At 43.1% G+C, this 1,153,433-nt stretch overlaps 9 protein-coding genes, 1 long non-coding RNA gene and 1 pseudogene across 22 annotated transcripts; 4 read left to right on the forward strand and 7 right to left on the reverse strand.

Annotated features, from left to right (window-relative positions):
- Nucleotides 1–3,349: 3,349 nt before the first annotated feature.
- arel1 (apoptosis resistant E3 ubiquitin protein ligase 1) lies at nucleotides 3,350–77,161 on the reverse strand. Of its 3 annotated transcripts, none has more exons than XM_078562127.1 (22): nucleotides 76,989–77,161; nucleotides 75,317–75,467; nucleotides 56,890–57,061; nucleotides 50,001–50,215; nucleotides 49,821–49,892; nucleotides 49,161–49,387; nucleotides 45,358–45,595; nucleotides 41,307–41,476; nucleotides 39,380–39,560; nucleotides 36,163–36,416; nucleotides 28,775–28,852; nucleotides 28,091–28,232; nucleotides 24,832–24,953; nucleotides 24,479–24,554; nucleotides 23,203–23,312; nucleotides 20,891–21,070; nucleotides 17,010–17,135; nucleotides 14,653–14,782; nucleotides 13,229–13,287; nucleotides 11,121–11,210; nucleotides 10,452–10,627; nucleotides 3,350–9,121 (listed from the first exon to the last, which is right to left on the reverse strand). In XM_078562127.1, the coding sequence occupies exons 2-22, from the start codon at nucleotides 75,363–75,365 to the stop codon at nucleotides 9,019–9,021; spliced, it is 2,970 nt and encodes a 989-aa protein (XP_078418253.1). In that variant the 5' UTR covers nucleotides 75,366–75,467; nucleotides 76,989–77,161; the 3' UTR covers nucleotides 3,350–9,018. The 3 variants fall into 3 exon arrangements, with proteins under 3 accessions (XP_078418253.1, XP_078418251.1, XP_078418254.1); XM_078562125.1 differs by having other exon boundaries at nucleotides 75,095–75,467; nucleotides 76,989–77,117; XM_078562128.1 differs by lacking the exons at nucleotides 75,317–75,467; nucleotides 76,989–77,161 and adding an exon at nucleotides 54,473–54,571 and having other exon boundaries at nucleotides 56,890–57,025.
- A 90-nt stretch (nucleotides 77,162–77,251) lies between these two features.
- fcf1 (FCF1 rRNA-processing protein) lies at nucleotides 77,252–96,234 on the forward strand. The gene is made up of 8 exons (XM_078562129.1): nucleotides 77,252–77,272; nucleotides 80,891–80,958; nucleotides 82,157–82,228; nucleotides 83,468–83,616; nucleotides 85,675–85,747; nucleotides 86,477–86,564; nucleotides 89,111–89,205; nucleotides 95,588–96,234. The coding sequence occupies exons 1-8, from the start codon at nucleotides 77,270–77,272 to the stop codon at nucleotides 95,634–95,636; spliced, it is 597 nt and encodes a 198-aa protein (XP_078418255.1). The 5' UTR covers nucleotides 77,252–77,269; the 3' UTR covers nucleotides 95,637–96,234.
- Nucleotides 96,235–96,989: 755 nt separating this feature from the next.
- Nucleotides 96,990–101,648, forward strand: LOC144692954 (uncharacterized). The gene is made up of 2 exons (XR_013579431.1): nucleotides 96,990–101,046; nucleotides 101,183–101,648. It is a non-coding gene; the product is annotated as an uncharacterized LOC144692954 (long non-coding RNA).
- A 4,600-nt stretch (nucleotides 101,649–106,248) lies between these two features.
- On the forward strand, nucleotides 106,249–264,482 carry LOC144692955 (uncharacterized). Of its 7 annotated transcripts, XM_078562133.1 has the most exons (24): nucleotides 106,251–106,890; nucleotides 123,391–123,471; nucleotides 129,951–130,217; nucleotides 146,051–146,236; nucleotides 150,153–151,216; nucleotides 152,274–152,886; nucleotides 152,968–153,406; nucleotides 153,461–157,502; nucleotides 161,983–162,097; nucleotides 162,791–163,016; nucleotides 174,511–174,600; nucleotides 178,724–178,895; nucleotides 179,359–179,507; nucleotides 183,902–184,047; nucleotides 186,422–186,484; nucleotides 190,510–190,629; nucleotides 192,841–193,017; nucleotides 193,610–193,693; nucleotides 197,041–197,124; nucleotides 198,080–198,190; nucleotides 201,362–201,413; nucleotides 213,043–213,176; nucleotides 214,034–214,211; nucleotides 216,483–216,853. In XM_078562133.1, the coding sequence occupies exons 1-23, from the start codon at nucleotides 106,450–106,452 to the stop codon at nucleotides 214,178–214,180; spliced, it is 9,003 nt and encodes a 3,000-aa protein (XP_078418259.1). In that variant the 5' UTR covers nucleotides 106,251–106,449; the 3' UTR covers nucleotides 214,181–214,211; nucleotides 216,483–216,853. The 7 variants fall into 7 exon arrangements, 6 of the variants coding, with proteins under 6 accessions (XP_078418261.1, XP_078418259.1, XP_078418256.1 ...); XR_013579432.1 differs by lacking the exons at nucleotides 213,043–213,176; nucleotides 214,034–214,211; nucleotides 216,483–216,853 and adding exons at nucleotides 252,299–252,350; nucleotides 260,954–261,201; nucleotides 264,317–264,437 and having other exon boundaries at nucleotides 106,249–106,890; nucleotides 152,274–153,406; XM_078562130.1 differs by having other exon boundaries at nucleotides 152,274–153,406.
- A 42,829-nt stretch (nucleotides 264,483–307,311) lies between these two features.
- LOC144693451 (prospero homeobox protein 1-like) lies at nucleotides 307,312–344,447 on the reverse strand. Its single transcript, XM_078563322.1, has 4 exons — nucleotides 342,668–344,447; nucleotides 335,909–336,016; nucleotides 322,649–322,843; nucleotides 307,312–308,499 (listed from the first exon to the last, which is right to left on the reverse strand). Exons 1-4 carry the CDS (start codon nucleotides 344,288–344,290, stop codon nucleotides 308,314–308,316), a joined length of 2,112 nt encoding a protein of 703 aa, XP_078419448.1. The 5' UTR covers nucleotides 344,291–344,447; the 3' UTR covers nucleotides 307,312–308,313.
- Nucleotides 344,448–356,629: 12,182 nt separating this feature from the next.
- Nucleotides 356,630–888,617, forward strand: dlst (dihydrolipoamide S-succinyltransferase). 2 transcript variants are annotated; one of them, XM_078562156.1, is made up of 15 exons: nucleotides 356,630–356,769; nucleotides 389,884–389,917; nucleotides 391,820–391,868; nucleotides 393,021–393,082; nucleotides 393,963–394,034; nucleotides 395,982–396,037; nucleotides 398,207–398,318; nucleotides 398,841–398,996; nucleotides 399,818–399,897; nucleotides 401,060–401,157; nucleotides 409,855–409,985; nucleotides 410,845–410,918; nucleotides 411,305–411,388; nucleotides 413,322–413,535; nucleotides 888,545–888,617. In XM_078562156.1, exons 1-15 carry the CDS (start codon nucleotides 356,695–356,697, stop codon nucleotides 888,586–888,588), a joined length of 1,341 nt encoding a protein of 446 aa, XP_078418282.1. In that variant the 5' UTR covers nucleotides 356,630–356,694; the 3' UTR covers nucleotides 888,589–888,617. The 2 variants fall into 2 exon arrangements, with proteins under 2 accessions (XP_078418282.1, XP_078418281.1); XM_078562155.1 differs by lacking the exon at nucleotides 888,545–888,617 and adding an exon at nucleotides 415,901–418,625 and having other exon boundaries at nucleotides 356,631–356,769; nucleotides 413,322–413,489.
- rps6kl1 (ribosomal protein S6 kinase-like 1) lies at nucleotides 440,706–476,154 on the reverse strand. The gene is made up of 12 exons (XM_078562136.1): nucleotides 475,832–476,154; nucleotides 465,680–465,842; nucleotides 462,007–462,344; nucleotides 458,600–458,724; nucleotides 457,393–457,485; nucleotides 455,585–455,632; nucleotides 453,492–453,624; nucleotides 450,124–451,680; nucleotides 449,907–449,996; nucleotides 446,461–446,543; nucleotides 445,195–445,290; nucleotides 440,706–443,299 (listed from the first exon to the last, which is right to left on the reverse strand). Exons 3-12 carry the CDS (start codon nucleotides 462,284–462,286, stop codon nucleotides 443,183–443,185), a joined length of 2,622 nt encoding a protein of 873 aa, XP_078418262.1. The 5' UTR covers nucleotides 462,287–462,344; nucleotides 465,680–465,842; nucleotides 475,832–476,154; the 3' UTR covers nucleotides 440,706–443,182.
- On the reverse strand, nucleotides 807,120–853,199 carry tc2n (tandem C2 domains, nuclear). The gene is made up of 12 exons (XM_078563373.1): nucleotides 853,190–853,199; nucleotides 850,140–850,277; nucleotides 847,729–847,920; nucleotides 846,915–847,085; nucleotides 843,472–843,557; nucleotides 838,458–838,533; nucleotides 836,235–836,320; nucleotides 834,200–834,316; nucleotides 829,099–829,290; nucleotides 823,879–823,993; nucleotides 819,704–819,906; nucleotides 807,120–809,801 (listed from the first exon to the last, which is right to left on the reverse strand). Exons 1-12 carry the CDS (start codon nucleotides 853,197–853,199, stop codon nucleotides 809,694–809,696), a joined length of 1,494 nt encoding a protein of 497 aa, XP_078419499.1. The 3' UTR covers nucleotides 807,120–809,693.
- Nucleotides 888,618–905,121: 16,504 nt separating the features above from the next.
- On the reverse strand, nucleotides 905,122–998,758 carry fbln5 (fibulin 5). 2 transcript variants are annotated; one of them, XM_078562159.1, is made up of 11 exons: nucleotides 998,385–998,758; nucleotides 972,185–972,266; nucleotides 969,622–969,667; nucleotides 968,302–968,568; nucleotides 931,767–931,889; nucleotides 927,991–928,107; nucleotides 924,835–924,954; nucleotides 913,959–914,081; nucleotides 908,625–908,751; nucleotides 908,270–908,465; nucleotides 905,122–906,677 (listed from the first exon to the last, which is right to left on the reverse strand). In XM_078562159.1, exons 2-11 carry the CDS (start codon nucleotides 972,263–972,265, stop codon nucleotides 906,516–906,518), a joined length of 1,362 nt encoding a protein of 453 aa, XP_078418285.1. In that variant the 5' UTR covers nucleotide 972,266; nucleotides 998,385–998,758; the 3' UTR covers nucleotides 905,122–906,515. The 2 variants fall into 2 exon arrangements, with proteins under 2 accessions (XP_078418285.1, XP_078418284.1); XM_078562158.1 differs by having other exon boundaries at nucleotides 969,622–969,670.
- Nucleotides 998,759–1,024,371: 25,613 nt separating this feature from the next.
- On the reverse strand, nucleotides 1,024,372–1,132,842 carry trip11 (thyroid hormone receptor interactor 11). 3 transcript variants are annotated; one of them, XM_078562151.1, is made up of 21 exons: nucleotides 1,132,295–1,132,842; nucleotides 1,109,757–1,109,833; nucleotides 1,106,996–1,107,106; nucleotides 1,104,047–1,104,274; nucleotides 1,099,767–1,099,835; nucleotides 1,098,986–1,099,148; nucleotides 1,096,359–1,096,685; nucleotides 1,093,117–1,093,157; nucleotides 1,091,912–1,092,001; nucleotides 1,090,539–1,090,748; nucleotides 1,086,266–1,089,319; nucleotides 1,084,306–1,084,446; nucleotides 1,070,725–1,070,918; nucleotides 1,067,649–1,067,812; nucleotides 1,060,580–1,060,683; nucleotides 1,056,224–1,056,323; nucleotides 1,041,011–1,041,092; nucleotides 1,039,009–1,039,123; nucleotides 1,037,371–1,037,499; nucleotides 1,033,254–1,033,401; nucleotides 1,024,372–1,032,194 (listed from the first exon to the last, which is right to left on the reverse strand). In XM_078562151.1, exons 1-21 carry the CDS (start codon nucleotides 1,132,419–1,132,421, stop codon nucleotides 1,031,974–1,031,976), a joined length of 5,895 nt encoding a protein of 1,964 aa, XP_078418277.1. In that variant the 5' UTR covers nucleotides 1,132,422–1,132,842; the 3' UTR covers nucleotides 1,024,372–1,031,973. The 3 variants fall into 3 exon arrangements, with proteins under 3 accessions (XP_078418277.1, XP_078418276.1, XP_078418275.1); XM_078562150.1 differs by having other exon boundaries at nucleotides 1,093,117–1,093,151; nucleotides 1,104,047–1,104,316; nucleotides 1,132,295–1,132,841; XM_078562149.1 differs by having other exon boundaries at nucleotides 1,104,047–1,104,316; nucleotides 1,132,295–1,132,841.
- Nucleotides 1,082,541–1,083,057, reverse strand: LOC144692964 (small ribosomal subunit protein uS11 pseudogene; annotated as a pseudogene).
- Nucleotides 1,132,843–1,153,433: the final 20,591 nt, after the last annotated feature.

Consider the following 1,153,433-nt stretch of genomic DNA (forward strand, 5'->3'; position numbering starts at 1 on the left):
TTAAAACATCTAGATAAACGTCTGTCCACCCACAAGTGCAGAACAACAGACTTAAATCAACCCACTGCCTAATCAAAAAATGTGGACAGACAAAAATTGTGTATTATTATAGATTCTTTCAGTTGATTTCTGTATTACAGAACTGGGAAAATATTTGTTTAGGAAAGTATGTATTACATCTGCTGAAGACTGCAAGGGTATGTTATAGAGCAACAGATGCAATGTTCAATTAAAATAAATCACCTCAGCAACACAGTTCATGGAGTGCAAATGGGGTGAATAGATTGGAACCTTGGACTAATACCTTGGAACTTTTGCTTGATAATCTTCAGTAGTTCAGAAAACACTTTGGAAGCTTAACTTGTTGAAACTTTTACCTACCTCAGGAGGCTAAATACAGTCAGGAGTCTGACAATGCAAGTTGTACACACCCTTCTCTAAGAATTGACTGCTGTTTCTGGAGTGAGGGAAGTTTTTGAAGAAATTTTCAAAGATTTTGCAATCACCTGGCCACTCATTTATCCTTACAAGTTGGGGTACAGCAAAATTGGTGGACAACTTGGCAGTAAGTAACTTGAAGGCTTGAAGTTGACAGGACAGATTGAGAAAGATAGTGTTCCAATTCCAGGGGTACCAGCTTAAGGCAATTTGCAAAAGAACCAACAATGACATGAGGAAAAACTATTTTTATGCAGCAAGTGTTAGGATCTGGAATATTTTGTCTGAGTGTGTGGTGGAGGCACTTTCAATCATGCCTCTCAAAGGGGAATTGGATAATTACCTGAAGAAATTAAATTGCTTGGGGAAAGGATGGTGGCGTGGGCCTAGTGGAGTTGCTGGCAAAAATACCAAGCTTCTAAGTGGTCTTCTTCATTAGCCTAGAACAATGGAGAAATTATAGACAGCACCAATTGAGTTGTATGATCTTCCACAAGAGGAAGGGGAAGATCAAAGTGCTGATGAAATGCAAGAACATAATAGCATAAGGTCATATGAAATAAGAGCTGAGGTAGGTCATTTGGCGCATCAAGCTTGCTCTGCCAAACAAGATCATAGCTGATCTTCTATCTAAACTCCAATTTCCCACTCTCTCTCTCCATATCCTTTAATTCCCTTGGTACCCAAAAATCTATTGATCTGTGTCTTGAATATACTCAACAATCGAGCATCCACAGCTCCCTGGAGTGGAGAATTCCAAAGATTCACAACCCCTTTAGTGAAGGAATTCCTCAACTCAGTCATAAATGACCAACGTCTTATTCTGAGAACGTGTCCCATGTTCTAGATTTCCCAGCAGGGGAAACATTATCTCAGCACCTATCCTGTCAAGCCTCTTAGGAATTTTATGTTTAAATTAGATCACACTTCATTCTTCTAAACTCTAGTCTACTCAATCTCTTCTTGCAGGACAATCCCCTTATCTCATGAGCCAGTCTAGTAAATCTTTGTTGCACTCCCAATAGGGCAAGAATGTCCTTCTTTAGGTAAGGAGACCAAAGCCACACATATATTCCAGGTTTGGCCTCATCAATGCCCTTTCTTTACTCTTCTACTCCAATCCCTTTGTAACAAAAGTTAACATAATTTGCCTTTCAAATTGCTTGCTGTACCATTATATTAACTTTCTGGTGATTCGTGTATGAGGGCACCAAAGTCCGTTTGAATACGCTCCCAATTTTCAAAGTCAGACAACAAAGTTATGAATTAACAATTATAGATAGAATCAGAGAATCTTATATTCAATTCATTGTACATATTCCAGCCCTTTGTAGAGCTATCCAATTAGTCCTCCTGCTCTTTCCCCATAGCCCTGCAAATGTTTCCTTTTAAAGCATTTATCCATTCCATTATGAAATTTACTATTAAATCTGCTTTCACCATTCCTTCAAGTAGTGCAATTTAAATCATAACAATCTTGATCTCTATAAACAATTTATATACACATCTCCTCTCCTAGTATCCTAAAAGCTAGGAGATCTCAATTAGTTTGATTCAACTACGCTGGAGTTTTTTTCTTACTAGCTCCTTTTATAGCTCTCAACACTTTGACGATGTTCGTTAGAAATTCTTAACCGCCAACCTCGATCAAAAACCAGGATGCTGTCATATCCATATCTAAATTAGTCATGAAGTTTGTTTATAGTTGAAAATCATGTTAAGACTGCCTCTGAAGCTTGTTACCCAAGAGACTAAACAAACTTTACAATATATGTAATAAAGTAGGATGAGGCTAAAGGTGTCTTTTTAAACTTTTGTATTGTGCCCGATTTAAAAGGGCAGCTAGCTGACCAATACAGAACCAAATTGTTTCATATTTGTCGCAAGCTACACAATGAACATCTGCCTCCTGCGTGGCAGAACTTACAGAAGACAGCCCAAGTCAGCTACCCTAATGTTGTATATGCCCCAAGTCCAGTGGTGCATAACAGGCTTGTTGATCACCCATTACTTAATACAAATGCTTCCGACAGGAAGACATTCCGGCCATGAAGCCGACTTCCCCTCTATGGTACACAGAAAGGTTTATGTGAGCCATCGCTCTTTTCCTTTCTGGCACCTCACAATTCAGGTCTGGACCTCATACATGAACTAGAGGAAGCACTTACCTTATTAAAAGCACAGGTATTCTGAAGCACCACCTTGGCACCATAAGCCCATTGAACACGCAGTGCCCTTTTTCCTTGCATTGGGATGGTGAGAAGATTAATAATTACACTTTATCCATGGGGCAGAGGGTAACAAACATGAGAGATGATGATTGTGCTTTGGACTAGGTTGGCAGAGAGGATATTAGTGACATGAGTTTCATGGTCCTAGAATTAAGTCGCTGAAAGTCAATTCTGTTGACCCCAACTGTTTATGGAATAAAATATGTAACTTGGTTTTGAAGCAAATATACATCATTCTGCATTTTTTTTTCCTTTTAACCAAACCAGACAATCTCCTATACTGTTGTTCATTTTAGTCTAAGATCCAGGGCAAATTATTGGTGTTTGACAGACAAAGTAGGCTGCCCTTATAAAGACACTGCTTATATATCCCTATGGGGAAAAGTGACATCAATAGGTTGTGGGGTTAATTACTGTTGTCAAAAATGTCTTTATCTCGACAGTTGTTTGGCTCCATTCCTGGGGGTTATTTCAAAAGAAGAAAAAAAAGATGCCTGGCTCTCACTTTTTAAGATTCTATAAAATACCAATAAATCACAACTGAACAAAATGTAACATCTGGAGTATAATGGAGGCTGTCAAATCTTTTATATAAATAGATAAAATGTTTAATATTTTCTTCTGTTACATAGCTGAATTTCTAAAAATATTACAAAAATGAAAAAAACGGCCACACCACATTTATTCAGCGACTTTTAATCATAAACAGTATAAATATTCGAAAAAGACAAATTCAAGAGCATCCATACCAACAAGCATTGCAAACAGCGTTCGAAATATAAAATCTGTACCAGTCTTTTACAAATAAATAATATTCAGTTCACAGACAAAACTGTTGAGCTGGACTATTTACATGGTACATTATTAAAACCATCCTAGTCTGGCAATACTAGTGATATGGTGAGAACTTTTACCTTGAAGTGGACAACACATGATCCAGTGCATTCTGTAAGCAAAGTGCCAGCTGGAGCTTATTTTGTTTTCTCCTTTACACGTTTTTTGAGATCACCTCCTTACTAAGAGTTATTGGAATAACAAATGGAACTATACTATTGGTCTTGTGGCCAAAATAGTCTTTGCATCAACCGTATATCACCATACCCTCACCACAAGTGAAATCCCACGATACCATGTTGTGATGGTAGATTGTATTAATGTTCTGGAATGGCCAAAGATGACACACAAAGCTCTGGCGTTAGGAAAGGGAACAAGGATTGGATCGAATATGTTTTCGTGAAATCAATGCCTTCATTTGTTAAATCACTTCCGCGGTTTAGGACAAGAAACCCCCACAGGCTATGTCCATTTACCAGTTTTCAGTGCTGCAACCATCAAGATGCATTAAAGCAGATTCTATGTACTGTAGAACTCAGCATTGATGGAAATTAAAACAAATTCATTTCAATCTGCTTCCAAAAAGACAAATGATACAAAGGTGCTAGCCAGTAAACGCACAACAGTTGCCCGTCGTCTGGCCATGATTGCAATGAACCTGATAGATTAAGACAGAAGACTCCTACACTCTATGGAAGAGTCAGTTAACTGAAGAAACCTATGAAATGTTAAGTAAAAGCAGAAATTATTGGAAGTACACAGCCAGTCTGTTAGCATCTGTAAAAAGAAAAGATAAATTGACATTTCAGACTTAGGTCCTACATCAGGACTTGAAAGTGAAACTGATTTATTTTTCGGTTTGCAGTTCTGGCAAAGAATCCACGTCAAGATCTTTTTTTTGCTTCTGCTGACAGACCTGCAGTATATCTCTTATACTTTCTGTTTTTATTTCAACACTTGCAGTTTCTTCTGTCAAATAACAGTGGAATCCACACAGGGTAAGTACTTTCACTTAAGTGGTGATGCTGATACTAATGATTACGAATTTAAAAAAACCCATGCAGCACTTTCTCATCACCATGTCACATCCCAAGCTACTGTTTTTATGCATTTAAAAGTTTTTTCTCCCTTTTTCAGAATGAATGATAAACTAAAGTTAAAAACATCTTCAAGTTAAATATTGGAGGGTAAAAAAATAAAAAAAAATCACTATTTTAATTGTGTCTGCCAATTTAAATGTCCTCAATGGACATTTCTAACTTGTCTGCATTTCAGCTGGCTGTAATGTGTCTACATTGGTAAGAAACGTCTGCTAAATATCTTTTCACAGCAGTAAATGTCTCCGCTCAGTAAGTGGGAAACATCTGCTATGAAACTTTTTTAAAGCAGTATAGATGAAAATGTTAAGAGTTAAGTAGTCTCATCATTGTGATTATTCCTCCCCATTCTTTTCCACTTACTGCTGAAAATAATAATCAGATCACCATGATCCGAAGTTGTGACAGTCCAGTAAAACAACTGATTAATTCCTGCAGCCCTCCCCCACCTATGCATACCATCTGTCTCAGTGTACTCTTTCAGCATTGGAAAGGCTTCCCCCGCCAGCATTCTTCCTCAACGTGTTTTATAAGCCCTTTCTCCTAAAGATACTCAGCGCATTCCAAACCCCCTTGCCCCCATTTAATTCCTCATACCAGTAGACCATTTCCTCACCACCATGCTCCTTTCAAACACACTTTCTTCCCTGAGCTCACACTCCACTCTCCCCCTTCCTATGCTATCCTGCTCACCTATGCTCTCACCCCCCACTCCCCTGCCCAAATCTGCTCCCAGATATTCAAGATGACAGACTCAATAACAGCCCTGAAAAGTTAGCATCTAGGAAAACATGATTGGTTTGTGCACCCACACAATTCCCCTGAAGTATGAAAAATGACCGTGCAAATGTCACAACTAATGTACCTACTTGCAAATGTTATGTAAAGAAAATGTAAGGCAACTGCATTAAATATGTAAATCATTGTACAATCTCTCTCTTTAAAGAATATATTAATTGCTAAATGTTTGGCTGCTTTCTTGGTTGGATTGTAATGATAGGCTTTATTAAATAAAATTTACTAAAAAATAATTATTTAATTTCACATTGAGAACTTACATTTAGGTTAGGCTCTACTTTTTATATAAAAACTTTGAAGTTTAATCCTGTTTATCTATTAAAACGGTTTGGTATTAAAATAGAACAGTACTTTCAGATGAGGAGGAAGGAGAAAAAGACAGTGGACAAAATCTATTGGCAGCAATGAACCGAGAAGGACCACACACAATGGCTGTATTAAATGAACTGGTTCTTGTAATAAAACAATATCAACAGCGGTAAGAGAAATCCCTGATCTATGTATGCCTTCCTATTCAGTCTAACCTAACAATGTGCTACTTCTAAACTATTTCTGCCCCTTACTTCCAGGAAGACATATTTCATGCTTTGCAAGGTCACTTCTGAGTTTTGTGTCTTTACCATATGCATGCTATAATTATACCTGCAGTCTAAGTTGAGAATCAGGAACCAATCTTAACCAAGAGGAAGAAGTGGTTCTCCCACTTCTCTTTGAAGTCAGTTTAGGCCTCGACACCCAGTTATACTTGAAGGTTTACCATTTTGAAGCCAAAACTGTTTTGTTCCAATTCTAAACCTCTAAGTGTGAATGCACTGTTAGACAGAGCACTCTCTCCTCTCATTGCACTGAACACCCAGGTGCAGATCATAATACCTCCCAAATTCAGTTGCAATCCTACCCCCCAAAGTGCAATGTGGTCACAATACAGTTTTTTAGGCAGCTAAATGCAAACCACTGAGGGCTCTGGATAACACATCCAGAAATGAACGTACAATTCAAACCAGTATTTATAATAACTCCACAATTAATCACACAGAATGGACTTCTTCATTAGAATCAGCCATGTGAACTTCTAAATTACTCATATCTTCAGGTCATCACCCAGGCTGCAGATGCCCTCATTGATGGAACAGTGCAGTCAGCTCAGTTCAGCAGCTCCTTCCCCAGTTTTCAGAGCCAATGTTTAGGAGCTGTTAAAAACAACCTGAAGATCTACTAAAAGGCAAGAAGTGTTATAGAAGAAAGTAGTTTGAAAGCAAAATTCCTTTTAACTTCATAAATCACATGATTTTAAAAAGAAAATGATTCCCATTAATAGAATATTTATTTGGGCTCACCAACACATCCAGGTAAATACCTGACACTTTAGCAGAGGTGCTAATGCCTAATCAAGAAGTGGATACTGCCCACTTTACCTTTAATGACTTTCTTACTCCTTTAAACAATGTAATCTCTTTAAATTGTGAACTGATGACATTAAATAGCACTGACCAAACCCAGGATAGTGACTGCTCAGGATGAGAAAGCATCACATCCCAGCAACAAAAACAAAGCAGTCAGTGAACTTTTCTTAAAGAAGGGACAAGCTCCAGAAACCAAATTCCCACATAATGCACTCAGTTATTGTCACGTGATTTTGGAATTTCTTAGAGAGAGAAATAGAGATGAGAGGGAGGGAGAGAAAGAAAGAGAGAGAAACTGGCCTTTACCTGTACTAAAAGAATTTTAATAAAACTCGATCTATTCATTTCTTCTTAGAGGCATGTATTATGAAGTAAAGTTACTTTAGATGATGTGAGCTGCAAATAAACTTTGATTAAGGTCACACCCTTTCTTGATCTCTAACCTTTTTGTTGTAACATCTGTACTGAGAGCTGGCCATATGTGGAGGAGTGTGGAGGAATGCAGGTTATGACTTCTTTTGACAGAGAATGGATGAGGAAAAATTCACAGTGCACATAACCAACGTACCTCTGTGTTACTGGTATTTGAGTGGGGGATTATAAAAGATTGAAATAGGCAGGATAAAAGAAATCCTGATTTTGAAGTCTTTTGTTCTGTCTGTAGCTGATACTATATCTAGCAAACATTGTCTTAGCTGAGACATTGAAACTAGAGACAGTCTCCACCCCCGGTGCTTCAGCTTACGACATCCCTGTAATAAAAAGACTGGATCCATGCAGCCCAGCTGGTCTCCAGTTGTATTGGAAAACCTGTCTTTAAACACCACTTTAGGCAACCCACAAAATAATTATCAACTTCCAACCAGAATTATCTGCAGTATATCACTGCTTGATACAATATGAATGTCTCATCTCAACTATGTAAAATAATCATTTCTTTTTAATGAGGTCCTAATAACAAGGCTCCTAACTGCAACCTTTCAGAGAGAATTTAGCATATAACTGAGAATTGGGAGAATTGCTTATTTTCCACCTCTAGCAGTCTCAAATTTTTTAGTGTGAGTGTTATATGGTACTTGATTTACAATAATGCACTGGAGACGGTTATTGCTCCCATATTACAATCGCCTTCATTGTTGATCAACTCATTCTTCTTCCACTTCACTACTTTAATTATTTAACTTCTGAATACTTCTGAAAGTTGCATCAGTTCGGATGATAGTTCAACCACCTGATATGTTAATTCTGTTTCTCTCTCCATAGCTGCTGCCTGACCTGCTCAGTTATTTCCAGCATTTTTTGTTTCTATTTCAGATTTCCAGCATCTGCAATATTTTGCTTTTTTAATAGTCCATCTGGAAATTTGAATGAAATCTTAACACCAAAACAACACCTCCCTTTTGTGAACCTGCAATTGGTTGGAATCTATCTCAGCAGATCAACAACAAAACAGTTCACAGAAAAAGTGCGGTTATCTGAAGGTTTGAGAGTTTGGCTGTTACAGTCATTGATCAAGGTGGAGGCCAACAGCCTGACTATAGTTCAGTTGAGAGAGGAGCCTGGGAGACAGGGCACAGAGCCTGGCATTGCTTTCAGTTTCTTTCACAGTTGAGTGCCTGGTACCATAGGATGACCTTGCATAGTCAGAGGTCAGAACAAAGTCACTAGAACTCTCAACCACTTGAGATTGAAAGTCCAAGTACAAGCCCTTTAGCAGTCATGTGCGCAAAATGCTGTTTGACACATAATGCTGTGTGCTGCAGGAACAGATTGACATAGGGAGTTCAGTGATTGCTTGTGAACATTCAGAATAGTCTTTTTTCTATTTCCTGACAAATCTCTGAAATCTCTAAAGCATCTCCCAGATTAAGTTATTGGTAAATCAGGCAATTGCAGAAGGATGTCATTGATCACAGAACCTGGAAAACCTCAGCTTTGGAACTGATTGCTTGTGTGAACTGTTGGCATTACAGGCTGAGCTTGGAAAATGTTGACTGTAGCATGCTGATCGCTCATTATCTTTCAAACCTGCTCACCCAGCAGCTGAAGGTTCAGGTTGGAATAGAGCTGTGATTACCATCCATTTCTGTCTTGAAAGTGGTGTGGCAGATATGGGAAAACCATGGCAATCATTAACTTAGCAGTCCCTGGACCCTGTGCTTCTTTTCTCAGCATGCCACTGGATAGATCCACTTTTTATATCCCAAAGCCTCATAGTTACAGCATCCCAAATCCTTCGCTGCCTTCATTAATGGCCAGTTTCAGCATTTTGTGCAGTTCCTCGTAGGAATCGTAAGTAGGAAGGCACAACTGGTTAAAGCTAGATATATGCATAAAAAGAGTTGGTCAGTACAAAAATCACTCACAGTTGATCAATAACTTCCACCACTATTGTCAATGAAACCTATACTTTTGTGATCAAGCATAAGCACCATTTACTCAGCGTTAGCAGTATTGCTTGGTATCTGTACAAGGAGTGAGGGGTTTGGGGAAAAGAAATAGATCTGGGGGGAGGGGGTAATCTACCCCTGAAACGTTTTTATTTCTGTCACTTCATTGTAGAAGATTTTGCAGTAGAATTTATCACATTCTTTTAATGGCATGTATCTTTCCTCTCCGTCCCAAAACACCTCTCCCTGTTTCTGCTCACATCCCTCTCTCTTTCACTATCATTCATATTACGTCATCTTTTTTTCCCCCCACATAAGGGCTCATGGGTTTGAGGGTAATAAATTAAATCCCTAACAAAGAAACACAGCCTAGGGCTTCTATTTTTGAAAATAGAATTCCACCTTTGTGTACTATATGAGGAAACTCGTTGATCTGAGAAATACTGCCTACATAGGACAGGAACCTTGAGTCTGTTCCACCATTCAGAGAGATCATGGCTGATCTGAATCCAAATTCTATCCATCCACTTTGGTTTCGTATATCCTTTAAAACCTGTGTGTCTCGCAATGATTTATTGATAACAAAACAAAAACAGAAATACCTGGAAAAACTCAGCAGGTCTGGCAGCATCGGCGGAGAAGAGCAAAGTTGACGTTTCGAGTCCTCATGACCCTTCAACAGAACTAAGTAGAAATAGCAAAGGGGTGAAATATAAGCTGGTTTGGGGGGGGGGGGTGTTGTTGTTGGGACAAGCAGCCAGTGATAGGAGGAGATAATTGCTTGTCCTAACAACCCCCCCCCCCCCTTAAACCAGCTTATATTTCACCCCTTTCCTATTTCTACTTAGTTCTGTTGAAGGGTCATGAGGACTCGAAACGTCAACTTTGCTCTTCTCCGCCGATGCTGCCAGACCTGCTGAGTTTTTCCAGGTATTTCTGTTTTTGTTTTGGATTTCCAGCATCTGCAGTTTTTTGTTTTTATCAATGATTTATTGATCTGAGACTTAAAGTTTTTTATTGAGCTAGCATTTTGTGGGAGGGCTCTCCACACCTCTACCAACCTGTGTGCCAGGAAGTGTTTCCTAACTTCTTCAGATGTGGTAGCAGTACTTGAGGGGTAGCACTGAAGGGAAAAAAGTGCATGGTGCCATTTTCAGTGGCTGGAAAATTAGCATAAACCTTTCTCCTGAAACACCAGAGGGTATGTGCCCTATGCCCACAACTGCACTCCACCTGTATCCCTTTTGCCTAACTACTTACCAAGTGTGGGCTGTGGGTAAGGTACTCTGTGTAGGTGCTGCGATGATCTGAAAAGATGGGCACATCGCCACAAATCCTCCTGGAGGGAGCTGGGAGGAACCGGTTGTGAACTGCAACAACCGAGCAAGCTCTTCCTGGGTGAAACTGGATACCACTGTCCAGAACCACTTCATTACCTGTGCGTGGGGGCAAAAGAGAGAGGGGCAGCATAGATTTAAGAATTCTGACCACCTTAAATCACTACTACTATTCAATGTCACTAATCTGGCTGCAGTTCCTGGTTGGTGAAGCTACCAAACTACAACATGTGAAGTTTTTATTCCTCAATAGTGATGACAAAACACCAAATCACCCATTCCACAAAAGCCACTGGCAATTATCATCCCATACACAAATGCAAGCAAGACTTGCCCCGTTTCAGTCTAAACTGATTTATATAACAAACATTAGTAAAGGGCGAGTTATACCACAATGGTAGTGCATATCAAAGCGAAGCAATTAAAGTTTATCCTGACAAAGGGCATATACCCAAAGCATTTTCCAGGGCTGTGCATTTCAAACATTGTGTGTTTTATATTAAAATCCTTTGTTTGCCAATAATACACAAAGCCCCAAGCCGCACCAACAACCATGTTACAGTTTCGCAGCTTGTTGCTATCTAGGGTTTACCTTCTCTCGGAAGTGCCAGGACCCTCCAACAATGACAGCATGTGCCTTGAAATCAGATACATTGATGTTGCCAGTCCCACACATCAACAGCTGGGGGTCAGAATTTAACAATGAGAATCAAAAAAGTTTTATCAACCTGCTAAAAAATGAAACATTAACGAGCAGCAAAGTCAACACGTATCAATTTTATTTGGAAAAGATCTGCGGATCTGCTGTAACGTTGCCCACAGTCCCAGTATTAAAGCGTGTGGCACAGGAGAAAATGGGGGAAGGAGGGTGCAATTAAAGAACAACAAGTTCACATAGGCTGCTTCCATTACAATTGTGGGCATAGGAATTTATAATTGAAAAATTGGCAGGAGGGGTGAAAGAAGAGGATAGCTTCAAAAGCCACTAGTTGTAAGAAATACCTGGTGAAAGAACTGCCATAATTCAATCACAAAAGGGGAAATTGTGAATGCTGCAAATCGAAGAAAAGCTGGAAGCACACAAAAGAGAAAAAAAAGGCTACTGTTTCAGACATCACACTGTCTGTCTCTTTCAGAGACCATAGACACCCATTACACATTTTCAGCTTTCAACTGGAGAATCTCAGTATCACTTTGGATAAGTACAGGATTTTAACGCTTACGAGTGAAAACAGAGAAGTTGCAAAAGTAGAGCAACATGGATAAAAAGATAATCTGAGAAACAGTGATGACAGAGCTAATAATACTCCTGGGATTTTTGAAGAGTGGACAGAAATAGGTTTGGAAAATGAACGAAACTAAAACAACAGCAAGCCAAAAGACCGAATTTCGCTTTTAACCAAAACAAAAATTATATATATTTTATTTAGTCAAATACCTTAACAATGCCACAGTATTGTACACACGTTCAGAGCAGCATCTCACTAAATTGCTTGGTATGGGCCTTCATTCAAAATGATCAAGCCAATCATCATCCTGACTTGGAACTATATTAATGTTCCTTCACTGTTGCTGGGGTAAAATCCTGGAAGACCCTCCCTAACAGAACTGTGGGTGTACCTACACCACATGGACTGCAGCAGTTCAAGGTAGCAGTTCGCCACCACCTTCTCTGGGGCAATTAAGGATGGGCAATAAATGCTGGCCTAGGAACACATCCCGTGAGCAAATTTTAAAAAATGACACACACGACAGGAAAAATTCATGTCAGATGCTTCCAGGAGAAAGCAAGCAGTCCAGGAAAGTAGCAGCGCATAAATTTCTTAAATCCATAAGTAGAAACTTGACAACAGGCCGCATCTCTTGATCATGGAATGGTGATCTTACTTATCCACCAAGCGCTTCATCTTAAAATTGCCTATGTTGCATATCATAGCATTGTAGTGTTCAATTGTAGTTTGCAGGACTACCCTCAACCTGTAAACAGACATTAAAAACAAAAAGTGCTGGAAAAGCTCAGCATGTTCTAGAAGAGTCACAATGGACTTGAAACATTAACTGTTTTTCTCTCTTCACAGATGCTGTCAGACTTGTTGAGCTTTTCTAATACTTTCAGTTTTTATTTCAGATTTCCAGGATCCGCAGTATTTTGCTTTTATGTTACTGCAAACAGACGTTGTTGGCACCAGTTTGCATTCTAGGCTCATTAGTGCCATCTAGTGGTGTGAAGAGCTTAGTGCAAAGTTCCCGCAAAACCAAAAATCAAAAACAAGAGAATTAACAACATAACATTTCATTGGTTATCCAAATGACCACATCTAAATGGTGAGGCATTCAGAGCAGTGAGGTTCTGAATGGTTTTTTGCTGATTCTAGTTGTTGGCATGGGGAGATACAAAAGAAAGTCAGCCAGGCTTCCTGCAAAATGCATATCTTAATATTGAGACAAATGTGCCAAAATATTAGCCTCAAGGCAAAGTCACAACCAATGTTCCCTATAAACTCAGCCACTCAGCAACTAATAAGGAGCAGAAGCTGCTCACATGTTGTCCCCTTTAAAGATACCGCAAATACCCAGAGATGCAAAAAAATTTAAAAGTATTGTTCATTTAAATAAACAGGCCGCGCACATGAACAAAATTTTAGAAGGGACATTGGTCGCAGTGATATTGAATGAGCCACTTTATGTGTCATTACATACCTCTAACTCATTTTCATCAAATATAGCCAAGAGATTTTCTGGAATTAATTCATTCAAACCTATATAAAACAGAAAAAAATGTGAAGCTATCATTTAGAGAAAAGCTTCCTTAATTCACATTCTCCTTTTTAAACAGTGACTTCACTTTGAAAATAATTAATTAACTGGGAAACAATCAGAGATGTTCTGAAGGCAAGATAGGTATAACAATCCCAGGTTTGTTCTTCCTTTTTGTATTTTTATTCCACTATTATTTTGTCTGCTTGGCCTAGTGCTTACAACTGATAGGAACAAGGTGCATGCTCAGTCTAAGTCATTGTCAATGCCCTTGCAGTTAGGAAGTACCAGATTACCCAGATATGACAAAGATACTTCAGCCTTTGCTTATTATCTCCCTTCTCAATTGGCTATTTCAGGAATTGAGGGCAGCGATTTAAACTTGCAACTTTCCGGAATCCAAGGCAGCAGTTACTTTTCTCACCCATTTTCGGAGTTCTCTTCACCTCTTTGGCACACTTTATTCAGTGCTAGATGGAGTATTTAGCATTCATGAGACTTTCACAATGGACTCTCACACTTTGAAGGACAAGGTTGGTAGAGGCAGAAACCCTCATAACATTTAAGAAGTATTTGGGTGTGCACTTGCGATGCAATACAAGGCTATGGGCCTAGTGCTGGAAAATGGGATTAGAATAGTTAAGTACTTGTTTGAGTGGCGCAGACTCAATGGGCCGAAGGGCCTTTTCCTGTGCTGTAGACCTCTATGACACATGGCCAAGATGGAGGAGACAGGGCTTCCTATTTTAAAAGAAACATCATCTTCCCCTCTGCCCCAACTTATGGATCACAAACATTTATAAAACTCTGCTGTAATAAGTGTCTTCTCACTAGGTTGATTTTCGCATTGAAAGAAATCTCTCAGTTGATATTGTTTTGACTAAAAACAAAGATATCAAAGTGTATTGTGGTACCAAATGCATGGATATGAACTCAAAAGGAGGAAAGCGAATACCGTTTATATTTTAACTACATTACACAGAAGTTGATAAATACGTGGAACAGACTGTGCTAGAACATGAGGACTGTCTACACAGTGGTCACCATCAAGCAGGATGCTGTTCTTAGAATAAAGGACTGGAGGGTGGGTTATCCAAGATGACTCTTTAACATCTCTCAGCAGACAAACTCTAGATCTGTTGGAAGAAGGAATTAGGCAGGGGACACAAAAGTAATTGTCCTTGCAAAAAAAAAATAATGCAAACATTTGGTCATGAACAAAGGGCAATCTCTAGTCCTTATGTTAAACATTATGATTTATTTTTTGGCCACTTAGACCAATTATACAGGACTCCACAACAAGGGCAAATGCTTCCACTTCATTTCTATTCATTTTCCATCATTGCTGACCAGGTGTGATATCATACCTTTAAGGAAACACTCCACTTCCTGCCGCACCTGATTGGCCAGTCTGTACTGTGCCAGCATGTTCAGGTAGAATATCTTGTTGTCATTGGTTACTGGTATCTGTGCACCTCCTGCTATCAGTTCTATAACCTGAGAGGGTATAAAATGAACAATCTCAAAGTGATAATCCAAGAAAGGATATGGGGAAGCTTTCAAATCGATACTGCCAGTAAACTCAGTGATTCCAGAATTGGCTCCAAGGTACTAGGATAAGGTGCAAACGTAAAGCACTGGGTCAGAGAGGGGAAGTTAGCCAGAAGTTGAGATTCAAATCAGAACCCTCAATGTAGGGGGCATAACAGGTTTCACAAGCTACAAAGAGTGTTTCATAAGTTAAGGGATTGATTTAAATTGCAGCATCTCAAATGCAGTAATCTTAGTATCTTTATGGGCCATCAAATACAGGAATGGACAGAGAGGTAACATGCTGCTCCTCTAATAACAAAGAAAAATAGTTCTGGGTAATGAAGCAGAACAAGTAGATCCAAAGCAAGGAGAAAATAAATAGATTTAGGTTCAATGTAATAATGGAAAAGGAAAAAGAAAATGACAAGGATAAATAGCTTGAAAAAAAATAACAAAACTATAGCAAGACCAAAAAGGGCCTTTGCACAGAAAAAGTGGAAGGAAACATCAGCAAATATAAACATACGAACAAGGAGCAAGAGAAGGCCATTCAGCCCCTTGAGCCTGCTCTGCCATTTAATAAGGTCATGGCTGATCTGATAGTAACCTCAAATCTGTATCCCGCCTACCCATGATAACCTTTCACTCCCTTGCTTACCAAGGATCTATCCATCTCTACCTTAAAAATATTCAAAGACTCTGCTTCCACCGCCTTTTCAGGAAGAGAGTTCCAAAGACTCACCACCCTCAGAAAAATGTTCGTCCCATCTCCGTTTTAAATGGGCGACCCCTTATTTTTAAACAATACTTATAGATTCTCCCACAAGAGGAAACATCCGCTCCACATCCACCCTGTCAAGTTCCCTCAGGATCTTATATGTTTCAATCAAGTTGCCTCTTACTCTTCTAAACTCCAGCAGTTACAAGCCTAGCCTGGCCAACCTTTCCTCATAAGACAACCCTCCCATTCTGAACTGCTTCCAATGGAATGGAAGCTTTGCCGTGGCTGATATTGAAACTGAATATGGAAAGTGTTCAAATCAAGCACATTCCAGTTAATGAAATAAAGGAGTGTCTTGAAGATTGGGATTGTTTAGATTATATAGGAATATAAAAGTCAGGTTAAATAGAATAAATAAATATAGAAAAGCTACAAAAGGGGAATTAAGGGTAAGAATAAGTGCAAGAGAAACTTGAAAGGTTTTTGTAGTCAGATTAGTAACAAAGTTAAAGGAAAGTTTCTCAGTCTGGAAACATAGATGAGTGCTGCTCCACATATCTATGTTTGGCACTACTCTTATTTAAGATATAGATAGATGATTTGGAAATAAGAATTGAAGGAGCAACATTAACATTTGCTTATGACATCAGCTTTTTGGGAGAGGGATTAGTATAGAAAATGTGAAAAAGACAGCAAGAAGGCAGGTACATTTCCCTGCACTGAAATGCAAAGTTATACATTTTAGAACAGAGAGAAAATATTTATACCTTAAATGGTTGGCATGCAAAAATATATGTCATTAGAAGTTGGCAGCACAAGTGAATAACAAGAAATCCTTGGTTTTGTATCTAGAGTATAAAGCAATGTGATAATATTGAACTTGTAAATAACCTTAGGCTGCAGTTGGAGTATTATATACAGTTTTTGACTGCTCATTTTGAGAATCACAATGATACAGCAGAGAAAGAACCCATTAAATCCATAATGCCTGTGCTAGCACTATAGTAGAGCTATCCACTAGTCCCACTCTCCCATTCTGAAATTATTTACCAGCTCCCTTTTGGAAGTGATTATTGAATCTGCTTCCAACATATTTTTCAGCAGTGTTTTCCAGATCACAATAGCTCACTATGTAAACAGAGGTTTCCTCATGTCACCACTGGGTCTTTTGCCAATCACCTTAATCTGTGTCCTCTGGTTATTAAAGGATATAAAACCTAGAAAAGGTGCAGCAAGGTTCAGTAGGCTTTTACCAGGAGTGATGGGTTTGTTATGAAAAGGGAATTGAGAAGTTGTGGCTTGCCTATTTTTACTGAAGTAGAGATGGATGAGGTGTGACCTGATAGAGATCTTCACGATCACAAAAGGTTACGATAGAGTAAATGCTAGATGGCTTCCATTAGGCAGGAAGAGGGCACAACATTAGAGTGCATATCAGACCTATCAAGTGAATTTATTGAACAACTCTACCTTCTCCAAGTGTCCTGACTTGTTATATTTTTCCTCAGCAAAAACAAGGTCCATTTCACTCACATCATTCTTCAAGATGTAACATACTTTACTCTTGTAGAATTCTGGATCATCAGTTGCAAAATACTGCAAGCAGAGGTGATAAGACAGAGGTGGTGTGTTAACTGTAATCACAAAGGCCAACATTCTGGTACTTGGCAAAGCAATAAAGATATGAACAGTGAAAAGTTTTTTTTCTCATTTGGGTCATTGACACTATTACAAGAAAAAGGCATAGTTATGATTTATTTTCCTTTCGTGTCAGTGTTGATAATGTGTCCCTATCTAGTCAGAAGCTAATGGCCAATTTAGATTGAATGCAGGAACTTACAACCAACCTCACCAAACTAGTTTCCAACAGACCAACCATTATATTTTCAACTTTCATGGATTCTAGTAATTTACATAGAAATCTAAGGTTACAGTTGAGTATAATTGATGAAAAGCATTTAATCAACAAGTTATGCTCTTATTCTAACTGCTTTCATCTGAAGTTTCACTTTCTGAATAACCTGCAGCTCCATCCTGGAGGCAACCATTTGCTTCAGTGGTACCTAAAAACAATTTAAACCTGGAGAAGGAGGCAGAGGAAGAGAATCCATTCAGAGCACAGTGCCACAATTAAAAAGCTAGCCTTGTAAACACCAATCAGGTCTGAGTTTTGTTGGACTATGAGGGATGTTTTGGTGGGGAGATGGGGGACACATTGATGGCCAATTCAAAATCTTTGCCAAGTCAACCGGAAATATTTGTGTAAAGTCCCGCACAAGTATTTCAAAACGAAAGCAAGATACTGTGGATGCTATAAATCTGAAATAAAAGCAGAAAATGCTAGGAAATGCTCAGCAGGTCAGGCAGCATCTGTGGAGAGAGAAACATAGTTAATATTTTAGATCAAAGACCTTTCATCATTAAAAATTAATATTGAACATCTTCCAGTTCTGATGAAAGATCCTGTCAGGAAGATGTGATAATTGTTATAATGTTATTGGAATTTGTTAAGTAGAGTAATAGTGGGGTCTGTGTCTATGTCTGTGTGTGTGGGATTTAATTGAATTAAAGGCAGCTGGTCTTTGATATATTAGAAGATAAATTAATAAATTGGTAGACATAGGTGTAAAGGGAACATTTGTATTTTTAAATAAACCAGACTAGATTGTTTTCAAAGGAGGGGTGAAATATGTCACCTAGCCAGGTTCAGAAACCTTGCTCATTTTTCCCAAAGATTACTGGTAAAATTAGTACTATGGGAGATTTTTATTATCAGAGAGAGGTAAAGTCAAAAGATATAGTGAAACAATGGGAATTTGCATTCAAAGGGGAAAATATGTATAAAGGAGGAAAGGCTGTGTGTAAAGGGAGGCATTCTAAGATCTAACAAGTTAGAGATAGTATTAGATGCAAGGAAGAGGCATACAAATTGGCTAGAAAAAAACAACAGACCTGAGGAATGGGAGCAGTTTAGAATTCAGCAAAGGAGAACCAAGGGATTGATTAAGAAGGGAAAATAGAGTACGAGAGTAAGCTTGCGGGGAACATAAATACTGACTGTAAAAGTTTCTATAGGTATGTGAAGAGAAAAAGATTGGTGCAGACAAATGTAGGTCCCTTACAGTCAGAAACAGGGGAATTTATAATGGGGAACAAAGAAAAGGCTGACCAACTAAATACATACTTTGGTTCTGTCTTCACAAAGGAGGACATTAATAATATACCAGAAACATTGGGGAACACAGGGTTTAGTGAGAGGGAGGAATTGAAAGAAATCAGTTTTAGTAGGGAAATGGTGTTGGGGAAATTGATAGGATTGAAGGCCGATAAATCCCCGGGAACTGATAATCTACATCCCAGGGTACTTAAGGAAGTGGCCCTAGAAATAGTGGATGCATTGGTGGTCATCTTCTGAGATTCTATAGACTCTGGAACAGTGCCTACAGACTGGAAGGTAGCTAATGTAACCCCACTATTTAAAAAGGGAGGTAGAGAGAAAACAGGGAATTATAGACCAGTCAGCCTGATGTCGATAGTGGGGAAAATTCTAGAGTCCATTATAAAAAATTTAATAGCTGAGAAAGTGGAAAACAGTGGCAGAATCGGACAGAGTCAGCGTGGATTTACGAATTGGAAATCATGCTTGACAAATCTACTGGAATTTTGAGGATGTAACTAGTAGAGTTGATGAGGGGGAGCCAGTGGATGTGGTTTACTTGGACTTTTAGAAGGCTTTTGACAAAGTCCCAGATAAGAGATTGGCAAGTAAAATTAAAGTGCATAGGATTGGGGTAGTGTATTTAGATGGATAGAAAACTGGTTAGCAGACAGGAAACAAAGGGTAGGAATAAACAGGTCTTTTTCCGAATGACAGGCAGTGACTAGTGGGGTACCGCAGGGATCGGTGCTGGGACCCCAGTTATTCATAATATATATTAATGATTTAGATGAGGGAAGTAAATGTAATATCTCCAAATTTGCAGATGACACAAAGCTGGGTGGGAGGGTGAGCTGTGAGGAGGATGCAGAAATGCTTCAGTGTGATTTGGACAAGCTGAGTGAGTGGGCAAATGCATGGCAGATGCAGTATAATGTGGATAAATGTGAGGTTATCCACTTTGTTAGCAAAAACAGGAAGGCTGAATGGCTATAAATTGAGAGAGGGGAATGTGCAACAAAACCTGGGTGTCCTTGAAGGTAAGCATGCAGGTGCAACAGGCGGTAAAGAAGGCAAATGGTATGTTGACCTTCATAGCCAGAGGGTTCAAGTACAGGAACAGGATTGTCTTGCTGCAATTGTACAGGGCCTTGGTGAGACCACACCTGGAATATTGTGTGCAGTTTTGGTCTCTTTATCTGAGGAAGGATGTACTTATTATAGAGGGAGTGCAGCGAAGGTTTACCTGACTGGTTCCTGGGATGGCGGGACAGACATGAGGAGAGATTGAGTTGATTAGGATTATATTCACTGGAGTTCAGAAGAATGAGGGGGGGTCTCATAGAAACCTATAAAATTCTAACAGGACTAGACAGGGTAGATGCAGGAAGGATGTTCCCGATGGTGGGGGAGTCTAGAACCAGGAGTCACAGTCTGAGGACATGAGGTAGACCATTTAGGACTGAGATGAGGAGAAATTTCTTCACCCAGAGAGTGGTGAGCCTGTGGAATTCGTTACCACAGAAAGTAGTTGAGACCAAAACATTGTATGCTTTCAAGAAGGAGTTAGATATAGCTCTTGGGGCGAAAGGGATCAAAGGGTATGGGGAGAAAGCGGGAGCAGGCTATTGAGTTGGATGATCAGCCATGATCATAATGAATGGCGGAGCAGGCTCGAAGGGCTGAATGGCCTATTCCTGCTCCTAGTTTCTATGCTTCTAAGTGTGAAACACCTTCAGCATCTAAGCCTTAAGCTGCTGTTTACAATGAACTGAAGTTAAGAAAACTCACTTCGAATTGGATTATTCAGGGCATCATGCTTCTTTGCCTGGGCCTTTTAAAATCTATGCGTCTTACTGTTGCCTTAACAAAAGTGTAACTGGGAGCTAGATTAATTAGGGGATTTAGAAGTTATCACAGTAGTAATATGTAGATCTATGTATGTATTTAAAATAATTTCTTCTAAAGGTTTAATTTAGTTTTGTAAGAAACTTACAAGACTTGGTGGTCTTATTACTACTGAATTCAAGGCACGCATCTCGAAATTTATACAAATTGAAAAACAAGTTGTGGCGGTTGTTTCAAGTTTCCCTCTGGGATTTGAGCAGCTCAGCATTTACCGTCGGCTGTACCATTAACAGTCACATGTATTCCAAAGCCACTATGAACACATTAACCAATAAACCTGCATTACCTTATAGTGCATCCGGAGTCCAATGATTTGTGCCAAGAATGAACGAGTAAAGCGTGCACAAACCAGCTGTTTGTAAGCTCCACCTAGAGCAGATTCATATAAGCACTTGCCAACTACTTTGCCTGCAAACTCATACAACTTTAGTCGGAGATGAGGTGATCGTTCTGGGTTTGGGTGCACCTGAACAGCCAAAGAAAATAATTCCCTCCGTCATTAAGAAAATATATTTTTGTACAAAACTAAAGATAGTCACCAGTAACATACAACATATGTAGGCTCACAAGTTGGTACTTGCTACCCGCAGCAAACAGAAAATAACAAGCTTGTATTTATATAGTACCTTTCACAACCTCAGGCTTTCTGAAAGTGCTTCACAGGAAATGAAGTATTTTTTCAGGTTAATCACTGCTGTGGTGTGTGTCATGAAAACGTGCTTAATGTCACAATGATTTTTAATCCATCAGCAAGAAATCTGAATTGAACTTTTAAAAACAGGGGTTTTTTAAACATAGAGATTAACGGTAACTTGAGCCCACAGCTAAAAATGGCTACCCCAATTTGCATCACTGTGCATTCCACATTCCAATCCATAGGGATGGAGACAGAATGTCTGCAAAGATCCATCAAGGACAATTACTTGGGGAATGAGTGAACCACGACTGTCCCCATTAGCAAGACACCAAGGCAATCACCTGAGGTATTTAACTGTAAGGAAATGAACCGATAAGCCTGATCGCTTGGACAATAGGACCCTAGCTGAGAGGGGTTCCCCAGACAAGAACTCATCGAGCTATAAGGGAATACCCTGAACCCATCACTTTAACAATAGGGCCATCGCTGTGAGAGGGAAGTTCCCAGACACACACTGATTAAAGTAACAAGCGGGAATGCACTAGTGACGACCACGTTTGAATCACTGGGTGGTCATGTGACATGCCCACCCTGCGTGTGTTTTAAGCTTCTGCTTTCTCTGTAGTAAGAGAACAAGCAACTGAGATGTTGATGAAAAGATCCGAGTGGTTCTCTCCTTCCTCTCTTTCCAGCCCACCTTGCAAGCTTCAAACCCTGCTTTCTGACTGTGACCACCCAGGGATGCCCCTGCTGCAGACAGAAACTTCGTAAAAGAGTTCAAACCAGCACTACCATCTCCAGGAGAACAGCCAAATCAGCTGTCTACATCTTTAAATTGGAAGCATTGGAACCACCAAAAGAAAGTTACAGGTCACAATTCAGCCTGAAGTCAGCCGAGTCGCCAAACTACAGACTGTATGTTCCTTTTATTTTTACAGACTCTAATTTGACCAATTTATGTTTCTCCAGTCTGTAATCATAATGTGTGTGTTATGTGAAAGTGGTGCAAGTGTAATAGAACTTAATTTATTATTTTACTTAGATCAGCTTAAGTATAATAAAGCTAACCTTTCTTTGTTAAACTCAATAAAATATGTCCAACTGGTTCTTCTATGATCCATGCACCAAATTGGCAATCCTTTTAAAAACACAAACCTGTTGCAGTCAAAAAAGGAGGGTAAAGAGAGGGGGCATTCGACTCTCCCCTCATAACAGGAAAATATGGCAACTCGCTTGCATACAGACAGCACAGATAAGATGACCAGATAAGTTGTTCGATGATGTTAGTTGAAGGGTAAATATTAACTAGGTCAACTGAGGAGCTCCCCAGCTCTTCAAATAGTGCCATGAGATCTTTTATATCCACCTGAGAGGGAAGATGGTGCTTGTATTTACCACCTCTTCTGGAAGACAAGGCCTGAAAAAATGCAGGGCTGCCTCAGTACTTCACTGAAGTTCTGACTAGATTACTCACATAAATGCTGAAATGGCACTTGAATTCATAACCTTCTGACTCAGGGGCAGAGTGCTACTACTGAGCCCTGGCTTACATTTGCATTTCTCCACACAAGGACATCTCAGTCATATCAATTTATCATAACAATGAGACAAATGACCAAATAAGTAACCTCTCTCAGTTCTAAAGCACACACAAAAAAAAATCAGATAAATATTACTAAATTGGCAGCCTTTGAATAAGGGAATCGCTTTAAGCTCATTTCATGTTGGGCTTCTACAGCCAGGAAAGAGAGGCTTTCCCAACAGTACAGGAGCCAGTGTTCAAAGGACAGAATTCTAACTCAATGCATTACCCAATCAGTTCCCCCCCCCTTCCCTACTTGTCACATTTAAAATATCATTTTTTCCAGAGAGAAATAATATTTTCTAGGGGCCTACAATAATTTATTACAAGCTGAAATTAAATCTAACTTTGTTGAACTTTAAGTGAAATGTATACTCACCAGCCCCTGGTTATTGTCACTGAAGTGCATGAACAGACCAATGCTTTTGTCAAAGAGCGCTTTACTGGTCAATTCAAACCATTCCCTGCGTGGGCCACCCCAATCCAATGCTGAAACAACACATGAATGCATCCTTAGATTCTTCCAGCATCACGTCAGGAATGTGAGGTTACGTTCTTTTGATTAGAATATTGACAATTCTCCAAGGTAAATATGGTACTGATATTGGGAAATTGTGATTAATGCACAAATAGAGTAGGAACTATTAAATCATTTTAAGAATTAATTACTGCAATGGGGCTACTTTAGGGCGGTTTGGGATGGGTGAATTAAGATGACCTGATTGTAGTTGCAATTAACTTGTGATCCTGCAGCAAAATGCTTTGGATAACTAATAACAGCAACATGGCTTTAAGCATGCATTTCAGGAGGCAACAAGAGCAGTGGACAGAGAAACGTGAAGAGGATCTGAAACAGAACTGGGTGGAATTTAGATTGGAATAAGTCAGAAGTGAAGACAGTTGCTGAGGAAAAAGATGTGACTGTGAAAGCAAGTTTTGGCAGATACACAATTGAACAATCCACTCTATCAGACCTTTCCCTTTGTTCTTTTCCCATCCTCCCCCATTTGACCTACTTAAAACCTATTACATTTCTAACTTTTCCCAATTCTATTGAAAGGTCATTGATCTGAAACGTTAACGCTATTTCTCTCTCCACAGATGCTGCCGGACCTGTCGAGTAGTTCCAGCATTTTCTGTTTTTATTTCAGATTTCCTGCATTTGCACTATTTTGCTTATGTGCAGGAATAATAATGAGTCAACTGGGCTACTCTTTTGCAATTTATAGCATTTATTTATATAGCAGCAAATGTGCTGATCCAGAAGCAGGTTGCCTCAAGGTTCTCAACCAAGTCACGGAAAAGGGAAGAGAACACACATTTCCACCAACAGAGCACAGCTGACATTTCATTGCCATACTATTCTTCTTACTGTTTCTTACTACAACACTGTTAATTTGTGCTGTTTGGTGATAAATAAGAATATAGGTGCATGCTGTGGGTTAAATCCTGAGGGAGGCGACTAACAAAAGCAAAACTCTCAAGGCTCTGTGAAATCCCACACTATCCAAAGGAAACTTAGTGTCTCAGTCACATCAATTTATCATCACAGCCTACATTTGTCAACCTTGACCAATTAGATTTTATAACAAGTAGGGTTTGTTCCATTAAAGCACACACCACTTTTGCAAAATTTTGGTGACTCTAGTACTGACCTTCTTCATCCTGAAAGATCACCTCAAAATTCTTGGTCCAATCAGAGACTGAGAAGTTTCGTGTGGCTTTCAGAGACTAGTGGAGTGCAGGAATTTAAAACAGAAATTGAAAACAAACTAAGTTACAATTAGAATTCCTATCAAATTAAATCATTTCTAAGTTACACATTAGACTGGATTCCTCAAATTATAATGCTCTGTCAGATGAATGCCTAAACTTATGCACGAATGGAACACTCCTATGTTAGGTGAAAAACAAAAAATTAATGGACTATGTTAAAGAGAAATTGTTATGGGCAGTACAGTTCTAGTAATAGCCTACTCCAATAACCCAGACAGCACATTAAACTCACCGACTCAAGGAAACTGTGGCGGCTGACTTTTAGCACAATCTTTGTATGTGATCGTTTCATGTGCATCTGACGAAGTTCCCGCTGAAAGAAATTCACTTTGTCTTGGAAAGTTTCAGAACCTCCTGGGAGAGAGAAGAATGAAAATGCTTTAGTATAATAAGAACATAAGAAATGAGGCAAATAGCCCCTTGAGTACACTCTGCCATTTAGTACAATCATCTAATCTTCTGCCTCAGCTCCACTTTCCCACATCTCCCATACCACTTGATTCCCTGAGACATCAAACATCTGCCTTGCTCAGCCTTAAACATAATCAATGACGGAGTGTCCATAACGATGCGGGTAGAGAATTCCCAAGATTCATAATCCTCTATGTGAAGAAGTTCCTCCAAGTCCTAAATGATCGTTCTCCTTATCCTGAGACTGTGCCTGTGTGTTCTAGATTCCCCAGTCAGGGGAAACAACCTCTCAATGCCCACCCATCAAACCCCTTCAGAATCTTGCATATTTCAATGAGATCAGCTGTCATTCTTCTAAACTCCAGACAGCATTATCCTAATTTACTCAGTCTTGCATCATAGGACAACCATCTGATCCCAGGAACCAATCCAGTGAACCTTTGCTGTACCACCTCCAGTGTAAGTAATCCTTCCTTAAACATAAATTGTGCACAGGAGTGGTCTCAACAAAATCCTGTACATTTCTAACAAGACATCCTTATTGTTGTACTCCAATTCCCTTGCAATAAAGGCCAACATGCCATTTGCTTTCCTAATTGCTTGCAGTACCTGCATGCTTATTTTCTGTCTTCATTGTACTAGTACACCCAAGTCTCTCTGAACATCAACATTTCAAAGTTTAAGGCCTTATAAAAATACTCTGCTTTTCTATTTTTACTGCCAAAGTGTATAACCTCACACTTGCCCACATTATACTCCATCTGCCATCTTGTTGCTCACTCAACCTGTCTATATCTCTTTGTAGCCTCTTTGTGTGTTCCTCACCTAGTTTTGCAACATCAGAAAGCTTACATACATTAATCACAATGTCTTTATCTTAAGTCATTAATATAGATTGTAAATAGCTGAGGCCCCAGAACTGATCCTTGTGGCTAGTTGCAGTCCACTAGTTACAGCCTGCCAACTGGAAAATGTCTGTTCATCCCTAATCTATACTTCTTGTGCATTAATCTCAATCCATGTTAATATTTTACCCCCAGTACCATGAACCCTCATCTTCTGTATTAACCTTTTGCGTGTAGCTCATCAAATGCTGTTTGGAAAACCAAATAGACTACATCTACTTTATCTATCTTACTTGTTACATCCACAAAAACCTCAAATAAATTTGTCAAAAGGATTTCTTTCACAAACCCATGTTGACTTATCAGACAATGATTTTGTAAGCGATTTGTTAAGGCTTTCTTAATGGATTTCAGCATTTCCCATTGATTGATTTTAGGCTAACTGGCCTGAAGTCTTCTTTCTCCCTCCTTTCTTGAATAGTGGCGTTACATTTGCTAACTTCCAATCTGCTAAAGGCTGTTCTAGACTAGGGAATTTTAGAAAATAACTATTATAAATCATAATATCATCTGTACAGGGGAAGGAAGAAATACAGTAACAATCCATGCAATCAGATTTGTTCTTAGAGTGGGCTAAGCTGAACAATCACAGAACAAAGCCATGAATAAATTGTTGTCATTATCCCAAGTGGAATATATAACATTTATCAAAGTTCTTTAAACAGGCAGTTGAGTCTCAGTTTAATACTCCATCCAAAGCACATCACTTTGACAATGCAAAGTGTCCCTTTATGTTGCCTAAAGTACCAGTTTTGATTATATGTTCAACTCCTACAGTTGGAACAATTTAAAATGACAGAATACACGGTGGACAATAATTTCCAATGGCCAATTCACAATGTGTGACACAAACATGTAAATGATCATGGTTGCTGACTGTGTAAAAATCTTAAGGGCAGGGTTTTATGTTCTGTAGGCGGGCGTGTTCCCGACCCGATTGGGTGTAAAATCATGCGCGATGATGTCAGGCAAGTGCCCTGACGTCATCGCGCATTCTCACGAAACTTCGGTCAGCAGGTGCACGCGAGAGTCAGCAGTGGGCCCGCTGACAATTAAAAGGCCTATTAAGACCCTTAATCAATTAAGTTTAACCTATTTTTCTTTGCCTACTCAATGGTTCGGTTGGCGGGCGGGCAAATTGGCCAGGAGGCCTTTGCATTTTTTAGGAAATCTCATCTTGCGCGCGCCTACCGACCAAGTATTGTGAGAGTGCGTGATGACATTGGGATGCTCATGGACTGAGGTTTCCAACAGTAATTTTTTTTTTAAAATAAAAATTTTTAAACATCATTTTTAATATGTGACTGAGTCACGTGTGGGGACATGTTTTTCTCATTTTTAAAATCTTTATTTTTGAATCCACAATTCTTCAGCTCCCTGAGTCAGCTCTGTGCCTTCAGGGAGCTTTCAGTGCGCGTTCCTCCCGCGCAGGCGCAGATTTTAGCACTCACGCTCCTCCCGCCCCCAACCCACAGCGCTGAGCTCCTCAGCGCGTCTTTCAAGCTGGGTGGCCGGCCAACGTGAAATCGCGGCAGGGCCAATCACAGGCGGTGAACCATTTCCCAGCTGCTCCTGGGCCCACCCGCCTGATGAATGTAAAATCCTACCCTAAATGTCTGAAGCAACTCTGCACAGATATTTGATACTAAGTATATTCATACAGGAGGGCGAGAATGAACTGCAGTGGCAGAAGACAGCTGAACACAAGGGATCACAAGAAGTAAATGTAGACTGGTCTCTATAAAACCAACCTTTTTTTTTTAAAACCCAAATTACAAATTTTCCTTTCCTTAACTAGGTTTCTCATGCCCTTTAATATGCAGTTGTCCTGAGGCAACGGGACAGCAGTAACTTGATCCAGCCACATGAAAATACGATCAAATGATTCAAAATAACTTAGCTGCCAAACTTTCTTGCCTTTTGCACCCATAAGTGCCTAGCCACCACTTGGCAGCTTCTCAAAACTCCTTTTCTGCCTGACCTGAAGACATGGGCAATTTGCCGGATGGGAAATCAGGGGAGAGAATTCTTATCCAAGCAGTACTTAGCACAGTTCTGGTGCTCTTTAGCTGTCCAGTTCAATTTTTCCTTAAGTTAGCAGCAATGTGTTCTTTCTCTCTCTCACGCACACCTACACAACAGAGAAGTACATGAGTTGAAGATTTCAATTATTACCAATGTTCTTATGTAAGAAACGGATAAACGTTGCTGCCATGATGTTTCTTTCTTTGCAGCTGAGTTCCACAGGAGGTTGTATCCCATCATCCACCACTAGAGTCAAGAACTTATGCACTGGATCTGGACCATGATAGTAAAACTGAGAAGATAAAAGTCACCATTTTAGTTTTGTCCATCAATTTTCCCTCTTAAATTCTTCTGCATTCTGTTGAAACTATTGACTCCTGAGATTCTACTCCAGGTCCTGTTAATCTGCTAGTATTCTATCCAAGTAACCAATGTTCATTAGTATGCCTGGGCAGTAGCAGACTATTCATGTTGTAGTGGAGGGTGGGGAGAAACTGAATTTGACCCTGTCTTCACTGGGCACCTACATACTGTAGCCAGCCAACAAAAGTGCAATGGACTGCAAGGAAGGCTGGTAACACCAGTTAATTCTTCCGATAGATCTGTGGTAGAGTAGAACTTTATTGTAGAACTTTCCTGCTACCTGAACTGAGATTAGTTAACTAATCAGCAATTAAACATTGGATAAATATGATCAAAACAAATACATAGCATGCCACTTCACCCTCGCCGTAGTGTGACATAATTAAACACCGACTGAGAATTGCCACCCACGCCCCCTCCCACCCCATCCCCAAAAAAACTCATCATTTTCAGTGTGGACTCCAGACCCACCTTTGTTCCCGGACATACTCTGAAAGTGAAAAGTCTCCAAGGGATGATTTTCAGGTAAAACTCCTTCACTGAGAATTGCTGGAAAACAAATATTCTGTTTATTGTTCCATTTACACCAACTGCCAAGTACATTGCTGTGAATTGTTTAGGGTTTGTATTTTATGCATGTTCCAGCGGTGGGTAAGAGATGAGAGAGATACAAAAAGCTCCCAAATAATGACTTTCTGTATGGCATTGCTAGGCTCAGTGAAGTGTACAGGAGAGACAGAGAAGAGGCTATGAAATAATGGGCTGCAGCAACACTTGGTTAAAGGAACTGAGAGAAAAGGAAAATCAAGTGGCCAGGATATCAGCTCCTAACTGTTAGGCATCACCCTCATGGAGGCATGCACCTATGGGCATGAGGTGAAGACAAGTTCAGATTCAGTCACAATAGCCTCAACAGCCAGACAGAGAGCAGATAGCAGCTAAATAACCATAGCCTAACAAGGGATTGAATATTTTCAAGACAAGGGGGGAAAAGACAAAATTGGCAATAATTTATAAAAAAGATGCTCCTTAGTTTTTCAGATGGGGAAAATTGTGCCTTACCTGAAGATGAGGGAGACTAGAACTAAAGGAGATTAGAGATTAGAGGACACAGTTTAAGATGGAGATGAGGATAATTTTTTCTCCCAAGGTCATTAGTCTGTGAATTCTCTTCCCCAGAGTGAGGTTGGGTCATTGAATTTACTCAAGGCTGAGTTAAACAGATGTTTGATAGACAAAGGAGTCAAGAGTTCTGGGGGACTGACAGGAAAGTGAAGTGAGACCACAACCAGATCAGCCATGATCACATAGATGGTGGAGAAAGCATGAAGGGCCGAATAGCCTACTCTTGCTCTTAAGTCCTATGTTCCCATGAGATGGCTCTAAAATGTACATAGTTTCGTTTGAACAAATTACAAAGATGATAGCCTGGTCTTCCTTACACCAAAAAGAACATAACCTATCTGATGAATTCTAGGAAAGCTACGTGCACATGAAAATGTTTTCATAACATTGAATATAGGCAGGTCCGATTGTGTTCTCCTCGTCTCTAGGGGAAACAATCATCCATTCTAGTTGACTGCACCTTGAAATGGGAGTGTTGGGAACCCTAACTCAGGAGGACATTGATCACAGTACACTATCATTTTCAGTGGCACTACATTAAAGATAGCCTTCAAGGGTGATCACCAGCCAGTGTGACCTAATTGGCCATGCCTAGCAATACATAACCAAGACTTGATACACCTAATTGACAATGGCTTTGTAGAATTGTCTTCACATAGTTCTGGTCAGCAGATGGGATGATGTTATGAATGGTACAGGCAGTAGCAATTAAACCAAGGGTCAAGTGCTGGACTGCTCCATTACTTGTCTGCAGACACATAATGGCAACTTGAGCTTCCTTTTCTTTCGCCTCCATTCATATTTCTTAATTTCACAACCCTTCAGTCTTGTTAAAGACTAATAATGATGTTCAAGGCTCTCTAAAGGCTTGTAGAGTTTTGTCTCTCCAATTTAAATGTCGCCACATCTTTAAATTGCACGAACACTATTTTCCACACTCAAAACTTACACCTGTTATGGTCAGCACCTGAATGAGCTCACCTCAGAATTGAGTGCACAGTTTCACTTGAGTCTACATAAAGCCCAGCAGTAGCCAATTATACACCACGCTATTATATCACGATTCTTGCTTATTTGGTCCAGATGAGATTTTCAGACCCGCTTGTACTTTGACATTGCAATGCGATTGAAGTCAGTTCATAGACTATGAATCCTGAGGAATGCCCAAGTTATTTAATTTTGATACATTACAATAGTGACACTTCAAAAGTACTTCATTGGCTGTAAAGCATTTTGGAACGCGCTGAAGTTGTGACAGGCACAATATAAATGCAAGTCCTTCTTTCCTTCTCTTACTTTCTTACAACTTAAACATCCAACTGTTTAAATGGAAACTAGGCAGTATGCAAGACTGTGCTCTGCCTGACTAGACTGCTAGAGTACAGAGGTCAGTGCGTTCTCCCCAGTGTAAGGATCCATGTGCTTTTGGGCAAAAGCCTATATTTTATGTTGGGGTGATGGTTGTTGCAAGAACTAGGGGCGGAATTTTCCATTCCAGAGACTAAGTGCGACAGGTTTCGTGGCATTTCCCACTGGGCAATGGGGTGGGAAATCGCACCCGATTTCACGCTAGGACCCTCTAATTATGCGTCGGCAAGTATCACATGGTGGGGTGGCCACTGATTTGTACGCCCTGCCGTTACCTATTGGGGTCAAAGGTCCAGGCACCATATTTAAACACCACCTGAACACACATTACACTCAGCAGGCCAGCTGTGTGCAGGAAACTTCTTGATATGACTCCACCGAAACAAAAATGCTGCTCTCAGGTTCAGCAATGACTCCCTTGAGGCTCTCATTCATGGGGTCCGCCAGCACTGGGATATCCTCTACCTGAGGGATGACTCCAGCAGGCCCACCAGCCTCATCTCCCCGACCTGGGAGGCAGTTGCAAGGGAGGTCAGCTCGCTGGGCACCTGCCCGAGAAATGCCATCCAGTGCAGGAAGAGGATGAATGATCTCATCCACTCCGCCAGGGTAAGTTCAGCTCACTCCAATCTAATTCTCATTGTGGCATCACACATTCAAAGGGTTACACTGCTCAGGGATCTCACACAATATTAACAGTGGAGACATCAGCACCAATTGTCTCACGAATACTTTAAAATCACTAGCATCTCATCTATCATGCTGCACAAATCCCATCTTCAGCCCTTACTGTGGAGGGCTCAGCACACAGAGCAGGCATGTATGCTTCCCAACTTCTCCATCTCATTCCATTTCATTTATCTGCACACAGGCCAAGCTCACCCACAATCAGAGGATGATATTCCAGACAGGAGGAGGGATGGCAGACGTCCAGGAGCTGTCCCAGCTTGAGGAGAATGCCACTTAGCTGACAGGCAAAGACAAAGGTCGCTCCCGTGGGGAAGGCAAGATCGGCCTCTCCTAGCAAGCCAGTATGAGCCCTCCGTGAGTTGATCACATCCTGACAATTACAGTGAGTGACATGCAATGTTGTATTCTGCCTGCTTATGACCTAAATCGATCTTCTCTCTCTTACAGGCAACAGCAGGCCCAGGGTTCCAGACCAACCATAAGCCCCAGACTACCTCAGAAGGGGATGCATCAGATGAAGAACTGTCAACCGCCACCAGCGCAGAGACACATACCCCGGTGAGTCATAAATCTAGATTAGGCTTGGGGGCACCTCACTGACATATCTCCGCACAGTCAGAGGCAGTGACTGCCAAGGTCTCTGACACCCGAAGGATTGCTGGAGATCAAGCAGTCTGAGTCAGATGATGAACCTCTGCAAGTGGCCGTCTCCAACATGCCGAGATGAAACAACAGGCAGCGGAAGATCAGGTAGCATTGTGAGAGGCAGTCAACAGGTTGCAGTAAAGGATGGAGGAGTCTGTCCATGTTCTGTCTGATGTCATGGCTTCGACATACAATCGGCTCAGGGCCTCCATGGGAAAGGTGGCAGCCATCTTGGAGATCCTGGTGAAGCATATCCTGTTGGATTTGCACTCGGACCTGCACTCCATTGCTAAAGGCACTGGTGGGATCAATCAGTGGCTAGGCAAGAAGGGGTGCGGCACCTTGACCTCCCTCCAGGAGCAACTTCTCAGGGAGTCAGGCAGGGGCCCTCGGACACCTACAGGGAGGAGTACCAGCAGCTGGAGACACCAGGGCCATCCACCCAGGTGACTCAGAGTGCCCAGCTGATCCCAATCCCCTCTGCCTTTGACCCCCACCACCTCCAGCTCCACAGGCTGAAGAGGGTGAACCCAAAGCAGGTCCGGGCCCTCCAGCTCTCGGTGCTCTAGTGCTTGCCCTCCAAAATCACCAAAGACAACAGGGCGTAGCAGTCAGCAGGCTGCCTCCACCTTTGCTGTGGACATCACGAATGCACCAAGACGTAGCAGTAGGGTTACAAAAATTACGAAACTGACATCACTTCTGGGTCACAGGTGCTCAATACTGTATATATCATGCACCTTTGTAAATACATTTGCTGTTTATGAGAATGGTCCCATCTTTTGAACACGTTGTGTATATGCATCTGTGTGCCCTCTTATTGCAAGGGTGAGCCATGCTCCCACTGAATGATCGCCTCCCTTTGTTAGCCTCACATTCACATGATGTGTAATTGATTCATGATAGTTCCTCAACCCTTGTGTTATATCAGAGAGATGCGTCAAACTCTTTACTGGAAGTGTTTGCAAAATGCGTTAGTAACCTCTACTCCTTACAAGAGGGCATGGAGTTAGGTGTGCTTAATAGCCTTGGAGGGTTAGCTGCAATTGTTTCTCAAAATGAGATGGCTGTCTTTATTGGCAGTGCCAATGCACAAGACCCGCAGTCATGGTGGTCTCCCTAGCCATGCACATATCTCAATGTCTGCCAGAAGTTTCTCATTAAGATGGTGAGGACTGCATCAAGTTCTTTGACACAGTGTTTACGCTGTTGTGTCAACTCTCACTTCCCAGAGTGCACAGATACAGGGTTTGCTGCTGACCATTCCAAAGATTAGGGCCTGGTGAATCTTGAGAGTTGAAAGTGCAAGTCCGAATTCAGAAGTTGCTCTCAATGCTAGTGGTTGTAATTGCCTTTCAGTGCACTGACACTAAAGGACAGAAGGAATGTGGTCGTGTCTAGTTTCCTGCACCTTACTCCTCCTGGAATCTTGCGGCTATCGGTGTGGCGCGGGCACATCTTCCATGTCGTGCTTCTTCAATAGCATACTCACACAGAGCTGACCCTCATCTCCTAATCCAGCTTCCTGCCCTTCCAGCTCTTCATTGTCCAAGGAACTCACTAGAGCGACGGAGATTGAGGGGCGACTTGATAGAAGTTTACAAAATTATGAGTGGCATGGACAGAGTAGATAGTCAGAAGCTTTTTCCCAGGGTGGAAGAGTCAATTACTAGGGGACATAGATTTAAGGTGAGAGGAGAAAACTAAAGAGGAGATGTGCAGGGCAAGTTTTTTACGCAGAGGGTAGTGAGTGTCTGGAATTCGCTGCCAGAGGAGGTGGTGGAAGCAGGTACGATAGTGGTGTTTAAGAGGCAACTTGACAAATACATGAATAGGATGGGAATAGATGGATATGGACCCCGGAAGTGCAAAATGTTTCAGTTGACGGCAATATGATCGGCGCAGGCTTGGAGGGCCGGAGGGCCTGTTCCTGTGCTGTACTTTTCTTTGTTCTTTGAACTCTCAGCCTCCTTCACATCTCCCTCTGGCAAGGGAACCCCTTTTGAAGCACCAGGTTGCGAAGGGCGCAACACACCACGATCATGTGGGACACCCTCTGTGGAGAGTACTGCAGAGCCCTACCTGGGCAGGTCAAACATCAGATGCACATCGTCAGGATGCCATTGCTCTGCTATGCGCCACGTTGTCTCTCTTCTCCAAGGCACTCTGAGGACGCACAGGTGTCATGAGTCATCGTTTGAACAGGTACCCCTTATGCTCAAGCACCAAGCCTTGTAATTGCTGAGGCCCTTCACATATGAGAGGCACCTGGAAGTGACTCAGGATTTATGAGTCATGGGAACTCCCAAGGTACCTGGTACAAAGGTGCAAGATGATTGCGCACCAGTTGAACTTTTAGGGACCGGAACCCTGACCCGTTAATGAACATCAGGGGTTGCTGCCATGGAATTTTCAAAGTGACGTGCATGCAATCGATTGCACCTTGTACTCTAGGGAAGCCCGAGATAACTGCAAACCTTAGAAACTAGCAGCCTGGCTAGAACTTCACATAATAAGCCTTACTGTAGAGGGCATCTGTCACCTCCTTGAAATATTTGTGTGTTGAGGTCTGAGAGATGTCCCTGTGGATCCCTGGAACAATCCCCAGGCAAAAAAAAATTGTGAGCGGCGGTGAGCTTCAAGGGGCACTTGCAAGGGATGTCCTCCGAGGCCACGGGGTGTTAGAAAGTCCTGCAGAATGTGGCATATATGATTCACTACATCTCTTGACTAGTACAGACCGTGGGCTTCATTATCTTTAGCTCATCGCCAGATAGGAACGTCTTCTTCAGTAGACCCTCGGTCATGCGAGTCGCCTCCCTGGGATGGACCTAACCTCCTCACCCTCTGGTTCTTGCTAAGGCTTCCCTGAACCATGGACATCAGGCCGGGCCTCCTCTCAAAGCTGCACTAGGTGCCGCTGGGCCCTCCTCCTCAATTGGATCACTGCCATCAAGAAGGTAGCATTGAGCACAGCGGGAGGTGGGGGAGGGGGAAAAGAAACAGAGCAGGGGAGCAGAGGGGGTCCAAGAAATATCAACCCTTATATGAATCTTTGAAACTGTCTTCAGGCCAAGTGGTTAAACTTCCAATTCCTGATAAGTTATCTGATTTGAGTATTGGGGGTGGGGCTTAAGTCAGATGGGTGTGGAAGGAAATTGATTTGAGCAGTTTAGATTATAACTAACTTGCGTTGGTTGTATTTTTAATATCTTTAATGTAACCGACTATTTAAAATAGAGTATTGTTCTTTGATTTTGGTGTAGTAAAATTCTTTTGTCTAAACCGTGAACCACGTGGATTAATTCTTTGAGTAAATACCTGGGTTTTTGGATTATAAAAAAAACTAAACATATTACTGGCCTCTACCAAGATCATAATACAAGAAACATGCTCCAAACCAACTGCCAATATTATTATTGAGCTGCTTGATAAGTGCACAATTCAATCTGTAATATTCTCCTCCTTAACTATAAAAAGAGGGAAGCAACTAGCCTCCACTTACTACCTGTCTCTTACTGACTCTCTCCCCCATCTGAGCGATTATAAGCATTATCTTTAACCGATGACTTCATAGTATCCTAGGTGGGAAGTATCTATCACCGTGTAGTAGTATCATTTGTACACATACCATCTTTGGCAGCCAGTCAACAATTTATGCTTTTTTTTAAAAAATGAGTTTTGCCTTCTTGATTAGGAACCATAAAATTGAAGGTGATTGAGAGACCTGTGGCAGAATTCTACAGAGGTGATAAGGGTCCTGCCAGAAAGGCCAAAATTGGGGGTTGACGGTGGTCGGCAGGACATCGGGTCACATTTTGCCTGCAACATGCTGCCAGGGCTGCTGCCAATCAGAAGGCTGGGAGCAGGAAGGCACCTGCCCCCCCACTCTTTCCGATGCCTTCCCTTGCCATTTTGCTGGCCTATTCTGTGTTCCAGCCCAAAGGGCTGGTAAATTTCAGTTCCTGATGTTTTAGTTATTTTGTTAACTTTCAGGACAATTTCTCACAACTTAGTGGGCCCTTTCTTACCTTTGGTGATATGTAACAATAAACCTTTTTGGGTTTCTTCACTTTCTCAACTGTCTGATTTTCCTGATCCAAATCTTTTTCATCTTCTTCTTCATCTGTGTTAGTTGATGGGTGTCGACCCATGGTGGCAGTTGTGACTGGTGATAATTGCCATTGAGAGTGAGCATAATTTGCTGCGCTATACAAGTATGCTTCGAAGTAAACACTGGTTCCTGGAGTTGACACGTTCTTTTCTACTGTGTTCTTTTCATTTTCTATCGTCAAGAAAAAGCAAATAGTTAATGCGCATAATTTTTTTCCACACAAAGCCCTTCAGTCAGGAGTGCAGGTTGCAATAGGTCAGTATTAATCACTCACTTTTGTCAAGTGCTATAATCCCAAGCATAGTCTTTCTCAGGGGTCTTTTCAGGAAAACTGCAACAAGGAATGATGGAATGCAAGTGTATTCATGTGATTCCCTGGACAGTAACCCCCACCACTGAGTTCACTTCTGCAGTTGTAGTTGGTTGCCACGTTTCCAACAAGGCAGTTTCCACAGGAAGGCTTAAAAAAGTTAGAGCATGAAGTCCTAATACTGTTCCCCTGCTTTCAGTAATTGAAAATCAACAAGCAGACTATAAGTATCAGTACCTGATCCTGAACTGCTACTCTGGCATGTTGGTCTGACGTGGAATTATAATACCTGTAAAGTAGTACAATGCTTTAAGGTACTTCACTCATAAAAGGAGGTAATAGGACAGATCGCTAAAAACTTAAGAGGTAAAGAACATCTTACAAGTGGAGACAGACGTTGAGACAGAGGTTTACAAGGGAATTCCATAGCTTAAGACCTTGGCAGCATAAGGAACATTGGAACAGGAATACACCATTTAGCCCCTCAAGCCTATTCCATCATTCGATGAGATCATGGCTGATCTTCAACCTAACTCCATATAGCTGTCTTTGGCTCATATCCCTCAATAACCCTGGTTGACAAAAAAACGATAAATCTTAGATTTAAAATCTGACAGAGTTCTAAACTTGTACCACTCTATGTGCAAAGTGTCCCCCAATTTCCCCTGCAAGGTCAGCTCAAATTTTTAGACCATTCCCCCTAGTCCAAGACTGCCCAACCAGAAGTAGTTTCTATCTACCCTATTATCTTTATTATCATGAAAATTTTGGTCAAAGTCACGCAACCTTCCAAATTCTAGAAATACAATCCTAGTTTGTGCAATCTCTCCTTGTAATTTAACCCTCGGAGTCCAGATATTATTTGGGTAAAGCTATGCTGCATTCCTTCCAAAGCCAATAATTCTTAAACTGTGATACCCAGAACTGCTCACAGTATTCCTGGCATGGTCTAACTTAGCTATACCTTCTTGTATTCTAGGTCAGCTAGCTATCAAGGCCAGCATTCCATTAACCTTTTTGATTTGTTTTGCACCTGCTTTAATGATCTATGTACATGGGTCCCCATCTCTCTTTGGACTTCCACAGTTTTTAGCATTCAATCATTCAGAAAATACCCTGTTCTATCCTTTTTAGGTCCAAAGTGGATGGCCTCACATTTACTGACATGGAAATCCATTTGCTACAGTTTTGCCCGATTCACTCAATCCATCAATATTGGTTTGTAATTTTATACTTCCATCTACACTGCCTACAATGCTGGCTATTTTTGTGTCAGCAGCACACTAGGACATGTGGCTTTCTATCCCATCATCTAAGTCATTAATATGGTGAACAGTTGTGGCCCTGACACAGATCTTTGCTGGACACAAGTTGCACCCTGCCAATCGGAGTCCCTGCTAATTATCACTACACTGTCTCCAGCCACTGAGCCAATTTCCAAACCAAGCCAATAACTTGCTTTCAACTATATGAGTTCCAGCTATAACAGTCTCTCATGGGGGACTTTATCAAATGCCTTCTAGAAGTCCATATAAATAACATTGATAGATCTGTACAATACTTTAGTCATTGAAGGCATAGTTGCCAATGGTGGCGTGATTAAATTGGGGATGCAAAATGCTAGAATTGGCGTAAGCGCAGAAATCTCACAAGGGTGTAGGCCTGGAGGAGGTTTCAGAGATAGGGAAGGACAAGGCCATGGAGGGATTTGAAAACAAGGACGAGAATTTTTTTTAAAGTATTGCCAAATCAGAAACCAATGTAGACTAGCGAGTATAGGTGTTATGGAAGGACAGGGCTTGGTGTGAGTTACGATACAGACATCAGAGTTTTGAATAAGCTCAAGTTTATGGAGGGTGGAAGATGGGAGGCTATACAGGGGAATATTAGAATAATCAAGACTAGCAGCATCCAAAGGCATGGATTAGGGTTTCAGATACATGATGTGAAATGGGTAGAATTGGACGACATTACAGGCTTGTAAACAGAGTCCTGGTGAAGGAGCGATACATGGTCCAAGTTCATTTCAGCGTCACAGACGACATCAAGATTGAAAACACTCTGGCTTAGTCTCAAGACAGTTGCCAGGGAGAGGGATGGAGTTGTTAGCTATGAACCAGATTTTGTAGGGGATTGAAGACAATGGCTTTGGTCTTCCCAATACTTAATTGGAAGAAATTTCTGCTCATCCAATATTGGATGTTGGCTAAGCAGTGTGACAAATCACAGACAGTGGAGAGACTGGGTCGAGAGAGATGGTGGTGAGTTAAGCTTGATGTCATCAGTTTATATGTGGAGCCTGACAACATGCTATCTAATGATGGCGCTGAGGGGCAGCATCTATATGAGAAATAGGAGACGGCCAAGGATATCCAAAGGTAATGGTGTGGGAGTGGGAAGAGAAGCCATTACAGGTGATTCCCTGGCTATGGCTAGATAGATAAGAATGGAACCAGATGAGTGAAATCCCATCGTCCAGCTAGACAATGGAGGCGAAGCATTGGAGGAGGATGATGAGGTTGATCCTATCAAAGGTTGCAGACAAGTCAAGATGGATGAGGAGGGACGGTTTTCCATGGTCACAGTCACAATGGATGCCAGTTATGATTTTGATGAGGGCCATTTCCATACTGCTGTAGGGGACTAAAACTTGATTGGAGGAAGTCAAACATGGCATTGCAAGAAAAATGTGCAGATTTGGTAAATGACAAGACCTTCAAGGACTTGGAGAGGAAAGGGGAGGCTGGGGATGGGACAGTAGTTTGCAAGGTCAACTGAAAGGCGCAAGCTAGATCACAAAATTTAGGCTTCAAGTTTTACTCACCACTAAGAACAATGATGTCGAACACCCCATTACCAATCAATTGATCCCAATAGGTAACAGATGCTCGAAAACAACCATTTCTCCACAACGTCAAGTTCAGAAGTACTAGGCACATTGTCTTATTCGAAGAAATGGTTCTGTTAAACAAAACCTCTGACATTTCATTTTCAGAGGCACCAAGCTGAAATACAAGTGAGGGATAAAATAATCAGCTATAGACTAGCAGCTAGTTGCGCTGTTTACACAATCTCAATAAAAGTATTGGAAAATTCAAAAACCGACAGGCAGCACAGTGCACATAGCATAATGTATTGGATACGGTTACACCCATGATCTTCCATTTGCTGAGATAATTGATTTCAGCTGCTTTGCTATGGGGCCATGCAGAGTGGAGGCCAAGCTCTTCCCAAAGGGAGACAGAGGATACAGGGAAGGAGAGCCACTCTGTGCTATTGATGCACATCTCCTGGTGTTTATCGTACTGCAGAATCAGTGAAAGCCTGGATGTGCAGTACCTACCTATTCCCTCTCCTTTATCAAAAACAATGAGCAGGATGGAAACAACTTAATTGGGTGAAAAGGGGAGAAAATAGCTTACAAATAAATTCAGTGTTTTGAAACTCACCCGCTAAAAATAAATAGCCCACTAATAAACATAAATCCTTACATTTAAGCATTTTCCTGTTTCAGGGTAAAAGAGAAGTTTTCATTTTCCCCCCCCCCCCCCACTTCACTACTCTGCTTGAGCCTTGAACAACCTTGGGCCAAGTCAATTTGCTCCCTGGGGGAAGCATCACAGTTTCAAATTCTGTACTTTCAATTCAGGAATTACCTCACAACAGAAGCTTTACTTCTTAGTGTAACGCAAGTGTGGATGGCACTAATTAGAACACCCCATCCAATATTTTGCCTCAATCAATTTCTGAAACTTGGCAACTCTATTATCTGAAGCAATAGTGTTATGCTGTTTCTGAAGAGGGATTTTGAAAATCTGTAACATTGCAGCAGGGTGTGTTATTTAAACTGCAGAAACCAAACATATGTCTTTGGGTTAGATTCAATGAAACATTCCAACACTTGCTGCTTCAATTTATTTTGCTAACCCGTTTTTTCTACATTTCCACTTTTCCCAAGGACATCTAGATAAAAGTAAAGCTGTCTTTGAGGCTACTTGGTGGAATAATAAATGGAATGGAGGACGGTTGAAGTTGGCAGTGCCAAAAACCTCCTGGCAAATAACCCTTTCATACATATCAGATTGAGATATCTTCTGGCGCAGTGGGTAGTGCTCCCGACTGAACCAGAAGCTGCGGGTTCAAGTGCTACTCCAGGACTTGATGGCCAAGGAAGGTGCGTTCATAAGGTAGCCAAACAGGTTGAGTATCACCCTGCAAATCCTTCCAACACACACCAATGGCAGGGGGTAAGAGCAGGAGATATTCCTGGTCAGCCATGTTGTAAGAAAGTTACAGCCTCTCCCATCACTATCCATAGCTCCAGACTACAACATGCTTGTAAAAGTGTATGTTGCCCCAGCAACTCAGGCCCCGAATGAAATGTAACACACGGCCACAACGCATCAGATTCTCTCGAGAAGCTTAGGATGGCAACAGGGAGAGCAGTGACAATAGAAGAATAACCTGCTCTCGAGAGCAAAATGTCTGGAATGCCTACATCAAGGGCACTCAGAAACAGCAGGGCAATAGGAAAATTAGGAACTTCTTTCACTCTTAAGGTTGAAGAATATATTCTCAGATTATTTTCATAGCAGGAATATAACATTGAGAAGATAACATTCTCCGAAGCTTGGAGCACAATGCAGGATTTTAATAATAGCAGGCATTTAAGAAAACAGTAAACAGTCTAAGCTTTAATGTAGGATCTCTGAAAATATTAAAGATTTGCTTGCAGCCAACTCATCACTCACCTCTTTGATCTGCACTTTGTAATTATCCTGGTCAATGACGGCCAATGCATTACTTGTCGGGTTATCGTATTCATCACGTGGGGCAATCTGCAAAGTATGCTGCTGTCCATTGGTCAGTACCAGGGTGGAGAAGTGGTAGAGAATTTTTGTTTTTGCTGGAAATACAATTCCTATAAATGAGGGTGGGGGGATAAATTTCAGCTGTTTTAGTATCAGAGACAGAGATGCGAGATGTGTGATTTATTTTGACTATTGATATGAGAGAATTAACATTTTTTCTACCTTTTGGTCCCAGCATCAAACCTACTCACAGGTAAAATTAGTGAGGCCAGATGCAGAATAAAATACTCTCATGCGATAATAATTTTGTGTAATTGGCGCAAAATACTGGAGACCAAATGGATAAGATTTTAGAATATTTATAAAATAAATTCAGATTTGTAATTGCTCATCACATAAGCACTGAAGTCCAGTATCCTTTTTCTGTTGGACTGTGTTGTGCTTTTGTTCACAAGATCAGAACAATAGCAACTTTCATTTATATCGTACCTTTAACTTAAGCATCCTAAGGCACATTGTAAACATTATTAAATACCGAGCCACATTCTGGTCCGACAAGCTTCAGGCAATGACCATCTCTAGAAAGAAAGAATCTAACCATCTCCTCTCAAAGTTCAATGGCATTTCAATGCCTAAACCCCATCAACACCATGGGGGTTACCAATGATCAGACAATTAATGGGACCAGTTACATAAGCAGGTCACAAGAGCAGGTCGACAAATAACTCACCTACTTCCACAGCCTGTCCACCATTGACAAGGAACAACTCAGGAGTGCGATGCAATACTCTGCTTGCCTGGATGAGTGCGGCTCCAACAACATTCAAGAAGCTCAACGCCATTCAAGAGAAAGCAGCCCACTTAATCAGCACGTCATCCACTATCTTAAACATTCAATCCCTCCACCACCAGCACAGTAGCAGCAGTGTGTACCATCTACAAGATGCACTGCAGCAACTCCAAGGCTCCTTCCATACCTGCAACCTCTACCACCTAGAAGGGCAAGGACAGCAGGTGCATCGGAATACCACAGCCTCCAAGTTCGCCTCCAAGTCACTCTCCATTTTGGCTTGGAACAAAATTTCACTCCTTCACTGTTGCTGGGTTAAAATCCTTGAACTCCCTCCCTAACAGCATTGTGGATGTACCTACAGCACATGGACTGCAGCAGTTCAAGGCGGCACCTCACTACCAACTCTTCAAGGGCAATTAAGGTTTGGTAATAAATGCTGGTCTTGCCTACAATGCTCATATCCCTTGAATGAATTAAAAAAATAACAATCTGTACTTTCTTACAAATTAGTTTACGGAATATTCTGGCTTAACTTTTTCCATTCCCTTAACGTTCCTATAAATTCCTATTAAGACCAATTCTCAGAAACCTCCTTTATAGGCAAAAATGCCCAAGTTTCTTCAATCTCCCTCAACTCAAATTCTCCACACAAGGGCCTAGATTTTCAGAGAGACACGAAGACTCCACAGCATATCTAAAATAGCATTAGGAACCCGGATCTGGAAGTCCCGTGCCCATTTCCAACAGCTATTTTAGTTGGTAGGAGAATGGGGGCAGGACGTGACTCACGCATGGGGGAAACCTGAACTCAGCAGAACCATTCAAACAATTCATATTTTTGCTGGAGTGAGGGCCTTATCCTGCAGTGAGTGACTTAGAATTTTTTTAAAAAAAGAGTGGATCTAAATGCTCAGAGGACAGATAAAGTCTGTGGAACTGTGAGGCTGTCAAGTTAATTAAATCCCCTGCCCTTTAGCTTTTGAAAAAAAGCCTGCCTGTGTCTGTCAATTGAAAAAAATCTGTGCTTGCAGTTTCAATAGATGTTTGTTGACATAACACTAAGTGCTACAAATTGTTGTGTTATTACAGCTGGACTACTTTCAAAACCTGTCATTGTCACAGGGGGATGGGGGGGGGGCTGTCAGTTCAGAGTTTGATAGGGAGCTTCAAGATCTTATCAAAGAATTAGCTATCTTTCAGGTAGGGTTATAAAAACAAATGTTTGTTTTAAGGGATTAGGTACTTCAAGGGATTTAAATGTATTGAATGGGCTTTTATGAATGAAAATGGTCGTTCTATATAGTGAAGTCTATAATAGATACTTCGAACTTTATTATATTTCAGCTCAGCATGGCTCCTGAGGTTTGCCCATGGTGAATACTGGATGTTGGCATGGAGGGTATGGGGCATAGGTTGGCATGGAGGGTATGAGGGACCATTAGGGGTAGGTGGAAGGGCATGGGGTATTGGTGGGGTGAGGGGGCAAGAGGGCCAAGAGGTAGGGGGCCTGATACAGGGCTTCCCAATCTGTGGGTCACAATCCCCAGAGGGGTCGTGAAATGAGATTTTGGGGTCAGGAGTTCAGAGGCAACAATTGCTGCCATGGAGCTTAGACTGAGTGCGAACAGCCGCGAGGCCCCTTTAAATCCTCACTTTTTTTTTAAAATGATGGGTGTGGTCTACCAGACCAATCTTTGAGGCCTGATTCCTGCTGCAAGATAAGCCAGTCAAAAGGTAGGTTTTCTTTTAAAATAAAATGCAGTTTAAACACTTCCCACCACAGTCTACCTCATTCTCTCCTCTTCACTCTCAAATCTCTACACTGCTCTCACTAATCTCTCCCCACCCCACCACTTCACTCTATGTTCCCCGCTTCTCTCCCCTCCCCCACTCGGTCTCACAGCTCTACCCACCTCTGTAATTGGTAGCCCCTGTGGTTGCTCCAATCCGTAGCACGCACCCCCCTACACTCCCCGGAACAAAGATCCCACCATTCTGGGCACTCCCACCCCGGTGGGTGTGGCAAGCTGGGAAATTTCCTGATTCTGCGCACCCACCATGTGAGCGAAAACCCAAGCCTAGGAATCTGCCTAATGGCTTCTACTTTGCAGTGCTCGAATGTCTCTGTTTTAAAGATGATCAAAATTGGACACAGTACTCAAAACACAGTCTGACAAGAGCTCCATGCAATTTAATCACTACCTCCTCTGGCTCAGTCTCGTCTCCATTTTGTTGATTGCTGTTCTGCATTGTGGGATATGTTGAGCTATGGGCCTACCAAGACCTCTGGGTCTTATTTAGCATCATTCTTAACAATTGCAACTTAATTCACTCAATGTGCGTGTCACTTATTTTTCCTTCCTATATGCAGTGTTAGTGTGCATTCAATTATTGTCAAATCATGGACAGTGTTTACAGATTAAGGATTGGATTACAATTGTACAAATTAATTTCAGTTTGAATCCAGACAAGTAGCAAAGAAAGGAGACTTCTACCTTAGGGGTCCAAGCTTTATTAGAACTTAAATTCCAGAGGAGGTAGGCCGTGTGTTCGAACCATAATGTTCATTCATGGATCTACTACTGTAAGTTTACAATACAACCTAGTCTTAGTCCCCTGTCCTTCCCATCAACAGAATTTAATTGCCTTTCTACTTTGAGTAACAACTTGAGAGTTTTGGAGAATTCAGGATGCAAGTCTTCACATATGTTTAACAACAACCAACAAAACCTCATCCACATAGATGAGACAATAGAGCAGTTATCAGGGTCAATTACACGTAGTAAACAAAAGATGTGAGCATTGCTGCAGTAAAGTGCCAACCAAACTACACTTGGAACATCAACACCCAAATAAGCAATTGGCAATGACAGGAAGACAGAGCGAGAGGAAGAAGGGTCAATATTAGTGAGCTTGTCAGCACACTTCCACGTGCATTGAACTTTCGATTTCAGTCACCACTGTAGGGGAGGACCAAGTAGAAGTGAAGCACTCATCATTCCATCCCACAAAAGAAAAAAAAACCTGGAGTGAAAATTAGAGGACAAGTGTAAGGGGCAGGTTTTAGTGGCCAATTACCTACTTATTTATAGAGGCATGGATGCAAGGTACTCAGTTATCAAAGAGGGCAAACCAATAGAGAGAAAATAAAACAGACAATCTCATCCCCAGTTAAAACATACACACATTCACACCTACCAGGTTGAAACGTTTTGTAGTATGGGCTGTGGGCAACATTCAATCCTCCAAGTTTGACAGAGATTTCGTACCTTCCTGCCTTCCGCACTGTGAAGCCCACCTTCACCACATTGTTGTTCTGCGCCTGAAGCACCTCCTGTGTGATGGGAACATCCAACCCAAGCTCCATGTGTGAGATGTGAATCCGTAATCCTACCGGCCGGTGTGCAGGGAATGACTGCCCATTCTTGTAGAGCAACTACACAGCAACAGTGGAAGAATATTTTTTCTGAAATAAGTCCTGTATTAACACTTCTCCTTGTTATACACCCTCAGAACCATAGAAAGGTTACAACACAGAAGGATAACATTCAGCCCAACATGCCCATGTCAGCTCACTACGAGACCAATTCAATGAGTCTCATTCCTCTGCTTTACCCCCATAGCCCTGCAAATTCTCTTTTGTCAGGTAATTATCCAATTCCCATTGGAAATGACAATTGAATCTGGCTCCACCACAATCTCAGTCAGTGCATTCCAGTTCCTAACCACTTGCTGCGTAAAAAAAAATTTCCTCATGTCGCCTCTGGCGCTTTTACTATCAGTTTAAATCGGTGTCCTCTAGTTCTCAACCTCTTCCACCAATAGAACAGTTTCTCCTTACATGCTCTATCCAGACCCCTCATGATTTGAACACCTCTATCAAATCTCCACTCAACTTTCTATTCTTGAAGGAGAAAAGCCCCAGCTTCTCCAATCTATCTTTTTAACTGAAGTCCCTCATCCCTGGAACCATTCTCAATTTTTTTCTCCAGCCTCTTAAAGGTCTTCATTTCTTCCTAAAGTTGTGAATGATGTTATATAAATGCGAGTCTATCTTACGTTTACTCCCAATTTCCCAAACCCTCAACTCTCAATCAGCCATTCCAGTCTGACCCTCTGAATAGCCCTGCCTATTTCCCTCCATCTCCCTCTCCACTTTCAAAAACCTACCAAATCTTTAGTTCTGACCCTATCCAACTCAAAATTCTCAAGTTTTGCCTCTTGATCACAATCCAGGTTTTACCCTCCTTGATATAAAACACTTGGAGATATCATCCTGAATGTGAGCAACTATAAAACTGTCAGTTGTGATCTCAAGGTCCAAAATTATATTTTTGGGGATGACCTAGTAGTTCAAAACTTGATTGTAAGCAATATGGTTAGCTTCTGCAGTATTTGACTAACATAATAGTACCTCTGAATCAAAAATTGAGCGTTTAAATCTCAGTAGTCCCACCTGAAAGTACCCCTTCAAGTTACACAGCATCCTAATGTGGAAATATATAACTGTCCCTTCAACATCACTGGGTCAAAACCCTGGAACTCCCTACCTAACAGCACTAAGGGAGTACTTTCAACACATGGATTGCAGTGGTTCAAGATGGCAGCTCACCACCACACACTCCAGGGCAATTAGGGATGGGCAAAAACAGCACCTACATCCTGTGAATAGATAAATTTGAAAAAATCTACAGAACCTAACCACACGATCAAAGCTGACACATCAGTGGTGTGTAGGTGTTAACCATTATATGCACTGTCCTTTGGATGAAATGCTAAACCAAGACTAAAATCCAGCATTCCAGTGGTTCATGTGCACTTAAAAAGGAGCTCATGACACTTTTGTATGAACAGTGGATTTCTCTTCTGGTGGCCTGGCAATATCACTCCCACAACCAACAGCACTGATTAACAAGATCAGTCATCCCACTGTTGAGGACCTTTCTATGCAAAACTGTCATCAGGTTGATTATGTGTAAAGCTCTTTGAGGTGTTTCTGAGAGATGTGATGAAGTTCTATATAACTACAAGCCTTTTCTTTCAAGTGGATGCAGCTGTTGGGCCTTTACACTACTCATAGATACTAATGATCCTGATTAAAATTAAGATTTCAGCAAGTCCAGATTCCACACACCTCGACTAATCTATATGAAAAATTTTGCACCTGTATGCATGCATTTGCCTACAAAGTGTTACTTCCTTTTGACATAGTTTTGTCACTTTCGTGTTTGACTTCCTATAAATTTCAACATCCACATTTGTAATGGAAACTGTCTATTTAAACTGTTCATGTTGTAATTATACCCTTCTGCCAGTGAATGTCACTGTAGTGCATCTGTTAGCTCCTCACCCTTAGTGCAAAGTCTACTACTCCAACAAACTCTACTTCTCTGCTTCCTAAATAACAATCAACTTTGCTACTTATATTGAATCATAGAGCAGTGAGTCAGTACCCCTGACATCAAGGCAACATTTGCCAGAGTGTCACTTCAAGGCGTCCTCACAAAACTGGGGTCAATGGGAATCAGGGGAAAACTCTCCACTGGTTGGAGTCATACCTCGCACAAAGGGACATGGTTGTGGTTGTTGGAGGTCAATCATCTCAGTTCCAGGGCATCCCTGCAGGAGTTCCTCAGGGTAGTGTCCTAAGCCCAACCACCTTCAGCTGCTGCATCAACGACCTTCCTTCCATCATCAGGTTAGAAGTGGGGATTTTCACGGGTGATTGCACAATGTTCAGCATCATTCGCAACTCCTCAGATACTGAAGCAGTCCATGTCCAAATGCAGCAAGACCTGGACAATATCCAGGCTTGGGTTGACACATGGCAAGTAACATTTGTGCCACATAAGTGCCAAGCAGTGACCATCTCCATCTAACCATCTCCCCTTGACATTCAATGGCATTACCATTGCTGAATCTCCCACTATCAACATCCTGGGGATCACCATTGACCAGAAACTGAACTGGACTAGCCACATCAATACTGTGGCTACTCGAGCAGGTCAGAGGCTAGGAATCTTGTGGTGAGTAACTCATCTCCAGATTTCCCAAAGCCTGTCCACCATCTACAAGACACAAGTCAGGAATGTGATGGAATACTCTCCACTTACCTGGATGAGTGCAGCCCCAACAACACTGAAGAAGCTTGACACCATCCAAGACAAAGCAACTTGCTCGATTGGCACCCCTTCCACAAAAATTCACTCTCTCCACCATCGATGAACAGTGGCAGCAGTGTATACCACCTACAAGATGCACGGCAGGAACTCACCAAGCCTCCTTAGACAGCACCTTCCAAACCCACGACCACTACCATCTAGAAGGACAAGGGCAGCAGATACATGGGAACAACACCATCTGGAAGATCCCCTCCAAGCCACTCACCATCCTGACTTGGAAGTATATCCCCGTTCCTTCACTGTCGCTGGGTCAAAATCCTGGAACTCCCTTCCCAACAGCACTGTAGGTGTACCTACGCCATATGGACTGCAGTAGTTCAAAAAGGAAGCTCACCGCCACCTTCACAAGGGCAATTAGGCATAGGCAATAAATGCTGGGCTAGCCAGCAACACCCACATCCCATGCATGAATTTTAAAAATTAAGTAAAGACAGAATATATGACTTTAAATGGAAATTTTACTGGGTCTGAGAGATCTGGTCCTGTTATCTCCTGCCCTTTAACTCAACTTCAGTTTAAGGTTACACTTGGTGTGGATATCTGTGCAATGAGAAGGCGATTGAGTGTTAAACATTTTTTTTAGAAAGTGACAAACTTGAAACCAGTGAAATTTCTACACCCCTTCCACAAAAATTCACTCTCTCCACCATCGATGAACAGTGGCAGCAGTGTATACCACCTACAAGATGCACGGCAGGAACTCACCAAGCCTCCTTAGACAGCACCTTCCAAACCCACGACCACTACCATCTAGAAGGACAAGGGCAGCAGATACCTGGGAACAACTAAACTAGAGAGATTTAAAATATTGTTACTCACATGCACTCGAAAAGTCATGATGCGCCCAACTTCCTGAGGGTCCTTCCAATCCCAGGTGACTAAGCATGACCTCGGATCCAGGTAGTTCCCACGGACATAGTCATAAATGGTGCGGTTCCCTCGCCTACCTCTGTTGTCATTTTGAAGAAAGCTGATGATCCGTGCCAGAAGCTCATAAAGGAACTTGGCAGTAAAGAAGAATGCAATGATGGAAACTGCGATTCCACCTGTATGTGGATAGACAAATCACACCTTAGCTAATTTTATTTTTCCCCAATTAACAAAATGGGGACATGTAAATATTACAAAAAGACAAATTCTTATTGGTTTAGCCAACAGAAACTAAATGCAAAAATATGCAACAATGAATCCCTTGATCCCAGAGACAGTGCTGCAAGACACGGTGAATTGCGCTTGTTATTAGGGACTGGTGCTACCAGTGAACCATGTCAAATTTGTCAGAAGCAGAGCATTAAAACCCTACCATCACAAGCCATTCCCACAGGTCTGAGCAGGCTTACTGAATTTCTATTAGAGTGAGAGTGTGTGAAAGCGCATGTGTGCATGGGGTCTATGATTTTTTTTTTTAAACACAGATCTCCCCTCAGAGTTCAATTACTGAGATTTACAGCCCTAAGGAAGCAATTCAAATGTACTCACCAACAACGATAAACATCAGGTCTCTCTTTAGAGTGCAAAGTGTGATGCTAGAGGCAAAAAACACTGCTCCCACTAAAGAAAAGAGTTCAAATTAATGATAAACAAACTTCACCTAAATTGAGCAAAAAAGGAAAAAGCAGAAATGCATTCTTTTTTTAAAATGATTGAATTTTCACATACCCACTGACCACTTTTCAACTCTGCGCCTTCGGACTAAGTTGTGAACAAGCTTTAGCTTGTGCTCCCACTCCAGATGTGCCCTTGAAATCTCGAGAATCTTCCTGCCGAACCTGTGGTAGTCACCGTAGAAGTAGCCCCAGGTTGTGAGAGCTATTTGCGACTTGCTGTTAAACTGAACCAGATCAGTAAGGGTGCTGCAGCCCAATGATTTTAGCCTGTATGGAGGCAGGGAATCAGAATGCTGATATTGCTACTCAAGTCAGCTACCTACCACATTACATTTGGGGTGCATTAGGAAGGAAACAATTCAAGAACGTCTAGTGAGAGCAAAGAATAAATACAACCCAATCATCTTAGAAAATGAATAAATTTATTAGAATGCTGAAGAATCAATAAGTTTGGTAGACGGTAGGAAAGTGATGCATGCTATATATCAGCACCTTCAGAAGATATTTGCCATGGACCAATTTTAAACAAGGAAGAGAATCAATAACAGATGTACTAAGGGCTAACATGTAAAAATCACCAAAGGAGAGTCAGAAGGTAAACTAAGAAAATCCACAAGTTGAGCCAACTTTAAGAATTACTTTCTTTGGCTTTAAGTTATTGATAAACTACCCACTACAATAGATGATGCTCTGCTCAAGCACTCAAAATGCAAATGGGTCAAATTCTGTTTCATTAGAATGTAAATATGAAATTAGAGCAAGAGAGAAGTTGAAAAACAGATAAAGACAAAAATAAATGTAAAAACTGCTAGAAGTAGTCCAAACAGCACCTGTGAAGAAAATAGACAAGTCAACTGCTGTGAAAAAATGGAGAATATAATGAAGGTCTGAAGCTATTAAAATTAATGTCAAGGGTGCTACTGATACAGAATGCGTTTGTCAGTGTTTACGACAGAAGTAGAGCAGGTGCGGGGGAGGGGAAAAGGACAGGTTGCCATTTGGGGTAAAAACCTTAATTGGAACAGTCCTGGGGTGAGGGGTGCAGCAAACTGATTTTGGCCTCTCATGAATGGATGCATCACATGCAATGCCAGCATTGTCTGTTTAAATTTCACACCTGAAATACAGGTCATGTGTTTCAACTTCTCAACATTTCTATGGCTGTGACTCTCAGAGTTATTACTTATTCACAGTCTTTGCTTCTGTAATTCTCCTTTCCATGGTCTAAGATGACTGTTAACACCCAATATCTATATCCTCTCTCAATTTGTTCATCTATTTAATGTTCCCCCTTTTCCCTCATTGTTTTCTATTAAAGTATTAAGCTATTAAACTATTAAGCTATTAAAATGCTTGTTCATTTTTCCGCTCTGAAGGTGAGCATAGTTCATAATTGACATGTCTGTACTCTCCAATGCTGACTGAGCTGTGAGATTCCAGCAGTTTCTGTTTTTGTTTCTAAAATTGGCAGTTTTTTTTGCTTTTTATTGTGAAAAAATACTTCTGTTCCGAAACAGGACCTAGCTGATGGGCCTTCTCTTTCCTACCTCCTTCCCTAGCACCATCAGACCAGGCTCCAGGACCCTCTTTTGAACCAAATGCTTTTCCTATCTCTTTGACCTCTATCAAATCCACATGGAACTAAGAAGCCCTTTCTAATAACTCTTACACTCTTGAGGAGGATACAAGAAAAATCTTGTTCAATTTTTTTCTCACCCTGTACCTCTAACCTCCCTCTAACAATTTTTGCCCACTTAATCAATACCACCATCATGAAAGGCTCCTGAGCTTTCCTCTTTCATTCTTCTCAAACTTCACCATACTCTCCTTCATGCATCCTTAGAGCTGAAATTAAGACTCATTACATAGAGTCATAGTCCATAATATTTCCCAGGACCCCAAGACCACAGAACTCATCTTTGCTTGTTCCTATAATCCTTAGGCTTTTAAAACACGCAATCACTATTTCTTGATTTTTTAACCAATTTTCTCTCCTATTGTTGTGAACTTCGACTTTGGACCATGGGACCTACACATACTGTTTAATTGTAAAAAAATAGTAAAGTGAAGACAGAGATTAGGACCACTGTTTCAGATATTTGCCTTCAATGGCCATTAAGACAAATTGCTTCTGATATTCCTACATTTTTACAGATTGAAAGTGCAATTTTGAAATATTAATTGGATAGATAGTAGGAAATAGAAGCCTCACATTAATGACAACAGTTTCAATTGGACATTAATGACCAAGTGGAGTTCTCAGTGATCAGAGTTCAGCGCTATTCGCGACTCCTCACAAATTGAAGCAATCCATGTCAAAACGCTGCAAGACCTGGACAATATCCAGGCTTGGGCCGACAAGTGGCAAGTAACATTTGCGACACACAAGTGCCAGACATAGACCATCTCCAACAAGAGAGAATCTAACCATCACCCCTTCACATTCAATGGCATTACCATCGCTGAATCCCCCACTATCAGTCTGGGGGCTACCACTGACTAGAAACTAAACCGGACTAGCCTGTGGCTAAAAAAGCAGGTCAGAGGCTAGGAATCCTGTGGCGAGTAACTCACCTCCTGACTCCCCAAAGCCTGTTCACCATTTCCAAGGCACAAGTCAGGGGTGTGATGGAATACTCTCCACTTGCCTGGATGACTGCAGTTCCACCATCCAGAACAAAGCAGCCTGCTTGATTGGCACCCCTTCCACAAACATTCACTCCCTCCACCACTGATGAACAGTGGCAGCATTGTGTACCATCTACAATATGCACTGCAGAAACGCAGCAAAACTTTTTAGGTAGCACCTTCCAAACCCAAGACCATTACCATCTAGAAGGACAAGGGCAGCAGATACATGGGAACACCACCGCCTGGAAGTCCCCTTCCAATCTACTCACCATCCTGACTTGGAAATATATCATTGTTCCTTCACTGTCGCTGGGTCAAAATCCTGGAACTCCCTCCCTAACAGCACAACCAACACCACAGGGATTGCAGTGGTTCAAGAAAGCTCACCACCACCTTCTCAAGGGCAATTATGGATGGGGCAATAAATGCTGGCCTAGCCAACAATACCTACATACTGTAAATATTTTGAAAAAAAATTCCCCCTGTCCTTAAAGCTAAAAAGGCTTCAAGTAAATAGTTAAAATTTGAACTCACCATTGTTCATGATTAAACAGCTTATTGCAAAAAAAATGGATCAAACACTCAGAAGGACAGATGAGTGTCAACTTTCCAGAGCGATCTCACAGTGGTTGCGAGTTTATAGGTTAAATACCTCGGCTGCACAGACCAGTTAGGCCTCATGTTCAATGCCTCGTAGCCAATCTCAAGTGATAGTGATAGTAGGGGGAGTAGGCTGGGGAAGGGAGTGTGTTGTGGGGGTGTGATTAGGCTCAAATTGGAAGATTAAGCAGGGAAAAATCAACCAAAGTTCTCATTCCTGATTGCCATTCAGCAACTCATGCTCAAAGTATGCATGCCTGATGTCAGATGAGCACACGGTCAGGTTGGCCCTCAGGAGAAGACAAGATGGGGAAAAAGGCAATGCACAAAGTGCATTATATTAGTAATATAATAAGGCTTTAGGCAGGAAAAAGAATTTAAATCTATCTCACCTATCTTCAGTATTCCCTTGCTCTGAAGAGTCATACGGACTCAAAATGTTAACTCTGTCTTTCTCTCCACAGGTGCTATTAGACTTTGAGTTTTTCCAGCATTTTCTGTTTTTGTTCGAGATTTCCAACTTCCGCAGTATTTTGCTTTTATTTCAGTATTCCCTTAATGTGTTTCTAATATCCTCAAGTCTCATTTGTTGACAAGAACCTCTCTAATTCCTCTCTGAAACCCGTTAAAGTTTCTTGTTTCACCACCCGGGCTGGTAACCTTACTTCTAAACCCACGACCCATATCACTGAGAAGGCCATGGGCAGCAGGTGAATGAGAATGCTGTCACCTGCATCTTTCCCTCCAAGTCACACACTGTCCTGCCCTGGAACTATATTGCTGTTCCTTCATGGTGACTGGAACTCCTTGACTAACAGCACTATGGGTGTGCCTGCTTTACACCACCACCTTCTCAAGGGACATTAGGGATCAGCAATAAATGCTAGTTTTACCAGTGACACGAACATCTCATGAACCAATATTTTAAAAAATCTATTTAGGTACTCACCAGCCTGGAAGTTCATCCTGCATTTCCTATTTTCTTCTGTTGCGTTTAATTTGTAAATATGGCCTCTTGCGCCTGCTGCAAGCTTTTAAATTGATAGCATTCCCACCTCTGAATGGGTTGAAACCCCGCTCCAAACAGTGCAAACAAGTGGAGACCTCAGCTCTGGCTTAGAACTCTGGAATGACACCTAGCAGGATACACCCATCTGATGAGTATTAGTGACCCTTGCTCCTCATCATATGGATTATGGAAGACCATAAAACCTTCTTGCATATAGGATTAACCATCCTTCATGTTTCATCCTATCTGACTGCAAATCTGTAGTAATCTGGTGTGTAAAATACCTTGAAGACAAATGTTGTAATGTAAGATCACATGATCTTGATACCCAATAGCAGAGAAGCGCAGGCTACCTCTGTAGTCAGTAGTCTTGAGTTAAGAGTCTGAAGAGTATAGACTGAGTTTTGAATTGCAAGCAGAAAAGTGTAAGCTGCTGAATTCCTTTTGTAAATAAACAATGTGTTTCTTCTAAGAACGGTCTACTGATCTTCTCTGTCTTGGCACCAACTCGGTCACCCCGAAATAAGTGTGCAACCCGGATCCTTTAGCCCCAACAAACCAGGGCACTGGATCCAACAAAATCCTTCTATTACTTTACATTATTCATCAAGGGAAGAGGATAAAAATATGAAACAAACAGCCCATTATGCTGTACAGAGCAGAAAAACTTAATTTAATTCAATTTGCCCAAATTTTTCACAATTTTAAACACAATCTTCTCAAGAGAGAAAAGACCCAGGGTAGTCGGTCTTTCCTCATTCATCATTCCTTTAAGTTCTGGGATCGACCTTATTGCCCTTTTCTACAATCCCTCCAATAACTGAAAATCCTTTTGAAATAGGGAGACCAAAATGCCCACAGTACTCTAGGTGTAGCTTCACGGTGGCCAACTAGTTTTAAGTTACCTCTTCGGTTTGCTAAGTTTTACTCCTTGCTATGCAGCCCAACATTCTCTTGGTTTTTCTTTTAAATCAGTCTGGGAACATTACACTGAATCTTTTAGCGATCAGTCCAGTAAAATCCCAAGATCTCTCTCTTGCTCAGATTGTACAAATGCATTCCCATTTAGCACATCGGCAACATCTGCCGTTGTCAAATTTCATAAGCTTCATATATTTTCCCTATTAAATTGCATCTGTCATTAAAAGGAACAAGGGATAAGGCAATGGAGTAGAGCCAAGGTAGAAGATCAGCCACAATCTAACTGAAGAGCAGAGCAGGCTCAAGGGCAGCATGGCCTTTTTTGTCCTATTCCTTACTTTCCGATAATTTTATTTCTCTGGCCACTTATCTAACTTGTCAAGATCCCTTTCAATTTGTATTCAATATTGATATTCATAATTTTTCACTTCAGCATTATCTACAAATTTGGGCACAATTTTCTCCTTTTCTATTTATTGTTATTTACCAGCTAGCCATTTTCACATATTACCATCTAACCCCAACGAGCTTGGAATGTAAAATTGCTCTCAGCTTCTCTCAATGTCAGCTCATTCATTAGGATGATGGGTGAGCAAGTGAAGTCTCACTCTTCTACTGTCTATCTCCAAATCTGGAAATTATTTTCCTCTAAAAACCCAAACAAGCCCCAGGATGAAAATTTGATTCTTATTCTATTGTGAGCCAAAGCATAAACATAAATTCTAGCATGCTGGGACATTACAATCAAACCTCAATTGTACAACATTAAATTGAGGATCTGGCCAGTGGACAATGGAAACTGATAGATAACTAAAGTTACATTGTTTTGATTAATGCCGCCCACAGACTATTTTATTCAAACTTGGACCTATAAGGGCACAGCCACTGTAGAAAAAGGCTGAATGACCACCATCCTATCAAAACCTTTGAATTAGTTGCACAGCTGTATTGCATGCAATGTGCTCTGGCTGAATTTGATTTTCATAAATTAAAAACAATTCACTGAAATTCAACTTCTCAGTCTGGTGCAGCACAGTTCAGAATCAGATAAAGCTTTCTGGTTAGACCCAACAATTTATCTTATCTTAGAGAGAAGGGATATTTAGTATAGGTTAGCTGCAGGTTACTGAAAGATTCTCATGTCAGGTATAACACAGGTTGCATACATCCAATGTACCCGAATCCCAACATCAAAAGAATACTCTCTGGTGCAATAATATGACATCCATTTTCCATATCAACCTTCTTTTGGGTTCAGAGACTGAAGTTTCCAAGTTGGTGCTAATCTGTACTAAAAAGGCAGCTTTTTACTGTGGCCTATACTAGCTCAGACTTTTTAAATATAAGATAAAAGCAAAAACAGGCCAGTTGGAAACCATGGATTTTGTACAACTGCAGTTATATTGACTTTGAATCTATATAAAGTAAAAAAAATCAATGGCTGGACTGCTGGATACAGGATGGGTTTGAATCCAAAGCATGCCTGACACTCAACATCTGCCTACCATGATCATGAGGATTTTATAGGATTCTCTGCAAGACTGTCAAATGAAGTACCTCACAACCAAGGCACTTTTTGACTCTGGGAGATGGAGAGAAATAACATGACCATTATTGCCAAGCTTTGCATATCTCCGGTTGGTTGTCATAGGGCTATGTATTTGATACCATTTATGGACAAGCACTTATTTGTGGACAGTCTGACCCTTCCCAGCTGAAATCGGCAGCATACATCCAAGAGAGGATGGAAATTCAAGGATTATTTTCATTTAAAACATACGTGTGTAAGTAGTGCTCCAGGCCCTGGCTGAAGAGCCACTCCTGCAGGGCTAACTCCTTCACCAGTTGGTGTTGGGCTGCTTTTATCTTCTGAACCGCACCGTCTTCCAAGGAACCTCCCTTCAGAAGCGACAAAGTACTCAGCACTGCTAGCTCCTCTAAATTCTGCACATCTGCAAATAAAAGATATGGAATAAGCTGACTTTGCTCTTTAACTCTTGGACTGATGTGATTACCAACATTATAGTGACTCTGCTGGGGAAACAAGATTTGTATTATACAGAAAAAGACAGAGTTGCATTTATGTAGCACTTTTCATGACCACCAGGCATCTCAAAGCATATTAAAACAAATGAAGTACTTTTGAAGCGTAGTCACTGTTGTAATGTAGGAAATGTAGCAGCCAATATGCATTCAGGAAATTCCCACAAAAAGCAATGTCATAATGACCAGATAATCTGTCTTTTTTGTGATGTTGATTGAGGGATAAATATTGGCCAGGACACAAGGGAGAGCTCCCTTGCTCTGCTTCAAAATTGTGCCATGGGACCTTTTACATCTACCCAAGCAGGCAGATAGGGCCTTGGTTTAATGTCCCATCTGAAACGACTCACTCAGCGCTCAGTGGAGTGCCAGCCTTGATTTTTGTTCTCAAGTTTCTGCAGTGGGACTTGAATCCAGAGAAAGCTGACTGAGCCACAGCTGACACAAGTGAAAAGTGGAGTGAATGACATAAAAGGCATAAAAATCCTAATTATTGCAATTTCCAGCCTGATATTATGGCATGTGCTTTTAAATAATAAAGAAAAAAAACCCTAGAGTAGCTCTTGGTTCAGGGATCCTATTTTTTATTTTTTAAGGGGAAAATAATATCAAACAGTGGTGCGCTTTTCAATTGTAACAACCAACACTGATAGTGATGAAAGTGTTGAGGTATATTAGCAGAACCAAAAGCCAAGATTAATCAGGAGCTGTAGTCCTGAGATAATGAATTCAAGTCCAGGAACCCAGAGCAAGGACCTGTTAGAGGTGAGGGATACAAAACCACAGTCTCCAAAAAGAAAAAAAAGCCAATTAAGTGATAGTTATTTGACATTACCACACAATTATTGCTACACATCGTAACATAACCTAACTATTGCGCAATAAGCTGAGATTCCAACAACTGTTAGCTTCCTTACTGACTCAATAAAGGAATGAAGTTATCATCTGTAACGTATGTATAATAACAAATAATACTCGCATTTATATAGAACTTTATATCACATCTCATACTATGAATCAAATCCAAGTGCAGAGACATTTATATAAACAAGCATGTATATTGATGTTTCATCAGGGTATTTTGAAGCAGTCAAAATCCAAATATAGGAGGAACAATTATTAGTACCTGAAAAAGGCAACAAAACTGTCAAATACATAGTTTATTTGAATAAATTTTTTTCCTTTCAAATTTCTCTTTTCTGTTTCCTCTAAGGTTGCCAAATGTCTTGTACAGGCATCTAGTCTTCATATCTGACCTCCTTAATAAGCGCTTTCATACACTGAGGAAAAGGGAGCCTCACTGTTATATATGGCACATTCATTTAACAAGGACAAGCTCAACTTTCCTTTCTAGCCCATGGCCATTGAGGCTTATTTCAGGGGTCCCTGCCACATTTCTCTTTGCCTAAGAGCAGCCTACTCAGTACCAAACAGGCAATCTTGGGTTACATATTCCAAAATATATTTCCTCACTGAGGTAGTGCCAGGAGCTGTAGCATTTTACCAGGGGTTGAGAATTTATTCACTGTTTTAGCCTCGGACTCTTCAATTCAAAATCCTAATTTCCTCTGTTCAGGCTGCACATTACCAATACGACAGTACTGCAGAAAACAAACAGTCGCATGTTCTAAAGTAATTAGCTCGATTTGATTTGCCTTAACTTGTCTTATCTGTTGACGTCTGCATAACTGCTAGCTAAGGGATCAATGGCAACCCAGCCTAGAGAGCTTTCGTTTGGAGAGAGTCTGCATGACTCTCTCTTATGCAAACTTGCATAAACAGCACACTCTTCTGAAATCTGTAATTAGGACTTAACCCTTTTCTGTTCTCAATGATAAAGAATATTGGGCTGATTTTAGATAACCTCCATTTTCACAGGGTAAACACACAGCACACTCTGCAGTGAACATCCTGCCAGTCAGTTTTGAAGAGTGAAACTACCTGTTACAGAAGCAGCTGAATCGGAATCCGGTGCATAAAAAGAACCACGAATCTAAGGTGAACATGAGGAGTAATGGGTGAATCTAATTTTTTATTTGGTAGGGTGGGAGTAGATATTTTTGGGCAATGGGCAGCCAATAATGCTTTCAAAAGCATATTGCCAATAGTGAAGAATAATAACGTATCATTCAATGAGCAGGAGAAAGCTGGAGGAGAAGAAAAAAAAAAATCAGAGATCACAAACACTTAATCAAACAGCATTCCTATGTATACATCAAACATGGAAACATTCTGAAGGCATTACATGTTTAACAGGAAAGCTGATTAGAATCAATACACTAAAACATGCGTTTTAACAAAGCCAGAAAGATATTTTAAAAGTACTTTAGTATCACCAGCGCCCTCTCCTGTTAAAGAACAGATGGTGCCAGAAATTGTGGGGAACGAAGGGTCACGAAGTCCTCGTTTAAAGTTGCAGCTGTGCTCCTGAAAAGTGCGACTTTAAGTGAAACAACTTTAAGCGAATCAGGATTTTCCCATTAAAACCTATGTAAATGAGTGCCAGCCAAAAAGGAGTTATCCAGCCTAATCTCAACTTTCAGCTCTTGGTCCATATGTTAAGACACTTCAAATGTATATCCAAATGTGATATGAGTTTCTGTCTTTACCACCCTTTCAGGTTGAGTTCCAGACCCTCGCCACACACTGGTGGAAAATTTTCACCTCAACTCGCCTCTAATCCTTCAATTAATTACTTTAAATCTGTGTCCTCTGGTTATTGATCCCTCTTACGGGCAATATGGTCTTCCTATCCACTATCTAGGCCTGTCATAAATTTAAAGACCTAAAATCTCCCCTCAGCCTCCTCTATTCCAATGAAAACAATCCCAGCCTATACAATCTTTCCTTGTAGCTAAAATTTTCCAGTCCAAGCAACGTTTTTGTAAATCTCATCTGTATCCTCTCTAGTGCGATCACATTCTTCCTGTCATTCAGTGACCAGAGCTGTACACAGTCCTCTAGCTGTGGCCTGACTAGTATGTCATGACATCAAGGGATATGGAGATACTGCAGGAAAAAGTGTCACTGGGGTAGATGATCAGCCATGATCTAATTGAATGGTGCAGCAAGCTCAACAGGCCAAATGGACTACTCCTGTTTCTATGTTAAAATGTTATATAGTTCCAGCGTGGCTTCCTTGCTCTCATATTCTATGCCTCGGCTAATAAAGGGAAGTGTCTTGTATGCCTTCTTAACCATCTTACTGACTATTCTGCTACCTTCAGGGACCGGTGTACGTGTATTCAAATGGTTCCTCTGCTCCTCTAAGCTTCTCAGTATCCTACCATTTATTGTATATTCCATTGTCTTGTCTGCCTTCCCTCACACTTGTGAAAGTGGTGGCTAGAGATAGTGGGTGCATTGGTTTTGATCTTCCAGAATTACTGAGACTCTAGAATGGTCCCATGGATTGGAAGGCAGAAAACATAACCCCGCTACTCAAGAGGAAGAGAGGACACAAGCAGCTGTTAAAAACACAGACCAGGTGACCACTTTGCAGAGTCTGCAAACACAACCCCAAGCTTCTGGTTGCTTGTCATTTTAATTCTCCACCTTGCTCTCATGCTGACCTTTCTGTCCATGGCCTGCTACAGTGTTCCAGCTTTATTCCTCCATGTTGCACTCAGATGGTTTTATGTAACAATTCACACCTCATTTGGACTCAACCTTTATTATATCCATCACCACTCTCTGCCTGTTGCATCATGAAATCTTTTGTTATTAATCTTTTCTGGCCTCCACCCTATGTTATGATATGGCAGGTGGCATTTGCCAGGCTGACCAAATCCCAAAGGGAAACTTGGCCATGCTATCGCAACGATTTTACAATTTGTATTTATTATGAGAAGGTTTGTGCACTGAAGTCAGAAGTAATGAATCCACTACCACCTTTGGAAATTTTAAAGATTAAATTAAAACATTTATCGACAAAAGAAAAGAAAACGTTAAACACACAAGATTAGTTACACAGTTATTTAGCCTTATAACAGTTCCCAAAATTTCTACTTAACTAGACTCCCAACTACACACCCCTTTCAGGCAACAGTCCAAAACAGTTTATGAATCTTTAAAACATCCAACAAGATTACAACAAGCACCCACTGTTGCTCTAAGGGAGGTATTTCACAAATTCTTTCTCCCTCCCGCTCAACAATGAAACGCCAAAGGCTTTTAACACCAGCTTGGTTACTGGAACAGCAAGTTTCTCCAGGGCGGCTAGAAACTTTTTCCTCACAAGTCTGTTTCACACAGTGCACTTTTCAAGATCTCTCTCAGCCACTGCCAGACAGCTTTCCATCCTTCTTCGAATATATTTCTTCCTTTTTGATCTATAAATCCCATTGTTTCCACCTGTCTCTGGAAGTTACTCTTTCCAGAATATAAAAATCTTTTATGTTGTCATTATAAGAACATAAGAACTAGGAGCAGGAGAAGGCAATTCAGCCCCTCGAGCCTGCCCTGCCACTCAATACGATCATGGCTGATCTCATTTCGGCCTCAGTTCCAATTTCCCGCCTTCTCCCCATAACCTTTCAACCCGTTACTAATTAAAAATCTGTCTATCTCCTCCTCAAATTTATTCAGCGTCCTGGCATCCACGGCACTCTGAGGTAGTGAATTCCACAGGTTCACGACCCTTTGAGAAAAGTAATTCCTCCTCATCTCTATTTAAATCTACCACCCCTTAGCCTAAAACTATGGTGTCTCATTCTAGAATGCCCCAGAAGGGGAAACATCCGCTCCATGTCTACTTTGTCTATCTCCTTTAGCATCTTATACACCTCAATTAGATCTCCTTTCATCCTTCTAAACTCTAGCAAGTATAGGCCTAAACTGCTCAATCTCTCCTCATAAGGCAAGCCCCAGCACTTCTGGAAAAAATAAATGTAATAATCATTATCTTGCCAGTTGTAAACATCTTACCATGTCCATTTGAAAATCCAACCACCTCTCCGCTTATCTAAAAATGCAAATTCCATTTTACTTAGCTCATTTATTAGCATTTCAAATACCTGTTTTTTTACACTTAACCCCTTTGATGATGCAAACCTTGCAGTCTAACAGTCTACAATTTACTTAAATTATTCACACACACACAAACATATACATACACACAAACATAAGTCTGCTTTAAAGTATCCCACAATAATATCAGGAAAAATATGATAGACCTTCGACTTTGTTCTTCCTGCCCCTTCCACTGGCTTAATAACTCATATTTCAAGGCTGCGTTTGCTGCCACCACAACTGCAGAAGCGCATTCACCGGACATTCAATTGCAGTGCCTATGATGTCACTGACGTCACGGGTAACTGTCTGCATCAAAGAATCGGACCATCCATAATGCTGCGCAATGAAAAGATATTCAAACAAGTGCAGCATCAATAAAATCTGTTTTTTTTTCCACCACGGTTAAGGACTTCAGTTTTCATTAAAAATTGAACCCCAAAACACCGGTTAAAAATTCTGGGATCGCAATTGCAATTTGCTCACCACCCTGCCTGCTGCCTCACTGACCATCCCGCTCTTGACCCCTCACTGCCTCCCTCCTGCTCGCTGCCCTGCTCCCCTCACTGTCTACAGGCAGCAAGGGGGATGGCGAATGAAGAGGCCAAGGGTTGGGAGCAGGACGGTAAGAAGTGACAAGTGGAGTGATAAGCCAAGCGGCAAAGGAAGTGGCAAGTGGGCAGCGTGCAAGGTGAGCATTCAACGGGTGACATCCACGGCACCATGTGCCTATGTGCAGAGTGGGTGCTGACTTTCTGTTCCAGGCACAAAATGATGTCGTCAGCGGCGCTGACTTCCTGTTCCTGTGTGGTGGCAGGAGATCCAATGATATTTCTATTTTTCTTCAGTTCTGATGAAAATTTATCAATCTGAAACATTAACCCTGTTTCTCTCCACAGATGCTGCCTGGCCTGTTGCGTCTTTCCAGCTTTTCTTTTTTTTTTATTTATGAATTAACAGGTCTTTTTCAGGATGGCATGGTGTCACTCACTAGTGGAGTGACACAAGGATCAAAGTTTGACATCAGCTATTTATAACCTGTATCAATGTCTTAGATGAGGGGATCAAATATAATATATCCAAGTTTGCTGATGATACAAAGCTAGGTGAAAAAATAAACGAGGAGGTCACAAAGACCAGTTAAGTGATTGAGCAAGAAGGTGGCAGATGTGGGGGAAGTGTAAAATTAACTAGTATGGTAGGAAGAATGGAAAAGTACTGGTTAGCCTTTATAGAATGGGCATTGGAGTACAAGTAAGGAAGGCTTGTGGCAATTATATAAGGCTTTGGTGAGACCAGACTGGAGCAATGTCTACAGTTTTGGTCTTCTTATCTATGGAAGGTTTTACTTACCTTGGAGAGGATGTAACAAATGTTCACTAGGTTTATTCCTGGGAAATGAGGGATGTCCTATGGAGAACAGACTGAGTAAAATAGGCTTATATTCCCTGGGGGTTAGAAGAATGTTCTCTTGAAGAAGTGGCCTTACCATTCTTAGAGGGCTTGAGAAGGTAGGTGCTGAGGGGCTGTTTTGCTTGACTGGAGAGTCTAAGACTAGGGGGTCATAGTTTCAAAATAAGGGATCTGCCACTTAGGGCTGAGGTGAGGCCATTTGTATCATTCAGAGGGTTGTGAATCTTTGGAATTCTCTACCTGGAGAGCTCTGGATCTCAGTCAATGAGCATATTCAAGACTGAGATCCATAGATTTTTGGGCACTAAAATAATCAAGGGATGTGGAGATAAGGTGGGAAAGTGGAGTTGATGCAAGTTCAGCCATGATCTAACTGAATGGCAGAGGAAGCTTGAGACCTTATTAGCCTACTCCTGCTTCTATTTATTACGTTCTTATAAAGATTACTAAACTTCAGTCTAATGTCTTTCATTCTCTCATTGTACAACCTCTGTACCTTTAGCTATTGCCAGTTATCCACCTGACGGGAAAAAAAAATCAACAGAGAAGCAGTTTTCACCATTTCTTTAAAGTCAAACAAGTCAAAAGGCAAAACTAGTGGCTTTTTACTTAAATGCCCGTAGTATTCAGAATAAAATAAATGAATTAATGGCACAAAGAGAGATTAATGAGATTAAGAGAGATCATATAGCAATTACGGAGGCATGATTACAAGGAGATCAAAGCTGGGAACTAAATATTCAGGAAATGAGACTTTTCGAAAGGACAGGCAGGAAGGAAGAGGAGGTTGGGTAGCTTTGTTAGTATGAGATAGAATAAGTATGAGAGCAAGAAATGATCTTGGATCGGAGGAAGATGCTAGTGGGAGTAATCTATAGGCCCCCTAACAGTAGCTATGCTGTCAGACAGAGAATAAACCAGGAAATAATGAGGGCATGTAAAAATGGCAGTATATTAATCATGGGTGATTTTAATCTCAATGTAGATTGGGAAAATCAAATTAGCAGAGGTAGCCACGTGCAAGAATTCATAGAGTGTATTCAGGACAGTTTCCTAGAACAATATGTTGTGGATCCAATCATGGATCAGACTATTTTGGATCTGGTAATGTTTAATGAGCCAGGTTTAATAAATGATCTCAGAGTAAAAGATCCCCTAGGAAACAGTGACCATAACATGATGGAATTTAGCATTCAGTTTGAGAGTGAGAAACTTGGGTCAGAAACAACTGTGTTAAACTTAAATAAGGGTAATTACAATGGAATGAGGGCAGAGTTGGCTGGAGTGGACTGGGAAAGCAGTTTAGCAGAAAAGACTGTTGATGAACAATGGCAGACGTTTAAGAAAATAGTTCATGACTCACAACAAAGATATATCACAGTGAGGAAGGAGGATTGTAAGAAGGGGATAAACCAACCATGGTTAACCAAGGAAGTTAAGGATACTATCAAAGTGAAAGACAAAACATACAATGTGGCAAATATTAGTGGTAATCCAGAGGATTGGGAAAGCTTTAAAAACTAACAGATGAGGACCAAAAAAATAATAAAGAGGGAGAAAATAAATGTTGAGGGTAAACTAGCAAGTAATATAAAAACAGATAGTAAGAGCTTCTTTAAATATATAAAAAGGAAGAAAGGCCAAAGTCAATGTAGGCCCCTTAGAGAATGAGGCTGGGGCAATAATAATGGGGAACCAGGAAATGGCAGAGGAGTTGAATAAATACTTTGCATCAGTCCTCACGGTAGAAGACACTAACAGCATACCAAAAATACTAAATAATCACAGGGCAAATGGGGGAAGGAAATAAATACAATAACTATCACTAGAGAAAAAGTACTAGGGAAACTAATGGGGCTAAAGGCCGATAAGTCAGCTGGACCTAATGGGTTGCATCCTAAGATATCAAAGGAATTAGCTGCAGAGATAGTGGATGCACTGGTAGTAATCTTCCAAGAATCCTTAGATTTTGGAAAAGTCCCAGAGAATTGGAAAACTTCCAATGTAACACCTTTATTCAAAAAGGGAGGGAGACAAAAACGGTAACCTTAACATCTGTCATTGGGAAAATGTTAGAGTCTATTATAAAGGATGTAATAGCAGAGCATTTAGAAATGCATCATAGAATCAAGCAGAGTCAGCATGCCTTCATGAAGGGGAAATCATGCCTGACAAATTTATTAGAATTCTTTGAGGAGGTAACAAGCAGAATAGATAAAGGGGAACCAGTAGATATAATATATTTGGACTTCCAAAAGGTGTTCGATAAAGTACCACACATAAGGCTACTTAGTAAGATAAGAGCCCATGATGTTGGGGGTAGCATGGATAGAGGACTGGCTAACTAATAGAAGACAGGGAGTTGGGATACGGGGGTGGGGGAGGGGGGCGCATTTTCAGAATGGCAACCTGTATCCAGTGGAGTGCCACAGGGATCAGTGTTGGGGCCACAATTATTTAGAATATATACTAATGACTTGGATGAGGGAAATGAATCTACTATCGCCAAGTTTGCGGATGACACAAAAATAGGTGGGAAGGCAAGTGGTGAGGATGACACAAAGCGGCTACAGAGGGATATAGACAGGTTAAGTGAGTGGGCAAAAACATGGCAGGTGGAATATAATGTGGGAAAGTGTGAGGTTATGCACTTTGGCAGGAAGAATAGGAGGGGCTGAATATTATTTAAATGGAGAAAGATTGAAGAAAGCTGCAGCACAAAGGGATTTGGGGGTCCTCGTGCATGAATCCCAAAAAGCTTCAAGTTCAGCAGGTAGTAGGGGAAGCAAATGGAATGTTCGCCTTTATTTCAAAGGGAATGGAGGATCAAAGTAGGGAAGTCTTGCTAAAACTTATACAAAGCACTAGTTAGACCACACCTAGAATACTGTTAACAGTTTTGGTCCCCTTACCTAAGGAACGATGTACTGGCATTGGAGACAGTCCAGAGAAGGTTCACTGGGTTGATCCCGGGGATGAGGGATTTTCTTATGAGGAGAGGTTGAGTAGGTTGGGCTTGTACTCATTGGAGTTTAGAAGAATGAGAGGTGACCTTATTGAAACATAAGATTTTTAGGGGGCTTGACAGGGTAGCTGTTGAGAGGTTATTTCCCCTTCTGGGAGAGTCTAGGACCAGAATCTCAGAGTAAGGGATCCCCCATTTAAGACAGAGATGAGGAGGAATTTCTTCTCTGAGGGTAGTCAATCTGTGGAATTCTTTACCACAGCGGACTGTAGAGGCTAGGTCGTTAGGTATATTCAAGACTGATATAGACAGATTGTTAATCAGTAAGGGAATCAAGGGTTATGGGGAAAAGGCAGGAAAGTGGAGTTGAGGATTATCAGATCAGCCACGATCTCACTGAATGGCAGAGCAGACTTCTGCTCCTACGTCTTACGGCCAGGAAAAATCATCTGATCTTTTCCAGATCCCACCTACATAACACACTCATCCACAGACTACCATTTTCCTACACAGGCAGGGTCTATCCAGTTGTAGGATGATATTTTCATTGTGAAGTAAGCAGTTAAAATTAAATAATGTCTGAACATGCCAGAAGTTTGAAATAGTGAGGACATCCCCAATAGTCACAGCTGCCCCAATAGTCTCCAGATCAATTAGCCAGGTCTCCCATTCTTGACCGTTACACAGTGCATTCAACTGAAAATTGCTTGTTGCAAACAGGATTAAGGCTTATTGCAATGTCAACACAAATAGGATTCTGGCAGCCATCATCACAGATGAATAATAGCCACTTTGATGAAGGTGACTGCTGGAATTGTACTGCAAAGAAGAAAATCATCTACAGAGGAGACAGGGGAGGGGAGAGGACAGTGAAGAATTACAAGTGTGACTGCACTTCAAAAGTGGTTTACTGGCCCAGGTCCTTTTGGATAGCATGAGGATGTGAAAAGTACTATACAATACATGTTATCTCTTTATTCCACCATCTTTAAAAGACTCCTTCAAGCCTATTGTTTTGTTATGCCTTTCGTCAGTATCACTAATGGACCTATTAGCATTCAACCTGTTCTATCCTACACAAAAGTGCCTTTGGGTATTATGCAAATACAAGTAGTTAGTGACCCACAACCCAAAAATTACAGCCCCTGACCAATCTGAAAAATTCTCTCAAGAGCAGAAATTAACCTCAAACTGACAAGGAATGTGCTCATTTACAGAAATTAGACTTTATGGCCTTAAAGCGCAGTTTAGCTTAAAACAGTCAGACCTCTATAACTGAATAACACCGTGTAATGTTAGTTCCACTATAAATTGCCATATCATTTGAGTTATAAGTAGCTGCATGTGAGATCTAATATATTAGTATATAATATATTAATATATTAAAGATAAACAAAGACATGGGTAGATTACAAATTAATCACTTTACTGTTCAAATACTACAATAAACATCCTTAATGAGATTTTCTTTTAAATCAATTGTAGTTTACTGCTATTCAAAGTAAACATGCTGCATTTTGAATATTTTCACTGGGAGAACAGCCTTCGCTTACTGCCAGTAGAACAGTCCCAGATGTTAATGCATTTGGAAGAGACTCCAGACAATTATTTTATCATCTCCTCCGCAATAACAATAAAGAGGCTATTTGTTAACGTCTTTGAGAAACTATCACTGAGGTCCTCTACATGATTCAATAGATTGCACAATCTGAAGGGCACTGAATAAAATAATGGCACTTGTGAAGCACTAATCAAATTGTGAATTATATATGTAGGGCACATCATAGGGATTTCTCTATCATTTGAAGCAGGCGCATGAAGCATAAAATACTACACCCACATTATATAACAATGAACGGAAAGAAATTGCATTGGCTGCAGCTGCTTTGAAACCAACCTTAGAAGAAATATTATATGAATTGGTTTACCCCATTTTAACAATATTCTCTGAAGAACACATCAAGACCTTGGGACTTGAAATATAATCAGTACCTCACCAAGTATTTATCTGATGTATATCCCATTAGTGAAGAAATCATACTTTTGCTGTTAATTCACAGGATGTGGGCGTCATTGACAAGACCAGCATTTACTGTCCAACACAGATTGCCCTTGAGGAGTGGATGGTGAGTCGACTTCTTGAACCCCTGCAATCCGTGTGAGTTGACACACCCACAGGGCTGTTAGGGAGTTCCAGGATTTTGACCCAGCGACACTTAAGGAGTGACAATACAATTCCAAGTCAGGATGGTGTGTAACGTGGAAGGAAATTGGCAGGCTTTGGTATTCCCATTTGCCTGCTGCACCTTACTTCTAGGCAGTAGAGATCGTGGATTTGGGAGATGTTGTCAAAAGGAGCCTTGCTGAGTTGCTGCGACGTATTTTGTAGATGCATGGAGCTGCACTCATCCAGGCAAGTGTGGAGTATTCTATCACATTCCTGACTTGCACTTTGTAGATGGGAGGGATTTGTGGAATCAAATGATGAATGAGATGAACTCCGCAGAATAGCAGCCTTTGACCTGCTCTCACAGCCACAATACTATGTGGCTGGTCCAGTTAAGTTTCTGGTCAGTGGTGAGCCCAGGGCATTGATAGCAAGAAATTCAGCTATAGTGAATCCACTGATCAAGAGATGGTGGTTAGGTTCTCTTATGCAGGTACTCATTGCCTATCATGAATGTTACTTGCCACTTATCAGTCCAAGTCTGAATGTTGTCCAGGTCTTTCTGCGTGCAAAGACGGACTGCTGCATTATCTGAGGAGTTGTGAATGGAACTAAGTCTTTGCAATCATAAGCAAACCTCCCCACTTCTGACTGTAAGCTGGGGACAAGGTCACTGATGAAGCAGCTGAAGATGGTTGGGCTTAGGACACTTCCCTGAGGAATTCCTGGAGTGATGTTCAGGGACTGAGATGATTAGCCTCCAACCATAAGCATATCCCTTTGTGCTAGATAGGATTTCCACCAGAAGAAAGTTTTCCCCGATTCCCATTGATTCCAGTTTTGCTTGGGCTCTTTGATGCCATAGTCCGTCAAATACTGCTTTGATGTCGAGGGCAATTAGGCTCACCTCGAGTCAGCTCTTCTGTCTGAATTTGAGCCAAGGCTGCAATGAGGTCAAGAGTTGAGTAGCCCTGGCGGAGCCCAATCTGAGCATCGGTGAGCAGGTTATTGATGAATAAGTGCAACTTCATAGCACTAATTGATGACACCACCCATCATTTTGCTGATGACTGGAGCAGACTAATGGGGTGGTAATTGGCTGGAATAGATTTCTCCTGCTTTTTTTGGACAGCACATACCTGGGCAATTTTCCATTTTGTCAGACTGATGCCAGTTTTGTTGCTGTACTACATATGAGCATATGAATGAGGAGGAGGTAATTCAACCCCTCAAGTCTGCTCTGCCATTCGATAAGATCACGGCTGACCTGATTGCCGGGTCAACTTCACTTTCCTGTCTGCTCCCTATACCCTTTTGACTCCCTTGTCAATTAATAATCTATCAAACTCAGCCTTAAAAATATTCAATGAGCCTGCCTCCACTGCTCTCTGGGGCATGTTAGTGAGGAGCACTTTGCAGGATTGTGTGGGCCAGGTATGCTTTTATTGCATCAGGTGTTGAGGTCGATGTCAGGTGGTGTGTCTGGTTTTACTCTTAATAAACTTTTCTGCAGCAGTTTGATACAACCGAGTCGCATGCTAGGCCATTTCAGAGGGCGGTTAAGAGCCAGTGACATTGCTGTGGGTCTGGAGTCACAAACAACTTTGGACGGCAGATTTTCTTCTCTGAAGGACATTAATGAACCAGATGTGTTTTTAACGACAATCCAGTAGTTTCATGGTCATAAAGCTGAAATTAGTTTTTTTTTTATTCCATGTTTATTTAATTAATTGAATTTAAATTCCCAAGCTGCTGCAGTAGTGGGATTTGAACTCATACTTTCGGATCATAAATCTAGGGTCTCCGGATTACCGGTACTATGCTATCAGTCAGCTAAATGGCTTACAAATTCTGTTTTAAATTAAGATTTTAATTCACCTCTGATTTTGTTTGAGCTGCTTGGGCCACGCAGCCCAACTAAACATTCATAATCTCAGTCATGAGGGACGTCACCAGCTTCAATAAAGCATCTGCAAGTACCTGCATTGATCTGGTCTTTTGAGGTGCTTAAGCATCCTGGGGAACTTTACTGGGAAGGCTAACAAAGAGAAAAGAGAAAAGACCTGGTCTTGCTTGGCCATCTCCATGACTAGAAGTTCCTCATTCAAAAAGAATGAGCACAGGACATCTCAAAATGTTTTACAGTTTACAGAGTACATATGAAGTATAGTCAATATACAATGATGGAAACATGGCAGCCAATTTGTGTGCATCAAGCTCTCACAAACAGCAAAGCGATAATTATCAGATAATCTGTTTTTATGATGTTGATCGAGGGATAGTATCGGCCAGGACACATGGGATATCGCCCCTGCTCTTCTTCAAAATACTGCCAAGGGGCATTTTAAGTCCACCCGGGAGGGCAGACTGCCTTTGATTAATATCTGAAACACAGTACCTCTGACAATGCAGTAATGTAGTACTCTCTCAATACTGCACTAGAGTGCCCACCTTGTTAAACTGAAGTATTAAAGGTGCTGCATATTTTTAAATTCAATGGGGTAGAGTTTCCACTCAGCATGCAAACAGGAAACTTTACCCTAATATTCTAGTTAGAATCACCAATATCATATTTTAAACAAAAACATATTTTAAATCTTACTTTTACATAGTGGTTTGAAATTATTAAAACAATCTGCAAAGCTCTTCCCAGTACTCATCAGACTGGCCATTTTCAGTACATAGGAGGAATCAGGTCTATTTTGTTTGTTGGGGGAAACACTAGCTTCAAGCTACTTGGCTGCCTCAGTTTGCTGTTATAAACAGACTTCCATTTTAAAGTCTATTAAATATATGGTTGGTAAATACTATGAATAAGAATGTCAAGCACCATCACTGTAATTAACAAAGCCTTGATTTTTGTGCTCAAGTCCTGGAATGGAGCTTCAACCCACAACCTCTGACTCAACTGAGCCACGGCTGGTACTAAATAGAATCCAAAGACAACAAATACAGAAAATGTGCAGTAATAAACAACTACTTCAGGACAGAGAATCAATGAGAGGTGGGGAATAAAAAGAATATACTAACTGTTAGCATGTTAAACAGCTTTTATTCCCCATTTGAGTACCACATAGATAAGATCTAGCCTGAATAGGCAGAAAGCTCTTAGTGAGAGTTTGCTTCTGATAAAATAGGTCAACAGTAGCCTAATTTTAAAAAAAATCAGCTTCAATTTTTAAATTGAAATAGATGCTGTAATTAAAATCATTAAACTTTAGATACTGGCTGTTAAGGTTGTCCCTGGGCAATTGATGTAAACCAAAAATTTAAATTATTGAAATATTAAGCTGCCAACTGCCTAGTCTCTGGCCCTTCATTCACCACTATATTTCTGAAGCTGTTCAATTGCCAAGCCTCACCTGCTCATTTGATGCCTTAGTTCCCATTAAAAGCTATACCTTCTTTGATGTTGGTTGTTTCCTTTGGTCTGCTCTTCACTCCCTCAAGTCCAAGGGGTTCAAACATGATGTTTTGTTCATCCCTCCCTATTTCTCTTTCCCTGGCTTGCCATCCAGTTTTTATTATGTCTCTTATGAAATACCTTGGTATGCCTTTCTATTTTAAATACAAAATACTAATACAAGCTGTCATGGCATGCTTGTTTTATATCAAGAGCAATGATCAATTATTATTAAGTGTGTGTGGGGTATCAGGGAACAGCTCACAGTGGGCATTCATAGCAATAAAATGGAGTCATCAAGTCAGACCATTACTAGGCTATCTAGGCTGGGTTTCATGGGATTTTCAGTATAACTTTGGGAAAGGTCATTAATACTGATGCAATATCACAGCTGGTTTACAGCTCCTTCCAGACTAATTTTTAATTTGTTCTGTAAATTATTACTGAGACAACTAAGTGCAGTTCTTATAAAAGTGCAGTCCAGAGCCCCAGACATTATATTAACGTTGAGTGCAGAACTAAGTAACAGCATTAGAAAAACTGTCACTAGCCTCTTGCGGACAAATGCTTTGAGAACAAAAGAAACGGCCGAATGAGGATGTGAAAGACACACAACAGCAGTCCACACCTCAGACCAAGAAATCGCCCTTGTGAGAAAAATGGTGCTCAATTAAACACTGGTTAAAGAATCACTAATAATATAATTCTGTAACAATGTGCCAAATAAAAACATGGAAACATTTGCAACAAAAATGTAACTTCGCATATAGAGCACTTCAGTTATCTCTTTGTGGGTAGCTATGAGCAGGCTGCAGCTGCACATTTCCGCCCACTTGCAGTCTGACCCTGTTTCTCAGATTACCTATAGGACAGCGAGAGACAGAACAGAAAGATCGCTATCATTTTCGGTTCTCCATTTATTCTACAGGGAGATGTAAATATAACATTACAACTATTTGTTAATTTTGTTTTAAAAAGTAATCGTTAAGAACACTAATAATGAACCTCATCATGGAAGAGTTAAATGTAAATTCTCTCCCTCATTGTACTAATTTTCAAAATATAGGCAAGCAGAAGTCACATGCATCCCTGCAAAAGGCAAAAAAAAAAATGATTTTGAGGCATTTCCACCAATTGCTATTGGGCATTCCTCTGCTAGTCAGCTAAAACTGACACTGCTGGTTGCATGAGAAAACCTGGCCACCTGCCCTGCCCTTAGTTGCAGCATTAGGAACCTTGGAAAGCTGCCATTGTAGTAATGTACACATCCTAAAAGAAAACGTACACTGCTCCTTCGTCATCATGTTAAAAGAACTTAGAAAATAAAACGTCACTTGGCTTTCAAGTGAAATGTTTTAAAGCACCTCATGGAGTCACTTGGGGTCCCAGTCCTGGCTTCTATCCAGTGACCCCTGAAGAAAGGAAGAAAGACTTGCATTTATATACACTTTTCACAACCACCAAATTTCTCAAAGTGCTTTACAGCTAATGAAGTACTTTTGAAGTGGTCGTAATGTCGGAAAATCAGCAGCCAATTTGCACACAGCAAACTCCCACAAACAACAATGTGATAGTGACCAAATAATCTTTTATGATGTTGATTGGCTACGACACCAGGGATAACTCCTCTACCCTTCTTGACTTGAAATTTTGGAACATTGATCCTTATTCTTTTTCTTGGTCTTTTGTTTATTTTTCTTTTAGATATTTTATCCTCTTTCTATAACAGTGTTATTTTCTACCACTACCTCAAAGCCTCTTTCCCATTTTCCCTCTAGTAATATTTTCCAATTATTACAACAGCCTTATTAACCCTGACCTCTGTCCCTAACCTCAAGCCTAGACTTTCCACCTTCCCCTCTATACTAATTGTATTCTCTATTCAAATGTTGCCACATGGGCATCAGTGCCATTTCAGATCAGATGAATGCCTTCCCTTGTACTAGAACTCTGACAAGAATACCATGGGTTGGAAATTATGCTACAGTTGCAGAAAACTCTGGTTAAGGTGCATCTGGAGTACTGCATTTAATTCTGGGCACCACACATCAGGAAGGATGTAGTGATCCTGGAAGAAGTGCAGCACTGTCCCTCTGGAACCATAAAGGGTTAAATTATGAGGACAGGCTACATTATTTCGGTTTTTATTCCCTTGGCTATAGCAGATTAATTTAGATGTTGAAAGGATTTGATACGATAGATAAAGAGAACCTTAAAATAAAGTTTGTGACATTGCCTTCAGGGGCGATATCATGAAGCACTGCTTCATGCAATATGGCAAAAGAAATCTGGAACTCTTACCCAAAAGACTGCTGAGACTCGGTTAATTGAAAATTTCAAAACTTGATTGGTAGATTTTTGTTAGATAATGGTATTAAAGGGATACGGAAAAAATTCACTGGAGTTTAGATACAAAAATGGCAGAATAGGCATGAGACCCGAATGATCTATTCCTGTTCCTATGGTTCTAACTCCATCCATTTCCTCAAGGTGAATCCTTCCCTCATGCACTTTCCCTACAGTTAGGTCTGGAACTCTGTTGTTAAACTGAAAGTGCTAAAAGTTTTGCACATTTTGCTTCAATGTATAGTACATTTGTAAACAGTCACAACTGTTTTTCAAAGAGCAAAAACAAAAATTCTCTATAATTAGACCATTCAAATTTAAAAGTCCACATCTTTTTAAAAGAGTAACCAAAAGACATCAACACAAATAACCAAGTAGACCTGAAGGATCCCTGTTGTAAAGGGAGAAATGACACAGTTCACTTAATTCTTATATTGTGAACCATTATTGGTAGATATACAGTATTAGTCTGATAATTGTTTCCTGGACATTTAGATAAAAGCACTAAAAGCTAGTTTTGATTATACTGTGCCTGCTCAATTTGTGCATTGACTCACTCTCAAAATTGTTCTACTCAGGCTCATACATGTGCCCTGTGAAAATGAAAGAATCTGACTTAAGGTGGCTTTGAGACTTACCAGCAAACAAAATCTTATATTTGAGAAGATCATTAGTATTGAGCCATTCTTTAATCTGTTTCTCTCCAAGGTTCTTCCACCTCAGTTCCCAGGCCAGCACCCAAAGACAAAAGGACAGCAGAAAAGTCAAAATGCAGCGGTCCATCAGGCCATTGTAAACGAGCACAACATGTATAATGCAATTCTGGGTCTTGGATTAGAGTTAAATATTGAGGTTCTCACATTTCTTTGTTGAGTTTTCTGTTAATCTGCAGTGGCAGCTTAAGAACATCTGTGCTCCAGGCTGAACAATACCAAAAAAAACACAAGGGCACCAGTCACTCCCAAACCAATGTCAGCAGTTCATCGCTTTAATTTCAGTGTTCAAGCTCTTCTGCAAAGAAGAAAATACAGAATTTGAGAAAAGCAGAACTGAAGAACACATTTTAATATACTCCATGATTTCTGCTGCATTAAAAATGGAGCTTGGTGGTGTACACCACAGTAGGGAAAGTTGACAAGATAGAGTCTACCTAATACATGTAACAGCTGATGGGCAATAAATCATGTGCAACTTGTGCCAAAATTTTCATTAAGCACTTCCACCCCCCAAGCTGTTGTGCTAAAGAGGAAAACCTGCCCTGATTATGTCTCCCAAACACCACGGAGTACTGTGCTCAGATTTTAATAAAACCATAATTCCTAGCACCTGCAGTTCTGTTTGCATACAGCAGAAACGCTGAAAAATAGTAGCATGAGTTGGGAAGTGCATTATCCAGTAAAATTCAACTTTCAGCCATGGATCTAAATCACAGACTGGACTGATAAGATAAAAGTCTCTCCTGTCTGCTGGCTATAACAGTTCTACATAAAATTGATTCTCACACACTCAATCCAGTTCCCTATGAGCCTGGGACTGTGTCGCTCATTTGGGCTAATGAAGGCTGGCAGAAAAATGGCAGCATGGTTCATAGATGCAGCAGGTCACCTTGCTCTGAGTTTAAGACTGAGGCATATTGTTAGGACAGAACAGACAGAGTTTTGCCCTTTAACTATCTTGGAATTCTTCTGTGTTGATGATACTGGACAATATTCCTTTGTGCTACACTAACATCCCTCAAGTCAATAAATAAAAGGAAACTGATAAATGCATGATATAGTGCGTGGCACTGGCCCAGCCACAAACATACTAGCTTTGATTCTGGTTCATGGGGATTTAACTGATCCCAGCTGCCCTTGCTAATATGAAAAAAATGCAGAAGCAAATAAAGTTTACCAACAAGAAGCTTTCACAGCTTTAATAATTGGTAGTTCAGCATATCCCACTATTAAGTACAATTATTACTGGGGAAGTGAGTTGTAAGGCTCAGCACATAATATTCATTATTTGAGTTTTCCATAATCCTTTAGGCTGTCAATTGCCAACTACCAAAAGTAGGTTATTATAAATACATCAACTACCTACCTTCTCAACCAGGAAACTGAATACAGTACCATTAATAAATAATTCTTGTCTAGAAATGTCTTACTCTTTCTCCCAGTTCAACTATTCTTCTGTATGACTTTTATTTCTTGACATAGTTGCAGCACTTCACTGGTGAGTGAGGCCACCTAGCCCCTCCTTGTTCCTCCAGCCAAATTGTTAATATTCAATCAGATTACCAACAATCTGCTCCCTAAATTAACGTATTAAGTTCTAAAAGACTACAAAAGCAGAATAGAATCATAAATTATTCATATCAATAGAGAAGGGGGGCATTCGGCTCATCGTGCCTGTGCCGACTCTCTGAAACAGCTGTCCAGTTAGTCCCTCACACTTGCTCTGTTATTTCGACACTCGTTTTAGGAAACGCTATTTTAAAAAAAAGAGGATTTTTTTTCACGTTTTTTTAAAAAAGAAACAAAATCTCATTACCGCAGCCAGGACTGTCTCTAGTCTTGTAATAGTTTCAACCTTCTTGCATTTGTCATTATTCGAGTCTTATTATGATTCCGCACCCACCGTCACCACGCCCTTGACAAACACCAACCTGTACCCAGTAACCCAGCTTAATCCTTCCCCCTCCCATGTTGTTTCTATGGCCCTATAGCAACCGGAAGCTGGAGGGAGGGGAGCCGGTCGCTTCGTTGATGACGTCGCCCCGTGGCGTTTGCTGATGACGTCGCCGGCCGGCCTGGAACCACGAGCAGGGAGACATGGTGAGGGGGAGAACGCTAACGCACCGGGGGGAGCTGTGTGAAAAATGTTGTTCGCCTTTTTAGAATTTGTCTGCAATTGTGTGTTTTCAGGGAGAGTTCGACTTGTGCTCTGGTCAGGGTGTAATAAACTAAAGGACGCTTCGACGGGGCGGGGCTGGTCCAAGATTGGCCTAGAGCCTTGGGGAATTGGACATCAAATTCCAGGATCACTCTCTGTGCAACCTTGGAGAAAAATCATAGGGACGTTTAAAAAAAAAGATTTATTTTTGTTGTCATTTTCTTTGAACATCTCTCTCTTCCCCCCCCCGTTTTCAATATTTTTATATCTGGTAAAAAGGCTATTTGGCTGCCAGTCAAACATCATCCACTTGGGTCATGATTCTTTTTGTTTTCCAATTGGAATAGGAAGGCAATATGTAACAAGGATGGATGTGTTGGTTAAATAATGGCTAGCGCATGGGGGCAAGTCATTGATGAAACCTCCAAAGATACATTGAAGAACAGTTGGCAACCCAGATTTTGGTGGGGTTGGTGGTGCTGGTGACCATTAGAGACGGGTGTCGGCGTTTAAAATCAACTAAAACTTAGAACTTATTTTGTCGAGCCATAACATTATCGTCTGTCTGCTGGCTGACTCACTTGCAATTCCTCTAGAACCACTCAACCTGATCTGGAAACACTCTGGATCAGTCTCTAACAGGCTGTCCTAGAAATAAGGGTCAAAAGGTGTTACTTAAGGGACATGAGGCAAACAATCAAAAATAAGGGGTAATCCTTTAAAGTACAGGATAGTTAGTTAGTCACCCTGGCTCTTATGGCCTCTTCCCTCCCTTCCCCTCACCCCCCGCAACTCTATAAGACTAAAACCTCATCAAACTGCAGGCTGCCCCATCTCACCAGTTTGTAATACCCTGTACCATGTTTAATTTAAGCAGGTTTGACTGTTCTGCAAATGCAATGGAAAATGTTTCATCTGGGAATATTTTTATAAAGGGTTTATGTTTAGAATGAAGCATCCTTTATATAGAAGAGAAAGCAAAATATAAAAGATAGGCATGTATTTATATAGTGCCTTTCACATCCACTGTCCCAAAGCACTTTATAGCCAATAAAGTACTTTTGAATTGTGAAACAAATGCTGGAAAAACTCAGCAGGTCTGGCAGCATCTGTGGAGAGAAAAACAGAGTTAACGTTTTGAGTCCGTATCACTCTTCTTCAGAGCTCTGAAGAAGACCATTAGAGGCAGGAGCTGGTGTTTAAAATCAACTAGACTTAGAACTTATTTTGTTGAGTCACAACATGTGGTGACACACTGTTTCTCTCTCCACAGATGCTGCAAGACTTGCTGAGTTTTTCCGACGTTTTTTGTTTTTATTTCAGATTTCAGCATCCACAGTGTTTTGCTTTCATACTTTTGAAGTGTAGTCACTGTTCTAACGTAAGAATGTGGTTTTGGATATCTGAAATAAAAATAGAAAGGTGGAAAGGTTAAGAACCAAAGGGCAATATTTTGAGGTGATCAACGAGAGAAGCAATGATCGCATGAGGAAACTTTTTTTCTTACACAGTGATCGATTAGGATCTGATAAACACTATCTGAGAGTGTGGCGAAGGTTGATTCAATCGAGCTTTTAAAAAGAGAATTGGATAATTATCTGAGGAGAAAAGAAATTGCAGGATCATAGGGAAAAGGTGTGGGATTGGGATTAGATGAATTGCTCCTGCAGAGAGCCAGCACAGACATGATGTGCCGAATGGCCTTTTTCCATGCATAACCACTCTTAGTCTATAAGTACTGGAATCTTCGAGACAGCGCCTATGATGAGAAACTGAATTAACCTTTCATGTTGATGAACTTTCTTGAACTGGAAGACTTAGCGTTTAAGCAGTTGTGGAGGGAGGGTATGACGGGGGCAGCTGGAAAGAATAGTCAGCAAAAGCCCCATGTCTGTCATACGTTGGATGGAAAGATTAAGCAGCTAAAAATGTTTGGGCATGGTCACTTGCCTGAGGAACTTGTACAGTGATGTTCTGGAATGCTCTTCAGATGTTGCCCCTCTATTTAAATTTGCCATCATCATCATCCCTTTCTTAAAAGAAAAAAATCCTTGACCGCACCATCCTTGCATACTATCATCCCATCTACAACCTCCTTTTCCTCTTCAAAGTCCTTGCACGTGTTGTCACCTCCCAAATCTGATCCCATTTTTCCTAGAACTCCTTGTTTGAATCCCTACAGTCAGGCCTCCAACCCTGTCACAGTACCAAAATGGCTCTTATTAAAGTCACAAATTACATCCTATGTGACTGTGACAAATGTAACCTTTCCTTCCTCGTCCTTCTCAACCTGTGTTGAGCCTTTGACAAGGTTGACCACACCATGCTCCCACAATGTCTCTCCACTGTCATCCAGCTGGGTGAGACTCCTCTCATCTGGTTCCATTCTTATCTATCTAATTGTAGCCAGAGAATCTCATGAAATGGCGGCTTTTCCTGCTCCCACACCATTACCTCTGGTGTCCCCCAATGTTCTATACATGGTGCCCACCCCCCGCTCCCCCTAATTTTCATCTAGATGAAAATTTGCTCCTCAGCGACATCATCCGAACGCACAGTATTAGTTTTAATGTGTATGCAAATGTCACCCAGCTCTGTCTCACTACCATCCTCCTTGACACTTCCACTAAACTGTCAGACTATTTAACCAACATCCAGTTCTGCATGAACAGAAATTTCCTCCACTTAAATATTGGAAATACTGAAGCCATAGTTTGGAGTGGGAGCTGGAAACACTGTTCCCCAGCTACTGACTCCATCCCTGCCTCTGACAACAGTTTGAGAGTAAGCCAGTTTGTTCAACACCCTGGTGTCACATTTGACCCTGAGATGAGCTTCCGACCACATCTTGGTGCCTTCACTAAGATGGCCTATTTCCACCTCCATAATATCACCTGACTTTGCCCCGTTTCAGCTCATATGCTGCTGAAACTCTAATTCATGCTCTCATTACCTCTGGATTTGACTGTTCCAGTACACATTCTCCTACATTCTGCCCTCCTTTATCTTGAGGCTGTCCAAAACTCTACTCCTTGTGTCTTAAAGTGCACCAAATCCCGTTCCCTGTGCTCGTTGGCCTACATTTATTTCCCAGCTAAACAATGTTTTGATTTTGAGATCCCCATCTTTGTTTTCAAATCCCTCCCTGGTTTTTACCTCCCAACTCTGTAATCTCCTCCAGCCCCACAACACTACAAGATATCTGCACTCCTCGAATCCTGGCCTCTTGTGCATCCCCAATTTTAATTGCTCCACTGGCTGCTGCCTTCAGTTGAGTTTGCTAATGACTGCCTTTTCTTTTTGTGCTGACATCCTGGGCTCTGCCATAGTTAAGGATGGGGATACTCATGGAACCTTCCTTATACTCATATTAAAGCTATGTCGCTATAATTCAGATTTAAGTTTACAATGTCCACATTTCTGTTTATTCTTCTCTAGTTAGGCATGCAAGTGATTTGATACTTGCATTCCTATGCAATTAATACCTTGGTTGTTAACATTAGAGCTGTTTGCATGTGTCATCTGGGCCTGCCCTCAGATTGTTTCGTTTTATTTTTCAGGGAAAAGCAAAGAAAACGAGAAAATATGCAACTATGAAGCGAATGATTAGTTTACGAGATACAAGAATGTAAGCTTTTTGAATTGTCATAGGAGGGAACTTAAAAGGATAGACTAGCCTAGCATTCTCCATTTTTCTGCCACTATTGCATTGTTCCTGTGAAACTTTCTACTTGGAAAGCAGTGGCATCTTCAGTCCAGACCAAAGGCTTATTATTCTATTAACATTTGTTGCTATTTGCATGGGAGGAGTTTTCTATACTCTTTAAGCACTTTTCTATGAAAAATGTCATAATGGGTTTTAAATTTGTTCAAAGCAAAATACTGCAAATGCTGGAAATCTGAAATAAAACAGAAAATCCTGGAAAAACTCTGCAGGTCTGACAGCATCTTTGGAGAGAGAAACAGAGTTAACATTTCGAGTCCGAATGACTCTTCTTCAGGGCTCTGCTTCTCTCTCCACGGATGCTGTCAGACCTGCTGAGTTTTAACAGCATTTTCTGTTTTTATTTTAAATTTGTTCAAATTGCTCTCAGAATGACGATTTGCCACTCTTGGTTAAACCCTTGATTGAAGGCACAAAATGCAAGCCACAGCTTTCCTCCATTCAGAGTAGAAGTGTCAGGCTTAATCCCAGGTAGGTGCCAAGTTGGTAAATCTCAGTAGAGACAGTGATAAGGTCTCTGCAATTAGCCTCCATGCTGCTGCATTGAGGAAGAGAAAATTAACCTATCGTTGCTGTTCCTGATCTTTGTTCAGTGACTCTTGATAGAAACATGGTGTTGGATAGTGGAGGGCGGTCCTGGATTAAACTCTAGTTTCCCTGTAAGCAAATAACCAGCTGGCATTTCCTGTCAAGGTTGTTACATGACTATCAACCACTTGTGTAAGGTGCTGGTGGATGACTGGTGCTCGTGAAACCCCAATAAGAAGTCAGTGTATTTTGTGGAAGTGGAAAAGTTGGCAGAGGATATTTCTAATTTAGGATTTTGTGCTATCTCTCTGAAATGTATGCATCTGTTACTTTCACCCAATAGAGGCTGTGTTATTAACTATGAACTCAGCTCCCTAACATTAGTGGTCACAATCTCCCTAAGGAACTGTGGAGTTCCAATGTGGAGTTGGGGCCACGATCGGATCAGCTATGATCTTATTGAATGGCAGAGCAGGCACGAGGGGCCAAATAGCCTACTGCTGCTCTTAATTCGTATGTTTACATGAACTGATTGATTTAATATATAAGGTAATAAATTTATTTTTTTTTCCAGAAAAGAAAAAGACAGAGCAAAATCTCAGAAGACGGTAAAAGAGGACCCCAGTGCCCTGAAAGTTAAAGAAGTGTATGTTTGAAGCTAGGTTTTACATATTATATGTTTTAATTTGCAGTTTTATATTGTTTTAAAAAATTATGGTGGTGTGAAATGCAAGGAATGGAATATTTCTCTGCTGTCCATCTGCAGCAGTGAGCTCTCTATCTTTGTCAAAGCAAAACTTGCTTTATTGGAATTTTCATTTCATAATTATTACTCACTCATCTCAGAAAATGGCAATTCATTACTTAAAAGCTGCACTGGTATGTTGAACAATCAACATTCTACATTAGGGTTCATGCCCAGAATCCTCAGCACAATGAATTTTCAATCTGAGCTCATTCTTGATCAACCAGAAGAGGGACACACATGGAAACCCATTGCCATGTTTGGACCTCCACACAAGATGCTGAGAAATCTAGGCATTTCCCCATATAAATAAATGCTCTCATTTATGTGCTGAGTGGCAGTTATCATTTAGGTTAGGAACAAAAAGGTACTGAAGTATAATTGGCTAAATCTGTAGTCTATCAGCATACGGATTTGGCAAGCATTTCACTGCTTTTTCAGTCAGGAACTGGTACCTCTGCTTGGCTTGCAGTGCTATCTAGAATCCCAGTACCCAGTGACAGGACATTGCTTCAAGTTCAATTGGTGTCTAGTCTTTACCCATCCACCCCAATTCCCCCCAGCACCTGACCGGAATTATGGTAGGGTCCCATCCCTGCAGTGCCTGTTCACAAACCTAGCCTCTCTTCAACTATGTGATGGACACTTCCCTTCAACATGGCAGAAAGATTTACAGAGGGCAGTTTGCTATTTCATTATTCCTAATGTCCACATACAGTGCTACATATCAGGCTTACTCCTTACCAGCTACTTTATCCAAATTATCATCTGAAGGACTTTGGCAAAGAGGTGTTGATATGAGAAGGAGGTGATGCCCTCTCAACAACAAAAATAGAAAGAAGAAAGAACAAAACTTAGGGTGGAATTCTCTCTCGGCCAAATTGTTATGCTATGCATGGTATGCTAACAATATCTGGTAACAGAATGAAGTGCTGCAGAACATGGTGTTAAGTAGATAGGAATCCTGAGAACCTGAAAATTTTCACACTGTTGATTCATAGACAAACACATCTACAAAATGTTTTTTGAAATCCCCTGTTTACAGTTGAAAATTAAGAAAGAACATGATATGCTTGCTTAATTAAAATACACTGAAGATAAATGTAATCATTACAGACCTTTTTCTTTTTACTCTCCCAGGATAAAGTATCCTTCTTGCCTGTTTTTCCAATATAACACACAACTGGGTCCCCCCTACTACATCCTAGTCGACACCAATTTTATCAACTTCTCCATCAAGACCAAACTGGACATTGTGCAATCGATGATGGACTGCTTGTATGCAAAGTGTAAGTGCTTGTCAGCTATCTTGTTCGTGAAATTAATTGTTTATGTGCTCCATTATCCCTCCTTTTTGATGAATGTTCTTTTGGTGTGGGGATATCAATTCCTTTATTTATAAGAGGTCTACCATTTAAGATGGAGATGAAGAGGAATTTCTTCTGTTAAATGGTCGTTAGTATTTGGAATTCTCTTCCTCCAGTGAGCAGTGCACGCTGGGTCATTGACCATATTCAAGGTTGAGTTAGATAAATTTTTGATTGACAAGGTTTATGGGGAACAGGCAGGAATGTAGAGTTACAGTCATATTGGGCCAGCCATGATCTTATAAACTAGTGGAACAGGCTTGACGAGCCAAATTGCATGCGCCTACTCCTATTATGTTCTTGTGTCTTTCCCTCCCCCACCAGTTCTTTTTGCTTCCCTAAGTCATGTGTGAACTGCAGATGTCTCTACAAGCTTGAAGCTTGGATGGTCCTGCAAAACTTTCCCTATGGGTATTTCCCCCACCTCCCCTCTGGGATAAAACCCTGGTACTTTCCAAGAATAATACACAAGAGATGAGAAATCAGCCGTATTCAGGCTTGGGATATGAATTGAGTTGATATTGCAATCAGTGGGAATAGACAGTTAAAGGAAGCTAGGAACAGGAAAATGCTACCTGGCTTGTTGAGTCTACGCCACATTTATTCTTTACCATGCCAGCTCTTTTCAAAATCCTATTTCCTTGCCTTTTCCCTGATGTAAGCACATGCTCCCATCAACCAGGCACATTCACAAGGGGCCAGAGTTATAAAAGCTGGGGACACAACGTAGCTTCTCAAACCACAGTTTCTGCTTGGAATGCACAGTTTCACATCCCTTAATACCTTTAATTCCCAATTAATTATCTCCCTTTTAAATACTCTAATTGACTTTGAATCGAAAGACTGACACGTTCTCATAACTGTGTGAAGAAATTCAACATACTTTTAGCTACCTATCCTTGTGCATAATTTTTGCATGAAGGAAGTGCATTAACAGGATTTCAAAATGTTATGTTAACATTACAATTGGTTTCTTTCTGGATTTTGAAGATGGGGATAAGTTTCAAAGGAGCAAGAGTTGGTGTCTTTTGTCACAGAATAACATTTTCAAAATGCAGAGAGTAACACTGGTGATCAAATATGCAGCAACCAATGGCTTGTGAATACCTCGTGGTTCGGAAATGTCTTTAAACTGTAGGGATTATTGATAATGTGCAAAAGAGAAAGGAAAGTTGTTTTTATGTTTTTGCGATTTGAGCTGTGAATTCTGCGTCAGATATTGTTGGTTCAACAGTACTATGCAACACTGAATCCAGGGGAGCAAAGCAGATACTGAATATTGAAGGAGGGGAGGTCAGGTTATATTGTGGGAAAATATTTCTGCAAAATTAAGATTCTCTTAATTGCCTGATTTTTGAATGCACAATCTGTACAGTTTATGTAATAAGCTGATCTAATCAGGGAAAAATGCTAGACCACTTCTGCGTTTAAATTAAAAACTTCATTTATTTCTACATTCTCTCACACTCCTTTCTTGCATGCAAGTGCACATACACTCATTTGGAAGGGCACTCTGATATTCCCAGTCTCTCAATTACTAATCATAGCACCCAGAGAGAGAGAAGCACGTATACACACAGACAAAAAAAAAACATTGGGACTGAAAAATGGTTGCATAAGGACAGAGAGAGAACCACAGGAAGGAGGGAAAGAGAGAAACAGTCACACTGGGACAGACAAACCTGCAGAGTGTGATAGCTATAGAGATGGATAGAAATAGGGATATACACACTAGAAACACAATAATAAAGAATGGATTTGAGAATTTACTGCAAAGGATGGAGTTGTTGTATATGTGAGTTGCAAGTGATTGTTTAAATAAAATTGAGCAAAATTAGACACACAATCAATTGTTAAGCATTACTTCCTGTAAGATGGGCATTGCTGGCAAAGCTTTCTCTGTAAGTTGAAAGAGAGAGAGAAAAGTTCCACAATAAAACAAAACATCGATATAAGGTGTGATCTCTGAATTTTCTCTAGGTGTTCCCTGTATCACAGACTGTGTGATGGCAGAAATCGAGAAACTGGGACAGAAGTACAGGGTCGCACTCAGGTAAAAGAATTTGTAGAACAGGTTCATCAGTGTTTCACCTAAACTCAAAAACTCATCCAGGAATAAGTATGTGTGTGTGTGTTTTATTCATTCATTGGATGCGGGTGGTGATGGCAAGGATAGCATTTGTTGACCATCCCCAATAGCCCTTGAGAAGGTGGTGGTGAACTGCCTTCTTGGACAACTTCAGTCTGTGTTGTGAAAGTAATTCCCCAAGGCTGTTAGGGAGGGTTTCCAGGATCTTGACCTAGTGATGATGAAGAACAATTATATATTTCCAAGTCAGGGTGGTGTGAGACTTGGTGCGATGGTGTTTCGGTGCACGAGCTGCCATTATCCATTACTGATAATAGCTTTTCATTCCGGGCTTATTTAATTAGCTGAATTTAAATTCAGCAGCTACAATGGTGGGTTTTGAACTCATGCCTCTGTGTCATTAGTCCAGGCCTCAAACTTACTATTCCAGTAACATAATCACTGTGCAACCGTGACGTACTTCAGATAGCCCAATGTTCTCTGCAAGTGTCACACTTTTAAGTATAGAATTCCAGATGCAGTGAAAGTACCAGTTTCCAAGCAGTAGCTATTCAAGATTCATTGACAGGAGTAGTCCAACACATGGAAGCCAAAAACATCTAGAATTAAAAAATTGCAAATATGTTCAGTGAAGGTCATTGGGAGCCAGAATGCGATTGCTGAATTTGTAACATTTTTGTTGTGCTTTTCCAGAATAGCAAAGGATCCACGGTTTGAGCGATTACCCTGCACACACAAAGGAACATATGCTGATGATTGCCTAGTGCAGCGAGTCACACAGGTAAGAAAAAACCCACTGCTGCTCATCTATCAAAATATTTTGAAAACATTTATACTTTAGCAAATTTTTTCCCCTCTAATATCTGCCTGCCTTAAAGGCATTAGGCCACTGTTTTACAAGCACCAGCAGCTCTCTTGCACTTCATGCAAATGGCCATTCTTCATATCTAGCCATAAGGTATATCATAGCCTTGCCCACTATCTGTATGCATGCACATTCAAGCTAGATTAAATAATGGATATAACACTAAGGAGGGCAATTGTAGCACCCGACTACTACTTCAGTTCTGATTATTTAATACAGCCAAGATCAGGGCTTTAATGTGAGACTTGACTATGTGTCTCTGTTCTGGCCTAAATTAATATGCCAAATTGCAGAAGTAGACCAGACTCTTTGCGTTTTATCGTGAATGATATCCCTGTGCACAAACGCAAGAGATCAGATGTCCAGGAAAATCATAGAACAGTACAGCACTAAAGGAAGACTTTTGGTCCATTGAGTCTGCACCGACTCTTTCAAAGATACTTCCCTGCTCTTTCCCCATATCTGCAATTCTTTTTTCCTTCACATATTTATCCAGTTCCTTTCTTCAATTTGCCCATCATCTTATCAGGCCAAATCCTAACCACCCGTTGCATAAAAATGTTTTTTCCATGTCGCCTCTGGTTCTTTCAACAATCACCTTAAATCTGTTCCTTCAGGTTATCAATCGTTTGGCTATTGAAAACCGTTTCTCTTTATCTACTCTATCTAAACTTGTCACAATTTTAAACAATTCCATCTAATTTTCTCTTGACCTTCTCTAAGGTGAACTAAACAGTTACTTTGTGTCTGCACTCACAGAAGAAGATACAGAAAGTCTCCCAAAAATACTTTGCAACCAAGGAACTTGTGAAACTGAGGAACTAAAAGAGATTAGTATTAGTACAGAGGTATTACTTGAAAAGTTAACTGGATAGAAGGCTGATAAATCTCCTGGACCAGATGAGCTTCATCCCAAAGTGTTGAAGGAGGTGGCTAGCGAGATAGTGGATGCATTGGTGGTTATCCTAAATTCTAAAGATTTTAGAAAGGTTCCCCCGGACTGGAAAGTAGCAAATGTAACCCCACGATTTAAGAAGGGAGGAAGAGAAAGAATGGAGAACTACAGACCTGTTAGTCTGAGGTCAGTAGTATGGAAAATGTTCACATTTATTATAAAGGATGTGATAACTGGACATTTAGAAAAGAATGGTAAAATTGGGGAGAGGCATCATGAATTAATGAAAGGAAATCATGTTTGACAACTTGTTGGCGTTTTTTGAGGATGTTATTGCAGCATAGATAAAGGAGAACAATGGATGTGTATTTGGATTTTCAGAAGGCTTTTGATAAGGTCCCTTTAATAAGGAGGTTAGTAAATAAAATTAGAACGCATGGGCTTAGGGAATATATACTAGCATGGATTGAGAATTGGTTAACAGGCAGAAAGCAGAGAGGAGGAATAAATGGATCATTCTCAGAACGGCAGGCTGTTATTCGTGGAGTAGCGCAAGGATCCATAGCTATTCAATCTATGTAAATGATCTGGATGTGGGGACCAATTGTAATGTTTCCAAATTTGCTGATGACGCCAAACTGGGTAGAAAAAACAGAATACTTCTTAGACGATGAGAGGTGGGAAGTACGGGTGTCCAAAGGGACCTGGGTGTCCTTGTTCATGAGTCACTAAAAGCTAGCGTGCAGGTACAGCAAGCAATTAGGAAGGCAAATAGTATGTTGCTGTTCATTGCAAGGGGATTTGAGTACAGGAATAAGGATGCCTTGCTTCGGTTATATAGAGCCTTGGTGAGACCTCATCTGGAGTATTGTGTACAATTTTGTTCCCCTTATCTAAGGAAGAATATACTTGCTATAGAGCAACGGAGATTCACTAAATTAATCCCTGGGATGGTGGGATTGTCTTATGAGGAGAGATTGAGGAGACTGGGCCTGTATTCCCTAGAGTTTTGAAGAATCGGGGTGACCTCATTGAAGCTTACAAAATTCTTACAGGGCGTGACAGGGTGGATGTAGATAAGATGTTTCTCCTGACTGGTAAATCAAAAACCAGGGGGCACAATCTCAGGGTAAGGCTGAGATGAGGAGGAATTTCTTTACTCAGAGGGTGGTGAATCTTTGGAATTCTCTACCCCAGGGGCTGTGGAAGGTTGATCATTGAGCATGTTCAAGACATAAATCGATAGATTTCTAGAGACTAATGATATCAAGAGATATGAAGATAGTGCGGGAAAGTGGCATTGAGGCAGATGATCAGCCATGATCTAATTGAATGGCAGAGCAGACTGGATGGGCCGAATGGCCTACTCCTGTTCCTGTATGAACAACTCAGCTCCTCCAGTCTGTCCATGTAATTGCAATCCGTTATCCCTGGGACTATTCCAGCAAATCTCCTCTGTGCCCCCTCCAAAGCCTTGACATCTCCATCCTGAAGTGTGGTGCCCAGAATTGGACAATTTTTTTTAACAGGGCAATTTTTAACTTTCCTTATTTTTTTCCCCTTGCAGCACAAATGTTACATTGTAGCAACAGTGGACAGAGATCTCAAGAGGAGGATCCGGAAAATTCCAGGGGTTCCTATTATGTACATCTCTAATCATAGGTAAGAGCATAAAAACTAGAAAAGACCATTTATCCTGTCCACCCCCATCAAATAGGACACAATGTTTTTCTTAGATAAAATTCACACCCTTCTAGTCTTTGCTGAACCCAAAATCTATCCAATTCTTTTGTAAATTCTTCCAGTGAGTCGCTGTTTATTAATTTTGATAAGTTTCCAGCTGTTGGCTCATCATTTTCGCACATCGGTCCTTATTGTTCTATATTGGGCTCTGAATAGTACTCAGCTTTGTTGTGGGTGTGGGTTACTTCTCATGTATGACATTCCCTTCTCCCTAATCAGGGGGGTAACACTTCTCTGACTTCAGAGGAAGTATATTTTCCAAAGTGTCAGCCTGCAAGCCTGTTGAGAAACAAATTGCAAATGATGAATTTGGATAGACCTATGCTGTTGTGCAAATTGCAATATAATGAGGCTACACCTACATTTTTCACTGAGGCCTTTTACTTGTACAGTATGTGTCCTACATCCCATAGATAGGATGCAATCCATCTAGACAGCTGTTATGTTCCAGATAGTTATTTCAGGCTCCTGTATCTCCTTCAGTCATAAATGCACACATATACAATCTCAACCTCATGCATGCATATTCACTTCTAGCCCATCTACACCAAATATATATTTTTAAATGTATTTTAAAAATGCATTCATTTTTAAACAAAGCCAATTATTGGAATAAAACAAAATTATTTTTTTCTTTATTTTTTTCATGGGAGGTGTGCATCACTGGCAAGTCCAGCATTTGTTGCCCACCCCTAATTGCTCTCATCTTGCTAGACCATTTTAGAGGGCATTTAAGAGTCAGCCACATTGCTATGGGTCTAGAATCACATGTAGGCCAGACCAGGTGAGGATGGCAGATTTCCTTCCCCAAGGGACATTAGTGAACTAAATGGGCTTTTATGACAATCGACGATAGTTTCACGGTCACCATTACTGAGGCTATTAATTGAATTTAAATTTCACCAGTTGCTGCAGTGGGATTTGAACCTAGGCATTAGCCTGGGCCTCTACAGTACTAGTCCAGTGACATTACCACTGCACCACCATCTCCCCAAATGTGGCTGCTGGAAGTGTAAAATTAAAACAGGAAATGCTGGAAATACTGGATTGGCCTTTGTCATTTACCACCCACATATTCAATTATTTTCAGCAATGTGTGTATGTGTGCACACATCACTTTGATAATTCACTGTAAAACAATAGCTTTGGTGACACTGGGAATATGTCAGCTCAATTAAATTTTACTTGTAAGGATTAATGTAATTTTAATAAATTTTCTGAAAAATGTCTAGACGCATGACTCAAGCTGTGGTGTTATTAATTATGTTACCCTTGGGCTACTCTTGATGAGGTAACTCATTCTAGAAATATTTTCTCCTGTGTGCTGGCAAAACCAGTCATTTGATACTGGACACTTGTAAAACCCGAAGCTTTAGCTATTCTCTCCATTGTTGTGGCCAAGTCAAACTTTAGCTCATTATTCCTGGTTAGATGAAAAATGAATTTTTGAAATGTTTTCACATAATCCAGGGATATGGTTCTCCGTTTAAGTTTTTTTGGAAGGAGAATTGGTATCAAAGCCATAAGTCTGCACCATAGTGTCATAGAAATTTAGTGCAGATGGTGTCATTGGGTCCATTGTAGCTATGCTGATGTTAGCTCTGCATTGGAACTATGTATTTTAATCCAATTTTCCTCTAATTCCCTGGATGCCATGGTAATTGTTGTTTTCTTGTCCTAACTGGTGCTTCTTAGAACGCTCCACATCCTTATAATATATCCACAGCCTGAGCTTAGCCTAACATTTTATACTATCCTTGTGAAAATGGATTTTCCAGCATTTCCTGTGAACTCCTGTCAACTTTGGCTCAGTGGTAGCACCCATAACTCTGAGTCTGAAAGTTGTGGGCTCCAACACTGCCCTAGCAACTTGAGTACAGAACCTAAGAACATAAGAAAACAGGAGCATTAGTGGGTCATACAGCCCCTGGAGCCTGCAGCACCATTCAGTAAGATCATGGCTCATCTAATCTTGGCCTCAACTCTATTTTCATGCCTGATCCCCATAACCCTTGACTCGCCTATAGTTCAAAAATGTGTCTATCTCAGCCATGAATATGTTCAATGACTCAGCCTTTACAGCTCTAGCTTAGAGAATCTAAAGATTCATGACCCTCTGAGTGAAGAAATCCCCCCCCCCCCCCCCATCTCCATCTTAAATCAACGATTCCTTATTCTGAAAGTAAGCCCACCCCACCTCTCAAGTTCTAGAGAGAAACAACCCCTCAGCATCAAGCCCCCTCAAAATCTTAGATGTTTCAATAAGATCTCTCATTCTTCTAAACTCCAATAAATATAGGCCCAACCTGCCAACCTTTCCTGATAAGACAACAGTTTCATCCCAGGAATCAACCTGGTGAACCTTCTTTAAACTGCCTGTAATGCAAGTATATCCCTCCATAGATAAGAAAACCAAAACTGGCAGTACGCCAGATGTGGTATCACAAATGAACTGTACAGCTGTAGCAAGGCTTCCCTAATTTTATACTCCATTCCCCTTGCAATAAAGGCCAACATTCCATTTGCCTTCCTATTTGCCCGCTGTACCTACATGTTTGTGTTTCATGTACACCCAGATCCCTCTGCACCACAGCATTCTGTAGTCTCTCTATTTAATTGACATTTTGCTTTTCCATTCTTACTGCTAAAGTGGATAACACAGCCTATTTATATCCCTCTGCAGACTCTTTGTGTCCTCCTCACAACTTGCTTTCCCATCTATCTTTGCATTGTCGGCAAATGTGGCTACAATACAATCTGTCCCTTCGTCCAAATCATTAATACAGTAGTTGAGACCCAAGCATTGGTTCCTGTGGCACTAGTTAGAGTTTGCCAACCCAAAAATAACCATTTTATCCTGACTTTGTTTTTTGTTAGTTTGCCAATCTATACATGCTAATATATTACCCCAACACCATGAGCTCCTGTTCAGTAACATTTTTTGTGGCACCTTTTTGAATGCCTTTAAATATCCAAAAACACATCTTCTGGGTTCCCCTTTATCCATCCTGCTCGTTATATCCTAAAATAAATCTAATAAATTTGTCAAACATGATTTCCGTTTCATAAATCTATGTTCACTCTGCTTTTTTGTATTATGATTTTCTAAATGTCTGCTACTACATCCTTAATAATGGATTCTAGTATTTTCCCAATGGCAGATGTTAGACTAATTGGTCTATAGATTTCTGCTTTCCATCAGTCTCATTTCTTGAATAGGGGTAATACATTTGCGGTTTTCCAATCTGCTGGGATGCTTTGAGATAATAGGTAATTTTGGAAGATTACAGCCAATGCATCTACTACTTCTTTTAAGACCCTAAGATGCAGGTCATCAGGTCCAGGGGAGTTGTCAGCCTTTAGTCCCATTAGTTTGCCTAGTACTTTTTCTCTAGTGACAGCGATTGTTTTTAGTTCTTTCCTTCTTTCCTCCCTTTTGCCCCCTGATTTTCTACTATTATTGGGATTCTATTTCACTATTTTCTACATGAATGCAGATACAAAATACATGTTCAGAGTCTCTGCAATTTCCTTGGTTTCCATTAATTTGACATTCTCATCTTGAAAAGGACCAACATTTAGTTTAGTGATTCTCTTCCTTTTTATATACTTGTAGAAGCTCTTACTGTCAACTTTTATATTTTTTCTAGTTTACTCTCAACCATTTTCTCCCTTCTTTTGAGTCATCCTTTGCTGGTTTCTAAAATTTTCCCAATCTTCTGGCTTACCACTTATCTTCACAACATTGTATACCCTTTTTTTCAATTTGATATCATATTGAATATTCTTAGTTAGCCACGGATGGTTCACCCTTCCCATAGGAATATACCTTTGTTGAGAATTTTGAAATATCTCCTTAAATGTCTGTCACTGTTTATGTACAGTCTGACCATTTAATCTATTATTTAAGTTTAGCTTTATTTAAGTTCAAAATACCCAGGTTTTTCACTCCTACAATGAATATTGAAATTCCATCATATTATGATCACCTTTCCCTAGTCAATCCTTTACAATAAGATTGTTAATTAACCATGTCTCATTACACATCAGCAGGTCAAAAATTGCCTGTTTCCTGGTTGGTTCCACACCATACTGTACTAAGAAACCATCCCGAATACACTCCAGGAACTCACCCTTTGACAATTTGGTTACCTAGATTAAAAACTGTAAATGCACAATTGAGAAATATTTCAAAACTGAACACCACTTCATTAGTTCTATGTTTTTAAATTATTCATTCACGGGATGTGGGCATCGCTGGCTAGGCCAGCATTTATTACCCACCCCTAACTGCCCTTGAGAAGGTGGTGGTGAGCTGCAATAGAGATGGCAGATGATGTGTTGCAGCTGCAGCATTTGAGAACTGGTAGAGATCAGTGTGATAGACAGCAAACATACTGCATTAAGTGTCTGTAGTTCAAGGAACTTCAGCTCAGAGTTGATGAGTGGGGGAGAAAGTTACCAGGAGGCAGTTACACCCTTAAGGTAATTTTTCACATTTGGTCCATGGTGGAGGACAGGAAGGTCCATGGTGGGGGACAGGAGGGTGTGACTGGGAGTGAGGCAAGCATGGGGATCCAGAAGGTAGCATTGGGGGAGCCGCAGCCCTTGCATTTCTCCAACAGGTACGAGGTTTTTGCAGCCTATGTGGATGAGAGCAGAGACGACTGGGAGGATGAGCGAACTGACTACAGCACTGTGGTACAAGAAGCCATTTAAGTTGTGGGAGTAAAAGGAATGTAGTTATTGTAGGGGACAGTTTAGTTGGGAGAATAGATACTCTCTCTGCAGGTAAGAGTGAAAATCCCGAAGGCTGTTTTGCCTGCCCGGTACCAGAGTTAGGGCGCCTCCTTGGGGCTGGAGAGGAACTTGGAATGGGTGGGGAAGGATCCAGTTGCCATGGGTATCAACATCTTAGGTATGACCAAGAGAGCATCTGCAGCTAGAGACTAAATTAAAAAGCAGAACCGCAGAGGTAATAATCTCTGGGTTACTACTTGAGCCAAGAGCAAATTGGCATATGGTAAATATGGTTGAATATGTGACTCAAAGATTTGTGTGGGAGAAATGGGTTTCAATTCATGGGACACTGCCAGCAGTACTGGGAAACTGGGAGTTGTTCCATTGGATTGGGTTTCACTTGAACCAGTGTCCTGGTGAATCAAATAACCAGAGCTGTAGATAGGGCTTTAAACTAAACATTGGTGGGGTGGGCAGGCGGCATGGGCAGGAAAAGTTAGGGAGAAAGGACAAGGCAATCATACAGGGCGATGATTAAACAGAATGCAACAGGAAGGAATAGAGTATAAACATAAGTCTGCACCAGCAAATATGTTCAGAGTAGGAAAAATGGTAAAAAGACAAAACTAAAGGTTCTTTATCTGAATGCACAGATCATTTGTAACAAGGTAGGTGAATTGATGGCACAAATAAAAACAAATGGAATGGCTATCAGATCTTACCTGAGAGGTGGTTGCTAGGTGACCAAGATTGGGAACTGAATATTCTGGGATACAAGACATTTTGGAAGAATAGGAAGGACAAAAAAGGAGGTGGGTTAGCTCCATTAATAAAGAATGAGTTCAATACTGTAGTGAGAAACAATCTTAGCTCAAGATCAAGATGTAGAATCCTTTTAGATAGAGATATGAAACAGCAAGGGAAAGAAGTCACTGGTGGGAGTTGTCTGTCAGCCCCCTAAAAGCATCTGCACTGTTGGACAGGCTTTTTATCAAGAAATAATAGGGGCTTTTAAGAAAGGTACTGCAATAATTGTGAGCAACTTTAACCTTCATATATATTGGACAGTCTAGCTTGCCACTTCAGCATGGCATCTCTGGCAATACAGCAATCATTCATTAATATCTGCAGACTGAGGGGAGTGGGGTGGGTGTGGCTGCCTTTGGACGTCTTATTAAAGCGGGTCTTATCTGTCCTCTTAAGTAAACCAGAAGGATCTCATCGCATTACTTGAAGATGAGCAAGGAAATTCTACCAGCATCGTGGCTAACATTAATCCCTCAACCAACAGCACTAAACATATTAACTGATCATTTATCTCCATGCTGCTCTTGGAACCTTGCTGTGTGCAAAAATTGGCTGCCATATTGCCCTGAATTGCAAAAGTGTCTGCACTTCAAAATTAATTGGCTGTGAAGCACTTAGAAACATTCTAAGGTCATGAAAGGTACTATATTAAATGCAAATTCATTCTTCCTTTCTTGCATGTATGCTGGACAGATTGTATTAATAAGCAGTTTGATAATGAGCACTCTGCTGTACAATATTATTTTTCTTTCAGGTACAACATTGAACGGATGCCTGATGACTACGGTGCCCCCAGATTTTGAAAAGGCAGTAATACTCTACTTGCACCAAACAATTGGCGTTTGCGCTTTATCAGAAGAAATGCATTTGCCTCAGTACATTTTGAATAAACACTTGGCTCGTGCATGCTGTACATTTCTCAGAAAAGATTGTTGTTTGTTAGTAAATTAAGTTGTTATTTTATGAAAACTAATTCCAATCTGTAAATGGGATTGCCTTGTGCTTTTTTTTTCCCTTCCAATGTTCTCTCCTCCTTGATTATTGTTCTATAGATGTGGTTAAATTCCAGTGCCAAAACAGGGCATCATCTTTGAACCTCGACAATGAAGGAAATGACAGTTGAGCCTCACTTTATCCTTATTAAGTCTTCATGTGGTTACTTCTAACTGGAGGTACTGTTTGCCAATTGGAAACGGGAGCTGTAAATAAATTTTCCTAAATCTAGGGAAGCTATGTCAGGTAGCATACCTCCCAAAGTGCTGGCTGAAATAAGCTGACTAATAAGGTGAAGAATTGAATCAATACCATTGCCTGTATGCCTAAGTGATGGTGATTTTACCTTTTTTTGCCAAGTATAACTTTGTACAGTTTTACTTTTCAATATTACCTCTACTAACTTACTGCCACTATCTGTTCTTTGGTTTACTTTGGGCCAATAGCTGACACATTTGAACATACAACTCAAGGCAAGGAAGCATCCTTACCATGGTACAAATGTACAAACATTGATGGACAGAAGACTGTATGGCCCATCCCTCCTGTCCAACACAGGGAAGGCAGTGGAATAGTGGTATTGTCGCTGGACTAGTAATCCAGAAACCCAGAGCATTACCCTGGGGACTTGTTATTGAATTCAAATTTCAAACCCAATCTGGAATTAAAAGTCTAATAATGACTATGAAACCATCTGGTTCACTTATGTCCTTTAGGGAAGGAAATCTGCCTGGTCTGACCTACATGTGACTCCAAACCCACAGCAATGTGGTTGACACTGCCCACTGAATTATGGGAAAATATGAATATATCGCATATATATATTATCTATATATGAATACAGTATACCCTCTGCCTGACATAGTCATACTCATGGAATCATACCTTACAGACAATGTCCCAGACCACCATCACCATCATGTCCTACGGGCAGAACAGACCCAGCAGAGGTAGTGACACAGTGTTATACATTCGGGATGGAGTTGCCCTTAGAGTCCTCAACATTGACTCTGGACCCCTTGAAATCTCACGGCATCAGGTCAAATATGGACAAGGACATCTCCTGCTAATTACCACGTACAGTGTTCAAATTCCCCCCCCGCCACAAGCTAATAATGAATCAGTACACCTCCATGTTGAACACTACCTGGAGGTAACAAGGGTACAGAATGTACCCTGGGTGAGGGACTCTAATGTCCTTCACCAAGAGTGGCTCAGTAGTACCACTATAGACTGAGCTGGTCAAGGACATAGCTGCTAGATGGGGTCTGCAGCAGATGGAGAAGGAACCAATAAGAGGGAAAAACATACTTGACCTCATCCTCACCAACCTACCTGTCACAGATGCATCTGTCCAAGACAGTATCGGTAGGAGTGACCACCGCACAGTCCTTGTGGAGACGAAGTCCCGTCATCAAATTGAGGATACCCTCCATCATGTTGTGTGGCACTACCGCCATGCTAAGTCGAATAGATTTTGAACAGATCTAACAATTCAAGACTGGGCAACCGTGATGTGCTGTGGGCCATTTGCGGCAGCAGCAGAATTGTACTCGGCCACAATCTGTAACCTCATGGCCCGGCATATCCCCCACTCTAGCATTACCACCAAGCCAGGGGACCAACCCTAGCTCAATGAAGAGTGCAGGAGGGCATGCCAGGAGCAGCACCGGCATACCTAAAAATGAGGTGTCAACCTGGCGAAGCTACAGCTCAGGACTACTAGCATGCCAAATAGCATAAGCCGCAAGTGGTAGACCTAAGCAATTCCACAACCAATGGATCAGATTTTTTTTATATTCGTTCTTGGGATGTGGGTATAACTAATAGCTATCCAGGCCAGCATTTATTGCCCAACCCTAATTGCCATTGTTTAGAGGGTATTTAAGAGTCAACCATGTTGCTCTGGGTCTGGGTCTGGAGTCACATGGATGGCAGATATCCTTCCCTAAAGGGCATTAGTGAGTCAGATGGGTTTTTACAAAAAATGGCAACAATTTCATGGTCATCATTTTATTGAATTCAAATTTCACCATCTGCTATGGTGGGATTCAAACCCAGGTCCCCAGAGCATTGCCCCTGGGTCTCTGGATTATCAATTCAGTGACAATGCCACTACACTACCATCTCCCCTATGTAAGATCTGCCGTATCTAAGCTCTGCAGTCCTGCCGCAAACGGTCCTGAATGGTGGTGGACAAATAACTGGAGGAGGAGGCTCCACAAATATCCAAATCCTCGATGATGGGGGAGCCAACCCATCGGTGCAAAAGATAAGGCTGAAGCATTTGCAGCAATCTTCAAAGAGAAGTGCCAAGTGGATGATCCATCTCAATCTCCTCCGGAGGTCACCAGCATCACAGATACTAATCTTCAGCCAATTCAATTCACTCCATGTGATATCAAGAAACAGCTGAAGGCAGTGGATACTGCAAAGGTTATAGGCCCTGAAAATATTCCAGCAATAGTACTGAAATATTGTGCTCCAGAATTTGCCATGCCCCTAGCCAAGCTGTTCTACTACAGCTATAACACTGACATCTGCACGACAATGTGGAAAATTGCCCTGGTATATCCTGTACACAAACAGCAGGACAAATCCAACCTGGCCCATTACCGCCCCATCAATCGACTCCTGATCATCAGTAAAGTGATGGAAAGGGTCATCAACAATGCTATCAAGCGGCACTTGCTTAGCAACAACCTGGTCACTGACAATCAATTTGGGTTCCGCCAGGGCCACTCAGCTCCTGACCTCATAACAGAATTGGTTCAAACATGGACAAAAAAGCTGAACTCCAGAGGTGAGGTGTGAGTGACTGCCCTTGGCATTAAGGCAGCATTTGACTGAGCCCTAACAAAATTGGAGTCAATGGGAATTGATAGGGGGGAGCTCTCTGCCAGTTGGAGTCATACCTATCACAGAGGAAGATGGCTGTGGTTGTTGGAGGTCAATCATCTTAGTCCCAGGACATCACTGCAGGCGTTCTTCAGGGTAGTGTCCTAGGCCCAATCATCTTCAGCTGCTTCATCAATGACCTTTCTTCCATCATAAGGCCAGAAGTGGGGATGTTGGGTGATGATTGCACAATTTTCAGCATAATTCGTGACACAAAACATAATTCAGATACTGAAGCAATCCATGTCCAAATGCATCAACACCTGGACAATAGCCAGGCTTGGACTGATGAGTGGCAAGTAACATTCGCACCACAAAAGTGTCAGGCAATGACCATCTCCAACAAGAGAGAATCCAACCATCGCCCCTTGATGTACAATGGCATTAACATCACTGAATCCCCCACTATCAACATCCTGGGGGTTACCATTAGCCAGAAATGGAACTGGACTAACCATATAAATACTGTGGCTACAGAAGCAGGTCAGGGGCTAGGAATCGTGTGATGAGTAGCTTACCTCCTGATTCCCCAAGGCCTGTCCACCATCTACAAGGCACAAGTCAAGAATGTAATGGAATTTTCCCCAATTGCCTGGATGAAAGCAGCTCCCATAACTCTCAAGAAGCTTGACATCGTTCAGGACAAAGCAGCCCGCTTGATTGGCACCCCATCCACAAACTTTCACTCCCTCCACCACTGATGCACAGTGGCAGCATCTACAAAATGCACTGCAGAAACTCGCCAAGCCTCCTTAGACAACACCTTCCAAACCCATGACTACTATCCTCTCGAAGGACAAGGGCAGCAGACACATGGGCACACCACCACATCGAAGATCCCCTCCAAGCCACTCACCATGCTGACTTGAAAATATATCATCGTTCCTTCACTGTCGCTGGGTCAATCCTGAAACTCCTTCCCTAACAGCACTGCAGTTGTACCTACACAACATGGACTGCAGCAGTTCAAGAAGGTATCTCACCACCACCTTCTCAAGGGCAATTAGGGATGGGCAATAGGAGCCCACATCCTGTGAATGATCTCATGGATCACATAAATGTGGCTTCCATGGTGTTTTCCACCATTAGTATTACAGAAACACGAGGTGTAGGGCTGCCCTATATGTTCTGGCAACCAGCATTCAGAAGGCAGTAGAGGGTCTCCAGGCTGACCTTGAAGGTCCATGTAAGAGCGTTGACAGTGTGGCCCAGCACAAGCTCCATCATGTGAGAAGGAAACGTTAATTTTTGAAATATTATTGGCAGACATCACAATGTGAGCAAAGGAGACTAACAGCAGGGTTGAGCTGATAGAAAGGAATACTGAAATTATCTTGGATGCAAAGAATCAAGAACGATGTAATAAAAATATGGCTTAGCCAAGAAACTGCTTACACAAAAAATCCAAGAAAGATGATTATGATGGTTTGGGCACACTCCAGGAATGCAAGTAGCTAGAGTACCGTTCATGACCCTTATAAAGTGGTAAATGGAACAGGAAGCTGAGAAAGACCAAGGAAGCGTCTTAGAATCACAGAATGGTTACAGCACAGAGGGAGGCCATTCCACTTGGTGTGGCTGTGCTGGCTCTCCAAAGGAACGATTCATCTAGTGCTACTCCCCCGCCTTCTCCATTCTGAAAGATACAAGTTGAAACTGTTTACTGTTTTGTGAAGTGTCATCTGATTCATCCAAAGAAAGTTTCCATTCTAAGAAATAAACACCCTCAATGTGTTAGAAATGTTGTATTGATAAATCTCCACAATCAACCTATCTTTTTGGAAGGCTGCCAGCTGAATCTTATTCCTTTTCACCAATGTTGCAAATGTACATCTCAGAGTAAAATCACTGTTTTATGTTTAGGTTTTCATGCACAGCATGGAATCTAAATTGGCTCAGTCTGGACTGTCCTACATAATCTAGTCTGAAAGATGTCAATTATTGACTGAACTGAATTCGTCAACAGCAGGATCAGTGTGCAACACTGAGTTAAATGCAAGAGACATCAAAGACAAGGTAGCACAGTGCTATATTAATCACACCTCTTAACTACAATTTAAGGATATGATCAATGCCACTGTTAGGTAAGTATTGGAATTACAGTAAAGGTAATTGGATATTTAATAATGACCTAAAAATTTAAATCATAAGTGTAAAAGTGACTTAATGCCTCAGCTGGATTGAACTCAGTAATAATATGATTGAATTATGTTCACTATCCAAGATGATGCTCCAAGGTTACTTTTTGGGCATCCCTGGAGTGAATAATCTTTTTGTCCAGTTTAACAAACTTGACATGTACTATAATTTACTTGGGGGCTTGTTCTTGTACTTGGTGCTTCGAAATTTAGACTATTAACACTTCACGGACTCTACTTCATGATCCTTCCCCATATTAAGAACAGTTAATGAACAGAGTCTAATTTTAAATCATTTACCATAAAGAAACCCCACTGAGGGCCCATTTTGTTTACCTAGACCCCTTTGTATGGTGTCACTAATGTATACAGACATATCTTGGAAAGTTTTAACTCAGCCCATGGGAACTTGAGGAAGATAGCAGTTATGTCCATAATAGAGTTGCATAAACTCATACAATATCCCAATTAATATGACTGTCTGGCTCCCATTCTTATCTAAAGACCAAGGCCACTGAAATCAGAGTCCTTCTTTATTGGTCTGACACAACCTGTTTTTGATTTACTAATTTGCCATGTTGTCTGAATACTGAAATCACATAAGGAAATTAACTCCTTGGGTTGGATTGCAAGCCTCTCACAAAATGAAGAAAGACTAATAACCTAATGTGGACAAGTCCTCATTCTCTCGTACATGCATTGCAATGTTAATATTTTGTATGTTTTTTTTCTATGAATCATTTTATTTATAAATAAATATGGGCAGTAAGTTACCCAGCACCTAGACTACTGCCTACAGTTTTGGTCTCCTTATTTAAGAAGGGATATACTTGCATTGGATGCAGTTCAGAGAAGGTTCACTAGTTTGATTATAAGACCATAAGACATAGGAGCAGAAATTAGGCCATTTGGCCCATCGAGTCTGCTCCGCCATTCAATCATGGCTGATAAGTTTCTCAACCCCATTCTCCCGCCTTCGCCCCGTAACCTTTGATCCCCTTACCAATCAAGAACCTATCTATCTCCGTCTTAAATGACTCAATGACCTGGCCTCCACAGCCTTCTGTGGCAATGAATTCCATAGATTCACAACTCTCTGGCTAAAGAAGTTTCTCCTCATCTCTGTTCTAAAAGGTCTTCCCTTTACTCTGAGGCTATGCCTTCGGGTCCTAGTCTCTCCTACTAATGGAAACATCTTCCCGACGTCCACTCTATCCAGGCCTTTCAGTATTCTGTAAGTTTCAATCAAATCCCCCTTGATCCTTCTAAACTCCATCGAGTATAGACCCAGAGTCCTCAAACGTTCCTCATATGTTAAGCCTTTCATTCCTGGGATCGTTCTCATGAACCTCCTCTGGACCCTCTCCAGAGCCAGAACATCCTTCCTGAAGATCCTTCCTGTTGGGAAGATGGGGTTTTCTCATGATGAAAGGTTGAGTAGCTTGGGCTTATACCCAGTGGACTTTAGTAGAATGAGAGGTGACCTTATTGATACATAAAAGATTCTGAGAGGACTTAACATGGTAGATGCTGAGAAGATGTTTCCTCTCTTGTCAAAATCGAAAACAAAGGGTCATAGTTTCAGAATAAGGATCTCCCATTTAAGACTGAGATGATGAGGAATTTCCTCTTTCAGGGACATGTGAATCTTTGGAACTCTTTACCTCAGAGATCTGTGGAGGCTGAGCAATTGAATATATCCAAGGCTGAGGTAGACAGATTATTGAACTATAGGGGAGTTAAGGTTTATGGGGAACAGGCAGGAAAGTGCTGCTGAGACCAAGTTTGGATCAGCCATGATCTTACTTTATGTGGGGCAGGTTCAAGGAACCATGTGGCCTACTCCTCCTGTTTCTTCTGTTCTTATGCACAATGTCTTGTGTTGTCAATAACCCCCCCCTTCTTGAGTTGGCATGAGATATAGTGGGCATCCTTTGTATTCTCCAGTGAGTAAGTTACCACAATTGGGCTTAATTGGGAAGATGGTGGTGTAGTGGTAATGGGTAATTACTAAACCAGTAATCCAGACTCCCAGGCTAATGCTCTGGGGTTATGGGTTCAAATCCCACCACGGCAGCTGGTGGAATTTAATTTCAGTGTATAAAATCTGGAATATAAAGCTAGTCTCAGTAACAGTGACCATGAATCAATCATCGATTGTCATAAAAATCCATCTGGTTCACTAATGCCTTTTAGGGAAGGAGATCTGCCTACCTGGACTGGCCTACATGTGACTCCAGATCCACAGCAATGTGGTTGACTGTTAATTGTCTTCTGAAATTGCCCAATTTAAGGGCAATTAGAAATGGATAACAAATCCTGGCCTGGCCTTGACAGCAAGTAACCTGTGCTAACTCAGAATAAAAGTAATGGGTTTTAGTTTGAAGAAGCTGTGTCAAACCACTCTTCCTCTCATTTCCATAAAGTGGTGGTTAATACATTTGAAGATATTTTGAAGATATAAAAGAAGTCTAGGTAACTAAATTTGGCTCAGAATAGATAAATCACCTGAAGTGTCATTTCAAATAGAAGTACATCGGACATACAGGACAGAAACAGACCATTCAACCAAACCAGTCTATACCAGCATTTATCTCCACTCAAGCCACCTCCTATCTTTCCTCATCTAAATCTTAGCTCTCTATTCCCTTCTTCCTCATATACATTTATTGTTTCTCCTTAAATGCATCTATACTATTCAACCACTCCCTGTGGCAGCAAGTTCCACATTCTCCTCATTCCTTTGGTTTCTTCTGAATTTGCTGTTGGACTTCTTGATGATTACCTTAATATTAATGGCCTCTAGTTACGCCGTTCCTCACAAGTGGAAACATTCTCGTTATCCATGCTGTCTAAACCTTTCAGAATTTTAAAGACAACATTTTGGCCACCCTCAGCTGCCTTTCCTCAAGAGAAAAGAGACCCAGACTGTTCTTTCCTCATGAATGATCACTGATTCTGGTATAATTTTTTAATAATAAATTATAAAAACTAGTGGCATAAAGTACCAGAATGAACTAGACATGACACATTGCCTCCTGTGTCTTCCCATTGCAAGCCCCCTGGATCCCAATGTGGAAAACCTGTGAGTTTTCTCCTGACTGCAGCTGTTTGCACATACCACTCGGGGAGCAATAGTAGGAATCCTCCACTCAGACAATGTAGATCCAGGAATTGAAGAAGAGTTATACGGACTCGAAACATTAACTTTGTTCCTTGCTCCACAGATGCTGCCAGACTTGCTGAGTTTTTCCAGCATGTTCATGTTTTCAGCATTTCAGATTTCCAGTATCCGGTGTATTTTGCTTTTATATTAACATAGATCTAGTTCTTGTGCATTCATGGGAAATTATGGTCTTACTGAGCCTTAAACAGGAGAAATTTATCAAAATCTGGTTCTCCTTTCTGTCCTGCTGCAAGTGATTCATCACAATGTCAACTGCAGCCTCCAAACAAATTGCTCTTGAAGCATGCTTCATCTCCATGGATAAGGAAATTGCCAAAACATTGATGCAACCATAGCCTGCAAAACTTTAAAACAATGAACACACAGAGATGCACACTTTTCCCTATATTTAGCTCTCAAAGTTGCCACTGATCCCATGTAATCATTCAAATTACAAACATTATGAAGTATTTACTGTCCAGAAATGGGCCATTCAACCTCACAGGTCCACGTCTGTCTTTAGATTCTCACATCTCTCCATCTAAACCATTAACATATCAGGGTCGGCAGTGCCTGTGGGGAGCGAAACAGAGTTGACGTTTCTGGTCAACGACCTTTCGCGCAACTGTTCTGATGAAATATTCTTGACCTGAAAGGCTAACTCTGTTTCTCTCCACAGATGATGCTGACCAACTGAGTATTTCCAGCACTTTCTGGTTATACTTCCAGTATTTTGTTTTTGCCTCATCAACACTCCTTTCTCCCTCATGTTTTTTATCTAGTTTCCCCTCTATGTATCTATGATATTTGTCTCAACTACTCCCTACATTTGCAAGGTCCACATTCTAACTAATCTCTTGGTAAGAAGTTTCTCCAGAATTCTCTATTTTTAAAAATTCATTTACGGAATGTGGGTGTCGCCATCTCGGCCAGCATTTATTGCCCATCCCTAATTGCCCTTGAGAAGGTGGTGATGAGCTGCCTCCTTGAACTGCTGCAGTCCATGTGTTGTAGTTACACCTACAGTGTTGTTCAGGAGGGAGTTCCAGGATTTTGACCCAGTGACAGTGAAGGAATGGTGATATATTTCCAAGTCAGAATGGTGAGTGACTTGGAGGGGAACTTCCAGGTGGTGATGGTCCCATGTATCTGCTGCCCTTGTCCTTCTAGATGGTGGTGGTCTTGGGTTTGGAAGATGCTGCCTAAGGAGCCTTGATGAGTTTCTGCAGTGCATCTTGTAAATGGTACACACTGCTGCTACTGGACACTACCCTGAGGAACTCCTGCAGTTGTGTCCTGGAACTGAGATGATTGACCTCTAACAATCACAACCATCTTCCTTTGTGCTAGGTATGGTTCCAACCAGCGGAGAGTTTCCCCCCTGATTCCCATTGACTCCAGTTTTGCGAGGGCTCCTTGATGCCACATTCGGTGAAATACTACCTTGATGTCAAGGGTAGTCACTCTCACCTACCTCTAGAATTCAGCTCTTCTGTCCATGTTTGAACCAAGGCTGTAATCATCTCATTTTTATGACCTATACTCAGCAGTTCAAGCAGCAGCTGTGGAGAGAAAGTGTTAATGTTTCAGGTTGATGATAACCCTTGATCAGAACCGTCATCAATGGACTTGAAACATTAACTATTTCTCTCCACAACGATGCTGCCTGATCGACTGAGTTTTTTTTTTACGTTATATATTCGTTCATGGGATGTGAACGTCGCTGGCTATAGATCGGCATTTATTGACCATCCCTAATTGCCATTGAGAAAGTGGTGGTGAGCCGCCTTCTTGAAGTTCGTGTGTTGTAGGAACACCCACAGTTCGTGTGTTGTAGGAACACCCACAGTGCTGTAAGGAAGGAGTTCAGGACTTTTCAGCAACTTGTTATTTCAGATTTCCAGCATCTGCAGTATTTTGCTTTTGTTTATATGTTTATGTTGTGGTGTCATCCGCAAGTGGAAAGATCATCTTTATGCTCTCTCTGTCAAACCGTTCGATAATCTTGTAGAACGCTTTCTGGAGCCTGAAACACGGCTCCACACTGTTGTGCCTGTAATAAAGATGGCGCTCCCAACCTTTCAAATAGTCTTCACGGAAATCTCTCCGACCACTGTGTCGTAAAACGAAAAAAGGGGGACGAAGATCCCGCGTGCCTCACATTTTGCGACATCAATTGAAGCACGCTGCATGGGGAGAGCGTGACGCGATGACGCAGAACGTCTGTTTTTCTGGTTCTTCGTGTAATGGCGCCGGTCAGCGAAGAATGAAGGAGAGTCTGAAATATTGATTGCTTATTGTGAATATTTCGGCTCCGATTCGACGGGGCAGCCTGTCAGAATTTTAATAATATCCGTTATATTTCATCCCCGTCGAGTTATTTACATCGGTTGAAAGTGTTTGGATAAAGATTAAGACCCGATGTATCCGTCATGGGGTCGGTATGGTGGGGGAGGGGCACATCTTCCATACTATGGCGGAGCCGCTCAGCCGCCAATGCCTCCCGGGCCCCGTGTACCGGCCCCAGGTATGGTGGTTGGCGCCACGCTTAGCCCGACCACCGTACCTCCGCCAGTCCCCAGTGCCGGTTTAGCGTCCAACTTCCAGACGCTAAGACAGCAGCACCTCCAGCAGATGCAGCAGCTGCAACAAATGCACCAGCAGCAGTTGCAGTCGGTGCTGCAGCATCCTGCCCATCAAAACCTTCCACCACCGTCCATACCACCCCCACCATTGCCGCCTCATCTACAGCAACCTCCACCGCCTCAGAACCTCTGGGACACCAGCAATACCCAGAGCCAACTAACCCAGACTAACCAACCCACTCAACAACACCCAGATTTCTCCTCCGTGGCTTTACAGGTGAGGTGAAGGGAAAGAAAAAAACAAAATTATTTGAGATATGTTGGTACTGTAAAAACGTTAAAAGTACATACACTAAAAGATGAAAAAAATCCAGATAGATTACTTAGGGACTGACATTTAGAATCTAGTTTATAAAAAGTCAAACTATATATTTAATTTGTTCGCTTTAAAAAGTTGATAGGTAGTTGTGGAACGAAGAGAACCTGGTTTGAATCGCAACCATGGCCTGTGATCTGCTGTTTGAAGCCTTCAAAAAATCTTGGGAAGTTGCTACAGTCTAATAGAGCTCTTAGCGGAGGAAAAATGATCTGATCAATGAGAAGGACAATATGTACTTTACGACATTCTTACCAGTTGGACACTTGAAGTATTGCTGGAAATAATATAGTTATCCGCTGATTAGTTGGAGTGCAAGGTTCTCTGCCCTGTGAAGTCATGATGACAGAAAATGTATAAATGGAACAAGTGTTCAGATTGATTTTCCTTTTCGCTCCTCGTTTCCCTTCCAACAGTTTTTCCCTTTGGAGAATATGTTGGAGACCTGTTGTCAGATTTATGCCTAGTTCTGCTTTAAGACAATTGATTTGGAGGTATCCAAGATAGTTTCAGATAATCAGCCTTTCTTAGTATTGAGAGAGAGGCTGATTTCTGGTGCTATTGATGATGGCATTGTTGCGATTGGGAATTCTTATCTGGAACCATAACCTGGCCTAACCTTGCATTGAATTATTCCACAGACATTGAGTTTGTTGACTTTGATTTTAGGAAGATGAGTGATATGCTGTGATAAAGAAAAAATGTAGTAATGGAAAGCAAAATATTGCCCCTTGATAATTTGTTTTCTTATAAAAAACAAGACTTGTACCTAACTATTGGCAGAAATTCCAGTGCGCATCGGGTGATGTCAGTTAAGTGTTGAGTATGTGCATTGACACAGCAAGGCGTCTGCATCCTTTTCGCTTCTGGTCATTGATTAGGGATGTTTTTGCAATCCCTAACTTGTTGCAGGATTAAGAAACAAGTGTTTTGATTGGTGTACAGGAGCAGAAAGAATGGCAGCTACCCATTGTCAGTGTAGATGATTGCTGAATAAGCCTACAGTTGATGTTTGGAACATAAGTGATCTCATTTTATGGCACCGGGTCTCATGTTGCAAATTCGTATTTGTCATTTAAAAGAATTAGAATAGGCTATCTATTTTTCCAATTAAAACCAAAGTATTTCTTTTCATCTATAGGAAAAAAAAATCACAAAGCCTCATCCATATCTCCATGTAAAAGCTTTTGGCCAGTTTATATTGTGTCAAGACAGTAATTCCTACATTGATAATCTGCCAAAATACATTGAATGTACTGGCAGAGCTGTATATTTTTGGGTGAAATTATGCAATGAGCCTAACTTTTGTGCTTCCCTGCTGAGGTTCTTTTAGTTGGTATCACCCAGTAATTAAAGTTGGCAAGTCTGTATGCGTAATTGTGGGCAGAAAACATATTGAACTACAATGCTGCTTGAAGGAACTTTATTATTTGTTTTGCTACTTCTGATAGGCCATGAACAGCCTGGTAGAAATAAAGCACCTTGTTTGCTGGGATGAGTTTACAGTGATGTGCATTTCTGACCTATATAACTGTTGAAGTGTACAGTATCGTAACTGGCATAATAAGAACTCTTGTCTGTTACAGCAGCTGACTTGGAGGGAGGTAGGGCTGGCTGTGTTAGAAGGTTGTCTAATTAAAATATATTTTAAAAGTAGGTAAAATTCTACTTTTCAGGTTTTTTGGGCAAGGTGAGATTGTTGTAAGTAGCAGTTGCAACTGATTACTTGTATATTTAAAATTGCTGTTTAATAAATGAGACAGATACATTGTCTGGATGGGTAAAATCTAGTGATGGCATGGAAAGGGTAAATACATGATTGCAATGTGCTAATTTAATGTTTGCTCAGGCCATTTATCATACTCAGATCCCTGTCTGTAATGTATATGCAGACTTACAGGTTTGGGGAAATCATTTGTCATTAGCATTCAATGGAGAACAGATAGGGCCAGTAAACACCTCTTAATATAAAGCTTGCTAAGTTCGAAACCTTGTTATCCAAACAAGGACACTGGTATGATGAAGGTTCAGACTGGTATACTGCTCCTTAAACATGCTTAGTCTGCTATCCTGCTCTGTCATGAAATTTACTTGTCTTCCAGCATTGGTTCAGCAATGTTTCCTGCGTTGTAAAGTAATGTCATTATCTTTAATACATATTTTGCATCTGTAATGATCTTATTCCAGCATGTTTAAAGTACTTCTGTATTATATAGTAGTACAGATGTACTGACAGAAATATTGAACTGATGGCAGAGAAAATTTATCAAATGAACAAAAGGTAAAATATTGCAGATGCTGGAAATCTGAAATAAAAGAAGCAAAATCCTCAAAGCACTGAGTCGTTCAAATAGCAATTGTGGCAAAATGAAAATAGGGCTGATGTTTGAAGTGTTCTGGCAAAGGGTCGTGGATCTGAAGCATTTAACCCAACCGTACCTATTGAACAGTTGAGCTCTGGTAACAGTGATTAGCAATGGTCCATGCGGAACCATAGGCATCTCTCTCCATTTGAGAGAGACAAGTGGTTATATAGCTTGTGGGGCACTACTCCACCAAGCATGGGGCAAGACAAGGAGGTAGTCCTCCATGAACTACCCTAACTGGTACAGGGATTGAACCCATGCATTGGTGTCATTCTGCACTCTAGCCAACTGAGCTAACCGATCCCTACACAGGGTGAGCTACAAAGACAACGAATGTCTCAGACTCAGTTTTAGACCATGCTAAGATACCTGTTTTCAGTCAGAACACAGATGGCAAGGCAGAAAAATTAACTTCAGCACCTGGGTTAAGGAAATCTTCCATGCATGCCATTCCTGATGGTGACTCCAGCTAGGATTATGCATCAGTGGACAGCAAATGAGGACATGATGAAGCTTCATGTTTGAATAACTGGTGCAGCTTTGTTGTAAATGTTCATTCCTTGGATGAGATATGAGAACATTAACACTAGTTGTGGAATTATAACGTGAATTGTAATGCAACAGGAAGCCAGTGTCTTCAGGAAATGAGAATTCATTGGCGCAAGAGAAAAAAACTTGCAAAAGCTTTGTTAAACATTTTCTTTCAAAAATGTGAATTGCCTTGTCTGACAAGAAGCCTGCCAGGTCAGGTGGATCAGCCTGTGGGGTTGCTCCATAATGCCACTGAGAGCACTCAACCATGGCAAAATAGATTTATTGAAAACAGCATTGCCCACAATTTTGGATTAGCTGAGGGGCTGGACTCATATAAATCCAAGAAAGTGAGCTATTGACACAATGCGCTCTGTGTCCAACAAGTAATATGTTTTCTCAATTTTTTTACACTAGTAAATGGCCTAGGAGAAATGGAAGCAATAAAAATGTGCTTTTCTATGTATCTCCTAACACCTGAAAAAGGCTGAATGATGGATAATGAGCATTGAAGAGGGATAAGTGTAGGCCTCATGGAGAAGAGATGTTAAGGAGGCTTTGAAAAGCAACAAGGAAGGTAGCAATAGTTATGGAAGAAATAGTTTTGGAAGAATATTCCAAAAGGCAGGGACATAGTGACTCAAAGGCTTGCTTACTAGATGGAACAGAGATCAGAGAATGAGCAGTAATCTGGTATTAGAGGAGTGGAGCATGTAGATAGGATCATATGGTTGTGGAAGGTTTCTTAGAAGGTGCATTAAAATCATGTAGAGATCCAGGACCTTGAAGTCAATTTGCTGGGCACAGGGAACTAATGGTGCTTGGAGATAATGGATTGATGGGTGTCTTGAAGAATTCTGTATTAATTGAAGCCTGTGAAGGCTGGAAACTAAGATGTCCAACAAGGAGTGTGATGGACCAGCCAATCTTTGATGTGATGAAGACATGGATAAGGGATTAAGCAGTGAAGGGAACGTTGACGTCCACATGGGCAATGTTTGGACATCTTGGTGATAAACTGAATGTGTGGTTAAAATGTGGGGCTAAATAGGCTGCTGAGGTTGCACTCGGCAAGATTTGCCCCAAGAGGGTAACTAAGCTGGTTGATGGAATCAGAGCCAGTATTCTTTTGGAGGTAGAAAATGTGGCTTTGGTTTTATTGCTGAAGAGATTCAATTCATTGAGAGCTTAATGTCGATCCTTAGGCAACATGGCAAGATGGTGGTGTAGTGGTGATATCACTGAACGAGCAATGCAGAGGCCCAGACTAATGCCCCAGGGATATAGGTTCAAATTCCACCATGACAGCTGCTGAAATTTGAATTCAGTTAATAAAATCTGGAATTTAAAGCTAGCCTTAGTCACAGTGACCATGAAACTATCATCAATTCTCATAAAAACCCATCTGGTTCACTAATGCCCTTTAGTGGAGGAAATCTACCATCCTTACCTGGCCTGGCCAACATGTGACTCCAGATCCACAGCAATGTGGTTGATTCTTAGCTGCCCTTTGAAATGGCCTAGCAAGCCACTCAGTTCAAGGGTAATTAGGGATGGGCAACAAATGCTGGTCTTGTAAGCGACTCCCACATCCCAAGAAAGAATAAAAAAAACAACTTTGGGGTTGATGGCACTGTTGGATTACATTGCATAGATTCATAATATTTAAGCACAGGAGGCCACCACTGGCCTATCTGTGAAGCTGACCCTGTGAATGCCAGTGATATTCAATTATCGTGTGTAAATAGTGAATATGAGATCAAGAAGGGTAAAGATGTGAGGCACACCTGTGGTGAACTGGTTAACCTTCATAGGGAAAGTAATTGTATTTTTTTAATAAAAAGGCAGTATTTTATTCAAACACTTAAGGTGGGGAAGCACTTTCCTTAATCCCTATTAAATGTATTCTGCTTTACGGATGCTGCACATAGCGCCTTTTAGGAAGAAGCATGCTTTGTGTATTTAGGCTTTTACATCAAGATATTTTTCATATTACTGATAAAGATCACTCATTCTAGTGAGCTCCCTCTGAAATGGAATGCATTGTGGTAATTATGGTGAGCTGTTTTCACTTTGGATAGATCATATTTCCACCCATGATTTTATTAACATTAACAGTCGAATAAACATTTTAGCAGCTCTGTTATAGGCCATAAATTTATAATTAGTTAAGGAAATAGTAGATTTGCTGTGATATACAGAACCAAGCCATTCCTCACCGTGGAACAGTAAAATAACAAATGGCTGCATCTCTTGTGGAAAAACCCAATGTACAACTATTATTGAAACTGGATTCCTGAGCGTAACTTCACAATGGCATTTCCTGCCATCCCAACACAGAAGTTGCCTGCTTCTCTGATGACTTCTGAAGGACTGCTGAATTGAGGAAAGCTTGGTCAAGATATATTCTGACTCCTGGAATTCAACTAGTGAATAAAAAAGAGAGATATTTCAGATTGTCAGCGATCAGCAGGATGTCATGGTTAAAACTGTCTCCAAGGCGATATCTAAAGAGTTGGCACAATTTAACTCTTCATGTAAAAAGTTTACCAGAAATGTGCAACTGCAGCCAACTTAAACGCCAGAATGACCAAACATTCGTTTGATAATTGCTGCAACAATCAAGCTGACACATAATGGTCAATATTGGTGCTGTGTATAGAAATTCATGCTTTGACAATATGATTCTTAATTAGTGGAACATTGAAAGAAGAGCAAGTATTTTAACAGAATCAGAATTGGGCAGGAAGAGACACAAGGAAATAACTCATGGATGACCTTCAATCTGCTGGAAATAAAAACATGACTTTTAAGAGCAGAGGTGTTCTTTTACATCAAGCGCTGGAAAGAAAGAAATCAAATGCTTTAGAGAAATGAAGAGGATATTGGGCAGCAACCTGGGAAAGGGTTGAAAGGCTGTAAATCAGACAAGCTGAATAGTGTATCCATTGGCCCCAAAAGGAGAAAGAAAGCACACCAATGGCACAAATTTTGCCACCAGCACTTTGTTCTGATCTTTGTGCCATCTCAACTTCTTTCCTTGGACCTGAATAGATTTATCCTGCATTGACAGCAATTCCTGCTGTAGTGTGAGAGGGGATTATAGTTAAGGTTTAAAGTTATTAAAATCATTATTCAGCCAGAAGCTTGCAGAGCACCCAGGAGAAAGAAGATGTGGTTCCTGGAATTAATGTTAAGCTTCACTGGAGATGTGCAAAAAACTAAGAAATCAGCTTGAGGTGCCGGCTGTCGCGCTCATTGGATAGCACACTTGCCTCAGAGCCTGAAAGCTACGGGTTCCTGCCCCACTCCGACTTAAATACAAAATCTAGGCTGACACTTCAGTGCCTGTACTGAGGAATTGCTGCATTATCAGAGGCGCCATGTTTCCTACATTACAACAGTGACTGTGCTTCAAAAGTTCTTAATTAGCTGTGACATGCTTTGGAACATGCTGAAATCATGAAAGACACCATCTTTCTGCAAGTCGTATTTATTTGGCGTAGGGGAATTGAAGTGCCAAGTCACCGAACTCGAGATTGTACATATACAGAAAAAAGGTGTTCAAGAAAGTAATCATCAGATTTGCATTTGTTTTCCCAATGTAGAGGAGACTGTAGTGTGAACAGTGAATGCAGTGTATACTTGGTTATGGAAATTAAATGTAAACTGCTGTTAAAATATGGGCTAAACTTCTGGGGCTTTGGATCATGGAGTGCGAGGAGACAAATGACTGATGTTCCATTCCTGCACTTGGATGGGAAAGTGCTGGTGCTTTTCTGTAGATGGTAGTGGGAGAATTAACTGGTGTGTCACAGAGTGAATAAATGTTTTTGTTGGGTTGTCGGGGAGCATGGAGGGATCATATAGATCAAGCTTGTCAACTCATAGCCCACGGGCTGGGTTGCGGCTGCCGAGGGCTCTGAACTTGGTCAGCAAAACTCGTTGGACATTCAGCTGACTTACCTTTGGGTGCACAGCCTTACAGCATTTTTCATTGATAGGCTAGTTTCCCTATGCATTTGCTGCTGATAGCCTCACTAGTGAGAGTGAGTGAGTGTGGGGAGTGAGGAAGAGTGAGTGTGGGGAGTGAGGAAGAGTGAGTGTGGGGAGGGAGGGAGAGTGAGTGAGTGTGGGGAGGGAGGGAGAGTGAGTGAGTGTGGGGAGGGAGGGAGAGTGAGTGAGTGTGGGGAGGGAGGGAGAGTGAGTGAGTGTGGGGAGGGAGGGAGAGTGAGTGAGTGTGGGGAGGGAGGGAGAGTGAGTGAGTGTGGGGAGGGAGGGAGAGTGAGTGAGTGTGGGGAGGGAGGGAGAGTGAGTGAGTGTGGGGAGGGAGGGAGAGTGAGTGAGTGTGGGGAGGGAGGGAGAGTGAGTGATTATGGGGAGGGAGGAGGAGTGAGTGAGTGTGGGGAGGGAGGAAGAGTGAGTGAGTGTGGGGAGGGAGGAAGAGTGAGTGAGTGTGGGGAGGGAGGAAGAGTGAGTGAGTGTGGGGATGGAGGGAGAGTGAGTGAGTGTGGGGAGGGAGAGTGAGCGAGTGTGGGGAGGGAGAGTGAGCGAGTGTGGGGAGGGAGAGTGAGCGAGTGTGGGGAGGGAGAGTGAGCGAGTGTGGGGAGGGAGAGTGAGCGAGTGCGGGTGGGGAGGGAGAGTGAGCGAGTGCGGGTGGGGAGGGAGAGTGAGCGAGTGCGGGTGGGGAGGGAGAGTGAGCGAGTGCGGGTGGGGAGGGAGAGTGAGCGAGTGCGGGTGGGGAGGGAGAGTGAGCGAGTGCGGGTGGGGAGGGAGAGTGAGCGAGTGCGGGTGGGGAGGGAGAGTGAGCGAGTGCGGGTGGGGAGGGAGAGTGAGCGAGTGCGGGTGGGGAGGGAGAGTGAGCGAGTGCGGGTGGGGAGGGAGAGTGAGCGAGTGCGGGTGGGGAGGGAGAGTGAGCGAGTGCGGGTGGGGAGGGAGAGTGAGCGAGTGCGGGTGGGGAGGGAGAGTGAGCGAGTGCGGGTGGGGAGGGAGAGTGAGCGAGTGCGGGTGGGGAGGGAGAGTGAGCGAGTGCGGGTGGGGAGGGAGAGTGAGCGAGTGCGGGTGGGGAGGGAGAGTGAGCGAGTGCGGGTGGGGAGGGAGAGTGAGCGAGTGCGGGTGGGGAGGGAGAGTGAGCGAGTGCGGGTGGGGAGGGAGAGTGAGCGAGTGCGGGTGGGGAGGGAGAGTGAGCGAGTGCGGGTGGGGAGGGAGAGTGAGCGAGTGCGGGTGGGGAGGGAGAGTGAGCGAGTGCGGGTGGGGAGGGAGAGTGAGCGAGTGCGGGTGGGGAGGGAGAGTGAGCGAGTGCGGGTGGGGAGGGAGAGTGAGCGAGTGCGGGTGGGGAGGGAGAGTGAGCGAGTGCGGGTGGGGAGGGAGAGTGAGCGAGTGCGGGTGGGGAGGGAGAGTGAGCGAGTGCGGGTGGGGAGGGAGAGTGAGCGAGTGCGGGTGGGGAGGGAGAGTGAGCGAGTGCGGGTGGGGAGGGAGAGTGAGCGAGTGCGGGTGGGGAGGGAGAGTGAGCGAGTGCGGGTGGGGAGGGAGAGTGAGCGAGTGCGGGTGGGGAGGGAGAGTGAGCGAGTGCGGGTGGGGAGGGAGAGTGAGCGAGTGCGGGTGGGGAGGGAGAGTGAGCGAGTGCGGGTGGGGAGGGAGAGTGAGCGAGTGCGGGTGGGGAGGGAGAGTGAGCGAGTGCGGGTGGGGAGGGAGAGTGAGCGAGTGCGGGTGGGGAGGGAGAGTGAGCGAGTGATCGTGGGGAGGGAGAGTGAGCGAGTGATCGTGGGGAGGGAGAGTGAGCGAGTGAGTGTGGGGAGGGAGAGTGCGCGAGTGAGTGTGGGGAGGGAGAGTGCGCGAGTGAGTGTGGGGAGGGAGAGTGCGCGAGTGAGTGTGGGGAGGGAGAGTGCGCGAGTGAGTGTGGGGAGGGAGAGTGCGCGAGTGAGTGTGGGGAGGGAGAGTGCGCGAGTGAGTGTGGGGAGGGAGAGTGCGCGAGTGAGTGTGGGGAGGGAGAGTGCGCGAGTGAGTGTGGGGAGGGAGAGTGCGCGAGTGAGTGTGGGGAGGGAGAGTGCGCGAGTGAGTGTGGGGAGGGAGAGTGCGCGAGTGAGTGTGGGGAGGGAGTGTGTGTGGGTGGGGGGAGAGGGGTGAGGTGTAGGGGAGAGGGTTGGGGTGTAGGGGAGAGGGTGGGGATGTGGGGAGAGGATGATGGGGAGAGAGAATGTGAGGGGAGTGTTTGTGTGGGGGCAGAGTGTGTGCATAAGTCTTGGTCACTCCCAGCATCAGAGCTCCCATACCCCCTCACCCATACACCTTCACTCCTACACCCTCATCCCCTCTCATCCACTCTCACGGTGGGTGAGTGTGAGAGAGTCTCATTTTTTTTTACAATTCATATTTAATGTTGTGTCAAACTTCATCTTTCTGAAATTTGCCCACGGACCCCTTGAGTTAGAAAAATTTTGAGAGCTGTCACGGACATGATAATGACCTCCCCCTGTGCTGTGACCATTCTATGATTCTGAGTGCCTTGTAGATCCATTGATTGTGTGCAACACAGGAGGAGGCTATTTGGTCCATTGAGCCAGTGCTGGCTGTTTGAAAGAACTATTCAATTAGTCCCAGTTCCCTGCTCTATGAGAGGTGTCAGCTGTGGCTCAGTTCATAGCACCCTCGCCTTTGAATCAGAGGGTTGTGGGTTCATGTCCCACTCCCGGAAACCAACAACTGTGATTGTACTCGAAAGAGTTGCAATCTGTGACTGTTGATAACTCGAAAGAGTTTCCCTGCTCTATGAGGTGTCAGCTGTGGCTCAGTCCATAGCACCCTCGCCTTTGAATCAGAAGGTTGTGGGTTCATGTCCCACTCCTGGAAACCAAGAACTGTGATTGTACTCAAAAGAGTTGCAATCTGTGACTGTTGATAACTCGAAAGATTTTTTGGAGGTGTCAGCTGTGGCTCAGTTCATAGCACCCTCGCCTTTGAATCAGAGGGTTGTGGGTTCATGTCTCACTCCCGGAAAACCAAGAACTGTGATTGTACTTGAGAGTTGCAATCTGTGACTGTTGATAACTCGAAAGAGTTTCCCTGCTCTATGAGGTGTCAGCTGTGGCTCAGTCCATAGCACCCTCGCCTTTGAATCAGAAGGTTGTGGGTTCATGTCCCACTCCTGGAAACCAAGAACTGTGATTGTACTCAAAAGAGTTGCAATCTGTGACTGTTGGTAACTCGAAAAGAGTTTCCCTGCTCTATGAGGTGTCAGCTGTGGCTCAGTTCATAGCACCCTCGCCTTTGAATCAGAGAGTTGTGGGTTCATGTCCCACTCCCGGAAAACCAAGAACTGTGATTGTACTCAAAAGGAGTTGCAATCTGTGACTGTTGGTAACTCGAAAAGAGTTTCCCTGCTCTATGAAGTGTCAGCTGTGGCTCAGTTCATAGCACCCTCGCCTTTGAATCAGAGGGTTGTGGGTTCATGTCCCACTCCCGGAAAACCAAGAACTGTGATTGTACTCGAAAGGAGTTGCAATCTGTGACTGTTGATAACTCGAAAGAGTTTCCCTGCTCTATTCCCCATAGCCCTGCATTTTTTTTGTCCTTCAAATATTTTATTGAATTATCTTTTAAGAATTATCTTGAGTGAAATGCATACAACACCCTTTCAGAAAGCTCATTCCAGATATTGGCAACTTGCTGTATTTTTTTCTGTGTATTCTGGTCATTGATCTTCCTGCCAGTGGAGATAGTTTCTCCCATTTATTATTCTACTCTACTAAAACCTTTCAAAGATTTTGAACACCTATCAGGTATCCTTCTTGACCTTTTCTGCTCTATGGAGAACAATCCCAACTTCTCTAGTCTCTCCACATATCTGAAGTCTTTCAGTCCTGTGATGTAACTCTAGAAAATCTCCTCTGCACCCTCTCTGTGGCCTGGACATGCTTCCTAAAAAGGGGTGCCCAGAATTGACACAGTAGTCCAGTTGGGGCCTAACCAGTATTTCACAAAGGCTGAACATAACTTCCTACCTGTTTTAATCCATACCACTATTTATAAAGCCAAGGACACCCAATGCTTTTTTTAAAATAGCGTTCTTGGCTTGTCCTACCAATGTCAAAGATGTGTGTCCCCTGAAGACTCTCTTCAAAATTGTACCATTTAGTTTATACCTCCAAAAATGAATAACTTCACACTTCACAGTTTCATCTGCCACATGTCTATATCCATTTTGCCAGGCTGTTTATGTCTTCCCGAAGCCTACTGTTTACTACATTTTCTAGTTTTGTGGCATCTGCAAACAAAGTGAGAACAATGCTATGATATCAGAATTGTTCCCCAATGGATTGGAGTAGAATTGGAGATTATGGGTTGGGTATTTGAAGGTGACATGAAGGTCACTATGCTTTTATTCGTTCATGGGCTGTGAGCATCACTGGCAAGACCAGCATTTATTGCTCATACCTAATTGCCCTTGAGAAGGTGTGACAGTTGGAGCTAAAAAATAACATTGAGCTGAAAGCTTGGTCCATCCTGCACCATTCCTTTGAATAGCAAAAAATGTCACCAGTAACTGCTTAGGAATTGCTGATGATAGTTCATCATGACACCATTAAGTTTAATATATCAGTTGGAAAATGATAAAGTAAAATGATTGCTAATCTTTACGATAGACTTCTACACTTGCATCTCCCACAGAACAGAGGGATACAAGTGTGGCAATGTGGAGGAAGTTTCAGCCTGGATAACTTGGAGTCTGTTCTTTTTTATTTCTGATAATCAATTGTAGATTAGTTGTTACCTACAGTGATTGCAGTTAATATTTTAGTGCAGGCATAAAATGCATCAACTATATAGTCTGGCTTGGTTAATGTCAACTTATCTTTTTTAAATGAATGCATCTGCTTTCTCAAATTCCACAGTATAAAGAAACTTGAAATTCATAGAATCAGCACAGAAGGAGGCCAATCGACTCATCGAGCTTGTGCCAGTTATTTGAAAGGGTTATCCAATTAGTCCCAAACCCCTGTAGAACTCTTTTGTCTCAGACCTGTGCTTATCTTTGAAGAATTTATCCAGCTCCCCTTTGAAAGTTATCAAATTTGCTTCCAGCATCTTTTCATGCAATTCATTCCAGTTCACCAAAACTTCCATGTGTAATTTTTTTTCAAGCCTCTTCTAGCTCTTTTGCCATTTACCTTAAATCTGTATCCTCTGGTTATCAATCCTTCTGCCACAGGACAGTTTCCCCTTACTGACTCTATCAAAGCCTTCATGGTTTTGAACATCTCTATCAATCTCCTCTCAACCTTCTCTATTCTAAGGAAACATTTTCTCATCTTTCCATGTAACTGAAGTCTTTCACCCCTGATACCATTCTAGTAAATCTCCTGTACACCCTCTCTAAGGTCTTGAATCCTTCCTAGAGTGTGGTGGCCATACTCCAGCTTGAGCCATACCGGTATCTTATAAATGTTTAAGCATAACTTCATTGCTTTTATACTCTATGCCTCTATAAAACTCAGCTGATTATAAGACGATCACATCTTGGGATTATGATGGTTCCAAACTGCTTGTTTTTCCATGCAGTTTATGGCATCATATGGACACCCTTGATTTATATTTATTATCCCGTAATCACAACAACAGCTTGAACTTACATCTTTAACATAGCAAAATATCCTAAGGTGTTTCCCAGGAGTGTTATCAACAGAATCCAACACCAAGTCACATAATATATTAGGGAAGATGATCAGTTTCAAGGAATGCCTTAAAGGAGGGAAGAGAAATGAAGAGGTTTAGGAAAGGAATTCGAGAGCTAAGGCACTGCCACCAGTGGTGGAGTGATTAAAATGGGAATATGCAAGAGGCCGTTATTGGCCTGTAGTTATCTCAGAGGATTGCAAGGCTGGATGAAGTTAGAGATATGGAGGGGCAAGACCATGGAGGGATTTGAATACATGGATGAGTTTTTAAAATCGGAGGCATTGCTCAATCCAGAGCCAGTGTGGGTTAGGGAGATGGGTGAATGGATCTTGGTGTGAGTTAGGATGTGGGTAGCAGAGTTTTGCATGAACTTAAGTTTATGAATGGTAGGAGATGGGAGGCCGGCTAAGGAGTTCATTGAAATGGTCAGTTCTAGAGGTAACAAAGGCTTGGATGTGAGTTTTGGCAGCAAATACTGAGGTAGGGCAGAGGCAAAACAATACATTTTGCTATCTGATTCAGATGCTATTTACGTATTACTGGAACTATGCTTGTGTCTCAGTATCATGCAAGAGCCTCACTGGGTTATAGTTTTATGTGTGCAATTATAATCACAGTCTATTGTTAGATGCTTCTCTGCCCTGATTAAAGTTTCTGTGCGTAAAAACGACACTATAATAAAAACTGATGTTTTTCACTTGCTAGGTAGCAGCCAGAAACTATTTTGGAGAAACCATTTGTAGCCTTTACCACCAGGTGGCACTGCAGTGCTTACCTTTACCTGGGATGCAATGATCAACATCGGCTCTTTTTGTTATATAGCACATTTATCATAACATTTCCCAAAGTGATTCACAGGAATGTTATTGAACAATATTTGACAGTGAACCCCATAGGAGATATTAGGATAGTTGACCCAAAGCTTGAACAGTTAGGTTTTAAGGATCATACTGAGAGAGGTAAAGAGGTTTAGGGAGGGAATTCCAGAGATTAGGCTGAAGGCATGATTTCTATTGGTGGAATTATGTAAATCAAGGATACACAAGAGGGCAGAATTTGAGGAGCACAGAGGTCTCAAGAGAGTTGGGGAGGCTGTGACCATGAAGGGATTTGAAAACAAGGATGAGAATTTTAAAATTGAAGCTTAGCTGTTCATGGAGCCCATGTGGATCAGTGGGCAATGCAGTTTTAGCCCAGTAACTTGTCCTTACTGATGTTTGTGAAAAGGTGGGATCCTGGTGTCCTGGCCAATATTCTCCCAGCTAACATCACTAAAGACAAACGGTCTAATCATGTTTTCTCACTGATATTTATGGGAGCTTTCTGTTCACAAATTGATTACTTAATTTTTACATTATAATATTGTAAAAGATGCTATATAAATGCAGCTCTTTCTTTGAATGCTGGCTCCTGAATCTGACATCAAGCTGTATTTTTGAGAGTGTTAAATATATTACCTATTTTTGAAAGGCTGTGTTAATTCGCATGTGTGGTAAACTATTTCTCCTGTACTTCAAAATAAAACTTTCTATGAAAGATTATTCTTGATGTCAGTAAAAATATTTTAAGAGGAGGACATTCCAAGGTGATTCAAACCTTGAGGGGAATGAATCCCAAAACGGATTGTATTGACTTGCTATTTTTCTACCTTACTGCGATTAAGAGACAGGATAATACCACAAGTAACAATAATAGAGATGGCGGAAATATTAAATTATTATTTTGCTTCAGTATTACCAGGGAGATGGAACAGGTGAACATGACATTGAATGATGAGATGAACAATAAGTGCATTTTAATAAAAGGGGATGCATTGAATAAACTAACCAACTTGATAGAGGCTAAAGCCCCTTGATTGGATTGGATTGCATCCACTTATTTTAAAGGAATCTAAAGAAGAGGTAACAGAGGCATTACACATATTTAATAATTTGTTAGAAAAAGTTGTAGCGCTAGAAGACTGGATGGTAGCTAATGTAATTCCTGTATTTAAGGGAGACAGAACATGTCTGGGAATTATATAGCAGTCAGATTAGCATCAATGGTAGGAAAAATAATAGAATCCTTAGTGAAGGAGAAGATAGAAGAACATCTAGAAACTAAAATGTGATGAGGAATAGTCACCATGGATTTCAAAAGGGAAAATCTTTTGACCAACCATATTGAATATTTTGAGGAGGTAGCAGAGAGTAGAGAATGGTAATGCAGTTGATGTAATTTATCTGGATTTTCAAAAGGTCCTCTACAAGCTGTCCATTAATGAATAAGGTCAGAGAATATGGACTCAGGACATGTGGCCAAATGGATTGCCAGCTGGCTTCAGGACAAAGCAGAGTGTGGGAGTAAAGAGTAGTTATTCAGAGTGGCAGAAGATGAGAGCTGGTGTTCCAGAAGGATCATGGCTGGAACCACTGCAGTCCACAATTTACACCAACAATTTGGACTTTGGAATTTCTAAATTTGAGGGTGACACCAAATTTTGGAGTTGAGCGGGGGGTGGGGATGGTTGTCAATACTGAGGAGGACTACAAAAAATTACAGGAGGACATTGATAAACTTGTAGAATGGGCAAATCAATGGCAAATGAAGTTCAGCACAGATAAATGTGAGGTAGTATATTTTGATGGGAAGAATAGGGAGGTCACATTACTTGGAAGTTGCAAGTCTGTGTGGGATAGAGGAACGAAGGGATCTTGGACTACAAATACACCAATCACTGAAAGTTGCACCACACGTTAGTAAGGCCATAAAAAAATCAAACCAAGCTCTAGGCTTTTTCTCGGATAGAATTGAAAAGTAGGGAAGTTCAGCTAAACCTGTATCAAACCTTGTTTAGACCATGCTTAAGAGTACTGCTTTGCACTTTTGGTTGTCATATTGTAAAAACAATATAAAGACACTGGAGAAGGTGCAGAGAAGATTAACAAGAATGATATCAGAAATGTGTGGGTATGCATATCAGGTAGGGATTGACAGGCTGGGTCTCGTTTCTATTGAGAAAAGAAGGCTGAGGGGCAACTTAATCGAGGCCTTCAAAATCATGGAAGATTTTGATTGAGTGAATACAGAAAATATTTCCTCTTGTGGGAAAAAGCATAACTAGATGCCATCAATATGAGATAGTTAACAGGAAATTCAAAGGAAACTACTTTACCCAAAGAACGGTAGGAATGAGGAACTTGCTACCACAGGGTGTGGTTGAATCAAATGGTACAGATGCATTTAAGGAGAAACTAGACGAGCATATGAATGAGAAGGGAATAGAGGGTTGCGATAGATTTCGAAGAAGAATGATGAAGGGACGCTTGAGTGGATCATAAACACCAGCGTGGACTGGTTGGACTGAATGGCTGGTTTCTGTGTCGTATATCTTACGCAATCCTATGCAGTTGTATCAGCAGAGTCAGTTGGTGACCAGGTGATGAAATTTTCAGAGGAGCTGGAGTTAATAACTTCGCACAAGCATTGAAGCAAATTATTTAGTTAACAGAAGAATTCCGTGTAAAAGATTTTACAAGGATAATGTTGGGATTTAAAAATGCTGGAAATACTCAGCAGGTCAGGCAGCATCGTGGAGAGAAACAGAGTTAATGTTTCAAGTCAGATGACCTTTCATCAGAATTGGTTTGAGATCTTTGATTTTCTCAAAAGATAGAGCAATAATTTATTGTACATGGAAAATTTAGTAATTAATTGTTTTAAACCTTCCTGTTTGTTCATTGTGAGAAAATCTTTGCTCTTAACATTTAATTATTTTCAGAATACACATTTAAACTGCACTAATGAAAAGCCCATTGTATTCACATTCCTCGTTTTCTGTGTATTTCAGTCAGCGACAGCAAGCACTGTGACGGCATCTGGTGACAAGAAGTCTAACGATTTCTCCAAAGCAATAAATGGCTCCTATCAGGTTAGCGTAAGACATGCTGTTATAAATCTGTGTATGCTGTATAGATCAGTGTTGTCCAATAGAAAATGTGAACTAGCTACATGTGTGGACACAGTGATGCTATTTTAGCCACAGACCTTTATACGGTACTTCATGTCTGCATATTTCCGTGACACATAGCTACCGCCATGCAGGAAGCAAGAAAGTAAGACGCACATTCAGGGAACCCTTGCACATTCTGCTTTTCACCTTAAACATTTTACCCATAATGCACAAAAAGGTTAAAGTTCAGATGCTCTGCTCAACAACAATGTCCATCATTTTTGTTTACTAATCAGAAATTTAAATTTGCCACATCTGGATTCCCAATTCACCATGTGTGGTTATCGGCTAAAGTATTGAACAACACTGGTGTAGATAAAGTATTAGTACATTAGTACTCTGAACGAGATATTGTATTGGAGAAGCTCCTTCATTTCATGATCCGACAGTATATTTAAGTCTCGTGTATGTCCTGTACCAGCAGGTCAAATGATACACTGTTTGATAAAAGTGCGGTTGTTTCAAGTGTAACATTGCAGAACCAGGAAGGTTGAGGAATGGGACTGGCTGACTTGAAACAAAGGCAGTGGAGTTGAAACTAGGACATGAGGTGGAAGAGGAGTTGCATATTCAAAGTTTTTGGAGAATAGGTTCCCAGAGATTGAAGCTTTTAATGTTTTGATGCAGTTGAGATTGGTGCTGTTTGCCTAAACTTTAACAAATTAAGGATAAACAAGCGGTCAGCAGACTACATTTTAAAAATATAACTTTCTAACTAAAATGAAGAAGAGCACATAGCAAATCTTGATGAAATTGGATTTTTAATTTATTTTTCCAAAGGCACAGCAGGCAGCCCAGCCCTGATGGAGCCATTGGATTTTTTGTAGGGCAGGGAATTGGGCTAATGAGGTATAGGTCCCACTCTTGAAGTTTGAGCACATAACCTAAGCTGACACTTCAGTGCTGTACTGTTGGAAGTGCTGTCTTCCTAGTGAGATATTAAACCAGTACCCTGTCTACCCTCTCGGGTGGACTAAAAGATTCCATGGCACTTTCCAAAGAGAAGGAAAGCTCTCTCTTTGTCCTGGCCAACATATATCCTTTAACCAACATTACGGAAGCAGATTATCTGGCCATTTATCACTGTTTGACAGACCTTGTTTCAAATTAGTTGCTGCATTTTTTCACATTACAACAGTGACTGCATCTCAAAGTTTATTGGCTGTAAAGCATTTTAGGATGTTTTAAAAGGTGTAATATGAAAACCAGTCCTTTCTTTAGGGAATGCTGGCTCCTGAATCTGACAAGGATCCTATTTTACAAGGTACCATCTGATTTAGAAACCAAATCCTTTCACATGGTTGGCTTTTAATTCTCAAAGCCTTTCAACTGAAGCCAATGTAGAGCTTAAAGTTGAGCAAGAAAATATTATTTACATTGTCACAACCCTAAAAACAACAAGAAGGTGATGAAAATTTAGAGTCCTGAATTGTTGTTGCATGAATAAGAGTAGCTATTGGGAACTACCTTATTTTTTAAATATTCATTCAAGGGACATTGGCTTTGCTGGCTAGGCCAGCATTTATTGCCCATCCCTAATTGTCCTTGAGAAGATGGCGGTGAGCTGCCGTCTTGAACTGCTGCAATCCATGTGGTGTAGGCACACCCACAGTGTTGTTAGAGAAGGAGTTCCAGGATTTTGACCCAGTGACAGTGAAAGAACGGTATAATTCTATGCAGGGTCCATATTGTCTACATCAACCTATTATTTATAGACCGAGTATACTAAAGTTCTTTTGTGAGTGTAAGCAGTTTACTCTGTTATGAAATTGGTTTGAGTAATATATTAACTTGGGTGGAGTTAGATCATTGTTGTTAGCACTAAGAAACAGTACTTTAATATGTATCACACACAAAAACAAAAAATGCTGAAAAAACTCAGGTCTGACAGCATCTGTGTAGAGAAAGACAGTTAACATTTTGAGTCAGTATGACTCTTCTTCAGAGCTGTATTTATGTACCTATATATTTTAAATATGTTTAGTCATTACAACGTTCTTCCTTGTCGTCCTATGTATAAAATCTCTTTTTATGCCATGAAAGTGATATTGTGAATATTCAGTGACATTTGAAAATAACAATATCAAGTTACTAAGGGAGCTGGGCCACTAATACATTACAGCCATGTATTCATGGCTAAAACTCCTGATTCTGCTGGGTACAGGAGCACAGTTGTTGCATCATTGGACTAATCCAGAGACGTTGGTTAAAATCCAACTATGGCTGTTTGTGTACTTGACTTCAGTTTAAGAAGAACGCAAGAATAAAAAGCTGGTATCAACAAAAAGTGACTATATAAAGCTGTCAGATTTTCATAAAAATCCATCTGGTTCACTTATGCCCTGCTGTCCTTACCCGATCAAGTTTATAAGTGACTCCAGCCCCACACAAATGTGACTCTTAACTGCCCTGAAATGGCATAACAGGGTACTTAATTGTATCAAACTGCCGCAAGAAAGAAAAAGCAGACAGACCACCTTGCTTCAAACTAAGTTTCAGATTTGGGTTTACCCAGTTCAGTTGATCCTGCAAAGACTTACTCACTAACATGTGGTAACAATGCCAAAATTTGGAGAGCTGTTTCACAGACTAAGCAACCAACAGCCTGGTATGAACGTGCTCAGAGTCATATCTATCAGCCAAAGTTCCAGACACCTCCATCACCATCCACGGGGATGTCTCATCACACAAGCGGGACAGACCCACAAGAGGTGGCAGCACAATGATATATAATTGGGTGGAAGTGGCCCTGGCTGCAGGACGCATCAAGCCTCGTGGAGTAAGATCAAACATGGGCAAGGAAATCTGCTGATTACCACCTCCGGCTTCCCTCACTGATGAATAAACACTCCTCTGTGTTGAACACCATTTGGAGGAAGCTTGGAGTAGAAAAGGCCCATATGTATTCTGTATGGGCGACTTCAGTGTCCATCAGCGAGAGTAGTTCAGGAGTACTACCATTGACTCAACTCTGAAGAATGTAGATGTACTGGATATGCTGCAGGTGGTGAGAGAACAATATAAGGGAGTAATCAACTTGACATGATACTCACTAATTTACCTATCAAGCTTTTGTTATTAGTAACAGCATATTCCTTGAGATGAAACCAAGCCTACACACCGAGAACATCCCCTCTCACGATGTTTGGCGCTACCAGTGTGCTAAGTGGGATAGGTGATAGCTGAAAATTGGGCATCCATGCAATGCTGCGGGCTATTAGCAGAAATTTAGTGTGCCAATACCTGTAACCCCATGGCCTAATATATATATATATTCACCAACACCATTGAGCCAGGTGACCAACTTTGGTCCGATGAGGAATTTAGAAAAACATGCCAGGAGTAGCACCAAGTATACCTGTTAGTGAGATGCCAATGTGCTGAAACTATAGCATAGGACTACATTTGTGCTAAATAGCAGAAGCAGCATGAGATAAAGCCAAGTGGCCCTGCAACCATTGGATCAGATCAATGCTCTGCAGTCCTGCCACATCCAGCTGTAGATGGTGGAGGACTATCAAGCAACTAACTGGAAGAGGAGGTTCAATGAACATCCTCATCCTCAGTGAGAGCGGAACTAAGCACATGACTGACTGCAAAAGACAAGGCTGAACCAATTGCAACCACATTTAGCCAGAAGTGCAGAGTGGATGATCCTTGGCCACCTCTGGAGGTCCTCAGGATGGCATTATAGATGCCAGTCTTTTGCCAGTTCGATTCAGCCCAGGTGATGTTGAAAAGTGCCTGACTGTACTGGACACAGCAAAGTCTACGGTTCCTGATGGCAGTAGTGAAGACTTGTGCTCCAGCACTAGCCACCTCACTAATCAAGGTATTCCAGTACAGCTACACACTGATATATGTGCAACAATGTGGTAAATGGCCCAGGTAAGCCTTGACCATGAAAAGGTGGACAAAGCCAACCTAGCTAATTGCCATCCTATCAACCTACTGTCAATCATCGGCAAAGCGAAGGAAGGAGTCATCAACAATTTCTTTAAATCTTCAGCTACTCACCAACAGCCTGTTCACTGTTGCTCAGTTTTGATTCTGTCAGGATCACTACTTTGCATTTCATGAGAACTGAATTCCAAAGCAAGGCAAAAGTGATTACACTAGACATTAAAGTAGTATTCAACTGAGTGTGGCACTAAGGAAACTGAGTAAAACTGAAGTAAATAAGGAAAACTGTAAACTCCACTGGGTAGATTCATATCTAGCAGATGTTGGAGGCCAATCATCTTAGCCTAGGACATTGTTGCGGGTGCTTCTCAAACCAGTGTCCTTGACCCAAGTACCTTCAGTTGCCTTGTCAATGACCTTCCCTTCAACACAAAGTCAGATGTGGACCTGCTTGCTGATGATGGCACAGTGTCTAATTCCATTCACAATTCCTCTAGGCCTTATGCAGCAAGACCTGTGCAACCTCCAAGCTTGAGTTGATAAGTGGGAAGTATTCTTGTGAGACACAAGTGCCAGAAAATGACCATGTCCAGCAAGAGAGAGTTTAACCTGCTGCCCTTGACACGCAATGACATGGAACCAGCCACGTAAATACTGTGACGACCAGAGCAGGTTAGAGGTTGGATATTCTATGACAAAAGGCTCCTCTCCCAAAGCTTCACCACCATCTACAAGGAACAAGTCAGGAGTGTGATGGATTACTGTTCAGTTGCCTGCATGGATGTAGTCACAACTCAAGAAGCTCTACACTATCCAGAGTAAAGCAACCTGCTCTATTGGCCCATCCACCACTAAGTATCCACTCCTCCACTACCAGCACCCACCCCATGGTTACTGTGTGTAATATCTAGAACGCGCACTATAGCAAATCACCAAGGCTTCTTTGACAGCACCTGTCAACCATGGGGCCTCTACCACCTGGAGGATCAAGGGCAGCAAGTATATGGGAACACCTTCACCTCCAAGTTCCCCTCCAAGTCACACACCATCTTAACTTGGACATGTATCGCTGTCCATTCAGTGTCAGTGGGTTAAAATCCAGGAAATTCCTACTTAATAGTTTGTGTGAGTGCCTTGACCATATGGACTGCTATCCTTCTGCAAAACCTAGCCTTTCTGAAACATGAAACATTAATCTTATCTCCTCTTCACAATTGGTATTCCTGACGTAGGGTCATTAACCTGAAATGTTAACAGTCCACAGATGATTCTTGAATATTTCTAGAATGTTTTGTTTTTATTTGAGTGCATGAATTTGATAAATAAAGGCTCTTCACAGTTTGTAGATCAGAAGGATGGCAAAATGAAACATTTATTTGATTATTAGATTCTTCCTTGTAGCTCACAACACAATTTTTTGCACACTGCGAGCTATTTCTCAGAATTGTGAGGAAAATGTATTATGATCTGGCATGCTGCGGGGCCTGTTTTCAAGGGTTGTTTACTATTTTCTCCTCCTCCTTGGAACAGATCAGTAAGGTTCCCAAGAAGTTGCTTTGCCTCTGAATGGCTGATGACATAGTGGAGTTAAGAGATACATCGGTTAATTATCGGGCAGTATTAATGAAGACTGTAGTTGCTTGAAGCCAGTAGAAATAGGGTTAAAACCTTTAAGGCATACAGCAATATAAGAAAAGAGTTGTGTTCAAAGGGCAGTTTAAATGTTGAAAGTTAACAAAGAACCACCTTTTTTGTTGTGTTTAACATTTCAAGTAGATTTGTAATCACTCTAATCTTTGTACTGAGTATAGTTAATTTACCTTTTTAATGCTCTGTAAATTTGTCGTATAGGTTGTAACTTGAGCAAAGTTTGGTATTGTATATTCTTCTGTGCAAAAGACATGAAAATCACATTGTGATTCCCAGATCTTTTAGTCGTCTAGGTAGTGACCAGGCAAATTGGATTATAGAGGTTGTTAGGACTGAATAGCCAGTAATGCTGGATCAAAGCAAATATCTTATGCTGGAGCAGAAAAAGGAATTGAATCACTGAAGGATTTGAGCTACAAAATAGTACATTGAGCTGGGGTGGAAGGGGAGTAAACAAAATAGGAACATTTTGAATTTATTATACTTGACCTGGGACTTGCTGGAACTCGGCATGGACAAAACTGAGTGAAAAAAATTTATAGAGTGGGAGAGAAGCACAGGACAACGGCAGTATTAAAGTTTAAATTTTCACTGGCAATAACCTTGAAGGTCAATTAATATTTTTAAAGTTTAAAATAGGTGCTTCTAGGCAGTAGAATTTCCCAGGTCTAAGAATGCATATCAACTTGATGCAAAAAAATTGCTCTTTATGTAATACGCACAACAATTTTGGAATACTTTGTAGTATGGTACAACGTGGATTGCATAGGTCATCAGCCCAGTACAGTTGTGACCCTTGAGTTGTAAACATAAATTAATATCAATGCTCTGTATTCTCTTGGCAGCAGCAACAGTATTGGTACCAGCAGCACCTGCAGAACCTACAGAAGCATGGAAGCAAACAGTATGGAGGCCAGCAGGAACAGAGCCAGAGTGTAGAAATGAATCAGACCAGTGACTCTGTGCAGCAGAAACCAGATGAGACCAAGCCCTCTTACACTACTCAGCCACCTTTGCCACCAGCTCCACCTTATGAGGCCCCCAAAACACAACCACCACCTCCACCACCCAAAGAGGAGATACCCCCACCACCACCGCCTGAAGAAGCAAAGGTAGACAAGACCTTTTTATGTCTTTAGTGTAAATTTATGGCACTTGCTTTTCTTTCCATATGGAAGGGAAATTTTGTCACAAATATTGCTGAACTTGACATACAAGTTTATTTGTAGGATATCTTGAATAAAAGTTGGAACCTGTGAATGACGTTCAATTGATTTCTCCAATCCCAGCTGATCATCTTGAGGAAATTATCAACACTTTTTCGGGTAGTTTGAGACAAAGTGCATGCTTAAGAGGGCTATGGAAAGCATGTTCAGTGCTCAAATGGATGAGGATTGTTTTCAAACCTTGGTGCATTTACAAGAGGATAATTCACTCAGCGGGTTTGGAGGTTTGCAACATGTTCGTTTCTAAATATTTGACTCCGCCTTTGATCAAGTAACAGAGGGGTTGATGAGGATAATGTGTATAATAATTTATAAAGATATGAGATAAAGTACCACACCATAGACTTGTTAGCATAATTGAAACCCATGGAATTAAAAGGGCAATGGCTGTGTGAATCTGAAATTGGCTAAGGGGCAGAAAACAAAACAGTGGTGATTGGTTGTTTTTCAGACTGGAGGGAAGTGTGCAGTTGTGTTCCCCAGGGTCAATATTCGGATCACTGCTCATTTTGATATAGATTTTAATGACCTGGACTTGGTCGTACAGGGTATAATTTCAAAGTTTGCAAGTATCTCAAAACCCTGAATTGTAGTAGTGAGGAGGATAGTACTCAGGTTCAGGAAGTTATAAAAAAAACAGAAAATGCTGAAAATACTCAGGTCTGGCAGCATCTGTGGAGAGAGAAACAGAGTGAATGTTTCAGGTTGATGATCTTTTATCAGAACTGGGAAAAGTTAGAGATGTAATAGGTTGTAAGGAAGTAAAATGGGAGAGTGGGAAAAAGAACAAAGAGAAGATTTGTGATAAGATTAAATGGCAAAAAGATTCTAGGTGCAAGACCAAGGGAGTGTTAATGGGACAAAGAAACAAAAGATTTGTCTAGGTGGGGTCGAATGACAATCACAAGCAGCTATTGCCTGAAAGCAAAAAAGAGATAAGTAGGGGAGAAAACAAAACAAGCTAAAGAAAAGGAAACAAAATTTTAGATTGTAACCTCTGCCCTGCCCTGATTTTGTTTCTTTTCCCTTGGCTGGTTTTGGTTTCTCTCTGTTGTTTTTGGAATGCAGCTAAGAGCCCATGGTGTTAGACGCAAGGTACTAGCATGGATAGAAGATTGGCTGTCTGGCAGGAGGCAGAGAGTGGGGATAAGGGATAAGGATAAGGGTCTCAGGATGGCGGCCAGTGACTAGTGGAGTTCCGCAGGGGTCAGTGTTGGGACCACAACTTTTCACTTTATACATTAATGATCTAGATGAAGGAACTGAGGGCATTCTGGCTAAGTTTGCAGAGGATACAAAGATAGGTGGAGGGACAGATAGTATTGAGATGGCGCGGAGGCTGCAGAAGGATTTGGACAGGTTAGGAGAATGGGCAAAGAAGTGGCAGATGGAATACAACGTGGGGAAGTGTGAGGTCATGCACTTTGGTAGGAAGAATAGAGGCATAGACTATTTTCTAAATGGGGAGAGAATTCAGAAACCTGGAGTGCAAAGGGACTTGGGAGTCCTAGTCCAGGATTCTCTTAAGGTTAACTTGCAGGTTGAGTCAGTAGTTAGGAAGGCAAATGCAATGTTGGCATTTATTTCGAGAGGACTAGAATATAAAAGCAGGGATGTGCTGCTGAGGCTTTATAAGGCTCTGGTCAGACCACATTTAGAATATTGTGAGCAATTTTGGGCCCCGTATCTCAGGAAGGATGTGCTGGCACTAGAGAGGGTCCAGAGGAGGTTCACGAGAACGATCCCAGGAATGAAAGGCTTAACATATGAGGAACGTTTGAGGACTCTAGGTCTATACTCGATGGAGTTTAAAAGGATGAGGTGGGATCTGATTGAAACTTACAGAATACTGAAAAGCCTGGATAGAGTGGACATGGGGAAGATGTTTCCATTAGTAGGAGAGACTAGGACCCGAGGGCACAGCCTCAGAGTAAAGGGAAGACCTTTTAGAACAGAGATGAGGAGAAACTTCTTTAGCCAGAGAGTGGTGAATCTATGAAATTCATTGCCACAGAAGGCTGTGGAGGCCAGGTCATTGAGTGTATTTAAGATGGAGATAGATAGGTTCTTGATTGGAAAGGGGATCAAACGTTATGGGGTGAAGGCGGGAGAATGGGGTTGAGAAACTTATCAGCCATGATTGAATGGTGGAGCAGACTCGATGGGCTGAATGGCCTAATTTCTGTTCCTATGTCTTATGGTCTTATGGTTCATGATTCTGCCATTCACACTTTTTGTTTCTTGTCCCGTTACCACTATATTTGACCTGGGACAATTGGACCTTTTGTCACAGTCCCTCCTGCCCTCCACAATATTATGGACCTCTTGTTCCCTGCTTAAAGCCTATTAGAACTTAGAGCTAGAACTTTCCCCAGTTCTACTGAAAGGACTTGAATCAACCTGAAACACTAACCCTGTTTCCATCATTACTGATGATGCCAGATCAGCTGAGTATTTCTAGCATTTTCTGTTTTTATTTCTAGCATTGGCAGTATTTTGCTTCAGGAGGGCATAAATAGACTGGTAAAATGGATGGGCATGTGGCAGATGAAATTTAACCAAGATAAGTGTGAAATAATGCAGTTTTGTAGGAGTGAGAAAAGGCTACATAAACTAAATGATGCAATTTTTAAAGGGGGTGCAAAAATTTTTGAAGGTGGCTAGACAAGTTAAGAAATCTGCCAAAAAGGCATGGGGACCCTTGGCTTTCTTAATAAAGACATAGAGTACAAAAACTAGGAAACTGTGCTCAACCTTTATAAAATATTATTTAGGCTGCAGCTGGATTTTACTATTCAGTCCTGGGCACCGCACGTCAGGAAGGAAACCTTATGGAGAATGCAGAATTGTTTTAATTAGAGCAGCAGGGATTTTTGTGTTCAAAGGTTTTTGAAGTTTAAAAAGAGTAGAATAGTAAATTGTTAAAAACTGTTTCCATTGACTGGAAGGTCAATAACCAGAATAGAATGATTTAAGTTAATTGGCAAAAGAACCAGAGACAACATAAGGGGAGGAAAAGTGTACAGCGAGCTGTTAATATCTGGAATGTAGTGCCTGAAAGGGTGGTGGCAGATTCAATAATAGCCTGCAAAAGATATTTGGATAAAATATTTGAAGAAGGTAAAATTGCTATGGGGAAAAGTGGGGCTAATCAAATAGTTCTATCAAAGCTAGTACAGGCACAATGGGCCAACTGGAGGTCTGTGCTGTATCATTCTATGATTCTGCTCCAAGTCTGAACTTGGAATAGCTTTTTTATTCATAATTGTACATTTCTTCATTTTGAGGCCTTCTGTTTTGTCTAACCCAAATTAATCTTTGATTACAACTGCTTTAAAAAGGGAATAGAGCACATTAATAAGAGATAAATCTTTTAAACCTATGGAATTTTTAAAATACATTCACGGGATATGGGCTTCACTGGCCGGACCAGCATTTATTGCCCATCCCTAGATGCCCTTGAGAAGGTGGTGGTGAGCTGCCTTCTTGAACCACTGCTGTCCATTTGGTGTAGGTACACCCACAGTGCTGTTAGGAAGGGAGTTCCAGGATTTTGAGCCAGTGACAGTTGTGGGTTTGGAAGGTGCTGCCGAAGGAGCCTTGGTGAATTCCTGCAGTACATCTTGTAGATAGTACATACTGCTGCTACTGTGCGTTGGCGGTGGAGGGAGTGAATGTTTGTGGGTGTGGTGCCAATCAAGCAGGCTGCTTTGTTCTGGATGGTGTCAAGCTTCTTGAGTGTTGTGGGAGCTGCACTCATCCAGGCAAATGGGGAGTGTTCCATCACACTCCTGACTTGTGCCTGTAGATGGTGGACAGGCTTTGGGGAGTTAGGAGATGAGTATATTCAATGATGGAGCATCTACAACCCTCTAGGTTGAGAATTCCAAAGACACTCAATCCTTTGAGTGAAGAAATTTCTCCATCTCACTCCTAAGTGATCATCTCCATATCCTGAGACTGTGTTCTTGATTCCCAATCCCGGGGAAACAACCTTTGTGTCTACCTTGTCAAGCCCTTGAGAAATCTTGTATACTTCAATGAGATCACTTCTCATTCTTGTATATGGACCTCATTTACTCAACCTCTCATCATAGGTCTACCCTCTTATCACAGGGACCAATCTAGTGAACCTTCACTGTACTGCCTCCATTGCAAGTATATCCTTCCTTAAATTTGGAAACCAAAACTGCACACAGTATTCCAGATGTGTGCAGTTGTAGCAAGCTGACTTCATTCTTATACTTAAATCCCCTTGCTATAAAGGCCAGCATGCCACTTGCCTTACTAATTGCTTACTGTACCTGCATGCTAACTTTGAGTTGCTCATACAAGTGCATCCCTCTGGATATCAACGTTTACAAATTTCACACCTTTGTTTAAAAAATGTGCTTTTGTATTCTTATGACCAAAGTGTTTAAGAACAAAACAAAGAAAAGTACAGCACAGGAACAGGCCCTTCGGCCCTCCAAGCCTGCGCCGATCATATTGCCCGTCAACTAAAACATTTTGCACTTCTGGGGTCCGTATCCTCTATTCCCATCCTATTCATATATTTGTCAAGCTGCCTCTTAAACACCACTATCGTACCTGCTTCCACTACCTCCTCTGGCAGCGAATTCCAGACACTCACTACCCTCTGCATAAAAAACTTGCCCCGCACATCTCCTCTATAGTTTTCTCCTCTCACCTTAAATCTATGTCCCCATGTAATTGACTCTTCCACCCTGGTGAAAAGCTTCTGACTATCTACTCTGTCCATGCCACTCATAATTTTGTAAACTTCTATCAAGTCGCCCCTCAATCTCCGTCGCTGTAGTGAGAACAATCTGAGTTTCTACAACCTCTCCTCATAGCTAATAACCTCCAGACCAGGCAGCATCCTGGTAAACCTCCTCTGCACCCTCTCCAACGCCTCCAAATCCTTCTGGTAATGTGGCGACCAGAATTACACGTAATATTCCAAGTGTGGCCTGACCAAGATTCTATACAGCTGCAGCATGACTTCCCAGCTTTTATACTCAATACCCCTGCCAATGAAGGCAAGCATGCCATATGCCTTCCTGACTACCTTATCCACCTGCGTTGCCACTTTCAGTGACCTGTGGACCTGTACACCCAGATCCCTCTGCCCGTTGATGCACTTAAGGGTTCTGCCATTTACTGTATAATTCCTGCCTGTATTAGACCTTCCAAAATGCATTACCTTGCATTTGTCCAGATGAAACTCCGTCTGCCATTTCTCCGCCCAAGTCTCCAATCGATCTATATCCCGTTGTATCCTTTGACAATCCTCTTCACTATCTGCAACTCCTCCAACCTTAGTGTCGTCTGCAAACTTACTAATTAGCCCAGTTACATTTTCCTCCAATCATTTATGTATACTACAAACAGCAAAGGTCCCAGCACTGATCTCTGTGGAACTCCACTAGTCACAGCTCTCCATTCAGAAAAGCACCCTTCCACTGCTACCCTCTGTCTTCTATGACCAAGCCAATTCTGTATCCATCTTGCCAGCTCTCCTCTGATCCTGTGTGACTTTACCTTCTGTACCAGTCTGCCATGAGGGACCTTGTCAAAGGCCTTACTGAAATCCATATATATAACATCCACTGCCCTTCCATCGTCGATCATCTTTGTCACTTCCTCGAAAAACTCGATCAAGTTAGTGAGACACGACCTCCCCTTCACAAAACCATGCTGCCTCTCACTAATATGCCCATTTGCTTCCAAATGTTAGTAAGTCCTGTCACGAAGAATCTTCTCCAGTAATTTCCCTACCACTGACGTAAGGCTCACTGGCCTGTAATTTCCTGGATTATTCTTGCTACCCTTCTTAAACCACACACTTCCCCACATTATAGTCCATCTGCCACCTTATTTCCCGCTCACTTAACCTGCCTATATGTCTTTGCGTCCTCTGTCTCTGTGTCCTCACTTAGCTTTGTATTATCAGCAAACTTAGATACATTATTCTCGGTCTCTTCATTCAAGTTTTTAATATAGATTGTAAATAGCTGAGGCCCCAGCACTGTTTCCTGTGGCTCTCTACTAGTCACAGTCTGCGAACTTGAAAATGCCCCATTTATCCTACTAGTCATTTGGTAGTACAGAACTTGAGTGTTGCTGAAAAAAAGAGATTTTTTCTCGAAGCTTTTCATCTTTCACTCATCAGGACAATTCACAAGAAAATACCAACGTTCAGGAGAAACCACATATCTATACTTTGAGAAGAGAGTGCTGATTGGTTGGCAACTAGACTCTGGTAGAGGCATTGTCATGGACAATGCACCAGTTGATGGTGACTGACAGTTAACTGCCAAGCATTTTGAAATTTTAACTAGGCAGGTTGACTCTGATTGGTCAAGACATTTCCCTGGGGAATCAAGCAGGGAATAGCTGTCACTTATTTTGTTTAGCTGAAATAGGCACATTGTGTATACTTATTCTTTCTGTCTGCAAAGAACAGGGCCCTGTGTATTAATATACATAACTTCCAGTGCACACAAATGCGCCACACAGCGAGCCCGACTGACCACCTTAAATTGGTTGTAAGCGTAATTCTTAGCAGACTGAGGATTATTTAGCAAATGTTGTCCAATCGCGGAATCACATCTAACTTGGACACTGTGTTTGAGTTTTTCAACCTGTTGCTCAAATATCTGAGCTATCTACCCCTTCCAGGGTAATCTGAGGTAGACTGGGCACTTTTCAGGGCCAAAGGTGATGGCCTTGGGCCCGTTCTTGAGTTTGCGCGATATACAGTGTGAAATGGTCTGACCAGGGTAGCCATTATCCAGCAGGATGTCTTTGATGCGCCCTATTTCAGCATCAGTGACAGAAGGGCTATGTTAGGAGTTGGAGACAAGTTGTTACGAAGGTTGAAGTAGTTACTCTTTGATAACAAGCATATGGCATGGGAAATCACCTTGAGGTTGATAAGGGCACTTGGGTTGCACGTGGTTTTGTTCAACCAACAACAATGGCTGGGTTGGGGGTTGCAGTCAGTGGTAAGTGCTGGAGGAAATTGCAGCTCATACAGGGCGGGATGCCAAAGAACCAGTTTGCATAGCTAATATACACACTACAAGATTGCATCAATCATAAATGAAAAGGTAACCAATTCATTTATTTTCCCTGGTATTTGTTGAGTAATGATTGTTGACCCTGTCACTGGGGTAATTCACTGCACTACTTCAAATATTGTAATGGGATTTTTATTATTGCTGGAAAAGGAGACGTGTCTAAGCTTTTTATCTTGCACTCATCAGGACACTCGCAAGAATACGAATATAAGAGGGAATGACACCGAATTACCTACCCCTCGCATTTTTCTGATATGTAGACGATATGTTTGCTATATTTAAATCTGCAGCTGCATGTAACAATTTCCTAACATGTCTTAATCGTCTCCAACTGGTGCTCAAATTCACCTATGAAATGGAGCAGTCAAATGAACTCCCCTTCCTTGACGTACTAGTTGAGAAATCTGCCAGGAGGTTCTCTACCACCGTCTACCTCAAGCCTAACTTCACTGGTCAATATATGCATTGTGATTCTTACAGTTCCACATGCTGTAAGATTACTCTTCTCAGCAACCTTGTAAATAGGGCCGAAGCCATTTGCTCTCTATGCAAGCTTGATGCTGTATTAGGATGCATCAAATTCATCCTGCAGGATAATGGCTACCATGATCAGATCATTTTACGCTGTATAATTGCACAAACTCATGAATGGGCCTAAGGTCGTCACTTTCGGCCCTGAAAAGTGCCCAGTCTACCTACGATTACCCTGGAAGGACACGGCACCTCAAAAATTTGAGCAACAGGTGAAGCTAGCTGTTTAACATTGCCATTTACCAACCAATCAGCACTCTCTTCACATACAGTATAAATTATTGTTTTCCCCATTATATTGGTATTCTTGTGAGTGTCCTGATGAGTGCAAGATGTAAAGCTTAGTCATGTCTCTCTTTTTCAGCAATACCCAAGTTCTGTACTACCAAACGACAATTTTTTTTTTATGTTGACTTGGGCAAACATAAAGCTGAACATCTCAACAGAAGTATAGGTGATCATCTACCTTCCATGGTGCTCGACAATGCAAGGGCAGCTGTAGTGAGCTATCACTGTTATTGATCCATTCTTATTCACCTAATCATAGCCAAAGAATCACCTACAATGGCTTCTTTTCCTCCTCCTACACTGTTAGCTCTGGTGTTTGCGCAAGGATCTACCCTTGGCTCCCTCCTATGATGCCTCATGGCAACATCACCCAAAATATACCAGTTTCCACATCTATGCTGACGACAGCCAGTTCTACCTCATCACCTGCCCTCTTGATCCCTCTACTGTCTCTAAATTGCCAGATTGCTTACCTGACATTCTGACATCCAGTATTGGGTGAGCAGAGATTTCCTTCAACTAAATTTTGGGAAGGCTGAAGCTATTGCCATCGATCCCCGCCAGAAATTCATCTCCCTGATCACTGACTCTATCCCTCTCCTTGGCAACTGTCTGGGGCTGAACCAGCCTGTTTGCAACTGTGGTGTCATTTTATTTCTTGAGCTGAACTCCAACCTGAGGGCCAACCCTATCACTAGGATTGCCAGTTTCCACCTCTGTCATCATCTGATTTCACCCCCTGACTTGGCTCAATTGCTGCTGAAAGCCTCATCCATGCCTTTGTTACCTCAAGACATGAGTATTCCAAGGCACCTTTGGCTGGCCTCCCACGTTTTACCCTCTGTAAACTTGAAATCATCCAAAACTCTGCTGCCCATGTCCATGTTCACATCAAGTCCTGCTGTGTTTGCTTTCCTAAATTGATTCCTGGTTATGCAACGCCTCAACTTTAAAATTCTTATTGTTTTCAAATGTCCTACCACTCCCTGCCTATATTCTCCAGTTCTACAGCCCTCTAAGATATCTACACTCCTCGAATACCTTTTGAGCATCCCTGACTTTAATCACTCCACCACTGGTGGCTATGCATTCAGCTTCCTAGGCCCTGAGCTGTAGGATTCCCTCCCTAAACCTCTCTGCCTCTACTTCACTTTCTTCCTTTAAGACATTTCTTTTTGACCAAGCTTTTGGTCACCTGCCCTAATTTTTCCTTATGTGGCTTGGGATATTTTATCATGTCAAATGTTTTTGTTATTGATCCTTTTGACCTCTGCGCAGTTTTCAGTCAACCTGTTGTAGAAACATAGAAAATAGAAGCAGGAGCAGGCCCTTTGGACCTGCTCCGCCATTCAAAACGATCATGGCTGAACCTCTAACTCAACACCATACTCTTGCGCTGACCCCATACCCCTTGATACCTTTAGAGTTTAGAAATCTATCTATTTCCTTCTTAAATATATTCAGTAACTTGGCCTCCACGGGTTCACCACCCTTTGAGTGAAGAAGTTTCTCCTCATCTCAGTCCTAAATGGCCTACCCCGTATCCTGAGATTGTGACCCTGTTCTAGACCCCCTCCCCCCTAGCCAGAGGAAACATCATCCCTGCATCCAGTCTGTCCAGCCCTGTCAGAATTTTATACGTTTCAATGAGATTCCCTCACATTCTTCTAGACTCCAGGGAATACAGGCCTAACCAGCCCAATCTTTCCTCATACGATAATCCTGCCACCCCAGAAATCAGTCTGGTAACCCTTCGCTGCACTCCCTCAATGGCAAGTATATTGTTTTCTTAGGTAAGGAGACCAAAACTGTACACAATACTGCAGGTGTGGTCTCACCAAGGTCCTATATAGCTGCAGTAAGACATCCTTGCACCTGTACTCAAGTCCTGTTGCAATGAAGGCCAACATACCATTTGCCTTCTTAACTGCTTGCTGCACCTGCATGCTTGCTCTCAGTGATTGGTGTACAAGGACACCCAGGTACCTTTGTACATCAACATTCCCCAACCTATCACCATTTAAATAATATTCTGCCATTCTGTTTTTCCTACCAAAATGGATAACTTCACACTTATCCACATCATACTGCACCTGCCCTGTAGTTGCCCACTCACTCAATTTGTCTAAATCGCCTCGAAGCCTCTTTACATCCTCCTCACCACTCTCATTCCTGCCTAGTTTTGTATCGTCAGCAAACTTGGAAATATTACAGTTGGTTCCCCTATCCAAATCATTGATATATATTGTGAATAGCTGTGGCCCAAGCACTGATCCCTGCGGTACCCCAATAGTCACTGCCTGTCATTCTGAAAAAGACCCATTTATTCCTACTCTCTGTTTCCTGTCTGCTAACCAATTCTCAATCCATACCAATATATTACCCCCAATCCCATGTGCTTTAATTTTGCACACTAACCTCTTATGTGAGACTTTATCAAAAGCTTTCTGAAAACCCAAATACACCATATCCACTGGTTCTCCCTTATCTATTCTGCTAATTATGTCCTCAAAACACTCCAGTAGGTTTGTCAAACATATTTTCCCTTTCACAAATCCGTGTTAACTTTGTTAACCCATTGATATTTTCTAAGTGCCCTGTTATCGCATCCTTTATAATAGACTCCTACCATTTATGTTAGGCTAACCGGTCTGTAATTCGCTGGTTTTTCCATCCCTCCTTTTTTAAATTCTGGGGTTAGACTTGCCGCCCTCCAATCTGCTGGGAATGTTCCAGAATCTACAGAATTTTGGAAGATGACAACCAATGCATCCGCTATTTCCATGGCCACCAACTTTAGTAACCTGGGATGTAGGTTATCGGGCCCTGGTGATTTATCAGCTTTCAGTCCCATTAATTTCTCCAGCACTGTATTTTTTTTAGTAATACTAACTTCCTTCAATCACCCCTCCTCACTAGATCCTCGATTCCCTAGTATTTCTCGGAAGTTATTTGTGTCTCCCTCCATGAGTTGTTTAATTGTCCTGCCATTTCCTTGTTCTCTATTACAAATTCTCCTGTTTCGGACTGTAAGGGACCAACATTTGTCTTCAACAGTCTTTTTCTTCCTACATACTTTTGGAGCTTTTACAGTCCTCCTTTATGTTCCTTGCAAGTTTACTCTCATACTCTATTTTTCCCCTCTTAATCAACCTATTGGTTCTCCTTTGCTGAATTGTAAACTGCTCCCGATCCTCAGGCTTGCTACTTTTTCTAGCAACTTTATATGATTCCTCTTTGGGTCTGTTATTATCCTTAATTTCTTTTGTTAGCCATAGTTGGGCCACTTTAGCTGTTTTTGCACCAGAAAGGAATATATAACTGATGCAATGCATACGTTCGTTCCTTAAACATTAGCCATTGCCTAACCACCATCATGTCTTTTAATGAAGTTCCCCAATCTATCTCCGCCAACTCACGCCTCATAACTTTGTAGTTCCCTTTGTTTAGATTTAGGACCCCAGTTTTGGATTGAACTACTTCATTTTCCAACCTAAGGAAGAATTCTGTCATGTTGTGGTAACTGTTCCCTAAAGGACCCAGCACAACAAGATTATTAATTAACCCCTTCTCATTGTATAAAACCAAATCTAGGATAGCCTGTTCCCTAGTTGGTTCCTTGACGTAATGGTCTAAAAAACCATCTCTCACACACTCCAGGAACTCCTCAACCACAGTATTATTGCTAATTTAGTTTGCCCAGCCTATATGTAAATTAAAGTCACCCAAGATTACTGTAGCAACTTTGTTACATGCATCTCTAATTCCCTATTTAATACCGTTCCCTACTTTATCACTAATGTTTTCCGCCCCTTGTTGTTTCTTAGCTCCACACAAACTGATTCCATGTCTAGATTTTCTAATCCAATATCCTCTCTCACTATTGCACTGATTTCATCCTTAATTAACAATGTCACGCCACCTCCTTTCCTTTTTGCCTGTCCTTCCTAAATATCGAATATCCTTGGATATTCAGTTCCCAGCCTTGGTCACCCTACAGACATGTCTCTGTAATCGCAATGGCATCATACCCATTTACAGCTATTTGCGCTGTTAATTTGTCTGTCTTATTGCGAATGCTCTGTGCATTCAGATACAGTGCCTTTAGACCTGTCTTTTTACACATCTTTGTTTGTACTATGGCCCTGTTTTCTGCTAGCCCCTGTTTCCTCTGCCTTCTACTTTTGCATTTTACTTTTCTGTCTTTCATTCCTATCTTTGTTTCCCTCTCTTGTGCCTCCCCACTCATGTTCCCACCCATTGCCACTCTAGTCTCCCTTCCCAACTCCCCTGCCAGTCCTTCAGGCTAGATCCACTTTTTTTCTCTCACTGTTGTCCACTCTTTGTTTAGTTGTTTTAAGAGAGCAATTCAAAATTAATCCCATTGCTGTTATCCCACAGCCCCACACTATGCATTTCAGTAACAATAACAACTTATATTTATATAGCACCTTTAACATAATGAAATTTCCCAAGGTGCTTCACAGGAGCATTATAAAACCAAATATGACATAAAGCCACATGAGATATAAGGTCAGATGATCAAAAACTTGGTCAAAGAGGTAGGTTTTAAGAAGTGCCTTATCGTAGGAAAGTGAATTAGAGAGGCAGAGAGGTGTATGGAGAGAATTCCAGAGTTTGGGGCCTCGGACACTGAAGGCATGGCACCCAATAGTGGAGCAATTATCATTGGGAACGTACAAGAGGCCAGAATTAGAGGAACACAGACATCTCTTGTGAGGTTGGAGGAGATTACAGAGATAGAGAGGGCAAGGCTGTGGAGCAATTTGAAAACAAGGATCAGAATTTAAAATCAAGACGTTGCTTGACCAGCAGCAATGAAGGTTAGGAAGCAGCAGGGTGATAGGGGAATGGGACTTGTTGTGAGTTAAGACACGGGCAGCAGACTTTTGGATGCCGTCAAGTTTACAGAGGATAGAACGTGGGAGACCAGCCAGGTGTGTGTTGGAATAGTCAGGTCGAGAGGTAACAAAGGCATGGATGAGAGTTTCAGCAGCAGGTGAGATGAGATGGGTGAAGTTGAGTGATATTACGGAGGTGGAAAAAGGTTAGAGATGACACGACTATGAAGTTGGAAGCTCATCTCAGGGTCAAATGTGCCATCAAGATTGTGAGTAGACTGGCCTAATCTCAGTATTGACAGGGAAATTAATGGAGTCGGTAGGTAGGGAACGAAGTTTGGAGTGGGGACCAAAATAATGGCTTCAGTCTTCCTGATATTTAATTGGAGAAAGCTTTTACTCATCCAGTACTGAATATCAATTAAACAGCGTGCTAATTTAGCAACAGTGGAGGAATCAAGAATGGTGGTGGTGAGGTTGACCTGGGTGTCATCAGCATACATGTGAAAACACCCCGTGTCTTTGGATGATGTCACCAAGGGGCAGCATGTGTGGCAGGGGGCCAAGGATTGATTCTTGAGGGGTTTTGAGGTAAACGCGCAAGAGCAGGAAGAAAAGCCGTTCAGTGATTCTCTGCCTACGATTTGATAGATAAGAATGGTGAGAGCAACCCCACTCAGCTCTACTACAATGGAGAGGCTTTGGAAGAGGAGGAAACTGTGTCAAAGGCTGCAGATAGGACGAGGAGGGAAAGTTTACCTTTGCCACAGCCAAGTAGGATGTAATTTGTGACTTTGGTAAGAGCTGATTTGGTACTGTGGCAGGGGTGCAAACCTGATTGGAGGGATTTAAACATGGAGTTCTGGGAAAGATGGGAACAGATTTGGGAGGCGGCAACACATTCGAGGACTTTGGAGAAGAAAGGGAGTTTAGAGATGTGGCGGTTGTCTGCAAGGAAGGAGGGGTCAGAGGTTGAGGAGAAGGGTGATGACTGCAGATTTCAAAGAGAGGCGATTTGTTTTGAGGTTGAGTTAGCATTGACCAGAAACCCACCTGGACAAGCGATATAAATACTGTGGCTACAAGAGTAGGTCAGAGACTGGGAATTATTTGGTAAGTAATTCACCTATTGAGCCCCCAAAGCGTATCTTCATCTGCAAAACATTAGAAAGGAGTATGATGGATCACTCTCCAGCTGCCTAGATGAGTAGAGATCCAACAACACCAAAGCTCATCACCAGCCAGGACAAAGCAGCCCTTTTGATCTGCATCCCTATCCACCACCGTAAACATTCACTCCTTCCACCACTGGCTGACAAAGGCAGCAGTTTGTGTCATCAACAAGATGGCCAAGGCTCCTTCAACAGTACTTCCCAAACATGCAACCTCTACCACCTAGAAAGATGAGGTGGACAGCAGACGCATGGGAACACCAACACCTGGAAGTTCCCCTCCAAGCCAGACACCGTCCTGACTTGGAACGATATTGCCATTCACCCTTCACTGTTGCTGGGTCAAAAACATGGGACTCCCTTCCAAACTTATATCACATAGTCTGCAACGATTCAAGAAGTTGGCTCACTATCACTTTCTCAAAGGTGGTTAGGTATGGCAACAAATGCTGGCCTTGCTGGCGACGCTCACCCCCATATTTCATCTCCCTGGTTATTGTTTGTGTGCCAGTTGGTTAGTTATTATAGGCATACACAATCTCGTAGTCAGTGATCACAAGATAATTTCTCATTTGGTCGCCCATTTGACCCATCTTGGGTTCATCCATCCAGGAACGCTATAATATCTTACCTTCACCACCACCACCCCGCTACATTAGCATATAATTGGTTCTTTAAGCCCAGGTTTTCGGCTCAACTGGATCCATTCCATTTGTTGATCATTCCTTGTGCAAAGAAGAAATTGTTGATAACAGCTCTAAATTTGTATTTTACTAGCATGAACCTGTGTAGCCACTCTTGCAGTTTAGTTTAGTCATTTTTCAGTTTTAACTTTTCCATATTGTTATCTGCCACACACTTAAAATATTGCTTTAGAGGCTCACCTTTCATGGTTGAATTGCCTGAAAATTTTCTCCGGCCTGTCATAACTAAGATCGTTAACATTACAGCAAAATTCACTGGGTAGTAATTGGGAGCATGGGAACGCTGGCTTTTATTTTGCCCTTCCTTTTATAAGTGTCCTGAAACCAGTTATAGTGCCAGTGCAGTGCCTCCATTGCCTCATTGGTTGAGATCAAACCTGTAAAATTCTTGATATATAGCTCAGTTACGCACTGTCTATACTCGTAATTATCGCAGAATAAATTGTTTTAATAATTCCGTAGCTATTCCTGGAACTAACCTTAAATATCGTTATTCAAAGTAGCTGCAAGGTTGCGACATAAAGGAGACTGTGCGCCTATGCTTTGGCAGATACATTGTAATGCAGGTATTCAAAATTGTTAAAATTTAAAAAAAAATCTTCCATTCATTAATATTGATATTTTATATCCAAACACACAAAAGAATTGCCAAAAGCTCTGAACTTTTTAGAATGAAAAAAAAATTTGTAAAACCTGTATGTTCTCCAAAGCTATTTTAGATTTATTTCATCCTGAGATTTTGCAGTGAATTTGAAATCAAGGGGAAGACAGCTTTTATGTTTTTAAAGTGGGAGTATTAGCAACATATTGGAGCTCTATTTCTGCAGTATAGTGATAGCATGAGTGAGTTCTCACAATAAGGTGCTGGAAACCAATTAAGTTGGCATTTGAGTCATGCTGTTTGGGGAGGCATCAAGATCTTTATTCTACATTTTCTGTGATTCTCAAGTATGTAAGAACATAAAAGCCATATTAATAATATTGTATGCATACTGCTATGGCATCAGAGTTTGTAATTTCAGTCAAATGTGCCTTGCAAAACATTTACCACCCTTTCATATGTGAATGTTCTTTTAGCCTACTATCCAACCTCCAGAGGATCCAGAGGAAGCAGAGAGGTTGAAGATGTTACAGGCAGCAGCCGCTCAATGGCAGCAACAGCGCATAGAGTACCAGCAGCAGAACATGATGCAACAGCATAATCAACTTCAGCAGCTACTGCAACAGTATCAGCAGTTGATGCAACAAATACAACACATGCAGGTTAGTGCTATCATAGCTATATAGTTGTGTCTGGGAATGTTGATTTGAAGTTTTCTTTTTCTTGACGTATTTATTGTTCAAGCAAGCATTGCAAAGTTTTGGCAACACAATATAACATGAAGGAGATCTGTTGGTTCTGAGACTGTAGGAATATTTTAAACTGGCATAGATAGCACGTTTAACTTTACCCATCAAAGATTCATATTTGTTACTCTAGATTCAAAATGATGGGTACACCATTTTTAATGGAGTATCCTCCATGAATAAAGTATCCCAACATGTATTTTGAGCTCCATAAATATTCAACATTGTGACAATATTGCATCAGAATGTTAGTTTATTTTTCTATTTTGTCATTTTCCCCTTCTCCCCATTTTTTTTAGCCTCCCGTGCTACACATCTTTTGTTGGCTGCAAGGATCATGTGGAGATCTCCCAAACTTTTGCCAATTAAGCTGTCAGGCAGTCTCGGGGAGAAATGACCTGAGTTGTTTGGCCCTCTGATTTTCCCTGATTCTTACAGTAAAGCATTTGCTTAAATGCCTGAGAGCTTGGATGCATTTTCTAGGCACATCTTAAATAAATAAAATAGTGCATTAAAGATTGTAAACTGAGGGAGGTTGAATTAGACTTAACATGTTTGAGGTGATGTGTCCCACTGTCAAATATGTGATGTATTTCTAAACAATTCTTCTGAAATTACATTTGAATGATTAGTTAGATTAGGCCTTCTGTTCATTGGCAGCAGTGCAGTTACTAAGGGAATATTTGTTTTGAACAGAATTTTTGAGGTATGCTGATTAAAGAGAAACGGCTGAAGTTTGGTCATTCGGTTTGGCAAACTGTAAGGCAACATGGGACTTGAATACAACATTTTACCCATTGGTGGAAACCTAGTGTCAGTCCGCATTGTGAGGTGAAGCATGGCATAGGCTGCCAGTATTGGGTCGAGAGGATTCCAAGTGTGACTGCAGTGATTTATAATTTTCTCAGGGATCTTTGTAAACTTTGAATTTGGCATTTTAAGATTAGTTCCTGGAAATGATTGTAAACATTCTAATTGTCAATAAGACACAAGTGATAATTAAAGCCATCAAAATTGAACTGATTTGTTTTTGTTTAATTTTGAAGAAAGAACTCAATCACAGTTTCATTCTCTCATTATTATTCATCAATACAAGGTTTTCTAGGTCATTAAAGTCTAGAAAATAAGCAGGTGATAAGCATTCTTAATTCAGTGAAATATGAAGCAATGTATTTGTAGAAAGAATTATATAAATTAAATGTTACAACTTTAAAGCGGTGCAGGAACAGAGACCTGGAGGTGTGCATACACAAATCTTTGAAGGTGGTAGGGCTAGTTTGAAAAAATAACATACAGGATCCTTGGCTTCCTAAACACAGACATCGATTGCAAAAGTGAAGAAATTATGCTAAACCTTTATAAATCACTGGTTAAGCCCCAGCTGGAGTGTTATGTCCAATTCTGGGCAACACGCTTTAGGAAGGCCTTAGCGAGAGTGCAGGGTAGAATTTCTAGAATGGACCCAGGGATATGAGATTTCAATTGCATGACACAACTAGAGAAAGTGGGATTGTTTTCCTTAGAGCCCACAAGGCTAAGGAGAGAATATTTTATTTAAAAAGCCATGTTCAAAATCATGAAGGGTTCACAGTGAGTACTGAAGAGGATCAACACTACAACACTGGCATCTACCCGGCAATGTGGAAAATTGCCCAGGTATGTCCTGTGCACAAAAAGCAGGACAAATCCAGCCCAGCTAATTACTGCCCCACCTGTCTGCGCTCGATCTTCAGCAATGTGTTGGAAGGTGTTGCCGACAGTGCTATAAACAGCACTTATACTCAGCAATAACCTGCTCACTGACACTCAGTTTGGAAACCACCAGGACCACTCAGCCTCTGACCTCATTACAGCCTTGGTCCAAACATGGACAAAAGAGCTGAGCTCCAGAAATGAGATGAGAGTGACAGCCCTTGACATCAAGGCAGCATTTGACAGTAATGCACCAACGAGCCTTAGCAAAACTGAGGTCAATGGGAATCGGTGGGGGTGAGGTGGGGGAGGCCTCCTCCAGTTGGAACCATACTTAGCACAAAGGAAGATGATTGTGGAGGTCAAACACCTTAGTCCTAGGCTGCAGGAATTTCTTGGTAGTGTCCTTGGCCTAACCATCTTCAGCTGCTTCATCAATGACCTTCCTTCTATCATTAGGCCAGAAGTGGGATGTCCACTGATGATTGCACAATGTTCAGCACCATTCACAACCCCTCAGATACTGAAGCAGTCCATATCCACATGCACGACATCCAGGCTTGGGCTAAGTGGCAAGCCAACATTTGCACCACACAAGTGTAAGATTGTTGGATTCGGGCCCATAGATACCTAAGTAGGCAATCGATTGGTCATAAGTAATTTTAAGATGGTTTATTAAGCAATACTTTAGATGTGATACATTAACTAATTAGGAAAAAAAAGTATACGACCTGTAACAGCTTGTGATAACAGCATTCAGCTCTCTAGTCGAAGTGTTAGGAAACTCTTCCCTCGATTTCTCGATCTTTCTCCTCTGGCCCATCTTCCATCTAAAAAAGGCAGCTGCCCAATGAGCACTGCCACATCAGCAGCACCTCAGCCGCATCAATCCCTCAGCAGGACTTACCCATATCTACCCTTTTTGGGGGCTGCTGGTAGCTTACCCAGCGTCAATCACCTATTCAAATTATTCTGACCAATGAACACAGGACAGGTACTCATAACGTCAGGGTGGTTGTGTGTCACCCTGTTTGGGGTCAGTTTTTTAGTTTACACCTTGCGGAGGGTCATATCCTGGCCTTTTCTAAACACTTGAATAGATAAGGGGGTGCACAGGATGCCATTCTATCAGCTTAGGAATGTCAACACGGCAGCCTGAACTAAGACTGTTCAGAGGCCCCAGTGTTTAGAAATCCTTTTAACAGAACTAATCACATAACATGCAGTGAATACCCGCTTATTAAAGACCCCAATTGCTTACATGTGTGCCAGACAATGACTGTCTCCAGCAAGAGAGAATCTAACCATTTCCCCTTGAGGTTCAATGGCATTACCATCGCTGAATGCCCTACTGTCAACATCAGGCGGTTACCATTGACCAGAAACTGAACTGGACCAGCCATTTAAAAACTGGCTACTAGAGCAGCTCAGAGGCTGGGAATTCTGTGGCGAGTAACTTAAAGCTTGACTACCACCTACAAGACACAAGCCAGGAGTCACAATCTTGCAAAGTGTCCTGATGAGTGCAAGACAGTAGCTTCGACATTCTCTTTTTTCAGCAATACTAAAGTTCTGAACTACCAAATGACTAAATAGATATTACTGAAACAGCGGCAATAGCAGCTCAACATTCCTGTTTGCAGGACTTTCAGACACTTAATTTAAAAAAGTGTGTTTACAATATTTGTTAAAGAAACAATCCCAGCTGTGAGGAAAGATGATATGCTGGAAGAATGATCAAATGAGGCCATATGGGTTGAATTGAAGAACAAAAAAAGGGGTATTCACTATAGAACCCCAAACAGTCAGAAGGGAGATAAAGGACAAATATGTAGGCAAATTACTGAAGAGTGCAGAAACAGTAGTAGTGGTTTACAACCACCCTAATACTCACCATTATGTTAAACAGAATAAAACTAAGTACCTGTAGAAAATATTTGTGTTCTATAAACTTCTAATGTGATTAATAAAATCCTAGCCTTTTCAGGACAGTTCAGCTTTGCAGATATCTTAGTCAGTGAAGTATTGTTTATGGTGATTAATGTTCAGTATCTAGACTAACTTTCAAATAGCAAAAAATGTTTTTAAGTGGAAGAAAAAATCTCAAGAGTCTAACTATGATGCATTTCTTTTTCTTTAGTCACTGCCTCTTGATATGCAGCTGAGACACTTAGAGATGCAGCAACAACAGTTTATTCCTCTGTATCAAGAATGGCAGCGACAGTTCCAGATTTGGAAGGCACAGCTCCAAGCCTATCCCAATAAGGATCAGCTCCAACAGTATGAAACTCAGTGGAATCAATGGCAAGAGCAAATGGTATCAACAAATCATCACTTCCAGGAAAGGATGGATGCGCTCAGAAATGTTCAACAGCAGTACATGAACAGTCAATCCCAGAGTTATTTAGGAACTACGTCAAGCGGACTGATGTCTCAAGCTCCGCCGATGCCTCCAGTGCCGCCCATGGGATTGCCCCCTACACCACCAATAACTTCTTCTGTATCTTCAACACAAGGAGCAGCAAGCTCACCTGCAGACCCAGCTTCTTCAGAACCAAAAAGTCCACCTGTCTCCCGGGCGCCTGCTCTGGTGTCTCAGGCTCCACCATCATTATCTCAAGCACCTCCACCAGTGACTCCAACACCTCCGCCAATGACAATGATGCCTCTGCCAATAACAGTGCCACCTCCACCAATGACTCTGCCTCCTCCACTGATGAATGTGCCCCCTCCGCCGTTAACCCTGCCCCCTCCGCCCGTCTCTCTGGTCCCTCCGCCCGTCTCTCTGGCCCCTCCGCCGGTCTCTCTGGCCCCTCCGCCGGTCTCTCTGGCCCCTCCGCCGGTCTCTCTGGCCCCTCCGCCGGTCTCTCTTGCCCCTCCGCCGGTCTCTCTGGCCCCTCCGCCGGTGACTCAGGCCCCTCCGCCGGTGACTCAGGCCCCTCCACCAATCACTCAGGCCCCTCCGCCAGCGACTCAAGCCCCTATGTCTATTTCCCAGGGTCCTCTGTCAGCATACCAGACTGCTATTCCAGTTTCTCGGAACACTACACTTATCACAGAACAGAAGAGACCCTTGATTCCAGCACCACTTGCTGAAGTAAAAGTGTCTCCTTCAGGTTTAACACCACACAATGATCGATTTGGGATAAAGTCATCTGAACCATCACAAAGTGGACTGCGGTCTGAAGACTTCGGAACTTCAAGGTAATTAAAATTAGTCTATATGTATGCATATAAAAAGGAGCTGGTTGTTTTTGTCCAAAAGAAGATCACTTGAAATTTTGAATCGAGTGTGGTGTGTGTGTGTGTGTGTGTGTGTGTGTGTGTGTGTGTGTGTGTGTGTGTGGTGTCCCTGCTGTAGAGATTAGTGACATGCTGGAGATGTGTGCCAGCACTGGTAGCTACGTTGCTGTGTTCCATTAGGTTTAAGAGCTGTGAATACATGGCAGGTCCCACCAGCTCATTACGTTGGTGCATTCAGTTTCTAGTATTAATTTTGTTTTAGAATGGGTCAGAATGAAAAATAGACTTCCTGCATAATTGGCACTGTATCTTTCATTGTTCTCTCTTTTTCACATTAAGATTGAGTACTAGGCAAAGATATACATTTAGGCCCCAGAGTAGGCAAATGTAGTTTTGGGAGAGACTGATTGGCTACCCCAAGCTAAGCTTAAGAAGAAATAGATTGTATTCCATTTGTAATAAATTGCCTGCACTTCCATTAAATGGTAAAGTTGCAGTTTATTTTCCTTTGATAGTTTTTAATTAGGCACACATGTTCTTTTAGTTCAGTAAATTGCCGCATCAAAGTGATTATTTTGGAAATACAACTTTATATTTTGCATTTTGTTTTAGGGAAGATAAGACATCAATGATCCTTTGTAAAAAGAAAACGTTCTTAGGTTGCCATGTTTGGAATTGTGTTGTGCATGCTAATGTGTAGCGTGTGTTTCAAGCAATGCAGTAAGATTTCTATACTGAATCAATGAATGTGAAACAAAATGAAGCTAATTGTTCCTCAAAAGAATCAACTGAAAGATGTGCCATGAACTGATTAGCAAGCTGACTGCATGTTGCAAAAATATCAAAATTTAAGCAAGTTTTTTGATCACCCAGTATTAATTCAGTGTGTAATCTTTTAGTAGAGAAATTTGTGTACTTATTCACCAAAAGCGAAACAGGTTTCATTAGAATTTTTCAGGAGATTATTAAAAGCAAAAGTGAGTTTTAGTGACAAAGTATTTTTTCTTTTTCTCCAAAGGTTTGGTGGAACACATGGGAGAGGAATGCAAAGATTTGATGGACCAGGAGCAAGGGAAGGTTCTCGTTCACGTTTTGATTTAAGGGGCCCTAGACTTCAAAGCCACCGATTTGAAGGACCCCAAATGAGATTCGAAGGACAGGCTTCGGGCCAGCGTGATGAGGGTGAGGCTGCAAGCCAGCATGCTGAGAATGAGGCTGCAGTTCAAAGTGGTGGAGGTGAAGTTGTAGGTCAACGTGTTGAGGATTCAGCTATGGGCCAGCAATTTGAGGATAAAGTCCCTGGTCATCACCATGAGGCTGAGGCTTTGAGTCAGGCCCACGGTAATCGCTTTGAGAAACAGGGTCCCAGTGAACGCTTTGAAAAGCAGGGTCCCAGTGAACGCTTTGAAAAGCAGGGTCCCAGTGAACGCTTCGAAAAGCAGGCTCCCGGTAATCGCTTCGAAAAGCAGGCTCCCGGTAATCGCTTCGAAAAACAGGCTCCCGGTAATCGCTTTGAAAAGCAGGCTCCCGTTAATCGCTTTGAAAAGCAGGCTCCCGTTAATCGCTTTGAAAAGCAGGTTCCCGGTAATCGCTTTGAAAAGCAAGCTCCCAGTAATCGCTTTGAAAAGCAGGTTCCTGGTAATTTTGCTGAGAAACAGGGTCCCGGTAATCTTGCTGAGAAACAGGGTCCCGGTAATCTTGCTGAGAAACAGGGTCCCGGTAATCTTGTTGAGAAACAGGGTCCCAGTAATCTCGTTGAGAAGCAGGGCCCTGGTAATCTCGTTGAGAAGCAGGGTCCCGGTAATCTCATTGAGAAGCAGGGTCCCGGTAATCGTGTTGAGAAACAGGGGCTTGTTAATCGGATTGAGATGCAGGCCCCCAGTAATCGCCTTGAGAAGGAGTGTCCGAGCAATCGAGTTGAGGAGACAGCTCCCAGCAGTCACCTTGGGAAGGAGGGTCCCAGCAGTCACCTTGGGAAGGAGGGTCCCAGCAGTCACCTTGGGAAGGAGGGTCCCGGCAGTCACCTTGGGAAGGAAGGTCCCGGCAGCCGCCTTGGGAAGGAGGGACCCGGCAGCGGCCTTGAGAAGGAGGGTCCTGGCAGTGGCCTTGCGAAGGAGGGCCCTGGCAATCACCTTGAGAAAGAGGGTCTGGGTAATCGCTTTGAGGCACAGGGCCCAGGTAATCGCTTTGAGGCACAGGGCCCAGGTAATCGCGTTGAGACACAGGGTCCAGGTAATCGCATTGAGACACAAGGTCCGGGTAATCGCATTGAGACGCAGGGTCCGGGTAATCGTGTTGAGAAGCAGAGTCCGGGTAATCGCATTGAGAAGCAGGGTCCCAGCAATCACCTTGGGAAGCAGGATAATCGCTTTGAGGAGCAGGGTCTCAGTAATCGCCTTGATAAACAGGGTTCAGGCAATCTCCTTAAAAACCAGGGTCACACTAGTTGCTTTGAGATGCAGGGTCCGGGCAACAATATTAAGGGCCAGGGCCCCAGTAATGCCGTTGAAGGCCAGGGTCCAGGCACTCGCTTCGAGAAGCAGGGCCCCAGTAATCGTGTTGAAGGCCAGGGTCCAGCTAATCGCATTGAAGGCCAGCGTCCAGGCACTCGCTTCGAGAAGCAGGGTACAGGTAATTGCATTGAGGGCCAGGGCCCAGTCACTCAATTCGAGAAGCAGGGTACCGGTAATCGTATTGGGCCACAGGGTTCAGTTAATCACTTTGAGAAGCAGGGTCCGAGTAATCGTGCTGAGGCCCAAGGTGATCTCATTGAACTGCAGGGTACAGGCAATCACATTGTATTACAAAGTCCGGGCAATCGCTTTGCGAGTCAGGGTCCTGGTAGTTGCTTTGAAACTCGTGGTCCAGGGAGTCGCAATGAGGACCAGATTCCTGGCAATCGCTCTGAGCAGCAAGGTCCCAGTAATCACTTTGAAAAGCAGGGTCCTGAAAATCGATTTGAGAAGAAGGATCCAGGGGTCAACTACTTTGAAGGCCAGGGACTTGGGGATAATCGCTTTGAGGGCCCAGGAGGCAGTCGCTTTGAGGGCTCCGGGGGCCGTCGCTTTGAGGGCCCAGGAGGCAATCGCATTGAGGGTCCAGGAGGCAATCGCTTTGAGGGCCCGGGGGGCAATCGCTTTGAGGGCCCGGGGGGCGGTCGCTTTGAGGGCCCAGGGGGCGGTCGCTTTGAGGGCCCCGGGGGCGGTCGCTTTGAGGGCCCCGGGGGCAATCGCTTTGAGGGCCCTGGAGACGGTCGCTTTGAGGGCCCCGGGGGCAGTCGCTTTGAGGGCCCAGGGGGCAGTCGCTTTGAGGGCCCAGGGGGCAGTCGCTTTGAGGGCCCCGGGGGCAGTCGCTTTGAGGGCCCCGGGGGCAGTCGCTTTGAGGGCCCCGGGGGCAGTCGCTTTGAAGGCCCCGGGGGCAGTCGCTTTGAGGGCCCCGGGGGCAGTCGCTTTGAGGGCCCCGGGGGCAGTCGCTTTGAGGGCCCCGGGGGCAGTCGCTTTGAGGGCCCCGGGGGCAGTCGCTTTGAGGGCCCCGGGGGCAGTCGCTTTGAGGGCCCCGGGGGCAGTCGCTTTGAGGGCCCCGGGGGCAGTCGCTTTGAGGGCCCAGGGGGCAATCGCTTTGAGGGCCCAGGGGGCAATCGCTTTGAGGGCCCAGGGGGCAATCGCTTTGAGGGCCCAGGGGACAATCGCTTTGAGGGCCCAGGGGGCAATCGCTTTGAGGGCCCAGGGGGCAATCGCTTTGAGGGCCCAGGGGGCAATCGCTTTGAGGGCCCAGGGGGCAATCGCTTTGAGGGCCCAGGAGGCAATCGCTTTGAGGGCCCAGGGGGCAATCGCTTTGAGGGCCCAGGGGGCAACCGCTTCGAAGGCCCAGGGGGTAACCGCTTCGAGGGCCCAGGGGGTAACCGCTTCGAGGGCCCAGGGGGTAACCGCTTCGAGGGCCCAGGGGGTAACCACTTCGAGGGCCCAGGGGGTAACCGCTTCGAGGGCCCAGGGGGTAACCGCTTCGAGGGCCCAGGGGGTAACCGCTTCGAGGGCCCAGGAGGTAACCGCTTCGAGGGCCCAGGCCCAGGCAGTCGCTTCGAGGACCAGGGTCGGGGGGCTCGCTTCGAGGGCCAGGGTCGGGGTGTCCGTTTTGAAGGCCAGGGTCGGGGTGGTCGCTTTGAGGGCCTGGGTCCGGGTGGTCGCTTTGAAGGCCTGGGTCCAGGTGGTCGCTTTGAGGGCCGGGGTCCAGGGAATCGCTTTGAGGGCCGGGGTCCAGGGGCTCGCTTTGAGGGCCAAGGTCGGGGGGGACGCTTTGAGGGCCAGGGTCCAGCCCAGCATGCTGCTGGTCCTGGGCAACGCTTTGATGGTTGTGGTCCAGGGTATCGTTTTGAGGGCCAGAGTTCAGGCCAGTCCTTTGACGATCCTGGTGCAGGTCAGTGGTTTGAGCACCCGGGTCAGGGTCAGCATTTTGATGGGCAAGCTTATGGGCAGCGCTTTGAAGGCCAGGGACTGAGGCAGCGCCCTGAAGGCCATGGTCCTGGGCAGCGCCCTGAAGGCCAGGGTCCCGGGCAGCGCCCTGAAGGCCAGGGACCAGGGTCGTGCCTTGAAGGCCAGGGTCCCGGGCAGCGCTTTGAAGGCCAGGGTCCCGGGCAGCGCTTTGAAGGCCAGGGTCCCGGGCAGCGCTTTGAAGGCCAGGGTCCCGGGCAGCGCTTTGAAGGCCAGGGTCCCGGGCAGCGCTTTGAAGGTCCTGGTGGAAGATTTCAAGGTTCAAGGTTTGATGGCCCAAAGGGACCAAGGTTAACTGGGCCACGTGGGCTTTGCCCCACTGGACCTTCTGTACCCAGTCCAAGACCCAAAGGCCTTCAAGTTACAGCAGGACAAACTGGGCAAGGTTTGAAAGGACCCCAGTCTTCTCACCCACCTTTGGAACAAGTTGAGGCGCAGATAAAACTAGCTGGAGACAAGAAAGCTGAGACGACAGCTGTAGGCAAAGATGTAAAACAAATCACAGATCCGGTATCACTGGCTTCAGTGGAACAAATAAATGAAAAAAACCCAGCCAATGCAGCCTTGACTGCTGCGGGTTATAAAAGTTCAGATTCAACTGCAAATAAAGATTTATTGAAAAAAAATGTTGATTTATCTAAATCACATGAAATTCAGAAGAAAATGGACAGTTCTGAGGCAGCAATTCCTTCGGTAACTGTTGCTCAGGATCAAAAAGATCCAGTTGTGCAAAGTCTATCCAATTCATCAGCTACCACAAAGGCTATATCTGAGAAATCTGAGCTAAGAACTGTTGAAGCAGACAAAAGGTTTGCATCTACACCATTGCATCCAAACAATGACCAAGGGAAAGGACCAGAGCCTAGGTCACACATTGGCAAAGACTACCCCTCTATGCGCAAGAATGATATTGACAGTAATATAGATGGCCCAGAGATAAGACCACTGCTACATCACAGGATGGAAATGCAGGGACATTGGCATCAGGAGGAAGAAAGACCTTTGGATCATTTCTCTGGACCAAGAGGAGGTCCAGCTTACGAAAGAGAGAGAGCTATGTCTTGGGAAAGGGGAAATTGGACGGGCAATAGCCCAGACTTTTGGGATGAAAGAGATCAATTTAGAAGAGAGGAACGCTCACTTCTTCGGCGACCACCTCTGCCTCATGAAATTTTAGACAGAAGGGAGATCCGAGCTCCACCTCAAATTGAAGTTTTTGACCGAGGCTTTGACAGGAGTGGAAGGTCACGTGAACATGGATTTAACAGAGACAATGAACACGATAGAGAATACTTCCACAGACAACGAGAAGAATGGGACCTACATGGTTGTGGAAGGGACTTTTCTCCTTTACGTCCACGACCAGATAGATGGAGAGAAGAGCCATGGAGGGATGAACCGGAACGGGGCTACCATCATGAGCAAGAACGGGAGTTGTGGAGTCAGGACTATCCAGAAAGGCCAGACTGGAAGAGAGATGAGCGTGATTATCCTCCAGAAAGGCTTGGATGGCAGAGAGAACAGATAGATGAAAGAAGATATCCAGATACAGACAACAGACGATTACCCTTTGACAGTTTGCGTGAGATGCCACCACAAACTGGTCCTGTTCGAGCGCCCGTTCTAGCTGAAGAGCCACCAGTGCCTTTCTCTGAAAAACCTCTGGCAGACCAACCACCTGGTGGACAAAATATAGTCGCATTGTCTGAACGAGAACATGAAATCATCTTGAAGGCAGCGCAGGAACTGAAATTATTACGGTAAGTGGCTCTTTTTTGTATATTGGATATACTTTGAGAGAATAGTTATGCAATGTGGGAAAACATGGCCAGATAATAAAAACCATTGAGAAAAGATGATTCAACCTCTTCAGCTTGCTTCCCATCACAAACGATTTCTAATCTATTAAAGCATGGTTCTGCTCCATATCCTGGTGTAAAGTTTAATGTAACATTACCAAAAGTTAAAAATGTTTTGATTTCCAATCATCCTCATCACTACCAAATTTCTCCCAATCCTTTAACCACCAATAATCTGTACAAGATTAGAATAACATTTTGGCGTGCAATGCTAAGTAATACAAATGAGTGCTCCAGGTTTAATCCCCATTCTGTTAATTCTAATGTGCCTTAGTGCTCCTTAGTTAGAGGGGGTAGGATCTGCCAATAATCCTCCTACTGATTGGTGTCCAGTGGCTCCTGTTAGCAAATGTGCCAATATGAAGATCTCTTGAGGATAGAATTCATGTTGGCTGTGATGGCTATTGTAATTATTTAACCTGCTGACATTCTCTTTCTAGACTTAGATACCAAGAGAGTACTTGATCAAGCTGTGAGAGCTGGAGCCTGTGCTGCCACATTTCAGCAAAAATTAGCACCTTCAGGAGAGGACAGAAAATTATGGGTGTGAGGGGAAGTTGGAGGAGAGATTTCAGGAGAACTCAGGAAACATTTTAGTATTTGTTTTTTTCTTGCTCATAAGAACTTCACGATGGCTTGACACATATTGATCACAGTCTGACCATTTTGTGACAAACCAATTTTGAGCTGTTATTCCATTATTTTATGAAACTCCCTAAGCCCTACATTTGGAACAATATCAAATGATATTTGGAAGTTGACAATTATTCAGTTGTATATCTCATCTATTAATTTTTTAGTTATTCCCTCAAATAATTTGTCTTTGAAGGTTTGGATTGTTTCCCACACCAGTTGGTGCAAGGAAAATCACCAATACTTTCATCAATATAGATGCTCAAAGTTGTCCCCTGTGTCGTGGTTGTGTTCTGCTTATTTGCTGGTGGACATAGGAGTCTGATGCAATGCTCTGCATTTTCCTGGATCAGTTCAGCTTCAGCAACACACTCTAGAAACTTGACTCCATCCAGGACAAGGCAGCTTGATTGGTTCCCCGTCCACCATCTGAAATATTCGATTCCCACCACTGCCAATTCAGTGTGCACTATCTGCAAGATGCAGTGTAGCTACTCATTGAGGCTTCTCTGACAGTATCTCACAAACTTACGCCCTCTATTGCCTAGAAGGGCAAGATGGGCATGGGTATATTACCCTCCAATTGCACACAACCTGACTTGAAAATATATTGCCATTCCTTCACTGTCACTGAGTCAAAATCCTGGAACTCCCTACCAACAGCAATATGGATGTGCCTACACCATAGGACTGCATTGGTTCAAGAAGGTGTCTTGTAACCACCTTTCAAGGTAGTTAGCTAATAACTGCTGGCCTTGCCAGCGACACTCACATCCCAGGAATGAATTTAAACAAACACATCAGGTTTCTAGGAACTTCACAGTGAAATAGTAAAAGAAACAGAATGCTTAGAATTTAGGAAGGGTGGAGAGAAGGTTTAATTGAATAGGTGATTGAGATGGTTTTTAAAGTGAGAAAGAGATTTGGATGCAATTAAGAAAGGGAGAGGAAATGAGTGGTGCCTGACTGAAGGCTCCGCCTATTCCCACATTGTCACCATTTAGCATTGCTGAGATAGCCAATGCAAAGAAAGCCAGAGTCCAGATGCTAAAGTCTGGAGGAGACTGCAATGTAGAACAAGAGGCCTTTGAGAGATTTGAAAACTGGGATGGAGACTTTATATTTAATATGTTGCGGAACAGCTAGCCAGTGTAGAGTGAAGGGTAGGTAGGGACTTGATGTCTCAGGCACATTACAAACATCTTATGTTTTTGGGCATTTTGGAGTGTCATCATAAGCTACGTGGCAATAATTGGGTATCTTAAGGGAGGGCATGCTAAAGTTAACCTATATTCTTGAATCCATGGCATAGTGGACTGGTATGTTTGTGATTTTTTAAAAATTCATTCATGGGATGTGGGTGTTGCTGGTTAGGCTAGCATTTATTACCCAGCCCTAATTGCCCTTGAGAAGTTGGTGGTGAGTTGCCTTCTTGAACTGCTGCAGCCCATGTGGTGTAAGTACACCTACAGTGCTGTTAGGTAGGGAGTTCCAGGATTTTGACCCAGTGACAGTGAAGGAACAGCGATATATTTCCAAGTCAGGATTTTGAGTGGCTTGGAGGGCAACTTCCAGGTGGTGGTGTTCCATGTGTCTGCTGCCGTTGTCCTTCTAGATGGTGGTGGTTGTGGGTTTGGAAGGTGCTGCCTAAGGAGCCTTGGTGAATTCCTGCAGTGCATCTTGTATATATGGTATTCACTGCTGCTACTGTGCATTGGTGGTGGAGGGAGTGAATGTTTGTTGATGGGGTACCAATCAAGTGGGCTGTTTTGTTCTGGATGTTGTCAAGCTTCTTGAGCAGTGTTGGAGATGCACTCATCCAGGCAAGTGGAGAAAATTCCATCACATTCCTGACTTGTGCCTTGTGGATGGTGGACAGGCTTTGGGGAGTCAGGAGGTGAGTTACTCGCTGCAGAATACCTAGCATTTGACCTGCTCTTGTAGCCATAGTATTTATATGGCTAGTCCAGGTCATTTTCTGGTCAGTGGTAAACCCCCAGGATGTTGATAGTGGGGGAAATCAGCGATGGTAATGCCATTGAATGTCATGGGACGATGGATAGATCCTCCCTTGTTAGAGATGGTCATTGCCTGGCACTTGTGTGGCGCGAATGTTACTTGTCACTTTGTCAGCCCAAGCCTGGATTTTGTCCAGGCCTTGCTGCTTTTGGACGTGGACTGCTTCTATACCTGAGGAGTCGTTAATGGTGCTGAACATTGTGCAATCATCAGCAGACATCTCCACTTCAGACCTAATGATGGAAGGAAGGTCATTGATGAAGCAGCTGAAGATGGTTGGGCTGAGGAAACTACCCTGAGGAACGCCTGCCGTGATGTCCTGGAACGGAGGTGATTGACCTCCAACAACCACAACCATGTTCCTTTGCGCTAGGTATGATTCCAACCAGCGGAGCATTTTCCCCTGATTCCCATTGACTCTAGTTTTGCTAGGGCTCCTTGACGTCACACTTGGTCAAATGCTGCCTTGATGTCAAGGACAGTCACTCTCCCCTCACCTCTGGAGTCCAACTCTTATGTCCATGTTTGAACCAAGGCTGTAATGAGGTCAGGAGCTGAGTGACCCTGGCAGAACCCAAACTGGGCATCGGTGAGCAGGTTATTGCTAAGCAAGTGCTGCTTGATAGCACTGTTGATAACCCCCTCCATCACTTTACTGATGATGGAGAACAGACTGATGGTGTGCTAATTGGCAGGATTGGATTTGTCTTGCTTTTTGTGTACAGAACATATCTGGGCAATTTTCTAAGTTGCAAGGCAGGTGCCAGTGTTGTAGCTGTACTGGAACAGTTTGGCTGAGAGCACAGAAAGTTCTGGAGCACAAGCCTTCAGTACTATTGCCAGAATGTTGTCAGGGCTTGTAGCCTTTGCAGTATCCAATGCCTTGAACCGTTTCTCGATGTCACGTGGAGTGAATTGAACTGGCTGAAGATTGGCAGCTGTGATGCTGGTGACCTCCGGAAGAGATCGAGATGGATCATCCACTCAGCACTTCTGGCTGAAGATTGTTGTGAATGCTTCTTTTGCACTGATGTGCATAACACCAGATTCGAACACTGAGATCCGAATATTTGCTTAAAGAAATATTTCTGCACCATACCGGGAAACTGGGTTGCATGTCATTTTGTCATCTTCAATAGCAGCACACGATACCGTTTACAGACAGTCATATCAGGCTATCATTGAAATGTAAGTTATATCCCATAGCTTCTTGTGGTACGTTTACTTTCTTCAGTTTGAAGAAGAAAGACTTGGTGACCTCATTCATCTGAAGGATGAAGGGTCAGTCAGTTTGATGTAAGTGCTTACTGAAAAATAACTGGAGTAAGTATTTGCTCTCTTTTGCAACCACTTTAATTGCCTCTGATCTTTTTGAACAATTATTTGGAAACTTTGAGTTTTCCTTCACAGCGATTTGACATGCATCATGAACATTGAAAGTAAGATAATTTCAGATTAGTTGTGCCAGTTAAGGGAAGAGTTATAAGAAAATGTATTCAGAAGTCAAAAGATATGCTAAATCTGTGCTGTTGTTCTTAATATGTATGCAGAAATATACGCATTTTTACCCAGGAAAAGTTGCATGAGCATCCCACATCACGAAGATCAAGCATCGAGTCTGCCATACTGGATTGTGAACATATGGTTCTCTGATTCTGTTGCTAACAACATTATCTTCTTCACCAAAGTTATGCTCAGTGTTTTAACTTTGCTTCTTGTTGTATTTCAGTGAGCTGCAGGAGATTGAGAGAGTACCTCTTTTACCTAGCAAAACAGATTCAGCAGGAATTCCTCCTGTAATTCAAGATTATCAGAATGCTAAAACTGGTCAAGACTTTTACAAGGTAAGAAAATAGCCAGCATTCCAGTTCAAGAGCTGGATAACAACACCAGATTCGAACACTAAGATCCGAATATTCGTTCAAAGAAGTATTTCTGCACCATATTAGAAATTGGGTTGCATGTCATTTTGTCATCTTCGATAACAACACAAGATACTGTTCACTGGCAGTCATATCAGACTATCTTTGAAATGTAAATTATATCCCATAAATTGTTATGGTGCATTAACTTTCTTTGGTTTCAAGAAGAAAGACTTGGTGACCTCATCATTCATTCATCTGAAGGATAAGGGTCAATCAGTTTGACTTAGTCAAGTGCGACCAAACCTGGTAAGATTGGCGGGTTTCCTTCCCTGAAGAATGTCAATGAGCCATCTGGCTTTATATGATTATCTGATAGCTTTTGTGGCAACTTCTTTTCTGGTGCTGTACTGCAAAAGACCAAAATTTACAGTTATTTTTGCAGTGGAATTTGAGTACATGACTTTGGGGTTGCTAATTCATTATCAGCCTTGAATGATGAGCCCTCCATTTTTTCCTGTTTTGTATTATAGCAAGACAGTTTATCTTAGTCACGGTACTGTAAACAAAGAGCTTTCTATTACATGTGGCTTTTTATATTTTGAATAATGAGGTGAGTGTGCTGTACCCAAACATTTAACGAACCTTATCACTTTATCTTAATTGCTGTTATAGGATATGGCAAGCACCGAGAATTCCATACTTGGTCCAGTCCCATCTGAAACTCCCATTCAGTCAGAGCGTTGGGACACAGATACATTCCACGGTTTATGGGATTCTGGAACTGAACCCAAAAATCCTGATTCCAATTATGGTTACAGTGAGCCTTCACCAGTCTCTACCACTTCACTTAACAAACCACCACCGATTCAGAAAACTGTTGATTATGGGCACGGACGTGGTGAGTATGAAATCAACATGAAAAGCATGTATGGTGTGCCTATAATGTTGTAAATAAAGTGCTTTGCAAGAATATTCCAAACAAAATTTGACATCAAACTGCATGTGCTGTTAGGACAGATGACCAAAAGCTTAGTCAAAGAGGTAGATTTTGAGGAACGCTTTAAAGGAAGAGAAAGAGGCACAGAGTTTTAGGGTGGTAATTCTGAAATTTAAGACATCGGCAGCTGAAAGCATGGCCATCAATGGTGTAGCTATAATAATAGGGGTGTGCAGACATATGACGGTTGTAGAACTGGAACAGGTTACAAAGTTTGGGCTGGATGAGGCCATGGAGGGATTTGAAAGCAAGGATGAAAATTTTTAAATTTAGGCATTGCCAGATTAGGACCCAATGTAGATCAGCAAACACAAGTTTGATCAGAGATCAGCACTTGGTGCGAATTTGGTTATGGGCAGCAGAGTTTTGAATGAGCTCATGTTTATGTTAGAATGAGAGAGGCCAGCCAGGAGACCATTGGAATAGTCAAGTCTAGAAATAACAAATACTTCTGGCTGAGAGCTTGGATGCACAAAGTAGCAGATTGATCTATCTGTTGTCTCAGACCTTTACACATGGTTTTCTCAGGAAAGAGATTCTTGGTTTTTTTCCCCTTCTCAAGAATTTGTCATGCACCATTCATTTGCAAAATGGCAGATAGGTGCTTATACAGTGGTTGCTTGAAAAGTGACTGTTGCTTGGGTTGTGTTTCTGATTATTGCACCATTTGGTTTCTATTTTACATTCTCCGACAGCACATCTGAGATTGGAAGCTGCCATGTTGTAGTTGCATAAGCTAGTTTATATGCTACCATTTTGGGTACACTGCATTGGAGCTGTACTTGTCAAATTAATGGATCTTGAGATTATCTTTGTTTTTTTGGGTAAGTTCCAAGCAAATTTTCTGGTCTTCATAATGGGAGCTTTGTTTATTCCATGGAATTTTGTAAATCTGGCCTGATTATTCAGTTGCTTGCGCATCCTTTATGCACACTAGCAACAAATAATTGCAAAGCATTTTGAATGGATCTGAAAAATGAAAGAGGATGTCATGGGGCCTTGTTTTGGAGAATAGTTAAAAAGAGACTTAAGAAATCTTGATCTTACAATTTTGTAACTGAAACTCAATATAGATGCAACTAAGAATCCACAATATAAATTTAAAAAGAATGATTGTGGACAAAATACAGATTACAAAAAATACCATTCTGTGAAACATTAACAGCTGGGAGTAGATTTGTTCTTGTCCATTGTGACAGCTTTTTACTGTTGCTTCGAGTTGATCAAGGTGATTTATTTGGCCTGTCCTATGATTTGATTTACTTTTCATGTTCTGTTTTCTTTCTGCCCCTGTTAAATCTGTAATTTGTAGCTACCATCTGAAAATTAATATGTTGAGATATTGGAAATCTGCAACGTAACTAGTTTGGAAACCAAAATGCAAAATTAATGTAAAGAGAAGTACGGCAGAAAATGCAGCAAATTGCTTGTATGCAAAAATTGCATATACTGCATAAATTTCCTAAACAAAAGTGACCACTCTGACCTGTTGGCCCTTATTCCCTGTTGTTGACGTAGTGTTTGAGGGGCAACGTTTATGCTTGTTGTGCTCATTTATAGAAAGAGCATTCCATTAAATGAATTTTTTGCTCTCACCCATAACAACACATTTATTCAGGTGGTAGTAAGTTAAGCTTTAATAATTTAATAACGTTTAACATGTGAAGTTGAGGTTAATAATGTTAAGAAATCTGTGCTTTAGAATTCAAATGTAGCGAACCATATTGTTACGTTTGGAATGTTGTACAAATCAGGTCGCTGTTCTTGTGAAATATTGTTGCCATTTTTGTGAGCTAGAAATAATTTAAAGGCTTAGCACTGCTTCAGTGTAGGAAGTAAGAATTGCCCGAAAAGTTTGAATTTCCAATGGACAATTCCCCTGCTCCCCAGGACCCTCCGAAAATGCCTCCAACTCTGAGTTATGTCATGAACACTTCAATCACAGAAAATCGTTCATCTTAAAGGATTTAGGACATTCTGGAAGAATTTGTGTTTTAAAAGGCACCTTAAAGGGTTAATGCAGGACTTTGCTATTCCTGGAAAAAGCACCCTTTTACAAGAACGGGTAATTAAGCAATTGAAAAAAAACTGGCAGCCTCTTGATTCAAGGGAAAGGGGGTCACATGGGTTTTATGGCTCTGAAAAAAACATGCCTGGAAGACTGGGTTTTGGTTTTGCTTTGGGAAAAGAAGGACCAACTGCTTGAGAAGGAAGACAGCAGCCTTTTGCAGCCCAGAGCTAGTCCACGGCCAGAAGTAAATATAAGCTGCTCCTGAGATGCTCTACACGCTGGAATAGAATACCCTTGAGTACTCCATGAGGCCGCCTGAAGAGCAGTGCCAGAGTCATTGATTGTTTCGCAGATCAGTGCTGAGAGACCAACTGTATTACCCGGAAACCATTTCAAGAATTCCACCATCTATCCTTTGCCTTTGAACCATTGACTTTTAATCTTTTAATCTTTGGCCAAATTCTTCCATTTCTGTTTTCATTTTAATTGGGGGTGTGTGTGTGTGTGTCAGTCACACTTAAAGTATCTTGAAAGAGTAATTAGTATAATTTCATATTCCATACCGTATGTTGATAAGGTTTGCCTTTCTATTTGATAAAACTGGTTTCATAATAAACTAATAAGTTTGTTGTTTTTTGAAAGAGGCCTGGTTAAAGTCTCTTATTCTGGATGATAGTGAAAGTAAATAATTGACCATTTTGGTCAGTATATTATTCTTTTTTTAACTGATGATATAACCAGTGGGGCTAGATTAACTGTGCACTCCTCCCATCTTGGTCGTAACATAGATTGGGGGCTCTTGTGGGAGTTGAAACACAAACAGGTGATTGGACGGGAAATAATAATAATTGATTTTAAAAAAAGGATAAAAAGACAGATACCAGGTTTCATACATTAGTGAACCAAAATGGAAGTTACTAAGACTTTTCTAGAGATGGAAGACTTAATCCTGACTGGTTTACATAAAGTATCCAAGACTAAGCTAATGGAATTGTCAGATAAGTTGGAGTTAGAATTAACCATACGGCCGAGGAAAACCGCCGTAGTTGAGATAATCGTGCAGCATTTGAAATTGGATGAGACCACGTTCTCCAGGGGGTGAGTCAACTGAATTGGCTAGGTTTCAGTTGCAAATGAAAAAACTTGTATTGGAGGCAAAAGAAAAAGAGAGATGAAAATCATTGAATTCGAAAAAGCAAGAGAAACAGATTGGAAATTAGAAAACTTGACCTCCAGAGAGAGAAGTTAACAATGGAGGAAAGAGAGAAGAAGTGAGTAAGGGAATACCACTGGAATTAAAAAGAGTGGCCTCAGATGCTAAGGAAGGTTCTGATGTTGAAAAAAACCACCTCCAGCCCAAAGCGCAGTGGGTTGGGGGGTTGGGGAATGTTTAATTTTGTACAAGCCCTCCGAAAGTTTGAGGAAAAGGATGTGGAGGTATTCTTTATTTCATTTGAAAAGGCAGCTTAACAAATGAAGTGACGAAAAAAAACCTGGACATTGCTCTTACAGAATAGGTTGGTGGGTAGAGGGTTATGCATCACTTTCAGAAAAGCTTTCTGTGGATCATGATACTGTAAAAAAGACTATTCTCAGTGTGTAAGAGTTGGTCCCTGAGGCATGTAGGCAGAAATTGTGAAACGTTAAGGAAATAACCTGGGCATATCTATACTGAATTTGAGAGGGGTAAAGCAAAGTAATTTTGACCGTTGGATACGGGCATTAAAAGTAGGGACAAACGTGTGAGACTCTTAGGGAAATAATTCTGGAAGAATTTAAAAGTTCACTTCCTCCAGTACTTAGAACCCATTTTAAAGACCAGAGGGTTGCAACAGCTAAGCAAGCAGCATAAATGGTTGACAATTATAAGCTGGTCCATAAATCCAAACCCTTTTTCCGTCACCCCTGCAAACCCGAGAAGGATAGAAGGTGGGAAGGTGAAAGGAAGAGAAGTAGCCAGGGAAGAGAAGCGACAGCTGAGAATTCCCAGGAAACGCCTCCTCAGACCAGAAAGGAAGGTGTTGAGGGTGGACATGATATTCGGAGACCTAAGTGTTTCCATTATTACAAGGTAGAGCACGTTTGTGCAGATTGCTGGAAGTTGCACTGGAAATCCATGGGACTTATTGGGAGACTTGAGGGCAATTCAGGGAAAGGAGCCCTGAATGAAAATACAACAGATCAAGCTGTAGCACTAACTACAGCTGTGAAACCAAGGGTGAACACTGCTGTGAATTCAGGAGAGGTGAATGAGATGTGAGAGTTATAAAAAAATCTTATCAAGAGGAAAAGTAACCCTTATCCCTCAAACTAGACAGCTAAATCTATAATCATATTAAGAGATACGGGAGCCATTCAAACACTTTTGCTGGGGAAAGGCATAAATTTTCCCCCAGAAAGCGCATTTAAAAGCCAAAGTTTTAATGAATGGTATTGGCAGGACGTATAATGTACTGGGTTCACTCGGAGTGTGACCTAATGTCAAGGTCAGTGACTGTAGGGGTTGTTCAGAAGTTACCCATAGAAGGCTATAGGCCAAGTGCTGGTAAATGGAATTAGGTAGGTCGGTCAGGTGTTTTTCATGTGTCGGTGCAGACTCGATGGGCCGAAGGGCTTCTTCTGCACTGTGTACTTCTGTGATTTACTCTTGGGAAATGATTTAGCCAGAGCAAAGTTATTAGCTTCTCCCATTGTTGTGTCACAGCCAGTGGTAAATGCTGAGTTGTTCAAATCCCAAAGGGATTTTGAAACAACTGCCACAACTTGTTTTGCAATTTATATAAATTTCTAGATGTGTGCCTTGAATTCAGTAGTAATAAGACCACCGAGCCTTATTGGTTTTTACAAAACTAGATTAAACATTTACTAATAAGAGAAATATTTTAAATACATACATAGACCTACAAATTACTAATATGATAACTTCTAAATCCCCTAATCAATCTAACTCCCAGATACACTTTCGTTAAGGCAACTGTAAAACACACAGATTTTAATAGACCCAGGCAAAGTGAGACACAATACCCTGAACCAGTGGAATTCAGAGTGAGCTTTCTTAATTTCAGCTCTTTGAAAACAGCAGCTTGAGAAATAGATGCTGAAGGCTTTTCACACTTGTTAGATCTTAAAAATGTCAACCCTTACACACAGACTTTGCTCCATTATACATATTTTCTCCTTTGAATGCGAATTTCCATTGTTTCACTGTGTCTTTGGACTTTACCTGTCTGATAATAAATTATCATAGTACTAATTTAACCAGTAACCTTTGGGGAAAATAAACACACTGTTTCTTAACTTCACCTGGCTTGGTGTAATATTTCACTCCCTCTTTTGGAAACAATCTAGCCTGTGGTTTTTTAAATTTGCAAATGTCCTTTTACACCTTACATTCTAAATTTCCCCCATGTTTACTATCAAAGCCTTCAGACCAGCTGCCTTTAATCAAATTAAGTCTCTCACACACAGACACTCACAGACAAATATACCACTATTTTACAATAAATTTCAATAACATTATTATATCTTCCTGACACCCATAATTATGGAAAGCCCAAGTGAGACTAAAGAGGCAGAGCAGTTACAGAAAGGGTTCTGGGAATCTTTCCTTCGTGTGTGATGATCCGAATCCTTCATCGGATGTCAAAGTGATACCACAGACAGACATTTGGCTAACTGAAACTTTCTTTAAGGACTTAGATAATCCAAAAGAGATGTTTAATAAATCCTCTCTAGTTGAGGCTCAACAAGCCGATCTGGAGTTAAGATAACACAATCTGCCCAAACTGAAGCTGAGGCTGAGGAAGTTCCAGAATGTTATGTTAAAAATGGAATTCTAATGAGGAAGTGGAGACCTTCTCACAGAACTGCAGAGGAAGAGTAGACCATTGTTCATCAGACAGTGGTACCGCCCAAATATCGTAAAGAGATATTAAGAATAGCCAATGAAATTCCTATGGCAGGACATGTAGGGATACGGAAAACTTGAGCGGATAAGCCAACATTTTCACTGGCCAGGTCTTCACAAGGACGTGGTGCAGTTTTGTAAAACATGCCAGATAGGAAAACCACAACATACAGTCAAACTGACACCCTTAATTCCCATACCAGTTTTTGAGGAGCCGTTTAGTAGGGTGTTAGTAGACTGTGGGACCGTTAGTTAAAATGAAAGCAGGACACCAGTATATCCTTATCATTATGGATATGACAACCCAATTTCCAGAGGCCATCCCTTTAAGATCAGTAGAGAAGCTAACGCAATTTTTTACTCTATGGATTACCAGTGAAGAGCCAGTCGGATCAAGGTCCAAATTTTATATCTAAAATTTTTCAAAACATTATGAGTAGTTTGGGTATAAAACAGTTGAAGTCTACAGCATATCAACCACAGCCATGGAGCTTTGGAGAGAGGTACCATCAAACTCTCAAAACAATGATTAAAGCATATTGCCATGAATATCCCGATGATTGAGACAAAGGGCTGGAATTTCTTTTATTTGCTACCCGAGATTCACCAAATGAATCTGCTGATTTTTGCCCTTTTTCATTAATTTATGGACATGAGGTAAGAGGTCCTCTGAAGTTAATCAAAGAAAAGTTTTTAGGGCAGAAGGGCAAATCCTCTATGTTAGACTGTCCGTGTTCCAGAAATGGCTCACAGGAGCCTGCAAAGTGGCTCAAGAACACCTCAAAGTTTCTCAAGCAAACATGAAGGAATGGGCAGATAAGCAAGCTGTGACCCAAACATTACAACCAGGGGATGAAGTGCTGGTGTTTTGCCATTACAGGGGGAGCATCTGAAAGCATGGTTCAGTGGTCCATACAAGGTAATAAGAGGGTTGGTGAAGTAAATTATTGGATAAACACCCCAGATTGTAGGAAAAAGAATGGGCGATGTCATGTCATATGTTAAAACAATACTATCGTAGAGGGGAGGATAAGAAGGAGCAGTTATGTCAAAGTAAGCACAGTGGAGCACTGAAGAGACAGAGAGTGTAAGGCAGAAGGAGACTTAGACAGTTCCCAAATCGAACCTCCTACTATCCGTTTAGCTAACACTGAAATAGTAGGACAGTTAGACACCATATTTTCATACTTATAGAGTCAGGACAATGAGAGGACCTAGTGAGGTTACTCAGAATTTAAAGGGATCTGTAGGGACAAACCAGATGTACAACCTTAGCCATACATTATGTGGATGTAGGAGATTCCCCTCCTATAAAATGGCATTCTTATCGTTTAGGGCCAGAGAAACAGGCTCAGGTGAAAGCAGAGATCCAGCACAAGTTAGAAAATCACCTCCAAAGCTGCTCAAGTTCCCCTGTTGTGTTCATGCCTAAACCAGATGGTTTGACCAAATTCTGCATAGACTACAGATAGGTGAATGCAGTAACAAAAGCAGATTCCTACCCAATCCCTCACTTGGAAGACTGTATTGACAGAGTTGGCAGTGCTATGTTTCTTACCAAAATAAGTCTGTTAAAAGGATATTAGCAGGTTCCTTCCGAGCTATAGAAATCTGTCTTTTTCATGCCAGACAGTCTTTTACAATGCCAAGTGATGCCATTCAGCAACTTTTCAGGGGCTAATGAACCAAGTGGCGGCTGGTGTTCCTAACTGTGTGGTTTATCTTGATGATGTACTGATATGTACTGACACTTGGAAACACCACCTGAAACAGCGAGAAGCTTTGTTTAAAAAAACTAAAGTCACCTGATCTGGTATTAAACCTTGCCAAAATGGAATTCATAAAAGTGCGAGTAACTTATCTAGGGCATATAGTAGGGCAGGAACAAATGTTGCCAAGAACAGCGAAAGTACAAGCGTTGGTGGAGTTCCCTGCCCTGAAAACTAAGTGGGAGATCATGAGGTTTTTGGGGATGTGTGGGTTTTACTGAAAATTAGCACTGGATGTCATCACTATAGCTGCTCCACTGATGGACTTGTTACAAAATAAAGCCGATGTAGTGTGGACGAGAGAGTGCCAAACATTTTTTGAAAGGCTGAAATCAATTTCGATCAATGAACTAGTGTTGGCTGCTCCAAGTTTCATTAAACCCTTCAATGTAGCAGTTGATGCTAGTGACCTAGGGGTAAATGCAGCCCTGTTACAAGATGATGAATTAGGCATAGAAAGGCCAGTGGGATACCTTTCCAAAAAGCTGAATCGACACCAAATAAGATACTCCACAGTGGAGAAGGAAACCCTGTGTTTGCTATTAGCTCGGAAACATTTTGACGTGCATGTCCGCCATGAAGACAGACAGATAGTATATACTGATCATAACCCCTTAACTTTTGTGGACAAATTTTAAAACCAGAATACCAGGCTATTTTGGTGGAGTTTATTATTACGGCCTTATCACTTAGATTGTCCACTGTCAAGAAGTTATAATAATGTCTATAATGTTATTGGAAATTATTTTAAAATAGAATTTAGTCGTGTCTGTGGCTGTGTGAGTTTGTGTTTTAATTGTAGGTTTGAAATGTTAATTAGGTAAAAATGGGGGAAGTTTGCATCTTTCCTTTAAACAATCAGTGTAGCTTGGATTCAAAGGGAGGGAGTGAAATATTACACCTAACCAGGTGAAGCTCAGAAACATGTGTTTGTTTATTTTTCCCAAGGATTACTAATAAAGTGGGTATTATGAAACGGTCTTTTTATTAGAAGAGGTAAAATTCAAAACACATAGTGATACAATGAAAATTTACATTCAAAGAGGAAAATATGTATAAAGGAAGAGAAGGCTGTTGGTAAAATGGACAGGGATTTTAAGATCTAAAGCCTCCAGCCTGTTAGCCTCAAGCCCCTGTCTGCAAGGACCCAGAGCTGAAAGAAACTAATTTTGAATGCGACTGTCCAGAGTGTGCTTTGCCGGCGGTCTGTATAAATCTGTGTGTTTTACTGTTACCTTAATGGAAGTGTAACTGAGAGTCAGGTTAATTAGGGGATTTTTTAAGAAGTTATTGTCGTAGTAATTTGTAGACATATGTATGTGCTTACAATCTTTTAATTAATAAATGTTTAGTTTTATAAAAACCTCTTGAAACTCGGTCTTATAACTGAATTCAAAGACTGCACCTCGAAACGTACAAATTGCAAAAATTGGTTATGACAGTTGTCTCAAGCTTCCCTCTGGGATTTGAACAACTCAGCATTTATCATCGGCTGTGTCATAGTATCCACAGTGTGGGGGAAAACAATATAATTGCTGATGCTTTGCCGAGAATTTAACTTCACCTTAAGTTTGCTAAAGACCAAAATGAAACAAAGAGTAACTGTATTAGCTTTGTATAAAAAGTGAATGAATGAGTGTGGGTGTGTGTTAGTATTTTTTCTTTGTTTTATTAAACTTTGTAAGGAGACACATATAAGTATGGTGTTTTATTTCCCCAAGGCGGGAATTGTCATGAACACTTAATCACAAAAAATGGTTAATCTCCAAGGACTTAAGACATTCTGGAAGAATTTGTGTTTTAAAGGACACTGCCACTTCAAAGGTTAAGATTACTATTCTTGGAAAAAGTATCCTTTACAAGAAAGGGTAATTAAACAGGTGAAAAAAACTGTCAAACTCTTGACCCAGGTGAACTGTGTACAAAGGGAGTCACATGGGTTTTATGGCTCTGAAAGAAAAGCATGCCTGGAAGACTTTGTTTTAAAATTGGGTTTTGGTTTGGGAAGAGAAGGACCAACTGCTTGAGAAGGAAGACAGCAGCCTTTTGCACTCCAGAGCCAGTCCACAGCCAGAAGTGAATATAAGCTGCTCTTGAGTTGCTCTATGTGCTGTAATAGAGTACCCTTGAATATTCCATGAGGCCGCCTGAAAAGTAGTGCCAGAGTCATTGATTGTTTTGCAGATCAGTGCTGAGAGACCAACCGTTTAACCTGGACGCCATTTCGAGAACTCTACTGTCTATCCTTTGCCTTTGAACAGTTGACTTTTAACCTTTGGCCAAATTTCCCCATTTCTATTCCATGCTGTATGTTGATAAGCTTTACTTTTCTATTTGACAAAACAGGTTTCATAATAGACTAATAAGTTTATTGTTTATTGAGAGAAGCCTGGTTAAAATCTCTTTCCTTCTGGGTAACAGTAGTGGAGGTAAATAATTGGCCATTTTGGTGAGTATACTAAACTTTTATACTAATGGGACAACCTATGGAGTAGTGGGGCTAGATCAACAGTACATTCCTCCCAGCCCGGTCGTAACAGTTAGAGTCAGAGACTTCAGACTGTTCAGACTTATTTACATAAATAGTTACCCAGGAAATATTAGACTGAGAAATCCTAGTTTAACTCCTGGGTAGCTATACAACTGACCATGTTCTCCGACCCCCCCTCACCCCTCCTGACTTCGCATGGCCCAACCTGACTATCCCCCATCACCCTACTCCCCTGGACACACCATCTCTCCCCAACCTAACCTCACCATCCTACCTAGCTACCCCTACCAACTTAAGTCACCCACTCTACCCTACCCCCTTAGACCTTTACCAAACACACCTTACCCACTTACTTACTTATCTCCCTAACCCACTGAAAAACTGTTTAAATCACCCAAGCTTTTCGGTGTGTTAGTGAATACTTAACCAGAATATGGCAGCTAGTGCTGTATAAAGGAAACTTGGCTTCTGCACGGATTCTCTTTGCTGATGTCTCCAAGGTTTCTTGTGTTGACTGAGTTCTGCACAGTCCTTCAATTGGAAGATTGACCCTGACTGGAAGAATTGGACCCATGTGCAACTCTGAGAAGTTCGCTCTGAATAATCTCTTCAAAGCAGAAAGGCCTTTGCTTATCATGTTTCTTGTAGCTTTTCCCCTATCAGCAGCCCTTTTGTTGTCCTTTGCGTTATCTGTATGACTTGGATGTGTAGGTAATGTGTCCAGACTACAGCACTGTGCAGTTTCAATGCGATACCTGGGATTTTAATTCACATGGCTCAGTAATGTAACCTCAGCAGAAAGGAAGAAATTCTTCGAGTGTAAATATATTGACAAGCTCACTGTAACTTTTTGGGGATGCTTAGGTGACAGAGCTCCATGCATCTATTGTTGGCAGCACTGCTTTAATCTAATCATGCCTATATCTGGTCTGTATCAAGTGAGTGAATAGCTCAGACTGAATATTTTACTTTGTAGGTTAATTCTTTTCCCCCCATTTGATGTCAAGTTCCCGAACCAAAGCCTGTTTTTTCAGGCGAGAAAAGCTCAGATTTACTAGTTACTGTAATGAGATTGTGTAAATGTGTGGAGATCTGATGAAATGAAAAGCTGCAAAATTCTCTGTTGAAGATTTGGTGGTCTAGATTTCATTTTCAAGGAATGTACTTTTAAGTTAATTTTGTTTTTTAAAAAAAATATATGATTTTTTTATTTCCAGACGTGGGAGGTGGAAGGATTGAACAGATCCCTTATGGTGAGCGAGTTTCTCTCGGTCCTGAGCCAGTACGAGAACGGATGTATGATAAAGGTAATGCAAATTGCATTAATTTGGTGCTTTTCATGACGTTTAGCATTTTACAGCAAGTGAAGTTCAAGGTTAATTGTTCATTCGATTTTAGTAACTATATTTTTCAAAGTTCATTTTTTAAAAATTGATCAAGATGAATTGGTTGTTTATTGTACATGTGGACTTTGTATGTGGAAACTTCATTTGGATACATTTAGAAGTACATTACATTTTTCCACTTCATTTAATTCTCAAGTACCTATTACAAAAGCACAATTAACTTTTGGATAAGAGTAAATTTGTTTTTGTTGGAAAGAAAACAAATGGAATTGATTTTTCTCTAAAGGGAATACTTTTCTCGGTTTACGGATTTTCAATATATTCCTGTAGGGTATCCTTCAATATCAGAACACCTTTGGCTCTTTAGAATTTAGTTGTCCTAGCATAATTCAAACAGCAAGTTAAGATTATGGGGTAGGTTTTTGTTCCCGATACTCAGCTGTTTAGTGCTTAGTAGAAGACAAGAGCAAACAAGCTGGAAATGGTGTTAACTTGAGACAACCCTTGTAATGTGGCAGATTGTTTCTTCACTAATGATAACAGTCCAGAACGCATGTGTTTTCCAATGTTTGAGCACTTAGGCACACTTGATGTTACTCCAGTTCATTGGCCATTAAAAGAAAAAACCCTCACAGGACCCCTGTAAACAATATTCTTTGAAAAAAAGCTAATTACTAACTATATGGAAGTGATCCATGGGTAAAACACTTGCTGTTGGCAATAGTTATGCAAACAAATGTCTTCTGCTTTAAATGGTCAGAACCATGATAAGGGTGGGCGATGGCTAAGTGGCATTGTCGCTGGACTAGTAATCCAGAGACAATGCTCTGGGTACTGGGTTTGAATCCTGCCACAGCAGATGGTGGAATTTGAATTCAATAAAAATCTGGAATTAAAAGTCTAACGATGACCATGGAACCATTGTCGATTGTTGGTTCACTGATGCCCTTTAGGGAAGGACTCTTACATGCCCTCTGAAATGGCCTAGCAAGCCACTCAGTTGTAACAAACTGCTATAAAGTCACAAAAAAGGAATGAAACCGGACAGACCATCGGGCGTCGACCCAAGCACCAGAAACGACATCGGCAATTTCAGCCCCGCCGACCCTGCAAAGTCCTCCTTACTAACATCTCACAGAAGCATACCTTACTGATAATGTCCCAGACAGCACCATCACCATCCTTGGATATGTCCTGTCCCACCGGCAGGACAGACCCAGCAGAGGTGGCGGCACAGTGGTATACAGTTGGGAGGGAGTTGTCCTGGGAGTCCTCAATATCGACTCCAGACCCCATGAAGTCTCATGGTATCAGGTCAAACATGGGCAAAGAAACCTCCTGCTGATTACCATGTACCACCCTCCCTCAGCTGATGAATCAGTGCTCCTCCATGTTGAACACCACTTGGAAGAAACACTGAGGGTGGCAAGGGCACAGAATGTACTCTGGGTGGGGGGATTTCAATGTCCATCACCAAAAGTGGCTCGGTAGCACCACTACTGAGCTGGCTGAGCCCTAAATGACATAGCTGCTAGACTGGGTCTGTGGCAGGTGGTGAAGGAACCAACAAGAGGGAAAAACATACTTGACCTCATCCTCACCATCCTGCCTGCTGCAGATGCATCTGTGATAGTATTGGTAGGAGTGACCACCGCACAGTCATTGTGGAGACAAAGTCCCGCCTTCACATTGAGGATACACTCCATTGTGATGTGTGGCACTACCACTGTGCTAAATGGGATAGATTTCGAACAGATCTAGCAACTCAAGACTGGGCATCCATGAGGCTGTGGGCCATCAGCAGCAGCAGAATTGTACTCAAACAAAATCTGTAACCTCATGGCCCGGCATATTCCCACTCTACCATTACCATCAAGCCAGGGGATTAACCCTGATTCATTGAAGAGTGCAGGAGGGCGTGCCAGGAGCAGCAACAGACATACCTAAAAATGAGGTGTCCACCTGGTGAAGCTGTAACACAGGACTACTTGCATGCCAAACAGCATAAGCAGCATGTGATAGACAGGGGTAAGCCATCCCACAGCCAATGGATCAGATCTAAGCTCTGCAGTCCTGCCACATCCGGTTTTGAATGGTGGTAGACAATTAAACAACTCATTGGAGGAAGAGGCTCCACAAAGATCCCCGTCCTCAATGGTGGAAGAGCCTAGCACGTCAGTGCAAAAGGTAAGGCATTTGCTACAATTTTCAGTCAGAAGTGATCCATCTCGGCCTCCTCCTCCGGAGGCACCCGGCATCAGAGATGCCAGTCTTTAGCTAATTCGATTCACCCCACGTGATATCGCGAAACGGCTGAAGGCACTGGATACTACAAAGGCTATGGGCCCTGACAATATTCCGGCAAAAGCACTGAAGACTTACGCTTCGTAACTTGCTGCGCCCCTAACCAAGCTGTTCCAGTACAGCTACAACACTGGCATCTACCCGGCTATGTGGAAAATTGCCCAGGTATGTCATGTACACAAAAACAGGACAAATCCAACCTGGCCAATTACTGCCCCATCAGTCTACCCTTCATCATCAGTAAAGTAATGGAAGGGGTCATCAACAGTGCTATCAAGCGGCACTTGCTTAGCAATAACCTGCTCACTGATGCCCAGTTTGGGCTCTGCCAGGGCCACTCAGCTCCTGACCTCGTTACAGCCTTGGTTCAAATATAGACAAAAGAGCTGAGCTCCCGAGGTGAGGTGAGAGTGATTGCCCTTGACATCATAGTTGCATTTGAAAGAGTGTGGCATCAAGGAACCTGAGCAAAACTGGAGTCAGTGGGAATCGGGGAAAACTCTCCACTGGTTGGAATCACACCTAGCACAAAGAAAGATAGTTGTGGTTGTTGGAGGTCAGTCATCTCACCTCCAGGACATCACTGCAGAAGTTTCTCAGGGTAGTGTCCTCGGCCCAGCCATCTTCAGCTTCTTCATCAATGACCTTCCTTCCATCATAAGGTCAGAAGTGGGGATGTTCGCTGATGTTTACACGATGTTCACACCATTTGTGACTCCTCAGATACTGAACCAGTCCAAGTTCAAATGTAGCAAGACCTGGACAATATCCAGGCTTTGGCTGACAAGTGGCAAGTAACATTCACGCCACACAAGTGTCAGGTGATGACCATCTCCAACAACAGAGAATCCAAGCATCACCCCTTGATGTTCAAATGCATTACCATCACTGAATCTCCCACTACCAACACTTGGTGGGGGGGCGGTTACCATTGACCATAAACTGAACTGGACTAGCCATATAAATACTGTGGCTACAAGAGCAGGCCAGAAGCTAGGAATCATGCAACGAGTAACCCACCTCCTGACTCCCCAAAGCCTGTCCACCATCTACAAGGCACAATTCAGGAGTGTAATGGAATACTCCCCACTTGTCTGAATGAGTGTAGCTGCCACAACACTCAAGAAGCTTAACAAGGTCCAGGACAAAGCAGCCCGCTTGATTGGCATCACATCCACAAACATTCATTCCCTCCACCACCAACACACAGCAGCAGCAGTGTGTACCATCTACAAGATGCACTGAAGGAATTCACCAAGGCTCCTTCGACAGCATCTTCCAAACCCATGACCACTTGCATCTAAAAGGGCAAAGGCAGCGGATAGATGGGAACACCACCACCTGGAAGTTCCCCTCCAAGTCACTCACCATCTTGACTTGGAAATATATCACCGTTCCTTCACTGTCGCTGGGTCAAAATCCCTGAAACTCCCTTCCTAACAGCTCTGTGCGTGTACCTACACCACATGGAGTGCAGCGGTTCAAGAAGGAAGCTCGGCACCCCCTTCTCAAGGGCAATAAATGCTGGCCCAGCCAGCGAAGCCCACATCACATGAATGAATAAAAAAAATCATTTGCTGACACTTGTTAACAGAATCTAACTACAAACCGCAATCAACTAATGGTCAACTCTTTCATGCAATCAAGCTTATTAATTCTTGCCATTTGACCCAATGATGTCATCAGTGCTCATAACTTTAAATGAAAAGAAATAGAGAAATTCACTCAGACTAAATTAGTCAGTCTTCAGGCCTCCCGTAAAAGTGTTCTCCCCATTTAGATTCTCTAGGTCCTCGAGATCGTTATGGAGACAGAGATCCATTTCTGGAACGAAGAGATCCATTTTTGGACCGCAGAGACTATGATAGAGACCGTGATCTATATAGGGACAGATCGATGGGTGATTTCGAGAGGGAAGGATTTGAACGTGAACGATTTGGGCGTGAGGACAGGTAAGCATTGGACTTGTATTAAAATGCCATCATACAGAATGAAGAATTAACATGCTGAAACAATGTTTCTGCTTTGTTTACAATGGCAGCCAAGATGCAACATCAAAGTTCCCTTATATTATTCATACAGCTGTAAACCATAAGCTAATGGCACAACATCTCACCACATAATTTCTGTAGTGAAACATTGCATCATTAATATATGTTCATCTTTACGGAATACAAATAACAAAACCTGCATTATAGATTTGTTTTAAGTGGTGCACCCATTGGCATCTACCAAAACAGCCTGTGGACTTGAAGCCTGACAATGAAGCAGCTGCAAATTTTTGTACCAAGGGGAGATGCTTTCCGGTTGCCATGTTATGGAGGAACCTGGTTCTCTTCTGTTGTTTGTAAGTAAACAAAATTCTTTCCCCAGCAAATACAAAAGGTAAACCCTTTTTGTGTACTTCACTTGCAGAATGTCTCACGGTCCGTCTGGCCGTTCAAGTGGTTATCACAATTATCAGGACAATAAAGATCATTTCAACCGAGGGGGCTTTGACAGACCACAGTTTGATCGCTTATCTGATCGACCACCATTTGATCACCCACCTAGTGGTTTTGCAGGTATTTGATTTTATGTAATGCACACAATTATTTATGTGCCAGCTACATTACATATTGATAACTTTGCAAATTTGATCATTGCAGCAATGAAATGACTGCTGACATATTCTAAATAGCATCAGGTGATTGAGATGATAACTATATCCAAACTACATCAAATTGTTGCACAATATGCCCATTGCTAGCAGTTCCTGAGAGTATCAGTGGCTTAGATTTCCAGTTGATCTTAGATTGATCTGAGCAGCTTGATTTAAGTATTGTAGGTAAATTTAGTTACGCTGGGAATACCTGTGTGTTGGAATAGAAGAGATTATTTGTATCTGTCCAAATTCCAATGATAAGTCTTCACCCAGCTGCTTATATATGAAAATTACATCTACCAGCTTTAATATAAATCTGTTGAGGTATTGTTTCTGATTTTTAGTCTTAGTTGAGGATTAACAGTTTTCCAACTTTTCTCATAGTACTCAGTTGACATTGGAAAAACAATATATATATCTCCACATTATCCATAACCCGCTGTATTTTAGAGACCTAGATAAATCTAAACTCACAAGAGCATAAGACATAGAAGCAGGAAAAGTCCATATGGCCTGTCAAGCCTACTTCACCATTCAGTGCAATCATGGCTGATTTTGGGCTTAACCTCTACTTTTCCACCTGCTCCCCAAATCCCTTGATTCCCTGAGACACCACAAATCTGCCTATCCCAACTTTAAATGTATCCACAACCCTCTGGGATCGAAAAGTGCAAAGATTCAGAACCCTTTAAGTGAATAGTTTCTTCTCATCTCAGTCCTAAATGATTGACCCCTGATCCTGAGAATGTGCCCCCATGTTTTAGATTCCCCGATCAGTGGAAATAATCTCTCAGCATCTACCCTATCAAGCCTCTTCAGAATCCTATATATTTCAATGAGATCACCTTTCATTCTTCTGAACTCTGGGGAATGTAGGCCCAATTTATTCAGCCTCTCATCATAGGACAACCTCCCCTTATCCCAGGGACCAATTTAGTGAACCTTTCCTGTGCAAGTATATCTTCCCTTAAATATGGAGACTATAATTGCACACAGTACTTTAGCTGTAGCCTCAGCAAAGCTGTTAAATTGTAGCAAGTCCTCTTTATTTCTGTACATCAGCCCCCTTGCAGTCAAGGCCTACATGCTGCTGCCTTTCTAACATATGTGCCACATAAGTGCCAGTGATGACCATATCTCCTTGACATTCAATGGCAATCCATCACTGAATCCCCCACTATCAACATCCTGGGTGTTACCATTGACCAGAAACTTAGACCAGCGTATATATACTGTGGCTACAAGATCAGATCAGAAACTGAATTCTGTGACAAGTAACTTACCTCTGGATTTCTCAAAGCCTGTCCACAATCTACAAGGCACAAGTCAGGAGTGTGGTGGAATGCTGTACACTTCACTGAATGAGTGGAACTCCAACAACACTCAAGAAGTTCGACACCACCCAGGACAAAACTATCTGCTTAATCGGCACCCCATCCACCACCTTAAACATTCACTGTCTCTACCACCGATGCACAGACGCAGCAGTGTGCACCCGATACAGGATGCATTGCAGCAACTTGCCAAGGCTCCTTCAACAACACCTTCTGAACCTGTGACCTCAACCAGCTAGAAGGACAAAGACAGCAGACATTCAGTGGCCTGGGACACCACCACGTGCACCTTCCCCTCCAAGCCACAGGCCATCCTGACTTGGAACTAAAACAAAAACAGAAACAGAAATACCTGGAAAAACTCAGGTCTGGCAGCATCGGCGGAGAAGAGTACAGTTGATGTTTCGAGTCCTCATGACCCTTCAACAGAACTAAGTAAAATTAGGAAAGGGGTGAATATATTTCACCCCTTTCCTAATTTTACTTAGTTCTGTTGAAGGGTCATGAGGACTCGAAACGTCAACTGTACTCTTCTCCGCCGATGCTGCCAGACCTGCTGAGTTTTTCCAGATATTTCTGTTTCTGCTTTTGTTTTGGATTTCCAGCAACTGCAGTTTTTTGTTTTTATCTCTGACTTGGAACTATATTGCTGTTCCTTCACTGCTTTATCAAAATCCTGGAACTCCCTCCCGAACTTTATTATGGATGTACCTACACCCCATGTATTGCATCAGTTCAAGAAGGCTTTCCACTACCTTCTCAAAGGCAATTGCGGATGGGCAGCAAGTGCTGACCTAGCCAATGATGCCCACATCCTGTGAAAGGTTTTTAAAAATCGCCTGCTGCACCTGCATGTTAACTTTGAATTCCTTGTACAAGCATACCCAAGTCTCTCTGAACATAAATATTTACAGGTTTCACACCTTTTAAAAAAATATATTCTGAGAAAAGAGATTTTTTTGTTGAAGCTTTTTGTCTTGCATGCATCAGGACATTTTGCAAGAATACAAATCCAAGGGAAACAACAACTTTATACTGTATGAGATGAGAGTGCTGATTGATTGGCAAGTCGACAGGATGGTGTTGTCTTAGGATCCCCTCTGGACCCCAATCTCTCAAACATTTAAATTGGGTTCCATGAGAAACATGTCTTCGATGGAATGACACCTAACCTCCTACCCCTTGCCTATTTTCAATATGTGGATGATACGTTTGCTATGTTTAAATCCGCAGCTGCATGTAATAATTTCCTTGTGTGTCTTAATGGGCTCCAGCCTGCGCTCAAATTTACCTTTATAATGGAGCAGTCAAATACACTTCCTTTCCTTGATGTACTGGTTGAGAAATTTGCGGGGGTTCTCTTCCATGGTCTACCAAAAGCCATGATCAATATACGCATTGGGCTTCTTACAGTTCCATGTGCTATAAGATCGGCCTTATTGGCAAACTCATAAATAGGGCCTGAACCATTTGCTCACCATGCAAGCTTGATGCTGAAATAGGACGCATCAAAGGCATCCTGTGGGGTAATGGCTGCCCTGATTAAATCATATCATGCTGTATATCACAAAAACTCATGAAAAGCCTAAGGCTGTCACTTTCGGCCTTGAAAAGTGCACAGTCTACCTCCGATTACTCTGGCAGATGAAGCTAGCTGTTTCATGCTGCTACTATGCAGTAACAACATGAGTGGTATTCGCCACTAACAGGATGCTGCCATCAAGCCAAAAAAACGTTCTGCCTATCACACAAATGAGCATTGTGGTATATGAATTTCAGTGCCAGCATGATACTAGATATGTAGGTTGAACATCCCAAAAACTGGCAGATCGAATCAAATAACATGCCTCTCCTGCTGTTCACAATGGACAAGGTACAGACCGTATCCAACCAGCCCATGCTTGCAAAACTCAAAACACACTATCCAACATTAGATTTGATTCCTCAATTGGGCAATATTTACGAAATAATCCTCAGTATAGTCAGAATTATGCTGGCAACCAATTTAAGATTGTCAGTCGGGCTTGCAGTGTGGCGCATTTACGTGCACTGGAAGCTACATATGTTAATACACAGGCCCTGTTTTTTGCAGGCACATTGCGCCTGATTCAACTAAACAAAATACGTGACAGCCATTCGCTGATTCTTTCCTCAGGGCAATGTCTTGACTATTCAGAGTTAAGCTGCCTGGCTTAAATTTCAAACAATGCTCGGCAGTTAACTGTCTCTGGCAACACCTCTACCAATCAGAGTCCACTTGCCAGCCAATCTTCACACTCTTCACATACATCATAAATTTGTTGTTTTCCTTGCGAAATGTTGTGATGAGTGCAAGATAAGTTTTGACAAAAAATGTTTTTTTCCGGCAGTACTCAAGTTCTGTACTACTGAGAAAACATGCTGCTTTTCTATTCTTACAACCAAAGTGAATAACTTCACACTTCCCCATATTATAGTTCATCTGCCATCTTGTTGCCCAGTCACTTAAACAGTAAATATCTCTTTGCAGCCTCTCCATTCCTCCCCACAGCTTAACTTTCCACTTAGCTTGGTATCATCAGCAAACTTAGATATATTATTCTCTGTTTCGTTGTCTAAGTCATTAATATAGATTGTATAGCGTTGAGGCCCAAACATTGATCCTTGCGCACTCCACTAGTCACATTTTTGTTCCATGCGATAAAATCTGGTTCCATTTAGCAGCCTTTACTTTCAAATTCCAGGGGCCTCACTGTTGGTTTTCTCTGTTCTCTTATTGTAACATTATGCTTTTGAAAAATCGGTAACCAAAATTATAAAAAACCTAGATGTGTTATTACCATTCCGTAAACCTGTACATGTACGTTTTGTTCATTTTGCAGTAAGAATCATTTTGCTTTCTTTATCTTAACTGCACCCAAATCTTTGAAGTTTTTAAAAATCTTTATTGGTAAGCTGATATCAGTACTAGTCAAATCTCTTCACTTACCTAAAATTTCAGGCGAAAGACGTGGATATTCTGATGAGAGGATACCTGCATCAGCCCCTCACCCATCACATCCTCCTCCACGTGTTGAAAAGAAGCCAGAGAGTAAAAACGTTGACGATATTCTGAAAATGCCTGGCAGGCAAAGCCGACCTGATAGGGTGAGTTATGCTTGTTTGTCTCTTGTTTACTGCTCTTTGTTGAGCTTTTCCCATTTGTTAGATTATAATTTGAAACTCAAGTGATTCAAGCTTGTGTGGAGTTCACTAGACCTGAGTTGTACTGTTTGAGATATTCTGGAGCTAGGTGTCAAACGTGGCTTATTGATAGCACCCTTGCTTCTGAGACAAAACGTCAGGATTCAAGCCTCACCTTAGCTGCATAATCTTGGTGAAACTTAATACTGAAGCAGTACTACACTGTCAGGGCTGTTGTCTTTTGGATGAGATTTTAAACCAAAGTTCCATTGCCCCCATGTTAGAAGAGCAGAGAGTTTTTCTACTGTCCTGGCTTTGTATTTATTTCTCAACAAACATCTCAAAAACAGATTATATGGTCAATTTCAGTTTTATGTTTGTAGGAACTTGCTATGTGAAAGTTGACTTGTGTTTACCTACATTCAGTTAGATCATAGCTGTAATGTACTTCATCTCCAGTTATCAGTCTTTGTTCCATATCGCTTGATACTGTTCCTAACAAAAACCTGTCCACCTGTATTGCAGGTTGTAATTGTAAGATCCTGCCCTCCTGTTCTGAAATCCCCACCACAGTAAATAGTTTATCTGCATCTACCCTATCAAATCCCTCAATTATTTAAAATACTTGACTAGATCACCTCTCAACATTCTAAACTTAGGGATATGAGTCACTTTTAGGCAGCCTGCCTTTCTAACTTAACCATTTATGCCCTAGAATTATTCAGGTGAATCTGCACAGTACCCTCTGGTCACCATGGCCAGTTCATATTTTCTGAGATTCGGTGCTTAAACCTAAACACTATGCCAAATGAGGCCTGACCAAGGACCTGTACAATTGAAGCATAACTTCCTGATTGTTGAACTCCCCTTGATAAAGGCCAAATATACCATTGGATTTTTAGTGATTTGTATACATTGACACCTGTGCTTTTCCATAGCCCCTAGCCTCTCACAATCAAGAAAATATTCCTTTGCCTTTCTCAAATTCAAAGGATGGCCTCATGCTTCCCTATATTAACTCCATTTGCCTGGTTTTGCCCACTCTCATCTTCTGTCTGTCTGTCTTTTTGTAACTTCTGGTTCCCATCCACACAACTTACTGTGCCTCCTTACTGACATCTGAAATTTGTATAAGGAACACTCTATTCCTTCATCCAAGTCATTGGTATATAATGAAAAGGTATGGCTACAGTATTGATCTAAGAGAAACACTATTTGTCACTTCCTATCAATCAGAATAAAACCTTATTCTCTGTCTCCTATCTCCGGAACAATTACTGATACATTTTAGATCCTTGTCAAACTATCTACAGCCTTTCCAGCTGATCAGACTGTCGTGCTTCTACCTCTTTCCTCTGTTATCCAGCTTTGTGGCACATGGTTTGTTTGATTTCATTTTTACATTTCCAATCATAGCCACAGCATATTTAGCAATGGCTTCTCTTTCCACAATGCACATCACCTCAGAGGTTCCCTAAGGATCTACCCTTAACTTATAAAAAAAAATCTCCAACAACAATTAAAATCTAAAGGAATGTGACTGTATCCTTGTTTAAGTACATTTTCAGTGCCAGAGAGGTTATTTGGCAATAATTGGGACTTAACCACGTCGTTCAAAGGATACTTAGACTGGATTGATTGAATTCATTGTGGAGAATTTAGCCTGTGCCTATAATGGCAATACAAGAACTTCACACTGTTCAATATGATTAAATCAGGAGCCAGACAGGGCCATTTTCACGCAGCTTATGGAGGAGTAGTTCATTTTGAACTGCTGCTTAAGATTTTCACCTTTAGCTGTGCATGTACAACCACCAGACGTTGCTGTTCAATTTGTGTATTCAGTGGCGAGCACTGTTACCTCCTCCATTCGTTTCACATCAAAAGTCTGGCCCAAAAGTTAGTTGCAGTTCAACAAATTTCAATTTGACTTCTTTTAAGGATGAATTTGGTTCACATTTTTGATTGCCTTAAATGCAGTTTCCCTACAGTAAGCAAAAACTGCTCGTACAGATCTTCAGCTGTTACCTACTGCTTCATATGCAATAGATGTCTACTTCTGTATTTAGCAATAGCATTTGATTCTTTGTAGGTTTTAAAAGGGGTATTGATTATTGTGTATTTCATGGCTGAATTCCATTGTATGCAATAGATTAGGATGAGTAGAAAATTTGTCTGACTTGGGTACAACAGTAATATATTTGTGCTAAGAACCAGTTTGCCCTCTGTCCAAATTTGCTTATTTTTGATTAACATATGTGTAATATGTGGATCTGATGATTTAATTTTTGCAGTAACTTACAACATTGCTTTCTTTGTTGTCCATAATATCTTACAGATTGTAGTTATTATGCGAGGACTCCCTGGCAGTGGAAAGACGCATGTTGCTAAACTCATTCGTGTAAGTATCATCTTTTGACCGGTTATTTTAGAGATTACAAATTATTAGGAAAAACTGCATGAAGAGTAGAATAAAAATAAAGTGCTGGAAACACGCAGGTCTGTGGAGAGAAAAAGTCACTGACCTTTCATCAGAACAATGGTTGGAATTTATGCCCAGCATAAAAACATTGGCCCGGAGATCCCTTCGTGAGTCAGTTACTTGGGAGAATGAATACCTCTGTGTCATAAAGACCAGGGAGGAGCCTAGTTGGTTGATGTCAACTGGGAGTGTACGATGGAGTATAACTTGGGAAAATGTGAAATTGTCCATTTTGGCAGGATGAATAAAAAAGAGTCATATCATCTAAACGATGAGATATTGCAGTGCTCTGAGATGCAGAGGGATCTGGGTGTCCTAGTGCATGAATGGTAAAAGGTTAGTATGCAGGTGCAGCAAGTTATTAGCAAATCTAATAGAATGTTATCATTTTTTGCAAGGGGACTTGAATACAAGAGTAGGGAGATTATGCTTCAGTTGTTAGTGAGACCACGTTTGGAGTACTTGGTACCGTATTGGTCTCTTTATTTAAGGAAATATGTAAATGTATTAGAAGCAGTTCAGAAAAGGTTTACTAGATTAATACCTGGAATGGGCGTGTTGTCTTATGAGGAAAGGCTGGACAGGTTAGGCATGTATCTGTTGGAGTTTAGAAGAGTAAGCGGCGACTTGATTGAAACATATAAATCCTGAGGGGCCTTGGCAGGATGGATGTGGAAAGGATGCTTCCTCTTGTGGGAGAATCTAAAACTCGGGGTCACTGTTTCAAAATAAGAGGATGCCCATTTAGGACAGAGTTGAGGAATTTTTTTTTTCTTTTAATGATTGAGGGTTGTGAGACTTCGGAATTCTTCCTCAAAAGGTGGTTGAGGCAGAGTCCTTGAGCACCTTTGAGGCAGAGTCCTTGAGCACCTTTGAGGCAGGGTCCTTGAGCACCTTTGAGGCAGAGTCCTTGGGCACCTTTGAGGCAGAGTCCTTGAGCACCTTTGAGGCAGGGTCCTTGAGCACCTTTGAGGCAGGGTCCTTGAGCACCTTTGAGGCAGAGTCCTTGGGCACCTTTGAGGCAGAGTCCTTGGGCACCTTTGAGGCAGGGTCCTTGGGCACCTTTGAGGCAGAGTCCTTGGGCACCTTTGACGCAGGGTCCTTGAGCACCTTTGAGGCAGAGTCCTTGGGCACCTTTGAGGCAGGGTCCTTGAGCACCTTTGAGGCAGAGTCCTTGAGCAACTTTGAGGCAGAGTCCTTGGGCACCTTTGAGGCAGAGTCCTTGGGCGCCTTTGAGGCAGAGCCTGATAGATCCTTGATAAGGGGCGAAAGGTGCTCGGGAAGTAGGCAGGAACATTATGTTGAGGTCAAGGTTAAAATCAATTGGCCATGATCTTACTGAAAGGCGGAACAGGCTCGAGGGGCCGAATTGCCTACTCCTCCTAATTCATATTTTCATATAGTTTAGCTTAGCATTTCTGGTTAAGAGGAAATGTTAGGCAGCATATCTGCTACTGTTTGTTGTCCAGCAGCTCCTGCTTGGAGGGTGTGTACATGCACATATTCTCTTTGACCGAGCTTAAAGGCACTATATAAATGTAAGTAATTGTCTCGGCATTCATAAAATATGGGTTCATGATTGAGGCTTGTTAGAGAGCTACCTGTACTCCAACAGAGTCAGTACCTGAATTAATGGGGATGAGGGAAAACTGGCAGGAAGTTTTCCTTGATGCTTTGCTTTTTCAAGGCATGATTATGCTGAATTATGAGGTGTGCAGTGGAAGTTTGCATGTGCATATTGTTTAATTACACAGTTGGTGAATGACTTTGCATTAATATTCTTATTGCAGACTTAATTAGGTTTTTTTTAAAAATGTCATGGAATATTTAGAATTTAGCCAGTGATGGTTTAATGTACTAATCGATGGAACAATTTGAACAAAATCTTGACTCTGGTTATCACCAAGTGATGCATTACCAGAGATGTTTTTTATTTCATGGGATGGGACTGTTGCTGGCAAGGCCAGCATTTGTTGCTCATCCCTAATTGCCCTTCTGAAGGTAGTGGTGAGCAGCTGCCATGAATCCCTGCAGCCTATCTGATGTAGGTACATGCACAGTGCTAGTAGGAAGGGAGCTCCAGATTTTTGAACCATTGACAATGAAGGAATGGCAATATATTCCAAGTCATGATGGTGTATGGCTTGGAGTGCTACTTGCAGGTGGGGGTGTTCCCATGTGTTATAGTTATAGGGGCTGTTGGTTTGATAGTTGCTGTTGAAGGAGGTACAGTGAGTTGCTGCAGTGCACCTTGTAAATGGTACAACCATCTACCACTGTGCACTGGTGGTGGAGGAAGTGAATGTTTAAGCTGGCAGATGGGGTGCTGATCAAGCAGGCTGCTTTTTCCTGGATAGTTTTGAGTATCTTCAGTGTAGCTGGAGCTGCACTCATCCAGTCAAGTGGAGAGTATTCCATCACACTCTTGATGTTTGCATTGTAGATGGTGGATAGGCTTTGAGGAGTCAAGAAGTGAGCTACTTGCTGCAGAATTTCAAGCTTCTGACCTGCTTTGTAGCCACAGTATTTACCTGGCTGGTTTAGTTCAGTTTCTAGTCAATGGTAACTTCCAAGATATTGATGGCGGGGGATTCAGTGATGGTTCTACCATTGAATGTCAAGGAGAGATGCTTAGATTCTCTCCTGTTGGAGATGGTCATTGCCTGGCATTTGTGTGGCGTGAATGTTACTTGCCACTAATCAGCCTGGATGTTGTCCAGCTCTTGCTGCACATGGGGAGGGACTGTCCCATTATCTGAGGAGTTGTGAATGATACTGAACGTTGTACAATCATCAGCAAACACTTCTACTTCTGACCTTTATGATGGAGGGAAGGTCTTTGATGAAGCAGTTGAAGATGGTTGGGCCTAGGGCACCACCCTGAGGAACTCCTGCAGCTGTGCCCTGCAGCTGAGATAGTTGACCTCCAGCAACCACAAACGTTTTCCTTTGTGCTAAGATTGATTCCAACCAGTAGAGAGTTTTCTCTCTGATTCTCATTGACTTCAGTTTTCCTAGTGCCCCTTGATGCCACGCTTGGTCAAATGCTGCCTTGATATCAAAGGCGTTCATTCTCATCTCACATTGTGAATTCAGCTCTTTTGTCCATGTTTGAACCAAGGTTTTAATGAGGTCAGGAGCCGAGTTGCCCTGGTAGAACCCAAACTCAGCATCAGTGAGCGGGTTGTTACTGTGTAAGTAGTATTTGATAGCATGGTTGACAACTGCTTCCATCACTTTGTTGATGATCGAGAGCAGACAGATGGTGTGGTAATTGGTCAGATTGCCTTTGTCCTGCTTTTTGTGGACAGGACCTACCTGGGCAGTTTTCCACAATGTCGGATATATGCCAGATTTGTAGCTGTACTGGAACAGCTTGGCTAAGGGCGTGGCCAGTTCTAGAGCACAAGTCTTCAGTACTACTGCCAGGATGTTGTCAGGGCCCATAGCCTTTGTTGCATCCAGTGCCTTCAGCCATTTCTTGATATCACTTGGAGGGAATCTAATTGGCTGAAGACTAGCATCTGTGATGCTAGGAAACCTCAAGAGGAGGCAAAAATGGATTATCCACTTGCCACTTCTGGCTGAATATGGTTGCACATGCCTCAGTCTTGCCATTTGCATTGGTGTATTGGCCTTCCCCAACATTGAGGATGTGAATATTTGTCCATAGCTATTCATGATTGGATGTGGCAGAAATGCACAGAATTGATCCATTGGTTGTGGGGTTGCTTAGATTCTAGCATTCAGAGACAGATCTATCTAAAATAACTTCAAATTTTGAAATAGGAGTGTCTGCTTTTATAACTTCTGTTAATAATTTGTCATCCAAAGACGAGGGCTTAAATCATGTTTGTATTAATGATCGGTAATAAATTGGAACCTTTCTACAGAGTCTCTTTCTTGTGAACTTAAGTATTTACATTTCTGTGCATATATTTTAGGATAAGGAGGTGGAGTATGGAGGAGCTGCACCACGGGTTCTCAGCCTGGATGATTACTTCATGACTGAGGTAGAAAAAGTAGTGAAGGACCCAGACAGTGGCAAGCGAGTCAAAAAGAAGGTAAGTGCTGAGAAAAATGGTTATAGCTACAGTTAGTTTCAGTCAGAAAGAAATGGCCAAACTGGGCTTGATTATTGCACCAAGATGTGTCTTTGCTATCTGGAGCTTGAGATCCAACTCTCTTTAAACAAAAGGATAAAAAAGAAAATCAGATGGTCACTATGGTGTCCAATGTGAAACAAGTCTTTTTAGTGAATGTGGATCCATCACACAAAACAGACTATTTACATATGGATTAGATTGAGGAATTGAACTGGGTTTTTACTCAAAGACTTTACAGTTAAACAGTGGCTTGTAAATTTTCATTTGTGTTCTGGAACTACAGCATTCAAACCAGCATAGGAATTTTCTTGTACCTGCTCAGTCACATGTATATTCCCTGATCTGTGAATCACACGAGAACCTCTGCTTCACAAATAATTACTCAAAGCATATAATCTCTCAATATTACTCATGAAAATTCAGAATTAAAGGCTTTAGTTAATTAATTTGCATAATTTTACCTACTATGAATCTTGTCAACTCCAGTAAGTATTATTGAAGCCTTTTCTGGGCCTTGCCTCATTATAAACTTGTGCATTATCTTTCTATGTCATCAGGACCCTTGAATAATGCAGCAGAAAAATGAAATGATGGAATAAGTGACTTACGTAATTGCTTATGAAGCTGTCACCTTTTTTCTTGGCCTTTTGTGCAGCTCTGCAGACCCCCTTGCCAATAACATTTGGAATCTGATTTTTAAAGCTCCACCTGCCACTGTAAACAATGGCATTTGCGATTTTGCTGGATTCTCACCAACTTTCATGTAGCTGCCACTTAAACCTAAATGTAATGGTGCAGTGGTCTGGCAGTAGTATAACTTATAGCTGATAGATTCTTTATTTTAGTTGCCTGCATGATAAAGTGTGAGCTGGCCTGAAGCTAGAAGACAGACTTGGCACACTCATGGTAACCGAAGCAGATCGAAAGATTACATCGAAAAAGGCCTATTGGGCATTACGCTTTTGATGAGCTTTACGTAAAAGCCAGATTTCAGGACTTTACATTTTCTTTATGCATCAAATTTCTAGGGGTTGTGGGGGTGGAATGGCTGTTCTGTTTCCAATTCGCCACCATTCCTAGTGTGACGCACTGTAATTAGAAATGCAAAAAAAATGAAGAATATGGTGAGATTAGTCCACTGAATTTTCAGTGCACTTCATTGATCTCAATGCTGCAGGAAAGACTGGACTGTTTTGTAATTGAAGTAAAGGTTATATATTAATATGTTATTTCCACAACCAGAATACTGGAACCTGTTGTAACACTGCTGTAATCATGGCCAACAAATATTGCCATGCTCAGATTAAGGCCTGCTTGAATTTTTGGATCGAGAAAATATTAAATTTCTCTGCCTAGGTTCTGATAAACGTTGACAGCAGTTTTCACAACAGCCCCTGATGTTTTGCTTTTCATCATAAGAAAGATCTAAATTGTGCAATAGTTTCCTATAAAGCCATTTTGGCAGTTAGAAGAAATCTTTCAACCACAGACTTTCAGGTCTTTTACCCTGGCAGTGAATTTCAGGCCCTATGGAGGAAGAGTAGGCAGATAATCTCCCGGCAACACCAACCTCCCTCGACATGTCTGAAGAAATTCTTGACCTACAGTGGGAAACCTGTTAAGTAGGCCCCTTAAGGCTGCAATTGAACTCTCATTAGCTGGTATCTAGTGTCAGTTCTGCCGAAGACCCCCAATCTTTAATAGGCCCTGAAGGGAATCAGTTGATCACCATTGCTGTGCCTGTAAACGTGCCTCTTTGGAGCTCAACATTGTTAATGATAACCGTTTCTTAGCCCTGAAAAGGGGCTCTGGAATACTTTATGGCAGTATGGTCCTGAACTGCTTAACTTACAAATGCACCCAGGGCTGCACATTGCTGAACTGTCTTTACAAATGTCGCTGTCCTATCCCATCCATGAGAATCCCATCCAGCCTCCATGATTTGATATAATATTCAGTGCCTTATGCATGAATGCACAAAGATTCTGTTCCACTTTTCATGTGCCAGTGGAATCCTGGAATTTTAGATTTATAGTTTATACTCATTAGGTGCAATGAATTGCCAATTATCATTATCGTTCCAATTATTTGGAAAGAAAAAGACTGATCAGGTCTCCTGCTTAATCAAATGCCTGTTTTCTTTCCATCTCTCCCTCTTTGCCCCTTCAGGTCTTAGAGTATGAATATGAGCCAGAAATGGAGGACACATACAGAAGCAGCATGTTCAAAACATTCCGGAAAACACTAGACGATGGGTTTTTCCCCTTCATCATTGTCGATGCCATCAACAACAGAGTCAAACATTTTGAGCAGTTATGGAGTGCAGCCAAAACTAAAGGCTTTGAGGTGAGTTAACAGTTTACATTTATCCAGCACTTTTAACATCCCAAGGTGCTTTACAGAACTGCCGTCAGGAAAATAATAGGTGCCAAACTAAAGGAGAAGATCAAAAGTCTTGTTCAAAGTGGACAGTTTTAAAGGAGGCTGCAGGGTTGGAGGGTTTAGGATCATTATTCCAAACATGGAGCCTAGGTGGTTGCATGCACAGCTGCCAAGCCATAAAATTGTTCACGCAAAATGCATAAACTGCTTTTCTTGGTTCACAGTTTATAAAATATTCTGCTAACTTTAAGTCACCGTATGTTAAGATATTCATTTAGATTCCAAATAGTCGCAGCTCCGTTGGTGGAAGGAGAATGATGGGAGAAAAGTCATAAAGATCTGCTAAATTAATGTTATAGATGAAGGTGTTCAAATGTTTTCTAGGTAGGAAAAAAATTAGATTGACAATTAATTGACTGAGTTAAGCATTTTTCCAGGAAATATGTTGTTGGAATTTGAATAGTATTTTGCTATTCTGACAACTCCCTACTTTCGGTTGTTCTGTTGGGAAGCTGGATGCACTAACAGGATTTCTACCTTCTTTCCCTCTTTTCAGGTTTATATCGCAGAAATGAGTGCAGATAATCAGACCTGTGCCAAGAGGAACATTCATGGACGTAAACTGAAGGAAATCAACAAGGTAAATAATCAGGGTTTCTACTACTTTAAACCTTTGAAAGTGATCTTTCTTCACATTTTAACTCCAAGCTGGAGAGAGGGACTGCTTTCAGGCTTCCCAAGTTGTATTCTGAAAATTTCTCCTTTTGTGTGAGTGCATGCTTCCAGCTTACTCCCATGCCTCTGCAACCAACTGCTAAGAGAACAGCCTGAGGGAAGGCATTTGAGATTTTTTTCCCCTCCCTATGGGGAAACTCTTATCTACTGTTTGATTTATCCTAATTATGATACAGCTAGAAACAGAAACTTGGGTGGAGACAAAGTTGCATCCAGTCATAACCAACTTCTGTATGCAGATCAGTGTGGCATATCAGTTGCCAATATATTATTCTAGTGAATGAGCTGTGATAGTAAAAGCAATCATTTTGACTTTATATTTGCTGTAGGCTGTAGCAGAAACCGGGGATTCATTTTTGTTAAAATAATCTGCAATGGTTGGAATGAGTACAATTTTCTGATCAGGCTTGCATGATTTAACAAGATCATAAAAAAAACTTGCATTTATTTAGAGCCTTTCAAGGTCATCGGATGTCTTAATGCTCTTTACAGCCAGTGGAGTAATTTTGAAATGTAGTGGCTGTTGGATTGTAGGAAACTCACCTTACTTTGCACACATCAACAATGTAAGAATCATATAATCTGTTTCTGTGATTTGATTGAGGGATAAATATGGTCCAAGACACTGAGGATAACTTCCCTGCTCTTCTTTGAATCAGTGCCTTGGGATCTTTTTACAGGGGGTATACAGGGCCTCAGAACATCTCATCGGAAAGACAGCACACCTGGTAACGAAGCACTTCCTCAGTATTGCACTGAAGTGTTAGCCTTGATTTCTGTGTTAAAGTCCTGGAATAGGATTTGAACCCAGAACCTTCTGACTCAGGCGAGAGAGCTACTAACTGAGTCACGGCTGATGCACTTTGTCATTGCCTTTGACGTCGGTGGAGAGTAATATTGGGCGGGGAGGGGGCCTCCATTGCTCTTCATCAAAATCTATTCTTAGAGTTGACTACACACTGCCTGGAGAAGAATTCTCTGATATCAATCCTTGGATTCAAACTAACAAAAACCAATTTAGTCCCCTTTTTCTACTCCTGCAACTTACTTTATAGTGCCTATTTCATCACATTTGCTATCTTTATTTACCTCTCAGATGCCTTCTTTCCAAGCTGAGAAACCCAAATGTCTAAATTTTCCTCATATCCAAGATTCCTCACATCAGAATTAGCCTTATGGCTCTTCGCTATAGCTTCCAGGACTTCAGTGTCTCCCTTGTGCCTTGGCAACCATCTGGACACGTTACTCAAGCTGCAGTCTGGCCAGAGCACAGCACAGTTTAAACATGGCTTTCTCAGACTTACAGTTCCACTGTTTTGACTATGTGGTTCAACATTCTTTCGTTTGTCAACATGTTTAATTTAGAATCAAGTAAAATTCTTAGGTCTGGTCTCACTGCATCCTGAACTCTTGTAAGCATTATTCAAGGGGTTGCTTATTTTTCCATTCTGTGTGCAGTGATTTGCTTTAGTTTTTTGAATTAAATTTCATCTGAAATTTACCTGCCCACATACTATATTTTATCCAGCCAACTCTAATTTTTGATTTTCCTCCAATTCAGCTGCCCCTTCCAGTTTGCTTGTAACAAATTTGGCCACCTTGCATTGAGTTTTTGAGTCTGGATCGTTTGTGTAAATGGAACAAGATGTGTTTTGACATCCTTATTTTTATTTATTTTTTGAACTTTGCTTAAGGAGTATCATGTTTAACCAGCCTAATTAAATTCTTTGAAGAAGTAAGGAGAAGTAAGGAAGAGTAAGGGGCAACGCATTGGAAGCAGTAAACTTTGACTTTCTGAAACTTACCTGCTCACATAATATATTTCAATAAAGTACCGCATAAGAAACTCATAACCAAGGTCATAGCATGTGGAATTAGGGCCAAGGTAGCAAAATGGATTAAAAGATGGGTATGAAACAGAGAACAAAAGTTAACAGTTTTGGGAAGTTTCTCCGTTTGGCAGAAAGTTGGAATTGGCGTTCTGCAGAGACCTGTGCTGTCCCTGCAGGAAACCACTTTAATGACACAGAGTTAGTAATTGACAGTGTGGTGTTGAAATTCGCAGATGATATTTCTGTGCGTGTATGTGTGCTGGGGAGGTGGAGTGGTATACTGATAATGTCGTGGACTACATTGAAATACAGGCAGGCAGAATCAGATTTTGCTGATTGGCGAATAAATGGTAAATTCAATGTGGTAAAATGCGATAGGACTCCTTTTGTTTGGAGGAATAATGAGGGTACTTCATCTCTGGAAGGTAAGAAACTACATGGGGTCAAGAGCTAAAAAGAGATTAACTTTAGATAGCATCTCGGTTAGAACGCACTTGTGTTCTGTTGTTCTGGGCTCTATATACAGAAAGCATATTGGAGTGCTAGAAAAAGTGCAAAAAGATTTATATGGATGTTGCCAGAATTGATAGGGCGCAACTATCAGAAAAGAATTGAACAGTCTCTGGCTCTATTCTCTGGAAAAGGGAAGGCAAAGAGGAGACCTGATGAGGATTTTCAAAATTATGAACTGGTTTAATAGATTGAATGTTCAAAAACTGCTTCCCACTTGTGGGTAAACCTTGAATAAAGAGGTACTGTATAAGTAATGATAGCATCTTCCAAATAGAATAGGTAATTTGGAAAGATTTTCTTTACACACACACTGGTGAGAACATGGAGCTCATTGCCCCCCATGACGCGCCTGAAGCAGATAGCTTTGATGTATTTAAGGAGAGGCTTGGTGCATACCAATGGTGTTGGGAATAGGGAGGGGGTTATGTGGGTAGGGTGGGAAGTGGTAATTAGTGTGGGAGAAGGCTTGTGTGAAATATAAACTCCAGCTTGGACCAATTGGCCCAAATGACCTGTTTCAGTTCTATAGATTCTGCATAATTCTGCACGTTATTCATTGCTGTATTGGCACTGAGTTGGCCTGAAATATTGGGTCTTATTAGCAGCTCACCTCCAAGAGACTACATAAGTTATAGCTACTGTGAAAATTTCACTTCCTTTTTTTTTAATTCAGTGAGTTGATGCAGAAAGTTGGGAATCTCTTATTTCATCATTCACATTAAAGACCCATCAGGATTGGAAGCAAGTTGGAAAGGAAAACTTGAGCCCAAAAGTTGTTTTAATGCTCAACAGGCAACCAGCAGTTCTAAGCAGCTGTCCTTATCAACTTAGATATTTATTAAAATTGCTGGCCATTAAGTAACCAAACACTGGCTGAGACTTGATTAACATGTATGATGTTTTATAGATGGCTGAACATTGGGATACAACTCCCCGCCACATGTTACGTTTAGACATCAGATCGCTGCTCCAGGATGCTGCTATTGAAGAAGTAAGTGGCCCGGAATAGATTCAGGCTTTCCATTATCAATAATTTCAGGCCTGTAGTAACATTATGTAGGCTTGCAGTCACATTGCCAGCTGGTTTGCTGTGTTTTGTATCTGAAGTGTTGATCATAATTGGAGGAGGAGGGAGAGAGAGAAATTTTATCTAAATTTATGCTGGCTACTGAAGCTCAGTAGCCTACTCAGCTTGCCTCCAGAGTTCTGCAGCACTTTTGTCATAGTAGCTGCACCTTTTCTTTGTACCTATATGAAAGCAAGTTATTTCATTTGTTAAAGTAATCTCTGTCAGTAGACTGTTAATTGTTTCCTTTTCTTTAACAGAAGCCTGACATAGATTCAACAAATGTAAAGCTAATGGCGTTTTAGACCCAGCCCACAATTCAATCATGCTGTAACACCTTTGAATTTGGATTTTCCTTCTCTTTTGTAGAAAACTAAATACTGTACAATAAAAACAGATAATCCTAGAAACGTTCAGGCCAGGCAGCATCTGTGGAGAGACAAAGTTGATATTTCAGACCAATAATCTTTTCATGTAAACTTTGTTTCTCTCTTCTCTTGCAAATATTTGCTGAGTATTTACAACATTTTCTATTTTAATTTCACATTTCCAGCATTTGCAGTATTTGGCTTTTGAATAGTTACCTTCTCCTTTGAAAGAAACTGTGTATTAAGTGATATGGTGCAAGTGTTTACCTGTTTTCAATATAAGTTCATGATCGTGTACTGGGAACTACAGTGTAGAAAACAAGTGCTTTGTGGAAATAGACGAAAATTAGTTCACAAGCCACCGTAATACATTTTTACACCTCTTATGAGTCACTTAAGATTGTCAGCATCTTGGGAGCTATTGCTTGCATCCCTCACTCCTGTGCAATGAACCATTAAAGGAAAGGGAGTAAAAAGAATTCCTTTTTAAAACTTAATTTGTGTAAACGTAGGTTGAAATGGAGGATTTTGATCCAAATATTGAGCAGCAGCCGCAACAACAAGAAGAAGAACAACAAGACGAATCTAAGAAAGACGCCACTGATGAAGAGGAATGTGAGACGGTAGGAGATGACATCACAGAACTAAATTCTTTAATCTCTTCAAGTGAAACTTCTTCCTAGTATTTTATACTGGTGTACCTGTCAGTAAGAAATGCAACATAAGTTTTCCTGTCCACTACCGGGAACATTCGTGCAGTGCAAATTATTGGGGTCTTTCCTAGTTATCAGCTATGGGATCTTAGTTGCGAGACCCTTGGCCTGTTGACCAGATACTGCAGTTCATGTCATAGATTTGGTTAGAGAACACTATTATTAGACATGAATGCAATACTGATTTTTAAATGATCTGATCAGTCTTGAGTAAAACTGCCTGTTGCTACTTTGTAAAATTATAGATCTCTTGTCATAATTAACAATATCATAGTTAAACATGCATTATCAATATATGCAGAGGCATTAAGACCAAGCAAAATGGTTCTCATTAAATTAATGACTCAGGATCATTATTGCATTGTGGGTTATCATAGTTGTTTATAGGCTGAACGCAATGCCCTGAATTTGATAATGAAGTAAGAGCGCTTGCTTGAAGAAAGCTGCCCACAAAGATCTAGTGATTTAGCAGGGTTTTCCCTTTTCTCGTCTGCAGTTTAAATCTGGCGCCGAGGAAAGGGATTGGATGTCTTGTATGTAGCAGTGGTGATGTCACTAAGTCGGTAACCTCATATTTCAGTATTCATACAAGCAAACAAGGAAGTTAAAGCCACTGAACCCCTTCATTTTTAATTTAAATTTCAAATAGAAAAATAAATGACTTATTGGATTGAGATATATGCTAAAACAAAGATAAAACTGTTTTTCAGAAAAAATATTTTAAAAATATGTAGACGTTTTTATCATTAAGGAGAAATTTGACATTCCACAAATAGAAAATTAGCTTGTCAGGACCACTGAATGTGTTTAACAGTGATTATGAAATTAGTATTAGTATGTCATTAAAAGCCCATTGAGGTGTAACTTTTTCAAGGGCTATTGCAACAAAACTAACCATGTTAGAATGGAAAGTTTTCGTCAAATCATGTTTGCAACAGTGATTGCAGTCTTTTGGAGCCACTACAGCACATGCTGTGGAGGAGTGTAGATTCACTGGCAGCAACTTCTGGATTTCCACATTATTCTGTGCGTGTGCAGGCTACAAGTTGCTGTCAATTTTAGTAATGATGGTAAAGGCCAGCAGTTTGTCGTCATTACCACCACAAAACCAGGCCAGTGTTGTCAGAAATCTGCTATATTGATGTATTTGTGAAGCTACCCAAGTTCAAAATGCCCAACTATATAACAAGTTTTCTACATGGCTGTAAAATAATCAGTGGAGAGCGGCCCCAAGTTGTGACCTATCTGACTAGTATCAGTGGTTTACAGTACATAAGTAAAATGTTGTTGGCGAACTCTTTCAAGATATAAAACAACAAGTGCTTGACACTGAAATACTTTAAAGAAGTATTCATGACCTCAGGAAACCTCAAAGTGCTTACAATCATCGGAGTACTGTTGGAAGAGTGGCCACTGTTGCAGGAAATGTGACAGTCAATTTGCAGAGAGCAAGGTCCTGCAAATTAGAAGGTAGTATGTGATCAAATTGTCTGTTTTAGGTTTTGGTTGACTGATAAATGTTGGCCAGGCCACCAGACGAACTCGCCCGCTCACTTTTCAATGAGCCCTTTAACATCCACATGAGAGGGGAGGTGGGGCCTCAGTTTAATGTCTTATCTGAAAAACATCACCTCCAACATTGTACACTCCCACAGTACCAACCTAAATAATGTACTTAAGTCTCTGAAGTAGGTCTTGAATTTACAACCTCCTGACTTGGGCATGAACGCTACGAGTGAGCCAATGTTTTATTTTTCAGAATAAGCAACTCCTAATCTTCATTTTTATTAAGAATAGTAGGTTGTAGAATGCACTTGAGAGTTAGTGGTTGAAGCTGAAACTATGCTAACATTTAAGATTCGCTTGATTAGATAGTTGGAAGAAAAAGGAGTTGAGGGCATATGCTAACACAAAGGTAAATATTATTAAATCTATTTGATTGCATGGAGAGTAAATAACAAGTGTAATTGAGCTAAATGACCTGTTTCCTTGGTGTAACCTCTATTTCTTTGTAGATGCACAATATATTCATGTTGGGTTGATTATGCTTTTACAGGTAGTTGATGCTTAATGGCCAACATGTCCCTATATTTCTTACTGACACGAATACCTTATACCTGACTAGAAGCTTACTTTGAAAGATATCAAATAATATGAATGTTACTTCCTGGTTCAGTAAAATTAAGTTTAATCCCCATTGTTACATACCACCTTGGAAGATTTGCAGTAGACATATGGTATCCATAATTCTTTAAGTTACTGAAATATTTGCATTTTTTATAAAAATGAGCGTGCAATTATAGTTATTCAATGCTGTATGTTTACATTAGGGTGCTAGTTACTTTTAAATCTGAAGCCTTGGAATTCTGCTAGCCATAGGACAGTCTTTCCATTCAGCATGACAAGCATTACAATGCAGTTTCAAAAATATGTTTGTTTTCACGCATGTTGATTATAATAATGACAACACAGCAAATTCCATTGTCTAGCCACGTTTTGTTTTCCAAATAACACCTATTTATTGATATGAGGAAATGTTCTTTCCTCCCATACTATTTCAAAATCAATTAGCCACATAAAAATACATTTTTTTACTGATACTTTACCACTCGCTTTACCACTAACTTCTAAGCATCTCTGAAGTTTGGGATTATGCAGTACATAGTAAATTAATTTCCAAGACATTTGTTTTACAGTGTTTTTCTTTTCTGATGTGGCATATATGGCGCATACATTTATTTTCTAACTACTGAACTATATGAATAGACTAGAAAGTTTTAAATTGGAAAAGTAGTTTGTAAGAAAAGTTGGCATAACTTCTTTATTGCTCAGCATCTGCATATGTTCATGTACAGACCGCGGTGTAGATATGTGCGGGGGGATTTTTGAGAGAAAAAGACAGACTTTTCAAGTGAACCACAATTACCATCCCTGAGCTGTGGTGTCTTGATTGTGTTTTTCTCTGAGCTTATGTTCCGTTCATTTTGCTGATGGAGAGAATCGTTGTCTTCGATACTATATACCGTTAAACGTTTCACTCTAACCAGATGAGCTTCTCTTGTGTGTGTGTGTATGATTTAGGGTTTCGTGACAAAAAGCAAATGGGAAATGGATACATCGGAAGAGAGCTTAGGTAGGTACAGATTTTTTTTTCTTTTTTGACTGAAAGGTCATGGTTTTATAAGCAAATCACAAAAATGTTGTAGGCATTGGATTTTCTAATGACAGAGCAAATTAATAATCAATTTGATGAGAACACTTAACTAAAGACATAGCAGTTGCTTCCTTTCATGGACTAGGGGATGCTTAACAGTACTTTTCTGAAATTCTTGTATCAATAGATACTGACTTATGTAGTGCAATAAACTATTGATGCTTGGATAAAAGCAATTGGGCTTGACTATGGTATTTCATTGTTTTGCTGTGATTCTGTGCTGTGAGAACACTACCACAATTTTACTGCAGCATTATAAACCACTGAACAATATGTACATATGTGATGCATAATAAAACTTGCAAACTGATAATGCATCAGTCTGCAAAAAGGTATATAAAGATGCCATTTGTGTTCATGATAAGATTTGCTGTAAGCAAGAATAATCCATTTGTAGAATTGTACTACTTCCTGGTTTTAGTATAAAAAAATGCATAATCTCAAATTTCTACTGGTAGAATTTTCACAAAACATATTGTGCATTTAGAGAAAGATCTTTTTGTGCAAATACATCAGTAATAACCATGTACGTGTGCACGTATCTCTTAATGTGTATAGTGTTAAACATCATGTAGTAATAATGAGATGTTATAGTGTCTATTGCTTTTAATAGTGTTTAAAATACTGTCGACTCTTTGTCAGCATGAACCTTGCCTATAATGAACCAGTGTTCACATTGATAATGAATGAATGTGCGGTACAGGCATTTTTCTTTACTGCTTGATGCACTAGAAACTGGCAGAAAGTTATAATGCGTTTGTGTTGACAGTTTAAAATGTCCAATGATATTCATATTTATACAACTTGATTAAAATTGGAAGGGTGCAGTTTGGCCGGCAATCAGATTTGTATACTTGTATTGCTTCACTATCTTGGATATATACATTTATAACAGACTTGTCATTTTGTATATTGATACAGTGATGCAGGTTCCAGCTAGCAGCTTACTATGGAACAGTATTTTGCTAGCCAGTCACACACACATGTTTGCATTTGTTGGGATTATAGCATGTTACTAAATTCGGTCAATGCTAAATAGATTAATCTTCCACCTTTCCTGCAAATATTTGAGAACATTTACATTTGGTACAACAATTAGAGGCCGCACTTTGTATAATAATTAGAGGCTGTTTATTGGCAGTGTGCTGTGGTAGGAGGTGGCTAAGGTTTTGCCCAATAATTTAAAAGTTGAGTATATTAAGAAAGATGTGGCAAGTATTAACATGGTCCTTTTTCAGTTTGTATGATTGCATGTCAAAATAAAATGATTATCACAGAAGATAGTTAAGCTAAATTTTGCTCTGCAAGTGAAGGCAACCCCTTTGTCAGTATGTCCTCCAATTATCATTCCAGCATTCGTCGCCTAGAAGATAACCTGCTGATCACATTCCATGCTGCTGTTGCATGCATACGTTAGGTGTGAGTAAACCATTATGGCAAGCAATGTCAACTTTCCACATAATACATTGTCCCCTTGCTTTATTGACCCTCCGCACCAGTGCGCTCCAGCAATTGTTCATCAGTCATTGAATGATGCCCACTTTGTAACCTAACTATCAGGCCCTGTGGCTTTAGAACCACATTGTCCCCAAACCATAGCAACTTAGCCCATGAAGCCAGACACCTCAGCCTTGTTAGCATTTATATTTGTTACTAACTAGAACTTTGCAGCTTTAAGTGCAGTTGTCTCATTGATGGATAAATCTTGCATCAACCATCAGGATGTATTGTTTCAGCCACTTGTGATATTTGAAAATGAATTAGAATATTGATTAAAATTTTATTAATGCCCCTCAAGGCTCCATGGTCCACAGCTATGTGTGAAGACATAAGTTTGGGCATCTCCTGACCTTACTGTAATGGGTGGGGAAACAAAGCCTGCAACCTAAAGCCATAAGTATCTGCAATGTATATGCAAATCAACCATTCATCCCCAAGCGATTATATTTTTACGATGTTAATCCAGTGTCACAAGGTAGAATATTCATTAATAACTATTACCTGACTGTTTGGGTGAAACCATTTTTTCTTTTTTTTTAGAAAGGTTTTCCTGTACCCTTTTCTGTTGTTCAGTTTGTTTATGTTGTGCTTCTCTAGGTAGTCAATTAAAACAAGTTACTATGATCTGTACGATTATATGCAATGGAGATATTCACAATGATGGGGCTCTTCACATTTTCCAAATTCAGTGGTTTGATACTTGTGTTTAAAACTGCATATTATAAATGCATTGAATATATATTTCACTTAGTTTAATAAATGTGATTCATCCTGTGGGTCTTTTGCCCCACTTAGTATCATTTTTCTTTCAATGTAACATAGATCTAATGTTGTTCAAAAAAACTTGTGAAATCAGCACCAATGGCAGAAATGTGTACAAACCTGTAGAAATTCATATAATGAAGTGTTATATTAAATAATGTTATAACAATAGTGTGAATGACCTGATGTATGTAAATATTTTTATTCATTCCTGAAATGGAATATTAATTTACAAAGTCATTTGAATAGCATGGTTATGCCCTTGATCTCCAGTCAATACTTTGAATCAAAAAAGGCTAAAGTTATCTGTCAAAATTGTATCTGACTGGATTGTTGTTGTTATAGGGTATGGTAAGTATGTAGTTGTGGTAAGTGGCTACTGCCATCTGTTAAAATTCTGATTTGTAAACTAAAAATCAAATCCAAAAATCCTGCATGGCTGACAACATAGAATAATATTCTGCGGAAGTTTCCTTTTAATTTTAGCATAAAAACCAGGATAAGAACTACTTTGGCATTGTTCTAGGATTGCTGTGGAAGGTGCTACATACACATTATTTGCTCCTACCTATTCCTCACCAGTTCATTTTTGAAAGATAAAAATCTGAAGTTGATCCTGTCGGTTCTTTGTTCATTGTATTGGAGGGGTTGGCTTTGTATTTCCTGTTACCATTTTTCTTTATCAGGCTTGAACCATTTTTCACTCATGAACAAGCATGTATTGTTATTTGGTTATCTTTTGTGCTGTTTCCTTACATTTCTACTGTGTTAATTCACTCATACACCCATTTGGTTGTTATTTTTATAAAAAAGCCACTTCATTTGTGAACGTACCTGAGCAACTTGAATGCTTAGTAAGAATTTTCTGCTGAAGCCTTTAGTAGTTTACAAGAATGGCTAAGAGAGGGCTCTGCAATATCAAAATTATTTTTATAAATTAAGTTAATTTTCAGTTTATGAACATTTTACTGGATTTCTGACTTTTAATACTCAACTTATTTTGCTTGGTTTTTAAATTTAGCAATTTTTTATGTGCATTAATTGCGGTGTTTTGTCAGTGTTTGCAGTGTTTTTTAAAAGGTTTTATAAGAAGAGTAGAATTGGAAAAATGATGAATCAGAATAGATTGTTTATCAAAATCAGTTTTATATTTTTATCAACTTAGTATAGAATGTTCCAAAATCTGTCATCTGACTACAAAATGTAGTTGTTGGAGGCCAATCATCTCAGCTTCGGGACTTCACTACAGGAACCATATCTAGGTCGACAGTGAGGGTATTCACTGATGATGGCACAGAGTTCCGTTCCGTGTGCATCACTTTGAATAATGAAGCAATCCATGCTTGCACGCAACAAGACCTGGACAAGTTCCTGGGACTGGGCTGATGAGTGGCAAGTAACATTTGAGCCACACAAGTAGCAGGCAATGGCTTTCAACAAGAGAGAGTCTAATCGCTCCCCTTGATGTTCAGTGACACCCTAGGAGTTACCATTGACCAGAAGTTTAATTATACCAACCACATAAATACTGTCTGTGGCTATAAGAGCAGGTCAGAGGGTGGGAATTCTATGGCGAGTGACTCACCTCCTGATTCTCCAAATCCTTTCCACCACCTGCAAGGCACAAGCCAGGAGTGTGGTGGAATACTCTCCACTTACTTGGATGAATGCAGCAACAGCAGCACTTGAAGCTGTACACCATCCAGGACAAAGCAGCCTGTGTGATCAGCACTCATTTACAACCTTGCACATTCACTCCTGCTGCAGCAACTTGCAAAAGATTCTTCAGCAGCACTTCCAAAACCTGTGACCTCAACCATCTAAAAGAACAGGGCAGCAAATACATGGGAACACCGCCACCTCCAAGTTCCCCTTCAAGTGACTCGGAATTTTATCACCATTTTGACACATTGGATGTTTAAGTATTAATATTTGACTTTGGTACAGTTAAAATGCAGTTAGGTGAGTTGATAAAACTTAAAAGATCCTTGTTTGCAGGGATAAGCTTAGCTAAATATTCAGAAAATTTTATACACTTCTGGACTCTTGGTCATCCCCAATTTTATTTGCTTCACCATTGGTGACTGGGCTGTCAGCTGCCGAGGCCCAATGCTGTGGGATTCCCTGGTCAAACCTTTCCATCTTTACCTCACTTTCCTCCTCTAAGATGCTGTGTAAAACCTACCTCTTGGACCAACCTTTTGACCATCTGCCCTAATATCTCCTTATATGTCTAGGTGTTCAAATTTTGCTTTATAACATTCCTGTGAAGCACCTTGGAATGCTCTATTACACTAAAGGTGCTATATTAAAGAAAATTGTTACACATCATGCTAGAGATGGAAAAACCATGAAAACTTTATTTCAGGAATTTCTGTCTATATGGATCATTTGTATGACATACGTTGTATACTAGAATGAAACTCTATCCACTTGGCTAATTCCTTAAAGTTGGCAAATTTTGTGAATTGATGGAGCCAAGATGGTGCTTGGGCTCAACAGTGCACAGGTAGTGGGTCCCTAACTGGATTAACTTTTTCTCCAGCTTGTTCTCATATACAATTCTGGCAACAGTCAAAATGGTACTCAATATCATATGCATATAGCTCTTTCCATTTGCCAAGTTTTTCATTATTTCCAACTTGAATGAGCACCACCAAAGGAGAACGAGATTAGTTGGCCTTTTTCCTTGTTGCTAGTTGTGTAACCTTGCTTCGCACAAAAAGGCATTTGAATTGCCTATATAATTGCACTTCATAGTAATTCATGACATGCAAAGTATTTTCAGTTGTTTCTGACTAATGTGATGAAGCACTGTATAAATAGAAGTTTTTTTTTTCTCCATTCTTTTCCAATTTGGTTCAACTCAGGAAAATTTCTTTGCAATTAATAAGTCAACCTGTAGCTGTGCCGTATCACTGTTCAGATTGCTCTTTCGTTCATTTAATAGCAAAATAGTATTTTTCCTTAAGTTCATTTGCATTCTTATACAAGACAATTCACTAATGAAATGTGAAATTTTGATTATAATGAGGAACTTTAGAATGATTTATAAACATTAATAAGTGACCTGTGTCATAGTTCTGGAAAGTTATCTCTAGGTATTTTTTGTTATCTCACACAGTTTCATAATATAACTTAGAGTCTCTGAAGAAGCACAACATCTTTTCACTGCTCTTCAAAATTACCCCGACCTTCTGAATTACACAAATAGAATGTTATAGAAAACATCTTGCATGTTTTCATGATAGTATATTTGCTTCCTTCATATCAAGTCTCATATCAATTTGACATTCATCCAAAATGCTGCAGGCAGAGTTTATCATGCAGCAAAGTCTTTATAGGAGAGCATTGTTGATGAATAACACCATCATTCTGATTCAGAAAAAAGTGGAGACCAACATGGCATGTGCAGCATCTTTTTCACCCTTGTATTTCCATCTGAATGTGTACATTCCCCGCTACAGGCTTCTGGCTTGGACCATTTTTAGTTCAGATGATGATTCTTAAGAAAATCAGATGTAACTGAAGACAATGGACAGATTGAAGATATTGTGGAAAACCGATGTCCAGGGTTCATCCTTTAGAATACTCAAGGTTCCCAATTAATGACATTGGGCATGTTCTAGTTTGCATCTTTATGAAATTCTTGGAAATCGTTCAAGTCCAATCCAGGCCCTGAGCACAAAAAAAGCAAGGCTGACACTCCAGTGTAGTATGGAGGGAGTGCTGTACTGTTGGAGGTGCCATCTTTCAGAAGAGATGTTAAACCAAAGCCCTAGCTGCCTGTTTGGGTGGATGTAAAAGATCTCGTAGCACTATTTTGAAGAAGGACAGGTGAGTTATCACAGTGTCCTGGCGAATGTTTATATCTCAAACAGATTATCTGGTCATTATTAGATTACTGTTTGTATAAATTTGCTGCATGCATATTAGCTGCCTCGTTTCCTGCATTACAACAGTGACTATACTTCAGAAGCATTCATTGGCCCTAAAGTGCTTTGACATCTGGTGATTATGAAAAGCGCTATATAAAAATACAAATCTTCCTTCTATGGTGACTGGAGTAATGGCAAGCAAAAATGTGACACCAAATATAAAAAGGGGCAAAGGAATGACCAAGAATAATACTATACAGCGAACCTGGCATCTATTTCAAGGAAAATATTGTGTGGTTTCCTGAAGGAACAAACAATGAACCAACTGGCAAAATACATAACCTTAAGAAGAAACGGGTTTTCCTTAATAGGTGGAAGATCATGCATGACTGGTCACGTTGAGTTCTTCCTAAAGATAGCACGCCTTGTGGATAAAGGAGTTGTGGATGTTTAGTTTATGAAAAATTGCTACATAGAAGATCTGTTCACCAGGTTGGAAGGCGTGGAATTGATAGGTGGGATTTGTCAGCAGGTTGCAGAGCTGAGAATGTTTACACTAGAGAAAAGAAGACACAGAGGTAACCAAGGAAGTATTCAAGATTCTAAAATGTACAGATGCGATAAACATCAATATGTTTAACATACACAGATTCTACGAATCAGGCTGAGCCTCAAACTTAGCTGAAGAATGATGAAAAGATGATTTAGAATTAAAAATGTAGAAGATGATGAATGCATGGAATGGCTGTGCCTGTGAGGAAATGAGGACTGATGATGAATTCAAGAGTTGGATAAATATGTCGTGAAGAGTATGATAGAGGTGTATGACAAGTATGGAATGTGACATTTTCTCGGCCTTAGGACCTTAAGACATGCGCTGTAATGATTCTTGCAGTTCTTGGACATTCCTATTTTCTTAAGTCTGATGTGTAACCAGTTACAAATATTCAGATATACAGATTGCATTCTTTCCACTGAGAGTGGTTTTCTTGCACAGAGCTACCTGTCCTTTCTATTCAACAATGAAATCTGGATGTCCCTGCCTGTGGCTTTCCAGAATTTTCAATTTTTATGGCTTCCCTGTGGAGGAACTGAAACTTCACAAAAGAATAACATCTCATTTTGGCATCCAATGCCAATCTGAATGATTTCAAATGGAAAATATATGTACACCACTTGGTCTAGAGTTTGACTTGTTATGTGGGTGGTGTTGGTTTAAAACTTAGATCAGACTGATGAACCTCTGGGGAATTCTTGCTGCCAATGCATTGTAAATCTTCAGCTAAAGGTGAGCATATTTTGTTAGCTTTTTTTCCCCTTTAGGAATTTTATTGACATTGTTAAAACAAATAGCAATTTCAACATTTTATGTGGTTTTATTGGAATTTGTTGATTTAAATCCAAAAATGGAAACCCTCATGTTGTAATTTCATCCTGATATCAAAATAACATTGGGAATATTATTCAATAAAGCAAAGTCATTGTATTACTGCATTTGATATAAATGTTCAAAGCATGATTATTTTGAATCCATATGTTTTGTTACTTAATTATCTTTAAAAGCAGGCAGGTTATTTAACTTGAACAAGAAATACTCAATATGCATTTGAACCCCTGGTAAAGAATTGAATTCAAAGTGAAGAGTATAGTTCAGATAGGGTCAGTGAATACTGTGTAATATGAAATATTAGGTCCATGAAAATATCAAATGTGGAATGAATAGAAAATGTTAGATATTCTGAAGGTTTAGGAGGCATGTATTTAGGAGGCATGGAGAAACAGTTTCAAAATTTTTCTCAAGATTCAGTGGGTTTAGTAAGATGTGTTTAGAAGGATTGGATTTGATGGACTAACTGTCTTTTTCTCATTGTTTTATTTAGATTTAAGATTTCTGACAGATGGCTTGGGGAATGAGAGTAGTTAGTGGGAGGACTGAAGTACCGCATGATTGTTCCTGTCTGGAAGGCATGAACATTTTTGCTAGTAATGCTTTGCCAAACACTATTGGATGTTTTGTGCAGTTAAGTAATGTGTAAATTTCACTGATTCTATCTTTTTGAGGAAGATGTGGAATCCTTCTGTTTTAGGCAGCTTATAACTCTCAGGAGTACAGCTCTCCCATTGAAACTAATAGAATGAGTGCCCTTGCATCCAGTTAAATGTCCTGTAAAATATATGTATGTGTGTGATGTATTAGAAATGTAATAGCTACCCATTTACTATTCTAGTATTTGTGAATTTTGTGCTACACTTAACTCCTAATGAAACCCAAGGGTTGGTTAAGGGGAATGTACATTTGAGCCATTATCATAATCTTTACTTTGGAAGTAGCAAATGCAAAAAAAAAGTGGAAGTTTTATTTCTCATCCATCCCCCCCCTCTCCCTTACCATTATCTTGCATCATAACTAGATTTGTATCAAATCAAACATAATTTCGAGCCATGTTTAGAGAAAATATACATGGGTGTACATAGAAAAAATTGTCTTTCGCGTATTTGTTCGGATAGACTAAGTAATTCTACATTGATTCAAAAATGTCCAGATTTTCTCTCCACTTGTTTTGCTACTTTGTTTTTTAAAAAGTGACTAAGTGCAATGAGCAGTATGTTTTGCCCCACATGTCACTTTGACTCTTTCCCTTCCTGGACACAGTGGATAGTCACTGAGGAGAGAAGGGGCAAAACAAGATTGATTCATAAACATTGAAATCTGCTGAAGCTGCAAGTGGACACTGGGTTAATCAGTAACAGTGAAACAAGGCAACAGTGTTGTATTGAGTTTCTTTATTCTTGTAAATGTTGGTGTTGAATTAATTTAATGGATGAAGTACGATTTTAAAAAGACATTGCATTCACTACAGTAAACTGAACAATTGCAGTTCAGCTAGCTGCAAATGTTTATTTTGTGCGAAATCATTCTTTTTAGAAGACTTATTTTGGCTACAAAACCTAATCTTTCTCTCAATGCTCACATTGGCAGTTTACAAAAAAATATTGTTTTTAAATCTTTCTCTGATAAGTTTTTTGTCAAAGAAACCTCAAAAGGATAGGGTTTCACTTTACATTCTCCATTTTTGAAAAAAAACATTTACTTCGGATGAAGTATGCTAAACAAAACCATGAGCCCTGGCCACTGAACCACACTGCTTTGCACAGAGGTCAAACACCTCTTAATTACAAACCTGAGCAGTCTGTGTATAAACAGAGGAGTGGAATACTTGGCTGACTTTAGCATGTGAGCAATTTGAAACTTAAAGGGGAAAAATAAAATACAAGAAGACGACAAACTAATTTGCTTATATCCGCTAAAACACTTTTACACTAACCTTATGGATTTACCACTTTTTTAGGACAGTCTATTGAGTTACACTAGAAATTAATAGAAAAAAGTAAAACTAATAGTTTGAAGATATAAGTGGTACTAATCAAGTTCATTTCTGAATCAAGGTTTGTATATAAAATAAATTAGTTGCAGGATAATAGCTCTAAAAAGGATTGTTCAGATAAAAATGGTTAACTTAGATGACAAAACTTGCTCCATTATTTATACTTCACACCTATGCCTAATTAAAATGGAATTGATTCAGTAAATCTTAAAATTGCAAAACTTACAGAACTATTGATTGAGTAAGCGATCAGTAAATTCTTGAATTCTGATGGAATCGAGAGATATGGGGATTGTTTGGGAAAGTGGAGTTGAGGTTGAAGATCAGCCATAATCTTATTGAATTGTGGAGCAGGCTCAAGAGGCCTGTTGGGCTGCTCCTATATCCTGTATTCTGATGCTCTAAGATTTATTAATTGTCTTGTAGTAACTTTGTAATTGAGAATTCTTATAAACACAGTCTTCATTTACATCTAATATACCCAGATTCAATAGGTCAAGCACATCAAACTCTACTGATAATGATTTCAGCAGTTTTAAGATTGTGTAAACTGAATATGATCCAAGCATAATCATTCATCTTTATTCTAATTTGCTTTTTAGGTTCAGTACATTTAATTTTTTAAAAAACAAAGTGACTACGATTAATATTGCATGTATGTAGGATGGCATTGGTAATTGCACTAAAAAGTAATGGCACCGCAAATTTTGAGATTAAAATTCGAGCAGTTCATACATTCATTAGCCTTTGCAGCCTTCGATCATAATTTCAGCCTATTCTTGTTTCTGGTATTCTACTATTTTATAAAGGGTTGTACCGAGTTTCCAAATGCATATACTTAAATTTGACACCTAATAATCCTTAGTAATGTAAAGGTAATTTGTTTTTACAATATTAGAAGTAATCAAGCTGAGCTGTACATATAAAAATATTCCTCCAGTGCAGCAATGTCATCGCATTTCAAAAAGCAGTCGCTTCTAATTTAATTGAGCCTGAGAAACTATACCATTGGAGTGCAAGTGTCCCTATGTGAAATAACATAGGAATGTCACATTATTTGGTGTTAATACAAATAACAGGATTAGATTTGGCGTTTGTAATGACTCTGGTACAGTTTTTCACAAGCTTGATTGTTATGTGGACTATAATTCATTATTTGCTCACTTAATGTTATTTAGTAAAGAACCTATAGCATTGCCTGTGCAGTCTTGATGATTGTCATGTGCTTAAAAACTACGTGCTAATGATTGTCACATTGAAGAAGGGCAGCATCTCAAAACAAACAGTTTTCCACAGAAACAGAACTGTGGCAGCATTTCAGATCACACTCTTTCCTGGCAATTTATCGTGCCATTGTATTTACTTATTTAAAAAGGCGCACTCTGAAACTCCAGTAACTTTTCTTGGTGTCCATCTGATTCCTGACAAATATGGCTTTAACAATTAGTAACATACACAAACCATATTTCATGTACATTTCTGAGATGCACATGACGTTGCTGTTTCACGTACCTGTCAGCTCAAAATAAGACTCATTCTTCTCACTTGAACCTTGGTGGAATAATAAAAGTTGAAGCACGGCGGACTAGTTTCCAGTCCTGTCAGTGCATCTTTTGTAAAATGGTGGGGAGGGGGCAGTTTTGAATCTGTTGCCATTTAGACCTTTTTAAATTATTCTTTCAGTACAAACTGTACTGTAAAAAGCTGTTTTAACTTGTTGAGAAAATTTTGTACGTAGAATTTGTAACCAGAGTTATGATGGTGCACAAAATAAAAACACTGAAAGGTTCAGGAAGAGTCTGCCTTATAAGTTAATGAACAACGTCAGTGACCTGTTCCTCACTACTTTCACGGTCAACCAGCCTGTGCTGTACATTAGATGCAGCAAGGATATTCACCTGTGAGCTCAACTATAACACCGTATACATGTATGTATATATGTATGCATATATATATATATATATTTCCCTCTCATGCATTCACTCTGAACCTGACTGCAGAGCCTATGTTTTTGTTGTTCAGACAAGCTGGACGGATTGAGAAGCAGCAACAAACGGAAGCGAGGCTGGCATGACAGCATTGCGCATCGGTTGGAGGATTACCTTCAGCTTCCTGATGACTATAATTCTCGTTCTTCGGAACCTGGAAAGAAACGGGTAAGAAAATAGTTTTCATTTTTTAATTGCTCATTTTGTGTCCATTTGCTGTGCTTGGTTGGTTTAACGTGAAATAATGTTTGCTTTGATCATTATGGTTTGGTAAAAGAGACAGATTGAGTGATTTATCATATGGAACAAATATTGCAAAACTTTGCAAATAATTTACCTTGAGCATAAAGCGTGCTTCAGTACAGACCATGTTTCAAAACAGATGAATATTCTCGAGGGTATGAAATACCTGTGGTTTTTCATTCCCCTTCCCTTTTACACTCTGTCCAGTTCTCACTTGATCACCCTGTCAAATTGTATACATTTTGCCTCTTGGCAGCAACCTGAAATGATGGAAGAAGAAGGCAGCAACAACCATCTCTTGCTCTTCCATTCCCTCCAACAGAGCAAGGTGCCTGGTCCTATTTGCAGCAAAGCTGAGATGGGAACTCAGCAGAGTGAAAGTTCAAATTAGTATTCTTTACTGATTGCATTATCATTGCATCAGTGTCCTAATGCATGGTGCTGCGCAATTGAGTACAAAAATGTATATTTGCACTGGTTAATATGTAGAACAATGAATGGAATCAAAACAAGGGTTCTTTACTGGCCTTTATAACAAAAACAGACTTTTTTGTGAACAGGAGAAATTTGCACCTTCTAAGAAGGAAGTGATTATTTGCTGTCAAATGGACATCCAAATCTACCAGTGAAAAGTACAATATACGAAAAATTAACTGGTAGAATAAAATTCTGATACATGAATGCTTCCGAACAGAACTTCCAACTGCTTTGAAAAACAGTATGCTTTAGGTGGGCAAGGAGGGAAAAGACATGTATCTGAACTTCCCCCCACTCTGCTTTAGGTGAGATGGGCAGACTTGGAAGAGGAGAAGGATGCCGAGCGCAAACGAGCCATAGGATTTGTGGTTGGACAAACAGACTGGGAGAAAATAACAGATGAAAAGGGCGAATTAGCCCAGAGAGCATTGAACCGCACTAAATATTTCTAAGGAAAATAATTGAACTGTTTTTTACAATGAGGTAAGCAATAAAACAAAGTTGCAGTTTTTAAAATTGTGCCTGAAGGTTTAGTGAAATGTATTTCTTTTCTCCATATGATTTCAGTTAGGTTGACTGTGTGCTTCATATGTACAGGAAAACAGTTGTAAGCTTCCAGGGCAAGTTTATAATTTTACTCCTAATTAGAATAGTTTTGAAATGACCAGCCACCTTTTTGTAAAAAAAGGATGCTTTTATCACTGCATAAGATTGTACTTGTTCTTGGAATAGGGAATAAAATATCAGGTTCAATAATCTGTATTGATGTGGAAGATGTGGAGGAGTCTCTTTAACAGATTTGACTATTGCCTACTTTTTCAAAAGGTCACGTTTTTTCAATGCTGCGCACCAATAGAATGTTGTGGAGTTTAGGTCATACAGCATTTTGGCAGGAAGTGTAGTCAGTGGACAGGAAAAAAAACATGCTTAAGTTATTGAATGAGTAAACCAGCCTGGATAGGAGAGGGATGAATATGGCAGAAAGGACTAGAATAGTTTACTGCTGAAGAAACAGAAACAAAAGCATCAGCAGTCAGGCTTAGGTATAGAAGTTTAGAAATTTTAGCACCACAGGATTTAACCATGATAGCGTTAGCTCCACAAAGAAGCTTTCTATTCGAGTCCTTATTTCCCTGTTCTTCCCCAGTAGCTCTTAATTTTTTTTCACAAGTGTTTAATTCTTTCTTTGATTACGTACTCAATGTCGATAGCTTTGGCAAGCATTGCTTTGTTTTAGGGGTAGGCTTTTACCTCTTTATGCTTCCAGTGCTAATTCTGAGGTTAACACCTCATTGTTACTTACCAATTCAACAACCACTGAAAATTTACTATTTAAAATTTCTTTGAGGTCCCTTGCAAAACCCTTATCCTGTGAATAGAACCCCATTTTTCATCAAAGCTGTATTGTCTCATTTTTGGTATTATTACTGAATCGATATCTCATTTTTCTCATGACTCAAATTCATTTTATAATGGGATGCCTGAACTGCATTAAATATTTCTCCAATAATGAGTTAACCAATATCACCCACAAAATCGTCATCACTCCCTTATGATATTCATAACCACCTTCATCCTTTGTATATTTTTTTCACTTGAAATCCTTCTTATAAATATGTGCATCTATACTCTGTTCCCCATCTCGATTGAGAATTTTACCATTTAGGGTACTTTTCCAATCCTGCTTGGCTCCATGGTGCAGTTTTTTTGCATTTAATGACATTGAACTGAACTTGGCACTCATCTCTAACCAGTGGCTGCATGCATTATTTCTGCTACTCCCTCTCTCTCTTCTACCACCACCCACCTCCCCGCAAGAAAAATTGGTAGCACCAGAAAGTTTTCATGTTCCTTTTATGCGTATATTCAACTTGTATATATTTACTCGCTTCCACGGGCACAAAAAATATCAAAGGCTCCGACTACCACAATTAAAACAGTTTCTTAAAATCAATTCTAAATATTAAAATCATTTTACAACCCAGTCCGGATCTGATGCTCATATTGTAAGGCAGTTCCTGGAAGGCAAACAATTTTCTAGTTACCTTGCACTTGTGCAAGTGAAAGCCAAAAATTATTCATCTGAAGTTGGCAAAGCATCTTGAAAATCATGTACTGTATAATAACCTTTACCTGCCAAGTAATTTTATGTACCTTTTGAAACTTAATTTACTCCCCTGAAGACTTTGCTTGGAGGCATTTGCAACTTAGAGCTCATGTTTTCAGTGGGTCAAGTGTGAATGGGGATTAAGGACATAAAGTATAAAATTTCTGATCTTGCTGATCTAAGCTGCTGGTATTGCTCGCTCAGTTTTCACAGCCAAGGCCAGGATCTCTCGAGCAGCCCACCATGCCCTAGCCTGTACACCCTATTTAAAGTAAGTGACATTTGGGAATACATTTGTATGACGTGATCCTGCTGTCCCACCACAATCCCAGAAATGTCATATTTGAGAAGTTTTGATTCATTTGTACAACTTTCTCAGTTAAATTCAATTGCAATTTATTGAAATAGGTGTATGATTTCTCTAATGATGTGTCCTAGATTTTCCAAAGTGCCAAGTCTTGTCACTTTCTGCATTGGGAAAGCAGACAAAAAACCTTCAGTTGCAAATGAGATGTTAATTATAGGAACTATGGCAGTGGTGAAGTTTAACATTTAATAATCTAACCATTAAAATGATTTTTTTCTTCAGCATGCTTAACAGTTTTAAGTGTTAATTGAAATAATTTTAATTTTTCCATTTCTTCTAGGCTCCACAATAGCGGTGGAGAAAGCTGGGAAAAGATCTTTCGTAGAGGTTGGGCAGACAAGGAATTTCACAAGTCGTTTTGAGTTTTTTGTTTTATTTTATTGTTACACTGTACGAGCACTAGACTATAGGTGGTTGACTTCTCTTATTAGCAGCCTGTGAGAATATTTTTTAAAAAGTTAATCGATAGTGTTATCAGAAGCTAAGTTGAAACCACATTAATTGTAATCCAGTGTGTCCTGAGCCTGCTGTCATGGCTTTGCTTCATCAGCTCGTTTTTTTTTATTATATACTGTATTGATGTATTGTTCCTTTTTCTGTCATGCCAGCTGTAATTTTAAGGAGCAATAAAGTTAACTTGAAACCATGGAACAGTTCATGTGTCTGCACGCAATGGGCGTTCCAACAAATGTGTGTTTATTAAGTGGTCAGTATTTCTGTTTTTTCTTTGAAATGTCATGTCCGCCTTTTGATTTTGGCCATTGAATTCTTCTCTCACCAATGGACCATCCCAATTTATTTTTAAACACAGTCGCAGTTGATACACTATCATTTCTGTGGGGGAATGGGAAAGTATACTTCACATTCTGCTAAATGTGCCAAAAGAGGAATGTACTGTTCCATATGACATTTCTGGAGTGTGTACGCTTCCAACAACTACTGTTTCGTAATTTTCACGATTGCACCATTTAAATGAACTGCTTTCTTAATGCAAAATCATTTGAGACAAATGTAGCTTCAGTAATTGACAAGATTGTCTCATAAGAAATGTTACTGCTCCTGTTTTTTTTTGGGTTTTTTTTTTTTGCCATTTGTAACTATTGTAGATATTCCTTATTTACTGCCTGAATGAAGCTGTGAAATGGGCAGGAGTGAAAATGAAATGTTGCAATTCAAATACTTATTAGGAAATTTGCAATATTTTTATTCAAAGTTAAATCATGAAGTTCCCTGAATTGAAGTGGGTAAATGTTTCTAAACAAAATTGGTTTTGATATCTTGTGGGAGTGTATATGGCAAGATTGCACTTTTTAGGGGGATTGGGGGTAAAGTGTAATCCTCTAAATTATCACATTCTGTGTGCCTGGTAACTTTTTATGTTCTTTAGTTTTTCTCTTGCTGATGAAGTCTTTGTGAGATTTCAAAATTACAAAAGCACATTCCTTAATGCTAATTGGACATGACGCTAATTGGACGCAAAGCACATGAAAGTGACCAATTAATAATTTAAATTTCATTGCAAAAAGATTTAAAATTGGAAATCTGTTGTAGTGAATAATATAGTTGTCCTTAATTTCATACGATACAAATTAAACTCTGCATACCAGTGAGAAGTCAAAGTAACTGTTTACGTTTTTAAAATCCTCTTGCACTGTTGGAAAAGGGGCAAGCATGTATGTTAGGCTGTTGTCCCACAATATTTGGAAAATACTTCAGCTTTTGATTCAACTTAATTAGTGACCTTAAACAAACGAGTTTCTTTTGAAATGAGTATATGTGAAATTTTGTCACAGTCACATATTGGTAAGAAGCAACAAAAAATAAGAACTTTTACAATGTAATTTTCATTGTTCTCATTTGGAGTGCTGAAAGGTTTCTTTTGAAAATTAACACACTTTGTGTGTCTCATTTGTACCACTTTATTGAATGATTCATTGCCTCAGTGGTTTTTTTTAATCTTTATTTTCAATGTTTTCTTTTACCCCTCACCATACCTGACTGAGAGGGAGGGCAGATCTGTGCCAATTCTTCTGTTAATGTATTAACAGAATTAACAGAATAGTACGTTAAAATGCATCCAAATTCCCTAAAACAACCCTCCTTCTACTTAGTTACTTTGCTGCTGTGAAATAGAATACATTCATTGTTCAGTAATTGATTCTCATATATCCTCTGAGCTCTCTTCGTAAATAAGCGTCTGAGAAACCATCTGTGCATCGGACCACACATTGGTAAGCATACTGCACTGGCAACTTAGTTTTGTTACACATAGCCAATGTCTGCATGCTCTGTACACCAGCCAGTTGGATTTCAGTAGCTTCTTCCTGTTCTGTGATTTCTGAGGTACACAGATCGAGAATATTGAAAATCGAAAGAGGATCGTTATAAGTTAGTGATGCTTCTGATACCTTTTTTGGTATTTTATCAATAAGGCTTAGAGCTCCAGGAAGACTATTTGGATTGCACAGAACCTGGCTTCTAGGAAGGTGAAATGAAGTAGAATTTGCTGATGGCCCAGCTTGTTTCATTACTACATGTAGAGACATCAGTATCCAGTCTTTATTAATCAGCTATAACAGCACTTTCTCATGAGTTGCAATTCATTGATATCTTTAATCTCTAAACTAAATTGCACAATGTTATTCTGTATTTCATGGCATTACCCTGCCTTCATGGGAAGTCATGTCAACCTCCTGTATGTAAAAACAAAAAGTACGGAATCTATTGTCACAATTAATTTTTGTAAGGCACAACTCGAAAACAGTAGCAAAAGAGCTATAATTGGAGCCATGTTAAATAAATTGCAAACCAGAACAATTGTTTTCGACTGAAAATAAAAGTAAAATGCAAAAGATTGGTGCAGCACATTATCTCAGTATTTTAAATGGGTTCTACTTTGTAATATGTTATAAACTTTTTTAAAAAGTGTTTTGTAAGGAAAGGTAAAGCATGAATTGTTTTTGATGAAACAGCCAAAGTAATAACTAACTGACCCTCCTGTCTAAAGAACAAAACAGTGTTATGCTGGTTTCTCTGTGGTGATCACAGCTTGTCACAACAGAATTGGCATTGTAAACTATTTTTACTTCTACGCAAGCTGTCTTTGGACTTGCATTAAGTAGCTTGCAAGCTTCTCGTTTGTTTTGTGGATTGCATTTAAATTTATACCACAGCTAAACAATTAGAGGCTAGGAAGATTTCAAAAACTATTAAAAAAAATTTTTTTTAAATGCCAAATTTTCATCATTTCACGAAGAGAAAGGGACAGATTAGAGGTCATGAGTTTATCAGAGGTAAAGAACTGGATGAAAGTGGCAAATCTGCAGCCATCCTGGTTTTTCCTAACTTCTGTCTTATCCTTTCCATTTTCACTTTAACTCTTATGAAGTTTGCTCAATGCAGTTTAGAGTATTTACTTGACAAGGGTATGAAAGTTTGATTTAAAAGAAACCCTAGCCGCCATAATTATTGGTCTTTATTAAATACTAATATAAGATTTGCACCCAGTCGATTAGAATTTGAATGCAAGCAATTCCACTTTAATAAATAACCAGGTAAACTGTACAAAGTTCAGTTGATTTGAGTCAACATCTTTGCAACAAATGTGCTCCGTACAAGGTAAAAATAGTAAAATGTGTATTCAGGAGAAGGCAGCCACTTTGTGTTGTATTAGTTCCTTAAAAACAAATTGATGTAAACAAACAGATGGGCTATTTTTGGTGCTGACATCTTCAAAGCATGCCCAATTCTAAATGTGTGTCGCAATGTTTAATGATTTTAGGATTGTGTTTCTCAATGATGTAAAAGTATATTATTGTATTCTCTTGGTATTCCACCACTTAACAATTGTGTGTGCGACTGCTGCTTGCAACCTGATGACTTTGTAGTTAATTGTATTTCCTTCTGTGATACTGATCCATAAGGACCAGAAAGGTCTTATATCTAGTTTGTGGTGTGAGATCTTACAGGATAGCCAGTGGGGTTACCACAATATCTCTGAGATTGGAGGTTAATATTCTGCCACTCCTTTTCATTGCCCCTGCAGGGAGGCATGTATGTGAACTTTGAGTGAGGGCAGAAGAGAGCTCTGATGTGATGCCCTTTACAATTAAATACCTGCCAAATCTCTGTCAGGATGAACACCTGAAGAATGGTTAAATGATATCTAAGGGATGCTTACATTTGTGGAGCTCTTGGGATTCCTTCAAGACATGAGAGAAGAAATGCACATATGGCTCATTAAATTTGAGAAAAATACCTCCGTACTGCTTTTTAATCAGCTGAGAACTCTAACATTGCCCGATGGTACTACTGTTGATATTATATAACTAATCTCCAAGCTATACTCACCAGCCGTACTTCTCTGTTGTAAGTGTGTAAAAAAAAAGCAGTGGTGAAGGCTCTAGTTGCATTTGTTCATGTTGCTGCTGTGCACTGTTTTCTAGCTCAGTGCCACTGCACAACTGTCAGTTTTTGAGCATTTAATTTTTCAAGTTATATTCAGTAAAGGAGATTGATTTGAAAAAGTACTAGACTTTCTCCCACTTAAACACACAGCTCAAGGAAAAACTTTGTAGAAATAGTAAAAATGAAAATTGGAGAATATATAAAGAGAAAACTTTGCCTTGATACTTTAAGGGAGCTGAATCTGTAATAACAATATCATTTTAGCTTTTGGGAGAGGAGCAGGGGGAGCAAAACATGAATCTAGTTTATACTTTTGGGTGAAGATTCCTCCTGTTTTTGTAGAATGCCATATTAAAATAAATTTCAAACATTTTCCACAATTTTGTAATAGGCATGGGTCTAAAGAAGGAATCAGAAGCTATCTGATTTGGACACAACAGCACACCCAGCCCAGTTGACCTTACAAATTCCTTCTCGCTAACATTTGGGGACCTGTGCCAAAATTGGCAGAGCTGTCTCATAGACTAGTTAGGAATCATCCTGACATAGTCGTGCTCACAGAATCATGTCTTTCAGCCAATCTCCCAGACTCCACCACCATCCCTGGGAGTGCCCTGTACCATGGGCAGGATAGATCCACCACAGGTGGTGGCACAGTGATATACAGGCAGGAGGAAGTGATCCTGGGAGTTCTCAACATTGACTTTCAGACCTTATAACCTCTAACATGTTTTCAGGTCAAGCATGCACTAGCATACCTCCTGCTGATTATCACCTACTGTCCTCCCTCAGGTGATGAATCAGTACTCCTCAATGTTGAACACTGCTTGGAAGAAGCACTGAAGGTAACAAGGGCACAGAATGTACTCTGAATGGAGAACTTCAATGTCCATCACCAAGTGTGCATCAAACACAATTACTCACCCAGCTTTCCAAGTCCTGAAGGACATAGGTGCCAGACTGGGCTTGCAACAGGTGGTGAGAGAACCACCATGAGGAAAATAATGCTTGACCATTTCTTCATCAATCTGCCAATTGCTTTGCATCTATCCATGAACTTATTGGCTAGTGACCACCACACGGCCCTTGTGGAGACAAAGCTCCAATTTCATACTGAGGACAGCCCTCATTGTGTTGTGTGGCACTACCGCCATGCTAAATAGGATAGTTTCAAGTTAGATCTAACAGTCCAAGCTGGGCATCCATGAGGTGATTTGGGCACCAGGCACACCGGGTGGCAATGCTGAAGACTTGTGCTGCAGCAGTAGCTATGCTAGCTAGCCTAACTATTCTAGTACATCTAAAACACAACCATCCACCTGACGAAGTGGAAATTACCCAGGTATGTCCTATCCACTAAAAGCAGGACAAATCCAATCAATCGAATTACTGCCAATTGGCCTAATCTGTATTAGTAAAGTGTTGAAAGGCCTCATTGACAGCCTTGTCAAGCAGTACCTTGCTCTCCAATGCTCAGTTTGGATCCTACCAGGGCAATCAGCCACAGATCTCATTTCAGCCTTGGCCCAAACATGAATAGAAGAACTGAATTCCAGAGGTGAGGATAGGAGTGATTGACCCTGACGTCAAGACAGAATTTGATTGTGACTTCAAGGAGCCCTCGTAAAATTGAAGTCAATTAAATTAAAGGTGAAAGCTCTCCACTGTTTGAATCATGCTTAGCACAAAAGAAGATGGTTGAGGTTGTTGGAAGCCAAATATCCCAAACCCAGGACATCACTGCAGGAGTTCCTCAGAATACTGCCCAAGCTTAACTATCTTCAGGTGCTTCATCAATTACCTTTATTCCATCATGAGGTTAGAAGTGAGGATGCTTATAGATGATTGCACAGTGTTCAGTTCCATTCACAATTCCTCAGCTGGCAAAAAGGTCTTGATCTGCTCACAGCAAGGTCTGAGCAATATTCAGGCTTGAGCTGTTAGGTAGTAAGTAACAAAAGTGCCAGGTGATGACCATCTCCACAGAGAGAATCTAAGCACCTCTCTTCACCTTCAATGGCATTACCATCGTTGAAACTCCCATATCAACATCAATTGGGCAGAAACATAACTGGACCAGCAGCATACAATGGTTCCAAAAGCAGGTCAGAAGTTGGGTTTTCTGCAGCAGTGATTCACCACCTCTTTCTCCAAAGCCTGTCCACATCCACAAAGCACAAGTCAAGACTGTGATTGAATACTCTCCACTTGCGAACACCCAAGAAGCTTGAGACCATCCAGAATAAAGCAGCCCAATTGATTGGCACCCCATCAACCACCTTAATCACTCCTTCCACTGTCGGCTCACTATGTCTACAAGATGCACTACAGGAACTCAACAAGTCATCTTCAACAGCACCCTGCAAAGACCCAAACTCTACCACCTAAAAGGACAAGGGAAGCAGGGACATGGAAACACCACCACCTCCAGGTTTTCCTCTAAGCCACACACCATTGTAACTTGGAAATATATTGCTGTTCCTTCATTGTTGCTGCATCAAAATCACCAACACTTTCTTAGAGTCAATTAGGGATGAGTAATAAATGTTGGCCTTGCCAGCAACATCCACATTCCGTGAATTTTTTTTAAAGCAACAGTGACGATCTGCTTCAGATTACAGATATTGCCATGCTATTGGGTGAATTGAGGATGTAGTATTGATGTAATAGACAGTCACTTATGAGGCCTGCATCTAACTTGTGTTGTATTTGATGTTGTAGTGCTTGGTGAACATTTCCATTTCCAAGCACTGATGTTCTCTACCATAATGGGTCAAAGTAGTTGTTAAAAAAAATAACGCAAGTAATTTCTGCAGATGACCAGCTAATTTTAGTGATGCAATGCTTTTATAATGTAACTAGGAAAAAAGGAGCTGAATGTTTGCAAGTGTGAGAGTGGTATTTATAAATGCTACCTTATTTAGTTAGGCTGAACTGTTTAAATAAGGTGGCACTGAAACGTAGTTGCATGCAAGGAGACAGTGTTAATGTGAAAAGGCCTTTCATTTCAGCAAGCTCTTTACCTATAAAAGTCTACAAGTTGTGGCCTTCGCTCACTCCATTTAATCAGAGGAAAGTTTCCGTTGTTGCCCATCAATACCTGAGGCTGTTCCGAGTGCATCATCACATCACAAATCTTCTGAATACTTTACATTTGCATACTTAACTGGATGATAGGTTAGTTGGGAGTTGGTGTTTTTTGAGTTTAACACCAGAAAAATGGTTGGACTAAAATGCTCAGACTAAAATGCTTGACCCATTTATTCATATACCTCCTTTACTAACCTGATCTGGCCTACATGCAACTTGAGCCCTACATAATGTGGTTGATTCTTAATGCCCTCTAGCAAGTAACACAGTTGCTTCAAGAAGGTCCACCACCATACCCTTTCAGGGTTACTAGCGATATCCAATAAGTGTGGCATTTTGCCTGTGTCACCCATATTCCAAGAGCAAGTGGGAAGTCTTGCAGCTTTGAAAGAGGAGTTATTTTTCTTGGGAATGAATATTTTAAATCATCTCACAAAGAGCTAAAGGTAAGTACAGATGTGAGTACAAGTTCGGCCCATCTAGTTCAGTCTTTATTAGAAAATTATGATCTCCTTCCTCGTGGCATCTAACTACTATTTGAATGACACCAGAGTTTTCCTGTTTGAATTTTCCAATCATGAGCAATCAGTAGCTGAAACCACATCACCATTGCCACCCCCCAACCCCAAGTCCTGGAGTACCAATGGCAATTGTAGCTCCTGGCTAAAATCAACTAACCCTGCAGACTCAGGATCAAATCCAGAATTATCCTTGATTTGTATGGCTGAGTTAATCACTGGATAAACTTACCAAACGATCGGAAGAGCATGTTGTTTGCCTTTGAAACCAATTCTAAGGTAGACAATATGAAAGGGCTTAAAGATCTGAGCAACATTTATGTAAAAAATACATAGGTTCTCTGGCCCAAAAAGCAGGTGTTGCTAACTTCACAGATCTCGTACAACCATAAAATTCTCCATAAACTTTGTGATAATGACTGCTCAACACATGCCTCAAAGGTTCCATAGGACCAGATCCAGTTCCAACAACTGGCACACTGTGTTCTATCAGAAATTTATATGGTGAATTACATATTTTGAAGTTGGGGGAAAGCTTGTAATTAAACTTGAAGCAAGAACCAGCCTGACCAGTTCTGATGCAAGGTCATCGACCAGAAATGTTAACTGTTTCTCACCACAGATGCTGCCTGATGTGAGTTTTTCCAGCAATTTCAGTTCATATTTTAGGTTTCCAGCATCTGCAGTATTTTGCTTTTGTGCCAGCCAAAGAGGTTGTGATCCCTGAAGCTGTAACTAAGATAGTCAGCTCTTGTGTTTTTGCCTTCTCTGAAAAGGTGTTACGGATTTTAAAGTTTTACTTAACATTATTGCAAGATTTCTCTTAGTGCACTCTGGCCTTTCACTTAGTTTCCTCATCATTTATTTTAAAAAGAAAAGCCGCTGCCATCAATTTCTGTGACTGTAGTTTGATAGCATCTGAAAAAGAGCACAGGAATTGAGGTGCGCGATGCAGGGAGCACAACTACATACTGGCTGATCATTTCAATGATTTCAACTAACCATGCTGTTGTTTGGCTAGGTTCATAAACAGGGAGTCAATAATGCGAATGGCTAAATGCTTAAAGCTAGACTGCCCTTTAAGGGAGGTGCATTGTGGGTGGAACAGATGTTGGAAGTGACTGACCTGGGTAACATTTAACAATGGCACAATATGGGAGAGTGCAGGCCCAAGGATGCAGCAACAGGGGCCTTGGTAGAAGAAGTGGAAAGGAGGAGAGATGTCATGTAGCTACAGGGCCAGGAGCAATGTTCCCATGTGGTCGTGCAGCAAACTGGAAGTCCCTGCACAGGCCACACACCAATCAGCCTCTTTACTGTGTGTAGGTGAAAACGTTTTAAAGGAACTAAGCACTTAAATCACCTGTATGCTGCAAAACAAAAAAAATAGAGGAAATGTTAGCCAGAAGGTCCCATCAGGCACACACTGTGAAGGCAACAGGAGCAGATAACCATGGAGAACAATGCCAGGAGTCAAGCTCCAAGGTCCTGAATGTTGGGGAAGGCCTGTGACGTTACACAACTAGTCAAGGTCAGTGAATGCATCTTCAAATGACATACCCTACTACTGCATAGCTACCCTCAGACACTGCTTAAATTGCCATACTTCAATCACTCACCTACCAACAATCTCTATGAATCAGGACTCATACCTGACATTCACGTACTGCACGCATCCTCACACACTAATTCTGCTGCAAACCTCACCCACATTTTTACAAGTTGCACGTACTGTCAGCTATTGACAGCCACATCACCCAGACAGATTACATGACACTGGCACACTTCGCTGTCTTCCAGGAAAAGGCGCAGAAGTAGTAGAGACTGGAGAGGGGTGTATCTGCACGTCCTAACCTTATTGGAGGAGACTATGCTCACCATTATTGGAACAGTCATTGCTGAGGCTGTGGCCAGCAGCAGGGATGAAACTTTAGATGCTCAAACCTAATCATCCTGATGACTTCCTGCCACCCTGTCGTCCCACAACTCTCCTTATTTACAAGTTGCAGGTGAAATGCTTGATTCCTAGGGAAGCTTTCATCCAGTGGCAAGCAGCATGGAGGAGTTTGGCACAGGGCTTTGTGCAGAACTTGAAACCTATCCTTTCCAGCATGGAAGTAGTGGCCAACTCTGTTCGTATGCTTGGGACTCAACCATGGTGCAGCACCTGATTGCCAATGTTGCAACTTTAATTGCAGCACAAGTAGCAGCCATCAAAAATCTTGAGTGCTGCTGTGCAAGCTCAGACTGCTGCCGTCAATTACCATATTCAAAGGGGTTTGGAGGGTTTTGTAGTAACCCAGCAATCTGCTCCAACAAATTACTAAGATTGTTGAGGCAGCACACTAGGCAAGGAGCAGTGGCTCCGTGGAGCACAACCAATGTCCTCGCTCAGAATGATAGCATTCACCTTCCTATTCTGCTGATGACTGTCATCCAGTCAGCCCAGACTGCTACCACCTATACCAAGATGATGCCATCCGTGGCCCAGCCCTTAAGGCCCGGAGGTGCTTGAGGTCATCCTCCAATGGCACCTGCAGTGTCCTCTGCTGGAAGTCAACAGCCTTCTACCAGTCATGGTGCATAGGAGCATCAGGATAAGCCAAAACAGTCACAAAGGGAATGCAAAAGGATGATTAGTTGACTTTTGTGTGTAATATGGCATGATTTGGTTTGAAATGTTCACTTTGTGGTGGCTTTTGCTTTTGCATTGAGACCAAGCGGACACTGATAGTCAGCGACAGAGGAAAGCCAAGGTGTGAAACGGTTAGTGAATGGGAAATTGGGATTGTGGTTACTGCTGTCGTGCTCAGGTGAGGTTCTTCATGGGCAGCCCAGGCAAGCTTGCAAGGTAGCTGGTGCCAAGGGCTGGCCTCATGGTGGCAGGTTATGCAGCAGACCATCATGATTCTTAATATCCACCCAGCTGCTTATTGCAGGGCTCCTTCAGAACAGCACAGACAGCGAAAGCATTGTTTCTGCACGCCAGTGGGCTGCTCTATCACATTTTGTTGCTTTCATTGTATGCATGCTGTGCATGTGGTTTTCACACCAGAATCATCAGCCATGTCATCAGTGGAAAGCCCTTGACACCCAATAGCCACCCTTTGGTGGTTCAAATGCAGCATACCACCTCTGAATTAAGGCATCATGGGTGCTGCCAGGATACCAGACATTGACCTACGTGATTTACTGCTTATGGTCACACACCAGCTTCCTGCTGCTAAAGGGCAGAGTTGACATGTGGTGGCTGCAAAGTGATGTGTGTGCATTCAATGGTACTCTGCATCATAGGAAAGCCTGTAATCTTAAGGAAGCCACCTGTTTGTCTCTGGCAATAGAGAATGAAATGTAGTTGGATCTCATGCAACAGTGGACTGCAAACTGTGGTCGCAGACATGATTCCAGGATGGTATGTTGCCTCCCTGGTGCAAGTGGATATCACTGAGTGGCTACATTCTGGAGGGTGAGAGTGCACAGCCAGAGATCATGGTCTACATTGGTACCAACAATATAGATAGAGAAAGGGATGAGGTCCTGCAGGCTGAGTTTAGAGAGTTAGGAAAGAGATTAGCAAGCTAGATCTCAAAGGTAGTAATCTCCGGATTACTCCCAAGGCCATGTACTACTGAGTATAGAAATAGGAGAATACGCCGAATGAATGTGTGGCTGGAGAGATGGTGCAGGAGGGAAGGCTTCATATTTCTGGGGCAGTGGGACCCATTCTGGGGAAGGTGGGATCTGTACAAACCAAACAATCTACACCTGAACAGGACTGGGACGAATGCCCTTGCAGGGATTTGCTAGTGCTGTCGGGGAAGGTTTAAACTAGATTGGGAGGGGGATGGGAACCTGAGGGCAGATTCAGATAGGACAAATGCAAAGCAGGGAGCGGGAGACAGAAAATTAATGAGTCACTCTGAAAGACCGAAGAAGCAACGGTTAAAAAGTGTACAGCACAATCTTAAAAGGTATATATTTAAATGCAAGGAGTATGGCAAACTAAGCTGATGAGCTGAGGGCACAGATGGACACATGGCAGTTTGATATCATTGCTATGATGGAAACTAGGCTTAAAGAGGGGCAAAAATGGCAGCTGAACATCTCTGGATATAGGGTTTTTAGACAGAATAGGGAGGGGGCTAAAAACTGGGGTGTAGCATTAATTATTGGTTAAAGAATCAATTACAACTGTGAGGAGGGATGATATACTAAATGAATTATCAAATGAGACCATATGGATTGAGCTCAGAAATAAAAAAGGGGCAGCCACACTACTAGAAGTGTACTAGAGAATGCCAAATAGTGGGAGGGAGATAGAAGAGCAAATATGTAGGCAAATTTCTGAGTGCAAAAAATGGGGCAATAATAGTTGGGGACTTCAACTACCCTAATATCAACTATACGAACAGTATAATGGGCACAAAATTCTTGAACTGCATTCAAGAGAACTTTTTTAGCCAGCACATAACAAGCGCAACGAGGGGGAACGCAATTCTAGATTTAGTCTTAGGAAATTAAGCTGGGCAAGTAGTTGAAGTAGCAATGGGGTACCATTTTGGAGATAGTGACCATAACACGGTTAGATTTAGCATAATTATGGAAAAGGGTAAGGATAGAACAGGAGTAAAAGTTCTAAATTAGGGAAAGACAAATTTTACAAAGCTGAGGGGTGATCTGGCAAAAGTGGCTGCATGAAGGAAAATCAGTGACAGACCAGTGGGAGGCATTCAGAAGTGAGATTCCACGGGCACAGTGTAGACATGCCTCCACAAAGGAAAAGGGTGCGGTTGCCAAATCTAGAGCCCCCTGGTTATCTCGAAGCATACAGGATAAGATAAAGCAGAAAAAGAAAGATTATAATAGTCACAAAAAATCAAAGCCCAGAGGAATAGAGAAAATACAGGGGTGAAGTAAAAAAGGAAATCAGGAAAGCAAAGAATATGAAAAAATATTGGCAGGTAAAATCAAAGAAAACACAAAGATGTTTTTATCAGTACATTAAGAGCAAGAGGATAATTAATGAAAGGCTAGGGCCCATCAGGGATGTACAAGATAACTAATGAATTGATGCAGAAGATGTGGGCAGAGTTCTCAATGAGTACTTTGTGTTTTTCTTCACAAAGGAGAGGGATGATGCAGACATCCTAGTTAATGAGGAGGAGTGTGAAATATTAGATACAATAAGCATAATGGGAGAGGACATACTGGAGGGACTGACATCCTTGAATGTGAATAAGTGACCAGGGCTGGATGGATTGTATGCCAGGCTGTTAAAGGAAGCCAGGGAAGAAATAGCAATGCTCTGAGGATCATTTTTCAATCCTCACTAGATACAGATAAGGTACCAGAGGATTGGAGGCCTGTGAGCATTGTACCCTTGCTTAAAAAGGGTGTAAGGGCTAGTTCAAATAATTATAGGCCAGTCTGACTTCGGTGGTGGGCGAATTATTAGAATCAATTTTGAAAGCCAGGATAAACTATCACTTCAAAAGGCAAGGATTAATCAGGGATAGTAAGCATGGCTTTGTTAAGGGAAAGCTGTCTTACTAACTTAATTGAATTTTTTGAGCAAGTAACAAGGAGGATTGATGAGGGTAGTGTAGTGAATGTGGTCTACATGGATTTTAGTAAAGCATTTGACAAGGTCCCACATGGTAGACTGGTCAGAAAAGTAGAAGTATGGGATGCAACAGAATGTGGAGATTGGATCCAAAATTGGCTTAGTGATAGGAAACCAAGGGTAATGATCGACAGATGTTGTTGCAATGGAAAGCTGTTCCCAGTGGCATTCCACTGGTCTCAGTGTTGGGGCCCTTGCTGTTTGTGGTCTATATTGATTTGTAATTAAATGTGGGAGGCATGATTGGAAAATTTGCAGATGGCACAAAAATCAGCCATGTAATTGATAGTGAAGAGGATAGCTGTGGACTCCTGAATGATATCAATGGTTTGGTTGAATGGGCAAAAAAGTGGCAAATAAAATTCAATCTGGAGAAGCGTGAGGGAATGCATTTGGGGAGGGAAAACAAAGCAAGGGAATACACAATAAACAGGAGGATATTGAGATGAGTAGAGGAAGAAAGAAACCTTGTAGCGCATATCCACAGGTCCCTTAAGGTGGCAGGACAGGTAGATGAGGTGGTAAAGAAGGCATGTGGAATGCTTTCCTTTATTGGATGGGCTATCGAATACATAAGTAGGAATGTAATGCTGAAACTGTATAAAACACTGGTTAGGCCACAGCTGGAGTTTTGCATACAGTTCTGGTCACCACATTACAGGAAGGACATAATTGCTCTGGCGAGAGATTTACAAGAATGTTGCCAGGGCTTAAATTGCAGTTATGAGGAAGGCTGGGTAGGTTAGGGTTGTTTTCCTTAGAACAGAGAAGTCTGAGGGATGACTTGATTGAGGTGTACAAAATTATGAGGGGCCTAGATAGAGTAGGCAGGAAAGATTTGTATCCCCTAGTGGAGGGGTCAGTTACCAAGGGACACAGATATAGGGTGATTGGTGGAAGGGTTAGAAGGGATATTAGGAAAAACTTTTTTACCCAGAGGGTGGTATGGTACGTGTCTGGAATCCGCTGACCGGATTGGTGGTTGAGACCAAAATCCTCAATTTATTTAAAAGATACCTGGATCTGCACCTGAAGTGCTGTAACCTGTAAGGCTACAGACCAGGTACTTGAAAGTGGGATTAGATGGGTGGCTAGCTTTTTTTTCAGCCGGCACAGACACGATGGGCTGAATGGCTTCTTTCTGTGCCCTAACTTTTCTATGGATGTAACGCACCAAACACGTGAAATCAGAGCAACAGCAGGAGAAATCAACCAGCAATTGACCTATAAGTGGTTAGTACCTTTACGTAGCATTGGTGGGGGTGTGTCCTGCTGCTGAACTCGTAAGCGGACATTAGTTTGGAGAATTGATCTCCAAATTTATACGGCTGACATCAAATCAGCGTACGTCATGTTCTGCCTGCTCTGCATACTTGTAGTTATCATTCATTGCACGCGCACAGTGCCCTCACCTATATTGCTTCCGGTGCAATTCACTCCAAAATTGAGCATCTGTGCTGTAAAAGCCCAACTGGTTCACCAGTAAACTTCAGGAAAGGAAACCTGCCATCCTTACTTGGCCAGGCCCATATATGTATCCTGCCTCACACTAGTGGTTAACTGCCTTTTGAAGTGGCCTAGCAAGGTTGGATCAAAACAATTACATTCATAGGGGCTGAAGTGCTTCAAGAAGTCAGCAACTGCCACTTTCTATTGGAAACTAAGGATGGACAAGTAATGCCAGCCTCGCTATAGACACCCATAATCCCAAAGATTAGTTTTTAAAGAGAAAGCACAGTCAAAGTTGTTTCTGTTAAGGGAAGATATTGTTCAGATTTGGCCTGGGCTTGAGGTCTGTTCAATTTTCATGGCAACTACCTGCTACAGAAGAGGTTGGAGAAGTCTAAACTAATTACCCCTTTGTATGCCATGAATTCTCATGGCATTGGCCTGGTGCAAGTAATTGGAAAACCTTGCTGCATGTTCTTTTTAGTGTCTAGCTTCTTATATAATGACCAACCTGAACCTGAAGGGTTGGATGTCAAACAGTTGCATTACTTTTTTTGGATTATTGATTCAGCCTTTGATATTTTACAGTTTGTTAGCAATTAAGATGTGTTTTATTTTCACGAAATATCCCTTGTGCTGTGTTGTTGACTATTAGAATTAATATTAACTTTGAGAATTTTACTTTTTGAAAGGGCACACCAGGTGCAATGCCCAGGGAGTTTCCTGCTCCATATTCAGCTGCTAACGTCCAGAAGAATGGACTAACATGATTCTTCAATAAAGTCCTTTGTTTAATGGGGACATGCCTCTCCTCCACTTACAATTCTATAGTACTAAAGTGGTCATTCAACCTTTGGACAGTTAGGCAGATTTTTGATTCACAAGGGAGTCGAGCGTTATGAGGGCAAGCAGGAAAATGGAGTTAAGGCCACAGTCAGATCTGCCATGATCTTATTGAATGTCAGAGTAGGCTGGAGGGACCAAGCTCTGTTTCTTCTGTTCTTATGGATCTATATTATACTAGCGTAATGCACTGCATCAGGGTTTTACCATTCTAGTGTTACTGTACAATCTTCCATGTGTGTATATGCTTTCTAAAAGGAATGGTTTTAATATGTCAAATATGCTATTTTTGTTTTCATTGGTTCTTAAGTACATAGCCTGTAACTTGTCTTTTACCTATATGTTTTTTTCCCTGAAAAAATTTAGCAAGATGCAGTAAAGTAGCTGCAAAAACTACAGACAAAATCTGTTATATAATTATTTAAGATATTTGCCCTGGGAACATTTTGGGTATTTTCCTAACTTTTTTTCATTATTGGAACTGAAGTGGAAAACAAAAATAAAATCTGCTATGATTGCTACAACCAGAAAATTATTTCTGCTCAATGGAATGAAAATATATATGAAGCAAATTACTGTTGAATAGTGATTTATTATTTTTCCAATCATATAATTATGAAATAGCTCAGGTTTTGAAAATAATATTATGTCCTTTATGAAACTGTACTACAAATACAAGAACAAATTAATCTACCTTCCGAAATCCCATAAATTGCATCTTTGCATGAATGAGCGAGGACAGGAGAAAGCAGATGCACTACACTGGAGTTCATCAACTCCTGTATTATCAACAAGATTGGCAATTATAACAGCCCATTATTGACACCTCTGACCTATCTCCCTTTCTTCTCCATGGCCCTTGAAAATGTTATAATTTCCTAGATCCATACCACTTTCCTCCAACTGCCTGTTAGAATCCTTTTGGCTCCCCTTTCCCAGCATTGTAACAACCTTAACCATAGTCAGAAATTGTAATCTTTGTGACTGCATTCGTGCGTCATTCTGCTTCAATTACACGCCTCTGGTGTCCAGCTACTTAGAACTGCCCTCTTTTGATTCAGTTCTTAATTATCCATTCATAACCAGAACATCTGGCAATTTCTTCTCTTGCCATCCTACATTGCCACCACCAATTGTCCTTGGTCCCTCCTCTTCCTCATCAATATATGGCCCCATCGCAACATATTCACAGACTTAGCGTCAGCATTTTGCGTATGCTAATTACACCCAGCTCCACTCCTACAGAGTGCTTGTCCAAAGTCCGGTCATGAATTGTTGTGACTTACTCTTGCTAGAAACTGGGAAGACCAAAATTACCATCTTTAGCTCCTGGCACAAACTCCCCATGTTCGGCTAAACCAGACTGTGCAGCGAAGGTGTTTTGTTCAATCACAAGCTGAACTTTCAACCCCAAAGCATCTCCATTGGAAAGACTGCCAACTTCTACCTCTATAACACTGCTTGCCCCCACTTTATCCCATCTGCTACTGAAACAAGGAAGGACATTTATATGGTACTTTTCATGTCTTTGAGACATCCCAAAGCATCTATTTTCTCCTCACGCCCCTGTGGGATGCTATTCTGTATTAAAGATGACAAATGAATGTATGATGTTACTGCTAGCATATATAGAATAAACTTTGGATGGTCGAAAGGACAATACATTAATTCATTTGTCAACAGTTCTAACCAACCCCATAGCTAAATATTGTAGCAAAGGAAGAACTCGCAGCTGGTGTTCCGTGGAGTGGAAAGAGCTGAGAGGCAAACAGCGCAAAGAATTTAACCCAGCAATGAGCACAGATTAGATGCTGATGCCTAGGCTTCATTCAGATGGAAACCTTTCTAGAATTTTGATTATTACTGTATTTCTGCAATGAATTTGAAGACTTGTTCAGGTGTTTTATATGTTTTGTATGAAGTGTGCTAGGTTACAATATAATAAAAGAATGTTGATTTTACTTTCGGAAAAAACAAGGACATTTGATACAGCACCCGGGCTTTGATGCATTCTAAGTTAATGTGCTTTTATTTTTAAATAATTTTATTGTTTTGTGTGTTCAATTTTATGGATCATGCAACCCGCATAAAAACGTGATTAAATGTCAGCACCTTTCTCTTTGGAACAAAATCTAAACTGTTCTTGAAATGACTATTCATGTTATGCAGTTGAACCAACAAAATGTTTGCCTTCTGAGTATGATGGCAATATCCAGAGTGCCAGCTAGGTACGGTTTGGCTGCCTGGTAACAACAATGATTCTTTATCGGGAGAATCATGGTTTTCTTATTGCATTCAAATGTAAATATTCATCACCTTCATGAAGTTTTCAAGTTATTTTAATATTATGAATCCCTGGTTAAGCCCCAGCTGGATATTATGTCCAATGCTGGGCATCATACTTTCAAAAGGATGTCAAGGCCTTGGGGAGGGTGCGGAGAAGATTTTCTAGAATGGTACCAGGGATGAGGGACTTCAGTAATGTGGAGAAACTAGAGAACCTAGGATTATTGCCAGAGTAAAGAAGGTTAAGGAAAGATTTAAAAGTAGAGTAAGATAATTGAAGAAATAAGAGCACTAAGGGGTGATGAGATTGTTTTTTTACTCAGCTCTGGAATGCACTACCTGAAAGGATGGCAGAAGCATATTCAGTTGTGTCTTTCAAAAGGGAATTCGCTAAAAACTTGAAAAGAAAACAAATGCATAGTTGTGGGGAAAGAGCTGGGGTCGGTGATTATTTGGATAGCTCTTTGACAGAGTCGGTACAAGCATGACTGAATGGGTTCCCTCTGTGCTGCAGGATTCTATGATTGAAGAAGAATGATGAGACAAAAAGGTTTTACCATTTTTTCCAGTGCAATGTGATAACTTGGACATCTCACATGGCATGTCTATGAATTCCATTCTTTTAATCCATTATTAACAAAGGTGATTGTCACTGAATGTGTTTATCACCTGTTTCAGCCATTAGACAGTGACTCGTGCTGAATTGTGGTTCTACGGGTGATGGCAGTCCTGATGTAACTCACCAAAGTAGCTACTTTTCATGCGTGAAGTGAGACAGAATCAGCAAAATATTTTTACTGTGGTAGTCTGATCTTTTCCTCATCTGACATTTATGTGCGTATTTTCTGGCATGAATCATTGAATACTGGTCAGAAGTAGCAACTCTACTTGATCTGCCAAACCTGCCCTAATTTGTTTTCCTTTTAAAGTAAGCGTATTTAAAACTTCTCCCTCTTGTTCGGATCATTTTTTGTGCAGATGATTTGTGGCCAGATCTTTAGCAGTTTAATTATTGAGCACATTGCCAGTTCTATGGAAATTATCTGGAATCTTATGATTTCCACCTGCATACAGACTGTACAAACTGCCCTAGTCTACCTCCTGACAAATACAAGAGGATGCAATAGCATTTCATGATGTGTTTACAGCACCATTACACTACCTCTCACTTGTTCAGTACTCTGTGTGGTTATGACAAATAGAGTTTCCAATAATTTCTCCCCTTCCCTGTAATGTACATTTTTAGTTACACGTTTGAATAAAATGAATCTGGTTAATTAAAATTGTTTGATCATGCTATGATGTGAAGATTTAACACATGACCTCACCCTGTCAATGCTAATATTAACAATTGATAGCATTTTGCCTGGAATAACAGCATGGGATCCTCGGAGTCCATTTGGACTCCGGCATCCATTATTGTACTCAAGGCATCAAAATAGAGAAATTCTGCATGGTTTGTAGCAACTTCAACTGCCTCTGACAAACATGATTTCAATTACTGGCTCTAAGCTTTTGGGCTAGCAGGTTGTGGAGCTAAGTCCCATGCTAGAAATTGAAGGCAAAGTTAAGCCTGGCATGGCACTGCAGTGCTGAGGTAATGCTGCATTGTTGGAGGTGCCTTAAGGTAAGAAGTTAAACTGAGGTCATATCTACCTAGTACAGCAATTCACTTGGACGCTAACAATCCTATGGCAGCATTCAAAGAAAAGCTTCCCATTTTGTGATATTGTCTCCTTGCCAAAATTTCTCCCTATATCCACTACAAAAACAAAATTACTCACAATAGTTGGTCGTTCATTCAGTTGACAATTTAGGTGTGTTTATTCCATTGTGTCGTATCTGATTCTTCCTTATATTGTGCCCTGTGCTCTTTAAAATGTACTTCAAAAACAATTCACAAAACTCATGCTATCTACATTAATCTAAAATCTAGCGCACTAAAGATATGCACCATGTTACAAATTTGGAGATTAGCAAAATTCTATCTAATTTTTAAAAAAGATTTTTTTATATTTGCTCATGGGATGAGAGTGTCACTGGCAAGGCCAGCATTTGTTGCTCGTTACTAATTGCCCTTGAGAATTTGGTGGTGAACCGCCTTCTTGAAGCACTGACATCCATGTGGTATTGTGCATCCACAGTGAAGTTAGGGAAGGAGTTCCAGATTTTTGATTCAGTGTCATGAAGGAAAGGTGATATAGTTTCAAGTCAGGCTGGTGTGTGTCTTGGACGGGAATACGCAGATATTCCCATGTCTGGGCAATTTTCCACATTATTGGACCGATGCCAGATGCAAAATATATGGCGCTTATTGTGAATAATTTCTGTTAAGGTTATGAAGAGCACTCCATTTTCTGCTCCTGTGTCAGTTCACAGCCGCAATGGGTCAAATGGCCTCCTCCTTTTGTACTGTTAACTATTCTATGATTCTTAAATTAATCTAAACCCAAGACATTCCCACAACAGTTGCAGTATTAAAGATTACACTAGATAATCTGCTTAACCCTTTTGCTTTTCTTGTACAACGTTTTAATTGTGCACACCAACCATGAATGTGACCTCTTCAATGAATTTGTTTCATTTGTTGGTAGATACATTTTTGCTAGGATGAACACATTGATAGCTACATTGAGACTACCCTTATTCTGATTCTTTGGAGTGTGCATTGCTAGCCAGAGGGGGTTCTCAAAGTTGAATTTAAGGTAATTGTAAATGAAGCAATGACGACATGAAAAAGTTTTTCATGCAGTGAGTGGTCAAGATCTGGAATGCGCTGCCTGAGAGTGTGGTGAAGGGTCAATTGAAGCCCTCAAAAGGGAATTGGTCATTACCTGAAAAGGAAATATTTGCAGGGTCAAGAGGAACAAGCAAGAGAGTGCCACTAGGTGAATTGCTCTTTCAGAGGGCCAGCACAGCTACAATGGACCAACTGGCCACCTCCTATGCTGTTAACTGTACTATGATTCTTCTATGAATTTAAGTCTAGGTGGTGGATGGACAGTCAGCAAACCAAACATGCCATCTACCTCCTTATGCACATGGTGGATTTTGCTCTCATGAGTATAAAGAGCTCATTTTGGCTTAATGCAAGATTATGGGACAACATGAGAGTTAGTTAAACCCATTATGGTGCTTTTATCCTTACTTTTGTAAGGTTTGAGTCAGGTGTTTCAGCTCGACTTCATGAAGAAGCTGACTTATGTGACTAAATCTTGGATTTTGTCAAGGGTCGATACTGTCACTTCAAAATCCATGTAAAATAGGCAGAATATTTGTTGAATCTATTTCCCTCACTGACAGAGGCAATGGTGTCCACTCCCATCATCATCATGTCATCATTGATAATGTATTGGGTGGCATTATAAGGGAGTGTTTGTTCCAAGCATTTGAAAAAGAATTACAATACTTGATGGCACAGATGATCCTTTTTTGGTAGCAGTCACCTGCTTAAGTAATGTTCTGTACTCGTAGTTTTGATGAATGGTCTAACCAGTCAGAAATGGTAACAAGTGCTCTAAATTATTATATTATGGCTATTATATGATACCTTGTGAGAAGGTATCAACTGGAAGACACAAGGATAATTTGTCATAGCATTGACTTCTATTGGTGCCTTGGGAATCTACTGGATGCCAACTTTTGCTTGGACACAGTTCTTTGGGGCCATTCAAGAAGGAACAAAGGATGCTTTGGTCCTTCTCTATGTTCTTCAGTGAAGATATATTCAATTTGCAGGTTTGTTTATAGCATATAACAAATGCACAGCTGTCCCTCATGACTCATAATCCTTCGGCATGCAACAAAAGTAGTTCCAGTGCATCTTCAAGATCCAGGACAAAGTTGATGCTGACCTGATGTGCTTTCACCAGCCTGCTAATTTCACTTGTCCAGAACGCTAATATCAGACCTTTCACGTGACAACTGTATTAAGAAGGTGATAAACTTAGTGCATGGTATTGAACTTGTAGACCTAGAATATCAACATGGCTGGCACAAAATATCTTCAGTCAGGCCTTTTACCAATATAAATGAGGAGCCACCATTGCTTGAATCATAGTGGATGGTGTTACCTAAATATGTGTGTACACAGATTCACATATCTTGGGATAGGTACCTGGATAGAGGTGCAGAGGGTCATACAATTGCTGCTGGGGCTTCACACTTCAAAATGGTGGGATAACAATTTTTTGGATAGGATTACAACTTCCATTGCCTAGCCACTGACTCCCTCCCTTGCAATCTTCTGAGGCTGAACTAGATTGTTTGCAACTTTGGTGTTGTATTTGACCCGGAGATGAGCTTCCGACCACACCTCTGAACCATAACTAAGACTGCCTATTGTCATGATGACAGGAAACTGAGTGAGAACTACCTACAACTTCAGCAGCCTACCACAAACATATTGAAATGTTTAAAGAAGGCCTTTTTAAAAAAAAAATACAAGAAAAGACACTAACCAAAGATGGAAACCAGCATTCATCTGATGTCTGGTATTGTAAGTGACCACTTTTCTGGAAAGCTCCTATATGGATTACACTGCACACCTGAGATGTTGCATGTAATTTCACACCTGGGAGGTGGTCAAGGTTCACAGCAAACAGGGAATCTTGAAAGGAAGGCATTAAAAATGCAAAGTGCTGGACTTCTAATCTACTGTAATTCTGTCAAGACAATGGGAATTGCTACCCAGCCAGTTACACCCCACCAGGCACTCAAAACCCACTGTGAAGGACACAGTAACTCCATACCCTGTTGGTTTCTACAATCTCAAATTTGTCAAAAAGTTCCTGAGATGAAAGATCAAAAAACTGTGATTACTTGGCCTACAAAAATGACTGTGAGACAGGTTAATCGAATACCTCCCTGGAAATATACAAAAAGGAAGTTAAAGAGCTGGTTTTGCAAAACCAGAAATAGAGAGAGAAATCATCAAAGTCACCTGGAAAAGAACTGATGAAAAAAGCAGTGAGGAATATCCAAAACAGAAACAGAAATACCCGGAAAAACTCAGCAGGTCTGGCAGCATCGGCGGAGAAGAGCACAGTTGACGTGAGGATTATCTCTCTCTCAAGCTAAGTGTGTCTTCAGCAAAGCACAGTACCTGAACTTCAATTCAACTCCAGGATTTTAAAGGAAACCATCTTGCCTCAAATGGCCGCAACATTCAACAAACCACCTCACGGACAAGCAAAAGGACTTAATCATGTAGTCTTAACTTTTATTTGGACTTTAACTTTCTCACTCCTGCTATCTGTGTGCGTATGTTGTCACTTTTATTTTTTTCTCTCACATTTAGTAACTAATAAACTTACTCTTACTTTGACTCAAGAAAACCTGGTTTGATTGGCTCCTTATTAATAAATTAGCGCATATTGAATTGGAAAAGGCATTCGCGGGGATAAGAAATTTGAAAGACTTTTGTTGTGACCAATCAAGGGGGCTGAAATAAAGAGTAGCCAATTCACTCTTCCTCAACTGCTCGTAACAAAATTGGGGGCTCGTTGCCGGGATCTGTTCCCACAGACTAACGCAAGAATTAATGTGGAGAAAGTAAATTGTTCCTTCGAAAACAATTTTAAAAGCTCCAAAAGGTTGTCTTGAGTCTGCAATGCCAAAATGGAAAAAGTGCCCAAATTTGAGACCAGTGTTTTTCTAGAAGAGAGGGAAGCTACTTATGAGGATTTAAAAGTCCCTCGAAGAGTTAAAAAGGCTAACTAGGCACTTAGAATGAGAGTTTCACCTGAAAGCTATAAAATGTACAATGTTAAAATGCATGGCTAGAGAGTTAGATTGCGAACTTAAGACAAGTAAGAATAGAAATAGAATAGGCCAAAATACAGCTGGAACAGAGACAGTGTGTTAGAACTCCAAGCACTGGAAAGAGAGGAAGCTTTCCAAAGAAGACTACGGGAACTGGAAAGGGAGATAGAGGCAGGTGGAGAATAGTACTCTCAAAACGTCAGAGACAGCCCAAGGAGGCTAAAAAGGCTGGAGACTGTCAGCAGCAATCTGTAGGAGTACAGGGAACCAAGAAGGGTTCAGAGGCCCAAAAAGGGGCAAAAGAACCTGTAAGGGTTGAAGTAGTTAGGGAAGGACTACTTACAATCAAATAGGCTGGAGAAAAGCAGCAGAATTGTGCAGAGAGCTGGAGAATGTTCAGAGGCCCAAAAGTGGGTAATAAAACCTGTGAGGGTTGGAGTAGCAATGAAACAGCTGTTTGAATTTAAAAAGGTCAAGGTTAGGCCTGCAGAGTTAAAGGATGTCCAGGAAGGTCCAGTGGAATTTAAAGCAGACAAAGTGAATGACCCAGAAATTGGGTTGGTAAATATGTTTTTCTCAGATTTAAATGGGCCAGGTAAGTCCCAAAAGCAGGTATCGAGATAGCTGGAGAGCGACTTGCAGTTAGGTGGGCCAGAGATAGGCCAGAAGAAGCACACGAGGCAAGATATAAATTGAGGAAGTTAAAAGAACTAAAGCTAGACCAGCAGAAATAAGAGGTCCATGAGGGTCCTGTAAAGGTTAAAAAGGAGAGGAGAAATAGGCCAGTAATCTGTTTGGCGGACAGCTTCATGACAGAATTAAACAGGGACCAGGGAAGTTCCCAAACAGACCAAGAAGGAGCGAGGGTGATGATCCACTTAAAGAGCAACAAGGGAGTCTAGCAGGAGCTGAACATCCACCTGAGGGCAGTAGTGTTCCAGAGAATATGGGACAAGTTACAGGAACGCCCTTCCTAAACCAGAGGAAAAAGTAAGGAGAACCTACCCCAAAGCAGGCAATACTTGTGTAGATCACAAAGGGAATATCAGTGAAGCTCATGCAGGGATAACCACTGATGAGCAAAGAAAAAACAGATCAAGTTTTAAACCTCAACCAGCACTGTATTGATGGAAAAGTCACGGAAAGTAAAATGCCAGAGACAAAATCGGAATCCCTACAGGTGGTGAAAATCAAAATACAGCCCACTAACCGCCTAGTAATGAGATTTGTAAAAGTGGTGAGTTTGAGCAAATAAATTCATCGGTTACTGAGGTAAAGAGGGAAGTGTTGAGCCTGATGAGAACAGTCCGGCCCACCAGTCAAACAAATTTGCACATTGAAAGCCTTTGTGAAACAAAGCACGAAGACGGGGCCAGGGAGAAGCACAGAGTGCCCCTACAGGTAACCCAGAACAACTTGGCTGTTAGTAACAATCTGGGAATAACAGTCAGGTAAATGTCAAGAAACTATCATATTTTTCCAAATATTATTGTGGATATTTTAAAGCAGGCTTATGTGTGTGTCTATGGTTGTGTGTGTGTGTGGCTAATTTAATTAAACTAGAGACGATTAGACTGCAAGGTTTAAATTATCAAAAACATGAGGTGTAAAACAGGCATTTGAAATGGAGATGAGTAAAGCTAGGGTGAAGTCTCAGCAGAATGCAGTTTGTATTTTTAGATAAGTGGAGAAGTATTTGATTTTCAAAGGAACATGGAAGATGTTTACAACTGGCAAGATAAGTAAGGCAAAGTGATTATGTTTATTTTTCCCAAAAGTACTAGTTTTAATGATAATATGAAAGATTTTCATATTCTGGAAAAGTAAATTTTAAAGACAAGTTGAAACAATGGGATTTACAAATTAAAACTGGAGAAATGTATTTAAAGAAGGATGGAAGGCTGTGTGAGTTGTGGCCATGTGAGATCTTAAAAAGTGACTGTATGAAACAGACTTGGTGGGGGGAAAGCCTGTAGCCACCCTGCAAAAGTTTGCTGTTCCAGTAGCCAAAGTTGTGTTAAAAGCCTTTGGAAATCCACTGCCCAGTGGGTGCGTGTGGTAAAATTGCTGGATGACTTTATAAATGTGGAATCTATTTGGACTATTGCCTTAAAGGGTGTGTGTAGTTGGGAAACAAAAACAGAATTACCTGGAAAAACTCAGCAGGTCTGGCAGCATCGGCGGAGAAGAAATCAGTTAATGTTTCGAGCCTTCATGGCCCTTCGGCAGATCTGAAGCATAGTTAGAAGAAGGGAAAAATATAAATTGGTTTAAGGTGGGTGGGTGGGGGGGGGGGAGAGAGTCTGGTTAAGTAGAAATTTTGAGAACTATTATAACTGTGTAACTGTAATCCTGTGTGTGTTTAAGTTTGTTCTTTTGTTAATAAATGTTTTACTTTAATCTTTAAAACCTCTAAAGGTGGTAGTGGACTCATTACTTCTGACTTCAGTGCACAAGCCTTCTCGTAATAAATACAAATTGCAAAATCGTTGTGATAGCGTGGCCAAGTTTCCCTTGTGGATTTGGTCAGCCTGGCAAAAACCACCTGCCATATCATAACATAAACCAACCAAACACCTTAGTTGATACTTAATCCAGCACTGACAGCAAGGGACAGGTGCAGTATTGCTGACCAAACATGACCAATACCAGAGATAAAGCAACTTTAGAACCCTGATTCTAGCCTAATCTTTAAATGAATGCAGCCAACCACCTGAAAGGAAAAAAAAGAAGCAACGTACAAGCAGGTTATCCAGGGCCTAATGCAGTTTAGAGCCATCTGGGTATCAAGCCTGCAGTAGGGCAAAACGACTGCAATTCGACTAAGCGAGTGAATGGATGTGCATATGATTAGCTTTAATTCTCTCAAAATTTGACCATCTGTAAAGAAGTGCTCATTGAAATTCGCGTTTCATTCTCCATGAGCGGGAGGTGTCATGACGACAGGGAACTGACTGAGTGACAGCTACCTACAACTTCAGCAGCTAACCACAGACATATTGAACTGTTTAAAGAAGGCCTGTTTATATAAAAAAAATACAAGAAAAGGCACTGACCAAAAATGGATACCAGCAGTCACATGATGTCTGGTATTGTATGTGACTACTTTTCTGGAGAGTTACTATGTGGATTGCACTGCTCTAAGATGTTGCATGGAATTTCATACCTGGGGGGGTGTCAAGGTCCACGTCTAACAGGGACTGTTGAAAGCAAGGCATTAAAAATGCAAGGTGCTGGACATCTAATCCACCATAATTCTGTCAAGACAATAGGAACTGCTGCCTAGCCAGTTACACCCCACCAGACACTCAAAACCCCCTGTGGAGGACAAAATTACCCCACACCCTGTTGGTTCCTGCTAACTCCAAAATGTGTCAAAAGGTTTGAGATGAAAGATCAAAAAAATCATGATAACTTGGTCCACAACAATGACTGCAAGACAGGTAAATCGAATATCTCCCTGGGAAAATACAAGCAGGAAGTTTAAGAACTGGTTTTGCAAAGCCAGAAACAGAGAGAGAAATCATTCAAGTCATCTGAAAAAGAACCTCTGAAAACAGCAGTAAGGAATATCTCTCTCTCTCTCTCTCTCTCTCTCTCAAGCTAAGAGTGTCTCCAGCAAAGTGCAGTACCTGAACTTCAATTCGACTCCAGGATTTTAAAGGAAACCACCTCACCTCAAACAACTGCAATGCTCAACAAACTACGCCTCATGGACAAGCAAAAGAACTTAATCATATATTCTTTTGACTTTTATTTGGACTTTAACTTTCTCACTCCTGACATCTGTGCGTGTGTTGTCGCTTCTTTTATTATTTTTTCTCAGGTTTAGTAACTAATAAACATACTCTTTCTTTGGCTCATAATAAGGAGCCAACGAAACCAGGTTTTTTTTTAACAAATGAAAAATTTGGATTGGAAAAGACATTCACGGGGAAAATAAATTTTAAAAACCCCTTGTGATCAGGGGGAGCTGAAATAAAGGGAAGCCAATTCGCTCCTCAGTCAGTCGCAACACTATTTCCACCTCTGTAACGTCACCACCCCTCCCCCCATCACCCACACTCCCCCCATCCCAGCTCATCTGCTGCTGAAACCTTCATTCATATCAATGTTACCTCTGGACTAGACTTTTCCATCATTCCTGGCTGGCCTCCCACACCCTACCTTCTGTAAACTTGATGTCTTCCAAGTCTCTGCGCCTGTGCCTTTACATATACCAAGTTCAGTTTATCCATCACCCTTGTGCTCATTGACCTTTGTTAGCTCCCAGTCAAGCATCATCTTGATTTTAAAATTCTCACCCTCATTTTCAAATCCGTCAATAGCCTTGTCCTTCTCTATCCCTATAATCAACTCCAGCGTCACAACTCAGAGATATCTGCGCTCATCTGATTCTGGCCTCTTGAGCATCCCTGATTTTAATTGCTCCATGATTGGTGGCCATGCCTTCAGCTACCAAAGCCCTAAGCTCTGGAATTTTCTTCCTGAACCTCTCCTCCTCTCTACCTCGCTTTTCTCTTTTAAGACATTCCTTAAAACTTACCTCTTTGACCAAACTTTTGGTCATCTGCCCTAATATCTCCTTATGTGGCTTGATATCAAATTTTGCTTTGTAATATTCCAGTGGGAGCACCTTGGGATGTTTTATTTATGCTAAAGGTGCTATATAAATACAAGTTGTTGACAATTGCTCAGCAGAATGGTGGCTTATTCATTCAGTGTACTGATTCATCAGCTCAGGGCGATAAGTAGTACTCAGCAGGATGTTTTTGCCTTTGTTTGGCCTGATGCTATGAGAATTCATGGGGTCCCTAGTCAATGTTCAGGACTCCAGGACCAATCCTTCCTGACCGTATACCAGTATACCACCACATCTGCTCTGCCCATGGGACAGGACACATCCAGGAATGGTGATAGAGGAACCTGGGATGTCGGCTGAAAGGTATGATTCTATGAGTATGACTATGTCATGCTCTTGCTTGATTAGTCTGTTGGACAGCTGTCCTAATTTTAGCAGAAGTCCTCAGATATAAGTGAGGCGGACTTTGCAGGGTTCACTGAGCTTGGAGTGGCTTTGTTGTGTCTGATGTCTAGGTTGATACAGGAAGTCAACCTGGTTTATACTCTTAGTTTTTTGATAGAACAGAATTGCTTTCTCAGCCATTTGAGTCAACCACATTACTGTGGGTCTGGGCTTGTATATAGACCAGACTTGAAAAGAACATCAGGTTTCATTCCTTAAAGGAAACTAGTGAACCAGATGGATTTTACTGGTAGTTTCATGACCACTTTTAATGATACTAGCTTTTCATTCCAGACTTATTTAATTAAATGAATTTCCATTCCTCAGCTGCCATGGGAGGGCTGGGGGAAGGGAACAGGGGGGTTGGATTTGAACTCCTGTTTCTCAATCATTAATCTAGTGTTCTGGATTACAATTACATTACCACTATGCCACCGTGCCCTGAGCTGAAATAGAAGACCAGCCATGATCATAATGAAAGGCAGCTGGAGCAGGTTTTATGGGCTGAGTGGCCTATTTCTGCTCCTGTTTCTTATACTGATTAAGTATATATGTGTTTTCTAACTTGTGATGCAAGAGTATGGGTGAAAAATTGAGCTCATGGGTGCACATTTTTTGGGCACCACAATTGCCGTTAGAGCTCCAACATGACGTGTGCACATTTGTGGGGTGAATCGCAATAGACATCTTATTGGTTAGGGTGTTGATGTGTGCACAAGGAATGTCCATCGGATGTATGAAGAGCAGGCGAGTCATGATATTAATTCGTGTACAATGCTGATTTGACACCAGCGGTGCCATTTTGGCACCCAAAGATCTGGCTAATGTGCTGTCTTAGCCTCTCGTAGCTGAATACATATTCAGCAGTAAGGATGCCCCACCAATGTTAGTTAAAGGAATCATCAGCTACCTGCACGTTATTTGCTTGTTGATGTCTTCTGGCCATTGCTATGGTCTTACAAGTATTTGGTACATTCAATAGTTTCAGGTTGAAGGCGTCTACAGGAAATGATGTTGCAGGTGCTGAAGGACTTTATCCTGACTTCAAGGCTTCTGCACATGGATGCTCGAGTCAGCATTTTCCTTGGAATACAGCATAACTTGAAGCATGAACAGAAGCCACACATAGCAGGACAAGCTGCTGGGAGAGGGAGGAGTCATTGACTAAAGATTATAAATAGATGATGCCCAAGTACTGATCCTTGTGGTACCCCATGAGTTACATCCTGCCAAGCCAAAAGTGACTTGTTTATTCCTATTCTCTGCTTCTTGTCCGTTAATCAGTCCTCAATCCATGTTAATATGTTATCTCCAATCCAGTGAGCCTTGATTTTGTGTAATAATGTACGCCTCTGTAATATGAGGGACAAAGTGCCCTCATCTGTGTTCCAAATTTCTAAGTTTCTATATGGGTTACAAATAATCTCAGCAGGCCTAGCTAATTGGCATTATTATCTGTCCTCTGATCAGGCACAGCAAGTACCTGCTATGTATCTTTTTTCTCATCCAATGTTGTTACTGCGTGTTACTGTGAGTGCTTTGGTGTGCATCTTGAAGATTTTCTTTGCACTCTGAAACAAAGTCTTGCAGGCACTCAATGCAAAATTATGGAAACTAGCCATTTTCATATTACAAACTATTGAAGATGTTCACTTTCTCCTTATTTGTGTAAAACTACGAACCCCTTCTTCCCTCTCCCTAATTCTCTTCTCTCCTTTTACCACACCACAGTGTGCCCTGTAGAGCAAGCAAGTAATCTGGTTCATCGACACTTTTTCAATAGGCTTGTAGGAGGTATGCATGAGAACACCTTGAGATAACCCTTCTAGTTTTGATCCCCATTCTCGTTCCTCTTCACCATACTTCCTACGGGAATATAGTTAAGATCCTGTTCTTTCTACCACTTCATGGTGTCATCTGTTTGCATTCCAGTAACTAAGTTACTGCCCTCGTTTCATATGACTATTTGATGCCCTAGGTGAAAATGGAGGGGGCTTTTTAATGACTTGAAATAATTTCAGAAAGAAAATGAAAGGACAGCTTCAACTAAACTTCTGGTAAGTATATGCACAAGTATGTGTACTTTGGGAATCCCAAAGGTGTGTTTCGTTTTCGTTTATTTCAGTGCTTGAACTGTCAAAATTCATTTCAGAATCTCAGTTACAGCAAAATGCAATTTTTGTTTTGATTACAGGCTCCTGTCCAAAAGAAGTGGTTGCTTTCAACCCTCCACTGTGTTGTGGCACAACTCTTTCTATACCCTTTGTAATTATGTACATGATCCTCAGTTTTGCGTTCTTTAATCAGGATGAAATGGTAGAGCTCGATGCAGATGATCTGTGAAAGTGACTTGATAATCTTCTACTAATGTTCTTTGCATCATAAATTAGTTAAAGGAGCTCTATTGGAGTTCCATGTGTTAATGTGTCAGAGGATATGGGTTTCCTTTGACCCCAATACGTTCCTTTCCAACATCCATCCTGGCATTCAAATCCATATTTCCCCACCTGAGGGATGATCTAATGTTGGAAGGTAGGGAAATCAGCAAACAACAGAGTGTCATCAGGTTGTCGAACGTCCCCGTTTGTCCTCTTTCCCCGCAGTCCAAGATGCACGGACTTAGAGACTCCAGCAGAAAGAAATAGCAAGATTTTTTACACCTGTAAACAGTACACCAACTGTTTAGAAAGGATGGGCCAATGATCTTTCTACCCCAGTTCTACCAAAGCTGCTGTGAAGTCAGTTGCTATGAGTTTTCACAGCATATTCTGTTAATGAGCTTTCCTTCCACTTGGGTGGCATTTGATGCCTTTCTACCTTAGCCTGACTGAAATTGGAACTCAATGGATTGAAGAACAAAGTTGCATCTCAGTATGTCAATTACTGCCAAATCTGACCAGTTGCATCTCTGGTTCTTCACATGGTTATATCAACTACAGCCTCTGCTGCTTATTGTATTTTCTTACTATTATTCACATTGTGAATCTACGTTTGATGCACACCCATCTATAGCGTCATGTACATTTGATAGCATTTACCTTTTATATTTGACGTCCAAAGTTCAGTAACTTCTGGTCATTGGACTGAAATTTAAATGTTGAGAGAGCTTTTGTTTGCTCTTGTCAAAGAACTAAGACATATTTTCAAAAGCATTGTCATAGGCTGGATTTATTAATGTTATAGAAATGCAGAGGCAGTAAGTTTTAACAATATTAAGTTTGTTTCAAAAGTAAAAATGTTATTAAAACAAATTACAGAACAAAAGTTGGGGAGTTCTCGCTATAAACATCTTTTATTTAAAAAGAAATGCAACAAAGAATTAACGACAGTGTTTATTTCCTTTTTTGTGTCTGTGTGTAATTTATGGTCCTCAAGTTGAGGGAAGGTGGTATTAGGGAATTGGGGCATTAATCATATTGAGCAACCTCTGTCAGTGTTAGGCACTCCAGATTTGATGTGACAGGATAAGAAGCAAAACCTCTGCAGAACCATCTATGCGACCAGTGTGCCATTTTTACCATTGCTCACTCCAGTTAGATTCAGGACAGTTGATGCTGTGGGCCTATGTCCACTAAAAACTGTTGACATTGTATAAATCCATTTCTCTTTAGGATTGATACCACTGTCAGAGGAAGCAGGCTATCATCTAATCGATCTGAATTGCAGTTCCGTCGTCTTGTCTTGGCAGTGCCATGGAAACACAGAGGGAGCAACATTACAAATTGCTGCAACAGCGGGAAGGCACCACTTTGACTTTCAATGTAACGTTAAAGTTTGTCATGCTCATTCAATGTGATGATTCACATGGAGCCAACTTAACTGAAACCATTTTGTTCCAATATAATTCAGTATGCTCGCCAGTGCTATCGCTATAAATTTAGTCCTAACCTTCTCCAGGCGCACGTGTAACTTTTTTTTACATGAGTCAGTTGGCAGAAGGCAATAATATTAATCCAATGTAAATGGATAATAAAAGCAAAAGTACTTTGGTGTTTGGAATGAGGACATTGTGTTGAAACAACTTGCTAATGGACACTCTACACCCGTGGTGCCAGCTTACTTTTTTTCTTTTTGAAGAGTGCTGGGCTGTGTTCCAACTTGCCATCTTTTTCCATTTCCAGTTTAGACCTACCTTATCCTCTGCCACCTTAGGTATTCACAATTTCTCTAAATCACTTAAATGACTCATTCATTTATTTTATCATTCTTTTACCTATCATCTCTTGTTAGTATCAGTTCAGCCGTTTAACTGCATCCTGTCTTCCATTTAAGAGCTTTACATATCATTCTACATCATCCTTGCCTTTTTCTGTTCCTATGACGTACTATTCGTTTAATGTTTTCCAATCTGATGGAAGAGTCTACACCTGAAAGTAACTTGTCTGTTCTCTCCACAGATGTTGACTGAGCTGCCAAGTGTCCAGGACTTTCTGTTTTTCTTGTCGTTTTCCCAATATTTGCTGGTCTCGTTTTTGCTTTTTGTTCAAAGTACTTTTGTCTACTGTGTTAAGTTCCAAATACCCTTTGCAAACTATACTGGTGTGCCTCACCCCCAACAACCTTGAATGTGGATGGAAAAGTTGAACAATTTTGAAGTTTCAAATTCTAAACCAGAAATTGTGTAAAAACTCACTTTTGCCAACGCTGAGGAATCAGCCAATTTGTAGAAGCTCCTCAATGCTTGCAATTCACATGAAAAATGTAAATATAACTTTCTAAATTTGAATTTCCCCTGTGAAGCACATGCATTGCAAAAGTGTTTGCAAATCATGGTACTGGTGAGTAGTGACAATGCTGTGAAAGTTATTTGTAAAACCTGTGAATTGCAATATAATTTCATTTCAATTTTCAAAATTTTCAAATTTCAATTTTCAAAAAATTGTTCAGTGTTCACTTCATAAATTGAACATTTCAGCTGGAAACAGTAGGAGTTTTTGTTTTGCATTTTATGAAGATGAAAAGTGATAGAGTTGAACTAAATATTTCTTTGCAGATTTTTAAACTGTAAACCAAATTGTTTTTTAAAAAATTTAAAAGCCAGAAGTTAGTGGAAGTGACTGACGGTGGAAGGGGCATTGGGCCTTGATGGCATGCACCCTAGAATGTTGAAGCACATCAGCAAGGAAATAGCAGAGTCTCTATTCTCAATCCTTCAAACATCCTTAGCTATAAGTTATACCACAGTACTATCAATGTAACAAATGTATTTAACATGGGAAAAGGAAGTAAGCTGGACACCTATAAATCAGTTGGCCCAAGCTGAATATAAGACATGACACACTTGGAAAGACGGGGGTTAATTAAGGAAAAAGATAAATCGTGTCTGACAATTTTTAGTTTGAGAAAGTATCGTGAATAAATAATGAGAAATGCTTTGGTTGTTGTGTGTGAATTTTCATAAGGTGTTTAATAAGGCACCACAAGAGACTTTTTGATTAGTAATTAAGGCACTGTATTAGAAGTATGTGACAGCATTGACTGGAAGCAGGCTAAAGGACACAATACAGAGTCTTGGTTAATCGATATTTTTCAGACTAGAGAGACGTAAAAAGTGGTATTATCAAATGTCAGCGTTGGACCTCTTCTCAATTGACCTATACTCAGATAATGCTGTGCGCAGCTATGCAGCAGCCAGGAAGGTACTGTGCAGGCTCTGTTATAGGTTAGATACCACGCTAAAAATTTAAAGGGCATCACACATTCAGAAAACTGGTTGTACACAACAATAAAATTTTACAGGAAACATTTGAAGGCACAATAACAAATTTTGCCGACGACAAAAATGGAGAACATGATTAACTGCGAAGAGCATGTGGGCTAGTTGATTGGGCAGTCAAATGTTGGATAAAATACAATGCTTAGAAATATGAGGGGATACATTTTGGAAGGCAGGATAGGTAATAAAATATACACTAAATGATAAACCTTTAAAGGGAGTAGAACAGAGAGACTTAACGGCTCACATACACAATCTTTAAGTGTGGGTGGACTAGTTGATGAAGTCATAAACAATAATCAAATGAGGGCAAAGAGTACATAAGCAAAGAGGTAACTCAAAACCTATACAAATCACTTTTTAATCGCAGTTAGAATATTGTTCCCAGTTTTGGGCACCCTGCTTGAAATATGAGATTTACTAAGGTAACAGGCATGAGAGGGTTAGAAGAAGCTAAAGAAAGTGGTACTCTTTTCTTTAAAGGATAAAGAGCTGTTCAGAATTATGAAGGAATGTGGCTTGATAAATTAGGAAAAACTAATTCTTCTGGTCATTAGCTAGGCAGCTAAATTTGTCATCATCAAGGGGATGAAGGAATAACAGGAAATTTTATTACGCAGAGGACTGTTAGGATTAAATGTCATACCAGAAATAATAACAAAGCCAGAGTCCATGAGAACTTTTAAAAAGAAGTGGATAAATATTTAAAAAGTGAAAAAAATAAAAAGAGAAAGGAATGTCTTTCTGTGATATAAAGTTGAGTTTTCTCGTAAGTTTCTGGTTTTTTTTAGCTTTAGAGTTATGGGGAGGTGCCCAGTGGAGGCCATTTAGTACGCTGCAGGGGCAGAAGGGTGTTTACCCTCAACATTATACAAACATATGAAAAAAGGCAGACAGGAAGAGACCTACTGCTCCATCCCCTCTCATATAATTGTGATAGCTTGTGCATCATAATACAGACATTTTCCACTCCACCGGGAAGTCATGTGACCTCCCAGCATAGGTGAAAAACCGGAAAAAAGCCCAGGTTAATTAGGGGGAAACCCCTGGTGAAATGCTTCTTGATCCCCTTAGGCAATCAGAGCTATTTCAGGGGACTGATTAATATTATAATGTGCCTATATCAAATACTAAGAGACCCCCATTCCAGCCAAAGACAGGTCCAACCCTATCAACTTATCCTATTCAATAGTCTAAGAGGCATCAAGAGAGCTCTTTAGGGCATTGGTTGGCTAAGTTTTACAGAGGGTGCCAAAGAAAGGGCAGAGGGAGAAGAAAAGCTTAAGATTATTTTTAAATTTGACTTCTATAGACAGTGAATTATGACAACAAAATTATGTAAAATCTTATCGCATTTACAAATCTGTCTTCTTAGGTGATGTGGAGTCAGAGAGCAGACATCATGGAACATGGAAGATGAAATGGAGGTAGGTGGTATAGCCAGATCTATCTTCAGGAAGTGTGACCCAGGATATTGGAAGTGAATGAAAATTATTACACTGCTTTATTCTCTCCTCCCCTCATACTGGGAGTGAAATTGACAGTGATAGACCTCCTTGTCACCATATAAATTTGTTCCATTTGAACAAAAATGCATGGTCAGGTGCATATCCTGTTTACTGGAAATATTCCAACACAAACTGTAAACTAAATGAGCACACCCATTCTATCGAACAGCAGCACGTACATGTGTACGCACACACATGTACGCACAAACGCACACACACAACTTATGTTAATAAGTTAATGCCAAAGTAAATGACTCCATTTTACACTTGTGTCTCATTTTTAAAAAGGAATTGGTTTATGGGAGCCTTTAGCACATACCAATGTTAGGTTACAAACAGCGGAGACACATTGGATCAGACCTCAACCCACTCCTGAACTTCTAACCTCAGTGCACAAAAGGGTACAGGAAAAGCAGTTAAGATGACCCCACCAAGCTGCTGCTGCATATGTTTCAACATTCAACTAAAAGAACCAGTGGTTTGAGAGAAGTCTGTCTGCTCTGTCCTCTTTGTTACACAGATACGGCAGGAGGGGGAGGCTGCCTGCTGTGAGTAAAGAGAATGTGTGCTCTTTGTTGCAGTATAAGATTGCCTCAATGTAATTAAGACACCAATATCCCATGGCAGACATTGATGGAATAGTAGAAAATACCCATGGCTTCCCCCCTTTGCCCCCGCCCCCTCTTGCCCATCCGCCAAACTGAGTTCTTGATCTTAGGTGTAATGGTACAATAAAGAGGTGTTTAAAGTCATGAATGGTTTCGACAGGAAAAATAACGGAAACCAGTCTACAGTGGCAGAAGGGTCATTATCCAAAGAAAACAGATTTAAGGAGATCACCAAAAAGAACCAGATGTGACATATGCAAATATTTTTAAAATCAAAATTATGATCTGGAATGCACTGCCTGAAAGGGTGGTGGAAGCAGATTTAAAATAGAATTGGATAAATACTTGAAGGAAAAAAAATGCAGGGCTATGTGGAAAGAGCAAGGAAATAGAATGGTCTCCTTCTGTGCTGTTTCACTCCATGATTGTATGAAGCCTACCAGGTGGAACCCAGGAACTTCTCCATAGCAAGAGTCAGAAAATTACAAGAGATGCTGTCTTGCACCTCACAAAAGAACAGACCAGGATTGGCAGGGGATGAAAGCAAATTGCTTCCCAATCCTTTGGTCACCACAGTGTATAACTTGGGATGGTAAAGGATTTTTTGACTAAAGTATTAAAATTCTATGCAAGGTAGTGTGAATAACCCTTTTACTGATGTTTATGAAATACAGTAATAGAGAAATCCCAGTGATATCAAAGGGAATTGGTTGGTTAATACACAGTTGTGGTCTTCAACAAGAACCAACTTCTTAATCGAGATGGGACATGCAACATTCATCCTATTTAACAGGATCCATTTTATAGCCTATGTAATGGATATTGCACCCCAGAGGATGGAAACATACACATATGCAGATTATAAATTTTTTTATAAGAGTAATTAAATGCAAATAGTTTCTTTATAAGGTCACAGTAATATGTGCAGTTGTAAATCCAATCCCCTGCCCTCCCCACCTCCCCTGTCATGAACCAGCGATACAAGGCACATGGTCCCCGATGACAGAAAGCAACAGCAGACTCAAAACACTAGCGGCGGGTTTTTCTGCACCTGCCCGCTGCTGCGATCTTCCAGTCCCGCCACAAGTCAATGGACTTCTGGCTGGGGTGCCGTCTCGCCCGCAGCAGGTCCCGCCTGTGATGGGGCCGGAAAATCCTGCCCTAAGGCAAGTGCTCAAAATTGCAATTGATAGATTTTTGTTAGGCAAGGATATTAAGGGTTACATATCCAAGGTGGGTAGCTGGGGTTAAGATACATGATAAGGTAAAACATGATCTAATTGAAGAATGGAACAGGCTCGAGAGGCTAAACGATCTACCCCCGTTCTTATGTAGCACTCCTGGATGTCCACGGCATTATTCTCTGTAATTTGCACTGAATGTTGGGCATTATTTTGTCATTCATCTGTTGATTTTGAGATCAGATCTTGTGTGTAAACATCCCAATTTTAATTACAACCTGCATATTGTGCTTAAAAGAAACCCAGTATAAAAACAAACACTTTGAAAGCTCAGTGTAACTAAAAGCTAATTCTGTACTCTGCAATGTGAAATAAAAAAATTCTAGAAAAAGTGTAACCTGTTGTTTCTTAATCTGCAAACATTGAGTTCTGTGGTGCCTCAATGACCTCAAAGAACTAATGTCATTCAGAGTGACCAGTACCAGTTTTTAGAGTCCAGCTGCTGGTACACATTGGGCCTGTGTAAGATAATGGTCCTGCAGAAATGAAGTATTTCGAGTGCAGCAGACCTCCATAAATGTAGTTATTTGTTATAATTCTCTTGAAATTGTTATGGCTGTACATTGCCATCTGGAGGATGTGGTGAGGAGTGGCCAATCATTTCTGCTCCACAGCAGAAGTTTAAAAAAGGAACTGAAAAATGGGGCCGCTTCCACTGCTCTTTCACAACTTCTAACATAGTGCCTATGGAATGTGGTCACTTGGTTCTGATATGGTGTAATGTGGTAGGAAACTGCAACGGTATATTTTTTTAAATTACATGATGCGCCTGTACTTGCTTGCCATGGATTTTACGGTAATTGTTTTTTAAAGAAGAAACTCTTGGTGGAATTTGCCCTTTATGGGAGTTGCTGCGTGAAGCCTGTTGGCCAGTTCAAGAGTGACACTCACATGGGAAAGATCGCCCTTTCCGCCTACACACACAAATTGTCAACAGCTGTAAAGAAGAGGAGGAACTAAAAAATTGCACCACGGCCGAAAAAGAACTATATATTTGGAGGGCATTATAGAGAACCACCAGACATGGCCCAGTGGTGTGGTAATTATCGTACTGAACCAATAACCTAAAGGCCTGGACTTGAGTTAAAAGCCTACCACGGCAGTTTGACAAATCTTTTCCAAAACATGACCTGAGAATAAAGAGCTGGTGTCAGTCAAAGTGACCATGAAACTGTGAGGTTGTAGTAAAAATCCAATTTAAGAAAAGTTGCCATCCTTACCAGTCTGACCAATGTGTGACTCCAGTCCAACGTCAATGTGGTTGATTCTTGAGTGCCACTCAGAGGTGGCTCAGCAAACCTTTCAGTTGAATCAGCACCTTGTCAAGGCAACCAGGGATGGACAATAAATGCTGGCCTTGCCATTAATGTCCAATTCCCCAGAATTAATGGAAGTAGTTTTGGGTGTCACCATGGGGACATCCTGAGGTATATCGCAGTTCTTGGTTAAGAATCTGACTTTCCTCATCATCAAAGAAGAATTGTTTCGGTTAAAAAAAATGCTAGTTGAATTAAAAAAAAAAATCAGGCTTCTACACCTCTAAGCTGCAGTGAAGCTGGAAATTGTGCCATTGTCGATTGAATTATTCTTATGGAATGTGGATTTAAAACCTTTGTTCCATCAATATCTTTAAAATAAAACGGAAGGCAGTAGCACAGTGGCAATGTCACTGAACTACTAATCAAGAGGCCCAGGCTAATGCTCCCAAATCTGGCAGAATTTAAAATTCAATGATTAAACCTGGAATTAAAAGCTAGTCTCAGTAATGGTGACCATGAAACCACTTGATTGTTGTAAAAACCCATCTCGTTCACTAATGCCCTTCAGAAAGGAAATCTGTCGTCCTCATTTGTGACTCCAGACCCACAGCAATGTAGTTGACTCTTAAGTGCCTTTTGAAATAGCCTAGCAAGCCATTCAGTTGTACCAAAACCGCTACAGAAAAGTCAAAAAGGAATGAAACTGGACAGACCACCCGGCATCAACCTAGGCACTGAAAACGACAAGGGTACACCCAGCCCCGTTGATCCTGCAAAGCCCTCTTTACTAACATATGGGGGCTTGTGCCAGAATTGGGATAGCTGTCCCACAAACTAATCAAGCAACAACCTGACGTCATACTCACTGATTCATAACTTACCATGTCCCAGACACCACCATCACCATCCCGGTGAGACAGGACATACCAGAGGTGGCAGCACAGTGGCATACAGTCAGGAAGGAGTTGTTGCCCTGGGAGTCTTCAATATTGAATCCGGACCACATGAAGCCTCATGGCATCAGGTCAAACATGGGGAAAGAAACCTCCTGCTGATTACCTCCTACTGCCCCCCCTCAAATGATGAAAAAGTACTCCTCCATGTTGAACACCAATTGGAAGAAGCACTGAGGGTGGCAAGGGCATAAAATGTGCTCTGGGTGGGGGACTTCAATGTCCATCACCGAGAGTGGCAAAGTAGCACCACTTCTGACAGAGCTGTCTGAGTCCTAAAGGACATAGCTGCTAGGCTGGGTCTGTGGCAGGAGATGAGGGAGGGAAGAGGGAAAAAAACTTATTGACCTTGCCCTCACCAACCTACCTGTTACAAATGCCTATGATAGTATTGGTAGGAGTGACCACTGCACATCCCTTGTGGAGATGAATAACTCTATTCACATTGAGGATACCCTCCACCATGTTGTCTGGCACTACCACTTTTGCTAAATTGGATAGATTTCAAACAGATCTAGCTACTCAAAACTGGGCATCCATGAGGCGCTGAGAGCCATCAGCAGCAGCAGAATTGTATAATGTTGCAGGACAGAAAATTGAACTGAAGCGTGCAGGATGGCATGCCAGGAGCAGCACCAGGCATACCTAAAAATGAGGTGTCAACCTGGTGAAGATAACACACAGGACTACTTGCATGCCAAACAGCGTAAGCAGCATGCGACGGACAGAGCTAAGCGATCCCACAACCAACAGATCAAATCTAAGCTCTGCAGTCCTGCCACATTCAGTCTTGAATGGCGGTGAGCAATTAAGTAACTAACCGGAGGAAGAGACTCCACAAAAATACCCACCCTCAATGATGGGGGAGACCAGCACATCAGTAGAAAAGACAAGGCTGAAGCATTTGCAACCATCTTCAGCCAGAAGTGCCAAGTGGATGATCCATCTCGGCCTCCTCCTTTGGTCCCCATCTAATGATGACCAGGAAATCATTGTCCATTGTTGTAAAAATCCATCTGATTCACTAATGCCCTTTGGCGAAGGAAATCTGCTGTCCTTACCTGGTCTGGCCTACATCTGACTCCAGGCCCACAGCAATATGGTTGACTCTTAAATGCCCTCTGAGCAAGGGCAATTTGGGTTGGGCGGTAAATCCTTGCCTAGCTAGCGATGCCCACATCCCATGAATGAATGTAAAAATAAAAGCACCACAGATGCCAGCCTTCAGCCAATTTGATTCATCCTACGTGATATCAAGAAACGGTTGAAGGCACTGGATATTGCAAAGGCTATTTACTGAAGACCTATCCTCTAGAACTAGCCATGCTTCTAGTCGAGCTATTGTAGTACAGCTAACATACTGGTATCTATCTGGCAAAGTAGAAAATTGCCCAGGTTTTGTCTTGTCCACAAAGAGCAGGACAAATCCAGCCCAGCCAATCATCAACACAAAGACAGAAAATGCTGGAAAAACTCAGCAGCTCTGACAGCATCCGTGGAGAGAGAACCAGCCAATTACCACCCCATCAGTCCGCTTTCAATCATCAGCAAAGTGATGGAAGGCGTCATTGACAGTGCTATCGAAAGACACTTACTCAGCAATAACCTGCTCACTGATCTTCAGTTTGGGTTCCATAAATACAAACATACGAATTAGGAGCAGGAATAGACCACTCGCCCCTTCAAAGCTGCTTCACCATTCAATTAGACCAAGGCTGATCTGACTGTAACCTCCCACCTTCTCTCCACCCCCCACCCCAGTAACCCTTCACCCCCTTGTTAATCAAGAATCTATCTACCTTTGTCTTGAAAATATTCAAAGTCTCAGCTTCCACTGCCTTTTGAGGAAGAGATTTCCAAAGACTCACTACCCTCTGAGAGAAAAAAAATTCTTCTCATCTCTGTCTTAAATGGGTGACCACTTATTTTTAAACAGTGACACCTAATTCTAGATCCTCCTACAAGAGGAAACACTCTCTCCTCATCGACCCTGCCAAGACACCTCAGGATCTTATATGTTCAAATCAAGTTACCTCTGACTCTTCTAAATGCCAGTGGATGCAAGCCTAGCCTGTCCAATCTTTCCTCATAAGATAACGTTCCCATGCCTGGTATTTGTTTAGTAAACTTTCTCTGAACTTCTAATGCATTTACATCCTTCCTTAAATAAGGAGACCAATACTGTGCACAATACCCCAGATGTGGTCTCACCAGTGTCCTGTATAACTGAAGCATAACCTTCCTACGTTTGAATTCAATTCCCCTCATAATAACCAATAACATTCTATTAACTTTCCTAATTACTTACTTTACCCACATCAAGTAGGACTACTCAGCTCCTGACCTCATTACAGCATTGGTTCAAACATGGACAAAAGAGCTGAACTCGAGATGAGGTGAGTGACTGTCCTTGACTGAGTGTGACATTAGAAAGCCCTAGTAAAACTGGAGTCAATGGGAATCAGGGAAAATTCTCCACTGGTTGGAGTCATACCTATCAAAAAAAAAGATAGTTGCAGTTGTTGGAGGTCAATCACCCCAGCCCCAGATCATTGCTTTAGGAGTTTCCCAGGGTAGTATCCTAGGCCCAACCATCTTCAGCTGCTTCATCAATGACCCTCTCTCCGTCATAAGCTCAGAAGTGGGGATGCCTGCTGATGATTGCACAATGTTCAGCACCATTTGGGACTCCTCACGCACTGAAGCAGTCCGTGTCCATATTCGGCAAGACCGGGACAACATTCAAGCTTGGGCTGATGGATGGCAAGTAACATTCACGCCACACAAGCGCCAAGAATGATCATCTTTAACAATAGAGAATCAAACCATCTCTCCTTGATATTCAAAGATATTCCCATCGCTAAATCCTCCACTATCAACATCCTGGAGATTACCATAGACCAGAAACTGAACTCGTCCAGCCATATAGATAAAGTGGCTACAAGAGTAGGTCAGAGGCTGGGAATTCTGTGGCGAGTAACTCGCCTCTTGTCTCCCCAAAGTCTGACCACCATCTCCAAGGCACAGGTCAGGAGTGTGATGGAATACACTTCACTTGCCTGGATGAGTACAGCTCCAACAACACTCAAAAAGCTTGACACCATCCAGTCCAAAGCAGCCCACTAGATTGGCACCCCATCCACTACCTTAAACATTCACTCCTTCCACCACCGATGCACAGTGGCAGCAGTGTGTACCGCTGCAGCAACTCACTAAGGCTTCTGCCACAGCACCTTCCAAACCATTGACCTCTACCACCTAGAAGGACAACAGCAGCAGATGCATGAGAACACTACCTCCTGCAAGTTCCCCTCCAAGCCATTCACCATCCTGCCTTGGAACTCTATCACTATTCCTTCACTGTCGCTGGCTCAAAATCCTGGAACTCCCTCCCTAACATCACTGTGGGTGTACCTACACCGCATGGACTGGTGCAGTTCAACAAGTTAGTTCACCACCACCTTCTCAAGGGCAGTTAAGGATGAGCAATAAATGGTGACCTAGTCAGCGATGCCCACATCCTGTGAATGAATTTTTTTAAATGCTCAAAGGAATTCACATGTAACCTTCATGAATATGGGAAATATTTCACAAGAATTACATCATCTATTTATAATCCTGACTTTATTTTCTATATAGGATAGTGGGATGATGTACTTGCTCCTGTACAGTTCAAGTTAGCCTCTTTCTCTAGTTAAAGAATATGGAAGTGTGATTAATCCACGCCCATTGATTGCAATGCATCCAAGGCACCAACTTTTTGCTACCTGCTTATTTCCATGATTTCTCTATGCAGCAGCACTCTCCACACTGTTCATTGCATTAGCAGGAGGCTCAATATAGTGAGTGCCTAGCACTACTTAAAGCTAACCTGCACTGTTGGAGGTGCTGAGATTATTGAGAATAGCGTGCTGTGCAAAAATTAACAATGACTGACCATTGAGAGAGTAGGCACCAAGGTTTTGGATTGGAGATCTTTTTCGAAGAGATGGAGTGATGCCCCTGTATTCTCACGGAGGCCAGAAACCCTCAAGACACATGTTCAGAAGGCAATGGCAGGAGACAATAGAGGTCAATACCAGGGGTATAGCTCCAAGAATGTGGATGTAGGAAGGAGTTTCATGACCTCATATGAGTGGTCAAGATTAGTGAATGCATCTTGAGGGACAAAACAGCCTACTCCTGCTCTTAATTCTTGTGAGTTGTGATATCTTACGGACCACACCACTAGCCTCAGCCATTGCTGAATTTAGCAACCCCCATTTCGTATTAACAATCTCTATGATTAAGAACTTGTATCTAACAGTGGTATGCTTCACATCACTCTCCCACACTTAACATTCTTGCAAGCCTCAAAACCATGTCACAGCTTGTACACACTGGCAGCTATTTAGCCATGACAGTCACATCGTCCAAACAGATTACACAACACTCACAGACTTGCTTCTCTGTCTCTCGCAGGACAAGGTGACCAACAAGAGGCAGCAGCAACTAACTGGAGGGGGAGAGGCATGTCTGCATGTTCTAACCCCCATGGAGAAAACGATGCTGGCCATTGTGGGAAGGGCTATTGCTGAGGCTGAGAGTCTGGCCCCAGTGGGGCTGAAGCCATTGAAAGTTACCTAATCCGCCTTCTCTCATCCCACTTCTCCCTCATCCCACTTCTCCCTCATCCCACAATCTCTCCTGACTGAGAAGCTGGTGATGGTGTAAGTGTGCACTTCTTACTTTCTCCCCTCACCACAACTCTACCCTTGCCCTTTTTCATTTCAAATAACCAAGAAATGAAACCTGTCCAGGCTGTGGAGCAAAAGTAAGAAGACAGTGAAATCAAAGCACAGTGACACTACATTTCACAATCACAGCCACCAGCTCAAATACTGACTCTTTAGTTTAGAGGATAGCCCAGAAGCGGAATCTGCACATGATGAGACACTGGGAACAAGGGTGCTGCAGCCAGGGGGCATCAAGCATAGATAGCACAGGTGCCAGCTTTCCAGAGGGTGAGATCTCACACTGACGGCGACTTTGATGGGGCAGGCTTCAAAAGAAGCCTGATTGAGCTACAAGTGCACTGGAAAGTTTGCATTCAGTTCTAAGGAACATGGAGGAGTTAAGCACCAACCCAGCCCAGCGTTTTGCACAAAGATTGGAGCACATTCTTTCCAACATAGAACGGGTGGTTACCTCCAGATGCACACCTCCGAAACCAACCACAATGAAGCATCTGATGTCGAATGCCTTAGATTCCATTGCAGCACAAACTGTTTCCATCAAAAGTCTGAGTGCTGCAAAGAAATCTCAGTCTGTTGCCGTACAAGCTCAGGCTTCTGCCATCATGGCTCTGGAAACCACTGCTCCAAAGGGTGTCAAGGCATTCCAGCAGACTGCTCTCTAACAGTGCACTAAGATTGCTGAGGAGCCACCCTGGGAGAATGGCAGTGGTTCCAAGGAGTACAAACACCCTTTCCTCTCTCAGGATGACAGCATTCGTGCTCCCCGCCCTGCCACTCCAACAGTGCTCTTGCTGCTGCCTGTCAGCCAGCCAACCCAACTGCTATTCAGAGACGGCAGACTGCAGCCAGGCCTTCTGGGGCCCAGAGTTGCTTGAAGTTATCCTCAAAGGCATCTTCAGCCTCCTCCTCCAAGGAAAGTCAGCAGCCTAGCTTCTACTAGCCATGCTGCAGCCATTGGTGTTGTTACCTCAAAGTTGATAGCACTAGGACAGGCACAAGGAAGAGGCACTAAGGGAATAAACAAAGGTGATTTTTGTATGAATTATTGCATCATTTAACTTACTAACTTGGAATTGGAATCTGTTTTTTGTGTTGGTTTTTATCTTTGCATTGTGGGAGGGACTGTGGGACTGCTGGTGAGCAGGAAATTGGGGCTGAGGTTATTGGTATCGCTCGTTACTTATTTTCTCCTAGAGTCTGGGCAGAACGGGTCTATATGTTGCAGCCCCTCTTCCTGTTCCTGTTCCTTGTCGTTGTCCTCCTCCTATCTGCTCCACATGCTGCTGCTCCTTAGCTACTCACCTGCAAGGACCTTTCCCTCATAAATATGCAGCAAGCAGCATACCAGGACAAACCTTGAGATCCACTAGGGTTTCTGCAGAGCGGGCCTGGCAGCAGAAGCGTTGCTTTGGGAAGCTAGTAAACTAATCTATAAGGTTCCTCGTGGCGGCATGGGTCTCGTAATGCTTCCTGTGCACTTCTGTGAGAGTAATGGGCTGGAATTGAAAGCCATGTTGTTATCAGCTGACCTTGTAGTCCAGTAGCCACCCTTCGGTTTGCTGTAATGGTTGAAATACAGCTGCCATAAAGCACTGATAGAGAAGGAAGGCGTCATAACTGCCTCCAGGATACCAGGTACTGACTTGCATGATTCCCTGCCTGCTGCACATTGAGGGAGTGGAATCCCCTTAGGTTCAGATCTGTGCCAGTGTTGACATGAGACACAGGCAAAACAGTAATGCATGCAATCAGTGGCATACTGCACCACGGGGAAGCCTGCAATCCTTGCAACCTTTTGTGCTTACTCAACCTTTTTGTCTCTGGCAAGATGGAATGAGGTGACCTTGTCTATCATTGCATGGAGACCCTTAATGCAGCAGTGTATTGAAACTGTGAGAGATCTTGCTTATATACCTAGCAGCAGTCTGGAAGGAGCAAGATGCAGAAAAGCTCAGATCCACGGATCCCTTCACGGCCACGGACAGTGCAGTCCTTGCACTGGTCAGAGGTTGAAGTTGTGGCCACAGCATTTGGCAGATTTCAGTCACTAACTCTTTGGTGAAGCACAGACATCTCAAACATTGGTAGTAACTGAAGTTCAGGTATGATAAATGCTCCTGAAACACCCTCTGTGGACATAGCCTCCTATTGAGAGCTTTTCTCACTTACTCCTCCCCACTCATTTTCCTTGTCATGTGCAGTGCTAGGCCACCCATGACTGGGAGCAGCTCTGCACAGAAACTTTTAGGTCAGCAGAAAAGTGCTTCAGCATCAGCTGCATCACTCCTTGAAGACAATTGAAACTTTAACCAGTTGTAGAAAGCAAAAAAAAAGGGTAGAATTATACCAACAAAAAAAAAGAATCCAGCATACAATATGTAAGTAGCTCATGAACCTATTAAATAGCATTGGTGGAGGGGTCCTTCATGCTTTTTAACATCCTGTTCAGATGCACCTGGCTAAGAGAGAGCATAGGCTGGTTAATGGAGCTCCAAATTGGCAGCGTTGCCGTCAAATCGGTGTTACATACTGATTGACGCCATGACATGCATGTTGCTGGTGGCTGTCAGGTAAGCATTTGCTAACACCTTTAAAAAGCTAGCGTTTGATGGACGTCCAATTGGAAGTGTCAGCACACATTGAATGACATTTTCGATACTTAAGGGGCCTCGTTGCACCCAAAGGATGGGCCCTTCGGGGCCCAATTTCAGCCCTGTTATTTAACTTGAAAACAAACACAACAATGTGTGGTAAAAATGCATATTTGGATTTAAATTAAATCACACAGAAGAATTGGAAAATGAGATAGCTAGTTATTGTTTTTAAAATATATCAGCGGCCAGTAATCAAAGTACATCAAGATCGGATGAATACTGTGCAATTAAAAAAAATACGTTTGCTAACTTCAGTACAGAACCTGTGCAAAGGCATAACAACCACTAGGTGGCAGATTGAACCACCTAATTGTTCATTGTTTCCTGTTATTCTTTGTTAGATACCTGTATCACATTGAAGGAACTAGATGTGTCAAAGTACTTGGGGTATTTACTTTCAATGCTAACTAGTGTTTTATTCTATACCTACACAGAAAGGGGAAGGAGGACTTTACTCTGCACTTTGCCCAAGACCCAGTAATGCCAGAGGCTGCAATAGATCGCAAAATTTATAACACCGTTGCATTCTCCAGAACATTCATCCTTCAATTTGATTGAAGAAAATATTAACATAAAATTTTAATGTAAACTAACATCTCTCTTACTGAGTTTTGTATATCCATTAAACCAAAACTGGCACTTTCATTGCATTTCACTTCAAGTTCTAAACTGTGCCAGTGAACAGAGCAATTGTCCATTGTAAGAATAAGTGTTGGTGACTTGCTGGAAACTTCAAAGTTAGACAGGTAGAGAGGCAGAACACTTTGAGAGATGCACATGCACCAACAGGAAATGCAAAGTCAGGTCTATCAACAGCTGTGAACAAGATAGGTTAAGGTTTTAAAATGTACACCTTTCATACATTTTTTCAGAAATTCAGAATACACGGGTGACTAAAGTTTAAGTTCTGGTGAGGAGAGAAGCTGGTGGAGTCTGGCCATTACTGAAAGTAAAATACCCTTTGCAACCAGCATAATTGATGCTTAAAATTCCCCATTCTTGTAGAGCGCAGTTTAAGTGTAAAATAGTTTTAGGTTCTCCAAAAATTGCTTTAACTCAAAGCTCAGACCTCCTATTGAACCTCCTATTAGTTCCTTTTCCTGAAAATATGTTCTTATTGTTTCTGACAGAATGGTAAGACAGACACTGTGAGGATTCACATAAGATACTTAATGTAGAGACTATATTAAAGGTAAAGTGGCAGCATAGATAGAGGGGAAAATCATGAAGAGTAGAATGTAAATGGATATTTTCAGTTAGGCAAGATATAGCTAGTGGCATGCCCAGGGAGCTGTGTTGGGACCTCTGGCTGTCTCTTGATTTTGGCTTGTTTGTATTGTGCATAATCTGAATCTGCTGACGGCACCACACTAAGCAGACATGGGAAATTGAGATCAAATGCAGGAGACAAGCAGGATGCTTATGCCAAAATTGGGAGTGCTGTCCCACAGACTAGTCAAGCAAAAGCCTAGCAAGTTTTACTCTCAGAATCATATCTTATAGACAATGTCCCAGACACCACCATCACCATCCCTGGATAAGTCCTGTCCCACCAGCAGGACAGACTCACCAAATGTGGCGGCACAGTGTGAGAGTGACTGCACTTGACATCAAGACATCATTTGACTGAGTGTCGCATCAAGGAGCCCTTGCAAAATTGGCGTCAATGTGAATCGGGGGGACAGCTTTCCACTGGTTGGAATAATACCTAGCACAAAGGAAAATGGTTGTGGTTGTTGGAGGTCAATCATCTCAGTCCCAGGACATCAATGCAGGAGTTCCTCAGGGCGGTGTCCTAGGCCCAACGATCTTTAGCTGCTTCATCAATGACCTTCCCTCCAACATAAGGTCAGAAATGGGGATGTCTGCTGATGATTGCACAATGTTCAGCACCATTTGAGATTCCTCAGGTACTGAAGCAGTCTGTGTACATATGCAGTAAGACCAGGACAACATTCAGGCTTGGGCTGATAAGTGGCAAGTAACATTCGCACCACACTAGTGCCAGGTAATGACCATTTCCAACCAGAGAGAATCCAACTATCTCCCCATGACATTGAATGGCATTACTATCACTGAATCTCCCACTATCAACATCCTGGGGGTTACCGTTGACCAGAAACTTAACTGGACCAGCCATATAAATACTGTGGCTACAAGAGCAGCTCAGAGGCCAGGAATTCTGTGGCAAGTAGCTCAAAGCTTGACTATCACCTATAAGGCACAAGTCAGGAGTTTGATGGAATACTCTCCACTTGCCTGGATGAGTGCAGCTTCAACAACACCCAAGAAGCTTGACACCAGCCAGGACAAAGCAGCCCACTTGATTGGCATCCCATTACCACCTTAAACATTCACTCCTACAATCACTGATGCACAGGGGCAGCAGTGCACATCATCTATAAGATCCACTGCAGCAACTCACCAAGGCTCCTTCAACAGCACCTTCCACACCTGCGACCACCTAGAAAGACAAGGACAGCAGATAGATGGGAACATCACCACCTACAAGTTCTCCTCCAAGCCACACACCGTCCTGACTTGGAACTATATCACCATTCCTTCACTGTCACTGGGTCGAAATCCTGGAACTCCCTTCCTAACAGCACTGTGGGTGTACCTACACCATATGGACTGCAACGGTTCAAGAAGGTGGCTCAGCACCACCTTTTCAACGGCAATTAGGGATGGGCAATAAATGCTGGCCCAGCCCGCGATGCCCAAATCCCATGAAAAGATGAAAAAACAACATAGGGAGTTTAGGAGAGTGGATTTCTATTTATCAGTTGTTTCTAAGTCTGAAGATTGTGGGTTCAAGTTCCACTTCAGGGACTTGAACACAAAATCTAAACTCGGACTTCAGTGCTGTACTGAGGGACTGCTACACTGTCAGGAATGTGCTCCTTGGATGAGATATTAAACCAGGGCCTCCTCGGCCCTGTCAGGTATATGAACCCCTGGCACAACACCAAGAAGAGCAGGTGAGTTTTCTCTGGTGTCCTGATCAATATTTATCTCTCAAACAGATTACCGAATTGTTTATTTAATTCATCCAGTTTTTGGAACTGCTTGCTGTGGTCATACTGGCTGCCACATTTCCTACATTTACAGCAATGCCTAGGCTTCAGAAAGTAATTAATTGGTTGTAAAACACTTTGGAATGGTCAGATTTGTGCAAGATGCTACATAAATGAAAGTCTTTCATTAGGTGTGGGTGACATCCAAGTAGGTGTTAGCAGCCAGATAAACCTTTGACACCCAATGTGCACCCAGTGGATGAAAGTGTGCGGAGACTCTGGACTGCCCTTAAGAAGAGCTGATCGTAAACCTACTACTTGCAATGTGTCATACTGTTGGCCACAAGCCAGTTGCATGTTCAGAGAACAGAACAATTGTATCTTTGGATCATTTAATGATTGGGTATATTGTGCCTGGATTGCTAAATACACAGACTGGCACCTTAAGGAAGTCAGCAACACTAAAACACAAAGTCATTCTGCAGTTGGGGGCCATTTTGCAGTGGAGGTGAAATGCAGGTAACAGAGGTCATCCATACACTTCCATGCTGAAGTGCAACCCTCTCATGCACAGATCTTGCCTGAATAGTTGTTAGGCATGTTGGGTCTTTATGCTCTGTGTTATGGCAGGAAGATCGGCAATGTTGGCCAAGCCTCATCGTGCTTCATTCTACCTATTCTTTTCTCTATGTAAGTGAAGAACAGAGGGCTTCCCTTAGGGAATTCTGCCTTTTCAGTGGATTTGCCTGATTATCTATTTGGTCCTCCTGAGATTTCTGTAAAGAGAAATAAAAACAGAAGATGCTGGAAAAACTCAGCAGGCCTGGCAACATCTGTGGAGAGAGAAATGGAGTTCATGTTTTGAGTCTTTATGACTCTTCTTCAGAGTCAGTTATTCCTGGAAGGAGGTGAGGGTGAAAGCCTGATCAGCAGCTTTGCAGCCACGCAATAGAAAACTTCCCGAATGCGGACTGCAATGAAGCAGTAAGGAGCAAAAGTTTGAATCCAATGCTTGTTCCTTTAAAAGACACTTGTGTCTTTATCAGCTGAATTCGCCAACCACACCCAGGGTTATATTGTGAAGGCAGGGAAATGGAAGCAGAAATGATAGCATTGCACAATAGTAATTTCACACATCATCTCTTGCACATGGTAGGGGGGGGCAAGTACTTATTGCCCAGATCCTGATATTTTCATGCCACTGTGACCCAGGGGCTTCAGGGCTGAATTCTTCCACAGCAAATGAGATATTTTTCAGTAATTTGGGATATAGAGTCTGCAATCTGCAAATAGCCTGACCAAAGATTAAGTGAGAAACTGCCTTTTGAGTTTGCAACATACAGACAGCCTCGCATCAGGGAAAGGGTTAAGGAGCTTATGAGAAGGTTTGAAGTAAAGAAAACAATGTTGACTCTATATGAAGGCTGTTGTCCTGGGAGCCACTGAGTCTATTTGCTTAACTTATGCAGTTTAATGGAACTTATGCAAACTCAGTAAAATTGACTCGACCTCACAGCTCCTGGTTTCTTCCTTGCAATTCTGAAGTTCTCTGTTGCGGAGGGGGAAGATTGGTGCGGAGTTGTATACTGGAAATGTACATTTTCCTTCACATTGTCCTCCTAAGCAAGCCACATTAAGCTTTGGAGGCTAAATCGAGCCATTTAGTACCCATGTTTTAGGAGTTATGCAGCCAACTAAGATGTGAAAATGAGGTCCAATATGCACACCGCATAAGCAGGAAATCATCATGATAAAGGGCTTAATGTGTGAGCCTAATGACCACCAATTTAAAGGCCCCCTTCCCTCACGCTGTCTCCTCAATTGTTATGTCAGTTTATAAAAATTTAACAAATAAAGTCTACTAACAGCCATATATAACAGCAAAATACTGCAGATGCTGGAAATCTGAAATAAAAACAGAAAATGTTGGAAAAACTCAGCAGGTCTGGCAGCATCTGCAGAGAGAGAAACAGAGTTAACATTTCGAGTCCGCATGACGTATGAAGAAGAGCCATATGGACTCGAAACGTTAACTCCGTTTCTCTCTCCGCAGATACTGCTGTGTTTTTCCAGCATTTTCTGTTTATTTTCTACTAACAGCGAAACACTCCCACCTTCAGCAACACACTGCTGCAAATGCAGCCATGATCCCGTCTGCAGACATTTTTATCCACCCTTGTGCCGCCTGTTCATACCTGGCGCAACTCACATCCAGCATTTTTCCTTTTGACCCGCAAAAAATGGGGTGGGCAACAAAAAATTGTAGTTGATTGGCCTTTTGGTTTTTGCAAAAGGACGGGCAGGCTTCCGATTTCGGCAACCGCTCACCTTCCATATTATTAGAGACTATCGGGGAGACATTGGATTGCCGACCCGATCTCATCATGCCATGTTTTAGGTAAGCATGGTGGAGGGTGGGGCGGGGTGGGGGCGGGGGGGGGGGGGTGGCCTGCCCGGTTTGTGGCCATAAAATCCAGTCCATAGAAACAGGAGTTGACCATTCAGCTTCTCCAGCCTATTCTGCCATTCAAATCGGTCATAGCGGACCTGAATGTTAACTGTATTTACCCATCTATCTCCATATCAATTTATATATTCCTAACAAAAAAAACCATCAATCTCAGTCCACAACCTTTTGGAAAAGATGACTTCCAGATTTCCACTATGTGTGAAAAGGTGTTTGCTGACCTCACTCCTTATTTTAAGATTATGCCCCCTTGTTTTAGATTCCCCCACAAGATTAAATAGTTCTCTAGATCTACTTCTCAAATCTGTTAATCATTTTAAAGACCTTGTTTAGCTCACTGTTCAACCGTCTAAACTCAAGAGAGTTCAGGAAGCATGTCCTCATAGTTTAACCTTTTAAGCCCCATTGTCACTCTTGTGAATCTGCACTATACCCTTTCCAAGGCCAATTAACTTCCTGAGGTTTTGTGTCCAAAACTGATCCCAGTCCTTGAGATTGAGTCTGACCACACTTTTGAATTCCAAACCCTTTGAGATGAAGGCCAACATTCTATTTGCCCCTTTTGATTACTTCTTGTGCCTATGCATTGACTTTTAGTAATTTGTGTACATAGACACCTATATTTCTCTACTTCGCCACAGATGCTAGTCTTTCCCCCATTATGAGTTTGTCTCCCTCAGATCCAAAGTGGATGACCTCACACTTCCACACATTCAACTTACAGTTTTGCCCACTCAATTAACCTATGTCCCTTGGTAGTTTTCTGTTCCCATCTGTACAATTTGCTGTGGCTCCTAATATAGGGTCATCTGCAAATTTGGATATCTAATTCTCCATTCTTCAATTCAAATCATTGATTGTATTTGGTGAAAAGTTGAAATCCCCGTACAAGTCCTGGAGGAACATTACTTTTTATATTCTGCCAATTGTAGAATGTACTTTTAATTCCTATTCTCTGAATCCTACCTCCCATACAAACACCAACCAACTTACAGGAGTAAGTTGCAACTAAAGGAATGTCCTAGGCAGACTCTAAGCTCAGCCATGGAACATCTGATACCTCTAGCGTAAAAAGTATAGAGGGCGCAGGATTCTTGAAATGTATTTAGGAGAATTTTTTTTTAGCCAGCACCTACGAAGCCCAACAAGCAAAGGGGAATTTCTGGACTTGTTTCAGGGAATGAATCTGGGCACATGGATGAGGCATCTATGAGAACATTGTAGCGGTAGTGATGATAATTCAGTCAGACTTAGAGTAGTTATGGAACAGGATAAAGATCATCCAAAAGTATAAGTTTTATATTGAGGAAAAGCCAATTTTACTAAGCTGAGATGTGATTTGGTAAAAGCGAACTGGAAACTGCTACTGGAAGGTAAATCAGTGTCAGAGCAATGGGAGGCATTCGAGGAGGAAGTAGAAAGGGTTCAGAACAAATATGTTTCCACAAAGGGGGTGGGACTCCCAAATCTAGATGCCCTTGAATAAGAGCATAGTGAGTTGGATAAGGCAAAAGAAGAAAGCTTAAATCAGATGCCACGAGCTCAATACTGCAGAAAACCTGGAGGACTGTAGAAAGTGCATAGATGAAATTTTTTAAAAATTAGAAAATCAAAGAGAGGGCATGAAAAATATTGACAAGTAAGATCAAGGAAAACCCAAAAATGTTTTATGCATAAAGAGCAAGTGGATAATTAAAGTCGAAGATTATCGGGAGTAGGAAGGAAAGTGGAGTTGAGGCCACAATCAGATCAGCCATGATCTTATTGAATGGTGTAACAGGCTCAAGGGGCCGAATGGCCTAGTCCTGCTCCTAATTCGTATATTCGGAAAGATAGAATAGAGCCAAATAGAGAACAAAAAGGCAAAGTGGAAGATATGAGTATGGTTCTTAATGAATACTTTGTATCTGTTTTCACAAAAGAGGGACACAAAGCAGATATTGTTAAGGAGGTGGAGTATAAAATGTTAGGTGGGATAAACATAGTGAGGGAGAAAATATTCAGGTGTTTAGCATCCTTGAAAGTGGATGAATTGCAATGCCTGGATGAATTGTGTCCCAGGCTGCTAAGGGAAGCAAGAGAAAAAAATATCTGCAGCTCTGACCATCATTTTCCAATCTTCTCTGGTTACAAGCGTGGTGCCAAAGGACTGTGGGATGGTACTGTTGTTTCAATAAGTGGGGCAGGGATGGACTAAGTAATTATTGTTGCAATATGCCTTCAAGGTACAGGAGCAGGACATCACTAGAAAGGAAGTGTGTCATGCAATCCAATTTTAGTTTTATTTTGGTTTTTAAGCAGACCACAGGACAGACAGCTCTCTCTCAGGTCTGACCCTCCGTAATGAAATGCTGATTGAAATTTGTGTTCCATTCTCCATGGCAACGGGAAACTGACTGAGTGAGAGCTACCTACAACTTTAGCTGCTAACACAGACATATTGAACTGTGTAAAGAAGACCTGTTTGTTTAAAAAAAATACATGAAAAGACACTGACTAAAGATGGATACCAGCAATCACCTGATGTCTGGTGTTGTCAGTGACCACTTTTCTGGAAAGTTCCAGTATGTATTGCATTACAGACCTGCTCTGAGATGTTGCATGGAATTTTGCAACTGGGGGATGTCAAGGTCCATACAACTAACGGAATCTTGAAAGGACGATATTATAAATGCGAAGTGCTGGACTTTTAATCCACTGTAATTCTGTCAAGCCAATGGGAACTGCTAACCAGCCAGTTACGCCCCAACAGACACACAAAACGCCCTGTGGAGGACAAAATTACCCCATACCCTGTTGGTTCCTACTATCTCAAATTTGTCAAAACGTTCCGGAGATGAAAGATCAAAAAAAAACTGTGATTACTTGGTCTACAATAATGATTGCAAGACAGGTTAATCCATTACCTCCCTGGGAATATACAACAGGGAGCTTAAGAACTGGTTTTACAAAGCCAGAAACAGAGAGAGAAATCATCAAAGTCACCTGGGATAAGGTACATCTTGGTGTGCAGGGTGTGGTCATGGTTTTACAGTCAGTGGCCATGGGCATGTCTGGCTTGGGACTGAAGGTGGGACGGTCATGATTGGGAGATGTTTGCAGCCTGTAAGGTGGGAATACGTAATACGTGGGGGTATTCAAAACTCTCCTGGGGGTGAGGGGTGTCTCTTCTGTATGTGACTGTGCACGGCCTCAAGATGGGGAGGAGTGAGATCCACATTGGGCATGGGGACATCAATAGTGATGGGTTCATGTGGGAGGGTTGGAATATCAACCACAATTACAATGGGATCCAGGATTACTGGGGGAGGCTGGAGAATAACAGGAGGGAGCTCTATCTGCACACCGTGGGGTTCCAGGAAAGTTGTTGGGACCCGAACACTGACAGGGGCAGGGTTGAAGCTGGTCTCAAAAATGCATCAACACCATCTTGGAAGCCTGAAGTTGTTGTGCAGTTTGAAATTGAAACTGGAAAAGAATCTGCTCAGGAGGAGTCTGAGGCAATGTGGGAGGAGACCACGGCTAGACTAAGGAGTCCTTTTAGGGGACACCATCAAACTGCTTAGAGCCACAACATTGCAATATAGTCAGAGCTGAGAGAAAAGAGGAAGATTTTGTTGAGAAGGTGCAATTGGAGCCACTGCCTTTTGGTGCACTTTAACAAGAGACTGCAGGAGTCATTGGCTTCACAATACAGTCGCTCCATTTGAACATTAACAGAGAGGAATGTGAGAATGGAAAATGCAGGCAACCTTTAAGGAAGCACAGCTGCTGCATATCTACCAGATCATCAATGAAAGCCTCTAATATGCTTTCTCCAGTTGGCATGGATCACGGGCCAAAGGACATCCAGTCATTGCTGAATGCAAGTTGATCGTAATCAATATACCAGATCAGAGATTGCACCTAGGGTATGACATTGGCTTTCTGTTTGTGGTCTGCTATATTTGCACAATGCTCATTAATCTCTTACATCTACCAATCCCCAGGGATGAGGATTGAACAATGAAGCCTGTGCTCAATGCTCCCTTCTTGATGGCAGTGATCCAATTGAGAAGGAAGGGAAGGGCCTGGCACTATCTAGCCCATCTTTGAGAGGAGGCCCAGCCTCAGATACAGGGACCCTACCCTGCCAGCAACACCCAGAGGATGGGAAGGTTAGACCCATCCCATGGAGGGGACTCACGTGACCAAGGCTCTACCAAAGAAGACTTTCCTATCTGGAGATGAGCGACAGACAATGCTGCACACATCTGCAATTTCCAGAGATGTGGTGGATCATACCTGCCACTTCCTGCAGGAGGATCTAATGCCCATGGACTTGGAGGACATCCCCTGTCAGTGGCCCTGAAGGTCACCACCACACTCAATATTTTTGCCTGCCGATTGTCCCAGGGATCCACAGGGGACCTATGCGGCATCTCACAGCTCTCAGCACAAATAAATGTATTAAGAAGGTGACAGACGCCCTCTACAGTAAGGCTCATCATTATGTGAAGTTCACACTCGATGAACCTAGGCTGCTGGATTTGTGGGGTTTGCAGTTACCTCAGGCTTCCCTTGAGTACAGGGTGCAATGTGGCATTGAGAGCGCCATGGCACCAGCCCCTGATGTTAACAGGATAGGGTTCCACTCCCTGAACATTCAACTGCTACATGCGATCATCAGCAGCACATCATGCATGTTTGTGTCAGGTATTCTGGGAGTTCCTATGACTCATACATCCCGAGTCACTCCCAGGTGCCTCGCATATTCGAAAGGTCTCAGCGATTACAGGGTTGGCTGCTTGGGGATAAAGGGTACCTGTTCAAACAATGGCTCATGACACCCGTGAGTGCCTGAGGACCCCTGCCTGACTCCCTGAGAAGAAGGGGCTCCTGGAGGGAAGTCCAGGTGCCCCTCCCCCACCCCATCCTCGCCTAGCCACTGATGAATCCCACCAATGTCTATAGTGATGGAGTGCAGGTCCGAGCGCAAATCCGGCAAGATCTCCTTGTCCAACATCTCCAAGGTGGTCACCACCCTTCCCATGGAGACTTGAGGCACCTGCATGTCAGTGCCACAACATCAGAGAGAATGCGGACAGATCCCTCCGTCCTTTGCTATAGTCAGCTGACTGCTTCTCACAATTCTACCTGATTTTCCACCGCCTGTTGCATCTCCAGCATGTGTGACATGGCTGTTCCCAGAGGCTCATCATCGGACTTGGACTAAGCAGGTGCCTGACCTCCAGCAGTCCTCCGAGTGCCAGTGACCTGGGCTGTCACTGCCTCCGACTGCTGTGGAGACATGTCAGTGAGGTGTTCACCAGAATGTGACCCCGAGCCTAATCTATAACTATGATCCACTGGGGTGTGTATCTCTGAGCTGGTGAAGGGTGCAGGTAAACACAGTCTTCTTCCAATGGCTCCTCAGCTTCCTTGTCTGAGGTGGCCTGGGGGGTGGTGGGGGGAGGGGGGGGATGTTGAGCTTATGTTAGCTCTGAGGCCTGTCTGGATCTACTGGCATCTTTAAGAGAGAGCAGATAGATCTGGTTCATGATTAGGCTGAATACAACATTGCACGTCATTCACTGAGAATGTCAGAATGCGATCGACTCATGGAGGGTTCATCCACACTGGCTTGATGAGAGAGGCCGATCTCGTCTTCCCTACAGGAACAATCTCTGTCCTCGCCTGCCAATTAGATGGCATTCTCCTCAAATTTGGAGAGCTCCAGGATGTTGGCCCTCTCACCTCCAGACTGGGAGATCTCCCTTTTGTTCTGGGCAAGTTTGGCCTGCATGAAGACACATGGATGGAATGTGAGGAGAAGAGATGAAGGAGAGGTTGGGAAGCATGCATGCCTGCTGTGTGTGCTGAGCCCTGCCCAGCAAGGGCTGGGGATGGAGTTTGTGCAGCATGATAGATGAGATGCTGATGATGTTAAAGTGCCCGTGAGACAATCAGTGCTGATGTCTCCCAGGCTAATATTGTGTGAGATCCCTGAGCTGTGCAACCCTTTAAGTGCATGATGCCACAATGAGAGTGTGAGATTGGAGTGAGCTGAAGTTTGACTTAGCCTGGCGCAGTGGATGAGATCATTCATCCTCTTCCTGCACTGGACGGTGTTTCTTGGGAGGGTGCCCAGCGAACTGACCTCTCTTGCAATCGCCTCCCAGGCCGGTGAGGTGAGGCTGGCGGGCTTCCTGGAGCCATCCCTTGAGTAGAGGATATCCCGGTGCTGGCGGACTCCATGCATGAGGGCCTCAAGGGAGTCATTACTGAACCTCAGTGCAGCTTTCTTCTTGGATGCAGCCATATTGAGACATCTCCTCCACACAGTTGGGCTGGAGAGAGTGAATATGTGTGTTAGGGTGGGGTTTAAATATGGTGCCCGGACCTTTGACTCCATTAGATAACATTGGATGAATCAGTTCCCGCCCCACCATGTGATTCAGAGAGCTACTCGCCTATGAATATTTAATGAGCTCCCAAGCGTGAAATCGGGTGCGAGTTCCTACCATGCCACCCAGCGGGAAAAGCGCCAACTACAGGACCTTGTCTCCAAAATGGAAAATCCCGCTCAGAATCTTAACAGTGGTTCATGCGAAGCTACTTGATCAGCTTACTATTAGTCATGCAAGTGTTACCTGAACATCATACCCTCATACCGCAATAAGTGTGGCTCTAACCACAACACCTAAATAATTGATGAATTAAGGATGCCCAACTGGCACTTGTTCACCTTTCTTGAGTTGATGTTGCAGTGTCAGGACTGCAAAGTGAATGCGTATTGTCTAATTATTGGTCTTAAGTTTGGGGTTGCATGGTTTTTGTATGCACCATTCCATATGAATGATATGTGTGCTCTATAACAAGTATATTTGAGGAAGGGTATTCAGCCCATCATTTTTCATCTTTCTAAAAAGACCCTACAGTCCCCTCATTGCTGCTTTAGTTGTATCTTAAACAGTTCTAGAGTTATTTTTCAGGCATTGACAAAGCCTTGTCTAAAATTGAGCATCCCAATATCAACAATAAAATTATTATTTACTATTTTGAACCTATATCTTCCTATACTACTCTCATTACTAATGTAGTATTCCAGATTTACCTTTTTCACTCTCTTTATGGATCTCACAAAGCACTGTAAGATCACCTTGCACACACCTGCTTTCCAGACTGAATATTATAAATGGTTCCCTTTCCTCAGGTAGTCTCTCCAATTTCCTTTCAAAGCTATTTTCACCACCCCTAGCTCAAAAAACTACCTTGGCCATGCAAACTACCTCCCCGTCTCCAACCTCCCCTTCCTCTCTGAAGCACTTGAATATGTTGCCGTCTCCCATAACAGTGCCCATCTTTCCCATAAGTGGTTAGAATTTGGAATGCACTACCTGGTAGGATGGTGGATACTGATTCCATAGTAGCCTTCAAAAGTGAATTGGATAAATACTTGAAGGAGAAAAACCTTCAAGTATATGAAGAAGGACTGGGGAAGTGGGACAATTGGATTCCTCTTCAAAAGAGCCAGCACAGACTTGATGGGCCAAATGTCTTCTCCTGTGCTGAAGTGTTCAATTATTCTATGATTCCAACTCCATGTTTGAATTTCTCCAATCAGGTTTCACTTTTGCTGCAGAACCAAAATTACCCTAATTAAAGAAGATACGGGTCAACCATGCCACTCTCCTCCAATGCCCATCTAGCTCATTGAGACTGCACTTGCTGGTATTGTTATGTATTCAGTCATAGCCAGAGCAAATCCAACAATGACTTCTCTTCCCACCCGGTCACTGTTACCTTTAGTACCTGTCCTAAGGATCTATCCTTGGTGTCCTCCTATTTATCATCCACATGCTACCCCTCAGTAACAAAATCTGTGGACATGGGGTCACCTTCCATTTGAAGATTGTCAGCAAGCAGCCTGTGTGGTTAGTCTGCAGATCCAACATCCAGTCTTGAATGACCCTCATTTCCACTACATTTGGAAGACCGAAGCCAATTGCTTTCAGAGCCCACCACAATTTGCATGTCCTCGCCATTGATTCCATCTCACACCCAGCTACTGTCTGAGACTGGACTAGACTGTTCTCAACTTCAGCCTCCTATTTGGCATCAAGCTGAGCTTCCAAAACCATATTCTATCTATCACCAATATGGCCTACTTTCACCTTTGTAACACCACCCACTCTGCATCTATTTTAGACCATCTGCTTCTAAAATCATCATCCATACCTTTGTCACCTCCAGGCTTGACTATTCTAATGCTTTCCTTCATAAGAACATAATAAAGAAGATCAGGAGTAAGGCATTTGGCCCCTTGATTCAATAAGATTATGGCTAATCTTCTGCCTGAGCCACACTATTCCCATATCCCTTGATTCACTTAGCATCCAAAAATCTGACTTGAATGCACTCGATGACTGAGATCCACAGCTCTCTGGGGTTGAGAACGCCAAAGGTTTACAGCCCTTTGAGAGAAGAAATTTCTCCTCACCTAAGTCCTAAATGGCCATCTCCTTATTCTGGGACTGTGACCACGTATTCTATTATGACACAGCCAAAGGTAAATGCTGAATTGTTCAATCCCAGAGGGAAACTTGAGACAACTGCCACAACTATTTCTTCAATTTATATGTTTCAAGATGCGGGCTTTGAATTCAGTAGTAATAAGACCACTGAGCCTTATAGGTTTTTACAAAACTAGATTAAACATTTATTAATAAGAGAAATTATTTTAAGTACATACATATGTCTACAAGTTACTACTATAATAACTTCTAAATCCCCTAATTAATCTGACTCCCAGTTACCTTTTCATTAAGGCAACAGTAAGACATATAGATTTTATAAGACCCAGGCAAAGAAACATGATACCCTGAACAATCTAATTGAAAGTGAGTTTTCTTAGCTTCAGTTTGTTGTAGACAGCAGCTTGAGGCGTAGATGCTGAAGGCTTTGCACACTTGTTAGATCTTAAAATGCCTGCCTTTATACACAGCCTTCTCTCCTTTATACATATTTTCCCCTTTGAATGCAAATTCCCATTGTTTCACTATGTCTTTGGACTTTACCTCCCTGATCATAAAAATTTATCATAGTACCAATTTTACCAGTCATCTTTGGGAAAAATAAACACACCGTTCCTTAACTTCTGCTGGTTAGGAGTAATATTTAAATCTTCCTTCGAAAACAACCAAGTCTAGTTTATTTAAAAATGCAAATGTCCATTTACACCTTACATTCTAAACTTCCCCCATGTTTACCTACTTAACATTTCAAACCTAGCTCATCTTCTAATACATCAAAGCCTTCAGACCAGCTGCCTTTCATCCAATTAAGTCTCTCTTTCTCACATACACACAGACATATATGGACACAGATACCACTATTTTACAATAAATTCTAATAACATTATTATATCTTGCTGACAATTCTATGACCCCCAGCCAGTGGAAACATAAACTTTGTCATGCCCCTTAAGAATCTTATATGTTTCATTTGGATCACTCTCATTCTTCTAAACTCTAGGGAATATAGGCCTAATCTATTCAATTACTCTGTCAATATCAGCTCATCCAAAACTCTGCTGCCCATATCCCATCCTGCACTCATCACTCCTGTTCAGTGCAGCCTCTCAGCCCTCTAACATATCAAGTTTAAAAATCATTGGATGTTATGAGGGCCTAGCTGATGTTTTGCCATGCTTGAGGCACCGTTGGCTGCTCTAAGGTGTAAATGGACATTTGCATTTTTAAATAAACCAGACTTGGTTGTTTTCGAAGGAAGGTTTAAATATTACACCTAATGTGGCATAACTGGACAGGAGTAGCATGCGCAGGGTGTAGATCCAAAGCTGCTGAACATGTGCAATTATGACTTCACTGACATCAATGAGCTGATGAAATATCAGGAATCCAAAACTGGTCAACAAATGTGCAGGCAACATCTTTTCACTCCTGAAACAGCAAATGTTGCAAAGCAAGAAGGCCTCATTCTATGTCTATTTAAAGGACCACTCAGCAAGCTGCAGCTTGACTTATCTGCGCTCTGGCATAGTTACTGGAAGCACTGTGGTGAGTGGCTGGAGCAGTCTGAAGGTTTTTGCTGACCACAGGAAGGCAGAAAATAACATTGCCTTGCATAGGTATGAGGGCAGTAGTTGCACTGCCACAGCGCAACATGAGCAGGACATGCAGAGGAAGCGGCAGAGGGATGAACCTCTGTGAGGAGGGAGGAGATGGAGGACTCTTTTTAGGACAGGCTTGTCCAACCCGTGGCCCATGGGCCGCATCTGGCCCCCGAAGTCCCTCTGCAGCTCTGCCGCAAAATGCCGGTCAAACAGGTAAATTGGAGTGGAAGATTCTGCAAGAAGCTGCCCCTCCAATCACATGCCGCTCCTCTCCCACGTTTGCTGCTGATAGGCTCACTGATGATTGGAGAAGCAGTGAACAACAGCAGTGGTGCGTTTGCTGGGGAGAATAAGGGGAATAGATAGAGTGGACAGGATAAAATTGTTTCCCTTGGCGGAGAATTCTAGAACCGGAGACATAGATTCAAGATAAGTGGCAGAAGGTGTAGTGGGGGGACATGAGGAAGAACTTTGTAACGCAGAGGGTAGTGGGTGTCTGGAATTCGCTGCCTAAGTTGGTGGTAGAGGCAGAAACTCTAAACTCTTTTAAAAAGTACCTGGATCTGCACCTTAAGTGCTGTAAGCTGCAGGGCTATGGGCCTGGTGCAGGAAGGTGGGATTAGAAAGGGCACCTGGGTGTCCTCGGGCTGGCATGGACAAGATGGGCCGAATGGCCTCCTTCTGTGCTGTAACTTTTTTATGGTTCATAAGAGGTTTTCTTTCAGGCAGGCTGGGGGGAGGGACGAGAGAGAGACTGGCTGCCCAGGCCTTGTGAAGGAGAGGCTGGCTGCCGGGGCCCCGTGAGGAAAGGGTGGTTGTTGGGGCCTGGGGTTGGAGGAGGGGTGGGGAAAGTAGGGAAGAGGCTGGCTGGCGTGTGAGAGATTGAGTGAGTGAGTGAGTTGAGTGAGTGAGTGAGTTGAGTGTATATGTGAGTTGAGTCAGTGTGAGTTGAGTGTATGTGTGAGTTGAATGAGTGAGTTTGTGAGTGAGAGAGAGAGTGTGTGTGGGAGTGAATGAGTGAGAGTTTGTGTGTGTGTGTGTGAGCGAGAGAGTGAGTGAGCTTGCGTGCGTGAGAGTGAGTGCATGTCTGCCTTACTCCCAGCCTCAGGTTTCTCAATCAATCTCACCAGCACACACACACACAGTGAGTGAGTGAGCACCTTGAGACTGGGAGTGGGCCTGGTAAAAACTCTCTGGCCCGCTCACACTCAGGCCACCTTTATTAATTACTCTTTTTTTAGCTTAACAATTTATTGATTTGGCATTGCTTTATTTTTGCTCAGCAAGTTGTTTCTCTTCTTAATACCACATTTTTTTTTGAAATTCAGTTTAATGTTGTGCCAAACCTTATCTTTCCAAACTTTGCTCATTGGCCCCTTAAGTGAGAAAAAAATGGAAATGTGGCCCCCCAAGCGAAATGGTTGGACCAGCCTGGTTTAGGAGGTTTTATTCTGATTGGGTCTTCCAGAGCACCGCTCCAATGTTGCATTGAGCCAGGAGAAGTGTCTCAGGAGACTTTGTTTCACAAAGAAGGCAGTGACAGAGTTGTGTCACCTTCTTCAGGTTAACCTGGAGACTCAGTTGCTGTGAGGATCACCATCCCCTTTCTACGCAATGGGATCCTGCCAGACAATAGCAGGCAACATCAGCAAAGTGTTGCAGTTTGCCATCCACAGAAGTAAGAGGGAGATGACAGAGGCACTCTGCATTCTTCATCCTCTTCTCCCTGAGGAGGGGAGACCAAATTGAAAGGGCATGTGAGCTTGGCAGGACAGGTGGCTTCCCAATGACTAGGGGGGCCATCAACTGGCAGCACGTGACTCTGAGTCCTTCCATTTCAATGGGGACCAATTACATAACCACAAGGGATAACACTCTGTCAATGTACAATTGGTGTGACGCCTCATCCTGAAATTCACCTCAGTGAATGTCTGTTATCCTGGCAGCACATCCGAGGTTTTTATCCTGCAAAAGTCAGCAATTCCCACTGTCTTCATGCCTCCAAAGCACAGAACAGGATGGTTGCTCGCATGGCTCATAATACTCTTCCGCCATCCCACCACACAAAATCATTGTGCCTTCAGTGAAAGCCACCCACAACACCATGGAGCAAGCTACTGGTCTACTGAAGCAGAGGTTTTACTGTTTAGATCACTCAGTGAGATCTCTGGAGTGCATGCCCAAGAGGGTCTCCGTGTTTGTGGATGGCTTGAATCCTCCACAACCTAGCAATTAAGAGGATTTATCCTCTACTCCTTGAGATCAGAGGTCTCAGGAAGAGGAGGAGGAGGAGACAGGTCTGTGACCTTGTCCTCTGGGGAGTTCAGACATGAACTGACCTATCCCCCTGTCCTGGCTGCAGCTCAATCATGCCCGATGACTCACCACATTCAGATCCTGATTCTAAACTGGCCTCTAACGTTTGCACAGTGCCAATGTCTGAGCTGGTGGCTAACAGTGAAAGGTCAAGTGATAGTGCATCTTCCTCAGAGGTTTATGGAGGCATGTCTGTGGCTGGCATGATGGAAAGTTTGTGTTCATGAGGTGCAGCATGTGGACATTAGGGATCAGTCCTCAGTGTCAGGGTGTGCTGCTGAGTGAGTGCTAGGGGAATGTTCAGCATTGAGCAGTGTGAGGTGGCTAATGCAATGAGTGAGAGATGTGATGTGCAGGTGCATTCACTCACTTTGACCTCCCATGTGAGATCAGTAAACTTTTTCCAGCACTCCTGTCAAGTTGCGCGAGCCACACTCTGGGCATTGACCATTCTTTTTGGAGGCTCAGTCCCAGCCCTCTGCAGGAAACGTGGCCTCCTCCCTAGACTCCACAGAATGCGTCCATGGTGGTGACACTAAAGCAGGGAGACCTTTCCACCCCTGGTGTACCTTCCTCCTTCTCCCTCAGCACTGAAATGTGATTCTCCAGCAGCCTATAGTGCATTATTCCAATTTTCCTTTTATAGGGACTATGCCATTGTAAAGGGAAAGTTGCCTGAAGCACATGGTTTCTTTACAATTCCCCTGGTCCACTTGTAGTGCACATAGTACACCAGGAGTGAAATGGATTCCAGGGCAGCACAGGAGTCACTGAAGGCCATGCTGCTATGAGGGAAGTGAGGTGGGTTACACAAATTTTACATGCTGCCCACCTTGTTTTCAATGGGCTCAGGCAGTTCGAGAGTTGTAACCCCACACCCAAAAGTTGGGACACATGCATTTCGTGCCCATTATGTCTGAATCCCCACAGGTCATTGCCCCTTCCTATCTCAGACTCATTTGCCTGTTGAGCCAGTTGGTATGAGGCATATGACAGCAGCTTATTGACAAATTTTCTTCCAGTTTCTCCTGTACTATTAGTGTGTAGTTGCCCAATAGCAGACTGCGCCTTATGATACCCGTGCAACAACCGCATGTACATAGTTGTGTACATTTACAGCTAGTACTGTGTCGTACACTTTCCTTTCACCTCTGGAACCTAGGTTCTGGCACTGATAGAAATATGGTTGTGTAGTGATTATGTTACTGGACTAGTTAATCCAGAGATCTGGATTAATGAACCAAAGAACTTGAGATCAATTCCCAACATGGCACTTTGAGAATTTTAAATCAGCTTGTAAGAAAGTAAGTTGAAATAAAAAGCTGGTGCCAGTAGCCATTAAATTAGCCAGTTAAACCAGCTGGTCTATCCTTGTGTGATTCCAGCCAATGTGGTGGAGTCTTAACTGCCCTCAGTTGTACCAAACAGAAGAAGACCTGCCACAACCTTCTCAGGCAACTAGCATCGGGCAATAAAAGCTGGCTTTGTCAGCAAAATCGACATCCTCAGAATGAATAATAAAGGAAAGTTGTTCAAAGTATCTTCCATTTCTCACACTTGCATCCTACATCCTGATAAACACTTTTTTTTTCTTTTCAGTGAGAAAATTTGCACTGAGTAGTGAATCAGGGTGTACTAATTTTCGATGTAGCTCCATTCGCCTGAGTTAAAGCACAGGCCAGGAACGGAAACGTTATCAATGGAGTGAGTGACCTTAATACTCCCCCAAGTGTTTCCTGAACAGCATGTCCTTACACCAGTGAAGTGTGACGCTCCATCTAGATAGCTGGTTAGGCTGCCCAGAGCCAGCTGTTTCAATTCCCTGAGTTGATCAAGCAGTGGCAGGACCACAAAATGTATGTTTGTTTTATCTAATAATAGTTCAAAAGCAAAATGTGTCAAGCTTATTCATTGAAAAATAGAAAAATGACTTTCAGATGGAGTGGAACTACCTGGTGCTTGGAGCACACAGGTGTGGCATACAGTCTGCTCTGTCTTCTTATTGTTTCCCATATTTGCAATTCAAATATCCAGTCAGTCTGTCAACAGATCCTGTTGTTCAGGATGTGTTAGAAATTCAATTCTACTTTCGGTTACTTGAGACATATCACAAGAAGAGTATCCACTGGAAAAGAAAAGATGAATATTCTCATGTAACACTCTCAGGCCACTGACTTGCGTCTGTCAACAGAAGCAGTGTAAAATAGTGCTTACACAACTTTTTTACTTTGTAATTTTTAGTGTTGTGGGTGTTAGTTTTGTAGAGTGGGAACAGTTTTCAATTTCAGCACTCAGTGTTAAACATCAGACACACAAGACAAACTTAGCACAAGTCACACACAGAATAAAGGCCCTTCTAACTCAGTACTGTCCAACTCATTTTATATGGTGGGCCAGGCACTCAGTGTGGGCCATCCGCAAAAGATATTTGGATGCACAGGAGTAGAAATTGGTATGCTTTTCACTTGGTTTTTTTTTGGGCATAAAACGGGGGCATTGCATGGCAATTTCTGGCCGTGGGGCTTCAGCAATTATTTGGCACAGGAAGCATGGCCACCCCATCATATTGCTTCTCGCTCTTTTTAAGACATCCCTGGCATCTGTCAGAAATCAGCATTACATCAATTTAAATCTACAAAGAAGAGGACCATTTGGGGTTGCCAACCCTCCAGGTTTGGCCTAGATTCTCCAGGATTTGAAAGTCAATCTCCAGGACACTGCTCTGTGCACCCCTGAAGAAAAATCATCGGGACAATAAAAAAATTGTCTTTTTCTATCATTTTCTTTGAACATTTCTCTTTGCCAGATACAAAAATATTGAAAATGGGACAAAAAGGCTGTTTGGCTGACGGTCAAGCGTCATAAAATTGGATAATGAGTCTTATTGCTTTCCAATTGGCGTAGGAAGGCAGTGTGCCATGAGGATAGATGTGTTGGCCGACTAATAGCTGGAGCTTGGGGGCAAGTCATGTGACAAAACCCCCATGAATACATTTAGTTACAGTTGGCAACCCTAGGACAATTCGATAAAATGTGTGAAATATTATGGGAAGCATATGCTATGCAAGACCTGACTAATTTTTTTCACTTCTACTGTAGCCTAAGTAGCATTCCTTAAAGGGCCCACTGGAGATTGCTGAAGAAATGGTGGGGAAAAAGTGGAGCTCCTTGTGTCATAGTACCACTGCGGGTGTGGTTGGCCTCATTCAGCTCTCCTACATACCCAAATCTGATCCCTAACATCGAGCGAGATGTGGCGGTGTGAAAGGCTCTCTTATTAAAATGAGGCCTAAGGCTCGATTTTGGATGAGCTACTGGAATGTGCTTAAATTTCCACCCCAGTAACTCTGCAGGTTTTAGCATGCAGCTCTTCAAAAACTCTCTCTCAGAAAATTACTTTGACGGCACAGCAATTTCAGGGCCTGTCACATAGCTGCATCTAAACAGCAGAATCACTTACATGGCAAGCTTTAACAAACATTGATTGCTGCTTTTAAACAATGGTATTAATTATCTTTACATCACTTTCCTGTACACTTTCAAATGTCTCACCTTGGTCTGTTGTTTCCCTGTTTCCTTCTCCAGTTTCTCTCCTATCTTCTTTCATGTCCTCGCCAAGCTCATCTTGTCCATGAGACACACCTCTTGCTCTCTCGACCCTACACTAAACTACTGACTACCCAATTTCCCTTCTTGGATGCCATGTTAGCTGACATTGTTAATGGTTCTCTCTCCTCAGATGTTGCCCCTCTCTCCTTCAAATCTGCCATTAGTACCCCTCCAACCTCCATTTTCTTTCCAAAGTTCTTGAACATGTTTTTGTTTCAAATTCATGCCCATCTTTCTCAGAACACTGTGTTAAAAACCCTCCAATCGGGCTTCCACCCTACCACAGTACTAGGACAGCTCTTATCAAAGTCACAAATAGCAAAGGCAGACTCTCACTCCTTGTCCTTCTTGATCTGTCTGCTGCCTTTCGCATGATTACTCACACCATTCCCCTCCAACACTTCCACCACTGTCCAGCTGGGTGGGATTTCACTCACCTGGTTCCATTTTTATTTGTCTAGTCATAGCCACAGAAACACCATCAATGGCTTCACTCTCCTATTGATCTGGCAATTATCTCTGGTGTCTCCCAGGAATTTATTCTTGAACCTCTCCCATTTCTCATCTACATGCTATTCTTCAATGACATCATTCAAAAGGACATCAGTTTCCACGTGTACACTGGCAATACCCAACTCTACCTCACCGCCTCTGCTCTTTACTCCTCCACTGTCAGACTACATATCAACATCTAATGCTGGATGAGCAGAAATTTCTTCCAATTAAACATTGTGAAGATGAAAACCATTGTCTTCAGTTCTCGCTCTAAACTTCATTCTCTTGCCACTTGCATCCCTCTCCCCGGCAACCTTTTGAGGCTGAACCAGACTGCTTTCAGCCTCTGTCTCATATTTCACCCAAGATGAGCTTTGAACCATATACCTGCACCGTCACTAAGACTGCCCATTTCCACCTCTGTAACATTGCCCGCTTCTACCTCTGCATTAACTCTTCTGACGTTCAAAGCCTCGTCCATGCCCTTGTTATCTCCAGACTTGACTATTCTACCACATTCCCACATTATACCCTCCAAGGCCTTGAGGTCATCCAAAACTCTGCTGCCGTGATCCTAATGGGCAACAAATATCATTCATCCATCATCCCAGTGCTTGCTGACTTACACTGGCTCCTGGTTAAACATCACCTCAGTTTTAAATTTCTCATCCTTGTTTTCAAATACCTCCAAGACCTGGTCCCCTGCTATCTAAGTATTCCCCTCCAGCCATTCAACCCTCTTAAGATATCTGTGCTCCTCTAATTCCGGCTTCTTGAGCATCCCCATTTTTAATCCTTCTTCCATCGTGGCTGTGCCTTCAGCAGCCTTCACCCTGAAATTCTGAAGCTCTGAAATTATCTCCCTTAATTTCTCCGCCTCTCTTCAGTTTCCTCCTTTAAAATGTTTCTTAAAACCTACACCTGTGACCAAGCTTTTGATCATCTGTCCTAATATTTCCTTATATGGTTCAGTATCATATTTTCTTTTATAATGGCTCTCTGAAACACCATGGGATGTTTCATTTCTTTAAACATGCTGCATAAACACAAGTGGTTGTTGTTTCATGATGTCTTCGAATGTTGCGTTTTTTTCACCACAGCTTACAAGTCAAGCCTTTCTATTCATGCCCACAAAGAAATACAAAATGAATTCCACAATTCACATGAAAGTTCTGGTAATTCATCTAATTGGTACTGAATGTGTTGTGGGAGACAAATTGTGCAGTTTAAAGGGGGTCACGGTACAATACAAAGGTCACAGTGAAGACTATTGTCAGAGCTGAAAGAACAATTATTTGTGCTTTTGATATGCTTTTGATTCATTTGTAACAAAGGCACTGATGTTGTAATTGTCCTAATTGTTTTTCTGAAGTGACATAGTAGCATGGTTTGGTTGAGGGAAAATGATGTACTTCATTTTTAAATTAAATCAGTGAATTGTTAGGTTTATCCTCACCATCAGTAAAACTAATGGATTTAAGCATAAACACATCTTCCTCTTCAAGATGAATTGATTTGTATCATTAGAATGGCAACCACCAGGACAGTCCCCCAATTCAACCCACCTTTCAGCCTCTTTCCATTATTACACTCTGCATCACTGCCATGAAGTCATAATAATTGTATACTAGTAACAAAATCACTAACAAATTAGTATTTCTCTTCGAACTACAGAGAACAACCCGAGCATTGTGCATATTAATTACTTGTTGAGGTTTCTGTTTCCACCTCTCTCTCTCTGGATTCTCTTTAAAAGATGGGTTTATTAGCTTAGTAGGCTCAAGTCATTTTTGCTCAGCCTATTCTGGGCATCCTTAACCTTACTTTACAAATTCACCTTTTCCTTTTCATACTTATCCAAATCAACAGAGAAGGAAATTGCTTAGGAGTGTAGTACACTGCCACTCTGGCACATTGTGTATTAATGTGTTACCTTACTGTATTGTTGGATCAGATTTCTATCACCTGTTACAAAAAGAATTTACATCTGGAGCCAACAATATAACAACGCAGAACCAAAGCTAATTTGATTTTGTAACGAGTTATGCAGGATTGCTGCACCCAAGAGATAAAAACCAAATCTATTCACATTAAAATCCTGAAAAAGATATTCAATCTGTTTTAAGACCGTAAGACATAGGAGCAGAATTAGGCCATTCGGCCCATCGAGTCTGCTCCGCCATTCAATCATGGCTGATAAGTTTCTCAACCCTATTCTCCTGCCTTCACCCCGTAACCTTTGATCCCCTTACCAAACAAGAACCTATCTATCTCGGTCTTAAATACACTCAATGACCTGGCCTCCACAGCCTTCTGTGGCAATGAATTCCATAGATTCACCGCTCTCTGGCTAAAGAAGCTTCTACTCATCTCTGTTCTAAAAGGTCTTCCCTTTACTCTGAGGCTGTGCCCTCGGGTCCTAGTCTCTCCTATTAATGGAAACATCTTCCCCACGTCCACTCTATCCAGAACTATCTTGCTATCGTTGCAAACGTTTAAAAACATAAGAGTGCATGGAGGAGTGCAAATGCTCCTCAAAAAGATGATTGCTAACTTGTTTTATGCCAAGATGCCAGCCTTGGCTCCGTGGTAGCGCTCCTCTGTTAGAGTCAGGTGGTTACGGGTTCAAAACCAATTCGAAAACTTGAACACATAATCAGTGCTGCATTGCCTTGTGAATGAGGCATTAAACTGACATTTTGTTCGCCTTCTGAGATGAATGTAAAGGAGAATGAGGGAATGGCAGTATTTGAAAGAGAGTCGGGGAATTCTCCCTTATGTCCTGATTAACATTTATCCCACACCCAATGCTACTAAAACAGTGTAATTGACCATTTATCTCATTGCTGTTTGTGGGATCCTGCTGTACAAAAATTGGTTGTGTTTCCTGACATTCTGACAATGACTACACTTTGAAAAGTAATACATTGGCTGTAAAGCACCTTGGTGGCATGCCCTGAGGATATGAATGGTGCTATATAAATGCAAGTTCTTTCTTCATGAACAGAACCACTCATTCTCCAAACTGTGCGATAATATGCAATCAAAACTATTACAGTTACTATTGACAAACGTTGTAGTTCTTGATAGGTACACATTGGACCCTTGAGGAACTTTCCCATTTACCCAGTACCTGATTTTCCAGTGTGCGTATAAGGCAAAGGACCTAAAGTTTAGCACAAGCTGTCAAAATCACAGCCTTAATTTTTCCCTTATCGGGTGCATGTGATTGCTGGCCTGGGAGCGATCGGGAAACAGGCCCCTAACTGCATTCGGCCCCCGATTGCGATTTCACGCTGGCTGGCCAACTAAGGCCCACCCAGCTTGAAACGCATCTTCTCAATGGTCGGGAAGGACCTGACGGGGGCGGGGTCCCGTCAGATGCCGGGTCCAATGGCAACCCGGTGGGCGCTTCAAAACCAGCAAAGGCAGCTCCCTGAAGACTGCCAGGGAAGAATCTTTATTCGGTCTGGAGACTGGAACAATGGCCTCACCAGCGACAGGAAACATCAGGCAGGTGGGCAGATTGGGTGGGCACTTGGCTCCCAGCCTCTCAGATGAGTGCCTCACGGTCCTTGTGGAGGAGGTGGGTGTCAAGTGGGACACCCTCGTGCCCAGGGATGGTAGGAGGAGGCCACCGCACCAGACCAAAAAAGCTTGGGGAGGAGGTGACAGCCGAGGTCAGCAGGCATAACATTGTCAGGCACACATAGGTGCAGTGCCGCAAAAGATTCAACAATCTGCTGCGCTCGGTAAGAGTGAGTAATGTGTTGGCATGGATCATTGTGGAGAAGTGTTAAGGGCTGGCCACCCCCCCCCCCACCCCACCTCCCCAGTGGAGCTCAGGGGAGTTAGAGACTGAGTGCCAGCTATCAATGATGCCGGAGCTGTTCAAGGAGGTGAGTCCTGGCTGCTTAGCCTGAGTACCTTGCGGCTCGATGGCCACGACTCGAATGTGCCCTGCAAGATGTTCCTCAGGTGGGGTTGGCCAAGCTTCAATGGCACTGCAGGTAGAGAGGGGACTAATCAATGCTCCTCTGTCCTTTCAGGAGAAGAGGAGCCATAGCACCATTGAGATGTCAAGGACAGTCGGAGGCCCCCCAAACCTCCTAATTTTGACGAAGTATGAAATAGATGCATTGGAGCTGGAGAGCTGCCACCCACCTTGGTCACCTGGTCATGAAGAGGCAGGGGTCTCTGACGAAGGTGAGAGTGCAGTGCACAGAGGTGAGCATGTCGGATTGTGCAAACATTCTTGTGTAGACTCATCATTAATAGAAGCCTCAAACCTGGAGTCCCTATTTATCATTGAAAGATGACGGCACTATGATGCAAATCTCCATTGTCTCACCAGGGTGCCTGGCATGAACATTGACAGTGTGATGATTTAAACTAATAACATGTGGTTGTTCTCCCTTAGATTCGCTAGCACGCACTCGAATGCAGGACCTCGAAGAGCCACCTTTGATGCCAGAGGACCACCGGGCTTCAGATGCACCTGCATCACACCCGCTCTCTGAATAAGGTACCAGCGCAGATACCAGCACCTCGATGGGTGTTAGATCCTTGGCTAGAATGTCGGTGCACAGCAGTGAGGGCACTTCACACTCGCTTGAGGAGCAGGCGGAGGCAGAGAGTGCCCAGGCGCCAGCAGTCGGAGGACTGCTGGAGACCAGGGCGATGCTGAGTCGAAGGCAGATGATGAGCCTCTAGAGTCGTCTGTTAGGTGGCAGATGCTGGATGTCTAGCTGGAGGATCTGGCAGAGATCCACGAGGGTAAGCGTGCCATGGTCTCTGTTGTGGAGGACTCCATGCAGAGCATGAACACTGTGTTGCCTCCTCCATTGAGAGAGTGGGATCTCTCATGGAGAGGCAGCTCCAGGGACAGAATCAGGGGTTCCTGGGGTTGTGCTTGCACCTGCAAGCCCTCACACAGGCAATGACCTCAGGTAGTCTGTGTCAGTGTGGGAGATGGGTGAGGCACCCAGTATCCCAGCTAAGTGCCTGTCCATCAGTGGTGTGCAGGGAGGTTCAGAGCAACCTCAAGTTGGCACACGACCTGCTTGTTTTCTCTGCGGGCTCCTCTCAGGGACGCTCTGGATGATGGCAGCAGCTCCTCCACCCCTCTGGCAGTGACTGTAGTATCTGATGAAGCTTCGATGACTGGTCAGTGATGCCAGAGCTGGCCAAGGGGGTGAGCCCTGGCTGCTTGGCCTGAGTACCTTGTGGCTCGATGGCCATGATTTGGATGTGCCCTGCAAGGTGTTCCTCAGGTGGGGTTGGAGAGGCTTCAATGGCACTGCAGGTAGAGAGTGAACTAATCAATGCTCCTCAGCCCTTTCCTAGCTGGGATACTGGCGCCCTGGGCAGCCATGGCACTGGCCGCTCCTTCCCAGGCAGGGCCAGAGGACGACTGCCGAGGTAAGGCAAACAAGACAGCACAGTCAGCAGGCTGTCTTCAATACTGCTGCCAGTGAGGACAACAAGACACAGCACTTGTAAACGTAAGTTTAAGGCACCATGAGCACAAAAGGGACTGTTTACAGGTGACCTGCTCTGCCATGTTCTGTTAATATGTTTACTGGTGTGGCCATTAACACCAGATATAGTTATGTTCATTTGTTGTGAGTGTCAAAATGATATAAATTTTGCTTTTGCCTTAATAGCCTGAGTATACTTAACTTTTTTTTTGATGCAGGGCACATCAGTGTCTAATGCTGGACGTGAGTGGCTCTAAACCTTATTGCACAGCCACTGAGTGGACTTTGGGTTCAAACAAAAGGGTCATTTCAGACATCCGGGATGGAGGCGGCAGCCCTGGCATGAGGTGGAAGTAGATCTTTGGCAGCCTAGCTGAAGGAGCGTTGGATCAAGGCAGCCCTGGTGTCCCTGCCTCCCTGAAAGATACCAAGGTCTGCCTCCACACCCTCATCATTCTCCTCATCATGCTCTTCTTCTGACTCACCACTGGATTCATCCTCTGTGGCCTCAAGACCCACTTCCTCCAGTGGGCCCCCCCTTGCCAGTGCCAGATTGTGGAGAGCACAGCATGTGGCCACTATCAGTGACACCTTCTCTGGGGTGTATTGTAGTGCTCCACCTGAATGGTCCAGACATGGGAAGTGCATCTTCAGGAGACCTATGGTCCTCTCTATTACCACACTTGTGGAGGCATGACTCCTATTATAACTGTGCTCTTGGGTGGCAAAGAGGCGTCATAAGCCACCTTTTCAATGGATAGCCCTTGTCACCCAGCAGCCATCCATCCAGTCGGGCTGGAGCACTGAATAGCCTTGGCACCTGGGAGTTTATGAGGGTATAAGCGTCATGGGAACTGCCAGGGTACCTTGCACAGACTTGCAGAATCTGCGTCTTGTGGTCACAAACTATCTGAACCTTCATCGAGTGGAAGCCCTTCCTGTTGACAAAAGTACCCGGCTGACCTGCTGGCACCTTGCTGGCCATGTGTGTGCAGTCGATTGCACCCTGGGTGTGGGGGAACCCAGCGATCGCTGCAAAGCCTCTGGCTCGCTCAGCCTGGCTGGTCTTGTCCATTTGGAAATGAATAAATGTCAGTACCCGCCTGAACAGAGCGTCAATCACCAGCTTGACGCAATTGTGGACAGCTGATTGGGACACTCCACAAAGATCCCCCACTTTCCCCTGGAAAGAGCCGGAGGCATAGAAGTTGAGGGCCACTGTGACCTTCAGAGCCACTTGCATGGGGTGTCCACCCACACAGTTGGAGGTGATCTCAGGCCCGATCATATGACAAATGGAGGTCACTGTCTCCCTGGAGAGGCGGAGCTTCCTTTGGCATTGCATGTCGGACATATTGAGGTAGCTGCATCGCTGCCTGCAAACCCTGGCCACAGGATAGTGGCGTCTTCTGCGGCTCCTTACGCCTTGGACAACCTGCTGGCCCTGCGCCCCTTATGCCTGCGTCTCTCCTCCCACAGGTCGCTCCCCTGGAAGCTGCATAGGGACACCTGGCCTCCTCTCCCTTCTGCCCCTCTCTTCCTCCTCAGGGGAGGTGCCACCAGCAGAGACCACAATCCCCATTACCAAGGTTACAGAAGGCTGTCTGATACCTGGAAGGGTCCACATGGTCAAAATTCTCCGCGGGCCTTGGGGACACCAATGAGTCCTGAAATGAAGCCTGGAAATGCTAAGAATGAAGCTCAGAACTGAGATGAAACTGTCAAGTTCACATAAGCAACCAGCATCTCCTAAACTCCTCACTATTCACAATGGCAATACTGCTGATCCTTTTAATCCCGTCCTTGGATGAGGTTTTGTAAAAGGTGGGCTGCCTGTTCTGCCTGTGTGACGAGTACAAAATCGCATGGGCAACGTAAAATCGCAAACAGTTGCCTTTTTAATGGCCTTAAGTGGCCTTTTAATTGATGGCAGAAGCAGCTCCAATTCCCTCGCACGCCCGCCCTGAAGATTGCACGCATGCAGGATGACATCCAGACGCTCACCCTACGTCATCTCATGCTATTTAATATTTCCTCTGGTCAGGCGCATGCCCGCCTGCTAGACGTAATATTCTGCTCCATAAGTGACGTTACAAGTATGAATACTGCATGGACTTTAAATTCACATAGGTACAATAGAAGTGTGTGTTTAAAATTGGAGTTAAGGCACAGTCATGGTGGTAGAGTAGAGATTTTATCCAACCTGCTAGAAATAACCTGCAACTACCTGGCTGGCCCATGCTACACGGGATCTGGTAATGCTTGCTTCTGGAGGTAAAGGAAAACATATAGAGCAAAAGTTGTGTGTTTTGACATTAACATCTCGATGAGCCCAGAAATGAAAGATGAAAGGATTACAAAACCACAACAACCTGCAAGTTTTGATAGGGGAATGAGAACATGGATATTTCACTAGAATTTGCCTATTCCCATACCTAGGTACCAGAGAAGTATGCACCTATTGTGCTTTCTTTAACATAGGCTATACTGGGAGTTAAAATGAACCCATTGTTGTGAAATCTAGATGAACACACACCCTTGATTCATGTGGTCATTATTTATAAATAAGGGAATGTTGGTCAAGATGATTTTGCTGAACATTTAAAGTTCTGTCTGTAATCTTTACATTTAAATAATGCACTCACAATGACTCAATAATATACCTGGTGTGATGTTGATATACGAATGAGAAGATCCCAGTTTTGAAAATAAAAAGAAAAGGCTTTCAGTTATGTAGCACCTTTCACACCCTACTGGACATCCCAAAGTGCTTTCCAGCCATGAAATACCCTTTTTGAAGCGTAGTCACTGTTGTAATATAGGAAATGAGGCAGCCAATTTGTGGATGGCAAGCTCCCATAAACACTAATGTGATAATGACAAGATAAGTTGTTTTTGTGATGTTGGTTGAGAGACAATTATTGGCCAGGACACTATGCTTCTTTGGAATAGGGCTATGCTATCTTTTATGTCTGCCTGGGAGGACAGATGAGGCCTCACTTTAACATCTCATCTGAAAGACAGCACCTCTGACAATGCAGTGCTCCCTCAGTACTGCACAGGAGTGTCAGCCTACATTGTCATGCTCAAGTCCTGGAGCGGGATTCAGACGCAAAACCTTCAGACCAATTGAGCCACAGCTGACACACACATTTGATTTCTGGTTTTTGGTGAGTTGGCCAATCCTATCAGTCGCTGGTGAGATGAGCAATTTTCTTAGTTTCTGGTGAATAGACCAATCTTGTTGGTGTATGTTGATCAATCTTATTTGTTTCTGCTGAGTTGGCCAGTCCTGTTTGTTTCTGGTGAGTTTTCAAAACCCCTTGGTTACTGGTGAGTTAGCCAATCTTACTGATTTCAGGTAAGTTGGCGCAATGCTATTGAGATGGTATGAAGAATTATTATTACTTAAACGAGAATTGGAACAGTTCCATTGCATGCAGTAAGCCCGCAACTACACACAATTCAGCACTAAATAAGCAGTCACAAAGATGCAACAATGATAACCAGTGTGGAAATTGGAAATGGCCCATTGGTGCAGTGGCCCTTTATAGAAGTAATAGGTTACAGTACAGTACAGAACAATAAAGAGGAAGTTTCATTCTGCATCTACCTTACCTGAAAAGTCGTTCCTATCTTCACCACTGCCATCCAACATAGCAAATTATGTACATCTCTTTCAGATAAAATCAAAGCAGCTGGCTCACCTTTCCTCATTCAGATAATCAACAAAAATAATATTCCCCAACAGTAAGCAAAGACAACAAGATGACGAGTTTTGTTAAATTCACTTTATTTTTGCTTGGTACTGTAAATTCATCTGTACATTGACGTACTAACTGCAAAAATGTAAATTCACTCAGGCAGGTTCAAAAATACAAAACAATCACATAAAAACACAAGCATTTTGGAGAGGGAGGGTTAAATTGGTATTGAATGCATATATAAAAACTAAAAAATAAACATCAGTGACCAGCCAGGTACAAATAATCAAGGTCAAATATTTGTGACTTCCTAGAATGTTATAATCCCATCATTCTGACTTTCTGTGACTTTCCATTTAAGGAATTTGTTCACTGTTCCTAGTATGAGATGTAAATCATGAAATTGCTACGTGCTCACTCAACTTTTAGATGCAATTCTCCCACAGCCGTCAGCTCCTGAGAGTAAAGCAATAGTACTTTGCAAAGCAGAAAAATTAACATATCTAATAAATCCGCAAGGAATTGCATCCAACCTAAACCAAAAGATTTTTTCATGGGATGTGGACAGCGCTGGCAAGGCCAGCATTTGTTGCTCATCCATAATTGCCCTCGAGAAGATGGTGGTGAGCCACCTTCTTGAACCACTGCAGTCGATGTGGTGTTGATACATTCACAGTGCTGTTAGGAAGGGCGTTCCAGTTTTTTGACGGGAGCAACAATGAAAGAATGGCAACGTGTTCACAAGTAAGGATGGCGCCGGGTTCAATCGGGATATACAAAAGAGAATTGGATTGCTACCTGAAAAGAGAGAATGTGCAAGGTTACGGGGATAAAGCAGGGGAGTGGGACTAGGTGAAATGCTCTTTCAGAGAGCCAGCGCAGACTTGATGGGCCGAATGGCCTCCTTCTGCATTGTAGTGATACTGTTGAGTGCTTTGGAGGGGAACTGGCAGGTGGTGTTCCCATGCGACTGCTCCCCTTGTTTTTCTAGGCAGGCTTGTAAGGTGCTGTTGAAGGAGCCTGGTGAGTTGTTGCATTACATTCTGTGGAATGGTACCCACTGCAACCACTGTGTGCAGGTGGTGAAGGGAATGAATGTTTAAGGTGGTGGATGATTTGTCTTGCATGATGACCTGCTTGAGCGTTGTTGGAGCTGCACTCATCTAAGCCAGTGGAGAGTATTCCATCACACTCCTCACTTGTGCAGTGTAGATGGTGGATAGGCTTTGGGGAGTCAGGAGGTGAGTTACTCGCTGCAGAATTCCCAGCTTCTGACCTGCCCTTGTAGCAATAGTATTTATATGGCTGATCCAGTTAAGTTTCTGGTCAATTGTAACCCCTAGGAAGTTGATGTTGGTTTATTAGCGATGATTATGCCATTGAATGTCAAGAGGAGATGGTTAGATTTTCTCTTGTTGGAGATGGCCATTGCCTGACACTTATGTGGTGCAATTTGTCCTTGCCACTTATCAGCGCTAGCCTGAATATTGTCCAGGTCTTGCCGCATGCAGTCATTATCTGAGGAGTTACAAATGCTAATGAACACTGTGCAATCATCAGAAAACATCCCCACTTCTGACCTTATGATGGAGGTAAGGTCATTGATGAAGCAGGACACTACTGTGAGGACCTCCTAGTGATGTCCTGGTGCTAAGATGATTGATCTCTAACAACCACAACCATCTTCCTTTGTACTAGATATGACTCCAAACAGTGGAGAGTTTTCCCCAATTCCCAATGACTTCAGTTTTACTCAGGCTCCTCGATGCCAGACTCAGTCAAATGCTGCCTTGATAGCAAGGGCAGTAAACTCTCACCTCACCTCTGGAAATTTGCTCTTTTGCCCATGTGTGGATCAAGATGGTAATGACGTCTGGAGCCAAGTGGCTTTGACAGAATGAAAATTGAGCATTGTTGAGCAGTTATTGGTAAGTAAATGTTGCTTGATAGCATTGTCGCCGCCACCTTCCATCACTTAAGTACTGTTACTTTCCAGGGTAATCTGCCCCACAAGTACGGTCAGTAAGTTTAGTGAGCAATCCATTTTACAAGTTGTTATATTTTTTCTTTAAAATAAATTCTTCATCTTGATTTAATTTTTGGTGCTACTTCTACTGTCCTCAAAACTGATTTTAAAAAAAAGCTTCTGCAATGGCTCCGTGCATCTATGCAGTGAGTAGCTGAGTAATACAGATTGAGAAGTTTCTTGGTTTTAGCCAATGACAGTGCATGCCAAAATTACTTCAATCCCACCTGGATTAAGATGACGAAAATTGCAATCAAGCTAGACAGGATCAGGGTTGGCCTTAGAGATTGATCATTATTCAGGCATATCAAGCATATTGACCCCTTAGGGGCAACTCTGAAGAACTGCATCATTTGCTGCAGCAAGGAGTCAAAATTGTCAAGTTACCACAAATTATTGCTTTTCACCAACTACCAGTAGATACACTATAGTAGAGACTCCCCATCCACTTTAAGCTCTGAATAGCAGCAGGACTAAGATCAGGAATTCAACACAATAAGGAAATGAATCTGTATCTCCCCACTTTTAGTATTATTCACTTGTGCTCCAATGTACTGCCACTAAACAATTCTTGCATGAAAATATTGCAGGTCTGCCCAGGATAGAAGCAGGCTGTTTGGTGATTGATAAAAATGCCTGAAAGTGGGGAAAGCCAGTCAGCTGATTAAATCTTCTCCATATTGACCAAGTATGGAGTTTGGATCTGTAGGGTCGCTGGAGATGGCACCATTGAAGCTGGAGGCCCTCTGAATGGGCATACTGCATCTCCAGCCATTGGGAAAGGCACTTGCGTCGGTGTCCCCTTGTGCACTGCAAGCCTCCTGACTGGTGCTGTCATGACTCACAGCCCTGCCAGCTGCTTTGATGTTGTATTTGCAAACTTGAACCACGTAGGTCAATTCAACATATTTGCACATATTCATCAAAGAACATGTCTTTTGACCTACGGGGCACTGGGCTGCATTTTTTTGGAGGTGTTTTTTGAGAACTGATGTTTAAAATCAGGGAGAAAATAGGAAGTGCTGCCAAAGTTGTGGGAGTTGTGGTGGCAGTACCTCTTGGTCAGCAACATGACCATGAGATGGAGTAGAGGCTGCAGAGAGGGAAACTCTAGGACAGAGGTTCCCAAACTGTGGGTTGCAATTCCCATTGGGGTCACAGGATGAGATTTTGGGGTCATTAGCTCCAAGGCCATAGAGCTTGGATTGAGTTTTGACAGCCATGAGCCATGTCCATGTGTTTTTCTGTCGGTAGTTGTTACTTAATCATCTGTTCTCTGAGGCCCAGTACAGGCATAGCCTGTAAAAAGGTGGGTTTTCAGGGCAAACCCAGCAGTTTTAAACGCCCTCAACAAATATCCACCCCCCACTGCCCACTGCTGAAGGACTCTCAACAGCCCCATCTCACCTGCTCAACCCCACTCCCCGCATTGCCCCCCCGACCCCCCCCAATTTTCACGCTGCGGTCACACAAAGTCTAAAGCATTAAAATGGGGTCAGATTTGGAAAAAGTTTGGGAAGCACTGCTCAAGGAAGAGGGAAGAGAAGGAGGCCTCAATATAGAGGGTTTTTCAGGAGCACTTTTCCTGCATACACCTGACCCAAGAGCAGTGTCTCATGAAACTCAGGTTCAACAAGGGGGTGGTCACCTCCTATACCCCAACCTGGAGCCCCACGCCAGAGCAAGGACAGTGCTATCCATGGCCACCAAGGTCACCGCTGACCTAATTTTTTCTGCACTTGGATCCTCCCAGCTGGGATAAGGAGACATTTCCAACATTTTCCAGTATGCCACTCATTAGCACATTTGGGCAGTCAGAGGCCAACTGCTCCAGCTGAGGACAGTACATCATCTTCTCTTTCAAGAGGGACACGCAAGACAGATGAAAGGGTACATGGCTTTGCCAGGATAGTGATGATATGGGTTGCCATTGTACATGCACGTGGCTCTCCTGACAGTGTGACCCCCCCTGGGCAACAGGGAGTGGTTCAGAAAAAGCAAAGTTTACCATTCTATAAACATGCAGCTGGTGTGCAATCACATCAAAAGCATCATGATAGTGATTGCTCACTATCCTGGCAGCAGCTACGAAGCATTCATCTTGTGCAGTTCCTCCAACTCACTAGACCCTCCTAGAGGGACTTGTTGCTCAGGGACCACCCCCACTACACATGGTTGATGACCTCATCCTCCGCCATCCAATAATGCAAGAAGAGCACGAGTACGAGGAAAGCCCCAGAGCCACACACAATATTGTAGAGCAGCCAATCTGCATTCTGAAACAACAGTTCTGCTGGCTTGGTCAATCAAGGCTAGCCTTCCAGTACACACCAGAGAGGGTCTCAAAGACTGTGGTGATGATCTGCATTCTACACAATATTGCCACCATGAAGGCTCAGCCATTGCCTGAAGGTGTCCAGGGGCCACCAATAGAGGAGCAGGAGGAAGAGGAACAGGAGCAGGCACCCTGAAACCCTAATAACTGGACAGGCTGTCAGAGAGCCCATTATCAGGTTCTGCTTTCAATGAAACTACCACCCCTGCTCACCATGGACCCATTGTGGACCCGCCGTAACATCCATCTGAGACATCCCAGCATAGCCTCCCCTTGACCACCTGCAAAAATCTTCTCATGAACATCTTTATCCAAGAACACACCTAATTATACAGAAATGAACTATTCACCCTTGCGCATTCCCTTACTACCTGTCTTGAGGGTGCCTTTGCCTGTCCTATTATTCCTACACACTGCTACCCCAATGGCGTCAGCATGGCTAATGGAAGGCTGCTTGCTGACTTTCACTGGAAGAGACTGCAGATGACCTTGCAGGACATTATCAATCAGCCCTGCTTCTGAAGGCCCAGGTTTGGAATACACCAGCTTGGCACTGACAGCTGCAATCTGGGTTGGCTGACTGAAAGGCATCAGCAAGGGCATGAGTGGAATGGCATTGATGGGAGCACAAATGATGTTATCCCGAGAGAGGACAACAGTTTCATGCTACATTGTGCCACACCAATTCTAGTAATTCTAGTAATCTGCTGGAGGACAGATTGCTGGGCTGCTGCGAGAGCCTGCAAGACCCTCTAAGTACTGAGATCCACAACCATGATGGCAGCAGTCTGAACTTTCAAGGCAGCAGGCATGGATGGCATGACATCAGTCTGAGCTTCCAGTACAGCACTTAGACATTGGGTGGCTGCTGCCTGTGCTGCAGTAGAAAGTGTGAGACAACAGCCACCAGATGCTCCATCATGTTTGGATGTGTTTGTACTCTCATGGAGTTGGCCATCATTTCCACATGAAAGGATGGGCGCCAAACTCTGCCTGATGCCCTCTGCCACATTAGAGCTGGCCTCCTCCACTGTTCTTAACGGGAGGTTGTCTGGCACTTACCTGGGAGAGGTGGTGGACCTGCGAGGAAGCAACCCAGAGCGGGAGAGTATAAATCGGGACTGAGGCTTGAGGTCTACACCACTTACCTGGGAGTTGGAGAGGCACGCCAGTCAGCTACTCAGAACCGGCCTGCACTGGGTTCGAAAGGAGAGTGAGAAAAAGCAAATAGTGACATCACAGGAAAACCGTAAGTTCATTGTTTGGTAAGAAACTGCAGTTAGGAACTGTCTTCAAATTGCTGTAAATTAGAAAAGTGCATTTTTTTTTAAGAGAAGTAGCTATGCTTGGATTTAAGCAAGAAACACCAGGAATAAGGGAAAGTCAGGGCCAGTATAATAAAGTAAAATAAAGTTAAGACATGGCAGGGAAGCACGATCAAGTGAAATATGTGTCCTGCAATATATAAGAAGTCATGGACGGCACTGGTGTCCTAGATGACCCCATGGTCAGGAAGTGCTGCTAGCTGCAGAACCTTGAGCTCCGGGTTTCAGAGCTTGAGCGGTGGCTGGAGTCACAGTGGCACATCACGAGGCTGAGAGCTATGTGGAAAGCACGTTCAGAGAGGTGGTCACACTGCAGCTTAGGACCCTGGAGGCAGAAAGAGAACGGGTGACCACCAAGCAGTGCAAGAGAACTAGGCAGGTAGCGCAGGAGTCCCCTGGGGTCCTGCTCATAAATCGGTTTTCCATTTTGGAAACTGGTGAGGGTGTTGGTTCCTCAGAGGAGTGCAGTCAGACCCCAGTTTGTGGCACCACGAATGGCTCAGCTGTATAGGAGGGGAGGAAGAAGAAAAAAAAGGCAATAGTGATATTAGTTAATACTAATGAATTAGAATTCATTAGTTAGGGGAACAGACAGGCAATTCTGTGGCCGTAGATGTGATTCCAGGATGGTATGTTGTCTCCCTGGTGCAGTGTCAAGGATGTCACCGAGCAGCTGCTCATTCTTATCGGGGAGGATGATCAGCCAGAAGTCGTGGTCCACGTTGGTACCAATGACTTAGGTAGGAATGGGGATGCGTTCCTCCGAACAAAACTTGGAGAGCTAGGTCGAAAATTAGCAAGCAGAACCTCAAATGTAGTAATCGCCAGATTGCTCCCAGTGCTAAATGCCAGTGAGTATAGAAATAGGAGGATAAGGCAGGTGAATACATGGCTGGAAAGATGGTGCAGGAGGGAGGGCTTCAGATTCTTGGGACATTGGGACTGGCTCTGGGCAAGATGGCACCTGTGCAAGCTGGATGGGTTGTACCTGAACAAAGACAGGACTGAGTTCCTTGTGGGGCGTTTTGCTAGTGCTGTTGGGAGGGCTTTAAACAAACTTGGCAAGGGTGTGGGAACCAGGAGAGAATAAAAGAGAGGAATACCAAGGTGCACAAAATACTGGGAAAGACGGATAGCACTAGTACAGAGATTAGTAAATTAATAGGTGGAGTCGGATTAAGGCAGAAAGTCGTAAAGTCTAAATCAGGGTTACTGTGCATGTATGTGAATGCACAGCGTATAGTAAGTAAGATTGGGGAGTTACAAGCACAGGTTGCCATGTGGAAATATGATGTTGTGGCAATAACAAAGGCCTGGCTTAAGGAAGGACAGGACTGGGTGTTCAATATCCCTGGGTACAAGGTGTTCAGAAAAGATAGGAAAGGAGGAAAAGGAGGAAGGGTGGCAATATTAGATAAGGGGCGCATTGCAGTGCTGGAGAAAGAGGATATCCCAGAGGGTTCAAGGACAGAATCAATTTGGCTTGAGCTAAGGAACAAAAATAGTGCAATTACATTGCTCGGTGTAGTCAATAGATCGCCAACTAGTGGGAAGCATGTAGAGGAACAAATTTTCAGGGAAATTACAGAGAGGTGCAGACATTATAGAGTAGTTATAATGGGGCATCAAGGGTCAATGAAGAAACATTTAGGAGACAGTGATCATTGTATCGTAAGGTTTAGGATGATGGTAGAAAAGGACAATGTGCAATCCAGAGTAAGAATAATTAATTGGGGGTGAGCCAACTTCAGTGGGGCAAGAACAGAGCTGGGCCGGATAGACTGGAACCAAAGGTTAGCAGGAAAGACTGTAGCTGAACAATGGGCTACCTCCAAAAAAGAAATGGTTCGGGCACAGTCGAGGTATATTCCCTCAAAAGGGAAAGGTAGGGCAAACAAATCTAGAGCTCCCTGGATGAAAAAGGAGATTAAAATTAAGATAAAGAAGAAAAAGTGTGCTTATGACAGGCGTCAGGTAGAAAATACAATTGAGAACCAAGCAGAATACAGAAGGTTCAGAGGAGAAGTGAAAAAGCAAATAAAAGAAGCAAAGAGGGGTGATGAGAAAAGACTGGCAGCCAACATAAAGGGGAGTTCCAAAGTCTTCTATCGGCACACAAATAGTAAGAGGGTGGTAAAAGGAGGACTAGGGCTGATTAGGGACCAAAAAGTGGATTTACACATGGAAGCAGGGGGCATGGCTGAGGTGTTAAATGAATGCTTTGCATCTGCCTTTATCAAGGAAGCAGATGCTACTGAGGCCACAGTAACAGAGGAGGAAACTCTGTCATTAGAAGGGTTCAAAATTGAAAACGAGGAAGCTGGATAAACTGTTAGTACTGAAAGTTGACGAGGCATCAGGACCGGATGAGATGCATCCAAGGATATTGAAGAAGAAATTGCAGCGGCACTGACCATAATCTTTCAGTCTTCTCTAGACTCAATGGAGGTGCCAGAGGACTGGAGAATTGCAAACATTACACCCTTGTTCAAAAAAGGCTGCAAAGATAATTCCAACAATTACAGACTAGTCAGTTTAATTTCAATGGTGGGGAAGCTTCTTGAGACGATTATTCAGATAGAGTTAATAGTCACATGGAAAAATGTGGGTTGATGAGGAAGAGCCAGCATGGATTTTTAAAGGGGAAATCATGTTTAACTAACTTGCTGGAGTTTTTTGAAGAGGTAACAGAGAAGGTTGATGAGAGTAATGTTGTTGATGTGGTGTACATGGACTTTCAAAAGACATTCGATACGGTGCCACACAACAGACTTGTGAGAAAAGTTATAGCTCATGAAATAAAAAGAACAGTAGCAACATGGATACAAAATTGGCTGAGTAATAGGAAAGAGCGAGTAATAGTCAATGGATATTTTTCGGGCTGGAGGAAGGTTTGTAGTGGAGTTCCCTAGGGGTCGGTATTGGGACCCTTTCTTGATATATAATAATGATTTAGATCTAGGTATGCAGGGGACAATTTCAAAGTTTGTGGGTGATACGAAACTTGGAAGCATTGTAAACTGTGAGGAGGACAGTATAGAACTTCAAAAGGACATAAACAAGTTGATGGAGTGGGCAGATAGGTGGCAGATGATGTTTAATGCAGAGAAGTGTGAGGTGATGCATTTTAGTAGGAAGAACACGGAGAGACAATATAAAATAAGGGGTACAATTCTTAAGGGGGTACAGGAGCAGAGGGACCTGCGTGTATATATGCATAGATCACTGAAGGTGGCAGGATAGATGGAGAGAGCAGTTAACAAAACGTACAGTATCCTGGGCTTTATTAATAGGGGCATAGAGTACAAGAGCAGGGAGATTATGCTGAGCTTATATCAGACACTAGTTAGACCTCAGCTGGAGTATTGTGTACAGTTCTGGGCTGTAGGAAGGATGTGAACTCATTGGAAAGAGTGCAGAAGAGGTTTACAAGAATGGTTCCAGGGACGAGAAACTTCAGTTCTGAAGATAGATTGGAGAGGCTGGGACTGTTCTCCTTGGAGAGGAGAAGGCTGAGAGGAGATTTGACAGAGATGTTCAAAATCATGAGGGGGCTGAACAGAGTAGATAGGGAGAAGCTGTTCCCGCTTGTAAAAAGATTGAGAATGAGAGAATCAAATTTAAAGTGATTTGCAAAAGAAGCAAATGTGATGCAAGAAAAAACTTTTTCACAGCGAGTGGTTCGAATGCAGTGCCTGGAAGTGTAGTGGAGGCAGGTTCAATTGAGGCAATCAAGAGGGCATTAAATGATTATTTGAATAGAAATAATCTGCAAGGATACAGGGAGAAGGCAGGAGAATGGCACAAAGTCATAATGCTCATTCGGAGAGCCAGTGCAGACATGATGGGCCAAATGGCCTCCTGCGCCATAACATTCTGTGATTCTGTTAATGCCTCAAGCATCTCATCCCAGCTTGTTCATCAGTACTCTTGTATGCTGCTCCATCAAAGTCTTCATTTGAGTACCTTACAGCAGAACCCGCATGTGACTTTGCCTTCCAATGAGCTGGTACATAAGCTATCCTTTCCCTCTGGCCTGGCTGCAGCTTATTTGTGCCTGGTGGCTCTCCACATGCTGATCTGATTTTAATCTATCCTCTAAAGTTCTCACAGTGCCAATATCTGAGCTGGTGGCTGCAAGTGTCAAATGCAGTGATAGTGCTTCCTCATCACCGGTGTGGTGTTGCTCTCTGTCTTCATCCTGGGGTATGCTGTGGCTAGCCAGACAGCAGTTCTTGGGTATTTGAAAGCAGAAAAGCAGAGGGAGAAGTTTGGTGTGACCATGAACCTCTTGATGTTCTCACCCCATCTGCTGCTAGATATTAGCATGATGATGAGGAAGATGAGAAGGGATATAAGCAGTAACTTACCATCATCCTAGATGGTGTCAGTAATGTCAGATATCATATGCTCTGTAGCAACCAGAAGTATAATTTGCAGCACCATCTCCTCCAACAGGCTCCGTGGATGGAACAATGCCCTGCTGTTATGGGCAACCTTGTCCTGAAAAAGAGAGGGCAGAATGTCAATGATTGTGTTGCACTGTGTTTAGGTGATGTAGCTGCCATTGCTGAATAGCTACATGGAGGCAGCATGAGCTAGGTGTGAGGCAGGCATCATTGGTGGGTGTGATGTAGTACGTGAATATTAGGTGCAAGTCCTGCATGTTAGTGAATGCTGCTGGGTGAGTAATTGGGGTCTGGTGCAATGAGTAACATGAGAGACTGGATAGTTTGATTATACTGAAGTGAAGAAGCATTCACTGATCTTAACCATGAATATGAGGGCATTAAACTTCTTTCGGCACTGCTGCCATGTCCTCAAGCTCAGGCACCAGCTTTGACCTCCCTTGTCACCTGCTCCCATTCCCTTCAGGTGGTCTGCCAAGGGCCAACTGGCTCCCTGTGGAAACTTGACATCTCTTCTTCTATCCTCCTCACTAATGCCTCCAGCACCATGTGCGTGAACTTGAGAACCCTCTCCCTGGCCTGGTGCTCCATATTCCTTGGTCAGTGTTGCAGCAATATCAATCTGCAACAGCCTTCTGTTATCCAGTGCAGCTTCTCTTTTAGAGGGACAGACCGTCTTTAAGAGCTGGAGGCTAGCTGGAACACATGCTATCCTCCTGCACTGTTAGGCCCCCTGCTGAGTGTGCAGCCAGGCAACGAGGTGGGACCCCCTGCGCTGCATGACCCAATCAGTTCAATGAGGAGGGAGCATGAAATTTGCAGGCTCTGGACAGGTCATAAATCACAAATTTGCAAATTCTCCAAGCAAACTTTGTGAAGTCGGGATGGTGTGGGGTGGCGGGGGATGGTGGGTGGTTGGAGAGGGCAAAAGAGATTTCCTTTTCATTCTTCCTGTGAAAATTTTGTGTTTATAAAGAAAATAATAAATCCAATAAGGAATTCAGCTGAAACTTCTTTATGTAGAACTTGTTACCATATAGAGTGGTTGAGACGAATAGTATAGATAAATTTAAGAGGAAGCTAGATCCATTTAGAAGAAAGGAGTAGATGGATTGGTTTGTAGGCAGAGATGAAGTAGGGTGAAAAGAAGCTTGTGTGGAACAGCAATGATCACTTGTATTTATACAGTGCCTTTAACATAGTAAAACATCCCATGGTTCTTCACAGGAGCCTCATCAAACAATGACACTATGCCACCTAAGAAGATGGTAGTGAAGGTCACCAGATGATTGGTGGAAGAGGCAGGTTTTGAAGGAACGTCTTAATGGAAGAAAGAGAAGTAGAGGCAAAGAGGTTTGAGAGGAAATTCCAGAGCCTATAGGGCCCAAATTGTTGAAGACACAGCTGTCAATGGTGAAGCGATTAAAACAGAAATAAACCTGTTGGGCTGAATGGCCTGCTTCTGTGCTATAAAATTCTATGTATAAATCAGTTTAAAATTTTGCAACATAAAATACACAAAGAGAATCTTCATTATGTAGCGAAAAGGCAGCTGAGTCATTTTAAAGGGAAAAGTAAGCATGCAAGATATGACACCACTGCCCTTTGACCTCTCATGTAACATCAAACAGGTGACAGGGAGAAGTGATTGATCATGCGCCACAATCTACCTGTATCTAGTCGGTTACCAACTTAAGTCATGAATTCTTACTGCCTAGCAATAACAACAGAAATCGAAAAGTAAATGTCAAAGCAGTCCATCAAGATGTAAAGTTCCTTCAGGGAGACTGATGAGGCAGTGTGTGGCTGAACACTTTTGATTAGACATTATCTGAGATCTGGTGTAATGATTACAGCCAGCGCAGATCAGAAAACCCCCTGCACGCCTCTCACTATTTCCTACCGATGGCACAGACTTCAATGTAAGAAGTTGGTCAAGAACATGTTCACCCCTTTTGTCTGACCAGCTCCATAACTTCCCATCAGGCTAGAGATGGGAGTGGCACAGTGGGAGCCAGGGGTTCATTATAGAACTCAGCCCCTGATCATTCCATCATTATTGGGAAAGTTTGTCCTCCTCCTCCTCCTAGTATTTTTCTATATTTTCACAACATCACTTCTTTTTGAAACTATTAATATTGCTGAGGATATCTCCCTAGCTTCTGATTTGTTTTGTATCTTCACATACACTTTTTCCCCCTTTGGGGAAGGGTGATGAAAAGATTAGCAGGCTAATTATCCACCAGTTGAACTGTATCATAAACACTTCTTCCGTGGCCAACAAGTCCTGGAATGAGACTTGAAGCCAGAGCTTCTGGCTCAGAGGCAGGGGTGCTACCTACTGAGCCACAAGCCCTCTCACCTGGTCACTGATGAAAGGGCATGTAACCTTGGTTTCCCTCCTATTGTGTTTGGAGGCCCCCTGCTTGGTTCCAGTGTCTGGACCACAGAGTTTGGTGAATAGGTAACCTGCTTCAAGATTTCTGGAACTGTCCCTTTGATTGATGATGACATCCCCATCTGAACTTCTTTCCCCCTCCAACTCCTCCATTCTTGCTCAGCAGGACTCTGATTTGGAAAGCAGTGAGATAGGGATAGAGTTGATGACCTTCTATTCTGTGGAACCACACATCAGTGCTTGAGTACACAGCATGCTCCACCAGGAGGATGTCCTTTTCTTTAGAAAAGAAGTTGCCAACATTAATTATTATCAACTCTGGCAAGTTCATATTTATAATGACTGTCCTGAATGAGTCCACTGAATTGTTCTTTTCACAGCCAGGAATTCTCATCCTATATAACAAGAGGAATTCCTATTGCTGTAATCTTCTACTTGCAAAAAGGAAGATGGCGAAGCGGGGGAGAGGCAATGAAAGCCACTATTGTACCTTTGAACACAGCAACAGTAGCAGGCCATTCAGCCCCTCGATTCTGCTTCACCATTCAATTAGATCACGGCTGACATGTATTTCAACTCAATTACCTGCCTTAGCTCATATCCCCGGTACCCTTAAGAAAAACTTATCAATCTCAGTCCTGAAGGCTCCAATTGTCGCCAAGCATCAGAATGTGCAGTGCTGCAGATTGTTGCCCCTTTCACTCAGCGCCAGAGGCTGGTGCAGCCCACAATTCTAATTATACAGGACGTCTTGCAGGCTCCCCTGAGAATTAAATGCTTCGGGGACCTCGCTGTCCAGTTTACAGATCACCTTATAAATGCTTTTCTTCCAGGAAGGGTCTGAGTCTTTCCCAGAATAGATGGCGTTAAAAAATTCTCGAAGTGTCACCTCCGCAACTTCCAAAAACTGCTTGGGAATCTGAGGAAAGAAAAAAGAATAACAAATGCAAGTGTGATGATTCAGTCGATTGCAGAAAACCCTAAAAAACAGCATCCACTCTCCTACCAGTGAAATGTAGAATTAAAATGTATCTTCAACCCTCTTTCATTTATTAGATAATTTCCTTATCTCCCTCTAGGCTCTCTCAATGATTCAGCGAGTTTACCCAGTGAGGTCCTAAACCTCAAGAAGCAGGAAGGTCACAGGACTGATCCTTAGGCTAAGCTGAGATAGATGGAATGGCATAGAGATGCTAAAATTGGTCTTCCTCTCTGCCTCCCTCCATAAACTCGAGCTCATCCATAACTCAGCTGCCCATATCACACCAGGTCTCACTCATCAAACACTCCTGTGCTTGCTGACCATTGTTGGTTCCCAGTCCATCAAGACCTTGATTTTCAATTTTTCATCCACGTTTCAAATCCAAATTCCTAACTCTGAAACTTCATCCAACTCGACAAGCCTCTGAGATCACCACACCTTTCCAATCCTGGCCTCTTGAGCAGCCCCAATTTTCATTCCCCACTATTAGTGGCCATGCCTTCAGCTGCCTGGGCCTAAAGCTCTGGAATTCCTACCCTAAACCTCTTCGCATGTTTACCTCTCCTCCTTACAGATGTCCTTTAAAACCTAATACTTTGACCAAGATTTTCATCACCTATCCTAATATTTCCATGTGTAGCTCAGTGTCAAACTTTATTTGATAATCTTCCATGAAGCACCATAGGACATTTTGCTATGTTAAAGGCATTACAGAAATGCAAGATGTTGTTGTCGTTAGTTTGTTGAGCTAAGGAGGTGAGGAGAAAATCAGCAAGTGTTTCTGCTCCTGGTCACTGTCCAGTGATTGATGCTGGAAATCTGTTTGGATAGTGTGGAGAACAGGATTACAGTTGGTGGTAATGATTTATATAGTTGAAAAGCTGGCCAGAACTCACTGTCACGGCTTTTGTATGAAGAATTGCTACCTGGATGAGTTATGGCGTGCAAGTAGCACCTAAGGAGCCGTACCTCAGCAAGGACTCAATGGGTAAAATTATCCCAGATTTCCACAAGTGCAGTAATGGTTGGGAAAAAAGTTGTTTTACCCATTGGCTGCAATGGCGGATTTTCACGCCGTATCGTCCCATTCCCACCTCATTAATTATGCAGCCACAGGAAATGTGCCGTCTCGCTGGCGTTTGGCCTCGATTTGCCCACCCTACCATTGCCTTGCCGCTTCCTCACGCAGGGTACCATATTTAAACTGCAGCCACGTGCATACATAATGCTTGCAGCCCAGGACTGCTCCAGTGAAGACATGGCCCCAAGAGCCAAGAAGAGTGCAGCCCCCCGATTCAGTGACACATCCCTGGGACGCCTTCTGAACGCCGTGCAGGCCCGCCACGATGTCCCCTATCCCCCGCTCTTGCCGCAGGAGGCCCATCAGTCTCACCATTCTGGCTTGGGAGGTGGTGGCAGAAGTGGTCAGTGCCAATGCTGCACACAAGAGGTTGGCCATCCAGTGCAGAAAATGGATGAATCACCTCACGCCAGGGTAAGGCAACCGTCTTTTCATTCTAAATTCTCACACTTACAGGGCCATCACACATTCACTGGTATCTCACTCATTGCCAGCTCAAGGGACATCACCAGTCACTCTCTCACACACCCCCTCACATCTCCATCTGGCCTCATCCCCTCTGGAAACTGCCTCCTCAACCCTCACCGCCTTGAGGCCACTTGCACAGATCAACATGTGCCCTGTTATGACCCAGCAGTCGGTAAAGCTGAGTTATCTAAAAATCCCAGAGGGAAACTTCAAACAACTGCCATAACCTATATTTTTAAGTGGTATGTTTGAGATGCAGCTTTCAATTCAGGAATCAGACCACCAGTTTGAGAGGTTTTATATTAAACTAAATGAAACATTTTATTAATTTACACAAGTTAAATATACACACATGGCTACAAATTACTACTATCATAATTTTTAACAAATTCCCAAATTAATCTCCATTAAGGCAACATCAGCCCATAGACTTTCAACAGACACCAGGCAAAGCGTTTTCACCTTACAAATTCAACATGAGGTTCCTCTCACTTTGGTTCCTGTGGAGACAGTTGTAGGCTTACAGCTACTTTGATCTTACATTGCCTCTGCCCTTCACACACGAAAACTGCTATCAGTTACATCCAGCACATCTCATTGAGTGTAAATTCTCATTGTATCACCAGCCTCTTTGAACTCCACCTCTTCTAACAATAAAACCCCTTTCATAGTACCAATTTTATTAGTAATATAAACATATGGCTTGGCCTCTGCTAGCTAGGTGCCAGATTTCACCCCACTTCTTGAATGCTCTATTCAATAAATGCAAATGCACCCTGCCTCTCTTACATCTCAAAACTAGTACACATCAAAGCACTCAGACTAGCTGGTTTTCATCCAATTAAGACACACCCACAGACTAAACCCCTATTTTAAAAGAAAAATATTTTCCAATATTATTATATACATTAATAGCTTCATGACATGCCCCCACACACACCCTGGGATACCCACTGCCCAGTACAGCCCTCGCCCTGCAGCCTCTTCCCTTGCCTGAGGCCACTTTTCCCCCTTCCCCAAGCAAGCCCTAGTCCTGCAACCATTGAAAAACCCCGACCTTAAAATCCTGTGGCTGCTTGACCTCCCTCTCCTATCCTGGCCTCTCTCCGATCCCTAATCATCCACTTTCCACACATCCCAGGTTTTCCCTACCCTCCCTGCCCTGGGACCTCATAAACCTACCTTGCCCACTCTTCGGATGACGGGAAGGGAAACTTCATTATCCGAAATATCCAGGCCTATGTCTTTGATACAGTGTGTTGAAAAACTAACTAATTTAGATGTCAAATCACAACACAAAATTCTGATTACAGTACAAATAACTGCTGGAAATGATGATAGAAGTGTGGGGCTTTTTTTGAAGCTGGATTGTCAAATGTTTCCATAATTTGCTCCACTTCAATACCTCAATCTGTCTCTTCACACTGAGAGCGGGTGCAGCAGATAGTCCCAATGTCCCTCTACATCCTGCCACTATAAGCAGGAGATACTCCATGATAGCCTCAGGATTGAACTTCTTGTCTCTCTCTCTCTGTGCAGGGAGGTGCATGTAGGTGGGTGGTAACAGGGTAACTTGTGTATGGCACAAACTGGTATCTCAACACCAGACCATGGTTCCAATATTCTCTGCCAACAAGACCTCCCACATAAAATGCATCCCAATATTCGATAAAATGTAATACTGCAAATGCTAACAATCTAAACAAATGAGTAAATGTTGGAAATACGTAACAAGTCAGCTCTGAAAGAGAAATTCAGGTGGTAGTGTCTGAAATGGCCCTTGATCCCACCCCTTCAGATGATTAAAGATTGCATGTGAAAGGTTAATCTCCTTGACTGCCAATTGATCATCTTAACATTTCCAGCAGTTTGCCTTTGTAGATTACTCACACGCTGGAAATAAGGCTACCAAATCCCTATTGTGTCACACTCACCCACACCAGGTCTTCCCCTTTATAAGTTCCAACACATTCATTGCTGCAAATGTTAGAGGGGACTGAACTGAATAACCCGAAAATGGTCATGGTGATTGTGATGTGCAATTAACCCGTGCCCATTGACTGAAATACAGGCAGCACAGCAACTTCAGGCTGCCTGATCATTTGAAAGATTTCTGCTAGCAGCCAGTGCTAAATTGTATTACCTGGAAAAACTCAGCAGGTCTGGCAGCATCGGTGGAGAAGAAATCAATCAACATTTCGAGTCTTCATGACCCTTCGGCAGAACTGAAGCATAGTTAGGAGAAAGATGAAATATAAGCTGGTTTAAGGTGGGGGGGCGGTGGGAGAGAGAGAAGTTGAGGGTGTGGTGATTGTGGAGATAAGCAAGCAGTGATAGGAGCAGATAATCAAAAGATGTCACAGACAAAAGGATCAAAGAGGTGTTGAAGGTGGTGATATTGTCTAAGAAAGGTGCTAATTAAGAATGGATGACAGGACACTCAAGGTACAGCTCTAGTGGGGGTGGGGTGGAAAGACTAACAAAATTTTAGTTTTAGATTTAAAAATAATGGAAATAGGTGGGAAAAGAAGAATCTATATAAATTATTGGGAAAAAAAAGGGAGGGGGGAGAAACGGGGTGGGGATGGGGGGGGCAGTTTAAGATCTAAAGTTGTTGAATTCAATATTCAGCCCGGAAGGCTGTAAAGTGCCTAGTCAGAAGATGAGGTGCTGTTCCTCCAGTTTGCGTTGGGCTTCACTGGAACAATGCAGCAAGCCAAGGACAGACATGTGGGCAAGAGAACAGGGTGGAGTGTTAAAATGGCAAGCGACAGGGAGGTTTGGGTCTTTCTTGCGGACAGACCGCAGGTGTTCTGCAAAGCGGTCGCCCAGTTTGCGTTTGGTCTCTCCAATGTAGAGGAGACCGCATTGGGAGCAACGAATGCAGTAGACTAAGTTAGGGGAAATGCAAGTGAAATGTTGCTGTGTACCTTGAGTGTCCTGTCTTCCATTCTTAATTAGCACCTTTCTTAGACAATATCACCACCTTCAACACCTCTTTGATCCTTTTGTCTGTAACATCTTTTGATTATCTGCTCCTATCACTGCTTGCTTATCTCCACAATCACCACACCCTCAACTTCTCTCTCTCCCACCGCCCCCCCACCTTAAACCAGCTTATATTTCATCTTTCTCCTAACTATGCTTCAGTTCTGCCGAAGGGTCATGAAGACTCGAAACGTTGACTGATTTCTTCTCCACCGATGCTGCCAGACCTGCTGAGTTTTTCCAGGTAATTCTGTTTTTGTTTTGGATTTCCAGCATCCGCAGTAGCTTTTAGCTTTTTGTTTTTATCTCTGTGCTAAATTGTTGATGTGCTGCACGCATCAGTAGGGGAACCAAAATCATAGAATCTCAGCTCCATTTAAAACTTGCCTCACCTATAAATTGGGAAGTGCATGTGGCTGCAGCAAAGTGTCAGGAGTTGTGTAGGAATTGAAGCTGTCTTGGAAAACAGTACGGGAGAGAATGGGCTCCAATGTTTTTAGGTGCTATACCAGCCGCCTTGGTGAAGAGGAGGAGGGATGTTCCGTATTTGCAAAGGGCCCTCCAGACACATGAGGCAGAATTTTGCCCTTGGTGGGGGTGCTTGGCAGAGGCAGGCGGGGGTGTTCGGGAAGCCAACCGCCACCTGCAATCGGCACCGGACCGCGATTTCATCCTGGTGGGCCAATTAAGGTTTTCCATTATTGGGCATAATTGGTCATTACTGAGCTCAGAGCTAGTGACAGTGATACCGAAGATGATGGTATCCTCATACCTAATCTTCCTTCACACATCCCACTTCCTCCTCATCCTACAATCTCTTCTGATTTACAAGTTGCAGATGGCGTAAGCATGCAGTTCTTAATTCCCATGCCCCTCTCTCATCACAAACCTACTTTTATGCCTTTCTCTTTTCAGACACCTGGAAACTGATCTAGCCAGGCAGAGAAGGAACACCAACAAAAGAGTGATGATGGAGGCACAGCATTTTCACTCGATTTCACACTCGTAGCCACCAGCTCAGATACAAAAGCTGCAGTATCTGGAGGATGGATTAGAGGCAGGATCTGCACATGGTGAGACACTGGGCATGAGTACAGTGTAGCCCGGGCAAAAGTAAGGATGCAGCAGGTATCAGCTCACCAGCAACCAAGAGGACATATGGGTTCTGCTGCAAAGGATTCAGATGAGATCATTGATGGGGCAGCCCACAGTAGCAGGCTGATGGGTGTGCACATATAAATGATTGGTGCTTTGGACAACCTGCCAGAAAGCCTGCATTTAATGTCAAGGAACAAAGAGATGTTCAGCACTAACTTGGCACAGAGCTTTGCACAGATCTTGGGGCCCATCCTTTCCAGCATCTAAATGGTGTCCAATTCCATTCACACCCTTGTGGAGCCAACCATGATACAGCATCTGATGGCTGATGTCTCAGCTTCCATTGCAGCACAGGCAATAGCCAGTCAACATCTGGATGCTGCAGTTGACGCTTAGGTTGATGTCAGGCAAGGTCAGCTTACTGTTATGCAAGTTCCCACAAACAGTAACGTGACAACAGATAATCTGTGTTTGTCATGTTGATTAAGAGATAAATATTGGGCAGGACACCCAGGATAATTCCCCAGCTCTTCAGAACAGTGCCACAAGATCTTTTACATTCACTTGAGAGGGCAGACAGGCTTGGCTTAACATCTCATTTGAAAGACCGCACTGCTGACAATACAGCACTCCCTCAGTATTGCACTGGAGTGTCAACCTAAATTTTTGTTGTCAAAACTCGAGAGTGGGATTCGAACCCACAATTTTCTGACTCAGAGATAAGAGTGCTACCAACTGAGCCACAGTTGCTGAATGTAGTTAAATGTAGATCGTGCTCTTTGGATAGAGCCTCAGTGACTCCTTAACACCACAGCGGACAGTAAACTGCAAGGTGTAGCAAGTATCTCCAGCTCCAACCTGGACTAATCTCCAGATACGTAAAAGTTCATGCCATGGTTGCCTTCACATCCACAGGCAATGCCGTCCTTGCCGTGCCCTGAGGCTGCAGTTGTGACTTCATCAAGTGGAGGATTTCAGCGATGATATCTTTCTTAAAGTGTAGATATCTCACACATTGAGGTTCAGGTGGAGAATTCCTTCCTGAACACCCTAGCCAGATATTTACCTCCTGCTGAGAACCCTTCTCCCTCCTACCTCCTCCTCCCTCTTCCAGCAGGTTTTCCTACTCTGTGAGGCTTCTGTTCATTCTCCATGTCACGCTGTATTGCAAAAGGAATGCTTATTCCTGAACCCATGTCTAGGAACAATTGGTTTGCGCTCAAGCCTTGTAGTCAGGAAAAAGTCCAACAAACCTGCCACACCACTCCTATTAGATGCTTGCAATTTGAAAGAATTACAGAGAGAGTGCCAAACACATACAAAAAAAATTGAACCAGCAATTATGTATGTAGTTGATGATCCCTTTAAACAGTAGTGGTGAGGTGTGGGTGGGGTGGTCCTTCCTGTTACTTAATACACTCTCAGTTGCGCAAAGTTTAGGACAGAATTACCTGGCTGGTGGGGGGGATGGGGACGGAGCGGGCGCGGATCCTATCCGCCCACGATCGGGTCCATGCCGCCATTTCACGCGGGTAGGCCAATTAAGGCCCGCCCTGGGTGAATCGCGTCTCCTGAGGACAATGGGAGTGGGCAGCAGCAGCAGGATTGCAATGACTACCAGCGGCCTGTTTTAAAAAGTTGCTGCAGCCTTTCAAAGGCTGTGAATCATGGCCAGTGGTACGGCTCCCCAGGGCGCTGTTGGTGAGCAGGCCAGGCAGGAGGGTAGGGCAGAGGGGCACTGTGCCCCTCGTCTTTCCGATGATTGCTTCGCTGCCCTCCTCAAGGAGGTGGCAGCACAGCGGGAGGTCCTGGTACCCCAGGACGGGAGGAGGAGGCCCCCTGACATGACGAAATGTGCCTGGGAGGAGGTGGTGGAGGTGGTGAGCTCCCGGACGTGGTGCGGTGCACCTGGATCCAGTGTCGCAAGCACTTCAATGACCTGTTGCGCTCAGGAAGGGTGAGTATCATGTTGGCATTGGTCACTTAACTCAGCAGGTAGGCTTTCCCCCCTGGTGCCCCCCCCCACCCCAGTCTGAGTGTAGTGACTGCATTGAATCATTGACGGCATATGTCCTTCGCTGGGTGGGCCAGCAGATATTGCCCATGTCGAGGTCAGCCTGAGAGGGTGGTGAAGAGATGGGTTCTGCGCCCGCAGCATGTGGTACACTGAGACCCACATTACTGTTTTGGGGGCAACCTGGAGGAGCTGCACCTAGGTGCAGTGCTGGAACTCCAGGACATGTCAAAGTCAGGGTGATGACATGCTGGGAGGGGAGCTTCAAGGTGGCATTGACACCGATCGATCTGCTGTCCTCTGCACTCCACGTGCTTGTGGCTCCTTGCTATGGAAGGTTAGACTGTGTGGTGCCTAATGTGATGTAGGCAGCATTTGGCCGGGGGGCGTGGGGGGGGGGCACAGGCTGAGCATCTTTGTGTGAGTGTTCGGCAGCAGCCAGGTGAGGAGACTCTGGGGGTCTGCAATGTGCCACTCTGGTTGGGTTGGGCCGTCCGCAAAGAGAGCCCAGGTACAAGAAGCATTAATCAATGCTCATTTCTCCTTTTCAGGAGAAGAATGCACATAATGCAGCCAAACAGGTGAGGACTGGCGGCGGGCTGGCAGTTAGCGATTCTCAGCCGCTTCGAGCAGGAGGCCCTAGATCTGGAGAGGCGCCATAAGCCCAGGTCCACCGGTGTCGGTGAGGCTGGGGTGCCACGGGCAGGTATGTTTGCCCAGCAGTAAGATCACCATTGTTCTCCCAGCAGCCATGGCAGTGCTGAATGTTCAGTGATTGAAGTTTGCAACATGGCTTGACCATTGCTTATGGAAGGATGAGCGCATAATGATCCATGAGACAGGAACGCACATTGACATTGTCTCCATGTTAACTGGTCCAATGTCCTTGTTCTTTCTTTCAGCATCAACGGTCAGGGCCGGGAGGAGCAGCAGAGGCCCCCTCTCACATCTGAGGGCCCTGAAGTTTCACCAGCGTCACATCATCTCTGTCAGGCAGGCACCAGCGCAGATTCTAGCACCTTGGTGGGAATTAGAACTTCGGCTAGTGTCCCGGGGCTCAGCGGTGAGAGCACTTCACAGTCGCTCGAGGAGCTGGCAGAGACAGAGAGTGCCCATGGTGCCAGCAGTCGGAGGACTGCACGGGACCAGGCACATGCTCAGTCAGTGCCTGATGATGTGCCTCTGGAGTCATCTGTGATGCAGCAAGCGCAGGAAATGTGGCCAGGTGTGCAGGAGCATCTGGGGGAGATACATGAGGCTATGCTTGGCTTGGTGTCCATGGTAGAGGAGTCTATGTGGACTATCGCCGAAGCAATGAGCCTCATGTCCGAGCGCCATGCGTCCTCCATGGAGAGAGTGTGACTCTTGTGGAGAGGCTCCTCCAGGAGACCCATCAGGGCTTCCTGGGGATGTGCTCAGACCAGCAAGCCCTCATATTGGCATTGACCTCAGCTGGTCAGTGCGAGTGTGGGAGATGATCTGGGCACCAAGTTTCCCAGCTCGGTGCCCATCCATCTACTGTGAGCAGGGAGGTCTGAAGCAACCTCACGTCGGCGCAGCAGCTGCCTGTCATCTCTGCGGGCTCCTCTTGGGGCACTCCGGATGATGGCGGCAGCTCCTCCGCCCCTCTGCCAGTGACCGTTGCATCCGGTGAGGCTGCGACGACTGAGGAGGAGCCAGCTGTGGAACTGGCAGCTCCCTCCCAGGTGGGGCCAGCACGGGCTCCACAGGCCAGCGGACGCCAAGGTCAGAGGCCAACAGGGCAGCAGAGTGAGCAGGCTGTCTCAGATGCCACTCCCAGCGCGGGGGCGGCCCCAAGACGTAGCACCCGAAAACGTAAACATAAGGCACCTTAGGCACACCACGGGTTTATCACTGGTGTTTTTGTGTTGGCCCACAATGAGGTCTTTATGAGTTGGTGTGATTTTGAACACCTTTGTCATTTTGTTTCCTAAAGTTTCTTTGCTTGTAATATTAAATTCAGACATGTCACCATGGCTGAGGGTGTCTCTTTTCTTCTGCAGGTGGATGGTTTCCAAAAATGTTGAGTATTTTGTGGGACATTCAGCTTTATTAATAAGGCCCTTAGTTAATGTTCCTAACCAGGCAGATTTTGCACTTCGGTATCGAGTATCGAGCCTGCAGCCCAGGCTTGTCCTGGAGGTCCATATGTGGTGTGCTAGCTGAAGGTTCATTGGATTAAAGACTCCCGGGTGTCCCTGCCTCCCTGGAGTATGCCTGAGTCAGCATCTATCCCCTCAGCATTTCCCTGTGCATGCTCATCCTCGGACTCACTGCTGGACTCATCGTGTGCAGCCACAACCACTGCGTCAACATCTTCATCATCCACTGCATTCCCCCCTTTCCAGCGCAAGATTGTGGAGAGTGCAGCATGGAACCACTATCAGCGACACACGATCTGGGGGGTACTGGAGTGCACCCCCAAGCGGTCCAGGCATCGAAAGCACATCTTGAGAAGACCAGTGGCTTTCTCCACCACAGCCCTTGTGCAGGCGTGGCTCCCATTGTAGTGCTGCTCAGTTTCTGTTCTTGGATGGCGGAGAGGCATCATGAGCCACCTGAGGTTAGCCCTTGTCACCCAGCAGCCATCCATCAAGCCGGGCTGGAGCACTGAAGAGCCCCGGCACCTGGGAGTGCCTGAGGATGTAGGTGTCATGTGAGCTGCCTGGGTACCTTGCACAGACTTGTAGAATCTGCATCCTGTGATCACATACTATCTGCATGTTCATGGAGTGGAAGCCCTTCCTGTTGATGAAGGCACTGGGCTCGCCTGCTGGCGCCTTGATGGCCACATGTGTGCAGTCTATTGCACCCTGGATGTGGGGGAAGCCAGTAATGGCCGCGAAGCCTCTGGCTCGCTGTGTCTGGCTTGTCTGATCCCAACGGAAGTGGATGAAGGTCAATGCACGCCTGAACAGAACGTCTGTAACCTGCTTGACACAAGTGTGGACAGCTAATTGGGAGACACCACAAAGATCATCCATCAACCCCTGGAAGGAGCCAGAGGCATAGAAATTGAGGGCAGCTGTGACCTTTAGAGCCACTGGCATGGGTTGGCCACCCATACAGTTAGCGGAGATCTCAGGCCCAATCATCTGGCAGATATAGTTGACTGTCTCCCTTGAGAGACGGAGCCTCCTTCGGCGCTGCATCTCAGACATATTGAGGTAGCTGCTTCGTCGCCTGTAAACCCTGGCAGCAGGATAGTGGCGTCTTCTGCGGCCCCTTCCACCTTGTACTACCTCTTTACCCTGCACCCCTTGTGCCTGCGCCTATCCTCCCAAAGGTGGCTCCCCTGGAGGCTGAATGTGCACTCCTGGCCTCCTCACCCTTCTAGCCCTCCCTTCCTCCTCAGAGGAGATGCCTCCAGCGGACAGTTCAGCTCCCATTCCCAGGCTAAGGGAAGGCTTCCTGAAACCTGCAGACCCAAAAAAGATTTCTCACTGCAGAGTGCTGACCTGAAGGTTGTGCGTCCAGATCAAGCAAGTATGTGTTTTGAAGTATTGCTGATCACACAGGCAAGTATCAGTAACTTTGAAAAATCAATATTTGACTGTGTACATGCACGACCCCTGTGAGCTCTCTTATCCCGCCCATGGATGAGATTTATACAAATGTGTACTAACCGCCTGCCCATTGCGCCCGTGCACCAACCCAAAGATTGCACGGGCACTGAAAAATCGCCGTTGATTGGCGCCTTAAGGGGCCCGCCCCCGTACGCCAATGGGAAAATTCTGGCCTAAGAGAGGATGTTGGCTGGAGTGTTGAGCTCCAAAATGGCACGGCTGGTGTCAAATCAGCATTGCATGCTCACTGATATTATGGTCTGCTTGCTCTGCATAGCTCCAGAGACAGCTATGTTTCACTAAATCTCTCACCATAATCATGGGATGCCATTTTAGTCCCCAAACGGCACCCACGGTGTCCAAACAACCAATGTTATGGAGTTCAGTTTTGTACCGTCTTTGCTTTTTACAAAGCAGCGCCTGGGAATGGAATGTCTTAGCGTTGAGTTAAAGTAAACACTGCTAATCTCTGCCTGCAGTCTTCCCACTGTAAGAATGCACTGAATCATTTCTCAGCATCCTGCGCCAATCCTGATTTCAGCCCCACTCAAGCGTGTGGATCAGTTAATCCCCGGTTGTTTTAGTGCAATCGCGTGACTTCCGATTCCCACACTTACCAGAGAGAAGCACAACAAATGCAAGTCTTGTAACTGACAATATGAAGGACAATGTGAGATCTGGGGGAGGAGAGATGCCTTGATATTGGAGGGTTGATTTGAGGTGAGGAGGGTTGGAGAGATAGCCCGGCATTGTCCATGCTGGCTGGAAACCACTTTAGCGTTCCCTGGCTAAAGGAGAGGAAGCAACCCTGAGTAATAATGTGTAACCTCACAAAATGGAGTGGCATGGGTTTAATCTCCGTACCACAGATCCTGAATCAAAGTGCATTGTTTGGAGAAGACTCATTTGTTCACACTTCCCCAATGTGGTGGAGGAGGGAGAATTGGAAAGGAGTGAGAAATCATAGACCGGTGCTGTATGCCTGTTCGGAGTGAGCCAAAGAGCAGCAATAAGCACTCACTCTAAAGGGGGTGAACCTACCCTTACTATACTGGAGATGCTTAGATTGAGACTAATTGCAGGGCAGAAGATGGAAAAACAGAGAACTGTTACACCTGGAATATAATATTAAACAGAGACATTATTTCTCATGATGGTATATTAAAAATGTGCAATTGTTTTAAAAAATACTAGGCCTTCACTAATTCAATTTCAGATCAATTGGGATGATAAGAGCTCTGACTTTCCTGACAGAGAAACCTAGAGCAACACAGGCAACTAACATCACTGTGCAAACAGATGGGAGATCATGAATTGTGGGTCTCTCTGTAGATGCAGAAGAATCAGTGAGCCTGCTTGGTAAAAAGTAAATATGTCTGCACATAAGGTGATTGCAGAAGCCAGAGGAGCCTGGCTCCCAACAGTCACTACTCAGGGTCACATATGAGAAACTAGCCATTCAGTGAGGTATCAAGCTCTGATCTCCTGTGGCACCATCTAATAGTATGAGGCAATATCTCCAGAAGAGAGTTAGAGATATACATTTGTAATTGTTTGTGAAACAGTCTATAAGGGAAATGATTTCCTATGGGTAATATCTCCATAAATCGATGAAGATGTAAGTAAGTAAGCAAGGTGGGCAGATAGATGGATGAAATTTAATGTTAGAGAAACTGAATTGATATGCTTTAGAAGTAAGAACAGGGAAAGGAAATATATCTCAAATGGGGTAGAATAGCAGAGGGAATTTAATATGTTGATGCATAGATCAACGAAGATAGAATTGGCATGAGTAGATAAGGCCAGATAAAAGACAAATGGAGTCCTATGTTTTGTGTCTAGAGATAAGTTGTACAAGATCTTAATAAGATTGCAGTAGGGAGCATTATGTACTGTTTTGCACACCCTAGTATCCTCCTCCTCCAGCTACTATGCCAATGTTGGCAACCATTGGATTGGTACATGATTATGCTTGGAAAAGCACTGCAGTGGTTTGCCATTGCCTTCTGCAGTATGGCTGACCAAGAAACTCTCCTGCTCTTACCACCTGTCATCAGGCATATTGGAAGGATTTATAGGCTGACAATCAATCTGTTTGGCCATGTTATGAACACACCTTCTGTGGTCATCAAGTCCTGAAGTGGAACTTGAACCTAGAGCTTCTGGCCCAGAGGTAGGGACACTACCATTGTTCCACAAGACCACTACCATACCATTATAGGTTGGTATAAAGAAAATAATAGAAAAGGTGCAGCACAGATTAACAAAGAGGTTGCCAGGGAGGAGGGGCTACAGTGATGGAGAAATTTGAGAATTTATTGGGTGAGAAGATTACGGGGTAATCTAATAGAGATTCTCAAGATTATTAAAGGTTATAATAAGGTAAATAGTGATAGGTTGTTTCTATCGTTGGTGAGATGGTAACACATTTAAGGTAATTACAAAAAAGAGATTCGAAAAAAAAGTTTCCTTACACAAAACTTGACTAGCAATAGGAATTCTGTTCTACCAGATGATGCAGAATTGATGCAGAATCCACAGGTTCTTTAAACAGAGGGTTAGATAGCTACTTGAAAAAGAAGTACAGTGAATGAAGAGAGTGAGATTGCAGCCATATGGGGAAACATTCATACAAAGTTGATAGGCCAAATGGCCTGTTTCTTTGCTGAGACATCAAATGATCTTGTGTAATAAATTTATCACCCTTATCCATAGGTTACTGGGTTTCTGTGATGGCTCTGTGGGTAAACGCATTGTGCAATGAAGAAATTGAGTCAGTAGAATGTGATGCAATTTTCTAATAAATATAAATATACCTGGAAGTCTTCAAAGTGGATGCAAATGACTGACCTGAAAATCATTGGCTTTGTTGTAGTGCACATTGAGTGCACGGTATAGTTCAGAGTCTCTAGTGACTTTTAGGTCAGTGGTGTTGGTTGTGCCGTCGTTTACAGCCTGTCGGGCAAACTTCTCCATCTGGATGTAGTAAAACTCTCGAAAGTTGCTGAACCATTTGATGAGCTGAGATGTGATGCATCTGTTAAACTGGTGGTGAAACAGATTAAAGGGGAGCTATTCGTGTTTGCCTCACACAATACATCCATTTTTTTTTTAAACGTTATTGAAGTTATTCAAAATATACAAGTGATGACAAATAAAATATTAAATATCCGATAAACTTCCCTGAATTGTACAACTAGGTAATTATTTCATGCATAATCAATTAAATATTATCCGTCTGAGATATATTTAAAGCCTTAGAGACATATATATATGTTATATACAAATATATATCATACACTCCCTATGTTGCACTTACTTCCTATAACACTTTGTTTGAAATACCCTATTGTTATAAAACATTATATTCGCTGTCTCACCTTACCAATGTCACATGAGATTTATTACTAATACATTTGAATTTTAATTTTTCATTGTATTGTAGTACATATGTAGATGCCACATGTAGTCTCTGAATACAATCCTCTACCCATTTGTTACTGGGTTTCCATATTGATTCTGTGGGTAAATGCACTGTATGGGAATCAAGTATTCGGACTCTGAGCTGAGGCAGGTGAGCAGCTTTGCAATTTAGACTGTCCACCAGTCAATTAAAATCATCACAAATTAATTTTGCATAAGACCTTTTGAGAGAGTCTTGGGCCTTTTATATTGATATTGTGCCATCAGTCACACCTGCTACACTTGTCTCCACAGGCACATTGTAATATAAAGGAGGAAACTGCCACACCTCCAAAGTGTCAGGCATCAAATTTGTCCTGCCTCTCAAGAACAGCCACTGGAGTTATGGAAAGCACAGGTTTGTTTCCTAATGGCCCTGCTTATGTACTTAACAAAGACCAGTAGCACACGGGCAAAGAAAGGGTCAAGGGGAGTGTAATGTTCAGAGGTCACAGCACTTTGCATCAGTGCCACACCAGTAGCAATGTGAAATTCCTGTTCGTCTTACTGATATGGAATTACAAATTGACACAGACTGCAGTTACCGCCTCATTTATCCCTACACTCACAAAAATGTGTGTACATTGAGTGAATTAATGGTTAATGGAATTCTCTTGGGTTCAGTGTTTCTAGTATTGCTATTCACAGACTCCGCTTTCCCTACCATCAGGAGTTCACCTTTACTGTCTGATGGTTAATTATACAACAGTGTGACATGGGGTTTGTAAAAATGAAACCTCACTCTGTGTATGCTGAGTACTGTAATCTCACAGGTGCTATCACGTGTGCCTCTCTAATTTTCCACAAAGTGAATTGTCGAACCCTATATTGAGGTGAGATGAATGGTAAACCAACAACCTGGTTTGTTTTAACACATAATCCATGAACACAAAGAAGCACATTTACAAAATGTGTTATAACATAACTAACATAAAAAAATAGCAAAACACACCACCCTTCTCCCTCTTCATATAATATTCATTCTTGGGATGTGGGCAAAGCCAGCATTTATTCTCCATCCCTCATTGTCCTGAAAAGGTGGTGAAGGGCTGCCTTCTTGAGCCACTGCACTGTGGTGTGGCAGATTGGTACAACTGAGACTTGCTCGGACACTTAAGGAAGTAGTTAAGAGCCAAATATGCATCGGCCAGATCAGGCAAGGGCATCAAGTTTCTTTCCCTAAAGGTTACGGTCCTGTAGCAGTTACATAACTAGTAAGCGTGGATGAAGAATTCATGAATGGCAGATTGAGAATTTTAACTCAGTTTAAAAAGTAGTCTCAACATAAAAGAGTGGTATCAGTAAAAGAAAAAGTGGCTATGAAGCTGTTGGATTGTCCAACTACTGGTTCATAATTTCCTATAAGGAAAGAAATTTGGTCTCCTTACTCGATCTGGAACTCTAATCCCATGCCAACATGGTTGTCTAATTGGTTTAGCAAGATTATGAGTTTAGGATATCGATACAGCTTTAAATATTTCCTCTTCTCCAGACAGGAAGATAAAGAATTAACCTATGACCCTTCTAACTATTGACCCTTCCAGTTCCACAGCTATTCATATTTGTGTATTGGCCAGAGGGCAGGTAATCAAGTTGGCTCCCACTGTCCAAAATGTGGCTGCCCTGGCAACTACCTATTTCTTCTCTGTCCACCCACTCCATTACCACTGGACTCATATGGATAAAGCCATTCTAACACTTCAATGTTACTGTTACTGTGAATACTACTCAGAGAACCTCACTGTCTCAGACAGATGTGGTAGGTTAAAAAAATACCAACGATTCAGCTGCTTTGTCTGTATCTAAACTAAATGGCATTCCCATGAACAGTGGGTTGTGTGGATTTAATTAATTGTGATTTGAGCATACCTTAAGATAAAAGTAAGCATTGTTTACTATTAATGCTGTGGGAACAGCCTAACTTCAGACTTAGCAAGATTTTTAAAAAAGCACACGCGCACACACACACACACACACACACACACACATCCCGCAGGCACAAAATGACTCACCTTAATTCTGAACGGCTTCCCATTTGAAACACAAGTTGTGGGCATTGCATCCACCTCACAGGCACTACTCATTTCAGAAGGCAACACAAATATCTCTTGAGTCTGCGGAGCCCACAGACCACAGAAATGTGAGTGCTTCTGGACGTGGGCACCATAGGCACAAGATATTTGTGCTGCTGCCTGAAATAACTTGACAGAGAGCTGTGCCTGTCTGAGAACTTGAAAATCAAAAAGCACAACATTGCTTTGTTTTTAGTTGAATCTCAGATAGGACGAATTGTAAAACATTCTTTGCTTTTTGGTGCTTTCCCTCCATTTAATTTTCAAATAGTAGCAGATATTAATTTTGACATATTTTCTAATTGAAAACAGTCCTTCTCTTCTCCCTTGTAATACAGACTCCTGTTGTACCTTGCCCAAATGTGTAATCTTTGCATGTGACCCGGGACACATTGTAGGCTGCTACACAAATGTGGAGGGCATCACAGGCAGCTCTTACTTAAGAGTTATTGTTGGAATCTTGGCTTCCCCCTCACCCTGCCTTGTACAGTGGTACCCTGGCCAGTTGTAGCATTGCTAGTGATTTCAGCTGTGGCTCAGTTGGTAGCACTCTTGTCTCTGAGTCAGAAGGTTGTGGGTTCAAGACCAATTCCAGAGACTTGAACATAAAAATCTAGGTTGCCATATCCAGCACCTCACACTGAAGGAGAGCTGTACTGTCAGTGGTGGTATCTTTCAGCTGAGACATTAAACCAAAATCAAGTCTGCTCTCTCAAGTGGGTTACGTGAGATAGAAAGGAAGAGAAGGATATTCAGACAGGGTGAGATGAAATAAAGTACAAGGAGGCTCAGGGGAGCATAAATATAAGCACCAATGAGTTGGGCTGAATGGTTTCTTTCTGTGCTGTAAATTCCATGTACTTCTAAGAGCAAATAAATTATTCCCCAGTGTCCTGGCAAATGATTATCCCTCAACCAAAATCAATGAAACAGATTATCTGATCATTATCACCTTGCTGTTTGTGGAGCCTTGCTGTGGCCATATTGGCTGCCACATTTCCTACAGTGCAAAAGTAACTACACTTCAAAAGAACTTCATTGGCTGTAAAGTGCTGAGAGTCATAGAGGTCTACAGCACAGAAAAAAGGCCCTTCGGCCCATCGAGTCTGTGCCGGTCAAACAAGTACCTAACTATTCTAATCCCATTTTCCAGCACTAGGCCCATAGTCTTGTATGCCATGGCGTCGCAAGTGCACATCCAAATACTTCTTAAATGTTATGAGGGTTTCTACCTCTACCACCCTTTCAGGCAGTGAGTTCCAGATTCCCACCACCCTCTGGGTGAAAAAATTCTTCCTCACACCCCCTCTAAACCTCCTGCCCCTTACCTTAAATCTATGCCGCATGGTTATTGATCCCTCCACCAAGGGGAAAAGTTCCTTCCTGTCTACCCCATCTATACCCCTCATAATTTTATACACATCAATCATATCCCCCCTCAATCTCCTCTGCTCCAGGGAAAATAACCCCAGTCTATCCAATCTCTCTTCATAACCAAAACTCTCCAACCCAGGCAACATCCTGGTAAATCTCTTCTGCACTCTCTCTAGTGCAATCACATCCTTCCTATAATGTGGATTCCAGAACTGCACACAATACTCTAGCTGTGGCCTAACCAGCATTTTGTACAGTTCCAGCATAACCTCCCTGCTCTTATATTCTATGCCTCGGCTAATAAAGGCAAGTATCCCATATGCCTTTTTAACCACCTTATCTACCTGTCCCGCTACCTTAAGGGACCGGTGGACATGCACACCAAGGTCCCTCTGATCCTCGGTACTTCCCAGGGTCCTACCGTTTATCGTGTATTTCCGTGCCTTGTTTGTCCTGCCCTAGTGCATCACCTCTCACTTATCCGGATCAAATTCCATTTGCCACTGATCAGCCTGTCTAACCAGCCCGTCTATATTCTCCTGTAATCTAAGGCTATTCTCCTCACTATTTACCACCCCACCAATTTTCATGTCATCCGCGAACTTACTGATTAACCCTCCTACACTCAAGTCTAAATCGTTTATATATACCACAAACAGCAAGGGACCCAACACTGATCCCTGTGGAACCCCACTGGACACAGGCATCCAGTCACTAAAACACCCCTCGAACATCACCCTCTGCTTCCTGCCACTCAGCCAATTCTGGATCCATTTTGCCTAATTGCCTTGGATCCCATGGGCTCTCACCTCCGTTATCAGTCTCCCATGCGGGACCTTATCAAAAGCCTTGCTGAAGTCAAAGTAGACTACATCAAATGCTTTGCCCTCATCTACACACCTGGTCACCTCTTCGAAAAATTCAATCAAATTGGTCAGACATGACCTTCCCTTAACAAAACCATGCTGACTGTCCTTGATTAATCCCTGCCTCTCCAAGTGTAGATTAATTCTGTCCCTTAGAATTGCTTCCAATAGTTTCCCCACCACTGAGGTTAGACTGACTGGCCTGTAGTTCCCTGGTTTATCCCTTCCTCCCTTCTTGAATCACGGTACCACATTGCTTGTCCTCCAGTCCTCTGGCATCTCTCCTGTGGCCAGAGAGGTATTGAAAATTATTGCCAGCGCCCCTGCTATCTCCGCCCTTGCCTCACTCAACAGCCTGGGATACATTTCATCTGGGCATGGAAATGTATCTACTTTTAAGCCTGCCAGACCACTTAGAACCTCCTCCCTTTCTATGCTAATTTCTTTAATTATATCACAGTCCTTCTGCTTGATTTCCATACCCACGTTGTCCCTCTCACTTGTGAAAACCGACACAAAGTATTCATTTAGAACCCTACCTACGTCTTCCGGCTCCACACACAAATTACCACTATGGTCCTTAATGGGCCCCATTCTTTCCCTAGTTATCCTCTTACTCTTAATGTACTTGTAAAATAACTTTGGATTTTCCTTTATTTTACCTGCCAATGTTTATTTATGCCCCCTTCTTGCTCTCCTAATTTCCTTTTTAAGTTCCCCCCTACACATTCTTTACTCCCCTAGGGCTTCCACTGTTTTGAGCCCTTGGTATCTGCCATAAACCTGCCTTTTTCTCTTTATCCAATCCTGTATATCCCTCGACATCCAAGGATTCCCTGGACTTGTTGGTCCCACCCTTTATCTTTACTGGAATATGTTGGCCCTGTACTCTCCCTATTTCCTTCTTGAATGAGTCCCACTGCTCTGACGTAGATTTGCCTAAAAATAGCTGCACCCAGTCCACTCTGGCCAAATCATATCTGATCTTATTAAAATTGGCCTTCCCCCAATTTAGAACTCTGATTTCTGGCCCATCCTTGTCTTTTTCCATAACAACCTTGTATCTAACAGAGTTATGATCACTATGTGCAAAATGCTCCCCCACTGATACCTCTACCACTTGTCCGACTTCATCACCGAAAATTAAGGTCCAGGACCGCCTCCTCTCTTGTAGGACCTTTTACGTACTGGCTTAAAAAGCTCTCCTGGGTGCATTTTAAGAATTCCGCTCCCTCTAAACCTATCACACTATGAATATTCCAGTTAATGTTGGGGAAGTTGAAATCCCCCACTATTACTACCTTTTTAATTTTACACTTCTCTGAAATTTGCCTACATATCTGCTCTTCTATTTCTCTCTGACTGTTTGGGGGCCAATAGTGCACTCCCAGCAATGTGATTGCTCCTTTTTTGTTTTTAAGTTCTACCCATATGGCTTCATTTGAGGAGCCTTCTAAGATGTCATCCCTCCTTACTGCTGTAATTTATTCCTTGATCAATATTGCGATACCCTCTCCTCTTTTACTTCCTTCCCTGTTTCGCCTGAAGACCCTATATCTGGAATATGGAGCTGCCAATCCTGCCTCTCTCTCAACCATGTCCCTGTCACAGTGATGATATCATACTTCTATGTGTTAAAGGGCCAACATTGACATCATACTTCCATGTCCCTTTGCGACATACTGAGATTGTGAAAGGCACTATATAAATGCAGGTCCTTCTAATGTTGCTTTGACTAATTTGGCACTAGAAAATGAATCCATTAATTTCCTCATTGTTTGGTGTCACATCAAATAGTGCATAAAAAAGAAAGACTTTCATTCATAGAGAGCTCTTTCATGACCTCAGAGTAGTCCCAAGGTGCTTTACAATCAGTGAAATGCTTTTGAATTGCAGTCACTGTTGTAATGTAGGAAATGCAGAAGCCAATTTGCACACATGGTCCCACAAACAGCAATCTGACAACGACCATATCGTTTGAGAATTAAATATCAACCAGGACATAGGAGAGAACTGTCTTGCTCTTCAAAATAGTGCGTTGGGATCGTTTATGTCCAACTGAGTGAGCAGACGGACCTCAGTTTAACGTTTCATCGGGCACTGGAGGGTAGGTTTTGTGCTCAGGTCCCTGAAGTGATACAGTAGAAAGAGACAGACTTCTTACAGGAACATTATGGCACAGAAACATCTTGAACTACTTCATGTGCAGTTCTGACCATTGTTAAGTAAGCAAATGGGGCAGCCATTTTACACCCAGCAAGATCCACAAATGACAATGAGGGCGTTGGTCTAGGACGTTACTCCTGCACTGCTGTGCAGGCTGAACTCCATCGCCGAAACCATAGTTGGCCTCTAACAGTATGCATGCGAGAGGAGTGCAGGACAGCTCGATCTCACTTCAGCAACCCCTTCTCCTCAAGGAGTCAGCCAGAGGCCCACGGGCACCCATAGGGAGGAAGATCAGCAGGTCTATCCCTCTGGGCCATCCATCCAGGTGACTCCGGAAGTGTCCGGCCCATCCGAATCCCATCTTCCTGTGACCTCAGCAGCTCCAGCTCCACAGGCCGAGGAGGGTCCCACTGCCACACATCAGGACCCCGAAAGCCTGGTGGGGCCTCCAGGTCTCAGTGCTCCAGATGCCAAGGTCATCACAGACAGGGCGTAGCAGTCAACAGGCTGCTTCCAACTCTGCTGTGGATTCCTGGGGAGCACCAAGATGTAGTGGCAGGGTTAGGAAGGTTAAGAAGATGTAGTTGCACAGCCTGGGCATTTGTGTTAATCACTCATACATAATGTTCACTATTGTAAATAAACTCCCAAGAATGTCTCCCTGCCTATGACTCCCTGTTCTGATGAACAGTGTTCATGTCACTCAGATGTGAAACCTTTCTGGACAAGGTAAAGGCAGGTGTCTCAGTCCAGGGCCTCTTCCCTGTGCTTTGTGCAGCCTTCAGACCAAAGTGATGGTCCGGCCTCACACTCCCTGGACGTATTAGTGATGCCTGCACCTCGATGATGCTTGTCATTGCTGCCAGGCGTCACAGAGTGCTGTCATTCTCTCTGTATGCTCTCAGCACCTTTAAGGTGGGGCTGGCCCCCATCTCTTCAGCATCTGTGACCAGTGATGCTGTGCTCCTGAAGGGGTCAGGTGCTGATGGCAGACAAAGGATCAGATGCTTTTAAAGTTTAATGGCTGCGTCTCCATGACATGACCCTGTTCACAGAGCACAAGCAAGCTGTCTTCAGCCAGACAGTAGTCAGACATTCTCCGAGGCTATGTGAAGATCTATGGAGTGTCCTCACTGCATGTTGTCATCATCCTCCTGCAATCGAGTGACTATTAGGGTCTCCACTATGTTTCCATGACAGGAGCATTATCATAGAGGGTATGTGCGCTTCCATTAGCCAGACTGGAGTCAAATATTCATAGATGCAATGAGGATCTATGGAGTCTCCTCACTGCAAGTTGTCATCATCTTCCACAAGTCTAGCAGATATGAGAGCCTCCCAAGCGTGCTTGTCTTGTCTGGCCAGCGCGAAGGCTCATCGCCGTCATCGTTGCCTTATAGGACCTCCTCACCCTCATCACTGTCAACGTCCTCCTCATTGGAGGAGACCTCCAGCTCCTGCATCTCCTCCTCAGACAGCTCTTCTCCCTGTTGCAGTGCCAAGTTGTAAAGGGCGCAGCAGGTGACAACGATACATGACATCCTCTGTGGACTATATTGTGGGGCTTCACCAGACTGGTCCAGGCACTGGATCCTCATTTTTAGCATCCCAATGGTCTGCTCCACCAAGTTGTGAGTTGCAGCAAGAGCCTCATTATACCTTCACTCTGCTGCAGTCTGAGGCCGCCGCACAGGTGTCATCAGCCACATCTTCTGTGGGTAGTCCTTGTCCCCTAGGAGCCAACCCCGCAGCCTCTATGGACCCTGGAAAACATGAGAGATCTGTGACCAACTGTGAATGTAGAAGACACGGACACTCCCTGGAAACCATGCGCAGACCTGCAGGATGTGTTTGTGGTGATCACACACCAGCTGCACATTCAGTGAATGGAAGCCCTTGCGGTTGACATAATTGACCCCTCACTGCGACGGAGAGCTGAGCACCACGTGAGTGCTGTCGATTGCACCCTGCACCTGTGGGAAACCTGAGGTCTGGGCAAATCCAATCACTCTTGCATCCTGGCTCTCCTGGTCCTGGGCGGAATGCACAAAGTTGTGTGTCCTCGCAAAGATGGCATCCAGGACCTCATGGATGCATTTGTGGGTGGAGGCTTGTGATATCCCACAGAGGTCACCTGTGGAGCCCTAAAAGAAGCCACTGGCATAGAAATTGAGCGCCGCCATCATTTTCATGGCTACTGGCAGTGGATGCCATCCCCGTGGCACCAAATCCTGCAGTAGCTGGCAGATGTGAGTGACCAGTTCCCTAGACATGCGCAGCCTTCAGCAACACTGGTTATCGGTTATCTACAGGAATGAAAGGCGACGTCTATAGGCCCTGGGTCTAGCTAGGCGCTGAACAACGATGGCTCGCTGTGGTTCTTCAGCAGCGTGTGCAGGAGCCCCAACCGCCCCTTCTTCCTGAGGTGCCTCCATTGCTTCTTCTCCGCTGTCTGTATGCCACGAGGCAAATAGCTAGTTCACCAGGCTCCATGCTCCTGATGTACTCCTCCTGCAGGATGAAAGAGAGTGATGTGTGGGTTAGCTTGGATATACTAAGAACCTCTCTTGGTTAGGTGTGAAGGCCCCTTAACACATCCCGGAGAGTCCTGGCCACCACTTGGATGGCCAGAGTTTAGTGTGCTGCATGGCTGCCTGAAACCCCAACCACGTCCGCCCCACTCCAACTAACCAATTGGTGGCAGCCTTGCCCATTGGACTGCATGTTGTGCTCTCAGCTCAGGTGCAGGCATTCTCCTAACCCACACTGCATGGCTGCACTGTTAGCTTGAACCACCGGGGAGGCTGGCCCAAGGGACTGTGAGCGCCTCTGCCAGTGACTGCTCCATGGCTAGCTTTAGCAAGGAGATTGTACAACGTGCCCAGGGCAGCCCTTGCCCTCACGCCTCCAATGCACCTCAATCTTGAATCAACCAGGTGACCCAGGCGAGCGCTGCGCAACATTACTGTGCACTTACCTCCGAGTTCCCCTCAAAGTGCAGCCCACCAAGTGCATGCTGCATGTATGCTGTTGTGAAACATGTCGGCGTGATTGGGCAGACAATCCAGCCAGGGGGGCAGGGGGGATGATTTCAGCGGGCTGGCCTTATAATGATATGCAGATGTATTAGAATGAGGTTCCCAACATCCGATGGCGGGCCACGTTTCCCTCCATCGACGGGCTAAGCGGACGATTGCAAACTAGTTTCACGACATTGTGAAACCGATTTCTGGCCTTCATGCCATATTGTCTGCTCATGCCACCAAGCATGCCCGATGCCAGCAGGCACAGAAAATTACGCTCAATGACTTAACTAATATCTGTGGTGGTGGTGATAGTTAAGAGGATTCCCTGCCCTTCTTTAGTGTTTAACACCCGAATTACTGGAAGTAGCAGCCATTTCCCTAGTTGAACACCCCAGCTGAAGGTTGGGTAGAGGCAGGTTTACCCTGCGTCTAAGGAATGTTGTACCTGGGTGTTTGATAGGATCCTATAAAAGAAAACTATACTCTGGAATTGAAGGGACTGCATGTTAAGTGAGTTGCATTGACTATTGATGTGCTGTTCATCAAAGTAAACAACCACAACTTTGTAACTCTGCTGGCAGTGTGGACCAAAAATTCTCTGGTGTCTTGCATTTTGCCGTCGGAGCAACTGCTTCCTTTGTGGCCCGCTAATCCAGTTCAGAGAGTCAGCAAGCTTGTGATGTGAAGCCAAAATACCTTCATAAGCGCTACACCATGGACACATGGGCTGACTCACTGTCAAATTGTACTTAAAACAATTAAACCAACAAAAGATATCTCACCCAGTTACCTCTAATGACTTTTCAAGTTTAGTTTGGAAAATGTAACAGGTAGCGAATTCAGAATCTCTGCACGTGATATTATTGAGGAGCTGGTTTCTGAGCAGGTAGTGGGCTATAGTGGGTCTACAGGAAACTGGTGGTAACAAAAAGACTTACATTGACATAGCTCCTTTTTAAAATGTAGTCACTGTTGTAGAAAACACATAGTTCATTGCACACAAAGTCCCACAAACAGTAATAAGATAAATGACCAGATAATCTATTTTAATGACGCTGGTTGAGGGATAAATATTGGCCAGGGAGATCTTCCTTGCTTGTCTTTGAAATAGTGCCATGGAGTCTTTTATGTCCAACTGAGAGAACAGTCGATGCCTCAGTTTAATGTCTTATCCAAAAGGTGGCATCCCCGACAGCACAGCACTCCCTCAGTACTGGCTCTGGGGGGTCAGCCTAGATTATGCTAAGTATCATTGCTCTTCTGGCACTGGAACTGCGCTGAACTACTAAAAGTGCCCTAAGTTCTACCAGACTGGGAGTGTTTGAATCTGATTCTGGGCAGATATGGATTAATAGGGGGAATCTTCAGCTCTGCTGCTCCTGGTATGTAGCCCTATTGGCATCACTCACTTGATAAGTAAACAATTTCACCCAAGATATGGAAAAATTAAAACTGAAACAAGGTGGTTAGTGCCTTGGAGCAACCCTGACTGTCTTTAGTTGCTACTTCTCAGGCTGAGCTGTTTTGGGGATGCAACAACCAGAGTCAGAACCATTCAACACAGAAATAATGGGGAAGAATCAGAGGGAGAGTCTCCAGGCTTTGATTTTGTGTATTTTCTCTCGGCCATTTTAAAGGTACCATCACCCTGAGAACAAGTTGGCTGGCTGACCTCTCACATGGGATTAACTAATAGTTGAAGAGTGCTAATACAGCCATGCACTTCAGAGAAAACATCATATTCATGGGTGAGTGATTAGGTCTGTGTCTTTCCTGGGAGATACTCTCAGGAGATTAAGGGATGAGTTTGTGCTCGGGTCACTGATCACCCTCTGATTTGATTGCCTGTTCAGCTGTCAGCTCCTGTCCTCCTCTCAGCTGAAGACTAAGCTGTTTAAAACTTCAACCCTTTACCACTCAGTGCAATTCCCAAAGGAAAATTTCAGCTATCCTGTTGATAGAAGATTACGCTGATGGGGTTAGATGAAGAGGGGTGGGAAGAGGCTTGTGTGGAGCAGAAGGACTGGCATAGACCATTTGGGCTGAATGGCCTGTTTCCGTGCTACACATTCTACGTTAGAATTTATCATCCTGTCGTTAACTTAACAGAAACCTGGAGCTGCAATGGGATATAAAACCAAAGCAGGTTAATGGAGTTAGGATACAGCTCAGTCACGATCTAATTGAATGACACAACAAGCTCAAAGGGCTGAATGGTGTCCTTCTGTTCCTATGCTGAGAGCTCTGATTCACAATGCTAAAACAGCTTAGTTATAGATCCCTCAGCCAGCACCGTCTCTAGGCTGAACAATTACTTGTATCTGTATGTAGCAATAGTTATGGTGAGAAGGGGAAAGCAGTGCTTCAGGCTGCAAAAACTCCTCTTAGTAAAGTGTTCTTATTTGGAAATACAGCAACTGAATTATCCTTCATGATATAAAGTAGGAGAGAGGTAAAACAGCCATGACGGAATTGAGTCAGACACCCGGGATTAGTTCCCCATTGTTCTTGAAGATTCTCTCACGCTGAATTGCAGGAACGAGGAAGGGAAGTGAGTTCACTACATGACCTATCAGTGACCTCAGGGGTCAGTGATGCAGGAAAAGAGGGATCATGCTTATAGTCAGGAAGCCAAAAGGAAGAGACCAAGATCAAACAGTTGGTAGGGAGTTATTTCCTTGAAAAAACATTTCTAATATTCAGAGAAGAAGTTCAAGGTTGTTCTCATAGGATTGCCCATTTCCTGTGTCTCTCATATACCCTTTTCATTTAAGATATATGTCTCCTTTATCCAAGACCTTGGGGGAACCTCCTCTCACAAAGCTTGTACCCATTACTTTTGCTTTTTGCCAGCTGTCAGTGTGAGAATAGTAGAGATTTACCCTTCAACTTCCTGCCCTCTTCCAGCAGAGAGATTTCTGGAATACATTGGTGCTGAAATCTGCTGCATCATTGTACGTGCTCTCCTTAACATACACCCACACGTCCCCTTTCCGTAACATAAATCCTTTCTCTACAACACACGTCCCCCGTTTCTTAACACTTTAACAGTCACACAAGTCTATAAGACACATACTCTTGTTGTGTGTGCTCCACAATCGCTGTTGACTAGAGAATCAGCTATAACTTTATTTTGCTTACCTTAACATCAGGGAAGTATGTTTTCAGTGTGGCTGAGCTGGGGTAACGGGTATAGAAGAACATCAGCTTGGCTTTCTTCAGGTGATTGGGTGTCAGTCCCTCTTGAATGTGAAGACTGGTTAAGGAAAGACACACCAGAATGGTCAAATCTGCTATGAAACATCAAATGACCCCTACCTACTTTAAGTTGTTTCATGTCTCCTATCCTCTAATGCAAAAGATCTCATTCCATCAACCCCCAAAGATGAAGCACCCAAGTGGAGATTTTCCATTTCAGTATTCTTAGCATGTACTGGGAGCACCAAAATGGAAACTCTGCCTTTTATATAATCCTGACCTATTACAACCAAACTAGGGAGCAACATTTAGTAGTGAACAGTTTTGCTTCTTAAATAAGCCACACATCCGATGATTTTTTAAGGTACATTGTCAAGGTAATATGTTATAAAATTTGTTTTCATATCCAACTTATTGCCTTAACAATGTGATAATAAAAAAAATTGAATGTGCCTTCGTAATGTGCCAGGAGTGTCCAAAGAGTAATTTGTAGCCCTTGGAAATGTAAGTCTGGACCAAGTAACTCGGTTTTGCTTGAAATTATATTTTTTTATTTGCTGCCTTGTCCTGTTCAAATGTCACACGTCTGGACGTTTGGAAGGGGCTATTCTTGATTAGTTGGCTAGATTTATTAGTATGGACAACTGGAGCTACATATTTTGATGGGAACATCACTTTAAACATTCTATATGTGGCTCTTCGAGGTTCCATGTTGTGAACCCAGTATCTCATAAAAGCAGAAAGAAAACTGCAACACTCTTGCCCTCTGTAGCAAGTGGAAAACTGAGAAAGGAAAATCCTCTGAAGCAGATGTGTTTCTGCCTGGTGTTGTCACCCATGTTTCCTTCTATGCTCCCCTCTTACCTGCTACCAATAAATTGACATGGATAAAGCATACCCTCATTGTGTTGGGGGTAAGTTGTTTAAAAGATTGGTTAACTAACGGAAAAGAGAGAGTCAGGATAAATGGGCCATTTTCAGGTTGGCAACTGAAACTGCAACCAGTGGAATGCTACAGCGATCATTGGGACCTCAACTATTTATGATCTATATCGATGACCGTGGTGAAGAGACGAAATGTATTGTAGCCAAATTTGCTGATGACACAAAGATAGGTGAGAAAGCAAATTGTGAGGAAGATGCAAAGGGATGCAGATAGATTAAGTGAGTGGGCAAAAACTTTGCAGATGGTGTGTAATGTGGGAAAACGTGAGGTTGTACACTTTGGCAGGAAGAATGGAAAAGCAGAATATTACTTAAATGGGGAGAGACTGCAGAATGCTACAGTATTGAGGGATCCGAGTGTCCTTGTACATGACTCACAAAAGGTTTGCATGTAGATACAGCAAGTAATTAGGAAGACAAATGGACTTTTATTGTAAGGGGGGTGGAGTTTAAAATTTGGGAAGTCTTGCTACAGCTGTACAGGGTGTTGGTGAGACCACACCTAGAGCATTGCACACTGTTTCGATTGCCTTATTTAAAGAGTGATCTGCTGTTCTTGTATTGGAGGTGCTTCAGAGAAAGTTTGCTTGGCTGATTCCTGGGGTGAAGGTGTTGTTTTAAGAGAACAGGTTGCGTAGGTTGGGCCTATATTCGTTGGAGTTTAGAAGAATAAGAGGTGATCTTATTGAAACATATAAGATTCTGAGGGGGCTTGACAGAACATATGATGTAAGAAATAGAAGCAGGAGTAGGCCACTCAGTCCCTCGAGCCTGCTCCACCAGTCAGTAAGATCATGGCCCATCTGATGTGGCTCTAACTCCACTTGCCTGCCTCATCTGACCTCATCAAAGTTCTGAGGCTGCATTCCTCTCTTCTCTCGCACATGGGAGGATGCCAATTTATATCAATCATATGTACAAGCAGGTTTGTGGAACAGGAGAAGGGTTTTGACATGGTGCTCAGTGTTTAACTTAAAAGGTGTTTTGACTGGGAATCTTAACCTTCAAGATCACCCAGGTTTTGTATTCTCCTTCTCTCCAGTTCAAAAGAATATTTTTGCTCAATTTTTTTCTCATTGCACTCGTCAAGGGCGAGAGGCAATAATGGTTGGAAAATGGAAAACTGTCAGATTTCTTTACTCTCCAATGCACCTTCAGGAGTCACCTTTAGACCCTGAGTGTGAGTGCCAAAACAGAGAGTCCGGTACCGAACTACAGCCTGCTTTGCACTAAGGACTGGAGTTTCATTTCATTTAGAACCTTTACACAGAGCTGTCAACATCAGGGAAATTCTAGGGGTGAGGTTTATAAAGGTGGCGGGTGAGATAGGCCGAGAACCCGTTTAAGATGAGGGTCAATTTTCTGAATGGGTGTTCCCCCAGAATGAGCCTCGTCATGCCAGGAAAGCAGGCTGGAAAAATTCCACCACATTCCTTAGTTTTCCATTAAAATGAATGGACAGAAAATCATGGAACCCAATTGCCTGCCATGGATCTGTTGGGCAGAACTCGGAGCTGGGGCAGTTTTTACAAAAATAATCAACCATTGGGGATGTTTTTATTTTTAGGGCTAAGAAAGAACTTATATTTACTACATAATATTATGCAGCACACGGACAAGCCATTTGGCCCAACTGGTTTGTGCTGGCTTTTATGCTCCACACGAGCCTCCTGCTGCCTCAATTCATCTCAGCCTATCAGTATAAATTTCTATTCCTTTCTCCTTCATGTGTTTAGCCAAATTCTTCTTGAATGCATCCACTTTGGTCACTTTATTGGGCCTTTCACAACCTCAGGATGTCTCAGAGCGTTTTGCAGCCAAATTACTTTTGAAATGAGGTAATGCAAGAAATGTTACATCAAATTAGGATCATATGTTAAAAAAAAAAGTAACCCTCACTCCAAATGGTGATAGCCAGCAGGTTTGCACTTACTGCCAGCAGTGAGAGGGCACTTTCATTTCTTCACACTGAGCTAGATTCACACAGGGCTACATTGCTATCCCATCCAGAGATGCTGCAGACTTACTACATAATATTATAAAGCTTGCTGTTTACTCCAAGGACAACTGGTGCAGTTTTCTGAGTCAGTAGGAAGGTCTGGAGTACAGATGAGACTATAAACATCAGACAAGGCAATTGGGCACAAGCTGTTTCAGCATCCACATGCCCCCCGCCCCCAAAAAAATGATCTAATGCGGTGAGTTAACTTTATTAGTTTCTGCAAATCGATATTGGAAATACTTGAATGTTCACACACTGGCGATGTCACAAGGCTTTGATACCAATAAGCAGTAAGCACTGCTAAAACAGTGCAATAGTAAACTCTAATAGAAGATTTCCAATGACAGGTAATTGGAGTGCTTCTACACTACAGCAGTTCAAAATGCAATGCTCTGAGCTTGTGTGTGTTTGCATTTGTGCCATACACAGACAGGCAAATGCCTTTTGTCCATTTAGCATTTTTTGTCATATACAGTGTCTGTCTTTATCAAGTCTCTTACATTTTTCTGTACCTGTTTCTCCAGCTACCTCTCACTACCCATCTATTTCACTTTTGACTGCATATTGAAACTTTAGAACTTACCTCAGAGTTTTTCAGGTAAATTTTACTGGGTGCACCTGCGACCATTGCAGTCACACTTCCTATGCAACTAAACTGGCTGCTCTCACTTCATTTTAATAATGTAAAATGGGCATGTCAGGTTGCAATCTATCTAACCAGTTTGTGGCCCTTGGTGTAACCCTGCAGGCTACAATTGAAATTATAATTTGAAAGGCACACTTGCCTTGTAAAATGAAGAGAAATGCATCTGTGTACGTTTTTAATTCACTTTTCTATGATCAAGCATGTAGGAGGATGTTTGCAGCTGGGAAGTAGTGGATACTGCATGCATTAACATCAGAAACTCTCTGGAACAACAGAAGGGCCTGGGGAGCAGTGAGTGGTAATGAAAGGCTCATAGGTACTCAGCTTTCCTTAAGTATCACTAAACCTTATTTAAATCAATGCACTCCAATCATTTATAATTCCCTAGTCCATCTTAATTAAAAAGACCTCTTTACATATTAAGCAAGCAAGGAAACAAAAGACAGTCCAATTTTATTTGAGAATATAATTCACTTAATGAGTTTCTGTATCAAGTTGCTCCTCTTTCCCATCTCTTAATGTTTCATTGCCTTTGTTTTCTGTCCTCAGCACTTGGGGTGGAGAGTGGTATATGCCAGTGGCTGTGGTGGGAAGCAATGTTGGTGTAAATGGAGATCAAGGTGGATGGGAAGTATCTATAAAGAGCACTGTGTTAAACTATTATTGAATGAAATGTTTGCTCAACCCCAATGGTCGTGTTCCCCGGGAGCACATCAAGTGATCACAATTGTTCATTTAATTGGGAGCGTGCATCATCAAATGTCTTAACTATTTGATGTAATGGGAGTTTGCTGTGAGTTCTATTTCACCAGTGTGGAATTTGCTCCACCCCCAAGCCCCCATCCATCCCTCTCCTGCCCCACCATGACTGATAAGCTGTCTCTGGGGTCGTGACTAGCGCCCTCACTGAAATGGCACTATCATACAGAGGCCACCAAACCAATTTGCCATGATCTTGCCACCAGCCTCAATACAGGCCTGCACTGCAGTGGATCATCCAATTTCTGACTTGTTATGGACCATATAACCAGCTCTTGTATTAAATTTCCCGTGGGTATAAGGCTAAAATTTGACTGGGATTACCCATTAGAAAATCTGCAGTTCCCCAACAAGTTCTTTTTGATCATTTTCACCCCACTTGTGTGTAAAGGGTCATTGCATGCATGGCAAGTATTTTGCAAACCTTTTTTTCCACACTTAGGGGTAATAGAAAAGCCAAATGAGCATCACTTTTGTCACAATCTAAGCATCAGTAATGTGGCCAGGTGTTTTCATATGATCCACATAATTAAATTTGCATTTGTAATCAAAGGAAACATTAGCTTTCCAAAATATTCCCTCAGCACAGTCATTTCAGAATATGGCACTGTTGTCGATATGTCAGGGGAAAAGGAAGCTGTGGAAGATCATTTTGACACAAACCTTTCATCTTCCTTCAAGCTCAAATTACATTTTTCCAGCCCAGGAACTTCTGTCCATTTATTTTAATGGATAAAGAGTCATGGACTGAGATACTCAATTTCTTCATTTGCAAGGAGCATTAAAAGTGGAAAGTCTCCTCTATAAGGGCTTGGAGTTGTGCCATTCATGGAGGATTGAGATATCAATTCATACCTGCTGTGTTGAATTGTTCTCAGCTATGCCGTGGTAGGTTGGTCCCAGAAACATCCAGGTGTCTCCCCACAGTGGATGGAAGGTCACTCTGGGCTGCCTGGCCACATGGAGCCATGACATTGACGGCTATGCCTTCAGCTGTCTGGGTCCTGAGCTCTGGAATTCCCTCCCTAAATCTCTTGAGCTCTCTACCTCACTATCATAGAGATCATAGAAATTTACAAACCATCCAGCCCATTGTTTCTGCAGCTGACAAGTAGCCATCCAGCCTAATCCCATTTTCCAGCTCTTGGTCCATAATCTTGTAGGTTACAGCACTTCAAGTGCATATCCAAGTACTTTTTAAATGTTATGAGGGTTTCTGCCTCGATCACCCTTTCAGCAGTAAGTTCCAGATCCCATCACCCTTTGGATGAAATTATTTCTCCTTGAATCCCCCCTAAGCCTAAACCAAGGCTAATCTAACCCGAAATCTATGACCCCTATTTATGGACCCCTGAAGTAAGGGGAATAGAGCCTATTGACTCTATCTGAACACCTCTTTTTTATACATCTCAATTAGATCTCCATCTCCTCCTTTAAGATTTTTCTTAAAACCTAAATCTTTGACCAAGCTTTTTCCACTTTGTCCTAATATTTGCTTATTTGCCTTGGTGTCAATGTTTTTTGCCTGGTAACACACCTGTGAAAAGCTTTGAGACCATTCACAGTATTAAATGGTTACAAATGTAAGCCATTATTTTTGAGTCAGTTTCAAACCACTGGCAGCAATGTAAAATTCAATGTGGTACTTGAAGCAATATATTAAGTTTCAATGGGGGGAGAAAGTGGCATTTTGGTAATGTAACTGGATTAGTAATCCAGATGTCAGGCTAACTCTCTGGGGCACACCATGGCAGCTGTTGAAGTTTAAATTCAATTAATAAAGCCTGGAATTGAAAGCTAGTCTCAGTAATAGTGATTTGAAACTATCATCTATTGTAAGATTCCATGTGGTTCACTAATGTCCTTTAGGGAAGGAAATCTGCCATCCTTACTTCGTCTGGCCTACATGTGATTCCAGACCCACAGCAATGTAGTTGACTCTTAATTGTCCTTTGCAATGGTTTTGCAAGCCATTCAGTTCAATGGCAATTAGGGATGGGCAACATATGCTGGCCTTGCCAGTGATGCCAACATCACATGAAAGAATAAATAAAAACAATGTGATAAGGTGGTACGTAAATACTAGTATTTCATTATTTATGCAGCTCAGCTGAGGATTATGTTATGTTGATATCAAGTGAGTGCAATTGCCTCTGTCTGATCCTGAATATCAAAGGTATGAGGGTTTTGAGAGTTGTACAAGTGCAAAAGAAGGTGGTCTTCTGAGGTTTAAATTTAATTACATTGAGAAGGAGCTTTACTCTGTAAGTAATGTATTATATCTGACTTTGCGACAGAAAGATTTTTGCAATATTCTGAAAATTTACAAAGAAATACTTAGAAAGGATATGTTAACTGATTTGTATGGAGTGACATCTGCCATGGAATGCAATTCTCCACATTCAGACTTGATGCGAGAAAGACAGATATTCTCTGCTGGATTTTGACGATAGTGTGGGTACAGCTGATTTATTGTATGATGTGAGGTAACCTTTGACCTCAGTTTGACTGTGTCCCATGAAAGATGTGTTGATTCAGAAGATGCAGTGTCCTTCGCTGTAGCTGAGACGCTATGTCCTATGTCATTGTGCACTTCATATCTCAATAGAGGCTCAGACAATTCTGTCAGAGGCACCTGCGAACCTAGAGCTAATGTTAAAGGTGGCTTGATATTAGCCATGTGGCAAGCTTGTTTAATAACTGGGCTAACAATGCTAGGTTGGTTTTGGGATGATTTTCTCACTACCAGTGGAATTGCTTCTGTCTGATCCTGAATATCAAGGGTATGAGGGTTTTGAGAGTTGTCAAAATATCTGTGCATCATCATTGAATCTTGAGGACACCGAAACTCATGACTGGCAGTCCTTAAGTTTGTGTTCTCATTAGGTGTAACACTCTTGGGCTGAGAGGCTGGCAGGCTTTGAAGTGATCGAGAAGAGATACTTGAAGGTTTAACAGAGAACAACTGCACTGCTGAGTCTACAATGTGAGCCACTGCATTGGTTAATTCATATTTAAGGGCCTCTGCGAGATATTCACCCTTGACAAGAGAGAAAGAAAAATGATTATGATTGTTAAATTTTCTGTCTATATTTTGATGTTTGTTCACATCCTTGCCTGTTGTCAGTTCTTCCTCTTGGCCAAATGATTGAACATAGTCAATAGAAAGACCTTGGTCCATGTCTGAAAGGTATCTTTCTGGTGTATTTTCTCCATTGTCTACACTGCAGTCACGATCACCCAAGTGGAAGCTAGAGTCCGATATGTCCTCCTGGTCTTCTTGTTCTGATTCACTGGCATCATATACCTGGAAAAACTTTTCTTGCAGTTCAAGGAGTTTTCCCTGCATATCCTGCAGCTGCTGCTTCAATCGATGGCACTCATCTCGCCTGTGCTTCTTTAGGGATGAAGTTAATTTGGGAACTTTCCTTGGATTCTCCTCCTGCTTTTGCTGCTGTTGAGGAAGTCTCTGCTTCCGTTTATTCTCTTTGTATTTGTCTCCCAAACTTACATGCCGTTGGCCACAGTCCCTCTCAAGCTCACTGTTGAGGAGGATGGTGTTTGGAGAACTGCTCATCCCTCGGATGATGTTCTCTACTCTTGCCCTCTTTGCTTGCAAGTGTTTGTCAAGCAATCGATCCCCTTCACTGTTATTCACAGTGAGGTGCTGACTGAAAGGTGAGCCAAGTTCCTGTATGCTGTCTTTGGAGCAGTTGCTGCTGTCCTCCAGAAAAGGTTCATTGGTGGAATGGTGCATATTCCTTGCCGAAAAGAAAAACTCTTGATCTGTTGAATTATTTTTCTTCGTAGCTTTGTCCAAAAACTGTGAAACGATGGTCCTGCTGGAATAGGATGACACTGAGTCCTCAAAGAAATGTTTTTTCAGGTGCATGGGAAGCTGATGTGTTTTGTCTCCTTCTATGTAGCAGCTGTTGGAATTGTGAATATCCTGCTCAGACATGTTGAGGTTCATTGCATAGACCAAGGGGGCCTGGACATGCAGGAATCAAAGGGGTTTCTGACTTTTGAGTCAAAGTTTCAAGGAGAAAGGATATCAACTCCAGTACTCAGGCATTCCCATGGACTCAAAATCCCTACTGATGCACCCCTTCAAAAGCAGGGAGAAGACTAGAGACCTAGGTAGTAAAAGAGGAGAGTGGTTACTTTTTTCAGAGAAGTTATTTTGCATTTGCATCAAGTTACATGGAGTGTACAGCACAGGAACATGCCATTCAGCCCAACAGATCCATGCTGCCTTTATGCTCTGTAAAAGTCTCCTTTCATCCTACTTCATCTCACTCCACCAATATATCCTTCTATTCCTTTCTCTATCATGTGTTTATCTAGCTTCCCCTTAAATGAAGCTATGCTATTTGCCTCAACGACTCCTCGTCGTAGTGCATTCTACATTCTCACGCTTTTGAGTGAACTTTCTCCTGAAATGCTTACTAGATTTATTACTGATTGTCTTATATTTATGACCTCTAGTTTTGAACTTCCCCCTCAACTGTAAACATATTTTTGACATCAAACTTTTTCATTATCTTAAAGAATGCAGTCAGGTCACCTCTCAGCCTTCTCTTTTCTGGAGAGCGGCCCAGCCTGTTCAGCATTCCCTAATAAATATATCTTACTGCACTGGTGTCATCCTTGTGAATACTTCTTTACACCTTTTTTTAATATTCTGGAGATCAAAACCATTCACAGTTTTGGCCTGTGATATAGGTTTTACATAACTTCTGTGCTTTTCAATTCTATCCCTCTAGAAATGAGCACAGAGCTTTAGTTTGTTTTCTTATGGCCATATTAACCTCCACCACTTCTTTTAGGGATTTGTAGCCCCAGATCCTTCCACTCCTCAATTCCACTGGGATTCTTATTATCGAAGCTGTATGTGGCCTCCTTAATCTTCCAGCTAAAATGACCACCTCACACTTATCCATACTGAAATGGATTTGCCAATTATCTGATCATTCTACAAGTTTATTAATGTCTTCTTTTATTGTAAAGCTAACCTTCTTTCTTCATTTGTTACCAGGTGGCTGAAACAAGAAGTGATCTTAATGTACGGAAACAAATGCAGAGATATACATCCAGGAACCAATCTCAACTGCCCTTCCTCCCCCACACCTGGTCAATGGTCTGCTCGCCCCCACACCCCCACTATCAGGCAGCAGAAATCCACAAGGGTGTCAAACCTCAGATTCAAATGCCACGTTCACCTCTGCAGTGATGGCAGATCAAAAGATCTCTTCCTCACTCATTTTGCCAACTTTAGCAGCCTCACTGCTGTACTGTTAAACTTCAGTGTATTCCCCTGGTGACCTCCCCCCATCCATGATTTCTCACATACCCCATGACCATTCACCAGTGTTTGCAACCTTGATGACCCCAAGATGAGCTTCTGACCACATATAGTGGTATTGTCACTGGACTCATATTCCAGAGGCCCAGGGTAACGCTCTGGGGACCCAGGTTCAAATCCCACCATGGCAGCTGGTGAAATTTGAATTCAATAGAAAATCTGGAGTTAAAAATTTGATGATCACCATGAAACCATTGCCAACTGTTGTAAAAACCCAGCTCCTTTAGGGAAGGAAATCTGCTGTCCTTACCTGGTCAGGCCTATATGTGACTCCAGACACACAGCAATGTGGTTGATTCTTAAATGCCCTCTGAACAAGGACAGTTAGGGATGGGCAATAAATGCTGGCCAGGATAGTGATGCCCACATCCCAGGAACGATTAAAAAATAAAAATCAATGAGACCACCTATTTCCATCTACGTAACATTGGCCGACTCTGTTCCTGACTCAGCTTATCTGCTGCTGAAATCTTCATCTGTGTCTTTGTTACCTCTTCATTTGGCAATTTCAGTGCACTCCTGGCTGACTCCCACATTCCAATCTCCAAAAACTTGAGATCATCCAAAACTTTGCTTCACTTTCCTAATTTGTCCTTTTCATCCATCACTCCTGTCCTCACTGACTAAAACTGGCTCCCATGGTTAAGCAGTGACTCGATTCTAAAATTCTCATTCTTGTTTGCAAATTGTTGGAATGAACCAAAAATGTTGGAACTAAACAGCATCATCCCACTTCCCAAAGCTCCTTGTTACGGCTATCAATATCAAAAAGAATAGGCAGAATCCTTCGCTCAGCGTGTGAGTGCCCGCGTGCCCAACACACTCGAGTGTAAAATAGCACACGATGATGCCGGGTGAGCATCAAAAGGGAACATTGTGAATCCATTTTACAACTATGATTTCTTGCTAACCATAACTGTTGCTTTTGTTTCCTAAATGTGATCACCTATTGCACTGAGCTTGCTGCTGATAACATAAGGTAAAGTTAAGGATGGAAAAAGGCCCGTTTGTCCCATTGACACTGACTTTCCTATCTTCCCTGGTCTGGATCCAAATACATTTAGAAGGGCTAAATGCACTTATTTCTATTACTTTTACAGGCAGATTATTCCAATCGCATCACATTTTGAGTAAAGAAATTCTCCCTAATAGGTACTGATTTGAAATTATGGTATGCTAATTTACATTTACACCCTTTGGTCCTACCAGTCTAACTGACTTTCAAATAATATTCTGAGTTTACCTAATCTATACTATGTATTATATACCTCAATTAGGTCCTTTCCTTATTATGGTTTGGTCTCAATAAATATGTTTTCCATGTTTGTCTCTCCAGACAAACTCACATTTCCTATCAACCTAATTGAAGCTTTAAGCACAAAATAATATCGAACATAGCTGCACAGCTGACCAATAAATTATGTTTATTGCTGATAAATGCAATGACTATAATAATGTGCTGCCTTGTACTCTCTGAATCTTTTGGATGGACAAATATCTCAGCATGCAAACTACAAATGAAGTTTATTACAAATGTTAGTTAGAAGAATTAACTAAAATGAAAGATTTTACTCCATTACATTACCACATATAATCCTCCAATGTCTCTTTTCAAACAATAACAATTAAGAATATTTAATAATAAGGAATAATTAGGAATACAGTCCCCTGCAGTACTTTAAACAGCATATTTCCTTGCTAAAATACTTGAGGGTGAGAGAGACAAGCTCATATTGTACTATGTTTGCCTCCAAACATAAGTGAAACAAAAAGGTGAAAGTGCCGTGACTACACCCAGCATTAGTCTTCAATGGTAGGAATTTAAAAAAGGAATATTTTTGTATGGTAAGAGTTTGAGAAATCTTTGCATTCAGAGGACCTCTGTGCCCCTGTATACAAATCAGAGAAAGTTAAAATGGAGGTAGCTACCGCAAGAAATGAGGAAGGCAAATGATATGTTAGATTTTGTTACAAAGGGATTGGAGTAAAAGGCTAAAGAAGTCTTGCTACAATTATGCAGTGCATCAATGAGGCCACACCTGGAAGACTATGTGCAGTTTCGGTCTCCTTACCTAAGGAAGGACATATTTGTCCTATAGGGAGTGCAATGAATGTTTGCTAGACTGGTTCCTGAGATGAGGGGATTTGTCCTGTGAGAAGAGATTAGGTAGACTAGACCTATATTTCCTGACACTTAGAAGAATGAGAGGTGGTCTAATTGAAACATGCTAAATTCTTAAGGGGTTTGACAGGGTAGATGCTTCCTCTGACTGAGGAATCTACAACACAGGGTCACAGTCTTAGAATAAATTGTCAGCCATTTAGGACTGAGATGAGGAGAAATTTCTTCACTCAAAGAGTTTTGGGTCTTTGGAATTCTTTATCCCAGGGGGCTAGCGATGCCCAGTCATTGAGTATATTCTAGAGAGAGGTTGATAGACTTTTGTGTACTAGGGAAATTACAGGATGTGGGGGCAATGCAGGAAGGTGGAGTGGTAGAAGATCAGCCATGATCTTTTTGAATTGTGCGGCAGGCTCAAAGGGCCAAATGGCCTACTCCAGTACCTATTTCTTATTATGTGTCCTGCCTCAAGCTCTTCATCAACTTCTAGGACCGAACAGGTCTCTGGGTCTGATAAACAGAATGGGTAGCCACCTTTGCCAGACTTGACACAATAGATTGTGCAACCAGAGAAGGTCAGAATCCGTATAATCCAAATTACTTACATCAACTGTGAATTTTAACTGCTGTCTCACTTACTGAACAACAAAGCGATTTTAAAAAATCCAATTCTAACTGTTCACAGTTTATATTTTTATATATAATTGACAATAACAGAGAAGAAAAGGAGCCCAGAATCCCTTGGAGCAATTTTTCAAATTGACAGAACCTAAATTTTCTTATGTTTTCTTAAGATATCGACCTCATGTTCTCTTATGTACATTCCTCCTGGGACTCTTGCTGTCAGGAACACCTATCAGAAATTGGGGATTTTCTTTGTAAATAGCTTCCTGATGGCTGAAAAATGATGTGCAGAACATCAAAATTTCTAATTGACATTCTTTTTGGGTGAGGCTCCCTCAGGCAGAACAACATTGAAAAATTTGTCCTCATATTTGCATAGGTATAAGGCACAGACATTTGTATACTTAACTCACCAGTCTTAATGATTCCATACTTAATCAACTTGGTATTCTAAATAAAGTGATCACAGCCACAAGCTTCCACAAAGAAACATAAAAAAATAGGGACACTAGTAAAATGATAAATACCACATCAGGAATCTGTTATGCTCCTTTTGTCTTTGGAGAGCTGAGTTTCTCAATTTTTTCCCTGATTCATTCATTTTACAGTTGTGATCATTCTGCTTTCTGTACACTCCCAACACAAGAACTGTGTGTCATTGTGACTAGGTTTAAACACACTACTTCAAGTGTGTTCTTATTATGATAATTCCTTAGCATGATCCTCTGTTGACATTTACTTTATTGGTTTGACTATATATCCCAAGAGTTCTATTTCCTTTTTTAAAATTGCTTCATCACATCATCTTGATATTGGAAGTGTTGGCTTAATGGTTACTACTGTTACACTCAACTTCCTTCGAGTCTCTTCGAGTGTGAATTCACACACTCTGTTCCATTCATTGTCCACTTGTTCCATATATCTTTTCAGCCAATGTGCAATATGCAATATTTGTCTGCCCAGTTGCATAGCTGATCTGAATCGATCTGAAAACCTTTAGCTAGATTCTTTATCCCTATTGCTTTCTCTATGCCATCTGTACACTTAAAAAAGATGCAAATACTCACACTCCGTTTGAATATTCATTTATATAATAATGAAAATTACAAATATTTAATGAAAAATAGCATAGACGTGTCCTATGCAATATTGTTCTCTATTTTTAAAACATTGTTTCACTTCTCTGGCTGGGGTACATGAAACTACCTACCCATTTCTCCTACATAGTACATTGTCATTTTGGTACAGTCCTAACTTTCCCTCCATTTCTCAGTTGACTTTCTCCATGATCTGTGAACAATATACAACTCACACTGAGCGGGTGAACAGACTTAACCCGCTGCCAAATATTTGTCAACATGTGGACTTCTCACTAATGGATCTTATTGTGAGTAGAATACAGTATCTTCTAAAGCAGGCTTTCTGATGCAGCAACAGCCCTGCCACTGTTTAAAAAATGACAAACTTCAAAAATCAGTTTCATGGCAGGATTTTTCATTGTTCTAGTTGTGTCAGGAAAACGTAACAACATTTTTGAATGTTGTTGGTTTTAGTGTAATTTAAGTGTCATATGCAACTGAAAGTGTTGCCAAAAGTCAGTGCTGTTTCACTGTAAAAAAAAGTGTTTCCTGGTTGCTGCTGAGTAAGTGTATAGCACTTTAGTTTTGCCCACATCTACTAAATAATGCAGTGCATTACAACCACAATTTACATTTATATAATACCTTTAAGGTAAGTAGGTCCCAAGGAGATTCACAGGAGTGTTACCAGTCTAAACACGACATTGAGTCACGTAAGGAATTGTTAGGACTAGTGGCCAAATATTTGATTAAAAAAAAGAGGTGGACTTTATGAATGCCTTTAAAGGAGAGAGAGGTGGGTTTTGTGCCTATACAGTTAATGATATCGCTGTCAAAATGGTAGGTGATGAAAATCGGGGACATACAAGAGGTCCGAATTGGAGGAGCACTGAGATTTCTGAAGGTCGCAGGATTAGATAGCGTTACAGAGATAAGGAGGGTGTGAGGCAATGGTGAGATTTGAACACAGCAATGAGAATTTTAAATGAATTTGCTCTCACAAACATGTCTGTTATTCTCCTCAACAAAAACAAAAATACCTGGAAAAACTCAGCAGGTCTGGCAGCATCTGCGGAGAGCAACTCTCCGTTGTTCCTCTCCGCAGATGCTGCCAGACCTGCTGAGTTTTTCCAGGTATTTTTGTTTTTGTTTTGGATTTCCAGCATCTGCAGTTTTTTGCTTTTATCTCTGTTATTCTCTTATACTGTACCAAGCTAAATTTAATGGAAACACATTTAGGAATAACTGCAAGTTTTCACTTGTATGAGCATTCTAGTGAGGTTATTGATGGGACAGAAAAATGAATTGGTTTTATTGTAGTGATGAAGGGACAAATGTTTAATAAACCCTTTTATGTTATTGCTCCAGAGGACATTATTCTCTTGTAAACTATACAGTTTAGATGCTTTCCCTTTAAGACTGCTCCTTAGAACCTAGCTCTTTGTTCAGGACTTTGATCCCCTGCCCTAATATTTCCTCATGTGGCTCAGTGCCAAATTTTATTTGATAATGCTCCTGTGGAGCATCTTGAGATATTTTACTTTGTTAAAGGTATTATATGTTGTTATCAATATATTCAGCATATGACGTTTTGTTATGGATTTCTCCAAAGCTTTTTTCAGGATCCTAATAAAGTTGTGTTTCCCAAATCACTCCACAGTTAATGGCTTACCCTCTGACACTTTCTTATTAACTCAGTGGTTACACTGGAGCATGATCTGTTTCCATTCTGTTCATGCTTCATATCGATGACCTCCTCAGATCATCATCTAACTCTCCATTCTTTTGCTGATGACTCCACTCTATATTCATCAATTTCCTTCAATATCCAGCTGGCTCATCTTTGAGCATAATTTGAAAACTGCTCATATAACCCAGGAGGCTTTTCCAACTCATCACTGTCACTCCTGGAATAATCTAATGATAGGTGGTTGTTCTCAATCTCTCTCTCACACTCCAACCTGTCTTTCGTTCTGTGTAATGCCAGTGTGAATTAGTTGGGAGCACTCTTGTCTGTGTCAGAAATCTCACTCCAGGACTTGGGTACAAAAATCAAGGCTGACACTCCAGCACAGTACTGAGGGAGTGTTGCACTGCTGGAAGTCCTGTTGGATGAGAAATTAAAGCAAGGCCTTGCCTGCTCTCAGCTGGATGTAAAAAAATTTCATGGCACTATTTTGAAAATAATCAGGGGCGTTATTCCTGGTGTTCTGGCCAACATTGATCCCTCAATCAACATCACAAAAACAGATTATCTGGTCATTATCATATTGCTGTTTTTGGGAGCTTACTGTGTGTAAACTGGCTGCCACATTTCCTACAATACAACACTGGCTACACTTCAAAATTGCATTATCAACTGTGAATATACATAGAATGGCTGCAGCACAGGAAGCCATTCAGTCTGCTGTAACTGTACTGGTTCTCTGCAAGAGCACTCAGCTAGTCCAACTCCCTTGCCCTTTATCTATGGCCTCCCAATTTTTTTCGCTTCACAAAATAATCCAAACCCATTTTGAAAATCAGATTGAATCTGTCTCCCTTCCCTCTCCCCACCCCCCCCCGCCCCCCTCGCCCCCCGCCCACCCACCCCCACCCCCCCCCCCCACCCCCCCGCCCATCCCCCCCCCCCACCTCCGCCCACCCCCCCCGCCTCCTCTCAGGCAGTGCATTCCAGATCCTAACAACTTGCTGCATCAAAAGGTTTTCCCCCATGTCACCTTTAGTTCCTTTGCCAATTGTCTTAACTTAGTGTCCTTTGGTTCTCGACCCTTTCACCAATGGGAATAGTTTTCCCCCTATCTTTTCTGTCCAGACTTCTCGTGATTTTGAACACCTGTATCAAATTGCCACTCAACCTTCACTTCTCTGGAGGAAAAAACCTCAGGTTTTCTGATATATCCATGCAACACTAGTCCCTCATCTCTGGAACTATTCTCGTAAATCTTTTCTGCACCTTCTCTGAAGCCTTCACATCCTTCCTAAAGTGTGATACCTGGAATTGGACACAATACTCCTGTTGAGGCTGAACCAGTGTTCTAAAGGTTCACCATAACTTCCATAGTTTTTTACTCTATGCCTCAATTTATAAAGCTCGGGGTCCAGTATGCCTTATTAACTTCTTTCTCAATCTGCCCTGCCACCTTCAAAAATTTGTGCACATATACCCCCAGGTCTCTATGCCCCCTTTAGAATTATATCCTTTATTTTGTATTGTCTCTGCTCATTCTTCCTACCAAAATGTATCATTTCACACTTCTCTACATTAAATTTCATCCGCCACATATCCACCCATTCCATCAGCCTGTCTATGTCCCCTTGAAGTCTGTCACCATCGCCCTGGGATCGTACTCCGGTTGAAGCTGAACCAGTGTTCTTTAAAGGTTCACCATAACTTCTTTATTTTTTTTACAAAAAAAAACACAGTTCACAATACTTCCAAGTTTGTGTCATCTGCAAACTTTGAAATTGTGCCCTGCACACCAAAGTCTACATCATTAATATGGATCAAGAAAAGCAGTGGTCATAATACCCACCCCTGAGGAATCCCACTATATACCTTCCTCCAGTGTGAAAAACAACCATTCACCATGAATGGCTGTTTCCTATCACTCAATCAGCTTTGTATTTATGCTGCCTTGGTCTCTTTTATTCCATGGGCTTTAGGTTTGCTGACAAGCCTGCTTTGTGGCACTTTATCAATTGCCTTTTGGCAGTCCACGTCAGAACATCGACAGCCTTACTCTCATCAACTCTCTCTGTTGCCTCATCAAAAAACTCAATCAATTATTTAAACATTTAACAAATGCCCTTAACAAATCCATGCTGGATTTCCTTAATTAATACACACTTGTCCAAGTGACCATTAATTTTGTACCGGATTATCATTGCTAAAAGCTTTCCCACCCACAGAGATTAAACTGACTGGCCTGTAGGTGCTGGATTTATTCTTACACCTCTTTTGAACAAGGGTTTGCAATTTGCAATTCACCAGTTCTCTCACACCACCCTGCATCCAAATACAAGTTGTTGTTGTTAAGGGCTTTGGGATGTCTGGAGGCCCTGAAAGGCGCTGTATAAATGCAAGTCTTTCTCCATTTTTCTTGCAACCTTTCTTCCAAACAAGAGAATTAAGAGATTGAAAGTTCCTCGGTTGTGTGTGAAATAGATACTCTGGGGCACTGCTGATGGGTGTGAGACTAGGGTAATGAGAAGGAAAACTACACTTTAACAAGCAAGATGAGATAATTCTCTTCACTTCAAAGTCCAATGCAAAATTGGGCAGGTTGCGAATCTCCAATTGTGTCAATGAAATGTAAGGGAAAATATTAGGAAAATAATCAGGAAGTTTTAGGAGCTATTTCCTCTCCCTAAAAGGTAATTAGCTTCAAAAGCCAAAACAAGAGGGCATCCTATTGGCTGATTGCTCAACAACTGACCAGGATAAATTCAATGCAAACTAGGAAGGTTTCAGGTTTGATCTTTTGGCTTTTTTTTTTGCGAAGTTGGCTGATCTGGGCTAGGAACATGACTATTGATTTCTGTACTGTTGGGTTAGAAGGGACAAACTGACCCCATAATGGACCTTGCTGCAAATGCTCCTCTGTCCAGGTTGGATGAAAACAAGGTCAGCTTTGCCATGGCACACTGCCATCATCCAAGCTCAAATGGCCCGCGGACACTATCAAAGGTTCACACATGAATAAACTGTCATTTTGGTACTACACCCGAAAATGCATACTGCAGGAGGCAACTCAAAGGTAGAGAGCAGGGAAGGAGAGGGCAAAAGGTTGGTGGAGAATAATAAAAAAAACCTAGACAAGAGACTTGTTCTGTATTCTATTTCTAACCTGCGAGCTCAGCCGCAGTCCCTACTTGAAGAGATTATTTCATAAAGAAATATTTCCAAATAATGAACTAAAATGTGAATGAAGAAATAAAATCTTCTATTTTAATTAACCATAGCACTGATATAATAGTTAACCCCACATTTGGAACCACATTCTGCAGGGCCGGTTGTAAATTGCATCCAGTTGTTCATTTCGATCAACATGAAGATCACATCACGTCATATAATACATACCTATGCACCACGTGCGTTTATTGGAGAAATACTTTAAAATACAAACCATAATATTTAATTGTGTGTTCTTTATAAGGGAATGTAATACATACTTATGCGCTTATTTACTAGATTATTCCAGAAATGAATTAAAATAAGGAAATAACATATTTACATGCTTCTCCAGGCGGACCATCTTTACATTAAAGAATTTAGTTTTATTCAACTCCAAATACTTGTCTGAATACGCGGTCATTGTACTCGGCTTGAACGAAAATATCAGAGTTTTATTACAAACCTCACTTCAATTATTATCGAAATTACTCTGAAACCGTTTGTTAAATGCAAGGGGCATCTCGAATCCTTTGTGACCTGAAAGCAAGCAACAGTTTGCGGCACACCACATTAGCAGCTTAAGACTTGCAACAACCAAACGACATTTCGAACCAGTTGAAATAGTGGTTTGACCGGCGCCTTCCTGTACTAACTAGTTACCGTTATATTGATCCCATAATAAATTGAATTATTGCTGTCTTAAAAATATCAACTGGATGACCATTAGAAACGAGTTCGTTCAATAGAAGGCTCCAAAAGTACTTTTTTTTTTGAAACGGGGTAGCTAATAGCCTCACAAATAATTACAGTTGAAATGATTTTAGTAATTCTAGGGTTGTGTAAGTAAGTGCATTAACTAAATCTTGCTGCCTGACAGCTTGTCCTGTGCAAAGGTAAAGCGCGGAACACTTTAAAAAGATGGCATTGAACAGTAATACAATCTGCTCCCAGAAAAGTGTGCAAACAAAAAACAAACCCAGATTGGTTCTGGCCAGGAATGTTAACTTGTATTTTCTCTATTGCCAATTGATGAAATTTTAAGCATCCGAAGATTGAATTAAACACCATCGAACAAAGATGTCCTCATTTCATTACTGTATAAATGAAACAACTTTCTGAGAATTATTTATTTGCTAGCAACACATACGCACAAACCTAGTAAGATATCTGTACCAAAGAACAACTTTTACTCGCAACCGTAATTTAGAAAAAAAATTGCAAAACTCAACATGAACCCTCTCAAGGGTTCTCAAACCGACTTTTCAAACTGTTCAAAACGAGATATTGCACCAGCTGAATTCATCCCCTCGCCAAAAAAGAAAACGAATGCAGGACGATGTCCATGTAATTATTAAAGAGAACAAGTATTCAAGATACCTTCATAATTGTTAACACAGGAATGGAATCAATAAAGACCACAAAGTTTTTTTTTGTTAAAAATAAGGCGAAAATCTCAGAGTCATCCTACACACAAACCTGCCAGATCTACTGTATCATTCGGATAAAGAGGCGTATACGAGGCAGAGTTTTTTTTAGGAAAAACTATTAACGCGCTGTTTACCAGAATAAGTATTTCAATAATAGCAATAATTAACATTATATATTGATAATGAGGATGGTCACAATACTGTAACCCACACTCACGTTGCTGCTCTCCTGTTGGATACCCACTGTTACTGAGCACCTGCCCGTCCTGCTACACCTGTCCTCATTCATCCTCATACCTTAAAAGGAGAAAAAGAGGCTGGCCCGTTTCTAGCCAATCGACGTCGAGAAAACCCACCGTGATTAACATATATGCAAACGAGGAAGGATTGGGTGCAAACCACTAATGTGAGGAGGGACAGATTTCAAAGAGGCAAAATCGAAACGATCCTGCGGCACTATTACAAATAAACATGTAATTAGGATTGAAATCATAATATTTTAATATAATATAGGGACCTGTTTCCAAGTCCTTGTTACTGTCCGGATGTAAAAATTGCTATTTAGTTTAACCCCACCCCTCTAATTGCGAATATTCGTACAGTCCAGCGGTAGATGGGGCCAAACCATTCTTTCAAAACAAGTGAAACACGACTGTTTTATTAAACATTAAAGCGATATTTTTGTTCAGTGTAATGTGGTTCTCTAGGGTGATGTATGCAGGCTTGAAGCGAATTTATTTCGTATTTCCCTGACAATCTCCAGCACCGCCCCCCCCCCCCCCCACCGGGGTTGTTGGTATGTTCCAGCCGGTTTCCGCTCTCCGCTTCACCCTCCCTCTCGAGTCTCTTTCGTTCCAGTCGCCATGTTCTCCCGTTCCCGGTGCCTGGCTCGGAGTCTGAGCCGTTTCACCGTCAGCCGCAACCCCGGGAGCTGGCAGGTAAGGGAGCCGGGGACAACCCCCGGCCGAGAGTAACTGGAATTCCTGCCCAGGGGAGAGAAGACTAAGACAGGAGCAGGCCCGAGGCCTTGGCCAAGGACATGTTACCCTCAGCAACAGCGGAGAGAGGCCGCATAGCTCAGTCTGTGTGTGTGTGTGTGTACTGCCCCCCTCGCCCCGTGTGTGTGTGTGTGTGTACTGCCCCCCTCGCCCCGTGTGTGTGTGTGTACTGCCCCCCTCGCCCCGTGTGTGTGTGTGTGTGTACTGCCCCCCTCGCCCCGTGTGTGTGTGTGTGTACTGCCCCCCTCGCCCCGTGTGTGTTTGTGTACTGCCCCCCTCGCCCCGTGTGTGTGTGTGTACTGCCCCCCTCGCCCCGTGTGTGTGTGTACTGCCCCCCTCGCCCCGTGTGTGTGTGTGTACTGCCCCCCTCGCCCCGTGTGTGTTTGTGTACTGCCCCCCTCGCCCTGTGTGTGTGTGTGTACTGCCCCCCTCGCCCCGTGTGTGTTTGTGTACTGCCCCCCTCGCCCCGTGTGTGTGTGTGTACTGCCCCCCTCGCCCCGTGTGTGTGTGTGTACTGCCCCCCTCGCCCCGTGTGTGTTTGTGTACTGCCCCCCTCGCCCCGTGTGTGTGTGTGTACTGCCCCCCTCGCCCCGTGTGTGTGTGTGTGTACTGCCCCCCTCGCCCCGTGTGTGTGTGTATGTACTGCCCCCCTCGCCCCGTGTGTGTGTGTATGTACTGCCCCCCTCGCCCCGTGTGTGTGTGTATGTACTGCCCCCCTCGCCCACCCCGTGTGTGTGTACTGCCCCCCTCGCCCCCCCGTGTGTGTGTACTGCCCCCCTCGCCCCCCCGTGTGTGTGTACTGCCCCCCTCGCCCCCCCCGTGTGTGTGTACTGCCCCCCTCGCCCCCCCCGTGTGTGTGTACTGCCCCCCTCGCCCCCTGTGTGTGTGTGTGTACTGCCCCCCTCGCCCCCTGTGTGTGTGTGTGTACTGCCCCCCTCGCCCCCTGTGTGTGTGTGTGTACTGCCCCCCTCGCCCCCTGTGTGTGTGTGTGTACTGCCCCCCTCGCCCCCTGTGTGTGTGTATGTACTGCCCCCCCGCCCCCCCCGTGTGTGTGTACTGCCCCCCTCGCCCCCCCCGTGTGTGTGTACTGCCCCCCTTGCCCCCCCCGTGTGTGTGTACTGCCCCCCTCGCCCCGTGTGGGTGTGTATGTACTGCCCCCCTCGCCCCCCCCGTGTGTGTGTACTGCCCCCCTCGCCCCCCCCGTGTGTGTGTACTGCCCCCCTCGCCCCCCCCGTGTGTGTGTACTGCCCCCCTCGCCCCCCCGTGTGTATGTACTGCCCCCCTCGCCCCTGTGTGTGTATGTACTGCCCCCCTCGCCCCGTGTGTGTGTGTATGTACTGCCCCCCTCGCCCCGTGTGTGTGTGTGTGTGTGTGTGTGTGTGTGTGTGTGTGTGTGTGTGTGTGTGTGTACTGCCCCCCTCGCCCCCTGTGTGTGTGTATGTACTGCCCCCCTCGCCCCCTGTGTGTGTATGTACTGCCCCCCTCGCCCCCTGTGTGTGTATGTACTGCCCCCCTCGCCCCCTGTGTGTGTGTATGTACTGCCCCCCTCGCCCCCTGTGTGTGTGTATGTACTGCCCCCCTCGCCCCCTGTGTGTGTGTATGTACTGCCCCCCTCGCCCCCTGTGTGTGTGTATGTACTGCCCCCCTCGCCCCCTGTGTGTGTGTATGTACTGCCCCCCTCGCCCCCTGTGTGTGTGTATGTACTGCCCCCCTCGCCCCCTGTGTGTGTGTATGTACTGCCCCCCTCGCCCCCTGTGTGTGTGTATGTACTGCCCCCCTCGTCCCCGTGTGTGTGTGTGTATGCACTGCCCCCTCGACCAGTGTGTGTGTGTGTGTGTGTGTATGCACTGCCCCCTCGACCAGTGTGAGTGTGTGTGTGTGTGTGTGTGTGTGTGTGTATGTACTGCCCCCCTCGCCCCGTGTGCGTGTGTGTATGTACTGCCCCCCTCGCACCGTGTGCGTGTGCGTGTGTGTGTGTACTGCCCCCCCTCGCCCCTGTGTGTGTGTGTATGCACTGGCCCCCTCGTCCCCCGTGTGTGTGTGTGTGTGTGTGTATGCACTGGCCCCCTCGTCCCCCATGTGTGTGTGTGTGTGTGTATGCACTGGCCCCCTCGTCCCCCATGTGTGTGTGTGTGTGTGTATGCACTGGCCCCCTCGTCCCCCATGTGTGTGTGTGTGTGTATGCACTGGCCCCCTCGTCCCCCATGTGTGTGTGTGTGTGTGTGTATGCACTGCCCCCCTCGTCCCCCATGTGTGTGTGTGTGTGTGTGTGTGTGTGTATGCACTGCCCCCCTCGTCCCCCGTGTGTGTGTGTGTGTGTGTATGCATGCACTGGCCCCCTCGTCCCCCATGTGTGTGTATGTGTGTATGCACTGCCCCCCTCGTCCCCCGTGTGTGTGTGTGTGTGTGTGTGTGTGTGTGTGTATATATATATGCACTGGCTCCCTCGTCCCCCATGTGTGTGTGTGTGTGTGTGTGTGTGTGTGTGTGTGTATGCACTGCCCCCCTCGTCCCCCGTGTGTGTGTATGCACTGCCCCCCTCGTCCCCCGTGTGTGTGTATGCACTGCCCCCCTCGTCCCCCGTGTGTGTGTATGCACTGGCCCCCTCGTCCCCCGTGTGTGTGTATGCACTGGCCCCCTCGTCCCCCGTGTGTGTGTATGCACTGGCCCCCTCGTCCCCCGTGTGTGTGTATATGCACTGGCCCCCTCGTCCCCCGTGTGTGTGTATATGCACTGGCCCCCTCGTTCCCCGTGTGTGTGTATATGCACTGGCCCCCTCGTCCCCCGTGTGTGTGTATATGCACTGGCCCCCTCGTCCCCCGTGTGTGTGTATATGCACTGGCCCCCTCGTCCCCCGTGTGTGTATGTATGCATGCACTGCCCCCCTCGTCCCCCGCGTGTGTGTGTATGCATGCACTGGCACCCTCGTCCCCCGTGTGTGTGTATGCACTGCCCCCCTCGTCCCCGTGTGTGTGTGTGTGTGTATGCACTGGCCCCCTCGTCCCCCGTGTGTGTGTATGCACTGGCCACTGGCCCCCTCGTCCCCCGTGTGTGTGTATGCACTGGCCCCCTCATCCCCCGTGTGTGTGTATGCACTGCCCCCCTCGTCCCCCGTGTGTGTGTATGCACTGCCCCCCTCGTCCCCGTGTGTGTGTGTGTGTATGCACTGGCCCCCTCGTCCCCCGTGTGTGTGTATGCACTGGCCACTGGCCCCCTCGTCCCCCGTGTGTGTGTATGCACTGGCCCCCTCATCCCCCGTGTGTGTGTATGCACTGCCCCCCTCGTCCCCCGTGTGTGTGTATGCACTGGCCCCCTCGTCCCCCGTGTGTGTGTATGCACTGCCCCCCTCGTCCCCCGTGTGTGTGTATGCACTGCCCCCTTGTCCCCCATGTGTGTGTGTGTGTGTGTGTATGCACTGCCCCCCTCGTCCCCCGTGTGTGTGTGTGTGTATGCATGCACTGCCCCCCTCGTCCCCCGTGTGTGTGTGTGTATGCATGCACTGCCCCCCTCGTCCGCTGCGTGTGTGTGTGTATGCACTGGCCCCCTCGTCCCCCGTGTGTGTGTATGCACTGCCCCCCTCGTCCGCCGTGTGTGTGTATGCACTGCCCCCCTCGTCCCCCATGTGTGTGTGTGTGTGTATGCACTGCCCCCCTCGTCCCCCGTGTGTGTGTGTATGCACTGCCCCCCTCGTCCCCCGTGTGTGTGTGTATGCACTGGCCCCCTCGTCCCCCGTGTGTGTGTATGCACTGGCCCCCTCGTCCCCCGTGTGTGTGTATGCACTGCCCCCCTCGTCCCCCGTGTGTGTGTATGCACTGCCCCCCTCGTCCCCCATGTGTGTGTGTGTGTGTATGCACTGCCCCCCTCGTCCCCCGTGTGTGTGTATGCACTGCCTCCCTCGTCCCCCGTGTGTGCGTATGCACTGCCCCCCATGTCCCCCGTGTGTGCGTATGCACTGTCCCCCTCGTCCCCGTGTGTGTGTGTGTGTGTGTGTGTGTGTGTGTGTGTGTGTATGCACTGCCCCCCTCGTCCCCGTGTGTGTGTATGCACTGCCCCCCTCGTCCCCCGTGTGTGTGTGTGTGTGTGTGTGTATGTGTATGCACTGCCCCCCTCGTCCCCCGTGTGTGTGTATGCACTGCCCCCCTCGTCCCCGTGTGTGTGTGTATGCACTGCCCCCCTCGTCCCCCGTGTGTGTGTGTGTGTATGCACTGCCCCCCTCGTCCCCATGTGTGTGTGTGTGTATGCACTGCCCCCCTCGTCCCCCGTGTGTGTGTATGCACGGCCACCTCGTCCCCCGTGTGTGTGTATGCACTGCCTCCCTCGTCCCCCGTGTGTGTGTGTGTGTGTGTGTGTGTGTGTGTATGCACGCACTGTCCCCCTCGTCCCCCGTGTGTGTGTGTGTGTGTATGCACTGCCCCCCTCGTCCGCCGTGTGTGTGTATGCACTGCCCCCCTCGTCCCCCGTGTGTGTGTGTGTGTGTGTGTATGCACTGGCCCCCTCGTCCCCCATGTGTGTGTGTGTGTGTATGCACTGCCTCCCTCGTCCCCCGTGTGTGTGTGTGTGTGTGTGTGTATATGCACTGGCTCCCTCGTCCCCCATGTGTGTGTGTGTGTGTGTGTGTGTGTGTGTGTGTGTATGCACTGCCCCCCTCGTCCCCCGTGTGTGTGCATGCACTGCCCCCCTCGTCCCCCGTGTGTGTGTATGCAATGGCCCCCTCGTCCCCCGTGTGTGTGTATGCACTGGCCCACTCGTCCCCCGTGTGTGTGTATGCACTGGCCACTGGCCCCCTCGTCCCCCGTGTGTGTGTATATGCACTGGCCCCCTCGTCCCCCGTGTGTGTGTATGCACTGGCCCCCTCGTCCCCCGTGTGTGTGTATGCACTGGCCCCCTCGTCCCCCGTGTGTGTGTGTGTGTGTGTGTGTATGCACTGCCCCCTTGTCCCCCATGTGTGTGTGTGTGTATGCACTGCCCCCCTCGTCCCCCGTGTGTGTGTATGCACTGCCCCCCTCGTCCCCCGTGTGTGTGTATGCACTGCCCCCCTCGTCCCCCGTGTGTGTGTGTGTGTGTATGCACTGCCCCCCTCGTCCCCCGTGTGTGTGTGTGTGTGTGTATGCATGCACTGCCCCCCTCGTCCCCCGCGTGTGTGTGTATGCATGCACTGGCACCCTCGTCCCCCGTGTGTGTGTATGCACTGCCCCCCTCGTCCCCGTGTGTGTGTGTGTGTGTATGCACTGGCCCCCTCGTCCCCCGTGTGTGTGTATGCACTGGCCACTGGCCCCCTCGTCCCCCGTGTGTGCGTATGCACTGGCCCCCTCATCCCCCGTGTGTGTGTATGCACTGCCCCCCTCGTCCCCCGTGTGTGTGTATGCACTGCCCCCCTCGTCCCCGTGTGTGTGTGTGTGTATGCACTGGCCCCCTCGTCCCCCGTGTGTGTGTATGCACTGGCCACTGGCCCCCTTGTCCCCCGTGTGTGTGTATGCACTGGCCCCCTCATCCCCCGTGTGTGTGTATGCACTGGCCCCCTCGTCCCCCGTGTGTGTGTATGCACTGGCCACTGGCCCCCTCGTCCCCCGTGTGTGTGTGTATGCACTGCCCCCCTCGTCCCCCGTGTGTGTGTATGCACTGGCCCCCTCGTCCCCCGTGTGTGTGTATGCACTGGCCACTGGCCCCCTCGTCCCCCGTGTGTGTGTATGCACTGGCCCCCTCATCCCCCGTGTGTGTGTATGCACTGCCCCCCTCGTCCCCCGTGTGTGTGTATGCACTGGCCCCCTCGTCCCCCGTGTGTGTGTATGCACTGCCCCCCTCGTCCCCCGTGTGTGTGTATGCACTGCCCCCTTGTCCCCCATGTGTGTATGTGTGTGTGTGTGTGTGTATGCACTGCCCCCCTCGTCCCCCGTGTGTGTGTGTGTGTATGGATGCACTGCCCCCCTCGTCCCCCGTGTGTGTGTGTGTATGCATGCACTGCCCCCCTCGTCCGCCGCGTGTGTGTGTGTATGCACTGGCCCCCTCGTCCCCCGTGTGTGTGTATGCACTGCCCCCCTCGTCCGCCGTGTGTGTGTATGCACTGCCCCCCTCGTCCCCCATGTGTGTGTGTGTGTGTATGCACTGCCCCCCTCGTCCCCCGTGTGTGTGTGTATGCACTGCCCCCCTCGTCCCCCGTGTGTGTGTGTATGCACTGGCCCCCTCGTCCCCCGTGTGTGTGTATGCACTGGCCCCCTCGTCCCCCGTGTGTGTGTATGCACTGGCCCCCTCGTCCCCCGTGTGTGTGTATGCACTGGCCCCCTCGTCCCCCGTGTGTGTGTATGCACTGGCCCCCTCGTCCCCCGTGTGTGTGTATGCACTGGCCCCCTCGTCCCCCGTGTGTGTGTATGCACTGCCCCCCTCGTCCGCCGTGTGTGTGTATGCACTGCCCCCCTCGTCCCCCGTGTGTGTGTATGCACTGCCCCCCTCGTCCCCCATGTGTGTGTGTGTGTGTGTGTGTGTGTATGCACTGCCCCCCTCGTCCCCCGTGTGTGTGTATGCACTGCCCCCCATGTCCCCCGTGTGTGCGTATGCACTGTCCCCCTCGTCCCCGTGTGTGTGTGTGTGTGTGTGTGTGTGTGTGTGTGTGTGTGTGTGTGTGTGTGTGTGTGTGTGTGTATGCACTGCCCCCCTCGTCCCCGTGTGTGTGTATGCACTGCCCCCCTCGGCTCCCGTGTGTGTGTGTGTGTATGTGTATGCACTGCCCCCCTCGTCCCCCGTGTGTGTGTATGCACTGCCCCCCTCGTCCCCCGTGTGTGTGTGTGTGTATGCACTGCCCCCCTCGTCCCCATGTGTGTGTGTGTGTGTGTGTATGCACTGCCCCCCTCGTCCCCCGTGTGTGTGTATGCACTGCCCCCCTCGTCCCCCGTGTGTGTGTATGCACTGCCTCCCTCGTCCCCCGTGTGTGTGTGTGTGTGTGTGTGTGTGTGTATGCATGCACTGTCCCCCTCGTCCCCCGTGTGTGTGTGTGTGTGTGTATGCACTGCCCCCCTCGTCCGCCGTGTGTGTGTATGCACTGCCCCCCTCGTCCGCCGTGTGTGTGTATGCACTGCCCCCCTTGTCCGCCGTGTGTGTGTGTGTGTGTATGCACTGCCCCCCTCGTCCCCCGTGTGTGTGTGTGTGTGTGTGTGTGTATGCACTGGCCCCCTCGTCCCCCATGTGTGTGTGTGTGTGTATGCACTGCCCCCCTCGTCCCCCGTGTGTGTGTGTGTGTGTGTGTGTGTGTGTGTGTGTATATGCACTGGCTCCCTCGTCCCTCATGTGTGTGTGTGTGTGTGTGTGTGTATGCACTGCCCCCCTCGTCCCCCGTGTGTGTGCATGCACTGCCCCCCTCGTCCCCCGTGTGTGTGTATGCAATGGCCCCCTCGTCCCCCGTGTGTGTGTATGCACTGGCCCACTCGTCCCCCGTGTGTGTGTATGCACTGGCCACTGGCCCCCTCGTCCCCCGTGTGTGTGTGTATGCACTGGCCCCCTCGTCCCCCGTGTGTGTGTGTATGCACTGGCCCCCTCGTCCCCCGTGTGTGTGTATGCACTGGCCCCCTCGTCCCCCGTGTGTGTGTATGCACTGCCCCCCTCGTCCCCCGTGTGTGTGTATGCACTGCCCCCTTGTCCCCCATGTGTCTGTGTGTGTGTATGCACTACCCCCCTCGTCCCCCGTGTGTGTGTATGCACTGCCCACCTCGTCCCCCGTGTGTGTGTGTGTGTGTGTGTGTGTGTATATGCATGCACTGCCCCCCTCGTCCCCCGCGTGTGTGTGTGTATGCACTGCCCCCCTCGTCTGCCGTGTGTGTGTATGCACTGCCCCCCTCGTCCCCCGTGTGTGTGTATGCACTGGCCCCCTCGTCCCCCGTGTGTGTGGATGCACTGGCCACTGGCCCCCTCGTCCCCCGTGTGTGTGTATGCACTGGCCCCCTCATCCCCCGTGTGTGTGTATGCACTGCCCCCCTCGTCCCCCGTGTGTGTGTATGCACTGCCCCCCTCGTCCCCCGTGTGTGTGTATGCACTGCCCCCTTGTCCCCCATGTGTGTGTGTGTGTGTGTGTGTATGCACTGCCCCCCTCGTCCCCCGTGTGTGTGTGTGTATGCATGCACTGCCCCCCTCGTCCCCCGCGTGTGTGTGTGTATGCACTGGCCGCCTCGTCCCCCGTGTGTGTGTATGCACTGCCCCCCTCGTCCGCCGTGTGTGTGTATGCACTGCCCCCCTCGTCCCCCATGTGTGTGTGTGTATGCACTGCCCCCCTCGTCCCCCGTGTGTGTGTGTGTATGCACTGCCCCCCTCGTCCCCCGTGTGTGTGTATGCACTGGCCCCCTCGTCCCCCGTGTGTGTGTATGCACTGCCCCCCTCGTCTGCCGTGTGTGTGTATGCACTGCCCCCCTCGTCTGCCGTGTGTGTGTATGCACTGCCCCCCTCGTCCCCCATGTGTGTGTTTGTGTGTGTGTATGCACTGCCCCCCTCGTCCCCCATGTGTGTGTTTGTGTGTGTGTATGCACTGCCTCCCTCGTCCCCCGTGTGTGTGTATGCACTGCCCCCCATGACCTCCGTGTGTGCGTATGCACTGCCCCCCTCGTCCCCGTGTGTGCGTATGCACTGCCCCCCTCGTCCCCGTGTGTGTGTGTATGCACTGCCCCCCTCGTCCCCCGTGTGTGTGTGTGTGTGTGTGTGTGTGTGTATGCACTGGCCCCCTCGTCCCCCATGTGTGTGTGTGTGTGTGTATGCACTGCCCCCCTCGTCCCCCGTGTGTGTGTGTGTGTGTGTGTGTGTGTATGCACTGCCCCCCTCGTCCCCCGTGTGTGTGCATGCACTGCCCCCCTCGTCCCCCGTGTGTGTGTATGCAATGGCCCCCTCGTCCCCCGTGTGTGTGTATGCACTGGCCCACTCGTCCCCCGTGTGTGTGTATGCACTGGCCACTGGCCCCCTCGTCCCCCGTGTGTGTGTGTATGCACTGGCCCCCTCGTCCCCCGTGTGTGTGTGTATGCACTGGCCCCCTCGTCCCCCGTGTGTGTGTATGCACTGGCCCCCTCGTCCCCCGTGTGTGTGTATGCACTGGCCCCCCTCGTCCCCCGTGTGTGTGTATGCACTGCCCCCTTGTCCCCCATGTGTCTGTGTGTGTGTATGCACTACCCCCCTCGTCCCCCGTGTGTGTGTATGCACTGCCCCCCTCGTCCCCCGTGTGTGTGTGTGTGTGTGTGTGTGTGTGTGTGTGTGTGTGTGTATATGCATGCACTGCCCCCCTCGTCCCCCGCGTGTGTGTGTGTATGCACTGCCCCCCTCGTCTGCCGTGTGTGTGTATGCACTGCCCCCCTCGTCCCCCGTGTGTGTGTATGCACTGGCCCCCTCGTCCCCCGTGTGTGTGGATGCACTGGCCACTGGCCCCCTCGTCCCCCGTGTGTGTGTATGCACTGGCCCCCTCATCCCCCGTGTGTGTGTATGCACTGCCCCCCTCGTCCCCCGTGTGTGTGTATGCACTGCCCCCCTCGTCCCCCGTGTGTGTGTATGCACTGCCCCCTTGTCCCCCATGTGTGTGTGTGTGTGTGTGTATGCACTGCCCCCCTCGTCCCCCGTGTGTGTGTGTGTATGCACTGGCCGCCTCGTCCCCCGTGTGTGTGTATGCACTGCCCCCCTCGTCCCCCGCGTGTGTGTGTGTATGCACTGGCCGCCTCGTCCCCCGTGTGTGTGTATGCACTGCCCCCCTCGTCCGCCGTGTGTGTGTATGCACTGCCCCCCTCGTCCCCCATGTGTGTGTGTGTATGCACTGCCCCCCTCGTCCCCCGTGTGTGTGTGTGTATGCACTGGCCCCCTCGTCCCCCGTGTGTGTGTATGCACTGGCCCCCTCGTCCCCCGTGTGTGTGTATGCACTGCCCCCCTCGTCTGCCGTGTGTGTGTATGCACTGCCCCCCTCGTCTGCCGTGTGTGTGTATGCACTGCCCCCCTCGTCCCCCATGTGTGTGTTTGTGTGTGTGTATGCACTGCCCCCCTCGTCCCCCATGTGTGTGTTTGTGTGTGTGTATGCACTGCCTCCCTCGTCCCCCGTGTGTGTGTATGCACTGCCCCCCATGACCTCCGTGTGTGCGTATGCACTGCCCCCCTCGTCCCCGTGTGTGCGTATGCACTGCCCCCCTCGTCCCCGTGTGTGTGTGTATGCACTGCCCCCCTCGTCCCCCGTGTGTGTGTGTGTGTGTGTGTGTGTGTGTGTGTGTGTGTGTGTATGCACTGCCCCCCTCGTCCCCGTGTGTGTGTGTATGCACTGCCCCCCTCGTCCCCCGTGTGTGTGTGTGTGTATGCACTGCCCCCCTCGTCCCCGTGTGTGTGTGTATGTGTATGCACTGCCCCCCTCGTCCCCATGTGTGTGTGTGTATGCACTGCCCCCCTCGTCCCCCGTGTGTGTGTATGCACTGCCCCCGTCGTCCCCCGTGTGTGTGTATGCACTGCCTCCCTCGTCCCCCTTGTGTGTGTGTGTGTGTGTGTGTGTATGCATGCACTGTCCCCCTCGTCCCCCGTGTGTGTGTGTGTGTGTATGCACTGCCCCCCTCGTCCGCCGTGTGTGTGTATGCGCTGCCCCCCTCGTCCGCCGTGTGTGTGTATGCACTGCCCCCCACATCCCCATGTGTGTGTGTGTGTGTGTGTGTGTGTGTGTATGCACTGCCCCCCTCGTCCCCATGTGTGTGTGTGTATGCACTGCCCCCCTCGTCCCCATGTGTGTGTGTGTATGCACTGCCCCCCTCGTCCCCCGTGTGTGCGTATGCACTGGCCCCCTCGTCCCCCGTGTGTGTGTATGCACTGGCCACTGGCCCCCTCGTCCCCCGTGTGTGTGTATGCACTGGCCCCCTCATCCCCCGTGTGTGTGTATGCACTGCCCCCCTCGTCCCCCGTGTGTGTGTATGCACTGCCCCCCTCGTCCCCCGTGTGTGTGTATGCACTGCCCCCTTGTCCCCCATGTGTGTGTGTGCGTGTGTGTATGCACTGCCCCCCTCGTCCCCCGTGTGTGTGTGTGTATGCATGCGCTGCCGCCCTCGTCCCCCGCGTGTGTGTGTGTATGCACTGGCCGCCTCGTCCCCCGTGTGTGTGTATGCACTGCCCCCCTCGTCCGCCGTGTGTGTGTATGCACTGCCCCCCTCGTCCCCCATGTGTGTGTGTGTATGCACTGCCCCCCTCGTCCCCCGTGTGTGTGTGTATGCACTGCCCCCCTCGTCCCCCGTGTGTGTGTGTATGCACTGGCCCCCTCGTCCCCCGTGTGTGTGTATGCACTGCCCCCCTTGTCTGCCGTGTGTGTGTATGCGCTGCCCCCCTCGTCCGCCGTGTGTGTGTATGCACTGCCCCCCACGTCACCATGTGTGTGTGTGTGTGTGTGTGTGTGTGTGTATGCACTGCCCCCCTCGTCCCCATGTGTGTGTGTGTATGCACTGCCCCCCTCGTCCCCATGTGTGTGTGTGTATGCACTGCCCCCCTCGTCCCCCGTGTGTGTGTATGCACTGGCCCCCTCGTCCCCCGTGTGTGTGTATGCACTGGCCACTGGCCCCCTCGTCCCCCGTGTGTGTGTATGCACTGGCCCCCTCATCCCCCGTGTGTGTGTATGCACTGCCCCCCTCGTCCCCCGTATGTGTGTATGCACTGCCCCCCTCGTCCCCCGTGTGTGTGTATGCACTGCCCCCTTGTCCCCCATGTGTGTGTGTGTGTGTGTGTGTATGCACTGCCCCCCTCGTCCCCCGTGTGTGTGTGTGTATGCATGCGCTGCCGCCCTCGTCCCCCGCGTGTGTGTGTGTATGCACTGGCCGCCTCGTCCCCCGTGTGTGTGTATGCACTGCCCCCCTCGTCCGCCGTGTGTGTGTATGCACTGCCCACCTCGTCCCCCATGTGTGTGTGTGTATGCACTGCCCCCCTCGTCCCCCGTGTGTGTGTGTATGCACTGCCCCCCTCGTCCCCCGTGTGTGTGTGTATGCACTGGCCCCCTCGTCCCCCGTGTGTGTGTATGCACTGCCCCCCTTGTCTGCCGTGTGTGTGTATGCGCTGCCCCCCTCGTCCGCCGTGTGTGTGTATGCACTGCCCCCCACGTCCCCATGTGTGTGTGTGTGTGTGTGTGTGTATGCACTGCCCCCCTCGTCCCCATGTGTGTGTGTGTATGCACTGCCCCCCTCGTCCCCATGTGTGTGTGTGTATGCACTGCCCCCCTCGTCCCCCGTGTGTGTGTATGCACTGGCCCCCTCGTCCCCCGTGTGTGTGTATGCACTGGCCCCCTCATCCCCCGTGTGTGTGTATGCACTGCCCCCCTCGTCCCCCGTGTGTGTGTATGCACTGCCCCCCTCGTCCCCCGTGTGTGTGTATGCACTGCCCCCTTGTCCCCCATGTGTGTGTGTGTGTGTGTGTATGCACTGCCCCCCTCGTCCCCCGTGTGTGTGCGTGTATGCATGCGCTGCCGCCCTCGTCCCCCGCGTGTGTGTGTGTATGCACTGGCCGCCTCGTCTCCCGTGTGTGTGTATGCACTGCCCCCCTCGTCCGCCGTGTGTGTGTATGCACTGCCCCCCTCGTCCCCCGTGTGTGTGTGTATGCACTGCCCCCCTCGTCCCCCGTGTGTGTGTGTATGCACTGGCCCCCTCGTCCCCCGTGTGTGTGTATGCACTGCCCCCCTTGTCTGCCGTGTGTGTGTATGCACTGCCCCCCTCGTCCCCCGTGTGTGTGTATGCACTGCCTCCCTCGTCCCCCGTGTGTGTGTATGCACTGCCCCCCATGACCTCCGTGTGTGCGTATGCACTGCCCCCCTCGTCCCCGTGTGTGTGTATGCACTACCCCCCTCGTCCCCGTGTGTGTGTGTATGCACTGCCCCCCTCGTCCCCCGTGTGTGTGTGTGTGTGTGTGTGTGTGTGTGTGTGTGTGTGTGTGTGTATGCACTGCCCCCCTCGTCCCCGTGTGTGTGTGTATGCACTGCCCCCCTCGTCCCCCGTGTGTGTGTGTGTGTATGCACTGCCCCCCTCGTCCCCGTGTGTGTGTGTATGCACTGCCCCCTCGTCCCCCGTGTGTGTGTGTGTGTATGCACTGCCCCCCTCGTCCCTGTGTGCGTGTGTGTGTGTGTGTGTGTGTGTGTATGCACTGCCCCCCTCGTCCCCATGTGTGTGTGTGTATGCACTGCCCCCCTCGTCCCCCGTGTGTGTGTATGCACTGCCCCCGTCGTCCCCCGTGTGTGTGTATGCACTGCCTCCCTCGTCCCCCTTGTGTGTGTGTGTGTGTATGCATGCACTGTCCCCCTCGTCCCCCGTGTGTGTGTGTGTGTGTGTGTGTGTGTGTGTGTGTGTGTATGCACTGCCCCCCTCGTACCCCCGTGTGTGTGTGTGTGTATATGCACTGCCCCCCTCGTCCCCGTGTGTGTGTATGCACTGCCCCCCTCGTCCCCATGTGTGTGTGTGTGTATGCACTGCCCCCCTCGTCCCCATGTGTGTGTGTGTATGTACTGCCCCCCTTGTCCCCCCCGTGTGTGTATGCACTACCCCCCTCGTCCCCGTGTGTGTGTGTGTATGCACTGCCCCCCTCGTCCCCCGTGTGTGTGTGTGTATGCACTGCCCCCCTCGTCCCCCGTGTGTGTGTATGCGCTGCCCCCCCTCGTCCCCGTGTGTGTGTGTGTATGCACTGGCCCCATCACCCCCTGTGTGTGTGTGTGTGTGTATGCACTGCCCCCCTCGTCCCCCGTGTGTGTGTATGCACTGCCCCCCTCGTCCCCATGTGTGTGTGTGTGTGTGTATGCACTGACCCCATCGCCCCCTGTGTGTGTGTGTATGCGCTGCCCCCCTCGCCCCCTGTGTGTGTGTGTGCGCGCGCGCACATATTCTACCCCACATCTGCCTCTTGCCACCTCTCACCCACCAGTGACAAGTAACAGGAATGCTCGACCTGTAGTTACATATCAAACAAAAACTGTCTAGTTGCCCAGCAATTGGAGTCACACTCCCCCTATTTATAAATTGTTGCCATGCCGGATTCCACCCACTTTTCATGAAGGTTATGTTCATAATCTCACTTATCCGTCCCCCATACTTAAATAAAGATGTTGGTATTTGTGATTGTGAACCATGTTCTTGTAGCTCGGGGTAAAAACTTGAAGCAGACAGATACCGACGGGGAGGAGGTCAGTGGGATTTATTTGTGCATTGCTCTAGAAGATAACAAACTAATAGACGAGTCAGTTCCCAATGTCTGTCTTGGCAGTCCAGAAACATATTTTGAAAAGGAATTTAAAAAGTTGATGTGTGATTGTAATATATGGGGACAATAGACATAAGCTCAGAAATCTCGTCCCAAAATACAGGTTGTAAAATATACTGGTTCAAATTATTGAAAAGTAAGAGTTGGCTAGAAAGTTTTAATTGTAGAGCAGCTATTGAGGTGAATCTATTTTTATTTATTTTTTTGATGAGTGACTTTTGTTTTCTGTGCTGCAAGCTGTATTTGTTGAGAATGGTGTGCCCTGCTCTGCGAACGTAACATAAGAAATAGAAGCAGGAGTAGGCCATTTGGCCCCTCAAGCCTGCCCCACCGTTCAATAAGATCATGGCTGATCTGCCCCAGGCCTCAACTCCTGCTTTGTGCCAGCTCCTCATAGCCCTCAACACCCCGATGTTTAATGAATCTAGGATAAAAGCAAAAAACTGCGGATGCTGGAAATCCAAAATAAAAATACCTGGAAAAACTCAGCAGGTCTGACAGCACCTGCGGAGAGGAACACAGTTAACGTTTCGAATCTGTATGACTCTTCAACAGAACTAAGGAAAAATAGAAAAGATGTGAAATATAAGCTGGTTTAAGGGGGTGGGGGGGGGGGGCGGTGGGACAGGTAGAGCTGGATGGAGGGCCAGTGATAGGTGGAGATAGCCAAAAGATGTCATAGACAAAAGGACAAAGAGGTGTTGAAGGTGGTGATATTATCTAAGGAATGTGCTAATAGGTGACATTAAGGGTAGAAAGCAGGACGAGCAAGTTAGGGATCGAAATAGGCTAAAAGGTAGAGATAAAACAATGGATGGAAATACATTTAAAAATAATGGAAATAGGTGGGAAAAGAAAAATCTATATAAATTATTGGAAAAAAGGGGGATCGGAAAGGAGGTGGGGATGGAGGAGAAAGTTCATGATCTAAAATTGTTGAACTCAATATTCAGTCCGAAAGGCTGTAAAGTGCCGAGTCGGAAGATGAGGTGCTGTTCCTCCAGTTTGCGTTGAGCTTCACTGGAACAATGCAGCAAGCCAAGGACGGACATGTGGGCATGAGAGCAGGGTGGTGTGTTGAAATGGCAAGCGACAGGGAGGTGGAACACCAGATGCGGCCTCACCAACACCCTGCACAGTTGCAGTAAGACTTCCCTATTTTTAAACTCCAATCCCTTAGCAATACAGGCCAAAATTCCATTTGCCTTCTCAATTACTTGCTGCATCTGCATGATAATTTTTTGTGTTTCATGCACAAGAACACCCAGATCACTCTGTGCTGCACTTTTTTTGGAGTCTCTCCATTTGAATAATAGTCTGCCTTTTGATTCTTCCTACCAAAGTGCATGACCTCACGCTTTCCTAATTAAACTCCATCTGCCAAGTTTTTGCCCACTCACTCAACCTATCTATATCCCTTTGGAGATTCCTTATGTCCTCATCACAACGTGCCTTCCCACCTACTTTTGTATCATCAGCAATTTGGATACGTTACACTCTGCCCCCTCCTCCAAATCATTAATATAGATAGTAAATAATTGAGGCCCTGCGACTGATCCTTGTGGCACTCCACTAGTTCCATCTTTCAACTTGAAAAAGACTCATTATTCCCGACTCTGTCTTCTGCGTGTTAGCCAATCCTCAGTCCATGCTAATACATTATCTCCAATGCCGTGGGCTCCTAGCTTGTACGATAACCTTTCATGTGGCATCTTATCGAATGCCTTCTGGAAATTCAAATACACTACGTCTACCGGTTCCCCTTTATCAACTCTGCTTGTTATATACTCAAAGAACTCTAGCAAATTTGTCAAACATGATTTCCCTTTCACAAAACTGCGTTGACCCTGTTTGATTGCATTAAACTTTTCTAAATGCCCTGCTATTTCTTCCTTAATAATGGACTCTAACATTTTCCCAATCACAGATATTAGGCTGACTGGCCTATAGTTTCCTGCTTTTTGTCTCCCTCCCTTCTTGAACAGGGGTGTCACATTAGCGGTTTTCCAATCCGCTGGGGCCCTCCCAGAATCCAGTGAGCTCTGGAATATTTCAACCAATGCCTCCACTATCTCTGCAGCCACTTCCTTTAAAACTCTTGGATGCATTCCATCGGGTCCTGGTGACTTGTCCCATTAATTTGTCAAATACTTTGTCCCTCATGATAGGGACTGTTACAAGGTCTTTCCTCCCATTAGCTTCTTGCTTATCTGATCTCTTGGGGATGTTTATAGTGTCCTCCTCCATGAAGACCGATGCAAAATATTGGTCTAAATTATCTGCAGTTTCCCTGTTCCCCATTATCAATTGTCCAGTCGCATCCTTCAAGGGTCCCACGCTCACTTTAGCCACTCTTTATTTTTATATACCTGTTGAAGCTCTTACTATTTGTTTTTATATTTCTTGCCAATTTACTTTCATAATCAATTTTCTCCCCCTTTATTAGCTTTTTAGTCATCAGCTGCTGATTCCTAAAAAGAATTCCCAATCCTCTGGCCTACCACTAATTTTTGCCTTCTCATCGAGTCCTCCTTTTTGACCGGGATAAATTTTTGCTGAACTTTATGAAATATCTGCTTAAATGTCTGCCACTGCTCATTCAATGACCTTCCTCTTAGTCTATTTTCCCAGCTGGCTTTAGACAACTCTTTCTTCATATCTCTGTAATTGCCCTTATTTAAGTTGAGGACACTGGTTTGAGACCTGAGTTGCTCGTCCCCAAAATTTGAAATTCTACTATGTTGTAACTGCTACCCCCCAGAGGATCCTTAACTATGAGATATCTCATTAATCCCACCTCATTACGCATTACTAGATCTAAAATAGCCTGTTTCCGGGTAGGTTCTGCAATGTACTACTCTAAGAAACAATCCCTGATGCACTGTACAAATTTGTCTTCCAAGTTACCGCTACCAATCTGATTTGTCCACTCAATATGCAGGTTAAAATCACCCACCCTGAGGCTATTACATGTGTTGCTCTGAAATTTTCTTTGGGATATGTCTCAGAATTCGCTCGGGGACTGACTTTCTTTGCCTATTGGTGTGATTTTGTGATAGTCTACCCTCTGGTAAATTGTATGGTAGCACAGCTGAGATATGGACTCTGGAGGATTGTCATAAGAACTATTGGCTATAATATATTAAGTGATAATATGTAGGTGATAGCTTAAGCACCGGAAGGGGAGTTGGTTATATACTCTTTCTTTCTTGAATTGATTTGGTACAGAGTAAACCATTGCTTTTCTGTCACTAATTGATACAAAAAGTGTAAAGACATTGATTGCTAATATTAAAGTTTAGTAATTTACCTATACAATTTATGGGTCACTATCTCCAACAGCTGACAATGTGGGGAGGGCTGCTTTTGTTAATTCTTCCAGGCACTTAATTTTGATTCTGGTGCATCCAAAGGTTGTTGCAGACATTAGTGGTACTGGATAATATAAATTATTTTTAAACTGCTTGGGTTTTATTTTCTGTGGTTTAGATAGTGATCGTGTCTCATGCCATTTTCCTTCAGTGAGTTCCATTGTGTATGATGACCTAATGAAGAATACCTTTATGCTGCTTTTTTTTGTTTGTTCACAATGTGTATGGTTGATTGTAAACAGTGAATGAAAATCAGCTTTCCGAGCTTGTGAGATTTGTGTTCAGTAATTTAATATAATATGTTCTAGTTGGTTGAAGTTTATTTAGTCATGCAGGCTTTATAGAAAGCAACGGAAATTGAGGTGCAAGGGTCTTATGTGATGCACTACAGGGAAACTTGGTTTAAAAGTTTATATTGCTTCCTTTAGTGCGGTAGGGTGGGGATGAAGTGGCTTCTGATGGAATCATGACATCAGTGACAGCAGGAGAGGAGCAAATACAAGTTCAGATTAGTTCAGATTTGTGCCATTTGTTTGGAAGTAGTTTGTAAGCCAGACTTTTGAAGGAACACATCTTCAGCTAAAGCAAGCAAGAAATCAGAGATGATCACTGCCGGTTAAGCTCCAAAGAAAGCAAATCAGAGGACTTGCATTTATTTCACTTATTTCACAACTGTAGGATGCCCTAAGTGCTTCACAGCTAATGAAGCATTTATTGAAGCGTAGTCACTATTGAAATTGTGCACAGCAATGTCCAACAGGTAGCAATGAGCAAAATGACCAGATTTTTTATTTTGGTAATGTTGGAGGGATACATGTTTGCTAGGACACCGGAAGAACTCTCCATTGCTTCAAAAATATCATCATCTGTGTTGGTTTAATGCCTCATCTGAAAGGGACTGACTAAAGGGAACTTGTCTCTATATCTAGAGATACTATTACTATGTTGTAGTTATGGTCAGTCTTATCTTTTATCAACAGAATTGTAGACCCACATAAATGATTCTTATGTGGGAATAAGGGAGTTCATTTTAGAAGTATGAAGGAACAATGCTTATATATTCCTTGTCAGAATGTGAACTGTAGAAGTGTGAAATATAAAAAGCTGTAACTGCGGTGCTTGACTTGAGTTCCTGATGCTGAAATAGGAAATAAAAAGCTACAAAAGTAATCTCTATCAGCTTGATCAAATATTCACGTCGCCAAAAAGATTTCCACTGATCCTTTGCAATCCTCACCAGGAAGAAGAAAAGAACTTGTATTTAGTGCTTTTATGACCACCATATGATTTGCAGCATTTTACAACTATTGTATTTTTGAAGTGTTCTTTTGATCAGGTAATCTGCTTAGTGATGTTAGTTAAGGGATAAATATCGGCCAGCACAACCGGGGAGAGCTCCTCTTTGAAATAGTGATGAGATTTTCTGAATCGCCTGAGAAGGCAGACGGGGCCTCAGTTTATAATATCTCACCCGAAAGAGAACACTTGCAACAATGCAGCATTCCTTCATTACTCCACTGATGTATGAGCTCAATTCTTCAATCAAGCTTCGGGACTGCTACTTGAACCCATAACCTTCAACTGAGATGCAACAGTGCTACCACTGAGCCACAACTGACAGAGCATAGTCCATGTGATCTGAATCAGAGTAAGCAGCTGCTCATGAAGAGTAATTTTTGTTTTTTTTTGTTCCTTGACTGAAATTCTGCTAAAGCTGTTTTGAGGATGCCACAGTAGCTCTGTGAGTTAATTCAATGAGTAGTTGAGCTATGCAGTCAAGGAACGTGCTGGGTTCAATCTCAGCCTCTGCTGAGTAATATATCTTCATAGAGGGAAGTCTTCGCAATACAGTTGTCTGGCACCATTGCTCCATCGCTGAGTAGCAAATAATTCAGTCAGGATTCTATGTTTAGGAACCTTAAATGTGAACAAGAGCAAATCCAGCTGGCTGTGACCCTCCCTTGATTGAATAGTTACATATGCTTGTTGTTAGAAGTTACAAATGGCCACTAGGGTGTGATGCTGAAACTTTCCTGGTGTTTGTGGAATGTGGAAAAACGACTTTCATTTCTATGGTACCTTTATAGAGTCTGCAGATCGCACATTGGACTTGACTATCTCAAACCATCAAACCGGAGTGGAAGCATGTCATCTTCAATCCCGAGGGTCAGAATAAGAGCGAAGACCTTTAACATAAAAGTCAGAACTCGCTTCCCAAATAAGTATAAGGAAAATGGATACAAATCAGGAACGGAGTGGGTAGGGTGGTACTGGAAGCTGCTTCAGGGATGGGTCTTAAAGATGGCAAAGGAACTCCACTAAAGAGTGATGAGGCTACTGAAAGCTCTTATTGGTAGTGAGGGGAGGGAACATGAAGGCAGGATGCATTCATATAGAGCTGCAAAATATCACAGAGAAACTCTACAGAATTGATAAATGAGCTCCCTATTCTCTATAATTAGTGGGTCAGGAAGGGTGAGTATGATGGGTGGGGAACTTAGTGTTGGCGGGATAAGTGTAAGAGTGTTGGAGTTTATGAAGGGTGAATGATGGGAGGGCAGTAAGGAGAAAGCTAACAGTAATAGAGTCTAGAACACACAAGAAATTGGAGTTGAAGTAGATTATTTGGCCACTGAGCCTGCTCCACCATTCAGTATGATCATAGCTGACTTTCAGCTTCGAATCCACTTTCCCGCCTGTTCCCCATATCCCTTGGTATCCACAGGGTGTGTGTGGCGGTCATGACCTGGCACCTGTCTGACATCTCCATTGATTGCTGCAGGTGACCATTCGAGGCTCACTGTGCCTTTGAGTCTTGGGGTATGTCTTTGTCTTTCTCATGCTGTGGTTGTTTTGTTTGGACAAGTCAGGTGCTGCACCAAAGCACAGTCCTCACTGGAGACTAAGCAGGCAGTGTTGTGAAGTTGGTGCATGATGAGCTTAAGGTCAAAAAGGTTGTGAAAATGGCAAATGGCTTTTTTTCAGTCTGACTCGGCAAGGGGAATGAAATGAATGGGAAATGAGCGTGGCTTATGTTGGTAGCTATGGGCAATGATGGTCTTCCTAATGAGTATAAAGTGAATACTTCAGAGGTGGCCAGGTATTTCCTGGAGGCATTTTGTATCAAGTCTGCATGTGAAGCTTGCTTGTGTGAGCAGAATGCAGTGAGCATGCATTGGAATGTGTTGATTTGTACCACTCCTACTTCAGCCTGGTAAATATGCTAGTGCCAGTCAAGTTAAACAGAGTATAATTTTTGACAATTTTCTTCCTCATTCAGAAGTTACTTGGGGTCAAGTTTAGGGTCAGACTTTATTGACAGGGAATCCGCTGTGATGCTGTACTAATCTAATTTCAGGGAATCAAGAAAAAGGAGTACTGCATCTTTAACCCTCTCATTCAGAATGCTGGATAAAGATCCCCATATATTACTCTAAGGAAGTGGGTATCAGCACATCTATATTACCTGTTTGGGTTAGCTGAAATGACATCCTCCTTTCAAGGTTATGGTAAGCAGTGCTTGTAGCAATGGTTAGTTGAAATGTTTGACTGTGAAATACATGAAAAGTACTGTAAAGGTAATAGGTGTATTTATATTGTCAGCACATAATTTAAGCTCTCCTATTTGTTGGTTGATATTTCTTATTGGTCTACTAGACATCTGAAGGAATTACCGCCATTTGTGGGGCAAAGGGGGTGAGATAGGATGCGCAGAGGCCAGAATTGGCTAAACGTAGAGATTAGGGAGTGTTGTAGGGCTGGAGATGGGGTGGGCCAGGCCCTGAAGAGATTTCAACATTGAGGAACGTTTTAAATTTGAAGCATTGGAAGAGGTTGTTAGGTTCTTTGACCAGACCCCCAAGCTTTTGGTACAATCCGGATAGGATCGTAGACAAAGCTTAGTTCCAAGGTATTTGTAAAGAAATTGAAGCCACAAGATTCCACCATTTTTGAACAAACAAAATAAACTTATCAAGGTCAATATCTTTCTTATAGTCTAACATTCAGAATTAGCATGAGGTACATGTGAATTAACAGGCAAACTGTGGTCAAACACACCTCATTGCAACAATAAATGGCAGTTGCGACCAAGACAGATCTCACGGATTTCTCAGCATCTCACCCAGATATCAGTATCCATGATGAGTTACACAATCTTGTTAAAACTCTGTCTCCCTCACAAGGGATTCCAAACTTTTTACTTTTGAGGATTAAGCTCCTGAATTCCCTTGAAGTCACTCTGACTCGGGCTGTCTCCATGACTGCTCGCTTTCCAGGGTTTCGGTCTCATCTTCCGAGACTACATTACATTCCCCTGGATTCTCAAGTCTGCACTCCAGCACCAACTCACAGGCACAACTTCAGGTCTTCAGCCACACTGAGCAGAACACAACTGCGCCAAAGGGTTACCTTTGCCCCATCTCTGCATTTACTTTGCAAGTAACCAGATTGCTGCTTTTTTTTTGTAAAAATATACTTTATTCATAAAATATCTTCAATCACATTCAAAACCATTTCAAAAACAACATTACAAGGGTACAATCCAGGTTAAACTTTTACAAAATGTATCACCAGGTGCATCAGTACAAACAATATTACAATCATTTACAGCCTTTCATTTTGATCTGTACAGCCCGAGGGGCTCTAAACAGTTCCCAGTCTCTCGGTGCGCTGTGGTAGAAAGGTCTTAGACAGCGACCCTTCCCCATTGCGCCTTTGCGGCAGCTGCCCCAAGCTTTAGTGCGTCCCTCAGCACGTAGTCCTGGACTTTGGATTGTGCCAGTCCGCAACAATCGGTCGGGGACAACTCTTTGTGCCGGAAGACCAACAAGTTTCGGGCAGACCAAAGCGCGTCTTTCACCGAGTTGATGATCCTCCAGCTGCAGTTGATGTTTGTCTCGGTGTGTGTCCCTGGGAACAGCCCGTAGAGCACAGAGTCCTGTGTCACAGAACTGCTCGGGATGAACCTCGACAGCAACCACTGCATCTCTCTCCAGACTTTCTTTGCAAAGGCACAATCCACAAGGAGGTGAACAACGGTCTCTTCCCCACCACAGCCACCTCGAGGGCAACGTGCAGAGGGGGTGAGCCTCCTGGCGTGTAGGAAGGATCTGACGGGGAGGGCCTTTCTCACCACCAGCCAAGCTACGTCTTGGTGCTTGTTGGAAAGTTCTGGCGATGAGGCATTCTGCCAAATGACTTTGACAGTCTGCTCGGGGAACCATCCCACAGGGTCCACCCTCTCCTTTTCCCTCAGGGCCTCTAGGACGTTACGTGCTGACCACTGCCTGATGGACTTGTGGTCAAAGGTGTTTTTCTGCATAAATTTTTCCACCAGGGACAGGTGGTACGGCACGGTCCAACTACTTGGAGCGTTCCGCGGCAGCGTGGCCAGACCCATCCTTCGCAACACCGGGGACAGGTAGAACCTCAGCACGTAGTGACACTTGGTGTTTGCATACTGAGGGTCTACGCACCGCTTGATGCAGCCACACACAAAGGTGGCCATCAGTATGAGGGCGATGTTGGGCACGTTTTTTCCCCCTTTATCTAGAGGCTTGTACATCGCGTCCCTGCGGACACGATCCATATTTGACCTCCAGATAAAGCGGAAGATGGCTCGAGTGATCGCCGTCGCGCAGGAGTCTGGAATGGGCCAGACCTGCGCCACGTACAGCAACAGCGAGAGTACCTCACACCTGATGACCAGGTTCTTTCCCGCAATGGAGAGGGAGCGTCGCTCCCACATGCCCAGTTTCCTTTTCACCATAGCCACTCGCTCCTTCCAGTTTCTAACGCATGCCCCGGTACCTCCGAACCATATCCCCAGCACCTTCAGGCCGTCAGCCCTGACAGTGAAGGGGACAAAGGATCGGTCAGCCCAGTTCCCAAAGAACATGGCCTCGCTCTTCCCACGATTTACCTTGGCTCCCGAGGCCAGTTCGAACTGGTCGCAGATGTGCATCAGTCTGCGCACCGACAGCGGATCCGAGCAGAAGACGACGACGTCGTCCATGTACAGGGAGGCTTTTACCTGAGTGCCTCCACTGCCTGGGATCGTCACTCCTCTTATGCCCGGATCCTTCCTGATGGACTCGGCAAAGGGTTCTATGCAACACACGAAAAGGACAGGCGAGAGAGAACAGCCCTGCCTGACTCCAGATTTAATCGGAAAGCTATCTGTTTCCCACCCATTGATTGAGACTGCGCTACTGATGTTAGTGTAGAGCAGTTGGATCCAATTTCGAATTCCCTCCCCAAACCCCATTTTGGAGAGCACGTCCCCCATGTAGGTGTGCGATATTCTGTCAAAGGCCTTCTCCTGATCCAAGCTGATGAGGCAGGTATCCACACCCCTGTCCTGTACATAGGCAATCGTATCCCTGAGCAGCGCCAGGCTGTCAGAGATCTTCCTGCCTGGCACAGAGCAGGTCTGGTCAGGGTGAATCACCAATTCCAGAGCGGATTTGACCCGGTTGGCGATGACCTTGGACAGAATCTTATAGTCCACATTCAACAGTGAAATGGGTCGCCAATTTCTAATTTCCTCCCTTTCCCCCTTGTGCTTGTAGATGAGGGTGATGATGCCTTTCCTCATGGATTCTGACATACTGCCGGCCAGGAGCATACTCTCGTACACTCCTAGCAGGTCTGGGCCGATCAAGTCCCACAGAGCCGAATACAACTCCGCCGGCAAGCCGTCGCTTCTGGGGGTTTTACTCTTCTCGAAGGACTCGAGGGCCTTAGTCAGTTCATCAGGAGTTAGCGGTTTGTCCAGGCTCTCCCGCGTACTGTGGTCTAAGACCTCCGTGATAGAGGACAGGAAGGACTGGGAGGCCGTGCTGTCCGTGGGCTTCACGTCATACAATCCGGCATAAAAGGATTTGCTGATCCTCAGAATGTCGGACCGTGATGACTTTACTGAGCCGTCTTCTTCCTTCAGGCTGCTGATCACAGAGCGCTCTCTGTGTACCTTTTGGAAGAAGAAACGTGAGCACGTCTCATCCTGCTCCACGGAGCGGACTCTGGAACGGAAGATGATCTTGGAGGCCTCCGAGGCAAAGTGCGAGGCTTGCTGGCCCTTCACCTCTTGGAGCTCCTCCTTGACATCGACCCCCATCGACTGCAGCCGGAGCAGGTTCTGCATCTTTTTCTGGAGTCGGGACATTTCCCTCTGTTCCTTTCTAGCTTTCTGGGTGCCTTTGAGGATGAAAAACCTCTTGATGCTTCCCTTGATCGCTTCCCACCAGTGTGTCAGGGACTCAAAGAGGGGTTTCACGGTTCTCCAACCTTTGTAATCCCTCTTGAGCTCCTCAATGTTCTCTGGCGTCAGCAGTTGCACATTTAGCTTCCATGCCCCCCTGCCCACCCTCAGGTCCTTCTCCAAGTGGCAGTCCGCCAGTAGGAGGCAGTGGTCAGAGAAGAACACCGGCTTGACCTCGGTGGATCTGACTGTGAATGCACGGGACACAAACAGGAAGTCTATCCTGGAACGAATGGACCCGTCTGGCCGCGACCAGGTGTATCTACGCTGCGCTCCGTCTGCAGGGTTGCTGAAGACGTCGTGCAGCTTGGCATCCTTAACTGTTTCCATCAGGGATCTGGACGTAGCGTCCAATCTGCTGCCGGCCCTGCCGGATCGTCCAGCCGCATCGATGATGCAGTTGAAGTCACCGCCCAGAATGACCGGCCTGGAGGTCGCCAGCAGCAGTGGGAGCTGCTGAAAAACCTCCAGCCGCTCAGCCCCTTGTGCCGGGCCATACACGTTAATTAGCCGGAGTGGAGCGTTCTTGTACATTACGTCTGCTACGAGGAGTCGCCCGCCCACCACCTCCTTGACCTCGGAGACGGTGACATTGCCTCCCCGCAGCAGAATACCCAGGCCGGAGGAACGAGAGTCGTTTCCGCCCGACCAGATCGATGGCCCATGGGACCACCGTCGTGACCATTGCCTATAGGAGCTGAGGTGCGGTATCGCACACTCCTGCAGAAACAACAGGTCAGCTTTGACCTTGGCTAGGTAGTCCAGGGTCGCAACACATCGCGTAGTAGATTTAATGCTACGCACATTTATGGATACAATCTTTAAACCCATTTTAACCAGATTTCTGCTGCCTTTTGCACTCTGCAGGGCTTCTCCTGAGCCCTCTCTATTTGGAGCTTGTCAACCCAGCTGCTCAGAGCTAACAGCAGCACTTTAAGAACATAAGAACTAGGAGCAGGAGTAGGCAATTCAGCCCCTCCAGCTTGCCACGCCATTCAATACGATCATGGCTGATCTCATTTCGGCCTCAACTCCAATTTCCCACCCTTTCCCCACAACCTTTCAACCCGTTACTAATTAAAAATCTACCTATTTCCTCAAATTTATTCAGCATCCTGGCATCCACTGCACTCTGAGGTAGTGAATTCCACTGATTCACAACCCTTTGAGAAAAGTAATTCCTCTTCATCTCTGATTTAAATCTACCACCCTTTAGCCTAAAACTATGGCCTCTCATTCTAGAATGCCACACAAGGGGAAACATCTGCTCCACGTCTACTTTGTCTATCCCCTTTAGCATCTTATACACCTCAATTAGATCTCCTCTCATCCTTCTAAACTCTAGCGAGTATAGGCCTAAACTGCTCAATGTCTCCTCCATAAGTCAAGACTCGCATCTCTGGAATCAATCTAGTGAACCTCCTCTGAACCACCTCCAATGCAATTACATCCTTCCTCAAGTAAGGGACCAAAACTGTGCATAGTACTCCAGGTGCGGTCTCAGCAATGCCTTGTACAATGCAACAACATTTCCCTATTTTTATACTCTATTTCTTTAGCAATAAATGCCAAAATTCCATTTGCCTCCCTTTATTACCTGCTGCACCTGCATTTTAGCTTTCAGCGATTCATGCACAAGGACACCCAGATCCCTCTGCACAGAAGCATTCTGAAGTTTCTCTCCCTTTAAATAATAAGCGCCTTTTTATTCTTCTGACCAAAACTGATAACTTCACACTTATCCACATTAAACTCCATCTGCCAAATTTTGGCCCATTCACCTAACCTGTCCGTATCCATTTGTAAATTTCTTATTTCTTCATTGCAACTTGCTTTCTCACCTATTTTGGTGTCATCTGCAAATTTAGCTATAGTACCTTCTATCCCTGAATCCAAGTCATTAATATAGATTGTAAATAGTTGGGACCCAAGGACTGAACCCTGTGGCACCCCACTAGTTACAGCTTGCCATCCAGAAAAAGACTCATTTATCCCGACTCTCTGCTTTCTGTTGGTTAGCCAATCCTCTATCCAAGCTAATATATTACCCCTAACTCCGTGTGATCTTATCTTGTGTATTAATCTTTTGTGTGGCACTTTAGCAAAGGCCTTCTGGAAGTCCAGATATACTACATCTACAGGATCCCCATTATCCACTTTGCTTGTCACATCTTCAACGAACTCTATCAAATTAGTCAAACACGATTTACTCTTCATAAAACCATGCTGACTCTGATGGATTGCATTTTGACTTTCCAAATGCCCCATTACTACTTCCTTAATAATGGATTCCAACAATTTCCCAACGACAGACGTTAAACTAACTGGTCTATAGTTTCCTACTTTCTGCCTTCCCCCTTTTTTGAATAAGGGTGTTTATATTAGCATTTTTCCAATCCACTGGAACCTTTCCAGCATCCAGGGAATTTTGGAATATTATAGTCAATACATCCACTATCTCTGCTGCCACTTTCTTTAAGACCCTGGGATGTAGGCCATCAGGTCCTGGGGACTTGTCACCCTTTAATCCCAATAGTTTGCTTAGTACTTTTTCCCTAGTGATGGTGATTGTTCTAAGTTCCTCCTTCTCTATACCCTCTGCACCAACACCTGTTACAATTGGGGTGGTACTAGTGTCCTCCACGGTGAAAACTGAGGCAAAATATTGATTAAGCGTCCCTGCCATTTCTGTGTTCCCCACTATTAACTCCCCAGTCTCATCCTCCAAGGGACCAATATTCACTTTAGCTACTCTCTTTCCTTTTATATACTTGTAGAAGCTTTTGCTATCAGTTTTTACATTTTGCACTAGTTTTCTTTCATAATTTGCCGTTGCTCTTTTTATTATTTTTTTAGTAACTCTTTGTTGATCTTTAAAAGTTTCCCAGTCTTCCAGCCTGGCACTGACCTTTGCAATTTAATATGCCTTAGTTTTTGCCTTTATGTTATCTTTAACTTCCTTGCTTAATCATGGAAGCTTTTCCCCCCTCTTACCACCTTTCTTCCTCTTTGGAATATATTTTACTTGGGAGGAATTGAATATCTCCTTAAATATCTGCCACTGTTCATCAATTGTCCAACCTTGTAGTCTTCCTGCCCAATCCACTAGGGCCAGATCTTCCCTCATGCCTATGTAGTTACCTTTGTTTAACTCCAAAACACTAGTGCGGGACTCAAGTTTCTCGCTCTCAAACTGAACTTGAAATTCTAGCGTGCTATGATCACTCTTCCCTAGAGGATCCTTTACTCTGAGATCATTAATTAATCTCATCTCATTGCACAAAACTAAATCCAGAATAGCCTGCTCCCTAGTTGGTTCCACTACATTTTGCTCCAAGAAACAATCTCTAATACACTCTATGAACTCCAGTTGCTTGGAGCTTCATCCCCTATTCTTGACTCTTTCTCTGGGGCCTTTCCTTGTCCTGGGGCTCCTCTAGTTATGGCAGCCAACTCCTGGGTCTTGTGATCGGGTTTTCGCACCTTTTTTCCCCACACATGCACACTGAACACTTGTCCCTGGCCTGAATCACAGAACTATTATGGTGTAGAAGGAGGCCATTCAGCCCATCGTGTCTGCACCGGCTCTCTGAGCATTTTAACTTCGTGCCAACCTCCTGCCTTTTCCCCGTAACCCTGCACATTGTTTCTTTTTAAATAATCATCCAATGCCCACCACACTTCCAGACAGTGTATTCCAAGTCCTAACTAATCGCTGCGTGAAAAAGCTTTTTCTCACCTTGCATTTGTTTCTTTTGCAGAACACTTTAAAACTGTGCCCTCTGGTTCTTGATCCGTTTACGAGTGTGAGCAGTTTCTCCCTATGCACTCTGTCCAGGCCCCTCATGATTTTGAAAACTTCTAACAAGTCGTCTCTTAGCCTTCTCCTCTCCAAGGAAAACAGTCCCAGCTTCTCTAATCTTTCCTCATAACTGCAACGTCTCATCCTTGGAACCATTCTCGTAAACCTCTTCTGCACTCTCCAATGTGTTCACATCCTTCCTATAGGATGACGTGCAGAACTGTACTCCAGCTGAGGTCTAACCAGCGTCTTATATGAGTTCATTATAAACTCTCTGCTCTGTACTCTGTGTCCCTACTAATGAAGCCTAGAATACTGTATGCTTTAAAAAGAGCTCTCTCTACCTGTCCTGCCAACTTTAATGACTTTTACACCAAGGTCTCTCTGCTCCTGCACACCCTTTAGGATAGTACCCTTTATTTTACACTGTCTCTCTTTGTTCTTCCTACCAAAATGCATCACCTAACACTTCTCCGCATTGAACTTCATCTGCCACCTATCTGCCCACTGCACCAACTTGCCTATGTCTTCTTGAAGTTCTATACCATCTTCCTCTCAGTTTACAACTGTCCCAAGTTTTGTGTCCTCCGCAAACTTTGAAATTGTCCCCTGGGCACCAAGGCCTAGATCATTAATATATATCAGGAAAAGCAAGGGTTCCAATACCGACCCCTGGGGAACTTCACTACAAACCTTCTTCAGCCCGAAAAATATCCATTGACCATTACACTCTTGTTTCCTATTTTTCAGCCAATTTTGTATCTACGTTGCTACTGCCCCTTTTATTCCATGAGCAATAACTTTTCTCTCAAGTCATTTGTGTGGCACTGTGTCAAATGCCTTTTCAGAGTCCATGTACACCACATCAACAGCATTACCCTCATCAACCCTGTCTGTTACCTCTTCAGAAAACTCCAGCAAATTAGTTAAACACGATTTCCCCTTTAGAAATCCATGCTGGCTCTTCCTTATTAACTCATATTTTTCCATGCGACTACTAATTCTATCCCGAATAATTGTTTCTAGAATCTTACCCACCACTGAAATTAAACTGACTGGCCTGCAATTGCTGGGCTTATCCTGACAAACTTTTTTGAACAAGGGCGTAATGTTTGCAATTCTCCAGTCCTCTGGCACTACTCCTGTGTGGAAGACTGAAACATTATGGCCAATGCCCCTGCAATTTCTACTCACGCTTCCTTCGATATCCTTGGATGCATCTCATCCGGCCCCGGCGCCTTGTCAACTTTAAGTATCAACAGCCTATCCATTGACCATTACTCCCTCTCCTATCCCTCAACCAATTTTGTATCCACATTGCTACTGTCCCTTTTATTCCATGACCTATAACTTTCCTCAAGTCTGTTGTGTGACACTGTATCGAACGCCTTTTGGAAGTCCATGTACACCACATCAACGGCCATGCCCTCATCAATCATCTGTTACTTTTTCAAAAAAGACTTCATGTTAGTTAGACACTATTTTCCTTTAACAAATCCATGCTGACTCTTTGGCTGATCTTTCGAAGATCTTTAAAACCCTGCACTTTACATGCACAGCCTGCTGCCAATCTGATCATGTGTGGAAACTCCAAAGGCATGCTGGGACTTGTAGTTCCTGGCCTCTGCTTGGGAAACAAGTAAGTTGGGATTATTAATCAGATGAGGTGTCTAGTTGAGATCACAATCAGATATTATCATTATATTCAGTTACACCGCACAAGGCAAGACCCTCAGACTGCTTATGGGTTTGACTGCCACTGGTGTTACCTGAGAGAATATGTAGGACAATACGCTAAAATTGTAACAGAGGCAGTATTTCCTTACGGTATTGAAATCATGTGAGTGAATTTAATGTGATAGTAGAAACCTAGTAATACATTGCACGGAAACTCCTGGGGCATGTCTATTTCAGATTGGAATTGTGACTGACTCGTATGATTGTGGGGCTGAGAATGCAGCAAGTTGCTACGCTGCTGTTAACAGCAATTTCCTCTGGCTCAGGCAATGAATAAAATAATTAAAGACAATAAAGTAAACTTCAAAAATAATGAATTAGTTATTTAGGGGATGAGTTTTTCGGTGAATTATCAACTTGCTATTTTGCTTTCTTCCACCTCTTCCAAATAAATGAAAGCCATACAGCATTCTTTGACAGTTCTGGTTGAATACTTTCTCCAAATTCTTTTCCTGTGTTGGTTATGAATTGGGGCCTAAGAGTGGTATGGGAGTGACTTGGGGAAGACTCGCCCGCTGAATCTTTCTAACTTTATATAGAATATAAGGATGGATTTATCTCTTGGTTCAGCCTCCAGATGCCAAAATTAAGAGCAGAAACTTGCTATGTTTGGAGTTACGGCTGAAGCCCAAGCCCCAGACTCTGTAATAGCTGGTATTTTGGATATCTGTGTTCAGCGTTAAGCAACACCAGTAACAATTTGATGTTATATAGTACCGTTAATGTACAAATAAATTTGGATGTACTTTACAGAAGAAAAAAGAAATAACCACTAAATTGTAGTGGGAGAGTTCAGAAAATGGATGACTGGTTACTTAGTTGCAAAGATCAATCTTTGAGAAGGCTTTTAAAGGTGGAGAGAGAAGTAGTGAGGTGTTCATGGAGTAAGTTGAAGGGTTCCAACCAGTAGTGCACCGAGTGAGGAAGATGCACAGAAGGTTAGAGTTGGTGTGAAGAATCTGTGGTAGCCTTCTGTCTCATAAGATGATGGTTGTGCCTTGGTGATCAGCTCTGTCTTAAGCATTGCCTCGTGCAGCTCAGGAGCCCCGTTCTGGCATGGCAGCCTCTACGCTGTAGAGGACATTGATAGTTTAAGGCACTGGGTAGGTAAGTACCAAATGCAATTTAATGTAGATTAATGTTTTCTATTGAGCACAAACACAAGGAAATGATGACCGTGTAAGACATTTAAGGGCACATTTGCTGTATTGTGTGCAGTTTTGAGGACCCTATCATTAAGGGGATATTAGAGCCATGAAAGAAGTATCATCACTAGGTTAAGACCAAGGATAAGAGGATGCCGTTATCATAAGAGATTTTATATTTAAAAACAAAATAGGGGCTGCATTTGGCAAAGATAGAGAGAGAACTAAGTGGGTTCAAAATTACAAATAGGGATGAGCAGATGACTGCAAAAGATGATTTCCACTGATCATGAATTGGTAACGAACACAAGTTCAAGATAATGATACAAGCAAAAAGTAAGAGAGAAAAAGACTTGTGTATAATGCTTTTCAGAACCACTGGACATCACAAAGCACTTTGCAGTTAATGAAGTACTTTTGAAGTGTACTCACTGTTATAATGTGGAAAACATAGCTGTCAATTTACACAAAGAGCAAACTCCCACAAACAGCAGCGTGTCCAATGAAGTACTTTAAAACCAGCACATTACAGAAGATGCTGGAAATCTGAAATAAAAACAGAAAATGCTGGAAATGCTCAGACCTGGCAGCATTTATGGAAAGAGAAATGGTGTATCAGGTCAATGACCTTTCATCAGGAGTACTTTTGAAATTTTCACTCTTGTAATGTAGGAAATTTATTTTAGTGCAATAAAACAGACTCTAGTATGTAGTGAACTACCGCAATTGACTACTTAAGCTGAATTAGTCGTGATTTTGAGAATGCAATAAACACTTGAGAAAAAATATGAAGGAATACAACAAAATTCAGTTGATGAGCTTAGAGTAGCTAATTTTTAATGCGGAGGTAGCAAAGGCTGACTCATTTTCTATACTAAAATTTGATTCTGTAGTTGCACCATTTCAAAAGAGGGACAGATCAAGGGATGTGGTTGTAGAAACAGCTCCGGGAGGCTTGTTAGTCAAACAAACCAAACTTAATACGTGAGCTTCTGTGGCTGTTTATATCCAACCAGCCCCTCGTACAGCCATTTTTCCCTAGGAAACCCTTCCCTATAATTTATTCCCCTGCGCTAGCCACACTTTGGTTGAACAAATCACGTGACCCCTACCCTGTTAAACTGACCTTAAAGTGACAGTCATCACAGTGGAAAAGCTGGATGGAGGAGTACAATATTTGCAAAACTTCTAAACTTCCTACAAAACTGGGAAGTAGCATATCTATAGAGAGTTGGAAATTTCAAAACTGAATTAACTCTGACACCCCTCTGGTCCGGCAGTAACATAACTGTTTATGGAAAGGTAATCATTCTGGCCGTGATGTGCAGATTACACTTTGCACGACTGTTTAAGTCTGGATTCATGAAAATGATGCACAGAGAACTAATAAAAAATTAATTTGCAAAATTTCAGCCTTGTACATCATGCATTGGCATTTAACTGTTGGCTTAGTGATTTGAATAACCGGTTATGAAAAAAGTCTGATCTGAGAATAAAATATTTTCTCTTTCCATTCCCCCTTCACTACAGGGTAATGGCTCACAAGGATGCAGAGGTCCCTCTGGTGAGTTTATTTTCCTGACTAGAAATGTTTGTGTGTGATATTCCCTATAACTTGTGTTGATTCTTCAACTATAAAGTTTTACTTTCTGGTCCTGTTTATACTTGCCCATATGAGTTTCACGCTGGTTCCTGCTCTGCTTGCTCTTGAGTATCCTGCACCAGTGATTATAATCAACTGAGGTCTTCAAGATAAAAAGATTATATTTAAATTAAAAATATTTTCTACTTCAGTAAAAGTTGTAAGTTAAAGAGAGAAAGGGTTACTTTTTATTTAAGGAACGCTTGAACAGCCTGTTGTTAAGATGCAGAGTAGACAACTGGCAGTATAAATTCTCAGGTTTATGTGTTCAATATAGCTTTTAGGCTGGCTCAAATTTGCAGTTTTCACTGCACTTAATGGAGGTCACCTGGGGTGCCAGCCATCAACATCATCACGTGGCATAATGGAACTGTTCAGAAAATTTTTCTCCGAAATGGCTTCTGTTTTCAAAAAACTCTGAAAATGTCTAAGGAATTTTATTGACATCAAGGATTAGACATTGAATATTAATTCCTTGTGAGGAGAATTAAACATACTAGTTCATCTGCATAGTTCCCACAAGCCTGAAAGCTGGAAAATAGGTTTATTCAAACTGAACTAAGTGCTGGAGCTTCTGATATTCTATTACTGGTGAAACATGGCAGAAAATGGACATGGTAGGCTCAACTGTTGCATTTGGTACTAGTTCATTACCCAATTGCCTGGGAAGAACCAACATGAATCTTTGAGTGTGTAAGAGTATCTAACATCTTTGATATTGTCTAAACTCTATGTAACTGGTTTTGAAATAGATTCACACTGATTAAAGTGATGATGAATGAAACATTTAAGTATGGAATTCCTTCACGTTTTCAGGATAAATGTATGATTTGTCTTATTTCTTTAAAAATATTTCTTTAAAATAACTGAACATGGTTGTATTCCCAGCACTGACTGTTGGGCAACATAATGTATTGCAGCTTCAACTTACTTCGGTACTAAAAAGATGCAGGTTCATGTCCACAGGGAGCTTCTGTTCTGTATGCTCACCTGGGGGTTAACTTCAGAGTGGAAGTAACTAGAGGTTGAGGTCAGGGCACTTGCCATATTAGCATTTGGTGCATCAAATTTATGATGATTCTGAAATTCTCCCCTTCCACTATAAGTAAATTGAGTTTACACATTGTTCTGGTTTTGACTAGGGCATAAAGCCTTTATTGTATCTTGAAAATTACACCATAACCATTTTGATACACAAATTCCATGTAATGACTGTGTGGAGATGTTTCCACTTGTGGGAATAAATAGAAGATTGTCACTAATAATAAATTTAATGAAAAACTCAGGAGAAACAACTTTACAAGGGCGTGGTTAAAATATGGAACTTGCTACCATGTGGAGTAGTTGAGCAGAATGGCATAGATGTCTTTTCAGGACAAACTAGGTAAGTATGTGAGGAAGAAAGAAAGAGAAGAATATGCAGATAGGGTTAAATGAAGTAATGTAAGAGGGGACTCCTGTAGAGCATAAACAATGCCAAAGATCATTTAGGCAGTTCTGTGCTGTAAATTCAATGAAAATGTGGTAACATCTTTAGAAGCATTAGTCATATTTATTTTCCAATTCCTTACGTTATCAGGAGCTCTGATTAGCAGGTTGTGTTCACATTTCTGTGAAGCATATCTGATATCAAGTTGAAAACCGTACATGTCATTCCACATGCTTCTAAAATGAAGCAATACTTGTAAGCACTTAACAATTACTGCCTGAATGTTTAACTTGATTAAATTAGTAGCTGAATATCCTTTTAACAGTGTCTCCTTCATTTTGTTTTGTGTTTTATTGCATGTGAGATCTGACAGTAACCAAATATGTATTTTCTAGGTCTTTTGGTGTGCTATAGATCTATCTATGATAGAAGCAGGCAGCTTCCGTAAGTACTGAGATTTATAGAGTTTATAAATTGAAAATATATGCAGTAGATTCCAGATCTGTGATTTTTATTCGTTGAACCATTCTTTACCAAGGCCTCTTAACTAACCTTAAGATTGTAGAAGGTAGGAAGGAAAAACTAAAGGCATTTAAGACCCAAATACTTTGACCCGCTTAATTTAAGTTTGTACCTTTTGTGATATGCCCTTCCTCAAAAGACATTTACCCTTTGCTTAGCTTTCTGAATTGAAGAATAGAAATATAGGGATATTCTTTCCCTATAACATGGATGCTTTAGGATGCCGTTCCCTGATAATATAATGAAGAAGCATGATTCCCTGAGCAGTAGAGTAAAATAAACCAGATCGTTATTACACTGTTAATCGCATGTTCACTGTCATTGGTTGTTCACTTTCATGTTTATCATCAGCAAAAGAGTAAATATTTTCTAAAGGGAGCTAGGTGGGGTTAAGAAAAATATCCTGCTCCAAAACTTAAACTGTGTACTGTTTAATTAACAAGCTGATTCATGTTTCATGGGTACCATTCTGATTGAAAGCACTATTTACAGATCATTGCAGGACTTGCTATTTGTAAGCCTTGCCCCTTCCCAGTGCCCTCTTCCCCCAGCCACCCTGCCCCCCCTCCCCCCCATGTCCAGAGATATAAAGAGCTTGTGGAATGAGAGAAGAGTCACTTTATTAGAACTGTACATCTGTTTATATAAAAACTTCAAAACAATGAATCATGAACTTTTGAGATAGAATGATGTGTAAGTAACTATATCCAAGGGATAGGTTGTTCATGTAGGTATGTGCACAGATTTATGTGACTAGTATGTAAGGGAGAACAAATGTATTTTTATACCGACTGCTGGTAAGTAAAACACTGTTTTCTTTGAATTGAGAAACAAAATTATCTGTAAACGAATCTCTTTCTCTGTCATTGACCTTTCCTACCTGTCTCTAAATATATAAAACTGCAAGTAGCACAGGCTGAGGTGTGCTGATCAATAAAAAGTTGGAAGTACTTTAAAGAATTGTAAAGCAATTTACATTCCTGTAGGCTCTAGTTGAGGAAACTTAAGTTATTTGTAAGATGGCCTGTCCCCTCTATATAAGGCATAGTTCTAATTATTATTGTTTATTTGCAGAGAAAATGTCTCTAAATTTAGCATCTTCCGCATCCGACATTTTAGGACGTCAGCAGTCTTTAGTAAGTATTGGATTGTTTTATGTGAAGTGCTACTGTAAGACCATTTGTCATGCTGTTTGAGCCATTAGCACTTCTCAATCTAACCAGATATTCACTTTACCCATTAGTTGTGGTACAATTTAACTATAGGTCAGGTATATTTAACTGCAACCAAATTATCTAATGAAATAATATCTTGTTTCAAGAAACACAGTATAAATTTTGGAAAGAAATGATATTTAAGACTACAAAATAGATCGATTGTTTTGCATTTGTACTTTCATGCCAATAAACTTGTTTTTTAAACTTTTTCAAATGGATTCTGGACTGAATACAGCTCCAATGCACAATTTTTTTTGTTTAAGAGACAAACAGTTAATTGACAAAAAGGGCAAAACTTTGGATGTTTGTATGACACCCAAGGTACAACATTGTACAGCATAAATACTGTTAAACCATTTTGTATTAACTATATTCTATCTTTCAACTCTCTTGAATCCTGCTTCTGACAATAGTGCTGTCATCAACATCGACTCACTTTGTTGGAGCAGAGTTAAGAAAACTCTAGCCTGTGCTGTATGTGACAGGCAAGTCCTCAGTACATTTAACGTACTGGACCTTTAATAGTAGAAAGATATTGAGTTCAGCAGTGATGGCCTTCACTTTGTTGGCTTCTTTGTGGTTTGACTTGCAATTAGAAAATTCAAATGCAGCCTGTAACCTTTGATATAGAATACCAGCATACAGCTTTGGTGCTATGTCTATTAAGCTTCTCTGCCTAATTAAACATCTAAATGTAAAGCAATTTTTCTGAAGTTTAAGAAAATATTTTAAACTGCCCAATTTGCAATGAATGCCTTTTCCAAACTAGTTTTTAATTTTTTCTGTCTTGTTTTCACAGATGACGTGCTAACAGTTAATACGCCAGCATTTGCAGAGTCTGTCACAGAGGGAGATGTCAGGTGGGAAAAAGGTACAGTGCATTTTAGAAGATTATGAATATTTGGTTAGTTGTTAGGACTAAATATTTGACAATTGGTGGGGTCCAGTAGATTGTGTTTGAGAGAGATTCTGTTTGACGTCCACCACTGTTTCTCCAATCACAATGTTGTTGGCAGCTGTTAATTTATCCCTTAAAAACCTATTAGTAGAAATATGTTTTTGTGGAAAAAGCCTTGTGAATCTGGATGCTGGAGACTATTTTAAATAAATGGTATATGAACAAATGAAAATAATGAAATTCCTATTAAAAACAATTATTTAGCCATATTTAAAACTTATGTGATTGTGACCATTGTAAACTATCCCTCCTCATCCTTCTCAACTTGTCTGCAGCCTTTGACAGTGCACCATGCCACCCTCCTCCAATGTCTTTCCTCGGTTATCCAGCAAGTTGGAACTGCACTCACCAGGTTCTATTCTTATCTATCAAGTCATAACTATCACTTGCAATGGTTTCTCTTCCCACTCCTGCATCATTACCTTTGGAGTACCCCAAGCACCTATCCATGAACCCTTCCTACTACTTATCTACACAATCCCCCTTGGTAACATCATTGGAAAAAGCAAGGTCACATTGCACATACATGCTGACTATACCCATCTTTACTTCATACTCTTGACCCCTCCACTGACTATGGTTTGTCACACTGCTTTCCCAACATCTAGTACTGGGTGACCAGAAGTTTCCTGCAACTAAACATTCGGAAGTCTGAAGTCACTGTCTTGCTTTTGCTGGCATCCAGTTTATGGTGCAAAGTATGTATTGAGATCATTCTAGTATGAACTGTGCTCTTGGGTGGTGGAAGGATGGTTGAATAAATTATTTTTGTACAGAGCCAATGCCACTGTGAAGATGGACTGAAATCTGACTTTCATTTATACTGTGTATCTTGGTGCAGAGAAATACCAATGTGTGACTTGATACTGCCTTTGGTTCATTTGCAGATTTAGGCTTTGAAGGCCTGTGACCTGCAACAGTATGAATAGGGAAGACCTAAGGTCAAGGCTCAACAATGCTCATAAGAATTCTCATTCAGCTATTTAGGTATAAATAAATGCAAGATTCATTGTCACTACTTGAAGGAACAAAAATAAAGCTTTGGATGGGACTAGAGGCAGGAAAGTAGCATTCGGCAGTATACCAGTGTAGTATGCAGTGGTAAGATGTAGCAACAGGAACAGGCCTTTCAACCCTCAAGTGTTCTGTCATTCAATTAGATCCTGGCTGATCTGCATCTGAACTTCCTTGTACTTTGCTGTCCTTGTCCAGCTAAATTTTCTGGCCCCCCCTTAGTAATTGCCAAAATGCACAGGGAGATTTGGAGGGGGAGAAGAACAGAGAAAACAATGAATTGGGGAAATAATTTAATATTTCCAGATGCACTCATTGGGTGAGCAAGGTGCACTGGGAGATATTCTTTATTTATAATATCCATGTGTAATTAGGCACTAAATGCTTTTTGGCTATTTTTAATTTTAGTTATGTGACAACTTGGTGTTGAACCTGCCCAATAATTCCACCTTACAAATCTGTCATACGTAAGAAATAGGAGCAGGAGTAGGCCATTTGGTGGGAGCCTGATAGCCATTCAGTAAGATCATGGCTGATCTGATTGTGACCCTAAGTCTGCTTTCCTGCTGGCCCTCCATAACCCTCGGCTCCCTTGTAGATCAAAAATCTGTCTAACAGCCCTGAAGATTTTCAATGACCCAGCCTCTGCTGTCTGAGAAGAGAATTCAATGAAGAATACAACCAAAAAGAACAAACAACTTGAGTGATTATAAGACGATCTAATTTTGGGGTTCAGATAACATTTGCTTCTTTAAAAGCATTATCCAAGTCCCTAAATGAGTTTTGATTTTGAATTCGGCATTTACATACAAAATACTCCTGTTCATTCCCTGTGTTTCGTTACAGCTGTTGGTGATACAGTAATTGAAGATGAGGTGGTGTGTGAAATTGAAACTGATAAGGTTGGTAACATTTTTCATTGCTTCTGACAAGCTACTTTTTTCCTCCTTTTTGGTCTGTACTAAATATGGCTGAAAAGGCAATTAAGCCCCTGTCATTGTTCCTATATAACTGCTGTCAATGAAATAATAAGTGATCCCCAGGGTATCCCAGCTATGTAATATTACCCTTCCTTGCAGCACCTTGTTCATCCCATGTTGAAACCCCCCATTTCTGTCTTTTGTTGAGGTGCAACCTGTCCAGCCTGTATCCTCTGACCACCCTGCCCCCCCCGCCCCGAGTCATCTTGTGGTGGGACAAATACTTGTCTTTTTCCAAATTGCCCTTGAGAAGATGGTGGTGAGTTGCCACCTTGAATTGCTGCAGTCGCTGTGGTGTAGGCACACCTACAGTGCTATTGTCTGTTCCCCTAACTATTGCTTTCCCAATCTCCTCCTGCTCTCCTGTAAAGCTGAGCAAACTATAGTGCTGTACATTTGACTCTGGCTGCACTCTCCAGAGTGCGCCTCGCTGGTTTTCCAGACTGAATATTGGTTGGAGAGTGAGATGCATTCAGGGGACTCTTGCACTGTCTACCTCGTCCTCTTTGGCTCCCTGCCAGTCACCTATTTCCCTTCTGCATCATATCCTTAAACTATGGGTGACCACATCCAGAAACATGTTATCCATGTAACTCCCAGCTTCACGGATGCATTGTGATGATGCCAGCTGCTGCTCAAGCTCCGAAACCTGTAACTTGTGATGCTCCAGCTGATGGCACTTCCTGCTCATTAGAAGATGAGGACACAAGAAGCATCCTGAAGTTCCCAAAGGTAACAGGATGTGCACTCCATGGGACTGAGGTGCCCTGCCTCTATTTATTGGACCAACTAAACTTAACAGAAATATACTTACCAGTCAGCACCTTCTCTTGTGCTGATGTCACCTTTAGTTATTTGCTTCTATCTCGCACTGCTGAATTGCACCTGAATTCTTTTAGATCAATGCTGCTTACCTCCAGGATCTCTGAACTTGTTAAGTGAAGAAATTAATTTTTGTTCGCTCACTCAGTTCACTTGCACCTTAGCTCCGATGTGCACTCACTGTGATGTCAAGGTTGACAGCACTCTTTCAAAATTCTGGGAATCTTTTGGTGTTTGTGCTAGATAGCTCCTCCCTCAGTGCTCAGCCCTGAATGGGGTTTTACCCTCACTGCCACTCATTTTTACACTCCACTGGGCTACTCTCTCTGTTTCCTGCTGATATCAACCCCTGTTGCTACACCTATTCGTTCACATCATCTACCACTTTTCTCTTTGTCTCTTGAAATTATTACTACACTTTTAGACAGTATCAACCATGTGACCACCCACCCACACAAAATGCTCACTATTGGGTTAATTTAATAAATTACTCCCAGCAGGAGGCCTCACTTGTAGGCAGCAAGCGCTAGGATTTCAAGTGCATGGCCACCATGATCTATTTAAGGTTGCTGCTGGGAGTGAGATTTTGTAAAATTAGCTTTAATACATTTTTTTCTTTTAATTGGCCTCATCAGTTCCCCTTTTTCTTGCACTAATTCGAGAACTTTCATCAGCCATCATTCTGGTCCAGTTACTTATCAGCAAAAATCTGTAATGCGATAATTCATTTAACTCAGTCACCGTGTTACTTTAGCATTCAGCGTTCAATTTTCATATCTGTGAAAATGCTGTAATCTGAACAAAACGCTTAACCATTCCAGTTCCTATTACAAGATTAATGATATTAAATGCTTCTTGCATTCGCTGCCTTCAACTTCATAATTTTGAAGCTAAATTATTTTTGGAATATGTAAGAAAGCATGTCTTATTTTCATGTGTGTACCAAATTCATTGTTGGATTGATGTCTTTGTGATTAGCATTTAATCTGCCATTTTAGCATTTCATTGCAAAGTGACAAACTTGATTGATCCATCTTCTGCATCTGCAAACAGTACTGTAACATTGTGCCATGGGTTGTTTGTTTTCCAATGACCAGTTGTTGAACCAGCCATTTTCTCTCATTCGGTGAACTGAACCTTAAAATTGCTGCTAACTCCCCATTTCAATGCAAAAACCAGCATTGAAGATGAAGGAATGGAGTTATTTGTCCACTGTGGAATATATGCTGCCAAGCTATTATTCCTAAAATTAATTCTTCTTTATTTCAGACATCAGTACAGGTTCCTGCTCCACATACTGGTGTCATTGAGGAGCTCCTGGTCCCTGATGGGGGTAAGGTGGAAGGAGGAACCCCTCTCTTCAAACTCAGGAAGACAGAAGGTGGGTTCCCCTATGCTTACTGACCTACATTAGCTCTTGGTTAAGCAATGCTGTGACCTTATAGCTGTCATCCTTGTTTTCAAATTCCTCCATGGCCATGCCTCTCCTATTCCTGTAATCTTGAGTCCACGACCCTCTGAGGTATCTGCGCTCCTCTGTTTTCTGGGCTGTTGAGCATCCCCAGCTTGAATCACTCCACCATCGGTGGTCACACCTTCAGCTGTGAAGGCTCTCAAGCTCTGGAATTCCACCCCCCACAAACCTCTCCTCCTCTACTTTACTTTGTTTTCTTCCTTTAAGATGCTCCTCAAAACTTACTACTTTGACCAAGCTTTTAGTGTCTGCCCTAATTGCCTTATGTGGCTCAGTGACAAATTTTGCTTTATAATGTTTCTGTGAAGCCTTTGGGACACTCAGTTATGTCAAAAATGCTGTATAAATACATGTATATTGCATAATGTTTTGGAGAAATCACAGTCTCAAACCTGGTTAACCATGTGTTTTAACTTTTTGCTTTTCTAGCTGGTGCTGCAAAGCCAAAACCAGCAGCCACTCCTACCCCCAAACCAGAAGCAGCAGCACCACCACCACCACCACCTGCAACCACAGCAGGGGCAATTCCTACCACAATGCCACCTGTACCACCGGTAAATATGCAGGCCATGGATAGTAAACCTGGTGAGTAAAATAAATGACTTCCATTTAAAAAGGCTTCTGTTAACATTGTGCTTTATAGCATCACAATGCCTCAAAACTTCATTTGTGTTGAATTGAAGTGACTTATTATGCAGGCAAATGTGCTGGCTGTGTTGTGCACCAGAAAATCCCACAAGCAGTAATAAGATGTATGTTATTGGTGGCATTGATCAAGGGAGGAATGTTAGATAGGGCAGAAGGAGATTCCTGCACTTCAGTGATATCTTCAACAGCCATAAGATAAAAACAAAAAACTGCGGATGCTGGAAATCCAAAACAAAAACAGAAACAGAAATATCTGGAAAAACTCAGCAGGTCTGGCAGCATCGGCAGAGAAGAGTACAGTTGACGTTTCGAGTCCTCATGACCCTTCTGTTCAACAGCACAAACTGGCAACCTAGACAGACAGACATAAACTCTCATGAGGCTTGAACACCAACTTTTTTTCACTCTGCGGCAAGAGTGTTATCGAGTAAGCTAAGCTGACACAAAGAAAATAATGGAAACAATAGATTATTATTAATCTTGGATGGTTCAGCAATCCTTTTGCTGTACATGACTTTTTAACGTTCTTTACAGTCATGGGTCTGTGACTTCTAACCAGTGCACTTGCTATACTCTTCCTGTATTGTGTGCGCATAATGGCTTAGATGGTTACATTGTTGGCAGGTAATCCTCTTATCTTGTTTAAAAGGGGATTTGCCAGAGGCATCTACATAATAGGAGATGATATCAATAGGATAGAAATGTAGGCTTTGCACATCCAGTTCCTAACATTGTCTTGTGTTCTGCTTTTGTTCCAGTGTCAGCAGTGAAACCTACTGTTGGACACTTGGCCCCAGCTTCGGATGTGGGAGTGAAAGGTGTCAGATCGGAGCATAGGGTAGGTATAAAGCAGAAAATGGCGCCAGTTACAACCTGCTATATATGAATTTATTGGATAGAAACAGCTTGTATATATTATTTACAACAAAGCTTTTTCTGTGGACTGGTACGTAACTACCATACATCAGATTTAATACATCCTTTATTTAAAAAAAAAAGTGAAGTTCTTTTCTTCTGTGACCGAGAGGGCAAGTGGATAAGTGGCTTCTGAATTCATGACAGCATGCAAGAATTGTTCAGGGTTGGCTTTTTTGAGTCTCAGGCCAGTAGTGTGCTGCGGTATTGATTCTACTTTTCTGTGTATGGCACTGTAGTGTGTCAAAAAGAAGCAAAACATCTCCAGACAGGAGAAGTGAAAAGGTCAGGTGTGCCATGTGTAATTGACACTCACTCATGCCTTCAGGTCCAGAAGCCTGACTGCACCACTTTCTGGACTGCTACTGATGCAGAGCCTGGGGAATTTATAGGGCAAAAATATAGAATGATCTGAGTGTTGACACAACAGTTTTGCTATGGGAATTTCAAGCTTTCTAGGGAAGTGGCTAGAAATTTAAAATCCAGTAAGCTGTAAAAGGCCATTGTAGTTTACTACTATGCAAAATTGTGAAATTATTGACATACTTTTATATCATAATTGGGTAAAGATAAAGAATTAACATTTTGGATATCAGAAATGGTGGTTAACCATGACATTAATCATCATTTAACCCCAGTTATATTGCCCCCTGTTATTCCCAGGACGCTGTTATTCTAACATGATGTTAATAGTCAAATAGGGCACAGCAATATAAGATTTTTGAGGGTTGGCTAGTTTCTTTCTATGCTTGCTCTGGCCAGAGCAGTTGTTAATTATGCATCACTACCTGTGAAATAATCATAAGAGTATTGATTCTCTATCGCTATCATCAGCAACACCAGTGTGACCATATTGTACGTAAACATTCAGATATCCTGGTCCTTTATTTGTAATGTCGAGAAGATATCATACTTTGCATATCAAGCATAAGGAATAATATGATTTGCTTAAGTATTGATTGTAGTCACTTCCAGGTATCTCATATTTTGCATGTAATCTATTTGAACCTCTTGATTAGACAAATAGCCTTGAAGTTTAAGCTTGTGTAAGATAGACTAATTCTAAAATTGACTTAAATTTTTAGGTTAAAATGAACAGAATGCGACTTCGAATTGCACAGCGGCTAAAGGAGGCTCAGAATACTTGTGCCATGCTGACCACCTTCAACGAAATTGACATGAGGTAAGGTGGATTCGACAGCTGCAGTCAGCGTAATGAGAGACATTTGCAGAACTATCACTACTGTAGTCATATTGTTTTATGTGCCTTCATTTGGTTGAGGAAAAATGGAATATAAAACCATTTTATGTACATGTACTAGCTTAAGTTTAGTTGGTAAGACCTGTATCAAGCTTAGAAAGTCTTCTGCTACAGGACCAGTAATTATAATAAGATGTTCCCGTCCTGTTTCCAGTGAGGGATTGGTGACTCATCTACAGGCATCAGTCAGACTACCTAAATTTATTGATTCTTTGCTTTGAAAGGAGATATAGAAGACTTGTTGCATTCTGTTGGGGAGTTAAGAGGTTATGGTTTGTTTTTTCCTTATGGTTTGTTTTTTCCTCCCTTAATCTTTTCCTGGGTCTCCCATGTTACAACTATTTGTAGCAACAATTCAAATAGCCTCCTGTAATGCATGTCTGAGACCAGCCAGCTGTCAGAAGGCCTACCCTCCAGTTATTCCTTCCTTATGCTGGGGTACAGTGAGATTGACAACTCCAGTGTATGGGTAATCACTGCTGCAACCCATGTTCCACCACTTCAGGGCACAGCAATGTTGTCCACCATCATGGTCCTTCCCTATGTCTTGTTCTAGTTCCCAATCTTGCTGCCTTCTCTTCTACTTCTCCTCTTCTTTCCCACTGCCATCCCTAATATTTTCTCTATATTGAATTGATTACGGAGCTGTTGTGGAAACCTTCAAAGCTAAGCAAAGAGAAGGTTTGCAGGGCAGAGTGTTGGCTTTTAAATTTGAAGTAACTAATGCTACATCTTGAATTGTCATTAGAAAATTTCTTTCCAAATGCCATTTGAGTCCTTTGGTAAACTGAAACATCATCTCCACTTAAAGACAAATTCCTGTAAATATTTTTTCCTAATGTGCTTTTGTTGTAAGATGGACAGACTGCACAATATTAATTTAAGGGAAAATATTTGTCTCTTGTGCTGGAAATGATGCTTTTAACATTTTGTTTAAAGGGCTAATATTCCAGTTTTGGTTTACAGCTCTTCAGGATAGTGTCGTGTGCTGTAATAATACCTATTTAAACAGATTAGCAAAGAATGCACTTTACAAGACTGACATCTGCCTGGAGACTGAAGAGAAGGAGGAAAGAGATGGGGCAGAGAGATAAACTCTCGAGGGAGAAGCCTGGTCTTTGAATGAAAGCAGTTTAATGATGAGGCAATGAAATTTTGATATAGTTAGACTAGAAGATTTTATCATTCCTGGCTCCTTTTCTTGTGTTCTTGCATCTTGGGGATGCGTAATGGTGTTAGGGAAGTAATCCTAGAGTTAATGAGCTTAAGTGCAGGAAAACAAACAGGGTTAAGGGGAAAACACAGACATAAGACACCTTTTATCGGGTCAGTGAACACACTATCCACTTTCACCGGCCTTTAACTGTTTCATTGCTAGTTTCATTTGAAATATAGATTCCCACTTTTAACAGTCACACTATCCATATCTCCAGAGAATTCTGTAATCACTGGACACTTTAAGATTTCAGTTTAGTGCTGGGGATTGGAACAATATTTTTCCACTTTTGATGCCAAATGAGTCAACATCAAGTGTTTCAAGATCAGTTTTATTTATTTGTTCGTGGAATCTGGATGTCGCTGGCTAAGCTGGCATTTATTGCCCATCCCTAATTGCCCTTGAGAAGGTGGTGGTGTGCTGCCTTCTTGAACCCTGCAGTCCATGTTTTATAGGAACACCCACAGTGCTGTTAGAAATGGAGCTTATTGCTATGGGTTAGATACAGAGGGAAGCTACTGTTCCCAACATTGTATTTAAATAGGATCACATCTCCAGTTGTAACATGTCTAATCGCTTTGCAACATCAGTAAAGGAAGACTGAAAACAAATCTTTCTGGCTCATTGGCAAGTGTGCACCGCATTAGGAAATAACCTCTTGTGCAGTTCCATCTTTTCCCATGTGGTGTGTGTGTATGTCTATAATGTAAATCTTTTTGTATATAAATATACAAAATATGTTGCCTGTGGCCCTATCTTGTTGGCACCACCTTTAAATTATTTCAAAGGTGGAACCTCGGAAGATAGCAAAGCCTAACCAAAGATCTGTTTTGGTTCTTTTTGCTTCTCTGGAGAAACTCTGCAATGTTTGTAAGTTGTATTTGGGATTTGGGTGCAAACATGGTGGATGATTAGTGAGGTGATGGGCAGAGGCGAGGATAGTGTCATATGGGATTATATTTGACCCCGAGATTGTTTATGACATATTCGTGCAATTATTAAGATGGCCTCTTTCCACCTCCCCCCGCCCCCCACCGCAACCATAACATCTCCTGACTTCACCCCCCCCCCCATCTCAGCTCATCTGCTGCTGAAACCTCATTCATGCCTTCGTTACCTCTACACTTAACTATTCCAGTGCACTCCTGGCTCGTTTCCTACATTCTACCCTCCGTAAACATGGTCATCCAAAACTCTACTACCTGTGTCTTAACTTGCACCACATTCCGTCCTCCTATCACGCCTGTGCTCACTGATCCGCGTTGGCTCTCGGTCAAGCAATATTTTGATTTTAAACTTCTCATCCTTGTTTTCAAATCCCTCCATGGCCTCATCATTCCCTATCTTGATAACCTCCTTCAGCTCCACAGCCCTTTGATATCCGCAATCATTAATTCTGGCCTCTTGAGCATTCCTGATTTTAATCACTCCACCATTGGTGGCTGCGCCTTCAGTTGCCAAGGTCCTAAGCTCTGGAATTCCCTCCCCACACCACACCATCTCTCTACCCCACTTTCCTCCATGACACTCCTTAAACCCTACCTCTTTGACCAAGCATTTGGTAATCTAACCTAATATCTTCTTTTATGGCTCAGTATCAAATTTTGCTTTATAATGCTCCTACGAAGCATCTTGGGATGTTTTATTACATTAAAAGCACTATTGTTGTTGTGAAGGACACGTTTTTTTTCCTTCCATGACATGCTCATCTCTCAGCTCACTACCCCACTCTGAAGGCTGTAATTTTCTCATTGTAATGCTCAATTTTCAGACAGTACTGTGGTGGGTGATGTGATGCCAAATCTCCATTCATTCTTGTACAGTTTTCCAATGTAATTTCTGCTGCATGCTGGAAGTGCTTCCAAAAATGGACTGATGTATGCAAATGAGGCTTTCGATATCTAGTTTGCTGTCAGCTGGTCTCTAATGGTAACCATGAAACTATCATTGATTGTTGTAAAAACCCATCTGGTTCAGTAATGCCCTTCTAAGGAAGGAAACCTGCCATCCTTATCTAGCCTGCATGTGACTTCAAACCCACAGCAACGTGGTTGACTCTTAACTGCCCTCTGAAATGGCCTTGCAAGCCACACAATTCTTAAGGGAAACTAGGGATGGGTAATAAATGCTGGCCTTGCCAATGATGTCCCCATCCCATGAAAGAATAAACAGGCAAAACTCTGAAATCGCTCCTCTACTGCCATATATTGGATTTGTTTGCAAAATTGAAGCCCATGGGATGAAAAGGGCAGTGGTAGTTTGGGTAACAAACAGATGTAGAAAATAGGGAAAACGGTTGTCCTTCAGGCTGGAAGGAAGACATTCGGACCACTAATCTTTTTAATGTATATCAGTGACCTGGATTTGGGTATACGGGGCATAATTTCTAAGTTTGCAGCTGGTACAAAATTTGTAAATGGAGTAAACATTGTGGAGGACAATAACAGACTTCAGAGGAATATAACAGATTGGAGAAATGAGCAGGCATGTGACAGATGAAGTTTAATGCAGAGACGTTTGAAGTGCTGCATTTTGGAAGGAAAAATGGCAGTAGAAAGTAAATGGTACAACTGGAAAGGGGTTTCGGGAACTTGAGACCTGAAAATTCATGTGCACAAATCTTTGAAAGTGTCAGGACAAAATGGTAAAGCCATTTAAAAACATACAGGGATCGTTGGCTTTATAAATAGAGGTTTAGAGTACAGTACCTGGGAAATTATGTTCAATCTTCATAAATTACTGGTTAGTTCTCGAATGCAGTATTGTGGGCACCACGCTTCAGGACAGATGTCAAGACTTTGGTGTGGGTGAAAAGGAGATTTATCAGAATGATACCAGGGCTGAGGGACTTCAGTTATGCGGAGAGATCGGAGAACCTCAGATGGTTCTCCTTAAGAGCAAAGAACATTAAAGGGAGAAACAATTTATGAAGGCGTTTGTCAGAATAAAAGAAGATGAACAGTTTCCATTGGCAGGAGGTTTGGTAACCAGTGAACACAGATTTAAGATAATTAACAAAAGAACCAGGATGGAGATAAGAACTTTTTATACTTGAAAAGATAGTGGAAGCTCTCAAAAGGGAATTGGGTATAGGAGAGCTTTGCAGAGCTATGGGAAGAGTGATAGAGTGGAACTAATTGAATATCTCTTTCAAAGAGCTGACAGAGGCGCAATAGGCCAGATGCAGCCTCCTTTGATGTATGATCTTATGACCATCACAGAAGTGATGAAAGTTGCAGATCATAGCAGGATTGGCTGTCCACTTAAGCTGTTGGAGTTAAAGGGACCGTGACTTGCACCAATGCAGATTAATTGCAGATGCTGTAATTGATCATGTTAGACTGTGAGTTTGTGTATTTGATTGGATTTCTGGATTTTCCTGCATCCCTATCCAAATGCAGCCAGAAGAACTAAGCATGGATGCTCCTTTAACTGCACTGTTCAGTAAGAGTCAGTAAGCAAATGCAGTAGCAACAGCAGAGGGCTCAAATAAACAGGAGCTGCAGGCAGGCCTGAAGTCCACAGGTGAGGAGGCCTGCCCACAAAGGCAGGTTAGAGGCTTGGAACCCTGCGGTGAGTAACTCATCTTCTACAAGGCACTAGTCAAGAGTGTGATGGAATACTCTCCATTTGCCTGGATGATTGCAGCTCAAACAGCACTCAAGAAGCTTGACACCATCCAGGGCAAAGCAGCCTGCTTGATTGGCACCCCATCCACAAGCATTCACTCCCTCCACCATTGACACATAGTGACAGCAGTGTGTACTATCTACAAGATGCACTGCAGGAACTCACCAACGCTCCTTAGACAACACCTTCCAAGCCCACGACCGCTACCATCTAAAGGACAAGGGCAGCAAATGCATGGGAACACCACCACCTGCAAATTCCCCTCCAAGACACTCCGCATCCCGACTTGGCAATATATTGCAGTTCCTTCACTGTCGCTGAGTCAAAACCCTGGAACTCCCTCCCTAACAGTATTGTATCTACACCACATGGACTGCAGTGGTTCAAGAAGGCAGCTCACTACCACCTTCTCAAGCGCAATTAGGGATGAGTAATAAATGCTGACCTCGCCAATGATGCCCATGAATGAATTAAAAACAAAGGCCTTGCCCACCTCACAAGGTACACCGATAACCTTCCTGGATCTGTCAGAGGAGCAGTGCCTCAGGTGATTGGACATGCAGGCGTAGTTGCTGACTTTCTGCAGCATTCTGGAAGAACCCCTGGACTGGACATTTCATATGAGTGACTGGCAGTCTCAACTATAATGCCTCTGCATCTTTCCAGGCTGCTTGGGGCAACCTGTCAATGGTATTTCCGTCCATCATCTGGAATTGCAACAGGCAGGTCACAGATGTAGTTGCTAAAGTCAGAGGATCCGTCGCATGGGACAGATGAATAACTGTCAAAATGAGAGGACCTTGGGCTTTGCTGCTATGCCTGACTTTCCCTGAGTGGAGGATTGTTTGTATATATTTAGCGATCAGGGCACCTCATGATTAGCTGGGAGCATTTATCTTTGGGTAGGGATTTCATTCGATAAATTTAAAACTTTTATGCGATCATGAGATTCATGCAAAGCTGTGCCCGCTGTGAAGCAAGATGCCTTGATTTTCCTTTTTCATTTTAAGGTATTCCAATGTTCCAGTTTCTCCAAAATTGTACAAACCTTGGAGCCCAGAGTATGGGTGCCAGCTGTCTGAGCTTGTATGAAAGCTGCAAGGGCTGGTGGCTTAGATTATTGCTGTGAGGGCCTGGCTGCGTTGTCCCTGTTGATGATCATATAGGCCAAGATAGATTGAGGAGTGAAAATGCCCATGAAAGTGTGGCAATGTCCCAAACATGCAGGAAGTGGACTTCTGCACCCATCCCACTCAGGTGGCCAAAGTGCTTGGCACACCTGCTTAGTACCTCCCACATTTGCTTGCGTAATTCATGCATTTTCCTTTTCGTAGCTGGGCCCCAGAGTTCCACATCGCTGTCCTGTTGAGCTGAACTTAGAGAGGCTAAAGCCGTCCTCCATATCGTAGCCTAGGCTGTCCCTGACACAGCTATCTACCCCTGATTGCTTGAGCTGTGAGACTTGCCGGGTGTGAGCCGGATTTAAAATTGTTTTGTATGGGTAGTCTGAAGCCCACACAATAAGCTGGCCACCTTGCCAGTCTTGGGGAAATGAGACCTGCTGGTTAAAACTGACCAGATCTCAACATTGGTCTCACTTGTGGGTGTGTTGTATGCTTCGGGTTTTTCTTGCAACGTTCTTGCCCTCAGGCTCACATTTTAATTGGAGTATCTACTTTGTATAAATGATCTTTGCATGGTTTCCTTCAGATAGTTCAGTTATAAAGGAAAGTCTAGATAGTAATTAAGACTTTTGTAGCTGATTCACCTGCATCCACTGTTCTGTAATCCAATGATTTGCAATTTATACAGGATTATTTTTTCTGTGGCATAATGAAATATGATCTGATAGTGTTACAGGTCAAGCTGTTTCTAGATATAAAATTCTGTCACAAGTTCAAACATTTTGGTTACCTATGAGAAGAATTTTTGTGAGCAGCACGCCCCTGCTCTCCCTTCTTCCTCCTCTGCAATTATGCCTGTTGCTCATTTACAACAGAACAGTAATAACAGCGCTGGACAATTTGGTGATAGAAACTATGCCAGTGAAACATGAAAGGAAAAGCTTTGGTGAGAGATGAGAAACAAAACCGATCATAAGTGGACCTGTAAAGACATACTTTTTATGGCTAGCAGCTGTCGCCAGAGTAATGTACATAGGTGACGAGGTCACAAATATTTGTCTCAAGCAGCTGGAAAAGCTGAAGTACAGTGTACTTCATTGTGTGGCAGTTCTGCAGTTAGACACAATTCCGCTCAGGTCAAACAGATGGAAATTGTAGTGTGTGTATGAATTGAAAGCCTTAAGCTGTTCAGCACTGTGACATAAAAAGTAAAGTAATTCAAACAATTATAGAAGCCATTCAGATGATAATCAACACAGCACAATGCTATCAAATGCACAGATTTGTACTGAGCTATAAGTATTTTGCATAGAAAATGCTATTCAGCTTCCTCTTCACAAAAGCTTAACATGATATTTAGTGATGGGAGATATGAGGTAAGTAGTCTTGTTAGTGTAAGGATTGAGTTGCCTCTAAGTGAATGTTTATTGAGTGAAATTGAAAGTCATTAATGAAAAATAAGAGCTAATAATAACTGTTTATTAACGTAAGTGAAGTAGAGAATGAAGGGAGATTCTCTTGTGCTTCGTATTGAGAAGCCCTGCATAACTTGAAAGCAGAAGAAGAATGTGTGCTTTCCATTAATAGTTGCCTACTTCAAATTAATATTGTAACAAATGGCACAAATAAAAAATAAAATAACTGTGCGGTACTTAAACCAGGAAAAAATTAGCATCATGAAAAGAACTGGAGAGGTTCAAGTAGGAAGTAAAACTTGAAAACAGGAAATAAGTTTTGTGATACTTTTCAACAGCTTCAAGGTCTCTGTTTATTTTACACATTTGATTATCTCTACCTGTACATAATCCACATAATCCTCAATCTTGTTCCTAAACAGCCATGTGTCTCGGTTCTTTAATGCTGTTAGTTGTTATGGGAATTAGTTCCATTAATCTGTAATTTCCGTGAAATTGGAGAGGAGAGGAAATGCCTTCTAATCTTAAATTTTACTAATTCGTTACTTGTACACAGGCTACATTAAATAACCTTTATTGCAATGTTTCCAGCACCTTGTTTTAAAAAGTATATATTTTTCTCCACTGTCATTTCTCTAATGAAAACAAATACAATTCTGAAAGAATAATGCGAGAAATACTCAGCAGATAGCATATGTAGAGGGAATGGATAAGTCAATGTTTCAGTCGCAAATTATTTAAGTCTGACTATTGCAATAACCCACTCGGTATGAAGCAAGCATAATCACAAGATGGCTAACTATTGTACTGGGATACAGCTCAAGAGCGTTTGATTGAAACGTCAAATACAAGTTATTCTAACTTTGCAAATGTAGCTTCACTAACGGTTACACATTGTGCAGCATTGGACACCCTCCAAATAAACCATTGATAATTTGGAAGTGGGTTCAGGCAAAGTGTAAACACCTGAAACATTGACTTAACTGTTCTCTTCATAGATGCTGACTGCCCCTTTTCACATTAAAGGTGCAATGTAAATACGTTTTTTTAAAAATCTGATTATTACCAGCAATGGCAATGTTTTGCTTTTGTTCGATTCTGACAGTATGTTCTCATTGCTCTGCTTAAATAAACTTGGTCACTCTTCCCAGCTATCGATCTCACTTATCATTTGGTCTCATAACTTTGTTTTTTGCACAGCTGTTGATGGCAATTTTTTTCCTTTCCCCTACAGCAACATCCAGGAAATGAGAACTCTACACAAAGAAACCTTCCTCAAGAAGCACAACATGAAGCTCGGTTTCATGTCTGCATTTGTCAAAGCATCCAGTTTTGCTCTGCAAAATCAGCCAGTGGTAAACGCTGGTGAGTAAAAATCAAGGATAAGTCCAAGAACTGTCAGTAGCTATTTGAGTGGAAAACAGTATTTCAAGTTTATTTCTCTACCTCAGCAGTGGAGACTGAATATATTCAAAGCTGAGTTAGATTTTTGATCTACAAGTTGCCAGGGTTCAGCAATGGGAAATCTTTTAATGAATGTGAACACTGGTGATTTATCCTTGTACGGTGGGGAGACCACCATAAAAAAGCTCTATTTATTGAAGAAAATTAAAATCTAACCTAATTCAACCAATACTTTGAGGCTGAGTATTTTTGTTATTTATCTTCATATTTATTAAGTGTATAGTTTTTTTTTTTAAAAAAAATCTCAAAGTTCTTTGTTTTCTAAAGAAAAAATGAACTTGAGGGGATGTCACTTTTTTATATTAAATAAAATCAAAATCTACCCTTCTCTCTCACATATGAACAGTACTTAACCTGGAGAGATTCAAGCAAAGAGGTGTATCATGTTACCAGGCCTTCTCTTAACTTAGAAATTGGAGGGTGAAATATGTGCTGGGTTGTTTCAAAAGTGGCATTAAGATGAAACTTTAAAAGCACTTTGACATGTCCCTCCCTTAGCTGGGAAGTGGTGCAAAGGAACTTAATTTTTAAAACAAAAGACTAGGAAAGTGGAGAAACAACAAAAATTCCACAAAGAGAATGCATTTGGAAAAGGGCATTAGTAGTCACTGCAACTCGGATATGAAATATTTAGATTGCACTGTTCAGTAAAATGTTTTGTCCATAGCACTTGATTCCACTGCAATGTCATTAATTTATTTTTGAATTCAAACACTAGTGCAGCACTGTAACCAGTGGTTTAATTTGTTTTTCTGTCCAGTTATCGATGATACAACCAAAGAAGTGGTCTACCGAGATTATATAGACATCAGCGTAGCTGTAGCAACACCAAAGGTCAGTATTGTGTAATATTCATTGGTGGTAACTGCTATCTTAATTTCTTTCACCCTTCATGGGATATGGGCTTCACCAGCAGGGTCAGCATTTATTGCCTAAGAAGGTGATGGTGATCTGCTGACTTGAACCACTGCAGTCGATGTAATGAAGGTGCTTCCACAGTGCTGTTATGTCAGGTGTTCCAGAATTTTGACCAAGCAATGATTGAAGGAGCAGTGATATATTTCCAAGTCAGAACGGTGTGTAACTTGGGGGTGGTGGAATTTTTCTTGTCAGGTTAAAAAATGTATTTTCCTTGATTTACTATGCCTTCCCTAAGCTGCCTCTCTGAAGCAGCTTGGCACGTTTAGTACAAAGGTGATAATTTTATTTTTTTCCCACAGGGCCTGGTAGTCCCCGTAATCCGAAATGTTGAAACAATGAACTTTGCTGATATTGAGAAAACGATCAATGAGCTAGGAGAGAAGGTAATTGTTCCCAGTGTTAGTTATGAGAGTTTAAGATATTGGTTTCTAGTAGTGTTAATTGTTGGTTTGAGCCTCAACTGTTCTATATTACTGCTTTATTAGAACCATAGAACACTATGGCACAGAAAAACAGGCCATTCGGCCCTTCTAGTTTGTGCCGAAATATTATTCCGCTAGTCCCATTGACCTGCACCCAGTCCATAACCCTCCAGACCTCTCCCATCCATGTATCTATCCAATTTATTCTTAAAACTTAAGAGTGAGCCCGCATTTACCATGTCAGACGGCAGCTCGTTCCACACTCCCACCACTCTGAGTGAAGAAGTTCCCCCTAAACCTTTCCCCTTTCACCCTAAAGCCATGTCCTCTCGTGTTTATCTCTCCTAATCTAAGTGGAAAGAGCCTACTTGCATTTACTCTGTCTATACCCCTCATAATTTTGTAAACTTCTATCACATCTCCCCTCATTCTTCTACCCTCCAAGGAATAAAGTTCTAACCTGTTTAATCTTTCCCTGTAACTCAACTTCTGAAGACCTGGCAACATCCTAGTAAATCTTCTCTGCACTCTTTCAATCTTACTGATATCCTTCCTGTAGTTAGGCGACCAGAACTGCACACAATACTCCAAAGTTGGCCTCACCAATGTCTTATACAACCTCACCATAACATCCCAACTCCTATACTCAATACTTTGATTTATGAAGGCCAGTATGCCAAAAGCTTTCTTTACAACCCTGTCTACCTGTGACGCCACTTTCAGGGAATTATGTATCTGAACTCCCAGATCCCTTTGTTCCTCCGCACTCCTCAGTGCCCTACCATTTACTGTGTATGTCCTACCTTGGTTTGTCCTTCCAAAATGCAACACCTCACACTTTTCTGCATTAAGTTCCATCTGCCATTTTCTGGCCCATTTTTCCAGTTGGTCCAGATCCCTCTGCAAGCTTTGAAAGCCTTCCTCTCTGTCCACAACGCCTCCAATCTTAGTGTCATCAGCAAACTTGCTGATCCAATTTACCACATTATCATCCAGATCATTGATATAGACAACAAACAACAATGGGCCCAGCACGGATCCCTGAGGCACACCACTAGTCACAGGCCTCCAGTCTGAGAAGCAATCATCCACTACCACTCCCTGTCTTCTCCCACACAGCCAATTTCGAATCCAGTTTACAACCTCTCCATGGATACCAAGTGTCTGAACTTTCTGAACTAACCTCCCATGTGGGACCTTGTCAAAGGCCTTACTAAAGTCCATGTAGACAACATCCACAGCCTTTCCTTCATCTACTTTCTTGGTAACCTCCTCGAAAAACTCTACAAGGTTCGTTAAACACGACCTATTAAGCACTGTTACAACAGTGCCCTAATTGCTTCAGTACAGATGATGAATTAATATTTTGGGCAGGGGGTGTCCATGTTTTTGGATTGGAACAGACAAATCAAAAAGCCCTTGTAGCAAAGCAGAAAGTTTAATTATTACAGAATTGATTGCAATTCTATGCACGAAAACTACTTTTTACACGATGGAAATGAGACTTGAATAGAAAGATAGTAGATGTGAAGTTTGTATGCAAGGACAGAAAATAAGGACTAAATTTTGTGACCTAATCAGAGCTTCATATGGGTTCAGCATAACTTCTCTGCTATTGTACTCAAAACTCCATTTTTGAGGCTAATATGCTTTGTCAACTGTTGCCTTACCATGCCACCTACAAAAGCCTATATACATTGTCCCTCTGTCCCTGTACACATTTTTTTAGGACTGTAGCATTTAGTCTGTATTGTCACTCATTATTCCTGCTGCCTAAGTGTATCACCTCAAACTGTGAGAAGGGGTAGAGTAGAAAAATCTAAGATGCAGCTGTATTAACATGAAGAAAGAAGCTCACACACTTGATGGACCTTGTTGAATCGTCTTTCTATAGGCCCGTAAAAATGAGTTGGCTATAGAAGACATGGACGGAGGTACTTTCACCATCAGTAATGGAGGAGTGTTTGGCTCAATGTTTGGGACACCAATTATCAACCCACCCCAGTCTGCCATCCTAGGCATGCATGGTATCTTTGATAGACCAGTTGCAGTCAAGGGCCAGGTAAGTGGAATCTTGTACAAAAACAAAAATTGCTGGAAAAACTCGGGTCTGACAGCATCTGTGGAGAGAAAGACAAAGTTAATGTTTCGAGTCCATATGACTTCTTCAGAACTAAAGAGAAGTAAAAATGTGGTGAAATATAAACTGTTTAAGGGGGGGTGGGACAGGTGATAGGTGGAGGCAAAGGAGAGATTGCAAAAGATGTCATAAACAAAAGATAGAAGGGGTGTTGATGGTGGTGATACTGGCAAAAGGAGGTGCTAATGGTGCCATTAAGTGTAGAAAGCAGAATGAGCAAGTGACAGATGGCCCGGGTGGGTTTGGGGGAGGGGACGGTGTGGGGAAAAGAGATCGAAATAGGCCAAAAGGTAGGGATAAAACAATGAATGGAAATAAATTTTTAAAATAATAAAAAGTGGGGAAAAATATATATATTAGAAATTAAAAAATAAATATTTGAAAAAAGGGGTGAGGATGGAGGAGAGAGTTCATGATCTGAAGTTGTTGAACTCGATGTTAAGTCTGGAAGACTGCAAAGTGTCTAATTGGAAGATGAGGTGCTGTTCCTCCGGTTTGCATTGAGCTTCACTGGAACATTGCAGCAGGCCAAAGACGGACATGTGGGCATGAGAGCAGGTTGGTGTGTTGAAATGGCAAGCGACAGGAGGGCCTGGATCATGCTTGCGGACAGACCGAAGGTGTTCCGCAAAGCGGTCACCTAGTCTGCGTTTGGTCTCTCCAATGTAGAGGAGACCGCAGTGGGAGCAGTGAATGCAGTAGACCAAATTGAGGGAGCTGCATGTGAAGCGCTGCTTCACCTGAAAGGAGTGTTTGGGCCCTTGGACAGTGAGGACGGAGGGGGGGTGGGGGGGGAAGTAAAGAGGCAGGTGTTGCACCTTCTGTGATTGCATGGGAAGGTGCTGTGGGAGGGGGTTGAGTTGTTGGGGGTGATGGAAGAGTGGACCAGGGTGTCCTGGAGGGAATGGTCCCTACAGAATGCCGACAGGGGGGGTGAAGGGAAGATGTGTTTGATGGTGGCATCATGCTGGAGTTGGCAGAAATGGCGGAGGATGATCCTTTGAATGCGGAGGCTGGTGGGGTGAAAAGTGAGGACAAGGGGGACCCTATCATGGTTCTGGGAGGGAGAGGAAGGTGTGAGGGCAGAAGTGTGGGAGATGGGTCGATTGAGGGCCCTGCCAACCATTGTGGGTGAGAAACCTCGGTTAAGGAAGAAGGAAGACATATCAGACATGTTAATCCACCCAAGTGAAATCTTGTTTTGTTTTGAGGTTTGTTATCCCTGTTGTTTAAAAGAATTTAAAGTATCGCTCCTGATCGCAACTTGCTGTCGGGGTGTGATGTATATTTAAGACATTTTGATACTTTTTGCAATAGATTTGTCTCTTCCTCACATCCCCAAGTTGCAGTGCTGTAGTTTTCTGACTGCAGAGATCTGTTGGACTAGATATCTGCCAGCGTGAGGTGGAGAGAATTAATCAACACATCACTTTAAAGCTAGGCTCAGATTCTCACTTGGCTAACTACAAGTAGAACACAAACTGATAAGCATAACGTTTTGCACAGAAAAGCTGCAGAAAACCACACGGTTGTATAAATCTGCCTGAAAAGTCTGCTGCATGAGCAGAAATTCTCTTCTACCATTAGTTTTGTTTAGGGAACTGATCTTTCTTCCACCCATCTTCGTCATTACGTTTAAGGTAAATGTTTGCAATATGTAGGGGAAAAAAATATTCTCCCTTTGCACATTTAGTGATGTTGCAGTAAGGATTTTCACAATTTAGCCCATTTTAGGTCTTGAAGCTATAACTCAAGCTAATAAATGCATGAGAAATGTGTTCTATTTGTTAATCAAACTAATAATAAGAATTTCACATGAAATTATTTGTTAAAATGACTGTTTAGATATTACTGTCAACGAGCTGAATTCCTAACACCCTCCTCAGTCTGTTCTTTAATGGTTTTCAGTTTTGCTGTAGCGAGGGTTGAATTAATTTTGGAAACTTACATCCACATTAGTAGCAATTTGAAGGGGTTGCATTGCTCTGCACTGGGACAACTGGCAGGCCTGTGGCAGATGGCAGAAACAATGCCTTATCCTAGTGTAGTGAGTTGTCCTATGTTGGTACTGGTAGTAACTGCAGAAGCACTGTCTTGCACTGTGAGCGTTTGATGACCAGTGAGCAAGTTGTCCTTGGGCATGTATCAGCTGGGTCAGATTTTGCCTCATATTGGTGATGTACCTTTGACTGGGTGAGTGCATTGCCTTGTTTTTGAAAATGGGCTTGTAATTGCTGGATACATTGAATTAACTGGTGGCACAAAATTTTCATTTAAAGGGGTAGCTTGTATCCACTGTAAGCATGTCATACATGTTTTCTCTCTTATTGCAGGTTGTGATCCGTCCCATGATGTATGTGGCCCTAACCTATGACCACCGCTTGATCGATGGCAGAGAAGCAGTACTTTTCCTCCGAAAAATTAAAGCTGTAGTTGAAGACCCCCGTGTGCTGCTCCTTGACATTTAAACTCTAATAGTTATTTAAAAAAATACTCAACCCAACATATACATTTTCACATATTAAATGTTTGTTAAACCTTTTTTTGATGTTTAAAATTATAAATGAATGTTTTATGGACAGATTGCAATTCTGTAGGAATAGTAGGAATGATTTATGGAAGGATATTGCATGTCAGAGACTTTACAGCTAATTTATATTTTGAGCAAACATGCTAACATGGCTAAGTTGTCTCTGGTCATTTTTTTTTTGTTGGGGGAAGCAGCTTTGAGCTATCTCCTTCATAATTTGGTATTAAGTGAATATGGAGCTAGCAGTTACGCTAAAAGAAATCTCAAAGATTGAATGGTGCAGGAGCTGAAAATGTCATACTGATATGTTAGGATTGTGCACCTGAGATTGTTGCTGAGGCAAGTAGAGGAACTTCTAACATGCTGTTCTTGGGGAGTGTTTCACAATTGTGGAGCAGTGCTGAAATGTTTCATTCCTCACCATTAACAATTTTTATCTTGATCACAAAAATGCACTGCCCAACAGGAGAATACTGCAGCAACATTATTCCCCATCCACTCAAAGTACGTGTAGAAGGTAAATGCACAGTTTTTAAAAAATTGTTCTAGGACCTTATGTTGCAAAAATGTTGCTGTTTCTGTAGCAGAATTACTTAAATTATAATGATTTGAGTGTACTTGATCTTATCTTCCCACAGTTTCCACGTGACCATAATACCAGGCTTCATGTTGACAGCATTAACATGTGTTCCTGCAATTTATTATTGCTGTCAAAACTTGTACTCATTTTTAAAGAAAGAAGCTCAGAAAATGTCATGGGTAACAAAAAGATGGATAATGGGGTACCATATCTCTAAAGTGAGGGGCAAACCTTCATATCCCAAAACCAATTTGGAGAGTAACGTCAGCTCAGGCAACCTGAATTACAGTTATTCCCATAAGGCACAAAGCTAGAAGTGTATAGTTACAGTTAGTGTAGGGAGGTCACTGTTGTCTCAAGTCTTGGGAATAAATTTACAATATGAAAATGTTGTGTTTGCACTTGCGTTAAGCCTGTTTAGGTTTTTCCTTTTGCTATAGCCTTGTACCAGATTCATTGCTTTTTCATTCTCTTCTCCCTTCATCACCCCTCTTTACAAACTGCTCAACTAAAATTAGGGACTTAAAAGCAGCTTTGCACCAGGAACAGGAGTCCTTATGTGCCACTCTGCTGTGCAGCATGACGTTACCCAGTTCTCCAAGCATTGCACCATGGGACCAGGTCACTACTTAGTTGGGTGAAAACAGAACAGTATCTTTCAAACCAAACACTTCTTCCTCCACATTTGAATTAGTTCCTGCCCTCAGAATTAAGTTGGCTTTACAGTTGAATAAATACACACAACTTTTTCATCCTGTACAGTGTCAAGGACTACAGACAGTATTAGGATTAGTATGATGATAGGGTTGGAAAATGTATTCACCAAGTTGGGTATTATTTGAATAAACAGATCTGTGAATCTTTCTGAATCTTTTTGCCATGTAGAAATATTCCTACAGCCCTTGCTGAACTTAGTTTTTAAGTGATCATTAGCTGTAAACTACTACCTGACATGCAGTGTTCTTCTCACATAGATGGATTATAATTGTACAAATTCATAAAGTAGTTGGAAGCCAGTTTTGAAATGAAAATAAGGGCAACAATCTTCTATTCCTGTGGAGAAGGTACCAGGCAGTCAGCAGGAATTTGCCAGTCTTGCACTGTAGTCGTAAGTATACAGTACATGTAAAAATTGAAAATGACAGGCTGGGTGGGAGGAGTTGACACTTCTGAGTTTTATTGTTTGGTGGGAGTGCTGGTGGAAGGAAATGTGGAGTGCTGGGAACGAGGAGAAAATTAGCATTAAATTTTAGCTTACAAGGTAAGCATGTCCTCCTTGCTGTCACTGGGTGTTAACTGAAAAATGAGCCATATCCCCAGCTGTCATCCTTTTCATTGATGAGCACAAATATACAGAGTCACAGAAATGCTGCTCCCGCAGATTCACACGGACTTGCACATAACACGTATCAATATTACTTCCCTTAAACTGCACAACTTTTAAATATTTGATACATGGTTGGGCCATGTTTTTACTTGTGACACAATCTAATCCGTTGCAGTCCTGGCCATGGGAGATGGTTAGATGTATGTGTGCTATTTTTTTTTTTTAAATTACCTGCACCGCAGTGCGGTCAATGGGAGGAAGGAAGCCACCCTGTGAGTGAGAAATAGACCTGTTATTGAAAAAAAATAGAGAGAGCAAACTACTGGTGGTTTATTGAGGGCTTGCTGCCATGCAAACTCGAATTCTTATGTGTCAGATGGATGCACTAACGTGATGGTTTATACTTGATTGTACCATTTGATCGTCTCCCAGTTGGTGCTTTTTCTTATGTGGTTTTCACGATGTTTGGTGTTGCCTTGCACCGCTCAGTCAGTTATTAAAATTCCAAAGAAATCTAAATTAATAAGCAGTAATGAAACAGTAAGTCAGAATGATGCAAAGGAGAAATTGCGATGTAATGGTTATATTGAAAACAAAAATAAATGTATCTAACTGTTCAAATCCTCTTGTAGCTGCTTTAGGGGCTTGAGAACAATGAGCCATTGCGAATAGGAGATGGGAGACATTCCCTTCTCTCTTGTTTTTCACCCTCCCTTCCTTGTATTATGTAGAAATCCTGTGCAGCGTTTGCATAAACTTCAATTCTGTGCTTATTCTATATTAAGCACTGTGTTCTTAATTTTCTTTGTGGGGAGTGGGGGTGAGATGCAGGTGTTTCATGTGCCATAATTCTAATAAATGTCTACCTGAACCTTCTAGAAAACAGCTGGGACCTGTTTACAATAGGTTAGTGCCAATTGCAGGATTTCTGGATCAGCCTTGTAAGGGGAAGAACTTTTCACTTCTCATCCTTTGTAACACCAATGGCATTTTTTTTTTAATCCTTTCATGGGATGTGGATGTCGCTGGCAAGACCAACATTTGTTGCCCATCCCTCAATAAAAACCTCAATAACTTAGCTAGGTCACTTCAGAGAGCAATTAAGAATCAACCACATTGCTGTGGGGTCTGGAGCCGCATGTAGGCCAGACCAGGTAAGGATGGCAGATTTCCTTCCCTAAAGGGCATTAGTGAACCAGATGGATTTTTACGACAATTGAGTTTCGTGGTCACCATTACTGAGACTAGCTTTATAATCCAGCTTTATTAACTGAATTCAAATTCCACCAGCTGCCATGGTGGATTTGAACCCATGTCCCCAGAGCATTCGCTGAATCTCTGGATTACTAGTCCAGTGACATTACCACTACGCCACCGTGGGGAGGCAGCACTCAGTTCAGAGCTTGGACCTCTTTCTGAGAGTTCCTGGATCTGATGTATTGCTGAAGGAGGCCAACTGAGATAAGACTTTACTGTCCACAGATAGGTGCAAATGGACCTCGGGTAGGTGAATGTGTCTAGATGAGGAGAGTGTCACCAGAAGCCCTGATGAAAGAAACCGATCTTTTGAGATAAAAGCACTTGAGGGGGAGGTGGGTAGTGGTGAGTTTGGCTCTTTATTCCATATTGTGTGCACCAATGATATATCCATAGTGATGTTGGCGTCTGTGTACTGACCCTGCAAGTTCTGTTTAGGGTATGGTGGAGGCATGCAATCTTGGTGGTTACACTGGCATAGTGTTACACACATTTTCAGGCAATTATGATTTTAGTGACTTCAGAAGGGAAAAAAGGCTTTTTCTGCAGATAAATATAAAGCTTTCAGATGGGTTTTCCAGCTCTGTCTTCCCAGTATCCTTGTGTGTGAGGGCAGTATCTGGTAAAACACTAAACCTGAAGCTTCTAATTGTGCTCCCTGGTTAACCTTAAATCATCTAATCTCAACTGGTTAGCAGTTGGAGTGCTGCATTTGGCCTCAGTGCTCTGAGCAAGGGAGTGGGGAAAAAGACCGGTTTAAAGTTCCACTTGAGCAGTATGCATAGTATTTAAGAAATACAGCACAGAAAAGGGGCCATTCGACCCAACCAGTCCATGCTGGCATTCTGAGCTCTATTCGGAAAGTGTGCATGTTTATGGAGAACAGCTGGACTTGATTTTGGCCACCCTCCACTGTAGGTTGGACTGCTGAGACATGGACGTTCTCCCTTCCTGCTCAGAGTGTACAGAGTGTCTTTGCAGTAGGGAAAACAAAGTAACTTTCCTTCCCCACCCCCACAACCTTTTCATACGTGAATGCACGTTTGGCATTGTGCACAGATTTGGTCTGGTACACTAGACTAATGTGTAAATTCTTAAGGACAATGTGTTCTCGTATCATGGTGCTCGAGTCTGATTCATACAATCTACATTGTATTCATATTGCACATTATGACAATCAGAATGCATTCTGATTAAAGGCTGCAGTGTGAACCTGCCTTTCTCTCATACTTGCCTGTATGGTGCAAGGTTTTTTGGATTTCAAATTTCCAGCATTCATGTTTTCACACTTGTTTACTTACCATGCAGTTTAGCTGATATGTTTCATACCTTTGTGGCAAGGTAAATAGAATGTTAGTTGAGATTAAAACTTCACCTACCCATCCCCTTCGCACCCTTCCCTCTTTTTCCCAACCCCACCCCACTACTCCTCCCCTGCCCCGACCAGAAGATGGCTGAAGTCTGTCCAGGGGCGTTAAATCCAAGCAATCGCTTAATGGTGTAACTTTAGATTGGAATTGAGATGTAGTTTACTCCGTTGGTTTAGCAAAGGCGATTCTGCTCCTATTCTGTTATGGGTCATTGTTGTACACTTTAATAGTCCTTTGAATAAACTCAAACATTAAAACCCTAACCCCAGGGTATGAGCAGTAGTGTTTCACCAACACTCATGGTGCTGACAATTACTCTTGGGGTGAAATAGATGCTAAATTTATCTTGCATCGGGATCTCCAGCAACAGTAACTTGTTTTCATGGGATTCTTGGAAAGTTACTGACAGTTGTGATAAAAGCACAGAATTTCAGAGGGTTAAATGCAGCAGTCTGAGTCAGTACATGTATATAAAACTTTTTCACAAGGTGATATTCCGCTATGGCAAAACTTCACAAGCAAAAAATTTTCTCCCTTAACCCACTGCACTCCACCCCTCACCCCATGTGCGCAAAAGCAAAAACATGCCAAGTGTACGCAGCTGTGATGGTGAACCAAACCATTTTAAAAAATTGACACAAGGTATTCAAATGAATCCTTTTGTCTTGTCGCTAGGGTCCACGCTGCTCCACACACACAATGAATTGGCAGATAAAGAAAGAGTCGCCATTCATTAGGCCCAATATAGAGATGAATGCTCAATCTGCATGAGAATAGAAGTAGTTCTAATATGGGCATGTGGAATGAACAATATGTTTTTAGCTTTTTCAATTCCAGCCTCTTCAGGTTCCATTAGCAAGGGGGTGGTAATTAATGTGGGTTGTTGCTGCTTAAGGTGTTTTTGATACTAATTATTTATTTACACATCTGCGTTCTTTCAGAATTTGGCACCAAGGTGCAATATTGCATAACCGGTTTCTTTTTAAAAAGAAACAACCTAATAATTCTGTTTTCATGTGCACTTCTGTAGAAAGTATCTGGTTCTGTTCCTGCCAAATAGAAGACGTAAAACAATAGCAGTGAAATTGTTTGCACTTAGTGCTAAAGCCTGGCATTATGCAAAGTTTAATTTTGTTGCAACAAGGTGAACAGTGGCCTTTCATCTCTTATAATCCAGATGAGAATCCATCCAAGGCAAACAAGATAAAGGTCTCGCTATGCTAAAGCGATACAATGGGCTTGGGACATTGATCCTTCATCTCTCAGATCTAGAACTGAATATATCCCAAGCAAATGAAATGAAGGCCTCCCTGATTAGATAGTATATGGGTTTTGGGGAATACCGTCCTTTTATCTCAAATCTTGGATTCAAATCCTTTAATTTCAGACAGAAAAGATTATCTCTCTTTTTGATTAGGGGAGGAGTCTAGTGGCAAAATGCTGTTCTTATGGTATCTTGGTTCACCAATTCAAAGAGAAGAGCTACTAGATCCCAACTCAAGTGGGCACATTCCCTAGTTCTGAACTCTTAACTAGTTATGAGTTAGTAACATGAAATAAGTTGTACTGTCAACAGCAAGAAAATGTTGTGGAAAGAGGAGAAAGAAAAATAAAATGGAGAAGTTGAACATTTCAGCTGTGCTCAAAGAAAGAGATTGGTGATAAGGTTGATTGGTTGGCTGATTGGTGAACTTAGCCCTGGCAGATTCCAGAAATTCCATTTATTTATTCTTTCATGGAATGTGGGCATCTCCAGCACCCTTGCCCTTGAACTGAGTGGCTTGCTAGGCAATTTCAGAGGACAGTTAAGAATCAACCAGATCAGGTAAGGAGAGCAGATGGGTTTTTACAACAATTGATAGTTTCATGGTCACCATCACTGAGACTAGCTTTCAATTCCAGATTTTTACATTTTTAATTTATCGAATTTAAATTCCACCAACTTGGATTTGAACCCAAATCCCCAGGGCATAAAGCCTAGGCCTCAGGATTACTAGTCCAGTGACATTACCATTATGCCATCATCTCCACAAGTTAGCCAGTACTATAACCTTTTGGAAAGTGTACAATGAGCTCCATCTCCCATCACTCATCTTTTCCTTTGTGGCTCTTGTTGATCCTGGGCCTCTGGGTGCATTACCAGCAGTTGCACTGGGAGGCTGGCAGCTGTTGAGGGGCAGAATTTCCGTCTCCTGGTCCTTAATCCCTGAGAAGGCCCACCACTGGCCACTTAAGTGCCTGATGGACACCCGGTGGGCTTTCCTCAGTGTATGTAAAGCGGGGCTCCCACTGGTTCTCCAGCCAGCAATTGAGACCCTTGGTCACATACATTAACTTCTGTCCTTTTTTTCTTCCCAAAATGTATCACTTAACGTTGAATGGCATCTGTTACCTGTCTACCCAGTTCACTAACCTGTATATGCCTTCCTGAAGCTTTATTTAGTTCCCCTCAAATTTTGATCCCTTCCCCCTCCAATATTTGTGACATTACTACTTATGTTCAAGTCCCAATCATATATGTGTACTGAGTAAAAGTGGCCCCAGCACACTGCCCCTGGAGTAAACAACTTCCAATTTGAGCAACATCCATGTGTTCTGTATGTAGAGTGAATATATGTACAAGTGCATGTGTGTGTATAGTTGTCAGTGTGCATCTGTAGTAGAAGTTTGTGCATATATGGGTGTATAATTGTGTGTCGATGCCTGGTATATTCACATAATATATACACAAGGTATATAAAAAGAGAGTAGCTATAGTGAGCGGGGGACCCTTGGAGGATTACAGAATTGATAATGGGGAACAGGGAAATGGCAGATAATTTAATCCAATATTTTGCATCAGTCTTCACGGTGGAGGACACTAAAAACATACCGACGATATCAGGTAAGCAAAGAGCTAATAAGAGGAAAGATCTTGCAACAGTCTCTATCAAAGTATTTGACAAACTCATGGGACTAAAGGCAGACAAGTCGCCAGGACCTGATGGCCTGCATCCAAGGGTTTTAGAGGAAGTGGTTGCAGAGATAGTGGAGGCATTGGTCGAAATATTCCAGAACTCACTGGATTCCGGGAGGGACCCAGCGGATTGGAAAACCGCTAATGTGACCGCCCCTATTCAAGAAGGGAGGGAGACAAAAAGCAGCAAACAATAGGACAGTCAGCCTAACATCTGTCATTGGGAAAATGTGAGAATCCATTATTAAGGAAGAAATAGGGCATTTAGAAAAGCTTAATACAATCAAACAGAGTCAACATGGTTTTGTGAAAGGGAAACCATGTTTGACAAATTTGCTAGAGTTCTTTGAGGATATAACAAGCAGAGTTGGTGAAGGGGAACCAGTAGATGTGATGTATTTGGATTTCCAGGAGGCCTTCGAGAAGGTGCCACATAGGTTGTTGCACAAGATAGGAGCCCATAGTATTGGGGGTAATGTATTAGCATGGATTGAGGATTGGTTAACATGCAGAAGATAGAATTGGGAATAATTGGTCTTTTTCAAGTTGAAAGATGTAACTAGTGGAGTGCCACAAGGATCAGTCGTAGGGCCTCCATTATTTGCTATCTATATTAATGACTTTGAGGAGGGGGCAGAGTGTTATGTATCCAAATTTGCTGATGATACAAAAATAGGTGGGAGGGCACATTGTGATTAGGGTGTAAGGAATTTCCAAGGGAATATAGGTTGAGTGAGTGGGCAAAAACTCGGCAGATGGAGTTTAAAGTAGGAAAGTGTGAGGTCATGCACTTCAGCCAGAAGAATCAAAAGCAGACTATTATTTAAATGGAAAGAGACTCCAAAAAGTGCAGCACAGAGGGATCTGGGTGTTCTTGTGCATGAAACACAAAAGGTTAGCATGCAGGTGCAGCAAGTAATCAAGAAGGCAAATGGAATTTTGGCCTGTATTGCTAGGGGGTTGGAGCTTAAAAATAGGGAAGCCTTATTACAACTGTACAGGGTGTTGGTGAGGCCGCATCTGGTGTATAGTTTTGGTCCCTGTATTTAAAAGATATACTGGTATTAGAGGCAGTTCAAAAGAGATTCACTAGGTTGATTCCTGGGATGAAGGGGTTGACTTATCAAGAACAGCTAAACAGGTTAGGCTTCTATTCATTAGTCTTTAGAAGAATGAAGGGTGATCTTATTGAAACGTACAAGATTCTAAGGGGGCTTGACAGGGTAGTTGTTGAGAAGATGTTTACAGCAGTGGGGAAATCTCAAACTAGGGGTCATAATTATGGAATAAGGGGATGCTCATTTGAAACTGAGATGCAAAGGAATTTCTTCTCTGAGGATGGTGAATGTCTGGAATTCTCTACCCCAGAGAGTTGTGGAAGCTAGATCAATTTTTGAAATATCCAGGAGTTGAGGGCTATGAGGAGCTGGCATGAAAGAGGAGTTGAGGCCTGGGTCCGTTCAGCCATGATCTTGTTGATTGGCAGGGCAGGTTTGAGGGGCCAAATGACCTCCTCCTCCTATTTCTTATGTTCTCATGGGTATGGATGCATGAATTATTAAAGTGTATAGTGAGTCCGTATATCTGTTCTGTATGTGTATTCCTTAAGAAAATATAATTAGCAGCAGGAATAAGGACACCAGCAGAGTTATATGATTTAGCCCTGATAGACATTTAGAAAATACATGGCAAAATTTTCCCAACCTGCTCGAGCGTAAAATAACGTGTTGACGTCGGCGAGTGTCCCAACGTCAACGTGCAGTTGCGTGATATTTCATTCGCTGGAGTCGTCAGCGAGCCCGCCGACAATTAAAAAGCCTGTTAAGGCCATTAACAAAGTTATTGACTGACATTTTTCGCTGTAACCTTACGGCGGGCAGGCGAACTTTTTAGGAAACTTCATCCATGGGCGGGATGAGGTTTCCTAAAGCAAATAAAAATAAAAAAATATACATTTAATTAACTTGTCCCTGCTTGTGACAGAGTCACATGAGAGGACATGTTTTATTGCATTATTTATGTCTTTATTTTTTTTTGGAAAATGCTTCATCTCCCTGAGGCAGCTTGTGCCTCAGTGTTGCAATTGCTCTATTTGCACTCCTCCCCCTGCTCGCACAGGTAGTGCCGAGCACTGCTGCTCACATTTCACGCTGGCGGGCCTTAATTGGCCCGCCAGTGTGAAATCACCTGGCCCTGACCATGAGCAGCAACCGGCTTCTCGACCGCCCCCACCGAGCCCGTCCGACAAGGGTAAAATTCTGCCCACAGCCTTATCTAATCAATATTGACGGGCAGCTTCAAACATATAACCGGAAAGGTAGATTTAAAGTAATTGACAGAAGAATTAGAGGGGCGTTGAGAAATTCTTTCACCCCAAGTGTGTTGGGGAAATGGAACTCTGTCTGAAAGGGTGCTGGAGGCAAAAACTCTCATCACTTTTTAAAAGACATGATAGTCTGACCATAAATGTATCAAATATTTTACGTTTCACCACTTGTATTTTAACTTTCCCTGGCATTGTAACAGATTTTTGATTTCCAAAGGAGTCACACACACTCCTTTTTCAAGGAGTCAGTGCTGGATATTTTTACATCCAATGTCAGTATCAGCTTCCCCTACAACATCAATCCCCACCCCTCATCTCCCGCAACAGGTTGGCTATATTGATTGCTGAGCTCCAATAATGTACCTGAATGAAATCAACAGCTTGCCTTTATATAGCACCTTCAATGTAGTAAGATGCCCCAAGACATTTCACTGCAATAATTATCAAAGTTTGACTCTGAGCAACAAAAGCTTGGTCAAAGAGGCGGATTTTAAAGAGCGTCTTAAAGGACTAGAGGCATCAGGAAAGCACCACGACTGCATCAGTGGCACTTCCAGTTTGTAGGCCAGATTGTTGGGACATCTCAGGGTGAGACAAATTTAATCCTAATTTGCACTGAACTGTGGCTAATTTTGTGTCGTGAACTTGCAGAGTGGGAATTTGGTTGAGACTTGTCCAGATTTAATCATGCCGAACCTCTACAGCCAGCAGAGGGCGTGTAAACTAAAGTCCCAGAACTCTAAGCACCCCTCACCTAATTCAGCTATGCTTTGGTGCTCTTTCAGAAAACTGAATTATTAGGTAGATTCTTTCTAAAAAGAAATGGATTATGCAATGGTGCGAAATTCTGCAAGAACACACATGTAAACATCTTTCTCCATGGAATCTGGCTGTAAATGGATACATTGGTGTCTGAACCTGTAAAGGAATTATCTGGAAAAATTAAACTATTAAAAATGAAATCTCATAATTTTACCTGACATTTACTTCAACGTCAGCAACAGTTTTAATGAATTGCTAGTATACTTTCCAAGGAGTTGTTCATGAGTATATGAAACAGAAGAAATAACTTGCATTTTGTGACCTCAGGATGTCTCAAAGCGTGTTAGAGACTATGACGATTAAGCACTTTTAGTGAATGCTGTAATGTTTTCCACACAGCAATGTCCTACAAACAGCAATGTAATAATTACACAATTGTGACCTTGATTGAGGAATACATTTTGAGTAGGATATCAGGGATAACTCCCCTGCTCTTTATTTGAATAGTACTGTGGGCTCTTTGAAATTCACCTGAAGGGGCAAATGGGCTGCTATTTAATGTCTCTTCAGAAAGACAACACCACCTCCACAAGTGCACTGCTGCGTCAGCCTAGATTTTGTGCTCAGGGTTTTGGGGTAGAACTTGAATTGGGATGAGTAAAGATGCTTATGTGGAAGGCTTGGCTTTGAGGACATCCCTGAAACGTTTCCTTTGCCCTCCTGGTAACTGCTTGCCGTGACGAAGCTGAGTCGAGCACTTGTTTTGGGAGTCTTGTGTTAGGCATACAGATGATGTGGCTCCCCACACCCTCCTCCCGCTTCTTTCATACACCTCTGAATATATCGATGATAGTTTGGAGCTCAGCCTCAGTGCATTAAACACACTTCATTAGCATGCTGCAGCTCAATGACAGAGGTTGGGGTGATCTTGGTTCTGCAATTGAGGCAGTGTAGATTTAATAGTTTCCACTTATCCTGCAGAGTAGCTCCACTCTGGCGGGGAGCTTCATGGAGATGGGGTGCAATGTTGCAGCGAGGAAGATGAAAAAGCCTCGCTTGACCCGTTTACACTTGTATTGGGTCTGTTGTTAAGGATCATGGCTTGCCTGTCATCAGTGTTACTATTGAGCTATGACTGACAATGAGTAAAAGCAAGTTAACGTTGGCTTCCCCTCATCAAATCATTGAATTTCTTTCAGCCCGGCACTACAGTTCTTCAGGTCAGTGAAATTGCAATGATTTGTGTAGGAACAGGAGTCAGCTGTTCAGCTCCTTGGGTCTGTCCTTCATTCAGTCTGTACCTCAACTCCATTTACCTGTCTTTGCTCCATATCTTTTGATCCCACTAACTAACAGTGTATCAATCGCAGTCTGGTAAATTTCAATTGATCCAACAGCCACTTATTTCACCACGGAATGGCTTAGCTTGAAGTTTAAGATTATACCTTCAGGGACTTTTCTGCTGCTGACACCCACCCAAAAAAATCTCTCCTGTTCTGCATTATATTGAAGAACAGGTCTGACTCAGACAAATTTCCAGCACTTCACTGGCATCTTCAATAGACTGTCTGTAAACAGCATTCCATGTTAACATTACCCCTTCAAGCAACAGCCATTATATCCTGTTGCTATGCACAGTTCTGATTTCACTTACTCTACTTTTAGTAGCTCTGGCATTTCCTCCTTAAACCTTGTTGCCTGTTTACCTCTTTTTCCTCCTCTAAAGACATTTCTTAAAAGTTACTCCCTTGATCAAGCTTTTTATTATCTGCCTGTAATATATCCTTATATGACTTGTTAAATTGTTAAACTGCACCGACTGAAAGACAACTGGTCACACTGCACCAACTGCGGGACAAGGCGTCACACCGCACCAACATACTTTCTCAAATCCTATGTTTAAAGAGGAGACTTGGGCTTATCAGAAAGTTACAAGTTGTCCAGCAGGACATATACGAAAGAGGAAATTGAGCTTCTTGGAGGCAGTTTTATTGATTGGGAAAAATTAGTTAGATTTAAGATCAGAGGAAATTGTTGATAATGTTCCTTACGATGTATTACTACAAACACTAGGAGAATATCTTCACCCCAAGGACTGCAGCAGTTGAACAAAATATCTCACCACTACCTTCTGATGGGCAATAATCTAGTGATGGACACATCAAGATTTAAAAAAAAAATTTAGCCCTGTTAACCATTCTTTGCTTTCGAAGCGTTTGATTCCTTCTATATGGAGGGTGGGGGTAGCATTATAGATACCATCAGCACTGTCTTACTATCATGACTCTTTCTAAACTGGGACTCATCCATTTGTACCTTAATTATGTTCCTGATTGGAAAAGGGACTCTTGAGTAGTAGGACCATTTTGAAGGAGTCTGAAAGGTGGATCCCTATTTTAAACTGTTATAAGCAGGTTCAATAATTTTTTTGCAAAAGATGGAGAGACACAGGGACAGTAAGTAGCATTGATGGTTAGAGTGCAGTGAAGCATGAGCCAGCAGTTAATGAAGGGAAAAGGAGGAAGTTGCAAGGTCCCTAAGCCCAGAGTCAGGTCTTGGTTGTTTGTATCACTGAATCGCTGAGTGGATGGGAAGTAAGCAGTGACCTCTGCTGGTAAAAAGGAACAACTTTGAATGAACTGACTGGAAAAACCAAGGCACAAAGTGTGTGACTCACTGAGGCTTAAAATTGTAGAAGAGAATGAGATAAATCAAGGTGTCAAGGTTGAGTGATGCCAGAAGCTGAAAATCATTGGAGTTAAAGAATACTGAGGGAATGCAAAGGTTGAGGAATATTGAGTTATAGTGAGAGAGATGGTTTTAAGGGTCTTGAGTCCAACACAGTGATCAAACAAAATGAGAGAGAAGAGCCTGTAAAGCATCATAGGAGAAACAGGAGGAAAGGAACATTGACCACATCAGTATCAAATAGTACCAAGAAAATTAACGGAGAGAGCACGAAACTGGAAGCCAGCCTGAGAGATGTATTACATACTTTCTCAAATCCTATGTTTAAAGAGCAGACTTGGGCTTATCAGAAAGTTACAAGTTGTCCAGCGGGACATAGTCTTTGATACGAAAGAGGAAATTGAGCTTCTTGGAGGCAGTTTTATTGATTGGGAAAAATTAGAAAAGTAGAAATGTCAATAGATGAGGAAGGGTAAGGGCTAAACATTCATGGTGGGGGCACACATTCAGAATGGGTTCCAAAGTTTGAAATTCAGTCCTGGTTCCACAACTTCTTAAAGCCTTTGATAGACTGATACATACAAGGCTTTGATTCCAATCCTATACACACCCACCATATTCCCCAGTCAAGATGACATAAATATACAACAATATATGATATTTGAATAATGAAATGTCCCAAGGTGCTTCACAGGAGCTTTTATAAAACAAATTATGACACCAAGTTCCAAAGGAGAGATTAGGCAAGATGACAAAAAGCTTGGTCAAAGAAGGGAGGCTAGTGCGATAGAGAGGCGCAAGGACAGAATTCCAGAGACTGGGACCTAGGCAACTGAAGGCATAGCCACCAATGGTGCAGGAATTATAATTGGGAATGCACGTAAGGCCAGAATTAGAGGAGTGCAGATATCTCAGGGGGTTGTGGGCTTAAGGAGATTACAGAGATAGACAAAGATGAAAATTTTAAAGTCAAGACATGCATTACTGGGAGGTCAGCGGGCACAGAGGTAATAGGAGAATGGAACATGCTGTGAGTTAAGACATGGGGAGCAAAGTTTTGGGTGACCACACACTTATGGAGGGTAGAATATGGGAGACCAGCCAGGAATGCATTGGAATCAAGTCCAGATGTAACAAAGCAGCAGCTGAGTTGAGATAGGGGCAAAGTTGGGTGATGTTATAGATGTGGAAACAAGCAGTCTTAGTGGTGGCACAGATAGGAGGCTGGAAGCTCATCTCGGGATCAAATTTGACAAATGTAAAAGGAAAGATGGAGTCAGCCATATGGCCCCTCAAGCCTGCTCTGCCATTCAATTAGATCATGGCTGAACTTTTACAAAGCTCCACTTTTCTGACTGATACCCCACCCCTTGTTTCCTTTAGTACTCAAAAAGATCTAACAAATGAACTCTGACCAAGTATCCGTAGTCCTGTGGCATAAAGAATTCCAAGGATTCGCAAGTGTCTGAATGCAGAAATTTCTCATTTCTCAGTACTAAATGTTCGACCCTTTATCATGAGACTCTAATCCTGGTTCTAGACTTTCCAGTGAGGGAAAAGAGCACCTCAGCATCTACCATGTCAGGTCAAACATGGGCAAGGAAACCTCTTGCTGATTACCACATGCAGCCCCCTTTCAACTGATGAATCAGTACTCCAAGATGAACACCATCTGAAAAAAGCACCAAGGGTAGCAAAGGCTCAGAGTGTACTGTAGGTGGGGGACTTCAATGTTCCATCGCCAAGAGTGGCTCAGCAGCACCAATACTGACAGATAGCCAACTCCTGAAGGACATATCTGCCAGACTGGGCCTGTCGTAGGTGATGAGAAAACCAACAAGAGGGAAGAACCAACTTGATCTCGTCCTCACTCATCTACCTGTAGCAGACACATCTGTCCATGGCAGTATTGGCAGGAGTGACCCCTGCAAAGTCCTTGTGGAGGTTAAGTCCTACCTTCACACAAAGGACACTCTCCACGTGGTTTTGCACTACTGCCATGGTAAATGGAAGATTCTGAACAGATTTAGTAGCTCAAAACTGGGCATCCATGGAGGTGCATCAGCAGCAGAATTATATTTAACCACAATCTATAACCTTACGACCTGCCATATCCCTCATTCTCTACCATCATCAAGCCAGAGATCAAATCTGCTTCAATCAGCACTGTAGGAAAGCATGCCAGGAAGCAGCACCAGGCATACTTAAAGCTCTAACACAGGACTACATGCTTGTTAAATGATGAAAGCAGCACACAGTAGACAGAAATAAGCGATCCAACAGATCATAGCAAAACTCTGCGATTCTGCCACAATTGTGAATGGCAGTGGACAATTAAACAAATAACTGGAGGAGGCAGCTCCATAAATACCTCCATCTTCAACGATGGGCAGGGGGAACCAGCATATCAGAGCAAACGACAAGGCTGAAGTGTATGCTACTATTTTCAGTCAGAAGTGCTGATCCATGTTGGCTCCACCCAAGGTCACCTACTTCACTGATGACAGTCTTCAGCCAATTTAATTCACTCCAGGTGATATCAGCAAACAGCAGATTGCACTGGATACAGCAACGGCCATGGGTTCCAACACCATCCGGCTGCAGTACTGAAGACTTCTGCTTCAGAACTAGCTACGCCCCTAGCCAAGTGTTCCTGTAAAGACAAATACCACCTCAGTCTACTCTCAAACATCAGCAAAGTGATGGAAGATATCATTGACAGAGCTATCAAGTGGCACTTACTCAGCAGCCTGTTCCACCTTGACCTCATTTATAGCCTTGGTCCAAACATGGATAAAAGAGCTTAATTCCAGAGGTGGGGTGAGCCTGACTGCCTTTGACATTGAGCAGCATTTGACTGAGAGTGGCATCAAGTAGCCCAGCAAAACTAAAGTCAATGGAAATCATGGGGAAAACTTTCCATTGGCTGGAGACATAACTAGCACAAAAGGAAAATAGTTGTTGTTGGAAGCCAATTATTTTAGCCCAAGGACAATGCTGTAGGAGTTCCTCAGGGTATTATCCTAGGCTAACCATCTTAGCTGCTTCAGTAACCTTCCGTCAATCACAAGCTCAGGAGTGGGGACAGTCACTGATTCAAACCATTCATGGACACTATTCAGTGCCATCTGCAACTCCTCAGATACTGAAGCAGTTCATGCTTGCATGTAGCAGATCTGGATAACATTCAGGCTTGGCTGATAACTAACAAGTAACATCCACACCATACAAGTGTCAATGACTATCTCCACAACGAGATAATCCAACCACCTTCCCTTGACGTTCAATGGCATTACCATCGCTGAATTAACCACTATCAACCACCTGGGGTTACCATTGATCAGAAACTGAACTGGACCAGACATATAAATACTCTGGCTGTGAAAGTAGGAATTCTAGGGGATGTTAGCATCGTGGTAATGTTACTAAACTCGTAATCCAGAGGCCAAGACTAATGCTCCAGAGGCAAGAGTTCAAATCCCACCACGGCAGCTGGGGGAATTTAAATTCAATTAATTAGTAAATCTGGAATAATATGTTAGTCACATTAACAATGATGCAACTACCAGATTTTCATAAAAAACCCTACTGTTTTTCTGGGGAGGAAATCTGCACCCCTTAACAGGTCCAGCCTAAGTGCAACTCCAGATTCCCAGCCATGTGGGTGTCTTTTAACTGCTCTCTGAAATGGTCAAGCAAGCCACTCAGTTGTATCAAACAACTACAGAAATGCTGTGGGTATACCTTAACCACATGGACTTCAGCTGTTTAAAGTGACGGGCAAATAGGAATGTGGAATAAATGCGACACTCACATTCCAAGAATAAATTAGAAAGAAAATCTGCAGCAACTCTCCTCCTGACTCCCCAAAACCTGCTTAACATCTACAAGGCATAAATCAGGAGCGTGATGGAATAGTCTCCACTTGCATGGATGTGTACAGCTCCTTCAACGCTCAAGCAGCTTGACAACATCCAAGACAAAGCAGCCAGATTGATCGGCACCCCATCCACCACCTTAATCATTCACGCCATTCAGTCTGTACCATATTCAAGACGTATTGCAGCAACTCACCAAGGTTCCTATGACCTTCCAAACCTGTGACCACTATCACCTAAGGACAAGACATGGGCGTACCACTGCCTAGAAGTTCCGCTTCAAGTCACACACCATTCTGATTTGGAACTATATCATTGTTCCTTCACTGTCGCTGGGCCAAAATCCTGGAACTCCCTCCCTAACAGCACTATGGGGGTACATACACCACATAGACTGAAACAGTTCAAGGCTGCTGCTCACTACCACCTTCTCAGGGGCAATTAGGGATAGGTGATAAATGCTGGCCTTGCCAGTGATATTTATATCCCATGAAGAAATTTTAAAAAAAACAGTAGAGGAAGAACGCTGACATCAAAGGAAACTAATATTCAACCAGGGGTTCACCAAAATTAACCTAAGCAAAATAACATCAGTGCAGAAAACAATTGTATTAAAGAGTAAAATCCCCAGGACTAGATGGTTTCCACTCCAGGGTTAAGTAAGTAGCTGACAACTTTGCAGATACTCTTACTACAATCTTCCAAGGTTCTTTTTATTTGGGAATCATTCTTTAGATTGGAAAAGTATGCATGTGACTCTGTTATTTAAGAAAGGTGAAAGAGCAAATCCAGGAAATTATAGATCAGTTAACCTAACATCTGTTGTCAGGAAATTACTCGAGTCTATAATTAAGACTAGGTTGACTGAACACCCTGAAAGTTTTCAGCTGATCAGAGCACGCCAGCATGGATTTGTAAAGGGTAGATCATGCCCGATTAAATATTGGAACATTTAAAGAGACAGTTATAGTGGACAGGGGAATGTCTATGAATGCTATTTATATAGATTTCCAGAGGCATTTGATAAAGTCCCCCATAAGCTCATGGAATTGAAGGCAATTTTTTGACTTTGTTTGGAAATTGTCTGAACAGCATGAGGCAGGGAATTGGCATAATAAGCAGATACTCCGTGGCCTGCTATATTGGGGCTCAATTATTCACTGCTTATTGGGTTAGATTGTGGGATAGAAAGCCACATCCCCAAATTTGCTGATGACACAAAGGTTAAGCAACATTGTAAGTAGTGTAAATAGTAGCATAAAATGAGATATTAATAGATTACACGAATGGGAAAAACTGTGACAAATGGATTTCAGTATAGGCAAATGCACTTAGGACCTCAAAAGCATTGAACAGGGTACTAAATGGTGAAAATTTAGAAACAGTGGAGGTCCAAAGAGACTTAGGGGTCCATATTCATAGATCATTAATTGTCAAGGACAGGTAAAGAAAATAAACAAAAAGGCTAAAGGAATGCTGCTCTTTATATCTAGACAACTGGAATATAAGGAGGTAGAGCTATACAGAGCCCTGGTTAGACCCCACCTGGAGAACTGTGAGAAGTTCTGGATGTCACATCTTAGCAAGGATATATTGGCCTTGGAGGAGTGCAATATAGATTCTCCAGGATACCTGGACTCCAATTATGAGATTGCACAAATTAGGATTTATTCCCTGGAATTTAGAAGGTCAAGGGGTGATTTGATCAAAATTTTCCAAGGAGAACCGATTGGATAGATAGAATGGCCTTTTCCGATTTCCTACAGCAAGGTTCTTGAGCTTAAGTAACTGAAGTCCTTTAAGGTAGGAATCATTCTTGTAGCTTTCCTTTTGACCTTTTCCAAGGCCACTAAGAGTGAGCTTAATTTTACATGTATAAAAGAACTTGTATTTGGCAACAGCTTGGTCAATACTTCAAAATATTTCATCAGCAGCAGGGGGCACTACACACTAAACAATCACAAACACAGAGCAAGACATGTGCAGGGCAATTTTTCCTTTGTTGAACCTTTTTACTAAGCCGCAGAAATCAAAAGGTTTGACGACATTACTGTTTAACAGGTGTGTTGATATGTTAACTGAGTTAATGAAAGCACAGTTTTTCAAAGTCATTAACTGCCTCTTTTAATCATAAGACATGTACAGCACAGGAGACCGTTTGGTCCATCGTATCTGTGATGGCTCTCTACAGGGGCCATTCAGCTAGTCCCACCCCTCCACCTTTTCCCCATAGCCCTGCAAATTTCTCTCTCCAGCTCCTTATCCAATTCCCTTTGAAAGCCATAATGGAAGCTGCCTCCATCACACACACATATTCCAGATCCTGACCACTCACTGTATCAAAAAAGTTTTGGCTGTGTTTATTTGTGCTGCAACACTAGGGAAAGCACTTCCTGCACATGTGCACAGGCAATGTCAGTTGCAGAAAGTGCGAGATACTTTTAGATGCAGCCGGGTGTCTTATAACTCATTATCACTTGCAACTAGACAGACAACTTAAATTAAGTTTTGAGATGCAAACTGAAACCAGTTATCAGGAGTCATTAAAACATTAGGATTGCCAATGTTCTGTTCATTTGCCCTAATTATTATTAAATTTCTCAGAAATAATTCAGGGCATTGCCTTTTTAATAGGACATTTTGCAGATGCTACCAAAAATACTTTGCAAAGCATCAATATGTATAGGCTTACTCCATCTTGCATTATATAATTAACATTTACTATTTTCTACAAATGAATGCATTCTTCAGTAGCTGGGCTCTCCTGGGAAGTTGTTATTCACTCTTTATAATTCTTGTACCTGTGACAAGCACCTTTATTCACAATTGTTCGGTGTTTTTTTTTTAAAAATAAAAATAAAACAACATTTTTTGAGACAACCATTACCTATCAAATGAGCTAGCCAGACTGCATAGGAATTGGGGTTTGCATACTGATGCTTATGCTGCTGACCAGGAAGGCGTTAAGATCAGTTGCACATGTGGCGGTGGCCAGTGTGGGCCAACTGCAAATGCACGACAGTTCCTGACGCCTTGCCAGTTGGTGGTAGGAGTTAGTGAAAAGTTTTTCATGCCACCATTGGTTCTTTTGCCAAGCACCATCAATCTGTCCCCTCTGGCCCCCGACCCTTCCAACAATGGGAACGGTTTCCATCTCCTCAGCCTACTCTAAGGACAACAATCCCAACTTCTCCAACCTATCCATAGAACCATAGAAAATTTACAGTGCAGAAAGGGGCCATTCAACCCATCATGTCTGCGGCAGCCAAAAAGAGAAAAAAGAAACTAGCCGCTCATTTTAATCCCACTTTCCATCACTGGTCCATAGCCTTGCAGCTTACAGCACTTCAAATGCAGATTCAGGTACCTTTTAAACGAGTTGAGCATTTCAGCCTCAACCACCAACTTAGGCAGTGAATTCCAGACACCCACCACCCTCCAGGTGAAAAGGTTTTTCCTCATGTCCCCTCTAATCCTTCTACCAATCACCTTAAATCTATGCCCCCTGGTAATTGACCCCTCAGCAAGGGGAAACAAGTCTTTCCAGTCTATGCTATCAAGGCCCCTCAATTTTGTACACCTCAATTAGATTACCCCTTAGCCTCCTCTGTTCTAAGGAAAATGACCCTAGCCTCTCCAATCTCTCCTCATAGCTGCAATTTTCAAGCCCTGGCAACATGCTTGTAAGTCTCCTCTGCACTCTCCAGAGTGGTGACCAGAACTGCACAATGTAAAATTCCAGCTGTGGCCTAACCAGCATTTTATACAGTTCCATCATTAGATCCCTGCTTTTGTATTCAATACCTCTCTCAATAAAGGAAAGCATTCCATATGCTTTCCTGACCACCTTTCATGCCACCTTCAAGGGCCTGTGGGCATGCACTCCAAGATGTCTTTCTTGCTCAACCCCTCGCAATAACTTCCGTTTGAGTATTCCAATATTTTATTTGCCCTTTATATGCATTACCTCACACTTTTCTGGATTGAACTCCATTTGCCACTTCTCCACCCACTCAGCCAAATTATTGATATAATTCTGGAGTCGACAGCTATCCTCTTCACGATGAACTACACAGCCAATTTTTGTGTCATCTACAAATTTACTGATCACGCCTCCCACATTAAAGTCTAAATCATTGATGTATACAGCAAACAGCAAGGGCCCCTATACTGAGCCCTGTGGAACACCATTGGAAACCACTTTCCATTCGCAAAAACATCCATTGACCATTACCCTTTGTTTCCTGTCGCTGAGCCAATTTTGGATCCAACCTGTCACCTTACCCTGTATCCCATGAGATCTCACTTTCCTGACCAGTCTGCTATGCGGGACCTTGCCAAATGCCTTACTAAAATCCATGTAGACAACATCCACTGCACTACCCTCATCAATCCTCCCCATTACTGCCTCAAAAAATTCATATAACTTAAGTCCCTTATCCCTGGAACCATTCTCGTAAATCTCTTCTGCAATCTCTCTAAAGCCTTCACATCCTTCCTCAAGTGTGGTGCCCAGAAATGAGTTGAGATCGAACAAATGCTAGGATTTTTGGAGATGTTGTTTTGGAATAGTCTCTTAAATTGAAGATAAAATGAAAGTGAATAGGGCCATGTTATATGTTACAGATTCGCCCAACAAGCTTGGTTACCATGGAGCAGGGGACAGGCCTATTTGGAGACTTTGCTGAAGGCAAGATGCAAAATGTTCACACCTGAAAGCAAAGGTGAGAACAACTGGGCTAACTGTGGACAGACTTTCTGTCTCAGTTTTTTTGGACAGAGACACACACAAAGGTCTCTCTGAGAGCCAAAAGGCTGCACCTAGTGTGAGCTGCACAGAGGAGTGAACAGCCTTTCTGTGGACTGCTAGGCAGAACGTGGAAGGGAACACAGTTTCTGATCAAAGGGACGTAGCCTGTGACAATTGAAAGATTCGCGCTGGCGTGACAGGGAACGGAATCGTTGGAGCAGGCTTACTGCTGGTTCAGGACTTCCCTGGAAGTGGAGAAGAGTGCCTTTTGACGGTAACTCGATGTTACAACTTGGCAAACCGGGGCGATAGGAACCCACTGTAAGCGGGGAATGGTGTTGGACTGGTTTCTGTAAACACTAATTCTGTGCAGAGCAAGCAGTGAAGTATAACTGTGGCATTGGATTTTCAGTCATGTTAAAAAGTTAAGGGGATATCATATCTTTTAAGTACCTTTGACTAAACACTACTTAGGTAACTAGTACTCTATGTTGCTTTTAGTTTGAGTACAAGTCTTAAAACTTGAAATCTTGTCATGCCATTCCTTTAAGTCGATCACTGGCAATTCAAATCTCTTTTTAAAATGTTATCAGTCTCTACAGGGATCATAATTTTATAAAGTTTCATCATAACTTCCTTGACTGTGCGCCCTATTTATAAAGCCCAGAATCCCACGCCTTTTAAACCACTTTCTCAACTTGTCCTCCCACTTTCAACAATTTGTGCACGTACACTCTCAGGTCCCTCTGTTTCACTCTCCCTTTAGAATTGTACCCTTTATTTTACATTGCCTCTACTCATTCATTCCAGCCAAATGCGTCACTTCACAATTCTCTGCGTTAAATTTCATTGGCCACAGGCCCAGCCTGTCTGTCCTATCACAATCCTCCACACAGTTCATATTACTTTCAAGTTTTCTGTCATCTTATAGATCATTAATATGAATTAAGAGAAACAGTGGCCCTAATACTGTTCCCTGAAGAACCCCACTATATACCTTCCCCCACCAGGCCAAAAAACAACTGTTTATCATTACTCTGTTTCCTGTCATTCAGCTAACTTTGTATCCATACATTTTCCCTTTTAGTCCACTGGCTTCAGCTTTGTTGATAAGCATGTTATATGGCACTTCATCAAATAACTTTGAGAACTCCATATACATATCAATCAATCACATTGCCCTCGTCAACCCTCTACAAGCATGATTTGCCTTTATCAAGTCCATGCTGGATTTCCTTAATTAATCCAAACTTGTCCAAGAGACTTAATTTTGTCACAGATTATCATTTGTAAAAGCTTGCCCACCACTGAGGTTAAACTGACCAACCTGTAGCTGCTGAGTTCATCCTTGCACCCTTTTTTGAACAAGGACGGAACATCTGCAACTCTCCAGTCCTCTGGCACCACCCCTGTATCCAAGGATTGGAAAATTATGGACAGTGCCTCTGCATTTTCCACCCTATTTCTCTCAGCATCTTGGATGCTTCTGATCTAGTCCTGGTGACTGTCAGCATTTCTCCAATATTTCGCCAATTTTTAGCCCATTTGTATTTCAGTGACCTCCTCTTTCAACACAATTTAGGAGGCATCTTCCTCCTTGGTAAAAACAGATGCAAAACACTAATTTAGTATCTCAGCCATGCCCTTTACCTCCATGTTTATGCCCCCTTTTTGGTACCTATATGGCCCCACTCCTCCTAATAGCTTTTACTACCTAGATGCCTATTGAAGACTTTTGGATCCCTTTTTCCCCCTTGGAGACAATTGACTTTTCCCAGTGAAGTAGGGTCTGTGGAAGACACTGGCAAGTGAAAATATTCATACCCTCTCTTTGACTCTCATTCCTTTTCACTTGCCATCAAATTATTTAAAATAAATATTTAACCTGGTTCTCACTTGCATTATCAACCCAGTTTCTGTCATCTACACTCTTTTTGGCTTCATCTTACTCTCTCTTTCATCATCCAGTCTTTAACTGCCCTACCTTACCTCCTCGTGGGAAGATATCTTAACTGTGCCACCAGATTCCTTAGAGGGCCCCACAGCCCATTCTGCCATCCTCTCTATAGATGGAATATTAAACCATCCCCATTGTGCCACTGCATGATTCCTAATTAGATCCTAACCATACCCTGGAGCACATCATCAAACACTGCCCTCAGAGGAAAGTTGATTGCAGCCTACAAGATTTCGATGATATAACATCAGAAGCTTTGGTGGGCACATCTAACTTAGATCTTGAGATCTGAGGTGTGTTTGGCTACTACCATAGGAAAGTTGGCCACCACAAACCTCAGTTTAACATCCACTCTGAGGAGGTTACTGAGCATTTGGTAGGTACCAGCTGACAAAGAGAGCCAGCATGGATTTGTAATGGGTAGATCATATTTGACAAATCTAACCTCAATAGACCTGAATTAGGGAGAGCAAAATCAACCATGATTCCCTTGCCTGATCGTGTCGCTTACGACTCCTACTGGCAAGTGCCTGTGTTTACAGGTTTTCACTTGGGTGTAACAGCTTCCATGGTTAAATAGCCTGTTGCTACTCAAAGTTCACAAATAAATACATCAATTGGGCAACCGGTCCCTGGGGAACTGTTCCCTAATGAGTCATCAATACCTTCCAGGAGAGAGAGAGAGAGAGAGAGAGAGAGAAAACTGTCAAAAAAGGAAATATAATTTTATATCATATACAAGGTAGAAGGGCCCAGGTTGAAAGTGTACATCACACTTGCAGAAGTGTGAAGTCATTTATTTTACTAGGAAGAACGTGGAGAACAATATAAAAAAGGGTACAATTCTAAAGTGCGTGCAGATATGCCAAAATCATTGAAGGTAGCAGGACAGGTTGAGAGAGTGGTTAATAAAGCATATACCCATTTTATTAATAGGAGCAAAGTGCAAAAGCAAGGAGGTTATGTTAAACTTGTATAAAACACTGGTTCGGTCTCAAATGAAGTATTGTGTCCAGTTGTGGACACCACACTTTAGGAAAGATATGACAGCAATACATAGAGGTCAGAAAATATTCACTAGAACAGTTTCAGGGATGAGGAACTTCAGTTAAATTATGAATTGAGAACTGGGACAGTTTTCCTTGGAGTGTGTTGAGAGGGGATTTGGTAGAGGTATTCAAAATCATGAGGGGTCTGGACAGAGTAGAAAGGGAAAAATTGTTCCCATTGGTGGAAGGATCAAAAATAAGGGGACACAGATTTAAGGTAATTGGAGACATGAGGAAAATCTTTTTCACGAAGTGAGTGGTTAGGATCTGAAATGTACTGCTGAGAGTGTGTTGGAGAGTAGGTTCAATCGAGGCATTAAAGAGGGAATTGGATTGTTATCTGAAAAGGAAGAATGTGCAGGGTTATGGGGAGGTGATAGTGGAGTGGCACTAGGTGATCTGCTCATTTGGCGAGCTGATGCAGACATGGGCTGATTGGCCTCCTTCTGTGCTATAACAACTGAGATTCTGTGAATTCATATAATAGTAAAAGGCAATTGAAAAGGGATAAATAGCATCTTTAAAAAGTATATTAAAAAGTTTCTTCATGCCAATTTACAAGCAGCTGTCAATCTACAAATATCCCTCAGCAACAGCAATTAGCTTTCGTCATCTTAAAAGGACAGCTTTAACATAAACTTAGCAGCAGAATAATACACCGTGCATTGCATAGTTAACACTCCTGTCACTACAAGATAGCATAAGCTCCCGATTCATGAACAAACCGTGGACATTCAGCTAAAACAAACAAAAGCAGAGAAGAGGGAGATGCAGTTAGCTCAACAAATGTCTGCCCACAACTGGAGGTAGGTAGATTGCCTCTTAACCAAAAGGTAGCTATGAAACCATTTACCTAGCGCAGTGCTGTTAGCTCCTTTTCATCCATTAGTTTTCAGTAGGGGATACCAAGCCCCTGGAACAAGACAATTGTGAACATTACAAATAATTTTGATACCCAGCAAGAGATGAGGCATACTTTACAGTAATGCAAAACGTGAAACCACTGTAACAGACTTGTTGTTATGGCAAACATTAGGGCAGAGTACAAAGGCATGCACCATTACTATACCAGGCATTAACTGAATAATTCCCCATTACAGCAGCCAACAGGGCTCCAGAGCATACAGCAGATTTACACAATATTAACAAACCCTAGTTTACCAGACAAGGATGAATGGTTAGGCTGTACCTGAAATATACGCAAGACAGATTACAGAAATTAGGCAAAATCATTTTGCTGGATCCTTTCCTGGCAGCACGTTATCTTTAAAAAAAAAAATTCATGACAGTTGTTTACACTTGTCCTGAAAAGGAGAGTGAATATGAAACTGGAAGGATGGTCACTTGTATTAGTGTCATTAATAACAATTCTCTTCATCTGTTTAAACAATCGACCAAGGAGAATGATCCAAGTAATGAAAGGATCAAAGAGGTCTAACCACAAGCTGTCAGTTACAGATCAGTATGAGATTAACTTTTGTAATGTGTCAGTACCACAAATAGCAGTTACAATACAGCATTCCGCCCCCCACCCCGCCCCCCGCCCCCATTCACTTGCACACATTTGAATCGAATTATTTTAACGCTTTTTGTTAAAAAGGTTCTGAAGGGTATTTAAAAATAATAGAGCAGCTTGGCGGCAGCGACTGTTGGAGGCTCAACATGCAATCTTGTGGGATACTTGACCAGGAGCCTCTTCTCACCACTAAAGGTCCGAATTGCCTGATCTCCAGCATGCCATCGGTTAGACAATTCCTCATGTGACAGGAGGGAAAAAAATAATGGGCTTCCCAAAGCAAGATTTCATACAGCTGGAAGCCACTAAATATTTTTTCTTTTTTAAATTGTGCTTTTTTACCCCCAAAATATGCAAGTGCATTTTCATTTGATGGACAAAATCCCACCTCCCTTTTCCCATGAACTTCTGGCTTTTGTGCCTGCAAGGGAAAAAAGATACAGAAATCCAAGATCGATTGGATGAATTGAGCAAGTGTGGTTGCAAGCAAACCACAGCTAAACATTTCTGATACAATTAATGGACATGTTTTAGTACATGGATCATCCTCCTGCTGTTGCTCATGGTGGCTGCAATTGCTTGTGGGTCAGTGTAGGTTCACGGGTTCCCCGAACTGCTCAGTTCTCCATCCCAGCTGCTGTTGCTAGTCATTAGGTCAGGCAAGGTGCCTCATCTATAACCATTCAGCTTGTTCCACTGTACAGAGCTGAAAAAGGAGTGCGATTTTATATCCTGTGTTCCATTTTCTCCTGAACCAAGCCGGCAGCGATAATTCCATTGTAACAACTGGGAGAGAAAAAGAGGAAGAGGGAGAGATGAAGGAAATCTGGTTAGTCTTGGCATTCCTTTCTGCTTGAAATAGGTGTACAGAAAGCTAATAAATGCTGCTGGGAAATGGACTATTCACAGTACTGAGTGATGATCTCAACATTCCAAGGTCTGGTGCAGCATTAGATTATCGTCAACATTTTCCCAAACTCTAACGCAAGAAAGGAATCACATTATATCCGCTCTCTTCACAATGATGTTCAGTTAATTATACCGTGGAGTCCATCTAATTTCAGACCCTCCTATAAGTCGAAACCACTACTTTAGTGACCAAGATCATTCAGCTTTTATTAGTACCCACTGATGGTGAACCACGATGCTTATCCTTTCATGCATCTGTAGATCAAATCTTTCCAGGTGCTGGACACTTCTACGCTCTTGCCCATTTTCTAGTATTATTTCTTCTGTTTTCCATGTAGCAGTATTTGCCAAAGGTTGGCCTTTACCAAACCTATTCCGATTCAGTAGTGTGCAGTGGTGTAGGCCGTGTTAACTCAATGTCCAAAATCATTCCCTCTTATGAAGCAAAGCTCGATTTATGTTCCATACCTTGATGTGTATAGCTCAGGAAACAAATTCACGGTGTGGGGAAAAATGGCAGACAAAAGTTCCGACTTTAACTTTGGGGCACTGCATGATGACTGAGTGGCACTGTACTTGCACACACTGCCACTCAAAGTTCCATTTCCAAGATATTACCTTGGTTTCTCTCTACCTCACTCGACAAAAATCGACATTCTCATTCCAGCTGCTGAAAATTAGTATCTGCAATCTGCTAATACTCACTTTCTCAAACAATCCACATCATGTCATTGCCTAAAGAAGGATTTACTTCCCTTGGAGGGAGTGCAGCAAAGGCTCACTGGATTCATTCCTGGGATGAGAGGACTGTTCTATGAGGAAAAAATGACTGGAATGGACCTATATTCACAGCCCTACACCACAATTAACCATGTCAACTGCTAATTGATGCAATAAAACATTCATCTCTTGGTCTGACCACCATACCTCATAAGCAAAGTATTTTAGGTAAAAGACAGACCATGTAGACCATAACTTGTTCCAGAATTACACCTAAAGTACCCTCATGTTCAGATCACAGCAATGCTGACTTCAATTGTGCAAAATCTCCGTGCTTAGTGATGTCAATTCAGAGAGAGGTGCTATGCAGGCTTGGGATGTAGAAAAAGACAAATATGAATAATTTTGTCATTGCTACTTTCTTCTTGGGCATGCTGTTACTTTAGATCGCTTTAGACTATATCAAAAGCATAATATTGTTCCGGTTCACTTCACGATTACATACGTGAACTTTGGTTAATTGGAAGAATTCTCTCCTTGGAAGCAGCAGTTTGTCGATTTAAGCCCTTTCCACTACATGTTGATTGACATTTCAGTGTAAAAGTGGAGAGTGCTACACTGTCACAGATGCTGTCTTAGAAGAGATGTTGAACTGAAGTGCTGCTGGGATAGGCTCAAAAGATTTCATAGTGCTATCTGAAGAGTAGCAAACTTTCTTGGTGCTCGAGCCAACCTTCTTCCCTCAATGCTACCAAAAACAGATCATCTCATTTGCTACTGGAGACCATGATGTTCACAAACTGCCTGCTACATTTGCCTATAAAATCTTGACTTAGCTTAGTTCTTCAATGGATCTGAAGCACAGACATCCTGATAAGGTGTTTGGACAGAGTCTATTCTTACATCAAAAGTGCTGTTATTCCAGATAAATTTATGCCAGATGGAACTAAAACAACATTATTCTTGATTGGTTTATCCCAAATGAACATCCAATGTCCCATCCCGAGACACCCTGGACGTAAACAGCACAAACAGCTAATTGGTATCCTCACCTGCTGGAGAAGTGACACCGCTGCAGGACTGAGATGGTCTGGGAGTCGGAGCTGAGTGTGAGGATGGATTCTGGAGGGGTAGCACTGAGACAGGGTCTGAGACACACAAAGATACAGAACATAAATATACAACAATGGGGGAAACATACAATTCTAGGTCAACAGTAATTTCGATTTTATTTCCTTAGTAGGGGCACGCCTTTTAATAACTAACTCAGTAAAAGACAAACTCAATATTAAGATTATCAATTGGTTAAGGTTAAAATCAAAAGTTGTGGGGATTGAGGCTTGGGGTGGATTAGGAGCGGTTGAAGGGTAGAAAACAAATTAATATTTGGTAGAGGAGTCATGCCAGGGTGGGGAATACTCAGTGGAATATTTAACGGTTCAACATTGAGGCCGCTACGGTTTTTAATTCCAATCAAATGACTTAGATTCATAATTCAACCTATTGCAAATTGGTCAACTTTGCAGATGAGTGGCAGTGACACTGAAGAAGTTAACAAAACATGCAAGCAGACAGAACAACAGATTACATTTAATGCCTACTGTAAAGTACTGCTCGCAAGGAAAAAATAGGAACAGTATTTCAGTACAAATGGCATTTGAATAGATTAAGGATGAAGTTGAAAGAAACCTAGTGTAGTAGATTTGACATGCTACAAATCCAACCAATGCAGAACAGCCATCCATAAAGTCAACCGGATGTCAAACTACAGAACCGAAACAAGTTTGAGAAGGTTGTGATCAAACCATACTGTGCTCTGGTCAGTCTGCATCCCCAGTTATGCGTCACGTTCTGGTCACCAAGGTGCAAGGGAATAGTTTAGATGCTGGAACAGTTAAAGAATCTTAATGCTGAGCAGCAGCATCAGTAGTTTGAGCTAGAAGACTAGAGAAACTCAGGTTTTTGAGCCTCGAAAGGAGGTATCACAGAGGTGACCTTATTAAAAGGTAAACAAGATAGTTAAGGGAATGGAAAGCGTAAAGCCAGAATATGATATTCAACAAAACTTGTGTTGAAGGGGGACACAGATTAAAGCTAGCACAAGATAAATTGAGGATTGGTATCAGGATGTTCTTCACAGAAAAGAAGCTGATCAACAAATGGATCGGAGTCAGAATGTAGATCTAAACCCTGGGTTCATTTAAAGGAAAATTATTTGCAGCAATGGGGTCAGGTGGTGTCAATGCACAGACCATCACATACACAGCCAGTAACACAGAAGATCACGATGTCACAAAAGCATCAACAACAACAATTACCATCCCAGTTAGAAGTTCAAACAACAAAGCTCCAAGGCTCCACCAGTCACAGGCCTCTGTTACTCCTCCAACCCCACCGACCTCTGTCAAAATCAAAACAAGCATTTAGAAATTGGGAAGTTGATCTCAAATTGATAGAAACATTATGATTCTAATGTTCTACACTTTTTTTTAAGCAGCGTAATTTGGGAGGTGAAAGCAGTGCAGGGGCAATTCTCCTTGTAGTTTTTCTTCATCTGGCAGCACATTCTTGCCTCGGAGTAAGATATTTAAGGCTATTTGGCCCTGTCTTATTTCATCCATTCAGAGCAGCTTTACATTCCCCCACTATTGCATCTAATTGTTAAATGATTTCAAGCTTTTTGCCTTTACCAGCCCGTTTGGAGGATCAGAGTGAAAAGGTTCCCGATATCAGTCCTAAAATTTCCACTTACTGGCTTGAATCTGGTCTCCTCTTTCCCTACTCCCAGGTTAACTTCTTCTCTACAGTTTACTACCAAACATCTGTGAAACAGCACCTGTCCGGTGTCACTCTTCCGGGCTGGAAATTCAGAATCTCTCGGTCTTTCCTCATAACTCAAGAAGTCTGACTTTGGTGATCTGCTTCATGGCCCACCTCTACAATGCAAATCCCCCTGTTTCTCAGCAGCCAAAACCAAACACAGCACACAAGTGCATCCTGACCAGAGCACAGTAGAGTTTAAACACAACATCCTTGAGTATTTTTTTTTTTTACTGTTTTGCTAATGCAGTTCAACATTCCAACAGCTCTGCAAATTGCTGCACTGCTTTCACTGGTCATGTCGAGCGTCGAGTTTAACAAGACTCAAAGGTCTCTTTCAATCCACATCCTCTGCTTAGTACATGCATTGCTCATTTTTCTTCCCATTTCACATTTACTGCCATTAAATTTAATTCAAAATTGTTCAATGTGCTCATTTTGTTTAACACATGAATATCCTCTGCAAATTTGACCAGTTTACAGAAACCGGAATCCAAAATAAACTAAGAATCAGTATTGGTCCTAACACTGTATGTTGGGGTGCCACACTCAGCACCCATCTTCCTGCACCTCACGATCTCAACATTAATCCTTTATGCAGAATGAATTTTCTTTCTTTAGGCAATTTCTTACAAATTCTCAATTTTACCCCGAAACTCCACAGCTTTGAACTTCACTACTAGCTTTTCATGTGCACTTCATTTAGTCAAAAGTTCATAGGTTCGAGGCCGATTCAAGGATTTGCGTGCACACTCTAGACTAAAAATTGACAATGCAGCACCCCTTCAAGTACTCCTTCAGATTTAAATGTTAAACCGAGGCCTTGTCTATATGTTCAAGTGGATGTAAATGATCTTTACGGCAATATTTGAAGACAATCCTCCTTCAGCCAAGGGTCAAGAGCACATTTATTTCATTTTCGGTTTGTGGAACTTTACTGTGTGCAATGTTCGCTTGTAAAATGACTGGCCGCACTTCAAAAGTGATTCATCAACTAGGAAGCATTTTAGATATGGATATAATAAAAAAGGTGCAACACAACTGGAAGTAATTTTTTCTTCCAAAATAAGTGCCTCTGGCAATCACATTCAAGAGGTGATATAAGCAAGGCGAGAACCTCTGTTATTCTTCTGAATTTAGGAGCTGGAACAAAAAAAGGAGTAGACTGGAGGAATCTTTGCCCCGAGTCCAACATGTGCTACACCTCACAACTAGTTGCTGGAATCTGCTACAGTCTGGAAAAAGGAAGATGCCTAGGATGCATAGAAATTTCAGCACAGGAGGTGGTCAGTTAGCCCACTATACACCTTACAGTGCTAGGTACACTAAGCCCTCTGCATGTTCTTTCCTTAAACTCTCCTTTCTTTCAATACTTATCCAATTTGCTCTCAAGTGTTGATTGTCTATTGAAGCAGAGTCACTTTTGTAATAAAACTCATTCTAAGAACCTTTTTACATTTAAAAAATCGATGCTTGGTACTAATTTTAAAATTTATGCCGCTTGGTTACAAATTTGCTGACTAAATTTTTCATTACCTACCCTCTCCAACCTTTGAACCCCTCAAACGCTCCCTACCCCTCCCCTTAATCTTCACTGTTGTACTAATTATAGCTCTGGCCTCTTTTGCTTACAATCTTGTTTTTAAAGATTTTTGTATTTGTATCAATGGATCTCTATTGCTTTTTTTATTATTTAGATCACATTTCCATTCTCTGCTCTTTTGCATAAATTTTCTGGGCTATGAGAAAAGAGTAGGAGAATGGGAGTCCTTGGCTAGCTCTTTCAAAGAACCAGCACATGCATGACAGTCTGAATGGCCTTCATATGTGCTGCACTACTTCAGATTTATTTACACTGAACTCTACTTTCCATTACTCAGAATTGGTAATGCACCTTGAAGAACAAAATAATGACAAAATCACTAGGATAATTTTAGTCACTGAGAAAAGCAAGACGAAACCTGAAAGTTAACAGCAATTTAACCAAACATCAAAACAGACCTTTCTCAATGCTAACTCCAATGTCCAGCAAATGGACATCAGGTAGAATGAGATCACTCCACAACAACATATATTTATATAACACTTTTCATGCAATAAAACATCCCAAAGCATTTCACAGGGGTGTTATAAAATAAAATTAAAAGACCCATAAGGCGATGTTAGGGCAGACGGCCAAAAGTTCAAGCAAAGACGTAGATTTTAAGGAGAATCTCAAAAAAAAGAGTAGAGAGTCAGAGGGGCTTTGAGAGGGAAAGCCTAGGGCCCAGGCAACCGAAGGCACAACCACAAATGGTGGAGCAATTAAAAATCAAGGATGTTCAAGGAGGCCAGAATTATCAAGAGGCCAGAATTAGATGAGTGCAGGTATCTCAGGAGTGTTGGGGAACCAGAGAGGTTACAGAGATATGGATGGGCAAGGTCATGGAGAGATTTGAAAAACATCAAGAAATTGCCTGACCAGAAGCCAACGTAGATCAGCGAGCAAAGGGTGATAAATTAACCTCTTCCCAGTAAACTCATCAAAAGTCACTTCCCAAGTTGTCCAATTTTCTTTCCCCTTGCCCAGTTACCCATTCTTTATATATAAATCAAGTGGTTGATAGGCTGCTCATGCAAGAGGCCCATGACAAGCAACCTGGTTTAGGTCTCATCTAGCTACCACTTATATGAATTTCAATCAGCTGATGCATAAAAAGTAGGAGCAAAGAACCATGGTTTTAATGCTCCAAAAGCACAGCTCAGATCAGCTAATTCAGGCCAAGCACAGCATGTAGAACCTTTAGAATCTGTACGCCTCAGTATATATGCTCTAAGTGCAAGTAAATCAACAATTCGTATTCATATAATCGCCTTTAAAAGTAGTAATGTCCCAAGGTGCTTCACCAAGAAATCCAGTACAGTACTTGGATTGAGTCTTGCACTCCCAAACCCCAGCCATTACCTGGTGCACAATACATATCCTCTATGGCTTTAGTGCTACACTGAACTTCAACTTCACTCCACTGACCAAAGTACGTGAGGCAAACGTGACCTGTCAAGATAGAAAACAGTAGTTCTAGCCAATGACTCAATACAACACAACACCCTACATTTCAACATGACAGAAAAATCATTATTTGAGAAATGCGAGTGTAAATCTTACCTCCTATTTGTCTCACCTGCATTATCCACAAGTATATTTCTTGGGTTTAGATCCAGACATATAATTCCCTGCTGATGTAGACTTTCCAAAGCGAGAACCATCTCAGCTGCCCAGATTCTAATTTGATCCTCGGACAGACCAAAGGAGGCCTGGCTTGGGATGGACAGTTCAGCTTTTGGATGCTGAGGTGTAAGAGATGAAGTCTCCTCATCTTCTGCTTTGTCAGGGGCTAAAGACCCTGAAATCCTGTTTGAGGACCTTCCATTTTCAGCTCTGCAAAGACAAGTTTTGCTCAAAATAGCTCTGGAGTTGCAGTCCTCGTGGTCACAGCAAATTTCAGAGACTGGAATCTGGTTCAGAAGTTTAAGCTGATGGTCAATCCTCTCAGGATTCTCACCTTCAAAATTCAATACTTCCACTTCATTAGTTGAGATACCTTTCAATTTTAATGACTTTGTTGGAGGCTCAATTACAGGTAAAGACGATATCAAGTGTGCATTAGGTTTCTGTACAGGACAGAGTACACTTACTGAAGTCTTCTGCTCTGTTTGTCCCTTTCCCAAGACAGTGACAGCTGTATTTCTCACAGGCATGACAGCTGTATTTCTCACAGGCATGGCAGACGATGATCCCACAAGGACTAGCTCAGAATTATCCATAACACAGCTGACTTTACTACTATTCTCAATTGTATCCAAAGGATTGACTGTAATTTGGTATGAACCCCTTTGCCCTTGCCTTCTGCTAGCCTTCAAGTTCAAGCTGGTGGCTCTAACAGGACTTCTAATTGGGCTAGATCCATGCCAAGATTCCTCATTAACCAACAAGGCTTTTTCTTTCAACAAATCTGAAGCTGCTTGGCTTTGGTGAGTTTTTGATAACTTTGGGCTCAATGTGGTATTGGAGCTCTTGGTCTCCAAGAAACAATCATGGGACCGTAAAATCTTACCCTCGTAGAGAAGCTGACTATTTTCACTTTGAAGGTCTTTTTGCAGCAAACGGTCCACAGTTATGGTCATGGTGTGGTTCACAGTTTTACTGCTTTGAGTCAACTCAGCATCCTTTTCTGAAAGCAAGGCAGTGAGGTCAAAGTTTACATGATCACTGTATATCAGCTGTGTTACCTGCAAACTTGTCCCCTCAACATTCCCCCTCAAGCCATTCAATCCTATGCAATCTTTTGAAATTCCATTTTTTCCCTGCCAAAGGTTTGCCTCGTTCACACTTTCATTCTGTGTATTTAGTTGGTCTGTGCCATTTATTTGGTTCGATGACTGGTCATTCACAAGCCTTTGTTGTGTACTCAATTGTGGGTTACTGATACCATCACTGCTGTACCCATATTTTTTGTCGCATTCCCTATTTGTTTCATTCTTGGTCTCTCTTTGCCAATCCCTCTCGCTGTTGGATGTAAGTATGGAATTGTCATTATACATGAATGAGAGAGAGGGAGCAGTGTAGCTGTTCTTCAGTTTAATGGTTTTGTGATTTGGACTGGAGCATTCTGGAAATTCCATGCCTTTTCCTGCGATGGACAGACAGGAGTGCCGCAGCTGAGGCCAGAGCTTCCCTGCTGTAGGTAAAGGAAGAAAACAATGAGGCTCATGTGTTACATGTTGCAGACATGGAAAACAGAGATTTCTACAGTGGCTCCACCAATGGAAAGCAGTAAGCAAAGCCAAAATTGATTAAAGCCACAGCCATGTACCAGCTGTATAGTTGAAAGCACTATCACTGGAGTTAGAAAGTTGTGGATTCAAGTCGTATACAAGATACTGGAGCACAAAATCCAGGCTGACGTACCAGTGCAGCACTGAAGGAGTGCTCTATTGTCAGAGCAAGGTAATGGCTTCTCTCATGCGTACAATTTTGAAGAGCAAAGAAATCTTCCCTGCCATCAAGGCCAATATTTAGCTCTCAAACAACATTACTGAAACAGACTCACAGTGGTGTTTGTGGGAGCATGCTGTTACATTTCCTATATTACACAGCACATTTTGATAGCACCTTCTAAACATGTGACCTCTACCACCTAGAAGGACAAGGGCAGCAAATACATGGGAACACCACCACCTGCAAGTTCCCCTCCAAGCCACGCCCCATCCTGACTTAAGAACTATATCATTGTCCCTTCACTGGGTCAAAATCCTGGAACTCCCTTCAAAACAGCACTGTGGGTGTCCCTACACCACATGGCTTGCACTGGTTCAAGGCAGCAGCTCACCACCACCTTCTCAAGGGCAATTAGGGGTGGGCAACAAAAATGCTGACCTAGTCACGTCCTGTGAAAGAATGCAAATAAAAACAGTGCCTACACTGCAAAAGTATTTAATTAGCTGTACTTCATTCAGGATGCCGAGGTTGCGAAAAGCATCATGTAAATGCAAGTCTTTCAGACATTTCCAGTTCTTCCAGATTTTTGTGTAAGTGAAATCATTCTAATCAAGAGATAGGAAGTTATGATTTTTTAATGCCCATTTATCCTACTGAACTCACTGCTTTTAACAGTCCATATACAACCTGCATGGTCTATCATGGTCTCTTCGCCTGTATTACTGCAGATAAAACATTAATCAACATTATTCAGCCTGACTAGTTACATTCTGCAGATGAAACTCGGGGTCATAACAAAAAAATTGCATTTCTATAGCACTTTTCTACCTCAGAACATTCCAAAATGCTTTACAGCTAACATGAACTTTGGAAGCATAATCATCGTTTTTATGGAGGACAGGTGGCAGCCTACCATAAACAAACGGATTATGATCAGTTAGTCTGTTTCAGGTATGTTGGTTAAGGAATCAATATTGACCTCGGTTCAGTGTCTCAGAAAGAACATGAAAAATAGGGCACGCTAGAGTGTATGATCATCTAGGATATTTACCCATGTAATCCTTGCTCCCTTCTTAACCAGATAGTTGATCAATTTATTTTTATTGTACTTGCTCAATGTAACCACTATGATGGGATTCCATTCCACACATCTACTACTTAGGTCAAAATCCAAACCTAATTTTTTGTATGTGCACTGGAGGAAATACATACCCTCTGTGGGGGAAAAATATGTTTAATATGCAAGAAAAAAAAGTCAGGGCAGGGCTGGCACTGGGAGAGGGGGACACAGAGCCAAACAGAGACTTGTTTATTAAGTCCCTTTACAGGAATGGCTACCTCGTCCTACTCACTCATTAATTGCCTCCATAAAGCATGTCAGTTAGTCAGGGCCACATACTCTATAATTAGCAAACCTTGAATGCCAAGCTTTTTGGCCATTAAGTGTTTTTGGTTTTCCCCACAAATGAATCTGGGTTCCCATCATACAATCCTTTAAATGTCACCCCTACATCATTCCTCCTCCTCAAATCACTTTAAGCAGGTCATTACCTGGTACATGCTCCAGGTGAAGGAAGACTGCATCATCACTGACATAATACTGCAGAAGTCGCACCATAAATGGAACACCCTGTGGAATTATCGTCTGACGTTCGCGGTTCACCAGACTACATTTGGGCAGGCTCTATAAAAAGGAGAAAGGAGAATATGTTGGTCTGAGTGTCTTTTTGCCACACACAACCCATGGTTAAACCACTGGACAGCCAATTTGCTCCGAAGCCTCTAAAACCAACCGTTGGGGATGCACAAGAAAGGCCTTGCCAATTCATTTTTCTTATGTCCTCCGCTCAGTGTTTTCCACAATGAGAAATTTAAGCTCGAGAAATCATTGTCCATACAATCTCATAATCCTACCACTCTATGGTATTATGCTACCATTTCTGAAAATGAATTCAGCTCATTCTGCTGTGTTTATACAACAGTGATGTGGCACAAATGTTCAAGAGATAATGGCAAATATATTTCTGTGAATAACTGATCCTACATGACTTTTTTTCAACTGTTCCAAGGAGAAAGCTGAGTAAAGTCAACATGGCAAACAAAAGTCAAACAAGGCATGATTCATAAATGAGGGGAGGGAAGTACAGAAATGAGTAACATCCATTAAGAGTTTAAAAAGGTTGTGGAATCCAGCCCCAGTGTAGGACTTAAAACACAATCTAGGCCAACAATTTCTGGTCTGGCATCTATTTTCCTTACATCCATCTGCCAAGCAACTTGGAACATTTATGTTAGAAGGCATGAAGTTGGCATCAGCCACGTTGATGTTCCAGGCGTCCAAGTCTAGTGCCACAACTAAGCCTATTCATCCAACAGTTTCAATCCAACTGCTCAAAATGAGGAGCTTTGGCAAGACAGGCAGACACCTTGGATGTGTCGATCAACCCAAATACATGAAATTTGGGGGTTTGGATTTCAGAGGCTATCCCATCTCAAAAAAAAAACCACAAGCGTAGCCATGGTTCCTAGGAGTGCCAACTCTAGTTTCCTGCAAGTTCCATCGCAGGACCTTCTGCCTGGCAGTTTGCAAATATTGCCCGTTTCCAATATTTCTTTGACTAATGAAACATAAGTTCTTCTCTCCTGAGTTGCTTGCAGCTCTGTCCAAGAGACTAATTTTCACTTCCTGGAGACGTCAGGGTAATACTGGGAGGGCTGCCATCCCTAGTGGCACTTGCCACCATATTTACACTGAGGCGTAAACTAACTTTTGTTGAGTATGCAGGTTATTCACCAGGGTGCTGTGGAGAAGCTGCCAGTAGGTGAATTTGACCCTAGTTTATTTGGTGCCTCTTTGACCTTCTATTTCAGAACCCACCCACCCTGCTGCTCCATACCTGGAGCTTCATGTTTTTAATCAAATTACACAATGTTTGTCATGTTCAGAACTTCCAAAATTTGCTACCCTTAAATATTGCTTTATGACTGGAAGCAATGTCCTGATAATGTGGCATTTTCAGTGTGACAACACAAATAATGCATTCTTGCAGAGTTAAACAGTTGATATTTAAATAGGGCAAATCACTTACTCAAAAACCTATTACATTTCTATCTCTTCCCGGCTCTTATGAAAGGTCTTTCAGCTAAAACCTTGGCTCTGTTTCTCACTCAATAGATTCTGCCAGACCTGGTTATTTCCAGCATTGTGTGTTTTTATTTGAGACTGAGAGGTATAGTGCACAGGATTTCAAAATATGCAGTCACATGGTACATTTTCATCAAATACCAGGATTCTGGATCAGTGCCATGCAATAACAAATTGCATTTATATAGCACGCTTAACATAACAACATGTCGCAAGGTGCTCCACAGAGACAACTATCCAACAAAATGCGAAAGTCTCCTAAGATATGAGGACAAGTGACCAAAAACTTGGTCAAAGATGTAGATTTTAAGGAATGTCTTAAAGGGGGAAAGAGGATATAGAGAGGCAGGAATTCCCTCCTATTTGCTCTCCAAGTTTAAAGCTTAGGCAACTGAAATGCACTGGGGGACACTGCAAAAGCTCACCGTCCACTACTTCAGTGCCAAACAACTGGTCTTTTATGAAAGCATTCCTCATTATTTATAATTCAGATACCTACTTTGACAATGAAAGGCTCGTTCGTGGATGGATTCTGCACCAACAGCACCTAAACAGGAATGGGAAGGAAACATTAAAATTAAGTAAGACAATTACTTTAGTCAGTGAAAGGCAGATATTGTCAAAACAGTGAGCGAAGGGATCCATCTCACAAATGAGTGATGGCCTCACGTACAGACGATATACATCAGAAGTAACCAACTTCCAGTTCCAGAAGTGGAGTATTCTAGAGGACTGGAGTCTTTTTGACTCATCTCTATTACTCTGAATTTCTTCTCCCCCCTCCCCCACCAGCAAGAGTTTGACAATGACAATGGGGAAGTAAGAGTAGTGGGGTGTTGAAAGTCCAGAAACTGCACATACCTAAAAAGGGCTCCAGGAAAGCAGAAATTGTGGGACGATCACCAATGTGTTGATAAAATGGAGCAAACAGGCAACAGAAAACTAAAGAGGAAAGCCCCTGGGAAATATTTTTTGACTAATTTCTACCGAAACTGCAGGAATGAAAAATGTACCCGTAAGCGTGGTTTTTAGAATAAAAACTATGGAAGGGGTGAAAGAGGGAAACAAAGAACAATCTGCTCAGCTTTGTCATGAAAATATAATGTTCATAATATTATTGTGATTTATTGTAAAAGTGGGTTAATAGTGGGGTTTGGTGTGTGTGCGCGCGCGTGGAATTTAATTGAATTGGAGACAGCTGGTCTAGAGGCTTTGAGTTATCTGCAAGAAGCTAGGTTTGAAATGCTAAACATGGCTGAAGTTTTAGAATATGAGGTGTAAGGGACATTTGCATCTTTAGGTGAATTAGAGTAGTTTGAATTTCAAAGAGATGGTAAGATATTACACCTAGCCAGAAGCCAAGCCAAACAGGGCTTATTTTTCCCCAAAAGTTACTGATAAAATTAGTACTATGAAAGATTTATATTATGAGAAAGTAAAGTTGCAAAGACATATTGGAACAATGGAATTTGCATTAAAGAGGGAGAAACGTGTAAAGGTGAGGTTGTGTAAGAGGAGAAGGCATTCTAAGATCTAAAACAAGTATGAAAAGCCTCCCACCTCTGTGCATCAATTTGCTGTCTCCAGGAACCAAAGCTAAGAAAACTCGTTTTGAATGCAAATGTCCAGGGTAATGTGTTGCTTTGCCTGGTCTGTTCATATCTATTTATTTGTTTTTACTGTTACCTTAACAGAGGTGTGACTGGCAGCCAGATAAATTAGGGTTTTTAGGAATTATAATAGTCATTTGTAGACTTATGTACATTCTCAAAATCTTTTATTTTGTTAATAAATATTTAATTTAGTTTTCCAAAAACCTCTGAAGTCCCGTTAGTCTTATAACTTCTGAATTCAAGGCACGTATCCCGAAATAAAATACAAATTGCAAAACAGTTGTGGCACCGTGATCAATTTTCCCTCGTGGATTTGATCCGCCTGGCACACACCATCTGTCACGTCATAACAGCTTTAAATCTTTAGTTCGAAGATGCCCAATTATCACTATAAACCAATATACAACACAATTATCTCAGATCAAATTACCCTAGAAAAGTGTGTATTCATTATCAGTAACAATTAATTAGGTGGAATGAACACAATGGATAGCCTATCACAGAGAATCTTACTTGCACAACAAAAAACAAATGTACCCATACTGGCAGTTCTACTTTAAATATTATTAAAAAATTGTGTTGTATTCTCAGTTTAATTATAAAAGTCTCTACCTACAAATCAATTACACGTTAGCAACTAATGCTGTTATGTAATGTCATAATGAAGGCAGAGGGAAGGGTGGGGAAAGATTACCTTGTCGATGATCGCTATGACCTTGGACATTTTCAGATCTTCTACTGGAGAGCTAAGAATTCTATTTGGCCGAAACCTCAGGCTACTGAAACCCTACAAACAATGGAAGAAAAGCAAGGGAGTTGATGCTGTTATTAACAGAGTTAGTTTTAAACATAGGGGAATAAAGCAATCATTTGATACATTACGTACGAACTATTAGTGCAAAACTGTCCTGAGAATACTTGCAAGGACAGTGTAAAAGACACTAATTATTAAACCCATACTATATCTGGCTTGGACATGTTGGATGTTGAGAATGGGGGCAAAACCATGGGTCAAAACTCATTTCTTTCTCTGCTACTGACTGACATTCTTTCCATTGATTAAAAAGGGGTGGTGGGGACATCCATTAGTATTGTTCCAACCTGTAAGATGTCATCTGTGCTAGAATTCCAATAAATCCAAGCAAGCAGTGATTCATTAATAGGAATGAACACCATCACTATAGTGATAATAATCTTGCAATTTTCTATTTCCATTACCTTATGTAATCTGAAGACTCATCACATATCTTCTTGAGAGAAACAGGCATTATGAAAGGTTTGTATATAATTTCCATCAATTTGCAAGTAGTGCAATGGTGTGTTGACATAATTACGCAAGTGAATGGCATGATAACATGAAAACATTTGCCAAACATTTACATGAAGATTGTTTTCTCCCCACTTCTTAGATTATTCAAAATTGTTAATAATAATTAAACATGTTTATGCGTATTTATGTTGGAGAAAGAAGATGGTTACATATATTGGATAAAATAATACATTATTTAAAAAAAAATCACTTGCTCAGCTTTGTTGAATGTCTGGACATCGGCAGCCCGGCCTTTTTGAATATAAAACCAGTACCCTGTCCAGTCCAGTCCCATTGAACATACAGATAGCATGCTTTCTAGGATTAGCCATGGGCTAACTGAGGCTACATTATATGGGTGATACAAGTCCTAATGTCATAACATAAGTGCTATTCAAGAGAGTGGTCACAGCAATTAAGGTATCTGCATGAGAGGAGATTGGAGACAGTTCTGACTACAGAAATGAGAAATCTCAGGAAAAAGGACCGACTTCGTCAGAGGACCTCGGCCTGCTCTCTATCCAGTGTGAATTTAGTACTGCAAGACTTAAAACATATCAGCAATTGCCAGATTCTACGCAGCTCTCCGTACCCCAGAATCGTCGGTACCATTTCCTAAGCTTCCCTGTAAGTGAGAGTTGAATATTTCCTCGGCTCGCTTCAAATACTGGGTTGTTTTTCGTTTCACAGCTTCGCGGCGCTCTTTATTTGGATCAACTGTAATAAAAAAAAGCAGAACAATAAAAGTTGCTTGAGCCAGAATGGTCAGAGAATTAGGTTGAGTGGCACACACACTTCACAGCAGATGCAATAGTTGACCAACTACCAGGTCTCTGCCAATGCTGGAAGAAATGTACAATGCAAGGATGACTCTCCTTCACCACATACTATCCATCTGTCAAGGTAATAAGAACCTACTCCTGCTCCTATTTCTTATGTTCTTATTACCTTGACAGATGGATAGTATGTGGTGAAGGAGAGTCATCCTTGCATGGTGGAGGAGGCTCGAGGAGCTGAATGATCTACTCCTGCTCCTATTTCTTATATCATTCAGCTCCTCGAGCCTCCCCCACCATTCAGTAAGATCATGGCTGATCTGTTGTGGCCTCAACTCCTCTTCCCTGCCTGTTCCCCATAACCTTCGAATCCTCTGTCAGTCAAAAATCTGTCTAACTCAGCCTTGAATATATTCAATGACCCAGCCTCCACTGTTCTGAGTTGTGGGCGAGTGTTTAGGGTTCATTATTCCTGATGAGGCCACTGACTTGTAGGGAAGTTAGAATGGCAAAGATCTCAGGATTCTTCACCACCACCAATGCTACCTCCATCAAAGTCAACTGCATCCCTACTTGCCAGCAGAGCAAGAGATGGGGACTGTCAATGCTGTTTCAGGTTTCTTTCCAAGGTGCAAGACTGAGAAACCATAAGGTGCCAGCCCTGACAACCTGGCTAAAACATAATCAACGTGCGATTCCAGGCACTACTCTCAATTGGAGTGCCACGACAGCTCTCCAACTCACACCAAAATTGCCTATTTGCGATGCCAACATGCCACTCATAGGAATATAGAAGGTTTAAAGCACAGGTGGAGCTCATTCAGCCCACAGTGTCTGTACAAGCCAAAAAACAGCTGTCCAGCGAAACCTCTCTTTCCAGTTTTTGGTCCGTAACCTGTAAGATGTGGACTTGAAGTCCTAGAAGTGCTTTGGGTCAAAATCCTGGAACTCCTTCCCTAACAGCACTGTGGGTGTACCTACACCACATGGACTGCAGTGGTTCAAGAAGGCAACTTACCACTACCTTCTTAAGGGCAATTAGGGATGGGTAATAAATGCTGGCCTAGCCAGCGACACCCACATCCCATGAATGAACAAAAAACGTTTTTTTTTTAAAAAAAAGTGATCAGGGTTTCTGCTTCCACCACCTTTTCAGGCAAGTTCCAGATCCCAACCACTATCTGGGTGAAAAAAAAACTTTCTGAACTCCTCTCTAATCCTTTTGACAATTCGTTTAAAATCTATTTCCCTAGTTATTCTCCAACGCCCATGAAAGCAAAACAACCACTTTTTTTATTTTATTAACTTCCACAAGGGTACCAATCTGGCATCACTGAAACAACTATATTACAGAGAAAAGTGAAACTACACAAATTTGCTATCCAGACCCTGGTTTCAACCAAACCAGATAGTGTATCCAGATTAAGTTCTGGTTCACCATGCACACAATAACTGCCATCAACTGTCTCAGTATTTTTGTGCTCTAAGCATTAATTCTGAATTTTCATGTTCTCTCTACACCTCTTGTTCCTGCCACTAGTGTAACCTTCTCCTATTTAAGTAACAAGTGTTATTTATCAATTTTCTCTCCTCTTGTTCTAAACCTATTGACTCTGTGGTGGGTTACAGATCCACAGGGAGTGCACACCCTCAAGCACCTCAACTAAGGAGCCCTTATTTACACATGCCACTAAGCTGCTCAACATGAAAGGCAACACAAATAAACTTAATCCGGTTTTATCCAAACTCCACAAAGAGATCAGGATAATCTTCCCCACCATAACCATGAAGCAGTGTAAATTATAGCACCTCACACACACCCCACCCTCAAGGTTAGTTAACTATTACATAGTAAGCCACAAAGCTGGATAACCTTGTTGAGCCCCATCTCTTATTTCTTCTACCTTTGAAAGGGAGGGGTGGGGGGAAAGAGTTCAGGAGCGGGCACATGCAGGCGCGCCTCTGATTGGCACCCTCAATTAAGGCCCACTCAGTGTGATGTCCGCCAGGAAGTGTTATGTGCTCCCTGTGCGGGCGGGGGGAATTCCTTAAGCCGAGAGTGCGCTCTTTCGCACGTGCACGGGAAAGAGCGCACTCATCTCCCTGAGGCTAAATGCTGCCTCAGGGAGATCAGCGCCAAATTCAAACATGTTAAAAAATAGAAAAATAAAATTTCCCTAACGTGTCCACTCATGTGACACTGTCCATCACTTTCAGTTAAACTTTTAAAAACGTACATGAAACCTCATCCCTCCCGTGATTGAGGTTTCATGCTTTCTCTGAAGCCCGCCAGGGCTCCCGGCGTGCCCGCCAACCTTAAGGTTGGACAAGCAGGTCCTTTAACTACTGCAATTACTTTTTAAATGGCCTCAATTAGCCGTTGACAGGTCGGCAGGCACACAGCCGATTTGTCTGCGCCCCCGCCGACCTGAAAATTGAAATGACACGGGGTGATGTCAGGAGTTCCGCCCGACGTCATCCTGCGTCATTTTACGCGTTGGCGTGCGGGTCCCGCATGGTTCCTCCATGGCTCCTGAGTGCAGTGATTCATGTCAGGAACACGCCAACCGGGAAATCCTGCCCTCAGACTCCGAGGCAAACATTCCCCTTGCACTGAGGAACTTCCATTAGTTGGTGGTAAAATAACACTGACTACTTCTGGTGAAAGGAAGGCAGCACTCAATTTTTCCTGCCATATCATCACGCAGAAATGGCAGAGTGTGTTTTGGGACAATTCACTGCAAATTAGTCCTCGGTTAAAAAATTAAATCTTCCACACCCAACTTCTCCTCCATGGCTCCTGAGTGCAGTGATTCATGTCAGGAACACTAACCTCAGGTACTACGGTTAAGCCGACTATTTTCACTGCCATCCTAGTTAAGATAACTAGCCCAGCACAGACTGATGACCAAAACTGAAACCACCTTGACTGATAAGAATCAGTACCATAACAGGAAATACACAATGAGTCATCAGTGATGATTCAACAAACAATAAAGTTTGCCAAGTGTGTGACTAAGGAGGGCACCACTTTAGTGGTGAGTAATAGTGGACTCCAAGAAGTTTTTGTTGTGAGGTTTTATGCAGGACACATTCACCTTCTGTGAAAACAATAACAATATGAACACCAAAGCATCTGCTGCTCATCAATGCCTCAGGAGTCTAATCTCTTCCCACATTATTGTGGATTAAAACACTTGGATGCTCTAAATAAAATGTATACCTTGCACTCCCTTCAGGAGCAGGTCCACGCCATTCTTGTAATAGTTAAACGCAGCTTCATAATCCTCATTGACCTCTCTGTCCAATGCTAAGCGGATCTGCTTTGCTGCATCAACAAGGTAGTCTCGTTTGGTGGCTATGCTTCTGGTTGCCTGGCCCTCCTGCATGCTGGGTGACACTCGGCTCCGGATCTGCTCCAAGTATACACGGGCCTGGGACAGAGGACGAGAGCAGGGTTCAGCATCCTGTCCAGCAGGCCTTTCTCCAGCAAGGCTGTACATGGTTGGTGTGTTCAGAACATACAGGCTCTTCTGCACTCAGTTCCATTCAGTGCTATTGCTGCCAAAATGAAAATAAGTCAGCTGAGTCTACATGACAAGAGCAGAAAGATGGAAAAGTTAATCAAAGCCTTAATTTTTGTTCCATATATGATCAAATTGAAGGGCATGGAACATTTCTCATTTTATCATCAACACAAGCATTCCCAGAAAGGTACATGATGGATTAGATGCGAAGTAAAGCTCTGCTGTGGCAAGTATGCCCAAATCCTTGCCACAGAAGGGCAGTTCTAACTAGTGTGGCATCTCCATTTCAGACTGAACTGGAGCGAGTACAGAGGAGATTCACCAGGATGTTGCCCGGGCTGGAGCGTTCCAGCTATGAAGAGAGACTGGATAGGCTAGGATTGTTTTCCTTAGAGCAGAGGTGAGGGGGGACCTAATAGAGGTGTACAAAATTATGAGGGGCGTAGACAGGATAGATAGGAAGTAATTTTTCCCCTTAGCAGAGGTGTCAATAACCAGGGGGTAAAGATTTAAGGTAAGGGGCAGGAGGTTTAGAGGGGACTTGAGGAAAAATTATTTTACCCAGAGGGTGGTTGGGAATCTGGAACACACTGCCTGAGGGGGTGGTAGAGGCAGGAACCCTCACAACATTTAAGTATTTAGATGAGCATCTGAAAAGCCATAGCATACAGGGCTATGGGCCAAGTGCTGGAAAATGGGATTACAATAAATAGGTGCTTGATGGCCAGCGTGGACACGATGGGCTGAAGGGCCTGTTTCTGTGCTGTGTAACTCTATGTCTAGTATCTTTATGTTCTGCACAAGCGAGATTGATAATTTATTGCTCAATTGTAGTGAACGACAGTTCTGTACTATGACTTCGCAACTAGTAGTTTGGACTACCCCCTGCTCATTTTGAACTCTCATAGATGTTTGAGATGTGCAGCCAGTTAATCCTAACATATAATAAAATGTCAACTTTAACTAGACTCTCCACTGAATTATTGACATGCATGAAAAATGGCAGTAAGCTGATGTTTTAAGAGCTTCACAATGTGGTAGCAGAGTGGAGGGGTGAGCCTGAGCAGATTTCCTGTGCATCTACCTTGTACTATGAGAACCTAAATCATACAAATCGAAAAGCATTTCTGTTGACGTCACCAGCTCTTTTTGCACCTCACACAACTTTTCACCTACAAGGACAACAAGCAAGTGGCCACCTGCAGTCCTGAGCTGAAATCTCTATTTCATCAAATGTATGAATAAAAATCAAAAACATGCATTTATGTAGCACCTTTCCCAAGCAGAGAATAACTGAACCAAATGTAGCAGCAAGGTACCATCAACAGTACTGAGATAAACAAGCAGACAATCTGCATTTGCCAAAAAACATGTTGCTGCTTGGTGGATAAGCACTGGCCAAGACACTGGAGAACTTCCCCCCTCTTCTTCGTCCAGTACCAAAGGTGCTTTTGTGTCTAGCTGAGAGGGTAACTAAAGCCCCAGTTTAATATCTTATGCAAAAATACTCCTTACTATTGCACCGAGGTGCCAGCCCAGATTGTGCGCTCAAGTCTCTAGACTGGAGCTTGAACTCTCAGACTCTGATATCAACTGAGTTGACATTAACTCCTTTTGTAAATTTCCCCACCCTTCCTGTGGAAGGCTTCTTCTCTACTCAGTGCTCCCCCACCCCCTTATTTTAATTCTGAAAATACTGGTCTCACCAGCAAGGTTAACATTTTATTGCCCACCCATAGTTACCCTTGGGCCTTGCTCAGCAACGTGTTGGGCCTTCTTCAGCAGTCCACGTGCTGAAGGCATGCTCTAAAATGCTGTTCAATAAAGGAGCTCCAGAATGTTGCTGCAGAGACAACAAAGTAACACCAATAAAATTTCCAAGTCTGGATGGTATGTGACAAGAAAGAGAACCTGGAGGTGGTGTCATCCTGCTTCCCTTGTACTTCTAGCTGATGGAATGTGCAGCTGAAGCCAAGCAATTTGCTGCAGTGCACCCCACAGCTATGGCACGCCCAGTATTAGAGGAAGTGGAGGGGATTTGGAGTTGCATCCGACCAGGCAAATGGGAAGTATTTCATCACACTCCTGACTTGTACCGTGTAGGTGGAAGAGGGGTTCTAGAAGTTAGAAGATAAGTCACTAGCTGTAAGATACCCAGCCTCTGACCTGGTCTGAAGGCTACAGGTTTATATAGCTAGTTTAGTTTCTTGTCAAAGGTGGCCTCTAGGATGATAATGATAGATGACGGTTGCGTAGTGGTCACTGGGCTAACAATCGAGAGGCCAAGGCTGATGCTGTGGGGACATGGGTTCAAATCTCACCATGGCAGCTGGTGGAATTTAATTTAAAAAATACTTTGAATATAAAGCTAGCCTCAGTGATGGTGACCATGACAACTATCATCAATTGTTGTAAAAACCCATCAGGTTCACTAATATCCACTAGGAAAAGAAATCTGCCATCCTTACTTATTCTGGCCTACATTCAACTCCAGATCCACAGCAATATGGTTGACTCTTAACTGGCTTGCCAGGTTATTTCAGAGGGCACTCAGTTTAAGGGCAATTAAGGATGAGAAACAAATACTGGCCTCGTCAGTGACACCCACATTCCATGAAAGAACAAAGAAAGAATCCTCCATGATGTAGTACTACATCACTATCAAGGACTGAGTGAAAACTACCTCCCTCAAGTTGGGTGCAATGACCAAATGAACTGTGTGTTGGATGGGTGGCATGTGGTCAATGGAAGATTATTTTTCAATTGTATTCACCAAGATATGGAGTATAAAATAGGACTCATTGCAAGATTCAAGAAAAAAGTTATTAATTGTCCCTTTTATATTAGTGTTTTTCTGCGTGCAAGCAGCTAGGCATTCAGTGCACAATGATTTCACATTTCTAGCTTGAACAAACCTTGCCCAACAACTGGAAAAGGTCTGGTGACCAGAAAATAAGATGATTTTTCTTTTTAAAAAGAAAACATAAAAATCATACACGGTTATTTCTCTGCTACTCTTTTAATTTAACCCAGCAGAAATAGGGCAGAGTCTGGAGAATTGAGAACCTCGGCAGACTGTGGACTGTTGCAATTAGAAGCAGTTCTCTAATGGAAAAATAGCAAAGATTGATCCATACCAGACTGAACACTTGCATTTCAGCTGTAGAAAGAGGCAGAAAACCACTGCCACCCACATCTGCAGCACATTCAGCACAGTTAGTGTTAACAGTAAAACTAACGTCAGCTGCAGGGTGGAGACAGTGCACCCATACACACAGTAAAAGCTGAATGCTCCTTGAAGACAATGTTCAGTGTGGATTGGTTGCCAATGACGTCAGCCTGTTGTAACTGTCACAGGGTAGCACCCACCTGTGGGAGTTGTGCATTCAGCCCTCTCGCTCTTCTTCAGGGCTTATACAAGGAAATGGAACAAGCAGCATTTAATAGTACTGCATGCCTGGTTTAATCAGTTATTCCTGTGCCACTTAATTAAAATCACCCACACAGAAAAACACTGATTATTTTCAGTTTCCTAGAGAAAAAAAATACAGCTGCCTTTAGAAAAGGATTTATTGTACAGTAATTTTTACACTCAACTCCATCTCATTCACTACTCTCCAGAAGACCAGAATATTAATTATTTTGCTCCATAATATAGTCAATTATCTATATCTATCCTCTTCATTACAGCCTTCAACCATTTCCAGATACAGATATTTAGCAAGATTTCAACAGATTGAACTGTTTTTTGGGATGGGAGTCCATTTCTAAACAAGGAAAGAAAATTGTTCCTGAGTTTGACTTAAATTTGTCACTTAATTTTGTCTGTAATTGTGTCCTTTAGGAACATAGGGAGGAACATGGGAGGAGTAGACGGCCATTTGGCCTGTCGAGCCCGCTAAGCCATCCAGTTAGATCATGGCTGATCACCTATCTCAATGCCACTTTCCCACACTATCCCCGTATCCTTGATGGGTCATTGGTATCCAGAAATCTATCGATTTCTGTCTAGAACATGCTCAATGACTGAGCTTCCACAGCCCTCTGGGGTAGAAAATCATAAAGATTCACCGCCCTCAGTGAAGAATTCCTGCTCATCTCAGTCTTAAATGTATATCCTTCCTTAGACAAGGAGACCTAAACTGTACACAATACTCAAGGTACAGTCTCACCAATGCTCTATAAAATTGCAGCAAGACATCTTTACTTCCATACTCAAACCTCTTTGCAATAAAGGTCAACATATCATTTGCTTTCCTAATTGCCTGCTGCACCTGTATGCTAGCTTTTAGTGACTCATGAACAAGGACACCCATGTCCCTTTGGACATCAACACTTTCCAGCATCTCGCCATTTAAAAAATACTCTGCCTTTCTATTTTTTCTACCAAAGTAGATAACTTCACACTTATTCACATTATATTCCATCTGCCACGTTCTATCCCATTCTCTTAGCCTGTCCAAGTCCCCTTGAAGCCTCCTTGCATCCTCTTCATAAACTTATATTCCCACCTATTTTTATATCATTAGCAAATTTGGAAATATTACATGGCCCCCACATCCAAATCATTTATATAGATTGTGAACAGCTGTGGGCTCAGCACTGATCCTTGCAGTACCCAACTAGTAACATCCTTCCATCCTAAGATTAACCCATTTATTCCTACTCTGTTTTCAGTCCGTTAATCAATTCTCAATGCATACCAGTATATTACCCCCAATCTCATGTGCTCCAATTTTGCTTACTAACCTCCTCTGTGGGACCTTATCAAAAGCCTTCTGAAAATCCAAATACACCACATCCAGTGGTATTCTTTTATCTACACTACAAGTAACATCCTCAAAAAATTCCAACAGGTTTGTCAAACATTATTTCTCTTTCATAAACCCACATTGACTCTGCCCAATCACTTCATATTATTTTCCAAGTGTTCAGTTATCACATCTATTATAAAGGATTCTAAAATGTTTCCCTACTTACAGACATCAAACTAACAAGTCCTTAGTTTTCACTCTCCCACCCTTTTTAAATAGTAGGGTTACATTTACTACTTTCCAGTCTGTGTATAGAATTTTTCAAGATAACCACCAATGAAAGTCATGAAACAATGGGCCAGGTTAAATTACCTGGAAAAACTCAGCAGGTCTGGCAGCATCGGCAGAGAAGGAGTTGATGTTTCGAGTCCTCATGACCCTTCAACAGAACTGAGTAAAGTTAGGAGAGGGGTGAAATATAAGCTGGTTTAAAGGTGTGTGTGGGGGGTGGGGGGAGAGAGAGAGAGAGAGAGAGTGAAGTTGGGGGGGTGGGGTGGTTGTAAGGACAAGCAAGCAGTGATAGGAGCCGATAATCAAAATATGTCACAGACAAAGGAACAAAGAGGTGTTAAAGGTGGTGATATTATCTAAGAGAATGTGCTAATTAAGAATGGATGGCAGGACACTCAAGGTATAGCTCTAGTGGGGGTGGGGTGGAAAGACTGACAGGGCATTACAGGTATAGATTTAAAAATAACCCACCTATTTCCATTATTTTTAAATCTATACCTGTAATGCCCTGTCAGTCTTTCCACCCCACCCCCACTAGAGCTGTACCTTGAGTGTCCTGCCATCCATTCTTAATTAGCACATTCTCTTAGATAATATCACCACCTTTAACACCTCTTTGTTCCTTTGTCTGTGACATCTTTTGATTATCTGCTCCTATCACTGCTTGCTTGTCCCTACAACCACGCCCACCCCCCAACTTCTCTCCTCTCTCCTCTCCCCCCCTCCAACCCCCCACCACCTTAAACCAGCTTATATTTCACCCCTCTCCTAACTTTACTCAGTTCTGTTGAAGGGTCATGAGGACTCGAAACGTCAACTCTTTTCTTCTCCGCCGATGCTGCCAGACCTGCTGAGTTTTTCCAGGTAATTCTGTTTTTGTTTTGGATTTCCAGCATCCGCAGTAGTTTTTTGTTTTTAGGTCAGGTTAAATTATCTGCTTACACCTACATTATCTATGTTATTTTAGAACACTGCTTTGCATATCTTCATAATTCTGCTGCCAATAAAAATAAGTTCAACTAAGCATCACATCATTACAGTTCTAAAAAACACCATCGTCCTCGCATCTCCGAACTCTCCAAACATCTCAATGCTCTTTCACTGCTTGGGAGCTAAAACTGCGCAAATTTTACACATGGTTATTCCAATGAATTCTATAAGCTTATTAAAATAATTGTTCCACTGAAGTATTTAGTGGTCCTATTAGCCCATTTGATTAACTTAATCCTGGCTAGACAGTTTCACTTTATGGTAAACAAACAGACAAATTTTATTTTGTCTTTGCTAATAGAAAGCCTTTTGTCCTGTACATTGGCCAAGTTTTCTGTTTTAGTGTGCATGGCACCTCATTTAACAGCATTAAATCCAGTTGACATGTCTAAGCCAGAAAGGGCTTAATTCCCTTGAATGGCATATGTTAAAATACAGTATACAATGGCTTTGCTGGCAATAAGAACTAGTAGGTAATGTTATCATGGCTAATCTTTCAGCATAATCATCGTAGGCCAACTGAATGTAGAAAGAAATAAACAGACAAAAAGATACTTATTCTTGTAGTAATTTTGATATAGACTGGCAAGGCAAACCAAATTGGCAAAAGTAGTTTGGAGGCTGAGTTCAAAGAACGCATTCGAGACAGTTTTCTAGAACAATAGGCCGAGGAACCAACTAAAGAACGAGTTATTTTAGATCTAGTATTGTTCAATGAGACAGTCTTAATAATATTATAGTAAAGGGTCCTCTGAGGAAGAGTGATCATAATACAATGGAATTTGAGAGTTTTTAAAATTTAAGATATTTGTAAAATCAAACAAAGACAATTACGGAGGTAAGATTGGTGAGTAGGCCAAGGTAGATTGGGAAATCAGATTAAAAGATATGATGGTAGACAAGCAAAGGCAAAAAGTAGCAAGCCTGAGAGTTGGGAGGGGTTTAGAAATCAGCAAAGAATGATCAAGAAATTGATAAAGAGTGAAAAATACGATGACTCTAACCAAGCAAGAAATATAAAAACAGATTTTAAGAGCTTTTACAAGTATGTAAAAAGGAAGAGATTAGCAGTAGTAAGGGTTAGTCCCTTTGAGGCAGAGGAAGGAGAAATTATAATGGTGAATAGAAATTGCAGAGTCCTCAAACAAATATTTTGTTTCTGTTCTGACAGTAGACATAGAATATACAAGAAATTGTGGGAAACAAAGTAATTAATATTAAAGAAAAATTACCGGTACTAAAAGCCAACAAATCCCTAGGACCTGATGTCCTGCACACTAGGGTTTTAAAAGAGGTGGCCACAACAGATAGTGGATGCATTGGTTTTGATCTTCCAGAATTCCCTAGATTCTAGAACGGTTGCTATAGATTGAAAGATAGCAAATCTAACCTGGTGGTTCAAGAAATGATGGAGAAAGAAAACAGGAAACTATAAACCAGTTAGCCTGATGTCAGTGGTAGGGACACTGCAAGAACCTATTAAGGGCATGGTTACAGCAGTCTAGGGGGCAAAAAAAATCACAATGTGATTAGGCAGAGTCAACACTTATGAAATGGAAATTGCATTTGTCAAATCTATTAAGAGGTTTTTGAGGGCAAAACTAGAATGTAGATAAAGGGGAACCAGTGGATGCAATATATGTAGATTTTCAGAAGGCATTCGATAAGGTACCATGTAAAAGTTACTGGAATTGAGGGCAATATATTAGCATAGATTCAGGATTGGTAATTGGCAGAAAACAGGGTGCAGATATAAACAGGACATTTTCAGGATGGCAGGGTATACCTAGGGAGTTCAGCAAGGATCCATACTTGGACCTTAGCTATTTAGAAGCTATATCAATGACAAAGATGAGGAGGCCAAGACTAAAAGCAAGTTTTTTAGTGATACATAGGTAGCTGGGAAACCAAGAAGAGTAGCGTAGGCATGAAGGCTGGGAAGGGATATAGACCAATGAATAATTTGGGTATGTAGTGGCACATGTAGTACAATGTGGGAAAGTGTGGAATTATCCACACTGGTAGGAATAATGGCAAAGTAGAATTTTTTTTTGAAGATGAGTGTCAAGTAAATAGTAGGATTCAGAGACTCTTAAGGATAAAGCCTGCAATTAGGAAAGCAAATAGTATGTTAGCCATTATTGTAAGGGCCTTAGTGTAGAAGAATAATGAAAACTTGTTGTAATCATATAAAGTCTGGTGAGACCACAGCTTGATGACTGTGTACAGTTTTGGTTTCCTGGATATACCCACCTTAGAAGGATTCAACAAAGGTCACTAGATTGATTCCTGGGATGAAAGAGCTGTCCTATAAAAAGGAGAGACTGAACAGAATGAAACAAAGAATGGGAGGTGAATTCACCAAAATCTAGAAAATTCTTAGAGGGCTCAACTGGATAGATTCTGAGAGGCTATTTTCCCTGGCTGGGGAGTCTTGAATGAAGAATCATTGTCTCAGAATAAGAGGTTGGTCATTTCGGCTGAGGCAAGGAGAAATATTTTCAGAATCTTTGGAATTCCAGGCCAGTGAGTCTCATGTCAGTGGCAGGGAAACTATTGGAGAAAATTCTGAAGGACAGAATCTATCTCCACTTGGAGAGGCAAGGTTTGATCAGTGATAGTCAGCATGGCTTTGTCAGAGGGAGGTCATCCCTAACAAATTTGATTGCGTTTTTTGAGGAGGTGACCAGGTGTGTAGATGAGGGTGGTGCAGTTGATGTAGTTCATATGGATTTCAGCAAAGCCTTTGACAAGGTCCCACATGGGAGACTTATAAAGAAGGCAAATGCACATGGGATACAGGATAATTTGATGAGGTGGATTCAAAATTGGCCTAGTTGTAGGAGGCAGAGGGTGATGACAGAAGGATGCTTTAGTGACTGGAAGCCAGTGTCCAGTGGCATACCACAGGGATCTGTGCTGGGTCCCATATTATTCATCATTTATATAAACAACATAGATCACAATGTTGGGCGGGCGGGGAGAGAGAGAGAGAGAGAGAGAGAGAGAGAGAGAGAGAGAGAGAGAGAGAGGATTAGTAAGTTTGCAGATGACACAAAGATTGGCCAGGTGGTTAACAGTGAGGTTGAGTGTCTTGGGCTACAGGAAGATATAGAGGTGTCAGCTGTGGCTCAGTTCATAGCACCCTCACCTTTGAGTCAGAAGGTTGTGGGTTCATGTCCCACTCCAGGACTTTGAACAAAAAAAAAAGTCAAGAACTGTGAATGTACTCGAAGAGTTACAGGAAGATATAGACAGGATGGCCAAATGGGCAGATAAGTGGCAGATGGAATTTAACCCTGAAAAGTGTCAGGTGATACACTATGGAAGGAGTAATTTGACAAGGAAGTATTCAATGAACGGCATGACACTAGGATGTTCTGAGGAACAAAGGGACCTTGGCGTGTGTCCATAGATCTCTGAAGGTGGAGTGGCATGTTAGTGGGGTGGTGAAAAAGGCATATGGGACACTTGCCTTTATCAATCGAAGCATAGATTACAAAAGTAGGAAGGTCATGTATAGAACCTTGGTGAGGCCACAGCTGGAGTACTATGTGCAGCTCTGGTCGCCACATTATAGGAAGGATGTGATTGCACTGGAGGGGAAGCAGAGGAGATTCACCAGGATGTTGTCTGGGATGAAACATTTAAGTTATGAAGAGAGATTGGATAGACTTGGGTTGTTTTCATTGGAGCAGAGAAGACTGAGGGGCGACCTGATCGAGGTGTACAAGATTATGAGGGGCATGGATAGGGTGGATAGGGAGCAGCTGTTCCCCTTTGTTGAAGGGTCAATCATGAGGGGACATAAGTTCAAGGTGAGGGGCAGGGGGTTTAGGGGTCATGTGAGGAAAAACTCTTTTACCCAGAGGGTGGTTACGGTCTGGAATGCGCTGCCTGGGAGGGTGGTGGAGGCGGGTTGCCTCACGTCTTTTAAAAAGTACCTGGATGAGCACTTGGCACGTCATAACATTCAAGGCTATGAGCCAAGTGCTGGTAAATGGGATTAGATAGGAAGGTCAGGTGTTTCTCACGTGTCGGTGCAGACTCGATGGGCCGAAGGGCCTCTTCTGCACTGAGAGATTCTGTGAACTCTCCATCTCAAGAGTGCTGTGATGCTTAGCCGATGAGTATATTCAAGACTCAGATTTATTGGTTTTTGGTCCCCAAGTGAATCAAGAGATATGGAGATGGGACAGAAAGGTTCACTCAGACAACTTGCATCCTGCTGCCACTTTCCCTTTTATTCTATAGGAATCAACTTTCTTGACAAGCTATTATGTGACACTTTATCAAAACTCTTTAGAAGTTGATGTACACATCAACTACATTACCCTCGCCAACCCTCTGTTACCTCATTAAAAAGCTCACTTAAGTTAATTAAACACAATTTGCCTTTTAAAAAAAATCCTGTCTGGGTTTCCTCAATTAATCCATGCTTGTCCAAATCACTGTTAATTTTATCTCGGATTATGGTCTCTAAACAGTTTCCCAAGATTAACTGTAGCATCTGCATGGAGAGAAACAGATCTGTTTCAGGTCATGACAATGTTAACTCTGTTTTTCTCTCCTTCGATGCTGCCAGACCCCAGCATCTGCAGTATTTGGCTTTTGTATTAGTGTTTAATTCACTGCTAGTTCTCTTCTAGGAATGCCAGAGAAGTTGTTCTGCTCTTCTCTCTGATGGGCTTTCTATTTGTCTTACTTTATTCACCTCCATGGTTTAACTGGTTGGCCTGTAGCCTCTGTGCTTATTCTTACACTTTCTTCTGAAAAAGGATGCAACATTTGCAATACTACAGTCCTGTGGCACTACTCCTGTATCCAAGGAGGTTTGGAAGATTATGACTAGTACCTCGGATTTCTTTCTCCTTCCCTATCCTCAGCATCCTCAAATTCAAACTATCTGGTCTGGATGGCTTATCAGCTTTAAGTAGAGCCAACCTTTCTAGTACATCCTCTTTATCAATTCTAAGTCCATCAAATATCTCAACTCTTTCAATACGAATTTGGAGGCATCTTCTTCCTTGGTAAAGATAGATGTACAATACTTTATCCTGGATTCACATCTGCAGCTGCAGAAACACCTGTCCATTTCCCTAGCTGCAGAATCTCCAATCACTCTTGCTTTTCCAACCTTCCTCCTGCCTCTCTGTACAGCTGAGGCACCAGTGCTGCCATGAACTTGGCTTTGGCAGCACACCTGAGAGGAGCCACCACCTCCAACCAATATTTAGAACTGAATATCGGTGGGAGCCAGATGCATTCATGGAACTCTTGCAACTGCAGCCTGGTCCTACTTATCTGAACGGCAGTCACCCATTCCCTCGAGAAGTGTCCTGGAGTTCCCACATGGAGCAGGATGTACATCTAACAGGACTGAGGTACCCTGACATGTCTCTATTTATTGGATTATTAACTGTAGTTGATAAATCAGTACTCAGAGCTTACAAAGTCTAACATTACAATGCAGACAAGCCAAAATTCACTCCAACTCAACATGTGAAGGACAAACATTTTCAAAGACTATAAAATTTAATGTTCTGCCACTGACTCCATTCCTCCTAACTGGAGTTGAAACAAACTTTGTGAAAGTCAAGCATCCTTTTCAACCCACAGCTAGGCTTTAACTTTTACTCTTTCCTCAAACCTACAGAAACCCATACTTATGCCTTTTGTCCCTTCAGACACAAATTGTCCACATCTTTAATATCAGCCACAAATTCTACACCTCCCATAAACCAACTTATCCAAACTCTCATCAGCAACAAATCTCACTTGCATCTTCATTGGCTACCAATGGCTCCTCATGCCTTAGTAAATTGAATTTATAATTATTGTCCTCATCTTTAAAATCTCCCAACACTGTCCAACCCTGCATAGTGCAACCATAGCCATACCTCTTCATGCCATGTCACTTGGCCCTTTGTTCTTACCCTCTTTGTCCCATCATTGAGGTCATTGCAGGCTCTACCACCAGTTTCACACTGAAACTCTTCCATCTCCCCACCTTAAATACTGCTTTCTTTGATCAAATTTTGTCACCTCTTCTGACTTTCCATTATTGCTAAATGTTTATTCCTTCCACAGGATTATAGACGAGAAAGGGCATGCAGATCATCTTAATTCATCCAGAGACTGTAAAGTCCCCACCTGGCAGCATTCAATTGATTCTTAAATTAGTCCCAGGTTTTCATCTGCACTACTTTATCCAGAACTCCATGCCATGTATTTATCACTTTACATGAACAGAAACTTTATTAATCATAATATAGATTTTTTTTTTTAAAAAAGGACTAGCCTGAAGCTTTGCTTCTTATACTACCAAAAATTAAAGATGTCTTGGTTCAAAAATTAAAGACATTTCAATATATTTAACTATCTTATGTATCTCTATAAGGTAATCTCAGACCTTTTTTGGCTGAAAATCGCATTTCTCCAGTCTCTCCCTCCCCATGGACACTAAAAGGATGTTGAGATATTTTACACATGAAAAGGCACTGTGTCTCTCAAGTAGATATCTGGCTATCCCTGTATACTACAGTACGTTACAGGAAAGATCCATGTTCACAGAATGGTTGTACAATGAACATTTGAAAATTATAAATAACAGTCTACCAAACCAGTACTACAGCCATCCAATAATACAGAAGAGAAATCTTCATCCTGGCCATTCAGACAATGTCAGAACCTGCACCAGTGAACAAAATTAGTAAAATCACTTCAGCTACGAGGTACATCACTTCCTTCCAGCATGATCCACTGGGGTTTAATTTATACAGCACATAGAACTGTGATGGTTTCTTACTATATTGTCTCTTTCTTAAAAGAAATACAGTTGTCAAGTATTAAAGGGACAGAACAGGTTTGAGAAAAGAGCAGAACTTAATTTTGACTGATCTATAGACACTACTGCTTTGGAACAACCAGAAAAGAGATACAATTTCAAGAAAGAAACTGGAAAATATCTCTTCACTTGTTTGCAAAATTGAATTATAAATTCACTGTAAGTTGCATAATAGTAATACTAATATTTTAATTGCCTTCTACTTCCCAAATAAAATAGTTTGCCAAACACTTTCCTCGAAACCAAGTGCCTTTTTGAAAATGTTATGCTAATACAAGCCACTTAGATACTATCACAATATTAGAGGTGCTAATTTGCTAAATCTTCCCATGGCACTCAGCAGTTAGACTCAACATGTCACACACTTCACACATTTAAACAGCAATGATATTAGGCATGCAAATTAGTTATCCGCTGGGAGGGAATCCAGGTTGGATTCGTTTCTCTGCTCCTTTTTATAACTATTAATTAATTAACAGGCACGCTCGGAGCTCCAACATCTGCAGACGCATTAAACAGTGTGGGAGGAATAGTTGAATTTTATGCAATTGGGAACCAACCTACAACATTAATTGCCATGATCCATGTTTTATACATCGAGTAGGTTTTTTTTAAAAAATCTGAGTTGGAAAGAAGTACCTTAGCAATTGGGAATTTAAGAACTTGATTTCCCTTTCTAGACAGTTTGAGAAGGCAGGATGAGATTGCTTTGATTTGGGGTTCTTGCCGCTGGAATACAGGCTTTGTGTCTCCCGCTCTCCTCCGGGGTGATGTGCAGACATCTCTGGCCCCGGAGCTGCGCTGCACCGTGCGGGGCTCCGGATTCACTCAGTGAGCGCTGGCTTACAATGTAGCACCAAAACACAACTGTATCGCTTTCGCCTACTACCCGGCTTCATTTCCTGCCGACTCTCTCTCTCTCCTCCGCCTCACCATGCACCAATTCTTTCTATTTTATTCTCTCTCTCTCCTACTTCTGCAGCTTTCACCACATTTTTCCCCCACCCACACCCAACCACTTTACGGCAACGTGGTAAAATCCTCCCCCCCCCCCCACCTAAAAAAAACAAAGGTTCTGCTTCCCCGCCCCCTCCAGATATTGTCGCAAACCGACTCGGAGGGAGGACCCAACGCTTTGATTGACAGCAGCGACAGCTTGTTTTTTGTGATGTCAGTCACTTTCTTTACGGATTTATTGAACACTTCAGTTCATGGATGAACCAGTTCTGCAGCGGCATTTGCAACAGTATTTTCCCACTAACTATGTGGAGGTGCCGGTGTTGTCTTGACTTATTTGCCTTACTCCTGTCCCGATTCGTGCTGAATCTTTAATTTATGTCCTCTTCGCCAGATTTTCCTTGCTTTCCACGACCCACTCTGCGATTCTGTGACTATTTACACATCATCTGAACGCATCTTTTGTTTTTCTTTAATGTGTCTCATTACTACGCCAATTTGCCTTGCACCATCATACCTTATGTCATGTAAACTCTCTTGTTCTCCACCCTATCTAAGACTTTCTACCTCCCTCACTCCACCACACCCCCTTTTCCTGAGTTTATTGATTGTTAATCGCTACAGTGAAGTAGCATTTACAGTTATTTCAACAATTTTCCGCCTTTTTAAAGTAAATGCTATCTGTTGTTTTGTGAAAGACAATCTGGAATCATTGATGGGATCTTTCTAATGATCCAAAGTAACAACTTGCATTTGTACAGCACAGTTATAACATAGTAAAATGTCGCAAGGTGCCTCACAGGAGCTTCATCAAACAAAATTTGACACTGAACCACATAAGGAGATTTTAGAACCATAGAATGGTTACAGCACGGAAGGAAGTTGGTCCAGCTCCCCTTTCCTTTACTCCATAGCCCTGCACATTTTTAGCTAAAGTAAACGTTGGTCCTTTAGAAGCAGAGACAGGAGAAATTACTATGGGGAATGAGGAAATGGCAGAGACATTGAAGGTGTGTTTTGTGTCTGTCTTCATTGTAAAAGACACAGGTTGCATACCAAAAATACATATCGGAAATAGAGCGTAACCTATGTCCTAATAAGAGTGAAGAAATTAAGGTAATTAATATCAGCAGAGAAAAAGTACTAGAGAAATTCAAGGGGCTAAAATCTGACAAATCCCTAGGACCTGACGGCCTACATCCTAGAGTTCTAAAAGAGATAGCTGCAGAGATAGTGAATGTGTTGGCTATGATTTTCCAAAATTCACAAAATTCTGTAATGGTCCCAACAGATTGGAAATTAGCAAATGAAACAGTGCTATTCAAGAAAGGAGGGAGAGATAAAACAAGGAACTACAGGCCAATTAGTCTGGCATCAGTCATCCAGAGAATGCTGGAATCTGTTACTAAGGAAGTAATAACAATGCATTTAGAAAATCATAGTGTGATCAGACAAAGTCAACATGGCTTTATGAAAGGGAAATCATGTTTGACAAATTTATTAGAGTTTTTTGAGAATATAACTAGTAGAGGAAATAAAGGGCGACCAGTAGATGTATATTCCTAGATTGCCAAAAGGCATTTGATAAGGTGTCACTTAAAAGTTTAATTGGCAAGTTAATGGCTCATGGCATTGGGAGGTAATATATTAGCATGATTATTTAATAGACTGGAAGCAAAAGCTAAGCATAAATGGGGCATTTTCAACTTGGCAGGCTGTGATTATTGGAGTGCCACAAGGATCAGTGCTGGGGCCTCAGCTAATGACTTAGATGAAGGGACAGAGTAATGTATCTAAGTTTGCTGACAATACAAATGTAAGCTATGAGGACGCAGAGGGTGCAAAGAGATATAGACAGGTTAAGTGAGTGTGCAGCAAAATGGCAGATGCAGTATAATGTGGGGATGTGTGAGGTTATTCACTTTGGTTATAAGAATAGAAAAGCAGACTATTTTATAAAATGTGTGAAATTTGTAAATGTTGATGTTCAAAGAGACTTGAGTGTGCTTGTTCAAGGAAGGTAGAAAGTTAGCATGCAGGTACAGCAGGAAATTAGAAAGACAAATGACATGTTGGCCTTTATTGCAAGGGGATTGAAGTGCAAGAATAAACTAGTCTTGCTACAATTATATAGGGGTCTGCTGAGACCACACCTGGAATACTATGAATAGATTTTAGTCATCATACTTAAACAAGGAAATACATGAATTGGAGGCATGTGACAGCCACAAGTTGTTGTGTAGTGACAATCAAAAGCTCAATCACTTTTGGTTACTGATGCATGGGTTTGGTTGCCATGGAACCATTGAAGTACAGTTATTTTAATGTTCTTACTGTTGCCACAGGCTGGAATGCTCAAGATTTCATCTTTCTTGGCTTTGTTGTCTTGCTGTGAAACCGCAAAAGTAAAGTCAGGTTGTGCCAAGTTAGTCAATAGTTTGTCAATTTAGTGATGTCTTGTGAACGCAAAACATCTTTATTCAATTTAAGTATTTCAGGTTCAAATTGCTGGGAATGTTTTGGTACATTTTCAACATTATTGACTGGGCATGTTGTACCTGTTGGGAAGATTTTATAGACACACTTGCCTGTTCTTATTGACATTTCACATCTTGTGTTAAATTACAAGAGCTCAGATGCCAAAAATAAAGAAAAACACAATTATATTAACATAAATGTTGACACATTGAATGAATGTGAAATTCTGCACGCACATCTATTAACTATGATATATCTGACAATATTATAAAATTGCAAGTTACTTCTTTTTTTAAAATTTCCCCTTGTTACAAATTATAAAGCTGAAGGGCTAGGCAGGTAATATAATCTGTTAGTTCTGCTGTAATCAGCTGGTAGGAGGGATGTGAAAGAGGTGTGCTAGGAATAGAGGAGGAGAGTGGAAATTTTTGTCTAAATTTCCTTCCCTGCCAGTGGAAATATGCTGGCTTCCACTCTGCATCTTATCAGAACATCATGTGATGTGACTGAGAACTCACTATGAAATAATTTATTAGAACACAATCTACACCCTTCCATTCTGTTTTGAGATGCATTGAAGTGATAATCCTTCGTGCCACTGAACTGGCAATTTATACATTTTTTGTAAGATTACAGAATACATACTTTTTGCATGATCTGACCACTGTGCTCACTGACTGCATTCTGGAAATAGATGATTTCCTCTCAGGCTTCCATAGAACCATGTGAAGTGCAGAAGGGAAATTCTCTGATCTTTATTTATACCTCCTCTGATGAAAGATCATGTCATTTTACTTATTTTTTTATTAATCACATTCTTATATAAGACTAGGCTCGTAATCCAGACATTTTATCCGCTTTAGTAATGATTTAACCAGCATTAAAACAGTTACCAATGGTTTGCATTAATTAAATGCTACTTTGTTTTTTTCCCCCCTGTAATTCAGTTTTTCTCTCTTTAGACTTTCCTTTACAAATTGACACTGCTGGATGTAGAAATTGGGAAATATTCAAAATTGGTACAGGAGAGGAAGCGATTTTTTACAGCTGAGAAATAGATCCAAAATTTTTTTTTATTCGTTCATGGGATGTGGGTGTCACTGGCTAGGCCAGCATTTGTTGCCCATCCCTAATTGCCCTTGTTCAGAGTGCATTTAAGAGTCAACCACATTGCTATGGGTCTGGAGTCACATATAGGCCAGACCAAGTAAGGATGGCAGATTTCCTTCCCTAAAGGACATTAGGGAACCAGATGGGCGTTAATGACAATTGGCAATGGTTTTGTGGTCATCATTAGACCTTTAATTCCAGAACCATCTGCCATGGTGGGATTCAAACCCCGATCCTCAGAGTGTTACCCTGGGTCTCTGGATTACTAGTCCACTATGCCACCGCCTCCCCCAAAATGTCAGCTAGATGGGTGCTGGCCTTTTCACTTTGGTTTCTGCCATGTGCTCTTTGTACTCTAGCCTTCAATTCCAACCCCTCCCTATCTACTGGATTAGGCTGAACCAGACTGTGCAACTCTGGCATCCTATTTCAACTTCAAGCTGAGCTTCTGACTGCATATCCTCTCCATCACAATCACCACCTCTGTAACATTGTCCATCTCACCACTGCTTCAAACCATCTGATGTCAATATCTTTATCAGTGCCTTTGACACTTCCAGATTTGATTATTCATACCCTTTCCTGACCAGTTTCCCATGTTCTACCCTATGCAAACTTAGGCTCATCAAAAATTATGCTGTCTATATTCAATTCACACCAAGTTGTAATCATCCATCACCTCGGTTTTTCACTGACCTACACTGAATCCATGTACTCCAATGCCTCAAATCTGAAAATCCTGTCTTTATGTTTAAACACAATTTCATGGTCTTGCCCTATCCTGATCTCTGTAACCACCACCTGTTCTCCATCATCCAGAGCTAATTGTTCCTTAAAATCTTCCCTCTTGTGCATTCCTCCCTCCCTCACCCCACCATTGCCTCTGTGCCTTCAGCTGCAGGCTATGGAATCCTCTCCCAAAACCCCTCTGTCTCTTCACTTCCACCTTCTACTTAGAGATGCTCCTGAAAACCTATTTCTTTTACTAAGCTTCTGGTCACTTCTTAACATCTCCTCCTTTGCCTCAACATTCATTTTGTTTTCTAATTATGCCTCTTTGAACCAACTTAAAATATTTTTCTAAGTTAAAGGAGCTAGATAAATAAGCATTGTTGGTATTTTTATATTGTGATTTCTAAGTGCAAACTGAAGTTAAATAAAATCTAGGTTCCAGTAACCATGCTATCAAATTTAATTTTAATATCAGAGAAAAAAATCGGGAGTGAGATTTATTATCTAGATGAATGAAATCTACCTCATTTAAATACATAGAGCTATGTTTGCTTACATTCTTAGTCAATTTCCCATGTTGTTGGACATTGGATACAAACACCAAATAAAGTCTTCATAGAAAGCTGAGTTGTTGGGAAATGAATTAATTGGATCAGTAAATCAGTTTTTATTATTGTATAATACTTTTGACACTAATTATAACAAAGGGGGATCCAGAATAAGTTGGAGAATAGGAGTTTCGCTGAGACACAGGCTGAGGGACAAGATGAAAAACTGAAAAATAACACTGGCAGAAAGGTGTAATTATAGTGTGATTAATTTATACAGACAATTTCTATTATAAATTTTGACATGAACATGGAAAGAAATAATCAATGTGTGCAGAATTAGGATTTTTAAGATTTGAAAGATACATACAGTATTTTCATTTTCTGCACTTGAAAAGCACAATATTAATGAGACAAAGGCATAAGAGAACTGATAATAATAAAAAAAACTGCTGCCACCAGTACGAAGACATAAAGAAAGAGACAGTTCAAATTTTAAAGTCAAAATAACTCAGTTTCTGTCCCAGTAAGTGGGGCCTGACAAATTGATTTCATAAGCCTCTTTACACAGTATGGAACCAAACTGAACATAGAAATTATGGAGGAGATCTAACGAAGGGAATAAGAGGAACAAAGAGAGACTATGAGAATAGATTAGTGGCTAACATAAAACAGAACCCAAAAGTCTTTTATAAAGACATAAGTAGTAAAAGGATAGCCAAAGAAGGGATGAAAAAGGAGATATTACGGCAGAGGGCATGGTTGAGGCAATAAATGAACATTTGTATCTGTCTTCACTAGAGAATAAGGCGCTGCCTATGTAGCTGTAAAGGAAGAGGCAAGAATGACATTGCATTGTATAAAAATAGATAAAGAGGAGGTATTAAAAGGTTGGCAGTCATCAAAGTCGAAAAGTCACCTGGTCCAGATGGGACGCATCCAAGGTTCTGAAGGAAGTAAGGGTAGAAGTTGAAAAGGCTCTGGTCACAACCTTTCAATCTTCCTGCAATATGGAAGTGGTGCCACAGGACTGCAAGGCTGAAAATGTTACACTCCAGTTTGAAAGGGGAGATGGTTAAGCTTGATAAGTAAAGGCCACTCAGCCTATAGCCAGTGGTGGGGAAAATTTTGGAGAAATTAATCTGGGACAAAATTAATTAGCATTTAGAAAAATATGGGCTAATAAATGAAAGTCAGCATAGATTAGTTAAAGGTAAATTGTAAATGACCAACTTGATCAAGTTCATTCATGAAACAATGGAAAGGGTTGATAAGGTAATATGGTTGCTTCTGTGTATATGAACTTTCAAGAGGTGTGTGATAAAGTGTTACATAATAAAATTGTTAGCAAAATTATAGCCCATAAGATTAAAGGGACAGTGGCAACATGGATGCTAACCTGGCAGAGGGACAGAAAGCAGAGAATAATGGTGAATGGTTGCTTTGCAGACTGGAAATAGGTATACAGTGCTGCTCCCCACTACTATTTTTGATATATATAGATTTTGGTATACAGGGTGTAATTTCAAAGTTTGGAAATGTTACAAAATTTATAAACATAGGGCAGGATTTTACCACAGGCTTTGGGACTGAAATGGCAGTCCCAAGCCTGCACTTGACAGTGGGACCAGCTCAGCTATTTCCACATGGGTGGTCTCCTAATGGATGCTTCCAGGCTTACCTATAGCCAGTGGTGGGGAAAAGTTTGGAGACATTAACCAAATAGCGACAGTAGATGTATGTAGATGCTGCCAGCTTAATCAGAGGACTGGCAGCTCTAGAGCCTTAACAGCCTCACCAAGAGTACAAATGTAAAGGGGACGATAGAACAGAGTGACCTTGGAGTGTAGGTAAACAAATTATTGAAGATGGAATGACTAGCTGAGAATGCTATTAAAAAAAAGCATATGTGATACTTGGCTTTATTAATAGGAGAGGGTACAAAAGCAAGGAAATTGTGCTTAACCTTAATGAAACGCTGATTAGTTCTCAGCTGGAGTACTGTGTTCGATTCTGGGCACCACACTTTAGGAAGAATGTCAAAGCCCTGAAGAATTATACTAGAGATGAGGGACTTCAGTTGTGTAGGGAGGAGTGGAGAAGCTGGGGTTGTTTTCCTTAGAGCAGATAATAAGAGATTTGATAGAGGTGTTCAAAGTCCTGAATGGCTTTGATAGAGCAACTAAGGAGAAATTGTTTACAGTAGCAAGTGTTGGTAATTAGAGAACACTGATTTAAGGTGATTGGCAAATCAAAAGGCGACATGAAAAAATTTTGTAAAATTACAGTCAGTTGTTGTGTGATCTGTAATGCGCTGCCTAAAATGGTAGTGGAAGCAGATTCAGTGGTAACATTTGACAGAGAATTGGATAAATACTTGAAGAGAAATAATTTGAGAAGCTGTGGGGCAAAGAGCAGGGGAATGGGATTAATCAGGTAGCTCTACCACGTAGAATGGGTCGAGTAGCCTCCACTGTGCTGTATCCTTGCATAGCTCTCTGATATTTTTCTCCTTTCTCATTCAGAGTGCTACCATTTTTGATTGGTTGAGTTTGGTGACATCGCAACTGCAGAGGGCACACTCCCACACATGTTAACAGTGCCTGCTATATCACCGCCAATGGTGTCCCGAAGATGGTGTCGACCAAATTCAACCCATCAATGAAAAAAATATAAAAATGGTAATATTTTAGCAGATTGAGTATCAGTTAATTATTGCATGAGATTGGACAGATCCTCAGATAGCTTTTTCAAGATGTGACCATAATGCTCCAGAAATAGGGGAGAAGTGCAGCTTGGGAAAGAGGCAGCAAGGGCTCAGGCCAATGGCAGCCTGAATGGCATGTGTACAAACCAATGCTGGCACGATCTGAGGGGCAAATACCAATGACCTCAATGGTGGGAGAAACTGCACATGTGCTAGTGGGCACAGTGCAAATAGAATGTGCCTGCATATCTATTCTTGGCGCTGGCTGGTTGGCTTCAGGAGTTACAACCACAAAATCACAGAATGTCAGAATGGTTGCAGCATAGAAGGACATTCAGCCTGTCATGTCTGTGTTGACATTCCAAAGGAGCAATTCACTTAGTGCCAATTCTCTGCCTTCTCCCTGTAACCCAGCACATTCTTCCTTTTCAGATAATAATCAAATTCCTTCTTGAATGCCTTGATTGAACCTGCCTGTATAAAACTCTCAGGCAGTGCATTCCAGATCCTAATCACTTGCTGAGTGAAAAACATTTTCCCTGAAGTCACATTGCTTCGTTTGCCTTAAATCTGTGTGCTCTTGTACAATCCTTCCAACAGTTTTGCCAATTTTCTCCAGACCCCTAATGATTTTTAATGCCTGTATCAAATCTCCTCTCAAACTTCTCTTCTCCAAGGAAAACAGTCCCAGCTCCTCCAATCTCTACCCTAACTGAAGTTCCTCATTCCTGCCCAACCGTTATGAATCTTTTCTACACTCTGTCTATAATGCCTTCACACCCTTTTTAAAGTGTGGCACCTGGAACTGGCGCAACACTCCAGCTGAGGCTGAACCAGTAAAGATCCAATGATACGAGTTTAACATTCCTTGCTTCAGTAATTTTGATTTTATATAAAAAACCGGTATTGATGACCTCATTCTCAAAACTAAAATTAACTTAATAGGGAGGGGGGAGTGCGCTGTGTCCTGTGTGAATGACTGGTCCCAGCTAATCTCCACCCCGGTGACGGATCTTCTGTTGATGAAGGTAACTGATGATGCTGAAGGGTCACCAGTAGAAGAGCGGCCATTTTGTTTGATGTTGTTGTTGCCGATCCTCGAGGCCAGGGCGGAAACCGGAAGCTGCGCCAAGCTCTCGCGCCCCCTTTAAACGGTTGCCAGGGGTTACCAACCGACAGGCTGTGCCCTGAGACAAGGAGGTAGGAATAAGCGTCCGATTCCCCGTGTAGGGGGGCATCGGGAATGCATATAGAGGAGTGAACTATACATTAGGATGTTAAGTCTTCCATTTCAACTGCATTATGGCCAAAAGGAGTCTAGAAGATGGCCACTGTTCTTTGCAACTCACCTACCCTCATATCACTTCATCTGACCTCCTAAATGACCCAACCTCTGTTGCTCTTTCCACAGATGCTGCCAGACCAGCTGACTTTTCTTTTCCCAGCACTTTCGTTTCCAACCTCTTCTCCTACCTTTTAGTCAGCTCGCAATTTGCTATGCTCCCTGATTCTGTGGTCCATCCTGAAGTTTTCCCAGCCCCTGTGATGTTTCCCTCCAGTTCTATCCTCACCCTGAACATTGCATCCTCCCCTCCCCATTTTGTGCTGCCTGAGTTTGATGAACCCTGTTGGTATCTGATACATAGGGCCCACTACTTATTTGAAATGTCCACGTTGAATAGTGGGCTTTTGCTTATATTGTCCATAATGCGATAACCATTCGCATTAATGTTGATTTCAAAGTTGCCGTTTATTTCAGGTAGAAACAGCAGTGCTTGCTCACTTGTGACCTTGAATGCGTGAAGTACAGACAAAGAACATGATGCATTTCAAAAATATATATAGATTGGCTTTTAAAGTTGGCTAAGTTTGATGACAATGCAACTTCAGAAGGCGCACTTTGCATTGTCTTTGATGTCAAATCCAGCGACTGAAACTACAACTCCCCAAACTTGTGCCCTTTCATGGACAAACTGTACTCCAGTTCAAAAACAGAATTACCTGGAAAAACTCAGCAGGTCTGGCAGTATCGGCAGAACTGAGTGAGTTCTGTTGAGGGGTCATGAGGACTCGAAACGTCAACTCTTTTCTTCTCCGCCGATGCTGCCAGACCTGCTGAGTTTTTCCAGGTAATTCTGTTCTTGTTTTGGATTTCCAGCATCCGCAGTAGTTTTTTGTTTTGTACTCCAGTTCTGTCTGCACTACGTTAAACGTGTGTGTGTGTGTGAGAGAGAGAGAGAGAGAGAACTTCAAAGAGAATTCCACGTATTGTTTTCTTCACAGGGCCCCATCTAAAGAATTAGTTGCTTTTATAATTCATTCCTCCAAATTTATTTGTCAATTCGTGTTGTTCGTTTGAGTGGAAAGAAACAAACGATGCCTCCATCACTGTGGAGGTTTCAAAGACGGGCTTGGAGCTGCATCTCCACAGTCAGCGCTGGTAAAGGTTTATATAACAGAAAACTGCTGCACCGTTTCAATCAAGACAACATGACACACGATCACCAATTCAGCTCGGACCGCTCTCACACTATGGTCCAGAAGTTAAGCACAGGAGAGGGCGGTTGAGGGCTCAGGGTGGCAGAAGGATCGGGCCAGCGACTGACAGGAGGTGAGGGGCGAGTTGGGGGTGGGACGAAGTACGTGGTCCAGCAGCAGACCGAATGCAACAGAGAAGGGTCATACGGACTCAAAAGGTCAACCCTGTTTCTATCTCCACTGGTGCTGTCAGACCTGCTGAGTTATTCCAGCATTTTCTGTGTTTGTTTCAGCTTTCCAGCATCTGCGGTATTTTGCATTTATTATCTTGCAACGGAGAGGTCGGCTGAGTGAGTGCTGTTACCACTTGTGCCGGCGCAAACCAGTACTGGCACCGGCTGATGGGTGTACACCAATGATTTCAGTGTGGGAAAAAAACCGTGTATCTACCAGTGGACGCAGTGCGAGCCAAGTGCACGCAAGCAACTGGAACAGGAACTGCCGATTGGCATCATAAATTGCAGTGTTTAAAGTTCATTGTGAGGTGCTGAAATAAAAACAAAATGGCAAAACGGATAGTGCATTCACTCGTATAAAACAACCTCTAGCTTTGTTTTTGTAGATTCTTTAACATAACAAATGTTCCGAGGCACTTTGTAGCTTTCGGGTCAAAATTCGACTATGAAGAACAAGGAAATTAGGGGAGGTGGGGGAAGGTATGCTGAAAAAGTTAAGTTTTAAGGCAGGTTTTGAAATTAGAATGGCGCGGGGGGTGGGGTGGGGGGGGGGGCAGGTGGCAAGATGGCCACAGGTCTTAGGGCTAAAGCAGCTTACAAATATCGGTGGTGAGGCTGGGGTAGTGATTTGAAGTTGCTGTTCTGAGGGCTGGGAACCAAAAGTAGTTCTCGAGTATTCAGTTTCTGAAAAAACAGACAGATTGTGGGCAGGACGTGCTATTACCCTTGATAGCCAAGGTACATAAATATATAGAAATACATAGATGTAGCAACATGGAAACAGACCATTCAGCCCAATCAATCTGTGTTGGCATTAACCTGCATGGGAGCAAGTAGTCCTTAATCATATTTACCTATCTTGTACCCATATCCACTTCTCCTTTATTTAACCCATCCAGTCTAACCGTGAGTGTCACCATGATTTCTGTTTCAACCACTAATCCTAGAAGTGATTCCATAATTTTCTGTTTCTTGTGCTCCCTGTTCTAAATTGCTTTTAATCTTGTATGTGTGACTCTTTATTCTGGATTGTCCAACTACTTAGAAACAGTCTACTCTAATTATTATTTATTTCATTATTTTAATCATTTCTATCCTATAACCCACAATCTGTGTTACTCTGGTGAATAAGTGCTGATTTTTCAAGTTTTTCTTTGTATTTGTTTTTCATCATACCATGTGACGTCCAACTACTACTGTGCTGTATACCCTCTAAAGCCTCAATATCCTTATAGCCTGGTAGAAGATGAGCACAATATATATTGATTTTCTTTTCATCTAACAATTCCTATGCTCTGTAGCTTTGTTCACTTGTGAAATATCTAGTGTTTTCACCTCAATCAGCAAATCTGTGGAACCAACCATGCAGCATCTGATGGCCAACACCTCAGCTTCCATTGCAGCACAAGCAGCTTCCAAAACTCTTGAGTTGCCATATAAGCTTAGTCTGCTGTTATGCAATGTTAGCTTGTGCCATGGAAGCTAAGACTGCTGCCATCATGATACCAGTGTTCATAGGGGCTCTGAGGGCTTCAGAACACCCCAGCAATCTTCTCCAACGGATTGATAGGACTGCTGAGGCACTACCACATAGAATAAGCAGTGTGCTTGACTCTTAAAAGCCCTCTGAAATGGCCCAGTGAGCCACTTAGTTGTACGAAACAGTTATGAAATCAAAAAGAAATGAAACTGAATGGACCAGCCAGCATCAATCTAGGTATTGGAAATGATAATAGCACACCCAGCCCTCTTGACCCTGTGAACCTCCTTACTAACATCTGGGGGCTTGTGCCAAAATTGGGAGTGCTGTCCCGCAGACTAGTCAAGCAACAGCCTGACATAATCACACTCACTGATTCATGCCTTACAGACAATGTTCCAGGATTCACCAACACCCTCCCTGGGTATGTCCTGTTCCATGGGCAGGACCAACCTACTGGAGGTGGCGGTACAGTGGTATACAGTTGGGAGGGAGTAGCCCTGGGAGTCCTCAACATTGACCCTGAACCCCATGAAGTCTCATGGTATGAGGTCAAACATGGGCGAGGAAACTTCCTGCTGACTACAACCTACCAGCCCCCCTCAATTGATGAATCAGTACTCCTTCGTGTTGAACAGCAATTGGAAGAAGCATTGAAGGTGGCAAGGGCACAGAATGTATTCTGGTCGGGGACTTCAATGTCCATCACCAAGAGTGGCTCTGTAGCACCACTAATGGCCGAACTGGCTGAGTCCTAAAGGACATACCTGATAGACTGGGTCCCTGGCAGGTGGTGAGAGAATCAACAAGAGGGAAAAACCTACATGACCTCATCCTCATTAATCCACTTGTTGCAGGTGCATTTGTCCATGACTGTATTGGTAGGAGTTACGACCACACAGTCCTTGTGGAGAGGAAGTCCCATCTTCAAGTTGAGGATACCATCTATCCTGTCATGTGTCACTACCACTGTACTAAATGGGATAGTTTTCAAAACTGGGCATCCACCAGCAGCAGCAGAATTGTTTTCAACCACAATCTGTAACCTCATGGCCTGGCATATCCCCCACTCTAACATTACCGTCAAGTTGGAGGATCAATTCTGGTTCTATGAAGAGTGCAGGAGGGCATGCCAGATGTAGCACCAGGCATACCTAAAGATGAGATGTCAACCTTGTGAAGCTACAACACAGGACTACTTGCATATTCAACAGCATAAGCAGCACGCAATAGACAGAGCTAAGTGATCACACAACCAACGGATCAGATCTAAACTCTGTGGTCCGGCCTGTGAATGTTGGTGGACAATTAAACAGCTAACAGGAGGAGAAGGAAACTGAATAAATATCCCCAACCTCAATGACGGTGGAGTCCAGTGCTTTAGTGCAAAAAAGAAGGCTGATGCATTTGCAATCATCTTCAGCCAGAAGTGTTGAGTGGATGATTCATTCTGCTGAGACCCCCAGCATCACAGATGCCAGTCTTCAGCCAATTCGATTCACAGAATCACACCGTATAGAAGAGGCCCTTCGGCCTATCGAGTCTGCACTGACATGTGAGAAACACCTAACTTACCTACCTAATCCCATTTACCAGCACTTGGCCCATAGCCTTGAATGTTATGATGTGCCAAGTGCTCATCCAGGTACTTTTTAAAGGTTGTGAGGCAACCCGCCTCCACCACCCTCCCAGGCAGCGCATTCCAGACCGTCACCACCCTCTGAGTAAAAAGGTTTTTCCTCACATCTCCCCTAAACCTCCTGCCCCTCACCTTGAACTTATGTCCCCTTGTGAATAACCTTTCAACAAAGGGAACAGCTGCTCCCTATCCACCCTGTCCATGCCCCTCATAATCTTGTACACCTCGATCAGGTCGCCTCTCAGTCTTTTCTGCTCCAATGAAAACAACCCAAGTCTATCCAACCTCTCTTCATAACATAAATGTATCATCCCAGACAACATCTTGGTGAATCTCCTGTGCACCCCCTCCAGTGCAATCACATCCTTCCTATAATGTGGCGACCAGAACTGCACACACTACAGCTGTGGCCTCACCAAGGTTCTATACAACTCCAACATGACCTCCCTACTTTTGTAATCTATGCCTTGATTGATAAAGGCAAGTGTCCCATATGCCTTTTTCACCACCCCACTAACATGCCCCTCTGCCTTCAGAGACCTATGGACACACACGCCAAGGTCCCTTTGTTCCTCAGAACATCCTAGTGTCATGTCGTTCATTGAACACTTCCTTGTCAAGTTGCTCCTTCCAAAGTGTATCATCTCACACTATTCAGGGTTAAATTCCATCTGTCACTTATCTGCCCATTTGACCATCCTATCTATATCTTCCTGAAGCCCAAGACACTCAACCTCACTGTTAACCACCTGGCCAATCTTTGTGTCATCCGCAAACTTACTAATCCTACCCCCCACATAGTCATCTATGTCACTTATATAAATGATGAATAATAGGGGACCCAGCACAGATCCCTGTGGTACGCCACTGGACACTGGCACCCAGTCACTAAAGCAGCCTTCTGTCATCACCCTCTGTTTCTTACAACTAAGCCAATTTTGAATCCATCTTATCAAATTACTCTGTATCCCATGTGTATTTGCCTTATTTATAAGTCTCCCATGTGGGACCTTGTCGAAGGCTTTGCTGAAATCCATATAAACTACATCAACTGCACTACCCTCATCTACACACCTGGTCACCTCCTCAAAAAATGCTATCAAATTTGTTAGGCACGACCTCCCTCTGACAAAGCCATGCTGACTATCCCTAATCAAAGATAGATTCTGTCCTTCAGAATTTTCTCCAATAGTTTCCCTACCACTGACGTGAGAATCACTGGCCTGTAGTTGCCTGGCTTATCTCTACAACCCTTCTTAAATAGCGGAACCACATTAGCTGTTCTCCAGTCCTCTGGCACCTCCCCTGTGGCCAGAGAAGAATAAAAAAATTGGGTCAGAGCCCCTGCGATTTCCTCTCTTGCCTCCCTCAGCAATCTGGGACACAAATCATCCGGACCTGGAGATTTGTCCACTTTTAAGCCTGCCAACACCTCCAATACCTTGTCACTCCCTATATCAATTTGCTCAAGAACCTTGCAGTCTCTCTCCCCGAGTTCCGTACCTTCACACCTCATTCTCTTGGGTGAAGACGGATGTGAAGTATTCGTTCAACACTCTACCGATGTCCTCTGGCTCCACCCGTAGATTGCCTCCTTGGTCCCTAATGGGCCCTACTCTTTCCCTGGTTATCCTCTTCCCATTGATATACTTATAGAATATCTTGGGATTTTCCCTACTTTTAGCAGCCAGAGCTTTCTCATATCCCCTCTTTGCTCTCCTAATTGCTTTCTTAAGCTCCACCCTGCACTTTCTGTACTCCACTAATGCCTCCGCTGATTTGCTCCCCTTGTACCTGCTAAAAGCCTCTCTTTTCCTTCTCATTGTATCCTGAATATCTCTGGTCATCCATGGATCTCTGGGCTTGTTACTCCTTCCTATCACCCTAGAGGGAACATGTTGAGCCTGTACCCTCTGCATTTCCTTTTTGAGCGCCCCCCCCCAGTGCTCTTCTGTAGATTTCCCCACAAGCAGCTGTTCCCAGTCTACCTCGGCAAGGTCCTGCCTTATTTTACTAAAATCCCCTCTCCCCCAATCCAAAACATTTTTTTGCAATTGTCTATTTCTTTGCCCATAACAAGCTTAAATTGTACCATGTTGTAGTCACTATCACTAAAATGCTCCTCCACCACCACCTCAGCCACCTGTCTGGCTTCATTCCCCGGAATTAGGTCCAGCACTGCGCCATCCTTGTTGGACCCTCTACATATTGACCTAAAAAGTTCTCCTGTACACATTTCAAGAAATCCACTCCATCCAAGCCCTAACACTATGTCTATCCCAATTAATGTTGGGAAAGTTGAAATCACCTAATATTACCCTGTTGTCATTGTAATTACCCTATTGTTATTGTACTCCATGTGATATTAAGAAACGGCTGAAGGTACTGGATACTGCAAAAGCGATGGCCCTGACAATATTCCGGCAATAGTACTGAAGACATGTGCTCCAGAACTAGCTGTGCCCTTAGCCAAGCTGTTCCATTACAGCTACCACACTGGCATCTACTCATCAATGTGGAAAATTTCCCCTGCATGTCCTGTCCACAAAAAGCAGGACAAACCTAACCCTGCCAGTTACTGCCCCATCAATCTACTCTTGATAATCAGCAGTGATGTAAGATATCATCAACTATGATATTAAGCAGTACTTATTCAGCAATAACCTGCTCACCGACACTCAGCTTGGGTTCTGCCAAGGCCACTCAGCTCCTTACCTCATTACAGCCTTGGTGCAATCATGGAAAAAAACGCTGAATTCAAGAGGTGAGTTAAGAGTCAGAGGCTGAGAATTCTGAGACAAGTAACTCACTTCCTGAGTCCCTAAAGCCTGTCCACAATCTACAAGGCACATGTCAGGCATGTGATGGAACACTGTCCAATTGCCTGGATGATTGCAGCTCAAGAAACTTGACACCATCCAGAACAAAGCAATCCATTTGATTGCCACACTACCATCCACTTAAACATTCACTCCCTCCACTACTGACGCACAGAGGCAGCAGTGTGTACCAAATCTACAAGATGCCCTGCAGCAACTCACCAAGGCCCTTTCGACAAACCTTTCCAAATGCACCACCTTTACCACTAAGAAGGACAAGGGCAGCAGATGCATGGGGACAACACCACCTGCAAGTTCTCCTCCAAGTTCCAAGATTTTGGTCCAGCAACAGTGAAGGAATAGCGAAATGTTTCTAATTCAGGATGGTGTGTGGCTTGGAGAGGAACTTGCAGGTGGTGGTGTTCCCATGCATCTGCTGTCCTTGCTCTTGCCCTTCAGCTTCTTACCTTTTAGGTGGTGGCAAGTTCTGCTTTCCCATAATGGAAAGGTTGTTCTACATGCAGCATATTACTACAAATCTTGAGACCCACTTTTTGATTACTGCATGTCTCCTCCAGAGTAGTCTGGGTCAGCCGATAATGTGCTCTAAAATATTGTACTATAATATTCAGGGGATGGCTGGTTTGTGATGCCAATAGTGCGGGTTCAATTCCTGTACTGGCTAAGGTCATGAAGCCCCTGCCTTCTCAGTCTTGCCCCTCACCTGAGGTGTGGTGACCCTCAGGCTAAACTCACCACCAGTTATCTCTCCTTAATGAGAGAGCAGCTTACGGTCCTCTGGGACTACAGCGACTTTCATTATGTAATATTCCATGGGCAGCACGGCTTTCACTGAATGGCTATATGAGAATTCATGAGCGATGTTGTGAAAGAAAAAAAGAAAGACTTACATTTATATAGTGCTTTTTGCGACCATGAGTCGTCTGAAAGCACTTTGCAGCCAGTAGTCAATGTAGTAATGTAGGAAATGTGGCAGCCAACATGTGATTAGTAAACTCCTACAAACAGCAATGTGATAATGACCAGATAATCTGTTTTTTGTGATGTTGATTGAGGGATAAATATTGGCCAGGACACTGGGGATAACTCCCCTGCTCTTAAGGACATAGGAACATTGGAGCAGGAGTAGGCCATTCAGCTCTTCGAGTCTGCTCTGTCGTTCAATAAATGGCTAACCTGGTTGTGATCTCAACTGTGCTTTCCAAGCTGCCCTCCATAACCCTTGACACCCTTATCAAAAATCTGTCTAACTCTGCCTTGAATAAATTCAATGACCCAGCCTCCACTGCTCTCTGGTTAAGAGAATTCCAAATACTAATGACTGTCTGAGAGAAAAAAAAGTTCCTCATTTCAACCTTAAAAGGGCAATCTCTTATTTTTAAACTGTGTCCCCTAGTTCTAGTCTCTCCCACAAGTGGAAACATCCTCCTAGTGTCTACCTTGTCAAGACCCTTCAGGATCTTAAATGTTTCAATAAGATCATCTCTCATTCTTCTAAACTCCTATAGGTATAGGCCCAATCTGTTCAATTTCCCTTCGTAGGATAAGCCCTTCATCCCAGGAATGAGTTGAGTGAATCTCCTCTGTACTGCTTCTAATACAATTATAACACTTTTCAAATAAGGAGACCAAAACTGTACACAGTATTCCATATGTGGTCTCACCAAGGCCCTGTTTAGCTGCAGTAAAACTTTTCTGCTTTTATGTTCCATTCCCCTTGCAATAAACGCCAACATTCCATTTGCAACCCTAATCATTTGCTGTACCTGCCTACTAACTTTTTGTGATTCTTGTACCAGGACACTCAGATCCCTCTGTACCACAGAGTTCTGCAATCTCTCTCTAGTTAAATAGTATACTGCATTTCTATTCTTCCTGCCAAAGTGGGCAAGTTCACATTTTCCCACATTATATATTTTCTGCCAAATAAGGGGTGATAATAAGGGGTGGGATCAATACATTAGTAAGGGAGGATCTCAGATTGGAAGAACAAAATGTGGAATCTGTTTAGGTGGAGCTCAGAAAGAGCAAGGGGTGGCAAAATTGGTAGGTGTTGCTTATAGGCCACCGAACAGTAGTGGTAGTGTGGGGCATGGTATTGATTAGGAGATTAGAGAAGCATGTAGCATGGGTAATACAGTAATCATCGGTGACTTCAATCTGCATATATACTGGCAATCCTGATGAGTACTAATGCTGTGGAAGACAAGTTTCTGGAGTGTGTTGGGGATGGTTTTCTAGTGCAGTATGTTGAGGTATTATGAGGTATTACAGTATTATGTAACGAGAAAGGGCTAATTAATAATCTTGTTGTAAAATAACTTTTAGGGATGAGTGACCATAATATGATAGAATTTTACATTATGTTTGAATGTGAGGCAGTTCAGTCTGAAGCCAGGGTGTTAAATTTGAACAAAGGAAATTATGAAGGTATGAGGGGCAAATTGACTGAGGTGGATTGTAAAATACATTAAAAGGTATGATGGTACATAGACAATGGATAGTCTTAAAAAATTATTACATAGTTTCCAGCAATTAAGCACTAAAACTCAAAAAGAAAAGCCAGTCAACTGTGGTTAACAAAGGAAGTTGAGGGTTGAATCAGGTTAAAAGAAAAGGCCTATAAAGTTGCCAGAAATAGTAGTAAACCTGAGTATGGGAGGATTTTAGAATAAAGCAACGGAGGACCAAGGAACTTGATAAAGAATGAGAGAATAGAATATGAATATAATCTAACAAAAAACATAAAATTGGACTGAAACCTCTATAGATATGTAAAAAGGAAAGTTTAGGCTAAGACAAATGTGGATCCATTACAGGTAGAGTCAGAAGAATTTATAATGGGGAACAGAGAAATGACAAAGATGCTAAATGATTACTTTGTGCCTGTCTTCACTGAGGAAGATATAAGAAATCTCCAAGAGATCCAAGGCACGAGGGAGAATGAGGAATTGAAGAAAATTTGTGTAAGTAAGAAGGTTGTATTGGCAAAATTAATGGAACTGAAGGTTGATAAGTCCCCAGGACCTGATGATCTACACCCCAGAGTGTCCAAAGAGATATGGAGATAGTGGATGTATTGGTGATCATTTCCCAAAATTCTGGAATGGTTCCTGCAAATTGGAAGGTAGCAAATGTCACTCCGCTATTTAAGAAAGGAGGTAGAGAGAAAATGGAGAACTACGGACCTGTTACCCTTACATCAGTAGTAGGGAAAACGCTAGAATCTATTAAAAGGATGTGATAAATTGACACTCAGATAATAATGATCTGATTCAGTAGTGTCAACATGGATTTATGAATGTGAAATCATGTTTGACTAACCTGTTGAGTTTTTTGAGAATGCTACTAACGGAATTGATAAAGAAGAGTCAGTGGGCATCGTATACTTGGATTTTGAGAATGCTTTTGATAAAGCCCCCCACTAGAGTTTGGTTAGTAAAATTAAAGCACATGGGATAGGAGGCAATATACTGGCATGGATTAACGATTAGTTAACAGGCAGAAAATAAAGAGTAGGAATAAATGGGTCATTCTCGCCGTGGCAGACTGTGACTAATGGGGTACCACAGGGATCAGTACTCAGGCCCCAGCTGTTCACAATATATATCAATGACTTGGATGTGGGGACCAAATGTAAGTTCGTGGATGACACACAGCTAGGTGGGAATGTGTGTTGTGAAGAAGATGCAAAGTGGCTTCAAAAGGATTTGGACAGACTTAGTAAGTGGGCAAGAACTCGGCAGATGGAATATAATGCGGAAAAATGTGAGGTTATCCACTTTCGTAGGAGGAATAGATGCACAGAGTATTTCTTCAATGGTAAGAGATTAGAAAGTGTAGATGTGCAAATGAATCTGGGTGTCCTCATCAATAAGTAATTGAAGGCTAACATGCAGGTGCAGCAGGAAATCAGGAAGGCTAATGGTACGTTGGCCTTTATTGCAAGAGGGTTTGATTATAGGATTAACGAAGTCTTGCTTACCTTAGGAAGAATATTATTGTCATAGAGGGAGTGCAACAAAAGTTCACCAGACTTGTTCCTGGGATGGCAGGACTATTCTATGAAGAGAGATTGGGGAAACAGGGCATGTATTCTCTAGAGTTTCAAAGAATGAGAGGTGATCTCATTGAAACCTATAAAATACTTACAGGGATAGACAGGGTAGATGCAGGTAAAATGTTTTCCTGGTTGGGGAGTCCAAAACCAGTGGACACAATTTCAAAATAAGGAGGAAGCCACTTAGGGCCACTTAGGAGAAATTATTTTACTCAGAGGGTTGTGAATCTTTGCAATTCTCTACCCCAGAGGGCTGTGGAAGCTCAGTCACTGAATGTGGTTACAGTAGAGACTAACAGATTTCTAAATGCCAATAATGTAAAGGGATATGGCGATAGTGTGTGAAAAAGGCAATGAAGTGGATGATCAGCCATGATCATGTTGAATGGCGGAGCAGGCTCGATGGGCTGATGGCCTACTCTTGCTCATATGTTCCTAATCTCAGGAACCTAGACAAAGGAATATATACCCTTTGTTAAAGCCAAAGTGGAGAGATGAGAGTCATATGACTGGCTGGGAGAACCAGTTATACTGTCTTGCTGTACTGCAAATCAGCCTGCTATCTTCCAGCTACCAAGCAGCAGCTCAGAAAAGGGGCTCTGTCCAGGTTTGGAGGCCTTCCCCCATCTACACTATTTCTACTTAAACTTCTGAACTTCTGTATCATTACCTACAAGATTAATTCATCTCTGTGTGCCTATCTGATCATGGAAGTCAACTCTGCAGAAAAAGTGAATTCTCCAGCATCAGTTCAGCCTGCTGACCTCTGCGAAGGAATACACCATTGGACTTAGATTCTGGACTGTAGACTCAAGTGAAACAGTAATTCTTTGTTCTGTGGTCTTTGTCCTGTAAATCTTTCTTTCTCTATCCCTCATTTATTGTAAGGGGGCTACGTGGCATCATCCCCTTCCCGTGTTTTGAATGTGTGTGAATAAACTAACCCTCTGAGTTCACTCTATCTCGAGTTTGCTGTGGGGTTATTAATAAAAATTTGTTCACACCAAAACTGAGGGGTTGGGAAGTATGTCACGGCTTATAAAGGGTGAAACCAAAATCAAAACACCTTTATGGACAGGCAGTGAGAGGAGAAATCAGGATTGTTCAAATTAAACCCCTTGCTGTCCTTAAAACCCTTAATACCTTGGGGGTTAACAAAAATGCATTAATCTCAGTTTGAAAATGAACAATTAAGCTAGCGTCAATAGCTGTTTGTGGAAAAGTGTTCCAAACTTTTATCACCTTTTTTGTGCAGAAGTGTTTCCTAATTTCATACCTGAAAGGTCTGGCTCCAATTTTTATACTTTATTTCCTTGTTCTAGACTCTCCAAGCAGCGAAAATAATTTCTCCCAGTCTAACCTATTTGTTCCCTTTATTATCTTGAAAGCTTTGTTTAAGTTACCCTATAATCTTCTAAATTCCAGGGATTAGTAGTTTAACACTTGGAGTTGAGTAAATCGATACTGCACTCCTCCAAGGCCAATATATCCTTTCTAAAATGTGTAGTTCAGAATAACTGTGGTCTAACCAGGGATTTGTGTAACTGAAACATAACTTCCACTCCCTTGTCTTCTAGTCCTCAAGATATAAAGGCCAGCATTTCCTTATCCTTTTCTTTATTTTCCGTACCTGTACATGGCTGGTTAATGATCTGTATAGCAAGTCACTTTGGACTCCATTGCTTCTAGCTTTTCACAATTTAGAAAGTACCCTGTTCTATCATTTTTTGGCCTAAAGTAAATGACCCACATTTGCCTATACTGAAGTCCATTTGCCACAGTTTTGCCCATTCACTTAACATGACAATATTGCTTCGTAATTTTATAGTTCCAGCTACACTACTTACGATGTTGTCGTATGTCATTGGCAACTATGGATATGTAACATTTTGTCTCTTTTTCATATGGTAAATAGTTGTCTCCCTATCCTGGATCCTTGCAGGACAAAGGTGCACTGGGGAACTCTTGCCGGAAGGGTCTCAGGTAAGGTTTGCATGGCAATTGCCCGAGAAGCACAAACTTCTGATGGACAATTGCCTGCACTGAGAACCATCCAAAAATGCAATTTAAATTGCAAACTTTGGATGGTTCCGATTGTGTTACATTAATAGTTAACCAGAGAGAATTAAATCCACTTTTAGCTTCTGGGTAGCTATTGTACAGACCCACACCAAACCCCATAAAGACTTTCCCCCTCCCCCCACGAGCCACCGCGCCCCGACTACCCCCCCAGAGGACTCCTACCCTATTCAGGAATTTAGCTCCCCATGGGACTCCCTCCAACCCTCCATGGGCCTACCCCCCCCCCCCGCCCCCCCCCCACCCAACCCCAACCCCAACCCCTGATTTCCTAGGGTCTTCCCCTTCCATCCCCCGACTACACGCCCCATGAGACTCTTTCTCCCCACAGGAACTCCCCACCTCCATGGGGCTCTTTTCTACCCATGGTAACTCTAGGGAGTCTTGGTAAGTCCCTGCAGTGCATCTTGTAGATGGTACACACTGCTGCCACTGTGTGTCTGTGGTGGAGGGAGTGAATGTTTATGGATGAGGTGCCAATCAAGCGGGCTACTTTATCCTGGATGGTGTTGGCTTCTTAACTGTTGTTGGAGCTGCAGGCAAGTGGGGAGTATTCCATCACACTCTTGACTTGTGCCTTGTAGATGGTGGACAGGCTTTGAGAAGTCAGGCGGTGAGCTACTTGCCGTAAGATTCCTAGCTTCTGACCTGCTCTTGTAGTCACAGTATTTATGTAGCTAGTCCAGTTCAACTTCTGGTCAATGGTAACCTCCAGGATGCTGATGGTGGGTGATTCAGCGATGGTTAGATTTTCTCTTGTTGGAGATGGTCATTGCCTGTCACTTGTATGGTGCGAATGTTACTTGCAACTTGCATATTGTCCAGGTCTTGCTGCATTTGGACAATTTAAAGCAAATGAAATATAAATGGCTGCACATTAGCAATTATAATGTTTAATATAACTTTGGAAAATGAAACTTTGTTTCTGCAATGTTTATCCCCCGCTATTCATCTTCAAATCATACACCATGCTTCATAGTGAGGATGGGGGTGTGGCTTACTTTCAGGCCCAGCAATGCACTGCTGCATGTTAATCATTTCAAAAAGTGAAGGTATGTTTTAAATCCCAAACTGGCCTTAATGTTTTTTATCATGATATAATACATTATCATCAATTCATATATAATTATTGTTTGAAGACTTGTAGTAGTGTTTTACTGGTAACTGCAGCAGTCATGCAACAACATTCCTTTCAGTAACTGTTGTACTATTTCTTCATTTCAGAAACTTCTTTTAGCAGCATGGAATGGATGCATGTAGTAATCATCACAGTGGTGAAGCTGTTGCTTTCTAAATCAGAGCACGATCTGGATGGCCAAGGTGCTATGTAATCCCATCTTGTTGCGTAATTTATCTGACCATCTTGTATGGTGCTTAAAATTTCAAAAGCAGAGGGCAACTTTCAGCAAATTTTGATGTTTATCAAAGTTTGATGTATGGGGTCAATAATACAACCCATAACCATGCTTCAGCTTATCAGGAATCTTGTGTTATTAGTCACTGAGTGGATCTCACTATCCAATGTGTCCAGTAATACATATTATGGGGAGAATTTTATGGTCTCCCACAGGTGAATTTGCAGGTGGTGGGGTGGTGTAAATTTCTTCAGGTGGCCTTCCCACCATCCTCCCACCCATCTGTGACTTGTCTGCAATTTTACGAGGTATGGGCGATTCTAGCCTGCCATCCTTGTCCAAATTCAGGTACTTATTGGCCACTTAAGGGCTGCTTCCTGCCCAGCTGCAATTTTTTTTAACAACCGGGAGGAATTTATGGACAGGGTGTGGGGGGATTTAGCCTGGCAGACCACACACTCAAGTCTTGGGTGGGCCTCCATTATTGGCCCCCTTTCCAAATTGGGTGTTCCCCAAGATCCTACCCCCTCCAGGGTGCCACCTCCCCATCTGGCCTTACCACCACAATCCCTTCCCTTATCTCCCCTCACCCTCCAGTCTCCACCGCAAGACCCTGCATTACCTGGTCCCGTGGGCTCCGGCACTTAGACTAGTGGGACTGCTTGTAGTCCAACAGTAGTCAACATTCCTGGTAATGCTGCTGAGTTTCCCACCGCACCACCCAATGTCGGCTGCCCCACAGCCATTTAACACTCCGAAGTGCATTAATTGGCTGGAGGCAGGACTTCCACCTCTTACTCAAAGAGCTGCCAGCCACCTGCAGCAATTTGTGATGAGGACAGAATGTGCAAGGGGATATTGATAGGTTAAGTGACTGGGCAAACATTTGGCACTGGAGTGAAATGTGAGAAAATGTGAGATTATCCACTCTGGTAGGAAGAATAGAAAAATTAAATATTATTTAAATGGAGAGAGACTACAGAATACTTTGGAACAGGGGGATCTGGGTATACTTGTATATGAAACATCAAAAGATAGCATGCAGGTACAGCAAGTAATTAGGAAGGCAAATGGAATGTTGGCTATATTGCAAGGAGATTGGAGTGCAAGAATAATGAAGTCTTGCTACAACTGTAAAGGGTGTTGGTGAAACTACACCTTGAGGACCGCATGTCGTTTTAGTTTCCTATTTAAGGAGAGATGTACTTGTATTTCTGGCAGTTCAGAGAAACATAGAAAAAAGGTGCAGGAGTAGGTCATTCAGCCCTTCAAGCCTGCCCTGCCATTCAATATGATAGTGGCGGATCATTTATCTCAATGCTGTAGACCTGCGCCCTCCCCATACCCCTTGACTCCTTTAGAGTCCAGCAATATATCTATTTCCTTCTTAAATATATTCAGTGACTTGGCCTCCACAGCCTTCTGTGGCAGAGAATTTCATAGGTTCACCACCCTCTGAGTGAAGAACTTTCTCCTCATCTCAGTCTTAAATGGTCTACCCATATCCTGAGACTGTGACCCCTTGTTCTTGAACCCCAGTGTCATGAAGAGATATTAATGTATATAATGTTATTGGAAATTATTTTAAATTGGACTTGTAATAGAGGTCTGTGTCTGTGATTGTGTGTTGTTAATTGGATTAAAGCCAGCTAGTCTGGATGCTTTGATGTATAGTAGTTTTGAGATGTAAACAGTAAGGTAAAGGGTGCATTTGCATTTTGTTGAATAAACCTTTCAAAGACTGGGGGTGAATTCTTGCACCAAACTAGGAGACACCAAGCAATATTTTTATGTTACTAATAAAATTGGTACTATGACAGGGGTTTTACTGTTAGAAGAGATAGAGTTCAAAGGGCCTGGTGATACAAGGAGAATTTACATTCAAAGGGAAGGCTAAGTACATACAGAAGAGTTTTGTGCGTGGAAGTCAGAAGCATGTGAGATCTAAGCTGCCTGTAAGGCTACAACTGTCTGCAAAGGAAACAAATTGAAAGGAACCTCATTTTGAATTCGTAAGGTAAAATGTGCTTTGCCTGGTGTCTGTTTAAAGTCTATTGATTGTTGTTACCTTGGTGAAGATATTTACCTGGGAGTGATTAATTTGAGGATTTGTTTAAAAGTTATTATGGTAATAATTTGTAGATGTGTATGCGTTTAAATTTGTTGTTAAATTCATAAATGTTTAATTTAATTTATATAAAAAAACCTCTCAAGGCCTGTTGGTTTTATTCCTGAATTCTGAGCTGCATCTCAAACACACCAATTGAAAATGTAGGTTATGACAGTGGTTTAAAGCTTCCCTCTGGGATTTTAAATAACTCAGTCTTTACCAACTGCTGTGTCATAACACCCAGCCAGAGGAAATATCATCCCTGCATCCAGTCTGTCCAGCCCTGTCAGAATTTTATGTTTCACTGAGATCTCCTCTTATTCTTCTGAACTCCAATGAATACAGGCCTAGTCAACCTAATCTCTCCTCTTACGACAATGCTGCCACCCCAGGAATCAGTCTGGTGAACCTTCACTGCACTGCCTCTATGGCAAGTATATGCTTTCTTAGGTAAGGAGACCAAACCTGCACACAGTATCCCAAGTGTGGTGGCACCAAGGCCCTGTACAGCTGCAGTAAGACATCTTTGCTCCTGTACTCAATGAAGGCCAACATACCATTTGCTTTCTTAACTGCTTGCTGCACCTGCATGCTTGCTTTCAGTGATTGGTACACAAGGACACCCAGGTTCCTTTGTACATCAACATTTCCAAATTTATCACTATTTAAATAATACTCTGCTATTCTGCTTTTCCTGCCGAAGTGGACAACTTCACACTTATCCATGTTATGCTGCATCTGCCATGTATTTGCCCACTCACTCAACATTTCTAAATCGCCTTGAAGCCTCTTAACACCCTCCTCGCTTTCACATTCCTACCAAGTTTCATGTCATCAGCAAACTTGGAAATATTACATTTGGTCCCCTCATTCAAATCATTGATATATATTGTGAATAGCTGGGGCTCAAGCACTGATCCCTGTGGTATCCCAATAGCAACTGCCTGCCACTCGGAAAAAGACCCATTTATTCTGACTCGCTGTTTCCTGCCTGCTAACCCCTTCTCAATCCATGCTAATATATTACCCCCAATCCCATGTGCTTTAATTTTGCACACTAATCTCTTACGTAGGACTTTATCAAAAGCTTTCTGAAAGTCCACATCCACTGGTTGTCCCTTAACTATTCTGCTAGTTACGTCCTCAAAAATCTCCAGTAGGTTTGTTAAACATGATTTCCCTTTTATAAATACATGTTGACTTTGCCTAATCCCGTTGATATTTTCTAAGGGCAGAATTTTACGCTCGGCATGCGGGTGAGCATCCGACACCCCCGAGCGTAAAATGGCGCGTGATACTGTCAGGCTTGCGTCCTCGCGTGCTCGCGCAGTATTTCGTTTGGCGGGCGCGCACTGGAGTCGGCTGCGCGCCCGCCAATAATTGAAAGGCCTATTAAGGCCATTAACAAGCTAATTAAAATCAAATTAACGCTGCCTGTCCAACGAAAAGGCCAAGCGGTCTTTACATTTTTTAGGAAACCTCATCCATGAGCAGGATGAGGTTTCCTAAAGTAAATAATCATTAAAAATAACTTTATTTTGGAATTAAAAATTCCAGTTCCGAAATACTGCGCGAGCGTGCGATGACGTCGGGACGTATGCCCGACATTATCGCCCGCATCCCAATCGTAAACTTCTGCCCTTAGAAAATATCAATTGGACAGAGTCACATGATGGGACATATATTTTTAAATTTTTACTGTCATTATTAATTTTTTTAAAAAGCGCTTCAATCTCCCTGAGGCAGCTCTGTGCCTCAGAGAAATTGAAGCGCTCTTTTGCGGGCATGCGCGAACTGCACGCCGGGCCCACTCTCCCTCCTCCCTCTACCCGCACAGGTAGCACTGAGTGCCGCCGCTCGCGATCCACGCCGGGTGGGCCTTAATTAGTCCGGCCACGTGAAATTGCGGTGCAGAGCCGACCGTGGGCGGTGGTCAGCTTCCCGACCGCCCCCGCCCGCTCCCGCCGAGCTTGCCCGAGGGAAAAATTCTGGCCTAAGTGTCCTGTTATCACATCCTTTGTAATGGACTCTAGCATTTTCCCTACTACTGATGTTAGGTTGTTTCCTGGGATGAAGGGGTTGGACCTATGAAGAAAAGTTGAGTTCATACCCAATGGAGTTTAGAGGAGGAAAGATGATCTTATAGAAACGTACAAGATTCGAGGCTTGGTACGTTAGATGCTGAGTTTCCCCTCCTCTGGGAACCTAGGTCTGGTGGGGCATAGCTTCAGAATAAATGGTCTCCCGTTTAACACAGAAATGAAGAGCAATTTCTTCTCTCAGAGGGTCGTGAACCTTTGGAATTCTCTAACCTAGAGACTTGTGGGTAAGCTCAGGGCTTACCCAAATCACAGAGTACACCTTGAGTTATTGGATATATTGGAGGTTGAGATTGATATATTCTGAAAGTGAAGATAAGGCCACAACCAAATCAGCCATGATTTTATTGAATGGCAGTGCAGGCATGAGGGGCCATATGCCTACTCCTGCTCCTAATACTTATGTTCTTATTTTATACTCTTATGAATTCCTTTGTGTAAGATTATAACCATATTATTTTTTTCATTTAGCTCCAAAGTCTGCGAGATTTAGATGTACAACAGAAGGAGGCAATGTTACTGACAAGATCAGAATGTATCTTTATTTACACAAATTGGTAATGCATATAAACATATAGGAATTGCTTTTATTATTGTATTAATAATTACATTTGAATATGTTTCAAAAGTGTGCTGCTGAAACCGCCATTTATGCCTTTATTACCTCCAAACTCATCTTATCTTTTCTCTCCTCCCTTATGTCACTCCTTAAAATATACTAATTCGATTAAGCTTTTTGTCACCTGTCCTAACATCTTTATGTGGCTAATTGTCAAATGTTGTCTGATTACGATCCTGTGAAATGCCTTGGGGCATTTTACTTACTTTGTTAAATGTGCTATAAATGTAAGTAGTTATTATATTTCCTTCCCTGTCTAGATTTTATGATAATAGGCTTTTTGTAAAAGATTAAATTCTTTGAGAAAAAAGATTTTTGCATAGAGCTGGATCAATATATCACCATACAGACTATGTTGATTCCCTGTGTGCAGAGAGTGCTGTGGGCCACTACTTTCGTGGTCTGTGTGTTTCCTCAGTGATATTAATAGGGAAATGACTTTGAAGCAGCACTATGTGAATCAATTTTTCCCCTTCAAGTAGTTTCATATTTTAAATATTGTTTACATAACTTTAATCATTATGATTTTTGAGCAATTGTGAAACTGCAAGTCTCAGGAGATCATACTATTTGAACAGCATATTTATTTTTGTGTATTATGAGTTTGGACTGACTCCTGACTCCCACACCCAGGTGATCATGGGTGATTCAACAGTACCTGAATATGAAATAAATATGATACTGTATGGTGTTTTCTCAGTGTAGTAAAGTTCAGTGTAGTAATTTATTTGGCAAACTTTTGCAGGTAATCTGCACTCTGTAAATCACCCAGTTGGACAACTGACTCATTGCCTACTTCCATAATCTTGGTATTTTCTCATTATGGTGCAGTTTTATCAGTACTACTATATATTCAGCATACATCCATTTTGGGAGAGCCTTCCCCTTCAGTGCAACTGGAGAACATTACCAGGATTTATGATGTTCTAAATATGGCTTTGTTGCTCAAATAAGGAGGGCTGATTTAAATATGCAGGCCCAATTTTTCAAACTGTGTGTCCAAAAATGAATGTGGTTTATTGGGCCCTGAAATTTAAATTGTCCTTTTTCTCATGTGGACAACAAAGCCCTACAAGGCACATTGTAGTCCTTCTGAATCATAGAAAGGGCAGATATACATTCCTATGAATGAGGGTTTGAGCAGCTTAAATTGAGTGTTTCATGGATATCGTGCTTAAATTTGTGTGTACGTGTGCAGGCATGATATCAGCAGAATGATTGCAATGCCAGTCATTGGCCATAGAGATGTAGAGTGCCACATGAAGTAGACTGTTATAATAGAGCATTGAAGACTCAGCACTGTGCCTTATGATTTCTTCAGGTCCAGGGACCTTCATGCAAAGTGTAGCTCTAAGAGCTGATCATGCTGACCAGCCTTGTGCTTTAGTTATCCCAATTAGTATGAAATGCTCTGTAGCTGAGATCAACGAGAAAATGTCTGTTGCCAGTGAAATCAGGATATAGGACAAACCCGCAATTCATTTTTTGTAACTAATCCTGAGGTCATTTTTGTGGACTTGCATGATAAACCTGCTTGGAGTTAGCAAAACACCATCAACAGTTGCGTTCATATATTTGATAGAAACCCACACTCTTTCTCTCTAACATTTCTTTGTTACTAGCATTCTTTATTGAATGTACAATATCCTGCTGAGAATGTTATTTACATAGCATTCAATGGATAAACTTTTCTCAGAATGCCCCTTGTAGAGGATTTCCCTTGAAATATTTGATAAGTAAAATCCCATATCAATTACTTCTACTAGAGCCAGTGTTCTTGCACCTAGGGCACTTTAAACCACCATTTTTATTTTCTTAGCTCATCAGGCCAAGAGACACTTCCCATTTTACCACTAAGAATATTATAAACCCAGATGTACTCGAATACCCACCTGGAAGATTAGCATGGGAGCCATCACTAAAAAGGGATGTTGGCATCGCTGACTAGGCCAGCATTTATTGCTTATCCCTAATTGCCCTTGAGAAGGTGGCAGTGAGCTGCCTTCGTGAACCACTGCAGTCCATGTGGTGTAGGTACACCCACAGTGCTGTTAGGGAAGGAGCTCCAGGATTTTGACCTAGCAACAATGAAGGAACAGCAATATATTTCCAAGTCAGGATGGTGAGTGGCTTGGAGGAGAACTTCCAGGTGGTGGTGTTCCCATGTATCTGCTGCTCTTGTCCTTCTAGACGGTAGCGGTTGTGGGTTTGGAAGGTGCTGTCTATGCACCCTTGGTGAGTTCCTGCAGTGCACCTTGTATATGGTACACACTGCTGCTACTGTGCGTCAGTGGTGGAGCGAGTGAATGTTTGCGGATAGGGTGCCAATCAAGCGGGTTGTTTTGTCTTGGACGGTGTCAAGCTTCTTGAGTGTTGTTGGAGCTGCACTCATCCAGGAAAGTGGAGAGTATTCCATCACACTCCTGACTTGTGTCTTGTAGATGGTGGACAGGCTTTGGGGAGTCAGGAGGTGAGTTAGTCGCCTCTGACTTGCTCTTGTGGCCACAGTATTTATTTGGCTAGTCCAGTTCAGTTTCTGGTCAACAGTAATCCCCAGGATGTTGATAGTGAGGGATTCAGCGATTGTAATGCCATTGAATGTCAAAGGGCGATGGTTAGATTCTCTCGTTGGAGATGGTCATTGCCTGGCACTTGTATGGTGGGAATGTTACTTGCCACTTGTCAGCCCAAGCCTGGATATTGTCCAGATCTTGCTGCATTTGGATATGGACTGCTTCAGTGTCTGAGGAGTCGCGAATGGTGCTGAACATTGTGCAATCATTAGCGAACTGACCTTATGATGGAAGGAAGGTCATGACGAAGCAGTTGAAGATGGTTGGGCTTAGGGCACTACCCTGAGGAACTCCTGCTGTGATGTTCTGGAACTGAGATGATTGACCTCCAACAACCAAAACATACCTTTGTGTTGGACTCTAACCATGTGAGAGGAGATGTGGTAAATCAAAGGGAAACAATGAGGTAATAGAGCAGGGTAGCAATTTGGGTGATGGTAATCAGAGTATAGCAGGAAGAGACGGAGGGTACTAGCAGTTAAGGCCAGAAATTGCAAAAATAGTGAAAAGGAAGAGTTAAAGGCTTTTATCTGAATGTGTGCGGCATTTGTAGCAAAATGGATGAATTGCTAGCACAGATAGAAATGAATATGCATGACCTGATAGCCATTACAGAGATATGGCTGCAAGTTGATCAAGGCTAGGACCTGAATATTGAAGGGTATTTGACATTTTGAAAAGACAAGAAGCTAGGAAAAGGTGGTGTTTTAGCTCTGTTAACTAAGGACGTCATTAGTAAAGTAGTGAGAGATGACCTTAGCTCACAAGAACAAGATGTGGAATCAGTTTGTGTAGAGATAAGAAATGGGAAAAGTAAGAAGTCATTTGTGGGAGTTGTTTTTAGGCCATCAGTAGTTACACTGTAGGACAGAGTATACATGAAGAGATAAATGGGTCATTTAAGAAAGGTACCATAATAATCATGGATAACTTTAAATCACATGTAGATTGGATGAATTAGATTGACAAAGGCAGCCATGAAAGTGAGTTTATCAGATGTGTTTGGGACAATTTCTTAGAGCAGTACCTCCTAGAACCTACCAGGGAGCAGCCTATTGTAGATCTGGTAATGAGTATTGAAACAGGATTAATCAATAATCTCATGGTAAAGGAGCCTCTGGGTGATGGCAATCATAAGTGATAGAATTTCATGTTCAGTTTGAAACAGAGAAGTCTGGGCTTAAGCCTAGAATTTTGAACCCGAACAAAGGTAATTATAAGGAGATGAAGGCAGAGCTAGCTAAAGTGAACTGGGAAACTAAGCTGAAATGTAGGACAGCAGACTTTTAAGGAGATATTTAATAACTCTCAGCAAAGATTTATCCCAGTGAGGAAGAAAGACTCTTTAAGAGGGTTGCATCATCTGTGGCTAAATAAGGAAGTTGAAGATAGTATTAAATTCAAAGAAAAGCTGTTCAAATCTGCAAAGATTACTGGTAGGTGGTCAGATTTTAAGAACCAGCAAAGAATGACTAAAAAAATGAGGGAGAAGGTAGAATATTAGAGAAAGCTAGCTAGAAATTAAAAAAACAGATAGTAAGAGTTTTTATGAGTATTTAAATAGGAAAAGAGTAACTAGTGCTGGTCCCCTAGAGAGTGAATCTAAGGAATTGATAATGGGAAACAAGAAAATGGTGGAGGCATTGAACAGGTATTTTCTGTCCGTTTCCACTGTAGAAGACTTAGACTTCCCAAAGATGCTTGAAATTCAAGACGTGGGAGGGAGGAACTTAAAAACAATCACATTCACCAGGGAAAAGGCGCTGGGAACACTTTCAGACCTAAAGGCTGACTAACACACCAGGACTCGACGGCCTGCACCCTCAGGTCTTAAAAGAGGTGGATGCAGATATAGCACAGGCATTGGGTATAATCTTGCAAAATTCCTTAGATTCTGGAAGGATCCCAACAGATTAGAAAATAGTAAATATGCCACCTTTATTCAAGAAAGGAGGGAGGCAGAAAGCAGGAACTATAGGCTGGTTAGCTTAACATCTGTCATAGGGAAATTACTAGAATTCGTTGTTAAGGAGGTTATAACAGTATACTTAGAAAATCATAATGGGACCAGGCAGAGTCATCATGGTTTTGTGAAAGATAAATTGTGTTTAACTAATTTATTAAAGTTCTTTGAGGACATAACAACCAGGATGGATAAAGGGGAACCTAGATGTGGTGTAGTTGGATTTCCAATGTGGTGTTTGATAAGGTGCCACATTGAATGTTACTACACATGATAAGAGCACATGGTGTATGGGTTAATATATCAGCATGGATAAAGGATAGGTTAGCTAATGGGAAACAGAGAGTCAGGATAAATGGATCCTTTTTGGGTTGGAAAGCTGTAACTAGTGGAGTGCCACAGGGATCAGTGCTGGGGCCTCAACTATTTATAATCTACATCAATCTCTTGGGTGAAAGGATCAAATGTATGATAGATAAATTTGCCAATGACACAAAGATAGGTATGGAAATAAGTTGGCAAGTGGAGGTAAAGCGTCTACAAAGGGATGTAGATAGGTTAAGTGAGTGGGAAAAAATTTGGCAGATGGGTTAAAATGTGGGAACATGTGAACTTGTCTACCTTGTCAGGAAAAATAGAAAAGCAGCATATTATTTAAATGGCGAGAGATTGCAGAACTCTTTGATACAGAAGGACCTGAGTGTCCTGGCACATGAATCACAAAATGTTAGTATGCAGGTACAGGAAGTGATTACAGCAATGGAATGTCAGTGTTTATTGCAAAGGGAGTGGAATATAAAAGTAGAGAAGTTTTACTGCAGCTATATGCTGCTGTGATGAGACCACATCTGGAGTACTGTGGACAGTTTTCGTATCCTTATTTGAGAAAAGATATTATTGCATTGAAAGTAGTTTAGAGAAGGCTCACTTGATTCATTCCTGGGATGAAGGGCTTATCTTATGAAGAAAGTTTGAACAGGTTGGGGCTAAACCCATTAAAGTTTAGAAGAATGAGAAACACATAAGATCCTGAGGGTATTTGATAGGGTGGATACCAAGAGGATGTTTCCTCTTGTGGGAGAGACTAGAACTAAGGGACACAGTTTAAAAATAAGAGGTCTACCTTTTGAGACAGAGATGAGGAGAATTTCTTTTTCTCAGAGGGCCATTAGTAGTGGAATTCTCTTCCCCAGAGAGCAGTGGAGTCTGGGTCATTGAATATGTTCAAGGCTGAGTTAGATAGATTTTTGCTAGATAAGGAAGTCAAGGTCTATAGGCAGATAGCATTGTGGAGTTGAAACCACAACCAGATCAGCCATGATCTTATCAAAATGTGGAGTAGGCTCGAAGGACCGAATGACCTACTCCTGCCTCTGAGACCTATGTTCTTATGTTCCTATGCCAGGTCTAGTATTTGTGTAAAATAGTGTTATTAGTTCAAACTTTTGGGTACCAGAAGACATAACATGGTGGCAGCAGGTGTTTGTGAGTAAAAGCTAAACATTATAAATGGAATAAATGCTGAACTAGATTGAGAAAAATCAACCTGAATTAGTGCCAGGGAGAGAGGAAGAAGTGAGTGAATCGTGGAAAACTGAAATGGTCATCTCTGTAGCAATGAACGCACAGCTCTAGCCCATAATGAATTTTGAGGCTGATGAGACATTTGAGAATTTTAAACGAAAGTACAGATTGATGTTCAGTAGTTTTCTAAAAGCTACTGGCAAAGAGGAAAGGATCAGCTACATCCTTTTGTTGTCAGGAGAGAAAGTTTAGATCTTTTCAATAGCTCGGAAACGATTGAACATGACATTAAAAACCAGACAAGATTTTCGGGAAGTTCAGCACACATCTCCAGCCAAAGTCAAACCATTGGATCCGGCAATATGAATTTCAGAGCCAAAGATAAGCCTGTAGGCAATTTCTTAATAACATTGAGAAACGTAGCCAGCGAGTGTAAATTCAAGGCAATGGATGAAAGGCTGGTAGATCAATGCATTTTTTGGGCCTACACTCCCTGATGTACAAAAAGCTTACTATATTGGTAGACACCTGAAGCCACGAGTAGACCAATGAACATGCTGATTACCCAAATAGTTCGCTTTTAGATAAATCAAGGGAAAGGCAGCAGGGTTGGTTAAGTTAAAAAGCAGCAAAATAATGGACACCAGACATAGAGAAAGATGTGCAAGAGCTGTGGGTGACCACATGAGCTAGCAGACAGAAGGAATTGTCCTACATATAGGTCAAACAGCAGAGCTTGTGGAAAGCCCAAATATTGGGAAAAGGTGTGCAGAAAAAAGAAATAATATGATAAAGGAGTTACCAAAGTCAGAACAACAGGTGAGAAAGAAAAGAAACCAAAACATCCATACCCTGGAAGATGATGATGAGTTTGAGGACACAATAGGTATAGGAACCATACACCTAAATGAAATGTCGGAATGCAACAGTTCCCAGAGAAAAGAAACTCATGCAAACATTCAGATCAGGAAGAAGGTGAGAAATAAGCCCGCAGGCATAATGCTAAAGCTTGACACTGGAGCACAGAATTACATCATCTCGCTTATACTATACCAGAAGATCTTTCCTGAAAATTTGAAAGAAAATGGTTACCCAGAGAGATGCTTTGAAACTGAACAGCGTCATTCTGATGGCATATAGTGGAACTGAGATTCAACAGCTAGGAACAACCTAAACCAGCGAGGTGCACAAAGGAAAAGATGTTAATTATATGTTCTATATCATTGAAACAGATGGTCCTGCTAATCTGGGGTTGAGCAGTTGTGAAGAGCTGCAGCTGGTCTCAGTAAACCATGAGATGAAGGAGACAAGATGCTGGGTACCAGTGGTCAGAGTACATGAGAGAATTTTCAACAAACTCAAAGGAGCAGTATACAAGGAAACAAGACTGTCAAACTACAACAAAGAAAAATCTATTATTCTGTGAGTAGCTGCTTTTACATAAGGAATGTGTCTTGCTCGCCACTTTCCTGCCTGATCATCCCTGTTCTTTGCTTCTTTGTTTCACCATTCCCGTTCTTGTTTCCCTGCCTGACCACCCCTGCTCTTTGCTCCCCTGTCCAATCATCCCTACTCTTCATTTCCCTGCCCAGCCATCCTTGCACTTTGCTTCCCTGTCCAACCATCCCTGCTCTTCACTTCCCTGCCAGACTCTCTCTGTTCACTACTTCCTTTCCTGAACCCTTGCTGTGAGCAAGGGCTTAGGAGAGGGTTCGTAAAAAGGAGAGCATGATATAGAGGAGCTGTGAGCAAGAGAGTTGGGGAGCGAAACAAAGAGCAGGAATGGTCGGGCAGGGAAGCGAAGTGCAGGGATGATCAGGCAGCGAAAGGAAGAGGGAATCTCAGGGACCAGAAGAGGCTGCTCCAAAATAGCACCAATTGGGGGTCATGCATGCTCCATTGGCCCCAGCACGAAACGATGCTGAAAGGAAACCAGAAGTCCTGATGCTAAGTGCTTGTACTGGCTTTCTATCCATGAAATTATGCTGAATTATGCTGAATGAGGTAACTTAAAATAGGGATTTACTTATATAAAATCACTTTCAGACTGTTCAGCTGCAGATTAGAAACACTGACAACTATGCCAATGAGAGTTTGCAAGTTTTAGGCGCTCAAGACTATTTCCTGGCCTAACCCTCCAACTACATCATGTCGCCCCACCCCCATTTACTGAACCTTCATTTGGGATTCCCGTTGAGGCTGCCAGGTGTGGAAAGCACATAATGGGACCTCTGAACTAGTCCCAGGATGTAGTCTCCTCTCCACGGCTGCCATTATGGTTTCGTATATCACAATCCATGGTTTGGGAAGCCCTGGCCTAATAGGATACAACAAACATAGCCAGCAATACTCCATTATTGGTCAATGAGAGATGACATCTCATTAGAAGATGGTGTTCTGCTGGCCAAATCCAGAATGAGCATACCCAAAATGAGGCAAAGAGAAGATACATGAGGCCTTATGGGAATGGAGAAGTGTACTCCCAGAGCCAGATCAGCTGTGTACTGGAAAGGCATTTTCAGAGACATCAAAAAAATGATGGCTACCTGTATTGTATGCCAGAAGTATAAAAATACACAGCAGAAAGAGAATATAATAGCTACTGAAGTACCACGCAAACCATGACAAACTTTATTTATTCACACATAATCAAGAATGGTATCTCAAAGTAGCAGACTATTACTCAAAGTTCATATTCGTCAGAAAGGTGAAAAATTTGAAAGCTACAACAATCACCTTAACAGTATGAGTTCTTTTTGCTGAGCAAGGGATTCCTGAACAAGTAATATATGATAATGGAACTCAATTCTCTTCCAGAAAGGTTAAGGAGATGGCTGAACAGTACAGGTTCAACATCATCACCTCATCACTATCCATTACTCAAGGGGACACAGATTTATAGAAACACATATCCAGACAGCCAGAACCTCCTGAAATGCCGAGAGACAAAGGAAGACTCAAACTTTGCCTTATTGTCCAAGCTGCACCTCCCCAGGCTGGCATGAAATTGCCTGCAGAGGTATTGAACGGCAGAAAGTACAAGGAATCTCTGCCAAGCACAGAAGGAAGTGAGATAACAACACACTGAAGCACAGGTAGAAGGAGATCAACACTTCAATAAACATGCCAAATCCTTGCCTGAGTTGTAGAGAGGACAAACTCTACATGTACAGGATACAATCTTAAAAACATGGATCCCAGCAAAAGTTGTTGGTGAAGCTGAGACTCCAAGCTCATAGATCATTGAGACTGAAACTGGTAAGCAAAGGAGAAGGAACAGAGTCCATATTTGACCTACACTGGAGCAGGTAAAGCAGAATTTAACAAAATCTGATACTTTGGTTTTGACTCAGCAGTCGCAGTTCGGGAACTACTTGAGAGTAGCCCAGAAGATCCGAGGGGGCAGTTGAAGGTTGGTGACTTCATGCTGTGGAACTTGGGGGTAATGGTACCCTTTTAGAGCAATGGTTTTTCTGCTTGGCATGGCGAAGATCTAAAAATGTGTTTGGACGATGAAGCTTGAGTGTACATGGAGATCCAAGGGAAAGGAATCTCAGAAGGTGAGATTGATACCCTGGAGATGGATCCTTGTTGAAGCTGCCTGAGTGGGAGCAATGTTTGGAGACAATTCCAAGGTGAGTTCTTCAAATGTGGAGATTGGATTCCCTGGTGGAAAGGATAAGGTTTCAGTGAGACTGTTTGGCTCACACTGTGACTCACGCAGGCCTGTGTGCGTTGTTGAGGAAACCATGGAATCTGTTTGGGTTGCATCTGTCATTTACTTTGGAGTGTGGTGTGCCTACTACAGTTTGCCTATTAATTCACACTTATTGCATACTCACCTTGAACATTAGAGTTTAGGATAGATATTATAAATCGCTTTATCTTTCTGAATTTGTATGTGTCTGTAAAGATATAGCTGGGGTGAAGGAATAGTAAATATTTGAATCATTTTCTTGTGTGTGTATTGAGATCTTTCCAACCATTTTTTATGGTGTAATATAGTTAATTTATATTGTTCGATAACTGTTTTATTCTTTGTGTTTAAAGTTCATTAGCAGACTCCTAAAAATTTGTTCAGTAACTTTCCTCCATGCTTTAAAAAAAATTAAGATCTATCAAGCCAGGTTTCACTCTGGGATCTGACTTGCCCAGTATTAACGTGAGTTGGGATCGTAACAAGAAAAGGTCATTAAAAAGACCAGCAATGTCATTAACAAGCAAGACAACATCAACAACATCACCAACAAGTGGTGCAACATCATTAACAAATGACATAACATTAGCAACATGAAGCACAACTCCTTCAACATGCAATATGTACAAAATTGCCAGTACGGTAATATAAAAGCAAAATATATCGGACACTGGAAATCTGAAATAAAAATAAAGTGCTGCAAATTACTTAGCAGGTCTGGCAGCATCTGTGACGAGAGAAACAGAGTTAATGTTTCAATTTGAATATGACTGTTCTTCAGAACTGCCAGTACAGTGTGCAAACTCAACACTGAATGAGATGAATTCCAAATCCAGTAGATGGAGGCACATTTTACCACCTGAACAATACTGTGAATAATGCTTTTTGAGAGAAGAATTTTATGTTCGGAATTACATGTTATAAAAGTTAATTGTAAATTTACTTTAGACATATATATACAAAAATATAATGATGGGAAAAGTTAAGTTGACATGAAGAGGCATTACTTTTTGTTATAGAAAGAGAGATGTTATTTTGTTATAATATAAATATAAAGTAAAAGGTACAATTCTAAAGGGCCTACAGGAGCAGAGGGTCCTGGGTGTATATGTGCATAAGTCATTAAAGATGGCAGGACAGGTTAAGAGAATGGTTAATAAGCATACATTATCCTCGGCTTTATTAATAGGGTCGTAGAGTACAAGAGCAAGGAGGTGATGTTAAACTTGTATAAAACATTTATTTGGCTTCAACTAGAGTATTGCATCCAGTTTTTAGCACCACACTTCAGGAAAGGTGTGAAGGCACCAGAGAGAGTGCAGAAAAGATTCGTGAGAATGGTTCCAGGGATGGGAACTTAAGTTATATGGATAGATTGGAGAAATTGAAACTATTTTTTCTTGGAGAAGAGAATGTTGAGAGGAGATTTGATAGATGTATTCAAAATCATGAGGGGTCTGGGCAGTAGGTAGAGAGAAACTGTTCCCACTGGTGGAAGGACCAGAAACAAGATGGCATAGAGTTAAGATAATTAAGAAAAGAAGCACTAGAGACATGAGGGGGAACTTTTTCATGCAACGAGCGGTTAAGATCTAGAATGTGCTGCCTGGTAACATGTTGGAGGCAGGTTCAATCGAGGCATTCAAGAAGGCTTTGGAGTAATATCTGAAAAGGAAGAATGTGCAGGATTATAGGGAGAATATGAAGGACTAGCACTAGATGAATTGCTCATTAGAAGAGCCCGTGTAGACATGATTGGCTGAATGGCCTCCTTCTGTGTTGTAATAATTCCGAGATCATGTGATTTTTTTCAAAATGATTTAAGAACTATATTGTGATGCTAGCATCAACAGTGGCCGACCATGGCAGAGAGCATGCAGCAAGGTTTTTGGATGCTGTCCACTACTAGAACTCTTGATGGAAGAGGTAGAAAGAACAAGAAATGTTCTGTATCCTTGGGGAGACCAGAGTCCCTCCAGACATGAGCTCAGAAAACAGTGGCAAGAGATAACACTGCAGATCACAGCCAGGACTATAGCCTCAAGGACCTGGATGTGGAGCAGGAAAAGGTTTAATAATCTCACATAAGTTGTCAGTGAGTACATTTTTAAATGTCATATCTAACCAGCCGCACCTCTATCCCATCCACTGCTCAATTCACTATATGCCCATCACTTACCTACCTACCAACAATCTCTATCAATTACGGCTCATATCTAACATTCATATACTTCACCTCACTTTCATACATTTCACAGTGTTGCAAGCCTTGCACCTACACCTCAAAGTTTTTACATGTTGGCAGCTGTTCAACCTTGGCAGATACATTAAACATATTTCTGAACACTCACTGACATAATTCCCTCTCCCTTGCAGGAGAAGGTGATACACGACAGAAGGTACCAGGAATTAACAGGTGAGGGAGACACAGGCCTGATTTTTTAAATCCCCATGATGAGACAAGTTTGGCCATTATGCGAAGGGCCATTGCTGAGGCTGTGGCTACTGGCAGAGACAATTGAAGGTAAGGGTATACTCTAATTTAATCCTCCTCCTCTCATTCCACTTTTCCCTCATCCCTTAATCTCTGCTGACTTGCAAGCTGTATATGGTGCAAGCAGACACTTTTTACTTTCTCCTCTCCCCTCATCACAACCCATTTCCCTTTTATTATTTCAGATCTCAAGGGCCTGAATTTTACCTTTGGTGGGTGCGCGCGATCGGCAGGCCTGGGAGCGGCTGGGAAACAGAATGCCGACCACGATCGGCCCCCGACTGCAATTTCATGCTGGTTGGCCAATTAACTGTTTTACAGCCAGTGTAAAACACGCGCTAAAGAGCTCAGCGCTGCCAGAACTGGGCAGGTGATGCTGTCACCATGTGCGCGGGTGAGGGCTGTGAGAGAGCTCCCTGAAGGCAGACAGCTGCCTCAGGGAGCTGCAGACCTTCAAATGATGAAATAAAGGTTTAAAAAGCTGCAAAAAATGTCCATGCATCACAAGCAAGCACCTGAAAATATACCTCATAAAAAATGCTGTCCACAGATATTTTTATTTTATTTCATGACAGAGATTTCATCCCGCCCTTGGATGAGGTTTGATGAAAAATGTAAAGGCCACCTGGCTGATTTGCCCATCCACCAACCATAAGGTTGGATGGGCCAAGAAAAATATGAGACAGTTGCACTATTAATGGGTCAATTGCTCGCTTAATTGTTGGTAGGCACGCTTCCGACTTTGTGCGTGCCTGCGAAGTGAAATATTGCGCGAGTGCATGATGATGTCGGGACACTCACCCGACGTCATCTTGTGCGATTTTACGACTGATTGGGTCGGGCGTGCGCGTGCCCGTGGGATGTAAAATTCTGTCCAAGAACTTAAAACTGGCCAGGCAGTGAAGGAGGAGCAAGAAAGTGAAGAAGTAGCAATACCATCATTTGGTTTTGCAGTCACAGCCACAAGCTCAGATACTGGCACTGCATGTGATTTAGAGGATCCAGGTGGGATCTGCAGGTGGTGAGACACTAGGCACATGTGGGCTGGAGCCAGAGCTGAGAAAAGGATAGCACAGGTGCCAAATTGCTGGAGCGTGAGATTGCACAGTAGTTCAGCTGCAGAGGACTCGGATGAGGACTTTGATATCCCAGGCCACGGAAGAAGGCTGATGGGTGTATATAATGAAAGACTTGCCAGCTGGAAATTTGTGTTCAGTGCCAAGGAACAGGGAGGAGTCCAGCATCAACAGAATTTGAAGCCTGTCCTTTTCAACATAGAATGGATGACCAACTTGACCAACATAACTGTGTAGCCAACCATGACGTAGCATCTGATGGCTGATGCTGTAGCTTTTGCTGCAGCACAAGCAGCACTCACCCAACATCTCTTATTTGTTTCTGGGAAGTGAGCATCACTGGCAACTTATTGCCCTTGAAATAGTGGTGTGCTGTATTCTTGAACTGCTGCAGTCCAATTGGTGCACATTGCTGTTAGTGAGAGATTTGCAGGATTTTGACCTAGTGATAGTGAAGGAACACCGATATAGTTCCAAGTCAGGATGGTGTGTGACTTTGAGGAGCGGTGTTCTCACGTATTTGCTGCCCTTGTTCTTCTTTGTGGTAGAGGTTGTGAGTTTGGAAAGTGCTGTGGAAGTAGCCTTGGTAAGTTGCTACGGTGCGCCTTGTAGATGGTACACACTACTGCCATTGTGCGCTGGTGGTACACAGAATAAATGTTTAAGGTGGTGTCTGCCCTGCCAATCAAGCGGACTGCTTTGCTTGGATGGTGTTGAGCTTCTTGAGTGTTTTTGGAGCTGCACTTATATCCATGCAAGTGGAGAATATTCCATCATACTCTTGATTTATGCCTTGTAGATGGTGGACAGTCTTTGGAGAGTCAGGAGAGAATTACTCACCACAGAATTCCTAGCTTTTGACCTGCCCTTATAGCCACAATAGTTAGTATGGCTAGTCCAGTTAAGTGTCTTTTCAGTGGTTACCCCCAGGATATTGATAGTAGGGAATTCAGTGATGGTAGGGCCATTGGATGTCGAGGAGAGATTCTTAGATTCTTTCTTGTTGGAGATGGCCAATGCACTTGTGTGCGCCAATGTTACTTGCCACTCATTAGTCAAAGACTGAATGTTGTCAATCTCTTGCAGTATTTGAGGGGTTACAAATGGTACTGAACACTGTGCAATCATCAGTGAATAAATATCTCCTCTCTGACCTGTCATGAAGCTATTAATGTATATAATATTATTGGAAAATATTTTTCTTTTAAAATAGAGGTTTAGTCTGTGGGTGTGTCTTAATTGAATTAAAGCCAGCTAGTCTGGGTGCTTTGATATGTTTTAGTTTTGAGGTTGCATTTGCATTTTTTAAAAAGAGCACTCAAGAAGTGGGGTGAAAACTGACGCCTATCTAGCAGAGACCAAGCAAATTGTTTATGTTACTAATAAAATCGGTACTATGAAAGGGGTTTTATTTTTAGAGAAGTTTAGTTCAGAGGTTGTGATACAATGAGAATTTACATTCAATGGGGGTGGTAGGTATAACTTCAACAGTTTTGTGTGTGCAGAGCAGAGGCAATGTGAGATCAAAAGGCAGCTGCAAGCCTCCAACTGTCTCCACAAGAACCAAGTGGAAAGAACCTCACTTTGAATTCGTAAAGTGAAAATGCTTTGCCTGGTGTTTGGTTAAGTCTATGGGTTGCTGATGCCTTAATGGAAATTAGTTTGGGAATTTGTTAAAAGCCATGATAGGAGTAATTTGAAGCCATGTGTATATAAATTTTAACCTGTGTAAATTAATAAAATGTTTCATTTAGTTTAATGTAAAGCCTCGAGAACTGGTGGTCTGATGCCTGAATCTAGAGTCACATCTCAAACATAGCACTTAAAATGATAGGTTATGACAGTTGCTTAAAGATTCCCTTTGGGATTTTTAAATAACTCCGCATTACCAACTGCTGGGTCATAACAGACTTAATGTTGAAGGGAAGGGCATTGATGAAGCAGCTGAAGATGGTTGGCCCTCAGACATTATACTGAGGTTCTCCTGCAACAATGTCCTGGGACTGAAATGATTGGCCTCCAACAACCACAACCATCTTCCTTTGTTTTAGGTATGACTCCAACCAATGGAGAATTTTCCTCCTGATTCCCATTAACTTCAATTTTATTAGGGCTCCATGATGCCACACTCAGTCAAGGGCAGTCACTCTCACCACAACTCTAGCTTACTTCTGCTCTTATTTCTTCCTATTTTATGATCTTTTGACATGTTTGGACCAAGGTTGTAATGAGGTCTAGAGCTGAATGGCCCTGTGGTGCCCTAACTGAACATTGGGTACAGATTATTGGTGAATAATTGCCACTTTATAGCACTAAAAACAACACTTTACATCACTTTGCTGATGAATGAGAGTAGACTGACGGGGCTTTGTCCTGCTTTTCATGAACAGTATGTAACTGAGCAATTTTCTGCATTGTCAGTAGATGTTGTAGTTGTACTAGGACAGCTGGGCTGAGACTGTGGCTAGTTCTGAAGCACATGTCTTCAGTACTGTATTTGAGATGTTGTCAGGGCCCATAGCCTTTCCTGCATCCAATGCATTCACCTGATTCCTGATATCAAATGGAATGAATCAACTTGCCTGAGAATTGGCACCTTTGATGTTGGTGACCTCAGGAAGAGCCAAGATGGATCATCCACTAGGCACTTCTGGCTGAAGATGGTGGCAAATGCATCAGCCTAGTCTTTTGCACTAAAACAGAAAATGTTGGAAAAACTCAGCAGATCTAGCAGCATCTGTGGAGAGAGAAACAGAGTTAATGTTTCAAATCCGTATGACCCTTCTTCAGCTCTCAGCTTACTGCCATTGAAGCTCAGACTGTTGCCAGCATGGTTCTGGATATCAGTGATCATGGGCCTTTGAGGGCATCACAGCATTCCAATGTGTTTTAGGATTTGTGAGGCTTTGCCCAAGAGAGTGGGAGGTGCTCCATGGAATATGAACCTGCTGTGCTGTCTTGGGAGGTTGACATTTATGCTTCCACCGCTGTTACTTTGCGATTGCCTTCGCTGTTGCCTGTCAGTTGGTCAGTCTAGATTGCTGCAGCTTATGCTGAGATGGAACAGTCTGTAGCCAGGCCCTTTAGGCCTATGGTTTATGGTCACTGACTAATGCCACCTGCGGTCTTCTCTGCTGAAAATCATGAGCCATGCTTTATCCGTGGGAAAACACCTTGTAGAAGCACCAGGAGAGGCAAAGATGCTTGAGCAAGGCATTAAAAGTGAATGCTCAAGGGTGATCAGTTTATTTTTGTATTCACTCCTTCTTCTCCAAATAGCATCCTCGATTATTAAAGGGTCACCGAATCAGAGCTTATGTATTTACTATGGTGCAGGAAGAAGAGACAGATCCTCAAGTCTGTCTTAGCTGTTTCAGGGTTGGAACCCCATGCCATTGGTGTTATTCTGAACCACATGCTAGCTGTCTAGCCAACTTAGCTAACTGACACTCCCCTTGTATTCACAATGGCATGTTTTAATTTATAAATTTTTATTTGAATATGTATTTTGTGTTGATTTTTATGTTTGCATTGTGGGAAAGAGGATAATGATATAGTCAGTGTCAGAGAAAAAGTGAGGATTGTGGAACGTTGGGTGAATGGGGAATTGGGGTTGAGGTTGCTGATATTATTCATGGATTTGTTCATGTACTGAGCTGTCCAAGCAGCAGAAACATTGCTTAAAGATGCAGATGGTCAGCTATATAAGGTTAATTGTGGCAGCATAGCTTTCAATGGATGCCTGCTGTGCATGTGTACATCTGCTCTAGACCAGAGTCATGAGATTTTTTTGAGTGATAACCCTTGTCACCCAGCAGCCACCCTTTGATTTCCTGTGGTAGTTGAAATATAGCTGACATAGAGGACCACTGCAGAATGAATGCAATGTGACTTGCCAGGATAGTGGGCATTGAGCTGTTTGGTGTGATGTCTGTGGTTACACACCAACTGCACTTTGAGGGAGTGGAATCCCTTTTGGTTCAGTAATTGGCCAAATTCACATGAGATTCATGCAAAATAATTCACTCTATGGCACCCTGCATTATGGGGATGCCTGCAATCTTTGCAACCTCTCATGATCACTCCACCTGTTTGTCTCTGGCAAGAGGGAATAGAATGAAGTTATCACTGAAGAACCTCATTGACCTCTCTTACTTAGGAGTGCAATGTAGACTAAGAGATGTATATATCTCCAGCAGCAGCCTGAAAGGAGCCTGATACATCAAAGTTCAGAGCCAGTGCTTGCTTTGATCTCAGATTGGAGCTGTGGCCACAGCAGTTGGCAGATTTCAGTCACAACATCTTCAGTGAGGCATAGATGCCTCAAGCATTGGTTGTCACTGAAGTTCAGGTATGTTCCCTAAGCATCTCTTACCTTCTATCCCTTCTCCTCCTCCCCCCTCTTCTAGCAGCTTGACCTGCTCTACATGGCTTCTGCACAGTCTTTCAGTCATGTTCAATGCCAAAGCGACGTGCTACTTGGGTGCCCATGTATAGAAACAACTGGTTTGTGTGCAAGTCTTTAGGTCACCAAAAAATTCTTCATCACTAGCTGGACAACTCCCTCCAGACTATTGGAACATTTACAGTTATGGAAAAGTGCTCAAAAATTGTGTAACTGCAGCTGGCTTGAGGAAATAACCTTGCACCTGACCTATAAATAATTCTTGATCCCTTTAAATAGCACCGACTGGGGGTGTTGGGAGTGGGGAGAGAGGGGAGGGGGCTGCTCCTTCATGATATTTAATTTTGTATTCAGCTGTTGGAGGTTAAGAGAGGGCATAACGTAGAATGTGGAGCTCTAATTTGGCATTGCTAGTGTATCATGCTCCAACTGCACTGCATGGTTTTGCTGGGCGTTATGTATGCGTGCAGCAAATGCCTTAACAAATATGGCATCCAGTACACTTCTTGAAAGTGAGTGCCCAAAGAATGGGGAGTTTAGAGCCCAATCTCTCCCCTTGTCTATTTCTAGTTATGAAAAGTTCTTGCTAATTCTGTTATTTACAACACCTTTGCAATTTTCAAATGGTTTGAATGACAATTAAAAAAAAAACTTCTATCTTTCAGGAAGTCAGCTGCAGCTTGTATTGTAAAACTGATTTTAATAAAGAGGAATTAAGCACACTTTCTCCCCTCTATACCAGTATGGGGTTGATTCCAAGTATGGAGATATATAACAGAACTACCCTAATTTCATTCGAGTTTGAAAAAACCTTGGTAAGGACCTACTTTATATACAAAGATATATTTATGATCTTAATTAGATTGAACAGTATTATTGAGATTTTAGTCTTAAAGAAATAGCCATACAAATATAATTAAAACAAATACAAACTTTCCCAGTTTCAGGGTTATTTCATTTTTCATTGCATTCTGTTTCTACACATGTTGCTATTTTCCCCAAACCCACATACAATCACCAATGCATATAGCAAGTGCATTCATAGACTTGGCTAAGATTGTTATTAACAGTCCAAGCAGCACAGTCGAGGAGGTCATACAGCCTGACTGCCCACCTCTCTTGTGTGGCTATGTCCATGCCCTGGTTTCCCTGAAGAGAGAGTATCTGTTGATACACTTGAGGGCTACTGTGACAGCAATCGGGGCAGTGTGGGGAGTTGGGGTGGCCAAGTGCTGGAGTACATTAGCAACCCTGGAATTGTTATTTTAATTTGAGTTATTAAGTTTCCTTTAAAGTTTTGTTTTGTTACAGTTGTTACGACTGAATTGGGAGGAGTGCACTGTCTGATAGTTCCACTACTCCACGGGTCGCAACATATATTTAAATGATTTTTCCAGCTACCTATATGGCCAAATATGTGCTTTACCTATTAATCTTAGAATGACCACTTAATGCCTAGGGTTCTTCAATGAACAACACAATTATTAGTTTATTATAAAACCAGATTTGTCAAGTAGAAAGGCATAGCTTATTAACATACGGAATGAAATATGAAAGTATAATAATTACTGTTTTGAAATACACACACACACACACACACACACAAACCAGAAGAATTCTGCCAAAAGGTTAGAAGTCAATGGTTCAAGGGAAAATGATAGATGATGGTGTCCAGGTTAGACATTTTGTCTCTCGGCACTGGCTGGTGAAACAATCAATGACTCTTGCATTACTTTTCAGCAGAATCATAGAATCACAGAATTGTTACAGTGTAGAAGGAGGCCATTCAGCCCATTGTGTCTGCACTGGCTCTCTGAGCATTTTAAGTTAGTACCAATCTCCTGCCTTTTCCCCGTAACCCTACACATTGTTTCTACTTAGATAATCACCATATGCCCTCTTGAATGCCTCAGTTGAACCTGCTTCCACCACACTACTTGCTGTGTGAAAAAGTTTCTTCTCACCTCGCATTTGCTTCTTTTGCAACACACTTCAAAACTGTGCCCTCTGGTTCTCGATCCATTTTTTTCATTCATTCATGGGATGTGGGCATCACTTGCTAGGCCTGCATTTATTACCCATCCCTAATTTCTCTTGTTCAGAGGGCAGTTAAGAGTCAACCACATTGCTGTGAGTCTGGAGTCACATATAGGCCACACCAGGTAAGGACAGCAGATTTCCTTCCCTAAAGGACATTAGTGAACCAGATGGGTTTTTACAACAATTGTTTCATTGTCACCATTAGACTTTTACTGAATTTTTTATTGAATTCAAATGCCACCATCTGCCATGGCAGGATTCAAACCCAGATCTCTGGATTATTAATCTAGTGACAATACCACTACACCATTGCCACCCCATAACAAGCAGGAACAATTTCTCTCTTTCTACTCTGTCCAGGCCCCTCATTATTTTGAAAACTTCTATCAAGTCTGCTCTCAGCCTTCCCCTCTCCAAGGAAAACAGTTCCAATTTCTCTAATCTTTCCTCGTAACTGAAGTGTCTCATCCCTGGAACAATTCTCATAAACCTCTTCTGCACACTCTCCAATGTGTTCACATCCTTCCTATAGTATGGCGCTCAGAACTGTGCACAATACTCCAGCTGAGGTCTAACCAGTGTCTTATATAAGTTCATCATAACTTCCCTGCTCTTATACTTATACCCTATTAATGAAGCCTAGAATACTGTATGTTTTAGAAACAGCTCTCTCCACCTGTCCTGCCACCTTTAATGACTTATGTACATATACACCCAGGTCGCACTGCTCCTGCACACCTTTAGAATAGTATCCTTTATTTTATACAGTCTCTCCATGTTCTTTGTATCAAAGTGTATCACCTCACAATTTTCCGCATTGAACTTCATCTGCCACCTATCTGCCCAATCCACCAATGTGTCAATGTCCTTTTGAAGTTTTACACTGTCTTCCTCACAGTTTACAATTTTCCCAAGTTTTGTGTCATCCGCAAACTTTGAAATTGTCCCCCGCACCCTAAGATCTAGATCATTTATATATTTCAGGAAGAGCAAGGGTCCCAATACAGACCACTGGGGAACTCCACTACAAACCTTCTTCCAGCCCCAAAAATATTCATTAACCATTAGTCCATGTTTCCTATTCCTCAGCCAATTTTGTATCCACATTGCTACTGTCCCTTTTATTCCATGACTTATAACTTTCCTGACATGTCTGTTGTGTGACACTGTATCAAACGCCTTTTGGAAGTCCATATACACCACTTCAATGGCCTTGCCCTCATCAACCATCTCTGATATCTCTTCAAAAAACTGCAGAAAATTAGTTAGACATGATTTTCCTTTAACAAATCCATGCTGACTCTTCTGAATCAATCCAAATTTTCCATGTGACTATTAATTCTATACCAAATAATTGTTTCTAGGGGCAGAATTTTGCTCTTGGCAGGCAGACTTGGCGGAGGCGGGCGGGGGAGGTCGGGAAACCGACTGCTGCCCACGATCGACACTGCACTGCGATTTCATGCTGGTGGGCCAATTAAGGCCCACCCAGCATGAAACACGAGTGGCAGCGCTGAGCGCTGTCTGTGGGGGAGGGGGGAGGGAGTGTGAGCCAGTTGAGCGCGAACTTCGTGCATGCGCACGAGTGAGCGCTGCATAACCTCCCTGAGGCACAGAGCTGCCTCAAGGAGATGAAGAAATATAAAAAAAAATTAAAAAATAAAAACATAATAAAACATGTCCCCTCATGTGACCCTGTCACTTGAGCAGGAACATATTATTAATGAAAAAATTAAAGTTTTTATTTTATTTTTATTTGCTTTGGAAACCTCATCCCGCCCGTGGACGAGGTTTCCAAAAAAATGCAAAGGCCGCTTGGCCTTTTCGCCTGCCCGCCAACCATTAGGTTGGATGGGCAGTGAAAACTTTACATTAATTGATAACTTAATGGCCTTAACAGACCCTTTAATTGTTGGCAGGTGCACTGCCAGCTCCGGCACACACCCACCGACTGAACTATCGCACGACTGCGTGTTGACATCGGCATGCTCAGTTGATGCCAATGCGCGCTTATCATGCTCCAGCGGGTCGGGCGTGCACTCACGCGCTGAGCAAAAATTTCTGCCTTAGACGTTTCCCCACCACTGAAATTAAACTGACTGGTCTGTAATTACAGAGCAGATCTTTACAACATTTTTTGAACAAGGGCGTAACGTTTGCAATTCTACAGTCCTCTGGCACCACCCTGGAATCCAGGGAACATTGAAAGATTATTGCTAATGCCTCTGCAAGTTCCACTCTCACTTCCTTCAATAATCTTGGATGCAGAAAACTTGCAGTTAGTTGATTTTAGATCGTAGAGTGATGGAGCAACTTCCATTCACTTTTTGCTTTGGACTGGGTCTGGAGCTTCAGGAGCTGTTGTCTTCTTTACCCAAGCAATTGTTGTTCCCCAAAGAAAAATCAGCCTACCAGCTTTTAAACACAGTTTTCCAGGCATGGCTTTTTTTCAAAGTCATAAACCACCATGTGACCCTTTTGTAAACAGTCCACCAGGGTCAAGAGGTTTCCAGCTTCTTTAAAATTGTTTAATTACCTTTTCTTGTAAAATGCTGTCTTTTCCAGGAATAGCAGCAATCAGAACCCTCACGTTAATCCTTTAAAGGAAAGTGTCTCTTAAAAAAAACACAAGTTCTTCCGGAATATTCTTAGTCCTTGAAGATGAACCATTTTCTGTGATTAAAGCTTTTATGACACAGTGTAGTAGTGGCCCTTTCAAATGGGGCAATTAATTGGCTACAGGTTCCTCAAAATGGGGATATGCAGTGGATGCTCAGACCATCAGCGTCCCCAGTTTCCTTGTGCTTTCCAGAGTTCTCAAACCTCATTAACATTGTAGTCAATTGTTGCAGCAAAATTTTTCTTTTTTCTTCTTCTTCCATGATCCCATGCTACCTCCCCCCACAAACCCTCTCCAACCTCCATCACTGGACCCTGAATTTCAAATTCTACTTTTACCTGAACTATGCAGGTTCTGCCAAAATTATTTAGAATATTTCCCCCTAAATCAAAATGATGAACAGAAGGTCCACTGAATTGGGGAGTGGAAAGGTTAGGGACTGGAGGTATTGGGGCCTACTGTGACTCATCATTTAAAAAAAAAAAAAATTTATTCTGTAAATTTTACAAAATGTTAAAATAAAATTAAAATAAAAGTGTTATTACTAATTTTAGAATACAGCCCAATTTGATGCAGCCCCTCATTAGGAAGCAAGACCACTCACTCACTTTGTTTTTCTGTGGATTCCAGGGGCAGAATAACTGCAGTACAAATAATTTTAGTTTAAAATGCTTGACGTAGTCTGCTGGTCAAGTAGCCTCTCTGCCAAGAACAAACAAGTTAATGTTTTGAGTATGTGAACCCTTCGTCCAGAGCTCCAAGAGAGACAGAGGAAATACATTTTAAATGAATGGGGAGAAAGACACTACATATGTACAGGAAAAGGAGTAGAATTACCTGCAAAGTGATTAAATGGCAGGAGAGATATAAGCTTAGACAATAGGAAGCTTTAATTTAACATGACCCCCAAATTTTTCATTTTCTATACATATTTTCTTTCCATATAAATAAGAGTCCCTTCCCAGATTTTTTTTTGTCCCCTTACAAAGCACTTTACCCTTTATTGAATTTCATCTGTTGAGTGTCTGCCCAATTTCTGAGTAAATACAAATTTGCCTTATCTTGTTTGGCTTTGCAGATTACCTTTTCCTTTTTGCACTGTAACTCCAGCCACTGACTGGAAGTGCAGCAGGAACAGTTGCAGGAATTTTTCTATATTCAAATTACTGTATGAAATCTGGTTTTCTAAAGCTGGTCATTTACATTACCATTGAATGAGTGTTAGTGCAATGATTGATAATGGATCTATTGTTAAAGTTCTGCAATGATAACAAGGTAGAGAAATGGTTGCATCTTTGGGGGGGAGGAGGGGTCAAATTTCCCCAGATGGAACACCACTTAACTTGTCACAATCCATAATAAGTCAGGCCATGAAAATAAAATAAATGAATTTATTTAAATGCTACTCTTATGAAACTATACTTATTACCAAAATGTGATTTTTGAATCTACTGACTGTAAACCCTAATTGAATTTTTAAAAAGGTGAAAGCCACATTCCACTGACTTGAGGTCACAGTCAAAGATGGCTACATATTTGCATCACTGAAGCCTATGCATTCCAAAAGCACTGAGCTTGAGACAACCTGTCTGAAAAGCCACGAGGAATAATCGCCTTGAAAGAGGATGAATGGGGGACATCTCCTCTCCCATTAACAAAGCATTCAGGCAATCACCTGGGCACTCAGTTGGTTGGAGACAAACCATTAGGCCTAATCACTTCAACAATGGGACCCTGGCTGAGAGGAATTCCCAGCCATGATCTAATCAAATTACAATTGGAATACACTAGCTATGACCTTATTTGGATCACTGTACAGTTGGGGAGAGAGAAGGTCATGTGACAAGATAGCCGTTTATGTGTTTAAGCACCTGTTTTCTCTGCAGAGCAAGAGAGATGCTGAAGGAGCAGGACTTTTTGTGGGTCCCCAGTATCCCCCCCATCCAACATACAAGTCTTTGAAACCTGTCTGCTGATTGACTATCCAAGTGCCACAAACAGAGATTTTTAAAATAATTGAACCTAGCACTGCTGTCCCCAGGAAAACAAATGGATCATCCATCCACATCTTTGAACCACCTTGACACTGAAAGCATCAGCACTGACAGCGAGTAAAAGCAACCTGACCACTAAACTCAGTCTTAAGCCAGCCAAGTTACCAAGCATCAAAATAATTTACTCATTCAGTTTTACTGGACTCTAAATTAATTAATCTATCCTCCTCCACTCTGTAATCTATTTGTGTAAGTGTGACCTTTGACTATGTGTGAGTGTGAAAGTTGGAGAGCTTTTATTATTTTTTACTTCGACCAAGGTAAGCACAATAAAAAAATCCTATTTTATTTTTTGAAACTCAAGAAAACTTGTTTGTTTATGCTTTTTATGATTACAGTGCATAAACAAAACATTCACTGAATTGGTAAGTATATCCTTTTCTAAAAACCTGTTGCAGGAAAAGCGGGGAGCCATCCGACCCCTCCACACCTGATCATAGCACTATTTTTCCCCCAACATGCTAAGGCTTTGTGCAGGGAGCCCCTCACAGCCAAGTTAGGCCAGCTGGATGATAATTGGACTCTTAATCCTAGGGACATTATTTTGAATCTTATAAGAGGTAATAAGTTTCCTCTTAAGTATTTTATTCAGAATACTTTTTTTTTGATTTTTCCCAAATAATATTATAATCAGTCTCTACAGTCTCTGAGTTGATTGGAGGTTGGGAATCTCATTTACTGAAATTTCCTGATCATATTTCTTCCTCATTCACTGAGTTATTGGAAGCATGTTTTACAAAGGGAACAATTCATAAATGATAATAAAGTGGATACAATAACTTACAATTGGTTCAGGACTTCACAAACCCAAAAATGATTAACTTGAACTTTGTTGTTAGTCTGTCTGAAGCCAACTTGTTTGTTTTGATTCAGCATCTGACACTTTGACTCTGAGGCTGAGAATCCCTTCTACACCATGCCTCAAGCCTAGATTTATCTTCCCTATCTTTCTATTTATATTTGTTTTAATATGCGGCACTGGGAATAATCCAGAGGTTACTATCTTTGAGGTCCTTCTGAAAATTAGACTGTAGGACCACCTGATCTCTGTATGTCATTGGCAGCAACATGTGCCATAACTTCCAACTCACTCCCTTGCACCTGCAGAATATTTTGTATCATCTCCATGATGTCCTTCATTCATTTACCCTGCCAACAGGGAGGAAACACATCATGCGGGACTCCTGATGTCTGTTACAGAAATGCCTGTCTGTCTCTCTATGGAACCTTCTATAATAGATGGCATTTCTACACTTTGCTGTACTCTCCCATGCAGTCCCTTGCCCATTGGTGCCATGGTCTGGATTTCACTCATTCAAGATGCTGTCACACCCAGCAGTCTCTAATGATAAGTAGCTATTTGAAAGTGGCATGGAACCTCTTCCTACTCTTCTTGATGGCCACGCATCTAGTATCCTGAACTCTTACTGCCTGTTGGGTGGAGGATCCATCCTATCTCCTGGAATGTATGATCCAGGGAATACTCATCCTTTCTGATGCTCTGCAGTGAATCCAACTACCCCTGAAGCTCAGAAATCCTGAGCTCAAGCTGAAACAACTGGTGACACTTCCTATACACGTAGTTCCGCCAAAACATGGGAAGCATCCTGAATTTCCCACATTGTGCAGGAATTGTAAGTGACAGGTTTCAGATGCCCATCCATGATCTAAACATACCCCTCTATTCTCTCTTTAACAATCTAGTTAGTGCCTTGTTTAAACTATTAATTTTAATTAATGCTTCTGGACCTGATCTGTGCTTATATTCTTATAAATTGACTTACTGTTATTCTAGCCTCAAGTGAGAATTTTAAATTCCTAGCTCCTAATTCGAACAAACGCCATATTTTATAGAGAGAAAAAGAGGAAAATACTCACCACCCAATCATCTACCTGCTTCCCTGTGATGTCACATTTTGTTTTGAATGCGGTTGGTTGGTTCAAATGACACCCAAACTCTTTTATCTCTCTACTGGTATCACTGTGCATTTGCCCTCAGTGGTGCTGCTGCCGCTCTTTTATTTCTCGACTATTCTTGCTGTGCACTCGCTGTCAGTGCTGCTGCTGATGCTTTTTTATCCTCCTGCTGGTCTCGCTGTGCACTTAGCGCTACTGCCATTGCTCTTTTATCCACCCACTGGTCTCACTGTGCACTTATTCTCTGTACTTCTGTTGCCTCTCTTTATTCTCCTGCTAGTCTCACTGTGCACTTGTTCTCGGTACTCCTCTTGCCGCTCTTTTTCCTCCAGCTGGTCTCACTGTTCACTTGTTCTTGGTACGCCTGCTGCCGCTGCTCTTTATCTTCCTGCTGGTCTCATTAGTTACTCACTCTCAGTGCTGCTGCCGCTACTATTTTACCATTCTGCTGGTCTCACTGTGCACTCACTCTCAGTGCTGCTGCTGCTCTTTATCTTTCCGCTTGTCCGGCTGTGCACTCGTTCTCGGTGCTGCCGTCACCGCTATTTTATCTTTCTGTTGGTCTCACTGTGCAGTCACTTTCAGTGCTGCTGTCACTGATCTTTTTCCTCCCACTCATCTGTGCACTCCCAGTCTTGGAGCTGCTGCCACCACTATTTTATCCTGTTGTTGTTCTTGCTGTGCACTCCCCCTTAGTGCTGCTGCTGCCACTATTTTATCCTTCCGCTGGTCTCCCTGTACACTTGGTCTAGCTGCTGCTGCTGCTGTTCTTATCCTTCCGCTGGTCACACTGTGCTTTTGGTGCTATTAATGCTACTTTTTTATCTACCTGCTGGTCTTGCTGTACACTCGTTCTTAGTGCTGCTGACGCCGCTCTTTTATCCACTCGCTGGTCTTGATGTGCACTTGTTCTTGGTGCTGCTGCCACCACTCTTTCATTCCCCCTCTGGTCTTGCTGTATACTCAGCCTTGGTGCTGCTGCTGCCTCTCTTATATCCTCCTACTGGCCTCACTGTACATTTGTTCTCAGTGCTGCTGCTGCTGCTCTTTCATCCTCCTGCTGGTCTCGCTGTGTTCTCCCATGACTCCATGATTTGTAAGTTAAAAATAATTTATTATTTTACTTTTTTAAAGTTTGTTTGAAATTTGAGCTTTTACGTTAATCCCACGTATTTGTTCCAACCTTTATTTCCCTTTCTGTAAAATAATTAAAATGCAATTAATAATGTATGCTTTTCACTAAGATTGGTTCTTGAACCCACTAAATCTTAGTGGACAGCTTTCTTTGAGGTCAACAGTGAGCGTTGCCACTCCACCACAAAATCTGGGCAATAACCTTTATCCTATAGTAAAATTTATAATGAAAACATAAATATTATTGTATGTATGTGTATGGATGTGTGTATATGCATAAGGAAAGAAGAATCTTTAGCTATAAGGATTTTAATCTATTTAACCAGCATTTGTCCCTAAAATTGTGGTACTAGTTTGTATTTATTTTATTTCTAATTTCACCTAGGTACGGGACATGACTGCATGGCATCTGGAACTCCCTAGAGAAAAGATTATAATTTCTACAGGTGATTTTTGAGGGTTGATGGGTTGATGCTCAGGACTAAATAGAAATTAAAGTCTCCCTTTACCCTTTGCAAAAATCCCTCTTAAACCCTTCCACTGGCTATAGTTTCAGGGAAAAAAATTGTCTCCTACACTGGCTTTGTAAACTATTAGTTCACAAACTGTCATCGCATGAGATTGTGAGCTTGGGAATGTGTGCACTCTTCCCATCTCCTCTCCCACATGTCAGCACTGAATGCTTCAGGCACAAGAACTGGAATAGACCATTAAGTCCATCAAGCCCGTGTGCTATTCAGTTAGATCATGGCTGATCTATAACTTAACTCCATAGATTTGTCTTGGTTCTGTAACCCTTAATACCGTTGCCTGATAAAAATCAGTTTTGAAATGTTAAAATTATTTAGCCTCAACTGCTTTTGGGGAAATAGAAGTGCAAAACAATTGGGAAGAAGTGCTTTCTGACATCACCCATCTGAATGGCCTAGCCTTAATTTAAATGTTATGGCCCCTTGTACAGGACTCTCTAACAAGAGGTGCCTCAAGGCAGAGACATTCCCTACCGATGTGGCCATCTGGAACGTTTTCACTGTCTGGAAGCTCATACTCATTGCAATCCCAACACACTGCCGGTGCTGACAGTTTTAATCTTTATTTATTGTTTAGCATTAGTTTATACCTAGAACTAAGTGAAACACTTGAGGCATGGAAGTTGCAGTGCTACAAAGGCTTACCTGAGTATTTCATGTGTGTGATGCACCGCTGGCCATTTCTTGCATGATTCACTTGGCATTAATGAAGCAGAGTGCCGCATGTAGATGCATCCGCTGTGTGCACCTGAAGACATTGAAAGTGTGATAACATGACATCAATGACCCAAATGGGCTGATGCAAAGGTGGGATACAAAATTTGGTCAACACCTATAGGCAACATCTTTTTCATTCACTCCTGTATCAACAAGCATTATGAATCAATATGGACTCTGTTTAGGATTATTTAAAGAGCTACTCAATAAGTTGCAGCTGAGGTGGATTTGACTTACTTGTGCTGAGGTGAAGTTTGTGGAAGCACTTTGGTAAGTTGCTGGAGCAATTTGGAGGTTTTTGCTGATCACATGGAGGCGGGAGGAAACATTACCTTACATAGGTATGGGGACAGTTGTTGCAATGTTACTTGCTTTGCTCCATGAACAAGATATGGAGAGAAAGAGGCAGAGAGGGGAAGCCCTGACAGGAAGTGGGAGAAAGAGGACTCGCTATAGAAGAGAGTTCCCACAAAGGATCTTCTGTGAGCATTACTCTTAATTAGCAATGAGCCAGGAGAGTGTCTGAGGAGAATAAGGTTTACAAAGGAAGTGGTCACAGAATTTGCCAACTCCTTCATGCCAACCTGGAGCTTCAAGCCAGGGTGAGGACTATGAAGGTCATGGTCACTCTTACGTTCTATGCCACAGGACCCTTCCAAGAGAGAGCAGACAACATCAGCAATGAATCAGTTTGCCGTGCATAGAAGCTTTAGTGCTTTATAAAATCATTAGAAGAATGAGAGAGAAAGTAGAATAAATGATTTCATATAGGGCTCCCAGAACATGAAATGCTTTGCCACAAGCGGCTTTTGAGGCATAGACTAATAAAATCAGCTAAATTAATTGAGGAAGTATTGGATAAAAGGAAAGGGCAAAGAAATGGCTTTAGATTAGATGGAAGATTTTTCCCTGTTCCAAGCTTGGGAAATGAGTATTCCCTAGGTTCAGAGCAGAGAAAAGAGGTGTGCCAACCTACCGCATGAGGTCCCCTATCCCATTGTGTCTTGTGTGATTTCCTGGGGCCTCTTCGTGATGCAACTGGGCCTACACTTTTTTTTCTTATTCATTCATGGGATGTGGGCGTCGCTGGCTTGGCCAGCATTTATTGTCCATCCTTAATTGCCCTTGAGAAGGTGGTATGCTGCTTTTATGAACCACTGCAGCCCATGTGTTGTAGGAGCACCCACAGTTTTGTTAAGAAGCGAGTTCTAGGATTTTGACCCAGCGACAGTGAAGGAATGGTAATATAGTTCCAAGTTAGTATGGTGTGTGACTTGGAGGGAAACTTGCAGTTGGTGGCATCCCCATGCATCTGTTGCTCTTGTCCTTCTAGTAGTAGAGATCATGGATTTGGATATGTGCAGCCCCAACTCTGTTATTTTAATGAGCTGAGAAGGAAAGTTCTCAGTCTGTCCTCTCATTTCCTTTTGACTTTTCTCATGGATGTTCTGGTGCAATGGTTTGCCTGAGGATCCACCCTGCCTCACCATTGCCCTGCCTTCAGCTGACTAGGCCACATCCTCTGGAGTTTCCTTTGTAAACCCCTCTGCTTCTCCACCTTCTTTATCCTCCTTAAAACCCACTATAGTTTTGATAATATCATCTTTGGTTTGATGTCCAGTTTTTTCTTCCATCCTTGTGAAGTATAAGTTGTTATATAAATGGCAGTTGTTGAAATGCTGCAGTAGTGTAGCCCAAGTGTCAGCTGTTGCTCAGTTGGTAGCACCCTTGGCTCTGAGTCACAAGGTTCTATGGTCAATTATCACCCCGGGGCTTAAGCACAGAAATCATGGAGATACTCTAGTAGAGTACTGGAGGAGTAATGGACTGCTGGAGGTGCCATCTTTCGGATGAGACATTAAACCAAGGTTCCATCTGCCTGCTGGGGTGGATGTAAAAGATCCCATGGTGCTATTTCCAAAAAGAGCAGGGGATAATCCTCAGTAATCTGGCTAATATTTATCCCTCAACAACATCACAAAAGAATAGATTGTCCATTCATTATAACATTGTTATTTGTGGGAGTTGCTGCATGCAAATTGGCTGCTACGCTTCCAACAGTGATTAGATGATAAAAAACACTTCATCAGCTATAAAGTGCTTTGAGACATCTGGTGGTTGTAAAAAGTGCTATATAAATGAAAATCTATCTTTCTTTCAAATCTCCAAGGTTCCTCACTTAAGGGGAGGAGGAGACCACATTTACCATGTGTAACTGAATGAAGCGAGAGGGACCATGAGTCTCATTCCAGTTGAAATTAACTTTTCCACCCCAGCATGGACTCACATTCCCCAACAGTAGATCCAATTCAGACTCCCCAATACAAAGTTCCCTTTGACCAGTATCATTCAGTAAAGGTCAATAGCAATTCCCTTCACTCAACATATTTGAGGTGCAGGCCTGGTTACACCCTGAAGAAACAATGGAAGATTCAATACAGTAAATATAATTAAATTTCCAACTTCTAGCCTTCGAACTATTTTAATTGTGAGATTTTTTGGAATTGTTTTACCAGCATAAAACTGACATTTATTGTTTTCTGTGATAGATGTATTTCCTGCAGATGAATGGTACGTGAGATTAAAACTGCACCATAGGACACGTTTGTTCTCAACATATGGAACCTTGCTGGATGTTGCGAGAGGTAGGTTGAAAATGAAACCTGTTCGACATTTAGTTAATTTGGTTTACAGATGCCTAAATCCACCACTATTCCCACTAAATTGCTGACCACCCAGCTCTCCCTCATTGTCTCCATGTTAGCCAATATTCTTAATGGTTCTTTCTCTTCAGGCATTGTCCCTCTCTCCTTTAAAATCTTTTGTCATCACCCTTCTTGTCAAAAAATAAACCATTAAACCCATGACCATTGCAAACTACTGCCCCATCTCCAACCTCTACTTCCTCTCCAAAGTCCTTGAATGTGTTGTCACACCCCAAATCAGTGCATATTTTTCTCAGAACTCCATATTTGAATTACTCCAATCAGGTTTCCAAACCTGCCACAGTACTGAAATGATTCTTATCAAAGTCACAAATTACATCCTATGTGACTGCGGTAAGTTAAACTATCCCTCCTTATCCTTCTTGATTTGTCTGCAGCTTTTGACATCATTGACTGTGCCATCCTCCTCCAATGCCTCCAATGTCATCCAGTTGGTTGGGACTACTCTCATCTGATTTCATTCATATCTATCCAATCATAACCAGAATATCACTTGGAATGGCTTTTCTTCCTGCTCCAACATCATCAATCCTTGGACCCCCATTTCTCATCTACATGCTGCCCCTTGGCAATAACACCCTAAAGCATAAGAATAATTTTCACATGAACTTGGAGGACAGCTATCTCTACCTCACCACTGCCTCTCTTGACCCTTCCACTGTTGTTAAATTATCAGACTGTTTATCCAACATCCACTACTGGATGAGCAGCAATTTACCCCTATTAAATGTTGACAAAATTGAATCTATTATTTTCGGTCCCCCGCTCCAAACTCTGTTTGCTAGCTCCCGACTCCATCCCTCTGCTGAAAAATGGTCTGTAACCATACCAGTCTGTTCACAACCTTGGTGTCATATTTGACCCAGAGATAGGTTTCTGCCCACACATTCACTCCATTTCTAAGACTGCCTATCTCCACCTCCATGACATCGCCCGACTTCATTTTCTTAGTTCATCTGCCATTGTAGGGGAACATATATTCAAATATCTGAATGGAGGAGACCATTCATTAAATCTGGAAAATTCAGATGCTAAATGAAAGACTTATACTGGTGAAGACATACGAGTAAGAGGTATATGCAAGGTTCCAGTATAGTATGGAAATCAATCTGTTAATTTACCCCTAATAGTGGTAGCAGGGGAGGGTCCAAGTCTACTTGGTTGGATCTGGCTTAAGGAAATAAAGTTGGAGTGGACCAAGATTTTTCGACTCAGAATGAAAGATCTGTAAGAATTATTACAGAAATATGCCTCCATTTTCAGGGAGGAGCTTGGAAAGATTCAGGGGCTTCAAGCTAAAATCCACGTGGACCCTGAGGCAACCCCCAGATTCATGAAGGCGAGGCCAGTATCCTCTGCATTGCGAAAAAATGTTGATGTTGAATTAGACAGGCTGGAAAGGTTGGAAGTCTTACAACCTGTACAATTTTCTGAATGGGCAGCGCCCATAGTTCCAGTACTAAAGCCTGACCAGAGTGTGCGAATATCCGGGGAGCACCATTAATCATTTACCATCAACAAAGTGGCCAGACTTGACAGGGATCCTATACCGAAAGCTGATGAATTGTACTGCAAGCTGGCAGGGGAAACTGCATATACAAAGCTTGACATAAGCCGCGCTTACCAGTAAGTCGAGCTAGAAAAGGCCTCTTGGGATTTTGTGATTATCAACACACATAGAGGGTTATACCAATATACCAGGTTACCCTTCAGAGTCTCATCTGCTTGTGCCATTTTCCAACGGACCATGAAAAATTTACTTAAAGGTTTGCCCTATGTTGTGGTTTATCTCGATGATGTCTTAGTAACAGGACTGATGAAGAATACTTGGCTAACCCGGAAGAGGTATTGAAGTTTCTCACAAGTCGCAATACATTTGAAAAGAGAAAAAATTATCTTCCAAGCAAAAGAAGTGGTTTACCTGGGTCATAGGGTTGACTCGCAGGGACTTCAATCAATAGAAGAAAAGGTGAGAGCTATTCGTGAGGTGCCAGCACTGAAAAAAGCCATAGAACTCAAGTCCTCTTGGGAAAGATTAACTACTTTGGCTGTTTTCTCCCAAATTTGTCAACAGTACTGGCTCCATTATACGGTTTGCTCAAGGAAAACCACAGGTGGTCTTGGCAAACTCCACAACAACAGGCTTTGATGACAGTAAAGCAGTTGCTACATTCATCGGCCCTGTTGATACATTTCGACCCAAAGAAATAATTAATTTTGATCTGTGATGCATCCCCTTACGGTGTAGGGGCAGTACTTTCCCACTGGATAGTGGATGGCTCCAAACGGCCCATTGGTTATGCAACACTCAGTGTTGCAGAACGAAGATACTCACAAATAGAGAAAGAAGGCTTATCCATTGTATTTGACATTAAGAAGTTCCACCAATACATCCATAGTGGCCACTTTACCATTGTATCCGTTCACAAGTCACTACTAGGCTTACTCAGTAAGATAAGGCAATACCCTCAGTTGCCTCGGCACACATCCAAAGGTGGGCACTGATTCTAGCTGCTTACGAATATGCTTTTATCCATCGGCCGGGAAGCCAGATTGCAAATGCTGATGCACTGAGCCAATTACCTCTAAAAGACAGCAATGTGAATGTCACAATTCCTCAAGCACTTGTCTTGTTATTAAACTTTCTGGACTCATCACCAGTGCACACCAAACAAATAAGAGAGTGGACAGACCATGATCCAGTTTTGTCTCATGTACAGGGATGGTATAATGAGCTAAAGTCTGATGAAATTAAGCCCTATTTTAATAGAAGATACTAGCTCACCTGCCAGGATGGCATCTTGCTGTGGGGGTGGGGTGAAAGTCATCGTGCCTCTGAGAGGAAGAAAGCCGTCATTGACCGAATTGCATAGTGCTCACCCAGCATCTCCAGAATGAAAATGTTGGCGCGCAGTTACTTATGGTGCCAGGGATGGATACAGAAATCAAAAACTTAGTCAAGAGCTGCATACAGTGCCAACAGGTACAGAAATTGCCCCCTTCTGCTCCATTGCATGCCTGGGAATGGCCAGGAAGGCCATGGATCCGCCTCCATGTTGATTACACGGGGCCTTTTTTGGGCACAATGTTCCTCTTGATTATAGATGTTCACTCAAAGTGGATGGATGTATATGAGGTGAAATCACCCGCATCTGCTGCCACCATAGATAGATTGCATCAGAGTTTGCGATACTCAGGTTACCAGAGATAATAGTATCTGATAATGGAACAGCATTCACCAACAGGGAATTCCAAAGATTTACAAGTCTCAACGGCATAACACATGTTAAGACCTTGCCATACCACCCTGCATCCAATGGTTTGGCCAGAGGGCAGCCCAGACCTTCAAGACCAGAATGAAAAAACTGGATGGAGACTCTATTGTAACTAGATTATCAGTTATTCAGCTATAGGACTATGCTGCACATGACCACCGGTATTGCCCCTGAAGAGTTATTGGTGAAGAGACGTCTCAGGACACGGTTGAGTCTCATAAGGCCGAATTTAGGGGGGAGGGTAGAGAGAAGTCAGGAGGCCCAGTAAAATGGACACGATTACCACAGTCATGAAAGAAACTTCACTATTGGAGACAGTTTTTCAAAGAACTTTGGAGATGGGCCCAAATGACTATCAGGTGAAGTTAGTGCAGTGACAGGACCCCTTTTCCTATCACATATCAGTCGAAGGTCAGATAATTAGGAGACACGTAGATCACCTCAGGAAAAGGGAAACAGATCTACAAGAAAGGATGCGCAAAGCATTCCCTTTGGACTCTACACCACATGTGGAAGGAACTCCACTTGGTTTGGAAGTGCCTGTAGGATCCATTGAGCCTGAGAGAGTCGAAGCAACAAACTTACAGGTTCCTACTAGAGAGCCTAAAAGACAAATGACTACTGAGAGGGAGGCCGCAGATAAACCATCTGAAGTCGTAGGACTACGATGTTCGACACGTTTGAAGAAGCCTCCAGAGAGACTGAATTTGTAAATAGTTTTTTTATGAAAATAGTTGATATATTGCAAAGATTGTAAATTGTACTTTCGAGTAAAGGAGGCGGAATGTGGTAATCTGAGGTGCAATACACCTTTCAGAGAATGTGAGCAGATTGACCACACAATTGCATTCCCCAATTGCTGTGTAGCATGGGCTACAATGTTAATCAGTATAGAATAAGGTCTGGTTTGAGAAGCACACGTGTTAGTGCCCTGTTACTAGTGTTAATAAACAGCATGTGCTTCATCTTACATTGGTCTCTGCGCCTGAAGTATCTTGTTTACCAACTCACTCACTGGTAGTAGGCATGTAACTGTGTTCGCTGAGCAAAGCGACCCGACAGAAGGAACATAACACATATCTACTCTGTTAAGATCTCTGATGATTTTGAAAACTTCTATCAAGTTCCCTCTCCTCTTTCCCAGGGGGAATGGCCTCAGCTTCTCCAATGTACCTATGTAATTGAAGTAGTCAATTCCCTAACTTTCTTCAAGAATTTGTTTTTGCATGTCATTGAAAAAAAATACAGAGAAGAAACATGGCACTCCTGCGCATAGAGGAAGGATTATTATCAGGAAGGATTATTAGTAGGAGTGCCATTCTCGGATGCTTCTTCTGGCAGACTAAGAAAGGCATTGCCAGAAAACAAACTTCAATTAATTAATAAATCTGAAATAAAAAGCTATTCTCAATAATGGTGACTATGAAACTCTCAGATTATTGTGAAAAACATTCTGGTTCACTTAATGCCCTTTGGAAAAGGAAATCTGGCATTCTTACCAAATCTGGCTAACATGACTCCAGATCCACAGTCAGGTAGTTGACTCTTAACTGTCCTGTGAAATGGCTTAGCAAGCCACTCAGTTATATCAAATCACTAGAGAAAAGCCAACACAAAATAAAAATGGACAGATCGCCCAGCATGGACAAAGGCATGCCCTGCTCAGTCATTCCTGCAAACCCTCCTGCCATCTGAGGATTTGTGCCAAAATTGGGAGAGCTGTCAAGCAACAGTCTGATATAATCGTACTCACCAAATCATACCCTTCAGCCAATGCCCCATACACCTCCCTCATCATCCTTGGGTATGTCCTGTCCATCAGCAGGACAGACCTAGCAGAGATGGCTGCACAGAGATAGACACTTGGGAGAGAGTGCCTCTGGGGCTCCTCAACATTGACTTTGGACCCCATGAAGTTCATGGCAAGGAAACCCTCTGTGGATTTCCACCTACTGTTCTCCTTCAGCTGATAAATCAGTGCTCCTTCATGTTGAACACCGCTTAGAAGTACTGATGGTAGTAAGGGCACAGAATTACTCTGGATGGGGGACTTCATTGTCTATCCCCAAAAGTGGCTTCGTAGCACCACTACTGATTGAGTCATGAAGGACATATCGGCCAGACTGAGCTGCAGCATGTGGTGAGAGAACGAAGAAGAGGGGAAACCTTATTTGACCTCATCCTCACTAATCTACTTGCTGCAAGGTGCATCTGTCCATGACAGTATTGGTAGGAATGATCATCATACAACTCTTGTAAAGATCAAGTCCTGACTTCAAAACTGTGGACCACCACTGTGCTGTGTGACACTATCTACCACTGTGCTAAATAGGATAGATTAAGAGCAGATCCAGCAGCTCAAAATGGGTATCCATAAGCCACTGTGGGCCATCAGCAGCAGCAGAACTGTATTCCACCACAATCTGTAACCTCACGGTCCTGCGTATCCCTCACTCACTGTATAATCACCACCGACCTTGTGCAATGAGAAGTATATAAAGAAGATATCAAGAGAAGCACCATCTAGAGAGAAGGTGCTATAGACAGAGCAAAGCGATGTCACAATCAACAGCTCAAATCAAAACTCTCCAGTCCATTTGTGAAATGTGTTGGGCAATTAAGTAACTAACAGGAGGAAGCCCCATGAACATCCTCACCCTTACTAATGATGGAACTCCCCACATCAGTGCAAAAGACAAGGCTAAAACTTGCACCCATTTTCAGCCGGAAAGGTCGACTGGATGATCCATCTCGGTCTCCTCTTGAGGTGTCCATCGTTGCAGATGCCATTCTTCAGCTAATTTGATTCACTCCATGTGATATAAAGAAATGACTGATAGCACTATGTACAGCAAAAGCTACAATACCCGACGACATACCATCTATCATGCTGAAGGCTTCTGTTCCAGAACTAGCTGTACCCCTAGCCAAGCTGCCCCGCTAGAGCAATAGCACTGATATCTACCTGACAATATGGAAACTTTTCAAGTTATGTCCTGCCTACAAATAGGATAAATTCAATCTGGTCAATTACCGTCCCCATCAAGAGTGACTCAGTAGCATCACTATGTAATGAATTGGTCAAATCCTGAACGACATATTTGCCTGACTGGGTCTGTGGTAGGTGGTGGAAGAACCAAGAAGAGGGAAAAACTTAACTGACCTCATCGTCACCAATCTACCTGCTGCAGATGCACCTGTCCATTACAGTTTTGGCAGGAGTGACCACCGCAAAGCCCTTGTGCAGATCAAATCCTGTCTTCATATTGAGTACACCTGCTGTTGTGTTGTATGGCACTACTGTGCTAAATGGAATAGATTGAAGACAGATTTAGCAGCTCAAAATTTTGTATCCATGAATTATATTCAACCACAATCTGTAACCCCATGCCTGGTATATCCCTCAATCTACTAGTATCGTCAAGCCAGGAGATCAACACTGTTTCAATGAAGAGTGCAGGAGACCAAGCTAGCAGTAAGCATACCTAAAATTGAGGTGCTAATCTGGTGAAGCTACAACACAGAACTACATGGATACTAAACAGCCAAAGCAGCATATGATAAACAGAGATAAGTGATCCCTCAACCAATGGATCAGATCAAAGCTCTGCAGTCCTGCCACATCCAGTTGTGAATGTTGATGGACAATTACAAACACTAGCAGCCCCACCCTCAATGATAGGGGAGCCCAGCACATCACTGCAAAAGGCAAGGCCTTAGTATTTGCAACCATCCGTCAAAAGTGCTGAGTGGATGAACCATCTCAGCTTCTTCCTGAGGTCCCCAGCATCACAAGATTCTAGTCTTCAGCCAATTCGATTCACTCCATATGATATCATGAAATGACTGAAGACACTGGATACAGCAGTGGCTATGGACCCTGACAAAATGCTGGCTGTAGTGCTGAAGATGCAGAGTTTTGGTTTTGCCAGGGGCTCAGCACCAGTCCTCATTACAGACTCAATCCTAACATGGACAAAAGAGGTGAATTCCAGAGGTGAGGTGAGACTAACTGCCCTTCACATCAAGGCAGCACTTGGTCAAGTGTTGCATCAATGAGTACGAGCAAAACTGAAGTAAGGGGGAGTTGGGGGAAAACTTTTCACTGGTTGGAGTCATGCCTAGTACAAAGTAAGATGGTTGTGGTTGTTGGAGGCCAATCTTCTCAGCCCAGGCAGGACTTCCTCAAGATAATGTTCTAGGCCCAATCATCTTCAGCTGTATTATCAATGACCTTCCTCCTGTCATAGGACGAGAAGGTGCACTGATATATGAACAGTGTTCAGTATCATTCATGACTTGTCAGCTACTGAAGCAGTCTGTGCCCGCATGTAGCAAGACCTGGATAACTTTCAGCCTTGGGCTGATAAGTGACAATAACATTTTTGCCACAGCAGTTCCAAGCAATGGCCATCTCCAACAAGAGAAAATCTAACCATTTCTCCTTGATACTCAACAGCATTACCATCACTGAATTCCCCACCATCAACTTCCTGGGATTTACCATTGACCAGAAACTGACCTGGACCAGTGATATAAATACTGTGGCCACAAGAGCAGGTCAGAGGCTGGGAATTCTGAGGTGAGTAACTCACTTGATGACTTCCTAAATCCTGTCTGCAATCTACAAGGCACAAATCAGGAGTGTTATGGAATACTCTCCACTTGCCTGGATGAGTGCAGCTCCAACAACATTCAAGAAACTTGACATTATCCAGGACAAGGCAGCTAGCTTGATCATTACTCCATCCACCAACTCCATTCACTCCCCCTACCACTGACACACAGCGGCAGCAGTGTATTATAAACAAGATGCAGCAACTCACCAAGTCTTCTTCAATAGCACCTTCTCTAGCATCTAGAAGAACAAGGACAGCAGATACATGGAAACAACACCGCCTTCAAGTTCCCCTCCAAACCACACGCTATCCTGACTTGGAACTATATTGTGTATTGTGTGTTAACCTACACCAGATGGACTGCTGCGTTCAGGAAGATGGCTCCCTTCTCAAGGGCAATTAGAGGTGGGCAGCAAATGCTGGAGCATTGCTCACATCCCGAAAGAATAAAAAAGGGGTTGAGAACCGGAGAACACTGGTAAGGTGAATGGCAAAAGAAGCAAAGGTGACATTAGGAAATTTTTTTTATACAGTGAGTGTTTAGGATCTGGATCGCACTGGCTGGAAATTGTTGGAGGCAGATAATTGGGCTTTAATGTTACCCTCCTGTTTCCAACTCGTGCTCATGGCTCATGAGTTTCTTTCAGTAGCCATGCCTCATAAAATTAGGTGTATAAGGTTTCATAAAGACAAAATACTAATAAACAAAAACAGTGATTATTTTTACCATTGTGTTCTCATAGAACCTCTCTTGCAATGGAAACTTGGTGTAGAAGTCGAAACATCTGAAATACTTCCAGTTCTAAATACTGCACATACCCTAGTAGCTGTAAACCGGTTTTGTGCTGCTGATGTGGCGATTCTTGCACCTGTGTTCTCCAGTCATGAATTGCCTAATACAGGTACATAGTGTTTTGAATCAATGTATTATAAATCATATATGTTGCGTTAGAGGTAGTGGATATTGTATATATCCAAATATAGTTAGGCAAGGCATATGTAGTTGATGTGTACTGCTAGTTCACTATCCTTTACACATTGTAAGGATGGTATAATTTGTGAAATTCTGGTGATTTTGTGCTAGGTAATGAAAATCTTATGTTCAAGTGCTACAAGAAGAGAGAGCATTAGTCAGCAAAAGATTTTATTCAAATAGCATTATTCTTTTTGGATAGATAGTGTATAGTGCTTTATCACGCGTCTAAGAAATGTCTTAAAATTGCTTCACACAATGAATTACTTTGAAATGACTAATGCAGGAAAACATAAAAGCCATTTTGTACACAGTAATTTCTCAAAAACAGTAAAAAGTGAAAAGACTAGTTAATTTCGTGTGGTTTTGCATTCAGTCAGAGCTATGCTCTTTATAATGACATGATTGTTACATCATGTAGCACAATGTAATATTATAAATCACATTTTTATTGCTTTTGCTTCTTGTTCTCACTCCAATTGTTTTCTCTGTCATTGTCTTCCACAGACGTGTGCACTTTCTCTCTTTCTCAAGCTGGTGCACATTTTTCCCATTGAGATGTACATCACTGAATGACCGTTCCTCATGGTTTTTGTCTCACTCTTTTCTGTCTTCTATCCTCTTTATGTATACTTCCAGAAAATGAAATATAGTGGAATATATCTTTTTAGCAAGAGAAAATTCTAAGGAAGTATTTCTTGGCTAATCCTTCATTCCCAATGTTTCTATACAGGTCTTTATCTTTTTGTAACCAGGAGTGCATTTACGTCAGTAGATGAGAAATGGTTTGATGTCAAACCTATCTTGTGTACTTTACTCAAAGGAGGTAATTTGTATTAATTTATTATCTTGAAGATTAGTTTTTGGGTAGAAACTTCCATATTTGTTTAGTGAGTTTAAATCAGGCATCACCCAGTGGGTTTCTTCAAGGCTTAATTGAATACAGGAATAGGGCCTGAGAACTGGTAATCCTGGGAACTATAAACCAGAGAGTCTGACAACTGTAGTAGGTAAAACATTTAGAGGACATTCTAAAGGAACAAATAATGAAACATCTACAACAATGGGCATCAGTTAAGTGTAGAAAATATCCCAAAGCACTTAAAATGAAAAGGAAAAATATAAATGGGAATAGTTGGATACTGAGCCATAGAGGAAGAGATTAGGCAAGAAATGGATTTTGAAAATGTTTGTGAAAGGGTCATAGAAGTTGAGAAGTCGAGAGCTGAGGGATTTAGGGAGGGAGTTCCAAAAAATAGGGTCCACACAGCTGAAGGCTTTGCTGCTACCTGTGTGGCAAAAAGCACGTGGGGAAGATACATAAAAGGCCAGAATTAGAAGTCTGAAGTAAGGGTGTGCACTAATAAGACTAAGAGGGAATTTTAAAAATTCATTTATGGGATGTCAGCATTGCTGGCAAGGACTGTATTCATTGCCCATCTCTAATTGACCTTGAGAAGGTGATGATGAGCTGCCTTCTTGAACTGCAGCAGTCTGTCTAGGTACAACCACAGTGTTGTTAGGGATGGAGTTTGAGGATTTTTATGCGGCAACAGTAAAAGAACGATGATATGTTTCCAAGTCAATTTGGTGTGTGACTTAGAGGGGAACTTGCAGGTGATGGTGTTCCTGTGCATTGTCCTTCTAGGTGGCAAAGGTTGTGAGTTTGGAAGGTGCTGTCAAACTGACCTTGGCAAGTTACTGCAGTGCACTTATAGATGGTACACATTACAGCCACCGGTGGAGGGATTGAATGGTTAAGATGGTGGAGTTTGTACCCGTCAAGCTGGCTGCTTTATCCTGTGTTGATGACACCAAAATAGGTGGGAAAGTAAGTTGCAATGAAGAAATAAGAAATTTACAAATGGATATGGACAGGTTAGGTGAATAGGCCAAAATTTGACAGATGGAGTTTAACGTGGATAAGTGTGAGGTTATCCATTTTGTTCGGAAGAATAAAAATGCGACTTATTATTTAAATGGAGAGAAACTTCAGAATGCTTCAGTGCAGAGGGATCTGGGTGTCCTCATGCATGAATCGCTGAAAGCTAGTATGCGGGTACAGCAGGTAATAAGGAAGGCAAATGGAATTTTGGCATTTATTGCTAAAGTAATAGAGTCTAAAAATAGGGAAGTGTTGTACAAGGCATTGATGACACTGCACCTGGAGTACTCTGCGCAGTTTTGGTCCCCTTGCTTGAGGAAGGATGTAGTTGCACTGGAGGCGGTTCAGAGGAGGTTCACTAGATTGATTCCAGAGATGCGGGGCTTGTCTAATGAGGAGAGATTGAACAGTTTAGGCCTATACTCGCTAGAGTTTAGAAGGATGAGAGGAGATCTAATTGAGGTATATAAGATGCTAAAGGGGATAGGCAAAGTAGACGTGGAGCGGATGTTTCTCCTTGTGTGGCATTCTAGAATGAGAGGCCATAGTTTTAGGCTAAGGGGTGGTAGATTTAAATCAGAGATGAGGAGGAATTACTTTTCTCAAAGGGTCATGAATCTGTGGAATTCACTACCTCAGAGTGCAGTGGATGCCGGGACGGCTGAATAAATTTAAGGAGGAGATAGACAAGATTTTAATTAGTTATGGGTTGAAAGGTTATGGGGAGAGGGCGGGAAATTGGAGTTGAGGCCGAAATGAGATCAGCCATGATCGTAATGAATGGTAGGGCAGGCTCGAGGGGCTGAATTGTCTACTCCTGCTCCTAGTTCTTATGTTCTTATGTTTTTATGTGTTGTGTTAAGCTTCTTGGGTGTTTTTGGAGCTGCACTTATCCAGGCAAATGAGGAGTATTTCACCAGTCCTCTGACTTGTGCCCTCTAAGTGGTCGACGGGATTTAGGGAACCAAGAGGTGAGATACTTGCCACATAATTCCCAACCCACTGTCTGACCTGCACTTGCAGCCACTGCATTTGTACGCCTGTCCAGTTAAATTTTTGTTCAATGGTGACTCCTAGGATGTTGATGATGGGGGAATTCAGTGATGGTCATGCTGTTGAATGTCAAAATGATATGGTTAAATGCTCTCTTGTTAGAGATGGTCATTGCCTGGCACTTGTGTGTTGCGACTGTTACTTGCCATTTATCCCCACAAGGCTGAATGTTGTCCAGGTCTTGCTGCATATGGATGCAGATTGCGTTAGTACCTGAGGGGCTGCGAATCATATTGAACATTGTGCAATCCTGTGAACAACCCAACTTCTGACCTTATGATGGATGGAAGGTCATTGATGAAGCAGCACAAGATGGTTGGGCCTAGGACTCTACCATGAGGAACTCCTGCAACAGTGTCCTGGGGCTGAGATGATTGACCTCAAACGACCGCAGCCATCCCGGGGTGGAGGGTGAGGCCCTCCTAGTCCAGCACCCTTTGGCCGACAGCAGGCCCCCTGGCAGCACTGGCCTCCCTCAGAGGCATTACACCCTTCTGCCCCTTTGTCAAACCTTGCCTGACTGGTCCTGGCAACCCTGACACCACTGACCTTATCCCGAGGGTGAACTTCATTCTGCATGTCCAGGCTGGGTGCCGCCACTGGCCGGCTGCTCTTGGAGGCATGATCTTGTCCCTTAAAGGGATGGAAGCACTAATGGAAACTCATGAGCTGCCTGATCGCCACAAAATATGGCCAGGGCTCCTGAGGCAACTGAAGCTCCTATAAAATTCAGCTCCCTGTGTGCAGACCGCACTGGCAGCATTGCAAGGAACAGACCAGAAACACAAGTTCCTGCCCTCAAATCATGCAGTTGATGAGGTGGATAGAACAATTTTGTGTCTAACCCAACTTGATCTGAAAGAGTGTGCATCAAACTGTTGCCCCTAAATCTAAAAATTGGGGCGAGTGAACTTTGCATCCCCAGAGTACATGAGCAAGGTGATCAGCTGACCTTTTATAAAGCACTAGCTGGATTATTGTGTTCAATTCTGGAGGAAGTAGAGAGGATATTGACTAGAATGATAGCAGATGCTGTTCTATCCGACTCATCATCTTCATGATTTGAGGGCAGGAACCTGTGCCTCCAGTACTGCCCTGCTCCTTGCTGTGCTGCTGGTATGGCCTGCACACAGCAAACTGAATTTGATAGGAGCCTTGGTTGCTTTGGGTGCCCTGAGCATATTCTGTGGCGATCAGGCAGCGCATGCATTGCCATTACAGCTTTCATCCCTTTAAGGGATGAGAACCCGCCTCCAAGAGCAGCCAGCCAATTGGAGGGCTGGCAGCCCTTCAGTCCAGCAACATAACCAGGAGCACTGGCCACTGCTGAGCCTGCACCCAGCCTGGAGAAGCAGCATGGGGGTCACTCATTGAACAAGGTAAATGGGGTCAGAGTTGCCAAGGCCAGCAAGGCAGGGCCTGGTGAGGAAGAGGTCTGTGATGCCATGAGAAAAGCCAATTGTGAGGAGAAGCTGGAGAAGCTGAGGTCCTTCTCCATTAGAGCGAAGAAGGTTAAGGAGAGAATGAATGGACGTGTTCAAAATTAAGAAGAATTTTTTAAAAATTCATTTATGGGATGTGGGCACCACTGGCTAGGCCAGCATTTATTGCCCATCCCTAATTGCCCTTGAGAAAGCGGTGGTGAGCTGCCTTTTTGAACCGCTGCAGTCCCTGTGATGTAGGTACACACACAGTGCTGTTAGGGAGGGAGTTCCAGGATTTTGACCCAGTGACAGTTAAGGAATGGCGATGTATTTCCAAGCCAGGATGGTGAATGGCTTGGAGGGGAACTTCCAGGTGGTGGTGTTCCCATCTATCTGCTGCCCTTGTCCATCTAGATGGTAGCGGTCGTTGCTTTGGAAGGTGCTGCCTAAGGAGCCATGGTGAGTTTCTGCAGTGCATCTTGTAGATGGTACACACTGCTGCCACTGTTCGTTGGTGGTGGAGGAAATGAATGTTTGTGGATGGGGTGCCAATCAAGTGGGCTGCTTTGTCTTAGATGGTGTCAAGCTTCCTGAGTGTTGTTGGCGCTGCACTCATCCAGCCAAGTGGAGAGTATTCCATTGCACTCCTGACTTGTGCCTTGTAGATGGTGGACAGGCTTTGGGGAGTCAGGAGGTGAATTACTCGCCACAGGATTCCTAGCCTCTGACCTGCCCTTGTAGCCACAATATTTATATGGCTAGTCCAGTTCAGTTTCTGGTCAATGGTTATCCCCAGGATGTTGATAGTGGGGGGATTCAGCAGTTGTAATACCTTTGAATGTCAAGGGGTAATGGTTAAGTTCTCTCTTGTTGGACATGGTCATTGCCTGGCACTTGTGTGGCACAAATGTTACTTGCCACTTGTCAGACCAAGCCTGGATATTGTCCAGGTCTTGTGCATTTGGACATGGACTGCTTCAGTTTCTGAGGAGTCACGAATGATGCTGAATATTGTGCAATCATCAGCGAACATCCCCACTTCTGACCTTATGAATGAAGGAAGGTCACTGATGAAGCAGCTGAAGGTGGTTGGGCCTAGGACACTACCCTGGGGAACTCCTCTGATGTACTGGAACTGAGATGATTGACCTCCAAAAACCACACCATCTTCCTTTGTGCTAGGTATGACTCCAGCCAGCGGAAAGTTTCCCCCGATTCCCATTGACTTCGGTTTTGCTAGGGCTACTTGATGCCATACTCTATCAAAAGCTGCCTTGATGTCAAGGGCAGTCATAAGAAGAAACTGTTTCCACTGGCAGGAGCTTTTGTAGTAGAAAGGACATGGTTCTTATGTTCTTATAGACTTAGTGCAAACCTGGGACGATTCCACCCTAAGTGCGGTAACGGTTGGGTAAAGCGTTTTACTTGCTGGCCGCGATGGTTTGTATTAACCCCATATCATCCCAATCCCGCCACATTGCTCATGCATTCTCAGGAAACACGCCGTTTCGATGACGGTCGGCTCTCATTCGCATGCCCGCCATCACCTCGCCGCTTCCTCATGCCGGACGCCATATTTAAAGTCTAGCCACATGCACAGGCCATGGCTACTGCAGGGAAGGTGTCTACAAAAGGCAAAAAGACTGCAGCCCCCAGGTTTAAAGATGCATCACTGGAACGACTTTTGGATGCCTTGGAGGCCCGCTCTGGATGCAGGATGGGCAGCGGCATTACAAACCAAGCTTGGGAGGCGTTGTTCAGTGTCAATGCCCTGCATAAGAGGACAGCCACCCAGTGGCACTACAGGATGAATGGTCTCATCCGTTCTGCCAGGTTAACTCACTGTTCTCATTAGTCTCAACTCACACACTCACAAACCCATCACACATCCATAGGGATCTCACACCTCAACGGACACACCACTAACTCTCACATACACCCTCACAACTCCATCAGGCTCATATCTTCTCGAGCTCACATTCTCATTCCTGTCCATGGCGCCACTCACCATACAAACATTCCATGAAGTGTTGTGCGTACTGCTCACACTGTCTCCATCTGTTTTCATGCAGGAGAAGCCTGCACGCATCATCAGGGAGAGGTCCCAGGCCGGGGATGGAGTGGCCCACATTAGGCCCCTCTCTCACTTTGAGGAGCGTGCCATTGTGCTGACTGGTGGGGATGTGGACCCTGCCTGCGGTGACGGTGAGGTCGGCGGTGAACACCCCCCTGAGGATACTGCACCACATCATCCCTCTATCTCCTGAATTGACTCTGCTGTTATGCACTACTTATCTGTACTTTGGTTCACAGGGAGCTCTGCCAAGCGACCAACACCCGTAGCCAGCCAGTCCTCCAGCTCCATCCATGTCCTCATCTGCAGCCAAGAGGGCACCTCCTCCAGTGAAGAGGTGGAAATAAGCAGCCCGGAAGACCCATCACCGCAGAGGGAGCAGCCGGCCCACGAGTGATTCTAGAGGGAAAAATGTGTGTGGCAGGGCCTTTTGGAGCCTCATGCAAAGCACTCTCACACACATGTCGATCCTTCATATTTCACACTCATCTCGATGTCCTGAGCATTTTGAATGCTGCCTGCTGGGATTTGCTTTCAGTTGCCCATCTGAGCTGATCTGTCTCTCCACCAACCCAACGATCACACCCCTATGCAGCACCTGATCTCGCCTACCACGACCGTCATTTCACTGGATTCAGTTCTTTGTATGCTCCCCCAACTTTTCCCCTCCCCCAGTCACCCATTTCCTCTCCCCATCACAGTTGAGCCCTCCGGCATCACCTTCCACCTTCACTCTGTTACCTACCAGCCACAACTCTTTTCCTTTGGGCATGTTCAGGTGAACATGCACTTTCCCTTCCTTCCTGAAAATCCCTCCCCCACCCACATTCACCTTCCTGACCTCCTCCTTCCCACCCCCAGGGTCCGTGTCTGTCTCCAGCTCCCCACCAACCACCCTCGCCGACCCTTCTATTGCTACCGTTGAACCTTCACCCTTCCACCCTACCACCTCACTCTGCCTTCGGTCATTCTCACCCTTCCTCCGTACCATGCCCACCCTCAGTTTGCTCCCCAAGAGGCAGACGTGGACCTATCCGACCCCTCCTGTGCACGTTCATCTGCACACCCGCCCCCCTCCACACCCCTTCTTCCCCCGGATCCCTTTCCCTCCTTCGCACCCCTTCCCCCCAGAACCTCTTCTCCGCATCCGCCTCCCCCCACAAGTACCCTGCCCCCGCAGACTCCCTTTCCCCCCTTAGTCCCTCCCCCTTCCTGATTCCTTCCTCCACCCTTACCTCTTCAGCCACCCTTAATCCCTCCCCCCTCCCAATCCCTTCCTCCAGCCTTACCTCTTCCTCCTGCCTCACTTCCTCCTCCAGCCTTACTCCTACCCCGTTCCTGACTCTTTCCTCCACTCTTATGTCTTCCTCCCCTCCCCTCTTCATACCCCTTCCTCCCCCCGGACACCCTCCCCTCTCCGCACTCTTTCTCCCCTGGACACCTTCTCCTCTCTGCACCTTCCACTGCCCTTACACCTACCTCACAAGTTGTGGTCTTCTCCCTTGTCACCCCCTCCTCCCCGCGTTCTCCTTCCCCCCCCCATAACCTACCCCCCAATACCTTCATTACCCCCTCCAAACCTCCCCCCATCCTGACATCTTCATTCCTCCCTCACAATCTCCCCCTATCCTGACACCTCTTCCTCTCCCAGCTGATCCTAGCCCTTCCTTGCCCACCCCCTCGACCATCACCCGTTGTGAGCATCAATGGTAACTACCCAACTTCCGTGCTCTGCAGAGCCATGCCCATGAGAATCAACCCAGCATGCCATGGACATTCCTCCAATGTGCCGTTGGTGTTGGGCTCCAGCACCTTCTCCTCCTCGGATGTCCGCGATGTGAACAATGACCTGGTGGGTAAGTCTCGACTTCTGCACATCACAGTTGTCAAGATGTGTTCTACACCGATGTGCTTTCCCACCGACATGGACGGATGATCCAGCCGAAGGGACGATTCCGGTGGTCAGGCCTAATACTGATATGTTGTTGTATTACAATGAGATTCCTGATGTCTGATGGCAGAGAACACAGCCCGCTATCAACGGGCTGATTGGATGATCGCAAACTGGTCGCATTTGACCGAGTATGGCATCAAGGAGCCCTAGCAAAACTGGAGTCAATGGGAATCAGGGGGAAAACTCTCCACTGTTTGGAGTCAGACCTAGCATAATGGAAGATGGTTGTGATTGTTGGAGGTGAGTTATCTCAGCTCCAGGACATCACTGCAGGAGTTCTTCAGGATAGTGTCCTCGACCCAACCATCTTCACATGCTTCACCAATGACCTTCCTTCCATCATAAGATCAGAAGTGGGGATGTTCGCTGATGTTTGCACAATGTTCAGCACCATTCGTGACTCTTCAACTGTTGAAGCAGTCCATGTCTAAATACAGCAAGAACTGGACAATATCCAGGCTTGGGCTGACAAGTGGCAAGTAACATTCACGCCACACAAGTGCCAGGCAATTACCATGTCTAACAAGAGAGAATCTAACCATCGCCCTTTGGGTTCAATTGCATTACCATCACTGAATCCCCTATTATCAACATCCTAGGGGTTACCATTGAACAGAAACTGAACTGGACTAGTCATATAAATACTGTGGCTACGAAAGCAGGTCAGAAGCTAGGAATCCTGCGACGGATAACTCATTACCTCCTGACTCCCCAAAGTTTGTCCATAATCTACAAGGCATAAGTCAGGAGTGTGATGGGACATTCCCCACTTGCCTGGATGAGTGCAGCTCCCGCAACACTCAAGAAGCTTGATACCATCCAGGACAAAGCAGCCTGCTTGATTGGCATCACATCCACAAATATTCACTCCCTCCACCACTGACGCACAGTAGCAGCAGTGTGTACCATCTACAAGATGCAATACAGAAATTCACCAAAGCTCCTTAGACAGCACCTTCCAAACCCACGACCAGTACCATCTAAAATGACATGGGCAGCAGATAGATGGGAGCGCCACCACCTGGAAGTTCTCCTCCAAGTTACTCACCATCCTGACTTGGAAATATATCACCATTCCTTCACTATCGCTGGGTCAAAATCCTGCAGCTCCCTTCCTAACAGCACTGTGGGTGTACCTACACCACATGACTGCAGCAGTTCAAGAAGGCAGCTCACCACCACTTTCTCAAGTGCAACTAGGGTTTGGCAACAAATGTTGGCCCAGCCAGCGAAGCCCACATCCCATGAATGAATTTTTAAAAAAGAATTGGTTTCATGCCGTCGTGAAACTGATCATGCCATATTGTCCGCTCACGCCATTGAACATGCCTGATGCTGGTGGGCATGGAAAATTTTGAACTTAGGTTAATTGGCAAAAGGGCCAGGTTGGGTTGGGGGTAGGAGTGAGGAGACTATTTATATGCAGTGAGTTTTTATGAGCTAGAAGTCTGAAAGTTTTTGAATGGGGTGAGGCACTCAATTAAAATGAAATTAACCTGTCAACAAAAAAAAAGGGATGAAATAGCTTTGCAGAATCCAGTAATCAGTAAGTAAAGTTTGGAGACTTTCAAGTTCTCAAACTCCTCACTTGTGTCTAGGTCAGGAGTTGCTGTACCTCCTTTATTTAAGGTGCAGCAGGATACAAAGAAGAAATTTGGGTGTGCAGCACAACTGGCTGCAAACATTGATATATAGATGATGCCACGGGGCAATTGCAGAAAGGGACAAAATGCTTGTTGGAGGGAAATGATTTAAAGGTGCACATTCAGTGGTAATCACTTCCTTGTTTGAAATTGAACCTGAATTGTAAGTATACCAGAAACTGAGAGGAAATTAACCCCTCTGTTATATATTATGCACAGCTGTTGATGCCAGCAACAAACCTTGGTGAAAATATACTGATTCTTCATACAAATATTTCTACAATCTTCCAAAAATTTGTGCACTCATGCTCTCTCATAAAGTTAGGTAATTTCATAGGAATATTTTTAATGAGGGACAAAATGATTCAGGGAAATATATTTTTTCATGAGTTAAGTAATACAGTACCTTTTGTCTTTAGCTTGTGAAAATATTGCTCTGAAGACTATTGCATTGACTAATCGGCATGTGGTACTATTGACAACGCATGGCCTTTTCATAAGCCAGAACTTGCTCCAAATAGGAAAGAATTCAAAGGTATGTGTATTTATTCAGTGATGGTAAAGAGGAAAGTAAAATTCTAGGATTCCAAAAATTGTACATTTATACAAATTTAGAAGAGTACTTGTGACTATGGCTAAGAATTTCTGGAAATGCACTTTGGAATGGTATATCTGTGGTTTGGGGTTTGTTTTACTCAGAAAGTTTCAGGAAATTATGGCATGACTGAGTTATGTCGCTGTCTACATGCGCCTTAATTTCCAGCGACTTTTGTGCAATACCAATGCTTTTGCTGCAATCATGCAAAATTAAGTCAGTAGCAGGTGCAGATTTTCTGGGCTTTTGCCTTTTTTTTCACTGCAATCATTTGGATTGAAAAGATGAATAAGTAAATCTATTTAAAAATAAGGTGAAAATAAATTATTAAAATGAAATAAAATCACTGTCATTTCTTGATATTTTAAATTCTTGGCTAAAATCCATGAAAACATTTATTGGCTATTGTGTGCAAGGTTTAGTGCAAACTGTATGCACAGTGTAAGACAATGAAATGACTGCATATGCTACTGATGCATGTGAGAGTTGGGGAGAAATTTGTTTTTGGGTCCAAAACCATGGTTGCACCAGAAGCCAGAGACCCATGACTCATTCACAATTCAGTCTCTGATCTCATCTGAATACTTCCAGGGAGCTGTGGCTACCCCAAAATTTTGACATCATTTGGCATCATTTGTGTTCAACAGTGTTCATTGGCACCCACTTGACATCAATCGTGCTCAAAAGCAATAATTTAACCATAATTTGATATTGCAAGGAGCGTAACTGACATCCATGTCATCAATTGCCCAAAACTGCAGCACTCAAATATTTGCGATTAGCAAAATCACTTGCCTAAAACATTCTGAGAGCAAAAATGATCAGAGTTTCTTCTCCATATTTCTCAATTTTTCTGAATTTCTATAGCCTCAATCATCCTAAAACTGAGTTAACTTTAGAAAACACACTCTGTTTTAACATATGCTTTGATAAGCTAGTTTATGTTTTTCTTCATAACCTGTAACTAGTGCAGCAAACCTTTGCCTGCGCAACCCCCCCCATCCCTCGTCCTGGATGGGAGCAGTTTCCTCCCCCACCCCCCCAAACCCTTGTTCTCCCCCCAGATTGCAGCAGTCTTCTTCCCCATCTCCCCCTCCCCTTTCCCCCACCTCCCCTTCTTGTTTCCATTCTTCTCCCATGTCTCTCTCTCCTTCCCCCCACTCTTCCCCTACCCTTCCTCCCTCTCTTTCCCCCCTTCCTCCCCCTCTGTCCCCACTCCCTTCTCTCCCTCCTCTCTGATGTCTCCCTTCTCTCTCCCCACTCTTTTCCCACCCCCCTCCGTGTTTCCCACCTCTCTTCTCACCACTTTCTTTCTCTCTCCCCATGCTCTTTCCACCTCTCTCCCCCCTCTCTCTCTCCCTGTGCTCTCTCCCTCCTCTACCCCTTCTCTCTCTGTCCCCCCTCTCTGCTCCTTCTCTCTGTCCCCTCTCTCTGATACCTCTCTCTTTCCCCTCTTCTCCCCCCATCCACTCTCCCTTTCTCCCCCACTCTCTCTTCCCTCCATCCCAACGCCACCCCTGCCCTCCCCCACCCCCCCCGCCCCCCACCCAACCCCCATTGGAGAGCTCAGATTGCAGGGCTGGCCAGAACCAGAAATGATGGTGAGGCTGGCTCTGCTGCAGTTTTGCAGCTGGCATGGACCAACAATGGCAGCAGGAGTGAGGTGGGCGTTGGGATTGCGGAAATTGAGTTGGGAACGGGAGGGAATGGAGAGTGTTGTCGGGGGTGGGGAAGGGATGCAAAGAGTCATTGTAACAGTGATCATAGCATGATAGAATTCTTCATTAGGATGGAAAGTGAAGTAGTCCGATCTGAAACTAGGGTCCTAAATCTTAACAAAGGAAACTACGAAGATATGGGGCGTGAGTTGATTAAGATAGATTGGGGAACTTTATTAAAAGGCATGATGGTGAATAGGCAATGGCTAATATTTAAGGAATGAATGTGTGCATTGCAACAGTTATACATTCCTTTCTGGCACAAAAACACAACAGGAAAAGCGGCCCAACCATGGCTAACAAAAGAAATTAAGGATAATATTAGATCCAAAGAGGAGTCATATAACTCTGCTTGAAAAAGTAGCAAGCCTGAGGATTTGGAGCAGTTTAGAATTCAGCAAAGGAGGAACAAGAGATTGATTAAGAGACGTAAAATAGAGTATGAGAGTAAGCTTACAAGGAACATAAAAGTGGACTGTGAAAGCTTCTACAAGTATGTGAAAAGAAAAAGATTAGTGAAGACAAATGTAGGTCCCTTACAGTCCAAAATGAGAGAATTTATAATAGAGAACATGAAAATGGCAGAGCAATTAAACAACTAATTTAGTTCTGTTTTCACGGAGGAAGACACAAATAACTTCCCAGAAATACTAGGGAAACAGGGGTCTAGTGAGAAAAAGGAATTGAAGTAAATTAGTATACTAAAACAATAGTGCTGGAGAAATTAATGAGGCTGAAAGCCGATAAATATCCGGCACCCGATAATTTACATGCCAGGGTACTAAAGGAGGTGGCCATGGAAATAGTAGATGCGTTGGTTGTCACCTTCCAAAATTCTGTAGATTCTGGAACAGTCCTGGCAAATTGGAGGGTGGTAAATGTAATCCCACTATTTAAAAAAGGAGGGAGGGAGACAACAGGGAATTACAGACTGGCTAGCCTAACATCAGTAGTAGGGAAAATGCAAGAGTCTATTATAAAGGATGTGATAACAGCGAACTTAGAAAATATCAACAGGATTAGACAAAGTCAACATGGATTTACAAAAGGGAATTCATGTTTCACAAACCTACTGGAGTTTTTTGAGGATGTAACTAGCAGAATAGGTAAGGGAGAACCAGTGGATGTGGTGCATTTGGATTTTCATAAAGGTTTTGATAAAGTCCCACGTAAGAGGTTATTGTGAAAAATTAAAGCACATGGGATTTGGGGTAATATATTGGCATGGATTGAGAATTAGTTAGCAGTCAGAAAACAGAGAGTCAGAAAAAATGGGTCTTTTTCGGAATGGTAGACAGTGACTATTGGGGTACCGCAGGGATCAGTCCTTGAGCCCCAGCTATTCACAATATATATGTCAATGATTTGGATGAGGGAACCAAATGTAATGTTTTCAAGGCCTGAATCTTCTGGTCAGCATGCGGGAGCAGGCCCTGCTCGCTGATGCGTAAAATGACGCGCGGTGACATTGGGTGTGTGTCACCGCACACCATTCCGATCTTCAGTTCGGCAGGCGCGCACCGGAGTCGACTGCGTGCCCAGCAAACTTTCAAAGGCCTATTAAGACCATTTAAATAGTAATTGAAGTAATTAACAGGGCTGCCCGTCCAACCTTAAAGCCCAGGCGGCCTTTGCATTTTTCATAGAACCTCATCCACAGGCGGGTCTGAGGTTTCATGAAGGTTTTATAACTTCAATAAAAATTTGTAATAAAATTCATAGACATGTCCCAGCTCATGTGACCCTGTCACATGAGGGGATATGTCCGAAGAATTACACACGCGCGAAAGAGCGCAGGCCCCAACTCTCCCTCCTCCCCCCACCCGCACAGGTAGCGCTGAACACTTCTGGGTGCACATCACGCTAGATGGGCCTTAATTGGCCCGCCCATGCAAAATGGCGGTGCGCAGCCGATCGCGGGCGGCTATTGGCTACGGGCCCATCCACACCCGCTCCTGAACCGCCCGCTTGACGGGGAGAAAATTCTCCCCCAAGTTTGTTGAAGACATGAAACTTGGTGAGAATGTGAGCGATGAGTGTTAAGAGGCCTCAAGGTGACTTAGACATGTTGAGTGAGTGGGCAAATACATGGCAGATGCAGTATAACGTGGATAAGTGTGAAGTTATCCACTTTGGCAGGAAAAACAGAATGGTAGAGTATTATTTAAATGGTGATAGATTGGGAATTTTGATGTACAAAGGGAATTGGGTGTCCTCGTACACCAATCACTGAAAGCAAGCATGCTGGTGCAGCAAGCAGTTAAAAAGGCAAATGGCATGATGGCCTTCATTGCGAGAGGACTTGAGTACAGGAGCAAGGATGTCTTACTGCAGCTGTACAGGGCCTTGTGAGACCACACCTGGAGTATTGTGTGCAGTTTTTGTCTCCTTACCTAAGAAAGTATATACTTGCCATAGAGGGAGTGCAGTGAAGGTTCACCAGACTGATTCCTGAATGGCAGGATTGTTATATGAGGAGAGATTGGTCAACTAGGCTAGTGTTCACTGGAGTTTAGAAGAATGAGAGGAGATCTCATTGCAACATATAAAATTCTGAAAGGGATGGACAGACTGGATGCAGGGATGATATTTCCTCTGGCTGGGGGGTCCAGAACAAGGGGTCACAGTCTCAGGATATGGGGTAGACCATCTAGGATTGAGAATGAGGAGAAACTTCTTCACTCAGAGGGTGGTGAACCTATGGAATTCTCTACCACAGAAGGCTGTAGAGGCCAAGACACTGACTATATTTAAGAAGAAAATAGATAGATTTTTGGGCTCTAAAGGTGTCAAGGGGTATGGGGAGAGCGCGGGAGTACGGTGTTGAGATAGAGGATCAGAGTTTGGTGGCAAGACCCAGAGTTTGGTAGTGGGGCCTAGACTTCAACAGCAGGTGCCCCAGGTCCGAGACTGGGGTGGGGTGACATGGTGGTGGAGACCCCCAGACTTTGGGAGGTGTAGGCAGATGGTGGGTGATGTAAGCCCTAGACTGGCGGGAGGAAAGGAGAGAGTCATCGGAGGGCTCGGGAAGGTGGGTAGTGGGGGAGGGTCTGGACCACCTGGAGGAGATCAGGTGTGGGGAAGGCAAAGGGCATTGGGAAATATATAATGTAGTGTAATGGGAAACTCTGGGAATGTGGAGAAAAAGGAATAATTGAGTAAGAAGAAAAACCGCATAATGATAACAGTTAGTATAATGCTTATAAAAGAATTGACACAGCAGTATCCTGCTTTGGTCTACCCAATTATTTCTGACATTGGAGCTAAATCCTCTGCACAGTACAGGTGTAAGGGATCTAGTCATCCTTTTCATGCTGTACTTATCAATGTGTATTGTAACTTGGTAAGTTTTTTGGGGGTAAAATACAATATCCTTTCAGCTCCCGCTGAGGCAAAAATTGGCTAATATAACCATCCCATCACAGACAAAATTCTGGTGTCATTTTACTCCCATGTTTGTGTGTAGAACTCCCCCACTCCATCGCAAAGTCTCCTTCACCCTGAACCCTCCAGCCCTCTTCTCCCCCATTTCTCCTTCTTCCCTTCTAGTATCCTGTCCCTCACTTGCCACATCCTCAATCCTCCTCCCTACCTTTATCTTATTCACTTTTTACTTCTTTTCTGCTTTCTGTTGGTTGCACACTCCTCTCCTCTTCCCATCTCTCAACCTCTATCTCCTTCTCTCTGCCTCCCCAACTCTTTCCCTATCACCTACCCTTAACTTTCTCTTACTCTCTCTCTTCCATCCTCTTCTCCCCTCTAGTCTTCTCTCCCCTCTACTCTCTTATTTCCTCTCTTCTCATTTCCCCTCACTGTGCCATGTTCTCCTTTTCTCTCCCAGTAGTCTCTCTCCTCCACACTGGTTCCATTCTTCATTCTCTTCAACTCTGTTTAACCTGTAAAGGACCTTTGGCCTTGACTGCTTGTTGTAATGTTGAGAGATTTAGCTGAAAATGATGCACCTCAATCTTTTTGGGTGTTCTCTTAGTCTAATGCTAAAACTTTATGGGAAGATTGGCAGAACCTATAAAGAAATGGCACTTGTGGCTGTTCTACACCATTTCCCTGCCGTTCTGTGTTGAAGTAACAGCAGTAGATTGAGAGAGGCCCCTGATCCCAAATGACTTATCTATAATCCAATGTTATGTTCCAGTATATTATGAACTTTGAGTTAATACTTTAAAATTTTGAACACAGACACTTAAAATAGCTGCAGAAGATCATGTGACCATTGGCATTTTGAGCTTGAGATAGTCCTGAGCCTCAAGCAAATACCTAATTAAATATGGACATTTACATACCTCTAGGAAGTTCACACCTCCCTTTGTTTAAGGATGAACCATCATCAAAAGAACTATAGCATTCTCGACGGCCCATCTTTCTGTTTCACCATGGACAAAAGAAAAATTAAAACTCAATGGGGAGGATTTTCCCCTTGTCAAGTGGGCACACAGGGTAATCCCGTGAGCAACCGTGCAATGGTCCGCTGCCCACGATTGGGCCCCGACCATGATTTCATGCTGGCTGGCCAATTAATGCCAGCCAGTGTGAATCGCATGCTGAAACGCTCACTGCTGCCTGGATAGGGCAGGGGGAGGAGGGCGAGCGTGGAAGTCAGCGTGTGGGTGCACTCACAGAAAGCTTCCTGAAGGCACAGTGCTGCCTCAGGGAGCTGAAGACTTTTAGCTTTACAAATAAAGATGGTAAAATTAAGGAAAACATGTCCCCTCATGTGATTCTGTGAGCGGGGACATGTTAGAAATGACATTTAAACATTTTAATTTTATTTTTAATTAACATTGGAAACCTCATCCCGCCTGTGGATGAGGTTTCCTCAAAAATCCAAAGGCCGCTTGGCCTTTTCACCTGCCCACCAACCGTAAGTTAAGTAACCAAGGTAATAAACTGTTGAAGGGTTATGAGGACTCGAAACGTCAACTTTATTCTTCTCCGCCGATGCTGCCAGACGTGCTGAGTTTTTCCAGGTAATTCTGTTTTTGTTTTGGATTTCCAGCATCGGCAGTTTTTTGTTTTTATTATTAATAAACAGCAATACTTTGGAAATAGGAAAAGGATTCCCCCCAATCTGTTCCACTTGCGAGTTGATCTGAGAACCAATTTCCTGGAAATTTCACTGCAAGAAGCCTCACAGCTACTGAGAATCCTATGCTTTCCAAGACCTTCACTTCAACCAAAGCATCAACTCATCTAAGAAACTGCAGGCCTGCCACGAAAGAGATTGAGACAATCATAAATTGTAATTGTATTGTTTTACCTTCATCTGTATCTAATACTGTATCCTATATTGTTTGTAATACGAGTGAGTGAGACGTCACATTTCTAAACATCTGGGCAAGTATGTGATGATAAATAATCTTTATTTTAAAACTCACAAAAGGCTCGCTGCTAGAACTATTTAATCAGGACCATCACGCTGAGGGTAAATAAATACACATCTCTCAAGTAAAAAACACAATAATCATGAACAGTTAGAAAACACATAAATTCTGTCTGTAATATTATTTATATTTTATTAAATAATGTGTGTATGCATTATCTATCTACAAAATTTTGCCAAATTTGCATAAGATTTCGTCTCAATTTTTCCTTTGTAAATTTCTTTGTCCACATTTGTAATGGACTGCCTAAGTTAATTTTATATTAACATTTTGAGGAATATATGACCTAAAATTCTGAACTATTTCTCCTAGCCTGGGCGCCAGCTTGAATATTATAGAAGTAAATTTTTCAACTCAACCTGGTTTCTTTCATTAAAGGTGAGTGGATCCTGAAATTTGAAATGTAATATTACTGCTTTTGTGTGGCTTTAGTGTTTAGTAAGTTATTTCTTTCTTCTCGTGTTTAGAAGAATGATTGAGTTCCTTCTGCCCTGGCATTCAGAGGACTCCATTATGCCTGTCTGCCTGTCCTGTTCCCTTGTGAGGCCTCCTGTTTCATTTCCATGCTTTTGGATCCTAGGGGCTTCCCTCGTTCAAAGGCACCTGTATGGTTGAGAGACCTGGCATCAGGAAAGGAGGGCCTCTTGTTACTGACCCGCTATCACTTACCTTTGACCTAGAACTTTGATCATGTTGCAGCTGTTTTTCCGATGCAAAGCAGGAGTCAGCAAGGTGACCCCACCACTGAACATCAAGCCATTGTTTCCAGGACTGTTACTGACCTCATCTCCTCTGGAGATCTTCCTTCCACAGTTTCCAACCTGATAGTCTCCCAACCTTGGACGGCCCACTTCTACCTCCTACCCAAAATCCACAAACAGGACTGTCTCGGCAGACCGATCGTGTCAGCCTGTTCCTGCCCCACGGAACTCATTTCTTGCTATCTTGACTCCATTCTCTCTCCCCTTGTCCAGTCCCTTCCCACCTACATCCGTGATTCCTCTGACACCCTACATCATATCAACAATTTCCAGTTCCCTGACCCCAACCGCCTCCTATTCACCATGGACATCCAATCCCTCTACACCTCCATCGCTCACCGGGATGGTCTGATGGCTCTCCACTTCTTCCTCGAACAGAGCCCCGAACAACCCCCATCCACCACTACTCTCCTCCGTCTGGCTGAACTTGTTCTCACACTGAACAATTTCTCCTTAAACTCCTCTCACTTCCTCCAAATAAAAGGTGTGGCTATGGGTACCCGCATGGGCCCCAGTTATGCCTTTCTCTTTATGGGGTATGTGGAACATTCCTTGTTCCAGTCCTACTCCGGCCCCCTCCCACAACTCTTTCTCCGGTATATTGATGATTGCTTCGGTGCTGCTTCATGCTCTTGTCTGAACCTGGAAAAATTTATTAATTTTGCTTCCAATTTCCACCCCTCCATCATTTTCACATGGTCCATCTCTGACACTTTCCTTCCCTTCCTTGACCTCTCTGTCTCAATTTCTGGTGATAGACTGACCACCAATATCCATTACAAGCCTACCGACTCCCACAGCTACCTAGACTACAGCTCCTCACACTCCGCTTCCTGTAAGGACTCCATCCCATTCTCTTAGTTCCTTCGCCTCCGTCGCATCTGTTCTGATGATGCCACTTTCAAAAACAGTTCCTCTGACATGTCTTCCTTCTTCCTTAACTGAGGTTTTCCACCCATGGTGGTTGACACAGGGCCCTCAACCGCGTCCAGCCCATCTCCCGCATATCCGCCCTCACACCTTCCTCTCCCTCCCAGAAACATGATAGGGTCCCCCGTGTCCTCACTTATCACCCCACCAGCCTCCGCATTCAAAGGATCATCCTCTGCCATTTCCGCCAACTCCAGCATGATGCCACCACCAATCACATCTTCCCTTCACCCCCCACCGGTGGCATTCCGCAGGGATTGTTCCCTCCGGGACACCCTGGTCCACTCCTCCATCACCCGCTCCACCTCAACCCCCTCCCAAGACACCTTCCCATGCAACCGCAGAAGGTGTAACACCTGCCCCTTTACTTCCCCTCTCCTCACCGTCCAAGGGCCCAAACACTCCTTTCAAGTGAAGCAGCATTTCACTTGCACTTCCCTCAATTTAGTCTACTGCATTCGTTGCTCCCAATGCGGTTTCCTCTACATTGGAGAGACCAAACGCAGACTGGGTGACCGCTTTGCAGAACACCTTTGATCTGTCCGCAAGCATGACCCAGACTTCCCTGTCGCTTGCCATTTCAACACACCACCCTGCTCTCATGCCCACATGTTTGTCCTTGGCCTGCTGCATTGCTCCAGTGAAGCTCAATGCAAACTGGAGGAACAGCACCTCATCTTCCGACTAGGCACTTTACAGCCTTCCGGACTGAATATTGAGTTCAACAATTTTAGATCATGAACTCTCTCCTCCAGCCCCACTCCCTTTCCGATCCCCCCCGCTTTTTTTCCAATAATTTATATAGATTTTTCTTTTCCCACCTATTTCCATTATTTTTAAATGTATTTCCATCCATTGTTTTATCTCTACCTTTTAGCCTATTTCGATTCCTTCACCCCACACCCACTAGGGCTATCTGTACCTTGCTTGTCCTGCTTTCTACTCTTAATTAGCACATTCCTTAGATAATATCACCACCTTCAACACCTCTTTGTCCTTTTGTCTATGACATCTTTTGGCTATCTCCACCTATCACTGGCCCTCTATCCAGCTCTACTTGTCCCACCTCCCCTTAAACCAGCTTATATTTCACCTCTCTTCTATTTTTACTTAGTTCTGTTGAAGAGTCATACGGACTCGAAACGTTAACTGTGTTCCTCTCCGCAGATGCTGCCAGACCTGCTGAGTTTTTCCAGGTATTTTTATTTTTATTTGTCAGCAAGGTTTAATCTAGTATGCAGAACCAGGTTGTTTCATCCACCATAGTGGATTGGCCTCTACTATAGGTGTCCAGGGTAGTGGCGGATTTAGTTATTGGGGCCCTGTGTTCAGCTTCACTTTTGGTTCCCCCCACTCCAGGGCACACCCCCCCCAGCACCCCCACGGACACAACCCAAAACCCTGGGGCATTGTTTATTTCACTGGCTTTTTCAGTCATGTAACTACTTCTGCACACTGTCATATAACTTTAGCTTTTGCCTCTCAATCAAAAAAACTTGGTGCCTCTAGCAACTTAAAATGTGTATGCAAATGAGCATTGCTTTGCCCTTGTGGTGCAATTGGTTAGCATGTGGTACATTAACGGCAGGATTGAGGCGTGTGCAATGCCGAGGTTGGGAGTTCAAGCCAAACTTAGAGGAACTTCTGTTGAGCAGCTCATGTTGCGAGAAACATGAGCTTTTGACTGGCTGTGGAACAGGACATGGTGCAATCTCGAGCAATAAAATAATTTAATTGGAAGGGACCAATTTCTGTAGGTTGAAAATGGATCTGTCCTGGTTAAATACCTCAAGTATCAACATAAATGCTGCAAATACTCAGCAGATGAAGCAGCTTCTGTGGAGAGAGAAACAAAGGCGATGATCCTTCTGATATCTCTGATCGTGCACTGTGTGTTTCATCTTGATGTTGACTCTCTAGCTCATTTCATGTTGTTCAATTTGTTGCCAATTTCTTGGATTGAAAAAAGCCGCAGTGATGATTACTATAATCTAAACCATCTGATGTCTTTTGGTAACATAAGATGTTATGAATAAGTTAAACATTCAGGATAGAGATTAAAGTCTGTGGTTTAGCTCAATCTTATAAAACAGTTATTTTATATACGAGCTCACCTCACAACTTTTTTATTGCCCTGTAAACTGCATCAATATATGAAGTAGGCAATAGAATTCTCGAAGTACATTAGGTGATTTGGGCGGGAAGGGTAGTCATCATGTAGTTTTCCGACTAGCAGTCTTCGGGTTAAGCTAACCTGTAACTCTTTGATCTCCTTACCCGTCTTTACACTGGAGTTTTAAAAAGAAAAACTGAAATGTAATAATGTTTTGAGACATCAGGTGGTCGAGAACAATGATAATACAGCCAATAAAGTACTGTTGAGTTGCAGTCACTGTTGCACACAGGAAGCTCCCACAAACAACACGTGACCTTTACCGGATAACCTGCTTTTGTGACGCTGGTTGATGGATAGCAGGGCTGCAGGGAAAACAGTGCCAGGAGATTTTTTGTATACAGCCGAGCAGACGGTTTAATGTCTCAGCTGAAAGACGACACTGCCAACAGTTTTGCACTCACTTTCACAGCTGCTCCAATGATTTAGAAATCTATTGATTTGTTCCCAGAAAGAGTCGGGGGAGCAGAATGGAGAGGAAGGTAAAGGATGGTGTGGAAGAGAATAGTATGAATGGGGGAACTGCTGGTGGTAAACGATTCAATTCAGAAATTAACATTTTGGGAATCTTTTATAAAGCATGTGATTGTTTTGGAAGCTCTATTTCATTTGAAAATATACTTTTAAAAATTATTTTGTTCTGATTAAAGTGAAGAGATTTCCAGAAGTATATTTTAGGCTAAATTGCTTGATGTTTGCTGTTCTCCTGACATCATCAGAAAAAAGGGGATCATTTAGGAAGATCAGTATAAAAATCACTCCCGGGACTGGTACTTGCCAGTGATAACACAGATCATGTGGCTGTTACAGAGGCATAACGGAAGGCCCTGACATTACTATTCATTGCTGTTTAGTAAATATGTCTTTCAGTTTTTCAGTTATGGTCTAATCCATGACAGACCAGTAAGTTTATTTAAAGAATTATAAATCCTCAAAAACATCATATCATAGGACTAAACAAGAACATTGTTGGCAAAGTTTTTCAAATATGTAGTCCCCTTCACCTCTATCAGTTTGAATTTAATGAATGAGATGAACATATGAACTTAAAAACACAAGAAGCAGGAGTAGGCCATTCAGCCCTTCAAGCCCGTTCTGCCATTTAATGATATCATGGGTGACCTTCTACCTAACACCACTTCCCTGCACTATCCCCATATCCTTTGATATTTTTAATATGTAGAAATCTATCAATCTCAATCTTCTACTCAATTACTGGGCCTCCACTGCTCTCTGGGGTAGAGAATTCCAAAGATTCACCACCCTCTGAGTGACTATAAGACATAGGAGCAGAAATTAGGCCATTTGGCCCATCAAGTCTGCTCCGCCATTCAATCATGGCTGATAAGTTTTTAAACCCCATTCTCCCGCCTTCTCCCCGTAACCTTTGATCCCCTTACCAATCAAGAACCTATCTATCTCGGTCTTAAATACACTCAATGACCTGGCCTCCACAGCCTTCTGTGGCAATGAATTCCATAGATTCACCACTCTCTGGCTAAAGAAATTTCTCCTCATCTCTGTTCTAAAAGGTCTTCCCTTTACTCTGAGGCTGTGCCCTCGGGTCCTAGTCTCTCCTACTAATGGAAACATCTTCCCCACGTCCACTCTATCCAGGCCTTTCAGTATTCTGTAAGTTTCAATCAGATCCCCCCTTATCCTTCTAAACTCCATCGAGTATAGACCCAGAGTCTTCAAACGTTCCTCATATGTTAAGCCTTTCATTCCTGGTTCGTTCTCGTGAATCTCCTCTGGACCCTCTCCAGGGCCAGCACATCCTTCCTGAGATACGGGGCCCAAAATTGCTCACAATATTCTAAATGTGGTCTGACCAGAGCCTTATAAAGCCTCAGCAGCACATCCCTGCTTTTATATTCTAGTCCTCTCGAAATAAATGCCAACATTGCATTTGCCTTCCTAACTACCGACTCAACCTGCAAGTTAACCTTAAGAGAATCCTGGACTAGGACTCCCAAGTCCCTTTGCACTCCAGATTTCTGAATTCTCTCCCCATTTAGAAAATAGTCTACGCCTCTATTCTTCCTACCAAAGTGCATGACCTCACACTTCTCCATGTTGTATTCTATCTGCCACTTCTTTGCCCATTCTCCTAACCTGTCCAAATCCTTCTGATGCCTCCCCGCCTCCTCAATACTACCTGTCCCTCCACCTATCTTTGTATCATCTGCAAACTTAGCCAGGATGCCCTCAGTTCCTTCATCTAGATCATTAATGTATAAAGTGAAAAGTTGTGGTCCCAACACTGACCCCTGCAGAACTCCACTAGTCACCGGCCGCCATCCTGAGAAGGACCCCCTTATCTCCACTCTCTGCCTCCTGCCAGACAGCCAATCTTCTATCCATGCTAGTACCTTGCCTCTAACACTATGGGCTCTTATCTTACTGAGCAGCCTCCTGGGCGGCACCTTGTCAAAGGCCTTCTGGAAGTCCAATTAGATAACATCCATTGGCTCTCCTTTGTCTAACCTACTCATTACCTCCTCAAAGAATTCTAACAGATTTGTCAGGCATGACCTCCCCTTGATGAAACCATGCTGACTTTGCCCGATTTTACCATGCACTTCCAAGTATTCTGAAATCTCATCCTTAATAATGGACTCTAAAATCTTACCAACGACCGAGGTCAGGCTAATCGGCCTGTAATTTCCCGTCTTTTGCCTCACTCCCTTCTTAAACAGGGGGGTTACATTAGCGATTTTCCAGTCCTCTGGGAGCCTCCCTGACTCCAGTGATTCCTGAAAGATCACCACTAACACCTCCACTATCTCTTCAGCTATCTCCTTCAGAACTCTGGGGTGTAGTCCATCTGGCCCAGGTGATTTATCCACCTTCAGACCTTTCAGTTTTCCTAACACCTTCTCCTTGGTAATGGCCACCATACTCACCTCTGCCGCCCAACTCTCTTGAACTTTGGGGATGTTACTCGTGTCTTCCACTGTGAAGACTGATGCAAAGTACCTATTCAGTTCCTCCGCCATTTCTTTGTTCCCCACTACTACTTCTCCAGCGTCATTTTCCAGCGGCCCAATCTCCACTTTTGCCTCTCTCTTACCCTTTATATATCTAAAAAAACTCTTGCAATCTTCTTTTATATTACTGGCTAGTTTACCCTCATATTTAATCTTCTCCCTCCTTGTTTCTTTTTTAGTTGTCCTCTGTTGGTCTTTGTAGGCTTCCCAATCCCCTGGTTTCCCACTGCTCTTTGCCGCATTGTATGCTTTCTCTTTAGCTTTTATGCTGTCCCTGACTTCCCTTGTCAGCCATGGTTGCCTCGTCCTCCCTTTAGTATGCTTCTTCTTCCTAGGGATGAATTTTTGCTGTGTCTCCCAAATTACTCCCAGAAACTCCTGCCATTGCTGTTCCACTGTCTTTCCTGCTAGGCTCATCTCCCAGTCAATTCTGGCCAGCTCCTCCCTCATGCCTCTGTAGTTGCCTTTATTCAACTGTAATACCGTTACATCTGATTCCAGCTTTTTCCTCTCAAATTGCAGGATAAATTCTAGCATATTATGGTCACTTCCTCCTAAGGGTTCCTTCACCTTAAGCTCCATTATCAAATCTGCCTCATTACACATCACTAAATCTAGAATTGCCTGTTCCCTAGTGGGCTCCACCACAAGCTGCTCCAAAAAACCATCTCGTAGACATTCTACAAATTCCTTTTCTTGGGATCCACTACCAACCTGATTTTCCCAGTCTACCTGCATATTGAAATCCCCCATGATCACTGTAACCTTGCCTTTCTTACACGCCTTTTCTATCTCCTGGTGTATCTTGTGCCCCACATCCTGACTACTGTTCGGGGGCCTGTACATAACTCCCATTATGGTTTTTTAACTTTTACAGTTCCTCAACTCTACCCACACAGATTCTACATCATCGGACCCTACGTCATTTCTTGCTATCGATTTAATTTCATTTCTTACTAACAAAGCAACCCCACCCCCTCTGCCAACCTGCCTATCTTTTCGATAGGATCTATATCCTTGGATATTTAGCTCCCAGTCCTAATCCCCTTGCAGCCATGTCTCCGTGATGCCCACTACATCATACCTGCCAATTTCAATCTGCGCCACAAGCTCATTTACCTTATTTCATATACCGCGTGCATTCAGATACAACACCTTCAGTCCTGTATTTCCCGTCCCCTTTCTCATTGTCGTCCCTTTATCTGATGTGCTTGAAGTTAGATTCCTAGCCCTTTCCAAACACTCTGTCCTATTTTGTGTTCTGGGGACTTTAATAGCCTCTCCTGGGCTCTCCTTTCTTTTCAGTTTTTTCATAATTTTCCATGAAGTTGAATCCACCCCTCCACACGCTAACCTGCTGCTTTGTTTCCCATTAGTCATACTTCTTGGAGTTTTACCCTCCTCCCCCCCCCCAATTTCTAGTTTAAAATTCTGTTGACCACCCTATTTACCCTTTTCGCTAGAACATTGGTCCCAGATCGGTTCAGGTGTAGACCGTCCCAAAGGTACAGATCCCTCCTGTTCCAATACTGATGCCAGTGCCCCACGAAATGGAACCCCTCTTTCCCGCACCACTCCTTTAGCCACGTGTTTACTTCCCTTATTCTCGCGTCCCTATGCCAATTTGCACGTGGCTCGGGTAGTAATCCAGAGATTATAACCCTTGAGGACCTGTTCTTTAATTTAGTTCCTAGTTCCTGATAATCCCCAAACAGGTCCTCTTTCCTAGTCATCCCTATGTTATTTGTCTCAACGTGGACCACAACAACTGGATCGTCCCCCTCCCTCTCCAATATCCTTTCAAGCCGGTCAGAGATGTCCCTCACTCTGGCACCGGGCAGGCAACATACCATGCGGGACTCTCGATCCTGCTTACAAAGGATGCTATCAATTCCCGTAATTATAGAATCCCCTACAACTACCACTTGTCTTTTTGCTCCCCCTCTTTAATGTCCTCCTGTGCCACGGTGCCGTGGTCAGCTGGCTCATCCTCCCTACAGCCCTGTTTCTCATCCACAGAGGGAGCCAGTACCTCATACCTTTTGGACAAGGTCAAGAGCTGAGGCTCCTCTGTTCCTGAACACTGGATCCCTCTACCTGCCTCACTTGCAGTCACACCCTGCTGACCCTGACCACTGACCGAACTTGAGGTACTTAATCTACCGGGTGTGACCGCCTCCTGAAACAAAGCGTCCAGGTAACTCTCCCCCTCCCGGATGTGCAGCAGCGTCCGGAGCTCGGACTCCAGCTCATTACTTTTGAGCCGGAGTTCCTCCAGCAACCAACACTTGCTGCAGATGTGGTCACTGCGGCTCGCAATGGGATCTGCCAGCTCCCACATCATACAGCTACAGCACATCACCTGCCCAGCCATCTCGACTTAGATAGCTTTGCAGTGGTTTTTTTTTTCCAAATTTAGTGCAGATTTCCTACCAACCAATCAGGTCACAGCTTTCCTGTGATGTCACTTTTTCAGTTTTGGCTTCAGTTACTCTGTGCCCCGAGGTCACCGCTCCGGTGCTCCTCCCTCCAAGTCTGCTCCCTGGAGACAAGGCCGCGACTCCCCGAGGTAAGCTAGATTTATACTCACCGCTCCGGTGCTCCTCCCTCTGAGTCTGCTCCCAGGATTTACTCACCAATCAGCTGCTTTTTCTTTAAAATCCACTTTCAGAAGAGTGTCCCTCACAGGTCTGGTGCACTCCTGAAGGCACTGCCTCTTCCTCTCTTTTTTTTAGGTTTGAGGAGGAGGGAGGGATGGAAACACTACAGCAATGTAATGTTTGGGGCTATTCCGTTCTTTGACAGTGGGTCCTTCTCAATTCCCTCCTGAGTGAAAAAATTCCTCCTCATCTCAGTCCTAAATGGCCTACCCTGTATTCTAAGATTGTGTCCCCGAGTTCTAGACCCCACACCCCACCCCCCACCCCACACCGCAGCCAGGGGAACCCACATTCCTGCATCAACCCTGTTGAGCCCTGTAAGAATTTTGTATGTTTGAATAAGCTCATCTATTTTTCTTCTAAAATCCAGAGAATAAAGGCCCAGTCTGCTTAGTCTTCCCTCATAGGACAATCTGTCCATCCCAAGAAAAAGCTAAGTCGGCCTACAAGCTAAGCATTTACTGGTACATTCAGTCTATAAGCATAACATTATAGAATGAGACAGCACAGAAGGCCCTTTAGTTGACCTGTAGAATTAGATCCACAGCCCTGCTGTGACCCTGAGACCAGGGACAACTATTCCCTTCAAGTATTAATCCTATTCTCTTTGGAATGTTACTATTAAATCTGATTCCACCAGCTTTTCAGACACTATATTCCAGATAACAACATCTCATTGTTTAAAACATGTTTCTGTATGTTGCTTCTGTTTGTTTTGCCAATCATTTTAAATCTCTGTTGTCCAGTTAGCCAGTCCATCCGCTATTAGAATAATTTTTCCATATTTACATTGTTACGGACTGTGATGGGAGGAGTGCGCAGTTAATTCTCCCTCACTTCTCCACAAGTCATAACAATAGTTTAAATGTTTAATTCACCCACAAAACTGGCCAATTGTTTATCTTTGATATTGTTATTCCCAGCATAAAAAACTCTAACTAGGTTTCTTTCAGTAAGCACCAAAAAAAATTGATTTATTATGAAACAAACTACCTTTTAAAAACAAGTTAATAAGCTGGTTAACATACTGGTTGTAATTTAGAAGTGTAACAATTTTCCCCCTTTTTAAAAAAAGTTATTCGAACCTCCGTGCACTCACAGGCAAACACAAAACAAACACAGTCCCCTGCAGAGGCTGGAGTATGGGAACATTTCTTTTAAAAGGATAAAATTTGAAGAGACTGCGACGTTGTTAACCTAACAGAATTCTGGTTACAATAGGTCTAGAAGTTCCTTCAGATGAATGTTTTTTGGTGAAACTGTCCTTGATAACTCTTACTTATCACAACTTTGCAAATTCCCCAAAAAAACAGATGAGTTATCCTAATGAGACATTTCTGAGGAAGGTTGAATACAAAGGTGGGGCAGAGAGAGTCTTTTTTTGCCACTTGCTTCTAAGGCACATCCCACACACTCACTCACTGAGTGAGAGTCTTGGACTGAGATGTTCAAAGAACAGGTCTCTTAGGTCAGTTGTTTTTAACCAATCAGCAAGAGTCTTTAGCTTGGCAACATTAGTGTTTGTTAACTTAGATGTACAAAGTATCTCTTCCCTCACGAGGCGCTCCCTGCTGGACATCTATCTTGACCCATGGTTCCTCGACGAATGGCATATTCACAGCCCTGACTCAGAGGAAGAATGTCTAAAATTTAATGTTCTTAAATTTTCCAAAAATAGGTTCCTCACAACATTAATAGAATCGTTCGTGCATTTGTACACAAGGAAAACAGCCACAGATTCTCCAGTCGCTCCACATAACCGAAGCCACTCGTCCTCGGTACTATTCTATTAAATTCCTTTTCCAACCTTTTCAAGATCCTGATATCCTTTCTAAAGTGTAATAACCCAACTGAGTCCTAAATAGTGCTTGATAAAGTTTTATTATAGCTTTCTTGTTTGTGTAACTTAATGATCCAAAAAAACAAGGATATCGTTTGTTTGTTTAACCTGTCCTGTCACCTTCAAAGATCAGTACATAAATGAGCCCAGATCGCTACTCCAGCACCTTTGTACCATTGACTTTAGCTCCTCAGCTTCCTAACAGAATGTTTCATTTCACACTTGTCTGTGATAAATTTTATCTGCCATGTTTCTGCCCATTTAACGGCTCTTTTTATGTCCGACTGAAGTCTATTAATCTCCTTATTGCCTACTCTATTTCGGAGTTCCGTCTTATCTGTAACCTTTTAAATTATGCCCTAGAGAATATTGCTTGGGCAATCAATATCTATTCAAAAAATCAGTGACTCTACTTTCGGCACCTGGAAAATATCACTATATATTTTCCACTAGTCTAAAAAGCAACCGTTCACCACCACTCTTGTACCTTCTGTCCATTAACCATTTTTGTGTTCATCTATGCTGCCACCGCCTTAATCCCATGGCTTTAATTATGCAACAACTTCCATTATATGGCACTTTAACAAAGCCTTTTTGAAAATACGCAATGCACAATATCAACATATTCCAATATTTCTTTGGGGGCAGGACTAATGTAGTTCACTGTCCTAGGGGGAGTAGTGATGGACTGTTGAACTACCAGAGCATTGTGTCAGTGCAGTACTTTCAGACAGCCAGTGTAGAGGGAGTGTTGCTGTGTGGGAGAGATACAGCTGTACTACTGGAGGGACAGCACAAAAGGGCTGCTGCACTTTTGGAAGGGGCATAGCACTGCCACATGGTTAGTGTTGCGGCAGTGGAGCACTTTAGGAATGTCCGTATGGAGGGAATGCAGCACCATCGGAGGGGCGGTACTGAAGGAGAGCAGCTCTGCTGGTTGGCAGAATGAAACACTACTTCACAGTCAGAAGGGCAGCAGCATTTTGGGGCCCCTCTGTCATTTGGCATGGTGTGTTTCATTGTAAATCCACCCCTGGTCTAGTGCATATGCTAGAACAATTCATGAAGCTCATTACAATTTTCAGAAAAGGGTTCTATGCTGGTTGTCAGACCTTTCCTGAAATTGGTCTGCCCTTGTGTCTGTCTCACCATGTGATAAACACGCCCAGCAACTCATGGTACTAACAGTCAGCAAGAGCCTTGCAGGAGTTCTATTTAAAGGACTTATCTCCTCCATAAAAGTTATTTCACAGTTTGTCCTTCAAGGTCATTTTGTTGTTTTCATTGATTCAGCAGATATGAGTGACATTGGCAAGGCCAGCATTTATTGCTCAGTCCTAATGGGCCTTGGGTGGATGTTGTTCTGGCGTCAGCCACCACCTACTTGGTGATGCTGATGTTCAAAAGAGCTGCCAGCGTCTGATTGACTGGCAACTCTCGCTAGCCGGGATTTCTGACCCCGAGTCCTGAACCTGGGGATAGGTCCACCAGTGGTCTGACAACTGCCTGATTGGCACATATTACCAGAAGGTCTTCCTGGAAAGAGACGATGTGGGGGCCTCTACAGCTCCAGCCTACGGCCGGGACCCCCATCGCCAGCAAAAGATTCTGCCCACTGTAGTCCATGCAGTGTAGGTACATCCACAGTGCTGTTACAGAGGGAGTTCCATGATTTTGACTCAGTGATGGTGAAGGAGGGGTGTTATAATTCCAAGTCAAGGTGGGTTGTAACTTGAAGGGGGTCTTCAGGATGATGGTTCCCCTGTGTCTGTGTCTTGTCCTTTAGATGATAGAGGTCGTGTGTTTGGAACATACTGTTGAAGGTGCCTTGGTGAGTTGTTGCAGTGCATTTGTAAATGGTACACACTGCTGCTACTGTGTGCCAGTGGTGGAGGAAGTGGTTGTTTAAGCTGGTGGATGGGATGCTGGGGTACAAGAGGGCTGCTTTCCTGGGATACTGTTGAGCTCTTGAGTGCTGTTGGAGCTGCACTTATCCAGGAAAACAGGGAGTATTCCATCACACTCCTGACTTGTACCTTATAGATAGTGGACCGGCTTGAGAGTCAAGAGGTGAGTTACTCACCACAGAATTTCCAGCCTCTGACCTGCTCTACTAGCCACAGTAATTGTATGACTGGTCCAATTAAGTTTCTGGTTAGTGATATTCACCGATGATAATGCAGTTAAACATCATAGGGAAATGGTTAGAAAATTTCTTGTCATGCTTTGACAATGGCTGTAAAGTTACTGTGGCTCTAAATTTTTATGTAACAGGCTCTTTCCAGGATTCAGCAGGAGACCTATCTGGATTGTCACAGTCAGCAGCATACCTCTGCATCAAGGCAATATATGATCCTCCTCCTGTGGTGGGGGGGAGACATTCAATTCTCGGCTAATGTGGCATCTCTTACAATTTAGACAATTAACAGGCTTCCCTCAGGTGCAGGCATTATCTATTACACCTAAGTCACCATAAAGGGTCCAAATTAGCAACATTCCAGTCCCTCAATGTCCAGGTTGTTTGTGACCACAACAACATTTTTCTCCATGTCTGTGCAAGGTTCCCTGGTAGTTGCCATGACTCCTTCATACTGAGAAGTTCCCAAGTCACTCAGATTTTTTATCCACTTACACAGATCCGTGGTTGGTTTCTGGAGAACAAAGGGTGCCCCTTAAGGAGTTGGCTCATGACTTCCTTGGGTGGCAGCAAACTGAGCCCGAACAGAACTATAACAACAGTCATGCGGTGACCTGGAGCACACTCAAGCAGGCTATTGGCATTCTCAAAATGCGTTTCAGGTGCCTTGACCACTCAGATACCCAGCAAGGGTACCCCACATAATAGTGATGTGCCGTATGCTGCACAGCATTACGCAGCAGACGGGCCTACAGCTGGAACAGGAAGATGCCATGCCCAGAGCGTCAACATCTGAGGAGGAGGAGGAGGAGATGGAGGATGTCCCTGTCCATTCTCAGGAATCTGCTACTGAGGATGAGGATGGTGACAGTGCAGAGCACCTGAGAGGCATGCCCATGGAGCCGGTGTTGATTCTTTGCAGGAGGGGGTCATTGTTAGACGTGTTCTAATACAAAATAAATTGAGCTAGGGTCCTGATATCTAACACTTGTCATCAGCCTATCCCTGGTGCGCAGCTTCCAGATAATGAACCTTGTGCATAGAAGACACAGTAACTCAGGGAAATGCCCATTCCTGACACAAGAGACTTTGATTCAATTACATAAATATGGATGAAGCCATCACTGTCATTAACATTGGCCTCAACATATTACATACAGCTTGAGAAATCCTTCACAACCAGGATCCTTCACATCACTACCAATGGCTTTTGCTGAGACGCCAAAGCCGTCACCCTGCACATACTGAAACCATGTTCACAATGCTGAGAGTGCCAGTAGGAAGTATGACTTCACACCCATTAACTGCTGATATGATTGAGTGTGCTAACAGACATGCAGATAATGCATATTGCGCAGGTTGAGGCCACAACTGTGCGGGACCAATTCTTTGAATGACCTTCCATATTATCTATTCATTCCCATGGTCCAATTTCAGGAGAGGGCTATATATGCAACATGCAATGCACCCTTAAACCTTGGCTCCTTTACAAGCCAAAGCCTCTGCCACCTAGAATACAAAGGTTTCCAAAGTAGTGGGGATAGCAGACGAACAATCTTCACTGTAATATATTTGGCATCTCGACTGGTGTTGCCTACACTTATGTGACCGTGTACCACTGCCTTGCACCCAGCACTCATGCTTGAGGTGCACCAGATGAACTCCACCTGATTATTGAATCTGATCCTTCCTTAAAGTCAAGCATGGATGGACAACAAATGATGCAAGGAGCATCTCAGTCCTTGGCCCTTTGTTCACCACTATATTATGTAAAAGATTGGAGAAGGGAGAAGCCTTCCACTGCCTCACAAATATGGTTACACCCTTTGCTCCTGATGATGTCATTGTGAGACAGACTTCAGCATGCCAGCCTCAATGTCACTGGTAAGAGTAGCGTTCATTATGTTAACACTCTCAATGAGTTTTGTAGAGCGCAAAGACACACTGAGACATGTAAGAGTGTATTTACATGTATTCAAAAAGTATTAATTGTGATATGGCCTCTCAGAAACATGATAGGGTCCCCTGTGTCCTCACTTGTCACCCCACCAGCCTCCGCATTCAAAGGACCATCCTCCGCCAACTCCAGCATGATAACACCACCAAACACATCTTCCCTTCACCCCCCCGGCGGCATTCCGTAGGGATCGTTCCCTCCGGGACACCCTGGTCCACTCCTCCATCACCCCCTACTCCTCAACCCCCACCTACGGCACCTCCCCATGCATACGCAAAAGATGCAACACCTGCCCCTTCACTTCCTCTCTCCCCACCGTCCAAGGGCCCAAACACTCCTTTCAAGTGAAGCAGCATTTCACTTGCATTTCCCCCAACTTAGTCTACTGCATTCGTTGCTCCCAATGCAGTCTCCTCTACATTGGAGAGACCAAACGCAAACTGGGCGACCGCTTTGCAGAACACCTGCGGTCTGTCCGCAAGAAAGACCCAAACCTCCCTGTCGCTTGCCATTTTAACACTCCACCCTGTTCTCTTGCCCACATGTCTTTCCTTGGCTTGCTGCATTGTTCCAGTGAAGCTCAACGCAAACTGGAGGAACAGCACCTCATCTTCCGACTAGGCACTTTACAGCCTTCCGGACTGAATATTGAATTCAACAACTTTAGATCTTGAACCCCCTCCTCCATCCCCACCCCCTTTCCGTTTCTTCCCCCTCCCTTTTGTTTTTTCCAATAATTTATATAGATTTTTCTTTTCCCACCTATTTCCATTATTTTTAAATCTATACCTTTTATGCCCTGTTAGTCTTATTTCACCCCGCCCCCACTAGAGCTGTACCTTGAGTGTCCTGCCATCCATTCTTAATTAGCACATTCTCTTAGATAATATCACCACCTTCAACACCTCTTTGATCTTTTGTCTGTGACATCTTTTGATTATCTGCTCCTATCACTGCTTGCTTGTCCCTACAACCACCCCCCCCAGTTCTCTCCCCCCCATCCCCCCAATCTTGAAAGACCCCACCTCGTATGGCTTTACACTATCCTGAAACTTTTCAAAAGTTTCTGAGATGAGAAATCAAAATTCCATTAATTGTTCGAAAAAACAATAACTACAGCAGACAAGGATTAATTGAATTCCTCTGAAATAAACAGCCAGCATGACTTTAAGAATTGTTTACCAAATCAGCGATCAGAGACCAGAATGCTGCATTGAAAGGCCGTAAAGAAGCTGTCTCCCCTCTCTCTCTCAAAAGTATTGTGCCCAGATTTGCAAAGTAACCATCGTGAGAACAAATCTACTGCAAACTGAGATCTTTTGGGAATAATATGTGGAAGTATGCTCCAGACAACTACATTCAAAGACAACTGAACAAAATGGCCACAACATGAAATCACCACATCAAAAGCAACCAAAGGACAGCTAACCTCATACTCCTGTGTTTATCTTCTTAACGAACTGTAAAAAATCTTTAAGGCTATCCTTTTATCCTACCATCTGTACTAGTGTGTGTGTGGGTCCAGGGAATGTGTGTGACGTATGAATGGTGGTTGTGATTTACCTAGTATTTTTAAATTCGGGGAGTAGTTTCAATAAACTTATCTTATTCTTTGTTTCAACTCAGAAAACTTGTCTGGCTAATTCATTATAATCTGAAAGCATTAATAGTGGGACTCCACTAGTATTGGCAAATCACATCTTCTCTGAATTCATAAGAAACCATTATGGTTAGAACTGGAGTGGCAGAATAGGAGAGTCATTTTTACCCCTTCTCACGTCGCCGTCGCATATGTACAATGTGAAGAATGTTACCACGGTGAACCTTTTAGTCCTTGAGGTGAGATGCCACCCTGTGTTCACGCACACTCCTACAAAGTGCTCACCGTATTTCCTCGGAGGAAGTGGAAGCAGGCTGCTCACTTCTTATTCTATATGGCATTGAAGGGTTGCTGGCTTCATTGTGCAAGCACCCACTGGGGACCTTCTTTAAACTGTGGCCTCTGCATTTCTGCATAGGCAATCATGGTCACTGGCACCTGTGGAGCGAGGGCTCTGGCGAAGGGGCTGGGGAGGTGAAGGAAAATAAGGGTGCTAAGAAGCTCTTGGTACCTTTACCCTTCTCAGTAACTTCCACAGCCATAAGTTGGCCTTCAGGTGGAGTTAATGAGGCTGGTTGTTGGTGCATAGCAACCACTTTCTAGCAACCACTGTGCCAACAGTACAACCATCCTGTTCAACGGATGCAGCTCCTCATGTACTCATGGATGTCAGCACTCATTCTCTGAGCTAACTACTTCAGGCTACCGAATGAGGCTTGCAGCCTTTCCTGGCCAATATGCTGCTCTTGCATTTACTCCGGGTGCTGCTGCATGTGTCTCTCCATAAGAGTAGCCAAACTGTCATGCAGTTGAGCCTGGACAAGGTGGAGCTCATCACAGCAATGGACTCCTCCACTTATAGTGCGTGAGCTTTCATTGCCTCAAGGGGCTCCGCCAGATGTCTACACATTTGTATCTGATTGTCCAAATACTGTGCCCCAAAAGGTGACTCCAGAGGCTCCACATCCCTGCTCACTAGAGTATTATCGTGACTTTCCTCTCTCTTCCAAGGGGTACTGTGCATAGATGTCTCTGACTCTGACACCTCCTCCTGCACTCTGGTGCTGTATCCTTTATCCTGTACATGCGCGCTACATCCCTCTGATATGCTAGTATCTGTGTTGGCGGAGTGTGGGCTAGTCAGATGTGACACTGCCTCCTCGACTGTCTTCTCCTCTTCCTTAGATAAAAACAAAAAGCTAAAAGCCAGTTCTGCCGAAGGGTCATGAAGACTCGAAACGTTAACTGATTTCTTCTCCACCGATGCTGCCAGACCTGCTGAGTTTTTCCAGGTAATTCTGTTTTTGTTCTCCTCTTCCTGATGCCTGAGGGATGGGGCGGCCTGCAGGGGGGATGGGGGTGAGCGAGCAGAGCTTGGACCTGTATAAAACACAAAAGGAGTATTTAGGCATAGCCCTTCAAGGAGGACTTGGGATAGATTTAGGCTCCCCTCTAACATTAAGGACTGGGTGGCTCCTGTGTCCCACAGCAGTACCACGGACTTACTCGCATTTTGGACAGAGTAGAGGGACACCATTCCTGAAAGGACAAAACTCTGGAAGCTCTCTGGGAGTCGGTCTGGCTCAGACATGCATAGTGCCATGCTCACCAATGGGTATGTTTCTGTGGCGAGAGGCTCTGCTGCACTACCCATCGAGGCGCCCTTTGAGAGCTACTCATGTGATGCCCTACTAGGCCAACTGGCTTGCCTCGCAATCTGCAGCATTCGGGTCTGGAATGGCCTATTTTGTTGCAATAATAACACATCGGGAATTTTCCTTTCGGGCTGTATGGAGGCTTCTCACACTCTCTTTTGTGTTTTCTTTTCTGGGTGGGGGTCCTTTCCTATCTAGATCACCCTGCTTCTCTTTCCAATACTTATTGGTATAGTTTGGAAAAGGTCTGCCTGAGTTTACAGGCCTATAGACGATGTCATTGTTGCCTGCTGTGGCTGCTGCACCTCTGGCTTTGAGGATTTTTTGCTCCTCTAGGTGTATTCACAGTTTGGAGGGTAGGCAATTCTTGAATTCCTCCAACAGTTCTAGCTCATGTAACTCCTCATAGGTGTGTGGGATTTTTAGGGACCTTATCCACTGGTCAAATGCCATTTGTTTTAGCTGTTCAAAATCGATGTAGATTTGGGTTGGCTCCTTGTGAGCATTCCGGAATTGCTGGCGGTATCCCTCTGGGACTAACTTGTAGGCACTTAGGATGGCAGTTTTGGTCTGCTCATAATTTAGGGACATCTCAGAAGGCAGCATGGAGTAGACCTCTTGGGCTTGCCCTGACAACTGCCCTTGAATTAAAAATGTCCAGATCTCTGAGGGCCATTTTAGCTGTCCTATTTTCTCAAAGGTGGTGAAAAATGACACCACATCACTCTCCTTCAAATTTGGGAAGGAATCTCGCATACTTACATGTTTGCAGCAAGACTTGGACAATATTCAGGCTTGGGCTGACAAGTGGCAAGTAACATTCGCACCACACAAGTGCCAGGCAATGACCATCTCCAACTAGAGAGAATCTAATCATCGCATGACATTCAATAGCAATAATAACAATTCCCCACTATCAACACCCTGGGGGGTTACCATTGACCAGAAACTGAACTGTTCTAGCTATATAAACACTGTGGCTACATGAGCAGGTCAGAGGCTAGGAATCCTGCGATGAGTGACTCACCTCATGAAATCCCCAAAGCCTGCCTACAAGTCAGGAGTGTGATGGAATGGATGACTGCAGCTCCCACAACACTCAAGAAGCTTGACACCATCTAGAACAAAGCAGCCCACTTGATTGGCACCACATTCACAAACATTCCGTCACTGTCGCACAGTAGCAGTAGTGTATACCATCTACAAGATGCACTGCATGAATTCACCAAGGTTCCTTCGACAGCACCTTCCAAACCCATGACCACTATCATCTAGAAGGACAAGGGCAGCAGATAGATGGGAACACCACCACCTGGATGTACCCCTCCAAGTCACTCACCATCCTGGCTTGGAAATATATTGCCGTTCCTTCACTCTCACTGGGTCAAAATCCTGGAACTCCCTTCCTAACAGCACTGTGGGTGTACCTACATGCAGCGGTTCAAGAAAGCAGCTCACCACCATCTTCTCAATGGCAACTAGGGATGGGCAATATGCTGGCCCAGCCAGCGAAGCCCACATCGCATGAATTAATAAGAAAAGACTTGAGGGCCTCAGAGAGTGGTTCCGAGTTAGGAGGATGGAGGATGCTGCTAGGTAGAGAGAGATTTCCCCTTGTAGCGGCTAGTTGTCTGCTCTCTCTCTGTCTCCCTTTGAGCTGCAGGAGCTTTGAGTTCTCCTGCTACTATTTGTATAGACTCAGCATTGCTTAGCACTGGAATCTCTCCAATAGTTTCTCTCTTTCCGAGATGTTTGGAATTTCCGAAATTCCATCTGCTTCTTTCCTCCTGCGAGTTGACGGTGGTTTCAGCTGGTCTCGCTTTTTTTTTGGAGCTGGAATTCTCTTTCCTTTTCTTGTTTCCTTGCTCTCTCTTCCCTCTCTTTCCATCTGCTGTTCCTTTGCTCTCTACCTCTCTCTTTCTCTCTATCTTTCCTTCTCATTAAATTCTCGCTGCAATTTGGCTGGGGAGGGGATTCAGAGTCATGATTGAGCTCTTCAATCTGACTGTTCTACTGGTAACATCAGATCCAGACATTCTACCAGCATGAGGATTAGTTCATTTCTTTCGATTTTGCGGGCAATTTGAACTGTATCTCCCTAGCCACAGCTTTCAATTGATCTGTGCTAAGGGTCTCCAAACTTACCTCACTTAAATTCTCTTACTGAACAAACATTTGGGCACAGATACAGGAGTTCCAATTTACCAGTAGTACACATTGTAGATAAGAACCAGGCAATTTACCTGGACAGAGCTCTTTCTGCTGCTACCTGTTAGGTAGTAAAATGGTAGACTGCCTGGGTTCAGTTCCACATAGGACTATTACAGGTTCTAGCAGCTTGGGGAAGGTCATGTGACATACCTCACACCACTTCTCCTGGGTTTTGGACAAAGGCTGTATTTTTCCAGGTCTGGAATCTTGAGAGGGTTAATGGAGGAGTCTGGGTCCCTTTTGTCATTGCAGGCACACTGTCTCCACTGGCCACAGCTCTGCCTTTAGAAATGTAGAAATGTAAAGCGTATTGGTGCCTTTCTTTGGAATTTGATTTTCTGCATCCATGGGGCATTAGCGCCTCTTTAAAGGTAATGAGGTCCATGCTGGTTTCTGAAGGTTAGAAATTCCTTTGGTATGAGTCACGGCTAGTCAGGTATGTCAGGGTAAAGTCTTTGTCCATTTTGAAAACAAAATAATTTTATAAAGCAGCCAGGTTGACATAGATATATATATATATATATTTTCTTTTCTGCCTTCTGGACAGGACAGCCATTTTAGAGCTCTGGTACAGGTGGTGGACAGGGAGAGTGAGATTCTGCCCCCCCTACTAACCACCAAGAGGTGTTGAAAGTCCTCCAGGCAACACCTCATGATGGCTAATGCTTTGGGGACATGTGTTCAAATCCCTCCATGGCAGCTGGTGGAACTTAAATTCAGTTAATAAATCTGGAATATGAAGCTAATCTCAGTAATGGTGACATGATGACTATCATAAATTGTTGTAAAAACCCATCTGGGTCACTAATGTCCTTTAGGGAAGAAAATCTGCCACCCTTACCCAGTCTGGCCTACATGTGGCTCCAGACCCACAGAAATATGGTTGACTCTTAAGTGCCCTCTGAAATAGCCTAGCAAGCCACACAGTTCAAGAGCAATTAGGGCCCAAATACTGGCCTTGCCAGTGATGCCCACATCCCATGAAAGAATAAAGCAAATAATTTAGACAGATTGGCCCTCGCAAGGACAAACAGCATTGAGTTTTGCCTCCATCGTTGGATTACCCTAGGTGCAAAGTGTCATTGATTGCACCCGTGTGGCCATCAAGGCGTAAATGACTGGCCAATGAGATTCATCAACAGAAAGGGCTTTCACTCCCTCAATGTTCAGCTGGTCTGTGGCAAGGCAAGAGCTTCCTGCAAATGTGTGCATGCTTTCCTGGCAGATGCCATGGCTCCTTCATCCTCCAGCAGTCCAGAATGCTCCAGCTTATTCCACCATCCAAACTTCATACATTCTAGGGGACAAGGTATACCTCTTGAAGAGATGCCTACTCACTGCTTTACAAGACCCCAAGACAGAGCCACAGAGGCGTTACAACTAAAGCTATCTCCTCACAAGGACCACCAGCGAGCAGGTCATCAGGCTTCTGAAGATGTGGTTCCAGTGCCTGGATCAGTCAGATGACGCCCTGCAATACACTCCTGCAAGGTCCTTGCACGTGGTGGTGATCTGTTATACTTAGCAGAACATGGTCCTCCAGAGAGGTGTGGACCTTTAAGAGGGTGAAGTGTTAGATTGGCATAGCTCATTGGAAGATGTGCTTGAGGGGGTGGAGGAAGAAGATGCAGAGCAGAGAGGTACCCTGACCTTCAGAAGGCTGGACCCACTGTAGGACTCTCTATGGTCTCGTCAGGATGGCATCAAAGTCAGGGAACATCTGATCCAGGTAAGTTTCTACTGACCCCTTCTAACCCAGGAGGACGATATGATCTGGAACTCACTTTGAGATGCCTGTGAGAACACTTCCATTGAAGACGTAACCTGGAACAGATTCATTCTCACCTTCAAAAAGGATACAGCTCTGAACCATAGGTTTCACTGTCCTCTTTCAAAGACCCTTGCTCCCGTTCACCATTTCATCCATCTTTTCTTGTCTTGTCATTAAAAAGTGAAAGCTCACATGTCTGACATCATGGGCGGAATTTTCCATGTCCGCTGTCATCAGGCATGTTTGGCAACATGAGTGGACAATAAGGCAAGAAGGCCAAAAATCGGTTTCACAACATCGTGAAACCAGTTAGCAGTTGTCCGATTTGTCCGACAATATTGGACATTGGGAACTTCATTGTGATACATCTGCATATCAATATAAGCCCAGCTCACTGGAATCATCGGCACACACTGGACCATCCGAGCATGTCAGCGGGAAAACACGTCTTGACAAGTGTGGCATGCAGAAGTCAGGACCTACCGTCAGGGCCTTGCTCACATTGTGAATATCCGAGGAGCAGAAGATCAGAAGATGCTGGAGCCTGACAGCAATGGGACCCTGGAGGAAGCTCCATCATATGCTGGGTGAATTCTCATGGATATGCCTCCACCGCGAAGCAGCTCGCGGAAGGTGGAAAGTCACTATTGAGGGTTTGCTCACAATGGATGATTGTTGAGGGGTTGGAGAGGAAGGTCCAGCTGTGTTTGGGAGTGGAAGATGTACTGGGGGTTAGAAGAGGAAAGTCTATGTTCGGCTGGGAAAGGAAGGTGTGTTGGGGGAGGCGGTGGGTTGGGGGGGGTGGTGAGGTTGGGAGTGGGGGGGGTGCAAAGGTGTTGGTCGGGGGTGTTTAGTGGGGGGGAATGAAGGTGTCAAGGGGTGAGGTGGGGAGGGAACAAAGGTGTCAGGGGAGGGTGAGGCTGGGAAGGGGGAACAAAGGTGTTGGGGGGTGAAGTTGAGAGGGGGGAACAAAGGTGTAATAGGTTTGAGGTTGTGGAGAGGGAGTACAGGGGAGGAGGGGGTTACCAGGGGTGATGATGGAAATCGGGGAGGTGGGTGTAAGGAGAGAGGAAGATGTAAGAGGAGTTCAGAGGGGGGAAGGAGTCCGGAGAGGAGTTTGGGGTGAGGAAGGAGTCCGGAGAGAGGAAGGAGTCTGGGGGGAGGAAGGCGTCAGTGGGGAGGAAGGAGTCCAGAAAGGGGAAGGAGTAAGGGTGGAGGAAAGATTTGGGAAGGGGGGAGGAGTAAGGCTGGAGGAAGAAGTATGGCTGGACGAAGAACTAAGGGTGGAGGAAGGAGTCCCAAGAGGGGTAAGAGTAAGGGTGGCGGAAGAAGTAAGGGTGGAGGGAGGAGTCAGGAAGTGGGGAAGGCAGATGGCGGGGGGGGGGATTTTTCTGGCATATGGGGAGTCCACTGGGGGGGAAGAGTTCCAAGGTTGGGGGGCATGTCCAGGGAGGGGGTGGAAGGAGTTCGAAGGGGGAAAAAGTTTCAAGGTGTGTAGGAGTGCCAAGAGGGGACGGAGTCTGAAGGGGGTGATGTCCAGGTGAACGCGCAAGGAAGGGGTCAGTTGAGTCAATGGCTGCCTCTTGGGGAGCGAACTGAGGGTGGGCGTGGTAGGAGGGAATGGTGAGAAAGATCGAGGGTAGAGTGATGCAGTAGGGTGGGAGGATGTGGGTGCGACAGTTTTTAAAATTCATTTAGGGGATGGAGGCTAGGCCAGCATTTATTGCCCATTCCTAATTGCCCTTGAGAAGGTAGTGGTGAGCTGCCTTCTTGAACCACTGAAGTCCATTTGGTGCAGGTACACACACAGTGCTGTTAGGGAGGGAGTTCCAGGATTTTGACCCAGTGACAGTGAAGGAACAGCGATATATTTTCAAGTTGCTGAGTGGCTTGGAGGGGAACTTCCAAATGATGGTGTTCTCATGTACCTGCTGCCTTTGACCTTCTAGATGGTAGTGGTCGTGGGTTTGGAAGGTGCTGCCTAAGGCGCCTTGGTGAGTTTCTGCAGTGCATCTTGTAGATAGTACACACTGCTGCTACTGTTTGTCGGTGATGGAGGGATTGAATGGTTGTTAATGGGGTGCCGATCAAGCGGGCTGCTTTGTCCTGGATGGTGTCAAGCTTCTTGAGTTGGAGCTGCACTCATCCACGCAAGTGGAGAGTATTCCATCACACTCCTGGCTTGTGCCTTGTACATGGTAAGCAGGCTTTGGGGAGTCAGGAAGTGAGTTACTCGTCACAGGATTCTTAGCCTCTGATCTGCTCTTGTAGCCACAGTATTTATATGGCTAATCCAGTTAAGTTTCTGGTCAATGGTAACCCCCAAGATGTTGATAGTAGGGGATTCAGCGATGATAATGCCATTGACTGTCAAGGGGCGATGATTAGACTCTCTCTTGTTGGAGATGGTCTTTGCCTGGCACTTGCCAAGCAAATGCTATTCGCCACTTGTCAGTGCAAGCCTGGACAATGTCCAGGTCTTGCTACATTTGGACATCTATTGCTTCAGTATCTCAGGAGTCGCAAATGGTGCTGAACATTGCGCAATCACCAACGAACATCCCCACTTCTGACGTTATGAATGAAGGAAGGTCGTTGATGAAGCAGCTGAAGATGGTTGGGCTGAGGAACTACCCTGAGGAACTCCTGCAGTCACGTCTTGGATCTGAGATGATTGACCTCCAACAGCCACAACCATCTTCCTTTGTACTTGGTATGACTCAGACTAGTGGAGAGTTTTCTCCCTGATTCCCATTGACTCCAGTTTTGCTTGGGCTTCTCGATGCCACACTCGGTCAAATGCTGCCTTGATGTCAAGAGCAGTCACTGTCACCTCATCTCTGAAGTTCAGCTCTTTTGTCCATGTTTGAACCAATGCTGTAATGAGGTCAGAAGCTGAATGACCCTGGCAGAACCCAACCTAAGCGTTTGTGAGCAGGTTATTGCTCAGCAAGTGCTGCTTGATAGCACTGTTGATGACCCCTTCCATTACTTTATCAGTAGAAGGGACAGCGAGGATTGTCGGTGGGGACTTAGAGGCAGACATGGACCCTGGTGGGGGGAAGGAGGAGGTGGGGAGGTTAATGTGAATGGGGGTGGGATTTTCAGGAAGGAAGGGAATGTGCATGTTCACCTAGGCATCCCCAAAAGAAAAGGGTTGTGGCTGGTAGGTGATGGTAAGGAGGTGGATGGTGATGCCAGTAAGGTCAACAGTGATGGGAGAAAGGAAATGGGCGACTGGGGGAGGGGAAAGGATGGGGGACCTCAGGTAAAACTGTAGCACTACCATGTTTGCTAGATCATAACTGAAATGAGTCGTGGTGGGTAAGAACAGGTGCTGCATGGAAGTGTGATCAGTAGGTGGGCGGAGATACAGATCAGCTCAGATGGACAACTGAAAGTGAACCCTAGCAGGCAGCACTGAAAATGCTCAGGACATTGAGATGAGTGTGAAGCGGGAAGGATCCGCGTGTGTGGGAGAGTGCTTGCATGAGGTTCCGAAAGGCCCTGCCACACACACACACTTCCCCCTCCAGAATCACTGGTGGGCTGGCTTTTTGTAGCTGCACTGCTAATGGTGGTGTGGGGAGTGGGCAGTGGGGTGGTGCGGATGTAGTGGGAGGACCCGCAAAGCCTGTCAATGAAGCTGAAAGACACCATTGCACATTATTCAGTGAAAATGAATACATTTTCAGATTGTAAAGAGACAAAATGTGTTCGCCTGTGCAACCAACTGTCATCAGAATTTCTTAATATTTGAATGCCTTAGACTTCTAGGTGCTATCCTGACACCCGCAGGAGGGTTGGAGACAGCTTATGCAATGGTTGGCCCTGTTGCCTCTGATGACTTCAGCGTGGGTCCTTTGGAGAGCCAAAGCCTTGGGGGCCCCAGCTTGCTTTGGCTGTCTTCCTGTGGGCCAGCTGCCCCCTTTGTGGTGATGGAGGATGAGGTTGAGGGGGTCACAGGCACAGGAGACTCGGAGGGAGAGGACACCCTCTGAGAATACTGAGTGGACGACCCAGGGGTGTATAGCTGCCGTTCCCCTTCCCTTCGGGTGCCCAAAGGCCCAACCTGACTCCTTGAAGGGAAGGAGCACCTGGGGGAACGTTGAGATGCCCCGTTTCCCTCTTGTGTTGCCACTGCTGGAACTCACCCATGGCTACCGCGATGGAATGCAGCTCTGCATGCACCTCCGTGTTCTGTTCAACCAGGGTCTCCATGGCGTCCGCCATCCTTCTCATGGAGACCTCCATTTGCACACATGTGGTCACCATGTCATCAGAGAGCAGGCTGACGCACTCTTCTGACTCATGTGCCAATGTGCTGAGGGCTTCCAACAGCTCTGCGTGATGTTTCCCTGCCTTCTGCTGCATCTTCACGATTAATTGGAAGGCCAAATCCAGAGGCTTGTCATCTGATTCAGAGCTCACAGGTGATTTTTCCCCAGCTATCCTCCGAGTGCTAGGAGCTCAGCTGAACCTGCCTCCTCCTGGTGTGGACATGTGTCCGTGTGATGACCACCAGATTGTGGCCCTCGAGCCTCCTCTGGATCTAAGTCCCACTGAGGTGTGTGTCTCTGTGCTGGTGGAGGGTGTGGGTAAGCGCTGTGACAGGTCTTCCAGGCTGCTTATTTCCAGCTCTTCAGTAGAGTAGGAGTCCTCTTGGCTGGAGGTGAAGATGTGGATGGAGCTGAGGGACTGGCTGGTTGAGGGTATCAGTCACTCTGTGAACTAAAGTAGAGATAATTAGTACACGGTAGCAGAATCAAAAGCAGGAGAGAGAGCGCTCACATTTGCGTTTAGAGAGGGATGATGTGCTGTAGGATCCTCAGATGGGTGCTCGCCGCTGACTTCACTGTCGCCGCAGGCATGGTCCTCGTCCTCACCAATCAACGCAATGGCACGCTCCTCAAAGTGAGTGAGTGGCCTAATGTGGGCCACTTCACCTCCGGTCCTCTCCCTATTGCAGTGAGTCAATTTCTCCTGCATGAAAACAGATGGAGAGAGTGTGAGCAGGACACATGGCACTGCATGGAATGTTTGTGTGGTGAGTGGAGCCATGAACGGGATGAGGAAACGAGCTGCAGAGGATATGAGCCTGATGGAAATGTGAGGGTGTGTGAGAGAGTTGGTGGTGTTGTCCTTTGAAGTGTGATGGATTTGTGAGTATGTTAGTTGAGAGTGATGAGATGAGTGACTTATCCTGGCGGGAAGGATGAGACAGTCACTGGGTGGCTGTCCTCTTTTGCAGGACATTGGTGCTGACCACTGCTGCCAACGCCTCCCATGCTGGATTGGTGACCTTGCTTGCTGGTCTTCACCCAGAGCAAAGGTAAAGGACATCATGGCAGGCCTCCATGGTGTCCAAAAGGCACTCGAGGGACACGTCACTGAATCAGGGGGCTGCAGTCTTCTTGCCTTTCGAGGCCATGTCTTCCATGCAGCAGTCCTGGGCTGGAAGCATTAAGAGGTGTGCGCGTGGCACCCGGTGTGATGAAGCGGCGAGCTGATGGCATGGCAGGCGAAAGAGAGCCTGCTCGCCATCAAAACGATGTGTTTCTCAGGAATGCATGATTAATGAGGTGGGATTGGGACGATACGGTGTGCAAAGCCACCATTGCGGCCAGCGGGTAAAACATCCTTTTTCCCGCCTGGGACTGCACTTATTGCAACTCTGGGACGATTTCAACCCAGGTTTCAGTATTTACCCACAACAAACAAGACGACATCTTCTGGGTAACAAGAACTATCTGCTGACCACATGACTATTTATCTCCAGTGCACAACCTACCTACATGTAATCATACAACGAAAGCCATGTTATCACATGAAATGTGATTGAGCAGACCATTTGGGTGCTTAAACAATGTTTTTGCTGCATGCACCGATCTGGAGGAGCCTTGCAGTACTCAGCAGATTAGGTGTCAAAATTTGTTGTGGCCTGCTGAATGATGGACTACCTCATGAGGGCAGAGCTGTTGTCACCAGCTAGACAGTGACCAACTGAGGAGGAGTGTGAGGGGAAGGAGGTAGCCAACACACACCATTTCTGGCTAGGGCTGCCCATCCTATTTAGTAGGTTGCACCACCAGTGAACCCAGCCCTAATTCCCCACTTGCCAACAGTCTCACACCTTACTTTCCCTCTGTTGTTGACCATCACAGTATTTTCTTGGCCACAATGTGAAAATAATAACCACCACACTAACATTCCAAACCAAATTTGAAAATCATACAGAAGTCAATTAATCACCCTCGTGAATTCCCTTAGTGCCTGTCCTAGTTCTCCTATGCAGTCCATCCCAGTGACTGCAGCATAAACAGTGGGAAGTTGCTGACGTTCAGTGGCAGAGACTGCAAATGGCCTTGCAGGATGACCTCCACCGTCTTTTGGCCCTAGAAGATCTAACTTTGGGCTGCACTTGCTTGGCATGAGCTACAGCAATCTTGGCTGATAGGTAACAAGTAAGGGCAGTGGCAGAGAGGCGGTGATGGGAGGATAGACATCGTCATCCTGAGAGTGGACAGCATGTTCGTGCTCCACAGTGCCACTCTCACTCACTTAGGTGGTGCCTCTGTAGCCCTTGCAATCTGTTGTAGATAGATTGCTGTAACACCCAGCAAGCTCCTTTGAATATTGCTTTTCCCCAGCTATGATGGAGCAATCTGAACCTTCTCCTGCAAAGAAAAAAGAAGATTGCCTTTAATCTTCTGTGGAAAGATCATGCGATTATATGTGTGCCCAACATGTACACTGTTGGGATCCACCATTTTGCAATGATCCTTGCAAATTAACAGGTTTTTGACTTCAGACCCTTCCACCCTCTGCTCAGAATTCCTCTGCTGCCATGCAGTTTGTCTTGTCCGCTTCATTCCACCTTCTGCACGTGTCCCAGACAAAAGGCAATCCAACACTTCACACCCTCCCATAGGTCCATATACAATAAGGTTGGATGATCACCGTTGCCAAACATAGACCATTCAGCCTCTTATGGCACTCCTTTTGGACGACCCCATGGCTGTGACAAACATCCAGACTTCTTTTGGGGAGGACTCCCCTTGCCATCCCTTGGCATGAGGAGCTCCCACCAATCACTCACAGCCTGGAGGAGGAGCTTCAGGGAGTCACTATTGAACTGTAGGGCCATCTGTGGTCTGAGCCCCCTCAATTTGGCCTGGCAGCTGCAAGCGGTGTGAGGATTCAAAGCAAACACTGCTGGAAACGGCTAGGTTGTCTTTCAGCCTCTGTGGAGAGATAAACAAAGTTAAAGGGTAGAATATGACTTTTTTTCTGAACGCTTCTCATTCGGAAGGTGAATGGAACCGGTGTGCTCACATGTTAATTCCTCCTTGGCAAGGGTCCTGAATGAGACACTGCTGGCATAATAGTCACCAGAATGGAAAAACATGCTCTCACATGCTGCTGCTGCGCTGCTTCAGTGTCAGCTATAGATGCTTCCTTCTTCCCAGACCGATCTCAACCAACATGGATCACCACACATGGATTCCTCCAGAAGCTGCCACCAACCTGATGTCAGTGTACCTTTAAACGGGTGGCAGTGACCGGCTTTCAGTTCACAGCCTAACCCCTCTCTTACTGGATGACCTGCCTTACATGCTTGATTGGTTGCAGAGATCCCCTTTCCAGCAATAATGGGCCGGGCTTCCTGCTGGGTGACTGCTAATTGATAAGCTGACGCTTGATTTGGTGTGTTGAAATGGCGGGGATGGGAGCGAGTGGACCACTCACTTCCTGTTCTGCTTCTCTCATCTCACTACAAACCGTAAAATCCAGTCCAATGACTTCCATACCTATTGCAGCTAAAATGCACTTTCCCTATAAGAGATGCAGGATGACTTTAAGTAATGTAGGCTCCTTGAACATGTGCTAGCCTCTCATGATTATGTGCCCCTATTTAGGCGTGTAGTCACTGAACAGTAGACTTACTGCTGGCTGCATGTTACAATCATTTAAATGACCATGCAGCACGAACTTCGTGTTGGAAGCAAAGGGCACAGGTTAATCATGGATCATGATCCCCTGACACTTTGGGTCTTACTGGATTTCACATTCTTAGGTAGTGAGGTATGTGATATAGGCTGGATTGCAAGTGGTGCTGCAGCAGATGACATAGATCTTTAAGAGTTTCTCTGGTGAAGTGGATTTCTGAACTGGTTTTAGAATGGGTGAATTCAATGCTTAGGAACAGGAGTGTTCCTAAACGAGCATAGTACCTTCATTAAGTGTGCTTGACTCAATATAACTTTGGGAGCACTCCCTGTGGATGTTGGGTGAGATATCCCTTTGCAAAACTCCTACGCTTAGCATCCATTTTACCAGCATGAAACAGGCTGCATGAGTTGCAATCCCTTTTTCTACTGAGAATTTTAAAATTTCACAGTGCTGTCACTTTTTCTTCTCTCTGCTGCAGGTTTTATTCCCATGTTATTTACTTCAATGTCTATCATTTCTGTCTTTCATTTTTCTTTGTTTGAAGGCTGTACATTTGTTCTTTTTTCTTTTTGCAGTTTTATTGTTCTGTGTTTTGTGGTGGGTGTTAGACTGGGGGGGATCTTATTGCTGTGAGAGGAGAGGGCAAGCTTTTGCAGCAGTTAGAGGCTCATTTATTGAGTGCTGACAATCTGACCAGTCAATAAATTGTATGTATGTATTTTCAAACGTTGTATATACAAATTTTGCATTCGTTTTGAGGTGATAGGATCAACAGAGACTTGAATTCCTCGCATTGGGGACATCAAAAGCAGATGGGCCACAGATGGTTCACAGCCTCCGGGATCAATATAAACAAAAACAAACACTGAACCGTCACCAAATTATAGGTGAGAAGCACAGCCTTCTGGGAGTTTGTTGGGGTAGGGTTAGCATGAACAAATGAATGAAAACAAAGACAAGTCTTCAGAAAACTTGAATGGCACCAAATTCAAGAAATAATCAGAGAGCCTTTCAGAAATAGAGATCTATGGGAGATGACATCACCTGAATTCCTTTGCGTGATCTATTATGATCTTGCCATCCCATAATTGAATCTTTATATGCTCATTGTTTTTATAACGTACTTTTGAATACATTTGTCCTTACATAGGAAAATGAAGATAGGGAAATATGAATAAGTTTATAATACCATTCCTGATCCCTGTAATGTAAAATCAGCATAAGTAAAATATCTTTCATTTTCAACAGATTAACTATGAACACTTTTATTTGTGGCCTACTGAACACTGCTTTGTGGAGAATTCAGATAATCCAGGTAATTGCTTTAATTGTTTTAATTTTAGAAAGGTGGGATTTTATGATTCAAGAAAATGCTAGCGTTTTCTAGAAAATGTGGTTTGAAATTCAATAATGAATGATATCATAAAATGTATGATTCACAGTTGAAATATGTATGTAATTATCTTCCCTTTTTATTACACTCTGCTTTTGACTCAGTGTTACAATATTAACATCAACTTGCATCCGTATAGTGCCTTTATCAAAGTAAAATGTCCCAAGTCACTTCACGGGTGTGTGATCAGACAAAAATTGGCATTGAGTCAAAGGAAGAGATACTAAGATGTGACTAAATGTTTTATGAAAGGAGGTAGTTTTAAGGAGTGTTTTAAAGGAGGGAAGAGAGACGAAGAGGTGAAAAGAAGGCACTCCAGAGCTTAGGGTTTCAACAGCTTAAGGTAAGGCCACAAAGGATTGAAGGAGGTGGGGGGAATGCACAACAAATCCCCTACTGAGAACTGGATAAATACTTGATGGGGAGAATTTTACAGGGCTATGGGGAAAGAGCAGGGAAGTGGAATTAATTGGATAGATCTATCAGAGAGCCAGCACAGGGATGATGGACCAAATGGCCTCATTCTGTGTTGTATGATTCGACGGTTCAATCCTTCCTTCCTTAATGGGCAGTTGAGAATTGGAGAATGGGAATGTGCTGCAAATTGCTGCATCCTTTTAGTTAAATGAATCAGTTTATTATAAGCTTCATGAATTAATAATGTGGGAGGTGTGTTGCATCTTCAGCATTTGGGAGTTTGTGGAGAACATTGTGATCTCAGGCAACCACATCTGCTATATGTGTCTGCAATTTGAGGTGAGTTGTTGAGCTGGAGTTGGAGTTGAAGACAATGCAGTGCGTCAGGGAAGAGGAGAGTTATACATTTTGCCCTAGGGTATAGTCATTCATCTTAGATTAGTGGTTTAGATTCAGTTAGTGGTCAGGAGTAAGAGTGTGTGGTTGCAACTCAAGCAAATAAGGGGACTGCAAATGCAGTGGTAGGTGAGCCTCAGCCTTTGCCATTACCCAACAAGTATGAGTGCTTGCTACTGGTGTGGATGAGAATAAAGACTGCATTGGTAAATAATGCACATCTTCCCAGAGGTTTCACTGTCACCATTGATGGACCCTTGCTTCCCTTTACTACTTCAGACCTCTTTTCCTGTATTACCATTAATAAAAGGAGGCTCACATGTTTGGCTTCATATATCTGAGTGTTCTGCCCGATCCTTTGGCTTCTGCTCTTGGCCACTTCTACATGGTCCTCCCCTTTGGTCTCAAAGGAGGAGGAAGCAATCTGACCAATTGCCACAGCTTGCGGTCAACCATGCCTGAGGCACATGGTTGTTGCCCTCACCATGGAGGTGCAAGTGGGGGGACCTCCAGAGGCTGCTGCACTGGTGTCATTGCAAGATCAACCTCTGTCACTGGGCTATGCTTCATAGATTCTCCCTCAGTCAGAGGGACCAAGGAGGCCACTACGGCTGGCACCCTTATCCTCCTCGGTGACTGCCTCAGCCCTTGGATGGCACTCCAGATGGTTGGAGGGGACCACCAGCTGAGGCATAACTAGCATCCCCTCTGAACATCTTGGAACCATCAGTGCCACTGACCAGTCAATGCTTTGGAGCATTACGTACACCCTGTGAATGTCAGTTCCTGCGTGCACTCCAAGTGCTGCCACAAATGGTTCCTCATGATGTGGGCTACTGTCTCAGTGGAGGAGCTAATGCACTCAAAGCCCTGAGCCATGGTGGCACACATGAGCTGGATGGACCCTCCACTTTCAGGCCATGACTATGCATTGTCTCAGGGACTCCGACATGTGGGAGCACATCTGTTGCCACTGGCTTAAGAGATCTTGTATGACCCACAGGTGCTGAAGTTGAGGCACTAGGCAGAGCTCAGACCAAATACCGTCACACCTCACAAGTGCTTTCTCCAGCAGTGCAGATACAATCGCTTAAGCTAGGCACAGATGCAAAGCCTCAGGAGTCACGGGAAAGGAGGTGCCAATTAAACCAGAGCTCTGCTGTCTAAGGCCTGCCACATGGCATGTCCCACCCACCCCACCTCCCCAGCAGCAGTTGGCTGATGCCCATAATTGGCCACAGTTGACCTAGGGGCAGGTAGGATGACCTTGATGACTCCCAGTCAGACATAATTAGGAGGGGAGTTGGGGAAGGAACAGTCGTTCCATCCCGTGCCTTTCCACTTCATTAAATGGCCTCCCCATCTTCAAAACCAGGGCATTAAATTCCGCCCATCATCTCTTCGTCTACCCCCCTCATAGGTAGGGAGCCCCTGCTGCGTAAAAAAGTTCTTCCTTATATCACCCATTTATCTCTTGCCCAAAACCTTAAATCTGTGTCCATTAGCCCTTGTACCATCAACTAACTAGAGGAACCTGAACCTGATATTCACACTCGCGTACTTCCAGGGTCACTGGTCAACAATCATGGATGGAAAGTCCAACAGATTTTTCACCATTAATCCCTGACAGTCCGCCTTTCCTAATTCAGAGGTGTTGAACCATTGGCCCCATCTAATTCACCACAGACTAGTTATTCAAAGTTTTAACCAGATAACAGCACAAACGATGTAATGCATCAACTCTGTCATGTGGAACAGGAGCTATTGGTAGGTGAAATTGGTAGCTGTTTTCATTGCCTGAAGATTTGTGAATCATTTGGGCACTTATGACAGAACAGTAGATCCAAAACAACAATTTGGTCATTTATTTCATTGCTGTTTGCGGGAGCCTGCTGACTGTAAATTGGCTGCTTGTTTTCCACAGTTTACAATATTGATTACACTTCAAAAGCACTTTATTGGCTGTGAAGTGCTTTGAGACATTCTGAGGTTGTGAAAGGCCTAATGTATAAACGAAGTTTAAATTGTCATTGAGTTCAAATTCATAAATTGTCATGTTGGAATTAGGACTCGTGACTTCTGGATCACTGGCCCAGTACCATAACCACTACATTACCAGCCCCTCCCCCAGAGTTAGTGAAGTGCTGGAAAATGGGATTCGAATAGATAGGTGCTTGATGACTGGCACAGACACGATGGGCCGAAGGGCCTTTTTCTGTGCTGTATAACTCTGACGCTAACTCTGACTCTAATGGGAACAGCTTTTCTTTGACTACCTTATTTTAACCCGTCATTATCATGTACACCTTTATCAAATCTCCCTCAATCTCCTTTACTCTGGTCCCAGCTTCTCCAGCCTAGCCATGTAGTTTTAATCCCTCATCCCTGCAATCATTCCGATAAATCTCTTCTGAACCCTCTCAATGACCCTCCCATCAGGTGGTGACCAGAACTGGATGTAATACACTAGTTGTAACTTAACCAGCATTTTAAATAGGTTAAGCATACTTTGCTTTTGTACTCAATGCTGATATTTATGAATACCAAGATCCGATATGCTTTGCTAACTACTATCTCACCTGCCACTTCCAAAGATCGGAGCAACCTCCATACCCCTTCCTCACCCCCCAAGTCCCTCTGTCCCTGTATGCTCTTAAGAACTGTGCCATTTAGCTTATATTGCCACTCTCTATCTCGACTGCCAAAATGCATCACTTCAAAACTTCTCTGTATTAAATTCCATCTGCCACTTTTGTTAGCCTATGTCCTGGTGCAGTTGATTGGTATCATCCTCACTGTTGGCTGTATCTCCAAGTTTGTTATCATCAGTTGATTTTGAAAATTTACTCTGCATTCCAAAATCCAAGTCATTTATATACATCAAAAAAACAGTAGTCTTAGCACTAAATCATGGGAACACCACTGTCTCCAGTCTGAAAACTAAGCAGCTACCACAGCTCGCTGTTTTAATCAAAGCTGACACTGACTCTCCTATTCTCTGGGCCTCAGTTTGGTAAACCAGCCTTTTATGTGGTCCTATGTCAAACATTTTCTTAAAATCCTTAACGGCAACACCCATTGCTTTCCCTTTATCAATCTGCTCTGTTGCTTCATCAAAAAATTCAAATAGATTAATCAACATGAACTGCCTTTTACAAATCCTTGCTGGCTCTCCTTGATTAACTCAAACCTTTCCAAGTGCCTACTGAACTTTTCCTTAATTATTGTTTCCAAAACTTACCTACCACTGATGTTAAACTGTAGTTACTAGAAATGTCTTTACACTCTTTCTTGAATAAGAGTGTCACATTTGATATTCCCCAATCTCCTGGCATCTCTTTTGTATCTAAACAATATAGGAAGATTATGGCAGGCCCTTCCACTATCTCAATTCTTACTTCTTTTTGCAACCTGGAATGATCTAGATGTCATCTAGATCATGTGACTTATCAAATCTAGCCATAACCAGCCTTTCTAATAAATCCTTCCTATCCTTTTTCATCCCATCTATTACCTCTGCCATTTCCGCTTCTATCAATATTTTGTCAGCATCCTTTTTCTTAGTAAATGTAGATGCAAAGTACTCATTAATTATTCTAGCCTTCCTTTGCAACTCTAAGCATATATCACCCTTTGTCCCTAATAGGTCCCATCCCACCTCTTACTACCTGCATTCTGTTTACATGTCAGTAAAAGATTTGTAGATTCCCTTTTATATTAACTGTCATTCTATTCTCATATTCTCTCTTTGACAGTGTGATGGCCCAAGTGCATTTGGGGGGGAACCAATATGTTTTGTTGGGGTGATGGTCCCTTTAAGAACTAGGTTTCTCTGGGAACTGATTTCTGATAAAGCGCCTGCCTTCCAGTAAATGATCATGTGACCAAGTTGCCTGAGAAATGAACAATAGAAAAAGATCAATAAGAAGTTAATTATAGGGGTGAGTAAGCTTCTAGGCGTAGTTTTGTTTCAAGCTGTTTGGATTTGATTTAGAACAAGCTGACTGAAGGGAACATCTCTGTAAAGCAGGATTGAGTTGAAATTCTGTATGCTGGCTAAAGGAGTTTAAATCTCTTGATAACTGAAGGACTCTACTAAAAGTGAGTTGGACTTTCAGGGATAGCCAAGAGAGAGAGTGTTTTAGATGCACAATTCCAGAGTCAAAGAACATTAGAACCAGGAGCGTTCTGACCTGATGTGGCTTTGCTTAAGATGCTAATGACACCTGTGTTGAACTTGAAGTCTACAGCCATGAGAAGGTTGGAGGAGATTTGAAGGGACAAACTTTCCAGAAGTAAGTGGAAGGCCCAAGAAATCTCAACCTTTGTATAAATCTTTGAAACAGTACTCAGACCAAACGGTTAATCTTCCAATTTCTGATAAATATCTGACTTGGGTTACAGGGGGTGTTAGTCATGTGTGTGTAGAAGGAAATTTGAGTTAAGAAGTTTGGTTTAGAGTATAAGTAAATGTGTTCAATGTACTTTTAATATCTTTATAGTAACTGACTATCTAAGATAGAATGTAATTATTAGTATTCATGCTTTTTGATTTTTGTGTCGTGAAATGTTTTAGTTTCAAATCCCAAACCTTGTCACTTCATTATTTTAGTAAATACCTGGATTTTGGGATTCGAAAAAAACATAAACAGGTTACTGGTCTCTATTGAGATCATAGCACCAGTCATATTTTCCTCTTTTCTTTTTTCCCTCTCAATTTATTGGGCAGGATTACATGATAGGATAACCCACTGGTGGGTTTGAAATCGGGGGTGGGGGTACATGTAAAAGCCAGCAGGCCCCCATTGCAATGACTGGTCTGACTAAGGCCTTAATTACATTTTCCTGCCTGCTCCCCATAAACCTCGACTCCCTTGTGTATTAAAAGTCTATTTAACTCAGCCTTGAATATACTCAATGACCCAAGTTCCTCCACTCTCTGTGGAAGAGAATTGTGAACCTTTGAGAGAAGAAATTCCTCCTCATCTATGTCTTAAATGGGAGACCCCTTATTTTGAGACTCTGCCTTCGCTCCCCCCCCACCGCAGTTCTAGATTCCCACACTAAAACATCCTCTCAGCGTCTACCCTGACAAGCCCCCTCAGAATTTTATATATTTGAATAAGATAAAATTTCTATATGTATGTCAATTGGGCGTTAATTATATTCAGATCAAGGTGCACAGTATGCAATTTGTATCTCTGAAAATAAAAGCTTGTAACTGAATGTGACTCCAGTATTCTATCCTTCAACACCTGCCTATCTGAGTTTTGACACCCACCACTCATGTTTTGGTGAAGAAGGGCTTCCATCCCTAAAGGTTCAAGCTAATCTGCAATGATAACAGGAGTTTCAATGCATGTGTGTGCTTAGTGTTCTGGCAGCTGCCTTGATGTCTTCATCCTCTGGAAGTCCAGGGTGCTACAGCTCTTCATCCCACCCTCACTCCCCCACCCCCACCAAAAGTTTGTGGATAGATTCTAGGGTATAGGGGATGAAGAGACGGCTACTCATCCCTTTATGTGACCCCGAGACAGAGCCACAGAGGCACTGAAACCGCTCACAAGGACCACCATTGACAGGCCATCGGGCTTCTGAAAAAGCAGTTCCAGCAGCTGGACTGATTGGCTGGTGCACTGTATTCCTCTCCTGCAAAGGTCTCATGCATTATGGTGGTCTGCTGCGCTCTCCATAACATGGCCTTCCAGGGAAGTGTGAACCTTGAAGAAGGCAAGGCCCCATTCATCAAAGGAAGAAGAGAAGCGTGAGGTTGAAGGAGTGGAGGAAGAGGAAGATAAAGAACAGAGAGGTGCCCTGGCTGAAACAGGACTCTGATCTCGTCAAAATGCTGTCAACATTAGGGAACACCTCATCCAAGCACCTTTCCACTGAGCACTTCTAACCCAGGAGGATGCCATGGTCTGGAACTCACTTTGAGCTGCATATGAGAACATCCATTGAAGATACAGTCTTGAATAGATCCATTCTTACCACCATCGCATAATGTTCATCTGTCCAGTGGTCTCACTATCCCACAAGTTGGAGGGGAACACAAGTTGGGGCACAGCTGGCATCCAATCCATGCATCTTTGCACCATCAATGCCACTGAACACTGCATGCTTTCTGTGAATGCCAATACACTGCTCCTGCATCCACTCAGAGTGCTGCCACCATCCACCAAGAGCGCTGCAGAATATGGCGCTACATGAAGTTGGCCACTGTCCCAATGTAGGAACTCATGCGTTCACATAAGCTGAGTGGACTCCCCCATTCTCATGTCAAGACCCCGCACTGCTGTAGGGAACTCCGACATGTGGGTACACATCTGCTGCTATTGGTCCAAGTAGCTCCTCCTTTTTTGTGATTCCTGAAGCCCTGCATCTTCAACTAACTGAGCATGGCTGTGCCTGTCCTCCCTCAGAGGAGGAGGTCTGCCCACAGCTGCCTCTGCTGCAAACCAGCATCTTCACCCAATGCCACAGTGTCCAAGTGCACTCAAGGACCCACCAATATTGGTTGACAGCATTTTGACAAGATCAGAGTCCTGTGTCAGCCGGGGCACCTCTCTGCTCTGTATCTTCCTCTTCCTCCACTTCTTCAACCTCACGCTTCTCTTCTTCCTCTGATGAATGGGGCCTTACCTTCTTCAAGGTTCACATCTCCCTGGAAGGCCATGTTATGGAGAGCGCAGCAGACCAATATGACTGTAAATGTGGGACTGTTTCTGCTGGAAGAAGATCATTGAAGAACATCATTCAAGCATTTGTGGCACTGCACCCAGTTCCTCCACATTGCATTCCTGCTGCTAATAGTTTCAGCAACCTCCTGTATCATTTGGGCAGATGGTCCTTTCCTTGCCAACTTCTGGAAGGAGGACTTCTTCACTTACAGCCTCTAGGAGGACCTCATTGTCAGTATCACTGAAGCAGGGGGCAACCGTGCCCCAGGTCCCAAGCCTCTGCCTTTCCTCATGTTGTCATGGTGCTTGCATTCCTGCTTCCAAATGAGCTGTCTCAGTAATGGCTGTTGTGAAGTCTTTAAATCAGGCCTGAGTTCCACCTCTATTCTGCACCCGCTGTTGTTCATTGGATGCCAACCCACCATCCAGCCAATTAGCAGCCTGTCTCTATGAAAATCATGGGCTATGACCACTCGCCCACACTGCTGCCCTCTGACCTGGGTTGGACTCAGGACTCATTATTGGTCCCACTGTTGGATTTCCAACCTCAGAGGGGAAATTCTGCCCCTTGTGTTGAAGTAAATACCATGAGACAATGGTGGTGTAGTGGTAACATCACTAGGCTAGTAATCCAGAGGCCCAGGCTAATGCTCTGGAAACATGGGTTCAAATCCACCATGGCAGCTGTTGAAATTTAAGTTAAATTAATAAATATGAAATATAAAGCTAGTCTCAGTAATAGTGACCAGGGCAACTATCATTGATTGTTTTAAAAACCTGTCTGGTTCACTAGTGTCCTTTAGAAAAAGAAATCTGCCAATCTTTACCTGGTCTGGCCTACATTTGACTCCAGACCCACAACAATGTGGTTGACTTTTAACTGCCTGGCAAATGGCCTAAGGGTAATTAGGGGTGGGTGACAAATGCTGGCCCTGCCAGTGACACCCACATCCCATTAAAGAAAAGGACAGTGGGTCTAAGTTTACAGATAACCATTGAATTAACTTTTTTTTTTGCCCCGATCAAGGCCAAGTTCTAAGTTTACTTCTGAGCAATTTAGATAGTAGTCTAACAAATAGATACATAGAAGGACACTTCAGTCAGGTTGAAAGAACATCCTGTACCATGTGATAACTCCTTCTTCTCATGTGCAGGAGGTGTCAGCAGCAGAAGGAGCTCGAACTCCAGTTTTTGGAACTTGAGCAACAGCTGGCATCACTGCAGTGCATCCTGAGAGCTAAGTGCACATTTCAGAAAGTGATCACCCCACATCTTATGACTTTGTAGGCAGAGAGGGAATGAGTGACCACCAGACAAACAAGGAGAACCATGCAGGTAATGCAGGAGTCATCTGAGTACAACTTGCTCTCTAACTGGTATTCATTTCTGAATACCGCTGAGGGCAATGGTCAAGTCACAGCACCATGGGTGGCTCAGCTGAACAAAGAAAGGGGAGAAAGGTCAGAAAAGCAATAGCGATAGAGGATTCAATAGTTAGGAGTATGGACAGGTGTTTCTGCAGCTACAGGTGTGTCTCCAAGATGTTAATTGTCTTGTTTGTGGCATGGTCAAAGGATATCACTGAGCGGCTGTAGACTGTTCTGATGGGAGGAGGGTGAATAACTAGAGGCCATGATCGATATTGGTACCAAGGACATAAATAGAGAGAGGAATGAGGTCCTGCAGGCAGATTTTAGAAAGTTAGAAAAGGAATTAATAAGCAGAATCTCAAAACCTCAGATTACTCCTAGTTCCATAAGTTCATGAGTATGGAAATAGGGAGATAATGCAGATGAATGCATGGCTAGAGACATGTTGCTGCAGAGAGGGCTTTAGATTTCTGGGCGATTGTGACTGGTTCTGGGGGAGATGGGACCTGTACAAGCCTGACAGTTTGCACCTCAACAGGGCCAGGACTAATATCATCCTATGGTGATTTGCTGGTGTTATTGAAAGGGTTTAATCTAGCTTGGCAGTGGGATAGGAACCTGAGCACATTGAATCCAATTTTGGTCTCTAAGCATCACCTGTAGTGCTTATGAGCTCAATATTGCACCATGGAAGTCTTGCTGGAATTATATTGGGTTTTGATGAGACAAACTTAGAGTGCTGTGTACAGTTTTGGTCTTTGTACTTAAGCAAGGATATGGTTGCCTTTTAGGGCACAAGAATGGTTAATTAGATTGATTCTTAGGATGAAAAGACTGCCCTATAGGGAGAGATTGAGTAGAATATTCAATTCTAAATGTTCAGAAAGTTTAGAAGAATGAGTTGATCTCCTGGAAATGTATAAAACTCTTAGAGAGTTTAATATGGTGGATAATGAAAGGCTGTTCCCCCTGTCTGGAGAGTCACCAACTAAAGTCATAGTCTCAGGATATGGGGTGTCAACCATTTTTAGGACTGAAATGAGAAGAAATTTCTTCACTCAGTGGATGTGAAACTTTGGAATTCCCTATCCCAGAGACTGGGGTGCTCAGTCATCAAGTATATTTAAGACTAAGAGCATTAGATTTTTGGGCATTAAGGGAATCAAGTGATATGGTGATAGGGCGGGAAGGGGGAATTGACATAGAAGTTCAGCTTTAATCTTATTGAATGGAGGAGCAGACTCGAGAGGCTGCATTGCCTGCTTGTGCTCATATTTCTAGGGTTCATATGTTCTTAAACCCATTAGTTAATTTTTCTGTTTAAGTATTCCATCAATTATTCTTTTTCTACAATTACTTTTAACAAATTTTATTTGCTTTCTTCAGAGGATTTCTTGAGCCTAACAGTGTTGGCATTTGGTTATTCAACTGAGATAAGAGAAGTAAGTTTTCTTCATAATTATAATGCATCAGCTTAACAATAGTATTGTTTCTCCAGTGGAATGTTAGGTGTGTCAGTTTGGACCTGGAGTTTGACACACCGCAAGGGAGGTGCAGATTAGAGACCAATGGGGGGATTTTAACCCACTAGGATGGGCAGTGGGGTTTTAAAATACCCAGGCGTGGTGGAGAAAGAGAGTTTAAATGAAGACCTGGCATTAAATTCACTAGGACCTCTGCGTTTTCCATATTCTGAGTTTCCAGGTCACAAAAAACCACCCTCACTCCTTCTCTGCCTCCCCATAAATATTGTGGTCTAAGTGCTTTCTTGCAAAGTGTGTAGAAAGGAAGATATAATTGTAAGTAACTCAAGTTCTAATTGCAGCACTCCACAGATTCTTATAATTTTGTGAAAACATTATCCTGCTTGACCCATATCTTCTTGCTCGATTGTTAACACTGAGCATGGAGCAGTTTCTCTTCAATCTTTTATGACTTGCAGATATAGGGCACAAAAATGGGAGCAGATAGTGAGATCCATTTAAGGGCTTCACCTCACTACTGCCTGCATTCTATCAGTGGCAGGGCAATCCTCCGCCACATTGGGAGACTGCAGCTGATGGCCTTCTTTGGGCTTGTGGGGGGTCTTCCTTATCAGGCACCCTTTGGCCCATGGAGGAAATCCCCAGCCATAAGGGCCACCCTTGCAGACACAATCCACCCCCCCCCCCCCCTCACCCTCCCACCCTCCCACCCTCACTAATGCCAATGCACCCACCCCCAACACCTCCTGCCCTGTGTTGGGGCCTGCCTGGCAGGCCCTAGTGAGCCCAATCCCACTCACCTGCATTCCGCAGCTTGCTCCATGTTGCAATTCCTAGCTGAGTGCAGTCCCAGCAGTGGCCACCACTGCCTCCAATTGGCTGGCAGTTCTTGGAGGCAGGATCTCTGTCCTTAAAGAGACGAAAGCCCTGACACCAGGCGCTTAATTGCCTGATTGGCACAGAATCACATCGGGTTGCTCCTACATTTCTGGCCCGGTATCAGGACCAACACCCCAAAGGTATTAAATTAGCCCCATAGAAGACAAATAATAAATGTTTGCCTTTTCTAACAAGCATAGACAATGAATTTATTTATATACTTTTACTACTTCCATGGTGACTAGAGCCTTTTTTCTCCCTTTGTTGCCCTTATTGTTTTTCTAATTAACTGCCTGCCTTTTTAGTGCTGATTAGCTGTCAACTTGTTGCAGTAGCTATCACTTCTCATGCTGATAAGGGAGCTATGATACAAGACTCTTAAGTTTAAAAATTACATCATGCCACCTCTGTTTTTGGAAACAAAATGGTGGGCAGAAAATGTTAAATTCCAGGAAGCCAGAAGGTGAAGCATAGACCTTGAGCCAATCTTTGCACTCTTTAATAAGCATTTATTTTTACAGGGTTACACATTACAAGCATCCACCTTCTAACCCAACCACCACAGTTTCAACCTTTATCTTTTTAACTCTTTTTTTAGAGTCAACCAAATAAACTAAATTAACAAAATCAGGAACAAAAACACAGCCCCTAAATTAGGGAACTGCAAAATCAAAGACATAAAATCCAGGAACTTCAGCTGTAGTGAAACGCCTTGAGCCCGATGTGATTTGAACACGCAACCGTGTGTTACAGGAGTCAGACGCACTACCATTGTGCCACAAGCCCACCCTCCTTTGTCTTTTTACTCTTTCGAGTTATCAACAGTCACAGATTGCAACTCCTTTGAGTACAATCACAGTTCTTGGTTTCCAGGAGTGGGACATGAACCCACAACCCTCTGATTCAAAGGCGAGGGTGCTATGAACTGAGCCACAGCTGACACCTCCCTTTGTCTTTTTATACGGAAACAAATAAATCCCCAGTTAATGACCACCACCTGCATGAAAGTAATCACAATTGATATGCAATTAACAGATTCCCTTCTTTCTCTTCAAATAAAAATTAGGTTTATATGTATAATTAAACAGATTAGATCAAAAACCTCCATATTTTGCACAGAGCATGACAATGCGAGGCATCTCTCCTCCAGGATCCCTGGCAATTTCTTCGTGCATGGAATTATTTTTGTAAAATAATAAGACAGTTGATAATGTGCATCCACCCATTTGATTTTAAGGGAAGAATTTTCCCCCCATCTGGGGGGAAGTGCAGGAGCGGGCACGGGCAGGCGTGCCTCCGATTGGCGCCCCCGATTGGGGGCGCTCCGCCATTTTACATGGGCGGGCCAATTAAGGCCTGCCCAGCATGTCATCCGCCAGGAAGCGCTATGCACTCCCTGTGCGGGCGGGGGGATTCCCTCAGCCGAGAGTGCGCTCTTTTGCGCATGTGCGTGAAAGAGCGCACTGATCTCCTTGAGGCTAAGTGCTGCCTCAGGGAGATCGGCTCCAAATTTAAAAATGCTAAAGGTACAAAAACAAAATTTCCCTGACATGTCCCCTCATGTGACACTGTCACATGAGTTGGGACATGTCCATCACTTTAACTCAAGCATTTATTAAATTTTTAAAAGCCCTCATGAAACCTCATCCTGCCCATGGATGAGGTTTCATGCTTTTTCCGAAGCCCGCCAGGGCTCCCGGCCTGCCCACCAACCCTAAGGTTGGACGGACAGGTCCATTAATTAGGTTAATGACTTTTTAAATGGCCTCAATATGCAGTTGACAGGTTGGCGGGTGCACATCTGATTCGGCTGCGACCCCGCCAACCTGAAAATGGAGATGACGCGGGGTGATGTCGGGAGTTCCGCCCCGCGTCATCCCGCGACATTTTACGTGTCGGCAAGCGGCCCCCCCCCCCTCAAAGCTCACCGACCTAAAGATCCTGCCCTAAGGATTTCCTCTCTATCCAGCATTTTTTTCAAGTCATTAAGGTCCCATATATGCTTTTCTCACTAACACTAGTGTATATTATCTCACAAAGACCGATTATCCACATAACATTAAATGGATATATTATCTTCAGTGTGCCCATTGTATGTAATCTGAATTGAAGTTTTTGGTGAAAAGAATCCTATATCCACTGACTTCACCTGAACTGTGTTTCAGCAGCCAAAGTACTCTTAACAATCTTATTGTTTTTTTTATTTTCTTAGCTTCCCAAGCAGAAGGATAACATTTCCCATTCTTACTCGTAAAAAATATTATGAAATCAACTGCACTAGAGTACCCATCAGGAAGATTGACATATGAAGTTTCATGTTCTTTGGGACACTTACGGATGGAAACTTAAATGTGTATTTCTCCAAATTTATTTTTTTGAATGTCTTATTTGCCCTTAAAGCACCCTTGACTTTAAGATGTTTCATCGTAGTACTTAATTCCAACACATTAAGACCAGCATCTGGTCTAGTCTGTGTGTCTAGCCAGTTCGATTGACTGATCAAGTTTCACAATTGCTCTGTCTATTGTTTAACATCATCTTTCTCTGATGCTCAAGTACAATTAATCAGGATGGGAGTAACACTCCTTAAATAGGATTATTGATTTAAAGTTATTCCAGGCTTACTCTGCTTAATATCTAAACCAATATATTTAAAAGCCCCCATAAGTCTGACTTCCAAATTTTACATGGGGGAGAATTTTTCCTATGGTGGACGGGCTGGGTGGGAGCGGGCGGGGGCGGGCGCAGAGCTAATCGCCGCCTGCGATCAGCTGCGCACTGCCATTTTACGTGGGTGGGCCAATTAAGGCCCGCTCAGCATAACGTGCGGCCGGTAGCGTCAACACTACCTGTGCGGGCAGGGGGAGGAGGGAGAGTCAGGGCCTGCGTTCTTTTGCGCATGAGTGCGAAAGAGCTCAGGAATCTCACGGAGCTGCCTCAGGGAGATTGAATGGATTATAAAAGTTTTTAATAAATAAAGTAAAAATATATTTAAACATGTCCCATCATGTGACAGTGTCACATGAGCTGGAACATGTTTGTGAAGTTAGGAAAATATATTTAATTATTTTATAAAACCTTCAGGAAACCTCATCCCGCCAATGGATGAGGTTTCCTGAAAAACGCAAAGGCCACATGGGCTCTTCGCCTGCCCGCCAACCTTAAGGTTGGGCGGGCAGCATTCTTAACAAGTTTAATTACCTTTTTAATGGCCTTAATAGGCTGTTGACAGTTTGGGCGCGCCCGCCAAACAAAATATCGAAATGACGCGTGATGACATCTGGATGCATGCCCACGTGTGATCGCGCGTCATTTTACGTGTTGGTGTGTCAGGCCCGCCCCCGCACCCCGACAGCAATATTCTGCCCATGGTATATACATAGACCACGTAAACAGGCCATTCAGCCCAACCAATGCTGGCATTTATGCTCCATTTGAGCTTTATCCCATTTTTCCTTGCCTAAATTCACCATTGTAACTACACTATTCCCTTATCCCTCGTATGCTTGTTGAGCTGTGCCTTAAATCCATCTATAATATTCACATCAACCACTCCCTGTGGTAGCAAGTTTCACATTCTCACCACTCTTTGGGTAAAGAAGTTTTTTTTTGAATTTCCTGTTTCTTGGTGATTGTCTTGTATTGATGGCTTCTATTTATGCTTCCCCACAAGAGGAAACATTCACTTTGTATCCACTCTATCAAAACCTTTCATAATCTTAAATACGTCTATTAGACCCCTCAGCCTTCTTTTTTCAAAAGAAAAGAGAACCAACCTATCAATCTTTTCCTGGTATCTACACCATGCATTTCTGGCATTGTTGCTGTAAATCTCTGCACCCTCTCCAGTGCCTCTATATTCTTCTTATCATATGTTGAACAGAACTGCATGCTGTATTCTATAAGTGTGGCGTAAGCAAGGTTTGAGACAGGGTAGCATAAATTCTCTCCTTTGCAATTTTATCCCTTTAGAAATAAAACTTGGTGCTTGGTTTGCTTTTCAAATGGCCCTGTAAACCTATGGTGCAACTTTCAGCGATTGCTGTATTTGTATTCCAAGATCCTTTTGATTCTCAACCAACCAAGACTTGCACCTTCCATGTCATAAGTGGCTTCTCTATTCTTTCTACCAAAAGTAGAACTTCACATTTGTCTGCGTTGAATGCCATTTGCCAATTATTTGCCCATTCTGAAAATTTATAAATGTCCTCTTGCGCTCTTGCTCAATATTGACTATACCACCACCCCCCCCCCCCCCACCCCACCCCCCCACCTCCCAATTTGGTGTCATCTGCAAATTTAGAAATTGTATTTTTGATTCCAAAGTCAAAATTGTTAATGTAAATTATGAACAGTAATGATCCCTGTGCTGATTCTTGTGGAACAACACTTTTCACTTTTTGCCACTCTGAAAACAATCCTTTACTCCTACCCTCTGCTTTCTGTCTTGAAGCCAACTAGCAATCCATTCTTCCGTTTAAACCCTGATTCCGCATTCTCCAACTTTATTCATGAGTTTATTATGGGGCACCTCATCAAAAGCCTATTGAAAATGCAGATAAATTATATCTGCTGCATTACCATGTCTATTCTCTCTGTTACCTCCCCAAAAAGTTTTATATGGTTGGTCAAGTAAAACTTTTTGTTTTGAAATACATCCTGACTATTCATTATATTTCTCTTTTCTAGATGTTCTTCTATTCCCTCCTTTATTAAGGTTTCCATTATTTTTCCTGCCACCGATGTTATGCTGACTGTAATTCCCTGGACATGTCCTGTCCCTTTCTTAAAAGTAGGAATTACATCAGCCATCTGCCAGTTCCCTGGCATTACAACTTGTTCTAGCAAATTATTAAATGTATTCAGTAATGCCTCTGCTATCTCTTCCCTAGATTCTTTTAAAATATGTGGATTCAAACGTTTGTTTAGTTTATTCAATATATCCCCTTTTTATTTCAGATGCATTTATCTCATTGTTCATCTGTCATCTTATCATTCAATCCCATGTCTACCTGTTCTGTCTCTAATAAATAACGAAGTAAAAGAATTATCTAATATTTCTGCCATCTCTCTACCATCTCTTCTGCCATCTCATGGCCTTTATTTGTTACTGATGTCTGTAAAATATTTTACTGTCTTGTTTCATGTTTCTGAATAACTTAATTTCATAGCTCCTCTTTGCCTTTCTTTTTTCTTTACTTCTCTCCTAATCTTTTCATATTCTCTGTTAGCATGCACTCCTGTTCTATGTATATAATTAATATATGCCTCTTTTCTAACCCTCAGTTGTTGTCTTATTCATCCATGTAGTCCCACTAGTGTTTAGTTTGTTCTTTGCTTTTATCAGAATATATTTTTCCTGCAGTCTGTTGAACATTGTTTTAAATGTGTCCCATTGCTGTTACATTGTTGTTTGCCAAATTTTTTCCCCCAAATTCAATTCTCAGCCACTCAAAATCAACTTCTATTCATTCTATTTATTTGGTTTGCATCACAGTTCTGTTCTTCTCTGTCATCATGTTATTATGGTCATTATTGCCTGGATGTTCCCATACATTTACTTCCTTTATCTGCTCTGGCTCAATACTAGATCCAATAGCAAATCTTCCCTTCTTGTATTTTTTACATATTGCGTTAGAAAGGGACCCTTTTCATATTGTAGGAACTCCATTCCCTTATCCCCTTTATCTGTCTCATGTCTAGTTAATATCATGGTAGTTGAAATTCCCCCATAATTATTATTCTATGTGTTTTACTCAATTTCCTAACTGGGCTGCACATTTACTACTCCACCTCTATTCCACTCTTAGGTGGCCTGTAGACTTCGTGTGATTGATCCTTTATTATCTTTCATTTCTAAGTCATGTGGATTCTATTTTTGTCTTGATAGCTTTGTACCTTTTTTCAATTACCATAATGTTATCCCTAATAAGTACAGCTTCCTTCACCTCCCCTTTATCCTTCTCTATCTTTTCTAAGTATGTTATACCCATAATGTTTAATTCCCAGTCCTGATTTTACTGTAGCCATGTCTCAGCGAACTCTAATATCTCTGGTTCCTCTCAACACATGATTTTATCAGACACTGTATGCATTGCTGTAGACATTTTGATTCATTAAAAGAGGATTTCCTCTCACTTTATGTTAACCATCTTTTTAGACTCCCATTCTATAACTCTGTGTTAGAGTGTCCTCCCTTACTTTATTCTTTCCTATGCTCTCCTGCCTTGTTTTGTTTAATTTAGGTTGCTTATATTCTTGCAGATCCCTCAGCCCCTCCTACTTTTAAAGCCCTTGCCAATTCCTTACTTATCCTTACTGCGAGGATATGGATCCCATCCTGGTTCAGGTGCATCCCATTCCTTTTATACAGGTACTTCCTGTCCCAAAATTGGTGCAAGTGCCCCATGAAAAGGAATCCCTCTTTCCCACACCAGCTCTTTAGCCCCTTGTTAATTCCCCTTTTCCTACCTACGTCATTTGCTCCAGCGTGGACTGCAACAACTAAATTTATCCCCTCCCTTTCTAAGTTCCTCTCCATCCATTGAGAGTTATCCCTCACCCTGTCACTGAATAGGTAAGACACCCTTCAGGATTCTTTTTCTTGGCTGCAGAGAATGCTATCTATTCCCTTAATTATAGAGTCCTCTAGTATTACCACATTTCTATTCTAATCTGCCCCTTCCCCACTCCCCCTACAACCAATCCCGGACAGCCTTCTGAGCCTTGTCTTTTTCCTTGCCCTCACAGGTAGCGAGTACATTGTACCTATTGGACAGGACCAAGGTTGTAGGACTTCCTTCTCAACCTCTCCTAAAACCCCACTACCCATCTCCGTATCAGTCACACCCTCCCTTTCCTGAACCTGTTCTTTGCCTGGGGTGTGACTTTATTCTGGATAAAACTGCCCAGAAATTCCTCCCCGTCCCTTATATGTCAGAGTCCCTCCAACTCGCACTCCAGCTTGATGGCTCTGAGCCAGAGAGATGGAGACATCTCCTGCAGACTTGTTTTCTGGGGACAGTATTGCCTTCTACAAACTCCCACATTCTGCAGTCCAAACACAAAACCAGCTCTGCCATTTTAGACCAGCCTTATTTTATTTATTTAATTAGTTAAAGTCTTTATTAATATGTATTTTATGAATTATTTAACTAATTAAACTGTAAATTTAATACAGTACTAGTTGTGGTTTAAACCATTGCCCAAGTTTAGAGAAAAAGAAACCTTAGTACTTACCAACCGATCACCCACCTGGTAGCCTGTGATGTCACACCATGATTTTTTTTTTCAAGTTTTTTTTCTCGTAGCGCTGTCCCCCCCTCTCTCTCTCTCTCTCCCTTTTATCCCCATTGTGTTCTCGGACCAATTTTAAATTCTACGTTAATCTTATTAATAACACTTTTCAAATTCCACAGTACCATCCAATAAGAAATCATCAACATGCATCATGAAGATGCATGTAAATTTTCCTTTATAAATATAAGTAAAACATTGCTGGGCTTACTTTTAGCTGAACACAACCTATTTTCAGCAAAACAGATTTCACTGAAAAAGGCACAGAAGCATCACTCAGGCCATAAATGCATTTTAGCTTCCATAGTTTTCCTTATGCATTTGTTACCACTTTGAAGTGTTTCAAAAATCCTTCTCTCTGAAATGTATTGCCGTGCAGAAATCCAGTTTTTACACCACTTGATCTACTCTCCCATGTGCATGTGGCCAAAAGAGCTAAAATGATTTTCCAGCTATGGCAGAGTCTACTGTAACATCTGTATCACCCAGTCATTCTTCAAAACTAACTTTGCTTTAGCCTTGTAAGGCCCATTTTTAAGGATGTTTTCAGTATAAATCCACTGATGTAACAAATCTGGTTGACCCTTATCTGATGCCTCAGAATAAACTTCCTCTCTCTCCTTTTGTTTTGCTTCACTTATTAGCTTATCCTCAAGTTTATTGGCAGTCACCAAAACTCTACGATCATGAGGACTTCTGCTTCTAGTTTTGTTATGGTACTGTTCTGTAGCCTTCACTTTATTGGGGAGAATTTTCACGTTGGCAATAGGGGTAGGCCTGGCACACTGACGCGTAAAATGACGCCTGGTGACGTCAGGCATGCATCCCGATGTCACCACGCGCCATTCAGATCTTTCATTTGGCAGGCACGCACTGGAGAGGCTGCGCTGCCGCCAAACTGTCAAAGGCCTGTTAAGGCCATTAAGAAACCAATTACAGTAATTATCAACGCTGCCCCTCCAACCTTAAGGTTGGCGGACAGGCGAAGTGGCCTTCGTGTTTTTTAGGAAACCTCATCCACAAGCGAGATGAGGTTTCCTAAAGCTTTTATGAATTAAATAAATATTTTTTCCACAATTCACAAACATGTCCCAGCTCATGTGACACTGTCACATGAGGGGACATGTCTAAATAATTTTTATCTTGCTTTATTTGAAACCTTCAATTTAAACTTAATCTCCCTGAGGCAGCTCTGTGCCTCAGGGAGATTTTTGCACTCTTTCGTGTGCATGCGCGAAAAAGCGCAGGCTCTGACTCTCCCTCCTCCCCCCGCTCGCACAGCGATCGGCTCCGCACCTCATCCCAACTAGCTCGCTTGACAGGCAGAAGATTCTGCCCATTGTATAATCTATTAAAGCTATGGTCTCTACTTCTACATTTATGTGTCCTGGGACCATTACAGCGAGATCTCCCTCTTGCACTATCGGAGGAGGCTCTTTCTCCGGTATGTGATTCTTCTCTGATGTAAGAATCAGTCTTGACCCATTGTCAGTACTTATCCTGCACTTTTTCTCTCTCCACTCATTCACCAATTCTCCCAATCCATGGATTTCACTTCTTGGCAATCATCCTGAACATTCAAACAATATTTAAAGTTGCCGGTAGCTTTTCCTGTGCATCCCACAATTATCGCATCCCTTCATTCACTAGATCCCTCTGGAATATATATTATCCAAATACGCACTCTTGGGCAATTGGCATTTGGATTTAATAGCCGTTATGTTTGTCATGATCATTTATATAACTACTATCCACCCCTTGATCTACTGCATTCTATTCCTCAAAACCTTAATCACAAACCACATTCCATTTCCTATGGAGCTCTCTTTTATAATATTCTAAATCTCCTGAATTAAATTCTGCCCTCAATGATCTTATATGATGCCTCAGTACTCTTTGAATTTTTTCTGTTCCTCACCCTTGATGAAAACCCATCTGCCTGCATGTAAAGCACTCAAATATGCAGAAAAAGTGGAACTAATTATAGTATCTTCCAGGGCATGAGGACTATCATGTAGCACAGAAGGCAATTCTGGATTTCACACATGGAGTAATCAATGGAGACTATAGCCGCAAGTCAGCTGGAGCGAATTCTTTGCATCAATGCTAGGGTGGTTGTTAGCTTGCAGTCTGGTTGATCAGCAAAAATGTTATTTTATTTTATTTCATCAATCCATGAATGATTCCTCCCACATTGCTGAAAGGGCTTTTAGCTGTGGTATTCATGACTGTGATTTTCATGTTTTCACACATGTCTCTGAACTCAACATTGATAATGGAGGAGAATTTGCCAATCAGAAATGTCGGCAATAACCCAAGCCTGGTTCCTATCCATTTCATTTTGTCTAAAATGACCCTTTTTACTTTACTTGGTATTATTATAGAAATATTAAATCATGTTGTCTGGTCTACAAAATGTAAAATGAAAATATTTCTGTCTTTTTGCCATACTTTTAGATCCATGGCAACAACCTTGTTCATGTCATGTGCCAGTGGAAGGCTTATAATAGGATGTGGTGTCATCCTTCTATACTTTTTGCAGATTTCACACTTCTCATTAATTTCTTCTATTAGCCTCAGATACACTTCATCAAACATACCTGCACGTTTTAGCAAGATTTTTAACCCTTGACAAGTACGGTGAGCTGCCTCAGAGATTGAAGGGCTATTGTAATTATTAAGTAAATGGATGTAAAATTCAATTAAACATGTCTCTTCATGTGACTGTGACTCCTTAAGGAAACCTGTGGCAGGATTTTTCAGTTGGCTTGCGGGGTGCAGGCCCGACAAGCCGATGCAAAAATGACGCGCGATATTTTGTTCAGCGGGTGCGCGCCGGAGTCGGCTGCACACCCACTGATCTGTAAACGACTGAGTCACATGAGATGGGGCATGTTTTGATTTTGCAGGAAACTTATTTATTTATTTAATAAAAGCTTTAGGAAAGCTCATCCCGCTCATGGAAGAGGTTCACTAAAAAACGCAAAGGCTGCTTGGCCTTTTTGCCTGCCTGTCAACCTTAAGGTTGGATGGGCAGCGTTAACAATTGCATCAATGACTCCCTTAATGGCCTTAATAGGGCATTTACATATCGGCGAATGTGCAGCCGACTCTGGCATGTGCCCGCCGAACAAAATATCGTGGGACTGCCCGATGATGTCAGGACGCATGCCTGACATCATAGCGCTTCATTTTATACATCAGCGTGTCAGGCCCGTCCCCGTCCCCGCATGCTAACTAAAAATCTGGCCCCATGAATACTTGTTGAACATTCTGAGGAGAAATATCAGGGCCTGAATTTTTCAGGCGGCGGGTGGGCTTGGCAGGAGCGGGCGGGGACGGACGCAGAATCAATTGCTGCCCGTGATCGGCTCTGTGCCGCCATTTTATGTGGGTGGACCAATTAAGGCCTCCCAGCGTAAGATGCGAGTGGTAGTGCTCAGTGCTACTGTGCGGGCGGGGGCAGGAAGGAGAGTTGGGGCCAGCGCTCTTTTGCGCATGCGCGCAAAAGAGTGCTTCAACTTCCCTGAGGCACAGAACTGCCTCAGGGAGATTGAAGGGCTATTGTAATTATTAAATAAATGGATGTAAAATTCAATTAAACATGTCCCCTCGTGTGACATGTTTTGATTTTGCAGAAAAATTATTTATTTAATAAAAGCTTTAGGAAACCTCATCCCGTTTGTGGATGAGGTTTCTGAAAAAACGCGAAGGCCGCTTGGCCTTTTCGCTTGCCCGCAAACCTCAGCATTAATAATTACATCAATTACTCCCATAATGTCCTTATGAGGCCGTTTACAGATCAGTGGGTGTGCAGCCGACTCCGGCGCGCACCCGCTGAACAAAATATCGCGCGTCATTTTTGCATCGTCTTGTCGGGCCTGCCCCCCCCCCCAAGCCAACTGAAAAATCCTGCCACAGGTTTCCTTAAGGAGATATAATAATATCCTTAGCAGGGGTAAACTTCAGACCCACTGACATACAAAAATAATTGCCTTTCTATACTCCATGTCAAGTTTCATTGAGCCTTTTTCATAGAAAATTTACTCAACATCATAGCTATCTCACTAGAGGCAGTATTAGTACTTATAAAGTGGCTTACTCTAGCTTTTTACATGAAAATACAACTCTCTTTAGTGTCCTCAGTGTTGTCATCACTAAACCTAAAGCAAATAGTACTTTTATATTCCTTAATCTTGCATTGATCCTCACCACCTGGTGAAATAAGGTAATAATTTAACAAGTCTATTCCACATATTGTTGAAGTGCAAGTACTAATGCTGTACAGTTAAAGTAGTCCGCAACGAACACATTCACCACATGACCAAGCTCTTTGTGACCAGTATAATTTAGTCAGATTCATTATCTTCTTCCTTACCCTCAGAATTCCCTGAATCAGGTGTTATACCTGGGGCCCTGCCATTCTGCTTTGGGAGTTCACCGCAAATAAGAGGTGTCACACCTGAGGCACATATTAACTGCTCTTTGGGCATTCCTGGGATTCATTCATCTATAATTGTTCTTCAAATTCTGTCTTCTGCTGTATTATCCAGATAACTAGCTAAAGGTGCTTTCATCCTTATTTCATCCCCACATTTAGTCCAGCTTCTGATTGGCACTGCTGTCTTTAACCCTTCCATCATATTGACACCTGAGTCCATTATCTGGACCTTTTCACAACCTGGCAATCATTGCATCCTCTATTGCTTGTGTCACCATGGAATGCCACATTTGTTCCATGATTGTTTCCCCAGGAAATATTTCGAGGTAGCAGGCACCTAATCCAAAAGGGTCCCTTTCTCTAAGGGTAGCATCTTTGGCTCGGCGAGCGGGGGCGGATCCCACTTGCCGAAGCGTAAAATGATGCGCAGTGATGTTGGGCATGCATCCCGACGTCACCGCACGTCATTTAGATATTGCGTTCAGCAGGAGTGCGTTGGAGTCGGCTGCGCGCCTGCCAAACTGTCAAAGGCCTAGTAAGGCCTTTAAAAAGCCAGTTAAACTTGTTAGCAATGCTGCCCGTCCAACCTGGCAGGCAGGCAAAGAGCCCAGGCAGCTTTCGCATTTTTCATGGAACCTCATCCAAAGGTGAGATGAGGTTTCATGAATGTTTTTAAAGTGTTTTAAAAGTTTTTAATAAAATTATTGGACATGTCCCAGCTCATGTGACAGTTTCAAATGAGGGGATATGTCTTTAAATTTTTTTTACCTTTAATCAATGCTTTAAGTGAAAGTAATCTCCCTGAGGCACAGAGGTGCTTTGGGGAGATTCCTGCGCTCTTTCGCATGCATGCGCGAAAGACCGCACTCCCTGACTCAGGCAACCTCCCCCCCTCGCTCTCACAGGGAGTGCTCAGCGCTTCCGGGTGTGTGTCACGCTGGGCGGGGCTTAATTGGCCTGCCCATGTAAAATGGCGGCGCCCAGCCAATTGGCCCCCGTACAACCCCCCCGATGGGGAGAAAAAAATTCTTCCCCAAGAACCAAACACCAGTTAGGACCAGTAGCCTGTTTACATACGACACCTTAGCACAGCCCAACAATTTTAACACACTAGTTCAGATCCAGGGATCTCCAAATTGAATTTCACCAATCTTTTATACAACCCATTACAGTCCATGATATATTTGCCCATGGAACGACCATCTGTTTTCCAAAATCTATCAAAGTTTGACAATGCCTCATGGATATTTAGCAGATAATTTTTATTGTAGATTTTATCGAAGAACTCTAATAGAAGGTCCAAAACTTCATTGTCTGAATTTTTATTTTTTTAGTTTTCAAACTTCACCTTTAGGAAACCCCTCTGCTATCATGTTACCTTCCAGACAATCAGTTGATGAAAGAGCCAATCTTTACTTACTTTTATAAGCATTTATTTACAGAGTTACACAAGCATGCATCTTCTAATTCAAATGCAAGTTTCAGTCTATATCTATTTATAGGGGCACAAGCGAATCCTCAGTTAATGACCACCACCTCCATACAATCAATATACAATTAGTGGAAGCACACACACACTGCTGGTTAAAAGTGCGCCACCTGCCATATTTGGTCTATGCAAACAAGATCCGTCCTTTGCACACATTTGAAGTGGGTGTGGAGGCCCTTTGCAAATGCAAATAATGACCCTAACACCTGTCTGATGTTCCCTCTCTAAAATTGGTTTGCCCTTCAGCAACTAATACCATTGTGGGCTGTACTCAGGTAAAACAACCTAGGGATTGCCTGAAGGTAAGTAAGCAGGAGCGCTTCTCCTGACCCCACACTTAACCCAGCTTCCAATTGGTGCTGCTCGTGACAGCTGATTTCCCATCCACCTCTCATGATCTCTAATGCTGAGACCCAGTCAGACCAACATCCCCACATTGTATTAGCTGCCCCATCACCCCCAAGATCCTTTTAACCTGATAAAAGCAAAAAACTGCGGATGCTGGAAATCCAAAACAAAAACAAAAATATCTGGAAACACTCAGCAGGTCTGACAGCATCTGCAGAGAGGAACACAGTTAACGTTTCGAGTCCATATGACTCTTCAACAGAACTAAGGAAAAATAGAAAAGAGGTGAAATAAAAGCTGGTTTAAGGGGGGGTGGGACAGATAGAGCTGGATAGAGGGCCAGTGATAGGTGGAGATAACCAAAAGACGTCATAGACAAAAGAACAAAGAGGTGTTGAAGCTGGTGATATTATCTTAGGAATGTGATAATAAAGGTACAGATAGCCCTAGTGGGGGTGGGGTGGAGGGAGGGGATCGAAATAGGCTAAAAGTCAGAGATAAAACAATGGATGGAAATACATTTAAAAATAATGGAAATAGGTGGGAAAAGAAAAATCTATCTGAATATTTGGAAGAAAGGGGGTGGGGATGGAGGGGAGAGTTCATGATCTAAAATTATTGAACTCAATATTCAGTCCGGAAGGTTGTAAAGTGCCTAGTGGGAAGATGAGATGCTGTTCCTCCAGTTTGCGTTGACCTTCACTGGAACAATGCAGCAGGCCAAGGATGGACATGTGGGCATGAGTGCAGGGTGGAGTGTTGAAATGGCAAGGAGGTCTTAACCTGAGTTTCGCTACTACCGTAGCCGTGGCCTGATTTTTCGCTACTCTTCACCAGCAAACTATTACGCCACCTTGACTCTATTGCAATGGTGTGTAATGACAAATATCAGGATCAGCTTGGAGCTTGCCATTGAGGCACAGGCAAAGATGGCCATGTCCAAATTTTTAGGCCCTACTTTTTTAAAGGATTTGATGTCATATGCAAAATGGAAAATTGATGTAATTTTGTTACAAGAAATAAGCTTGAGAAATATTTTTAAATTTATTGCATATAAATTCTTGAGATTTTATATTTCCATTTTTGTTTCTTAGACCAATAGTTGTTTTTATGGACTATCTCCTTTCCAAAAATGGCATAAGTGTTCGTCTCAACGCACTGGGTATATTTCGGACGTTGTCGCTACTGTGTGGGATCAACAAAGAAACACAATTATTATACTGTCATACCTGGTGACATACAAGGTCTATATCACTGCACTGTTTTCGTCATAGTTTTGAGTGCCTCTAAGGGCCATGTGAGTTGTAGGGCTGGATTTTCATGGAATCAGGGAGACTCCGTGGAGATATAAAAATGGCAGAGGGACCCCGCACACCCAAATTTTGTGGGTTAAAGGTGTGGGCTGGTTCGGTTCACTCAGGACCTGGTTGCCTCCATTGTGGGGATAGGCACGTCCAATCCTCTGCAAATTTCATGGAGTCGGGCCAGCATTTAAAGGACTTGTGGTTCACAGCATCTGAGGTGTCAAGAACCATAGTCTGGACGAAGGAATCTTTTGAAAGGTAGTTCAAAGGCCTTATCCATGGCCCACATGCCAAGCTAAACCCCCAACCCACCCAGCCGCTGTGGCCGGCCCCTATACTCTCCATGCCAAGCTATGTCCTCAAACTACCTCCATTGCGCCTCACATCCTCCCTGCCAAGTTGTGGCTCTTCCATGCCCATTCGCTTGCCATACAGTCTGTATAGAATCAATGGACTCTATAGTGACAATAGGATATGTTAAAGAAAGCTTTAAAAATGCAGTCATTTATTCATAAAAATTTATTTTACCACAGACTGATAAAAGTGTCAATCATCCAGAGCCTTTAAAGCATCGATAGCAGAAACTGCAGGTAGTTTAAACCTCTTTATCCAGTGGAAATAAACATTGTACTATTGACAGAATAGATCAGAAAGCCACAGCTGTCAATCAAGCAATGTTTTCTCTGGGATTCAGGGTTTTCAACAGATTAATGTATGTCTGGGCTCTCAGCCAAGAATACATAATGAGGCTTGACTGAGACCCCAGACATCCATTAGAGTGTTGAAACATCTGCGCCCCAGGGAAAACATTGCTTGATTGACAGCTCTGCCTCTCTGATCTATTTTGTCAATTGCACAATGTTTAATTACACAAGATAAAAAGGTTCTAAGTACTTGTATTTTCTGCGATTGATACTTTAAAGAATCTGGATGATTGACACTTTTATTGGCCTGTAGTAAAAGCATATTTCATGAATGGTTGTTTTTTTTTATATCCTATTGTCACTATAGGGCTCATTGATTTTATAGTGGGTGGACAGGCATGGAAGTGCCATAGCTTGGCATGGAAGATCTGAGCGGTCATGGTAAGGCAGGTGGGTGGGCATAGCTTAGCATGGAGGGTATGGAATGAAAACCCCAACTTTGCAGACACTTTCTCCTGGGGTGGGCATGTCATGCCAGGAAATTTCCCATCTCCTGCTACTTGCCTCAAAGATGAAAATCCAGCCCATAGTGTCTTAGAAGGAAATGGGATTTAAATTGGTTTGAGTCAGAATAGAGGGATGAGCTCAGTCAGCTGAATTTCCTTTTCTTATCCTTAATTTTTATCTTATATTCTTATGATGGGACAGTGAACTTTGGGGTTATCCCCAGATTTTAAGATTAAATTTTATGGGCTGGAAACAATTTCTTCTGAATGCTGGATGCAGTGAAATCAAAAAGACATTCTTTATAAATGTGTTTATGGTTTGGCACACCTAGAGAAAGAAAAGAACAGCTTCTGTATTTTAGATATATCTGAAAAATGTCCCAAAGTGCTTCACACTAATTATTAGTCATTACTGTTAAGGCAAGTATGCAAACAGATTTCACACAAGATACCACAAACAACAATGAACTTACTGATCAATTAATTTGTTAGCTGAGGGCTGAATGTTGGCCAGGGCACCAGGTTTTCATTAACATTCACCTGAACAGATAAATGGAGCCTCATAGAAAGCTTGATACCTTGTTGGGGAGAGTTCGGGGAGTGGCTAATTCTCCATATTTTTGCTTAAAATCACATGGCACCATAAACAGAGAATGTTGGAAAATGCAGACAGTGAAGTCTACCACTTCCATACCTGCTTGATCATCGTTTTCTTTTTTCCCCTGCTATTGGGACTTTTGCTGGGATTTCCTTTGGGAGCAGGGTAACACTTACTGCCGCTTGTCAGGGCTACCATGTAGAAGGTAGTGGTATGTCCGAGGAAGCAGTATTAAAGCCCAGAATTCCCCAATGGAAGGGGAAAAACATGTGCAACATATCCTCCATGTAGTTGGCTCCAGAGACTTACCTGCTGAAGTCTTTGTTTTTTTTTATTATTAAGGCCTTCATTGGGAGCCTTCATTCTAAATTTTGGGGTGCTTCTGTTCCATTCGGCTCCCTGACTATCTCTCCTGACGCTCCAGCAGCTTCCATACAGCATCATTGCTATGATTTTTCTCCTTGTGTTGGTGAGTTCCCTCTTTATGGCAGGAATGCTATAAAGAACATGCTGTCCATATCTAAAAGACCTCAAGCCAGAGAAGTAGGTTGGGAGTGGGATAATGAATCCTGCTTTGCTGGAAGGGAGTATGTCCCCCAGCCCACCTGAAAACTGCCTGTAGGTAAAATGTATCAGCCCCTCATGTGTAATGTCCATTAAAAATTAAGCAGCTATATCCTAGAAGTAAGAAACATTTTCTATAAAATTAAGTAATCAGTTGTGGAACAAAGGATTTAGTGAACATTGATACTTTCTTATATTTGACCTTATAAAACTTATTTGTTTGCTTCGGCTCAGTTAAATTAAATTAATCTATTTTAAGTCTATGCAAAAAAAAAAGTCAACATCAATTTTGACAAACCCGTACACAGTGGGGAGACCAGTGGTAGAATGGGAATCTGTCAATGTGCTTTGCCATGGCTCTTTAACTCAGCCAGGGCATTAGAATCCCACTATAAAAACAGAAAATGCTGCAGATATTCAGCAGGTCAGGCAACAACTATGGAGAGATAAACAGAGCTAATGGGCTGAACATTCAGGGTGAGAATGGAGGAAGCGGGTAGCAAAAATACTGATGCTAGCGAGGTGCCAGTTTCGAGGCCCCAGTTCCGGTGCTGGCAGTGTTCGCCAAGGTAGGGGGAGAGGGATAGCCTTCCTCCTTGCCTCACAATTGAGTCCAATGAAAGTACTCAAGCTTGTTAAGAGCTTCTAGCAATGCCTCCTTTCTCGTTGGGCTGGTAGCATACTGCTGTAGAAAATTCTCCGGAACACACTCTAGAAACTCTTGCCCCTCTTTTCCCTTTGCACTACTACCATTTCAGCCTATATTTGGAATATTAAAGTCCCCCATTAATTCTACTCTAATGCTTGCACCTCTCTGTAACTTCCATGCAAATTTATTTCTCTACATATTTCCCACTAATTGGTGGCCTATAGACTTTGTTGGTGGAATGGGTGGTCAAGAGGCAGATGAAATTTAATACACAGAAGTGTGAAATGATTTATTAACAATATAAAATACAGGGTACAATTCTAAAAGGAGCACAGGAGCAAGGGGGACCTGGGTGTTGATGTGCATAAATCTTTGAAGGTGGCAGGGCAGGTTGAGAACATGGTTAATAAAGCATACAATATCCTGGGCTTTGTATATAGGAGCATACAGTACAAAAGCAAGGGAGTTATGTTAAATCTGTATGTAATTACACCTTTCCTGCGCCTGAAACTCACCAATCTTGTTTACCACACTCTGTACATTAACATACATGCACAGTAAGCCAAATTTACATTTCATTACTTTCCCCCTTTATGATGAACCTACCTACTATCTTATTATTTCTTACTCTGGTGCTACTGTCTCTCCCAGTATTCTGCGCACCTTAATATTCCTCTCTTGTATTAGCTCCTGATTCCGGTAACCATGCCAGGCTAGTTTGAACCCTCTGCAAGGGCGCTAGCAGATCATCCTACAAGGAATTTGGCCCCAGCTGTGTTTAGGTGCAACCTGTCTGGCCCGTACAGGTCCCACCTCTCCTAGAACTTGCCCCAAATCACAAAAATCTAAAGCTGTACCTCCTGCAACATCTTTTCAGCCACACATTCATCTGCTTTATCTGCCTATTTCTATACTCACGTATGCAAGGCAACAAAAGTAATCTGGAGATTACTACTTTTGAGGTCCTGCTTGCTCAATTCCTACCTAGCTCTCTAAATGCCGACTGGAAGACCACATTCCTCTTTCTGCCTATGTTGTTGGTATTGATGTGGACCATGATCACTGGTTGTTCGCCCTCTTTCTAAGGGTGCTCTGCAGCCATTCAGTGATACCCTTGACCCTGGCACCAGGGAGGCAACGTACCATCCTGGATGCACAGATGCAGTCACAGAAATGCCTGTCTGTTCCTTAACTACCAAATCTCCTATCACCATTGCTCTTCCAGGCTTCTTTGTGGCCCCTGTACAGCTGAGCCAGCCGTGGTAACATGGACTTGGCTGTGGCTGCTCTCTCCTGCTAAACCATCACTCTCATCAGTATTCAGAACTGAATGCTGGTTGGAGATTGAGATGCACTCAGGTCACTCCTGTACAACCTGCCTGTTTCTTCTTGACTGTCTGGTGTCCACCCATTCCCTCTCCCTGCATATTCTTAAGCTGTGGAGTGCCCACATCCATAAACATGCTATCCATGAAGCTCTCAATCTCATGGATGCGCCACAATTATGCTAGCTTTTTTTTTATTCATTCATGGGATGTGGGCTTCGCTGGCTAAACCAGCATTTATTGCCCATCCATAATTTCTCTTGAGAAGGTGGTGGTGAGCTGTCTTCTTGAACTGCTGCAGTCCATCTGGTGTAGGTACACCCATAGTGCTGTTAGGAAGGGAGTTCCAGGATTTTGATCCAGCGACAGTGAAGGAATAGTGATATATTTAAAAGTCAGGATGGTGAGTGGCTTGGAGGGGAATTTCCCTGGTGGCGTTCCCTGCCCTTGTCCTTCTAGGTTGTAGTGGTCGTGAGTTTGGAAAGTGCTATCTAAGGAGGCTTGGTGAATTCCTGCAGTGCACCTTGTATATGGTACACACAGTTGCAACTGTGTGTAGGTGATGGAGGGAGTGAATGTTTGTAGATGGGGTGCCAATCAAGCGGGCTGCTTTGTCTTAGATGGTGTCCAGCTTCTTGAGTGTTGCGGGAGCTGCACTCATCCAGGCGAATGGAGAGTGTTCCATCACACTCCTGACTTGCGCCTTGTAGATGGTGGACAGGCTTTGTGGAGTCAGGAGGTGAGTTACTGGTCGCAGGATTCCAAGCCTCTGACCTGCTCTTGTAGCCACTGTATTTATATAGCTAGTCCAGTTCAGTTTCTGTTCAATGGCAACCCCCAGGAAGTTGACAGTGGGAGATTCAGCGATAGTAATGCCATTGAATGTCAAGGGAAGATGGTTAGATTCTCTCTTGTTGGAGATGGTCATTGCCTGGCACTTATGTGGCATGAATGTTACTTGCCACTTGTCAGCACAAGCTTGGATGTTGAACAGATCTTGCTGCATTTGGAAATGGACTGCTTCAGCATCTGAGGAGTCACGAATGGTACTGAACATTGTGCAATCATCAGTGAACATCCCCATGTCTGTCCTTAAGAGTGAAGGAAAGTCATTGATGAAGTAGCTAAAGATGGTTAAGCCTAGGACACTACCCTGAGTAACTCCTGCAGTAATGTCCTGGAACTGAGATGATTGACCTCCAATAACCACAAGCATCTTCCTTTGTGCTAGGTATGATTCCAACCATTGGAGAGCTTTCCTCCGATTCCCATTGACTGCAGTTTTCCTAGGGCTCCTTGATGTCGCACCCAGTCAAATGGTGCCTTGATGTCAAGATTAGTCACTCTCACCTCACCTTTGGAGTTAAACTCTTTTGTCCATGTTTGAACCAAAGCTGTAATGAGGTCAGGAGCCAAGTGACCATGGCAGAACTCAAACTGAGTGTCAGTTAGCAGATTATTAATAAGTAAGTCCATTTGATAGCATCGTTGATGGCCCCTTTCATCAATTTACTGATAATCCAGAGCAGACCTATGGGTGGTAATTGGTCAGGTTGGATTTGTCCTGCTTCTTGTGTACAGGATATACCTGGGCATTTTTCCACATTGCGGGGTAGATGCCAATGTTGTAGCTGTGCTGCAACAACTTGGCTAGGGGTGGGGCAAATTCTGGAGCACAAGTCTTCAGTACTATTGCTGGAATATTGTCAGGGCCCGTAGCCTTTGCAGTATCCACTGCCTTCATCTGTTTCTTGATATCATGTGGAGTGAATCAAATTGGCTGAAGACTAGCCTCTGTAATGCTGGGAACCTCGGGAAGATGGACCTTCCACTCGACTGTTCTGGCTGAAGATTGTTGCAAATGCTTCAACCTTACCTTTTGCACTGATGTGCTGGGCTACCCTATCATTGAGGAACCTCCTACTCCAGTTAGTTGTTTAATCGTCCACCATCATTCATGACTGGATGTGGCAGGACTGCAGAGCTTGGATTTGATCTGTTGATTGTGGAATCGATTAGCTTTGTCTATCATTTGCTGCTTATGCTGTTTGGCATGCAAGTAGCCCTGTGTCATAGTTTCACCAGGTTTTTTAGGTATGCCTGGCCCTGCTCCTGGCATGACCTTCTGCACTCTTCATTGAACCAGGGTTGATCCCCTGGCTTGGTGGTAATGGAAGAGTGGGGTGTGAGGTTACAGATTGTGGTTGAGTACAATTCTGCCACTGCTGATGACCCACAGCGTCTCATGGTTGCCTAGTCTTGAGTTGCTAGATCTGTTCGAAATCCATCCCACGGTGGTAGTGTCACAAAACACGATGGAGAATATCCTCAATATGAAGACAGGATTTTGTCTCCACAAGGGCTATGCGGTGGTCACTCCTACCGATACTGTCACGGACAAATGCACCTGCAGCAGGCAGTCTGGTGAGGATGAGGTCAAGTGTGCTTTTTCCTCTTGTTGATTCCCTCACCACCTCCCACAGACCCAGTCTTGAAGCAGTGTCCTTTAGGACTCACCAGCTTGGTCATAATTGGTGCTATCGAGCCACCTCTTGGTGATGGATATTGAAGTCCCCCAACCAGAGTACATTCTGCACCCTTGCCACCCTCAGTCCTTCCTCCAAGTGGTGTTCAACATAGAGGAGTACTGAATAATCAGCTTAATTGGGGAGGGGGGTGGGGGGGCAAGAAGGTGTGGGGCAGTACGTGGTAATCAGCAGTGAGTTACCTTGCCCATGTTTGACCTGATTCCATGAGACTTCATGGCTTCATGGGGCCTGGAGGTCCCCATGTTGAGGACTCCCAGGGCAACTCCCTCCTGACTGTATGCTAGGTCTGTCCTGCCGGTGGGACAGGACAAACCCAGGGATGGTAATTGTGCCTGTAAGATATGATTCCATGAGTATGAATGTGTCAGGCTGTTGCTTGACTAGTCTGTGAGACAGCTTTCCTAATTTTGGCACTAGCTCCCAAATGTTAGTAAGGAGGACTTTGTAGGGTCAACAGGGCTGATTTTGCCATTGCTGTTCCGGTGCCTACGTCAATGCCAGGTGGTCCACCCGGTTGCATTCCTTTTTGGAATCGTAACTGATTGGCTTGCTAGATCATTTCAGAGGGTTTTTAAGAGTCAACCACATTACTGTGGGTCTGGGTCTGGAGTCACATGTAAGCCAAGCTGGGTAGGGATGGCAGATTTCCTTCCTTAAAGGACAGCAGTGAACCAGATGGGTTTTTACAACAATCGGCAATGGTTTCATGGTCATCCTTAGACTTTTAGAACAGAATTTTATGAATCAGCGAGCAGGCATGGGGCCCGCTTGCCGACGCGTAAAATGACATGCAGTGAGGTCGGGGGGAACTCCTGACGTCACCGCACCCGATTTAAATTTTCAGGAAGGCTGGAGCGCAGCAAAATCAGCTGCGCACCCACCGACCTGTCAATGGCCAATTGAGGCCATTGACAGGGTCAATTAAGTAATTAAAGGACCTGCCCATCCAACCTTAAGGTTGGCGGGCAGGCCAGGAGCCCCGGCAGGAACTAGAAAAAACATGAAACCTCATCCATGGGCAGGATGAGGTTTCATGTAGGCTTTAAAAAATTTTAATAAAGATTTTGTAAAAATTATGGACATGTCCCAACTCATGTGACGTTGACATGTGAGTGAAATTTTATTTTTCTATTTTTATCTTTTTTACACGTACAGCCGATCTTCCTGAGGCAGCACTTAGCCTCAGGGAGATGAGTGTGCTCTTTCACGCATGCGCACGAAAGATTTTGAGATTCCACCCACCCCCCCTGCACGCACAGGGAGCACACAGCGCTTCCGTGCGGAATTCACGCTGGGTGGGCCTTAATTGGCCCGCTCACGTAAAATGGCGGCGTGCCTCCGATTGGAAGTGCGCCTATACGCGCCTGCCCATCGACTTCTCCCCTGACGGGGGGAAAATTCAGCCCTTAATTCCAGATTTTTATTGAATTCAAATTCCACCATCTGCCCTGGTGGGATTTGAACCCAGGTCTCCAGAGTATTACCCTGGGTCTTTGGATTACTAGTCCAGTGATAATATCACTATGCCACCACCTCCCCAGGTGGTATATTGTCACTGGGCTAGTAATCCAGTAACACGAAGCTTGAGCTGCTGCAGCTGACAATACTTCCTGCACATATGGTTATTGAGGACATGGGAAGTATCCTGGAGCTTTCACATGGAACAGAATAGTAAGGGCCTGGAAGAACACCGCTCATCAGAGAAAGACCAAGAGCAGGAAGTGAGAGGAGGAGGAGGAAATGGAAATGGAGGAAATAGCATTGAACAGGGAGATGCTTGAGCTGCACATAGAGGTTACTGGGCATGCTCAGGGTACGGAGGGCTCATGAGGATGCCATGAATATCAGGGATCTTCTGATTGAGGAGAGTTTTAACTGAGCCCTCTGATCAAGGCTGAGGGGCATGGCATGGAAGGGAATCTGGGATATCTGTGCTAATGCTTGCATTGAGGATGCAGATTGGATCTTGTAAACTCTTACTGCTAGTGAAGGAAACACATCTGCCCAGAGGCTTTTTCTTCACTGTGGAGGATCCTGTTATCTCTTTCCACCACCTCATATCTCTTTTCCTGTTACAGCGGCAATAAAATGAGTCCCAGATGTGTACCTCAAAGTGTCATCATTTACACAGTGTAAAGAGAGGAAATTCAATTAATAGAAACGGTAAGAAGTGCTTAGTGCTCTGTGCAATGTAGTGGCCTCCATGCATGGTCATTCTTACATGGTGCCCCCCTAGACATCAGCTGGCATCATCTCCAAAGATCTCTGTGTACCAGTGCCTCTGACTGATCCACTCTCCTCAGTGGCTCATGGACCCTGTGGTCGTCAGTGCACAGTTCCTACCCACACTAATAATGCTGTATATGACTCTCCAAGAGGTTGGCAACCCTTGTGCTCATAGCCCTGAGCCATTGGATGGACTCCTGAAATCTCTGCGCAAGACTCCATACCGCCTCAGGGTACTCTGACATTTGGTACACATCTGGTGCTGCTGGTCTAAATAGACTAAATAGTCCAAATAAATCTTGTAGCTCCTGAGGGCCTGTCTCAGGGAACTATGACATCAGAACAACATCTCCTGCTGATGTTCAAGGTAGACCTCCTTTCTTGTGACCACTGAAGCCCAGCTGAACAGGCTTGTGTCTGTTCTACCTCCTCCTGTGGGAACTGACAACAACTCCTTTTGCCTCTAGCATTTCCTCCTGCCCAATAGTTCCATGATCATCATCCTCTGCAACCATATCCATATGCACACAAGGACTCACTGAGGTATCTATTCTGGTGGATAATGTACTCTTAAGGCAATAATGTGCTGCTTCTTCTCCATCCTGCTGCTCTGGGTCTGTAAGTTGAACATCTGCAGCTTTGGAAGACACAAGAAGAGATGATTGAGGTGAATCTAGGAGAGCTGAAACCTCTTCGGTGCTGAGGCTACCCAATATGACTCAGTGTGTGACATGCTAGCGGATGGGGTGGAGTACACTGCACCCCCTTAATGACTACGTTGCTCTCTTAAATCACCAGGTCAACCAAGAACTCCCATTTCACCAGGCCTATCTGCCCCCTCTTCCACTATCCTGGCTGTCTCCACTGCTGTGGGCTCAACTGAGATAATTTAGTAGAAGAACAGCACCCCTCCTCCCATCTGGGCCCTGTCCTTGCACTGTGTGCATGGTTCACCTCCAAGGACAAAAGAGAGTGAGATAAGGTACTGCTGCCCTGTGTGTCCAGTGTTATCTGCTCCTGTGTATTAGAAACTGCCTTTCCCAGTGGTGACAGGCCCTCAGCAGCTCTTTGGCTGTGAGCCATTCTGAGACATGAGTACACACCCCTCTCATGCTCAAGAGCAGCATGTGCTCTGAGGTTTTTCCAGTGGTGTGACTGCTGCTGCAAATCTTGAGACCTTTCCAGGCTACGTTGCCAGAATATGTGAGATTGTTGAACCTTTAATGGCACTGGACCCAGATTCTTCACAGTTTGCTTCTGCTACTGAGAACATATAAGTTTAGGGGTTTTGAAGTCTAAAACCCTTTTACTTAAAATATCTAAGTTCTGAATTCTTAATTTATATCAATGGGGTCCTCAGTTGTGCCTGATCCAACACGATACAAATAACTAATATTTATGAATCAAGCCGAATTTATTAAGTAAAACATTACATATACTCAACAAAAGCAGTGATGACAACATGGATGGTTCTTATCCCTCAAGGCCCTAGGACTCCTTGAGTGCTGCCAGCACACACGATGCCTTTCCTCTTCTGTCTTTGAAGTGATGATACGTTGAACTGTGTCTCAGAAGAATCATACCATTGAAGCCACGGTAAAACTGCCACAAAGACCTTGATTTTCCAACTTTTATCCACACTTCTAATCCCTTATTTGGAAGTAATCCAATTACCCTCCCTCATTGGTTTCAGGTGAGGATCACCTGGTGTCATCCCACCTCCGTAACTAGAGTCATGTAGACTGAAGACAAATGTCCACCTTGTATTCCCTGGGCCCCCGGAGGTACATTCCACTGAGAACAAATGACACATCCTTGTAGATACAGATCAGTTGTACAAACAATGTTACATCCTCTTATCAATAATACAACCCATCTTAAACATTCACATTGACATATTTTACCCATGTCCCACAGATACTAAAACAATTAAGAACAAATGATAACAACACTTCCTATCATAATGTCAAGAAAAGAAGGTTTTCTTGTAATACAGATGTTTTGCCCTACAGTTACGGTTAACCACTTAACCTTAATAATACATGGTTTTGTTTAAAGATAAGGTGTCATACTAAGTTCAAGCTGCTGAGCTCAAAGTCTTTGGTTATTCCTTTAGAGCTGACAAAGAAGTTCCCAGTTGCAAGTGTAATTAAACCAAAAACAATTCCTTGGACTCAGACTTTTTGGTACTTTTAAAGTAATTAAGTGATCAATACCAGTTCATTGCAATAAGCTGCCTTAACTGCAAATTGCCTCACTAGCAGATATACAAACTGTACTGTTTAAAAAGGTGGTCAAGATAAAATCCGTAAATGTTACTTCAGACCAACATAAGATCCTAAAAATTAGTAGTGTTATCAAAATCTTGCAGTCCCCACCTCGATGAAGAAAGTGTACTAACACTGATTCCTCGCATAACCTACACTTCAATCTGACCCTGTTCGCTTAAAATTTGAAGTCGGCTGGAAGTATTCGATCCCTTGCATTGGAACTGAAATGTCTGCAGCCCATAACATAAGACCAGGTAAATATTCGCCTTTCTTGTGCCAGACTAGGGCAGTACCAAAAATTTTGCTGTAAATCAGTTGGACTGACCAAAACTTCAGTTGTGGAAGCTAGTGCCTTAAAACCTTTGATTTCAAAGGATAGTTCCTCACCAGTAATGACAAATTCTTTGACAACTACTTTTCCAATGTGACAACTGTTTCTCAGGCATGTTTTACTGGATGTACCTGTACTAATCCCCTAATTATGTAGATGTTTATAGCGAATTGATAAGTGAACAAGCCCTTTGGTACATTCTGTTATCTTTGAAGGTAATCTCCCTTCTATAATTCTTTGTAATCTCTCTCTAATCTTTTATAAATACCCAATTTCTATTTTAAATTCTCCAGTTCTTCCCTTACTTGTATCCATCCTGTGGATATTCCTCCTTATTTTCCTAACCCTTCAAGTGCCCAACACAAATTCGTTTTATAAGGGCAAAATACTGCGGATGCTGGAAATCTGAAACAAAAACAAAAAATGCCGGAAAAACTCAGCAGGTCTGACACCATCTGTGGAGAGAAAGACAGAGTTAATGTTTTGAGTCCATCTGACTCTTCTCCAGAGCTAAAGAGAAGTAAAAATGTGGTGAAATATATACTGTTTAAGGGGGATGGAACAGGTGAAGCTGGATAGAAGGCCAGCGATAGGTGGAGACAAAGGAGAGATTGCAAAAGATGTCATAAAGACAAGGTCAAAGAGGTGTTAATGGTGGTGGTACTGGCTGAAGGAGGTGCTAATGATGACATTAAGATTAGAAAGCAGAATGTGATAATAGCTGGACCAGGGTAAGCACTCTGGAAAGAACAACATGAGCAAGTAACAGATGGCCCTAGTGGGGGTGGGGTGGGGGGAGGGGACGGTGGTGGGAAAAAAGATCTCATCTGGACCTGGAAAAGTTTATCAATTTTGCTTCCAATTTCCACCCTTCCATCACCTTCACATGGTCCATGTATATATTTCACCACATTTTTACTTCCCTTTAGCTCTGAACAAATTCCTTTTATTTTGTTTTATTCCCTCTAACCAATTATTTTAAATCATTTTTTCTAGAAAGTATGTGTCAATAACTTTGCCTTACAACACTAGCCAGCTGTTGCCCAGTAGCAAAACATGTTTGAGACCCCTTCTTCAGTGCATTTCATCAAGCATTTTCACATGTTAGTCACTCCACACATTTGTGAAGGACACTTGCCTAACCACAACCGCACACTAGCATTGTTATTTCAACATCATGCCTTCCTTTCTGAACTTCAGGTGATCTTATTAAAAGATCACAGTGTGTTTATATGTGGGGGTCTCCGTGGCAAAGTCTTTTGCTTACCTCCCACTTCATGGTCCCAACGCCTTGGATGATGGCCAAACTATCAAATTCAATTTCTTAAAAGGAACATAAAAAAAGGACACAGACATAACCAAGAGAAAACCGCAAAATTACTTATTTAATCACACTTTCTTGATTTTCACTGCAACTTACATGGATAGCAGATCACACCCATAGGGCAGGATTTTCCCATCGGCGAGTGGGGGTCGGGACCTGCTCGCCGATGCATAAAATGACGCATGGTGACATCGGGCGGAACTCCCGATGTCACCTCGCCCCCATTTAAATTTTCAGGTAGGCGGGGGCTCAGCAAAATCAGCTGTGCACCTGCCGACCTGTCAATGGCCAATTGAGGCCATTGACAGAGTCATTTAAGTAATTAATGGACCTGCCAGTTCAACCGTAAGGTCAGGAGCCCTGGCGGGCATTGGAAAAAGCATGAAACCTCATCCACGGGCAAGATGAGGTTTCATGTAGGTTTTTAAAAACTTAATTAAAGTTTTAAAAAAAGTTATGGACATGTCCCAACTGAGGGGACATGTCAGGGATTTTTTTTCTTCTATTTTTAATAATTTGTACATTAGAGGCGATCTCCCTGAGGCAGCTCCTAGCCTCAGGGAGATAAGCGCTCTTCCATGCGCATGTATGACAGAGTGTGCTCTTAGGTTTAGGGATTTCCCCTCGCCCACACATGGAGCGCATAGCACTTCCGTGCGGACGTCACGCTGGGCGGGCCCACTTAAAATGGCAGTGCATCCCCCAGTTGTGGGTGCTGATCGGAGGCGCGCCCGCACTTCAACTTCCCCCCGCAACGGGGGGATTATCCTGCCCATAATGTTTTATCCCACTTTGTTATTGTGAGTTTTTCCTTAACTCAATTTCTTACTCCCAATCACTTTTTTCACAACCTACGCATCCCATTAGTTATCATTCTATCTCATTCATAAGCATTGAAGAAACTTTACTGTCCAATACAATATTTTTTTTTCAGAAGTCAAACATTCCATTTGATTCCAGGCCTTAACATCTTTTGTTTGTTTATTCATTTAATTCCTTACATAATAATATGTTTTTTCTTTGTCACAGCTGTTGATGCAATTCTAAATTCCCAATAGTCATTCCCCAAAGTTTTGTCCCTAAAGGCTCAAATGACTTAGTGCAGGTTACTACACAATAGGTGCCTATCTTAAGATATAAGTGGCTCAACTATTTTTTACCCCACTTTTGCACATTGTAGAGGGATGATTCTAAATCTAAAGCAAACCCTCAAACCATTTACTAATCACTTTATATCATTTACAAAATATGAAATTTGACTATTTCCTACTTCATTAAGCATGCTCATTAATTCTTATGAGAACTGTTTAAATATTTTTAAAAACATTCCTAGAACCTTCAGTTCTCCACAGGACATAATCTTACTCCTCCATTGCCTCATCATTGCTCTTGACCACTCTTTTTCCTAGTTCATGAGTGGCATGATCTGCACAAGTTTTACATTTTTTTTCCTCTCCTAAAATTTTGGCTTCCATTCCAAAACTCCAGATGTTTACTGATGGTGCAAAATTCTATTATCCATCCCAGCTTCATGGACAATCCCCTCATTTAACGCCATCTCCCCACCTGCAGTTCACCTCACTCGAGAACATATAACATTCGGTTATTCTTTTACAGGAATGCTGTTAATTCCCAAGCTATTAACATGTAAGTACATAGAATTAAAACAACAAATTATTCGTGTCCACTTAATCTTCACTTTAGATAACATTTTACTCATTGTCATTGGGCGGTACAGAACTTGAGTACTGCTGAAAAAAAAGACACGTTGAAACTTTTCGTCTTACACTCATCAGAACACTTCGCAAGAATACCAATTTAAGGAGAAAGCAACATGTTATACTATGTGAGAAGAGAATGCTGCTTGATAGGCAAGTGGACTCTGATTGGTAGAGGCATTGTCATGGAGAATGCATCACTTGATGTTAACTGACAGTAAACTGCCAAGCATTGTTTGAAATTTAAAGCAGGCCTGAAGTCCGCTTGCCAACCAAACAGCACTCTCTTCTCATACAGTACAAATTGTTGTTTTCCCCTTATATTGGTATTGTGAAATGTTCTAGTGAGTGCAAGACAAAACGCTTCAACCTGCCTCTTTTTTCAACAACATTTTACTTATTATAGTTAACCCACCAATAAATATACTGATATTTTTTATATAAATTACCCAAAATCCAAATAGTGATGTCTGACAGGATGTTCAATTTATCTCTCTTCAAACAAAAAGGTTCTTCCTTGATACTCAGAAACCACCCAGACTGTCTTTCCCTTAAATTTTTTTTTGAAAATTAGAATTTGTTTATCCTCTTAAACTTTAGGGCCAGGATTTTATGGCCCCTCCCAACTAGCAGGATGTTACGGTTCCGCCTAACTGAATGGAGATTTAAATGGCTCGCCACTTCCACCAGAGGAGACATACTGCGGTGGGGTCGTAAACTCCTGACCCAGGTAATTTTTCCTTCGCGTGCATGGAATAGCAACTAGTATCAATTTGTTTTTATCAATTCCAATATCAGGAACAATTCTGTCCAGGCTTGGTGGTTCTAAAATCAACTTACCAAAAACTTAAAAAGGCAAAGCCTTTAGTCCAGATTATTACCATGCTGTGAGAAACATTCTTAAATTCTTGAAGCTGCTAGAGTTGCTTGCAGTCTGTAATTGCATGGTCCACCTATTTAGAAAAGGAACACAGTATCCATTCGGCTTGGAGCCAAATGAATTAATTCGGTCCAGATATATCTGTCAATTTAGAAACTTAAAATTCATAATCTCTAAGATACATAAATTTTCATTCAGCAAACTAGATGTGTGGCGCTCTAAGCTGTGAGCGGAAAGTGTTAACTCTCTGTCAGTTTGAAAAGGGGTGACATAACAATGTCACCACTTTTTTTTCAAAAACCAAGGACAAAGAACCACATGTTTTCTCCTTAAACAAATAAAAACTTTAAACTGCACCTCTGAATTCCAAGTTTTTAGATCCCTTTTTCCTCCAAATTCTCTTTACCCTTTTGACAGTTTGACCCAAGAGCACCCGTGATTATTCCAAGGTCAAACTGTTTTCAAATTCCAATTTATATTCCTTGATCTTAAAAATTTCCTTTTTTCTGTGAGAATTATGTTCAAAATAAAGTTACAAAATGTTGATCAGAAGAACATATACTTGAGTAGTGATTGTAGCCAGCAACCGTAAATCAAGATTAAATAATTTAAAACATTTACCATTACACTTTCAATTTAATCAAGCTCACAATTCTCGTTGGTTTTATTAATTCAAAGGGCAGGGATTTTAGGTTAGTGTGCGGATGTGATCGGCGGGCCGGGGAACGGACTGCTGACCACAATCGGCCCCCGACCGAGATTTCACGCTGGCAGGCCAATTAGTGGCCAGCCAGCATGAAGTGCATGCTTAAATATTCAGCGCTGCCAGGGTGGGGGCAGGAGGAGGGCAGGCACTGACATAAGTGTGGGCACAGGCGAGTGCTGAATGAAAGCTCTCTGAAGGCAGAAAGCTGCCTGAGAGAGCTGAAGACTTTAAAACCATTAAATAAAGTTTTTTAAATATGGAAAAAATTGTCCACGCATCACAATTAGTCACCTGAACATATACATGATAAAAATTCTGTCAATACATTTTTATTTTTAAAAAATTAATAATAGAAACCTCATCCCACCCTTGGATGAGGTTTCATGAAAAATGCAAAGTCCTCTTGGCTGATCCGCCAACTGTAAGGTTGGATGGACCACGAAAAATCAGAGACAGTTACAACTTCAATTGCACTAATTGGCCTCTTAATTGTCGATGTGCGTGCTTCCGAATTTTGTGCACGCCTGCTGACTGAAATATTGTGTGAGCGTGGGATGACGTCAGGACATTCGCCCGATGTCCTCTCGCGCGATTTCTCATCTGATCAGTTCGGGCAGGTGGCCGCACGCCGACCTAAAAATTCTGCCCAAAGTGTTGAAAGAACTACCGCAAAATCACGTTAGGAAGGAAAAACACATTAAAACTCGAAACGTATAAACAAAATCCACACAAATTCTTTATTATACAAACGCACTTGAATATTTCCATATTCACACACCATTTCCACAGCATTCAGCTTTGCTTTCATTAACTTAAGTCAAAACAATATAATAGCACAGGCTTTTCAAGGAAATAAAACCAAGGAAATAAATTATGTCAGTAGTCTTGATTCTTTTTTCTTCAAACAACTGTAATTAAAACTAAATAAAAAGTGAATACTCACAAGAAAACGTTCTTACTACATAATGTTGCAGCTAGTAAACCTAAACATCAGCCTTTTGCAGCCATAGTGGGTCCTTCGAGAGACAAGCAAAGTGACAAAGCTCACATTTTTTGTGCCCGTAAGTGTCATTACTCATTATCTCCCTACAAGTACCTGCTTCTCGAGGCAGAATTTTCCATGCCTGCTGGCGGCGGGCGTGATAGGTGGCGTGAGCAGACAACATGGCATGATCAGTTTCACGACGGCGGGAAGACAGGTTGTGATTGTCCACTCAGCCCACCGATGGCAGGCTGCTTTTCCTGCCATCGGTCGTTGGGAACCTCATTGTAATACATCAGTATATCATTATCAGGCTAGCCCACCGGGGTCTTGCACCTCCGTTGGATCTTCCGTCCACGTTGGCGGGAAGGCACACCGACATGTTTCACAACAACACAGAGGCGATGTGCACTTGGCCGCCTGCACTTTGGGTGAATTGGAGGCAAGTGCACAGCAAACTTCTGCAGAGCTCGCCAGGGTCGCCTGTTGCTTTGCAGGCCTCAGGGGCACTGGGGGTTCGGGGTTAAGTGCCACCTTGCCTCTGAGGCAATTTTTGATGATGATGGGGAGGCGGGGCCAAGTGCAGCCTTGCCTCTGAGGTGACTTGTGAGGGGGGGCAAATGCAAGCTTGCCGTTGTGGTGACTGGTGGAGGTGGGGTAGGAAGGGGAGTAAGGTGGGCAAGGGATGTGGTCATACGTTCGGGAAACCTGTAGAAAGTGACCATTCCTCTGCAACTGAGACTAGGGAACTGATCACTCACATCTGCCAGCTACTGCAGGATTTGGCGCTACTGAGACATGGAGGGCATCCACTGCCAGTGGCTGTGAAGTTGACTGTGGCGTTCAATTTCTATGCCAGTGGCTCCTTTCTGGGTTCCACAGGTGATCTCTGTGGGATCACTCGAGCATCTGCCCACAAATGCATCCATCGGGTGTTGGATGCCATCTTTGCGAGGGCACACAGCTTTGTGCATTTTGCCCAGGACCAGGACAGCTAGGATGCAAGAACGATTGGATTTGCCCAAATCTCGGGTTTCCCACAGGTGCAGGGTGCAATTGACTGCACTTGTGGCACTCAGATCTCTGTCACAACACACGATGGACTATATAAATTGCAAGGGCTTCCATTCGCTGAATGTGCAGCTGGTGTGTGACCACAAGAAATGCATCCTGCAGGCGTGCGCACAGATTCCAGGGAGTGTGCATGATACCTACATCTTCAGTTGGTCACAGATCCCTGGAGTCTTCCAGGATCCACAGAATTTGCAGGGGTGACTCCTTGGGGCTGCTGGCAGAGGTCGTGGCTGATGACACCCTTGCGGTGGCCTCAGACTGCAGCAGAGTGATGGTATAATGAAGCTCATGCTGCAGCTCGCACCTTGGTGGAGCTGACCATCAGGCTGCTGAGGATGAGGTTCCGGTGCCTGGACCAGTCTGGTGGAGTCCTGCAATACAGTCCACAGAGGGTGTCACACATCGTCGTCGTCTGCTGCACCCTTTATAACCTGGCGCTCAAACGGGGTGACCAGCTGACTGAGGAGGAGATGGAGGAGCTGCATATCTCCTCTGATGAGGAGGACGCCGATGGGGATTAGTCTGAGGAAGTCCTCGGAGGCGACGATGATGAGGATGAGGTCCTCGCACTGGCCATACAAGGCAGTTACGCTCGGGTGGCGCTCATAGCTGCTGGATTGTTGTGGAGGATGATGATGACATGCAGTGAGGTGACCCCATAGTTCCTTACATCACATTTGTGAATGTTTGACTGCAGTCTGGCTTATGGCAACATGAATACCCTCCGTGATAATGCTCTTGTCATGGAGACGCGGTGGAGGCCCTAATAGTTGCTTGATTGCAGGAGGATGATGATGACATGAAGTGAGGACTCTCCATAAATCTTCACACAGCCTCTGAGAATGTCCGACTCCTGTCTGGCCGAGGGCAGCTCGCTTGCGCTCTGTGATCAGGGTCATATCACAGAGACGCAGCAATGAAACCTTAGAAGCATCTGATGTTCTGTCTGCCTTCAGCACCTGAGCTCGTCAGGAGCTGGAGCATAGCATCATTGGTCACAAATGCTGAAGAGTTGGGGCCAGCCCCTCCATAAAGTGCTAAGAGCACACTGAGAGAATGAAAGAACTCTGTGGCGCCTGCCCACTAGTTTCTGGCAGCAATGATAAGCACCTCCGAGGTGCATGCATCAGTAATGTCTCCAGGGAGCTTGAGTGCCGGACCATCACTTTGGTCTGAAGGCTACATAGAACACAGGGAAGAGGCCCTGGACTGAGACACCTGTCTTTATCTTGTACAGAAAGGTTTCACATCTGAGTGACAAGAATACTGCTCATCAGAACAAGGAGCCATAGGCAGGGAGACATTCTTGGGTGTTTTATTGACAATAATGAACAATATGTACGAGTGATTAACACCCGTGCACAGGCTGTGCAACTAATTCTCCATAACCATCCAAACACTGCCGCTACGTCTTGGTGCTCCCTGGACATCCACAGTGGAGGTGGAGGCAGCCTGCTGACTGAAATGCCCTATCTGTGATGACTTTGGCGGGCGTCCTCTGGAGGGCCGAGACTTGGAGGGACCTGGCCTGTTTTCATGGTCCTGTTGTGTGACAGTGACACCCTCTTCAGCCTGTGGAGCTAGAGCTGCTGAGGCCAGAGGAAGAGGGGAGTCAGATGGGCCTGGCACTCTCAGAGTCACCTGGATGGATGAGCCCAGAGGGTGCACCTGCAGATCCTCCTCCCTATGGGCGCCCGGGGACCCCAGGATGACTCCTTGAGGAGCAGGGGTAGCTGGAGTGAGATTGAGCTGCCCTGCACTCCTCTCGCGTATACACTGTTGGAGCCAACCATGGCATCAGCGATGGAGTTGAGCCCTCGCAGCAGTGCAGGAGTGAAGTCCTAGACCAAGGTGTCCATGGTGGCTGCCATCCTACCAGTGTTGACCTTGATCTGTTGGCAATGCCAGCACTATCACCTCAGACCAAAGGTGGACGGACTTCTCCATCATGCCTTGCCATCTGAGGAGTGCAGCGGGCATCTCTTCCTGATGTTCCCGAGTTTGCCTTTGCAGCTCCAGCAACTGTGACATTACCAAGCCCAGAGGCTCGTTACCTGACTCGGACTCAGCAACGATTTGGCCTCCAGCAGTCCGCCGAGTGCCGCCACCTGCAGTGGATCAAACAGTGATGGCGATGTGCTCACCAGATTGTGATCCCGAGGCTGCTCTAAAGCTAGGTCCCACCGAGATATGTGTCTCTGCGCCGGTGGAGGGTGTGGGTGAGCGCTGTGATGGGACTTCAGGGAGGTTGCCTCCAGATTCCTCTTCAGAGGTTTCTTCAGGGCTTGATTGGAGGCCCTGAATCATGGACTCTGTTGGCTGTTTGGTAGATGTGCCTGCGAAAGCAGGGAGAGGTAATTGGTTCATGGCAGTGCCCTGTGATAGAGGACACATCACTCATGGCACGTTTGTCTGATGGATGTTGCACTGCTGGTCCTCACTTGGTAGAGCAGCGCCGACCTCACCGTCAGCACTGGACCGGCCCAGATCGTGGACAGCCAGCTGGGTGGCTCTGTTTTCAAAGTCCGTGAGGACCTTGATTTCGGGCATTCCGCCACCGGTCTGTGACCTCTGTTGTTGTGTGACAGCTTGTCTTGCATGGAAAGAGATGGAACAAGTGTAAACTCGATGCCTGCCAGGCCAGATGACAAGTATGCCTGGCCTGTGTGAGTGTTGAGTGGTCCCATGGACGGGATGAAGACAATGACGGTGAGTATGAGAGAGTGAATGGTGATATCCCTTAAACAAGCAGTGAGTGAGGGCCCTGTGGATGTGTGCTGGGCTTGTGAGTGTGTGCATTGAGAGTGATGAAAAGAGTGACTTACCCTGGTGGAACGGAGGAGATCATTCACCCTCCTGTGGCACTGGGTGGCTGTCCTCTTCTGAAGGGCTTTGGCGCTGACCACTACTGCCACCGCCTCCCAAGCCAGATTGGTCACATTGCTGCCCATCCTACGGCCAGAGCAGGGGTACAGGACATCCCGGCAGACCTCCACGGCATCCAAAAGTCGCTCGAGAGACCCATCATTAAACCAGGGGCTGCAGTCTTCTTCCGTTTCAGGGCCATGTTTTCCGTGCAGCAGTGGTGATCTGGAAGCACTGAGATGTGTGCTTGGGGCTGAACTTGGGGCATGATGCCGTGATAGGGTGATGGCAAGCAGGCAAATGAGAGCCCGCCAGCCATGGAAACAGCGTGTTTCCCGGGAGTGCATAAATAATGAAGTGAGTTTGAGACGATATGGCTTGAAAACCCGCCATTGCGGCTGGTGGGTAAAACATTGTTTAACTCGCCTACTACCGCACTTAGTGCAAATTTGGGAAAATTCCACCCTCTATCTCTCTGCTTTAACCATTCTATGATAATCTGGAAGCCATGAAGGAGAGGAAGGAGGTCCTCTTCCCAGAGGTTGACAAGAGGAGGCTACCAGCTGAAACCAAAAGAGGCTTTTTTTTTGTGAATGCTGGCATCTGTAAGATTTTGATAACACTGCTAATTTTCAGTGTTTTATGTTGGTCTGTAGTAACATTTTTGGATTTTAAAGCACAAATGAAGGCCATTCAGCTTGTTGTGTCCATTCCAGCTCGCCCCTCGTCCCATCACCCCTCCTTTTCCCCATAGCCCTGCAAATATTTTCTCTTCGGATAAATATCCAGTTCTCTTTTGAATGTAGTGCATTCCAGATCCTAACCATTTGCTGCGTAAAAAGATTTTTTCTTCATGTCGCCATTGCCTCTTTTACCATCACCTTAAAACAGAGTCCACTGGTTCTCGACCCTTTTGCCCTATCTACTTTGTCCAGACCCTTCATGATTTTGAACATCTCTATGAACTCATTTCTTAACTTTCTCTTCTTTAAGGAGAACAGCCCCAGAATCTCCAATCCATCCACATAACTAAAGTTCTTCAACCCTGGAACCGTTCTCATGAAACATTTCTGTACCTGCTCTAATGCCTTCACATCTTCCAAAGGTTTGGTGCCCAGAACTAGACACAGTACTTCAGTGTTTTTACAGGTTTATCATAACTTCCTTACTTCTGTACTCTATGCTCCTGTTTGTAAAGTCCAGGACCCTGTATGCTTTGTTAACTGCCTTGTCACCTTCAATGATTTGACCACAAGTACCCTCGGTCCCTTTGCTCCTACATCACCTTGAGAATTGTAGCCTTATTTTATATTGCCTTTTCTCATTCTTCCTACCAAAATGAAGTACTTCACAATTCTCTGCATTAAATTTTATCTGCCTATTCCGCATCCCTGGAGCCTAGCCTGTCTCTGCCCTATTGAAGTTTATCTCTATCCTCCTCAAAATTCATAATACTTAAAATCTTTGTGTCAACAATAAATTTTGAAATTGTGCCCTGTACACTCAAACCTAGGTCATCAATATACATCAAGAAGATATCTTACCCTCCCTTATCTTACTTTCTATGCACTTTGTCATCCAGGTGACTCTAGATTTGGCTGTCCCACCCTTTTCCTTTGTGAAAACATGTTCACCCTGAATTTCTTAAATCTCCTCCTTGAATGCATCCCATTGCTTCGACACTGATTTACCCTAAAGTCACTGTTTCCAGTTCACTTCTTCTAAATCACTTCTTAGCCTAATAAAATTGGCCAGTTTAGAAATTTTTCTTCTATTTTATGTATTGCTCCATAACTATACTAAATATAACTGAATGATGATCACTACCACAGAAGTACAGAAGTGCTGTCTCACTGATATTCCTTCCACCTGACCAGCCTCACTTCCTAAAATCTAAATCTAGATTTGCTGCTCTCCATTCCTCCTTGTTCAGCTTGCCACAAGCTGGCTAAAATAGTTTTAATGAGTGCAATTTAGGAATTCTGTGTCTTCTGTACTTTTTACACTGTCTGTATCCCATTAATATTAGGGTGCCCAGAACCAGAATGAGAAAAGGCAATATAAAATAAAGCTACAATTCTCAAGGTGATGTAGGAGCAGGGGACCGTGGGGTACTTGTGGACAAATCATTGAAGATGGCAGGCAGATAATAAAGCTTTTAGGGCCCTGGGCTTTATAAACAGGAGCATAGAAATCAGAAGTAAGGAAGTTATGATATACCTGTGTAAAACACTGGTTCGGGCTCAAGTGAAGTACTGTGTCTTATTTGATATTTGTCAGAAATTTTCCTACAAGTTTCCTCTTTTATCTCCCTCGTAGCATTTGGAGGTCTATAGTACACACCCAGAAGTGTGATTTTTGATTCCTTAGTTCAAACTATATAGGCTCATTAGAATGATTCCTCCAACATAACACTTCTCATGGTTAAAATTATTTATTTAATCAATATTATCACCCCACCTACTTTTATATTCCCCTCTCTATCTCATTTGAAAAGGCTGGAACCTGGGACATTAAGCTGCCATTCCTGCCCCTCGCTAAGTTTCAGTAATTCCACTCGTCAACCTGTGTCCTCAGCTCATCTGCCTTATTCACTATGCTACTTGCATTGAAGCATATACCATTACATACAACCGGACTTCTTTGTTGCTGTTCCTTTCAAACTCTCTTGCTAAATTTCTGCCTACCATTTCCAGCTCTGTTTTTCTTTCTTCTGAATTTATGCTCATCTCCCTGCCTACTTATTTAAGCCTTCCCCCAACTGCACTTGCAAACCTGCCCATAAGGATATTGTGCCACCTTGTTGAGGCGAAGCTCACGTAAGTGGCCACCTTGAATTGCACTTATGGACAGCAGATTGTGAGATCCTGGAGATGTCATCAGCAATCCATGGAAGAAGCTGAAGGTGAAAAAATTCAGGGATGTGATGACCTTGACGGCCACTGGTAATGCATTCCCACCTGGCCCTCCTGAAAGGAAGCCTTCTTCCAGGAGGCTGCAGATGTCAGCAGTCACCTGCTACAAAAGCCTGAGTCTCCTGAGACATTGTTGCTCCATCGTGTTGAGGAATCACCCTTGATCTATAAACCCTGTGCTGGGAGCATCCTTCAAGCTGGAACTCTGTCTATTTCCTCTACCCTGTGGAACAGCATGCAGCTGCAAAGAAATTAGTTGTTGGTGTTGTTGCTGCTGCAGTTGTTGTTTGTCATGCAGCTGGTGGCTCCCGATGTTATTTTGTTGGTGTGGCTGCTCCTGTGCTCCACATCAGCGGTCCATGTTACTGCTGCATAAGCTGATCCCATGCTACAGTGAAGGGTGACAGCAGGGAAGTTGAGCTGAATGTGAATAAACTCCAAGGTAGGTGGAAGTACTTCCAATAAGTTGGAAATGATGAAAAGATCATCAAAGCAGTAAAATCAGACTCTCAGAATAGATCCTGTAAGCACATGTTTTTCACTGAGGCTGGCCATAGGCTTTACAATTTCACTTTTTAAATGCTTCTCAGTATGCTAGTTTCATTGTTTAGTTCTGCTTTCACCTTGTTATCCCTGGTGAGTTTATACAGCTCAAGAAACTCATGTTCTAGCTGTTGAAGCTGAGATGCTAGATTAAATTCTCAGTTAATAGCCCCTTTGAATATTTTCAGCTCCTTTGGGGTGACCTGCTCACCTGCAAAACCTCCAGGGTTAAATCTGGAAGTGGGTGGACGTCATGAAGCTATTAATGTTTGTAATACTATTGGAAAACATTCTTTTAAAAAATAGAGGGTTAGTCTGTGGGTGTGTCTTAATCGGATTACAGCCAGCTAATCTAGGTGCTTTGATGTATACTAGTTTTGAGATGTAAGAGAGGTGAGAGTGCATTTGCATTTTGTTGAATAGAGCATTCAAGAAGGGGAGTGAATTCTGGTACCTAGCTATCAGAGACCAAGCAATATGTTTATATTACTAATAAAATTGGTACTATGAAAGGGGTTTTATTGTTAGAAGAGGCGGAGTTCAAAGGGGCTGGTGATACAACGAAAATTTACATTCAATGAGCTGTTTTGGGTATAACAGACAGCAGTTTTGTGTGTGCAGGGCAGAGGCAATGTAAGACCAAAATCTGTAAGCCTACCACGGTGTTTGCAAAGGAACTAAAGTGAAAGGGTCTGGCAGCATCGGTGGAGAAGAAAAGAGTTGACGTTTCGAGTCCACATGACCTTTCAACAGAACTGAGTGTAGTTAGGAGAGGGGTGAAATATAAGCTGGTTTAAGGTGGGGGGCGGGGGGGAGAGAAGTTGAGGGTGGGGTGGTTGTAGGGACAAGCAAGCAGTGATAGGAGCAGATAATCAAAAGATGTCACAGACAAAAGGATCAAAGAGGTGTTGAAGGTGGTGATATTATCTAAGAAAAGTGCTAATTAAGAATGGATGGCAGGAACAATGCAGCAAGCCAAGGACGGACATGTGGGCAAGAGAGCAGGGTGGAGTGTTAAAATGGCAAGCGACAGGGAGGTTTGTCCGCAAGAAAGACCCAAACCTCCCTGTTGCTTGCCATTTTAACACATTCATTGTTCCAGTGAAGCCCAACGCAAACTGGAGGAACAGCACCTCATCTTCCGACTAGGCACTTTACAGCCTTCCAGGCTGAATATTGAATTCAACAACTTTAGATCTTAAACTCCCTCCCCCCATCCCCACCCCGTTTCTTCCCCCTCCCTTTTTTTTTCAATAATTTATATAGATTTTTCTTTTCCCACCTATTTCCATTATTTTTAAATCTACAACTAATACCTTGTCAGTCTTTCCACCCCACCACCACTAGAGCTGTACCTTGAGTGTCCTGCCATCCATTCTTAATTAGCACTTTTCTTAGATAATATCACCACCTTCAACACCTCTTTGATCCTTTTGTCTGTGACATCTTTTGATTATCTGCTCCTATCACTGCTTGCTTGTCCCTACAACCACCCCACCCTCAACTTCTCTCCCCCCGCCCCCCACCTTAAACCAGCTTATATTTCACCTCTCTCCTAACTACATACAGTTCTGTTGAACGGTCATGTGGACTCGAAACGTCAACTCTTTTCTTCTCCACCGATGCTGCCAGACCTGCTGAGTTTTTCCAGGTAATTCTGTTTTTGTTTTGGATTTCCAGCATCCGCAGTAGTTTTTTGTTTTTATTAAAGTGAAAGGGACCTCATTTTGAATTTGTAAGGTGAAAATGCTTTGCCTGGTGTCTGCATAAAAACTAAGGTTGCTGTTACCTTAGTGGAGATTAGTCTGGGAATTTGTTAAAAGTTATGATAGTAGTAATTTTTAGCCATGTGTATGTGTTTAATGTGTTGTAACTTAATAAAATGTTCCATTTAGTTTAATATAAAAACCTCCAGAACTGATGGTCTGATTCCTGAATTTAAAGCAGCATCTCAAACATACCACTTAAAATATAGGTTATGACAGCTGTTTAAAGTTTCCCTCTCGGATTTTTAAATAACTCAGCTTTACCAACTGCTGGGTCATAACAGTGATTTATGATAGGTTCTCAATCCCAAGGTACTTTTAATCTCTTAGATAAAAGCAAAAAACTGCAGATGCTGGAAATCCAAAACAAAAACAAAAATACCTGGAAAAACTCAGCAGGTCTGGCAGCATCTGCGGAGAGGAGCACAGTTAACGTTTCGAGTCCGAATGACCTTCAACAGAACTAAGTAAAAATAGAAAAGAGGTGAAATATAAGCTGGTTAAACCAGCCTGACTTTTAATCCCTTGTCTGCACTCGAACTTGCCTCCCTTTGGCAATTAAAATTCTGCCCTATCTTTACAAAATTTGTTTTTATTTTATTTATTTAAACTAAAGTGAATTGTTTTCTATTTATCCTCAGTCTCAAGCTAAAGTTACTGTGCTGAATTTAAGTGAAAATTTCGCTCTACGTAAAGGGAAAGCATTTCCAGAATTCCATTTCCCAGACATAACTTTTTTTTCAAAAGGACTGTTTATACACCCAAGCACGCATTCTGTGTATGCGTTTGGATCGCAGGTGAATAAAATGTATATATCTATTTTTGTTGTTTGGAATTCTGAAAGTGATGTATTGTTGTTTTCATTGTGTTTATTTTAGATTCGGAAAGGACGTTTTTTTTGTCTACATTAGTGGACCTCCTCTAGCAATGTAAACTGGAGAATATAGTTGGGAGCCAACTAGGAAAGAGGTTGTCAAACAAAAAAAATTGACAGGCGACTGCCAATGGATGTAAATGATATTTAAAGGCAGTATTGGCTAAAATTGTGATTGGAGAAAAATCAAATTAAAACAGAAAATGCTGAATATACTCAGTATCTTTGGAGAGAGAAATGGTGTTAACATTTCAGGGTAACCTGTCTTCTGCAACTTTTTGGTTTTGAAGAAAAATCAGGCTTGGGTCACTGGTGGAAGGCTGTAATGAAGCAAAATTTTGAAAGATAATGTTGACCTGGGGTGAGAGCATATGGGAAGGGAAAGCTTTAAATTCAATAAAGAGAATGTGCAGGACAATTGGACTAAAACATTTTTAAAAGTCAGGCTTGTGGGATGGAAAGATTTTGCAGGCAGCAATATTGTAAGTTGAAGATGGAGGCAAAAGAACTGGGAGTTAAGCATCTAAAGGGTCAAGGCCATGGAAGAGAAGTAAAAGTTTTACAAAATAGTATTTAGAGTAATGGTATATAGGGCTGGGAACCTATAGCTGGAGTGAAATATGAAAACATCGAAACATTTACAGCACAGAAGGAAGTCATTTGGTCCATTGTGCCTGCGTCGAGTGGTTGAAAATTTATTCAGGAATGGCTGGGGCTTTGGCTCAATTACAATCCTTAAATCACCTCCTGCACCTCCTCCCTACTCTGAGCAGAAGTCAAGCTACTGGAGCCCCCAACCGCTGAATGATTTTCTTCCCCAATGAACAATAATTTTTGGACTCTCAAGCAACATTTTTTGACCACTGAACTTCTCTCCAAACTTTTATGCCATTTCTTCAACATTTCAAGTAAATGTTTTTTACTCCCATGTAGGACATCATAATCCAGAACTTGCAAAGCAGCGTACTTGTATGACCCCTCTCAGTATTGGATTTCAACATCCTACAAATGTATAGCACTTCTGCCCTCATTCCTTCTTTGCTACCCCTCCCCCACCCTTAAGCAGCCCATCATTCTCTCTCATGAGAATCATTTTGGTTCACCACAAGTAGTAGGTTGGCCACTGAATCTCTCACCCCATACTTGAGCTTTGTCTCTGCCTCATCAAAAGGACTTTTGGCCTCTTTCTATCTCTCCAACCCCTCCCCACTGAGCATTGGAGTGAATCAGACCTAAATATCCCTCATTGAGGAGGGATCCCCATCCCTCCCTTACCACTCAGCTTCCTACCCACCTCTCCTCCCTTCTCTGTTTCCTACCCTTCCCTCCTAGCTCTATCTTTCCCTCTTTTACAGCTTTCTCTCTTTTGCTCCAATTTTGAGCTTTGAGAAGCAATAATAGTGCAAAGGAGCCAGAGAAGTAGTTTCTGTAGAAATTCAGCCTTAGGTGAATTTGGACAGTAGATTTTTTTTCAGTAATTAATCATTCTAATAAGCAAGCAGACAGATTTGGATTCTAATGAGCATTTTGTGTTCATGAGAGTTCAGGCTAATACTATTTACATTTTTAAAATTAGACATAGTGAGATGGAAGCACAGGGTACCTTCAGGCTTTGTGTGGAGTGTGATACCTGGGCCATTATTGATCTTCAGTATATCTGGGTCAAAATTCACCTCTTTATTACCTTCTTCAACAAAAGAGTGATTCTCCTCAAAAGAGACAATAAAGACTTCATGATCATTGGCAGTAGAGTCAGAGAGTGTAGTAAGAACTAGGAACTTTTCTTCCAACAAATCATCTGCCTCTGCGGTGGCTTCACTCTCTTGAACTCTGTCCCAAAGAATAAGCCAAGGTCTAGAAGCTCTTTTAGCAGATGGTCATTTTTGGTGCATCCTGTTTCTGTCTCTTCAGGTTTGTCTCCAGAAAGAATGAAAGATCTGCAATCTCCTCCTGTGGTCTAATGCATTGTGCTTCTTCAATAAAGATTGGCTCACTGCGTAAAGAGTCGATTTCAATTTCTGCTGCAGTTTTGACCTTTCCCAGTCCTCAGAACAACTTTGGAAATTCATCCCTGAATATTGCTCCATTGTCACCTATTGTTACCTCATTGATCTTTTGTAGAAGACTAAGCCCTGTACATGCTGTCCCGTTGAGTAGAGAAATTTACTGGCTCTGTAAGATATAAAGATTTTCATTCTTTATCTTCATGTCTAAGGGTTGGAGTGAACTGACCCTTCTCTTTGATATCTGTCTCCCCTGGCCCTGTAACTTTATTTTAGATGGCTGGAATTCTACTTCATTAGGACAGTCCTGAAACTAGTCCAGTTTGTCCAATACAACTGTGACCTCAACCCCGATGTCCAGTTTACATTATGTTCTGTATCCTTGGGCTTCCATCACTTCAGACTAAAACTCCTTATAAGGATCTTTTATTTCTCCTAGGAAATTGTCAGGTTGAAATGCTGCATTCCCAATTTCCTGGACTTCAAAATGGTTGGAAGCTTGTTCCTTTAAATTGTGCTTTAGACCTGCAAAATTGATTAAAATGCCAGGTCTTGCGACAGAGAAAGTATTTAGCTCCTCCTGCTGGGCATTCTTTACAGCAGTACTCCTTTTTGACACACATCTGGAACATTTTAAGATAGCCCCTTTAGCAGTGTTGGCAAGCTTTTTTTGGTGGGTGAGGCTCCCAACTTTGGGACTACGCACTGGATTCACCCCTCTCTAGCCTTGATGTCTCCCCACAGTGCACCCCAATTCTGCATCTGCAGGTCCCACCTTCTCAAACATTCAATTCTCCTTGGATTGCAAGAAGTCTGATAGTGCCTTGCCGAGCATGCTGATCACATTGCAGTCGCAAATTAACTCATATTTTAAAGCTCCTTAGCTGCAACTAATTGCTAGCCTATATAAGTCGTTAATCAATGAATCAATAGATTCACCTGGCTTTTGGTTGAATCTTACCTGCTGAATGACCAGATTCTTCTTGGGGCTGAAATAATTATTGAAGGCCCTCAAAGCTTCCTCGTAGGACACTGAGATCTCCTCAACTACCGTCTTGTGAGGACTTTGTCAGCTATAGCCATTGGTATTTTTGTGCCTTTTCTTGTAAGGACGAAGCTACTCAGTAGCTTTCAAACTGTCAGTGTCAGAGCTCCATTATTGTCCTTGCTATGGACCGTCGATGTGTTGCAAGGGCTGTGGAACGGGTAATGGCTGTTCAATGGCTGTAGACAATCATGACCTGAATTTTACCCTTGGTGGGCGGGCAGGATTGGCAGGCCCATGACCGGTCAGGAAATGGGCCACAACGTTGTATGGCGCACTTGGGTGCAGTGCCGCAAAAGGTTTAACAACTTGCTGCACTCAGGAAGGGTGAGTACCATGTTGGCATGGATCAGTGTGTTGAAGTGTTAAGGCCTGGTTGAACGCCCATGAAGCTCAGGGGTGTTAGAGTCTGAGTGCCAACTGTCAATGACGCCGGAGCTGGTTAAGGGGGTGAGCCCTGGCTGCTTGGACTGAGCGCCTTGTGGCTTGAGGGCCACGACTTGTGCCCTGCAAGGTGTTCCTCAGGTGGGGCTGGCCAGGCTACAATGGCGCTGCAAGTAGAAAATGAACTAATCCATGCTCCTTTGTCCTTTCAGGAGAAGACGATCCATAACAACATTGAAAGGTCACGGACAGGGCGGAGGCCCCCCCAAACCTCCTAATTCTATCCAGATTTGAGCAGGATGCCTTGGAGCTGGAGAAGTGCCACGCACCTCGGTCAACCAGCCATGGAGATGCTGGGGTGTCAGACGAAGGTAAGAGTGCAATGCACAGAGGTGAGAGTTTCGGATGGTGCAAACATTCTTGTGTAGCCTCATCATTGATGGGAGCCTCAAAACTGGCTTCCCCATTGATCATTGAAAGACAATGGCACCATGATGCAGATCTCAATTGTCTCACCACAGTGCCTGGCATGCACAGTGACAGTGTGATAACTTAAACAGATGACATGTTAAAAACAAGAAACTACTGCGGATGCTGGAAATCCAAAACAAAAACAGAATTACCTGGAAAAACTCAGCAGGTCTGGCAGCATCGGCGGAGAAGAAAAGAGTTGACGTTTCGAGTCCTCATGACCCTTCAGCAGAACTCAACATGTTGCTGTTCCCCCTTAGATTTGCCAGCACACACTCAATCGCAGGACCCTGACGAGCCACCCCTGATGCCAGAAGACCGCCAGGCTTCACATGCACCTGTGTCACACCTGCTCCCTGAACCAGGCACCAGCGCAGATACCAGCACCTCGGTGGGCGTTATATCCTTGGCTAGAAGGTTGGAGCACTGCGGTGAGGGCACTTCACACTCGCTTGAGGAGCAGGTGGCAACAGAGAGTGATCAGGGCGCTGGCAGTTGGAGGACTGCTGGAGACCAGGATGATGCTCAGTCGAAGGCAGATGATGAGCCTCTGGAGTCGTCCATTAGGTGGCAGATGCTGGATGTCCAGTGGGATGTGCGGGAGGATCTGGTGGAGATCCATGATGGTACGCGTGCCATGTTTTCTGTTGCGGAGGAGTCCATGCGGAGCATGAACACTGCGTTGACCCTCATGGCCGAGTGCACTGCTTCCTCCATTGAGAATGGCGACTCTCATGAAGAGGCAGCTTCAGGAACAGAACCAGGGATTCCTAGGGTTGCGCTGGGACCTGCAAGCCCTCACACAGGCAATGACCTCAGCTGGTCAGTGTCAGTGTGGGAGATGGATGAGACACCCAGTATCCCAGCTAGGTGTTCGTCCATCAATGGCGAGCAGGCAGGTCCAGAGCAACCTCACATTGGTGCACGAACTGCTTGCATTTCTGTGGGCTTCTGTCAGGGTGCTCTGCATGACGGCAGCAGCTCCTCTGTCCCTCTGCCAGTGACTGTGTCATCTGTTGAGGCTGTGGTGACTGGGGAGATGTCAGCCGTGGCACTGGCTGCTCCCTTCCAGGCGGGGCCAGCAAAGGCTCCATTGGCCAGAGGACCGCCAACATCAAGGCCAACAAGACACCGGAGTTAACAGGCTGCCTCCAATGTTGCTGCCAACGAGGGGGTGGGGTGCACCAAGACATAGCACTCGCAAACATAAGTTTAAGACACCATGAGCACAAAAGGGACTGTTCATGGGTGATCTTCTGTTGTGTAAAGTTTTGTTTATGTTTTCTGGTCTGGGAATTAAGACCAGAGAAGGTGATGTTAATTGTTTTGGATTGTCAAAATGAGATAAATTTTGTTTTTGTCCTAATGGCTGAGTATGCTTCATTTTTTTTGGTGCAGGATACACCACTATATAATGCTGGATGTGAGTGGCTCTAAACTTTATTGCACAGGCACTGAGTGGACTTTGGGCTCAAATGAAAATGTCACTTCAGACATCAGGGATGGAGGGGGCAGCCCTGGCATGAGGTGGAAGCAGATCTTTGGCAGCCTAGCTGAAGGAGCCTTGGATCAAGATGTCCCTGGTGTCCCTGCCTCCCTGAAGGATACAGAGGTCTTCCTCCACACCCTCAGCGTTCTCCTCAGCATGTTCCTCCTCTGACTCACTACTGGATTCATCCTCTGTGGCCTGTGGAGCTGCGTCAAGATCCTCTTCCTCCAATGGGTTCCCCCTTGCCATTGCCAGATTGTGGAGACCACTATCAGTGACACCTGCTCTGGGGGGCTATTGTAGTGCTCCGCCTGAATGGTTCAGGCATCGGAAGCGCAACTTCAGAAGACCTATGGAGACCTTGTGGAGGCATGACTCCTATTATAACGCTGCTCTGTCTCTGTTCTTGGGTGGTGGAGAGGCGTCATAAATCACCTCTTCAACGTCAGGCTGGAGCATTGAATAGCCTTGGCACCTGGGAGTGTCTCAGGGTATAAGTGTCATGGGAGCTGCCAGGGTACCTTGCACAGACTTGCAGAATCTGTGTCCTGTGGTCACACACTATGCCCATTCATGGAGTGGAACTCCTTCCTGTTGATGAAGGCACCCTGCTGACCTGCTGGTGCCTTGATGGCCACATGTGTGCCGTCGATTGCACCCTGGATGCCAGGGAACCCAGCAATCGCTGCAAAGCCTCTGGCTCGCTCAGCCTGGCTGGCCTCACCAGTATGGAAATGAATAAATGTCATTACCTGCCTGAACAGAGCTTCTGTCACCAGCTTGAAGCAACTGTGGACAGCTGATTGGGAGACTCCACACAGATCCCCGACTGACTACTGGAAAGATCCGGAAGCATAGAAGTTGAGGGCTGCTGTGACCTTCAGAGCCACAGGCATGGGGTTTCCACCCATACAGCTGGAGGTGATCTCAGGCCCAATCTTATGACAAATGGAGGTGACAGTCCCCTGGAGAGGTAGAGCCTCCTTTGGCATTTCATCTTGGACATATTGAGGTAGGTGCATCGCCGCCTGTAAATCCTGGCAGCAGGATAGTGGTGTCTTCTGCGGCCCCTTCAGCTTTGGACTACATGCTGGTCCTACGGCCCTTGTGCCTGCGCCTTTCTGAAAGCGGTGGTGACTTTTACAGCCATTGGTAAAACAGGCCCACTTCACAGCAGTAATTGTTCCAGTTGGCTGCAAATGTCTTCCACCACCTGACGCAAGATCTTTGGACACCTGAGACACTGGTGGTCTGACCTGTAAACAAAGCTTATCCTCTGCCTGTGCACCCTATGTGGTGAGTATGGCCGCCTGCAAGCTGCACCTCTCTGCTGCTCCCCTCTCCAGTGGAGCTGCAAGCTGTTGTTGCTCCTGCTGATACTGCTCCTGCTGGTGCTGCTCCTGTAGGTGTTTTTCCTGCTCTTCCTGATGCTGCTGGGCATCTTGGTCCTCATTGGAAGTCCAAAGTAAAACACCATAATCAACACCAATGCCAACCTGATAGATCAGAGTTCCAAAGTGGAGACCAGGGAATGGATTTTCAATCCAGAGTCAGGGACCCAGTGCCTGGATAATTTCCAGGTCCTAACCCTACCCCATATTAGTGCAGTGATGGAACACTGTTTTCAAATGTAAAACATATAATTGGCCCGGGGTGAGTTTGGCACCCAATCAGTGGTGCCAGGTATGGGCTGAAGGTGAGACATGGATCCTGAGGGCCCTTTGAAAAGGTGAGTGGCAGCCATGGCCTTTCTCTGAGGATATGGCACAGGAGGGTGCTGATCAGGCTGCTGCTGCCATGATGTTAATGATGCATCAGGTGGATTTGCAGCCAACTGGAACACTTCCTGCTGTGAAGTGGACCTGTTTTACCAATGGCTGCAAAAGTCACCACCGCTTTCAGCTTCTTTGTTTCTGTATCCTTCCAGGACTCTGCCAAAGGCATTTACAGGAACTCATAGTCACCAGTTTATGCCAGGGCAGGCAATTATGTCAACCTTGACACAGATGATGCCAGTCAAAGTGAGCGGGTACTTAGGTTTGTAGCTCATGTTGGCTTACCACAGGTGGAGCACATCAAGGACTGCTTGTATGTGACAATTAAGGTGTTCTGAAATTACCCAGGAGTATTGCACAAGATTCCTGGGCAGCTGCCATGATGCTTTTGTCCTGAAGCAGTCCACCCTTCGTAATCTCTTCACACCTTGAAGCAGACTTAGCAGCTGGCTACTCGCAGACAGGGGAATACCCACTTAAAACGTGGTTGATGACACCTGTGAGGAACACAACCAATGAGGCCCAGAAACAAAACTCTGAAAGTCATAAGAAACAAGTTGTATCACTGAGCAAATCATTAAAATGCTGAAGTTGTGCTTTAGTTGCTTGGAGGCACCCTTTAGTATGCATCAGCCAGGGTCTCTGGAATGGTCGTGGCATGCTGCACTGTGCAAAACATTGCACAGCAGCAAGTTTTTGACCGATGAGGCACTTAAATCACAGCCTCTTCAGATGGGTGTGTAACACACCCATGTGCATACCCATGTGCAACTGCTCTTTCTTTTCCTAGCACTTCTATCTGATGCAACCGCTGTGGCTTCAGCAGAGGTAGACACAGGCTGCTCAGGTCACTGTTCGGATTGCTGAGATGCTCAGTCAATGTCCTCTGGGTTTTGCAGTCCATGAGAGTCCAACAAAGACTGCTGCACCTGCACCTGTGCAGCAGGCCATTGGGCAATGAGGCAGCATGTGGGGTACTGATTGAAAGGAGGGTAAACGATAAAGAGCCCTCACTTCCAGGTCCCCTTTCTTCATCTTTCCTTAAGTGGCCCACCTTCACTTCTCTGCTAGCAATGAGCAGGTGAATGCTTTGTTGCATATCAGTGTGACGATGAATGGACAAAGCTAGGCCGTCAAGCATTCTATTTAAGGTGACCTTCATAGTGTGCAAGCCATTTGTGAGGGCTTGTTTGATGTACTTACTTGATTACTGTGTTTGATGCTCCATGCAAATAGCAACTCTGTCCATGGGTAAAGACATCATCGCAAAGGCCTGTGACATAACACTCATGTTTGAGAAGCACTCCTCCAATCGCTCTGCAAGAGTACAGAATGTGAATGGCATGCTTCCAGTACATCACACATTCTTTGCTGCTGCTCCAAAAATATCCCCTTAGCCGCCAGCCTCCAAGATATGACATCTTCATCTAGCTGAACAGAACTTGGAGCCCCCTGCAGTCTCCAACTTACACTTTCTACTGCTGTCTCAGTTTCCACTATTTGCTTTTGCTCACTTGTGATGTGTGAGAAACCCAGTCAAAATCCATCTCTCTGTGAGTATCGAATCTAGTCCCTAATCTGCATTAATCCTATGATGGTATACCAGTGACAGTGACCTTCTCTGAGAAGTTGCATCATCTTCCTGAATCACCACCTGTGGGAGCCTTTAAAGTCCTGTGGGCGATTAAAATCATAATCAGAGCTGTCAAAATAGGAATGTTTTAAGTGATTGTCATGCACATGACAATACTTGCTGCTGACATCAAGTCAACATGAGTGTGTTGTATGCCACATGGCTGTCTGGTATCTAATTTTGCTACCAGGTAACTGTGAGGTCCCCATTTCTGACAGCAATGTTGCTGAGATTTCACTGATATCCAGCATCTCCTGTTCTGCAGTTGTCAGTTGAGAAATGGCTGGCGGGCAATCTCTGATTCTATGTCTCCCATATAGGGCTGGATTTTCAATTGCCAGCAGGAACAGGAATGGATGTAGGCGCGATTTGAAAATTGCATTCCTGGAGGGTGGCACTGGATTCTGCTACCTACGAAACATGATGCAGTTTTCAATGGAGGGCAGGAGGGTGTCTGGAACTCACCACACCTATAATTAGGTGCTTCCTAAGCTTATGGCTGAGCTTTTAAAAGGCTTCAGTGGGCCAGTTTCAGATTTTCCATCAACATGAGGGAAAAGGCAGTGTCTAGGACATATCAGGATGCACGTGGCATGCACATCTTGGGGAGCAATCAGGGCTAATAGAGGCACTGGTCAACTCATTTAAAAGATGGTGAATCATACTCAGCTGCTCAATCAGTGCCACAGGTGCCATTGCTGGTGCTGAGAGGGTGTTATTTCTCAACAGTGAGAGGGGCATCAGAGTGCTGGCACCACCTGAGCCTCAAAGGATGGTAGAGGAAGCCCTGGTGAACATGCAAGAGCTAATTGAGCAAAAAGAAATGGAAACAGGGTACACTGGCATTGGGCAGAGTAGCGAGAAGTCTCAGCAACGGCCTTCGCTTGGTTGGATGGAGACCAGAGGAGCACCCCTAGGACTTGCCAAGAGAAGAAGGCGCTTTTTAAGACATCAGGCGTACTGCCCATGAGTCAGCTACCTGCAGATGACAGAGCAGGAAGCTGATCCTGGACATTTGTGCTATGGTCCACAATGACCCAATTCCCCCTGGACACTATGGCAATCCCCCCTCTGTAACCATCAAGGACACTATGGCGCAGAACTTTTATGTATCCAGCTGATTCCAGGGATCAGCCCTGACCTGGGTGCATCTTGCAGTTGGCAGCTCATCATGTCATCAGGCAGGTCAAGGATGCCGTATTGCAGAGAGCAGGGGAATACATCCATTTTGAGAGAGATGGGCCAGTGTAGACACAAATGGCAATGGGCTCTGCTGCCATTGATATATTCCCCGTTGTCCAGGGAGTTCTGAACCATGCCCTTTTGTTTTATTCATTCCTAGGATGTGGCACTACTAGCAAGGCTACAGATATTGCCCCTCCCTAATTAAACTTGAGAAGGTGCTGCCTTCTTGAACCACTGCAGTCTATGTGGCGTCGGTACCCACAGTACTGTTAGGGAGGGAGTTCCAAGATTTTGACCTGGCAACAGTGAAGGAACAATTGTACCAAAATGTTACAGAACAGTCAAATAAGAATAAAACCAGATGGATGACCTGCCATTGACCTAGGCACTAGAAACAGCAAAGACACACCCTGCCCAGTCAACCCTGCAAAGTTCTTCTCACTAACTTCTGGGGACTTGTGCCAAAATTGGAAAGCTCTCCCACAACTAGTCAAACAACATGACATGGTCATGCTCACCAAATCATAGAGCCAATGTCGAAGACTCCTTTATCACCATTGTATAATTCATCCCACCAGCAGGTCAGAACCACCAGAGGTGGTCACTTAGTGATATACAATTGAGAGGGAGTAGCCATGGGTATCCTCAAAATTAACTCTGGATCCTTTGAGGGTGAATGACACCAAATCAAACAAGAGCAAAGAACGTCCTGATGGTTACTATCTAATGCCCTCCTACAACCGATGAATCAGTGTTCCTCCAAGTACAGCATCATTTAGAAGAAACACTGAGGGTAGTAAGGACACAGAATGTACTTTGGGTGGAGGATTTCGATGTCCATCACCAAGAGTGCCTCAATAGCACCACTATTGTAAGCTGGCCGAGTGCAAAGGACGTAACTGCCAGACTGAAACTGTGGCAATTGTAAGAGAACCAACAAGAGGGGGAAACCCACTAGACCTTGTCCTCACTAATCTAATTGCACAGAAGCATCTGTCCATGGTAGGAGTGGCTACTGCACAATAGAGATAAAGTTCCATCTTCACACAGAGGGACACCCTCCTTTGTGTTGTGTGGCATGACCACCATGATAAATTGAATAGATTCAGATCAGATCTAGCTACTCAAAACTGGGTATCCATGAGGTGATGTGGGCAATCAGCAGCAGCAGAACTGCATTCAACCATAAACTGTAACCTAATGGCCTGACATATCCCCCATTTTAACATTACTAGCCAGTCAGGGGACCAACCTGGGTTCAATGAGGAGTGTAGGAGAGCAGGTCGGGTGCAGCACCAAGCATTCCTAAAAGTGAGATGCCAGCCAGGTTAAGTTACAAGACAGAGCTGACGAGTGAAAGGAGCATGATGGAGACAGCTAAATGATCCCATAGCCAACGGATCAGAACGAGTCTCTGCCAGTCTGCCACATCCAGATGTGAACAGTGGTGGACAGTTAGACAATTAACCAGAGGAGGAGGCCCCACCATCATCCCACTCCTCAATGGCTGAAGTATTTGCAACCATCTTCAACTAGAAGAGCTAATCCATCTTGGCCCTCTCTTGAGGTCTCCAACATCATAGATGCCAGTTTTCTACCAATTCGATTCACTCCACATGAAATCTAAAAATGGCAGAAAGCACTGGATACTGCAAAGGCTAAGAGTCCTAACAACATCCCAGCTGTAGTACTGAAGACTTGTATTGCAGAACAAGCCATGCCCCTGGCCAAGCTATACCATTACAACTACAACACTGGCATCTATCCAACGTGGAAAATTGCTCAGGGATGTCCTGTCCACAAAAAGCAAGACAAATCCAATCTGATCAATTACCATCCCATCAGTCTACTCTCAATCATCAGCAAAATATTGGAAGTTGTCATTAATAGTGATAACAAGGTGCACTTACTCAACAATAAACTTCGGCGATGTTTACTTTGGGTTCCACAGACTGCAAAACTGTTATTTCCCTAAAACATGAAAAAGATCATAAACTGTTTAAATCAAATCTTACCTTTTTGCTTATATAAAAAGTGGACCTTGCTGAACCAAAAGATGCTGCTACAGGTCACATGATTCACAAGTTGGCTACAGGTTTGGAAATTTCCAACAGCAGTTACAGGACAAAAGCTCAACCCTCATCCTTGTGGAATCTCACACCTCTCATTGTGAGGACACATTACAATCAACAAAACCAGGGACCAGCAGATGGCTTGTTTCCCCCAGCCTGGATTATAACAAAGGGAGAGCCATCAAGACTTGTTATACCTGTCAAGGTGCGGAAAACCACCATCTATCTCCTGAGATGGACAATGGATTTTCACCAGAGGCATAGACACTGCTTGTTAGCGTGCAACTGACTCATAATGAGCAACATCACATGACGTAAGCTTCCAGCCTTTGGAAAGTTTAATATTACATTTATAGACTTGCAACTCAGTCTGCTGCTTAATCTCAGCCTGAAAAAATCAAGGCAGGACTCCAGGCTGACCAACAGCCTACATCAAGTCTAAGCCCTCGAAGCCTGTTTCTCTGGAAGATTCTTGTCATCGCCTGCTGTACAGACCAAGTTTCTATATACCAGCCTCATCTCATGGTGTCACCGTCAACTTTAAAGGACTTTTGCAAACTCCTGCTTCAGCTAGCTGAACCTGCCTGAACTGTAGCTCTTCCATGAAGGAACCCTAGCTGGATATGGACTTTCTGGACTCCGGCAATCACATGAACTGATATCCATATCTCTGGTGCTTTTTCTTTTAAGTTATTCATAGTTGTGAAAACGTCTCTTTCCTATCTTTTTATTATGTGCTTATGCGTATGTATGAAGTTGCGACCTTTGCTCTAGTTTGAATGTGTGAATAAACTATACTTCTGATTTAACCCTAAAGAGATTTTGCTGCGAGTCGCTTTAAAAATTGACCCCACAAACAGAGCGTTTATGGAAACACGCCAGACCTTATTTCAGAAAAGTAAAATACCTCTGCTTATGGACATACAGCTAGAAAATAAAGGATAAAAGCAAAAAACTGCGGATGCTGGAAATCCAAAACAAAAACAAAAATACCTGGAAAAACTCAGCAGGTCTGGCAGCATCTGCGGAGAGGAACACAGTTAACATTTCGAGTCCGAATGACCTTTCAACAGAACTAAGTAAAAATAGAAAAGAGGTGAAATATAAGCTGGTTTAAGGGGGTGGGGGGTAGAGCTGGATAGAGGGCCAGTGATAGGTGGAGATAACCAAAAGATGTCACAGACAAAAGGACAAAGAGGTGCTAAAGGTGGTGATATTATCTGAGGAATGTGCTAATTAAGGGTAGAAAGCAGGACAAGCAAAGGTACAGATAGCCCTAGTGGGGGTGGGGTGGGGTGAAGGAATCAAAAAAGGCTAAAAGGTAGAGATAAAACAATGGATGGAAATACATTTAAAAATAATGGAAATAGGTGGGAAAAGAAAAATCTATATAAATTATTGGAAAAAAAAGGGGGGGGAATTGGAAAGGGGGTGGGGATGGAGGAGAGAGTTCATGATCTAAAATTGTTGAACTCAATATTCAGTCTGGAAGGCTGTAAAGTGCCTAATTGGAAGATGAGGTGCTGTTCCTCCAGTTTGTTCCTCCAGTTTGCGTTGAGCTTCACTGGAACAAGGACAGACATGTGGGCATGAGAGCAGGGTGGAGTGTTGAAATGACAAGCGACAGGGAGGTCTGGTAATGCTTGAGGACAGACACCCATGGTGGTTGACAGGGCCCTTAACTTTGTCTGGCCCATTTCCCATGCATCCGCCCTCACATCTTCTTCTCCCTCCCAGAAACATGATAGGGTCTCCCTTGTCCTCACTTATCACCCCACCAGCCTTCGCATTCAAAGGATCATCCTCCGCCATTTCCGCCTACTCCAGCATGATGCCACCACCAAACACATCTTCCCTTCACCCCACTGGCGGCATTCCGCAGGGATCATTCCCTCCAGGATACCCTGGTCCACTCCTCCATCACCCCCTACACCTCAACCCCCTCCCACGGCACCTTCCCATGCAACCGCAGAAGGTGTAACACCTGCCCCTTTACTTCCCCTCTCCTCACCGTCCAAGGGCCCAAACACTCCTTTCAAGTGAAGCAGCATTTCACTTGCACCTCCCTCAATTTAGTCTACTGCATTCGTTGCTCCCAATGCGGTTTCCTCAACATTGGAGAGACCAAATGCAGACTGGGTGACCGCTTTGCAGAACACCTTCGGTCTGTCTGCAAGCATTACCCAGACCTCCCTGTCGCTTGCCATTTCAACACTCCACCCTGCTCTCATGCCCACATGTCCGTCCTTGGCTTGCTGCATTGTTCCAGTGAAGCTCAACGCAAACTGGAGGAACAGCACCTTATCTTCCGATTAGGCACTTTACAGCCTTCCGGACTGAATATTGAGTTCAACAATTTTAGATCATGAACTTTCTCCTCCATCCCCACCCCCTTTCCAATTTTCCTCCTCCTTTTTGTTTTTTCCAATAATTTATATAGATTTTTCTTTTCCCACCTATTTCCATTATTTTTAAATGTATTTTCATCCATTGTTTTATCTCTACCTTTTAGTCTTTTTTGATTCCTTCGCCCCACCCCACCCCACCCCTTCCGATTAGGCACTTTACAGCCTTCTGGACTGAATATTGAGTTCAACAATTTTAGATCATGAACTCTCTCCTCCATCCCCACCCCCTTTCCAATTCCCCCCCTTTTTTTTCCAATAATTTATATAGATTTTTCTTTTCCCACCTATTTCCATTAGTTTTAAATGTATTTCCATCCATTGTTTTATCTCTACCCTTTAGCCTTTTTTGATTCCTTCACCCCACTCCACCCCCACTAGGGCTATCTGTACCTTGCTTGTCCTGCTTTCTACCCTTAATTAGCACATTCCTCAGATAATATCACCACCTTTAGCACCTCTTTGTCCTTTTGTCTGTGACATCTTTTGGTTATCTCCACCAATCACTGGCCCTCTATCCAGCTCTACCCCCCCACCCCCCCCTCCCCGCCTTAAACCAGCTTATATTTCACCTCTTTTCTATTTTTACTTAGTTCTGTTGAAGGGTCATTCGGACTTGAAACGTTAACTGTGTTCCTCTCCGCAGATGCTGCCAGACCTGCTGAGTTTTTCCAGGTATTTTTGTTTTTGTTTTAGAAAATAAAGGAGTTCTGTTTTGCCTCCCTCCCCTGCCCCTGACACAACCTTGATCTAAATATGGACAAAAGAGCTGAATTCAAGAGGTAAGGTAAAAATGACTGCTCTTGACTTCAAGGCAGCATTTGACCAAATGTAGCATGAGGAGTCCTCACAAAATTAAAGTCAATGGAAATCGGGAAAAACTTTTCATTAGTTGGAAGCCTAGCAAAAAGGAAGATGGTTGTGGTTGTTGAAGACCAATCATCTCAGCCCCAGGACATTGCTACAGGAGTTCATCTGACTAGTGCCTAGGCCTGAGCAATTTCAGTTACTTCATCAATGACTTTCCCTCCATAAATAAGGTCAGAAATAGGGATATTTGTTGAGGATTGTGCAGTGTTCAGTACCATTTGCAACTGTTCACATACCGAAGCAGTCTGTTCCCGCATGTAGCAAGACCTGCACAATATTTAGGCTTGGGCTAAGTGGCAATTAACACTCACATCAGGTAATGACCATCTCCAACAAGAGAGAATTTTCCCATCTCCCCTCGATATTAACCTGCATTACTATCACTGAATCTCCATTATCAACATCCTACGGTTAGCTATCATTGATCAGAAACTTAACTGGATTAGCCATATACATTCTGTGGCTACAAGAGCAGCTCAGTAACTCACCTCCTGATTCTCCTGTCCACTACCTACGTGGCACAAGTCAGGAGCGTGATGAAATAGTTCCCACTTCTATGGATGAGTGCAGATCCAACAACATTCAAGAAGCTCAACAACATCTAGGACAAAGCAGCCTGCTTGATCGGCACATCAACTACCTTAAATAGTCACTCCATCCACCACTAGCATAGAGTAGCAGCAGTGTGTACAATCTATAAGATGCACTGCAACAACTTGCCAAGGCTCCTTTGACAGTATCTTCCAAACCCCTAATCTCTACCACTAAGAAGGAGCTGGGCAGCAGATGCACACCACCTGCAAGTTCCCCTGCAAGTCACACACCATCCTGACTTGGAACTATATCTGTTTTTTTCACTGTCATTGGGTTAAAATCCTGCAATTCCTTCCATAACAGAACTGTGGGTGTACCTGCACCACATGGACTGTAGTGGTTCAAGTAGGTGGCTCATCACCACCTTCTCAAGAACAATTAGGGATGGGCAATAAATACTGGCCTTGCCACATCTCATGAACAAATATATTTTTAAAAAATTCCAAGTAATACTTCAGTACTACAGCAGAAATGTTGTTAGGGCCTGTAGCATTTGCAGTACCCAGTGCATTCAGGCATTTCTCGCTATCATGTGAAGTGAATCAAATTAGTGGAAGATTGGCATCTGTGATGCTGGGGACCTAAGGAGGAGGACAAGATGGATTATCTGCTCAGTACTTTTGGATGAACATGGTTATAAATGCTTCAGTCTTGTTTTTTGCGCTGACGTGTTTGTCTCACCCACCATGTGGATGTTTGTGGAGCGTCCTCACCCTCTGGTTAGTTGTTTAATTGTCCACCACTATTCAGAATTGGATTTGGCAGAACTGAAGATTTTATCTGATCTGTTGGTTTGGGGTTGTTTAGCCCTCTCTATACCGTGCTGCCTCTGCTGCATTTTCCAATCTAGTAATGTCTCAATTTCTTACACACTACTGGTCATTCAAAAGGAATGATGCAGGAATGGTGTTAGACTGACTGTAACTCAGTAATGTGTAACTGTGATGATGAACTGCAAACAGTGTACCATCTATTGCAATGCAAATACCTATTTGAGTGTTGTACTGACAGCCAAATGCAATGCTAAGGCACGTGTAGCCTTGCGGCAGGGTAGAGTGTGAAGATAATATATGCCAATGAGCAAGCATTTTATTTAACATATATCAATTAAATTAATAGTATAAAAGTAACAAACAGTAATTGTACATTTTCTTATTCTCATATATATATATATAAAATTAGAAACTGCAGATATTACATCTAAACCATCTCTTAATATATATTGATCTTTGCAATTGAGCTGTATTCACAACTATTGACTAGTAGATGGTTATCAGTAAATACTTCCTGCCCTCTAATGGCTCTCTATCATTATTAATGGAATGAAAGCATCCTGTTCCTACAGGTAGGAAGGACCTAAATTTATGCCATTTCAGCTAATTTCAGGTGTCTCTGGGGCAGAAAGCAAACTACTTAGGATTGGCACTAAAGTGACTATCTTACTCAGAGAGAATGTAAGAATGTAATAATACCTAACAACAGGAATCATATTTCAAAGTAATCATTTCTTGTGAAGTAGGTTGTGGTGTTTGGAGATATTCATTGTGCTGCAAAATATGTCTTTTTTCTTTTAAGCTGGATTAATTCTATTTTCTTGTTGATTACAATAATTATTTATATTTAGCTGCTTTAAAGTAATAAAATGTCCCAAGGCAATTCACAGGAGTACGCTAAAGCAAAATATGACACCAAGCCACGTAAGGAGGTATCAGGTCAGGTGACCAAAACCTTGGTCAAAGAGGTAGATTTCAAGGAGGGTCTTAAAGGAGGAAAGTGAGGTAGAGAGATGGAGAGGCATATGGAGGGAATTCTAGAGCTTAGGACCGAGGCCACTGAAGCTCATCTACTTATAGTGGAGTGATTAAACTCAGGGATGCTCAAAAGGCCAGAATTAGATGAGCACAAATATCATCAGAGGGTTGTGAGGAGATGGAATTACAGAGATAGTGAGGGGCGAAGTCATGGCAGGATTTGAAAACAAGGATGAGATTTTTAAAATTAGCAGTAAATCAGCAATTTTCTCTTTTCAGGTGTGGCATTCAAATGATGGGGGTATTTCATTTCAAGTGCTATTTAAATTGAAAAATGACTTTGTTCATAAGGTAATTACATGTCCTCGCAGTCATTCTGTGATCTTCATAACTGACCGACAGGATGTCTATTACACCAGAACAGGTAAAGTTACATTTAAGTATCCTTCCTTACAACTAGTAACAAAACATATATATATATGTACAAGGGTAATTTATCCTCTTTGTTGTGCTTGGGGAATACTCAGCTTCTGGGCAGTAAGGAGGAAATGAAGATCAAGACTTACCGCATTGCATCTCTAACCCCATTCCTGTCCTGGAATTTCCTTGGTTAAAGATACACCAGTGGAGTTAACAAAAATCTGGCATATACGTCAATGAGATAACGGGGATGTTCCCTGTTTTCTGCACCACTTTCTCTTTTGCTGACCCATTGGGTGCCAGCAGAGGAAAACCTCAAGAAACCTGACATTATTGTAGGGTTCAGGAGGCAATTCAAAGATCAATGAGCAAGCCCTGTGTTTATAAATTTTAACTCCACATCCCCAGAATGATATTAGGGTCATAAAACTCTCTGACTGCTGCTGGAGAATGACAGAACATCTAATGTTGGCAGCCAGCATCATACTGCAAGCAGTTGTGTTTCCCCTCCATTCCCAATAGAACACAATCACAATTGCGGCACCAAGCAATTGGCACAGGATAGAACATTTCTGGCACATTCCCATGAAATATTTCATTTAGAAAAACATGGATTTATGCTTTTTGAATTCATTACAATTTTTAACATGGCATGAGAGTTGTGGGTACAATGGGATTGTTGATGGGTTATTGGGCATGTTGTTAACTGTGCACTTTCTAAGGGTCAAAGTAATTTGGCAACGGTCCCTCGAATTCAGCTGAAGGATGATATCAAAGGCCTGTAAAAAAGTTCCATAAAAGATTAGGGTCATCAACCTTTGTGGGCTTTGGAAAGAAGATTGTTGTTAATTTTCTCTTGCTTTCACTTGGGCTGAGATTGAAGCTTCAGGAAAAATTGTTTGTTTTTATACGGTATAGGAATAAGAAAGTCCATTTGAATGGCAGTCCAATTTCATATCATAATATTGAAAAATCTTAAAGGAAATTTTCCCATGTAACTTTCCTGCAGAATGGCATTTGTTAGCATTGACATTTAGCCTAGCAGTCTCTTTTGTGACACTGGCATTATTCAGACATATTTCTGCTTTGCACTAAAGGTATGGCCAGATATGCCTTGCTTCCAATTCTTAAAGAACGGGTGTCGACTTTGCACTGCGATCATTTGGGAAATTTAATTATGGTAATTTTAGATGGAAGTGAATTGACTGGTCTGAAGGTGGAAACTGTTGACCTTGAAAAATTAATAACGGTAAGTGTCCAATTCTATTATGATTATCTTCATTTTCATAATTTAAAAGTCATTTTAAAAGTGACAAAAGTAGGATTTTCTGTTTTTAATTTTACTAAGTTTCAAGTAGCTGGCATCAAATGAATATTGTTGTTTCTTCTCTAGAATTGGAAGGTTGAGACAATCGAGGGCCAGTAATGCATTTCTGATGTTAGCTGGTGCTTGTTGGCTGACTAGCCTGGTAATGCAAGATCAGCTCATTCCCAAATTTTGACATTGTTCCTGATGCATCGCACATGATGCCTTAGTGAAACGCTGAATTTTTGGAAGCTGGATTTCTAACACTTGTAGCCTTTTGTGTTGCACTTCTAGTTGTAAAAAATTGTTACAGGAGCAGAACAGCTATATTCAACAAATCATATTTGGAGATCTTGTCATAGGAAATCCTATATTGACAAGTCGTACTGTTTTAATGTAATAGCAGGCTATACCACAAATGCCTCTGCTGTTCCGTAGGAGTGAACCTACTTCCACTTCAAAATATGTTTTTTTTAACCAAAATCTGTCACTTTCCACTTACTGATATTAAATCACATCTGCCACTATTTAGCTCATTTATCACTCCCTTCACCTTACCTTATCAATAACCCACCTGCACCCTCCTTTGGTTCTGCATTCAGATGTGCCCCAGAACTGAACCATGTGGAACATCACTACTTACTTCCATCTAATCTGAAGAATCACACTTAACAACTACTCTCCGTTTTTTCCTTTTAATCAATTTTTACTTCAATTTGAACCCTACCCTTAATTTCATACCCTTTAATCTTTTCTAGTAATCTCATGTGAACTATCTTATCAAAGACTTCCCTAAAGTTCACATGGACTCGATCTACTACATTGCACCACAACCCGTTACAATTAGTACTATGTTTATACGTTTATTCCCTCATCAGTGCATTCTATTAGGATTCCATCACGTTTATCAAGCAGAATCATCCCTTTTAAAATCCGTTAGAGCTACTGCTAACAAGTACCTTTTTATCTAGATGAATAGTAATTTCATCCTTAATTTAGAGTTTTAACTTTTTCCAGTCCCAGGACCTCAGATCTCTCGGGATCCTAGGGTATATTTCATTGAGCCATGATGCTTTTTTCCCGTAACTCACTGTTGTCTAATAAAAATCAGTAACTAGCCATAGGTTTGGTTATGTCAACACCGTTTTATCTACACTGCACTAATTTTAGTCAAAATTTAGCCACAAAAGACGATAAATGTGGTTGTCAATCATTTCAGTTCCAGGACATCGCTGCAGGAGTCCTAGGCCCAACCATCTTCAGCTGCTTCATCAATTACCTTCCTTCTATCATAAGGTCAGAACTGGGGATGTTTGCTGATGATTGCACAATGTTCAGTACGTTTGCAACTCCTCAGATACTGAAGCAATCCGTGACCATATGCAGCAAAACCTGGACAACATTCAGGCTTGGGTTAATAAGTGGAAAGTAATATTTGCACCACATCAGTGTCAGGCAATGACCATCTCCAACAAGACATATTTTAAACATTTCCCCATGACATTCAGTGGCATTACCATTGCTGAATCCCCCAATATCAACATCCTGGGGGTTACCACTGACCAGTATTGAGCTGCAGCAGCCACATAAATATTGTGGCTACAAGAGCACATCAGAGGCTGAGAATTCTGTGGTGAGAAACTCACCACATGACTCCCCCCAAGTCTATTAACCATCTACAAAGTACAAATCTGGAATATGATGGAATACCCTCCACTTGCCTGGATGAATGCAACTTCAACAACACTCAGAAAGCTCAACACCATGCGGTGCAAATCAGCCTGCTTGAATGGCACCCCATCCATCACCTTAAACTTGGCCCAGGTATTCCGGTCTCCAGAAGATGCACTACCGGACTCCTGGGAAGTACCAACACAAGGACTCTGTGGGAATTGCAAGGAAAGTTTGAACTTCCAATGGCTTCCTGGAACCCTTGGAAACATTCTCCAAATCTGATTTAGAGTTGGAGACTTCAGATGGTTCCAACATACTTAACTGGGTAGTTACCTAAGAAATGTTAGACAGGAGAAACCCTGGTCTAACACTTGGCTAATTATACAACTGACCACCGCCACACCACCCCCCCTCCCGCCCCACCCCCCCCCCCCCGCCTCCACCCTTGCCACCAATCACTCACATTGACCTAACCTGACGCCCCCAACTACTCCCCAGACATACAACTCCCTCCGACCCAACTTGACTAGCTTCTGACCCAACCTGATTCCCCCTGACCCACCTACCCACTCTTCCGCCTGCCCACCTGCCACCCTAACCACCTGCTACCCTACTCCCTTACCCACTTACCTTACCCGCCCTAGGTCCTTACCCACGCTACCTCCTTACCCACTTACCTTACACACTTAACCCCTCTTCATCGCTATTTTCAAAGCAGCTTTGGGATATTTAAACTTTACTTACTGGAAGATGGCAACTAGTGCTGTAAAAAGGAGGCATGGTTTCTGTGTGGATTCTCTGCGCTGCTCCCCACATGATTTGCTGCACTGATCGAATGTGAAGGATCCTTCATTGGAAGACTGGTCTGAAATATTGTTGGAAGTTAAGTATGCATTTTTTGTCTGATCAGGGTTGGAAGTAGGGTCTCTGATCCTAATTGAAATATCTGGGCCATTCTCTCCCTCCACCACTGAAGCACAGTGGGCAGAAGTATGTACCATCTACAAGATGCACTGCAGCAATTCATCAAAGGTCCTTCAACAGCACCTTCCAAACTCGTGGCCTCTACTACCTAGAAGAACAAGGGTAGCAGATGCATTGGAACATCACCACTTGCATGTTTCTCTCCAAGCCACACACAATCCTGACTTTGAACTATATTGACATTCCTTCACTGTTGCTGGGCCAAAATCCTGGAACTCCCTTCCTAATAGCACCATGTACCCATACCACATGGACTGCAGCAATTAAAGAGGGCAGCTCACCACCACCTTCTCAAGGGCAACTTGAGAAGGGTAACAAATGGTGGCCTAGACAGTGATGCCCACATCCCGTGAAAGAATGAGAAAAAGTCAAGAAGAAGCTTATGCACAATATCAGTTAATGTACTTCACATATATGTGTACTTAACAAACACCTATCGCTATTCAATGTACAATGTTACATTACAATTACAATGTACATTGTAAACTTAAACTATTGTTAAAGTTTGAAATTTTCTCATGAATCTGTCAGACGTAGCACACCTTGGTGCAGTTGCTAAGTTTTTTTTTGCAGCAGCTGCAAGCGCTACTTTGACCTAAACAGTGGAGTGCTGTGAATATTGACTTGCATAAGACACAACAAATCTGCCCCTACTCTCCATTCAGAATGTGATTGGATGCTGCTTACCCTTTGCAATGAAGTGCCCTGTTCAGTTGCTTGTTATTTGATGGGCTTATTCTCTTCTGTTGGTTGGAACAGTTATTATGATTAGTCAAACTGAGCACGACGACAATTTCCTTTTCCTTACCATGTTGTTGTTTAGGAAACATAGGAGCAGGAATAGGCCATTTGACCCATTGAGCCTGCTCTGCCATTCAACTAGATCATGGCTGATCATCTACCTCAATGCTACTTTCCTGTACTATCTACATATCCCTTGATATCATTAGTCTCCATAAATCTATCGATTTCTGTCTTGAACATACTCAATGATTGAGCTTCCACAGCCCTATGGGGTAAAGAATTCCAAAGATTCACCACCCTCCTTAACTCAGTCTTAAATGGCCTACCCCTTATCCTGAGATTATGTCCCCTGGTTTTAGACTCCCCAGCCAGGGGAAACATCTTATAGACATCCACCCTGTCATGCCCTGTTAGAATTTTGTAAGTTTAAATGAGGTTACCCCTCATTCTTCAAAATTCGAGGGACTACAGACCCATTCTCTGCAATCTCTCCTCATAAAACAATCCCACCATCTCAGGGATTAATCTGGTGAACCTCCATTGCACTCCCTCTATAACAAGTATACCCTTCCTCAGATAAGGGGACCAAAACTGTGCACAATACTCCAGGTGAGGTCTCACCAAGGCTCTATACAACTGCAGCAAGACATCCTTACTCATGTACTCAAATCCACCTGTGATGAAGGCCGCCTTAATTGTTTGCTGCACCTGCATGCTAGCTTTTAGTGACTCATGAACAAGGATGTTCAGATCTCTTTGGACACCTGCACTTCCCAACCTCTCACCATTTAAGAAATATTCTGCCTTTCTGTTTTTTCTTGCCAAAGTGAATAACTTCACACTTATTCACATTATATTCCATCTGCCATGCTCTGACCCATTCGCTTAGCCTGTCCAAATCCTCTTTAAGCCCCATTGCATCCTCCTCACAACTGATGCTTCCACCCAGTTTGGTGTCATCAGCAAATTTGGAGATATTGCAAATGGTCCCCACATCCAAATCATTTATATAGATTGTGAACATTGTGGACCTAGCACTGGTCCTTGCGGTACCCCACTAGTAACAGCCTGCTATCCAACTGTGTTGCACATTTAACAGATAATCAATAACAAGTAACCAAGGAAGTAAAGCATACTCAATGCTCAAAAAGCACTTACACACTCTGTTTTACCTCTTACAAGTTTATCAACAAACACACAAAAAGATCACATGCCCAACATTGGTGTCTATTACTCATATTTTATTTACTAATCAAAATTAAAATTGGCTATATTTGGATTCCCAATTAAACAAGTGTAACAAGTAGCTAGTCTGGGGTGCAGGCAGTGCTACCCATAGTAGATATTGTTTATGCGCATGTATGGGAGCCAGCTATCAAACATATAAGACACCACACAAAGGCAGCCAGCATCTCTTAGAAGGAGACACTAGGGAAACATTTTTGACTGAAGAAATAGCATCTCCAGACACTAGGGAAATCTGCTAATTGAAGAAATAGCAGAAGGAAGAAATGAGACAGCACCAAGGTTCTTCATTGTCACCTTGGAAACCTTGGTACAGGCAGTAAACTTAAGGGATGGTGGCAATCCTCTTCCTCCAAGGAGGGAGGAGGCCATCAGCTGACATGGGAAAAAATTGAACAGCAACACTCCAAAGTTTCTTCAAAAGCATCTTCCAAACCCATCACTTCTGCTACTTAAAAAGAGGAGGGCAGTAGGTACATGGAAAAACCACCATCTGCAAGTTCCCCTTGAAGTCACACATCACCCTGAATTGGAAATACATCACTGTTCCTTCAGCATGGTGGGGTGAAATTCTTGGGACTCCCCTCTAACAACACTGTAGGTCCCTTCACCAAACATTTCAGCAGTTCAAGACAGTGTCTCACCATCGCCTTCTAAAGGGCAATTTGGGATGTGCAATAAATGTTGACCTTACCAACATTTCCCACATCAAGATAGGAAGGAGGAGGAGCAGGAAGAGGAGGTAAAGGAGCAGCATATGTGCCTATGACCATTACTACCTGAACCATGTGCAAATTGGCACAGGTCAAAGACTTTGGAGGTTCAAATGTGTGGCTGAAAGAGTGGTGTGGGAGGCAGGTGTTTCAATTTTTTTTTTCATATGTCCATAAGATGTGCGTGTAGCTGGCAAAGCCAGCATTTATTGTCCATTCCTAATTGTACTTAAGAAGATTGAACCACCGCAGTCCATGTGGTGTGGGTGCACTTACAGTGTTGTTAAACAGGTAGTTCCAGGATGTTGGACATCCTGGATGATGAAGAAACAATATATTTCAAAGTCAGGATACTCTGTGACTTGGAAGAGAACTTGGAGGTGATGATATAGCATTCCCATGAACATGATGCATTGTTCGTTAAAGTTCTTAGAGGTTGCCAGTTTTGGAGATACTGTTGAAGAAGCCTTGCTACAGAGCACCTTGTAGATGGTGTAAACTATAGGCATGGTGTGCCGATGGTGGAGGGAGTGAATGTTTAAGGTGGTGCATTGGTGCCAGTCAGCTGGCTGCTCTGTCCTGGATGATGCCAAGCTTGAATATTATTGGAGCTGCTCTCATCCAGGCAAGTGCAGAATATTCCATTCACATTCCTGAATTGTACCATGTAGCTAGTGGAAAGCCTTTGTGGAATTAAGTAAGTGAGTTACCTGCCACAGAATACCCAGCTTCTCACCTGTCACTGTAGCCATAGTGGACAGAATTTTCACTGCCAAGGGCAGGTGGGCATTGTGCAAGCGTTTGGGTTAGGAACCCGACGAACCTCTACTCAGCAGTCGCATAAGCAATTAAAATATTCAAATAGGTAAGTAAATGTCACTTTAACCTTGCATTCTGGCTTTAAAGCAAGTGCATGGTTTCCCCAAGCACTCAGTATCTTTCCAGGGACCATGAGGTGAGAGCACAGCTGGAAGCAATTGCTTATGTATTAACATGTTGGGAAGAGTCAAGTTTGAAATCGTCAAGTTTGTTGTCAGCCAGAGTGAAAAGCATGTGCTTGCAAGCCTTGTTCTTTCTTGTTCATTACATTGAGTTTCATTTCTAACTTTTTTGGAATTACTTTCAAGTGCCTTGGAGTATGCACACCTCATCTCAACTTCCTCGTTGTCTTCACTGCATCATGGAAGCAGCTTATGCAGTAGCAGTCGGGACTTCTGAGGAGCAACAGGAGCAACCACACCAACAACAGCTGCCACGCCAGCAACAGCACCAATAATCCAGAGGCTTGGGCTAATGTACTGGGGATACAGGTTCAAATCCCACCACTGCAGTTTTTGGAATTTAAATTCAATTAAATAATAAATCTTGAATTTAAAGAAGGCTATCCCAGTAATGGTGACCATGAAACCATCATCAATTGTCATAAAAATCCATCTGGCTCACTAATGTCCTTTAGGGAAGGAAATCTGCTGTCCTTACCTGGTCTGACCTATATGTGACTCCAGACTCACAGCAATGTTTTTAACTAATGCCTTCTGAAATGGCCTAGCAAGCCATGCAGTTGTTCAAAATCTGTACAAAGTCAAAAAAGAACGAAACCGGCTACACCACTCGCATTGACCTTGGCACTGGAAATGATAATGGCACACCCAACCTTGTCAACCATATGAAGTCCTTCTAACTAACATCTGAGGGCTTGTGTCAAAATTAGGAGAGCTGTGCCATAGACTAGTCAAACAACAGCCTGGCACAGTAATACTCACTGAACCATTCCTTTCAGAGAATGTCCTCGACACCAACATCATCATTCATGGGAATGTTGTGTTCCCCTGGCAGAACACACCTACCTGAGGTAGCAGCACAGTGCTACAGCCATGAGAGAGTTGCCCTGGGAGTCCTCAACATTGATTCTGGGCCTCATGAAGCCTCATAGCATCAGGTCGAGCATGGAAAAGGAAACCTCCTGCTGATTACCACCTACCGTACGCCCACCCCCACCATCAGCTGATGAATCAATACTCCATGTTGAACACCAATTGGAAGAAGCGTTGAGGGTGGCAAAGGCTCAGAATGTACTCTGGATGGGGGACTTCAAAGTACCTCTATTGATCGAACTGGTCGAGTCCTGAAGGACATTGTTACTAGATTGGGTCTGCGGCAGGTGGTGAGAGAACCAACAAGAGGGGAATACCTACTTGACCTCATGCTCACCAACCTACCTGTCACAGATGCATCTGACAATGACAGTATTAGTAGGCGTGATCACCGCTCAATCCTTGTGGAGAGGAATCCCTGTCTTCACATTGAGGATACCCTCCATCATGTTGTGTGACACCCCCACCGTGATAAATGAGATTGATTTAGAACAGATCTAATACCAGATATCAGAGCCATCAGTAGCAGCGGAATTGATTTCAAGCACAATCTGCAACCTCTGGTATATCCGTCACTCCACTAACACCCTTAAGCCATGGTACCAACACTAGTTCAATAAATAGTGCAGGAGAGCATGCCAGGTGCAGCACCAGATATGAGATATCAACCTGGTGAAGCTACAAAAAAGGACAACTTGCATGCCAAACATAGAAGCGGCATGCAAAAGGCAGAGCTAATTGAACTCACAACCAACGGATCAGATCTAAGCTCTGCAGCCCTGCCACATCCAGTCATAAATGGTGGTGGCCAATTAACCCACAAACTGGAGGAGGAGGCTCCACAAATATCCTTATCTTCAATGATGGGGGAGCCAAGCACATTAGTGCAAAAGACATGGCTGAAGCATTTGAAACCAATTTCATCCAGAAGTCCCAATTCAGTGGTCCATTTTGGCCTCCTTCTGAGGACCCCAGTGTCACAGATGCCAGTCTTCAGCCAATTCGATTCACATGATATCAAGAAACAGCTGAAGGCACTGGATACTGCAAAGGCTATGGTTCCAGACAACATTCTGGCAACAGTACTGAGACTTGTGTTCCAGAACCAGCTGTGCCCCTAGCCAAGCTATTCCAGTACAGCTACAACATTGGCATCTCCCCAACGATGTGGAAAATTGCCCACGTATATTCTCTCCACAAAGGGGGGGACAAATCCAACTGACACAATTACCACCCTGTCAGTCTACTCTTGATCATCAGCAAAGTGATGGAAGATGTTGTCGACAGTGCTATCAAGTGGCACTTATACTCAGCAATAACCTGCTCACTGATGCTCAGTTTTGATTCCACCAGGGCCACTCAGCTGCTGACCTCATTACCTTGATCCAAACATGGACAAAAGAGCTGAACTGAAGAGGTGAGGTGAGGGTGACTGCCCTTAACTTCAAAGCAGCATTTTAAAACTTTTTTATTTAATCATTCACGGGATGTTGGCTTCGCTGGCTGGGCCTGCATTTATTGCCTATTCCTGGTTGCTCTTGAAAAGGTGGTGGTGCGCTGCCTTCTTAACCACTGCAGTCAATGTGGTGTAGGTACGACCACAGTGCTGTCAGGAAGGGAGCTCCAGCATTTTGAACCAGCAACAGTGAAGAAACGGCGCTATATTTCCAAGTCAGGATGGTGAGTGACTTGGAGGGGAACTTCCAGGTGGTGGTGTTCCCATCTATCTGCTGCCCTTGTTCTTCTAGATGGCAGTGGTCATGAGTTTGGAAGGTGCTGTCTAAGGAGCCTTGGTGAATTCATGCAGTGCATCTTGTACATGGTACACACTGCCGCTACTGTGTGTTGGTGGTGGAGTGAGTGAATGATTGTGGATGTGTTGCCAATCAAGCGGGCTGCTTTGTCCTGGACCATGTCAAGCTTCTTGAGTGTTGTTGGAGCTACACTCATTCAGGCAAATGGGGAGTATTCCATCGCACTCCTGACTTGTGCCTTGAAGATGGTGGACAGGCTTTTGGGAGTTAGGAGGTGAGTTACTCGTCACGGGATTCCTAGCCTCTGACCTGCTCTTGTGGCCACAGTATTTATATGGCTAGTCTATTTCAGTTTCTGGTCAATGGTAACCCCCAGGATGTTGATAGTGGGGGATTCAGTGATGGTAATGCCATTGAATATCAAGGGGTGATGATTAGATTCTCTCTCATTGGAGATGGTTTTTGCCTAGCACTTGTGTGGCACGAATGTTACTTGCCATTTGTCAGCCCAAGCCTGGATATTGTCCAGGCCTTGCTGCATTTGGACATGGACTGCTTCAGTATCTGAGGAGTCGCAAATGGTGCTGAACATTGGGCAATCATCAGTGAGCATCAACACTTCTGACCTTATGATGGAAGGAAGGTCATTGATGAAGCAGCTGAAGATGGTTGGGCCAAGGACTCTACCCTGAGGAACTCCTGCAAGTGGTGTCCTGGAGCTGAGATGTTTGACCTCCAACAGCCACAACCATCTTCCTTTGTGCTAAGTATGGCTCCAACAAGTGGAGAGTTTTCCTTCTGATTCCCGTTGACTCCAGTTTTGCTAGGGTTCCTTGATGCCACACTCAGTCAAATATGGCCTTGATATCAAGGGCAGTCACTCTCACCTCACCTTGGGAGTTCAGCTCTTTTGTCCATGTTTGAACCAAGGCTGTAATAAGGTCACAGGAGCTGAGTGGTCCTGGCGGAACCCAAACTGGGTGTCAGTGAGCAGGTTATTGCTAAGCAAGTGCTGCTTGATAGCACTGTTGATGACCCCTTCCATTACTTTACTGATGACCAAGAGTAGACTGATAGGATGGTAATTAGCTGGGTTGGATTTGTCCTGCATTTTGTGTACAGGACATACCTGGGCAATTTTCCACATAGCTGGGTAGATGCCACTGTCGTAGTTGTACTGGAATAGCTTGGCTAGGGGCGTGGCAAGTTCTGGAACACAAATCTTCAGTACTATTGCCGGAATATTGTCAGGGCCCATAGCCTTTGCAGTATCCAGTGCCTTCAGCCGTTTCTTGATATCACGTAGAGTGAATTGAATTTGCTGAAGACTGGCACCTGTGATGCTGGGGACCTCCAGAGGAGGCCGAGATGTATCATCCACTCAGCATTCCTGGCTGAAGATTGTAGCAAATGCTTCAGCCTTAACTTTTGCACTGATGTGCTGGGCTCCCCCAAAATTGAGGATGGGGCTATTTGTGGAGCCTCCTCCTCCAGTGAGTTGTTTAATTGTCCACCAACATTCATGAATGGTTGTGGCAGGACTGCAGAGCTTAAATCTGTTCCATTGGTTGTGGGTTCGCTGAGCTCTGTCTATCACTTGCTGCTTATGCTGTTTGGCACGCGAGCAGCCCTGTGTTATAGCTTCACCAGGTTGACACCTCATTTTTAGGTTTGCTTGGTGCTGCTCCTGGCATGCCCTCCTGCACTCGTCATTAAACCAATGTTGATCCCCTGGCTAGATGGTAAAGGTAGAGTGGGGGATATGCCGGGCCATGAGGTTACAGCTTGTGTTCGAGTACAATTCTGCTGCTGCTGATGGCCCACAGTGCCTCATTGATGCTCAGTCTTGAGTTGCTAGATCTGTTTGAATTCTATCCCATTTAGTATGGTGGTAGTGTCACACAACACGATGGAGAGTACCCTCAATGTGAAGACAGGACTCTGTCTCCACAATGACTATGCGGTGGTCACTCCTACCGATACTGTCATGGACAGATGCATCTGCGGCAGGCAGGTTTGTGAGGATGAGGTCAAGTATGTTTTTGCCGCTTGTTGGTTCCCTCACCACCTGCTGCAGACCCAGTCTAGCAGCTATATCCTTTAGGACTCAGGCAGCTCGGTAAGCATTGGTGCTACTGAGCCATCTTGGCGTTGGACATTGAAGTCCCCCACCCAGAGTACATTCTATGCCCTTGCCACCCTCAGTCTTTCTTCCAAGTGGTGTTCAACATGGAGGAGCGCTGATTCATCGGCAGAGGGAGGGTGGTATGTGGCAATCAGCAGGAGGTTTCCTTGCCCATGTTTGACCTGATGCCATGAGACTTCATGGGGTCCGGAATCAATGTTGAAAATTCCCGGGGCAACTCCTTCCTGGCTGTGTGTCAATGTACTGCCACCTCTGCTGGGTCTGTCCTGCCTGTGGGATTGGGATGGTGGAGTCTGGGACATTGGCTGTAAGGTATGATTCCATGAGTATGACCATGTCAGGCTGTTGCTTGACTAGTCTGTGAGACAGCTCTCTCAATTTTGGCACTAGCCCCCAGATATTAGTAAGGACGATTTTGCAGGGTTGACAGGGCTGAGTTTGCCGTTGTCATTTCTGGTGCCTAGGTCAATAACAAGTGGTCTGTCTGGTTTCTTTTTTGAGACTTTGTAGCAGTTTGATACAACTGAATGGTTTGCTAGGCCATTTCAGAGGGCATTTAAGAGCCCACCTTGCTGTGGGTCTGGAGTCACATGTAGGCTAGACCAGGTACGGATGGCAGATTGCCTTCCCTAAAGGACATTAGTGAACCAGATGGGTTTTTACAACAATCGACAATGGTTTCATGGTCATTATTAGACTTCTAATTCAGATTTTTATTGAATTCTGTAGTAATTATAGTTTTGGGGAACCTAGGACTTTAAGAATAATCATGTGTTGTAAGATCACAGGATCTGTGTAAACCAATGAGTTAGCAGCGCGGGGAACCTTTAAGGGAGAGTTCTTCTTTAGTTATGGAGTTTGATGCACATATGTAGTTGCTGCTGCTGTCTTATAAATAAAGTTGAATGAGTCCATTAAAAATAATTGGAAGATCAACTCCATAACAAATTCAATTCCACCGACTGCTGTGGCAGGATTTGAATGCAGGTCCCCGGAGGATTACCTTAGGTCTCTGGAGTATTAGTCCAACGACAATACCACTATGGCATCACCTCCCCCTTGACCAGGTGTGGCATCAAGGATTCCTAGCAAAACTGTAGTCAGTGGGAATTCGGGAGAAAGCTCTCCCCTGGTTGGAGTCATACCTAGCACAAAGGAAGATGGTTATAGTTGTTGCAGATCAATCATCTCAGGCCTAGAACATTGCTTTGGGATTTCCTCAGGGTAGGGTCCTAGGCCCAACCATCTTCTGCTGCTTCATCAATGACCTTCCCTCCATCATAAGGTCAGAAGTGCGGATGTTTGCTAATGATTGCTCAATGTTCAGCACCATTCACAATTCCTCAGATACCGAAGCAGTCTGTATCCATATGCAGCAAGACCTGGACAACATTCAGGCTTGGGCTGATAAGTGGTAAGTAACATTCATGCCACACAAGTGCCAGGCAATGACCATCTCCAACAAGAGAGAATTTAACAACCTCCCTTTGACATTCAATGGCATTACCATCACTGAATCCCCCACTATTAACATCCTGAGGGTTACCATTGACCAGAAACTCAACTGAACCAGCTATATAAATACAGTGGCCACAACAGCAGGTCAGATGCTTGGAATTCTGCAACGAGTAACTCACCCCTGACTCCCAAAAACCTGTCCACCATCTACAAGACACAAGTCAAGAGTATAATGGAATATTCCTGGATGAGTGCAGCTCCAACAACACTCAGGAGGCTTGACATCATCCAGGACAAAGCAGCCAGTTTGATTGGCACTCCATCCACTACCTTAAACATTCACTCCTTCAACCACTGGCGCTCAGTGGCGGCAGTATATGCCATGTGTAAATGCACTGCAGCAACTTGGCAAGTCCCCTTCAACATCACCTTCCAAGCCCTGGGCCTCTACCACCTTGAAGGACAAGGGCAGCCGATGCATGAGAACCTGCAAGTTCCCCTCCAAGCCACATACCATCCTGACTTGGAGGTATATTGCCATTGCTTCACTGTTGCTGGGTCAAAATCCTGGAACTCCGTCCCTAACAGCACTGTAGGTGTACCTACCCCATGTGGATTGTAGCGATTCAAGAAGGCGGCTCACCATCACATTCTCAAGGGCAATTAGGGATGGACAATAAATGCTGCACTAATCAGCAATGCCCACATCTTGTGAAAGAATAAATAAAGAAAAAATTGTAGGTTTACCTACACCACAAGGATTGCAGTGGTTCAACAAGATAGTTCACGACCATTTTCTCAAGGGCAATTAGGGATGGAAAACAAATGCTGGTCTACGCAGTGATGCACACACCCCATAAAGCATTTTAAAAATCTAGGAAAAGCAGCCTCCTTGATTGTCACCCCATCCACCACCTTAAATTTTCACTACCTCCATTAGCAACGCACAATGACAGCAGTGTGTACCACATGCAAGATGCACTTCAGCAACTTACCAAGTCTTTTTTGACAGTACCTTCCAGATCCACAACCTCTACTACCTAGAAGGATATGGGCAGCAGACTCATGCAAACTACCTCTACCTGCAAGGCACCCTTCTAGCAACACACCACCCTGACTTGGAACTTTATCACCATTCCTTCATTGTCGCTGGGTCACAAACTTGGAACTCCCTTCTTAACAGCATTGTGGGTGTACTTACACTAGATGGACTGCAGCATTTCAAGAAAACAGCTCACCACCACCTTCTCAGGGGAAATTAGGGATAAGTAACAAATGAGGGCCTTGATAACGACACTTACATTATATCAAAGAATTTTTTTAAAGCTGCAGCAACAGCATTACCAGCAGCAGCAACAACAGCAAGGACAACAGCAGCACCAGGAGCTACACCAACACTAGCGGCAGCTGCCTTCTGTGCAGCCATATGCCAATCCACCCCAGGACAGAAGGGATTGATAGAGAACTTCAGCCTGAAGTAGGCCATACCCCCAGCATAGCGTCTACTGACTGGGGGTGAATTTCCTCAGCTTGACAGAGCAACTATAACTCAGGCTTTCGCAGGATGTCATGGCAACATCAGCACTTTCTGGAAGGAGCTATCCTTCCATGAGGACCAGGTGGTCATGCATTGTCAGTGGTCATTAAGATTCTGAATTTTGTCTTTAGCCATTTCCAGGATTTTACAATCTGTTGCACATAAGTGTAGCACCCAGGTCACCAATGCCTTGTTTGCCTTTGCTGTCAATAATGGGAACTTTGAGATGGATGAGGTCAGTGAAACCCAAAGGGATGGTGGCTTTGCTGCATTGGCTGGATTCTCACAGGTATAGGGACTAATTGATTGATTGCATTTGGCAATCAAAGTACCTTCAGATCATCAAGGCGTCTTTATGAATCATAAAGGATTCTACCCTCTCAAAGTACAGTGGGTTTGTGATCACCAGAAACTGATCATGCATATCTGCACTAGATATTCAGGGCGTTGCTGTAACTAATTTATTCTGCGGCTGTCAAATCTTGAGCAGTTTTTCTCTCCACTGCACAGCCTCAGGAAGACAAGATCTACCCTCTGAAGATATATCTGTTAACTCCTGTGAGGAATCCTATCAATGAGATACAACCAGAACTATCGGGGCAATAATATCTCATTCCAACAGTTAATCTGGCAACTATTACATTCTCACCCTTTCCTCCTCAAAAACGTTAATCATAACATTCACCTGAAGGTTACTACCCATGGTGAATGAAGAATGCAACACAGTAGAGACCATAGAATAAAGAATTGCAATAAAATCTTTCATTCAATGAAATAAACATAATTAAAACTCAATTAACATTGGTATAAAGACCCAAAAGTGAGTCCCCTTGTGCAACTAAGCCGCCTTTCTCATCTGCTTCCCCTTACTCTTACATAGTGCAACTCCCGTGGCTTCAGCTGAGCTGGAAGCAGGCCTCTCATTCCCCTGCTCTCAGACACGAGAAGCCTGTGGTGGAGCCGAAGCCTCTAAGTTTTGGCTTCAATGAGGGTACTGCCAAAGGCAGCCACACCTGCACTGCTATGGGGCAAATTTGGATATTGCGGCAGGATGCAATATATGTGGCTGTGTTTGAGTGGGGGTTTAGGGTGGTGGGAAAGGGATGAGAAATATGAGCACCTTGAGAAGTGTCCCCATTGCCATGTACTTTTTTTTCCACCTTCCCTCTCATGACCCATCTGCACTTCCCTGTGAGCCAAAAGCAGGAGAGTACTTGGCTACATGTCAGTGAGGTGTTGAGCCAACAAAGCGAGGCTTTGCTCCATCCTGTGTAAAGTGACAGTTGGAATGTGTAGGCTATTGGTTTGGACCAGCATACACTCAGTGGCCTGCAACATTGGATTCTTCATGCTGGTGGCCACTCTTCCCATGGGCTGGGCATTGGCATGAATGCCTGAGAAATCATGGCAACTTGCTAGAGAAGGACTTCACTGTTCTCTCTCCAAGGGTGTGCCATCCCTCTGGAAATGCTGATCAAAGCACATAGATCTCCCTTGCTGCTCCACAAGTTCCCTTCCCATGGGTGACCCCTGAGGGCTTTTACATCCAGCTGACCAGAGCTGGGCTAATTAAATACTCACAGCAAAGCCCAATATTGCAACAATTAGGTTCCTGACCTGCTTCCGGCACCTCCAATACCCCACCCCCACACATTCTGAACAGGTCATTTCCCGTACAATTGCACCAAAAGGTTCACATTTAGATGATTGAGTTAGTTTCTCTTCAGGCCCTCTTTCCTTCAACTAACTGATTACTTTGAAACAGAGTAAACTTTCATGGAAATGCACATTTTTGAAATTGTTACTCAAGGATTTCATCATTTACTTTTATTTTACTTTCTAGGATGACGACGCAGGCTTTCCAAGACCTCTTGCACTGCAGTTTCTCACCAACAGAAAAGCAATGTTTTTTGAATACATTTCCTGGATTGAACATGAAGTGGGCTCCAAACCTATGTTTTCTGATGCTCACGTTGGAAAAATATTAAGGATGAGGTAATTAAATTGTTTATATTTTACAGTATAGATCCTGTAAAAAAAGGTTCTTCTATAGACATATTAGGGTGAAGTTTCTGATCAGCAATATTGTCCCCACAGCTATGAATCAGGTAAGCAAAAACCTGGAATTTGGATGGCTAGTGCCTTTGACTCATCTTTGCCTAACCTGCATTACGATTATAATTCCGCTGGAGGTTTTCTCTCAGAACAGAGACTATGGTGTCAATACTAACTACCTTCCCACTTGCACTCCAATGACAGGCAGGAAAGGATTGGAGTGGTGGGGTTAAATCATCAAGTTCATGAAGCCTGGCCCTAACTCAACATGCATGACCATGTATGTGTTTTGACTGCGAAAGGTTTTGAGTTGTCCAAGAAACCCACTCTGGAAATGTGGGATCCATCATTTTAATATTTAAATGGAGCTCCTTACATGAGATTTTGGCGGTGATTTGAAAATAACACCTCCTGCATAGGTTTCTCAGGGTTTTGGAAACCCATCAGTGAAGTAGAGATGAGATTCAGTGGTGCTTCATGGGGATAGTTAAAGGTCAGGAGGTCTGATATGATTAAAGGCTCAATGTTAATCATGCTTTCTCAGTTCCTTCAGAATGGATGACATCATGGTTGTTTTGTTTGGACTCCGGATAAGGAAGACAATTAGCATCATCAATAGATAGGGTGTGCTATGGAGGAAGTGGCATGTGGCCCACAGAGAAGGGAGCAATAAGGGTTAAGGTCTCAGGAAGCATTGCCCACCTAACAGAGTCTATAGGCAAATGCTCAGCTGTTTAGACCTCTCAGAATAGCAGTGCTTACGCAGGTGGTCACAGGCAGCCTCCTAGTAGTAGAACTGTTGTCTGCCGGATATGGTGGCCTTGCATTGGCAGTGGCTGTGATAGTTATCGCTGGCTTCAATATTTGTCTGGTTTCTTCCAGGGTGCTACCAGAGACATAACAAGGGTCTCGAGTAAAGTGCTTAAGACAGTTAGCAGATGGAATATTTGCCGGAGCTGGGTGCTATGTAACTACTCCTGAGGTGACAATAGCCAGATTGAGCAGGTACTTGGATTTTTGTCACTGGCTGGCTTCACAGATGAACAGGGTGAAATCAACTGCACCGTGGTAATCTGAACAAGAGGGATAATGAGGAGCATCTGTCAAGTACAATTCCATCAATGTTCAGTTGGTAGGAAACCACAAGAAAGGATTCATCTAGATCTGCAATAGATTTCCTGGGAATTTCCATGGTGCATTTGTATTACATTTTCCAGCATTTCCAAACTTTTCAAGCTTGAAATCAAAGGGTGGCTGTTGGGTGACAAAGGACATCCCCATCAGACATGGCTGGTGGCGTCTCTGAGCAACACCACCAATGACCATCAACAGCATTATAATAGCCATATAATAACTACATGTGTGATCAAACAAGCCATTAGCATGCTCAAAATTCTACTTCAGGTGCCTGGACTGTTCTAGAGGTGCCCTTCAGTATTCACAGTGAGGTATCTTGGATAGGACCGGTGTGCTGCATTCTGCTCAACATAGCGCAACAGTGAGGACTAGAGGTGGAGGAGGAACAATGAGGATTGCAGTGGAGTGAAGGATAGGAAAATAGGGCCCTAATACCAGCTTAGTCAATCACAAGAGTGCTCAGGTTGCCAAATAGTGCTCAGGATGCCACAATAGTTCAAAGTTTCAATTAGTGACTCTCACTGGACCAAAATAACGATCACACCTCATATCTCATACCTCCCCTACTGCCACGTATGCAAGCAGTCCTGTAACCAACCATGCACATGCACCAAGATAAAAGCAAAATATTGCGGATGCTGGAAATCTGAAACAAAAACAGAAAATGCTGGAAAAACTCAACAGGTCTAATAGCATCTGTGGAGAGGAAAAAACAGAGCTAATGTTTTGAAGAAGTCATACGGACTCGAAATGTTAACTCTTTTTTTCTCTCCACAGATGCTGTTAGACCTGCTGAGTTTTTCCAGCATTTTCTGTTTTTGATGCACATGCACCAATTGGTCTCACTCATTTCATGTCTTCACATTCATCACCAAGCAACTGATGTGCATTTACTCGATAAACTACAAAGCTTTTCTTTTTTTTTTACCTAACACTCTTACATGGTTCAGCACCTAAAGGTTCAGCAGAAGTATTGGCAACCTGTTCTTTTCCTTGCTGTGACTTCTTTGGTGCTTGTAGTCAATGATCCTTGGATGTTGAAGCCCCTGAGGGCCCCACCAATGACTACACCATCTGTAGCTATACAGTGGCAGTCTCGGTCAGAGGGCTAGGAGGAAGTATGGCACATACACATTGGGAGGACAGGGGGCAGTGGGTGAAATGTCGAAACCGTTTGACAGGACCTCCTACTTTTATCTCTCCCGATTGCCATTGTTGCTTTCCTGGGCCAGCCTGCCTCTATGCAAGAGAGCAACTTGGATCGGTGACGCCTTTTAAAGCCACAGCTAGTGTACCTGGCATCCTGTTTAAGGCAACAGAAATTTTGGCATCCATAGTTAGCATGACTGTCATGAGAGCCTGCAATGAATTCAGGTTCCACAGAGGAGGCTATTGTTCTCATGAATGAAATCCTTGCAATGGCCTGCAACTTAGTCCACAAATGTTTGTCCTGGACTACAGCATCTATGAAGCAGGACTGCCAGTGCCTGGCACATTTGTTGCTGACCTTCCATCATTCTCCTTTTCATTGTCGGAGCCCCACATTTAGCATCTGCTGTTCAGATGAGCAGAGCTTGGACAGGACTATGCCCTTTGAGGCAGATTCTCCACAATTGTTCCTGCCACCACTCTTTGCTCGCTTGTGCTGCCCGAATCACCAAGTGATCTCCCACCGAATGAATGAATGAAAAAAAAGAAATTCCCAAATATACACAGCAGCTGTGCTGAGTAGATTACTGCTCCATTGAAGTACCTTCGCCCAAGTGGCCCGCAGCACGGAATCACCAACCTTCTGCTACCGTCTTAGATAACCAGGGCTTCTCCTGAGCCCTCTGTGACTATCAGGGCTACCCCTGAGCCCTCTCCACTTAAGGTCTGCCAACCGCAGCCCTTTTTCTGCTTGGATCCTCTTTCTCTACTCCTCATTCTTTTTCTTAATTGGGACCTCTCCCTGTCTCCTCTCCCTTTGGACCTCTCCCGGTTCCCCCTCCCTGTCCCCTGCCTGGGATGCCTGTCAACTATGGCATTCCACTTCTGGTCACATGCTCTTGGGTTTTGCACTGTTTCTCCTCTTTTCCTTTTTATGCAGGCGCACCAGGATGGTTGAGCCTCTTTAACTGTCAGATTGCGCATGCACCACCTGCTCCTGGCCTGCACATGTGTGGGACTCCTGAGTCCTGTTGGGACTTGGAGTTTCCAACTTCCCAATTCGACAAGGTAAGTTTGAGTTATATCACACTATAAAAAGTGGAATCTTGTTGGTCATTTGGGGATCATTCAGTAAATTTGGTTATTTGGTTTGTGGTTTCCCTAAAGGGATTGTAACACTGGTCCCAATGTCCCAGGAGTCTAAAGCTCTCTCTTCTGTACCACCTCTCCCGTCATGCATTCATTTGCTCTATCCCCCTATTTCTATGCTTGCTTGTGCGTGGTACCCGGGGTAATATGGAGATTACTATCTTTGAAATCCTGCCTCCTAGTTTCCTTCTTAGTCCCCTAAACTATCACTGCAGGACCACACCCTCTTCCTACCTACGTTGTTGGTAACAATGTGGATTACAACTACTAGCTGTTCACCCTACCGCATCAGAGTGCTCTGCAGTTGCTCAGTGACATCCCTGACCGTGGCACTAGGGGAGCAACATACCTGGATTCACACCTGCAGCCACATAAGTGACTCTCTGTTACCTTAACTATCAGCACCGAATACTGGTTGGAGAATGAGGGGGCTCCTGCATTACCTGGTCCTTCCTGTCTGGCAGTCACCTATTCCCTCTATCCTTGCGCACCTTCAGGCTACAGGGTGGCCACATCTATAACTGTGTTATCCACAAAGCTCTCAACCTTGTGGATGTGCCTCAAAGATGTTAAATGCCATTCATGCTCCAAACCTCGGAGCTCAAACTGCTGCAGTTGATGACATTGCCTGCACAAAGGGTTATTCTGTACACAAGAAGCGTCTTCCCACATGGAACAAGACACATACTCCATGGCCGGAATTTTCCAGCCCCTCACACCGGTGGAATCTTCCAGTCCCATCGATGTGAATGGAGATTTCAATGGCTTGCCGGCTCCGCCGCGGGAAATCTGCAGTGGGGGTCTGGAAAATTCCAGCCCATGAGTCCAAGCTGTCCTGCCATGGCTCTATTAGACAATAAAACTTTACTAAATAAATAAAGGCTGTCCAGCTACTCAGCAATCAGCTGCTTCTGTTCTGCTGACATCACTTCATTTTATAGGGAGGTTAACTGAAATATCTTACCTAACCTTTATTATCCATAACTCTTAGATTTTAATTACCGAAAAATTCAAAAATCTTTAGTGTAACTACTCCTTCTTATTTAATTATAACTTTATCCTCTAGATATGAATGATTGATTGAGCACTGATTGTAATTATATGATGAAATTTTAAATTGACATCAGTTTTTGTATCTGCACTAATTAATCACTCAATCAGTTTAGTCTTACTTTATATTTGAATAATTTAGGTTAACTTAAAAACTTACCAGATAACTTACCCTACGTGAGCCTTTGACCTGTGATGTCACTTTGCATGTGGGGCATCCCGATCCTGTACAGCTCTGGATCTCAGACCCGCTCATTTTAAATCTCCATTCTCAGCTCCTGCTCTTTTTAAATCAGAAATTAAAATTTTTAATTTCCCAGCTTGTAGTTTAACTTAGTCACCTAGTTTAGATATCAAAAATGAAATAATCGCCAACTATTCATTTACCCCCTCTGATGCCATACTTTGGGTGTCATCGTCTCAGATTTGCACTAAGTGCAGTAGCGGGCAGGGAAAACAATGTTTTACCCGCTGGCTGCAATGGTGGCTTCCCATGCCATACTGTCCCAAACCTGCCACATTAATTATGCATTCCTGGGAAACAAGCCGTTTCTATGGCGGGCAGGCTCTCATTCGCCCACCATACCATCATCTTGCCGCTTCATCATGTGGGCACCATATTTAAAGTGCAAACGCGTGCAAACCTCTCAATGCTTTCAGCCTAGGACAGCCGCACAGAAGACAGGCCCCGAAAGGCAAAACGACTACAGCCACCCCCGGTTTAGGGGTAGAGCACATCAGGGCAGGCCTCCACGGCGTCCAAAAGGTGCTCAATGGACCCTGGAAGACGCCAGGGATCTGTGACTGTCGGAGTCATGGAGACTGTGTGCAGACCTCCAGGATGCATTTGTGTTGGTCGCACACCAGCTGCACATTCAGTGAATGGAAGCCCTTGCAGTTGATATAGTTGACCGTTTGTTGTGATGGAGATCTGAGCACCCACGTGTGTGCAGTCGATCCCATCCTGCACCTGTGGGAAACTTGAGATCTGGGCAAATCCAATCGCTCTTGCATCATGGCTCTCCTGGTATGGGGGAAATGCAAAAAGTTGTGTACCCTCGTGAAGGTGGCACCTGTGACCTCATAGGTGCATTTGTGGGTGATATCCCACAGAGGTCACCTGTAGAGCCCTGAAAGGAGCTATTGGTGTAAAAATTGAGCACTGCGGTCATTTTCACAGCCACCGGCAGTGGATGTCCTCCGTGGCGACAAACCCTGCAGTAGCTGGCAGATGTGACCGACCCAGTTCCCTAGACATGTGCAGTTTTTGGCAACACTGGTTCTCGGTCATCTGCAGGAATGAAAGGCAACATCTATAGACCCTGGGTCTAGCTTGGCGCTGACCAGCGACAGTTTGTTGTGGCGTGTGGGGGAGCTCCAGCGCCCCTTCTTCTTGCGGGTACTACTCCTCCCTTTGCACAGCCAGATGCCTCTGTTGCTGTCTTCTCTGTCATCATCACTCTCTATACACCACAAGGCATTCAGCGAGTTCACCAGGTTCCGTGCACATGATATACTCCTCCTGCAGGATGAAAGAGAGAGACGCATGGGTTAGCTTGGGTGTTCTAAGAACCTCTTTTGGTTAAGTCTGAAGGCCCCTTAACGCATCCTGGAGAGTGCTGGCCACCACTTGGATGGACAGAGTTTATTGCGCTGCATGGCTGCCTGAAACCCCAACCATCTCTGCCCCACTGCACCTGATCAATTGGCAGCAGCTTTGCCCATTGGACTGCTTGCTATGCTCTCAGCTCAGGTGCAGGCATTCTCCTAACCTGCACTGCAAGGCTGCACTGTTAGCTTGAACCATGAGGGAGACTGACCCAAACCGGGATGATGACATTGCAAGGGGTTGTGAGCGCCTCCATTAGTGACTGCTCCACAGCCAGCTTTCGCAAGGAGATTGTATAACGTGCTCAGTCGTTCAACTATTCTGCAGTCCACTAAAATGCTAATTACTTTGCAGTCTGTGCCTGAGGGGTGAAAAGCTCTGGAGCACTTGGTGGCTCTCTCATGCCTCTGTGTTGCTTGAGTGGGCAGGTAAGCTGGAGGGCCAACTCCACGCATGTCAGTGTGGCTGTGTCTGAACTGTCCCAACTGTAGAGGAATGGTCATTTTATACAAGGTTTCCCTAATGCATGGCTGCTTCCCTCCCCATGACCCCACAGGTGCTTGTGCACTACCTTCAACTAGTAGGCAGCCCTTGCTCCCCCCCAATATACCTCAGTTGCAGGGTAGCCCTTGCCCCAACCCCCAAGTCGCCTCAACCACAAGGCAGCCCTTGTGACCTGGGTGAGCACTGCGCAACATTACTGTGCACTCACCTCAGAGTTCCCCTGAAAGTGCTGCCCACCAAGTGCAGCTATTGTGAAATACATTGGCATGCAATCACGCTGACGTGGGCGGATGATCCAACGTGGGTGGGGGTGATTCTGGTGTGGACTGGCCTTATAATCATATGCAGATGTATTACAATGAGGTTCCCAACGTCCGATGGTAGGAAATGCAGCCCGCCATCAACGAGCTGGGTGGACGATCGCAAACTGATTTCACGACGACATGAAACCAATTCTGGCCTTCTTGCCATGTTGTCTGCTGACACCGCTGACCACGCCCGACACAAGCGGGCATGGAAAATTCCGCCATTTGACTTTTATTCTCTTTTTCAAACTTGCTCACTCTAATTCCTGCTGACTCCCCACCACTGCTTTTATTTGCGGGTCTCTGACACTATTCTCTCAGGCTTGCTCTGTCTTCCTATATGGTTTATAATAAGCAGAAACATAAGCCTCCTTAAAAATATGCACGGTGCATATTGAAGTCACTCAAAGTCCAATTTTGCAAAGGGAAGTGAAAAGCAGTTGTGAGGCCCTTACATACAAATGCAGTGGCCCTAATATCGGTTTCAGTTGCATGCCCTGGACACCTATGAGCAGCCCTAACCAATATGATTGTCCACACATCTCCATCATGAAATGAGCTTGCACATGCTATCCACTATATTAGACCTGTTTTATACCTGTAAAATGGCACAGTTCAAACCAATTTCTAGGGAGTTAGTTTGTAGAGATATAGAAATATGTTTTTAACTTAATAGATTTGTTGGTTCATCATTGTATTGATATAGCATTGTTGACTTAAATACTTTTCAAGCAAAGTAAACAGCAGTTACTAATAAAACTGATGGAAAGTTACATTTTATATTAACAAGATGCAGATTCCTGATTTTAGGATAGGTGGAATGGCTGAGATAACAGAAGTTTACCGGAAGCATTCCACGAATAATTTTTTGGCTGTTGCCATGGTAAAGATCTTGCAGCCATTTTATGCAGAACCTTTTCGAAGAGGGCTCTTTTTGAACAAACTGCTTATTGTGAGAAAAAACAACATATTCCATCTAGAGCTGTTGGATGCTGGTAAGCAACTCGATGTTAACAACCTTTATTTAATTGAACCCCGCCTTAAAATTTTATTTTTTGTGTATCAGTTCCTGGTCCCTTTTTCTTAAATAAGATTTTCTTAAACTGCGAACCATCCCTCAGCTGAGAAATCAGGCAGATAACCTACTGCTTTGTCTATACCAGCTTCCTGTATAAGTGTGCTAGACTAATTTGACCTGTGATTTAATTAATCACTGTTATAAGTTTCAGGTCTGCAGATGATTGCTTAGAATATGCTGAAAAAATAAGAGTGAATTCACTGGGTGGAATTTTACACCCCTGACAGCAGTGGAACTCGTGGCGGGTGTGGCCACAAAATTTGGAGTGATAGCAAAAAGTTAGTTTCGTGTGAGCAGGAAATTAGTTTGGAATTTTGTTCTCCCGATTTCCATGGTGGGCGACTTTCCCACTTAACTATGTTAGGATCCACATTTGCATCCATTTGCATCTCCAGAATGCTCATTAAAAATACAACTTGCTGAAATTATGTTCCCCTCCAAATTTAAGTGCCCCGCCAGCAGATAATTAGAAAAGTCTGTTTCACAACCGTATGTAAAGCGAGCTTCACTTCACCAGTGACTTCAAGGTATGTAGACGATGCTTTCACATACCTTTAACAGTAATGCTGCATGATTTCTGTGCTTGTCGAGGCAGATGCAAAGGAGGCAACACCAGCTGGGAGGAGGAATGCAGGGAGATGACTGGGTGAGGATAGAGGATGATAGGAGGGACTTAAGAGGTAAGAGAGGGAGGTAGAAAACTGGTCGCCAGACAAATCGCAGCAGCATCACCAAGACGACTAAAACCTTGGAATGATGCAGTTGAAAAATAATGCTGGAAACAAATTGCCCAGGGAGGGGCCTGAGGGCCTGTGTGAGGAGTCAATGACTGAAATTATGGACCGATTGAAGGGGCACCCTAATAATTATAGGCTCAAGACATGCAGATCAAGGCACAGCTGAGAACTGCTAATGTGTGTCAAATGCCAATTGAACGAGTTTGGCACCTTAACTCATGGAGCACATTCATGTGAGGATCTGTTAAGGCTTGGGGCAACATTTGGTTTAGTCTGATTGCCCACATGTCTGTCACAGAGGCAGGTAAAAAGAGAAGGAGATTCAAACAGTTAGGGGGCCACAGCTACTACACATAAGCAACAAGCTCAAGGCGAGGTTCCACATTATTGTTTGAATGGTCATTGCTTGCAGGCCGCAATGCTTACAATCATGAAATGGAGGCCATCCAATGCCTGTCTTTCTGAAGGTAACTGCCGCACTTAACCTTTTGCCAGTGGATCATTCCAGGGCTCCACTGGGGACCTCTGAGAAATCTCAGAATCGTCCACTCAGAAATGCAAAAGGGAGGTGACCAATGCAGTAGAAATATCTGGCACATACACTGTTAATGTGGGACTGAGTACAGTACTGCCCACACAGTGATGTAACAAGGCACAAGACCTAGAGTGATGGTCAGTCTAGTGATGTACATAGATGTGTCAAGAAGCAGGACGGAGTCAGCTCCATACCTGTACCCTTTGCTGTATATATGTACATAGTTATGAGTTGTTAATAAAAACTTGCTGTTAACATACTGAAGAGTACAAAGACTTCTTCATGGTGGCATCATCCAAATTAGAAGCCCTCATCCTCACAAAAAAGTGCCCGGATAAGAAATTCTCAACCTCATAAGAATGCAGGAAAACTAAGAGTAAGGACATCTTCGGTGGATTCTGAACTGAAAGAAACTCACAAATGAAGCTACAGAGGTTAATAAAACTCACCAGAAAAAACTCCAGGGAGAGAAGAGCCTGGAAGTGAAAAAGGTAGGAGTTTTATTATAGCACAAGACTCCACTGAATCTCCTTTGGAAGCCCAGCATCAGCAAGCAAAGCTCATAGTCTGCAAGGTATGAGATAAAGTTTAAAAAAAAATTCCAGGCTAGCCAGTCCTGAGAAGTCCTGTTTATTCATTCAGTCAGAAGCACTAATTGAATGAAATCCATCGCTAATCCCAATCCCTGACTCCAAGTCTCAACACATGGCTCCTCAATTCGGAAAAGAAAAGAAATTAATAATTAATTTCCTCAACTTCTGGGTCCGATTCCAGCGGTTTTTTAAAATGCTTCCCTACTCGAAACACTCCATCACTGGTTAAATAAAGTCAGCAGCCAGCCGATCCATGCAGCCACTGTGGAATCTTCTTCTTCCCAAAGCACGCCACCATCATTTTGAAAAGCACGCCAAAACCGGCCGGCGCAGAAAATCCATTGTTCGACAGTGAATGGCAACGCCATCTTGGAAGCCTGTAATCTCTTAAAACTGTGCCCACACTTTTAAGATCTTCAAAGTGGATCCCAATTCCACATTTCCAACTCCAGTGGGACTCATCTATGGTCCAGACCAGTCACACAATTGGAGTCTTTGGAGGAAAAGATTTTTAAGATACAGCATTGCTTCAGGTCTCAATAAAAAATCAAAAGCAGAACAAGTAAACACACTTCTTTACTCAGTTGGGCTAATTTCAGACAACATCATTGCATGACAAGCTATTGATGAGCCATTTGCCAAATTTGATAACTTTTTAAAATCATTCGTCATTTATTTCAACCTGATCTAACAAAATATTGGAAAGCGCTAAATTTAAAAAGAGAGTCCAGCTGCCTTTGGCAGTCATTAAATGGAGGACATTGCAAAGTGCACTTGGTTGGAATGACTCCAACGCAGATTGCAATAAATATCTATAACATACTCAAAGAACTTCAGCGCAGCTGCATCAGGACTATCAATACTCTTCCAAGAACAATACTCATGAGGCCACATTATATGATCCTCTGATGCAAGGCTTACATGTGCATTGTTAAACACCATGTTCATATAGGAACTGCCTTTGTTCATCTCTCTTGTGTGGAACTTAAGGTGACTGACTGAGCTGGGATCAAGTAAGACAACAGGGAACTCAGAGATACAATAAGAGATACTTGAGTAGGGGGAGGCATCTGTTATGCTTGGATGAATGTGGAACATTATATCACATGGAAGAGCCATTCAGTACCTGAGACTTTGAGGGAGAGAAGCAAAATATAATTACAAAGTTGCAAAGTATATACAGTGATTGAACACCTGCACCTCCAATGTGCATTCAGAATTTCTTAATTTTTCTAACTCTACCACTACGTCTTGGTGCAGCCCTGACATCAGCAGCAGAGGTGGAGGCAGCCTGCTGACTGCTATGCCCAGTTGTCTGAGATGACTTTGGTGGGCATCCTGTAGAGCCCTGAGGCATGGAGTGCCCGGCCTGCCAAGGGTCTCCTGCTCAGGGGCCGGTGCAACCTCCATGGCCTGACCAGTGTTGATGGGCTCACAGGCAGAGGGGATTTGGAGCTGAAACTGTACATTCTACTGGACCTGGATCTCCAAGGTGGCCGCCACCCTTTCAATGGAAACTTTGATGTGCTCGCATGGTGGAACCACAACATCAGACAATGTGGACAGACTCCTCCAATCTTCATTCCAATCTGCTGACGACTTCTGGCAACTCTGCCTGATGTTCCCCTGCCTGTCTCTGCATCTCCAACATTTCTCTCAGGGACGATTCCAGAGGCTCGTCATTGAATTCAGACTTAGCAGGGGCCTGGCCTCTAGCAGTCCTCCTCTAGTGTCAGAGACCTCGACTGACACTGCCTCCACCTGCTATGGACCTATGTCTTTGTGGTGATCTCCAGATTGTGAAACGAAACCTACAGTAGAACTAGGACCCACTGAGGTGTGTGTATCTGCGTTGGTGGAGGGTGCAGGTGAACGCAGGGACGTGTCTTCATCGAATTCTTCCTCGGATCCCCATCTGAGATGGTCTGGGGGCTGGGGCTGCGGTGCTGGCTGGTGGTCTCCCTCTGCATTTTCTTGCTGGTGGCTGGAATAGAGAAAAGAGATAATTGTGATTGACAGGCATCGACATTATATAGGTCACTCACAGTCATTGTCAATGTGTGGCTGAGGTATACTGGATGGGCCCTCACTGGCTTGTTGCCTTCAGTGCGGGTGGGACCTGAAAATTTGGAGAGCAGCCAAAAGCCTGTTGACATTGGGCAGGAATAATCCCGCCCATAGAATCACAGAAAGTTTATGGCACACAAAGAAGCCACTTCGCCCATCGTGTCTGCGCTGGCCGTAAGGTGAGCCTCCCAGCCTAATCGCACTTTCCAACATTTGTTCTGTAGCCCTGCGAGTTATGGTGCATATCCAGACAGAGTTCCAGACCCTTACCATCTTCTGGGCGAAAAAATGTTTCCCCATCTCCCCTCCAATCTTTCTACCAATCACTTTAAATCTATGCCCCCTAGTCACTGACCACTTTGCTAAGGTAAATGGGCCCTTCCCATCCACTCTATCCAGGCCCCTTACAATTTTGAACATCTCAATCAAATATCCCTTAAGCCTCTTCTGTTCCAATCAATCTTTCCTCATAGCTGCATTTTTCCAGTCCTGGCAGTATCCTTGTAAATCTTTGTACCCTCTCTAGTGCAATTACATTCTTTCTGTAATGAGATGACCAGTGTTGCACACAGTTCTCAAGTTGTGGCCTAACTAATGATTAATACAGTTCCATCATAACTTCCCTACTCATATTCTATACCTCGGCTAATAAAGGAAAGGGTTTCAAATGCCTTCTTAGCCACCTTATCGACCTATCCTGCTACCTTCAGGGATCTGTGGACATTCTCTGCAAGGTCCTTCACCTATTCTACACCTCTCAGTATTTTGCCTTGTTCGACCTCCCCAGTGTATCACCTCACACTTCTCTGGGTTGAATTCCATTTGCCACTTTTCTGCCCACCTGACCAGTCCATTGATATCTTCCTGCAGTCTACAGCTATCCTCCTCACTATCAACCATGTGGTCAACGTTTGTGTCATCTGCATATTTTTTGATCATGACTCCTATATTTACGTCCAAATCATTAAAATATACCACAATAAGCAGGGCACCTAATACTGAGCCCTGTGGAACCCCACTGGAAACAGCCTTCCAGTTGCAAAAACACCCATTAACAATTACCCTTTGTTTCCTGCCACTGAGCCAAATTTGTATCCAGCTTGCTGCATTGCCCTAGATCCCATGGGTTTTTATTTTTTTACCTAGCCTGTCATGTAGAAGCTTGTCAAAAGCCTTGCTAAAATCCATGTAAACCACATGAACTGCATTACCCTCATCAATCCTTGTTACTTCCTCAAAAAATTCAAGTTAGTCAAACACAACATTCCCTTAACAAATCCATACTGACTGTCCTTGATAAATCCACGCCTTTCTAAGTGACAGTTTATCCTGTGTCTCAGTTTCATTTCCTAAAACTAAGTCCAAAAGTGCAGCCTCTCTTGTTGGACTTGCTACATACTGGCCAAAAAGGTTCTCCTAAATGCACCTCAAGATTGCTGCTCCCTCAATTCCTTTCACACTACAACTATCCTAGTTAATATTGGGGTAGTTAAAATTCCTTACTATTACTGCCCTAATACTTTCGCACTTCACAGAGATTTGCCTACATATCTACTCTTCTGTCTCCCTCCGACTGTTTCGTGGTCTATAGTACACTCCAAACAGTGTGACTGTCCCATTTTTGTTCCTTAGCTCAATCCGCATGGCCTCATTTGATTATCCTTCTAGCATATCATTCCACCTGACAGCTGTAATTGTTTCTTTGACCAAAATTGCCAGCCCCCCTTTTTTTATCCCCTTCTCTATCTCATTTGAAAACCCTGTAACCAGGAATGTTGAGCTGCCATTCCTGTCCCACCTTAAGCCATGTTCCTGTAATAGCTATGATGTCATAGTGCCACGTTTCTATCTGTGCCTTCAGCTCACCTGCTTTATTTGCTTTACTCCTTGCATTAAAGTAGATACCCTTGAGCACTGCCAAACCCTTTTTTTCATTTTCTACCTTTGTTTCCCCTTCCAGAATCATCCACTAATTTTCTTCCATTTACATTTCTGATTTTGTCCCAACTGAGTCTACCTTAAGGTCCCCATCCCCTTGCCAAAATAGTTTAAACCCTCCCCAACAGCACTAGCAAAATGTCCTGCAAGGAACTCAGCCTCAGCTCTGTTTAGGTGCAACTCGTCTGGCCTTTACAGGTCCCATCTCCCCTAGAGCTGGTCCTAATGTCCCAAGAATCTAAAGCCCTCCCTCCTGCACCAACTTTCCAGCCACACATTCATCTGTCTTATCCTCCTATTCCTGTACTCACTTGCATGTGGAGATCTGGAGATTACTACTTTTGAGGTACTGCTTGCTAATTTTCTACCTAGCTCCCTAAATTCTGACCACAGGACCACATGCCTCTTTCTACTTCTGTCGTTGGTTCAGATGTGTACCATAACTGCTAGCTGTTCACCCTCCCACCTCAGGGTTCTCTGGTATTTCATGTCATGAACAGAAGAACATAAGATTTAGGAGCAGAAGTCGGTTAGGAGCCCTTCAAACCTGCTTCGCCATTCAATAACTGATCTGGTTGTGATCTCAACTCCACTTTCCCGTTTGTCCCCCATAACCCTTGACTCCCTTGACAATCAAAAATCTATCTAACTCAGCCTTGATTAAAATCAATGATCCAGTCTCCACTGCTTTCTGGGGAAGAGAATTCCACAGACGAACAACCCTCTGAGAGAAAAAAAAAATCTCCTCATCTCCATCTTAAAAGGGAGAATGCTTAGGTAAACCATGTCCTCTAGTCTAGTCTCCCCCACCAGAAGAAGCATCCTCCTGGTATCCACCCTATCAAGTCCCCTCAGGATCTTAATATGTTTCAATAAGATCACTTCTCATTTTTCTAAACTCCAATGGTTCTAGGCCCAACCTGTTCAACGTTTCTTCATAAGATAAGCCCTCCATCTCGGGAGTGAGTCAAGTGAACCTTCTCTGAACTGCTTCTAATGCAGTTATATCCTGAGATGATTGATCTCCAACAACCACACCATCTTCCTTAGCGTTAGGTATGACTCTGAGTGGAGAGTTTTCCCTTTGATTCCTTTTGACTACAGTTTTGTTAGGGTTCATTTATACCACACTTGGTGAAATGCTGCCTTGATGTCAAAGGCAGTCATTCACACCTTATCCCTTGAGTTCAGCTTATTTGTCCATGTTTGCGCCAAGTATGTAATGAGGTGAGGAGCTGAGTGGTTCAGGCAGAACCCAAACTGAGCCTCAGTGAGCAGGTTATTACCATGTAAGTACCACTTGATAGCATTGTTAACACCACCTTCCATCACTGCTGATGATCAAGAGTAGGCTGCTGGGGTGGTAATTGGCTGGGTTGGATTTGCTATGCCTTTTGTGGACAGGATCATAGGAACATAGGAAAAGGAGCAGGAATAGGCCATTCAGCCCCTCAAGCCTGCAACCAGATCATGGCTGATCTTTCACTTCAACGCCATTTACCTGCACTATCCCCATATCCTTGATATCGTTAATATCTAGAAATATATTGACTTGTGTCTTGAATATACTATGATTGAGCCTCCACATTCCAAAGATACACCACCTTCTGAGTGAAGAAGTGCCCTGCCATCTCAGTCCTAAATGGCCTACCTTTTATTCTGAGACTGTTCCCTGGTTTTAGACCCCACCCCAAGGACCCGACTAATGATAAGATTTATCTGGACATCACCCAGCAAGGGAACAATTGAAATTGGAGCATCACTCCTACAGGAAATGAATGACTCCGAGAAGATTTTTACTTTTTCTTTCTCACTATTCCTTTCTGTCTTTCTTCTTTTTCTCTTAATCCATTATTTCTGTCCCTCTTTCTGTATCTATTTTGACTCTAATTCACCCTAATTACTTCCTGTCATTCTCTATCCTTCAATTTAATTGATTAAGGAGATAGATGATTAATCATGCCATTCACCAAAGTTTAAGTGTTCTGTTGATCTCACGGTGCCATGTCAATTCGCACTTTCAGCAAATTGTGATGGAAAAATAATTGGAATTGAAGAGTGAAGAAAATAATCCAATTCATGGTGTATGCTATGAGGTGCTCCACTCCAGCAAATTCTGGGCCAATATTTTGTCAGCCTCAACATTTGTTATCACTCCCATAAATGTACATTGTGTCCCCTATAATCTGTGGAGTACTTTTACTACCCAATATGTGGTTAAATAGACAATAATAGTAAGTCCTCTTTTTTAAAAACTTTTTTCTGGGTAGTCCTGGATACTGTAATTAAAACAAAAAATGGCGAAAAATACCCAGCCGATCTGACAGCATCTGTGGAGAGAGAAAACAAAGTTAATGTTTCAGGTCAATAAACTTGCATCTGAACTGGAAAATATTAGTAATATAACAGATATCAAACAAATACATGGCAGGAAAGGGAAGGGATGGAAAGAAATAACAAAAATGTCAACAGCAGGAGAGATTAAATGTCAAAAGGGATGATAATGATGCAAGGCAAACATAGATGTGGGACTAGTAAAGAAACAAAAGATGGGTCTGGAGGAGGTATAGATCATAAGATCATAAGAAATAGGAGCAGGAGTAGGCCACTTGGCTCATCAAGCCTGTTCTGTCTTTCAATAAGATCATGGCTATTCTGATTGTGGCCTTCACTCCACTTTCCTGCCTGCCTGCCATCACCCTTGACTCCCTTGTAATCAAATATCTGTCAAACTCAGCCTTAAGTATATTCAATGTCCCAGCTTCCACTGCCCTCTGTATAAGAAATTTCCAAAGATTAATGACCCTCTGAGAGAAGAAATTCTTCTTCATCTCTGAATTAAATGGGAGACCTTTTGTCTTTAAACTGTGCCCCCTAGTCCTAGACTCCTACACATCTACCCTGTCAAGCCCCTTCAGAACGTTATATGTTTCAATGAGATCATCTCTTATTCTTCTAAACTCCAATGAGTCTAATCCCAATTTGCTCAACCTTTCCTCATAAGACTACCCCATCATTCCAGGAATCATCCTAGTGAACCTCCTTTGAACTACTGCCAATGCAAGTATATCCCTCCTTAAGTAAGGAGACCAAAACTGTGCATAGTACTCTAGATGCAGTCTCACCAATCTCCTGTACCAACAGAGTAAGAGTTCCCTACTTTTATGCTCCATCTCCCTTACAATAAAGGCCAACATTTGCCTTCCTAATTACTTGCTGTATCTGTGTCTGAATGCTAACTTTTTGTGATACATCTTCAAAGGACGCCCAGATCGCTCTGTACTGCAGCATTCTGCAGTCTTTCTCTATTTAAATAATGTTTTGTTTTTCTATTCTTCCTGCCAAAATGGGCAACCTCACATTTTCCCACATTATACTCCAAATGCCAAATGTTTGCCCAGTCAATTACCTACATGTATTCCTTTGGAGGCTCTTTGTATCCTCCTCACAACTAGCTTTCCTACCTATCTTTGTATCGTCAGCAAATTTGGCTACTATACAGTTGGTCCTTCATCTAAGTCATTAATAAGGTTTGTAAATAATTAAGGCCCCAATACTGATCCCTGTGGCTCCCCACCAACAGTAGTTTTACAACCTGAAAATGACCCATTTATCCCTCTGTTTCTCGTTAGTTAAAACAATCCAATTATAGAATAACTACCAACAGATGCTGTCCAAAATATAGGGGTGGTGGATATGATTTGAAATTGTTGAACTCAATAATGATCCTGGAAGGCTGTGAAGTGTCATGCTTGCAGACTGAAGGGTGGTTCCACAAAGCAATCACCTAATCTGGCACACACAGCCTGGTCAACCCTGCAACATCCTCCTTACTAACACCTGGGAGCTTATGCCAAAATTGAGAAACCATTTAAGCAACAGCCTGATATGAACATACAGAGTTCTACTTTTCAATCAATGCCTCAAACTCCTTTGTCATCCGCTTTGCATACTTTCTATCCCACCGGATGGGACAGACATGGGGGCACAGTGATATACAGTCAGGAGGGAGTGGCCCTGGGAATCTTCAACATTGACATCAGACCCCATGATACCTCATGGTATCAGGTCAAACATGGACAAGGAAACCTCCTGATATTTACCACCTACCACCCTCCCTCAGCTGATGAATCAGTACTCCTTCATGTTGAGCATTACTTGGAAGAAACAATGAGGAAATCACTCTACCATGACTATTGAGCCAAGGGATCAATTCTGGTTCAATGAGGAGTATAGAAAATCATGCCAGGAGCAGCACCAGGTTACTGAAAAATAAGTTGCTAATCTGAAGAAACTACTACACAGGACTACATACCTGCTAAACAGCAGAAGCAGTGTGATATACAGTGCTAAGCAATTCCACAACAAACAATCAGACCTAAGCTCTGCATACCTGGCACATCCAGTTGCGAACTGTGGTGGACATTTAAAACACTAATGAGAGGAGGAGGCTCCATGAACATCCCTATCCTCAATGATGGCGGAGACCAGCCTGAGTGTGCAAAAGACAAAAAAACCAGAACAAGTCAATTCCACCAGTTACTCCCCCATCAATCTACTTTCAATGATCAGCAAATGACAGAAGTTGACATTGATCGTGCTAACAAGCGGTAAAACTCAACAATAATCAATTCACCAATGCACAATTTGGGTTCAGCCTGGACTACTCAGCTCCAGACTGCATTACAGTTTTGGTCCATACATGAACAAGAAAGTTGAATTCCAGAGATGGGGTGAGAGTGACTGCCCTTGACATTTAGGTAGCATTTGACTGAATGTGGTATCAAAAAGCCCTTGTAAGATTGAAGTCAATGTGAATAAGGAGGAAAGCTCGCCACTGGCTGGAGTCATACCTAACACAAAGCAAGATAGTTGTGGCTGAAATAAATATGGAAAATGCTGGAAAAACTCAGCAGGTTTGACAGCATCTGTGGAGAGAGAAACAGAGTTAACGTTTCGAGTCCGTATGACCCTTCTTCAGAGCTCTGCTGAATTTTTCCAGCATTTTTTGTTTCTATTATACAAGTTTAAGGAGAAATTGTTCAGTGAGAGAACAAGTTCTGCCAGATGGAGGAGAGTGGTGATGGATGGGGATTGTTCAGGTCTCTGTTCAAGGAAGAAGCAGAGAGCCCTCAGACCATCCTGGTGGGGGACGCAGGTGTCGAGGGATTGGACCTTCATGGTGAAGAGGAGGCGGTTAGGGCCAAGGAACTGGAAATTGTTGATATGACGTGAGGAATTGCGGATGTAGGTGGGAAGAAACTAGACAAGGGGAGAGAGAATGGAGTCAAGATAGGAAGCAATGAATTCGGTGGGGCTGGAACAGGCTGACATGATCGGTCTATGGAGACAGTCCTGTTTATGGATATTGGGAAGGAAGTAGAAGCGGGCTGTCCGGGTTTGGAAGGCTATGAGGTTGGAAGCTGTGGAGGGAAGATCTCCAGAGGAGATGAGGTCAGTGACAGTCATGGAAACAATGGCTTGATGTTCGGTGGTGCAGGGGAGGCAGGAAGAAGTGTCTGAAGAAGGGTCATACAGACTTGAAACGTTAACTCTGTTTCTCTCTCCACAGATGCTATCAGATCTGCTGAGTTTTTCCAGCATTTTCTGTTTTTATTTCGGATTTCCAGCATCCGCAGTATTTTGCTTTTATCATAGTTGTGGCTGATGCAGACCAGTCATCTCAGTCACAAGATGTTGATGCAGGTGTTCCTCAAGGTAGTGTCCTATGCCTGACCATCTTCAGCTACTTTGTTAGTGATCTTCACTTGATTATAAAGTCAGATGTGGGATGTTCGCAGTGTTCAATTTCTTTCACAACTCCACAGATAATGAAACAGTCCGTGCCACTTGAAACAAGACCTGGACAACATTCAGGCTAATAAGTGGCAAGTAACATTCACCTCAGGTAATGACTATCTCCAACAAGAGAGAGTTTAACAATCTCCCTTTGACATTCAATAAGATTATCATTGCTGTTCCTTTGCCATCAATGTTCTGGAGGTCATCATTGATTAGAAACTTAACTGCATGAACCGAGTAAATACTGTGGTTTCAAGAACAGGTCAGAGGCTAGGTGTTCTATGGTGAGCAACTCAACTCCTGGCTCCCTAAAACCTGGCCACCATCTACAAGGCAAAAGTTAGGAGTGTGATGGAAACTCTCCATTTGCCTGGCAGCTCCAAGAGGACTAAAGAAACTTGGCACCATTTAGGACTAAGCAGCCCATTTGATTGGCACCCCAACAGCCACCTTAAACATTCACTCCCTACATCATAGGTGCACAGTGGCGTTGGTGTGTATCATCTACAAGATGCACTGCAGCAATCTACCAAGGCTCCTTCAATAGCACTTTCCAAACTCATGACCTCTACCACCTAGAAGGACAAGGGCAGCAGATACATGAGAACATCACTACCTTCAAGTTCTCCTCCAAGCCCCTCACCATCCTGAGTTGGAACTAAATTGCCATTCCTTCACTTTCTCTGAGTCAAAATCCTGGAACTCTCTTCTTAAGCACTGTGGGTGAAGCTACACCACATGGGCTGCAATAATTCAGGAAAGTGGTTAACCAGCACCTTCTCAAGGGTGATTACAGATGAGTAATAATTGTTGGACTTGCCAATGATGCCCTCATCTCTTGAATGAATAAAAAATACAAAAATTTGCAATAACACTCAAGAATTTCAACAATATCCAGGACAAAACAGGTTGGGCACCTCGTCCACTAGCTTAAACATTCACTGCCTTCACCACCAGTGTGGCAAGGCTGCAATATGTACTATCCATAGATTGAGCTGCAGCAATATGCCAAGGCCTATTCACTAGCACCTTGCAAACCCACAACCTCCCTGCCTGGGAGGAGAAAGGCAGCAGGTGCATGGGAACACGATTTCTTCCAAGTTCCCCTCCAAGACACACCATTCTGTCTTGGCCTTTTATCGTCATTATGGGGTCAAATTCCTGGCACTCCCTACCTAATGGTATTGTGGGAGGATCTTCACTACATGGACTATGGTGTTCAAGAAGGCCAATCATTACCTTCTCAAGGCAAGTAAGAATGAGAAATAAATGTCATCCCTGATCCTGTGAATGAATTAATAAAAGAAAGGCACCTGCACACATGCCTTATGCTTAGGCTCTTTCAGATCATAGGATCTTCAGAGAGATAGGCAGCAATGTAAGCAAAGCTTGAGATAAGTGTGATTCCTTTGCATCTTCAGGCTTGAAGCCCTTCTCGTAGCAGTTCTGAAGCTGCAGTCTGAGTAAGGATAGATAGAAGATGAGGGAAAAGATAGAAACACTTTCCTTTGGTGGGGGAGCCCAAAATTAGAACTAGTCCATTCAGGGGTAATGTTAGAAAGCATTTCTTCACACAAAGCCTAGTGGAAACCTGGAACTCTTTCCCCAAAATAGCTGTTGAGGCTAGATCAATTGATATTTCAAAACCGAGAATGATCGGTTTATGTTAGACAAAGAAATTGCTGAAAAGAGAATCATGTTGCCGAAGCTTTTCATCTCACGCTCATCAAGTCAAACGCAAGAATGCCAAATTTCTAACGATCATAACAAATTATACTACAGGAGGAAAGGGTGCTGATTGGCTGGAAAGTTGACTCTGATCCAATCCAATCCAATCCCTTTTGGCTCAATCTATCACTTCTTCATCCTCTGCCATGTCAGCCTTGGCATAGGCTGCAAATGTGTTGAAAGTTCTAATGAAAGATCATCAACTGAAACATGAATTTCTTTCTCCACAGATGCAGCCAGAGCTGCTGAGTATTTCTGTTCTTATTTCTGCTTGCCAGCATTTACAATATTTTGCTTTTGAGATTATGATACTTATGTTTAATTGTCCCAATCCTTTTGAATTTGATTTACACACCATTTCCCCTTTTTCATTGTAATTCCATATTTTTTGCAGTGGCTCACATGAAACATAAAATAATATTTTAACAATTGGAACCTCATCACATATACTACAATATTTTTTATCATGAGTAAGACTTCATTCTAAGTCTAATTATTTAATATTTCTGTGCTGAATATCATTGGAGTAGATTTTATGAAATCAATTTCCTGGTTATAGTGCACATCACAAATTCTCATTCTGCTACTCATTTCTGCCCTGCCTTAACCCCACAGTTCTGCTTACTCTTAGCTTTTCAGCTATTGATCTGTGAGTAAAGGTATGCAAGATATATTAATAATTCAGACCACTTATTTGTTTCAACAGATTATGGCTTTGAAGCTGATGATTTTGAGAAGACATTGGTTGTTCCTGGATACAGTAGTTTTCTGATAGTTAGAGTAAATAGCAGCAATCTTGTCCTAGCATATGCTACAATGCCAACGTTAACTTCTTACTATGTATTAGTTGAAGAAAGGAAATGGTTCCTTTATGACTTTAGCTCCAGGAATGTCACGTGGAGTATTTTTGAAAATAACTGTACCACCTGGACTGAGAATCCCAACGCAGTGCATCTGAATCCTTTCATACCTTTGGATATTAATGATACAGTCATTTTTAACTTACAATTTTCAACCTCCAAAGCAGGTCAGACATCCTAACAGAATTTATGTTATTTATTAAACCTCTAGAATGAAAAATTACTGAACTTCAGCTGTATTCTATTTATCTATTTTTTTGTTTGAAATATGTATATATGTATGAATTGCATTTCAAACTGCATTGAAAACTCCTATTAACAACCTACCTGTGTAAGAAAATTCATTATGAAAGTGTCCATTCTTTACCTGCAATACTTGTTATGCCTGGTATAATTATTTTCAATAATAAATATCATGTAACATTAGTAGCTCACAAGATAACCATTTTAACATTGGCCTGAGTGGGGAAATGGCTGTAGCTTTGCCAACAGCCTGAAGTTATAGGGAGGAGAGGCTCCTTCAGGTAAGTCTAGTTTTTTTTGTGTGGAGCCAGGAAGAACAGGAGTGGGCAGCCAATTCCCACTGACTTCCTGGGCATTTTGTTAACATGGCTCGGCCATTAATATCCTGCCTTCCCTGGAGTAAAAATTTACCCCTGTTATCTTAATGGCCGCCTTCTGTGTGGTTGAATGGCAGCAGTTTCTCCCTATCTACTCTGTCCAGATTCCTCATGCTTTTGAACACCTCTATCAATTCACTTTTCAACATTTTATTCTCTAAGGAGGACAGCTTCTCTAATCTAACCATGTAAATGAGGGCACTCATCCCTAGATCCCTAGAACCATCCTCATGAATCTTTTCTGCACCCTTTCTAAAGCCTTCACATCCTTCCAAGGTGTGGTGGCCAGAATCAAGGCCCAGGAGATGGGGTGTACAAACACCGGGGCCAGTGGGCTTTGGGGGCCTGGGCTCGTTGTTGTAAACAGAGTTCTCGTCGTCGTCCAGACTGAACAGCCAGAGCTTCAGACCAGAAAGACCGACTTTAAAAAAAATTGAAACTGCCAAAACTGACAGTTTTAATATTTTTAAAGCCGATCAACCACCCCAATCCCTTTTTTTTGTTGTTTGTGCTCCCCCTTATTGTCTGATTGACCAGCAGAAACAATACCCACCTTGTCTTATCCTTTCAGAATCTTGAAGAGCTCCAAATTGGCGAGCCAGGAGATCTTTGGCAAAGATTTTAAGCCTCGGGCACTATTTTGGCTCAAAGACAAGTCACCAGGGAGTGCTGGAGGAGTACAGGAAAAAGGAGGAAAGCACAAGATCAAGGTTTGAAGGCAGAAGGGGAGTTTCACTTATGGGTCTCCCAACCGAAGGAACTAAAACCTCAAGTGTCTAAAATTTCATCAGTGAAACCAATCACACACAAAGTCCCCTGACTTCCAATAAGTAATACAAACTTGGTGAAAAAAAAAATCCTTTTTAATGACAGAGAGTGGAATCGTTCCAGATTTGCACTAAGTGCGGTAGCGGGCGTGAAAAAAGATGTTTTACCCATTGGCCACAATCGCGGGTTTTGTGTTGTATCTTCCCCTTCCCTCCTCATTAATTTTGCAGTCATGGGAAACACACTGGATCACTGGCGGGTGGCCTCCGATTGTCCCGGCACGCCGTTACCTCGCCACATCCTCACACCGGGCACCATATTTAATTGCAGCCTTGCGCACACTTCTCAATGCTTGCAGCCCAGGAATGCCCTGGTGAAGACATGGCCCCAAAAGCCAGGAAGATTGCAGCCTCCTAAATCAGTGATGCATCCCTGGGATGCCTTTTGGACATTGTGGAGGCCCACCATGAAGTCCTCTACCCTGCTCTGGCCGCAGGTGGCCCATCAGTCTTACCACTCCAGCTTGGGAGGCGGTAGTTGAGGTGGTCAGTGCCAACGTTGCACACAAGAGGTCAGCCATCCAATGCAGAAAATGGGAGAATGATCTCATCCATGCAGCCAAGGTAAGTCAACCATCTCATCAATCTCAACTCACCCACTTACAAGTCCATCACACATTCGCTGGCATCTCAGTCACTGCCACCTCAACGGACATCACCACTCACTCTCTCACTCACACCCTCACATCTCTATCCGGCCTTATCTCCTCTGAGATAGACTCCTTATCGTGTCCATGGCTCCACTCAGCACACACGCACGCCTGGCATCCCTCTCAGTTGCCTGGCATGCGCCACTCTCTCCACCTGTCTTTATGCAGGTCAATATTGCATACAATCACTGGGAGAGGTCCCAGACTGGGGGTGGAGTGCTGGACATCAAGGTCCTCACTCTGTTCGAGAGTCACGCGTTGGAGCTGGCCGGAGAAGATATTGATCATTCTTGCGGTGACAGTGATCTGCGGTGAACACTCACATGAAGATCCTGAACCACATCGTACCTCATTCAATGCTACTCTGAGTCCACTGTTCTGTGTTCAACATGGCTGCCAAGCTCTAATAATCTCCACTCTCTTAGGCACATCGCCCTCAGGCAACCTTGAGCCAGACCCCAGCACCAAGAACACCTTGGATGAGGACCCTGAGGGCAGCACCGTTGAAGGCCCGTCACAGCGCTCACCCAGACCCTCCACCAGCACAACGATACACATCTCAGTGGGACTTAGATGTAGAGTAGTCTTGTGCCCACAATCTGGTGAGCACAACACGCAATCTGTTCCACAGCAGGCGGGCGGAGGCAGGGACATCCTTCACCGCTGGCTCTTGGAGAATCTGCTGGAGACAAGGATTCTACTGAGTCCAAGTCGGATGATGAACCTCTGGACTCAGCCCTCAATCAATAGGTGGAGCTGCAAAGACAATCATGGGAACATGAGGAAGGGATGTCTGGTGCACTCCTCAGATTGCAAGGGGCGATGGAAGGGTCTGTCCGCCTTCAGTCCAAGATGATGCTGCCGGCATGCTGACGCACCAAGGTTGACACTGGCCGGATGGTGACCGTCAAGGAGACCTTGGTCCAGGACATTAGTCCTCCACTGCTGCGCAGGCTGAACTCCATCGCTGATGCCATAGTTGGCCTCGAACAGTATCAATGCGTGAGGGGTGTGGGCAGCTTGATCTCACTCCAGTTTCCCCTTCTCCTCAAGGAGTCAGCCAGGGGCTGTCAAGTCCCCACAGGGAGGAGGACCAGCAGCTTGGCACTTCAAGGCTATCCAACCAGGTGACTCCAAGAATGTCCGGCTGATCCAAACCCTGTCTTCCTGTGATCCCCGCAGCTCCAACACCACAGGCCGAGGAGGATGTAGCTGGCCCACAGCACGACACCCAAAGCAGGCCGGGGCCCTTCAGGTCTCGGCCTTCCAGAGGCCGCCCGCCAAAGTCATCACAGACAGGGCATAGCAGTTAGCAGGTTGCTTCCACCTTCACTGTGGACATCAGGGGAGCACCAAGACAGGGTTAGGAAGATTAAGAAGATGTAACTCTTGTAGAGTCAAAACAATTAACTAAATTAACACAATAAGGGATAAATCAGGCACAGCCCCTAAGTCAGGTCAGCTGTAAAACCAAGGACAAAGTTTAAAGGAAGCACACACTGAGCACAGGTGTTAATCATTTGTACATAATGTCCACTATTGTAAATAAAGTCCCAAGAATGTCTGCTTGTCTATGGCTCCTTGTTATGATGAGCAGTTTTCATGTCACTCAGATGTGAAACCTAGGTTCCTGCACAAGGTAAAGGCAGGTACCTCAGTCCAGGGCTTCTTCTCTGTGCAGTGTGTAACCTTCAGACTAAAGTGATGGTCCAGCTTCACACCCACTGGACACATTAGTGATGCCTGCACCTCAATGGTGCTTGTCATTGCTACCAGAATGTCATGGGCAGGCGTCACAGGGTTCTGTAATTCTCTTTGTGTGTTCTCAGCACCTTTAAGGGGGAGCTGGCCCTCCATCTCTTCAGCACCTGTGACCCATGGCAGTGTGCTCCTGAAGGGGCTAGATGCTGAAACTCTTTCAAGTTATCAACAGTCACAGATTGCAACTCTTTTGAGTACAATCACAGTTCTTGGTTTCCAGGAGTGGGACATGAACCCACAACCCTCTGATTCAAAGGCGAGGGTGCTATGAACTGAGCCACAGCTGACACCTCGGTCTTTTTTAACTCTTTCGAGTACATTCACAGTTCTTGGTTTCCGGGAGTGGGACATGAACCCACAACCTTCTGATTCAAAGGCGAGGGTGCTATGAACTGAGCCACTGCTGAAGGCTGACAAAGGATCAGGTGCATTTAAACTTTAACAGCTGCATCTCCATGATATGACCCTGATCACAGAACTCGCTAATGAGCTGCCCTGAGCCAGACACGAGTCAGACATTCACAGAGGCAATGTAAAGATCTATGGAGTGTCCTCACTGCATGTCGTCATCATCCTCCTGGAATCTAGTGACTATTAGAACCTCTGCTGCGTCTCCCTGACATGAGCCTGAGCATTGAGGATATGTGCGCTGCCATCAGCCACACAGGAGTCACACGTTCACATTTGCAAGGTGAGAATGTCAGGACTGTCCTCACTGCATCTCATCATCATCCTCCACAAATCTTGCGGCTATGAGGGCCTCCCGAGCACGCCTGCCTCATCTGGCCAGTGCAGTGGCCTTATCGCTGGCATCCTCGCCTTTGAGGACCTCATCACCGTTATGCCCTTCGACATCCTCATCATCAGAGGAGTTGTGCAGTTCTTCCATCTCCTCCTCAGCCATGTCCTCCCCCCATTACAGTGCCAGGTCATGTAGCATAAGCTACGATGATGCGTGACATCCTCGGTGGACTATATTGTAATGTTCCACCAGACCCGTTGAGGCACCAGAACTTCATTTTCAAGATGCCTATCATTTGTTCCGCCAGTCTGGGTTGCAGCATGAGCCTGATTATACATGCACTCTGCTGCAGTCTGAGGCTGCCGCAAGGGCGTCATCAGTCATGCCACCTGTGGGTAGCCCTTGTCACTGAGGAGCCAACCCTGCAGCCCCTGTAGGCCCTGGAAGATGTCAGAGATCTGAAGTCAGGATGTAGGAGTCATCCAGTCTCCCTGTGTGCAGACCTGTAGGATGCAGTTGTGGTGGTCGCATACCAGCTGAACATTCAGCAAGTGGAAGCCCTTACAGTTGACATGGTTGACTGCTTGTTGCCATAGAGATCTAAGTACCATCTGTATGCAGTCGATGGCACCCTGTACCTGTGGAAAACCTGAGATCTGCGTAAATCCGGCGCTCTTGCTTCCTGTCTTTCCTGATACCGGTCGAAATGCACAAAGTTCTGTGCCTTTGTGAAGATGGTGACCTCAAGGATACACTTGTGCATGGAGGCTTATGAGATCCCGCACATATCACTTGTGGAACCCTGGAAGGAGCCACTGGCGTAAAAATGTGGCACTGTGGTCACTTTCACGGCCACTGGCAGTGGATGCCCTCCATGACCCCGTGGCACCAAATCCTGCAGCTGATGGCATATGTGACCGACCAGTTCCCGAGACATTTGCAGTCTTCAGCGACACTGGTTCTCAGTCATCTGTAGGAATGACAAGCGCCATCTATAGACCCTGGATCTCGCAAAGTGCCTACAAACGATGGCTCCCAGTGGATCTTCAGCTGCGTGCACTGTAGGCCCTCCCGCCCCTTCATCTTGAGGGATGTGCTCCTCCCTTTGGCAAGCCAGGTGCCTCCACCGCACTCTTCTTCTTCTTCTCTGCTCCTTGTAAGCCATGAGGCATACCACTAAATCACCAGACTCCACGATCCTGATGTTCTCTTCCTACAGGATCAAAGAGAGAGACGCATGTGTTAGCAAATGTGTCCTAAGAGCCTCTCTTGATTAACTCTGAAGGCCCCTTCACTTATGCAGGAGAGTGCTGGCCACCACTTGGGTGGCTAGTGTGTAGTGCGCTCATTGGCTGTCCGAAACCCCACCCATCTCCGCCGCACTCCACTTTACCGATTGGCGGCAGCTTCGGCCACTGGACTGCATGCTGTGCTCTTGGCTCAGGCGCAGGCATTCTTCTGACCTGCACTGCAAGGCTGCGCTGTTAGCTTGAACCATGAGGGAGACTGGTCCAAACTTTAATAAAGACATTGCAAGGAGCTGTGAGTGCCTGCACCAGTGACTGCACCATAGCCCCCTTTCACAAGGGGATTCTACAGCTTGCCCAGTCGGCCAATTGTTCTGCTGCTCCCTAAAATGCATATTAATTTGCGCTCTGCACCCAACGGATGAAAAGTTCTAGAGCGTTTGGTGGCACTTTCATGCTTTTTCGTTGCTTGAGTGGGCAGGAAAACTTCAGAGGCCCAACTCCAAGCATGTCAATTTTGACAAGCTTTTCCAAGTGTGTGGCTGCTTCATTCACCCCCACTCCCCTCACCCCTGGCATGTGCTTGTGTACTTCCTTCAGTCTGTGCTGCCTTACCTCCACACACCATCCCCCCCACCGGCCTCACCCACACTGCAGCCCTTGCCCCGGCACCACACAGAAAGCCAGCTGGGAAAATGCGACTTGCCATTCCCCAAGTGCGCGGCACCTCATCTTTGATGTCCTACGGGCAATGTTCAAGAGCGCTGCGCAAGGTTGTGTGCGCTCACCTCCAAGTTCCCCTTGAAGTTCAGCTCGCAGGTGAATGCCTTTTAAAGGCACTCGTGAAGCACACCGTTCTGAAGTCACGCTGATGTGGTTGGTAAATTTGATGTGGGGGGTGATTCCGACAATCAGGGCTTATAATGGGATGCTAAACTATTGAAATTAGGTTTCCAACTTGTGGTAGCCCACCATTGATGGGTTGAATGGACAATCACCAACTGGTTTTACAATGGCATGAAACCAATTTTTGGCCTTCTCGCCATATTGTCCACTCACGCCTGTCATGTCACCTGCCACCAACAGGACTGTACGATTCCATCCAGAATTTAAGAAAAAATACTTATCTGTTACAAGTTTCGTAATTACATCATGATGTTCAATTCTTCTGGACATTAAGATGGGAAGAATATTGAAGCATTTCCAAGTTAAAATATATACAAGTATAAGGTGAGTTCCTCTGTTATGTGAGTTTCAAATTCATCCTGTAGTCTACTCACTGAAATTAATTCCAGGAGATGTGAAAATCTACGATACTGGCATGCAAGCACTCAACACGTTCAGACAATTTTCCTTATTCTGCTCATTTAATCAAGTGAATAACAATTATTGCCAACAAGGGATGCCATTGTTTATGCAGCAGAAAGAATTTCATATGATTCTTTTGAATGATCAGATACTAGCAGTTCCATGGGGAGAATTTTATCCCTGTTGGGGGCGGGGTGGGGGGCTTGGGAGGTGGCTGGGGGGGTGGATGCTGGGGGGGGGTTACTGGGATGGGGGAGCAGCTGCGTGCCGCCATTTTATGTGGGCGGGCCAATTAAGTTCCTGCGAAAGAGCGCAGAAATCTCCCTAGGGCACAGAGCTGCCTCAGGGAGATTGGTTTGATTATCAAAAATTTTAATAAAGAAAAAACAATTTAAGATATGTCCCCTCATGTGACAGTGTCACATGAGCTGGGACATTTCAATGAACTTTAATAAAAAAATGTATTTGAATTATAAATCCCTCATGAAACCTCATCCCGCCCATGGATGAGGTTTCATGATAAATGCGAAGGCAGCCTGGGCTCCTTGCCTGCCCGACAACCTTAAGGTTGGACGGGCAGCTCAGTTAATTACTGTAATTAGTTTTTAAATGGCCTTAATAGGCCTTTGACAGTTTGGCAGGTGCGCAGCCTACTCCGCTGCGCACCCACCAAACTGAAGATTTGAATGACACACGGTGATGTTGGGACGCACGCCCGACATCACCGCTTGTCATTTTACACGTCGGCAAGCGGGGCCTGCCCCCGCACGCCGACCGGAAGATTCTGGCCATAGCGACATTTCATGGCTTTGGCGATCTAGCCAGATTATTCAATATGTTGATAACGGGGTTGAAAAGAAATTGTGAAATAAGCAAAATAAATAAACCTATAATTTTGCCACAAAAATGTGAAATGAAAAATACAGCAAACCAGAAAGACAAGTTAGTTGAACCTAGTTTAATTATAATCTTAAGCTTCTGGTTTTGACACACAAAAAATAAATTTCACCTCTAAATGTCGGTGAAAGAGATTTTTTCCCCCTATCTGGTCACCTTGTTTTATTATGAAGAATAAAAGTGTATTTTCTTCTTGGTCTTATCGCTGCAGAATTGTTTTTAACTTTCTTTGATCTTTATTGCATAACAAGAAGTGATGTGTGCTGAGGTTCTAACCTGCATTGTCTGACAAAATGGATACTGTCTCCTTCAGCACCTGTTTTTACAGAGAAGGTGACATTCTGCACCACAGACCATTGTTGTAGCAGGACAATTGTTTCAAAAGGGAATTATTTCTTTGATAGAGAAGAATATTAAAGCGACTAGGATATTGGGATTAGACCAGTGGCTCATGGTGGGCAGCACTGACCTAGGTTTAATGGACTGTATAGCCTGCTCCTATATGTTCAGCTGGGCCATTCTAAGCTGCTTGAGGGTCTTTCCCTCTGTCAGCAACTGTCATGTTTCATTAACTGTCAGTTAAACTGTCAGTTGCTGAGAGCGAGAACTGACACCAGAACTGGTTGAGTGGAGGAACAACAGGCCTTGGAAATACAGAGTTTCTCCTCCAATCACAGATTCTTTCTCTCCCACTTGTGCACTAGCCTCCAAAATTCTTCTGATAACCTGGTGTGATGTACAGGAGTACCCCATCAAAAGCACCAGTCTGCAGATCTCCCCTGCAAATGGCAACAGAGCTCCAGTGGAGACTGTGCGCTGGTCCCTCAACTTGACGCTTTCCAAGCTTTGTAAACTCTTTTCACGCACTTTAAACTGAGAGCAGTGTGAAGATGGATGTTTTTTTAAAAATATTTTGGGAATATGGTGATATTCTGTAAAGAAGAATGTGTGTCTGTATGTGTCCATGATTAATTAAACTGTGGGGAAGGTTCATTAGGACAGCTTGTCTGTGAGAATTGAGGGATAAAAGGGTTAAGGTGTGAGATGCATGCATTTGTAATGAGAGGCTGTGGTGAAGTTGGATAAATAGGTTGGGTTGGAAATTTGCGTTATGAGATAAGTAGGGACTTGACTTTTCAGCTGTTAAATTTCAAAGGGGAGTTTAGAAGTGGCAAGGGACTTTTACAACTTACAAAAGTTGCATAAGTAAACAAGGGAAGGTTATTGAATTTTATTTGACCCGAAAGTGGCAGTAGGAAAACATGAAAGATTTTTATATTTTGGAAAAGGTGTGTTCAAAATACTTAGGACAATGGAATCTAAGATGAAAAGGAAAAAATGATATTTGCTCCTAGTGATACTGTGTCATCTTGAGCAAGATGAGTGAGTGTGTTAGTGTATACCGGGAGGGGGGAGGGAGCGTAGGCAGCAGCAAGTGAATAGGATCGTCCCCTCTCCTCCTCCAACCCCCTCCCTCTTTCCATTCTACAACTCTCCAACAATGAAACAATGCAAGCTGCAGTACGTAGATGATCTTTCTTTTCTACACAGACCAGGTAGTCGAAATATATAACACAAAACCTGAAAGGTTTTCTTGCGGTCTGGTTTGCAACTATTGAATCTTTCCCCCCAAATTTAAATTTACTTTCACCATGCACATATCAACAATGTACAGAACATGTTAATGAAGTAGTCATTGAAATCGGTGTTATTGCCCACACACTGTTATAAATAACTAATGGGATATTTTTCTGTCAAATTAACAATATCGCATGATGCTGTTAAACTAAAATTTGTACTCTCTTGTTTGTTTAATAGTGGGGGTGGAATCACCTATAGGACGCAGAGAAACTAACACTGCATGATAATGTTGCTGTTCTTAATATTAATGACCCATGCTACATATATATATCGGACTATATTTGTAATCGGATGTCAGCAATGAGAGTTATCATTTCACTAGGACCTTTCTGCAATTGTTTGGTGAACTGATTGATGAATCTTGAAAGGGGAAAGAATAGTGTGCATGATTGAGGGTTAAATGGCTGATAGGAGGATAAGGGGCCCAGAAACAGGAGAAGCACCAGGGCCCATGATCTCACTGGCCTTGGCAAGAATTGGACACAATTTTCCAGTTAAAACTGAAACACTGTTTCATAGAGGTTCATCATAACTTCCTTGTTCAGGGAAAAGGCAGGGCAATGGCACTAGGTCATAATGCTCATTTGGAGAGCTGGTGCAGATACGATGGGCCAAATGGCCTCCTTCTGTGCCGTTAAGATTCTGTGATTATGCTGACAGGAAGGACTGCAACAGAACAATGGGTGATCTTTAAGGAGGAGGTGTTTCAGGTAGAGGTTAGGTACATTATAACAAGGGTGAAAAGTAGGGGAACCAAAGCCAGGATGACTTCGATGACAAGGGTGTTATGATCCCCATAGAATTTGATAACTTTAAGCAAGAGGTTTGAATTTCCAGTGACCAACTTAAAGGGATTGCACAACAAGATTTCAAGTTTTAAGGCTTTTACTGTAGCAAACAAAACTAAAAGCAACATCAGCTAAAACATTACCTAGTAGGCAACTAATACTCTAAACTACAGGAAAGATAACCCTTGTTAATGTCTTAACATGACCGATAACCCCATGCTGCATGTATATACTTTACAGTATGCTCTTGCCACGGTCCTTATAGGAAAAAGTCCACAGCCACTCCCAGTTTCCAATGGATTCACCTCTCCCTGTTTTGCTGAGTCGTAATGTCCTGTGACAAAGGTCCTTCAGTCTCCTGAGAACTCCTGAATCCCATTTCAGCTGTGAGACCCACTCCGGTGATTTCTTCTCTGGGCTTCGCCAGGGTGAATCTTCCAGAGTCTTTAGATTTCCAGGGGTGTGTCTCTGACCAGAGACCATCCTCCCTTCCATAATCTGGCTAATATCTCATAGAGGACCTGTCCTCTCTGCTGACACTAGCTGCAGCCTTTGTATCTGTGAGACTTCTCTCTCTCTTTCTTTTTGTTCAAATACTCTGAGACAGAGGGCAGAATTTTGTCCTCGGCAGGCGGGTGTAGTGGGCGGGCCCGGGAACAGTCGCAAAGCCGACTTCTGCCCGCGATCGGGCCCTGACATGGAGTGAATGGTTTCCCTCCCAGAAACGTTAAAGGTTTTCCACCATCTAAGAGGTTCACTTATTATCCATCCCTAATTCCCCTTGAGAAGGTGGTGGTAGGCTGCTTTTTTAAACTGCTGCAATTCCTGTAGTGTAAGTGCACCAACAGTACTGTTAAGGGAGTTCAAGGATTTTAACCCGGCGACAGTGAAGGAAAGGCAATATAGTTCCGAGTCAGGATGGCGTGTGGCTTGGAAGAGAACTTGCAGATGGTGGTTTTCCCATGCATCTGCTGCTCTTGTCCTTCAAGGCGGGTGGAGGTTATGGGTTTGGAAGGTGTTGTTGAAGGAGCCTTGGTGAATTGCTTCAGTACATCTTGTAGATGGTACACACTGTTGCCACTGTGCGTTGGTGGTGAAGGGAGTGAATGTTTAAGGTGGTGAATGGAATGCCAATCAAGTGTGCTGCTTTCTTCTGGATGATGTCAAGCTTCTTGAGTGCTGTTCGAAGTGCACTCATCCAGGCAAGTGGAGAGTATTCCATCACATTCTTGACTTGTGCTTTGTAGATGTTGGCCAGGTTTTAGGAAGTCAGGAGGTGAGTCACTCACCACAGAATTCCCAGCTCCTAACCTGCTCTTTAGCCAAAGTATGTATATGGCTGGTCCAGTTCAGTTTCTGGTCAATGGTAACCCCCAGGATGTTGATAGTGGGGGATTCAGCGATGGTAACACCATTGATTGTCAGGGGAAGATGATTCAATTCTCTCTTGTTGTGTAACACATTCATTATTTGCCACTTATCAGCCCAAGCCTGGATATTGTCCAGGTCTTGCTGCATTTGGACATGGACTGCTTCAGCATCTGAGGAGTTGCGAACGGTGCTGAATATTTTGCAATCATCAGTGAACATCTGCACTTTTGACCTTATGATGGCGGGAAGGTCACTGATGAAGCAGCTCAAGATGTTTAGGCCGAGGATATTACTCTGAGGAACTCCTGAATGGATGTCCTGAAACAATGTCCTGGGACTGAATGAATGGCCTCCAACAACCACAACCATCTTCCTTTGTGCTAGGTATGACTCCAGCCAGATTTCCCCTGATTCCCATTGACTCCAGTTTTGCTAGAGCTCCTTGATGCCAAACTCGGTCAAATGCTGCCTTGATGCAAGGGCATTCACTCTCACCTCATGTCTTGAGTTCAGCTCTTTTGTCCATGTTTGGACCAAGGAGGTAATGAGGCCAGGAGCTGAGTGGCCTTGGCTTAACCCAAACTGACTGTGAGTGAGCAGTTTATTGCTGAGTTAAGTGCCACTGGACAGCACTGCCGATGACCCCTTCCATCACTTTGCTGACGATCAACAGTAGACTGATGGGGTGCTAATTGGCCAGGTTTGATTTGTCCTTTTTGTGGACAGGACATACCTGGGCAATTTTTCACATTGCTAGGTTGATACCAGTGTTGTAGCTGTATTGGGATAGCTTGGATGGGCGTGCAGCTGGTTCTGGAGCACAAGTCTTCAGCTCTATTGCCAGAATGTTGTCAAGGCCTGTAGCCTTTTCAGTATCCAGTGCCTTCAGCTATTTCTTGATGTCGCATGGAGTGAATCAAATTGGCTAAAGACTGGCATCGTGATGCTGGGGCCCTCAGGAGGAGGTTGAGATGGATCATCCAATTGGGACTTCTGGCTGAAGATGATTGTAAATACTTCAGCCTTGTCTTTTGCACTGATGCGCAAGGCTCCCCCGCCCTTGAGGATGGGGTTTTTGTTGACTCTCCTCCTTTTCCAATTTGTTGCTTAATTGTCCACCACCATTCACGAATGAATGTGGCAGGGCTGCAGCGTTTAGATCTGATCCATTGGTTGTGGGATCGCTTAGCTCTGTTTGTCACATGCTGCTTACGCTGTTTGGTATAAAATAGCACTGTGCTGTAGCTTCACAAGCTTGACACCTCATTTTTAGGTATGCCTGGTGCTGCTCCTGGCATGTCCTCCTGCATCTTCATTGAACCAGAGCTGATCCTCCGGCTTGATGGTAATGGTAGATTGAGGGATATGTCATGCCATGAGGTTATAGATTGTGATTGAGTACAATTCTGCTGCTGCTGATGGTCCACAGAGCCTCATGGATGCCCTGTTTGAGTTGCTTAATGTAGTCCAGCTAAGTCATTTGTGTGCCATTTGTGTTTTGGGAGTAGAGATAGGGGCTCCACCAGGGAAATGATCAGACTGGGTGTGAGTAAAGATTTTATTAGAGGCAAGGGCATCAAAGGTGGAAATGACAGTGTGATTGAACAGCAGCAAAAAGTGAGGAGATAATAAGAGAAGTTGGCTTGTAGCAGGGGTACAATCAGCTTGGAGCACAGACGATCTAATGTCCAGTTTCAATGAAGGATGTGATTGGTGAGGGAGTCCAAGAGCTGTTTGATGGACCAAATATCTTGCTGCTAGGGGTATTCTCATTAAATTTTGGAGAAAAAGGAAGTATTAACAATCGACATGAGTCAGCAAATATTGATCCAGGAGTCCAATAAAGCTGAGTAATTGCCTCAATAATTAATAGTGCATATGAATGGATCCAGTATACTAGTCTAAGGATGAATGGAGTCAGCAACAATAGGAAGGAAGTAGAAAGCAGTGAAGCAAATGTGATTTGGTGATGTCCTGGCAGAGCAGCAGAAAATTGAGGTCATATCAGCAGAATTGAGATGACCACCAAAGAAAATAGGGAGGAAATATTGCCGTTGGAGGTGAGTTTGGAGGCATTGGGGGTTTGGAGGGGGGTGACGAGGAAAATTACCATAAGAAAATTACCGTAGAAAATTACCATAGATTGCAATATATAAGACAACCTTATCTTTCCGGTCTCAAAAATGATGTTTGTGCATATACTCAATGTACAAGTCGACCCTCTCTTTTCAGCTCCAATACACTATGCTGTAGTCAGTCTCAATTTTTTGCCCCACAAATGCATGTTTTACTTATCTTATAAATGGGCCCAAGGGATCAGGCAGACAAAACCTGATATGTTCAGATCCCATATAACCGATGAGATCAAGAGGTGCCTGTGAAGAAATAACAGTCACATTGCATGCAGTTACACCAGGGGGTCCGACGTCCGTAGTTCAACCTTTGGACGTTTGTCTCAACAAGCCATTCAAAGATCATGTTCGTGCCGAATGGAATAGGTGGATGTGATGGAGAAAAAGCCTTCACAAAGAGTGGAGATATGCACGCTGCCTAGTTTGGTGTTTTGTGTGGTTTCATCATCAAAGCATGGATGCTGTTAGTGCACAACTGTCATCAGATCATTCATAAAATGCGGAATATCCAATGAATGCAGCAGAAAATGATTTGTTGTGGCAGAATGATTCTAAAACCGAAAGAGCCACATCCGATCCAGAGTGAATCATAATGAATCTGATGAACTCTTTGTGTCAGATGCTAAAGACATCGGATCTCAATGTTATGAGACCCATGAGTTGGGACTAAACCTGCTGCAATGCAGACTTAGCCTTGGAGAGAACACCAGTGTGTATTTTTGACATCCAGTTGCCTCATAATTATTAGGATGCCCCTTTAGTCGGCCACATGTGCTGACCTTGAACTCCACCCACCCAAAAAGATCCCCCTCCCACCTCAAAGGGTCTCACTGACTGACTAACTGTAGTCAAGGTCAGTTTGGAAAAATGCTGCACGTCACCTTTCAAACTCACTCCACCACCTTCTACCCTCGCCCTCTCACCCACCAACTTGTACCCCCACCATCATAGATGCACCCAATATCATCATTTCTCTCCCTCCGTCACCCTTGAACCTCCCCGAGTTACCCTGGAGTCTATCACGATCTACCTCCATGTGCCTTCCTCCCCTCAGAGCCGACACCCATTACCATCCCCATGCCCACCCTGCCCCTGCCCCCTCCTGTTAAACAAGCCACCTATCTTATGACCCACCCAATGAGACCTTCACCTACCAGACTCGCACCCTGGACCTACCAGACTCGCACCCTGGACCTACCATCCTACCGCATCCCACTGCCCCTTCTGACTGTGACTGTACCCTCCTATCGCCAGCACCCTGAGCTCTCCCCCCAGGACCCCACCATAGACACCACCGATCCCGCTCTCTAAGACACTACGCCCCCGCTTCCTGTACACTCTTAACCCCCTTCCCCGGACATTCTCCCCCGCTTCCCCTGACATTGCCTCTCCCCCTCGCCCTTTCCTGTGGACTCTCCTCACCCTTTCCCCATAAGCCTGCCTCCCCTGTCTGCTAACAGCACTCAAGTTATGTAAGGTCCCCAAGAAGGAGAAAGCAACATCTATAGACCTCAAAGCCATGGAAGATGTGAAGCTCATCAGGTGCACTCCACTTATATACAGTTGTAAAACAAACTGTTTAAATACTTGCTGGCGGGGAGCTTAATTTGGAGGGGGAGCTTAATTCTGGCAAGGTGGCTTTTTAATGAACATACATGAGATGCTAATGCATGCAAACGGAATTCCCGACATTGTTCATTGGGAAGCTCGACCTGCCTTGATAGTCGGGAAAACAAAATTCCAATAGTTTATCCCGTCATTGGGAAACAGGTTTTTTTGCCTCCCACCAAATTAAGTGCCCCCACCTGCCATGATTCCTGCTGCTGGCAGGAGTGGAAAATTCCTCCCACCATGTTCCCATCTCCCCGTCAGCAGTGGGAAGTCAATTGAAGTTGTTAATTAAGCAATTAGCAGACATTTTCCGAGAGCAATGTACTTTTACCAGCAGCACACAGGACTCCTGCAGCTTCTGCAGCTCATCAATTCACAGGAGGCGAGCACAGAGTGAAGGTGGAGCACCATGAAAATAATATTCAAACTGCATATTAAAGGTGCAAATTGGCACCCCTCACGTCATCTGCAGGAAAGGCTTATAATTGCATGATTATCTCCAGGAGACTATCTGATGTCATGGATAGTGCTGATGGTGAAGCAGCTGTCATTTTCTCCACCTGTTTTGCATCTCCATTTTGTCCCATTCTCTCTCATCCCATTCACCTCAGCAGCACTCTCACTGCAGACGCAGTGAAAACTACCGGTTGCCCTTGTAATTGTGTATGCTTATTCGCCTCCTCAACTTGCTTGCCATCCCTAATTAGACTACAATCCCAGAGGTTCCCTCTTAACTGGTCGCTTCCTGAAAGTTTGCATCTGCAGCCCCGCTGCTGTGTCAATTGTAGCCAACTGTGACCCAAAATGGTCTCACCATCCAGAATAAAACATAATCAAGGAAAATTCAGCCCATTATCTCCAAAAATACGGCAGCGATGAGGTTTTCACCATAGCCCAAGAACCAGAGGAAAAATTGACTTCTTTGCTATAGAGAAGTGGATTTCTATCCAGGATCCATATCGGAGAAAAAATAAATCAGTGCAGATACTTTCTCTTGTGTCCTCAAAAAGCCTTTGATTTCCTCCCCTGCCCTGGCCTCTAAGTATCCTTTAGTCCCTCTCTACCCTTTACCCTTGCCCTCTTCTTTTATCCAGATCAAAGTTTTCCCATCTCCCTCTACCTCCAATGATGCATAACCTTTGTGCCCTACTCAACCTCTGACCCTGCTCTAACTTCACTTTCAATTTGAACCCATCTGTACTTTGTTGTTTGGCCCCTAGCTTCTATAGCAATCTATCTGCAAACTTCACACTCCATTAAACCTGTATTGTCTAGTCTCTTCTAATATCAACATTCTGGCTGATTTGATGCCAGTGCTGTCATTTTGTGCTCCAGGCTCCAGCCTACATCTTTTCTGAACCTTCCATAGCTGAAGACAGATTCAACAATATGAAGAACCGCCAGTTGGTGTTATTTTAAAGGATCATCAACTACTTAACAGGTAATTCACAGGATTATTCTTCTGGGTGTTGGTGCATTTCTGTGCATTTTGGATGCTTTGCCATGCTTGTCAAAAGTTTCAGCAAACTGCATGGAGTGGTCTGGTTGGTGATTAAGTACCTTTTATGTGGCTTAAATAGCTTCCAACATGGGTTGCCTAGTAACTCTTCCTTTTGGCATTGGCATGATTGGGTGAATCAGCAGATGTCATGCAAAACAGGGCAAGCTACTAGATGAGAGAGACAAAGTAATGGAATAAGAACTCTCAGCGGCAAACCAGGGGGCTTTTAAGGATCAGATCTGTTGGAAAACAGATTGAAGGATTGCTGTGAAACCCAGGAAACCCTTTGCATTGTTGTATCTAGAGCCATTGTGTCAGCAGGCTGAACTTCCTTGGCAACAAGTTGTGATTGCGGGACAGCAGTCTGAGTTACCACTGCAGCATTCAATCATTGGATGCATCCTATTTGTGCTGCATTGAGAACTGAAGAATTGTCCATTATGTGCTGTGTCATGATTGACTCCACAGGCTATTGATAGAGATGGCCACCTGATCCATATTGGAAAGGGTGGTTTCCGCACTCTGTGCAAATCACTGTGCCACGTTGGTGCTGGACTCTTCCACACTCCTCAACATTGAATGCAGGCTTTCTGCCAAGCTTTCCAGTCTCTTGGATGTGTACACTCATCAGCCTACTTTGTAGCCAGACCCATTGAAGTCCACATTTGAGTCCTCTGCGGCACAACTGGTGTGCAACCTTCCCCACAGTGAACTGGAAGCTGTGCTCTCCTTTCCTCCTGCCCTGGTTGTTCCTGGTGTTTCAATAATGCGGATTCTGCTCTAATGCCATCCTCCAAATTTCGCATAGTGTTGGTTTCTAAGATGTGGCTGTGTCTATAAAATCAAGTGACTGTGTGTCTTCAACTTCAATGTCCTCTTGCTTTTCCTTCAATGCCTGGACAGGTTGCAATTTTTGGCTATTTGAAAGGAAAAGGGACAAATATAGTGCTATTTTGGGGGAGGGGAGAAAGTAAGAAATGTATGCTTACAGCATCTGCCGTTTATTAGTCAGAAGAGATTGCGGGATAAGAGAGGAGAATTAGGTATACAGATACTCTCATTTTCAAGGGTTTCAGCTCCACCAGTCTGTATAGCTTCGGTAGAGGCCTTTCGCATAATGGCCAGCGTTGTGTCCTCCATCAGGGTTAGAACATGCAGATGGGTATTCTCCCCTCTGGCTAGTTCCTCTTGCCCCCGGGTGTCTGTCACCTTTCCTGCAAGAGAGAGGAAAGACCGTTGTGTTGTGAAATCTGTTTGAGTTCTGTGGCTGTCATGGTTGAATAGTTGCCAGTGTGTGCAGGCTGTGAGATGTGAGTTTGAGGCTTGCAACAGAGCTAAATATGTGAGGGGTGAGGTGAGATGTAAATATTAGGTATGAATCCTGACTGATAAAGATTGTTGCTGGGTAAGTGCTTGGAGTATGGTAAATTGTTAATGAAATGTATGTGTCATCATGTGATCTCATTAGTCACAAAACAAAGCAGACTGTTAGATTTCTTCATTTTATACAATAAGCAATAAAAATATTCAGTGAAAATATCAATAATATAATAAAATAATTTCTAGCGCTTATTTTTAATAAAATGGAAATAGGTTAAAAAATTTTTGTTCAACTCTATCACCTTTGGGACTTGAATTTAAATTGAAGCTAGCTGTATGAAATGAGAGTCTCCTCTGACTTTTGTAAGGGTTCTATGTGAATGAGCTTTGGCAGGTATTAAAATGTCATTCATGCCAATGACCAGACATGCCTAAATATGACTGATGTGAGAAGTGAAGATAAATGCCACATTGGTGCATTGAGGGCTGCTCTTTTGAGATTGGAGTTGTATTGGGGCCAATCATCTCAGCCCCTGGATACCATTGCAAGAGTTTCTCAGGGCAGTGTCCTAGGCCCAACCATCTCCCGCTGCTCCATCAATGACCTTCCTTCCACCATATGGTCAGAAGTTCAGATGTTCACTGATTACTGCATAATGTTCAGTTCAATTCACAACACCTTAGATAAGGAAGTAATCCATGCCCACATGCAGCAAGACCTGGGGCAGGATTTTTCGCTCAATGGGCGGGCGCGTGCCCAACCTGCCAGAGTGTAAAATGACGCGCGATGACGTCGGGCGAGCGTCCCGATGCCATCGCGCACTCACACGATATTTCGGTCACTGGGCGTGCACAGGAGTCAGCAGCCCGCCCACCAACAATTTAAAGGCCATTGCAAAGGTAGTTGAATTAAATGTTTTGCTGTCCATCCAACCTTATGGTTGGCGGGCAGGCGAAAAGGCCAAGTGGCTTTTGCATTTTTTGCGAAACCTCATCCACAGGTGGGATGAGGATTCGATCCATCATTAAAAAAATTTTTTAATTTCATCTTAATTTCTAACATGTCCCTACTCATGTGACAGTCACATGAACGGGGACATGTTTTTTAACATTTAAAAAATCTTTATTTTTAATTTTCAAAAGTCTTCATCTTCCCGAGGCAGCTCGGTGCCTCAGGGAGCTTTTCCAGTGTGCACCCGTGCGCATGCGCGAACTTGCGCTCTCGCCCTCCTTCCACCCCCCCACCAACACAGACAGCTCTGAGCACTGAAGCACGTGTTTCACGCTGAGTGGGCTTTAATTGGCCCTCCAGTGTGAAATTGTAGTCCGGCCCCGATCGCGGGTGGCGGTTGGCTTCCCGACCGCTCATGCCCACCCCCGCCGAGCCCACCCGACGAGGGAAAAATCCTGGCCCTGGACAATACTTAGCTGATTGAGCTGATAAGTGGTGCACCACATAAATGACCATCTCCAACAAGAAAAAAATCTAACCATCTTTCCTTGATATTCAGTTGCATTACCATCGCTGAATTCTCCACCTTACCATCCTAGGGCTTACCATTATTCAGAAACATAACTGAACCAGCCATATACATGCTATGCCTACAAGCAAGTCCCAAAGGCTGGGAACTCTGATGTGAGTAACTAACCTCCTGATTCCCCAAGTCAGGATTATGATGGAATAATCCCCACTTGTCTGAATGAATGCAGTTCCAATAGCACTAAGAAGATCAACACGATCCACGACAAGGCAATATGCTTAATTGGCACTTCAACCACCACCTTAAGCATCTATTCTCTCCACCACCAGCACACAGTGGCAGCAGTATGTACCATCTGCAAGATGCAATACAACAACTGGCCAAAGCACCTTCAACAACATCTTCCAAACCATGACCTCCACCACCTAGAGCAGTGCTTCCCAAACTTTTTCTTGCTGTGACCCCACTTTAATGCCCCAACTTCACTTGACCACAGAGTGAAAATTTGGAGAACACAAGAGTCGTTGAGCGGGGAGGGAGTTAAGCAGTTAAGCATGGCCGGAAGTGTCTAAACTTCAGGATTTTCTTTTAAAAGATGCCTACCTTTTCACAGATTTTTTTTTTCCAGCAATCAGGCCTCAGAGATTTGTCCCTTAGGCCACACCCACAATTAGATAAAAATATGAGAATTTAAAGAGGCTTGGCAGCTGTTAGAATTCAGTCTGAGCTCTACAGCAGCCATTGCTGCCTTGGAGCTCATGACCCCAGAATCTCAAAGTGTGACCCCACAGGGGGTCTCAACTCACAGCTTGGGAAGCCCTGACCTGGAAGAACTAGGACAGTAGGTGCATGGGAACACCACCGCCTTCAAGTCATACACCATCCTGAAATGGAACTATATTGCTGCTCTCTCACTGTCTGCCTCAAAATCCTGGAACTGCCTCCCTAGCAGAACTGTGTGTGCACCTATACCTCTTGTATCAAGAAGATGGCTCACCATCACCACCTCAAGGGCAATTAGGAATGGTCAATAGATACTGGCCATGCCAATGATGCCCACATCCCATGATCAAATACAAGAAAATCATATTGTTGGAAAAAGTGGGGTTCTCTATCAAGCTGTGCTACACCTTGAACTGGGATTGCTTGATTCTGTATAGAAGGTGATCCAATCCCCAGCACTAACCCCTCTTTCCCATCTTAGCAAAAAAATGATGGTAATAAATTATTTTATCCTATCTTCTTGAATCTTGTTTCCTATCCCAGGTTCAGAAATATTTAAAGTGACCATCGGAAATCCAAACTTGGTGCAAATAAGATCTGAACATAAATGGGATATATCTGGTGTTGGTACCTTAAAACTAGTTATTACCAGCAATTTTAACCAGAGGGTAAGGATATTCTTTTGAAGTAAAATGCAATTATTTAGGCTTGTCTTAAAATGTTATCTTCATTGAATAGCTTTGCACAGATAAAGGTTGCAATTTGGCTGAAAATTGTGTATTTTTGGATAATGCTATATCAAATATACAGTGTGCATTGTTATGATCCTTAGCCAAACCCCCAAGCTGTTGGTGAGATCTGGTTAGGGCCCAATAACGTTTTGTTTAATGTAGACAAAGTTTGAGACTTAAGATACTTGCACAGTGAATAAAGCCTCAAGATTCTACAGGTTTTGAACAAACACCTCTTTGTCCTCTTGTCTATGACATCTTTTGTCAATCTCCACCTATCACTGGCCCTCTATCCAGCTCTACCGGTCCCACCCCCCCTTAAACCAGCTTATATTTCACCTCTTTTCTATTTTTCCTTAGTTCTGATGAAGAGTCATACGGACTCAAAATATTATCTGTGTTCCTCTCCGCAGATGCTGTCAGATCTGCTGAGTTTTTCCAGGTATTTTTGTTTTTGTTCTAGGTTTCCAGCATCCGCAGTATTTTGCTTTTATCTTGGTTTCAGGGATGAGGGATTTTAGCTATAAACTTAGGCTGGAGAAGCTGGGTTTGTTCTCCTTGGAGCAATGGAGATTGAAAGGAAATGTAACAGATGTGTACAAGATTATGGCAGGATTAGATAAGGTAGACAAAGAAAAGCTAATGAACAAGGACAAGATTTAAGGTTTTGGGCACCAGATTTGGGGTGGGGAGAGGATCAATCTGAGGAAGAACCTTACACCCACCAAGTGATAATGACCTGGAACTCACTGCCCACAGGATGGTTGAAATGGAGATGATCAATGATTTCAAAGGGAAATTGGATAGGCACTTGAGGGAAATAGAATTGCAGTGCTAAGGGGATAGAGTGGGAGAATGGTGCTGACTGGATTTCTGTACATTTGTGGTACTCAGTGAAACAAATGTCCTCCTTCTGTGCCATAATAACTCTATGACTATGACAACTGACTACTTGTGGGTTCTGAGCCATCCTCCAGGAAGATGGATCATTACTCATTGCCTCTCTCAGAAGATTCTGCTAAAGCTGCCTAATTTTAGTGTCCAGCAGTTTCTGAAGACTAACTTCTTTTCCCACTATTTCAGGGATACACCACAATCTTGGTGACTATTCCTGAAGCATCACTGTTATGTCCGCTCACTTCCTTCACCATTATTGTGCAATGCAGTTGTCCAGCTGGAAAAATGATCTTCTATGAAACGCCTACATTTGTGAAAAACGTAGACTGGTTACGTGGCATTGAAGAAGGTGCAGCAACTGAAAACTCATTTTTGAAAGACTTGCCTGTAAGTAGTAAGCAGAAAATTAGTTATTTAGTTATGAAATGTTCGTGTAGAAAAATAGCATTGTTCAACAAAAACTCTTTAATGTCACAGTTCCTGTTATGAGAATCTTTGTTATTCTCTGTACCCTAAATACAATGGCCCAGATATTCGATCACAGTAGTGGCGAATGCTGAAACATTCACTGCTATGGAGTGTTGCAAAGGCATCAGAAGTTCTGGGAGCCTACATTTTTGCACTGAGTTATTAATGCTGTTCCAGAGGTGCAGGAGAGGGGGTGAGCAGCACTGGGGGTGGGAGGTGGGGAGCAGTGGGGAGGGGGTAAGGGAAGTGTTAGTAGGAGGTGGGCAATAATGGGCGGGGTGAGCTGTTTCGAGAAAGAGGTGAGCAGTGTCGGGAAAGGGGTGAGCGGTGTCGGGAAAGGGGTGAGCAGTCTCAGGAAGGGGTGAGCAGTGTTGGGGAGTGAGCGGTTTCGGGAGAGGGGGTGAGCAGTGTTGGGGCGAACAATGTTGGAGGGTTGGTGAGTAGAGTCTGCAGGGGAGTAAGCAGTGTGGGGGAGGTGTGAGTAGTGTCAGAGAGGTGCGCAGTGTCGATGATGGGGAGTGAGCAGAGTCAGTGGGGGGTGAGCAATGTTGGGAGGAGGGTGAGTTGTGTCGGGGGGTGAGCAGTGTCGGGGGTGTGTGGTGAGCAGAGTCAGCGGGTGGGTGAGCAGTGTCAGGGAAGGGTGAGCAATGTCGGAAGTGGTGAGCAGTGTTGGGAAATTTTATGTTTTTGGTTATCAGTTTCGCTTTGTCTGGCAAACGCTAGCTGCCCCCTTGATATTAACACATTAGTTGGTGCTTGAAACAATACAGGCAGACAGACCGATTAACTGAACAAACACTGGTAGTTTATTGGAGCTAAGAACAGAGCACTAATGTCATGTGTGTTTCTTCAATCACCTCCAGCTCTAGACTTCCAATTACCCAAGAAGCCCTTGCTTTGTAGCGATTAGTCTATACAACCACATGGTCAACTAACTACCTTCTCTTAAAAGTACATAGGACTCCACTTTACCACAGGAAATAAGTGAGCAGTGTCAGAGGTGAGCAGTGTCGGTGGGGGGTGAGCAGTGTTGAGGGGTGATGAGCAGTGGTAGGAGAAAGGGCGAGCAGTGTCGGAGAGAGCAGTGTTGGGGGGTTGTCGTGAGAGAGGAAGAGCAGTGTCGGGGGAGGGAAGGATGAGCAGTGTTGGGGGAGCGTGGTGTGAGCAGTGTTGGGGAGGGGGGCTAAGCAGTGTCAGGGGAGAGGTGAGTAGTGTCGGCGGTGGTGACGAGCAGTGTTGGGAGGAGGACAAGCAGTGGCAGGAGAGAGAGTTAGCAGTGTCGGGGGATGAGCATTGTCAGGAGACAGGGTGAGCAGTGTCGGGGGACGAGCAGTGTCAGGAGGGGGATGTGCAGTGTTGGGAGGGGTCAAGCAGTGTTGGAAGGGGACGAGCAGTCGCGGGAGGGGAACGAGCAGTGGAGGGAGGGGGCAAGCAGAGGTGGGAGTGAGCAGTGGTGGGAGAGAGGGTGAGCAGCATCTCGGGTGAGCAGTGTCAGAGGGGTGAGCAGTGTCAGGGGAGTGGGGGGAGCTGTGTGGGGGAGTGAGGAGCAGTGTAGGGGTGAGCAGTGTCAGGGGTGAGCAGTGTCAGGAGGGAGGAGTGTCGGGGTGGTAGTAGTGTTGTGGGAGCAGTTTTGGGTGGAGCAGTGTCAGGGGGGTGAGCAGTGTTGGGGAGAGCAGTGTCGATGAGGGTGAGCATTGTCAGGAAAGAAGTGAGCAGTGTCAAGGGTGAGCAGTGTTAGGAGGGGGTGAGCAGTGTCAGGAGGGGGTGAGCAGTGTCAGGAGGGGGTGAGCAGTGTCAGGAGGGGGTGAGCAGTGTCAGGGGGTGAGCAGTGTCAGAGGGTGAGCAGTGCTGGGAGGGGGCCAAGCAGTAGTGGGAAGGGGTGGGGTGAGCAATTTCAGGAGCGTGGTGGGAGAACAGTGTTGGGAAGTGAGTGAGCAGTGTCAGGATGTACACAGCCCGAAGGTGCCAGAGTATATTGAGAGAGTGGTTAGCAAAACTTATGTGATCTTGTGCTTCATAAGTATAGGTAAAAGGTACTAAAGCAAGGAATTTATGCTGAACCTTTATAAATCTCTGGTTAGGCCGCAACTAGAGAATTGCATCCTTTTCTAGTCACTGTGCTTTAGGAAGGATGTGAGGATCCTTGAGAACATGTAGAGACAAGTTAGCAGAATGCTTCCAGAGATAAGCGATTTTATCTACAATGTTAGGTTGGAGAATCTGGAGTTGTTCTCCTTGGATCACAGAATCACAGAATCACACAGTGCAGAAGAGGCCCTTCACAGGAGATTGCAGGAAGATTTGATAGAGGTGCACAAGATAATGATAGATTTAGATATGGTAGAGAAAGAAAAGCTGTTCCCTTTGAAGATGGCTGTTGAGAGAGCTGTTAATAAAGGATATAGGGCAGAAATTTCTCCCCATTGGGGGTGTTGGACGGGAGCGGGGCGGGCGGGCGTGCAGCCAATAGCTGCCTGTGATCGGCTGGGTGCCGCCGTTTTACGTGGGCCGGCCAATTAAGGACCGCCCAGCGTGACACGCACCTGGAAGCACTGAATGCTCTCTGTGCGGGCGCGGGGAGTAGGCTGAGTCGGGGCCTGCGCTCTTTCGCATGCGCGCGAAAGAGTGCAGAAATCTCCCTGCGGCACAGGGCTGCCTCAGGGAGATTAGTTTGATTTTTTAAAATTTTAACAAAGAAAAAAAAAATTTTTTTAAGACATGTCCCCTCTTGTGAGTGTCACATGAGCTGGGACATGTCAATGGGCTTTAATAAAAACTTTCATTCAATTAATAAACACTTAATGAAACCTCATCTCGCCCGTGGATGAGGTTTCATGATAAATGCGAAGGCAGCCTGGCCTCAAGGTTGGACGGGCAGCTCCGTTAATTCCTTTAATTGATATTTAAATGGCCTTAATAGACCTTTGACAGCTCAGCGGGTGCGCAGCTGACTCCGGTGTGCATCTGCCGAACCGAAGATCTGAATGACGTGCAGTGACATCGGGACGCACACCCAACATCACCGCGCATCATTTTATGCGTCGGCAAGCAGACCCCGCCCCCGCTCACCAATCCGAAAATTCTGGGCATAGTAGCTTGGGCTTTATTAATAGGGACATTGAGTACAAGAATAAGGAGGCCATGTTGAACTTGTATAAGCCACTAGTTAGGCCTCATCTGGAGTACTGCTTCCAGTTCTGAGCACTTCTTGAGGAAGGATGTGAAGGCATTGGAGAGAGTACAGAGGAGATTCACAAGAATTATTCCAGGGATGAAGAACTGTAGCTATGAGGATAGATGGGGGGGTTGGATTTGTTTTCCTTGGAGAAAAGAAGGCTGAGAAGAGACTTGATAGAGGTATTCAAGCTCCTGAGGGATATGGACAGTGTAAATAGTGAGAAACTGTTCCCACTCAATGGAGCATCAAGAACTAGAGGGCATAGATTCAAAATAATTGGCAAAAGGAGTAAAAGTGATGTGATGAAAAGTGTTTTCACCCAGTGGGTGGTTGGAATCTGGAATGAATTTCCTGAGAGGGTGGTGGAGGCAGGTTCAGTCGAGGTATTCAAAAAGGTATTGGATTGCTATCTGACAAGGTTGCGGGGATAATGCAGAGGAGTGGGACGAGGTAGAATGTTCTTTTAGAGAGCCAGTGCTGAGTGGCCTCGTTCTGCACTGTAAAGATTCTGTGATTCTGTGAAATCTAGGGGACACAAACTTAAGGTTTTGGGCAAGAGATGCAGGGGGAATGTGAGGATGAACCTATTTATGCAGCAAATTGTAATGACCAGAACTCACTGCCTAAGAGGGTGGTAGAAGCAGACACGTTGAATGATTTCAAAAGGAAATTGAATGTTCATTTGAGGGAAATAAACATTCAGGATAGAGGGGGACTGGACTGGTTTATGGAGACAACATGGACTTGATGGGCCAAATGGCCTCCTGTGCCATAATAACTCTATGGGTAGAATTTTACGGTTCCACACCAGTGGCTTTGCAGGCCGTTGATCCATAAAATTCCCTGGGTGGCCTTCCCACCACCCTCCCACCCACCCCGGCCTGTCCGCAATGTTACGGGGCTGGGCGAGGCCTGCCCACACTTGCCCCAGTTAAGGCCCTTGTGATTAACAGAAGCCTTCCTTTTGAAGGACTTGTATGCAGAAAATTTGGCCATTTAGTTATTGAATGTTCCTGTAGCAAAACAGCATTGTTCAGCACTTCCCACCCAGCCTCAATTTTGAGACTGGTAGGAGGAGTTCAGGGATAGGAGGCTGCCCGGTTGATCCCCCATGCTTGGGCCTTGGGTGGGAAGGGGAACTGGGGGCAGCCTCCTTCAAGGGCCCCCCTTCCAGATCAGGCAACCAACACCCCCACCCTCGACCCACCACCAAGGTCTGCCCCCTGCCTCCCTCCTGGCCTCTCCATCAAGACACCCAATGTGTAGCCCCATCCCACCCCCAGATCTCACCACCCCTACCCACTCTGAGACATCCCGCACTTACTAGGTCCTGGACTTTGGGACATAGAATCTGGGGACTGCTTGTAGACCCAGTCCTGGCCACTGCTGGTGCTGATGGGACAACCTGGTTGGTCGGCAACTCTCTGAGATGGGGCTTGCATCCAAGTGAGGGGTGGAAGACCTGTCTCCAACTAATTAACACTACTGGGAGCGTTAAGTGGCTGCAGATCTTCTGTAATTGGCAGGGATACGTTTCCTGCTGACTCTTCGGGTGATGGGACAGGAAACTCTGTCATCTGAAAATCCCTATGACTCTGTGTCCATGCTCTTACCGCCACACCTTGGGTTCCAACATCAGGACTGAATGCGCCTCCGAACCCACGAGAGTAAAGGTCAGATCTGCAGCAGCAAATGACCTCTGCCAGACAGCCTTCCAATTAAAATGGCAACCTACCTCTAGTCAGCGGATAGGCAGCTCTCCAGTTCCAGCAACACCACCAACAGAGGTAGCTGCAGCTGAGGCTGAAAGGAGAAAGAGAGGGCGCCTCCATATTGAGGATTCCTCGAAAGGCCAGTAAGACAATTATAAATGTGCTGGGACCAGGCAGGCAGACCCCAGCTATCAGAGAGGTGACCCCTCCACCAGATAATGCAAAGGCTATGGGCCCTGACAATATTCCGGCAATAGTACTGAAGACTTGTACTCCAAAACCTGCTGCATCCGTATCCAAGCTGTTCCAGTGCATCTACAACAATGACACCTACCTGGCTATGTGGAAGATTTGCCAGGTATGTCCTGTACACAAAAAGCAGGACAAATCCAACCTGGCCAATTACTGCCCCATCAGTCTACTGTCAATCATCAGTAAAGTAATGGAAGGGGTCAAAACAGTACTATCAAGCAGCACTTGCTTAGCAATAACCTGCTCACTGATGCTCAGTTTGGGTTCTGCCTGGGTCACTTAGCTTCTGACATCATTACAGTCTTGGTACAAACATGGCCAAAAGAGCTGAACTCCAGAGGTGAGGTGAGAGCGATTGCCCTTGACATCAAGGCAGCATTTGACCGAGTGTGGCATCAAGGAACCCTAGCAATACTGGAATCAATGGGAATCAGGAGGAAAGCTCTCCACTGGTTGGAGTCACACCTGGCACAAAGGAAGATGGTTGTGATTGTGGGAGGTCAATCATCTCAGTTCCAGAACATCATTGCAGGAGTTCCTCAAGGTGGTGTCCTAGACCCAACCACCTTCAGCTGCTTCATCAATGACCTTCCTTCCATCATAAGGTCAGAAGTGGGGGTGTTTTCTGATGATTGCACAGTGCTCAGCACCATTCGCTCCTCAGCAAGATCTGTACAATATCCCAGCTTGGGCTGACAAGCAGCAAGTAACATGCGCGCCACACAAGTGCCAGGCAATGACCATCTCCAACAAGAGAGAATCCAACCATCACCCCTTGACATTCAATGGCATTACCATCGCTGAATCCCCCACTATCAACATCCTGGGGGCTTACCATTAACCAGAAACCGAATTGGAATAGTCATATAAATACTGTGGCTACAAGAGCAGGTCAGAAGCTAGGAATCCTGCGGCAAGTAACTCACCTCCTGACTCCCCAAAGCTTGTCCACCATCTACAAGTCAGGAGTGTGATGGAATATTGTCCACTTGCCTGGATGAGTGCAGCTCCAACAACAGTCAAGAAGCTTTACATCATCCAGGACAAAGCAGCCACTTGATTGGCACCCCTTCCACAAACATTCACTCCCTCCACCACTGACGAACAGTGGAAGCAGTGCATCTACATGGTGCACTTCAGAAACTTACCAAGGTTCCTTAGGCAGCACCTTCCAAACCTACGACCGCTACTATCTAGAAGGACAAGAGCAGCAGATACATGGGAACACCACCACCTGAATCTAGATTTGAGTGGAGAGCACAGGGTGAGCAGTGCATCATCTGTGAGCAAGGTGGATCTTTCTGCAGCATCAGAGACAGATGAGTTCTCAAATGTCCTGAGGCATTGTGGAGCAATGGGCAATTAGTGGCGGAGCCAAGCAGTGCATTTGCTTCATCATCACTCAGTGATTTGAGAGCATGAGCTCTTCCATTGAAAGGGTGGCCATCCTCTACGAGAGTCAAATGCAGCTCCACTCAGTTGATGCAGGAGCAGTGCACTGATATTCTCAGGAAGAGTGAGACTCTCTGTGCCTCAGTGTCGATGATGGTGCAGAGAGGTGTGGAGTGGATCCCAGCTGTGTCCCAGTCAGTGACTTCCTCCAGTATTCAAGGGTGCCATGAAAGGGTTGAGACAGTTGGGAGGCTAATGAGGGGCCACACATCAGGGCCACCCCTCAAGGGGCACAGGCAACATCCTTTGCCACCTTGGACCTTCCAACTCAGGACCAATTTATGCCACAAGACCCTGTGACCGAGGCAGCCCCTGCAAAGGTACAGGCACAGCATCCTGTAGAGAAGCCCCACCACACATCCAAGGTGTGGCCAGATGGGTATCTCAGCTACAGGGAGAGCACCTAATGGACCTGGGAGTCAGTGCAAGGCCCCATGCTGTTAGTTGTATTTGATGGATCATCTGGGTGAAGTTTGCTCTGTGTGTTTTTTCATTTGAAATATCTTATTATAATAATTCTGTTTGGTGATATTGATCAGACTTCTGTATGTGCATGCCTTGTAGTGGGGACTGAAAAGAAGGCTAAGGTGGGAGAGGGTGTGGTGGGGTGCACAGGGCCTTGGTTCAGGTGCATAACTTATGATGGTGCTGTGATGGTGGTGGCGGAGATCCCAGGCTTTATGGCTGTGGGTGATAATAGGATTATCCATGTGGGTGCACTGGCTGGAAAACTTGTCCCTGTGGTGCAAGCTTAGAATGGGAGTCATCTGCCATAGGGCTGAGAGCCACTTAGGTGAATTGTTGCTGGATCAGCGTGGTCCTTTTCGCCATGTCAGCCTGCCGATCGCCATGAGGCCCAAAACAACTTTGGTGGTCTCCTTCCAATGCCTGGACCTCACCAGCAGACTTTCATTGCTATATTTTTCGATAGATAGCAAAAATAAAAAACTTAAATTTATGTGGCTCTGGTCACCCGTCACTGTGATTGAGATCATTAAAATTGTTCAAGATTATGTACAGGGGAACAGTTATCATCTTGCATTCAGTAAGTATTACCATGGTGTGTGACCAAAATCAATCTAAGTTGACTTTTGATTGATGACTTTGACCTTCAGTGTACAGTGCACTTCTGATCTTGCTTAATACCTAACTAGAAGTGAAACACTGATATTTGCTGCAGCATAGCAAATGCTGTTCTGACAAGGTGATGGTGTAGTGTTAATGTCACTGGACTAGTAATCTGGAGGTCCAGGCTAATGTCCTGGGGATATAGGTTCAAATCCCATCACGGCAGCTGGTGGAGTTTAAATTCAGTTAATACATCTGGAATATAAAGCTAGGCTCAATAATGATGATCGTGACAACAATCATTGATTGTTCACTAGTGCCCTTTAGGGAAGGAAATCTACCATTCTTACCTGGTCTGGCCTACATGTGACTCCAGACCCACAGCAACATGGTTGACTCTTAACTGCCCTCTGCAATGGCCTAGCAGTTCAAGGCCTTTAGGGGTGGGCAACAAATGCTGGCCTTGCCAGTGACAACCCTACCCCATGAAAGAATTAAAAAAAGGATAAAGTAAAATAGAAACAATGTTTTCACATGTGTCAAGGCAACAGGATTAGAGCGTGTGATTCATAGTTGTGAAGACAAATTTGGGGCATATGTGGGGAAATACATCTTTACACAGAGGGTGATGAACAGCAGATTAGGTTGAGACAGGACAATGAGCATATTTGAAAAACAACTAGAACTAGTTGACAGGATAAGGATTCTGGAAGGAAGATGTTAATCCATTCAAAACAATATTTTGATATGCCCTATTTTAACCTGTATACCAGTTCCCAGCTTCTATTATTTAGAGCTATCAACATAGTAGCAGAAATCCTGTTCTTTTTTGTTTACGATAGGTGAATTACAGACCACCATCTATATTTGGAATAAACCTTCCTATGACAGAGAACTTCTATAATGCTGATCCAAGTAAACCAAAATTCCGAAACTATTATGAACTTTCAAAAGTAAGTATTTTGTTCAGAAATGTTATTTTAAAATAGGAATTGTAATATTGACCTATATTGGCAATTTTCCAATTGGACACAGGCACAGAGCTGGCAATAGTAGGATTCTATGGATTTGATTAAAGTCAATGGAAAAGAAAATTGGGTGGTTGGGTGGCCAATAACCTACCACCATTTTTGACTCATAGTGAAAATTATTCTCATACATTCCACAAACAACCTAGGTTTGATTCTTGGCCTAAGTTGTGTTGGCTATCCTCAGGGAAAGCATTGTGGCAGCACTGACATTGCCCTCTGAGTACTTGGGCTATGGAGGGGAAAACATCACGTAGGTTTACCAACCCTCCTGGGTTGTTTGCGAATTTCATGCAATGGCATCATGATGCGGCAGACCTGGAAATATATACTTTGCACTTTTGGTTTGCATCTGTGCATAGTTCTTTCCCAACCAGGAAACTCAGACTAATAATTAATTCAATTTATTGATTCCCTGCTCCAAAGGATATTCTCCTGGGCTCTGATTTTTATAGGAACCATTCTTCAATCCTGGAGCTTAACGATGGATATGTGTATCTGTAATGTGCTATGCTCTTGAATACATTCTATCCAATTTTGGCGCACAGCTGCAGAGGTGTTCTTTCTATGTCAAAAAAAAGCCCAAAATTCTCTGTGCAGGGCAATGAGCAGTGCAAACTGTGTGTTGCCTGTTTTACAATGCCAGTTGCTGAAAGTGCGAGATGAAAACAGTGCACTGCCCTCTACAGGGCATCTGGAATCTGCATGAACAGAGCAAGCAAATATGCATCTCCTATCCAATCAGATTGAAGGATTGTGAAATTAAAAATGCAAGAACTGAGAAGGAAGTATAAATTAGAGTGGGTGAATCAATGTCAAATAAGGTACAAAAAAAGAATTAAACAGAAGAAGGATTGGATTAAGAGAAAGAGACAGAAAAATGTTCTTTTTACGTGTCTCAATAATTAAATGTTGAAGGAATGACCCTAGCAACAGTTAATTTGCCATGTCAGAAAGATTGACTGGCAGTAATTGACAATTATCGTATTGTTGATAAGGCTTTTTGACTTGAAATGCCTTCTATGACAAATTTACTTGGTATTTAGCATTCCAGTGGAGGAACATCATGCTGCTCAATGCATGGAGTGGTACATCTCTGACAGCAACTTTTTGGTTTCTGTGTTTTTGATGCATATCTACCCAGGCCTGAAGTTGCTGTGGCATTTGTGCATATATAACAGTGAATTTCATTAGCCTCACTATTATGCTGGCAGCAAATTTTGGGCCATATACTTCACTAGTGCAGCAAGTATACATTAACTTGCAGATAAACTATCCCTCTTTAACCTATGGATCTGTTGCATCCTTCAACACAGTTGATCACATTATCCACCTCCAATGCCACAACAACATCCTTGCAACTTTCTTTCCTTTCTAAGTCTTTGAACATGCTGTCGCATCCCAAATCTGTGTCCATCTATTCCGGGAACTGCCAATCAAGTTTCCATCCCAACTAAATAACTCTTATCAATATCACAAATTGCATCTTCTTTGACTGGGACAAAGTTAATCGATTCCTTTTCATCCTTCTTCATCTGTCTGTAGTCTTTAATATGGTTGACTACACCATCCTTCTCCAATGCCTCTCCATGTTGTCCAGCTGGATGTGACTGCACTTCCCTGGTTTCATTCTTATCTATCCAATAACAGCCAGCAAAATACCTGCAATGCCTTCCCTTCCCACTCCTGCACCATTACCTCTGGTGTCTGCAAAGGATCTATCCTTGACGTCCCTTCCCATTTTTCATGGTTAAAATAGGTTATTTTTTAATTTTTACACTGCTGATTATGGGAATTTGCTATACACAATTTTGGCTGCTGTGTTTCCTACATTATAGCAGTGCTTACTGTCTTGCCCAGTCCTATCCATAATTTTTAGAATCTGAGCTATAATCAGTTTTGAATCTTCTAGAACTGACTTTTCTTTTAAAAATTGACATTAAAATGCCGCAAAAGATGGCTGCTGAGTGTCACCTGGCTTATCTGCGGATTCAGACTGTCTGTAAAAATCCAATTCAAAAACTATATTGCTGGCTATAAATTGCTTTGGAACATCTTGGGGTTGTGAAAGAAGCTATCTGGATGCAAGTCATTTGTTCACGAGAAGTGGGAAAAAAATTGGATGAAAAAAAGATGTTCACATTTTAAGCACAGATCTATACTAGATTTGCATATGCAAATTTTATCACATTTCATAAAATCCTGTAATTGTAATTTGCAAATACATTTACAATATCACAACAACCACTGCTTTTAGTTTAAGTTGAGGTTCTTTACATTTCTACAGCTAACCAGTTATGCTTCCCATGAAGAAACACATACTCTTCTTAATTCTTCTGATTGAATTAAAATTCAACCATAACATTTAGCCCTGATTTTAATTACAGAGAACAGGACGTTACAAGCAATGTGCAATGAAGCATTCAAGAGAGGAATGTGGCTGTACTAAAGCAATGAAACTATCTTCATTTATTGAATACTCAGACTGCAAAGAGAGGGTAAGAGAGTTGCTCATCTAGGACAGAATTGCTTCAACTGTACTTTGAACTACAGCACAAAAAGCAAAAGCACATTCAGTTTAGGTTAGAATAATCCACACTGACTCAATACTTATGAGCACCCAGATTCAGTCAGTATATGGTTAGTATCTAATTACCAGGTCAATGTATGAACTGAACCCTTTTGTGGTCACAGAAGAAATGTTCCAGAATTAAGTTTAGACTTTTCAAGAACGAAAAGCTGAAGGTTTTAGATACAAAGTAGAAATATTTGACTGATTAGTCCTAAGTATTGAATGCAAACTGATAAGATTTTGCAACAACTACAAATTCATCGTTATAGGTCTAGATAAATTAATATTGAATTAATCACTTTATCAATTAATTTTGTTACAATCCCTTTGGGAACCTGTAAAGCAATATAACCAAATTCAGTGGACGATCCCCATATGAAGGAATTACCTGAAAAGATTTCATTTATTGCAACTTTAACATGAATCAGAATCGACACAAATTAACATGAATCAACAGGCAAATCATGGTCGGTATGAACTATAAATTAGATATGGAATAGCAGATATAACAAAGACTATCTCACAGGGATAGTAGGTGGTCCACCTCACCTGAATGGTTCCAGTTTCAGCCACAGAGTTCTTCCATACTGAATGCCCATTTGTTTTCTTTGAGGACTTAGCCGATTCTCCACAGCCAGCAGCGTCAGCATAAACAGGAATCTTTCACACAATGGTGCACTTCTTTCCAGAACCTTCTTATTTTCTTGATTGATGTCTTCATTCTTGTCTGTTTACCATACAGCCTCTGTGTTTTATCTTCCTTCCTGTTGGTCCTGCTTCCAGGTCAAGCATCACAAGGTCACATGAACTAATATTTTTTGTTATCCGAAAATTACAATTGATTCCTTTAAAACTGATACACACTCTTAGGCCAGGATTTAACGTGCTCACTGGCGTCGGGTGTGTTCAGTGGCGTGAGCGGACAATATGACGAGAAAGCCAAAAATCAGTTTCACAACATCATGAAACCAGTTTGCAACCGTCTGCTCAGCCCATCGATGGTGGGCTGTGTTCCCCACCATCAGACATCGGGAACCTCATTGTAATATATCAACATATCATTATAAGGCCAGCCCGCCAGATTCAATCCCATCGCTGGATCGTCCGCCCTTGTTGGCAGGAAAACACACCGAAGTGTTTCACCACAACATATATAAGGCATGCACTCAGCAGGCTTCACTTCACTTGGGACTTCAAGGTTTGATTGCCTACCTTGCTTCGGTCAGCACTCGCAGTCATCAGTGCCAGGTTTCACAGGCAGGACCACATCACTGTTAGGGGGTCCCTACTTACCAGATATGTGGGTGGCTTTTCAATGGCTGCAGGGATAAGGCTTGCCTGGGGAAGGGGGAAAAGTGGCCTCAGGCAAGGGAAGAGGCTGCAAGAGCTGTACTGGGAGAGGGTATCCCAGGGTGTGTGTGGGGGCACATGTTGATCTGTGCAAGTGGCCTCAAGATGGTGAGGGCTAAGGAAGCAAATCTCCAGAGGAGATCAAGCCAGATGGACATGTGAGGCTATGTGTGTGACAATGGGTGGCGATGTCCCTTGAGCTGGTAGTGAATGAGATGCCAGTGAATGTGTGAAGGGCTTGAGTGTGAGTTTAGAGTGATGAGATGGTTGCCATATCCTGTTTGCATGGATAAGATCATTCACCCTCCATCTGCATTGGATGGCCAACCTCTTCTGTGCAGCATTGGCACTGATCACCACTGCCATTGCTTACCAAGCCGGAGCGGTAATGTTGCTGCCCATCCTGTGGCCAGAACAGGGGTAGAGGACATCACAGCGAGCCTCCCAACAGGTGCTTGAGGGCTGCAGTCTTCTTGCCTTTCAGGGCCATGTCTTCTTTGCTGCAGCCCTGGGCTGGAAGCACTCAATGCGGCTATACTTTAAATGTGGTGCCTGGCATGATGAAGTAGCAAGGTGATGGCATGACAGGCAAATTGGAGCCCACCCGCCATCGAAATGGAACGTATCCCAGGAATGCATAATTAATGCGGTGGGTTTGGGATGATACGGCATGAAAAGCTGCTGTGGGACCGGTGGGAAAAACATCGTTTTTCCTGCCCGTAATTGCACTTAGTGCAAACCTGGGATGATTCCGCCCTTAAAAGTCATTTTCAACACTTTTAAAAACAGTTTTAGATTCCTCAAACATTTTGAAGTAACTACAAATTCTCCTGACTATTCCTCCTTCCGGGCCAAAGGCTGTCACAATTCCTCTCGCCTCATCCCCTTAGGAAAAACAAAGCTTTACTGTAGTAAAGTTTTCTTTACAAAAGTGTTTGAAATATAGCAGGTTCTTAACATCATAAATACCTTAACAAATAGCGTATTATATAATACACAGATAACAACAATGATCCATCATATTTACAAAACAAGCTTCATGACAAACATACAAGTTTCTTTTTACAATCTTATAGAACCCCATATGTTCACCTGGCTTTAAACATTGTTACTGCCCCTTGTCCTGTAAACTCTCGAGAGGACATGTACAATCACAATGTTTCAGCTGGCAGCATGCACAATTTTTATTATAAATGGCTGTAGCATCGAACTCCATTAAAGGAGCTCAATGATAATGTACCTGCATGCGAGTGTTAAATTGTGCTTTTCTGACAAAATGTGCTAATGCACATTTCCCTTTCCTGACATCGATATCACATCGACACAAAGAGCAGAATGCATGATCTTCTCCCATCCTGGTTTTTGCTGTGAAATCATATTCTTTCAACCATTCAGGGTTGAACAACATCTTTCTCTTAAGTACGTTGAATTGGTGAATGGTGGTGTCCATCAAGGTGTTGATGCGATGAGGACAACACTAGGATCTTTTTGCCCAGGCACGGGTCAATCTGGAAATGACATTTAATGACTGATATTAATATTATCTAATGAAGCAGGGAAGAACATGCTGAGGATGGCATCAAAAGATCGCAGGACATACCTGATAGGACCTTTTCATGAACACAATCACCGACCTGGAAATGATGATTGGAGTTGCGGGGTGGGTGGTGGTGGTGGCGGGGGGAGGGGGGAGGGGGGTGGAGGCGGGGGTGGGGGTGGGTGGTGAGCCGACATTTGGACAATAGAGTGACCAGCCCATAATTGATTGATTTTGCCATCATTTCTAACCATCCTGCAATGAGTGCCCGTGAAAAGAATAGGCCTTCCCTGGCAGTGTGGCATTGTAAAAGGTGCAAGGTAGCAGGTTTTTGGAATATTGGGTAGAGGCCTTTCTGTACTGGAAAGTGCCACACTAATGACAAAGAATCAGGAGGAATTCTGGCAGTGAGCCTCACTTCCACAGCAAGGGCCTGAGGCCCTACAATGGAGATTGACAACTCAAGAGGCTTTTCAACACCTTCCTCTCACTCCAGTCTCACTCCTACTTACCATCCTGTGTAGAACTTCGTCTCTGCTGAGGCATATATTAGGCTGTTGATTTTCTGATAAGTCCCACTTCAGGACTTGAGCACAAAAATCAAGGTTGACACTTCAGACACTAAAGGAATGATGCACTGCGGAAGGTGCTGTATTTTAGATATGACGTTACATTGAAGCCCTCTCACGTGGACATAAAAGATCCCATGATATTATTTTGAAGAAGCGCTGTGTGCAAATTGACTGCTGCATTTAATTTTTCTATTCTTTCATGGGATCTGAGCATTTCTGGTAAGGATAGCTTTTGTTACCCATTCCTAATTGCCCTTGAGAAGGTGATGCTGACATTGCAGTCCATCTGGTGTAGTTGCACCCACATGCTGGGAGGAAGTGAGTTCCATGTTTTTGACCCAGTGATAGTGAAAAAACATCAATATCGTTCTAAGTCAGGATAACGTGTGACTTGGAAGGGGAGCTTATAGGTGGTGATGTTCCGAAGATGGAGTTTGTGGGTTTGGCAGGAGCTGTTGAAGGAGCCTTGATGAGTTACTGCAGTGTATCTGGTATACAGTACACAGTGCTGCCAATAGGTGGATGGAGTGCCAGTCAAACTGGCTGCTTTGTCCTGGAAGGTGTTGAACCTCATGAGTGTTGTTGGAGTGGCAACCACACAAGTGGAGAGTATTCCATCACATTCCTAACTTGTGTCTTATAGACGGTAGACAGGTGGAATCATCCCAGATTTGCACTAAGTGTGGTCGTGGGCAGGTAAAATAAAGTTTTACCTGTTGGCCGTGATGACGGATTTTCACGCTGCACCATCCCAAACCTGCTGTATTACTTATGCATTCTCGGGAAACATGCTGTTTCCATGGTGGGCGGGCTCTCATTTGCCCACCACACCATCACCTTGCCGTTTCAGCACACTGGGCGCCATATTTAATGTACAGCCACACGCACACATCTCAGTGCTTCCAGCCCATGACTGCTGCAGGAAAGATGTCCATGAAAGACAAAAAGACTGCAGCCTAGGTTTAGTGACACGTCACTGGAATGCCTTTTGGATGCCGTAGAGGCCCGCTGCAATGTCCACTACCCACTGGTCTGGCTGCAGGATGGGGAGCAGCATGACCCACCAGGCTTGGGAGATGGAGGCACTGGTGGTCAGTGCCAAAGCCCTTCAAAAGAGGACAGCCACCCAGTGCCGCAAGGGGATGAATGATCTCCTCTGTTCCGCTAGGGTAAGTCACTCTTCTCACACTCTCAACTCACACACTCACAAACCCATCACACATTCACAGGGATTGCACTCACTGCTGGTTCAAGGGACATCACCACTCACTCATACACACCGTCCATGGGACCACTCACCACCCACACATGCCAGGCATACATATTATCTGGCCTGGCAGGTGTCCTGCTTGCACTCTTTCTATCTCTATTCATACAGGACAAGCTAGCACACAACAACAGGTAGAGGTCGCAGACATGTGGAGGAATGCCTGAAATCAAGGTCCTCACGGACTTTGAAAACAGAGCCATCCAGCTGGCTGGCGACGATTTGGACCAGTCCTGTGCAGACAGTGAGGTCGACAGTACTCTGCCAAGTGAGGGTCCAGCAGTGCAACATCCATCAGACAACCATTCTGCGAGTGATGTATCATGTTTCACAGGCCACTTACGTGCACTAATTATCTCCCCTCGCTTCCGCAGGCACATCTGCCAAACAGCCAACGGAGTCCATGATCCAGGGCCTCTAATCAAGCCCCGAAGAAACCTCTGAAGAGAAATCTGAAGGCACGCTCCTTGAAATCCGGTCACAGCACTCACCCACACCCTTCACCAGCATAGAGACACACACCTTGGTGGGACCTAGCTTTAGAATAGCCTCAGGATCATAATCTGGTGAGCACATCACACTGTCTGATCCACAGCATGCGGCGGCAGGGGCTTCCCAGGTGTCTGATACTCAGAAGTGGAAGCCAGAAATTTGCTACATCCGAGTCAGATGACGAGCCTCTGGACTCGGTCATGTCACAGTTGCTGGGGCTGCAAAGGCAAGCTCGAGAACATCAGGAGGAGACGTCCATTGCAGATTGCAACGCAAGATGGAGGAGTCCGTTCGCCTTCAGGATGAGGTGATGGCGCCAGCATGCCAATGCACTGAGGTCAACACTGGTATGATGGCAGCTGCCATGGAGACCTTGGTCCGGGACATCGCTCCTGCACTACTACACGGGCTCATCACCATCACTGATGCCATAGTTGGCCTCCAACAGTGTATAAGTAAGATGGGTGTGGGGCAGCTCGATCTCACCCCAGCTACCCCTTCTCCTAAAGGAGTCAGCCTGAGGCCCTTGGGCACCATAGGGAGGAGGGTCAGTAGGTGTCCCCCCTAGAGTCATCCATCCAGGTGACTGCGGGGGTGTCTGGCCCATCCGAATCCCCTCTTCCTGTGGCCTCAGCAGCTCCAGCTCCACAGGCCGGGGAGGGTGCCACTGCCACACAGCAGGGCCCCCAAAGCAGGCTGGGGCCCTCCAGGTCTCAGCCCTCCAGAGGATGTCAGCCAAGGTCAGCACACCTCCAGTGTGGATGTCTGGGGAGCACCAAGACATAGCAACAGAGTTAAGAAAGTTAAGAAGATGTACCTGCACTGCCTGGGCATGGGTGTTAATCACTTGTACACACTGTTCACTATTGTCAATAAACTCCCAAGAATGTCTCCCTGCCTATAGCGTCTTGTTCTGATGAGCAGTATCTGTGTCATTCAGATGTGAAACTTTTCTGCACAAGAGAAAGGCAGGTGTCTCAGTCAGGGGCCTCTTCCCTGTGCTTTGTGCAGCCTTCAGACCAAGGTGATGGTCCGGCCTCTCACTCCCTGGACACATTACTGATGCCTGCACCTCGACAGTGCATGTCATTGCTGCCAGAATGTAGTGGGCAGTCGTCACAGAGTTCCGTCATTCTCTTTGAGTGCTCTCAGCACCTTTAAGGTGAGGCTGGCGTACATCTCTTCAGCATCTGTGACCAGTGATGCTGTGCTCCTGAAGGGGTCAGGTACTGAAGGCAGACAAAGGATCAGATGCTTCTAAAGTTTCATGGCTGCGTCTCTATGATATGACCCTGATCACAGAGCACAAGCGAGCTGCCCTCGGCCACACAGGAGTCAGATATTCTCAGAGGCTATGTGAAGATCTACGGAGTGTCCTCACTGCATGCCGTCATCATCCTCCTGCAATTGAGTGACTATTAGGCCCTCCACTGCGTCTCCATGACAGGAGCATTATCCTAGAGGGTATGTGTGCTGCCTTAAGCCAGATTGGAGTCAAACGTTCACAGATGCAATATGAGGATCTATGGTGTCTCCTCACTGCATGTTGTCATCATCGTTCACAAATCTAGCAGCTATGAGGGCCTCCTGAGAGCGCCTGCCTCGTCTGGCCAGTGCAAGGGCCTCATTCCCGTCATCGCCGCCTTCGAGGACCTCCTCGCCCTCATCTGAGGAGACCTCTAGCTCCTTCATCTCCTCCTCAGCCAGCTCCTCTCCCCATTACAGCACCAGGTTGTAAAGCGCGCAGCAGGTGACGATGATGCGTGACACCCTCTGTGGACTATATCGCAGGGCTCCACCAGACTGGTCCAGGCACCAGAACTTCATTTTCAGCATCCCGATGGTCTGCCCCACCAAGATGCGAACTGCAGCACAAGCCTCATTATACCTTTGCTTTGCTGCAGTCTGAGGCCGCCACACGGGTGTTATCGGCCACGGCCTCTGCAGGTAGCCCTTGTCCCTGAGGAGCCATCCCTGCAGCTACTGTGGACCCTAGAATACGTCAAGGATCTGTGACCAACTGAGAATGTAGCAGTCATGCACAGTCCCTGGAAAACATGCGCAGACCTGCATTTCTGGTGGTCGCAAACCAGCTGTGCATTCAGCAAATGGAAGCCCTTACGGTTGATGTAGTTGACCGCGTGTTGTGACGGAGACCTGAGTGCCACATGAGTGCAGTCGATGGCACCCAGCACCTGTGGGAAACCCGAGACCTGGGCAAACCCAATCGCTCTTGCGCCCTGGTCCCGGGCGAAGTGCATTAAGTTGTGTGCCCATGCCAAGGTGGCATCCGTGACCTCATGGATGCATTTGTGGTGGAGGCTTGTGAGATCCCACAGAGGTCACCTGTGAAGCCCTGAAAGGAGCCACTGGCAGTGGATGCCCTCCATGTCCCCGTGGCGTCAAATCCTGCAGCAGGTGGCAGATGTGACCAACCAGTTACCTAGACATCTGCAGTCTTCAGCAACACTGGTTCTCCCTCATCTGAAGGAATGAAAGGCAGCACCCATAGACCCTGGGTGTAGCTAAGCTGTGGCTCTTCGGTGGTGTGTGCAGGAGCCCATCCGTCCCTTGTTCCTGAGGTTGCTGCTCTTCCCTCTGCGTAGCCAGAAGCCTCAGTCACTCTCTCCTCCATTGTCTTTGCTCACTTTACGCCACGAGGCATACAGCTAGGTCACCAGGCTCCAGGATCCTGATGTACTCCTCCTGCAGGATGAAAGAGACAAGTGGTTAGCATGGATGTATCCATCCCACCCGCCTTCGCTCCACTCCACCTGACCAATTGGCGGCAGATTTGCCCATTGGACTGCATGCTGTGCTCTCAGCTCAGCGCAGGCATTCTCCGAACCTGTGCTGCGAGGCTGCACTGTTAGCTTGAACCAAGACTGGTCCAAACCGGGATGCTGACATTGCAAAGGGCTGTGAGAGCCTGCACCAATGACTGCTCCAAGGCGAGCTTTAGCAAGGAGATTGTACAACGTGCACAGTCAGACAACTGTTCTGCAGTCCACTAAAACGCCTATTACTTTGCAGTCTGTGCTTGAGGGGTGAAAAGCTGTGGAGCACCTAGTGGCACTTTGATGCCTCTGTGTTGCTTGAGTGGGCAGATAAACTAGAAGCCCAATTCCAATCATATCAATGGTTGTACCTCAGTTGCAGAGAAATGGTCATTTTATATCAGGCGTCCATAATGCGTGGCCACTTCCCTCACCCACCCTACCCCCAACCCGAATGCTTGTGCGCCACATTCAACCACAAGGCAACCCTAGCCTCCCCCCCACCCCGCCGCCCCAAGTCATCTCAACTGCAGGCTGCCCTTGTCCCCCCGACCTCCCAATGCACCTCAAACTTGAAGCCCAACAGGCGACCCCGGTGAACGCTGCACAACGTTACTCACCTCCGAGTTCCCCTCAAAGTGCAGCCCGCCAAATACACGGTTTTTATACGCTGTTGTGAAACATGTTGTTGTGCTTTCCTGCCGAAGTGGGCAGACAATTCCAGCGGGCTGGCCTAACAATGATATGCAGATGTATTACAATGATATTCCTGACGTCCGATGGCAAGAACCATGGCCCACCATCGGCGGGCTGAGCGAACAATTGCAAACTGGTTTCACGCTGTCATGAAACCGATCGCACCATATTGTCCGCTCATGTCACCGAACACACCTGATGCCAGGGGGCACAGAAAATCCCGGGAGTAAGTCATTCAGTGCAGAATTCCCAGCCTTTAACCTGCGCGTGTAGCCATAGTATTTATATGGCTTGTCCAGTTAAGTTTCTGTTCAATGTTAACCCCGGGATATTGATGATGGGACAATCAATGATGGTAATGATATAGAATGTCAAGGGGAGACTATTAGATTCCCTCTTATTGAGGATTGTCACTGTCTGGCACTTGTGTGGGGTGAAAGCTACTTGCCACTTATCAGCCCAAGCCTGAACATGGTCAAGAGCTTGATAATGCCGCCTAATTCTCATTGATGTCCATTTTGCTAGAGCTCTTTGATATCACACTCCGTCAAATCTTGCCTTGATATCAAGGACAGTCATTCTCACATTGCTTCTGGAATTCAGATCTTTTGCCCATGTTTGGACCAAGTCAGTAATGTTGTTGAATCTTTTCATCTTGCACTCGCCATGTCAAATGCAAGAATGCCAAATTTCAAACGATCACAACAGCTACAGGAAAAAGGGTGCTGAATGGTTAGGAAGCCGACTTTGATTGGCTGAGGCATTGCCATGGAGAACTTTTGACACCCCAAGCTCCTGGGTAATTAAAAAAAGTGCAAGGCTTGAACATATTCCTTTTGTTTACAGTGAACTGGTCCCTGTGTATGAATATATGCCGCTTCTAATAAACATAAATGAGGCATGTTACAAGACAGACTGATTATCTTAAATTTTTTGTGCTAAACCATGTGAGGAGGGGTGAAATGACTCCCCTATTCTCCTACTCCAGGTTTGACCATAACAGGGTTTTGTGCAAATTTAGAGAGGATGTGCTTTGCCAATTCTGTAAGAATCCCACTATTTACTCCTTCAGAGTGTAAAGAATTAGGCAGGTTTCCTTAGGCTAAACAAAGAACAAGATAAATTTATTGAAACTATTTTGAATTGAAAAAACAATGTAAATCACAGCTACCATTCATACGGTCACATGCCCACACACACACCAGTACAGATGGCAGAATAAAAGGATAGATTAATAGGATTTTTACATTTCATGAAAAGTAAAATAGAGGAGTATATGCTCAGCTGTTCCTTGGCTGGTCTCGATGCGGTGATTTTACATTACGGCCATTTTGTTATGTTGCCTTCCTGGGAGTAGTTGTGTGGAGCAGATTTCCACATTTTATTCCCAAAAGGTCTCGGTTCGCAATAGATTTCTCTTGTCAGAATGGTTACTTTGCAAAACTGGGCAGCACTTCCAAGAGAGAGGCAGAGAGGGCACATAACTTCAGCAGCCTGTTTCAGTACAGCATTGTCTTTGGTTCTCTTTCTGCTGCTTGGTAAGCAGTCATTAAAAGTACCTTGCTTGTACTTCTATTAGTTCATTTCTGCTGAAGTTATTGTTTCTGAACAGGCAACTGCCTTTTGATGTCTTATTTCAGAAACTCTTGAAAAGCCTCAGGATGGTGTGAAACCAACAGGGGAATAGGGTCTTTCATGCTTGCAGGGGGTTGAGTGTCTGTTTTTCCCATCGCACTTGGTAAAATGTGAGATTGTGTTGATTTCTAGCCTGGACAGTTTTCCATTGTCTGTAGAGAGTGTCCCAGTATTTATTTAAAAATCCAGCCAGAAAAAGAAAAATTAGAAATTGTATCTTTAAAACGTGCATCCTCGTAACAGTTGTTAGTGTAGCTGTTAGCATACTCAGGATTGTTCAGCAAGTGTGGCCCAATCATGGAATCACATCTAACACAGGACATTTTGTTTTGGGTTTTGCAATTGTGGGCAGGTTCAGTATGGTCTGTACTCTGCCTATTACGAACAACTGAAGGAATGTGCTATTTGATTCAGTCAATCGCCGGGAAATATGACCTACATACCTGGCGTCACACCAGCACTGAAATTCAGACAGGACATTACTCAATTGTGTGGTAGGCAGAACTTCTTTTTGGACTGATGACAGCATCCTGTTAGTGGAAAATACCACTTGCATAGCCACTGCATAGTAGCAGTGTGAAATGGTTTTCTTAACCTGTTGTTCAAATTTTTGAGATATTTTGCCTTTCCAGGGTAAACTGAGGTAGACCGGGCATTTTTCAGATCCGAAAGTGGCGGCCTTTGGCCCATTTGTGAGTTTGCCAAATACACAGTGAACAATAATTTCTCTTTAGATTTCTCTTTAGAATTCTAAGTCTCCCTTCACCTGATTCCCCACACCCCACACCTTTTAGTTTAAGCCCCTATCCACTGCTTAGTTATTTGATTTGCCTGTACACCGATCACAGCCTGATTTAAATAGAGTTAATTTCAATGGAAAAGCTCTCTATTACCCCAGTGTTACAGCCAGTGGCCCATTAATTTAAACCCCTTCTTCTCACACTACTCTTTGAGCCATGCAATTCATTCTCTAATCTGCTTAATCCTGTTAGTATGTGGCAATCTAGAATTTATTCCTTTTGAGGTTCTGTGTTTTTCATTGAACTTCACTCCTCAAGCTCTCTCAGCAGATCATTATTCCAAGTTCAACCTATGTTGTTGATCTCTACATGGATCATGAAAGCTGAATCCTCACCCTTCAACTCCAAATTCGTCTCCAGCCACAAGGGGGTGTCTTTAACCCCGACACCAGGACAGCATCCCAAACTTCAGAGCTCCTGGTCATGGCTGCAGAGAGCAGCAGCTATTTCCCAGCTATATTGTCCTGTATTGCTACCACATTTCTTTTCACTCTCTCCTCTTGAATGGCATCCTGCACCATGGTGCTGTAGTCAGTTTGCACATTTACCCTGAAGTCTTTGTTCTCATTCACACAGGTAACTAGTACCTTGTACCATTGGTCAAAGTCAAGGGCCAAGACTCCGCCCTCATTACATGCTGGATCCCCATATCTGCTTGACACACAGTCACACCCTCCTGACCCTGATCAATAACCAACTCTAAAGTTCCACTTAACATAAGTGCTATGACTAACTCCTGGAACAAAGTGTCCCAGTAACTTTCACCATCCCTGATGTTGCACAATGTCTACAGGTCAGACTCTAGCTCAGCAACTCCGATCTGAAGTTGCCCAAGCTGAGGAAGACTTACTGCAGCTATAGTTGTCCAGGGTTGCAGTTAGGGCACACCATCTGTCCTGTCATCTCTGTCTGACCTTATTTATTTATTTTATTAATTAACAAGTTAGTAATTTAGCAAAGTAAAGTAAAGCAAGTTATGGTTTCCTAGCTTCGAGACAAAAGAAGAACACTTACCAACTACTGGAGGTAAAACAAAAAGAATTAAAAAGCAGCACCTCCTCCTTATAGAGATATATGTATACAAACATTATCTTGTTTGATAGTACTATTTTTTCCTGTACAATTGCACTATCATTGTTTGTCAATGGAGCATAAATAACAATGTATTGTGACGATGTTAATGTGGCATTCCAACTAATATCACAATATTTATTCCTAAAGGTTTACCGGATGTCCTATCCGGTCAATGATTTTCGTGTTGAACTTCAGATGAAGAAATCAGACCAATTTGTTATGCAATTAAGTGCTCCTTACTTTGTTTCAATCTCTGAACTTAACAACAGGACTAACTGGATAGCGACTAGTAAGTGAAATACATGCAGAAGAAGTGCAAATCTTATATATTCCATTTCAGATCAACTTTTTTTAATGCATTTCTGTTTAATGTTTATGCGCCATAAACTTTATTTCAAAGTGCCACTGTCTCGATCTCCCCATTTTTGTCTCCCACCTGCCTAGTGGTCTTCTGCATTGTGAAGAATGGTATAACAAGAGTGAAAGATAAAGAGTGGATATCTGAGAGGAATGATTTGTTGTTTGGGGAACTGCTTTGTGCTGGGGATGATGGGGCACAGTGCGTTCAGAATTCATATGCCAATTGACTACACTGCCTCAGATTAGCTGAAACATGCCTGAATCAGTCCTTTCTGGGCATTTCTGGCAGCCAAATGATCAACCACAGCATCACCTCAGATTTGTGTGGACACCTGAATCGCATCTTTAGCTCAATTACAGTTTGCTCAATTACAGCCCTTGTGCTAATCTACCTTTCCTGGACATCAGGTTAGGGCTCCTGACTGGTATCATCAGCCTTATTCTTAGAAGGTAGTCCTTGTTGCCAAGCAGTTATCCGCTGACTCTGTTTGGAGGCATGAATATCTGTGGGAGACTTGACTTATGCAGGATGAATGTATCATGGCACTCCATGGATATTGAAACATAGGCCAGAATTTTTCTCTTGTCGGGCGAGCTCAGCGGAAGCGGGCTCGGCGGGAGCGGGCAGGGGCTGTCGGGAAGCCAAACACGGCCCACGATCGGCTCCGCTCTGTGATTTCACACGGGCGGGCCAATTTAGGCCCATCCCGTGTGGATCGCGAACGGCAGTGCTGTGTGCTACCTGTGCGGGCAGGGGTAGGAGGGAGAGCGGGCCTGGTGCACAGTTCACGCATGCGCGTGAAAGAGCGCTTCAATCTCCCTGAGGCATGGAGCTGCCTCAGGGAGATTGAAGTGCTTTTTAAAAAAAATCAATGAAGACAGTAAAAATTTTAAAAAACATGTCCCCTCAGACTCTGTCACATGAGCTGGGACATGTTTTTAATTCAAAAATAAAATTTTCAGTTAATGTTTATTTGCTTTAGGGAACCTCATCCAGCTTGTGGATGAGGTTTCCTAAAAAATATAAAGACCACTTAGCCTTTTCGCCATAAGGTTGGACAGGCAGCGTAAATTTGATTTTATTGAGCTTGTTAATGACCTTAATAGGCCTCTCAATTATCGGTGAGTGTGCAGCTGACTCCGGCGCATGCTCGCCGAATGAAATATCGCGCGAGTGCGCAATGACGTCGGGACGCACGCCTGATGTCATCACACGTCATATTACACTTGGGCGTGTCGTGCCTGCATGCCGAATGTAGAATTCTGGCCATAGGCTGGAATTTTAAGGCAGGGACAGAGCAGTAAAATGTGAGTCATTATAAACTCCATTGACTTTGGCAGTACTGTAAAATCCTGCTGGCACAAAATTCAGACCATAGAAAACTTATGACACAGAGGAGGCCATTCAACCCATTGTTTCTGGCCATCTGAAAAAGAGCAATCCAGCTTAATCCCGCTTTCCAGCTCTTGGCCCATAACCCTAAAAATGACAGCACCTCAAGTTCATAAGCAAGTACTTTTTAAATGCAGTGAGGATTTCTGCTTCTACCATCCTCTCAGGCGATGAGTTCAAGATTCCCACCATCCTCAGGGTGAAAATATTTCTCAACTCCTCTCTAATTCTTCTGACAACTATTTTAAAACTATTCTCTGGCTATGGACCTCAAATGTCAAATTGACTCCCTGGAAGGAGCTGGAGGTGCAGAATGTCAGGGCTATGGTGATCTTGACCAACATTGGCAAAGCATGAGCAACTGGTCCACTTGGAAGGAGATCTTCCTCCAGGAGGCTGAAAATGTCAATGACTAACAAGAAGCTATGTGTCTGCTGAGGCACTGCTGCTTAGTCATGTCCAGAAAGCTAATTCTCTGCCTGTATACCCTGTGTTGGAAGCATTGCCACCTGTGAGGTGGAACACTGTGTTAATTCCCTCTGAACTGTGGAGCAGCAGCTGGTTGAGGAGAAGGCTGCTGCTGTGTTGCTGTTGATGTTGTTGGAGTCATTTCTACTGCTCCTCTTGTTTCTCAATGGAATCAAGTTCAAGGTATAATTGCATAAATGGCTTTTAATCTGTTATGACAGCTGGGAAGTGCAAATCAAAGGGGGGGAAAAACTCCAAGGTAGCAAAAATGACCTCCACAGTATTAGAAATTATCTCCAAAACAGTGAAAGCACACTTTCAGAACAAGTTCTGTGAATGATTAGATGTGACTGAAGAGCTACAGAAGCATTGTTCCCCAGTCTCAGATACAGTGCAGCAAGCACTTTGATGACCTAATCAGCTCAGGAAAAGTGAGTGTATTTGATGATTCATCTACATGCTGTTGTGCAAACCATAACCCCCACACAACATCCTCACTCTCTCTTGCCAAGTATACTCCATCGCATCAGCCCTCACAATTTAACTTGCTATGCACTACCTCACTTCCCCTGTATTTATCCACTGCTGCCATGCACCCCAATCCTTAAGCAATGAGATGCATCTGTCTGATAGTCACCCTTAACGAATGCACTACATTCATGAAGTGAATACGTGATCTTTATTCAGTCACAGATCTGGTTTATTGTCTCTTATAGAAGAGAGCAAAAGAAAAGCAAAGACCTGGCATGGGCCCATGACAAATTGTGCAGCTAACAGGTGCAGTAGAGAATGCTATGGAGATAAGTGGTACATCTGTACATCTCTCAATCAGAGAGGGAGAGACCAGATGGTTGGTGGTAGAATTAAAAATACTCCTGATATGCAGACTGACTATATCTCATCAATAACTGAACTCTGAGATGGCTGGGAATGGTGATTGCCCAGATTGTCATTTTGCTCCAACTAGCACATATCCATGTTTTTGGTGTTCAAGGCTCTTCAGACATGGAGCAAGAGTCCTTAAACATTCACCTCCTCCACCACCAATGCACATTGGCAGCTGTGTGTACCATCTACAAGATGCACTGCAGCAACACGCCAAGCCTCCTTTGAAGCACCTTCCAAACCCATGATCTCTATCACATAGAAGGACAAGGACAACAGATGCATTGGAACATGATCACCTGCAAATTCCCCTCCAAGTTAATCATAATCCTGACCTGGGACTATATTGGCATTCCCTCAATGTCGCTGGATCAAAATCCTGGAAGTCCCTTACTAACATCACTGTCGGTATACCTACATCAAAAGACTGCAGCGATTCAAGAAGGTGATTCATTACCAAGAGCAATTAGAAATGAGCAACAAATGCTGGCCTTACCAGCAATGCTCACATCCCATGACAGGATATATGAAAAAAGTCGCTGGAGGCGTATGAGGACGATTCCTCAGAGGACCTAATTCGTTCTTAGGGTGCATCATCACAGGATGTATAGTTGTGCACCTTGCACTTTGTTGGGTCCCGTTAGAGAGTTAGTTGAGTTTTCACTAGTAATTCATTATTTACAAGTGAACATGAGCAGACATTTAGTGGCAGGGACAGTTGTGGAAAGTCAACGTCTTTTCCAAGCTATGCTCTGCTGAACACAGTTGTTGAATCCCAGAGTCCATTTTTTAGAAGAAGAATGCTCAAGGCACATTAGCAATTTTTCAAGGTATTAACAGACTCGCCACACTCTCTCCACAACAGCATAGAGGATGGAGGACTCCAACAATGGGTGGTCCAGGTAATTGTCTGCCTTGGAGAGTCTGCTGCCTGCATGAAGCTCCATGCAAACTATGGCCATAGCCTCGCAGACTTTGGATGCCAACTTGTCTGCTGCCTTAAACAGAATGACAGGTGCTTCATCCATGGTATTATAACACCTCACTGACTTTCACCAAGGTAGTGTGCAGCAGCACTGTGATAGGAGTGATATAGTTTTTTTAAATTTGTACATGTGGGTACACCCAAAGTGTTGTTAGGAAGGGAGTTCCAGGTCTTTAATCCAATGACAGTGAAGGAACAATGATAGAATCCCAAGTCACGATGGTGTGTGTCTTGAAGTAGTACTTGCGGGTGGTGACCATAAGACCATAAGACATAGGAGCAGAAGTAGGCCATTCAGCCGATCGAGTCTGCTCTGCCACTCAATGAGGTCATGGCTGACTCACAGCCTAGTCAAGCAACAGCCTGACATAGTCATCCTGACGGAATCATATCTAACAAATAATATCCCAGACACCACCATCACCATCCCTGGGCATGTCCTGTCCCACCGGCAGGATAGACCCAGCAGAGGTGGCGGCACAGTGGTGTACAGGAGGGAAGGAGTTGCCCTGGGAGTCCTCAACATCGATTCCGGACCCCATGAAGTCTCATGGCATCAGGTCAAACATGGGCAAGGAAACATCCTACTGATTACCACGTATTGCCCTCCCTCAGCTAATGAATCAGTGCTCCTCCATGTTGAACACCACTTGGAGGAAGCACTGAGGGTGGCAAGGGCACAGAGTGTACTCTGGGTGGGAGACTTCAATGTCCGTCACCAAGAGTGGCTCAGTAGCACCACTACTGACTGACCTGGCCAAGTCCTAAAGGACATAGCTGCTAGACTGCGTATAGTTTTAGCAAGACTTCCCTATTTTTAAATTTCCCATTCCCTTTGAAATAAAGGCCAACATTCCATTTGCCTTCCCAATTACCTGCTGAATTTGCATGCTAGCTTTTTGTGATTCATGCCCCCAAATCCTTCTGTGCTGCAGCTTTCTGCAGTCTTTCTCCATTTAAATAATATTCAGCTCCTCTATTCTTCCTGCCAAAGTGCATAACCTCATATTTTCCCACATTATATTCCACCTGCCAAATGTTTTCCCACTCACTTAACCTGTCTATACCCCTCTGTAGAGTCTTTGTGTCATCCTCACCACTTGCCTTCCCACCTATTTTTGTGTCATTCGCAAACTTGACGATAGTATATTCATTTCCCTCATCCAAGTCATTAATATATATTATAAATAATTGTGGCTCCAGCAGTGATCCCTGTGGCACTCCACTAATTACAGGTTGCCATCCTGAAAATGCCTCCCTTATCCCAACTTTCTGCCTTCTATTAGTTAGCTTATCCTCTATCCATGCTAATACACTACCCCCAACACCATGAGCTCTTATCTTATTAAGTAGCCTCATGTGCGGTACCTTATCGAACGCCTTTTGGAAATCCAAATATATTACATCTACTTTGTCTATCCTGCTTGTTACCTTGTCAAAGAATTCTAACAAAGTTATCAGGCATATTTCCACTCCATGAAGCCATGCTGACTCTGCTTAATTATATTGTGGGCTGAATTTTCCACCCGTTGGAGGGGGAAGTTGAAGGGTGGGCGCGTACAGGCGTGCTTCTGATCGGAACCCCCGATCGGAGGTGCGCCACCATTTTACGTGGGCGGGCCAATTAAGGCCCACCCAGCGTGACATCTGCACAGAAGCGCTATGCGCTTCCTGTGTGGGCAGGGGGGGAATCCCAAAATCGAGAGTGCGCTCTTTCGCGAATGCCATGAAAGAGCACACTCATCTTAGCCTCAGGGAGATCAGCTGTAAATGTAAAAAAGATAGAAATAGAAAAATAAAATTTCCCTAACATGTCCCCTCATGTGACGATGTCACATGAGTTGGGACATGTCCATAATTTTTACAAAAACTTTATTAATTTTTTAAAAAACCTACATGAAACATCATCCCGCCTGTGGATGGTTTCATGGTTTTTCTAGTTCCTGCTGGGGCTCCTGGCCTGCCCGCCAACCTTAAGGTTGGCCATTCACAGGTCGGTGGGTGTGCAGCTGATTTTGCTGCCCCCCCATCTTCATGAAAATTTAGATGGAACGTGTTGACGTCGGGAGTTGCCCCCGACATCACCGCGCGTCATTTTACGCATCGGGGAGCGGGCCCCGCCCCCGCTCACTGACATGCAAAATCCTGCCCTATGTATTTCTAAATGCTTTGCTATTACATCCTTTATAAAAGACTCTAACATTTTCCCAATGACAGATATTAAGCTAATTGGCCTATAGATACCTGTTTTTTGTCTCCCTCCCTTTTTGAATAAGAGTGTTATATTGGCAGTTTTCCAATCTTCTTGGACTTTTCCAGAATCTAAGGCTTCTTGGAAGATTACTGCCAGTGCATCCAATAACTCTGTAGTTACTTCCTTCAATAGCCTAGGATGCAACCCATCAGGTCCAGGGAACTTATTGGCATTTAGCCCCATTAGTTTCCCTAGTACTTTTTTCTAGTGATAGTTATTGCATTTATTTCCTCCCCCCACCCCACTTTTTCCCCTTGATTATTTAATATTTTTGGAATGCTATTAGTGTCTTCTACCGTGGAGACTGATGCAAAGTATTTATTCAACTCCTCTGCCATTTCCTGGTTCCCCATTATAATTTCCCCAGCCTCATTCTCTAAGGGGCCTATGTTCACTTTGGCCTCTCTCTTCCTTTTTATATATTTAAAGAAGTTCTTACTGTCCGGATTTATATTACTTGCTGCTTTACCCTTGAAGTTTATTTTCTCCCTCTTTATTATTTTGGTCATCTTTTGTTGGTTTTTAAAACTTTCCCAATCCTCTGGTTTACCACTAATCTTTGCCATATTGTATGTTTTTCTTTCAATTTGATACTATCCTTAACTTCCTTGGTTAACCATGGTTGGTTTATCCTCTTCCTACAATCCTTCTTCCTCACTGGGATATATCTTTGTTGTGAGTCATGAACTATTTTCTTAAACATCTGCCATTGTTCATCAGCCATATTTTCTGCTAATCTCCTTTCCCAATCCACTCCAGCCAACTCTACCCTCATTCCTTTGAAACTACCCTTATTTAAGTTTAACACTGTTGTTTCTGACCCAAGTTTCTCACTCTCAAACTGAATGCTAAATTCTACCATGTTATAGTCACTGTTTCCTAGGGGATCTTTTACTCTGAGATCAAGTATTAAACCTACCTGATTACACATTGCCAGAACTAAAATGGCCTGATCTTTAGTTGGATCTACAACATATTGTTCTAGGAAACTGTCCCAAATACACTCCATGAATTCTTGCTCATGGCTACCTCTGCCAATTTGATTTTCCCAATCTACATGAAGATTAAAGTCACCCATGATTAATGTACTGCCTTTTTCACATGCCCTTATTATTTCCTGATTTATTCTCTTTCCTACAGTATAGTTACTGTTAGGGGGCCTATAGACTACTCCCACCAGTGCCTTCTTCCCCTTGTTGTTTCTTACCTCCACCCATATGGATTCTACATCTTGTGATCCAAGGTCATTTCTAGCTATCATACTTATTCCGTCTCGTACTAACAAAGCTACTCCACCACTCTTCCCTTCCTGTCTGTCCTTTTGAAAAGTCACATATCCCTGAATATTTAGTTCTCAGCTTTGATCTCCTTGTAACCATGTCTCCGTAATGGCTATAAGATCATACCGATTAACCTCTATTTGTGCCATTAATTCATTTATTTTGTTCCAAACACTATGTGCATTTAAGTAAAGAGCCATTAATTTTGCCTTTTTACCATTTTTTCCCCATTTGACCCTATTTGCTGCTGTTTCTTTATGTTTGTACACTCTGTCCTTTCCTGTCACACTCTGGGCATCATTACCTAAATAGCTGCCCTGCAATGCTGCCATAACCTTTTGCTTTGTAAGCCAATGTATCCCCCCTCCAGAACTCTCCCCCACTTTGTTTAGTTTAAAACCCTCTCTACAGCCCTAGTTATTCGATTTACCAGGACACTGGTCCCAACATGGTTCAAGTGAAGCCCGTCCCACCGGAACAGCACCCTTCTACCTCAGCACTAGTGCCAATGCCCCATGAACTAAAACCCATTCCTCCCTTACCAATTTTTGAGCCACACATTTTCTTGACTTTATTTACCCTATGCTAGTTTGCCCACGGCTCAGGTAGTAATCCCGAGATTATTACCTTGAAGGTTCTGCTTTTTAATTTAGCTCTTAACTGTTCAGATTCTTTCAGCAGAAGCTCCTTTCTCGTCTCATCAATGCCGTTGGTACTAATGTGGATGATGGCAACTGGATCCCTCCCCTCCCACTCTAAGTTCAGCTCCAGTCCTGAGGAGATGCCCTTAACCCTGGCACCAGATAGGCAATAAAGCCTTCGAGACTCACACTCACAACTGCAGAGAACGGTATCTATCCCCCCAATTATACTGTCCCCTACCACTACTACGTTCCTGTTTCCTCCTCTCACTTGAATGGCTCCCTGTACCATGGTGCTGTGGTCAGTTCTCTGATCCTCCCTGCAGTGCCCGCTGTCGTCCACACAGCTTGCAAGAACCTCATAACTGTTGGACAATTGTAGGGGCTGAGGCTCCTCAAATGCTACTCCCTGTGTCCCCATACCTGCCTCACCTGCAGTCACACCTCCTGTCCCCGTTCACAGACCAGATTTGAATTACCTAATCTGAGAAGTGTGACCGCCTCCTGGAGCAAAGTGTCCAGGTAACTTTCCCTTCCCTGATATGGTGCAATGTCTGCAGCTCAGACTGCAGCTCCTCACCTCGGATCCGAAGTTTCACGAGCTGCAAACACGACAGATCTGTTCACTCTGGATCACCTTGGTGTCCAACAGGTCCCACATGCTGTAGCAGCAACATATCACCCGTCCTGCCATTGCTATCATATTTTATTTAATTTATTAATTAATTACTCTAGTATCCCTGCTCTTTACACTTTATTGTAATTTTTTTTTTACACCAGTATCAATCTTACACTTAACAAGCTATTTTTAAGAAAAAGAGAGAAAAAAGGACTAGAGACCTAAACACAAACTAAAGACCTTACTTTTACTTTAAAGACTAGAAATACTCACCAATCCTACTCACCAATCAACTGCTCTCCCTGCACTCGTGTCACATTGTGGTTTGTGGCATCACTCCACTGCTGGTCTCACTGCAGGTAGGCCTCTCAATCCGTGCCTTTTGTCTTCTTCCGCTCACCTCTCACTCAAAATATACTATTTTAAGCCTTAGGAATAGAATAAATATTAATCACTTACCGGATACTCACCAATTAACCAGCTTTTTCTCCTGTAGCGGAGCAAGAATCAATTACTTGAGGCTGAAAAAATTTAGTTAAAAGCAACTAACCACCTTTTCCCCTTCCTCCACTTAAGTCCCTGAAGCACTCAACTCCAACACTCTGGTTTTGCTTACTCTTTGAGAGACCTGAAGGTAGTCGGCATATAGTTTTTCTTCAAACTATTTATTAAGAACTATTTACAAAGCCTTAATGGTAAGTGTTATAGGGTGTTGGTTACAGGTTTGGTAGGTCTGAATAAGTCTTCATTGTCAAACGTAGGTTAACTGTAACTCCTTATTGACTCAGAACTATTTAAAAATATACAGTAAAGGGTACAAGCTAGGAGCTGTCTCCAAGCTTGCTGGTACACATGGCTCTGTCCAACTGGGCTCTCTTACATCACTGTGTAGGCAGTATTGTGATCAGTCCCACAGTAACCCTATATATACCAGACACTTATACTACACCTCCTCTGAGTCTTTATCCAATGTATTTAAGTAATTATAATTTACCTTATGTCTTACATTGTTATTACTATCATACACTTACGTTGTCATTACCACATTATCACTACCCCATCTCTCCCACTCTAGTCCTTGAAATCAAAGGGTCAGGCAGCCAGGAGGCCTTATAACCCTTACATATCTTGTTCACACTACTGTCGGAAGAGTGGTAGACTCTTGTCATTGCTGGTTCTTCCTGTAGGTTTGGTGGTTGTTCTGGCACCTGAGTATGTTTTCATCCTTTTCTTCCACTCTTTTGTGTTGAACCACACTTAGTCAGTTCGGCTGTTGCACTGATTGGTGGTTGCTACTCCAACTCGTTTCTTGCAGGGCGGATGAACATTTTCGTTTCTTTCACTTCTTCCATTGTCATATGGGTGGATGTTTACGTTTCAAAAATAGAACTCTCGTTCACATTTGTTTCTCAATTTTACCCAAATTTTTGAATACTTTCTTCTTTTCCAGTTGTTTTTCGAGCTTATGAATCTTTTCATTCAGCTCAGAAACTATTCTGGTAAGTTAAGTTTTCTTTGTTTCACAGTTATCTGTGGAACTCTTATATATAAGTTTGACAACTTCACTGGGAATTCATTTCTATTTGGAATCTTTCTTCCATGGTCTCTGACTGCTCCTTGGATTCTTTCAATTCACTAGTTAGATCGTCAGTCTGATTCGTAGAATTTTTCTTATCTGCTTTCAAAGTCGGGATTTGCTCTTCCATATTGCATATCTCAACCTACATATTGTTCAGATTGGACCAAAGTTCAAGAAGTTCATCAGTTTTCATTGTTAATTCTGCTTTCAAGCAACTGTTCTGATGCATGTGCAATTATATCTTCTGTTTCAGGCATTTTGCATGATGCTTAATAGAGACTTATGATGCTTGAAGTTCACCAGCTTTTAATTGAAGATTTATCTTTGTTGAATTTGCTTCTACACGTTCGTCATTTAAACATTTCAACTCCTTTTTCAAATGCTCTACTTCCTGTGAGCAACATTCCAGTGTTTTCATCAGTTCTCGTTTTTCCTTTACAAACTCATCTTTCATATCTGAAAGTTGGTTCTCTGATCAGTTTTTCTTTAGCAAAGCATAATTCCCCTGTGCTACTCTTCAAGCTCACATTCTGCAATAGCACTTCTGCCAATTGTTTCTAAGACTCTTCAAGCTCTTTTATGAGAAGCTTTACTTGCTCTTGCCATTCTAGGTTCTTAATTTTCATCTCTTCATATATATCTTTCAAAATGCTATGTTTTCCCAAGTTTTCTTCCAGATGTCCTACAATTTTCTTCATCTCTGTCGTCTCTTTCTTGTACCTCTTGGTTTCCTCCTGGAATATAGAACATTCCTGAATCTTCTCTGCCAACTGGTTCTTCAGTTCTTTTAAGGCCCTAACTTCTTTGAGTGCATTTTCTGCCTGCTGTTATGCCTAAAAAATGTCTACAACTCTTCCTACAGTAGTGTGAACAAGATATGTAAGGGTTATAAGGCCTCCTGACTGCCTGACCCTTTGAATTCAAGGACTAGAGAGGGAGAGATGGGGTAGTGATAATGTACTGTAATTCTGGGTGAGTTTTCCCAACTGTCACTTCAATTTGCCAACAATGGAATTCAGAGTTGCTATTTCCTCCTTGTATCTTTGTGACATCTCAGAAATTTGTTTGTTCAGAAAAGTTTGGTTCATTAGTTTATTGTATGTTTTCAAAGGCATGTATTCAACTTGCATTTTGTGTTTCAACTTGCATTTTGTGTTTCAAATCTTTCAATTCAGCTTTGATGCAAACATTTTCCAACCTAATTTCATTTTCCTTTTGCAAGGTTTGTGTATTTGGACTTCTTCAGATAGCTTTCCTTCATTCACAGTCAGCTGCTCACTCTGCACTTCCACTTGCTGTTGCAGTTTGGCTAACGTGTCGGGGTTTGCAAAAAGATATATTTTTGGGACTTCCAGAGAGCTCTTTGCCTCTCTGGTACCCTTGTGTGGTTTGCTTGGGTAATGTCTTTTCCCTCTCATGGCTTTACAGTGGGTTTTTTTATCCCTCTTTTTAATTTCTGTGCACGCCACAACTTGAAGCTTGAAATAGTCATCAAAGGCTTTTAATATTTCATCGAAGTTGTTTGAAGATTCATCAAAGCCTTGCATTAGAATTACTTGATCCGCAAATGCTTGTATATTTTCTGATTTCTGACTTAATCCTGATGTATTTCTGTAATCTAAAAATTTTCTTCCCCAAGATGCCCAATCATGTGATTGATCTGGGCCTTGGATTTTTATTATTATTCATTCATGGGATGTAGGCTTTGCTGGCTAGGCCAGCATTTATTGCCCATCCCTAGTTGCCTTTGAGAAGGCGGTGGTGAGCTGCGTTGGATTAGTCCAAATTGATTTGGAAAGCATGATTAAATTTTTTAAAGTGTAGGTTCTGCTTTAAGAGTTTTCTGAATTTCAAGATGGCATCACCATTCACTTGGAGACAAAGGGATATCCCACACTTGCTGGTTTTGGTGGGCTACACTACAATGGCAATCGTGCTCAGCTTGAAAAATAATTTCAACAATGGCTGCCTGAATTTACTGCCTGCAGAGTTCTCTGCTCAGTGTTTTACTTTAAAGTCACAGATTTATTGAATCCTGGCTTTTTTCTCTCTCTCAGCTGAGTTTAGAAGTTGTGATTCTCCAGGACTATTTAATTAATTAATTTTTCCATTTCGTAGCAATCTCGGATGCCTCATGTTCAGGCGTCAACTCGGGATCAGGTTTTAGTAACGGGTTTTTTCAAATAGCACATCTGACCCTGAATTGCTTAAAGATTTCTCAGGACTTGCTGTAGCCTGAAGTTTTAAAAGATTTAGCTCACCTCTACTAGGTCTACTGAGTCTGCACTCTGGGATTGAAGCTGAACTTCCAAAGGAAATTCAATGGAGTCTTCTATTGCAGTCAGGAATTTTAATGTTTCTGCACTCAGCTTCCAAGCCTTTCTTTGGAGCTTTTTCCTGCCAATTCTTCCACTGCACCTCTGCTTATGGAGCTTCTTTTCAGGTCAGACTACCTTGCTGAATTTTTTCTCAGTCTCCCAGCATTTTAGTTTCTCTCTGCATTTTCTGTGAGGTCTTGGGTTTTTCCGCAAGTTGCCAACATGTTGTAGGGTGTTGGTTGCAATTCAGTAGGTCTAATGAAGTATTCATAAAGGGTACAAGCTGGGAGCTGTCTCTGTGCTTGCTGGAACGTTACGGCTCTGTCCAACACTAGACTGACCCTGGGTACGGGTCATGTACACTCTTACATCACTGTGTGGGCGGTACTGTACTCAGTTCCACATTAACCCTATATTTGTCAGACCCTTATACTACAGTAAGCACATGGTTTTATGGACACAGACTGTTCTGTGTCTTGTTCTGTTGGAGCCTCTAGGTCATCTGACCCCAATGTCATGCTAACATCATCACCAACATCATTGTTCCATTAACATAATTATTAACCCTTTACTCCAAATCTCCCCCAAGTATCATCTCAAAACTATTAAATTATTTTGTAAACTATTTACATCACACTACCATCACCTGTTGACCTCATGTACTGTTTACAGTTTCCATCCAACTCCTACCTCCCCATCCCCCTCCAAGTCATTGCCGCCAAAGGTGCCAATCCTCAACAGTGTTCTCGACTCTCTTGGTGGATGTATAGGATGAATATGTTCGGTTATCTTCCCCTTGGAAAGCAAACACATTGGTGGAGCGGGATAGCAGCTTCTCATGACTGCTGGCTCCTTGGCTTCTCATGACTGCTGGCTTACGACAACCCGAACGTAATGGCTGTGAAAGCCAATCAAGGAAAAACTGATTCAAGAGAGAAACCTTCACAACCCCTTGAAAACGTAATATTCTTTGATACAAATTGTTAATAAATGAATCAATGGATTCACCTGTCCTTTGGCTCTTCTGGTTGAATCTTGCCCATTCAATGACTAGGTTCTTCTTAGGTCTGAAGTAATTACTGAAGATCCTTATAACCTCCTCATAGGACACTGAGGCTTCCTTTACTCCTTGTTGCACCAGCACATCATCAGCTATGGCTCCAATTGCATATAAAAGGTACAGACACGGTGTATTTCTACTTTTTCTTGTAAACCCCAAAGCTGTTCGTACCTTTCAAACTGTCTTCTCTAGAGCTCCCATTATTCTCCTTGATGCAGACTCTCGATGTGTTGGAAAGACTGTGGAACGGTTACTGGCTGTTCAATGGCTACTGACATCATGAGTGGTTCACTGTCCACTACCAAGGTACATTTCAGTTTTGTTCTTCTTCATTGCGAAGTCAAGCTGTTCCAAGGTCTTCACTCATGGGTTACCAATCTGCGATCTCAGTTTCTTAAACTACAGCCTCCAGCGCTGCCACTATGTTTTGATGAGATTTTGCTTACTCTATGAAGACTTGAAAATAGTTGATATATAGTTTATCTTGAAACTATTTATTAAGAACTATTTACAAATGCTTCATGGCAAGCACATGGTTCTATGGATGCAGAATGTTCTCTGACCCCAATGTCATGCTTACATCATCACCAATATCATTGTCTCATTAATATAACCATTAACCCCTTACTTTACAGTGGCATTCACATGCGTTTGCTTTCTTTGTCCTTCTAGGTGGTAGAGGTTGCATGTTTGGAAGGTGCTGTCAAAGGAGGCTTGGCAAAATACTGCAGTGCATCTTATACACACTGTTGCTTCTGTGCACCAGTGATAGAGGGAGTGAATGTTTAAAGTATTGGATGAGTTGCCAGTCAAGTGGGCTGTTTTGTCCAGGATGGTACCGTTCCTTGAGTGTTATTGGAGCTGCAAATAGAGATTATTCCATCATACTCCTGATTTTGCCTTGTCAATGGCGGAGAGGTTTTGGGGAGTCAGGAGGTAAGAATTCCCAACCTCTGACCTGCTCTTGTAGCCACAGTATTTATATGGCATAGGATTACTGTGACAGGAGAGGGGATGATGACAAAACGATACATGGAAGTGATGACTCTGTTCGAAGCCCTCCCAGTTCCTATTTGTTGCCCCCCCCCCCCCCCAACCCCAACCGCCCCATGTCAGTCAGGCCCTGACATGCTACCTCATGTTTCAATGATCAAGTATGTCCATCCACAGGAGCAGTCTTTGACAGGACTCTCAAGGGCTCTGAAACCCAGAGGTCATAGGTCAATGACATTTCAGCAGTCAAGGCAGGGATCTGAACAGAGGAGTAGGTGATCAGCATAATGGGTTATCACTGCTTTATTCCTCAGCTTTGTGCCCAGAAAAAAGGCACATACAAGATGCAGAGGAAAACCGTTCTTGTGCAATCTAACCATTTTAATTGAACTAATAGATACTGCCTGAAAAATGGGTGCATGGCTTCCACTATGGAAAGGGAATAACAAATATGAAAGTATTTAAAGAAGTTACCAACTGTAGAAACATACTTTGTTGTAGGAAAGTGAAGATTTCCAAGTGAATCAACCTCAAGCAAGTGGAAGGTCCATGAATGTCCAACACTACATATAGAGCTCACTAACATCAGAAGGGTTATTTCCAGACTGCTCCATAGTGGAAAGCAAGCATGGAACATTGAAAGGATAATATCTATCTTGGCAGACCCTGCTGACTGCACCTCAATTAGAGACAAGATCAGGAACTCAACTCCGCACATCGATCAAAAGGGTCAAATGTGAAATTGAAGGAGAGGATACGATTATCTGCTCTAAACATTCATGAGTGTGTAGATTGTAGATGCCTAACCTCGAAACTAGCAGATGATGATGAAGAAAATGATGCAGCGGTTGAAGAGGGCTACTGGATCCTGATTAATTATTTTTCAGTTTTATAAATATTGAGAAAATGGTTGAAATGGCTAAATAAAAGAGTACAATACATGCAGCTGATTTTTTAAAATATCTGATATTGTGAATTAAAATAGATTTTGATGATTATATGATGACATTTATATTTTGTCTAGGTACTAAAATTAATCCAAGTTTTGACAAATTAAGAAAACATTTTGGATCCTCTAGAATTATGCACAATCCTGATGGACTAACTATCAGCTTATTTGTAAGTAATCAGTTTGCCTTTAAACTTTTATCAAAATATTCTACAGACTAGGATTTTGGAGTTCAAATCTACTGGAATCAATTACCATGGAAAATTGTTATCTTTAAAACTATTTCTGGCTAAACTGGAACTCGTGCTGGTTCTTACTTGGCATGGCATCATGGAATGGGCAGAGTTTCCAAATGATATCAGGAATGGTCCTAAAATGCTGCTGGGTTGTAAAAGGGGTAGTTAGAAGATGCACTCACACCCTGGGTCAGAGGTTAGAAGGGATAGAAACCTAAGATAAAAGCAAAAACCAGACCTGCTGAGTTTTTCCAGCATTTTCTGTTTTTATTAGTGATAGAAATCTGATAGACCCAAGTTCTGCTTCAAATTCTCACCCCTTAGAATTCGCTGAAGACTGGCATCTGTTAGAGTGGGGACCACAGGATAGGCCAAGATGCATTATGATGCAGGGGAGGCGATGGCATAATGGTGTTTTGCTGGACTAGTAACCCAGGATAAAGCTCTGGGGACCTGGATTTGAATCCTGCCATGGCAGATGGTGGAATTTGAATTCAATAAAAATCTGGAATTTAAAAAAAAAAGTCTAATGATAACCATGAAACCACTGTTGATTGTTGTAAAAACCCATCTGGTTCACTAATGTTCTTTAGGAAATCTGCTGTCTTTACCTGGCCTGGCCTACATGTGACGCCAGACCCACGGCAATGTGGTTGACTCTTAATTGCCCTTGCTGAAAGGGCTTTTAGGAATGGTCAATAAATACTGGACTAGCCAGCAATGCTCACATCCAATGAATTAAAAAAATTATCCACTTGGCATTTCTGGTTGTGAACACTCTAGCCTTGTATTTTACACTCAAGTGCTAAGCTGCACCAGTGTTGAACATGGGAGAACACCTCCTCCCTGAGTTGCTTAATTGCCTATCATTTATGAAGGTTTATCTGATCCATTGGATGTGGGAAAGCTTTGCTCTGTCTATATTTGCTCTTACTGGGATGGTATTAGGTATACTTGTATCTAGAAGCTCTGTAGCCCAGATTAACAAGGTATTTCATTTCAAATTAAGAGATGAATTCAATAAGGCTCCTAAGGATTTTAGTCCTGTGGTAGTAAACTGTAATTATGTTGGTAACATGTTTATCCTTTCAATGTTCCGTTTATAACAACACTTATTCCATGTTGGCCCAGTTTTGCGGTCAGCGCTGAAGGTACAGCACTTTCCATTCACCTTGCTGCCAGCTTCCTGCAAAGTTTTTTGCATGCTTTAGAGTGCCCAGTTTTTCTAGTTGTGTATCTGATCCAGTGTAGCACTCTTTAGATAGGCTCAGTGGAGTCTGTGAGCCGGAAACAGTTCAGCGAGACTCTTCAAACAATCAAATTAAAGAATCTTCAGAAACATGCAGGGGAGAAATTGCACTCTGTAGTGCCCAGTTTTTGGGCACTGCTGGGCCTCCTAAAGCTATGAAAATGGCTTCCATCATGCATGCACACTCATCCAACTGGAAGTGCAACCGACGACATCAATGTTCCCTCTAAGCTGCATAGTTGTATGGCTGCGCAGCAACTTCAAAATTCCCGCTGACACTAAGCTCAAGCCAGCCCCTTTATGTTACTGTGTGTGGACTGCCAAAAAAAATTTAAAGGACCCACGCATTTAAATGAATAGGCCACACACAGCAAAAAAAAACTATTAGAGAACATTGAGTGCAATATCTGTGCACACCTAATGGCCACTAACAGAGCAGACAAAACATGACATCAATCAACTAGATTTGACACCAGCGCTGCCATTTTGGAGCTCCTTGCTCCATTTGGGGAGATGGTGGTGTAGTGGTAATTGCACTGGGTGAGTAATCCAGAGGCCCAAACTAATGCTCCCATGGACACAGGTTCAAATCCCACCATGACAGCTGGTGGAGTTTGCTGTTAAAAACCTATCTGATTCACAAATGTCCTTTAGGAAAGGAAATCTGTTGGTCTACATGTGACTCCAGACCCACAGCTATGTGATGAACTCTGAAATGGCTGAGCAAGCCATTTGGTTGTATCAAGCTGCTAGAAAGTCTGTGCCCACCTTTAACTTTACATGAACTACTTACAGGTTAGTTGTTGGATTATTTCTTCTGGCTGTTGCTGGAACTTGTCCTGGGTGCTTTTCCATATTTGTTATGAGTTTCAGTAGTCTGCAGGCAGTGGTCTGACTGGTGCTGAACTACTTTATTGATGACATAAAGGCTTGTTCATAAACCAGCTGCTTCCAGACTTGGGTGACAGAAGATGACTTCCTTTTCCTATTGAGCAGGACAATAAGCAGAGCAGAACAAGCTGGTAGAAGAGGAAGAAGGAGGAGAGGGATAAGGGCTCTCAGCAGGAGGCCATACCCACAGAGAGTCTTTAGGGAGCTGTTCTCATACCTGAACTTCAATGACAACCAATGCATGAGATCCCTGCGCTTTACTAAAGGGGTCATGATGGAAATCTGCTGCCTGCTGGAGATACAACTCCAACCTCAGATTGGTGCAGGGATTGCATTGTCTGTTGCTGTGAAGGGATCCATGGCTCTGTACCTCTGTGTATCTGCTCCTTCCAGGCGGCTGCTAGTTTATATGCTGCAATTCACTGTATTCAATGACTCAGCCTTCACTGGTCTCTGGGGTAGAGAATTCCAAAGATTAATGATCCTCTGAGAGAAGAAATTCCCCCCCATCTTCATCATAAATGGGAGACCCCTTATTTTGAAACTTATTTTGTGCCCTCTGGGGAGGCAATGGCATAGTGGTATTGTCGCTGGACTAGTATTCCAGAGACCCAGGGTAATGCTTTGGGGACCTGGGTTTGAATCCCACCACGGTAGATGGTGGAACGTGAACTCAATAAAAAACAGGCTGGAATTAAAAGTCTAACCATGAAACCATTGTCAATTGTTGTAAAAACCCATCTGGTTCACTAATGTCCTTTAGGGAAGGAAATCTGCTGGCCTACATGTGACTCCAGACCCACAGAAATGTGGTTGACTCTTAAATGCCCTCTGAGCAAGGGCAATTTGGAATGGGCAATAAATGCTGACCTAGCCAGTGACGCCCACATCCCATGAATGAATAAAAAAAAAGTTCTAGATGTCCCATGAAGGGAAACATCTTCTCAGCATCTATCCTGTCAAGACCCCTCAGGATATTATATGTTTCAATAAGATCACCTCTCATTCTTCTAAACACCAATGAGTATGGGTCCAGCCTGCTCAATCTTTCCTGGTAAAACAACTCTTCATCCCAGAAACCAACCTAATGAGCCTTCTGTGAACTGCCTCCTACGCAAGTATACCATCCTTAAATAAGGAAACCAAAACTCTACGCTGTACTCCAGGTGTGGTCTCACTAATAACCTGTACAATTGTAACAGGACATGAGTGACCTTGCACTCTGGTAAGCTAGCATCTGCTCTATCCTTTCCCCCAGACTTCACTCAAGCACACCTGTACCTAATGTCTCACCAAATTCAGATAACACTGCTATCCTATCCCCTGAATTACTTGCAGTGTCAGTATTTGAGCTGGCAGCTGTGACTATGAGATTGAGTGACAATGTCCCTTTATCTTCACTTTCTTCCAACACTAATTATCTTCGGAGGGAATGAGACTCCACAGCTTTAAGATTAATTTTTCAGGACCAACCAGGTTGTTCGACAATATTTATCACTTATCACTTAAAAACTCACTCCTGAATGCACCAGCCCTAACTTTTTCAGCCATCATTAGTGGATAATTGGTGGAAAAATACCTCAAATTCACACCATTGCATTGATTTCAGTACGAGCACCCTACAGAGAAATGGAGTATCTCTGACAGCAGCTTCTGGACTGCTGTGTTTAACTGTGCAAACATCAGAAGTTTCCATCTAATTTACCCTGTTATAATGTGAACATGGTTAGCCTCACCATTATTGTTATCACAAAATCATACTCAATCTGTTTTACCTCACAATTGTTCTTTCTACAATGTAGGGTTCAGAACTATACCATTTCCGAATAACAGTGATTCCTGGAGTATCCTTCTGTAACTTGGTTGAGGAATTTCAGGTAATACAAGTTCTGTTTAAATATTTTAAATATCTTTTATTAAAGGGAAAGGATGAATGAGAGGAGAGGACTTTCAATTCCAAGTAATCATTTATTTTGTAAAAGCATTAAAACTAAAAAGAATTTTGACTGCTGATAATTTAAGAATGTTAACTTTTCACTGCATGGGAGCCCTACAATTGGGACTCTCTCCCTGTTAATTCATTCTACTGACAACACCAAGAGGGAGTGTTTATCAGTATGTAGGCAGGATTTTCCGGTCCCAACAACGGTGGGCGTCATGGCAGGCAGATAGGAAAATTTGGCAGTTGATCAAAAATCAGTTTCCCATCAGCATAAAAGGAAATCCCAAGTATCAGAATGAACGAATTGAAAAGGGGCCACGGATCAAAATGCAGATGCCATAAGACCTCTAAACCTAGACAGCTGGCAGGTTCATATATGGGAACCCCCAACACCTCCATTCCCCCCACCACACATCCCTGCCGCCCCAATGCCCAAACAATCTCTTATTCCATCACACCAAGTTGGGGCTGCTTTGTAAATCAAAGGATGCAGTCTGAGGGTGATCCTGAGGAGACTTGACAGGGTGGATGTGGAGAGGATGTTTCCTCTTGTGGGAGAATGGAGAAATAGAGATCACTGTTTAAAAATAAGGTGTCGCCCATTTAAAACAGAGATGAGGCGGGATGCAAATTTGAGGTTCCAATCAGATCAGCCACAATCTTATTAAGTGGCAGAGCAGGCTCGTGGGGCCAAATAGCTTACTCCTGTTCCTTGTTTGTATGTTCGCATATTGCATCAGCCCATTGACATAAGTGACATCATAATTGCACACATTTGCGACTTCAGCCGCATGCAAGGAACCTGCATATACCACTTCAACAGTATCTCTACAGCAATAATATAGTAATAAAATGTCCGAAGGAGCTTCACAAGAGTGTTAAAAAAAAAAATTAGGCACGAAGGCAGTATTAGGGCAGGTGGCCAAAAGTTGTTCAAAGAGGTAGGTTTTAAGGAACATCTTAAAGGAAGAAAAAGAGATAGTGAGGTTTAGAAAGAGAATTCCAGAGCTTAGGGCATAGGCATTTGAAGGCATAGCCTCCAATGGTGGAGCAATTAATATCAAGGATGTTCAACAGACCAGAATTAGATGAGCGTAGGTATCTCAGAGGCTTGTGAAGCTTACAGCAATAGGTAGAAGCAAGGCCCTGGAGGGATTTGAAAACAAGGATGAGAATTGTAAACTTGAGGCATTGCTTGACCAGAAGCCAATGTAGGTCAACACACATTGGGGTGATGGGTGGACAGGAGTTGGTGTGAGTAAGGACAAAGACAGCAGAGTTTTGATTCACCTTATGTTTAACTGGAGGACAACCAGAACTATGTTGGAGTGATCAAGTCTAGAGGGTTTCAACGACAGGTGAGATGTGACGGGGTGATGTCAGGTGATGTTCCAGAGATGGAAATAGGCGGTCTTACTGATGGTGTGGGTTTTTACTCAGAAGCTCATCTCAGTGTTAAAAATGACACAAGGGTTGCGAACAGTCTGGTTTATTCTCATACAGTTTCCAGGGAGAGGGATGGAATCCATAGTTAGCGAACAGAGTTTGGCTGTGAGACTGAAGACAATGTTTAAATGGAGAGAGATTACAGAGGAACCAGGATGTCCTGGTACATGAATCATAAAAAGTTGGTGCAGGTCCAGCAAGTGATCAGGAAGCCAAGTGGAGTGTTGTCGTTTACTGCAAGGGCAATGGAATATAAAAGTAGGGATGTTTTGCTTGCTACAAAATGCAATATTGTGTGCTATGTGGGCCTACCGAAAGATCTGCAGTATGGGAGCTCCTGCTGGCCACTTTCCATGAGTTCTGTGCAGTGTAACTTAACAGGAGTGCCCTCCTCTTTCTCATTTAAACTCTGCCCCTCTAAGGCATCATCCAAAACATACAAACATACGAATTAGGAGCTGGAGTAGGTCATTTGGCCGCTCGAGCCTGCTCTGCCATTCAATAAGATCGTGATTGATCTGATTGTGACCTCAATGCTACAATCTCACCTACTCCCCATGCCCCTTAACTCTCTTATTAGTCAAGAATCTATCTATCTCTGCCTTAAAAATATTCAATGACCCTGCCTTACCACTCTCTGGGTCCCAAAAACTCACAATGCTCTAAGAGAAAAAAAATTCTCCTCATCTCCATCTTAAATGAGAGACCATTTATTCTTAAACTGTGTTTCCTAGTTCTAATCTCTCCCACAAGGGGAAACATCCTTTCAGGATCTACTCTGTTAAGCCCCATCAGGATCCAACATGTTTCAATAAGATCACCTCTCATTCTTCTAAACTCCAGTGGACACAGGCCCAACCTGTCCAACCTCTTCTTATAAGATAACCCAGTCATCCCAGGAAATGGTCAAGTGAACCTTCTCTGAACTACTTCAAATGCAATTATGTCCTAACTTAACTGCTGAGACCAAAACTGGACTCAGTACTCCAGAGGTGCTCTCATCAATGTCCTGTAAAATGGTAGCAAAACATCCCTACTTTTATATTCCATTGTCCTTGCAATTAGAGGGGCAGAATTTAAATGAGAAAAAGGAGGGGGCTAGGACAGATCCCTAGGGGACTCCTGTTAAGTTACACTGCACAGAACTCATGGAAAGTGTGGGAAAATGTGAACTTCATCACTTTAGCAGGAAGATTCGAAAAGCATCACATCTAAATGGAGAGAGATTCCAGAACTCTGAGGTACAAAGGGACCAGGGTGTCCTGGTACATGAATCACAAAAAGTTAGTATGCAGGTCCAGCAAGAGATCAGGAAGCCAAGTGGAATGTTGTTTTATGTTCAAGGAAGATACTGACTGTTTGAGGCAGATTTGTATAGCATACATACTCATACTTCAGCCAATATTTCAGGATGTTTTTTGACAATTGAAAGTTTCTACTTAGTTGAATTAAATTGCACATACATCAAATAAATGGTCGCTTGGTAGTACAGAACTTGAGTATTGCTCAAAAAAGAGACATGGGTTGGGATTTCCCAGCCCGCCTGCCATCAGAATTGTCAGGTCCGGCCGAAAGTCAATGGACTTTTGATTAGGGCGCCGAATCTCCTATGGCCACGCCAGGGCTGGAAAATTCCGCCCACACTGTAGAAGTTTTTCATCTTGCGCTCATCAAATGTGTTGACTTTAAAAATTAAAGCAGATTATCTCCTTTATCTGTTTAGATAGTTTGTACTTTCGGTTTAAGTAAGCATTATTTCAAACTGATAATGCAAACTGTGTAAATATTGGTAGTAATTTAACATGATGCTGTGTTTATTTTTTTCACGAATGAATGTTTAATTTTTCTTTCAGATTTATGTTGATGATCCGCCAATGGCATATCCATTCCATTATTTGGTCAGCACGATAACTGCCATCAGCCTAGGAGCACTTATTATGTTTTATTTCATTTTGCAACATTACTGGAGTAAATTAACCATCAAAAGCCCATTCTGGAAGTTTAAAATAGATCCATTGCCAAGGAGAGAGCTGGTTAAAAGAAGAAAATAAATCTAAAATAAAGACTATGCAAATTTCTGCATTTTATTTTCCAGTATTAACTGGTGCAGAGTCAACTCAACTAGCTGATGTAAAAATTTGGAAGATCTAAACAGTGTCACTGTGTTTGAGCACCACCACCCTCATCTTGAAGATCAGATTCAAATCAAGCCCAGATAGAAAGGGGGCTAAATTGGACAGCACCCAAAAGCAGCAATATTCAACTAACCCACATCCATTGATTGCAATGCAGGAAGCATACCGACTTCGTGTTGCCTACTCATTGCCTACTCATTTCTCTGCATCTAGCCGATACTAATCTAATGGTTCAGTGGCTGAATACATCAGGAGGGGGCTGAAAATTGTGAGTGGCTTGAACTAGAAGGATCCCAACTAAACGTTAAAGAGAACTTTATTTGACATAGGTTTGTAGACTTCAGTCAATATTTTGGAATGATTTTGACAACTAGAAGCGCTATGCATTTAAATTAAATTGAACACACATCAGTTATGCTCACTTTAAAAAAATTAAAATTAGATTGTCTCTTTTTTCTGTTTAGATGGTTTGTATTTACAGTTTAAGTGGATTTTATTTCAGACTGACAATACAGTAAACTGTATAAATACTGGTAGTAATTAAACATGCTTGAAGCTTGATAATTTTAAAAATATGGCCTATGATTATATTAGAAGAAAAGATTTGAATCTATATAGTGCCTTTAATCATGTTCACAGAACATCACAGAGCATTTCATAATTAACAAAGTACTTTTGAAGTGTAGTCACTGTTGTAGGAAATGTAGGAAATGCAGCAGTCAATTTGCACACAGCCAGTTCCCAAAAACAGCATTGGCCTGTTTCTCTGCTTTTGTGATGTTGATTGAAGGATAGATATTAGTCAGGTCACTAGGGATAACTCCCTTCTCTGATATACAGCCATGGGAATTGTGACATCCACCTGAGAGAGCAGACAGGGCATCCATTTAACATCTCATCCAAAAAAAGCATCTCTGACAGTCGTGTACTCTTAGTCCTGCACTGGAGTATCGACCAAGATGATTGTGTTCAAGTCCTTGAACGGATCTTTAAACCACAGCCTTCTGCCACCTAGAAAGCTGCATGAAAATTACCTGAAAAATTGATATCACCACCGTGCCATTCCACCAACCCTCTGCCGCAATAAGTTGGAAAATGTATTAGTTACATTCATCAATAAACTTAAATCACAAAACTATCTAAATATTCAAAGGATTTGAATTTTTACCTCCAGTAAGTGATACCTATATGACATTAGTTTTTAAAAAAGGTCCAACAAAAAAAGTAGTATCAATTGGAGGCAATAAAAGCAAGAAGAAATAATGGAATATGCTGCAACATTTTTTTTAGTATAGCTGTAATGTACTCTTCTCAAACCTTACAAAATACTATTTTTAATATGCTCCTTGGTACTTGAGTTTTCCATTTCTTCAAAGTATACATTAAGTTAAACTTTCTTTCTTTTGCTATCATATTAAGGAAATTTATGACCGATAGAAAGAGGGGCTTACTAGCCTTTCGTAGTCCATACTCCTGAATCTATTTGCTGAACCCTCGGGGAGATGATGGCATTGTGGTACTGTCTCTGAGCTTGTGCTCTAGAGGCCCAGGCTAATGCTCAGGGGGTATGGGTTCAAATCCTATCATGACAGCTGGTGGAATTTTAATTCAGTTAATAAATCTGGAATATAAAGCTAGTCTTAGTGATGGTAACCATGAAACTATTGTCAATTGATGTAAAAACCCATCTAGTTCATTAATGTCCTTTAGGGACGGAGGTCTGCCTTCCTTACCTGGTCTGGCCTATATGTGACTCCAGAGCCACAGCAATGTGGTTGACTCTTAACTGCCCTCTGAAATGACCAAGAAAGCAATTCAGTTTCAAGGAAAGTTAGGGAAGGGCAATAAATGCTGGTCTTGCCGGCGATGTCCACATCCTGTGAGTGAATGAATAAAGAAAAAAACTGGAGTCGTTTTCAGCAATGTGCAGGTTGTGATGCACACACCCTTCACTGCTCTCTTTTACAACATGGCTCCTGCTAATAAAAATAATGCAACCCAAGGCAGGCTAGCAGGTGTCCACCAGTTTAGTGTATTTCAGATTTTAAAAAAATGAGTACTTGATAATTCCAGGATGAGACTGGTCTTTGCAATTTTACGTGCCATTTCCACCCTCAAAACATGACACTACAAACAAAAAAATAGCTAGTAAAAGCCTTATCATTTTAGAATAGTTAAATCAGAGTCTTTAGGCACAAGGGAAGAACAACAATCCAGTTTAAATTGCTCCAATTATAATTTCTGCCCTCTTTAGTCCCAAAATTAATGCTCCTTTTAGTTATTCTGTGTTAAAATATCTAATTAAAGAGGAAACAGTTTTGAGAATGACCTTTAGCAATTCTCATTTATCTTGGGGTTAATTGCACCCATGGTAAATCACAAAAACAGCTGGCAGTGAGTTTGCACTCTACATTCCTTACTAGACCTGCTCCATTGTGTGGGTAGGCATCTCCTAACCCCCTGCAATCTTCATGGAGTCAGACAAATCCTCATTATACATGCTTGCCTGAGAGCCCAGACCTCCATTATTTTGTTGAAACAGATGCACAGAAGGGAAAACATTGCTTGATTGATGGATTTAAAACTGTCTTTCTCTGTGATCTATTTTGTCATTGGCTCAATATTTATTTACACAAAGTAAAGAGGTGTCAAGTGTTTATAGTTTATGTTGCTGATACTTTTAAGATCTGGTTGATTGACATTTCTACAGGGCTGTAGTAAGAGCAGTTTTTAAAGAATGTTATGTATGGCTTTTTTAAAGCATTTCCATACATGCCATTTTTAGGGTTCATCGGTTCTCTACGGAGTGTATACAGGGTGAATGGGTGTGGAAGTGCTATGAGTTGTCATGGAAGGCATGAGGAGTCATTGGGGGTGGGTAAAAGGCCAAGGGCTAGCATGGAGGGTGTGGTGGGCCATTGGGGTGGGTGATTGCATGGGTTAGCATGAGTTGGCATGGATGGGGCATGGGGAATGAGGGGGTGTGAGGGGTGAGGTCTAGAGGGACTAACACTAAATTGAGGGTCTTTTAACCAGCCTACCTCGGCACTCAGCAGCCCCTCTGGCCATCTCTGCAGGGATGGTGGGCCCGACTCTATCCCGTACCCGGTACCCCGGAATGAAAATCATGCCATTTGCGGCAATTTTTCTCAAGATGATGCGCCAAGCTGGGAAATTTTCCAACTCGAGCTACCCACCTTGATGGTGAAAATCCAGCCCTCAAAGTCTACTCATTGGGCAGGATCTTCCCCCCATTAGGGAGGGTTTTGCGGGAGCAGGCATGAGCGGGCGGGTTCCCGATCGGCGGATCGGCGCCACCGGTTGGGGGCGCGCCGGCATTTTATGTGGGCGGGCCAATTAAGTGACGAGCGCCCGGAAGCACTGTGCGCTCCCTGTGTGTGTGGGGGGTGGGAATTCCCTGAGCCGGGAGTGCGCTCTTTCGCGCATGCGCGCATAAGAGTGCACAGATCTCCCTGAGGCGAAGTGCTGCCTCAGGGAGGTCGGCTCAAATGTGACAAACAGATTAAAGAATGCAAAAAATTTTACTGACTGGTCCCCTCATGTGACACTGTCAAATGAGCTGGGACATATCAATAACTTTTATTTGAAGAGAATGCTAAGATTTTAAAACCCTCATGAAACCTCATCCCGCCCATGGATGAGGTTTCCTGTTTTTTCTGAAGGCCGCCTGGGCTCTTCGCCTGCCTGCCAACCTTAAGGTTGGACAGGCAGGTCCATTAAGTGTTTTAAGTACCTCATTAATGGCCTACTCGGCTGCGCGCCCACTGAACTGAAAATCTAAATGACACACGGTGATGTCGGGATGCCCGCCCGACATCACCACGCATCATTTTATGCATCAGCGAGCGGTTCCTGCCCCCGTTCGCCGAAGGGAGAATTCTGCCCATTGTAATTTTAGAGGCTGCTACCATCGTCTCCAAGCCTATGCGCCTTCTACCCAGTAAAACAATCTAAGCCAGGGGTCAGCAACCTTTCAGAAGTGACCTGTTAAGTCTTCATTTATTCATCCTAATTTAAGGTTTCACCTGCCAATACATTTTAACATTTATAAGTTCTCTATGTATAATTAAACTATTGTTTTATGTAAAGTAAATAAGGTTTATAAAATGCTTAAGAAGCTTCATTTAAAACTAAATCAAAATGTAGATCTTACCCGTTCAGTGTGATCCTTGCCCTTGTTTTTCCTTGCTGTGTTTTCCAATGTCTGACACATATTTGGATACTTTAAGCTGCACACAGGCTTCTGAGTGTTAACTGGCTCCGAAAGGAGCAGAGTACAGACTTCATGTGTGAAAATACCTGTGCACACAGGTATGTGGATCCAAATGTTGAAAATATTGCAAGTACAATTTTCTTCAAACAATGGCAAGGATCACTAGCAGGGATCACTTGCAGGGACGTCCAACAGGTTAGAATACAGGCCCCCCTGGTCTTTCTCGGTAGCTTCAAGTGCACTCCACAGATCTCTAAACTTTGACGCCCACAATTCCGCTTTGTCAGGAAAGGTTTTCCCGCGGTTCATTTGAAAATGTCGTTTAACACTTTGTTTCTAGGATTTCAACCCAACGACAGTGAAGGAATAATGGTATAGTTCCAAGTCAGGATGGTGTGTACCTTGAAGCAGAACTTGCAGTTTGTGGTGTTCCCATGCCCTTGTCCTTCTAGGTGGTAAAGGTCTCCGGTTTGGAAAATGCTGTTGAAGGAGGCTTGCCAAGTTGCTGGAGTGCATCTTGTAGATGGTACACACTGCTGATACTGTGCATCGGTGGTGGAGGGAGTGACTGTTTACGGTGGTGGATGTGGTGCCAATCACCAATCAAGCAGGTTGCTTTGTCCTGCATGCTGTCGAGCTTCTTACGTGTTGTATGTGCTGCACTCATCCAGGCAAGTGGAGAGAATTCCATCACATTCCTGACTTGTATTTTGCAGTTGGTGGGCAGGCTTCGGAATGTTAGGAGTTGAGTTATTTACCAGAGAATTCCCAGCCCCTGACTTGCTCTTATAGCCACAGTAATTATATGGCTAGTTCAGTTACATTTCTGGTCAATGGTAACCCCCAGGACGTTGACAGTGGGATTCAGCTATGGTAAGGTCATTAGCTTTCAAGGTTAGGTTCTTGTTTGAGATGGTCATTGCCTGGCATTTGTTGCTGCGTATGTGGTACCTTATGATTAAGGAAAGGACATTGTTGGAACTGTTGAAAATGGTTGGGCCTAGGACTGTACCCTGTGGAGCTCCTGCAACGATGTCATGGAGCTGAGATGATTGGCCTCCAATTACCACAACCATGGGGCTATAATTGGCTGAATTGGATTTGTCTTGCTTTTTGTGGACAGGACACACCTGAGAAATTCTACACATTGTCAGATAATTGCCAATATCTTAGCTGTGGTGGAATAGCTTGGCTAGGGGAATGGCTAGTTCAAAAGCACAAGTCTTTCGTACTACTGCTGGAATATTGTCAGGGCCTATAGTCTTTGCTGTATCCAGGGCCTTCAGATGTTTCTTGATATAATATGGAGTGTATCTAATTGGCTGAAGATTGGCATCTATGATGATGGGGACCTCAGAAGGAGGCTGAGATGGATCATCCACTTGGCATTTCTGGCTGAAAGATTGTTAGTTAGTTATAAATGTTTCAGTCTGTGCAAGACCTAGCGTACAAATTCTTAATTCTAAAGATTCAGTTACTTCTGAAAATACATAGGTAATAGCATTTGTTTAAATTTTCTTTGTAGTCTATTCATTTTAAACTGAAAGCTCCAACATAAAAACAATGTGTTAAGGTAATGACGCTGACCAGTGCAGAAGCTGAGAAAAATAAATTTTATTAGCATTGGTGGCCAGGAACAGGAATGCACACCAATTTTTACTCGTATCTAACTCAAACTCACTGAGACTAACTGCACCCTATTATTGCAACACCACCACAACCCTTTCCCAAATCAAGATTAACTAACTGAGTTTAGACCAAATGTCAAATCTGACACTTTGCTGTATGTAAGGGTGAGTACCACAAGATAGGACATTTATCCCTTGTTTATTGAGGGGTGTTGTAGGGGAAAGTGTGATAGGTATGTCCCTATATTTGGTGTACTGCTTGTTCTTTTCAGTGTTAGTGTGGCAATCACAAGATGCCTGATTTTGTTAACACAATAATGCATTCCAGAGCATTGCAAGGTCAAAGTCAGCAAACAGTTGTGACACAATTTAAAGTGATGTTGATGCAACAAGGCAAAATGGCATAATAAAAACATATCTAGTAAACTACTGAGGTAAAACAGGTGATAACTTTATGTAAAGTTGCTTTTCAATTATATTGAAAGCCACAGTGAATCTGGCTTCAATAGGAATGACAGGTGATATCAGGAGTGAACTTTCATATCTCACTATTGCAATACAACGCCAAGTGGTGTCCCCGCCCTGTGAAAACAATAAAAAGTACCCAAGGTAACATCTTTATTTAAGTATTGCACAACATGTCAAATGCACAGAGCACTGGGCCAACTGGAGGCCACGTATTTGACTTCAATGGCAAAAAACAATCAAAGTAATGGTATGAACAATTAACATGCTGCTCACCCAGCTCTCTTCTTTGGAGATTTTAACTGTCTCTGCCCAACAAAACTTGCTGGTGGTCTGTTAAAATCCTCCGGGTGATTTACCTGCTGATATCCTTCCTGGAATGATCTAGCTTCACTTTTAACTTGAATTTATGGACAGGCAGATACGCAATTCCCCCAAAGCCAATGATGTACATCTCTATATATGCAGAATGTGGTTCCATCACATCATTGGGTGCCAACTGCAATTTTAACTCAGGGCCTGAACAGGAAAGCTTCCCAACAGTTGAAGGCAGCGGGAAGAGGATCGGAACCACAATAATCCATCTAAGGTTAGTTTTATTACTTTCACTGAGGGGTCCAAGGGAGCTGGAATGCTTGTATGGGAGGGATGGGGTAAAGGACTACCTTTGGTCCACCTCTCATAGAAATCATAGAATGTTCACGGCCACTTGGCCCATCTGTCTGTGCCCGCTGAAAAACAGGCCACCCAGCCTAATCCCACTTTCCAGCATTTGGTCCATAGCCCTGTAGGTTACGGTACTTGAGGTGCTTATCCAGACACCTTTTAAATGAGTTCAAGATTTCTGCCCCTACTACCCTTTCAGGCAGTGAGTTCCAGGCCCCCACTACCCTCTGGGTGAAAAACATCATTCCTCATTTCCCCTCTACCTCTCGCTTTAAATCTATGCCCCCTAGTCACTGACTTCCCTGCTAAGGTAACTAGACCCTTCCTATCCACTTTATCCAGGCCACTCACAATTTTGTACATCTCAATCAAATCTCCCTTCAGCTTCCTCTGTTCCAAAGAGAACAATCCCAGCTTATCCAATCTTTCCTCATAGCTATAATTTTCCAATCCTGGCAACATCCTCGTAAATCTCCTCTGTACCTTCTCTAATGCAATTACAACTTTTCTGTAATGAGGTGACCAGAACTGCACACAGTACTCAAGCAGTGGCCTAACTAATGATTTATACAGTCCCAGCATAACCTCCCTCTCCTTATGTTCTATCCTCGGCTCATAAAGGAAAGGATTCCATATGCCTTCTTAACCACCTTATCGACCTTTTCTGCTACCTTCAGGTATTTGTGGACATTCATTCCAAGGTCCCTCACCTCCTCTACAGCTCTCAGTATTCTCCCATTGACTGTGTATTCCTTTGCTTTTTTTAACCTCCCCAAATGCATCACCTCACACTTCTCCAGGTTGAATTCCATTTGCCACTTATCTGTCCGCCTGACCAGTCCATTGATATCTTACTGCAGACTTACAGCTATCCACCTCACTATCCACCACATGGTCAATGTTTATGTTGTCTGCAGATTTCTTGATCATGCCCCCTACATTTACATCAAAATTGTTAATATATACCACAAAAAGCAGAGCACCTAGTACTGAGGCCTATGAAGCCCCACTGGAAACAGCTTTCCAGTTGCAAAAACACCCGTCAACAATTGCCCTTTGTTTCCTGCCACTGAGCTAATTTTGCATCCAGCTTGTTACATTCCCCTGGATCCCATGGGCTTTTATTTCTTTTAACCAGTTTGCCATGTGGGACCTTGTCAAAAGTTTTGTTAAAATCCATATGGACCACATCAACTGCACCACCCTCATCAATCCTCCTTGTTACTTCCTCAAAAAAATTAATCAAGTTAGTCAGACATGATCTTCCCTTAATAAATCCATGCTGACCACCCTTGATTAATCTGTGCCTTTCAAGTGACAGTTTATCCTGTCCCTCAGAATTGATTTCAATAATTTGCCCACCACCGAGGCTAAGCTGACTGGCTTCTATCTTAAGGCAGTGTATTGTGGGTTTTCTCAGATGTCTAGGAAATTCCTCACTTTAAGAACTTGAAAGGCCTCAGTGGAACTGATGGTAGTGAGATCCATTGAGTCTTCTTAAGTCTTCAAAGCTTTATTAGACTAAGGTAATCAATGTTGGAAGAGCCTCCCTTATGTAGTGAGAGTGGCTTCAGCAAGAAATTTGAGCCTCATTGATATTACAGGTTCCGCCTCACCCTAGGCCCCACAGATGCATCTTTGGTAACATCCCTATTTAAGTGGTGCACAACAGGGCTGTGGAAATCCTGATCTGCTACTGCTCTGCCCCAGCAGAAAATCCAAGTCTAACTGTGCTTGTCCTCATCTATGTAAGCTTCCTACTCACATGGATGTGCAAAATGGAAAACAATCCAATCATGGCATTAATGTCCCTCATTTTGAAAAGCACACACAAAAATAATCAACATACCTCTTTGTATTTTGTTGTAAGAAAATTAGCATAAAGTCTAAGATTCCAATACTGATGTAACTATAAATAACTAACAGCCATGACAGGATATTCATGGGTATAACAAACCTGATATCCCCCTCCAGGTACCATTGGTGATCATGGACTACCATTGGATTGGTCCATGATTATGTTTGGCAAAGTACTGCAGTGCTTTGCCGTTGCCTTCTGCAGTATGGCTGACCAAGAAACTCCCACTCTTACTGCCAGCCATCAGGCATATTGGAAGCCTTTTTTTTAAATAGGCTGATTATCAACCTATTTGGCCACATTATGAATGCACCTTCTGTGGCCATCAGGTCCTGGAGTAGGACTTGAACCCAGAGCTTCTGGCCTAGATGCTACCCACCATGCCACCAGACCTCCCTAAATCTAATATTGTTGCAACATTTTGTAACATTGTACGTTGATACAATGGCAAATCTATACTTATAAATCACAGCTCGGCTATGTTTGGAGCACTGAGAAGGTAGCAATGCCTTGAGGAAACTATCAGAGGTCTCTTCTGTCAGTAAGGAGTCTTGTAATTATTGTAAGTTTAACCTTGATGTGAAAGGCAGTCACTGTTTTCATGAATCAAACGGTAATCAGTCTATTGATCCACCTATTGGCTGCTGAAATGTATCACAACGAAGATAGCTGAATTTGAGTCAGACGCAACCTTCTGGTTGTGAGGCAGACACTTGAGTGCACCAACCAATGTTAAAATGCTTTACAAAATCTAGGCCAAGATTTTACAATCCCTCCTGCCCGGCGGCATATTATGGTGCCACCAAACTGAATGGAGATTTAAATGGCTCGCCACATCTGCCAGGGTGAGACATGCCGCGGTGGGGCTGTGAAATCCTGGTCCTAGTCTGATAAACCAGTTAGGCGTTTTTTAATAGCTTTTGGATGGAGAACAATCAGAGAGTTACATGTCCCTCCGTTGCTAAATTTTGACTTCTGTTAAGTCAACCTTGGAATAGCATTCACCACATTTAGAAAGTTGCCCATGGATGGGTATTGTTTCAGAATTGATGATATTTGTAAAAATCTGACAGTGATATATAGACCCAAATCTTCTGATAAGGGTTGGAACACCTGTTACTGACTGTGATCAGACAAAAAAACTACCCGCTTACCTTCCTCTGAATTTTCTGGCCAACCTTCTGATGGAGGATCCTGCAAAACTCACTCAGTGCAGGAAACTTTGGAGGGAGCAGCAAAAATCTGTCCAAAAACTATGCTCCCTTTATACAGCACTAGCTGCCGTATTCTGGTAAGTAAGAGTTTAAATGCCCCAAAGCTTCTCAATTAGTGTCAGTACATGAGTGGATAAGTGAATGTGTAGGTGTGTCAGGGTGAGGTAAGTGGGTAAAGGGGTAGGGTAGGTGGGGTAGGGTATGTGAGTAAGTGGGTAAGGGGTAAAGTTAGGTAAGGTAAATGGGTAAGGGGTAGGGTTTCAAATGGGTAGGGTGGCAGGTGGGGAGGGTGGTGAGATTGGATAAGGTGGAGTGTTGGGGAGGGAGTGTTGATGGGGGGAGTCAGGTTGGGGGTGGTGCGGCGGTGTCAGTTGTATAGTTACCCAGGAGTCAGACTGGGATTTTTCGGTCTAACATTTCCTGGTAACTATCCAAGTAAACAATTCGGAACTGCCCAAAGTATCCGACTCTAACTCAGAGTTGGAGACTTTTCTTTGGAGGGTTCCATGGAGCAGGGGAATTGGCCATCGGAAGTTTAAACTTCCCAGTCAATTCCCACAGAGTCATTGCATCATGATTTCCGAGGGGTCCCGTAGCGCATCTTTTGGATAGTCTCCAACTATCCGGAGATTGGAAGACCTGAGCTATGGTTTTTAATGTACTCCTTTCTTGTATTTGAACAAGTCTTTGATGTACGGAATGTCTTCATGCAGTAGATTTGAACTTCATAGATCCTTTCAACCCTGACTCTTTCTACAAATTGTGAACGAAAGCTCAACATCTTTATAGGCTCCAGTCACACACACTTTACTTTGATGTTTCATTTTATCCTGATAACAGCTAAAAGACCATAAGATGTAGGAGCAGAAGTAGGCCATTTGGCCCATCAAGTCTGCCCTGCCATTCAATTAGATCATGGCCGGTCTGATAATCCTCAGCTCCACTTTCCTGCCTTTTCCTCATAATCCTTGATTCCCTTACTGATTAAAAATCTGTCTATCTCAGCCTTGAATATACTTAACTACCCGGCCTCTACAGCCCTCTGTGGTAAAGAATTCCGCAGATTCACTACCCTCTGAGAGAAGAAATTCCTCCTCACCTCTGTTTTAAATGGGTGCCCCCTTACTCAGAGATTATGCCCTCTGGTCCTAGACTCTCCCACAAGGGGAAACAACCTCTCAGTATCTACTCTGTCAAGACCCCTAAGAATCTTATATGTTTCAATAAGGTCACCTCTCATTCTTTTAAACTCCAATGAGTACAGGCCCAACCTACTCGACCTCTCCTCATTAGAAAATCCCTCCATCCCCGGGATCAATTTAGTGAACCTTCTCTGGACTGCCTCCAATGCCAGTATATCTTTCCTTAGATAAGGGGACCAAAATTGATCACAGTATCCTAGCTGTGGTCTAACTAGTGCCTTGTATAGTTTTATCAAGACTTCCCTATTTTTATACTCCATTCCCTTTAAAATAGAGGCCAGCATTCCATTTGCCTTCCCTATTACCTGCTGAACTTGTCTGCTAGCTTTTTGGGATTCATGCACGAGGACCCCCGAATCCCTCTGTGCAGCAGCTTTCATCAGTCTTTCTCCATTTAAATAATATTCAGCTCCTCCTGCCAAAGTGCATAACCTCACACTTTCCCACATTATATTCCATCAGCCACATTTTTGCCCACTCACTTAACCTGTCTATACCCCTCTGTGGACTCTTTGTGTCATCCTCACCACTTGTCTTCCCACCTATTTTTGTGTCATCCACAAACTTGGCGATAGTACATTCATTTAGCTCATCCAAGTCATTAATGTGTATTCTAAATAATTGTGGCCCCAGCACTGATCCCTGTGGCACTCCACTGGTTACAGGTTGCCATCCTGAAAATGCCCCCCATATCCCAACTCTCTGGGTGGGATTTTCCGCACCTACCCGCCACCGGGATCGTCCGGTCCCGCCGCAAGCCAATAGACTTCTGGCTGGGGCGCCGCCTCGCCCGCAATGGGTCCCACCCGCAACCAGGCTGGAAAATCCCGAGCTGTGTCTTCTATTAGTAAGCTAGTCCTCTATCCATGCTAATATACTACCCCCAGCGCCATGAGCTCTTATCTTATTAAGTGGCCTTATGTGTGGTGCCTTATCGAGCGATATTATGAACAAAACCGAACTTGTTCACCATGGAACTGATCACCCTGAGCTTTTTGCTCTGTCTCCTTATCTCAAGATTATGTTGGCTGTCTCATTTCACAATGTGCTGTCAAAAAGAAGGCAACATGCACCTTCACATCCTGCACTTTCAGCAGAAGCTAAATAGCATAATCAGCTTAATTTTAACATTTACCACCACCGCAAACCACCCCCCCACCACCTCCCTAGGTAGCAGGAATGGAGGTGGGGGTGTGGGCTAGTAAAATGCTGGGGAGCCATGTCAGGGCTGCTCCCCAACACAATTCCACTGCTGGGGAGGTTTCCCAGCGGCAGGAACAGCAGCAGTTTGGCTGTAAGTCGAACGGAGGCCAGCAGCCAATTTCAATGATTAATGGCCCAATTGAAGGTAATTTTCCCGGCTGCTTCCCAGTGCTTCAGAGCTGATTGTTTCATGGCAACAAGTGAAGCCTTGTGGCCTAAACACTGCCACTGAAGGGGTTTTCCACCATTGTCTGGGCCCTGCCTGCACGGCCCACATAAAAGTTTATTTAATGCTCACCCTTCTGAAGGACTCTCAAAATGGAGACACTCTCACTTTCTAATTGCTGCCTCAGTGACACTGCCGAGTCTCCAGAGCTGAGGGCTTTCTGGTTGGTATGGCACAGAATCCCGGGACTGCTATAGGTGCCACATCAAAGCTCTCAAACGCTTTCACCAAAGACACCTGAGATCCATTATGCGAATTCAATGGCAGAACAAAATCACAAACAACGAGGTCTTCCTTGTCAACATGCTGGGCTCAACAGAATGGAGAACACTAACCAGAAAATTCAACTTGGAAAGGCAGGCCATGCCTCCCACATGGAGGACCACAGAATACGCAAGCAGATCTTCTTTGGGTAACTGTCTCAGGGCAAACATCATCAATGTGGTCAGTACAAACAATACAAGGACATTCTAAAAAATGGCCTTATAAACCTTTGCATTGCAGACTACTTCATCTCTTGGGAACTGCAGCCATCTGGCCCATGTGGAGGCAAGCACTGGAATTTGGTTCAGCATGTTTTGAGAATCATCTACATCAGACTCACATCGTCCATCCAAGGTGCCCAGAGGAGAGGCAGCACAGCTGCAAAAGTTCCCCCAAGCACCAATAATTGACAAGATGAACTGCCAGTTCTGTGGACGTCTATACCAATCTCAGATCAGACTCTTCAGTCGTGAACACGATGAAGTCACTTACAACTTGGACATTCTCGAACGACAAGGAGCCCACCAAGAAGAGCTCTGAATGTGTGGTGGAGGCACATTCAATTGTAGCTTTCAAGATGGAATTGAATAAACACCTGAAGAGAAAATTTTGCAGGGCTACAGGGAAAGCACTGGGGAGTGGAACTAGCTGACTTGGTCTTGCAGAGAGCTGGCATGGAGACATTGTATTCTAGAAAGAAATGAGTGATCAAAAGTGAGAAAACATCCCAACGTTTGGTTATCATGGGCTAAATTTTAAAAAGTTAATTGAAATGAACTTGCACAGCATGCAACAGCTGCTAAAAAAAAATCAACATTTAGGAATTAATATTTTATCCTGGGTTAAACATAGTGAGTGGCAGAGACAATTTGCATGTGTCAACACAAAAGTGGGGGAGAAAAAAACAGAATGGTATGGATGAATTTTCTGTCTCAGAGCCAGGGTGTAGTGGTCATCCGCAACTATGGTGAGGGAAGACCCTGAACACAGAGGGCATGACTCACAACAGAGGCAGTCACCTGAGATGTGAAGGAGCAGTGTGCAGAGGTACAGCCTCGGCAGGGATATGTGTTAAGGCAAAACAGCTGCTATGAGTACTAATCAGCTACCCCCTGTAGATAATAGTGCAAATTCTGCTATTAAACACCCTTACATTACGCAGGTCATAGTGTGCCTAGAGGCAGGAGTCCAGACAACATGTTCAACTGCTGCTGCTCTTACGGCCTCCACTTGATTGTCTTCTTCTTAGGCAGCATCTCAGGGCTGAGAATGACTAGCTTCCACTCTGGTTCGATATGTTCTGAAATGGTTGCTAAGTCCAAAGCACAATCTGCAGACTCTGCTACCTGCAAGGCAGGTGGTGCTCGGAGGGTTGGGTAAATGAGTTGTTGGGAGGTTTGCATGCTCTCTCCAATATCTCAACTTAGCCTCTGCACGTTCCAGATGAAGTCTCTCAATGCATTTGTTGCTTTCTTGGATTAACCTTCACCTCAAGCCAAAGACTCCCACGAGTGAACATGATGGTAGAGCAACAAAGGTCACTTAACTCAGAAAAAGCTCACCATTTCATTTACAGAGCATTTTTAATGTAGTAAGATTTGCCAAGATATTTCACAGGAATGTAATCAGACAAAAAAATACCTAGACAAATAAACAAGCAGGAGAACAATGGTTCTGATGAAAGGTCACGAACCTGACTCTGTTCCTCTTACAGATGCTGCCAGACCTCCCTGATATATCCATCATTTACTTATTTTATCTAACAAGTTCAGTGCCTGGGAGAATCAACTCCTGATTAGCATATTAACCATCTTTTGCCTAAGTGCCTCTAATAAAATTGTTTTGAAAATGCAGCAGTATAAATAACTTCCTGCACTTTTTTTGTTGGAAAATTGGTCAAAAAGTCCAGCAGTGTGATATGACATTGAAGACCCATGAATCTATGAATTCCAATCCTGCTGTCAGAACACAGGGAGAGAATTTATACCCTCCTGGGATTTCATGAGAAAGAATGCTTTGCTCCAGAGATGCCTGGTTGCTATTGGTGGCAGCTGGACATCTTTTGAAAGTAGCATCAGTGCCTCTCAGTTTCACAATGAGGCCCAATATGTTTCATGTGTACCAGCTTCCAGTAGGTGGATCCTCTGTTTCTCATTCTGGCTTTAGAAACCTGATTCCTGTAATTGGGTAAAACCTCAACTGAAAGTTGTGCTTTCAATAAACAGTCATCACAGAGAGTATAAATATTAATTGATCAATTTTACCTTTACGGGGGATTTTTACTTTTGTTCTTTTTGTTATTGTTAATGAGTTGCTATATCTTTAATGGTCAGATCCAGTTACAAATATTACAAAGTTTCAATTAAAATGTGTTGGTAAACAATGGATTGAAGGATAATGTCGACTTAAAAAAGCAGATTCACTGTGCAAGATGTCACATAACTTCAAACAACACGTGATCCTATTCATTTTAAAGTGGAAGAAAAGGTCTTAGCAGCTGTTTGCTTAATTTGGTCAATGACATCCTGGAAGCCACAGCAGGGTGGAATTAATTCAGAGAGAGAGTAAAAGGAGGAGTTCTATAGGAATTTCCAACAGCTGGTACACATGAAACATATTGGGCCTCATTGTAAAACTGAGAGGCACTGATGCTACTTTCAAAAGATGTCCAGCTGCCACCAATAGCAACCAGGCATCTCTGGAGCAAAGCACTCTTTCTCATTAAATCCCTGAAATAGCTATGGGTGGGGAATTTCCTCCGTTCTGTATTTGTGGCAAAATCATAAGCCTGAGTATAAAGAAATCTATACCTTTCATGACCTCTGGAAGTGCCAAAGTGCTTTACAGCCAATGCAGTCTCCTTAAAAAATAATAATTGCTTTAATATGGGAAAGAAACCATCTAATTTGCACACAGCAATGTGATAGTGACCAAATCATCTGTTTTTTGAGGGTAATGTTGATTGGCCAGAACATTAGGAGAACTCCTCTGCTCTTTTTCCAATAATGCCCTGGAATCTTACATCCAGCCGAGTGGGCTGTCAGAGCCTTGGTTTAAAGTCTCAACTGAAAAACAACAGTATACTTCTTCATTTCTCTGAACGAAAGCAGGTCCGACACATGGTGCCACGATCTCCACCATGGGTACGATAGGGAGGCAGCTCCTAAATCTACCCCAGCCGGAATGAGAATCAAACTCCCTGCCGTTGGCACAAATCAGCTGTCACCAGGAGGAGTTCTGTAGGAATTTTCAACAGCTGGTACACATGAAACATATTGGGCCTCATTGTAAAACTGAGAGGCACTGATGCTACTTTCAAAAGATGTCCATTGGCCACCAATAGCAACCAGGCATCTCTGGAGCAGCTGTCCAGCCAACAAGCACCCCCAAGGAGTCTGAGTTGTTGTGCCAACATGCACTTTTACATGCATGTTGTACCCTGGAACTATGAACAGTGATGGTAGAGGCTCCAATTTCTTTCCATCACATGGCCGACCAGGAATCTCTACAGTTCTTATTGCTTGCCATTGCCATTTGTTGGAAGGATTTACAAGTTGATACTTAGCCTGTTTGGCTGCGTTACAAATGCATCTTCGTTGGCCACCAAGTCCTGGAGTGGGACTTGAACCTGGAACTTCTGGCTCAGAGACAGGTACATTCCCCACTGCACCACAGCCCTCTGGATAGAAGTATAGTACAAACAGCAAGCGGAAAGAACAAAAACAAAAACAGAATTACCTGGAAAAATCCAGCAGGTCTGGCAGCATCGGTGGAGAAGAAAAGAGTCGACGTTTCGGGTCCACACGACCCTTCAACAGTACTGAAGTATAGTTAGGAGAGGGGTGAAATATAAGCTGGTTTAAAGTGGGGGGCGGGGGGAGAGAAGTTGAGGGTGGGGTGGTTGTAGGGACAAGCAAGCAGTGATAGGAGCAGATAATCAAAAGATGTCACAGACAAAAGGATCAAAGAGGTGTTGAAGGTGGTGATATTATCTAAGAGAAGTGCTAATTAAGAATGGATGGCAGGACACTCAAGGTACAGCTCTAGTGGGGGTGGGGTGGAAAGATTGACAAGGTATTAGCTGTAGATTTAAAAATAATGGAAATAGGTGAGAAAAGAAAAATCTATATAAATTATTGAAAACAAAAAAAAACAAAAGGAGGGGGAGGAAACGGGTTGGGGATGGGGGGAGGGGGAGTTTAAGATCTAAAGTTGTTGAATTCAATATTCAGCCCAGAAGGCTGTAAAGTGCCTAGTCAGAAGATGAGGTGCTGTTCCTCCAGTTTGCGTTGGGCTTCACTGGAACAATGCAGCAAGCCAAGGACAGACATGTGGGCAAGAGAGCAGGGTGGAGTGTTAAAATGGCAAGCGACAGGGAGGTTTGGGTCTTTCTTGCAGACAGACCGCAGATGTGCTGCAAAGCGGTCGCCCAGTTTGCGTTTGGTCTCTCCAATGTAGAGAGACTCAATGCTGCCAGACCTGCTGAGTTTTTCCAGGTAATTCTGTTTTTGTTTTGGATTTCCAGCATCCGCAGTAGTTTTTTGTTTTTAAGCGGAAAGAACATTTCCCCAGAATGACATAGCATTCCAATCTGAATTAAAACCACAAGTTAAAAATGCTTTCCCTCAATGATGTCAATTATTTCATTGTGTGATAGGAAGAGGCATGCTATAGACAAAACTATGCGATCCCATACCCAATGGAGCTGTTCAAAGCTTTGCAGTCCTGCCGTGAATGGTGGTCAACAATAAAACAACTAACTGGAGGAGGGGGAGAGACCAAAAAGAGCCCCATCCTCAATGATGTGGGAACACAGCATGTCAATGCAAAAGACAACGCTAAAGTATTTACAACCATCTTCAGCCAGAAGTGCAAGTGGATGATTCATCTCAGCATTGTCCTGAGGTCCCCAGCATCACAGATGCCAGTCTTCAGCCAATTCAATTCACAACATCCTGGGGGTAACTATTGAACAGAAACTTAACTTAAGCCATAAAGTGTGGCTACAAGAGCAGGTCAGAGACTGGGAATTCTGTGGTGATTAACTCACCTCCTGAATCCCCAAAGCCCGTCCACCATTGACAAGGCACAAGTCAAAAGTATCATGGAATACTCTTCACTTGTCTGGGTGAGTACAGCTTCAGCAACACTCAAGAAGCTCGACACCATCAAAGACAAAGCACCCGCTTGATCAGCATGCCATCCACCACCCTAAAAATTCACTCCCTTCACCATCAGTGACAGTGTCATCAGTGTGTAACATCTACAAGATGCACCACAGAAAGTTATCAAGTCTCCTTTAACAGCACCTTCCACATCCACAACCTCTACCACCTAGAAGGACAAAGGCAGCCTACACATGGGAACACCACGACCTCAAGTTCTCCTTCAAGTCAAACACCATCCTGATTCGGTACTGTATCACAGTTACTTTACTGTGGCTGGGGATAAATTTTGGAACTCACTTCCTAAAAGCCCTGTGGGTGTAACTACACCACATGAACTGTCCAAGGCGGCAGCTCACCATCACCTTTAGAAGGGCACTTAGGGATGGGCAACAAATACTGGTCCTGTCAACAACATGAAAATTTTAAGAAAGACCATTGTGTTGTTCTTGTTACGAAGGTGTGCTTTTTTTAAAGATACAATTACTAATTTCTCTTTTCAGGCTGCATTTTTAAAAAACTGAAACTCTCCAAAGACAATGGAGACTGCCCAGTTGACTACAAAATACAGCTTGCATTCCACCAAGTGGGATAGAAAGAAAAAACACTCAACCGCTTGGAGAGCATGAAAGACCCCATCTCCTGTTGGCTTTATGCTCTCCTGTTGGCTTTACGCTCTCCTGTTGGCTTTACACTATCCTGCAACCTTGAAAATGCATCTGAGATGAGACATCAAAATGCAATTAACAGTTCTAAAACAATGACTGCAGCAGACATGGACCAATAGAACTTACCCCAATATACAGACAGAAGGGTAGTTTAAGAGTCTGTTTTACCCAGCAGGAGAGAGATCAAGAGAATGCTGTACTGAAACAGGTGGCTGAAGCTGTTTGCCTCCACCCCGACATTCCCTCTCTCTCTCTCAGAAGTATTGTGCCCAGATTTGCAAAGTGACCATCTTAAGAAGAGAAATCTACTGCAAAATGAGATCTTTCGAGAATAAAATGTGGAAATCTGCGCCTTAAAACTACACCCAAAAAGACAACTGGGCTAAATGGCTGCAATGTGGAATCACTGCATCGAGACCAGCCTAAGAACAGCTAACGGAACACCTTCGGTCTGTCAGCAAGCATGACCCAGACCTCCCTGTCACTTGCCATTTCAACACACCACCCTGCTCTCATGCCCACATGTCTGTCCTTGGCCTGCTGCATTGTTCCAGTGAAGCTCACACAAACTGGAGGAACAGCACCTCATCTTCCGACTAGGCACTTTACAGCCTTCCGGACTGAATATTGAGTTCAACAACTTTAGATCATGAACTCTCTCCTCCATCCCCACTCCCTTTCCGATCCCCCTTTTTCCAATAATTTACATATATTTTGCTTTTCCCACCTATTTCCATTATTTTTAAATGTATTTCCATCCATTGTTTTATCTCTACCTTTTAGCCTATTTTGATCCCTTCCCCCCACCCCTCCCCCACTAGGGCTATCTGTACCTTGCTCGTCCTGCTTTCTACCCTTAATGTCACCTATTAGCACATTTCTTAGCTAATATTACCACCGTCAACACCTCTTTGTCCTTTTGTCTATGACATCTTTTGGCAATCTCCACCTATCACTGGCCCTCTATCCAGCTCTACCTGTCCCACCCTCCCTTAAACCAGCTTATATTTCACCTCTTTTCTATTTTTTCTTAGTTCTGTTGAAGAGTCACATGGACTCGAAACGTTAACTGTGTTCCTCTCTGCAGATGCTGTCAGACCTGCTGAGTTTTTCCAGGTATTTTTGTTTTTGTTTTGGATTTCCAGCATCCGCAGTTTTTTGCTTTTAACCATATACTCCTTTGTTTTATCTTCTTCACCAGCTATAACAAATGCTGCCAACTCTGGTGTGTGCGTGCGTGCGTGTGTGCATACGTGCATGGGTGCATGTGTGTGTGTGCACGCACGCCCAGGCAAGTGTGTGATATATGAATGGTGGTTGCGATTTACCTATTTTTTTTCAATTTGGGAAATAGTTTCAATAAACTTATCTTGTTCTTTGTTTAACCTAAGAAAATCTGTTTAGTTCTTTACAATCTGAAAGCCTGAATGGTGGGGCTCCTGTTAGTATTGGCACAGCACCTCCCTTCTAAAGTCGCAAAAAAAAATCCTGTTACAGTCAAACCTGGAGATGGAGAATAGGGTAGTCATTTCACCCCTCCTAACGTGGTCGGAACAGACCATCTTTTGAATTTTACTGAGGGCCGTTGTTTTTGTTCTGTTTCTTGGTTCCATTGAGTTTTACATACTATGGGATATTATTTTTCTGCTCTATATCCTTACAAGTACTTTGTGATTAAGGCAATTCAAGCTCTCTATGCAAAACACCAGGAATGGGGAAGTAAAGCTGATTAAAGGAGCAAAGGAAGTGAACAATTTATATGAGTTACGAAATGTTGGAATTTATGCCACACAAAGCCTTAATGTTAGTGAGGCGCTAACAAATTTATCAAGGTCTGTCAAATTATATATTCTGGAAAATGAAACTATGTCAGTGTGTTTAAACTTATTCCTCTCAGCTCATTATTTTAAATAAATATTCTAGCATATATTAGTATTTTCAAATTGGCCCACAAACCCAAATTCCTTGGTCCAGCCTTTGTTATTGGTACACTTCCAGAGAGGAAGCAGAAGGCTAAATTCAGTAGCCCTGTGATCCTGGTCTGGAGCCACTTAAAATAGGGCTGTAAATCAGAGATAGGGCTACAACTCTGTCATGATGGCCTGACTCCACGCTGAAATCAAAGGCCCACAAATCCATCTCTGCTGATGCTGTTAATATTCTTATTATTTCCCTTTATTTACTTTTTGTGTTTTCTCTTTGTTGTTCAGTGCTGTGCATTCAGTGGAACCGTCTTGTAGAAGAGCCATTAAACCAAGGCCACAATGTCCTCTTACTGGCTGAGAACGATCCTATGGCATTGTTTTGACGAAGAGCAAGAGCGGTCTCTCCACTGTCCCGGCCAATATTTATCTCCCAAAGGACACCTAAAAATGGACTATTGTTGTTTGTGGGATCTCGATGGGAGCGAGTTGGCTTTAACAGTACCTCATTGGCTGTAAAGTGCTTTAGGACATCCTGAGGTCATGAAAGGTGCTATATAAATGCATATTTCTTCTTTCCTTCCTTTATTAAAAGCGGTGTAACCATTATTTCAGTGCTGTACATGCACTCCAGTGAGACTGAGAGGCTTGTTCACCCACTCAAACCATGCTAGAGAGAGTACATCCATTTTAAATTGTAATAATCTTTACACCACTACCATATAGCCACTGAATTAAAAAAAACAGTCCATAGAGCCATGGAAAAGTTATGGCACAGAAAGAGGCCATTCAGCCCATCGTGTCTGCGCCCATACAAAACACAAAAAAATCAACAATATTTCTGAAAGCTACAGGTTGCCCTGGTTGTGCTATCTCACCTCACCCTCTTATTCAGTGATTTCAGCATGCAGTCACGCCATCATGACAGAGTTGTAGTCCTATCTCTGATTTACAGCCCTGTTTTGTGAGGCTCCAGACCAGGATCACAGGGCTACTGAATTTACCCTTCTGCTTCCTCTCTCCTAAGTGTACCGATAACAACGGCTGGACCAAAGAGAAATCAGTGGGGATAATATGGGACTCCTAAAAGGCTATATTTAGCTCACTTCTAAATTAACATGTTTTTCATGGCAATGTAGACAAAGAGATGGCAAGGATAGGTAGCAGTTCCTAATAACAGAAGGTTAAAATTCAAATCCCAGCCTATGCTGAAATCCATACCACATATTTTTCAGCATGTGCTGATGGATTGTTGCTATAGGACTTCATTAGTAACTAAGGATTGAGGAGGGTAAAAAGCCAGAGCTGTGTATATTGAGCTCAGAGAAAAGCTCAGCAATACAATTGCCAGTTACTTTTCTCTTGACTAAAAGGACAGTATTGGAAAGCAAGCTTCTCCCTATGGTCTTGTGCATAAAGAATGTAGCACTGAGCCACACAGACAAGGAAATCTTAATTTGCTTCCAAGTCTATAACTGCAGTCTCCATGCATTTCCTATTGAAGTTTGAGTTAATCATCCTGGGTTCACTGCTATCTGCTACAGATGATTAATGTGCGGAATAACTGGGGTACAAACTCAGTTGTTTCTCCGTAGATGATCTTTGCTTGTTCTTTTATCAATTTATTAGATTGAGCATCATGTGGCATCACCACCTTCCTGTTTAAGGAGGGGAGGTCTATAGGAAGATCCCTGACACTTCACACAGCAAGCTTTGAATGGAGTATTCAAAGGTTATGGTTCATTTCCAGTCACAGGATAATCCTGCTATTCCAGAAACAACTCTTGAACAACTAGTGGGAATTTAATTTGTTAAATCACAGAATCACAGAATTGTTACGGTGCAAGAGGAGGTCAGTCAAGAAGTGAAGCCCTCCTATATGGTACAGCCCTGTTGAGTTATTAGGCCAAACCTTCCAGTCTCCAGATCGTTGGAGACTGGACATATGACTAAGATGCGCATCGGGACCCCGTGGAAGTCCTGACATGAGGACTCTGTGGGAATTGTCTAGGAATTTCCAATGGACAATTCCCCTGCTCCCTGGGACCCTCTGTGAATGCCTCCGACTCTGAGTTAGAGTCAGAGACTTGGGACAGTTCCGCAGTACTTACCTGAGTGGTTACCAAGAAAATGTAAGATATTAAAACTAACTCTTGGGTAATTACAGAACTGACCCCCCACACCCCTCAATCATTCACAGGAACACCTCCAGCCGTCCCCCTGAACTGACCCGACAATCCCTGACTCTCCGACTACCCCCTGCCACCTCTGAGTACCCCTCCCCACCACCCCAACTACCCCAGGCCTGATTACCTACTCACCCACCTAACCCGCTGCCCACTTACCCATCTACCCACTTACCCACCTGCCCACATCTCTTAACTACCCACCTACCCACCTCACCCTTTACCCAGTTACCCACCTACTCAACTCACCCACCTACTCCTTGCCCACTTACCCCATTCCCACCTACCCCCTACCATCCCTTACCCACTTACCTACCCACCTCATCCACCTAACCCCTACCCACATACCCACCACACCCAGCTACCCCCTACCCACATGCCCCAATCACTCACACTAAACACTGAATATCCCCCTGAGCTGAACCGACAATCCCTGACTCTTGCCCACCTACCTACCTTACCCACCTACCCCTACCCACTTACCCATCTACCCACTTACCCCCTACCCACATACCTACCTACCCACCTCACCCACCTACTCATCTGCCCATTTACCCACCAACCCATCTCACCCGCCTATGCCCTACCCACTTACCCACCTCAACCATCTAATCACTCACCTGTTCAATCATTCATTCACTAACATTCAGACTGGACATTTAAGCTTACCTTACAGCAGCTAGTGCTGTAAAAAGGGATGTGTCTTGTCTCCTCCCGACTCCGCTACAATCCAATGGTGTTTTCCAAGGGACGCTGCATTTCGCATTTCTGGGACAGCTGGGTTTGGAAGATCCCGATAGAAATGTGGAGCTGCATCAGGTCAGGCAAATCTCCAGATGCAGCAGCAATCCGATGATGATTGCTGCTCCCCACAAGATCTGAGCCCATATAAAAGAAAATAGAACGGACCCTACACCCAAAACATATTAAACATTCCTCTTATTTGGACACCTATATAATTTACTTGCATATAGATTTGTGCTTGAAGTTATCCAGGATCCCTCTAAAAAGGCAATTATTCCTGAATTACAATTTTAACTCATTTGAAATATTCTCAATTATTCATGTACTTTAGTAACACTGTGTGGTGTGTGCTAATTACATGATGTTCATCCAATTTAAAATAATATTGTAACACATTATATTTCAGTGATTTACTCCCATTACAGGGCATCTGACTTTGACTTTGGACTGTTTCAAATCGTTGCTCCCTGGCTTCTATTTACAATCCTGATGTGTCGCACCTAATCCCTTCTATGGCCATTCACATGCCCATTTTTAGCTGCTACCCTGGACCTGAGCTCATCCTTCCATCACTCTTGATTTTCTCGGCTCATGTTGGGTGCCTCTTGTTACGTTTCATTTCTCTGATTTCAGGTTCTTTGCCCACTCAATCCTTATCCCAACCCATCAATACTCCTTGGTCTCCTAAACCATTTCTCCAAATACACATTCATCTGCACTATCCTCCTTTTCTTGTACACTATAGAAAGAATACATTTAAGTACTTAGCGTCTACCCCCAACAAGTTCAATCAAGTATCTGTAGCTTGGCACAACGATGATGACGAGGCCTCAGGACAAATTTAGGAATGTCCTTGGGCCTCTCCATTCTAGCACATCCTGGCTGCACATCATTAATCATGCCTGATTTCAGGGACTAATGAATTTGAGGCCCAATACCAGAGCACTTTACTGTTTAAGCAAGATTTTCTTCAATTTGCACATCAGTGTTTTTTACAGTAGTAGGGAAAATGTTATAATCTATCCTAAAGGTTGTGATAACTGGGCACTTAGAAAATAATGGTGAGATTGGGCAGAGTCAACATGGATTTATGAATGGGAAATCATGTTTGACAAACACAGTTTTTTGAGGATGTTACTAGCAGAATAGATAAGGGAGAACCAATGAATGTGGTGCATTTGAATTTTCAGAAAGCTTCTGATAAGGTCCCACATAGGAAGTTAGTAAGCAAAGTTGGAACTCATGGGAGTGGGGGAAATATACTGGCATGGATTGAGGATTGGTTAATGGACAGAAAACAGAGAGTAGGGATAAACATATCATTCTCAGGTTGGCAGGCTCTGACTAGTGGGGTACCACAAGGATCAGTGCTTGAGCTCTAGCCAATCACATTCGATACCAATGATTTGGATGTGGGGACCAAATGTAATATTTCCAAGTTTGCTGATGACACAAAACATGACGGGAATGTGGTTGCGAGGAGGATGTAAAGAGGCTTCAAGGAGATTTAGACAGACTAAGTGAGTGGGCAAGAACATGGCAGATGGAATATAACGTAGAAAAATGTGAAGTTATTCAATTTAGCAGGAAAAACAGAAATGCAGAGTATTTCTTAAATGGGGAGAGATTGGGTAGTGTTGATGTCCAAAGAGACCTAGGTGGTCTTGTTCATAAGACACTGAAAGATAACATGTAGGTGCAACAAACAATTAGGAAGGCAAATGATATGTTAGCCTTTATTGCAAGGGGATTTCAGTACAGGAGTAGGGAAGTCTTGCTACAATTATATAGCACCTTGGTAAGACCCACACCTGTTTGATTTTTGTCTCCTTACTTAAAGAAAGATATACTGACCATAGAGGGCTTGCAACAAAAGTTCACCAGACTAATCCCTGGGATGGCGGCATTGTCTTGTGAGGAAAGATTGTGGGGCTTGGGTCTCTCTAGCGTTTAGAAGAATAAAAGGTGATCTCATTGAAATGTACAAAATTCTTACTGGGCTCAACAGGGTAGGTGAGGTAAGGATGTTTCCCCTGGTTGGGGGGTGCGGTCTAGAACCAGGAGACACAGGCACAGAATAAGGGGTAGGCCATTTAGGGCCAAGATGAGGAGGAATTTCTTCAGTCAGAGGGTGGTGAATCTTTGGAATTCTCTACCCCAAAGGGCTGTGGAGGCACAGTCATCGAGTATGTTCAAAGCACAGGTCGATAGATTTCTAGATACCAAGGAAATCAAGGGATACAGGGATAGTGTGAGAAGATGGCATTGAGGTAGAAGATCAATCATGATCCACTAAATAGCAGAGCAGGATCAAGGAACCATATGGCCTAGTCCTGCTCCTATGTTCCTATATACAGTTGAGCATTTTGCCTCCTTCACAGATGGGGCCTTTGTTGGGCCAGAATTTTCCTGTGAGCTTTGGGACCCTGACATTGGGATCAAATGAAAGTTCCAGGCCTGCGCTTGGCAGCAAATGATTTCTGGCTTTGTGATGTTTGTCTTAAATGTATCCTGTTTTATTTTAAGCGCAGAATTTTGAATGAGAGTTCAATAAACCTTTCACTTAACTGAAAAGTTTCCAGCAACAACTTGCACTTATATAAAGCCCCAAGGATCTTCACAGGAACATTATAAAGCAACATTTGACACCAAGTCACATAAGGGGATAATAGGTCAAAGAGATAGGGTTTTGGAGCATCTGAAAGGAAGAATGTGAGGAAAAGAGGTGGAGGGGCTTAGGGGGGGCGGAATTTCAGAGCTTGGGCCCAAGCAGCTGAAGGCACAGCTATCAATGGCAGAGCGATTAAGATCTGAGATAATCAAGAGATAATCAGAATTGGATGAGCGCAGATAACCCGTAGGATTGTAGGGTTGAAGGAAACAATGTTTGTACTGGGGACTAGAGATAAGTCTTACCAATATTTAATCGGGGCGTGGAAGAAACTTCTATTCATCCACTACTGGATGCCCACTACCAGACTGACAATTTAAAGACATTGGAGGGTTCGAGAGTGGTGGAGGAGCTGGGTGTTGTCAGCGTACACATGAAAACTGATGCTGTGTTTTCAGGTGAGGTCACCCAAGGGGCAGCATGCAGATGAGAAACAGAAGGGAACCAAGGACAGATCCAGTCCAATAACATCAGGTTTCTGAAACCATGAGAAACACCAGTGTATCCTTTAGCAGAGCCAACTGCTTCTCGAGTCAAGCGTATTTCATCAAAGCATTTAATTAAATCTGTTTTAATGCTTAGTGCAATGAAGTTCTGTGGATTGAGTTTCATTCCTATTTAGCTCAGCACAGAAATGGGTCTCTGTTGCATCAAGCAGGAAGATTCCAGAGGGTCACTCACTAGAGCCAAGTGTAATCTGAGATGCCCGGTACACAGTTCACACTTTTGTCATTGCAAGTTTCATTAGTTCTTTGTAAATTCAGCGGCGCATTATCAGAAGTGACTATCATTGATTGACACATGGCTCAAGACTGCAGCCCTGAGAAAAGTGAAATCTGCTCATGATTGACGCTTGGTGCAGTAGAGTGCTTCTCATCAGATGAAATGTTACTTAACATTTTAAAAAATATTTATGCTCAGGGGAATAAGTCAATTCAAGGAAGCTGAAATTTCCTCGCCCTCCCCCCATCGCCTCAGCTCAGACCTTGTCATTATCTTTTATACTGATCAGTCATGTTCTAATAGAATAGCATAAATCAAGGGGCTAAATGACCTCGTTCTGTTCCTAGGGATTAGAGAGTTGGACATGCACCACTGGAACTTTAATAAACAGTAGGTAAAGGAATGTGGGGCACACCTGCCTGGCACTGCAAAGTTATTCATTTAGCTAAAAATGACCACCAGACACATATGTTATGTTAAAACTGTAAGAAATGGACAGAGTCCCTACAATGTTTTTCATCTCTAGAATGGAGACTATTATGTGATGGATTAGATATAAAGAGAATGATATTGCAGCAGTAATTATGGCGAGATAGACACAGACTACTGAATTAATTCCTTCTAATATTAAAAAAAATTCTAAAAAGTTGTCAGGGCATAATGAAATTGGCAGCAATCATTTTAAAAGAATTGATGTTCTACCTTTATCAGCATTATAAATTTTAGACAGGTGTAGTGCAGTAAATACATATTCTTAAATGCTGTTTTAATAATCAGTTTATAAAATTAGCTTAGTCAGTTTGGGACTAAATGTTGAATAGAATTTCCTGCTTTAAATGTGTCCTTAATTAACAAAAGTCAATGAGGCACAGTTCTGGACACACACTATGCCCTGTCCACATCTGACACTGAATGAGACAGCTATAGAAGCCATATCACTGCATATCCAGTTGAATGATAAGGGACCCAGATCATGAAGGCAGTTCTAGATTTATTTATCATTAAATAATTCAACATGAATGTTTTCATTGGGATAGATCAATACATAATGAAATACTTCTCCTGGAGCCGTACAAAGTGCTACAAGATGAAACGTTAGAATTCACAGTTACCCAGATTTAATCATTGATGACCTTAATGAAATTCAACTAAAATCTATTAGTCTGCTTCTTCGGGCATTTCAAACCAAAAGCTCCAACTATTTAATCCAAAATAATTACCTAATCTATTAATATAGATTACACAGAATGACCTTCCATGTTGCCCAAATACAATAGGCCACTCCTTAATTTGTGTAGCTAATGGATTCGGAAACTGATATTAAGTCAAGACTCACACTTGATGGAGAGTTGCATTGTCAGAAGACCCACATTTTGGATGCGGAATTAAACAAAGATCCCTCTGCCTCTCAAGTGGGCATAAAAAATTGCATGGTGTTATTTTGAAGAGGCATAGGGGAGTTTGTCCTCAAATCTTGGCCAATATTTATGCCTCAGCCAACACCTAAAATCAAATGATCTGGATCATTATTATGCGTTGTTTGTGGGACTTTGCTTTGTACAAATTGATTGTTGTGCTTCCTGCGTAACAGCAGTAACTACATTTCAGTTCTTCATTGGCTATAAAGCGCTTTGGGACATCCTAAGGTTGTGAAAAGTGCTGTAGAAAATGAGTCTGTTATATAAACCGCAGGTAACAATGGGAAGAGTGCACGTCACCAGGGGGCAGCACACTCAATGTCAGAACATCATGGGTGCTTTGCCCAACATTTTTCAGTCATTAGCATTGACAGGGGGGAAAATAGTGAGATAAAAACAAAAAACTACTGCGGATGCTGGAAATCCAAAACAAAACAAAAACAGGATTACCTGGAAAAACTCAGCAGGTCTGGCAGCATCAGCGGAGAAACCAGCTTATATTTCACCCCTCTCCTAATATTACTCAGTTCTGTTGAAGGGTCGTGAGGACTCGAAACGTCAACTCTTTTCTTCTCCGCCGATGCTGCCAGACCTGCTGAGTTTTTCCAGGTAATTCTGTTTTTGTTTTGGGAAATAGTGAGGTTGTTTTTTTAATGAGCGAAATCCGAATAGTGGAATTGGAACCATGGAGTGTTCTACCCATTATATATAAATATCTACTGAAACCAATTGTTTATTTACGCAGGCCTTGTGTTACATTGAGATCCATTAAAGTTTCAGCCAATTACTTCCTCACAGGTAGAACAGGCAAGATATGTGAACAAGTCACCCTCCCTGCAGCACTTATACACCTCCTGGCATGAATTTTCTCAGACCTTTGCACATTCCACAGCTTTTAACTTCAGCAGAAACCCAATTCATACACAGAATCATTAACATTCCAGCATAAAAGTGGAAGCAGCCCAGGGTTAACTCGCAGGACTGGTGGTGAAGCACAGTATTCAATTTCTAGACCCAGAGATCACCCATCCTAGACCAAGAACAGAGCTCACCCACCCTACACCCAGAGTACGCCAAGCCTAAAACCCAGAATATACCCACCCTGGAGCCAGAGTACACCCATCCTGGAGCATGGGAGCACTCATCACATAGTGGAGGGCAAATAAAAAAAGACTGCATGTGCAGAGCAAATTAGACTGACAAGGACAAATAAATCAAGCATTGCTCCCCTTAGGTAGGAAGGTTTGATGATGCAAACATGGTTTCTCGGCGGTAAATGGAAACAAAAGCAATTCACAATGGGTGATTCCAGCCACCAGCACCAAGAGTCACAAAAACGCAATGTTGCAGAACACACAAGACTGCACTGGCAAGTCTCCATCATCACCCAGTCCAAAATTAGTCACAATTCAGGCTTAAGAAATTATTTTACTATGCGTCGACCTGGGAGAGGGATGACAACCTCAAAGGGAACAATTCTCCACCATTTTCCATTGGATGGGCACAAGTGGGATTTAATGAGGATAGAATATACTTGGAGCAGCAGCAAGTGAAGTGTACACAATAAACAGACCCAATTTGGATTTTTTTTTTGGTCCATTAGCAATACTGGAAAAGGAGGAGAAGAGAGTGTAATTACTGAAAGTTTCCAGTTACTGTGAAGCTGAATAATCACCCCAGCATTGCTTTAGTCTGCAGATGCATTAGAATGTTTTGCAAGTTCAAAACTACAGTTTGTGAACAGACTTTCCTACATGGGATAAAGGATAATTTCAAAATAGAGGCCCCCTGAAGATGCCATGGAACTGAATGAGCTTTCACTGAAAGAAAATTGAAGGAGGGGACATGGTGCAGATCTTTAAGAGAGATGAAGCGTTTGAAAAATATGGGCCTGTTAATTAAGTGCTGCAAGTGTTTACAGAACAAAAGGGATGAATACAACATTAACAGGTCTGAATAGCCTCCCCTCCAAGGCCATTAACACTAAAATCAACCAACTCCTTTAAAACGGAGATGACTGAACATTTATGAGAAAAGGACTGAAGGCTACAAATGCAGGAATAGGTGAAGAAAAAGCTTTGAAGCATGTGTGAATTGGAAGAGGTCAGTCAGGGCTGAGTAGTGTAAACTGTAATAGGAAACCAGCATCCTGGAGATATGCCGGATTAGATTAGATAGTCACAGAAAAATGTTATCTTTGTGTTTGTTTTATTCATAATTAGTCACTACTCTCAGAAGAGTCCCATGCATGCCAAATGGCACCTGCGTGGTGGAAAGAAAAACGCGATGGGTCAGATGTGACCGGTTTCTTTCTACGTCTTATGGTTTAAAAAGCAACCTGGCACTTGGATAACATAACACAGTTTGAAGCACTTTTATTCAAAAAAATTTACATTAGCAAATAAAATAAATTTAATCTTCTTCATGTGATGGACGCACACCTTGGAAAAATGCAAATCGCACATATACAGGCATGGCCAGTCAGTAACATTTGGTGAGTTATGAGAAGAATTCATTCCAAACACAATTCTCACGTTTAGCACATTCCACATACTATTTACTTCTTTACTGGCAATTGGGTGGTAAGAGTTCAATCTCAATAATAGAATGCAACCATTCCTGCTTCCTGGAAACACACCCCAAACATTTGACTTGATAAGTTCATCCGTAAGTGTGTATTTTAGGACTGGGCAGGTCCCAAAAACAGAATTTGATGCATAGAGATGAATAACAACTGAAACTTGTATTTATTTAAGCATTTTTAGCTTAACAAAACTTCCCAAGGCTCTTCACAGGAGGATTATCAAACATTATTTCACACTGAACCATTAAGGAGATATAAGGAAGGGTGGGCAAAAGTTTGGTCAAAGAGGTAGGCATTAAGGAGTGTCTTAAAAGAAGGGGAAGACATAGGGTAGGATATTGAGTTCGGCAAGCGGGGGACGGGGCCCGCTCATCGATGCGTAAAATGACACGGGATGACATCAGGTGGAACTCCCGATGTCATCCTGTGTCATTTCAATTTTCAGGTCGGTGAGGGCACAGCCGAATCGGCTGTGCGCCCGCCGACCTGTCAACGGCCAATCGAGGCCACTTAAAAAGTAGTTAAAGGACCTGCCCGTACAACCTCAAGGTTGGCGGGCAGGCCGGGAGCCCTGGCGGGCTTCAGAAAAAGCCTGAAACCTCATTCACGGGTGGGATGAGGTTTCATGTGGGTTTTAAAACATTTAATAAAAGTTTAATTAAAAGTGATGGACATGTCTCAACTCATGTGACAGTGTCACATGAGGGGACATGTCAGGGAAATTTTATTTTTCTATGTTTCACAGTTTTGAATTTGGTGCCGATCTCCCTGAGGCAGCACTTAGCCTCAGGGAAATGCGCCGAAAGAGCGTACTCTCAGTTTAGGGAACTCTCCTCCTCGCCTGCGCAGGGAGCGCATAACGCTTCCTGGTGGATGTCATAATGGGCGGGCCTTAATTGGCCCACCCATGTAAAATGGTGACACGCCCCCGATCTGGGGCGCCAATTGGAGGCATGCCCACTCCTGAACTTCCCCCCCAACGGGGGGAAAATTTTTCTCATAGAGAAGTAATGAGGTTTCAGGAGAGAATTCCAAAACAGGACCCTGCTGAATTAAGGCATGGCCATCAATGGTGGGGAGATTAAAATCATGGATACACAAGACGTCAGAATTGGAGGAGTGCAAACACTACAGAAGGTTGGCCTTCCACGACCGGTTGGCACCGTAGGGGCTGGGGTGCATCATCGCCCCAGGAATGATATTTTGGTTTAGTTAGTTAAACTTCCTTTGACATTTTGATTTTTGTTACAGTGCCCCATCAGGGGTTGTCACCCCCATTTACAAGTTTATTTTATTGATTATTTGGTTCATTTCAAAAGAGTATTTCAGAGGGTTAAAGGGCTGGAGTAAGTGACAGAAATAGACAGGGGCAAAACCATGGAGGGATTTGAAAACAAGAATAAGAATTTTAAAACTGAGGCGTTGTTGGACCAAGAGCCAAATTCAAATCAGAATGCACAGAGGTGATGGGTGAATAGGAATTCATGAGAGTTAGGAAATGGGCAGCATATCATCTCTCCCAGCATGTCTGAACACCATCCAAAGATACAGCCAAGAACATACATCTTGCATGGGATACGCTGGTACACTGGGGAAAAGCACAGGCACCTGTATGGAAAATAGTATGCATCGACATGCCCAGGGTACCATTCGACCATTTACCCTGTCCAATAGCTAGGGAAGTACAGTATCAAATTGTGTAGATAGCAGCCTGAACTTAAAATGTGCAGGTACAAGGCACAGTTAAATAACCCAGAATCATCACACATTTTCACATTGGCAGCAGAAATCACATTGCTTCAGGTAGACAAATTCCAACCTCCAGGGGATATTTAATAGGCAAAAAAGCTTCAGGAAAATATGCCTATATCCCTAATAAGACTATACAGTGTTTTCAGAGAAATCGTCTACTTTGTTTTACTTACAGAATGATGATTACTATATAAGAGAAAGTTCAAATGTAAGATGGAGAACATTGAGTGTTGCTCAGATTAAATACTTCATTTTGCATATTGTCTAGATATCCTACCACACGGATAACATCACATCAGTGTAAAATTAAACACCTAACTGTCCTCAACATGGGAATATTTGTATTCTTCATTACAAAAACCACTTGAAGGATTTAGTCTCCAGAATTCTCGGATCTGGCAATTTATGCTCAAGTTGTGCTTAAAAAGTTAAAAACAAAATGGAGGACTTCTATTTAACTTATATAAAAGTGCGGTTCTTCAGAACTATTATTTAAAATATACATAAAGATATAAAAAACACAAACACACAGAAGCTGTGGAAGTTCACTATTATATACATTGAGATGAATCCCAATATCACTCCCGTCTGCGGTTATTAAATTGGCGTAATGAATGAAGGAAACTATCTCTCGCTGAGCTACAAAAATTAAGACAATGGTATTAGGTTTTGTATATCATATAGTTTGGGGCACATCATAAGGCAGTAAGACAGTTCCACAGACTTAGGAAAATCACTCTCGTTGATCACGTGGTCATTTCAAATCCCGTGATGCCCTCCAACAAGCTTTTTTTTTGCCTTTTGTATTCAGTACCCCACAAAGTCCAAGGCTTTATAATCAAGAATGCAACATTATACTAGAATTCCCTGTAAATCTATTTATAAAACACGTGATGCTAAGACACAGCTCATCCTTCAGTCCCAGTTCTTTTTGGGACAGGCACAGTTCAGCGAAATACTATGACCTCAGGTGAGGCTCAGTTTGTGCCACTTGATAACAACTTTCTCTGGATTTGCGTTCATGTCTTGCCATTGTTCCAAAGCCTCTCCGCTGCTGTCCCATCCAATCACCACCTGAAAATAAAAAGCACCTGGGTCACAGTCAAACACGGGTAACACATCGTTAAATTGATCTTTTTGCCTCAGTTAAACAACTGGATTGTTATCACCAAAGCGCATCCATTCTTATTAAACTGCTCATGGATTTACCAACTGTAGCTTCCCCAGCACAATGTTTTTGTTTTAAAGGGAATAAAATGCATCAAAAAAATAATTTAAAAAAAAAAATGGATCAGATATTCAGGGCTAAAGATCAAGTGGCTTTAATAATGGAGATGGTACTGTCACTGGGCTGGTAATGCAGACGCCCAAAATAATGCTCTGGAGACATGGAGACATTTTACACCCCCTGTCGGGAGGGTGGGGGTGGGGGGGGGGCCCGGGATGTGAGGCAGTGGGCACGGGTGGGCAGATTCCTGATCGGCACCCCCGGTTGGGGGCACGCCGCCATTTTACGTTGGCGGGCCAATTAAGGCCAGTCCAGCGTTACATCCGCCAGGAAGCGCTATGCGCTCGCTGTGCGGGCCGGGGGGGATTCCCTCAGCCGGGAGTGCGCTCTTTCGCGCACGCGCACGAGAAAGGGCACAGGTCTCCCTGAGGCAAAGTGCTGCCTCAGGGAGATCAGCTCAGACGTTAAACTTTAAATAAAGCTGAGGAAAAAACTTTGCTGCCATGTCCCCTCATGTGACACTGTCACGATTTGGGACATGTCCATATCTTTTATTTTGAAATATTCTTACATTTTTAAATCCCTCATGAAATCTCATCCCGTCCGTGGATAAGGTTTCATGCTTTTTCTAACGGCTGCCTGGCCACCTCGCCTGCCCGCCAACCTTAAGGTTGGACGGGCAGGTCCATTAATGACCTTAATTACTTTTTTTTAAGGCCTTAAGCGGCCGTTATCAGTTCGGCGGGCAGCTGCGCACCCACCGAACTGACAATCTAAATGATGCGCGGTGACGTCGGGACGCCCCGGCCCCACTCGCCGACCGGAAGATCTTGCCCATGGTTTCAAATCCCACCATTGCAGGTGGTGAAATTTAAATGAAATTAATCAATCGATTCAACTGATTAATCTTTAAAAATATAGAATTGAAAGCTAGCCGTAGTAAGGCGAACATGCAACTCTCACAGATTGTTGTAAAAATCCATCTGGTTTACTCATGCCCTTCAGGGAAGGAAATCTGCCATCCTTACCCAGTCTGGCCCACCTGTGACTCCAGGCCCACAGCAATGTGGTTGACTCTTCTCTATCCTCTGACATAGCCTAACAAGCCACTCGGTTCAAGCGCAATTAGGGACGAGCAAAAAATGCTGGCCTTGTCAGCGATGCCCACATTGCATGAAAGAATATTTTTAAAAATCCATTTATTTTTCTCTCAACTCAATGTAATCATTCGGAGCTTCTACAGGGAGTAAAGGGCCAATCAGGCCAGAGCAGAATGTTGCAGTTCACTGGCCTCCTTACTGTTATGCCAATATCATTCAAGATAAAGTCAACAAGAAGAGGAACATTCACAGGTATTAAGTGGCCTGTTTCGCCTTCTGCTTTTTTGGTATTAGGGGCTGAATGAGAAATCAAGAAGGGTGAGAATCATAAGAATGCCTTTGGATGATACCCATCTGAATTCCTCGGGTCAGATCCTGAAATACATTGTTTTTTTTTCCCTCTATTCCTATGGCTCATGTTCATGGAGTCCATAGCCTGAACTTTAACCTGACCCAACAGGAGCGGGATAGAGAGGTGGGGGAGGATCCAAAAGTCACAGGGCACCCAGAAGTCAGGAGACCCCTGCATGCTTAAATCTCCACAATGTACATGGTGTCGCCTGAATGGCAGGTTCGGTTTCCAGTTAGATGGGGGAACAGATGGATGGAGACCTCCAGACAGGGTAGGTCTGTGCCTGATGACGGGGGGGGGTGGGATGGGGACTGGTGATCCTGTGGTCCTGCGGTGTGGTGAGGGTGGGATTGGAGGCCTGGGAAGGGAATCAGAAGTCGGGGGAGAGGGGAAAGCCAGGGGGGTGGGGGGTGGGGGTGATGCCCTATCACAGGTGATTTCCTAGGCAGGCATGCTGCATCCAGCAGGTAGGTGCAAAGGCATTTGCTTCATGGATCTGTCACCTCTCGTCTGCATGTAGTTGTCAGATTTCCACACACAGGAAACCTAGTCATCTGTATTTAAATTCTAAAGCTAAAAAAAAAAATTGAGGCTTGCAGGGTCATTATAATATTTAAAATGCTAACCCACCTCCTTGGGGTGGGTCAATCACCCACCCACCTTGCCATCTGTTAAAGTTGGAGTGGTTGGTTAGACGCAGGTTTGGATCATGTCTGTGATGTTTCAGACCCCACCCTCCGCCAACCTGGTTCTTGTGGTTAAAATTCCCTCCCATATTTCAGTTGTTTTTCTGGGCCTCATCCAAGGCTGCCCTTGGCAAATCGAAGTCCTTCACTGTTTTTAACCCCTTTGTAGAAGTCCCACTCCTGTACCTGTGAATCCGCACTAGAGGTGATAGTGTGATTGATGTATACTTGGCACTGGCTGTTTACCACCAGATCTAGCTCGATAACCTAAAGTAATATTGCCCCTCTGCCCTCGCCTTCAAAGATTCTGTGCGTTCTAGAATTATGCAAGGGTGAGGGGAGAAGATGGACGACCCCAGACTCCTTCTCCAGATGATAACCACGGTCTCCGACATCACAACCACCACAGCCCCCCAGCACTCCCCAAATCTCCCTTTTCTGACTTTCTCCATTTTCATTCCAACACCAAATGAGAGGCATACATAGATTTCTTCAACTAACACATCAGGACCATCCTTTTCACTCCAGCCATTGCGGCCACCAATAGCTCGCTCTCCACACACCACATTCCCTGCACACAAGCCTGCTAATAATAAACTGCTCTTTAAATCAGCCATTCCCAGCCCTGGCATTCCGACCATCCTGTCAACTCTGCCCTCACCTCTCAATTCTTTGACCAGCGTAAAGAAGCAGGAGCTTTGGCAAGATTTCTTCCAGTTGTTGGTTAAATTGGGTTTAATTTACTTCCACCTGGAACACTTTTATTAACTACCTGTCAGCATTCTGCTGGCTGCCAAAAGAAAACATTCTTTGTGTAACAAAGGTTTTACTGATAATCATTCAATAATCAAATGCCTGTGATGTACCGTGGAGTGAACCCTCCCCACACAGAAAATTAACCTAACGAGCCTGATTAAGGAGCGTGCAATCTTCAGAAACGTTTAATATTACCAGTGACGCTATGAAAGATAACTGGCAAATTAATCAGTCAGCAAGCAGTGCCAGAAGGAGAATGAGGAACAGGTCAAGGGGTTTTAATTAATCATGGGCAGCTGGAGAGGTGTGTAGCAGCCTCACAGTCGACACCACTTTACCACTTCAAAGCAGGGCAACTCTGAGGGATTGTGCGTCAGCCGTGGCTCAGTTGGTCGCACTCTCCCCTCTGAGTCAGAAAGGATTCCGGTTTAAAGTTCTACTCCAGGACTTCAAGTTTTCCTTGAACTTAAATAGAAAGCTGCAACTTGGATTTCCTCCCTTTTACCTATGAGAGCCTTGAGTCTCATTGTTCCACCCTCGTTGGCCAAGCCTTCAGCTGCCCAGGCACCACACTCTGGAATTCCCTTAAACCTCTCTGCCTCTCTTCTCCTTTAAGGCACTCTTCAAATCCTACCTCTCTGACCAGGTTTTTGGTCACCTGGCCTAACAACGGTGAATGAACATTTTTTAACCATTCAATACACGTACACTTGACCATGGATTTTCCGCACTGAAAGTTTCAGCCATTAGGGATCTGAAACAGCCTGATGATCTCTACGGGGGATCTGAGACCTGGGTAAACAGGGCAAACAACTACATTTCTCTTACCAGAGTGAAGAATCCTTATTGAACCATGCAGGGTCTGAACCAGGAAATTAGAAGATTTAATTCAGTGCAAAATCACAGAGAACACAAAATGAAGAGGGACTTAAGAAAAAAACAAACAATAGGATTGACAGAGAAATAAGGGACAGAAAGAAGCGAATTAAAATCACATCTTAAATCTTGTTTTAAAATCCCCGACAATAATTAAAATCTGACGGAAAGAGACTGTACACTTGCAACAGTTCATTTTTGGTGTCAGAGAGGTAGTTTGGCAGTAATTAAGACTTCCCACACTGATAAAAATTCACTTGGACTAGAATGGGCAAGCTCTAACTTTTTCTGTGTTTAATAGGAATCTACCATGCTTAATACAGCAACTTCGCACCATTCTGTGGATCTCAATGCCAAGCTTCTCAATGAGATCCTGGTGTAGCAAAGATTTTGTAGGAGCAGGTCAGCAACCTCCTGATTTCTGCACCTGACTTGTATGTGTAGAGGGCAGCAATTGGTGTTTAATTTATTCATAAGGGATAGCACCGATAGTCTCACTGTTATTTCTATTGCAAAATCCTTGCCAACATCGCTTTGCGTGGCTGCTGTAAAGCATCTCTTTATTCCTTCATGGGATATGGGCATTGCTGGCAAGGCCAGCATTTGTGCCCATCCCTAGCTGCCCTTGAACTGAGTGGCTTGCAAGGCATTTCTTAGGGCAGTTAAGAGTCAACCACAATGATATGGGTCTGGAGTCACATGTAGGCCAAGCTGAGTAAGGATGGCAGATTTCCTTCCCTGAAGGAAATTGGTGAACCAGATGGGTTTATACGACAATCAATGATAGTTTCATGGTCACCATTACTGAGACTAGCTTTATACTCCAGATTTTATTAACCGAATTTAAATTCCACCAGCTGCTGTGGTGGGATTTAAACCCTTGTCCCCAGATCATTAATTTGGGTCTCTGGATTACTAACCCAGTGACATTACCACTGCTCCATCATCTACCCATTAGAAGCACTATATAAATGCAAGTCGCTGTTGATGACATCCAAACAGTGGAATGAGTGAACTGAAACAGAGACCAGCATCACTCAGAGGTTACAGGTCTCCATTTAGGAACCAGTCACTCAGGAGCCAGGTGCACAATATAAACTTGCTTTTAGACAGACATGTACAAATAGGGACAAGGTGCTGGAGTTTTCAAATGGCGCACAAACCAACATAAACAGCCCTACAGCAGGTTCCCATTTCAACAATTCCAACAAAAAGGGAGAATGGAATTTTCCTAAAGAGAGTAGTTCCTACTGTTCCAGAGGAAGATAAACAGAAGACTCTGTATCTCCCAGCTGCTGGTTTAAGAGTGGGCTTGCTGGAGCCAGGCCACCAAACAGGGTTGATAAACTAACCTTTTTAATGAGCGGCTTTCATTTACTAGATAGGGAGAAACTGTTTCAATTGGTACTCAGAAGACACAGGTTTTAAGATAATTGGCAAAAGAACCGGGGGGAAGGTGAGGAGAATTTTTTTTAAAAAACACAGAGCTGCCATGATCTGGAATCTAGTGCCTGCAAGAAGGTGAAGCACATTGAATGGTAACTTTGAAAAGGGAATTGGATAAATGCTTGAAAAGGAAAGTTTTGCAGGGCTGTGGGGAAAGAGCAGAGGGATGGGACTAATTAAATTGCTCTGACTAAGAGCTGGCACAGGCATGATGGGCTGAATGTCCTCCTTTCTGTACTGCGTGATTCTATGATGTTCTCCTTAAAAGCATACCAGGCAGAACAGCTCACTTGATTGGCACCCCATCAACTGCCTTAAACATTCACTCCCTCCACCACCGACACACAATGCCAGCAGTCTCTACCATCTACAAGATGCACTGCAGCAACTTACCAGGGTTCCTATGACACCACATTCCAAACCCTTGACCTCTACCAACTAAAAGACACAACAGAGATGCATGGGAACACCACTACCTGAAAGCTTCCCTCCAAGTCACACACCATCCTGACTTGGAACTACATCACCATTCCTGCTCTGTTATTAGGTTAAAACCCCGGAACTCCCTTCCTATGTCCCTACACCGCATGGACTACAGGCACCACAACGCAGTTCACCAACACCTTCTCAAAGGCATTAGGACACGCACAAACACAGACGTTTCTCAAAGTACTGTGAATTCAGGATTACTGATTCTGGATTTTCAAACATGGTGCTTGATTTTACACCTCCCCATTCCTCGCCTGCCAGCCTTTTCCCAGGCGGGATTTTCAGCCCAGAGAGAGGGCCAGTTGCGGGCCCATTGGTCAGTGTGCCAGTTTGCTTGCACTATCCTGTCCTTGGGCCATTATGTTAGAGGCGGAATCAGGGGCAGAAGGGCTACCTGCTTGCGAACAGTGGATAGCAAATTCAGGTAAGTTAATGAACAAGTAAAGCCAATTAACAGAGGCTGTCTGGAATTTTCCAGTTGGCCTACGGGCTTCCCAAAGCATTGGGGACTAGGCCAGCCTGGATGCAGCCCCAGGGAACCAGCACCTCTAGCAGGCTTTGAGGCCCTCCCTAACTGCATGTGGCCACAGGCAACCTTGTGGAGGCATTCCTCCTCCACAGTGATAGCCTGGCTGTTGCCATCTTTTATTTTAAAAGTTATAATGGTTGCTGAGAGGAATTCTCAAGATGGAGACACCTCTCTGTCTCTTACCTGCAATAGCAGGTGACAACTTCTTCTAAGCTGGAGAAACTCTTTCGAGTTATCAACAGTCACAGATTGCATCTCTTTCGAGTACAATCACAGTTCTTGGTTTCCAGGAGTGGGACATGAACCCACAACCCTCTGATTCAAAGGCAAGGGTGCTATGAACTGAGCCACAGCTGACACCTCTTAGACATGAAACTCTTTCGAGTTATCAACAGTCACAGATTACAACTCTTTCGAGTACAATCACAGTTCTTGGTTTTTCCAGGAGTGGGACATGAACCCACAACCCTCTGATTCAAAGGCGAGGGTGCTATGAACTGAGCCACAGCTGACATCTCTTCTAAGCTGGAGGACCTCCTATGTCAATGCCTTATCAATTACATTGTTAATGTTTGTCAATGTCAATTGCATTGAGGTCAAGAGGAGCAGGTGATGGGTATTAATTGTCTTTGAGCACATAAACAGGGGATTTGTCCCTTATATTAGTTTTTTTTTGTTTCTTCAAAAGATCATATAAATAGGGGATAGCTGGGACACTGGGTGGAGTGGAAGGAGAGCTAAGAGACGGAACAAGTAAATAAACTCTCTCAGTTAAAAAAAAGCTCTATGTCATGGTTTCAGCTTGAATCTTGTTGACATCCCATTGGCCCTTCAGTTTCAAGAGCTCACCCACTGGTGAGCATGCCCTCTGGACACTAATTGACCAATTCAGCAAAAATCACTGCTGGGTGACTGTTTCCCACACAGTGTAGGGTTCTGACCCTATTTGTCCCCGACACCAAGATCCCAACCCAAAATGCAAAACCCCAGCCCATGTCACAGTCTGCATTACTGCACAGGTCAAGCTCGAATAGGAGTTGTGTGATCTCTCAAACCCCACCGCACTTTTTATTTGTGCAGTAGCCTAAGAGACCTTGGCCTATAAAAGGCCTCTTTGATGTCAAGTGGAAAACAAGTTTTGGAAACTGAAGGAAAAATGGCTTAAATTAAGACAGTGGTTGACATTTGCCACCTTCCACTGAGTCAGGATGTTACCCGGAGGACAGTAATGGATAGTCCGCTGTATGGTCAAGTACTACCTATGTAAGTGAAGCTGTAATGAAAGGCAGCTTTGTTGTTAACTAAGTAACTGGAGAAAAACCTAAAGCATTGAAAAAAAACAAGTATGACCTCATCAGTGCTTAAAGGGTATAAATCTTGGGTTGTACAATATAAAGCAAACATTCAAGACACTTGAAGCTGAACTGATTCCAATGAGGTCGTTTGATTCACCAACAGTGGTTTCCCCACTCTTCAAGATTAATCTTGACAGCCTAAACTATCTTCTGTTGAAGCTGTAATTAAATATTTTAATCAGATACCACCGGATAAAGAACAGAAGATCCCAAATTAAATGCATTCCTTTCTTGTCAGACATCCATTGAGGGATCGGTCTGTTTACGTACAGGAAATAGATTAAAGCAAGGGCAAGGTTCAGTTTTGTGCCAAACACTAACAGTCTAACCCTGCAGGGAAAACATAGCAATAGATGACGGCAGGTAGAAATAAATCTGTCTGCCCTACATATAGTACAAATGGCATTGAAATGCTTTCTTCTGGATAAAGATCTCGCAGTTTAGAGAACTTGTGTAAAAGTACTTAACTGAACCTAGTTGTACTTGATGCATTGACATTGGGAAGATTGATAAAACAATGGAGAGTTGCTAAGACAATGTAAGCATTTTTCAGTGACCTAACCAGCAGAAACTGACTTCTCTCTCAGTCCTGGGGCTGGATTATATGCAGAGGGTGGGCTCCAAGCAAAGTAGCGTGAATTTTAGGAGCGATCCCACCACCGCTTGCCTGCCTCGCCCTGCTTTAATTTTTTAGGCGACAGCCCTTTAGTTAGTATGTGGCAGGACTCCTGTCCGTCTCCAGGAGGCAGTCCCGCCTCATAGAGCTGCAAGCCAATCGGTGGCCACTGTCGGTACTGAAGGAGGCCCAGGAGGAAGTGTAATGGGTGCCCCTAAACACAGGCCCGGGAACTCGCTGGGGCCAGGTTGGCGGGCCCTGGTGAAGAGGGAGTGGGGGGGGTGGTGCAAGGCAGATGTGGGAAGGCAAAACTATGGGGCGGGCAGGAGGGGTGGCTTCCAGTTGGCACAGGCACCTAGGAAAGAGGCACCCGCCTCCCCCAACCCCCGTTTGTCACTAACCGCAGGGTTAAACCTGCTGAGCAACGCATTGAATGCTTCTCGCCACCTGTTAGAGCGGCGGTTAGATGAGGCCCTTAATTGGGCATTAATTGCCCACAAGGACCTCAAATTGGGGCACAGGCGGCTACAGCACCTAATGCCTCCCCTCCCCCAACCCACAAAATCATGGTGGGGAGTGAGCAGCTGGATGGCATGGTGCCCTAATTTACGGGTCCACCCACCATCAGCGGCCCATAAAATTCAGCCTCTGGGTACCAATTAGGAATAATTCATGGACAGGAGTTTCCCTGTGGTCTTCTGAACACTGCCATCAGGCTCAAGGGGGGGTCAGAAGCCCGCATTATATGAGGAACAGTCACTTATCTGAATTATTTTCCCCAAATTGGCCATTCAGTGGTCAGAGATTGAGCTCGTCATCCAATTAAGAATGGTGGGCAGACTCTCAAAGCAAGAGGGGCAATTGGAGGCCCTCAAGCTTGGAAGCAGCAGCAAGATATCTCTTCAGGTAGTTGAGGGAGTGGGTGCCCCAAGGTGGAGGTGCCATCTCTCCAACTTTTTAAAAAATTTAAAATAGAAAAATGGCCCCAGCAGCCAGGCCAGCATTGTTGGTGGGTGTGGAACCCCTCCAGAGAGTGGCTTGTGGCTGTAGCTGCAACCAGATAGGCAGCTATGCTTTGACCAATCAGGGTCAAACTGCCTGGTTTAAATTTTAGACAATGCTTGGCAGTTAACTATCAGTCACCATCAGTGGTGCATACTCCAAGGCAATGCCACTTGCCAACCAATCAGCACTTTCTTCACATACAGTATAAATTGTTGTTTTTCCCCCTTACATTGGTATTCTTGCGAATATCCTGATGCATGCAAGACAAAAAGCTTAGACATATCCCTATTTTGTTGGAAATGTGGGTTGACAGAAATATATATTTTCTTCCTCAGATTACCCAACAATAGAAAGTATAAATAAAACTCTACCAGCTCACGTAAAAGGAAAGGTTAGGTTAGGTTAAAACGTGAGTAGGGCAGGTTGCTAGCACTCTGTTGTAAACTTGCTTTCAGGCAAAGGCTCAAAATGCGCATTACATTTGGACTCAATTCCCATTCATAAATATCTCCAATTGTACTGAATTAACCGACATTACCTGTCCCAAGAGGTGCTTTCTTCTTACTGAACTTCTGCTGTAGACTTTCAGGTTGAAACTGACTCTCTGGAGCTCATTCTGAATAACAGGGAACAGAAATGTTTCCCCCCATTTCACTTGACCATTCACAGCTTTCAGAGGACGAGTCTTCTTCTTGTCAAACAGTCCGTCCCTAGTTTCCATTGTTACCTTCACATAGTAATCTAAATGGTGGGGGTGGGAAAAAAATGCACACTTAGAAGCATAGCAGAAAGAATTTGGCCAGTCTGAGCTCCTCATATTTCTCACAATTTCCAGGAAGCATTGCATTTAGATTGTACTCTCAGAACAGCCCAAACACAAGAAGCATCCAATCACTCAGGAAAACAGATCCTTAGGGGAAAATCAGTGTCTTCCTGGTTCAGAAGCCTGCAACAATAATTTGTGCCTCCACTCGTCTTGGATTCCATCCCAAGAACGTACGTGTATCATCAATATGTGCTCCTACCAAAACTCAGTGTCGAGAATCCAAAGATCAAAATACCCCCAAACATCAAAACGGGGCCACATTCACTCTCGGGTGAGTTACAAGAATTCTATCTTGATAGATTTGATTAAATCTGTTTCAAACAGTTACTAGGCCCCAACAAAACATTCAATTCCTAGTAAATGATGGTTGCCAACTTGGTTTGTCCACACCATGTGCAGTTCTGGTCGCCATATTACAAAAAAGGTATAGAGGCACTGGAGAGGGTACAGAAAAGATTACCAAGGATGATATCAGAAATGTGTGGAGCTTTTTTTCAGGAAAGGATTGACAGGTTCTCGCTCTTTTCCCTTGACAAGAGAAGGCTAAGGGGTGACTTCATAGGGGTCTTTAAAATTATGAAAGGTTTTAATAGAATGGATTCAGAGAAAATGGGCCATATTTTCGTGGACTAGGCAGGAAGGTCGAGTCGGGAAACATCCCGACCTGGCAGAACTGTCTCCTTTAAGGCCCGCATCCGCCATATTTTCATGTTGGGGAAGCAGGAAGGAGTTGAGCCTGCTGCCTCCAGATGCAGGCCCGAGGCAGCAATGAGGGTGATCAGGTGGCCAGGCTGGTGGGCTGGGATGCCCGCCTCCATTTCCTGGGATATCAGCCCCATTTTACTGATGAATGTCAGGTCCTACAGCCCTCACCACTCACCTATCATGCCCCCTCATATTCCCCAATCCCTATTATATTCCCCATGCCCCCCAAGTATCATTTATAGCCACTTAACTGGTATTCACCATTGGCAGGCCTCAGGAGCCATGTTTTTGAAATTGAGATGGAAAGAAAATAAATGTCTAACAAACTAACTGAGCTCTCACTCAAACTCATATGATACAAAAAACCTCTCATTCATAAAACTCATTCAAAAAATGTAAATCCCCTCAAGTGGTCAATCTGTTGTATAAATTTCACTAACCACATTAAAGATATGTAATCCTTTAATAACATCTTAAAGCTGTCAATCAAAATGCCCCCTACTAAGGTAAGTGGTTCAAATCTTTTAAAACTCAGCCAAGCATTCATAATAGGCTCAGCTATAATAACAAACCTTGGAAAATGTAAACAATGGAGTCAATTGAAACAGAAAAACCAGATAGTTGTTTTTTTCTAAGCAACACCCGACGTCCTGTCAAACAAAGCAGTCCAGGAGCACATGGGGGCTTCTTTTCTCCAATGAAAGCTGATGAAGGCTTTTTTTTTCATTTGAATAGGACTGGACCCTGGGCTTTTCAATTATTCCGGCTTCCGATTATTATACTATAGATCTGAAATCACTGCCTGTTAATATCTATAACAAGAGTGTTCTCAAGCAAGTTACATTTAGGTCATACCATATGATAAATAATGTTGAGGTAAAGCACATCACAGAGCACCAGGGCAACTTGCTAGTAACTACTGTATATAACATAAGAAAACAATGAAAACACATTTTATTTCTACACATCAACCCTTTTCAAATGTTGTACCCTGCTGAATTTTACACTGAGTTCTCACAAATCTTACATGAAAGGCTCACTAATCTCCAAGCCACGGCCTACACATTTGTTCAGGCAGCTTCATTTCTCAGGCACTGGCTGATCTACTAAGCAACCAATATAGCAGGCAGGAAGCAGGCTCACATGGCCGACCAGAAAGGCACTGTTTGCCATATTGGGAGAGGAAGAAAATAACTGTTGCACAGTCCCACTACAGGAAACGGGTGTTGGGCCCTTTGCATTCACATGGGGTCCCTATCCCTGTTTGAGACCTCCAGTCCAAGACTAGTTTGCTTTGAGGGCAATCAGCACCAACTAGATTCATATTTCAACTATATTTCACCACTTATCTTTAGTCCTGAAGTGTCATACAGACTCGAAACTTTAACTCTGTCTTTCTCTGCACAGATGCTGTCAGACCTGCTAAGTTTTTCCAGCAATTTTTGTTTTTGTTTCAGATTTCCAGCATCTGCAGTATTTTGCTTTCACCAGCTAGATTCATGCCTTGGGACTACCTCTTACAAATCAGGTAGGTTTTTTGAAATATATTTACCTGAATGTATGTTGGGGTGTTAGGGTAGGGTGGCACCTTGTACAGGAGGGAACGCCATACTCTTTGGAGTGGCTCATCCTGTATTGGCCCTAATCTTCACCCAGTTCTTACTTATAGTTGGTTATAATCCTATGAAAGGAAGCAGAACTGAAACTTGGCAACACCCTGAGCAATTGAGCAGCCCTTTTCAGGACTACATAGCTCACCTCCCTCATTTAAGGAAGGCAGGTCTCCCATCAACCCAGTTGTAAGTTAATCTCAAGAAAAGTAAAGGTGACACCGGTCACCATTGGCACATGGAACATGTATACCCTCATAGACAGAACTGAGCCGACAGAACTGAGAGAAGAATTGCTCTTGTCAGTAGAGGGCTGGCTAGGTAAAACATCCAGATCATCACCCTCAGCAAGACTGGTCTACCTGAAGAGGGTCAGCTCATGGAAATTGGTGCAGGTTACACATTCTTTTGGGGTGGCCGTGGAAAAGAAGGACAGCGTGAAGCTGGCAGAGGCTTTGCTGCCATAACTCATCTCATCAGTAAGTTGACTTGCCTTCCCAAGGGTGCTAATGATCATATGATGGCGCTTAAACCCCCTAGGCATGGCAACAAGCAAGCAGTGCTCATCAGTGTGCAACCCCCTATCATGACCAACCATGTTGTAGCCAAGGAAAATTTACATAATGACCTCGACTCCTTGATTGCTACTGGGCCAAAGTTAGACAAGCTTATCATCCTTGGGTGACTTCAATTCAAGAGTTAGTGCAGGCATGGGAAGGGGTCATTGGGGGAAAAAAAAACAGGGTTATCAGTTCTAATAGCAATAGTCTCCTCATGCTGAAGATCTGTGCTGAGCATGAGCTCTTAATCACCAACACAGTTTTCCATCGCCATAATCGCAGCAAGACATCTTGGATGCACCACCGTTCTATGCATTGGCACCTAATCAACTATGTCATCAACAGGCAGAGGGACAGGCAGGATGTGCATGTAACAAAAGCAATGTGCAGTGCTGACTGTTGGACTGACTATCATCTTATCAATTCAAAGCTAAACATCAAGATCTATCCCCTCAGATGCCCACAGGCCATGAAGGTCCAGAAGCATCTCAATGCTCAAACAGGCAGTCATAAAGGAATCTCTCAGGGAAACTCGAGAGTCGTCTGTGTACAGTGAAAATGGACACTCAGTGCATTGAGGACGACTGGGTGACCTGCTTCACTGCTTTAGAGGCCCTTGGCCCTGCCTCTCATAAGCATCAAGATTGGTTTGATGAAAACAATGAGGTAATCCAGAAACTACTGGAGAGAAACATCACCTCTACAGGATTTACCTCAATGACAAGTCATCACTATCCAAACACAATCTTCATTGGCTCTTCGTGCCATACTGGCTCGATGTTAATGAGGTCCAAGGCCTAATATCAGGGCATCCTTCAGGCCTCACCAGTGAGCCACAGGGATTGTGCCCTGGCCCTCATCATAAGATTGAAGATATCTAAATTCCTACACCATCTTCCTCACCCCACCAAACCCCTAATGTATTTTAAATTTTATTGCTCCAAAAAGTTTATAATGATCAACATTGAGCAGTTTCAGAACTTGAGCAAAGAAAGTTTGCATTGAAACCTACTTAATGTCAGAGGTGTAGAGGAAGTTGGCAGATCCTGTATCTCCAAGATTTGTAGCTGGATCCGATTGCTGACAGCTTGGAAACATGTTCCTATTCGGAGAAGCGCGTGACAGTTCTGGGTGGAAATAAAGAAGAAAAAAATTATACTTCAGCAGTCAAATCAGGAAAATTGTAAAAGCAAATAAAAGAAATAAAATACAAAAGTTATGATTCAGGTCCCGCTTTCCCTGTACACAATGATTTGGAAATGAATTGCAATGTGGGTTTTGAAAAATTGGAGCCCTAAAAGATTACACTGACTTTCCGACTGCTCCTACGACCCACAACAAAGTCAAAGTGGACTTGCTGCAGCCAGATAAGTCTTTTAAACACCATCAAACTGATTGATTCAAGCACCCCCCTGCAGTGCCTCAAGTGAATTTTAAGTGGCTTGTTCAGGCTCTGCATTGGAACATGGATCCTGGAGGTTTGGATGAATGAAAGTAGAAACACCAGTTTTCATTTCTTGGCCAGAAGCCAAGCCCTTCATGCTCCAAAGCAAAGTGCATGAATTGTTAATCTGTTTTTCTTGAAATATTAGTTTTCTGGGAGCCCAGGTCACTTGAGAAATCGGTGTACAAGTCAGCTGCAGACAAAGAAAAAAACAAATATAAGCAGCATTAAGCATCAAGCTGGCTCCCAGAAGCCAGTTTAACAGACAAGTATAAAATACCTTTAAATTAATAGCAGCTTCTCCCTGGGCCAACAGGTTTTTTGGTATTAAGTCCAAATACTGGAATACTAAAAATACCAATGTAAAGTAACTCATCTACTGTAATATAAGGAACATGACTGCTGTATTAACTTTGAAGCTAGTATTACAATTTTACATAAAAATAAAATTAATTCAGACACTTAGCTTGCTCTCACGCTTCCTCTATACCTTTTACTCTAATAATCTATATAAAACCCATCTGGTTCACTAATGTCCCTTAGGAAAGGAAATCTGCCATCCTTAGCTGGTCTGGCCTACATGTGACTTCAGACCCGCAGCAATGTGGTTGACTCTTAAATACCCTCTGAAATGGCCTAGCAAACCACTTAGTTTATTCAAACTGCTACAAAGTCCCAAAAAAGGAATGAAACCGAACGGACCACCCAACATCGACCTAGGCACCGGAAACGACAAAAAATAAGGTTGAAGCATTTGCTACAATCTTCAAACAGAAGTGCTGAGTGGATGATCCATCTCGGCCTCCTCCTGAGGTGCCCAGCATCACGAATGCCAGTCTTCAGCCAATTCAATTCACTCCATGTGATATCAAGAAACGGCTGAAGGCACTGGATAGTGCAAAGGCTATGGGCCCTGACAATATTCCGGCAATAGTACTGAAGATTTGTGCTCCAGAACTTTCCACACCCCTAACCGAGCTGTTCCAGTACCGATACAACACTGGCACCTACCTGGCTATGTGGAAAATTGCCCAGGTATGTCCTGTACACAAAAAGCAGGACAAATCCAACTCAACCAATTACCACCCCATCAATCTACTCTCCATCATCAATAAAGTAATGGAAGGGGTCATCAACAGTGCTATTAAGCGACACTTGCTTAGCAATAACCTGCTCACTGATGCTCAATTTGGTTTCCACCAGGGCCACTCAGCTCCTGTGACCTCATTACAGCCTTGGTTCAAACATGGACAAAAGAGCTGAACTCCCCAGGTGAGGTGAGAGTGACTGCCCTTGACATCAAGGCCACATTTGACCAAGTGTAGCATCAAGGAGCCCTAGGAAAACTGGTGTCAATGGGAATCAGGGGAAAAACTCTCCACTGGTTGGAGTCATACATAGCACAAAGGAAGATGGTTGTGGTTGTTGGAGGTCAGTCATCTCAGCTCCAGGACATCACTGCAGGAGTTCCTCAGGGTAGTGTCCTCGGCTCAACCATCTTCAGCTGCTTCATCAATGATCTTCCTTCCATCTAAAGATCAGAAGTGGGGATGTTCACTGATGATTGCATAATGTTCAGCACCATTCGTAACTCCTCAGATACTGAAGCAGTCCATGTCCAAATGCAGCAAGACCTGGACAGTATCCAGGCTTGGGCTGACAAGTGGCAAGTAACATTTGCGCCACACAAGTGCCAGGCAATGACAATCTCCAACAAGTGAGAATCTATCCATTGCCCCTTGACGTTCAATGGCATCACCATCACTGAATCCCCCACTATCAACATCCTAGGGATTACCATTGACGAGAAACTGAACTGGACTAGCCATATAAACACTGTGGCTACAAGAGCAGGTCAGAGACTAGGAATCCTGTGATGAATAACTCACCTCCTGACTCCCCAAAGCCTGTCCACCATCTACAAGGCACAAGTCAGGAGTGTGATGGAATACTCCCCACTTGCCTGGATGAGTGCAGCTCTCACAACATTGAAGAAGCTGGACACCGTCCAGGACAAAGCAGTCTGCTTGATTGGCACCACATCCACAAGCACTCACTCGCTCCACCACCGACACACAGTAGCAGCAGTGCGTACCATTTACAAGGTGCACTGTAGAAATTCACCAAGGCTCCTTAGACAGCACCTTCCAAACCCATGACCACTACCATCTAGAAGGACAATGACAGCAGATAGATGGGAATACTACCAGCTGGAAGTTCCAATCCAAGTCACTCACCATCCTGACTTGGAAATATATCACCATTCCTTCACCGTCGCTGGGTCAAAATCCTGGAGCTCCCGTCCTAACAGCACTGTGGGTGTACCTACACCATGTGGACTGCAATGGTTCAAGAAGGCAGCTCACCACCCCCTTCTCAAGGGTACCTAGAGTTGGGCGTTAAATGCTGGCCCAGCCAGTGAAGTCCACATCCCATGAATGAATTTTTAAAAAATTACATCTGCTCTAAACTATGCTCCTCATTCATTGTAATGTCATTTTTTATCCTCTGCCTCCCTACTTTGGAGCAACTGGGTAACGGGTTTACCAACATAAAGGACGGAATCATCCCAAATTTGCACAAAGTGCTGTAGTGGGTGGGAAAAGGATGTTTTACCCTCCAGCCGCAATGGCAAGTTTTCACGCCGTATCATCCCAATCCTGCCTCATTAATCACGCATTCCCAGGAATCATGCCATTTCGTTGGTGGGTGGCCTCCCATTTTCCCGCCATGCCATCACCTCACTGCTTCCTCACGCCGGGCGCCATATTTCAAGTACAGCCGCATGCACACCTCTGTGCTTCCAGCCCAGGACTGCTGCACAGAAGACATGGCTCCAAAAGGCAAGAAGACTGTAGCCCCCCCCCGATTCAGTGACGCGCCCCTGGACTATCTTCTGGACACCATTGGAGCCCATAGCAATGTCCTCTACCCCCGCTGCAGCCGCAGAAGGCCCATCAGACTCACCAATCTGGATTGGTAGGCGGTGGCAGTGTTGGTCAGTGCCAACGCTGCACACTAGGGATTAGCCATCCATTGCAGAAAGAGGATGAATGATCTCATCCGTGCCACCAGATTAAGGCAACCATCTCATCACTCTAAACTCACACACCCACAAGCCCATCACACATTCACTGGCATCTCACTCACTGCCAGCTCTAGGGACATCACCACTCTCTCTCTCTCTCTCTCTCACACACACACACCCTCACATCTCCATCTGGCCTCATCTCCTCTAGAGACTGCTTCCTCAGTCCTCACCCTCTTGAGATCAACATGTGCCCCCACACACACCCAGGGATACCCCCGTTCTCCAGTAATGCCCTTGCCCTGCAGCCTTTTCCCTTGCCTGATGCCACATCTCTCCCTTCCCCAAGCAAGCCCTAGCCCTGCAGCCATTGAAAAGCCACCCCTGCCTTACAGCTGGTCTCGTAAGTAAAGACCTGCCTGTGAACCCCCCCTAAAAGTGATGTGGTGCTGCCTGCGAAGCCTGGTGCTGATGACCTCAAGTGCTGCCCGAAGCAAGGTAGGCAAACAAACCTCAAAGTCCCGAGTGAAGTGCAGCTCTCCAGGTGTACATCACTTATGTTCAGTTGTGAAACACGTCAGCATGCAATCACACCAACGTGCCTGGATGATCCAGTATGGAGGGGATGATTACAGTGAGCAGGGCTTATGAGATGCAGATGCATTAAAATGAAGTTCCCGATGTCCGATGACAGGGAATGCAGCCCACCGCTGACAGGCGGAACGGACAATGTTGTGAAACCGATTTTTGGCCTTCCTGTAGTATAGTTTGCTCACACCCGCCATGACACCCGACGCCAATGGGCACGGAAAATTCCGCCCTTAAAGCGTTTTGTTTTCTCCCAGTTAATCAGGTGGCAAGTACCTGAAGAATGACGAGCATTTTATGTTGCACTTTCAGGGCTTCCAATGGGAAAATAAACTCACGGGCCAATTCAGAAGGTAGAATGCGCAGTGTGCACGGGGGTAAGGAGGAGGAGACAGAGCTGAAAACAGGACAGAGACTGACTGGAATAAAAATAGAAAATGCTGGAGTCACTCAGCAGGTCTGGCAGCATCTGTGTACTGGGAAGAAAAGTTAATGCTCTGAGATGAAGGTTATGAACAGATACATTAATTCTGTTTTTCTCTCTCCACAGATGTTGCCAGACCTCAGAGACTGTTGGCCCTGGCTTTGAACACCATTAATAAAAATGACAGAACTGTACCATCATGACGCTACCAGGAGTACTCAGTCACTTTACAGTGTGTGTGGCACAAAGGTATTAGAGAGTGAAGAACAAGTACATTTAGAGTATACAAACACTAACTGAGCAGGGGCAAGGATCTTCCACCAAGCTGGTGGCTACTATCAACGCAATGCTTTGCTCATTTGCTTACAGCTCCCTCACACACAAGCTTGTGTTGCAGCAGAACACAGTGGGGAACATTCCTGGGTGAAGAGCCGTAAGCACATACTGGGAAATCACAGGTATGCTTCCCGCAGCTTTCCGTCAATTCCTTTTAAACGGATTGTGGAAACCATGCCAATATGTACTGACACACTGATGTGTTTCTGGAGGACAGGGCTCTCCAATTAGCCAACCAGAAACAGTAATGAGGCCATGATTTGGGTATAAGGGAAAAAAGGATGTGATTTCTCCTTAGACTCATCCTGAAGTTCATAACATCACCCTTCTAGCAGACACTCCAAGTAAAACTGCAGTGCAGGCTCAGCACAAACCCAACTGATCAATAAAGTAATAGCCAAGACATACTCACTGGGGTCTTTGAAGGTGGAATAATATCAAGCCAGAGGTTTGACTCTACATCGCTTAACTCTCTAAGCGACAATGAGCATTCACCAATAACCCTCTTCCGTGGGATCTGAGTCACAACGTTGATGACAAGGCCATGTGTTTGTAGAATAGGCAGTTTGATATTGAACACAAAGGTTTCCAAGAACACCAAATTCTGGGAAAAGAGAGAAAACAATGAGTTAATCCTCTGGCCAACAAGCTGGAAAAGTTCTTGACTAAGTACTGTGGAGTTGCTAACATTGCCGTGCATGGCCAAGGTTGGGCCTCCATATTAACTACACCCCTCTAGCTACTGTACTGACTTCTCCTCCCTTCTCCCAAGCCCTGATCTCACTCTTTCTCCTTACACCATAGATACACACCAGGATGGCCTATCTCCCTACACCAACCCCTGCACCCCACCTGCCCACCCTAACGCTTTATCTCTTGCTCTCTCCCTCTCCATCTGTGGCACCTCATTCCCTACCTCCTAAACCTCGATCTCTCCCTTCCTCCCTTTAGTTGCAGTCTCCATCCCCCAGGTTCTGATATTTTGCTCCCTCTCCACTCTCGATATGTCGTGGCTGTCCACAAGGATCGCTGGCCAAGGCCTCCTGCTTTTGATCGTCCTGCCCAGGTGCTGACCTATCTGTCAATTTGGTCAGGCTGCCAGACGTGAAACGGCAGAGAAAAAATTTATAACGAGTTCCTGCTATTAAATACGAATGGACCTCCCTGTCCCCAACTTTGCCCATCATTCCCCAATCCCACCCCACAAATACTGGGGCTCACAGGAGTCTGAAAGAGTTTGTGACTTCAAGAGTTAAATATTCAGAACGGGGCAGATTTTGAATTCCCACGCGGCTCAAGGATTTAATTGAGTGATCGAACCCAAATGACTATTATGGTGATTCCCAAAAGGTGCATTATATTAAAGATAAAAACACAAACAGAGCAACATTTGTGTTATAATCAGCACCCTTGGCAGAACCATGACTGGAAACTTGAAGCAAGGTGAACCTCACTTCCTACATAATAGCACGTCCACACGGTATAATGTATGTGTTGTGGAGCATTTTGGAATGTTCTGAAGAAATTAAGAGAAACTGTAAAAGTAAATGTTACAATTCAGCAATCCCTGTGCAGAATTTCATGCATTTTTTATCAGGAATTCAAGCACGGTCAATGCCTCTGGCCTATTTTAAGGAGCATGTCACAAAAACTCAACACAATGAAGGCTCAAGTCATTCATTTTGAAAACAAAAACGCACTTACTTGAGACAATTATCTGTACAAGCTTAATGATGCCCCAGTTCAGGTCAATATTTTACTCTACGTAAAGTACACGGAACGTTACAGCACAAACAGGGTTGAGATTGATTTGGGGCCCTCAATAGCAAATTGTACAACAGCACCTTTCATGTTACACAAGCAGGGTTTTAACATATGTACTAAGTTTGGAAAATCCCTTAAGCAATTGTCGCAATTTCAGAACTGGTTCCCACCACCATGCCCAGAGCAATCAAGGAAACTCAGAAGCTAGACTAAACCCCACAAAGTGCAAGATGGAAAATTTCAGATGTAGCCCTATTTCTCACATGGTTCGGGTCCTCAATGAAATACTTAACTGCTGAAATTTATATGTACTTCAGTGTCTGTAATGACGGAATGGTGTCATGGTTTGGAATTTTAGTATAATTTTAATTCAATATTGCAATACTTTTATTATCGTGCTCAGTTTGTTTATCTATTTCTGTTGTTACGTGATTGTTGCATGCTTCCATGTTTTTAACCTGATTACCTAGACCATATATGAATTTTTTGACGTACACAACACTGCAATTCAGCCTTCAGGCTGCAAACGTGTTTCTTGAATAAAATACCATTATAATTTGACCCATCTAATCTGCATTGGATTCTTTTTCAATGTAAACCAACTGGTCTGATCCCACTCCCCTGCTCATTCCCTCAATATTCCGCTTTTTTTACACAACCACCTAATTAGCTTTTAAGGGACTCGACAGATTGTACTCCAACAAGAATTTGCCACAGGGAATCCTAACCATCTTCTGTGAAAAGTAATGACTGTACTTAGCGTTCAGCGTAGATTAGAATTCACTGATTTACACTGGTTCCCAGTTGAGCAATGCCATAATTTTAAAATTCTCATTTTTTCCCCCCCTCCATGGCCTCATCCCTCCCTAACTCTATAACCTCTTCCAGCTTTGCAACCCTCAGAGATCTCTGTGTCCGCTAATTTTGGCCTCTTGAGCGCAAACAATTTTGATTTCTTCAACCGTGCCTTCAGCTACCTGGGGTCCAAGCTCTAGAATTTGTTCACTAAACCTCTCTGCCTCTCTCCCTTGCTTTCCTCCCTTAATACACTCCTTCAAACTTACCTCTCTGACCACTCACAACAAAAACAAAAATACCTTGGAAAAACTCAGCAGGTCTGGCAGCATCTGCGGAGAGGAGCAAAGTTAACGTTTCGAGTCCGTATGGCTCTTCAACAGAACTAAGTACAAATAGAAGAGAGGTGAAATATAAGGTGGTTTAAGGGGAGGTGGGACAAGTAGAGCTGGATAGAGGGCCAGTGATAGGTGGAGATAACCAAAAGATGTCACAGACAAAACGACAAAGAGGTGTTGAAGGTGGTGATATTATCTAAAGGAATGTGCTAATTAAGGGTAGAAAGCAGGACAAGCAAGGTGCAGATAGCCCTAGTGGGGGTGGGGTGGGGTGAAGGAATCGAAAAAGGCTAAAAGGTAGAGATAAAACAATGGATGGAAATACATTTAAAAATAATGGAAATAGTTGGGAAAAGCAAAATATATGTAAATTATTGGAAAAATCGGGGATCGGAAAGGGAGTGGGGATGGAGGAGAGAGTTCATGATCTAAAATTGTTGAACACAATATTCAGTCCGGAAGGCTGTAAAGTGCCTAGTCGGAAGATGAGGTGCTGTTCCTCCAGTTTGCGTTGAGCTTCACTGGAACAATGCAGCAAGCCAAGGACGGACATGTGGGCATGAAAGCACGGTGGAGTGTTGAAATGGTAAGTGACAGGGAGGTCTGGGTAATGCTTGCAGACAGACCGAAGGTGTTCTGCAAAGCGGTCACTCAGTCTGCGTTTTGTCTCTCCAACGTAGAGGAAACCGCATTGGGAGCAACGAATGCAGTAGACTAAGTTGAGGGAAGTGCAAGTGAAATGCTGCTTCACTTGAAAGGAGTGTTTGGGCCCTTGGACGGTGAGGAGAGGGGAAGTAAAGGGGCAGGTGTTGCACCTTCTGCAGTTGCATGGGAAGGTACCGTGGGAGGGGGTTGAGGTGTAGGGGGTGATGGAGGAGTGGACCAGGGTGTCACGGAGGGAACGATCCCTACGGAATGCCACCAGGGGGAGTGAAGGGAAGATGTGTTTGGTGATGGCATCATGCTGGAGTTGGCAGAAATGGCGGAGGATGATCCTTTGAATGCGGAGGCTGGTGGGGTGATAAGTGAGGACAAAGGGGACCCTATCATGTTTCTGGGAGGGAGAAGAAGGTGTGAGGACGGTTGCACGGGAGATGGGCCGGACACGGTTGAGGGCCCTGTCAACCACCGTGGTGGAAAACCTCGGTTAAGGAAGAAGGAGGACGTGTCAGAGGAACTGTTTTTGAAAGTGGCATCATCAGAACAGATGCAACGGAGGCGAAGGAACTGAGAGAATGGGATGGAGTCCTTACAGGAAGCGGGGTGTGAGGAGCTGTAGTCAAGGTAGCTGTGGGAGTCGGTAGGCTTGTAATGGATATTGGTGGACAGTCTATCTCACCAGAAATTGAGACAGAGAGATCAAGGAATTGAAGGGAAGTGTCAGAGATGGACCATGTGAAAATGATGGAGGGGTGGAAATTGGAAGCAAAATTAATAAATTTTTCCAGGTCCAGACGAGAGCATGAAGCAGCACTGAAGTAATCATCAATGTACCGGAGAAAGAGTTGTGGGAGGGGGCCAGAGTAGGACTGGAACAAGGAATGTTCCACGTACCCCATAAAGAGAAAGGCATAGCTGGGGCCCATGCGGGTACCCATAGCCACACCTTTTATTTGGAGGAAGTGAGAGGAGTTTAAGGAGAAATTGTTCAGTGTGAGAACAAGTTCAGCCAGACGGAGGAGAGTAGTGGTGGATGGGGATTGTTCGGGCCTCTGTTCGAGGAAGAAGCGGAGAGCCATCAGACCATCCCGGTGGGGGATGGAGGTGTAGAGGGATTGGACGTCCATGGTGAAGAGGAGGTGGTTGGGGCCAGGGAACTGGAAATTGTTGATATAACGTAGGGTGTCAGAGGAATCATGGATGTAGGTGGGAAGGGACTGGACAAGGGGAGAGAGAATGGAGTCAAGATAGCAAGAAATGAGTTCCGTAGGGCAGGAACAGGCTGACACGATCGGTCTGCCGGGACAGTCCTGTTTGTGAATTTTGGGTAGGAGGTAGAAGCGGGCCGTCCGAGGTTGGGAGACTATCAGGTTGGAAGCTGTGGAAGGAAGATCTCCAGAGGAGATGAGGTCAGTAACAGTCCTGGAAACAATGGCTTGATGTTCAGTGGTGGGGTCATGGTCCAGGGAGAGGTAGGCGGAAGTGTGTGCGAGTTGACGCTCAGCCTCTGCGAGGTAGAGGTCAGTGCGCCAGACAACAACAGCACCACCCTTGTCAGCGGGTTTGATGACAATGTCAGGGTTAGACCTGAGAGAACGGAGAGCAGCAAGTTGAGAGAGAGAGACAGGTTAGAATGGGTGAGAGGAGCAGAGAAATTGAGACGACTCTCTGACCACTCTTTTGGTCACCTGCCCTAATATCTGTAAAGTTCAGTGTGATGTGTTGCTTTATAATGCTCCCATAAATCACCTGGAGATATCGTATTATATCAAAGGCACCATATAAATACAAGGTGTCAATTGTAGTTGTAGATTTATGGTCACTTTGGTGATATGACCAAGGCTCTAGCTGTTCTAATCCAGGAACAGGATGGGATATGGTAATAAAACTACAGTTATATTGGAGTTGGTTATGGAATTAACATCATTAACAGGTTTGGCCTTTGTTAATACTTACACTGGCACCAACCTTCACAGAAGATTTGAAGTGCACAGGCTTTGGTAGTGTTATTGTTCCTTTAAGATAAACATTAACTTTCTCTGTAGGCTTGCAACGCAGGTACAAATCTTTAACCTGTTAGAGGGTGAGAATATAATTATTAGCAATTTGTTCATTTGCCTAATGGCAATTTAATCATTCACACGTTATATACTCGCTTTAATTCAAAGAATCTAATCTTCTCCTCCTTTTGTATGGGTGGTACTGAGCAACAGCTATAATTTTACATCAAGGTGATCGAGCCAGGATATTACGTGAGGAGAATCAAATAAAGTTGCTTTAGCACTTTGCTGTTTATAATTATGTCACTTAATTCAAATGGTTGCAGGATTTTTATTATAAAACCAACTGAGTTATTCACGAGGGAGTTTGTTGTTTGTTGCACAGCTAATCTAGAAGAAAATAGTTAGATCACACTTTTTCAGGAACAGAAGCATTTGAAGCTGCCATTCCCTCTTCAGGAGTGAAGGAGGGAACGCCTTCAGAACCAGAAGTGTAGGAAAACTTCATATAAACACAACATCAGCTAACAAGCCACTGGTGTTATTTAGCTGCTGCTATTTCTATATTAAATATCTATTTCAAACACTCATTAGCATCCATTAATTTAGCACATAAAAACATAAACATAATATTAGGCTTACATCAGAGGTGCACAGCAGCGGCCCATGGCAAATAAAGCTACCTGACAGAATCCTACGCCACAGACACTGTTTTCTGGACTACAACGCCCATTAGTTGCCAGAATGTATGGTTGCTAAGTTTGCAGATGATACAAGGATCGGTAGGAAAGTAAGTTGTGAAGAGGACATAAGGAGTCTGCGCAGGGATATAGGCAGGTTAAGTGAGTGGGCAAAAATTTGACAGATGGAGTATAAATATGAGAAAATGTGAACTTGTCCACTTTGGCAGGAAGAATAGAAAAGCAGAACATTGTTTAAAGTGGAGAGAGATTGCAGAACTCAGGGTACAGATGGATCGGAGTGTCCTGGTACAGGAATCACAAGAAGTTATTATGCAGGTACAGCACGTGATTAGGAAGGCAAATGGAATGTTGTCACAGGGGACTGGAATAGAAAAGTGGGGATGGTTTGCTACAGTTGTACAGAGCATTGGTGAGACCACATCTAGAATACTGTGTACAGTTTTGTTAAGAAAGGATATAAATGTGTTCGAAGCAGTTCACAGAAGGTTCATTCGACTGATATCTGGAAAGGGTGGGTTATCTTATGAGGAAAGGCCAGACAGCTTGCTACTATATTCATAGTTTAGAAGAATAAGAATTGATCTTATTGAAACATATAAAGATCCTGATGGGGCTTGACAGGCTGGATGCTGAAAGGATGTTTTCCCTTGTGGGGGAGACTAGAACTAGGGGGTACAGTTTAAAAATAAGGGGTCTCCCACTTAAGACAGAGGAGAAGAAATTTTTTCTCTCCAAGGGTTGTGGATCTTTGGAAATCCCTTCCTGGAGAGCAGTAGAGGCAGGATCATTGAATATTTTTAAGGCAGAGGTAGAGTGATTCTTGACTAACAAGGGAGTCAGAGATTATTGGGGGCGGGCAGAATGTGGAGTCGAGGCCACAATCAGATCAGCCATGATCTTATTGAATGGCAGAGCAGGCTCGAGGGGCCGAATGGCCTACTCCTGCTCATAATTCGAATGTTCATAATTTTCTTGTAAGTTCCCAAGTTGAGAAATATAGATTGATTATACGGAGACATAGGGGCAGATACCAGAGTAATGAGCTGAAGGACCATATCAAGAACTAGAAAAAGACATAAGTTCGGTGGAAATTCATGAGGAATCGAGGTAATGGAACAAGAGATTGGTCTCCCTTTGTGAGAACTTATGGAGCAACTTCACAACAGCAATAGAAACATAAAGTTGGCTACCGTCATCTAGAAGATGGGTTCAAAAGCGAAGAGGAAATAAAACAATAGCAACACTATAGTAGGGTTCCAGTTTTCCGGGTACATAGAGAGGCCTCACCTGTACCACGGTGATCCAGATTTGTTCCACATCTGGTTTGTAACACAGTTTCAGGTTGAGTTTTCCAAAGTCATCGAAGAGTGTATCTGGGGAAGAGCACAAATTTCTAAATAACGAAATCTGCAAACCAACATACTTTGTAACTAAACAGTTTTCACATACAGGAAGTTGAAGCACTCGATTTTTTACCTCTGTAGTTTGGCTTCCAATGAGCAATAACAGCATCAACCAGCAAAAAAAAAGGCTTAAATCTACCAGGTTCATTATGGCAGGGGGTGAACACATATTCTTAAAATTTGAGAATTACAGTGAAATGATTGGTCAATTCTCCAGCTTGGTTGGCCTTGTGCTGTTGAAATGGCAAGGTGACAATTTTTTAAATTTATTCTTTCATGGGATGTGGGCATTGCTGGCAAGGCCAGCGTCTGTTGCCCATCCCTAATTGTCCATAAACTGGTGGCTTGTTCAGTCATTTCAGAGGGCAGTTGAGAGTCAACCGCATTACTGTGGATCTGGAGTCACATGTAGGCCAGACCAGGTAAGGATGGCAGATTTCCTTCCCTAAAGGATATTAAGTGAGGGAAATAGGATTTTATGGCAATCGATGATAGATTCATGGTCACCATCACTGAGACTAGCTTTCAATTCCAGACTTTTGTTTATTAATTGAATTTAAGTTCCACCAGTTGCCATGGTGAGATCTGAGCACATGTCCCCAGGGCATTAGTGTGGGCCTCTGGATTACTAGCCCAGTGACAACACCACTACGCCATTGTCACTGAAAACTGGGAGATGGGGTGACAATGAAACTCCTACATCAAACCTCCAAGTGAAACAGTCACAATTGTATAAAAAGTGTGCAATGATTATGGTCCTAGATTGCTTAATCCTGTCCCCAGTATGCAGCAGACCACTAGATGAAGCTTCATATATTCTTTTAATGATCAGGTAGGATCAGTATTTTCAATGTCCAGGTCATTTCCATTATGGAGATCAAAGCTGAGAGCTTTTAGTTTGTAATAATACTTTTGAGTATACATGACACTCACCCAGTCACTACCACATGGTTAAAATAAACATTTTCTGGGCCCCATTTTGTACATGATAGCCTTTTACTCAGTGAGGGTATTAAGGCAAATGGAGCCAAGGTGGATAAATGGAACTGTGTTACAGATCAGCCATGATTCAACTAAATGGGGGGAAAACATGCTTGAGGGGCTAAAAGGCCTACTACTGTTGCTGTAAAAGTAATTAATTTAAAAAAACACTTAACCAATGCCCAGCAACGTAAAGAGATCTTGTTATAACCAATGCCCTTTAAAGAAAGTGGAGATTCATACTTTTCATTATCTGAATAAGTCACTCAGGGAATGGGGGCAGGAGAGAAGGGGAAACTAATGAAAGAACCCGGCTAAAATAAATGATTACTACAATGTCTTTAACTCGTGGGCGTAATAAGGAAATCAACTCTTCTATGGAATTTTATCACTGTGTACCTTTTATTGTTTTGAAATCTTACAAGTAACTTGAACTGCAATTATTCCTCTCCAGCCAAGTGAGCATGTAAGAGTATTGGGCCCAATTTTAACCCAGCCCAGGCATAGGGAATGGGGGAGGAGGTTGGGGGGGTTGAGTATAACTCCTCCTACACATTATTGCTGTTAGACCCAACCCAATGGCTATGATGTTGCCACATTACATAGTAACTGTGGCATTTTGTTCACCCTCAGGTTCCTTACAATAGAAATGTGCTTTTTGATTATATAATTTGTCAAATGCATCAAGTATCCATCCAACATTAGAAAAATTAAGAACATGTTTCAGTGACTTAAAATACTGCCTATGGGCACAAGGGCACAAAACAGCTACGAGCAGAGCTCTAAGCAGAAAAATAAATGCTGTGGCTGGAGCCGGGTGCTTGGTATGTACAGATAAGGGATGGTATGTGCATACAGGGAACCATAGGGGAAGCAGGTGCCAGAAATGCAATGCAAAAAACACAGAGGGAGAGAGGGAGAGAGAGAGAGAGAGAGAGAGAGAGTGCGAGCGAGAGCGAGAGATTAACTGATTCAATGAAAGCCCTACTAGGCATCCTGGGAAACCTGTAGTGCAAAAAATGAAGGGGTCGCATTCCTTAAAACTAGGCTAAACAGTCATCGAGGTTTATTAGAAACGCTCTCCGAAATAGATAGAGGTGGCATTGTTTTCAACAATAGTACTCACCTACACTGCGAGAGCTTCCCTGGGAATCCATCAAAGAAGATAATGTGCTGTTAATACTTGATGTTGAACTAAACCTCTGTGTGCATAAACAGAGAAAAGACAGGCATAGTTTTAAACCAGGAACAGGAAAAGGCTATTCAGCTTCTCGAGCTTGGAGTAGAGAAACTTGCAATTGCAGCCTCACCTTCCCTTCTTCATCGTGTGAATTAATGCTTTATGTTGAGATAAAACTTTAGTCAATTCCATTAAAGATTATTGCTGAAAAGCCAGAGTTCCTGTGCAATCACTGAACAGCAGGGGGGGTGCACTTAGGAGAAGAAAACTAAGAAACACTGGACGGGGTGACAAGAGGTGCATGATGCAGCAACCGACCTACATCAGGGCATTAAAACCTGAACTGTTGTCATCAGAATCTCTCAACTAATCCAACTGAACCTCTCAAACAACTCAATGATTTTTCTTCCAGAGTTGTTCGCAGAGGTGCCCTGGAGATTAATGCTCTATTTTTAAGAGACTTCAGGACAACTCTGGAGGGTTGGCGACCCTAAATCAGGGGGTCTCTCGCTGGTCACTAATTTGACTAAATTTCTCCTGGTTTCAAACTAAAAAAGGAGAAAAAAGCAAAGAACTGCGGATGCTGGTCAACTGTGCTTCTCTCCACCGATGCTGCCAGACCTGCTGAGTTTTTCCAGGTATTTTTGTTTTTGTGTTAAAAAAGGGAGAAACCCTGACACTGTAACTCTGAACTGAAGTTGCTCTTTTTGTGGAGATGTAATTCCTGAACCATAAGTGGCAGATTGCTGAATCATCACACAGAACAAAGGAAAACCCCTCCCTTCCCTTAGGTCTTTCCACAGTACAGTACTGTCTATTGAAACCTCCTCAAATCATGGCATTTAAAAACATACCGGCAAACACCTGAGGAAAAATTAATTAAAACTTCAGCAAAGGAGCAGTGACATGGGATCACTGTCGCATATGGGGGTGAATAACCTTCTTCGGTGCTGAAAAGGCTTCAATCAGCTGCAGAAAAGTTTACCAAATATTGAAGATGCTGAAATTCCCGCTGCATGTGATGGTTACCATCCTTTGACTAACAACCCCAAGGTTGATTCTCCATGGCAAGTTGTGAAACTCATCTTTGTAAAAAGAAAATTAGTAAATGAGTGCCAGAAAAATAACTAATGAAGCTATCCAAGTTGTTCCAAAACCCAGGGAATGGACCAGCCACCCTTCCCTATGAGACATCTCCACTCAAGTGCCATTATATCTATATGTGGCTGCTAATCCATAAATAACAAGTCACTCCATTGCAAGATCCACTCTACCTATCTACCCAACATCATTGTGAGAGTAACCTTACCACACAAACTGGAGAGCTTCAAACAGAAGGGCAGCACTTATACCAAACACACCTTCTTTGTCAGAAGAGTAATTTGAAACAGCGAACATAACAATCTCAGCTGAAGGGTACCATCAATTAACCCAACAACTGATGTTCAGTAAACCCCCATTCGGACTTTAGAGAAACTCCACTCAGCACATACGGTGTAGCACCTGATTTCAGTGTTTGAAACAGAGAGGCCCGAAGCTTCCACTGAGTCATGAAATGGTTGCAGCAGAGAAGGAGGCCATTTGGCCCACCATTCTGAGCAGGCTCTGTGCAAGAGTAACTCAGCCAGCCCCAATGCCCCACCCATTCCGTTAATCCTGCGCTTTTTTTCCTCTTCAGGTGCCTATCCAATTCCCTGTCGAAAGCAATGATTGAGTCTGTCTCCACCACCCTTTCAAACAGTGCATTCCAAATCCTAATCAATCGCACCATAAAAAGAGGTTTTCCTCATGTCGCTGTTGGCTCTCCTGTCAATCACCTTAAATCGGTTCTCTGCCCTTCTGCCAATGGAAACAGTTTCTCTTTATCTACTCTGCCTAGACCCCCCCCCCTCATGATTTTGAACATCTCTATCAAATCTACTCTCAACTTCTCCAAGGAGAAAACCCCAGTTTCTCCAATCTATTCACGTAACTGAAGTCCCTCGTCCCTGGAACCATTTTTGTAAATCACAGGACCCTCCTGGTCTCCTGCTGCATAATTAATGGAAACCCTGGAAGTTGCCATTTACACCATTTCTTCAGCAGTTCGGTCAATCTTCTGCCATGCGGAGACCTCACAGTTATTCCAAGCAGCAGAGTGTAAAGTCCTATCACTTTGGGAGAGCACAGGTTGTGGAAACAGAAAGGAAATGATACACACAAATCTGTTAGTTTAGATATGCAGCAATCCAACCCGCAGCGGTATGTGTTATAGTTCCATTTAAAAAGATGTAAGGAACACACTCTTGTCAGCTTCACAAGCCACACACAGCTGCAGCAAGATGGAGTCCCTCTCAAACTAGCACAAGTCTCCACAAATTCACAGATGCCTTCCTGGATTTAATCAGGCATTTTTTTTTTTACAAATTATCTAAAAGACCACACATGGCAATCCTTGCAACATACATTTTTTACACTATATGTTCATCAGAATTTGGGCAGTATTTTGCAGATCCAGAGCAGATTAGGAAATTAAAAAGCTAACCTTGAGTTTTTGAGCGCGCAAAATTTGAGAACGTTCTCCAATTTTTTTTTGGCAGTGGTGGGGGGGAAAAAAAAAGAGGAGAATCCATTACAAAGGAGTAGGGAATGGTGACAGAAACAATGGCGCAAGCTGCCAACCCTCATTATAGTGACCATTTATTTATCCAACAGCAATAAGCAGGGCTAGCTTTTTTTAAAAAAAATAATTCATTCACAGGATGTGGGCTTGGCCAGCTGGGCCAGCATTTATTGCCCATCCCTAGTTGCCCTTGAGAAGGTGGTGGTGAGCTGCCTTCTTGAACCATTGCAGTCCATGTGGTGTAGGTACACCCAAAGTGCTGTTAGGAAGGGAGTTACAGGAATTTGACCCAGCGGCAGTGAAGGAACGGTGATATATATCCAAGTCAGGATGGTGTGTGACTTGGAGGGGGACTTCCAGGTGGTGGTGTTCCCATCTATCTGCTGCTCTTGTCCTTCTAGATGGTAGTGGTTGTGGGTTTGGAAGGTGCTGTCTTGTAGATGGCACATACTGCTGCCACTGTGCGTCGGTGGTGGAGGGAGTGAATGTTTTTGTGAATGTGGTGCCAATCAAGCAGACTGCTTTGTCCTGGACGGTGTCCAGCTTCTTCAGTGTTGTGGAAGCTGCACTCATCCAGGCAAGTGGGGAGTATTCCATCACACTCCTGACTTGTGCTTTGTAGATGGTGGACAGGCTTTGGGGAGTCAGAAGGTGAGTCACTCATTGCATGATTCCTAGCCTCTGACCTGCTTTTGTAGCCACAGTATTTATGTGGCTAGTCCAGTTCAGTTTCTGGTCAATGGTAACCCCCAGGATGTTGATAGTGAGGGATTCAGTGATGGTAATGCCATTGAACATCAAGTGGTGATGGTTGGATTCTCTCTTGTTGGAGATGGTCATTGCCTGACACTTGTCTGGCGTGAATGTTACTTGCCACTTGTCAGCCCAAGCCTGGATATTGTCCAGGTCTTGCTGCATTTGGACATGGACTGCTTCAGTATCTGAGAAGTCATGAATGGTGCTGAACATTGTGCAATCATCAGTATCAGTGAACATCTCCACTTCTGATAAAAACAAAAAACTACTGCGGATGCTGGAAATCCAAAACAAAAACAGAATTATCTGGAAAAACTCAGCAGGTCTGGCAGCATCGGCGGAGAAGAAAAGAGTTGACGTTTCAAGTCCTCATGACCCTTCAGCAGAACTGAGTAAAGTTAGGAGAGGGGTGAAATATAATTAAATCAGCTTATATTTCACCCCTCTCCTAACTTTACTCAGTTCTGCTGAAGGGTCATGAGGACTTGAAACGTCAACTCTTTTCTTCTCCGCCGATGCTGCCAGACCTGCTGAGTTTTTCCAGGTAATTCTGTTTTTGTTTTGGATCTCCACTTCTGACCTTATGATGGAAGGAAGGTCATTGATTAAACAGCTGAAGATGGTTGGGCCTAGGACACTACCCTGAGGAACTCCTGCAGTGATGTCCTGTGGCTGAGATGACTGACCTCCAACAACCACAACAATCTTCCTTTGTGTTAGGTATGACTCCAATCAGTGGAGAGTTTTCCCCCTGATTCCCATGGAGTCCAGTTTTGCTAGGGTTCCTTGATGCCACACTTGGTCAAAAGTGGCCTTGATGTCAAGCGCAGTCACTCTCACCTCACGGGTTCAGCTCTTTTGTCTGGTGTTTAAAATTGTATCAGCCATTCTGTGAGACAGCAGCTAATATTCATGCAGCAGGAATCAAACCTATCCATATGGACCAAATCATGGGGCATGTGCAGCATGAACAGCCAACACCTCATCACTGATGAACAGCAGAGATCATTGTCTTTGACCTCCCGTGACTTCCCATGAATGATGGCAGCCACCTCCTTCATAAGTGGAAGGCGAGAGACCATCCGAGGTGTGTTCATAGCTTTGAGTATCAAACCAAGGAAAACAGCACACCAACCTGCCCACCAAGATCTGTTGTGGGAGACACGTCATTTCTTCACTTAGTATCTTGGGAGGCCATCAAGTGGATTGCTAAACAAGACATTCCATTTCATACTTTTCTCACCATCCAGAACTATTTATAGCAGTATTCCCCAACATGGAGTGGAGTGGTTGGGTGGAGTGGAGGGGGTGGGGTGGGGGATAGGGTGTGGTGGCAAAGAACAGGATCAAAAAATGTGTGCAATTTAAAAGGATCTTATGAACCGTTCAAAATTGCAAAATGATTTACCAATTGCTAGAGGTGAGAATATCGTGTAGCAAAAGAAGATAGATAACTGATGTAGGTTTACAAGACACTTGCCTTCACGCACAAAAAGCCTTTTATAATAAGACTGCATTTTGAGAAAGTGCCCACCTCAATCAATCTGTCTCCAGCAAGGTTATCAGGGCTACTTATAGAATCCAGATTGATTACAGACTTACCTGTACTCGCTGTGGGTTTGTAAGATCAAACATGGAACTGCTTAAGCCTTGTGCGTTATTCATTTTTAAGCTCCTCAAATCCCACGCTGAAACAGAGAGCACAAAAGGTTTCTCAAGATAAAAATAGTCATTCCTGAACGTAGGCTTTGAGAGCCACGAATCTCGTCATAGGGCTGAATTTTTACCTGCCTGACCTGCCGGGAGGGGCTGGGTCAGAAATTCACAGGGACCCCAGAAGCCATCATTGCCCTGCATGCTGCAGACTTAAAATTCCACAACGTGCACGTAATGTCATCAATCGGTTCCCTGCCTATTGACAGCTTCCAGTTTCTGTAAGGTTAGCTCAGCCTGTGCCACGGGTGCGGGAGGTGAGGTTGTCATCCGTGGGGAGGCGGTGCCATACTGAGCGGACTGCCAACTAGCAGTCACAGGGGAAGGGAGGAATCAGTGGTTGGGGGCAACAAGGTTGGAGGCCTGGAGTGCCTGATCACAGGATTTCTCAGGCAAGCATGCTGTATCCAGGAGGTAGGTGTAAAAGGAACTAACTTCCTCAATCCACCAAGTCCTCACCCGGCTATAGGTACTGAGAAACCTAGCCAACAATATTTAAATTCAAAAAGTTGAATCACAATGAGGTTGCAGCCTTATCGTAATAATTAAATGTCCAACCTGCTTCCCGCAAGTAGATTGGTCACCCGTTTCTGTTAAAACTAGAAATAGGCAGGTTTGAGGTGGTTTAAGTTCCTGTTTTTGATTTCTTACATTTTAAGCTCTGACAGGAGCCCAACCCACTCGCCTTTGGGAGTTAAAATTCAGCCTGTTTGGTTCCCTGAAGCAAAGTGCTGCACAATTTATTTCTTAACTATCAAAATAAAGTGAAACTTTGCAACACGAAACTAACTTTATGCCTGGTCATTCAAGTGTTAACTGTTAATTGCCAATTCACTCATATGACACTTCTATGGCCCAGCAACATTGGATAATGAAGTAGTTAAATTATCCTCGAGCAAACTTCACATTTTAGGCAACAACCTTGGTTGTATTTGCTGAAAGGTCCAAGTATTGGCCCCATAGACCATCACTTGATTGGTAATAAAATCGTCTCTCTCTCTATAGCCTTCCGTCCAAAATAAGCATATATCCGAGGTAAACAGTCGAAGGAATTTGTCTGCGCTGCTGACAGCCAGCAGCCTTAATGGCAACTATCAGTAAAATTAATTATGGTTACACCCTCACAAATGCAAGGAAATGAACAGATTAAAAATAAAACTGCTGGTGGTGAAGTAGGCTGTTTCCCTAAACGTTGGGAAAGCTCTGTGTTTCAATGGAGACATCCGCTCCTCTTCTGTAATTTACTGTGTGCACTCTTATGTTGTGTTCTTTGTTGATGGGATGGGCCCTATTGCAGCTCAGAATGTTTGAAGTTATTCAGTAGCTTAATGAATTGTCAATGCCCAGAGGGAAGGATACTACCTGGGCTGAGAAATAAAAGAGCAGAAATATGAAGTGGCATTATATTTGAGTTTGGGAAGGGTGTAGCTGAAGGGAAAAACAAGTGAGGGAGATAAAGAGTGCCACATTTTGAGGATATTAACAAAGAATGAATTAGGGTATGAGGTTGTTTCCACTCAAGCCACAAAAGAAACTGTATTGAGAAAGAACATAACAACAGAATAAAACTGATTTATGTAGCACTTTCACAACCTCAGGATGTACCAAAGTGCTCGACAGTCAAAGGACTTTTGAAGTGTTATCACTAATCCATTGTTACCAAGTGCAGCAGCCAGTTGGCACACAGCAAGCTCCCATAAATAGCATGATAAATGACAAGATAATTTGTTTCAGTCATGTTAGTTGAGGGATGAATATTGGTCAGGACACCAGGGAAAACTCCCCTGCTCTTCTTCAACTAGTGTCATGGACCTTATACATCCACTTGAGGGGACAGATGTTGGTTTAATGTCCCTTCTGAAAGAAAGCAAAGGAAAGAATAAACAAAACTGGAAGGATACGTGGTACGCTGGAGAATGAAGGAGTAAGGGATGTGGCATTTACTTATGAATGCATTGTCATTATAATCAGCAGTCAAAGAGCTCAAGGCACTGGTTGGAATGGAGGAATATGATTTTTTAGCCTTGATTGAAACCTGGCTATAGTTTGACCAGAACTTTGAAATTAAATATCCTGAGTGTAACATTTTTGAGTGAGATACTTAGCCTGATAAGCGACCAATGAAGGTCATTCACCTATTGTGCCCATGCCAGTGGGGTGGCCTTGTAGATTAAAGGTACAGTTACAACCATTGAAAGGAAAGTTTGTATCAAAACAAACAACAAATGATTGATAGTGCAGCACTCCCTCAGTACTGCGCTGGGAATATCAGCTTAGATTGCGTGCTCAAGTCTCTTGAACCCATAACTTTCTACTCAGATGAGAGTGCCATGAGCTAAGAATACATTGCGGATATCTTAAAAAAATTACTTCTGTACCGTTTATTTGAAATATATAATCTGGCCAACACATCGGAAATCTGTTTGTGTTATATGTTGCTCCTGCTGACTACTGGTTTCGGTCAATGGAATGTTGCATGCAGCAAATGAGTCCTGTCATCACTTCAGTAACATGCTGAATAACAAGTCTGGTATTCAACAATATGCCCAATTATCTACAAGATCATAATTTGTTCTTTTGTTAGATGCACTGGGCTTAACTCCTTGTTGGTCAGTTGGCATATTTAAAGCTATCATGTCACAGGGTTTTGTTAATGTAACATGATGGGAAGGCAATTTCTTGTACTTTTTGAACCTATTTTCGGAAATCTCCATTATTACACCCCTTCCCACCACAGCAAACCGTTATTAGCTGCCTTAAAAGTCTCACCTTCCATTTCAATTTCTTTCCTACTGTTCAGAGGTCTAAAATGTACGCCCATTAACTGATCCCTTATCATTCATTACCTCAACCCAGACTGACTCTTCTGAGCACCACCAACGATACAGATTTTCCTTGTAATTATCTTAATATAGCCTTAATCTACAAGGGCACCCCTCTGGCATGAGCATGATGGCCGAATGACTTCTTCTGTGCTGTGTCAGGCCAATATTCTTTCTGCTTCTCTCCTGAAAATGCTATATTCAGGAATATTTAAATTCAAAGTCCTGATCAAACTATAGCCAGGTTTCCATCAAGGCTAAAAGATCATATCCCTCCATTCCAACCAGAGCCTCTAGTTCTTTGATGACAAATACTAATGACTAGGCGTTCATTAATAAATGCTATATCCTTAACCTTTTCATTTGTCCAGTTTTGTTTAGTGTTTCCTTTGGCATCTTTCTCCATTACCTCCCTTTAAGGTATGTATTTCCATGCCCCATGTTTTAAATTTTTTTTCTCTTATTCACTAACCTTATTCTTAAATCAGTCAATTCAAGAGCATTCCTTACCTGATTCAGATGGACTGCCGAGTTTTCCCTTAGGTAGCACATGTTTACCCAATCCTGGGGTGATGTGCTGCAACATATAATTAGGATTGTAGACTTCATCGAAGTCTTGCATGTGTTTACGTGGATTGGATAGCTCCAGCTTTCTTTCAGTATAATGAGCTCTCGAGAAACCTGCCAATAAGAGTAGATATCAACCATTAAAAAAAGTCAACATGTTCAACTACCATGTTGATCTGATTGAGTGGTCACTGAAAGTATCCATTTGCTTGTGAGAGGTTCCTATCTGCATCAAGTCCTGCTTGGTCATTACCCTCTCCTCACTGACTCACACTGAACCCCCTGGGGAATTAGGAGCCAAATTTAAAATGTTTCATTCTTGTTTTTAAGTGCCTCCATGGTCTTGTCTTTCCATATCTGTGTACCTTCCTCCAAGGCTATAACCTCCCAACCCACCCCACACCAAACTCACCATTTCTCTCTCTGGCCCCTCCCCTGTTCCTTGCCCAATCATTGATGGCCTTGCTTTCAGGTGCCCAGGTTCCATACTCCAAAATTTCATCCATAAACCTCTCCACCTCTTTGACCAGCCTCCTAAATACCTCATCTGGCTTGGTATTCACCTTTTCCTCCTCACGCCTAGTGAAGTGCCTTGGGTCATTTTTCTATGTTATTCTATATGAATGCAAATTGTTGCATTCATATTATATGATTATATTCAATATAAAGGTTACAGTCAGAAAGTTCAACAGCAATACACTCAACAATTCAACGAACATCACAGACAATCAGAGCAAAGGCAATGACACTGGCATACCTGGCATGGTGTCTTCATAGTTCCAGTTAAAGCTGGGTTGTACATAGGTTGCTTTTAAATTTGGTAACACAAAGGGCACCTCCCTGCCATCAGGAGGCACTTTGGACAGTAAAACGTCCTCGGTAAATCTGATCTTCTTCCGGCCAGAACTGGACTCTGATTGGGAATCTGGACTTGCAGGTTCCCTATGAACTGAGAAGATTTGATTTTTTTTAAAAATTCATCCATATTCATTGTCAACTTGCTGAACTGTAAGCTGTTTACTTAACTACAACTGCAAAAATGCTTCATTGACAGTGTTGTAACTAGCTATAATCCAATTCTTGATTAATTGGGCAGATTGGGCAGAATTTTGCCCTTGATGGGCGGGTGGGCCCCACCGGCTCGGTGGCGGGCGGGCAGCCGATTGCCGCCACCGAAACAGGCCCCGCTGCCATTTGAGCGGGTGGGCCAATTAAGGCCCGCCCAGTGGGCCGCCCGACGGGAAGCGCCATACGCTTCCTGTGCGGGGGGAGGGGAGGGATTCCCCAACTGTCAAAGTGCACTCTTTCACGCATGTGCGCGGAAAAGCGCACACTGCTCCCTGAGACTAGGTGCTGTCTCAGGGAGAGCGCTGAAAGTGTTATAAACTTAAAAAATAGAAAAATTTAAAAAAATTATTAACATGTCCCCCTCAGGTGACAATGTCACACGAGATGGGACATGTTAATAAATATCACAAAGTTTATGAAGGTTTTTCAAAAACAGACATGAAACTTCATCCCGCCAGTGGATGAGGTTTCATGTTTTTTCAGAAGCCCGCTGGGGCTCTTGGCCTGCCCGCCAGCCTTAAGGTTGGACAGGCTGGGCCTTTCATTGGCTTAATTATCCTGTCAATGGCCTCAATTGGCCATTGACAGGTCGGCGGGCGGACAGCTGATTTCGCTGTCCGCCCGCCTTCCTGAATATTTAAATGGACCGGGATGACGTCGGGGGTTCCTCCCGATGTCATCCCGCGTCATTTTCGCGTTGGTGAGTAGGCCCCGCCCCAACTTGTCGACGGAAAAATTCTGGCCAATATTTTTTTAAAAGTCAGGCAGAAAGCAGTTTGGCCATCTGCAATGTGAGGCCTGGGAAATTTTAACCCCGAGGTCTTGTTTCATGATCCCTGTAAGACACCTATCGGCCCCTGGGGTGTGGTGGTGAGGTGGAGGTGGGGTTGGGGGCTGATGGCAAATTACTAACTGGGTTGGCGGGAGCGAGATTTTGGGTGACAGGAGATCTCTATGCGAGGGATGGAATGGAATAGCTTATTAGCAGTTTTACAACTGTTTAGGAGGGGGGTCAGAAGGGCACTGTGGTGACGGGAGGGGGAGGGAGACCCAGGGAAGGTGAGGTTCAAGCTTTGCTTGCAGGTCATGGAGGAGCAATACTGTTTCTCTTGGTCCACAAGTAAATCACTTTTTTTTAAAGAAATGCACTCAACTTTCCTGGATCCCACTCTGATTTGTTGTCAGATTGGCCTGGCAGGGAGGCCTCAGGGTAAAATTGTAGCCTGGTTTCTATGACATCATCAGGCCCAAACTGAACAGTTAAAGCAGGACTCCACTCTCTTTCGGGCATCCACTCATCTGCTCAAAAGAGCAAGATAAACTACATCCCATGGGAAAGCACTGCAGTAATTTTAACTCTTCACGTGCCTGGATTCTGCTGGCTGGGCAGGATTAAAATTGAATCCTTAACTCCATAACTTGCCGTCATTCTATATATCGAGTGTGTATCTTGTACAAGCTTAAAAATTGTGACAGAGGACTATGGAATTCTAAACAAGAGTCCTGGAGGCAGTGGCTAAAAAAAAGTAGAAAACCAGTTTTCCAAATGTCAAATAGTACAGATTCATTAGGATGCTCAACACTAAACATGCTCTCACCGGTCATCCAAATTTTTTGAGATAGTGCTTTTTCTTTTTAAATACACCAATGTTCATATTTCTGGAATATTTAATAGGAAGACATTTTTAGGTTTTCAAAGCAGCATTACTTGAAAGTGCCGGAATATTATCCATTACCCAACGCTGTAAAATTTACTTTGTAGTGATTAAATGCAACAATTCTACAATCTTCCCAGAGGGATGGGTGGTACAGGATTCACATGCAATCTTCCAAAGTTGAGTTTTAAGCAGAGGAATGTAACACAGAGGCAAATTAGCACCCTATGATCTGGTCAATAAAACACGACTTACAATACTTGCTGCATGTTGTTTCAAATGGAAGTAATGGGGTAGATTTTCAGCTTGAAATTGGATCTGCCTAATAAATGGCATCTGATCCAAAACACCAGTTGTACACTCAAGTGGCAGGTTGCAAATCTACCCCGATTTCATCGTATTGTTAGAAGATGAAAGTTAACAGGAACAGAAAAAAAAAACCTACTTTTACTTTTGCTGTCATCTTTCTCATTTTCCTCTGAGAATGTTTTCTTGCAGCAATCCTTTAGAAAGTCTACAGTGAGCCCCAGTACAACACTAAGCAACAATCCAACGAAAATTGGGATAAGCAACCAAAGTGATGCTGAAAGAGATGGGGATGATGAGGTTTAATAGAAATACAGAGTATCGAAAGAACATTACCTCAATGTGGGCTTCCAAACTTTGAAATACAAGGAAACGTTCGCAAGGCTACAGAGAAAGAACAATGGGGAAAGAGCAGTGGGTTTGGGGCCAATCGGATTGCTCTTTCAAAGAGCCAGCACAAGCATGAAGAGTTGCATGGCCTCCTTCTGTGCTTTATGATTCCATGCTTGAAAGCAACTCCTACAGCTTGGCCATCTTTTGAGCTTTGTTAAATGCCCACCTCACCCAGGAGTGAAGGTACTTGGTAGCCACCAGTTCATTAGAAGCATCCAGAACTAGCAGGTACTGCAGAGTAATGAGTGCTTTTTTGTTCTTAATTTAACAACTGTCAATAGTATCTCATTTATAAATATTTGTTTTCTTTTTCAGTTTGGATTAACCATCTGCTCTCAGACTAATGTTCTTTTCCTTGTTGGAGTGTTGGCATAAGCAGCTGCTAGTTAATCTAACATCTGTACTGGGGTAAGGAATATTTGGCAACACTCGAGAGTATGTTATCAATTGTTGTTAAGAGTGGAAATATTAAATGCACAGCATGAATTTGGAAATGATATGGCATGCCTCACAAATCTGTTGGAATTTTTTGAGAATGGATCCTTTCAAAATGCATGATAAAAGATTCAATTTTGATGGAATTAATGGCAAATTAGCTGATTGGATCGACATTAGAGAAAGAAAGAATTTGCATTTATATTGTGCTTTTCACATGCCCCCACATGTGTCACCAATGAAGTACTTTCAAAGTGCAGTCGCTGTTGTAAAGTGTGGTAATATGACAATCAATTTGTGTCCAGCAAGTGCAGTAAACAAAAGGATTGACAGAAACATCACTGCTGGACAGTGGGGTGGTGGTATGGAATGGATTGGTTCTACATCACCAAGGGAGGCTACTTATGTATCACTTTCTGAAGACACTAAGCTTTTTGGTAAGATGATAAGTTTCAAGGACACTATCAGTATTCAAAGAGAACTTTCAACTTTGGTGTCAATAGAAAGGAAATATAGCAACATGTATAAAATGATCAATCTGATTTCATTCATGTTAGACCCTGCCAAAATTGAAAGTTCTGCAAAAGGATCATTATAGATGTGCTAATAAATGCCCAATTAACGTTTTTCAGGTGGATACGTACAAGGTTCTGCACAGTGGAACAGGTAACATGAGGTATGCATGCCAAGAAAGAATGATACTTTGGAATTTCCGACTAGCAAAAGAATCAGAAATCCAAAGGAGATTTTGCTGTGGTTATTGAATCGTTCACCAAAATCATTAGCCAATGTGAGCTGGTCATCGGTAAGGGAAATCCAATACTAAGACATTGGAAGAGTGTTTAACTGAAAATCAGTACAAGCTCTAGTGATCGCATGATGATTTTCAGCAAATATGCATTTGCAATATTCAAGAAGAATGTTGGCACATACTTCTGAGGGTTAGGAAAGAGTCAGAAATTACTATGTAGGAGATGGGTAGATGAGAGATAGGGAGAAACCTGTCCCCTGGAGATTAATAAATTTGTACAGTCCAGGTTAGGACACTGGTCTGGAGGAAGAACAGGGTTGATGGGGTGATGCCTAGTTTCATTCTTTTGCTTCATTACCTTTGCTAGGAAGGATATTTATATGTAGACCATTCTATTCTTGCTCAAAAGGGTTTTTTGGGTCCAACAAAATACCAGACAACCAGAGTTCTCAAATCAACTCTATAATTAGCATAATAGGAAGGGTCATTCTACAGTAGTCAAGGAATAAAGATAGTGATCACCAGTTTCCTAAAATTCAAAGGGTCACAGGGTCAGCAAAAGATGGGTTCTGTTTCCTAATTCACAACAGAAAGTCTGACAGTCCACCTTTCCTACTCTATAGAATTTGTATTGGTAATGGCCCAAGGGCTTTGTCAAGTCATGCATACAACATGGAGACTGGCCAGATATGGATCGTAATGTAAACATTTTGCATGCTTATCGTCACACTCTCAGGTATATAGTTTTATAACTGCTATCAAACGCAAGAATATTATCCTGTCACTATAAAATACTCAACAGAAATAAAGTAGTCTATTAAAAGAGCATTTCTGATAGCTTGTAACCAGTTAGTCCCATTTATAATAAAAAGGTACCTGAATCATGAGTATTAAACAAAATGCAGTTAATGTTAATATAAGTAAAGTATATTTGATAAGTACTGCTGCATGCAATAATGGGGTGATGTATAAGTTAACATCTGATCCATAATTAAATTAAGGGCAGGGTTTTTAGGTTGGCACACGGGTGCAATCGGTGGGCCCAGGAGCAGCCGGGTAATGGATTGCTGACCATGGTCAGCTCCCGACTGCAATTTCACACTGGGCGGCCAGCATGAAGCGCGCACTGAAATGCTCGGCGCTGCCGGGGTAGTGGCAGGAGGAGGGTGGGCGCTGATGTAAGCGCTGGCGCAGGCGCAGGCGAGCACTGAATGAAAGCTCCCTGAAGGCAGAGAGCTGCATCAGGGAGCTGAGGGTTTCAAAACCAATAAATAAAGATTTTAAAATCCGGAAAATAAACATCCATGCATCTCAATCAATCACCTGAACGTACACATGATAAAAATTCTGTCCGTACATATTTTTTTAAAATTTAATAACAGAAACCTCATTCTGCCCTTGGATGAGCTTTCATGAAAAATGCAAAGCCCACCTGGCCGATTCACCCGTCTGCCAACCCTAAGGCTGGACGGACCACAGAAAATCAGAGACAATTACAACTTTAATTGCACTGATTGGTCTCTTAATTGTCAATGGGCGAGCCTCCGACTTTTGAGCGTACCCGCTGACCAAAATATCACGCGAATATGGGATGACATCAGGACGCTTGCCTGACGCCATCTTGCGCGATTTCCCATCCGATTGGGTCGGCACATGTCTGCATGCCAACCTAAAAATCCTGCCCTAAGTTTAATTTTAATGCCTCAAGTTTGAAATTAATACAAATCCTGATTTTTGCAACTGTGATTAATTAAGATATGAATACAAAGTACGGTCAAAATTTATAATTAGTCACAAAGCATTTAATTGAGTCACTTTAACACCAGGCAAATGGGATGGCATCTAGCCTGGTTTACCCATCCAGGTTATTCTAGAGCAGTGCAGAGAGTCAGAAACTGAAATATTAACAAAGGATGCCCTTCATTAAAACCGAGCTAACTCCTATCGGAGGCCAGGTATGTTATCAGAGACTTACCTGGCGAGGGTGTAACTATCTGCAGGCCTGCCATTCTCTCAATTGCTCAGGCTCCAAAACTTATAGGATTTTTTTTCAAGGACCTGGGTGATCTCCACATATCACAGGGCACCTGCAGAAATGAAAGGAACAGTGTGTCATTTTATTAAAAACTTTTAAAAGGCATTGAAAACTGCATTCAAAAAACCAATAGTTAACTACTATAGCAAAATGATAAAACGCACATCGGTTTGAACTTGGACAGACATTACAGGGCCCACCAGTAAAGGTTATTGTCCTGTTTTCTGAAAAATCGTTCTTTTTTGCTGTCCACATTTCATTTCAAATCAAATTCAACAGAAGTCAGTGATACTCAATTTTAAAGTTAGAAATCATAACGAATCAAGGGAAAGTATCTTTTAGAAATATGCAGTGGGAAAGCAGATGCTCTCCCCAGTCTAAGAGGGTCAGCTTGGCTCAATTGGTAGTTATCTTTCTTGTATTACAAAATTTAAATCTCTTGCCATGGCTGGAATCACAGTCTAGATTGATGCTCCAATGCAATACTGAGTGTAATTCGTGGTCAAAGGTGTTGTCCATTGGGTCAGCTTTTGAACTGGTGAGATTGGGCGCCAGTTTAAGTAGCTGCTAAGATCCCAGGGCGCTATTCAAACAGGAAGCAATTCTCCCTAAACAAACACCACAAAAACAAGATTAACTAGTGACTCATCTAATCATGCTACAATTCTGCCTGGCGCTAAGTGACTGCCATATCTGTATTACACAACATTTATTAAATTTCAAAGCATAACTGAGGTGCTGGGGGGAGAAAAGGAGTAAGACATTGATTTTCATCTTCACTGACTTGGTGATGGACTGTACCCTTATCATTTCCTGATGGAGCAGGTTTCAATGGAATGCAATTTGGCAGCTTCCACAAAAAGCAGCCAATTCACTTTGTTGATTAGCACTAAGGTAAAACTCTACCCCAAATCTGTTCCTGTAAATTGGAGGGGACGAGAAAATAGTGATGCGTGCAATCTGTCTTGGTCTTGCCACAGATGCTTCACATCCCCAAAACTGCGTCTGATGATGCACCCTCAAGCCTCTACATGCAATTGCAGCTCTGCAACAACATGAGAACTTGTATTTATGTCGTGCCCTTAACACAGCAAACATCCAGAAGCATAATTTTTTAAAAATGGACCGACTTGTATGTAATCAAAGAAAGTACGTAACTGTGTATGAAGTGCTTTGATGTCTAGGAGAACATCATTCTTCTTCTAAACTGGATAACCAGTGGTAGGTGGATTGAGCAACTCTTCCATTCACAGGGAGATTGGAAGAGTCGCCTTGCTGTAAATCCAACTGTCTACAGTTTATAGGCTGCACGCATAATGACATACAGATTCCAAGCGACACGAGGACAAAAACAAAGTTAATCTATCTATATTACTAGCACAGTTTTAGTATGGCTGCAGATATAAAGTTTTATATGACTTCAATTAGGTTAACAATCTGGATATCACCCACAGCTGTTGCTTACACATTATCTGTATGGTTTCGTTATGAATGAAATAATCATAAACCCAAGACGTTAATTTCTCAAGAAAATGAGGAAACAAAATGGTTCCTGTATCCTTGTTTAATGTAAGCATGGTTATCTCTCTTCCCATTAGCCCATTCTACATTTCAATCATTGACCCAGGAGCCATAAGTTGGTGTTCTCAAAGGTAGATTTTTGGTGCCTCGTTTAGTTAATGTTTTAACAGAGTTTCATTAAACTAGAAAATATTGAAGCTTTAAAAAAAACAAATCCAAAGGACTTTGGTACTCCAGGCTCAATTAAATGCTAGTTACCAGAAGTAGGAACATTTTATGGATTATCAGAGTTACTAATTAAAAATGAGAATCTTGTCTTTGAGCTTAATTTCCATTTTATGCTTTCACAATGCTTGTGATTTTGCTAGGGTTTCAAATTCGAAAAGATGTTTTTGTGGATTAAAACCGGTTTTCTGCGATAGTAGAAAATTTTGTTCAAAATGTCTTTAGATCGAGAACATTTAGAGGTGATTTATAATTGTAAGTGTAATATGTAAATTTATATTCAAATATCTACAATCTTGACCTTGTATAATCTACTTTGTTGCTTTTGAGGGTTGAGATACAGAACTGATTTTCCACTCTGCTTAATACACAATTCGCTTGCACCCAATGGAGTCTGCAGACTTTCTGTGAGAAGAGGAAATCAGAGAGCCGATTTTGCTGCCATTTAGCGCTATCTTATAGGCAGCTGAGATGGTTATCTAGGTTGACCAATGGTTAGAGATAACTTCAAGAATAAGGAAAGAGGAAAATTAAAGATTTCCCCTAGACACCTATCATTTTCTTTTGTGCATCGGTGGGGTAGAACATTTCTTGGGACTGCACTGTCCCGTACCCCTAAGCTCCTGCTCTGCTGCACCCCAACCATTTTCCAGTGACAGGCCCAAAAATCCATCTATACTTGGGCAGTAAATTAGGTTCAAAAGGAGGAAAATACAACCCCTGTTGTTTTCCCTTATCGAGTGCTGGAACTGCTCGGGTTCCTGTATACAGTTTGGTGAAGAAAAGCCTCGAAGAAGAATTGCCAAAGGCCCTGTTCCAATGCTGTGAGGATGGGTGGGTGGATGTGCACAGTAATCAACAACAGCACCAAACGTTTTACTCAATCCCTTTTCAGGCAGTTTGCTGGCTGCTCTGTTCCCCCCACCATTCAAGCTGGAAATACCACAAAATCGGAAATAAAAACAACATAAAGGGAGTACAAAATAGGGGCATTGCGCCAAAAATGACATGAGGAAACATTTTTCACGCAGTTAGGATCTGGAATGCATTGCCTGAGAGACAGTGTGGTGGAGGCAGGTTCAAAAAAGAATTAGACTGTTATCTGAAAAGGAAGAACGTGCAGGGTTACGGGCAGAAGGTGGGGCAGTGGCACTAGGTTAATTGGGAAGCTGGTGCAGACACAATGGGCCGCATGACCTCCTTCTGCGCTGTAACAATTCAGTGATTCCGTGTACATAGCTGGGAGCTTCTCTGGGAAGATCACTGGCCAGAAACGTCAACTCTGTTGCAAGACCTGCTTCACATTTCCAGCATTTTCTGTTTTTATTTCAGATTTCAAGCATTGGCAGTATTTTGTTTTTATAGCTGAGAGCTCGTTGCTTTTGCCCTCGCCACTTCCTGGCAAAACATATGGGAGCGCAAGGCTCAACAGCAAATAATTTAGGTTTCAGCTGTGGCTCAGTGGTAGTGAGTTAGATGGTCCTGGTTTCAGGCCCCAATCCAGAGATTTGAGAATATAATCTAAACAAGAACTCCAGTACAGCCTTGAGGGAGTGCTGCACTGCCAGAGGTGCCATTAAACATAAACCCAGGGCTCTTCCGCCCACTCAGGTAGATATGAACACACTCTTGGCACTGTTTGAAGAGGAGCAGGGGAGTTCTCTCCAGTGTCCAGCTCAATATTTATTCCTCAACCAACAGCAATTAAATAGAATACCAGGCCATTATGGCTGCTCGTGGGACTTGATTTGTGCAAATTGGTTGCCATGTTTTGAAATCTCAACAGGGACCACAATTCTAAAATGCTTCATTGGCTGTAGAAAGCTTGGGACATCTGGAGACCATGTATATTGCCAGCCTTTTTCTTAATTTCCCGATGTGGAAAGCTGCTTCCTGTCTGATTTCCTGGACAGCGAATAGGAGAGATCTGGGAATAGATGGCTCGTAGAACCAGGCAGTGACCCAGAGAAATGTCAGGAGCATCTCTTGACTTGCACATGGCTTTGGACGAGAGACAGGGTCATTGCTAGTGTGTGACATTGATTCAGTGTCTAGGGGCTTGGAAATTGAACTTTCACTGTTTAATTGTGCAGCGAGCACAAGTTAGAATAAGCTGCAGTCTGGGAATGACCGGGGCAGGATTTTCTGGCCCTGACAGTGGCGAGCATTGTCACAGTCAGGACAGGAAAATTAGGAAAGCTGTTGACTTTTAACTGCCCTTAAAAATTTTCCTGTTCCGCCTCCGATGATGCCCGCCAGTATTGGGGCCGGAAAATCCCCCCTAGGTTTTCCCAGGATAGGATGAACAATACCCTCATTAATTACATGGGACGTACAACACAGAAACAAGCCATTTGTTCCAATTTCTTCACACTGCTGTTTGTGCTTCAGATGAGTCTCCTCCAAGGCTACTTCCTCTCATCCTGTCAACATATTACTATTCCTTTCTCTGTCATGTGTTTAACTAGCTTTTCCCTTTGCTCTTCAAGTCGTTGAATGTGTTGTCACATCTCAAATTCCTGTCTATCTTTCCAGGAACTCCATGCCTGAATTTTACACTCCCCACCCCCAAGCAGGTTTTTAGTTTGGGGGGGCGCTGCGGGGGGTGGGTTGGGGGGGGATATGGATTTGAAGAAACGGGTTTCCCTCTGGGTTCCCGCCCCCCCCGACCTCGCAGCAATTTTACTCTGGGGCAGGCAAGGCCTCAGGTGGGAAGCCCACCCTTGTCCCAGTTGAGGCCCTTAAGTGGCCAATTGATGGTCACTTAAGGGCCATTTTCAGCCCAGCCTCAGTTTTTAGGTTGGCAGGTGGATTGAACCTCCGTAGGGGAGGCCAGAAAATAATCCAAGTTAGATCTGGGGTGGGAAGAAGGGGAGGTTGCACCCCCATTAGAAGCTCCCTTCTGACTCAGGGTGCCCCCTCCCCCACCAAAGGCCCAGTGATCTCCAGACCACCCTACCTCACTCCACCCCAGCCTCCTCTCTGGAACCACAATCGCACCACCCCACGCCCCCACAACTCCTCCAGGCCTTTGCTACCCTCCCCGCTCTGGGACCCCTGATACCTCCCTTCTCCTCCGGTTCCCGGACTTGACCTCAGGCCTCCTGTTGCAGTTCTTCTTCCGACCACTGCAGGGACTGAAGAGCTGCTGGCCAATCAGATTGCCCAGCAGCTCCCTAGGGTGGGACTTCCTCCCGAGTGAGGGGTGGAAGACCCGCCTAATACCAATCAACACTCGTTAGAGCACAAATTGGCAGCGGGGTAGTCAGAGTCGGAAGGGATGTGTTCCCCGTCAACTCTTCGGATGGCAGGAGGTGAGTCCCCGCCATCCTAAAAATTCAGGCCCATGTTTGAACCCCTCCAATCAGGTTTCCACCACTGTCATAGTTCTTTCCAAAGTCACAAGCACATCCACATCCTATGAGAGTGGGACGAAGCTAAACTATCCCTTCTTAACCCGTCTGCATCCTTTGACATGGTTAACCACACCATTGTCCTCCAATACCTCCCCACTGTAATCCAACTGGATGGGACTGCTCTCATCTGGTGATCTTTTTGTCCATCTAATTGCAGCCAGAGGATCACTTACAATAACTTCGCTTCCTGCTCTGCACCGTTACCTTTGGTATTCCCCCCAAGGCTGGTCCTTTGCCACTTGCTTTCACATGTATGCTGACAAAACCCAGCTCTACCTCACCATCACTCCTCTCAACTCCTCCACTGTTCGCTAAATTATCAGACTGCTTATCCAACACCGAGTACTGAATCAACAGAAGCTTCCCCCAATTAAATATTGGGAAGACTGAAGCTAATTTTTTCAGTCCCCACTACAAACTCTGTCCCGAGCTACCAACTCCTGGCAACTGTCTGAGACTAAACCAAACTATTCGCTATCTTGATGTCATATTTGACCCAGGGATGATCCATTCCACCACTAAGACTGCCCATTTTCATGTCCACAGTATCACCGAGCTGCTGAAGAAACCATCATCCATGTCTTTGATCAGGATTTTCCGGTCCTGTTGTTGGTTCGCCAAATTTTCTGTCCCGTCCATGAGGGGTCCCGCCCAAGCCCTCGGCCTTTCTTACCCCTAGACTCGGCCACTCCAATGCACTTGTCTGACCTCCCATATTCTGCTCTCCGTAAACTTGAGGTCATCCAAAACTCTGCTGCTCATGTCCTTACTCACACCAAGTCCCATTCATGAATCACCCCTGTGCTAGAACTGACCTACATTGGCTACCAGTCAAGCAATGCCTCCATTTTAAAATCCCCACCCTTGCTTTTAAATTCCTCCATGGTCTTACCCTTCCTTATCTCTATAATCGCCTCAAGCCCCACAGCCCTCAGATATCTGCGCTCATCTCATTCTGTCCTCTTAGGCATTCCTGATAATAATTGCTACACCATCAGTGGTTGTACCTACCTAGGCCTTAAGCACTGGAATTTTCTCCCTAAAGCTTTCTGCCTCTCTACCTTGCTTTCTTCCTTTAAGATCCTCCTTAAAAACTAATTCTTTGTCCAAGTAATAGGCCACCTGCCCAAATATTGCCTTATGTGGCTCAGTGTATAATTGTGCTGTATAATGCTCTGGTGAAGGGCCTTGGGATGTGGTGGTACTATGTAAACATAAGTTGCTGTTGTTAATGCATCTGTGCTATTCACCTTGACAACACTGTGTGGTAGCAAGTTCCACATTATAACCACTCTCTGACTAAAGAAGCTTCTCCTGAATGCCTTATTGAATTTATTGGTGGCTTTTTTCATCCATATTTGAGGCCCCAGGTTTTGGATTTCCTCACAAGTCGATACATCTTCTCTACGTCTACCCTAAGAAATCCCGTCATAGGCCAGAATTTTTACCTCGGCGGGCAGGCACGTGCCCGACCTGAACGAGCGCAAAATGACGCACGATATTTCAGTCGAGCAGGCGTGCACGGGAGTCGGCAGCACATCTGCTGACAATTAACAGGCCTATTAAGGCCATTGAAGTCCCAATTAAATGTAATTTTTCACCACCCATCCAACCTTACGGTTGGCGGGCAGGCGAAAAGGCCAAGCGGCCTTTACATTTTTTAGGAAACCTCGTCCACGGGAAGAATAAGGTTTCCAACAGAAGTTAAAAGTAAAATTAAAATTTTAACTTTTCATTAATGACATGTCCCTGCTCATGTGACATGAGGGGATATGCTTTGTAACATTTTAAAAATCTTTATTTTTGTTTCTTAAAATCTTCATCTCCCTGTGCCTCCGGGAGCTTTTCCTGCACGCACCTGTGCGCATGCGCAAAGTTCCCCGCTTGCCCTCCTCCCCCCCGCTCCCCATCTCCCCCCACAGGCAGCGCTGAGCACTGCAGCACACATTTCACACTGGGCAGGCCTTAATTGGCCCGCCAGCGTGAAATCGCAGTCCGGCCCCAAACACGGGCGGCAGTCAGCTTCCCAACCACTCCCGCCCACTCCCGCCGAGCCCGCCCAACGAGGACAAAATCCTGGCCATAATGTTTAGGTCAGCTCTTGGCCTTCTCTTTTTTTTCCGAGAGAAGAATCACAGCCTGTTCAATCTTTTTTCAGTTCTGGCAACATCCTTGTAAATATTTTTTTGTACCTTCTGCAGTGCCTCTATACCCTTTTTCTAAATAAAGAGGGGAGGAAGACTCAAATATATGATATCGCCATAGTATTCAAGTGTACAAAATTATTTTGATGAAAGCTACAAAACGAAAACATGGAACGCGGTCCCAATCCTAACCAGCTAATTATTTAAAATGCATTCAAGGTTTAGACTGTGTGCATACTTCTCACAGAATATTGTCCCATTTTAAGGGGCCAACGTTAAATAGTCAACCATCTTACAGTCCTATCCAGATTCCTACACAATGATAAAGTCAATCTGAATTGCTGCAGGATTGTGCTTCTAGAGCTTCTCTTGGAAATATTGTTGGAAATGTGTTTACAGTGGCATTCTCTATGTGTGACAACTATCCTATAGGTCTTAGCTTCTGTTGCTGTCACCAAGAGATAGCTCCAGTCTTTTAATGGGGATTAAAAGCTAAGGTCTTGATGCAACCTAGTGATGATCCCAGTAATGTAAAGGTTTGCGTTCAAAACCCATTTAGCTAAATTATGAAACTGAATTCAACAAATCTAGTCATTAGAAAAAGCAATGGGAGCTGAAAGATTGCTGTAAAATCCCAACTAATTCACTTAATGTCCTTTTGAAAAGGGAATCTGCCATCCTTAGCTAGTCTGGCCTACATGTCCCACTACATAGTTCACTCTTAACAGGGCAACTAGGAGTCAGTAATGGGTGCAGCTTAATTGCCAGTATTGCCCTTGCCCCAAGAACATTTATAAAGTGCATCAACTGTGCTCCAGTGACCGAGTGGAACCTCGTACGAATGGCAATGGGGTCAGTAAGCTTTGCTGAACATATGTCGGAAATATGTCATTCCTTTCTTGCCAACAACTTATGGAAAGTTATTTCAAACTGCCATTAGTAAAGAATAGGACAGCAAAGGCAAAACTGCTGCTGTCAGTCAACACAGATTTAAAGAGTTCACTGGTGCAAAACGTGAGAACAGTTTGTGCGAATGAAGTGTCTGCGGTTCTTCTTATGCATTGGACAGTCAGCGACTCCGCAATCGCAGTTGCCCAGCAAGCTGGTAACTAAGACACATGCCATCCTACTTGAATATTCACAATACATAGTAAAGGTTTACATTGGAACTTTATTCCATTTACAGCATGAAAGAACCACCCATTAGAGGATTTTAACGAAAGCTAAACTAGTGGAATTAATGACAGGTTAGCTTCACAATAGAAAGTAAGTGGTTAATGAATGATAATTTTGTGGTTGGATAGCGGTGACTAGTAGATTCACTTATGGAATCTCTATGCCATTCACATTATTCAGAAATGATCTGGAGTTGAGTATTGATAACTAAATTGCAGAAGATATTACAACCAGATGACAAGAGATAGTTAGCAGTCAAAGAGATTTGACAGTTACAGTCTGTGCTGAGGACTGGCAGATTGGATTCCATTACAATTTATCAATAACTTCTATTTATATTCCATCCTTAATGTATGAAAAAAAAGCGCCAAAGGAATAATGAGACAAAATTGACACAGAGTCAAAGAAGATACTATGAGGAGTGACCAAGGACTTGATCAAGGAAGTTGTTTAGGTCTCAAAAGAGAAGCTGTATAGGGGTGGAAGAGTTTACAGAGGGGTTCCAAAGAACTGGATCTGGGCAGCTGAAAACAGTGTTTCATCAGTGCCAAATACACTTAAGAATTGTGTCTTATTTGATCAAAGCAAAGGTTGCAGAAAAGCCAAAACCCAGTTGTTATTTTTAAAAGGAGGAGAATGGGTAGAGTCTTGTTTTGTTATCTGCAGGAGACTAAGGAGAGAAATTCGATAGAACTTTAAATAGGTGAGTAGAATCCATCAAGAGGTGGTGGTGGGCAATGACCCCAAGAAGTGGGCTAATGAGCTTTATGTCCATCTGCTTTAGATTTATCATAAGTGCAGAAAGTCCAAGCAAAAAAAAACAACATTGAATTAGCCCCAAGTAAACTTCAGCTAATTTCTGAAATATCTAAACATTAGAACTGATTGCACACTTGCTTTATTTTTCAATATTCTTGCAACACTGACAACGCTGCATCCATTACCCTGATAAAAGTGAACATGTGACCAACATAGTGTGGGCCATGTAGGCCAGGCAGGGTAAGAACAGCAGCTTTCCTTCAGGAGGACATTCGCAAACTAGTTGGGCTTTTACAATAATACAGCAGTTTCCATTGTCCTCTTCCAAAACCAGATTTACCGAATTCAATTTCACAATTTACCAAAACAGGATTTGAACTCACAACCTTTATATTCCTACACTACCACTAGGCTACATCAAGACCTTAGACTTTAAACCCACTAAAAATAATTCCTTCTTTCAATGTACCCTGCTCAGAAAAAAAAAAGATCTGAGTGTACCATCTACCCCCTCTAATATAGCTACATTTAGATAAACTCTAATATAAATAATAATAATAATAGTAAAATAAAAACAGAAAGTGCTGGGAAAATCTCAGCAGGCCTGGCAGCATCAGTGAAGGGAGAAACAGAGTTAATGTTTCGAGTCTGTACGACTCTTCTTCAGATCTAAAGAGAATTAGAAAAGTGATGATTTTAGGCTGTTTAAGAGGCAGTGGAGCAGGTGGGGCAAAACAGAAGAAGGTCAGAGACGGGTGGGAGCTCAGCTTTGTCAATCTCGCCTCAGCTCCAACCCATCCTTCTTGACCTTCTATTTTTCTCCACCTGCTCCACTCCCTCTTAAACAGTATAAAATCCATTACATTTCCACTTCTCTTAGCTCTAAAGAAGAGTCATGCAGACTTGAAACATTGGGCGGGATTTTCCACACCCGCCCGCCACCAGGATCTTCTGGTCCCGCTGCAAGTCAATGGGTTTCTGGCTGGGGCACCGCCTCACCCAGGGCGGGTCCCATCCGTAACCGGACCGGAAAATCCTGGCCATTAACTCTGTTTCTCTCTCCACAGATGCTGCCAGACCTGCTTGAGATTTTTCCAGCATTTTCTGTTTTAAGATTTCCAGCATCCACAGTATTTTGCTTTTGTACCATCTACCTCCCCTGGTTTACCGACTATACCAGTGCATCATGTACTTGATATAACCACATATAGATAAACTTGAGACCATTTAAACCAATTTATTCAAATGTACTCAGCTTGGATGGTTTACACACTTCTCTTCAGTCCCTTGCACTGCAGTCTCTTCTTGTTTCGCGTTCCAGTTAAATACTAAAAATGAAAGACAACTAATCAGTCACCCAGCCAATTCTTTGGCTCAATCTACAGATACAATTCTCGGCAACATTGCCATAGTAGAAAAGTGGTTTAAAACTGGAGAGGCCTAAATGTTGCAGCATATCTCCAGAGCTTTCTCCTGACTGGTCTCTGGAGAAGAGCCATACAAGATGGCCTTCGCCTTCAGTAGGCCATCCCTTGAACTTGAAGCCACGGGGTATAACTTCCAGTGAAATTTCAAACCGTGTCTTTTAAACAACCTGGATATTTTCTAAATACTTACCCAGATAATATTAAATGCATTGGGAGTGTGCAGGTTAAGAGTGATTCTGCTGGGTTGACAACTACAGTATGTACTATTGAAGCTTCAGTGGCTGGGAATTACCAGGTTAGGTAACTTGCTACGCCAGGCAGAGAGAAGACACGAGGGATCAGAATGAACAGAGCAAGACAAAGAGAGGTGGAGCTCCAACATGTCACAATGCTCGGAGGGGAAGGATGGGGAGGAGCGAAGCAATAGTATGGGTGAAGAGCTGGCTGGTAAAGGAGGGAAAATAAAAGGGAAGACCAGAAAAAAAACCATATTAAAGCTATAAATACATGTTTTTCAAAAAAGGCTCCTTTGTGTGTGCGCGTGTGTGTTTTAAAGGATCCAACTGGTCCATATTAAGCTGCCAATCATCATTCACTGAGAAAGGTTTAATGCAAATATACTGTAAAATAGCAGTTAGCCCTCGAGTAGTTCACTCTAAGATACTATTTATTTAACAGTTCATGTAATGGATTACTGGAGTAGAATGAGAGCTGTAATCTTATCAAGAAATGTCACTGACGTCAAAGCACACAAGCAAAGCTATAGCAATTCACGATAGTTATCGGAATCCCAAGACTAGATTAGAATTCCTTTATAATTCCATCATGAAATGATTATCAACCTTTTTTTAGTATCCCTGAACCTGCTGACAGGACAGCAGCCAAGTTTGAGCAGGTTTTTCTTCTTATTCATTTTCAGAATGTCAGCATCACAGGCACAGCAATTTTCCCTCATTCCTAATTGCCCTTGAGAAATTGGTGGTGAGTCACCTTTCTTGAACCTATACAGCTGGTAAGGAACGTTGCTGTTTGTAGCAGTTTTCGATGCAACTGAGTGGCTTGCTAGACCATTTCAGAGGGAAGTTAGGGAGTCAATCATATTGTTGTGGGTCTGGAGTCAAATATTGATCAAACCAGCTAAGGATGGCAGGTTTCGTGCCCCAAAGGACATTAGTGAGCCAGTGGAGTTTTTACAATAATCTGGTAATCACCATTACTGATACCAACTTAATATTCCACATTCACTTAATGAACTGAATTTGAATTCCCCCAACTGCTGTGGGAGGATTTGAACTCATGCTTGCCAGATTATCAGGCCAGGCCTCCAGATTACTAATCAGACAGCATAATGACAATGGGCGGGATTTTCCGCACCCACCTACTGCCAGGATTTTCTGGTCCCGCCTCAAGTCAATGGACTTCTGGCTGGGGCGCCGCCTCGCCCACGACGGGTCACACCCACAACAGGGCCGAGAAACTCCGGCCTATGCTATTGTATACATAGGGTTGCCAGGGCACTTATCCTTGGAGCGGAAAACTGAACAGAAACTTCCAGCCCCAACAAAGCACACATTGAAGCTGTAACTTTAGAATAACAGGATATCTCCTGACTTTTAAATTAACAATGGCCACGATTTACATGCTAGTGTATTGATGAACCTCTGGTGACATTGGTCACAGTAAGTCAGGTGATGTGGTTAAAATTTGAGACAGGTGGTGGGGGGTGGGGCGGTGGTGGCGTTGGAAATATAAGAAAGATGCTAGTCTTTATATAACATCTTTTATGACCTCAGGAGTTCACAAAACGTTTTAAAGTCAGTGAATTTCTTTAGACAGGTGGTCAATCTAGGAATGTAGGGAACATGGCAGCCAATTTGCACACAGCAAGCTTCCCACAATGAGATAAATGACCTGATCATCTGTCTATATTGATATTGATTGAGGGATAAGTATTGGCCAGGACACCGGGAGAACTCCTGCACTCTTTGAATAGTGTCATGGGATCCTTTATTTTACCCAAAAGAGCACACGAGGCTTCAGTTTAATGCCTCATCCAAAAGATGGGTGGTTACTGTGTGAATGATGAGTATGATAGTGTAATAGTTGTGGTACCAGATTAACAAATGCCACAGTTTTGAGTTCAAACTCCACTGTGGTAAGCTGTGAAGCTGGACTCAATAAACCTGGTCACTTGTTGGATGACTTGTGTCTGTAGGCACCTAACTGTGACAATTCCACTCTGATAGCTCCTTTCATGTGTCCAGCAATGGGATCTTGTGACTGAATGATATCTACCTATAACATCACCAGCGAACCAAAAACATACTGAACTGTTTAAAGAGGATCTTTTTTCAAAATACAAGAAAAGACACTGACCAAAGATGACTGCCACAAGTCACCTGATGTCTAGAATTGTAAGTGGACCACTTCTGAATAGTTACTATATGGAATGCATTGCAGGCATGCCCTGACATGTTGCTCATGGAATTTCACACCTGAGGGGTGTCAAGGTCCACTTCAAAAAGGACTACTGAAAGAAAGATATTGAAAATGCAAAGTGTGGAACTCTAATCAACTGTAATCCTATCTACTGGAATCCTACCTAATGGAACTGCTAGCCAGCCAAGATATACAATCAACAAAAATCCATCTCCTGTTTCTTTCTATTATCTTGAAATGTGTCAAAAGTTTCTGAGATGAAACATCAAAATGTGATTACTTGTTCTATGACTACAATATTAGTTGTTAATGACTACAGCAGCCATGTGATTGAATTCCTTTGGAATATACAGTGAGCAGGACCAAGAACTAGGGTTTGCCAAGCAGAAGGTTATGCAGAAGCTGCTAATGGGGTAGTAAGGAATCTCTCTCTCTCGAGGTAAGTAAAGCCCTAACTCTAAAGTCTAAAAATCCAGCACAAAAGATATTGAATTTCCATCGGAAGGAACCTCAGGAGAAACTCATCAATTTCTGGAAGACAGATTAAGGATTTTTTAAAAAGGCAATTGTCTCCAGCAAATGCAGTTACATGGACTTCAATTCAACTCTGGGACTTTAAAGGAACCAGCTAACTTGAAATTGCCACAATGTTTAACAAGCTATGCCTCAAGGACAAACCAAGGACTTAAAAGTATATTCTTTTAAATTTTTATTTGGACTCTAACATTCCTTACTTCTGATATGTGTGTATGTAACGTCATGTCTTTTTAAAAAAAATTTCCCCCTCTGGTTTACTAGCTAATAAACTTGCTCTTAATGTTCACTACATAGATAGTAAAATCTACTACATAGATAGTAAAAGTACATTTGGGGCAGGATTTTGCCCTTGGTGGGGGTGCACAGCAGGGGCAGCCAGGAAGCCGACCACTGCCCGCGATCAGCTCTGCAACGCGATTTCACGCGGGCAGGCCAATTAAGGCTCGCCCTGCATGGATTGCGAGTGGCAGCACTGAGTGCTGCCTGTGCGGGCAGGGGGAGGAGGGAGAGCCAGGCCTAGCGCGCAGTTCACACATGCGCGAGAAAGAGCGCCTCAATCTCCCTGAGGCGCGGAGCTGAATTGATGCGCTGTGTTAAAAAAAATGAAAAGAATAAAAAATTAATAAAACATATCCCCCTCATGTGATTCAAAAATAAAGCTTTTATTTAATGTTTATTTGCTTTAGGAAACCTCATCCCGCTCGTGGATGAGGTTTCCTAAAAAACGTAGAGGCCGCTTGGCCTTTTCACCTGCCCACCAACTGTTAGGTTGGAAGGGCAACGTAAATTTGAACTTAATTAGATTGTTAATGGCCTTAATGGACCTTTTAATTATGGGCGGGCGCGCAGCCAACTCCGGTGCGCACCCGCCGAACAAAATATCACGAGACTGCGCAATGACATCAGGACGCGCGCCCGACGTCATCACGCATCATTTTGTGCCTGGGCATGTTGGGTACACGCCCACCCACTGAGCTTAATATTCTGCCCTTGGATTTGAAAACAGGCTTTCACAGGGAAAATAAATTTTAAAAACCTATGAGGTGACCAACCGAAGAGGCTGAATGGCAGGCAGCCAGTTCAGTCCTCCTCACCTGGTCATAACACACGTGAGTACTGACTGACATGGGATGACAGGAGGAGTATTGCACAATGAGACCTGTGGAGGAGGAGCAGGAGGAATGACTGCCTCATTTACTCATTAGCAATGGTGTATTTGGTATTTTATCATGTGGAGAACAATTACTCAATGTCATATTCACAATATCAAACCTCCTGAGAGAGTGAAACTGTTGCTAAAATGTTGACGTGTCTTTGGACATTGCAGAATTATGATCATGGGAGCTTTTTCTAAAAAATGTATTATCAGAGGGTTTCTGAGTCAAAAAGTAATTGTTTTTTGCAGTTCAGAAATCCTACCCCACAAGTAAAAAGGGGTTGATATTAAAAACTATTAATAGCATCTTTGTTAATCTTTGGTACCACTGACATGAGATGAAGAATGTTTAAAAACTGAAGCATCAGGTTTCTTGCACCTTCTCAACATATTCACAATATGTCAAACTTAAAATAGCTAAAAAGATAATAATATTTCTTAAAGTATCTCTTATGGGTGTCAGACTTTTAACTATTAGAATTTCCTCTTTCGAACAGGGTCTTTTTAAACTCTAGTTTAGGTTCGATTCAGATACATGCATTAACTCACAGCTCACTGGTTTACCCAACCAGAGTTAGATGTTCAGCAGAATCATTCGCTTTCTACAAACACGGCACCTAAATAAATATCAAACTTCAGAGCCCAGGAGTTTGATTTGCTTATTTTGCACTAGATCTATAGAGAATTACACATTAGCCACCTCACGGTACAGGGTCTGAAACTGCATTGTGCCAGAATTTGCTGGAGTGATGCATCTCGGTGTGTTTTGTGATGTGAATTAAATTATTTCCTCAACCCTTCAGTTTTTTTCATTGCAAATTGCTGGAGGCGCAAATTGATAACAAGGTTAATGACACATCTGGGTGGGACCTTGGTGAATGACCGGGCCTGCAGTCGATTTTCTCTGAGAATTAAAGGTAGAGAGACAGAGGATATAGGGTGAATTAAAGTCAAATTAAACACAGAAAAAAGAAATAGAGGGAAAGAAAGATTTGATTATGGCAGAGAAAAAAGCAGGAAAGGTAAAGTAAGGAAAAATAATTTTACATTTAACAAACCTCCACAACTAATGTACTACCTGCAAGAATGAGACTTCACTGCTTTGTTGTACCAGATCAGGATTGAATGCCATTGCAGGAACATAAATCTCATCTTTACAAGAGCCTTTACATCATTAGATAACAGTCCTAACTTTCTGCACCAAGTTCAATTTGTTCGAACAGCACAAATTAGGTATTATCTTGCGACTCATGGGGAAAGCAAGGGCGAACTCTTGTGTTTAGGAAACTAATGGTGCAAATCATCCAGCAATTTGTGGCAAGTCACAAATCACTGTGCAACTCTTCCTTGTCACAAATTACTGGGGTTTTTTTTAAAGAAAATGCACTACTAATGCAGTGTGCATTTCCCTTGCTGTTATCTTCCCAGCAAATTCTGATCAATGTGTTTCTTTGATAACAACCCTGCCACCCCCATCGCTATTATATTTTAGTATATTTACATGTCTATTGTAAATGTGATAAAACTATCACTAAAATAATAGAGGGGAGTTTCGGACGGTCAGATCAAGCTTTTATACACCGGGCTCTTGCTTTTGATGAATATACTGGCAATGCTCAAGCACTTGCTCAGTCAAGTTAGTGATGGTCAAAACTTTTGCACACACAGCTAGAGTGATAGCATGTGCTCTGTCAACACAGAACCAAAATATTGTAGATACTGGAAACCAAAAAGAAAGAAAACAAGAAAATACTGGAAATACTAGGCAGGTTGGGCAGTGCCTGTGGAAAGAAAGAGTAAACGTTTCAGTTCATGATGCCCTGATGAAAGGCCATTAGCCGGATATGTTAACTCTGATTCTATTCATATGGTACCTGGCCTGCGGAGTATTTCCAGCATTTACTGAATGTCTGTGCTCTGTTAACTCCACGGTACCAACAAAGCCACAAGTCCTGTATGGCCATTGGAGAAATTGTTCTAAAGAGGATTTGCCTGACACAAGCCCCTTTTTACTCAGTGATGAAGAACCCCACTGACACTTGGGGATAGGAGGGGGTAGTTCAAGTATTGTGCAGAGTCTCTGAAAAAATTACCTTGCTGATCACAGATATAGCCACAATTAAAAACCGCTGAGTTTTAGTAAATAATAATATTTACCAACTAAGATGGGATCTCACCCTGTGCTTCTCTAACTCTGGCCTATGTTCCTTGTCCCTTCGTCAGTACCTGCAGAATCTGCAGCCCCCATCCTCCTACACTCTCTAACACTTATCCCCCACTGTCCGGTCACGTCTCTCCCCTTACCTCCAAAAGTCTGAGAATTTAATTCTGACCACATCTTCTGGGGAACCCTCCTGTTCCATGCCCAACTTCTCCCTCTACCTTCAGCCCCTCCACGTTCAAAAGTAGAAGTGCTCGCTGGGGAGGCTGCCCCCAGCTACAGAATCACTGCTTTGTCTAACTCGAAAGAATGAAACTTCATTTAACTGACGATACCGCCCAGTTAATACCGTAGCAGTTATACAAATAAATCGTTAAAAGGTGTGGGGGGGTCTCCATAATAAAGATCCCCAACTCTTACATCGAGAGAGGCAGAACTGGGCTGGTAACTTAAAAACCACCCGGTCGACGCACATGGTAGAAATGAAACATGCACTTGCTGCACACTGGCAGGGAGTGCAGTGAGAGGCGACAGGGGTGACTTAATGCATAGACGTGTGTGCACCAGAGAGACACTGCAGTGCATTGAGTAGTACAAGGACTCGAGCGTGTGTGTGAAAGGAGCCAGCAAACTATCGGCGTGACATGGTTAAAATCCTAACCCTTCCATTTCCCAAAAGGTGTGCTTTAATCTGAACCAACGCTCAAGCTGTGTGACAACATATTCCTTTACCCTTAATCAGTAGATTAAGATATATCCTCGTCTAGGACTTATGTCGGTGGCAGTGAACAGCTGGAAGAACTTGTTCAACATCACTCTGGTTAGCCCAATGTTATATGAGAGAGGAGTGTGAACAGCACCACCCCATGTAATAAAGCTTGTTCCATTTACATCGGAAACTGGCAGAGCCCTGGGTGCAAGTTACAGCACAGCCCGAAGTTGTCGGTCCCCTACCAAGTGAACCTTTTATTGTGCAGATCGACAGATTACTCTTCCCTTCTCCCTTAAAAATAAATAAGTTTATTCTGCAGCAGATTTTAGAAGCATAACTGGCTCACAAACATCAGATTTCGGTGATTACAAAGCACTCTAAGGAAGATTTGTACTCGATAGAGAGAGAGAGAGAGGGGAGAGGAGTGTGGAATCCACAATTAAATTCACTTACCTCTGGTCACTCCAGGATTGAACTGGGTTTCTTCCTGTAACCAAGGAGTCCAGTCCCTTGTGCGGCTTGTTCGGGGTTCCAGCAGAAGTGGGTCAGCTCCACACACACACACACACACACAGGTCTAACTGGCAGTTTAGTGCCACAGAGGTAGGACAGGAGAGAACTCAGTAAACTTCAATCCGGTGACGACATCTCAAAATGAAATCACAAAAGGCTTTTCTTTGCAAGATACTTCTTTTTTTCTGATTATGGGGGTTAAAGTTGGACTTTATTCTTTGTAGAAAAAGCATCAACTTCCCAGACCAAACCCAGTCCACAGGAAAAGTTCAGATTTGCAACTTGGCACCTGTGAAGTTAGGAAAACTTCGCTGAAACTTTCCCCCAAAACCGGCGTTTCACTGCCCTGTCCCTGTCCCTGTCACTGCCCCCATTTCCCCTCTCCAGAATTCGGCAACCTTCACTCAGCTCTGGATAAACCTCCCATCTTCATTACATCCACCACAATGAAAAGGTGTCCGCCGGGTCCTAGATGTCCTCGTCATGCACACCAACAGATCTATTAACCCTTCCAGCGCCGCGCCGCTGTCCCTTTTGCAGCCCCAAATCGGCAATCGATGCACGTTTTATAATATCATATGAACAGCCTGGAGAATAACCCACCCTGTAGGTAGTTTCTAATTTGAAACTATAGAAACTAAAAACAGGCCTATCTTTCAAATTGACCAACCATCTTTAGCAAACATCTTTTCCCATAAGTGTTTGCATTGTAAATTTTAAATATGTTTTAACAAAGTAATTTAAGGTGCAAAATACCGTGAATATTGAATTCAGCTAGAATTATACATAACAGCTTTCCATCAGGATTTTGGTGTGATTATTGTTGGTTAAAATAAATAGCAATTTTCAGTTTATCTCGATAAAGATTTAATAATTGCAAATTAAAAATACTGTTTAATTGATTAAATGAGTTATTTCCCCTCCGGTCTTAGAAGTGCAATAATTGCATCGATTTTAGTAGCCTATTGGTCATTTAACCCACTTGCTATGTAACCTCACTGAGCAGAAACTCGCTGCTATGTTTATCCAACGCGCAAGAGTACACGTCAAAAGTAATTCGTTTATTGGCCTGTAGCTGTGATTAAGGCCCATTAAAGTCAGTTTTTATTGTCAATGTAAAAAAAAAACAAAGTATTGTCATTTTTACGTCTACAGGTTTGTTTTGTAAATTAAATTGAGAGAAAATCAGTGGGGGGGAAAATTTGGACCTCAAAAGGGCAAGAGTGAGGGCAAGATAACAGTTATTTTGAACATCGCAGAAACACAAGAGAAAAAGCCAGGGGCTTTTAAAAAAATGTCCAATCGAGCTAAATGTCAAAGCACAGCTATTAACAGGGTTAATAGGTACCACATTCAATGGATTCTCACTTAACCCCAAGATATGTTTTAGTTTAGTTGGAAGTAAAATTGCAGAACCCAATGTTTATAATTGTTGCACCACCCATTTACCTGTCACTATGATGGTCGAATATTACAAATGATACGAGATTATGCACATGACAACGCTTGCAACCTAATGTTTAGTTTTAAACATTCTAAATGCCTAAGCCAGTTTTTGATTGTTTTTTCAGGGATTATCAGTACACTGCTGCTCTAACTCCATAATCAAATGGGTGTAGAAATTGCTACTTCTGTGGTATAAAGAACTGCATAGAATTTACAGCTCAGAAATAGGTCATTCGGTTCAACAGATTTATACCAGCGTTAAGCTCCACACAAACCTCCTCCCACTTTATTTCATAAGTGCCTGTCCTTATATTCCAATTTCTCCCTCGTCTAGCTTCCCTTTAAATATATTTATGCTACTCACCTCAACCAGTCCATGTGGTGGCAAGTTCACATTCTCATCACTCTCTGGGTAAAAAAGTTTCTCTTGAATTCCTTACCTGATTTATAAATATCTATCTTATGTTTATGTTCCTGAGTTTTGGACTCACACACAAGTGGAAACTTTTTTTTATGTCTACCCTATTGAACTCCTTTATAATTTTAAAGTCCTCTATCAGGTTACCTCTTAGTCTTCTCTTTTATAGAGAAAAGCATCCTAGCTTATTCAGAATGTAGCCTTAATTCAAGATTATATGAAAAATATTTATGTTCCACCTCAGTGATTTTAGACCAGTGCTTAAAATTGATTCAGAACCCTTAAAAAAAATCCAAATTGCACAACCTTCATTTCTTTCCCTGCAGAAAATTAGTGACTTCAGCATGACATTGACACTAGGCATGGGTGCAATTCATGTGCATCCCTGGAACAATGGGAAGTTCTGGAGGAAGTTCTCAAATTTGGGAGGAAATTATTTTTTCTTGATCCACCAGTCAAAATAAAAACAAACGAACTTATCAGTGACAATTGATTTTAAAGGTCTCTATATATCATCTATCTCAATTATGTTGAAATTTCTAGAAATATTTTGCACCCCTCCCACCCCCCCACCCCCTCCTCCCACACCCCCCATCCTCCCACACCCCTCCCCCCCCACACCGCCCCACCCCAATCAATCCTCAATGTTTGATCACATCAAATATGCCACATCAATGACTCAATCCTTTCTTGTATGTTAGTCAGTAATTTGTCCCAATTCAATCACACCTCTTTGAAATGACAAAATAAACTGGTCAAAGTCCAAAGCATTCTGTCACTTGCCGCACCCCTAGCCAAGTTGTTCCACTGCAGCTACAACACTGGCATCTACCCGGCTATGTGGAAAATTGCCCAGGTATGTCCAGTACACAAAATGCCAGACAAATCCAACCCAGCCAATTACCACCCCACCAGCCTACTCTCGATCATCAGTAAAGTAATGGAAGGGGTCATCATAGTGTCTTCAAGCGGCACTAGCTTAACAATAACCTGCTCACTGAGGTCCAGTTTGGGTTTCACCAGGGCCACTCAGCTCCTGACCTCATTACAGCCTTGGTTCAAACATGGACAAAAGAGCTGAACTCCCAAGGTGAGGTGAGAGTGACTGCCCTTGACATCAAGGCAGCATTTGACCAAGAATAGTATCAAGGACCCCTAGCAAAACTGGGTTCAATGGGAATCAGGGGGAAAACTCTCCGCTGGTTGGAGTCATATCTAGCACAAAGGAAGATGGTTGTGGTTGTTGGAGGTCAGTCATCTCAGCCGCAGGACATCACTGCAGGAGTTCCTCAGGGTAGTATTCTTGGCCCAACCATCTTCAGCTGCTTCATCAATGGCCTTCCTTCCATCATAAGGTCAGAAGTGGGGATGTTTGCTGATGATTGCACAATGTTCAGCACCATTTGTAACTCCTCAGATACTGAAGCAGTCCATGCCCAAATGCAGCAAGACATGGGCAATATCCAGGCTTGGGCTGACAAATGGCAAATAACATTTGCGCCACACAAGTGTCAGGCAATGACCATCTTCAACAAACGAGAATCTATCCATCGCCCCTTGATGTTCAATGGCATCACCATCACTAAATCCCCTACTATCAACATTCTGGGGGCTTACCATTGACCAGAAACTGAACTATAAATACTGAGGCTACAAGAGCAGGTCAGAGACTAGGAATCCTGTGATGAGTAACTCACCTCCTGACTCCCCAAAGCCTGTCCGCCATCTACAAGGCACAAGTCAGGAGTGTGATGGAATATTCCCCACTTGCCTGGGTGAGTGCAGCTCCCACAGCACACAAGAAGCTTGACACCATCCATGACAAAGCAACCTGCTTGATTGGCACCACATCCACAAACATTCACTCTCTCCACCACTGACGCACAGTAGCAGCAGTGTGTACCATCTACAAGATGAACTGCAGGAATTCACCAAGGCTCCTTCAACAGTACCTTCCAAACCCACGACCACTACCATCTAGAAGGACAAAGGCAGCAGATAGATGGGAATACCACCACCTAGAAGGCCCCCTCCAAGTCACTCACCATCCTGACTTGGAAATATATTGTTGTTCCTTCACTGTCGCTGGGCCAAAATCCTGGAACTCCCTTCCTAACAGCACTGTGGGTGTACCTACACCATATGGACTGCAGCGGTTCAAGAAGGCAGCTCACCACCACCTTCTCAAGGGCAACCAGGGATGGGCATTAAATGCTGATCCAGCCACTAAAGCCCACTTCCCGTGAATGAATTAAAAAAATGTAAACGGATAAGCACAGACACTGAATTGATACCTTCATCCTTATAAATTTCAAAAAACCCTGTTACGATCAATGAAGGGCTGGGAAGGAAAGGGCGAGGTGTGACATTTACCCTCACCCGGTCCTAAAAGCACCTTGTGTATATTCATGTTGAGGGTGTCTAATTAGAATAATCGAAACAGAGTACGCTACAGGACTGTCACAGCACAATGCAACTGGTCCTGGATTATTCAGGAAAAGACCAGCATGGACACTTTCGGACCAAATGCCTCTATTCTGTGCTGTAAACGTTAATGTCTTTCCACTCAGTTAAGACACTTCCCCTCATATATTCTGAAAGGGGGTAAAGTATTCAAGAGTTAATCAACAAAGTCAGCATTTGATTCAAAACAATAAACTTGGTGTTCAAAAACTGGCTAAAACCTTTCACTTTCAACTCAGCTAAACCTCATCAGGTTGTGATGAAATCCAATGACTTTTGGCCCTGCTTTTACCCTTGTGAAAGTCAATATTTGTAAGTAGCTTCAGAGGTAATAAGCTGAATTTTAACCTAAAAGATAGGATGGGTTTGGGTCAATTGACTGATGGGCAACGGGGAGGGGTGAAGTTAAAGCCAGAAAAAACTGTATCCCAACCCAAACTCACATCCACCCCATGTCTTGCTGACATTAATTGAAGTCAGGAGGTGGATGGGTGGGTGACCAAGACTCTCTGAGGAGATGGGTTGCAACTTGTGACATGATAATTAGGCTGTGAGTGTTACTCATTTTATGGTAGCAGGTTTTTACATCTGACCTGACTTCACTATAGCGCTTTGCAAATGCAGGTTTGTTTTCTCTGGCCCTCTGACAGGTCTTTAAATGTGTTTCTGAAAGTTACACATATATAGAATCGCATCGAATTTCCAACACAGAAACAGCCCATTCCACCAAACAGGTCTATGCGTGTGTTTATGCTCCGCATGCTTTTCTGAAAGCAAAAATAAGATGGGTACAATGTAAAAATGAGGAATCTTGGATGGATAAGAGAAGTCGTTTTCACTCAAACTCTTTCACCCATAGGCGAAAGAGTTAAGGAAAAAATTTTCCCATTCCTAAAAATTCAGACATCCGAATAACAGCTGAAACAAATAGGAAAAGGCACAAATTCCAACACTGCAGCTGAGCCCTCATAATATTGACCCACTCCGTCAGTATAAACTTGGCTCTCACTCCCCATAGCCTTTGACACATATCCAGGGCATTCCTTGGCAAAAGAGACAGAACAAAATAAAACCAAATGAAAACAAAAGGCATCATGCTGCAAATTGAGAATAGATAATGTACTCATAGGCACCGCAAAATTGGGCTCCTTAGTGCCGCTGGTGCAGGTACCACAGAATCCCCAACATCAGAAAATGGCATGCACTGTGCTCCTGGGCACTTTTTGTTGTGGCCCATATGATGCCCAGTGCTGGGAAGAGCACTTGTGTGGGGTTTGCCCCATGCTCTGGAAGCCCTGGACCGCTGATATGGCGCATAGTTTTGAAACTTGAACTGCGCAGGACCACTGAACACCTGCCCCATGCTAATCATTCCCAGTGAAACATGCATTCGGCGGCATAAGGAAACCGCCATTAGTGCTATTTAAAGGGCCAGCCATTGAACTTTCAGGCGAGGTACTTTTGACATATTTCTCCAGTTGCTACATTTGCGGAACTAGGATGGAATGTTTTTGGAGGTGTTGCGGTTAGTTGCTGGAAATGGCAGGGGGTGTTGCTGCATTCTCACTGAGGTTTTACTAACCTGTCCACTCAAAGGCTGGAATATCTATGGGGGGGGCTGCAGTTTCAGAGCTATTATTCTCTTCTACTGTGAAGACAGATGCAAAGTATTTATTCAACTCCTCTGCTATTTCCTGGTTCCCCATTATTATTTCCCCAGCCTCATTATCTAAGGGGCCTATGTTCACTTTGTGAAGATGCCTGAACTGATTTTGACTACCTATTCTTGTGATACTGCTGCCAGGTCCTTGGGGCCAGTCTCTGGGAGTTGACCTCCGTGGCCACCTGTTTCCATTCACTTTGGAAGATGTTCCTTGATGATCTCCTGAACTCCCTTCACCACCACATCCACCACATCCCCCTCCACTCACCCCCCACCCCCCCGCAACTCCCCATGGAAGCAAAACCTCTCTCTACTGACCTTCATTGCTACAGCCTCAACTGTGAACTGTGGAGTCCTCTCTTCCTTGGTGCTCATTTGTTCATCTTCTACTTGTAGCCAATTACACCACAGGGACTCAGCAGCAACTTCCTTGTAATGAGTACAGCTCCCCTTTAAGAGAGGCAGGCTGCCTTTAAGGGGAGCAGGCTAGCTAGAACAAGAGCTAGTCATGCACACTGCTGGGCCCTCTGCTGAGCATTCAGCTGGCTCCCAGCATTGGGTCACACTTAATTGAATGCTGCTATCATTCAAATAAGGAGACAGCACAAAGTTTGCAAGCTGCCTGTTTCAACAGTACTGGGCATGAGCAGATCACAAAACCCTCATGCCTGAAAATGGGAGGAAATGAATTTTTAGCCTAAGAAGTCAAGAGGGAGAAAGTGTCATTCACCACATCGAAGCTTGTTTCTATTACACAACCGGCCCAGCATTCAACTGCAATCAGATTTCTATGCCTTTGGTTCCAATTTTCTGGTAACTTATTCCAAATATAATAACTATTTGAATAAAAGTTTTCCAGGATCTATTTCAATTTACTTTTTAACAATCTAAATTGTGTGCTTGTCCAGTCCTTCTGACCTGACATACCGTGATGTATTTTGTTGTGTTTGTTTTATCGGTATAAATTAATACTTCACATTCTGACAATATAGAAAATTGTTCATGTACACCCAGTCTACAAAAAGCAGGACAAATCCAACCTGGCCAGTTACTGCCACATCAGTCTACTCTCAATCTTCAGCAAAGTGATGGGAGATGTCATTCACAGTGTTATCAAGAGCAACTTACTCAGCATTAACTTGCTCACAATGCTCAGTTTGGGTTCCACCAGTACCACTCAGCTCCAGACTTCATTATTACAACCTTAGTTCAAATATAGATAAAAGAGTTGAATTCCAGAAGTGAGTTGAGAGTGACTGCCCTTGACATCAAAGCAGCATTTGATCAAGGAGCCTGACCAAAATTGAAGTCAATGGGAATCAGGTTGAAAAATCTCCACTGCTTGGAGTCATACCTAGCAAAAGGAAAATGGTTGTGGTTCTTGGAGGTCAACTATCTCAGTCCCAACACATCACTGCAGGAGTTCCTCAGGATAGTGTCCTAGGCCCAGCCATCTCCAGCTGCTTCATCAATGACTTTCCCTCCATCAAGTTGGAAGAGGGGCTGTTCATTGGTGATTTTACAATGTTCAGTGCCATTCACAATCCCTCAGATACTGAATCAGTCCATGCCTGCATGCAGCAAGACCTGGACAATATTCAGGTTTGGTTTGTTAAATAGCAAGTAACATTCACATCATACAAATGCCAGGCAATGACCATATCCAAGAAGAAAGAATTTAACCATTTCCTCTTGAAATTTAATGTCATTACCATCACTGAGCCCCCAACCATCAACATCCTGGGGCTACCATTGACCAGAAACTTAATTGGACCAGCCATATAAATACTGTGGCTACAAGAGCAGGTCAGGACCAGGGAAATCTGTAGCAAATAACTCAACTCCTGACTCCCCCAAGCTTGTCCAGTCAGGAGTATGATGGAATACTCTCCACTCATCTGGGTGAGTGCAGCTCACACAACACTCAAGAAACTCAATACCATCCAGGACAAAGCAGATTGCTTAATTGACACCCCATCCACCACCTTAAACATTCACTTCCTTCACCACTGCTGCACAGTGGCAGCAGTGTGTACTATGTACAAGATTCACTGTAGCAACTCACCAAGGCTTCTTTGACAGCACCTTTCAAACCCACAACCTCTACCACCTCAACAGGCAAGGGCAACAGATGCATGGGAACACCACCATTTGTAAGTTCCCCTCCAAGGCTTGGAACTGTATCATTGTTCCTTCAGTGTCGCTGGTTCAAAAATCCCCTAACAGCACTATGGGTGTACCGAAACCACATGGACTGTAGTGCGGTTCAAGAAGCTGGCTCAGCACCACCTTCTCGAGGGCAATTAAGGATGGGAAATAAATGCTGGCCTTGCCATGATGCTCACCTCCCAAAATCGCAAGTAAAACATTACCCTTTTCTGTGTTCTAGAGAATTTATTTTGTTTCACCTTTCTTCATAGCTCATAACATTAGCTCTGTTTTGGATTCTTTCCAATTTACGAATCTTCCTTTTGTAAGCTGATTGTCAAAACGACACACACTCCAGTGTGGTTTGGCAGGTACATTACACCTCAGCTGTACTGGCAACGTAACTCAACAGTTTGTTTGCAGTGTAATTGTTTCCACATCATCATTGACATTGACATTGAAAGCGACTCCTCACATTCAACCCCTTCCATGGTCTCGCTTCTCCCTGTCTCTGTAATCTCACCCAGCCCTACAACCCTCCAAGAATTCTATGTTCCTCCAACTCTAGTCTCTTGTCTATCCCTCTTCCTTTGCACCACCATTGGCAGCTGTGCTTTCACCCTTCAGCTGCTACTCCTTAAACATTTCCAACTCTCTTTCCACTTTTCATACCCTTGTTAAAATCTACCTCTTTGACAAACCTTTTGGTCACCAATCCTTATGTCTCCTTCTTTGGCCCAATGTCAATTTCTGTCTGGCAAAGCTCCTGGAAGTGCCTTTACTCCATTTAAGGGGCTATATAAATGCAAGTTGTTGGAGTCTCTTTCTAGTCTCCCTGTGATAATTCTGTTCCACTTTTGTACATATTAATGGCATGTTAATTATATTGTTAGGTGACAGGCATTGTTCAATTAAATACTTGAGCACATATAAATAGGAGACATCTGGGACAGTGGTTGTGTGGGAGGAAAACTGTGAGAGTCCTATGAAGAAAAACTCTGTCTTGGTTTTGACTTCACCAACTGGCTTGCATCGTGTTAATAGTATACCTCTGGCTAAGACTTTCCTTGAAGCTGTTCCTGCCCTGCTGCCATAATTTCCACAGGAGAAAACCCAGGCAGATGTTAAAGTGTGTTACTATTTGAAGAAGGCCGTGCAATTCTCCCAAGAATTGCTGGAGAATGCTGCTTCATAAATTGGTGCCATCATTTTGGGCTCCTGTTTTACACAAAATAGGTGCTGTTGCATTTGCTGACATAATAGTAATCACTGAACCACATCATATGTGAAGTACTTTGAGAGGTAAATAAAGGTAAACACTTTCTCTTTTTTTTGCTGATCTCCCTGTTTTTCTTTTGTTTGTCAGCTTGTTTTCAGTTTCTGTATCGAGGCAATTTGCATTGTGAAGAAATAACAAAACTCCAATCCCTTTGGTTCTCCACTCAATAACTCCTCTAGTCTAACACTGCAACCCTTGCAGATACTTTCCATTAACATTTTCCAACTTTCATGTTGTATCCTGTACTTGTATTTTTTTATCTTCATGAGCCCTTATCAAAAGGTTTCTGCAAGTCAACTCTCTCAATTTGTGTCCTACTATCTATTTTATTTACAATGCCTACAAACAAGTTTAAAGAAATTTAACATGTGGGATTGTCCCTTTCTAAATTGCAGATGGCTGCCTCTTATTGCTGTAGACATACTTTAGTCACTTTAGCCTTGATTCTGGTATTTTAACCAATATAAAAGTTGGGCTGATGGATCTGTATTTGCCTGGGTCAGATTGTTCTCTCTTTTAATATAAATTCTATGTTTTGCTAGGTTCCAAGTGTGTGGAACTTCAGCAGCTCTTAAAGGTATTTTTCTGAGTATTGCCATCAGCTTACAACTTTCTTTTCCTTAGTTTCTTTCTGCAACCCATGATACATATAATTTACTCTCTGGATCTCTGGTGTTTATTCTTTTTAGTTTATTAAATACACCTGCTCCCTGGTTCAAAATCCTCTGGGTTACTTAATGTATTACAATAACCGGAACTGAATTTACAAGTAGCATTTTTTCCTCTTCAGTGAAAACTGCTAGAAAATAATGATTAAGAAATTGAATGAGCTCTCCTTCATCTTCAGTTACACCATTACTTTTATTTTAGCATTCTATTTGCCTTCCCAACCACTTTTAGCTGTTATGATACAGGAAATAGTTGTATTACATGTTACACTATACTTGCTATTTAATAGACCGAAATAGTTAATCTGGTTGCATTTTTTTGCATAATTTGTCCTGATTCTACCTATGCAGAAAATGTTTTTGATTATCCACTAGGAGTTAAATTCCTCTGTCCTAACCCCAGTTGAATTCATTACACAGGGGTTTACTCCATTTATGCCAATTCAATTATGCTGTTGTGGAAACGTTTGACATTCATTCATGCTGGTTGCCAAATTTGGAAAACATGATATTTTTTTCTCTCGGTAAGGATCACCCATTTTCCATCTGCCAAAAATGCGCTTGCTTATCTGGTGACAGTCGAAAGTATGTATAACTAATCAATAAGTTGGCCAGTTGAGACCACAAGTGAACAGTTGCATTCATGCTGACACTGACTGGCAAACTGAGCTTGTTGGCAAACACAACTTATTTGATCAGAAGTTGAAACTGAACTGCAAATATACCACAAGTGCCACTAAGCAGAATAATGGTTGTGAGTGAATGTAGTACTGAGGCAATCTGGCCTCAATAGGGATAATGACAGTATGCATTACACTGAAGGCCAATGCACACATGACATTGTGAAAGGCAGCCAAAATCCACAATATTGTGTTATAGCATTCTCATAGAGAAACATTTCCTTTGTGCTGATACAAAGGGAATGCTCTAATCTCATTAAGGAAAGTGTAGCTTACTATTGAGTGCAGTGATTTGAGAAACGTAACCAAATAAGAAGACCAGATATGACAAATAAGACTGTTTCACAAATGCATCAACTCTTTTTGTAACAATCCAATATTAAACTGAGCAAACAACTGAGCTTTTGAAAGGGAAGAAATGGTATTCAGTCTAGTGACATAGAGGTGTTGGATTTAACAATGATCAAATTCTCTCCCTTTTAGCTTACTTTACAGTGCTCAACACATTGAATGTTGCTACTCCGGTGCCACATTCAGGCAAAAGTGTCATAATTTAAATGCCTTGGCATCTAATTTCCTCTGGTAGCAGAGACTAATGTGTTTGAGTGCTACTTTCAAACCTTTTTAAATCCATTTAAATGGGTTTTGTGACATCAGTGGAGATCCAAAATGTTTCCAAAATGCCAACATTTTCTCCAGTCAGTGGCTCCAGTGTGACTTTCTGATGGCAATTAATGGCTTATATTCGTTATTTTAAACTGGAAGATGATGTGCTGTTTTTTATATTATCACTTTTCTAGGTCAAGATTGTTTCATTGATTCCTCAGACTATGTTCACTGGTTTGTCACTGACACACAGCCAACAGTGAATATCCCATTAGGAGTAGTGTGTTAAGAGAGCAGCTTTCTCAAAAACTGCAACATGAAGTGAGTCTTTTGGCCGCTAATGCATTGTTCACCGATTTGAACTATATGTTTCAGTTACCATAGAAATCTGTACCTTAGCAACCATCATTATGCTCATCTAACCTCAGCTAAAGGACTCTGAAATATTGTAACTTGTGGAAGGCCATTTGGCCCATCTGAAAGAAATTTCCTTCAATTTTGATATTCTTCTTTCTTATAGTCTCAGAAAAGGGTTTAAAGTATCGTTAAGACATACTTTAAAATAAAAGCAAAATACTAAAATTTCTCCACGTATGCTGCCAGACCTGCTGAGTTTTTCCAGCATTTTCTGTTTTTATTTCAAGTATTATTTTGATATTTAATTTGCTGATCAATTTGTTGTACAGTTAGCATTTTATGCTACAAGCAAGGGGTACAGAAGACCTGAACCAAAATGGTTCCAGGGTTGACAGATAACAGTAATATAGATAAACTGGAGAAGATGGGGTGGTTTTCCTTAGAGTAGAGAAGGCTGAGAAGAGATTTGATTTTTTAAAAATGTTTAAAATCATGAAGGATTTACATAGAGTAAGTAAAGAGAAAGAGTTTCAACAGCTGAAGTGTTGATAAGCAAAGAGCCACAGAGTTAAGGAAATAGGCAATAGAAAGCAACATGTCCCACATTAGTGATCTCTATGGTCTAAAAGAATAAGAGCAGCAGATGCATGGAAATATCATCACCTGCAAGTTCCCTTCCAAGTCACATACCGTTCTGACTTGGAAATATATCGCAATTCCTTCACCATCGCTGGGCCAAAATGTGGAATTCCATACCTAACAGCATTGTGGGTGTACTGACACTACATGGATTGAGCAGTTCAAGAAGGTGGCTCACTACTACCTTCTCAAGGGCAATTAGACATGGCGATAAATGCTGGCCTTGCCAGAGATGCCCACATCCCATGAATGAATTAAAAAAAAAGAACAACATGAGGAAAATCTTTTTTTACACAGTGAATGGTTAGGATTTGGAATACACTGCCTGATAGGGAGGTGGAAACAGATTCAATTGTTACCTTCGAAAGGGAATTGGATAAATACTTCGGAAAAAAATGCAGCAATACTGGGAAAGAGCTTCAAAGTGAGACTAATTGAATTGATCTTTGAAAGAGCTGGCAAGGCTTGATAGGCCAAAAGGACACCTTTTATGCTGTACTATTTTATTTTCCTATGATTGTATGAAGTTTTTTTAATATTCGTTCATGGGATGTGGGCGTTGCTGCCTAGGCCAGCATTTATTGCCCATCCCTAATTGCCCTTGTTCAGAGGCCATTTTTTTAAGAGTCAACCACATTGCTGTGGGTCTGGAATCACATGTAGGCCAGACCAGGTAAGGGCAGCAGATTTCCTTCCCTAAAGGAGCCACATGTAATAGTACAAGGTAGGTGGTTGCCATTTTCTGGTGCTATCACTATAGATTACCAGCCTTATTGGAGATCAGCTTGCCTTCATGGCTTGGGCAGTGAGGTGGTGGGATTCAATAACAGGTGGATGACCTACCCAACCACTTTACTCCCACCGACCGCCCCCTCCCCTGACTTCACACAATGAAGGTTGGAGCTACCTCCATTGAGTCCAGATTCGCAGCTTGTCGAGAAGATGGCAGCTTAATGTCAAACCAATTTAAGTAGCTGCTAACTGCCTTTCTTTGTTTAAAAAAAAGTTTAAAATTTTTATCAGGCCCTGTGAGCCAGCCAACAGTGCAAAGCCTGTAAACAATAGGCTTTATTGAAAAATATTGTGAAATAGCAATTTGCAATAGAACTGTAGACGTGGTACAGATTTTGTTCATGTGAAGAAACATTTACCACAGCAACTTTTTTTTAGAAGAATGTCCCTTCCTTGTGCCCAACCTATCAGTGTCTGAGCTGTCTGGGAACATTTGTCGCGGTGTTTATCATGTTTCCACTTTCACATGCAAGCAGCATTCTTAAGATACCACGTCATCCCATATTTAGAATTCACTACCCGATAGCGTGGCAAGTTAATTTGTAACTCTCTGTGCAATTTACCTCAAACGTGATCATGTTTTTCAAAGTCAAAGTTTTGCTCCTCATTTCTGACCTGAAAGTTGGTCACGAACATCACAATTTGGTCATTTTCCATTTTAGGGGACTGGTTCCACAGAGCTCCTGTAGATCAGATGGTGAGAGAGTGAGGTCCCATATCTGAATATCAGAATTCTGCAGCCACACTCCTATGAGTGCAAGATAAGCAATCAGCTTATGGTGGCAGTTGGCGACACACAGGTGGCTGAGTCAGAAACCTGTGGCCTCACACCCACTCCAGAAAACAGGCACACCATCGAGGTTGACACTTAAGTGCAATGCCGAGGGAGTCCTTCGTTATTCCTGGTGCTGTCTTTCACAATAAATGTTGATCCTAAAATAAAAGCAGAATATGGCTGATGCTGGAGATATCAGCAGACCTGACAGCATCTGTGGGGATCGCGCTATGTTGTCATTACGTGAGCACAGATTCCAAGGACATCCAAATGAGAATAAGTTACATGCGTTAGGGCAAACAGGCAAGCAGTGCCCCGATGAAAAGCAATGATAATTTAAGCAAAGGCAAAGAGAAGACAGAATTTCCCAATTGTACATGTCAGTGGTAGCTCCAGTCTCGTTTCTGAGTATGAGGTCAAAGTTGAGATGCAGGGTAAAACCATTCCTTGGCAAAGACTGTATGCATAGGAAGACTGTGTTTGCCCATAAAAGTAACATTTAGACTGATAAGAGAGTGGAGTTTGGATTGAGTGTGCTGTGACTTCATAGCAGACTGTGCTTCCACTGACCTGATTGAACAAACTTAAAAAGAATTATAGAAATGCATATCTTTCTTCTCCTCTGGCTAATGTTGTAATATGTGAAATGTGTGCACAGCAAGGCCCCATAATCAGCAATGACCAAATAATCTATCTTATTGATACTGGTGGAGGGCTATATCGGCCAGGAAGCTCAGAAAACTTCGCTGCTCTTCTTCGAAAATAGTGCCATGAGATCTTTTACAAACATCTGAGAGGACAATTGGAGTACTGCACTGGGAGTTTTGGACTAGATTTTGTGCTCAAGTCACTGGAGTGGTAATTGGACCCATAACTTTCTGACTCGGAGATGGGAGTGCTATGCACTGAGCCATGGCTGTCAAAAGAACTCCTTTAACTCATGGAGATTCTGCTTTTTATTTTACTTTTGATTGATGGCAAAGGTCTCAATTGCTGGCGTAAAACCATATTAGGAGGGCTGCTTTCAAAGATACCCTCCGGTTGATTTGTTCATGAGTGTGTCATACAATGATACTGAAATCCAAAAATGCTGTTGTAACAGAATTTTAATTAAACTGTTGGCAGCTGTTGTGGTTCTACTGGATTCTCTCACTCCCTCTTTTAAAGTAATTCTCCATACATTACTGCACTTTATAGAAGTATACTTTCATATATGTATTTCACTTTGCGAAGCCTTTGAGATGTTCCCTCGGTGCTTGAAGGAGGATTGCCTTGATATATTCAGCGTGATCATTCTTGTGCTGCCCCTCCATTTTCATAGCTGTGTATCGGGTGATGCACATGATCAGGAAATTCTACCTCATAAATAAAAAAATCCCTATGACATAGAGGCAATGAAATCAAAACTTTTCACTCCGTAAGTTAGAAACCCAAAAGGCACAAGTGGGAAGTCTCTAACTGGCCCTATTGCTATTTTTAGATGAAGTGGAACCTTCCTGGGGTAATTTTTCCTCGACTTTGGAGAGTTGGGAGTTTCACCAATGCTGACTTCGTCACTCAAGTAGTGTTTCTATTGGGCCAGACTCTGTGCCAGGGCTAGTGTTTAGGGAAACTGATCCCATTATTTGCAACAGATAAAAATATTGAGTATTTTGTAATAACTTTGGAATTATTTAAAAGACTTTTGGATTCTGTAACTGGGCATAGATATATTGGCAGTTGAGGCCAGAAGAAAAGAAATGGGCAAAATGGCTTTTCTCAGGCAAAATTATCTGAAAATATTGGCTTCAGAATCTCTAGTGTTATAATGCTGGCAGTTATGTCTGATTCACACCGACACTTCTGGAGCTTGTGGGAAGGCACATTATGCCTGGGGCAGGATGTTCAAGCGTTACTTTGGGCCGATCTCCACTGCCTGTCTGGCCATGTTTATTGGTATAAAAAACTTGGCACCCTATTGAGAACACAGGAAGAGGAGTAGGCCATTCAGCCTATTGAGCCTGGTCTGCCATTAGATGAGATCATTGCCAATCTGTAACTTAATTCCATTCACTTGTCTTGGCTCTGATTCCTTTAATATCCTTATACCAGAAGTCTATCAAACTCTTTAAAATTACTAATTGAGCTAGCACCTACTAAGTTCTAACTTCTTAGCTTCTCTCTTGAAAGACCTGTCTCTGATTTTAAGATTATGCCCCCTTGTCCTAAACTCCTGGCCAGAAGCAAGGGTTTCTCTCAATCTACCCTATCAATTTGTTTCAAAATCCTAAAGATCTCAATTGAATAATCCTTAAACATCAATATTCCAGGAAGTACAAACCTAGTTAATGCAATCTCTCCTCGTAATGGAACCGTTGGAGACCTGATAACATTCTAATGAATCTATATGCCCCTCCTTTCAAGGCCAGTATATCCTTTCTAAGATGTGGGCCCAAAACTGTACACAGGACTCCAGATATAGTATCACTACAGAACATCCAGCCCTTTACATTCCAGCTCTCTGATTATAAACGTATAGATTGTATAGATTTTTTGGTTATTCTTTATACCTGGCTATTATATTTTAGAGCTCTCTGCACATGGAGCCCTAAATCTCTTTAGACCTACACTATTTCATCGAAAATGGATGACTTCACACTTACCTCACAGAAATCCAGGTGTCACAGTCTCACATAAGAACTTAATCTATGCACGTCTTGTTGTAATTTTATGCTCCCATATACTCTAACACCAATGTTTGTGTAAAAGCAAAATACTGCGGATGCTGGAAATCTGAAACAAAAACAATAATTGCTGGAAAAACTCAGCAGGTCTGACAGCGTCCGTGGAGAGAAAGACAGAGTTAATGTTTTGAGTCCGTATGACTCTTCTTCAGAACTAAAGAAAAGTAAAAATGTGATGAAATGTATACCGTTTAAGAGGGGTGGGTCAGGTGAAGCTGGATAGAAGGCCAGTGATAGACGGAGGCAAAGGAGAGATTGCAAAAGATGTCATAAAACAAAAGGTCAAAGGGGTGTTGATGATGGTGATATGCTAAAGGAGGTGCTAATGGTGACATTGAGTAGGAAGCAGAATGAGCAAGTGACAGATGGATCTAGAGGGGGTGGGGGGTGGGGTGTGGGGAGGGGATGGATCTAGAGGGGAAGGGAGAAAAGATCAAAATAGGCTAAAAGGTGGGGATAAAACAATGAATGGAAATAAATTTAAATTTAATGTTTGTGTAATTGGCGTGTGAATATGTGCCTGTCTAATGTCGTATCTAAATCATTAATAAATGTTATGATGCAGCAGATGATGTGTTCCAGGCAGATCAAATCCACGAGGGAAACCTGATCATACGGTCAAAATGATTTTGCAATTTATATTTTATTTCGAGATGCATGTCCTGAATTCAGTAGTAATAAGTCTGCCAAGACACTAGAGAGTTTTTACAAAACTAAATTAAACGTTTATTAACAAAAAAAGATTTCAAGTACATACATAGGTCTACAAATTGCCACTATAATAGCTCCTAAAACCTCTAATTAATCTGACTTCCAATTACACCCCTGTTAAGGCAGCAGTAAACAAAAAAATAGATTTTAAATAGATTCCAGCCAGTTACCACAATACCCTGGACAGTAGAATGCGAAGTGGCTTTTCCCAGCTTTGGTTTCTGCAGACAGCAGCTTAATGCACAACCACTGAAGGCTTTTCACACTTCTGGTAGATCTTACAATGCCTTCCCCTTTGACACATAGCCTCTTCTCCTTTATACACGTTTCTCCCTTTTAATACAAATTCCATTGTTCCCATATGTCTTTGGATCTTTACGTTTCTCATCATATAAATCTTTTCATGGTACAAATACGATCAATAACCTTTGGGGAAAATAAACACACTGCTTAGCCCAGCTTCTCTGGCTAGGTGTAACATCCTACCATCTCTTTGAAATTCAAGCTACCCTGATTTATCTACAAATGCAAATTCTCCTCACCTCACATTCTAAAACTTCAGCCATGTTTACATATTTAGCATTTCGAACCTAGCTTCTTTTGATGAGTCAAAGCCTCCAGGCCAGTTGTCTCTAATCCAATTAAATCGCACACACACACACAATCCAAATCCCACTATTAACCTACTTTAACAATAAATCACAATAATATTGTGAGAAGTATTATATTCTAGTGACACTCCCTCCTTACAAGAAAATGAACCATCATAATTTAAAAAGATGGCTTCATTTTCTTAACTCATTTTACACTACCTCCTATACTTATTAATATACTCACACTATTACATTACCAGGTGCATGAACTAACATAACAATATATATACAAATCCTTGGTATTAACAGAAATCATTCCAGTCCAGTGTCCAGGTTTCAAATCTGAGGATATGGGGTAGACCATTTAGGGCTGAGATGAGCAGAAATTTCTTCACCCAGAGAGTGGTGAGCCTGTGGAATGCACTATCACAGGAAGTAGTTGAGGCCAAAACATTGTATGTTTTCAAGAAGGAGTTAGATATAGCTCTTGGGGTGAAAGGGATCAAAGGGTATGGGGAGAAAGCAGGAGCAGGCTATTGAGTTGGATGATCACCCATGATCATAATGAATAGCAGAGCAGGCTTGAAGGGCCGAATGGCCTACTCCTGCTCCTATTTTCTATGTCTCTATGTTTTTAAATGTCCAATTTTCCCTTTGAGCTTTAAACTCTCGACAATGAATGTACAATTAGATTTTCTCTTCCAGCCACATGTAAAATCTGTAGATTAAATGATTGCAGGAATAAACTCCATCTGAATAGCTTTGCACTTTGGCCTTGAAATTTGTCCAGAAACTTTAAAGGATTGTGGTCTGTATAAACAATTGCTTCCGATGAATTGTTGCAATGTAAACCTTGAAATGCTGTTACGCTAATACCAGACCCAGAGTCTCCTTTTCAGTTGTTGAAGATCTTCTCTGTTGTACATTCAGTTTCTGTGAAAAATGCCCTATCAGTTTCTCAATTCCAGTTTCATCTTTTTGCAACAGAGCGGCCCCAATGCCTATACTGCTTGCATCAATGGCCAACTTAAATTGCTTGGCACAATTGGGCACTGCCAAAACTGGTGTCGTAGTCAATACAATTTTGAACTGTCAAATGCCTTCTTAAACCCCTGCATCCGTTGGAACTTCTTGTTCTTCTTTAATAATTCAGTCAATGGAGCAACAATACCGCTGAATTATTATATTTTTGTGACAATAAAAATAATGAATAATAAAGACTCAAGTACAGATTCTTGTGGAACATCAGTCATCACTTCATTTTCATTTGGTACATACCCATTATCCCTATTCTCTGCCCTGTACCACCCAACCAATCTCCTCACTAGGTAACTAATTTGCCTTCAAGTCCATGAGCTTTATTTTTAGCTGTGTGGAACCTTATTGAATGCCTTCAGGAAGGCCAAATGAACTATATTGTTACGACCAGTACCTGGGCAATTGTCCCCCCAATTTGTTATGATCCCAGACGAGGTATCCCAAATTGTTGTGCTCCCGGGTAAGGAGGGATGAACTGGCTCCCCTTCTTTATTCAACCCCCTCGGTTGGTCGCAACAAGGTTAATTTAAAAAGGTCCCCTTCCCTCGTGAACACCTTTTCCCAGTCCAAATGTATCTACGTTTTAAAATGAGCCAATTTAACCAGACTTTCTTGAGTCAAAGAAAGAGTGAGTTTATTAGTTACTAAAAAGTGAGAAAAAAATAATAAAAACACAACACATATACATACAGATTAGAAATGAGAAGTGAGTCCAGAAACAAAAGTTAAAAAATATATACAAATCAGTCTTTGGCTTGTCTGTGAGGAGTAGATAGTGAAATATTATAGCCACTAAGTTGGTTGATTCCAGTAGAGCTGACTTTGGCAGTTGAGCAGCTGGTCTGGAGATCCTTGGTTCTGCAGGTTAGCTGAAAGGAAGTGTCCTGTTTCCTTTTCAACTGTGGCTTTGCTGACTTGTGACTTTCTTCCAGCAATCAGAGAGAGAGACTTTTTTTTACCTGCAAGCGCAGAGATGCCTAGTTGATGTTCTTCAGCTATGACCTTCACAGACCACAATAGCACCAGAACAGAACACCAAAACTAGCACACAGAGACCAAGGTTACAGTTGGCGTTTAACCCTTTTTCTTGTGTATTCCTGGAAGGGAAAAACAAACATGTCTTTCACCCAGAAACTGCTTTCTTTCAACTCCGTTCAAACCCACAGTCTGTAATATAACTTAACAGGAGATGGTTTCCGCTGAGGCGGTAATCAGTTTCTATTATCTCTGCAACCGCAAGAGATTACAGTTCAGTTTTTGCATTTCATCCCTTCCTTTAAAGTCTCTCTGTCTGGGGTAGGCCTTCACACCTTTTAAGTGCAACATTCTGTTCTCTATGGACTAGTTGGTTACCAAAGTAAATGGTTACTTTACAGTCTCAGCCAGCTTTTGCTTGTAGGTCCTTTTTATAAAAAAAATACGTGTCTTACATAAAAGTTCAATATGTTTGTAAGTAATTCGGGGCTATAATCTGTGGTCATGACAATACCTATAGACATTCGTCTCTCTACTACTTCAGTTAGTTCTTCAAAAAGTTCAATTGGTTTGTTAGACGTGATCTGTTCCTTACAGATCGATGTTGAGCCCAGAACAGAGTATAGCAGGCCACGGGGCAGGTCAGTGCCAAGGCAGACCGGTTCGAAGGCCTGCCTCAGTTGTCTGGGATTTCATCCCCAGTTGTTTCAGAAGCTGTTAGGCCCTCTAGCCCTCATTCCTCACCAGCACGACAACTTAGAGACAGCAGAAGGGTCAAGAGAAGTAATCGTGAAATACAGTTGGGTGTCATCCATGTGCACGTGCAACCTGATGTGTTTTCAGATGATGTTGTAGAGGGACAGTTTACGTTGTCATTCTGCTCTTCCTAATTCAAATGAAAGTTAAAATCTCCCATTAAAATGGCCTCACTTTTGCTACAAGCTTCTCTAACTCTGAATTAACACATTTGTCACTTCATTGCTGTTATCACTGAGCCTGTAGGCAGCTCCCATTACAGTTTTAAGTTCTCTCTTATTCCTCAGATGTAACCATAGAGTCCCCACTGATTATTTTCCCTTATCCCTTACCTGCTATTACTAATGTTGTAATCGTAACTTTAAACAGTAAGGATTCCCCTCCTCCTCTTCCAGTTTCTTTATCCTTTCTAAAGACCTTGGACTGGATTTTACGGCCCCCAGCCAGTCATATTTTTGGTTGGGGCAGGGGGCACATTAAATATGATGGGTTGCAAGCCCACCATCTTCCTATCACCCCACCACCACCCCCCCGAGCTGTCCCCTTAACATGCTAGGTGGGCGTGCCATTTTTAAGTAAATAATTAAGGGTCATCTGAGCTTGTTACAAAGCCAATTGACCCAGCTAACACGCTGTGCATGCCACAAAATAATGGGCATGGGCAGGTGGGTGAGAGTGGCAGGCTGTTTTTTAAAAATATTTTTGTAAAGGTGAGAAGGAAGGGGGCACAGCATTCGGTGGCGGGGGGGGTGCACATTGAGGGCATTCCCCCTAAGATACTATCTCCCCTCCCTTGCTGTTCCCTGCCTAGCCTCCAAAATGTGCCCTCCCAATCCCTTCAGGTCCCTGTCCCTAGGCTGCCCAATTCCTCCCCATCCAAAAGCTCTGACTTACCTGGTCCAGACGTCATGCCTGCCTTCCCTGTAGGCCTGCTGGCAGTCCCAGCAGCACCCGTCTACTCATCTCTGGCACTGCTGGTACTGCTGGAGCTGCGGGCCAATCAATGTGGCCAGCAGCTCTTGAGGGCAGGACTTCTCCCCACTGAGGGGCGTAAGTCCTATTTACAGCCTGATTAGCCTGCTGGCACTACGTTATGGCTGTGCGATAGTTTAGGTGCATCAGCTGCAATCGGGGTGGTGAGTAATAAGCCCCACATCCCACTACCCACCACCCCATGAAACCATTAAAACTAGGAATACTTTTACACCCACTTCCAACTATAGTTTTTAGCCATGTCTCTAATGGCTGCCATGTCATATTCTAAGTTGTATCTGAGTCTTTAATTCACTTAATTCATTTCTCAAACTCTATGCATTAATATAGAAAACTCGTATTTGGGAAACCGTCCCTAATACTTCTGCCTTGATTCTGTCTTCCTCACGCTGTTTAACTTAACAAATTTCTTAATTGTCTTGTCACAATGATGGGAAATTGGGATTGAGTGAGACCTACCTATAATTTCACTAACTAACCAAAAACATACAGAAGTGTTTAAAGGGGGCCATTTTTTTTTAAAGACAAGCAAACAAAAGCTCTCCCTCTCTCTCTCTCTCTCAAACCTCGTTGATTGACTCATCATTGTTCAGTGCACAGATAGTAAAAAAAAATTCAATATTCCCCTCACCTAATGTATTGAGGTCACTACTCCTGATTTCATCTCATTTATTACTGACAGGGACATCCCATTTGCTTAAATCTGGATATTCTGGAGAGGTGAGATGTATGAAGAAATCATGCGACCCCAAAACCATCTGGCTGTTGAATGATGTACTTGGGTTGAATTTCTGGCAATAACAGCTGGGAAATGAACTTCCTTCACAATATTTGTGGTACCATTTACGATCAGGAAGTTGCATAAGCAATACAAAGGTACTTCCCTGCTCATAAAAAAATACATACCTGCAATGCAGTTACCCTGTGATTGCCAAGATATCCCAAAGTTAGTCACGAGCATAGAATTAAACTTGGCAGTGTGGGTAGTAAAGTAAGCCAGTGTATCTATGATATCCCAGCAGTGTAAACCAAGCTTAACAAATGACTTTAATATAAATGGCAATAGCAAAAGATCTCGATCACCTGAGGAGACCTGTTTTACACAGCGACTTGCGGTCTGTAATGTGCTGCAGATTCAGCACTAACATTCAAAAATGAATTGGATCAATACTAGAAGGGAAAGAATTTATAAGGATATGCAGAAGGAGCGAATGAATGGGGCTAATTTTATACCTCAACCAAACAGCTGGCACAGGCATGGCAGGCTGAATTGACCACCTCCTGTGCTGTAACATTCTTTAATTCTATAGAGTTAAAATCTATTAAGAGCAGAAGGCAGAAGTAAGGCAGAAATAACTTCATTGGATGATTCTCCCAAGTGGCTTCCGTAACTTTGGCAGTAACCTGATTTACAGGGTGTTGTGGGGGTTCCCACTGATTTTCTGCTGAGGTTATGCTGGACAATAGGGAGAACTCCTGAGGGAATCCCATCCAATGACACCTATGCTGAGAGAGGCCAGGGGAAAGATTTCTGAGGAATTGACAATCATTGTGAGGCAGCGACTGAGGAGAAGCCAACTGATTGGAAACAGGCCATCCTCACGGCCACATTCAATAAAGGGCAACAAATCAGCCACAGGGCAACTGCAGGCCCACGAGACTTATTTATCAGATGTAAACTTAAAGATGGTTTCTCATGGACAGGGATAAAGATCCAGTGTAAATCTAACAGGAAAGCAGCAGAGGGTTAGAAGGTAAATGGGTTCCACGAATTCTGGGTCTCCAGACAAAATGTTGAATTACAAAACCAAAAACAATACAAATTGGAGGAAGTCTTCATCAAACTGTCGAGCGCTCTGGTCAAAGTGCACCTTAGAAAGCTTTCAAACACCTGAGAGCAGTGAAAAACATATAGCTGACTTAGACAAAGAGACAGAGAGTAATGTATCTAAGTTTGCTGATGATACAAAGCTAGGTGGGAATGCAAGCTGTGAGGAGGACACAAAGAAGGCTACAAAGAAATATAGACAGGTTAAGTGAGTGAGCAAGATGGCAGATGGAGTGTAATGTGGGGAAGTGTGAGGTTATTCACTTTGGCTGTAAGAATTGAAAAGCAGAATACTTTTTAAAAGGCATGAAACTTCTAAATGCTGATGTTCAGAGACACTTAGGATGTAGTACAAGAAACACAAAAAGTTAGCAAACAGGCACAGCAAGCAATTAGGAAGGCAAATGGCATCTTGGCCTTTTTTGCAAAGGGATTGAATTACAAGAATAAAGAAGTCTTGCTACAATTGTACAGCGCTTCTATTCTGTGCAATTTTGGTCTCCATCTTTTAGGAAGATGTATTTGCATTGGAAGCAGCACACCGAAGATTGGTCCCTGGGGTGAGAGGGCTGTCCTATGATGACAGGCTGAGTAAATTGGGCCTATATTCTCTGGAGTTTAGAAGAATGAGGGGTGATCTCATAGACCCAGATTTTGCCACGATGGAAAGACTCTCCATCGCAGTAAAAAGGCAGAAGTGACCAAAAATCATAAGTCTCGCCACTGAACACAGCAATTCCCATTTTCTCAGGAATGGGAATGGGGGAAGGGAACATTTCCTGCATGCACAGTCTACGCAGGGCCATTTAAATCATCTGCAGTCTCCACTCAAGTAGGATTTTGGTAGCCTTGGAGTGTGAAACCCAAAGTGTGCAGATTAGGCCCAATGAGAACAGGTCTGAAATTTGTGGAGTCATTTGGATAGCCAGGTTATTCCTTTGGAGAGGTAAAGTACCCTTTTGGATCTGGTCCTGAAGCACCTTTGGGGGCGGTAAGGTGCCCTTTGGAATTGTTAATAGTAGGCATAAATGTGCATTAAAATGTGCATAAACTCATTACTGTCAAGCTCATTGGAACTGCCCTCAGACCTGTAAAAATGAACTGTCAAAGTTGTCAGACGCACCTGTCAAAGGGACCTGTCAAAAGCACCTGTCAAAGGGACCTGTCAAAAGCACCTGTCAAAGGGAGCTGTCAAAAGCACCTGTCAAAGGGAGCTGTCAAGGCTTTTAAAATTCCTGCCCTGTAAATCTTTTTTAAAAAAACTCACTACCTGTTGGCATAAGCCTGAGGGTTTCCATTACTGGATTAGTGCTGCATGATTGATTTCACAATCGCCCATTATCAAAGTAGGGTGCCTGCCCTATTTCACAGTTTGATTGACAGCTACAAGTGGTTATAAATTTTGTGCAGTGGGACTATGAATTCCAATGCTGGTTGTTAGAAGGGATTGTGGACATCAATTAAATGTTTGTTGTTATAAGGCTTTATTTAGTTGAAGGAATGTAAATGTAGTAAGTGTTTTTTGTAAATGAGTGTATTTTTCAATATAATGAAGCCTGCAATAGACACTTAGAACTTTATTTTATATCATCTCTGCAAGGTCCTGAGGTATACCCATGGTGGATACTGCGTTTGATGGCATGCTGGATGGATGGGAAAAGGGTGGTGGGTAGGTGGGCATGGATTGGCATGAGCTGGTACTAAGTTGGCATAGGGACTATAACGAGCCATTGTGGGTGGGTAGAGGGGCATAGTTTGGCATGAAGGGTATGAAGGGCCATGGGGGTTTGGTGGGAGCATAGGTTGACATGGAGGGTATGAGGGGCCATAGAGGATGGGGGCATGAGGTGGCATGGGTTGGCATGGATGGGGCATGGGGACTGTGTGGGAGGGGTGTTAGGGGGAATGAAGGGTGAAAGCTAGAAGGATGTTTTATGTTTTATTCTTTATCTTAAATTATGGACACAGTGCCGGAACCCTGAGGCAGGCCTTCCACCCAGCCCTCAGCTGCACCCACCAGCCTCCTCAACACACTCCTACCACCAGCCCCCCCCTCCAAATCCCACGCCTCCCCAGACCGAAAACCTGATGTCTGGGCAGCCATTTTGAAAGGTTGGGTTCGAGGAGCTGGGAATTCTCTGTGCACCTGACCTTGAAACCACAGATTATGAAGGGGCCTGACAGGGAAGACACTGTTTCCCCTGACTGGGGAATCCAGAACAAAGGGATACAGTCTCAGGATAAGAGGCCAATCATTTAGGACTAAGTTGAGGAGAAGTCACTTCTCTGAAAAGGTTGTGAATCTTTGGAATTCTCCACTGGAGTGGGTTGTGGATGCACCATTATTGAATATATTTAAGACTGATATAGACAGATTTGTGGTCTCTCAGGGGATCAAAGGGATATGGGAAGTGAGCGGGAAAGTGGAGTCGCTGCCTAAGATCAGCCATGATTGTATTGAATTGCGGGGCAGGCTCGACAGGCCTTGTGGTCTACTCCTGCTCCTGTCTATAAACTTCTTATGTTCTTATGAACAGGTGTCAATATGTCCAATGATCTTATTAAGAGGCCAAAATAGGCATGAAACTTCATTAAACAAATAAAATCCATCAAGAATGAGACACTTGAAGCTGTATCCAATCTAGCCAAATACATGAAATAAAAGTCTTCCCTCTAATCTGGAGGGCGGCAAATGTTGAAGTGAAGTTTGATGAAGCAGAGCTGGAAGCATCCTTTATCTCTTTCGAGTGGTTAGCACAGCAGTTAAAGTTGCCAGTCCACCATTGGTCCCTACTACTGCAAAGTAAAGCTCACAAGGTTTACTCCCTCTTGCCTGAGGAAAGTGCCACTGACTATGAGGCAACAAAAAGGGCTATTTTAAGTGTGTATCAGTTAGTATCAGAGGTGTACCATCAGAAATTCCATACCCTCAGGAAATAGCCTGACCAGGCATACCTGAAATTTGAAAGGCTTAAGCATAAATTTAAGGCACCTTAAGCACACCACGGGTTTCTCACTGGTGCTTTTGTGTTGCCCCGCAATGAGGTCATGATTAGTTGGTGTGGTGTTCAACACTTCTGTCATTTTGTTTCCTTAGTTCATTTTGTTGTACCATTAAATTTAGACATGTGACCATGGCTGAGGGTGCCTCTTTTCCTCTGCAGGTGGATGGTTACCCATGATATTATGAGTGGGTTGTGTCACATTGAGTTTTATTGACAAGGCCTTTAGTTAATGTTCCTTTCCAGGCAGGTTTAGCACTCAGGTATCGAGTATGGTGCCTGCAGCACAGGCTTTTGTTGGAGATCCATCTGTGGTGTTCTAGCTGAAGGTTCATTGGCCTCCTGGGTGTCCGAACGCACACTTGAATAGAGCGTCTGTCATCTGCTTGACACAAGTGTGGACAGCTGATTGAGAGACACTGCGAAGGTCACTCACTGAGCCCTGGAAAGAGCCAGAGGCATAGAAGTTGAAGGCAGCTGTGACCTTTAGAGCCACTGGCATGGGGTGCCCACCCACACAGGTAGCGGAGATCTCAGGCTCAATCATCTGACAGATATAGTTGACTGTCTCCCTTGAGAGACAAAGCCTCCTTTGGCACTGCACCTCAGACATATTGAGGTAGCTGCTTCGTCGCCTGTAAACCCTGGCAGCAGGATAGTGGCATTTTCTGCAGCCCCTTCCGCCTTGGACTTCCTCTTGGCCCTGTACCTCTTGTGTCTGCACCTCTCCTCCCAAAGGTGGCTCCCCTGGAGGCTGAATGTGCATTCCTGGCCTCCTCCCACTTATGGCCCTCCCTTCCTCCTCAGAGAAGGTGCCTCCAGTGGGGAGCACAATTCCCATTCCCAGGCTAAGAGAAGGCTTCCTGAAACCTGCAGGCCCCAAAAAGGATCTTCACTGTAGAGTGCTGACCTGAAGGTTGAGAGTCCTGTCCAAGCAGCTGGTATGAGTTTTGAAGTATTTCTGCTCACACAGGCAAGCATCAGTAACTTTCCAAATTAAATATGACTGAGCATATTCGCGACCCCACTGACAGGTATAGTTGACTGTCTCCCTTGAGAGATGGAGCCTCCTGTAAACCCTGGCAGCAGGATAGTGGCATCTTCTGTTGCCCCTTCAGCCTTGGACTTCCTCTTGGCCCTGCGCCTTGGCTCTTATCCCACCCTTGGATGAGGTTTATACAAATGTGTTCTAACCGCCTGCCAGTTGCGCCTGTGCAACAACTTGAAGATTGCACGGGCCCCGAAAAATCGCCGTCAATTGGTGCCTCAAGGCCTGTTAATTAACGACGGGCGAGCATCGGAGATCATCGCGTGCCCGCCCACCGAAATAGTGCGATGGTGCACGGTGACATCGGGACACTCGCCCGACATCACCGCACGTCATTTAACGCGTCAGCGAGGAGGGCCTGCCCCCGCACGCTGACGGGAAAATTCTGCCCCATAGTTGCTGCTGCTGCCTTGTAAATAAAGTTCAATGTTTCCACCAAGAAAAGTTGCCTGGAAATTCAACTCCATAACAACTGCGCAGAGGAAAAGGGATAAAGTAATGTTCCCTTATATAAAAGTTTTGCAATTATCTGCCCCGTTTTAGAGTCAAGCACCCAAAATAAATGTGAGGAAAGTTCGATCTTTTCAAAGTTACGGAAAAAGAAGAAAACATGCCCATTTCCCTTGATCGAGTGAGAGTGTTGAGCAAAGCCGAGCAGCTTGCAATCTACAGAAATGTCCAGCAACAATAAATAGCTTTGAATCTGTTTAGATCACCTCCCCACAGGAAATACCTGGGCAGGGTACTAAAGGAACAGATGGGCCATGTTATTGGCTAAACATTACAACTGTGTTCTAATTCCAAACTACCCACCACCACCAGCGCCTTCAGAGATTATCTAGTAATATAACATAAATCTAGACGCCTCAATCCCAAGGAATCAATCCTGTCTCTTTAAGATTACAGAGCACAGTTTCGCAGAGTTTAAGAGAACAAACCGTTATTTATTTTGTTTACATATAAAATACAGTACTTAATGTGTAAAATATACATATTTAGAATTTTAAAAAACATATTTGGATTTTGACAATATCATCCATAAACAGTTAAATATCCAAAAGTAGGCAAGATATTTGCATTCACTGCCTTTCTGACACAGAATTCACCCTTTTATCATTTATCCCTCAATACCTGTCTCACCCTCATTCATTATAAAATTTTCCTTTGTTCTGCTCAGTTTTTAAAATGTGATTTATGTTATTCATTTCTGAAGATACGATCCCCAGTTAGACTCAGTAATATTAACTGTTGCAATTGAGAGGTCAGGAACTCAAGAACAGCATGAAAATTCAAATTGAAAGGCACCTCTAAGTGGATTATTCTTTGTCCTGGGTTTTTGCTATGCAAGGATGCAGCTGCTGATTTTTAAATTCTGCACATATGTAGTGTATTGAAAATTGCATTGCGTATTTTGTCCACTTGAGGTTACCATACACACATGTACAAGCAGAGGGAGTCTGCTAGGAATAAATAATAAAGGATCCATGTTTAGCAGCTTGTGCAGCCCTAATTCTAAATGTCTTTGGCTGAATATATAACTGTTTCTGTCCTAAGTAATTCAGAATATATTGACGATTTTCCCCAGCAAACATATTAATTAAGGAATCCATGAGTGGTCTTCTACCATCCAAGAGCATTCAAGAAAGCAAGAGCTGAGGAAAGGCCATTCAAGGTCAAGTTGCTATACATCCACCATGGTGGTTTTTATTCTCCTTCCTCATTGTATCTAGGAAGCAGCTTTGCATCACTTCCTGTTTTTCATTATGTCAGCCAAAGGATTGAGTTTTTGTTCATCTAGTTTATTCAGGTTTGATTATATACACATACAGTAAAGTACCCATTAGTCTCTTTGAGAGCCTTATATACACAGTATTTGCTATCAAAGGAATAATGATCTGGTTTATTTTTTGATGCAGAAACCAAAAATATTGTGTATATAGTAGAGCTGTGATACATCAGAAGCCATTACAGAGATTCTCTGCTAAACTGTAATTAAAATTTAAATAAAGCAAGAAAACGAACAACCTGGACAGCTCAATGAAAGATAAAGGCAAACTCTAAAATAATGTGAATTACCTACCATTTCATTTTTCCACTTTTTATTTAATCTCTTTTAGTTTTGTACTTAACAAGAGGAAATGCAACACTGCCAGTGCAGGCATCTTTCAGATAAGGTTCCAAACCAAGGCCCCATCTGCCTTCTCAGGTAGGTGTAAAAGACCCCATGGCACTATTCAAATAAGAGCATGGGAGAACTCCCTTGTGCCTTGGCCAATATTTATTTCCCAGCCAACACCACTATCTGGCCATTCATTTTATTGCTATTTGTGGGAGCTTGCTGTGTGCAAATTGGCCTGCCTTGTTTCCTGCATTACAACAGTGACTACACTTCAAAAGTGCTTCATTGGTGCATTGGGAAGTCCTGAGATCATGAAAGGAGCTGGATAAATGCAAGTTCTTTTTACTCTTGTTTCTTTGAGCAAGTGACAATCCACAGGGACTATGGTCTCTCAACTTTCCCAGATGTCTTATCGCACAGTTCGACGGGAAGGGCTATTGGTTAAATTGAAAGCTATGGGAATGGGTCAGAAATTGGCTGAAGGATTAATTTCGTTGAGTACTCATTACAAAAGCTATGCCTGAGTTGGGTAAGCGCTGAATGGAGAAACCCAAGCCTCAACTCTGCAACCACTGTTTCCAAATAGTAAGTGACTCAGATTCAAAAATGCAAAGTAATCAAAATCGTAGATGGCACCAAATGAAGAGAGGGAGTGGAAGTAGAGGAGGCAGCTCAGAAATTACAGGACAATTTGTGCAATTGAGCAGAGCTGCACGAAATATGAAAGTGGGTGGAACAATGCCAGATGAAATTTAATCCAGATAGGGTAAAGTAGGAAGGAAGTATACATGGGCCAGGCATTTTAGGGTATCGAAGGTTTCCTCCCCACCATCCAAAGAGTAGGCAGCGAATGCACTCCTGCCAATACTGGCTACCCGACAGCCATTTTAATGCTCCAAACAAGAGTTAATTGGCTGGAGATGGGACTTCGCCCCTCACTCGGGAGGAAGTTCCGCATCAGAGTGCTGCTGGCCAATCTGTTTGGCCGGTAGCTCTCTGATCCCAGCAACGCCAGAAGCCACAGTGGACAGGATAGGGACTGCAAGCAGCCTCCAGAGTCTAAGGCCCGAAGTCCAACCAGACAAATGTGGGTATCTCAGGGCGGGGAGGGGAGGTGAGATTTGGGAGGGTGGGCAGAGCGGGGCTGTTGGTGGAGAGGCCAGGGTGGGGAGGGAGCACCCACAGGGGCCAGAGCTTGTTGAAACCAGGTATAGAAGGGAGGCTGTTGATGGAGGCGCCCCCCACCCCCCCAAACCCCTCCACCCTTCCTGCCAATCCCCTGAACAGAGTCAATTTCTGGGCTTCCCCCTCCCCCTGGACTCACCCCACCAGCTTGAAAATTGAGGCTGGGCAGGAAACGGCCCTTAAGTGGTGATTAATTGGCTACTTATGGGCATCAATTGGGGCAAGGGCAGGGGCACATGCCTAGGCCTTGCCCGTCCCAATAAACTAAGAGGGATGTTAGGATCTCTATGGACGGACAAATTAAAATGGACCAAATACCCTTCCTCACCTTTTCGGCTTGTGAATGGAGAATCTAGCTGCTCTGAGAAGTTCATCACAATGGTTTGACAGTTCCATGCTTGCGCATGTCCTGGATAATGGCAAGTCTTCTAACCCATTCCCAGTCATGAATGGAGTAAAATAGGCCTGCGTGCTAGTGCCAACCCTCTTCAGCATCTTTTTCTCCGCCATGCTGTCTGATGCCTTCCATGATGGTAGTCCTGGCATCAAAATCAGATATCACATGGACAGCAAGCTACTCAGTCTGAGATGGCTCCAGGCAAAGACTAAGGTCTCCATGGACATACTCTGCAATTTTCTGTTTGATGATGACTGCGCACTAGCTGCCTGTTTGGGTCAGGACATACAATGTAGCAAGGACTTGTTCTCCAAATCATGCAACAACTTCGTCTTTACGATCAGCACAAAGAAAACTGAAGTAATGTACCAGCCTGCTACAGGAAAGAGCTATCTCGAGCCCAAGGTTTCAGTCCATACCAGAACATGTCGGCACTGGATAAGTTCACTTATCTCAGCAGCACACTGTCTTGAGCTGTGCATATTGATAACGAGACACATATGAAAATTGCCAAAGTGAGGGTAGCCTTTGGCAGACTTCAAACATCAGTCTGGGAAAGAAGATGAGTAAGTCTGTCTAAACTGAAAGTCTATAGAGCAATAGTTTGTCCCCTCTACTCTACACATGTACCAGCATCATGCCAAGAAACTCAACCATTTTCACTTGAGCTGCCTTTGGAAGCTTCTGAAGATCAGATTGCTGGGCAAAATACCAGACACTGAGGTGCCCACCTGGGCTGGCATGCCAAGCATCCACACCAATTAGAGACAGCTACAAGTCAGTTGAGCTGTTCATGTAGACAGAATGCATGACACTCACTTACCAAAGCGAATCTTCAATTGAGACCTTGAGTCTGAGATGTGCTCTCATGGTGGTCAAAGGAAGAGCTTACAAGAACACCCTGAAGGATTCGCTTAGGAGTTTTGATATCGCACTCGGGCCCTGGGAGCAGCTCATCCAGTATCGCTGCACCTGACACAGCCGAATAAAAAAAAAGGGTGTGGCCTCGTTCGAAAGCAAGTGCTTCTCAGGGGCAGAGAGAAAACATGAGGAGAGGAGACACAAGCCGGCAGCTTGTCCAAAACTCAACCGTCTGCAGAATCCTGTCCTTTTTGCAGCCGAACCTTCCGGGTGTAGCTGGAACCCTGCCAAACACCACAGGTGATGAAAATGCTGATATTTTCCTCCAAGGAACCAGCCCAGATTCAATTCACATGGGACCTTCACAATTAGCAGAGAGGCAAGACTTTAATTTCATCGGGCACAGCTGGATTTGTACTAAGGTCTCATGTGTAAAAACGCAATGCATCACTCCATCCCCTTTCATCTAAATGTCTAGTTGAGAAGATTCACCGACTTAACTCATTCACAATTATATTGCTTCTGCAGCCGTGATGGGCTGTTTGTTTGGTGCTGCCATTGCTCTTTGTGCACACACTTCAATACCGATCAGAAGGACCTTAGGTACCCCAATGTTTGACAACAGGAATTTCCTGCCTCCACAAGGGAGTCTGGATGACTCAGGGGATTAAGGCAATTCTCTTTGCTGTCTAAGCAACAGATATAAACAGTAACAGATGGCTGGGAGAGTTTTACAAGTGTTTAAACTTCAGAAACCATGCCGGCGAATCTTGAGCATTTGAGAAGGTGTTACAGCCTCAGTCACATTCCCCACTGTCCTCTTATTAACAATATGTCTACAGTTTTATGAGTTTCGCTGAGCTAAATGGACATCTCCGGGGAGGGATCGATTTAATTAAGTTAACACACACCTAGTCCAACGACTATGTCTTTCTTTTAATTGCTTTAGATTTAGGTCACTTCTCAATGCTCCTGGAACAACATACAATAAAGGTAGCTATTTGCCTGTAAGCTTTCTATGAGTCAACTCTCAGGTGTCCATGGAGTCAGTTTCCATGGATAAATTCAATTCTTGTTAAGGGGCGGTTCTTAATTCAGGGATTAAAATAGACACTGTTGTTTCAAAGAAAGATAAACTATTTGTTTGAAGACAATGGGTGTCGATTTAAAGTTTTACTGAACAAAGTGAATACACTGTAATTGTATAACACTGGTTCCCTGGTGTGGTATTATATCTGATACATTTACATTAGACACTTGTTAAATTGAACTATCATATTCCAATGAAATTAGCTGCAGAACAACCACATGGATCTTAGTATTATCCAATAATTGTATCAGTGGACACTGATTTTCAGTATTTTTCTTCCCATGTTTCATGTCACAGACGAGTACAACACATAAGGAAGGTATTTGGTCTATCCTGCCTGTGCTGGCTCTTTGAGTCCCTCACCCCATAGTCTGAAAAGTGTTTTTTAAATTATATTTATCCAATCCCTTTGATAATTACCATTGAATCTGCTTCCGCCACAATTTCAGTTAGTACATTCCAGATCAAGCAACTTGCTGAGTTAAAAAAAAATCCTCTCACCTCCACCTTGGCTTTTTTTTTTGCATAGTTTTATATCCAATTTGAGCATTCATAATAATGGGTAAAACATTTCTTGTTAAGAAAAAAATGGCATTAATGCACCCCAAGAGTATAATAAAACATTATACAGTGCAGTTTTGGGAATTACAATTGCTTTCATGCATAGTGTAGGCTATAATTTGCCAAAACAGCCTCGGAAGTCAATATTTTGTACATTATACCACAGGAGGGGGGGTGGGGGGTGGGGATGGGGGTTTGGGGAGGCAGGGATGGTGGTGATTGACAGAGTGCTCTCACAAATTATGAGTAATGTTCTTCTGTTCCTGTAACTCTGAAGACCTGAATTAATCCCTATGAGTGCATCCCAGCCCTTGTGGCATCTACTACCAAGAAAAAAAGGACACCAATGTCATGGGATTACCGTCACTTTTAAATTCCCCTCCCAGTCACACAGCTCTGGGACATATATCACCATCATTTCATTATTGCTGGGTCAAAATCCTAGAATTTCCCACCTGGTAACCTTAGGATTGCACCTTTACCATAAGGATTGTAACAGTTTAAGGAAAGGGCACCAAATGATGGGCAATAGATGTAGCCTTGCCCAAATCCCAAGCAGGGAATATATTTTAAAAATTGCCCCTGATGTTCCTTTAATTCTTCATACATGGTCACTCTTCCTGAATAGACTGTTCCAAACAAGGACTAAGAACATCACAATGCCTTACTGAATATACTGCAGCTTGAAGGCTTTACGTTTCTATTTATGGGCTGTTATACAATATCTCTGACCTAGCCAGAAACAAAAGCAGACAGAATTAAGAATCTAAACAATTGCAATGCATTACCAAAAGCACGCTTCCACCTTAACAACATCAATGAAACATTCACTCATTAAAACAAACATAGCTGAATAACCTATCAAATGTTGAACCCCAGCAGCCCCCAGAAAATCAGGGCTTTAAAATTTGTATTCGGATACAAAGATCGTCAATCTGATCACCGAGCTGCCTCGGAAGTTGATGACGGTGTTCACAGTGACCATTTCGAGATCCAGTACAATGTCTCGCGGCCCGCTGACTGGACGGGTCATCACCAAGGTGGCACTCACGGGCCCAGTTTGCTGTGGGTTTGTGAAGAAGGCAAAAAATAAAAGCTTATTATTTAAGGGTGTCAGTAAACATTGCTCATTTTAATTGAGTACTGTGTCCTTGACAATTCGATCTCAGAGGGCACCATTTCTATAGCATTAAGATTTTCCAATTTCACTCAACAAGCAGAAATTGAACATTTATGTAACGTCTGCCTCCAAGAGTAATTGTCCTCACTGTCACTAGTCATGATTTGGGAGGTGGGTGTTTTGGAAGGAAGGTTCTATGAAATGTGCCTCAGCAGCCAATCTGGATGGGTTTAATTGATAGCTTCAGGGTGGCTAGCCTTGGCTCTGACAGGGGGGTAAATTCACCCCCAATCCCACAGGGGCTGATTTTTGTCAAATAGTCAAGAATTGGTGCCGGTTTTGCCAAAATGATGATGAAACAGCAGCATTTTAAATATTGTATTATTAATCACAGCACCAGGTTTGGACATAGGGGCTAGGCTTTTCTGGCCTTGCCATGGCAGAACCCATGATGGGCGATGCTGCAGGTCAGTCAGAAGTCCATTGACTTTCGGCAGGAACGGAAGATCCCAACAGCGGACGGGTCCGGAAAAACACAGCCACGGGGTTACCAACTCTTGCCGAACTTATTCCTGGCTGTTCCCTCAAAAGAACCCCCCCGCCTTCAACTACACCCACCGCCACCACCCCTCCCCCACCCCCAGTTAAACAAACATTTCCCTGATCTCCAGAATTATTGTAACTAAATGCTCACAAGAAATTGAAATAAAAACGCCTTTGTTTTTATTCCCCCTGTGATATTTCTCCCTGGATTGCTCCCAGCAGTGTTGAGAAGATTGATTTTCAATTCCTGAAGACCCCAGGGCAATTCTGGAGAGTTGGTTACCCTATTTGGCATTATTTGCCTACTTAAGGGCCCCAGTTGGCTTGGGGGTAGGAAGGCCATCCACAAGCCTTCTCAACCTGGACTTAATTGGGGCAGAGACAGAAAGGTGGTGGGGGCCCCAGCCGGCACCCTCCCAACTGATTAAATGACATTCCCACCTCACACTTGCCTCAGGTGAAGGCATTAAATTCTGCCCCTAAGAGTGTAAAGAAGATGCTGAAGGAATCAGTCCAAATATGGGAGCAATATTCAGTCTTGGATGGACCTGGGGTTTATAGAGACTTGGATGCTGTGTTAGGAGGGAAGCATTTTTGTCACAACAGAATAAACCATGCTGCTCGAGGCAGCTTGAGCAACATAGGTGATATAGGAGTTCCACAAGCTCAAAAGAGACAGTGAGGCCAAGAATGCTGATAGGTCAAAAGATCAAAGAGCGGAGATGTATAAAGGTAGAAGGTGCTAGCTGTTGATAGGACTTACTAGGGACACAAAGAAATTGTATTTGAAAAATTGAAAGAAAGAAGATATGTGATAAAGCCAACAGAAAACATGCTTATCCCAAATTGAACTTAGATTGATCTTGTCATATCTATTTCAGAAATGCTTTACTAGGCTAATACTCCCAAAATGTATTTTTGCTTTTTCTGTTGGACAATCAGGTGCTTTACTTTTGCATTCTCAAGTGTAGCTACAGATGCCAAGGTCTTACCCTCATGTAGAACTCCCTGCCTTCATTCCCAGATTTGATCTGGAAGATGTAATAGGCACCTGGGTAGCGTGATGTGGCCTGCATTTGGAAGATGTCTGAGGGCACGTTCCTTCCTGACACAATGTCCATGTATTTGTACAGAATGGTGAATGGCTGTTCCGTACAGCCTGGATTTTCTCCATGACACATACAGCGACTGCAACACAAGTAGGGAAGTAACATGTCAGTGGACAGTTCTCACGATGAGATGTTTAATGACCTTTAAACCCATTAAGCTGACAATTTTTCCATTGGTTAGTGTCTACTTTCAGCTAAAGTGTTACTTTACAGCGCTGCTGTCTGCCAGTGTACTTACTTTTCATTCAACTGTATGTAAGGGTCCTGACACTTCACTTGCTCCAGACATTTGTATCCTCCTGGAATGTTGTAGCAATTCTGCTGTTCTGTACATGTGTGATTAGTGGCCTCGCACTCATTAATATCTAACAAACAGAGAAACATTTAGACATATTGTCCGCACTCTGGTCTCTACAGCAGCGCAAGCCACAAGATTCTCCCCCCTGGTAAATGTTAATTGGCAGAAGCGTTGCCAACTCTGACTGGACATTTCATCAGATGACCTTTCTGTCCAACTGCCACACCCCTACATTCTCACCACGGGTTGCCCGACATGTCCATCTTGCAGCACCCCGCCTCCCCACACCTATCAGAAAGTAGATGCTCCCGATTGGATGGTTTGGGCTCTCAGTCAGACAGGCTTTCTTTTCCCAACCCCCATCTCCAATATTTTTAGAACTAATGAAAGAAAATTATTTTTGAGAGAAATGACCAAGGATAGCTTCCCCATGGTTGGTCACAGCAAGATCCTGGAGGTTGACCCTTAATTCTTAAGAGACTCCAAGGCAATCCTAGACAGGTTGGCAACCTGAACTGGCAGGGATTTCAGGATAAGTGGCAGTTTAAACATCAGCACGGGTGACACTAGACACTGTGACCTGGACACAGTGGATTAGATTCATGTGTTGCGATCAGCTAGTGCTGACTGACACTCGGAGCACAGGGAGGAATTGCATTCTACAGTGACACCAGAATCAAAGTCTCAATGTGTGGATCCTGACATACTGCAGGGCTGACTTCCCAGCTAGGTGTTGCTGCAGGAACCTGTTACAGGCTGCACACATCAAGGGGTCATAAGATTTGCTGTCTGTGATGTTTCATCTGTTGAAACGAATGAACAGAAAATACACGTGAGTGCCAAGCCCACCATTTAGGGGGATATGGTAGCAGAGCAGTGCTGTCACTGGCCTAGTAATCCAGAGACCCAGGTTAATGCTCAAGGGACACAGGTTAAAATCCCACCATGGCAACTGGTGGAATTTAAATTCAATTAATAAAATCTGGACTATAAAGTTAGTCTCAGTGATGGTGACCATGGAACTATCATCGATTGTCGTAAAAACTCAACTAGTTCACTAATGTCTGAAAAGGAAGCATATCTGCTGTCCATCCCTGGTCTGGCCTACATGTGATTCCAGACCCATAGCCATGTGGTTGACTCTTAACTGCCTTGTGAAATGGCCTAGCAAGTCACCCAGTTCAAGGGCAATTAGGGATGGGTAACAAATGCTGGCTTTGTCAGCGACACCCACATTGCATCAAAGAATTTTTAAAAAATTTCCCGAATTGTAGCCTGTGGAGTGAGACACCACACAACCAAGGATCATCTTTACTCATGGTGTAAAAGCAAAGTTGATCAACATAAGCGCGCTCGGTGCATGTGAGTGTGCTCGTGTGCATGCTTGTATGTGGACTTAGGTTGGGATTTTCTCAGGGCTTTGGAGACAGGCTGGATGTGGGAGGGATGGTAAAATTGTGGGGAAAGGTGTTGTGGGGGGGGGGGTAAGCCTAATGTATTCCCGCTACCAAGGGATATTCCCAGAGGCGGGAATGGGAGCAGCTCGACTGCCCACCAATTAGTTGGCCGATTTACGGCAATTTTACAAGGCCGCCAGCATTTTGCCAGTGTCTTCCCTCTGAAATGGCCTAGCAAACCGCTCAGTCCAAGGGCAATTAGGGATGGGCATCAAATGCTGGTCTTGCCAGTGATGCCCACATCCCATGAAAGAACGCAGAGAAAAAAAAGCATTTTGTGTTTGCAGAAATATTTTAAAGCAGTGTTGGACTGAGTCCCTGCCACAAGGGGGAGCCCTGGCAGCTGCCTGGAGGTGGTAACCCAGCGGTATCCCAGGGCGGGACCTCGGTTCCAGGGGCTTCATGCCCTGAAGAGGGGGACCCTGGGGGGCAATGGAGGGGTTACCCTTCCAATCAATGGGGCCTGCCTGGTCACAGCACAGGAATAAAGTGATGCACTTGCCTTTGAGGGCGCCTCGATATAGAGGCGCTGGCTCTTTCCTCTTGTAACCTCAGCACCAGTACACCACTCTGGGTGGCGCTGCTGAGGTTGCCAAGCTGCCAGCCCTCTGATCGGGCCGGGCAGCTCAGTGAGGCAGGCCATGGTCCTGCATTGCTGTAACACCGCTGTAATCCCTCTGCCCTCCCACACAGACCTGCCTGGGGTCCCGGCATTGGAACTTCCATCATGGCGGCTAAATCCAGGCCATATTTTCCCTTCTGCTGAGTCCTGGCGAGGTTACGTGCCAAATAACACAAGTTGGGGGCACAGGTCAGGTTCAATACAATCAAAGAATATTTTATTTGAATTCAGCACGTTGTTCAAATGTGTTGGGCACCTTGAATGCGTGCAGGAATGCAATGTCAGAAGGAGGCCAGTGTGCGCTAAATTAAAATTCCAAAAATAACGCATGATGTTTCAAGCCTCAAGGCATTTTGTTTGATGTGAAAGGGACTATAGAAAAGTAAAGGGAGTGGTAGTTAACTCCTATCAGGAAATATGAAGCATGGCCCCATGAAACAGCCTGCGGACCATTAGGATTCTTCCAACCAACTATGGGCCTCTGTTGTTTGCTTGCATGGCTGTGGGGTAATGATTGAGCTCAACAATGGAAGGTGAGGATTAGAAACAAAGGTCGTCTGACAGGTCTCTCTTAAAATAGTTCTGATTCCATTACCGGTTGACCATGATTTGTAACCTATGTTCCTTACATCATTCCTTGTTGGCAGCGCCCATTTCCAGAATCAGTGGGCTAAAAACAAAAAACTGCGGATGCTGGAAATCCAAAGCGAAAACAGAATTACCTGGAAAAACTCAGCAGGTCTGGCAGCATCGGCGGAGAAGAAAAGAGTTGACGTTTTGAGTCTCATGACCCTTCAACAGAACTGAGTAATATTAGGAGAGGGGTGAAATATAAGCTGGTTTAAGGTGGCGGGGGTGGGGGGTGGGGGGTGGGGGGGGGAGAGAAGTTGTGGGGGGAGGGGTTGTGGTTGTAGGGACAAGCAAGCAGTGATAGGAGCAGATGATCGAAAGATGTCACAGACAAAAGAACAAAGACGTGTTAAAGGTGGTGATATTATCTAAGAGAATGTGCTAATTAAGAATGGATGGCAGGACACTCAAGGTACAGCTCTAGTGGGGGTGGGGTGGAAAGACTAACAGGGCATAAAAGGTATAGATTTAAAAATAATGGAAATAGGTGGGAAAAGAAAAATCTATATAAATTATTGGAAAAAACAAAAGGAAGGGGGAAGAAATGGAAAGGGGGTGGGGATGGAGGAGGGAGTTCAAGATCTAAAGTTGTTGAATTCAATATTCAGTCCGGAAGGCTGTAAAGTGCCTAGTCGGAAGATGAGGTGCTGTTCCTCCAGTTTGCGTTGGGCTTCACTGGAACAATGCAGCAAGCCAAAGACAGACATGTGGGCAAGAGAGCAGGGTGGAGTGTTAAAATGGCAAGCGACAGGGAGGTTTGGGTCTTTCTTGCGGACAGACCGCAGGTGTTCTGCAAAGCGGTCGCCCAGTTTACGTTTGGTCTCTCCAATGTAGAGGAGACCGCTTTGGGAGCAACGAATGCAGTAGACTAAGTTAGGGGAAATAATTTTGCTTCCAATCTCCACCCCTCCATCATTTTCACATGGTCCATCTCTGACATTTCCCTTCCCTTCCTTGACCTCTCTGTCTCAATTTCTGGTGATAGACCGTCCACCAATATCCATTACAAGCCTACCGACTCCCACAGCTACCTCGACTACAGCTCCTCACACCCCGCTTCCTGTAAGGACTCCATCCCATTCTCTCAGTTCCGTCGCCTCCGTCGCATCTGTTCTGATGATGCTACCTTCAAAAACAGCTCCTCTGACATGTCCTCCTTCTTCCTTAACCGAGGTTTTCCACCCACGGTCGTTGACAGGGCCCTCAACCGTGTCCAGCCCATCTCCCGCGCATCCGCCCTCACGTCTTCTCCTTCCTCCCAGAAACATGATAGGGTCCCCCTTGTCCTCACTCATCACCCCACCAGCCTCCGCATTCAAAGGATCATCCTCCGCCATTTCCGCCAACTCCAGCATGATGCCACCACCAAACACATCTTCCCTTCACCCCCCCGGCGGCATTCCGTAGGGATCGTTCCCTCCGGGACACCCTGGTCCGCTCCTCCATCACCCCCTACTCCTCAACCCCCACCTATGGTACCTCCCCATGCCCACACAAAAGATGCAACACCTGCCCCTTCACTTCCTCTCTCCTCACTGTCCAAGGGCCCAAACACTCCTTTCAAGTGAAGCAGCATTTCACTTGCATTTCCCCTAACTTAGTCTACTGCATTCGTTGCTCCCAATGCGGTCTCCTCTACATTGGAAAGACCAAACATAAACTGGGCGACCGCTTTGCAGAACACCTGCGGTCTGTCCGCAAGAAAGACCCAAACCTCCCTGTTGCTTGCCATTTTAACACTCCACCCTGCTCTCTTGCCCACATGTCTGTCCTTGGCTTGCTGCATTGTTCCAGTGAAGCCCAACGCAAACTGGAGGAACAGCACCTCATCCTCCGACTAGGCACTTTACAGCCTTCCGGACTGAATATTGAATTCAACAACTTTAGGTCTTGAATTCCCTCCTCCATCCCCACCCCCTTTCCATTTCTTCCCCTTTCCTTCTGTTTTTTCCAATAATTTATATAGATTTTTCTTTTCCCACCTATTTCCATTATTTTTAAATCTATACCTTTTATGCCCTGTTAGTCTTTCCACCCCACCCCCACTAGAGCTGTACCTTGAGTGTCCTGCCATCCATTCTTAATTAGCACATTCTCTTAGATAATATCACCACCTTCAACACCTCTTTGTTCCTTTGTCTGTGACATCTATCACTGCTTGCTTGTCCCTACAACCACAACCCCCACCCCCACCCCCACTTCTCTCCCCCCACCCCCAACCCCACCTTAAACCAGCTTATATTTCACCCCTCTCCTAATATTACTCAGTTCTGTTGAAGGGTCATGAGGACTCGAAACATCAACTCTTTTCTTCTCCGCCGATGCTGCCAGACCTGCTGAGTTTTTCCAGGTAATTCTGTTTTTGTCCAGAATCAATGTTCATCTATTTCATTTCCTTTTATTCCCGTGGCGAAATGCCTACAGTTGTACGATAGGAATTAGTTGAACATCCATGCGGGGGGAATCGCAAGGGTGCATCTTCCCCAACCCCTAACTAGAGTGTCCTTCAAGCAGAGAATACAGCCCTTGATAAATAGCAAGTGAACAATGCCAGCTACCCTTTACCTTGGCAGCTCCTGTTGTCATTGTACATCGTGTAACCCTCAGGACAGATACAGAAGTAATCGCCTGGCTCATTCACACATCGGTGCTGGCAGAGGAAGTCTGAGAAACTGCACTCATTGATATCTAGAAATGAGAACCAATATCTGGGTTGGAAACTGTAGACAGAGCAGCGTTGTGTTGTGCTTTCTAGATTTATGAACAATCGGTTGCTTTTCTACCATGCTGTTACACTTGTGACGTATTTACCCTGCTCAGAGACGTAACAATATGTTTCGCTTTGTGCATAAAGTTAAAACGGCCTTTCATTAAAACTTTATTATAAACATCTTACTTGAAAGATGTCCTTTAATGCTATGTAATGCCTGTGCTGACACTGCCCCAAACTCAAAACAGATTGAAACCTTACAACCTCAGGGAAAGCAGCCATTCATCCCCGGTACTCTGGCTCAAACACAAGTCCAAGAGGTGGAAGGCCGACTTGTGAGCCCACTGTTTCATTCTAATTCTCATTTCTTTTAAATTTGAATATGTTTAATTTGCCAGATCATGCAACAGTATAATAGGAATTAGTAAACTAGGACTGAAAGCAAGTAAAATAAGATGGAGTTACGCTTGCACGGAAACATTTACAAACATAAACTAATATAATGATAGGGCAGGACTTTCCCTTGGGATGGAAATCCAGAGGTTGGGACTGTTTCCAGGTCCCAAACGCACCCTGCAGTGGTGGTGGTAGCTTGGAGGGAAACAGTAACTCATTGTGATTTTCATTGGGGCGTCCAATTAATGGTCAATTAGTTGCCAGATGACGTCTGATTAGAGATAGTGGTCAGGCTCTCAAAGATGGAGAGCCAATCTAAGGCCTTCTACTTTGAAAGGGGCAGGGTGCTGCAATAGAAGGTGTGTAAAGGAAAGGGCCCTTCAAAATGCTGGTATCCTCTCTCCAAATTCTGTAAACTTAAATAGGGTCTTGCATCCCAGCCCACCACTGTTGGGGAGGAACCCTGCAACAAGCAGCCTACGCCTGCTCCTACAACCAGGGGGAGCCTCAAGGCCAGCCTAGAGTGCTATCCAAACCACACCCCACCCCCCACCCCCCACCGCCCCCCCCCCCCCCCCACCTCCCCCTCCCCATCGCTCTGGGAGCATGATTTCAAATCCCACCATGGCAGCTGGTGGAATTTAAATTCAATTAATAAAGTCTAGAATATAAAGCTAGTCTCAGTCATGGTGACCATGGCAACTAGCTGGTTCACCAATGTCCTTTAGGGAAGGAAATTTGCCATCCTTACCTGGTCTGACCTACACGTGACTCCAGACCCCACACTAGTGTGGTTGACTCTTAACTGCCCTCTGAAATGGCCTAGCAAGCCACTCAGTTCAAGGGCAATTAGGGATTGGCAACCAGTGCAGGGCTTGCCAGTGACGTTCACATCCCATGAAAGAATGCAGAGGGAAAAGAAATTTTGTGATTGCAGAAATATTTGAAAGCAGCAGTAAATAATCCTGTTGCACACTTCGAAACTAGTGTTACCTCTACATTGCTGTGAGGTAAATCAAATACATAAAATAGATAATAAACCAGTGAAAAACAACACTGTCTGCTATCCACTGCACGCAGGAGGGTAGCTCTGCTGCTTCCCCACCCCCCCACCCCCGATCCTGTCTCGGGATGGGTGGGATGGTGCCACGGAACTGACAAGCTGGCCATTGGGGCTATTTCTAGCTCCCAACCGCCTCTTTCCAGCCCCAGTAAGGGCTCAAAATCCTGCCTGTGTCTGCACTGATCGCAACAGTGCCGAGCAAGCTTTTGGTTACCTGTCCTACTATTGCCACATGTGGCTTGCTGTTAAAGTTTTGTCTGATTACACTCCTGTGAAGCACCTCAGGCCTTCTTAAACCGTGTTCAAGGCACTATAGAAATGCAAGTTGTTGTTATATTTTTGACCTGCATTTTCTAATCCTGATAAAGCTTATTTTAGTCCCAAAGAAATAAATTCCAAGCATGTATAGCTACACCTGTGAGTCATTTCATTCTGAATGAGTTTCGTTGGGTACAATGGCCTTTTTCATTCATTGCCGCCTTGCAATCGTCTGAAGAGTAAGCTGGAAAAATACATTTTTATGCAGTGTGCTCCTGATAATTCAAAATTTATGCTAGAATAGATTTGAAATATGTGATCATTTGAATTCAACAAAGTGAGAATTTAGTGCTGAGAAAGACTGATTGATTAGATAATTTAAATGAAGTGACTGTGAATGAATATAGCCATAACTACATTCCAAGCCAGGACATGAGACAGCTCAAAGCTACAATTTAACTCCAAAATATAGATATTATATATTTTTTAAAAACCCTTACTATAAACTTAGATTTTTTAAACACAGTTTCTGCAATAAATTCATGTGCAGTGCCTGAGTGAGTATAGGGAATCTGAAGTTTCTCGCAAATGATGAGCACTGTTACAGAGAGGCCACAAGGTGGCGATCTTCAGCTTTACAGCCTCAGAGAGTTAAAGGAGACTGAGCATTTGCACTAAATGCCCATTCAGGTTCTCTTATGCTGTGATTGCTTTTACATTGTTTTGAAGGGCAAATCAGAGGGAAAATATGTTAATTTTTTTCTGTTTCTCCCTTACGCTCTCAAGGTATTGCCCCAGATTTAAGTTTCCATTTGCTCTGTTTTTACAATACAAGGGGGAGATTTTCTGCTTTGGTCAACCATGGTGGGGTGGAAGGAATCACAGTGCAGGGCCTGGGGTGGGCGGGGAGGTGAGCAATTTCCAAATAGCCATTGGCCAGTGGGCACGGTCCAATAGCAGAAGTGACAAAATGGAAAGTTTCTTCTTAACTCTTTTCCCTGAAGCCTGTGTATTTACAGCCTGTCTGGAGGATCCTTATTTTTAAAAAAGTTTCCTGATTCCTCAGAGACAAAGTCTTCATCTTGAGCTCTCAGGGGCCCAGGAGTCCCGTGGTTTGAGCCTTATTCTGTGTGGAGTTAGCTGATCTTAGCCCGGGTAGCAGGAAGGATGTTACAATTGGTTTTAAAGCTATAGGCAACTGTGTGTGTATATTTGTGGACATCAGGTCAGGATAGGATCAAGCTCGGCTGTGATGCCCTCCATAGTCTGATAACCGGCTGTCGGTCACTGTAAAGACTCACCCTGAAAAAATGTTCACTTGGGCAAATTACCCGAGGGTGACTGGTAGTCACATGGAGTAGTTCAGGTGAACATTGTTAGCTGTGGCTCAATTCTTGCCTCTGAGTTAGAAGGTTGTGGGTTCATGTTCCTCGCCAGTAATTTTAGTGCAGAAATCTAGGGTAAAACTGCAGTGCATTGTTCGGTCGAGGCATTAAACCAAGGCCCTGTCTGCACTCCCAGGTGGGCAAGTTCCCATTGGCACAATTTCAAAGAAGAGCAGGGAGGTTCTATCTGATGCCCTGATCAATATTTACCCCTCAATCAAGATCACAAAAAAGCGTTTATCGAGTCATTATTGCACTGTTGTTTGTGGGAACTTACTGTGTAGAAACCGGCTGTTGTGTTTCCTACATTACACCAGTGACTAAGCTAAAGAGCACTTCATTGGCTGTCAAGTACTTTGGGACGCCCTGAGATCATGGAAAGTGCTGTGTAAATACGAGTCAAGTCATTCAATAGCATAAGTGTATTTAAAGGAAAAGCTGGATAAGTACATGAGGGAGAATGGAACAGAGGGTGATGTTGATAGGGTGAGATGAAGTGAGGTGGGAGAAGCCTCATGTAGAGTTTGAACAACCAATGTGGACAGCTGGCTTGTTCCTGCGCTGGGGAGTCCACATGAAATTAATTCCACGTGGCTGTGAAACTAAGGGAATATTTTCAAGGAAGGGGGGCAGAAATTGGGGAGCAAAAAATGCCTTGCATCGAGGGAGTACATGGAGTACAAGCTTACAACATATTGACACTTCTTCTCGGACTGTAATTTCATGTTGGATGATGCAAAGGGTATTTTGACAAAGGTGTGTATGGTAACACACATTAAAATATGTTATTCTGCTGGGACTAGCATTTGTGGAGTTTAGGCAGTATGTGACAAAATACGCTGATGGGGTCTATTAGTAACTGTTCTTCAAACTCCCTGAGACATGGCATCACTCCTTCTGTGTGTATTCTTTTATTTAATTTCCACCCATGAGTAACATTTTCCTGTTGTGAAACAAACTCCACTGCACGGTTTCACAGTTGGTCGATTCCATATACCCAAAACTACCTTAATATCCACAGTAGCAGAGCACTAAAAATCACTGTAATTTTAGTCGATGCTGCTCATTTTTGTAAAGCGCTGTTGCACACGTTTTGCTAAAACTTTGCCTTTTTCATTGAGTTCAGTTCATTCTAATAATGAGCTAAACTGGACATTATGCCTGTGGCCTAAGTGTCAGTGGTCGCGCTCTCATCTTTGGGTCATAGGTTCAAGTCCCACTCCAACGACTTAAGCACATAATTTAGGCGGACACTTGACAGTGCTGTACTGAGGGAATGCTGCACTGTCGGATGTGCTGACTTTCAGATGCGACATTAAACCGGGGCCTTGCCTGCTCTCTCTGGTGGATGCAAAAGATCCCATGGCATTATTTCAAACAAGGCCAGGGATAATTTCCCCAAGGTCCTGGTCAATATTTGTCCATCAATTAACATCAGTGTTAAAAAACTCAGGTTCTCTGCTTATTACTGATCTGGGAGCTTCCTGAGTGCAAATTGGCTGCCACATTTCTTAGTGACTTGAGAAATGTAGTCCTTTGAGACATCCTGAGGTCATGAGAGGCGTTATGCAAATGCAAGTCTTTCTTTCTTTAAGATTGATGACTAGCTGTAACATCTCACATAAGGATTAAATTCTGTATCCACTCACCCACTATGGTCTGTTGTGCAACTACCAAGATCCAGGGTTGGAGCAAGAAGGAACAAGCTGTCCTGGTACCTAGTGTTGTTGGTGTGGAAGCTTTACTTTCCAATCAATGCTGTTCCCTTAACTGACTCATTCCAGGTTCCTGCACAGACTTTAACCTGAGTTTTTGCGTGAATATAAAACTGCAGCTCATCTCACATCACTCTTGAGATTTACTTGTCTGGATTTGGTTCAAACGTGGACAAAAGAGCTGAACTCCCGAGGTGAGATGAGAGTGACTGCCCTTGACATCAAGGCCGCATTTGACTGAGTGTGGCATCAAGGAACCCTAGCAAAACTGGAGTCAACGGGAATCTGGGGAAAACTCTGCACTGTTTGGAGTCATACCTAGCACAAAGGAAGATGGTTGTGGTTGTTGGAGGTCAGTCATCTCAGTTCCAAGACATCACTGCAGGAGTTCCTCAGGGTAGTGTCCTCGGCCCAACCATCTTCTGTTGCTTCATCAATTACCTTCCTTCTATTATAAGGTCAGAAGTGAGGATGTTCACTGATGATTGCACAATGTTCAGCACCATTCATGACGCCTCAGATGCTGAAGCAGTCCATATCCAAATGCAGCAAGACCTGGGCAATATCCAGGCTTAGGCTGACAAATGGCAAGTAACATTCACACCACACAAGTGCCAGGCAATGACCAACTCCAACAAGAGAGAATCTAACCATCACCCCTTGACGTTCAATGGCATTACCATCACTGAATCCCCCACTATCAACACCCTGGGGGTTACCATTGACAGAAACTGAACAGGACTAGCCATATAAATACTGTGGCTACAAGAGCAGATCAGAGGCTAGGAATCTTGCGATGAGTAACTCACCTCCTGAATCTCCAAAGCCTGTCCACCATCTACAAGGCACACATCAGGAGTGTGATGGGACACTCCCCACTTGCCTGGATGAGTGCAGCTCCCACAACATTCAAGAAGCCTGACACCATCCGGGGCAAAGCAGCCCATTTGATTGGCACCCCATCCACAAATATTCACTCCCTCCACCACTGACGCACAGTAGCAGCAATGTGTACCATCTACAAGATGCACTGCAGGAATTCATCAAGGCTCCTTAGACAGCACCTTCCAAACCCAGGACTACCATCATCTAGAAGGACAAGGGCAGCAGGTGCTTGGGAACACCACCACCTGGAAGTTCCCCTCCAAATCACTCACCATCCTGACTTGGAAATATATCGCCGTTCCTTCACTGTCGCTGGGCCAAAATCCTGGAACTCCCTCCCTAACAGCACTGTGGGTGTACCTACACCACATGGACTGCAGTGGTTCAAGAAGGCAGCTCACCACCACCTTCTCAAGGGCAATTAGGGATGGGCAATAAATGCTGGCCCAGCCGGAGAAGCCCACATCCCGTGAATGAATAAAAAGAAAACCGGGGGTGGGGAGGCGTAAAGCGGATTGCCAACTCACTGTCACCTCCTTCCCACTTTACACAGTCAGGATCTGATCCCTCACCATGGAAGATACATTTTCATAATTTACCTCACTGACATTCTTTGCTTTATGGATGTCGGTCATGATGCTACTTTCCTTGAGGCTTTAACTGCAGTGTGTAACATTTATCGTTTGCTGTGAAAACCCTTTTTAAAAGATCAATCAATTGGAAAGATTAAACCCTAATGTTAACTGTCTTTCTGTTTTGCTGGCTTTATTTATGGGCATTTCAAGGATTTTTTTGTTTAACCCACATGTGCTGATGGCACCACTGAAATCCAATCCTCTCGGATAGAGTGACCTCACCTCATAGCGGTGGAAGAAGAATGAATATCGATAGCATTGACTAACCCAGGATTATTCACAACTGTTTCACACTGCTGGGTGCAGTAACCCCTCCAGGTCCATCCCTTCATCCATCATTCATTCATCACTAGCTCTTTTCCAAACAGAAACATACAGTGTAATCACTTCCTTGTAAAAGATATTCCTAAAAAGGACTAGGAGGTCGGCAGAGGAACACGCTGTCCTGACCCCTCAGCAACACAATCCAGCTGACACACACAAGACAACAGCCTTTTCCCCTCGGCAGTCACAACCGTTCCAACCTGAAACAAGAGGCTGCGGGAAACGAAGAAACCCCCTCCTGTTTCAGGAGAGAGAACTGCTTTAAAGTTGGGAATAAGGCATGTTGTTGAGACCTGGCCTGAGCTGGGCATGTGCAATTACTGACATTGAGCAGAACAAGTTGGAAAATGTTCCATTCTCCAGCAATTACATTCCTGAAATAAACTGATTCACCAAAAAAAAAACATATATATTAATGGGCACCGATGGGAAAGCACTTTAAAACCTTTGATTTGTCAGATCGGGGAACACACATGAGGTTCAAAGCATTAGGGAAAATGTTAGTTAGTTAGATAGAAATCAGACATACACCTAGTTACATAGAGGTGGAATTAGCACATACATAAACGTGCAACTTAGATACCAAATAGCATAGCAGTCAACTCCATGTGAAATAGTTAAAGGCCAATCGGCCCATCATGTCTGTGCCAGCTCTTTGCAATAGCATCTCTTATAGCCCCTCTCTCCCGCCCTCTCCCTGTAGGCCTGCAAGCTCTCTCTCAAAGAACAAAGAACAAAGAAAAATACAGCACAGGAACAGGCCCTTCGGCCCTCCAAGCCTGCGCCGATCATATTGCCCGTCAACTAAAACATTTTGCACTTCCAGGGCCCGTATCCCTCTATTCCCGTCCTATTATCCAAATCCCCTCTGAAAGCTACAATTGAACCTTTTTCCACCACACTCTCAGGCAGTGCATTCCAAATCCTAACCACTTGCTGCGTAAAAAAGTTTTTCCTCATGTCGCTGTTGCTTTTTATTGCCATTCACCTTAAATCCATGCCCCTTGACCCTTCTGTCAACGGGAACAGTTTCTCCCAATCTACTCCATTCAAACCCCTCGTGATTTTGAACAACGATGTCAAATCTCCTCTCCAAGGAGAATAGCCCCAGCTTCCTCAACTTATTCACATAACTGAAGTCTTTCATCCCTGGAACCAAAGTCCCTCTTCATCTCTCTAATCCCTTCACAGCCTACATAAAGTATGGTCCCCAGAGCGGAACACAATACTCCAGTTGAGGCTGAGCCAGTGTTTTAAACATGTTCATCATAACTTCCTTGCTTTTGTACCCAGCCTGTATTTATAAAGCCCAGGATCCTGTGCGTCTTTTTAACTACTTCCTCAACCTGTCCATCCACCCTCAACAAGTTATACATGTCAGCACGCAGATCCCTCTGCTCCTGCACCCTGTTTATAATTGTATCTTTGAGTTTATATTGCCTCTGCTCATTCCTCCTTCCGATATTTATCACTTCACGCTTCTCTGCGTTAAATTTAATCGATCACGCTCTGCCCACTTCGTCAGCCTGTCTATGACCTCTTGAAGTCCATCACTACCCTCGCAGTTCACAATAGTTACAAGTTTGTGTCATCTGAAAATTTTGGCATTATGCCCTGTACGCCCAGCGGAGGTCATTCATATATACCAAGAAAAGCAGTGGTTGGAGTACAGACCCCTGGGGAGCCCACTGTATGCTTCCTCTCAGTCCAAAAAGCAACCGTTCACCACTACTCTGTATTTCCCATCACTCAACCAATTTTGTAACCATGTCACCACTGTCCCTTTTATTTCATAGGCTTCAGCTTTGCTGATAAGCCTATGTGGCACTTTATTAAATGCCTTTTGGAAGTCCATGTACACCACATCAACCGCATTAGTCTCACCATCCCTCTCTGTTACTCCCTGAGAGAAAGCTAGAGCTCCATTTAAATTAATACCTTGTAAGTAAATAGAACTTTTTAAAATAAAAAATTATATTGCTTACACCCATTCTGTTCACTAATTAGTTAAGTGATTATTTTTTAAACCAAGTCTACAGTTTCAGTTATAATATCCTCTGTGTATTCTGTTATTCAACCAAATTACAGAATAACTACAATTCAAAAAATGCTCATTTATAATAAAAAAAAGTCTGCAGGAAATTACTTAATACAAATTAATATTTTATTTGGAATTCAAGGTGGATAAAATGTGACAAAAATATAGCAATTACAGCATCGCTTCTCTTTCCAGCAGCTGATGAATTTACCATTTGTTTTATATTACTCGCAGTTAATTTTAAATCCTTCCATACAGTGCCACTTGCAGTTTCTGATGATACGTACTCCAGTTTATGGCAACTGTAGGTCAACCTGGTCCTCATTAGGGCTCCCCCTGGTTAATCGCTTGTTTTCTTATTCATGTCACAGAAACGCCTCCCCACCACCCCATGCACCCCACCTCCCCACCCCCACCCACACCATGCACCCCACCCCAACCCTTCATAGTTGGGTAAAATGTTCCAATTATCTCATTTGTTCCAATTGAAGAAAACCTGGTAAAATACTCAGAGATTGAAACAGAGTTGGAACAAACAGCCCCTTTGAAGAGACTCTCACCACTGCTGCCCCTTTTTCCTGTAATTTACCTCTTACCTCTCCTGAAAGCTCATCGGTAGAAATCAGAGATTTCAGCACAGAAAGGGGTAGTTTTGGCTTTGTGTGATAGTGTATAGCAGGTGATCAGGACCCCGTTTACCCCCCCCACCCCCCTCCCCATCTTTATTTCCAATTACTTCAATGGCAAAATGTCAAAATTTACTCAAAGGAGCCCAATGGACCCATCGAGGCCATGGCCCTGCCGAGCTCTACTTGGGCTATTTCTCTATTATCAACGCTAATCCCACATCCTCGTTTTTTCACCATACCCTTTCCAAATCTACCTCTCTGATTCCCTCTTAACTCTTGACGTAGCTTCAGAAGCCGCTGGCGGAGTACTATCCTGTTTGAAGCAGCAGAGTCAATTTGAATTTATTATAGTTGTACAGACTTGTTAGGCTAGATGAGAAAGTGAGTAGATATCAAGGCATTGATTGCTTCACATGTCAAAATATGGCTGAGTTGATTATATACACACTCCAACATTCAATCCATCCTAAAGCATGTCTCACCACAGGATTAGCTGGAAGTAGGTGAGCAGCGCAGACCAAGATCTGGAATCCTTTCGTTTGTCTGTCTCAGTACCTGACCTTATGGTGCAATTCTTACTCAACAACAACAACAGCAACAACAACTTGCATTTATGTAGCATATTTAACATTTCAAAAACATCCCAAGTTGCTGAAGGGAGCCGTGTTTTCAATGTTAAACAGAAAGGAAGCAACCTTCAAATTCAAATGCTATGGCAAGTTCAAAGCTCAGAAAGGAATCAAATTATTTTTTAAACACTGCATGGTGAACAGATTTTAATGAGCTCATTAAAAGACTGCTAGCAAATAGCAAATAAGCACAATAGGCAAAATCTAGCCTCTTCATTTTCTTTGTCTGGTGACAACATGTTTATTTTGCTACAGACTACTCACAAAACCTTAATATTAGTCTAATGTTTTGACTGCTTCCTTTCTGTATCTAACATTGAAAACGTGGTCCCATGAATAAATATTATAGTTTGAGCTTCAGGTATATTTGAAAAGCAATGTGGACATTGCAGTGATGTTCCCTTTAGGCGTTTGGTCACTTCTTGTCATTGACTCCACTAATTTAGTAGGTACAGATATAAGTTTGTTCAAACACACTGGCTATAGATTATTGAGTCTTGCTAGTTTTCAGCAAAGCCCCTGAGTGGTTGTGTACTGGTCATGGCACATCATGAGGTTGGAAGGGGAAAGGTCTTGGGGGTGTAGCCAACGACAGCCAGATCTCCAGCTGACCCAAGTATGAAGTAATAATGTTAGCAAAACTATGGAGTAGTTCATGCATTGCTCAATGAAGCGTATATTTGGGTTAGAAACTTGTCGGTGGTAGAAGGTTGGGGATAGAGGCAGGAAAATAAAGACAGGCATTTTTAGGAAAAGCTTTGTTCCATTTCTTACCCTCACAGCCTGTTCCCTCTGAGTTTAATTCATATCCAGTATCACAGCGACAAAGGAAGGAACCATATGTGTTGATGCAATGCTGGCTGCAAGGATTCTCTCCAGCACATTCGTCAACATCTGGAGAATGGAGATATAGAACCAGTGTCAGCACAGTGAGTTACTTGTTGGGATAGAATATACAAGATACCCTTTATCCTGTTTTGAAAATCATGTCCTAGTGAGCTTCAGGTGACTACTGTCAAAGACCACTGCACCAACTTTCAAGGCTGGTGAAGAGGCCACACAGAGGCTACAAGAGGCAGCTAGCAAAGAAAACGGCATCAAAGACAAGCACATAGCCAAATCTGTGTACATGAGATGAAAAGATACCACAGTATTGATTCATAAGCAAGGGAAATATTTGTAAAAATTAGAAACAGCTACATGAAAAAAATGCATATGAAAATATGTACATTAAAAAAAACATGAAAAAAATGTACATGAAGAAATAACATTCTGTCCAAAGCAGCCAGGGAGTTTGAAGACCCCAATTGGATGTGACCTACCTCACTAGACACGAGGGTAAAGTTTCAAACAGTTTACATCATATACTCCACATTGTTGTTTGCGGGAGCTTGTTGTTTGCAAATTGGCTGCTGAGTTCCATGAAACAATGATTACTTTATTGGCTGTAAAGTGTTTTAGGACATCCTCAGAATGTAACAGACACCATATTAATGCAAGTTCTTTCCTTTGCAACAAGTGTTCATTGAGCTGAAGAGTTCTCCAGTTGAGACCATCCTAACCTGTCAGGCATCCGAAAAGAAGAATTGGCAAAAAACATTGTATCGCTTGATTACTCAAGGAACCTGAGATAAATAGTGCTCCAAGTGTGAGTAATCTGAGTAAGGAGTTACTGATGACATCTATTTTGTTGAGGCAACAATGGTACCAGCATCCCCCAGTCTTCGGATTAATGCTTCACTCTCCTGTTAGGTTCAGCCTGCTACAGGGTGAAGGGCCTTAAGAAGAATAGAAACAAGACCATGGGCATGTTTTCAATGGGGGTGGGCGGGGGGCACACAAAATATGGTGGGTTCCAACCCCATCACCTTCCTGCCCACCCCCGAGCTCACCTCGATAACATGGAAATCAGCAGCCTACCCGCCATATTTAAATAAATAATCAAGGGTCAGTTGAGCTTGTTAACAAGCCAAATGACCTCAATAACATGCTGCCCATGCTATATTACAGTTGGTGTGGGCAGTCGGATTGGAGTGGGCAAGCTATTTTTTTTTAAAGTTTTTAAAAGAGTGGGAAGGAAGGGGGAGTGCTGTCTTTGGGGGGGTGGGGTACCCTTTGCACATCAGGGACAGCCCCACCAGGATAGTAATCCCCCTCTCTTCCTACCCACCTCCTCTCTAAAACCAACTGCCCCCAACCCCAAACCCCTTCCCAAGCTGCTCAGACCATTGGGCCTTTTTCTTGGGGCTGGTTGCAGTCCCAGCAGTAGCCACTAGTGCGCTCTTGGCGCTGCCAAGACTGCTGGAGCTGCCGGCCAATCGGATTGGCCAGCAGTTCCCGAGGACGGGACTTCCTCCCCAGTGAGGGATGGAAGTCCCACTGGCGGGCTATTTAGCCCGCACGCAGCATGTTACGACCGCGGGGTGAGCTGATGTGGAGTGAGTCGGCTCCAAGCTGACTTTGCTTCCTTAAAATGTAGCCCCATGTTTGTAAGCAGTTGAGCAGTTACCCTTGAAATACTAGCTGGTGGTACCTGGCATGAAGTGGTGTTTGGCACTGCCTACCTGGACAGTAATATTTCTTGAAATGGCAAGTGGCAGGCAGGGGAGAGCTAACCCCTTAGATCTATCCACAGCTGCGGCCGGGTGCTCAAGCATTTTCTTCATGTTAGTTGGGCATGAGGGCTACCAGTGGCAAAATGACTGTTTCTCACATAGATAAAGTGAGATATATAGATTGCAACATCAAGATCCATATTGTACATGCCCAGGAAAGGGTACTGTCTCTGTTTGTGTCTTTGTATGAATGTAAAACTAACAGCTGAGCCATAGCTGAAGTACTGCTTCCAGTTTTGGACATTCAACTTACAAAAATGAACCCTGGTTTTGGAAAGGGTTAAAGAAGAACATGGATGAAAGAACCTCCTAATTCATGAACCATGTATCGAGAGGAGTGCAGACTGACAAGTCTGTTCTCAGTGAAAATGAAGACTAAGTAGCCACATAATCAAATGTTGAAGAGTAATTAGCAAGTGAATATGGAGAAGTTCTTTGTGCCAAATCAGGTGAAGGAAACAAAGGGATTTAGTTATGAGCTGAGGAAACAAATCCAAAGGTGATTTAGCAGTAACTAATTCTTACCTGGAGCTGTTAACCTACTGCTAAGACCACCATGCACTGCTACAAATGACGCCTCAGTTCAAACAGGCAAAGGCAGACAGTAAAGAAAGATTTGCATTTATATTGTGTACTTCATCCCAAAGTGCTTCACAGCCAATGTAGTACCTTTGAAGTGCAGTCACTGTTGTAGGAAACATGACAGCCAATTTGCACATAATGAATCCCCACAAACAGCGATGTAATAAAGATCAGATAATCTGTTTTGGTGAGGTTGATTGAAGAATAAACATTGGGCAGGACACCAAGGTTGATTCCTCTGTTCATCTTTGAAATAATGCCATGGGAGGCCAAACAGGGCTTCAGTTTAACATTGCATCCAAACAGTAGCACATCTCACCCTCAGTACCACATTGTGGTGTCAGCCTTGATTTTTGTGCTCAGGTCCTGGAGTGGGATTTGAACCCACAACCTTTTGACATGGAGACAAATTTACTACCAACTGAACCATGGCTGATGCAAGTGGGGACATTTTTGTTTCCATGAGTGGGTAGAGTAGGCTTGGTTCCAATAAGGGAGGGAGCTGAAAATGGTCTGTACCATTTAATGATGAGGTGAACCTCTCTTTCCAGCTTCTCATGAATTTATGTTGGACATTGTGAGCAACATCGAAGAATGCCAGCAGGCAGCAAGAAGTAACATTTCACATTAACTCAGATACTTGGTACACACTTGGCTTATTGGACTGGAATTTCAAAAGTCAGTTCAGGGGTCTCCCAGTCTGCGATTTATCACTTAGGGGGAATGACTCTACCTTGACATGACCTCCCATCGGTGTTCAGCAGAAATCCAGCATTACACTGGCAGGAGTAGGAGCCAGCGATGTTAGCACACAGCTGCTGACAATATCCATGTCGACATTCATCGATGTCTGATGAGGAAATAGAGAGGAGTTTAAGCAATGTTTTCATGTTCAGAGCAAGAGATAATCATGTAACATTTCACCACTTTATTTACCCTTTATCTTCAGGGATGAACTTAAGTTAAAAGCTTTACTTTTGTGTTATGGCACAGATAATGATATTTTAGGTCATCTGATAGTCATGAACGCAGGAGACTTTTTTTATTTCAATGTTTGATCCTCCTCATTCCAATTAACTGAACACTTGCATTGAAAACTAATTTGCTCACTTCAAGGTCGGGAAATGAGCATAAGAATACCTCGAATCCCTTAGTGCCCACTCTCTGGCCGGGATTTTTCCGATCCTGCCCATGGCGGGACCCGCTACGGACAGGACGGAAAATTTGGCAAACCAGCAAAAAGGTCCATTGATTTTTGGCAGGAATTTCCAGGCCTCTATCTTGAACCTGGACAACATCTGAGCTTTTGCAGCCTCTTGGGTAGAGAATTCCAAAGATTCACAGCCCCCTGAATGAAGAAATCTCTCCCTACTTCAGTCCTGTATGTCCAACCATTTACCCTGAGATTGTGATCCTCAGTTCTAAATTCTCCGGCCAGGAAAAGGAGCAGCCTCTCAGCATCTAATTACAAATCCTCTAAGAAATTTATATCGTTCAATGAACGACCTCTCATTCTTCCAAACTCCAGTGAATATAAATCCCATCCACTCAATCTCTCCTCCGAGGTCAATCCTGTCATCGCAGTGAGTGAGCTCCAAATTACACTGGCTCAGGTTAAACAAAACCAATGCATTGCTTTGTACATCACAATCTTCCATTCTGTTCGCCGACGCATAAAATAATGCGCAATGACGTCAGGCGTGTGTCCCGACGTCAGTGCGTGTCATTCTGATCTTCAGTTCAGCGGGCATGCACCGGAGTCGGCTGCGCACCCGCCGAACTGTCAAAGACCTGCTAAGGCTGTTAATAACCCAACTAAACTGATTGCCTGCGCTGCCTGTCCAACCTTAAGGTTGGCGGGGGGCAGGCGAAGAGTCCAGGCGGCCTTCGCATTTCTCATGAAACCTCATCCACGGGCGGGATGAGGTTTCATGAAGGGTTTATAAATTAAATAAAATTTTTTATTAAAATACATAAACATGTTCCAGCTCATGTGACACTGTCACATGAGGGGACATGCCTGAGTAATTATTTTTCTTTTTTGCAAAGTTTTATTCTTAAATTAATCTCCCTGAGGCAGCTCCATGCCTCACGGAGAGGCCCCTTCTCTTCCTCCTCCCCCCGCCTGCACAGGTAATGCTGAGCGCTTCCGGGCGCGTGTCACGCTGGGCTGGCCTTAATTTGCTCGCCCACGCAAAATGACAGCGTGCAGCCAATCGCGGGCGGCGATTGGCTGTGCCCACCAGCGCCCGCTCCCGAACCGCCCGCCCGACGGGGAGAAAATTCTCCCCCTGGAAAATCTATGGGATTTCTCCAATGGGAGACCTGCACCTTCCCTGAAGAAAACGGCACGAGGAGGTAAAAATGGCTGTCAAGTTGGAGGGAAATTAGGAATAATCTATAAAATTGCATGTTCCGAAGTTTTATTGTTAGGTGTCCTACTTATAATTTGTTACTGATGAACAGAGATAAATAAGAGCAGGGAAAGTGCCAGAGCTGACTCAGGCAACTCTTTGGTCTGATGGGACGCAGATGTGTGACCACAATGACTCCTGGCAGGAATGATTTCCTCTTTACAATCATTGAAAGCAAAGTTGGGAAGATTTCCTTTCGTCAGTACTGTGAGGAATATTGTGAGCCTGCTTCTGAATGTACTTATTATTTCACCAGGGAAAATCATTGGTTTGTCATGTTGCTGCATAGCAACTGAAAGATATTATCCATGCCCATCTCAGCCATGCTTATCCAGGGCAGGGACCGAGCACATGGTAAGCAGGTCCTCATGGGGAGGCAGGACTGAGGTGGGGAGAGATTTCTTCATTCAAAGGGCTGTGAATATTGGTAATTCTCTGCTCAAGAGGCTGTGAATGCTCAATCATTGAGTATATTCAAGGCGGAGAGTTAGAAATATTTGCCCTAAGATTAATTGAGAGGCCAGGATGGTGCGGGTATTGCTCAATAGCATGTGATGAACCCACCATGATCCAAGGCGTGGAGGCCCTGCCAATCATAATGGCATCATTTTGTTTAAATAAAAGAATGCAGAGTCCTGCATCAAACCCGGATACACTGACTGACAGATCTGCGAGTGGGGGCGGGAACTTGTGGCAGGAGGGTTGTAGCAATGATTCCTGACGGTTATTTGGAGGGCGGGGTGGGAGTTGGTGGGGTGTGGGTGGAGAGGGGATGGTGGGGTCTGGCTGCAATTGGGGGTTCTGATCAGAGTTGGGGCTTCTAGCCTTGATAGATTGGGTAATCTAGACGGGATTAGGGTTTGGGAGGGATGTGAGGGTACGGGAGAGATCAGGGTAGTCTGGGATGGATAGGTGGGGTCTGGGCATAATCGGCATATAAAGTGGGTTTGGGAGGGGGGTGCTGGGGAGTCTGACCATGATTGGGACAAGGTGACCAAGTGGGATCGGTAGTTCTGGCAGGGGATGTACAAGCCTTAGACTACAGGATGATATAGATGGGCTGGTCAGATGGGCAGGACAGTGGCAAATGGAATTTAATCCTGGAAAGTGTGAGGTGATGCATTTTGGGAGGACTAACAAGACAAGGGAGTAAACGATGAACGGTAGGACCCTAGGAAGGATCAGAGGGAACTTGGTGTGCATGTCCGTAGATCTTTGAAGGCAGCAGATCAGTTAGATAAGGTGCTTAAGAAGGCATACGGGATACTTGCCTTTATCAGTCGAGGCACTGAATACAGAGCAGGGAGGTTATGATGGAGCTGTATAAAACGTTAGTTAGGCCACATCAGGAATACTGTGTGCAGTTCACACTATAGGAAGGATGTGATTGCACTGGAGAAGGTGCAGAGGAGATTCACCAGGATGTTGCCTGGGCTGGAGCATTTCAGCTATGAAGAGAGATTAGAAAGGCTGGGGTTGTTTTTCTTAAAGCAGAGAAGGCTGAGCGGGGACCAGATTGAGGTGTACAAAATTATGAGGGGCATAGAAAGGAAGAAACTTTTCCCCTTAGTGGAGGGCTCAATAATAGATTTAAGGTAAGGAGCAGGAGGTTTAGAGGGGATTTGAGGAAATATTTTTTCACCCAGAGGGTGGGGGGTATCTGGAACTCACTACCTGAAAGGATGGTAGAGGCGGGAACCCTCACAACATTTAAGAAGTATTTAGATGAACACTTGAAATGCCATAGCATACAAGGCTACGGGCCAAGTGCTGGAAAATAGGATTAGAGTAGACAGGGGCTTGATGACCAGCACAGACGCAATGGGTCAAAGGGCCTCCTTCTATGCTGTAAAACTCTATGACTCTATGATTCAATTGTGTTGCAGGTTCAGACTCTTGCTGTTTGCTACCTCACTCACCCGATGACTCTTCACACACGAGCTCAAACAGCAGAAAACTCCAGTGTGGAAGCTGCAACAATTTGAGCCCTAATCTATTTTCTGCTCAATTTTTCCTGCAGAGATAGCATCATGAGTAGGAATCCTGGGCGATTTATTTTATTTCCTTCACATATGCGGAATAAAGTGACACTTACCCATACACTGTCCTTCTGCTAACCAATAGCCCTCAGTGCAGGAGCAGCTGTAGCCTCCCTCGGTGTTTATACAGATCTGCGAAGGATTACACTGGTGGGTCCCTGATGTACATTCATCTATATCTGTACAGGGGAAGAAAGACAAACATGTTGGTGATGCTGCAGAACTACTTCCAGGTCTTTCCTTAAAGGTGGAAATTGAAGAGAAATGACTTGCTCATTCATGGCAGATGGAGATAGCCACATACTGGATAAATGGTACTCAAATAGCATCACCTTGCGTGGGACAGATTCTCTTTTTACTTAGACGTTATGCTGGCTACAGATCCCCAAATGAAAAGCTTGACAATTTCCCCTGTTCATCTTGCAGACAGACAATAGGAAAAAGGTAGACTTGCATTCATACAGCACCTTCCACAACTTCAGAATTTTCAAAAGCACTATACTGTCAATGAACCACTTTTGAATTGTAGTCACTCTTGTGCTTTAGGAAACTAACAGCCAATTTGCACACAGCCAACTCCCACAAATAGCAGTGTGATAATGGCCAGATTACCTCCTTCAGTGATGCTGGTTGAGGGGTAAATGTTGGCTGGGACAACGGCCTCACTCTTCTAATCAATAGAGTCACGCAATCTTTAATGCCCATCTCAGAGGAAAGGCATGGCCTCAGTTTACCATCTCATCTGAAAGATGGCACCTCCTCATTGCTGAACTGGAGTGTCAGCCTGGATGTTTGTGTTCAAGTCTCTGGAGTGGGACTGACAATGTGTGAAAGGCACACTTGTGTTTTTCAGTGGGCACCAGTCCATAGTGATCAGATTTGTCACTCATTGATAGAAATTTAAGCATGGCTGTTCGAGTTTCAATGACTGAAAACAATGCGTTGGATTTTATGGACCACTGCTGGGAGTTCCACCAGGCAGCAGCAGCAACAGCAGCAGCATTGATGGAGGAGGCCCCAGAATTCAGGTGAGTGTGGTCAGGCTTGCTGGGGTCAGTTAGGCAGGTCTTGGTGAGGGGATTAATGGGGAGGGGGTGTTGATGTGTCCAAGGGGGCCATTTAAGTGCCTCAGTTGGCCTCAGGGCAGGAGGACCATTCACCACCTTCGCCACCGCTGGGAAAATGCACCCCCCACATGCCCTTCCCCCCACCTCCAGGCCTCCAACCCAATTTTCACCCCTAGCTCCCTGCACATTCCCTGAGTTGCTTCAATCCTCAGTTCTACCAAGAACTAACGAGTGCTTTGTCACAGATCCCTCCCTGGATCAATTTCCTTCAGCAGGTCAGGGTTCTCCTGGGCCCTCAGTAGCTTTGAGCTGGTTCTGCTGAAGCAGTATCAAAATTGTAAATGGTGAAACTCCTGGTGCAGCCCATGTTTGCCCCAGGAGCAAACTGGTATATTAACTCTTTGATAGCTTTTAATGATGGCACAAAGGCAATTGAGGGTAAGCGTCCTGCTTTTGCATTCTCAAGGAGCAAAGCATCAGCTGCTGGTAAAACCTATAACAACAAGAACTTGCATTTATATAGCACCTTTAACATCCAAACAGACTTCACGGAAGTGATTATCAAACGGAATTTGGAATACAGGCCACAAAGAATCTTGTACCCATGATATGAACTGCCCAGTATGCTAGAAGCACAAAATTAAACCTTTGGTTCTTTCAACTCTGTATTGGTCCCCTAATATAACATGCTGATCTCTGATTTAATTTTAAAAAATCATTACTTATACACATTTGACTGAAATTTCACCCATCTTAATAACATTTATATCCTATTAGTAGAGAGGCCAAAAAGTAGAGAGAGAGGATCTGGGAGCTGTGTGCTCAGTCAGGACCCCTGGGAAAAGAAAGGTTTGACCACCAACTAAGGGGGTGAGCTGAACTGGTGATAAATTGCTGATGAAAATGGCTGTGTGATTCTCAAGGCAGCACCTCCAGAACAAATATTACCAAATGGATCACCCTGGGGAGAAACTCTCCCAATGAATTCCTTGCCAGCATCTGCAGAGCCCCAGATATTTCTACACAGACCAAATGGAAGGATTCCATTGCGGTAATTATATTATTATATCCCTGCAGTTCTGGTTATTTCTGGTTCAGTTGTCGGACAGTAATAACCCATTCCTGCTCTATATCGCTGATCACAATTCCCAGGTGGTTATTTATCTGACATTACAATTAAGGGTAGAATTTATTCTAACAATCCTTAGGGGGATAAAAGTTTCACCATCAGTACAAAGAGCTACAAAGCACTCTCACAAAGCATGGCAATTTTCATACAGTTCTCAGCACAATGGAGGCCAATCACCCATTTAAGCCTAATCAGGATATTAACGTTTTAGTCCTTTGTGCTGTTTATTTCTGTATCTTTATAACTCCTGCTTCTTTGAACAAATCTCGTTGTGGGGATTCTCTTGATAAGGAAAGCATATTTCATGCCCTCAGGACGTTCTAAGGCAGCAGGTTTGTACAAAAGGTACTTTATCTTAATTGTTTTAATTAAGTCGACCTGAATGATGTTGTGGAGCCAAATAGCAAAGTCAAATCGAATGTATGATTTTCAATTCACACAGGCGTAGTTGGCAAGGCCAAAGTTTATTGCCCATCCCTAGCTGTCCTTGAGAAGGTGATGGTGAATCTCATTGAACTGCTGCAGAATGGGTAGTGAATTTACTCTCACAGTGTTGTTAGGGAGAGAGGTCCAGGATTTTGATCAATCTGAGGATGTAACTGTGATATTTGAACCATTACTTAATGTGACCTTGAAAAAATTTCTTAGCAACAGGGAGATGTGGAGCTGTTCTTTTTCATTTTCTGACAAGTGTGGGAGCAACTGTCATAGATAGAGTCTGACATCACCCAATGTAATGTGTATCCATATCTTAGATTTCCAAACTTAATTTTGCAACAAAATACTTAGTAAACCCATGCAGATTGTAAGGGAACCAAATACTATTAATTAAATTAAGTGACACCAATGTCAGCTCATGACGAGGTGTGAAATGAGAAGGCACTTGCTAAGGTATTTCATAGATATTGTTAGTTACAGTTGAAACTCATGGACAACTGAGTGATTGAAGACAGAGAGCGGGGATAATAGGCAGGTATTCTGGCAAGATGTGGCTAGTGGCATTCCATAGGGATCTTTTATCTCAACTATTTACTGTGTTTATTAGCAACTCAGGTGATAGAATAGAAAGCCACATATCCAAGTTTAACCAATGATAGGCTGCATTGTATGCAGTGTAGGTCAAAGCATAACATGGCAAAGAGATACTAAGAGATTAAGAGAATGAGCAAAACTTTGGCAAATGGATTTCAATACAGGCGCGGTCATCCACTTTGGACCTGAAAAGGATAGATCAGAGTACTTTCTAATTAACAACAGCAGCTCATATCTATATAGCACCTTTAATGTAATGAACCATCCCAAAATGCTTCACAGGAGCATCATAAAGCAAAATATGTCACTAAGCCATTTAAGGAGATATTTGGTCAGGTGACCAAAAGTTTGGACAAAGAGGTAGTTTTAAAGAAAGTCTTATCTGAGGGAAGTGAGTTAGAGAGGCAGAGGGGTGTAGGGAGGCAATTCCAGAACTTGGGCCTAGGCAACTGAAGGCACGGTCACCAATGGGGGAGCAATTAAAATTAGAAATGCGCAAGAGGCCAAAATTAGAGGATCTCAGATATCTCAGATGGTTGTGGGGCTGGACAAGAGTAGGGAGTGGCATGAATGAGAAATTTTACATCAAGATATTAAATAGTGAGAAGTTGGAAACAGTGGAGGCCCAAAGAGACTTAGGAGTCCATGTCTTTCTCCCCCCTCTCTTATCACCAGACTTAATGCCATTGCCATCATTGGCCATATGTCCCAGGATAGCATCAAATACACAGAGTTGATTAGAAAAACAGCAAAATAGAAAAGATTGTGCAACTTGAAATCCGAGGCGCGAGCCAGCGAGAGTTAGCGTGTTTAAACGTAACCCTATATTTCAGCCAGAGAGATTAAGAACAACAGATTCATGTGGCCTCTGAGTGCGAAAGATATTCCTTTTTTGGACTTGTTCACAAAATAATTTGCATTGTTTCTGGAAGATATAAAAAAGGGCATTGTTACAGAATGAAATCATTAGTATGGTCAGTGGAATTCATCAAGATAAAGATGAAAATAATAGAAGGCACCAAGTGCCTATGTAGGTCAATCCCAAAGCACAGTGTAGATTGTTACATTTGCACATAAAAGCCTATTTTACAATCACCCTGGCCCAGCAATGGCTGTTAGCCAGAGTTAACAGAGGCCACCTGTTTCCAGTTAAAGTCTCACACTTCAGAGAATTTGGCTTCAACAAGTTCGACATCTGTTCCAAATGTGAACTCTTCCTCTGGGGCCCACGAAAATAATTCAACACTTAACTTTAATGGGCCTCTTCAGTTCCATCGCCCGCAGAAAAGCAGTCATGTTTACGTCACAGAATGGTGGTTTACTTATTCTAGCACCTAAAGTGGGCAGGCGACTGGACATTTCAAAATGGCAGATGTTCTCAGATGTGTCCTTCTACCTTGGGCCCTAGGCATGGGCCTTGGTTCTTAGACAGACTGTAGATGTTCTCTGGTATCTGCTTAACACTTGTTTATTAGCACTACATCTTACAGGTTACAGAGTGGGTACTAAAATAAAAGCAAAATACTGCAGATACTGGAGACCTGAAATAAAAACAGAAAATGCTGAAAAAACTCAGCAGGCCTGGCAGCATCTGTGGAGAGGGGAACAGAGTTAATGTTTCAATCCCAATATGACTCTTCCTTGGAACCACATAGAGGTAGAAATGTGAAGAGTTTTATGGCTGTTGAATAAAGCGGGAGGGGCAGGTGGAGCAGAATAGAAGATCAGGAGTAGGTTGGAGGACAGAAGAGTTTAAATGACAAAGATGTCATGGAACACATGACAAAGGGCGTGGTAATGATAGTATTAAAGACTAAAGCTTTGATTCAGAATAGGTATTAACAGCAGAAAAAGGGTCAGCACTGTCTGAAAACAAAACGTGAGAACAAGATACAGACCTGCGCTAGGGAGAAAAGGATCGAAATGGAGGACAGAGTTCATGGTCTGAAGTTGTTAAAGTCAATGTTGAGTCCAGAAGGCTGTGAAGTGCTTAACTGGAAGCTAAGGTGCTGTTCCTCCAGCTTGTGTTGGGCTTCACTGGAACATTGTAGCAGGCCGAGGACAGAAACGTGAGCCATTGTTTGTGTGTTGGTGCTTGAGTGCTTATTTCAGAATCCAGGGGAACAGGATCTAAGGAAACGAGTTTGAAACCCCGTGAGGTGGGCAATTGTTGATGCTGTCCAAGTTGGAGAGAGTTTTGGAGAGAATTCCAGGTTAGATCTTCGAAAGTGAAGACTGGAATCCCTCCTGAGAGAGGCAGAGTTTCATGAGATTGGCTAACTCACAGTGTTACTGACACCTGGGTGGGTTGTTGAGAAATCTGTGGGCACTGTCTTGGTCACATCTGCCATTTATTGTGTAGATGATGTGTTTGACCACCGTTTGCTTGTTAGTTCACATGTACCTCATATTTAACCTGAATGAGTATAAGTTTATTTTTGTTTGTTTGAAACCCATGGAATCTTGTGGCCTTATTCTCCGAGCAAGTGCCTTGAATCTCAAACATCGTCTACTTTAAACAAAACGCTGTTGATCCCTAACCAGATATTTCTAAAAACTTGGGGGTCTGGTCTAATATCATAACAAAAGCTCTACATGGAACTATCTCTCTCCATGCTCTGTCATCATGTGATCTTATGTCACTGGTGATGTTGGCTACATATTTGCATATTTAAAATTAACCCTTTATACTACATAAAGGACTTCAGTGAACCAGAAGAGTTTTTACAACAACAATGATATTTTCATGGTCACCATTACTGAAACTAGCTTTATAGTCTAGATTTTCTCCTCTTAATTAATTGACTTTGTTAATCAATTGAATTTAAATTCCACCATCTGCCATTTGAATTCATGTCCCCAGAGCGTTAGCCTGGGTCTCTAGATTACTAGTCCAGTGGCATCACCACTACACTATCATCTCCCCCTAATAAGTAAAGTTGCCTGAGGGGCCTTGAGAGAGTGGATGTGGAGGAGATGTTTCCTCTTGTGGGAGAATCTAGAACTAGGGGTCACGGTTTAAAAATAAGGGGTCACTCATTTAAGACAGAGATGAGGAGAAACTTTCTCTCAAAGGGTCGTGAGTCTTTGGAACGCTCTTCCTTAAAAGGCAGTGGAAGCAGCGTCTTTGAACATTTTTAAGGCAGAGTTAGATAGATTTTTGATAAACAAGGGGGTGAAAGGTTATCAGGGGTAGTTACAATCAGATCAGCCATGATCTTATTGAATGGCAGAGCAGGCTTGAGGGAACCAAGTGGCCTACTGTATGTATGTTCATAGGAAAATCTGTCACTAGAAGGGTTCAAAGTTGATAAGGAGGAAGTACTGGATAACCTGTCGGTACTTAGTGTTAACAAGGCACCGGGACCGGGTGAGATGCATCCAAGGGTATTGAAGGAAGTGAGTGGAAGTTGCAGGGGCACTGGCCATAATCTTTCTGTCTTCCCTGGACTCAGGGAAGGTGCCAGAGGGCTGGAGAATTACAGGCATTGTGCCCTTGTTCAAAAAAGGTTGTAAGGATATGCCCAGCAATTACAGACCAGTCAGTTTTACTTGGGTGGTGGGGAAGATTGTAGGAACAATTATTTGGGATAGAAATAATAGTCACATGAAAAATGTGGGTTAATTAGGGAGAACCAGCATGGATTTCCTAAGGGAAAATCATGTTTAATTAACTTGGAGTTTTTTGAAGAGGTAACAGACAGGGTTGATGAGAGTAATGCTGTTGATGTGGTGTACATGGACCTCCAAAAGACATTCGATGCAGTGTCGCACGCCAGACTTGTGAGAAAAGTTATAGCTCATGGAATAAGAGGCAATAGCAACATGGATAAAAAATTGGCTGAGTAATAGGAAACAGAGGGCAATGATTAATGGATATTTTTCGGCCTGGAGGAAGGTTTGTAGTGGAGTTCCCCAGGGATCGATATTGGGACCCTTGCTTTTCCTAATATATATTAATGATCTAGATCTTGCTGTGAAGGGGACAATTTCAAAGTTTGCGGATGATACAAAACTTGGAAGCATTATAACCTGTGAGGAGGACAGAGTAGAACTTCAAAAGGACATAGACAAGTAGGTGGAGTGGGCAGATAGGTGGCAAATGAAGTTCAATACGGAGAAGTGTGATGTGATCCATTTTGGTAGGAAGAATTTAGAAGAATATAAAATAAGGGGTAGGGTGTGCAGAAGCAGAGGGATCTGGATATATATGTGTATAAATCATTAAGGTGGCAGGGGAGGTGGAGAGAACAGTTCAAAAAGCATACAGTATCCTAGGCTTTATTAATAGTAGCATAGAGTGCAAGAGCAAGGAGGTTATGCTGAACTTGTATAAGACACTAGTTAGACCTCAGCTAGAATATTGTGTATAGCTCAGGGTGTCATAGTTTAGGAAGGATGTGAACGCATTGGAGAGAGTACAGAGGAGGTTTACAAGAATGGTTCCAGGGATGTGAAACATCAGTTATGAAGACAGATTGGACAACTTGGAGCTGTTCTCCTTGGAGAGGAGAAGGCTAAGAGGAGACTTGATTGAAGTGTTCAAAATCATGAGGGGGCTGGACAGAGTAGACAGAGAGAAACTGTTCCTGCTTGTAAAAAGATCGAGAACGAGAGGTCACAGATTTAAATTGATTTGCAAAAGAAGCAAATGTGACGTGAGAAAAATCTCTTTCACACAGCAAGTGGTTCAGTTCTGGAATGTACTGCCTGGTAATGTGGCAGGTTCAATCAAAGCATTGAAGAGGGCATTAGATGATTATTTAAATAGATACAATGTGCAGGGTACGAGGGAAAGGCAGGAGAATGGCGCTAAGTCATAATGCTCATTCAGACAGCTGGTGCAGACACACTGGGCCGAATGGTTTCCTTCTGCACGGTAACAATTCTGTGTTTCTTCCTTTTCCTTGAACAATTTCACTAATTAGTTATTAAAATATTGAAGATGGGAAAGCAAAAGCTGTTTCACTAACAGTCAATCCAATTGGGTAGGAAACAGCCCATTTGCTTTCCAATTTACAGTGGGAAGACAGTGTTTCTGGAGAATGGACCAATGGCAGGAGTGGGAGGTTGGGGCGAATGAGGCAGGTGCTCATGTGATGACACGTCCAGGAATGCACCCTTCTAGAGTTGGCAACCCTACCTCTCGTTCAAAGAATCCCGATTTTGTCGCTCCCAGTTAGTGGGTTGGAACAAAGAATTTGTACACTCATAAGAGAAGCCATTTTGTTTTGAATCAACATTTGATTTTCTATTGAAATGAAATACATGGAATATTAAGAGGTGTGTTCTTACACAATCTTTCTATTTTAAAACAGCTTTGTGCGCATCTAGTTCCACTTGAGAAACATTTAACTATCAGCTCAGGCTGCAATTAGAGCACTATTGCTTCATGGACTAACATGAGGAACAGTTAGGTAGAGTTCCTACTCCTTATTGCTACACACCGACCTACTGGAAAATGTACACGTGTAGATGTCAGGCCTGCCTGTGATGTCTTCTTGCAACCTCTCACTGTCTGTCCTCTCCTGTGAGGAACGCCAATGTTAAATTGTTATATTATTTGTAAAGAAATAGGAACTAATTGTTTTGAGAATGTACATTCAATGTGCTGCGTTTTACTGCTGCACTGGAGTCGTGTGTCAAGTAACAGTGTATCAGCCTTTCAGTTCACCAGCCACATGGAGAGCAGTAGGAAATACACTCAAAGAAGCTCCAGCAATTTGAATCATAAGTGTGATTATTTCTAACTTATGGAACCAGAAGACATAACAGCCAACATCCTAATACAGGAAGAATCGATGCTTTCCAAGAGGCAGTAAATGGTGGGGAGGCAAGAAGGAAAAACACTTGACACCACATGAATTACGCTGTAAAAGTCTCATTGACTCACTGAGCATGAGCTTTCATTACGATGAAAGCTACCCTTCCCTCTCCCTCACTAACTGACACAGTGCCCTTTGAACAAAGTAATCTCTATTACTTCTAGTGTAATGCTTAGAGCAGTGAACTCCAGAAGCTCAAGAGCGCCACTAACAGGTGTCCAGTGATACCAGCTGCCAGCCAGGTGTGAATTTATGCAATAATGTTTTAAAAACTTAAAAATTAAAGGGCACAAAAGGGAAAGACCTCTGAAATATTCTGAAGGAATCTGAGCAGAACTTATTTCCCACCCTGGTATGTTCAGTGGGGAAAAGATGTGCAGCAGATAATGTGACCTCCCCAGCCTAGCACAGGAGATACAACACCTGCCCTTCTACCTCCTCCCTTCCCACTGTCCAGGGTCCCAAACATGTCTTCCACATGAAATAATGATTTACTTGTACTTCTTTCAATTTAGTATGCTGCTGCTCATGAAGTGGTCTCCCCGACACGGGGGAGACCAAACGCAGACTGGGTGATCACTTGGCAGAAAAGCTCCATTTCGTCCACAAGCGGGATCTCGAGTTTCCAGTTATTTGATGATTTTAATCATCCACCTCACTCCCACCCTGAGCCCAGTTTTCTAGGCTGCTTCGCTGAAACTTTACATGAGTTCGAGGAACAGCATTTCATCTTTTGATTCTTGAGAAGAGTTATACAGATTCGGAATGTTAACTCTGTTTCTCTCTCCACAGATACTGCCAGACTTGCTGAATTTTTCCAGCATTTTCTGTTTTATTTCAGCTTTTCAGTACCCACAGTGTTTTGCTTTTATGCTTTCCTCTTTTTATTAGCCATTTTACAATCTTCCAGAATCAACATTGAGATCACCAATTTCAGATCACTGCCCCCATGTTTTCAGACAGCAGCTGTCAGTAATGATCCTGCCTGTCGCATTTACCCCTCCTCTAGACCCATCTTTTGTTTCTTTGCTTGTCCCATTGTCACCCGCTTTTGCCTTGCCCCATCGCCTTTGTCATTTAATATCTCCTGCCTTCCACCCTATCACAGACCTTCCCTTTAGTTCTTCCTGCCCCCACCCACCGCCCCCACCCACTCCTCACCCACTCCACTTTTCCTGCCTCAGTATTTGCTTAAAACCTGCTGCATCGCTAACGTGTACAGGCTTTGGGGCATCAGGAGGCGAGTTACTCGCTACAGGATTCCCAGCCTCTGACCTGTTCTTGTAGCCACAGTATTTTTATGGCTAGTCCAGTTCAGTTTCTGGTCAATGGTAACCCCCAGGATGTTGATAGTGGGGGATTCAGGGATGGTAATGCCATTGAAAGTCATAGGACGATGGTTGCATTCTCTCTTGTTGGAGATGGTCATTGCCTGGCACTTGTGTGACTTGCCACTTGTCAGTCCAAGCCTGGATTTTGTCCAGGTCTTGCTGCATTTGGACATTTTTTTAATTCATTCACAGGATGTGGGCTTCGCTGGCTGGGCCAGCATTTATTGCCCATCCCTGGTTGCCCTTGAGAAGATGGTGGTGAGCCACTTTCTTGAATCGCTGCAGTCCATGTGATGTAGGTACACCCACAGTACTGTTAGGAAGGGAGTTCCAGGATTTTGACCCAGCGACAGTGAAGGAACAGCAATATATTTCCAAGTCAATGACTTGAAGGGGAACTTTCAGGTGGTGCTGAAGTCATTTACCTGCTGTCCTTGTCCTTCTAGATTGTAGTGGTCATGGGTTTGGAAGGTGCTGTCGAAGGAGCCTTTGTGAATTCCTGCAGTGCATCTAGTAGATGATACATACTGCTGCTACAGTGCGTTGATGGTGGAGGGAGTGAATGTTTGTGGATATGGTGCCAATCAAGCGGGCTGCTTTGTCCTGGACGGTGTCAAGCTTCTCGAGTGTTGTGGAAGCTGCACTCATCCAGACAAGTGGGGAGTATTCCATCACACTCCTGACTTGTGCCTTGTAGATCTGTGAACAGACTTTGGGGAGTCAGGAGGTGAGTGACCCTGATCATTGCCTGACACTTGTGTGGCAGGAATGTTACTTGCCACTTGGCAGCTCAAGCCTGGATATTGTCCAGTTCTTGCTGAATTTGGACATGGACTGCTTCAGTATCTGAGGAGTTGCAAATGGTGCTGAGCATTGTGCAATCATCAGCGAACATCCCCACTTCTGACCTTATGATGGAAGGAAGGTCATTGATGAAGCAGCTGAAGATTGTTGAGCCGAGGACACTACCTTGAGGAACTCCTGCAGTGATGTCCTGGAGTTGAGATGACTGACCTCCAACAACCACAACCATGTTCTGTTGTGCTAGGTATGACTCCAACCAGGGTGGAGTTTTCTCCCTGGTTCCCATTGACTCCAGTTTTGCTAGGGGTCCTTGATGCCACACTCAGTAAAATGCTGCCTTGATGTCAAGGGCAGTCACTTTCACCTCATCTTGGAAGCTCAACTCTTTTGTCCATATTCGAACTAAGGCTGTAATGAGGTCAGGAGCTGAATGGCCCTGGCGGAACCCAAACTGAGCATCAGTGAGCAGGTTATTGCTAAGCAAGTGCCACTTGATAACACTGTTGACGACCCTTCCATCTCTTTACTGATGATCGAGACTAGACTGATGGGGCAGTACTTGGCCGGCTTGGTTTTGTCCTGCTTTTTGTGTACAGGCCATACCTGGGCAATTTTCCACATAGCTGTGTAAATGCCAGTGGTGTACTGGAACATCTTGAGCTCACTCCAGCTGCCCTTTCCTCTCAAGGAGTCAACCAGGGGCTCTTGGGAACCCATAGGGAGGAGGATCAGCAGATGCACACCCCAGGGCCATCCACCCAGGTGACTCTGGGAGTGACTGACCCAACCAAATCCCCCCTTCCTGTGACTTCAGCAGCTCCAGCTCCACAGGCAGAGGAGGATGGCACACAGCAGGACACCAAGAGCAGGCCGGGGCCCTCCAGAGCATGCCCGCCAAGCTCATCACAGACAACAGGACATAGTAGTCAGCAGGCCACCCCCGCCTCTGCTGTGGGTGTTGGGGGAGCACCAAGATGTAGTGGCAGGGTTAGTAAGGTCATGAAGGCTTAGTTACACAAGGCACGGGTGTTAATCAGTTGTACTTAATGTCAACCATTTTAAATATGCTCTCAAGAATGTCTCCTTGTCCATGGCCCCTTGTTATGTTGAGTAGTGCTCATATCAAGCAGTGCGTCTAGCACAAAGCAAAGGCCACTGTCACACTCTAGGGCCTCTCCCCTGTGCAGAGTGTAACCTTTTGAGCACAGTGATTGTCTGGCTTCAAAGTCACTGTCCAGATGAGTGACATCCACCTCCATGTGGCTTGTGTTTGCTGCAAGAATCTCGTACCCAAGCGTCACTGGGTTCCATAATGTTCTCTTGTGCTCTCGGCACCTTTGAGGTGGGGCTGCCCTCCCATCTTGACAGCATTCCTGACAGGTGAAGGTGTGGTGTTGAAGGGAACAGGTGATGAAGCCTGACAAAGTATCAGGTTGTCTTCAAGTACATGTGGCCGCTGTTTCTTAGCAACGTCTCGATGATCGAGCCTCTTCCCAGAGCGTAAGTGCACTGCCCTCAGCAAGACAGGTGTCAGACGTTCCCAGATGCAATATGGAGATCTCAGGAGTGTCCTTGCTGCATCTTTTCATCATCATCCTGGAATCTTGCGGCAATGAAGGCCTCACGTCTACGCTTGCCTCGTCTGGCCTCATCGCCTGAGCCCTCGCCTTCCAGAACCTCATCAACCTCATCCACTTCCACTTCCTCCTCAGAGGAGACATGCAGCTCTTGCATCTCCTCATCATCCAGATCCTCCCCACTTTGCATTGCCAGGTTGTGTAGTGTGCAGCTCCCTCTGGGGAGTGTACTGCAGTGCTCCACCAGATCTGTCCAGGCATTGGAACATCATTTTCAGGATGCCAATGGTGTGCTCAACCAAACCTAGGGTTGCGGCATGAGCTTCGTTGTTCCTTTTCTCACCAGGAAACTGAGGCTGCCGCACAGGTGTCATCAGCCATGTCCCTTGTGGGTAGCCATTGTCCCCGAGGAGCCACCCCTGCAACCTGTGTGGTCCCTGGAAGATATCATGGATCTGAGGCCTGCTGAGGATGTACGAGTCATGGACACTTCCAGGGTATCGTGCACACACGCACCTGCATGATCCATTTGTTATGGTCGCAGACCAGCTGAACATTGAGAGAGTGGAAGCCTTTACGGTTCACACACTGGACTACTTGTTACCAGGGAGATTTAAGAACCATGTGGGTGCAGTCGATGGCACCCTGCACCTGTGGGAATCCAGAAATCTGAGCAAATTCCATGTGTACAAGATTATGAGGGGCATGGACAGGGTGGATAGGGAGCAGCTGTTCCCCTTAGTTGAAGGGCCAGTCACGAGGGGACATAAGTTTAAGGTGAGGGGCAGGAGGTTTAGGGGGGATGTGAGGAAAAACTCTTTTACCCAGAGAGTGGTGACGGTCTGGAATGCGCTGCCTGGGAGGGTGATGGAAGCGGGTTGCCTCACATCCTTTAAAAAGTACTTGGCACATCATAACATTCAAGGCTATGGGCCAAGTGCTGGTAAATGGGATTAGGTAGGTAGGTCAGGTGTTTGTCACGTGTCGGTGCAGACTCGATGGGCCGAAGGGCCTCTTCTGCACTGTGTGATTCTGTGATTCTGATTCCCTTGCTTCCTGGCTTGCCTGATCCCTGTCCCAAGGAGAGTGCCTTGGCAAAAAGGGTTTCCGTGACTTCCTGGATACATTTGTGGGTGATGACTTGCAAGACCCCGCAAAGGTCCCCAGTGGAGCCCTGAAAGGAGCCACTGTCATAGAAATTGAGTGTGGCGATAACTTTAACTGTCAATGGCAGTGGATGCCCTCCGAGCTGCCGTGCTGCCCAATCCTGCCGAAGGTGTCATATACACGTGACCAGTTCCCTTGACACGCACAGGCGGCCGGTGACAGCGGTCCTTGCCCATCTGCAGATAGCACCTGCGCCGTCGGTATACCCTGGGTCTAGCGATGTGCCTACGAATAATGGTTCTGTGGGGCTCATCTCGCTACATGCAGAGGAGGCTGTGCTGCCTCTTGATCTTCAGGGTTCTGCTCCTCCCTTTGGCGAGCCAGGCACCTCCACTGCATTCTTCTCCTTCTTCTCTCCTGCCTATAGGCAATGAGGCAGACAGCGAGATCACCAGACTCCATGTTCCTGATGGTCCCCTCATTGCAGTATCAAAGAGAGAGACGCAAGGGTCAGCAATTGTCTCCTAAGGGCCACTCTTGGTTAAGCCATCACCGGCAGCTGCCTCTCAAGGCCCCTTAATGCAAGCTGGAGAGTCCGGGCCCGCACGTGGATGCCCAGTGTTTAGTGCACTGTGCCCACACCCAGCACTACCCCACACCACACGACCGAGTGGCGGCAGCTTTGGCCACTGGACTACACCCTGATCTCTCAATCTCAGGCACGGACATTTTCTCAACCTGGACTCCAAGGCTTTGTGGTTTGCTTATACCGTGAGGGTGGCTTTTCAATATCAACTGAAATGTAATGCAAGGGGCTAGGAGCATACCCCTCCGTTAATGTTCGATGGCCACCTTTCCCAACGGGATCCTCAGGCTTGCCCAGTCACGCAATGGTTCTGCAGCACCATAGCATTCATTCGAGTTTGAAGTGTGTTCGTGAGGGGTTAGCAGTAGAGGAGCAATCATTGGCACTGTGAGGAGTTAGTGCTGCTTGAGTGGACACAGTTGCTTAACTAGGTTGACTCCAAGCATATCACTTGAGGTCCAAGCTAAACGCTCTCAGCTGCAGTGGAGTGCTCATCTTTGACATGTTTTGCCATTAGACGGGCCATTTTCATTCCCCCGCCCTGTCCCCTCCCAAGTGTGTTTGCTTAAATTTCAGTCAGTGCCGCCATGACCACCTCCCAAAAACTGTCGCCCTTGCCCCAAGGTTCCCTTCCCCCACTTTGCACTGTTGCCCTTGCCCCAGCGCCACAAGCCAGCCATGAAGAAGCCGCTGCGGAGACCTGCCTGTGGCCCCCCTGCTGAATCCGCAGAGCTGCAGGGGTCATCGCGAGCGCTGCACAAAGTCGTGTGCACTCGCCTCCGAGTTCCCCTCGAAGTTGAGGTCACCAGATTCACACCTTTTAGAGGCAATTGTAAATCACGCCATCGTGACATTACGCTGTCGCGATATTTAAATTCGACATTGAGGGTGGGGGGATGATTCTGCCGTGTGGCCACAATAATTAGACGCAAATTCAATACGATTAAGTTGCCCGTGTTCGATGGTGGGTACCATGGCCCGCCATTGCTGGGGGTGGGGGAGGGGTTGGGGGAGGGGGATAATCACGTCCCGAATTAATGATGTTGGGAAATGCGACTAGGGCCTACTCGCGTGATTCTTCGATCTTGCCACCGAACACACCCACTGCGAACAGGGGCAGAAGATTCCGGCCTATGGTTTTTCTCCTGGATTGCTCACTGCGGTGATCTGGAGTTTAGATTTTAATTCCTGGAGACTGCAGGGCAGTCCTAGAGGGTCGGCAACCCCATAGAATGGCAGCAGTCTAAGGATGCATAGAACCCAGAAGGGCAGATTTTCCTTCCCCCCCCATTCCCTCTTCCCTTCTAGACAGGGACAATTCTTTGAAAGTTGGAACTGGCTGATTGTCAAGGCTTTAGCTTAGTTGCTTAGTTAGAGGAAACATTTTGATAAGAAACTCACAATTTGGTTGGAATGGAGACTCATGCCAGTGTTTTGTTACACCATAAAAGTAATAGCCGTGCTAAAGTGTTTTTTTGAATAGGACATTGCCCCGGCGAGGAGGGGTATTTTTGTGGCCTCCTATTCTCCCAGTGTTAATCAGTGGAAGCACAGTAGTGGTTGTATTAGGAAGCATTGAATATTTAGCCAAACTGCTCCCCAGACACTGCTTAATGTCACTTAATTTCAGTGATTGCCAAATGTTTTCAACAGTTAAGCACTTGATTCAAAGTGACCAAGATTGACTTTAGTGAAATGCGGGCATTAATTTTATTGTGCCTACAGTGGGATGAATGCAGAACCAAAAGAGGGTCTGAAGTCATTAACATCAGCCAGTTCAAATGCCTGAAGTTCACTGGGGTCAGCTTCGGCTTTGTTATATTCTTCTCTTCGGCGTAAGTATAAATCATACAACAAAGGCTGGTGAAACAATAATGATGGTCTTTTATTTGAACATAAGGCTATGTGCAAATAGAGTTAACTAGGAGAGGCTAAATATAGTACATCTGATCTCGACTCCTGTTGCTTGTGGACAAGCCATGTGACTAGCGCATCACATCCTGTCGAGGTGGCAGTGATTGGCTACAGTTTGAAAATATCACACCCTTAAAGGTACACATTCCTCATATCACAACAGGCTTTTGGTGGCTGATAGATAGTACACTGGTCACCCATTCCCGTGGTGAGGATTTGGAGGCCCTGGCCTCATTTTGAGTGCGGTCAGTGAACGACGGAGGCCAACGGAGTAGCCCGAGATAGCTGACCAGCTTTGACCCACAGGAAGGTGGACCTGCTGAGACAATGGAGATTGCACCTTGCAGTTTTTCTTTCGCTGCTACCCAGAGTAGTTATTCTTCTCTTGGCCTCTCAAAAATAATATCAAACGTACCTTCTCAGAGCCTCTTCAGCTCTATTGCCCACAGAACAGATCAGTTTAATGCTAAAATGGCACGTGAGGCTCTATGGTTGGCAAATTGCATGTTAATTGTGGCTTATCATAGTGGCGTGCTCTTTATAGACACACAGCAGTAAGCCCCTTTCAAAAATGGCACCTGCCGCATTGTCAGGGATAATAACGTAAGAAACAGGAGCTGGGGTAGGCCATTTGGCCCTTTCAGCACTGCCGTTCAAGGCTGATCTTCTATCTCAACTGTACCAACCCCATTCAGAGGCCCATTTTGAGGCAGTCAAAAAAACCTGAGTCTCTTCTTTCAATTAACCTTTCTGTGTTGCATTGGAAGGCATTATTCATTCGCCCTTTCTCAGCGTATAGGGTGATAATTATTTACTGTCACAGCATACGTTAATTTTCTTCTCAAAGGGGTTTTTTATTTTAGCAATGAGCTGTGAGCAACAGTGTGCAACAATCCAAAACTCATTTAGTTTCAGCGAACATTCTGCCCAGAGTCTAAACAAAAGATCTCATCCATAACAACAGAATCCAGGCATTCGTTCTCACATGCCAAAGATCAGCGAGTTTAACTGGTGCCAGCAGCAGTCATGAATTATTTGCTCTCTCATACTTGTGTTAACCTTATCATAGCTGGTGAATTTTTTTTCTCTGATAATAATGTAAAGGATCTGGAATTATGTAAGCAGCAAGTATGGGGCAGGCTGTCCTGTCCTGTTCCCGTCCCTGTAAAATCCTCCAGCTCTATAACCCACCGAGATCTGTGTTCCTCCATTCCTGGCTTCTTACACATCTCCAATTTTCACTGTTCCATCACTGGTGGCTATGCATTCAGCCCAAGGCGAAAGGACCTTATGAGTGAGTGAACTGTGAGCTCATTGTTGGTGGGTTTATTTGATTTCTATGTGCTTGGCTAGAAACTCTTAGAGTTGTATGCCAGGATTTTCCAGACCCGCCAGGCAGGGACCGGAAGATCCCAGTGGTGGGCGAGGCTGGAAAATCCCAGCCATCAAGTCATTGCACCACAGAAGGAGGCCATTCAGCCTATCAAGTCCATGCCAGCTCTCCATAAAGCACCCAATCAGTGCCATTCCCATGCTCCACCCCTGTAGCCCTGCAAGTTTCTCCCTCAAGTGCCCATCCAACTTCCTCTTGAAATCATTCATCGTCTTTATTTCCACCACCCTCGTGGTGCAAGTTCCAGGTCATAAGCACTCAGTGCAAAATTAAATTCTTCCTCATCGCCCTCTGCCTCTCTTGCACAAAACCTTAAATCTGTATCCCCATGTCTTTGTACTAGCAGCTAATGGGAAGTTTTTCTTTCTCTACCTTAACTAGATCCATCACAATCTTGTACGCCTCTATCAAATCTCCCCTCAAATGCTTTTGCTCCAAGGAGAACAATCCCAGCTTCTCCAACCTAACCTAGTAGCTAAAATCCCTCATCCCTGGAACCATGCCGGTAAAGCTACTCCCTCAAGGGCCCTCCCTTCTTAAAGTATGGCAACTGGATGCAATACTCTAGTTCTAACCTAGCCAAAGGTTCAGCATAACTTTCCTGCTTTTGTACTCAATACCTCTATTTATGGATCTCAAAATTCCACATGCTTTGCTAATTACTCCAACAGAGGGCGCTGGTGAGAAGTGACTGAAGCATTCTGGGAGAAGTCAGCGCAGTCACCACGACTCAGGAGGGAATCGAGGAGAAGGACTCTTGCACTCAACATTTGAAAAAGAGCACGGATCTTGAAGGCAGGTCAGTTGAAAAAGAGTGCAGAGATTGAAAATAAAAGGAGGGGAAGCTGAAGAGGGGTGGCCAGTGTGTGAGTGGCCCAGTGAAGGAGTGGAGCTTTGAGGCTTTGGCTTGAGAGGCTTCGGTGAGCAGAGGCTGAGGACGAGCTTGCTCTCAATGGGGTAGGGCCGGGTAAAGTCCTTTTAAGTAAATGAGGAGTAGGTAATTGGAGGCAGCAGTTGGGGCAGTCGAGTGCTCCGAATGCAGCATGTGGGAAGTCATGGACAGCACAATTGTCCCTGATGACTACAGCTGCAAAAGGTGCATCCAGCTGCAGCTCCTGAGAAGCCGAGCTAGGGAACTGGAGCTGGGGCTGGATGAACTTCGGATCATTCGGGAGGCAGAGGCAGTAATAGACAGGAGTTTCAGGGAGACAGTCACCCCTAAAAGTCAGGAGGCAGGCAGCTGGGTGAATGTCAGGAGAGGGAAGGGGAAAAGACAGAAAGAGCAGAGCGCCCCTGTGGCCGTTCCCATCAACAATAGGTATACCGTCTTGGATACTGTTGGTGGGGACGACCTACCAGGGACAAGTTGTAGTGGTCGCGTCTCTGGCACCGAGGCTGGACCCTCAGCTCAGAAAGGAGGGAGGGAAAAGAGGAGAGCAATAGTGATAGGGGATTCAATAGTTGGGGGGACAGATAGGAGGTTCTGTGGGAGAGATCAAGAATCCCGGATGGTCTGTTGCCTCCCTGGTGCCAGGGTCCGTGATATCTTGGATCGAGTTCTCAGTATTCTCAGGAGGGAGGGTGAACAGCCAGATGTCGTGGTCCATGTAGGGACCAATGACGTGGATAGGAAGGAGGAGGAGGTCCTGCAAAGAGAGTTTAGGGAGTTAGGTGCAAAGTTGAAGGACAGGACCTCCAGGGTTACGATCTCAGGAGTGCTACCCGTGCCACATGCTAGTGAGGCTAGAAATAGGAGGATAATGCAGCTAAATACGTGGCTAAAGAGATGGTGCAGGAGGGAGGGCTTCGTGTTTCTTGACAATTGGGCTCTGTTCCAGGGAAGGTGGGACCTGTTCCAACGGGACGGTTTGCACCTGAACTGGAGGGGGACTAACATCCTTGCGGGTAGGTTTGCTAGTGCTGCTCCAGGGCGTTTAAACTAGATTTGCAGGGGGAGGGGAACCAGAGTGTTAGAGCAGATAGTGAGGTGGAGGAGGATAAAGGTCAAGCAAGGAATGCATGTATAGACAGAAATCAAGGGTCCGTACGTGATAGAAATGTTCTCAGGTGCATCTATTTCAATGCAAGGAGTATTGTCGGAAAGGCAGATGAGCTTAGGGCGTGGATTGGCACGTGGGATTACGACATTATTGCTATTAGTGAGACTTGGTTGCAGGAGGGGCAGGACTGGCAGCTCAATGTTCCGGGGTTCCGTTGTTTCAGACGTGATAGAGGGGGAGCGATGAAAGGGGAAGGAGTAGCATTACTAGTCAGGGAAAATATCACAGCTGTGCATAGACAGGACAGCCCGGAGGGCTCGTCTACAGAGGCCATATGGGTGGAGCTGAGGAATGGGAAAGGTGTGACCACACTAACAGGGTTGTATTATAGACCGCCCAATAGTCAGAGAGAATTGGAGGAGCAAATCTGTAGAGAGATAGCAGACCGATGTAAGAAACAGAAAGTTGTGATAGTAGGAGATTTTAACTTTCCACATATTGACTGGGACTCCCATACTGTAAAAGGGCTGGATGGCTTGGAGTTTGTCAAATGTGTTCAGGAAAGTTTTCTAAATCAATATATAGAGGTACCAACGAGAGAGGATGCAATACTTGATCTCCTATTAGGGAACCAGACAGGTCAGGTGACAGAAGTATGTGTAGGCGAACATTTTGGGTCCAGTGACCACAATGTCGTTAGTTTTAAGCTAATTATGGATAAGGATAGGTCTGGTCCTCGAGTTGAGATTCTAAATTGGAGAAAGGCTAATTTTGTGGAAATGAGAAAGGATCTAGGAAGAGTGGATTGGCATAAGTTGTTTTCTGGCAAGAATGTGTTCAGAAAGTGGAAGGCATTCAAAGGCGAAATTTTGAGAGTGCAGAGTTTGCATGTTCCTGTCAGGATTAAAGGCAAAGTTAACAGGCATAGGGAACCTTGGTTTTCAAGGGATATTGGCGATCTGGTTAAGAAGAAGAGAGAGGTGTATAGCAGGTATAGGCAACAAGAAGCAAATGAGGTACTTGTAGAGTATAGAAAATGTAAGAAAATACTAAAAAAGGAAATCAGGAAGGCAAAAAGAAGACATGAGGTTGCTTTGGCAGATAATGTGAAGGTAAACCTGAAGGGTTTCTACAAGTATATTAAGAGTAAAAGGATAGTAAGGGACACAATTGGTCCCCTTGAAGATCAGAGTGGTCATCTACGTGTGGGGCCTCATGAGATGGGGGAGATCTTAAACAGTTTTTTTGCATCAGTATTTACTCAGGAAACTGGCATAGTGTATAAGGAAGGAAGGGAAACAAGCAGTAGTTTCATGGAACATATAGAGATTAAAGAGGAGGAGGTGCTTGCTGCCTTACAGCAAATAAAGGTAGATAAATCCCCCGGGCCTGACATGATACTCCCTCGGACCTTGAGGGAGACTAGTGTAGAAATTGCAGGGGCCCTGGCAGAAATATTTAAAATGTCCTTAGCCACGGGTGAGGTGCTGGAGGATTGGAGGGTAGCTCATGTTGTTCCGTTGTTTAAAAAAGGCTCCAAAAGTAAACCAGGTAATTACAGGCCAGTGAGCCTGACGTCAGTAGTAGGTAAATTATTGGAAGGTGTTCTGAGAGATCGGATATATAATTATTTGGACAGCCAAGGGCTGATTAAGGATAGTCAGCATGGCTTTGTGCGTGGTAGGTCGTGTTTAACGAACCTTGTAGAGTTTTTCGAGGAGGTTACCAAGAAAGTAGATGAAGGAAAGGCTGTGGATGTTGTCTACATGGACTTTAGTAAGGCCTTTGACAAGGTCCCACATGGGAGGTTAGTTCAGAAGGTTCAGACACTTGGTATCCATGGAGAGGTTGTAAACTGGATTCAAAATTGGCCGTGTGAGAGAAGACAGAGAGTGGTAGTGGATGATTGCTTCTCAGACTGGAGGCCTGTGACTAGTGGTGTGCCTCAGGGATCTGTGCTGGGACCATTGTTGTTTGTTGTCTATATCAAAGATTTGGATGATAATGTGGTGAATTGGATCAGCAAGTTTGCTGATGACACTAAGATTGGAAGTGTTGTGGACAGCGAGGAAGGCTTTCAAAGCTTGCAGAGAGATCTGGACCAACTGGAAAAATGGGCCAGAAAATGGCAGATGCGGAAAAGTGTAAGGTGTTACATTTTGGAAGGTCAAACCAAGGTAGGACATACACAGTAAATGGTAGGGCACTGAGGAGTGCGGAGGAACAAAGGGATCTGGGAGTTCAGATACATAATTCCCTGAAAGTGGCGTCACAGGTAGACAAGGTTGTAAAGAAAGCTTTTGGCATACTGGCCTTCATAAATCAAAGTATTGAGTATAGGAGTTGGGATGTTATGGTGAGGTTGTATAAGACATTGGTGAGGCCAACTTTGGAGTATTGTGTGCAGTTCTGGTCGCCTAACTACAGGAAGGATATCAGTAAGATTGAGAGCGTGCAGAGAAGATTTACTAGGATGTTGCCGGGTCTTAAGGAGTTGAGTTACAGGGAAAGATTAAACAGGTTAGGACTTTATTTCTTGGAGTGTAGAAGAATGGGGGGAGATTTGATAGAAGTTTACAAAATTGTGAGGGGTATAGACAGAGTAAATGCGAGTAGGCTCTTTCCACTTAGATTAGGAGAAATAAACACAAGAGGACATGGCTTTAGGGTGAAAGGGGAAAGGTTTAGGGGGAACATTAGGGGGAACTTCTTTACTCAGAGAGTGGTGAGAGTGTGGAACGAGCTACCATCTGACGTGGTAAATGCGGGCTCACTCTTAAGTTTTAAGAATAAATTAGATAGATACATGGATGGGAGAGGTCTGGAGGGTTATGGACTAGGTGCAGGTCAATGGGACTAGCAGAATAATATTTCGGCACAGACTAGAAGGGCCGAATGGCCTGTTTTCTGTGCTGTAGTGTTCTATGTTTCTACTCTCTCAATTTGTCCTCCCACCTGCAAAGATCTATGCACATGAACCCCAAGGTTCCTCTGCACCTGCACATTATTTAGAACTGTGCCCTTGAGTTTAAATCATCTCTTCCTATCCCTTCTGTCAAAATGCATTAAGTACTTTCTTCACCAGTAGAAGAGTGGGAATATGAAAGTCATCCTATCCTGTGAGGAGATGTGATTTTCTTGTATCCCTATTGTTATTAGGAGTGTATGAGGAGAAGTGTGTTATGAAAGATGTTATTCAAGACAGCTACAGTAGGACACAGGGCATAAAAAATTAGCCACTCAGTGCCTGTTTCTCTGGCAGTGATTGGCCTCTAGTCATCCAATATTGCAAGAGGTGCATGCACATTTCCAGCTGCAAGTGCACCACCCACCATATTGGACGAGGTGGTTACAAGGCCCAGTAATGAGGACCAACAATCACCAGTGATTGCGGGTGGTGCAGAATGCAATCTCAAAAATGGGCACTACAGAATTCCTAGGCCAAGAATTCTGCATTGCAGGCAGGCCCAGTAACGAATTGAGATACACGTTACTGTTTATGCAATGATGTTAGTACTGGAAGTTGGCTGGATGCATGCTGCCTTACCCTTACTGGCACCTTTTCAGCAAGTTCAAATGCAGCCAAACCAGGACCCACATGTGCATATTTGTGGCTTCCCACAAATCTGCTGTAAACAAGATAGATTTATGACTGAATTAGAGCATGGTGAGCATGTTTTAAAGAATGGGGTAGAGCTTTGTGCAACAGTGTAAAATGAGTGATTGCGAGTCAGAACTCTCTTTTTCATCTCTCCTGATATTTTATTTCTAATGAAATCAATGGAAAGAAGAAAAGGGAGGGATGTTTTGTACTGTTGAACAAAGTCAAGATCTACCTGCAATCACTCTCCACATCTCCCAACTCATGCACAATGCAGACTTATAAAATCACCTCTGGTATTCGGATGTGAACACCATGGTGGAAAAATACAGTGCTGCATCGTAGCCTTATCTTGATTCCCTGTGGGTACACAGTGACATGCATGTCACCCATGCTGCGTTCTTCAATGCTATCAATAGCCCTTCAATTTGAAACCATTAAATAAGTTGAATGTCCCAATGAGATTTTTTGTAACGAGCACTTATTCTTTGCATACTTGCACTCCCTGAACCTGAAAACACTATCTCAGGACAGCAACATGCCCCAAAAACTGTGCAGAGCGTAAAGAAATTGTTCTGAGATGGTACTTGACAGAATGTTCTGCTTCCTATTGCCAAAATCCAAACAAAACGAGAATTCAGAAGCCATTTGAAATGTAAGCACAAATTAATTACCTTAGAGAGTGAGCATAGGAACATGGGAACAGGAGTAGGCAATGCAGCCCATCAAGCCTGTTCCGCCATTCAATATGATCGTGGCTGATCATCCACTTCAATGCCTTATCCCACGCTATTGCCATATCCCTTTAGTCATTGACAGATTTCTAAATACCAATCTCTGCTTTAAACATATGCAATGACTGAGCTTCCACAGCCCTCTGGGATAGAGAATTCCAAAGATTCAGAACCCTCTGAGTAAAAGAATATCTCCTCATCTCAGACCTAAGTGGCTTCCTCATTTTGAAATTCTGTTCCCTGGTTCTAGACTCCCCGACCAGGGGAAACATCTTACCTGCATCCACCCAGTCTATTTCTGTTAAGTATTTTGTAGGTTTCATTGAGATCACCTCATTTTTCAAAACTCTAGAGAATACAGGCCTAGTTTTCCCAATCTCTCTTCATAGGACAGTCTTGCCATCCCAGGAACAAATCTCATGAACCTTTGCTGTACTCCCTCTATGACAATAATATCCATCCTAAGGTAAGTGGACCAAAACTACGCACAGCACTCCCGGTATGGTCTAAACAAGATTCTATACAATTGAAGCAAGACTTTGCTACTCCTGTACTCAAATCCTCTTGCGATAAAGGCTAACATACCATTAGCCTTCCTTCTTAATTGCTGGCTGCAACTGGATGTTAACTTCAGTGACTTATTGACAAGGACACCCAGGTCCCTTTGTGCATCAATACTTTTTAATCTCTCACCATCTAAAAAATACTCTGCACATCTGTTCCTCCTACCAAAGTGGATAACTTAATTTTTCCACATTATATTCCATCTATTATGTTCTTGCCCACTCACTAAGTCTGTCCAAAGTCCCTTGAAGCCACTTTGCATCTTCCTCATAACACATTCCCATCTAGTTTTGTGTCATCTGCGAACTTTGAAATATTACATTTGGTCCCCACATCCAAATTATTGATATGTATTGTGAACAGCTGGAGCCCAAGTGCTGATCCCTGCTGTACCCAACTAGTCACAGCCTGCGAGTGCGAGAATGACCCGTTTATTCCAACTCTGCTTTCTGCTTGTTAATCAATCCTTAATCCATGCCAGTGTATCATCACCTCCTATTCCATGTGCTTTAATCTTGCTAACCAACCTCCCGTGGGGGACTTTATGAACAGCCTTCAGAAAACGCAAGTATACTACGTCCACCAACTTCCCTTTAATCAATTTTGTTAGTAACATCCTCAAAAATCTCAACAGGTTCATCAAACATGCTTTCATATTCTTAAATCCATGTTGAATATGCCAAATCAGATCATTATCCAAGTGTCCATTTATCACATCTTTTATAATAGATTCCAGCATTTTCCCTAGTGCTGTTGTAAGGCTAACAGGTCAGTATTTCCTGATTCTTTTCCCCCTTGCCCTTCCTTCAATAGTGGGGTGACATTGCTACATTCCAATCTGCAGGAACATTCCAGAATCGATAGAATTTTGGGAAATGATCACCAATGCATTCACGTTCTTCGTAGCCACCTCTTTCAACACTCTGGGGTGTAGAATATCAGGTCCTGGGGACTTATCAACATTCAGTCCCATTAATTTCTCCAATACAACATTTTTACTCATACTAATTTCCTTCAATTCCTCATTCTCCCTAGTCCCTTGCATCTCTAATTCTGGGAGATTTCTTGTATCTTCCTCAGTGAGGACAGACACAAAGTAATCATTTAGCTCCTCTGCCATTTCTCTATTCCCCATTATGAATTCTCCTGACTCTGCCTGTAATGGACCCACATTTGTCTTAGCCAAACATTTCCTTTTTACAGACCTATAGAGGATTTTAAAGTCTATTAATGTTTATGCTAGTTTATATTCATATTCTATTCTCCCATTCTTTATCAGTTTCTTGGTCCTCCTTTGCTGTATTCTAAAATGCTCATAATCCTGAGATTTACTACTATTTCTGGCAACTTTATAGGCCTTTTTGTTTAATTTTATACAATCCTTAACTTCCTTTGTTAGTCACGGCTGATTGACTTTTCTTTTTGGGTTTTTGTGCCTTGAAAGAATGTATAATTGCTGTAAACTATGTAATAATTCTTTAAGACTATCCATTACCCGTATACCATCGTGCCTTTTAATGTGTTTTGCCAATCTGCCTCAGCCAATTTGCCCCTCATATCTTCATCATTTCCTATGTTCAAATCTAACACCCTGGCTTCAGATTGAACTACCTCGCTTTCAAACATAACTTGAAATTCTATCGTATTATGGTCACTCATCCCTAAAGGTTCTTTTACAACAAGATTATTCAATAGTTCTTACTCATTACACAATACTAGATCTAAAATAGCCTGTTCTCTAGTCAAAACATACTGCTCTAGAAAACCATCCCTAACACACTCCAGAAACGCATCCTTCACAGCATTAGTGCTCATTAGATTTATCCAGTCTATATGCAGACTGAAGTCACCCATGATTACATTATTATACATGCTACATGCTCCTCTAATCTCCTGATCAATACCATGCCCCACACTACCACTACTGTTTGGTGGCCTATAAACATCTCCTACTAATGTTTGCTGCCTCTTGCTGTTTCTTAGCTCCACCCAAATAGATTCCACATTTTGCTCTTCTGATCTGAGATCCTCCCTTATTAATGTACTGATCCCATCCCTTATTATCAGTGCAACACCACCTCCTTTTCTTTTGCCTGTCCTTCCTAAATGTCGAATATCCTTGAATATTCAGTTCCCTGCTTTGGTCACCCTGCAGCCATGTTTCCGTAATGGCAATTAGACCCATTCACTTCTATTTATGCCTTTGAATAGTCTACCTTGTTGAGAATGCTGCGTGCATTCAGGTAGAGTGCACTTAACTTTGCCTTTTTAAGATTATTTTGCATTCTAAATCTAGTTGATGCTCACCTTCATTTTGCTTGCTTTCTGATTTTGTTTCCTACTTTTCTACTCCCTGTTGCTAGTTTTACTTCCCTCCAATTTGAGCTACCCCTCAGGTTCCCATCCCCTGACAAATTAGTTTAAACCTTCCCCAACAGCACTAGCAAATCTCCCTGCGAGGGTATAAGTCCTGGTCCTGTTAATGTGTAACCCCTCCATCTTGTATAGGTCCCACCTGCCCCAGAACTGGCCCCAATGCCTCAGGAATCTGATTCCCTCCCTCCAACGCCAATTCTCCACCCATGTGTTCAATCACTCAATCCTCCTATTCCTATGCTCACTAGCACATGGCACTGGGAGCAATCCTGAGATTACTGCTTTTGAGGTCCTGCTTTTTAATTTCCTTCCTCCTCCCCAAAATCTGCTTCCAGGACTCTTCCTACCCATGTCATTGGTGCCAATGTAGACCACAACCTCTAGCTGTTCACCCTCCCCCAGGAGGATGTCCTGCATCTCCATGACATCTTTGACCCTGGCATCAGGGAGGCAACACACCATCCTGGAGTCACATTTACAGCCACAGAAACACCTGTCTGATCCCCTGACTATTAAATCCCCTATAACTATTGCTCTTCCACCATTCTTCCTCCCCTCCTGTGTAGCTGGGCCACTCGTGATGCCACAGACTTGGGTCTGACTGCACTCCCCTGAGGAACCATTGCCCTCACCAAATCCATTTAGCAAGCAAGATAGTGCACAAGTCCCCTGAGTCTATCTGCCTGGTTCTCTTAGACTACCTGGCAGCCACCCATTCCCTCTCTGCCTGCATACTCCTAACCTGCAGTGTGACCACCTCTCTGAACATGCTATTCAGATAGTTCTCTGACTCACAGATGCACCACAGTGACTCCAGCTGCCACTTGAGTTCCAAAACCCAGAGCTCAAGCTTCTGCAGCTGGTGACACTTCCTGCAGATGTGTCCCTCTCGGGCACATGGTGCAGCCATGACTTCACACATATCACAGGATGGACATTTCACTCGGCCAAGCTGACCTGTCATACCCGCAAAGAACAGGGCCCTGTTTATTAATGTATGTAGCTTCCAGTACACACATGCTTAGTTTTCTCTTTCATTAAACCCATCTCCATATCACATTTTTTCTTTTTATTTAAGACCCTCTAGTGCTTTGGCCAAGCTTTTGGTCCCCTATGTCGCTTGGTGTCATTTATTTTGATCATCGTTCCTGTACAGTGCCTTGGAACAATATACTATGCTAATGGCACTATATAAATCCAAGTTGTTGTTATAATACATTGGAATGCTGCAAATGTTGCACTCTTGATCTACTTGGCGAGTTCACATTCCCGCAGGACTTAACCCTGCCAGCCATTGGCTCTATCAGGACCACAGCAATTTTGTCCAAGAGTCTCTCTGATTTCTCTTTGTCCTACCTTGAAAGGCTTCGCTACATGTGTTTTCTCTTTTCCACATCTGTTATAGTTTGTTTCTCCTGCAAAGTTGACATTTATGTATTTTCTATCCAGGCAATTTCTAGTAACCATTGGAAGGCAAGAGCTCCTCCCTGACATCTTCCATTAACGAAGTTGGGTATCAGGGAGCTGTCAGGTGGCTCATTACAAGGAGACAGAGAGAAAAGAAACTTTCTTCATGTATTATACCAGCCATTGCATAGACCAGGCCAATCATATTTTCACCAACCGTGTCTGCTATAAGTGGTGGGACTATAAAAATAAGCTATACATATTGCCAACAAGATGTGGCTCTGACTCATCATTGTGATACATATTGAGCCCCTTTGGTGGACTAATAATGTGTTCTTGAGATTGGTACATAGAACAAGTCATTCAGCCCCTCAAGCCTGTCCCACCATTCAATGAGATCACGACTGATCTTTACCCTAACTCCATCCACCAGTCTTAGCTCCATAAAGTGACTCCATGACCCCACAGACCTCTCACATGGAGTCAATGTGCTCAATTTCTACCAGTTCCACTCCATGTATACTAACTCCCACAGACTGGTGGCTGACTAGCTGCAGTTGATTTGCTATCCATGTGCTCTGATGTCCTCAGAGTTAAGACAGTGTGCCCTTCCAGCCTCCGTAAGTCTTACCTCCTGAACTAGCTGTTCAGGTTGGTGAATCTTCTCCCCAGTCAGGTCCATTCCAGGTGGTTGTGCAGTTCCTGTTTTGGCCCAGCTCTTTTTATCTGCTTCACCCAGGCTCCTATCTCAGGTTGAATCAAACCATTCACAGCTCTGAGTCCTACTCTGAGTAGGTTAGTTTCCTACCCCAGAATGTTCTCCATTCAAAAGATCACCAACATCTACCCCTGTAATATCACCCACCTTTGACCAGTCTCTCCATCTGCCTCTGAATCACTCAACTGTATCTTTGTTATCCTCACTTACACCATTGCTCTCCTGGCTGACCTCCCATCCTCCTCCCTTCACCTCCATAAAACCTCTGTTCATCCAAAGCTCTGCTTTATTTCTTCTATTCCCCACTGCTCGCCTGCTCACCCCTAACACCCACCCTTGTTGACCTACATTGGCTCCTCATTCACCAGCAACTCAAATTTAAAATTTTCATTCTCTTGTTTAAACTTTTTCATAGGCTCACCCCTCCCTATCTCTGAAACCTCCTCCAGCTCCCCAAACCCCACCTGTGAACTCTCCATTCCTCTGATTCCAGCCTGCTGTAAACACTCCCACACCTTTGCTTAACTGGCCATGCCTCCAGTCACATACATCTCTGCTTCTGGAATTCCCTAAATTCTGCAACCTTCTTTGGATCCTCTTTAAAATAGACAGGTTTGTCTACGTTTATGATTACCTTTATTGATTTTAACGTCTTTTTATCCTTACACCTTTGTGAAGGGCCTTGGAATGTACGAACATATGAATTAGGACCAGAGTAGGCCATTCAGCCCCTCATGTCTGCTCCACCATTTGATAAGACCATGGCAGAACTGATTGTGGCCTCAACTCTACTTTCCTTTGACTCTCTTGTCAATCAAAAATCTATCTAACTCAGCCTTAAAAATATTCAATGGCCCTTCCTCCGCAGCTCTCTGGGGAGGAGAATTCCACAGACCAACAACCCCCTGAGAGAAAAAAATCTGTCTTAAATGGGAGACATCCTATTGTTAAATAAGTCCCCTAGTTCTAGTCTCTCCCATAAGGAGAAACATCCTCTCAGTATCCACCCTGTCAAGTCCCCTCATGATCTTGGATGTTTCAATAAGATCACTTCTCATTCTTCTAAACTCTAGTGGAAACAGGCCCAACTTGTCCAACCTTTCCTCATAAGATAACCACCCTCACCACCACCATCACCACCACCCCTCCCTATCACAGGTATCTGTCAAGTAGACCTCTCTTTTTCTTTGTTAAGGCTCAGTATATATGCAGACTGTTGTTCCAATGAATGCTGAGTCTCCTTGTACATTAATATTTAAATCATTCACCAACAATGCATCGTACTGCAGTACTGCTTTGTTCTAACCATCCACAATGGATAACAGCAACTCTTTGAGTAAGGGAGGTCCATTTGCTTCCAAGGACAGTATAAATGTGAAAGTCCTTTAGAAATTGTTGGCCATACGTTGGTTGTGGCCATACAAGCGTCAGTCAACACCTCTTTACAATGCAACACTTTCATTAGCTGTTTACTTACAATGATTGTGCATGAGTTTTGTGTTAGCACCCTTACAGCTACTGACCATCTCAGGTCCCACGGCAGAACTCCATCTCCTGATGACATCCCTCTCATACCAGAAGTGGTTGTTTTGTGATCTGCCTTTGTTGCGTGTATGACACCTAATGTCCCTAGAATCTTCTAAGGAAGAAATCTGACACACTGATTAAATTTAACAAGGTCAATGAGCTTGGCATTTGCCTCTGTAACAGTGTGCCAAAAGTAAAGACACTTACACACACAGACACAAAAAGCTTTTGCCTTCTGATGTTCTGTCCAATAGTTATATCTCAAACACTATCACTAAAACAGGTTATCTGGTTATTATCATGTTGTTGTTTCTGGGACCTTTCTGTGTGTAAATTGGCTGCAATGTTTATATTTTCTACATTACAACAAGGACTACACTTAAAAAGCACTTAATTGCCTTTAAAATGCTTTGTGCTGACCTGAGGGAAATAAAATGCTGGTAACTGTAGAAGTGACTGTGAAGCTGTTTAGATTGTAATAAAGGCCAACTAATGCCCTTTAGCAACAGAAATCTGACATCCAAGACAATCTATATGATTCTAATCCTATGTCAATGTGGCTGACTAAAGTGCCTTCTGAAGTGGCCTAGCAAGCTATTCAGTTGTATCAAACCACTGCCAACAACTATAGAAGAAGCTGAACACCTTAGGGCAACTAGGGATGGGCAATAAATGTTGGTCTTATCTGTACCATAGGCCATTATTCAGTGAGAAAGATATACGACTTTCATGTGGTTACTTCTGTTCCATAAATGAACATAAAATATGCAATCGTTAAATAACTTCATTTTTTTTCACTCATGCTAGAAGAAATCATTTATAAACGACAAATAGTTTGCTAACAGCCATAATGCCATGAGCGAACGGGACAAGCCAATTAAGTCAATTCCAGCTTTCCCTAACTCCTGAGAGGGTAGGCATGGCGCAAAGTCATAGAACCATAGAAAAGTTACAGCACAGAAGGAGGCTATTTGGCCCATGCCAGCCCAAGGACACCCAGGTGCCCTTTCTAATCCCACCTTCCTGCACCCGGCCCATAGCCCTGCAGCTTACAGCACTTTAGGTGCAGATCCAGGTACTTTTTAAAAGAGTTTAAAGTTTCTGCCTCTACCACCAACTTGGGCAGCGAATTCCAGATACCCACTACCCTCTGCATAAAAAAGTTCTTCATCGTGTCCCCCCTACACCTTCTGCCACTTATCTTGAATCTATGTCCCCTGGTTCTAGAATTCTCCATCAAGGGAAACAATTTGATCCTGTCCACTCTATCTATTCCCCTCATAATTTTGTACACCTCGATCAAGTCACCTCTCAGCCTTCTTTGTTCTAAGGAAAATAACCCCAACCTATCCAATCTCTCCTCGTAGCTACACTTTTCAAACCCTGGCAACATTCTTGTAAACCTCCTCTGCACTCTCTCCAGAGCTATTACATCCTTCCTGTAATGTGGTGACCAGAACTGCACGCAATACTCCAGTTGTGGCCTCACCAGTGTTTTATACAATTCCAACATTATATCCTTACTTTTATATTCTAAACCTCTGCCAATGAAGGAGATCATTCCATATGCCTTCTTTACAACCTTGTCTACTTGAACTGCTGCCTTCAGGGACCTGTGTACTTGTACGCCAAGCTCTCTCACTTCACCTACCCCTCTTAGTATATTCCCATTTATTTTGTAATCCCTGTAACTGTTTGACCTCCCTAAATGTATGACCTCACACTTCTCTATCTTAAAATCCATCTGCTACTTTACCGCCTACTCCACCAACCCATCTATATCGTTTTGGAGATTATGGCTATCCTCTACACTATCCACTACTCGGCCAATCTTTGTGTCATCTGCAAATTTCCCAATCGTGCCCCCCACGTTCATGTCCAAATTGTTAACATATAACACAAACAGCAAGGGTCCCAAAACCGAGCCCTGTGGAACACCTCTTGAGACAAATTTCCATTTGCAAGGGAATCTATCGACCATTACCCTTTGTTTCCTGTTACAAAGCCAACCTTTTATCCAGTTTGCCACATTACCCTAATCCCATGGGCTTTTACTTTCCTGACCAATTTTCCATGTGGGACCTTGTCAAATGCCTTGCTAAAATCCATGTACACAACATCCACTGCACTACCTTCATCAACCCTTCTTGTCACTTCCTCAAAGAATTCAATCAAATTTGTGAGGCAAGACCTTCCTTTAACAAATCCATGCTGACCATCCCTGACTAGTCCATGCCTTTCCACATGACAGTTAATCCTATCTCTCAGGATTGATTCTACTAATTTGCTCATCACCAATGTAAGACTAACTGGCCTATAATTGTTTGGCATTTCCTTTGATCCCCTTTTAAACAATGGAACTACATTTGCATTTCTCCAGTCCTCTGGTACCTCCCCTGTATCTAGTGAAGATTGGAAAATCATCCTCAGAGCATCTGCTATCTCCTCCCTGACTTCCTTCAGCAGCCTCGGAAACAATCCACCTGGCGCTGGTGACTTATCGACTTTCAAGAATTTCAACCTTTCGAGTACTTCCTCTCTATGACTATCCCGTCCAATATCTCGCAGTGTTCCTCCTGGACTACTATATCTACATCCTCACTTTCCTTTGTAAATACGGAGACAAAATATTCATTCAAAACCCTCCCCACAGCCTCTGCATCTACACACAAGTTTCCATCTTCATCTCTGATAGGTCCCACTTTTTCCTTAACTAACCTTTTAGTATTAATGTATTGGTAAAACATCTTTGAGTTATCTTTGGTTCACCGGTGCCTTTTAGAGAAGAGAACATTCCATCCACACCCAGTCTGGTCTTTATGTGACTCCAGTCCCAGATCAGAGGGGATGATACTACATCTGACATACAGGGTAGGGTAACACAGTGAGTACTGTAGCACAGTGGTTGCATTACCCGAATAGTAATCCAGAGGCCAGAGCTAATGATCTTGAGACATGGGGCTGCTGACACCGCCTGCCCCGCAGTGATTTCATGCTCCAGCGAGCGTTGATTGGCTGGAGGTGAGACCTCCTCCCCCCACTCGAGAGGAAGTCCTGCCTCAGGGAGCTGCCAGCCAATCTGATTGGCCAGCAGTTCTCTAGTCTCTGCAGTGCCAAAAGCTGCTGTGGACAGAACTGGGACTGCAACCAGTCCTCAGAGCCTAAGTTCCGGGATTCCAGGAAGAGGTAAACACTGGGGGTCTCAGGGAAGGCCTGAGGGACTAGACAGTGGGGGATTGGTGTGTCGGCGGAGAGGCCGGGGGTGGGGTGGGGTGGGGTGGGGTGGGGTGGGGTGGGAAGGTAGGTCCTGCGGTAACCAGATCGTAAGGTGGGGTGCGCCCGATGTTAAAAGGGGGCATCTGATGAAGGCCCCTTCCTACCTGAACCTGATTATTTTTGGGCTCCCCCCATACCTGTGAACTCTTCCCGTCAGCTTAATAATTGAGGCTGAGCAGGAAACAGCCCTTAAGGGGTCAATAATTGGCCTCTTAAGGGGCTTCAATTCGGGCAAGGGCCGGCCGGCCAAGGCCCCACCTGTCCCAGCATAAACTTGAAGAGAGGGCGGGGTGGGCAGGAACCCAGCAGGAAGCCTATCCGAGGAATTTTACACTCACCCCCACCAACCTACAAACTGACCGGCAGGGCAGCTTAAAATTCTGCCACATGAAACCAGCGGATTATCATTAAAAGCCTATCTGGTTCACTAATGTCCTTTCAAGTAGGAAGTCTGCTGTCCTTAACCAATCTGGTCTATAAGTGACTCCAGACCCACGGCAATATGGTTGACTCAGAGCTGCCCTCTGATATGCTCCTGCAAGCCTTTCTGTTGTATTTAACAAGGTAGCTCACCAACACCTACTCAAGGGCCATTACTAATGGGCAGATTGGGAAAAATGGTGGTGGAATTTATCAATGATTGTTCAGAGGCAGAAGTCAATTTGGCCATTGAATGAGAAATAACTAACATTTAAACAGTTAAAAAGAAAATTGATCAAGTAATGACATGGTAATAGCTACTCATGGTAAGAAATCCATCTGCTGGAAGGTTAGTTAAAATAGGCAAGTTAATCCCTTAGTAACCATTTTATACAGAAATCAGTACACACGAGGAAGAAATATGGATCATCTAGTACATTCTCCCAGAGAAACCTAGGGTTTCTTCTCAACTGTCACAGTATCTAACACCCACTGAAATACCACCAGATTTTCCTCTGCTGTCCCATATGGAAAACCATCCCAGGTATTAATTATTCTTTGCTTGGAAAAGTGTTTCCTGACATCAGCCCTCAATTCAATTTCTACCTTACCTGGATGAACCTTTCCTGTCCCATTCATTATTTTAAGCACCTCAATAAAGTCCCCATTCGTTCACTATCCTTCGAGGCTGAAGAGTCCAAACGGTTGATTTTATTCCGGATTCCCGAAGGGCACTTGACAGGAACAACAAACTTAAGATGCACTGCACCTGTAGGAGGAGAGGTGTCTCTAGATACACTCCCAATGTAGGTGCCCCCCACCCACAGGAGAAGAAACAGTAACAGAGAGAGCCCTGTGGTTATACAAATAATCTAACATATCAGAGCCCACTGGCTATTGGCAAGTGCAACACTGATCAGAAAATATTTCTCCATAGATGTTAGGAAAACAGCCATTACCAAACAGGTGTATGCAATTCAATTTAACTTCACCTAATCTTAACCTCATTACATTTCAATTCCCTCATTCTCCAGAAAGCATCAAGTTGCCTATTGGCTTGTTTATGGCCTTCCCTGGTTACTTCTCCCACACATACTCTGCGGGCAAATATATTCTACCTAACATACTCCCTCCTTACTCTGAGTTTTCTCATTTTAACCCCCATGCCCTGGTATCTGAATTTATAGGGCCGGATTTTCCTTTTTGAGGTGGGAGTCACCAGTTGGGAGATTTCTGGACATCACGATCCCACCTCCTTCCCAGCAGTGCCTGTCCACGCTATTTTCATGGTGGGCACCGGCTGGGGTTGGGCAGCCACCTCCCGAAGCAGGCCCAAGATGGGAGCAGAGGTGGACGGTTGCTAAGGCGAACAGATTAAAAGGCCCACCTCCAATCGGTCCAGTTCTGTACATGAGTGTTAGGCACCCTAGCCCTCACGCCTCACCCCCTCACCTCCATGCCCCCTCCATGCCCTCATGCCACCTCCTATCCCTCTGCCACCTCCATGCTCCCATGCCTCTCCCCATGCCGCTTAATATCCCCATTCTCCCCTCTCCCATGGCCCCCTTATCCCACCATGCCCACTCACCAAATATCCACTTTGCACAGAACCCATGTATGTTATAATAACATTGGGAATTCTTTGAGATGCTCAAAAAACTGTTGAAATAAACAAACAGCCATTCAGAAACTTCTTTAAAATATCTTGATCCTCCCAGGAGCTCATAAAACTGTCATTCAAATGCACAGCCAGTCAAACTCTGCTTGAAAATACCATAATCCTCTTAAAGTGGTCATAAAACTATCAAAATAAACAAACACCCATTCAAAACTCTCTTCAAAAAACAATCTTCTTAGGAGTTCATAAAACTTTCTATCAAAACAAAGCTCAGAATCTCTTTTACAGCTGTATCAAAAACCCCTGCTGAGCTGAATCCATTTTTGGGGTTTAGAGCTCAGCCACTTAACAGTCTTCACTTTTTTTCCTTTCCCTGCATCATTAAGTAGGAATATGAGTATGTACCAGATGATTCATGCTCCTGTATTATGCTTTGTAATGTTATTCTTACCAGTACAGTAGAGGGTGCTAAAAAAACCTTCAAAAATATACTACTTTTTTCAGGTTTAAAAAGCAGGATCGTTTGGGTGGGAGCAAGTAAGCAAGTTCATTTTGCAGCCCTTGATTAATAAAGCAATGACGTACCCACACAGTTGTTATTATCATCTAGGGTGTAGCCAAAACGACAGACCAGAGATCTCGAAGGAACAGGATATCTGGGTATTGCGGCTGGTTGGTAGACTGAAGTTTCAGAGCGCCCTGTTGGTGAAGATGCAGGGTATGTTGGGTTGGATGGTCCATTTGCCAGGACAAGTGCAGCAGTCCTTGGCAAGCACAAGTATCCACCATTGTGATTGATACATCTCATATCCCCTTTACAGGCATCTGGGATGGTTTGGCACTCGTTAACATCTGTGGAGATTTTAAAAAGAGAACAATTGAGAGGTCACTTTGACTTTTACTCATTGTCCTTGTTGGCCACTTGCCTACATAAACTCACTTGAGCATTTGCGATTCTTCTACCAGCAGTTTTGTCTTATTGAGTCACTGAGTGGTTGCCATAATGGGATTTGACTATCCTTCTCCCTCCCTAATAAAAAGCACGGCAATCAATGGATCATTCCACCAGCAGAGTGTGATCTGGAATCGTGGTGACACAGATCTGGTGCTAAAATAGAGAGACGGTGTGATGCTCAGCAAGGTTTCAGCATCATGGGTACAAGTGCTGCACTGTCAGTGGTTGTGAAGTTAAATCAAGATCTTTTTTTCCTGGTTTGGATGGAGGTTAAAAATTCCATGACAATATTTGAAGAGCAGAGAGTGCTGCAAATGTGCTGGCACACGTTCCTTCATCAAGGTGTCAGCCTTGGCTTAGCAGCAGCACACCAAAAGTTTGATGTCTCCAAGCCTGATTTCTGGGACTTCAGCACATAATCCGGGCTGACACTTTAGTGTAGTGCTGAGGGTACACCGCACTGCCAAAGGTGCTTTTTTCTTCAGATGAAACATTAATCTGAAACCCCAAGTGCCCTCTCGGGTGGATGTAAAAGACCCCATAGCACTATTTCCATGGCATTATTCAACAATTTAAAAAAGAGCAGTGGAGTTCTCCTCGTGTTTGTCAACTAATATCACTGAAACGGAATATCTGCTCATGAACCTCTCCACTCTTTGTGGTACATTACTCTGTTTCCCTGCATTACAACAGTGACTTCGAAAGCACTTCATTGGTTGTAGAGTACTTTGGGATATCTTGATGAAATGCCTCTATCCTTTAAACAATAGAACAAAGGACAAATTAACTGCGCGTTCATCTCATGATGTTTGATGGATCTTGCTACGCTTAAAATGGTAGCCCCATTTGCTTAAAAAAAAAACAACAATCACTTTACTTCAATAATATTTATTGCGGCATTTGGGATGTTTGGAGATGTGATAAAATGCTGCGTAACCTAGAAGTCTCACCTTTACATTGTCCAGTCGAACGGTCCAACCGATATCCATCAGAGCACTGCTGGAAATAAACATCACAAAACAATCCCTTTATTTAAACGTACATCAAAATAAGCAGTGGATCTTCATTTGCTGATTTGTCGGTATTCATCAGGTAACTTTTTTCCTGATTCCCAAGCCCTGGTAAATTTTTCCTATAATTCTGGTGTAGGTCAGCTTTTCATGTCTTAATTATGCTTGTGGTAGTTTTCCAATTTTTATTTTAATTGTGCAAAAGAAATGTTTAGCATTCACGGCTTCAATCATTCGGTGTGGTAGGACAGCTTGGGCCTCAATGTTTCTATAACAATCATCAGTATCTTAGCAAGGTTACTCACTCCAGACAGCTAAGAGCCAGGAAATACCAACAGGGGAACACAAAATAGTGACAACATCCAGGGATTTTCCCCAGGGATAAGGCTGAAGCATGTGCTGCCCTCCAATAAAAACCACTGATACTTCTTATTTATCCATCTTCCTCCTTCACAATTTTGACAGACACCAATTAACCCTTTAAGATAGAACTGACTACAAGATCACAAACAAACGTTTAACATTCAATATGAACATATGAATTAGGAGCAGGAGTAGGCCATTTGGCCCCTCGAGCCTGCTCCACCATTCAATAAGATTTGATTGTGGCCTCCAATACACTTTCCTTCCTACCCTCTATACCCTTTGACTCCCTTGTCAATCAAGAATTTGTCTCGCTCAGCCCTAAAAATATTCAATGACCCTGCCTCCACCGCTGTCTGGGGTGAGAGTTCCACAGGCTCACGACCATCTGAGAGAAAACATTTCTCCATCCCCGTCTTAAACGGGAGACCCCTTATTTTTAAACTCTGTCCACTAGTTCTAGTCTCTCCCATTCAAACTACATTATTGTGTATATTTTTTCTAAGTAGCCATTAATCCATTTCTTGTAAATGGGTTAGGGCCTTTGTTAAATGAGTGCACACTGGAATATAATGTGAAGTGAATTCTAGCAATTGGAAGTTCCACACCTTGGTATACTTTCTTGGTTCCAATTGACTAATTGCCTGTTTATTGGTGTACCATGTTCTGATTTCCCAACACCAACCACCAAAAATGATCTTTAACTATTTACCCTCACAATCCTTACAAAGTTTTAAATATTTCTACATAAATGCCAACCATTTGTCTTTCACAAGACAACAAGCATGTCGCAGTCATGATCCAATGGATTACATTTGCAGACTAAAGTAAAAACTTCTCTCAGCTCTGACCCAGCCCCAAGCATTGCTCCCACATCTGACCCCCAGCACTGTTCCCACCTCTGACCCCCAGCACTGCTCCCACATCTGACCCCCAGCACTGCTCCCACCTCTGACCCCCAGCACTGCTCCCACCTCTGACCCCCAGCACTGTTCCCACCTCTGACCTCCATCATTGTTCCTACCTCTGACCCCCCCAGCACTGCTCCCACCTCTGACCCCCAGCACTGCTCCTACATCTGACCCCCAGCACTGTTCCCACCTCTGACCCCCAGCACTGCTCCCACATCTGACCCCCAGCACTGTTCCCACCTCTGACCTCCATCATTGTTCCTACCTCTGACCTCCCCAGCACTGCTCCCAGCTCTGACCCCCAGCACTGCTCCCACATCTGACCCCCAGTACTGTTCCCACCTCTGACCCCCATCATTGTTCCTACCTCTGACCCCCCCAGCAATGCTCCCACCTCTGACCCCCAGCACTGCACTCACCTCTGACCTCCAGCACTGTTCCCACCTCTGACCCCCATCACTGTTCCTACCTCTGATCCCCCAGCACTGCTCCCAGCTCTGACCCCCAGCAATGCTCCCACCTCTGACCGCCCCCAGCATTGCCCCCAGCTCTGACCCCCAGCACTGTTCCCACCTCTGACCCCCAGCACTGTTCCCACCTCTGACCCCCAGAACTGTTCCCACCTCTGACCCCCAGCACTGTTCCCACCTCTGACCCCCAGCACTGTTCCCACCTCTGACCCCCAGCAATGCTCCCATCTCTGACCCTTAGCAGTGCTGTCACCACTGACATCCAGCATAAATACAAATTAATAAGTGGAAACTTCAATCACCTGAAGCTTCCTTCAAGCTCAGGTGATGCCAGAAGTCTGTGTCTGTCCAGGAGGACAAGCCTCTGACACCCAGAGATTCCCTCACCTCTGACCCCAAACATTGCTCCCACTTCTGACCCCTATCACTACTCCGACTGCTGGCCCCCAACGTCGCTACCATCGCCGAACCTCCAGCACACCTCCCACCTCTGACCCCAGCTATGCCTAAAATTCCAGTCCTTAAAGTGCCTGTGAATGCTATCGTTGATTCCCAATGCTGTATTCTTCCAAAAATTGATATTTTTTGTTTTTGACCTATATCAGCTATTCACACATGAGCACTTCCATCCTCATTCCAACAGAACAAGATCAGCCCTTCATTCCTTCCATTGGCTAAGAATCTATTTTTTCTAAATTATGTACACTTCATTCAGTCTGTTGTAAAAACACCTTTCTAAAATTTCTCAGTGGTAATTACCGTAAATGACACAGCTGAATCAACCTCCTGTGCGCCCCCATCTTGGATCAGCAGCACCATCAGTAGCAACACGGTCAGCATCCTGCAAACAGAACCAATAAAGAGAAAACAAATGATGCATTGCAATGGGAATTCAACCATTCATTCATTTCTTTGCTCATTCATTCCCATCACATACATACTTCCATGCACAACCCTCCAGAATTAAAGAATGGTTTCAATACTCTCCAATGGCCCTTATAGCTTTTGCTATAATTGGAGCAAAAATACAGGATATCTCATGGGCTCTAAAATTTTACAAGATTTATAAGTTCAGATACTTAACTGTTTATCACACAGGCACTGAAGGCCAGTGTCCTTTTCCTGTTGGACTGTGTGGTTTTCTAGTTCACGAGCTCAGAACAACAGCATTTATATAGCACCTTTAACTTAAATGTCTCAAGGTGCTTCATAAACATTATCATAAACCAAGCCACAATCATGCCACACAAGTGTCAGGCAATGATTATCTCCAACAAGAGAGAATCTAACCATCCCCCCTTAATGTTCAAAGTGTTGCCATCATCTAATGCCCACCATCAACAGCTTGGGCATACCATTGGCCAGCCACTTAACTGGACCAGCCTTATAAATACTGCGGCAGGTCAGAGACTTGGAATTGTGTGGCGAGTAACTCACCTCCTGACTCCCCAAAGCCTGTCCACCTTTTGCAGGGCACATGTCAGGAGTGGGATGGAATACTCTCCACTTGGAATACTCAAGGAGATCAACACCATCCAGGACCCTATTCACTACCTTAAACATTCAATCCCTTCAGCATCAATGCACAGTGGCAACAGCATGTACCATCTACAAGATACACTGTAGCAACCCACCAAAGCTTTTAGCACCTTCCAAATCTACAATCCCTACCACCTCCTAGAAGAACAAGAACAGCAAATGTGTCAACACTGTAGGTGTACCTATACCACATGAACTGCAGCAGCTCACCACCATCTTCTCAAGGGCAATGTGGGATGGGCAATAAGTTCTGGGCTTATCAATGATGCTCACATTCCATGAACAAATTTAAAAAAGGAGATATTAGGAGATATTAAACAAAAGCTTGCTAAATGGTAGGTTTAAGGAGCATCGTAAAGGAAGAGAAGGAGGTAAAGAGGCTTGAGGAGGGAATTCCAGAGCTTAGAAGATAGGTAAGATGGCCATTCAGCCCATCTTCATTCATTTCCCCAGAATGATTCTAAGCGTCATCCCCACCCAGCTGCTTCATGGATAAGTGATGGCAGATGTTGAATAAACCAGGCTATGTTAGGACAGTGTATTCAGGTGATAAGACAACAAGCAAGCATTGTATATATTATCTATCTTGATTGCTTCTGAGGCACTGAGCATCTGCAATGCTGCTGAGTTTCTGTCATTCAGCAGTACAAGTGTGTCATAAAGAGATTTAAAGATAAAAGAACCACATTGGACCTCAGGTGTGCAGCACTTATTAGATGCCCGTTGGGCCCCCCTCTCCTGACAGGAAAAGCGGCCCTCACAACTCTTGCAATGCACGATATTCTACCCGCAAACCCATCAGCATTTGGATTTTAAAAATAACCCAAAAAACTTGCATTTATGACATCTCTCACCAAGAAATCTTAATGATAAATCACATTGTGGCAGTAGAATTACAGTCGTTTGGGGCACAGGAAGATCACACAAACAGCCGTGATTTGAATGGCCATGGGCAGAATCATCCCAGATTTGCACAAAGTGGGGTAGTGGGCAGGAGAAAAGTCATTTTACCCACCGGCCGCGTTGGCTGGTTTTTGCGCTGTATCTTCGCAATCCCACCTCATTAATTATGCAGCCACAGGAAAAATGCCATCTCGCTGGCGGGTGGCCTCCAATTTTCTCACCACGCTGTTACCTCGCTTCTTCCTCGCACAGGGCGCCATGTATAAACTGCTGTGCGCACACTTCTCAACGCTTGCAGCACAGGACTGTTCCGTTGAAGACATGGCCCCAAAAGCCAAGAAGAGTGCAGCCCCCCCCAATTCAGTGACGCATCCCTCTGATGCCTTCTGGATGCCGTGGAGGCCCGATGCAATGCCCTTTACTCCTGCTTTGGCTTCAGGAGGCCCAACAGTCTCACCACTCTGGCTTGGGAGGCAGTGGCACAGCTGGTCAGTGCCAATGCTGCACACAAGAGGTCGGCCATCCAGTGCAGAAAACGGATGAAATCTCATCGGTTCCACCAGGGTAAAATAACCATCTTATCACTTTAAACTCACACACTCACAAGCCCATCAGACAATCACTGGCGTCTCACTCACTGCCAACTCAAGGGACATCACCACTCTCTCTCTCTCACACCCACATTTCCATCTGGCCTCATCTGCTCTGCAAACTGCCTCCTCAGACCTCACCATCCTGAGGCCACTTGCACAGATCAAGATGTGCCCCTACCCTGGGATAGCCCCTTTCTCCAGTAGAGACCCCGCCCTGCAGCCTTTTCCCTTGCCTGAGGCCACTTCTTCCCCTTCCCCAAGCAAGCCCTAGCCCTGCAGCCATTGAAAAGCCACCCCAGCCTTACGGCTAGTCTGATAGGTAGAGACCTGCCTGTGAGCCTCCCTAAAAGTGATGTGGCGCTGCCTGCGAAGCCTGGCGCTAATGACTATGAGCGCTGCCCGAAGCAAGGTGGGCAAACAAACCTCGAAGTCTTAAGCGAAGTGCAGCTCACCAGGCACATGTCTCTCATGTACATTTGTGAAAGACGTTGGCGTACAATCAGCCCAGATGATCCAGTGTGGGGTGACAATTCTGGCGAGCAGGACTTATAATGAGATGCTAAAGTATTGAAATTAGATTCCTGACATGCGGCAGTGGGAAACGCATTCAGCCATTGACAGGCAGGGCGGATGATTGCAAACTGGTTTCACGACAGTGTGAAACCAATTTTTGGCCTTCTCACCATTTTGTCCCCCCCCGCCTCGCCCACCATGACGCCCGACAGCAATGGGGCTGGAAAATTCCGGCCCATGTAACTTCTTTTTAGAAATGCTATTTGAAGCAGCTCCCTTCTCTCTAAATAGTGCCACTGGATCTTGAACGCCCACTTGAGCAACTCGGTAGGCAGATGGGACCCTAATTTAACATCACATTGATGGACTGGACCTGTGACAGTGCAGGGTTCCCTCACTACGGCACTGAAGTGTCTAGGCTGGGACTTGACCCGAGAACCTTCTGAGTCAGGCACAGGAGGGCTACTAACTGAACTAAGGTGACTCCGGCCAATCAGGAGAAGGCCTTTGATCGCTTCTCGGCCTCTTGGCTAAGATCAAGTGTTGCAGGAGCGACACCATGGTCCTGCCATGGCAAGGTCGGGATGGAAGGGCGAAAACCAATCGCAATCCGAATTCATACCGTGGGTTACCTATCACCGTCCGAGTCACGGTGAACCACAGCGACGAAGGAGGATCACCTATGGATCGGGGCTTCTTCACCAGGAGGATCCTGTTGAAGGCGTGCGGCTTCCAAGCTACGGAGATCTTCACCCTGCACGACTCCCGCAAAGGTGGTTATTTCGACGTGACGTTCAAGCAAGTGGCAGACTGCGTCCGGCTCCTGAGGGTGTTCGAGGAGAAGAGAGACCTGCCGGAGATGAAGATCCTGACGGCGGAGCCGCACTTTTCTCTGCCGTTGCAACGGGAACGTGAGGTGATGGTGCATGTGTACAACCCCTTCGTCCCTGTCGCCGACGTGGTCACCTTCCTCACCAGGTACTTCGATAAGGTGGGGAGCGGCACCGAGATTCGAGACGACTTGGGGATCTGGACAGGCAAACGCCTGTTTAAGGTCACGCTAAAGACCGATGGTAAGGGAGCCATTTTCCACCCTCCTTCCAGTTTCGCAATCGGGGGAAACCGTGGCTACCTGGTCTACGCTGGGCAACCCAAGCATTGTCGCTCATGCGGCAAGGCTGGTCATGTGGCGGCCAACTGCAGCGCCTCCCTCTGCAAGATCTGCAAACAGGAAGGGCACCAGACAAAAGACTGCAAACAGGCCAAGTGCTGCAACCTGTGTGGCGAGGCAAGTCACCTCTACAGGACCTGCCCCAAACGCTGCCGTACTTACGCACAGGCAGCCAAAGCCGACCACGGGGAAGCAGAAGAAATGTTCCGTGTCACTCCAACCACCAAGGCCCCCAGGGAGCTCAACGGGACAAAGGAGGACACAGAGAGAGACAAGGTGGAGAAAGAGATTGAGGCAACAGAGAGCCAATCAACAGCACCACCCCCTGAACCTTCCAGTCCTCAGGACAGCGAATCAATGGAGGAGGAGGCAGCAGTGGAAAAGCAGCAGGGGGAGTGGCGGACGGTGAAGAACAAGAAAAGTAAGAGGGAGCGAAGAAGAAGCAAAGGCGTTTCCCAGAGAAGCGGCAAGAGGCGTCTCCCATCCGACACGGATGACAAGGGCAGCAGCTCTTCGGATGAGGAAGTGCCAGAGCGGCACCGACAGAAGAGGCGGCAAAGCTCCAGGGCGTTGGAGGACGAGACACCCGAGCTCCAGAAAATTGGAGACAACAAGGAGACCAACGCACCCCAACTTTGCCTGCAACCTGAGGAGGCCAGTGCACCACAGCCCCTGGAATCTGGGAGCAGTGAGGCAATCATCGCACCCCAGCTCCAGGAAGCCGGGAACAGCAACCCCCCAGAGGGGGTGAGTTTTGGAGAAGCTTCTCCAGCAAAGGTCATCTCAAAATCCGCTCACTACGTGAACCTCCAGATGCCACTGGAGCAGAACACGGCCAAGGAGATCTACCTCAGCCCATCCAAAGTGAAGGAATTTGAGCTCACTACGGGTATGAAGGAGCAGACTAAAGGTCTGGGACTCTCAGAGACAGTGGGTTTGGTAGGAGAATAAATGCTTTAATATGGGTTTAAAGATTGTATCCATAAATGTGCGTAGCATTAAATCTACTACGCGATGTGTTGCGACCTTGGACTACCTAGCCAAGGTCAAAGCTGACCTGTTGTTTCTGCAGGAGTGTGCGATACCGCACCTCAGCTCCTACAGGCAATGGTCACGATGGTGGTCCCACGGGCCATCGATCTGGTCGGGCGGAAACGACTCTCGTTCCTCCGGCCTGGGTATTCTGCTGCGGGGAGGCAACTTCACCGTCTCCGAGGTCAAGGAGGTGGTGGGCGGGCGACTCCTGGTAGCAGACGTAATGTACAAGAACGCTCCACTCCGGTTAATTAACGTGTTCGGCCCGGCACAAGGGGCTGAGCGGCTGGAGGTTTTTCAGCAGCTCCCACTGCTGCTGGCGACCTCCAGGCCGGTCATTCTGGGCGGGGACTTCAACTGCATCATCGATGCGGCTGGACGATCCGGCAGGGCCGGAAGCAGATTGGACGCTACGTCCAGATCCCTGATGGAAACAGTTAAGGATGCCAAGCTGCACGACGTCTTCAGCAACCCTGCAGACGGAGCGCAGCGTAGATACACCTGGTCGCGGCCAGACGGGTCCATTCGTTCCAGGATAGACTTCCTGTTTGTGTCCCGTGCATTCACAGTCAGATCCACCGAGGTCAAGCCGGTGTTCTTCTCTGACCACTGCCTCCTACTGGCGGACTGCCACTTGGAGGAAGACCTGAGGGTGGGCAGGGGGGCATGGAAGCTAAATGTGCAACTGCTGACCCCAGAGAACATTGAGGAGCTCAAGAGGGATTACAAAGGTTGGAGAACCGTGAAACCCCTCTTTGAGTCCCTGACACACTGGTGGGAAGTGATCAAGGGAAGCATCAAGAGGTTTTTCATCCTCAAAGGCACCCAGAAAGCTAGAAAGGAACAGAGGGAAATGTCCCGACTCCAGGAAAAGATGCAGAATCTGCTCCGGCTGCAGTCGATGGGGGTCGATGTCAAGGAGGAGCTCCAAGAGGTGAAGGGCCAGCAAGCCTCGCACTTTGCCTCGGAGGCCTCCAAGATCATCTTCCGTTCCAGAGTCCGCTCCGTGGAGCAGGATGAGACGTGCTCACGTTTCTTCTTCCAAAAGGTACACAGAGAGCGCTCTGTGATCAGCAGCCTGAAGGAAGAAGACGGCTCAGTAAAGTCATCACGGTCCGACATTCTGAGGATCAGCAAATCCTTTTATGCCGGACTGTATGACGTGAAGCCCACGGACAGCACGGCCTCCCAGTCCTTCCTGTCCTCTATCACGGAGGTCCTAGACCACAGTACGCGGGAGAGCCTAGACAAACCGCTAACTCCTGACGAACTGACTAAGGCCCTCGAGTCCTTCGAGAAGAGTAAAACCCCCGGAAGCGACGGCCTGCCGGCGGAGTTGTATTCGGCTCTGTGGGACTTGATCGGCCCAGACCTGCTAGAAGTGTACGAGAGTATGCTCCTGGCCGGCAGCATGTCAGAATCCATGAGGAAAGGCATCATCACCCTCATCTACAAGCACAAGGGGGAAAGGGAGGAAATTAGAAATTGGCGACCCATTTCACTGTTGAATGTGGACTATAAGATTCTGTCCAAGGTCATCGCCAACCGGGTCAAATCCGCTCTGGAATTGGTGATTCACCCTGACCAGACCTGCTCTGTGCCAGGCAGGAAGATCTCTGACAGCCTGGCGCTGCTCAGGGATACGATTGCCTATGTACAGGACAGGGGTGTGGATACCTGCCTCATCAGCTTGGATCAGGAGAAGGCCTTTGACAGAATATCGCACACCTACATGGGGGATGTGCTCTCCAAAATGGGCTTTGGGGAGGGAATTCGAAATTGGATCCAACTGCTCTACACTAACATCAGTAGCGCAGTCTCAATCAATGGGTGGGAAACAGATAGCTTTCCGATTAAATCTGGAGTCAGGCAGGGCTGCCCTCTCTCGCCTGTCCTTTTCGTGTGCTGCATAGAACCCTTTGCCGAGTCCATCAGGAAGGATCCGGGCATAAGAGGAGTGACGATCCCAGGCAGTGGAGGCACTCAGGTAAAAGCCTCCCTGTACATGGACGACGTCGCCGTCTTCTGCTCGGATCCGCTGTCGGTGCGCAGACTGATGCACGTCTGCGACCAGTTCGAACTGGCCTCGGGAGCCAAGGTAAATCGTGGGAAGAGCGAGGCCATGTTCTTTGGGAAGTGGGCTGACCGATCCTTTGTCCCCTTCACTGTCAGGGCTGACGGCCTGAAGGTGCTGGGGATATGGTTCGGAGGGACCGGGGCATGCGTTAGAAACTGGAAGGAGCGAGTGGCTATGGTGAAAAGGAAACTGGGCATGTGGGAGCGACGCTCCCTCTCCATTGCGGGTAAGAACCTGGTCATCAGGTGTGAGGTACTCTCGCTGTTGCTGTACGTGGCGCAGGTCTGGCCCATTCCACACTCCTGCGCGATGGCGATCACTCGAGCCATCTTCCGCTTTATCTGGAGGTCGAAAATGGATCGTGTCTGCAGGGACGCGATGTACAAGCCTCTAGATAAAGGGGGAAAAAACGTGCCCAACATCGCCCTCATACTGATGGCCACCTTTGTGTGTGGCTGCATCAAGCGGTGCGTAGACCCTCAGTACGCAAACACCAAGTGTCACTACGTGCTGAGGTTCTACCTGTCCCCGGTGTTGCGAAGGATGGGTCTGGCCACGCTGCCGCGGAACGCTCCAAGTAGTTGGACCGTGCCGTACCACCTGTCCCTGGTGGAAAAATTTATGCAGAAAAACACCTTTGACCACAAGTCCATCAGGCAGTGGTCAGCACGTAACGTCCTAGAGGCCCTGAGGGATAAGGAGAGGGTGGACCCTGTGGGATGGTTCCCCGAGCAGACTGTCAAAGTCATTTGGCAGAATGCCTCATCGCCAGAACTTTCCAACAAGCACCAAGACGTAGCTTGGCTGGTGGTGAGAAAGGCCCTCCCCGTCAGATCCTTCCTACACGCCAGGAGTCTCACCCCCTCTGCACGATGCCCTCGAGGTGGCTGTGGTGGGGAAGAGACCGTTGTTCACCTCCTTGTGGATTGTGCCTTTGCAAAGAAAGTCTGGAGAGAGATGCAGTGGTTGCTGTCGAGGTTCATCCCGAGCAGTTCTGTGACACAGGACTCTGTGCTCTACGGGCTGTTCCCAGGGACACACACCGAGACAAACATCGACTGCAGCTGGAGGATCATCAACTCGGTGAAAGACGCGCTTTGGTCTGCCCGAAACTTGTTGGTCTTCCAGCACAAAGAGTTGTCCCCGACCGATTGTTGCGGACTGGCACAATCCAAAGTCCAGGACTACGTGCTGAGGGACGCACTAAAGCTTGGGGCAGCTGCCGCAAAGGCGCAATGGGGAAGGGTCGCTGTCTAAGACCTTTCTACCACAGCGCACCGAGAGACTGGGAACTGTTTAGAGCCCCTCGGGCTGTACAGATTAAAATGAAAGGCTGTAAATGATTGTAATATTGTTTGTACTGATGCACCTGGTGATACATTTTGTAAAAGTTTAACCTGGATTGTACCCTTGTAATGTTGTTTTTGAAATGGTTTTGAATGTGATTGAAGATTTTTATGAATAAAGTATTTTTTTACAAAAAAAAAAAAAATCAGGAGAAGGCCTTTGACAGAATATCGCACACCTACATGGGGGATGTGCTCTCCAAAATGGGGTTTGGGGAGGGAATTCGAAATTGGATCCAACTGCTCTACACTAACATCAGTAGCGCAGTCTCAATCAATGGGTGGGAAACAGATAGCTTTCCGATTAAATCTGGAGTCAGGCAGGGCTGTCCTCTCTCGCCTGTCCTTTTCGTGTGTTGCATAGAACCCTTTGCCGAGTCCATCAGGAAGGATCCGGGCATAGGAGGAGTGACGATCCCAGGCAGTGGAGGCACTCAGGTAAAAGCCTCCCTGTACATGGACGACGTCGCCGTCTTCTGCTCGGATCCGCTGTCGGTGCGCAGACTGATGCACATCTGCGACCAGTTCGAACTGGCCTCGGGAGCCAAGGTAAATCGTGGGAAGAGCGAGGCCATGTTCTTTGGGAACTGGGCCGACCGATCCTTTGTCCCCTTCACTGTCAGGGCTGACGGCCTGAAGGTGCTGGGGATATGGTTCGGAGGGACCGGGGCATGCGTTAGAAACTGGAAGGAGCGAGTGGCTATGGTGAAAAGGAAACTGGGCATGTGGGAGCGACGCTCCCTCTCCATTGCGGGAAAGAACCTGGTCATCAGGTGTGAGGTACTGTTGCTGTACGTGGCGCAGGTCTGGCCCATTCCAGACTCCTGCGCGATGGCGATCACTCGAGCCATCTTCCGCTTTATCTGGAGGTCGAAAATGGATCGTGTCCGCAGGGACGCGATGTACAAGCCTCTAGATAAAGGGGGAAAAAACGTGCCCAACATCGCCCTCATACTGATGGCCACCTTTGTGTGTGGCTGCATCAAGCGGTGCGTAGACCCTCAGTACGCAAACACCAAGTGTCACTACGTGCTGAGGTTCTACCTGTCCCCGGTGTTGCGAAGGATGGGTCTGGCCACGCTGCCGCGGAACGCTCCAAGTAGTTGGACCGTGCCGTACCACCTGTCCCTGGTGGAAAAATTTATGCAGAAAAACACCTTTGACCACAAGTCCATCAGGCAGTGGTCAGCACGTAACGTCCTAGAGGCCCTGAGGGAAAAGGAGAGGGTGGACCCTGTGGGATGGTTCCCCGAGCAGACTGTCAAAGTCATTTGGCAGAATGCCTCATCGCCAGAACTTTCCAACAAGCACCAAGACGTAGCTTGGCTGGTGGTGAGAAAGGCCCTCCCCGTCAGATCCTTCCTACACGCCAGGAGGCTCACCCCCTCTGCACGTTGCCCTCGAGGTGGCTGTGGTGGGGAAGAGACCGTTGTTCACCTCCTTGTGGATTGTGCCTTTGCAAAGAAAGTCTGGAGAGAGATGCAGTGGTTGCTGTCGAGGTTCATCCCGAGCAGTTCTGTGACACAGGACTCTGTGCTCTACGGGCTGTTCCCAGGGACACACACCGAGACAAACATCAACTGCAGCTGGAGGATCATCAACTCGGTGAAAGACGCGCTTTGGTCTGCCCGAAACTTGTTGGTCTTCCAGCACAAAGAGTTGTCCCCGACCGATTGTTGCGGACTGGCACAATCCAAAGTCCAGGACTACGTGCTGAGGGACGCACTAAAGCTTGGGGCAGCTGCCGCAAAGGCGCAATGGGGAAGGGTCGCTGTCTAAGACCTTTCTACCACAGCGCACCGAGAGACTGGGAACTGTTTAGAGCCCCTCGGGCTGTACAGATCAAAATGAAAGGCTGTAAATGATTGTAATATTGTTTGTACTGATGCACCTGGTGATACATTTTGTAAAAGTTTAACCTGGATTGTACCCTTGTAATGTTGTTTTTGAAATGGTTTGGAATGTGATTGAAGATATTTTATGAATAAAGTATATTTTTACAAAAAAAAAACATTGCATCACTTGGTCAGATGTTCTACAACTTCAGTCGATTTTTTAATGATTTGTCCAGTTGTCCTAGCTAAAGGATGGAAACGACCTTCTCATTTTTAAACTGTGTGAAAAGAGACCTTTCCCTTCCTGATCAGATTCCAAAACTGTTACCCAGGATGTGACAGAAACACTTGGAATATTTATCTGGCAAGGTAAATCGGCAACAGATAGGGCAGAATATTGCCATTGACGTGTGGGGGAGGGCCCAACACACCGACATGTAAAATGATGCGTGATGTCATCGGGCGCGCATCCCGACGTCATAGTGCGTCATTTCAATATTGCGTTCGGCAGGTGCACAATGGAGGCGGCTGCATGCCCACCGAACTGTCAAAGGCCTATTAAGGCCATTAAAAAAGTCATTGATGTTGTTAACAGCGCTGCCCGTCCAACCTTAAGGTTGGCGGGCAGGCAAAGAGCCCAAGCGACCTTCGCGTTTTTCAGGAAACCTCATCCTCATGTGGAATGAGGTTCCCTGAAGGTTTAGTAAAATAATTAAATAAATTTTGAGAGATGCACAAACATGTCCCAGCTCATGTGACACTGTCACATGAGGGGACATGTTTAAATAACTTTTTAGGTCATTTATTGAAAATTTTCATTATCTTCTTAATCTCCCTGAGGCAGCTCTGTGCCTCAGAGAGATTGCTGCGTCCTTTCGTACACATGCGTGAAAGAGCGCAGATCCCGACTCTCCCTCCTCCATCAGCCCACACAGGTAGCGCTGAGCGCTACTGGCCGCGTATTACGCTGGGCGGGCCTTAATTGGCCCGCCCATGTAAAATGTGGCACGCAGCCAATCGCCTCCATGCCCACCCCCACACACTCCCACCCAGCCCGCCTGACATAGGTAAGATTCAGCCCATAAAATAGCATTTTGAAGGCCACCGGTCAGCATGAACTGGTCAAGGATATCAGCATGAATTAAAGTTCAGCCAGATAGATAAAGCCCTGGGATTCACGATGCACTGAGATAGCTACAGGACAGGGCACAATTTATTGCTATAAAGGATGTCACGTATTTATAGCAAGCAAGCTTATTTGATAACATGCCAATTGGGTGATTTAGGATTGCCTAAAAAGTGGGAAATAAATAGGAGGTAATTATGAGAATGAATTTGAGTATTAAGATACTTATCGGCATGAGGCAGGTTCATGGAACAAGGCAGCGGTAATTGTTTAGTTACAGTAATTTACTCTAAATGTTTCCTGGGGTAATTTAATAAAAATTCTTAAATGCTTTTTCTCCCACAGAAACTGACAGAGAGGTAAGTAAACATGTGAATAATGGCGGGTGGCCACTGCAAACACAAATTGGCGGTCTAAGCATTTTTATTGAATCAATGTTGCCTGAGGAACACGCAATCAGCTCAGTTGATCTCATTCCTGACATTGTGATCATATCAAAGTTGCATAAGGGTGTTGAATCTAAAAAACTGAGAAGGCCAAGTTCTTGCAGTCTATCCTTACACTGCAGCCCTCTAAGCCCCAGTATCATTCTGGTGAATCAGTGCTGCACTCCCCACAAGGTTAATATATCCTTCCTGTCCTTCATGCCCACAGTTGAATGCAGTTCTCCCGATGGGATCTGGCCAAGGCATTATACACCTAAAGCATAACTTCCTGCCATTTATATTCCGTCATCCCCCTTGCCCACCCACCCCACTCCACACTTTGAGATAAAGACCAAATTCCATTAATCTTTTAAATTTATTTTTGTACCTGTCAACTAGCTTTCAATGATTTGTGTCCTTTGCTCCTCTATACACCCGAGTGTCTCACCATTTAGAAACTACTATGATTTATCTTTCTTGAATCCAAAGCAAATGACCTCACATTTGCCATAATGAACACTCCATTTGCATTGCTTAATTCATTCACATACTCTGCCAATGTCTCTTTGCAATTCCCTGCTCCTCCCTGCACTACTTGAGAGTTGTTTGTTAACCTTAATCCCCTGTCCTCCAGTTTGGAACTCACAGTATGAGTTCCAAACTGGAGGACTCACATATCTATCATTTCAATTAACATTTTTTTAAAAATCTGCAAATAGTTGATGTCACAAATGCCCTTTCTCTGATAAAACCAATACAATCTCCAGGGGACACAGCATAGTGGTCATGACACGGGACTAGTAATCCAGAAGCCCAGTCTAATGCTCTGGGGATATGTGTTCAAATCCTACCATGGTAACTTAAATTCAATTAATAAATCTGGAAAATAAAGCTAGTTTCAGTGATAGTGACCATGACAATTATCATTGATTGTTGTAAAAACCTATCTGGTTCACTAATTCCCCTTTAGGAAATGAAATCTGTCATCCTTACCTGGTCTGGCCTACATGTGACTCAAGACCCACAGCAAGGTGATTGACTGTTAACTGCCTGCTGAAATAGCAATAAGGGATGGGCAACAAATGCTGGTCTTGCCAGTGACACCCACATCTCATGAAAGAATAAAGGGAAAAAAACATGCACAACCTAGGAAACTATTGACCATCAGCTGAAAAAGTGCTGATAGTTCCAATACAGCCCCAAACAAAGTCAATGGGCCGAATCTCTTCTGTCCTCCTCTGGAAACCATGTTGGCATGGAGCTGACATGCTCCACAGTGACCCAACTCACAGCCATAAAGACTGATTAATGAGGGTCGAGTGGGGCTTCTGCCCCTCATTGAGGCAGAAGACCCACCCTCTGCCAATCTGATTGGCTGGCAGCACCAGGAAGGTGTCTAATGGCTGCTTCTGGGATGGCTGGAGAAGAAAAGACCCCAAGGTCTTGGATCCCCTGAGCAGGTAAGTCCAGGTTCTAGGGCTGGGATGGTTTGGGTGGGTTAGGGAGAGGGGCACTGGTGGGGGTGGGTTTAAGGGAGGAAGTGGGTAGGAAGGAAGCGGGGATTCAACCTAAGGAGGTGCTGCCCTGCAATCAGCAAGGGGCAGCCCCCACCCCGTCCCTTCGTTCCCACCCTTTAACCATTTGAGGTGAAAAATCGGGTTTCCCACACCTGTCCCAAACACTTTATACGTGGGCAGTACATTATCAGCATCAATTGAGTTGATAACAAGCCTAATTGACCCTTAATTATTCATTTAAATATGGTGGGCAGGCTGTCAATTTCAGCACCTGCCCGGCCCCTCACACCCGTATTATGATGGTGAGCTCAGGGTGGGTGGGAAGGTGGTGGGATGGGTGCCCAGTCCATTTTACATTCCCCTGCCCCCACCCACCCCATTTTACCTACCCTCCTCCGTGGGAACATGCCCCCCTGGAGCACATAAAATGCAGCCCAAGGAGTTGGACTGAAAATGTGTCCAGCATATCATCTCTTTTATTGTAACAGGAAAGAACTAAAATATACTAAGTTGCAGTTTACAACAGTAATGACTTCAGAAATTAAAATTAATAGTTTTATTGGTAAAGTTAACTGTGTGTTAGACTGTGCCAGAGAAGATTAACAGATACTATAAAAAAAACTATAGGTCTATGTTCCGATCCTGCTTATTATATTTCAGGCCTCACACCTTTTCATCCTACTTTGTATATTCAATTTTTTTTTTGCATTTGATTGACCAAAATCTTGTGCTAATAAAACAGCATCAAATCACAAGAGATAGGGGTCCAAATTTAATCTTGCTGCTAATGATTTTTTTGTTGAAAATGTAACGGCGGAGAGATAAAAATTGTAAAACAAAACAACTGTCATCGCTGTGGATTTGTAGGGGGAGAGCTTTAACTCAGTGCTAGGCCTCCCAGAAATAGGCAAGAGTTTTACTAATACATTGACGGTGCTAATGAACCAGTTGCATTTTTAATGACAATCGGATGTACCCGAATGGTTCCAGGGATGAGGGAAATTAACAACAAGGCTAGGTGGAGAAGCTGGGGCTATTCTCCTTGGGATAAAGAAGATTGAGGGAAGATTTGATAGAGTGTACAAGATTATGACAGGTTTAGATAAGGTAGACAAAGAAAAGCTGTTTCCATTAGCTGATGGTACAATGACTAGAAGACAGTTTTAAGGTTTTGGGCAAGAGATACAGGAGGGATGTAAGGAAGTGCTTTTTTTTCACACAGCGAATGACCTAGAACTCTCCACCCACGAGAGTAGTGCAAGTGGAGGCAATCAATGATTTCAAAAGGAAATTGGATGGCCACTTGAGGGAAATAAACTTGCAGGGCCACAGGGATAGACTGGGTCACTAGTACTAACTGGATTGCTCTACAGTGAGCTTGTTAAGAATTTAACCCAATTAATGAAGAATTTGAATATTTGCCAAGAGCAGGAGAGCAAAGAAAAAAACAACTTTACACAAAACACAGAAAGATGTAGCTAGCCTTGAGACTGCTCATTACAAGTTGGGAAAACACCTGCACACACACGCACACATATACACACACACACACGCACACATATACACACACATATACACACACACATGCACACTCATTGATTGACCCTCAAGAATTGACAGAAGATTCAAAGGGAAGCTGAAAACCTCAATGGTTATTTTATTCTCAAAGCAAAAGATTTTCTTTAAATTTGACCTCTAGTTAAGCATCAGTGTCAGACTTCGCAATCACTGACCAAGCAGAGAATAATAAGATCTCCTCAAAGCTGAGACAAGACAAAACTATGCTTTATACTTTAATTCTGAGTATAAACTTAGTGTATTATTTGTTTGAATATCCTGCATTTATTTTTAGGTGGATTTGAATCTCCTGCATTTATTTTTAGGTTGATTTCATATCCTGCATCTGTACATTAGGTGGATTTGATTATTTTAAATATTTTACACTTTGAAATATTGTAACCATTACTGTAATGTGACATGGAATTTATTCTTATAATAAAATACAATTAAGTAATCATTATAAAAGTTGCAGACTCACTCTTTATACCTCAGGACCCTAACTTCTCCAGAATTCTTAAATGGGGAATTCTATGTACTGAGAGTGGTCAACTCAGAAGAGTTTAATCTGCTATAATATACCGACTAAGTATATTTTATTCTGAGTTATCTTTGTTTAGCCTAAATACTCATAGGAGGGAAGACATTTTATTTTATGACCAAGTCTATAGCTAATATAACTGACTAAGCTCTTTTAATAATTGCAAATCACTCCCAGTCAAGGATTAAGATGAACAATAAATTTGACTGAATAAATTGACCTTGCTGGGAGGGTAAAGATAGTTGAACCATTACAAACAAGCATGGACTTGATGGGCCAAATGGCCTGCTTCTGCACTGTAATAACTCTATGAAGCTTCATGGTAACCATTACCAATAGTAACTGTTTATTACAGATTTAGTTAATTAACTGAATTCAAATTCACAAATTGCCAGATTGTTACTCCGGATTAATGGTCCATACTGTACAGAATAGCTAAAATAAAGAAAATGGCATTTGCCACTTGAATTCTCTCACATGCATATGGTGTGTTGGAAAAATTACTCCCTAACTGACTCCCCAGTAGAATGATCCAAAAACTGAAAGTGCTTAATTCTGATTCTTTTTTCCCCAAGGTTATATTTTTGTATCAATTTATTCAGTAACAGAGAAGATACGCATTCCCTTTTTCTCGTATGGTGACACCCTACTAGCACATTATGTCTGGGATTTTAGGTGGAGGTAGTGGCTCCACCCAGCAGCCAGAAAAGCAGGGACAATTGCCAGGAACAACTGAATTTTACATTATCAGGAAATGGTTGCCTAAATCATGGCTTCCAGCCCTGTGAGTCAGGATGTCAGCCAATCAGAGCGCTGGCAGCTCTTCAGTCCCAGCTGTGTCACCAGAGCGGTGACCAGTGCTGGAACTGCAGCAGTGCTCAGGACAATTGACCCCAGAGCAGGCCTGAAGTTCACCCAAGTGGAGTTGGGACCAGTCAGACAGGCCCCAGTTTAAGTGGGTAGGGAATCAAAATTGAGCGCCACTGGGGAGCGGGGTGGTCTTCCAGCGGGGGTGGCCTTTGCCACTGGCGGGGTGGGGGGGGGGGGGTCTGCCTTTGGTCATAAGATGCCCAATAAGAAGGGAAATCCTTGAGCCCACAGAGGGGCTGTAATGTTTTACTGGTCGGCCTCCCCTGGTGGCAAAGTGTCCATCCGGCCCAGTTAAGACACCAGCCGCAGCAAGAAGAGGCCTTTAAGAGGTCATTAATTGGCCACTTAAGGGCTCCAATTGGGCCTAAGGGCAGGTAGGCCTCCCTCACTTATCCCATTGCTAGTAAAATGCCAGACCAGCTCAGGATTCCAGCCTACGCTTCCAGAATATATTCTCTCCAAATGGTGCTGTGCTTGATACAATAGCCTAAACTTTTCTATCAGCAAGGCATTGAAACTTGTTACATTTAGGAGGGCAAAACAATGGACAACAAGCAGGTCAGAAAAGGCAGCTAAGTCATATTGCATTATTGCAATGGTGGTGGTGGTGGTGGGGGGTGGGGCGGGGTGCGGTTGTGGGGGGGGTGGTGTAGCAGGGTGGGGTGGATGGCGTAATTGCTCCAGATGAAAACGTGGATGGGGAGTCAGAAACAAACTGTGGTCCAGTGCCAAAGGAATACAGGAATCATGTGGGAAAGGAGGCTGGAAAGATCACTTAGGTAAGGTCATAGGGTGATTTGAAAAGGAGGGTGGGAATCAATTTCTTGGAGCTGGAAGAATCAATGGAGTTTTACAGTAGTGACTGGCAGGATTGAGGAACATTGAAGGAGTTGTAATTTGCAGTCGGTTGAGGCAGTGCAGGAGAACATTGCAGTATCTGAGCCTAAGAGTGGGAGATAGGGTTTTGGTAGCAGTAGAGAAAGAAGATAGGCATGAGGGCAATGGTACAGGAGTGGAAGAAAGTAGGGGAGGATGTCAGCTCATGATAGATCTCCTGACATCCAATACTGGATGAGCAGAAATTTCTTCCAATTAAATATCAGGGTCCTTCTCACAAACTCTGTTCCCTTGCCACCAAATCTATCTCTCGCCATGGCAAATATCTAAGGTTGAACCAAACTTCCTCAACCTAAGTGTTATATTTGACCCTGAGATAAACTTTTGACCACATAGCCACACCATTACCAAGACCGCTTACTTCCACCTCTATAATATCACCAGACTTTAACCTTGCATCAGCTTACCTGATCAATGCTTTTGTTACCTCTATATGTGATTATTCTAACACATTTCCAAAACCCTGTTAGTCAACCAAGTCCCAGTCACCCATCTCTCCTAAACTCACTGACTTTTATTCCAGTTAAGTAACACCTCAATTTTAAAATTCTCAGCCCTGTTAACCCTAACTCTGTAATTTCCTCCAGTGCTATAATCCCCCTGAGTCTCTGTGCTCTGTCAGTTCTGTCCTCTTGAACATCCCCAATTTTAATTTCTTCACCATTGGTGGCTGTATCTTCAGCAGCCTAGGCCCTCAACTCTGGAATTCCCTCCCTATACCTCTTCACCTCGCTTCTTCCCTTTCCTCCTTTAAGACATTCCTTAAAACCTACTTCTTTGACCAAGCCTTTGGACATTTGGCCGAATATGCCCCTACGTTGCTAATGTCAAATCTTGTTCCATAGCACTCCTGTCAAGCACCTTGGGACATTTTATTATATTAAAAATATTATATACATATTGTAGTCAATGTCAGAGGGGCAGTTGGACAGTATAGCAACTGCCTTTGGATCTGGAGAGGAGACAAAGATGCTAGTATACACTTGGAAGCTGACACTGTGTTTTTGGGCATCTGAAAAGGTGTTGATGAAGAGGAAAGGGATCCAGCACAGAGCCCTGTAAACTGGCAGTGACCATATGAGCATAGTAGACACCTTCCAGAATACAGTTTCACAACACATACCCTGTATCAGCTACTTTGAGGAATGTATGACCAGGATAGGATATTGAAATGAAGATGAACGACAGAGGAGATAAGAAGGACCACAATAGAATGGACTAAGGTGATGAAGGTGGTAGAGAGTTTGAGATTGTGAGATGAGACATGAAGCCATGGTCATAACTGCTGATTATTTTTTATATTTGTTTTACCTCAGAGGAATATAGAGAAGACACTAGGTTCTAAGTGTGCAGCAACTTTATTTACAGAAATTTATACAATGCTTTAAAATGTCTACCCTCTCATGCTTCCAGCATCTTCCAGCTCCTTCTGTGATGTCTGCTTACTTGTCTCTGAATCAACGCCCAGGCTCAACCAATCAAGAACAATGAGCATAGATTAGTTATCAGACTCACGCAACCAAACACAGAACAACTGAACTGTACAATAACCACACAGGATGTTGTTCATGCAGTCTCAATGCTATGGATTAGGTGAAAACTGGATTGAAATGTTTGAAAAGGTGGGTGGCAAGAGAACTGAAAGCAAATTTGCCAGACAATGTCTCACCCTAAGGGGCCAATTTTCACCCTATTTTTGGTGTGAGCAGGGTGGTAGTGTAACGAAAATGGAAACACAGAATGTGCTGGTTCATTTCCATAGCTGTTCCATCCAGTGCCATTTTGATCAGGGCCTAGAGATAAGCAGATAGAGCTTCTGGAAAAGGTAGGAGTCATGTTAAAGTGTGCATATCAGATGTCATTAGGACACCATTAGCTTTCTCATGAACTTTATCATGGTGAATGATTAATTCTGGATCTGCCCAGCTTCTGGACAGTGCAAGACAGTGCCAACGCCATTTAAAGGGGAACTTACTTGCAAGTATTCAGATCACTGATACCTGTATGGAGAGTTGGAGCAGCTTTATCTGAAAACCTTTTTTTTTGCTGAAATTGTACTACTTTCTGCATTTCATGGCACTGTTTCCTTTGCATACTGAGGAGCTTGGTTTACTGTAGAATGAGAGTGATATTGGTCACTCCTTACAGGAGGAACAAGAGTTTCAGCAGCTTCAGGGATCAACACTTGGTCTGTCAAGAAATCCTTGAAGATGGAGGGCTGCTGGCTGGTGTCTTCAGTCCCTTCTCATAGGGTCGACAAACCCTGGATAAGCTACTGAACATGTTGGAGGAGCAGCATAGGAGGAGTCTATACTGCTGATGAGAGGCTGTAAGTGAAATCGGCAGAGTGTTATGGCCAGAGATGGAGCTGACTCCCACAGCATTGCCTGTGCACCACAGTTCACCACAGCCCTGAATTTCATTATACCAGGATCGCTCCATGCTGCAGCTGGAGATATATGTGGTAGAAATCAGCCTGAGGTACATTCCTGCATAAAGCAAGTTGTACACATGCTGTTTGCCAAGGCTGATGATTTCATTGTGTTCCAAACGGACCTTAAGAGCCAGTAGCCGTGTGGTACTGTAGCATTCCCTTAAGTATGGGATACCATCAAGTTCACACATGTAGGCAGCAGAGTTACTGCCAGCAAGCCTAGAACCCACATGAACCGCACAGGGTTTTGCCTCCTCAATGTGCAGCTAATCTGTAACCACCATAAGACATAGGAGCAGAAGTAGGCCATTCAGCCCATCGAGTCTGCTCTGCCATTCAATGAGATCATGGCCGATCTGATAATCCTCAATTCCACTTTGCTGCCTTTTCCCCACAACCTTTGATTCCCTTACTGATTAAAAATCTGCTTATCTCAGCCTTGAATATACATAACGACCCAGCCTCTACAGCCCTTTGTGGTAAAGAATTCCACACATTTACTACCCTCAGAGAAGAAATTCCTCCTCATCTCTGTCTTAAATGGGCGACTCCTTACTCTGAGATTGTGTGTTCTGGTCCTAGACTGTCCCACAAGGGGAAACAACCTCTCAGTATCTACCCTGTCAAGCCCCCTAAGAATCTTATATGTTTCAATAAGGTCACCTCTCATTCTTCTAAACTCCAATGAGTACAGGCCCAACCTACTCAACCCCTCCTCATAAGAAAATCCCTCCATACCTGGGGCCAACCTAGTGAACCTTCTCTGGACTGCTGCCAATGCCAGTATATCTTTCCTTAGATAAGGGGACCAAAACTATTTACAGTATTCTAGGCGTGGTCTAACTAGTGACTTGCATAGTTTTAGCAAGACTTTCCTATTTTTATACTCCATTCCCTTTGAAATAAAGGCCAACATTCCATTCACCTTCCCTATTACCTGCTGAACTTGTATGCTAGTTTTTTGTGATTCATGCACGAGGACCCCCAAATCCCTCTGTGCAGCAGCTTTCTGCAGTCTTTCTCCATTTAAATAATATTCAGCTCTTCTATTCTTCCTGCAAAAGTGCATAACCTCACATTTTCCCACATTATATTTCATCTGCCAAGTTTTTCCCACTCACTTAACCTATCTATATCCCTCTGTAGACTCTTTGTATCACCCTAACCACTTGCCTTTCCATCTATTTTTGTGTCATCCGCAAACTTGGTGATGGTACATTCATTTAGCTCATCCAAGTCATTGATACATATTGTAGATAATTGTGGCCCCAGCAATGATCCTTGTGGCATTCTTCTAGTTACAGGTTGCCATCCAGAAAATGCCCCCTTTATCCTAACTCTCTATCTTCTATTAGTTAGCCAAACCTCTATCCATGCTAATATACTACCCCCAACACCACGGGCTCTTATCTTATTAAGAAGCCTAATATGGGGTACATTATTGAACACCTTTTGGAAATCCACATATATTACATCTACTGGTTCCCCTTTATCTATCGTACTTGTTACCTCCTCAAAGAATTCTAATAAATTTGTCAGGCTTGATTTCAAGGTGGTTCATGCATGTATTTGTCCACTTTTCAGGCATCTCTCACAAAGCTCATGTGCTGTGATTGTCCAGCAATCTCACCGCCTCTTCCCTCCCCACTTCCTGCTGGGGAATGTAGTATATCTGCTTCAAACTTGGGTGATGGTCCCACTCCATTTCTTATGAGTCCCCGCGGAGACCAAAGGGAACGAGTCATGTTTCAAACAAATCTATTGAGCATTCTCCCGGGATCCTCAAACCAGTCTGGAGAGTTTCTTACAGTGCAGCTCTGAGAGAGCACCAAGGATCACAGTGGTGTGCAGCCTCTTGCATAACTCCCCACAAACTGGAGAGAGCTACTGCTGGCGACAGATGAAGAGGAAGAATCTAATGTGACAGAGAACATAGGACCAGTCGGAGTCTCCAGCATCAATCAGAGCCAACAGCTCATTCAGCGTCGCTCTTTCCCCCACTCCCGGCACTCTCCCATTCCCGCCATTTCTCCAGGATGCCCGTGGGCCAGCTGCCAAATTACAGTGATCAATACAGATATCCTGTCCTCCCCGTCATTATGTAAATTCAATCCCTTGGTTTCCAGTTGACTGCATCATTTCCTGGGGAGTATGAAAATGGAAATACGCACTTAAACCTGAAGGCTGGATTCTCCAATCCAGTGGGAATCTCGGATCAGATTTGTTTTTACCCATTGGTCATGGACTCCCAGCAGTATCTGCACTACAGCCAGGTAGTTCATTTCAGGTGCAGGGGAGAAGGAAATGGGTCTACCCCAGCAAAGAAAACAACCAAAACTAAAACAAAAATACCTGGAAAAACTCAGCAGGTCTGACAGCATCTGCAGAGAGGAGTACAGTTAACGTTTCGAGTCCGACAGCATCTGCGGAGAGGAACACAGTTAACGTTTCGAGTCTGACAGCATCTGCGGAGAGGAACACAGTTAACATTTTGAGTCCGTATGGACTCGAAACGTTAACTGTGTTCCTCTCCGCAGATGCTGTCAGACCTGCTGAGTTTTCCCAGGTATTTTTGTTTTTGTTTTGGATTTCCAGCATCTGCAGTTTTTTGCTTTTATCTTAAAGAAAACAACCATTTATTTTCTATTTTTCAAATTTCCCACTTTGCGTTTAACAATCCATCATTCCATAATAGATAATGTTAAGGGATAATGCCCTTTAAAATCAAACCTGTCCAGCCCCCTCTTTCCTCAAACTCCTCCCCCTCGCTGTCATGACAACATTGGGTGCCAGAAGGCTACACCTTTCTGATGCCCGCTACTGCTGAGAGTTCTGCAAAAGGCAGTCTGATAAATTCTAGTTTCACATCATTAAGGTGTCAGCTATGGCTTATTTCATTTTTCTCGCCCCCCACCCCCCCGCCCCACCACACCACCACACCACCACCACCCCCCCACCCCCCCACCCCCATCTCCATCAGAAGATTTTGGATTTAGGTAGATCCCATTGGAGCATTAAATCTAGGCCGACACCACAGGGTAGTACTGAGGGAGTGCTGCATTGTCCTTCCAGAAAGATTAGCTAAACCGAAGCCCCCTCTCGGTGGACATAAAAGACCCCATGGCAATATTTCAAAGACAAGCAGGGGACTTCTCCCCAGTATCTTGGCCAATATTTATATCTCAATGAAATTTCATTAGAACAGATTATCTGGCCATTATCTCATTGCTGTTTGTGGGATTTTGCTATGTGCAATTTGACTGTCACATTTCCTACATTGCAACAATGACTACTCTTCAGTGGTTTTCACCTGGTTTGGGATAACAACACGAAAGGTGCTGTATGAATGCAGGTCTTTCTTTGAACTTATTATTTAAATATGTTGAACCAAATTTAGTTGGATGTATTCAACCTTCACCAAAATTAGTGAGAAACCCCAGAAAAGATAATGAATAACAGGGAGCAGTTGAACTTCTCCCTAATACATTTCTTATCTCCAAACACCTCAAAATTGCTGTCCTGCATTTCACCCCTTACATAAAATGGAGATACAGGCCTGTAAGGGAAGTGAAAACATTGAAAACAAACTCACCAGACCAAGCATCCTGCTGTCCACACACCACCCTATCCCACTCCACGTCTCACTCACACATCACTCCTTGCTCTCTCCTCGTTCTTCAACATCTCCAATTTATAATTCTCATCCTCACATTCAAATCCCTTCATGACGATGACTCCCCTCCACTCTCTCTAATTTCACCTAGAATTCTACATTACTCCAGCTCTGGCCTCGTGCTTTGCCAACTGTTATATTGACAGCTTTGTTTTTGGATGTCTAGGCCTCATACTCCAGTACACCCTCCTTGAGTAACTGCCCCCCCAACCCCCACCTCTCTCTTCCTTTAACACTTCCATAAAATCCACCACTTTGATCAAACTTTCGATCATCCTTCCTAATATCTTCTTCAATGGTTTAGTGTGTCTATTTTTATCTGATAATGCCTCTGTAGAGCACCTTGGGAATTTTTTCTACATTAAAGGCACTCTATCAATGTAAACTCTTTCAAACATGAGACCAACCAAATTAGATGGAGTATAATGTGGGAAAATGTGAGGTTGTCCACTTGGGCAGGAAGAATAGCAGATTACTTAAATAGAGAAAGATTACAGAACTCTGTGGTACAGAGGGATCTGGGTGCCCGGTACATGAATCACATAAGGTAGAGCAAGTGATTAGGAAGGCAAGTGGAATGTTGTCATTTATTGTAGGGGGGATGGGATATAAAAGTAGGGAAGTTTTGCTGTATTGTACAGAGCATAGGTGAGACCACATCTGGAATACTGTGTACAATTTTGGTCTCCTTACTTAAGAAAGGATACAATTACATTAGAAGTAATTCAGAGAAGAGAAGTCCTGAGTTGTAGGGGTTATCTTATGAGGAAAAGACAGTTTGGGCCTGTACCCATTGGAGTTTAGAAGAAAGAGAGGCGATCTTATTGAAACATCTAAGATCCCGAGAGGACTTGACAGGGTGGATCCTGAGGGAATGTTTCTCCATATGGAAGAGGCTAAAACTAGGAGACTTACTTAAAAATAAGTAGTCTCCCATTTAAGGCAGAAATGAGGGGATTTTTGTTTTCTGTCTCTCAGAGGGTCATTAGTCTGTGAAATTGTCTTCCCCAGAGAGCAGTGGAGGCAGGGTCATTAAATATTTTTAAGGCTGATTTAGAGAGTTTGACAAGGGAGTTAAAGGTAAGAGGGGCTATACAGGAAAGTAGAGTTTAGACCACAATCAGATTAGCCATGAGCTTATCAAATGGCAGAGCGGGCTTGAGGGGCCGAATAGCCTACTCCTGCTCCTAATTTGTATGTTCGTAGATGAACTTTGTTGCATTTCTCAAGACATTGACAAACCTTAACCCATGCCTACAATATCACTGCCAATACTGATTAATGAGCCTGACAATCCAATCCCTGACATAACATAGCACTATTGACTACTCTCATTTCAGACTGTAATCTGAGACATATGTGTTTGCAAGTGGGGAGGGAATTTGTTTTGTTCCATATGACTGCCACTTTGACAGCTTGCAAAATCATGGATATCACAGAAATTAGTTACAAAATGGTCATTAAAAAAAAAGTGGTTAAATATTCCTATGACTGGACCTGCAGTGGAATTTTTTCACAGCTTATTAAACCCAGAGACAGGGCCCGAAAACTTGAAAAGAACTAATGTTCCAATTTTTACAAACAGCCCGGAGTGTGGTCCTGTGAACTATAAGCAGGCTAACTCAAGGAGGAAAGATAGAACAAACAATAACAATTTAAAATGACTAAAGACGACAATTCAAAGCTAACACCAGATTTAAAAAATACAGATCAAACCGCACAAACTCATTGGAATGATTGCAATATGTCACAGAATGACAGCCTCTGCTCCAATTCCCCCTCAGTGGCTGAACTGTAAACTCTCAAGTTAGTGGAAGGAGTACTTCCCAGCGATAGGTCACTCCCCCTTAGTGAGAGGAAGCAATTCCGGGACTAGTCATATCCGACAAAGCGTTCAATGATTGTATTTTGTAGGGTCGTAACACTCAACAAGTGGTTTTGGATAAACCTTTGGCCTGATTCGTTCCAGCCTCCTGGTTGAATAAAGAAGGACTGAGATAGGTTATAGCTATGGGCCATTAAATACTATTTGCTCATGAATAGTGCATATCCAAATATAACATTCGATCAGAACAGAACGTGCTGGAAATAATCAGCAGGTCTGGCAGCAGCTGCAGAGAGAGAAACAGAGTTAACGTTTCAAGTCGAGTATGACTGTTCTTCGGAACTGATTCTGATACTGTGTTCCGAGGAAGTCATATTGGGCTCAAAACGTTAACTCTGTTTCTCTCTCCACAGCTGCTGCCAGACCTGCTGAGTATTTCCAGCACCTTCTGTTCTGATCGAATGTTATATTTGGATACACATAATTTTCAGAACTTTCTGTTCTTACTTCAGATCTCCAGCGTCCGCAGTACTTGGTTTTTATTATAACATTTGATGTTTGTTTTGCATCAAGATCAAATTAAAAACAATCTATGCAAATAAATTTATTATTCAAAAAATGTCAAACCCAATGCCCAAAATATATCAACCTGATTAAAAATTTAAAATAATTATTTCAAAAATTTAAGGTCTTCTGCAGAAGTATACAAGGAATGAAAATTTTGGCCTGTTTTGGAGAATTATTTTGTAACAGGAGTACCATAAATCTGCAACTTTTACTGGAAATAATGCTAATCTTTGTTTAAGTCAAAAGGGTTCACTAATTGTGTTTAATCAGTATCTGATAATCTCCTGATCATCAAGATTAAAATGTTACATGGTGGGGTGACTGAGTTTGACATAAATCAATCAATTACCCATTTTATCACATCCCTGTGTTGCATGTATTCTCCATGTATGTTTAATACAGCAGGCTGCTTTACAGAGAAAATCACACTTAACATCTTCTAAGGTGACTAACCTGTTAACTTGGATAATGAGTTGTTTTCAGTCATTTATTGCAAATCCACAGATTGAACCTACCTGATATTTTCATTCAAGTGTTGTGTATTCCTGAAAAGTAGAATTAAAAATCCAGGGGACAGATGTTCAGCAGAACTGCTTGTATTTCCCTTTTCTCTCTAATAGGCTCCTTTGATATTTATGTGGCCGCTGGATTTCAATTTGTAAAAAGCTGATGGTCCTTTCCACACAGTTTTTCTCCTTATCTCGGGAGATACTGGTCTCGAAGTGAGCGACACCTGGTTTCGTTCAAGCCCCCTTCTAACTCAGCGTTAAACCAATTGGACAAAGAATGCTAAAAATGAACACTTCACTCTGGACGTACGTTTAAAAACGCAAATGGGAGTCTGTGTGTTGCTGACAGCTGGTTTAAATTACAGAGCACCAACTGGCGTGCGTTCCCACAACCAGCTTGTGGATCTTGGCAGTTCAGGGCTCCACGCTTCGTCTTCTTGGAAAGTTTGAGACCTTCAGCATGTTTAAACTGCAAAATCTGATAAGTCATTGCTTTTATATGTTAGCTCATGGGATCTGAATTTGTATTAAATTAAAATTATTATGGAAAAGTGCCAAGACACTCTGATGTTTGCTATGAAATCACTACCAATTTAAACAGGATATATGGAACAATTGTGCAGCTTTTTTCCTTCAAATGTATGAAAGTCTGGGGGAACGCTAACGCACCTTTTGTAGATGGTGGGTGCGGAGGTGGTGAAGATTGTTAGCGGCTACACATTGCATTGTGAAGAGAGATCCAGCTCTCATCTTGGATGCCTCGGATCTAAGGCAGTACCATTGTAATTTTCATCTTCACGATGAAGTCAAGCTGAAACAGTCTCCACTTTCGGCCTCATGATTCGCAAACCTGAGGTGCTTTAGTGAAGAGCCCAATTTGGATTTGTCAGTGTCAGCCACGCCCCGGTTAGCAGCTCTCTTGCCTCGAACTCACAAAGGTTCTGAATTCAAGTCCCACCCCAAGGCTTGAGCACAAAAATCAAGGCCGACACTCCAGTGCAGCTCTGAGGGAGTGCTGTATTGTCAGAGGTGCTGTTTTCCAGATAAGATGTTAAACTGAGGCCCCATCTGCTTGCTCGGGAGGATGTAAAAGATCCCATATACTATCTCAAAGAAGAGCAGGAGAATGATCCCTGGCAAATATTTATCCCAACATCAACATCATAAAACCAGATTATCTGGTCATTTTCACATTGCTGCTTGTAGGAGTTTGCTATGTGCAATTTGCCTGCTGTGTTTCCTACATTCCAACAGTGACTATGCGTCAAAAGCATTTCATTGGTTGTAAAGTGCTCTGAGACATCCGGTGGTGGTGAAAAGCACCACAGAAATACAAGTGCTTCTTTTATTGAATTAACTGTTCTAATCTACATTTCTAGTTTATATTTCCTGGTTCAGACTCTGAGGGCCCAAAAGAATGCTTAATTCGGATTGGTGAAGGAAATGCAGCTATATGACCGCTTCAATCACGTCCCAGCCAATTGCGCCGCCCCAAATTTTTGATTAAAGTTCCAGCGCAAAAGCTCACAGTGTGTCTGTGGGCAAAAGCAAGTGCAATGAACAGCTGGCACTATTCGCTTGACACTAACCACAAAATTTAATTCAAAATCACAAAACAATTTCTCTACTTTGAGGCATTTTGCACTTAAATATTTTCATGTTACAACCATAATGGATTGGGGTGGGGGTTGGGGGTGGTGGTGCAGGGAGTGGTTTCAACACCATGTGGGGTGAACTGCTCCGCTTGATCACATTTTCCTTTGGTGATCTTACGGAAGGCTTTCAAGAAAGTTTCTCTTTAGTCCTCACGCAGACGTCAAAGATGTGTTTTGGATCCAACACTCTACAGAATGTTGTGACAATGGAGTTGGTACCTGTGGACATAGCCAGTCATTATTGAATAATATAGACCAGGGTCTCAAACCAGGCTAAGGTCATGGTTTACTGGGCAGCAGTGATCCCCATGCCCCTATTTACTTTGGAAACTTGGACAACCTGAGGCAGACATCTAAAAGCATTGGAGAAGCACCACAAGCAGTGTTTTCACAAGATCCTCCAAATCTAGTGGCAAGAAAGGCAGTCCAAAAGCAGTGTCCTCTCCCAAGCCAACATGATCAACATTGAGACACTAATTCTCAAAGTCAGCTCCTCTGGGCAGGGCATGTCATTTGTATACCTGTGTGAAGATAGATGTTGTCATTTTTAATACTTTTGGGAATATGGTGATATTCTGTAAAGGTGTGTGTGTGTATGTGTGTATATGATTAATTAAACTGGGGGAAGACAACTTGCCTATGGGGACTGAGAGATGAAAGGTACAGGTGCTAGATACATGCATTTGTAATGAGAGGCTATGGTGAAGTTGGAATTACAAGTAAATAAGTTAGGTTTTAAAATTTTCATGAGGTGATAGGTAAGAACTTGACTCTTCAGCTGCTAAATTTCAAAGGGAGTTTAAGGGACTTTTCTAACTTACAAAGGTTTCATGAGTAAACAGGGGAAGTTATTAAATTTTATTTGACCTGAAAGTGCAGGCAATAGGAAGACATGAAAGTTTTTTATATTTTGGAAAAATTGAGTTCAAAGAGAAGCTTAGGACAATGAAATCTAGGATGAAAGGGTAAAGGGATATTTAAGGGAGATATTTAGTTGAGATGGCTGTGGTTTTTTTTATTCATTCACAGGATGTGGGCTTCACTGGCTGGGCCAGCATTTATTGCCCATCCCTAGTTGCCCTTGAGAAGGTGGTGGTGAGCTGCCTTCTTGAACTGCTGCAGTCCAAGTGGTGTAGGTACATCCACAGTGCTGTTAGGAAGGGAGTTCCAGGATTTTGACTCAGCGACAGTGAAGGAACGGCAATATATTTCCAAGTCAGGATGGTGAGTGGCATGGAGGGGAACTTCCAGGTGGTGGTGGTGTTCCCATCTATCCGCTGCCCTTGTCCTTCTAGATGGTAGTGGTCATGGGTTTGGAAGGTGCTATCGAAGGAGCCTTGGTGAATTCCTGCAGTTCATCTTGTAGACGGTACACACTGCTGCTACTGTGCGTTGATGGTGGAGGGAGTGAATGTTTGTGGATGTGGTGCCAATCAAGCGGGCTGCTTTGTCCTGGATGGTATCAAGCTTCTTGAGTGTTGTGGGAGCTGCACCCATCCAGGCAAATGGGGAGTATTCCATCACACTCCTGACTTGGCCTTGTAGAAGGTGGGCAGGCTTTGGTGAGTCAAGAGGTGATTTACTCATCACATGATTCAAAGCCTGACCTTGCAGCTGCAGTATTTATATGGCTAGTCCAGTTCACTTTCTAGTCAATGGTGACCCCCAGAACGTTGAAAGTAGGGGATTCAGTGATGGTAATGCCATTGAACATTAAGGGGCGATGGTTGGATTCTCTCTTGTTGGAGATGGTCATTGCCTGACACTTGTGTGGCAGGAATGTTACTTGCCACTTGGCAGCCTAAGCCTGGATATTGTCCAGGTGTTGCTGCATTTGGACATGGACTGCTTCAGTATCTGAGGAGTCGTGAATGGTGCTGAACATTGTGCAACCATCAGCAAACATCCCCACTTCTGACCTTATGATGGAAGGAAGGCCATTGATGAAGCAGCTGACAATGGTTGGTCCAAGGACACTACCCTGAGGAACTCCTGCAGTGATGTCTTGGAGCTGAGAGGACTGACCTCCAACAACCACAACCATCTTCCTTTGTGCTATGTATGACTCCTACCAACAGAGAGTTTTCCCCCTGCTTCCCATTGACTCCAGTTTTGCTAGGGCTCCTTAATGCCACACTCGGTCAAATGCTGTTTTGATGTCAAGGGCAGTCACCCTCACCTCACCTCAGGGTTTCAGCTCTTCTGTCCATGTTTGAACCAAGGCTGTAATGAGGTCAGGAGTTGAAAGGCCCTGGTGAAACCCAAACTGGGTATCAGTGAGCTGGTTATTGCTAAGCAAGAACCCCCCTTCCATTACTTTACTGAGAATAGACTGATGGGGCGGTAATTTGCCAGGTTCAATTCGTCCTGCTTTTTGTGTACAGGACATCCCTGGGCAATTTTCCACATGGTTGGGTAGATGCCAGTGTTTTAATTTGAAGCAGCCATCTAGTTTCAAGCCAGAGAAGTCTTTGTTTTCAGAAAGCAGTCTGTTTCTGAACTTCCTTCAGGTTTCCACAGCAGAGTGGATGAGAATAAGATGGCGTGTGGTATACTTTATTAAAGCAGCAGCAGTTTTTGCCTTGGGTAATATTACTGGGTTTTTATGGTTAAAAATCTATAAGGGAGCTGTTGCCAAGTAGTTTACTTATGTGTTCTGACCAGGTGGGCTTTTTAAGGGGGAATTTTTTTTAGACTGTTTTAACTGTGATTTTAATTCTCTGCGTTTCTAAGTTTTTTTTCTATTTGTTAATAAATCTTTTAATTTTAAAATCCTAGATGAGTTACTGGGATTATATGCTTCTAGGATCAATAGTTTTCCCCTCATTTTCAAAACATAAAAAAAAGTTACGATCAGTCAGACAAGTTTTCCTCTGAGATTTGGCTTGCTCAGCAAATAACATCAGCTGCGATCGAAACACCTGACACCAGACTCTTGAAACAACTGCTCTACTTGGAACTCAGTCACAGCAGGAGACTCCCAGCAGGGCCACGGAAATGCTTTGGAGATATTCTCAAAACACCCCTGAAGAGGTCAAACAGCTCTGCCGATTCATGGGAGTCCCTGGCTTGTGGCCGACCAAAATGGAGGATGCTCATCCATGACAAACTGAACACATTGAGACACTTCATCGTAAAGAGCAGAAACAAAGTCTAGGCATCAGAGGGAGCACACAAGCCTCCAAATATCTCATCAACTCAATCATTCAAACACAATCTGCCCCGCAACTGGCGGAGTTTGCAGATCGCACATTGGATTTTAGTCATCTCAGAACCCGTTGAACTGAAGTGCAAGCAAGTCATCCTCGAGCCTGAGGGACTGATTAATAAAGAGATGTTAATGCTAGATTGATGTGATGGAGTTTCTTCAACAGTTTGAAGAGGTATATTTCAAAGTTTTAGCATCTGGGCACTTTCATCAGTGACTATTCTTTAAATGCATTGGAGAGCATCCTTCATACTGCAAAATCTGTTGGATAGATTGGGTTCAGTGGTTTGAATGGTAATTTCTTATTCTATAGTTTCTTATAACACCTCCACTACCTCTTACAACTCAAGCTGTGACATTTTTACATAGTTTACATAGAACAGTTTGGTATCCACAACACAGAAACAAACCATTTGACCCAACAAGCCCAAGCCACTGGTTATGTTTCACATTAGCCACCTCGCACCCTCATCTAACCCCATTAACATATTTCTCCATTCCTTTCTCCCTCACTTCCCTTTAATTGCATCTGGCTTTTCGCCTCAACTACTCCTTGTGGTGGCGCACACTGCATTCCAATCATTCTTTTAGTGAGGAAGTTACTCCAGAGTTTCCTATCGGATTTACTAGTGACTATCTATTAACCATGAACCCAATGGGCTGAATATGCTGTAACCATTCAATGATCCTATGATTCATGGTCCCTAATTCTGGCCTTCCCCACTCCTTGAAACATCTTCTCTAAACACAAGTAATGAGGCAGCAACCAAGCTTTTAGTAAATGCGCCTGGTGCTGTTTGTTTGGGTTTCACTTGCTATTGTTGGACGTTTAGCCACTATGCTCCCGTCAGAAAACACTGGGATATTAGGAGATAACTTCAGCATCTTTCCACTCTCATTTCACAACTTACAATGCATTTTTTCATGTCACTTGCTTTATTAAAATGTGAATGTGGGAGAGGCTGTGGTGTAGTGGTATTGACACTAGACTGGTAATACTCTGGGGTCCGGGGTTTGAATCCCACCACAGCAGATGGTGGAATTTGAATTCAATAAATATCTGAATTTAAAAGTCAAATGATTGAAACCCCTTGTTGATTGCCATTAAAAAACAATCAAGTACACACTGAGGGGAAGGAAATCTGCTGTCCTACATGTGACTGCAGATCTGTAGTAATGTGGTTGACTCATAGGTGCCTAGCAATTGCTTAGTTGTATTGGGAAAGGAATGAAACTGGATGGGCCACCTGGAATTGACCGAGGCACCGGAAATGACAAAGGCAAATCCAGCCCTGATCGATCCTGCAAAGTCCTCTTGTGCCAAAATTAGGAAAGCTGTCTCACAGACTAGTCAAGCAACAGCCTGACATAGTCATACTCATGGAATCATGCCTTACAGATCATGCCCCAGACATCACCATCCCTGGGTTTGTCCTGTCCCACCAGCAGGACAGGCCCAGCAGAGGTGGTGGGACAGTGGTATACAGTCAGGAAGGAGTTGCCTTGGGAGTCCTCAACATCGGCTCCGGACCCAATGAAGTCTCATGGCATCAGGAAACCTCCTGTTGATTACCATATATTGCCCATCATGGGAAGGGAACAGAATGGACTGTGGGTGAGAAACTTCAGTGTCCATCACCAAGAGCGGCTCAGTAGCACTACCGCTGGCTGAGTCCTAAAGGGCATAGCTCCTAGACTGGGTCTGCAGCAGGTGGTGAGGGTACCAACAAGAGGGAAAAACATACTTGTCCTCATCTTCACCATCCTGCCTGCAGATGCATCTGTCCATGACAGTAGCAGCGGGAATGACCACCGCACAGTTCTTGTGGAGACGAAGTCCCTTCTTCATATTGATGATACACTCCATCATTTTGCGTGGCACTACCACCGTACTAGATGGGATAAATATCAAACAGATCTAGCAGCTCAAGACTGGGCATCCATGAGGTGCTGTGGGCCATCAGCAGCAGCAGAATTGTACTCAACCACAATCTGTAACCTCATGGCCCAGCATATCTCCTGCCCTACCATTGCCAAGGGATCAACCCTGGTTCAATGAAGAGTGCAGGAGGGCATGTCAGGAGCAGCACCAGGCATACCTAAAAATGAGGTGTCAACCTGGTGAAGCTATAACACAGGGCTACTTGCATGCCAAGCAGCAAGTGACAGACAGAGCTAAGCGATCCCACAACCAATAGATCAGATCTAAGCTCTGCAGTCCTGCCACATCCAGTCATGAATGGTAGTGGACAATTAAACAACACACTGGAGGAGGAGGCTCCACAAATATCCCCATCCTCAATGATGGAGGAGCCCAGCATGTCAGAGTAAAAGATAAGGCTGAAGCATTCGTAACAATCTTCAGTCAGAAGTGCCGACTGCATGGCCCCTCCAGAGGCCCCAGCATCGCAGATGTCAGTCTTCAGCCAATTCGATTCACTCCACTCGAGTCATACCTAGCACATAGGATATTGGAGGTCAATCAGCTCAGTTCCAAGTCATCATTGCAGGAGTTCCTCAGGGTAGTGTCCTCAGCCCAACCATCTTCAGCTGCTTCATCAATGACCTTCCTTCCATCATAAGGTCAGAAGTGGGGATGTTCGCTGATGATTGCACAATGTTTAGCACCATTCACAACTCCTCAGATACTGAAGCTGTCCATGTCCAAATGCAGCAAGACCTGGACAACATCCAGGCTTGGGCTAACAAGTGGCAGGTAACATTTGTGCAACACAAGTGCCAGGCAATAACCATCTTCAACAAGAGAGAATTTAACCATCGCCCTTTGACATTCAATGGCATTACCATCACTGAATCCTCTACTATCAACATCCTGGACATATCATTGACCAGAAACTGAACTGGACTAGCCATATAAATACTATGGTTACAAGAGGCTCAGAATCCCACAGTAACTCACTTCCTGACTCCCCAAAGACTGTCCACCACTACAAGGCACAAGTCAGGAGTGTGATAGAATACTCTCCACTTGCCTGGATGAGTGCAGCTCCAACAACACTCAAGAATCTTGACACCAACAAGGACAAAGCAGTTCACTTGATTGGCACCCCATCCACAAACATTCACTCCCTCCACCACCAAGCACAGTAGCAGCAGTGTGTATCATATACAAGATGCAATGCAGGAATTCACCAAGGTTCCTTAGGCAGCATCTTCCAAACCCACAACCACTACCATCTAGAAGGACAAGGACAGCAGACACATGAGAACACCACCACCTGGAAGTTCCCCTCCAAACCACTCACCATCCTGACTTGGAAATATATCACCAATCCTTCACTGTCACTGGGTCAAAATCCTGCAACTCCCTCCCTAACAGCACTGTGGGTGTACCTACACCACATGGACTGCAGCGGTTCAGGAAGGCAACTCACCAACCATCTTCTCAAGGGCAATTAGGGATGGGCAATAATTGCTGGCCCAGCTAGAGACACCCACATCCCATAAATGAATTTAAAAAAATCCATTGGCAATTAAGTGTCAGTGGGTCAGCTCAGCAGGTGGAAAGTAAAAATACACAGGCATCATACTAAATATGTATATGTACATAATTTAAGGAAAGAGAGGGGGAATTGGTTCAACCCATGTGGTACCTGGCCTTGACTTGACTGAAATGGCCCCGTGCTGAAAAGGTGACAAGGTTTTTGCTCTCTACAACTCTATCCTCGGCCTCGATAGAATGACAGCAGTTAACAGCAGCGGGAGGGCACCAGTTAACAAAGAGCAGCTGTAAAATAATTCCCAAACCACACCTCCTTACAAAAGTAACAACGATAAGGCTATTTCATTAAAGTAACAACATTTCAGATTTGTAATGCCTCTACAGCTGGTCCTGCAGCTGCCCACTGTTCTAAATCATCTGAACATTATAGAAATAATGTCTTTATAATGTCATTAAATAATGTCATTAATGTCTGCTTTCTACACGCTTCTCGCGTCTGCTACAAACTTTATAGATTATTCTAAAGTTTACTGTAGCCATTAACTCCTTGTACTTCAATAAATTTGCTGAAATAATAGGAACTATGCAAAAATATCTTAAATAACTGAAAATATTTCTCAAATTTCCAAAAGCCTTCAGTCATTGCAAAGTTTTTTTAACATTGCAAATTTACAGTTACATATTTTGCGGAAAATAGCTTTCATATTTGAGTGCTATCACTATCACCACCATGTACAAAGTTGGTTATAGTTGGTTGGTACATGGGCAGAAACAAAAAGGACAGAACACCTCAAATTATCCAACTAACTGCAGCAAGACTGGATATGAGCTTTTCAAATTTTATTTACTTCTTTAAGTACACATATACATGAAACGGATGCCTGGCCAGCATTCAGCCTCAATCAACACTACAAAAACAAATTAACTGTTCATTCATAGGAGCATAGAGACAGAAGTACCATTTAGCCTCTTGTTCTGCCATTCAAAGAGATCATGAATGATCTGTGATCCAACTCCACATGCCTGTCTTTGCCCCATGTCCCTCAATACCTTTGGTTAACAAAAATCTAACAATCTCAAATTAACAATTGACCAGCAACAATTGCAATTTGAGGAAGAGAGTTACAAAATGTCTACCACCCATTGTGTGCATAAGTCTTTCCTAATTTCACTCCTGAAAGATCTGACTGTAATTTTTAGATTACGTCCCCTAGTTCTAGGTCCTTCGTCCAGCCAAAATAGGGTAGATTGAGGGAAACTATCTCTTCCCTTAATATCTTGAAAAGCTCAATCGGATTGCCCTTTAACCTTCTGAAGTGCAGGAAATACAACCCCATTTTCTGTATTTTCTCCTTGCAATTTACCCCTTGGAGTCAAGATCCCATTCTGGCAAATCTAAACTGCACTCCCTCTGAGACCTATTCTTTATAAAGCTCGCAGGCGTGGTGTAGTAATTGTAGCTTTAAGGAATGTAGTGACTGTAGCTTTAAAACTTATTATGTCGTACAGTATCACATGACTGTGTGAACGAATCAGCTCTAAGCACGGGGAACCTTCGAGCGGGAGTTCTTCTCGTTGTGGAGCTTGATGGAAGCATGTATCTGCTGCTGCAGCCTGTAAATAAAGTCCAATGTTTCTAATGAGAAACCTGTCTGGAAAATCAAGTCCATAACAGGCTAGCAATGATGGGATCGGGTCCAGTGTTGTCTCTCTCCCAACGACTGTGAGTATCTTGTTTAAAAACAGAAGAAAAGGAAAATACGCTCACCAGATATACTGCAGAGTTCAAACAGAAGAAACAGAAGCGCTGTCGTTTTAAGTTAATAAAAGGGCCCCAATCCAAATGGCTGAGAAACCTCTCGGAGCACTCCCGACATTTAAAAAAAGGGCTTGCAGAGTCAGAAATAAAATTTTTTTAAAACTTGCAGAATCGCCCAGAAAAGGGAGAAGAAATCGCTGCTCTGTTTTTTCGAACAGGAACAAAGTCTTAAAAAGTTTTTTAAAAAGCAGCCGCATTTGCAAGTGAGCCCGCCAAAACACAAAAAAGCGTGGGAAACTCAAAAACAGCACAGAAAAGCCGACAGCTGCAGAGACAGGACAGGTAAAAAAAAGAGGTGACTGCTCGTAAAGTGGCAATACATTTAACATGGTAAATACAAGAAAAATGGCTATGGACAGAAGATTAGAAGAGACCCCAGAAAGATGGCAATTTTCAGTATGGTTCCATTGGCAACAAGGGACCCCAGACGGGGGGGCAACTCTGTAGAAGGCAACAGGAGATCCCAGAGAGGGGACAACCAGAAAATAAACAGTTGAAAGAACAGCTGATTGTCCTTCAAGGTCAAATGCAAAAGGAATGTGTAACACCATTCTGCAACATGAAGAAATAAAGACCATCTTAAACAGTAGAACAGAAGCACAGCAGAAGTAACTTGAAGAGGGCTCAGGGGAAGCCCTGGCAATAGGAGGGGGTCTCACAGGAACCCTGGTAATCGGAGAGGGTTCACAAGAAGCTCTGGGAGTTGTACATAGCTGGATACAGCCAGGAGACAGGGGTTCAGAGAAACTCCAAGGCAGTGCCAGCTCAGTGAAGCTAGCTATCTAACAAAGAGCTGAAGAATCAGCTGAATGAAGCTAAAGAAGCATTGAAAGAAAATTTCATATAAATTTCCAAGATGCGAGTTGGTTACCTGGCGTAATAGTTTCTGTGGGGGGGACCCTTGTCATACCATGCAGAACTGGAGGGCCAGATCACCCGCAAACGTGTGGATCATTTGGGAAGAGCCCCAACAAAATGATCACCTGTTGAAATTGTTCAACCAAGGGTAAGCATATCAGATGTCCCTGTCGAAGCAGATGACGTTGAACTGCCTGTGCCTAAAGACTTACCTGACGTTGCTGCGGTTCTAGATAATGTGGATCCTGTAAGAGATTTGAAAGTCGTGGAGCTAAGACGTTCCACCCGGATCAGGAAACCACCTGAGTCACTGAACTTATAATTCATTGACCCGTTTATATATTTGTAATGTCATGAAGGTAGAGGTTCTTGTAAATACAAACTGTACAAATAATTTAATGGGGGCGGGGGGGTGGGATGTAGTAATTGTAGCTTTAAGGAATATAGTGACTGCTGCTTTAAGGCTTATTGTGTTGTATTGTATCATGTGACAGTGTGAACGAATCAGCCCTAAGTGCGGGGAACCTTAGAGTGAGAGTTCTTCTAGTTGTGGAGATTGATGGAAGCACAGAACTGTAAATAAAGTTCAATGTTTCTAATGAGGAACCTGTCCGGAAAATCAAGTCCATAACATGTGGTTTAACTAGGGCTCTGAGTAGCTGAAGCACAACTCCCATACTCACTTGTATTCTAGTCTGTCAGGTTTGTCAGTCATGACCAACCCTGATCAGCTGAGATTTTCAGGGTGTTCAGTTCCTCTACTCTTAATTATGGTAATTTCCCAACAACATATGTTAGGCTAACTGGTCTATAATTCTCTGGCTTCCCTGTCTCACCTTTCTTAAATAGTCGAGACACGCGCAATTTTCAGCTCCTGAATTTAGAGAATTTTAGGAGAGTTATAGCTAGGGCATTGGCGAGCTTCTCACCTACTTCCTTTAAAACCTTGGAACGGAAATCATCTGGTCCTGGACACTTGTCACTTTTTAATGCCATTATTTTCTTCATTATGGTTATTTCGCTTATCTTAATTTTGGTGAGATCTTTTCCCTAGATTCAGTATTAGTTTCCTTTTGGGGTGTGCAGCAAATTTTCCCAGGTTACCATGGGCAGTCCTCATTGCATCGCATTGACGTCAGCCTTATTTAACTCTTTGTAGCTGTTTCGCGCTCTCCCTTGATTGAAGGTGAATTCAATCATATTATGATTGCTATTAGATAAATGTTGACACACCATTAGACTGCGAAATAAATCAGGCTCACTACACACTACTAAATCTAAATAGCATGCTCCCTTATTGATTCTAGGATATATTGTTGCAGAAAACAATCCTGAATACGCTCAAGAAATTCACTACCTTTCTGACATGCACTAACCTGCACATCTCACTCTATATGAAAGCTAATTCATCTCATTGCTGTTTATGGGACCTCACGGTGGGCAAATTGGCTGTTGCATTTTGGGAACAGGTGGTAAGAGTATTTCTGCTCCTGCTGGCCCACAAGGAGTGCGGAGAAGGACATTACCTTGTGGGGCTGGCAGGTCTCACCTCCCTATCGAGGTCAGACTTTCTGATCTCCTGGGGCACCTGTGCAGCAGGAGTGAATTTTAATTCAGATTCCCTATTGCACAGTGTTCACCCAATTTAAATTTGTTAATTAAGAGCCCACCTCACTATGGATAGACACCATGATATTCAACGCCATTAAAAAAAGGCAGCTGACGTGGACATGCATTCCCTGTTTTCTCGTTTTTAATCCCCCCCCCACCCTCTCCTACAATTGTAGAGTGGCGGGGGTGGGGGTTGGATGTCTGATGGGGGCGGCGTGGTATTAATGGCGAGGTCGATGTTTCAAAACCAAAGGGCTAGAACCACCTGAGGTCATGGAAGGTGTATAAATGCAAGACCCTGATTTCTAACTGTAAAAGTAATACAGGATATCTGAGAAACAAGATTCTCATGGAGTATTTGAATTGTCAGTAGCTTGCTATTGTTTAAAAAAAATCTCTGAAATTTATTGGTACTCCACTTAAAAAAATCTTAACCTTTTTATGCAAGTTAAGGAAAATGTTCTATTTTCTGGTCAAACTAGGGAAGAATGCATTAAATCTGTGTAAAATCTTTTCATTCAGACGATTGGGGTGAAGATTTCCTCTAACAATGTTTTAGTAGATGCATGTTCTTAAAGCTGCCTCCTTTTGTTCTGAAATACTCAGTATATTTTTTGATTAAATACACATTAGGGAGAAAAAAACATGGGATGGAAAATGTTTCTCAAATTTACAAACCCTTGGACTGATTTCATTGCTCCTTGGATAATAACTTCACTTTAAATATATTTTAAACGGCACCGAAGTTTGAGCTAAATAAGCTCTGACAATTGTACATCACTTTCACCATTGATATCCAACATTTGGAATAAATTAAGCTTTCTTTACAAACAAATTTGTATCTCATTTTCTCTCCTTCCATGGTTTTTTTTTAACAAATATTGGGTATAAAAATGCATTAAGTGTCCAGCACAGTCTCCATCTGAAAGGGGAACTTGCTGATCTCTGCCAATATTGTTTGGAAATGTGTTGGAAGCCAAGTTTCATTCCAGTTCTTTGTGAGGAAAGGACTGTTACTCGAAGACACACACCCACCTTCCAGTATCTCAGAGCATCAAGGTTTTGGCACCTCAACATCACCTTCATTCAAAGGAGCATTACCAACTCTGTAAAGCATATTTCTACATTTATATGTCTTCACCCAAAGTCAGCATAAGTACACTTTGCAACGGGATAGCTCTGGTACGGCTCACACATGCAACACTTCAGTTATTTAAGTTGTAACAATATGTGAAGTGTTCCATTGCATCCATCCTCAATACCCAAGATTTGTCTATACATTATAAGCTATTGTGCTTGAAGGACACAAAGGCTCATAATAGAATCACAAGAGATCCGAACAGAGAATGGAAACATAGAATGGTTGCAGCACAGAAGAAGGCCATTCAGCCCTCTGTGTCTGTGCCGGCTCTCTGCAAGAGCAACTAGGCTAGTTCCACTCCCCTTTCTGCATAATCCTGCAAATGTTTTCTCTTCAGATAATTACCCAATTCCCTTTTGAAAACCCCAGTTGAAACTGCCTCTGCCACAGTCTCAGGCAGTTCATTCCAGACCCTAACCACACGCTGCATTAAAAAAAAATCCTTATGTCACTTCTAGTTCTTTTGTCATTCAGTGCCCTCTGCTTCTTGACCCTTCTGCTAACGAGAACAATTTCTCTCTGTCCGGACCTCGCCTGTTTTTGAACACGTCCATCAGATATCCTCTCAATCTTCTCGAAAGAGAACGGCCCCAGCTTCTCCAATCCCTCCAGATAACTGAAGTTCCTCATCCTTGGAACCATTCTCATAAATCTTTTCTGCACCCTGTCTAATGCCTTCACATCATTCCAAAAGTGCGGTGCCCAGAATTGGACACTATTTCATTTGAGGCCGACCCAATGTTTTATAAAGGTTCACGACAACTCCCTTGTTTTTGTACTCTCTGCCTCTATAATTCAGTTTGCCTTATTAACCGCTTTCTCAACCTGCCCTGCCATCTTTGACAATTTCTGCACATTTTCCCCCAAGATTCCTCTGTTCCTCCAGCCCCCTTAGAAATGTATCCTTTATTTTACAAGGCCTCTCGAAATATATCTTTTCGCACTTTTCTGCGTTAAATTGCAACTCCCGTCTGTCCTCTCATACCACTGGCCTGTCTGTGGTGTTGAAGTCTATCACTATCGTCTTTCCAAGTTAGGTGTCATCAGCAAATTTTGAAATTGTGCCCTGAATACCCAAGTCTAGGTCAGTAATAAAGATCAAGAAAAGCCGTGGTCCTAGTACCGGCTGCTGCGGAACCCACTTGTACTTTCCTCCAGTCTGAAAAACAACCTTTCACCACTCTTCTGTGTTTCCTGTCACTCAGCCAACTTTGTTTCCAAGCTGCCACTGTGCCTTTTATTCCGTGAGCTGACAAGCTCATTATGCGGCACTTTAGGCTGAAACTTCAGTGCCGGTAATAGGTAGGTGCTGATTATTTGGTCATTGCCATCTGCGAGACTTTGCTGGGTGGAATTTAATGGGGTCCTCAGGAGTGGATTGGAAGGTGGTGGGTCGACAGGGGTGTGTGGGGGGGGGGGGTGGCGGGGTGGGAGGAAATCGAGTACCCGTCTTCCTGACGTGAAATTTTCCAGAAGGGAGAGAAGAGGGGATCCCCTGGCCCCGTGGGGAGACTGTGCAGTAAAACCTGGCAGCCTCTCAGTGGCCCATGGAGGACTGCCCCACAGAAACACCCGCCACCTCTGCTCTCAACAGCAACTCCTACGTCACCGAAGCCTGACTGACTGGCCCCAGTAACCCCAACCCCTCTCACCTTGTTCTGAGGGCGACGTCATGTTGCTTCTTTGGGTTAGGTGCATTCCCAGCCATGGCCACCATTCCCGGTGGTGCTGCTGGGTCTGAAGAGCTGCCAACACTCTGATTGGCCAGCAGCTCTTGGAGGCGGGATCTCATCCCTTAAATGAACAGGAGCCCTGCAGGCAGTTAATTAGCTGCCTGATTGCCATACAATCCAGTCAGGGCTCCCCAAAATGGCTGAGGCAGGGGTGCCACTGCTCCGTTTGAGCCTCTGTTGCCCCGACAAAATTCAGCCCTGCTGTGCACATATTGGCTACCCCATTTGAGACATTACAACAGCGTCTACATTACAGGCAATGACGTACTTTTGAAAAGGGATTCGGGATATTCCCAGGTCATGACAGGTCCTGTGTAAATGCAAGTGCTTTCTTTCTTATACAGACTACATGAGAATCAATCTTGGCATTCACAATCGCAAGAATCAGTTGTGTTAATGATTCCATACTAAATTTATCAAAATAGGAAAACTCAGTAACATTTAATTTTAACACAATGAGAGAACTGATGGGCAGCCAATTTTCAGTGATGGCGTCGTAGACATTGTCTCAGTGCAACAATTTATCCAGTTGGAGCCTGTTAATCCAAAAACTGACTTGCCAGGAAATTCAGAGTCATGGTCAGATAAGGATCATTTTCTGTAAATCTTAAGTATTTAAAAGCTTTGCAATAATACACAAAATATCTTATAATGCATTAACTACAGTATACATTAGTAAACAGTTATTAACTTAATGGTAACAATGTGTCCATCCCCTGCACACACTAATAGCAACTTTTGCACAACATAACTTTAACATTAAGTTTTGAGTTAAAACAGAATTAAAGGCACAGAAGCACCATGCTTGGATCAGAGTTATGGGACTGAATGGAAAATGAAGCATGTGCTAGTGTTCAGGTCTTTAGTCAAAACTGTACTTGGACTTGGTGTCCATTCATCCTGATTTGGCTGGAAGGCGAGTAAATAATGCTACTGATTAGGTGCAAGATCTGCTGGAAGTTGCTGCTTTTGAGAGTGTTAAACTAAAAGATTGCTTCATGGTTTTGGAAGCCATGCCTAAAGCTCTTTTGGGTAACACAGCTGGAGGATTATCTGGCTCCTATAAAAACAACTGGTTGTAAGGTTATGGCCCCAGGATTGCCTTCCAGTGAGAATTGTTTGCTGTGAAAGGGAGCCGGTTACAGTTTCTTGGCCAAGGCTCTTGATGGAGTATTGTGGGCTTTTTTTTTTAATAAGGAGCATAGAAATTCCAAAGCAGAACACAGCCATTCAGCCCACTGAGCTTGTGCTAGTGCTAGCTCCATAAATAGAGATATCGGGCTGGATTTTTGTCAAGTCCAGATGTCACGGGAGCCCTTTAAAATTGGTGGGTCCCGATTCTGGGATTTCCAACCACCATTCCCAGGGTTTCCAATTTTCGGCAGTGCCTTTTAAGGATCCAAGCCGCTTCGGGTCACGAGCCTGCACCCCCCCACTATTGACCTCCATTGCGGGGATGGGCATGTCCTAGCGCGCCACAATTTTCATGGAGTCAGGCCAGGTTTTCAAAGAGTCATGGTTCACAGCCCCTCAGAGGTGTGGTGAACCATAGTCTGCATGATCGAAGCCAAGTTCAAAAGTCCCCCATGCCAAGGTATGCCCCCAAACAATCCAATGCCTCCTCATGCCCCCATGCCAAGGTATGCTCCGACCCATCCCTCCCCATGGTCCCTCATGCCCCCATGCCAAGCTGTGGCAATTCCATGCCCATTCACCACTATACACTGTATAAAAGCAATGACAGTAGGATGTGAAAAAAAACTTTTAAAAAATGTCATTGATAACTTTCCACTTTCCTTTGGAAAAAAACTCCTTTTTACTGCAGCCCAATAAAAGTGCTAACCTCTCAGAGCTTTTAAAGTATCAATAGCTGAAACTGCAATCACTTGAAACCTCTTTATCTTGTGTAAAGAAACATTGTGGTCTTGGCTGAGAGCCCAGAAATCCGTTAACCTATTGAAACACCTGAGCCCCAGAGAAAACATTGCTTGATTGATAGCTCTTGCTCTCTGATCTGTGCTATCAATTCCACACGGTGAAAATCCCCTCCATGTGGGCACTCTCTCCCAAAGTAGACAGACTGAGCTTCAAATTTTCCCAACTCCCACTACCCACCGTGGATGAAAATCCAGCCCATCTACTCTGATTGCGTTCACCTGTCTTTTCTCTTTGCACTTTTTAAAAATGCTTTCAATGTTCTAATAGCCTCTCTCTGGATTATGAAAACCTGAAGAGGTGAATAAAAACTTAGCCACTTGTCAACCATGAGTTAATTTGTAGCTTGCTCCCAAAACAGATAGTTGTATGGGTTCAAGTTCCATTACAGCGAGCACAAAGCCTAAGCTAATGCTCCTTTGAAATACTGGGGAGTCTGCACTGTAGGAGGTGCCATCTTACAGACAAGACATTGAATTAAAGCCTCTTCTGCCCTCTCAGGTTGTGTGTAAAAAATTTCATGGCACTATTTGAAGATGAGGTGCATTTACGCAGTGTCCTGGTTAATATTTTTCTCAACCAACATCACTGAGATGGATGACCTGCTTATTACCTGTTTGTGGGAGCTTGCTGTGCGCAAATTAGTTGCTGTGTTTCCTACATCACAGCCGTGACTACATTTCAAAAGTAACTTATTGGTTATGTAGAGTCGTCTGATCGGCTGAGGCCATGAAAGGCATTATATAAACGCAGGTTATTTTTCACCGTCAATATTCATATCTACCCCTACAGTTTCTTCCATAAACTACAATAACGTTTGCAATATTTGATCGACTGTCAAATCCAGATTTTTTTTCTGAAGCAGCACATTTAATCATGTGCCCTGCATTTTGTAATGTGTTCTACTTTTTGCACCAATGTGCACTTAATGAAAATTCTTTTTGCTTCCCTTGGAAATTTTTTACCTTACCAGACACCTTGCCATAAATAATAGAGGAATTCTATTTACAGTCTGATCAGAACAATTCGATTTACAGTTTCATCAAGAGCAGGGCCAATTTCTGGGCTCTATTCAATTAAGATATCACCAGTCTATCCTCATTTATATTACAGATCCAATGTATTCATCAATTTACAGAGTCCTCCCCAATCCAATGTTATTTTAAGCTTAGTTGCCAACTGTTAGAGGTACACACCAAAAGCTTTTGAAAGATGTTATACCCAGAGTCAACCACAATTATATTATTGCACTTGGGCACATCCATGAGGAATTCCAAAATACATTTTTAAAAATGTCATGTTGGCTTTTGTTGCTTCATTTGAGTTACTTTGTTTAACAGAATCCAATATTATGTCTTAAAACTACATTTATTTTTTTTTAAAATCACTATCCCTTAACTGCTGGTCATAATTAGTGATCAATTCAATATAGACATATTTGAGATCCAGATTTGCAGCAAAATTATCAGCTTGCAAGGTGCAAATCAAGCAAGAAATGATCTAGAATTAGTAAAGAGTAGGGTTGCCGACCCTCCTGGAATGGCCGGGGAACTCCCAGAATCGCCCCCAATCTCCCGGGGGCTATTAAAAGCAGTCCAGGCGATTTTAAAATGATAGGATTCCCTATTAAATTGATCAGCTCACGTCCCAGCAGCCACAGAGTCCGTTTCACTGAATGGCATTCCACAGGCAGGCTGGACAGCACTTGCGCGCAGGTGTGATCAGCATGATGCCATGGCACATTATGTGGCAGCCATGCACGTGTACTGAGCTGCTTGCTGCCCTGCCTTTTTTACCCCGCTGGCACTGAGGTGAGCACGGTGTGAGCAGACAGGGAATTCGGCGCTTCTGAAGGAAGCCGGCATGGAGCACGAGGCCACGGTCCCAGGGATGGAGCGTGTTAGTCTATTAATATCAGAAGGGCTGCCACCAGCTGGAGTGCAGAACCGGAGACAGCTGTTTGGCAGCGCCCGGTACCTAGTGTCCGGGACTTTGGACTTTGCACCCCTGGTTGGGCTCACCCGCTTGCCACGCCGCCAGGATTCTGTGATGGCACTCCCGCCAATGTCTCCCGGAATATGCCCAGCCAGAGTTGACAATCCTACGTGATGGACTAAACTGGACCTTGGCTGAACATGATCCTTAAAATGGCTGAACCTATGTCGGTCCATGACCCCAAAGCAAAGGAAGCCAGTTTGCAGCTTCGGGAAAACTCATACCTCGTTATCTCTGAGGAGCCACTAATGATCATTTGGGAACTGCACAGCCCAAATTCAAACAGAGCTATACAAAGGCCAGTTGCACTTGATAACCCAGGCTTGCCAGCAGGAGAAAGAGGGTCGCTAAGACAAAAGGCCCCTCAAGCATTCCTTCCAACTCAATGACTGGGATGTTTAGCAGTCTTTGAGACCCAGCCAAATTCCAGACAATGGATACACATGCTTCATTGAAGACCTGGTGGAGAGGTGGGAGTCATGTGACCTAGGCCTCTGGCTTGTGGAACAAGTAACATTGCCTTGCTGAACTGTATAGCTCAGTTTGCTGCTTTAACATCTGCCTAGTAAGCCACACAGAAAGTTCTGCCCAGGTTGAACACCTAGCCCCATCCATACTGCTTCTGTTGGAAGCTCTGTGCCATCGCCTACAAGACTGATTCATCTCTGCATGCCTATCTCATCTTGTGAAGTCAACACCACCAGAAAAGTGAAATTATACAGCATGTGTGTTCAGCCCACCAACCTGCTGAAGGAATACCTCATTGGACATTGATTCTGGATTCTAGAACTCACATAAATTAATATTTATTTTCTCTGTGGTCTCTGTACTGTAAAGCCTGATTTTCTCTAACCCTCTCTTTACTATCTGAGTGTGGAGGTGACATTGCGAATCCTCCTTTCCACATTTTGTATGCAAATAAACTAACCCTTTGAGTTCATCCTATCTCAATTTTGCCGTATGGTGATTAATAGAAAACTGGATCACAGAAAGAACGCAGGGGTTGGGAAATACGCCACTACTAATAAAGAGGGAAACAAATCAAAGACACCTTTCTGTTTTCAAACGAGCACTCAGAGGAGGCATTAATGCTGTTTAAATTAACCCCTCTCCTGTCTGTAACACCTAATAAAGAGGAACTATTTATTTCTTTGTTTTGGAGCCTGCAGGCAAGTAAATCCTAGGTCTATATTTATCGTTACTGTTACAGTCAGGTGAGGAGTGGCAGAATGGTTCCCCTCTCTTTCCACCCCTCCATTGAATGCAAGTGGTGTTTTTTATTACACACAGACACAGGAGGGTATTCAGGAGAAAGGTCATTCACACTGGTCTAAAGCGGATTGTCTTTGTTGGGCTACTTTGAGACAGCCCAGCTCTTTGCCGATGGCTTTGTAAGTTGTAGGGTAGAGCTATGTAAATGTTTAGCTGCTGTTTAAGTCACTTAAAATGAGGTTGTTCAGTCTTTTAAAACTTATACAGTGGTTGCAGCCCATTCAATAAAGTAATTTTCGATATAAAACATGGTTTTATAACAATAATGGTTGTCCAACTTGATGCCCTCTGTGGCCAAAGATCTGAAAAAAATAGCTATATAACTCTGTATTTCCCTCATTTCACCAAATTTTCTTGGATCTTGCCATTTCTCTGCAATTTCTTAAAACCTGATATTAAATTATCAGCAGCCCTACATTTGATGCTTGGTGAACTTGAATATATTAATCTTTTTCCTGACGTGCCTTATTTAGTATCTCCCATTTATATTAATTTTTAGAACCAAAATCTGTTTGATATCCATTTCTTTCGCATTTTTCTTTCCCTGGCAGGGAAAAGGGTCAAAATGCAGACATTGATTTTTCCTGCAAATAGTTTAATCTTAATACAGTATCAAAATCATTAACAAATGGCAGTGGTCTAAAGTCTAAATGGAGGTAGAGGATTCAGTTGGTAAGTGTCCAGTTGGAACTATCACTGGTCATTAATCCTGGATTCCAATGATGTAAGCAAGTTCTTTTTTTTTAAAAAACATCTTCCTTCATCCAAAGTATTTGCACTTTGGCAACCGGCCTCTGATGATGCTCTTTAAGAGACTGAGTGAATTGAGACAAAGTTAATTTTTTTTGTTGAGAAGAGAAATACATGAATTTGACTTGAACAGGAGTTTGGCTCTGAGAGAGGGTAGGTCTGAATCTACAAGACTAAGCATGTAAGCGAGAAATTATTCTAATTAAGGCTAGAGTCACATAGCAGCACAGAGAATACTATTGCAATGGTTGGGAACTAGTCTGCAGCAAATATAATTAGGGATATTCTAGACCAGTAAAAGTATTGAGCCCAAATGAAAAAACCAGGGGAGACAGTCTCAGAATAAGGGGCAGGCCATTTAAGACTGAGATGAGGAGGAATTTCTTCACCCAGAGGGTGGTGAATGTTTGGAATTCTCGACACCAGAGGGCTGTGGAAGCTCAGTCAGTGAGCATGTTCAAGACAGAAATTGATAGATTTCTGGATACGAATGACGTCAAGGTATGTGGAGATAGTGGGAAAAATGGCATAATAGGTAGATGACCAGCCATGATGTTTGAATGGTGGAGCAGGCTCGACAGACCAAATGGCTTATTTCTGTTCCTTATGTTCTTAAAAGCAAGAGAGTCAGGAAGCTGAGGCTGCCTGAGCAGAGGAAAATTGAGTTGAAGGACCAGTTGGCATTACTTCCCTACTTCTAGCCTCAGTATTCTGTTTTCAGGAGTTGGCATGGATATACAAACACACATGTTTCAAAAGGTGCTGGATGCATGGGAGAAAATCCTGTTTGTCTTTGGTAAACCTGAATTAAAAATAATTTCTCAATGGAAATCATTTCAGCCAAACTGGATAGATTATCCAGCTGGAAAACAGAGGTAATGGAAGGTCATAAAAAAATAGGAGTAGATCTGCTCCACCATTCAATAAGATGATAGATTTCTGGATGCAAATGACATCAAGGTATATGGGGATAGTGGAAAAAATAGTATAATAGGTAGATAACCATGATGTTTGAAATCTAATTGTGACCTTAAAACTACTTTCCTACCCATCCTCATAACCCTCGGCTCCCATGTAGATCAAAAATCTGTCTAACTTAACTTTGAATATATTCAATGACCCAGCCTGCAGTGCTCTCTGTGGAAGAGAATTTCAATATCTAATGACTCAGAGAAGAAATTCCTCCTCATCTCGGTCTTGAATTGGAGACCCCTTATTTTTAAAACCGTGTTCCCTAGTTTTAGTTTCCCTCATGTGGGGAAACATCCTCCCAGTATCTCACTTGTCAAGTCTCCTCAGCATCTTATATGCTTGTTTCAGTAAGATCACCCCTCATGTTTCTAAACTCTGATGAGTATAGGCCCAACCTGCTCAATCTTTCCCCATTAGGCAACCTCTTCATCCCAGGAATCAGGCTAGTGAATGTTCTCTGGACTGCTTCCAATGAAAGCATAGTCCTTCTTGAGTAAGGAGACCAAAACTGTACACAGTACTCTAGGTGTGGTCTCATCAATGTCCTGTACAGTTGTAGCAAGACTTCCCTACTTTTATAATCCATTTATTTACCTCGCAATAAAGGCCAACATTCCATTTGCTTTCCTAATCACTTACTGTACAACTCCATGCTAATTTTGAGAGATTCGTGTACAAGTATGGAGATCCCTCCATACAGCAGCATTCTGCAGTCTCCCTCCATTTAAATATTTCACTTTTTTATTTTTTCTGCCAAAGGGGACAACCTCACATTTTCCGTTATACTCCATCTGCCAATTATTTTCCCACTCATTTAGACTATTTATATCCCTTTGCAGATTCTTTGTATCCTCCTCACAACTTACTCTCCTACCTATCTTTGTATTGACAGCAAACTTAGCTACAATACTGTCTGCCCTTTCATCCAAGCCATTAAAGTTAATCATAAATAGTTGAGGCCCCAGGACTGATCCGTGTGGAACTCCACTATTTAGTTTGCCAACCTGAAAATGACCCATTTATCCTGATTCTAGTTTCCTGTTAGCCAATTCTCTACCCATGCTAATATATCACCCCAAAACTCTTATCTTGTGCAGTAACCTATGTGGCACCTTACCAAATGCCTTTTGGAAATCAAAATACACTACATCTACTGGTTCCCCTTTAGCCACCTGCTTGTTACATCCTCAAAGAACCCTAATAAATTTGTCAAACACAATTTCTCTTTCATAAAACCATGCTGACTCTGCCTGATTGTACTATGATTTTCTAAATGTCCTGCTACTACCTCTTTAATAACAGATTCTAGTAATTTCCCAGTGACAGATATTAGACGAATTGGCCTATAGGTTCCTACATTCTGTCTTTGTCCTTTCTTGAATATTGGTGTTACAATTGCAGTTTTCCAATCCGCGGGGACCTTTCCAGAATCTCGGGAATTTTGGAAGATAACAAACAATGCATTCACCATCTCTGCAGCCATTTCTTAAGACTCTAGGAAGCAGGTCATCAGGTCCAGGGGACTTGTCAGCAATCATTCCAGAGGCTGTCAAACTGTTTATCATGACCCGCAGTGGGGTCACGGGACGAGATTTTGGGGCCGTGAGCTGAGGCCGTAACGGCGATGGTGGGGCCGAGACTCTGTAGGTAAAGTCCTGGGACCGGCTCAGAGGTCCCAGGATACATGCACCCAATTTTTTTGTCCCAGCTCAAAGATCACTAGGAGAGATGGGGAAATGAGCAATCTTCTCACAGGCAGCCTCAGTGCTTGCTTGAAGCACATTTGATTTTTTTTCTGACTCAAAAGTTCGCTGGGAGGGGTGGGAGTGAACCCTCAAGTGACCTGACGCTTGATAGGGTTGCATCAGTCAATGGAAATCCCAATAGGAAAATCAGCAAATGGGGAAGGGAGGTCATGCTGTGGCATTAGGCTCAGTGAGCAAGATAACATTTTCACAAAAGTAGTTTAAATTTAAAAACATGACTTTTGTACGTTTAAAGTTAGTGCACTTTAATAATTAGTGAAAGTTGCTATCCTGCTGCTTTGTTTATTTTGACGCCACCCTACCCCCACCTCTGCTCAACAACTGAAGACCAACCCAGCCCCACTCAACAGCTCTCATCACCCCCACCCACCTCCCCAAACCACCAAATTTTCACTCTGGGGCCACACTAAAAATGTTTGGGAAGTGCTGCATTAGTCCCATTAGTTTTACTCGTACTTTTTCTTTAGTGATCACAATTGTTTTAAGTTCTTCCCTCCCTTTTGACCTTTTGCTGTTCTAATATTCTTGGAAGCTTTTGTGTCTTCTGTGAAGACAGATACAAAATTCTTGTTCAAAGTCTCTGTCATTTCCTTGTTTCTTATTATAGAAGGTAGGAAAATGACAAAATGGTTTTAAATGAAAATAAAGATCTGCATTTTGTTGCCGAGACTAGTATAGGCATCAATCATGGGGAAAAATGTCAAGGCAATAAAGCTGAAAGATGTAAATGCAGACCAGGATTACTTGGAATATTACATTTTTGATAGATCCATAATAACTAAACAGGTGAAGGAAAAAGGTGATGGCTCAACATCAGTTTCTCAGAAGGTGTATATTATGTCCAAAGTACCAAGGACACTGGACAAGTTAAGAGTGAAGTTGAACAATTGTGTTATTTTAAGGAATTAATTGTTTTTCAATACTGAACAAGCGCAGGACACCTCAATAAAATACTAGTGCAGCAATACAATTCCCGACAAGCATTATTCATGTTTTCAGCGCATCTACTTCTTGTATTTCAAATACAAGAACAAACATTTTCTGACTTGAACAAATTCCACAATCACTAGACTCCAAAGGTTATACTTACTGTTCTTATGCAAAGAACCATGTGTAAACAGAAGCAAATCAGCATTCAAAATATAGACTATCCTAACCATTTAGTACTGGAATGTGGTTCACCAAACTTCTCCAAGTAAATTAGTTTATCAAAACATATCTGGTATCTTATATTACAATACATTGTAAGACAAGTCTATTTGAGAATTTAAAAAGCAGTTAATTTTGTACTTCATAGAACAACCCTGACACAGCCTGTTACCACCATACTCTACATGTCAGTTCTATCGTGGGAGAGTTTAGTGACATGTGCAATCACTTCCAGACATTCCTATACATTTACATAGACTAGGCTTTTCTATAAATGTTCAGACTCAACTAGCCAGATGGACTGTAGTGGTCTTTCCCAGTCTTGCACATTCCTGGTCTCCTAAATATGTCTTTTTTTTAAAAAAAATTGCAGACTGGCTAGTTAGATCACAGTGGTTCTCTGCCAGTTTCTAAATTAGATAAAAGCTGTCCCCATAAAAGGATTTCTCACCATCAGAGGCTTTAGAAATAACTCTTAAGGTGGACGGACAATATTTTATTCATTTATAAGTGCCCATCGTTGTATTTGCATATTAAAATATCACTACTGTCCCATTAGAGCTCCCAGGCAGGATATACCTTCATGCTGTATCTACAGCCATCTTCCAGCTCTATACAAAATTGTCAGCATCAAAATATTCAGAAAACAGAGACAGATACAGGCAATACTATGCAAATTAATATTTAATATATTATGTACATTCTTCATAGAACGGCAACAGCAGTTGCGTCAGGTACCAATTAGAACAGATTATGCAAAAACAATGATCAGAAATAGCCCATGGCACCACACACCAAGAACTTGTCAAACAGTGGGCAAAACAGCAAAAAATGGCAGTTTTGTAAAAACATCATTTTACGTAAAATGACTATGCTCATATCCTGCAATCCCCAATATGAATTCCAACGTTAGCATTAAACAATATCATTAAACTTCCAATCTAATCCAATCTTGTGATAAAAGCACTAACACTCAAGCTAACTTAATGATTCCCATGTTCCATTACACTATGCTATCATTGCATAATGTTGAATCCAAAAAGGTAATGCATTCTTTGCCCTCTAGATCAAAAAAGCATAAAGTTTAATCCCTTTTAAAGCATTCAATTTTAAGATTTAATACTGCACAGAAGCTGGTCAAAATATGAGAGCTTGCATATGTTAAAATGATTAGTACTGTAGAAGCACAAATTAATGTCAAAATAATTTTTCATGCTCACTGAGGCAAGGCATTTGTTTTGGGAAGTGGAAGAGTTCTGTCTTTGCAGTAACTGTGGGCAAAGTCCTCCTAGTCAACCTGAACACAAGCATCTATGTGTCTCCCTTTCGCCTCCTCAAGCCCCAACAACATGCATTGAAACAGAAGGGTACGCAATGAGGAAGTACAACCTGTTATGAACTTTGATTATTTAACAATTTAATTAATTAAACTTTTAATTTTTCATTAATTTATTAACAATTTAACAGAAGTCTGAAGTACTCATTTCCTGTCCCATGCTCTATTATAATGGTAACCTATCATTTTGAATTAGGTTTTTTCTAGACTTTTTTACTGTAGTGAAGTCATTGGTATAATGGCCCAATTTAACTTGTATGGAAAGAGACTTTCCTGTGAGAAAGAGCTAAAGAGGGCATATTGTTTAATCATTTTTAACAAAAATAAACTGTTGCTATAAGTATGATATACGCCCTAATGGCTGAGTGCCAAACAACCTTTCATGTGGTGGGTAAACACACTTTTTAAAAGGTAGCAGTCCCACAATCTTATTTATATGGGTCAACATTGAACCTTTCTTTGAAATTTTGCTGGAACTGCTACGCAGGAACAAGGTACAATTGAAGGTTGAATATTAAATACATTGAATGATAAATATTTTGTAAATGATTCAAAATTTCGCTGTCCTATAAATTTATTTCCGTGAGAAACAGTCACTGGCCCTTTCTTTTCTAATTTTGCTGGAAGATCAATGTGGAAGCAAGGTAAAAAGTTAAGGAGTAATCAAGGTGATTGATATCTTATTAACACTGAAAGCAAGGCCCTTTTACAGCTGCCCAACTGGTCTGTCAAATTAATGCAAGCAATGATTCATGAGGATTGGTAACATGTTTGCACTGTGAGTATTACTCAGGTGGTAGATATCTTTTAAAATGTCTGCGCGCTTCAGATCAACACCCAGGACCCTAATGAATTAGTACATCCATCTGTTGAGCAGCTAAAATGACTTATGTTTGATTAAAACCATTGACTCTCTGCTGTGATGATTCAACATAGTGCTTCTAATATTTGAGCTTTATGATTAAAGTGCATAAGTGGGAACTATTTTGCATTGTAAATCATTCCCTGGTTTCCTTCCCTTTTAAATACAAAGTCCAGAAAAAATTCCCTCTATGCACCAGTGATATTTCCATTTCCCATACCAGTTAATCACCTATAGACTACTCATTTTCAAATGATTAACTCTTTTGTGCTGTAAATGTGTAGATTATAGAAATTGAACACAGACACCCCAACGCCTGCCTGAGATTGGAGACTTTCAAATCGTATTCAACCCTACAGCCCTGAGACCTTTGCGTTCCTCTAATTCTGGCCTTTGCCACATCCCTGGTTTTAATCGCTTCACCATTAGTGACCATGTCTTCAGCTGATTAGACCCAAAGCATTCTAGGCCTCTCTACTCTCTCTCCTTTAAGATGCCCCTTGAAACCTAACTCTTTGACCAAGGTTTGGCTCACCTGTCCTAATGTCTCCCTATGTAACTTGGTACCAAATTGTGTTTGATAACGCTATGAAGTGCCTTAGGATGTTTTACTGCATTAAAGATGCTATATAAATGCAAGCTGTTGCAATTGTGTGCCGAGTGTTCCATCCTACTCTACCATCTTTGTCTAAATTTTATCCTATGGCAATCATTAATTTGGCCTTCAACTTGCACATAACAGTTACAATATTTGGCTCAGCACGTATCTCAGTAAATACCCACAGCAACTGCAACACTGTATTAAATGGTATTGCACACATTTCTTTGGATTTTTCACACTAGCTAGTTTGACATGCACTCTTTCCATGTGGGCAGAGGCATCTTATGGTTATAAAATCTGACATTATGAAGCTTCATAGAATTGAGAGAAAGGTTAACTGGAATGAACATAAACATTTTTAACAATTATTTTCAACAAAAACAAATTGTAACAATATTAAACATATCTCAACAGTTGAAGAGAAAATATATACTTTATAAACAATTCAAAAAGTAGTTGTCCCACAAATTTCTTTTCATAGATGGAACAAAACGAACTCTTTTCTAATTTGCTGGAAGCACAATTCAGCCGTAAGGTACAATCATCAGGGACAATAAAAACAGCTTACTACTGACAATGATATGTACTGCAAACATGTTCACAAAGAAACTACAAAATATACAGCTATATTTATTTATTTTTAACGGGGGAAACTGAGAAAGAAAGAATAAAGTGGAACGTAAAGACCTATAAAAGAATCAACATTGAATGAAACATTCACTTTCCTGCTAAATGCATTGAAAAACAAACAAAAAAAAAAAATCGCACATAAAAATCTCCACTCCAACTGACCCTCCTATCATCTTCTCTGGCTGCATCTCATCCTTGAGTAAAGTTTTGGTACCCTTCCAATGTCTCATCCAAGTGGCCATTCTTCCTGTGTCAGAGCTGGTTGCAATGTCAGCAGGTAAGTAGATTATGTGGAGATCGGATGGGATTTCAAGCCAAACCCAATCAAGACCACATCAATATCCACATTTTCACTAAGGGCCAGAGATACTGAGGCCAATTGTAGCCCCTCACTGCTGCCCAGCGCCAATCAAATCTGGGCCCTTCTGGGCTGTGTTGCTCAGCACGACATTATTTAGTGCATTTATCCACTGAACCATTAAAAAAGCGCCTATCTGGAATTTTTATAAAACAGGATATCTGAATCCATCTGCTTTCTATAAAATTCAGCACTACTTGAATTGCAGTAAGCATACAAGCCACGTTTCCTTATCATAAGTGAGAGTAAACATGTTCAAGATCTATTGAAATGCAAGGCTAAACTATTAAAAGAGCCTCCTTTCCATTGCACACAGTTGCTTGGAAGGCATTACAACAACATTGGACTCAGCATAGTGTGTAAATACTCAATTCAAGCAGAAGCATCCCAGGCTATTATTTGATCACTGGTCCAGCTCCACATACTTCACTATATTGCCTAGAGTGAGTTCAATTACACATCTCTAAAGCTGTTTTAATTCAGCCCAGTAAAGTGCCTCAATCCCGACTTCAGCAAAGCATCCAGTGCCTCACTATAACTGATGCTTTATTTTCTCTAAATCCTCAGCTATCCTTGTTGGTCTTTAAGAGTGAAGCTAATATTAAATAATAAGTACAAAATTATGTGTATTTTTGAGTAAGAAAGCATGCAAGTGAAACTGAAGTCACTCAGTCAATTGACAGGCAACTTCAATCTCAAGAGTTAGCACTGGTTTCAAATGGACGTCTAATTGGTGAAAGGATGATGTTCTTTGTCATGCACATTCTTGACAGGTCATCCTTCATCTAAATTCTTCAGCCTCACAGATAAACATGAATATACTCTCCAAATTTCTGCTTGTTTAACTGTGAGCTGTCAAGATGAGATGCAATGCCTTCCAATGAGAAGATGGGGTGAAAGCAATGGTGCTATACTGACAGTCTCACAGAGAAGCTACAGGAATGGTCGGTGGTGGAAACAGGTCAAGTGATATAACTGGTCCTCTGAAATTAAGATTAAGTTCCATTGTTGAGACACAGCTTTATTCTGAGCATGGCCGATGTTACACTTGAATTAGAAGCTTTTGATGCAAACTCTGAACAGGGCTGCAATGTCCTGCATGCTTATCATCGTATCTTCGACAAGAGTGCAGCACAACTTCAAAAATTAAAAAGGATTTTCTAGATGAGTCAATTGGTTGAGTGTTTCACCTTTATAAGTTTCAGAGTTCAAATTTACAGGCTCAGCAATAGCTATGGTACATCCAATATTCGCAGCTGAGAAATGAAAGAACATGCACTGATAGAGCATCTTTCACTATCTCTGAACATCTCAAGTGCTTTAAAGTCAATGAGGTACGTTTTTTGAATTGTATTCACTCTTGTAATGTAGAAAATGCAGTTGGCCCACACATGCACAGCAGGGCACCAAAAGCAGCAATGAGACAAAGAATTTGGTGAACAGTTGTTTTAAGTTACATTGGTTGAGGGAAACATAAAGGCCAGAACAACTTGAAAACTCCCCTAACTCTATTTTAAATAGGGCTGTGGAATCTGTTATGCCTAATGAGAGAATAGAAGTTTAACATCTCATCTGAAAGGTGGCATCTCCAACTGTACAGCACTCCTCCAGCAACACCCTGAAGAGTTTGCCTAGATTATATGTTGGAGTGGAGCTTAAACCTTCAAAATGTCAGCCAAGGTTCAGTTGGTAACTCTCTCATCTGAAGGTTGTGGATAAGTCCCACTCCAAATACTGGAGTACAAAAATCTGAGCTGACATTCCAGTGCAGTATTGAGGGAGTGCTGCACCATTAGGAGTACTATCTTTCAAATGAAACATCAGACCAAGGCCCTGTCTGCTTTCTAAGGTGAATATAAAAGTTCCCATAACACTATTTCAAAGAACAGGAAGTTATCCCCTCTGTCCTGGCCAACATACATCTTTCAAGCAACATCCCCAAAAAAACATTTTCGTATTGCTGTTTGTGGAAGCTTGATGTGCACAAATTGGCTGCAGCATTTTCAGTTCAAAAGTATTTCATTGGCTGGAAAACTTTATGCAACCTCCTGGGTGACGCAAAGGCACTATATAAATGCAAATCTTTCATCTGACTCAAGATGCAATCCAAGGCTGGCACCACATCAAAAAAATAGGGCTTCTACACAAAGTCAAGCATCACATCATCCTTCTGGGTAGCTGCATTCACATCTTAACTATTGTACTACATTTCTAAAATAATAGTTTTAACAATCATTGCTTCTGTTTTGCTTTCTTATCTTCAGTGATCTAATATAATGAAAGTAGTGTAAATCTTACGGGGCCGATGATGCTCATCACCTGCACAGATTTGCTGTAAAATTCCAGTCTACAAGCCCAACTAGGACTCTAACCCCAGGTGGAATGTGTGGACAGCACTGGGAGAGCTATGGCACTGTTGGCATATAACCAGCCCGCGACAGTCACCGCATTCACTTACAAAAAAGCAACAGACACTTGGCCAAGATAAGAGAGAGCCTCCCACAACCATGAACCCAGAAAAAACAAGTCATCACTTTCAGGAGAGATGGAGAAAAATAAACTTAGAGCCTCAAACAGGAAAATAAAATTAGTTTCATTATTAGTCACAAATGAGTTTTGGAGGAGTTGAGCTTCAGGAGCCCAAAGAGTTTATCATGTCCATTCTCAAATCTTTCAATGCTAAATAACTCAACTGGCAAAATACAGAAAATAATACACAACCCCAAGGCCGAGAATTAATTTCTCTTAGGTTTTGATAATGTTTTGCATTTTGACACATACACAGAAACTCCCAAATCATGTTAATAAAGAACCTGAATATTTTTGACAAAATTAGAGTTTACTGTAATGAATTTTAATATATCCAAGAGATGTCACTGTTTAGGCTAATCACAATATTACACACCAGATGTCAATCCATTAAGTTAATGATGGATAACTTAGACCTCAAACAGTTGCTAGAAATCTGTAGACATATGTCAGATGGAACACAAGATATGGAAACAGCAAACAATTTATACAAAGAGTTCTGTTGTAGGCTGGTGATTGCTGTGTCTCTCACTGATACAGCGAGAGGTAACTAGAATAATGTGCAATAGAAAGGCCTAGAGTGACTCCACAGTCTGAAGTCCAGAATCGTACAAATTATTCCAACAGAAACATAATACAAAACGTGACGGATCATCAGACCAACATCATCTGCACACAAATTACAGATCCCTTGGCATTAACCTGCATCAAACACATTAAGATTATACTCTCCAGGCATGATTGAAAAAGATTGCTACTCTTTACCCATGCAGCTGAAGTATCTGCCCAAGTTATTTATTCCAATTTTAGTGTTCAGTGAAATCTTTTGTACCTCTGGGATCCAACTGAAAGTCTGTTGTGCTTCTGAACATCAGACCACTAGAAATGCTCAAAACAAATCCACCCAGCAAACAAAAAACAACCTCGGGGGCACATGTTGGTCTGAGATGTCTCCATCGTCTAATAAGAACATTCATTTCAAGATTCAAACAAGCATCATGTAGCCAAATTCCTGACAGTTCAAAACTAAAAAATGCTAATGGGTTACAAGGCCATTTACAATCATGGGAGATTTCTAATGATTTACCTGGAATTCATCCATTCACAACAGGAAGAGTAAAACCTCCCTTGTTAAACCAATGTTTTCATTTATATTTAGATTCACGGCTGCTTAGCAGATTTAATTTTTAATTAAGGGGCTTCATCACCAAATCTCTCGATCTTCCTGGAGTAGGTGAGGGGTGGGGGAGAGGGAGGTAATCACTTCTCTCTTTTCCCAAAACAAAGGAAAAATGAACCATAGCAAAGCTTGGCCACCACTGGTGCTACCTTAGTCATATAGTCAAATGCAGCAACAAAGAGTAAAAGAAACCATTTACTACCATGACAGGTACCACATATAATAGCACAATAACTTACAAGAGGCAGTCCAGTTATAGTAGGCTTCAAGTACGCAACACTGCAATTGTATTTCTTTGGAACTCTATTGAAGGGATTTTATTTTTCCCAAGAGAGGATTGTATGGAAATCCATTACTGTGTACAACTTGCAACTATAGAAATCCCATAAGGTTTGTAAAGGGATACGGAAACTCAGCAGCATCTGTAAATTTCTTTTGAACTGTAATTACCCAAAACCACAGATCGCAGTTAAGTGCCAGATATCCTGTACCTGCAGTCAGTAATAATGCTCACCTCGCTTGCTTAGTACAAGTATTCGTAATTATGTTTTTGGAGAGGTGGGAAGTGTTCTACATCTTGGGCCAATCCTTTCCCAAGTGGGCTGGCATCTTTGCAACCTTTGTAGGCTTAGCTTGTGTAACTGAAAGAAGCACATTTACAAGATGTAAATAATGCTCGGGAGACTTTGCACACACTGCAAAAGGCCTCTCTGTGCTAGAGTCTATAGTGTCATTTCACTTTAAAGTGCTGTAGTAGATTGCTCCAGTTCTTTCACTGTTTGAGGAGGTCTTTAAGTACAGCCCCAGCACTGGAATCTGGAGACACTGGTAGAGGTGTGAAGGTGGGAAGGGCATTGGAGATTGGTTTCATGAGGAGATGGGGTGCCCCAGCACCGCTAGAGACTGTCGATGTGATGAGAGGGATGGCGGCAGATCGTGGAGCCAAGAAAGGGTTGGAGTCAGATTTTTTCACTGAACCTTCTCCTGGTGGACCTGCAAATAAAATTCAACAGTATTATTCATGATAATAATGACTGTGCCAATTAAACAAGATACTGAATGCAAAAATAATTTGTACTGTATATCTAGCTATTGCTGTTCAATGATTGGGACTGCAGTAATATGATTATCCTATAAATATTTTCAAACACTTAAGTAACTGTATACTGCCACCAAACTATGGGCTACAAAATATTATAAATCCAGTTAATGCAAACAACAGGCCAGTCAGTATAACAAAACACATGGCACTCAGCACTGGGATAGTTCAAAAGTGGAAGTTCCTACGGCTTGTTTGAAAACTTTCTGCTTGGGAGCTAAACATTCAGACAAATGGCTTTGTTTTATCGGCTGACATCAAAGTAAAATAAAAAGTTCTCTTCCTTTACCTTCCGCATTGCGAGGACACAATAACAATGTATTTTGCTTTAGATTTACACAACATATCATCTTCTTATAACAGATAGCCAACTGAATAAAGGAGGAATTCAAATCATTTGAAATAAACCACAGAATGAAATGGCACAGAAGACCATTCAACCCACTGAGTCTGCACCAGCTCTTTGAAAGAGTTATTCTAATAGTCCTGCTCCCCTGCTCGTCATGCTTGTAAATCTTTTTTGCTTTCTCCAGTGTCTCTCTATCCTGTTTTTACAATATGGAGTCAAACTTATTCATTGTACCCAGTGTGGTCTAACCAAGGTTTGATACAAGATTAACAGAATTGAGAAGCAGAGGAATTTTCTCTCTCTCTAGAGAGCACCAGTGCTTTTTTTGCATTTTTCAAACCAGACTAAAGACAACAGGGCTGGCCAAAGGTGACCTGGCGAAGTACGTTTAAGTAGGAGCTCCAAAAATGGGACACCAGCTGGGCTGGAGCACAAGAGGATGGGCCAGCGCCAGTGGAGGAGTCTTGTTGCCCATGGGACCGGAGGAACTAAGTCTAAGTATTAACCTACATTGATACTTTTAGTTATTTGTGAACTGCACCCATCTATGTTTTAATATTAACTGTGGAAGAAATATAGAACATAACACTTTGAATGCCTGTACCTGCAGAATGGCCAGAAAAACTAATGGATGGCTGGCTGCTTCCAGAGGTGACTCCAACTGAGTGTATATCATAAACTGGAAGCTTTGGAGCAGGAAGGGAAGGTCGAGATTCTACTTCCAGGAACTTCACAAACATTTCTGAGAAAGACTGCCGAGAAAAAAGCAGAAGTACTTGATATAATAATATACGGCATCAATACAAAAACCTTTAATAAAGCACACCATGATGATCTGAATGAATTCGTTTTTAACCAGTTTGCACACCTGAAGATTTACTTAGATTCATAACAGAGGGCCATGTATCAGAATCACAAAGACCAGAGATTTCAATAGTGCAGGAGATCATTTGTCTCACCATGCTTATGCATTAACTTAATATCCCAGTTATCTACTTAATCCCATTCTCATTCCATCTCTGTATTGCTTAATATTCTTTCTCATGCATTAACTTAATACCTTCCTCAACTTCAGGATTGACTTGGATATCAACATAAACACAAGGGGGTGATTTATAAAAGTATTCCACTGACGGCAAAGAATTTTGGGACATAGTGATGCTAAGAAAGGCATTATATAAATTAAATTTCATTCTGTACTTGTAATTTCTGGAATTTTGCCTTTGTCCTACTTTCTTGAATTCCCTCCAGATACACTCTTTGCCTTGAAAAACTTGCAAAATTCATCCTCTCAATCAGATTAATAATCAGTTGTCCTAGTTCACCAAACTGGGCTCAGCGTCATTCTTTTAGCACTTTTCACTGGCTTTCTTTCCCCACATGTTAGAAGCATTATACAATTCCAATTCATTATGGTAGTGCATTCCATACTGTAATAAATCTTAGTTTAAAAAAATTCAGAGAAATGCACACAAGATTTCTTAGGAGTTTGCTGAGCAATAGTTTTGTGGTGGTGGAGGCGAGAAGAGCAGGGGGTAAGTGAAGGGATGAAACAAGAGATGAAAATAGAGAAAAGAGATGGCAACAGCGCAAATGAAAGTCAGCATCAGGCTTGTGGTTCATTTCCTGTATACCCAAGGTAGATTTCAATGAGGAACACCACCACCTATCTTGAAGATGCAGCTGGGAGGTCTCATAGGTAAATGAGAAACTGTGTCATCATGTGGGGGCCAATCTTGGAAAATGCAATCAGAGTCCAGCAAAATGAATGTTGAACCTGAGTGTCACGGATAGGTATGATCAAACAAAGAACAAAGAAAAGTACAGCACAGGAACAGGCCCTTCGGCCCGCCAAGCCTGCGCCGACCATATTGCCTGTCAAACTAAAACATTTTGCACTTCAGGGATCGGTATCCCTCTATTCCCATCCTATTCATGTATTTGTCAAGCTGCCTCTTAAACACCACCACTATCGTACCTGCTTCCACCACCTCCTCTGACAGCAAATTCCAAACACTCACTACCCTCTGCGTAAAAAACTTGCCCCGCACATCTCCTCTAAAGTTTTCTCCTCTCACCTTAAATCTATGTCCCCATGTAATTGACTCTTCCACCCTGGGAAAAAGCTTCTGACTATCTACTCTGTCCATGCCACTCATAATTTTGTAAACTTCTATCAAGTCGCCCCTCAATCTCCGTCGCTCTAGTGAAAACAATCTGAGTTTCTCCAACCTCTCCTCATAGCTAATAACCTCCAGATCAGGCAGCATCCTGGTAAACCTCCTTTGCACCCTCTCCAACGCCTCCATATTCTTCTGGTAATGTGGTGACCAGAATTGCACGCAATATTCCAAGTGTGGCCTAACCAGGGTTCTATACAGCTGCAGCATGACTTCCCAGCTTTTATACTCAATACCCCTGCCAACGAAGGCAAGCATGCCATACGCCTTCCTGACTACCTTATCCACCTGCGTTGCCATTTTCAGTGACCTGTAGACCTGTACACCCAGATCCCTCTGCCCGTCGATGCACTTAAGGGTTCTGCCGTTTACTGTATAATTCCTGCCTGTATTAGACCTTCCAAAACGCATTACCTCGCATTTGTCCGGATTAAACTCCATCTGCCATTTCTCCGCCCAAGTCTCCAACCGATCTATATCCCGTTGTATCCTTTGACAATCCTCTTCACTATCTGCAACTCCTCCAACCTTGGTGTCGTCTGCAAACTTACTAATTAGCTCAGTTACATTTTCCTCCAAATCATTTACGTATACTACAAACAGCAAAGGTCCCAGCACTGATCCCTGTGGAACACCACTAGTCACAGCTCTCCTTTCAGAAAAGCACCCTTCCACTGCTACCCTCTGTCTTCTATGACCAAGCCAATTCTGTATCCATCTTGCCAGCTCTCCTCTGATCCTGTGTGACTGTACCTTCTGTATCAGTCTGCCATGAGGGACCGTGTCAAAGGCCTTACTGAAATCCATGTAGATAACATCCACTGCCCTTCCATCGTTGATCATCTTTGTCACTTCCTCGAAAAACTCGATCAAGTCAGTGAGACACGACCTCCCGTTCACAAAACCATACTGCTTCTCACTAATACGCTCATTTGCTTCCAAATGGTAGTAAATCCTGTCACGAAGAATCTTCTCCAATAATTTCCCTACCACTGACGTAAGGCTCACTGGCCTGTAATTTCCTGGATTATCCCTGCTACCTTTCTTAATCAATGGAACAACATTGGCCATTCTCCAGTCCTCTGGGACCTCACCCGTAGCCAGTGAGGATACAAAGATTTCTGTCAAGGCCCCAGCAATCTCCTCCCTTGCCTCCCTCAGTACTCTGGGGTAGATCCCATCTGGCCCTGGGGACTTATCCACCTTAATATTCTTCAATACGCCTAATACCTCCTCTTTTTTGATCTCAACATGATCCAAGCTATCTACACACTCTTCTCTAGACAAATCGGCCTCTAAGTCCTTCTCTTTGGTGAATACTGATAAGAAGCACTCATTTAGTATCTCTCCCATTTCGTTCTGGCTCCACATACAGATTCCCACCTCTGTCCCTGAGTGGGTCTACCCTTTCCCTGGCTACCCTCTTGCTTTTTACATATGTATAAAAGGCCTTGGGATTTTCCTTAATCCTGGTTGCCAATGACTTTTCATGGCCCCTACTACAATGATGGAAAATTTTATGGAAAGTTTGTGCATACACAAGACTAATATTATACAATATATAATGCAAGTCTTTTCATTTTTATAACTGTTTCATCAACTTAGATGTTCCAAAATGCTTTTATAGCCAATGAAATACTTCTGAAATGTAGTCACTGTAGGATAATAGGCACAAATTTGGACTCCATAAAGCAAGGTAGTTACAGAATAATAATCTATTTTTAGCAATATTCATTGTGGAATAAGTATTGGCCAGTACAGCGGGCAGAAATTTCTTGCTGTTCTTTGAAAAGTATTCAGAAAACTAAGATTTATTATAATATGGAATGCACTACCACAACGACTTGCAATTGTACAATACCTCCAACATAGAAAATGTGGTGAGATCCTTTACCATGCATCTGCAAGGGTTAACAGGGTCCTTGGTTTAACAAATTATTTGATTATTGAACCTTCGACAGTACAGTGCTTCTTCCATACTGCTGCACACCAAAATGTTAGCCTGGATTTTCTGCTCAAGTGTCTGGAGTTGTACTTGAATCCTGTCACTAAGCCAAGGTTGAGGCTTTATAATTTTACGGCTTATAATTTTACTGCTATCAGAAAATAATGTATTGCACAAACATGTGACAATTTAAAAAATTGCTCCCATGCATCAGCTGAGTGGAGCATCCTGATCCCATGAAACTCCTATAAACACAATAAAATTACTCCTATGAATTCCACAGTGTTCTATACTAGGAACAATTCTGTTACGAGAATGATCACAGGCTATACCTTACTCCAAGTTCTAGAAAGCGAACAGTCCCAATTTTTCTAATCCTTCTACGTAATCAAAGTTCCTCATCCCTGGAGACATTCTCATCAATCTTTTCTGCTCCCTCCCTACCACCTTCATATCTTTCCTAAAGTGTAGTGTCCAGAACTGAATGCAATTCTCCAAATGAAGACAAATTAATCTAGAGTATGCTTTGGTCCCTATACTGTGCATTTTTAAAAATGGCAATGCATGAGAACATATGAAAAGAGAGCAGAACTTACACTGTTGAAGACTGTGTGCTGGTTTGGCCTCTGGGGGGTACTTGGGAAACTTTGGGTTCCACTAACTCGCTTAACGCCAAGCCAACTAGTTACCCATCCAGTAACACCACGATGCTCGCTATCCAAGAGCTAGTAAAAACATAGCACACAAGTTACATTTTTAAATGTAAAACTATTACAACTGAATGACAGAAAATACAACCATCAACTTGACCTGATGTAAGGGCTCAGCATTTCATTTTTGTTTCTGTCAACTGTAAGAGCGTGGAATAAGTTCTCTCTTTTCTATTTTAAATAGCATGTAGTTAGCAATGTGTATAGGAATAAATTGTAGTTAACAAATTGTTATGCGGAATAAGAGAGGATATGTCAAATGTGGATGCCTGCAAAATGTGGAGCTGAGGACAGATATATCCTGTTATGGAGGAATTAGTACAAAATGTCAGAAGAGTTAGGTCTCCTCAAGATGTTGGATTAATTTAATAATGGTTGTACCGATTCATTTGCTGATATACTGCTGTGAGCGTAGGACTGTTTTTTTGATAATGCAGTAATGAGTAACTTTAAAGTTGCAGTAACTCAAGTTAGTTTCAGAAATACAGTAGTTTGAGCAATTCTGAAACGTAGGCTGCATGTGTGTGCAGAATTCCTGTTAAGAACAAAGTCTCAGGGAACTGCTGGTGATTACTAACCGAAACTTATGAGCCACATCGGCAATTGCTATTGCCTGTGAAAGATTGATAATATGGAACAACAGTTTGAAACAACAGGCAGCCAAAGAGGGGCAGGAAACCACAGGATGCCTCTTCAAAACGTAGGATAGGAATAGGAAGTACCTATGTACAACTGAGTTGAGGATGCATAAACTTACAAGGTAAGCAGGAAAACCAGAATCTGAACAGGAGTGGACAAAAATGATTGTACCTATTGAGTCAGATGACTAGCACTTTGGGGTATAAAGGAGTTGTGGACAAGGAGACTTGTAAGGGTTGTACATAGTGCTGGCAGGGGCAAAACACACATCTAGCTAAAGAAACTGAACAAAAAGTAGACAATGCATGCTACTCTCTCCAGTGATATGTGGTCTATTGAAACTATACATTACTGCCTAGGCATTGTAATGTGTTGATTTCTGCTCTGTAATCAATTGATATCATGTTTGAATCCCTTGAAATTCTGACACAATACTGGTCTCAACTGCTCAAGAACTGTCTCCTAATTCTCAGCCAAAGTGAGTTGCATCAATTGAAGCTGCCCAAAGCCACAGCTCCCGTATTTGGTGACTTGAAACGTAGTTATTGTGTTGGTGATAGTATTTCTAATATGTGGATAGGCTGGTTTATGTCTAGTCAATCTTCCATTCAAAATAAAAGTAAAAACTTTGCTTTCATAGGAATGTTACATTTGGAAGAGGAGAAAAATATAAAATGCTGAAGATTTGGAACACAAAGAAAACTAACATTAAAGTAAGAGTTCACATCTTGCATTATTTTAGTAGAAAACATATTACAACAAAAAACAGAAAGGTCAGTATCTTAGATGGGATTTTTGGTTTCAAGCAAACAAGTCTAAACTCATTAGAAGGCCCTTGCAATTTTACTAACTGCACTGGAAACGGCAGTGACCATTTTGTCATACCTGACTAATGTCTTCTTTTTTTAGCCCCAGGACACTTCCCAACAGCCGCATTGCTTCATTACGTTTGTTCTTTGGAGTATGGAAGTATCCCACAAACAAATTTCTCATCAGGACCCTTTAAGAGAAATGAGAGCCGCTTAGTGAAATGAACACAAATGACAAATCCATACTTGTATTGGTTGGCATGCAAGATAACAAGGCCTTCAATGATACTTTTTAAAAATACGCCTTCCAAGACATTGTAAATTGAGCTGTTGAATTCAGGTGACAAATCCTGCAAGTTTTTTTTTAAAAAAGTGTTCAAAATTGTGTTTCACGATTACCTGCTTCATTCACTGTTCAATATTTGCTTCAGGACATTTCAACAAACATAGAATCAACTTATAATAGATATTCTCCTGCTGTTTGAAATGTGAGGCTAGTGCTGACCATTTTAACATCCCTGCAAATTCCTCAATTGCTTGTGGTTAAATAAACCCTGTGGTGTGCAACTGAGCCATAGATATAGGCTCCTAGATTCAGTCTCCAAGTTGTTAGAAGTTAGCTGATCTCAAGTGTGGCAACAGTAGAAGGGTACAACAATTTGCCAAGCAATCTCTGGTGTAAAAGGTAGGGGGTGCAATGAGGGGGAAAGCAAGTAATCAGCTGGAATTCTCATTTGTAAGGACTATCCCTTGGTCCCCTGCTGTACAGTATGCATGTGTGAATATTGGGTAACATAAAGATCCAACTTGAATGTATTGATCCCCACAGGTGAATAGTCATTGGCAATATCTGACTGGGCTCACAAATACAGACTGGCTTCTTGAATTAGATAATGCAGAGTGCAGTTAACTATGGAATCACATAACAGCAATTCAGGACCATCAGGAAATTGAAGAAGCAATAAAATAATGCAATTTTTTCTATCACTGTATTTGTCCATATTGTAAAGCAACAGCAAATTCTCCTCATTATTTCAATGAACATATGCACCAAACGGTGTGAGACAGCTACAGGAAAACATGTGCATGTAGACATCCTACAAGTGCAGGATTGGGCATTGGGTCTGATGCTTTCTATTGTGAAACAGTCCATAATAAAAAAACATTGCCCAAACTCATCCATTGAGAACAGCTACTGATCGCTATGAGCTGTACCTCAATCAAGGTCAGGAAGGCAGATCATGTTGGAAATACGAAGGCACAAAAAGAAACCATGGTGAGTTGGGATCGGTAGAGTGCAGATGATCTCAGTATTCAGATTTTTGTTTTCAACGATTGAAAAAAGCTTGCTATCAGTGAAGGACCCCAACCAAAATGAGAGCTTCAAACCAAAAGTGAAGAGATGATTAGCCAACAATTCATAAATGGACAACAAACATTCAGAACTTTATAAAATGCAAATGTTACACTTAGTCCTAGGAGAAAACACTCAAGCTAACACTAGGCTGTTACAAAAGTCAAATACTAAGAATGCTGTAAATCTGAAATATAAACAGAAAATGCTAGAAATACTCAAAGCCAGTTACCATTTGTGGAGAGAGAAAAATAAAGCTAACATTTCAGGTCGATGACCTTTTGTCAGAATTGGAATAAAGTTAGAGGTGTAACAGGTTTAAGCAGGGAAGTCCAGAAAAGAGCAAAAGGGGAAGTCTGTGGTAAGGTGGAAGGCAAGAGGTTAAGTGACAAAAGGAAAAGGCAAATGGTGATGAAAATGGTCAAGAGACAAAGAGTAGGTTGTAACAGTTGCTCAAATAAGTGTCAATGAAAGTCAAATGTTTCCTAATGTTTTGCTTCCTGACAGTTTGCTGGACTAAAACTACTGCTACATTTCAAATCGAATTACTTCAATGCTGCGTAATCAGAAATCTCCTTTTATTGTATGACATAAGTCAAAATCATCCATTAGAGGTGCTGCTCTTGCTGGGGCAGGGCCACATTAGGACTGCAAACAAACTATTAATTTATTCATAAGAAAATGTCCATATATTTCCAAAATAAAGATGAACATCAGTGCTTACTTGTCAATTCTACCTTCGCTGTTGTTGACCAGGTTCAGTAGTTTTTTCTGAGCATCATCCAACATGTCCTGTTGAGCCACAACTATAAAAGAAATACAAAAGATTCATGGCGGGAGGTTTCCTTTGGGTTAGAGGATAGTCACTTGCCATGAAGAGGAAATGCAATTTAATCAAAAGCTGCCCTAAATAGATCAGGTGGTCAGAAGCAAGTGTTTCAGCAATGCTAGAACTGTTGAAGCTCAGTTTCACAGAGAAAATCCCCTTTGTTGGAATATTTCATGCCAGTGGAATATTCAAATGAAAGATTGGGCCATGGATTTGAAGAGGGGCATGAGGATCTTAAAATATAAGCAGTGCTAATGTGGCTTCTTTCTTAAAGAATTCATTCTGATTAGTGAGGCAAAGCTCCTCTCCTCCAATAACCGTCAGTTCTACCAGAATCACATAAATTACATCTCTAAAATGCGTTACAGAAACTTTCCTGCAACTTACAGGAGACTAACAGACCTACAACTCCAGGCATTTGATTTCTTCCCTCCTTAAATATGAGGACCACAATACATGCCTTACTTCAGTACAATGGAACTAGCCCAGATCTTAACAGATCTATTAGTGGTTTGCTTAATTCACCTCCCATGTCCTTAAGCATTCTGCGGTAAATGTCACGAGTCCAGTCGTTCCATCAGCCTTGAATATTTTAATCCTAACCAAGACAATTTCTGTATTTATTCCTATGGAATCAATTTTACCAGCACTCTGATCTGGAATCACTGGCACCTTGGTATCTGCAATAGTTAAAATCAATGCAAACTATCCACTCTCAACACTTCATCCATACTCTAATCCTCATGTCTATCTGAATCACAGAATCACAGTGCAGAAGAGGCCCTTCGGCCCATCGAGTCTGCACCGACATGTGAGAAACACCTGACCTACCTACCTAATCCCATTTACCAGCACTTGGCCCATAGCCATGAATGTTATGACATGCCAAGTGCTCATCCAGGTACTTTTTAAAGGTTGTAAGGCAACCCGCCTCCACCACCCTCCCAGGCAGTGCATTCCAGACCGTCACCACCCTCTGGGTAAAAAAGTTTTTCCTCACATACCCCCTAAACCTCCTGCCCCTCACCTTGAACTTATGTCCCCTCATGGCTGACCCTTCAACTAAGGGGAACAGCTGCTCCCTATCCACCCTGTCCACGCCCCTCATAATCTTGTACACCTCAATCAGGTCGTCCCTCAGTCTTCTCTGCTCCAACAAAAACAACCCAAGTCTATCCAACCTCTCTTCATAACTTAAATGTTTCATCCCAGAAAAGATCCTGGTGAATCTCCTCTGCACCCCATCCAGTGCAATCACATCCTTCCTATAATGTGGCGACCAGAACTGCACACAGTACTCTAGCTGTGGCCTCACTAAGGTTCTATACAACTCCAACATGACCTCCCTACTTTTGTAATCTATGCCTCGGTTGATAAAGGCAAGAGTTCCATATGCCTTTTTCACCACCCCACTAACATGCCCCCCTGCCTTCAGAGATCTATGGACACACGTCAAGGTCCCTTTGCTCCGCAGAACTTTCTAGTGTCATGCCGTTCATTGAATACTTCCTTGTCAAATTACTCCTTCCAAAATGTATCACCTCACACTTTTCAGGGTTAAATTCCATCTGCCACTTATCTGCCTATTTGACCATCCCGCTATATCTTCCTGTAGCCCAAGACACTCAACCTCACCGTTAACCACCCGGCCAATCTTTGTGTCATCCGCAAACTTACTAATCCTATCCCCCATATAGTCATCTATGTCGTTTATATAGATGACAAATAATGGGGGACCGAGCACAGATCCCTGTGGTACGCCACTGGACACTGGCTTCCAGTCACTAAAGCATCCTTCTGTCATCACCCTCTGCCTCCTACAACTAAGCCAATTTTGAATTCACCTTATCAAATTACCCTGTATCCCATGTGCATTTGCCTTCTTTATAAGTCTCCCATGTGGGCCCTTGTCAAAGGCTTTGCTGAAATCCATATAAACTACATCAACTGCACTACCCTCATCTACACACCTCCTCAAAAAATTCAATCAAATTTGTTAGGCATGACCTCCCTCTGACAGAGCCATGCTGACTATCCCTGATCAAACCTTGCCTCTCCAAGTGGAGATAGATACTCTCCTTTAGAACTTTCTCCAATAGTTTCCCTGCCACTGACGTGAGACTCACTGGTCTGTAGTTCCTTGGCTTATCTCTACAACCCTTCTTAAATAGCAGAACCACATTAGCTGTTCTCCAGTCCTCTGGCACCTCCCCCGTGGCCAGAGAGGAATTAAAAATTTGGGTCAGAGCCCTCCCTTGCCTCCCTCAGCAGTCTGGGACACAAATCATCTGGACCTGGAGATTTGTCCACTTTTAAGCCTGCCAACACCTCCAATACCTTGTCACTCCCTATATCAATTTGCTTAAGAACCTCGCAGTCTCTCTCCCAGAGTTCAATACCTTCATCCTCATTCTCTTGGGTGAAATCGGACGTGAAGTATTCATTCAACACTCTAGGGATGTTCTCTGGCTCCACCCATAGATTGCCCCCTTGGTCCCTTATGGGCCCTACTCTTTCCCTGGTTATCCTCTTCCCATTGATATACTTAAGAGAATATCTTGGGATTTTCCCTACTTTTACCAGCCAGAGCTTTCTCATATCCCCTCTTTGCTCTCCTAATTGCTTTAAGCTCCACCCTGCACTTTCTGTACTCCACTAATGCCTCTGCTGATTTGCTTCCCTTGTACCTGCTAAAAGCCTCTATTTTCCTTCTCATTGTAACCTGAATATCTCCATCCGTGGTTCTCTGGGCTTGATACTCCTTCCGATCACCCTAGAGGGATCATGTTGAGCCTGTACCCTCCCTATTTCCTTTTTGAACACCCGCCATTGCTCCTCTGTAGATTTCCCCACAAGTAGCTGTTCCCAGTCTACCTTGGCCAGATCCTGCCTTATTTTACTAAAATCCACTCTCCCCCAATCCAAAACATTTTTTTGCAACTTGTTGATTTCTTTGTCCATAACAAACTTAAACTGTACCATGTTGTGGTCGCTATCGCTAAAATGCTCCCCCACCACCACCTCAGCCATCTGTCTGGCCCCCCTATTTAACATGTCCAGCTAAATTTCTCAAAGGACTTCCGCAGTACTTAATCATTTTAACTGAGAAAGCTTTAGCATTACTACTGCATCAGTCCACAATCCTTTCTTTCTAATATAAAATTAAAATACTGCGGATGCTGGAAATCCGAAATATAAAACAGAAAAGGCTGGAAAAACTCAGCAGGTCTGGCAGCAACTGTGGAGCGAGAAACAGTTAACATTTCGAGTCCATATGACTCCTCTTCAGAGCTGGAGAAGAATCATGAAGAGTCTGAACTCAAGAGTTCTGAAGAGGTCATATGGACTTGAAACGTTAACCCTGTTTCTCTCTACACAGGTGCTGCCAGACCTGAGTTTTTCCAGCATTTCTGTTTTTGTTTCCTTTCCTTCTATTGCCCTTTTAACATTTCTAATAGTAACTTTATCAAACTGATCGGTATCTTATGCATGCACTAACTTTCCTGGCAGTTACTGGTTTTGTACCAAGTGGAACGTTTCTTTAAGAGTAATTTTAAAAATATTAATTTGTAACATATAGCACAATTAACATAGAAAAACATCCTGAGGCTCTTCACAGAAAGATAATTGGACAAAAAAGGACACCAAGCTAAAAGAGGAGATATTGGGAGGGCTGACAAAGTGTAGTTAGAGGTGGGTTTAAACAGCCTTCTTAAAGGAGGACAGCAAGGTGAAGATATTTAGGAAGGGAATTCCAGACCTGAAGACAGGGTTGCCAATGGTGGGGGAAAAGACAAATATGCGCGGGGCCAAAATCAAAGGAATGCACTGCTCTCTGGGGTTTTAACAGTGGGAGGAGAAAGTTCAAACTTGATATACAGGGGACTTGAAGCCAAATGTTCAAGAGCGATGGGTGAAAGGGACTTTCTCTGTGAAGCTCCCCATTTAGGTTTCACTGTATTATCTATCCTCATTATTCAAGAAACGTGCATACAAGCACAGATTTAAATAAATTAAATTTTTACACTGACACTCCTGAAAATCTGGTAATAACATTAAATTATCCTGAGGACTAACGTGCCTAGCTAACTCAAATCCGACGATACAGATGCATCCCCACATGGATGTCTGATATCCTCCCAGAGATATTGTTAAGGGCTCAATGTAATAAATTTGTTTCTCTAGCATTGGCCCCAATATGTTAAGTTAGGAAACAATTGATGACTGCTTTGCTTCCCCTCTATCTGCCCACTTATTACTGATTGGGTAATTTATATCTCCCAAACCAATAATGCTATCCTGTCATCTTGTCCTACCAACCCTGTGTTGCTGGACTGCCCTGTTTGCTTTCAACAGAAATACACTGAAGGTCTATAACTGGGGCCACAGGGTCAACTCCCTGATTCAGCAGGACCAAATTTGTTTTCACCACATCTTTCTTGATACTCCTCCTCTGTCACATGGGAACATAAGATCATTAGAAATAGAAGGGGTAAGCCACATGGTCCCTCGAGCCTGCTCTGCCATTCAATACGATCATGGCTGATCTTCTGCATCAACTCCACTTTCCTGCCGGTTGCCAATATCACTTGACTCAGAGAAAACAATAATCTCTCAGCTTTAAATATACTCAACAATGGAGCATCAACAACTCTCAACGATAGATAATTCCAAAGATTCACAACCCTTTGAGTGAAGAAATTTCTCCTCATTTCAGTGCTAAGTGATTGACCCTTTAACCTGAGACTGCGGCCGTGTTTGAGATTTCCCCATTCAAGAAAAACAACCTCTGTGTCTACCCTGTCATGCCCTTAAGAATCTTGCATGGTTCGATGAGATCACCTCATTCTTCTACACTCTGGGAGTTTAGGCTCAATTTACTTAGCCTTTTAACATAGCACAAACCCTCCCATCCCAAGAGCCAATCTAGTGAAACTTTGATGCATCATCTGCAATGCGAGTATATCCTTTGTTAAGGTTCCTATAGAAACCATTACCATTTAAAGAAAAATCCAAACACCCAGTGATTTACTGAAAGAGTGAAGACACAAGATCCACAGTTTAAAAACAAATGAATTTTACTGTACAATAATCAAGTAAAGCAAACACGACTAAACAAACATGATCTTAGGTAATTACCTATACTTTGCATCAAAAACCACAATAAAACACAGCCACTAATACTTCTAACTAAAATCTTCAACTGAGTCTTCCCTTTTCCACTATGATTTCTGCCAGAAAGTCTTTGGCTACTTATCAGGTTCTTGAAGGTTATCCACTTTCTTGGGAGCAACTCCAAACTTTTCCTCAACTGCCTTGTAAGGTTTCAGCTCGAGCCTGAACTCCACTCGCAATTCCTGCTTAATGACTTAAACAGGAAATTAGAAACACCCTTGGTTTCTAATAGTTCTGCTGCCCTGGTCATAACTGCTTTACAGCTCCTGGCAGACTTTCTCCCTCTCTGTCACCTTCAACTTGACTGCTCATTTTCACTATGAGGGTTACTGTAGATCTCTTCCTCTCGGTCCAATCTAGAAAAATCTTGCAAATCTTTTCTTTCTCCCTCATGAGTTCTGTCTCCAAACTGAGCGCAAGCTCCATGCCGCATTCCGCATGGTGAATAGCAAGGTTAGTATTTTCTCTGCCCAAGGTGGCAGGTGTGGCTAACATCCCTCTTTTGTTCCCTCAACATTGTGAGCTGCAAACTACACAAGACCAAAACTGAACTGCTTGATTCTGTGAACAAACACACAGTTAAATTTAAAAGCAAATTAAAGTTAACCCCTACAGCCCATCTCCATGGCAACATGGCATACTTGGGATGCTCTCAAGAGAAACGTAAACTAATTACCTTTTGCCTTCAAAAAACTCTGATTCTCAGATGCATACAAAAAATTTATACCTCTAATGAAGTTAGCTGCCCTCTCTCCAGACTTGCTAGTTCCACCAAGAAACCCCTTTATTTACAAAGGTGCGTTTAACTTCTTTGATCTGGGAACTACAAGAAACCCAGGAAAAACAGCCCATTGTTTAGTGTTCCCACCTCTGACCTCTTTACATAAACATGGACTATCCTTTGGATGGTATTTATCTTAGGGATGCTTACCAAATTATCAAACCCACTTATCTTACATTTAACCCTTTAACCCCCAACCTAAAAATTATGCCTCTAAAACACATGAATTATGGAATCAGATATTCACAACACCTTCCTTAGATACATAGGCCAAAACTGTGTACAGTACTCTAGGCGAGGTCTCACCAAAGCCCCATACAATTGTAACAAAACTTGTTTATTCATGTGCTCCAAGTCCCTTGCAATAAAGGCCAAAATGCCATTTGCCTTTCTAACTGCTTGCAGTACCTGCATGCAAACTTTGTTCTTAAGTACACCCAAAATCTCTTTGAACATCAGCATTTAGAAGTTACATGCCTTTAAAATACTCTGCTTTTCTGTTCTATACTAAAGAAAATAACCTCACATTTTCCCACATTATATTCCATCTGCCACCTTGTTGTCCATTCACTTAACCTTTCAAATCTGTTTGCAACCTCTTGTGTCCTCCTTACAGCTTACATTCCCATATAGTCTTGTATCATTAGCAAACTTGGAAACACTACTCTTAGTCTCTTTGTCTAAGTTATTAATATAGATTATAAGTAGCTGAGGCTTCAGCATTGGTCCTTGCAGCACTCCATCATTTACAGCCTGCCATATTGAAAATGCCCCATTTATTCCTGCTTTCCGCTTCCTGTCTGTTAACCAATCCTCCATCCATAGTACCCTGAAACACCACGAATCCTTATCTTGTGCCTTTTCTGCGGCACCTCATTGCATGCCTTTTGGAAATTCAAGTATGCTAACATCTATCTGTCTCTCCTTTTTCTATCCAACTAGAATGTTTTAGAGATATAACTTTTAGGTTAAGAGTTAAAGTGTAAAGTGTAAAGAGTTAAATGTAAGATAAGTGGAAAAATATGGGTTTGAGAAATTGATAAGCATCCCTAAGATAAATACCATCCAAAGGATAGTCCATGTTTACATAAAGAGGTCAGAGATGCAAGTGTGAAAACACTAAACAATGGGTTGTCTTTCCTGGATTTCTTGTAGTTCCCAGATCAAAGGAGTTAAAAGTACCTTTGTAAATAAAGGACTTGCTTGGTGGAACCAGCAAGTCTGGAGAGAGGGCTGTTAACTTCATTGGAGGTATAAATTATTTGTATGCGCCCCAGAATCAGAGTTGTTTTGAAAGCAAAAGATAACTAGTTTACATTTCTGTTGAGTGCATCTCAAGTATACCACATTGCTATGGAGATGGGCTGTAGGGGTTAGTTTTAATTTGCTTATATTCTCAAAAAACCATATTGATTCTGTCTAATCATGTTATGATTTTCTAACTGCATTGTTAAGACTTCCTCAATAACAGATTCCAGCATTTTTCTGACTGATGTCAGGCTAACTGGCCTGTTTTCTCTCTCCCTCTTTCCTTGAATAGCGGAGTTACAGTTGCTAACTTCTAATCCTCTAGGACCTTTCTGGGATCTAGGGAATTTTGGAAAATCAAACAGTGTATCCACCAACTATTAAACTACCTCTTTTAGAACCATAGGATATAGGCCAACAGTTCCTGGGGATTTGTTGCTTTTAGTCTCTTAAGTTTCCTCAGTGCCTTTTCTCTGCTGATATAACTACTTTAAGAAACTTAACCTGATCAGCCACATAAGCACTGTGGCTAAAGGAGGTCAGAGGCTAGGTATTCTGTGACAAATAACTCACCTCCTGACTTCCCAAAGCCTGTCCACCATCTACGTGGCATAAGTCAGGAGTGTAATGGAATACTCTCCTCTTGCCTGGATGACTGTGGCTCCAAGTACACTCATGAAGCGCCATCTGCGAAAAAGCAGCCCACTTGATCGGCATCTCAACCATCATCTTAAACATTCACAACCTCCACCACCAGCACACAGCAGCAGCATCGCACCATCTACAAGGTGCATTGCAGCAACTCATCAAGCTTCCTTCGACAACACCCTCTAAACCCATGATCTCTATCACCTAGAAGGACAAGGACAGGAGATCCATGGGAACACCACCATCTGCAACTTCCCCTCCAAGTCACTCGCCATCCTGAATTGGAACTAAGTCATCATTTCTTCACTGCTGCTAGGTCAAAATCCTGGAATTCCTTCTCTAAAGCACTGAGTGCATCTGCACCATTTGGACTACAGTGATTCAAGGAGGCAGCCCACCACTATCTTCTCAAGGGCAATTGGGGATCGGTAACAAATGCTAGCCTCACCAGCAATCCATTAACTGAATAAAAAAACTGATAACCCAGAATAGAGAAATAAACCACCGGGATTTGCTGGTCTGGGCGACCAAAAACACACAATGGGTGCAAAGTTTCAGCAGCATTAATGAATACATGTCAGATAGGAAACTGAGAAAAATATAGAAAGTTCCCACTTATGTCGAAAACCAAAATGTATGCCAACCCTAAATAGCAAGGACGAAGGAAGAATTGCTATTTTGTTTTGAGTAGGTTTGATAAGGTCTGGTTTAATAGACTGGCTTAGTCCAATATGAATTAAATAAGACAAGCAGCTCCATTCTGAGCCCCATATTTAGTTTGGCTTTGACTCTCAATCGATATTTTCCTCTCCTTCCTGTCCAAAGCTTTTCTTTGGCTAGTCAGCTGTTTGTGGTTCAATGAATACTTTACTACTGAGTAATCAAAGTCAGATCATACGCCAAGACTTTTTATAAATGAAATAGAGAGAAAGAATGAAGTTATGCAGGAAACATCACTGGCAAACTGAGTGCTGCAATACATGAAACATTAAATGGAGCTATATGTATTCAATCATGTTCAGTCGAACAAAGAAGTGAACAAATGCCATTGACCCATTTGACGTAAAATGCAATCAAGACATTGCTTGTTTCTACAAAATTACCAAACTAGTTGGACTGTATTATTGAAGTATCCATATATTTTAACTTGGTTTTGGATCATTTCAGCTGGCGAAATTTGCTGAAATCTTGAAGTCAACTTTGCCGGCTCACCTAGTTCTTACAAAAATGTTTTATTAAAGAGTAAAACAACTGGTGCTGGTCAAAATGAGCTTTTTCCTATTGTAGGAATAGGAGAAAAAGGTTTCTCAATCATAAATGTGTTCCACTTCTTTTTCCCTCATCCTTTAATGGTGCTAGTTTATTTCCATCCTCATTCATATACCAGAAAGTGATCTGTACACTGGTAAATGGAAAGCTTTCACTATGCTGCAGCATGGATTTGAATTATCATCATATTGCTTGTTGCATCACCTACTCTGGTAAAGCTCAACTCTTAATGCAATAGAACCAAGTACATTGTGGATCATAGGTAAGAAATGCCCAAATTTTGGTATAGAGAGATAATCTAAAAGACTAAAAAATAGCAATTTCTATGATGAACCCTTAAACTTCATTCAAAATGATGCACTGAATCAAGAAAGACATGCTTTTAATCAAATCTCTCTCAAAATGTTTGAATACAGTCCAGATACCTTACAGCATAGCAGATTGTTTCCAGCAATCCAAAACCAATTTCACATCATTTTAAATATCACTTAAAGCACAAATGCAGCTTTCCAATGGCAGTCAAATGCGGTCGAAGTTTCTTTGTGTTGGCACACATGAAAGGTTATACTGAGTCCCTTATTACTCTTTACTGGTTCAAAGCATCTTTGTGCTTTTGCAAAGGCCAATTGGCCCATCAAGCTCATCCTTTTCCGAGACCATGCAACAGTTTGCTGCATCACAGGCTCTATCCAGCACATATAATCACCTGAAGAAATGTGTTACAAAGCATCATCCCATTGACAAAATTAATGAAGAAACATCCTGAATACAAATCTAGTTTTAATTTGCATTATATGTCTTAAACCAATTCTTTCTTAGCATGAGATTCTCATGGTCCCTGCAGGTCAGATTATCATGTTCTACACAGCGATTAAGAACCAGCATTTGCACTTATCCTTATAATCTTAAACCTTGTTCTTAATCAGATATGTGTCCAGATTTTTGTTTTCAATGTTAATTAATAAAGCATAAACCACTTCAATTGACAGGCTAGTCCTTGCCTTCATTATTCTACTGCGAAAAACATTTTCTTCTGAATTCAAGTCATATTTGCCTCGTCTTTTGATCCATTTCCTCCAAGTCACCTATTGTGCACCGCAGTATTTAGACACCATCAAAAATAAAATTGCTTAATCACATTTTGCATAAGGCGCTCCATCAGTTAAACCTGAAGTTGCATTGGCACTGGCAGTTGCAAAGCAAACTTTAGTTGATCTATCTGCTCTTTCAGGTTAAAGTGAAGAACTTTAACCATGTCTATCTACAGTTAAGAGGCTGTGCAGCATTTCAGAAAGTAGGATATCACAAAACAATACAAAGAAAAGGAATCTTCAGATTAGGCTTGCAATAAGTGCCTTGGGATACTTTTTCACATTAAAGATATTTAAAAAATGAAAGTTACTGTATACAATTTTCAGATTGCTCAAACATGGGGTGGGAGAAAGTCTGGATTTCCACATATCCTCCCAAGGCAGCTTCAGGAAGTTCAGCGTCATAAGTTTTAAATATTCTCTTAAACATCTGTAACCTGAAAGTGAAGGAAGCTTTGTATTCGAAGGGTTAACACAACAATTGTTTAATTTGTTTCCTTTTTAAGGCTGAGGCCTTTTTTCAAACGTTGTCACTCTTTTCTTACCAAATGGCCAAAAATGCATGTTTTAAAGGTCAGCATTTGCTGCCAGCAATCGAGATACATTGCTGTAGTCCATAAGTTTACTAACAGTCAAGTCTACTCGTGTCTGTTCCACTCAATTTTTAAAAATATTTATAAATATAAATGAATATATTTATTTTTTATCCATCCCAATTTGCTTCCATTTTATTCACCCCTTGCTGTTTCCATGCTTAACAAACTTGTTTCAAATTAATTTTGTTCATACCCAAACAACAAAACTGAAGAGCCATTGCATAAATTGGGCAAAAAAGGCCTCTTAACAACTTGGAATACTAATACTACTTTGTATTTTGCTGACAGAAAAATGCTTTCCAGAAAAGTGGATAAACAAAAAATCCTGTCCACATAGTACCCAACATTGTGTTTCTCTTCATTTCTCACTGCGAGTGTCAAATTCTTGCTGCATATGGCTCCACAGGCAGCAGACATTCTGCAGGATCTCACCCAACGATCACTCTATGCGTAAAAGGTAAGCATTGGTAGGAAAGCTTAAACATGGAGGCTGGGATTTTCCGGCCCCATCGTGGGTGGGGCTCGCCATGGGCGAGGTGGCACCCCAGTCAGAAGTCCATTGACTTGCGGTGGGACCGGAAGGTCCCGGCGGTGGGTGGGTGCGGAAAATCCCGCCCAGAGGGTATAGCAGCAAAGGCTCACTGTGTTTTTGTAAATGTCTGGTGTGGACACACTTTCAGCACAAGTTGCTGAATGGGGATCAGGCACATGAACCTTGGTTGATTGATACTCCCAAAGTGCTGAGACCACTTACAGCAGTGATACTGCCACCTGGGACAAACTCTTACACATCTGCATGGCTCTGCTGCACACTGAATCAGTGGTTCATGGAGCAATTGGAGAGTTGATTAGTCCAAATTAAATTCTACCCACCTCAGAAATAGCTGTTGTCAATTGTGCAGACACAAAGCACAATATTAATACAAGTTACTTCCAATATCATTACCAATCCTAATTCATTTCCATTACTACGGATTTAGTTCTACTCTTTGTTGGTTTGGATCCAATCAGTGTAGAGCAATATATATATATATCCCAAGGAGAATGAAAATAAACTTGCATTTTTTGCAGCACATTTTCTTTTACGTGTCCCAGATTATCATCAATGCCAAGAACGAGAAAGTTTTACACACTCGTGTTTTAATTGAATATAGTTGCCAGTAATACAGGGCCCTCAACCGTGTCCGGCCCATATCCCGCGCATCCTCCCTCACGCCTTCTCCTCCTTCCCAGAAACATGATAGGGTCCCCCTTGTCCTCACTTATCACCCCAACAGCCTCCGCATTCAAAGGATCATCCTCCGCCATTTCCGCCAACTCCAGCATGATGCCACCACCAAACACATCTTCCCTTCACCCCCCCTGACGGCATTCCGTAGGGATCGTTCCCTCCGGGACACCCTGGTCCACTCCTCCATCACCCCCTACTCCTCAACCCCCACTTATGGCACCTCCCCATGCCCACGCAGAAGATGCAACACCTGCCCCTTCACTTCCTCTCTCCTCACCGTCCAAGGGCCCAAACACTCCTTTCAAGTGAAGCAGCATTTCACTTGCATTTCCCCTAACTTAGTCTACTGCATTCGTTGCTCCCAATGCGGTCTCCTCTACATTGGAGAGACCAAACGCAAACTGGGCGACCGTTTTGCGGAACACCTGCGGTCTGTCCGCAAGAAAGACCCAAACCTCCTTGTCGCTTGCCATTTTAACACTCCACCCTGTTCTCTTGCCAACATGTCTGTCCTTGGCTTGCTGCATTGTTCCAGTGAAGCCCAACGCAAACTGGAGGAACAGCACCTCATCTTCCGACTAGGCACTTTACAGCCCTCCGGGCTGAATATTGAATTCAACAACTTTAGATCTTAAACTCCCCCTCCCCCCATCCCCACCCCGTTTTTTTCCCCCCCCCCAGCTTTTTTTTCAATAATTTATATAGATTCCTCTTTCCCCACCTATTTCCATTATTTTTAAATCTAAAACTAAAACCTTTAGTCTTTCCACCCCACCCCCACTAGAGCTGTACTTTGAATATCCTGTCTTCCATTCTTAATTAGCACTTTTCTCAGACAAAGACCACCACCTTCAACACCTCTTTGACCCTTTTGTCTGTGACATCTTTTGATTATCTGCTCATCTCCACAATCACACCACACCCTCAATGTGTCTCTCCCACCCCCCCCCCACCCCCCTTAAACCAATTTATATTTCTCCCTTCTTCTAACTATGCTCCAGTTCTGCCGAAGGGCCATGAAGGCTCGAAACGTTAACTGATTTCTTCTCCGCCGATGCTGCCAGACTTGCTGAGTTTTTCCAGGTAATTCTGTTTTTGTTTTGGATTTCCAGCATCCGCAGTAGCTTTTAGCTTTTTGTTTTTATATTATAGTTGCTTTGTTACCCGGTCAACTTTAAAGACCAATGTGCAGATTTATTTCTAAAGATGCAATGTATACAGACACACACCCTCTAAAACAGTAATTCAAATGTTTGTTAAACTTATAAAGTTAATGGCCCAGTTTTGCAGCAGCCAATGTTGTTCCCCTTGACCTCTCTCCATAGATCTTCAGGCCTCATTAAGATTACAGGTATTTCTACTGTGCATGAAATTACTGGCTCCCATGTTAGCTGATATCGTTAATGGCTCTCTCTCTCTCTGATATTGTCATGTTCTCCTTCAAATCTGCTATCACTCAGCTCCTCAAAAACCTAATCCATGACCCCTCTGTACTTGCAAACTCCTGTCCCCTTTCCCCTCCAAAATCACTGAATTTTTTTTTCTTTTATGGGATGTGGGCATCACTGGCAAGGCCAGCATTTGTTGCCCATCCCTAATTGCCCTTGAACTGATTTGACTTGCTAGAGTCAGGGGGCAGTTAAATCAACCACATTGTTGTGGATCTGGAGTCACACGTAGGCCAGACCAGATAAGGATAGCAGATTTCCTTCCCAAAAGGGCATTAGTGAACCAGATCAGTTTTTATGACAATCGATAATAGCTGTCATGGTCACCATTATTGAGACTAGTCTTTTGTTACAGATTTTTATTAACTGAATTTAAATTCCACCAGCTGCCTTGAATTCAGGAAGATATAATAATTTTCATAATATTATTGGAATTTATTGTAGAGTACAAGTGGTGTGTGTGTGTGTGTGTGTGTGTGTGTGTGTGTGTGAGTGAGAGAGAGAGAGGTGGTCTGAAGGCTTTGACGTATCAGAAGATAAGCTAGGTTTGAAATGTTGAGTAGGTAAACATGGGGCAAGTTTTTGAATGTAAAGGTGAAAAGGGAACACTTGCATTGTTATATAAACCAGACTAGCTTTAATTAAAAAGCGGAAATGAAATGTTACATCTAGCCAGGAGAAGATAAGAAATGGTGTGTTTATTTTTCCCAAAGATTACTGGTAAAATTTGTACCGCGATATATTTTATTACTAGAGAGGTAAAATCCAAAGACATAGTGAAACAATGGGAATTTGCATTCAAAGGGGAAAACATGTACAAAGGAGCAAATGTTGCGTGTAAGGGCAGGTATTTTAAGATCTAACACAAGGATGAAAAGCCACCAGCATCTAAGCCTCAAGTTGCTGTCTACAAAGAACTGAAGCTGAAAAAAACTCACTTTGAATTCAGGGTATTGTGTGTTATTTTGCCTGGGTCTTTTAAAATCTATGTGTCTCACTGTTGCCTTAATGGAGGTGTAACTGGGGTTTAGATTAACTAGGAGGTTTAGAAGTTGTCATAGTAGTAATTTGTAGACCGATGTATGCGCTTAAAATCATTTCTTCTATTAATAAAGATTTAATTTTGTAAGAAATCTTGAAGAAGACTTGGTGGCCGCCTTTTTACTGAATTCAATGCCCGCATCTCAAAATAAGTACAAACTGCAAATAGTTGTGGCAGCTCCTTCAACTTTCCCTCTGGGATTTGGGCAGTTTGGCATCCGCCTGCCATAACACTCGGTGGGATTTGAACCCATGTCCCCAGAGGATTAGCCTGAGTCTCTGGATTGCCAGTCAAATGACATCACCACTATGCCACTATCTTCTCCATGAATGCATTGTTGTCTCCAAAATCTGTGCCCAGCTTTCCCAGAATTCCATCTTTAAATCCCTCCAATCAAGTTTCCAAAGCTGCTGTGGCACCAAAATGGCGAGGAGACGTGAGTGTGAATATGAGAGAGAGCAAGAGAGAGGGAGAGTGCAAGAGAGAAAGTGTATGAGTTCGAAGGGAAGAAGATGGAATACCAAAATCGGTTATTATATTTCTAATAAACAAGTTTACACCAGCAAAGCAATGCATTACCTTGTTTTTTAAGATCTTCCAGCTGCTCCTCTTTCAGATCCAACTGTTCAGTTAGTCTTGATGCTGAATCGAGAGCATCATTTGCTTCCTTTAAATGTTGCTGCAACAGGAGGAAAGCAGTTAACAATCAATTGCTAAATACTGGTGGAAAAAAGAATAATTTCTAATGAATGCTGAAAATTGGTGCTGTAGATATGTTGAAGTCTGAATAGAAAATGTGGTCTGATATTAAATTAAATTCACTATTTTATGGTGCAAACAAAATTCCAACATGCTACTTCTCAATGATCATACAGATCCCCAAATCGAGCAAGTTAAACTGGAGAGAGAGGCACAGATACTATAACACAGAGGTCATTTGACCCAACCAATATTTGCGGGCTCTTCTCCTCCACTAAGCAAGCGGTGCTAGTCACATTTGTCCACTGCGGTCCAATACTTTTGCCATTTTCCTTCATCCACCTAAACAATCCAATCTAATTCTTATAGCGAACTAGTATTTATTATTATTACTAGTATTATTATATTTATATTAGTACTATTATTTAGCATTATCATAGCGAATTTCGTATTCACTTTTGCTGAACTGCATGCAATCAGTGACATGAGGAGATGGGGCGGCGAGGCAGGGCGAGGAGGGGAGGCAATGTGGCTGGGGGGCGAGGAGGCGGGGTGAGGGGATGTGAGTGTGAATATGTGAGAGAGAGGGAGAGAAAGTGAGAGAAAAAAAAGAGGCATAGAAAACGAAAGATTTTCACAATTGATTTTGCCCAGGTACAATTGAGAGCCTTTCATAAGAACGTGACCACTGGAAGCAAAACTAGTTAATAACTTCAGTTTCTGAGCTGAAACTAAGTACAGTGGGGTCTAACAGCTGCCAAAAACAGATTTTGGGCTCCTTGGATATGCCAACAAGAGGCTTAATATCTCTTTTAAAATATAAATGGAAAATGGTGTTGGGATTAGCAGCCCATGAATGGTCTAACTGATGGGCCATTAATGATGCTGGAGTCTACCCCCAGAAAGGCACGTTTTTAATTAAATTTACCTCAATGTAGGGCTTAGAGGTGCCAGAGCAAGCAGTGAGCTGCCTCTGGGACAGTAACTGTGGTCCACAGCTTGCTGGTCCTATACTAATGAGGCCTTTGGAGGGTTTTGTCATGGTCCAGCTGATGGCCTCATTAAGTAGAAAGTAATCATTTTCACATCATAATACAGTATGTTCCCGTTTAAATAGGGCAACGTTAAATGGGGCAACATTAATGCTGCTTTGTTTCAACAGGGTTAATAGGGCCGGTAATCTCGCTGAGCATTGTGCGAGTCATTCTAACATAATTTCCCACATGACCCGATTGGCATAATTTTGGAACGGCCTCTCCCCGTGCCCGACCCACCCTCTCACTGAGCCTCCTGATCTCTGACACTGTTTGCCTCTCCTGAACCTGTATTCCCATTCAAAATCCAGATCCATTCCGATGCCGGAGCTCTGAGGTTGTGAAAGTGAAGTCCTGATGGTGCAGAAGTGCCAAGTTGGGGCTGTTATAATCCATGTTCTTAAAAAAAAAAACTGACTGCTGAAGCTGCTACTCCTGCCACTCACTTCCAGAGCCCTTGCTTACAGTGAGAGTCCTGGAGAGGGAAGTAGGGAGCGGGAGCATTTTTTAAAAAATGGATTGCAACAGCTCCAGCTCAGAACTTCTGCACCATTGGGATTTGCACTTTCACAACCCGAAACTCTGACATCAGATTGGATCGGATCTGGAACAGACTCGCAGGTTCAGGGAAGGGAAGCAGTGAAGGGGTGAGTCAGAGCGGGAGGTTTGGTGAGAGGGTGGGTCGGGCATGGGGAGAGGCCACAAGTTGGAGGGTCAGGATCAGGGAGAGGTGGCAAGCCAGAGGGTCAGGGAGGGGAAGGATCTGCAGGAACCAGGAGGATCAGGGAGTGGGAGGTTTGGGAAGCAGGATTAATGGAGAGCAGGAAGTACTGCAAGTACAAAGCTGCATTTTTCTTTTATATTGTTTAATTTATTTTATTTTTAAAATTATTTCATTTAGCAACTTAGGAATTTAGCAATGTAAAGTTTTTCAAATTACATACAGGGTATCATGTTTTAATGTTTTTTTACCTGTTTCACTCTAAGTTGTTTTACTGAAAAAGTCACGATTTTCAAGAACAATTTAAAGTGAGGACTTATTGTACTTAAAACCAAAAAATACACTGGAAGTGGTTGAAAACAAGTATGATGCAAGCTCACTTCTATTCTTTTTGGCTGCAACATTTTCAAATGGAGCTTGTATTCTTTCTAAGTTACGCAAGTTACTATAATAGTTGGTCCAAATTCCATGCTGGCACTTTATGCCTCCAAATAATTGACGCTAAGCATGCTGCTTTTTCTTGTTACTGTCAACTTGATTGAGGCAATCCAGGCTTTTCGCAGATGTCAACTGAACAAGGCTGCTCATCATGTTTAAATCAATGGATTCAACCCAGAGATCTAAAACTAATTAAAAACATTTCTGAATGCAATATTCAAGGCTTTTGGTGCAGATACTTTTGAGAAGGAGCATCAGTACAGGGAGTCAGGAAATTATTCAACTAGTTTGACAGCAAAACTGCAATCGATAGAGAACGAGGCTGTTGAAATCCACCAGGCAGATAGGTTTCAAAGGATTAAACTTAACTGCCCCTGGAAACTCTAAAGCCACCTTAGAGCACAGTAAACTCTTCTGGCAGATTATTTAGAACAAAACCTATCCTTTTTCGAGAACCCTGTCATAGAAACAATTGCCCCTAAAAACAGCCTCTCCAACTGGAATTCACCAAGGTCCTTCAACAGTACCTTCCAAACTCATGACCACTACCATCTAGAAGGGCAAAGACAACAGATGGGAACACCACCACCTGGAAGTTCCCCAAGTCATTCACCATCCTGACTTAAAAATATATTGCCGTTCCTTCATTGTCACTGGGTCAAAATCCTGGAACTCCCTTCCTATGAGCACTGTGGGTGTACCTATACCACATGGACTGCGGCGGTTCAAGGAGGCAGCTCACCACCACCTTCTCAAGGGAAACTAAGGATAGGCAGTAAATGCTGGCCCAGCCAGCAAAGTCCACATCCCATTGATGAATGAAAAAGTCTGCTACCATCCTTGAATACAGAAACTAATTCTTCCACATTCTTTCTGTCCTAGCTACAAATGTCGGGGACCATGATTTTGCATACACCACACAATAATCTTCAGATCCAAAGTCCCATCTGGCTCTTAGAAGCTCATGTACACTTTGGCAGCGAGAGGCCAAAGTCACGCAGCAACACATCAGTAAGCCACAGTACAAATTATGGTGATCTATCCCCACTCCTCCTTGGTGAATTTGTACAAAATGTCTGTTACCATGCTGCCTTTTGACTGCAAACCACATTAACGAGGTTCATGCAGTATGATGACAACAACCAATTTCAGCAGTAAAGGCAAGAATCATTGTTTTAAGATTTATGATTTTCTATCTCTTCCCAACCCCACAAAACATGAAGATTACTGAATAAAAACAGAAGTGAAAGGCTGAACGACTAAACCATTGCTAATCATCAGCATGTATTGGGAACTGTTACTCTCTCCATTCCATTTGCTATTAGTTTGGGTCCCTTTTGTGTGGTCTTATTTTTATCATGATGCAAGGCGCATAAACACTGGTTTGGGCCAGTTGGGTCAGATGGTCTATTTTCTTTGCTGTACGTTTTATGTAGTTCTATGCATGATACAATTTTGCTCCCATATTTGCTTTTCTCTCCCTATCTCCCTAAATGAATAAAAGTCTAGTGTCTTCAGAAATAATGAATCAATCTAGTTCCTTATTGGCTAGACCATCCAAAAAGGTCCAACAGAAAAGCTGAAAGCACCCTTGGAATGATCAACTTTTGTTTTCACAGGAATATGTAATTACCACATTAAGATTAGCAACAGCTGGTTAAAACTCTTGGCAGCATTGAAGTGAACATTGGCAGAATTTCAGCAATCGAAACAAACGTTTGCATTAAAAAAATCAATGACACTAAAGTAGTAGCCATGGATAGATGGCATGATCATAGGGCAGTATCCAAACAACCAGTTCAGGTGACATTGTGTATGTTCACAAACTGAACCCAGGGCTAAACAAATTACTGTCAAACACCCAATTATTAAAGCAAAGAAAAATAACTGAAACAATATAGGTCCCTACAAGATATCACCAATGTAAAACCTCACAGGATAGCAGAGTTTTTTTGAATGGTGAATTACAGTAAGATTCACTATCCACTGATTATTCTTATATTTACACCTAGTTGGAAAATAGAAGTTAAATTTGCTCCTTACCTCTAATTCTGTGACTGTTTTCTCAAGACTTGATGCTTTCTTCTTCCATTCTGCAATGTCTTTCTGATATTTCTCCAATTCAGCTGCATACATCGCTTTCTCCTCTACACAGGCATATGAATTGGCACAAAAATACATGTGCTGATTAATCAAATAAAGTGAGCAATGCCTGTCTACATAAGTAACCTGGAATTTACTACCTTCAGTTAAGCTTTTTTTAAAAATTCATTCATGCAAAATGGGTGTCGCTGGCAAAGCAAACACTGATTGCCCATTTAAACTAGCCATTGGGGGGCAGGAGGTGGAACCGCTGAAGTCCACGTGGGTTAAAGCTTCTTGCATCAGCTTTTTAATATAACTGACTGGCTTTTTAGGTCATCTCAGAAGACAGTTAAAAGTAAACTAGATTACTGTGGGGTCTGGAGTCACCTACAGGCCAGACCAGGTAAGGATGGTAGGTTTACTCACCCAGAATGGATATTAGTGAACCAACTGGGTTTTTATGACAATCCGGTGGTTTGATGATCTCCAATACTAATACTAGTTTTTTTATTACAGATTTATTTAATTAACTAAATTTAAACTCCTAACTCTGTGGTGGGATTTGAACTCACGTCTCTGGATTATTAGTAATAAGACCACCATGCTACTGCATCCTAATCAAGATCTCACGCTTACTATCAAAAGAAAATTAAAGATCCAAAGCAAAAAAAAAAAAAATCAGAACGGAATCCGGTTAGCTCATGATGGATTATTTTACAATAACCTTTAGAGGCAAAAACACTATTGAATAAAGGCACTGTATTTTATCAACAGTGCAAAGAAACAAGGATTTTTAATAGTAGAAATTGAGGTTTGCACACTTGAGAAGATGGTGAGGATGAAAAGACATATTGAGGAACTGAACTCAAATTCAGTAGCAGAGTTGGGCTTGGATGGAACATTAAAAAGTCAGGTTTTCACCTTGGATCTACTGAACATTTAATTAAATATTAGTTTAACATATACAATTTACCAATAGATATAAGCATTTATAATAATAATACTGCATACAACTGGTTACCAAAGCATTCCTGTTTGCATTTAATAACTACTAATAAAATAGACAATTATAGATTTAAACAATTTAGTAATCATTAACACAGGGTGCAGCAGACAAATAAAAAGCAATTGCATAGTGAGTCACATACTGTGGAGGAACGTTGCCTATGACTTTATGCAAATAGATAAGTTAAATGAGCTGTAAAGCTACAACACAATAATGCAGCATGAAATGTAGCACAATAACTCTCATTCCTGCTCAACTGTAGGGATTAAAAATCATGGGGTCTTGTTTGCTGAAAGTACGTGTACTATCTAAAATTATACTGAGCAAAGACATACAGAGCAAGGTCAAAGATTCAACCCTTAATTTATTTTGAGTTAACTGATCACAATCAGGGAGGTAATGCAGGTGCTACATTTTTCTCAATATCCCATAAATTAGTCAGAGGGTAAAGCAAAAACTAGAATAAATTAAACATTTATTAATCGAAGAAATCATTTTAAGCACATACATAGGTCTACAAATTACTACTATGACAACTCCTAGCTCTCCTAATCAATCTAACTCCCATTAAGGCAACAGTAAAACACAGGTTTAAACAGGCCCAGGCAAAGTAACATGATACCCTGAACAGTCGAATTCAAAGTGAGTTTTCTTAACTTCAGTTCTTGCAGACAGCAATTTGGGCAGAGAGGCTGGAGGCTTTTTCACACTTGTTAGATCTTAGAATGCCTTCCCTTGCACACAGCCCTCTCTCCTTTATACATATCTTCCTCTTTGAATACAAATTCCCATTGTTTCATTGTGTCTTTGGACCTTACCTTTCTAATAAAAACATATCATAGTACCAATTTTACCAGTAATCTTTGGGAAAAATAAACACACTGTTTCTTAACTTCTCCTGGATAAATGAAACATTTCACCCCCTCTTTTGAATTCAAGCTACTCTGGTTTATTTAAAATTGCAAATGTTCCCTTTACACCTCACATTCTAGAACTTCACCCATGTTTACCAATTTTGCATTTCAAACATAGCTTCTCTTCTTACATCAAAGCCTTCAGACCAGCTGTCTGTAATTCAATTAAGTCCCATACACACAGGCACACACACATATAGACACAGACCCCAATATTGTTCTACTTTGCATTAAATTCCAAATAACATAATGAAAAGTATTATATCTTCTTGACAGATGTTACTAGTGTCCTCTATAGTGAAGACAGAAGCAAAATACCTGTTTAATTCGTCCGCCATCTCCCTCCTTTCCAATATCAATTCCCCAGATGCACTTTCTAAGGGACCAAAGCTCACTTTGTAAACTCTTTTCTTATTTAAATATCAATAGAAACTCTTATTATCCGTCTTTATATTACTAGCTAGCTTTTTTCTCATACTCCAATTTTTCCCTCCTTATTAACCTTTTTGTCATTCTTTGTTGGTCTTTATATTCTTTCCAATCTTCTGACCTGCCACCTGTCTTTGCATAATTATATGCTTCTTCTTTAAGTCTGATACTGTCTTTAACCTTTTTAGTTAACCACAGATGGTGGGCCCTCTCCTTGGAATTTTTCTTTCTCATTGGAATGTATATATTCTGTGCATTCTGAAATGTCCCTTTAAATGCCTGCCACTGAACTTCTATTGACATATCCCTTAACCTCATTTGCCAGTTCACTTCTTTTTCACTCTGCTTTCATACCCTCATAATTACCCTTATTTAAGTTTAAAATGCTAGTCTTAGACGTACTCTTCTCCCTCAAAATGAATGTAAAATTCAATAATATTATGATCACTGCTACCTAGGGGTGCCTTCACTAGGAGGTTATCAATTAATCCTATCTCGTTGCTCAATACCAGGTCTAACATACCCAGCTCTCTGGTTGGCTCCAGAATGTGTTCTAAGAAACTATCCCAAAATCATTCTATGAACTCATCTACGCTACTTTTGCCCATCTGATTTTTCCACTCCATATGTAGATTAAAATCCCCCATGATTATTCCTGTACCTTTCTGGCAAGCTCCCATTATCTTTTCTTTTATACTCTGTCCTACTGTGTAGTTATAAGGGGGCCTTGTACACCACTTCCACAAGTGACTTCTTGCCTTTATCATTCTCATCATCTCAACCCAAACCGCTTCTACATCCTGGTTTCCTAAACTTAGGCCATCCCTCTCTCATGTGCTAATACCTTCATTAATTAAGAGCCACCCCTCCACCTTTTCCTAACTTCCTGCCCTTCCTAAATGTCACATACCCTTCAATATTCAAGTCCTAATCTACGTCATCCTCTAGCCATGTCTCTGTAATGGCTATCATATCGTTCTTATTTATTTCTATTTGCGCTATCAGCTCATCAGGAAGGGAGATAAAATCTGTCTGACCAAGCCTGCGGTGAGGAGTTAAATAGACAAGCTGAGGTTGCTCAACAGTCTACTCATGCATTGTGCATTCCAACTTGACATGGGACTTGATCATTTTCAATTCATACTTCATTAAAACCTCACAAACAGGATACTCTGAAATGCTATGTACCAACCAGAGTATTTTAAAACAAATCTCAAGTTGATATTTTTACTTAGTATCAACTAGTAGTTTTTATGCCATACTTCTATCAATTCCATAGAACTCATCATCAGACATTACATTATTTAGAGCCAAGTTGTTGATTTGCAGATACTATGCTTTCCTATGATTACTTGTCCTCTTCCAGTTTCTCTTACAACTCCATACACCTGCTGCTATACAGTTCATTGCAATAATTTGGGTTGAAGGTTCAGACTATTTGATCTTACACTTTCAAAGTGGCAAATCTGCTTTTTCTGTTACCACAGCTAACTGTGGCTTAAATGAGTTGTGTTCTGGTTTCAACTACTCTTCTAAGTCATCCATTCCAACTACTGAGCTGGATCTTGGCTGTATGGATTACATTCTGAAATATTATTTAAATGCATTTCTTCTTGGAAAACCTTTTGGTCTCCAGATGGCCAGAAACAAATGCTTTTCATCTCTAACCCCACAATTAGTCTTATAATTAGTCGTTTGGTAGTACAGAACTTGAATATTGCTGAAAGAAAGAAGAGACATGGCAAAGCTTTTCGTCTTGCACTCATCAGGACAGTTACAAGAATAAGGGGGAAAGAATAAGAATAAGGGGAAAACAACAATTTATGCCATATGTGAGGAGTGTGCTGGTTGGTTGGCAAGTGGCTTTGCCATGGAGAACGCATCACTGATTGTGACTGATAGTTAACTGACAAGCATTATTTGACATTTAAACCGGGCAGCTTGACCTTGATTGGTCAAGGCATTGCCCGGAGGCATGAGTCAGCGAATGGCTGTCACTTATTTTATTCAGCTGAAACAGGCACAATGTATGCACATGTCCTTTCTGTCTGCAAAGGACACGGCCTTGTGTATTAATATATGTAGCTTCCAGTACACGCAAATGCGCCACATTGCAAGCCCGACTGACAATCTTAAATTGGTTGTCAGCGTAATTCTTAGCACACTGAGGATTATTTAGCAAATGTTGTCCAATTGCGGAATCACATCTAATGTTGGACACGGTTTTGAGTTTTGCAAGCACTGGCTGGTTGGGTACAGTCTGTACCCTGCCCATTGCGAATAGCGGCTGGGACATGCTGTTTGATATAATCCACCAGTCTTTGGGACGTACAGCCTACATACCTAGCACCACACTGGCACTGAAATTCATATACCTCATTACTCATTTGTGTGATAGGTAGAACGTCTTGTTGGTTTGGGGGCAGCATCCTGTTAGTGGTGAAGACCACTCGTATCGCAATTGCATAGTAGCAGTGTGAAACAGCTAGCTTCACCTGTTGCTCAAATCTTTGAGATACCTTGCCCTTCCAGGTTAATTGGAGGTAGACTGGGCACTTTTCAAGACCAAAAACCTTAGGCCCGTTCATGGGTTTGCAGGATATACAGCGCAAAATGATCTGGTAGGGTAGCGATTATCCTGCAGGATGCCTTTGACACGCCCTATTTCAGCATCAAGCTTGCATGGTGAACAAATGGCTCGGGTCCCATTTACAAGATTGCTGATAAGACCAACCTTATAGCATGTGGAACTGTAAGAATCCCAGTGTGTATATTGACCTGGTGAAGGTAGGCTTGCAGTAGACCATGGTGGAGAATCCTCTGGCAGGTTTCTCAACTAGTATGTCAAGGGAGTTAATTTGACTGCTCCATTGTAAAGGTGAATTTGAGTGCAGGATGGAGCCCACTAAGACATGTAAGGAAATTGTTACATGCAGCTGCAGATTTAAATATAGCAAACATATCATTCACATATCGGATATGCGAGGTGTAGGAGGTTAGGTGTCATTCCATCGAAGACATGTTTCTCATGGAACCCAACAAAGATGTTTGCAAGAGCTGGGCCTAGAGGGGATCCCAAGGCAACGCCATCTATTTGGAAATACATGGTGTCATTAAAATTGAACTCAACTGTGCGAGTTGCCGAGTTCAATGAATACTGATTCATGCAATGATGGTGGGTCTAGATCGCCATGATACAGTGCTGCAGCGCAAATATCCATGGCTTCCTTAAGCGGAAAATTGGTGAATAGGCTAGCAATGTCATATCAGCACATGGACACAGCATAGTTGTCGATATGCAAGTCCTGTATGGCCTTCGCAAATGTGAAAAATTGGACAACAGATGTTTCACGCTGCTACTATGCAGCAGCAACACAAGTGGTATTCGCCATTGACAGGATGCTGCCTTCAAGCCAAAAAGATGTTCTGCCTATCACACAAATTAGTAATGTGGTATATGAATTTCAGGGCCAGCATTATGCTAAGTATGTAGGCCATACCTCCCAAAGACTGGCAGATTGTATCAAACAGCATGTCCCAGCTGCTGTTCGCAACTGTACCCAACCAGCCCGTGCTTGCAAAACTTAAAGCAGTGTCCAAGGTTAGATGTAATCCCATGATCGGACAACATTTGTTCAATAATCTTCAATGTGCTAAGAATTATGCTGACAACCAATTTAAGATTGTCAGCCGGGCTTGCAATGTGGTGCATTTGCGTGTACTGGAAGCTACATATATTAATACACAGGGCCCTGTTCTTTGCAGACAGAAAGAACGTGTACATACATTGCGCCTGTTTCAGCTAAACAAAATAAGTGACAGTCATTTGCTGACTCATTCCTCAGAGCAGTGCCTTGACCAATCAAGGTCAAGATGCCTGGTTTAAATTTCAAACAATGCTTGTCAGTTAACTGTCAGTCACCATTAGTGATGCATTCTCCATGGCAAAGCCACTTGTCAACCAATCAGCACTCTCCTCACATAGTATAAATTGTTGTTTTTGCCCTTATATTGGTGTTCATGCGAGTGTCCTGATGAGTGCTTAGACCTGTCTCTTTTTTCAGCAATACTCAAGTCTTAGAATTTTACCATTCATTATGCCCGTTATCAAAAAGTCAATACATGAATTGAATATTATCAATGAACTTTGAATACTGCTTATATAACTGAGGATATTAATAAGGAATCTACAACAGTAGCTTACAGATTATCCCACATAAAGCAGTAAACCATGTCTGCTTTAAAATAGTGTATTAATGAATCCCAAGACATTGTGCCATGAAGTTATACGAAACAGGGTCACATCTTCGTCCCTCACACAGCAATTCCACATTACGGAGAAGCCATTATGGAAGGTGCTGAGTCAGGATTAATTAATTTGAGGATGTGGGAAGGAATACACAAAAACTGGAGAATCACGCCATACATACAACCTCTGCCCCCTAGTGTCAAAGTTAGTAGTACAATAGGCAACTTGCTCTTCAACCTACTTACTAGTTTGGACAGAAAGGTCTCTGTTGCACGGGCCGATCTTAAAATAATTAAATGGAAGAGTGGGAAGGGAAGCTGGTAAAATTTAAGCGATCAAGTAAAACTTTTCAGTTAACCTTCTATCCAATTAGATCCGCCCCTAAATATAGCCACTTTTGATAGTTGCACAGTTTAAATAAAGGCTTACCCTGTTGGAATTGCTCTATCACCATCTGCAGGTTTGTCAGCGACATTGCATACTGCTTCACTTGTTCTTGAGACATATTCAATTGCATCACTGCTTCATCTCGCTGTTTTGCAATGGTTTGAAGTTGCTCCTGCAAGGACTCCACTTGAAGGCTGGCTTGATGGCTGTCAGAAGAAAATCATGCAGCTTGGGTCATTTGAATTTTCTAAGACACACCAAGTATCACTTATGCCATCAGTTAAACTGGTTTGGAAGCACTGACATGTGAAGAAGCTGAATTTACATCTCCAGTTTTTTTTATTTAATTCATTTACAGGATGTGGGCATCGGTGGCTGGGCCAACATTTATTGCCCATCTCTAATTGCCCTTGAGAAGCTGGTGGTGAGCTGCCTTCTTGAACTGCTGCAGTCCATGTGGTGCAGGTACACCCACAATGCTGTTACGGTGGAGTTCCAGGATTTTGAACCAGCGAAAGTGAAGGAACAGCGATATATTTCCAAGTCAGGATGGTGACTGGCTTGGAGGGGAAACTTCCAGGTGGTAGTGTTCCCATGTATCTGTTGCCCTTGCCCTTCTAGATGGTAGCGGTCATGGGTTTGAAAGGTGTGGCCTATGGAGGCTCGGTGAGTTCCTGCAATGCATCTTGTAGATGGTACACATTGCTGCCACTGTGCGTCAGTGATGGAGGGAGTGAATGTTTCTGGATGGAGTGCCAATCAAGCGGATGGTGTCAAGCTTCTTGAGTATGGCAACACTGCACCGTGTTATGATTTCAGTGTGCAAACTGTAAACCAAAATAACTAAATTTATCAAGCGACTCCCAAATGAAGAAATTACCAAGAAGATTTCACGTTTTGTAACTTTTACTTTAACAGGAATCAGAATTAATGTAAATTAAACATGAATTAACAGGCAAATTATGGTCAGTACAAGCTATAAATTTCACATGGGATAGCAGGTACAACAAAGACTATCTCACAAGATTACACACATTCACATCACTCCCCACATAAACATGGCCTACACGCAATTTCAAGGTCTTCCCAACTCCAACGTGTTGGATCCCTCACTTTTCTCTCTCAATGGATTTGGTCACGAGTCACCTACAACAGTAGCTCCACTCCTTCCCTGGAGACAGTAGTAACTAAAGGTGACCAACTGTCCCAGATTTTCTGGGACCATCCCGTAATTTGACCTTAGGTCCCATATCCTGAGTCAGGCCTTCCTGGATTTCTAGTGCCTCAGCAGTACCTTTCTTCGCATATGCGTTGGGCGCAGGTTTGTGGCTGGTGGTCGGGGCTGGCCTGCGAATGTCCAGGGGATGGATCCGGCAGGTGATAGCATCAGAATCAGGGCAGGTTGCATGCCTGCCGACACACCAATTCCCCACCTCACAGGTTTGTTAGCATGCCAACCCTCCCCCACCACTGCTCTCTCAGGCTCCAGGCTCTCAAGCATTCCCCTCACCCCACCCTTCTCACATTCGCCAGTCCACCGCCCTCCCTCCCCTCACTCTCTCGGATTCACCAGCACCTGTACAGCAAATTGTCCCTTATTTTTTCGGCTAGAGTTGGTCACCCTGCCTTAGCTAGGTTCATGACAGTCTTGGTGGCACAGATTCTGACTGATGTGTACTTTTTAGTGCAATATTTTCACTGAGACTATTTAATCACTAAATCAATAGTGTTTCCATTTATTTCATTCAGGTTCCTGCAGATATATGGAATAAAGGCACACAACTTTTGCCATTTTACATATACTGTAAGGTTATCTTGACCTTTTTTCCACTTGTATGAATCCAGTTCTTGAATTCCACCACCTTACAACTTTATTACCAATTGAACCAAACCAGGAGCTTGTTCAAGCCCAATTCAAGGAATTGAGCACATAAATCCAAGTTGAACCACAAAGCAAGTGCTGCACTATGAAAAGGCACATCCTTTGGATAAAAGTCAAAACCATGAAGCTTATTCTGCAAGTGCAGGCAGATGTTAAAGATCAATGGTACTACTGAAAGAAGAGTAGTAAGTTCTCCAGTCTTGGTCTATGCTCAACCTATCCGTTTGACAAAGCCTTTGGTCATCTAGTACTAATATCTTCTTTCATGTCCAATTTTGCTCTATAATATTCCTGTGGATGTTTGATGTCAAAGATGCTATGTAAGTACAAGTTTTGCTGTTATTCGTTCCTCAACCAATGCCACCAAAATTGTTGGTCAATGCAGTACTTCATTACAAATTTTAAATGAAAAACTAACATTTATATAGTGCTATTTACAACCTCAGGATGTTCCCAAGTGCCTTACACCTATTGAACTACTTTTGAACTGTTGCAATGCAGGAAACATGGCAATTTATACACAGTAAACTCTCGCTAACAGCAATGTGATGATGGCTAGATAATTTGTTTTAGTGATGTTGATTCAGGGATAACTACTGACCAGGTCCCCTGTTCTTCTTTGAAATAGTGCCATGGGATCTTTTACATCCTCCTCATAGAACAGGCAGTGACAGGGTGTTTTAACATTTGAAAAACACTTTGGGGCATTTCTGGCAGACATGATAGCCATTATAAATGCAAAAATCTTTATTTCCTCCTGTCCCAACATTGCCTGAGCATGTGTATTTGCCAGGGGTTGTTTGATCAGGGCCAAGACTGTAGTTCAACTTTCCCCTCCTCCTAGCTTGGGGATCATTGAGCCAACTGTAATGAACTCACAAGTGCACTAAAATCAGCCAAATGAGTGCACAGCAAGAGCTGAATCTGGAATCCTGTGTGACTCAACATCATTCACCTATTTTATGAACTTGTTACATTAATTTTCCTCCTTTTCTCAGCACTGAGCAGCTGCTGACTGACTGGCAATCAGGTATATCATCTTTATCTCTGCAGAAGTCTTTAGTCAGCCCAGACTTCCATGCGATGCTATAACTGAGATTAGTGATTCACTGTGAAACAAATCATAGCCCAAATTTATGTCACACGGTGCACCATATATAGGACATGTTAAGCAATTCAGCATCTTTACTAATTACTATTAGAATCTATTATTTAGTAAAAAGGCTTTACTTCTACCTGGCATTTTCCACAGCACAAGATGATGATGCCAACTTCTCCCCCAGGAAATTAGCCCTCTTCCTTAGCTCAGCCTCTCGGTCCTCAGCTGCCAAGGCCTCTTTGGTGTATGACTCTTCCATTTCAATTAAGTGGTGTCGCAATCGCTGCAAATCCTGGTTCAAACGCTGCTCCTTATCACGCGTGTGCTGCAACTGAAATAAGAACGGACATTACCATCACCATCCCAGTGTGTTTGATAAGATTTCTAATTATCTTTCTCCAAGATAATAAATTACACAGAAATCAGAGACAGATAGCCATTGGGAACTTAATAGAATGTCAGGACTGGGGGAGAGTAAGGCTATATATACAGTAAGTTTCTATGTTCACAAAGTGCAAGTGATATCAAGCATGTAGTTAGTTCTCCTCTCCAGCCTATTGTCTGCACTCACCAAACTTAAGTGGCCAACCTCTATTGTCCTGATACAAAGACAAAATACTGCGGATGCTGAAATTTGAAATTAAAAACAGAAAATGCTGGAAATACTCAGCAGGTCTGGCAGCATCTACGGAAGGAAACAGAGTTGACATTTCAGGTCGATGACTGTTCCTCTCCACAGATGCTGCCTGACCAGAGTACTTCCAGCATTTTCTGTTTTTACTCCTTTGTCCTGAAGTTAATGAGAACCCAGATTATTCTGAGTCTAGCAATCTGCCACTTGCTTCACCAAATCAACTGAGCCAATTGCAAGACACCCTGAAACATATTCAGTTACTGTGCAATGCACATCTCAGAATGCTGTTTTGTGCTCAATTGCCCAGGCCTATGACACAAAAAAGTCTTTACAAGTAATATACCATTCTTTTTGTTCGCTATTAGCTCTGACTCCCATTGGCCTCATGTTGAGCTGAGTGATGTTTTTAAAATTGTTTTCTGCAGTCATCAGCTGGATGGTGCACAACTGCAATAAGGTATGATCATTTTCAGTCTGCTCCCTACAAAGCCTAACAATATTTAAGCCATGGAGAGTTTTTGTGGCAGGCTGTAAATATAAATAAAGAACAGTATGTGGAGAAAATCTCACAAAACTAAATAAAAACTAAATCAATGTAAAAGTGTAGAAACTATACTCGTACTTTTAAACAGTCCTAGAAATTCAAATAGCTTAGGAATAGGGAAAGGTGAAACCTTTAAATAAATGAGATACCCAAGTACCCAGGGTCCTACAGTTTGCTGTGCTTGGGAGTGTCGATACTGATGACTCAGTCAAAACAGAATTTTTCAATTTTTTGTATCATTCACAAATATTGCCCTCAGAAAGAAACCATAAAAGACTGGTTTAAGGAGGCTCAGAAACACCCCAACATTTGTAAATATATACATTTACAGAAAAATTGATACTTTTAGAATACCATTGGCAAACTATCAAAGCAGGCTTTACAGCTTGCAGAGTATTGCCCATTGTTATAAGTACTATGTTTTTTTTAATTGGAAGGACATTGAATTATTTGGACATTTTCTTGGGAACTGACCTGGCTTACTTTTTAAATAGTTAGAAGTTCGCTTTGGACTGTGAACAAATTGCCTTTTTCAAGAAATCACATTACTTCAGCTAAATGACCAGCAAGGCACCTGAGGAGATAATATCTATTTGTTCATTCAAGCTTTAATTGCCGGAGAAAAAAAAAACTGCTATCTTCAGGCTGTCAGACCCTGGTGATTTTCTGGAAATCATCTGACTGAGATGAGTTTCTGTTCTGAACTTGTTTTTTGGACTTAGTTTGGGAATAAACCGAAAAGGCGAAGTTTACCAAACTTGTTCTTTCCCTGCCTCTGAAATTCGGTGTAGTTATCAGTATCCAGCTAGGAATCCTCATCTCAGTATAACATGTCTGTATTTGGAAACCTGAGAAGCTGAGACGAGAGCGATCCCAAGGACATTGATTTGGCTCTGTTCACCTCCACACTGAAGCTCCTTTGGAAGGAACTTCCAGCCATCTACTGTGACCAGCAATCTGTCTTTGGAGGCAGGAACACCAGATTGACAGTATCAAAACCCTTCAAGCTTTATCCTTTTTCCCTTCCCATTGGCCAAAAGGTGTTTTTTTCCTTCAAAGGCCAACCTCTACAGAGACCCTGTTTGTTTTGTCCTTTGTGTAGGCATGTGTACACTGGGATTTAAAGGGGTATATAATTACACTTCTGGATTACAAATTGTATGTTAACCAGTTTTTGCAACTTGCTTTTTAAAATGAAGTTTTGTTTCATAATGAATCAATCATTCTGAGTTTATTGAAAGAGGCCTGGTTAAAGTCTCTTATTCTGGGTCTAACAACAGTGAAAGTAAACATTTGGCCATTTTGGTAAGTGAATTAAACATTTACACATGGTGCCACCTGTGGAGCAGCGGGGCTACAGAAATTGTGCAATCCTCTCATCCCAGTCGTAATACCATCACTGAATGTGTCATCTCTTGTCAGGACTTCTGCCAATGTGATGACAAACTAAATCTGAACCACTTGCTAGCAGATAAACTTTATCAGTGCATTAGATATGCAGGTAGCTTCATTTATATGTTGCTTTGAATGCACCATTCCCATAGCAAAGTTTTTTGGTCTCTGTATAGGAAGTTTCCCACACTTCAGCTGTGCTTAGAGCAAATCAGAGAAAACCACAATAGGGAAGATAAAAATGACTTCAACTTAAAGCTGGTTCCCTATGGCCAGTGTTACATTTCTAGCCTGCAGTATATGCCATCTCAATATCAGCAGCATCAAACAAATTAGACCATGCAAGATAAAAGCAAAATTCTGTGGATGCTGGAAATCTGAAATAAAAACAGAAAATGCTGGAAAAACTCAGCAGGTGTGGCAGCATCTATGGAAAGAGAAAAACAGTCAATGCTTTGAGTCCGTATGACTTTACCAATTGCTCTGAAGTAGTCATACAGACTCGAAGCGTTGACTCTGTTTTTCTCTCTCCACAGATGCTGCCAGACCTGCTGAGTTTTTCCAGCATTTTCTGTTTTTATTTTAAAATTAGACCATGCACCTTATTTATAGTGGGTGTTGACTCACTGTCCAATAATGACTTGTGATTTTACACCTTGGGTAACATTTACAACAGCTCATGACCCGAACTGAATATTTGTGTTTTGCATATTCACTTCTTCAGTCTCTCTAAAGATGTGCTAAGCAAGGGTTTGATGAGAGTCCTTCAGCTGCTTTATTTCACAGCAAGTGAAAATATGGAACAGTTATAATCAGATTCACTTAATTCAATCAGTAAAACTTTTCTTTGCATTATGATAATAAAGAACACATGGCAACTCCTTACATCAGTGAGTCATCTTAATTAACTTAAAAAAGATAACTAACTTTCTTTTCTCGACTGTCAACTGACTCATTAAAGCTATCTCCTCTGCTCCATCGACCCTAGCATCTAACAAGTGCCAGGAGCTCAGTAGTTGCTTTGTCACTAGACAGAGGCAATTCAACCAGATGCCTCTACTGTTCCTCTTCCTCTTTCCCATAAAGGCAAACCTTCCTCATGCTCATCCATTCTTGTCCTGAATCTCCATCTTTGCCTCCATCTTCTCCCCTGACTAACTCCTACCCATCACCGTTCCTGAGCTTATTTAATTTTCAAGACCCACCTCCTACTTCCTTGACTTCATCAAATTTAGATCAAAGGAAGTGGCTTTTAAAGATGTCAGAGAAAGGGGTAAGCCTGAGGATTGGGAGCAAATTAGAACCCCACAAAGGAGGACCAAGAAACTGATTAAGGGAAACAAAAATATGAATGCAAACCAGCGAGGAACATAAAGGTAGATCACAAAAGCTTCTTTTGGTTTGTGAAAAGGAAAAGGTTGGCTAGGACAAATGTGGGCTCATTACAAGTGGGGACAGGAGAATTTATAGTGAAAACAGGGAAATGGCAGAGAAACTAAACAGTTACTTTGCATCTGTCTTCATGAAAAGAAGATACAGAAAATCTCCCAGATGTACTGGGTGACCAAGTGATTTGTGAAACTGAGGACCTAAAAGAAATCAGTGTCAGTAAAGAGGTAGTACTTGAAAAGTTAACTGGATTGAAGGTTGATAGATCCTCAGGACCAGATGTGTTCACCCAGAGTGTTGAAGGAGGTGGCCAGAGAGATAGCGGATGTATTGGTGGTTATCTTTCTAAATTCTATGGGGCAGAATTTTCTGCCTGTCGGGTGGGCCGTGCGAGAGTGGGAGTGAGCGTGGGCCCGATCGCCACCAGCGATCGGATCTGCACCGCCATTTTATGCGGGCTGGCCAATTAAGGCCTGCCCAGCGTGAAATGTGGCTCCCAAGGACAACGGGAGTGGGCGGGTGGTGGCAGGACTGCTATGATCGCCGGGTCCAATGGCGACCTGGCGGCCTGTTTAAAAGTGCTCCTTGCAAAGGCTGTCAAACATGGTCAGCAGAAGGGATCCCCAGAGGGCTGCTGGTGAGCAGGCCAAGCAGGAGGGTAGGGCAGGGGGGCACTATGCCCCTCGTTTCCCAGATGATTGCTTTGCTGCCCTCAAGGAAGTGGAAGCACGACAGGAGGTACTCGCTCCCAGGGACAGGAGGAGGTGGCCCCTCTCATGACCAAAAGTGCCTGGGAGGAGGTGGCAGAGGTGGTGAGCTCCCGCAACGTGGTGCGGCACACCTGGATCCAGTGCCCTGCAATGTTCCACTCTGGTTGGGGTGGGACGGCAGCAACGAGATTCCAGGTACATGTTGCACTAATCAATGCTCTTCTCTCCTTTTCAGGGGAAGAATGCTCATAATGCCGCCAAGTGGTTGAGGACTGGTGGAGGGCCGGCCCAGTTCGCCATCGTTACCAGGTTCGAGCAGGAGGCCCTCGATCTGGAGAGGCACCATGCGCCCAGGTCCACCGGTGTCGGTGAGGCTGGGGTGCCACAGGCAGGTATGTTAGCCCAGCACTGAGGTCACCATTAGTGTCCCAGCAGCCATGACACTGCTGAATGTTCAGTGATTGAAGTTTGCAACATGGCTTGACCATTGCTTATGTAAGGATGAGCACACAATGATCTGGGGGACAGAAATGCACATTGACATTGTCTCCAAATTAACTAATCAAATGTCCTTGTTCTTCGTTTCAGCATCAGCGGAGCAGGGCCAGGGGGAGGCAGCACAGGGGTCCCCTCTCACACCTGAGGGTCCTGAAGTCTCTGACCCACCAGCGTCACACCATCTCTGTCAGGCAGGCACCAGCGCAAATACTAGCACCTCAGTAGGAATTAGATCATCGGCTAGTGTCCCGGGGCACAGTGGTGAGGGCACTTCACAGTCGCTGGAGGAGACAGAACGCCCATGGTGCCAGCAGTTGGAGGACTGCAGGGGACCAGGCACATGCTCAGTCGGTGCCTGATAATGTGCCTCTGGAGTTTCCATGAGGCAGCAAACGCTGGAAATCCAGCAGGGTGTGCGGGAGGATCTGGCGGAGATACACGAGGCTATGCTTGGCTTGGTTTCCGTGGCGGAGAAGTCCACCTGGACCATCGCCAATGCAATGAGCCTCATGGCTGAGCACCATGCTTCCTCCATGGAGAGAGTGGTGACTCTCATGGAGGGGCTCCTCCAGACCACCAATCAGGGCTTCCCGGCGATGTGCTGGGGCCAGCAAACCCTCATGTTGGCATTGACCTTAGCTGGTCAGTGCCAGTATGAGAAATGGTCTGGGCACCAAGTTTCCCAGCTCAGTGCCCATCCATCTTAGGTAAGCAGGGAGGTCCAAAGCGACTTCACGTCGGTGCAGCAGCTGCCTGTCGTCTCTGCGGGCTCCTCTCAGGGAGCTCCAGATGAGGGCAGCAGCACCTCTGACCCTCTGCCAATGGCCACTGCATCCGATGAGGCTGCGACGACTGGGGAGATGCCAGCTGTGGAACTGGCCTCTCCCTCCCAAGCACAGGCTCCATGAGCCAGAGGATGACCGCCAAGGTCATCGAGGCCAACAGGACAGCAGAGTGAGCAGGCTGTCTCAGATGCCAGTGCCAGCGAGGGGACAGCACCTAGACGTAGCAACCAAAAGTGTAAATTTAAGGCACCTTAGGCACACTATGGGTTTCTCACTGGTGCTTTTGTGTTGCCCCGCAATGAGGTCACGATTAGTTGGTGTGGTGTAGTGTTTAACACCTTTGTCATTTTGTTTCCTTAACATCATTTGTTATATCATTAAATTTAGACATGTGACCATGGCTGAGGGTGCCTCTTTTCCTCTGCAGGTGGATGGTTACCCATGATATTATGAGTGGGTTGTGTCACATTGAGTTTTATTGACAAGGCCCTTAGTTAAGGTTCCTATCCAGGCAGGTTTAGCACTCAGGTATCGAGTATGGAGCCTACAGCACAGGCTTTTGTTGGAGATCCATCTATGGTGTTCTAGCTGAAGGGTCGTTGGATTAAAGCCTCCCGGATGTCCTACCTCCCTGGAATATGCCCGGCTCAGCGTCTACCCTCTCAGCATTTCCCTGTGCGTGCTCATCCTCAGAATCACTGCTGGACTCGTCGTGTGCAGCCACAGCAACTGCGTCCACATCATCTTCATCCACAGCGTCGCTCCCTTTCCAGCACAAGATTGTGGAGAGCACAGCATGCAATCATTATCAGTGACACACGATCTGGGGGGTACAGGAGTGTGCCCCTGAATGGTCCAGGCATTGGAAGCACATCTTGAGAAGACCGATATTTCTCTCTACCACAGCTCTTGTGGAGGCGTGGCTCCTTTTGTACCACATCTCAGCTTCTGTTCTTGGATGGCAGAGAGGCGACATGAGCCACCTTCTGAGGGTCACCCAGCAGCCATTCATCCAGCCGCGCTGGAGCACTGAAAAGCCCCAGCACCTGGAAGTGTCTGAGGATGTAGGCATCATGGGAGCTGCCTGGGTACCTTGCACAGACTTGCAGAATCTGCAGCTTGTGATCACACACTATCTGCACGTTCATGGAGTGGAATCCCTTCCTGTTGGCGAAGGCACTGGGCTCAGCTGCTGGCGCTTTGATGGCCACATGTGTGCAGTCTATTGCACCCTGGACACGGGGGAAGCCAGCAATCGCTGCGAAGCCTTTAGCTCGCTCTGTCTGGCTGGCCTGGTCCTAGCGGTCGTGGATGAAGGTCAATGGACGCCTGAATAGAGTGTCTGTCACCTGCTTGACACAAGTGTGGACAGCTGATTGGGAGACACTGCAAAGATCACCCACTGAGCCCTGGAAAGAACCAGAGGCATAGAGGTCGAGGGCAGCTGTGACCTTTAGAGCCACTGGCATGGGGTTCCCACCCACACAGTTAGCGAAGATCTCAGGGCCCATCAATTGACAGATAGAATTGATTGTCTCCCTGGAGAGAAGGAGCCTCCTTTGGCACTGCACCTCCTTTGGCACTGCGCCTCAGAAATATTGAGGTAGCTGCTTCGCCACCTGTATATCTTGGCAGCAGGATAGTGGTGCCTTCTGCAGCTCCTTCCGCCTTGGACTTCCTCTTGGCCCTGCGCCCCTTGTGCCTGCTCCTCTTCTCCCAAAGGTGGCTCCCCTGAAGGCTGAATGTGCATTCCTGGCCTCCTCCATCTTCTGGCCCTCCCTTCCCCCTCAGAGGAGGTAGCTCCAGTGGAGAGCACAACTCCCATTCCCAGGCTAAGGGAACCTGAAACCTGCAGGCCCCAAAAAGGATCTTCACTGTAGAGTGCTGACCTGAAGGTTGTGAGTCCTGTCCAAGCAGCTGGTATGAGTTTTGAAGTATTCTGCTCACACAGGCAAGTATCAGTAACTTTCCAAATTAAATATCTGACTGAGCACATTCGTGACCCCAATGACCCCTCTTATCCTGCCCATGGTTGAGGTTTATACAAATGTGTCCTAACCGCCTGCCCGTTGCGCTTGTGCAACGACCTGAAGATTGCACAGGCCCTGAAAAATCAGCATCAATTGGTGCCTCAAGGGGCTTGTTAATTAATGGCGGGCGCGAATCGGAGATCATCGCGCGCACGCCCACCGAAATATCACAATGGCGCACAGTGACGTCGGGACGCTCACTTGATGTCACCACGTGTCATTTTACGTGTAGGCGCATGCCAACGGGAAAATCCTGCCCATAGATTCTGGAAAGGCTCCTGCAGACTGAAAAGTAGCAATTGTAACCCTGTTATTTAAGAAAGGAGAAAGGGGGAGAATGGAGAACTACAGACCTGTTAGTTTGACTTCAGTAATAGGGAAAATGTTATAATCTATTATAAAGGATGTGGTAACTGGATATTTAGAAAAGAATGGTAAAATTGAGCAGAGTCAACATGGTTTTATAAAGAGAAATCATGTCTGACAAACTTGTTGGAGCTTTTGAAGATATTACTTGCAGCATTGATAAAGGGGAACAGTGGATGTGGTGTATTTGAATTTTCAGAAGGCTTTTGATAAGGTCCCACACAGGAGGTTAGTAAATAAAACTGGAGCACATGGGATTGGGGGAAAATATACTGGAATGGATTGAGAATTGATTAACAGACAGAAAACAGAGTAGGAATAAACAGATGATTCTCAGGATGGCAGACTGTTGCTGGTGGGGTACTGCAAGAATCAGTGCTAGGTCCACAGCTATTCACAAACTATATAAGTGATTTGGATGTGGGGACCAATTGTAATATTTCCAAATTTGCGGATGACACCAAACCGGGTAGGAACACAAATTGTTGAGAGGATGCAAGGTAGCTTCAAGAGGACTTGGACAGGCTAAGTCAATGGGCTAGACATGGTAGATGGAATATAATGTGAATAAATGTGAGGTTATTCACTTTGGTAGAAAAAAACAGAAAGACAGAATATTTCTTAAATGCTGAGAGGTTGTCCAAAGGGACCTGGGTGAATCTTTGGAGCTCTCTACTCAAGAGGGCTGTGGAAACTCGGTCACTGAGCATGTTTAAGACAGAAATCAATAGATTTCAGGAGACTAATGACATCAGGCTCGACGGGTTGAATGGCCTACTCCTGCTCCTATGTTCCTAAAATACTGAACACCCAACTTTCCTTCTAGTTTCCCACTGTATTGGCTCCTTCTAGTCCGGCACTGTTCCCTTCCTTTTCAATCATCACTTCACTGCTCAAGATACATATCCTTGCAAACTATTGTCCCACTACCAACCATCCTGTCATCTCCAGAATGCCTGAAAAATATTTTCACTCCAAGATCCATGTGCTTTTCTCTCCATGAGGTTGCTGCTCCTTCCACATTACCAAAGCAGCCCTAACCAGAGGCGTTAATAACATCCTCAGTAACCACCATTAGCAGCCACTTTAATTTCCTCGAAAACCTCTCCTCCATTACCCAGTTTAGTGGGACTGCCCTTGCTTCATTCTTACCTAGTCAATCACAGCCACATCATCTTCAGCAATGGCTTCTTTTCTCATCCCTGCACCATCAAAGTCTCTGAAAGACCCATTCTTGGGGCTCTTCTCCCTTAGCCAAGTCACCCCATTGAGACAAAATCTGGCAATACAAACATACATACGAACTAGGAGCAGGAGTTGACCACTCGGCCTCTCAAGCCTACTCCACCATTCAATAAGATCATGGCTGATCGGAACGTAACTTCAACCCCACATACCTGCCTAACCCAGATAACCTTTCACCCCTTGTTAATCAAGAATCTATCTTGCACTGCCTTAAAAATATTCAAAGACTCTGCTTCCACTGCCTTTTGAGGAAAAGTGTTCCAAAGACTCTCAACCTTCTGAGAAAAAATTTATCCTCATCTCTGTCTTAAATGAGCGACCCCCAGTTTTTAAACAGTGACCCCCTACTTCTAGATTCTCTCACAAGAGGAAACAAGTTCTCCACATTCAACCTGTCAAGACCCCTCAGGATCACACCTGCCCACATTATACTCCATTTGCCAGATCTTTGCCCACTCACTTAACCTATCTATGTCACTCTGTAGCCTCCTTATGCCCTCTTCACATTTACTTTGCTACCTATCTTTGTGTTGTCAGCAAATTTAGCCACCATTCCTTCGGCCCCTTCATCCAAGTTATTTACATAAATTGTAAAAAGTTGAGACCCCAGCACTGATACCTGTGGCACACCTCTCATCACATCCTGCCAACCAGAAAAAGGCCATTTATATCCACTCTCTGCTTCCTGTTAGCTAGCCAATCTTCTATCCATGCCAATATGTTAACCCCTACACCATGAGCTTTTATTTTCTGCAATAACCTTTGATGTGGCACTTTATCAAGTGCCTTCTGGAAATCTAAGTGCAGTACATCCACTGGTTCCCCTTTATCCACAGCACATGTGACTCCTTCAAAGAACTCCAATAAATTGATTAAACATGATTTTCCTTTTACAAAACCATGTTGACTCTGCCTGATTGCCTTGAATTTTTCTAAGTGCCCTGCTATCAACTATCTCACTAGCCACTTCTTTCAAGACCTTAGGGTGAAGTCCATCTGGATCTGGATATTTGTCAGCTGCAGCCCCAACAATTTGCTCAATACCACTTCCTTGGTAATTGCAATTTTGCAGAGTTCCTCCCTCCCTTCCTTCCAAAATCCAAAGAACATTATAAAAATTATTACATCTTCCTGACAGATGTTACTTGTGTCCTCTATAGTGAAGACTGAAGCAAAATACCTGTTTAATTCGTCCGCCATCTCCCTACTTTCCCATATTAATTCCCCAGACACACTCTCTATAGGACCAACGCTCACTTTAACTCTTTTATTATTTAAATATCTATAGAAACTTTTACTATCCATCCTTATATTGCTAGCTAGCTTTCTCTCATACTCTAATTTTCCTCTCATTAATCGTTTATGATTCTTTGCTGTTCTTCATATTCTCTCTAATCTTCTGATCTGCCACCTATCTTTGCATAATTATATACTTTTCTTTAAGTTTGATATTGTCTTCAACTTTTTAGTTAACCACAGATGGTGGGCCCTCCCCTTGGAATTTTGCTTTCTCATTGGAATGCATATATTCTATGCATTCTGAAATATCCCTTTAAATGTCTGCCACTGAACTTCTATTGACATATTCCTTAACCTCATTTGCCAATTCACTTTAGCTAGCTCTGCTTTCATGCCCGCATAATTGCCCTTCTTTAAGTATAAAATGCTAGTCTTGGATACACTTTTCACTCCCTTTTTTTTAATTCAATCATATTATGATCACTGCTACCTAGGGGTGCCTACACTAGGAGGTTATCAATTAATTCCATCACGTTGCTCAATACCAGGTCTAGTATAGCCTCTCTCTGGTTGGCTCCAGAACGTGCTGTTCTAAGAAACTATCCCAAAGACATTCTATGAACTCCTCATCTATGCTACTTTTGCCCATCTGATTTTTCCAGTCCATAAAAACCCCCATGATTATTCCTGTACCTTTCTGGCAAGCCCCCATTATCTCTTATTTTATACTCTGTCCTACTATGTAGTTATAATAAGGGGGCCTGTACACCACACCAACAAGTGACTTCTTACCTTTATTATCCCTCATCTCAACCCAAGCTGCTTCTACATCCTGGTTTCCTGAACTTGGGCCATCCCTCTCTCGCATGCTAATACCATCATTAATTAACAGAGCCACCCCTCCACCTTTTCCTAACTTCCTTTCCTTCCTAAATGTCACGTACCCTTCAATATTCAGGTCCCAATCTGTGTCATCCTGTCGCCATGTCTCTGTAATGGCTATCATTTATTTCTATTTGTGCTATCAGTGCTTCATCTGTTTTGTTTCGAATGCTTTGTGCATTTAGTTTTGTCCTTTTATTATTTTTGTAGCATCTAGCCTTATCTGCTGCTTTACTCTTAGAACTCTTTTATTAGTTATACTGGCACATACAGAAAACGTTTACAAGCAACGACCTATGCGACCTCCCTTTCTGCGAGTGCTGTCTGACGGAATGGGAGTAACGTCCTCGATCCGGCCAATTTTCATCCCAGATCAAGCCAGGGCTCTCAGGACTGACTGGGCACCAGGTCCAGGGGTTTTGGTCCTGTTGCCTCCAGTGGCACGCAGTTTGATGTGTAGTGCGGTGATGCCCAGCTCCTTGCATCTCTAAGACACATCCTGAGCGGCCAACATGGCAGCATACGGGGAGGACTCATCTCTGTCTGCCTTCACCTTCATCCCCCACAGTGACATGGCAGATGGTTTCCTTGCCGGACAAGTCTGTTACATGGACAAAAGTATCGTTGAAGGAAGCAAAGATGTGGCAAACTCCAAAAACATTCTCTCCCTCGGCTGCCTGGGGTCCCAAGCTAATCACCTGCTCCTCCTCCTTTTCCTTACCCTTACGTGGAGCCATTCTGCCACTCACAGCAGAGCCAGAGTTGCACTCTCTGTCCCTTCCTGTCACAGTCTGTTTATCATTTCCCATATTAATACCTGTTTCTCTTGCCTTGTCTCTACTCTTTGGTTTACATCTTCCCAAATTTGATCCCTTGCCCCCACTATTCATTTTACAACACTCTCTACTTCCCTAGTTAGGCAGCTCGCAAGGACACCAGCCCTAGCATGGTTCAGGTGTAGACCGTCCCAACAGTACAGATCTCAGTTTCCCCAATATTGGTGCTAGTGCCCCACAAACCAGAAACCACTTCTCCCACACCAGTCTTTGAGCCACGCATTAAATTCTCTTATCTTATTTGTCCTATGCCAATTTGCACATGGCTCAGGTAATAATCCAGAAATTACCACCTTTGAGGTTCTGTTTCTTAATTCGGAGCCTAGCTCGTCATACTGACCATGCAGAGCTTCCTTCCTCATCCTGCCTATGCTGTTGGTACCTACATGGACCACAAGCACTGGATCCTCCCCCTCCCAATGCAAGTTCCTCTCCAGCCCTGAGCAGATGCCCTGAACCCTGGCATTGGGCAGGCGACAAAGCTATTAGCTTTCACATGTGCGCTGTTAGAAGTTTGATGTCAGTGGAAATTTTAATGACCTAGATGCTCAACATCACTAGGAGCCCAGGGCAATGTCAGTGCTCTTGCCCAGAAGGCATTTAGTTTATATCACAATGCCGTAACACAGTTCACAGGCATGCAGCAAAACTGAAACAAAGCTAACTGGCCTAACAAGAGTGTCATTCTTTCTCCCCAACCATGCAAGGCCACCTGGACCAGAGCCCTTGAAACATGTTACTTCGATGACTATGATGTTCTTGTTTTACTAGATGAATTTTGGTGCTTCTTTGTTGATTTGGAATGTAGACAGTTCACAATCTGGCTCCTAGTGAGCAAAATGCTAACAAAGGTGAAAGAAATGCAAGCACCGAGCATGCTTTTGTCAGGTGCTGCATAGCTTGTGCTTAAATACGACATTGTTAATTCTATGCAGTTTTATAGCCTGTTAGTACAATTGGCAGATTAGTGCCAAACTCAAAAGTTAAATTAGCACTGTGGACGTGTGTTTATCTGGAGCTAGAGTGATACAGCTCAAAACTGCCGATCTGGACAAGATTTAAATTCAAATTCCTGAGTTGCAATTGTCACATCCCTTTCGGTTGTGCTCAATATGCTTTACTACATCTACAATACTCGAGTGTAATCACTGTTTCAATGCTATCTTACCTCATTCACTAATGCAGAGTTTTCCATCTGTTTCTGTTTGAGGGCCAGCATTACTTGGTCTCTCTCATGTTGAAACATCCCAGCTTGTTCTTGCATTGATTTCACTTCATTCAGCAGTTGATTTAACTGACCAGTCTTCCCCTTCAAATTATGAAATAGAACTGATCAATCCTATAATTAAGCTCAAATCTTACAAGATAGAGGTCAGCAAATCTCTTTTAAAACTGTTTAGCTGACCATTTGGCAATTTAAGCCATTTAATGTCTGGAGTTGTATCTTTTTTTTAAAAAAAACACATCATTATTGAACTTCGACATTTAAAGCTGTTCTTTTGTGTGTAACAGGACAATTTAAAGAGGAAGGCAAAACTGAGTGTCGGGGAAGGGAGGTTAATTTCAAGTACTGTATTTCCCATTTAAAAGGAGAAAATACCACTCTCCTCAAATGTCTTTAACTTTTTAATTTGCCCATTTTATTGCTGACATGTCTGGTGCAACAAAGGTTTTTTTCTCCTCCCAGCATTTGATATTTTGGGGCTTCAATCAACGAAAGCACCCCCGAGCAGCTTCAGTAGAAATAGTGGTGAAAAGGGGAGGAAGAAAAGGGGCTCTAATTCAAACCACTTCAAGGCCCAAGCTGGAAATGTCCAATCCAAGGAAACCATTCTATTGGATGGGTGTACAGATTTTTCAACTAGTAACATGGTTCTTGTGTCAACTTTCAGGCCAATGTGAAATTGTGCAATGCTAGGAAATATGGACAATCACTTTAGTTAACATCACTGGAGCCACCTAGAAAGGAAGCAGAAACCATTCCAGGAATGAAATCCAGGTGATAAATTTGGCAATTCTTTCAAATGGTAAAGAAATACACAACTTATCTTTGACAAAAAATATTCTAGACTTTCCTTACGCTTCATAGAAGGTTACTTGGACATAAGAAACAAAGGACATGCTTCTCTGGAGCAGGCCATGTATTTATATAAGAGACAAGGGTTAGAAGACAAGTATAAAAACGAAAATGCTGGAAATACTCAGCAAGTAAGGCAGCATTTGTGCAGAGAAAAACAGAATTAATGTTTTCAGTCTCTGACCTTTCATCAGAAGACTTAGTTAATTTGGTCCAGAAATACTATTCACAGATTTAACAGATGTCTCATGCAAGACTATCTGGGCTAGCGTTGGCACAGTAACATAGACCTAGCCTATGCTGAGTACAGCTTAGAAGTTTTACAAAATCTTATAAGAAGCCCAGCTTGCTGTCAGATACATGGACCCAAGATTGGATGATTATTGGAGGTGTATTTCAAGAAGTTATTTTACATATCTTATGTGTTTGCCAGAAACTGAAGAGTAACTGGAACGAGGTAGCAAAAGTCATGAGAGAGATATCTAACACACAAAGGAGAGATTCCTTCCCGTTTATGAATTGGGTGATTCAAGTCAAGTAGGTATAACGCAATACGAAAGCAATTTTGTATATACTGGGTATATAAGGATGTCAAGAGCGTTATGATTTCCTTACAATTCTCATATCCCCTCCCCAACAACCTAAGGTATGGATGGAAATAATTGTTACTACTGATGCAGAAAATTAACAGTTAACATAAATAAGAATTTAAAGACCCAAAAGTCGAGCCAAACAAGAAAAGCAGAGTACTAAGTTACCCAGAGGGTCTTTAAGGTCTGTGTCTGATGGTTCATTGGTCTATAATTGATCTATATATGTTGTATGCATTTGCTTCGTTGAAAATAAAAATTGGGTCACAATACAAACTTCGTTATTTAATCATATAACTTGTTCCAATTATTGTGTGCTATCAATGCTGAGCAAAACTAGAATAAGCTAAGAATCACAGAAATGTCTCAATATATTTGTGCTTAGCATTCCTCATACTGCAAATTAATTCTTAAATCTGCTCAATCTACATTGCAAACATTCATTAAAGTTTTGAACTCACCTCTTCTTTCTCCTTTAGCAGTTTTTCTAATGCAGAAGCCTTTTCTCTCATGGAGTTTTTTTCGAACTCCCTTTCTCTCAACATCATAGAGAACTGCATATTAGTCTCCTGCAGGGCTCGAAATTCTGTTTCCTTTTCTCTTGATTTAGCTACAATTTGGTCATTCTCCTCTTGGACTTTATGAACATCTATTTCCAAAAATGAAATCCTCTCTTTCAGATTAGTGACAGCTTGCTTCAAAACTTCATTTTCATTGTCCCTATTCCTCAAACTTTCTGTCACTGATGACAACTGATCACTTTTAGATTTGATGAGCAGATCTTTTTCCCTGAATGATCTTTGTAGTTCATCATTTCTTTCTCTCATTTGCTTGATCTGCAGAGCAGCATCCTCTTGTTCCTTCTTGTCCATCTCAGCAACTATTGCCAGAGAGCTGGATAATTTAGTGCTATTTTGAAGTTCTACTATTGTGGCCTCCTTACCGTCCAATATTTTATTCAAACGTTCTACCTCTTGTTGCAGTTTTTTAATTTGGTCCAATTGTTCTTCTGATGAGCATCCACTGAAAGAAACTGGTGTGTGCAACATTCCTGTAGTTTTTGCAACCGCTTGCGGTTCTGGGGGTACTCCATCCAACTTGTCAAGTATAAGGTTCTTGGTACTGCTAAGCTGCCCAATGCTTTGCTGTACCTCTGCTAGTTCTTGACTCAGGGTTTGCAATCGCTTCTCTTTTTGCTCGTAACTATGAATTAAACAGTTGTAGTCTGTTTGAAGCCTAGAGTTGCAATCACCATCAGTCGACAATCGTCCCTGAAGCTTAAGGAGCTCATCCTGAAGCTGAGCAGATTCATGCTGCATGTTCTGAACAGTGGTGATCACCTGTTGCTTCCACTCCTCTATCTTCTTCACTTGTTGTTTTAATTTGTCACGTTCTTGCAAAAGCTCTTCAAACTGGTTACTGCTCACCAAGCCCGACTCGCCACCAGATCCCATTCCACATGTCTGCAGGACAGTTACAAGAGTTTGGCACTTCTGGGTAAGGGCATCTATTTCCATGTCCTTCTCACGGATAATTCGAGACAAATTCTGGATGGTTTCACGTACCATGTCTTGACTTTCATTCTCATACTTATTGACCATTTTCAGATTTTCTTCTTGCAGTTTCAAAAGAGCGGCTTCCTTTGCAGCTATAATGTCCATTATTCTATGATATTCAGTCTTCAGTTGGCTGTTCTCCCTTGTCTTTTCATTTAATACTGCTAGCATTTGCTCTCTCTCATTCGCATAAGCCTGCAATTGCTGCTGCAAGTAGGCCACATCTGCCCCAACCTGCATATATGAGCCAGGTGTCACCCTTGCATGAAGGGTTTGGATCTCCAAGTTTTTCTGTTGAATGATTTGAGTTAGTCTACCCACTTCATCCTTAAATATGGGTAACTGATCCAACTGCTTATTCAGAGACAAATATTTTTCGTTTAATAGCTTTATCTCCATTTCTTTTTCTTTTAAACCATTAACCAATCTGTCAATCTCCACTTTGGACAAATCATGCTTTTCATTTCCATTTTCTCCATTCACTGTTAGTACTTTAGTTTCTTGGAGAATGACTGGAGCATCTGTAGGAGCAACCTGGAGTTCTCTCTGAAACTGAGTTCTCATTTGATCGATGGATTCCTGAAGGCTGTGGATTTCTTTATCTTTCTCTGAAATTAATTTTTCATATGCTGAAGTAATTTCCTCATGTAGGGTTTTTGCTTCATCCCCTTCTTTCCCTTGTGCCTGTATAGAACGCTGAAGCTGTAAAACATTTTGCTTTTGCTCCTCAACCGTCCTTTTATGAAGCCTGATTTCCTCTTCAAGGCTGTTCTTTTTGCTGTTCAGCTCAGTTATCTCTGTCTCAAGCTCTATTATTATATCAAGAGTCTTGGGCTCAGCAGTAGGCTGAAGCCTGCTATGTTGGTCCCTGAAGCGATCCATTTCTTCCTTGAGATGGTTATTTTCTTCCTTCATTGTACTTAACTGCCGCTCTTTCTCTTCAAGATTTTGCTTTAAGGATTCACACTCTCTGAAAACCTTTGCATTTTTTTCAATTTCTTGCTGTAATTCTGAACTTCTTTTCCTAAGTGTTTCAACAAATGTCTCCTTTTCATTCAAAAGATCTGTCAACTGCTGCTGACCCTCCAGGCTAGATTTCAGCATTTCTCTGGTCTCTTCATGGTCAGTTTCCAATTGTTGTACGTTACGTTTGAGTTCTTCAATCTTAAAATCTTTCTCCTGATTCAACTTGATCAGACTGTCATGTTCTTTCTGCAAAGCTGTAGCATCTAAATTTCGAGCCATTGTTAGCTCATTGATGGTGTGCTCATATTTTTTAGCCTCCTCGTTTATTCGTTTTTCAGCCTGGTTCAATTCGGACTCCAGCTGGGTTTTTTCCATTCGCAATGCCTGCATTAGGGTGGCGTTTTCCTTGGTAATCTCACTTTTACTGGTTACAGCTTCCTTCAGTTGTTCTTTAACTTCATTTAGGGCTTCACTGGCTTCCCTCTTTTCTGCATCCAGGTTTTTATTTTGGATTTTGAGGTCATTAAGTTTAGTTTGCAACTCATCACTTAGACGTTTAGTTTCTGAAACCTGTTGTCTTAGTTCTGAAATTTCGTTCTCTTTTCCTTGGAGTAATTCTTCTTGATCTCGATTGCTTGGAGCTTGCTGAACAGCTTGTGTTAACTCCACCTTGGCGACTGACAGTTGAGATTCTGCATTCTGTAGCGTCCTCGACAGATTTATATTTTCAGCCTGCAAGTCCGAGCTATGCACGTTTGATTTGCTTAGCTTCTCCATTAGGTCTTTGACTTTCATTTCCAGCTGCTGCTTGCTCATGTGTAGCTCATTGAGGGCAAAAGCACTCTGACTCAGCTTGTCTCTTTGAGATTCCAACTCTTGTGCCATTAATGCCTTATCAGCTGCAACAACCTCCAGTTCTGACTGCAACTGTTTGATCGCTCCTTCAGAATCTCTTCGCTGCTGCGCCAGCTGATCTTTCAATGTGATCAGATGCTTCAGGAAAATTTAAGAAAAGTATAATGTTATACTGGCATGTTTCAGTTACATTTGTTTACTGTATAACTTATTAAAGACCCACTGCCAATGGTATAACTTGCTTCTATTGTTTTGCCATGTTAAATGGAGCATGTGCCAGCTGGAGGAAGGCAATTGTCCAGGGTGGAGGAAGGAAGAAAGAAAAGAATGGAACAAACGGAAGAAAGAAAATGCACCAAATGTTGGTGCAAATTGCTCCATCATCCCAGCACTTGGATGAAGAGCAGAATCAACAGAAGCCTGTAAGGCCTGTCTCCAAGGTATAAAATGCTGGGTGACACAGAAAGGTGCAACAGGGAAAATGACTTCAAAACAAGGGCTTACCTAAAAAAATCTTAAACTTGATCATTTATATTTTCTCAATTAGTGCATTAAACAAATGTTTAATGATAAAAATGTGCACGTTTAAGATAAAAAGTAAAATACATTAATATTTCAATGTTTTTTAAAAAAATTCCAGATCTTAGCTCAGCAGTTATTCTAGTAGCAAGGTCTTTTTCCACAAGAGTTGATTGAGGGGAGATTTGACAGAGGTGTACACAATTATGACAGGTTTAGATGAGGCAGTCAAAGTAAAGCTGTTTGCATAAGCTGATGGTACAGGACCATGGGGGGCAGATTTAAGGTTTTCAGATTCAGTGGGGGGGGTGGTGTGAGGCAGAATTTTTTTTATTATGCAGCAGGTGACGTACACGCCATCTACAGGATTCATGGAAGTAGGAGATGAAGAATGATTTCAAAAAGGAAATTGCATGGGCACTTGTGGGAAATAAACTTGCAGGGATAAGGAGCTACAGCATACAAATGAGACTGACTGGATTTCCCCAAGGCAGCCGGGTGGATTTGATGGGCTGAATGGTCTCCTTCTGTGCTATACTGACTCAAGAAAAAAAAAGTGAAATGATTGAATCAAGTGCCAATTCAACTGTGCTACACTAAAATGGGGTTGGAAGCGGCTTATCTGCTCATATTTTCAATCTAAAAATGGTGAATTGAGGAAAAATGCAACCAACCAAAAATATACCATTTTTACTTTCAACATCATCATGCAGAAAACTTTACTTATTGAAGTATTTATGGAAATAATTATAAATTAGATAGTTACAATGCCTTAATTTTTCTTTAAAAGAATCAGAAACTACAAGGAGAAACTAATGATTATAGGGGCACTACATACCTCAGTAGCTTCTTGATTCTGCTTGTCTAGTTCTTCCAACTCAGACACTAATGTGTCTTTCTGCCTGGAGACCTGTGTCAGGTTACTCTCTTTAGCTGACAAATTATGCTTTAGTTCATTCACTTCCATGGTCAGCCTATTCAGGTCCAAAAGAGCATTCCCATTTCCCTGAATAGTCTGCAGCTTTGAAAGTTCCTCTTGGATAGCCTCCTGGCAATGAAAAAAAGAAACAATTTCTGTCAATTTGCATTCATTACTGCAGAGCAGATCAGATGTTAGCCAGCCTGTACTTCAAAAAACACAACTGCCTGTAACAACCACCTAACCATAGTGTCAGTTCCAATAAAGTTTTGATTCAGAGATGAATCTTCAACCAATCCGTAAAATGCACGTGAAGCATTCTAAATTCATGAGACTGATCTTAGTTCATTAGTAAATATGATATAACAGCAGACAAGCAATGCATGCCTCAGCGCTGTTGAATGATGACCATTAATGAGTTATACAAGGTTCATATGGTTGCACATGCCTGCCTATTCCTTGCTCAGGCAAGGGGGGGGGGGGGGTGGAATAGCACCACTGTTACGTACTTTTTGCATGCTGTATCAAATATCAGGCATAACACAGATCACAATATACCAATCCACATAAAGAATCAGTTTGCCTAATATACAGTGCATATCTCACCCCAAAAGCGCATATCTGAGCCCCAGGAAATGTAGGTACAGGTCGACAACAACGAAGGCTTGGAGGCCGGCAGAGAGGGCGCATGAGAGAGAGACAGACAGACAGACATAGAGGAGGGCGCCTGGGGTGGTGTTCCCATGCATCTGCTGCCTTTGTACTTTTAGATGGTAGCAGTCATGAGTTTGAAAGGTACTGGCTAGGGGGCCTGTTGAGTGAGTGATAGTGGGAGTCTGTGTGCGTCTGGCTCACTCAGTCTCAGGATTTCCACTCAGCCTTACCCCCACACACAAATGGGTGAGGATGAGCTTCAAGAGATTGGGGGTGAGCACGACAAACAGGCTCTGTGCCTCTCACACTCTAATGGTATTTATTAATTACTATTTTTAAAAAATTATCAATTTATTGTTCAGCAAGTTGTTTCTTTTCTTGATACCTCAACTTTATTATGAAATTCATGTTTAATGTGCCAAACCTTATCTTTCTGAAATTTGCTCAGCAGCCCCTTGAAGAGTGAGAAAAAAATGGAGATGTGAAAAGGTTGGACAAGCCTGGCTTACAGCATACAACCTAGCCATCTTGACTTTCTGGATATGGTCTTACCAATGAAAAGACCACTCACAAAAATTACTTTAACTCATTCAAATAGCAGTCTCCAAATGGCAAAAAAATCAAGATACTGTGCCCACCTTTTCTTTTTGTAGCTCCTCCTTTTCATGGTTCAGCAACTGCAGACTTGCTTTCAGCTCCCGAATATCTTCCTTCCCATTATACTTAGCCTTAAAAAGAAATTCAAAACAATAATTATGAAGCTGGACAATTTTTATACTGCACGAGACCACGTTACACTAAAAATAATTTTTTGAACAATTCCAAATAGAGTTTTTGATTCTTTTCCCCCTTCTTTTCATTATTTTTGAATCTATTTTGGCAAATGATGTGCAACATATACAGTTACCCTTGTCCTGGATTAAAACATGTGAAACAAACTCCTCCTAATATATCTAACCGTGACCTATTCAGCACAAAGACAATGAAATTTTCTACCGCACAGAAAGTATGCAACATAATTTGAACTATTAAAATAAGCTTAGTGCTTAAATTTGAGATTATTTTTCATGTTTTCATACATGTAATACAAATAAAACCATAATAGCAAAACAGCTGATCATTTGCCAACATTCACACTAAATATATCACAAACTAAGAAGGTAGTGTGAATGCTCTTGTCTTAGTAATAAAGAATACAAAGCATGAGTGCATTACTAGGTAGAATAGATATTTCAGATACCCAACAGTTCTCCCTTCACTGAAGCAGGCCTATGATTTCTATATACTATCTCAAGTTTGAAACAAATATAAAAGTTCATTGGGTACCTTATCAATCAAGACTGCAGTTCTATTTTTCTATCTCAATAGAAGGAAACACAGAAGTGTTTCAAATACACCATTCTTCACACATACATGTAAAACTCAAGATTTACTTAATAATTGTTTCCTGTACAGATGCAGATTTCAATTACTGGAATTCGTCAATTGAAATATTCTTCAAATGAACGCTCGGGGATAGTCTAACTTGACTCATTTATCACAAAGGAAAAACATTTTAAACAAATAAAAAACATTTAAAGGATAAAAAAATCCATAATTAATTTTAACTCCTTACAGTTGATTTTTAATTAAGGTACACATTACATAGGCTCATGGTGCACCACTGTATCCCACTCATGAATGATATCAACAATAACTCAGAACTTATCACTCAGCAGTTATCAAGACAGCCTGATAATATACAAATTTTATCTCAGATCTTTATACAAACTGAATAAAGAACAGAAATATTCAATGCAAACTCAAGATATCAAGAGTCTGGAAGCCACTTGCAAATACATACTTCATTAGTGTTATCCAATCTCTTCAATTCATTCTCTGCATCTATAATAGTCAAAGGATACATGAAAACATGTTAAAAATCTAATATATAGACAAAATCCATCTTTATTCATCCTTACAACTTGCCTGGAAGAAGCACATGCACACTTTCATGGCACGTTTAAAATTATCTGAACAAAAAACTACATTAGATCAGAAGCAACTTGAAAGTAAAATTTTAACTGATCTTGCCTGTCATTGGAATATAGATTACAAGTACTCTTGATTTATCCAAAGATTTGCTGTCAGATTTATAGGGTCTAAAGAGTTAGATGGTGGATAACTGTCAAACAGTTCAAGTGAAGCTCTGGATCCATATTGGCGAAGTGTGGTTCCAGTCCAATTGAAGTACCACCAGACAAGCATCATCTAAAGTTTCACTGCAGCTTTTCTTGGATCAGCTATTTGCATTAAATAGTGCTATAGTGCTATTTCAAACAGAGAACAAATTACCAGCTACAACTTTTAGAATTCTACAAATGAAGCATTTGAATTATGCACTGTGGAAGATTTGGACAAGATATAGATCAGATTAGCATATTTTCATTTGGAGCTGCATTTGAATCTGGTCCAGAATAATAGGATGAAGGTTAGCCTCTCTCAAGGATATTAAGTGAAGTTATTCTGGATCCAGTTTTTAATATACACATTTATGCAAGCACAATGAATTACATTGGTAAACTCTCAACCTTCTTAACCTATCTGCAGCCTCCAACATAGTTGATGACACCATCCTCTTCCAATGCTTTTCCTCCATTGTCCAGCTGGGTGGAACTGCTGTTATCTGGTCTATCTTCTCTATCAAATCACAGCCAGTCCTTGTAATCCATATCACCTGCAATGGATTCTCTTCACACTCCTGCACCATTACCTCAGGAGTTTCCCAAGGATCTATCCTTGGCCCTCTATTTCTCACCCACCCCTTGCTCTCCACTGTCTCTGATTTTTTACACAGTTTGTCCTAAATCTAGTACTAGATGAACAGAAATTTCCTCCAAATAAATATAGTCTTTGGTTCATGCTACAAACACAGCTATTTCCATCAATTTCCCTGGAACGGCAAGAAGTGAGTCAGACCTTGGTATTGTGTTTGACCCCAAGATGAACTTCCAACCACATATCCACTCCTTCACCAAGAGTTCCTACTTCTGCTTCCATAACATTGTCTGACTCCATCCCTGCCTCAGCCCACCTGCTGCGGAAACTCTCATCCATTCAGGGACAATCATAGTGGTGCAGTACAGTACTATATATGTTCACTTGAGGTTAACCTTAAGACACATTATTGAGGTGAAATTGACAGCTTAATTTACCAATCAACTTGTGATATATAGAATCTAACACCAGTACTGCTAGATCCTGCCACTTGTTCCTAAAGTGTTCGCATTCTATTCTTTAACATTGGTCAACTTGATGGCGTAAAAAAAAATCCACCTCACAACATTCCAAAGTGTAGCATTTTGAATTGCCACCCGTGTTGGGAGAAACACAGAATTCTTTCAACTACTTTTTCGATAAACATGCTGCATTGCACAGAATTGAGCGTTACTGATCAGAGGGAATCGTGGCTGGACTCCTGGTCTGTGACAAGTTAACTTATCAGCAATGGTGACGGTGCTAGAGATGACCTCAGCTTCCTCGAACTAGAGGTTAGTGAAAAATCACCCAGACCCCCTTGCCTGATCAGTATATTGTGAGCCTCCAAAAATAATACATACCTGTATATTGGTGAGGTCAAATTTATGCTCAACTGTAATCTCCGCCCCCCCGCCCCCCAAGGTTAAGTAGCCAGTCAAGACTCTAACAAGCCAAAGATGAAGAACAGCAAGGTACCAGAGGCCTCATTATGCCTGGTCATGAGTCAGTACCTTGAGAGAAGAGGAGAAAAATGGTCCAATGGACTCACTTAGATTATAGAACTCCTATCAAGGAGTGAAATATGCATGTAAATATCTTCATGGAGCACAAATAAGAACAAAGGAACACAAGTAAACCACTTATCTCCTTAAGCCTGTCTGCCATTCAATGAGATCATTTCTGATCACTGATCCAACTCCATACACCCGCCTTTACCTATATCCCTTAATGCCTTTGGCTAACAAAATTCACAATTGGTGTAGTGTGAATTGCTATTTGTGGAAGAGTTCCAAGCTTCTGCCACCCTTTGAGTATAGAAGTGTTTCCAAATTTCACTCCTGAAAGATCTGGCTCTAATTTTTAGACTATGGTCCCAAGTCCTGAACTCACTAATCATTGGAATCCTGCTCACCCAACCCACTGGCGTGAAAGGCAGAGCTTGAGAGAGTGCATACACGGATCATTACACATATCATTAAAAAATGTTTTTCTGGAAAAAAAGAATGCGCAGAGGCATAGTCTCAGATATACCATTCTGGTCCAGGTGCTGCCATTCTGTGAGAAATATACATTCTGCACCAAAATATCCCAATTAGCAGCTGTTGAAGATTAATACAGTATTTCAGGTGAAACAGCAGTCTACTTGTACTTCTTTCAACTAAATATGCAGTATTTCAATGTTCACAACATGGCCTCCTCAACAGTGGGGAAACCAGATGCAGATTGGGTGGCTGCTTTGCTGAACAACTCTGTCCCTCCCTACATTGTCTAGAGTTAAGTAGAATGCAAGATGATCTCACTGAAACAGGTAAAATTCTTAAACATCTTGTCAGGGTAGATGCTGAGAGGCTGTTTCTCCTACCTGGAGATTCTAAAAGTACAGGTTATAATCTCAGGATAAGGGGTCAGCCATTTAGGACTGATGCAAGGAGAAATTTCTTCTTTTAGGGTATTGCGAATCTTCGAAACTTTCTGCCCCAGAGAGCTGTGCTTGCTCAGTTGCTGGATATAGTCAAGACTGAGGTCACTAGGCTTTTGGGCACTTAGGGAATCAAGAGATTTAAGGATTGAGCAGGAAAGTGGAGTTGTGTAGAAGATCAATCATGATCTTTCTGAATGGCAAATTAGTCTTCAGGGCTGTGTGGCCTACTCTTGCTTGAACGTTTCAGTCTTTTAAATTAAAATGTGATCTCCACTGTATTTTCACAAATAAAGTTGCTTCATATGAGATCTTGGCGATCAGCAGCGAAATAGTAACTGTTGTAGTAATCCTATCCTATCTCTCCAGTAGCATGGTCTTCTTGGGTGTAAAGCAGCACAGCACCTACAATGAATAACATATTGTACCTGTTGCAGCATGCCTTAGTTGGAGCACTTCTTCCTCCAGTGCCACTTTTCCTGACAGTTGTTTTTCCTGTTTCTCCACAGTACCCTGCAACTCCATCATACAGTTCTGCGAGTTCTCATATTCCTCCTGCAGTCTCTCGCACTCCTTCAGCTGACTTATCTCTGTTGAAGCATTCTCCCATTCTTGGAGCAAACCAACAGCCAGTTCATCAAAATTGGTCTTAACTTGCTTTTCCAGCTCTTCTTCAGATTGCTTTCTGGCTACCAATTGAGTCTTTCTCTCCTCAGGAAGTGTTGAATGGTCTGAGGACACAGCACCTGCTCCAGCTACAAGTACAAAATAGATGAATTCACTCCAAATACAATTTCTGAATCTGAACAGACATTCTTCTGCACTATTACTTCAGCCTCAAGTTCAGATGATGCAATCATTATGTTGATTGCTTAACCCAGCAGTGAAGACATTATCTAGATCACAAAATTAGATAAGCTTGTTTGTTGTTATATATATGTATATATGATGGCCAAAACTATCCAGTCAAGTGACTAAAATTTCACAGGTGCTCCAATGAAAAGATGCAAAGATTTTGTAAGTGACAGCTGCATGCAAGGCAATTCCAAATTGACTTTGCACATGACAAAAATTCTATATAAATTCTGTTCTGACCTTGGCCAAAACACATTCCACACTTCAAAAGGGAGAAGGGATGTTTAGGTAGTTGTTTTTAAATACAAAGTGCTTTTACACTGCTTGAAATTTTCACTTCTTTAATGAGCTCTTAAATCCTGCACAGCCAGCAAGCCACCTGGAAAACTAAGGCATCTCACCAAGACCGGTGACTGGGTGCACAGTTTATTGTGGATCTGCTGGGCTGCCAATTATAGCAAATAGCAGGGGTTTTATCACTGGTATCAGGGGCTTTCAGTTGACTATGAACGACATTTCCTATCGGAACTGTCTACATTACTATGCGTCTCACACAATGTAAAATTATTAAGGTAATTTTTCTTTCTCCCACCAATTAGGTAATATATACCTGAACTACACTTTTCTGGGACTTTGCTGTATGAAAATTGGTTGCTGCCTATTCTACACTACAAGAGCAGCTTCTCTTCATTGGCTATTAAACACTTGGGGATGTCCCGAGGTTGTGAAAGAAACTATATCAATACAAGCCTTTCTTTTCCTTTCTAGTAGGACATTTGAATATTTCTTGAAATGTCTGTTCTTGCAGACGCCCTTAACTGCAAATCTCCTCTGCAGAGCGTTGCTCAGCTGATGTTTGAGAAAAGAATATTCAATATTGGACACCTCCTCAATCCAGAGTTCCATGTCCATGCTGTTAATCAGCTTGCCATAGGCTGAAGACAGCTGATTGATACATGATGTTTTAACCTGTCTATGCAGGGGTAAGAAAAATAGATTTAGCAGTGTAAATGCTGGGAGCCAAAGCACAGGCTCCCACAATTTAAAATGAAGGAAGCTACTGATTCTTTGACAGTTTTTAAAGCTGATGACAGCTGAACAACTATCTGAAATAGTGGGGCCCAAAATAGCAAGTGGAGTAAAACTAACGTTAAACCCAAGAACATTTGCAACTCATGAGTTTTTCCTTAGTCATTATTTTCATGTTATCTGACTGACAGGAGTGCGGTTCTTTATGAAAACATGTCCTCCGACTCCATCTCCTCCTCTGCCAACAAGCTGCCTCCAGCTGTGGTAAAGTTCCATGGTTATCCTCTGGTACCATGCTCAAGAGGCCATTCTTCATGTGTGAGCCTGCACAGTAACTAACTGCCCTAGCAAAATCCTGTCCTCAGCCAATTTTTACATACATTTACTTTGCAACATGTGGCCTCCAGATGGTGATCAGGAGCATGAATCCTTATAACTGAGACTAGCCTTTGTGTCCTCACTAATTCGGCTAAAGCTAGTTAACCCACCGCCAATTGTGAAATGAACCTGTCTCTACTGGGCTGCAAGGCTCATCAGTTGGCAAAAGCAGACACTGTATGCAGCAAACACAAATTACCAGCTTTTCACTACCCAGGGCAAAAGGAAAACTTATCATTTTAAAAGCTACATTAGTTAGGTGCCCCACAACTAACCTAAATTTATTCTTGGAAAAACTCAGCAGGTCTGGCAGCATTGGCGGAGAAGAAAAGAGTCGACGTTTCGAGTCCTCATGACCTAAGGGTCATGAGGACTCGAAACGTCGACTCTTTTCTTCTCCGCCGATGCTGCCAGACCTGCTGAGTTTTTCCAGGTAATTTTGTTTTTGTTTTGGATTTCCAGCATCCGCAGTAGTTTTTTGTTTTTATTTAAATTTATTTTTCTTCACCACCTTAAAAAAATAATAAATGAACACTAATTTCACAATTGGAAGTTTCAAGACATGGTACTTTTTACTTGAACACATTTGGCTTTACAACTTTGCAAATTGCCAGTTATAAAGTAGTTAAAAAAAAACAGGATCACGAGGAGAAATAGTTAACAGTAATTAACGATCACGCGCAAAACATCAAAACATGTAACATTCACATAAATATGTTACTCTAATCCTCAAACGCTTCTCTGCGAAATTAGAAAGTGAAAAAGTACAACTGCACAAGGGGTTACTTCTAACCTTGCAACTGCTGCTCCAGCTCCTCAATCCGTTCTTCATACTCTGCAAGCTCAACCCTATGCCGGAGCGTGAGGCTGTTTAGTTTCTGGCGATGTATGTCCTGCAGAGCAGACAGCTCGTGCTGATGTTCATCAATCTCCTGACTAAGCTGCTTCTTCACCTCCTATAATAATTAACCAGCTGGATATCATTAGAGCTGTACCAGCCAATTATGACCATAATCAGAATATCTTATGAGGAACATGAATCATGAACTGAATGATTCCAATTTAACTGGGAAGTGGGGCAAAATGTTCATTCAGCGCTTCCTACACAATACTACAGCATAATCAGAGTGCTGAGGCTTACAGACCATTATATTTTCATACAAGGGATCATGTGCATGCTTTTCCACAGACAAAATTAAGAGCTCTCTGATATTAAACGGATTCTGAACATAAACCTATGCAGACTGAAGCGCACTCCTCAGTATCAACCACTGACTGGAGGGTGCGGACACCAGGTGAGGATCAAATTGGATTTATTGGTGATGCCGCTAAAACAGTATTAAAATTATAACAGTCACATGAGTGAAGTACCAAGTGACTGAATGCCAGCAACCATGATATCAGCCGCACATAAGACAAAGAGAGGAAATAAAAGACACAGACACAGGTACAAATAGAACCATCATGATTTCAACAGTAGCATCCTCATACTTTGACATTATTTATTAAGCTGACTGCTGGAACTTAGGTCATTCTTAGCGGTTTAGTAAGAAATTTGTTTGAAAAGTTCTTACCTCGATTGTCTTTTGCAATTTGTAGTTATCATCCTGACCAGAGCTAACTGTCCCTTGACCCTTGGGTGCCTAAAAATAAAGTTTATAAAGTTAACTTTTCCCCAAGACGACACTGTGCACCCTAGCGCAAGCATTCAACAAGATCTGGATTAAATATGGAAGTGGCCATTCAGTCTGCTCTTTCCATCACAACATGTACAAGCTCAGCAACTTCATAGAAGGAATATTAAAACCACAGAAAGCTTACAGCATAGACTCAACCAGGATGATGCATTAAGTTATGAATCAAGATGTTTAGTGCTGGGAAAATATCCATCTGAGCACAGAAGAGCAAGAGGAGATTTAATAGAAGCTTTTAAAATTATGATTGGGTTGGATAGAGTGAAAGAACATTTGTTCTGGTTGGGAAGTCAATGGCAAGGGGTTATCAATTTAAAGTGGTCACTGAGTGGTTAGGAGAAATGTCTTTACATAGAGGGATGTTGGAGTATGGAGTGCTTTGTTACTGAGGGTGATTGAAACAGCATTTTTCCTTCAAGGGAAAAATTATTAATATTTAAAACAGAGGAAGATAGTGAGCTATAAGGACAGCCTGGAGCAGTGATATTGGATTTCAACTGCTTCAGTGAAATGTAGTGGAGACATGGTGGCAAAACGTCTTGCTTGTGTGCTGGACCTTCGTGGATTCTATTTTAAAGGGAGGTGAACAACCAAAAACATATCGTTCCAGAATGTAGAACTCTATAATGTCACAATTGAGCAGAAAATCCTAGGCGCTATTCATACCAATTATTCATCCTTGCCCGTTAAAGTCCAAAGGCAGTAATCACAAAAAAACTATAACAATGGTATTCTCATCCTCACGGAATCATACCTAACAAATAATGTCCCAGGCACCACCATCACCATCCCTGGGTATGTCCTGTCCTACCGGCAGGACAGGCCCAGCAGAGGTGGCGGCACAGTGGTATACAGTCGGGAGGGAGTTGCCCTGGGAGTCCTCAACATTGACTCCGGACCCCACGAAGTCTCATGGCATCAGGTCAAGCATGCGCAAGGAAACCTCTTGCTGATTACCACATACCACCCTCCCTCAGCTGATGAATCAGAGCTCCTACATGTTCAATACCACTTGAAGGAAGCACTGAGGGTGGCAAAGGTGCAGAATGTACTCTGGGTGGGGAATTTCAACGTCTATCACCAAGAGTGGCTCAGTAGCACCACTACTGACCAAGCTGGCCAAGTCCTAAAGGACACAGCTGCTAGACTGGGTCTGCGGCAGGTGCTGAGGGAGCCAACAAGAGGGAAAGACATACCTACCTGCCTGCCACAGATGCATCTGTCTATAACAGTATCACTTTTCACATGGAGGATACCCTCTATCATGTTGCGTGGCACCACCACCGTGCTAAATGGGATAGATTTTGAACAGATCTAGCAACTCAAGACTGGGCATCCATGAGGCACTGTGGGCCATCAGCAGCAGCAGAATTGTACTCGAACACAATCTGTAACCTCATGGTCAGGCATATCCCCCACTCCACCATTACTGTCAAGCCAGGGGGTCAACCCTGGTTCAATGAAGAACGCAGGAGATCATGCCAGGAGCAGCACCAGGCATACCTTAAAACGAGGTGTCAACCTCGGGAAGCTATGACACAGGACTACTTGCGTGCCAAACAGCATAAGCGACAAGTGATAGACAGAACTAATCAATCCCACAACCAATAGATCAGGGAGTCCTGCCACATCCAGTCATGAATGGTGGTGGACAATTAAGCAACTCACTGGAGGAAGAGGCTCCACAAATATCCCCATCCTCAGTGATGGAGGAGCCCAGCATAGCAGATCAAAAGATAAGGCAGAAGCATTCGCAACAATCTTCAGTCAGAATTGCCGAGTGGATGATCCATCTCGGCCTGCTCCAGAGGTCCCCAGCATCACAGATGCCAGTCTTTAGCCAATTCGATTCACTCCACATGATATCAAGAAACGGCTAAAGACACTGGATATTGAAAAAGGTTATGGGCCGTGATAATATTCCGGCAGTAGTACTGAAGACTTGTGCTCCATGACTTGGTGTGTTTCCCAGCCATGCTGTTCTAGTTCAGCTACAACACTGGCATCTACCCGGCTATGTGGAAAATTGCCCAGGTATGTCCTGTACACAAAAAGCAGTACAAATCCAACCCTGCCAATTACCGCCCCATCAGTCTACTCTCAATCATCAGTAAAGCAATGGAAGGGGTCATCAACAGTGCTATCAAGCAGCACTTGCTTAGCGATAATCTGCTCACTGACGCCCAGTTGCAGTTCCACCAGGACCACTCAGCTCCTGACCTCATTACAGCCATGGTTCAAACATGGACAAAAGGGCTGAACTCCCGAGGTGAGGTGAGAGTGACTGCCCTTGACATCAAAGCAGCATTTGACTGAGTGTGGCATCAAAGAGCCCGAGCAAAACTGGAGTCAATGGGAATCAGGGGGAAAACTCTCCGCTGGTTGGAGTCATACCTAGCACAAAGGAAGATGGCTGTGCTTGTTGGAGGTCAGTCATCTCAGCTCCAGGACATCAATGCAGGAGTCCCTCAGGGTAGTGTCCTCGGCTCAACCATCTTCAGCTGCTTCAACAATGACCTTCCTTCCATCATAAGGTCAGAAGTGGGGATGTTCACTGATGACTGCACAATGTTCAGCACCATTCGCGACACCTCAGATACTGAAGCAGTCTATGTCCAATTACCATTACTGAATCCCCCATTGTCAACATCCTGGGGTTTACCATTGACCAGGAACTGAACTGGACTAGCCATATAAATACTGTGGCTACAAGAGCAGGTTAGAAGCAAGGAATTATGCGACGAGTAACTCATCTCCTGATTCTCCAAAGCTTGTCCACCATCTACAAGGCACAAGTCAGGAGTGTGTAGGAATACTCCCCACTTGCATGGGTGAATGCAGCTCCCACAACACTCAATCAGCTTGACATTGTCCAGGACAAAGCAGCTGACTTGACTGGCACCACGTCCACAAACATTCACTCCCTTCACCACTGATCACTAGCAGCAGTGTGTACCATCTACAAGATGCACTGCAGGAATTCACCAAGGCTCCTTTGACAGCACCTTCCAATCCCATGATCACTACCATGGACAAGGGCAGCAGATAGATGGGAACACCACCACTGGAAGTTCCCCTCCAAGTCACTCACCATCCTGACTTGGGAATATATTGCTGTTCCTTCACTGTCACTGGGTCAAAATCCTGGAACTCCCTCCCTAGCAGCACTGTGGGTGTATCTACACCACAGGGACTGCAGCAGTTCAAGAAGGCAAATGTGATAGACCACCATCTTCTCAAGAAAAACTAGGGATGGGCAATAAATGCTGGCCCAGCCAGCAAAGCCCACATCTCGTTAATTTTTTAAAAAAATCTTAAATCATCTACATTCACTATCTTGGAAATGGCATCAAACACCTGCATTCCTTTACCTAATCATTCAAATTTCTCCACGTTTACTCCATTGGGGGATTCAGTTGTGTAGTGGTAATGTCACTGGACTGACAATCCAGAGGCCCAGACTAATAAACTGGGAAACACGGGTTCAAATCCCACCATGGCAACTGACAGAATTTAAATTCAATTAATTAAACTTGGAATACAAAGTTAGCCTCAGTAATGACAATCATGAAACTATCAATCGGTTCGACAATGTCCTTTAGGGAAGGAAATCTGCCGTCTTTACCGGGTCTGGCCTACATGTGACTCCAGATCCACAGCAATCTGGTTTACTCTTAACAACTCTCTGAAAAGGCCTAGCAAGCCTCTCAGTTCAAGGGCAATTAGGGATAGGCATCAATTGCTGGCCTTGCCCATGAAAGAATAAACATCCCATGAAAGAATAAATAAAAAGGTATGTTTTCACTTCTGGATCTGCCCCAGAGGATATTTCCAGTTTTTGTATTGACTTAATATTAAGTTGCATGTTTGGATCAAAATTACATCCAAATCTGTTGTATAGGGTGATAGTGTGCCCATCCTGGTTGGTCAGTGTGGAATAGCACTTGTTACCAATGTTCCCATGCTTCAAATAATGGGCTTACCTCAGAGAATACAGAACACAAAAAACATTCAGAACTCCAAGCTGGCTGAGCACTGGCATTCAAATGTACTAACCACACAGATAATGAAGCAGCATGGGAAATCTGATAAAACTGCATCAACAATTATCTAATTGTTCCATTTTATGCTTGATTACCTGCATGATGGCATACACTGACCTGTGCTAGCGCTTTCCAATGGGCAACATCAGCTTCCAACCTGGAGACCTCTTTGGAAAGCCTGTTGATCTCTTGCTGGGACCAGATGACATCTCCAAAATCCATGGTATCTCCATGAAACGTGGACGTGCGAGACATGTCCACAGGCAGAAAGGCAGTGGAGGCTGTGCTTGAGGTAACACCAACTTGTGATGACTGAGCAGCAGATTGGAGCTTCTGTACTTGATCCTGTAAGGAATTTTGTCTGGCTTTCAAATGGCTTATTGTAACCTTAAAAAGGACAAAATAATGAATCAGGCAGCCAGCCACATCCACTGAGCTGGATTAAAAATCAATTCTAAGCAAGCTAAAACTGCAACTGACAAGCAACATTCACATCACAGAAGTGTCACAAAGTGATCACTGAGAACAAGAGAAAACCCAGCCATTTCCCCATCACTGGCAACAACACCCCCTTTGCAGTCCCCAACAATCAACATTTATAGGCTGCCTTGATCAAAAGCTGAACAGAATCACCAAGCCTGATAGAGAATGGAAAATGAATCAACAGTAGCTGCCTACTGACAGGGGTTAAGAAATTTCACACTATTTCTCGTATGGGATGAATATGAAGCAGGTTCCTTCTGTTCTCTAGCTGCACTGATATAATTTGACAAAGGGAATGAGTACTTTTTCTGCCCAATGCACCCTATTGCAATGTCACACTTGGAGGAGAACTGGAGGAAAAGCCAATCTTATGTGAGAAGCCCACCACCTGCACTCAACTGTCAGTGGCAAGGCATACTTGCGATACAAATGTGAGTAAGTGTGCCCCACAATTCAATTAAGTATATTTAAGAATTTCCAAATAAAACTGTTAGGGATACCTTGCCTTGGTTGCTTCCAGGAATCTTTCTGGAATTTAACCAGTTAAAATCATGGCATTTACTCTCACGGCAATTTCACTCTATTGCTCAAGCCACAACCACCCTACCTGTTGGAGGCATTGTAGTTTGCAGATTATCAGAAATCAATTAAAAAAGTTATCAGCACTCAGCATCAAGTAAGCATCTCCTGCTGCCAATGAACCTGCTTAACTCAACAACATCCTAGAATAAGAGCTGCCTGCCCTAGCTACTAAATTGTTGAATTTGCCGGAGGATTGACTTGGTTCTAGCTCCTCATTGCCAGCTGTCTCGTCCTGGAGGCAACCTGAAAGAGGCCTTATGTACCTCTCCAACAGGGCGGACAAAATTTAATTATTAGAATATTACAATGGGGTTAATAAGTTTTTTTTCCTGATAGTTCCAAACATTTACTATCAATCTTTGGTGTTTTTGTTGCTAGTGATACTTTCTAGTTTTTAAAAAGGTAGATATCACTTTCCACTGCAATCAAGAGGAGGGGCAAACACCCTGTCAGTACCATCCTGAACCAGTCCGAAAAGGATATTACAACAGTCAGATGACACTTCTCCCCAGCTGATAAAGCAGTGCTTGGCCTCTACTTGGCACCTCCAAACAATGGGACAGGTGAAATTGATAGATAGATAGATAGAAAGTGCAAATCTGCATTCTACTATCTGATTCCATTTGTCGTGTCACCTCATTAAGCCTAATCAGGTGCCATCAGCAGTTTAGTTGGCTATATGATCCAATATCAAGCATAGTTCAAGCCTGGACTGAAAGATGGAATTAGAATTTTAAAAGGTCCACTTTTATTCCTCACCATTAGCTGTACAGAAATACAAACTAGTGAAGAAATCAAATAAAAATGTTACTAAGTTCCTGAAACACTCAGTGCTTGCCATGCAGGGGCACAATCACATAATAATGCTTACAAAATGTACTGTCTAGAGGCAAAAAGAATGCTAAGCCCTGGTTAATTCAGATTCTATTATAACAGTGATAACGTTGAGCTTTTAAACTAGCCTGGGGCTGTGCATTAACTAATAATTTTGGTAATTAAAATCTAGTCACTGTGACAAATTGACTATTCAAATATAATAAATTATGAATAAAGTCCAATTTCCTGGTTATGTGTGCTCATCCTCTGACTACACAGTACATGGTTTTTGAGCCAACATTTACAATCCATTGCCCTTCCTCTTGATAATTTCACCACATGCCTCCAATGCAATCCACTTCAGCAGTTCAGATCCAAATAATATAATTGTGTATTTTTTTTTAAAAAATCAAATAAAGCCATTTGTTATATAGGAAACAGATCTAGGATTCTAAAATTAAAACATGGGAAAATATATTTTTATTTTAGAAACAACAATTCACACACACTATACGAAATGACTCTAAGTTTCTTTATCCATATCAGTCTGGCTGAGCCAGACTCAGGGGTGAAGAAGAGAAAAGGAAAGCTGTGTTTGAATTTGGACTCTGATATTATTCCGGAGAAAGAAAATCCACATGCATGAAATCAATAGCAATGATGATGATGTGACTTAGTCAGTTAATCAGTGAGTAACTGAAAGGTTCCAGATTTGATCTGCGGTGTGTGCTAAGGTAGTTGAGATAACTAACTGTTAGGGATGCTGCAACTGATCTTATTTAAGCCCAACTGGGGAAGGAAAAGCAACATCCGGTAGGGCTCCAGAACCAATCACAGCCAGTAAACCAAGGGTGGAAGAGCCAGTCATTGGGTGAGGATAGGATCTGTCAAATGCATAATGCTTCTTTAATAGCCTGCCAACACTCTTCTGTCTATGTTCACGCATGAAAGATGATCATTCTGACAAACAGTGAAGACAGACTACTATCCACAGAGAAAGCCCCCTCCCATTAAACAAAAACCTCAACATCTTTGGGTGAGGGGAAAATAACAGGTGGAAAAAAAAGGAAGAAAGTTAAACTGCTGCTGCAGTCTTTTTCTAACAATGCACTTCACAATTCACTTGGCCTTGGAACAAGAGGCTCTATTGTAAGGGAACAGAAATGCATAAAACCTTTGACCTACTTCTTTCTGCTGTAGTTGGTTTCTGTATTCTGAAGATAGGTGCTTTATCTGGAGCTCTGCTGCTGCCTCTTTCTCTTCTAGGTCCGAGTAAAGTTTCTTCAACCGCTCATACTAAAATTGGAAAATAAATCTATTTAAAAAAACAAGAAGGAGCACATGCAGATATGTGAAGGGTTTCCTAATCCACATAAAATGAAAGCACTGTGCCAGCTTTCTTCACTGAAGTAATCATTAAGAGGTTCGGGGAATGTAGGTTTAAATTCCAACATTAGCTTCTAGAAGATAACTTTTACAAGTGCTAACATCCTACTTTTTCCATGGGCCAATTACAGAGCAATTTTGACAGCTCAAAGGTCTAAGCGGCAGCCATCCTGGAGAAAAAGGGGCTAGGCAAAGATGGGCTGCTCAGGTAGATCTTGACTGAAAGCTCGAACGACAGCCTGGAAATGTAGCGTTTGTTACCCTTCTTTTTCTTCCCGCCTATTCACTGAGCTCAATTGTGTCTCTCTGTTTCAGTGCAGGCAGTAAAAGATTGCATGTTAGAAGCCAATGCACTTGAACATGCGACTATATTTGATTCTAATGGTGTATTCGTACTCCACAAACTCAGAATAAATGTGAAGCCAAAACTGTGTTGCACAAATGCCATCTTTGAGCAGATAAGTTGGATGTGATGACCTGACTGACTCTGAAGTGCAGCAAAGCTCCCCGATCCAGGGAATCTTATTCTCCTTCACTCCAATGTTCTCAGGTCCTGACACTGGGGTCAAGCATGCAGTGAAATTACAGTGACCACCTGCACTGGCTGCCTGACTCCAGTTTCATTTGTTGGTGTATGCAGAGTGGAGTTCACTGCGTCAAACAATTTTGAATTAAGAGTGGACTAAGTTAAATGGTCTGAATATTTATATTTTTTAATGCAGTAAAGTGCTACTTCCCTGCATTTTTACATTGCTTAATTGAAATTATTTAATAAGTCAATTCTTTTCACCGCAACAAATTATGAATTATCAGGGGTAAACTGTTTTATTTTGCTAGCTACTGTGATCTTTTTTAAAAATGTTTTCTGACTTAACTATCAGAAATGTTTTTAAAATGTTAAATGCTCATCACACTGGAGCTCTTTTTGCCCTTTTACTACCACTTCGATCTATTTGGATAACAGAAATAATTAACGTTCAAGCTGATCAGCTATTGAAGAATCCATTTGCTCTTGAAGGAATCCTGTCTCCACCTCAAAGAAAGGCAGCCATATATCTGAAAAGTGAACCTTAAGGTCTTTTAAATTCTCCGTTTTGACCATTTCCATTCTAAGGTAGTAAAAAGAGTCCAGAGGAGTCAATGTTGATGTGACATTACATGGGAAACTCGGTTCCAAAATTTTTGGAATCGACTTCAACAGATTTGCCCTGTTTCGATATAGTTTGATATAAATTGAGGATTCTAGTGTTAGATTTTTTGCTGTGACTCACTTCTTCTGGGTATTTAACGTGCTGGCGAATAAAGTCAACTATGAGATTTAGCCCAAAAGTAAGAGTTTGATAGTGTGATATTTTCTAACTTTTGAAACAGACAGGAGAAGGGAGTGGGTGGCTCACACAATCTTATCTCCACTGCACCACACCATGGTAAAAGGGCAATTGTTAGTACAGTATGACACATCCCACTGTTATTCATAAGTGTGCAAGTTTTAGAATTATCAGATATGAGCCTGCTTTTGAAAATGTCTTTTTATGGTGAATATATGAATTGTAAATATAGGGAGAAAACCTGATTTTTTTAACAGATGTCGCAAGACTGATTAGCACATGTATCCAAATAGTAATAGTTCTATCCTATATCCTTAAATGTAGATGGACAAGTAATAAACATAAATAATTTGTAGTAAGTGGCATGTGACACTAGGCCAAAAGCCAATCAAGAGCAGCCAAAACAGGACACAGAAGATGCTGTCTGCAGAAACGTGAATATTCAGTCTATAACAAGTACTTAGTATCGGTTTGTTCCTCCAATGTTTTAAGAATAACTTAAAAACTGCATAATCCCCATGTCTGAAGTCCTAATTGTTCAAGTTAATCTTGTAATTTGTAGTGGTGATGGAAGCTGATCCATAAATAATATTAAAAAGGGGATTGGACAGGTACTTAAGGGAGAGGAGTTGCAGGGTTATGGAAAAAAGCAGGGAAAAGCCAGCACAGAAGTGATGGGCCAAGTGGCCTCTTTCTATGCTGTAAAGTTTCTATGATTCTATAATTTGTCAGCAAAATTCTTTCACTAATTAGTTTTTTAAATCGCTATTTAAGTCTCTAAAAATATGGTTTGTTGCATATAGCTTAGTGCTCGACTTTGGGGACAGTTAGTTTTCATTCAAACATCACGTTATCATTTAGGAATTATTCTAATTTTGCAGTCCATACCTTAGAATGAAGTTAAGGAATTAAAGTCTCAGGAACTGAATAATCATGCCAAGATTGCAAGAATTTCAACATGTGCTCCAGTGTAACACTTACATCTAGTCTTACATCTGACACAATCAATAGCATTAAAATATTAGGGCTGTGCACTTGTAAGTACTGACATTGAACTCATTTCAATCAGGGTTTAACATACAAAATCAATCTGTTCTCAGAGCACCAAAAGTGAATGGCCAATGTTTTAACAAACAGCGAAAATTGGGGTTTATTCTAAATGGTAACCAAAGTAGTGTCTTTTAAGGTTTTGTCAGCTAAGTGTCTGTAGCATAAAGCATTCACATACCAACCTCTGATTTCTGTGCTGAGTAAGCTGTTTCAACATCCTTCAGTCTGGAATTCGATACTTGTAGTTCGCTGGCAGCATCTGAAGTTCAAGCACACACAGCAATGGGCATTCATTTTCACATGGCTTATTGTTAGGCCAGCAACATGATCTCTATCTTTAACAATTTTCATAATATTTTTCTGGTTTATTGTAAAATTGGTTTATGGGGGTAAGTATGGTTAGGTCTGTCTGTGTGTGATTTAATTACATTTGGAGTAAAGTAGACTGCAGGCTTTGATTCATCAAAAGAAGCTAGGTGCTTGATATGATAATGGGTAGACATGGATGTTGGCTTAGCATTTAAGATGTGAAGGGAATTTACATTTTTAGAAAGATGAAGAGAGATTTGGATTTCAAAGTGATCTCAGTCTGTTTATAAATAACCATATAAGCAAGGTTAAGGAATGTGTTTATTTTTCCCAAAGGTTACTGACAATAAATAGTAGCAACATGAAAGTTTTTATATTGTGAGGAGGATACAGTTTCAAACACATATAAAACAATAAAATTTACATATTAGAAGAGCAAAACATATATAAAGGAGAATGAAGCTACGTGTCAGAAGAAGGCATTGAGAGATCTAACAGAAGCGTGTGAAATAGCCTTAATGAAGCCTCCAGTATTTGTGCAGAAGTCTGCTGTCTACCGAAACTGAAGCTAGGAAAAGGTTATTTGGAACTCCACTGTCCAGGGTATTGCATTAATTTGCTGGATCTGTTTAACATCTATAATCTATGTTTGGACCATTGCCTTAAAGAGGGTGTAACTGGGAGTCAGGTTAATTTGGAATTTTAGGAGTATTATAGTAGTAATTTGTAGTCCTATGTATGTGCTTAAAATCTTTTCTTTTGTTAACAAACATTTTAATTTAGTTTTTTAAATGATCTCTAAAAGTCTTGGTGGAGTTATTACTTCTGAATTCAGTGCATGCATCTCGAAATAAATACAAATTGCTAATCCATTGTGATAACGCGATCAGGTTTCCCTCATGGATTTGATCTGCCTGGCACACATCATCTACCACATCATAACACTGACAGAACAGTATTCCATTAAAGCAAGAATATACAAAATTAGAAATTCTTCACTTCAATCTAAAAACATGTTTTCTTAAAAGAAAAAACAGCTTGACCAAGCGGGCTACATGCACCAATGTGAACAAAATATCACTGGGGGTGGGAAAACATCAAGAATTTTATCATTTTCATTCCACTCTGAGGAAGCCACAGACCTCTGTGTGCTGCTGCCTGCTGGCAGCTGAGGCAAGCTTGAAAATCACACTGCACTGAGTGTCTGGAGGAGTACTAGTACACTACCAACTTGAAGATCAAGGCCAGGAGACGAATGAGAACACTATCAAGTTCTCTTCCAAGTCGTGCACCATTTAACTTGGAACTATGTCGTCGTTTCATCATCATCACTGAGTCAAAATCCCGGAACTTGCTCCCTAACAGCAGAATAGGTGTACCTACACCACATCAACTGCACCGGTTCAAGAAGGTGGCTCAACCCCATCGACTTCTCAAAGGCAGTTAGGGATGGGCAACAAATGGCACATTCCATGAATGAATATAAAAGGAACTCTCGTGCCTGTGTGAATTATTTCTCAAGGGTCAGATATGAGGTTCTGGAGGGCTGATAAATTAGTTAGATTTATAATTTAATCCAATTTACCACAATACCGATCACAGGTAGCACCTCGCAACTATGAAAGGTATAACTCGAAGTGGCAACCTGTGGGAACCCTTGCCATGTGTGGGAACCAAAATGCTCCAAATGCAACTGTTCCAAAGCCTTTTACAGCCTAATTAAAAGGTTCTTATTTTTATATGCACTGTGCTAGCAATACAACCTGAAATGCCTTGTTCTAGCAATACAACCTGAAACCTTCCTAATAATCATACTGCCATGCAGCCTTCGATGATTTCTAATAATCCACAGCTTCTTCGATTGATCTATTAGTGGGTACATTTGTATCACAGAAACATATCTGGAGTTTTGCCAAATACAAAAACTTAAATTCCACACTGAAAGCCATAGAACCACTGTCAGCGCAGAACATCAGTCAGCACTTTGTGCTGGCTCTTTTCTATAGTAATTCGAGACTGATCCCACTGCCCCACTCTCACCACAGTCAAATATCTTCCCCCGCTTCAAACATTTATCTATACCTTCAATAAAAGGTACAGTGATGTCTATTGCAAACATTCACTGGAACAAAGCATTCCTTGCTGAACAAACCATCTTTATTAAAAAAAAATTCTAAAAGTCCCAGTAACAATTTTAAATCTATGACCTCGCCCCACCACAGAAAATGTTCTTCCCTTATTCGCTCTCTCAAAATCTTTATAAATTTTAATAACCTCTATTAAATTTCCTTTTGCCTTCTCTGCTCAAGTAGAAATAATCCCCCAAGTATTGCAAGTCTCGACTCATAACTATAGGCTCCCATCCCTCGTATTTTGCTGATGAGTATACTTTAGTTTCTCAATCTCTTTGATGTTCCTTCTGTGATCTCACAAAATTATACTCAGCATTGTAACTATGGACGAAGCCATTTTTTGCACAAATTATTTTTTTCTTCACTCTTGTGCTCAGTGCCCTTATGAATAAACCCCAAAATGCTACTGGCACTCCGTGGCTTTGTGCACTTTCAGACAATAATGGACATGAGCCCATGGGTTCATTTTGATCCATGAAGCATGCATTCTATTATAAATGCCCTCACTTTGACAATATGCATTATCTTTACTTGGCACTATCTTGGGATAGCGAAAATCACTAAATATTATTGCACAATTGTGCTTGTATAACCCCTCCTCTTATCTAAATTCCTCCATATCATTCTACAGAGTATGCTCTCATTCCTCGTTTCGGCTCCCAAAATATATTACCTCAAACTTGTCCACATAAAATTGAAATTGCCACCTTTGTCCATTCCAAAAATTATATCTTCCTGAGCTCTTTACAGTGCACGAATTATTTGCTACACCTCCTCCATCCCATCAGCAAATTTTGAGATCACGATCTCTCTGCCCAAATCCAAATCATCTATATATCTCGAGGACAAAGGTAAATAGAACAGCTTGGTTTTTATTTCTCCACAGAACTCTTTGATGCACTATTTTTCACTTTCTGGAATATATTGTTATGTTGCATATTATTTATCTCAAATTTGAAGATTTTCCACAGCGGATCTGTTGACCTTTTTGTTAATTTGCTTGCTTAGCTAATTCAGGTCGGATCCTTTATCAGCTTACTGAACTTTCTCTTTTACCATCCTAATATTTGACCCTTCAGTATCCACCTCTATTCTTATATTGAACCAAATAATGTTATGACCATTATTTCTCAATCCGTGTCCTATTCACACTTCACTTCATTTCCCAGAACTAACACAATGTTTCTTCCTTTCCTGCGCTTGAAACATTTTGACTCCTTGAAGCAGTCCTGAATACATATTCTAAAAATGTGTCCCACTTTGACAACATGCATTGCACTCTATTTTGGGATAGTTAAAATCACCTGATATTTTTGTACTGTTGTTCTTGTATGTCCTGCTGAATTGTCTGCGAACCTCCCCTTCTATACTATCTCCATTGCATGGCAGTCTATAATACAGGTTAAAATTTGTTCTATTTCCTTTACGACTTCTAAAGTTAGCCCATAAGAATTTGGTCATGACGCAATTATCTAGGCCATTCTTATATTCTATGATTAGCTCAGCACAGAAGTATAGATTGGGGAAATATTGAGCAGGGCATCCCATGGTCTGAGGATACATAACACTATTTAAACTTCAGGTTCATACAGTTATCCTACCAAGCCAGGGAGAGCAGGGAAACATGTGGATACAACTGGAGTCTGCCTGCCACACATTACTCTCAGAAGGTATTGGTCTCAAATCAGTGTCTATGTTATAACTCCAATAGTAAGGGAATCACACATTAATTATGCAGGGAAATCCATTTTCAAACTGGGAATGCAAATATTACAAATACAGAGAAGCTGCTAAATTGTGATTCCTCAAATCTATGAAGTGACTGTAGCCCTGGCTGAGTGTGAAAGTTGTGTGTTCATGGCGCTCGATGGAATGAGCATGCAATCTCTGCCAAAATGTCAGTGCAGTATTGAGGAAGTGCTTCAATGTCAGAGGTGCCATCTTTCAGGTGAGACATAAACATACATTCTTCCCAGGTGGTCAGAAAGGAAAATCTGAGAAATGCAGGGAGTTTTCCTGATGTCCAGTCAACACTTCTCTCTCAACTAGCACCACCACAAATCTAGCCATTTGTCTCAATTGTTCTTTGTGGAACTTCTGCCGAGCACAAATTGGATGCTGCATTTTTATAGATGACAACAGTGCTTGTTATGAACGACGCAGTTGGTAAAGCGGAGATATTTTAAAAATCCCAAAGGGAATCTTTAAACAACTGTCAAAACCAATAATTTTAAGTGTTATGTTTGAGATGCGACTCTAAATTCAGGAATAAGACTACTGGTTCTCGAGGTTTAATGTAAAACTAAATGAAACATTTTATTAATTTACACAGGTTAAAATATATGTACACATGGCTACAAATTGCTACTATCACAACTTTTAAATTCCCAAACTAATCTCCATTAAGGCAACAGCAACCCACAGACTTAACCAAACACCAGGCAAAGCATTTTCACCGTACAAATGAGGTTCTTTTCACTATGGAGCCAGTTGGAGGCTTGAAGCTGCCTTTTGATCTTACATTGCCTCTGCTCTGCACAACCCAAATACTATTGAAGTTATAGATACCACCAGTGATTGAATTCAAATTCTCATCGTCCCACCAGTCTCTTTGAACTTTACCTTTTAACAATGAAACCCCATTCATTGTACCAAATTTTATTAGTAATATAAACATATTGCTTGGTAGCTGCTAGAAAGGCATCAAGTTTTCACCCCACTTCTTGAGTGTTCTATTCAAAAAATGCAAATGTAGGCTATCTCCCTTCCAGATCAAAACTAGTACCCATTAAAGCACCCAGACTTTAATCCAATTAAGACAGACCCGCAGACTATGATGTCGACATGACATGAGTCGTCTCAATTTCTCTGCTCCTCTCACCCACTCTAACCTGTCTCTTTCTGAACTTGCCGCACTCCGTTCTCTCAGGTCCAACCCTGACTTTGTCATCAAACCTGCTGACAAGGGTGGTGCTGTTGTTGTCTGGTGCACTGACCTCTACCTTGCAGAAGCTGAGCGTCAACTCGCAGACACTTACTCCTACTTCCCCCTGGACCATGACCCCACCACTGAACATCAAGCCATTGTTTCCAGGACTGTAACTGACCTCATCTCCTTTGGAGATCTTCCCTCCACAGCTTCCAACCTCAGTGCCCCATCCGCGGACAGCCCGCTTCTACTTCCTACCCAAAATCCACAAACAGGACTGTCCCGGCAGACCGATCGTGTCAGCCTGTTCCTGCCCCACGGAACTCATTTCTTGCTATCTTGACTCCATTCTCTCTCCCCTTGTCCAGTCTCTTCCCACCGACATCAGCGATTCCTCTGACACCCTACATCATATCAACAATTTCCAGTTCCCTGGCCCCAACCGCCTCCTCTTCACCATGGACGTCCAATCCCTCTACACCTCCATCCCCCACTGGGATGGTTTGAGGGCTCTCCGCTTCTTCCTCGAACAGAGGCCCGAACAATCCCTGTCCACCACTACTCTCCTCCATCTGGCTGAACTTGTTCTCTCACTGAACAATTTCTCCTTAAACTCCTCTCACTTCCTCCAAATAAAAGGTGTGGCTATGGGTACCCGCATGGGCCCCAGTTATGCCTGTCTCTTTATGGGGTATGTGGAACATTCCTTGTTCCAGTCCTACTCAGGCCCCCTCCCACAACTCTTTCCCCGGTACATCGATGACTGCTTTGGTGCTACTTCATGCTCTCGTCTGGATCTGGAAAAATTTATTAATTTTGCTTCCAATTTCCACCCCTCCTTCATTTTTACATGGTCCATCACTGACACTTCCCTTCCCTTCCTTGACCTCTCTGTCTCAATTTCCGGTGATAGACTGTCCACCAATATTCATTACAAGCCTACCGACTCCCACAGCTACCTTGAGTACAGCTCCTCACACCCCGCTTCCTGTAAGGACTCCATCCCATTCTCTCACGTCCATCGCCTCCGTCGCATCTGTTCTGATGATGCCACTTTCCAAAACAGTTCCTCTGACATGTCTTCCTTCACCGAGGTTTTCCACCCACAGTGGTTGACAGGGCCCTCAACAGTGTCCAGCCCATCTCCCGCGCATCCGCCCTCACACCTTCCTCTCCCTCCCAGAACCACGATAGGGTCCCCCTTGTCCTCATTTATCACCCCACCAGCCTCCGTGTTCAAAGGACCATCCTCTGCCATTTCCGCCAACTCCAGCATGATGCCAACACCAAACACATCTTCCCTTCACCCCCCCTGGCGGCATTCCGTAGGGATCGTTCCCTCCGGGACACCCTGGTCCACTCCTCCATCACCCCCTACACCTCAACCCCTCCCACGGCACCTTCCCATGCAACTGCAGAAGGTGCAACACCTGCCCCTTTACTTCCCCTCTCCTCACCATCCAAGGGCCCAAATACTCCTTTCAAGTGAAGCAGCATTTCACTTGCACTTCCCTCAATTTAGTCTACTGCATTCACTGCTCCCAATGCGGTCTCCTCTACATTGGAGAGACCAAACGCAGACTGGGTGACCACTTTGCGGAACACCTTCGGTCTGTCCGCAAGCATTACCCAGACCTCTCTGTCGCTTGCCATTTTAACACACCACCCTGCTCTCATGCCCACATGTCCGTCCTTGGCCTGCTGCAATGTTCCAATGAAGCTCAACGCAAACTGGAGGAACAGCACCTCATCTTCCGACTAGGCACTTTACAGCCTTCCGGACTTAATATTGAGTTCAACAAATTCAGGTCATGAACTCTTTCCTCCATCCCCACCCCCTTTCCAATCCTCTTTTTTCCAATAATTTATCATTTAAAAAAAATATATTTCTCTGTTCCCACCTACTTTTAAATTCATTTCGATCTATTGTTTTATCTCCACCTTTTAGCTGTCAGACCTGCTGAGTTTTTCCAGCTATTTTTGTTTTTGTTCCCGCAGACTAAACCTCTATTTAAAAAGAAAATATTTTCCAAAATATTATATACCTTAATAGCTTCATGACAGTGCTTGTAATTCAAAAGTACTCCACTAGCTGTAACCTAATCTGGAATGTCAAGAGAACATTCAGCTGTTACATAAATCATGTTCCTTCCTTCTTAATAAAAGAATTGCATAAAGCATGCGGGGTAAAAAAAGGACAAAGCTTTACAGCTATTTTTCAACTCTGTCTCTCCTCCCAGTACTGGTTGGTGATTCAGTGCTCTCAAATATCATTTTGAGGGATTTAGTGTTGTAGAGTTGAATGAAGCTGGTTGAAAAATTATTTCAGTCACAGTTCACTAAGGAGACCAAAATCCAGTCCCAAAATTGAATCTCGGCACACTTCAATAGCTGTTTCAAACGCATATTAACTGTTTAACATATTAAAGACTTGCATTTGTACAGCACCTTATTATGCCTCTCAGAAATGCCTCAAATTGCAGGCAAAACCATTTATTGGGTTAAAAATTGATCTAATATTGGGTATTAGGATAAATTATACAGGATTTGAGCCAGAAGTTTTACTCTTCACTGCCAACTTACCCAAATGTTTCTGGAAAACATTTCATTTGCTCGTAAAGGTTAAAATGAATCTGGTCAGAATTACAAGAATCACTCTCAGATATCATTCAAGGTGAGTTTCACTATTAAAGTCAGTCATAAAGTCCAATCACTAGGGGTTTACATCACCTATGGATTCTCCACGTTTGCAAATACACACTAGTTATTCTTTGCTATCACAGTATCAGTATTAGTCACACAATTATTTACAACAATTCAAAATTGGCTTTTACACTTAGACTACACATGCCTCATCTTGCACAATCACAGTTGTTGCCCTATGTACTCAAGGCTAAGATGTGGACAAATCTAATTATAAACAGACACTTCCATTCAATCTGACATAATTACGCTTATTATAAACCAGAAAAGCTATCACCGAAATAGTTGTCCATATCACACACATTTGGTACAAGTAGCAGTTTCAATTCAAGAATCTTGTCTAAAAAGGGACTTTAAATTCATATTATAATGCTGCTATTGAATTAAATTTGGGCACACAATGGATTAACTCCCCAAAACAAAGAGAATTCAGGATATAGATTAGATCCATCAGAAGCAGGAGTAATGGAAGTCATGAATAAAAATGTGTTTCTCACATATCAGTTTGAGACAATAGAGGTTATTAGCACATTGCAAAGAGATTTGCACAAAATGTCCGATGGCTGTCACCCACTGAGCACAGCAGGAGGCCAAGCCAAACCAGAGGGGGTTTCTGATCCAAAGCTGTAACTAGCTTAGTAACTCAGTGAGCCAATTTACAAGGAGAGCAGGTTTGGTGGGGGGGCGGGGGGAACACAAGCTGGCTCTTTAGTTTCATCTCAAGCTGAAAATCATTACTTTGTGACAGGTTTGAGTTTAAAACACAGAATGCAGGGGTTGGGGGCAGTGCTCTCTTCCTAAGTGAGAACCAGTCAGTTCAATGATACCGGCTAGTAACGTAAAGATTGGACTGCGTCAGGGGAAAGGCGTGCAGATGTGTCATTTTTGGTGATGCCGGAGGCAATTTGGAATATCACCAAAACCTGTATTCTGCTCAATTATACATTTCATGTGAAATGAATCAGCTTACTGGTTAGCCAGTAGCCCTGTCTCACTAGATTGCTCATCAGGTTTGCTTTCCAGAAGATGGGAAAACTGTACATAGGTCATACGAAAGTTCAGAGAACTCAGTATACACAACAAAAGGCCTTATATTTACAGCTCCGAATCACTTTATCCTATATCCAGATAGTGGGCTGCAAAGGTACTCTCCATATTATAGGAGAGAAAAACAAGAAATCATCTAACAACTCAAAATTAGCACCAAGTAGTGTAAGAGGAATCATGCTGTAAAATCACAAAACTGGGACTTATCTGGCTTCATTCACCTGTGCACACTTTCAGGGCTAACACAATTCCTTAAATTTTATGACTGCAATCAACTGAAATCACTGTTGAAATCAGTAACTGTAAATTGGCCATTTGCATTTCAGTCATCCTCAGTTACATTAGCTAAAGCAGTTTCATTTCTAAACATTAATGATTTGCTTTAAAAAAAACTTACCATTTGGCAGCAACTTATTCTTCCACGCATCCGCCCTCACACCTTCTTCTCCCTCCCAGAAACATGATAGGGTCCCCCTTGTCCTCACTTATCATCCCACCAGTCTCCGCATTCAAAGGATCATCCTCCGCCATTTCCGCCAACTCCAGCATGATGACACCACCAAACACATCTTCCCTTCACCCCCACTGGCGGCATTCCATAGGGATCGTTCCCTCCATGACACCCTGGTCCACTCCTCCATCACCCCCTACACCTCAACCCCCTCCCACGGTACCTTCCCATGCAACCACAGAAGATGGAACTTCTGCCCCTTTACTTCCCCTCTCCTCACCGTCCAAGGGCCGAAACACTCATTTCAAGTGAAGCAGCATTTCACTTGCACTTCCCTCAACTTAGTCTACTGCATTTGTTGCTCCCAATGCGGTTTCCTCTACATTGGAGAGACTAAACGCAGACTGGGTGGCCGCTTTGCAGAACACCTTCGGTCTGTCTGCAAGCATTACCCAGACCTCCCTGTCACTTGCCATTTCAACACTCCACCCTGCTCTCATGCCCACATGTCCGTCCTTGGCTTGCTGCATTGTTCCAGAGAAGCTCAATGCAAACTGGAGGAACAGCACCTCATCTTCCGACTAGGCGCTTTACAGCCTTCCGGACTGAATATTGAGTACAACAATTTTAGATCATGAACTCTCTCCTCCATCCCCACCCCCTTTCCGATTTTCCCCCTCCTTTTAGTTTTTTCCAATAAGTTATATAGATTTTTCTTTTCCCACCTATTTCCATTATTTTTAAATGTATTTCCATCCATTGTTTTATCTCTACCTTTTAGCCTTTTTCGATTCCTTCACCCCACCCCACCCCCACTAGGGCTATCTGTACCTTGCTTGTCCTGCTTTCTATCCTTAATTAGCACATTCCTTAGATAATATCACCACCTTCAACACCTCTTTGTCCTTTTGTCTGTGACATCTTTTGGTTATCTCCCCCTATCACTGGCCCTCTATCCAGCTCTTCTTGTCCCACCCCACCTTAAACCAGCTTATATTTCACCCCTTTTCTATTTTTCCTTAGTTCTGTTGAAGAGTCATGCGGACTCAAAACGTTAACTGTGTTCCTCTCCGCAGATGCTGCCAGACCGGCTGAGTTTTTCCAGGTATTTTTGTTTTTGTTTTGGATTTCCAGCATCTGCAATTTTTTGCTTTTATTCTTGTTTTAAACTATTAACACAGCTCAGCCAGAATTATTTGAATTCATTTTAAAAATGAAAAACAGCAAGGCACAAGAATAGTTATACTGCCATATCAAGCCTGCTCCTTTCACAAACCTTACTATGGAGTACACAAACCATCTCGAGACAGAGAAAGTTTTACATAAATATTCACAACTCCCCAAAGGATCATCACACAAAACTCCAAAATATTCTTCCATCTTCGTATTCCCAGGAGTCAATCCTAGTCTTCTACTATCCAAACAACCCTCCACATGCACAGGAAATACCTCCAAGGAAGTATGTGACCATCTCAGTTTATCCCCATAACCACTAATTTCATTCCTAACTTTTTATTCAGCCTCCTTTTCCTCTTCAATTCAAATGCTTTTGCTGGGAGTTCAGTTCCACATACTCATTACCCATTTGGGGAGGACAAGGGAAGAATGCCCACGGAAGAATTGGTTCTGATGAAAGGTCATGACCCGAAACCCATAAACTCGGTTTCTCTCTTCATAGATGCTGCCAAACCTGCTGAGTATTTCCAGAATTTTCTGCTTTTATTTCGGATTTTCAACAGCTACAGTATTTCATATTTAGATTAGTGTTTAATTCACTGCCACTTCTCTTCCAGGGATTCCTACTTTGAAGAAGTTCTGCTTTTCTCTTCAATGGGATTCCCATTTGTCTCTTTTACCTTGCTCACCTTCATTGCTTTCTATTTCCCTTCTCACGTTTGATCAGGTATCTACCAAAACCCACTTTCACAGCCACACTTCCATCCTCAGCAGTTATTGCACGTGGCTTCCAACTAAAATTCCACCCTTCATGTTTCAGATCCATCCACAATTACAGATATTTCCTAGACATTCAATACTCTCACTCTATCCTGAGATCCACACTCAGTGCTAGGCACTGCCGTATGAATAGTCTCAACCTGTCTCTTCAGCAGCGCCAATTCACTCTTGCTTCGCAGTTTCATCTCACCCTTCGTCTCATCAGAAGTTTCAAGAAATAAAAAACCTTTCCTCTTCCTTTCAGGTGTTAAGGATCAAAGCTTCAACAACTCATGGGTACCAACGCACCTCCAGATCGATCTTCCCCTTCACTTCCCTCCGATCCCATCCCTTCTTCTAATCTCATGCAAAGGTGCTGACGAAAAGTCAAGACCTGAAACGTTAACTGTTTCCCTCTTCCCAGATGCTGCCAGATCTGCTGAATAGTTCTAGCATTTTCTCTTTTTATTTCAGATTTGATTTCCAGCATCCAGAGTATTTAGCTTTTGGAAGAATGACTGTTGCCTTGTCTTAATTGAAAGCTGGTAATTTTAAATCTTCTAAATGTTGTGCTCACAGTGAAATAAGTAAAATAACCTGTCTTTTAAAACAAAGCTATATGTCAAAATATTCAAGGCCAGGGGCACATCCCATTTAATTTGGTCGAGTTTCACCACAATTGTTGAACCAAAGGTCTTCACTTCAGTCAACATGTCAACCAGGTGAATATGTTGAGATTCAAATCTCCTTTACCTCCCATCATTCACACTTCATTGAAAGCTGCATTTTCCATACTCCTGTCTGGAACGTGTACAAAGCCTTTGAAGTAGAACAACTGAATAGAACGTGCCAAGCATCCCTTGTCATCTAGTTCGCAAGCTGGCACTGAAATTGACTCTGTACGAGGGTGTTGATTTCGTCACCTCCATCACGAGAGTACGATTTGAAGAGCTCGATGCTGACCTCTTCCGAGGCACACTTGATCCTGTTGAGAAATCCTTGCGAGATGCCAAGATTGGCAGGGCTCAAATCCACTAGCACAGTGCTCCTCGGTTGGAGATCTGACCCACATGCAGGTTGACCACAGGTAGGAAAACTAGGGATTTCTAAAACAGTTGTCGTGGGATTTTTCTAAAATATCAATACAGAAGGGCTCAGAAAGAAGTGAGATGCTGTCATTCCATAATTCCAAAGAGACAGATGGTGAGAAAGATTAAAAGCTCATTTCACCCTGCAGAAAAAACTGCGGATGCTGGAAATCCAAAACAAAAAGTCTTTGGCTTTGCAAAAATGAGGAGATTCCCAAATGCAACTGGCACACCCAAGGTGACAGAGACTGCTGGGACTCCAGGGCGAGGGTGGTGGTGGTTGGAGGGGGGGGGGTGTCTAAGCTGCAAAGTACAACACATGGTTGTTTGCAAGAAATCCAACCAGAGGGGAACTTGCGAATTCTAATATCTGCACAACTCAATGTACATGAACAAATTCTATTGCAACAAAAGATATCTTATTCCACAGCTGACAGATTTTAACCCCATAAAAATCTTTAATATTCTGTAGTTGAATGAGCTGTCTGTTACAATAGATACGAGGGGTCTTATTATTTAAGGACAGTATTGTATAATTTTTTTCATTTGTTACAAAAAATGTTAGATACCCTAAAAAAATCTTCAGCTGCTTCATCAGTGACCTTCCTTTCATCATAAGGTCAGGAGTGGGGATGTTCTCTGTTGATTGCAGTTCAGTACCATACAAGATCCCTCAGATACTGAAGCAGTCCATCCTGCATTGAGAAATACCTGGACAACATTCAAGCTTGGGCTGATAAGTGACAAGTAACATTGAGACCACACAAATGCCAGGTAATGACCATCTACAATGAGAGAATCTAACCATCAGCCCTTGACATTCAACAATATTATACTGAAACCCCAGCAGCAAAATCTTAGGGGTTACCATTGACCAGAAACTTAACTGGACCAGCCATATAGATACTGTGGCTGCAACAGAATGTCATTCTGTAGGAATTGTGTGTCAAGGAGCGTAACTCCTGACTCCCCAAAGCTTGCCCACCATCAACAGGGCAAATCAGGAGTGTGATGGAATACTCTCCACTTGCCTGGATGAGTGCAGCTCCAACAACATTCAAGAAACTCAACAAATCCAAGACAAAGCAAAATCAGCACCCCAGCCACTCCCTTCCACATTCACTCCCTCCACCACTGGCGCACAGTGGCAGCAGTATGTACCATCTACAAAATATACTGTGGCAACTCACCAAAGCCCCTTCAACAGCATCTTCCAAACCCACGACCTCTACAACCTTGAAGGACAAGGGCAGACACATCGGAACAGCACAACTTGTAAGTTCCCTCCAAGCCACACACCATCGTGACTTGGAACTATATTGGCATTCCTTCCATGTGCCTGGGTCAAAATCCTCCCTTCCCAACAGCACTGTGGTTGCAACCACACCACATGTACTGCAGCAGTTCAAGGTGGTGATTCACCAACACCTTCCCAAGGGAAATTGGGGGTGTGCAATAAATACTAGCCTTGTCACTGACTATCACACCTCACAAATAGAATAAACAAATCTACAATTTGGACAGAGAAAAAAGGAATACGGGTTCTTTCATTTAGATATCAAGTGTTTCCCCTCCCACTTTTCCCTGTGCTGCGAATGACAGATTCCTTTGTTTTGACTTATTATAGATTTCTTTCTAAATGCTAATGATGTGCTTTTAAAAATAATCCTTTCAAACAGAGGGATATTAAACACCGGGACTGAAAAGCAAACTGTCAGTTTACAGTTAACGATTTCGGCAGTGATCATCTGTTGACTGATGTGTTTATGCTCATTAGGTAAATCAAGCATCACAAAATTAATCATACTGTATGGCAGAATCACAATGGAGCAAACAGTCACTGTAGTAAATGTCAGTCAAGGAACAGCACCAGGAACTTGCATAATACCGGTGTAACATTCCTGCTCGGGGATTTAAATGCAGCACATTTCCTCCGAGACTAACATGAACAAACGAGAAATATGGAGACACAAGAGCTTTGAGCTGCATAAACTACTTAATAAGCAGAAAGCCACAAATCCACACAACACATACATCACTGTGGGAGGAATGGGTTTCAGTTCATGGGGCACTGGCACCAGTACTGGGGTGGAAGGGAGCTGTTTAGGTGGGACAGGTTTCTCTTGAACCGTGCTGGGACCAGTGTTCTGGCAAATTGAATAACTAGGGCTGTAGAGAGGGCTTTTAACTAAATGGTGTGGGGGGGGGCGGTTCTGGAGAAGGGATATGTAGGCTAACAAAGGAAGAGGATATGGCAGCATTGCAGTGTCAGGAAGGGACAGAGTGTACAAACAAAAAAACAGCAGCAAATAGGGTCAAAGGGGAAAAATATGGTAAAAAGGCAAAATTAATGGCTCTTTACTTAAATGCATGTAGTATTTGGAACAAAATAAATGAATTAATGGCACAAATAGAGGTTAATCAGTATGAACTTATAGTCATTACAGAGATGTGGTTACGAGGAGATCAAAGCTGGGAACTAAATATTCAGGGGTATGTGACTTTTCGAAAGGACAGGCAGGAAGGAAAGGGTGGTGGGGTAGCTTTGTTAGTACGAGATAGAATAAGTACAATAGCAAGAAATAATCTTGGATCGGAAGATGTAGAATCCATGTGGGTGAAGGTAAGAAATAACAAGGGGAAGACGGCACTGGTGGGAGTAGTCCATAGGCCCCCTAACAGTAGCTATACTGTAGGACAGAGAATAAATCAGGAGATAATAAGGGCATGTAAAAAAAAAGGCAGTACATTAATCATGGGTGACTTTAATCTTCATGTACATTGGGAAAATCAAATTAGCAGAGGTAGCCACGAGCAAGAATTCATAGTGTATTCGGGACAGTTTCCTAGAACAATATGTTGTGGATCCAACCAGGGATCAGGCTACTTTGGATCCGGTAATGTGTAATGAGGCAGATTTAATAAATGATCTCAGGGTAAAACATCCCGTAGGAAACATGGACCATATCATGGTAGAATTTAGCATTCAGTTTGAGAGTGAGAAACTTGGGTCAGAAACAACTGTGTTAAACTTAAATAAGGGTAATTACAAAGGAATGAGGGCAGAGTTGGCTGGAGTGTACTGAGAAAGGAGTTTAGCAGAAAAGTCGGTTGATGAACAATGGCAGACATTTAAGAAAATAGTTCATGACTCACAACAAAGATATATCCCGGTGAGGAAGGAGGATTCTAGGAAGGGGATAAACCAAACATGGCTAACCAAGGAAATTAAGAATAGTATCAAATTTAAAGGAAAAAAAAACATACAATGTGGCAAAGATTAGTGGCAAGCCACAGGATTGGGGAAATTCTAAAAACCAACAAAAGATGACCAAAAAAAATAAAGAGGGAGAAAATAAACTTTGAAGGTAAACTAGTAAGTAATATCAAAACGGACAGTAAGAGCTTCTTTAAATATATACAAAGGGAGAGAGAGGCCAATGTGAACATAGGACTCTTAGGGACTGAGGCTGGGAAAATAATTATGGGGAACCAGGAAATGGCAGATGAGTTGAATAAATACCTTGCATCAGTCTTCACAGTGGAAGACATTAACAGCATTCCGAAAATACTAAATAATCAAGAGGCAAAAGGTGGGGAGGGGTGTGGGAACAAAATAAATACAACAACTATCACTAGAGAAAAAGTGCTAGGGAAACTAATGGAGCTAAAGGCTGATACATCCCCTGGACCTGAAGGGTTGCATCTTAGGATATTAAAAGAAGTAGCTGCACAAATAGTGGATGCACTGGTAGTAATCTTCCAAGAATCCTTAGATTCTCGAGAAGTCCCAGAAGATTGGAAAACTGCCAATGTAACAGCCTTATTCAAAAAGGGAGGGAGACAAAAAACAGGTAACTATAGTTCAGTTAGCTTAACATCCGTCATTATGAAAATGTTGGAGTCAATTATGAAGGATTTAATAGCAGAGCATTTAGAAATGCATAATATAATCAAGCAGAGTCAGCATGGCTTCATGAATGGGAAATCATGCCTGACAAATTTATTAGACTTCTTTGAGGTAGTAACAAGCAGGATAGATAAAGGGGAACCAGTAGATGTAATATATTTGGATTTCCAAAAGGCGTTCAGTAAGGTACCACACAGAAGGCTACAGAAGGAGGGAACGATCCCTGCGGAATGCCGCCGGTGGGGGGGGGGGGGGGTGGTGAAGGGATTCTGGCAGCATTCCGCAGGGATCATTCCCTCCGGGACACCCTGGTCCACTCCTCCATCACCCCCTACACCTCAACCCCCTCCCGCGGGACCTTCCCATGCAACCGCAGAAGGTGCAACACCTGCCCCTTTACTTCCCCCCCCCCCCTCACCGTCCAAGGGCCCAGACACTCCTTTCAAGTGAAGCAGCATTTCACTTGCACTTCCCTCAATTTAGTCTACTGCATTCGCTGCTCCCAATGCGGTTTTCTACATTGGAGAGACCAAACGCAGACTGGATGACCGCTTTGCGGAACACCTTCGGTCCGTCCGCAAGCATTACCCAGACCTTCCTGTCGCTTGCCATTTCAACACACCACCCTGCTCTCATGCCCACATGTCCGTCCTTGGCCTGCTGCAATGTTTCAGTGAAGCTCAACGCAAACTGGAGGAACAGCACCTCATCTTCCGACTAGGCACTTTATAGCCTTCCGGACTGAGTATTGAGTTCAACAACTTTAGATCATGAACTCTCTCTTCCATCCCCACCCCCTTTCTGATCCTCCTTTTTCCAATAATTTATATATATTTTTCTTTACCCACCTATTTCCATTATTTTTAAATGTATTTCCATCCATTGTTTTATCTCTACCTTTTAGCCTATTTCGATCCCTTCCCCCAACCCTACCCCCAATAGGGCTATCTGTGCCTTGCTCGTCCTTTCTACCCTTAATGTCACCATTAGCACTTTTCTTAGCTAATATCACCACTGTCAACACCTCTTTGTCCTTTTGTCTATGACATCTTTTGGCAATCTCCACCTATCACTGGCCCTCTAACCAGCTCTACCTGTCCCACCGCCTCCCCCTTAAACCAGCTTATATTTCACCTCTTTTCTATTTTCCCTTAGTTCTGGTGAAGAGTCATACGGACTCGAAAGGTTAACTATATTCCTTTCCGCAGATGCTGTCAGACCTGCTGAGATTTTCCAGGTATTTTTGTTTTTGTATCAACTTAATAAAACTTCTCTAAACTTCCTCCTCAAATAAGGAGACCAAAACTGTACAAAGAACTCCAGCAACGGTCTCACCAATACCCTGTACAGCTGTAGCAAGGCTTCCCTATTTTATACTCCATCCCCTTTGCAATAAAGGCCAACATTCCATTTGCCTTCCTAATTACTTACATGAACTACATGCAGGTACAGCATGAGGACAGCAAGATCCCTCTGTACTACAGCATTCTGCAACATCTTTCCATTTAAATAATATTCTGCTTTTTTATTCTTCCTATCAAAGTGGACAAACTCACATTTTCCCACATTATACTCCATCTGCCAAGTTTATGCCCACTTATTTAATCCATATATATCCCTTTTCAGGCTCATTATGCCTTTTTCACAACTGGCTTTGCTACCTATCTTTATATCATCTGTAAATTTAGCTACAACACAGCCTGTCCCTTCATCCAAGTCATTAATATAGATCATAAATAGTTGAGGCCCCAGCACTAACCCCTGTGGCACTCCACTAGTCACAGTTTGCTAACCTGAAAATTACCCATTTACCCTGACTTCGTTTTCTGTTGGCCAATCCTCTATCCATGCTGTTATATCTGCCCAACACAACAGCTCTTATCTTGTGCAGTAACCTTTTATGTGGCACCTTATCTATTGCCTTTTGGAAATTCAAACACATGACATCCATCTTGCTTGTTACATTCACAAAGAACTTTAGTAAATTTGTCAAACATGATGCCCTTTTCATAAAACTGTGTTGACTTTGCTTGATTGTTTTACTATATTGGCCCAGCCCTGAACTCGCATCTTTATCTCCAATCTCCTCTCATGCCCTCTGCAAACTCATCTTGTCCATAAGACACACCTCCTGCACTCTCAGCCCTATTCCCACAAACTGCTGTCAGGCTGTTCAGCCAGACCACTGACAACTTTGGCATCCTATATGGTCCCAAGATGCACTTCTGAACACAAATCGGCTCCATCACCAATACTTACTTACTTCCCCCTCCATAACATCACCAGTCTCTGCGCCTATCTCAGCTCATCTGCTGCTGCGACCCTTTTCCATGCCTTCATTACCTCTAGACTTAACTATTCCAACACTCTCCTGGCCAGCCACCCATCTTGCATCCTCCATAAACTTGAACCCATTTAAAACTTTTCTGCTGTGTCCTAACTCACACCAAGTTTCGGTCACCCATTAGCCCTGTACCTGCTGCCCAACACTGGCTCAGGGACTGGTAATGCATCAATCTTATAGCTCTCATCCTTGTTTGCAAATCCTTCTGTGGCCTTGCCCCTCCCCATCTCTGTTACCTCCTCAAGCCCTACAACCCACCAAGGTCTCAGAGCTGCTCCAATTCTGGCCTCTTGCACTTTCCCCATTTGTGATTCCATTAGTGACCTTCAGCTGCCTGGGCCCTAATTCCAGAGAATTTCCTTCTTACGTCTCTTCACCTCTGTTTCTCTCTGCCCCCCCTCTCTCTCACCCTTCAAGACATTCCTTAAAGCGAAGTTTATGACAAAGTTTTAGATCACCTAATCTCCTCACGCTGCTTGGTTTCAAATTTTGATTTTAGCATTAAATTTCCATTTTGGCTATGACTTCTGAAATAAACACCGGGCTTCATAAGAACTCCCTGTTAGCAAGGTTAGAATAGAATATATGGGTGCAAACCAAAAAAAGCTAATTAACAGACACATATCCAAGCAATGATTTACATTTATACAGCATCTTTAACATAATGAAATATCTCAACATGCTTCACAGGAGCATTATAAAGCAAAATATGACACCAGGTCATATAATGAGATATTAGATCAGATGACCAAAAGTTTGGATTGGATTAAGCTTGGTCAAAAAGGTAGGTTTTAAGGAGCATCTTAAAGGATGAAAGTGAGGTAGAGAGGTGTAGGGGGGGAATTCTAGAGCTTGGGGCCTAGGCAACTAAAGGCACAACCAACAATGGTGGAGTGATTACAACTGGGATGCTCAAGAGACTAGAAGGGAGATATCTCAGAGAGTTAGAAGAGATTACAGAGATAGGGAGGGGCGAGGCCACGGAGGGATTGAAAACAAGGATAGAATTTTAAACTCAGAAGCTGCTTTACCGGGAGACAAGGTAGGTCAGCAGGTACAGGGGTGATGGAGGACAGGATTTGCTGCAAGTTAAAACACAGGCAGCAGAGTTTTGGATGCAAAAAAAAAATCATTTAACAGTTTGGGTCTCTTTTCTCTTGAAAAGAGAAGGCTGAGGGATAACCTAATAGAAGTCTTTAAAATCGTGAAAGGCTTTGATAGAGCAGACACAGAGAGAGGAAGAGGAAAAACTAGAGGCCATCAATGTAAGACAGTCACCAAGAAATCAAATATGGAATTCGGAATAAACTTCTTCACCTAAAGAGTGGTAAGAGTATGGAACTCTCCACCGCAGGGAGTGGCTGAAGTGAATAATCCAGATACATTTAGGGGAAGCTAGATAATCATATGAGGAAGAAGGGAATAGAGGGTTCTGTTGATAAGAATTAGACAAGGAAGGATGGGAGAAGGTTTGAGTGGAGCATAAATGCTAATATGGAATGGTTGGATCGAATGGCCAGTTTTTGTGCTGCATATCCTATGTAATGATGACTGGATGTGACAATATTTCTAGAAGATCTTCAGGAGTTTGTTAACATTTGCAGGGAGTCCCCTACAGGTAAACCATTAGACTGGAGCAACACGGGGGTGGTTAGATATCTATTTCAGGGGTGGCGATAAGAACAATCTGGAGGATGAATTAAGATACCAGACAAGAAGTGAGTTGTACAACATCAAGGGCACAGTGAAACATGGTATAATCCCAATAACAGCTTAGAGATAAAAACAAAATCACATTTCACATCAGATCTTTGGATATTGCATAAACAGCCAGAAAAAGTAGGTACCTGGAACAGTCCATCACTCTGGCTAACTTCCTCTGTCATGTAGGTCTCCGGTTAATATGTGGCCAGACCGTTTTCATCCTACTTCTGCCTTTACACAAAAGTCAATCTCCCTGGGCCTTCCCCGAATTAGCAAATTATCCCTTTCATTTCAAGAACGCTCACTGTCAGCCGTTTATTGCATCAGTTACATCGATGATTGTGGAGAACCGATTATTTATTGGTTTATGATTGTCTCTCATTATCACATCCCCTGGTTCTGCCAAAATTCCCTAAATGCTCAGAGCTCCTTTGCTATTTATTTTTTAAAATCACTCTGTCCTTAATATTTCCCTCTAAAACATGTTTATTCTGCAACCGCTGCAAAGCAGTTTCCACTTTGTAGCAACATTTCACTGCAGTATAACTTTCCAGTTTAAAACCACTCTAACTCACAAGAGCATTAGTGAGAGATGACTCCTGAAAAAGGGAGCCTCAAGCATGCAGTAAACACTCCAGGGCAGCGTCAAACTAAGTCAAAATCTTAAAACCTTCTGCACACTTTATAACCTGACCCAGTTGAGACCGAACCAGTCTTCTATATAAGGTTAACATAATTTCTTTGCTCTTGTACTCCCCAATGATAAAGCCTAGAATGCTGTATGCTTTATTAACCGCTCTCTCAACCTGTCCTGCCACTTTCAATGATTTATACACATATACATCCAGATCCCTCTGTCCTGCACCCGCTTTAGAATTGTACTCTATTTTACATTGTATCTCCGTGTTCTTCCTATCAAAATGAAACACTTCACATTTCTCTGCATTAAATTTCATCTGCTACTTGTCCGCCCATTCCACTAACCTGTCTACATCCTTTTAAAGTTCTACACTATCCTTTTCACAGTCCACAATATTTCCAAGTTTTGCATCGTCTGCAAATTTCGAAATTGTATCCCGTACACCAAGGTCTAGGTCATTATTACATATCAGGAGGAGCAGGACTCCTAACACTGACCCCTGGGGAACTCTTCTGCAAATGTTTACCCAGTCCAAAAAACATCCATTAACCAAGATTCCCCGTTTCCTGTCACTCAGCCAATTTGCTACTGTCCCTTTTATTCCATGACTCTAACTTTGTTCATGAGTCTGCTATGCGACACTGGATCAAATGCCTTTTGGAAGTCCAAGCACAACACATCAACAGCATTACCCTCATTAACCCTCTGTTAGCTCGTCATAAATTCTCCAGCAAGTAAGTTAAACATGGTTTGTCCTTAACAAATCTGTGCTGGCTTTCCTCAATTAACCCACATTTGCCCAGGAGACTATTAGTTTGTCCCAAATGATCATTTCCAGAAGCTTCCTCACCACGGAGGTTAAACTGACTGGCCCACAGTTTCACGGCTTATCTTTACACCCTTTTGTCAATAACAGGTCAAATGGTCTCTTTCTGTGCTGTAGCCATTCTATAATTTGTATTGTTACCATCGCTGTTTGATAGAATGTATCCCAGCACATCAGAAATCATTTCAAATTGTGCTTCTCTTTCTATGCACTATGGAGGCAAAGATCACTCTCAACAAGACATAAACGAAACGAGGTTAACAGAGAATATATCCTCATTATAAAATGATGATACAATTCATACCCTGAAATAACCTGTAAACATTACCGGGCATCAGACAGGAAACAATTTTATACCTAACTTCTAATCTCAAATTCCACATAAAAAGCATACAAAACCGTCACTCTCCCGATCTTGAGAACTTCACTGGCTAATTTATAATCCAACTAAACAACCATCTCATCTGGCTTCTCCACATCAAGATAATTGCGGACAAAAAAAGGGACCTTAACAGTAGTTGTAGTGACACTTGTCCAAACAGCTGTTGTGGAAGCAGGAGGAATCCTAAACATGACTGCACATTAGTCAAGATCCAAAAAAGAATAAAATGTAAACCCATAGTTTAGTAACGCCGCTGTCACACAGCGTGAACACATCTCATCTGCGCCTTTTGTTGGGGGAACTAGTTGTTGGAACCTCACCTTGCACTTCCTCGGCACCTTCTGCCAACATGTCTTTGGTGAAGCTGGAGAGCTGCCCGGTCAGGGAGGACAGGCTGCCCCCGACATGGCCCAGGCCCGAGCCGATCCCACCGAACCAAGAGGACATGGTGACAGCGGCGAAAACAGGAGATGGCTCAGCGGTAGCAACAGGCGGAGGAGGAGCGGGGGGTGAAGGGAAGGCGGCCGCCGGCGTTACCCGAGTTTCCTCCCTAGGTCGGGCCAAGGGGCCCGCGGCCTCCGAAACAGGTGGTAACTAAACGCCGGGGAGGGAGGTTGAAATGTGGCGGAGGCGATTGAATACTCGGCCGGTTGTGTCAGAGCTGCCGCCGAGCAGTTTATTTGTTGCTGTTGTTGCTCCTCCGCCGTCCCTCACTCACTCATCAGCCCAGCTCAAGCTCTGCCAACTCAACGGCAGCCATATTGTCAGCGTCAGCAGCTGCGCGCCGCCCAGCACCCTGGGTACAAAGCGGCGGGATAGACCACTTTCACCGCCGCCATCTTGGACCATGCTACCGCAGAGGATTGTGGGGAAACAACAACATTCCGCTGGGTTAACAGAAACCGAGTGGCAACGGAGCAATTTCAGTCGTCTGTTGTTGTCTTTTTAATTGGACCAATTTATGCCGTCAGCTCAAATAAAAATAATCTAACCAGAAAGTTCTCGCCTGTGGTAAACACTCAATTCATACAAAGAGAGAACTGAAAATTAGAATCTTAAATCATGGCATTATTTACATTTATAGGGTGCACAATACACGGTGGTCTCCGCAGCATCCATGTGTCAGACTTCTCAACAATCAACACAAATCATAAACTTGTAATGAAATAAAAGAAGCATACTGCGGATGTTGGAGATCTCAAATAAAAACAGAAAATGCTGGAAAAGCTTGTAAACTTGTAATGAACTTGTGAAATATACATACACACCTCTTTTCTAAACTGAGTTTTAATTTTGCCATTTCCAGTAAAATTGGCTTGGCAGAGGTGGACACCGGAAAATAGAGGGACCTGTGTATTGTAAACAAATGTAGGCAATAAAACCAATACCTGTAAAAGTTGCTGGATCCTCACATCAAGTGGATAATCCCTGTGCCGTTGTATTGTGAAATTTAGAAAGAAATTAAGTACAAATCCCATGATTGTCTTTAGAATGCAGTGAATTTATTGGGTAAAGTGATACCTCATTCTCACTTTATTTAATTATTTAAGCACAAACCTTTATATATTAGCTTAAATTTATTGGCTTTTTTTCACTTTTGTTGAAAAAATAATAATCAAAGCAGGAAAGATTGTTGGTTTGTTGTTTGGTTTCCATTCTAATACTATTTGGATCTCTCGTTGAGTAATTTGTAGCCTGTTCTGGATTGGGAAGGTTCCCCACTACATATGAGTAACTCAGTTCTAACTCCAGTAGGTTTTTTCAAAAACTCCTTCATTTACACTATATTACTTTCTCAGCTTCTAGGTAAGTACATCTCTCTCTTGTACAGACTGTTCCATCTTCTCAGTTTCTTGCACATGATTGCTGATGTCACTGTTACATCATGATACCGTGACTATTAACCCATTATTCTACATCTCCCCCAAGTCTAGTCTCAACTTTCTTAATAACAATCTTAATTTAAGGGGAGACAGTGACGTAGTGGATTCATTAAAAATCTGGAATTAAAAGCCTAATGATGACCATGAAACTAGCATTGAAAAAACCCATCTGATTCACTAATGCCTCTTTAGGTAATGCCTCTTTAGGGAAGAAAATCTGCTGTCTATACCCAGTCCATTTGACTCCAGACCCACAGCAATATGGTTGATGCCTAATTGCCCTCTGAAATGGCCAAACAAGCTGTTCAGTTGTACCAAACTGCTAAAATGAATGAAACCGGATGGATCACCAGGCATCGATCTAGACATGGCCATAACAATGGCAAACTCAGCCCTGTTGACTCTGCAAAGTCCTCCTTACTCCTTACACAGAACCATGCCTTACAAACCATGTGACCAACACCACCATCACCATCTTTGGGTATGTCCTATCCCACCGGCAGGACAGACCCAGCAGAGGTGACAAAGTTGCCCTGGGAGCCCTCAACATTGACTCCAGACCCCATGAAGTTTCAGGGCATCAGGTCAAGCATGGGCAAGAAAACCTCCTGCTGATTACCACGTACTTCCCTCAGCTTCCCACACAACTCCCACCCCCTCAGCTGATGAATCCATGTTCTCTCCTCCATGTTGAACACCACGTGGAGGAAGCATTGAGGGTGGCTAGGGCACAGAAGCTACTCCAGGTGGGGGACTTCAACGTCCATCGCCAAGAGTGGCTTGTTAGCACCATTACCAACCGAGCTGGCTGAGTCCTAAAGGACACAGCTTGCTAGACTGCGTCTGTTACAGGTGGTGAGGGAACCAACAAGAGCGAAAAACATACTTGACTTCATCTTCACCAACCTGACTGTCGCATATGCATCTGTCCATGACAGTATTGGTAGGAGTCATCACCGCACAGTCCTTGTGGAGACAAAGTCCCATCTTCACATTGAGGATCCCCTCCCTCATGTTGTGTGGCACTACCAGTGTGCTAAGTGGGATAGCTTTCAAACAGATCTAGCAACTCAAGACTGGGCATCCATGAGGCACTGTGGGCTATCAGCAGCAGCAGAATTGCACTCAACCACAATACGTAACCTCATGGTCTGGCATATCCCTCACTCTACCATTACCACCAAGCCAGGAACCAACCCTGGTTCAATGAAGAGTGCAGGAGGGCATGCCAGGAGCAGCATCAGGCATACCTAAAGATGAGGTGTCAACCTAGTGAAGCTACAACACAGGACTACTTGTGTGCCAAACAGCATAAGCATCAAATGATAGACAGAGCTAAGCAATTCCACAACCAATGGATCAGATCTAAGCTCTATGGTTCAACCACATCCAGTTCTGAAAGGTGGTGGACAATTAAATAACTCACTGGGGGAGGAGGCTCCACAAGTATCCCCATCCTCAATGATAGAGGAGGCCAGCACATCAGTGGAAAATATTTGGCTGAAGCCTTTGCAACAATCTTCAGCCAGAAGTGTTGAGTAGGTGATCCACCTTGGCCTTCTCTGGAGTTCCCAGCATCACAGATGCAAGTCTTCAACCAATTCAATTCACTCCATGTGAAATCAAGAAATGGCTGAAGGCACTGGATACTGCAAAGGCTATAGGCCTTGATAATATTCCGGCAATAGTACTGAAGACTTGTATTCCAGAACTTGCCATACCCCTAGCCAAGCTGTTCCAGTAGAACTACAACACTGGTATCTACATGGCAATGTGGAAAATTGCCCAGGTAGGTCCTGTACACAAAAAGCAAGACAAATCCAAACCGGCCAATTACTACCTATCAGTCTACTCTCGATCATCAGTAAAGTGATGGAAGGGGTACCAAGTGGCACCTACTTAGCAATAACCTGCTCACTGATGCTCAGTTTGAGTTCCACAAGGACCACTCAGCTCCTGACCTCATCACAGCCTTGGTTTAAACATGGACAAAAGAGCTGAGCTACAGAGGTGAGGTGAGAGTGAATGCCCTTGTCATCAAGGCAGCATTTGACCGAGTGTTGCATCAAGAACCCCTAGCAAAACTGGAGTCAATTGGAATCGGGAGAAAACTCTCCATTGGCTAGAGTCATACCTAACACAAAGGAAAGTGGCTGTTGAAGGTCACTCATCTCAGTTCCAGGGCATCACTGCAGGAGCTCCTCAGAGTAGTGTCCTAGGCCCAACCATCTTCATCTGCTTCATTAATGACCTTCCTTCCATAAGGTCAGAAGTGGGGATGTTTGCTGATGATTACACAATGTTCAGCACCATTCGCGACTCCTCAGATACTGAAGCAGTTCATGACCAAATGCAGCAAGACCTAGACAATATCCAGGTTTGGGCTGACAAGTGGCAAGTAACATTCGCACCACACAACTGTCAGGCAATGACCATCTCCAAAAAGAGAGAATCTAACCTTTGCCCTTTGACATTCAATCACATTGCCATCACTGTATTCCCCACTATTAAAATGCTGGGTGTTACCATTGACCAGAAACTGACCTGGACTAGCCATATAAATACTGTAGCTACAAGAGCGGGTCAGAGGCTAGGAATCCTGCGGTGAGTAACTCACCTCCTGATTCCCCAAAGCCTGTCCACCAACTACAAGGAGTGTGATGAAATACTTTTCATTTACCTGGATGAGTGCAGCTCCAACAACACTCAAGAAGCTTGACACCATACAAGACAAAGCAGCTCACTTGATGGGCACCCATCCACAAACATTCGATCCCTCCACCAATGACGCACAGTGATAGCAGTGTGCACCATCTACAAGATGCACTGCAGAAATTCACCAAGGCTCCTTAGACAGCACCTTCCAAATTCATGACCGCTACCATCTGGAAGGACAAGGGCAACAGATAGATGGCAACATCACCACCTGGAAGTTCCCCTCTCACCCACTCACCATCCTGACTTGGAAATATATCCTGTTCCTTCACTGTCGCTGCGTCAAAATCCTAGAACTCCCTCCCTAACAGCACTGTGGGTTTACCTACACCACATGGACTGCAGCAGTTCAAGAAGGCAGCTCACCACCACTGTCGCAAGGGCAATTAGGAATGGCCTAGCCAGTGATGCCCACATCCCATGAATGTATAAAAAAATGTCAAACTATTTTCTTAAACTATTTATATTATATTTTCCAACTTCCATAAACCTCCCGTACTGCTGCAGATTTTATCCAACTCCTATCCTTCCGCCCCTCCAACTCACTGTCATAAAGGGCTTCAATCTCCCAAAGTGTTTTCGGCCCACCTGGAGGACACTGTGGACATATGCGGTTGCTCGTCTTTTCCCTGGAAGATGAACACATTAGCAGAGTGGGATGGCAGCTTTCCACACCTGCTGGTGTCTCTACAACAACCGAACTGTAAGGGTTATGGAGCCTTTTCAATAAAAGACTGATCCAACAGAGAAGGCTTAAGGACATGGACGATCACAATCATGTGAACAGGAAGAGGACAAGCTAGCAATCTCCCTGGAATCTTCTGCTCCCTCTTAGCACACTGGAGAAAGGCCTGAGAAGATGAAGTATCTTCAACTTCAATGAAGAATTGTGCAGTCGGATCATTCACTGCTTCATTGAGGATGAAAAGGTGCTCGATATCTAAGATTTGATTAAATCTAGAAGATTAGAAAAACAATGATGAAAATCCTATGGACATGGCAGGATATGAAGAAAATGTGACTTCCCTACTACACTTAGGGCACTACTTGCACTTTCTGTAGGTAGTTCGAACATTGCCACACTTGCTTCAGAGTGAGGCTGCTCCGCTGTAGGCAATAGAATGACGGTGTCAACACAAGAAAATATAGCTACATCATCGCTAACAATGGAACAAATCTCCAGAACTGAATCTAGACGTATGTATATATAATGGAAAGGACTCTTCAGCTGTAGAAGCTCTGCAGTTTTGGCCTCTGCTTCTGCACTGAAGGACAGCTTTAGTGTAAGGATGGCTTGCTGATGGGGTTGAAGTGTGGGTGTCAACTTACTTTCACACAAACTAAGAGGCTCTACCTTCACTGTAATGGTTTGATCCAACTTGAAAACAAGCATAGCAAAAACAGAATTACCTGGAAAAACTCAGCAGGTCTGGCAGCATCGGTGGAGAAGAAAAGAGTCGACGTTTCGGGTCCACTCTTTTCTTCTCCACCGATGCTGCCAGACCTGCTGAGTTTGTCCAGGTAATTCTGTTTTTGTTTTGGATTTCCAGCATCCGCAGTAGTTTTTTGTTTGAAAACAAGCATGTTGTTCTTCCTGGACAGCTCACTGTGAAATGCAATGCAATTCATTAGTGGGTTCAGTGGGACAAATATACCAACTGAGCTTGATAGCAAACACAGCTGACACCTCAAAAAAGACAACAGAGATTTCATATGCTTTGGCAGTAGATTCAAGGAGCGTACCAATCTCTAGGACCTCATCTTCTAAAGGATCACTTGTGCTTCTTTCTCATAAACTTCATCAAGAAAGACTCAACCTCGGTCAAGCAGCTCCTCCAGCAGATGGTCACCGTCTTCTTCAGTGCCTTCTATTTCTGCCCCTTCTAGCCTGTCTGCAAAAAGAGCTGAGAGATCTGCAATCTCCTCCTGAGGTCCCGTGGATGGTGCTTCTGTAATAAAGAATGATCCACTGCTCAATGAATAAACATCACCAGCTGCTGCTGAATCGAAACCCATCAGTTCATCACCCAACCCTGGAAATTCCTCCCTGAACTGTACCTGGCTGTCCTGCTGTAGGACTTTGTCTACCATTTCCAGAAGATCCAGTTGATACGTGCATTTCTGCTCAGTAAAGATGTGCTTTGATTTTGCAGGATATAGACGGTCTTGGTAATCTAATGCCCCTTATGGCTAAGGGTGGTGGTTATCTGACCTTTCACTTGATGACCCATACCGCCTAAGCCTTACAATTTAATTCTTGATGGCCAGATGTCCACTGCTTTGAGCCATTCCAAATGGTCTGTCAATACTGTAACACCAGCTCCACTGTCAAGTTTAAACTCAGTTTTAAAGCCTTTCACTTCTAAAGCAACTGACCAAATTTTTGTTCTTGATCCTTCACTTCTACTAGGAAATCTGTGTTTGATTTCTTTCCTTACTCCCAATTTCCTGGATTGTCTGCCTTTCATAGACATTCTCTTGCTTTCTTCCTTTAATTATGTATTTAGATTTGCGGAACAGCTTGAAATATCCTGTCTTTCTGCACTGGAAACATTGAGCCCCCTGTTGGGCAATCTTGTCTTCTGTGCTGCTTTTTAGCTCCACAGCGTGGGTACTTCAAAATGGCTACTGGAGAGTTTCCTGCTCCTTCCACTGTTTTGGCGGGCTTTTGACTGGTCAGGGCTGCCGCCTTTGAGTTTACCCAAATAACAGACTCACCCGAAGCCTCAGTATTTCCATGGATTATGGCCCAATTTTGCTCCCTAAATTCGGCCTGTCTAGTGTATTAAACCACTTGTTCAAGTGTTAGGTCATCTTTTGTCTGCAAGAATCTGACAGCTTTTTATCAAGGACGCCAACAACAATGCGGTCATGAATAAATTTGTCTTTCAATGCACCATGCCTGTAACAACTGGCTAGCCTATACAAGTCTGTAAGGGACAATTCAATGGATTCCCCTGGCCTTTGGGATCTCTGATTGAAACACGCTCGCTTGATTACGAGATTCTATTTTGGGCTGAGAATGCATCAAATTCCTTCAGGCCAGTTTCAAAATCTGCAGAGGTCTCTTCTACCCACTATCTCAGGAGGACATCATCATCAATGGACCCCCACTGCATACAGGAACGTACTAAGCTGGTACTTCTGCTCTTTGGCATGTACACCTGACACTGCTTGAAACTTCTGGATTTGCTTTTTCCACAAATCCAAACACTGGCCTCTCTGTGGAACCTTGAGGTTTGCAAATGGCTGCGGAAAGGGCAGTCACTGCTTGACTGGTGCTGACATCGCTACTGATGCTCAATGTGCCTCTCACCAAGGTAAGTCTTCTTCCAATTTCTCCCTGTGGGTGTTCTGTCGATGGCACCAAATTGTTGTTAGATTGGTGTCACCTTGACTGCTCCCATAGTTTGTGGTTTGATTCCCAATTTGAATACTATTTGGATCTCTCTTCAGGTAACTTGTAGGCTGTCTGGACTGGGACGGTTTCCCACTTCTTAAATCTAACTCTGATAGGTTTCCCCAAAAACTCCCTTATTTAAATCATAGTACATTCTAAGTTTCCAGATAAGTTCATCTCTCTCTTGTACGGACTATCCAATCTTATCTTCTCAGTCCCTTGCACGTGACTGCTCATATCACTGTTACATCATGATACATATCACCATCTCATTGCCATAGCTATTAACCCATTATTCTACAATTGTGTCTTTTATTAGAGAGGAGAGCAGCATAAATTTTGTTATATATAAATTCATTACTTTAGTAAACAAGTTTGGACAGTCTGAGCTCAGCTCTGTGAATCAGCCCCGATCTGATGAGCAGATGTTGACCAGCTCAGCAGCCAACCTGAATTGTCAAAGTTGGAAAGTTATGTTAAATTCAATCCACATTGATCTGGAACATACCTAACATGTGTAAATTAAATATATGGGTATAATTTTTCAGTATTATAAAATCTAACATTCTGTCAATCAATTCAATTCTGATTCAGTTCAGATGAATGGTCATCAACATGAAAAGTTTTAACTCTGGAGATACTGTCCAACCTGCTGAGTGTCTTCCTGCTTTATCAGTTTTAATTATTTGACCAGGCTCTGGAAGATAGTAGATTGCCAAATTTTCACCTTTAGTTCAACAATGAGGCAGAGAGGCAACGAGAATAACCCAGGTGAAAAACAGGGGCATGAAACATGTGTATCAAATGTATGAATAAATTTGAAAGTTTTACAGCAAATGGGTTGGTGAAATCTACCAACTGCCTCTCTAGTATTCAAATGCGAGTACACTGCAGCAGTAGGTGGTCCTGCAAACATAATGTTATGTGACAAATTGAAGACTGAGATGGAACCTCAGGTTGCGTGGCAGCTGCCTACCTAACCCTCAACACTCAACTGGTGTTACTTCATTTATAAAAGAATGCACGTTGGCCATCTCTCAGAAAGCTGCACACTAAGAGAGTCCTTTAGAAGCACTGTGAGACTCAAATGCAACAGCGATGGATCTCTAAAAATGTCAAGCGCAAAGTATCGAATGTTTTCACTGAAATAGCAATTGAATAGCTGCGGAACCATTAAAAAAATCAGCATAGTGTAACTGAACTGGCAAAGACAAAAGTAGCATCTCCAAACAACAGATTGTAGGGTTGTCAGCTCTAGTTGGTCATATTTCTGGAGCATCATGTAACGTCCCACCTCCAAGAGCACTACCCAGTCACTCTTACTCTCATCTCAAATATTTTTACAGCTAACAAACAAAAATGCTCAAAGGAAATGGAAAAAAAACACATGTTTCATATTTTTCTCTTGGTTTGCTTGGAGCAGTGGCAGAGATGAATCTTTAATTCCTGGAGATTTCAGGACAGTCCTGGTTGGCAATGCTAGCAGGCTGAAACTAATAATGACCGCAGCAATCACCATGCCAAGTACTAATTGCTCAAGATCCCCCTTAGAAGAGTAAAGTGAATAAAGGAATGTAACAGAGTGAACAAGTAGGGTAAGGCATACTGTGTATGTGGAGAATAAACTTTTCTTTCAAAAAATATACTTTATTCATAAAATTTATAACAATCTATTATATAACTGTTCAAAGTTGACATTACATAAAGTGCAAAACATATGTGTTTCTTTCAATACTGTACAGGTATGTTACTTGCTGCATTTACAGTTAATATCTACAATATTCATTACATGTCAAACATACAGTCCGAGCAGTTTTACAATTTCCAGCCCCTCGGTGTACTATGGCAGGAGAGCCTTGGACAGTGGCCTTTCACCAATGTGCCTTTGCGGAAGCTGCCCCAAGCCTTAGTATGTCCTTCAGTATGTACCCCTGAAACTTGGAATGCGTCAGACTGCAACACTCTTTGCACTAGAAGACCAACAGGTTTCAGGCAGGCCAAAGAGTAGCTTTCACCAAGTCGATGGTCCTTGGCAGCTTGTGGATGATCAGCATAATTAGACCAAAAGGCTTGTTCCTATGTTGTAAGTCTATGCAATTCCTCTCTACTTCTATCCCCCTCCCTTCACACTTAAGATCCTAAGATCATAAGGAATAGGAGCTGGAGTAGGCTATGTGGCCCATCAAGCTTGCTTCACCTTTCAATAAGATCAAGGTTGATCTGATTGTGGCCTCAACTCCACTTCCCTGTCTGCCCATTGACCCAGGCTCCACTGCTCTCTGTGGAGGAGAATTACTAAAGACCCTCTGAGAGAAGAAATTCTTCCTCATCTCCATCTTAAATAGGAGACCCCTTATTTTTAAACTGTGTCCCCTACTTCTAGATTCCTCCACGAAGGGAAACATCCTCTCAGCATCTACCTTGTCAAACCTCTTCAGAATCTCATATGTTTCAATAAGGTCACCTCTCATTCTTTTAAACTCCAATGACTACAGCCCAACCTGATCAACCTTTCCTCATAAGACAACGCCTTTATCCCAGGAATCAGCCTAATTAACCTTCTCTGAACTGCTTCCAATGCAAGTATGTCCCTCCTTAAGTAAGGAGACCAAAATTGTACAAACAACTCTAACAGCAGTCTCGCCAATGACTTGTACAGTGTAGCAAGACTTCCTTACTTTTATACTCCAATAAAGGCCAACATTCAATTTGCCTATCTAATTACTGCTGTACCTGGATGCTAACCTTTTGAGATTCATGTACAAGGACAGCCAGATCCCTCTGTACTGCAGCATTCTGCAGCCTCTCTCCATTTAAATAAAATTCTGCTTTTCTATTCTTCATACCAAAGTGGACAACCACACATTTTCCCACATTATACTCCATCTGCCAAATTTTAGCCTATTCACTTAATCTATCTATATTCCTTTCCAGATTCTTTGGGGCAGAATTTTTAGCTCGGCGTGCGGGCATGTGCCCGACCTGATCGGACGTGAAATCACGCGAGATGACGTTGGGTGAGTATCCCAACGTTACCCCACACTCGCGCGATATTTCAGTCGGCTGGAGCGCGCAAAAGTCAGAAGTCAGAAGCACGCCCGCCGACAATTAGAGGCCAATTATGGTAATTAAAGGTGCGCTTGTCTCCGTTCAACCTTACGGTTGGTGGGTGGGCGAATCGGCCAGCCGGACTTTGCATTTTTCACGAAACCTCATCCAAGGGCAGGATGAGGTTTCTGTTATGAAATGAAAGAAAAATCTACGGACAGCATTTTTAACATGTATATGTTCAGATGACTAATTTTGAAGCTTGCACATTGTTTTCCTGATTTTAAGAGCTTTATTTAATGCTTTTCAGGTCTTCAGCACCCTGAGGCAGCTCTCTTGTCAGGGAGCTTTCTGTCAGCGCTCGCCCGCACTGACGTCAGTGCCCACCGCCTTCCTGCCCTCACCCCAGCAGCGCTGAGCTTCTCAGCACATGCTTCACACTGGCTGGCTGTTAATTGGCCAGCCAGCATGAAATCGCTGTCGGGGGCCGATCGCGGTCGGCGGTCCGTTCCCCGGCCAATCCCAGGCCCGCCGATCGCACCTGCCCACTGACCTAAAAATTCGGGCCCTTTGTATCCTCCTCATAACTCCCCCTTTTACATCTGCCTCTCTCCACATTCTCCCTTCTTTGCCCAGCTAAATTGCCTCGCACCATTTACTCCTGCACAGCTTTTGGCAGATTGCTGGCATATGTGAGAAATTTTGCCATTTAACACCTTGATCTGACTGTTCCTAACTAGTTTTGAAATTTGCTGGTTTCTAACTAGTATATTACACAGCGAGCATAATGCAAATAAGGCACTCAGCTAGATCGAAGAGATGAAGTGAGGCTTATTCACCACCCAGGGTTGCCTGAGGGTCTGAAAAAGCAACCCTATATATCTGCAGCTAGATTCATTTGTAGTTATGGCATACACATTTCTTGTAACACATAGGGGGAGCTGACCACGAGACTAATGTCAGAATAGTGCAATCATCCAGCAATTTGTGGTGATTTGCTGTTCATGGTGTATCTATTCCTTGTTGGAACCTGGAATATGAGAACACTTGTTGACAACCCAAAGAGTGATCTCCCGCAAAGACGAACCGCCATTGTGGCTCGGGAATTAGTGAGACACAACCTCAACATCACTGCGATAAAAATAAAATACTACGGATGCTGGAAATCTGAGTCCGAATGACTCTTCATCAGAGTCACATGGACTCAAAACGTTAACTGTATTCCTCTCCGCCGATGCTGTCAGACCTGCTGAGTTTTTCCAGCTATTTTTGTTTTTGGATCAACATCACTGCTCTTAGCGAAACCTGGCTCACTGGGGAGGGGCAGTTGAGGGAGGCCAGTGGAGGGTACACTTTCTTCTGGAAAGGGAATTCAGACCCTGACCCCCGCAGTCATGGAGTTGGTTTCACCATGAGGAACAGGATAGCTGCCGCGCTCTCCAAACTCCTCTTGGGGGTCAATAAGAGGCTGATGACCCTATGGCTGCACCTCAGCCGTAACAATGCGCCACTGTCATCAGTGCATATGCCCCGACTTTAGATTACAACCATGAATTAAGGGAGAGGCTCTACTCCGATCTTGATGGCATCCTTGCTTCCATCCCCAAGAATAACAAGGTCATCCTCATAGGTGACTTTAATGCCCGAATTGGGCGTGACCATGGAATCTGGAGTGGAACTATCAGCAAGAATGGCATGGGGAAGGCCAATGCCAATGACATCCTACGCTTGACCAAGTGCACCCAATACGGTCTGATCGTGACGAACATGGTCTTCCGCCAGAAACACCAGCTCAAGACCATGTGGAGAAATCCGAGGTGGGGGCATAGGCACCTTCTGGACTACATCATTGTCTGAGGCAGAGACCTGAGGGACATGCTTGTCATGAGGGCCATGAAGGGTTCTGAATATTGCTGGACGGACCATCGACTTGTGCGCTCAGTGATGAACATCTGCCTGGTGCCAAGACACCAGAGGACCCAAAAAGATGCCCGGGGAAAGCTGAATGTTGCAGCATTGAAGGACCCGGGACTGTGAGAAGAGTTCAGGGCCCAGTTGTACAGTGCACTAGAACAAGTGCCCACTACTGATGCCATTTCCACCCAGGCATACTGGGAGCAACTCAAATCCACTGTCCTAGACACCTGTGTACAGACTATCGGGTTCATGCCACAACTGAGCCAGAACTGGTTTGACACCAATAACACTGCGATCCACAATCTCTTCAAGCAGAAGTAAGCAGCCTTTCATCGCCTGACAAACTCACCCACATACCTGGCTAATGACAGCAGTGTACCACCAACTGAAGGCTGAGGTCCAACGATGCATTCAAGACATGAAGAACAATTGGTGGGTGGAGAAGGCACACAAGATTCAGGCCCACGCCGACCAGCATGACATGCACAACTTCTTCCAGGCTACCAAGGTAATCTACGGACCTCGCTTGACCCTCTCTGATCACAGGACGGCTCCTCAAAGACAATGACGCCATCTGTCAGCATTGGAAGAAACACTTTAAGCTGCTCCTCAGTTGGGACTCCACCATCCCACAACACCCTACGGAGATTCCCTCGGTGATCCACCAACCAACGATGAGCTAAAGGGGGCCATTCAACAGATGAAAACCAACAAAGCTTGTGGACCAGAAGGTATACCCGCAGAGTTCTACCGTGCTGGCAGCTATTAGCTCACGTCACAGCTCCACCAGTTCATCTTCTGCCTCTGGGATGAAGTGGACATCCCCCAGGATCTCAAGAACACGGACATCATTACTATCCATAAGAATCTTATTGTGAAAACTACAGAGGGGTTTCCCTACTGCCCATCGTGGGTGAGAACCTGGCCCGCATCCTCCTGAACTGCCTTTGTCTGGTCTCTGAGGAGATCGTCCCAGAAACCCAGAGTGATTTCTGACCATCCCGGGGTACTGCGGACATGGTCTTTGTGACTAGACAGGCCCAGGAAAAATGTCGGGAGCAAGTCAAGAATTTTTCCCCGCCTTCATCGACCTGACCAAGGTGTTTGATTCTTTAAATCGTGAAGTTCTACGGATGGTCCTCCAATGCTTTGGCTGCCCGTTGAAGTTTGTAACCATCCTGAGACTACCGCGTGACAACATGGCTGCCAATGTCCTGAGTGGAGGATCCGAAGCTGACACCTTTTATATCCAGACCAGGGTCAAACAATGTTGTGTGATCGCCCCCGCCTTGTTCACCATTTACCTGACCATCATTGTCCACCTCATCCGAGATGACCTACCACCTGTTGTCAGCATTCAGTATCATCTGGACGGAAAGCTGTCCAACCTTGGTCACTTCGGGGCAAAAACAAAACTCATCACCATGGACATCCACGACCTTCAGTTTGCGGGTGACTGCTGCATGATGGCTCACTCTGTACGGGACATGCAAAGGACGCTTGACCTCTTCAACACCTCCTATAAGAGGCTTGGCCTGTCCTTAAAAATTGCTAAGACAAAGGTCCTTCACCAACCTTCCCCGGGCCAGTTGAACATCCCCCGTGCCATCCACGTAGGTGGGGTGGCTCTGGCGTATGTGCAGCACTTCCCTTATCTCAGCAGCCACCTCTCCCAAGGGACTACCATCACTGAGGAAGTCCAACACTGAGCCCACTGTGCCACCGCTGCCTTCTTCAAGCTGCGCCAATGTGTCTTTGACAACAGGGACATTTGCAAATCAACAGAGGTTCTGGTTTATAAGACCATTGTGTTGACCACCCTCCTCTCCTGCAACAAAAAATGGGCTGTCTAGCAATGCCACATTAAGATCCTTGAGAGCTTCCATCAGCGGTGCTTGTGTCGAATAATGGGGATCAAATGGGTGGGCCACCGGACTAACACGAATGTCCTCCATGAAGCTGCGTTTACCAACATTGAAGCCCTGGTCCTGCAGAACCAACTCTGATGAATGGGACATTGCATCCGGATGCCCGAAAACCACCTCCCTCCACAGGTTCTCTTCTCACAGCTCTCCATTGGCCAACGTTCAAAGGGCGGCCAAAGGAAAAAGTACAAGGATATGCTCAAGGTCATCCTAAAGCACAGAGGCATTAATAGTAGTGACTGGGAGGAGAATGCTGCCGATGGTCCACCAGGGCACAAGCCACATCAAAGCTCAGCAACTCAACAACGAGGCAGGATGGCAACGACAGAGGAAGGAGATGGAAGTCGATCCAGAGCTGCGATTTCCATTCCCCAGCGCAACAACGTGCCCCCACTGCGGAAGAACATGTGGATCCAGAATTGGTTCCTCAGGCATCTGAAGTCTCATCAAGCCTGACGGACATCATCCTTGATTCCGAGGGACTGCTGCCGATGACAATGACTCCTCGCTGCAAATCAATGAGCTTTTACACAGCAATAATGATAGTCCCTGTGAACCTGCTGTTATTTTCACATTTATCTTTGGCACAATCTTACCAGTCATCACAGAAAAGATGCAGACATGTCAATGATTTTGCTTAATCTCTCTATGATAAGCAATGTTAGAAGGCCATCAATATTTACTATAGATTGTAAAGTTTATTTAAAAAGTGACCCCTCCCATTTGCTTAAACCCTCAAAAGAAACTCAACCTCTTTGGTCCAGAAAGGGAGCAACGAAAGCAGCGGAGTGTCATTTCTACAGGTAGTAAATTGTTCCTAGAGGTTTTTATGGAATTTAAATTGTAAATGTTTTAATATTTTTCTTACTTTTCCTTTCTGTCTCTTTTCTCCCTCTTAATTCAATATTTCTTTCTCTTCTGTATCTAGTGTACCTTATTTACTTCTCTTTTATCTCTCTGTTTCTTTCTCTATCTTTAAATTTCATTGGTTAGGAGATAGATTGTTTGTCCCATTGTTTACCAAATGTTGCAGATGCTGCTTTGACTCCAATGTGACATGATCAATTTTCAGTTCAACAATTGTGGCACAGAAATAATTGGAGCTGAGAAGCAAGGAAAAATCCAACTCATAGCACTCACAAAGAGATTCCTCACTCCAGAGAATTCTGGGCCCATCTTTATGGTGACACTCGGTGAAGAATGTCATCCTGTAATTGCAGTGGTATTGACAAACTCCTCTCACTGTTTATTTTGTTTAATGTGCACCTTAAATTACACTGGCAGCTTAATTGCAATCTCAGAGCATATCTCTGACTTCAAATTATGAAGAAAAATGACTCCTACAGCAACTGCACCATAAAATCAATATAAGCAGAACATTAGTCTGATATTAATTAAAAATCATTATTCCTAAACCATTGAAATGGCTTGGTATTCTAATCACTTCATTCTTCAACTTGCTGGAATAAGTTACTTTGAAAGAAGCGATTCATTTGATGAACAAATATTTCTAACTCTTTCTTTTTCTGGCACAGATATAAAGACTTGACCCCATTATTGTTTTACTTTGTTGCCATAGATTGTACAGGGAATAGGTGGGAGCAGTGGACTAAATAAGCAACTGAGTGAAAACAGCTTTGGTTCCTTTGGGAATTGAGGCTTGAGGAAAGTCGTTGTCAAAAACTGAGCAACAAACATTTGAATAATGGATAGGTAATGCCGTGGGCTGTTTGTTTTCTATAATACGTTGGACTTATAAGATAATGCCAACAGCACCATCATTTTAAGCTGAAGTAAATACAGTGTGAAAACCGATTTAAGTGCAGGAAAATCTTGACCACCATTGATATTAATGGAGGCAAAGCTATGGTAATTACCTATTCACTGTTTTCAACAACAACAGCTGCAACGTGATGCAAGAGTCCTTGGAAAACATGGAGTGGTATAAATCATTTACCCAACAATGCCCTCTTTTGCTTATTTTAAATGTCCCTACCACTTAGTTTCATCATTATAATGGTGCAAGATCCCAGGAAAATCTGGGCCTTTTGTGTAATTTGCTATGTATTAAGCACAGATAATTTCGTTGATTTATATTGTATAAATTAAGGTTAAGCGTATACAGATTCCATTTATTGGAATCTTAGACGATTATTTGAGAACATATAAAGAGACACTTATTGACACTGGTGGTGGGCTGCAGGACCTATATATTTGTAATGTTTCACTTTGTGAATAAATCTAAAACCTGAGTAGAGATTGACTTCTACTCTCCTCCTTCATCAATTGGCTGTCAGAAGTTTAACAATCATCAGTAGTTCTTAATTAAATTCATAGAAAGATGTCATTTTGAAGTCATCGTGAAAGTTAATGAATTGGATAACATTGATTTTTTTTTGAAGTTTTTAATCTTGAAGCATCTGAATTCCAGAAGAGGTATGATTCAAAGGATTGTGCGGAGATCTAAATGCAACCACTGAGCGTTATTTTTCTTTCCTTAGCACTTTAGTAAAGTGGCTTGTCTTTTTTATAATATTTCTAACCTGTTTACTGTATGTTTCTATCCCTTTCTATAACTGATACCCATGTTACCTATTGTTGTTTTTGCTATTATCGTTTATTTGTTGGTTTGCTTTTCTCCCTTAAGGTTGCAAATCAATAATAAAGCATAGCCAAGAATATTTTTTTCAACAAAATAATGTATCAATTGTTATGATCCCAGCTGATGTTACTACTGGACAAGCCAGATCCCAGGATGGAACTCAGCTTGATAGATCCTAAATTTTATTTTTTGTTTAGAAAGAGATTTTTTGTTTAGTGGAGGGCAGCTACTGAACAGAGTCACAGGAGTCAGCTGATGAACTTTTAACAAAAGAATAAAACAATTATTAAACAAGAAAAGATGAACCATATTGCAATACTCCTTCACCCACGACTATACATTTACAGATATATTCAGATTTGTAAGGATAACACAAGTTACAAAAGCTATCTTATACTCCAATGTTCACGGTAAGTACACAGTCCATGTAAACCACTGACCTGTGGTCAGACACATCACACTCTAAAACCAATTGACAGATGTCACTCCAAAGCAACTTCTAAGAATCTCTCATAAACTCCCCGCAAGACGTTTGTCACACCATGAGCCAACCAGTCTCACTGAACTCCAATCTTTACTTTCGAAAAACTCCCTTTGGAATCTTCTCCCAAATGATGCCTTCTCTCAGGCACCTTCCGCAAGGGTCCACCTCCAGGGTTTGAACTCTCCTTCCATTGTTCCTCTACCCTGTATTCAATCGTTGCCTGCCACGCACTCTTTCTCTCAGACTCAGCCATGCCAACAGCACACCACTGCTTCACACGCCCATAGTAAGGAGTTAAAGACCTTCGGCTAACTCCTTGGATCTCCAGGCATCTCGCAAGCTTATTTTGCTTTAAGTCTGTGTCCTGCAGCTTTCTCCCTTTAAGCATGGAGTCTTCCTCTCTGCTCCTTACTTTCATTTCCATTGAACAGGATCTTGTTCCAGATTCTTGTTCTTCCTTTGGCTAGTGGTCTTCTTGGGACTTTCTTTTTTCCCTTTAGGACCTGCTCCCTGGTTTCTGAGACCTTCTTCTGTTCTTATGGGAAACCTGCTTTCTCTGCAGTTCACTCTGCTGCGTCCAGCCTCTCCTGGATCCTGGTTTCAACTGAACTGAACTGAACTTTTCTGTTTCTCTGTCTCTCTCTGTAGGTTGCCTGTTGCTAGGCAACAGTACAGTTTTTTTCGACTTTGTTTTAACGTCCCTAAACCACTGCCCCGCTTTATAACACAGCTCTCCACTTCAAGGGTCATAAAATTAATTAAAAATGCAGGCATACAAACAAAGCTTAGACTTGCTGTCTCCACTCTAAAATGAAGTTAGATCCCTGGTGTCACCTTTTTAACACACAAATAGAAAAAATATAACTTAAACTTAAGGCTACAGATTATTCCTAACTCACACAAATACACATAAAACTTACTTATCACTATCTCTACTTCCTAACACAATAGAACTTTTTAACAACATAACCAAACTACAGCTTTCACTGGATTTTCCATTCCTTTAACAAATCAATAAACACAAGAATTTGATAGATTTGACTAACCCTGCAGGTTTCATTAGTGAGTTAGATTGGCTGGTCAATCATCAACCATGCCTGGCTGCATTGTGGAAGTACCTGGCTCATGTATCAGATTACTCTGTCCAGCAAGATACATTGACTTGGTTCTGATGTTTCATTACCATACATGTCATCCCAGAATTGCTTTTAATCCCAAAGAGATCCCACTTACATCACCCCACAAGAAGATAGGATCATAGGGAATAGGAGCCGGAGCAGGCCAGATGACCCTAGAGCCTGTTCAACATTCAATAAGATCATGGCAGGTTATCTTTTTCAAGTCTACATTCCTGTCCCATTCTCAGGTTCCTCGTTTCCTTTAATGTCCAAAATTCTACTGATCTCAGTCTTGAATATCCTCAACAACTGAGCACCCACAGCTCTCTAGAGTAGGGAATTCCAAAGATTCTCATCCCTCTGAGTGAAAGAATTTCTCCTGATCTCAGTCCTAGATGGGCCACCACTTATCCTGAGACTATGCCCCCACCCCTCCGCCCCACTGCACCCCCCAACCCCAGCTCTAGAGTCTGCAGCAGGAGAAATAGCCTTTTAGCGTCAACCGTGCCAGGCCCTCTAAAGATTTTATACATTTCGAAGAGACCATCATTCATTCTTCTAAATGTCATAGAAATCAAGCCCATTCTACTCAATGTCTTCTCAGAGGACAACTCTGTCATCCCAGGATCAATCTAGTATCTCGAATGATAATGCTTTCAGATATTGATTCTCTTTCCAGCATTTTCATTTTGACCCTAACTATTTATTCCTGTGAACAATGAAACCATTCTCTGAGAATTTCTTTGAGAAATTGCACATTTATACAGCAATGTTGGGCATGCAGGTTTAACATTAGCGATGAGAAATAAAACTATAGAGGTCCCCTTGAAGATAAGATCTGAAGTTCTGCTTGACTCTCCATGATTACTGTTCCCACCATTTGCCTTTCATTCTAGCATTTTATGTTCATTGTTTACTTTCAAACCAAGCAATTATTAACACATCAATAAAACATCCAGACAGCGTATTAAAATATTTTAAACAACGTGTCACATCCAGAAAGTTGTCAAGGGACTACACAAGAGAAATAATTAACAGATAAATGAAAAATAAATTAAGTGGAGCCCAGTTTATCACTTCTTTCTCAAATTTGATTTATTTTCTTCGTTCTATCAAACTTGTGGTGAGATATTTAAACTGAGGTTCCAGCTGACAAAGAATCTATGAGCCTGTCTTTTACCCTTTAGAGATGCTGACTGACCTGCTGCATAAGTACAGAAATTCCTGTTTTTGTTTCAGCTTCTCAGCAATTGCAGTTTTTCCATTTTCAGTTGAAACCCGTTTTCTTTTATCATTTTTTTTCAGGTGAGTGTTACAGTCACGACATATGCCCATAAAACCTATTGGAAATATGAACACTACTTTTAAAAGGCAGCAGGAAAAATGGACAATTTACCTTGACCAAATGGACTCTAGGGGGCCAGGTGACTTCTTTTGTGGTTTCTATACAGACAAGGATTAACTTATGTCTGTACATGTCTCTAGAAAGCCATTCGGATGAAATGTCCCTGTGGTGGACCTTCCATTGAAGAGACATCAGGATGCAAGATCACTTGTGGAATTTACAATTACTATTGTCTGGAAATATACAGAAACTTAACTATAATGGTCGCCTCAGACTTGGTGTCTGTCAACTTGAAACCTAAAAAAGAGGAATATGAAGGAACCATTTTATCAAAGCAGGTGCACATAGCCACCATTCATTCCCAATTGCATGATGATAGCTAATGACATAAAATCATTTGTGTGGATAATGGGAGTATTGATTCTGTGGTCATATGATTGAAACTGGCTTGAGATTGCAAATATCTTATTATTCCAAGGATAGAGCAAGGCAAATCAGTCTGGGATCAACACCACAGAGGAAGAGATAAAAACAGAAAATGTTGGAAAAACTCCCTGAAGAAGGGTCATACAGACTTGAAATGTTAACTCTGTTTCTCTCTCCACAGATACTGTCAGACCTGCTGAGTTTTTCCAGCATTTTCAGTTTTTATTTCAGGTTTCTAGCGCCTGCAGTATTTTGATTTTATTTAACAGAGGAAGAGATCTTGCTCAGAAAAATGAAAGAACCCTGCCTTGAAAAATCTTAGGCAGTGAAGTGAGTCTAATTTGTTTTACCTGCCAGATTATAATCTTCATTACAGGAGCTGGACCTTCAACTGGAAAAGCCAGAAACTTCCAAACTCTATTGTCTTGAGTGAACTGAGAGAATCATTCAGGCCTGTAACGTTTCAACTACCATCTTGAGGACCATTCATAGAAGTGACATTTTTTGAGCCTTTGTGTAACTTAAGTGCATGCTTCATCATTAGAAATCATCTTTGTGTGTGTGTGTGTGTGTGTGTGTAAGCCTGTTTTTTGACT

Source organism: Cetorhinus maximus, chromosome 18 (assembly GCF_964194155.1).
Source record: "Cetorhinus maximus chromosome 18, sCetMax3.hap1.1, whole genome shotgun sequence".
NCBI lineage: Eukaryota > Metazoa > Chordata > Chondrichthyes > Lamniformes > Cetorhinidae > Cetorhinus > Cetorhinus maximus.

Coding starts and splice junctions, on each gene's coding strand:
- LOC144693451 (XM_078563322.1), bottom strand. CDS start 344,290: ATGAACCTCAACATGTCTGAGCAGGATATTCACAATTCCAACAGCTGC. Junction 322,844..335,908: donor CATACTTCCCTGATGTTAAG/GTAAGCAAAATA, acceptor TTTCACCACCAG/TTTAACAGATGCATCACATC. Junction 308,500..322,648: donor ACAAAGCCAATGATTTTCAG/GTCAGTCATTTG, acceptor TTCTTTCCTCAG/ATTCCCAAGCAGTTTTTGGA.
- tc2n (XM_078563373.1), bottom strand. Junction 836,321..838,457: donor GGGAAGCTCTCGCAGTGTAG/GTGAGTACTATT, acceptor GCTCTTCCCCAG/ATACACTCTTCGATGACTTT. Junction 834,317..836,234: donor TCTGGATCACCGTGGTACAG/GTGAGGCCTCTC, acceptor ACCCTCTAACAG/GTTAAAGATTTGTACCTGCG.
- arel1 (XM_078562125.1), bottom strand. CDS start 75,239: ATGGACCGCTGCATTTTGACTTTTCTGCTGTCCTTTTGTCTTTGGGTG. Junction 23,313..24,478: donor GATCTTTCAGGATGAAGAAG/GTCAGTACTAGA, acceptor GTGTTGTTTCAG/CATTGGATTGGGGTGGCCCA. Junction 11,211..13,228: donor TTGATGAAAATGAGTTAGAG/GTATGTAATGAC, acceptor TCTGACCCCCAG/CTGTTGATGTGTGGGACTGG.
- dlst (XM_078562155.1), top strand. CDS start 356,695: ATGTTCTCCCGTTCCCGGTGCCTGGCTCGGAGTCTGAGCCGTTTCACC. Junction 393,083..393,962: donor TAGGACGTCAGCAGTCTTTA/GTAAGTATTGGA, acceptor TTGTTTTCACAG/ATGACGTGCTAACAGTTAAT. Junction 410,919..411,304: donor TAGCTGTAGCAACACCAAAG/GTCAGTATTGTG, acceptor TTTTTCCCACAG/GGCCTGGTAGTCCCCGTAAT.
- trip11 (XM_078562149.1), bottom strand. CDS start 1,132,421: ATGTCCTCTTGGTTCGGTGGGATCGGCTCGGGCCTGGGCCATGTCGGG. Junction 1,107,107..1,109,756: donor ACTCAGCACAGAAATCAGAG/GTTGGTATGTGA, acceptor TTCCAATTTTAG/TATGAGCGGTTGAAGAAACT. Junction 1,089,320..1,090,538: donor AGAATCAAGAAGCTACTGAG/GTATGTAGTGCC, acceptor ATTTTCCTGAAG/CATCTGATCACATTGAAAGA.
- fbln5 (XM_078562158.1), bottom strand. CDS start 972,265: ATGCTGACCGTGTTGCTACTGATGGTGCTGCTGATCCAAGATGGGGGC. Junction 968,569..969,621: donor TTCGACTGGACAATGTAAAG/GTGAGACTTCTA, acceptor AAATCTCCACAG/ATGTTAACGAGTGCCAAACC. Junction 928,108..931,766: donor AGCAGAAGGACAGTGTATGG/GTAAGTGTCACT, acceptor TTTCCTCATCAG/ACATCGATGAATGTCGACAT.
- LOC144692955 (XM_078562130.1), top strand. CDS start 106,450: ATGTATCCGTCATGGGGTCGGTATGGTGGGGGAGGGGCACATCTTCCA. Junction 178,896..179,358: donor CGATTTGGGCGTGAGGACAG/GTAAGCATTGGA, acceptor CTTCACTTGCAG/AATGTCTCACGGTCCGTCTG. Junction 201,414..213,042: donor TACATCGGAAGAGAGCTTAG/GTAGGTACAGAT, acceptor TTTGTTGTTCAG/ACAAGCTGGACGGATTGAGA.
- rps6kl1 (XM_078562136.1), bottom strand. CDS start 462,286: ATGTACAGCCTTGCTGGAGAAAGGCCTGCTGGACAGGATGCTGAACCC. Junction 451,681..453,491: donor TCACCTGGAGCATGTACCAG/GTAATGACCTGC, acceptor CTTTACCTACAG/CAGGGAAGCTCTGGCCTCAG. Junction 446,544..449,906: donor GGATATGTATTGTGCACCAG/GTAATGGCTGGG, acceptor TGATTTTGACAG/AGGTCGGTGGGGTTGGAGGA.
- fcf1 (XM_078562129.1), top strand. Junction 82,229..83,467: donor GCCCTGAAAGTTAAAGAAGT/GTATGTTTGAAG, acceptor TTACTCTCCCAG/GATAAAGTATCCTTCTTGCC. Junction 83,617..85,674: donor GGACTGCTTGTATGCAAAGT/GTAAGTGCTTGT, acceptor AATTTTCTCTAG/GTGTTCCCTGTATCACAGAC.